This window comes from Dasypus novemcinctus, chromosome 15, assembly GCF_030445035.2.
Source record: "Dasypus novemcinctus isolate mDasNov1 chromosome 15, mDasNov1.1.hap2, whole genome shotgun sequence".
Taxonomy (NCBI): Eukaryota; Metazoa; Chordata; class Mammalia; order Cingulata; family Dasypodidae; genus Dasypus; species Dasypus novemcinctus.
The window spans coordinates 26,163,491-27,316,923 of record NC_080687.1 but is presented as its reverse complement, the minus strand read 5'-3'; the positions used below and the strand labels follow the sequence as shown (position 1 = coordinate 27,316,923).

Below are 1,153,433 nucleotides of genomic sequence, written 5' to 3'. Positions count from 1 at the left end.
GGTTGGAGATTACAGCACCACCTTTAAGGTGTGTAGGTGGGTGTGGAGAGAGAGGCTTGAATGCTGGGGTTGTACAGAGGCAGAGTACTTGAATGCCAGGCTGCAGTTTGATTTAGTCTGCTGGTCTTGAACCTTTGAGAAGGAACAGAGTTGGCTCCTCTGAAGTAGTTCAGGCAGGAGTTGAATACTAATGAGGCTCTGGCACCTTGCTTTAGGAGAGGTTTCTGTTCTTCGTAGTAATGATCTACATGATTGCTGTGTATGGGATGTCCCTGGGACCATCAAGGCTGGTCCTAACAGAGCAAAGGAAGAGGACCAACTTTGACAGAGTCCATAAAACATAGTGTTATAAACAGGATCCTGCTGACAAATGCCCACACATCCTTTGGGTTCATATAGGTCAGTATGTGTATATTTCAATTAGCAACACCCCCGTAATTTTCATTTTAAGCTCACTTTTGTTAATACATCCTCTTGTCATTCCCTAGAATGTTAAAGGACAGAATGTTATGAAAATAGAAGATGGAAAAAATGGGATGAACTTTTACCCATCAGGTTATTAATCTTTGAGTTTCATTTTTCACAGTTCTTTTCATTATCTTAAGCACGTGGAATACCTTCCCTTCAGTATTACTGCAAAATGATGTGTAGAAGATGTGAGTTTTGATGAAAAGTGCCCTCTTGGTAGATAAAAGAGGATGACAATCAGGCCTAAGCCTAGAGAGCATTAAGGTGTCACGGATCATTCCAGTTCCTTCTGTCAAACCACTTTAACTGTGTTCTCTGACGGAGTGATAGGGATATAGATAAGGGGAAACAAATAGACAAACCATGTGGACTTTTGATCATGGGAGTACCTAGCAACTAACTGCACCAGTCTTGGAAGTAAACAATGCCAGGACCAGAATTGCTTAATAGTTTAATAAATAATCTATTGAAATGAAGAATTTGGAAAACATATATTAGCAAGACCATTGACACTAAAATAGATATGTTTGCTGGAAGTGTTTTAGAAGAGAGAAATACAATTTTAAATGACCCTGAAAAAGTAGAAAAAAATATATCACAAAACAGAGAGATATTTAAAGAAGTAATATTTTGGCAATAGATTTATAATTCACTGATAAATATTATTCCTTACATTCAAAACATATTCATAGCTCTGTGCATTTTTTAAAACATATTTCTTCCAAATATTGCAATCTGTTTTCTGGAAATGGTCTTAAGTAAATCAAACCAGTGTTACTGTTATGAAATAATTTAATTTTCCCATTTCCTCTGTGCTCTATATTAACTTTTCTTTAGCAGTGGTGAGAAGCCAATTTAAAATTTCCAATTCCTTGCAAAACCATACATTTGTAAATACAAATACTAATGAAGTATTAGAAAAATAAAATCAGTGAAAAAATGTACAAAATACAAGCCCTCAATGATTACTTATTATTACTAGGTTCAAGAGATTCAACATGACTCTGTCAAACCTCTATGGCAGTTTCTCAGCGATTACTCTCGATTTCAGTACTTACCTAGCTGAACATAGCAAACAGTTTACGGACCAGCATCACAGCACTGAATAGCATTACCTACTCAGTCCAGCATTGTTACATTCCCTGTATGCCTACTGAGACAAGAATACTCTCCAAGACGAGGAGGACCCATTTTCATCTCTAAGGGGTTCATAGTGAGTTGGTGTAGCTCAGTGGTTGAGTGCCTGCTTGATCTCCTTAAAAAAAAGAAAGAAAAAGAAAATACAGGACCCGCTTGAAATAAATAAATAAATAAAGTGCTTATAGTCTGATGCTAAATTTCTGGTAAACTGACTGCTGGCCCACTCTATGTTTACATAATTTTGTTGGAAGATTTTTTAAAAAGTATTTACTTTTATTTGTAAAATGATGGACTTGATCATGGAAATTTTCCATTTCCAATTTCTTGGTTTTATAGTGACTTGTTGTTTGCAAATTATCAACATGTATTCTAGTTTGAATCCTAGATCTTTTTCCTTCTCAATTTATTCTTGGAAATTCTCCCATTGTCCTTTTGTTGTGGACAAGGTTGATCAACAAGAAAAAGTGTCATTATATTTTTCCTATGCTGCTAAACTCTATTCTTCAATTATTTCAGAGTTATTTTGATTTTTAATAGTGTTGCTAAGGGTGGTAATTATACCTCTTAGATTACTATTGACTCATTTTATAATTGTATCATCTTATTTTCTACATGGTAAAGTTGAAAATATTAAATAGTACTAGATTCCAAACTGACCTCTTAACAAAATCCCATCTTCTTAAGGTAAAAAAATTGAAATACAATTATTAATTGATGAATATTTAAGTAAAACACCACAATTATGTCTGTACCAATGTAACTTTATTTTGACCTCTGCTAGTTCCTATTTACTCAGATGATATGGGTCTGTTACAAGAGAAAATAAACTTTATTAGTAAGGTAATACAGTGTGATTTTTGTCCTCTAATTTACCTGGCTATCACTTTTGTAGGAAGAAATTATAAAACTTTGACATCCTTTTTCTTCATGATGGTTTATGAATTATTATGTAGCACTATGTGTTCTCCCCGATGCTTGCAAATTGATTTTTGGATGATTTGTTCCAGTTTTTTCAGGTAAGGAAAATAAGCTGATGTCGGTGGTTCCAGGGTCATCATTCATCCCATTTTTAAATACAGGCACTACATTTGCCCTTTTCAAGTCCTCTGGCGTCTCCCCAGTATCCTCCAAAAGTTATAAAAAATAATAGCGGTGACCTTATGCATATTTCAGCCAAGTCCTCAAAGCACTTAAATATTAGGTTGTTAGGTCCCATAAGTTCGACCAGGTCTACTCTCTCAAAATGTTTTTTAAGTAGAAGCAAGCAAGCCCATGGCATAAGTAACAGGGAAAAGATAGAAAACTATTTAATTATAGGTGCCTATTTGGTACTGATATGAGAACACCATTTAGGTTTTGATACTAAAGGTCCATAAAATGCCATTTTTTTTTCTTATATAAATAGAGCATTGTATTCACATAGTGGTATGTTAATTTTGTGCCCCTTCTCACAAAAGATGCAGAAAATAATAGCACTTGTCATTCTTAACTGGGCCTTTAATAAAAACTGCAAATCTAACAGGACCAAGAAGTAGCACAGACCTTTTGCAAAAGCTGGCTTATACTATCAGAATTAGAACAGATACTTAGGCAGGAGACAGTGAGCTCCCTGTAGGTAGAGACTGTGTTTCTGGGAGAACGCCAGGACCAGTAGTAAGTGCTGAATGAAGGGCTGCCCCAGTTCTAGAGGTGCAGCTCTGTTCTGGGTGGGCCCAGGAGGTGAAGGTGGCCTGATCTCATGCCCTGGGAGGGGCAGGTTCTACCCATCTTTTATTAAGGTGCTGTCAGCTACTACTCTCAGAAATCAACTCTATGTTCTACTCATTTGATGGAGTGGAACTTAGTGCCATACTCATTTCAGATTTCTATTCATCTCTCTGGAGCAGCCTAATAAATGGTTTGGGGCCTTCAGTGAATCCTGTGTGTTTTTACATGTAATTTCAAGGTTGCATCTGCTGCAGCGATAAGAAGCTGAAGTAGAGGTGACCAGGTTCAGTTTTAAATTTTTGTGTTTTTGGTACCTACTCCTGAAAAATATAGAACTAATCAGCTGGTAAGCCCAGTTTATAAGTTAATTTGCTTGTAAAATATTTAAGAAAATAATATCTGTTTTCTGAATCATATAGACATTTCCCATATGTACATCTGGGCACTTGGAATGGGTAAGTTTGCAAGAGTCCTCCTTAAAATATTTCTGGAAGAAATAGAATGAATATTTTCTAGACTTTCAAAATCATCTGGAGTTGAAGGAGTGGGGAACTAGATTTACTGAATAAAGTTCTAAATCTCTTCCTGGAGCCAAAGATTTTCCCCCCTTACAGCAAAGTGTGACATGTAAGGTAAAAGTGGGCCTCTTCTCTTTAACTTTATGGACCTCTTCTCTCTAACTTTAAATGTCAAATGTCACTTCTACAATGTCTCTGTTGACCAAGGACCATTTCTATTAAAATTCAAAGAGGAGCATTTAATATATGGAGATGCATTACCCATATCTAATGACGAATGGACAGGTGAACTATATATTTACCCTCCTTGTGCCACTGCTCTGAGCATTTTAGTAGTTTGAAAAAGTTAAGATAACTATAGCTAATATGCTTTTATTTTCACGTGTTCTTTATCATAGAACTTCCTTCTATCAGAGCGAATGGGGAAGTACATTTGGTCATACCACCAAATAAGTTTCATTCGGCCCCACATGAAAAACAAATTTATTGGCCTGGTCAGTATTGATGGCCATTCTTGTGTTTAACTTTGGACATTTTAGGTTGAAATAGCAAATATGGTATTTTATATATATGCACACTTTTTTTCAGTAAAATTGTGTATCTAAAGCATGTAATTATAATACAGTAACATTTTTAAAGAGTGTAGTCATAGCTACTGGAGAATCCACAGACTTTAGTTTTCTGAAACCACAGTAATTTTATTCTTTGACCAAAAGGAAAAATGGAATGGAAAGATGTGATAAAAGTAAATACAGGAAAAGAAAAGAGAGAGAGTGTGTGTACATGAGACAGATGAGAGAGGGGAAGAGAAAGAAAGAGACTCACTTCACCTTTTACCCAATTGCTTTGAAAAGAAATGGGTATTTGGTATGACTTGAACTGAAAGTGACCTGGCAGGGCTAGTTGGTAAGCAGCATTTTCTTATATAATTTAATGACCCTCACATTCTTGTATCAAGGTGTCTGAGGCAGTTTTCCTCTTTTATACAAATCTCATGGTAACCTTTGCTCCCCAGTGGTTTAAATCACATTCTTAAGGGATTAAACTGTTATGACAAAAGAGGAATGTTTAGATATTGTCCTTTGCAGTTCAAAATTTGTCAGATTAGAAACTGTGTATTTTATAATCTTTAGATCAAAGAAGCTCTCCATCAAAGCTTTATGTCTACTACAATATTTTCCCAACCTTTGTTGAACCTGAATTGTTTTGGATTATCTCACATTGGGTTCACTGAGTATGCCTAGACTAATGTGGAGGGAAAAGCTTCCTTCCAAATATTTTAAACATTTCACATGTACAGGGCATAGGCACTAAGCCCCAGGTATTAGTTTACTGAGTGGTGCAGCCTGCCTTGACAGTCTTTTTAACTCTGGTTTTATATGAGATGCTTTTTGAGATTAGTATGACAGATAAAACCCTGTAGGGCAACCGTTTATCTTCCATTAAGAACACTGCTCACTTTCTTTAACTGGTTGACCAAGGTGCTCCGTAAAGAGGCCTTTTTATAATGTTTTTACATCTTGGTGGATTAGGTATCATTACCCGGTTTGAAAAAGAACAGTTCAATTTTCTCAGAAGAATGGTGTGTCAGAGTAGAGCAGTTTTGTCTTTATCCATCTCTAAATCCAGCAATCATGTTTCCCAAACAGGCACAAAGCAATGATCATTCAAAGTTCAAATTGCCAATTAATTTAGAATCTCCTCCTTGAATTCCTTTATTATTGTACTACCATGAATATAGAAAGGCAAGCATGAGGTCAAATTGATGGCATTTGTTATAACTATCTTTTTCAGTTAAAGGCAGAAATAAATAAATGCAATCATTTTAAACTGAAAACATTTTTAGAATCATATTAATGGATGGATGAAATATTTTTAAGGAAAACCAAAATTAAGATTTCATGCTTTTAAAAAAATAGTTTTTGATATAATAATGAAAAGGAGAATTCAAGGATGTAATGTATGTGCAATTTAATTAAATTGCATTTATTTCTGCACTTAAAATGTCTTTTATTCATAAATCATTATGTATTTAATGTACTATGTCAAAGAAATGAATGACATCATTATATTCCAGCAAAGTACAGCAGACTATAAATATGAATGTTGTTTTCTCTTTAGAGAAAAACCTCTAAAGACCTCTTTATAATCACATTTATTGTAACATGCTGATATATTTTTCAAATGAGCCAGAGGACCAATTTCAAAAGGATGCTGTTTTTTTTATTCATGTTACATAAGAAATTATGTTCATGACATGAAACCAACATGAAAGATTTCTTTTTTAGTATTAGGAATAATTGTGATTCTCTTAGAAATTGCTTATAATTTAGCAGCACTGTGATTTCTGCACCTGATCATTTCTCTGCATCTTTTTGGGTACAAGAACACTTAAATCTAGGTTTGTGGTCAAGTTCTAACAAAGTGTAGAGGAATTTATGACATGAATTTTGCAATCTAACTTTACTCCAGATTCCATTTTACTTTTCAACCTTTCATTTCACCATTACATTATTCTTAGTACCTAAATTAGTATATTTTATTTTGTTACATTTTATGCATCTTTGTAAGTGAACATGTTCTTGGGAACAAGGTGGGAGTCAGTTAAATAAAAGACTTTATCTTCTTGTTAATCGTCATGTGAAGTAAAAGGAAAAAATTGAAAATGTCCAGACATGTTGACAGAAATAAAGCATGAAGTCATTTTGGTCTGGAGCGAAGTCCTGGAGTTTCACCTGTTTTCTGTAGGTGCCTGGCTAGAGTCCTCCAATACGTTTGGGTACCTTGCCTTGTGTTCTCCCAAACTAGTCAGTTGGGCAGCAAGAACCCTTCCTATACAAATGTCTGTACTATGGCTATAGGAAGTTTGATGGTGTCAGAAAATATTGTCCCTGCCTTGAGGAGCCAGTGCTTTAATGAAAGACTGAATAGAAATGAATAGAATTTATATCAGCACAACTAATAATGATATGAAGATATAGCTAAATAATTATAATGTGACACAGGTATCTTTATTCCTACATGAAAAGGAGTTTCTGAGATGGTTGAGTAAGAACCATTCTTTTTTATATTATTATTCTTTCATTTAGTTTTCAAGGTTCACTTATGGTGTAAGATGTATCAGTACTTCATTCTTTTGTATTGCCTAATAATATTATATTGCATGGATATATAGTATTTTATTTATCCATTCATCAGTTGCTGGGCATTTGGGCAATTGACATTTGGCATATTATAAATAATGCTGCTATGAATAGTTGTGTACAAGTTTCTGTGTGTCATGATTTTTCATTTCTCTTGGAAATGAAATTCCACCTAGAAGTCGAATTTCTTGATAATTTGTTAACTCTATGTTTAACATTTTGATGAACTGCCAAACCATTTCCACAGTAGCTGCGCCATTTTATGTTCTAATTAGCCATGTACAATGGTTCCAGTTTATCCTCATTCTCATTCTCACCAACTCTTGTTTATCATCTGTTTTACCTTGTGTGAAGTTCTATCTCATTGAGGTTTTGATTTGCATTTCCATAATGGCTAATGATGGTATACATTTTTCCAAGTGCTTATTAGCTATTTTTATATCTTTGTCTATTCAAATCCTTTGTCCATTTTTAATTGGGTTATTTATATTTTTATTATTGAATTGACAATTCTCTTAACACACAGATGATTTGCAAATACTTATCTTTCATTTTATAGGCTATCTTTTCACTCTCTTTATAATGTCCTTTGAAGCACTAAAGTTTTTAATTTTGAGGATGTCCAAGTTATTTAATTTTTAAATTTGTTACTGTAGCTTTTGGTGTCAAAACTATGACAGTTTTGTCTAATCCAAGGTTGTGAAAATTTACTTCTGTATTTCCTTTTAAGAATTTTAAAGTTTTATATCATATGTTTATGTCTATGATCCATTTAGATTTCATTTTTGTGTATGGTGTAAGGAAGAGTTTCAAATCCCTTATTTTACATTTGAATATTGTTTCCACAGTACTATTTGTTGCAAACACTATTCTTTCTTCATTGAGTTGTATTGGCCTTGTTATAAAAAAATTAATTCATAGCAAATCTGAGGGTTTAGATTTGGATCTCAATTATATTCCATTTATTTATATATCTATCCTTATGCCAGAATTACATTATCTTGTTTAATGTAGCTTTTTGTTTGTGTTTGAAACTGGGAAGTGTGCCTTGTAACTTTGATGATTTTTATAAGGTGGTTTAGTTATTCTGGATCCCTTGCATTGCCACATGAATTTATGATACATTAAAAAATTTCTATAAAAATATCATCTAGGATTTTGATATGAATTGTGTTGAATGTACGGATCAAGTTGGAGGAATTGCCATCTTAACAATATTAAGTCTTCCAATGCATGAACACTCGATATTTTTCCATTTATTTAAGTCTTTGATTTCTTTCAATGATGTTTTCAATGTACAAGTTTTGCACTTATATTATTAAATGTATTTATAAGTTTTTGTTTTTTGATGCTATTGTAAATGGAATTGTTTCTTAATTTCATTTTTGTGTTGCTCACTAGTTTATAAAAACATGGATGATTTTTATACATTATCTATAATCTACAACCTGATGGACTTGTTTATTAGCTCTAATTGTTTTTTTAGTGGATTCGTTAGGATTTTCTACATACAAGATCATATTATCTGCAAAGGGAGGCCATATTGCTTCTTTATTTTCAATCTGGATAATTTTTATTTATTTTTTCTTGTCTAATTGCCCTGGCTAGAATCCCCAGTAGAAGGATGAAAAGAAGTGACAATTTTTGGCTCTTAGCCATAAAAACTCTTTTGCTATTATATGCCTCTAAAGTATTTTTAATCTCTTCCATAGTGTCTTTCATTCCCATAAGATTTGTTATTTTTCTTTGCAAACTTTCAAATTCTTCTTTGTGTTCAACCAGTGTCTTCCTAGTATCATTAATCTCTTTAACCATCTCCTTGAATTTATTAAGGAAATTTGTTTTGTATCTGTGATTAGTTGTCTCAATCGTGTGTTTCATCTGAAGGTTTAATTTGTTCCTTTGGCTGGACCATAACATACTGTTTCTTAGTATGGCTTATAATTTTTTTGTTGGTGGTGGTGTCTTGGCGTTTGATTCTTTTATGAGTTTATGCTGTGCTCAGTTTCTCTCTTTACCCTATGGCTTTCTTATTCATTGGCTTTTTGCTAAAGCTTTCTTTGTTCCTCCTTTGTAAATGTTAATCTGTTTGGTTGTTTTTTATTTGCCTCTGTATATTTTTAATACTCCTTTTGTCTTCTCTTGCTGCTGTTTCCCAAAGGGCTAATTTGGGCCTATCTGGAGACAACCTTCCTAACTCTGGTTTCCCTGTAAAACAGGCTCAGGTTATCTATGGAAGGAATGTAGATTGATTCCAGTGTGCTCTGGAGAAGAGACCCTAAAGGTCTCTTTGTGGTGTCTCCCCCAATCTAGGCTTTCCTAGAGTACCCAGCAAGTAGAGCTGGGTACTCTGGTTGTTCCCTGCTGCCCTAAAGTTTTCTGTGCCTTTAATTCTCAGCTGACTTAGCTCCTGGTGGGGGCATGGTTGAGGTTGAGGTTGCTGCCTACCTGGGGTGGAACTGGTGCACAGCTTCCAGCCACTGAGAACTGGGTTCTCTGATCAACTGCCACCCCTGTGCTGGCCTCGCCCCACCTCAAGGTGGGGGAGGTGACTCTGCTTGCACTGATTTGAGAGAGAGTGATCAGAAGGCTCTTGATTCCTCTCCTTCCTGGGGCACCTTGGGGATGATAGTGCAGCAGCTGTTCAAGGTAGATGGGGTGAATCTGCCCCCATTGCCTGCAGAGAGAGTGCAGGCTCCCCCTCCTTCCAGGGGGCGCTGGAGCCTAGTATGCAGTAGTCCTTCAAGTGGGTGAGGTGAATCTGCCCACCTGAGTGTGCACTGCCTCACTGTTCAGGGGCGCCTTGGGGCCCAGTGTAAATCTGCCTGCTCTGCCCCAAGAAAGTATTCAAACTGCACCCAATTTCCACTCCTGCAGGGTGTGCGAGCCTAAGCACTGGCTTTCCCAACTGGGCACACTGGATCTGATCCCTGCGGCCCCAGCGGACCAGTGTATTTTCAGTCAGCCCTGCTTCCATTGCCTGCCAGAAGTGGAGACAACACAAATGCTGCTAGCTTCTTGGTGCTTGGGCAGGTTTAAACCTTAGTTGTGCTCAAGACTGGAATCCGGGTAGTGGAATTTGCCAATCAACAGCTGTAGTTGGTGCCAGGCCGCTTCCCCTCTCCTGCTTTTGGAAATGAGAGCTTCTGCTTCCAGCCTGGGAATGCATCCGCGGGCAGCCCCCCTCACCAGTGGGGGTGGGGCAACCTCCTCTGCAGGTGGAGAAATCTACTCACAAATCCTCACCTCAGATGGTCAGTCTCCTCTTCCTTTTCTTCCCTGGATGGTGCACTGTGTTCTTCTCATCTCTGGAGTCCCCCAAACAGTTGATCCAGACAGGTTCTGACTGGTTATTAGTTGCCCTGTGGGACGAGCTGATTGTTAGAGTTCTTACTCTGTCGCCATCTTGGGTCCTCCTTCGTTAAAACTCTTTTGTATATGATATTTCTCCCTTTCGGTAAAGGCCTTTTACCAAATGCTCCACTGGTTGGTGCTTGGTATTAATCCCTTGCTACCAAGGAGGCTCATCTCTGAAAGTCATGCCCCATGCTGTGGGGAAGGTAGTGCATTTCTTTGCTGAATTTGGCTTAGAGAGGGGCCACATTTGAGTAAAAAGGAGATTTTTAGGAGGTAGCTCTTAAGCAATAGTTATTATTAGGTTAAGTTTCATTTTTTCAAGAATAAATTTCATTTTTACATGCATTCATATTGAGAGCTTAACATATTTGTCTGTTTTCTTTTATTAGGCACTGACTATATACTCAAGAAAATTTTGCCCCTTTATTTGAGAAAATAGTTGGACTCCCCAGGATGGGAGTTTAATATTTTATTTATTGTGTGGGTCTTCACCCACTGGATAATACCCTATGACAAGATGAACACATTCATATTCCATGGAAGCGTGCCCCAGGTGCACCTTTTCCTACACATCCCCCCACCACAGACACCCTGCACCGGTGAATCTCTCCTGCCATATTTGCCAAAAGAACATTCCCAGAATTGTTTTTTCATCCACAGACCTCTACCTCCTCAGAGATCACCTGTTCCTATCCCTGGGGTTCCGTGGACAGTCCAACCCCTGCCAACCCTGCCCACACTCACACACCAGCACTGTCGACCCCACTCACATCCCTGGAATACCATCACCCACATTCACTGCCAAACCACCCCTTTCCACCTTATCATATATTCTGCTCAGATTGAGCATAAGCTCGCCACTCTACTCCCTTTCTGTCTCCTGGTAACCTATCTTCCAGACTCCATCTCTGTGAGTCTGCTCAATATGCTTAGGTCATATCAATGAAGTCATGCATTATTAATCCTTTAGTGACTGCCTTACTTCACTCAACATAAGGTTTTTGAGTTTCATCTGTATTGTTGCATGTGTGAATACTTCGTTCCTACTTACAGCTGAGTAATATTCCATGTGGTATATACATACCACATTTTGCTTATCCATTTATCTGTTGATGAACACTTTGGTTGCTTGCAACTTTTGGCAATAGTGAATAATGCCACTATGAATATTGGTGTGCATATATCTGTTCATGCCCTTGCTTTCAATTCTTCTGGATATATATCTAGTAGTGGGATTGCTGGATCATATGGTAATTCTATAATTAGCTTCCTGAGGAACTGTCAAACTGTCCTCCATTATGGCTGCATCATTCTACATTCCCATCAGCAGTGAATGAGTGTTCCCATTCTTCCACATCTTCTCCAACTCTTACAGTTTTCTGTTTTTTCAATATTAGCCAGTCTAATAGGTGTAAGATGATATTTCATTGTAGTTTGGATTTACATTTCCTGAATAGTTAGTGAAGGTGAGCATCTTTTCATGTGCTTTTTAGCCATTGTGTTTCCCCTTTGGAAAAGTGTCTATTCAAATCTTGCCCATTTTTAAAATGGATTGTTTGTCTTTTTATTTTCAAGATGTAGGATTGCTTTATATATACTGGATATTAGACTCTTATCAGATAAGTGTTTCCCAAATATCTTCTCCCAGTGAGTAGGATGCATTTCCATTTCCTTGACAAACTCCATTGTAGCACAAAATGTAATTTTAAGGAAGTCCCATTTATTTATTTATTTATTCTTTCATTGCTTACTCTTTGGCTGTAAAGTCTATAAAACCATTTTCTACCACAAGATCTCATAGATGTTTACCTATGTTATCTTCTAGGAGCTTTATGATCTTGGATCTTGTAATTAGGCCTTTGATCCATCCTGAGTTAATTTTTGTATAGGGTGTGAGACGGTGTTCCTCTCTCATTCTGTTGGATATGGATATCCGGGTCTCCCAGCATCTTTGTTGAAGAGGCTGTTCTGTCCCAGTTGAGTGGGCTTGGTGGCTTTGTCGAATATCAGTTGGCTGTATATGTGTGGGTCTATACCAGAACTCTCAATTCAGTTCCATTGGTCAATATGTCTATCCTTGTGTCAATACAGTGCAGTTTTGACCACTGTAGCATTGTTGTACGCTTTAAAGTCAGGTAGCATGATTCCTCCAATTTCATGTGTCTTTTTCCAAATGTTTTTGGCTATTCAGGGTCCCTTGCTCTTCCAGATAAATTTCATAATTGTTTTTTTCAGTTCAGTAAAAAAAAAAAAAATTGTTTTAGTTTTTATTGTGATTGCATTAAACCTGTAAATCAATTTATGTAGAATCAACATCTTAATGATATTTAGTCTTCCAATCCATGAACAAAGACGATTTTTCCATTTATTTAGGTCTTCTTTGATTTCCTTTAACAACTTTGTGTAGTTTTCTATGTACAAGTCTTTTACATCCTTAATTAAGTTTATTCCTAAATATTTGATTATTTTAGTTGCTATTGTAAATGACATTTTTTTCTGGACTTCCTCCTCAGATTGTTTATTATTAGTGTACAAAAATGTTACTGATTTTTGTGTGTTGATCTTATATTCTGCCACTTTACTGTTTATCAGCTTTAGAAGCCTTGTTGAAGATTTTTCAGGCTTTCCATGCATAGCATCATGTCATCTGCAAATAGTGAAAGTTTTACTTCTCCCTTTCCAATTTGGATTCATTTTATTTCTTTTTCTTGACTAAGTGCCCAAGTAAGTACTTCTAATACAATGTTAAATAGGAGCAGTGACAGTAGGCATCCTTATCTTTTTCCAGAGCTTAGAGGGAAATCCTTTAGCATTTCACCATTGAACATCAGTTTTTTCATATTTATCCTTTATTACATTGAGGACATCTCCTTCTAGTCCTATCTTTGGAAGTGTTTTTTATCAAGAAAGGATGCTGTATCTTGCTAAATGCTTTTTCTGTGTCAATAGAGATTAGTGTGCCATTTCTTTTCAGCTGTTAATATGGTGTATTTTATTGACTGATTTTCTTCTATTGAACCATCCATGCCTACCTGGAATAAAACCCACTTGATCATGGTGTAGAATTCTTTTGCTGTGTTTTAAAATATGATCAGCAAGTATTTTGTCGAGGATTTTAGCATCTAAGTTCATCAAGAGATTGGTCTGTAGTTTCCTTTCTTATGGTGCCTTGTGTGGCTTTGGTATTAGGATGATATAGGCATCAGAGAATGAGTGAGGTAATTTTCCCTCCACTTATATGGCAGGCACTCAACACTGAGTTACATGCACTCCCCTGGTTAGGAAATGTTTGAAGACTAATTCAATCTAATTAATGCTTGTGATTGGTCTGTTGAGTTCTATTTCTTATTTTGTCAATTTAGGTTGCTTGTGTGTTTCTGAAAATTGGTCCATTTCATCTACATTATCTGTCTTGTTTGCATACTATTTTTCGGAGTATCCTCTTGTACTCTCTATTGCTGTGGGATCAGTGGTTATATCTACTCTCTCATTTTTAAATTCATTTGCATCTTCACTCTTTTTTTCTTTTTAGTCTAGCTAAGTGTTTGCCAGTTTTATTGATCTTCTCAAAGAACGTGCTTTTTTTGTTTTAAAATTTTCTAGTTTCTTTTATTCTCAATTTCATTTAGTTCTATAATCTTTGTTATTTCCTCCTTTATTCTAGCTTTGGAATTAGTTTGTTGTTCTTTTTCTAGTTCATCCATGTGTGCAGTTAGGTCTTTGATTTTAGCTCTATCTTCTTTTTTAATATAGGCATTTATGGCTATAAATTTCCCTTTTGGCACTGCTTTAGTTGCATCCCATAAGTTGTGATATATTGTAGTCTCATTTTCATTTGTTGTGAGGTAGTTACTGATTTCTTTGCAATTTCCTCCTTGGCCCACTGTTTACGCGTGTGTTGTTTACTTCCATAAATTTGTGTCTCTTCTGGTTCTCTGCCACTTATTAATTTCCAGCTTCATTCCACTGTGGTCAGAGAAGTTACTTTGTACAATTTCAATCTATCTAAATTTGCTGAGATGTGTTCTGTGGTCTAGTAAGAAGTCTATCTTGTAGAAGGATCCATGTGCACTTAGAAAAATGTATATCCTGCTGTATCTGGTTGTAATGTTCTGTATATGTCTTTTAAGTCTAATGTATTATGTATTATTCAAAGTCTGTTTCTTTATTAACCTCTGTTGAGATGTCTGTCTAATGTTGATAATGGTGTATTAAATTCTCTCACTATGATTGTAAAGGCATCTATTTCTCCCCTTAGTTTTGCCATTGTTTTCATGTATTTTGGGACATTCTGATTAGGTGCATAAAAATTTATGATTCTTCTTTCTTCTAGATTGGTTACCCCCCTTTTTTTATCCCCCCTTGTGGCTTTTTTGCATGCTGTCTCCTCTCTGTGTCCCCTTGCTGTGCATTCTTCTGTGTCTGTATTTATTTATTTGATTTTCCCTCCCCCCTTGTGGCTTGCTTGCTGTCTGCTCTCTGTGTCCAGTCACTACATGCTCCCTGTGTTCTTGCTTGTCTCTCTCTTTTGTTGCGTCACCTTGCTGAGTCAGCTCTCCACGGTGTTTGTGGGCTGAGTGGCACTCTACAGCATCTGCAGGCCAGGCAGTGTTCCATGGTGCTTGCAGACCAGGTGGCACTCTGCAGTGTCTGTGGGCCGGGCAGCACTTTGCAATGTACGGGTGAGCCTGCCTTCACAAGGAGACCCTGGGACACCCCATGGCCTCCCATATGGTAGATGGGAACCCAACTGATTGAGCCACAGCTGCTTCCCAGGTTACCCTTTTTATTAATATATAGTGTCCTTCTTTGTCTCTTAAAATAGTTTTGCATTTAAAGTCTGCTTTGCCCATTATTGATATAGCTACTCCTGCCCTTTTCCAGGTATTATTTGCCTGTTAAATCATTTTCTAACCTTTCACTTGCAACCTCCTTGCATTCCTGGGTCTAAGGTGAATTTCTTGTGGACAGCATATAGATGAGCCATATGTCCTTATCCATACTGTAAATCTGTGTCTTTTGATTGGAGAGTTTAATCTATTAACATTCAATATCGTTACACCAAGGCAATACTCACAATAGTCATTTTTCTTTAGGCTTATATATGTCATATTTTGTTTTTATTATTCTTTTTATCCTTTTAGTTACACTTTCTAATAATCTTCCTTTTTACACTCTTCTCATGTTTTTTTCTTTTCAACCTGCAGAACTCTCATTAGTATTTCCTGAATGGCAGGACTTTTGTTGATAAACTCTCTCAATTTCTGTTTATATCTGAATATTTTGAACACTCCCTTATTTTTGAATGCCACCTTTGCTGTATACAGAATTTTGGGCTGGCAGTTTTTTCTTTTAGCACCTTAACTATGTCATACCACTGCCTTCTCACCTCCATGGTTTCAGATGAGAAATCAGCACTTAATCTTATCGAACTTTCCTTATATTTGATGGATCTTTTTTCTCTTGCTGCTTTCAGAATCTCTCTTCATCTTGAGCATTTGACAGTCTGATAAGTCTGTGTTTGGGGGTAGGCCTGTTAGGATTTATAGTATTTGGGGTTTGCTGAGTTTCCTGGACATGCACATTCATGTTTCTCATAAGATTTGGGAAATTCTTGGCCATTGTTCCTCCAACACTCCTTCTGTCTCCTTTCTCTTCTCTTCTCCATCTGCAATGCCTATAATGCATGTTTGTGCATTTTATGTTCTCATTCAATTCCCTGATTCCCTGCTGAATTTTTTTTCTAATTTTAAAAATCTTTCTCTTTCACTATCTGTGCAATCTCAGATGTTCTCTCTTCAATGTCACCAATTCTTCCCCCTGCCTGTTCAAATATGCTGTTATATGCTTCCAGCTTTTTTTCTTTTAGGTACCAGGGACTGGGGAATGAATCTGGAACCTCGTATGTGGAAAGCTGGCGCTCAACCACTGAGTCACATCAGCTTCCCTGAGTTGGTTTTCTTCTTTTTTTTTTGTTTGTTTGTTGTTTGTTCTTTGATTTTATTCCTGAGGCACCATGAACTGAACTTGGGATGTCTCATGTGGGAGGTGGGCACCTAATCACTTGAGCCACATCCACTCCCCAGCTTATTTTTAATTTCTTGCATTATGCCTTTCATCACCATCAAATGTTACCATTTTATATATGTTTATGATTGCTTCTGTATGTTCCTCCAGTGTCGTCTTCTTAATATCCTTTATCTCTTCCTTCACTTCATTAATTGTTTCATATTTGTTTAGATATCCTTAATTAGTTGTTCCATATTCTGCATCTCCCGCTTCTTAGTTGTTCATTAGATTGGGCCATGCCTTCCTGTTTCATGGTATGGTTTGTACTTTTTCCTGGTTTTGGCATCTGTTTATCTTGATGGACTTATTCAGTTGGTTAGCTTCTCTTTGTACTCTAGGGTTTTATTTTGTTTTGCTTTGTGTTAAGGGTCCTTGACACTTGGTTCCACTTATTTATATCCTTTTGTTGTCATTGTTCCCCTGAAAAAATATTAAGACCATAAAAAGGGAAAGAAAAATGAAGGTATAATGCTACTCCTACGCCTACTCCTACTAATATCAATAATAATAACAAAGAATAGAAAAGGAACCATGAAAGTGCCAGGAAAAAAATAAGAGTGAAAAATCATAAAATATAAAAAGATATAATCATAAAAATAGTGGAAGAAAAAAAAGAAACTGAAAAAAATGAAAATGAGAGACTGGAAAGATGAGAAAAAAAGAAAGAAAATAAAGACCAAATAAGAGAAGGTGAAATGAAAGAAAAGCAATGAAAAGGGGAAAAAAGAAAGAAAGAAAATAAGGAGGAAAAAAGAAAAAAATGAAACAAAGGAAAGGGGAAAAAAACAGATAAAAACAGCTATTAGGAACCCTCTCAGGTTGCCAGTGCTTACCCATCATTCACCCTGCAGCCTGCTCTACATAGGTAAGGTACTCAGATGTAGAGAAACAAAATAAAGAAAAAAGAATAATAATTTTTAAAAATGAAAAAAAAAACACAAAAAACCCAGTTTAAGTTTCATTCATGGGGCTGCTTATCCTCCAGAGAACTGGCTAGGTGCCTGACAATCTGCTTGATTGCTCTCTGGCTCCCTTCTCTCCTGGGCTGGCTGGGCACCTGATCACTTGCTGGCTGCCTCTCCTGGCTCCCCTCTCATCTGGGCAGTTGGGTGTCTGCCAGGCCACCTCCACTCCCCCAATTACCCGGTTCCTCTTTCTCCCAGAAGATCATCTTTCCCCTCCCCTTCCCTGGAGCCACTTTAGTGCCAGCTGACATTTCTCCTTTATCCAGAACCAGCTGAAATATGGTCTGCCTGCCCTTTCTCTCTCCCCTGGGTCTGGCTGGGTGCTGGACCTCACACTTGTTTGCACTGCAGCTCCCCACTTCAAGAGCCTGCTGGGCACCAGGATTCACCTCTGGTCACCTGGTGCATTTCTCACTCTCAGATTCAGCTGAGGGCTGGTCTTCCAGTCAAATCGCTTCCCTTGCTTCTTTCTCCCTCTGAGCTGGCTGGGTGCTGGCTTACTTGTCCTATCTCCCACAACTACCCTCTCCCCCAGCCAACTGTTGTCTCCCTTCTCTAGCTGCCCTCTCCAATTGCCCCACAGTCCAATTGCCTACCTCCTTGCAGTTTCTGGAGAAGTGTAGCCTGCCATTCCCTACTGCGCCATCTTGGATGAAGAACTAACCTTTGATTTACTTGATTTTATCTATTGTTTTACTTTTTCTAGTATTTAAAGTAGAATGCTAGGTTATTGATTTGGGATCTTATTTAATTAGCCACTTAGAGTTATACATTTTTCTCAAAACACTGGTTCAGCTACAAGTGTTCTGAGACTGGTTCAACATACCGTACGTTTTGTATGATGTGTTTCATTTTTATTCATCTTAAAGTACTTTTTATTTCCTTACGAATTCTCCTTTGAATCATGACCCATTGGTTGTTTAGAATTCTGTTATTTAATTTCCACATGTTTATGATTTTTCCAGATTTCTTTCTGCTATTGATTTCTAATTTCAGTTCATTGTCTTTGGAGAACATACTTTGTATGATTTACACCGTTTAACTTTTGTTGAGGCTTGTTTTATGGTCATGCATATATTCCATCCTATAGAATGTTCCATTTGTTCCTGAGAATAATGTGTATTCTGCTGTTGTAAGATGTAGATCTCTCTTTGTCTAGTTGATTTATAGCATTGTTTAAGTCTTCTGTTTCCTCGTTGACCTGCTGTCTGTTTCTCTCCATTATCGAAAGTGAGTTTTTGTGTATTGAAGCACCTATTATTGTTAAATTGTCTATTTTCCCCTTTGATTTTGTTAGTTTTTCCTTCATGTATTTTGATGATTGGTTGTTAAAGTCATACATATATTTATAATAGGTATATCTTCCCAATACATTGATCCTTTTATCATTATAAAATGTGTTTCTTTTTATCTAGTAACATTTTTAAATCTTAAATTCTATTTTGTCTAAATATATAGATACTCTAATATTCTTATGTTTGCTGTTTGCATACTATATTTTTATCATTCTTTTACTTTCAAACTGTATCTTTGAATCTAAAGTGTACTTCCTATAAACAGCATGTACTTGGGAGATGTTTTCTTTATCCATTTTGCTAATCTCTGCCTTTTGATTGTATTGCTTAATCCATTCCCATTTAATGTTATTATTGGTATAGTAAGAGTTACATCTAACATTTTCCTTTCCTTTTTTAAAAAGTAAACTTTATTTCAACTTCAAGAAATAAAAGAACAGACAAAAGACAACAAATTATGGAAGTACTACTCTAAAAAATTCTGTCTAGGCAATTATCTTATTTAATAAAAAAACAACAACCATTTGTTTTTCCAGTGCTCAGAAAGCACAGATTGGTTAAATGACATGACCAAGATCTCCTTGTTAATGAAGAAAATGAAGGAAAAAACTGCTTAATGATATTAATATCTCATAAAACTAAACTCTATATTCTATTTTTTACTTTTGGCATTGATATAGTACCTTTTTTACATTTGCTACAAAAATATTACAATATTACTATTAACCATATTGACAAGTTACATTGGTTGTATATTTCCCATGTGTCACCATATTCTTAACATTTTGTAATTGAAGAACATTCTTGTATTTATATTGTTAACCACAATCTTCATCATCACCAAAATCACTGTTACACAGTCCCTAAGTGTTTCTAGCTGTCTCTAAATTAATATTAATCTTCCTAGACTACCCCTTTCAGCCAGAATCACATTTATAAATCAGCAGTGTTTATTTTACTCATTATAATGTCCTACCATCAACTCCATCATCACATATTTACAATTGACCTTATTAAATATTCTACATACATTCAGCCTCAGCTCCCTTTTCTCAACTCACATTCTGTCTCCTCTTAACCTTTATGCTATAGCCCAACACCATTAGTTCACTCATCATATTTAGTTAATATCAGTGAGACCATACAATATTCATCCTGTTGTGTCTGGCTTATTTCACTCAAAATCATGACCTAGCTGAGTGGGTTTGACAGCCTTGTTAAAAATCACTTGACCACATATGTGAGGGCTTATTTCTGAACTCTCTAATCACTTCCATTGGTCAGTCTATCATTTTTGCCAGTATCATGCTGTTTTTACCAATGTAGCTAAATAATATGCTTTAAAGTGGGGAAGTGAGAGTCCTCCAATTTTGCTCTTCTTTTTAAAACATATTTTTTGGCTATTTTGGGGCCCTTACCATTCCGGATGAATTTGGTAATTGGCTTTTCCAATTCTACAAAGAGAGCTATTTTTCTTTTTTAAGGAGGTACTGGGGATTGAGCCCAGGACATTGAATATTGAAATCAAGTGTTCAACCACTGAATTGATTTCTCTTCACAATGAGAGCTGGTTTTTTTCATTTGTTTGTTTTGATTTCAGGAGGTATCAGGAATCAAACCCAGGACTCATACATGGGAAGCAGTTGCTCAACTACTTGAGCTACATCTGCCTCCCTGGAATTTTTACTGGATTTCATTAAATCTATAGATCAGATTGGGTAGAACTGACATCGTAATGATATTTACTCTTTCAACCCATGAGGGTGGAATGTCTTTCCATTTATTAGATATTCTTTGATTTCTTTTAGCAATCCTTTATAGTTTTCTGAATACAGTCCTTTATGTCGTTGGTTAAGTTTATTCCTGAATATTGAATACTTTTACTCACTGTTGTAGCTAGAATTTTTTTCTGACTTCCTCCTTAGCTTTCTCATTAGAAGTATATAGAAATGCTATTGATTTTTGCATATTAATCTTTTATCCCACCACTTTCATTGGTTAGTCTATCCTTTAGCCACTCTCATGCTGTTTTTTTATCACTGTAGATAAATAATATGCTTTGAAGTGGGGAAATGAGAGTTCTCCAACTTTCTTCTTTTTTAACATGTATTTTGGCTATTTGGGGGCCCTTATCCTTCCAGATGAATGTGGTAATTGGTTTTTCCAATTCAACAAAGAAGGCTGTGGGATTTTTTTTTTTTTTTTATGAGGTACTAAGGATCAAACCCAGAACCTTGTGCGTGGGAAGCAGGTGCTCAATCCTTGAGCTACATCTGCTCCCCTGGAATTTTTAGCAAATTTCGTTAAATCTGTAGATTTTGCTGAAATCATCTATTAGTTCTAGCAGTTTTGTTGTGGATTTTTGGGATTTCTAAATATAGTATCATATCATCCTACATTTGTAAATGCATATGTATGCATTTGTATATATATGTATTAGGGTTCTCCAGGAAAACTGAACCAACAGGAGATATCTAGAAATAATATGAGGTTTTATTGAATTATTGCACGTGACCATGGGGATGCATAAGTTCAAATTCCACAGGGCAGGCTCCATGCTGAGAACTCCGTCAAAGGCTTTCAAAGATTTCCCCAAGAGACAGTGGCTGACTGTAGTAGGGATGGACATTCTCTCCTCTGACTGCTGAAATAATTTATTTTCCTTTTAAGGCCTTCACATGATTGGATGAGATGTCTTTCACTGTGAAAGAAATCTCATTGGTTGATTGTAGATGCAATCATCCATAGATGCAATCAACTTACTGATGATTTAAGTCCACAAAATGTCCTCACAGTAACAATTAGGTCAATGCGTACTCGAAAAAACAACTAGTCACCATCACCTGGTCAAGTTGACACATGAATCTAACCATCATAGTCTACTCCTTGTCAACCAAACATCACTTTAAACCATACCTACTCTCTAAATAAAAAAGCAACAGACATATTTTTCATCTCATAATACTCAACAGTCCTGCATACAACCAGAAACACACTAAATCTCTCCAGAATAAGGTAGAAGTCCTGGATAATTGTCACTCTTAAACTTGAATCCTACAACTTAAATACAGTCACATGAAGCTAATATAACTTAAGTTAATTAAGTTAATTAATTCCATACAATAAGGAATTCAGATAGGGAAGAAAACAAAGGTTTTTTTTATGTACAACCATTCATAACACAAGGAAGAAATATTCATAACTATTACTGTTCACATGTTAATAGTTCTTATTTATAACTATGTAAATCTAACATCAGATCTCTCAGAGACAATTTATTTTACCTGCTTTTGACCCTGTGCTTGCATCACACTTGCATGTTTCTTTGTATGTCTTATAGTTTTTATTGAAAATAAGACATTTAAGATAATATATTCTACCAACTCTGGATACTGATCCCCATTATTTTTGTTAGTTGCTTGTTTATTTGTTTAGTGATATGTCTGGACTCTTTTGGGGAGGTCACTTTCCCCATGTATACTCTAATGTAACTTCTCAGGTGGTATAACCTTGGGCAATCACTCTAGGACAACAGTGTTTTTAGCAGAATCATTTGATTGTCCCTTTCCCTGATCACTCTGCCTGTCTGTGCAGCCAGCAGGTGTTTTTATTTTTTATTTTTTGGACAATGCCCTGGGACGCAAATAACACCACAATTAGATGCAATTAAATTTGGACACCTTTGTAGTTGTAATTTTTAAGGACAGTCTTGGAGGCATGTTTAAACTGAGGAGTTCTTTTAGATGACTGTCTCTTTTTCTGTCTGATAAACTAGCTAGTCTATGGGTTAGCTTTGTTCCTCTCAGGGAGCTACCAGCTTCTTTCTAATTGCTTATCACCAAAACCCTCCCTTGATTTTGACAGTGCCCTTTGGCTTAAAACCCCCCATTTCTATTTCACATAAAGTCAGTTCATTTGGGAAAAACTATAGAGCTCTCTGTTTTTATGACCTGCCTGTCCCTCTGCAAAAAAACTCTGGGCAAGTGATCTGGATCTGGATCTGGGGAAATTGTTCTGTTTCTCTTGGTGTGACACCTCTGCTTAATAAATGGAGTACTGAATGAGAGCAGTAAACTTCGGTCTTATCATTTGACCTCTCCTGGCATGGAACTTCCAATTAGGAGCCAGCTGGGCAAGAGTGATTGGAATGAGTGCTCTTGGCCTGCCACACTGGGGTAGTGTTTCTACCCTGTAAATAGGGATACACAGAGTTCAGAGCCTTAGACATCTCAGATCTTCTTACCTGGAATTGAACTTCTGCAACATGGAGTTAGGTGACTGAGAATTACTAGCAGCTTACCCCTTTTGGGGACTACCGTAGCTCTAGGCTGGAAGCCAGGGGAAGAGAGACTCTATGTTCTTGCCTGTACCCACCTAGAGTATAGTTTCCACCACACTTAGCGTGAATTGGGGAGGAGCAGGTCATGGGTTAAATGCCGCAGAATTTCTCTGCTATTACCAAGATTTCATAGATAAATTTTTGAATAAATGTTTCTCCATATGTTGTATGCTCTTAGGACACATTCTAGAGACCTTAAATGGTTGTGTATGGTATTTTTGAAAATAATTTTCACAAGTGATGACTGTTCACTAGGAAGAGTTTCCAGAGAGCTCTTCATACTGCTGTTCCAGAAGTATCTTCTCTGATTTTTTATTTTTACTAACTTCATTCATTACTCATTTACTTGAGGTCAACCATGACTATTAACTGGCTCTTTCTGTTAGCCTCAGGTTCGCCTTGATATCCAACTGAGTTTACATTTCAGTCAAATGCACTTAATATTTTCTGTTGTCATGCAGCCTTGCATTTATCCTCATTCTATTTCTTTGTGGTCTTATAGTATCATAAGTCAAATTGATATTGTAAATTTTTTACTTTATATCTATATTTTATAGAATATGTATTAGGAATTCTGCCTAATGTAGCATGTAAAAAATCATAAGGAATAATCATATCTTTTTTTTAATGTCCACATCCACATTGGTTTTATTAACAGAGATTGAGTTATACCTGTATAGAATGACAATTGTCTTTAGCCCTAAAGAAAAGAGAAATTCTTTTTCCTTTGCACCAGTTTGAAGTATTTCTGAAATAAGGCTCCCTTTAAGTTAGGGGTTCTTAACTAGGGGTCCGTGAAAATTTCAGGGAAAAGACTGCAAAGAGTCCTTGAGCTTGAATTGAAAAATTTAATTTAAACTTGCCAATGTTGAGTGTCATAAAACTACCTGTTACTAAATTCTGAGAAGGGATCCATGGTTTTCACCTGACCAGCAAATTGGTCCATGGAATAAAAAAAGGGCAAGAACCCCTGAGAGTTCATATATGTAATAAACCTGCCTGTCTGTACAATCCATTCAAAGTGTAAAATCAATGGTCTTTGGTATAATCACAGTTGTGCATTCATCAACTTCAATCAATATAATCAAATAATGAGGATTTTCATTATTTCAGTAATAATAAGAAACAAAAAATAGGCATAAACATAAAAAGAAAAGTACTGGATTTCATAGTCACCTTTTTTTTTTTTTTGGTTGATTTGGTTAATTGCATAAAATGAGGAATAAATACTCACAAGCATGACTTAACAAAACTCCCAGGTACATCAGCATGCAAAACATAATATGTCCTAAATAGACCCTGATCACTGAGTATTTACTTATTTTATATTAAAATATATATATATATATATATATTTAAAAGATACTTGGATTACATAAAAATATAGAGGATTCCCATATGCCCCGCTCCCTACATCTCCCACATTTTCCCAAGTTAACAACATCCTTCATTAGTGAGTCACATTCATTACAATTGATGAAAACGTTTTGGAGCATTGCCACTAAGCATGGATTATAGTTTACATTGTAGTTTACACTCTTTCCCACACCATTTTGTAGGTTATGGCAAGATATGTAATGTCCTGTATCTGTTGTTTTAATGTCATTCAGGACAATTCCCAAGTCCCAAAAATACCCCCATATTACATGTTTTCCCCTCTCCCACCCCTCAGAATCTCCATTGGCCACTGCATCCACATCAGTGATATCATTTCTTCCATTGCTAGAATCACAGAAAGTGTATAGTAGAGTACTAGTAAGTCTACTTTAGTCCATAGTTCATTCCCCAGTCCTGAGGATTCTGGTCTGATGATGCTCACTCCACCTCTATTTGAGGGAGGCTTTGATCCCATGGGGCAGATGGATAGAACTATCTTGCTTTCAGTTGTAAACTCTCTCTGTTCCTTGGGATGATCATTGTCCATCATCATCTTCTTGTTAGTTGTCCTGGGTGAGTCCAGTGAACTGGAGAATAGGTGTTGCAACTCTATTGAGATTCAGAGTCCAGCTGGCACATGGACAGCCCCAAGATTTTAGTCTCTTGGACATATACTTAACCCTAGTACCAGTTATAGGTTCAAATAGAAGGCTCAGATGAGCCATGTTTAGGGAAAGCTCCCTGAGTCCACCTCCGTCACATACGGGAGCATAAATTCCAAAGTAGGGTCCTCTGGCAAGGCATCAAACTCCTGAGCTATATGCCCTGACTATAGTGTCTGGATATATCTAGAACCTTCATGAGCCCACTATTTGAGGTAGTCTTTACTTTGGCAGTCATTGAGATCCTGCTGAGACATGCATAAGCATAACCTCTGGAATGACCTCCCAACTCACTTTGAAATCTCTTAGCAATATAAACTCATTTGTCTTTGCATTTTCCCCCTTTTGGTCAAGGTCTTTTTCCAGTTGCATTGCAGTTGGTTATTGGTAATAATCCCTCAGTGCCAGGGAGGCTCATCCCCAGGAGTCATGTTGCATGTTGGGGGGAAAGATAATGCATTTACATACTGAGTTTGGCTTAGAGAGGCCCTGCTTAGGAGGCTCTCAGGAGGTTACTCCTAGGCACACTATAATACTAGGTTAAGTTTCAATTTTAAGAGTAAAGGTTCATAAGTACAGCCATCAATATTAATGGCCCACCAAGGGATCATCCTCCTTCACTAGTCATTGCTCCTATACTTAGAGGATTCTTGCTGTTCCATTAGAGAATGTGGCGAGCTCCCCAGGATGGGAATTTGATATTCTTTCAGTTATTGTGTGGATCTCCACCCACCGTCATAGTGCCCCAAGAACATTTGAGCACATTTATGTGCTTTATATGTATGCCTAGGTGAATCTTCTCCTATGTATCCCCCATCACTGACACCCTGCACCAATAATCTGCCCCTGTCACAGTTGTAACCCTTCTGTGATCCAAAACTTCTTCAAAAATGAAGCCAATGAAATAGCAAGATGCAATTAATAAGAAAATGAAATAATAATGACAGTTTTAAAAATAAGAAATAAAATACAAAAAAATTTTAATTTGAATAAAAATAGTGAAAAATATTTTTAAAAAAGAAATACATTTTTTTACATTATGTCTTTCATCACTGTAAGATCTGGTGTCTTGTATGTATAGTGACATTGTCTTCCATTTGTTCCCCCAGTGTCTTACTTTTTTCATTTTGTCTTCAAAGAAGTTTAATTTACTGAAAAATCATGTACAGAACATAGGAGATTCCCATATACCCAGCATACGTCCTCTTTTCCCCTTTCCCCTATTAATAATGTTTTATATATGGATTGTATATTTGTTACAGCTGGTGCGAAAATATTGAAACATAGTTACTAACCATGATCAATGGTTTACATTGTGGTTTACATTTTGGATCATACACTTTTACAAATTTTTATGAGATTTAACATGGCCTGTATCCATGATTACAAGATCATGTAGGGAGTAATAATTTCCAACAGTCAACATGATATTGCAGTAGCTTCTAAATATATCTCAACATTTGAGTATTAAATTATTTATTCCTCCATCTGGGTCATTGTTGGGGAGTGAATAATGTGCCCTAAAAAGAGTATGTTCAGGTTCCAAACCCTGGGCATATGGGTTTAATTAGGACTGTTGAAGGTGTTATAAGTTAAGGTTTGCCCAAACTGAATGAGGTTGGACCTTAATCCAAAATGGCTGAAGTCCTCATATGCAAAGGAAATTGAACATGTAAAGAGAAGCCATGGAAGAAGCAAAGAGCTGAAATTTGCTGGAACCCAGAGGAGAAGGAGAAGTCATCACCATGTGTATTATCATGTGACAAAAAAGTCAGAGACCAAAGATCACCAGCAGCCACCCCCAAAATGCCATGGTCTTCAGGAGAAACATCATCTTGTTGTTGCCATGATTTTGGATTTCTCCTAGCCTCAAAACCTTGAGCAAATACATTCCCAATTGTTTAAATCAATGTATTTTATGGTATTTGTTTAAGCAGTTGGGAACTAAAACAGTTCTTAGTGTGTAAAATTAATATCATGGATCCCAAAGCCATCCTTATGATACCCTGCAAATTGACATTGAGCTACTAGTTAACTTTGAAAAAGCACACTTCAGTTAGATGATCAACCAATTATCTTAGTACATACCACAATATTGTCATCAGCCAGCAAATCCAATCATGATAATGCTACAGAGGTCAGAATCCAAAGGCTTATCAAAAATCTAGACTGTTTATATCTGTTGTTTTCCTTTGCCTGCCTAGTCTACTATTCTCTCAGAGAAAGGAGATGTATCAGCTTGCATCTTTTGTTCTTTACAAAGTTATTTTGATTGCTCCATATTGTGCTTATTGAATCCTTACAGACTGATTGATGATTTCTCTGACTATTTCCCTGTGTATCTACACTAAGACTTGCAGGGAAATGACAGCACTGTTATTAACCTTTTTTTTTTTTTTATGGCTGGAGTTGCCCCCTCTTTTTATTTCTATATGTGCCTACAATACTGTAAGCATTCAATATATTTGTGAAATGAATTAATAGTCATTCACATCCACCTTTCAAAATAGCTTTTATTCAGCTCTTTACTAAATTTACTGTTAATAGTTTATCATGTATTAATGTCATATTTGTTTAGGCATTCCATAAATTATGTATACTCTATACATATCCTTTATATATGACTGGCTCCCTAGGAAGAGCTACTCTAACTTAATGATCATGATAATTTCTCTTCTTTCTCACCTATCACTGCTTGGCATTTTCTTTAAAAATGTTTTGTTCCCTTTCTTGTCCACTTTATAAATTCCATTACTGCCTAGGACTTCTTTTTCCAGGCCTCCTCCTTTTATAGACATACACACTGACCCACTTATACATACGCATGATCACAGACATAAATAAAAACACTAATCTCTACTATTCTTTTTTCTTTCCTAATAGAGGTGGGCATATATCTTGACTACAAAGATCTTCAAGATGGTAAATCTCAAGGGTATTCTCCTTTGCCACTACTAATGATGTTTTTTAGCTCTGATCTTGGAGTCTAGCTCAGATCTGAAGCAATAGCTACGAAATTAAGCTTCACAAAGAGGTGATGATGAAGGATGAATGTCAGTTCTGCAGACAGTTTAAAAAAGCTCTTAAAAGCCATTGTAATTTGTGTTTGTGGCAAAACCATGAATGGCAAACAGTCTTGCATTGCTAGAGCTTTGGATAAATTAATGATGAGTAGGACAGAATACAACTAGAAAGGTTAAGTTGGACTTCAGTTTTAAACCTTGAAAGTCTTTCTTGGAATTATGTCTTTATAAGATAGGCATAAGGGAAATCTGTTTTTGTAGAAGTGGGTAATATGATATTAGTTGTATTTTATGAAGATACCACTAGTATCAAAGAGAGACAGACAGCAGACCAGAGGCAGAAAAAACTGGGGGCAAGAAGATAAAATGAGAATTTTGCTGCTCTAGTCAAGAATAGATATGTGAGGTCCCTGAACATAAACAGTGCCAACAGAAAGGAGGAAAAATTATTGGGCTTAAAGTTTTCCAGAGTCAGGATGGCTTAGAGGCAACTTATTGGGTTTTTGTGCATTACTCTGAGGTTTCTAGTTTGGGTGATCAGGTTTGTGGTGATTCTACTAACGATATAGACTTCTGGGATAGCAGTAATTTTGGGGGGAAGATAATAAACTTATTGAACATGCATTTGAAATGCCAAGAGCACATCAATGAGGAGAAGTGTAATGGAACTTAGAAATCTGAACTTTGGAGATCAAAAGAGAATTGAAGAGTAACTGAAGTGATAAATGGAGTCAGCATAGACCTGGCAATTGAAGCCTCAAATATGGATGCTATCATTCAGGAAGAGAGTATTGAGAAGAGGGAAAATGTTTGCATTTATAAGAAAACCAGTATTTAGTAGGAAAATAGATTAGAACGTGGACTAATAAGAGAAACTGAAAGGAGTAGACAGACAGGAAGAGATGCAGGAGAACATACTGTTCAGATGGCTAGTGCAGAATTTCCTGGAGAGTGAGGGCTGAAAAGAGGCAATTCAACTAGACAATGAACTGATCATGAAAGACCTTAGTGAAAGCTTTTTCACCAAAGCAGGGAAGGGGAATCAGATTGTTAGAGAGGTGAGAAGTGAAAGGGAGTTGAGGAAATGGAGACTGTGTAGAATATTGCAATAGATTTGGCAAGTTGAAAGATCAGGAGAGGAAGGGACAAATGAGCAAAAGAAACTCAGGAAGAGTAGAACTGAGATGTGAGGTACTAGCTGGGAATGCATGGCCCTTTACATCATCCACAAATATTCTCATCTCTGACCCTGAAATCTGTGTTGCTTCCCTTCAGGCATTCATCAGTCCCTGTATTCTCTGTTTTATGAACCACTCTAAGTGGCTCAGAATTGATAGGTGTCATCTTTGCTCATCATTGTAGTCTCTCCTGCTCTTTGAATTCTGAGTTGGAAATCTGAATATATTTTCTATTGCATATGGTTAGATAGTCCAGTACTCATTTAGAGTACTATAATCCAGATATATTTTAAACTAAGTAGACATTTTAGGGCCTGCTTATCAGTAACATTATTCTACGGAAAAGTATGTTTTGATTTCTGGACAAGTTTCTGGAACAGGATTATTGATGCCCTGAGGATATGCATAGTATCCAGTTGCCTGTCCTTGATGGTTTTTACTTATCTGTTCTCAGTAAATTTTATCTTACTGACTCAGTTCATTCCATTTAATCACTAGAGCATTAGAGTTGACTCACTTAGAGAAGGAAGAAGTTAAACTTTGAGTTTATGATGTTTTAAAAAACCAAAGACGGGAAACGGCTGTGACTCAATAGATTGGGCTCCCATCTACCATATGGGAGGCCCTGGGTTTGTGTCCCGGGGCCTCCTTATGAAGGCAAGCTGGCCTGCACCCATGGAGAGCTGACGGCCCATGCCAGCGGAGAGCTAGCGCAGCAAGATGATGCAACAAAAAGGGAGACAAGCAGACACAAAAGAACGCAAAGCGAATGGACACAGAGAGCAGACAGCAAGCAAGCCGCAAGGTGTGAGGAGGATAAATTTTAAAACAATATCCAAAGATGAGTTTCTAGGCTCTGGGACTTGAAATCCTATTTACTCTGTCTGAGAAGAAAGAAAGCAGATGGAACTCAGAATAGCCTGGAACTACTTCATCACCAAAGATCCCAGCCCTCTGCTTGTTGTGTGCTCCATGTTTCATAGAAATGTCATGGCTTTTTTGGAAAGTCTACTTAGCATCTTCTCTAACCCTCCATCTCACTCCATCTTGGACTGCCCAAATTTCATGGAATAAGTTACAGAGGCAAAAGATAGGATTTATCGCTTTTGTACTGGGAAAGAGGGTTTGAAATATTGGTCATTCTTCATATCTCCTCATTCCCTGGGTGGATTTTTTTTTTAAAGAAGAGAATTAAATGCATGCTGAATTTCCCTTTTGGTCAATTTGACTCTTACTGTGTACAGTTGACCCACTTTATCGGTGGATTCCATATTTGCAAATTTGCTTACTCACTAAAATTCATTTGCAATCCCAAAATCAATACTTGCAGTACTTTCAGTCATTTGTAGACATGTGCAGAGTGCTGAAAAATTTGAATCATCTGACATGTTTGTTTCCAGCTGAGGTCAAGTAAGTAGATACTCTGTCGTCTTGTTTCAGCTCTCATACTATACACATGTCATTGTCACAGTATAGTTAGTGCCATAGTTTTTGCATTTTTCTGCACTTTTTTTTGTTGATTTTGCTGTGTAAAATGACCTCCAATCTGATGTATTGTCTACTGTTCCTAAGTGTAAGAAGGGTGTGATGTGCCTTACAGAGAAAATACGTGTGTTAGATAAGCTTCATGCAGGCATATATTATAATGCTGTTGGCTGTGAGCACAATGTTAACGAATCAACAATGTATTTTAAACAAGGTGTATTTAAGCAGAAACACATAGAAAACACAATTATGTATTGATCAGTTGATGAAAATGTTGTGACCAATCTTGCAGGAACCTAATCCTGTATTTCCCCCAGTATTTGCTAATTCAGTGTTCACAGAGACTTTAGAGAATATAACTACCACAGATAATGAAAATTGATGGTATTCTTTGACCCACCTTATGGAAGATAAGCCTGGTATACAAACTATAAATAAACTTCTAATTTTCTTCTTTCATACTTTGGTATCTAGATGTAACCCTTAGAAAAATCTGTGAGGAAATAACTAATTTACGTGGTCATGCTTTGTGAGGCGAAAAATCTATAAATGGCGATATCAATTATTGCAACCTACTTTTCCTCTCTAACATATATACTTTGGTTAATTTAGAAAAACACAGGGCTTTGAATTCACATATTTTAGCTGAAGTCCTAATTTTAAGGTAACATGACATCTGGGTGTGCAATTCTGCCTACATTTATCTGTATAACCAAAAACCATATGTAATTTTTCACCTATAGATAGTCATCTCTGAAATGTTTAGTTATCACTGGATGTCATGAAGAATGAAAAATTCATAAGCAAAATAAATATGTAAATGACAAATCATAAATACATAATGTAAATATAAAAAATGTATTAGATGGTAGTGGCTGAATGTATAGATAATTCAGATAGTATCAAATGAGATAACATATCTAAATGAACCGTGCCCTCTACAGCACACTAAATAAATGTAAAGCATTATTATTACTATTTTAAGGAAGATGCTACTTTTGTGCATACTATATGTTTCCTCTCCATTTCCAACCACTTTCCCTGCAATGCATAATATATAAAGAAAGTATTTAAATATTTGTTTTAGCTTCCTGGCTGCTATATCAAATGCCATACAATGGGTAGACTTAGGCAACTAGAATTCATTGGCTCACCGTTTTGAGGCTAGATCTCCAAAATTGAAGCATCAGCAAGGCAATGCTTTCTTCCCAAAGACCGTGGCATTCTGGGGCTGGCTTCCAGCAACCCTTGGCCCTTGCTTTTCTGTCATATGGCAAAGTACTTGGTGGCCTTTGCTGGCTTCTCTCTTCATTTAACTTTCACTCTGCCTTAAAAAAAACTCCAGCAGTCTGGATTAAAGCAAAACTTGATTTAGTGGGCCATATTTTAACTGAAGTAACATCTTGAAGAGATCTTTACAATGGATTCACACTTACCAGAATTCCTTTCAAGATCAAGTGCATATCCAAACTGGGGTACACAATTCAATCCATCACAATATCTCAGTACTCAAAAAAGTGTGGTCCTTCGACTGCAAAAATTGTTAATACCTAAGACCTTGTTAGAATTGCAGAATCTCAGTTTTCAACTCCAGCTTTAGTATACACATTTTAGCAAGATCTGCAGGTTACTCTTACATTTGAGAAACACTGATTTAACAATATAGGCTATTAATTACATGTAAGGCATCAGCACAGGGTGGTGGGAGACGTATTAGGATTGGAATCAGTCACCTGATTCCCAGTTTCCCCATCTGAAAAATGGTTTCTAGTTAAGATTCCACATATAACATGTGAAGACATCTACCTCTGTGATGAAGGGATGTTGTTTCTTAATCAGCTGTGCGAATAGTGATTTTTTTTAAAAGCTCCTCAGTAACAAGAAATGAAAACTGGAGGAAGTTGAAACTTGTTATTTATAAGTGAATCAGGTGCTAATGATATTTTTCCTAATCTACTATAATAGCTCCCTGTTCCCCATCTTCCCCACCCCCCCAAATATATTTTTTTCCCTCTAGCTTCTCTCATTTGTTGATAAACTCACTTGGTATCTCTCTTCTGGTCCTTCTGGACTGTGTTATTTATTGGTATATGTTTATGATACTTAATAGGATGCAATATTTGAGAGTAGTTTTTCCTCTTTTGCAATCCTTGTTATACCCAGGACATTTACCTGCCTAGAATGACTACAGTTTAGTGAATTGACTTGAATCAGAGTTTTCAGGGATGTAAATTTTGGCTGTTGTTTGGAGAACTGGAATTCTGGGAAGGCTTAGGCTCACTGTTTTCCAACTAAGATTGTCTCTACATCCCTAAAATTCCCATTGCTCAAGTACAAATACAGAATCCTGCAGTCTCTTCCTTGATACACTGACATGTGAATTTTAAGAAGAGAAGAGCTGGAAAAGAACTGGGTGCAATTTAACATTTTCTTTCCCAATTCTTTGGAAAGCCAACAAATGGCATGCTTTTTAACAAAATTTTATTGAAATGTATCATTCATACATGAACACACATAAACAATAAGGGGTATAGAGTAAAAGTTGTGAACTTAAAAATAAACACAATGGCATGGTTTTCTCTATTAATTTTATACCATTTTGTGCCACATTTTACAACTGAAGAGTCAATTTTCTGCTCATTCTTAATATTCAGACTATTCTGTCTTCAACAAGAATTAAATGGACTTAAGTACATTTAATTAAGTACATTTAATTAAGAATTAAGTACATCCAGAATGTACTTAGCAATAAAAAGAGAAGTATTCAGTCATATGAGCAGTATTTAATCACACTATTTGTGAACAACAGTCACAAAATATGGTTACAAGAAAATCTAAAGAAACCCTAAATCTTCAAAGAAATATTTGGAGTGATTTTCAGTTCAGTTTAGTGAAAAACAGCAGCTGATGCCATTGAACATTTCAGTTGAAGAATTTCTCAAACATGAATCAAACATTGCTTACAAGAATGATCTTTCTCTAGATTTGTGGTAGTTTTGTCTGGTCGGTGGCAGCATTTTTAGATATAATAATTTTCTGCAGACGCTGGAGCATTTATTATATAAAATAAAATGAATTCCTTTTGGTTTCAGTGCTACCTACAAAAGCATGTTTTGTCATGTTGGGCTATAAAATTATTAATGAATTTGTGGTTTATCAGAGAGATGAAATCCTTTGGACATAAATAAATGAGTCGTAGGAAACAAATATGACTTGAACCTTCTGGAATACTTTTCCCCCCTCTGCTTTACAAGACAGAGTAAGGTATTGATAATCAGGAGGATTATTTTGAGATATTACCTTGAGGTTTGCTAAAATTAGTTTTTAAAGCAATGCTGGGCTTTTCATGCTTGAATTGCACAAAGACAATTATTTGTCATATCCGTTGCTGCCTTGGGAAATGATAAATGTAGAGAACTGTATTTTTGAAAAAGATACAGTTTATTACTTTCTACATTAATTTAAGCTGAAGTCATTGTATAAACTAGGGAATTTTTTTCCTTTGTTTTGTTTTTTTTGAGCTACAGTAGTAGGTTTATGCATTATAATAGCTGTTTTTTCTATAAACTTTAAAATTTTCACAATGTAGTTAACCTGAACATCTTTAAATGCAAATGCATTAGCACCTGGTTAGCTAAGTTTAGACCACTGTGATTTGGCTGTCATGATCTTGGTCATCAGTTTCACTAACAAAGATTTGTTGTACATCCACATTCTTAAAGGCATTGGACCAAATAAGAAGGAATTTTCAGAATTTTGGTTCAAACAATGTTTGCCCTAGAAGAATTTATAAATCCTGGAAGAATTGATTGGTTTTTAATTCATGCACTTACCCACTCTGTCAGGGATCTATGCTTATTTTTGAGTTTTAGTTCAAGAGTTTCTGTTGGAAATTGGGTATTGACTCAAATGATGATGGATAATGTTTGTCGTCCTATGTTTTATGAAAGGTTTTTTTGTGTATATGAAGTACTAATCATCCAGTTATAATCCTTCTGATTTTTTGCCATCTTTTCATCTGAGGGGCCTTCTCTGACATAATAGTACTCATCAGTTTTCTTGAGACTTTCTGGGTTGCCAGCCAGTATGTTTACTGAAAAGCTCTATATGGCTTTTTTTTTTCTATATATACTTAGGGTAGGAAACTGCAACATCATATGATTATAATCTTGTTTTAATGTTGACAGATGGGATATGTATGTAGCATAAATATATTTATAAATATACATTATGAATAGAGATATACATATCTACATTTATTTGTCTTTATTTGTCTACATATGTTTCATGCCTCTCTAAAATTATAAATATTTAATGAAACATTTATTCAGCCTCTTTGAATGAAGATATAATGTCATATTAGAAAGGCTGACAATTGCATCTTATAAACATTTTTTTAAACATCTATTTTATTTATCTATTTCTCTCCTACTCATTGTTTTGTGCTCACTGTCTGCTCTATATTCGCTTTCCCTCCCAAGTGGGAGGGAGGCTCCCGATCACTTGAGCCACCTCTGCTCCTGGCTTATTGTGTCTCTCATTGTGTTTCCTCACTGTGTCTCTCTGCTGTGTCATCTCAATGAGTCATCTTGCTGCATCATCTCGCCTCACCAGCCTGTCATGTCAGCTGTCTGTCTTGCTTTTCTTCTTTAGGAGGTACTGTGATCCAAACCCAGGAACTCCCATATTGGTAGGTGGGTGCCCAACTGCTTGAGCCACATCTGCTCAATATTTAAAACATAAAAGAGAAAACTGAAAAAGGAATGATTGACAAAGGTTGGTAGCATCAAAGCTAATTTGTGTTTATTTATTTATTTAAACACACACAAAAAAATGCTTATTTGATCAAAAGTCTTAGACCATGACAAAGTTTAGGTTAAAAAATAAGATATGAAAAAAATCACCATTCCCTGTGGGATAATAGCTTTTTGTTATAGTTTGGTATAATTCTAATTTAATAACATTAGTATGCCTAAAATATATGTGGTGACCCTGTGGATATCTAATTCACTGTTAACATAATTAAGATAATATGGTACCCAACCAAATACTCCCAAAGTGATATCTGTAAGTGTAGGACTGTAATTCACAGATCATTTGATTCTTTAGAAGTTCTTTGTTATAACATCATGTTGCTTACATCTTGGAACCAGACGTCTGTGTAAAAAGCAGAAGCATTAAATCCAGCAGATCACTCAGCAGATTCAAAATGTTCATTACCAGATAGATATTACTTACAAACCATTATAAAGCATTGTTTAGATAAGCTGGCCATGTTATCTGCAAAATTGACCTTACATGGGGCTGGTTTGATTAAATGGCTTTAGGTTGTAGTCAATAAATAATCTGGGTACTAAGGAAACTATCTTAGGTCAGCCTTTGGTTGAAGTGCTATAAAAAGTAGGATGTCAAAACCTTTTTCTCTTTGCTGCTCCTTCCTCCCTGACCCCTTCTTGTTTAATTTAGAGAGCATTCAGGTACTGTGCATCTGTAATAAAAAGAAAAACAAAACACATACGAAAACCAACATTCAAAACTAGTTTTTTGAGTTTACAAGGGCTCTCTGGTTGGTTTCAGATGTTAATGCAAGTAATACCTGTAGTCAGTGGATCTTGAGCACGCATGGGAATCATGGAAGAAGGAAGAAATGGAAGAGGAAACTAGGGGAACAAGGAGCAGGGGTGTCGGGGGGTTGTGTATATGCAGTGGCTTACAGCAACACAGATTGGCGGGCCTATCCTAGAATTTCTGATTCAGTATGTCTGGTTGGGGTCTGAGAATTTGCATTTCTAACAAATGCTTAGGTAAGGATAATGCTGCTGATCCCAGGACTACATTTTGAGAAACACTGTTCCATTTAATTGCTGTTTCTTAAGTTCTGCTCGGAAAGCTTTGTATCATGTTTTAAAGCAGTAGGGCTACCTGAAAAGAAGGTTTATTCTTTCATCATTCCCAGAAAGGAATCACAAAAATGTTGTCCATGAGTTTGCATGTTTTTGTGATGCTTGTTCTGAGTTGCCAGATAAAATGCAGAACACCCAGTTAAATTTGACTTTCAGTTAAACAATGAATAAGTAATTACTCAATGAATAACTTTTAGTGTATGTCCCATGCAAAAACTTGCTGAACTGGGAAACCCTAAATTACACAATTAGCTCATAGCCTATTTGTTTTGTCCTCAAGTGTAAGCTCCTCAATTAAACAAAGTGCAATTTCAATGAAAAAACGAAACAAAATATATACATATATACTGTCTATGGTTATATTAAAGTTTCCATGGCTTTTGTGAGTTTACATCAAATTTGAGGTAATCATTGATTTTAATTTGATCCTGCTAATTTGAGAGGATCACTTTCAGTTAATTATGAGGTTTTAATTTTATTCATTTAATGTCTTTTAAAACAGTTGCCAAAAATTAGAGCAAAAAATTAGTAAATTAGTAAAAACTAATTTCACTTTGCTTAAAGAGATTTAGAACACAATGCAGCTTTGTGACATGAGAAAAACAATGGCAACTCTGGAGACTTGGAGATGTGTAGCAGTTGTAATTGTGAGTCACTGCATGACTTAGCGGAAGCCAAAGGTCTCCATTTTCTAAGTTGTAAAGAGGTTTGCAAAGGAACAAAGCTGCACATTTGGTAAATATTAGACTTCAGAAACTCAACGTTGAATTGGAGCTCCTTGATCACAGTCGAGCTGATGGATGACAATCCAAGTTACAAAGGTGTTGCCCATGTGGATTCAAATTATGATTGAATAGAGGATGCTTTTGCGTATTGATGTTTAACTTCTAATAACTTCAGTGGGAGTTTCAGGAGGTAACCAGCATCAGCTCTATGATTTCTTAAATGAATCAAAATTCTTCTGCAATATTCATGTTTTCATTTTCCTTTCCAATCAAAAGAATCTTTCCAGTAGACAGAAATTAATTGCAGTGCACTTTGGCACACACCCACATGCTTCTTAGTCAATGAAAAGAGAATGAGTTATTAGAAAGCCAAGCGGTTGCTATCATTTATGAGATCTCATTATTTTTTTTTTTTACTGCAGTATGATTACTTTAATTGCTTAACAGGTTAAAGATGATGAGATTCCCCATGTACTTCCACCTTTCTAGGTCCTGCTTTCACAGTATTTGATGTTACATTTGTCACAAAAGCAAATAATTGAGCTGTGTGTCTACTTAAAAAAAAAACTGTCTTCTGACTTTTTCCTCTTTAGGGTCTGGAGGTTGATGTTTTTTGTTTTTGTTTTTCAGAGTGCACATTTGAGTAGGTCCCAGGTGAAGAAATGTTTTCCACAAAGAGCTATGGAAACGGGAAGAAAAATAATGCTGACTTTGGTGCTTTTTTAAGAGAAAAAGCTTTTTAGAAGATTATTCCTAAAAAAAATACTAGTTTTCTAGGATTCTTAGTAATCATACTCTAACTTGTAATTTACAAGAAAAAATGTAGGCCTCAGTCTTTTTGGATTGGAAGCTAACTTGAGTGTTATTTTGGGACATCCCTACTGAAGGAATTTTGCCACTAGTGTTGCTGGAAATGAGTCAACAGTTACCAAGCTGCTCCAGTGACACCTCAGGCAAGTGTCCCTGTGTCTTTCAAACATTTTTTTTTCAAGAACACAACCCATTTATTTCTTTGGTAAAGAAAAGCTCTTATTTCCTAGCCACTTAATAAAGAAGGAAAATGAAAACTCCAGGTATTTAGATCACCAATTTCTTCCTTATTTCTCTTGAGTCCACTGCAATTTGGTTTCCCACCACCACCATTTACTTCAAGTTACTATCTCAAAGTCACCGTGGATCGCTGTATTGCTAAATCCAGTGGTCATTTCTCACTTGTCATCTACTTTACTATCAGCAGCATTTGACAGAGATTGTCCTTTGCCTAAAAATACATTATATTCTTGGTTTTCAGGTTGCCACATGGCCTGGTTTTCCTCACAACTTTCCAGTTGCTTCTTCTCTGACCTCAACAGGACTCAGAATTTGGACTCTCTCCTGTTTACTCCCTGTGATCGTATTGAGACTTCAATATGACTTCAAATATCATCTATAGATTTCCCAGATTTATATCTCCAGTCCAGATCCTCCCCTCTAGACTCAAATATATATACCACTAGCTGCTTGGTATTCCCATTTAACTGTCACAGCAAAAATACCTAAAATGTTAAATTTTCCTGATATTTCCTGATATTTAAGTACCCTCCCAATTCTACTCCTGTTAGCTGATGCACTCTATATTCTTCCACTTGCTCAGGAAAGATGCGGTGGTATCATCTGTGATTCCCATCTTTCTCTCTCTTCTTGTGCCCTGCCCACCCTCACTAAATTGCCATCTTACACACTTCTCCATCCCATTATTTCAAATTCATTTTTTTCCTCTTTGTCATTTAGGGTTATCTAAAATATTATGTATTTAATTTTTATCTTGTTTATTGTCTCTCTTTCCCCAACTCTATTGAAGGTCTATCAGAACAGAGAGTTTTGTCTGGTTTGTTCACTACTGTATCCCTAGACACAGAAAGTTGAGCACACTGGAACACTATGGCAAAGTGTATTAAGCAGAATAGTAAAGAAACAAAACATGAAATTAACCATGAGATATGACCAGCTTCTAATGAAATCCTTAGCCTTATGACTATCTTTCCACTTGCTTTGGTTCCACTATTAGTCCTCATTTGTCTCGTGCCTTCGCCAAATATCTTACCAAGAGTAGTTGTAAAATAAATGTTTGTTGACATTCTAAAATTGACTAGGTGATGGCAGCACAACTCTGAGATGAAAATGAGAGCCATTAAGTATCCATGGTAGCTGTATAACACAGTGAATTCTGTGGTGCAAGATGGACTACGGTTAATACATCAAACATGAGAACATTTTCTTATGAACTATTATATATATATTAATACAGGGTGTTAATAATTGGGTGGGTTGGGGGAGAAATGCACCAAATGTAAGATATTGATTATAGTTAGTAGTAAAATTTTGAAAATGTTCTTTCATAATTTGTAAAAAATAATTTACAACAATGCAAGGTGTTGGTGGTGGGTGATGTATGGAAGCCCTGTATGATGATATGCATGTTTGTTGTGTAAGTTCACAACTTTTACTATACTTTTATTGTTTATGCATGTTCATGTATAGATGATGTACTTCAATAAAAATATTTTAAACAAAAAAAAGTAAATGTTGAGTAAATGAATGAATGAGCAATGGCTAACATTAAAGATAGCCTTTACCAAATTTAAGTGAAACTAAAATAGTAAGATGTACAAATACTGCTGAAGAGACAAATGATTCTTTTTAACTTCAGATGCTGCACTTGGAGAAGGGAATGGTTAAAGTTGGGAGGGATACAGAAAACAATCATAGCAATCATGGAATGAAATCTTCAAAGCCTTGAGGGAACCCTTCCCAGGAACAGTCCACTCAGGGGTTATTCCAACTCTGCCTGAACCAGAGAATTCTGTAAGATTTTCTCACATATTTTGCCCCAGCTTTTTGTAGGAAGTATTTTTGCAGAGGGCACTAACTGAATGTATTCTATTAGAGAAGAGCATCTTTCCTGGTACTTCAATGATATGTGAAACAGCAATTAGGACAAGAAAGTGCTGAGAGGACAGAAGTCCAATAGGTGAAATCTACATAATATGGAAACAACTTTGAGCAACAGGAGACAGACTGAGCTGAGTGCCCTCTACCATTAACACATTCACCATGATTCAGAATTTGGCCAAGTCACAAGACCAATGCGGATTAATAGTGGAAAATACAAGGGGAAAGACAGTCTTAAGGCTGAGGATTTCGTTAGAGGCTGGTCATATCTCATGGTTTATTGCACATGTATTTTTTCTTTACTATGCTTCTTAATACACTTTGTCATTGTGTTCCAGTGTTCTCAACTTTCTTGTCATTATATAATTCTCAGCTCAGAGAAACACTTCAGGACTTATTAAAGAGAGACAGTTGAACTGAGTAGTTTTAGCTAAGCCATGTAAGTAATAACTGTTATGGTATCTACTTTGAGAAAGAAGGAAAAACACATTCTTAAACAATGACATTCAAATAAAATCATTGTTTAGAAGGACTGCCCCCTTTTCCTATGAACAGATCACAGTGGCTTAGAAGGTTCAGAAAAGGTAAATTGGAAAGGTAGGATGTGAATTGACCACAAAGGATTTATTGATAAATGCTAATCTTAATTGATAGTTATGTTCCAGGCCTTTGTGGCAAAAGCCGTAAGTGTGAAATCTCATTTAATGTTCACAACAACTGTAGGACATTGTAGGGAACTGGAATGAGTGAGGGTACGGAGACAGAAATGTTCACAAGGAGTCTGGAGAATATTGATTAGTTTTAGTTGGCACTCAGAATTTCTATTCCAAAGTAAGGGAGATGAAGTTTAGAAATGAAGAAGGACTTACCATGGTAACAGGTACTGTCTGCATCTCATATTTCCCTGCTGTCTTGATTATTGGGTCTCTCTTCTGGCTATACTCCCTGAATCTCTTACACTGTAAGGTGTATTTCCAGGACCACTCTTCTTGAGTAAGAGCTTGACAAATAGTTCCTGGGTTTCTGCAGTAGAGAAAGAGAAACTACCAAAACATTTTCTAAGAGAAGGAAGTATTGTGCTTGTGAAGGCAGGAGATTAATTGATTATCTATGATTCTTTGTGATCATTCTCAAATCTGTTTATGTAATCAAGATAATACAATCTGGTCCAACCACCTGTATGATATCTATCCATTGTATGAGAAAAAATATTTTAGGCCTTCAGTTTTTGGAATAGATTTTTAGAAGATTCACAAATTTTTTTCATCACTGAAATAATATTATCCTTAGCCTATTTCTTCCAATATGTTCATAAATTTATTAGCCATGTGGCATAACTTCTATTGATCCTTCTATCTTTTTACTCCTCTTTATGTAAATCTTCCTAGTCTGAAAGACTTAATGTGGTTACTACACCCTCCCTCCTCCCCCCCAAAAAAACCCACAAAACAACCTCACTTCAATCTACAATCACATTCTTTAGAAAGAATTTAGTTTACTAAGATTATCAATTAATGGAATGTCAATTACTTAAAATAGACTTTTCTTTTTCTTTACTCTGTCCTTCCTCCCACCACCATTGCTTACCCTGCCATATTCCTTTGTATAGTACAATCCACATGGAAGGTGCTAAACATATGCTTTTTATTGAGTATTTAGAGCATCTGTAAGGTATGTTGTTGCTATTATTGTTGCCAATAGAGGGAAAAATGAGAGGGTGTTTTTGCAGTAACACGATGGTTTTACAAAGTTCACAGATAAATTTTCCTGTTGAAATATTTCTAAATTAATGTGTGACACTTCACTGGATATCATTTTGAACACAGCTATAACTTCTAAAGAAAATAAATCACTGAATTGGGCAGTGTTTATTAGCCAATGTGCTGCTATTTCCGAAAGCACTACTTCCACTTGTGATAAAATTGGCAGCCAGGGAAGATAAAAAAGAGTACTTGAAAGTGTTATATCCAGAAGTGCTAGATGAATTGTAGCAATATGGTGCATATTACATAAACACATTTCTGTTCTTTAATTTCACCTTGATGCTTTATAAAATTACCCTTAAAAAATATTATTTATTTCTGTCAGCTCTGCTTAACTCAAACATTTCCTAATTATGATATTAAGAAAATAACTTTTATTCATTTATCCTCTATCTCCCTTTAAATAACTAGTTCCTGAAATTATAAAATTTGCTATGTTTTCTATTCCGTGTTCTATAATATCCATGTAATTGGTAGTACTACATTTTCCCTAGTCATGGGTAGTGTGTGTAAGGTTTTTTTAATGACTTTTTTGTTGCAGCTTGGGGAAAGATAAAAGAGCCTTGTCAAATCTGGAAAGACTGAGCACTAGTGAATCACGAATAGTTATGAAATGCCTGGAAGGAATGGCCTCCTGTTTGCAGCCCCAGGATTCTCTAGTTAACAACAGGCCTTCTTTCACATTGCCTGGCCTAGCCTCAGATGCAACTGCTGAAGGCCCCAGTGATTCTGAGGTTTTGCCATGCATATTGGATTTGGGGAGCCCACACAGTATCTGTCTCACAAAGCAGTTGTAGGGGGCAAACTAGAGGCTTCTTTGGGTGGCCTGTGTCTTTCTGGCAAAGCCGTTAACTCCATGTGTTCTGGAGTGTTCTTTCCTTTACTACTCTTGCCCAGAAGCCAAGACGTCAGTGCTTCTCACCCGTCTCTTGAGAAACGCGTAAACCGCCTATTTCCCAGTCAGCTATCATCCCCCACCCCCCAACACACGCACACAGAATGGCCAGGATTTCACAATGGCAGGTGAGAGGAGACCTGCAACATTTTTGGAGAGAGTTGGGAGGGGTCACATAGCAGACTATTTTCTTTTCCAGTGTACATTCAAAGATAGCTAATGAACTACGTTTAGAAAGAAAAATGTCAAGCTGAAACAAACCATTGGACAAACAAAATACATTTCTCTTCAACAAGCAAATAGAAGAAGCTGCGTTGGTTATCCCACATTCTAAAAGGTGATGGTGACCTGCGCACCTTCTGAGAGAATTGGCCGATGCCATCTCTGGACACCTTTGTGATGTAACCCCTTTCCCCTGCACCCCTCGCCTTCCAGAGAGGAGCCGCCCTAGCGATACCTTCGGTCTCTTGAAATGGGCCGACTCCTTTCTGGATTTTTTTTTTTGGTAACTATCGCTGTAAATATTATTTGATGCTGTCTTTTGCCAGAAACCAGCTAGTGGAGTAAGGTGGATCTCCTTGTGCTGAGTTTGCAGGGTCTGCGAGCGAAATGAGATTCTCTGGCTGCCAGTCAATCTGGGCTCCCAGCGGGTGTTGGTGCACACACAGGCAGCGCCGTCAACACACTCACGTAATCCTCGGGCGCTGCGCTGAGGTTTCTCCTTCCCTACATTATTCACAGCTTGCTGCAACGAGTGCTTCCGCAGTCTCCTAACCTTCCCCAAATGTAAGCTCACATTCACAATTACACATATTTTGGCTGAAACATACTGTGTCACAAGATGTTGCCGTCTGGGGAAGTTGTTATTGTTGGGATGGAGCTTAAGCTAAGATGGCTTAGAAGGAAGACTGGTGGACAACAATATTTCTCTACTTTCTTTTGCGTAACAGCTGGGAGGAATCAGCTTATTCTACAAGCCCAGGCTGCTGCTGGCCAGCTGGCAGGGAAAACTCTCCAGCAAGAGTGCCAGATACTTAACAGCTGTATTACTGCTTATCCATCTGTAGCACACACCATATGCCAAACTCCAAAGTAAACGGGGAGGGGACCCCTTTAAAATGAGATTTTCAAAGCCATTGAGAAAAACCATATTCTCCTAGAGTGCACATGCTTTGATCTCATATTCTCATGTTCATTTTCCCTTCCTCACCCAATCTCGGACACCCCAGATTCTACAGAATTGTTGCAAAATAGTCACGGAACAGTTTACTTAGTCAGTTTTAGAAAATGATTTTTCAGGTAACTCGTAAAGAAAACCTAACACCTGAATCCATTTTTAACCAAAAGAATCATGTAATCATTTAATTTGGAAAAAAATCTCTCATGATGTTTTTTTTAAAAAAATCATTATTATATTTTACAGTTCATTGTAAAGTCACATTTCTAACTGTCTTTGAAAAGCACAGAGTAAGTACTTTAGGAAGTAGTCCAAGATTTTCTTCATCTTAGTGATTTTAGAAGTTAATCTCCAGCTAAGGAACATCATATTCCACTAAGAGCCTGTACTCCTAGTCTTTCCTTTCCAAGGTCATTGAAGATCATGAGAATTGAACTTTTGGGCCAGTCTGACCAGATATTCCATTTTATAAAAAGAGATGCCCATTTAAGTTAATGTGAATTCTAGCATGAAGATTGTTTAGAGTAGCCAATCACTTACAGAAATTATTTCCTGCTGGAAATGGGAAGAAAATATTTTCCCACTCTTTCATGAACATCTCAAAATATAGATGGCAAGAGGCCAGTGGACATAAGAATGAGAAATGGCACTCAGTGGTCACTCAGTGATGTCGGAGCCACCCACTGACTCAGGCACCCAGTCTGCATTTGGAGCTGCTGTGTGAGTTTGTCTTTTATGAAAAAATATTTGCTGTTCTTTTGCCTATTCTTGGTGCAGATCCCACTGCAGCTATGGGGATGGGGGTGGGAAGAATTATATCTTAATTCTATTTCTTCCTTTCATCTACTTTTACTTTGATTTCTGAGATAGTAATAGTAATATCTCAGCTTTGCATAGTGCTTTACTATTTAAATATGCCTATTAAAATATTTTATTTTAAGATACAATCAATGTGGAAAATTATAATGTCCTTTGGAAAATGATCCATGCTGAAGCCTAAATGACTAGGGGCAGCACTGTTGAGTGAAATATTTATATGTGTATCCTGACTACAAGCCAAAGTACCACATGGCATGGCTGTTGCATGAAGTGGCATTCAAAAGAGAAGAGTCCAGCTGTCAAATAGTAAATAAAAATTACTACACTTGCTTTCATTTTTAAAAGAACATTGATGGGAATCCATTTTCTAATTTACAGCAATACTTCTCATGAGTTCTCTTTCTCCACTTTTCAATTCTTCACCCATTCTACAGATTTGGAATCACAAAGAATCTAACAACAGGCTGGCAAAATAGTTTGCTGACATTATAGTTGAAATGTGTTGTGCACACGTTTAGGTATGTATATATGTTATACATGATTATATACTACTCTTATATCTGTGTATATACACATATGTATTATATACCCATATATATAAGATATACATTTCTATAATAATATGTACCTAAATACACAAATACAAGCACACACATATATGTATTTCAGTTTAAGCATAAATATGCAAAAAAAAAAAGGCTGGCAGTAAATGTAACAACACATAATTGTTAGCCCAGAATGGTGGAATTTATGCACAATTTATCTGTTTAATTTTTATTTCCATTTATTTTCCAAAAATTCTATCAGCAATGTGCTGAAAAACATGCTCCAAATAGCATCAATGCCTATGGCAAGAGGCAAAATCTTTGCCCTACTTTCAGAGCATAGTGATTTTGGAGGAAGATATCAATATGGCCAATACAGATCCACAGTAAAAGGAGGTGTCCTCAACCACAACTCTAAAATAGCATGTGCAGAAGGGAAGCCAGCAACTAATCTGGGTTTATAAAATATCTTAACATATCTTGGTGGGAGGTTTTCAGGGAAAGCAGAGCTTTGTTTCTGTGCCCTAACACTGGGGTAGCTGCATTGCAATGGGCAAAATAATCAATATAGAGGCTGTTCAAATGTCGTCGTGGAGTCCCCTGGGGTGAAAGGTAATATTATTTCTAAAACTGGCAAAGAACCCTTCAACCCAACATGCTATTTTCAATTCAGTGCAGATGATAGCAAAAAAGAGGCATACACAGAAATTAAAAGGAAAACAAATTCAAAACAGATGTCAGGAAATACTTTTCTCCCCAGAGGAAGAAAAAAAAATAGATGAGAAGGATATTTAAACAAGGCAGTTTACTCAGTTAAGAAACCAGGATCATCATTTAAAAATAGAGACCGGGTGCTGGGGTGGGGGTTGAGGTAGGTAGACACTAAATTTAGAAAAAGAAACATGACCTTCCATAGATGAAAATGAGCCTAATTGTGAGTTAGTCACATTTATTATGCCACATTGCCCCATTGCCTTAATCTTTCCTTGTGTGTTTAAAAAAGGTGTACTGAAGTTGTGTTTATGAGACAGGAAATATATGTTTTAACAGGAAATAAATCTGTCTCTACAGACATAGTTGGCTGTGTATTTCATTAAGTTGGGAACCAGTTGTGCCTCTTTTTCACCTTTGCTTCTGAGTCCATCACATTGACAGAGTTTTCTAGACAAAGACCTTATAACTGGTTTTCTGAATGACTCCAGGTCAGATTTGCAGACCAAAAAATATCCCCACCCAGCCTGGTCTCTTTCATTTCAAGGGTAAGAGAAGTATGGGTTGAGAAGCTGAGGGAAAGTTTTGGGCCAAGAAAATTTTAGTTTATTTTAGAAATGCTAGTTCTAAGAAGACCAAAAAAATTGTAAGCTCTTCAGACACATCTTTGTGGATTCCTTCATTTTGTATCATTTATTATATGCCTCAAAAAATGCTTCAAATACCCCAAGAAATTAGTTTGCTGAATCATAATGCATGCATTGGTAAATTCTGCATAAAAAGTGAAAACAAATTTGTAGTCCCTGAGGTCAAAATGTTCAGTTTGGTGGAAGGTCAACAAAATAGTCACAGTACAGAATGGTGGATTCTCACAAAATTGCATGCAGAATGCTGACATTCACTTACATGTTCTTGGTGCCTAACATTGGCATAGCGTAGATGCTCCATAACTTTCATTGAATGAATAATTGTCCACACTCTTAATCTTCATTCAGATTTCTGCAAACTTTATTTGCTTTTCCATATAACACAATCTTATCTGATATATCTAGTAACAGATAACAGATCATTCTTGGAAGAATTCCATTAACAGGTTCCCTGCTCCCACTGCCCTAATCTCACAAAGAATTTTTTGTTTCTTTCCTCTCAGCTCCATAAACCTTTGGGCATGGGGTTATTATAAAAATTATAAGATTCTAGTGTGATGACATGTCTACCTGTTTCTCTCTCTCAAAAGAACCTGCTGTACCTTGAGATCGGGAAAAATGTGTTATTACTTTGTTTGCTAGTAAAAGCTTATTGAACTGAAATAATCTGGACAGTTATTTTGAGTTCACCAAAAAGAGAGCCTGAAAGGAGGACTATTTGGTAGAGGATTCCAGAATTGAGAGCATGGGAAAGTGAGAGAGGGAAGGGAAAAAGTCAATAAAAGCTTCATTATTGAGCTGGTTATTGCTGTGAGGAACTGGGTCTCACACCTACTGGGGACCCTCTGAGGAGCTGCATGGCACATAGCTCAGAACTGTCCTCCAAAAAAAAGAGAGGCTGGAACATGTATGTGCTCATCCCTCCCCACTGGCAGTGGTGCCTTGGGGACCTACCCCACCACTTCTTGGATGCTTCTGCTGTACAAGCTGGGCGAGCTCCAAAGGCTTTAGAAAAAAGCTGGAAACAAAAATGCTGGAAGTCACATAGAGTGGTTTGAGGTGGGAAGCTACTAGCATCTTGGAATCTGTCCATTCTAGTTGGAGTTGAAGTCAGAGGTAAGCAGAGGAGATGTGGTGTGAGACACAATAGTGTCTACTTCAGTTCTCAGTAAGTGTGTGTTGAATGACTCTATGACTGACAGAAGAATGAATGAGAAGCCTTGAGTGTTTAGAGTGGAGGGACCGATTGTATCCGATTAACATCATATGATTAATGTAGAATGATATATTTCATGAATTTGTTTAGTGGTCTTTCACCAATTCCTCTAAAGTTAACATCTTTAGAGGGACATAGGTTAAGAAAATGCCAAATTTTGAAACAGATTTACAGTTGCTTATACGTGCATGATGGAGATGGCAAGGAATTACAAGACTTCTTTCTTGCTACCTCAAGGAATAAAAAATGGCATGCATGTATATTTTTACATTTTCACAAGCTTTCATTAGCTCCCACACTCACAACTATCAGAATTTTTGGGCCTCATATTAAATTATAGAAATCATACAACAATCGGTATCATTATGTGTTTAGTACCTTTGAAAACTCGTAGATATTTATTTACTGATCCTAAGTGATCCTTCTTTTAGACCAAAGAATGAACTCACTTTACAGATGGGAAAAAATCCAATACAAGAATGAATTGATTCACATTTAGTGATGATAAGATAAACACATTTTCTGACTTTTAACTCCAAGACTGTTCACTAAATTCAGTAGCAGTACTGGGTTAGTTAAACAAGCAAATCCTTTAATATGACAAAATGAAGTAACTTGCTAAAAAGGACCAGTGAATATTATCAGTAAAATGAACCATGCAAAAATGTTATGGGATCCTTTTCTTCAGATATTTTATTAGTAAGGTATTTTTGTACATGTTTGATATTTGAGTGAGAGGAATTTGATAGTTTACTTGGTAGAGAGAATTAACCTGATTTAGAATTTAAAGGTTGGGATTACACAAAAGAGTGAAAGTGACATTTATACAAAAGGGAGGATTTCAGAAATTTGGAAAATTGCCTAATTGAAGAAATAATTATATTATAGCCATATTTTAGCTGTATTATAAAAATAAATGAATTATATGTTCTGCAAGAAATATTCAGACTGGGAGAACATGCCAGCTATCTTCAGGCTGATTCAGGAACAAATAAAAGGTTGCATTTTAGTAAGCAAGCATCATGTTTTAGAAGTATACCATATGGTAGGGACAAGCAATGCTTGGGTATTGACTCACTTTGGAATCACAGGTAAATCTTAAACTGTTGAATATTGGAGAAATAAGTTAATAAGATGACCATATTTATAGATTGTTTAAAAAAAAAAATAAGGAATTTTAGTGCCAGGAGGTAAAACTGTAGATTTGTCTTTGAGTATACCTTCACAAGTAAGCACCCCACAGGTGAGTTAAAACAACGTTATTGATGGGAAATTTCAGTTCTGTCCAATCACACTCTCAGTGGTTGGGGAGCATTACAAATAATGATGTATTAGGTAACAAAGATTAAAGCTAGTTAGAAAAGATAATTTCCATGATACTAGAGCAGAATAGTCAGTCAATATAGTTTATTTGACATAAACCACACTGCATATTTTCAGAAACAAGGTAGGTTATATAAGAGGGCTTAATATTACTGTATTCTCTTTTTTAGATAAAATTTTATTGAAGTGTATTATTCATACATTAACGTAAATAAACAACAAATACATATTAAAATTTGTGAATTTACAAAGCAAACATGCATTTCATCATACAAGGCTTGCATACTCCCCACCACTACCACCTTGCACTGTTGTGAAACATTTGTTACAAACTATGAAAGGGCAAAATAAACTAATTATAGTCCACTCCTTACATTTGTTTTATCATATTCTTAAGACAACAAAATAAAAAGACTGGCTAAATTTTTGCAAAGGAGATTAAACTATTTATATGCATATGAAATCTAAATGCAAAGTACAGTTATTGTGGTTCAATTGCCACAGAAAGCAAGGAAGACCCATGCTTTCACCTTTCTGGTCTTGATCTTAAATGAGCTACAAAGAAAAAGAATATATTGTTTCAATCATGATATCAATATTCGAATTCAATTAAGCATGTAAAACTTAAGTCTTTTCTATAGTATTCTTTTCAGGCAAACTTAAGTGACTTATGTACTCAAATTTCATTATTCAAGTTCATTCATAAACCTCCTAAGATCAGTGATATTTAGAAAAAACTTCCTATGAGCTTTCTACCTTTCACTTATTATTTTGTATTGTTAAATTATTATAATGTGTCTTATAATTTTATAAAATGTGCTTTATCTTATATAATCTCTGTAATCAAGAATGTACAGTAGAAGCCCTCCTAACCAATGTGATTGGGACAGGTGATCAAAAGAAATGGATTAAAAAGGGGGCTTATAAAAATTTACATAATATTTTAAACATTTTATGTTACCTAAAAACATATACATATATATTCTTTTGCCAATCTTTAGATGTAAGTTTAAGTTAAGTCTAGCTCTACTGACAAGAGAGTTACCTCATCTTTTTCTTGCATAATCCATATCCACAATGATCCAGTCCCTGGTTTCTTTATAGTAAAGAAAAAAGTTAAAAAACAGTTGCAGAATAACTGAAGTGCAGGATCCTAAAGTACTACCCGTTACCCTTAACATTTTTAGTTGTTTTACTTTTCCCTAGTTTAACAGGAACTTTTAAGCAACTCCCTTTTTTGGATACTTTCCAAAGCATTCAACCCAGGTTTTATAGAAACAATGTGTCTTTATTTTCGTACTTATATTCCATTAGTTTAAAAAATAGTTAAATAAATTGATTCATTAATATTACCAAGCAACATGGTAATAAATAGGCTTGAGAAAAAAACATTAACTCTTGGAAAATATATACCTCAACTGGTGGGAAAGTAGTCTGTAGCTGGAGATATTCCACATGCAGTAATGTTAAGGCGTTATAGAGAGGGATGAACGAGCAAGAGTTCATCCACAAATTAAAAAGAGTTGGTTGAGGGAGTTTCTAATTTATTATTACCCAAGTTATCACAATAATATCAATGAGCCATTAGATAGTTAATTGGTACCTTCAGTTACATAATGGTAAGAGAAGCTTGATTCACTGTTTTACATTATTACCCATGGATTCAAATAGAAAAAAAACTTTGTTATTAAAAAATGATTTCTGTGAGCGTTGGCAATTTCTCGACTATTTCTCAGAATTATCTAGATATTCTTAAAATGTAATCTAAGGACATTCCAAAAATGATCTTAAAGAACCGAATGTTAAATTAATCATTTTAAAAATTGTGCAACTAATAATGTAGCTGAAGATAAAATTGGTTTTGGTTTGGCTGACACATTAAACTCTTGATTTATAGAACATGAAATCTAACTATGACCCCACAAAGCTCTTTTATGTCTGCTACCACCAAGGCAAGAATTCTTAATTGTCTAATTAAAGAAGGAATTTTACTAATTGAAGGCTAATAATGTTGAATCCAGTAGGTATTTTTGCCACTTACACAATAAGATGTTCCAGCATGTCATATTCTACCTGTACCCACATTTACCTCTTTCTGACTTCATTGGCACAGTATGCCAAGGTTACATGGCCCCATTAGGATGGCCTGTGATTTGGGACTCTACTACTCTACTGGTTGCTAGCTATAGTCTATGCTCCTGCCTTTGTAACAAGCTGCTGTGTCTAAATAGATCTGTACTGGTGCTTCTTATCTGGGGGCAATTTTGATCCATAAAAGACATTTGGCAACGTCTGAATGTATTTTTGGTTGTTACAAGTGTGTGTGAGTGTGTGTGTGTTTGAGGGTGGGGGTGGAATGTGCTACTGGAGTAAAAACAAGGATGTTGCTACACACCCTCTAATGCACAGTACAATCTCCGACCACATAGAATTATCCAACCTCCAATGACAATAGTGCCAAGGTTGAAAAACCCTGACGTTTATCATTATTAGTACTAATCTAGTATTAATTTAGTGCTCTCCCATGTGGACCACAATACGAAAAGAGTTGGACTTAGTCCTGGTCCTCAAGGAATTTATGTTCTAAAGTCACCAATCCTGATCAGTGAAGTGTAGAAGTTATTGAGAAGCAACACAATAATAATTACAAATATGTTTATGACTGCATTTCATAATGACACATTAAAAAATAAAGAGCTGGGTCAATTTCTTCTGAAAGCTTAGGTGTTAGAAGTTCTTTAAGTTAGATTCACAGTTAGACTCACACAAATGAAAAAAAAAATTAACTGATCTGTGAATCTTGAGTGAGGGCTTCTATATTATAGACAATAGCTATTATAACTTTTATTATTCAGGTTGATACAAGCGGAAATATTTTTAGTCAGGTAATATTAATTGAAATTCCAGAAAGATGAAACTTCATGTAACACAATTCCACATCCTTTTTAAAATATAAATTTACCAATGTAAAATACAATCTTAAATTCCAGATTATATGACTTCTCTCTCACTAGGCTTCTTCAAGACTTACTTCTTATATTGCCTCTATACAATGCACACTTTCTGAGGAAATATTAATTACTCAATACATTTTAATGATTACTTCTGTAATAGAGTATCTTGATGGCTTTGTAAAGTAACTTTATGTTTATATCTTGTCTAAGTAATACCCACTTTTATTGAAATGTGCCTCTACTCAAATTTAAAATTTTGATGCTCAGATACATTCATCAATCGCTGACCTGACTTCCTCTAAAAAGTTTTCCTTATCCAGGGCTCCATAATATTCCATAACACTTTTAATAATTAGCATTTTTACATTAATACATTGTAAAAAATAGTGAGTGGGCAGAATGTGATGAGGTCCAGGACTGTGTGCTGCTCATCCTGCACCCCTCAATTTGTCTAACTCAGTACCTCTGGTAGAGTAGTCACTTGATAAATATTACTAGAACAAACCATCAGCTAAGTTATGTCTCATGACAGGAGCTTCCTTTATAGTCAGAATAATTATTTGTCCATTCATTAAACAGCAATAGCTAATTAAGCAGATATTGTGGGATAGATGGTATTCTAAGTGCTTTGCAGGTAAAAGTTCATTTAACTCACTACAACACAAGGGGGTAGATACTATTATTATCCTCACTTTGGAGTTCAGAGACAAAGAAGTTAAATAACTTCCCCATCTTCTAGGGGCCAGGCACTGAACTCCCTACCAAGAATGCAAACTAAACTATGCAGTCCTTGATCCTTTCCACAAGGACTTTACAGCCAACAAATAAGCAAATAGAAAATGTAATATGCTATCATAGTAAGCAGCCATAGAGATTGTAAAAATGCTATCTGAGAATGGATGAGTCGTAACTAACTAAGACTTAGGAAGGTAAGGCCAACTTGCTACTAATCCAAGGCCTGAAGGATAAGGAAGAGCTCATTAGGAGGGGTTGCATGGCAGATAGAATAGCCTGATATGTTTCAGTTATAGAAGGAGTTCAGCATGGCTGCACCATAGACTGTAAGGGGAAGATCAATTATTAGGCGATATGGCTGGACAGGTGGCAGAGCTGGACCTTTCTGTCCTTGTTAGCCATATTAAATAATTTGGAATTTCCCCTAGGACCAATGGAAACCATTGTAAGATTTTAAGCAGAAGAAAGACATGATCAGATTTGCAATCAGTGCAAAAGTTTCACACTGAAATATGGGGATTGTGTTAGAAACTAGTAACCCTAGGATTTGTAACTATTGTATAATAGTAGCATTGGTAAGAAATACCAGTGGACAGCATTAGAGAAGTGACAATGAGCATGGAGGAAAAGACAAGTTCAAAAAGAAGTTTATTTATTTATATTTTATTTCATTTTATTTATTTTTAAGCGGTACTGGGCATTGAATTCCGGACCACATACATTTGAAGTAGGCACTCAATCACTGAGCTACACCTCCTCCCACAAAAAGATGTTTAGAAGGTATAAGTACTGGGAATTTGATGAGATGTAGGGAACAAGGAAGATGAAGGAAGCAAACATGATTCCCAGTGTTCTTTCTTGGGCTTCTGGGTAGATAGTGGTTCCTGTCACCAAAGCTTTGTCGCAGAAGAAAGTAGGCTTGATAGGAAAAGAGGATGAGTTTATTAGGGTCATTGGAGTTTGACTTACTGGAAAATATTTATTTTGCAAGCTTTGCTAGTTAAGGGGATATATTCACCTAAAGCTCAGGAGAGGGATCTTTGCAAATGATTGGAATTTATGAATCCTCAGCCTCTGTGGAGGATGAAACAGAAAGGTGTGATGCATGGTGCCTCTTTTACAGCCTAGTAACAGAGAAATGCCCATTGGATTTTTAATTTATAATTTGGTAAAATCTATTTCAGTAGAATGATAGGGGTTTAGTAGAATGTAGAGAGAGAAGGGACAGTGAATGTAGATAATATTTCAAGAAATTTTGTACTTAAGGAGAGACAATAAGGAAATAATATGTTTAATGATAATGATGAACCATCTATGGGAAAGAGTTAGTAGAAATGGGCATGTTGAGAACATAGGGAAGAGGCAGACAATCAGTCAAAGTGCTTAAAAAGCAGAAAAGGAATTGAGTCCAGATCATAGATGGAGAGATAAGAGATGAGCCTTGGTTCAGTGAAGAGCCACCCATGCATTGTAACAGGAATGGCAAATCAAAAATGGGTTCAGATGCCAGCAAGTTTATAGGCTTGGTGCTTGGATGTTGAAAGAATACCTTTCCTCTTTAATGTTCCTTTTTTTTTTTCCTAGGAGATGGTAAAATTATTTGCTAAGAATTCAAAAGAAATTACAGTGGGAAATCTATTTTGAGTAATGAAGAAGAATGTATTAAACAGCATTTGGACTTGAAAAGGTTTCTTTTATAATTAATTCTGGGTAACAGGCTAAAGGGCATTGATAGGGTCCAACAAGATTATATTTTAAAACATCACTCAACTTGATAATCATAATCAAGACTAGTGTGGGGATGATGGGGTTGAAAAGATGTGAATGAATTCAAGGATGTAGAATCTGTAGTATTTGATGAATGATTAGAAAGGGGCCGGGTGAGGATGAGGAATGCTGAAGATGAGTCCTCTGGGTCAGATTTGAGTAACTGCTTCGTTGGAAGTACCATTCACTGGATTTTGGTGTGGGTTTTTGTTTGTTTGTTTGTTTGTTTTGTCTGTTTGTTTGTTTTAGGAGGTACTAGGGAAGAATTCAGGGCCTCATACATGGCAGGCACTCAACCACTTGAGCTACATCTGTTCCCTCATTCACTGGATTTTGAGGACAAAGCCAAGAATTCAGATTTGGAAATATTTGGTTCAAGAAAATTTTGTGACTAAAAGTTAAAAGTTCCCATTATATAGAGCTCTGAGATGAGAGGTCTGAGTGGAGATGTAGAGCTCTAAGAAAAGAGGTCTGAGTGGAGATGTAGATCAGGAACTTGCACTAGAAAACATGGTCTAAGAACAGGACATCTTTTGAAAATACACACATCAAGGAAGAGAAGCTACCAAGGGAGACAGACAGAGATAGATGAGAAATCAGGAGGATGTGGTAGCATGGAAACAGAGGAGGGAGGGATCAACTGTGTTGTATGCAACAGAGCCGTCGATAAGACTGTAAACTGCTACCTGTCCTTTGGATAATCTGGCATGCATACATGCAAACAGAGTTAGGAATAGAAAAGTAAATTTTAATGGCAATTCCTGAACTATGAAAAAAACCGAGCGTGGAGCCCTGCAAAGGGAGACTGAAGTACTGCTGTTCACATGTAACATTGACGACAGGGGTCAACCCGGCTCAAACCGACCAATGTGAAGTATGTAAGTGGACAACAGGATCAGACAACCGATGCCAAAAGAAAATGAACCCAACCGTGACTGCTACATTTTCTTGACTAAGTTCGATACCAGAGGTGTGTAAATCACTGTGTAGCTAATGATTATGCCTCAGATCTGTTCTCTCTTTTGCATGAGATCCCATTCAAGGCCCCAGAAGACCTCACTAGCAATTTGATATCTCTAATATTGTATTCTTTTTGTTAAAGAGCATATGCAAAATTGTGGAACTTCAGGTTCTATAAAATCTCCATCAGTTGCTGGACTTCACCATTACTCTTATGAAGACATTGATGGATATATTTGTTTATATTTAAGGAAACTGTTAAGCACATCTTTGTTATGTACAGAATAGTGTAAATTTAAGTTTATTCAATGAATCATTTTCTAATCTTTTAAAAAGATTGATCAAAAAACTCAGCGTGTTCTTTAGATATTAACGTGTACTAGGTAAATCCAACTATCATATAGTGACACTATCATGGTGTCAAGATTTTATAGATAAGGTAATAACAATCATTCAATGTTTCACAAAAGGAATGGGTCTGATTTCTACTGTTGCACTGTATTTTAGCCTATCTCCAGCAATATGTTTGGACTGTAACTAGTTTAAAATGTAAACTTACAGTGCCAAAGTTTTCCAGGTTGGCAGCAAAATTAGAGAGAGAGTATAAACTACAATGTAAACCATTATCCATATGGTGCAGCAATGTTCTAAAATGTATTCACCAAACGCAATGAATGTCCCACGATGATAAAAGAGGTTGTTGATGTGGGAGAAGTGGGGCGAGGGGGGTGGGGGTATATGGGGACCTCTTATTCTTTTTGAATGTAACATTAAAAAAAATAAAGACCAAAAATAAGAGAATGCATTTGGAAGCTAATCCTTAGAATTACATGCTCACAGATTTGAAAGCATGTTGAGAAATAGTGAATGAATGGCAAGTTTTGTTTGATATGAAAAAATTAATACATATTCCAAGTAACACTGCAGAATGTGAAGAATGGAGTGGGACTTCAGATAAGATATTTAGGAGTCAGACAGAGATACAGAAGCTTCATGGAGCAGGCTGGAGCAAAGAGGAGTAAGACTAAAAACAAGAGAGAAAGGCACTGCTGATCTTTGAACTGTCTGTTCACCCAAAGCACCACTCACTCCTTTTTGATTTGAAAAAAAAAAGATTGGTTTCATTTTTTCTCTGTTTTTTTTTTCTTTCTCTTTTTACTTTTTTTAAAAGAAAAAATAGTGTTAAGCTGTTGATGACATCAACAATTTGCAATTAATGGAACAAGAGTTTTTTATTTTTATTTTTCCTGTGGCCAAATTCAATAATGGCAAATGAGCTTTAGGCAGACCTTCATTTGACCATACCTTAATTTGTAATTTTCCATTTTTAATTTAGAAAAAAGCGCTGTATGCAGAAAATTGAGTATGAATTAGTTGATTTTTCCTATTAAAAAGGCGAATGTTTAAGGAATAAAAAGAACACAGTAAGTCAAATTAGAAATGGGAATACATATTTTAAGTAAGTATTGCTTCAGATGCTTAATAAACCAAACCTGAGAGAACATGGAATATAGGTGATAACAGTTACTGCAGCACAAACAATTAAACTCTCAGTAATGAAAGTTTTAGTTGCAGCTTTAAAAATTTGACCATCCAATAGTGTAAATATTTCTTTCAGAAAACCCACATATTTACTTCTTTATATAAGACAGACACTAGCTAAGTAACTGGCAAATACTTAGGTGCTTGGCCATTTATAAAAACTGAGAAAAAAAGTATTTACAATCACTTAGTGTAAATTAGCATAGGAAGTATGATAAGATATCTCATTCTTTAGATCCCTATACATTTAGCAGATTGCTTCACTTATTATCAATTATTGACGTTGATAAGCACTATTCTAATATAGCAGCTTAGTAAATTTCAGTGCCACCCATCATCATTTATATTGCCACAATTTGAAATATTGGAATAGGAATTGGTGCTTAGGATATTCTTGGATATGGGGCAGAGAGGAATGGAGGAATGTCCTTTTCTCACTTAAAATTCTCCCTCTTCCTCTTCTTCGGTTTGGTATAGCTTTGAATATATATAAACTTGATCACGCATTTGTCTTTTTTCAGTATCTGACTGGATTCTTTGGAAATTCCTCTTAACACATTGCCATGATGGAATTTCCTTAGCCTATTTTGCAGAAATAGTTTGTATTTACGTAGGCACCCATCTCCATTGCCCGACTATTTACCACTACTATATCAGGCTAAAAAGAAAACAACTAAAATAAAATATGACAATTACATTTGGCAATATTGGCTTATTTAAAACAAAGCTCTTCATTACCACTTTGTAAACTGCCTTATAATTTTAGGCATGTGTAACTTTATCCCAGCATAAAAAGTAAAAGTAATAAATAAGTGATAAATAGTAAATGACTAAGTAAAACAAAGTAGGCATCAAACTACCCATATTCCTGACCACTTTCCTCATCCCTGTGCCCCTGAAAACCTACCCCACCCACAGTCTTTCCCAATTCCATTAATAGTAACTCCCTCCTTCCTGCTTAAGTGTAAAATCTTGGAATAATCCTTGATGTGGCACCTCATCAGCAAATCCTGCCAAATTTATCTTCAAAACATCCAGAAACAAACCACTTTTCACCACCTGCACTGATCCACCCTGGCCCTAGCCATGACCTCTGGCTGGACGTTGCAGTAGCCTCCAGGTTCTTCCCCTCGCATCCACCTCTGTATCCTAGAGTGTCTGTCACTCACTGCTCGATCCCCTGAGATCCAAGTAAAAGCCAAGCCTTCTAAAATGGCCTATTAGGTCACTAGGTCAGATTGCCCATCCCTCCACCTTTCCGACCTCGCCTCGACTCCTGGAGCTCTTGCTCACGTCCCTCCAACTGCACTGGCCTCCTTGCTGTTCTTAACTTCTCAGGCGGGTTGCCAACTCGCTCTTCTTTACACCTGAAATGCTCCTCCTTCCTATATCATTAAGGCTGGCTACGTCACTTCTTTCTGCTCGTTACTTCAGTGAGGTCATCTCTGACCACAGTATTTAAAATTTTTAGTCCTTGTATAACATATACTATACTCATATCACATATATTTTGTATTCATTTTGTTACTGTTTATACTCCGTGGATGTAAATTATATGAAGGCAGGGATTCGTGTATGTTTTATTCAGTATTGTATGTCCAGTACAAAGAAGAGTACCTGACACATATGTGGAACTCAATTAATATTAGTTAAGTAAGTGACTGATATCAAACTTGTCTAAAATCTGTTCACAAAACTTTTGTAATTATATCCTCTATTCCCCACAAAACACCCTTTATCTTACTTAAGCTTTCCTGCCACCTCCTATGCCACCCGTATTGGCATATCTTCCTCAGTCCAAATGCTCCTCCATTAAGGCTGTGGTGGCACCAGCCGGAGGAGATTTCCTCTCTTCCTGAGACTTTCTTATTGATACTTTTCATGCCATCTCTTGTGTCTTGGATATTTGTGCCTTAACCTATATGTATATTCAATTCCTCCATAGCATGGGTATAGCTTGTATAGTACCTTGTGCATATTGTTGTATCTGCTCAATAAATATCTGATTAAAGAAAGATATAAAGAAAAAATGAAAGATTGAAAAATGCTGTGCCCTTTTGTGAATATGAAAAGCATGCAGAATCTGGAAGGAATTTATTTATGGGCATATTAGAAATATCTCAAATACACATTGATGGATTAGACTGCTGATACTTTTTAATCATCCACATCTTGGGTGCTTTTTCATCTGAGTGAATTTCTTAAAGAAGAGATTATCTATTAAAAACATATTATCAAAGCTAAGAGCCACATTTTAAAGGCAAAATTCATCTTTCTTTTTTGTCTGAATAATGATTTCTTTTTCTATTAGAAGTTAATTTTCTAAAATGTATCTTTATTATCTTTTTTTAAAGGAAATTACACTTGAAGGAGTTTTCTAAATGAAGCTAAATCCAGATGTACATAGTCCTGAGGGGAAATATTTATTACATATTAATTCAGGTGTTTGCTGCAAATTTTGTTTTCGATGCTATTTAATGAAAGGAAACTTATATACTCCCTAATTGGGCTATTCAAAAATGGAATAAAATTTAAGTGGTAGCAACAAAAAATTTTTTTCTTCAGCAAAGTTTCCCATGCAAATTCCAGCTGAGTAAAAGTTTTCTAATACATTTATTTTTTTAAATTTTGTATGTATTAGCTTGTCTAAGTTTATTGTGTTTGTGTGTATGTGTTTACACATAAAATATCTGTTTAAATAATATGTCTGGTATAATTGGTCCCTATAAAAAGAAGGAGTGCAATGGACTGGAAAGAGCTCTCACCTAGAAATCAGAAGACCTGAGTGTTTAAATAGTAACTGCAACTATTTAGTGAATGTTTATTTTGTGCTAAGTGTTTTGCATATATACCTCATTAATCAACCCAACAAATGTGTGAAACAAGTACTGTTACCCCACTTTAATAATTAGGAAACTGAGACACAATAAAATAAATAATGATGGTCTGATAAAAATCATTACCAAAGTCACACAGCCAGTAAATACAAGAGCAGGCATTTATACTTAGGTCCATCTGACAGTAGTATTCTGAAACATTGCTCTGAAACTTTGCTAACAAGACCTTATTCTGTCATTAACTAGCTATGTTGTCTTTAGAAAGTCACTCGATAGTACAATATGAATGGTGCTCTCTAGAATTATGCAACACAGCTCCCATGTTTTTTTCTTTTTCAAGATTTATTTTGTTTTTTTATTCTTCCTCCCTCATTGTTGGAGGTTGCTGTCTGCTCTCTGTGTCCATTCACTGTGGCTTTTTGTGTCTGCTCATCTTCTTTTTAGGAGGCACTGTGAACTGCACTGAGAACCAAACCTGGGACCTCCCATATGAGAGGTTGAGTCACCTCCCATTACTTGAGTCACCTCAGCTCCCTAGTTCGTTTGTCTCTCGTTGACTTCCCTCTTTGTGTCTCTTTGTTGCTTCATCTTGTTGCATCAGCGCACCACGCCTGCTCACTTTCTCCAGCAAGCACTGGGAATTGAACCTAGGACCTCCCATGTGATAGGTGAAAGCCCAATTGCTTGAGCTATATCTGTTTCGCCCCCCCCCCCATGCTTATTTGATCCCCAATATCTTTATCTGTAAAATGGGGCCAATAATAGCTTCTGTGTTATCTCACAATTGATTTGTGGTAGAACTTTTACACTAGTTCAACAAAGGGCACTAGCATAAATGACAGAACTGTGGTTGTAGTATAAAGAAGTAAATACAGCAACACCAGCATTCCAATTTGAATTATTAAGCACATCTGCTAGGAAGCTCAGCTCTAAAACCTTCCTGAGTAAAATCCTTTTTTTTTCATTATATTAATCAGGTACATTAATTATTTACTTCTTTAAGGGAGGAGCTACATATTTTTTCACCATCTTGTCTTCTTGATATGCCCAAAATAACACACTACATTATTTATCCCAGATTTGGTATTGAGTGATCTCAAAATTTTCTTTGATATTCTCTCACCTGTTTATTTCATACTGCTAATTTCCAAGCCCATCATCAATAAATGTCATTAAGTACCTTGTTTCTATTCACAAATAGCCCTGTTATTTAAGACTCATGATGATTAATTGATTGGGTATTTATGGGGTAAAAATGAATCTTCTAAATGTGTACTTTTACTGTTCTATTTAATGAAAGTGATTTTGACAAAACTATTATTTAAAATACTGGATTTGACTTTTTGCATATCAGCTGGCAAGGATGAGGGACGAGAGTTCAGTTACATGAATCAGACATTTTAAACTTTAAATACATTCAAAATGTATGAAAAAAATATTTTTGTTTTGCTTTGTTTTTAAACTTGCGGAAGTGACATCACAAACCACTGCTTTGAAAAATTACTGTTGAAAAATGGATACTTTAAATCTAAATCAGAATGGTATCTGTTATGTAGCCACCTGATGCAGAGGAAAGAGTTCAGTTTCTGAAATTTGTTCCCAGTATGACTCTTCACCTCAGCCACTAGGAAGGTAGAGCAGAGACACGACAGTGTCATACAGGCAAATGTCTAGCTGGATGGAAAACCAGGTGCTTTGCCAGCTGTGACATCGCTTCTCTTACTCTTAACATAAGCTAATGAGGAAGAGTAAGCCATCTTGAAGTAATCATAATTTTACCTTCTTGGAGGAACAGCCACACCTGGGATTTACGTTTGCTCTTGGACCAAGTTCTTTTGAATGGCTCTAGCGTATGAATGGAAATGTGGTATGCTAAAACAAAATTGTGGTGATAAGTGCTAATCTTTCTTCACTGCATTTAATGTAAAAGGATGTGCCTTGCTAAGACCTATACAAAACCAGAAATGGAAAACAGAACCCACATCAATAATTTTTCTTTATTTCTCCATACTGAGCTCAAAATTAACTCCCAGACATCTCAATTCTTTGGTTGATAATAGTATATGGTCATTTCCTGATTTTTTTTTGGAAAAACCATGACATCTTTTTCTGGATAGCATCCACCACTGAGTATTATTAAGCGCCTACCCACCTGGTATCTAATAACGTACTGCAACAATTCTGCATTTGGTGTGTGGTAAAAGTGATCTAGCACCTGGTTTTACAACCTCTGTGGTCTATGCTGGTTTAATTGGGGACTAGTTAATGAATTATCAGAAATAATTTACCTGTGCATAATTTTAATGATCTTTTATCATCTCTTCACTAACTGTAAAGCCATAGAACACAATAAAGTCATGCTGCTCTTAGCATAAATAACTTTAAAAAAAACAAACAATAAACTTTACTGGCCATCTATGTCTGAAAACTTTCGGTAAAAGGCAAAGTGTGATCTCTTCATCTTAACTTCTTTCAATTCATTATCTTAAAGCTTGAATCTTTTCTGAATATGTATTGGACTATGACTTGCCTAAGAAATTCCATTGTAGTTAGAGCATTGACTTAGTGAATGTCCATATAAAGATACCTCAGGGAAGACATACTTTGCATTCTAAACTATGAAACACTGTGTTCAGTGTAACTATATTAGTATACGAATTCCTCTAGCTAACATCAATTTTTGTCCTTTCTATAAAGGACCAAAGAGTAGATATAAACAGTTCAAACAAATAGTCATCCCAGTCAGTTAAAGGGCAAAATGTAGTCTCTTCTATGTGCTTGATGCATTTACTTTGGCAACATATGCAGTGTTTCATAACGATAATGCTATGGTAATATATTTTTCAATACAAATTATATTATCAATTAGAGTTTCATAATAAGCAATGCATAAGACAGATATAGAAAGATATAATGGAGCATAAACATTCAAAAAAGGCACTTTGCTTTATATTCAAGAGAAGACACCAAGCTGAATTACATACATTTTGGAAAATACAGGCCTTCAACATAGAATATACATATAGAAACACATACACAACATACACTTAAATACACATATATTCAAACCACAAATAGTATTGTCAACTCTTGGTAAATAATAAATCATAATTTTTCTTTCTCATAGATTTTGTTCCATACGACCAATCATGTTCTGCATGTAGTAGGGACACTCAATAAATATTTCCCAACTTTAACTTAAATCAATTGAATGAGGTCCGGGACTATGTGTGGACTCACTTATTTGTGGAAAGTTGTTTAGATTAATAATAATGAACTGGATGGACTAAGGAATTTTCTAATGTCACATTCTCCTACTATGTTTCCACAGATCGGGGTATGTTACATTCCTAAAGAGACTCAGTTACAGTGGACTTAAATATTTAAAGTTATGCCAATCGGTAGACAAAGTTATGACATTTTCAAAAACAAGAGAATATGACATTTTTAAATTCATCTGTCTGTTCATATTTTCAACCTCTCTAACACAGCATCAGTTTTTCTAGTAAGTCTCCAAATTGGGATGGAAACAATGCCTAGCCTTCTGGAAGTAGGAGGAATTGTTAACTTTCCTATAACATAAAGGAGGGGACAATTTCTAATTGCTTTTGCCAAATCTGAGAATAAGTTACCTTGAAAATCCTTGAGCAAAAGTTAAAACAGCAATTCTTAGGAGTCTGTTGTCACAATTTCCAAATTTGACACATTTCTACATAAGACTTTTGCAAAATCTTATGTCTCTTTCAATTCTTTCTTCTATTTTTCTCATTGAGGAGATGACAAACTACAAAGAGGGCTTGGGCTAAACTGGCAGAGGCCAAGGTTCAGTAATTTCCTGAAGTGCAATGCCGTTTGCTTAGTAACAAGTAATGTGTAACCTGTGGAGTCTGAAGTGGGAATCTTTTCCGGTCGGGATGTGGAAGTACCATGTGCCTCCTTAAGCAAGACCTTCCAAAGCGCCTAATCTAAAGTAAATAAGATTTCAGTCTCCTCAGGTAGAGACCCCACATTCCTAAGAGCTTTCCTGGACAAGGGAAAGGTCAGCAAAAATAACCAAAATAAAATGGCAAACCAGATAAGATTATCTCATAACAGACTTAAGAACTGCTTGGTGGGAGTAGCAATGACTGTGGGAAGTGTTGGGTCAACAAGCCATAAAAAGAACCGGTGGTGCACATACGTTTATTGGTTTCATAGAAACAAAAAATTGATTAGGCAGGTAATTCCACTTGATAATTTTCAAACACTGGCTAAATAATAGGTGACTGATTTAAAGAATACAAGAGGTTTTTTTTTAATAATTGCTTTAGAGTGAAAAACACCACATTATTATACCCTGAAACATGTGCTTTTTATGAATTGCTAATTCAAAGTGGTTTTATGAAGGAAGTATAACTCTCCTTCAGGAGAAAAATCCTTATCAGGAAGACTCTCCTTGCCGTGTGAAACTGTAACAACAGAGGGAAGACAAGTGCAAATGCAAGGCTAATTACATCTACATGTGCTCATATGCAGGTATACTAAGGTAAATGCATAGGCTTTTTCCTAAATTTTGCTTTCACCATACAAGGATCGGGCATCTTGTATTTTAACTGCAAAGTAGATTTGACTCTGCCTGGATTCCAGGTATGAAAACACATTTTCTTGCAGAAATAGCACTTTCTAAAGGAGAATCCTTTTGAAATACATGAGAAGCAATGACTCCAGAGTGGATGCTGTTTCAAGAGGGACTGATCTTACAGTGTGGTCCGTTGGATAATGTGAAAAGCAAGAGAAAATATCTATGTTTTTAAAACTGTGATCATCATGATTTTCAGATTATGGCTTAGAATCAAGCAATTGAACAGGGTTATTTTATGACATACCAAGACCCATCATTTTCCCCACCCGTAAATTATTTATGTGATTTTAGAATCTATTTGGTATCTACCTGACAAGAAAATATCTTAAGATCTTCTTATTCACTTTACGTATCTCCATCCCACTTGCAGAATATTTTGTGTTCAGAATTTGTGTAAAGCTGCCAGTTCCATAATAGGAGGGGGGAAAAAGTGCAAAGAGTTTGTTTTTGCTCTTTGGTTTAAATTAACATCTGCCATCATCCTGACCTGAATTCTGACAACACAATTGCTATGAAATATTGGTTTGAACTTAAAACCAGAAATCCTGAGTATAGCTTTCTGCCAAATAGGTGCTAGTTAGAACCAGCTGCCTGCAGCGGAACTGCTGAATGCTTCAAGGTTGCCTATGATGTGAACCGATCGCAGGCAGCACCTTTTCAAAGGAGAAACTGCCACTTCAGATATTTCTTCAGCATGGATTAAGATTTATCTATAGCACAATCAACGTGTGATATTTCTTCTGGTTTAATTTATCACTGTGTAGATTCCAAACTTAGTCAGAAATAATAAAGTATAGCCATATTTTGTAACTTAAAGCCATTATTATAGGACTTAGGTGGTGGGAGGAAGGTGTGTGTGTGGAAGGATGTGGAGGATAGAGATGGAATATCAATAAATCCACAACATATAGTCATATAACATATGTTTTGGAAAGAGGTCTTGATTGTGAATGTTAAATGGAAATTACAAGTCCACACAGGCTCAAGGAACACCTCTACCTATCTTTATGCAGCAGGTGACCTCGGATCATCAGGAAAAAAACTTAATAGTTTGGCCAATAGAAAAAATTATCTGTGGGTAGAATTGGCCATGGTCATCTCATTAGGCATGCAGTTCTGTTTTCAACATAATTAGGCATCTAATTACTCATCCAAAATTAGTTCGTGCATTCATATGCCTAATTAATTATAATTTCATTCAAAGTACCCTGTTGGTAATGCTTTTGTTCTCTGTTCTAACAAATCAAATTGCTGAGGGACAGATTTGATTTGGAAATTGTTTTGAGTTGAATTTCATAATAAACATTAAAATATTAATTAATAAAACAATAAGTATTAATTTTCATAATAAAGCTTATACCTCCCCCCACCCCCCGCAATGCTAAGTATTTCCAAGGAACTGGCTTCTAACATTAGAACCATAAATTTCCTAGTCTCAGATTGAGTACTGAGGTTGAAAGAGCAAGATCTGAGTTCGAATGACACCATCACTGGTGATGAAGTCCCGTGCACATAGATAAAAATTAGCATGTAGTGCGGCAGATTTGTGGGTGTGTAATGCAGTCAGTACAGATTGTTTGCTATTGTTTGTCCATTATGCATGGATACCAGGTAAGATGATTCATTTTCAAAGGTAATCAGCTCATGCTGGTTCCTCTGCAACCTTAGTAGTATTCCAGGGAAAAATAATAAATAGTCCTTGTATAGTACTGACCATGACCCAGGAACTGTTCTAAGGGCTTTGCATTTTAAATCATTCAGTTCTCATTTTTTTGGAATTGGGTATTACTGTTAGTTCCACTTTAAAGAATTAGGTACTATCGTTATTAATAGTTCCACTTTAAAGAAGAGGAAACTGAGACACGGAGAGTTTACGTAACTTGCTTAAAATCACCGGAGGGAATAAAGAACTCTTCTCTTAGAAGATCAACGTAATGAAAAAGTTTCATGAGTTTTGTCTGGGAAGTGTCACAGACGTCTGGATATAAAGATTGATTATGGAGAAGAGTAATGGGGATTTGCTCGTTTTTTCTTTTTGACTGTATTTGTTATTTGCAGCCACACTCAGACATCATAATGAAAAAAGAATTAGACAGATGCCCAGTGCCGGCTTCAAAGTCTATGTGTACTAATGGGACCATATAGGAGAATGTAATATGACCTTTTCAGGAAATATAAAGGATGATTACCAAGGCACCCTTCTTTGAAGTAAATCTGCATTCTAATAGGAAATGATAAGATGAAATGAAGAAGGGAATACTGGTTGCATTCAGCAATTGCTATGAGAAAGCTAGGAATGATGGGGCATAATTTGAGGTTTCATGCCACATATCGGTTACTAATTGCTGCCCTGGCAATGCCTCAGAAAGTCCTGAAATATTAGGGATGCTTTAGTATGACCTAGGGCGTTCTTTGAATTGCCATCTCTACCTTAACCTCAAAATTTTGTGACGTCTTTGATATCTGCCAACGCCACCCAAAATAGGTTTTATACTGGAGTTCTCTGCCCCTTGACCTATTAAATAGACTGCAAGCATGTGTCAAATATTTATATTTTCTATGTTAGTTAGATCACTGTTGGGTTAAATCAAAGGTAGCTTTATCTAGTGGACAGAGAGCACTTGCTAGGAGGCTTGAGATTTATTTCCAAGTTTGCTGCTAATTAGCAATGTAGATTAGGGAAAAGTTGCTTACTTTTTCTAAACTTCCCTTCTCCTTTTCCAAGAAGAAGGGGTTGACATTTTCAGGTCAAAAAAATGTACGTGGTTCATACATGACCCAGCACAAATTGTTTAACCTCATTTACCTTACATACATAATAGAAATAAAAATAGAAATAATAACAAATATACATTATACCAGAGATTAGCAAGGTGTAGAAGTGGTTGTTTGATAATAAAAATTAACTTCATGACTATTGCTTTGATATATAATATAATGCTATAAATATTTAGCTGTTTCTGCTCAGCACTCAAAATTAGTAAGTGCATTTTCAGGATGCTTTATGTACAAGAAAAGATTCTGGTATGAACTGACACCATTTAAATTCTAAACTATACTGTAAACTATGTTTTTAAAAATCTACTTTAAAAAATGCTGAGCCACTGAATCATCTGAGTATTATGGTTATGAAAGGAAAAATTTAAATTCCTCAAGGGAAAGAGACAAAGCAAGAAAACCCAATTACCCAACTGTAACTGTACAAATATCAGTTCACACACCCAGGCTCAGAACAATAAGTATTGTAATGAATTACGTGTGATCAGGAAAGCCCTCTTGTTTCTATCCCCTAGTTTGCTATTTTCTCCTAAGATTTCTATTCCTTTTGAGCTATAAAGAAATGATGCATGGTCTCCTTTCCTCAACTCTGCCTCTAGAATTCAAGGCAAAAATTAAACCATTCATTTTCATTCTTCTCCAGAGTTTTCTTGCTTTAATGAATGTTTTTATGAGAAGAAAGGAAGGAGAAGAGTGAAAATGAAGTGTACGAATAAGCCAAAGAAATCTTAAAGCAACAAAATGTGAAAGACTAAAGGTGAAGGAGAGAGAGAATTAAAGCAAAGATAGAGAAAATTAAAAGTGAGGAGAAGGAGGCTCAGAGGCAGGGCTTTGTACTCATCTTCACCTATCAGTTTTCCACTTCCCTTCCTTTCTCCCTTTTTATCTTCCATTCCTCCTCTGTTTCTATTATTGTCCTTCAGGACTAAACTGAAGTAGAAAGCCTACTTGTCTTTCTTCCTACATCCACTTTGAATGATGAAATAATATGAGGTCGATGCATAATCGCACTGTGCTGTTCAAAAAGCATTTTCTTTAAGGGAGCTTTACACTTTATCCATTTCAGCTATTAACGTGTGTATAATGTGCCTTCATTCCTAATTATTTTGTCACCATTTTGTTAAGTGTTCAGAATCTACATTTGAACTAAGACACTTTAATTATCAAATTAACACAATTTCATGGTTGATATGTTCAATTTCTCACCACTGGACTTTTAATTTTTTTTTTTTTATTAACAGGCTCCCTTCTGGCCCTTTCTCGTATTGGTGCAAAGAAGCGAATAATGCCCTTGTCTCACATTAATGAACACTTTCCATAAAAATCCAGAATTTAAGGGTTGCTCAGAGCACTCATTCTTGTAACAAAGCCTTTCCTTGTAGTTTTTCTGTATTGATTTCTAGTCCATCAAAGACATTTATTTATTCACCAGTTAGGAATTTCAGTTCTGTTGGAAATATAGCTTTCTTTCCACTAGTTGCTTTAACTCAGTAGTCTCATGTACATAAAGAAAGGAACTTGTGTTAATGGAAAGAAAAGGAACATCCAAAACTTTAGCTGACATTAAACTATGAAAAGAAGAAACAGAAATGATAGAAGAAGTGAAGGGGTAACAGATGAATGAAAAGGAAAGTAATTACAAGAGCCAGAGTAATTTCTTATAATCTTTATAGAGTTTATTCCCTGTAAAATACTTAACACAGTGTCTAGCTTAGTTTAAGGACTCAAAAATATTTATTCCTATTCAACAGAATTGCAATTTTCCTCCATAAAATTCAGTGCTGACTCCGATAAGAAGACTCAGAGGCAAAGTAATTCTACTACTATTAATTCTGAAGCACCACCGTCTTGGTCAGTGTAATTTTTAAAACAGCTTATTGTAGTGTAATTTACATACCATAAAATTCCCTCATTTTAAGTGTATAATTGAATGAAACAATGAATTTACAGAGTTATGCAAATATTACCACTATGCAGTTTTAGAACATTTCCATCACCCCCAAAATATCCTCTGTGCTCATTTCTGGTCAATCCTCAATTCCACTCCACCCCACCCCCTGCCCCAGTCAACCACTAACCTACTAATCTACTTTCTCTGTATTTGCCCTTACAGACATTTCATGCAAATAGAATTATACAAAGTATGGTTTTTCGTGTCAGACTTCCTTCACTTAGCACATTGTTTTGTGCGTTTTTTGGGAGGACTCATTCATGTTGTAGCAGGTGTCATTTTTAAATCTTCTTTACTCTTGTAGCATTTCTTCCAAAAGATTTTTAGTCCAAATTGTGGTTCCATCTATAGTCAGTTTTGCTGAAGTCTGCACTATGTGTGGCACATTTCATTGGTCATAAATATCAACAAATGCCAAGGCCATTAAGGTGAAAAGAAAATATTCTAAACCATCAAAGGAATATTGTCAAGAAATTGTTAAATGTGATGTAATGTAAAAATAGTAGAAGAATGAATTGAAGGTATATACAAAATATTTGGAAGGTAGAAATGGCAGCATTTACTGCCAAAATATTTATTTAAGAAGGATGCTCTAGCCTACTCAATGGGAGAAAATCTTCAGACACCTTATATCCAACAGGGGTTTGATTTCCATGTTATATAAAGAGATCACACAACTCAACAACTAAAAGGCAAGCAACTCAATTTAAAAATGGGCACAAGATTTGAAAAGATATTTTTCTAAAGAGAAATTACAAATGGCCAAAAGAACATGAAAAGATTCTCAATATCACTAGTTATTAGGGAGATGCAGTTCAAAACTTCAATGAGCTATCATTTCAGGCCTTAGAGAATGACCATCATCAAATAAACAGAAAACCATGAGTGCTGGAGAGGATGTGGATAAATAGGAAGACAGTTTGGTGGTTCCTCAGGAAAGTAAATATAGAAATGCCATATTATGTGAAAATTCCGCTATTTGGAATATATCCAGAAGAACTGAAAACAGAGGATGTGAACAGATATTTGCATCCTGATTTTCATTGTGGCCTTATTCACAATTGCTAAAAGATGAACGCAACCTAACTGCCCATCAACTGATGAAGGATGAATATTGTATGGTCTCACTTATATTAACTAAGTATGATGAATAAACTTATGGAGTTAACTATAGAATATAGGTTAGGAGGAGACAGACTGCAAGTTGAGAAGGAGGAGCCGAGGCTGAATGTATGTAGAATGTTTAATAAGATCGATTATAAATATGTGGAAATGGGTAGAGTTGATGGTAGCACATTATGAATATAACTAACACTGCTGCGTTATTAATAGCAATGTGATTGTGGCTAAAAGGGTTAGTCTAGGGAAATTAATGTTAATTGAAAGACAGGTAGAGGATAATGTAGGGGCTGTATAACATAGCCATTTTGGTGGTAGATGAGGATTGTGGTTAATAATATAAATACAAGAATGCTTCTTCCTGTACTAAAAGGTGTTGATATGGTGATACATGGGAAAAATACAACTAATGTAACTTAATAGGCTTTTGTTCACACTAATATTGTAATATTTTTGTAGCTAAGGCAAAGAAGGTACTATACCAATGCTAAAGGTAGAAAAATAATATGAGATTTCATTTTATGAGATATGAATACGATCAAGCATTCTTGTCTTAATTTTCTTCATTAACCAGGAGACCTTGGGCATGCCATTTAACCTATCTGTTCTCATTTATGTGTCTTTCTGAAACACCAGAGAAATATTTGAGTTTGTTTTTAGGATCAAATGAGATAAATGTGCCGGGACAAAATTTTTTAAAGTAATGCTTCCATAATTTAAGATGCTTTTTTCTGTTATTTTATTTTTTGAAGTAGAAATAAAGTTACACACACACACACACACAAAAGGGAGTACTCTGAATGGAGGTATGCCAGTTTGGGGTTTTTATAGACTCCAGAAAAATCATGTCCTTAGAGCTAATCCATTCCTGTGGGCATGAACTTATTGCAGGTAGGACATATTCATTATGTTACTTCAGCTGGGGCATGGCCAAGCATGGGCCTTAATCCTCCCACTCGAGTCTTCTATAAATGGGATAAATATGAAGAGAAAAAGAAAGGAAGCCAGAAGTTGAAGCAATGAAACCCAGAAGAGACAGGAGAGACCAGCAGATGCCGCCACGTACCTTACCATATGACAGAGGAGTCCAGGTTCTCCTTTTCAGGGAGAAAGGATCACCTGATGATGCCTTGATTTGGATACTTTCACAGACTCAGAACTGTAAGCTTGCAAGTTAGTAAATCCCCATTGTAAAAGCCAACCCATTTCTGGTATATTGGTTTTCGGCAGCCTAGCACACTAAAGCAGGAGGCAAAAATATAATGCCTGTGAAAAATACTTAAGCTGAAATAGTTACATATTTCAATGTGAAAAAAATAGAGACAGAATCTCTTCTTGTGGAAAGTGAAAATATAAACTCATCAGCCAATAATAATAGGGAAAAAAATGAATGCAATACTATTTATTGAGTATTTTATCAAATTAGATGTGAGGGAAATGTTCGAAGGGTGTATATTTTTTTTTCCTGAAGAATTCACAAAATATAAAAATTTCTATGTGAGACCATGCCCTCTCATTGAATATGTTTTATTACAATCAAGGGTGAACTGATTGTAAGTGATTTGCGGGGGAGGGAAGAAAACCTTGCAAAAATATGTAAGGAATATGGAAAATTGGAAAAGGGTTATGATCCTGTACCTTGCATTCATGGAGGGAGGTCGGACAGAGGAAAAAAGGACTGGGGCTCTTCTATGCAAAGGAATTAACTGTAATGACAACGATAGACTCACAACAAGCAAAAGTAATTGATGCTCTGGTGGACACAAAACAAATTTGTAACACAAAGATATTTAAACTGCAAAGAAACTTTACACACAGAAAAGGACTTCTACAAGTTAGGAGAATCTCAATTTATGGAGTCAACTGTATACTACAAGGCAGAGAATCGGGAAGGTCTGCTGGCTATCACAAAGAGAACTACATATCTTATTGTCCAAATGGAGCTCTTTTGAGAGTGAAAGGGATATTAAATGTATAATTTAAACTCTTTCTTAACCTGAACATTGGGTTTTGCTATATGGGTGCTTATGAAATTACTTCTATTCAAAATTTATTTTCAAAAATTAAATTCTTTGTAAATCTAAAAACAGCATTTAACTATTACATTAATGTAAATTAAAGTTGCTTCTCTTTATTAATAACCTTACTTTACTGTTTAGTGATAAGAAGTAACATCCATAGACTATTTTGGACATATTTTCATACCCTAATTAGTACCTAAGCCATATTGATCTCTAGCAAGGTATCACTGGTATTTTTCTGAAGAAGGAATTTTTTTTCCAATACAGTATTTTTATTAAAAAATTTTAAAATATAATTCCATGCGTGCATCTTCAAAGTTTCATTTTATGGTTACTAAATTTGAAATTGTCTCTTTTCTGTATACCATGTTTGTTTTTTTAAACAAAAGTATCCATTATTGAAAGGTTTGATGGCTTGAACTCATAGCATGTTCTAGTACTTTTATAAATTCCAGGTTGTTTCTGGGAAGGAATTCTGATACAAATTCAGAGAAATGGAAAACATCTATGATCATGAAATGAAAATACAAAAAATTGGGACCATCCTGTTGAATGAATTGGGATATACCAGTGACTGGCTGAGCCATATTAGAGCTTGAGATGAAAGGGAAAATGTGTACCCCATATTCATGCTTTTATTACTTTTTAGTAGACTTTATTTTTAGAACAGTTTTAGAATTACAGAAAAATTGGAAAGATAGTACAGAGAGTTCTTATATACCCCCTCACCAGTTTCACTGATCATTAACTTCTTATACTATTATGATACCTTTGTTATAATTAATGAGCCAATATTAATACATTATTATTACTAAAGTGTAGAGTTCATTCAGGTTTCTTTAGTTATTACCTAATGTCTTTTCCTGTTCCAGAATTCCATCCAGGATCCCACGTTGCATTTAATCATCACGTCTCCTTAGGTTTCTTTTGTCTGTGATTGTTTCTCAGGCTTTCCTTATTTTTTGATGATTTTGCCACTTTTGAGGTGTACTGGTTAAGTATTTTGTGGGATACCACTTTATTGGGATTTGTCTGACATTTTTCTCATGATTAGACTGAACATATGCATTTGGGGGAGGAAAATCACAGAGATTAAGTTCTCTTTTAGCATATCATATCGAGGGCACAAATTACATGACTTATTACTGTTGATGCTAACCTAGATCACCTGGCTGAGGTAATGTTTGTCAGGTCTCTACTGTAAATTTTTTCCCCTTTCCATACTATATTCTTTAGAAGGAGGTCACTATGTGCAGCTCACACTTCACTTCTCCTCCTAGAGGGTAGAATATTTATGTGAATCATTTGTAATTGTCCTGCAAGAGAGATTTCATCTCTTAACTATCATCTATCTATCTATCTATCTATCTATCTATCTATCTATCTATCTATCTATCATCTATATCTAATCTATTTATTTATTTACTTGTTTCATTATGAACATATGGATTTTTATTTTGTACTTTAGGTTATATTCCAATGCTACTTTATTTATTTTGTTGCTCAACTTGTTCCAACTTTTGCCTTTGGAGATGCTTGTAGTTGGTTCCTGTGACGTTTTAGCATTCTCCCATTAATATAATTTTTATTCTTCTTCTTATTTTTGCTGTTGTTTTATTTTTAAATTTTTGTTATTATTATTATTTTTATTATTATTGAGAACTTTGCTTTCTGGCAGTATGAGATACTACAGGTTCATCTTGTTCATTTCCTACACAAGTCCTAGAATTAGCCATTTCTTCAAGGAGTTCTGATTCCTTTTATTGGAGAATGGTATTAGAAACCAAGATTTAGATGCCAAGTGTTGAATTTTTCTAATATTTAAAATATTTGCATACATTCACTTATTTGAAAGAATAGTAAAGCTTAATTGGATGCAATTATGAATGATTTGACTGCTACAACTTAGTCCCTTGGTTTGCAAATTTAGTAAAAAAATTGTTTTGCCATAATTTTGACCAAAATTTGTGTTTTCTTTATCACTAAAAGCCAACAAAACAAGATAAGCAAATTGTGCTATCATAAATATTTAACTTTTTATTTACTTTCTAATAGCATTTACAATGTTTCACCTTTGACAGAAGTAATTTACAAAATACCTTGATTCTATGAGCTGGATGAAAAAGTTGAACATTCTTGGAATTAACTTCTTTACTCACTGAAGCATCTGATGGCAATGAAATAAAGTTGGCATCATTTAATTCCTTTCCAAATTCTACCAATGGAGTCAACACAAGAATAGTAGCTACTTCACTTTTGGTAGGTGCATAAGAAAACTTGAGATAAAAATATGAGTGAAGCCCCACCCCAGTCAAGATGGCTTGAGATACGTCAAAGCTCTATCCCCCCACAGAAGTTTACATTATCCAGCAAGAACTGACAGAAACATCTTTCTCAAAGCTCCAGAAAACAGTTTAAGGATTGAGTAACAGGACAAGTACCCAATCAAGAAAAAGGCTACTTAAAAGAAGTAGGGGGAAGCGGACTTGGGGTGGATAGGGCATCTGCCTACCACATGGGAGGTCCACGGTTCAAACCCCGGGTCTCCTTGACCCGTGTGGAGCTGGCCCATGTGCGGTGCTGATGCGCGGAGGGAGTGCCATGCCACGCAGGGGTGTCCCCGCATGGGGGAGCCCCACACGCAAGGAATGCGCCCCATAAGGAGAGCCACCCAGCATGAAAGAAAGTGTAGCCTCCCTAGGAGTGGCACTGCACACACGGAGAGCTGAGACAACAAGATGACGCAACAGAAGGAAACACAGAGTCCCGGTGCCGCTAATAAGGATAGAAGTGGTCACAGAAGAACACACAGTGAATGGACACAGAGAGCAGACAACTGGGGGGGGGGGAGAGAAATTTAAAAAAATAATAAATAAATAAATCTTTAATAAAATAAAATAAAATAAAAGAGGTAGGATCACATGGTGCCTTGAATGGCCCCTCCCCAACCCTCACAGGATTGGCACAAGTCAGCCACCACTCTGAGTGCAGATTCCTGGTGCCAGTTCTGAAGAAAGTAGAGTAACCTTTAGGTATATCCTGGGAGAATGTTTGTGGCTCAATCTCTCTTGTGGTGGCTTGAGGAACTCACCATCCCAGAATTTGCCTTCTGTGTAGAAAGCAGTTCACTGATCTCTCCTACAGAATGCTGTGAGAGAGCATCAAGCCATGCTGCCTGGACAAAGGATTGCTGTCTACATGACACACAGTACTATGACCAAAACTATAAGGACACTGTTTCCTAGGGAAGAAAAGACATTCAGAAACATGTAGGCCTAAGGAGATTACTAGAGTTAAATGCACAAGCCCAAGGCAAGACACATGTGCAGAAAGGATCAGGGAGGCCCCTACAATTTAGCCTTGAACTATTCTCTAAACTCTTTGTATGGATATGACGTGAAGGATAGCCCTTGCACAGGTCAGTGCCCGTAGACTAGGAAAGGTATTTTCTTTTTCCCTTCTTTCTTTATTTTTGGTTACCTCCTGAAAATCAAGGAAAGTTCTGTCATAACACTAGCTGGATACAAGCTTAAGGAACAGATGCATCAGAATCTAAATTCCAGCAGTAACACATTAAAATATCAAAATGTTCAGATTTCAGTGAAAGACTTCAAAACATAAAGAAACAGGAATTGATGGCTCAGGCAAAGGAGAAGATTAAAGCATTAGAAACCATCAATGAGGAGGAACAGAACTGATACAAACTGGACAAAGACTTAAAAAAAAAAAGGTCCTAAGTAAGCACAAAGAGCTAAAGGAAAATATGAACAAAGAACTAAAGGAAATCAGGAAAACAATAAATGAACACACAAAAAATACCAATAGACATGGAAATTATGAAAAGGGACCAACCAGACCTGAGGATCACAGTAACTGAAATTTAAAATTCCGTAGAGGGATTCAACAGCAGATTGGAGTTGACAAAAGAAAGAATCGGAGAACCTGAAGATGAGACAATTGACATCATTCACTCTGAGAAGCAGAAAGAACAAAGAATGAAAAAAGTGACCAGAGGCTGAGAACCTGTGGGCACCATATATGTACTGTGGGTGTTCCAGAGGTAGAAGAAAGGGACAGAGAGACTATTCAAAGGAATAATGGCTAAAAAATTCACAAATTCAACAAAAGACAAGAATATATATATCCAAGACACTCAACAGATTCCAAACAGGTAAACCCAAATATACCCACACTGTCACATATTAGAATCAAGCTGTGGCTTACCAATGATAGAGTATTCTGAAAGCTTCAAGAGAGAAGCAACATGTTATGTACATGGGAATCTCAATATGATTATGTGCCAATTACTCATCAGAAACCATGTAAGCAAGAGGGCAATGGGACAAAATAAAGTACTGGAAAGAAAACAATTGCCAACCAAGAATTAGATATCTGGAGAGACTTTCTTTCAAAAATGAGGGAGAGATTAAGTCATTCTTAGATAAACACAAGACAAGGGAGTTCATCATCACTAGACAAACTATATTAGTTTGCTAAAAGCTGCTGTGAGCAATAAACTAGAAAAGAGTTGGATTTTACAATGGGGATTTATTAATTTATGAGCTTACAGTTCTGAGGCCATGAAGATGTCAAAATCAAGGCATCATCAGAGATATTTTCTCCTTGAGCTGTAGCTACGGGTGATCAGGCACTTGGAGACATCATTAGAAGATGTGCAGATTGGGCAATCAGGCATATGGCAGCATCCACTCATCTTCCCTTCTCCTTCCCTCTCCTCCAAGCCTTGTTGTTTTCAACTTCTTGGTAAAGTCATTTCCTACCAGCTCCTGTGTTCCACAGATTTCAGGTTTTTCCTCCTGGGGCTTTTTCTCTCTGCTTCTGGGTTCCTCTCTGTCTCTGCAGCTTTTTCTGTGCCTGTAGCTTTTTATTCCCTCATTTATAATGGACTCCAGTAATAGGATTAAGACCCACCCTGGGTCATGCAATCTCACAAAAGGTCCTTAACTGGAGTGATTTAATCAAAAGGTCCCACCTACAATAGGTTTATATGTACAGGAATGGATTAGCCTTAAGGTCATGATTTTCTGGGGTCCACACAAACTTCAATCAGCCACACCAGCCCTACAAACAATGCTAAAGGGAGTTTTCAGACTGCAGGAAAAGGCCAGTAGAAAAAATTAGCCCCCAATGATTTTGTTATCCTATAGGACATAATAAATTTTGTATATAACCTATGATCTCATTCTAACATTCTATTTCTTTAATGCGTTTCTTAATGATCAATCCAAACCCCTCATCCTCAAAATATTCTTGGAACCAGCTTTACCACCATACTGGTTCCCTCACATATTAATGGTTTGAATGAAATCTTTGAGCACATTCATTCCATATATTGTATATGGAACATATTTGTAACTTTTTGACAATCATACTTTGACATTTCCAAATGTTAAGAACTTCTGGTGCAGAAGTTTTCTGAGGAATAGTAGAGAATAAAAGTCTCCTCAATCTACTTACCCTCACCCTGGAGTCTATCAAGCAATGATTTCACACAAGTGCGATAGTTGTTCAGGAGAGAAGTAAATAAAATAGACTTTTCATCAGAAATCAGTGAAGGAACAAGGGACTCTGCACATGGGTGGGCTGACTGTGAAGTACTTAACACCCATGGGTCCACAGCCCTCTTAGTCTGTTCTTCTGTTGTTTCACCAATTTCATAGCCACGCAGGCTTTTAGACACCCAAAAGACACATTTCTAATGATAGCGACCAACAAATAACCCCTCTTTACCTATTCAAAGCAACATATGCACAGCACACATTTCAAAATTGCTATCACACGCAAAGGGAAGTATAATCCACTGTGGTCTCAGAGATACATTCACTTGCTCTTTATTCACTCACATCTGCATTAATTTATTATTTCATTCAAAAGTATTTTTGAGTGCCAACTTAATGTCACATAGCAGTCTAGGTTCTGGGTCTTCCAGGTGGAGATGATTGTGGAATTAAGGAATTAAATAGATGACTAAAATCCAGAAGTGTGCTCAGGATTAGATGGGAAGTGCCCTTACCCATGTCCCAGAGCAGGTGGCATACCTAGGAAGTCCTTAAGGATCAGTAAAACTTATACAGATGAAGAAGCAGTTGGAGGAGTGTTTGAAGCAAAATGAAAAGCACATGCAAAGAGCAAAAGTGGAGGGAGAAGATGACCCATTTTCAGAACTGGAAGAAATTAAGTATAAGTTAACTATATAGTTGTAGAGAGGTAGTGGTGAGAAATGAGACTGAAGAAAAAGTAGGCCGAGGCCAGATGACAAAGAATCTTTAAAACCATCTTTAAAAGTTTGGTCTTTTGGTATTTTATAAGTATTCTTCAAGTATTGTCATATCGTCGGGCAGCACTGAAAGGAAGGACTTCTGGGTATTTTGATCTGAAAGAAGGCGAAAACCTTTTTCACCTATACTTTCATCCTCTTTCTTAATGAACTTCAAACATAAGCCGTGCAGATGACACTCAAGTTTAGGCAATATGGGCCATATGCTTAAAATAATTATGTGATGATATGATCAGATATTAATCAATCATAAATTATGTTGAACAGGTAATAAGTCAGGAAGTCAGACAATAATGTAGACTAAATTAGGGTCTTGAGATAGGTCAAAAACTAAGATCAATATGTTGCTAGATTGAGGAGGAAGAGGAGGGTGCACTTGAGGGAATGATTTTTAGAACTTAAATTGAAAAAAGCTATTTCCAAGCACAAGGTTTTTTTTGTTTCTAAGTGGCAAGAAATAAGTGGCCACAGTTTATATACCACGTGTATTAAGTTGTAATATAAATTTACAAAAAATATTTACTTTAAAATATTTCCCCTCATAAAATTCCCCTAGTAGTCCATTAGTATATTTAGAACTATATTTCAGTTTACAAATATTTCCAATGCAAACAATCTCAGCAAACATCTACTTTTATGAAAGGCATAAAATAATAGAGGGTAATTTATCTCATGTGAAATGATAAATTAGTAACTCCAAACGTGTTAGGTTTATGACATAATTTTTCTAGACTAACTTTACTTTTAGTGTAGTTTTCTGTTTTTTTATTTTAGTTTTTTCCATTTGGTACATATCTGTATACTAATTGGAAGGGTTTACTGCAATTGATTTCATTGAATGCTCCTTAGTTGTTAGGTCATAACTGAAACTTTTCTCAATATAAACCCCTTAGGCCTGCTAATCACACAATTTGTTATATTCTGCATACCCTAAAGAGAAATAACCTTCTTACTGGCACTGCCTCCATCTGCTCAGCAGGCATTGTAAGTGAAGTGAAGTGAAGGAGAAGACATTTTACGCTTCCCTTAATTAATTCCCTAATCTACTACTGTTTGTGTTGAAAAAAAAAATCAATCATTACCTAACTACGGGAAAGAAAAAGAGTACACTATGAAACTTCAGTGTATTTAGGAACTGTGCTAACTACTACAGAGACCTAGGACCATCTTTATTCAGGAGTTACAGGTTTTCTTAGAGTCCTATCTGTTAGCTGCTTATCTCAGCGATTTTCAAGTATACTGTTGACAGCTATAGAGGCAATTAATTTACTTATATTTTACAAATAATTATTTACTTACAAATTGGTACATTGTACAAAACTTCCAAATCATATTGTACTTTTCATACAAGCAGAATGATGCTACAAATGACTATATATATATATATTTGTATATATGCAGATGAACAGTAAGAGCTATTAAACAGACTATTCAGAAAACTGCAATGAAACTAAGGGGGAAATAAATGCACCTTACTTTAAAACAGTTGAGAAATTCTGAGATTTTTTATTTTCATAAAATGAAATGTGGGTCAGAAGAGTAACTAAATCAGACCCCTGGATAAAGGTTCCCATTGAGAAAGGTCATAGACTTGATCTTAGTCATGGTTAGAGTGTTTAAGGGTGGAGAAAGGGACATTCCTCTGTGCTTTAGGGGTTGATGGAAGAGACTGAGCGAAAGCAAGGGAACAAAAAAGTCCCAGATTTGTCCCAAGAATAGGAAAGTTACAAAGATTTGTGTTGGACATTAATCTGATAAGGTAATATTGATTGGTTAAAGAGGGCCAATAAATTCCTGTTGTCAAACCAACCAGTGTGTGGTATTGGTCATAGCAACCTGGCAAAGACAGGTAGGCATTAAAACCTCAAAGAACAGAGAAGGAAACTGAAGTTGAAAGAGGTCTCAGGGCTTATGGAGGGCCCCAGGGTTTGTGCAGAGGGGAAGAGCACAATCAAGTCCGGCACTCTGTCCTGCAGACAGAGCTGCCTCAGAGCAGAGACCCAAAGAATAGATAATGGAAACTGAACTGTAGTCTTAACACAGAACCTCAAATATAGCTTGGTTTTGCTGATTTTGATTTCAAGAGTAAGTAAAAACTAAATAATGCCCTTATACCTATTCTCATTACTTATTCCCTTCTCCACTAAATTCTTTCATTCTGATCAGAACTTTCTGTGTATTTTTAGTAACTAGTTTAGATACCTTACATTTCAGTCAAAACATGAGCCATTAAAGTGGCTTAGAAGATAAAATGTAAATCTATTCCCAGCAAGAGAACTATTTTTTTTTCTTGAAAATAATTAAGAGCTTATTCATACTCTTGGATTTCTTCTTCTGATGCTTGTTTTAATATCACTATTAACCAATGATATAAGGAACAAAATAATCTACTCCAACTTTTCTCCAGAAGAATAGCAAATATGTACTGAATCACACTTAAAGTTATCTATACATTGGTTTTCTTACATCTTTTTTACTCATTATCATTACTTAAAAATGAATTAAGAAGCCAAATCCTAGTCCAAGAGTTTAACAGTATGTATCAAGTTTAACTAAACTAATTTATTGTTATTGACTTTTCATATGTATAGAACTTCACAAAGAAAGTGTCTCTAATTATTGTCAATCAAAAGAGGTAAAGACATGAAATAAAGGAGGACAGAGTGGTTTAGAGGAAGCCTTGACTAGTTCAGGGACAAGGAGAATTAACTTAAGCTCAGACCAAATCTCTCAAAGATAGTGTAACTATTGGACCTAGATATTTATTTATTTTCCTAGCATGTGGAATTTCAATATCACCATAACATATAAACATGGTGCACTGTACTGAAATTTCAGTTTAACTCAGAGAGGAAACTGAGGCCTAGAGATTGGTTGATATTATCAAATAATTTCTTGATAATTTTTCCCCAATTTTTCTCCTTCCCAAGTGATAGATATAATTATGGCAAATACATAATTTTTATTTTTGAATCCCCAATTTCCTAGCATGGAACATGACAGAGGATAAGGATTCCAAAATATTTGTTTTATAAAAGTATTTGTTTCATGATTGCCTGATTGAATAAAAATCAAGGTTAAGACCCAAGAATTTTAGCTGGCTGACATGTAAGGTCAAATTTATCTTGTATGCTTCTTGAACTTTACCTAGTACCCTAAGACAAAGCTCATGTGGCTTGCGGTCCTTCTAGCCAATCTGTCTCCTCCCCCATGAAAATCAAAGCAACAAAACAACACAAAAATAAGTTGAAAGATACATTTCATTAAAACACAAATAAAAGGAGTTAGAAATATGACTGAATCGATCAGTTTGGTTCAATAGGTTAGGCCAAATAGTTAAAACAGATTCGGTAAAATTAAGTAGTTTATGCTACAAATTATAATTTTACTGCTTCTACCCTGTTGAAGCAAACTTTTCAAAGCTGTGTTTCTCAAACTGTGAGATGATACCTAATATAGTCATAAGAATCAATTTATCAGTGGGACTGGGATTTTTAAAAATGAATAGAAATGAAGTGGAGTAGAAGCAAATGAAACGAATGGAAGTGAAGTAAAGAGATGAATGGAGAAAATTCATGAAACTTTTCATTCAGTTGTATATGTGAAAGTGACTAGGTCATGATCGTATGTGCACATGGTCAGAAGATTTGGAAAACACTGATCGACAGGCATTTAAAAATAATATAGTTAGATGATATAGCCACAGCTAAAAGGCACAAGAGCTTTCAGTTTCATCATCTTTGGCAGGTCATATCTAAATTCTGAAATTACTTGCAGACCAAATTGATAAAATGATTGAATTGGTGTGAATATAGACTCAGTCTCACCACATGAAAGGCACTGTCTTTTGTGTGGCATTTAAAAAAAAAATACTGTAAAACATCACTAGTTGCAAGGAAGGTCAGACCAATTCTATTCTGTAACAGAAAAAAAACCTGTTAAAGAGCACATTAAAAGAAAATCATGTTCATTACTTTCTCACCCATTCAGCATTCAGCTCTCAGCTGACAGGGAAAAGCTTAGGGCATTTAGTAAGTGCTTCACAGAATAATTTAGAAGCAATTGTGAGGCGCAGCCTCTTTTGAACGCAAATTGTGGCAAGACCAGCTTAACAGCGATTTATTGACCTTTACTTGAAAAAAAAAAGCTCATTAAATACTCTTCATTTTCTTCCAAGATTTGTTTTCATATAGATTGCTATTTACACGTATTTTTATCCATGTTTTATTGATGATTTGTTTTTTTATATTAAGCGTATCTAGTCAGCTCATTTTGTTCATTCATTCATTCAATAGCATTCATCTCTTTGATCAATGTTCTAAGGTATGTGCTTAGGATATGTGCCAGGGAGGAAAAGAATAAGGGGACATGATATCTGCCTTTAGGGAGTTTGCAGTTTTATCTGGGAGAAAGACAAATCGACCAACCATTACAGTACAGTGTGATGGGCTTCATGAGAGGGGACTGTGGGAATACTGAGGAAGAGTGTGTTGATCAGAGCAGGAGTCAGGGAAAGCTAACCTGAAGAAGTGATGCTTAAGTTGAAGTTTGAAGAATGAAGAGTTGCTAGCCAGGTAAAAAAGGGGATATTGAAGGTAGTGGTAGGGGAGAATGTAAGACCAGAATAGTAATGGTCACATAAAATAAATATACCCACACCCAAAGTTGCCCTCATACAGAATCATTGCAGTAGCCTTTCAACTGGTTTCCCTGACTCTAATTTCTTCTCCTACAGTTTATTCTTCACTCTATAACCAATTTAAGATTCCAAAACCTTTGGCTTTACCTTGTCATTCCTTTCAATAATGGAAGATAAAGCTTATTCTAACAGCTAAGGTCTTTCCTGATTGGGTTGCATCTCTCTATCTGTTCTTGTCTTATAGTCTCACAGATGAATTATATGTATTACCTAGTCCATTGACTGTCCTTACTTCTATTCTTTCCTTACTTTTTCAGTTATTAACCCTAAAATTTGTATCAGAAAAAGTAGAAACACCAAAAATGTCAATTCCTTACCATCTTCTCAGGTAAAATTTTGGCTGTATCTGTATCCAATCCACACCTCCACCCATCAGGTTTTAGAGGAAAAGATATTTTCTCCTTTCTCTTCCTGTCACTTACATATATGCATTACTTGTGGATTTGCTGTTGGCTCTATTTTCTTTTCTTTTTCTCCCTCTATTAAAGTTCACTGGCTGATTTCATCCTTATATGTGATTTCAATTATATACAAAAACTGGTGACTCTAAAGCAAGGTCTAGCTAAGAATTATCACTCAAGATCCCAATCCACATATCTACCCACCTAAAGACACTGCCACCTTATTCTAGGGAATGTGATTAAAGCTGGAATCAGTTCTGCTTTTCAGCTTGAAGGACATAGGTTTGATTATTTTAATTAGAAGAAAATAGTTTCAGCAACTAATATTCACGTAAGAGTACACGGTCATCAATGCCAATGGAGACCTGCGATCCAGGATATATGTGTGAAATATTTTCTTTTTCTTATCTCACATCATCCTCACAACAATCCAATGTGAAAGGTATGCTTTTATCCTAATGTTTAGGTAGATAATTAGTCTTAGGGAAGTTAAGTTGTAATTTCCTCAAGTTCACATACCTCATATACAGCAGAATCCAGTCACAAACATAAATATTTCAAAATACTTTTTTAAAAACACCTCATTATACTGCCCTTAAGTAGTTATGGCCTTAAAAACCAGTGTTCTGAAGAGATCTCATTAATGTTCATCTCATTAAAACTTCTCCAGGTCAGTATGTTGTTTATTTTCTGTTTGGCCAAAATAGAATACAAGGAACACGAGGACGGCTTTCAGTTTAAGTGTGAATGACACAGTGAATGACAGAGCCAGGAATTGTATTCAAATTTAGTAATGCACATTATAGAACATAATGAAATACACAGCACAGAGTCCAAAAGTAAAATTTTAAAAATCTAAATTCTTACATATTTTACATTTTTATAAAGTTTAGATTCTCTACAACATTAGTAGAAGAAAATATTTCTTTGGAAAAATAAATACTGCTTTTCTAAATTCATGTAGAAGCAAGAACTAGTCATTTACAAAATCATTAATTAAAGACTCATATTTTACTTTGTATTTTGTATTTTTTGTTTTATTATTTTATTTTTAAAATAAATCATTTTTATTGGTATGTATTAATAAAGCAAACAATTCATCCAAAGTATACAATCAATGGTATTTGGTATAATCACATAGTTGTGCATACATCACTTCATCATTAGTAAAGCACTTTTATTATATCAATAATAGTAATAATGAATAACAAACAGACAAGCAAACAAAAAATTCATCACTTCTCAATCTCTCTATACTTCTCCTGCCATACATAGCTGCTATTTCTGGTTATTCTTTAACATTTATTTATCTTTTAAGCAGTTTTATTGAGATATATTCATATACCATATAATCTATCAATGGCTTTTATTATAATCACAGTCTTCCCCATAAATTTGTCATTGTCTTTTTTTTCAATTTTTTTTTTATTTTTAAAGAAGCTTTAGGTTACATAAAAAACATAAGGGATTTTCATATGCCCCATTCCCTCCTCTCCCACACTTGCCCACACTAACAACATCCTTCACTGGTGTGTAGTATATTTGTTACAATTGATGAACCCATATTGAAGCATTGCTACTAACCATGGCCTATAGTTTACATTACAGTTTACACTCTATCCCACACAATTTTGTAGGTTATAACAAAATATGCAATGGCCTGTATCCGTGTCACTGCAGTGTCATGTAGTACAAATCCAGGGTCCTGAAAATGTCTCCATATTACGCCTTTTCTTCCCTCTCCCATCAGTACCTCTGGTGGCCACTGCCCTTACGTCAATGATAAAAGTAGACTGGGCATCACCATCCCCAAATCTTCAAGATTGGGGAATGAACAATGGACTAAAGTAGACTTCTTATTATTCTACTGTAGATTTATTATTATTCTAGCAATGGAAGAACTCGTTGATGTAAAACTTCTGTCTATTAAATATTATTTTTAAATAGGTACCCTTAGTGTATATTCTCACTTAGTACATTATGAAGCTGCAACATTTTTGTGATCTGTTATCTGTGTTTACAAAATGAAATATTGCTGTACAATCTCTTTCTCTTTTCCTAAAATGAGAGCTAATTTCTGAGACAGCTCCTGTGAAAAGGCAGATAGCTTAGATTTTGAATGACAAGGACAAAAACCAATATGTCAAATTGCCTTACAAACTTAAGTCAAAGATAAGATAATTTCCAGAATAATCATTAAGATCATGAAAAGAAACAATATTAAATTCAGTGCTTAAGGTCAAGCTGAAGAACTAGGTTTTTATTTCTGTGAACACATATCTATATCCTGATCCTATGAGTTCTCTCACAGTGTCATAGAGAAGAGTTTTATCTTATGTTGACAAATCAAAAAATTTTTTAAAAATCTCCAAAGAAGTAACACTAAGTAAAAGAAAAGGGGATAAAATGGTAAATGCTAAAGTTAAATAAAAATTTTGGGTGCTGGATATAAAAGTTATTTATGGAAAATTTTCTATCATTTCAACGACCAATGCAGAATGACATAATTTTTCCCCAGAAGTGGTAGACATAAAAAACATATATAGTAGTTAATTATAATCTCTTATCAATATTTGTATTTTTTTCCCCAAATAAAACATTTACTTTTAAAATTCCTCAACTTGATATGTCCCCCTTCATCCCATTCAGAATATTCTAGACACATTCTGATGGAGCTTACTGTGCTTGTTCCTAGGATTTTAGTGGAACATCCTATCACTGGGTGCTGTTTTCAAAATCTAGATTGGGACGGAGAGTCTCTGGGTGACTTTGACTCTTCTTTTACTAGTCAGACGATGACTTATTCAGGCTATGACTCAGTATTTCATGACAACCAGCGTTTATTTCTTAAGGAGTAATACCTAGCACAGAGCCAGGCATCTAATAGAGTCTCACTAAACAATTTTCAGCTGTTGGAGTACTCTCTGACAAGGTCTATACTGTGTTACGAAATTATTCTTAGATAAGAGGTAAGTTTTGTACTTCCTGACTTTCTCTCTCATTTTAAAGTCATGTCCTCCTATATTGATTTTTAAACACATATTCTCATCTGCGCTGTATGCAATACCATGCTATTAATTTCTTATTTCTTTTAAGAGGAGGTGACAAGATCTTTCCGGAAAGCAATTCTTGAGTCTCTTCATGGAAATCTTGAATTTGTATACTGACTAATAAATAACAAAGTACCAATGTCTAAAGTAGTTTAGGATCAAAAACAGAAATAAAAGTTGTTGAATTTGTTAAAGCATGAGCTTTAGTGAAGTAACATTTGATTTAAATATATCTTTCTGAAGCCATCATTAAATCAAATTAAATATACATCAGTATTCAAATTCACAAAAGCTTGTTTTTCCTTTGAAAATTATCTTTAATAATTTATTATGACTTCATATCCAGAAATATCAGTCGTGTTGTTTTATATCCTTGAAATTCCCAATTCCTACATTTAGAAATCAAGCACCTCTTTAATAATTATGGCCTTTAGAAAAACAGAAGCCCTAACGTATGAAGAATTATCCCATACTGCCACTACACATAAGGGTATTGATTTTTTTTTTTTTTCAGATTCTTTAGGGAATCTGATTAAATGTGATGAGCCTCTACTTTGAAAAATTCATAGAATGCACAAAAAGCACAAATTTTTTTTCATACAATTTCTGGGGCTTGGCAAACTGTCTACAGTCTTTGAACCCCTACACTACTTTTTTTAAAAGTTTTTTTGTTGCATGTGTTAATCGGCAGTTCAAATAATTATCATCCAATTCCTAGGTCAATCATTGTGATTTTGCTAACAAGCTGTTACCCTCACCAGTTTTGGACAGCCAGATCCTGAGCAGTCTTTCTTTACTCCCTCAAAGAAAAACTGATGCTGGCTCAATTCTAGAGATATTCTTCTGTTGCCTGCACAGCAAAATTGCAACTAAATCTTAAAATGTGGAGTATGCAGTCATTTTTCCAGCTAAGAAAGAGGAATTTATTTGAGGAGATTAGGCTTCTGGTACAATTACTAACAAGATACAGTTATATTTAATTTATCGAAGCAAAATGGTGATACAGTTTATCAAGAACCTGCTGCTATGGGTGCTTCACACATATCATTGGAATTTCCAAGATATTATTGCAAAGAAGGTGGTATTACACTTACTTTATAGATGGGAAAACAGGTTCAGAGAGGTCTAAGTAACTTGCTCAAAGCACAGTTAGTAACTTATTGAGAATAAGATTCAGTCCCAGAACTCTATCATTATAAAGGCTGACTTCAAATATTCTACTGGCCACTTGACAATATTTGAGAAGTGGCTAGATGATCATTTGGCAGCAATGTAGTAAAATGTTGAGTATGATTGGTATTGAGAGTTTAGAAGTGTTTTTGATGTTCTATAATTTAATTATTTTACATTTGAAGCAAAATGCTGGTAGTATGAATGATTATGACTGAGTCAGGAGACATGTAACAGGTTCTTGGAAGTTCCCCATCAAATAAGAGAATTTCTATTAACTCAAAGAAGTCCCATTTGAGGTGAAGGTCATGAACTGTCTTTCCTGAATTCATACAAATAGATTATGGATATTGACAATGTTTTTCAGTCTTGACCCCTTTCCTGAGCCATCACGGCTGACCAGTTCTCAGAATAAGGAAGCAGAGAGTTCAACACAAGTCAGTCTGACTGAAGCTTGACAAAGATGTGAAATATCTCTAAATCCTTTACCTGCTCTCTTGGTTTCTTCCTCTGCTTTATCAGTCCAAAGACATAGGGCTAACTAAATGATTCCCGGTGCTAAATCAAAACTTGTATATGTAACACTGCCTTGGAGTTCTAGTGGAGTTGCAGAATTACTTAAATATTATTGACCCAATGATGACTCTTCCTTTAGATCATACTCTTACATTACACACGCAGGTGTGTGTAGAGTGCATAAGGATTTGTTGGTGAGGAAGGAAGGCATTGCAGTCAGATTTCCCTCACATGCACAATCTAACCTTGACTTGTGATGCTTCCACCCAGAAGGAATTTCCTTGTTGTCTCAGACCACTTGATGAAACCTAACCTGGAAGTAACTACATGTATTTCAAATGTGAAGGTAGTTTACAGCAAATATGATTAAAGGTGCCTTTTTTTTCCCCACTTGGATGCTCCAAAATTTTTTTTTCCAGGAAACTCTAGTAATGGTTAGAAAATAAATGATACTCATGTATTTCTAACTAAATTTATTGTGCCACCTGTCTGAACAGTCCCTTTATCTTGCTAAAGGCCCCAAATCATGACTTGAAAAACAGCAAAAAAAAATTTTACTAGTAAGGCTTTTTATGAATGCTATTAATTTATTTTTTAAAATGAATAAGCCCTTAAAGATGAAACCAGTTCTCTGAAAAATCAGCCCTCAGCACCTTAGGGTTTTTAATGTAAAGATAAGATTTTAAAACCAAGTTACTTAAAAATCTGAACAGAAAATTCACACCTGCAAATCATCTTAGAAATGTGCAAAATGCAGACACATTTTAACAAATATAGAAATAACATCCACACATTAGAAATAGAAACTGAGAAATATGAAATCTTACAAACTTGCAATACATTTTTGAAATGAAAAAATGAAATGCCCCCCAAAGAGCAGATCAGTGACTTTTAATCATTCTAATGCTAAAATGGGGAGACATTTACTATCCTTTCTAACACATTAATTTTTATATGAAGACATTTCCAAAAATCACTTGACTGTAAATGTAAATTTAAAACGTTGAAGATTTTTCTCGAGGACAGCTTTTTTTTTTCCCGAAGTGCTGTGCTGATTTGAATGATGACAGTAATCGACATCTTTATATTAACTCCCCTCCAACCAGTGAAGTGGAGCTTTCCCCAGCCTCCATTGCTTTATATTTATTAACAAGAGAGAAAGAGAGAGCGATATATGATCAGAATTAAGTGGTACATTAAAATCTGTAAACGTAGTTGCTGTGTAGGTGAAAAGAGGTCAGTATGAGCAACCAGGGAAGAATCATGGTAAATTTAAAATTGTTATAAAGGAAATGAAGTGTTTATTTGACTCAACTTGCATCTGCAGATAAAGCAAAAAACTCTGCGTTTATTAGCCTTTCAGTAAATAAATGAATTTTTTAAAAAGTGTCTTTCCAGCTTTAAAAATCATTACCTGTATTCTATGACTTGATAATGTTAACCTAAGAATGGACATTATGCTACCCAAATAAAATTTAAGGGAAAACTATAAGGAATTTTCAGTACTTCTGCCGTAATTCATAAAATTAAAAACCCAACCAATCAACTAATCCAAATATCGTTTTCTTGCCCCCCAGTTTCATTGCCATCAGTTCTGCCATAGTTCACGTAAAGGTTGGCCCACTGCACAACTCCAGGAGGCACCATGCACACGTATTCTAGTAAACGGTTCTCTGGGAATTAATAAGAATAGGGTCCCTGGGAGTTGTGCAGTGCTGCGGTACTTCTTGTCCTTATCCCTTCCTTGGTGATTGCTACAGTTTTTTATTTAGTCATCTCCTTCCTGTATTTTTTCCATGTCAGTTGACTTTCTAAGCTGACACGATAATTATCTTTCAAAAATGTAAATCTGGTCCTTCCATTCTTTTATTCTAGTTTCTTATATCCATTTATTCATTCTTCAAAAACTACTATATTCCCATATACTCCTATCCAAATAAAATGTAAACTATTTGTCACAGTTTTTTTTAACTCATGTCAACAAACATTTTATTATTATGTGCCAAGAATCTTGCTACAGCTAAGAGCACTCAGTATTTTTTGGCATGCTCTAATTTTTATTTTTAACAATAAACTGCACCTATTTAAAGTGTACATTTTTTAATGAGTTTTGACAGCTTCATACACCTGCGTAAACAGCACCACAATCAAGACAGAGGATGTTTTCACCACTCCCTCCAGTCCCTTTGTCATCCCTGTCTCTTTGTCATCCCTCCCTCCACCCCTGGCCCAAGGCAGCCACTGTACTGCTTTCTGTTATTACAGATTAGTTCACATTTTATAGACTGTTATTTAAATGGAATCAGAGAATATGTACTCTTTTGTGTTGAGCTTCTTTCACTCAGCATAATAATTTTAAGGTTCTTTCATGTTGCTGATTCTATCAGTAATTAACTCCATTTTATTGCTTGCTAATATTCTGTCATATGAATTTTATCACATCTTTTGATCTATTCCCCTGCCAATGGACATTTGTTTTTTTCCAGTTTTTGGCTTTTGTGAATATAGCTACTATGGATATTTGTGTGCATTTCTGTGTTTTATTCCTGTTTTCATTTATCTTAGGTAAATACCTGGGAGTAGAATGGCTGGGCTGTATGGTAGATATATATTTAATTTTGAAAGAAACTGCCAAATAGTTTTCCAAAGTTGTTGTACATTGTACACTCCTGCCAGCAGTATATGAGTATCCTAGTTGCTTCAATTCAAAGCCATCTTGACCGGATTGCTGCCCATCTCTTCAAATTCCCAGGTATTCCTTACTTTGTACAGTATACTCCAGCATTTTTGAAGAATTCTTAGTTGTTTCCTGTAACCGATCAAGTTGTTCACTGACTCTCAGCTTTTGCATATGTCATTGCCTCTGCCTGAAGTTTCTTTTCTCTGTCTTTTCATCCTCTAAGATCAACAAGAAAATATAAAATGTAAAGTTGCAAGAGGATAGGGAGTTTTGCTTTGTTGTTTGCTGATGCAGTCAGAACAGGACCTGGACCATAGTAGGCACTCAATAAATATTTTTAAATGTGTGGATGAATGAATGAATGAAGATCCAGCTCATATCACTTCTTGTGGAAAGCACTGGAAATTTCTCAAAACAAATACTCTGACAACTAAATGGAGTGATGTTGGGGAGATGTTACAGGGGACACTAGGGACTTCCCACACAAGAGTGGCTAGAGCAGTTGCCAGGAACTTTCCCAGGAAGCCTTTCCTGAGGAATAGCTTCTAAAAGAAGAAGGAAGTGGTAAGCATTATGAAATAGAGTTCTGGAATATTGTACATGCTGGCCTTCAGATATGCCCCTCTTATAAGAAGTTGCATTTCTTCTTGGCTTGTTCACTTTATTTTATTTTACTCATCCATGACTAAACTTCTGATGAATCATACAAAGCATGTTTATTCTCTGTAAATTGGACCTATATGTGTATAATTGAACGGAAACATGAGGAAAGGGTAAAACAAACTTGTAAGAACAATGTCAGGAAAGGCTCAAACCCGTGACAAATGAAGTTCTTGAAAAATGCTAGGAAAAATAGAACTTTTTTTTTATTTGAAGCAACAAGAACAAAGAAAGCATAGGCCTTTGGGAAATAATGATGTAATGCTAGCCATCGGCAAAATTGTGCAATTTCCATTTGACTTTAATGTCTTTAACTCAGAGGACGGTTCCATACTATAAAAGGTAGGACAAATCCTAATGGGAAGGAAATCAGAACTCAAGTTAGCTGCAAAGAAAATTTAAAGTAAAAACCTCCCAGTTTAAAGAAAATTCAATCTCTTTGCACGTAAGACATTACATCCAAGTTTGCTAAATAAATTTGTGTTGTCTCAGAAAAGCTGTTTATAATTTTCAAAAATACATGGCTTATATACATGTTTTTTGTTTTTGTTTTTTTTTACTGAAGAAAAGGAAAATATTGCAGATCTTTGGGAATTTTCAGAAACTATAGACTGTTGTGGATTTAGGCCAAAATACATAATTAACTCTTTTTAGGAGTTTGATTTATTTGGGAAAGAATCTGGTTGTGGTTTTACTAAGAGCATGTCCTGACAGACTAGATCAACTTAAAGATTTTTACTGGAATTTTGTGTATGTGTGTGTGTGTGCGTTTAATTTAGCTATGACATTACTCTGGTATTACTGTGACTCTGATGTTGAAATGCTGAAAGAATAAAAGACACTGGGACTATCAAAAAGAGTTATAATGTGTGGGTTCCATCTGCTATTTAATTATCTGCGGCAACCAGGAGGGAATTCAGAAGTTTACAATGCACCTGTCCTGAGATCCATCTTCTTCAAGATGTTTATTAATTACTTAAATGAAGGTATAAAAGACTAGTCTATTTTATGTTGATATATATATTTGAGGAACATATAATCTACTGCCACCATAGTGATAATTATCATTTATTTTGGAATGTCTAAGACACTGAATAAAAACATATTTTTGTGGATATATTCAATAAACCATGCTAGTTGATATGTAAAATATTTAAGATTTCTGAAAATTTGAAATACTTTCACTGTTATGTAGTTATTTAGGTACCAATGAAAGTATTCCTAACATTATGACATTTCATGGACTAAATTAAGTTCTACTTATGAGAGACAATCATTATTACCATTACAATCATGATTAGCATCTCCAAACTTTTAGAATGCCACTAGCTGTAGATGAAGCTCTGCTAGATATAGTATAAAATTAGTTTGCCCAGTTTGTACATATCATGTACAGCAGCAAAACCTTAACAGGGAAATATGAAGAGAAAGCTGACCTCTATAGAGATTACACTCATATACAAGAACTGGAGGATATTTTTTGAAAAGGTAGTTACTTCTGTGCTACAGGACTCAAAAAAGGGCATGATAGGAGTTGTAGGTTTAGGTGAAAAAAAATCAGGTAATATTCCTCAAAAATAGGAAAAAGATATAATTTACCATTTCCCACAGAAGCAAGAATGTGATTTTGCAGAGAAAATTTAGCAGAATGGCACAAGCATATATTAAAATTCAGACCCAATTCTGGAATCACTTCCTGGGTGATCTTTGACATGTCAATTTACAAGTGTAAGCCCCAGTTTTCTCATCAGGCAAGTTGAAAGTATTATGTTATTATTATAAAAATAATATGCGTAATTTCAGTAGCATATGCTGTTTAGAAAGTGCCTCTGCCTTACTTATTTGATGCGCACAATAACCAAATGCAGGATTATTATAAATCCCCATTCTGCAGATAAGGAAACAGATGCTCTAAAAGTTTGAGGGCCTTACTTATGAACTTGTGATCCAGCAGCTTGTATGTGGTAGAGTCGGACTGAAATGCAGGAGTGCAGTGGAATCTTTGAGCCTGGACTCTAATTCCTGCCTGAGCACCAGAGAACTGAGTGATCTTGACAAGGCATTTGATCTCCCAAACCACCAATCTTCTTCTTTCTGAAAAGAGGGGATAGAAAGACTGAAGTCCCTACTATAATGTCATCTGATATTTTTACATCACAAACTATGTTTATTTAAATCGTTTTATTTTACTTACCTTGGAAAAAATGTTATGTCAATAATTCTGAAATATCATAGTATTATAGAAGACATTTATCAGTAATGACACATGTGCTTTTATGTTACCCAACCTAACCAAAGTTAAGAGCAGTTTTCTTAGAATGTTTTAAGAAGAATTCCTAGCTGCTGGTTGACTTTCCTGTTCATTTCTACATGCATTTGCTTTTTAAGTTCTGCCCCACATCTTAATTTCCAGCTCAGAAAAAGATGGTTGCTTCGATAGATCAGAGATATTTTTTTTTCTTTTTAATAATCTTTCAATACAGTTCTAGACAATGCTGGTGCAGGCTTTTCATTAACTAAAGCAGCAGTTCTGTCCCTGAAAAGTTCAAATGGAGGCTAGCAACTGCTTTTAAATAAACTTATGAAAATAACTATTCAGAGCTTCCATTCTTAAAATAATACTTTTATTTTAGCAAATGAGAAGGAAAATGGAAATTTTGAAGGAGATCGGAAGTTATATTCTGTACTCTGACTTGATTTGCCCTGAAGGAGGGGATTTTCAATACAATGTGAACAGTTTTCAGCAAACACATTCTTAAAGATCCTTTCAACCCTTTGGTTTAAATGTGTGGTGCCTGGACACATGTGCTAATGATGTATGTTACTACCTAAGTTGATGCTGCTATAAAACCACTGGTTATCCTTCTGTGTTCAGCCCTACTTGTGGAGTTGATACAGTCACACTGTGACTTTTATTATTATTATTTTTAAAGGAGGTCCTAGAAATTGACTCAGGACCTTGGGACCTCATCCATGGGAGGCAGGCACTCAAGCACTGAGCTACATCTGCTCCCCCACACTGAGGCTTTTCTTTCCAGCTTTCGTAATCTTTTTCTCTGGACCCTCTCTTCCTCTATCCCAAGTAGTAGACAATTTATACTGACATTGCGTTGCTTTACTCAGCCCTGCTCTCTCACCTGGAATATATACCACGATTCAGATAGGACCTGACACTGCCATCTGTAAATATTTTTCCCCCATGACCCATTCTCTCATTTCTCTTCTTTCCAAATACTATGGTTTGTTAGTTGATACCCCAAATTAATTCCACATAATGATACAATTAGGGTTTGAAAGAGAGAGATGGCACAGTTAAAAATTTTAAATGAGGAGAGTTTAATAAAGGAATTATTTGCTGAGGTAGAGGCAGGGTTAAGAGAATTTTTTAAAAAATTGGGATGCATCCAGGAGAGACGGACATTAGAGGGAAGTTGTTACCACCCCTAAGCCTAAAAAGACAAGTGTATGGAGTCATATTTTTGGAACTCTGGAAAGAGGGCCTCTCATGTGAGCAGTCACAGGGAATTCAACAAGTGTTAGAACTAAAATCATGGAGATGCCTCCCTTGGGTTGAACCCACAGCAAGCCAGAGAACAAAGTCCAGGTGATGCATTCTTTAGAGGTCAGTGCCTGAAGCATAGAACAGGGTGGAAAAGAATACAGAATGGATTCTGGTGCGGTGCGGCAAATGGCGAATAAATAACACATAACGAAAAGGGGCCTCATGGAGTCAGAACACTTTTACTCCACACCTGGAGTGCTTTTTTCTTCCAAAAGTGGAATTTCAGGCATGAAAATGGGCTGCTCATTTTATGACAGCACAGATAGGAACAAAGGGTACCAAAGTTTGTAGAATGTATTGTTACAAGGGAACTTACCTAAATGCAATAGCTAAATTCTTAAATTGTTCAAATTTGTATGGTAATCAGAAGCCCCATTGTAAGTCCTGGAAAGAGGAAGTGATTCACAACAGAACTTAGCTCCCCAGGGTGAGATTCCACCACCTTGATTTGTAAGAGGTCTTCCTGACAATGGATAAGAGAGATTATACAGCATATTTTACAAGGAACCATAAAATCGTCCTTTAGAAAACAAAGTACGAAAGAACCATCCTCTGGGAAGATGGCAGACTAGAAAGACACAGGGCTGTCTTCTCTCCCAGAAAAATAGCTAGAGCACTGGCAGAAATGGCCTGGAAAAAAATCTTTTAGGGTTTAGGACACCAGGGGAAGGCTGTACACCACCCAGAAGAGAGCGGGACAAAGGAAAGAATTGCAATGGCAAAACTGTGAGTAAAAAGCATGGCTGCTACTGCTGGCACCCTCCCCCAACCTTTTGAATACTCAGTCCTCTGGGCCAGTGGTTACAGACAAAGGGGACTCCAGGCATCCCCCTTCCCAGAAAAGGGAAAAGAGAGGGACACGACTTAAGCCCAACTCAACTTTTGACCCACAAATTTGATCTGCTATGTCCCATGAGCACTTCCAGGACCATGGGGTTGCACCATTGTTTGCCTTGCATGACCGCAATGGACTGAAGCAGGGGTTCTTAACCAGGGGTCCATGAGATTGAATTGAAAAAAATCAACTTATTGTCTTTATTTGCTCTGACCTCTAACTGAAGTCTAGCATTTCCTTCACTTATGAATATAAGCAATAAATTACAGTAGTATTCATTTCCCATCACGTTACAGTTGTTGCATATTTCAAAAAATTGCTTATGTTCATTTGTACTTTGAAATTACAGTAGTTGTTAAACCCAATGCTGGTTGAGTGTCATAAAACTATCTGCCCCTACATTCTGAGATGGGATCTGTGGTTTTCATCTGACTGGAACAAAAATGGTTAAGAACCGCTGGACTAAAAGGTCTGAGAGTAAAGAGATCCGATCCTCTAATCTCTCTCTCTACTAACTGAGACTGATTGTTGAGGACACAGAGGGGAGTGGAATTATTTCCTACTCGGGAAAAGGGAGGAGGAAAGGTTGGAGAATGGATTCTGAGAAAGTTTGAATTACAAGACTCTGGGCCTACTAGGGAACCTATATCACCTTGATCCAGACCGTGTTGCAGCAAACACACTCCAACCAGGCATTGAACTGAGAGAGCTGCCAAAGCACACCATCTACTGTCAGTCCAAGGAAGTTCATGTGAGGAAATTAAAAGTAAATAAGTAAGAGAGGCTTTTTCCAGCCTTTATAGCCTCTCTCCTCAAGGCCTAGGAAGTGGGTCTGCAGCCCATTACTGGATCCAGAGCCCAGTTTTGTGCAACAAACCGGGACAACCCTAAAGACCCAGGTTTAACCAAGAATCAAAGAACAGCAGTAACACACAGCCTTTTGCCATTAATCCTTACAAAAGAGAGAGAAACTGAGCATCTGAGTATACTCACCATCCTAATCAGATGCCTAGACATATGAAAAAAAGTATGATTCATACAAAGAAAATGGAAGAAATGGCCCAAGAAAAGAAATATATGAAAGCCCCCAAAGAAACACAGGATTTGAGACACCTCATCAATGAGATGCATACAAATTTCCAAAATCAAATTAATGAGTTGAAAGACAATATGGCTAAAGAGATACATGACATCAAGGAGACACTGAGTGAGCACAAAGAATTTGAAAACTTAAGTGGAAGATTAACAGAGCTCATGTGAATGAAAGGTGTGATAGGTGAGATAAGCACATTAGAGGGGAGCAAATGTGACTCAAGCTGTTGAATGCCTTCTTCCCACACAGTAGATCCTGGGTTCAGTTCCTAGTGGCTCCTCAAAAACAAACTAATAAACAAAAAAAAAACCCAAAAGCAAACAAATGAAAAATACCAACTCAGGGAAGCTGATGTGGCTCAGTGGTTGAGTGCTGGCTTCCACATAGGAGGTTTCAGCTTCAATCCCTGGCCCTGGAACCCAAAAAACAAACAAACAACAACAACAACAAAAAGCAGAGACTGTGGCATTTTGATATTATTGATAAATTCCAAAAAGAAATATTGATTATGTTACTGAACTGGTCTGATTCTCTGGGCATGATACCCTGTGATTGTATTAAATTCAGAGGTTTCATTTTCACTTGGGTAAATTAAGATTAGGCTTTGATTTAGCTACAGTAGGATGTTGAGTCCCCACCCCCTTGTTGGGTGGAGACTCATGCAGAAAACAGCAGAGCAGAGGAGAGAGCTTAGTTTTTTGACATTGGAGTCCCAGAGAGAGAGCTGAGTCATCTGCCTCGTCTTGTGGAGAAAGCAAAGCAGTTGAGCCAAGAAAGACATGAGCACTGGGAAGAGAGATGAGCTTTATGCCAGCCTACAGCTGAAGATCAGAAGAAGCTGGGACCATGGAGCCTTAAAAAGAAGAAGGAAGAAGGAAGGTTGAACCCTCATTGACATTCCCTGCCATTTTGCTTCACACGTGAGAAATGACTTTGGGTAAGAAAGTACCTCTTATGGCACCTTGACTTGATTGCCTTAGGGTCTTATGACTGTAAGCTTTTATCCCAGAAAATGCCTTTTATAAAAGCCAGCAGAATTCCGGTACTTTGCATCAGCACCCCTTTTGGCTGAATAATACAGAGGCATACAACAGCAGACTCAAAATTAAATAAGAAAAAAATAAGTGATACCAAAGACAGAGCAACTGAAGTTTAAGAGAGAAAAGTATACAGTGAGAAAAGACTGAAAAAAATTGAGCAGGGGCTCAGGGAGTTGAATGACAACACGAAATACGATAACATACATGTCATGGGAGTTCCAGAAGGAGAGGAAAAGGGGCAGAAAGAGTATTTAAGGAAATAATAGCTGAAAATTTCCCAACTATCATTAAAGAAATGAACTTAGTTGCCCAAGAAGCCTAACATACTCCAATCAGAATAAATCTGAATAGACGTACTCCAAGACACATACTACTTAGAATGTCAAATGTTAAAGATAAAGAGAAAATTCGGAGAGCAGCAAGGGAAAAACAAACCATTACATACAAGGGACATCCAATAAGACTTAGTGCAGATTTCTCATCAGAAACCATGGAGGCAGGAAGACATTGGTATGATACAATTAGGATACTAAAAGAGAAAATTTGCCAACCAAGAATTCTTTATCCAGCAACACTGTCCTTCAAATATGAGGGTGAGTATAAAATGTTCACAAACAAAAAGAAACTAAGAAGTTATTAAAAAAGAATCCACCTTTGCAGGAAATATTAAAGAAAGTCTTAGACCCTGAAAGAAAAAGGCAGGAGAGAGAGGCTTGGAGGGGAATATAGAAGAAAGAATAGCAGAAAGCATAACCAAAGGAATAAAGAGACAGACAAAAATAAGATATGACATGAAAACAAAAGAATAAAATGGTGGAAGTAAATAATGCATTTATAGTAATTTCATTGAATGTGAATGGATTAAGCTCCCCAATCAAAAGATTTAGGTTGACAGAATTGATAAAAAAATATGAGGCATCCATATGGTGCCTACAAAAGACTTACCTTAGACCCAGGGATACAAACCAGCTGAAAGTGAAAGGTTGGAAAAAGATACTCCACACAAATAGTAACAAAAAAGAGCAGGGGTAACTATAGTAATATTAGAAAAATCAGACTTTAAATGCAAAAAAGTTGGAGATACAGAAGGTTGTTACATATTAATAAAAGGTAGAATCCACCAGGAAGATATTCCAGTCATAATAGCCATGCACCTATCCAGGGTGCTCCAAAGTACATGACAAACTCTGGCAAAACTGAAGGGAGAAATAGACATCTCTACAATAATAGTTGGATACTTCAACACACCACTCACATCATTAGATAGAACAACTAGACTGAAGATGAACAAGGAAACAGAGAACTTGAATAATATGACAAACAAGTTAGACCTAACAGAAATAAAAAGAATGTTGCACCCAAACTCAGTGTATTATACATTCTTTTCAAGTGCCCATGGATCTTTCTCGAGGATAGATCACATGTTAGGTCACAATGTAGCTCACAATAAATGTAAACAGATTGAAATTATACAAAGCACCTTCTCAGATCATAATGGAATGAAACTGGAAATCAATAATGGACAGGAAAGAGGCAAATTCACAAATGTATGGAAACTGAACAGCACACTGCTAATTAATCAGTGGGTCAAAGAAGAAATTGCAAGTGAAATCAGTAAATATATTGAGACAAATGAAACAAGAATACAACTTATCAAACCTTATGGGATACAGCAATGCGGTCACCCCTCGGGCTGAAGTGTGGTTTGCTGGCCTGGCGGGGGAGCAGCCACGGCAGGCCAAGCCGCTGCCCCCATAATAGGGTGGCTGGTCGGACTCACCGCCACCCCTGAAGGGAGCTCGGCATGGGCGCAGAGTGCCCTCGGGTCTCCCCTTCTCGGCAGCCATGCTTCCGCGGCCGCCCCTCCTCCCGGATGGCGCCACACGATGCCTGTGGGGCGGCACCCTTCTTCTTCTTTCTCCCTGTGCAGGCGCAGGGTGGAAAATTCCAGTCTGCCCTTTTCCCCTCCCCCGACAGCAGCAACAGCCAGGCGTGGGCGGGAAACTCAAGTCTGCCCTCCACCCCAGCAACAGCAGCCACAAATCCCTAAACCCTGCCCCTTCCCCCAGCAATAGCGACAGCCAATCCCTAACCACCACCCCTCCCCCGTCCAGTACCGCCCACTCACCTTTCTCTGGCAACCAATCAGAACAGGGCCTGGCTTCGACCAATCAGCCTTCCCCAGCCCCTATAAAACTGTTGCCTCTCCCTCAATAAAGTGGACTTGCTTGTTTACCTTGTCTCCGCGGTAGTTCTTCTGCCGTGCGCCCTCCAGTCCTGAGAGCCCCCGACAAGGGCCTGGCCTCCCTTGTCCCCAGTTCGTTGCCTGCTTCTCCAGGCGACCCCCTCGTTGCCGGCTTTGCCGGGCGACCCCGTCAGCCGAACCGCGCAACCCCTGTGAGACCGATCCCTCGTCTGCTGCCAGACCGACCCCTCATCCCAAGTGGGACCGACCCCTCGTCCCAAGCGGGACCGACCCCTCGTCCAGAGCTGGACCAACCCCTCATCCGCAGCCAGACCCCACCTCTACCGACCGAGCAAGCCATCGCAGCTGGCGCCCAATGTGGGGCAAAGCAACCCCACCACAGCCTCACTCCATAACCTGGCGGCCCCCCCCTCCCTTCTCACCGTGGGACTTCTCTCGTGCAACATTGCTGCTACCTGAGCCTTGGCTACCTCATATGATCCACGGCAGTCTGGGAGAATCGCTGGATGGCTTTCTCCTTCCATGTCGGGGGCTTATACCGACCCGCTATGATTAAGAGGAGCCTTGGATTTCTCGGGAGCACGCGCTTGCACGTCTGAAGTAACCCTCCCACAGCCCTACGCCCTCCTCTCTTCTCACCCCTATTTTTTCGCTCTGCATTGCTGCTCCTGAACCTTGGTGACCTCATACGATCCACGGCGGTCTGGGAGAATCGCTGGATGGCTTTCTCCTTCCATGTCGGGGGCTTATACCAACCCGCTATGATTAAGAGCGCCAATAAAACTCTCAGGAGTGCGTGCCTGAGCACCTCCACCCCTGCCTTCACCTCTGCCTCCTCCCCTCCATGCTTGCTCCCCTTTGCCTTGCTCCACTGCTCGTCGTTCCACCTTCCCCTCATTGGGGCCTTCTTTTGGCCCGCGACCACTGTCAGAGTCCCATCGGCTCCGACCCCTCGTCTCACCGCGCACCTCGGCTCCCATCGCCGCGCTCTCAAGGTAAGAGCCCCTTTTCTTATCGGCTCCAAAAGGCCATTAGCAATGGGTAACATCCTTTCTGCTAAGCAAGCCCCGCAAGTTCGGGCTCTCGCTGGTCTCCTAGACACTCACCGGCGTAAGATCTCTTTGCAACAGCCCCAAGTCTTCTGTAACCGCGGCTCCCCATGCCGCCATCGCTCTCAAGCAGCTCCAGCCCCACTGAACGGCCCGCGGCCCGCTTTCCCCAGCCCGCGGCCTGCTTTCTAGCATCTAATAACGTTCCTGCCTTTGCCTCCCCATACTTCTGTGGAGCTTCCTCCTGTCTCGACCTCACTCCTCTTCTCAGCCATCCAAAGCGTCCTTTCTCATCCCCCGCCCCCCTCCTTTTTTTGCTTGAACCCCCATTGCGTTGCAGACTGGGCCACCCCATGTCGGCCCGCCCCGTTAACATCGGCCTCTCTTGCGCCCGTGGAGACCTTGGCCTTCTTGTCCTCGCCTACGTCTCCACCACTCCCAACGCTGTCGCCACCACTGTCGCTGGTGCCCTGACGCGACTTGTCCTCACAGCTGCGATCCTCCAGACCATCACACAGTCTGCCTCTACCGCTCTTCGCCGCCAAGAAGAGATCAACTACCTGTAACGCGCTGTCACCCTGGACTTTTAACAGCAGATGGATCTTATAGCCACCGAGATCAACGAGAATTGGACATTGGCCACCCTTGCTTGCAACGGCAAGATACCGCCCCCTAAATTGTACATTTATATCCCCATCATACTCACCTCCCTCTTCAGCCCCGCTTCCCTCATTGCTTACTGCCTCTTGGGCCTCGGCTACTTGTTGCTGCTGTCATCCTGGCCCTTATTTGAAAAGAAGGGGGAAATGCGGTCACCCCTCGGGCTGAAGTGTGGTTTGCTGGCCTGGCGGGGGAGCAGCCGCGGCAGGCCAAGCCACTGCCCCCATAATAGGGTGGCTGGTCGGACTCACCGCTACCCCTGAAGGGAGCTCGGCATGGGCGCAGAGTGCCCTCGGGTCTCCCCTTCTCGGCAGCCATGCTTCCGCGGCCGCCCCTCCTCCCGGATGGTGCCACACGATGCCTGTGGGGCGGCACCCTTCTTCTTCTTTCTCCCTGCGCAGGCGCAGGGTGGAAAATTCCAGTCTGCCCTTTTCCCCTCCCCCGACAGCAGCAACAGCCAGGCGTGGGCGGAAAAATCCAGTCTGCCCTTTTCCCTCCCCCGACAGCAGCAACAGCCAGGCGTGGGCGGGAAACTCAAGTCTGCCCTCCACCCCAGCAACAGCAGCCACCAATCCCTAAACCCTGCCCCTTCCCCCAGCAATAGCAACAGCCAATCCCTAACCACCACCCCTCCCCCGTCCAGTACCGCCCACTCACCTTTCTCCGGCAACCAATCAGAACAGGGCGTGGCTTCGACCAATCAGCCTTCCCCAGCCCCTATAAAACTGTTGCCTCTCCCTCAATAAAGTGGACTTGCTTGTTTACCTTGTCTCCGCGGTAGTTCTTCTGCCGTGCGCCCTCCAGTCCTGAGAGCCCCCGACAAGGGCCTAGCCTCCCTTGTCCCCAGTTCGTCGCCTGCTTCTCCGGGCGACCCCCTCGTTGCCGGCTTCGCCGGGCGACCCCGTCAGCCAAACCGCGCAACCCCTGTGAGACCGATCCCTCGTCTGCTGCCGGACCGACCCCTCGTCCCAAGTGGGACCGACCCCTCGTCCCAAGCAGGACCGACCTCTCGTCGAGAGCTGGACCGACCCCTCGTCCGCAGCCAGACCCCACCTCTACCAACCGAGCAAGCCGTCGCACAGCAAAGGCTGTCTTGAGAGGGAAATTTATAGCCCTAAATGCCTATATTAAAAAAGAAGAAAGAGCTAAAATCAAAGATCTAACTGAACAAATGGAGAGACTAGAAAAACTACAGCAAGACAATCCCAAAGCAAGTGAAGGAAAGAAAAAAATAAAGTTTAAAGAGAAATAAATGAAATTGAGAACAACAATAACAAAAAAAAATAGAGAAAATCAACAAATCAAAAGCTGATTCTTTGAGAAAATTAATAAAACTGACAAACCCCTAGCTAGAATAAAAAAGAGAAAAAAGAGAAATAACTCAGAAATGAAAATGAAAGGGGGGAAGTTACAATTGACTCCACACAAATAAAAAGGATCATAAGACAATATTATGAGAAACTGTATGCCAATAAACCATATAACCTAGATGAAATGGACAAATTCCTAGAAATGCACAAATAATCTACACTGACACTACAAGAAATACAAGAACTTAACAAACCAATCACATTTAAAGAGGTTGAACCTGTCATTAAAAAATCTCCCAACAAAGAAAAGTCCAGGACCAGATGGCATCACAGGTGAATTCTATCAAGCATTTTGAAAAGAATTAACAACAATCCTGTTTAAACTCTTTCAAAAAATTGAAGAGACAGGAAAATTACCTAATACATTTTATGAAGCCAACATCACCTTAATACCAAAGCCACTACAAGAAAAGAAAATTACAGACCAATCCCTCTAATGATCATAGATGCAAAAATCCTCAACAAAATACTTGCAAATCAAATCCAACAATATATCAAAAGACTTTTACATTATGACCAAGTGGGATTTTTTTCTGGTATGCAAGGCTGGTTCAACATAAGAAAATCAATCAATGGAATACACCCCATTAATAATTTGAAGGTAAAAAAACAGATGATAATCTCAACTGACACAGAAAGGCTTTTGACAAAATCCAGCATCCTTTCTTTATAAAAAATACTTGAAAAGATAGGAATAGAAAGGAAATTCCTCAATATGGTAAAAGACTTGTATGAAAAACCCACAGCCAACATACTCAGTGGGGAAAAGTTGAAAGCTTTCCCTTGAAGATCAGGAACAAGATATGGATGCACAATGTTACCATTGTTATTCAATATTGTACTAGAAAATCTAGGTAGAGCAATTAGACAAGAAAAAATAATTAAAGGAATCCAAATAGGAAAAGAGGAAGTAAAACTCTGTTTGTGGATGACATGATCCTTTGTTCAGAAAATTCTGAAATATCTATGACAAAGCAACTTGAGCTATTGAATGAGTTCAGCAAAGTGGCAGGATACAAGAGCAACAAACATCAGGAATGTTTTTGTACACTAGTACTGAACAACCTGAGGAGTAAATCAGGGGGAAATTCCACCTACAATAGCACAAAAAAACACAAACATGTAGGAATCAATTTAACCAAAGAAGTACAAGACATATGCAGAAAACTACAAAACAGTGCTAAAATAAATCAGTGAAGACCTAGACAAATGGGAAGGCATTCCAAATGTTCATGGATTGGAAGACTAAATGTCATGAAGATGTCAATTCTACACAAACTGATTTATAGATTCAATGCAATACCAATCAAAATTCCAACAGCCTACTTTACAGAAATAGAGAAGGTGATTATCAAATTCATTTAGAAGCTAAATCCCCCCAAATAGCCAAAACCATTCTTATAATGTAGAGCAACATGGGAGAAATTTCACTGCCTAACCTTGAAACATATTACAAAGGTACCGTGGTCCAAACAGCATGGTACCAGCATAAAGAAAGACATATTGATGAGTAGAATAGAATTGAAAATCCAGAAATAAATCCTCACCTCTATGGTCAACTGGTTTTTGACAAACCTACCAAGTCTGTATTAATGGAACAAAACAGTCTCTTCAAAAAATGGTGCTGGGAGAACTGGATATCCATATCCAAAACAATGAAAGAGGACTCCTATCTCACTCCCTATTCAAAATGGATCAAAGACCTAAGTATAAAAGCCAGGACCATAAAACTACTAGAAGAAAATGTAGGGAAACATATTATAAACCTTGTGGTAGGTGGCGGTTTCTTGGACCTTACAGCCAAAGCATGCACAGCAACAACAAAAAGGAATAGATAAATGGTACCTCCTCAAAATTAAACACTTTTGCATCTCACAGGACTTTGTTAAAAGGGAGAAAAGGCTGGTGACTCAATGGGAGAAAATATTTGGAAATCACATGTCAACAAGGGTTTAATATCCATGATATATAAAGAGATGTTACAGCTCACCAATAAAAAGACAAACGACCTGATTAAAAAATGGGCAAAAGAATTGAATAGACATTTGTCCAAAGAAGAAATACAAATAGCAAAGAAAAAGCGACATGAAAAATATCACTAATGACTAGGAAATGCAAATCAAAACTACAATGAAGTATCATTTCATTCCTGTCAGAATGGCTACTATTCAAAAGGCAGAACTAAAAGTATTGGAGAGAATGTGGAGAGATAGGAATGCTTATTCACTGTTGGTGGGAATGTAGAATGGTATAGCCATTGTGGAGGACTGTTTGACAGTTCCTACAGAAGTTGAATATAGATTAGCCATGTGACCTTGCAATACCACTGCTTGGTATATACCTAGAAGAACTGAAAGTAAAAACATGAACAGTTATCAGCACAACAGTGTTCATTGTGGCATTATTCACAATTGCCAAAAGTTGCAAACAGCGCAGGTGTCCATCAACTGATGAATGAATAAACAAACTGTGGTGTATTCACATGATGGAATATTATGCAGCTGTAATAAGAAGTGAGTCATAAAGCATATGAGTAAACCTGGAAGATATTATGTTGAGTAAAGCAAGCCAGACACAAAGGACAAATACTGTATGATTGTGCTACTATGAACTAAATATACTGTATAACATATTGTATAATTCCATTTATATGAAATGTAAATTTAAATCAGTTTATAAAGATGAAATTTGCTTAGTGGTTAAGTAGGGTTGGGGAAGGCATGCTAAGGAGTGTGGAGTTTTTCTTTTTTGGAGTAATGAAATGGTTCTAAAGGTTTTTGTGATAAGGTATGCACAACAGTGTGATTATACTAAAAGCCATTGATTATACACTTTGGCTAGATCATATGGTATGTGAATATATCTCAATAAAACTGGAAAGGAAGGAAGAAAGGAAGAAAGGAGGGAAGGAGGGATGGAGGGATGGAGGGAGGGAGGGAAGGAGGGAGGGAGGAAGGAAGGATTGTGCAAGAATAGCTGGAAATAGTAGCTATGTACACCAGGGGAAGCAGAGAGATATTGAGAGGTGAAGAGTTTTCTTGTCTACTTACTTGTCTGTTTTTCGTTTATTATTATTCATTGAAATAATGAAAATGCTCTAGTGATGACTGAAGTGGTGAGTGTACTATTCTGTGATTATACCAAATACCATTGATTGTATACTTTGGATGAATTGTGTACTTTATTCATATGTACCAATAAAATCGATTTGTTAAAAAAAAGAACCATGTAAGTACCATGTAAGTAAACTTCAAAGTGATTGGATTTTTCCTCCCTGAAATCAAATAGGTCTTTTGTTTTCTCCTTATTGTCAGATTTCAAGCTAAACTCAAAGAGAAAATATTGCACAATAAAGTTTCCTTTTTATGACAATTTCTCCCTCCCTCCTTTCCTTCCCCTCTCCCTCCATTATGTTCTTCCATTCTTTCTTTCTGTCTCCATTTCTTTTTCTTTAAAAAAAATTTGAACTAATATTCTCTTATAGAACAGCTGCAAGTACAGTACAGAGAAACATTTTTCCTTGAACTATTTGAGAATGTATTAGCAGTGTGATGTTCCATCATTCCCTAATGCTTTACTGTGTATTTCCTGTAAATAAGGGCATTATTTCACATAAACACAATGTAGCCATCAAAATCAGGAAAATAACATTTTATACTGTGCTATCATCCTCAGATCCTTTTCAAGTTCCTCTGATTGTTCCAAAAATATCCTTTATAGCAGGGGCTCTTAATCTTTTTGTTGCATGGACTGCTTTGCCTGTCAGGTGAAAACAACAGACCCCTTACTAAGTGTACACTATATTGTGTATTATATAATAAACCTATCATACCCATACCAACACATCCCCACAAGAATAATATTTTTTTGAATTTCAATTCAAGCTCATGAACCCCTTGTTAGGAACCCCTGCCTTATAGAATATTACACACTGCATTTGGTTGTCATGTGCCTTTAGCTCTTTGAATCTAGAAGAGTTCCTTAATCTTTCCTTGTTTTTCATGACCTTGAAAGTTTTGTCAAATATAGACCATATATTTTGTAGGATATTGCTAAATTTGAGTTTGTACAAGATTTTTTCATGATGAATTCAAATTATGTATATTTGGTAGGAATATCTCAGAAGTGAAACTGTGTTCACATTGCTCTGGTGCACCAGAGTTTCAATTCGTCTCATTATGGATTAAGTTGATTTGGATCACTTAAGGTGGTATATGCTAGGTTTTTCTACTCTAAAGTCTTTTTCCCTTAAGAAGTTATAAATATTTTGTGTGGCTGTGTGTGGAATACTTTTAGGTTATATAAATATCTCTTTTCTCATCAAACTTCCAACTTACCCATGTTCCAATCAAAATACATATTCATGTGTATATAATATCAGTATGGAATCATTGATTCCTCTTTTATTTGATGGGTTATTATATGTTATTATCATTATTTATTTTAATGCCCAAATTGTCCCTTATTTTGCCAGTGGGAACTTCTTCAAGCTGGCTTCTGTGTGTTCTTTTCCATGTAGCAATGATTGTTTTAGGGCATTTCTTTATTTTCTGGCACAAGATGTTCAAGGTTCATTTTTACTTTCCCTTCCCCAGCCTTGGAATCAGCCATTTCTTCCACAAGCCCTTGCAGCTTTTATTAGGTATTAGGAACCAAGACATGGGCACAAGATGTGCTCATTGATTTTAATGATGTTGCTAATTCTAGACTTTCTGAATAGACAGAGCTAGGGACTTTATGCTTGTGTGTGTGTGTGTGTGTGTGTGTGTGTGTGTATGAGTACATAATGGGGAATTGACCAAATGTGTAAATACATTAAGGATTCTTTGAGGCAGTTTTCTCACTGTTGGAAGAAGGGCATTACAAACTAAAGACACGTTTCCTTCTAAATTACTTCTGTATCTATTTTATATATTGAAAACCATGAGTTCACCCTGATACCTCATTTCCAGTTCAGCAGCACAGAGTTCATTCTAGTTTTCTCTTTTCTTATTTTTAATTTTCCCATCCCAGAAATGAGAAATCTGCCTCACATAACCTTTATGTTATTGTTAATTACTTATTCTTTCAATTGCCCTTTTTTGCAACAAAACTCCCATTGCTACTACTGTTTTCTTCCCCACAGGATGCTCTCCTCACCTCACTGAAGCTTTGACACCCCAGGCCAGGTCACCTCCAAATGAAGGCCATTCTCACTTTGCTTGAGCTTTCATACTCATCCTGTATTAGGCCATCTTCTCATGAAAATACAGCCTTCATTCCACATGGGCTCAGACTCCCTGAACTGGCCTATTCTCTTACCCACCTACCCTCCTCTCTTCATTTAGATTCCAACTTCCCACATTGGGCTGTGGCCTCCACACCCATGTAAGGAAGCCCTCCTTATACTGTTTGCCATGATTAGGAGGTACCAAGAAATGAATACTGAGCTACATCTGCTCCCTATTTTCATTTGTTTGGTTTTGTGTTTAGGCAGTATGGGGGATCGAACCCAGGACCTTGTACATGGGAAGCAGGCATTCAACCACTTGAACTATGTTCACAACCAAGCCTTTATGTGCCTTTTAAATATGCCTTTTCTTGCATTCTCTGACTCAGAAAAACATATAAAAAGTAAATGCTGTAAGTAAATATTGCAATCAAATAAATCAACAATGGGTTGATAATTTGGACCAAGAGATTTTGTTCAAGAGATTTTGTTTTATGCCAGATGATAATCATATTAGAGTCATCCTATCTCACTGTGAACCAGAAGGACCTGTCACAGAAATCTCCAGTTTGATGATTGTGATAGAAGCTGTTTTCGGGAAACGGACTTTGGCCCAGTGGTTAGGGCTCCGTCTACCACATGGGAGGCCCGCGGTTCAAGCCCCGGGCCTCCTCGACCCGTGTGGAGCTGGCCCATGCGCAGTGCTGATGCGCGCAAGGAGTGCCCTGCCACGCAGGGGTGTCCCCCGTGTAGGGGAGCCCCACGCGCAAGGAGTGCACCCGTAGGGAGAGCCGCCCAGCCACAAAGAAAAGTGCAGCCTGCCCAGGAATGGCGCCGCCCACACTTCCCGTGCCGCTGACGACAACAGAAGCGGACAAAGAAACAAGATTCAGCACAGAGACACAGAAAACAGACAACCGGGGGAGGGGAGGGGAATTAAATAAATAAAAATAAATCTTTAAAAAAAAAAAAAAGAAGCTGTTTTCTACATCTTTAAAGGTTCAGCAAATGGTTTCGTTAAAAAGTGAATTTTTACTCTTTAATTTCTACATTTGCAACTTTCAAAACACTGTTAAAAGGCAGTGGAAATATACCTATTTAACTGTGTTGAATGCTGCATATAATAATTGATCCTCAAACCTCTGGTCTTTGTAAATGCTTAATGACCAATTTCTCTACTTCCTGCTGTACTGGTCCTTACCTCTGGTCTCAGGCAAATACCACTTAAACATTATTGCTAGAGAAAGTTTAAAAAGTAATATCCTTTGTTTCATTTTTCTATTCAGTATTCTAACATTTCTTGCTTCTGGGAATAAAAGTATTAGGGAAAAACCATTTTGCCCCAAAGAGAAGGACACATTTTTCCATCTTTTTTGTAGACTGAAGAGGAGGAGCCCCTGCCCCGCTCACCGTTTTGCTCTGCATTGGAAATGCTGACGTCAGTACCGTAAGAAACTTCAGTAGAACACACTTAGCAACTTTTAACAGACATATTCCTTTATGATCAGTCCCTGGGGGTGGGGTGTAGATGTGGAAATGGCCTGATATTTGAAACAGAAATTTAAACTAGTTTCATTACAGATGTAGTTCTAGTGTTCTTAAAATCTGAAGATTTCACTGCTCTTTCTTTCTTTCATGACCAGTACATCTGACAAAAAAAAGATTCATCTCCAGCCAATATTTTTCCATGGTATGGTCAGTGGTGTAGCAGCTATATCAAGATGCTGGTAAGCCAAAGAGAAGGGTGTTCTTCAGTATGTTAGAAGTGCACCTGAACTTTTAGCTTCATTGTTCAGACAGGAAATTGCCCGATTTCCCTACATTTTATTTTTTTCCCTCCTTCAGAGTACATATTTAAAGTGTAGTTTTATAAATGGGTATCACACAATCTAGCTTGCTTTCACAGATGACAAAGGACTTGGGGAAGTTAATGTTTTGCTATTATTAACTTATCAAGCAGCCACAAACCCAAGGCATTCTTTCAGGCAGTAAACCATATTCCTTTTGTTGTTGGCTCACCCTTTATTTCTATGACCCATTAACCAGTGCTGAATTAAAATTAAATTTATGTAAATGATGTAATGCTTATATGAATAATCTTGCAAGCTAGTCATCTGAACATCCAGTGTGTTCCTGTGCCAGAATAAGATTATGAATCAAATGCAAGTATAGATTTTAAATGATTAATCCAAAAGACATTCTTTTTAAAAAACTGATACCCAAAATAAAAGGGAGAAAAAATGTTAAAAAGCGACAAGTAAGGTAAATTTTGCACAATCTTAAAGAAAGTGTTTCATTTACACAGAAGATCAGGAATTTTTTGACTGAATGAAACACATGCTCTGTATGGCCTAAAGTGCAGAGTACTATTTAGAGCTAGGTATTCCTTGGTGTCACCTTATATTGGCATTAGAGGAAGTTACAGGTTTCTAGACTAATTTGTCCACTTCTCAATACTAATACCACCAGAATACACTTAAACATATGTGTGTGTGTAAATTCACTCACCATCCTGAAAAAAGTAACAGCTAAACAGAATTTTTAAATGGTAATTTCTGCGATTTTAATGAAAGGTTGGGAGTTCACTGAACCACTAATTATAATTAATTGATTTTAATTATCTCTCTCAAATAATCAGTTCTTATTTTTAAGGAAAGAATTTAAATAATTTATTTCCTTCCTCACAAAGCAGATGAGCTGCTCAGATCTCATTTAATTGGCTGTAGTGATCTCCACCAACCCGATCATGTCCATTTGAATGTTGGGAGTGGTGAAAGTGTCACTTGAGATTCATGTAGTCATGTGGCAATGTCATCCATAAGTGGAGGATTTCTCAGGGCATTGTCTCCTTCTTGCTTTTGGGGAAATTGCTACATTACCATGACACTCTCTGCTCCCAAATATTTCTCATACAATGCATGAAATATGTCATACAATGCAAGAAATTTGACCAGGAAGAGATCTGTTTGGACGGAGACACTATACCTTGAAATGGGAGGAGTTTGCAAGGTAGAAAGACAAGAGCCTTTGAACCAGATGAATTTGGTTCAAATCTTCATTCTTCTATCTACTGTAAGGATTCATATATCTTTTCTATAAAATGGAGATACTGCTATCTATCCCAAGTTTATGGTAGGAATTAAATGAAATAATACAAGGAATATAGTTTGATTCCTTGGGCATAGAAGAAAATTAAGAATACAGATTATTAATAATAAATATGAGACACTTCAGATATTTGAATCTTCAGATATTTGGATTAGCTTAATCTGCTGGTCTCTTCTAGGTCTAGGTTTCTAGCAAAATTAATTCTATTAGGGAAGAATGTGTTTCTCAATGCTGTCAGGCCTATAATCCCCCCTTTTGATCATAATTTTATAATAATCCATTTATTATCTTGAAATGAAATGAATAGATAAAACAACCTAAAACTAGATGCACGTAAACTTATTGCCTCAATTATATAAAGAAAGAAAAGTAATTTAAAATAAAATAATATATATTTCAGAGAGTAAAAGCCCAGCTCAAGCACTCTACTCTGAATGATATAAAAGAGTCAAATGCTTACCCTTATATGTAGATTCAATTTTTTTAGACAAAATTTAAATACCGTAAAACTCTTTGAATATATACAATTTAGTGTTTTTTAGTCATTTCACAAAATTTGCAACCACCACCACTAATTAAAGTCAAGTCACTGCTGGGTATGTTCAAAGCCATCTTATTTCCCTGGAGAATAAACTGCATGATTTTGGAATGAGAGCTCCATTAGCTGAGAGAAATCTTGATAACTTAAGAAAACAAAATGTATACATTGCATGAAAATTGATTGAAGACTGTAAAAGTTCTGAAAAGTATCCTTCCATCTCCACTGTTTCAACTGGGACATTTGGCAGAGGCCTAAGAGCACAACCAGAAATTCTCTGGATGACCAGATCTTGAAGGAAGGAGGAGCATCAGGCTATGATGGTGCAGGCACATAGGACCTGGTATCCAGTGTCCACCAGTTGCCATCCCCCATGTTTGTCCAGTTAGGCTAGTTCCATTCTGAGTTGGCAGGTTCCCCATGAGAGCAAGACAGAACTTGTATTAGTGCTCCTCACACAGGCAGAAGCTCATTAGCTTTTTTCCCTTAGACGCCCCTGACCTGCTAGGAGGGTAGCTGGCCAAGACTCTGAGATCATCAACTTTGTCCTTCCATCAGAGATCAGATGATGAAGATGGGTTGAAGGAGGGAATTCTTTTTTTTTTTTTTTTTTTTTTTAATTTTTTTATTTTTTATTGACTTTGTAATAATATTACATTAAAAATATATATGTGAGGTCCCATTCAACCCCACCCCCCCACCCCCCCTCTCCCCCCCCAACAACACTCGTTCCCATCATCATGACACATCCATTGGATTTGGTAAGTACATCTTTGGGCACCTCTGCACCTCATATACATTGGTTCACATCATGGCCCATACTCTCCTCTATTCCATCAAGTAGGCCCTGTGAGGATTTACAATGTCCGGTGATTACCTCTGAAGCACCATCCAGGGCAGCTCCATGTCCCGAAGACGCCTCCACCTCTCATCTCTTCCTGCCTTTCCCCATACCCTTTGTCCATTATGTCCACTTTTCCCAATCCAATGCCACCTCTTCTATGTGGACACTGGATTGGTTGTGTCCATTGCACCTTTATGTCAAGAGGAGGCTCCGATTCCACCTGGATGCTGGATGCAATCCAAGGAGGGAATTCTTGAGAAGAGGACACCCTGTTTTTGCCCTTTTATAGAAAGTGGGGAAGATGCTTCCTCTCCTCTAAGGGTATCTGCTGGCTTAGCACTATTCGCCACTGGCAACAAAAAATACCCAACACCAATTAGTAGATTTGCTTGTCCACAAAAACTGAAAAAAGAAGTGGGTTAGTTGTCCAAGACTTAGTTTGTCAGGCTGTTGCAACAAATAACACAAAATGGGTTGACTGAAACAATGGGAAATTACTGGCTCACTGTTTTGAGACTACAAGTCCAAAATCAAGATACTAGCAAATCTTGCCTTCTCTCCAAAGTCTGTGGTGACTGGCCTGGCTGCCAGCAAGCCTGGGCTTGTATTTCTGCCTCTCATCACACGGCAATACTCTCTTCTTTCTGTTTCTGTGATGTCTGTGTTTTGTGTTTCAAATTTTTAAAAAAATAATTAGATTATATAAATACTGCGTAATAAATCTAGGGGATTCCCATATGCCCCACTCCCTACCCCTCCCACACTTTCCCACCTTAATGACATCCTTCATTAGTGTGGTACATTTGTTACAATTGATGAACACATACTGAAGCATTGCCACTAAGCGTGGATTATAGTTTTCATTATAGTTTTAACTCTCTCCTGCACAATTTTCTAAGTTATGACAAGATATATAAAGGCCTGTATATGTCATTGCAATGTCATTTAGGACAATTCTAATGTCCCCAAAATGCCCCTATATTACAATTATTTTTCCCTCTCCCTCCTCTTGGAAACTCTGGAGGCCACTACCTTCACATCAATGATAAAAGTTCTTCCATTGCTAGAATAACAGTAAGTCTATAGTAGAATAAGAGTAAATCTACTCTAGTCCATCATTCATTCCCTAATCCTAAGGATTCTGGGTTGGTGATGACCACTCTGCTTCTCAATGAGAGGTTGCTTAGATCCTATGGGACAGAGGGATGGGACTATCTTGCTTGCAGCTGTAGACTCTTTCTGTTCTTTGGGATGGTCATTGTCCATCATCTTTTCCTTATTAGTTGTCCTCTGTGAGACCAATGAACTGGAGAGTAGGTGCTGCAACTCTGTTGAGATTCAGGGCCTGACTGGCACATGGAAAGCCCAAAGATATAAGACTCTTGGACATAAACCTATCAACTCTACTACTAACTACAGTTCAAATAGAAGGGGCAAAAGAGGTATGTGTAGGGAAACCACAACTGAGTCCAACTCTGTCACACTGGGGAGCATAAATTCCAAAGTAGAGCCAAACTCCTGAGCTGTATGCCCTGCCTGTAGTGTCTGGATGTCTCCAGAACCCTCAGGAGTCCTGCTATTTGAGGAAATATTTACTGCAGCAGTCAATGAGATCCTGCTGAAATGTGCATAAGCATAACTTCTGGAATGACCTCCTCACTCACTTTGAAGCTTCTTAGCCATATAAACTCATTTGTCTTTACCTTTTCTGCCTTTTGGTCAAGGTGTTTTTCCAGTCAATTGCTAGTTGATGTTTGGTAGTAATCCCTTGGTGCGAGGAGGCTCACCCCCAGGAGTCATGTCCCATGCCAGGGTGTGTTCTCTTTTTAAGGATCCCAGCAATTTGGATTAAGGTCTGTTCTTACCTTAACTAAAAATAAAATCTTTAAAAGGTCCTATTTATAATGGACTCACATCCATGGGAATGTGGATTAAGATGAAGAACATATCCACACTGGGATGCATATAATTCATTCTGATACAGGCTACTTTCTGAGTTCCAATACATCTGCTTTGAAGATCCAGAACAATAGCAAGACATTTTTGTCTCTCAGTACTTAAATATCTTTTATTTTTTCCTCTTTTAACATTATTCTATTAAGGGATTATATGATGGCCTAAATTGGGAACTTTATGGACTATAATTGTGTATAATTGTGTGGCAAAATGTTTTAGAACTGTAGCTAATGTAATTACAGTAATTTTGTTTTTGTTAACTAAAATAATCCAGAAATACAGCATATTAGTGCTTATTGTTTATGATGTTCTTTGTAACATCAACTGTATTAAGAGTATCACATGAGAAATTTCACTCACAGGTTGGAAACATTCAAAACTCATTCTCTGGTTATAAGATTCATGCTATCTACCATTATAAAACTTGGTTAATAAAAAGCCAAAGTTTAACTGGGTTCTGCATCCTGTTTTGACTTCAAGGTCAGAACATGGATTGTGTTTATCAGTAATGTGCCTCTTAATCTATCCTCACTTACCAGAAATGCACTTACTGCAAATTCTGCCTCAACTGGCCTGTGTTTTCTCACCTAAAATTTATCCTACTCTGGCCTATTTATTTGTATTTCTGTATGTATACATGTCTTAACAGGGAATCTGAAGGATATATATCAGGGACATGCAATCTGATGCCATATAGACCACCTGTTTTTGTTCTGTATTTAGGCCCCATGATAGCAGGGAACTTGGTTGTCCTGTTTGCCCCTGTATCCACAGCATCAAGAATAGTTTCTAACATGGAATAGGCACCCATAATAGTTGTTAAATTAATGAATAGCAGGAATCAACTTTCCAAATGTGCATTTTTCTCAGTTTTCTATATCTATTAATTCATATACCACACAATTCACTGAAGTGTGTAATTCAAGGGTTTTTAGTTTATTAACAGACTTGTACAACTATTAAATAAATCAATTTTAGAATATTAACTCTGTATCCTTAACAGTTACTCCCCATTTCCCTTAAACTCCCCTATCTTTACACAACTACTAATGTACATTCTGTACCTATGAATGTACCAATTCTGGAAAATTCTTGTATACGGAACCATACAACATACATTCTTTTGTGTCTGGCTTCTTTCACTTAGTATAATATTTTCAAGTTCTGTTCATGTTGTAGCATATATCAGTACATTGTTCCTTTCTATGGCTGAACAGTATTCCATTGTAAGGATATTTCACATTTTGTTTATCCATTCATCAGGTAATGAAAATTTTGGTTGTTTCCACTTTTTTATTATTTTGAATAATGTTACTATGGATGTTCATATACAAGTTTTTGCATGTAGAAATAGTTTAAATTCTCTTGGGAATATATCTAAGAGTGGAATTGCTGGGTCATATGATAGCTCTATGTTTAACTTCTGAGGAACTGCCAAAATATTTTCCAAAGTGACTGGACAATTTTACTTTCCCACAAGCCCTGCATGAGGGTTCCAAATTCTCCACTTTCTCACCAACAATTTCTGTTGTCTGTCATTTATTATAGTCATCCTAGTGGTTGAAGTGGTATTTCCCTAGTTTTGGTTTGCATTTCCATAATGAGTGATTATTTGTGTCTTTTCAGCCATTTGTATTTATTCTCTGGAGAAACTGTATTCAAACCCTTTGCCATTTTTAAATTGAGTTATTTCTTTTTATTGTAGAGTTGTAAGCATTCTTTATACATTCTATTTTTTTCTCTCCCCTTCCCCTCCCTCCAGTTGTCTGCTCTCTGTGTCAATTTGCTGTGTGTTCTTCTTTATACATTCTAGATATAGAGCCTTGCCAGATGTCTGATTTGCAAATATTTTCTCCTGTTCTGTGGGTTATCTTTCACTTTTTAAATGTTTTTCTTTGAAGTACAACTGTTTGTTTTTTTAATTTTGAAGATGATTGATTTATCTATTTTTGGTTGTTTGTTTTTGGTGCCAGAGCTAAAAAGTCATGGTTTAATATAAGGTCACAAACATTTACACCCATATTTTCTTCTAACCATGTTATAGTTTTATATCTTAACATGTAGGTCTTTGATCAATTGTCCTATCCTACTTGATTCTTTTACATGTGAATATATGTTTGTCCCAGCATGATTTATTAGAAACCTTCTTTCCCTAATGCCAGCTCTATGGTACTTTTCCATTCCAAATCTAGGATGGCAACTCTCAAGGATCAGCTGATTCAGAATCTTCCTAAGGAACAACAGACCCCTCAGAATAAGATCACATTTGTTGGGGTTAGTGCTGTTGGCATGGCCTGTGCCGTCAGCATCCTAATGAAGGAAATGACAGATGAATTAGCACTTGTGGATGTCATAGGAGACAAATTGTAGGGAGGGATGATGGATCTCCAACATGGCATCCTTCTCCTAAGGACACCAAAAATTGTATCTGGCAAAGGATATACTGTGACTGCAAACTCCAACCTGGTTATTGTCACAACTGGGGCACGTCAGCAAGAGGGAGAAAGCCATCTTAATTTGGTCCAGTGTAATGTAAACATCTTTAAATTCATCCTTCCTAATATTGTAAAATACAGCCTGAACTATAAGTTGTTTGCTGTTTCCAATCCAGTGAATATTTTGACCTACATGACTTGGAAACTACGTGGCTTTCCCAAAAAAAAACCCTGTGTGACTGGAAGTGGTTGCAATCTGGATTCACCCCAGTTCCATTACCTAACGGGAGACAGGCTAGGAGTTCACCCATCAAGTTGTCATGGCTAGGTCCTTGGGGAACATGGAGACTCTAGTGTGCCTGTGTGGAGTGGAGTGAATGTTGCTGGTGTCTCCTTGAAAAATCTGCACCCTGATTTAGGCACTGATGTAGATAAGGAACAGTGGAAGGAGGTTCACAAACAGGTGGTTGACAGTGCTTATGAGGTCATCAAACTGAAAGGCTATACCTCCTGGGCCACTGGGCTGTCTGTGGCAGATTTGGAAGAAGGTATAATGAACAATCAGGTGGGCACACCCAATTTCCACCATGATCAAGGGACTCTGGAATAAAAATTGACATCTTACTTAGTGTTCCTTGTGTCTTGGGACAGAATGGAATCTCAGATGTTGTCAAGGTGACTCTGACACCTGAAGAAGAGACCCATTTGAAGAAGAGGGCAGATAGACTTTGGGAGATCCAAAAAGAGCTGCAATTTGAAAGTTTTCTAATGTTGGACCACTTCGTGCTTTAGACCACAAGAGAATTTTAGTTGGGGGTTGTGCCTCTTGTCCTTTTTCTCTGATCTGGGATTAAAGCAGTAATATTAAGATGAACTGGGGAAAACATCGATTTCTTAAAGTTAGACCTATGAATGGTTCATAATACCATAAAGCTATTTACTGGTGCTCAAGATGACACCTATCTTGTATAGTCCCAAACTGGTTATATAAAATAGTTCACTTCCAAGGTCACAGTGCCAATGTTGCACGTGCTGCAGTTGCCATTCAAACCAGAAAAATGTGTGATAACTTTGTGTTATATATCTTCTAGTTCCTTCACCAAACGTGCCAACTTCTTTCCCCCCAATCAGTCACATCCTGGACTCCAATATGCAAATATAACATTGCATGTCTTATGCATAACTGTTTTAAAGGATATTATATTATGTACCAAGTGTATCAAAGTAGTGTACATTGCCATGTAATGTAAAAACAAAAAAAAAGATCTACCTGTAAACAATGTAAACAACTGTCCAAGTGTCATACATCATCAGAAAACACCAAATAAACCATGAGCAGTGAAAAAAATCAATTGCATATAAATGTATTTATGGGTTTATTTCTGCGCTTTCTGTTCTATTCCATTATCTGTATGTCTATCTTTATGCCAGTATCACACTGTCCTGATTATTACTATGTCTTTAGTACTAACTTTTGAAATTGAAAAGTATGAGTCCTCCAACAATCTTCTTTCTCAAGATTATTTTGGGTATTATAGGCTCTTGCATTTCCACATGAATTTCAGGATCGTTTTACCAATTACTACAAACAAAAAAAGGATTCTGAGAGTAAGGGTATTGATTCTATGGGTCAATTTGGAGAGTATTGTCATCTTAACAACATGAAGTTTTTAGTCTATGAACTCTGGATGGCTTTCAATTTAGATAGGTCTTCAGTTTCTTTCAATGATGTTTTGTAGTTTTTAGTGTGTAAGTCTTGCATTTCCTTTGTTATATTTACTTGTATTTTATTTTTTGATGCTATTATAAGTGGAATTGTTTTCTTAATTTTGTTTTTGGATTGTTCATACAAACACAATTGAGTGTTGTATATTGATCTTGTATTCTGCAGTATTGCTGAACTAATTTATTATCTAAAATAATTTCTAATGGATTTCTTAGGATTTTCTATATACATGATCATGTCATCTGCAGATAGAGATAGTTTTATTTCTTCCCTTCTAATATGAATACTTTTTATTTATTTTTCTTGTCTAACTTCCTTGGGTAGAATCTCCAGGAGAATGCTGAATAAAAGTGGCAAGAATGGTTGTCAGAGTTTTGATCCTGAATTTACAAAAAAAGTTGTTAGTTTTTTACCGTTAGGAATGGTGTTAGCCCTAAGTTTTTCCACATATAACTTTTATCAGGGTGAGGAAGTTCCTTCTATTCCTAGTTTGTTCAATATTTTTAACATGAAAGTTTGTTGGATTTTTTTTTCCAAATGCTTTTCTTCTACATCTATTGAGATTGAGCGACTTCATTTATGTTGTAAATGACATTGATTGATTTGTTTGTTGAACCAGTCATGTATTCCTGGGCTGTCACTTGGTTATAGGTATAGTATTTTTTTTTTAAGATTTAATTTTATTTATTGCTCCCCTTCCCTCCTGTTGTCTGCTCTCTGTCTCCATTCACTGTGTGCTCTTCTGTGTCCACTGGCATTCTCATCAATCGACACCAGGAAACTGTGTCACTTTTTTTTGTTGCGTCATCTTGCTGCGTTAACTCTCTGTGTATGCGGCACCACTCTGGGTGGGCTGCGCTTCTTTCATTCAGGGTGGCTCTCCTTGTGGGGTGCACTACTTGCGCGTGGGGCACCCCTACACAGGGGATACTCCTGCATGGCACGGCACTCCTTGTGCGCAGCAGCACTGTGAGTGAACCAGCTCACCACACAGGTCAGGAGGCCCTGGGTATTGAAAGCTGGACCCTCCATATGGTAGGCAGATGCTCTATCAAGTGAGCCACAATCACTTCCCATAGGTATATTATTTTAATATGTTGCTGGATTCTGTTTGCTAGTATTTTGTTAAGGATTTTAATATTTGTATGCATAAAGGCTAAGGGTCTAGAGTTTCATTTCCTGTGATATATTTTTTCATTTTCATATCAGGGTAACACTGGCTTTATAGGATGTGTTGAAAAAATGTTCTTTCTTTTTTTTTTTTTGGAAGAGTTTCTCAAGGATTGATGTTAAATCGATCCTTAGAAATTTGGTAGAATCTGGCAATATCATCTCAGCTTAGGCTTTTCTTTTTGGGAGACTTTTCTCTCACTTGCTATAAATCTATTCAAAATTTCTATATCTTCTTGAGTCAATTTTGTTAATTTGTGTTTCTCTAGGAGTTTGCCCAATTCATATAATTTATCTAGTTTATTGGCATTCAATTCTTTTATTCTATATGATAGATAATTGTCTTCCTTTATTCCTGACTTTAGTAATTTGAGTCTTGTCTCTCTTTTTGACTTGGTTAGTAGAGCCAATGTTTGTCAATTTTGTAGATCTTTCAAAGAATTGACCTTTGGTTTTGTTGATTTTCTCTACTGACTTTCTATTTTCTATTTTCTATTCCCATATCATTTCTTTCCACTCTAATTTTTTCTGTGTGTGGCCTTCTTTCTGCTTGTTTCAGGTTAATTTGCTCTTCTTCCTCTAGTCTCTTAATGTGGATGGTTAGGTTGTTTATTTTTCAATCCTTCCTTTTTTAATATAGACATTTATATCTATAAATTTGCATCTAAGCACTTTTTAATTTTTTTATTTTATTTTTTAAAAAATATACTTAAATTATACAAATGTCAAATAAAAAAATAGGGAATTCCCATTTGCCCCACTCCCTACACCTCCCACATTTTCCCACATAAACAACATCCTTCATTAGTGAGGTACATTCATTGCAATTGATGAACACATTTTGGAGGATTGCCACTAAACATTGACACTAAGTGTCATTCAGGACACTTCCCAAGTCCCCAAATGCCCCTGTATTATACCTGTTTTTCCCTCTCCTTGACCTCAGAACCTCCAGTGACCACTGCCTCCCTATCAATGATATAATTTCTTCCATTGCTAGACTCAAAATAAGTCTACAGTAGAATACTAGTAAGTCTATTTTAGTCCATAGTTCATTCGTCAATCCTGAAGATTCTGAGATGTGTGTCCTCTAAACCTCTAATTGAGAGGAGGCTTTGATCCCATAGGACTCTATAGGATGGGACTCTCTTGCTTGCATTTGTAGACTCTCTCAGTTCCTTGGTATGGTTGTTGTCCATCATTACTTTCACATTAGTTGTCCTGGTGAGAACAATGAACTGGAGAGTAGGTTTTGCAACTCTGTTGAGATTTAGGGCCTAGCCAGCATATGGACAGCCCAAAGATTTAAGTCTCTTGACGTACACCTACCAACTCTAGTTCTAATTATAGGTTCAAATAGAAGGACAGAAGAACCACGTGTAGGGAAACCACAATTGAGTTCAACTCTGTCACTCTGAGGAGCATAAATTCCAAAGTAAGGCCCACTGGAGATGCTCAAACTCCTGAGCTGTCTGCCCTGACTATAGTGTCTGGATGTCACCAGAACCCCCAGGAGCCCCACTATTTGGGGTAGTATCTATCTCAGCAGTCAATGAGATCCTGCTGAGACATGCATAATTGTAACCTCCGTAATGACCTCCCGATTCATTTTAAGTCTCTTAGCCATATAAACTCATTTTTTTTTACCTTGTCCCCCTTTTGGTCAAGGGCTTTTTCCAGTTGAATTGCTATTGGTGGGAAGTGGACTCGGCCCAGTGGATAGGGCGTCCATCTACCACATGAGAAGTCTGCGGTTCAAACCCCGGGCCTCCTTGACCCGTGTGGAGCTGGCCCATGTGCAGTGCTGATGCATGCAAGGAGTGCCATGCCACTCAGGGGTGCCCCCCGTGTAGGGGTGCCCCACATGCAAGGAGTGTGCCCCTTAAGGAGAGCTGCCCAGTGCGAAAGAAAATGCAGCCTGCCCGATAATGGCACTGCACACACGGAGAGCTGACACAACAAGATGATGCAACAAAAAGATACAGAGATTCCAGTGCCACTGACAACAATAGAAGTGGACAAAAAGAAGAACACGCAACAAATGGACATAGAGAACAGACAACTGGGGGGGGGGGAAGGGAAGAGAAATAAATACAATAAATCTTAAAAAAAAAAAAGAAGAATTGCTATTGGTGCTTGGTAGTAATCACTCAGTGCCAGGGAGGCTCTTCCCCAGGAGTCATGTCTCACACTGGGGAGAAGGCAATGTATTTATATGCTGAGTTCAACTTAGAGAGAGGCCACATTTGAGCAACAAGGAGGCTGCCAGGAGGCAACTCTTAGGCACCCTATAATATTAGGCTAAGTTTCAATTTCAAGAGTAGAGATTCATATCCACAGTCATCAATATGAAGGGTCCATCAATGGATCCTTTGCTAGTCATTGCCCCTGTACTCAGATTTACTAGAGATTTATTAGAGAATTTATTTATTATTAGATTTATTAGAGAATGTGGCAGAGCTCCCCAAGTTGGGGATTTAATATTCCTTTGGTTATTGTGTGAATCTCCACCCACCGTGACAATGCCCCATGAACATTTGAACACATTTATATGCATTATGTGTATACCTGGGTGAGCTTCCTCCCATGTATACCCTGTCACTGACACCCTACACCAATGATCCTCCCTTGCCATAGTTGTAACCCTTCTCTGTGATCCAAAACTTCTTCAAAAATGAAGCTATTAAAATAGCCAAATATAATTAATAGAATGAAATAATAATGATAGTTTTAGAAATATGAAATAAAATACAATTTTTAAAAAAATAAATAAAAATGCAGGATAATAAAAATAATGAAAAAATAAACATTTTTTGACATTTTGCTTTTCATCACTGTAAGGTCTGTTATCCTGTATGTACAGAGACATTTTCTTCCATTTATTTCCCCCATGCCTTACTTTTTTTTTATTTTGTCCTCAAAGAAATTTTAGGTTACAGAAAAGTCATGTACTGAATACAGTGAATTCCCATAAACCCAAGATCCTTCCCCTTTTCCCCTTTCCCCATTAATAACATTTTATATGTGGATGCTACATTTGTTACAACTTATGCACAAATATTGAAACATAGCTATGAACCATGATAAATGATTTACAATATGGTTTACCATAATGATTTACCATTTTGGACCATACATTTTTATAAACTTTGATGCAATTCAACATGGCCTGTATCATCATAGCAAGATCATGTAGAACACCTCCATCTCCCCCAAAATGCCCCCTGTTCCATTTATTCTATTCCTCCTTCCCCCTTCCCTAAGCACTATTTTAGGTACATCTCATAAATTTTGGAATGTTGTATTTTTGACTTCATTCATCTCAAAGTATTTTCTAATTTCCCTTGAGATTTCTTCTTTGACTCATTGGTTATTTAAGAGTGTGTTATTTAATGCCTGTATTTGTGAATTTTCCATATTTTCTTCTCTTATTCATTTTTTTTTCATTCCATTGTGTTTAGAGGACATACATTGTTTGATTTGAATCCTTTACATTTATTGAGACTTGTTTTTTAGCCACTCATATAGTCTAACTTGGAGAATGTCCATGTGCACTAGAGAAGAATGTATATTCTGCTGTTGTTGGGTTGAATGTTCTATAGATGCTTTTAGGTTTATAGTGTTCAAGTCTTTTATTTCCTTGAAGATCTTCTGATAAGTTGTTCTATCTCAGAGGGAGTTGCTAAATGGTACATCATAGGAATGTAGGTTCAGGCACAACAGAAACTTACAGCAAATAATTATCTATTTCTATATTAATTACATAGCACAAAGTGTCCAAAAGAGCAGGAAAAGAGATCTCATCATGGCCAGTCTCTCAGGAAAGCCAACTTCTCAGATTAGAGTCAGTCGATGGCAGCTCTACATGCCTCATTTTGCATCAGATAGGAAAGAAAAATCTGTAGTGCCTTAGGGTGGTACTTATACAGCCCTGTTGGAGAGTTCCCACACTCCAAATAAATAAATAATAAATAATAAATAAATAAGATATAAATAAATAAATAATAAATAAATAATAAATAGCTGGTTATTCCTGGTTTCTGGATTTAAGATATGGGCAGGTCTTTCTGTTAAACCTAACATCCCTCCTGAGTTGTGGAAGGGAAACATTGAAACATCTGGGCACAATTGAAAAGTAAGGGGGGTTGGTGAAGACTGGAAGATAGTTGTTAGGTATGTCTGTGACATCCCCAGCACTATCCATTATTGAAAGTGGATATTGAAGTATTCAACTATCATTGTACAACTGTCAATTTCTCCCTTCAATTTTTTTCAGTTTTTAATTCATGCATTTTGGGGCTCTGTTGTAACATATATGCATGGTTATAATCTGTTAATTTTTCTTGATAGTTTGACCTTATTAAAATTATAAAATACTCATTTTTTGAATCTCTGTTAACAATTTTTGTCTTGATGTTTATTTTGTCTGATGAATTCACAATAGCACTCTTTTGATTACTGTTTGCATAGCACATCTTTTTTCATCCTTTTACTTTCAACCTATTTATGTATTTAAATCTAAAGTGTGTCTCTCATAGAAAATATATGCTGTCATTTCTTAAAATTATTAATCATCTGTCAATCTCTGCCTTTTGTTTTGAATGTTTGATCCATTTAGAGTTAATGTAATTACTAATAAGATCTATGTCTACTATTTTGCTATTTGTTTTCTATGTCTTACATCTTTGTTATTCCTCTATTTCTTCATTCCTGCTTTCTTTTCTGTTTAATAAATCCCTAGTATACCATTTTATTTCCCTGTTGTTTCTTTTACTATATCTTTTTGAGTTATCTTCTTAGTTGTTGCCTGGTGATTACAATTAACACCTTAATTTATGAAAATCTAGTTCAGGTTAATATGAACTTAATTCCAATCATACTGAAAATTTTGATCCTAACAGCTCCAGTTTCTCCTCTTTCCTTTGTGCTGTTATTATCACAGAGATAACATCTTTATAAATGTTATGGCAGTCAACACAGTACAGTTATCTTTTAAATAATATAGGAGACAAAAGTGTGGTGGAAAAAATATATTTATACATTTTAATATTTACCTATGTAGTTATTTTTACAATTGCTCTTTCTTTCTTCATGAATGAGCAATTTCAGTTGCTCCCTAGTGTCCTTGCAGTGCAGTTAAAGGACTCCCTTTAGTAGAAAATTTCATATAGACTGAAAATCAGATTTGCTATAGAGGAAATTCCAGTATTTGCAATCTAGGAGCCCAATAAACGGTTGATGTTAATTAATCCCTTGACACTTTTCTCAAGAAACAGAATGCAGCTTTTAATTTTAGAATTAGGTGGTATATATGATATTTTGTCTTTAACCCTTTTTTATGTAATGACTTTTAATTTTGTTTCATATCATCTTATAATCTAAAATATTCATTGTATTGTAATGTACTTTTTAGTAATGACCTATAAATTGAATATAAAATATATATTCATTGCCTTTTTCTTGTAGCCTTCATTAAGAAAAGTTTTAATACTACATTAAATTGTTAGGTATTTTTTCTTTAATATCACAGAGGCTCAAATATGGAATGTCTCTTCCATTTCAAAATTCCCAATTCACTCATTCTTCAATATTAGATGTTTATTGAGAACGAATTTATCTTGCACTTCAAATTGTCTTTTCTTTTCACCCATAGATAATTAATTCCATTTGTACATCATAATTTAAGTGTTTGGAAGACACACCATAAGAACCCATAAGGCTATTTAATTATTTAAGTTGATAAACATCAGTCTCTAATATAGAGTAAGTAGGGGATGATGAAGTTATTCATCCTTGTGTTCTATTTAAATTTATCAACATTTTTCAAAGGTCTTGATCAACTGGATTCAGGCTGATTAGGTGGAACCAGAAAATGTCTCACTTAAGCATGCACACACTAACTCACACATATACAGATAATAGAATTTTATTTATAAATTCTCATTAAAGAGTGAGTTTTAATCAACAACTCTACTGTAAGTATCTTCTATTTTTCAAGTAAGGCGGTTGATCACTGTGAAAGAAAACAGAGAATAGAACATGTCTTTATTGAGTCTATCTGAGATATAAACTAACATAAGGTAGATCCGGAGTGATAAGGTGGTGTGAAGCTATATAGTATCAGGAATAACAAATTTGGGGATATTAAAGCCTAGAGACTGGGGGCACATAAGAGTTGTCTTAAATATTTAAGGGACTGCCATTTTGCGGCAGTGTGGCTAGACATGGTAGGTTGTTTCCAGCATGGGTAGTTAGGACTGTGTGTAAGCTACAAGAAAATGAATTTGAGGTAACTGAGAAGATTATTTAATAGTCAAATACTTACAAAGATGGAAGATGCTGCCTTGCAAGCTAGTGAGTTCCCTGTTGTTGGTATGTCAGGTGTTGTCTTGGTGGGGATTTGTGGAGAAAGTTCATATCTCATACCAGGTGATATGTGAACTATTTGATCTTTAGTATTCCTCCAAAACTGGAATTTTATAATTCTGTGGGACAAAGTACAAAGACTTATTAAATTTTAAAGCTAAGTGTGGTACTGGCTCTAAGAAGCAACTTTCAAAAAGGTGAGAGGATTTACGGTGATTCTGGGCTGGCACAGGTACAGAAACCTTTGTGGAGGATTTGGGAAGATTTTCACAGTTAGTAGCATGCTCTTAGGAAAACCGCAGAGAAGAAAAAAAATCCGCTAACATGTTCAGAGATCATTTTGACTAAAATCAAGGTTCACATTGAATTCGAACTTAAGACTTCAGCATCACTTTTACTGGAATTTCCATAGTCTACCTGCCCTGTGTAATTCAGAGTTGCCAGCCCCTTTAATCATGTGAACCAATTCCATATGTATTTTCCAGGAAATATGGAGTTATGCAAGCAATTGGCATTAAGAATCAAGGGATAGAACTGTGACCACCTGGAAAGATTAATAAGAGTAAGGCAACAGCTAAACCCCAAAGGAATTTTGTGTCTTCAACAAATACAAAGATATGAACTCAGATATAGAACCATATACAAAGGATCCCAAGGAAAAGTCAAAAGGCAAGTTAATAGAGCTAATATATAAGATCGGAGATTGGAGTGGCACCAATGAAGAAGCTGAATTGTTTCAGGGCCTCTAAAATACTAATCTGAGGTCCTTTAAAGTTTTACTGGGAAGATTCACCTCAGAGTCTGGGTCAGAACAGAGCCATAGCTGAAAGTCAAGGAGTCTTAGTCATGAAGATTAGAAAATAAGAGAGAAAGAAGACCCCAAGACAAAAGATATATTTTAACATGCATGCCCACTGTGATCAATGAAGCAATGCCGCAATCAAATGATGATTCCTGGAATGAGCATGGGAAATTGAATGGCAACACATGCATCATATGTTCATCATTTCTGCACAAGACTATTATTAATCAGGGTTAAACCTATGGAATAAATGAGTGACAGGGTGTGGGAGACCTTGTTTACCAGATTGAAGGGTTACTATTTAGTATTATAGCTAAGGGAAGTTACTGCAGTCATGGCCAACCAAGGAGCACACTGCTGATATTGAACTGGGTTAAATGAACACGTTTGCAAAGATGGGTTGACCAAGCCAGCAGCAATTCTTCAACATGTGTATTTGTGGCTTTCAGTTTTTACTCTAGTGTAACATTCCATGCCTCATGTTAAATTTTCTGTGCAGTGAATTGTAAAAGCAATTGCCAATAAGAATTATTTCATGTACATATAATCCTCTGCACAGCATGCTGCAAATTTATTCATGATCTTCTCCACCTAATATGAGGAAACTCAGCTGCAGTGCCAAAATGACAGGATGATTTATATATAAAACTGAAATACACATTAAAATTCTTCTACTTGATCTCTTGCTCTGGAATTTGAAGTGGAGTACGAGAGATGCTGAGAAAAGAAATTAGTCTTATGATAAGATGTACAGGTAGGACACTACTGTTATCACCCACGTGAGGTAGAATTTATGTGTTGCTTATGAATATATGGGATAAAGATACTGAAGAAATGATGCCCAAATAAATGCATAAACTAAGCAAAACATATAGAATTTTAATTCACACTAAAAATGTATTCTAGTCCAAATCCATTTTATAGATGAAGAAAATGCCCAGAGACCTACAGAGACTCATCCAAGATTCCATAGCTGTTAGAGGCAGAATGATGACTTGATACTAGATCTGCTATGTGCAAAGTCATTTGAGCTTTTCACCTTACCATGATAGTATGCATTTTCTATTTCCTGTAGTTACACCATTATCCTCAAGTTCTATCCTCAGTTTTTGTGGCTGCATTTGCTCCCTTGTATCCTCCTCACTACCCCTTGCTACCTACTCTCGGGTGCCAAATTATGCCTATCCTGCTAACTTAACTTCTGCATCTGCTTCTTCTTTTCCTCTTCATTTATATTTAAATCTCTTAAATGGACCTCTGTAGGAGCAGCCTAATTAGTTTGGTAGTTTTTATATCTTACCTTTTTTGTTATGTCTCACACCACAAATTAAATTTCTGTTTATAAGATGCATTTTATATCTTCTCTCCCTGGATCAGAAGCCATCATTGGCATCCAGTGTCCTACAGATTTAAGTAAAAAGTCTTTAGCATCCTCTCGAAGATGACATTCTACAGCCTAGACTCAAATCTTGATTTTATGTGGCAACTTGACTAGGTTATAGTGTCCAGTTGTTTGGTAAAACACCGGCCTAGCTCTTACCGTGGAAGTATTTCACAGATTGGATTAATAAGTACAATTAGTTGACTTTAAGTAAAGGAGAATGTCCTTAGCAATATGGGTGGACCTTATCCAATGGGTGGGAGGTCTTAAATGGAGAACTGAGGGTTTAAAAGTGAGAAGGAATTCTCCCTCCAGACTAAAATCTCCACTCCTCCCTGGTCTCCCCTGCAGATCCAGACTAAAAACTTCACCATCACCCTTACCACATTTTCTAGCCTTTGACCTGCTGTACAGAATTTGTACTTGCCAGCTGACACAATTGCTTCAGCTAGTTTCTTATAATAAATCTAATAATATGTGTGTGTTGGTTATATATATATTTCTGTTTCTCTGGAGAACCGTGACTAATACTAAACCTCCAGAGAAAAACCACTCTTTTTATGATCCCATAGCATATATACATTATGAAGATAGATAGTAGATAGATGTGTGAACCCACAACTGTTTACAAAACTTGATGAAGGTGACGTTTACTCCACTGAATACCACATATTGTTTACATGGCATTATTTTCCAGGAGCTTTTGCACTCAGAGAACATGTCTAACTTTCTCCCCTTTGCCCAGCTGTTGATTCCTACATTACGGTTTCTCAGACATTTAGTGAGAAATTGAACCTCCCCCCACCCCAATTTTTATTCTTTACAAAAGCATTTCCATTCCAGATGAATAAGTCTAGCCACTGCCCAAGAATGTAAAGTGTTCATCTCTGTGCACTCTCCCTCACCGATCTCTTTACCTTCTTCCCTTTACCACCATCTAGTATGGGTTCTTTTCTGTATTCCAAATGCTCCCCGTTTCTATCCAGATGTTATTTTTTTTGTTTGTTTATGCCAACTTTATGCATGGAAAGGATCTTTCCTATTTCAGACTTCCTATCATTCAATAATCTCAATACAAGGCACTTAAAATAAATGCCTTAATGCCTTATATTCCAATGTATTTATTTGCCAACTTTGTTTCCTGTAGATGACAAGGGCTATCCTTAGCAATATTTGTATTTACTAGAGCATTTAGTGTTAAATGAAAGAGCAAGTATGATATTATGATATAATAGTATATTGGTCAGGGTTTTCCAGAAAAACAGAACAAACAGTATATATGTATAAAGATATTATAGGGATTGGCTCATGCAGCCTTGGAGATTGACAAGACTGAATTCCATAGAGCAGGCCAAATATTGGAAACTTGATGAAGGTGACATTGAATTCCCCAGAAAAAGTGGACTGACTGGACTAAAGATAGAAATGCTTCTCACTGCTGAAATTCTCAGTTCTCCTATTAATGTCTCCAACTGATTGAATGAGGAGACACCTCTTAATGCTAAAGGCAGTCTCCTTTGTTGATTGTAGATGTCATCAGCTGTAGATGCAATCAACTGTCTAATAATTTAATTCCACAAAATACTTTCACACCAGCAATCAGGTCAGGGCTTGCTTGACCAAACAACTAACTGGATACAATAACCTAGCCAAGATAACACATGAAATTAATCAACACAGGTAGCTCAAGACAGATCCCCAAACATGTTACTTAATAAAAGCAACAACAAAAATGGATCTGGAAATGAAAAGGAGGGGTGTTAATAGCAAATCTGAAACATGGAGGAATTTCTGAAAGGTAGGGAAAGAAAACTTACATGTAGGTATAAACTGGTGAACATTTTGTATGACCACAGATAAATTCTAAACTTTCTGTAGAAAAAATAGGCGGAAGTATTGTAAAAGCACTAGCCATTTCATCAGCAAAATGTAATGATCAAGGACAATGGGGCAAGAAAGATCTTTTAGAGTTTTCTAATTTTAGAATTCTGTGCCCTGCCATGTTAGATCTCAAGCATGAAGGCAAAATTAAGATACATTCCAAAATAAAGAGATTCAGTAAGTTTATTCCATCATGCATCCTTTTACTACAAATAATAAAAATAAATACAAGAACATAACCTAAAAGAAATCCAAGAAAGAAGAGGCCATGGGCCTCAAGAAAGCTGGAAAGAAAAAAGAGTAGAAAGAAAAAATAAATTTCAGCATGATTCCTTTACAGCTAACATAGAAATAATCATTCCAAATCAGAACATGACGTCTGAGCGCTACATGAAAGTATCTACAAGAAGAAAATAGTGTCATATAAAATGAGTGATTATCTTTTCCATTAAGGAAAAAGAAAGGTCGTTATAAAGGAGGGTTAAAAAAAAAAAGATGAAAATAAATTATGTTCCTAAGAGGAAATTCTAGCATAGTGGGTCTTTTTGTGTGTGTGTTTTTTAAAGATTTATTTCTATTTATTTCTCTCCCCTTCCCCCCCGCCCCCCACACACACCAAGTTGTCTGCTCTCTGTGTCCATTCGCTGTGTGTTCTTCTGTGACTGTTTCTATCCTTATCAGCGGCACCCGGAATCTGCATTTCTTTTTTTGTTGTGTCATCTTATTGTGTCAGCTCTCCGTGTGTGCAGTGCCATTCTTGGGCAGGCTGCACTTTCTTTCCCGCTGGACTGCTTTCCTTAAGGGGTACACTCTTTGCAAGTGGGGCTCCCCTACGCGGGCGACACCCCTGCATGGCATGGCACTCCTTGCGCTCATCAGCACTGCGCATAGGTCAGCTCCACACAGGTCAGGGAGGCCCGGGGTTTGAACCTCAGACCTCCCATGTGGTAGAGATGGACGCCCTATGCATTGGGCTAAGTCCCTTCCCTAACATAATGTTTTAATAATTGATGGAGTGTAAAGAATATTACCTATTGAAATAACAATGCCAAACAAATAGTATTTGGGAAAATCAGAGGAGAAGAGAAGACTAATATTCTCAATTCAAGTAAAATCACTTTGAATTTATAATGGCCACAAGCTATAATTACTTTACCACAATTTTCTTTTCTAAAGAGTGATTTATCATTTCTTGTATAACAGTCCCAACTTTTAAAGTTTTCAAACATTTTTAAACATTATGGGGATTTTTAAGAATTAATATATATTGTTGAGAGGAAATTTTTACTCTAAGTTCAACAAATTCAATTTTATTTCCGTTTCTTATTTTTCCTATAAATTTGTGTAAAATCAAGTATAATATTTAAAAATATTAACAATTGTGTTCTCATGATATTTCTTTTCTCTATTTTTCCCAAATTCTATACTATAAGTATATATTGTTTTTAAAACAAAAACATTATAAATCATTTTAAGCAAATATGTTTATTAAAAATACCAAACACATGTCCTTAATGATTTCATTTAAAGTATTATAAACTAACTTCAGAGAGAGTTCAGAACAAATGATAGAGATGAAATAGTTTCTCAGTCCATTGTCCTGCTTCTTTCTTCCATTTTTACAGAATTAAAAATAGAAATTGCTCTGTCTGTTTTGACTTTAGTTTGAATTAATGATGAATAAATTTAATGAATACTATTATCAACATTTAATCCAAAATTATTTTTCCTTTTACTTTAAGGAAAATAAATCTTAAAAATTTTTAAGAATGTCATAGAGATCCAGTAAGAAAAAAACCTGTTCCAAAGGCAAGGGAAATGGTAATCTCCCTTGTATGCAGAAGGATTAAGAATCACTGAACTAACATCATTACTGTCTACAACCAAATGGAGTTGAAAAATTGAGGACCACGAGTTGTATTCTTCAGTAATATAAAGATGCTGTCAGCCACTTGTTAATTGATTCTAATTCTAGAAATGACTATCTATTGGGTTCAATATCAAGCTCTAATTTAATTTAGACAATATAAATATATACCACATTCCAGAGGCTATGAGATAGCTCTTTATGTTAGACAATTCCATGCAACCAACCCACAAAAGTAAATCTTAAAGAAATGGGAAACACCTGAAAAAAGGTTTTTGCGAAAATCTAAGGAATCTGAGGTTATGTGAATATGACATTAAAATCACAGCGTATTTGACAAGTATTTAAATACACTTTATATTTAGGTCAAAACTTTTTTTTTCAGTGACTTGTTTGTCTACACAAAAGTCCCCCAAATGGGAACAGACAGGGTTCAAGCTTAGCTCATGGGTGTTCTTGCCTTACTGGTCAATGCAGTAAAGGCAGATGTTTCCCTACTGACAGTACTCCTGGGGCTAAAGTGCATGATATTAGCAGATTTCTGTGTGCAGATTTATTTATGTTCCACACTAATATATATTTATTTATCTGTTTGTTTGCTCCATTCAATTTTCCAGTAAATATTTAAGTAAGCCAAAATGACTTCTAATACAAATCATCATGCAATCTTGACCCCACTTCCCACATTTCCTTGGCAGAACATATCCCAGAGTTCTAATCTAGGTTAAGACTGGTTAATGAGTGGCGTATTGGTTTGCCTGTTTAAAAACCCCAAGTCTGTGTGATGTGGTCCACAGACTGTTCATTTATTCATCATTACATATGGCCCATTGACAGCCGATAGCAACTTTACTCATCATTACAGTTGGGTGGTTGACAGATGACAGATGTCAGTTAGAAATTGACTCTCTTACACATGGCCAACCAATCACTAGGCACTCACAAAAGGTGGAGACAAGATCCCAGCCAACAGATGGCTTGGCCTATCTTGATTAAGCAGTAATTAAACATTTTGGCTAGAAATCTCCATTTTTAGGTTTCCCTTACGAAGTGTCACTCAATCCCATATGTACTGATTTATTCAATCCCAAAACATTCTTGCGCTTTCACTCAGACACTTGACAATAATTAACACAGTACATTTTCAGAGAGATTCTGTTCAAACTAACTCCAGAAAATCAAAAGATAAAACTAGTAACATTTAATACATCACAAATAAACAATTGAATGATAGATAGCAGCTTTAGGAAAATCAGAGGTGGTTTTAATAGAAGACGCATTGCTTCCTTTTTTTTTTTTTTTTAAGGATATTCTAGAAGGCAGTTTATTTTTCTTACAGTTTTCTTCATATTATTGCTAATATTGATGCTTCAAGAAGATTGTTCTTTTTCCCAATTGGGATTCTCTATCTGATAATTTGTGTAAAAAGACATCATATCATGTATTTTGGAGAAAAACATGATATTTCAGATTTGATCCTGTTAACTCACTGCAGAAAACAGGCCTGTGATTAAAAGGACCAACTTCATTCAGATGAAAAAGAAGCAACTCTATCTGGCAGACTCTTCATATGACCACTTCATTTAGACCCACTGCTAGGGACTCTCTGCTTTGTGGTTCTTTTTTCTATTACACAGAATTTTTCTGTGCAGGCAGATTCCTCTGTTTCATAAATATAAAAAGGCTTTTAAAATTCCATATATATGCCCAATGGGGGAATAAATCCATAATTAAAAAGGCTGTAAAATATTTTGACGTAAAAATAGGAAAGGTGCTATTAAAGGACAAAGTCTTGTGTGTTTTGTTCCGTATATTAGTAAAGGAAATAACTTTCTCCAAGACAAATGAAATAAAAGCATGCAGAGTAGAGCTTTCCTTAAGGGAAAGCTATCCCTTCAAAATTCTGAATTTCTTTCTTCACTGCTCCAGAAAAAAAAATACTTATTCATAATTTATTAAAGGGGAAATCTGTTTACATATTAAATGATGATTTAGCAACATGCTTGTTTTCATCAAACCCTATGTAAGAAAGAACCTTAATTTAGTTTAAGATATATTTTTTCTTAAAGAAAAATACCACACTGTATCAATAAAAATGTACCACTGGAATTGTATTGTATATCTGCTGCTGCTCCTTGGCATTTCTGTAACACTAGTTGCCATGCCCCAGTAACCTACAGTTCATTGATCATTGGCACGATGGAGCGTCGTAGCTCCCACAAGTTATCCCTGCACATGGAAAAGATGTATACATAGAATTCTCAAACCATGGGTCCTAAACAGAAAAAGAAAAGACATACCTTTAAAAATCTACATAAAACCAAGGCAGAGAATACTGCTGGAACCTACTGAAACATGCATTATTGCTACAATTGCTCGTCTTATTTGCTTTACAGCTACCCTCATTCTTAATATTTAAATTCACTCAAAATTTCTCACCATTGGCTACTATTAGAAACCTTTGTTTCACTAATTGGAATTTATAAAGTTCCCTTTAGTAATCGTCTAAGTAATTCACATATTTGTAATCACATATTTGAAAATTAAATCATTGTAATCAAGTATACAAGTTTGTACAAATAATATTGAAATATAATGTATAATAACTTATGCTCCACTAACTTTGGTTTCAAATATTTTTATTTAACAAAATTCCCACTCTTGAGAAACCATAGAATTAGTTTATAAAAAATGCAAACATAGATAAATAATTACTAGATGCCTATTCTTTATGGAAGCTATTATATTGCCAATCTGTAGCTGTTGGCTTTTGTGGTACAATGAGGTCCGAAAATGCAGATTCAAATCCAGGCTGTATGACCACTTAGTCATACATTTTGCACAACTGTCTAAGTTTCTGTTCTCCAAGGAGCACTCCCTGTGCTGGATCTGGGCGTAGATCATTTATTAGGAAGAACTCCTAGGAGTTAGGGAAGCAGAATAGGGGAAGCCAAGCAAGAGAACAAATTCAGATGAAGACCCAGAATCACTGATTCTGTAGGGAGCTCTAATAAGTGTGTCCAGCCTCAAGGCAAAGTCCTGGGCATTTGTACTTCCATGCCAGTCATTGGCCTTGTGTCGGTGGGCAGGGCTGGGGTGGGGCAGTGCTTTAATTCCCAGGGTTTTCAGGATCTCTCTACCAGTGGGATGGTAAACTCAGTGCTCAGGGGCAGTGCTCTGTAGGTGGCTGATGTGAGCTGTTAGTGGGCAAGCCGGTCAAAGGTACATGGACTCTCAGTTATCTGAATTGTGGGGGTGGGGGTACCAACTGCCTACTGCAATGACCTTGGGAAAATTATTCTTACTCTGAAAGACCAGGTTTCTTACTGTAAAAGTGGGGCAAAACTATTGTGAGGATTAAATGGCATAATATTCTGTGAAAGCTCCTGGCACAGCCCTCAAATAGACTGTAACTAGTGATTGTTACTTTTCTTCCTTCCTTCTTTTTTTTAAATTTCTTTAATTTATTTTTTTATTTTATTTATTTCTCTCCCCTTCCCCGCCCCCCAAGCCCCCATTGCCGGCTCTCTGTGTCCATTTGCTGAGTGTTCTTGTTTGTCTGCTCCTGTTGTTGTCAGCGGCATGAGAATCTGAGTTTCTTTTTGTTGCGTCATCTTGATGTGTCAGCTCTCCGTTTGTCCAGGGCAGGCTGCACTTTGTTTCCTCCTGGGCGGCTCTCCTTACAGGTGCACTCCTTGTGCGTGGGGCTCCTCTACGCGGGGGACACCCCTGCGTGGCAGGGCACTCCTTGTGTACATCAGCACTGCGCATGGGCCAGCTCCACACAGGTCAAGGAGGCCCGGGGTTTGAACTGCGGACCTCCCATGTGGTAGACGGACACCCTAACCACTGGGCCAAGTCCGCTTCCCCCTTACTTCTTAAAGTAGACTATTTCACAGCCTCTCCATTGCTTAGGAATTTTCAGTGTTCCTTTCTTCCTACAGAAAACACCTTATTTTGGCAGTCAGGGTTGATTATCAATGTGAGTCCAAAATTTTTTCCAGTTACCGTTATAGATCAAAACAGTTTAACAAAGTTGTTTTTGAACCATATGTCCATGAACTCTGACATTGTATGGGAAACGCTGAAAGCTTATTTTTCTAGAAAGAGGACACATGGCTTTGAGAGGCAGGATAGTGTTTGAGCCCAAATTCCAGCTCTGCCAATTTTGCATTTCAGTTTTGTCATATGTGAAAAGAGGATATTTACTATATATACCTCATAGGATTGTTGTGAGGGTGAAATTAGTTAATATGCATAAATATGTCACGTACATGAAAAATAGTGCACACCACATTGAAATGATGTATTTCTCTCTGTATGTATGCATATACATACATACACATAACTTAACTCTTACTATTACTACTATTATTATTATTGTTATTATAATCATCTTAGAATTATTTGCTCAGAGGTTTCTGTGACTAAAATAATGTTTGGGAATGACTGCTCCTGAGGCATTTGCTGCTCTAACAAAGTTGGTTTCATTAGCTCTTCTGTAAAAGCCACCTTACTTATTCCTGCATCCATGCCTTGGCTTGTGCTCTAACTTCCCTTTGGAGTTCCCTCTCCTCATTACCCAACTGTACCCATTCTTCAAGGCTCAACTCCTTCAACTCAGTCCCTCTGGCCTCCAGCAGTCTGTCTGTCCTGCCTCTACATTCCCATCTCACTGACCATTTCTTCTCAGCAAGGCAACTGTAATCAAACACAACTTGGGCTACAAAGTTTGCAATTGTTTATGTCTCTTCACTCCTAAAAAAATTATGAGCACCATGGGAGGCTGGGCCTTGCCTATATGGCTTGATGTCCTACCCATCAAGAGTCTCCAAAAATCAGGAAATCCTAAGCACACAAGCAGATCCTCAAACCTTTTGTGTTAGACACATAATTCTAATGCAGCTCATGTCTGTTGCCAAAGGAAATATCAGTGAGTTAATCACTTAGGAAGAGACATTGACATTATGGGTGCCTCACGGAATGCCTGACACATAGTAGGTGCTCAGTAAATATTTACTGAGTGAGTAAATAAATCAGTGGTAAGAGTTACTTAAATTATTGTGCTTAGAGTTGTAACAACATTGATGGATTTTTTGTCATCTTTACTTATAAAAACATATTAAATAAGGGGGAGGGAAGATATTATTTCTATCATAATCATAGAGAAATTAAAGTTTTAAAACAGAACTAGAGAGGAAGTGGTTGTGGCTCAAGCAATTGAGCTCCTGTTTACCATATGGAGGACCCGGGTTCAATCCCCTGATAAAGAAAAGCAAAAAGGCATCCCAGATCTGCACTGTGCAGAGAGGCAGAGGCCACCACATCCCTTATGTGGCTCAGAGAGGCACAGGCCCCCGTGCACAGTGAATGACACACCAAAAAGACGATGACGCAACCATATGAAAAATAACAATAACAAAAACTAGGGAGCGAATGTAGCTCAATTAGCCGAGCACCTGCTTCCCATGTACAATGCCAGGCACCTCTTTAAAAACAAACAAGCAAAAAAAGACAGAGCTAGAAGAGAATGGACTTTTCCAAACATGGCCATTTTTGAAGTAGCAAAGCATGTTACTAACCATAGCAAGTTATTACATGGCACTAAAATAACTGTTGCTGTGAGGCTGGTTAATGATACCTCGTTAGTGATAGAAGATAATGAGATGATAAGGGCAAGATTCATTGACCTTTCAAAGGCTTTTGATTTACTAAATGACACTGTTGGATAAGCTAATTAAATTTGGCTTTTCTCTCTTGCAGTGAGGGCTGGATTCTGATCTCATTTGATTAGTAAGAAAAATCAGGGGCTGTTTTAAGGCTATCAGTCTGATTTATTACCCTTCCTATCTGATGGTGCCTTAGGGCTCAATAACAGATTGCCTTTATTTTATTTATTTTTAAATTATCTTTCTGATGCTAGGGATAAGCCAGGAATTCACTTACAAAGCAATGATAATACCACTTCAAATAATGTTTCCTTTAGTATCCCAGAGTTAATATGCTTTCCCTTTTGAGTCACTATACTAACCAACAAGGTAGATACTGAAAGATAAGCTTACTGATGGTGAAAACATTACTTGGTGACAAACTCCCTGGACACATGAGGCCAAACAAATCGGAATCTAAGAAAAACAGAAAAGCAAAGAGTTTGGAAATAATTTCATCAGCAAACCTACCTAATTGTCAATTTCCAGATAATTCGCTTCACGTCGTGCAATTCTATTTCCGACAGTAGAAGCTTGGCATTTTTGTCAATAATTCCTGTTTGTCTCCTGTTAAACGAAGTCCAACCTTGAACTACAAACTGCTCAGTAAAGGGAAAAACTAGCCATGTTCATGTTTTAGATTGAGGCAAATATTTGAAATATTTTATATCTACAACAATCTTTTAATTCTATTCTTCATTGACTGCACTTAATTGCAAAGAATGAAAAGTAATCATTTTTCTTAAAGTGAGTTTTTTTTTAAGAATTTGTAAGTATAGATTTATTTTCCTTAGACTTTCAAAGGTACACCTGTAAATTGTTATTCAAAAAATTGAGCTGAATAATGGGCATAAGGTCTCTGTTTGGAGTCATTGAAAGTTTCATTTATGGAGGTGCTGATGGTAATACAATATTGTGAATTTACTTAATCCCACTGAATTGTTTTGTATTGGGTATTGCTAGGATGGGAAATTTTATGTTGTATTTATGTTACCACAATTGAAAAGAGAGAGAGACTAAAAAGACAATGACAATTAAATGCAATACATAATTCTGAACTGGATCTAATAATGGAGGAGAAAAATGCCCCAAGAGACATCACTGGGACAATTGAAAAAATTGTAATATTAAATTTCTTCAATTGGTGATCGTACTTAGTGTAATTAAATTAAGTGAAAAATCCTTGTTCATCAGAAATATACATAGACATATTAAGAGGTAAATGAGCATAATGTATGAACTTACTTTCAAATGTTTAGAAAACATGGTGTTTAGGTAGACAGATAAATGTAGAATGATAGAACAAATGTGATAAAATGTTAAAAGCTGATAAATATGGGTGTCTGGGTAGATGGTATATTGGAATTCTCTATATTATTTCTGCAACTTTCCTGTAAGTTTGAACTTATTTCAAAATAAGTTAAAAAGTAGTTGAGCTGAGCTCTAATGGAATAAATCATAATTCTTGGCTAGAATTTATAGGAGAATGATAAATTGAGCAGCTGACCTCTCTAGAATATAACAGAGAACAATACAGAGTTAAAAGCCTATTAGCAGAGAAATGAAATTTTACATAGAAAAATTATCTATGGAAATTGTCCAAAGATTCTGCTTCTAAAATTTATATACTGAAAAATTATGTATGAAATTAACATTACTTTTGACCCTCCTCCAGGCATAATTGAAGACTTCACATATCCAATATTAAATATTTTCTTTAAAGAAAGTTTTTATAGCGTCTGTTCTTTTTGTATGTGGTTGTATGGCAGTGTGAAATGGAAAGGGCATGTCATACCCTGTTGTACAAATTCATGCTGACAGGGGCACTGTGTGCGATGAATGGTGACTTCTGGCAAGATAATTAACTCTGAAACTGAACTCCTGTTTATTTTTTCCTTTTCCCACCCCCCCCATTAGTAATTGGTAGATAATGATTTTAGTAGCAAAACAAACCTTCAAATTATGCACTCTTTCTTGTGAAAAAAAAAAATGAATTAAGCTCATTTCATGGTTATAAATGCTAATCAGAATCTGAGAGATGTGTTAAATGAAAGTCCAAATGGTAAGTTAATATTATTTATGTCCAGGAGGCCCAGGGCCTTCAAAAAGGATTTTTTCATTAGTCATTCTTTGTAGTACAGCAGATCTTTAAAATAGTATTATTTGAGCTTGTAAAATTTTGTTTTTAAGAGTTTTCTAGCATCAAATGTCAGCACATAAATTTGATACAGCTGCCCTCTCTGTTGGTCCATGAAGTGTGCTCCCCATGACTGCTTCTCTCATTGATCTTCACCTTTTATAATAGATTCACTGCATTGACCCATGGATAAATATCCCTATAATTCTCCTGTATCAGCAATGTAAAAATGGAGATCCTTCCACAGATCATACAGACTCAGACTCCTCCTTAACCCAATTGTTCTGGAAAACTACTGGCAATCAATTGTAGGGTAGTGAAAGAATTGAAACCAATTTATTATCTTTAGGCCGAACAGCACAGTAAACACAGGAAGACCGACTCTGCGGTATATGGAAGAACCACAGATATAAAATATAATCATACCAAGACTCTTCTTCCTCCTATATCTTCCACTCTTAACCCATTTCTTAGCCTACAAACATAGAAATGTTCTACCCATGTCTAGAAAGCTGAGACTGGGGTAGGGAGGACTGAGTACAGAAGAGTATTCTTTTTTCCTTGGTGGAGAAATTTGGCACATGATTAGTCAGCCAATACTCACATTCAGGACATCCAATTCCAGGAGAAATTCCATTAGACCATGATGGCTCATTAGTATTCTCTATGGAATGGTGGAATCACTTACATTAATAACCCAAAGGGAATATGCACTTGCAAATCTTAAATACCTTTGTAGTTTATTGAATAATTTATATTTTCTCATAACACTCTCATAAAGGAGTACCTGAATGATCAACATTATTACTCCCACTTTAGATGTGAGGAAGTAGAGACAGAAGGGAGTTAAATGACTAGGTTAGGTAAAGACTAGTGTAGGCAGGAGAGCAATGTATTGCCTTATATTGTTGCAAATTTGTTTATTTCTCTCGGGAAGTCTAATTCCCTAGACTTTCTCATTCACCACTCTCTATTTTCTTATTACAGAAGAAAACCAATAATTCTCCTGTAAATATTTTCTTCCCTCCTATATATTGTAACAAGGACTTAGAGAAATGGAACTCAGCCATTATTTTTCTTTTCCGTAAGGCAACTCGTTTATCTACTGCTATTTCACTAGCAATACTAATAACTACAGTAGGGTTCGAACTTTTGTTTTAAATAGAGGCATAAGTGTTCTGTGTATTCTGAGGGAAAATGCAAATGGAGAGGGGAGCCATTTGCTTATGCTCATTTATTTTATATCATTACAGGGCAAAGAGATACTGCCAATACGCTCGTCTGATTTCTCCAAATTAAAACTTGTGCCTCTGAGTAAGCTTTTCCACTTTCACCCTGAATGTTTCTCCTGTGATCACTTCGTATCCAGACAAGAGAAAACAACTTCAGTAATTGCAGACTTAATTGATAAGCATGGCTCTCCAGGCTGTTCTAACATGTCCGGTCTTGTCAGGTTGCTCCACAATTGTCTGCCTCTTCAGAAATCACATTATTCCCAAGATGTGCACCACACATGCCTTTCATTTTCAATCACTATTAAATCCCATACTTCATTCCCACTGGTTTCAACTACATAGCCTTTGAGAAGCAGGAGGGGGAAAAGCACCTCCAGCCACTTTAGCATGTCAAAAGGAGGTTTCTTTGTATGTGTGTGTGTTTGTAAATGCTATTTATGAAATTAGCAAACTGGTGGTTGTCAGCTAGAAAAGAGCAGGCATCCCTAGGGGTTCCTCCCGGTACACAGGCCCATGGTGTCCTGGCAGGGAACTAGCTTAGAATTTCTCAGTAGACCAAAGATGAAATTGCTTATTGAAACTGGAAATAAAATTAATGAAACCATAAGATCACAGAAATTCAAGGATTTTAGACTAGAAAGAACCTTCAAGCACATCTAATTTAATCCCCCCTTCTGTGATAAAATATGAACCTGAGTCCCAAAGAGATTAAAAGATTTTAGAGAAGATCATTTCATTTTTCCATTTCCTTTTTTCCTCAAGATCTTAACAATATTTTTAGTTGCATTTGTCTGTATTAGGTCTTTTAGAGTCAACTCTCAATATTAGGTTGGAGAAGGCAGATAAAAGGAAGATCATTTATGTTTTTTTATTTTTGCACTTTATACATGAGTGTATGATGTTCAAGAAATTCACAATGCTTTACATTAAAGAAGGAAGCTATATCCCTAAGACCATCCAGTTCTCATAATGTGAATTTATTGGAAACAGCTGTTAGGGGTACAAATCTCTTGTTTTGCTCTCTATTTTTAAATCTAGTCTTCTTTCTTCCCATTTTCCTTTACCCCAACTTAGAGTATGCCAAACTCAATCATGATGGATCAGAGTTGATTGTCTCTCTAAACCTACCCCCTAAGGATATATTTGTACTCATTTTAAAATTAGACATTTACACATTATCACCAATGCAGAGCACATCTGTAAACATAGGAGGTGAAAATATCAAGAGAAATTTCAAAAATCTCAGAGGTTTCCTTGCTTCTGCTCCCAGTTCAACCCCTGTTTCTAAACAATCCACTATTCTTTCAGGGTCAGAGACCTTTTTGAGGATCTGAAAATCCAGAAAATTAACATATCCATATACACATGGAATTTTGTTTCCATCTTCTAGGGAGTATAAGGACGCTCATTATAATGTAAGGATACTAATAGGACCTTATGATTATCAGGGCCATAATAAGATTGTTTTATATATAATCTTATTATGGATTATCTATAAGAAATAGATTACTTTTTTTCAGAGTGATTTAAGAGCTGACTTATATTTAAATTAATTGGGACTAATGGTAGATCAACCCATGTCAAGAATAAGAAGAGACCCTGGAAGTTAACAGCTAGAAATGATGACTGAGCCCAGTGAAAAAGTCATTTGCTTAAGACCAAAGATATTTGAAATAACGAGCCCTTTATAAATTGTTGCAATGGAGACCCATCCAAGAATTGTGAGAAATTTAATTATATATGCATAAAGTACAAATGAGATGAAAAGTTGTTGATGAAAGTTTAAATATATTTTATTATTTTCATAGAATCAAAAGTATGGGATGCAGGTGTGATTGAAATAAAAATAATGTTTTCTAAAGAAACCCCTCCCATCAATGGTGATGAGGCAAAGGTCAAAATAATATAATCCATGAAGAATGGGTGTATTTCTAGACAAAGCAGAATTATGTGAAATGGCAAGACTCACAAAGTTAAATAAAATAAATGTAATCCACTAGACCTTGAAAATTCCCACTTCATTCTTTGATTAAATACTAGAAACAGTGAACATTCTAAGGTGGGATCTTGAAGACAAGACTCCATTAGTCAGAATTTTTTAGGAATTCTAGAAATAGAAAGATACAGATTTCATTGAAAGATACAGGTATGATAACTATACAAGTCAAAAACATATATTATAAATTTGAAGAGCTTAATTTAATACAATATTTTTTAATTGAATAATTACTTTTTTTTTGTCATGAGATTAGATATGATAGTTTTGAAGGGTGGAAATCCCAATTAAAAGTAAATTGTTATTTCTACATTCAAGATTATAAAGAGGAAATTGTATACATCAAACTTAAATAATAATACAAGGCAGCATTTGAGTATTGGCACATGGAACCATTTTAAAAATCAAACAAAAATGTGAGGAGGAGGTCAATGAAGACATATTTGGGGGAAATTATTCTGGAGGAGTGAGGGATTCAGTTGTACTTTTATAGTAGAGAAGATTTGGTGAAGAGGCAGTACAGGGAGCAAGGGCCTATTGTTTTTAGCTTCACTTCATGCTGAGTTGAAGTAGTTTCCTACGCTTCGAAGGGTAGGCTCAGACAGAGATTCTAGTCAATTTACCAGTTTCCTGAGCAGCTCTAAGGGAATAGTGCTGACCTGCCAAAAGGAGGACTTTAAACAGATGTCAACCTTCCTACCCCACATCCCTTAAGACAGTATGTGGTTATGCCTTGAGAAATCAGGGTGTACTTGACATTTTGTAACAGGTGTGACCAATTAATTCAGCTAAACTATTAGCCTACAGGGTTGTTTGGTGTCATGTAGACAAAACAACAGGGTGGAGTGGCCAACTCTGCCATTTTTACCAAGTTGCTATTTTGAAGACCTGTAATTAAGGGTCTCACTTATTATCTCAGGCTTTGAGATACCTATCCAAAAGTTCTGGGGGAAGAAGAGATATATTTTCCTCTAAGGGAAAGGATTGCCTTCCTTAGTGGAAATTCTTACATGGTAATTTCCAAGGAAGGATAAGAAAAGAGAGGTTTATTATTATTATTATTTGGGGTTGGGAGTGGTGCAGGGATGTGTCACAAAGTACTCCCTGAATTGGCCTAAACTATGTCAAACAAATAAATGCCATTTGAGTATTGAGATGACTTATCTAAATTCTGTCAAGAGTGAGAACTATATATATGATTAGGACTGCAAAAACTGTACAAACTTGGTTTGGATTCTCCAGTGGCATAACAGGTCCCTGCCACCACAGACACTATCCAGAGGATAGTGTCTTTTAAAAATCTTGTTCTACTTTTTGAAAAACCTAGAAATACCTTCCTTCTTATTTGAAGTTTATACACTTGTAAGTGTACATATCAGCAAGGCAAAGCAATTAGACTATTGGATATACCTCTCCAACTACACAATCCCTGGAAATTCAGAAATGGCCAGTTAGTGAATTTGACATGCCACACCCCTGTTTGAAGTCCCTGAAGAGAGCTGGTGATCTATTGAATGGTTTTGGTATTGAGAATTTATTTTTCCCCTTTATCTTTTGTGTCCTTTCTCTTAGCAACACGCTTTCAGATGGATCGTCTTAATTTCAAAAATAACACTTTAATATAGGAGTAAGTAAATAAGAAGAGGCAAATGCAATACAAATAGGCAATTACATGTATACTCAAGGGGAATGAAGCTTTGGAGCCTTCTCCTCATTTCAACTTGCTCTTAAATAGATTTAAATAGCCCATTGAAACCCTTTCCATCTTGCGTTTTTTCCCCTCAAGATTTTGGTAATAGGGATTTTTGAAAGGGAGCCTAAACTGTGTCTGTAATATGGACTCAGGCACCTCCAATTGAACCTGAAGGGTTAGAATCTACCCAGGATCTATTTACCTGTTATCAGGAAGCATAATGGGATGCTGCTCAGCAAAGTGGAGGGGAGGTTGATAAGACTGACTGGGACCCAGTGCTCTGGGTTATGGTGGGAGTGTAGGAAAGAAGTAAAGAGGTGATTTTGAGAAACTGGATGCCATTGAGATTGACTTCAAATCTGTGGCCTATGGACCCACACCATGGTCCAGACTTCATAGAGAATATTAGGGATTGATTCATGTCTCCCCAAAGACATGTTCAAGTCCTAATTCCAGTGCTCTGGATGTTGAAGGCATTATCAGTTAAGGTAAGATCAAACTGAATCAGGGCAGGCCTTAATCCACATGCCTGAAGTCCTTACAAGCAGAGGAAATCTGCACACAGACAGCAGGAGATGCAGAGAGCAGCAGACAGAATGACACAGATGGTGATAGATGGCCATGTGAGGGAGGCAGAGATGGCTTTGTGGACTACCTACAAGCCACCACCAGAATGCTTACAGATTTCAGAGAAACCACGATTTTACTGACACCATGATTTAGATTTCCGGCTCCCAAACTATGAGACGATGAATACCTGTTGTTTAAGCCAACCAGCCTGCGGTGCTTTTCTACAGCAGTTGTGACAAGCTAAGATTATGAGTGACTGAAGAAAAAAGATTAGTACATGTAAAATCACTCAAAGATACCATCAGCATGGAGAAGCACTGCTGTGTGCCCTGTGAACAGAATGAAATAGAACTGAAAGACTGTCTCTGTCCCTCCCACAACCACCATGGAAGAGGAGGGGACAACTGTGCCAGGAAATGTAGAGCAGAGCATTAAAAGTCAACTCCAGTAGAAGGTAACTGAGTTATTTATTTAAGTTATTTATTAAGAAGCTTTTTAAGCTTTCTGAATTTCCATTTTTTTTAATTTGTAAAATATGAATATAGTAGCACCTTGCCAAATTGTTTGAGGATTAAGTGAGATAAAATAAAGTGCTTCCATAAAAAAGCTGATGACTCTTTTCTAAATGATGAAGGGCTGCTGTCCTCCATGATGAGACTCTGCTGTCTATACCTGTTGCATTAGTTTTTTAATTAGATCCCTTGGCTTTGACCTGCATCTCTGTGCTCATGACTCCCACATTTACATCTCCAGCTCAAACCTCACCCCTGAGCTCTCTATTCCTATAGCCAACCCCCTACACAGTGTCTACAGAGACAGCAGTATAGGAGGGGGTTTAGGATGGCCTAGACTCTTCCACTTCATTTCTATGTGCTACTGCACAAGTTACTGTTTGTACCTCAGTTTCCTCATTTTTTAAATCGGGCTAATAGTTATACCTATCTCAGGTGTGCTGAAAGATTAAACGAGTAAATATATATAAAGTGCTTAGACCATTCCTTGGTACATCATTAAGAATGCAGTACATTTTAGATTTTATTATTTCCAGAGAATTTCTAATAGACATTCCAAATTTAACACATTTAATCAGGACTCAGTGCTTCCTGCCATAAGCAATCTGGTGCTCTCTTGCTCATTCATTAGTTCATTCATTCATTCATTCATTCAATAAATGTTTGTAGAGCACAGTGCAAGACTGGGGGATATAGCTGTTAAGAAGATAGGTTTTTTGTCCTCATGGAGGTAACATTTTAGGGGAGAGGCACAATAAAACAAATGATTGTATAATGAAATTTTGGTCTTCTGCATTTCTGTCAATAGCTCCACCAGTCACACATTCAAACCATAATTCTAGCTTGTGACTAACTCTGTGACCTCAGGTCCTACACAGCCTCTTCCTCCTCACTATGCTGAGACCACACTGGACTTTTCTCTGTTCCTTGGGTAGACTAGCTTTATTCCAGACTCTGGACCTTGTGCCTTCTCTTTCTGGAAAGCTCTACCCTCTGATTTTCTCATGGCCCACTCCATCTTGTCATCCAGTATTCAGTCCCAATACCACCTCACCCAGGCCTCATCTTAAGAGAGGCCTTCAAAAGGAGGCTCTAAAAGAGAAAATACATATAATAATTAAAAATTAAAAGGAAAATTTGAAATATTACACATTTTATGATAATCCTATTTTGGCATTTCATTTTAAAATGTAAGTGGCCCTAAGCTTTGCTTAATGTCTGAGAGGCTCTGCCAATTGGCATTAGTTATCTTCCACTCAAATACTTTTGACTCTCACTTTCCCTTATCTCTGTAAACCCTAAGCTCTGACTCTTTTTTTTGTAGTTGTAGAGATGAATCTCTTATTTATGGTTATTACTGAACAAAATGTCTACATAATTATATAAGTCAGATATTATGCTTTTAAGTACAAATAATGAGGTTTGGTTCAATACATGTATTTTTACATTCAATCCAGGACATCTGGTAGTTCAAGGGACAGGAAGAACTCTGAGGGGCTTTGGAAAGGGTGGGTTTGTGTGAAAGGACATGATTTGGGTTTCACTCTGCTTAGAATATGTCTGCATTGCCTGAATATTCTAGAGAAGCCTGTGTTGAGATGACATGGTCTGTCTTGGTATGGAAATATCCTCGAATAAGGTCTGTTTCTTGGAAAGTATCTCAGGGGAATATACATTAGTCTAAAAATAATTGTCCCCTGTCACTCATTTTCATTTCTCCTTACTCACTTTGTAAATGTCCCCTTTTGCAAAATCATATACTTGCCTTGCCCAGCATTGCTATTTCACTGTTGCATGTGCTCTGTTACTTGGAATTTGGAGTCCCTGGGTGTGAACACACTCCATTTTCAAAAGATGATCACATTAACTGTGACAATTGGCTTATTTGTGAATGTGGCCACAGCCCAGACATTGTCAGTGGTGAAGTGATTGGACAGTGAAGCCTCTGAGCTCCTGCTGTGAGTGGGATTTGACACAGGAGGAACAAGGAGGAACACATTTTCAGCCTGGACCTCATACTTAAATCTGAAGGATGGGGTTTTAGTCATACTCTATGATAAGTGTGGAGGAGGGCTGTGGAGAGTCCTGTCCTGAGCAGAAACAATGCAGACAAGGCAGAGGACAGAGAGCAAGTAGGGGACCAGCAAGCAATAGCAAGCAACATTTTGCAGAGCACGTTGGAGAGAAGCAAGCGGGCAGGTAAGGAGACATCATTGGGCACCAGGAAAAGGCTCAGCAGAACCAAAAGGGTGCGTGGATTGTGAACCAGCCTGGACCCGAATAGACTATGCTGGGGGATTATCACTAGATAACCCTCTAGAGGATTATCACTAGATAATCTGATATCAGAAACTCACCAAATAATTTTTATTGCTGTTCTGTATGGATATTTGATTAATGCATTAAAAACTACATTAAAAAATTGGTTTTTAGTCATTCTCAACAAATCTTTCTATCAAATACTTTTGATTTAAAGAGCCCTGCCAGATATTGTTATATTCACAAAGCTGCTGGGATGGCTACAAGACAGAAGGAACTTGGTTGAAGTAGCCCAGCATTAGGCTGGGTCTGATTTCTCAGAAATGGAAAAATAGGGTGGTTGTTCCACTAGTGTACTGTTCCCTACTTCTCACAGAAATAGTCATCTGGGAAGTGGCTTCCTGGCTAGGTTGTAATGTCTACATTTGACTTCTAAACTGCTAACAGTAGGATACAGTGAATGTGCATCCCCACTGCACACTAGCGTGGGTCAGAGACTCAACGCAGCACATACTCCAAAGGGTAGTTCCCTAAGCACTTTACCAAAGGCCATAGTCCACAGGCAGCTATCCCATGAGCCTCAGCTATCTCTCTCTCTCTCTCCCGTAGTTACTGGCTGATATGTTTACTAGCATAACTAATGTAAATAGACGCTCATTTATGAAATTACTGGTATTCAAGAGCCATTGATTGGCCCAAGTATTTCAGAGTTATGCCCTGCTCCTGCAAAAATGATTCTAAGAATCTAGAAGACCATTCACCCTTTAACTTTGAGAGTGACACCCTGAGCAGTAAACCCTATATGAGTTTACCCTCCTCATTGGTAATCTGAAGCCTCACACAGTAAGAGTGCTGTTTTTGCTCTACATGTGCAATTACTTAGTGCAAGGTATTTCCGTTTAGCAAAAAGGAAAGAGAAGGGACTTCACATCTCACAGAACAAGTTATTTGTCCCTTTTGCTGTCATTAAATGTCTATGGGTCAGGTAGAATTTTGCTGAGCTCGATGACTCTCATAACAAGGCTGATGGTAAGACCCTGTTTGCTGAACAGTCTCAATTGTAGTCTGTTGTCCATGCATAATTGCAAATAGCTCTCCCCTTTCAGTCTCAAACGTGCCCTGGTTTGGTAGCAAGGTTGAGGAGAGGAATCTATGCCTCATCTACCTCTAAACCATTGGCAGAATATAATATTTGTTCAAAATCAAATTGTCTTTGATGAGGTCACAGCAAGGAACCTCATGGATTCTGGGTGGATCAAACCCTAAAACCATTCATACTGGAGCTGCAGCAGAACAATACTGCATATACATTTGCTAAGAGAGAGGAGGTGTTGGCTTGAAGGAAGACTCAGGCTGGAACAATGAGTTGCTCTGTTTCCAGTGCTGCCTTAAAGGCTAAAGGTCCTTTCTCCAAGTTTCTGGACTTTGTAGCTCCAATCCCCTCCTATAGGTTTCCTCAAGGTGACAGATTCCAGATAGATAGATAGATAGATAGATAGATAGATAGATAGATAGATAGATAGATAGATAGATAGATAGATAGATAGATAGACGAAAGAAAGAAAGAAAGAAAGAAAGAAAGAAAGAAAGAAAGAAAGAAAGAAAGAAAGAAAGAAAGAAAGAAAGAAAGAAAGAAAGAAAGAAAGAAAGAAAGAAAGTTTGATGCTTCTTGTTTCCACATTTGGTGGTGCTCATTTATGTCCATTACAGTAGTCTTTCTATAAAAAATTATTTGAATCATCCTAAGTAGATAATGCACAATGATTGAATAAAAAAGAAAAGACTCAGTTACCTTTGACTTCAAGTTGCCTAACACAAACATCACTTTAACCCTTTGTAGGCTCACTGATTTATGAGAAAAGGAAGATGAAAATACTCTCTGATCCTCCTCTCCTTATGCCTCAATGTCTATTTTAGCTAAGTTAATACTAGCTCCATTATAATAGTTTCATTGTCTTTAACTCTCCATGAAGTCAATGTCTATTCCATCTCTTTTTTAACTACTGAAACTTCGGCATTTAGTTCACTGATCAACATGTATTGAGTAGACTCACAAATATTTGCTGGATTGAATTCTTATTCATTTAAGTCTGAGTTGCTGTTGATTATGTTTAGGTGAAAATTCTGGTATCAATCAATTGATTAAAATTAACCAGTGCCTGTGATATATTGAACACTGGGGTTGCATAGGTTATCATCTGCAAAATCATTAAATATTAGGGAGATTAAAGATTGCTTAATCTATTTCCTATGAACTGTCCCTTAGTATTCATATCTTTTATGTGGGTAAACTCTGAATTGTCCAGAGGCCTAGTATGTTGGTTTTCTATTGCTGCATAACAAACTATCAGAAACTTAGAGGCTTAAAACCACACACCTTTATTTTCTCACAGTTTATGTGGCATAGGAACAGGTTAGCTGGGCCCTCTGAGTAAGTTCTTACCAGGTTGAAATCAAGGTGTCAGCTGGACCTGCTATCTCATCCAGGGCACATGCTTGTCTTTCAAGTTTACAGGTTGTTGGTCAAGTTCCGTTCTTGTGTTGTGCAACACAAAACCTGCAGTTCATAGAGGAAATCTCTGTTCTCTGCCATATAGTCTTCTCCACAACAGGTACTTTGCTTTATCAAGGCCAAAGGAGAGGTTTTGCTGCGGCTTTGAATCTCTCTGACTTTGACCTCTAGTCCCTCTATTCAAGTGCTTACTTAAAGTCAGATACATGCAGGATATTCTCCCTGTTAATTAACTTAGATTCAAATGGATTAGGGGTCTTAATTAGCTCTGCAAATCTCTTCATCTTTTCCCTTCAATGTACTGAATAACAAGCATGGCTCAAGTGATCGAGCTCTGTTGCTGCATCCCTTCACCCCTCCTCCTAGCCTTTGTTATCTCCCTTTTCCAGCCGTTGCTATCCTTCCCGCCAGTCCCGTCCACTTAGCCAACTCATAATCTGCCCCCTTTCTTAATCACCGCCTACTTCATAGCTGCCTGCACAGTTCCGCCTATCCACTACCGCCCCGTAGTTTACCCGCCCCAATTCCTACCCCTCCCTTGACCCGACCTTATATAATCAAGTGTGTTTCCGCAATAAAGTAGACTAGCTCATTCTCACAGGCTGTCTCCGTGGTTTTTACCGCGCGTCCCCCACGCCTAGAGAACCTAGGCCTACGCGCTGGCCTAGGGGCTCACCGCCGAGCCGTGGAAGCCCGCCCGGTCCTCGTAGGTTGCTAACTTGGAATAGCAGCCCACAGCAGGGGTTGCTAACTTGGAATAGCAGCCCACAGCAGGGGTTGCTAACTTGGAATAGCAGCTCACAGCTGGGGGCTCGTCCGGGATCCTTTCCTTCCACCGCCCTCCGGCCCCTCTCTGCTGCTGCTGCTGCTGTCTACTGGCGACCATTTCAGCTCTCCAGGTAGGGACCCCATCGCCGTCTTTTCTTCTCCCACTATGGGCACCTCTCTCTCCTCACACCATACCCCTCAGGTTCAGCTTTTAGCCGCCCTGCTTGATACCAATGGAGTCCGCGTTTCCCTGAAACAGCTCCAAAAATACTGAGACCTGCTACTCCCTTTTAATCCGTGGCTTGCCACCTGCCAGCTCTGGAGCCCAGACACATACTCTCGACTCATAGATCGAGTCACCTCCGCCATAGAGCATGAAAAGCGGTCTTTTCCGCACGGCCTGCTGCCTGCTCTAGTAGCCATACGCGCCTGTCTCCTTAGTGCGCCGTCAGAAGCTATCCGAGACAAATCGGTTAAGCAACCCAATGACTATGAGCCCGATGATCCTGGCGACACAAATTCTCTGTCTGACCAGCTCGCCGCCGCTCTCGAGCGCGAACCTCCCCGCCCACGCTCCCCACGGCCCGCAGAAGCCGCTTCAGTAGCTCCTCAAAATAGCGGACTTTCTCCTTCTTCCACCTCTGCCCAAAATGGCGCACTTCCGGCTTCTTCTTCACCTATGTCCGAGCCCGCCGGCGAGAACAAAGGCGCTTCCTCTCACCTTTACCTGCCCCTCCCTGTCTCGTCATCTTCCGGCCCTGCCCCCGAAATAATGCAGTCGCCATCTTGGCCTTCTCCCAGAAATGACGTGACTTCGCCGACATCTTGGCCGGCGCCCAACAATGACGTAACTACACCGCCATCTTGGCAGGCGCCTAAAAGTGACGTCGCCGCTCTGCCATCTTGTCCAGCGCCCAAAAATATCCCGCCGCCAGTTTGTTGCCGCCTTGACGCTGCTAAGCCATCATTCTCTCATCTGTTTCCCACTACCGTTCATCCCTTGCCACCACCGTATGGCAGCAGCTCCCCACCTGCTTTTAGCGAAGCACATTCTCCCGCCCCCCAGCTATACCCGCTCAACCCGCTGCCCACGCAGCAACGCCCTCAAACTTGGCTTCCCTTCACAGTAGAAGAAGTTAAAACTCTTCGTAAAGCCGTTAAAGAAGACGGCATTGATAGCCCATATGTTCGACAACTAATAGAAGAGTTGGGGGTTCAGCTTGTTCTTCCTTATGATTAGATTTCTCTAGCCCGTTCCATCCTTCAGCCAGGCCAGTTCCTTGAATGGCGCGCTCACTATCAAGTAGCTGTTAATCAACAAGTAGTGGAAAATGTTCGAGTGGGTGTCCAAGATCCAGCTGATGCCTTCACAGGAGTTAACAACTATGCTGACCCTCGTTCCTATGTGAACATAGACCCAGGGTTTTGGCACCGAGTGAAAGTTCTCGTTCAGTGGTCATTCTCTTTAATTTCCACCAAACAATCCACCAAGTTCGCGCAAATGCTTCAAGACTCGCAAGAAACCTTTCCGGCATTTGTCGCCCGCGTTATCGAAGCATGCCAACGTAAACTTACTAACGAAGATGCTCAGTTTGCGTTAGCAAAAGAACTCATTCTCGATGGGTGCCTCGCGCCCTTCCGAGCTGTCATCCTTCCTATCCACGACAAGCCAATGCACGAATGGGTCCTAGCTTGTCGAGACATTGACCCACAGACTAAGGCACTTACTGCTGCCTTCGCTTCCGCCATAGCTGTCTCATCTGCCTCCACTTCTGCCTGCTTCCGATGCGGTCAGCCCGGTCATTTTGTTCGCGAGTGCCCTCAACCGGCAGCTTCCCGCCCTGCCGTAGCACTGCACAGACCAAGAGGCCCCCCCACACCATGCCCGCGCTGTGGCAAGGGGTATCACTGGGCCCGCGATTGCCGCTCATCGCAACGTATCTCCCAGCCTTTAAACTTCCAGCGGGGCAGGCCTCAGCCCCTCCCCCAAGAAGCCCTCCAGAGAGCTCCAAAACCTTAATGTAGACAATGCCTATCAAACGTCACCAAAAACCTTCCTTAGAGCTTAAAATAGACGGACAATGGCTTAAAGGGCTCTTAGACTCTGGTGCTGAAATCTCTTGTATTCCCTTTGAAATTGCCGCCTTCAATCATTGGCCCCTCGAAACTGGCCCTCAAGTCATCGGCGCCACAGGAGCTGCTACTTCTTGGAAAACATCTCAGCCTCTGCATTGGAGCGACCGAGAGAGTAACGAAGGTCAAATTCGTCCACTCATCCTCTCTTCAGTCCAAACCATCCTGTGGGGAAGAGATGTACTCAGCCAGCTAAAAGCTCGAATCACCACAGAAGCCTTCTTAGCTGCGCCGCCCCCCCCCCCCTTATAGGGGCCACTGCTCCTGTTTCAAGACCTGACCCTATCCCTCTGGAATGGGACACAGAGGAGCCCATCTGGGTCGAGCAGTGGCCCTTGCCAACTCATAAACTGCAAGCTCTCTCTGCCCTCGTCGAAGAACAGCTACAAGCAGGGCATATTGAGCCGTCTACCAGTCCCTACAATTCGCCAGTCTTCGTCATCAATAAAAAGAACACAAGCAAGTTCCGCCTCCTTCATGACCTTCGAGAAATTAACAAACATATTAAGCCAATGGGATCACCTCAGCCTGGCTGCCCGCATCCCACTGCAGTCCCTCAGCATTTTTATGCAGCCACCATTGACATCAAAGATTGCTTTTTCTCCATTCCTCTTCACCCGCGAGACTGTCCACGATTTGCGTTTACAGTCCCGCGTACCAACAATCAAGGAGCAGCACTCCGATTCCAATGGCGAGTACTACCACAAGGCATGCGGAACAGTCCAACTATATGTCAGCTCTATGTCAATCATGCCATTGAGCCGCTACGCTCTAAGTTCCATCCAGAGCACACATACATCATCCACTATATGGATGACCTCCTTTTAGCAGCAAGTTCTAACACACTTCTCAATGATTTACTCTCTGCAGTTACGACGAACCTTTCAAGTCTTAGATTAATAGTGCAACCTGACAAAGTCAACCCCCAGCCACCCTTCCAGTTCTTAGGCTTTCATTTTCATCAATATATTCGGCCCACCAGCCCGCAAATCCATGTTTCTGATCACATGACACTGACTGAGCTCCAACGGCTTTGCGGACAAATCAATTAGCTTCGATCAGCACTCCCCATCACAACAGCGCAAATGCAACCCCTTTTCGAGCTCCTGCAGACTAAGTGCAGTCCATCCGCTGCAGTTGTTCGCCCCATCGCCATCACCCCAGCTGCCAAAAAAGCCATCCAACAAGTAAATGCTGCACTCCAGCAATGCCGCCTAGAGCGATTCTCTCCCGATCTCCCAATCCTTGCCTTAGTTTTGCCAACACCAGTCACTCCAACGGGTCTCCTATGGCAAGACGGCCCTCTTCTTTTTCTGCACACGTCAAAAAGTAAACTCCCAAAAATCTGCCCTTTCACAAGGGCTTGGATCACATTAGCCACGGACTTAGTACTTCTCTCCATACAGACGTACGGCGTCCCGCCACACACCATTGTTTGGCCCTTTGATGCAAAAGAAGTTACTTCCCTTATCATGAATAATGCTCAAATGCAGAGCCTAATAGAGTTCTTTCGTGGCTCCTTCGACAACCACTATCCTCATCATCCACTGCTGCAAGGTGTATCTCAATTAGCATTTTTCAACCCGTTCCGTCTGCTGCCCGCAAGAAAGCCAATCCCCTTTGCCATCACTGCTTTCACTGATGCCTCAAAAAGGGGCTTCGCTGCTGTCATATATGTGCCAGGAAAGCTTGAGCCACGACAGTTGATGTTTGCCAATCACCTTTCTGTTCAAGTGGGTGAACTCTTAGCTGTCGCTGCAGTCCTCAATCTTTACCCAGACCAGCCTCTCAACATCTTTACAGACAGCTTGTACACCTTACAGGTATGTCGCAGCCTCCCACTTGCTACCTTTCTACCCAGCGACTCATCTATAGACCAAGCACTCGCCTTTGTACAGTGACTTCTTGAAGAAAAGCAACAACCCTGGTTCATCGCTCATATCAGAAGTCACTCTGGCCTGCCAGGACCACTGACTCAAGGAAATGCCCTTGCTGACGCCTTAGCGTCCAGCCGCCATGTATACCCAGCTGCCATTCGAGAAGATTCCATTGACAAAACAAGACTAGGAGACTTCGTCAACCAAGCCAAACTTTTACACTCTCAATTCCACTTCTCTGCGCGATCTATCCAGAGGCTCTTTCCAGACCTCCCCATCGAAACATGCAAACATCTTGTGCGTTCCTGCCGAACATGCGCACCTCTGCTACCCCTTGGACCCTTGCAGCCCCGCGGAGCTAATCCCCGCAGCCTACGGCCTAACTCCCACTGGCAACTTGACATCACACACGTTAGCGCCTTTAGACGCCTTAAGTATCTTCATGTTGCAGTTGATACTTTCTCGCACCTGTGCTACGCCGTGCCCCTCACAGGAGAGAGCGCTAAACATTGCATCAAAGCACTCTGACAAGCCATTCTATTCATGGGAATTCCCTGGGATCTCAAAACCGACAATAGACCAGCCTATCGCAGTGCCACCTTTGCCAGCTTCGTACAAATGTACCGCATCACACACCATTTCGGCATTCCCTATAACCCACAGGGGCAAGGAATTGTTGAGCGCACTCACCAACAGCTCAAGCTACTCATTCAAAAAGAAAAAGTTTCCTCTCCCCATAAAGCCCCTGCCAACGTCATTACTGCCTGCCTTATCCATCACAATCTCCTGACCTTCGATGACAAAGGACTCTCCCCAACCCATAAACATTGGGGACCCATGTGGCAACCTTCGCAAGTTCCCCTTGTTCATTGGAAAGACCCTGCCACAAACCTTTGGCAAAATCCAGCTCCCTTGCTAGCACAGGGGAGAGGTTTTGCTTGTGTCTTCCCAGACTCCGAGCCACAACCGCTCTGGGTTCCTGGGCACTACATCCGGCCTGCCACCGACCCCAAAGTTCCACCGAATGATGAACACACTATGCCCTCCGTAAGAGACAACATCGACTGCGGAGGCCCAGATGTCGCCCCATTCGCTCAAATCCAGCACCAACCAGCCCCTCCCTGAAATGTTTATATTAGATAAGTGCTCTCTCCGAGTTTCTTTCTGCTGATTATCCCTCCCCTATGAGGGCTCTCTTCTCCTTTCTTTGTCTTTACAGATTCCCCAAAAGAACTCACCTCTGCACAGTCTACAAGAAGAGCCTTATTGCCGCCTCTACAACCTGCTGCTGACAAGTGCCTAACCTCCACCGAAACGTGCCTTACAATTTATCAGAGAAAAACTCTCAGTGCAGATGCTCTTCCCACTCCCCTCGCACCCTCACCCACTTTTATACTTCTTTTTTATAGTCTTCATTTTTTTAACAATCTTTTCAGCTGTCTGTCTCGCAGCCACAGCCCCGACAGATTAGAACCTTCGTCAACGCCTTCTCCTCGCTGTCGCCTGGCTGCTTCTGATTGGCATCTTCACCTCCCTTGTTGTCCTCCTCCCATGACTACTATGCGCCCCCAAGTACATTCATCTGAGCCTGCTACTCCAACACCGTCGCCCATGGGGACCACATCAGCTCTCTCTCGCCGCGAACGACGTCGACAACGCTTCTTTGCCCGCCGCCTAAGCCGTCTTTCTCTTGAAGATGATGACCCCATCGAGCGCCAAGTTCTCCAGCTCCTCCGACAGGCCCGCTCTGTTCACACCCCCGCCTCCTGTTCCCCTACCCTTCCCTACCTCATCCATCTCCTCATTCTCATGTTGTCTCTAGCCTCCTCTGCCCAAAGCTCCTCATCCCATCAGCCATTCAACTGGACCTTGCAGACATTCCCGGAAAAACGCATTCTCGCTTATAATGTTACTAGTGTCGCTCCCTCCTTTCTCACACACGTCTGCCCTCTTGCTGGAATTTCCTTCCGTCCCGAATGCCAAGTAAACAACATCAGAAAAGCGAAAGTAGGCCACCACTCCTCCTCATCCTGTCGAGGCGGGAATACAGCATGCCTGCTTTCTCGAAACAACCGTCTCCTTGGCCCTCAATTCAACCCTGTGTCTGGTTTTTACATCTGTCCTGCTAGTGCTCGAGGTTGTCATGACCCATCACACTTCTACTGCCCCTCTTGGGGATGTGTGACCATGGCCCATGGATGGTCCGGCGCCCCCAACAGAGACCCGTATCTCTCTCTCCAAGTAGCCAACAATTCCCGTTGGGACTTCATTTGGCTGACAGTAAAAAACCCAAACGACGATACATGGCTGGCCGCTCGCCCCTATGGACTCCGGTTGTACATGAGCAACTATGATCGTGGCGCTTTGTTTGAAATCCAAAAGCGTGTTGTCTCCGCCCCACCCTCTGCTATTGGTCCCAACCACATCCTTAACCCTCCTCCCTCACCCACTGTTCACCTTCTTCTGTCCTCATCTACCCCCCTCAAAATCTCTTCCACCTCGGCCGCCGTCGTCCCTTCTACAAGCCCCACTTCCCCCCCCCCCCGCTTCAGGTATACAACCACATCCTCTCATCCCCTCTAGTCCCTACTTCAAACTCCTAAACGCCTCCTATTCCTCTCTCAATGCCTCCCACCCCAACCTCACTCGCTCTTGCTGGTTGTGTCTTTCCCCCAGCCTCCCCCTCTATGATCCACTTGCTATCCCTTCACCACTCTTTACTTCCTCCACCGACGATTCCCCCTCTTCCTGCAATTGGAATCAATCTACTCATGTCCCACTCACTTTTACGCACATCTCTTCCAAAGGTTTATGCATTCACCCCCGTTCTTCCCACACTCCTAGCCTTACTGCCTGTACCAACTATACCTCCCCAAACATCTCTGCCAAATACTTAGTTCCCCTAAACACCACCCAATGGCTCTGCTCTTCCACCGGACTTACCCCATGCTTATCTGTTGCCACACTTAACAAACCCAAAGAAACGTGTGCTCTCATCCTCCTCACGCCTCGAGTCATCTATCACACTCCTCTACATTTCTTTGAAGCCTTTGACCACACTCAAGAAGCTATTTACCTCCACAAACGCGAACCTATTACTGCTGTACTCACTGTCACTTCCCTCCTAGCTACAGCTGGAGCTGCCACTGGAGTTGCAGCCCTAGCCACACAAGCCTCCGCCCTCCAAAACCTCAGACAAGCAGTAGACTCTGATATCATCTACCTCCGAGATGCAGTCAAATATCTTAAAGACTCCCTCAATTCCCTTTCAGAAGTTGTCCTGCAAAACCGCCGAGGCCTTGACTCCCTCCTCCTCAAAGAAGGTGGCCTATGTGCAGCTCTGGGAGAAGAATGCTGCGTCTATGCCAACTATACCGGTTTAGTAGACTCCAGCTTAAAAAACTTGAAAAAGGTCTCAACCAACGCCGACTTGAACGAGCCCAAACTGCTGGTTCCTGGGGCTTCCTGCAGCCCCTCCTCCCCTATCTCCTCCCGCTAATAACCCCAGTTCTGCTCATCATCCTAGGTCTCACCGTTAGTCCTTGGGCCATTCGACGAATCATCCGCCTTGCCAAAGATCACGCTGACAGTGTATTTTCCTCGTTTGTTCAAATCCATTACCACCGTCTTGCTACCTCTGATCTCGCTCCTCAATCTCGCCCTTGTCCTCGCCCCCCTTCCCACCGTACTTCCCGCCTGTGAAGCTGCTTGCTGTGAAACTCCCTGACCTTAGCCGCCGGCACAGGTTTGTTTCCCTCGGCGTAAAGGGCTTGGGTGCACCCTCCGCCCCCCTTTATTGCTATACGTCTGAGAGTCCTTCGCGGTTAAGCCAGCCACAGCGCTATCCACCCCAAAAAAGCGTGCGCAACATCATGTTAGATATTTCGTCTAGCACCGGCACGCACCGACCCTAAGGGCTATGCATACATTCTGGCCAAATGATATGTCATTTGCCCATCGCCAGTCGATCCTACCCCCTTTTTTCTCTCACCCTCCACAGCCCATCCCTCTACTCTCTCACACCTTTTTTTTATAAAACAAAAGGAGCAATTGTTGCTGCCTCCCTTCACCCCTCCTCCTAGCCTTTGTTATCTCCCTTTTCCAGCCGTTGCTATCCTTCCTGCCAGTCCCGTCCACTTAGCCAACTCATAATCTGCCCCCTTTCTTAATCACCGCCTACTTCATAGCTGCCTGCACAGTTCCGCCTATCCACTACCGCCCCGTAGTTTACCCGCCCCAATTCCTACCCCTCCCTTGACCCGACCTTATATAATCAAGTGTGTTTCCGCAATAAAGTAGACTAGCTCATTCTCACAGGCTGTCTCCGTGGTTTTTACCGCGCGTCCCCCACGCCTAGAGAACCTAGGCCTACGCGCTGGCCTAGGGGCTCACCGCCGAGCCGTGGAAGCCCGCCCGGTCCTCGTAGGTTGCTAACTTAGAATAGCAGCCCACAGCAAGGGTTGCTAACTTGGAATAGCAGCCCACAGCAGGGGTTGCTAACTTGGAATAGCAGCTCACAGAGCTCCCATCTACTATATGGGGGGTCCAGGGTTCAATTCCCAGGGCCTTCTGGTGACAGCAAGCTGGCCTGAGTGGAGAGCTGGACTGAGCAGAGAGCTGGTGTACCAAGATAACACAACAAAAAGAGTCACAGAGGAGAGACAATAAGGGATGCAGCAGTCCAGGTTGCTGAGGGGACACAAGAAATTGATCACCTCTCTCCCACTCCGGAAGGTCCCAGGATTGGTTCCCAGTGCCATCTAAAGAGAAGACAAGGAGTCACAGAGGAATATACAGCAAATGGACACAGGAGCAGACAATGGGGGGAGGGGGGAGGGTTATAAATAAATTGATGTGGGCTATGGGTGGGAAGCTGTTCATCCCTTTGTAGATAACCTAAGCTGTCTGTGACTTGTGGGTGTGGGATGGTAATAGGCTGCCCTTGGTGACCATGGCAACAACTCCAGTTCCAGGAAACAGTTTAACAATGCAAAGTCTATAAACTTTAAATATTCAGGGAAAATGCAAACCAAATGTGCTAAATGCTTATCTAGAATGTATGAAGTCCATGCTAAAAGCTTACCTAAGAGGTGGAAGAATATGCTAATTCAAACCTATTGAGCACTGAAACAAAGAACGATTTAGCCCTTCCTCTGTATAAACGGAACTCAAAATTCTTGTTCGGGGCTCGGGTTTGAAACAGAAAGCTCCCAAGTCCGGCTGGCTGTCAATAAACCATTTTTCCGTCTCAAAATCATTCCTGAGTCCTGGCCTTTCTGTACACAAATAACTGAACCTCTCTCAAATTCTACAACAAAATAAATATATCTTTTAAAAAATGGAATGATATCTCATCATATTCACAGGCCCTGCTCACACACAAAGGGAGAGGATGATGTATGTTTTGTACACCAGGGGGCAGGAATCTTGGTGACCATCTTAGAATTCTGCCTACTATACCTTAGGAAGTTCATCCAATGTTCCATTAAAAAGAAGAAAATCTGTTGTACTCATCTATAAAATGGGCATTGTAATTCTTTAACTCATATGAGTGCTGTGAGGATTTAATGACATAAAGCATGCCAACAATTTTCAGAGCACCTAGTTGCTTGGTCATTCTCAGAGGTGACTTATTAATAAAGGGAAAACACCTAACCCATCCATCGGACTTAGTCAAGCTTTGTATTCCTGCCGTACCAAAACTTAACATATTTCAAGACCACTCCTGTGCCTGTCCTTCTATTCCTCCTCCTAGGACAGCCCAGGTAAATACATGCCTATGTAGGGGAAGAAAAGTTACCATGCCATTCCTGCAGTCCACAAATGTCATTCAACTCTGTATCATTGTGGGTAAAATTCAAATGTTTAAGGGTTTTTTTTTTTGGGGGGGGACACACCCAGAAATCTTATTCTAAATGTTTAAAAATTAGTATAGCACAGAATGCCAGCCAGATGCCAGGAGTTAAAGACCTGTGCTGACCGATTGTGTGTAGGTCCTGTTTCTATCATAAGAGTATTTACCTCTCAAGTGAATTCCCAGGAGAGGTAATTCATTAAGCCATTGCCAGTGAATGCTAGAGATTAAACTACCAGAACATAGGGGAAGAGGTTTTTATTTATTTTTTGTTTTTTTAATAAAAATGCATTAATGTGGTCCACGTCTTAATGTTGGGGAAATAAGAAAAGACTTTCAGAGAATAAAAAGGGGTTGTTACTGAATCCAGCCCACTCTCCTCCCCTTGTGTCTTGTTCTTTTTCCAGGAATACCTCTAACATCTGTTAAGTGAATCCGTGACATTGCTACAGAGCCTTGGTACTGCTCTTGCATACACAAAATGGTAGGAAACTGGCTTTATTAATTAGACCACTTGCCCAATGGAACTATTTGCTTCCATTCATAATTCATTGACATCCTTGCTAAATAAATATTGAGGTATTCACTCATCCCAAGCAATTATCTAAAAGAAGCTACATTTATCACAAGGGTTCATAAACTGGGAGACTAGAGTATAAAAAATTCTAATTAAAGAAAGTCTACTTTTAATAGAAAATGCACCCAATCTCATTCATATGTGTTAAGTACTTACCAGAGCTGGAAATGAGATGCCACCTAAGATGAAAGATTAAAATACAGCGGTAAGTTCTCTCTACTGGAGTGCAGGTATTATAGTGAAACATTAAAAAAGCTTTCTTCACCCATTTCATGATGAACCCATAGGAGCTCTGAGATACTTGTCTTTGCATTCTAAGGCATCCTTATTTTCTTGTTTGCATCTGGATTGCAAACATAGGGCCCCAGTAGTAGTGCCTATGAGAGCCAAGTCTTCTTTCCTATATTAAAAATAGATTCAAGGAACCAAGCATCTGCTCACACCACTTGAGCACCTACCACCTTTCAACATCTGATGAAATTCAGGGTAGGGAGAAAATCAAGACCAACGTGTATTCCAGGAAATCAGAGATCAGAGCTACCCAATAGGAGGTTTTTCTCTCACTTTCAGTTTGCAGAACCTCAAAGGAAATCTTAGCATAAGCACGTCCCTCTTATATCTTTCTGTTTTTGTACAGCCTGTGTCAACTGCAAAGTTAAATAAATCATGCCTAGAAGCATGCAGTTTCTTGCTGAAGTTACCCTCTTCACACGATTATAGCAGACTTCTCTCATGTGAGCTAGGTGCCATTTGGGGTATTGTAACAAAATGTGCCTGTTCACATAATGTAGGCATTTGGGCAGTGATTCAAATAAGTTCTTCCTGTTGCCAAATTGCTTTGCTTTCTTTTATCCCTATGGAAAAACAGGTTCCTTATCATTATTCTCAAAAATATTGAGTACCATCACAAATTCTACTGGTATTTGGTTATGCACAAATATTTGTGCCACAATCAGCCTTGAAACTGTTTAAGAAAATAGTGTTCCACAAAAATATTGTCGTCTCTGGCTCTACCATTGATTTTTTGATTAATACAATGTTTGTAATTTTTCCCAAAGTACCAAAAGACACATTGTGCCTACCTAAAACCTTACATTTTATGAAACATTAAATGATGATATGGAAAATGATGACTCAAAAATTCCATTTTTTTAAAAATAGAGAAATAACAGATCAGAATTTTATTTTTAAGATTTCAGATTCAGATAAAATTAAAATAAATTTACCATCTGTTTTCTGTTCTGAATTCAAAGTCTTTTTAACTGGCCAAACTTAGAGGTGTGGGATGACCTATTATAGAAGTTTGTAAAAGTAAATATTAATAATAATTTTAAAAGGCAGAACCATTCTAATGAAATTGTTTAAAGAATTTCTAAACAGAAGATGCAAGTAAGTGACAGGTGACTATTGCTACAAATCTAGTACTGATTTCATATTTAAAGGTCTGTGTGGTTTAGGAATTTGTACACCACTTCCCTTCTCCTATTTTTGCTTCTATATCTTGAATGGTGAAATAGTATTTTCTGCCTACCATCTGCTACATATAGATATAGCAATTAGTGAAAAAGAGCTTGCTTGGCATTTGGCTTTTTTTTTTTTTTTTGCTAAGGGCTAATCTAAGTGTTGAGTAGTTTTACAGAATTTATTGGTTTAGATGAATGTAGAATTGAAAAAATAGCTCCTTGAGGTCTTTGTAATAGTTGCACCCTACAGTGTATTGTCAGTCACAATTAATATTAGTTAAGAAATGATTATTAAATCTTTTCTGATACATTGCATTGTGTAGAACAGCAGCGTTGCAAGTCTAAATGACAAAACACCAATTTTCTATTGTGAACATGAAGTATTACACAATTATTCTTCATTCTGAAGGCAGTGAATCAACCCTCTGTGAAGGTCTCTACCACTTCTCAGAAACTCAAATGGAATCTCCCAAAGAAATAAATGGCCCGTTTATGGATTTTTTCCCTAGAAATGTATATTTTTGAGGAAATGTGTCTTTTGGATTTCAAAAGATGGCTTACTACTTTATGATGGTGAGTCATTGCAGGATGCCAATTCCTTGCAGAGCAAAATTCAAAGAGATGTTAACACAGTAAAATATTTATAATGATAATGTCTTGAATTTATATATACCTATAGAGTTATATAATCCCATTTAGATGTAAAAGCTCTAAAAGTGAGATGTGGTATACTCATATCCAGATTGAAAGACATAAGTACAGGAATATGTTATATATTTTAAAAATTATCCCTTGAGTTGAAGCTAGATGCCCACAATCTTATCTCCTATGAAATTATTTTCCAACAATCTTTATTTATAGTACTATTTTGGAGAAAAAGTAGCACATTTCTATGAGGCTACCTTCTTTTTTTCCTTTCTTCCTTCCATTTTCCCCCCTGACTTTCACATTCATTATATTCATTGATTTACTTATCCATGTATTCATTCAACAGGTATTTATTGAGCACCAACTACATGTGATACATTGTACTAGGTGCTGAGGATATAGCAGTAAATCAAAGAGGAAGAAGCTCTACTATCCCTGAGGTGGCATTCTAGTAGGTGCAGATGAGGAATAATCTCTTTCTCCCTCTTTGTCTTCACACACACACACACACACACACACACACACACACACACGACAATATTTATGGTATAATTGATGTCAACAACTGCTATTGAAAAAGAAATACTAAACAGGAAAGGGGGGTTGGGAGGGCTACAGGTGGGATACATTAATAATAATATAATTTTAAAATAGAGTTTTCTTTAAGTTCTCGCTGAAGAGATGTAGCCAGGCACTGCACTAGGCAGAGGCAGGAAGGTGAAAAGTTGCACAGCTCCTCACCGTTCAGGTCACCGTGCAATGTGGGGGAAACTTAATAGAGAATGATTAATATGGTAATAGATGTATGGGGTAGACACTGTGGATTTTCTATCTAAAAGCCATGTCCAACCCCTTTCCTTCTTACCTTCCACTATTTAATGGCTGGAAAGGTAAAATACTCAATATTCCAGCCTTCCTTGCAACTCTGGGCAGGGAGGTGGGAGTTAGGTGGTTCTGTTCTGGCCTGCAAGATGCAAGCAGAAGGCAGAAACCTTCTCTTTCCAAACAAGAAGGCAAATCTTATCAGAGAAATTCCATCACCTTTTCCCCATCCTGCCACTGGGAGTACAGATTTGATGCCTGGGGTTTCCACAGGCAGAACCTGTGACCCTGAACGTGAAAACTAAATCACTTGAAGAAGAAAAAGGAATGATGCTGAGTGCTTGAGGACAGTACGTGCAGCTGCCTGAACCTGGACTGCCCTCTGTATCTATTTTCAGGGAAAAATAGGCCCCTATTTCACAGGCCATCATCAAAGAAACTTTCTGTTCCTTGAAATTAACAGCATTCTTCACTAATAAAGGATATGGACTTAGTGCAGGGGAAGGCTCCAGAAGACGTGAACAGCTTAGTTAGGGGAAGCAAAGGGCGTCTTCCCACAGAGGAGATCCAGGAACTGGGTCTTGAAAATAACCAAGGACTTTTGGCAGTGGAGAACTAGGGTATGTGACTGGAAGTGCCTCAAATGTGTGACTGAAACTGCCCCATGGTATCCCTCTGACAGCGGAGCACTTCATGAATGTTCTCAAATGTTTTGTCTCAAGACCTCTTTAGACTCTTAAAACTTACTGGGGAGGTCAAAGAGTTTTTGTTATTTCAGTTGTATCTATGGACATTTACAATATTAAGTTTTAAAATGGAAAATTTTAATTCCTTTAATTATTTTTCAATTATTATTTCTTAAAAATATTACAAAACCCTTACAGACTAACATAAATAACAACTATGTATGAAAACAATGATATTTTCTAAAACAAAAAAAAAATTGAGAAGTTTGACATTTTTATAGTTTTGCAAATTGCTTTAATGTATGACTTAATAGAAGACAGCTGGATTCTCAGATCTGCCTTTGCATTAAATCTATAGTGATAATTGTTATTGTTTTGGCTTAAGTAGAGGGAAAAAAATGACTTCTTACAGACAAGAGGTTGGAAAGAAAGAAGTATTAGAATAACCCTTTTGGATAATTATGGATATTCTTCTTTAATACTTCAGTAAAACTCAACAAGTGGTAGATGTAAAGGTGAGCTGAAATGTGGAATCTGAAATCATATCACTGAACACTTCCTATGATTTTATATTAAAATCTGTTGGTCTAGCTTGAACTTTGGATATTTAACACATGCATTATTTGCTCAATTATGCAGCTGACACATTTAATGCCTTTGGTATTAAAAAAAATCTTATTGGTTATCCTCACTGATCTAACAAAAAAACTTTTTGAGTACTAGAAAACTGTCACTCTCAAAGTGGCTTGTATCAGTTAACCAAATTCTGTTTTTCGCTTGAAATTCAAATTTTATCATTGACAACGAATACTGCCAAATACTTTAATTTTCCTTCAATGATGGTCTCACTTTATGCATTTTGTAGAAAATGTCTGCTAAATTCCCAAATCTGAATAACCATAGTTTGTCTATCAGTTGTTCTTTCAAATACAAATACTGTTCCATGAAAAAAAGCTACTAGTTCAGCTTGCAAATCAAGCAATACCATTAACGTTTATCCTTCAAAGAACTATCCTTCTTTGGTTTGTAGCGGAAGTATATCACATGCACACCTCCCATTTCATCACACAAAATAATAAAAAGACGCGTTCTAGGGTCAAGATTTAATACAATTAATGTTTTTACTGCTTTATTAAGAACATATTTAAGTGAAACCAGCATTTTTTACTGCATGTCTGTGGCGGTAAAAAATATATAATGCCTATTAATATAGTTTGGAGCCACTTGATTCAATCTAAGTCATCAGCAGTGTCACTCATCATTGCTTTTGTACCAACAGAACAAATGCAGTGTAAGAGGCAGAAAACATCTTTATGTTATTACAAAAGTAGTTTTGACCTTGCAGCTGGAAAAGGTCTCAGGGGTTCCCAGTGACCTCTGAGCATATTTTGAGAAAGCTGCTGCAGAAATGTGATTCTCAAACTAGAGCATATGCCAGTATCACTTGCAGGAATTATTAAAACACAGATTGGGGAACCTCACCCCCACAGTGTTTGATTCAGTAGGTCTGGAGAGGGGCCCAAGAATTTACGTTTTTAACAAGTTCTCAGTTGATCAGGAACTGCTTGTAGGAGAACACAATTTGAGAACCAGTGCTGTAGAAGAAAGTAAATCCAGCTCTTTAATATACAAATTATCTCTTATTTAAAAGTTTAGATCCATTTCTATGCTGTTATAAGCATGTCTTTATAATATCTTTATACAATCTAGCATTACATTTTGCACAAAATTGACATTAAGTCACTAATTCAGTAATTATTGAGCAGTGTTATTTCCAGGAATATCTTTTTAGACTGGCAACTTGGAAGAAGATAGGATATTATAATATACCATGACATGTTACTAGGGTACTTGATGTACCATTTCTAATCAAGGTTATCAATGAGTTACACATAAGATAGTGCATATGATTTAGAGTATTATATCACTTTTGGCTCTCCATTTTCTGAAACATTTGTGGAGCCAGCAATGAAATGAATGCTTGTTTATGTCTTACAGTACACAGAAATACTGCTTTTGAGGAAAGGCATTTTTTGGTGCAGAGCCCATATCTCTTTCAATGTCCTCAGTTTCCAGTAAAAATGAATTAACCCACCAACTTATATTCCCTGTCAAGAAAATCTCTCTGAAATAAAGAAGGGCTGCTTATCAAAGTTTTAGAACTGGTCTTCAAGGTGACATGTCTGTGTAACTTTAAAGCTCATTTCAAGTTAAGAAGTTTGATGGATGAGAAGCGGTAAAGTAGACAAGCTCTCATTTCAAATATCAAAATACCTCAAAATGCCCATGCTTTAATTACTTTTATTAAACTGCATATTTTAGATGCATTGAGCTCAGAAAAAGATGGTTAAGTGTCATGAAAAATTGAAAATGTATTCGTATTTCTGCAATGATGAAGTGACATTGCATTTCTCAGGAGTCTGCTGTTAGCTGGTTGTTCAAAATTTATTGGCATGATATCCCAGTGAGCCCCAATGTCAATCAACTTTATTGAATATTTGTTTTCTTCTAAGGAAAACAACACAGAAGTGAGATATACTAATAATTAAGTGCTTGAATGAATATCAAAAGAAGCAATTTTTAGGTGTCTAATTATTATTTTGTGTGATGAAATGGGAGGTGTGCGTGTGATATACTTCCGCTACAAACCAAAGAAGGATAGTTCTTTGAAGGATAAACGTTAATGGTATTGCTTGATTTGCAAGCTGAACTAGTAGCTTTTTTTCATGGAACAGTATTTGTATTTGAAAGAACAACTGATAGACAAACTATGGTTATTCAGATTTGGGAATTTAGCAGACATTTTCTACAAAATGCATAAAGTGAGACCATCATTGAAGGAAAATTAAAGTATTTGGCAGTATTCGTTGTCAATGATAAAATTTGAATTTCAAGCGAAAAATAGAATTTGGTTAACTGATACAAGCCACTTTGAGAGTGACAGTTTTCTAGTACTCAAAAAGCGGTGGGTAAATGTTGGAAAATTATGGGGTTCAAAGAGGGCTGTGTGAAGACACACTGATTGTCTATTACTGATCCCCAAGCCTTCTTAGAAATTGACATTTTATGCTTACCACCAGAGATGAGGGGGAAAGCCTTCAATGATCAAAAAAATTAATTCCATAAAACTTTAAAAATAAGTATTGAATGTGTAAGCAACAGAAAGAACTTTTTAAAAATAGCCTATGTCTATGTTAATCAGAAAATGTAATCAAACTAGTTTATTCTGTGATAAAAATATTAGACTTGACATTTAGCATTAATTATGTTATCTAAGCTTGTAGATTTCATTCTTTATTTGAATGTGTTAATTCAGGTGCCTTGTGCTTGGCACTGTGTAGGTAGTATGAGAGTATGAATAAACGGGGAAAAAAAAGAAGACCCCTAACCAATTTGAGGTCAATAACTATGACTTTACTGCAATATGGATGGAACTCTAGACTGGAATGATTAAATGTAACTTATCTGTAATATAATTAGATTATTGACTTACATGAAAAAAAACCAGTATCAAAGAAGATCTGTATAGAGCTCGGAAAAATGGAAGAAAATACGAATTTAGAGTGTTGTTAGATTTCTGAAGGGAAAGAAATAAGAGAACATCCATATTTAAATGTTCCAATCTCTTGAGCAGTATGCTGAATTTCGGGACCTGGACTAGGCTTGCATATGGGCTGGGAAAATTAGATATTACCAATATTGAACTTTTGCTCTGATTCCTACTAATCTTTGGGTTCCCTAAATCTAGGAAAGGTAGGCTTTGCATAATTAAGTGAAAGTTTTTATCTCCTGTAAGATACATTTCCCTCATTTAACATTATAATTGAAATACTGGTTTATGTATTGATCTCTTATAAGTTTTGTTAGTGTAAGAAAGTTCTCTAAACCTATTCACTTCTAAGTTTATAAAAATCGAGCTTCTAGGAACCCAGTTCTTTCACACGATGACACCACAAAAATCCATTACAACCAGTGAAGTCCTAACTTAACAGGCTTACTAAAATTTTGCTCTAAGGTCATTATTATCAACATCTAATGATATATCTGCAGCATATAATTTCAGAAACCCAGGATAAATATTAAAGTTTCATTTGCATACCTATCTAGGATTTAAATGGCATTTGTGTACACATGCTTCATGGGGTAGAATTTAGGGTTTTGCATTCACATTATTGCAAAGATAAGTAAGTCTCCCCTGCACTTCCACTCCAGAAAGGGCAAAGGAAAAATTCATACACAGAAAAGTAATGCCATAAATTATGACGTCCTTTGGTCAAGTTCCCTGAAAGAGTTCTTTGGAATCATGGGCACCTTAAGTCACTCTGCTCTTATCTGTCCTTCCTAGGTTGTCTTGAGAAGTAGCCCTACAGGTCTTCAAAATCAGTGGCTGCAATATCTTGCTTCCACTACAGTAAAGAAATAGCTGCTTTGTACTATTGCAGCAAGCCACTGTTTATAACCCACTAACTGGGCATAGTTCTCAGGAGTTGATGCTGCTTGTTGGAGGTAGTACTATGTGATACAAATAGTAGGTAAGGTTCTGATAAACTCCCTACTCAGACATCATGGAGTTATGACACTTAAGGACTAGTGTGGACCTTAGGGCTTATCTTAGGAAATGACAAACAGGTTTCAATTTCTAGGCTATTTCCACATGATTGATAGTAGCTGCCAACACAGAGGTGATACTCTGTTGAGAAAAATCAGAATCAGTGACTAGACTCTGTAGTCAAGAGTGCCATATTGATCAGTCATGTATGTCATGTGTGTAATAAAAGGGGGGGTGCTTTTTGACTTGCCTACAAATATAACCCATTCCTAGTCTTGTTCAGCAACTCATTTTACAGTTGGGGAAAATGGGGTTTAGAGGGATGAACTGCCTCTATTTTGGTTTGCCTCTACAATGAGTCATTCTGGGAAGGCAAAAGAATCATTGGTTTCCAAAACTTGGGAATAGCTGATATTTCATTACTTTTTTCACCATGAAAAATTTATTTTATTCTACTTTATTTTGGAGTTACTGGGGATTAAACCCCGGTCCTTGTGCATAGGAAGCAGGCACTAAATCACTGAGTTACATCCACTCTCCCACTATGAAAAATTTTAAAAGCAGCACTTACTTGAAGTTCTGTTGGATCTGACAGTCCAAAGTTTCTTAGATATGCAGTAGTTATAATGACCTTGAGCCTAGATTTCAGTTGTAGTGGATATTTAGGAGATGAAGTATTTTATGTCAATAAATTGCTATGTTGTTCAATTCAGTTCCAAAAGATTATAAAGATTACATTGGCAAATGATTATATGTAATGAGGAAATAAGGGATGATTTTTGACGAACTTTGGTAGTATATGAAGATGAATATTTGTTAATGGACTTTGAATGCCATGAAGGATTTTGGAATAATTCATATAGACCAGAGTTACTCAACCTTAGAACTACTGACATTTTGAGCCACATAATTCTTTGTTGTGGGGGCTCTTTTGGACATCATAAGATGTTTAGCAGCATCCTTGACTTCTCTCCACTAGATTCTACTAGTACTACACCCCCAGTTGTGACAACCAAAAATATCTCTAGATGTTGTCAAATGTCTAGTGGAGAACTGCTGATCTAACTACATCAGTAGTTAGAAGCTTCTGAGAATTAAGAATGGAAATATATGATGAGAGATTTTAGGAAAATTAATCTATCGTCAGTAGCAGGATGGATTATTTATTTAAAATTTTATAACTCATCTGTTCATAACATAGAGTGTTTTAAATGAATAGTTTAAAAAGAGGAGAGTAAAAGAAGAAATGCCTTTTAGAAAGCCATTTCATTTCTTTCTTTGTTCATTAAAGATATTTATTGACCACCCAATATAACTCAGACACTGGGGATAACAGGATGACATATATGATTCCTGCACATATGGAGCCTACAGTCTCAAGGAAAAGGCAACTTAATAAGCAATCACAATCAAGTTCTTAAGAATTAGCAAACATCCCAATCACCTGGAAGTCTTGTTAAATAACAGACTGCTGGGCCATCCCAAGTGCTACTGATTCCGTAGGTCTGGGTAAGGCCAGAGAACATATATTCTAACACATTCCCGGGTAATGTTGCAGCACAAGGAACACACTTCAATGGAGTGTCCTATGATAAGGCAACTACCAATTCCAACAGGAGTTCACCTGAAGGATGTATATGATTCAGCTACATGAATAGGTGGGGGGAAACCTTGATACCAAGGGAATTTTTTTTCTAGGCAGAAGCCTAGAACTGAGAACCAAGGTAGCATATAAAAAGTTCTATTCCCCATATATTTTTAAAGAAGATAGTTATTATTAAAGCTTGTGACATTATGTCAATATTTATCATGCATGGACCTTCATCTTAGCAAACATAAAGCTATGTTTTCTGGACATGCAAACACATACAGAAATATTAAGATGAAACCTTTGTATTCTATTTACCATACTGTATTTTAATTGTCTGTTTATTTGCATGCCTTTCCAACTGGATTGGGTATAGAGCTTGGGCCTGTCTTTTAATTTTATCCTAGTGCCCACTCCATTGTCTGGCACAGTATAACTAATCTGTGTTGAGGGCATCTTTTTGCCTGGATAACAATAGAGACATATTGATCATATATTTATTTTCTTTAGTCTTTGTTTTCTACTCACCATGCCCAATATTTTCATATTCAGGTAACTACTTTGAAAATACTGACATAGTCAAGACTGCCTGAAACTATATTAATACATACCTCTCCATCATTACCATTTTTCCAGTGATGTGCTAAGGATGTTCACAGAGTCTTTATATGCTAATGGCATCTCTGCTCGTCTGCTCAGAATCTCTCTATCAGAGAAACTTAGGGACAGGCAGGAAGTTTTGGGTTTGTTTTTTTTTTAAGGAGGTACCAGGTATTGAACCTTGGACTTCGTACGTGTGAAGCAGGCACTCAACCCCTGAACTACACTGCTCCCTGCACAGGGTCTTATAAATGCAAAAACCTGGTAAAAATAAAAAGCTAAATCAGAGATAAACTGAACTTTAAACATAGAGTATTTAGAAGTGACTTTAATAATTGTCTTCTCCAATATCCATCTTACGACAGATGACAAAAAGCCAAATATAACAGGCTCAATAATTTGCTCAGAGCATAAAACTAGTTTGGCAGCATCTGGGGTATGAATCCAGGTCTTCAAAGCCTAATCAAGTACTTTTATCTTAAGAATAAACTATATTAACTACTGCTGGCAACTAACAAAAAATTCTACTATTTCTAAACAGGGCTCGATCTGCCACACACCCCCCTGTGCCCCTCTGGCAAGGCATCTCCTCTGTGCACCGAGATACGTATATGTAGATAAGGGAAGAGGGATCCCATTCGTTCTTGGGAAGACAAATAATATACCCCATTCTCTGAAATGTCTGACTTTTATGGGAATACTTTAAGGATGGTGGAATTTAGTATTCTGTTCCTCTCTTAGCATCATAATCTTTACCAACCTCATTCTTGTTGGAATGTAAAGTTTCTGATAGCTTGTTTAAATTGCTCTCTATTCCAAATACTTTAGAATTCCCTTGCAATTCTCCAAAAGGTTAATTGTGCAATATTTTGGTTTTTTGTTTATTTTTAGCCTTATTTTGTACATTTAATAATTAAAAATATAAACAATAATTAAAAACAAAAACAGTTGAATAGAAACATACATTTCTCAATTAAATGTAGTGAGTACATATAAAATTTTTATTTTTGGATTTATACAATATTTACACAATATATTTGTTTTTTGAAAGCATATTGCAAATGATTGCAGTTAACAGTAACTCAAACTATTAAGATAATAATAACACTTTGTACTTATCAGGAGCTTTTCCTCACCAGGGATCACAATGCTTTTCAACACACTCTCCAAGATCCTCAGATCCAGCCTGCTGAAATAAAGCTCAAGCTTTTATGTCTCAAAGGGAATCCTTTACTCGTAATCAGATAATCAGCTCACATTTTGCTTCTTTGCTCTTTTAATTTCATAGTGATGCTTCTCCATTAAATCTATAAGGGCATTTTTTCATTTGAATATTAAAATCTGGAACTTTTGGAAATTGGGAAGGTTGCTTTTTAACAACCAGTCACATTCTTTGCTTTTGAAATTCAATAATCAAAACATTTTCCTTTGCATCTTTGGTTTTCTTGTTCTCCTCAGGCGTTATCTGAATTTCTTAAAACGCAGTTGCCATGGATGTAGCTTATAAAAATGCTCTCGCATTTTGCGATTTCAAATGGTAGAAAAGACGTTGCTAGAACAAAGTCCTTTTCCAGCTCTTCGCTTCATTAGCCAGTCTGAAGGGCCTATCCAAAGGCCAAGGCCTTGAATGGTTAGGTTATCACAACGAAAACCTCCTCACCAAGGAACCTACTTCAGCTAAGAGACCCCTTGGTGCCTGTGTGTGGATGATGAAAAAGAACAAAAGCTCCAGCCCATTCAAAGAGGAAGCATTCACCCCATCAGGCTGCTTTGTAAAGCAGGGTTAGCATGTGCTTAAAGCACAACAGAACTGAGGAAATAATTTGCCTCAGTGTTATTACAAACAGTAAAAATCCATTCCAATTGGAGGAGACTGGCTTTGCATTCAGATGCATCAAAGTAATTAATAAGAGTATCACAAATGTGAAGGCGTTCTGCCTTATTACAGATGGACTTAAGGGTACAGGTCTAGTGTCTTTGGATGAGTAACCTGTTTTTTTCAGTTTTGGCGATATCCTTGGTATTAATAAAAGAAACAGTAAAGTGATCAAATGACAGAATAATCTTCTTTAATAATTTATCCAGCTCAATAAATACATTTTGATAAGTATCATGAGGTCTTAAAATTTTACTCCTCCAAGCACACAGTAAGAGAAAGATAAGAAGAAAGGTTTATTGTTCATCCTTGCAGGTAGACATTTAAAAAGTTATTTGCCAAGTTAACATAAATCATAAACCCTTTTGATCTTCCCTCAGTGTAAGAGAAAGAAAATGAATTACAAATATTTGTGTAATGTCTAATGCTCCAGGTGGAATGGTTGTGAACTACTGAGACCTACATAAAAATAGCAAGATACCAGCTATGTTTTTTTTTCTTTTACTATTTTTATTGGAGAAGTTGAAGATTTACAGAAATATCATTCAGAAAATACAGGGTTCCCATATACCACCCCCTCACACACACAGTTTGTCCAAATAATAACAATTTACATTAGTATGGCAGCTTTGTTAAAATCAATGAAACAATATTACTATAATTATACCACCACCAATAGTCCAGAGTTTACATTTGGGTTCACAGTTTGTGTAGTATAGGTCTGATTTTCCTTAAATTTTATTCTAGTGACATATATACATGCTTAAATTTCTCCTTTTAACCACATTCAAGTATAATTCGGTGGACTGAAAGAGAATAACAGTTATATAGGAAAGGGGAAGAATAGAGAGTTTGAGAGATAACTACTAAGGGGTAGGGTTTTTGTTTGTTTTATTATTATTTGGAGCATTTCAAACTCTCAAATATTGATTGAAGTGATGAATGCACAACTCCATGATTTTACCAAATACCACTAATTATACACCTTGGATGGATTGTATGCTTTATGAATACGTTTCAATAAAATTGATTTTATATATATATGTGTGAACATATATAAATTTCAGTGGTATTAATTTCATACAGATGCTACCATCACCACCATCCATTATCAAAACTTTTCTTTTACCCACTAAACATTAACTCCCCATTCCCAAGCCACATCCCAGCCCCTGGTAACTAGTATTCTAGTTTCTGACTCTATGAATTTCTTTATTCTAATTCTTTCATATTAGTGAGATTCTGCAATATTTGCCCTTTTGTGTATGGCTTATTTCACTCAACCTGATGTTCTCAAGGCTCACCCATGTTGTCACATGTATCAGAATTTCATTCCTTTATACAGGAATAGTATTCCATTGTATGTATATACCATATTTTATCCATTTACGGGTTGATTGACACTTGACTTGCTTCCACCTTTTGGCAACTGTAAACAAGGCCTCTATGAACATTGGTGTACACATATCTGTTAGAGTCCTTGCATTCAATTCTTTTGGGTAAATACCTAGAAATAGTATGGCCAACTCTTGTGGAAATTCTATGCTTAGGTTTCTGAGGAACTGCCAAACTATCTTCCACAGCATCTTCATCATTTTACATTCCCAAGGGCAATGAATGAGTATTCCTATTTTCTCCACAACATTTGCATCACTTGCAGTTTTCCGTGTGTGTTTTTTTTAATTAGTAGGTGCTTATGGGTGTGAAATGGTATGTCATTGTGGTTTTGATTTTCATTTCCCTAATAGCTAATTATGTTGAACATCTTCTCATATGCTTTTGTCTATCATTTGGAGAAATTCTATTCAAACATTTTGCCCATTTCATTTTTTAATTGGGTTGAACTTGTCTTTTTGTTGTTGAGTTGTAGGATTTTTGAATATATTCTGAATTTTAAATCATTATTGAAGATGTGATTTCCAAATATTTTCTCCCATTCTGTAAATTGTCTTTTCACTTTCATGATGAAGTCCTTCTTTACACAAAAGTTTTAAATTTTGATGCAGTCCCATTCATCAATTTTTTTCTTTCTTTTGTCTCTTATGATTTTGGTTTAGGTCTAAGAAACAATTGCCTAATATAAAGTCCTGAAGATGCATTTTCCTTGACTTTCTTCTAGAAGTTTTACAGTTAAGGATCATCTATTTAGGTTTTTGATCAATTTTTTTTCTTTTAATAATTTAATTCATAGACCATATATAATCCATCCAAAGTATACAAACAGTGGCTTTCAGTATAATCAAAGAATTGTCCGCAATTCACTATAATCAATTTTAGAACATTTTCATTACTCCAATAAGAAAAATCTCACACCCCTTATACTATTATTGATCTATAACACTAGCATTGGTATAGTACCTTTATTACAATTAATGAAGAAATATTACAATATTACTGCTAACTATAGTTCATAGTTTACATTAGTTGTATCTTTTACACATACCACAATATTACTAACACCTTATAGTGATATACATTTGTTTTAGTTCATGGAAGAACATTCTTGTATTTCTACTATTAAACTCATTGATTATCTACAACTGGGTTCATTATATTAAGTAGTCTCAACTTTATCCTCTACCTTTCCCTTTCTTGACATTTAGCACCATAAACCTCCCTTTTCAGCCACAATCATATCCATCAATCAGCACTGTTGATACAAGAATGTGTTTCCATCATCTCTATCCATTTCTAAACATTTATAATCAAACTTATTAAAATTTTACAGACATTGAGGGTCAGCTCTCCATTCTCAATCCTCATTCTATCTCCTGGTAAACCTGTGCTCTAGATTTCAACTCCAATAGTTTACTCATTTTAATTAGTTCATATTAGTGAAGTTATATAATATGTGTCCTTTTGTGTTTGGCTTATTTCACTTAGCGTAATGTCTTCAAGATTCATTGATGTTTTCACATGCATCAGGATTTCATTCCTTCTTACAGCTGAGTAATATTCCGTCATATGTATATACCACAATTTGTTTATCCATTCATTGGTTACTGGACACTTGGGTTGCTACCATCATTTGGCATTTGTGATAATGCCGCTGTTAACATCGGTGTGATAATGCCGCTGTTAACATCGGTGTGAAAAAGACTGTTCAATTCCCTGTTTTCAGTTCTTTTGAATATATTCCTTTTTTAAAATGTATTTTTTATTTATTTTTAAAAGATACATAGATCACACAAAATGTTACCTTAAAAAATATAAGAGATTTCCATATGTCCCATTCCCACACCTCCCACTTTTCTCACATCAACAACTTCTTTCATTAGTGTGGTACATTCATTGCATTTGATGAATATATTTTGGAGCACTGCTACATAGCCTGGATTATAGTTTACAGAAAAAGAGGTGTAATATGGGGGCATTTTCAGGACTTGGAGTTGTCCTGAATGATATTGCAGGGACACATGCAGGATATTATATATCCCACCATACCCACTGAATGAACTGGGAGAGAGTATAAACTGAATATATTTCCAGTAGCAGGATTGCTGGATAATATAGCATTTCTATATTTAGCTTCCGGAGGAGCCATCAAACTGTTTCACAGCTGCTGTGCCATTCTACATTCCCACCAACAGTTAAGGAGTCTTCCTACTTCTCTACATCTTCTTCAACACTTACAGTTTTCTGTTTTTTTAATAGTGGCCAGTCTAGAGGTGGGAAATGATACCTCATTATAGTTTTGATTTGCATTTCACTAATAGTGATGTTGAACATCTTTTCATGTTCTTTTTAGCTATTTGTATTTCCTCTTTGGAAAAATGTCTATTCAAGTCTTTTGCCCATTTTTTAATTGGTTGTCTTTTCATTGTTGAGTTAAGGATCTCTTTATGTATTCTGGATATTAAACCTTATCAGATATATGGTTTTCAAATATTTTCTCCCATTGAGTAGGCTGCTTTTCTTCCTTCATAAAGTTATTTGAAGCACAAAAATTTTTAATTTTGAGGCGGTCCATTTATCTATTATTTCTTTTGTTGCTTGTGCTTTGGTGTAAGGTCTAAGAAATTAACTCCAACCACAAGATCTGAAGATTTGTCCCTACATTTTCTTCTAGGAGTTTTATGGTTCTGGCTCTTATATTTAGGTCTTTGATCCATTTTGAGTTAATTTTTATATATGGTATGAGGTAGTTATACATATGGACATCCAGTTTTCCCAGAACTATTCGTCAAGAGACTACTTTTTTCCCTATTGAGTGGTTTGGGAGATTTGGGTCCTCTTACTCTGCCATGTGAATTTGATGATTGGTTTTTCCTTTTTGCAAAGAAAGCTATTGGAAACTTGATTGGGATTGTATTGATCAGTAAATTGATTTGGGTAGAATTGACGTATTAATAATATTTAGTCTTTCAATCCATGAACACAGAAAATCATTCCATTTAGTTAGGTCTTCTTTTATTTCTTTTTAGCAATGTTTTGTAATTTTCCATGTATAGTGCTTTGCATTCTTAATTAAATTTATTCCCTATTTATTTGATTCTTTTAGTTGCTTTTGTAAATGAATTTTTTTTCTTCATTCCTTCTTCAGATTATGCATTACAAGTGTATAAAAACACTTTTGCTCTTGCTTGTTGATCTTGTACTCCACTACTTTGCTGAATTAATTTATTAGCTCTCATTGCTTTGTTGTGGATTTTTCAGGATTTTCTATGTATAAGATCATGTTATCTGTAAATAGGAATATTTCACTATTTTCTTTCCAATTTTAATGCCTTTTATTTCCTTTTTCTTCTTTCTGCCCTTGAATAACAGTGGCGGCAATAGTCAGCCTTGTCTTGTTCCTGGTTTTAGAAGAAAAGCTTTCAGTCTTTCGCCATTGAATATGATGTTAGTTATGAGTTTTTCAAATATGCCCTTTATCATGTTGAGAAAATTTCTTTCTCTTCCTAGTTTTCTAAGTGTTTTTATCAAAAAAGGGTGCTGGATTTTGTCAAATGTTTTTATGAACCAATTGAGCTGGTCATGTGGTATTTTCTTCCTTCATTCTATTAACAGTGTATAATACATTAATTGGTTTTCTCATGTTGACCCATATTTGCATACCTGGAATAAATCCTGCTTGATCAAGGTGCATAATTCTTCAAATGTACTGTTGGATTTGTTTGCTATTATTTTGTGGAGGATTTTTGCATCTGTATTCATAAGGGATATTGGTCTGTACTTTTCTTGTAGTATCTATCTGGCTTTGGGATGAGGGTGATGTTGGCCTCATAGGATGAGTTAGAGGTATCACTTCCTCTTCAATTTTTTGGAAGAATTTGAGCAGGATTGGTGTTACTTCTTGGAATATTTGGAAAAATTCACATATGAAGCTATCTGGTCCTGAGCTTTTCTTAGTTGGAAGATTTTTTTATCTTTATTTGTTAGTGATCTAGTGAGAGCTTCTCTTTCTTCTTGAGTTAGTTTAGATAGTTTGTGTATTTCCAGGAATTCGTCCATTTCACCTAAGTTATATAATTTATTTTGCCTCACAGTTGTTTGCAGTATCCTTTTATAATCCTTTTTATTTCTGAGGAGTCAGTAGTAATGTCCCTACTTTGATTTCTGATTTTAGTTTCTTTTGCCCTCTTTCTTTTTCTCTTTGTCAGACTAGACAGAGCTTGGTTAATTTTATTGACAACCAACTTTCATTTTTTTTTAATTCTCTCTATTGTTTTTATTCTCTATTTCATTTAACTCTGCTCTAATCTTTGTTATTTCCTGCCTTCTCCTTGCTTTGGTTTTAGTTTGCTTTTCTTTTTCTAGATTCTCCAGTTGTAAGGTTAGGTCTCTGATTTCAGATCTTCCTTCTTTTTTAATGTAAGCATTTAGAGAAATAAATTTCCCTCTCAGCACTGCCCTTGCTACATCCCATAAAATGTGTTTCCATTTTCGTTTCCTTCAAGATAGTCCATACTTCACCTGTGATTTCTTCTTGATCCATTGACTGTTTAAGAGCATGTTGTTTCATTTCCACTATTTGGGAATTTTCTAGTTCTCTCTCTAGTATTGATATCTAGCTTTATTCCAAAGTGGTTGAGTAGATACACTTTATGATCTCAATATTTTTAAATGTATTGAGACATGTTTGGTCTATTCAGAGAATGATCCATATGCTCTAAATAGGAATGTGTATTGTGAAGCTGTTGGGTCAAGTGTTCACTATATAGCTGTTAGGTCTAGTTGATTTATAGTATAAAGTATACTATAATATGGAATATTTCATGTTTTCTATTTTATTACTAATATTGTCTAAATGTTCTACTCATTATTGAAAGTGTTTTGTTGAAGTTGTCTCCTAATCATGTAGAAGCATCTCTTTCTCCCTTCAAATCTGCCAATATATGTTTCACATATTTGGGGGATATGCTGTTAGGTACATAATATTAATAATTATAATGGTTATTATTGTGGTTGAATTGAACTATTTATCATTATATAGTAGGCTTCTTTGTTCCTTTTAATCATTTTTTTACTTACAGTTTATTTTACCTGATATCAATAAGGGTATTCTAGCTCCTTTTTCATTACCATTTGCATGATATATATTTTTTTCCCGTCCTTTCACTTCAACCTACTTGTGTCTTTGAATTTAAAGTGTGTCTTTTATAAACAGCATTTAGTTGGGCTATGCTTTATTATCCATTGTGCCAATCTGGAGAATTTAATCCATTTGCATTTAAATTAATTATTGATAATGCTGGACTTTCTCCTGCCATTTAGTCTTCATAAATCTTACAACCTTTTTTGTCCCTCAAATCTTCCATTAAAACCTATTTTCACACTTATTTGATTTTTTGTATGGTACCATTTTGTGTCCCTACTCATTTCTTTCTATACATATGGCTCCGATATTTTCTTTGATTATAATGGGGCTTAAATTTAACATCCTAAAAACGTACCAATCACATTTAGTTTGATACCAACTGAATTTCAGTAGCATGTATATGCTGTTCCTATACTATTCTTCCTCCCCACCCCCCTTTGGTACTTGTTACAATTCCTATCTTTGTATATTGTATATTCAAACCAGATATTTACCATAACATTTTATACATTTTCATTTTAGAATCCATAAGAAGTAAAACATGAAGTTGTATACCAAAAATTATAAGACAAACATACTGGTATTTATTATTACTCACATGGTTATCTTTACTGGAGGGCTTTATTTCTTTAAGCTACTTGATCCACTGTATAGTGTTCTCTTTCTTTTCAGTCTTATGAAATCCCTTTAGCATTCGCTCATAGGACAGGTCTAGTGGTGACGAGCTCCCTCAGCTTTTGTTTATCTGGGAATATTTTAATCTCTCCCTGATTAGTCAGCCAAAGGGCTGTTGATGCAAAATACCAGAAATAGGTTGGTTTTTATACAGGGTATTTATTTGGGGTAGGAGCTTACACTTACCAGGCCATAAAGCATAAGTTACTTTCCTCACCAAAGTCTATTTGGAGGAAGATGGCTGCTGACATTTGTGAGGATTCAGGCTTCCTGGGTTCCTACGTTCCTGGGGCTTGCTTTTCTTTGGGTTCAAGGTTCCTTTCTTCCTGGGGCTGTCTTCTCTTTCCTCTGGGAGCTTACTTCCCGGGGCTCCAGCTTAAGTCTTCAGCATCAAACTCCAACATCAAAACTCCAACATCAGAACCCCTCAACTCTGTTCTTTGCCATGCCTTTTACCCACCAAGGGGTGGATACTCAATGCCCTAATCATAACTCAATCAGGCCCAGGTACAGATCAGATTACAAACATAATCCAATATCTGTTTTTGGAATTCATAACCATATCAAACTGCTATACTCTCCTATTTTGTTTTCATTAACTTTTTAAAAATTTATTGAAGTATATCTCATAAATGAAAATACATAAACAATAATTGTATAGTAAAAGTTGTGAACTTACAAAGCACGCATGCATAATATCATACAGGAGTCCTATATATTGACCCTTCACCAACACCTTGCATTGTTGTGAGACATTTGTTATAGATTATAAAAGAATATTGTCAAAATCTTACTACCAATTATAGTCCTTATCTTACATTTGGTGGATTTTCCCCCCAACACACCCTATCATTATTTTTAAAATATATTTTTATGATAGATGTTAAAATTTACAAAACAATAAATTGCAGAAATCCCAAATAAAACCCCTCCATCAACACACAACACTGTGGTGTAACTTTGATTATAGATTATAACATAATGTCATCTGATTGTTACCACATCCATAGTGTACATTTGGCACACATTTTCCATACTGCCCCATTACCAACACAGTACATCTTTGGCATAGATGCAGGAATATTACATTATTACTGCTAACCACAGTCCATTCATCATTCCAGTTGTATTTTTCTCATGCTTCTCCACATTCCCTCCGTATTTTCCTATATTTGTATATGATCAAATTGTGATGTACATTTGCTTTAGCTAACAAAGGACACTCTTGCATCTGTACCATCAACCACAATTCTCATCCACCTCTGGACTTACTGTGCTATTCAACTTCTAAATTATTCTCCAGCATTCTGTCAATTGTCATTTACATCTCTAGACTACCATTTTCAGCCATATTCTCATTTATTTATTTATTTTTTTTAAAAGATTTATTTATTTAATTTTCCCCCCTCCCCTGGTTGTCTGTTCTTGGTGTCTATTTGCTGCGTCTTGTTTCTTTGTCTGCTTTTGTTTCTTTGTCTGCTTCTGTTGTCGTCAGCAGCTCGGGAAGTGTGGGCGGCGCCATTCCTCGGCAGGCTGCTCCTTCTTTTCAAGCTGGGCGGCTTTCCTCACGGGCGCACTCCTTTCGCGTGGGGCTCCCCTACGCGGGGGACACCCTTGCGTGGCACGGCACTCCTTGTGCGCATCAGCACTGCGCATGGCCAGCTCCACACAGGTCAAGGAGGCCCGGGGTTTGAACCGCGGACCTCCCATATGGTAGACGGACGCCCTAACCACTGGGCCAAAGTCCGTTTCCCCATATTCTCATTTATAAACTGACTGTTACTCACTGTGGGTTACCATTCACTCTATACATTTACATACTTTTATGGTTAAGTAAATAAAACTTCTACATGCATTAAACATCAGTAGTCCATCTTAGGTTTCCTCTTAAGTCCCTTTAAGAATCCACCACCTATCACCAGGTCTTGAAGATATTTTCGTACATTTTCTTCTAGAAGCTTTATGATTCTTGCTTTTATATTTAGGTTTTTGAACCATTTTTAGTTAATTTTTGGATAAGGTGTGAGATAGGGGTCCTCTTTCCTTCTTTTTTCTATGGATATTCAGTTCTCTCAGCACCATTTGTTGAATGCACTGTTCTGCCCTAGCTGAGTGGGTTTGACAGGCTAGGCAAAAATCACCTGACCATACATGTGAAGATCTTTTTCTGGACCATCAATTTGGTTCCACTGGTCTATGTGTCTGTCTTTATAACAGTACCATGCTGTTTTTACCACTGTAGCTAAGTAATATGATTTAAAGTCTGGCAATGAGAGTCTTACAACTTTGTTTTTCCTTTTTAGGATGTTTTTGGCTATTCAGGACTCCTTACCCTTCCAAATAAATTTGATAATAATGTTTTCATTTTATTTTAAAAATGCTGGTGGAATTTTTATTAGGATTGAATCGAATCAGTATATCAATTTAAGTAGAATTGACATCTTAATGATATTTAGTCTTCCAGTACATGAGCATGGACTGTTCTTCCAATTATTTAGGTCTTTTTTCATTTCTTTTAACACTGAATTGTAGTTTTCTGAATGTAAGTGCTTTATGTCATTGGTTAAGCTTATTCCTGAATATTTGTGCTTTATCTGTCATATCTTATTTTCACCACTCTTTTACACTTCTAATTACTTTTATTGAGATAATCTTCATTTTTAGACTCTCTTCCAGGCCTCTCTTTCTTTTCAGGCTCTAACACACCCTTTAGTATTTCCTGAAAATCCAGTCTCTTGGTTGGAAATTCTCTCAGTTTCTGTTTATCTGTGAATATTCTAAACTAGCCCTCAGTTTTGAAAGACAATCTTGCTGCATATAAGATTCTTGGTTGGAAGTTTTTCTCTTATAGTATCTTAAATATATCAGACCACTGTCTTCTTGCTTCCATGGTTTCTGGTGAGAAATTGGCACTTAATCTAATTGCTTATCCCTTATATGTTATGTATTAGTTTTCTCTTGCTGTTCTCAGAATTCTCTTTGTCTTTGGCATTTGACATTCTGTTTAGTATGTGTCTCAGAGTTGGTCTATTCAGATTTTTTCAAATGGAAGTACATTGTGCTTCTTGGACATGGATGCCTATGTCCTTCAATAGAGTTGGGAAATTTTCTACCATTATTTCTTCAAATATTCCTTCTGCCCCTTTTCCCTTCTCTTCTCTTTCTGGGACACCCATGTTGCGTATGTTTGCATGCCTTTTGCTGTCGTTTATTTCCCTGAGACCTTGTTCAATTTTTTTTCCATTCTTTTCTTCATCTGTTCTTTTGTATGTTCACTTTCAGAAGCCATTTCTTCAAGATCACCAATCCTTTCTTCTATCTCCTCAAATCTGCTATTATATGATTCCAATGTATTTTTTATTTCATTTATTGTGCCTTTCATTCCCATAAGATCTGCTCTTTTTATGTATGCTTTCAAATTCTTCTCTCTGCTCATCCAATGTCTTTTTTTCCTTAATCTCTTTAGCCATCTCATTAAATTTATTAAGGAGATTTGTTTGAATATCTATGATTAGTTATTTCAACTCCTTTATGTCATCTGGAGACTTATCTTGTTCCTTTAACTGGGCCATAGCTTCCTGTCTCTTGGTGTGGATTGTAATTTTTTGTTGGTGTCTTGGCATCTGGCTTACTAGAGTATTTTTTTCTGGGTGCAGTTTTTCTCTTTAATTTAGGGCTTCCTGCCCTTTCTCCCTTGCTGGTTTTGCAGTAGGAGCCAAGAATGTAGTTGGTTCTATAAACTGTAGAGGCTCAAGCTGCTCTCATTGCCCTAGGAACTTATGAAGCTTCTTTCAACTTTCTCCTTTGCCAGGGGTAGGGACAGATTCACAGCTGTGTGTAATAACCTAAGTCTTGCAGGCCTAAACTGTAGTTGCCCAGAGAGACTGATGAACTTTCATGCCCCTTTCTCCCCTGCCTGGGGTGGAGATGGAGCTGCAGGTGTGGGAAGCAATCTTTGCAGTACAAATCCAAGCTGACCACAGTTACCCTGGTAGACTCCTGATTATTCAGTTTGTGCCAGCACTAGGCTAGGGCTGCAAGCTGATCTGGGTGAAAGAAACTGGTCCCTACCATCACTATGATTTTCAGTCAGCCCAGCTTCCTCTCATGCTGGCAGTGGAGTCAAAATGGCAGCTACCAGTTTCTTTACAACTTAGAGAGGTTCAAACTTTAGCTATTCTTAAGTTTATACTTTAGTCAGCTAAATTTAACAATCAGTAGCTAAAATCAGTGACCAACCATCTCTTCCTCCTCCATTTTTAGGAAGTGTAGCTTCCAATTCCAGCCATGGAACAGCTCCTGAAGTGGCTTGAGCCTCCAGTGGAGAATGGGCACCAGTCTCCATGTTGTTGAGCACTCTACTTATGAATCTTCTCTGCAGAAGGGCAATCTCCTCCTTACCATCCTTCAAGGATGTGGCAGGATGCTCTTCTAATCTCCTAGGGCCCTCAAACAGGTGCTTCAGATAACTCTGGGTGTTTACTTACAGTCCTATAGCAGGATCTGACTCTAGGTGCTCCTTACTCTGCTGCCATCTTGCTGATTGTCCTTCTGTGTGTTATGTCATAAAATCCATCAAACATAAAGTATCTGCTTTAGTTTTTGTATACCAAATAACATAAAAATCAATTTATCTGTCAATCAGTTCTGACTCAGAGATATGACCTATAACTTATCCCAGCAAGGATTCCAAGAAAAACTAAAAGTGAAGTGGAAAAAAAAGTAGAGAATGTACATTAGGTTTCTTTTCTAAGCACCCCACCCCCCGCAATTTGGTTCAGTACCTGTATTAGTCAGCCAAAGGGGTGCTGATGCAAAATACCAGAAATTGGTTGGTTTTTATAAAGGGTATTTATTTGGGGTAGGAGCTTACAGATACCAGGTCATAAAACATAAGTTACTTTCCTCACCAAATCTATTTTCACTTGTTGGAGCAAGATGACTGCCAACATCTATGAGAGTTCAGGCTTCCTGAGTTTCTCCCTTCTAGGGTTTGGCTTCTCTTTCCTCTGTGAGCTTACTTACCTGGGCTCCAGCTTAAGGCTTCAGCATCAAACTCCAACATCAAAAACCCTCAACTCTGTCATTTTGCCATGCCTTTTATCTGTAAGTCCCCACCCACCAAGGGGTGAGTACTTAATGCCCTACAGACACAGGAGGTTTACTTGATTACTCAGTCAATCCAATATAATCTCATATGCCCAGAGGAAAAAGATCAGTTTACAAACATAATCCAATATTTCTTTTTGGAATTCATCAATAATATCAAACTGCTACAGTACCTGATTATCATAAATTCTACCCTGCTTTCTTTGAGGCTGAAGGCGTGTGGAATACTACTCATTTCGCTTTGTCATTGTAATACATCTAATTTTTATATTTCATTAACAAAAATGGCAATAAAATTGACATCAAATTTATGCAGCCAGGCCAAGACTGTGTCTAAGATGTTTGATAGCTTTGTGTTAGCCAAGTGAAATATGATGTTTGACAAAATCCTCCTTATGATATATGACACTTAGATTTGCTACTGCACATTTCATCATCACTAAAACATGATTTATACTGTATTCTTCATCACTGAAATAAAACCCTGAGCAAATCCTTCTCACTATCTCTCTAGATCTTTCATCTTATTAATGATCTTTTAAGGGTGAGAAGAGCTACTGCTAATAATCACCTATGCAGACAATAATATGGTAATAAATAATTATCTTCTAAGTTTATATACATGCTGCTTCCCATCCCACTTGATGTTATATGAAGGTAAATATAAGATAAGGGATTTCCAGTACTTCAGGCAGACAACTGGACAATCCTGATCAAAAGAAACATGCTATTTAAGTATCAAAATGGCATTCAAGACCTTTTAGTACTTCTCCAAACTGTCTTTGGCCTTCATACCACCCATTTCTCTTCCCTACCTCCATGTAGCCACATAGCATGCTGTTTCCAAAATTCCTTCACTCAGCCACATTACTTGCCATTTCTAAAATATTTGTGCTTTCATCCAAGCTTCCCCTGTTCCTTGTATATCTGATTTCAGTGATTCACTGAGTCACTGAAACATTTCCTCTTCTTGGAAGTCTTCTTATCAACTCCTATAGTTATAGTGGTATATATATATTCCCCCACACACACATGTACATAAATACATGCACATTGCACTTAGCACACACAAAGCCAGACATTTGTTGAACTAATATTTGAAATCATAGCACCAAGCCAAGTGCCTAGCATTTGAGCACACAAGTGGTTTGATAAATGACTAAAGTAGAAGGTAATGACTGTACAAAATATTTTAAAGAAAGGAGATACTAGTATTATAATTAATATCGAATATTGTTGCTGGGTAATACTCTAGTTTTTACTACCTTATATATGCCAGCTGTTTAATTGTTGTGGCCAATTAATACAGTAATAGATGTGAACCAAAGAGAGCCCTCTTTTGTTATTTCTTGCTTGTTTTTGGGTGTCCTCATTATAATGGAAGCTCCTTGAGAGTAGAGTCTTCAACTTGTTTTTCACTGTATCCCCAACCTAGTACTGTACAAAGCATTGAGTGGGTGCTCAATAAATATTTGTTGAGTGAACACCCCATTTTGGTTCACTACTGACTCAATGTATACTTTAAAAAGTCCCTCTACCTATCTAACTATTTTAGACATTTCAGTAGTGGTGATATACTTGGAAATTTTCCTGCCCTTGGAGACTTCCAAGAGCAGCCTTTTAGGCTAACCTATAGCCAACCTGATGGTGTTTCTCCAGGGGGGCACAACACGAGGTCTGATATATATATTTAGTAAAAATACCCAGTTAGATGATTTTTACTTAAAATCAAAGCACAAGGTTGGGGATTTTTTTTTGTTGTTGTTTTGTTGTTTTGTTTTGTTTCTTTTGTTTTGTTTTTCATAGTTGCAAATATTTCCAACAGAGTTTAAGGTATTCTTGTGGTGCAAGAGAACTAATTTCATGACCTCTGCCACAAACCCAACAGGTAATTGCCTCTATCTCTTAACAATGCAGATTGTATTAGGAATTTATATTCCAGAAAATCATAAAAATTAGAAAAATCTGGGAAGCACTCAGGAAAATGGTATATTTGATGCGCAACCTAAAAATGCCAATTTATGAACTATTTTTGCACATAACAGGAAATTATCTGAAAGATTTCACCTTAAATTCCCAGGATTTTTGTTTCACTTGAGTTATTATATTTGAGTTATCATAGATATTGACAAATTCTAAGTTTAAGATGTCAGAAAGGTTTTAATCTCCATTTTACACACTAAGGAGTAATAATAGGTATGTTTACTGTGTGATTTGAATATAGTAAGAACAACAAAATTATCATTCTTAATTGTTGGAAGATATAATTCCTTGGACTTTATATTAATAGCCAAAGGGGTGCTGATGCAAAATACCAGAATTCTGTTGGTTTTTTGGGGTAGAAGCTTATAGTCATAAGGCTAAAAAGAGTAAGTTACTTCCCTCACCAAAGTCTGTTGCCACATGTTAGAGCAAGATGGTTGCTGGTCTCTGCAAGGGTTCAGCTTTCCTCTTCCTCTTAAGCTCTGTAGTCACAACTTCTTTCGATCTCAGCTCTAGGCTGGCAGAAGGCTTACCTCTCTTTCTGGGCTCGTCTCTTTCCAGGCTTAGCTGCTCTCTCCATAAGGCCAGTGGTAAACTATCAGGTGAACAGCTCAGCTCTCTCCCCGGGGCCTGTCAGACTAAGCTCTTTCCTTTGCCCTTTGCTGGGTCACTTTCTGTGTAAGAGTCTGCCCACCAAGGGTGTGGAGACTCAACATCCTATTGACATGACCAAATTAAAACTCTAATCTTAATTTAATCAATAAAAGCAAAACCTCTGAACTTAATGCAATGAAAGGGTATCAGGCCCAGAAGAACAGACCAGTTTCAAACATAATCAGTATTTCTTTTTGGAATTCATCAATAATATCAAACTGCCAGTCTCCCTTTCCTCCAAAAATAAGGACACTTCCTCAGTTGTATACCCCTTCTCTTTACAATTAACTTTCTTGCAAGAGTCATCATCACTAACTCTGTCAACTTCAATGTTGCAAGTGTACTAAGTCTCCTAGAAATAATTTGTACCTCCTTATGCTTGTGAGTCCTCCTATGATACCCTTCTGCCAGATTAGTCTCTTCATATATAGGGGGGAAACATTGAAATATATTTTGTGCCACGTCTTAGAGAATTTTGATTGGGACTGCAGGACACTCACCTTGGGCCTCAGCTCTACAGTCATGGAATCTGACCTCACTTCCTTTATTCATATTTCCCTACTCTCACAGCCCCCCACTTTTGGGATCACAGATGATTATTTTTGGATCACAGTCTGCCTTAAATGAGGGTGGGATGTGCATTAAACAGCCAAAATGATGCTGAGTTTATAATCTGTGTCTTTTGACTGTCAGGACAAAATTCATTTTAGTTTTCTATCCTTCTCTGGTCTCAGTAAAGTCACTAAGTATTTCCTGTTACTACTTTAAATGAACCCCATAGTTCTACTTCCCATGTGTGCATTTTAATTTTAGTCTTTGTTCCTGGGATACCACCTCCACTCTCTACTTTTTATTCCTTTTACCATCTCAGAAACCTCTTCTTGTATAGAATTTTCTATTATTATCCTACTCATTGATATTCTTTGCTTCAAGCCTTGTGACACTTACTCTTTGTATTAAGACTATAAACATTGCCACCTTGCTCTGCCATTTATATTTTCCCAAATATATTATGTCTTTCAAACTATATTATAAGCTTACCTCTGTCATAATGTAGGATCTCTATCATCAGGAATTGGGGTGGAATTAGTTGCAGGTCATGCTAGGGCCTAGGAAGCCAAATCGAGTAGGGAAGTAGAAGAAGAAACTAGGTCTCAAAGGACTGAGGATGGACAACCAGATATCAGAGCATACCTTTGAGGAATGGGGCAGAAGTACACTCAGATTTCCTTTGGTAAGTGTTTCCACCTAGATTCAATCTTTATGAGAGGCACATCAACAGATATACTGCTGAAGTGGAATGCTCAAAGTCAGGTGGGACACAGGGATTGCTGGGTATAGATTGGAGTCAGGACTAGGAGGTGGAGCTGATAAGAAATAGGCATGATGATGGAGCCCAACTTCAAGAACTTGTTAAGACTTCAATCCCAAGAAGGAAAAATAAAGCCAAACTGAAAACAGAGCCAAAAGTCTAGTTATAAAGACTGTCCCTGTGTGGTGAAAGCAAGGAACACCTTGTGATTTTGCAACTCATGGATTCACAGTTTTCATGGAATCAGCAAGGCTGGTTGGTCTGAGAAGACTGATATACAAGTTGCTTTGGTCAGGTTTGCTGTGTGAATTGGTGGGACTCAACGTTTTGCTAAAGGTGTGACCCTCCACTGATAAGAGGGTCTGGGGAAGACAGGGACTAATATTCTTCTATTATGCACAGTTTTCGGTTCGCATCTGTCACTTAACATGTTTGTTGCTGATACTTGAGGAGGATTGCAAGTCGTTTTCTGTTTACCTAATGCACTAACAGTAGTAGAGTGATGGCAAGTGAGGGCAGGGAAGGCAGACGGAGAATATGTCTGGAGCAAAAGATATGGATGGAGAGGTGAATAACAGTGCTGTAATGCTTTTTAGTGAGATCAACAGTGTGTGGCTGAGACGTAGCTCTTCAATTTCCTCTCATTAAAAGGCTGACTTATTAATAGTGAAAACAAAAGGAAGGAAGAGAAGAAAGGGCATGGAAAGAGAATGAAAGATCCTAAACATCAGGAGCAGTGACTCAGTCATCTCCCAGACTGGGCTTGGTCTGTTTTATAGTGGATGCCTGGGAGCATGTTAATTGTTGACTGGAAAGAGGAGACAGTTCTTTTGAGGGGGGAATGTGATATTCAGATGGATGTGGTGGCATGGAATTTTACCATCCATAAAATGGATTTGAGGAAATACGCTGAAGAAGTGTTTTCTTTATGTGTCTACCACATCAAATTCACATTCAGTAGAAAGGCAGAGCTAAGATCATTACAGGTAGAAAATGTACTGAATACCTCTTCAATCTAATGGCACCAATTTAGATAGGGAAACGCATCACCATCACCGAGTGGGTAAATATCCTGATTACGGCCACCCACCAAGCCAGAGATGGATCTAAGAACACATTTCATCTTATTTTGGCTCCTAGTCACCTGTTACTTAACACTCTTCTTCATGAGAAAAGCAAATGGGACATATGGTCAGACAAGAAAGCAATATATGTGTAGTGAAAGAAATGGGCAGCTTCCCTGGGCAGGTTTCATCTGCTATATAAATAATGGATTAACATTCAAGGTAGTGGGGGGGGGGGGGTGGGGAGTCTTGTTTGGCTTAGAATCCTATTTAGAGTTAATTTTAAACTCTGTTAGTATTGAATTCTTGTGATATTTTGGGGGACAAAATGGGCCCAATTTCAGCCCCCATGGAATTTCCTGCTTGCCCTCCTACTCTGAAGCCCTACTCCAAATAAAATTCATGAGTGTTTATTTAAACTATATTCTTTTATAACAAACTGGGATTTGTTATTAGAGCTGCTGATTGAACACTTTAATTTACAAACAGGTTTCCCAAAGCTTCATAAAGCCACCAGATGCAAAGAAAAGTGGCCGCATCACCGTGTTCAGCCTGTTTAATGCAGGCAATATTGTAAACAGCACTCTGGGGAAAGGTTTCAGAAGTGCATTTAATTGCATTTTCCACTTCTCGTAACAGCAAGGGATTAAGCTGAGATGGAACGTAATGGAACCTTCTCCATCCTATCTGCTTAAAGGCAGAAAAAAGAGGTATACATGATGGTGAGCTTGGCAGGAAAAAAAATACTATCATCTTTATTTGAAGAAGCTCACAAATGATCAAAAGCAAATGAATTTACTTACATTTTAAGTTTTCTGGTGGTTGGTTTGCAGCAACAGACACCAAAAGGAAAGCCACGATTATTAAAAATAACTTATCTCTTGTAATGGAAGCATGATTTCAAAAGTGAATTCTAATATATATTTTATATGCAGTGCCATTTTAATTGTTATGTCATAATGATCTATGTAAAATATGATAAAAAAATATATACTGTAGAAACAGATGAGTCCTGCTTCCTGAACTTTCAGTTATTTGGAGGCTGTTGAACTATTAAGAGGCATGAGTGGGGTGAGGGAGATGGGGGGTATATGGGGACCTCATATTTTTTGAATGTAATATTAAAAAAAATAAAGACAAAAAAGTTTAATGGGGGGTGAAATACACAAATCCTAATGAGCTTTGACAAATGCTTGCTCTTGTGTAATGCAACCTCCTTAAAAGGTGTATGACAATACCATATCCAGAAAGTTCCCCCATTTCCCTAATCCCCTTGAGACATCATTGTTCCAATTTTCAAAACTATAAATTAGTTTTACCTACTCTAGAACGTGGAATTATATGGTATCTTTTGTGTAAGTCTTCTCTTACTCAGCATAATGTTTTTTAAATTCATCCAAGTTTTTCCATGAATAAATTCATTCCTTTTTCAGTTCTGAAAAAAAAAAAAAAGAAACCCTACTTGGAAACAAAGCGGAGTTAGGTATTAGTTTGCAACATTCCCAATAAAGTCAAATCCTCTTAGCAATACACCTATTACATCATTGCCATAGGTTCTGCCTCCATACATTCTCTGTAGTCCATGCCAAATCATGTTACTTTAATTCTCATATTTAATCTCGTAAAGTTGGGACAACATAAATAGATTAGTGCTTAGGTAGTATGTCTCAAATGAAGTTTTGCTTCATTTTGAAGTATGTTAGCATTGCTTGGATAATTGTTAGAAGTGAATATTCTCAGGTCTCAAACTTAGTGATTTCAAATCTGTGATTTAGTGTGTTCTACACACTAAACTCTGAAAAACGATGTTCCAGAAGTAACTAATGGTCCAATTTGCTCTCGTCACAAGATTTTATTGGGCCAGTTAGAAATTGTTACAAGAAGTAGAACCAAAATGATGTAAACTTATGTTTGCTACTTAAATTGTAAGAAGATCAGAACATTCATCTTTTTTTACTATAATTTGTTGCAAGTGTCAGTTCATGCCAAATAGCTGGACATGGCAGAGCCATCTTTGAAGCTTATGTTCTCTCACTCTCTAACATTGTAAAGATATCAAAGGTACTTGAGGTAAGCGAATTACTCTAACAAGCAAACTCCAAATCTCAGTGGCTTTGTGTAATGCACAATTTCTCCCTCCATGCCAATATTATTCAGAGACTCAGGTTTCTTTACTACCATAGCTCCACCATGTCCTATGGTTTTAAGTCCTTCATGAGTTGCTCTGCTTCCAGCAGGCAAATGAGAGAATGGAAAAAGAGTGTTGGATTCCATATGAAGGGTTCTGTGGGGGCCAGGCAACAGAGGTGAATATCACTAATGCTCACAAATTCCATTGGCCAGATATCAGTCACATGCACCCACTGAATTTAAGGAAATGTCGTCTCACCATGTGCCCAATGGGAGAAAGTTGTGGGGTTTGGTGAACATATAGCAGACTCTGTTTTATCCACTGTGTCCATTCTACCACATGAGAGGTCTCAAATGTCACCTTGCTGTTCACACTGCCATTGCTGCTGAGGCTTACTGTTTTTTCTGCATTTCTAGAATGGGACAATTACAGCTTCATTGGAAAGTCATTTTGGTCATTAAGTAAGATAATACATACAAGTGCTCAGAATGATGGATAGCATACAACAGGTGCTCAACTCAATATGAAGAACTCTTGGGGGCTCCCCCTTGCCTGATGTCAACTGGTCTTTCATGGCACCTTATATTGAATAATATTTCAAAACTAATTATATTATAGTTTTTCCTTTCTTTCTATGTCTTCTTTCAAGTTTTTCTCCATGGCAGGACATTTCTTTGATTTTAAATTTCCAGAGTCTTAGAAAAATGTTTAGTTAAAGTACAGTAGTGAAGGTTCTAGGTTAAAATTCTAAAATACATCACTTACCAGCTGTTTAATGTCTTCGACTGAATTTTCAAACACTGGAGTTGATAATAGTCCTTACCTCATGAGACTGAGAATTAATGGACATAAATATTTAAGGAGTGTCTGGAATATAATAGACAATAAATGCTAGTCATTATAAATATTAGTCTTGCCTCTAGTACATCATGGGTGAAAATCTGATAATGTAATAAGTGAGACAGAAAAGGCTAGTAAGAGTTGGCATGATTCAGTGAAGCCATTCTGTTCTGAAAAAGCCTTGGTAAAATAACTTCAGAGAATTTAATAATGCACTAAACCATTAACTAGACAATATAGAATGTGCAGAGGGATACATTTAAGAGAGATAAAACTTAATGACATTAAAGTTTTATCAACAAAACCGTAAATTATCTCAGTAAGACCAGACATGCCCCCAATTTTTTTGATAAAAAAATTTTATGTTCATTTTCTTATATTGTAAGATCTAACTCCGATTCAGAAATTAAGAAATCTGAATATGTTGAGGTGGAGGTGGGAATGTGGAAAAATGCACAGGGAATCAGTAGTAGACAAAAATCATCTCCTGATAAATTTTCTGGAAAATCAGAGGTTTGATTTATCATTTGGAGCTAACATCTAAATGCTGGTTAATATTGCATTGAAAGATCAGAAAAGATATGTAGCATAGTTGTCAACAAATTAATATACTTTAATATCAGAAATTATTAATACTTTAAAGTATATTCAAATTGCTTAACTGAGTTAATAAGAAGCCTGTCTTTTTGCTCTTTACATTAAGCATTAACCAGCCATTTCTCTTAATAATATGTTGTTATGAGCCATGATGTGGAGTTTCACCCCACCCTAGCAATTCTTGAAAACCTGTACATGCACAAGCCCAGACATGCGAAAAGAATAAATTAACTATCTAATTTAATGAAATGTTCTAGAGGTTAGATTTAGGTAACATTTACCTGCTTGCTTTCCCACCTCCCCCACTCCTCTCCAAATATGACGGATACTGAAGGGGAAAACACACACACACACGAGTATTCCTAACACTGAAGGAAAAAAACTTAAGTTAATAGTTAAGAAATTATTTTATCAATTGTAGATTCTAAAGAGCTCCCAAAGAGATGGTCTTTAAAAAATGTTAGGTGTTAGTGTGATTGTTTTTTCCTTAGGTGAGTCAGGGTCTTGGCCCTAGCTTGACCCTATGTCCTTGCTCTGAAAGAGACAGGATAAACGGTTCTGGGAGAATGAGAAAAGGGGTACCAAGGATCATCTTGTAACACCTCCTGAGAAGATGCAAATTGGTCAACTCTAGAATTGCCTGTCAGACCAGAAAACTGTATCTGTTGGATATTAAAATGGCTTGAGTGTAGACTAAGGAAAGATAAAGAGAAGAGGGTTTCCTCTAGTCCCAGGAGAATGTGGCCTTGTAAAAATGTGTAATAAATAGAAAGTCTTGGCTGTAACAGAGGTCTAGATGAGAAGTCATAGGCTTACCAGGCCATAGCCTGCTCAGAACAAATCCCTCGTGAAGGTAGTACATTTCTAGGCTGCTTCAGGTTAAGCCCTAAATCACTGTCACAGAGCTCAGCCCCAGAGCCTTCCGCTCCCCTCTCTCTCTTCCTCCCTCCTTCTCACTCTCTCTTTCTTTCTCAATTAAAAATTTGCCCCTTCTCCTGCAACTATTTCTCATTTTAAACACTTACCTGACATGTTTCTTCCTTTATTTTTGACTGCTGCTGATGCATCTACCCCAGTGCATAACCAGTTAGATTTCGATGACTGTTCAAAAACATTTCTGGTCTAACTATGCCTCAGACCAGCAGGTTGATTCCTTGGTCTGAATGTCAATGTGGTGCGAGATTGTGACCTTGATGTTAAAATAGTATGATGCTTTAATGTATGTATAGGCACATTATTTTTTTCGAATTAATTCAAACAAAATTTAATTATAAGGTAGCCCTGAATATATTGGACAGATTCATTAGTTTACCCCAAATAATATTTTCCCCAATCTATATAGATGATGAAATAATTGTAATTAATAATTAATTAGCACTTACCATATTCCAAAGTGGTTTATAAATATTTTCTCATGTAATCCTCACAATAACCCTAGGAGGTCAGTAGTTCAGTATCACCATTTACAGATGAAGAGACAAAGGTAAAAGAGGCTAAGTAACTTGCCTCAGATCTCACAGTTAGGTGGGAGCACTGCATTTGAATAGTTCGATGTTATGAGTCCACGTTCTTTATCTTTTTGCTAAATAATTATTCAACAGCTATTTCTTGAGTGCATATGATATACCAGCCACTGTTTTAGGCCCTGATGACACTGTAGAGACCCAAATGGAAACAAATGCCAGACTTCAGTAATGCCATTCTTGTGCTGTTACTAATCATAGTTATAGCTAATATTTATTGAGCTACGTGTCATGCTAAGGGTCCTTAAATGATTGGCTTATATATTTTAGAAACTATTTCCTACCTAGAAGAAACTATTTTTATTCCACTTTATAAATAGGGAAAGTGCTTTTTCTCACAATATTAGGTGTTTTGCATAACTGTACAGATTAACAATAGTGAGCAAGAGAAATGTACGTCACTGCTTTAGTCAACTACTCTATGTACTTGATCAATTCAAATAGTATTTTGGACCAATTTTGTTCTGACGGCCTTTTATGTCTCCTTCAATACTTTTAATAACTTGATGGGTTCAATAAATTTCCTACCAATTCACTTGTGTAATAAACATTTTGGTTGATAAACAAATTATTTGTGTTCCATTTGTAGCTCAACCAAATTGGTGGGACATGTGACAGGCTTAGTTCCCAGGTCTGTTTTATTGGTTTGTGCTCCTGATATTTATCAGTAATCAATTCACATACTTAAGTGAAGTAATTCTTTTAAAGCCAAAGCTCCTCGATGCTTGGTACATATTAAGTACTTAATACACACTGGCTATTAGATATTCACTAGGGAGTTGCAAACAGGCCATTTGAGGAGTGCTTCAGGGTATCCAATCTACACCCTAAAGCGTTGGGCACAGGGACTAAACTAGCACTGCTGCACAACATCAAGGGTAGTGAGATCACGGGAGAACCAATAGACATCTATAAACTAAGAAAAGTAACTTTAATTGGAAAACAAACCCTGCTCAGGCAATCAAAGGGAGTGGAGCAAATGAGATGCAAGGAGGCTCAACTCGTGTACCTACAACAAGAAGGGAAGTTGCAATAGAAAAACTGGCTTTTCTTGTCTACCCTGAGGGACTTGTATATAATGAGAATTTAGTGTCACACATTTGGGGGAAAGGGGAACTAAGCAGAACTACATGATATTTGAAAATGGGGTGGAAAATTTAGCAGGGTGCAGCATGGGGTGTCTTTCAATTTGCTGTTTAGAATTTTACTTAGAATATGCTCACATTGACTCATCTGCAGTAACCCTGAGAAAGTAAAATAAAGATGAATCTATTCTATACTTCCCTTCATCACAGCTTGTACCTGTTCATGAAATTTGGAAACCAGCAGTGTCCAGAAATATGAGCTAATTAAGATTTGAAAGAAAAGGGAAAGCCCATTGATGATCTCTTTTAACAGATGATGAAGACACGAAGGTTCCATAGATGAGTCTCATACATAGCAGATTCTCCATAGATATGTGCTGGTTTTATAGCATCCTGGGTCTGCAAAAAGACTTCAATAGCACCTAGTTGAATCTCATTACATACCTTGGTTTTTAATCATGAATTGCCCATTGCTTGCTTGAAGCTCATCTTATGGAAATGCATTTGTTGGAGAAACTTTTATTCCATTCAGTGGTTCTAGTTGTTATAAAGCTCTCTTCTGAACTAATCTGAAATCTGCCTCATTGTAGCTCCTGGTTCTGCTAAAATTTGTTTTGAATTGGGGATGTTTGTACCTAAATAGATCAGGGTGTCCTAAACTCATTGTTTACAAGAATTTTGCCTTGGGTTCTACAGCTCTTCAGAGTCTGTAAGGATGTTTGCTACTCCTTCTATATCATAATGCTCCTCCTCCTGATACACCTTATGTTCAAATTAACTATACATCATTTTCAAGATCCTGAAAGAGGCATAATTCAAATACAAACACCATCACATTCAGCCACTCGGCCAGGTCAGAATGGAGACCAAAACCACTACTTTTAGTTCTTTAAGATACATAAGACTGTAAGATAAAGTACTTAGTCTACAAAAGGCTAACTTTGTTGCTTTGTTTAATTTTATTTCATTTAAACACATTCAAGTGTCCTTGGTGAGAAATGCAGGTGGTACAAAACACAGTAATTTTAATTTGAAGTGATTTTAAATTATGGGGATAATAAATAAGAGTTGGGCTTAAACTACAATGCAGAGAATTTAATCCACAAATATTGATAACTACTCTTTGTATTTCCTATAATGCCTCATTTGATTTAAAGGTGAATAATAAAACTAAGCAGAAACAAATATTTCAAGAGCATATAATACTAATTTTACATGTAATTAGAACTAACAATTTCTTTTCATTTATAGAACATACTCTAATGACCTTTGAGGCTGGTGGCAGGATAGGATATTAGCTTATAATTATACTTTGATTTGAAATGAAAAATTGAAGTGACTATTCCTATCCAACGTATGAAATAGCAGAATGTTAAAGTATGAGACATCAGTGTCATCTGCTGGCATAGTTTGGTATAACATCTCCTAGGATGGAAGGAGTTCAACAAGAAAGCAAATTTTAAAAACAATTTTATGCACTAGAAATGAACACTTTCCTAGATGAATTTCCATGTAATCAATTTTTAAATCCTTATTTCACCAGCTTTTTAAAAAAATTTTAAAATGGCATATAAATCTTTTGAAACTCACATATAAATTAATGAACCATAGAATGTAGGAAAAACGATGATGGCTGTTAATACCATGTATTTATAATACATTTTCAAAAAGCACTTAATACCTACTTTCTCATTTAGTGTTACCTCATCCCAAGGAGAGAGCAAGTCATTATATTTTATTTCTTAAATATCTTAGGTCTGTTGCTGCAGATAGTAATGGATTTTCAAGAGCAAGTCTTAGACATTCTTAATCTTAATAATCATATTTTTGTGATTCAGTTTTCTTTTTTACTACATAATATCAGGAAAAGACAGTTCCTAAAAATGTATAATTGTATCATGCATCCCCATCTAGCACCAAAGAACAGTAAGTATTTTCCAATGAAGCATAATTGATTTAGAGATTTACTTCATTTCATCTTGTCTTAAAAATGAAAAAAGTTAGATCAAAAGGTAAGGTAAGGCACAGTTTAGGTTGAATTATGATTCATGACTCATTTAAGTATTGACACCTGCTCAAAATCAGAGTTCACTTTTTATTTTTATATCCAGAAAAGAAAATTGCATTTATTCTTGGCTTAAGGGCTTGAGGGATTACAGCACGATTGCTTGCACTCTGGTGTATATCCATGGTTGCACAAAGGGAAATCCAGATGGGGAATATTTACTTTGGATTTGAGCAAGAAATTTCCAGTGTTTTATTTATGTTTGTTTTCCTTCTGTCTTGTCAAAATGTCCCTCTTTTAGGATCTGCACCCATTCTTATAGAAGGAGTTCAGTGCATCAGTAGGGTTCAACTGGGTAATGCAGCAATCAAGTCTTAAAGCTTAATCCTAATTGTGCTAAATAAAAATCAATTGTCTTTTATATGTCTTATTTTATAAAGCCCTAGATTGTTCTCATGTTAGAGTGTTTTTCAACAAGTTGGGTTTAGTACTTAATAACCAAAGTCATAGAAAATAAAAGTCCACTGCCTTTAACCTTACTGTAGCCTATAGTGGCTAGCATTCTGTCACTTTGTTAACATACAGAGACCTCCCAAATGATCCATTTCTTCATTTACTGATTCAGTAAACCCACAAATATGGAACAGAAGCCTATTATGAATCAGTCATTTTGTTGGCAAGTGTGCATTTCTGGGTGAACCAAAGAGATGTACATTTATGGACTTCACAGTCCAGTAGTAGATATAGCTATAAAACAGAGACAAATTTATGATTGGGATACTGCATGCCTTGAGGAAAAAATAAGAGAATTCCTATAGAGAGAAAATAACAGGGGCTTCCTGTTTGTATTGGGAGATCACTGGTGGTTTCTGTAAGGTCGGGGTACTAAATTTCCTCACATCTTAGATGCACTGATTATATGACATATTAATATTATATGTGATAATAAGAAGGAAAAATGTGGCTAATTAAACTATAACCCAATGCTTTCCTTCAATTAGAATCTTTATACTTAACAAAAGAAATCATTGCGACTTATTTAGATAGAGATTTTTAAAATCATATATCACTTTTGGATCAACATTAAAAGGAAAATGTAAGCAAAATAAATTGATGAACATAATTCTAAAACTATCCTATGTTCAGAGTTCATCTGGGAATTACTAAAACAAGAAGCAGCAGAGAGACCTGGTATAGAAAAGTGTTGAGAAATCTGCCTTTAAGGAGAACAGATAAATAGGACACTATTACAGATGACATGCAGATAAGATGCTCTGGGAGAAATATTGTGAATATTGATGGGAATAACCCAGCAGATTGGTCAGGGGAAAGATGCAGGAGAAGGGGATGGCTAAAGGAGTAAAATCCCCAAGAAGGTAAAAGTTGATGTGATCCTGCATAGGTGTGTGTGTTATTCTTTGATAAGAGCTAGTATTCTTCCTTCTTTGAAAAGGCAGAAGGAAGAGGAGGTAGGAGCTGAAGATAGGTTTTTCAATTTCAGATGAGAAGGTGACTGAGTTCCAGTCTGAAGTTTGCTAGTCTCTCAATTAAATATCAGGCTAAATTATTAGATAAAAAGGAAAATTTGAGAGGAGTATATTTTTGGATATTTGAGAATTGAAGAAAGTCACCAAATAGTATTTGCAAAAGAGAAGAAGAGTAATCAAGCTAGAGAAACTGCAATTCAGTTGTACAATGTTGCAGGCCCCTTTGAGGCTGGGACTTAAACATGTTCATAATCCCGCTATCTGTCCACTTGTATACCAGAAGAATCCAGCAGTATTTACTATGCTGGGATAGGCAAGGGATGTATATAGTTGTATTTATCCAGGGTTAGAGTTAGCCATGTAAAGATTTGGGGGAAACACCAAGGCAGTGAGGGTAATTACAAGGAAGTAATTATATATTGGGAATAATTACAGGGCACTCAATATGTGCCAAGCTCTGTTCTAAACACTTTACATGAATTTGCACACTAAGTCCTTATAACCATACTGTGAGGTACAGGAATCTGAAAGGTTAAATAACTTGTCAAAAGCCACAACTAGGAAGTAGTAGAGTTTGGGTTCAAAACCAGGCAGCCAGTCTCCAGAGGCTGTGCTGGAAACCCCTGTGCAATAATTCTAATAAGAATAGCACTTAAGCTTGTCATTTCAACTAGATAACAGTCACGAGTAAGAAAAGACTGCACCGTGGAACTGGCATAGCTCAATGGTTGATCATGGTACCTCCTAAAAGAAAACAATAAAAAAGAAAAGAAAGTACTAATAGATGGAAAGAAATTTGTAGGGTCAATGAGTTAGATGGTGATAAAAAGTCTTCATCAGTCTCTCCTGTGTGATTAAAAAATGTAGGAATAATTTTATACAAAGGAATGGTGTAATCAGGCTTGTGTCTTTTTAAAACTTGATTTTGCCACTTTAGAGAATGGATTTAAGGTGAACAAGACAGGAGCACAAAGATAATTTAGGAGACTCTTTCAATAATTCATTAGAAAAGCCAGTGATCTATTAGGGGATTGTTTGTGGGAGTAAAAGAGGGAACATGTGAAAGAGACATTTAATAGGTAGAAACAACAGGAATTTGGGTTTGATTGAGAAGAGGGGGTTCCAGTAAAGATTCTCAAGTCTTCGGATAGTTCACATGGATGTCTGATCCATTCAATAAGAAAGAGACAGAAGTTTGAGAACTGTTGATGAGAAAGTTATTTCCATTTTTAACATCTTGAGTTTGAGATACCCAACCGATATCTAGATGAAAAGCCTTAGTTGAGATTTGGTTATGTAAATAATCAATTAAGCAAAACAAGAAATCTTGATGGGGAATGTAAAATAGTTACCAGCTTTCAGCTCTAACTGAAGTCATGGATGAGGATAAGTCATCGATGGGGTACAGTGAGAGGACTGTAGGGTCTAGTACAGAAACCGGAGAAGATGAGCAAAGAGATGGAGGAAGCAGGAAAGAACGGGGAGGGGGGTTGGTTTGGAGAGGAGGATTACAATCTGAAGAGTTTGAAATCATGTAAGGAATGAGTAAAAAACATTTCAAGAAGCAAAGGGTGATCAAGGATGGCTGAAAGATCAAGAAAGCTAAAGCATCCACTCAATTTATTTGCAAGGAAGTCACTGGTGACTGTAATAAGGAGCACTGCATTGAAGCAAAAGGTTTAGAAGGTAGATTGCAGGGGGTATAGACAAGAGAGGAAGGAAAGGACATGGAGATAGCAAATATAAATAACTCTATGACAGAGTTTGGTTAAACTTGAGGAGAGAGATAGAATAGTAGTTAGTGTGGTCAAGTGTTTATTTTAAAATGAGAGAATAAAAAATGGTTAAGTAGTGCTTAGAAGAATCCAATAGAGAGGAAACAGCTAAAGATACAAGAAAAAAAATCAAGAATGGAAAGTTCCTGAAACTTCCAGGAGAAGAATGAAGTCCTAAGCACAGATGGAGGGATAGCACTTGTCCCTCCATTGAAACAAGGGGTAGGTGGCTACAAGTGGGCAGTATGAGAAAAAGTAGGATGAAATACTCATCAAAGGTGGGATTTTGACAGGCATGGGAGATGGAGAGAATCTGGGTTAAGGGTGTACTGGACAAGGAAAACAGTGGCAGAAGTAATGGGTCATAGAGATTGAACTGGACAAAGAAGGAAATAAATTCAGGATGGCCTTCACAAGGAGGTACTCAGACTTCAGGTCCTGATGGAGTCAAAGAATGTGAGTGTAACCAGAAAGTTAAAAGATAAGCGTAACTTGAAAATTATGACTTCAATTTAATTTTTTTTCTGCTTCTCTATCATTTTAAACTTTCTTTAGTTGAATGTGTTCTACTCTTGCATGCCCCATGCTTTATTGCTCACTCTTAGATAAGGGAGAGACATATAGTCATTTTATGTTCCAAACACTGTCTCAATTCCATATTTGGAACACTCATGTGATATAAAAATTCCAAATTTGACTGGGAATTATATCTTCTGTCCTTCTCAAGCTTCACCAGCTTCAAGATGAAATACTGCAGTGGGAAGTCAGGGCCTGCTTTCTCTTCTCTCTATTGTCTTTCACTTTCCCTCCTCCCATACCAAAGAACTTCTTCCTCACTCTGGAGTTTATTCCCATCACTGGTACTTAATCTATTTGGTTTATCTATTGATCTCAAGTGTGCATATGTTTGGTATTTGTCCACTGTCTAAATGCCTTCATTTTCTTTTTTGTCTATGTCAGTGTCCATGTACATTAAGAACGTGGCCGAATAATATATATATATATATATTTACATGTTAAAAAATTTATTCTCTTATGATTTCCCTTTTCCCTTCATTTTAAGCTGATGGCAAGACTTTGCAAAACACTGCTTAAAAAAAAAGAAATATAGCTTCAATTTGACAGATTTTCTGTCTTTTAGAAAACTTAGTCCTTTGTAGGAATTAAGCTAGTATTTTAGAAAGGAAGGGGAGATGGAAAAATCTTTCGAAGATGAAGGTAGAGTGAAAGGACAGTCTGGGAGGGTCCAGAAACTCATGCAGGCAATGGGAAATCTGGAATTCAGGCACTTGTATTTCCAAATTGACCAAAGGATCCCATGACGAGGAAGCAGTAAATTTCCATAATTGAAAAGACAATATCGGTTGTAGGTGCTCTTTTGTCTAGGTCTGATGGTTCCACCAGCCTTCCCAGTGATGAGGGCACTGTTCTTTCCAGTTCATTTCATCACTGTAGGAGAGTAGTGTACCAACTATAATGAAATTAAATTTTTCCAACTATGCCTGCTTTGTTTTGGAAGTAGTGGGGGACTTATACCTAAGATCAATTTTATTTAAAGAAAATAGTAAAGTATACTATGTCTTGTGCACTTTTAATTAACTACTTTTTAAAAATCATAAAATAACATATTTTAAATTTTAAGGAACACAAAATGAAAAATCAAACTGATCATATTTTACATATGATCAGATTGTTTTTTTTACAGAAAATTTTAATTACTCTTTTAAAAAAAAATTTTATTAGAGAAGTTATAGGTTTCCAGTACAATCTTCCATAAAACACCTAGCAGCAGGATTGCTAGGTCATTTGGTAATTCTATACTTAGCTTCCTGAGGAATTGCCAAACTGTCTTCCACAGTGGCTGTACAATTTTATATTGCCACCAGCAATGAACAAATGTTTCTATTTTACCGCATCCTCTCCAACACTTGAAGTTGTTTTCTTTTTTTATAGTAGCCATTCTCATGGGTGTGTGTCAGTTTGCTACAGAGCTGCTAATCCAAAGTACCAGTAATGGATTGACTTTTTAATGGGAATTTTATTTAGGGTAAAAGCTTACAGTTCTGAGCCTGTGAATTGTCCAAATCACGGCATCATCAGAGATACTTTCTCACCAAAGTCAGCTACTGGTAATCCTGGGGTCCCACCCTGTGGCAAAGCAAGAGGGCCACCAATCTCTGCCAAGGTCTCTCCTTTCCCCTCTAGAATCTACCATCTCCTGGAACTCAGGTATGGGCAACCAGGTAAAGGGCTTGTCTTCCAGACCTCCTCTCTCAGTCTTGGCTGTTTCATTTTCTTCTTGAATTCAGCTGTGGATATCAGGGATATGACTCATCTCTTCAGGCTGTAATGTTGGCCCAGCCTCTCGGGAACTTCGTGTTTAAGCTTTGGCCACTAGCAAGCCTCAAGTCTTCTCTCATTGCAGGATGAAAAATGGTGGCTTCCTGTCTCTATGTCTTTCTCTCCCTGTCTCTCTGTCTCCTTTTATGTAAGACCCATCAATAGGACACAGACTAAATTTGAATCATGTCTCACTGATATAGTCCAATCAAAAGCAATCTAATAAAGTGATCTAAAGTGAATCTAATGCAATCAAAGGGTCCCACACCCACAGGAATGATTCGTTTAAGGAAATAATCTTTTTGGGATTCATAAAATAACTTCAAACTTTCACATTGTGAAATATCTCATTGTGGTTTTGATTTGTATTTCTCTAATAGGTAGTGAAGTTAAGCATCTTTTTCATGTGCTTTTAAACTGTTTGTGTATCTTTTTTAGAGAAATGTCTATTCAAGTCTTTTGCCTATTTGTTAATTGTGTTGTTTTTCTTTTTATTGTTCAGGCTTATATATTTTGGATATTAAAACCTTACCAGATATGTGGTTTCCAAATTCTTTCTCACATTGAGTAGGTTGTCTTTTCACTTTTGTGACTAAGTCCTTGGATGCATAAAAGTTTTTAATTTTGAAGAGGTCCTGTTTATCTCTTTTTTCTTTCATTACTAGTGTTTTTGGTGTAATATCTAAGAAATCATTATCTAACACAGGATCCTGAAGATGCTTCCCTTCATTTTCTTCTAGGAGTTCTATAGTCCTAGTGCTTATATTTAGGCTTCAAGTTAATTTTTGTATATGGTATGAGATAGGGGTCCTCTTTCATTCTTTTTTTTTTTTTTTAGGAGGTACCAGGGATTGAACCCAGAAACTCGTACATGGGAAATAGGCATTCTACTGAGCTACATCTGTTCCTGCATGAGAGTTGGGTTTTTTTCATTTGTTATTTTTATTCTTTCCAATTGAGTGGACTCAGCAGCCTTTTCAAAAATTGGTTGGCCAAAGATGTGAGGATCTGTTTCTGAACTCTCAATTCTATTCCTTGGTCAATATATCCTTGTGCCAGTACCATGCTGTTTGACCACTGTAGCTTTGTAATATGCTTTAAAGTCAGAATGTGTGAGTCCTCCAGCTTTATTCTTCTTTTCAAGATGTTTTTGGCTATTCAGAACCCCTTACCTTTCCAAATAAATTTGAAAATTGACTTTTCCCTTTCTGCAAAGTAGACTGTCGGCATTTTGTTTGGGATTGCATTGAATCTGTAAATTAATTTGAGTAGAATTGACATCTTAACAAAAGTTAGACTTCCAACCCATAAGAATGGAATATTCTTCAATTTATTGAGATCTTCTTTGAACATTGCTTGTGTATAAAAACACTACTGATTTGGGGGAGTTGATCTTGTACCCTGCCATTTTGTTGAATTCATTTATTAACTCTAGGAGGTTTGTTGTAGATTTTTCAGGACTTTCTATATCTAGAATTCTGTCATCTGCAAATAGTGAAGGTTTTCATTCTTCCTTTCCAATTTGGATGCCTTTTACCTTTTATCTCTTTTTCATTGCCTTACTGTCCTGGCTAGAATTTCCAGTACAATGGTGAGTAATAGTGGTGACAGTGGGCATCCTTATCTTGTTCCAGATCTAAAAGGGAAAGCTTTCAGTGTTTTGTGATTGAATATGAAGTTAGCTGTGGATTTTTCTTATATGCTCTTTATGATGTTGAAGAAGTTTCCCTCTATTCCTATTTTTCCAAGAGTTTCTATCAAGAAATGATGCTAGATTTTTTCAAATGCCTTTTCTCCATCAATTGAGATGATCAGGTGGATTTTTCCCTTCTGAGGAGATTTTTTCCGGGGGATGTCTTATGTCGCCATGTTGATGACATTACTCCTGTGCACTTTTATTTATAGCCTTAGAGTCATACCTTTTATAAGTATAATTTTATAAGATTTTGTAAGTCAGGGATATAAGAATTTAACTGTTGTGGAGCACCTAACATATAGTAGAGCTAAATGAATAGACATGTGCTTTTGTTTAGTGACATTTTCCCATTTTTAATGTTTTGAGGGATATATCCAATAAATTATTCCACTATACTATATATGCCTTAACCCATTAAAATGCTTTTAGTTCTTGGGTGCTTTGGCAGTGTTTTTGTTATCTAACCAGAGACTATTATTATGAAGTAGAGATAGATTTCCATTTTCATAGGAAATAACTGTATGGCAAGTAATTAAGTCATTTTGTTCTTTTGCTGTTATTTTCCTATGTATCTAACACCATTCAACCAATTGTTATGCTCCTTGATAACATGGAGAAAAGTGACATCATTAATGTGTCAGTAGGTATCATGACATTAAAAAGGGACAACGTGTGTAACAAGCTTATTGAGAAAGTAGCACTTAATAGAATCTCTGGATTAAGTTCATTTTAATATTTCTTAAGGACTTATTAGGAAACTACCATGCAAGTGCTGTTTACAGTCTTTCATAGAACTTAACTCTGACTCCAGTTTAGGCAACTTTAATAGGTAAAATTACATTTCTAAGTCCTTAGTGTTTTACTATTTCATACTCTCAATTTATAATGATGATGATGAAAACTGTTGAACCTTCACATATACCAAGTCTTTTTATTATGTTTCAATTTAATTTAATCCTCAAAAACACTTATGAAGTAGGTGGTATTATTTCACCTGTTTATGGAAGAAGAAATAAAGGCTCAGAAAGATTTGATTATAACTTGCCCTGGGTCACAAAACTAATAAGTGGCATAGCCAGGGTTCAAACTCAGTAAATCGACTTCAATGACTGTGTTTTTAACCTCTAAACAATATTTTCTCATGAACTGTACTAAATTTTCCCTAATTGAAAATATCTACAGGCTGATTCTTTTAAATTGGTCAAACTTTCTGTAGTCTCCTGGGTCCCTAAACTCATTCCATAATCCTTCTCAGTCAGGAAATGAACTTACCATACTAAGAATCTAAGGGACAAGAGCATATTTTTCCTTCTACTATAAATTTATTTTCTTATCATTTTCAACAATATTAGTGGAATGTATTTCACTGCTTCTTTCTAAAACAAACTGTTTCACAGTTATGGATGCTAGAAGTCTGAAATAAAATGTCAGCATAGCCATGCTCCATCTGAAACTTGCAGGGGTGAATCTTCCCTTGTTTCTTCTAGCTTCTGGTGTTTGCTGGAAATTCTTGGTATTCCCTGGCTTGTAGATGCATCATTCTGCCTCCTCCATCTTCACATTGCCTTCTAACAATTACCTCTGTGTCTGTGTCTAAATTTCCTTTTCTTATAAGGGGGCACCAATTATATTGAATTAGGGTCCATCCAATTCCGGTTTGGCCTCATCATAGCTAAAGACATATTCAAAGACCCTATATCCAAGGAAAGTCACATTCAGGATCAGGGGTTTAAGATCTGAATGTATCTTTTGGGGAGACACAATTCAACCCCAAACACTGATATTTACAAGATGGGTCATCTTGTTTACCTGACAGTAATTGCCCTCTGTAGTAGATGCTATTGGTAAGTATTAACATGAGGCATAAATAACCTTATACTCGGTGTGCATACTGAGAAGTCCTTCTACATGCTTCTGTCCCAATTGACCCTGTTATTCACCTTCCATTCTCATTCTGATTCCCTGATGGTCAAACCTTTAGAACTTCTCATAAATCAATATTAGTTTGTAACTTTGGCCTTCCCTCCCCAACAGGCAACATAAAAAACCAGATTTATTGATTCCTCTCTAGTATTCTCTCTTAGAGCCATCCTGATGAGGCTGTAATGTGACAGAATTTCAGTTCTAGCTGGTGTCAACAAAATGTAAAGTTGGCTTGAATTGTTTCTTCTTTTGTCAATTTAACATAAGGAATACCCACAGTTCACAGGTGGGATTGAAATAAATGAGTCAACACAGCCAAAATGGGTGCTATGGGGTGCAATGCAATTTGTGCTAGCAGAACTGACTTTTGTCTAATTTTGTGTATGTGCAGTATATGATGGTCAGCTCAAGTTGCATGGTAACTTGAGGCACATGGTGAAAGGTTTTGATCTCTACCAGACTTCAGTAACAAGGCAGAGTGGTTTTCAAAAGGATAAAATTTTCTGCAAAAGAGGACATGGCTTTGTTCTAAAAATCCTAAAGGTATTTTTTTGTGATTCTTCTATAGGAACCTGAAGAACATTCCATTTAGCATATTTATTTGCCATAGATTTAGTCAATTTTGGATCCTCTGGAACCTAAGGCTCAAGTAGCAGAGCATCTTGCAGTATAGCCCTGCTACTGCAAAGTCTTTTCTTGCTCTGGATCACCCTCAAAAGCAGTAGCCTATAGTATCCCTTGGTAAATGGATTGGAGTAGCATATCCAAAATACAGAGTACAAGTCACCATTTTGGCTTTTTCTTAGTTGTGAGTTATGAAAGGGAAAGGAATTTTTCTCTCACTTTAGAAGGGGTATCTAAGCATATCATAGCCCCAGAGAAGTAAAAATGGAAGTTTTCTGACTTTTGTGTTACATTTCTTCTCTAACCTTCTGGTACACATGTCTTATCATGACATCTAGGTTACATGCTGGTTCCTGATTGCCAGGTACAATCAACATGATGTCATTAACACTGGAGTGTTTTGTGCAATACTAAGTTTATTGATGTCTCATTGGACTATATTATACCATAGAATAGGAAAGTTGACATAGTTCTGAGGTAAGACAGTGAAGGTATACTGCTGTTCCTGTCAGGTCAAAGCCAACTGTTTCTTATAGTTCCTTTTAATTACTTTAGGAAAAATAAACATCCAGTTTTTGCCAAAACCAAATAATCAAGTTAAAAATATATATGCATACAATCCTCGTTGCTCCAAATTTCAAGTCTTTCATGGTGGCATTAACTTCTGCAGTTAGTCATGGGATATGTTATTGTTTTGTTTTATGGTTTTGGTAGAACAGAATAGCCTTAGGGGTCCCCTTGTTTTTTCTTACCATAATAATACCAATTCATTGCTGGAGAGTCAGTGTAGGGAATCTGAATTCCAGAGTATGTTCCTTCCAACTATTCATTAAAGGATAGGAGAAATATCTACCAAATGAGATTTCAGATTCACTCAGCTCACAGTCAGATGGTCTTAAATCATCTCAGAAGTCCCATGACCCCTCACTCTTATCAATATCCCAGAGTGATGGTTTGCATTGCCAGGATTTAAAATAAACTCAGGAGAATAGACGTGGCTCAAGTGGTTGAGTGCCTGCTTCCCACATGGGACATCCCAGGTTCAGTTCCCAGCGCCTCCCAAAAAAAAAGCAAACAACAACAAGCAAGCAAACAAACAAAAAACAAAGCAGGGGAGCTGATGTGGCTCAGTAGTTGAGCACTGGGTTCCTGCATATGAGGTCCCAGGTTCAATCCCCAGCCATGGTACCTCAAAAATTAAAAATAAAAATAAACTCAGAATTAGAGCATGATTCCTAAAAGACTGTGTATTTCCATTTATCCAGGGTATAACCATTCTGACAGAAAAAGGTCTAGAAGAATATTTATAATATGTAATGTTTATTGTGGCTGTGTTGAAAGAATCTTCCTCAGGGACATCTGGCCTCACTTTCAACCAAGATCTGGTTCTGTGAACAGACTTAATACTGTGAATTAGGTGAGAGAACATAAGCTGTCACTGCAAAGATTCATACTAGATTTCAAATGATTTTACAGTTAAATAAATGAATGAACATGTTAACACACCACCCATCTATTTAATTCATAGGGACATGGTGAATTAACCATCTCCACAGATGCCTTTGGAACAAAACACTGTGATTGATCCTGTGTTCCTGCTACCCATTTTGACAATTTCACCCTCTTGTCTCTAACATTTAAGCAGTGGCATATGACCTTTGTCACTCTGAGATCTCATTATTTCTACTGCCTCAGAGAGCCCATTTCAATGAATACATCTCCCCCTGTTATCCCTGCTACAGATTAGCTACAGAACATTTACAGGGAAGTTATCAAAGAGGTTTCCAAAGACAATAGTGCTTTCCTCACCTATGCACTTTAAAAAATCTTAATAAACTGCCCCTGGGCCCTGCCAGGTGACATAGTAAAGGAATAGGTAAAGGGATTTACACATAAAGTCTACCCCAACATTTTCATCCCCTTAACTCTTTTGATTAATTTCTCTACCTTATGCCAGTGAATTTCTGGAATTTCAGATTTATTAATTGTAGTCCATCAATGGGTCCATGTTTCACCAAAGAAACTGTTTCAGACATTTAGATTAATTGAACTAACACATTAAGTTAAAATTATCTTTGAAATATAGCTAAACAGTAAATAGGCCTGACCCAACAATTTATTGCTCTTGTTGGTCTAAAAATCTTAGAACCTATTCCCATGCATATTTGCTAGTTTTTTGTCAATATTAATGGACATAATCTAGCAATAATTTATGTGTATATATTGTTTCTTCCCAGATAAAAACTTTGCAGCCTCTCTTTCTCAGAGTATTCTAGAATATGATTGCATTTATGAGTCTGAAGGCAAGGAAAGATAGTGACAACCCCATGAAATGGAACTGCCTCAGGTGAGATTTTACATAGTCTTTAAGCAAGGGAAGGCTAGTCTTCTTGAAGAGAGAAAGAGTGGGCTATGTGTGATGGGAAAATGATGCTCTTGGGGGTTTGGTATTCAAGATACTCATTTTCACCCCAGAGTCTCCAGATCATACTCCTTTCCAATCTTTTCTAGCCTCATTTAAGAAATGTAGCAAGGCTATAACCTCAACTGTTTTTGCATATATCCAACTTACATCATTTAATATTTGGTTGGAGTCTTTAACCATACTGCACTGTGGCTATGAGAATTATGACATTTTTAAAGCCACTAAGGAAATTCTTTAATTCTCTGACTATAAATTGAGTAGGCCCAATGGATAGGGCGTCTGCCTAGCACATGGGAGGTCCAAGGTTCAAACCCAGGGCCTCCTGACTCGTGTGATGAGCTGGCCCACATGCAGTGCTGATGCACATAAGGAGTGCCATGCCACGCAAGAGTGTCCCCACGTAGGGGAGCCCTATGCACAAGGAGTGCACCCTGTAAGGAGAGCCACCCAGCGCGAAAAAAGTGCAGCCTGCCCAGGAATGACACTATACCCATGGAGAGCTGACTCAGCAAGATGACACAACAAAATGAGACACAGATTCTGGGTACCAATGACAATAATACAAGTGGACACAGAAGATCAAACAGCAAATGCACTCAGAAAGCAGGCAACTGGGGGGGAGGGCAGCGAGGAAAGAGAAATAAATAAAAAATAAATCTTAAAAAAAAAATTGAGTAGGGAGTTTAAATTCCTGACTCTAACATTTTCTTTCTTTAAGATCTCCATTGCAGTCAGAAATAGAAATGCTACCTCTTAGCCCTTGTGATCATCATGCATGCATCCTGAATAACCATTGGTGATCATATCTCTTGGTATATTAATAAACCAAATGTGCCTTGAATAAATAAGCTTGGAACCATCTAACTTTAAATATGAAACAGATTTCTTTACTGAGAAAGTTCTCAGAATTTCTTGTGGTAATGTGTAGCATATATGAAGAATCTATTTTTCCCAGACCCTCTTTTTGAAGTATTGGGCTACATTTTGGAAATACTACCTAAGCCTTAGTGTCTCAGAATAGCCCTTTTCAATGCACTTCGATGAGGGGCTTAGGTTTTTTTCCCAGTATTAGTTTTTTTTTCTGTGCAACACTGACCTCAAACCTACTGTTTAAAATAATACACATCTATTATTTCAGTTTATATAGGTCAGGAGTCTTGGAATCACTTAGCTAAGGTTCTCACAAGGCTTCAATCAAGTAGTTAGCTGGGACTATGGTACCATAAGAGACTCAAATGGGAAAGGACACACTTTTGTTGGCAGAATTTGGTTTCTTATTATCTTAGGACTGAGGACATCTGTTTCTTTCTTTCTTTAGTTCTCCTCAGTTCCTTACATTTGGGCCTCCACAAATAGGCAACCCACAACATGGCAGCTTGCTTCTTCAAAGCATGGAAGTGAAGGACTCAAATAGGATGAGCACCACCACCTTTCATTACATAATCACATACCTCCCTACTCCTTTCCTCTGTTGTTTTCGTTAGAAATGAGTCACAGAATGCTCCCTCCACAAATACACTCAAGGAAGGCAATTGCACTAAGGTGTGAATACCATCAGATGGGGCTACTTTGAAAGTCTATCTGCCACACTACTTTTTTTTTTTTTTAAATCTGGTCTTTTGTTTCTATCTGGCCATAGTATACAGATTACCTCACTTACGGGGGAAAGATTAGGTTTATCAATATTATACAGGCTAGATTGTCAGGTTTCCAGTTTTTGTCACCTGGTTCCTTCACAGATGAATATAGTTACATGTTAGTCCATCACAGCCAGTTAACAGACTAGGTATTCTTATCTTTCTTTTTTGCTTTGTTTCATTACTTACATTCTTCTCACAAAAAAAAAAAAAAAAAAAAAATGTGCTTCAGCCCTAGGTGCATAATATCCTAAAGCCATGAAAATCAGGACAGAAGTCCAGAATTAGGATGAGGAGATGGCATGGGGAAGTTTAGGCTACATTTAATTTTGTAGCACTTCAGGGAAAGGAGCTCTTCAATGGAATCCAGGAGGTTTTCCTTTATGACAAGCTGGTGCCCTCTTCACGTGGCAAATCATGACAGCTATAAATATTCTGTTATTTTTTCAGTATTTCCAGACATTGTCCATTCTGGTTTAATATGCCAGAACTTTTTAAAATCCAAGGATAGCTTCTCTCAAGCTGTTTTTAAGTGACTTCTCCCTGCTATCATTTGATTATGCTCAGGAAACACAATTTTCAACATAATTGTTAAGGTGAATCAAGTGCCAAAAATCCGTAGAGGATATAACAAAGCCAATATAAAGGATGCGGAGATATTCATTCTTTTGTATTATCTCTATGCTTTCCTCCCCCATTAGTAAAGATAATTAACAGCTGATTAAAATTTCAAAGCAGCGTCTGTCTAAAAAGCCAACTAACTCTCATAAAATTCAATAGTGATCGTGGTGTTCCAAACTTTGAAAACATCTTCTTAACTAATTTGCTTTATTATCTTTCCAAGATGTGTCCCTTCCGATTTGAGTAATCTGGAACAAAGCGGCCTATTTGGCTCAATCTAGTTTTTCTTTTGGCTCACAATTTCATAATGTAGCGGTACAATTGACTTCAAATTCAGAGTAGAAAAAGTGTTCTGCCAACATTTGGCAATAGCATTCTCTCTCTACCAGTGGGCAGCTAATTATTCTCTAGATAGAACCAGGGATATAAACCAAAGTTAATTATTTTTTTTATAAACTTGTTTTTAATACAGAAATTTTAAAAAATAAAGTGCCTTAGTCAGCCAAAGGGGGTGCTGATGCAAAATACCAGAAATTGGTTGGTTTTATAAAGGGTATTTATTTGGGGTAGGAACTTATAGATACCAGGCCATAAAGCATAAATTACTTCCCTCACCAAAGTCTATTTTCATGTGTTGGAGCAAGATGACTGCCGACGGCTGTGAGGGTTCAGGCTTCCTGGTTCCTCTGGGCTCAGCTCCTCTATTTTCTATACAAGGTCAGATGTAGACTATCAGGTGAACAGTTCTGCTCACTCCCTGGGGTTTCTGCCATGTCTAAGGAGCCGTCTCTATTCCTCTGTGTTCTCCTCCTGGCTCAGGTCCTCTCTTCACAGGTCTTCCTTCTCTTTCCTCTTTCCTCTTTCCTGGGGCTTCAGCTTAAGACTTCAGCATCAAACGCTAATATCAAAACTCCAATATCAGTAAACCCTCCACTCTGTCCTTTGCCATGCCTTTCATCTGTCAGTCCCTACATACCAAGGGGTGGAGACTCAACACCCTAATGATGTGGCCAATCAAAGCCCTAATCATAACTCAATCATGCCCAGGTACAGACTACATTGCAAACATAATCCAATATCTATTTTTGGAATTCATAACCATATCAAACTGCTACATAAAGAAATTCTTCAATTTCTGGACAGAAAATGGGTTATGAGCCAAAAGGTGTTATTAACATTATTTGAAAATTTTAAAGCATTTTGCTATATATACAATACTACAACTTGTAATTAGATCTCTAGCATTATAATTATAACAACCATTTATTGATAGCCTGCTATTTGCTAAATATCCCCTATGGTTTGTCTCCTGACTGCCTCATCAATCGGTCATTGTTTCACTCTTCCCCAATTTTCTGTTTCATTTATCCCAGAGGTCAACAAACCTTTTCTGTAAAGCACCTAAGAGTGAATATTTTCAGTTTTGCAGGTCATATGATCTCTGTGGCAACACTCCACACCCCTGTTATAATGCAAGAGTGACCATTGATAATATGCCAACTAATGTGACTGTATAAATGAAATTTTATTTATGAGCACTGAAATTTGTTTTTATAAAATGTTTATGTGTCATGAAATGTTATTCATCTTTTGATTTTTTTGAAAATTTAAAAATATAAAAATCATTCTTAGCTTCCCCTGCTGTACAAAAACAGATAGCAGCAGGGTTTGGCCTTTGGGCCATAATTTGCTTATTTACGTCAACTCTCAACTCATTGTCACTGTCAAACTCTTTCCTCCTCAAGTCCTTTCTCCAAGGCCTTCTTCTCTACCTAAAACTCTCCATATCTTTCCCTCCCCCCTTCTTTCACTCCTTACTTTATCAAAGTAATTCTTACTCATTTCTACATCCTTCGTTATTTAGCATAGGTTTTACGCCCTTAAGGACACTATCACGTCGTCCCCAACATCAGGTCTGGCCCCATCTCCTACCACTGCATGCTGTCCTTTTTCCTGTGCATCCTCTGTCTCTCCCTAGAAAAGTTTATCACAATTATAATAAATAATTACTTATAAATTTACTTATACAATATCATCTATAACTCCAGAATATAAGCTTCTTGAGAGCAATGAATGAGTGTAGATGTGTATTGTTCATAGCTGTATGCCCAGTGCTTAACACAATGGTTTGCATAGAGTTAGGGCTCAATAAATGTTTGTTAAGAAAAGCAATCACTCAATGCTTAACACAATCCTGCAAAGCAAGTGTCCCATTTTATAGATGAATACATTGGGCTCCATTAAGATGAATAACTTACTAGAGGTCACAAGGATAATAAGGTAGAGTCTGCCTGTCTCGAAAATTCTTGCTATTTCTACTATACCACTACTGTATTAAAAGAGTATTTTAATCTATATTTAAAGATTATACATTTGCATTAAAAGGGTGAAGGCAATTTATCACATTTAAAATTGAAAGCATATGCAAAACATGATAAAAACCTTTTTCTGTGCATATACACTGATGAGGATTTCTTTTTATCCTTGAAGTTTGGAGATTTTCAATTAGTCTACTTAGATATTTGCCTTTTCTCACCAATCCTGTCTGGGACTCAATGATCCCTTCCAATTTGCAGACACAAGTCTTTCTTTCATTGAGGAAAATTTTCCTCTATTCTTTGTTTAATTATCTATCTTTCATCTATTCATTACTTTTTTTCTTAAGTATTTTGGATTTATCCTTAAAGCTCTGTATCTTGGCCATCACAATTTATATTTTTCAAGTTTTTTTTATGACTTGGAATAATTCTCCTACATGATCTTTTTGGCCACTAATTCAAGTTTCCACAACACTCAATTTAGCACTTATCTTTTCAGCTCAAATAACAAAGTTTTAAAAGGAATTCCAAAAATGTGTTTTCTGATATATCTAGATATCCTTAGGTACACTTATTTCTCTTTTATTTTTCAAGTTGCCGTTGCTCCCTTTCATCAGCTTCTAATTCATTAGCATTTCTGTTTATTCCTTCTCTCTCTGGCTGCTAAGCCTCTTGAATCAAGTAGTTTTGTGTGTGAAAAGACCCAGCATCCTATGAGCTGGCCATCTTCACGGTCATGGAAAGAACACTATATCCTGTGCCTGGGGCCTGTGGTGCCCCAGAATGCAAGTGATAGTTTCCCAATGAGAAACTATAATTCTCTCTTCTCACATTTTCTCTTCCCCTTCACAGAGCTCATGAGCTTGTTTTTCTTGAAGAAATGAAAGATCACTGAAATCCAAGCTCATCCTTGACTCTCTGCCCTTCCCCACCCAGCACTTGCACTTGAAGACCTGAGTCTCTCATCTGCCCCTCAGGGGAGAATATTTCCTTCCTAGAATGAATATGCTTTGCTGAGATTTAAAGAAAGCTACTTTTTCTTAGGCACTACCTCAATAGTGGCAAAGTATTGGAATCCAGGTCGATGAGTCCTTTATATTATTTTGTATGGAATGATTGTGCATCTCATGCTGTGAATGTTTCTGCTTAGTAAAATGAGAAGTGGATTAAAATTAACTATGTAATTTGGCAAACTCTGAAAGTACCAATCTGCTTATGCCTAGAACATATTAAGTAGTCCACCCTAAGGCCAGTTGTAAGGCCCTGGTTATAAAAGGGTCCCTGGTAATGGAGAGTAATGGAATTGAACTTGAAGGAGACTCTTGTTATAATGATCCACAGTCTACTTTCTACCATGGTGCATTTGTAAAGCCATCTTTGTATGGCTAGCATATCCATTCGTTTAAGAACCTGTTTTGAGAATCACCATAATCTTATTCTTTAAAATTACTCTTTAGAAAAATATTGATTTTCATTGAGGACAAAAAACTTGGCTCCTAGCATTCAAGTTTTTTTTTTTAATGGTAGGTAAAATATTTTTAATATCAGAGATAATGTACATAACATCTAAGTAGAGTGTTCACTTTTCAGTCCATATTTTTTTGATATTTTGACCTAGCTTCAGATTCAAAAATAAATTTTATGATTTCATAATATCCTTAATTTTTTATATTCCATTTTTCTGAGGTTCTTTGTAAAATTGTCAATTTCTGTGGTAATGCTTCAATTCTGGTATTTTCTTTTTGGTTGGGACTGCCAGTGGCAATGCCTACTTGTGGTAAAAATAAACTAAACAAAGACATTAAAAACTGTGACATTATTTCCAACATTCACGGCCTTTCTCAGTAGGAAAGTCCTCTCTCAGTTTCCTTTATTGGAAATATAATTCAATCTAGGGCAGGGGTTTTCAATCATGGGTGATTTGACAAAGTCTGGAGATATTTTTGATTATCAAAACTAGGGTGAGCACTACTGGCTTGTACTGGGTTGGAGCCAGGGATACTGCTAAACACCCTGCAATGCCTCCCACGATAAAGAATTAGCCAGCCCAGATGTCAGTAGTGTTAAGGTTGAGAAACACTGATCTTGAAGCATAAATACTGGAAGACTGGACACAGGGATTCTTTTTCTTTGTTATATTAAGTGTTGCTAAACCTAATGTGAAAATATTAATTAGGGTCTATAATGTAAACCTAAAAAGAAAACATCAGGAAACTGAATATCCACAAGAAAAACTGGTTTTAAGTTTAAGAATCAAATTGAGCTAGGAGGAAAGAATTAAGACGCAAATAATAATTCTTAGGTAGTCAGTTCATGTTTGGATGAAAAAGCAGGAGGAAAGAATTAAGACGCAAATAATAATTCTTAGGTAGTCAGTTCATGTTTGGATGAAAAAGCAAGAGATTATGATTCCAGAATGCCCTCCTGTCATCTGGATTCCAGCCAGGCCATTGCTACAATCACTTTGCTTTGACAAAGCCAAGATATCTGAAGCAATTATGATTATTCCATGGACACAAAGCCTAATTGTTATTGAATATTTGAATAATTAACTGGTTGAATCAGTACTAAATTATGCTGCTAATGATACCCAGTCGTAGATATTGTTCCTAAATGTGAACGAGTAGGCTTTGTTGAATTCCTTAGACAACAAAGTCAGAGATTAAGTGTATAACTAAGTGTATAGAGTAGATCTCAGAAACCAATCAGGCAGTGCAAAAATGAGCATGAAAGAATGAGAGGAAAACAGTGCAAATCCATGTTTTTATTGGAAAAGTAACACAAAGTGCTTGGTTACTTATTGATAATGGTCAGCATTTATCCTGTAGGCAGAATATTATTATGAATGTTAGGAATTGTTTTGTTAGGAAGGCGGGAATTTTCCCTCCTGAAAAATGAAAATAATCCAAATTGTGGAAATAAGAAACTAAAGTTTTCTCCCTTTGAAATATGATTTAAGCACCCTATTTGCAGATCATACAGCACCATCTTCTGGGCAACTGTCTTAATTACTTAACTTTCTGAAGAAAAATAGTTTTCTTGTTTATAATTTATACATAAACAACTTATTGAGCGCCTACTGTCATGAAGGTATTATGTTAGCTTTCCTGGAAAGATGGCTATGGAAATAAATAACTACAATATAAAACAAAATGGCATCCAAGCAACACACTAGAAGTAAATAAAATTCTCATAAGAAGAATTACAATTTCATTTAGTGTATACTATTTCATTTTGAAAAGGATGTAAACTAAATTAAAATGCCAATTCTCTTTTTCAGAAGTCAGGGATTTCGATTAAATAATTTCAGGCTAAGTTGCATCTCTAGACAGACATAGCCTAGGAAATATATAAATGAATAAATAAAAAGTCCATAATTAAAACCACTATTCACCATGAATTTGTGTTTATGGTGAGATAGCCTATCATATAATCTCATGAAATTTCACAGGAAATGAGACAGCAATATACCTAAATATTAAAGTACTCTTTATACATATTGAATTTAATTTAATCAGGCTACTTTGCTTATTAAACATAAAAGTATATATACCCACGTTTAAATAAATACATATTAATGATCATTCCACATAATTCTGTTCTGGTTTAATTGTGGAATTCACATACTAGAAAATATTGACCATTTTTACCTATCCAGCCAGAGGTTTTAGAATGATTGGTGTTTTGGGAGCATTTTGAATGAATATGGTGTTTATTATAATGCAAGGTGAAAAGACCATTTTAATTTTTATTTCCTTTTCTGCTATGCTATCTCAGACCCACAAATTGCTACTGGAATTTAAATAACTTCATAAATGTTACTCTCATATTGTTTAGGTTAATAGACTTCAAATTTTAGTGGAAAAGCAATCCAAGCAAATAATAGATTAAACACTCTTGAATTTGCTAGTTAGACTTGTTAGACTTTACAAGGGAAAGGAGCTGGCAATTTTATATTAAGCTACTACAAAGGTCCAGCTATTTTGACTGACAGGAGATTATATTTGGGGAAGCATAACCATCTCTCTCATACCCAATGTTATTTCTCAGTCAGTTATGAAACATGGTGCCTTTTGGTCTTCTCCTCCTCCCTCCTGATGCCTGGAATGAGAAAATCTGGAGCTTTAGAAGCCACCATGGACAATGAGATGACTAGGTATGAGAGAAGAGAGGGTCAGAACAGAAAGACAGAAAGAGCTAGACTTTATAGATCTGGTTTACCAGCTATGCAAAAATCATTGTACTTCATTTATATAAAAGAATGAACCTTTATGTATCTAAATCACAGTAATTAGGTGTTGGTTAATTGCAGTTGATGCCATCCAAATTAACGCACTTAATTTTGAGCCTATATTTTAAGTTGGAATTGAAACCACTTGGTGGGTTACGGGTTTAGGGATGAGAAGGGAGTTGTAAAAGATAACTGACAGAAGACATATTGATCCAGTGTGTCCACTGATGCTCAGAGTTCAAGTAAAATGAGGATACGAATTGGCCATCGCTTATAGCAAAATGGCAACCTCATAAAGTATATTAAGGGAAGAGCTCCCGTCTACCATATGGCAGGCCCTCTGTTCATGTCCCTGGGCCTCCTTGTGAAGGCAGCCCTGCCCGCACTCTGTGGAGCACCGCCCAGCCCTCAGACAGTGTGGAGCGCCACCCCACCCGCAGATGCCACAGAGAGCTGATTTAGCAAGGTGACACAACAAAAGAGAGAGACAAGCGAGAACACAGAAGAGCCCACAGTGAATGGACACAGAGAGCAGACAGCAAGCGAGCCACAAGGCGGAGAGGGGAAATAAATAAAATACAGACACAGAAGAACATACAGTGAATGGACACAGAGAGCAGACAGCACACACACAAAAAAAGCCACAAGGGAGGGCACATAAAAACAAACAAACAGATAAATAAATAAATTTTTTAAAAGTATATTCAGGCAATGTGTGGGATGAAGTCTAATTAGAATGACTTGAGGAGAGAAGGCAGTGAATGGAGGTAATGAATATAGAAATATTTTTTCAAGGAGTTTTGTTATGAACAAGGAGACTATGTGCAAAAATCATTTCCTGGATATGAAATAAATAGCCTTTCTTTTTAAGTTTTTGACAAAATAACATGACCTTAAGTTTATCTAGTTTCCTCTAATCATATTAGCTATTGCATGGAATCTACTTTCTTCTCAGAGACATTGTTCTTACCTTTTCTTCCAATCTAAAAAGTTATATACAAGGCAGCCTGCACATCTGATGTTCTGGGTTTCTTACTTCCCACCTTTCCTGAGTAGATGTGTTCATTGATTACTAGCTCCTCATTTTTCTTGGTTTTCATTTTCTTTTTATTTTACTGGTGTCTTTGATCATATAGCTTCCTAAAATACTTGATCTTTACATTTGATTGATTGTTGTTCAGATGAAAAAAATTCAAATTTGAAAGTATTACTAAATTGTCTTCTAGCATAATGGAACGCTGATGAGAATTCTGATGCCAGTGTGATTCTCATTCATTTTGAGTGACACTTTCTTTGTTTTATTGAAATATTTTTAGGCTCTACTCTTCATTTCAGTTGTTCTGATATCTCATCAAGATAGTCTAGCTAGAAGCCTTTTTCATTAATTTTGCCAGGTGCTTGTGCCCTTTCTGATGACTGATGACTGATGTCTTCAGTTTTGAAAAATTCTCATTTCTGTTCTCACTTTCTGTAACTTTTTGTGGCGGGTGTTATTTGAATGGCCCTGTGGTAGTTTGAGTCTTTTGTGCCCTGCCCCCCACCACCAAATTGTGTTCTTAAATTGGTCTATTCCTGTGAGTGTGAACCTACTGTGAATCTTTGATTATATTAGATTTAGCTTAGGGTCAGTTGATTAGATTACTCCAGTAAGGTATAGCCCAGGATGGATCTTAAACCTCTTACTGGAATCCTTGATAAAAGGAAGAATACAGGGCAGCAGATATGCAGAGAAAAGGCTGAAGAGAGAGAGAGAAACCTCCAGAAGCTGAAATCCACAGAATGCAAGAGAAAAAAAGCTAGAGAGGAAATTGGAGGAATCCTGAAGTTGAAAGCAGTGAGACCCAGAAGAGGAAGGAGAGTGAGAGTTCCAAGGCATTCCATTATGTGCCTGATTTTCCACACCCGCATTTCAAGGAGAAAGCATCTCCTGGTTTTCCCTTGATTTGAACACTTTCACAGCATTGGAACTGTGAGCTTTCAACCTAATAAAGCCCCATTGTAAAAGTCAACCCATTTTTTGAGGTATTGCCTTGGCAGCTTTTGGCAAACTAAAACAGCCCCCAAGGAATCATACTTTTGTGTATTCTTATATTGTAGTCCCTCCCATAATGATGGTGTGTGTTGGCTATATGAATTGCTTTGGCCAATGGATATTGTCAAGTTGAGTGAAAGCATAGGCTTAGTTAGTGCTTATATACTGAATCTTGTCCTCTTGGAAGGTGTGAGGAACTTTTAAGTCTTGAGAACCCTAAGCCACCATGTAAAGAAATCTAGCTACCCTGCTGGAGAAGCCACAGGAATAAAGAGAGAGAGACAGATAGACAGACAAAGAAACAGAGAGAGAAAAAGAGAGAAAGAGACAGAGATATCCAGTCAGTCTCCAGTTATTCCAGACTTCCCAGCTGAGATACCAGCTAAGTGAGGACACTATCTTGGTTGGACATTACAGATGCAGAAGGTCTCACATGGGACAGAATAACCACCCATCGAGTCATTCATTCCAGTGAGAAAAAATAAAATACTGCTTTAAATCACTAAATTTTAGGGAGACTTTTTACACTGCAATAAATAACTGACATGCTTTTTTTAATAAAACTATATTTTTATTTATTTTTAAAAGATACTTAAATTACATAAAATGTTACATAAAAAAATATATATAGGGGACTCCCAATTGTCCCACTCCCCACACCTCCCACTTTCCCCCACATTAAAAACTTCTTTCATTAGTGTGGTACATTCATTGCAATTGATGAACACATTTTGGAGCATTGTCATTAAGCATGGATTGCAGTTTACTTTGTAGTTTACACTCTCTCCCACTGCTGGTTATGGCAGGATATATAATGGCCTGTATCAGTCATTGTAATGTCATTCAGGACAATTCCAAGTCCTTAAAATGCCCCCATATTACACTTGTTTTTCCCTCTCCCTGACTTCTGCACCTCCAGTGACCACTGTCTCCACATCAGTGGCATAATTTCTTTCATTGCTAGAATCCCAATAAGTCTATAGTAGGATACCTGTGAGTTCACTCTAGTCCATATTTTATTCCCTAATCCTGAGGATTCTGGGATGGTGATGCCCACTCCACCTCTAATTGAGAGGGGGCTTCAATCCCATATGGCTGTTGAATGGGACTCTCTTGGTTGTAGACTCTCTCAGTTCCTTGGTGTAGTTATTGTCCATCCTTACCTCCTTGTTAGTTTTCCTGGGTGAGTCCAATGAACTGGGGAGTAGGTGTTGCAACTAGCTGAGGCCCAGGGTCCAGCTGGCACATGGACAGCCCAGAGATTCATGTCTCTTGGACATATACCTACCAATTCCAGCACCAATTATAGATTCAAACAGGGACAGAAGAGGCATGTGTAAAGAAGTCACATCTGAGTCCAACTCTGTCACACTCAGGAGCACAAACTCCAAAGTAGGGCCCACTGGCAAGGCACCAACTCGAGCTATTTGCCATAGGACCTGGGTGTCTCCAGAGCCCTCAGAAGCCCCACTATTTGGGGAAGTATCTACTTTGGCAATCTATGAGATCTTGCTAAAATGTGCACAAGTGTTAGCTCTGGGGTGACCTCCCAACTCACTTTGAAGTCTCTTAGCCATATAAACTCATTTGTCTTTATCTTTTCCCCCTTTTATTCAAGGTCTTTTTCCAGTTGCATCACTAGTCAGTGCTTGGTAGTAATCCCTCAGCACCAGGGAGGCTCATCCTGGGGAGTCATGTCCTATGCTGGAGGAGGGGGCAGTAATGCATTTATATGCTGAGTTTGGCTTAGAGAGATACCACATTTGAGCACCATGGAAGCTCTCAGTGGTAACTCTTAGGCACCCTACAACACTAGGCTAAGTTGCAATTTTAAGAGCAAAGACTCATAAGCATAGTCATCAATGTCAAGGGTCCATCAGTGGACCATCCTTCTTCACTAGTCATTGCCCTTCTACTTGGGAGATTATTGCTGTTCCATTAGAGAATGTGGCAGAGCTCCCCAGGGTGGGAATTCAGTATTCTTTCAGTTGTTGTGCAAATCTCTACCACTGTGGCAATGCCCCATGAACATTTGAACACATTTATATACCTTATATGTATGCCCAGGTGAACTTTCTCCCCTGTATCCACCATCACTGGCACCCCACACCAATGATCCTCTACTGCTATTGCTGTAACCCTTCTGTGATCCAAAACTTCTTCAAAAATCAAGTCAAGAATATCACCAAATACAATTAATAGGAAAATGAAATAATAATGATGAGTTTAAATGTAAGAAATAAATACATAATAATTTAGAAAAGCTAAAACTAAAATAAAGTTTAAAAAGTATATTTTAAAAATAGTGGAAAATATTTTAAAATTTCTTTGACTTCTTGCCTTTCCTCACTATAATATCCATTGTCTTATATATACAGTGGCATTTTCTTCCATTTCTTCTCCAATGTCTTACTTTTTTTCATTCTGTCTTCAAAGAAGTCTTAGGTCACAGTAAACTCACATACAGAATATAGGGGACTCCCATATACCCACCATCCTTCCCCTTTTCCCCTTTCCCATATTAATAACCTTTTAATATTTGGGTCGTACACTTGTTACAACTGATGTTCAAATACTGAAACATAGCTACTAACCATGGTCAATGGTTTACATTATGTTTTACATTTTAGACCACACACTTTTATAAATTTTTGATGAAATTTAACATGGCCATATACATCATAGAAAGATCATGCAGAACACTTCCATTGCTCCCTAAAAACCCCTCTTCCATCTATTCTATTCCTCCCTCCCCCTCTCCTTGGGGCCCATGGTGACCACCAGGCTTCAATCCTTGAAGGACAAGATTCATAGATACTTGCAACAACACTTAGGGCTTGATACACTAGTCTGTCCTTCCCTATTAGGAACCGACCATCTCTTGAGGGACATCCTCCCCTTTGTTTGAGAACATCAGGCCTCCCCAGGATAGGAGTCCAATTCCTTCCCACCGATTTATGTACTTCCCGCCTGATACAAAGCACTATGACAAAATGATCACTCACACATTCTCTAGACAACTGCCCCAGGTGCTCCCTGTCCCGAATGCCCCCTCATCCAACACCCTAAATCAGTAGCCCTTCCTTGTCATATTGCCAAAAGAGCTTTCTCAACATTGTAGTTTAATCCATATACTAGCCAATCTCCAGTGTTCACCTGCCCCCTCCCCAACACTCCCCCCAGTTCCATGGACCATCCAATCCATTCTACCTCCCATCAAGCCTGCACAGCCCAACCCAATAGTATCCATACACCCTGTCACATCCCTTCATTGAACAACTACTTATTTCCACCTTATCATAGATTTTGCCCATGTGGGCATTGGTTCACAAACTTCTTCTCACTTTCTATTTCCTTTAAACCTATCTTCCAGACTCTAGCTCTCTGAGTCTGCTCGATTTGCTTAATTCATATCAGAGAGGTCATGTAATATTGTCCTTCAGTGCCTGGCTTGCTTCACTCAACCTAAGGTCCTCAAGATTCATCCACGTTATCCCGTGTGTTAGTACTGTATTCCTTCTTATAGCTGAGTAACATTTCATTATATGTATATACCACATTTTATTTATCCATTCATCTGTTGATGGGCATTTCAGTTGATCCATCTTTTGGCAATAGTGAATAATGCTGCAGTGAACACTGGTGTGCACATATCAGTTCGTGTCCTTGCTTTCAACTCTTCTTGGTGGAATTGCTCAGTCATATGGCAGATCTATAGTTAGTTTTTTGAGGAACCATCAAACTGTCCTCCACAATGGCTGGACCATTCTACATTCCCACCAGCAGTAGATGAGGGTTTCCATTCCTCCACATCCTCTCCAACACTTGTAGCCCTCAGCTTTTTTAATGACCACCAGTCAAATGGGTGTAAGTTGGTATCTCATTGAGTTTAGGTTTGCATTACCCTAATATCTGATGATGTTGAGCATCTTTTCACGTGCTTTTTAGCCATTTGTATTTCTTCTTTGAATCTGTTCAAATCACTTGCCCATTTTTTAAATGGGTTGTTTTATTTTCAAAATATAGGATTTGTTTATATATATGCTGGATGTAAGTCTCCTATGAGATATATAGTTACCAAATATTTTCTTCCATTGGGTAGGCTGTCTTTTCACTTTCTTGACAAACTCCTCTGAGGTAAAAAAAAATTTCACAGTTTTCCAATTCAGTAAAAAGTTCTGCATTGATTTTTATTGGGATTGCAGTAAGTCTGTAGATTCATTTGAGTAGGATAGATATCTTAATGATATTTAGTCTTCCTATCCATGAACAGGGAATATTCTTCCATTTATTTAAGTCTTCTTTGATTTCCTTTAACAGTGTTGTGCAGTTTTCTGTGTATGACATTTACATCTTTAATTACATTTATTCCTACTTATTTGATTTTATTAGTTACTTTTGTAAACAGTATTTTTCCTTGATTTCCTCTTCAGATTGCTCATTATTCGTGTACAGAAATGCACTGATTTTTTGCACACTGATCTTACAACCTGTGACTTTACTGCACTCATTTATAAGTTCTAGAAGCTTTGTTGTAGATTTCTCAGGGTTTTCTATGTATAGGATCATGTCATCTGCAAATAGTGAAATTTGTACTTCTTCCTTTCCAATTTTGATGGCTTTTATATCTTTTTCTTCCCTCACTACTCAAGCTAGTACTTTTAACACAATGTTAAATAGGAGTGGTGATAGTGGGCATCCTTGTCTTAATCCTGATCTTAGAGGGAAAACTTTTAGGATTTCACAGTTGTACATGATGCTGGCTGTGGGTTTTTTTTATATACCCTTTATCGTGTTCAGAAAGTTTCCTTCTATTCCTATTTTTTGCAGTGGTTTTATCAGGAAAAGGGAGCTGTAATTTGTCAAATGCTTTTTCTGTGTCTATAGAGATGATACGTGATTTTTTAAAAATCTGTTTATGTGATGTATTACATTGATTGATTTTCTTATATTGAACCATCCTTGCATACCCAGGATGAAACCCACTTGTTCATGGTTTATAATTCATTTGATGTGTTGTTGAATATGATTAGCAAGTATTTTGTTGAGGATTTTAGCATCTAGGTTCATTAGAGAGATTGATCTGTAATTTTCCTTTCTCATATTATCTTTTTTTGGCTTTGGTATTAGGGTAATGTTGGCATCATAGAATAAGTTAGGCAATGTTCCTTCTACTTGTATTTTTTTGGAAGAGTTTAAGCAGGATTGGTGTTAGTTCTTTCCAGATTATTTGGTAGAATTCACCTGTGAAGCCATTTGGTCCTGGGCACTTCTTAGTTGGGAGGTTTTTGATGTCTGATTCTCTTTCTTTACTTGTGATTGGTTTGTGGAGTTCATCAATTTCTTCTTTCATCAATGTAGCCTGCTTGCATGTTTCTAGGAATTTGTACATTTCCTCTAAATTACCCTTCTTGTTGACATAAAATTTTTCAAAGTATCCTTTCATGACACTATTTCTGTGATGTCAGTGGTGTTATCCCTTCCTCACTTCTTATTTTGTGTATTTGCATCTTCTGTCTTTTTTTCTCTGTTAGTCTAGCTAAGGGTTTTTCCATTTTATTCATCTTCTTGAAGAACAAGCTTTTGGTTTTGGTTATTTTTTCTAGTGCTTTCTTATTTTCTATTTCATTTTGGTCTGTTCTAATCTTTGTTATTTCCTTCTTTCTACATATTTGGGGTTAGTTTGTTCTTTTTCTGCTTCCTCCAGATCAGCAGTTAGGTCTTTGATTTTAGCCCTTTCTTCTTTTTTTGCTATATGCATTTATGGCTATGAATTTCCCTCTCAGTACAATTTTTTGTGTATCCCATAGGTTTTGGTATGCTGTGTTGTCATTTTCATTTAGTTCAAGGTAGTTACTGATTTCTTTTGAAATTTCCTTCTTGACCCACTGTTTGTTTAAGAGTGTGTTGTTTAACTTCCATATCTTTGTCCCTAATCTGGTTCTCTGCCCCTTACTGATTTCCAGCTTCATTCTACTGTGGTCAGAGAAAGTACTTTGTGTAATTTCAATCTTTCTGAGTTCTTTGAGAAATTTCCTGTGGCCTAGCATGTGGTCTATGTTGGAGAATGATCCATGTGCACTCGAGAAAAATGAATATCCCGCTGTATTTTGGTGTAGTATTCTGTATATGTCTATTAGATCCAGATTTTCTAATGTATTATTCAAAGTCTTTGTTTCTTTATTGACTCTCTGTTGAGATTATCTGTCTAATGGTAATAATGGTGTATCAAAGTTCCCTACTATAATTGTAGAGACATTTATTTCTCCACTTAGTTTTTTCAGTGTTTGCCTCATGTACTTTGAGGCACACTGGTTAGGTGTATAAATGTTTATGGTTGTTCTTTCTTCTTGAAAGATTATCTCTTTTACTAATATATAGTGTCTATCTTTGTCTCTTACAATAGTTTTGCATTAAAGTCTGTTTTATCCGATATTAGTTTAGCTACTCCCACTCTTTTTTGGTTATTGTTTGCTTGTAAGATTGTTTTTCAGCCATTCACTTTCAGCCTCCTTGAATCCCTGTGTCTAAGGTGGGTTTCTTGTAGACAGGATATAGATGGATCATATTTCCTTACCCATTCTGACAATCTGTAGCTCTTGACTGGTGAGTTTAATCCACTAGTATTTAATGTTATTACTCTCAGGGAATTACTTATATTAGCCGTATTTTCTTTGGGTTTATTATGTATGTCATATGTTGTTTTTATTTCTTTTTTTGTCTTTTTTGTTGTTCTTACACTCTCCTCCAACTCTCTTTCTCCTATTTTTTCCTTCTAACCTGCAGAACTCCCTTTAGCATTTCTTGAAGGGTAGGTTTCTTGTTGTCATACTCTCTTAATTTCTGTTTATCTGTCAATATTTTGAACTATACATCATTTTTTTAATGTCTCTAATGTGTTTTTTATCTCACTTATTGTGTCTTTCATTCCCATGAACTCTGCTACTTTTCTGGTCAGGATTTCAAATTCTTCTTTGCACTTGCTCAATGTCTTCTTGATGTCATTTATCTCTTTAGTCATATTGTCTTTCAACTCATTAATTTGATTTTGGAAATTTGTATGCATCTCACTAATTTGTTTTCTCAAATCCTGTGTCCCTTCTGGGGCTGATATATTCCTTTTCTTGGACCATGTCTTCCATTTCCTTGGTATGGCTCATAATTTTTTGCTGATGTCTAAGCATTTGATTCGATGTATTTTTTTTAGTAGTTTACTCAGATGCTCAATTTCTTTCTTTTTTGTAGGGTTTTAAGTGGCAGGAAGCTGTGTCTTACCACCGTTTTTTGATTATTGGCTCAACCTGGATTATTAGAATTGTCCTTGCTAATTGCTCAAAACTGGGCTCTGGACCCAGTAATTGGTTGCAGACCAGTTTCCTTGGGGAGGGAAGCTATAAAGGCCAGAAAAAGCCTCTCTTACTTTTAATGTTCTCATGTGCACTTCCTTGGACTGCCAGTAGATGGCACTCTTTGGGAGCGCTCAGTTCAGTGCCTTGTCAGAGTGTATTTGTTGAAACACAGATTCCTATCTGAAGGCTAAGAGTCTTATAATTCAAACTTTCTCAGTTACAGTTCTCCAGCCTTCTCTGACAGCCCCCTCCCTCTTCCAGGGTTGGAAATATTTCCATTCCCCTCTGAGTCCTCAACAATCAGTCCCTGTCCAAAGAGGAAGAGATTAGGAGGGTTGTACATCTTTAGCACCTTGCTGGCTCACAAAGCAAACAGTGATGCGGCCCTACCCAGCCTGTAAGGGCTCCAGCGACCCAGCAGACCAAATTTGTGAGTCAAAAGCTGAGTCAGCCTTAGGTTGTGTCCTTCTCCCTCCCCTTTCCTGGGGTGAAGGATCTCTGGATCCCCTTGTAGGGGAGGGTGCCAGGAGCAGTAGCAACTGGTTTCAACTCACAGTTCTGTCATTGTGATTCCCCTCCTTTGTCCCTTTCTCCTCTGGGCAGTTTCCAGCCTTCGGTTGGTATCCTAAACCCTAGCAAAACTTTTACCAGGCTGTTTCAGCCTATCCTCTAGCTATTTTTCTGGAGAAGAGAGTTCCATGTCTTTCTAGTCTGCCGTCTTCCCAGAAGTCTTCAGCTAGCATCTCTTTTTACTCTATGGTTTTATTTTGTTGTGTGAGGGTGGGGGAGGGGTAAGGTGCCCTTTTTCTCTTGATTCCTCTTATTCTACATCCTGCAGTTGTCTGTCTTCCCTTGGGGAAAAAAACATATTATGACCAGAGGTAAGGAAAAAGATAAGAGAAAAAGAATAATAGTAATAATAATTTTTTAAAATGTAGAAGAGAAGCTATACCAGAGCTAGGAAAATAAATAAGTCATGAAAGTAAAAAATTTAAAAAAAGTACAAAGGAATAAGAATAAAAAAGGTGGAATAGAAAAAAATGAAACAAGGGACAAAATAGAGAAAAACTTGAATTAAAAGGCTGGAATGATGAGAAGAAAGGAAAAGGAAAAAAAGACAAGTTTTGAAAAAGGAAGGCTTAACCAAAAGAGGTGGAATGAAAGAAAAGCAACAGAAAACAGAGGACAAAAAAATGAAGGAAAGAAAAGAAATAAAATAGGTAGAAAAATAAGTAAAAGAAAAAGAAAACAAAGAAAGGGCAAAGACAACAAACAAGAAACAAAACAAAGAGGAGCTTCTTAGGCTGCTGGAGCTCATCAATCACCCTTCAGCATGCCCTCTTCAGGTGATGTACGGAGTTTGCACAAATAAAATAAATCAAAAAAAAAAAAAAAAAAAAAAAGGAACCAATAAAAAATAATAGATCTAAGAAAACCGAAAACAAGAAAAAAAAAATGTCTGTATTGTATGTGTCCTGAAATAAGGTACAATTTGGGTGCCTGATAACCCAGAGGGTAATTTTCTGGTTTGCTTCTGTAAAGAGAACCAGTCACCTTGTATATGCACGGCAGGAATTGCTCCACTAAACTATACAGCACCCGAAGCTTAACTGAGCTTCAGAACGCTTACCTGGCTCTATCCCCTCCCATTGCCTCAGGCTGGTTAAATTTCTAATGGATTGCCAAGCCGGACTGTTCCGGCATCTGTCTCCGCCTTCTCTCTACCTTAGTTCCTCTTTCTCCCAGGGCGGCTGGGTGTGATAGCCTGCCTGATTGGATCTTCCCTCCCCTCTCTCTAAAGCCACTTCAGTGCCGATAGGGAACCCTCTGAGATTCAAAGGGGACAGAGCTGGCCAAACTCACCAAAAAGAAACCACTCTCCACCTTCCGCCAGTCCCCTCGTCCTCCCCAAGGAACACCCCCATTCCACCCCGTTGGTTGGCTTTACCAAGGGTATTTGCCTTGAGCGTGGGGTATATGTGCGTTTCAGCCAGGTTCGAGTAACTTATCGTTTTTCGCTGGCTTCTTTATCTGTCTAGTTCCCTCCTGGATGGGGCATAGCACTTTCCCATTCTATATATCTCCAAAGCAGCGCCCTAGGACAGGTTTTTGCCCTTTCTCTGCTCTTTTTTTTTGGGAGGGATTTGGACCCTGCTTATCTACTTCCATGCCATTTTCCTAGAAGAAAACTCATTTTAGTTTTGATTTCCATTTCCCTAATCAATAATGATGTTGAACATTTTTTCATATGTTTCTTCACCATTTGTACTTCTTCATTGGGCAATTGTCTTTTCAAGTCTTTTACCCATTTTTTAAATCCAGTAGTTTATCTTTTTATTGTTGAGTTGTATGATCTTTTTATATATCAGGGATATTAAACCCCTATCAGATATGTGATTGTCAAATATTTTCGCCCATTGAGTCAGCTGCCTTTTCACCCTTTTAACAAAGTCCTTCCAGGTACAAAAGTGTTTACTTTTGAGGAGGTCCCATTTATCTACATTTTCTTTTGTTGTTCATGCTTTCCGTGTTAGGTTTAAGAAACTACTGCTGACTACAAGATCTTGTAGATGTTTTTCTTAAAATTTCTTTAAGGAATCTTATGGTTGTTGCTTTTATATTTAGGTCCTTGACCCGTTTTGAGTTAATTTTTGTGTAAAATATGAGCTAGGGGTCCTCTTTCTTTCTTTTGGATATGGGTATCCAGTTTTCCCATCTCCATTTGTTGAATAGCCTGTTCTGACACAGCTGGGAGGGCTTGACAGCCTTGTCAAAAAAGAACTTGACTGTAGATGTGAGAACCTGTTTCTGAGTTCTTAATTCAGTTCCACTGACCAAGCTGTCTGTCTTTATGCCAGTACCATGCTGTTTTTACCACTTAAATTGAGTAATAGACTTTAAAGTCAGGAAGTGGGAAGCAGACTTGGCCCAATGGATAGGGTGTCCTCCTACATGGGAGGTCCACGGTTCAAACCCCAGGCCTCCTTGACCCGTGTGGAGCTGGCCCATGGGCAGCGTTGATGCACACAGGGAGTGCCATGCCATGCAGGGGTGTCCCCCACATAAGGGAGCCCCACACGCAAGGAGTGCGCCCCATGGGGAGAGCTGCCCAGCATGAAAGAATGTGCAGCCTGCCCAAGAATGGTGCCGCACACACGGAGAGCTGACACAACAAAAAGAAACACAGATTCCCGGTGCCGCTGATAAGGATAGAAATGGTCACAGAAGAACATGCAGCAAATGGACAGAGAGAGCAGATAACGGGGGCGGGGGATAAGGGGAGAGAAATTAAATAAATAAATAAATAAAGTCAGGAAGTGAGAGTCCTTGAACTTTTTGTTCTTTTTTAAGGCATTTTGGGCTATTTGGGCCCCTTACTCTTCTGAATAAATTTGATAATTGGCTTTTCCATTTCTGCAAAAAAGGCTGTCGAGGTTTTTATTGGAATTGCCTTGAATCTGTGAATCAGTTTGAGTAGAATTGACATCTTAATGATGTTTAGTCTTCTAATCCATGAACGCAGAATATCCTTCCATTTATTTAGGTCTTCTTCAGTCTCTTTCAGCAATGTTTTGTTGTTTTCTGAGTATAGGTCCTTTATGTCCTTGGTTAAGTTTATTCCTACATATCTGATTCTTTCAGTTTCTATTATACATGGAGTTTTTTTCCTAATTTCCTCCTCAGATTGCAGATCAGTAGTGTATAGAAACGCTATTGATTTTGGCATGTTAATTTTGTATCTCACCACTTTGCTGAACTGTCTGTTAGTTCTAGTAGCTGTGTTGTGGGTTTTTCAAGATTTTCTAGCTATAGGATCACATCATCAGCAAATAGTGAAAGTTTTACTTCTTCCTTTTCTATTTGGGTGCTTTCTATTTCTTTATCTACCCTAATTGCTCTAGCTAGAACTTCTAGCATGAATTTAAATAACAGTGGTGACAATGGGCAACCTTGTCTTGTTTTTTATCTCAGCAGGAATGTCTTTCACCACTGAGGACAATGCTAGCTGTAGGTTTTTTATATATGCACTTTACCAAATTGAGGAAGTTTCCTTCTATTCCTACTTTCTGAGGTGTTTTATCAGGAAAGGGCATATTTTGTTAAATGCCTTTTCTACATCAACCAAGAGGTTTATGTGATTTTCATTCTTCAGTTTATCAATTATCAATATGGTTTATTATACTAGTTGATTTTCTTGTATTGAACCACGTTTGCACACCTGAGATAAAACCCACTTGATCATGGTGTGTAGTTCTTTTAATATGCTTTTGGATTTGGTTTTCAAGTATTTTGTTGAAGATTTTTGCATCTCTGTTCATTGGAAATACTGGTCTGTAATTTTTTTTTCATAGTATCTTTATCTGGTCTTGGTATTAGGGTAAAGTTGGCTTTATAGAATGAGTTTGCTAGCATTCTTTCCTGTTCAATTGTTTTGGGAAGAGCTTGAGCAAGACTGGTATTAGATTGTCTTTGAATAATTGGTAGAATTCACCTGTGAAGCCATCTGGTCCTGGGCTTTTCATCTTTGGGAGGATTTTGATGTTTGTTTCAATCTCTTCATTTGTGATTGATTTGTTGAGGTCTTCTATTTCTTCTAGGGTCAGTGTTGGTGGTTTGTATATTCCTAGGAATTTGTTCATCTTGCCTACATTTTCTAGTTTTTTAGTATACACCATTCATCATAACCGCTTATGATCTTTCTTATTTCTGTGGGATCAGTGGTAATGTTCCCCTCTCATTCCTAATTTATTAATTGCATTTTCTCTCTTTTTTCTTTGTCATTCTAGCTAAGGATTTGTCCATTTTGTTGATCATCTCAAAGAACCAAATTTTGGTTTTGTTGATTCTCTCTATTGTTTTGTTGTTGTTGTTCTTGATTTCATTTATTTCTGCTCTGATCTTTACTGTTTCTTTCCTTCAGCTTGGTTTGGGATTAGTTTGCTGTTCTTTTTCTAGTTCCTCCAGGTGTGCAGTTAGATCTTCAATTTTAGCTCTTTATTCTTTTTTAATATTATATAAGCATTGAGAACTATAAATTTCCCCTTCAGTACTGCTTTTGTGGTGTCCCATAAGTTTTGATATGTTGTGTTCTTATTTTCATTCATCTCAAGATATTTACTGAATTATTCTGCAATTTCTTCTTTGACCCACTAATTATTTAAGAGTATGTTGTTTAATCTCCATATATTTATTCATTTTTCCTTTTTCCATCCATTATTGATTTCCAGCTTCATTCCATTATGATTAGAGTGTGCTTTGTATAATTTCAAAATTTTAAAATTTATTGATTCTTGTCTTGTGACCCAACATATGGTCTAACGTGGAGAAGGATCCATAAGTGCTTGAAAAGAATGTATATTCTACTGTTTTGGGGTGCAATGCTCTATAAATGTTTGGTAGGTCTAGTTCATCTATCAAATTATTCAATCTCTCAGTTTCTCTATTTGTCCTCTGTCCAGACGTTCTATCCAATATTGAGAGTAGTGTATCGAAGTCTCCAACTATAACTGTAGAAACATCTATTTCTCCCTTCAGTTTTGCCAGTGTGTGCCTCATGTATCTTGGGGCACACAGGTTAGGTGTGTAAATATTTAGTATAATTATTTCTTTTTGGTGAATTGCCCCTTTTATTAATATAAAAGGAACTTCTTCATCCCTTATAACAGTTTTGCATTTAAAATCTATTTTGTTCGATATTAGTATCGCTACTCCAGCTCTTTTTTGGTTACTATATGCGTGGAATATCCTTTTCCAGTCTTTCACTTTCAACCTGGTTCTGCCCTTATGTCTGAGTTCAATTTCTTGTAAACACCATATAGATGGCTCATCACACACACACACATACATATTTTTAAATAATTCTATTAGTCTATGTCTTTTGTTTGGGGAATTAAAGCCATTAACTTTCAATGTTATTACTGTAAAGGCATTACTTCATCCATTTTGTCCTTTGACTTTGTGTTTTCATATCTTGTCTGTCTTTTTACCTTTTAATTTACCCTTCCTAATAATTTTCATTTCTACACTCCTCTCCAAGTCTCTCACTCTTGTTTTTTTCCTTCCAGGTCACAGCACTACCTTTCTCTTGTAATTCTGGTTTTTTGGGTAGCATAATCTATTAGTTTTTGTTTTGTCTGTGAAGACTTTAAACCACTGTCATTCCTGAAGGACAGTTTTTCCTCACACAAAACTCTTGGCTGTCACAAATTTTAAATCTCTTATTAAGGAGATTCACATTTATGATTGCTATGCATTATCATTATGTTACATCTTCATATGCAATTCTTTGTTGTTGTTACGAAGGATCCCTTTTATTTTTGGTAATACTGTTAGTCTTGAAGTCTATTTTATGTGATATATCATTCCAGCTTTCCTATGCTTTCTATTTGCATAGCACAGTTTTTATATCATTTACTTGCAACCTGTATATGTCTTTACATTTAAATTGTTTCTCTTCTGGATTGCCTAGTAAGACCTTGCCATTGTATCCATTCTGATTATCTGTCTTCTAATTGGAATGTTTATTCCATTAACATTCAATGTAATTTTTGATGTGGTTGGATTAGGTCTAATATTTTATTATTTGTTTTCTGTTTGTATCTGTTTTTTGTTCAGTGGGTCTCCTTTTTCTGTCTTCTCTTGGATTCTAGAGTTCTACTTTAATTTATAGAGTTCTACTTCAATTTATATTGTCATCTTAAATCTCTCTCTCTTTTTAATGGTTGCTTTTGGGATTAAAATATACATCTTTATCTTTTTACAATACAAGTTATTATTGTACCACTTTATATAAGGTTAGTATTGTACCAATTCATATAAAATGTGGCAAATGTATGGATTCCTTTACCCTCATCAACTCTGCTGGCCTTTGGTATTGTTATTATATGTGGTACATGAAAAATATTATAAATCCTACAGTGTAATGTCATTATTTTTACTTTCAACAGTCATATTTATTTTAAAGACATTAAGAAAAAATTGTCCTCTTTATCTACTCATATGTTTACATTTACCAATGCTTCTCATTCATTCTTGAAGATCTCCATTTCCCTCTGGTGCCATTTTCCTTCAGACTGAAAACTTCCTTTTGCATTTTTGGTAGTGCAAAACTAGTTTTTACAAATTCTTTTAGTTTGACTTTATCTGAAAATGTTTGTGTTCCACCTTAATTATGTTGAAAGATATTTTTACTGGTTCTAGAATTCTTTGTGTACTATTATTTTTTCTTTCAGAAATTTAAGGATGTTGTTCTGGTCTTCACAGTTTCTGAGGAGATCATAGTCTTTGCATGATTGTTTTCCCTGTCTATTGGGCATTATTTTGCTCTAGTTGCTTTTAAGACTTTTCCCTTTATTTTGATTTATTTTGGATTTTCTCCTTATTTTGGTTTTTAGCAATTTGACTAGGATGTCCCCAGTCATGGTGGCACTACTTTAATCAAAGTACAGATCATCAGTAATGAGATAGATTGGAACACATTTTATGTGATTATATTCCAGCTAAAGATATGTAAGTCAAATCTAATTATATGAAAACATGAAGCAAATCCAAATAAGGGGACATCCTAAAAAATAACTGGCATTCTGTAAATTTCAGAAGTTTCAAGGTAACGAAAAAAAAAGACATACATAGAAACTGTTTCAGACTGAAGGAGATTAAACAGCCATAACTCAATGCAGCATGCGCTTCTGAATTGGATCTTTTGAGTTACTTGTGTTATTTTTAGGAAAATTGAATGGGATCTAAGGATTAGTTAGTAGTGATTATCTATATTAATTTCCTGATTTTGATGACTTTATTTTAGTTATGTAGGAAAGTGATTTTATTCATTGGAAATACATATGAAAAGTGCTCATGGATGATGAGGCTTCATATCTACTATTTATTCTTAAATAGCTTGGGAAAAGAGGAAAAAATAGGTTGTACTGCTCTTGAAATCTTTCTGAAAATTTGTAATTGTCTAAAAGACTGGCCAGCTTTCCATAATCAGAAGTAAATTTTATTAAAATAATGGGAACCCTATCTTAAAATAATTATAAGTAGCAAGAACTCTTTCTAGGTTATATTGAGAAGTATCACACCACAGATTTCGATGATTCTGAACATTTTGGTTAGTTTACAAATGATCTAGTTTTATTTCCTTACTATTTGATGATAAAATGAGAATTTTATTTCATGTATTCACTAGGTTAACAAAAATCTACAATTTAATTTTATCTAAAACACCAGAGAAATATTTCATTTTCCTTAGAAATCTAATATAGATCAATATTCTTTTATGATATTTTTATCACAGGGTATTATTTAGCTATGGGGCCAATGAAATTTTGGGCCCCTTTGGGCAGGTAGTTGATAACTATAGAAATGTTGTGTTCATGCTGTTGCATACCGAACTAACATGGTAGATAAGGTTTGCTTTAATGATTAACTCTCTAATGCTAGCTATTACTGAATGAGCTGCAATTAATAATTTTAAAAATCTTTATATAATTAAATTACCATTAGCAAAGCCCCTGGTCTCTTAAGTGTACATTGAAATGGAGACCTTCTATTAAGTGGAAATGTATTAATATTAATCTTGGAATTGAGTTCTAATCTTTACACAGATAATCCCATTAATATAAACACAGGTTTATCAGTTAACCTTTCCAAACATATGGTTTCTCAACCAGATTTTTGTTTAAAAGCTTTCCTAAAATAGTGATCATATATGGATTCTTTCATTTCCAGTGGTTTCTTGTTTAGTGTATGAGCTCACAAAGTTGGTGTTTTCTATAACAGCCCCATTACCATGTTGCGTAATACAGAGAATTTAGAATTTCTGCTCATAAAACCTAGCAGAGGCTTAAGGACACTTAATTTGGTTGATTCTCAGAAACTAGGTAAAAAAAACCACAACAGCATAATCTATTACACCAAGAACTCCCTTTATGCTCCCATGAGTGATTTTACTCATTAGCATCATCGAATTGAAAGTGAATACAGTGCCTACTGCTGTTCTTACCAATTGGTAAAGACAACTACCCGGTGTGTCCCAACTCTGTTTAGCAATTTGGAATATAGAGGCAAGTTTTGGAGAACCTGCAATGAGGAAACAGTAAGTTTAAAACAATTAAACTTAGGATCCATCTTTTTAAAGTCACATATCTTGATATCTTTGGTTCCCCAAATCAACAAAAGACAGATAAAAGGAGTACTTTGAAAAATGAATTTTTTCTTGAGAAATGAGTTTTGAAATTGTGGGAATTTTCTGGGCATCCCTACATTTTTGTGACCATTGTTGATTGTGAGCTGGGTGCTGTCTTTATTTACAACGAGACATTTCTTAAGCCTATAGGCCTTGTTAGTAACGTTTATGTCTCTCTTTTATAATATTTCCTTCTAGAGAATAGTGATTTTCTCTATCAATTTTGGGAGAATGAATCCCAATCATTAAATCATTTGGCACAAAGATAATTTGATTACTTACCAAGCAACAGACCAAAAATACAAAGTGAAGAGTGTTGTTGCCAGTTCTCTTTCAGTCATAAAGTTATAAACTTGTCAAAGTACGAGATAATATCTACTATTCATCTTAATCTTATTCCTGAACACTTTGGTATGATCATGTTTAATTAATATTGAGCCTAAATCTTCATTTGAAGAACAGAGGTGAGGTGAATATAAATTGAAGGATAGAACATTCTATAAAGTCACAAAACTTATAAGCCAAAAGGCAAGAATGAAAAATGGAGATCTCCTTTTATTAAACGATTTTACTTCATTTTTTCTGTTTCTTCATGCTTAGAAAGTGCAATTTCTTATTTTACCTAAAGCTAAACTGGGATTTTGAATAATTTTTATTTATTCTGACCTCATTCCACAACAAAAGCTGTACTCAAGGAGGACAGAAGTATAGTGTGTGCTGTAAGTGGAAGAACAAGGGCCTGGCTTTCAAAAAATTGGGCTATGAATCCAACCACAGGTATTTACTGTTTGTGTGACTTTGACCAGTTTTCATTCTCTCTCTGAGATTTTCACTTCCAAAAATTTATGATTAAGAAAACTTTTATGCCAGTTAGTCGTGAGAACCAGAAATGAATTATGAAAAATTCTTGGCCCTGACAGATGTTTAAAGAACAAGTTATGTCTCTCTTTGCCTTCTTTTCCTTCTAAAGTGATATGCCCTTATATTATTCATTTCCCCCAAAAGCCTTATTTTTCAAAGATTTAGTCATTGTCCTATTGTTGTTTGACATGTCTTCTTTTTAAATATGAAATTGAAATTGAACAAAAATCTCCAAAAATTTGATGTGTGTTACTGAGTGGTTAGCAGTTTGTGGTTATTACCCTTTTAGAATTTTCTCTAAAATATATAATCCAAAAAAACCTATTTTTCAACCTGTGGTGCATATTCCCTGGGATGAGACAGCCTATGAACTAATTTCTAGGTATTCATTTATATATACCTTAATATATGGATCCATATATCCATATAGAGATTTATCTCTTCATATCTTGATATATATATATTCATATATCAAGGTATATATAAGTGAAATATATAGACATGTATTTGAAGATGTGTACAGATAATATTTTGATTAATTTATAAATTCAATCATATAATTAAAGAATTATATAATTCATGGATATGTAATATGACTTAATATTTATTTTATTGATCAATGAAAACACAAAAATAGTAACACGTAGCACATGGCATGGATGGGTCCTTCAGATTTTTTCTATTAAAAAGAGATCCTCAGAGCAAAAATGATATGGATCATTCAATTAACCTCGTTTCATTCTTTTTTTAAAATATATTTTTTATTTATTTTTAAAAGATACTTAGATTACATAAAATGTTATATGAAAAAATATAAAGGATTCCCATATGCCCCATGCCTTCAGTTCCTTTGATGGTAAAATTATGTGGGAGCTAGACATTGCAAATTACCTGCCATTAAAACCAAAATAAATACAAAAGCATTTAAAATTACTCTCCCTGTCAAGTTCAGCTGTATTTGGCACTTCTGTGGTTTGGAGACCTGAAATCTGCTCTTGGTTGTCATCTCTTTCCTTAATAACCAACTCCCAAACAAAACCAAGAGCATAATCACCCACATTTGTACTCCCTTGGCATCAAACTGCAGGTTAGAGAATTAAGTGAAAGAAATATTTTCCTTGTGAAAAATACTTTCAATGAAAATGCAGCGAGTACACAAGTGTGCAGCTGAATAGGTCTAGAAACTAGTAGACATGTGCAGAGAAAATTGGAAATATATCTCAGAAGTATTTATTAAATCTATATTTGTACATCAACTTTTGAAAATTTTATCTTACGAAGCCCTCAAAGATGTTGTATGAGAAGGATCATTGCATCATTAAATTAAAAAGGAAAGTGGAAACCTCCTATATATCTCACAGTTGGAGACTGATAAATAAGTGTGACTTTCTGGCAGTAGAATCCTAGGATAAGGATGAGACAAGGTGCTGTGTAAACTGCATTCCTTCTTATCTTATTTGTGGGTTAGTCAATATGTACATATGCACAAGTGAGCTCACACACACCTATGCACACCAAAACCCCCACGCATTATAACAACAAGCCCTCTTGACATTCTCCATTCTATCTCTGCCAGCAAAGAAAATAAAAACCATTAGGCCATTCTCCATTTGACTCCCTCTATCCCTCAACAAATGTCTTCTCCCACATCTTTCCCTCTGCTCTCAGTATGAATGATAACTTTCCTTCAATCTGAAGCTGATAACTCCCGCTATATTGTGAATCTCACCCATTCTTCCCTCTTGCCCTGTTTTTTTTTTCTGAAAATCTCATTTCTCTTCCTTTCACTATCTCTTTTCCATTTCCCTGAATTTCTCAAATGCTCAATTCTACCAAATTTTTCAAAAGGAAAACCTGAATCTAATCACGTGGCCTTGTTTGTTCTTGGTTTAACACCTCAAGTCTACAACAGCCATCTTCTTCAATGATCTACATTAACTGCCTGCATTAATCACCCACTTGAATCTCTCTTCAGCCCTACACCTCACTGAGCCTGCTCTCCCCAAGGTGTGGACAGACACTTACTTGCTTAATCTTATCCACAGTGTTCTGTCCTCATCTTTGACCTCTTTGTCATGTGCCATTCTGTTGCCCTTTCTCCTTTATTTGCCCCCATCTTTCCTGGGTTTTGCAATGCAATATTTCTTCTCAGACTATTTTTCAGCTGATTTCCCTTAAATTAGGACTTTTTAACTTGGAGTCCGAATAGGAGCATCAGGGACTACATAATCCCTCCGATTTCTGCAGGTGTGCATTTCCTTGGGAGAGGTCCTGCACTTTCATTGAAGTCTCAGAATGGTCTGTTGCCAAAGAAGATAATTGCCTTAAAAATCCTTATTTTGCGGTGGCTTAGTCTTCTACTCCTTTTTTCCTACTCTCTACACACTCAAGGATTCATCTCATTTACTACAATGTTTTCAAATACTGTGCATTTTTGAAGGATTCCAAGATGTAATTCTCTATGATAGGCTGGCATCATGACCTGCAAAAAAGGATTTGTAGGAGAGAGTTTTTATTGTTCATGAAAAATGGAGCTTCTCAGGCAGGTATTAGTACAACACTTTTCCCCACGTGTTCTGTGACATCCATCCACCCTTATTAGGTTAGTATGGAAATTGAGAGTAAGCAGTTAGGAACTTCTATTACTATTTGATAGAGTAATTTTATATCTCTTAAAATTGATAATTTAGATGATTTGTGTTTTGTTGTGATTATTTCACTTTTGTAATAATTCACTTTTATTACACTTTACCAAAATATCAGTCCATGGGAGAAACAAAAACTGGTCCCTCACTACCGAATTTGAGAAATCCTGGCTGCCTAGTTGAGGACTGCGATTTTTACCTCAATCCCTTATATCTAAGCATCTAAGTGTGGCCTTTTGTGTCAGTTCTTCACCAAGACTTTCAGAAAATGGATTATTATTCTATACTACCCCTTCCTGGATGAAAACAGACAAATATGAGCCCTGGGCTATGATGGCAGAAGGGCAAGACATAATGCCTTAGCCTTGGAATCATTCACAAGGAGGGCCATCCACTCCTGAGGAATACCTGCTTTGGACTATTAACCAGAACAAAAAAGAAACTTCTGGTACACTAAGGTACTGAAATTTTTATAGCACCTAGTGTTATATAATAACTAATAGCGTATATCAAGCTACCATGAGGTAGTTCTCCTAGATGTCTTCTAACATTTCTAAATCTGTACATGGTCCTCAATCTATTCTTCCTGGATTCTTTATTTCATTTAATGGCCTAAGCTGGGAAACTGAGTTGGTTCTCTCTCTCTCTTTCTTTCTTCCTCTCTCTCCCTTCCTCCCTCCCTCCCTCTCTTCCTTCTTCCCTTCCTTCCTTCCTTTTTCACTTGTCTATCACTTATATCTGGAAAACTATCAAGCCCGATTAATTCTACACTATATTAAAACTTACCCCTTTTCTCTGTCTTATTTGCTGCTGAATTTGTCCAGATCCTCATAATTTTTTTACCAAGTTGTAGTCTCTTGAATTTTTTTCTTCCAGTCTCACTTCTCTCAATCTGTGCTCTAATACTGCTCCCGAGGAAAGATTCAAAAACATATAAAGTTCATTATAATGTATTCTTAAACAAACAAAAAATCCTCTAATGGCTTTCTTACTTTGGAGATCATATCCAAATTTCACTGAGCTTCATCTGCTTCCAATGAGAATTGAGTTTTGTTCGTTTGTTTAGTTTATTTTAGGAGGTACCAGTGATTGAACCCAAGACCTTGTACGAGGGAAGCAGGCTATCAGCCACTTAAGCTACACATGCTCCCCTCTCCCCACTTTCTAAAATGTGGTTCCAACCATATGGCTTGCCCTGCATTTCTCTGTGCTTTGCACCAAGGTCTCTTCAGCTTCTGTGTCTGTTCTTTGCTTGCTTAATTTCTACTTAGTTATTAAACTAAGAGTTCACTTTATGAACTTTTCTTAATTTCTGCTAATCATAGTTAAATGCTTCCAGAGCATTCTAAGTTGACCATGCTTTTGACACTTCATAGCCCATTTACAACACTGGACTATGACATCTGAGAAGGCCAAACATATGTCTTTTATATGTGTTTCTCCAAGGTCTACCTTGGCCTTGGTACATGGGCTCAGGTAACTTTTTGTTTCAAATGAAGGAATAAAAGTAATGAATGTAAATAGTTTTTATGTCCATTTTATGTAAATTAATAAATGAACAGAAAAGTAAGGCATACATATGTTTTCAAAATCAAAAGAATTAGGTATTGATTTTAACCTTCTTTAATTTTTCTTATTTTTGGGAAACTTCAGTAAAATGAAAAAGAGGAAAAGTCTTATATGTTATCTTTCAAGATGCAATTTTACTGCCTATAATGTTATTAGTGTAAGTCATGATTAATCATGTAATTAATGATTGAATCATATGATGAAAATGAAATCTTGTGTTCCCACTTGTTCTGATTTGAGTCTGGTTGAAGCCATCAGAACCTTTTCTCAGTTTTCTCCAATTGAATAGCTTCAGTAATCAAGAAGGATCCACATTGTCTAGGAGTTGTAGCATTGTCATATCACATGAAGAACATTGAGCATACCAGGGACTTAGTGACAGGGATTTAAATAATATTGTACCAAGTTTCAAAATTTTTCCTGTAGTGTCACAAAAAATACGTTTTCACTTTATACTCACCTTTGAGGAAAACTTGACAGAATATTAGAAGATTAACTGATAGGCCAAATTCACAGGAAAAGAAGGGGAGAAATTGTGTTTATCTGTTCCTATGAATGAAATCACATTCTGTTTTCATATACTAAATACATAATTCATGGGATTTAGCTTTTATTTGTAATTGTATAAGAGGTTAGAATTCTGGAGAGATTATTCTTAAAGGAAAAAGTTTGCATAATGTGTTTTCTTTAGACATATGTCTTTCAAATTATGTCTGCCTGTTTAAAATGTGGTGCTACAATTGTATATTTGCAAAGTATTTTGATAAATATAAAAATCAGTCCATTCAGATAAATGTAAAAATTATTGGGGGGCAAATGGAATGGATTTTGAAAAAGAGGGCGGGATTCTTATTAAGATACTAGGTCAAACTAAAATTATAAAAATGATTTCTTAAGAATTTCTTTAAATAATACAAGCTATCAAATTAGGTATTTGTGGAGATGAAAATCCCTTTTGAGTTGAAACACATGGTCTTTTTTCCAAAATCAAAATTTGAAAATAAATTTTCTGTATTTTATTAGATATATGCAAATCTAAAACCCTAACCCCAAAAGAGTGAAACTCATGTTTTGTATTTTTAAATTTATTCTCATGAGAATATTATATTAGTATTTTCCACAATCTCTGATAGTTTCCCTAAATCATTTTGAAAACAATATCTTTATAAGTCATTATAATAAATTAGTGCATCAAAGTTTTCAGTAGAAAATTAAATTGTCTTGCCTGCTCAACTAAATTTGCTCTTATAATACAATATTTAATATATTTCACATCTCTTAATTTTTTTTCTGGTAGGACCATTGATTCCACTTTTTAATTCTAAGAATCGTGGAACTGTCAAGAAAAGCAACATGACATCGGGGTAGTTCATTTTAAATGAGATCCATTCCTGAAATTGAGAGTTGAGAGAGGGAGAAAGAAGGAAGAAGAGGGGAGAGACAATGAGAACGACAGGGAGAGCATGAGAGAATAGGAAGAAGGAGACCAGAATAAATGCAGGTAATTAAGTCTACTTGTAACAATATGAGTTTTTCATGCGACACATACTGATATCAATATATGAATAGGGATGTTTCAATTGCAAGACTTTTACATAGGGTAAGTATGACCCTGCATAGTTCCATAAAATTTGAAGAGATCCAGGAAGCTATAAAAAGTCATCTTCTGAAAAACCACATGAATGAAATAAAAAGTATGCTTCTTAAGCAGAAAATTGCAATAAACTTCTACATTTTAGGCTTTAATTATGATAAAAATATATAATAACATTTTACATATATTTTACTTATTTTTCAACATGCTATGTATTTTGCATATTGAAAACCTGATTTGACTCTATCATGATTCAGAGAAAAGACAGTTGTGTTAAATCAACATGCTTTGGCTCAGCTTGACTTTTGCATAGAGCAGTAGCAAATGTTTCATCAAAATTTTTACCAAGACTGAATCTCCATTTAAAGTCTTGGTAACCAGCTTTGTTCCTAATAGATTTTATTCACCAACAACTTTTGGATGCTCTTTATGTTAATGGGAAGGAGAAAATAGATGCAGATATATTTTCTAATCATTCTAAATAATGAAGTGCTAGGCAAGCACTCTGGCAATAGCTTGCCATAATTACATCCCTAAATCATCACATGATTTATTTAGAAGCATCATCAATGTATATGTTCAATTGTGAGCCAAGACTGTGGTAGGACTAATCCAAGTCGTTTAAGTTGTCTTCAATTCATGACAGTGGTCTACTGGTTTTCTAGAAGTTATTAGCTTTCTGTGCTGCTCCATTATTTCATACCGCATGCAGGTATAGCCAGGCATTAAAAAAAAAACAAAACCAGTAAGTCACAAAATAGAAAAAGAATTTAAATAAAGTACTGAAACCTTTATAGTTAACTAAGTAAATTTTTTGAGGTTCAATCAGCAAGATCGGACCCATGTAAATAAATAAGGACATTCTGCCAATTCTATTTTGAAACACGTCATTTGGGTCAACTACCCAATGACATTGAGAGAAAAAATAAATTCATCTAAAACGATTAATCCAGTCCACCAAAAGCCAAACAAAAAACAAGGCAACAAGGCATAAATAAACCTTAGCAGTGTACTTTATATTTTTTAAATATTTGCATTTTGATGACTTTGTAATTTTCAGTTTAAGAAATGGAGCATTTTTCTAGTTGCTAACATACTGTGTAATGAAGTAGTGAAACTCAATTGTTTCCAAATCTTTTCTCAGTCTGTTAGAGTTGACTGATATTGGTATTTTGCTCTATATTTCTATTTGCTTAAAATTACTTTTCAGTGGATTCAAAAAAGCAATTCAGAAAGAATATGTGTTCACATAAGTTGTCCCCATATTTAATACATCACACATCATCAATACATCCAAAAATGGAAATATGGAACAATATTTCAATGTAAGCACTAGGTTAGTTATTATGATAGAAAAATAATAAAATCTATATGGAGGAAAAGGGAGAAAAGAAAAGGGGTACTGTAGAATTGAGAATAAACTTTGGTTCAGACTTTTGACCTCCACATGGAATATTAAGTTTTGCTTTAATGTTCAGTTCTTATTATGTTATCCAGGTTTCAGTGAAATAGTCAGTGGGAAATAGACATATGGTGAAATTTACCTTTCAAAATAAATAACATTCTAGTTAAGTAGCATTCAGACAACTGGGATCTTGAAGCAGCTGGCATAATACTGAACAGTTTAGAAAAGAGTCACTGAAGGAAGATCTGCATTCAAAGATTAGTTTAGTGCATAGTCTGGCTTCCAGCAAAAGTTGTAACTTCCACTTTTGAAGGTGTCAGTTATAGTCTGATATCTGGAGTGGGTAAAATGTACAAATATAAAATATTTATACATTGGTTAAGTAGTGGATAAAATAGGAAGAGAGAAAGAATTAGTGAAGTATGAGGGGTTAACCTATACTTTTTCAAGAGTTTCACTGTTTCCTAATTCCTTTCACTGTGATTTCATTGTATGGAAATTATAGTATTAACTTAAGACAAAAGAGACATCAGTTCATATCCATGCTTATATATACCATGCTTAATAAGTTTAAGTTTACTGTAGTGTTGTTGTTTTTTTGCTTAAGAAATCCTGATGCATCAGAGATTTACATTTATGTATCCACAAGTACTTTAAAAACTACTTTGAGGTTGCATCTTATTTCCACTCTCACTCTAGATCTATTTATACTCTAGATCTATGGAACAGCTTCTCAATTAGAATGAATTTCTGTTACTTTTAGTTATCATCAATGTTGTGTATGTATATGTGTGTACACAGAAATAAAAGTTGTTTACATTCAAAGTCATGAGAGCTCTTTGCAACTGTGTTGAAAATGTAGGTTCTTGTTGCTATGTTAAAGATGTCAGGTGTTTATAAAGATGTGTAATTAAAAGATAAATCACATGCAATTTGGCATCCCTGAAAGATTTCCAGAAGCAGTCCCTTTCGGCAAACACATACAGTTTCACTTCATAAATGAATATTCAGTATAAACTAAGCGCCATTGAGGAGCCATTATGTCTGGGTGCATTTACATTACTTATCTCACTTCAGCCTCATATGGTCCCATGAGATATTTTTACTTCATGAGGTGTCATGTCCTAATAGATAACTCACCTCTCTACATCAGATGGTAATAGGTACCAAAGTTGGAACTCAAACCACAGCTCTGATCCCAAGACCCTGGTTCTCTTCTCCACAGTGAAAACGAAATTTAAAGCCTGTAACACCACCATTGCTAGTTATGATCTTTAATCAAGATGCGCCTGTAAACTTCTTTTCTCCTTTATTTCCAAATAGCAGAGGAGGAACAGAGCAAATTAAATGTGCGCAGACATGCTCTAAGACATTTGCTAGCTTTTTGGTAATTTAAGTTTTTTAAAAAATTTAAACATTGCTTTTATAAATATCTCAGAATCTGAAGAAAATAAATTCTTCTCAGAAAGTGTGTTTGAAACCTAATGATCTAATTGTGTTTCAGAGCCCGAGTATGGAATTTGAAATGGGATGATGTGTTTTGAGTTCTGCCATCGCGTTTCCTACCTGTGTGGCCTCAAAATATCCAGCTGATTTAGTTTTTCAGTTATAGTATGAATGTTTTGTGTCCAATAAACAAAGCCTCGAAGCATCTCAAGAACCAAGAACGTATTTCATATTCTGTTTCATGCCTTAAGTTTTATTCCAAGGCTAAAAGGATTATTTACATATTTATAATTTTTTGGTAGAATTTCTAGAATTGAATTTGTAGCAGAGTTTATTTTTGTAAATGTCATGGAGATATGGCTTTAAACTGTATTCAGTTTTTTCTTTCCTAAAAGTCTTGGTATTCACCAGTACCTAGTACCTATATGAAACACTCAATTTTTTTTTCTAAAAGTCATTGACATTTGGAAGATGAAAATTCTAGTAATTTCAAAATTGTAATACCTTATTTAATGCAGATAGTTTGTTAGTCTGTTTTCCATATCAAAGTAGATATAGATTTAAAAGAGCATGCTGCTCTAACTTTGATAGGAATCATTCATCATAATAGTATGCATCTGTATTTATGGACTGAATAACTTTATTGTCAAACTTTTGTGAGTTGCTTATACACATATTCATTATATATCTATATATCTCTATAAGATATGTCATAGATATATAATCTTTTCTCTTTATATATACATGAGCATGCATATATAATCAAATACCTGTCCACAGTACTAGTAATAACAAGATGCACCTTTCATGTCCTTGTGCAAGGATATTGTTAATTCAACTGTTACATAGAAGAGCAAAATGGATTCCTCAGTTTTATCAGTGCTTAACATTGTCTACATATCAAAGGTGATCTTCCAGTTCAGGTATTTGGCACATGGACCCAACGTCCAACTACCTCTTTCCCCCACCCCCTCTTATTTTCCTGGCAAAATGATGTGCTTATTCATTCATATGAAAACCTGTCTTCTTTCATTCCTCTCTTTGCCCACCTGCTTGCCTGTCTATCATCTTTTATTTTAATGACTCTATGTGCTAGTATTAAAGGTGCCAATTCATTGGTAGGAAACTAAAGGCTTTTAAAAATGAGATTATGTAAAAGAATAACTCACTATATTGTGAGGTAGGGAACTCATACTATCTTTTTAATGAAAGAAAGGTCAAAATAATGTATTACCCAAAGTAAATGCAATAGGAATAATGTAACTCCACTTATGTTATTTGACATTTGACTAGCAATATTAACATATTTCACAAACTGGTATTTCTCTAATGCAGAAAACAATACAATAATAAACACAGGGAGTCTGTTCCCTACAGTTGTGAATCAAATATTTTCTTGGCTTTCAACTTGCTTGTAGAAATAACTGGCTTAATATCATATTTCATTATCAAATATGTAATGTTATGAGAAAATTGGATCAAGACCACAATTACAAAGGAGCAGGGTCTGAATTTAATTCTGCCAAAATTAATCTGTGCAGAACATCAAGCATGCTTAATGGTGTGCCAGGAAGATGGCTAAAAATGAAAAAGAGATGAAGTGAAATTTGTCTCTCAGTGATTGTTTCTTAACTTTGTAACGGAGTCATTGGCTGTTTGGATCCTCTAGCTGCCATCACTAAAAGCTGCTTTCCTTCACTGTGTAAGTGAAAATATTGTGGGGAAGTGTTTATTTTTGTACAGCACTAAACACCAGGCACTGAGACCATTCTCATATAACAAAAATATATGAATGTGGCAAGAAAAGAAATACTGACAGAACGTACAGACTATTCCAAAGCTGGCTGCTTGTTGGAGAAAAAGGGCTCACTCATTCCCCTTCCCTTCCTCACCTAAATTATAGTTTTATATTTACAATGAACATTGGCCCTGTTTCTTCCAACTTTTGAAGTGGCCCTTTAGAGGGCTTTTACCTCTCATATACGGTGCTGTGTTTTGGTTTTGGTTTTCCCTCTTTCAACTGCTTTTCTCTTAAACTGCTAAAACAAGAGCAAATGGAACATTCAAATCCCCTTATATTTGAAAAGAACTTTAATCAGTAACAAAAGCTATTTGGAGAAATGAAACACTTTTTAAAGTGACACTGTTTTTCATCATTTTGTCTAGTTTTTAGAAATAGTAAAAGTAGATGGACCTGAATGTGTACCCACATCAGCATGTCCTTTTCCTGAAAGGATGGAAATGCCTACGGCACAAACAAAAGAAATGGGTTGTTGAGTGGCCTTTGCACAGCAGAGGTAGATAAAGGTTTATATAAACTATTTCCTGGTCATATACACTTAAATTAGTTAAGAGGTCAGTTGAACAAGCCTCCACCTAGGATTTCCTTAGGGATACTTCATGAGCTATCACCCAGTACCCCACTGTCCAGTTATTGCAACTGTCTTGCCATGTCCCCCCAACTCCATTGAAATCTATATTCCACCACTGGTTAAGGCTTTTAAAACATCCATTTCTACAAGTGTTAAACTGTTGCATACAGTTCATGGACCCCACAGCCTCTCACCCACCCTCTCGTGCCCTCAGAAAAAGTACACATTTCCATAAATTAAAATAATGTATCTATATGTGTGTGTACATGTGACCGTATTTGCATTTGCATGAAAAAAGTTTTTAAAAAGGAACAAAAACTAGAGAATTTTGCATTTTGGGTGTTTTTTTCTTTTTTTGTATTTGCGCAGACCATTTTAGGATTTTCAGTCTCAACAAAACACTATTAAAACAAAGAATCTAGTAAAATATTTGTGCATGTACTGCTAAACAATTCTAGCAATTTTATTAAGCAATACCTTTATTATTTTTGAATATTCTTAACAGACTGGAACAAAACATTTTTTATTCAAAACAAAATATGCATACTGTACGCATGTCGCAGGGTTAAGTATGATGCAGAGGTTAAAGTCTGTTTGAACAAAAACAAATGCCTGGGGGAATTTCATAGCTATAAAGTTAATAACTAAATTTTGTTCGCTAAGAGGACCTTTTCTATAGTTTTCCTTCATCTCCCAGCTACACAGCAAACATATCTGAAGTGCACTTCCCAAGTGTAGTTAGAGAATAGGAAGGAATGTAAAGTGTTTTTTTAAATTATTTATTTTGTTTGTTTTTTTTAAAAACAGCCCTTATTAACTTTCCTTCCACTGATTCTACTGTAAACTCATAAAAGCCTTTTTTTTTTTTTTAGAAAGCAAACTCATATACACTCAGCAGGTGAAATGTTCCCATACACAAAAATACAAACAAGGTGATCAGACCTCTCTTTTCCTCAACTACCTAGAGCATATTTGAGTGATAAAGTTTTTGCACTTTAATGAAAATGGCTGACCTATTTATTATTTTTTTGAAAAGAAATTTTTCCTCTATGATAAGGTAGAATTGCATACTCGTTATATTGGAATAATTTTAAATCATTTGTTGGAAAACACTGAACTAAAATTGAATATATTCCCTGCACTGCAGATGTTTGAACATTTCTAATATCTCTTCCACACCAGTAAAGGAAGGGAAAGAAGTCCGGATTATTTCCTCATTCACTTTGTTGCCATTACAATGGCCAAAATCGGCTTGTATATTACTGCAAAAGAACTGAAATCACAATGAAAGCCAACTGTAAGCCTCTAAGGGAAGGACTTCGTAAACTCTTCACATCCTAATGCTAGACAGCTGCTCCTGTTCAACTGCCCAGTGAAAAAAGACTGGACCTCTTGGAAATGGGAACTGGAGCAATACAGTTCATTAGAATCTTTTCTTTTGTTTTCAACATAAAAATGTGTTAACTGCCCAATGCCACCTATTATGGAGAGCACTTGTTTGTTCAGCTAAAAAGGACCCCCCCTCCAGGCCCTCTCAGTTCCGCTCAGTGGCAGGTTTGTGCAGCAGTGGCTTAGAGGCCCACCAGGCGTGCACGCCCATTCACTGTGATTACACAGACAAAAGCAAGCGGATGTTGTCTGCTTAAGGGGGCGAGGAGAGGGCAAGAGAAGGAAGGGGTGGGAAAAGGCAGGGACTTCGTGGGCAAGAGGGAGAGTTACGGGATTTTTATTTTTATTTTTTTATTGTTTCCTTTTTTTTTTTTTGTCTTTTTGAATTTTTATTATTTTTTTTGTTGTTGTTTTTTGCTATACCATGAGGTCATAGCAATCATTCCTCTAATAGAAACTGACAGGACATAGAAGACAGAACTATCTGATGAACACACACAAATGACTAGAAATATATATATAGAGAGAGAGAGAGACAGTGAAAAGACTTAGTTTACCTCTGAGAAACCATCCCGCAAAATAAATCCTGTATTAACAAGTGCAAAAAATAAACAATTAAATCAAAATCAAAATGAAAGCAAAAAAAACCTCCAAACATTAAAACACAGTGTATAAAATGGTGTGAGAAATTTAAGTCACTTGACAGCCTTTTAGTCAATAAAAAGCTGCGTGTGTGTCCTTGTTTGGATTCAGGCCCATCTTTTTAAAATTTTACCCTAAAGGCCTTGCAAGAAGTGAGGGTAAAAGCACCCAGTTTTTGTTACATTTGATAGCAGTTACTTTTTTCATTGGTGGGCCAGCCGTTTCTCTGGTGACGTTTCATCTGCTCCTTATTCCTCGTTGGTTGAGTTTTCTTCCAGTGTGTTGATGCCTCCGAAGCTCAGTCCTGTGGTATTCTGTGCTGCTGAGGCTGTGAGTACTGTATGTAAGAGCATCAGTACAAGAACGCACAGTTTGAGTCTGCTGTTGCACAGTCTTGTTGCTGATGAAACTGTGAGCGATGTCCTGTGACAGGAGTCACTTTTTTCTACTGTCCCTTTGGATAGGTTATTTGATTGTTCTTCTCTCCTGACATCACAGCATTCTGGTTCATCATTGGTTAGAAAGGTTTCATAGAGCCCTGTAGGATTAAAGAAAAGTGGAGATTAAAAAAAAGAGAACAAAGGCAAACAGGAAGGAGTTCATAGCACAGTGAAACTGTTACTTTAAAATTCTGACCCACAAAGTCTTACAAGTAATTAAATATTTTTTAAAGGAAGTTAAAGTCAACACAATCTGGATACCAGTCAACAATTGTCTCACACCAGTGTTTTATGGTCCTCAATTTGTTCTTCTGTATTCCTGCTTGTCATATCATCAAAGTTCTGGGTTGTGATGAATACAGAATAAAAGATTTCATTAGGTTAAATCAGAACTTCAGGTTCTGGATCATCTTGGTGGCCAAGTAGATTCAATCATCCTTTCTCTTAATATGAATGTGATTAATTAAGACAATTCATTAAGTAACTATTTATGCTAGTGAAATAACAAACCAATCACAATCTCACAAGTATAGGAACCATGTTTACTCATCATTTCCTTTCTTAACCTCCATCATGCCTTATATCCCCCCATCTTGGGGAATGGATAGAATAACCATCTACACATCCAATCAGTTCCTTTTGATTTATTTTCCAAATATTTCTTATTCTTCCATTTGCCATTTTACTCTATGACTGTGAAAACTGAAGCTTGTCAAGTAATTGGCTCGGTGCCTAGCACTTAGAGATGACTTGAAGAATTTGGCTACTGTTATAATAATACCTGTCAGTGGTGTCTCATTGCCTCCATCTAAATAATAAAGTCTAAAAATAAAACCTTTTTCCTCTCTCTCCAGACTCATCTCTCAAGGCGCCAACCATCTGGAACCACTGGCTCTTTCCAGTGGTTCTTTCACCCATATCTGTATGTGTGATGCTTTCCCCCATTAGTGCAGCACTGCTCAAGTTGCTTTATCTGCCTGGAATTTCCTCCCTCAATTCATCTACCTAAACCTCATTTATCTTCAGGTTCAGATGAAAAGACTTTCCCTATATGAAGCCTATACTCACATTCTTGAGTTATTAGTGCACTTGTGAATAACTCTTCAATAGGACAATTATTATTTTTATCTCAAATGCTCATTTTCATGTCAGTTTCCTTAGTCATCTGTCAATTGAAAAGCAAAGACTATATTCTTTCAGCTTTGTGTTCTCAATACGAAGTAAAACACCTGAACAAAATAGATATTTAATGAGGATTTATTACATGAACAAACCCAACTTTGTTTAATGAAAAAGTAACTATTAAATAATAGTGTGCTTAAATCTTCAATTGTCTTGAAATTAGTGACCAAGATATCCTTATAACGATGCTTACAATATTCATTTCTTCTTAGGCATTCAAAGGTAAACTTCACCTTCGCCTAGGTAGAATATGGAAAAAAAAAAAGTGAATTAATGAGGTCTGCAGCTCTGACATTTTTATTTTATGATATTTTCTTTTTTCATATAAGCTACCTCACTGGTAAACTAACCGTTTATTGAAGAATAAGTTTTCCAGTACTATAGTCTACAAAGAAAAGTGTTTATATTTAGGATTATAAGAATAGAAATTTAAAGGTCATTTGGATCAACATTTTAGAATGTTAATAGACCATGTTTAACAATAGCATCCAAACAATGTCCAAAGTGGTTCAGAAGCTGGCTTGCTTATTTATAGGTCAAGCTATTTCAGAAAGAATAAGATGGTTTATTCAGATCAATAAATGAACCCTCCTTTTTGACTGATAAAAGTAATACTCTTTCTTCTTTTCCTCTATCCATCTTTTTAATAAGCAATCTTATTCAATTATTCATGTACATATATTAGAGTCATAATTTTACAAAGTAATAATTTAAAAATCTCTCCACCTCCCCCATCCCAAATTCTTCCTTCTCAGAGGGAAATAATTGTACTTCTTTTAGCTGTTTATGTATTTAGCTTCAGTTCTATAAATAGCATGTTTTAAGCTTTTTCTTGATTTTTCATTTTGCAGCATTGTCTAAAAGATTCCCCCTAGGAAATGTGAGGGTAAAACCTTCTTTGCTCCTCCTTGCCCACTTTTATACCATCACTCATTCTTCCATATGTAGTTAGGGCAATTTATTAGGATGATAAACACTATTCTTAGCTGTGAGCTACAGAGTAGAGTCTAGTATTCCACTTCTATACTACTATCTGTTTTTCCAAGAGCTAATAATTTTCTTGAGTTTTCTATGTACTTACAAATTCAACTCCAAATACTTTGCCAGTCGTTTCAGTTGTATCAAGATTTCTATCAGTTTTATCCTTCTGAAGAAACATCTTCTAGAGCCTTCTGCCATCTGGAATGGTTGATTTCATTCCTGGTGCCCAGCTACTACCCTGGCAACTCCACTGAACCATCATCTTGGGGATTCTTGCTGTCTCTTCCCTATGTTTGATTTCCTATTTCCTTTATCTTATGTCTCCCTCATTCTCATTTTGATGGACAATGACTTTTAAAGAAAAACACATGATGGTAAATTTCTGACATGTTGTATGGCTAAAACTATATTTATTCTAACTCACATTTAATTGATCATTAGACTGGGTATGGAATTAGAGTTTAGAAATTAGCCTCTGTACTTATTCAAGCATTACTCTGTATTTGGCTGTTGGTCTCCAGGATCTGTCCTTCAATTTTCTTATCTCACCCCTCCTATTTTATACCCCTTCATCTTTTTTTCTCTTCTTTCTAGGGGAGTTGGTGACCTTTAGCTGTAATAATTCTATTGAATTTTTCATTTTTTTCATATTCTGCTTTAATTTCTAAGGGCTACTTAATGATTAAGAGTTGCTTTTTTCAAAGTGATTGTTGCCATTTCATGGTTGCGGTATATTCTTTTCTCTCTCAGTGATAGTATCTTATTTGTAGTATTAGATTGCTTGACTGTAAAGACTCGGTTTTGTCCAAGTTACTATTTTTCTTTGTTTTGCACAAATGTTGGCTAATCCTTAACTGTCTGCCCCTATCAAAGAACACTGGGCACCTAAATGGTGGTGTGGACTAAGAGCTGTAATGTAGGGTGATCTGCCTGAGCTGTTTGATAGAGAAACTTTTAAAAGTCTTTCTTTTGTGTTGATTCCCCAGTAAAGTCTGTCCAGGAGGATGAAGGCGGGATTGCCGGTTTTCTCAGAGATAGATGGGACAAAGCTAGGGATGGGCCAAGGCTAGGGATAGGGGAAGGTTTGGCTTTAGTATATACCCATCCATCTACTCTCCTTTTTAGTACGTCCCATTCCCCAACCCCAGCCTTAACTCCTCTTGATGTCTCCAACAATAATTCATTTGCCATCCTCAAAACTAGCTCCTCTCTCCAAAGAAATGCCCTTCCAGTCTTTTTATTCTGGGGTGGGGAGGGGAAACTGATGAGGTTGTAGGGTGGGAAATGAGATACGGGAATATGACTGCTTATTAAACCGATTTCACCAAAACCTTATTTAGTCCTCTTCTCCAAGTGTCTTGTGCTATCAGTTTCTGTGTTTTGAGTGGGTCTTAGATACATGTCTGTTTGACTCTGTTTCCTCCCTGCTAGTTTAGCATTAGATTTTGTTTCAACAAATGTTTTAGCATGCATCGATTTTCTTTCTAGATTCTAAGAAATCTTTATCCAGTCTATTTTTGAATTTATGTCTTAAAATTTGTTTTCTGTTGGGACTTATCTAAAAAACTTTGTTGCTCTTTTCTATATCTTCTGCTCTGTCTTAAACTCTGACAGATGCCTATTTCTGTTAGAAACACTTGTGAATAAACAAGACTATCCAGACTTGAAAGGCCAGTATATTTTGTGGTGGTGGTGGTGGTTCATCACCCAGAGGCTGTTTGGGGCTTGGTGCTCATGCCCCTTGCTCCCACTGGAGTGCTTCCAGTGGAATTCCTCTTCAGAAAGTGCCCTTGGCTGAAGAGAGCAACCTTGCTCTCACTCCTCACAGGTGTTAGTCCTGAGTGGCCTCCTCCATAAACCATGCAGATATCTTCCTCAGAGCAGATCTCCTGGGGAGCCTACCTACAGGAACTTACTCTCCCTTACCATTCAAAGGAATGATAAGAACGACATGGTTGAAGATACTTCAAACTGAAAATAAGTCAGTTCTCAAACATTTATGGCATTGTATGAATATATAAGTGATTGTTGTTAGGGAAAAAGAAGCACATTTTCAGTTAGTAAAAAGTTCTGTTATATTTTGCTTACAAAATGTTTAATTTGAAATTTCTAATGAATCGTTACCTATTTGATATTGAATAATAACAATAATAAATCTACTACTACCAAACTCATCATATTTTTGTGATACATATAAACTGTTTAGAAAAATGTATGGCAAATAGTAAAATCCAATACAAAATTAATTACTCCTTTTATACATTGGAAGAAATAGGAGAATCAGAGGGCTTTAAAGTCAACCTGATTCAACTCTCTTTGGTTTTTCAATTAGTCTAAGCCAAACAAAGAAAAACTTGATTTTTCATGCTCAAAACAATTATTTAAATGTGGTCATTATCATAATATTATTGAAACAGAGGTAAATGAGGCATTGCTTCTTTTTACAAAGAAATCCTCAGAATAAAATGATGTTATAGAAATATAATCCTTCATCATCTTAGCAATTATCTTTACCCATTGTTAAGTCCAGGCATATATGAGATTAAAAAGATACTTGCAAATATTTTTTAAAATTTTTGATTGCAAAATGTTTAGAAAAAAGTAAGAAGAAGTAATATTTTATGTGTATATATTAGTAACAGAATAATTTTCATATTTTTAAATCTCTGGAACAGTTTATATAGCATGGAAATTATAAACCTTTCTGGGTCTAATTTCTTTCTTAAATGTAAGTTTTAAATATTTCCTTTTTCCATGGCTATTAATTTGTTAAGGTTTTTTTGTGTCAATTTTGATAATTTATTTTTCTCTAAAACTAGCTTGCTTTATTGAGCATATTAAACTTATTAATATAGACCTGTATATCACATTATCTCATTTTTAAGCTTAGTTTGTCTATATTCTCTTTCTCATTTTTAATATTTTATTTTCATTTTATCTTTCTTTTTTTGTCCTTGATGAAAGTTTTTTTCTCTCTCTTACATGTGTTATCAAAGATATAGCTTTTGAACATGTCAATGTTTTTTTTCCTAATGCATTCATTTTTTCATTTATGATCATTTCTTTCTTCATATTCTTTATATATTTTTTAGTATTCTCCTTCTAACTATACTGAGTTGAATGCCAGTTTGCTCATCAAAATTCACTTTACTTAATAAGTAAAACATTTATAGCTCTACATTTCCATCTGAGAATAGCCTTAGCCAATACTCTTAGATTTTCATATAGAGTGATTTCACATATTCTGTATTTGCAATTTATATTTCCTCTTGAATCATTCAAATTAAAGAGGGTATTTTTTATTGCTTTGTTTTGTTTTAATTTTCAATTGCTTGATATATTTTAGTAAGTACTTTTGCTATTAATTTCAAATTTTATTTACATTACCTTACATTACATTAGAGAAGATGACCTTTAAAAAGTTGATTTTCCCTTTGTTTTTTAAATATTTTTATTATAGAAACTTCCTCTTTTTTCTTACAAATATTACTTGGCTAACATTTTAAAGTTATTTTTGCCTATTAAGAATGCCAGGAAGAGGATTTGGCTCAACTGATGGAACGTCCGCCTACCATATGGGAGGTCCAGGGTTCAAACCCAGGGCCTCCTGACCCGTGTGATGAGCTGGCCCACACACAATGCTCATGCACACAAGGAGTGCCATGCCATGAAGTGTGTCCCCCGCATAGGAGAGCCCCATATGCAAGGAGTGCACCCCACAAGGAGAGCCCCACGCAAAGAAAGTGCAACCTGCACAAAAGTGGCACTACACACACAGAGAGCTGATGCAGCAAGATGATGCAATAAAAAAAAAGACACAGATTCCCAGTGCCACTGACAAGAATGCAAGCAGAACCAGAACACACAGCGAATGGACACAGAGATCAGACAACGGAGGGGGTGGGATGAAGAGCGAAATAAATAAAAATAAATCTTTTTAAAAAAGAGAATGCCATTAGTTGAGAAATGTTTCTTGTATAATTTTTTGTAATGATTTTGTTTTATATTTTTTCTAGTATGTCAGTAGATATTTCCTTAATTTTGCTATTAACCAAGAAAACATGACCATCTGTCCTTATAAGATACGAAGTTTTTTGTTGCTATTTTGTTTAATTTCTGTTGTTGCTGTGGTTGTTGCTGTTGCGGTTTTGAATATATCTTTTTATGGTATTAATAAAATTCCCATATATATTCACACTGCTCAATGTATTTTTCTCTGTCCATTCAAAATTTTTTCTTTTCCTTTTTATTTTTATTTTATACTGTTTTTTTGTAATGTGTTGTACATTTAAGAGTTTCCCAATTATTAAAAAAGGAGAGTTTAATCCTTTTATTATATTTATTGTCAAATTTGTAATGCTTGGTCTTGCTTTCATCTTAATATAATATCATTTTCAAACATTTAAAAATGCTTCTTTGCCATTTCTTTTTTTTTCTATCATTTATCATTTGCTCTTTGTGAGCATAATTAAATATATATATTTTTATAATTTGTAAAATGCATACTATTAATAGTTCTATAAGAAGTTATCTTCTAAAAAATCACAAACACTTGAACCTATATTTGTCCAAGTCTCAGAATCATTGATGAGGAAATTAGCAAAATTTTATTTTTCCCAACTCCTTACCCTTTCTCATTTTGGGAGTACAATCAGATGTTTTAAACGTTTTTATTTTCATATTAGTAACATTTTATTTCTTCCCTACCAATAGTTATTAATAACATTTGCACATTGTTTTAGTTCTGTCATATTCAGGGATTGTTTGAATGCAATTATCCGAAACCCACCAGAACGAAACAAAACAAAACCAGGAGGTAGGAGAAATATTAGAAGAATTCAAGTCTGTTTCATAAATACAAGCCCGGAAGGATGCCAGGCAACATGAGGAACAAAATCAAGGAACTGTATGGTCACCAGAACTGACTGAGCCACACAGCTTTAATCTCTCTCTCCACCTATCTACACGCCTCGTTCCTTTCCCTCTCTGCATGCAAGTCTTTGCTTTTTCAGGCATGTGGGCCATGCATGACTACCTCTTTATTCTCTATCCATTCAAATGCCACTTGGTACTGACTGGGATCTCTGAGTTCCAATTCTTCCTTTTTTAAAAAAATAAAAAAGCAAACCACCAGTCAAACCAGCCAAATGGCAGGAAGGATACCTAGAGTAAAAATGAACCTCCATATGCTGATCCCCTCTTTTTTTTTTTTTAGATTTATTTTATTTATTTCTCCCCCACCTCCACCCTCTATTCCCCCCATTGTCTGCTCTCATGTCCATTTGCTGTGTGTTCTTCTGTGTCTGCTTATATTATCATTAGGCAGCTCCAGGAACCAATCCTGGGAACTTGAGGAGTGGGAGAGAGGCGATTACTCTCTTGTACCACCTATGCTCCCTGTTCAGCTACGTCTTCTTATTTTCTCTCCTCTGTGTCTCTTGCTGCATCTCTTGCTGCCCCAGCTCTCAGCATTGTCTGGCACTCTTGTGCAGGGCAGCTTTCCCACGCTGGGCAGCATTCCCACTCAGGGGGGCACTCCGGTGCGGCATGGCATTCCAGCATGGGCCGGCATTTCGTGCAGGGCAGCTTGCTATGTTGGCCAGCTTGCCCTCACCTGGGCCTCGAACCCTGGACCTCTTATATGGTAGCTTGGAGCCCAGTGGGTTCCACATCCGTTTCTCTGATCCCCTCTTTTTGAAAGAGAAATGTGACAGTCTTTTTCTCCCCAAATATACTACTTTTCCCCCCTTGGAGCATGCAGGACTTTTTTTTTTCATTCTCAAAATTCAAGAATCTTTAAAATTTGGTCTAATTTCTTAAACTTTGCCTAAATAGGGAGAACCATCTATGTCTGCCACTGAGATTCATCTTAACTTCAGGAAAGATATTTCTTATCAATGTCTTTGTGTTTTTGTTTTTTTTTTTTTCTGTTTCATTTATTTTCTATGTTTTCATGTTTATGACATTCCCTCTCATCATTTTAAATATTCTTGGTTTCTGTCTTGGACTTTGCCTATGCACTCCTGGAGAGCTCATTAAGCTTGTCCTCCTCTTTGCTTATTCTAATCTGTATATGGTTGGTTCTGTAAGTATAGAATATATTTGTAAACTCTCTTTTTGCAAGTTTTTATTCATTTGCATTGTAATATTTTTTCTTATCTACTCCATTTTTGTATGCCTGCATCCCAGCTAAATTCCCTTTTTATTCTTCATCTCTTGTGTTAAGGTCTATTTATCCTTGAAGTTTCTTGAGCTGATGCTGCCTAAAATTACCCTTGTAATAAACTTGTAGTTATCTTGAAGTAACTTTTTTCAAGTATATGCTGTGTTAGTTTCCAGTCTGCTGTGACAAATAATCAAGAAGGTATTGCTTATGGTTTTCAAGCTAGAAGTTCCAAATTGAGGCATCAAAAAGCTGATGCTTTCTCCCCGAAGTCTGTAACATTCTGGTACTGGCTGCCAGTAATTCTTGGGGGTCCTTGGCTTGTACCTCTGCCTCACATTACATGGTGATGACTTGCCCTGTTCTCTCCTGGGTTCCTGCTGACTTCTAGGTTCTGGCTCCTTCCTATGGCCGCCTTTTCTGATCACTGTGTCAGATATCTTCTATTGAGAAAGGCCTCTAGTAAGCCAGATCATGGCCCACCCTCCTTCAGTTGGGCCATACCTTAAAATACTATCTTCAAAAGGTCCTATTTACAATGCCCACAGGGATATGGATTAAGAAAAAGAACAAGTCAAAAGTGGGGCACATAATTCAATCTACCACATAAACTATTTCATTCTGCCTCTCACAATCTGTCTCCCTTCTTTGACATAGGCTCCATATTTCATTTTCTCTCTATTCAACTTTGAACAGAGATTTTTATTAATTTGTCTCCAAAACATATATATATATAGAGAGAGAGACCACTCACTTACTCTTAGGTTGTTAAGGGTGGTAAGGGATCAGGTGCTATGGGCAACCCTACCGAAGTTCGATGTCTTCATTGGATTTTTCTGTGTTATATTTGACAATAGATGAGATCTGACTTACAATTCTCTTTGGTGCTACCTTGTGCTGCTTTTAGGAAGAACCCAGTGAACTGATGAAGTCTCACTTTGCCCCTCTGCACAGCTGTTATAAATACTATTGATCCTTTCATATCCATAGGCATCATACCAGGGGCAAAGACCAGGGGGAACAAAATCCTGTCTACCACACTTGTGTTAATATTCTTCTGGTTTTATTGAGGTTTGCTTCCCTCTAGAAATATCTTTGGGTCTTCCATTTATCAGGGTTATTCTAAACCTTCTAGAAGACAAAACTATATATGATTTTCTATAGCTTCTTCTGCCTGGGTGCTTTCAGTCTAAAGTCATGTCTTCAAATCTGGGGAAATTCCTTCTAGCACTGCTTTAATAAGCAGTCTCCTCCCCATTTCCACTATTGCAGTCTTTGTTGTTTTATTTTATATTGTTTTCCAAAAAAAGTTTATATTCGATGAGTCTTGACCCTTCTTTATGCTTGATGGCTCTGAACATTTTTTCTCTCTTGTCTCCTTGAATTGTTAAGTCTCTTCAAAAGGGAAATTTATCTTTATGGTAAATGAATGGGAATTGAGTAGCTCCTCTCCCATCATTACCAAAAGTCAATATTAAGAAGGCTGTGAATCTGGGTTTCCTTACATCCTTTTTAGGGAGCTCCTGTCTTTAAAAAGTAGTCTCTTTTTTGTATGTGGGCAAACACCATCATTATCTACATAGGAGTGGGGATAACCAGACTTTTCAGATGTCTGCTGATATGCTGATCACCAGAGAATTTCTGACTTATTTTGGTTTCTATAATTCCCCCAAACAAATCTTGATCATGAAAGGTCTCTGTTGGAAGAATGATTCCCATTTCTGCTACAGTCTTTTTTAGTGCCTGCTATAAAGACTCTCTCAACTCTGGTTTTATTCTAAAATGGCCCATCTGCCTTTATTATACTTTTTTAGTTGTTTTGGTTCTAATAGTGGCTCACTTCTATTTTATTGGTTCTTTAGATATACCTAATTTTGTAGTTCCACTTCAACTTAAATAGGATTTGGAGATGGATGGGAGGAAAAATTTTTACTTCAATTTGCCAACTTGAAGTTACATTCATAGTTAGTGCAATGATTTACTTATACCAAAACAATTTTCCTCATGTAAATCCTAACTTTGTGCTGCAGAAAGTAATATTTGAAATTAGTGTTTTAATTTTAATATGTCATCTTTTTATATTTGTTACAATAGTGATTTCATATGAATATAATACAGAATTTATTTAGATGCAAATTACAAAAAAATATAAAAGCAGCACCAGTATCCAAATTATGTCCACTTTTCCCACCAAAGGGTAAAAAGAATTAAAGAAATGATTCCTAAATGGTTTTCTAATTTTCTAAGATTTTTTACATTTGAACAGGTGTAACAGTACAAAACGAGGAGTTGATCAAACAGAAAAATTTCTAAATAGCAGTGGCCATCTGCAGAAAGATTGTAGTAATCTTTTTTTAAGTAAGGGAAAATTTTAATTAGGAAATACATTTGAAATAGGTTTGTTTTGTTGAGAGGAGACATGGGGCAGTATGTCACAACTGTACTGTTGAATAAAAGCTAGCATCACTCTTACAGTAAGCCTAATACTAATAGCATTATGTTTAATTGGGGGAGGAACAAAGAAATAATGCTCTATTGTCTTCAGTTGTAAGAGCATTTCACACTGAACTGAATATACTACATCACAAATCACAAAGATGTAACACAATTGAAAATGTAATACAAAGTACACCTGTCAGAAAGAAAAGTGATACAGACTCTTAAGAAAGACCCATAAAATCCATTCAGATCAGAGCCATTTCATTATACTAAATGAAATTAAAATCAAAGGTGTCACATTAAAATGGCAGAGAAGTTCTACAGAGAATTCGCTCTTCTTTAAGACCATAAACTAAGTTGAGGAATAAATTGGATGTTTGAAATGTCTTGACATTAAGCAGAGAATTCCTTTACCCAATAGCTCTAAAGAATTCTGATATTTTACTAGAAGACCGAAAGAATATAGTCTAAACAGACACCTAACATACACTGTTAAATATCACATTTTACATTATTATTTTCTTCCAAGTGATTACTGTGATCTTTTCTTTTTTAATCATGGAAAATTTATTCTAAGAAAACAGAAAAGAAGGAAAGTTAATGGACTAAGAAAATACATACTCACTAAATATTTCACTTAATTTTCCCTCCCATCCCCAATGAATCCTTGGATGGTTGGCTTGAGATTTGACTTTACAGGATGGCATAGGGAAAATTATATGGCTTCCTGGAGGCCAGGTCAGAGTGCTGTTGTTCAGCTCTTTGTATCTGTACTAGGCATCAAAATAATGCAGGGTTCAAGGCAATGGGCATTGTTTAACAGAAAGTCATGTATCTCTTCCCTATTCTAATAAATTAATAAATTCCAAATGACTCCAAGTGGACACCATAAGTGTAACCTAGGAAAAAAATAAAACTAATGACTTTTTCTCTTCCATCATCATGAACCAACCAGTGTTGTAAAATGATTTTACTATTCAGGTTGGAGTGCCCTCATAATTGGAGAGGTGGTTTAAGGAGTTTCATAAAGTGCATGGGATATTTAGGGTGATTTGTTTAAATGTTTCGTAGGAATCTATATTACAGGAGGCGATTAAAACTTTGGAGTTCTCAATTGGGTGTTTCTGTGACTTCATGTTTAATGAAAGCTGGTTCAGCACTGGTTTTATTCACATGATTGCTTGAGAAGCCACATAAATGAAAATGCAAGTTCCATAGTAAGAACACTACCTCTTATATTCTATTTTTATTTATAAGTTATTTTTTCTCTGTGAAATGATACAGTGGAGCTTTATAATATTGTCCACGGTTTTTAAAAATTTGAATCCTTGGTAACTGTGCAAAGGAAATATCCTAAACACAAGAAGCTATGTAAATGGTTCTGGTGCTGTGGTCCCTCAAAATATGACTTGTAAGCGAAGAGAGAGTATTGCTAATGCTTTGATCCGTCAATGTATTTAGAGTTCAAACAACATTTTCCGCTTTTCTTGTTAAAGAAAACACCAGACTTTCTTTGTAATCACAGAATACACGCAAAACTATCCAATGTCTGTGTATAACTCATGCATACACAGACAGAAGTAAAAGGCTTCAAGGCATATTATCACCTCATAAATAGATCTAGACTTCAAAAACATGCTTTATTTTAAATGACTTCAGGAAAAATTGTTTTCCTAATATTTGATGCACTGGGTTTTGAAATAATAAATGTTGAAAGCAAAACAGTTATGTATTTAATCAAAATATTTTTACTCAAAATATATGCCAAAACTTAATTTGGTAATGCTAAGCAAAAGCAATGATCTTTTAGTACAAATATGCTAGAACAGTTTATAGGCCAGATAAGCCAGTCAGTCTCAACATTTGAGTCAATATTAAATTTAACAAGAGGAAGAATAATTAGAATAATTATAGCCACCTTTATTGGTTAGATGTGAATCCAATTGACTTTCAGTAGTTTCAACATATGAAGTAGGACATTCAAACAAAAACAAAGCAATATAGTATAGCAATTTATAAACAGGAATTTTTAAAAGATCGGAAGTGGTGACATCACTGACAGGTAGAGATCTGGGAAGATGGAGTGCAGTTCATTTGAAGAGGAGAACACTCATTGGAATGCATACTGCCATTAAAAATAAAGTTGTTATAGTCATTTTTTCCACTGAAAGGTAGAAAATAATCATTTCGTTCTGATTCTGAGGTCAGTTGCCAAAGTGAAAGCTTCAGGCAGCATATAAATGGCTTATTCTGTTAGTTACAGTACAAGGCAGAGTGGCATAATTATGATTCTTTTCATCCAATGGCACTTTGGAGTTTTCTCTAGTTTGCTTCCCAGTTGTTGCCCTCTGGGGTCACTGGTTTAAAGCTAATACCGAAGACATGAAGACTCTAAAGTTTTTATGCAATGCAGTGGAATCTAACAATGGTTACTAATTAGTCAAAAGAAGGAATTTAAATTGAAAGAGATACAATAGCAGGAAATTGTCATTTTTTGGAAAGATAATGAGATTTAACACTCTATAGTTATAACTCTATTTGAGGGAACTAGAATCTTTTTTTTTTATAATGACAAATGTTATAATTATTTAAATAATTTAAATATCTACTGTCTTTCTACTGATTATATTTTCCAAAAAAAATCTGACCTAATAAAGGAAGACCTATTAAATTGTGAAACTATGATGATAATAAAAATGAGTTTTCAAAGTGTGTAACTCCTGGGGGCAATACACTAAAATAATGTGTTGAGAAGTTGGGCTCCTGGGATCCCCCTCTATTTGACCCTAAATGGTTTAAGACAGCATTCATTCTAGTCCATGTGAATAAAATAGGATTTCTTAAAAATTCTCTGCTTCCTACAAGAAATAAAGATACAGGAAAAGGTAAGTGTACATGGGAAATGATAAAAAAAAAAAAAGACTATGCATATAATTAAGAATTAGACATTAAGAAGCAATGAAAATTCCCAATGTTGAAATTTCAACCACATACCAGCAAATCCCGACTTCTTACCAGCAGTGTATTAAACTGCTTGTTTATTGTTGTGGTGCAAGTGGGGCTGATCCAACCACACTTCCACATCCAGGGATGGGCACATCCATGAGAAACTAGCTAACTAGCCAGAGTGTCTCATACCCCTTGCTACTGTGATTGTTCAAGTGTGGGCATGCAACCTAAGCCAAGACAATGAGACTCAAACACCAAACTTTTGCTACAGTTATTGGATATGAGGTGAATTCTTTCTTCTGCAATTTCTAAACTGAGAGGTTATAATACTGCATCTGCTTTTTTTTTTTAAGATTTATATTTTTTAATTATCCCCCCACACCCTCATTGTCTGCTCTCTTGTGTCCATTTGCTGTATGTTCTTTTATGTCTGCTTGCATTCTCATCAGGCAGCACAGGAATCTATGTCTCTTTATTGTTGTGTCTTCTTGCTGTGTCAGCACTGTGTGTATGGCACCACTGCTGGGCAGGCTGCGCTTTTTGCACGGGGCAGCTCTCCTTGCAGGGTGCACTCTTTGTGCATGGGGTCTCCTTATGTGGGGAACACCCCTGCATGGCACAGCACTCCTTGTGCTTGGCAGCACTGCATGTGGGCCAGCTCACCACACAGGCCAGGACGCCCTGGGGTCAAACCCTGGACCTCCTATACCATAGGTGAACTCTCTATCTGTTGAGCGACATCTGCTTTCCCTGCATCTGCTTTTGAAATAAACTACCAAGAAGAAAAGTACAGCCAAGAAATGGGGAGAAATATTGTGAAAACTAGAATTGGAGCTATAACTTGAGAGAGAGATATCTATATATTTATAGTTATATGTACATCTAATCTATGTATGTATCTATATATCAATATAAATATCTTTATTTATGTCTATATCTCCATCTGTCTATCTATCTATCTATCTATCTATCTATCTATCTATCTATCTATGAATATGCCATGATGTTTATCCCTGGATTTTTTGGTTACAAGAGCCAATGAATTATCTTTTTGGTTTAAGATCATTTTAATTAGGTTTCTGTCACTTGCAAGAGTTATCACCATAACACCTACTGCGGTCACACCTCGGGCTGAAGTGTGGTTTGCTGACCTGGCGGGGGGCGGCAGCCGCGGTAGGCCTATTCCAAGCCGCTGCCCCCATAATAGGGTGGCTGGTCGGGCCCACCGCCACCCCTGAAGGAAGCTCGGCATGGGCGCAGAGTGCCCTCGGGTCTCCCCTTCTCGGCAGCCATGCTTCCGCGGCCGCCCCTCCTCCCGGATGGCGCCACACGATGCCTGTGGGGCGGCACCCTTCTTCTTCTTTCTCCCTGCGCAGGCGCAGGGCGGAAGATTCCAGTCTGCCCTTTTCCCCTCCCCCGACAGCAGCAACAGCCAGGCGTGGGCGGAAAAATCCAGTCTGCCCTTTTCCCTCCCCCCGACAGCAGCAACAGCCAGGCGTGGGCGGGAAACTCAAGTCTGCCCTCTACCCCAGCAACAGCAGCCACCAATCACTAAGCCCTGCCACTTCCCCCAGCAACAGCAACAGCCAATCCCTAATCACCACCCCTCCCCCTTCCAGTACCGCCCACTGACCTTTCTCCAGAAACCAATCAGAACAGGGCGTGGCTTCGACCAATCAGCCTTCCCCAGCCCCTATAAAACTGTTGCCTCTCCCTCAATAAAGTGGACTTGCGTGTTTACCTTGTCTCCGCGGTAGTTCTTCTGCCGTGCGCCCTCCAGTCCTGAGAGCCCCCGACAAGGGCCTGGCCTCCCTTGTCCCCAGTTCGTCGCCTGCTTCTCTGGGCGACCCCTTCGTCGCCGGCTTTGCTGGGCGACCCCGTCAGCCGAACCGCACAACCCCTGTGAGACTGACCCCTCGTCTGCTGCCGGACCAACCCCTCGTCCCAAGTGGGCCGACCCCTCGACCCAAGCGGGACCGACCCCTCATCCAAAGCTGGACCGACCCCTCGTCCGCAGCCAGACCCCACCTCTACCGACTGAGCAAGCCGCCGCAACCTACCTCACAGAGACATCATGAGAAATGAATGAGATGGTGTATTTAAATGTTTGACTGATTGTCTTGCATCTTGCATACTAAGTAATCAAAATTAGTAACCAGTAGTAATGCTGGTAGTAATTATACTAATAATGATAGTGACATCTGTGAAAAATGAGGCAACCTGGGGACCAGTAATTACATCTTTACTATGGATTGTATTCTTTCTTTGAGAAATAACCTGTTTAAACCTGGGTAAACTTAGTCTCTTTGCACTTCCCTTTTCACTTCTGTAAATCTGTGATAATAACAACTGACCTCTTTACTTCCTAGAGAAGTCACAGAGATAGAGTAAATCGGTGTCTTCATCCTCTGCACTTTCTTAGTACTTTGCATGCAATGTCTCTAGTCTAGCATTTATTTAATTAGTTTATCCTCAGATGGGCAGGTATTTCTTAGTTATGAACCACATCAATTGATCATCTTTTTTATTACCAGCATCTAGTATAATGCCTCGTGCATAAAAGGTGTGACAGGCAGAATAATGCCCCCCCCCACACACACACACTACAACAGGTCCATGTCCTAATCCCTGGAACCTGTGCCTATGTTAGGTTACATGGCAAAAGGAAATTAAGTTTGCATATGGGATTAAGGGTAATAATCATATAACCTTAAAAATATAGAGATCATCCTGGATTATCCAAGTGAGCCCAATCTAATCACATGATTTCTTAAACTGGAAGAGGGAAGCAGAAGAGAGGGTCAGAGAGATGGACTTGCTCCACCATTACTGACTTTGAAGATGGGGTAGGAGGTCCTTGAGCCAAGGAATGTTGGAGGCCTCTTGAAGCTGAGAATGACCCTCAGTTCACAGCCTGCAAGAAAATGGGGGGCCTTCCAACTGTCTGAATGATCAGAAAATTGGTTTCCCCTAGCACTCCGAGAAAAGAACACAGTCTATGGACACCTTGATTTTAGCCCAGTCAGACCCATATCAAACTTCTGACTTAAGAACTGTGAGATAATAAATTTGTGTTGTTTTAAGCCATTAAGTTTGTGGTAATTTCTTAAGGTCATGTGCTTTAGTTTGCCAAAGGCTGCCAATGCAAAGTACCAGAAATGGGTTGGCTTTTATAATGTGAAATTTATTTGGGGAAAGCTTACATGTCCAAGGCCATGAAATGTCCAAATCCAAGCATCAGCGGATGCTTTCTTACCTAAGTCAGCTGCCATGTGGTAAAGCAATATGGTGGGTGACCACTGCCTAGGTCTTCGCCTTCCTCTCCAGAATCTACCATCTCCTGGAGCTCAGCTGTGGGCAACCAGGAATAGGGTTGCCTCTTGCTGGGCCTCCTCATCAGTCTCAGGTGCTCAGTTGTAAGCCATCAGGTATATGGCCTCAGCAATTAGATCCTCTCGGGGCTTCTCTCTTGGGCAGCTCAGCTGTAAGTGAAACTGGAATCCTTTTTCTCACACTTCAGGATCAAGTATGGTGGCCCCCTTTTCATATGTGTCTCTCTCTCTATCTCCATTTTTATAAGACGCAGCAAAAGGGAGGTGCCTCAACCTGAGTCACGCCTCACTGACGTAGTCCATTTGAAACGGCCTCACATCCACAGGAATAGATTAGTTCACAAATATAATCTTTCTCTTTTTTGGGATTCATAAAATAATTTCAAACTGCCACACCATGTTAGAAGTACAATGGGTGTTTAGAAAATGTTTCTTGAATGAGTAAAAACAACACAAGAGAAAATCCTTCAAAAGAATGGGGACAGAACACACTTATTGGTGGATAAAATGTTATAAAGGCTAAAGAATATAAACATATGCACTCACTACATTTATTCTTATAAATTTCTTCCTATTTGTTGCAAGTGTTTCATCGTAAAAGCAAGGAAATAGTTTATAACCACTTTAGAGCCAAGCTTGTAATGAGAAAACTACTGGCTTTTGTGTGCACTTGGGAAAGCTACATAATTATCCATTCTTCATTTTTCTTACTTGCTAACTTTAAAAGCTGAGCTACTATATAGGACAAATGTGAGTCGAGAAAGCCCCTACCCACTACTGCACTCCTGGCATACATTTCTAATTGATCACTGTACCCACCTATCATCGCCTCACAATTCTCCTTAACAGTCCATGTCAGAGTGTTGATGGCAGCCCAAATGAAGCCCACCTGCTAGAGTAGATTACCTTAGGTCCTTTTAGTTTCCAAATTCTAAGACTTTATGTACAGGATTTTCCTAGTTAAATGTTCACACTTTTTTTTTGAGTGTATGTATGTGCTGATTGGTTTTTCATAACTTTGTTATTTTCCTGATGGAATTTTCTCCATATGTTGAGAAATCACTTATCTTCTTTGTGGAAGAGATAATAAAAATGAGCAGATATATAAACCATTATTTGTGTTGGGCCTGAGAGTTAGAATATGAAAGCTGTCTAGGAGCTTAGTAAACCAGTCACGTAATACTACTAGTCCCTATTTCCTCCATACACCACAAGAGTAGCCATAAAATCAGCCTACAAATGGTAGAACAAACACATTTCCAAATGGAAAGCAATTTGTCTAGAGATAGAAGCTTTATTTGGTCAGATTTCCCAAGTAAAATCTCACTGATTGCCTTGCTCTCTGAGATGAGGAATTTTCCGACTCATTTCTAAAATACTGTACCCATGAAAAATTGGACACAGAACCTGGAATAGTGCTGCAAATTGATGGTAGTTCTAAACTTCTTCAAAAGGAGATTACTGAAATTTACAAAACAATTTTATTTTATCAAAAATAAGAGCTCTTATGTTAATACAGATTATCTTCATCATTCTTCCTTTCCCTACATTATTATCATCTCCTAAATCCTCTTTGCTGAGCTCTTTCAGTGCCTTTATAATTCCTTTTTATTGCTTCTTGTCTTCTAATTCTCTAAAATTTTTGAAGTATGAATACTTCATATTGGGCATTTTCTACTCTTGAACAAACAATATTGAGCATATCTGTTTTACACCAAAATTGCTAGGTACTGCAAAGTTTTGGGTACCCGTTTAAAATGTAAATTCCATAAGATTATATGTCACATATGTAGTTTGTTAAGCATTTTAAAAATCCAAGTAATTCAGAGTGCACCGAACACTCAAGGTGAGTTTTGATGATCTGAACCAGTTTCCATATCTAGCCTTTATGCTGCATGTGTCAGGAGGAATGATAAATAAGGACAAAATGTCTTTAAAGTGAAAGACTAATATTCAGATTTTTCCTACTAAGGGAGAGAACATTTTGTTAAAGTGTGTTGAACTGTTGGCCCCCTTTTGTGTGATCCCTCATAATATCTCAGGCAGACAGAGCTCTGTAGGCAGATGGTCCTGTCGGCTCTGCAGGTTATATCATATACACACCTGCCTCCCTCAAGCTACTACTTCCACCCTGGAGGGCCTCTTCTACCTCAAAGGACAGGAACCACTAGAGAGTCCTTCATCTACATTCATTCATTCATGCATGCATTCAGTACTTATTGTACACAACTATGTGTCAAGCACTAATTTGGGGACTGGGGATGTGGTCTTGAAAGAAGTCCCTGTCCTGAGACAGACAAGTAAACACAAGATTGCATAGCTGATCAGTAAGTACTATGAGAGAGGAAACATAGAATGTTATAAGACACATATGCTCCTGACCCAGACTTGGGGCATCAGGGAAGGCTTCCTGATGAGAGTGACCTGGTAGATATCTAAGAATTAGCCAGGTGAAGCTTTGAATGAAGAGTTTAAGAGGCAAGGAAGCCTTACATGTTGGAATGCTTTTGAAGTGTTGAATTTCAAAGGGGAAGTGATGATAAATGAAACTGGAGGGCAACTGGGGTCAAATCAAGACACGATAAGGAGTTTAGAGATTTTCCGATTAGGGCATCAGGATCAGGGAAATGGCATGATAGTGTTAAGAGTGTGCTGCATGGTAAATATCTTCCAAATGCTACATGTATAGACTCTGATCCAGCAATACTACTTTCACTTCTTGGTACTTTATTTATCCTACTGATAAACTTACATGTGTAGTATATGATGCATCAGTACAAATACTTCTTGACAGACTGTATGTAATAACAGAAGATTTGACATTACCTAAATGGCTACCAGGTAGGGATTGACTAATAATTATGATAAATCTGTAACCCGCAATCATGGTTACCAGTTGGAGTGGGAAAGGAGTTAATTTTCAATATTTAACATCTTTGGGATTTTTTGCTATATTAACATAATACCAATTCAAAAAAAGTAAAATTTTTTTAAGAATTGTGCGTGTGTCTAGCATCAACTGCTTTAATTCAAGTGTTTTTAGTGTGTCACGTGACATAGTTCTAGGAATATACAAAGTAATTGTCAATTCTATTTATAAAGCTCTAAGAAATCAAAGAACAGTTGGCAGTGTGCATTGGAGAACAGTGGTTAGGATGAGCGTTCAGGCAGTGAAAATGTCTGTTAAACAGATTGCAGACATTATATTGCAAGAGAAAAGATGCCTGTGAGTACTGAAACTGGTTTTTAGAATCTAATCTTTTTTGGTAAAAATGTTGACTTTATCTACTTGCATGTACATATATCACACCTTAGAAGAGACCAGCAGTAGCAGTCTTAGGCTCCTTACAGTTCAGAATGGAATTCTATCTTTCAATTTATATAACAAGAATTTGTTATGCAATAAGAATCAGATCCTAACTTGGGGTAATTATTACCCTTGTGATTTGAGTTATTTAATTTCCCTTCAATGCTTGTTCCCAATTAACTAAAATTGGGCTCTCTTGGGCTTTCCTAGCCCACATATACAACGAAATACTGAATAGTAAGTCTGCTTATACAGTTATGGCAAAGCTCCCGCAAGTCAGCACCAAAAAAGATTTTTTCCCCTCTAATAATGTTCAATAAAGGAAGGACTATTAGTGATAGTCTTTGGTGAAGTCTATATTTTAAGTCTCTGAATGACTTTTTTTTTCTTTTTTAAAACAACAGCTTCATGAGACATAAATTACATACCATACTAATTTAAAGTGTACAATCCAGTAGTTTTTAGTAAATTAATGGAATTTTGCAACTGTGACAATTTGAGATTTTATGAATTCCAGAAAGATAAAGATTATGTTTGTAAACTAATCTATTCCTCAGGGTGTGATACCCTTTGATTGCATTAAATTTAGCTGCAGGGTCTTTGATTAGATTACCTTTAAACGATTAGGGCTTTTGATTGGCCTGCATCAGTGGGCATGAACTCAGGTTGAGTCTCAGCCCCCTTGCTGGTTCTGGTATAAATGGACACTCACACAGACAGACAGACACAGGAAGAGAGAGCGCTGTCATTTTTTATCTTGCCACGTGACAGAGAGGAAATGCCTCAACAAGCTGAGGAGTTGGAAAGAGAGAAGACATTTTTCTCAAAAACTTACAGCTGAGATTGGGAAAGAAGCAGAACAACCGAAATATAGGGGGACCAGAAACAAACAGGCACTAAGCAGGAGAGAGAGGACTTCACTTAAGCACAAAACCTCAAGAGGTGGGGGCCATGAAGCCTCAAGGGGAAGAGAAAGCCCAGAGTGGAAGGCAGAGATTATCCAACGATCTGTGACCATCTTGCTTTAACACGTTTGGCAACTGACTTTGGTGAAAAAGCAATCTTGAGCTGAACTTTGTATGGCCCTGTAACTGTAAGCTTTTACCCCAAATAAATGGCTTTTATAAAAGTCAGCAGATTTCTGGTACTTTACATTGGCAGCCTTTTGACAGACTAATACAACAACCATCACCCCAATCAATTTTAGAACATTTTCATCACCCTGAAAAGAAACCCTGTAGACATTAATAGTCACTTCCTACTTCCCCCCAACTTCACTAACCCCAGCTTTAGGCAACTACCAATCTACTGTCTGTCTCTTTAGAGTTGCCTATTGTTGAATTTCATATAAATGGAAAAAAATAACATATGGCCATTCACTTAACACAATGTTTTTAAGTGTCATCCATGCTGTAGCATGTATCAGTACTTCATTCCTTTTTATTACTGAATAATATTCTATCATATAAATATACCACATTTTATTTATCCATTCATTAGATGGTGGAATATGGGTTTTCCATATTTTGGCTATTATGAATAATGCTTCTATGAACATTCGTGTATAAGTTTTTGCATGATACATGTTTTCATTTCTCTTGAGTACATACCTAGGAGTGGAACTGCTATTGCATGGTAACTCTATACTTACTCTTTTGAGGAACTTCCAGACCGTTTTCCAAAGTGGCTGCACCATTTTACATTTCCACTCACAGTGTATGAGTGTTCCCGTTTCTCCACATCCTTGCTGACACTTGTTATTAGTTGTCTTTAAATACTTATTTATTTTTTAGTTATTTATTTAAATATTTATTTATTTTTTAGCTATTCATTTATTTAGTTTTAATTATGATAAAATATACATAACATAAAACTCATTTTTAATCATTTTAAGTGAACAGTTCTTTGGCATTAAGCAAATTGACAATACTGCATAACTTTCATCACTGTTCCCAAACCAAAACTCATACTCATTTAATAATAATTCCCCATTCCCACTTATCCCTACCCCCAATAACCACTGTGCTGCTTTCTGTCTCATGTCTGAATTCATTCCATTTATAAAAGGCCCCAGTAATAGGATTAAGACCCATCCTGATTGAGGTGGGTCACAGTCACATCTTAAGTGACCTAGCCTCATGAAAAGGTCCTACCTACAATGGGCTCACATCCACAGGAGTGGATTAACTTTAAGAGCTTGCTTTTCTGGGATACAAACATTTCCAATCCATCATAATATACAATACATATAATAGATCATATATATATAGACAGAGAGATATATGGCTGTGTGTGTGCATATGCACATAAATATTTGGATTACTCTCTTAAAAGAAAGATTATGCAGCAGAATATGAAAATTGTTTCAAAACAGTCGTTTTTTATTCATATTGCTATGAATTTTTTGAGTTTGAAGAAAACCACACACTGAAAACATGCTCTAGTATTCCTTTTGTAGAGACTAAATATGATTATCTGATAAGTTAGAACTTATGACTAAAAGTGAAAATCCCATCCCCCAATTTAAACCCAAACCACCAAAAAGACAAGACATCAAAACTGAGGGAAAATTTAAAAAAATACTTTCTATTTTAAAATTCATCTAATGTATTCTTTCCTCATGGGACATAAACATACATTTATGTGCCTGGGTGATAGAAGAACAAGATGTAAGTACTCAGAAGTGACCAAGCACAGATTAGAGGAGAATCATTTGCATAAAGAACACTATTTGTGCAAATACTTTAGAAAAGTTGGTCCTTTGTCTTTATAGTAATTTATTCATGTGCAACCTAACAAACTTGCTAACCAAACTGACTTAAAAGGTTAGCCATCTAAAAATAAAATTTTCCAGGGTACAACAAGCCAGAGAAGTTCTCCTTTCTTTATTTAACCAGGAGCATGGTCTATGTTACAAAATACTTACAGCTTTCATTTTAAAGAGATATGTGATGGTATTTAATCAGGACATATCAGATGAACTATTCAAAACTGCACTGGGCACACTGCAAGTTGGGGCCTGATCTTCAGTTTAACCTTTTTAATGACATTCTACAGCTCTATTACAATAATGAAACACTGGCTTACAGACTAACTGCAGGACGGACTGACTGTGGTTGTTTTTTATTCCACTAGTGATACAGATTCTGGACTAATAGCCAGTAAGTGTGGATCTTTCCTAGTTTCTGCAATAACAAGGTTGTTTTTTGTTTTTGTGGGGGATGTCTCTGTTTAATCCTATTTTTTTAAAAAATCATATTAGATGACTTCTATAATTCATGTTTGTTCTAAAAGTGACTGAGCCTATCATCTTTGTATCTATTTATGTATCTTTGTGTCCATCTATCTATCTATCTATCTATCTATCTATCTATCTATCTATCTATCTATCTATCTATCCAATCTATTGTATCTATCTGGCTGAGATAATAGCCACTTGCCTGAACAGTTCAGTGTCCAGAACACCTAAAGTGGGGATAAATGCTTAGCAAAGATGTCTTAATTGCAGAACAAGTAAACATTTTCACTGAATAATATTTCATTCATTTTGGGAGATCCCTCTTTCCCCAAGGTTATCCTTCCTAAACTGAAATTCCAGAATTAGAATTCATCCTCGCCTGATGCTGAGAAGTATTTATGATATATAAATACTGCAGGAGAGCATATATAACAGTGTGTGTTTCTCAACAGTCCTTGCTCTAAGGAAAATGGCTACACATTTTACTTCAATGCCCCACGTGAACACAAACTAAACAACTCATCTGTGTACTACCTGTTATTAGGACAGCATTCAAGAGTCCTGGCTTGAACAAAGGGTGGCCCTCTATCCTGGAGAGTTCAGAGAGGACTGAACACATTTGCCAGATGTGTGTGTCACTTCTGCTGGAAGGTTAGCAGGCAATCATGGGGAGATGTCAATGAGATCCTCCCTAGGTGGCATCAGAAAAGACAGCTAACTTGCGTACTGCACTGCAAACCTGCAGGGCTCACTTACATGGTGACAGGCCAGTAAATGGCCGCTGGCTCACCCCTCCATGGCTCCCTGGAACTGGCAATCTGGGGGCTCGCCGAGATCAAGGCCGACAGTTCTCAGTCTTGTACTTCTATAACCCAGGCACATGCAGCCCCTGTCCATGGAAACACTCCAGGCAGTTTTCTCAACTCTCCCTGCTCCAATTCCTTTCATATCTCCTCTTGGATCAGGCAAAGTATAGAGATGAAAAGCAGAAAGAGAACTTGAATTATGTTCAAATTTCCCCAACGCTTATCTATATGAGCAGGATTGTGAAAGATGCCATCAACTTTATCAGCCGATCTGGAGACAGAGGAATTTATTCACAACTCTTCCAGGCTCTCTAGCAAGGATCATCCTGGATGAGTTTAGGCCAGATGTCTTTCTCCCCCTAGGCCACCCAACTACACACAGAGTCAAGTCTGAAACCTCTCTTGTCCTCTAAAGGTATGGCATCTTCTTCATCCACAAGTCCTGCCACGGTGAACTGGGATTCGACTCTCATCTAACTGGGATTCGACTCTCAATGACCCTGTGAACTCCGTATTCATGGAGGCTGAGTACTCACTGTTAGAGATGAAGAAACTGAAACCTTATAGTAGAGGAGACTTTCAAAAATTCATTGGTTCTGGCAGAATCCAGTTATCTTAATTTCTATTCCAATGCTCTTTCTCTCCATTATGTAACATTGTCAAAAGCAAACTTGAACTATCACGAATGCATATGGAGGTAGAAGTCAAGGAAAGCAATCTTAAGTATTAATGCTCTGAATTCAAATCTAAAGATATGAATTTGATAAGAATTCAGAAGGTAGATTGTTTTAGTCATAGATGGAGTCTCACATACAAAGGTAGTAGATTTTACTTAATTTTTCAACTTATTTTCATTTTTCTTTATTCTGGCAATATTATCTCCCACCACATTTTGATTTTGGCCGGAGCTTTTGAAATATTCACTAAAAATATTTTGTGCAACCTCAAATGATGCTCTAATTAAAGTTGTCTGTCATGATTCTTTTATCAGAAAAAAATAACTGTTCATTCATTAACTGCTGAACCAAATTCATACACCGGGAAAATATAGACCCTGAAAAGGGCGTATATGTACAAGTTTAAATCTATGGGAAACAGGTTTTTCTACTAAAATGCTCCATTAATGAGAAAATCTTTCATGTCTTTTTAAAATCTTTATCAACTTCTTACAGTAGTAATGTCAGAACTGGATTTTGGAAATGTTTCTTTCACAGTTGTGAACTCTCACAAGTGACTATGAGAAAAAATATTTTAAAAAGTCCTTTCCAATGGATTAATATACATGTCAAGGTATTTTCTCCCATCTTTTCCTCTCATTGGAATATTTACTTTTCTTGCCTGCAGGCAGTAACCTTTCCTTCCCCATGGTCTGTAGTACCACAGCATTGCCACAAGGGGTCTCGCATTCTCCATCACGCATCATAATCAGGCCTGTCAAGGTAAGTAACAACAGCAGCCCACGGTATTTTCCCAAGAGATAGAAACATAACCTTATTCCTGTCACTGCTTAAAAAAAAAAAAAACGGAATACAGAATTTGCATATATTCTCAAAATATATTTTATCTCTATTGTCAGTAAAATCCAGCAGACCAACTTTCATATTTTTTCTCCCAATCAATTCTCTATGAAAAATACATTAGCAAAACATGCCTAGTTTATTTTATTTGTCTATCAAAGAGTAATTTTCATAACGTTTGTTACCATAGTACCAGAGCATACATACTCTGTTTTCTGAATTTTGGTTCACTATTATAGTTAAGCATTATAGGATTTCTCCATGGGACTCTAGAATAAGACGAGGGAATATGGAGAAGGAAACCCACATAATTATCACAAAGATGAGTTGACATCATAGAATCCAAGAACAAGTCCCACCCACTCACTTTAAAGATGAAGAAAATGAATATCTAAAATAGCAACACATTATGTGAACTAAGCTTGAAAACAGAACCTACTTTGAAAACTTTGAGCTCAATAATGCCTAACATTTAATGACAGGTTTAAACTAACAGCACTTCAGAATTCTCCCTAATTAATTTTTTCAAACACTCCCTCAGTAATGTGTCAGTTCTATTCTCTAATAGGAAAACCAAGAGGGATCTAGATCAGTTAAAGTATTTTTCCTTTATCGCTTACAGCAGACTCAGAATTAAACATACAGGGAGATGCTTTTCTTGTCATCCAGGTTTCTGGTCAGAACATTTGCTCATGACCTTCTGTAATATCCTTAATCACAGAGTAATAGGCGTGCATCTCAGATATTTTCCTTTTTCAAACAAGTGGTTGGCTTACGAAGGATCATAGATTCATAAAGTAACAGACAATCAAAAAATATAAATTAGACCATTCAAATTCAGGATATGGGTAATGTATGCATCATATAGGAACTATGCATGGAATATTTAATAACTATTAGCCAAATTATAAATAACTCCTGACTACTGAGAGGATATTTATCTTTTCTGAAACTTCCAAATGGCTGACATTCATTCTTTGTGGATGACAGGAATCCTAAGTATCAGCATACATCTAATGAAAGATATGGGGGGGAAGAAGCTGGGGGCATATAATCCCATATCTCTAAAAACTTGGATGCAAAGGACTTTAAGGAAAGGTGATCACCACAGCAACAGTTTGTCACTAAAAAGAAACACCTTGAACCAAATTGATCCCACTTAGTCAGCCCCTGGCAACGGACCTTATGCAGTTATGTGTTTAATACTTGCAGAGGTTGACATAACAAAAAAGTGAAGAGCCCCAATAGCATCTTACAAGAGATCTTCTCTTCTTCCAGAAGTTGCAAATTGAATGCATTTCCAAAGAGTAATATAATTATGTTTGTTGAACTTGAAGGAAACTCTATCTTTTCCTTCAAATCTTGATGATACGCGATTGTCTTTTTCAGTAAAAGAATGGAAATAAAGTCGTTTATTAAATTTTAATAAAAAAGACTTCCTGGAGGCATGATTAAGACCACCCTAGTTGGTTAACTCTTTTTAAAAGCACCACGTTTAATGATTGTCATTGTGCATAATTCAATGAGGAAGGAGTCTGATAAATCTTGAACTTACTTGTGAGCATATGAGTTGCTCTGAGCCTACCATCCCAGGTGGTCTTAGGTTATCTGCAGCCAACTATGAAACTGGTAAGAGTGCTCCCATTTCTCTACTATATTTAGTCTTGTAAGCACAGAAGGCATTTTGTTCAAAATATATAGACACCTGGGAGGCTCATATTCACTCGAAACTCAAAAATGTGAGTTATTTGAATGACTGGCTTAAATTTTCATGTCCACCTATAAGCATATGCTTCTAAAAACTGAGACCTTATGTCTTATATATCTCTCTCTCTTACTAGTTTTCCTGGAAGCATGACAGCCACCCAGGTCCATAGGTTTAAACAGCAGTCACCTTGGAACTGTTCTCCATGCCAACTTCTAAGGTAGAGACTAGTATGGAGCCCGTGTTTGGGACCCTCGTTAGCAGTATGAACTCCTAACATCAGTACAAGAGTTCTCTTGTTCAGACTCCTCAGCAAAACCTATACCTGTCATCTATGACCTCAAGTGCAAAATGTCAGCTGCTGGTTATCAAGATAGATGGTGATTCTTCAAAGAGGCCTGTGTCACACAGTAGAAAAGAGAATGTATCTGAAAGTTAGTATCTTTTTCATCAAATAATTTCATAAAACTTCATGATAAGATGCTTTTGGGATTTATTCTGCAATTTTGAGGAGGTTAGTAATAAATGGATCAGGAACTCAATGAATAGTGGTGAAAGAAGGCTCCTGTTGACTGAATCATGTCACTCATAAAAATCCCAGTCTTGTGGGTGTGAATCCATTTGTAAACAGGACGTTTAAAGATGTTATTAGCTAATGAGTGATCAAACTGAATGAGAGTGGGCTCTAATCCAATATGGCTGAGGTCTTCATAGGCAAACGAAATTGGAAAAGCAAGGAACGAGAAGAGGAGACAGGGGGAACAGATGGCCATGTGGTAGAGGATTGCCAGAAAGCCTTCAAAAGAATGCTGCAGACTCAGGTAGAAAGCAGGGCAGGGTGATATTTTTATTTTGGACTGCTCATCTCTAAAACTGAGAGGCAATAAATTCTCATTGTTTAAGCCAATCCATTGTATGGTATTTATCATAGCAGCCTTGACAAACTAACACCGTTCCCAAACATCCAGTGATGAGATTATCCTTGAAGGTATTAAACAAAGAAAGTGTTTTTCTCTGGGCCACATAACAAAGCCCTCTTTTCTCACTTGCTGGCTCTTTTCTTTAATGGCATAGCTATAACAATGAAAGAGCAGTTTTTATAAAAATCAAAACAACAACAAAAAATAAGGTGGACTCTCTTCTCATGTTGTACAGAAAGAGATTAAATGTCATCTTTAGCATTTTGGTGGCCTTAAAAGTGTATTGAAAAAGAAGATATATATTGAAACCTATATATCAGATTTATCCATATGTAAAGGTAGGGGATAGAGAAAGACAAATACCTCACCTTACCTTTGTTTTTGTGTTGTTGTTGTTGTTTCTTTTCCTTTGCTGACAACTTAATGAGAACTGCTGAGCTTCTCAAGGCAAATGTACTGTGCAGGTGAATGCACAAACAGGCAACCTTTACATAAAATTCTACAAGTTCTTCTTTAGTCTTAATAGCATGACCACTTTGTTGACCCCAAAGTAAAGAGATGAAGGCCATATCCTGAAGGTCATATTTTTGAAAGTAAAAGCCTAGATAAATTAATGGTCTGTGTCTGGTGAGTTTTTGCACAAATTCAAAGGAAGAGGATGTTGATTTCCTTCCTCCCCTCCCCTCTCATTCCCTTTCTTCCATTCCCAAATCTCCCCACTCCTCTCTCTCTCATCAGCAGAGAGTTGCTATATGAAAAATTAAGCATCAAATTAGTGGAATAACCAAAAGTGATTGGTAACTCATTTTACTTTTCATATTTCTTGTGTACAATGGCTGTTGCTCATTGATGATGCACTCTGGGCTTCTGCATCTGTAATCCTGATGGCAAACCTGCATAGGGGGATTTCTATTACTAATTTACTAATGCAGAAAGTGTGGCTCAGAGAGAATATGCAGTAGAAAGAGAACTAAAGTCCATGTCTCCTAACTTCCTGTTCTTCCACAACGTTGGGCAGCATATGAAATTTTTATCCAGTTCTTAGGGGAGAACATCAAGGGAGTATGTCAATAACTTACCACCTAGACTTAGAAGCAGAGCCAAAGGCACTCAAGTATGGCTATTGGATAGGTATGTAAATAAGCAATCTAGAAATGACTGGATAAATTCTCAGGCTGATCATCTCAATAGGGTACTCTTTTGTAAAGGGACTTCATAATGTCTAAAACAAGAAGATTTTCATGTTTCTCTATCTCTACTTTCATTTAAATAGTTTTGTAGTTTTCTATAGTTAAAATAGATTTTTTTTTACCCTTAGTAGTTTAAAGCTAAACATGCTATAATCCCAGTCATATAGTGACAAGGATACTGTACAACGATTTTTATTAAAAGAGAATGTAGTAACAACTCTGATTATTCTACCACCCTGTGAAAAGTAGCTACTCATCATTAATTTTAAAAATACAGACTAATCTAAGTTTTTACATCTTGTTCTGTGACTATGTGATGCTTATCAAAATCCAGAAAATAGAGAATTGATATTGGTGTTTTGCCCAGTCTGAGTTGTTTGCTATAGGAAGTAAACAGTATTAATAGTATATATAAAATAGAATTGTATCGGCCCTGTAGTATGGCTCTAATACACACACAAACACACATAACTTAGACAAACATTTCTTTATGCTCTTGCTAGTTAAAGCAACATGAAATTTTCAGAAAATAGATGCAGAGCTGTAAACTTTTTTATTTCAAAGAAGACATATAATTTTATGGACTCATCACATCATTTGTTTTCATGTAATATAAAGATAATGCAGGTAAAACCCAACCAACTCCAAGTCAACTTTAAGTATCTAATGATCGCTAACATTTTGCCCTCAGAATTATCCTTTTACAAACTTCATTACTGCGCTTGCAGGTATACTGTAGGTAATGTGGCCTAGCAGCTGAAGCATTTCTAGATGAGGGTAGAGGTGCTTCCAGTGATTCTAATAATGAAAGCATGGAAAACTACCAGCTGTATCTTCAAGGTTATATCAGTGGGAGGAAAAAAACAAAGCAAACAAACATCATATAAGAAAGAAAAACAACAATGAGCTACTGGTTGACAAAACCCTGCCCTGCACTGTACCTGTACAGATGAAACTGGACAGTCCTCCGTAGATGACTTCATCATTGTCGGGCAATATAAATGGACACCTTGTCTGGACCTCCAAACAGTATTGCTTGCAAGGAATTGTCTTTCTGCAGTTAAACTGTGTGACTTCAAAATACTGGGAACAGAGCCAGGCTTTGTAGACAATCTGAAAGAAAAGAAGAATCAAAAATATGGAGGGATGATAACAGTTCTGTCTCTACTGAAAGGACATGCTGTACTGTGGGAAGCATGCTGTAGTTTCAAATGGATTATAAGAAAACTCTCATTTCGGGAGAGCATATTTACACAATGCCAGCTGCAAGTGATAAAAATGTAGCAACGAAAGTCTTTGCCATAGGAGCAAAACATTATTTGATTGAGCCTTTAATAAAATATAAAAGGCATTTAGGCTTTAGATTAGATATAATTCACTTGAAAAACAATGGATTTAAGCGGGGACCACTTTTTTCGTAAATCCAACAATATATAAAGTAAAAGGAATAATTGACTGCTTTGATATACAGTAGTTATTTACTGCAATGTGCAAGGTCAGCTAGCTAGTCTTTCCAGTTTTCTGTGCATGGAGTCCCACTGTCTGTGCTTCCAACGGACACTAGATGGTGCTGACTCCTTTACAATGATGACCCAGCAGGCGGTGAGAAAACAGTTCCCACCAGTTAGGGCTTGAACTTCAAGAGGCACAGAGCAAGCAGAAATGAACATTTACATTTATGACTCATATCAAACGCATTGACAATCTCATTGTCCAAAAGCCCAGAACCCCCCAACGTAGATTAGATATGATACTCTGTGGTGTGGTTAGGAGTAGGAGGAGGGAGATTTCAGCAGAACAACTTGAACCTTGGAACAATGTGGGAGCCATATTGATATTGAAATATTTATTTCATTTAAAAACAGTGGGCAAGGGTCTTGAGTTCATGTATCCCTTTAGTGTTTGGAGACTTTTAGGAAGAATCTAAAAACTTTTCCTAATATAAGAAAACAAGCTGAATCTAACTTAAATAAGATGATCTACATTATAGATTGCTGAGATTCAGAGTTTATTTTCCAGATCCTTGGCACTGAGGGCTTTCATTTGTCTGTTTCCAGAATTAATACTACTTAGACAGTATTTTGTCAAACATGTCCCACCTAGCTAAGTGTCTTGTATAGGTGGCAGTTGGGAGTAGTGCTGCCCTGTTGTCAAAAAGAGACTGGAAGCATCAGTCAGAGAAGAACGAAAAATGAAAATGTTTCTTTACCAAGAGGTCATGCCTAGTAGTATCAAAATCATATTCTGTTCTGTGCACAGTTTTAAACAAGTTACATATTTTTTCCATATAATTTTAAGGTAAATATTAGTCACAGTTTGCATAGGAATAATAAGTAATGGAAGTGGAGAATACAGAATTCAAATCCAGGTTCTGTAGAGATTCCAAATCCCGTGATCTTAATAATTATGTTATGCTTAATCTGAAAAATGTTTTTAGAAGAATTTATGTGGAAGTATAGACATCATAAGGGAGTTTGATGATTAACATGAAATCAGCATGGCACTGCATTCTCCAAGTAAAAGACCGTTTGATAAGGAAGATTGGCCTGAGTACTTACTTATAACTACTAATTAAAGTTTATTAAATGAAATAAAGTTTTATTATTTGATCAAAAGTACCTCAATATAGTAAAATGGGATAAATGTGAAATTCAGATCTCCTTTAAATAGCCCAAAGTAATTTTATTTGCTAAGTTATTAATGGTACAAAATCACTATATATCTTGTTAGGAAAACGTACGTTTAATTAGTACTGTTACAGGTGATTTGAACGGGTCTTAACATAAAAGTTTACACTGAAGAACTGTACTAGAAAATTTCTAGAATAGTTGAGGCAACCTCTAAGAATACTTAAATTCCCCCAGTCTCGAAGCCAAACTCAGCATGTAAATGCAATGCCTTCCCCCCAGCGTGGGACATGACACCCGGGGATGAGCCTCCCTGGCAACGAGGGACCACTATCAACTACCAACTGATGATGCAACTGGAAAATGACCTTATACGGAAGGTTCAATGCGGATCAGCAGAATATCCATGTCTACATAAAATACCATGACTTTAAAATGCTGTTTGACCTAAAGTAAGGGGGAAATGGAAAGGAGAAATGAGTTTATATGGCTACGAGCTTCTAAAAAAGAGTCTGGAGGCTGGCAGAAGGATTGCCCTCATGCACAACTGAGCAGAGTCAGAGAGACAGATAAAGCAGATACAACCCCCAGATATTGGTTCCTTTGAGGGCTAAAGAGACCCACGGGAGTTATGGTCATGGCCGATGGGGTTAACTACCAGGGCAGATGGCCCCTCTTTGGAAATGGTGTTTATGTGTGATGAATCTGGACTCAGATGGGATCTCCCTTCATAAGACTTTCATGCCAATGTGCTGGAGGTGCAGTTAATGTTGGGGTTTAAGATATATTTAGGGGATTTGAATCTCTGGACTGACAATGTGATAGCCAGATCCTGAGCCTCAACAGACTCCAGCACCTACAATCTGATTTATTGGACTTACCACACTCAGCTAAGATGGAGTTGAAGAAGGACAACCACCACACCATGGAGCCTAGAGTGATTACAACTGAAAATGGGAGGATTGCATCCAGCATCCAGGTGGAATCTGACCCTCCTCTTGACATAGAGGTGCAATGGACACAACCAATCCAATGTCCACATAGAAGAGGTGGCATTGGAATGGGAAAAGTGGACATAGTGGACGAAGGGTATGGGGAAAGGCAGGAAGAGATGAGAGGTGGAGGCATCTTTGGGACATGGAGCTGCCCTGGATGGTACTTCAGAGGCAATCACCGGACATTGTAAATCCTCACAGGGCCCACTGGATGGAATGGAGGAGAGTATGGGCTATGATGTGAACCAATGTATATGAGGTGCAGAGGTGCCCAAAGATGTACTTACAAAATCCAATGGATGTGTCATGATGATGGGAACGAGTGTTGTTGGGGGGGGGAGAGGGGGGGTGGGGGGATGGGGTTGAATGGGACCTCACATATATATTTTTAATGTAATATTATTACAAAGTCAATAAAAAATAAAAAAATTAAAAAAAAAAAAAAAAAAAAAAAGAATACTTAAATTCCCACTGGGAACCAGGGGCATACATGGGTGGTGGCTGGGTGGCAGATGGAAATGGTGCTGTCCTCTTGTCAGAAAGATCCTAGAAGCATCAGTCAGAGAAGAACAAAACATAGAAATGATTTCTTAACCATACTTTGGAGGAGTTGAAGATGTATTTCAAAATGCCATTGATAGTGGTATATGACATATTATGTAAAATGTCATGACATTTCTGATATAAGCTGAACTTTAAGAATGGCCGGTGTCTATTTTGTGATTTCCGGTTTTGATTGCCTCTTCAAGGTATTAGAGGTTGAATATGTGCATGTTATGCTCTAAATAATAAAATTTCACTGTGAGAAAATTCACATTCTGCCCATTTCTGGGATTCTAAGAACTAGAGTGATCTGTTTTCTCTCGGGGAATATTCCAGCATAATTCCAGAGAGTTGCTTATATTCTTATGGGCCAAACTCTGCTCTCCATTCTTCTTCTCAGTATGCTTTGGCACAATTATTAATATTGAAGTGGCTTCTGAATAACACGTTACTTCCCGTACCTGTGAGCTCTACCTTAAGAAAAAAATCTCTTTTCTTTCACAGACCTTGACTGCCACATATTGAATTCTCCTGGAATACATATCCATACGCCTTTCAATCAGCTCTTCGGCATTGCCCAATGAGAACAGATTCTTTTTTTGGTTCTTTAAATCTTATTTCAAGCACTTTTTTTTTTTTTTTACAGTATTTTAAACTCAAATAACTAGTGAGTTTTAAAAAAATATATATCAGGTCCTATATTTTTCTACCTTAGCAGAAAACCAGTAGCAGAACTTTCATGGGGCTATAACCTCTCCAGGCAGATTTCACTGCATCTTCATTTCTGATGAACTAACTCCTAGACTTTTGAAAATGCAATGAAGCTTCTTCTTTCATCCATATATTCTAAATTTTAGTTCTAGGGATGAGATATATCAGAAAGTAATGGTGGAAAAATTGTGTGGGCAGACAAAATAAGTAGAACCGGGGAGAAATATTTTATTTTTATTTAAAAGAGTAAGACTGGAGAGCAATTTTTGTATAATTAAGACTCATCTCTTCTCTGTATAAATGTGTTTATGGAAAAAGAGGCAGAGTGCATGTACTCTGTTTTCTAAAATATTCCAAAGCGAACTGGAAAAGGTTTGTATTGGAAATAAGAAAACTCTTTTCTAATCTTGAAAAAGATTTGAAAAGCAAATTACCAGGTTTAGTAAAAATCTGAAAATCATGTTTTGTGAAAAGCAGAGAAGTACCTGAGAATATACTAAGACAAAAAGAAAAAGAGGAATGGGGTACTTATTGTCTTCAGTATCTGAGAGAACTGTTATATGCTGATAGTTGCTATTTTCTATGTGAAATCAGATAATAAGGACAAGCTGGAAAACAATAAATAGGCAAATATTGGCATGTTGAAAAGAAGAGCTCTTTTGCCAGAAAAGGTGTACAGAAATAAAAAGAGGCTGTCCTGTGAGATACTCCTGTGAAAAATGCTATGAAGAGGATTCCTGTGTTAGGGAGATGAGAAAAATAAATGCTTCTAAGATACTTTTCTACTCATTTCTATAATTTCTTTGAGGGAAGGAGTTTGAAAAAGGCAGATGTTTTGTGGTGGAACACAGCTAGAGCAAACAAGATGATTTAATTTAAAATACAATATAGAATTTTCAAACAAAAGCACATGATGTAAAATGGATATACTCAGTATACTTTTCTTATTTTAGCCTCCTCATTTAGAGAGAAGTATTAGGTATATTGCTTTTCTAGGAGTTGCTGAATAATATCAATGATCATATAATGGGAAACAATAATTTTATAAAGGAGCAAAAGTAAGAGCACAGACTCTGGTGACAAATTAATGACAAAAACTATATCTACCCCACTCCCTTCATTGAGAAGTTTTACATTTTTCTTCCTGTTGAAGTCATGTTCTTGCCAGCTAATTATGCACATGAAAGCCCTCTCAAAAAATATATTCACCCTCATGCTCTCACTCTGCTCTGTGCCCTTTGGAAATGATTATCCATTATATAAAAATTTTGCTCGATAGCTGCCCATTTTACTACAAAGAGGAAACATTTTCAAATCATAGCCTAGACAAAAAACTAAAGGCTAAATTATGAATTGGCCTAAATGGGAATGTTGTTTTTCCTAATATTTACTTAAGATGTAATGATTATCTTTTTGTTGTTGTTAGTTTTTCCAATGTGTTTTCTCACTTGTTAATTTTTTCCTCATGATACCCCTGAGAGTGGTTTGGGAAATATTTTAGAAGTACAGAAACAAAGACACAAAGTGTTTATACAGCAAATGAATAGAATTCTGGTCCCTCAACAACTAGGCCAGGAAGTTTTTCATTGGAACTCTGAGTGGAACTTTTCTGAGTAGACTTAAAAGTGAAGAATATATGAAAAAAGCCTGGCTCTCTGGAGTCACAGAACTGTGGCTTTCGAGGCCTAAGAAAGGTCTTAGAGATCATGTAGCTGAGCCTCTTGATATTGAAATGGGGATTGGCACCTAGAAAGATCATTTGATGGCAACAGAGGAAGAGAAGAGGCCTGGAAACGAGACTCTCTGACTTTCCAGGCCATGGCTTTCATAACACACCATATTATTTGGAAGGCATCAAGTGAGTATGATTTTTCTTAACATAGTCTATATTTTGCAAGTCACTTAATTGCAGAGCTGTTCCTTTGAAACTTTCACTTATAATTCTGTACAATGGACTGGAATAAGCCACTACCCACTTCACCCTGAGGCAAATTCGCAAGTCTCTGCTCTGTGTTCACATCCTTTTCCGTATTTCCTCTGTTTTGGTGGCCTATTGGAAGATGTAATTTAAAACAGCAAAGGGTGAGGAGAGGAAGGGCAACAATCTAGCATACTCATTTCCAGTCTCTTGATGAAGACTGATTTTTTTTTTTAAGATAATTTTCAGCTTTCAGAAAAGCTTTAGTGGTTATGGTGCAAATATGGTTGAGTTCAAAACCTCAGGAGTTCCTGCTCCGTGGTTATGGGAAGAAGTTAAGCTATGGAACTCCAGAAGAGTGTGATTTATGGGCTGTAAGGATGAGCCTGAAATAGCCATCCTACCATTTTTTTAATTAGAAGTTACAAGTGGTGCCCAGAATAATCATGGTTCAGAGTATTGTTTTTATAAATGATTTTCAGCATGTACCTGGGGCCAGTTATTATTACTACTCTTTCTGGAGAGTCCATTTGACTACAGCTATAACACAGCAGATAATCTTGAAATAACTGAAGCCTAAAATTAATATTTTTCCAATAAAGCTCAGATTCTCATTAATTTTAAATATGCCTCTTACTTTCATTATTCCCCAATATTTCCATATTTTAGAGTCAACCCAAATATTTGAAATCATGCCAATAAATAATTAACCCAGTTTAAGTTACATGTCCTCAAAAAATCTTAGGGTTTCTCTTTGCCCTGGTTTAGTTGCAATTTAAATATATATTTAGTATTTAGTAATAAAGAGCCTCTTTCTTTGTTCTTTGTAAAGCAGGGACTGGGTATGTCTCGGTTAGATTTGTACTGCAAATACATGTTAGCATGCTGAAAAAATGCTATGCTGGCTACTAATTTTTTCTTACCAAGAAAAACATGTCAGATAGCAAAAACGGTTGCAATCTCCATAGTAGAAGTTGCTTTCCCTGTCCCCCCCATACGTTAGTAAAGACTTATTTTCTTTTCACATTTGTAGCATTCATTGACATATTTTATCAGATCTTTTTCTGTCAGCTCTAATGCTTTAGTGGCCTGAATTTTGATTGTGTATGGGTGAAATAAATAGTTATGTAAGCATTAGTCTGCTACACGAACTGACTCAGGCTAATGCACTTTGATGCATAACGCATGGAGCAATTACTATAAGTGGGGGGTGAAAGCCAGGTACATTTTGACTTTCATATATTGGGAAATGGAAATAGTGATAATAGTCCGAGAGGGAAACTGGGGGAAAAAACACTGCATAAGTCATCTCTAGAAGTATATTAAGAGTTGGATAGTTAAGAACCAGGCCCTTTGACCCACTGAAAGGCGTACAACTTCAGCACACTATTCCTAGTATAGAGCTGTGTCTCAGCTACACTTTCTGAGGTAAAATGCTCCTATTTTTCCTGGGCGATCCATTTTTTTTTTTATCCTGTTATACTGCTTGGTTTTTCCCCTGAACTTCAGCCTTCCAAAGCTTTCTGGCACTGCCACACATCTTCAAGTCTACCCCACCCATTCTCAGAACCGGAATGTGACTCCTGCAGTGCCTGGACTCAACTAATACAGGAAAAGGAATCAGTCAGGAAACCTCAGGCTAACTCAAGCTAATCAGGACATGGTATTATGGAGGTCTACGGACAAATGATTGCAAAGGAGATGATTAAAAGCAAAAGTACTGTTCTATCCTTGAATAGAGAAATGCTCCTATCCAAAGAGGATCTGCATGTGCTTTAAATGAAAAATCTGTCACTATGTCTCCAGCACTTTCCAAGGGAAAAAGTGCCCTCATTATGACATAAGAACACATTTAGTTTCCTCTATTCCTCTCTTCTCCATTAATAAGCTTCTTGAGTTAGCTATGCTCAATGTCTGCCTTGTTTCACTTTTCTTTTACCCCTTGTCTTACTGAGATTTGGCTTCAGCCCAAACCACTCGACTGAATCATTCTTGCTGAGTTCATTGACTTCTTTGCCTATACATCCAGCTGCTAAAATCAGTTATTTTCTTATTTGGCCTCTTGACCGCATTTAAACACTGTTGACCAATCCCTTCTTGCAATACAGAATCCTCTGATTATATGATTCTCTTTATCCAGGTTTTCCTCTTGCATCTCTGGCTACTCCTACTCAGTCTTCATTTACGTTTGTTTGTTTTTGTTGTTTTGTTGCTCTTGCCTTGTTTTAATCTTCAAACATCCAGAATCCCTTAGTCGTCTCTTCTGAAATTTAGTCTATACATGCTTTTTGGATAATCACCATTGACACTATTCAATTATTATTCTTTAAAATAATGAAGCCCAGATCTTTATTTCTAATGCAGATCTCTTGAGCACCTGATGGATCTATAAACTGTCTCCTATATGTCTCTGTTTTGATTCTCTTTAACATCTCGGGCTCTGCCAAGTCCAAAATGAAATTTGGCATCATCCTTCCTAACTGTTCAGGTAGACAAGAAGCAAGAAATCTGGGAGTCATCCCAGATGTCTCTTTTTGCTTTCCCCTACAACTGTTTAATCCACCAGGCCCTTTGATTTAACCTCCTATGTATCTCTAATATCTGTTGAACCTCTTGATTCCTGCTGACACTATCATACTTCCAGCACTTCCATCTCTCACTTAGATTACTGTAATAGATATTTCTCTCTAACTTCAGTCAAGAACTTCTCCAGACCATTCTCTATAATGCAGTTAGAGTGATCTTTGTAAAATTACCTTCATTATTTTACCACTCCACTTTAAACCATTCAATACCTCTTCCCATCACTCAGGAAAAATTTCAAACTCCTTAACTAACTCCGATCTTTGCGACCTTTTTGCTTACCCCTCCAGCCTCATCTCTCACTGCTACCATCCTTATGCCATCTTCTTCAGCATCCGTGAATGGTGTGTACATCGCCAAATGTGTCAGGCCCTCTCTGGCCCTGCGTTCATGCTCTTTCCTCCTGCTTCCTCACATATCTCTTAGCCTGGTTAATTTCTATTCATCCTACATAACCTTGTCTCTAAGCCTTCCCTGACTTGCAACTCCTCTCAAGATTCCCAAGTGTACTCTTCTTATGTACTTATAGTAAATGTGACTCTGTTTTATTGTCTGTCCCCTTCCTCCTAGACTCGATACACCTGGAATGCAAGGTGGGTGCCTTCTGCATTTTTATATTCCCAGTGCCCCAGGGTTCACCTGGTAGAAATTTACCTTCAATGAAATTCTCTTTGAAGATTTTGTAACAGGGCCTTCAGGTTTGCACAGCAGTACCTTGTGGTTTGGTTAGGGTGAGTCAGTCCACCTGCCTCTGAGATCTAGCAGAGTAGTTCTGCAGAGCAGAGGCTCAAACTGAGACCCACAATGAGCTTCCAAGACATTAAATCCTTGGAATCCTTTTTCAAATGACCAGCTAACACCTTTATAGGAGGCCAAATAAATCCTGAACAAATAACATTTTAAAAGCCCTCTTCATGAACTAAATCTCTCTCCAAATAGATACCATGGTTCAAGTCTTGAGGCACAATATGAGTTTGAGTTTCAATCTGAGAAAGGTTTCTCAACAAAGAGAAAACAAAGTGTAGTTTATTGCACAAGACTCATGGAAAGCCTCAGAAGGACAGAATTTATTTTGAAATTGTAATTTAAAATGGACAGGCTGTTTTGGCTGGAATTATGGCAAAAATGTTGAGGAGACAGATAACACTAACCTGTGACTTTCCAAAACATCTAGAAATAAATATGGACAATGACAGTAATATGTGAATTAAGCTCACAGTGAATAAATGACTCATTTTGGTATCAAGAAAGGTCTCTTAATGGGCTGCCTTCACCTGATTATCACATTAATGATGAAGATGACAGGGCCTTGGTTGGTGAACATCTGAAAGGAAGGACATTCTCTCATGGAGGCTATTTCTCAAGTTCTGTCACGAGTAGATATTAATGCTATTTTCTCAAACAGCCTTTTCCCAAATTGGAAAAGCACAGGAATAAATGACAGCTTCTTCTGTAAGGTATCAGCGAATTGACACCTTGGGAATGCAGCAGCATAACATGTTATAAGACTCTTTAGACACACTTAAACTCAGTCTGTACTGTCAGAAGAGTGATCCTGTCAGAATTTGTAGTTTTCTAAAGTCAACAAGTGAACACTTCATTATAAATTCACTTTTAGGCTCCACAATGAAAGGGAGTTAAGAAGGTTGAAAAGGGTTCAAAAGTGGGAAATCAGTCTTCTGAATAAAGATAAATGAAAGTGAGGCTGTAGATAAGATATCTGAAACTACTCTTAAGCATACAAAAGGATACAAAGGGATAATATGGTCACCAAGGAAAGGAAGAGTGCATGTGGTCCATCTCCAGCAGGAAACGTTTGTTAGACTTCCCTTATTTTGTAGGATTCATAGAGGAAACACAGAGCAATTGATGATTAATAAAATAATGAATTTCAGGATATAGAGTATATTTAGAAAATATCAATGTACACAGCATAACTATAATAAGTAATCAATAAATTAACTACAAAGTGCAGATGTGTACATTTTTTCATAAAACTCAACAGAATGAGACTTATTCTAACTACCTCCCTTGACAGAAACACACAAAAACGTCTCTGGAAAGGTAATATATAACTTTGCTATACAACCAAAGTAAAGTATGAAAAAATTGAAATAATAAAGTGAAAATATCTAACCTTGGATAATTATATAAACTGTCTATCTTATAGAACTAGAATATAAAATGCTTCATTGTATCTCTGAATGTTCTAAATCTTTTCCATATTGTCAGGACATTTTTGTACCATTAATGTATGATTGCAACACAGTTTGCCAATAGCAGATTCACAAGATTTAGCAATTATTACAATAATAAATCTACCTTTCTTCAAAGGAGGTGCTACTGCCTCCAATGGAGTAGGTTCTTTGTATTCTTTATTTTCCCCATAGACAAGAGGCCTTCTAACTGATCACATAGCCAATGCTTGACAAATAGTGGCTAATACTATTGGTATCATTATTGTTTTCTACTTTATCTTAATGAATCCTGATAGCTATGAGCACAGAAGGAATAAATAACAACTCCTTTTGTGGATGCTTGGCAAACCAGCACCATGGAAATGTAGCAGTATTACATATTATGTGGCTCTTTGAACATGGTATTTATTTAAACCTGATCAATATTGACTGCCATCAAGTGCTAGTTATCCTATAAAATTTATAATTTTAAAAAGTTACAAAGTGAACACTTTGATATTCTAATTAGAATATAGAATTGTGGCCTGTTTTCATGAAACAGAAATAAGTTAACTGTTATATGAGTATTGCTTTCATAGGTATCATTCAATCTATCTGTTAATTCAAAATTATTTATTGAGACATCACTACGGGTCTGACAGTAGATAAGCACTCTTTGGACCTAGTGGAGGGCAGGTCAAAAATTTCATGATGACATTTTTCTAGGCATCAAAGTGCTTCAGTCAAATTAAAAGAGACAAGGTAAGATGTGTTAAATGGTGTATTACTATCACTGTGCTTCAATTTGGAGAAAGCAGATATCATTAATGACTGAGAGTTTCTGGAGGTTTTATGGAGAAGAGAGGGTGAATTACATGAGAGGAGCAATAGAGTGGAGGTTGAATTGTGACTGTGGTCCAAGAAAGAAAAAGAAAGAACAAGGGAGAAGGGAACAGAGGAATACAGGAAGGAAAGAGTTCATAAAATATTTACAGAGATCATTTAGTTTGCTAGTTATTTTCACATGCATTACTTTGTTATCATAGGGATTTCACAAATTTGAAAACTAAAGCTCAGAGAATTTCAGCAATTTGAACAAGGCGCCACAGCTGAACATAACAGAACCATGATGGGAATTTAGATTATTTTTTAACCTTCACCCACAACCCATATCAAAATCCTTTTTACCTCATACCACAGATAGTGAGATGTAAACAAGTATGAATTCATGCTAGTTTAAGTACAGTAGTTTTTGAGTTGCAAGAAACATCCCTTCTGGAGTTAAGTTTTGGTGATTCAAACATTTTCTACCCTTTTAAGTTCACTCCCATTGTTATATGTATGCATACCTCAATGAGATATTTCACCAGCTGCTATATGTTTTACTCTACAGTTGAAGATTTTAAATCCTTCAAAAGATCAAAATGTCTATGATTTTATGAACACAAGCTCACAACCCTATAAATTGGTGGCATGGGTAATAATATCAGTGATGAGGGATGAGCTAGAATTATATCTGAAAAAAAATTACCTATCACTAACTATTTGTCCAGTTAGGAGGCTTGTATTTCTAGTTCCTACCCTAAATCCTCCTCTCTTCCTCTGTGATTGGTTGTTTTCACATGAACTCTTATTCAAATATTAAATTACACAGAAATGAAATTAAATTGAATATGTTTAAAAGAGTGTTGCTAAATATTTATAGTACTTATTTCATCCATATAAAAATTTTAGCACATATCCATTATTTAGATATTTATTTATAAATTATATACAGGAATGATTGTTTAATGTGTACATTATAGCACATACACAAAACATAAATACTTGCAAGGAATAGGGTAAGAGATAACTACAAATATAATTTTAATGTTTTTTTTGTTAAACCCCCAATGGATCACCTTGCACATGCTCTGGTTCTTATGAGAAGCCTGGTTTAAATTAATCAGCAAACTTTTTAAAAATTGGAAAAAAAAAAAAGTAAATTGTCTTATTGTATTGCAAAAGCATTTAAAACTGAGCCCTTGCTTAAATTGGGCAAGTGCATTTTAATCAATTTATTTTATCAAAGAGCTAGGTAAAATTCAAAATTAATTGTGTGGGCAAGAACCTGGTCTGTCTTTGCTCCCCAATCTATAGGGCATAGTGGGGGGCTGATCTCTGGCAGCACTTATTAATAAGTTCCTGAATGAATGAATGAATGAATGAATGAATGAAGTGCAATGCAGACACAAATTGAAGGTGAATTCAAACAGCGACAAGCCAGTGAAATGGGTATATACAAATCCCTCCTGTTGTATTTATTAGAGTTTATTTTCTTAATCAAACTTTTTTTCTCATTCTAGAAATTAATGTTATTCATTCCCATCTTCCACCTATGCACTTTTTTTTTTAGGAGGTACTGGGGAATGAACCCAGGACCTTGTACATGGGAAGCAGGTGCTCAACCACTGAGTTACATCCACTCCCTAATGCCAGTTGGTGTTTTCATTTGTTTGTTTTGGTTTTAGGAAGCACTGGGGATGGAACCCAGAACCGTACATATGGGAAGCAGGCACTCAACCACCTGAATTACATCACTTTTAAGGCAAACAATAAAAACTGGGCCAATAACGAGAGTTTGGGATAAGGAGCAATAATGCTGACTTTTAATAACAATGATAGTGGTGAAAACTCTTATTTCTTTTTTTGGTTGGTATGATTTAGCAAAGTTTCTAGAGCCAAAGTAAGACAAAAATGTAATTCCTAATAATAAATTATTTCTGGGTATCTTATGAAAATGTATATATATATATATATATATATATATATATATATATATATATATATACACACACACACATATATCTCATGAAGAAAATCAAATTCTTTGTTGCAAGATAACAAAGTTGTAAACTCCTCCTCTGCATTCTAAAATATTTCACCAAGTTTTAGGGATAGCAGAAGAGGTAAATATTTTTCTTCCTAAACTTTTCCATGTTTCTGGATTGCCTTAGTAAACATCGAGATAAAGCTAAATGTACTCTTTTAACATCTTAGATCATGTAATTTTCTAAGTCAGAAAGTACATGTCTTTAAATGGTAAGATTAAGATGTTTCTGGTAAAATAGAAATCGATCCACTCATGCACAATGGTTTCATGAGTCAGAATAAGACAGTTAAGTTTAAAGGTAGAGATTTGGTATTCCTCCCTAAAACATTTTCTAAGACAATTTAATTGGATGTTTCTTGTGTTCCATTTACTTTCCTACTCCACAGTTACCTCTGTGAAGTTAGTAAAATGCAATTTATTTCCTGTTCTTCAAGTGTACTGTGTATATTTGGTAACAGTGGAAGATACAACATCAGGGTAGACAGTTGGTTATTATATATTATTCAGAAAGAGGGAAATATCTACTATTACTCTCAGTAATAGTATGTTACAATCCTGAATTATACTTAAGATAAAATGAGAAAGTACCTCATATAATTTTGTAAATCTTATATCGTGAAATCTGGATATTTAAGTTTAAGAATTTTTTACCTTGAGAATGCATATTTACATATATCAATAAAATGTAAATCATTCTATATATAAATGATAAATCCAGTTTTGAATATTAGGTATATGTTAGCAGCCCAAAAAAAGCCTTATTGGTAAATAGCTTATAAATTTTGTGTCTAAGACAATGCTTTAAAATAAAAAAGCATGCATGTTCCTTCCATATGCAGGGCTGACTGCCATAGCCCCTAAAATAAACATCTTAACAAATTATTTTTATTCAATTGCAAGTGATAACAAGTTTACAGATCATTTTTAATGAAGAGTAATGATAAAGTTAGTTGTGGCTTAGTACTGATTGTGATGGAAAATAATGTGTTTTTGAGTACACAAATCCCAAATTAGAGTGAGGTTTACAAACCAGAGAAGACATTTGTTACTAAATGTGTCATCTCTACATAAATAAGGTATAATCCATAACTAATAAGATAATGATATTCATGGCTCCTCAGTGGAAAATGACACTACTACCAACAAAAAAGAACAAATGGGAAAAACAAATGAATAGATCAAATTTATAGCAAAGCAAGAAGATTCAGTTAACATTTCTTTTAAGCTTAAATGGTGGAGTGTAGCAGGAGGAACAATCAAGTAAGTAGATAGAATAGATTCTAAAATACCCATTTGGAAATCCCCCAAAAAGTGAGCTTATTTTTCAGTCTTTTCATGACCTAGAGGTACTGAAAACCCAAATCAAAGAATCACCATTTTCCTCTGAATTCTGACTGCCATACTCTCGCTACACATGCACACACATACACACAAATGCATACACACACGTGAGCACACATGTTTTCCTTCACATGTGGCCTGATTCAATGATCACGTCAAAGAAAAACACCTTCTGCCCTTCTCTTTACATTGGAATTGGGACTGAACAATTTCTTATGAGTGAATAAAAAGCTTACTACTTTCCATGTACAAATAAGTTCCTTGCATTTTTTTCTTCAGTAGACCTATGACTCCAACAGTACTTACAGGATTTAGTCACCTTCATAAAAATTGTTTTCTTGAGGGTCAGTGAACTGGAAGGAAAATGATTTACAATAGTGAGTGCCTGGGGTTTAAACACACATCACTGCCAGTATAACAGAGTTACCAGACAGCGGATTGTATTTGGATGGAAGATTCTGGTTAAGAGAGATCAAAGCAGTGCTGCATGGGAAAAATTACAATTAATGCAATTTATGACTACAGTTAACAGCAATACTATAATGTTATTGCATCAATGTCAAAGAAGTCACTATATCAATTCTAAGGGTCAAGAATGGGGGGTATCAGATTTTTTTCTTTAGGCTAAGGATAATGTTCAAAAATTTATTATGGCAATGACTGCACAACACTGTGATGAAAGTGAGAGCCACTGAGTTTACACTTTGGGTGGATTATACAAGACATGGGACTATATAACACAATGAACCATGTGGTGGATGATGAACTGTGTTTAACAGCACAAATACAAAAGTGTTCTCTTATGAACTATATAACAAATGTACAGTACTAATACACAGTGTTAGTAGTAGGGAGTGTATGGAAAAATATACCAAGTGGAAGCTATGGATCATGGCTAGTAGTAATATTTTGATGATGTTCTTTCATTATCTGTAACAAATGTTCCACAACAATGCAAGGTGTTGGTGGAGGGCCAATGTATGGGGATTACGCATATTATGCATGATTGTTTTGTAAGCTCACAACTTCTCTAATAAAAATAAATATTTTCATGTATTTGTTATATTGTATGTGATGAAGTAAAGAAATCAGAAAAATCTTGCAAAACAGTTTTGATTTAGTTTCTTAGGATTTAATAAGCTCCTACCCAGAAAATATCTTCTACATATTTTAAGAGCAAAGTAATGCCAATTATGTATTTCTTGGTATTTGTAAACATTTAGATGGGTTTTTTTTCTTTTACAATGAAATATACCAGTAACTTGTTTCTTTTACATAGTATAAATATAAGAAATCATTCAAAATGGATTCTCATTTACTGTGGAATAAAATGAGGAGGTAACAGAAACATAAGGTACCTGAATTTCATAGTCCTACAGTCTAAAAAATTTTAACATATTTTCTGACTCTACAGGACCACTATCAATCTGAAGCAATATAAAGATGATTATAATAAACAGGCAATTTCAAATCTTACAAATGCAAGAAAAGCAAAGGTTTGATAATTGCTAACACAATTATTGCTAAGACAGTTTCCACCAATTAGCCTCTTCCTTGGGACACTTTGTATGATATTTCTAAAGAACCCTCAATGACTAGCACTGTGCTTTTATATACAGTTGTTGAGTGGGTTTGATTATTGCAAACTGCTAAAGATGTTTAAGGCAAATTTGTACACCTTCTAGGAAAAATGTTTGGTGTTTACCATGTGTGTAAATGGGAGCTTACAGCATCAAAATAATGTTTCTGAGTAAATTCGGAACTTCCAATCAAATATTCTTGGTAATTAGGGCAAAATTTTAGCAAGCAGCTTTTCTGAAACATCTTCTCCATTTTAAAATCCAAAATTGTGCAACATTGATGATTTTCATGTCCTGATAGATAAGAAAATAGATACGTGAAAGGAACTGATCCCATTAATACATGCCAGTCTTATATGATGAGATAGATATTGAAATGAAAAGGAATAAATAATGGAAAGAGAGGAGTCCTTCAAGTGAGAAGGATCCATGTGAAACCTTGAGCAGTGACATTTATTAGTCATGGTATGTTGGAGTTCATTTATTTACCCTTAGCTTATCTACTTGAGTTTCAGATAGTAATACCAAACTCATAGGATTTTAGGGAGGATAAAATAATGATATATATGTAAAGAAAAATAAAACATAATCAAGTCTAAGAAGACTTTGCTAAGAATATGTATTATTCAAGACCCATATTTCAAAATGTGAGCTCTTTATGTATATCACATGATGGCAGAACTAGTAAAACTGCTTTGTAGATTAATGTATTTGTTTGATGACATTTACTGAGTGCCTATTATGTGAGGAGCTCATGCCAGGACTTTGGTAAAATGAATGGTACCATTATTGACCAATTAGTATTTTGTGTTAATTTAGGTCAACAGTGGTATCAATGAAGGTTAAAGACAGCTACAGCCTATATTAGCCTGTTCAAAAAAATACATAATAAGCGGTAATGACGAAGCATGGAATTTTGAACATAGATCTCATCATTCTACCAAAATGGTTTCCTTATTTCCAAACTGACAGCCTAGATGCAGAGAAATGAGACCATCAAAGCTTTCTTTTATAATTTCAGAGGATCCTATATCTCAAAGATGTAGAAGAGTGGGAAGGAGTCAATGTTGGGAGAGGAGGAAAATTAGAAGCAGACAAGAAAAGGCAGGGCCATCCGCACAGGGAAAAGAGGCTTGGTGGAGTGAAGCCATGGCATTACCCATTGAATGTCCTCTGGTGTCACTTCTATCTCAAACCTATGCCAAAAAAGAATTCTGTCCTTTTGAGTTTATACTGTTATTTGGAACAATGTCAAACACAAGAGGAGAATATTCAAATGAAGAGTTTTGGAGAATCTTGGCCAATGTTGCTTCTGCTTGTCTGCATAAAAACCCTCCATTTTCGTTCTTATTAAGGTTCTCTTCTGAAATTTGATGATCTTCTATGGTTCAAGCCAACGTACTTCATAGAAGAGTCAGGAAAGGGATGCCATCTGAATGTTTTATAGTATTTTCTGATATTGCTTTGCTTTTAGCTTCCAGCCTAATGCTATTTGAAATAGAGGTACCTCAGGTAAAGTATGAACTGGGTTTTAGACATGCACATCCACATATTTTTGAAGTAATAATCGACCTACTTAGGTGAGCATATTAATTTTGGATTTCATTTTTTTAAAAACTTAATGAGGCACTATATCATGGAACATACTTGTTCACCTAAAATCAATACCAATCACGATGATGGGGCAGCTATAGAAAGGTCCTCTCAGGCGTTTCTCTGAAGGCAGGGGAGTTTTCCTTATGTCAATCCTGTGATAAAGAGAGTGCCAGGATCATTTCTCATGCTGGGGGATGTGTAACACCTGCAGCATAATTAGGACCTCAAAATCTGCTTGTATTTTATAAAGTACTTTATATAACTGTTATGCATCAGGGGATGCGTTTGGCTCAGCTGCTAACCTTTCCATAGCATAGTTCAAGAGAAGAGGGTGAACAGTCCACAGGAGATTCAGAGTGCATGAGGAATTTGGAGAAAAGCTTGTTTACCAAAAGAAAGCGAAGTTCAAACAGGAAAAGCAGCACACTATACCCACGAACATTTATGTTTTTATTCCTGGTGTTAAATCAATTCCCCTCTCCATACCCTGACTCAGGGAGCAGAGATCATTAAGAACACATTTAAGTGCTTAATTGGGTTTTGAAGGAGGTTTCTCCATTAACATTAATTAAAGTCTCCCTGGGCTCAAGAAAGCTCATTTGCCAGGTAGGGGTTTTCCAGGTTCACTTATCTTCCCATTGCTGCCTCAGCAAAACTATTTTTCTTGCCTCACGTTCCTAACTAAGCTTCCAGTGCCAGTAGCAAAAAAAGTAAAGCAAATGAATACTGTTCCAACCTGGGATGGAAGTATTGGCAAATTAAAGAGAAGTCCTTTCTCATATGATTTTGCCCTTGAGAAGTAATATAATTAGAAATATGGTGAAATAATGTATTAGTTGCTGTTAATTGCCCACAGCCAACGTTTCAGGAGATGCAGCTTTCCGTATTAATGGACCAGAGACAGTCTTGAATGCATCAGGTTAAGTTAAAATTATTTCACAGGTATATTAATTGCATATAGGTTTGAACCACTGGAAATTCCTGATATTCAACCATTTTTTGACCAAAAAAACAACAGCAATATCCTCCGTATCCATGTTTTACATGAGGTTTTACTATCTTATATAGTCCCATGTTCAATTTTTAGCTTTCCTTCTAATAATATACATGACCTTAGACTTTCCCTTTTAACCACTGTCATACCCATACAATAGCATGGCGAGGTACAAACACCATGATACACGTTAGCCATTTCTACTCATTTCCAAAGATTTACAACATTTTTACCAATTCAGCACAGATTAACCCTCAGCTTCCCATTCTCTACCCTCCTTCTATCTTCTGGTGACCAATATTCTAATTATTATCTTCACGAGTTTACATAATATTTTTAATGTCCCTCCATTTATTTAAGTCTTCTTCAGTTTCTTTCAGCAATGTTTTGTAGTTTTCTGGATACAGGTCTTTCATGTCCTTGGTTATGTTTATTTCTAAATATTTGATTGCATATATAAGGCTGTTTTTATAAAATATAAATACAAATATACCAGAAAGAAGGAAAAAAATAGCAGCTATGATGGCAGGTGAGGCATAGAGAGATTGAGAGGAGATGAGTTTTGTTTGTTTTTTATTATTATTATTGGAAAAAATGAAAGTGTCTGGGAATGATTGGGGTGATGAATGCACAACTATGTGATTCCACCAAATACCACTGATTGTACTCTTTGAATGTATTTATGCTTTATTAATATGTAATGATAAAATTGATTTGTTAAAAAAGCAGCAGTTATAAGATGCAAACTAATGAAGTAGACGTTCTAGATTTTATTCAAGAAGAAAAAATATATTCAACTCAATAAGTTAGAGTTTTATTTTTCTCTCCCTCAGTTCTGCACTCAAATTTCAAAGTAATTCTATATCTATACCCTCAGACTAGAAGTATAGAATAAGGTATGCAACTTTATCTTTGGTTGTGTGTTGGATTGAAAAACTCTTTGTCTTTTTGTGTATATGAATATATTGACATTATATTTACTACCATATGTCCTTATCTTTCCTTTGGCTATTTTTTTTTTTTTGCCTTTCAAAATGTAAAGAATTAAGCAGGAAAATTACAAACTTCAATATCATAAATATTTATTGCCTGACTAGTAGGAACTGTTGGGAATACAAAGAAGATATGATGAGGAGAAAAGGAAGGGAACCAGAGAAAGAACTAGAAAAGAAGAGGCTAGGCAGTAGAGAAAATGAACCACAGAGTATTCTTTGATGCAGAGATTGAAAAACCAATGGTGGCTGTGAGTGGTTCCAGATTCAATGGTTAGTAATTTATCAAAGGGAAATCTAATTAGCATATATCTTGAAATTAAAAGTTGGAAAATACAGTTTTTATCAAAATCTTTGCCCAGAGGGTAGGAGGAAGATGGGAGAATAAAAGAAAGAATATAAGATGTAAAACTTTCACATGAACACAATAATCTGTACATAAAGAGTTTCACGTTTACTCAATTGTCTGCCTTATCTCAAATGTGTTCTACAATATTAGTATGTTCAAACATTACATAGATAGAATTTACTGGAGAGGAACGCCTTCCAGACTGTGGTTCTATTAATAGTTCATACAATCAATGTTTGTTTGTTTGTTTTTCCCATGCCGTGCATATTTCTGAATATTTGAAGCTGCATTATCTTCAGAGTAGGAAAAAATGTCCTCACATGGGAAATTTCCACATAACAAATCTACATTCTATATTGCTTTTCAGCGTCACTAACAACTGACTACATTTTGGTTTTACTGGTGGCTTTTCTTTAAGGCCTTTTGACTATAATAGGTAAAATGGCAGTTTTTGAACCTGTACAAAAAAAATTATCTTTTTTCTCAAGGCAGTAGTATTAATTATTTTTGTGATTCTGAGTATCAAAATGTTTCTGTACATTTGCATCACAGGACTATATAATACGGTATGACGGTAAAGGTAAAAGGAAGGGAGAATTGAAAATCCAAGATGTCTTTCCAACGTCCTTTAAATTTTGTGCATAACTTATTATTGCAGAGAGCTTCCCTGGCAGCAGGGAAGTTTTGATGGCTCACCTTCTATTAAAGTATTCTAGCATTCACTCTAATCTATTTCTTTTTATTTTCTAATAATAGAGTTCAAAATGGCTGGGTGTCAAAGTAATGTGTTGAAACGAGTATGGAAGTTAGGGCACTTTTAATGAGCAAGCTTGATCAAGCACTTTGATCTAAATTTAAACATTTACAAATAAGGTCTGGAAAATGTGGAAAGATGCTTTGTACTTCAGTCCTACAAATCACAGCCATCTCCTCCTTTGTAGTCACCATTTACGTAAGCACTTGGAAATAAAATCAAGATAATTAGGGTGGGTAAGGGCAGCCATAGTTTTCCTGCCACAGTGCCTGGCACCTACATTAAAGGATGAACAGACAACCATTCAAAATACAGAGCGAGGTAGAGCTAATCATTAGAGCAGTGTAAGAATGGAAAAGGCTGTTTCAGGGTATGAGTCCCAGACACTAAACAGCATCTTAGACATTATACAGAATGCTAGAGATTCCACATATGGGGGAAAAGGAAAATAATGGTACAATCTTAAAGATTCCTTTTCTTTACCTAGGAAATCAGACCTGGGAAACAATTATGACAATCACAAAGGGTCATACCCGTACTTTTGACACCGGCTGCAAAGGACCTTTTTTTTTCTTCCACGACACCTACCAATATATCCAGATTGCTATGTTTACTCAAAATTTAGGAAATTGCATTATTTTAATAATATTTCTCACTTTATCAGTGGTCTAGACTGAAAGGATAAAGACACAAACTTGGCTTGGAGGCCGAGTATTCAAAGAGCTAAAGTACCATGGAAAAAAGATTTTGTGTATAGGTCCTAGAAAAGTAATAAACAGCCTGCATTTTGAGCATGTGTTCTTTTTCAATTGTTATTATAGATGCTTTACATGTTGTGAGGCATTATCACCCTCAAAATAACTCCATTCATTAGGTACTATCATTACTCCCATCTTTACAGATAAAGGAACTGAGACTCAGAGAAGTTAAGTTCCGTGCCTGAGCTCACACAGGCAGTTAGTGCTGGAACAAGGCTTTGAAAACAAACCAGCTGGCTGGCTTCCCAACCCACGTTTTCCTCTGCTCCGATATACAGCTTTTCTTTTGCAGAGTCCTTTAGGTTCAAGGCAGCTTCTTCAGGTCTACGCACTTAAGAACCGGCATAAAATAACTAAAATAATCGAGTTCAAAAGGGATCTTTTTTAAACTGAATTTTGAACACATGCAAATGTCAAGACAGATTTCTTCTCCTCATGTGGTATTTCAAAACCTTCTATCACAAGGATTGCAGAGACCAGCAAGAAACACAGCCAGACAGGACACAGAGAAAAGGTGACCACTGTGACAAAAGCAGAATACAACCAGAAGAGCCCATATCAGAGTTAGTCTTCATAGTCATCTCTGACTGGTGGTATCTTTTTCCAGTGAAACAAGTTAAGTTAAAGCAGGCATTTGTAGTTTACTGTATCTGAAAACATGAGGTAGCCATTTAGTAAAATGTGTACAGGAATAGCATTCACATCCGGTAGTGTGAGTTCAGTAATTCTAAATTCATCTTAATCTTCATAAATCTTCAGTTTAAAGGACCTCTTTGGGTATTGAAATAGATATCTGAATGGAAAACACCCCTCAACAGATAATTACAGACCAGATTTTGGAGCCCAAAGAGGAAAAAATAAATGAAATTGTTAAGTCACGCAGACTTATTACTGTCTGGCTCTGTTACATGTTACATAAGCAGATCTTAGGCAGAGAGAGCAGAACAACAATCAATATCAGTTAAAATGAATTCAGGGACTGAATAACTACACTGACCACACAAGGCAGTGGCTGGGGGAGGAAAAGCTTAAAGTAGCACTCATACAACGTGTGCTTTCCCAATATAAGTGATCACAGAATGAAGAGAGCAATACATTTCATTCCCTTTTTAATGATATACACAAACAGTATTTTATTACTGAAGTAGTCACAGAATCATAAAGTCTTATATTAGAAACTACTTTGACATTGCAACCCTCTATCCAATGAACTAATAATTTCTCCTGCATCTTTTTCTTGAAAAAGTCAGTGTAAAAATCACTTGTCATTTCAGAATGCATAAGTTTTTAAAGGCAAGTGAGGATTGGCTATGTAATAGGCATTTCAAAATGCAAGGAGTCGAATAATCATAATTGTAAGGGGTATAATTTATAATGTATGTATATCACTTAATAAATCATTTGAAATTATTATCATTCATTCTCAAACTCAATGAAAAAAAATACTACAATTAGGTATTTCCACAATCCTATTTATAAAAGGACAAAAAGAAGATTGGGTGATTTAGCCTTATGCTTTTATTATCACATGAGTTTACTCTACTATTGCATTCCTTTTCTTTCATTATTTGCATTTTCAGATTACTATACAAATTACAAGTGAAACAGTACCAATAGAAATAAAGAATACTGTAAACAAATCTCTATTTTCCTGTTAATAGGACTGACCATGGCTTCAATCATTTAGAAGACTGTTGAATAAGAAATTAGACATTAAGGCCAATGGTATATTTTAATAGGAGCCAGCAATTTCCATAAGAATAATTACACAGTGATTCTCACATGTTCCTTTTTTAAAAAAGTGATATACCAGCATGCTCTTCCAAACATTCTATATTTTTCCTCGTTATATTTTCAAATAGAGCAAATTTGTGTCTTGTTGAACTTGAATGGAAAAGGGCACCTTCTTTGGAGCTTAGATGAGCCCCTCTTTCACTTGGGGTTACTTTGCCTGCATGGTCAGGCACAAGGTAACACAGCCTGCACAGATGAGTCTGTGCCAAACTGTGGCCTGATTATCCTTTCACAAAGGGGTACATGTCCTTGAGGTGGCAGGATTTTTTGTTCTGCTTTAATGAGGATGCCATTTTTATAAACATCAAAGACAGGCTGGACAGCCAGCCCGGCAGGGCAGAGGTTCCCCCCAGCACTGTCTGTCAGCCGGCCCTGCGCACAGCAGCGTATTGGATCAGGTGGAAAAGAAGCGGATCACGCTCCTCGACATCATCTGTTCTCCTTCACCAAGGGTTCTTTGGCCTTGCTAATGGCAGTCTCAGGTGACTTCTCAGAGTCCCTACCACTGTACCTAGGCATAAGCTAAGCAAGAACACCTTATGTTGAACAGCCCCACTCCTTTGCTTTAAAGACCTTCAACACCTCCCAACTTGGTTAATCTTAAGGACGCGTCTACGACATCTGTATTTTGGGTAATTACACTTTGACTGATTGACACACAGAATCTCTTTCTTAGACTTCAGACAGATTTGACGGCATGATAATCCTAATGATGAGCTTTCTGGAATGTTAACAAGCCACAGTGAAGCTCTCAAGCCACCCCACTCCCACTCCACTTCCTTCCTCCTAACGATTCTCATATCAAATTAATCTTCACTTCACCTTCCTCTGACTGTGAGGGATGGAAAATTTCCTCAACAGCCACATTTACTTTCTTGCATTTTTGGTCTATACAATTTTTGTTATTAACTATTCTAATTGACTAATGAGCCTTCATATCATTAATCATTTCATAATTTATTGGAATTCTTCCTAGAGATCAATAAAACAAGTAATATTCATTTTCAAGGTGCATCGTATTCCTAATATTCAAAGGACCTCTGAAAGTAGTTTGTTAATTATTATATATTTGCTAATAATTTCACACTATTAAAAATTGCTGCTTAAACAGCAATATAAATATAACCCAAGATTTCATGAACACACACTTTTAGAGAGAGCCATTGCATCAAGGGCAATATAATTTCTTTGTGCTTTTTATTCAAAGGGACATCATTTTTAAGAACACTTTTAATCAGATGTTTTCCAAAGAATTATGACAATTATAAGAAATCATGAATGGCAGAGATCGTTATTCTATTCACTTCAATTAATATTTAGTGAAGGTTTTCTATGTGAAAGGTATTGTGTTACTATTATCATCTTTCATGTATTTAGACAAGTTAAAGAGTTTTCTTCATTTATAAGTACTATCATGAGAATGAAGTCATTTTACAGAGAGAAAACATTCCAAAAGTGTAGCACAAGTCTGATATGTGAATTCAGTCACTCAGAATGTCCTAATAGTGCTGGAGATCCATCGGCAGCAGGTATGTATCTCAGCTGCTCCTCCTCATCCTACTTCCTTCCCAGACCCATCTGCTCGAGATGGTGGGAAAGGCTGGCGTCAGCAAAGATTGAAGTCCCTAGGGCCTGCTATTGTTGGATGCTCTCTGGGTTTGTGCTGGAGCTTGTACTAGGTCACAGCATTCTGTCTGATCTCAGACATGCTGTCTGGAAAAGGAAAGAGAGAACGGATACAAGATGGGGAGAAAGTACCAATGAAATATAAGAATTTCTCTTATTCACACAGTACGGAGCTTAGATTTTCTTTTTTTGGAAAAATTTTCAAAGGGGCTTAATTGATGATTGCATTTGGCCAGGGGTCCATCTCCTTTGATCATGTGTAATGCTCTTTTCAGGATAAAGAATGAAGGATGACTCCTGTCAGTGAAATAGCCCCGAGATGGCTCTATTTTGAAGAGGCCCCAGAGCTCAAAATATCTTCATTCTGAGAGCTGGAATATAGATAACAAAGGGATGTGTTTTCCATTGCTACACATCAAATTAATGGAACATGAGCAGTATTTCTCATCTCCCTGTTTAGGAGTTTATCTATTTTGACCAACACTACCTTCAATATTCAGCTATTTTTGCTTGATTATTTTTAGGGGACATTATTTTAAATGCACACAAAACATAGAATTTGTACATTTTAAATAGTTTAGCTTAGCAGTTTATTTAATTTGAAATTACAGAACTATAAACATTTATTTATAAGAAAGGGTGGGGACAGATATGGAAAAAGTTAAACTCTGTTGCCAGTGAGCTCTAGAACACAGATTTATAAGTGGGTAGAACATTAAAGTTCTCAATAGGAGGAAAACTATAAAAATATTTAGAAATATTCAGTGTTCTTTGTTGCAACTAGCTCAGTTCTCCAAAAGGCATCCTGTCTCTATACATGTAAATATATGATATATATGATTAATAAATAAGTACATATACATACACATACATATATATATACACATATATATACACATGCACACACATCTGTGTATATGTATTTATGTGTGTGTATATATATGTTATATTGAGTGACAAGAGCTAAAGGGAAGTTGGATACCCTGGCCTAGGGCACAAGAGAGAGATTGTGGTCATGGTAAGTCATTCTAAGAAACTTTGGACTTTTCACGTATTTAAAGAGCAGTCACAGAAGAACAAAGGGCTTTAAGGAAAGGAAAATGTTCCCAGATATTTTAGATAGATTTTGTGAGGATAGATTTAAGTGGGACAAAATTATAGAAAGGGACAAATAAAGTATCTTGCTATATTCAGAAGGAGGAATGATGAAGGCTTGAACAAGGGCAGTGGCAGTAGGGGTGGGAAAGTAGAGATGTGTTGGAGAATTGTATGGGCAGTTAAATAAACACAGGATGAGGTGACTGATTGAATGAGGAAGATAAAAGAAAAGACACAAGGAGAACAGCTTCATCTCCGATGGGGATCTTTAGAACGTGTCAGGGCACATTTTTAAGAATTCTAGGACAATATAAATCAAATTTTATTGATTAATATGTTAGAATGTGGTCTCAGCATTTTAAAAATGGAGAGGAAAGATAAAGATATCCTTTTGCTTCACCAATTTTTTAGACTGCATTTGGATGGGGGGGAGAGTGTTGGAAGTAATGGTAGCATGAGATCTATTATCTCAGAACAATCAGTAGAAACTCCCTTTTTCCCCAAACTTTCTCTACTTATGAAGCCACTAGGAGACCATTCCCACATGACATCTTTTACTAGGTTCTGTGGCTTTTAACTGTTCCTCCTTCCTTTTTCCATTCACCCATATTGCATTATCTTCTTAACTACCCTATTTATAAGTTTTACTCAAATCAGAAATTCTTCACAGATGGCCCTTCAGCTATCTAAATTTATTCAATGAGCGTGAACAGATAATCTATATTGCTAAGTAAGGTTGAAACTATAGGTTTTAATCCTCTAAGTGAGGGATAAAATCATTTCACATACATAACTTGCATATTTATTTACGAATTATGAGAGCTTCATTATGAATCCTTGTAGAGAAGATTAACGGGCTCAGAAATGTTTGTTGTGGCAAAAGAAAGGATAGGTAATATTTCTTTTACCTGGAAGTTTAACAATAAATATATATGGTAGCAAAATAAATTTTCAAGGTAACTTTATAGGACCAACTTTATTTCCTCAGAATTTAGACTCTCATGCTACCTCAACACCATTCCCCCTCTATACAATCATCATATTTTACCAAAATATCCTGATTTCATTTTTGGTTATCTCCTCCATGGAGCACAGAGTTGCATAAGTTTAGAGCAGGAAGGGGCTTGGTCTTAGAGAATGGTGGGAAATCCCTGGCTTTCAGCTTTGAGGCTGCCATCACTGCCACTTGCTCTTCATTTGAGATTGAACACATGGTTTAATTCATTTGAATGTAAATGATCTCCATTAAAAAACAAAGTTAACATCTCCCCTGTGGCCTCAAAATTCTTCTCACTGATATTCTATGGTTGATTGAGATATGCTGTCAGCATAGCCAAAAGCATAGGTCTTAAAAGCCATGGCAATTCCCAAATGTTTTGATATAAGAGGCAAATACCAGCTGCACTGAAAAGTGCCATTGTAGTCTCAGTTGATCACCATGCAGTTACAGTTTCAATATCTCCAACAAATCAAATGAGACAATAGCGTAAGCGCTAATAGTTGATATTGGCTAGATATAATTACCTGCCAATTTTAAGAAAGGTAGTGACACAAACCGGAAAAAGAAAGGATTCTCTTCATTTCCTGCCTCAAGACTACTAATAGCTGCGCAATCATGAGTAGGTCACTTAACCCCTTTGTTCCTTAGCTTCCTCCCATATATAAAAATGGTCTAACAGTACTGCTGACCTCATTCATTATTGTGGGAGTTTAATGATGAATACAAGCAAAGTCATTAAAACAATGTCTAACATACAGAATCTGTGTTATTGTTGTTTGGAAGCTCCTACAACTTTGTGTTCTGTTAGTTACTATCTATATAATCTTACAAAAATTAAATTGTTCTAACACTCAATTTCCTCACCTACAAAGGAATATCTATTTTATAGGTATATGTTTAATGAAATTGTTATTATGGAAAAAGAAAGTGAAGCGCCACGGCACAGTGGTTGGGAGAGAGTTAACAGAGAACAGAGTTTTGTTGCCTTCTTTTCCCTGAAGACATACTTCACACTTAACTGTTCTCAAGATCCTGGGAGATGCGGGAAAGCTCATTCTAGAAAGAACCTTGGCTGGTACGTGTGGGTAGACCTGCTGACTCTGGAAAAGCCAGCGAAGCATTATTTTCCAACTAGTACTGCTCCTACTCTTGAAAAAATCCAACGGTCTTAAACCTTGGATGTACAAAACATTACTCACTCACACTTAATTTTTAAAAATATATTGCTTCAAATGAGCTTTGAAAACCTAATTCCCAGCTTGCATTCTCAGCTCAAAAAGTATATAAACACATCTTCAAAAGAAGTCTCCATGACCGGTGTATGTGCCTTGATCAAAGACTTTCTGACTCTAAGCGTGGAGTTGGCACCCCCTCCTTCTCTTCCTTCCAGACACTTTCCTGCAAGCAGCCCGGTGTCCTCACTGTGCTGGCACCTGAAGCTGGATGGGGAAGCAGAACCCTTGCTGAGAGGTCCTGCCATCTTCCTCTTCCATGTCCTGGTCCAGGTGAGTGCCCAGCTGGGAGCTGTCAGGCGGTGACAGCAAGGAGGGATGAAAGGAAAATATGCAACAACAGCTAGAAACATTTGGGGCAAGTGATGCTCTTTTACTTATTTTATGGAATAAAGTAGCATGTTGCTTTTTTCCAGGGCTAAATTATTTTTCTTTCATAATATTTGAACAAGTTCCAAATGATATGTTTTGAATTAATTTAGATTTATGTTAATTAATTGATTAGCATTAATTAACACATAATTCATAAATAATTCAAAGCTATAGTAGTGCGCATATTAGTTATGTCTCTCTGTTTATCTAAAAATCCATTTTGCAGTATAGCAGAGTAGAGTGAAAGAAGCCCACAGTTAGAAGCCTTGTTTTATAGACTATATTCTGTCACCCTTCAAGTGTGAGACTTCAGTGAGTTATTTAAATGATCCAGGCCTTCTTTTCTCCTAACTATATTGCATTTGTTGATGTTAGTCCTGTAAATCATACCTGCAAAAAGTAAGTTGTCCCTTCTCTCCATGCCTACCATGAGCCTTAGATGAAGCCATCCCCCCTCACCCACCCACTTCTACTCCAACCCCACTGCCTCTCCTGACAGCAGGCAGTGAAGATATCCCAAATTTCATCCTTCTCTTCTTTCAAGTCCTTCAATGCCCTCTCATTGCACATAGAATTAATACAAAAGTCTCACGTAAAACACCTTTGCGTGATCTGACCACAGCCTACCTTTCCACCATTTTCATAGGTCTTTTTCCCTAATATCTACCATTTTGTGCTTATTTCTTCAAACAGACTGAACTCTTCTCTGCTTCTTATGTTTTTAACTGCTGGAATGCTGCCTGCCCTGTTCCCCACCCCTCCAACCCCCCTTTCTTCACTTCTCAGTGTAAATGCACCTCTTCCTATAGGCAAGCCCAGACCACCTGATAAAGTGTGTCCCTCATGTTCATTTCCATTATTTCCTTTCACAGCTTCTGTTTGTTTCTTTTATGATATATCACAATGTATGTCATTTTTTCCTTTGTTTGTTTGTTTACTGTCTTTCTCTATCAAAATTTTAATTCCAAAGAGTGGTAATCGTATCTGTCTTAATTGCCCAGCATCTAACATCATGCTTAGAACATGGTAGGTAGTCAGGAAACGTTTTTTGAAGAAATATACAAATGAATGAATGAATGAGCTGTGCATCTATAAGCATAGAAAGAGCTACAGAAGGACTCTAGGACATTTAATGCTGCCTCCTATTAACCAGTCACTTTAATTGTTTTAAAGCTTTTGCATTTGTCTCTTAAGCCTATAGTATTAGATGAATATGCATTGCCATCCATGTAAATAGGTCTGATGGTGGGGGATCAATAAACTGATAGGTAGTCCCTGCTGTTACTGTAGGAAGTAGCTGGAAGCAAGATAAATAAATGTGAAAGTCCCATTCGATTTCCATGTTATGTGTCCTGTGAGCCATTTAGTTTTGCCAAAAAAAAGGTTTGGTGAAAATTATTTCCCATTTGTGCACCTCCATTCCCCTCTCCATTCTAATCTAGTCACTGAGATAAAATACTGCATAAAGCAGAGCCAAAAACTTCTAAAGTCACAAATATCAGTTAGTCTTGTGGACTGTAACAAAGTTTTCTATGCACTGAATTCATCAATTAAAAGGCCTATTAAAATCTGTGTCCTCATCTCTCATCAAAATTTGCTATATAAGTTCCCCCTGGTTATGGTCCACTTCAAATCCTGCAATAAATTATTCCACAGTCCATATTGACTCTACAATAACAGTGCAAAAACCTGAGCCAAAATAAAGTTATGCCGTTTATAAAATACATGCTAAATTATTATATTGATTATCCTGGGGAAAGATGTTTCTTTTAATTTTTTAATATTCAAAGAAATAGTAGTATGCACCATCACTTCCAAGAATTACATATTAATGGCAAATGCACTATTTATTTCTTATTTAAATGCTCTATGAACTTTAGCATAGTGAACAAGTATATCTATGAGACTATGGAAAGACAAGAAGAGGTGAATATAAATTTTAACTATAAAGATGACTGACTTGTTTTACCTCATGGGTAGATGAGTTTATTCCTCTAACATGAATTCTTCATGATGTGGGAAGACACCACCAATGTTTTGGAACATCTTAAACATCTTTTAACGCGTCACTTTCATTTCTTCCCTTCCCTTAGTCTGAGTATTCCTATCTACATGGTTAACCTGAACAAAATCCTCATCCAGGAAAATGATATCTCTGTGCCTATTTCTCATTGTCTTGTAAAGAAAATACATGTAAACAGTATATTGGAGTAAATGGGAAACTATCATTGTTATAACAGTACCTATTAAAATAGGTACAAGTGGATTTAATTGGTGTACAATGCTCTTTTCTTTCAGAATCTTAAAGCAAGCAGTGTAAAAAGGCATGCTCCACAGTATTTTTAAATGTTCCATAACAATCTATACTTCTGATTTACTTACCTATATTTTTGTATGTCACTTTTTCATAAGAATGAATCTGTGGATGTAGTCATATTCATGTTTTATTTATCTCACTCTGCTTTTCAGTAAAGGGATTTTAAGAACCTGTTCTTATTCTTATGTTATTTGAAGTACTGATGCTCTTTTGAATTTTTTGTAATGAAAAAAAAATTCTATTTCTTAAATAGGTTTCAGGCAATACAATCTATCCATGTTCCTTAATAACAATAAATTCACTTGGATTAACAAATAAATATAGCAAATTAATATATTAAATATAATTTATTTCCAAAAATTAAACTATTCAATATCTAACCTAAAGTCAATTTTTGAATCAAATTCAATGTGACAAATCTCCTTTGCATACCTTGCATGAGAAATATGCTTCTCTTACAATGTTTTTGTATTAATATTTAATATTTCAATATTTGTGTCTACACACAGATTTCTTGTAAGATCTACCCTGACACCCCTGCCTAAACATTACAACCATGCAACCACCCAGTCTTTCTTGCTGCTCTTTCTGCGTTTTTCTTACTCTCTAGCATGTATAGCCTTTTAATATTTGTGTGTGTGTGTGTATTGGGGATTGACACTTGTCCCCCAAAAGGACATGTTCAAGTCTTTATCCACATTCTTGTGGGTGTGAACGCACTTGTAATGAGGACCTTTGAAGATATTTTTATTAGTTAAGGTGTGGAATCATTTGTAAGATCTTTGAAAAGCCTATTAGATGTGGCTAAATTGAATCAGGGTGGACCTTAAACCGTATGACTGGATTCCTTACAAGCAAAGGAAATATAGATGCAGTTAGTTAGAAGAAGCCAGATGTCAGTACAAATCAGAAGACAGTGGAAATCAGAGTAACAAACACAAAGAAAGAGAGATCACCGTGTGACAGAGGATTGCTGGAATGCTACAGACTCCAGGAGAAGGCAAACTCTGCCAATACCTTGATGTTTGACTTTTAACCTCCAAAATGGTGAGACAATAGCAGACCTGGAAAACTAAACATTAACTATATATCTATAATATTATATATATGTAATTATTCTATATATAATTATATATAATATATATACTTTAAAATTTTTTAACTATTTTGTTTATTAGTTGTTTTTCCCCATCAGAATGTAGTTTTTCTCTATTTAATTCTCTGATGCAGCCTTAAGTCCTAAAACTTTATTTGATGGATGAATTAATACATTTTGGTCTACCTGTACTCTGCCTTTCCCTAGATTTTAAGCTTATAATGACTGTTAACATGCTTTCCCTCTTTGACTTCTCAGAACCCAGGAACCATAATATCTGCTGTGCTCTAGAGTCTCAATATATTTTTGTGAAATAAATGAACCCCCAAATGAAAACCAGTCCTGGCATATAGAGAAGGCTATTAATTTCCATACTTGTGGTCACATATCTAGTTCCAGACAGATTTATTGCCACTGTAACGCATGCCCTCCTTGAAAAACTTATTTCCCATTCCTGCTCGAAATAATCATGCCCAATATAAGACTTGACCAGAAGCCTAAAACCCAGCCAGTAATTCCCCTTTGCCTTCTTGACTGTCAAAAATTGAAGGAGAAGTTATCAAATGTTCCCGAGATTGACCATTGCAGTCATATTAATGACTGTCTTACAGCTTTGCACCCACTTTAAATCTAACCCAAGCAGGACTGTTGTGGTCAGGGGAAAAGAATATAGACACACATTTCACTTCCCCAACAAAGCAACAACCTCTGAATTCCCTATTCTTGGCTGTGCCCAAGCTTCTAGATGGTGAACCCATCAATGATGATACAGTAAATGGCAAAGAGAGTGTAAGGAGGTATAAGAAAGGGCACTGATAGTTTAAAGTCCCCACATTTTGGGCCCCATCTTTGCAGACTAGTAGGACATTGCTCCTGAAGTAAAACCTTTTGTTTAAAGGTATTAAATTCTGTTAATTTTTTGTACTGGTGGTATTTTTTATGTTGGCACAGCCAAAAATGGAAACATGGATCCATGTACTCTAGAGAAGTAAGAGTTGGTTAAATGTATACTTAAACTCATGGACATGTGGCTGTGAATGCAGACAAGGACCAACTCGCATTCATGATAGGGTCTCCTTTTCTAAAAGCCAAATGTTTGGTCTTAGCAGTTCTTTTCCAACTTCTCTGTAGTGTGGTTAAGTATCTCGTTAAGCCTTTCAACTTCCACAACTGTGATCTCAGTAGCTCCAGGTTTGCTCAGCTGGACAGAACTACCTATTTTCTACTGAGTCTAACTTGGGTTCTTAACTAGGCGTCTACAGATGCCCAAGGAGTCCGTGGAAAGATTCCATGGATCCATGAGCTTGAGTTGAAAAAAAAACAATTTCTTATCTTTATTTTCTCTGACCTCTAACTGAAATCCAGCATTTGCTTCATTTATGAATGTATGCAGTAAATTACAGGAGTATTCATTTCATATCACATTACAGTTGTTGCATATCTTGAAATCAGGGTAGTTGTTAGACCCAACACTAGTTGAGTGTCATAAAACTATCTGGCACTACATTCTAAGAAGGGGGTCTGTGGTTTTCATCTGACTGCCAAAGGGGTCTGTGGAACAAAAAAGTTTAAGAACCTCTGGTCTAAGTAGTCAAGAGAGAAAAATATAAAAAGAAAGATAAGCACCACCACCACCAAATACCACTTTCTTCACCCACAAACCTCAGCTCTTTCCCATCTTATCTATAGTCCTTATAATAGAATTAATTTAAATTATGCCTGTTGTGATTTTATTATATTTAGCAATCTTTTTTTTTAAGAGAGAAAAGCAATTGGATTTCGTATACTGTTAGAATATCATAAACCAAAGCTCGAAATACTATTAAACAATTTAGGGAATTTTTTTTTATTCTTTTATCTTCTTTACTCTCTTTCAAATAGGATCAAATTGTTTAAAAATGCTTGCTTTGTTTTTCAGAGAAGGGTGAGAGGACGTAATTCTCATGGGGTAAAGGATTTGACTTTCAAAGAGACTGTTACTGTCTTGATATACTTTGATTCCTCATTAGTTTCAGCTGAAGATTATGATTTTTCCATTCAGGATGGTTTTGCCAGTGTCTTTTGCCCACTGAAAATATGAAAACAGAATAAGACTATTTAAACATTACAAGATATATTTATATCTACTATCAATGAAATATACAAATTTGAAGATTATTCCTTATGATAAATTACCAAGTACCTTGTTTTATGTTTGAATATAGGAAAGAGGATAGGAGAAAGTTTCATCTTTCAATATTTTCTAAAATTATAAGTTAAAATAATGAAATGGCTACTTTTTGAGTTGAAAAATACATTTCTATCATAGTTATTTCACATATTCATTTTTCACATAGTTTCTCTTGGAGTACTTGATTTGAGGGATTTTAGTGTTTCCATTATGGAAACTATTTGTAAGGATTTATTTCTCATTTGTAAAAATTCAGTAAGAATTACAACTGAGCATTTCCTTGCTGGGGAATACGTTCTTCTTACCCAATTTAATTTTTAATTAGATCGACCTTTTTATCTCCTTGGATTAACATAAAAAAGAAAAAAGAAAGAGGTAGAAATGCTACAGTGAAAAATAATTCTTGGGTTGAGGTACATGATGACAAACTATTATTCCCCAAACTGTCCCAAAACATGTGATTCTTTTCTATTCTTTAATATGAACAGGGGAAGATTTTAAGAGTAAAGATGAAAATTCCATTTATCTCCAAAATGTATCTAAAATCATCATTTCAATAAAAGCCTGGAGAGATAGTGAAAGGCAACAAACTGTTTACTTGCATTTTCTTGACTGAAATGGTAATCAATATTCTTGATGATGATAACCAAAAAGGAGTTTGATGTGTATATGTGATCAAAGCAAATCAAAGACAATATATTTTATTTATTCTTTATAAATTTGGTATACAAGCAACTTTTAAAATTCCTTGGTGAAAAGATGTTAAAAATGAAACAGCTGCCCCAGGATAGGAGGAAAAATACAAAATTACACAGTAAAGTCATGAGTTAAATGTACAGTTGATCACATATACTTGAAAGAGCTCTCTGCTTCGCAAGGGAGGCAAGGGAATATCTGTTATTTGGACTGAAAATGAATTTAATTAATTCAATGTAGAAAACAATAAGCAAAGATGATGAAATGAGATTAGGATAGAAGAAGGGGAAACATGGAACTTAAGAAATGACTGTGGGATTTTGAATTCACAGAGGCGGAAGCAAAACACAACCAAAAAAGCCTCCATTGGCTCAATCTGTCTGACTTCTATAACACAGAGACAGGCTGAATATAAATCAGTATGTCATTATGCAGTGTCTGGGTAGGCCACACCTGGGGCATTTTGCTCAGGCTTAGCATATTACAGTAATTTATTACGAAGTAGAAAAGAAAAGCAAAGAACACTAACAATTTATGAAGCATCCTGGAATATATTAACATTGAGAGCTTTAAGTACCTCAGAAGAAAAGTGCCCTATAAACTACTATTATTATTACCACCCCTTTTTTGTAACAACAAAGAATGGGTATGGAAAATTATTTAGAAAGGTAAAGATAAAAAGAAGGCATGAAAGCAGTGCAGTGTGGGCTCTTCACAGAGGAATGAGAAAGGGGACTGTCACAAAACAAAAGGGCATGGATCAAAGGCAAAAAGACCCAGGTATTCAGCAAAATTTAGAAGGAAATTTTATGCAAAGGCTTTTACTGTACCATTTCCAGGTGCTCACTGTAGCAAGAATCCCAAGCTGAGCTTTCAGGTTACAGCCTATTATTTCCTGCACAGGCCTTGCTAGTTTAGTTATCCAACTGATTATGGCTTACTTTTAGGTACTGTCGAAAATCATTGAAAGCAATCTATTCATAAACTTAAATTCTTGCAAAATTCAGCAAGTCAAAACTTTCTAAACTCCCTGGGGCCTAAAGAAAAATTTTAAAAGTAAAACTTGAGTTAGTAAAATCTGCCTAACTTTTCTTTTTTTTTCTTTTTGTTTCCTAGAGTTGCATTGACTGATATAGTAGCCACTAGTGTGGCTTTTTAAATTTAAATTGAATGAACTAAAATTAAATAAAATATAAAATCCAGGTCTTTGGTGGGCACTAGCCACCTTTTGAATTCCCAATAGCCACATGAAAATAGTGGTTCCCATATTGGACAGCACAGATATAAAACATTGCAGAAAGTTCTATCAGACAGTATTCTAGAGTTCAATGGAACATTTTGATAATATGGGAACTTCGGTGTATAGATCAATGGACAATCTTTTATCCTTACACTTTGAGAGCAGAAATAAGCAACTATGAACAAATAAAGGTATGCATCATGGTGTTGAAAGATACTTGTGAATGAGTACAGGTACTCAAGATCCATTCTGAAAAGTAGACAGATTCCTTCGCAAGAAGGCTTTCATGTGTAACTTTTTTTTTTTTAAGATTTATTTTTATTTATTTCTCTGTCTGCCCCGCCCCACCCCGCCCTGCCTGTCTGTTCTCTGTGTCCATTTGCTGCGTGTTCTTTGTCCGCTTCTGTTGTCAGCGGCACCGGGAATCTGCATTTCTTTTTGTTGCTCATCTTGTGTCAGCTCTCCATGTGTGCGGCACCATTCCTGGGCAGGCTGCACTTTTCTTTCACGCTGGGCGGCTCTCCTTACGGGGCGCACTCCTTGCGCGTGGGACTCCCCTACGTGGGGGACACCCCTGCGTGGCAGGGCACTCCTTGCGCGCATCAGCACTGCACATGGGCCAGCTCCACACAGGTCAAGGAGGCTCGGGATTTGAACCGTGGACCTCCTATGTGGTAGATGGATGCCCTAACCACTGGGCCAAGTCCACTTTCAGATTCAGGAAAAATGGCAAACCTTGTCTATTTTGACTCTATATGTAGGGAAATGGCCAATAATATCATTTTTATTATGCCATTGATCAATAATACTTCTATATTGTAATCATCTTCATTCATTCTTCCTTTATAACATAGTATCTAAGTTTATAGAACACTTTGTTAATAAGTGATGTTTTCCTTTGGAATTGTCTAAAACTCTTTTTTTTTGGAATTACATTTGTTAATAAATTCATTATAATATTTTATATGGATTAATTAAATATATATTAATCTTTTTAAACATGTACCTATTTTAAGGGGTACTCTGTCAGTTAATATAGATCACTGATTCTCAAATGTGGTTGCATATTAGCATTTCTTGGGGAGTTTTAAAATAAAAGAATGCTTTGTCTCATAATCAGAACAATTAAAACTGATCATCTAGGGGTCAAGCTGGGGGACTGGTTTTTGAGTGTTTTGTTGTTGTTATTGTTGTTTGTACTCTCTAGTTCATTTTTATGTGCAACCAGGGTTGAAAAATAAGGCATGAGATGAATTCTTCACCACTACTGGAAACTTAAATTAGAATGCACATTATAGTTTTTATAAATCATAACAAAAAGCATCTATTTATTAAAGACATTTTCACTGAGAAAAATATCATAGGAAAAGAACTTTCACATACTTGAAATTAGCTAATAAATATTTTCTGTTATTAACCAAAAAAAGTCAAGGCATTTAATGTACTCACATCATAAAAAATTAAATATCACCCTTAGCTATAGTAATAAGAATTAATTTTTTCTTCAAATAAGGGAATTAGAGAGGAGAATGCTGAAAAAAAAATAATGAGCACATTTGATCTTTTACATATGATTCCAATGACACTTTGGCTTAGTAGACTTATATGGTAGGAATATTACCCAAAATTTCTATTTTCACTAATCTTTTGTTCTATGATTTTCAGCCAGAATAAAAGAATGCAAAGTATTATATTGTTCATTAGTTTGAGGTCTTCTCCAGTGAATTGCATGGAATTAAAATATCTCATGTCTATACTCTACATATGTTAATATTCACTTTGTAGAATCTGTGGTTAAAGGGCATTATTAAAAAACATACAAATCAAATACTGCTGTTTATGTATCTATGGAGATTAGGAGAAATAGGGAACATTTTTCTTCCAAAGTCAGGTTTAAAAGCTGTCATTGAGACCAAATGCCTCCATTTCAGTTTCCTTACATGGAGGCAATTGAGAAAGCAACAAATTCAGAAAGTCCAAGGAAGTACTGTTTCTGGTAGAACAGAAAAAAATTCACAGATATAGCAGAATAATACAAGACACTGTTCTCTATTTTGTCTCAATTTTAAAAGATACATACTTGATAAAAGCTGCAAAGAGCTGAGGTACCCTTACAGCCTTAGCCAATTATGACTAAGTGTGCTCATTAGAGAGATAAGCACCTTCAGGCACTAAGGCCGATAGGCAACAGGCCTTAGAACTGTCTCTCAATAAATGGTTAAAAACTTCAATGTGACTTCAAAGAGAAATGTAACTTATAGGTAGAGGGCACCCCCATTTAATGATAGAAAAGCTAAAGAAGGTAGAATAATTGGAAACAATACAGGTTAAAATATGTTGGGATTATATAACTATTCATTTGTATTCTTTTATCAAGAGGGATTTTTTTGGGAATTACATTTGTTAGTGAATTCATTATAATATTTTTATATGGATTAATTAAACATGTAGTAATCTTTTTTAAACATGTACCTGCTTTTAAGGGGTACTCTGTCAGTTAATATAGATCACTGATTCTCAACTGTGATTGAGAGTTTAGTTACATTTAATTCAGAGTTACTTAGTTGGATTTTGATGGAAGAATGAGATTGCACATGCCAATTAACAGCTGGCTACTTGGAATGTGTAGATTCTGATTTCCTAGAAATATCTTAATTATTTTATTGTATGATTTTCAAAACCAGTGCTTTCAAAGAGGAAAGACATGTGTTATGGAATATGGCAGGAGAATACTTCCAGTTCCACCAAGATAAAGTAGCCCCCATTACTCCTAGGATTTCCTTCTTACATTGTGTACAAGCCCTGGACATAACACAGCAAATAAGCATAAGAGAAATCTGACAGTGGGGCAGAAGGAGGCAGACTGTCTTGGGACTTGAGAAGCAGCACAAGATGAATTTCCTGGGTTTCCTTACTGCCTCCCTTGTATTCTGGCCAGGACACTGCAGAAGCCTCCAACTGCCAGGAGGCAGAGACTATAAAAGCGCAAAAAAGCCCATTTCTCCTAGTCAAAGGACCAGAAAAAGGGTGGTCTTACAACAGAAAAATGAACTTGGCAGTACCCATCCTCCTTCAGCCAAAACCAGTGTTACACCCTGTCCTGTCCTGACCCAGTGGGGAGCTGAGTTACCACCCTGTACGGGAATCGACAAAGCTGACAGAGGGGTGGGTAGGGCTCTGTTCCTCTCCATGCCACTTGGGCCTTTTCCATAGGGTGTGCCCGGTGGATGCTTGCATCTCTCAATGAAGGTGATGAGAGAGAGAGAAAGAGAAAGAGAGGGAGACAGAGAGACTGCAAGAGAGTGACAGAGCCCAAGATGGAAGCCACTGTGTTTTGGTAAGCTTATTTCTGAAGTAACATTCCATCATGTTGGCTACATTCTATTTGTTAAAAGTGAAGCAATAAATACTGCATATACTCAAGGGGAGGAGATTACACAAGGTCATGAATTCCAGGAGGTGAGGGCCACAGTATTATTGTTATTGTTACTATTTTCATTCCATTATTAGCAATATAGACAACATTCTTTTCTAAATACAACTCGAATGGACTGCAGACTTTTGTTCTTGAGGCCCAAAAAGGAATAAGCATAAATAGTGAAAGCATATTAGACAGCAAGCATAAGAGAAGGTATGGTTTGAAATGTTACCTTCAAACATTATTTTTTATATCATCATGTTAATGAGTTTATAAAAATCCACACTGCATATTTATTCATAGTTCTTCATAAAATCAATAGATTAGCTCAAAATCTTTTTTACTTTCCAAATTTCCATTATTTTATCCTTATTTTAAAAGAAGTATTCTGCAAAATAGTAATAAAGTAGAAATTGAATTGATATTTAACCTTTTAAAATTACAGATTTGTAGGCTTACAGAAAAATCATTCATAAAATAGAGTCCCCATATATTATCTTATTATGAACATCTTGCATTAGTGTGATACAATTGTTGCAATTCATATAAGAACATTTTTATGATTGTACTATTACCTATAGTCCACTGTTTACAATGGGGTTCACTGTTTTTGTTGTATAATCCTGTTTGTTTTGTTTCATTTTAAATTTTTATCCTAATAACCTATATACAACCTAGAATTTCCCCTTTTAACCAAATTCAAATACAAAGTTCATGATGTTGTGCTACCATCACCACAATCTATTACCAAAACTTTGCAATCAACTCAAAAAGAAACTCTCTAAAATGTAAGCATTAACTACTCAGTCCTTACCCTCAGCCCAGCCCCTTGTTTTCTATATTCTAGTTTCTGACTGTATGAATTTTCTTATTCTAATTATTTCTAATTTTTATCAGTGATATCATACACTATCCATTGTATCTCATGTACCAGAATGTACAGATTTGAGTCAATTCAGAGTTGTAATGATTTTGAAATAATGAATTTTCAGTTTTCTTTTAACACTAATCTCCTCTCCTTTGTTTAATTTTCCTTTTTTATATACCTTTGAATTATTTCTTATTTCCATTTATCAAGGGATAACTCTGTATTTGAAACACCAAAGCACCTTCAATTAGGAACAAGTTTCATAATCAGCAGGTTGTTTGTAAGACTATTTGCCCATAAATCTAAAGCAGGGGTTCTTAACATTTTTTGTTCCACAGACCCCTTTGCCAATCAGGTGAAAACCATGGACCCCTTACCAAGTCCACACCATACTGTGTATTATTTAATAAATCTAGTATATCCACACCAACACATCCCCACAAGAATAATTTTTTTCTGAATTTCAATTCAAGCGAATGGAACCCTGGTTAAGAACCCCTGAGTTAAAGACTCTCTCATGGCTAGTGCTTCTATAGATTTGATTCCTTCTTGACGGCTAGTGCTTCTATTGATGTCAGTCAAAGTTGGGACTGTTTTGCAAATGCTCCTGTCTTCTCCTCAGGATTATACCCACACCAGCAGTAAACCACCTTGCTCCCATAAATAAATTCCATAAAGAAGTAAGGAAGTCTCCTTTCTTCTTTTGTGAGGACACAAATACTCAAAGTTTTGTGTCCTCACCATCTCTAATACTTGTTTATATGATGTAATTCCAATCATATCGTTCCGAAATACTGATTCTATTGCATGGCCTATTACCACTGAAAAAACACAAACACTTTAACATGACGCCTGCCTATTTCTCACACCTAATCTAATGCTTTCCATCTTGATTATGTCTCTCCAGCTACCCAACTCTTCTTGCAGTTCTTTGAACATACCAAGCTCCTTCCTGACTCAATGCCTTTGCACATGCAGCTTCCATCACTTCATATATTCTTCTCCAATGTGGTCACATTTCATTTAATTTTCTGCTCAAATTACACCTTTTTTAGAGGGGTCTTCTTTTTCAGTGACCCAAACTGTCACTCTCTATGTCCTTCATATCTTGTATTGTTACCTACCCTCATATTATATATTCAGGAATTGACTTGTTTATTGTGTATATCTCTCCCACCAGAATACTGCTTTAAGATGATAAGGACTTTGTCTTGTTCCCCACTGTATTGCTAGAGAGCCCAAAATATTTCCTGAATATAACACATGTTTAATCAATTAAGCATTGCATTTGTTTATATAAACTATAAGCATACAGGAGTTTGGTAAGAATAAAATGAGTTAACAATCATTAAGTACCAACGCTACACAGGGAATGTCTTGAACACTTCATGCATTTGAGCTCATTTAATTATCACAATGGTCCTAGGAGGGAGATGTTTTAGAAGAGGGCTCTGAGGCACAGTGAGGTGCAAGTTCACAGGTCCACAGGAACAGAGTTACGAGTTTGCAAAGCCAGAATTTGAACTCAGATTGTTAGATTGAATACTCACACGTTTACCCTTAGATTTTACTGACAAGTTTCCTATGAGAAATAAGACTTAGTTGGGCATTGAATACTGGTAGAAATTGTACAGACTGAGAGTCTAGAGAAAAGCTCTGCACATTACAAGACAGCCATGAGGATAAATGGGGCACAGGAAAGCAGAAGAAGGCTTAGTGGAAGTTTATATCATCACAATTTAAAAATTATTATGAAAAGTAGAGAATAGTGGTTTCTATAGCCACTACCACAATTGTTCAAGCTCATTAATGCTTTAGAAATATTTCCTCAGAATTGCCAAATACTTGGTATTTACCCATTTGTAAAAGATTTGTCCTAAGGTAAGTAAACCACCTAAGGTAAATGATACAAGATGACCTACAGTACAGGACATTTCCTTTTGAGATCTGGTCACTGACAGAATTTTTAAAAAAATAAATTTCAGTCTCTCTAGTATATCTAGAATTTGGAGAACTTAATCAAGCAAATGTTATAATTCTAGTTTGTTATTAGCCTAAAGGCTTATTATCCTAAAATAGCTAGTTTTAATTTCACTATCTCAAGAAAAACACACAACAGTATTTATTAAATATCATTGACTCTATAAAAAAACATTTTTCTTAATCTTTACTCCTCAGAATTAGCTTACTATCTCTCAAGAAAGGGAAAATTGTTCAACATGTATTCAGCATATCTTCATTTTCTCATTCATAGACATTTCTCAAATATCACTTTCCATCCTGTATCCCCGTCCCACCAAGGGAAGAGAATTGTATCTGGTGCACTGGAAACATCTGTCCATTTCATTTACAGACCTGAGGTTCATGTTTTAAAGCAGGAGAAACAGACAAATTTCTCAAAGAGAGATAATCACATAACCTCTGCTGGAATGGTGACGCATCAGCAGAATGAACACAATGAACTCCTTCTTCCTTTACTCCTCCTTTATTATTGACAGAACATTTTTGTCTTTCTTCATTTCAACAAGAAATACTCTTCATTTCTTTTTTGTGTTCCTTTCTTCATGTTTTCATATCTCCTGATACTGCAATAACATATTTTAGGTTGGGGCATGGTGGTAGAGCTACACTGGATGAAGCACAAAATGAAAAGCAGACCCGTGGGTGGCCCTTTACTGGCTGAGCAATGCAATAATATTCATAACCTTATCAAGTCACTTTCTGACATCCCAACAGTATTTGGAAATAACAGGAATGATCAACCTTGTTTTATAGGTAAAGAAATTCAGCTGCTACATGAAAATATTGAGAGGACTAATCCAAAATTTGCAAGAATTAACATTTATCAAATTCTAAATATATGCCATGCATATATTACATACGATTTCTCATTTAATACTCATGACAACCTGTAATGTGATTATTGTTGCTGATACCATTTTATGATTTGAGTCAACTTGTGTCATGTCTTCAACTCTGTAGACATTGTAAGAGACAGAGCTGAGATTTGAATTCAGATTTGCCTCCCTTGAAATCATTCCTTTAATCACTTTTCTGTGGTGCCTTCAAATAATGGAGAAGTATAATTTTATCAATTAAGCAACACATTTACTGGCTACCTACTTATAATGGGAAGATATTATCAATATATTAAAAACATGGAGATATCAGAGATTGGCATAGAGCAATAATAACCAACATTATTTGACAGTATGTGCTCAGAGCCAAAAATGCTCATTAGACAAGAAGGATAGCCAATAGCCTGGTCATACTGGCCTGAGAGAACTGACTGTTAAATTTTTAGGAATTCTGCAAACTAGTTGTAAAAATAAACATGAAAAATTCAATTATATTAAATACAAGTGAATTGTAATAAAAACAAAAGCAGTAAAACACAAAACACATCACTTCTTAATTATTTTACTACATTTACTTTTATTTATGGTTTTGAGGTTATTTAGTTGATTATATCTGTAAGGTGGTTACATAATGGTGTGCCTCTGCACATCTCTTCCCAACGTCATGTTTGGTGATGTCACATTGGTAGCTTGAAATCAACCACAAAGGAAGTGATTTACACCTCAGAAAATCAGCAAACACTATAAATCAGAGTTTGATTTATTTTATTTTATTGTCCAGGCTTAAGAAAAAAATGGAGAAATTGTTAATAATGCAAATTCAACTAAAAGTGCTTCATCTATGTAACGGTTGCATTACCAATAACATAGAAATTAAGAAAATATTTTCCCATACAAAAGCTATTATTCAATTCAGGAAAGAAGTTGCTCATATCATTGATGTATGAGTGAGGCTATAACATGTGTATTTGCCATAACACTTTCTTCTTTCTTACTATATAACCAAAACTGTCAACCAACGTTCATTCATAATTGCAATCATTTCTCAGTTGCAACATAGTTTGGCTGCAGTTACAAGTGTTGGCAAAAATGAGTGAAAACATTCCTGGAGAATCAATTGGCTATATGGAAATTACAAGAGAGTATTATATAATTTTATCATTTGTAAATTGTGTGCTACATACCCTTTAGATCAGTAAAAAGTATACTAAACTTAGGTGTTTACACACATACAGGCATTTTTCCCTTCCTGAAGAGCCAGCTGTTAAACATTTTCCAGTACACCACTGGACACAGCAATGAATAAGAGAGTCATGACCTCTCCTCTCATGGAACACAGAATCATTCAACTAATAACAGGAAATTTAAAATACTTGACCTATCTAACATATGCTTAATATTTGGAGAAAACAGCAACATGTAAACAAGACACAAGTAGGAATAAGACTTCAGAATCATTCTTTCTACATTTTTCTTTGATTTGCATATTAATCTCATCATAGGTCCTAGTAAAAATCACTGAGATAGTTAAAAGATCTTCAGAGCATAACCGATGGTCTTTTCTCTTTGATCTTGAGAAATTACAGCATTGCCCTCTCAAGTCTGTGAAGAGGCCACTGACCTGATTTCTCACTACTGAATGCCCGGAGGTGGTGGCCAGGCTTATAGGTGGCCATCTCTGCAGAACAAACTTTTGCAGCTGAGTCATGTGACTGTGCAGAAAGGCTGGCTTTGGCGAGGATGGGTGGGAGGGTGATGAAACTCAGCAAAAAGGTCTTCAGAGCCCTCCCTTGTGGCCTCTGAAAGCCATTGTCCTGCTAGGACTGGAATAGAAGAGAGAACCCACTTTTAGTCATTCATGCTTTGCATTCAGCAATTTACAGAGCTCCTGTTCGAAGGGAAATATGCTTCATTAGCAACTAATAGAGAGTGAAGGGGCTACATTTATGTATGTGTGTGTATATACATATATGAGTCTAGTTCACATTGAGCAAGATAATTTGTTTTGCGTGGAATATGCTTTTGTGAAACTCCTTAGTAGATCTTTTGATAGCGGCAAAAAACTGAAAAGAAAACTTTCTTCTGATCTGTAATAGGTAAAGTCAATAGAAATGAAATGATATTTTTATAACTTCTAATGAATTTAATGTGAGCATTGATTTATTTTTTAATTTTAGGTTTTTATTTTTAATTTAGCTTGCTAAAACAGTAGTTCAAGCAAGATGAACATTGTTTTTTTCTCTTTTTTGGTTTTTGTTTTGTAGCTTTGCAGTGTAGAATCCCATTCCTATAACCTCTTACCCCAACACATTTAAAGTCCAAGGTAAAACAAAATGTTTTGCCATATCACATACCTCTAGCCGATAAAACATAGAATCAGAATTCAAAGATCATAAATAGCTAGAAAGATTGGTAAAAAGCCACAATGGTGAAATTTATTAAGGATAAATACAAGGTCCTTTCCCAAATGTGAAACTAAATTATGTAAGAACATCAGGTATGATTTATCCACAGCTAATTGTGTAAACTTGATATGATATTATGCCAACTTAACCAGTTGGAGAAGGGGACATTTCCAGGTTAAGAAGACAATGGTCTGAATTTATTCCCCACTAGTGACATCACACAGAATACTGAGTTCAAATCTTTTCCTATATTGACAAAATGAAAATCTTCCAAAAGTAAAGGGACCAGAATGATGAATGATATATAAAGGGGTATGTTTAAGAATGGCTTAAGGAATTAGGATGTTCACAATGCACAGACAGAACTTTGAGCTATCTTCCAAAATGTGAAAGGAATTCATGGTGAAACAGATTATGTGGCTCTATATAACCAAATTAAAATGACTGAGTGCAACTTTCATAAGGTCAATTTCACCTTAAAGTTGGAGAATTCATGGTGAAACTCTCTAAAGTAGAATGGACTGCCACACTTGGATCTGAGTTCTCTCCGTCTTTTAAAGGATTTAGGCAGAAACCAAATGATTATTTTTAGAGGTACTTAAAACCTCAAAAGTTGGCCTGGAAAATATTTAGGCCTTTTCCAAATGTCACATTTTAATTCTGTAAAATCCCACTCAGATGAAAATGCCCAGAAATGATCATAGTTACAGAATTAGGAGACCTATGTTTCAACCTATTTTATATAGAAAGTTGAGATCAGAAATCGGAAAAGGGGGAAGTGGATTTGGCTCAATCGATAGAGCATCCACCTACCATGTGGGAGGTCCAGGGTTCAAACCCAGGGCCTCCTGACCTGTGTGGTGAGCTGGCCCATGTGTAGTGCTGATGTGCACAAGGAGTGCCATGCCACACAGAGGTGTCCCCTGTGTAGGGGAACCCCACGCGCAAGGAGTGCACCCTGTAAGGAGAGCTGCCCTGCATGAAAAAAAGTACAGCATGCCCAGGAGTGGCGCCACACACATAGAGAGCTGACGCAGCAAGATGATGCAACAAAAAGAGACACAGATGCCCAGTGCCACTGACAAGAATACAAGAGGACACAGAACACACAGTGAATGGACACAAAGCATACAACTGTGGGGTGGGGGGGGGGGGGTAGGAGGTAAGGGGAGAGATAAATAAAAAATAAATCTTAAAAAAAAAAAGGGAATCAGAAAAGGAAATTTGCCCCCAAAAACCAAATGACATACACACAAAAAATGAAAAAACAAAACAGACAAGCAAATATGAAACATATTTGGACAATTATGAAATGTCAGTGTTGAAAACCAGAGCTAGAAGGTCCACGGGTATAAAAGGAGGGAATAAAGGATTAAGGGAAAGCAACCCAATGCCTATGGACAAATATGCAGAATAATATCATTATTCAAAAGCAGCTTAAACATATCTGCCGGACTATAGTACATAAGAAGACCCTGTTGTAAAGATAGTCCATAGATGGTGTGGACCATGTGTATGACTCTGAATTATGTTGCATTCTCCATTACTCCTTTCTAGATGATCACACTATGTACAAAAGCTATTATCTACCATGAACTCCTGAAACTATGGGAATTTTTTTTTTCCAGATCACTCTTTTGTCTCCTATGCTTCTATTTTATTGCTGTTTAGGTGGATGCCTTTTCCTACTACATACTGACAAACTCCTTAATATAAAGGCTTCTCCATTATTCATTTGTGCCTAGCATGGTGTCTTGTGAAGGGTAGGTCTTCAGTAAATATTTGCTACAGATGCCTTAAGTTTTAACAGAATACCCAGATAGGCCTGTGTTCACCTGGGAATCAGAAATCCTGGGCTCTATCACTGACTTGAGCTCATTGTCTTTTTCAGTTATGGTCTGGAGCCTCTGGATTTTTGTGGGTCAGATGTCAGAAAAATTATAAATGTTACTTAAAATATACTCAGGACCTGACACTGAACCTTTGGAATCTTGTATACCCTGAATCTGCTTTAATGGTCAAAAGACATTGTTAGAGTGAATGACATTTCTTTTTTTCTGACATTTTTCTAGTAGTAGAGTTGTCATAGTGTTGCAGCAAAGCCAGGAATTTCAAACCACAGAAAGACCCAAAACCGGCACTCCAGAGAGATGAATGAAGAGTTTTATTACACGTGGGCCCAGAGGAGAGTCAAGCTCAAATTCTGAGTCCTGTTTTTCAGTTTTCATATATTTATATAGGATTTCAGGTGGGATCAGCATAACTTTTGCTCACTGGCTAATGCATTGCTAAGCAAAATTTTGCAAGTGGGGTTATAGAAGCAGAATGCAGCTGCAAGGTTGTGGGCTGATTTACAGAAGCAGGGAGGGGAGTCACTCGTTTGATATCTTCCTACGAGGCCATGTTTTCACAGGCTGATTTACAGAAACAGGGGGCAGGAGTTATTTATTTGATATTTTCCTGCAAGTACATACCCTCACAGGCCAATTCACAGAAGCAGGGACAGGAGTGACTTGTTAGATATTTTTGCAAGGTTATGCTTTGTATTTCTTAACAATAGGAAAAGAACTGTTCAAACCATTAGAAAAAGACTCACAAATTCCTATTCATAATAGATACTCCCAGAAGTCAAAATTAGTTGTATAATTTCCTGATTTTAATGTTTCATTTCTTCAAGGTTGGAGGTAGAATATATAATTATCCTAACTTGAAAATCAAGTAATGAGTTTCTCATTTATATCTATGAGGAATAGGGGGTTAAAAAAGATATTATAGAGAGTCCTAGAAGGCAACATTTCTTGTCTTCAAGAAGCCTGAAGGCATGATATACATGTAAAAATGCAAAATTCTATAGAACACATAACAATGAAATCCACAGTATAAGCTTTCCAAAATCAGTACTATAACTGTTTTATTTACTGATTTATTGTCATGGTTTGGTACTTAATACCTACAAAGTAAACATCTTTTGTATGAATGAATTGATAGCACCAGAAAGAGGACAGAGCTCTGTGACATGAGAGAGACATGGAAAGTTTCATAGAGAAGGTGAAACATAATCTGGACCTTTATATTGTGTCTTAACTATGTGAGCCAATCTAAGATGAAACCTAAAATCAAGTTAATGTAACCATGTTTATAACTGAAAGTTACTTTGATCTTTAATTTCTTAAGATCTCAAGCTAGGTAAATTGGAGTTGGTAAAATGCACTGGATGAAGTCATTGTTAATGTTGTGGCATGCAAATACTAACTAGTCCTGTTAAACAGTTTGCTGTAAACTGTAGGAAATGCATTCAAGTAGATTGCAGAAAAGATTCATCTTTCATGATGAGTGGACATCATTAATGGGACAGACTTCATGTTGGAAATAGAATTCTGTCACTTTTTGAAAGCCAGGAAAAATCATTATGATAAAGGCAGTATTCTGTTAAATTATGGACCTTTTTGACTTGAGTGAAATATTCTTGGAGTATTAAAATGAAGTTTTCCATGTTGATATCCAATCTATATCTATCATTCTCTGTTTTGAAAACATAAGCAGTGCTGTTTTATGGACAGACTGATTTGATACTGGCTTTTATTTTCAGGATAATTTAGTTGGTTATGATAATTTTCCTCACTTTGCCTTTACATTTTTCAATCCAGATTCTGTATTCAGATAACCTGGAAACCCATATTTTCTGGCATAATAATCGTAGCAATTTGTGACAGACTGCTAGTGTTTATTTGTTTCTCCTTTTTGTAGGGGTACTCATTTAACCACAATTTCCCAGCCTCCTTTACAGTTAAAGAGACTGTGAAATAACAGAATATAAATTATATTGATATATTTCTTTTCCCTGCCTGGAGCATAAAAATCTCCCATACATGATCCTCTACATTTTCCTCTCTGCCATATGTTGAAGAAGGTGTCTTCATATGATTGGTGGAGGTTGGATCCCTGAATCATTGCTTGGAGAAAGGTCATGTGACCCTCACTGAATGGTCATATGAATGGAAAAGAAATTTTATTGTGTTACTAAAACTTTGAATTTGTTCCTTAGAGCAGTTAGCCTATCCTAAAAATCTAAAAAGTGAATAAGAGTAAATAAAAACAAATATATCAAACATACAACTTTGTCTGGGACTCCTAGAGGAAAGAGGTAGGTGACATCCAGGGTGGGATTAACTAGAAATCCATCTCTCCTTTAACATGCTCTCTGCTCTGTCTCTATATTCATGTGCTTTCCTATGACTATTTTATCTTCCTTGAATTTGTCACATTATAATACCCTAATATCCTCATCGGATGTGGCTGGTACCAAAGAGAAGAGATGATTTAGTGGACATTATTAGTTGCCTATCTATTCCTTTCCTTACCCTCCTATCAACACTTATTTTCATTGTGGTATAGTCTTTGACCCATGTACTTTGGAAGATGCTGTCTGTGCCCCCAAATCCTGACTATAGTCAGGTTCAAGAGTAGTCATATGACCTAGTGATCCAATCATGTAAAATCTCAGAAGTACTGCTTGATGTCCTGGAACAAAAGACTTCTCTCTAGGTTCTAGATATCACAGTGTATAGGACCTACTGTGAGCATTTTACTATGTGGAGGTGAGCAGTTGGTGAATGAAACCAACACACATGAAGGTCACTGTTGAGAGAATGGAAGTGGACAAGAACAGGAGCTACTGGATTGAGTTGACTTTAAAGAATTCTAGTTACTTAAGCAAATCAATCATTGTTTAATAACAACAAAAAATTACATTAGAAGGAAAATCTATTCTATTGCAATTTCAAAATGTAAATTTCAAGATGCCTTTATAGACATAGGCACTTTCCATTTTCTTCTACATTTTCAGCAAAGTACTCCAGGCATGGAACTATATCTAGGCCACATGTATCTTTCAAAGCACTCCTGGGATCATTTGTCGATAGCTAGATCATTAATTCCTGAAACCTAGACTAATGCTTCCCAGATTTCAAGCTTAAATCACACTTAACTCTTTCACTCTCATTGCATCAGAACTGGTTTTGCCTTCGATAAATATATAAGTATATTTTAAAATAAAACAATAAGTAATACTCATTTATTTTAATACAATAGTAATGTGACCTAACAGTCAGGCACATTTATTAATTTATGTGTTATTTGCTTACATGCTTTTGGTTTGCACTGAAAAATAAACAAATAAATCAAACAAGTCTCTGCTTATTATTACAGTGAATAAAACAAGCTATCATGAGGAGCTATAGAAGCTGCAGTATTTCTTTCAGGCAATGCGTGCACAAACACATCCAACCAAAGCAGTAGTCTGCTGTGTGATATACCCTTCCACCCATTCATTTTCAAAAGATATTTAATATAGGCCCAGAAAATATTTTTTCCCCTTAACAATCCTAACTTTCTTATATACATGCCAAAATTTTATATTATGATAAAATTTAGCAATGCTTATATATCTTTTTTGGCTACCTAATTGGGTTGATGCTTCAGGCCCACAAACTTTTCAAATATTATCAGGGCAAAAAATATACCATGGAACTCTAGTAATATGCTTAGTCCATAGGCATTCTCCACTTTTGGACAAGATTTCTTCATTGTACCTGGATGACCTTAATAAATCAAGAAAATCAAAATGATAATGAACAATATCTGCTCTAATTGTGATGCCTGTATGTGGTAGCCAATATAGGAGAATTAAGGCAAAATAAAGTAAAAGGATTAAGGATTTAATGCTCCTATATAGATGATGCAAGGCCCTACCACCACATGTTTAGCATTAGGGGCAACGACCTTAATGGGTAGCAAATGGTAAGGAAAAGCCAGGGAGGGATAAAGGGTTAGGGTGACCAACTTTCCTAGTTTGCCAAAATTTTAGTACTGAAATTTCCTCATCCCTGCAAACCCTTCAATCCTGGCAAACGTGATGGTTGGTCATCCTAAGAGGGCTCTTCGTAGCCTAGTAGCTGAGCTATATTTTTTGTTTGTACACATGTAGTCTCCCAACACCCCACAAGATGACAGTAACAAAGAAATGAAAATACACACACATAGACATATGTACCTACAAACATATATCCACATATATGCAGTATATGTTGATGTGTGTGTGTACATATATCAATGGACTCACAAAATGTGTCTGTAGAATCTTTGCTTGATTATCACAAAAATCTTGATTCATTGAAATTCCTAAGCATGCAGACAACCATACGTTTTTATGGCTGCTATAATCCATTTATCTGTTAATGATCCATAGAAGCAATCCTATTAAATCTCTCTATTAAGAAAATTATTCTAGGATTTTCCATGGATTAGATCTATGTGGGCAGAACTTAAAATTTCCCTTTCTGCCTGACTGATATTCACAGCTACCTCATAGGGAGTAGCTGGTGCAAATCATTTGATGGAGTTAGGAGCATGGTTGACCATTTCTTATAAAATTATGGCCAGATTTAATTTGATTAATGCAAAGAGTACATTTGGCAGATTCAGATACAAAATAGACTTAAGAGAAAGTATTTGGTTATTTTGTTTTGTTCTTGTTCATTACTAGCAGATTACTAGTTCTATTGCAAACATTACACATTTCATCATCTATTAGATTAATGGACTTTGTTTTTAATTGCACTAATAACAAATGACTTAATTCTCATTTTAAAAAATATATATTTTTAATATAGGGGTCTATGTAAAACAATGAACAAAAGTGCCCTTTGCAGCAACAGTTACCCCAAGCCAACATCAATTCCTTCTCTCAACCCTAGAAGGTATAACTGTTAATAGTTTGATGTTTTTCCTTACAATGGTTTTCTACGTATTCATATGCATCTGTGTGACTACTAAAATGCTGTTGGAATTAGCTTTTTTTTGATATATAAATGGGATCACACAGGATATGTTATTATATTGCACAACTCGCTTTTTGATTAATACTGCCTTAGGGATTAATAGGAGCATATATAGCTCATTTCTGATGACTCTATAGTATTTCCCAGTATGTATGTTTTATAATATTGTTAACTATTTCCTTATTGGTGAACATTTAGGAGATCGCTAATTTTTTACTATTTCAAACACTATTGCAATAAATAGCCTTGTATATAAACCTTTGTGCACTTGTAGAACTATTTCTGTAGGAAGGATTCTTTAACTATGACTTGCCTGGTGAGAGGACATGCATATTTTGAAACCCTTATCAAAATTAGGTATCATCCATCTTTACTAGGATTACCCATGTTTTGCTTTTAAAAAACAGATTTCTGGCTATAATATATTTCTGTGATTATCATGAGATTATATATCTTTTTATGTATTTATTAGCCAATTCTTCTTCTTCCATGAATTGCCTACACATACCTTTCTCCAATTTTCTACTGAGTTGCTTGTCTTTTCCTTAGTGATTTGTTGAGTTTCTTTCTATATTATTCCCTATCTAGCCTCAACGCTGAATTTTACTACTATTAATAGTAATATATCCTTGATTCTCTTTAATTCACTGTATTTTCCAATATGGTAATTCAATTGCAAAATGTCAAATTTTACTTTAAACGTTAATTTAAAGACCTGCCACACACCTTACATTTTCTAAAGTTAAACATATTTAAAGAAATGATCATAATTACTTTGGTCTATGCAATGAGATAAGTTTTCCCATGTTATTAATATCTTAAAAATATTGTCATTTTTCCACAAGGAGGTAATATAAATACAGCTTAAATAATTTTAAGAATTTTAAAGATATCTTAAGGAAAAAATCAGCAGTAAAGCTTCAGTGTAGGGAATTATAAAATTACAGAACACTTAATATTTGGTTTCTCTCTAAGGAATTGAAAGCTCATTTTTTTCAAATGCTCTCTTAGGAAACCTTTCAAACTTCCTGGAAGTAGAATCAAGTGTTAAAAACCTCTACTCCTAAAATCAGGAAATGAAAAAAAAAGAGAAGTTAAATGCTTTTACAAAGTAATATAGCAAAAGAGAAACGTTCAGTGACATAGTCAGTAGCATTCTGTCTGGCCAGCAATCTTTGGGTTCCATGTGTTTCCATCATATGGTGATGTTCTCTCCTTTCCCTTCTGGGTTCCATTAATTTCTGGCTTCTGGGTCCTCCCAGTAGCTTTCTCCTATTAGTTCTGATTTTTTCTGCTTATGAAGGACTCTGATCATCTGATTAAGACCCAACCTCTTTCAATTTTGCCAGAACTTAACTAAAATAACATCTTTAAGAGGTCCTAGGTTCAAGACGGCAGTGTGAGATGCTTCAGGGCTCTGTCCCCCTTCAGAAGCTTAGACCAACCAGCAAAGACTGAAAGAAATATTTTTATCAAAGCTCAGAAAACAGTTACAGGACAGCAATAACAGGGCACACATGAAATCCACAAAAGGTCAGGTAAGAGCTGTAGGAGCTTGTGATTCCCTGGCTGTCCTCTCCCCTATACCCTAAGTGCCTTGGCATGGAGTTGCCCAACTCTTCCAGTGCAGATCCCTCATTCCAGTTCCAAAGGGAGCAGCCCAATCTGTCTGATGGTGGCCTGAGGGACTCAACATCCTAAAGTTGCCCTACGTATAGAAAGTAGTTCCCTGAGCTCCCCTACAAAACTCTGGGGGTAAGCAGTCAAGTTGTGCTGCCTGAAGCAAGGGAATGCTGTGGGACATGCAGTGCATTGCCCCAGACCATTAGGAAACTGTTTCCTAGAGAAGAGAGGACATTTGGACCTGTGTAAATGGGCAAATTCCTCAGGCCACTTGTGCATACCCAAGATAAGACACATGTGCAGATAGGATGAGGCAGGATCCAATGTTTTGGCCTGGAGTTATTTAAACTCATTATATGGTTAAGCCCTGAAGGAGAGTACTCTCAGACAATTTAAAGATAAAATTATTGAAAGTATTCCATCTAAAGAGCAGAAAGAACAAAGAAAAGTAGACAGAGTCTAGGGGACCTGTGGGGCACCATCTATCATACCAATATATGCATTGTAGAAATCCAAGAAGGAGAAGAAAGAAAGGGTCAGAGAGAATTTCCCAAAAAATAATGGCTAAAAACTTCAAATTTTTAACAAAAGATATAGATAGACACATCCAAGACTCTCAAACTCCACACAGGATATACCCAAATAAACTCAGGCTGCAGCGTATGATAATTAAACTGTTGAATGCCAAAAATAGACAATTCCAAAAGCTGCAAGAAGGAAGCAACATGTCACTTACAAGGGAGCTTCAATAAGATTAATTGCTTCTCTCTCAGTAGAAACTGTGGAGGCAAGAAGACCAGAGAATGCCATATTTAAAGTGCTGAAAGCAAAACATTGCCACCAAGAATTCTATATCCAGCAAAATTGTCTTTTGAAAACAAGGGAGAAGGAAGCAGCTGTGGCTCAACTAGTTGGGCTCCTGTCTACCATATGGGAGGCCCTGGGTTTGTGTCCTGGGGCCTCCTTGTGAAGGCAGGCTCACCTCCAGTGCTGCAGAGTGCCACCCAGCACACCAGCGCCATGGAGAGCCGACTCAGCAAGGTGACACAACAAAAAAGGGAGACAAGCAAAAACACAGAAGAGCGTACAGTGAATGGACACAGAAAGCAGACAACAAGCAAGCCGCAAGCAGGGGCATGGAGAATAAATAAATACAGACAGAGAAGAACACACAGTGAATGGACACAGAGAGCAGACAGCAAGCAAAAGCCACAAAGGGGGGTGGGGAATAAAGAAAAAAAGTAGAGATTAAGACATTCCCAGATAAAATCTGAGGGAGTTCATCATCACTAGACTTGCCCTATGAGCAATACTAAAGAGAGTTCTGCAGGTTGAAAGGAAACATTAATAGACAATAGAATGAAGCTGCATGAAGAAATAAGATCTCCAATGAGGGTAATGCCATGGGTAAATATAAATGCCAGCACTACTGTATTTTGGTTAGTAACTCAACTTTTTACTTCCTACAGGATTTGAAAGGCAGATGCATAAAATGCAATGATAAATTGGTGGATTTAGACTTATAATTGATGACATGCTATTTGTGGCAAGACAAGGTGGGGGACATAGGTCTATAGGAACATAGCTTGAATATATTATTGAAGTTAAGTTGGTATTGAAGCAAACAAGAATGTTAAATATTTAGGATGATAAATGAAATCTCATGGTAACTACAAAGAATATATCATAGAATATGCAAACTCACAGAGATGGAAATTTGAGTATATATGCTTCCAGTGGTGGAGGATAGGAGAAATGCTGAATTAATGCAAAAATATATATATTTCTGTTTGGAGAAATTGGAAAATTTTAGTAATGGAATATGGTGAGGGTGCCACACTACTGTGAATGTGATCAGTTTCATTGATTGACATGCTTGAGAATGGATGAGGTGCGAAAGCTTATGTTGTATCTATGTTCCCAAAGTTTTTTAAAAAAGAAAGAATAACAAGACAATGGAAATTAAAATGCAATTCATGATCCTGGATGAGATCTATCAAGAGAGAAGAAAAGGCTCAAATGGACATTATTGGGACAAAGGGAAAAAATGGAATATAGACTGTGAACTTTATAGTGATGTTAAATTTCTTAAACCTTGGGAAGCGGACTTGACCCAATGGATCAATGGATAGGGCGTCCGCCTAACAAATGGGAGGTCCGCGGTTCAAACCCTGGGCCTCCTTGACCTGTGTGGAGCTGACCCATGCGCAGTGCTGATGTGCGCAAGGAGTGCCCTGCCACACAGGGGTGTCCCCCACAAAGGGGAGCCCCACTTGCAAGGAGAGCGCCCTGTAAGGAGAGCCACCTAGCGTGAAAGAAAGTGCAGCCTGCCCAGGAATGGCACCGCACACACGGAGAGCTGACACAGCAAGATGACGTGCCTTTGATAAGGATAGACGCGGTCACAGAAGAACAAAGAGTGAATGGACACAGAGAGCACATGGGGGGGCCGGGGTTGGGGGAGGAAAGGGAAAAAAAGAAATAAAAATAAATCTTAAAAAAAAAATTCTTAAACCTGATAACAAGTGGTTTACACAAGTGAATATGCTTGTTCTTAGGAAATGTACATGGCATAATGTAACAATGCATAAGAAGCATAAGGTATATAACCTACACTCAGGGGTTTATAAAATGGATAGATGATAGATAGATACAGATCTAGGGATGGATGGATGTGGATGGATGGATAGATAGAATGATGTAGCAAATGTGAACAATGTTAAAATTGGTGGTTTTTGGTATCTGCTAGGGAGGGAGAACAGTGGTATGTTGGAGTTATCTCTATTATTATTTTTGTTAACTGTTGGGTAAGCTTGAAATTATTTCAAAATATTTAGATAGAAAAGAGAAAGATCCTATTTATAATGGTTTCACCCCCACAGCAATGAGGATTAAGATTAAGAACATGTCTTTGTTGGGGTACATAATTCAACACACCACAGAATTCATAATATGTGTATCTGTGGGATTTTTAAAAAATTTAAGTGAAAACCTGTCCCTATTATTTTATCTTCCTAAAATTAAAGAAATTACACCTTTATTGTACAAAAAAACACAAGGCTATTAATTGCAAGCTAACCTAGCACTTTGCCTACACCAATCCATAGACATATATTGCTGACAAGACTTAATACCGAAGCACAGACATCTGTTTTCATGTTGGCATTGATTTCTTCTTACTCAGGTTGTTTCTCTCTTCGCTCTAATTTTTCTACCCTCTTGTCTTTGACCTTCATAGTTGGAAGATTTAGATACCTATGGCTTTAAATTTATTAAGATCTACACACAGAAGTATAGTGTCATAGAAAAAGCATATATTAAAAATAGAAGTTGACCAAGGTCACAGCGTATTGCAGTGTCTAACTGGATCCCCAAAAATATATATAAAAGATAGAACATCAGACATGGTTATGCACAAAGCCAGCTATGTAAATTATTAACAAAATTTTCTTCTATTGTTCAACAGTGCTTCAATTTTTTTCTTCGGGTTAGGCTCTGAACATCATTGCATACAGAGACACAACATGACAGCATCAGCCTGTGTTCTCCACTTATGCCTGTGACTGTGGCATGGTGTGCCCAGCAACATGACTAATAGCGACCTTGGAACACAACTAACTTGACTTTCTACTCACGAATGTTTACTGAGCACATACTACTTTATGTTGCATTCTGCCTTATTTTCACATGGGTTGATTGAGGTCCATATGTCACATATTTTACCACTGACCCAGTCTTAGAATCTGGGATTCCCTGCAATTCTTTAGCTCCTGGGTCAATATTCCTCCCAACATGCTTAATTTATTTTATATTTTCTTAGAATCAATTAGTCCATAAATAAAGTTCATTGATTTCCTAATTTGTGCCAGGCACCATAAAAGAAAGATAAAATGGTAAACGTACAGCTTATACTCTAGCTGAGAATATAGACACCAAATAAAGGTCGAAAAACAGGGGCTAGACATGCAAAATGATACCAGAAGTACAGACTGATAAAGGAAGGTATAAAAACGGATACTAGAGAAGAGATTTGTGGGTAAAGAAGAGGTGAGTGGAAAAGGAAGTTGTGGCTATAAAAAGGAAACAAGAGGGATTCTTGTTTTGTAAGATGTTATCATTGGAGGATACTGGGTAAAAGGCACATGGAATCTCTCTATTACTTTTACAACTGCTTGTGAGTCTGCAATTCTCGATAAAAATTTCAGTAAAAATGGGAGAGAGTTAATTTAATCTGGTGAATCACAAAATCTTGCTTAAAGAAGTGATGTTTAAACTGACACCCAGAAAAAGAGTTAGGTGGGTGAGGAGAAGGAAGTGCAGAGGCGAAAGCCTTCCAGACAAAGCAGCAGTGTGTATGAAAGCCCAAGACAGGAAAGACCAGCTGGTTAGAGAAACCAGGAAAAGGCAAGAATGACTAAAGAAGAGAAAGGGAAGGGAGAGTGTGTTAAGGTTAAACTTGAGAGTAAGCAAGGGGCCCAATTGTTTTAGGGCACTGGAGTCATAATAAGGATTTTTCACTTTTTTTCTAAGGGTAATATGTTTTAAGGAGGAGTGTGATATGATCAGATGGGTGTTTTCATAATATCACTCCCTCTGTAGAGTGGAGTTTTGATTAGATATTGGGAGAAAGAGTAAATGCGAAGCAGAGGACCTTAGAAGCTATAGCTGTAGTCACGAGAGACTGCAAGCACTAAACCCATTGTTGGCAATGTGGACAGATACAAATGGGGGATTCTGAGTTATTTAGTAGGTAAAAGGACTGGGACTGGGCAAATGATTGGATAAATTGATGCTTTGCTGAGTGGATAGCAATGGTATTTACCAAAACCAGAAACACCTGTAAAGAAGCACAGGTCAAGGAGACAGTCAATTCTGGAAAGGCTTTGGGAATGAGGATGTTTATTATATGGTTAAGTAGGTTTCTTTGTAAAAGTTTTAACTGATTTTTATTTCTGTAGGTGAATATCTGTGTAGTTCCATAGTTTTTAGAGTCATGTTCAGACACAAAACTAAAAAGAGTGTACTGAAGCAGGTAAAAGCATGTCATCCAAAGACATAAGAGCAGGCTAAACATTGTTTATGTCAGGAGGAAAGTGACAACTGCAGAGTAAGGAAAGATAGAATGCACTTGTGATGCCAGTAGCATTTCCAATTTTTATAAGAGGTAGTCAATTGTTTTTTATAATATTACTTGTAATTGTGAATGGTGTATGATTATTTGAAACTTAACAGCTACAGGAATTTATAAAAGTTTAGAAGTTCCTATTCTGGGAATAACCAAGCTTTTTACAGAATATTGAATTTTTATTTTATTTTTATCTCAAACTTTTGGTCATTCCTTCAGCTAAGTTATTAATGGTTTCCAAGAACAATTTCCCAAAGGCCAATTTTATTTCTTGAGGCAGTACATGGACTTTATACCAGGTAATTTTTAAGTGGGGCTTTAAAATAGAAAAAGTATATTTTAATACTTACATGAAAACATTGCTTACATTTTGATAAATGTTCAGCTAAAGCCACCAATCCCGTTATTATAAGCACTTAAATAATTTGGGAGAAGACATTATTAATCACTGCATATACAAGAACACATACTTTACTTATGATTTCTAAACTAGCCAAAAGAAAGAAGCAATAATTTCCTATGATCAGAGAGGTTCACTGACACAGCCCCTTTTTTATCACTTCTGTTTCTTCCCACTCTTACCTTTGAGGAACACTGTTTAAGCCTGTTGGGGATTAAATCATGTCCCCCCCACAAAAGGCATACTCATGTCCCAAATGCCTGGTACTTTGTAAATAGGAACTTTGAAGATGTCATTAATTAAGGTGTGCCCAGACTGAACGAGGGAGGTCGTTAATCCAATATGGTTGAAGTTCAAAAAATCAAAGGAAGATGGACACTGAAAGAGATGCCAATTTTCAAGTGTTCTTATGCATGTAATGAAACATCTGTCAGCTTCAGTTTTTTATGTATAAAACACTAATATTTGTTCTCATTTGGTAGGAAGAATTTGAGGAGTCCCATGACCTTTGTCCCTGATGTTATGCCCATGATTATGCCACTTTTCTTTGACAAAAGGGATTTTGCATATGTCAATGAGGCTATTAGTCATTTAGCTTTAATATAGACAGATAATCTGGGTGGGTGTAACCTAATCACCTGAGCCCTTTAAAAGCAGAGAATTTTATCTGTTTTGTGTCAGGAATATTCAAAGCACAGGGGCAGGGAATATGGGGAATGTTTGATATGCTTTGAAAATAGAAGGGACCAGAGGACAAGGAATGAGGGAGGCCTCTAGAAACTGAAAGTAGACAGCCTGCAAGGAAATGGTCATAAATAGGTGCCTATCCAGTTTCATGGAAAGTTAGACTTTGTTAGTGAACTTTCTGAACTATGAACTAATATGGACAAATACGTGGACAGGTATGATTTCCTATACTTGATAATGAAAATAGTTAGGGGACTTCATCGAGGGCTCACAATTAGGCAGTTCTCCTAGCTCCTAATCCAGTTTTTAGAGAGTAAACTATCTACATCTGCAAACTCTTTATAACAAAGTAACTACAAAAATACATGCAACAGTATGAATATCTATATAAAGATACATGTACATATTATATACATACACAAGTGTATAAGTACTCACATACAAAAATTAGCATGTTGGCTGACAAAAATAAGCAGGTCCTAGAAATTCTCAAGAAAGAGAAATTCATTATCAGTTTCCCCCCTATATAGTTCTGTACATTTTACCACTTGAACTATGTTAGTTTGCTTAATAATTCTTGTTTTGCATAATATTGTTCACATTACCATTTTTAAATGTCATCAAGAAACAATAAATCAATATTAAAATATATTTTCAGTCCTCAAGGAAGTTTTATTCATTTTATAGACTATGGAAACCATCAAAATTCCCTGAGGAAACTTTCAGGCAAGGAAACAAATGCTGTAAATCATGGGTTGCTTTGAAATGTCAACATATTTGTTAAAACTAAGGAATGCGAAGCTATGTGACAGGCTAAATCAAGGGAATCCTATTATGGCCAGCAAAGAAAGACAGTCTTGCAATACAGAGACAAACATTAACACTGTTAAATAAGATACCTAAGTAATGTACACTTATAAATTGATAGTTGTCAAAATTGATAGTTGTCATACAGAAACAATAATAGGAAGGTTTACGTAAGTTTTCATCAATGAGAAATTATATGGCACTTGCATGCCTTCAAACTGCACACAGAATTATGAATTTATGGCATCATGTAACTTGTCTTTGTAAGGAGCAGTAGGTTGTTTACACAATCATCATCTAGATTATGCCATTTTATTAACACCATTTCCAAATTTCACTGTGCCAAGAATCAGACTAGTATAAGAGCTTACACTAGAAGAGGTGCTCAGGACACATTCTTATTTTTGTTCTTGATTATGGAGTGACCCTTCTGATACATACCTCCACAATATAAATATCAGAGAATTCAATGGATGAGAAAATTTTGTGTAGTAGATATTAAACAAAACACATAAGGAGTTGACTTTACATTATGAGAAGGAATATTGTGTCTACACAGATAAAATGGTTTGAAGACATACTGTGTGAGCTCATTGAAACTAGAAAAACACTACATTTTTGCAGATTATTAGGCTACAGAGCATTTTAAAGAAGAAATTGGTTGAATGTGGCAATCAGCAGTGGAAAATTGTTGTTAAGAAGGCTACTGAACATTCTATTAGGCAAATGTGGAGAAACAAGATTAGCAGCAATACCTGCCAATAATATATCTACATCCATAAGTTAAAATAGCACCCGACTTTACAATAAAACACAGTATAGAGATTTTTGAGCCACGATAATTCTTGAAAAGTTAATTTAGGAAACGGACAACAGAGCCGTAAAGATGCAACTTTATGTTTTAGAGAGGTTCTTCATTTCCCCTTTTCCCTAATTTATTTGGAGTGAAATGGAACTTTGCTACTTTATCAGGGTTTACAATTATAGTTACCTTTTAACTGTCAGAAAAAATTCTATTCAAAGTTCTGACCAAACTCTTGATTTATTGTACCAAGATCAGAAATTACTTTCTTATATGGTTGGTGCCAAGTTAACTTTGTGATGTATTAGGTGTCAGTATTGTCTTACCTAAGTATATGATTATTAAATCATATTTGTTGTTCTTTTTTAAGTTTAGGATTTCATAGCATTAATGCGTAAAACATGTGCCTTTCTAAGAGCTTTTATTTTTCATCAGTGGGGAATATACCCTAGGGCTTTATATTATTTAGTGGTCTTTTGGGAAATAGAACCATCAGGAGATATCTGTCAATAGTATGAGATTTTGTAAGAGTCTCTCATGTGACCACGGGGATGCACAATTCCAGGTTCTGCAGATAGGCTGCAAACCAGGGCCTCTGATGAAAGTCCAGTGAAGATCCCTGATGAGTTCCCAGGAGATGTTGGTTGTCCAGACGAGCTGGGAAATCCTCTCTGAATGCTGGAATGAACTTCCCTTTTTAAGGCATTCAATTGATTAAATAAAACATCACTCACTGCTGATGGCAATCTCCCAGGTTGATCTCAGATGTAATCAGCCATCTATGCAGTAAACTCATTGATGACTGAAGCCCTTAAATGTCCTTATATTACAATCAACCCAGTGCTTGCTCGACCAAAAACTGGGCACAGTTACCTGGCCGAGTTGACACATTAGCCTAACCATCGCAGGCTCATACATTAATTTGAAATTAAATTAAATGCTATTTGACTGATCACTTGTAGATAGATTTACTTTAGTCTAGGTTAAGTCTTTTAGTGTATTGCATCCCTTGATTTTACAAAACCATTTATTGACTAAAGCTGTGTTTTCTAAACTTTTCCTTCTGTAATATATTTAAGAGTTGGTTAAACTCACACACTTCCATGCACGGTTTACCTTTCTGCAATTCACTGCTTCAGGTACATTTATTTTCCAACATGACAATGTATTTTTAAAAACTATAGTGAGATTGTCTTTAAGATAAAGACATTAAATAAATAACCATGACGGTGTCATTTTGCCACATCATTTCTGTTTAATATCACAAATTTTTAACTGGGCATATTGTCTTCCACAACTAGGTATACTGAGGTTCTAAGTTTTGGCCACTGAGAAATAGGCAGAAAAGGTGAAATGTCGTCATAAGAACAGGGTATACCTTCTTTGCCACTACTTTCTTCTTTGACAGTGGGCATAATAACTGGAAACTTGACAGCTATCTTGGGACATGAACATCTTGGAAGCCCATAAGAAGTTGGGTCTCTGCTTCCATGAAGCTGCTCTGCCAGCCCTAATTGTCTTTTCTCTAATTTATTGAACTGAGAGACTAATGAATTCCATTTTTGATTATGGCACTATTATTTAAGTATTTGTTACTTACAGTCAAACCAAATTCTAATCTATAGAACATCAAGGTCTACTAACACTGGTGAACAAGTGACTGAAAAGTAAACTTCATTAAGGGGGAATGATTTTGTAAATAAACAAAATATTCTTATTTTTACTAGGATTAAAGTCCTTTTATATCTATGCAGCTCTGGTTCTAAGATATATTGTAAAATTTTCACCATGGATAAATTAGTGCCACAGAAAAACAGAAATTAGATTAAATAGTATTATACTTTGTCTACATATTTTCACTCTCTGAAAATAGAAGGCACTGACACATTTATCTGCCATTATAGGAAGGATTAGTTCCACATCATACAAATACAAATTGCTGTTTTCTACCTAAGAAATTAACATGTAATACCATTAACATAAATATCCAGTATGATTGATTAGTAGAGTTGCATACCCAACATTACCATCATTTGGTGGGCAGAGTGACGGGGCCCAGAAAACAACAACAATATTTTGGTATGAAAGGAAAATTATGAAAAAGAAGGAAGCTAAACAAGTTTTCCAGTGAAGCAGCCTCATTTTAGCTGGGGTCTGTAGTGTAGAAGAGCACCGGCCTCTGAGAGACAGCAGTGTATGTCCTGGGTCTCTTAGTGGAGGTGCTGAGCATGACCTCCTGGAATCCCAGAGATGCCACAGAGGCATTCTGAAAACACCCTCAATTGTTGGCAAATTCCTGGCGGTGTGCTCCCTATGCATTTTTCCAGGGAGAAGAACCATCACTCTTTCCAGCTTCTCAAAGAAATCCATGGCACACAAAGAGTTAAAAGCCAACATTCCAGAGAAATCATGAAGGGACCTGAATCTCCAGAGGTCCAGTGACCTGTTTTGATTTCTTTTCTAAATTCAAGTAAATATTTCACTTTCATACTTAACTTTGAATGGGTAATTTTATATTTTCTTTCTGAAGTAGATCCTCCACAAACCTGTAAGGCACGACAGTGAATGTTCAAATGATAGGCTACATTTCACACATGATGTAACTGCAGAGTCCTTTTCTTTTGTGGAGCCTCTTCACCACCTAGTATACCAGTGCATGATTTTGGTAATGCTAGATAATGAAATAAAAAAAAATATGGGAAAAAATCCCACATTATCAGAAGACATTTACTTCCAGTTCAAGTAATTTATTGTCCATTCCTTGGATTAAGGAAAAGCCACTGGGAGCTTTTGGAGTGTATGAGTGGCATGATGATTACAATTTTTTTAGAAAGATGAATTCTCTGGCATGCTGTGGGAGGTCTGGATATGTAAAAGAATATTGGCAGGGGACCAGTTAGTGACTACAGTAGTGGAACAGGCAGAAATAATAGAGGTCTTAACTGGGAGAAAGAAAGGAGAAGAGAAAAGAAGGAATGAGTTTGAGAAATGATATGAAGACTTGCATGACTGGCTTGATGAATGGTTGGATATGGAGGGAGGAAAATGGGAAGATTCAAATATGTTGCTCAACTGTTGAACATACATAATTTATGGAACACTGTCAAGTGTCTTATATATAACACAAACTTGTTTCAGCCAAGTGATTGTAAGTGTAAAATATCCATATTTCAAGAGTTCCATGCAAAATAATTTTCATTTGTTTCTAAGTGGCTATTGCCCATAAACCTTAGGTAGGCACCATTCTATTAATTTTTTGGCCATCATTTTTTTCAAAGGGGTAAAGTATTAAAATTTCAAAAATTTGAAACTCCAAAATTTCAAAAAAGTATATAAAGGTTTCAAATTCTTCTCTAATAGGGCTCTAAACATTTTACTTCAGAGGCTGTATTTTATCAATAGTGCAGAAATGTAAATTATTATCGCTCCCCCATCTCCAAAATAATAAACTATGTGCTGCTGTAGAGAGATCAGGAAAATAAAACCATAATCATTGTTTCTCCATCTGAGAGACCAATTTAAAAAAATGTCAGTGAACTTAGTTAACCTGTAGGCCTCTATGAACCATCTTCTAATTATTAGGTAGTATATTAGTTATCTATTGCTACATAAAAAGTATCCCAAATTTTGCAGCAAACATTTGTTACCTCACAATTTCTATGCGCTAGCAATCTGAGTATATGGCTTATCTAGGTGCCTCTGGCTCAAGGTATTTCATGCCTAGATTTGTCAGATAAAATATAAGATACCATGTTACATTTGAATTTCAGAAAAAATAATAAATAATTTTAAAGTATAAGCAAGTCTCATAAACATTCTTTATCTGAAATTCAAATTTAACTTGGTGTCCTATATTTTTATTTGCTAAACCTGGCAACCTTACTTGTGACATTCCAAGTAAGTTTGGGTCTCTGGTTTCTCAAAGCTCAAGCAGGGTGACTGAACCACTTCTTTGTTCATTCAAGTGGCGAGAAGCTTCTGTTCCTTAAAGACTGGCTGAAATCCTTGGTTTCTGGAAAGCTGTTGACTTGAGATCTCACTTCTTGGCCATGTCACATGGGAGGGCTGCTCACAATAGGAGAGATCCAAAAGAGAGCTGCAGCACATGCCTGAAAAGAAGCCACTGTCGTTTTATATCCTAATCTCTGAAGGGGCATCCTATCCTTTCTATTTGTGACAATTTGAAGATATTTTATGAATCCCAAAAGAAGAAGTTCAGTTTCTAGAACCAATCCATTCCTGTGGGTGTGGGCTTTTTTAATTAGACTTCGTCAGTGAGGCCTGACTCAAGTTGGGTCTCAGCTCTCTTACTAGGGTATTATATAAACAGAGACACACACAAAAAGGAAGCCACCATTTTTTATCCTGCCATGTGAAAAAGGAGTTGAAGATCCTTAACAGCAAAGCTTAAGCCTGAAGCTAACAAGTGCCTGTGGGCCCACAGAACAGCTCAAGGCTGAAAGATGATCCATATGCCTGAGAGCCCAAAGCTGAACTCAGGAAGAAAGCAGAGCAGCCAAGACTGAGAGAAGAAGCCCGTAAAGAGACAAGAACTATGCCTGGTTGCCCATAGCTGAGCTCCGGAAGATGGTAGATGGCAGGGATCTTGCCGAATCGGCTGCCATCATTGCCACGTGGCAGGATATCAGGATCAACAGTAGCTGACTTTGGTAAGGAAACATCTTCAATGGTGCTTTGATTTGACATTTTATGGCTTTGGTTGGGTAAGGTTTTACCCTAAATAAAATGCCCATTGTAAAAGTCAACCTATTTCTAGCACTTTGCATTGGCAGCTCTGTGGCAAATTAAGACAAACTAAGGTACTATTCATTGGAAATAAGTCAATAAGTCCAGCCCAGATGGAAGGGGAAGCATGAATGCCAGGCATGGAGATAATTGGGGGCCATCTTAGAGGCTGCCTACGACAGGTATATTCTTAATGAGTTGAATTTCCTAAGGAACATGTTCGGAACAACTTTTGAACACATATCTAATTTTTTCATTTTCCTTTCCATCCTCCACAAAATATGCCCCAAACAAGAAATATTCGGCTACATGAATATAGTAGATCTACACATAATGAGCTAAATGTATTTTGTAGAAACAATAGTGAAAAATAGAAAAATATTATTGGACATTGAAACACATCCATGAACATTCTGGGTCTGATAAAAGTTACTTCAAGTCTGCCTTTCTGTAGGCCTAGTTCAACTTTAAAATCTATCAAGTGCCTGCTCTTTTGATGATTACTAAGGAAACCTCAGCATATTCCATTTATTTATTTATTTATTTATTTAAAGTGTGCTTACATAGTTTATTTTTAAAGTAATTTCAAATACAGTGTAAACATACATTAAAGGTATTGTAGTAATTTAGGTCAGGAATAACCATTTAATCTCTGTATAGACCATGATAAAAAATTAAACTTCCTTCCCAAACCACATCAAAAGATAAACACATCACTAATAAATGAGAAAAAGCTAAACTGTATGCATTTATATTTAATACTAAAAACACTCTATAGGGGAGCAGATGTAGCTTGGTGGTTAAGCATTGATTTCCCATGTACAAGGTCCTGGGTTCAATCCCTAGTACCTCCTAAAAATAAAAAATAAAAATTCTATAATCTGAAAGCCATCTTTTAACTTAGCTAGCCACACTTAAGAATTTTAACTTTTCATTATTTTTTCTTAAAAAGTCAATGTCTGTTTCGTTGGAACGGATAAATGTATTTTTATCAAAAAGCAATAAAAGACAAGAAAAGTGAGAAAAGAAAATCCCTCAAGAAGCATTTCCAAAATAATTAAATTCTCTTTCACCTAAATAAGTTACATGATACAGAACACTTTATTCACATTCTAGGTTTTCAATTGGGTTCTAAGAAATTATTTGAGCTTTCTGGTAATTTCAGATAATTGTTTTCTTCAACTGTGATTTAGACAAAAATTAGAGTGGGTATCTGCCAGATATCTGCCAATTTATTACGTAAAAATATAATTTTTTCTTCATGTTTGGGAAGCATTTTGAATGCAATAGTAATATCTTAATTATTTGTGCAAATCTCATTTAATTGTCCTAATTATTAATAAAGCACTAATTTCAGCTAGCAAACACCATAAAACTTTTAAGAGTTAGGTAAAAGGTTATGATATTAGCTTTGCCTCAATTTTCTTTTCTCAGGAAAGGAAGCATGACATATTCATTTCAACTTTAGCAATTTCCTCTAAAACCTCAACTGCCCATAAGGGAAGCTTTCTATTACTTCCTTCAGACAAGATTTGACTGCTTTAAGAGCGCTGAAGGCCAAGAAGATAATGCGTATCTAAATTTGGATCTTGGCTGTCAAGTTCTCATTAGCATTGCATCAGAAAATGGCTACTTGAAGTCACTCATTCTGCTAATGAAATTGGCTTACAGAGACAGTGCCTAAAAGATGTATCCATATTTCCTATTTCTGTCTCTCTTCTCCATGCCCCTGACTTCCACTTTAGTCCCCTCCTCCCCCAGCATACTAGAACCAACTGCTAGCTTTTCTTTAACTCGCCAGTTATTGCACGAGACATCAGTGAGAGAGCATATGGAAATAATTCTGAACTATAAACATCATCAAATCAACATGGCTTTGAAATAATAAGGTTTTGAAGGTATATTAGTAGAAGGAGGTTTCTGTTACTAGTTGATGGTTTTATAGGATTAGCCCCATTCAGACTCAAAATAGATTTGAATTGAATGTTGATATTTATCTTTCTTAAATACCTAAAGCAGAACTTTTATAAAATAGAATTACCCTACTGAGTGCATTTTATTTGATATTTGCTTATGCAGTATATATATATAAAGAACTCTCAGACTGCAAACTTCTAGCGATTGAGTATAGTGTGGGTTTGGTTGTTTTTACTCCTCTTTCTCCCAAGCCCTATCATATTGCCTGACACTCAGTAGTACCACTCATGTGATGAAGTAATGAATGAGTGAGTGAATGGGTAGGGCTATCATGTTTCTCATAATTTAAGACCTAGAGCAATAAGAACACATTTTAAGAAAATAAATTAATTTCTGATTCCCAATAAAGTTGCTTATTTATATAAAAATGAAACTACTTACCAGTTAATTTAGAGACAAAGTTAAAAAAAAAAAATCTGATAATGATAGTACTTTTGCCTGACTCTATTTAGCTACAAATGTGTGAAATGACTGGCTGTGAAGCACAGGAGCTTAAGGAATCATGCTAAAAGAAGTCTTAGCTTTTGAAAGGACATTTTGAACAATGTTTACTAGTCACTTTCAATTTGTTACCTGTTTTAAATATTCTGCTAAACTCTCCTTGCTAGTCAGTAACCAAGATGTCCCTTTCCAAAAGTGCAACAGGTTGCTAGAAAAAGTCAGAAAACAACATTGATTGGATTCAAGGCAAATTGACATCATCTATCCTCAGCTGTTGGACTCTTGGATTTTCGTATTTGTTAGAAATCATCTGCATTCTCTCAAGCTCCCAAATTCTACACTAACCTCTAATTGAACTGGTATCAACACCATCTAGATCTGAGCTCCCCATTTTCTTCCTCTTTTTCTCAACCTTTCATCTACTGTCTACTTCTCCCTGACAAGAGGAAGAAATGTCTCTTCCACTCCTCAAACCTTTCTCATATCGGTTCCTCTAGAGATGTTCTTGATCCCACCTTATACCATCAGTTATACCCTTTATATCATCCATCTTCAATCTCTCTATCTCTAGGCACTCAACTCGGCCTAGAAAAAATGTTAGCTTGTTCTAAAAACTTCTTTCCCTCAACTTTGCTTCTTTGCAAAATAGTCTTATCATTTGGCTTTTTCACATCATCAATCCCACAATATCTATTTTATGTCTTAACTGCCTTTTCACCTTCTTAGAAATAACTTGCAACATACTTTCACAGTTTAATAGAAATTACTGCCCCCTGAAGACATCAGTTACCCTCTAAATGCAAAAATTAAAAAATTTAAAAAAAATGGCATTCTCAGTTCTTCTTCTGCTGCCTTCTATTGCATCAAAAACTAGTTTGTACTTTTATGAATCCTCCATTCTCCAGATGATCATTGTTCCATGATCAATAGTGCACTTTATACCTCGAAGCTATAGTCATTCTTGGAATTTTCCCAGTGACAATCTCTGATTATTAAAGTTACCTTTTTATCACTTTAGGCTCAGCTTAACTGCTTCTTTTTTAATCGAGATGATCTCTCATTATTCTGAAATTTCATAACTCTTCACTTTACCTCTCTTAAGGAACTTTAATTTCATTACTAGTTACTTGTATAAATGCTATACCTAAGGTCCCTAGTAAACTGCATGAGGGAAGTTAAGTCTTAGAAAGCATTTTAACATCTCTGCACCAGCAGTGCAATATTTGAGGCTTCAACACACACCCAGGAAAGGGGTGACACATAGGAATATCCATGTTTAATCTCTAAGCAGTTACTAGCTGACTGAATGCTGAATGCAAACATTTGTTGATTCATTTACTTATAAAGCATTATTAAGGGATATAAGCTAAATAGGCTACAATCAGAACTTAACCTATACATTTAATGTCATTATGCTTGATGGCAAACTATTCTTAACATAAAACTTACTTAAATTAGCTCATTTTCCTTTATTTTAATAGAAATTGAGGAACCTTAAGAAACTTTAGTACTTTTAATTTAACATTTTTTGTGATCTATGTATCTTCAAAAAAATACAACAACAAAAAAAATGATGGGAGTGGATGGGTGGGGAGTGGGCTATAGGGAACCTCTTATGTTTTTTAATGTAACATTTTGTGTGATGTATTAACTCAAAAAAAGATAATTAAAAAATTAAATTAAAAAAGAAACTTTATATTCTGATTTGCTATATTTAGGAGAATTGTGGCTAGTAAGCTCAAACTAAAGGGCAGACAATAATGAAAAAAATAGTTAGTATGCCTGTGATTTCTACTACTTCTCTATGTCCATTTTAGACTATGAACTTGTGTACCAAACTTGAAAGTCTCAACTAGCAGCCAAGCAGCTAGATTTTTCTAATCAGGCACTAAGACCCCACAAAAGGAGTATTGAAGCCCTTTGTATTGACATAAAAGAATTTTATATTTGCTTAATTGACTTAATATTTTCTATGAAACATACTGTAACACATGCCCATCTTTTTATATGCCCATATGACCTGCATATATAAAGATCTGTATCTCTGCAGGGGCTGTATCTTTACAAATATTCATTAGTGAATATTTTCATTTATTACAAAAATATCTATTAAGGGCCTGCTGCATGCTAGTTACTGCTAGGTGCTTTGGGAGATATAAAATGAATTAGACAAAAATGCTGCTCTTACGGAACTCACAGTATAATAGGGAACATCAGAAACATACACAAATAACTTCGGTACAAAGTTGACAGTGACAAATCCCTTCAGAGCAATACAGATGAAATGCCATGGGAGTTCATGAGATAATGAGGTCTTTTCCACAGCAGGAAGGAACAGAAAAAGCATCACAGAAAATGGGGAAGTTGAGCTGATCTTTTCACAATTGGTAGAATTTGAACATGAGGGAAATGTATTTCAATTAAAGGAAACAAAGTGAGGATGAAGCAAAGTGGACATTTCCAGGAGTGTATGGTATGGTAGACCATGAGAGTCCTGCTGTGGGCCTGATGCAGAAAGCAGCAGAACACTTGAGGAGTGACATGGTCTCTCACCCACACTAAGGAAATGAAGGCCAGAAGCCCTATCCTAATCCAGAGTTTCATCATGGATACCAATATTCAAGCCCAGACAAGGCTTTTGAGGTCAAGTCTAAGTCCTATGACAAACTGAGTAAATAATAGTGGCAATTAATGAGTTCTTGTTTGCAATGTTATCAGGTTCTGTCTTAGGTGCTTTAAGTAAAATACCTAATCCTTTCTCTTAACCTAGGCATGAATTAGGGTGGTACCAGAGAAAATGGACTGATGGATGTGAATGTGAGAGAGAGAATTTGTAAGATACTGGCTGTGGTAGCCAGTCTCCAAGATGGTCTTTTGTGATTTTCATCTCTTGGTATTTCATGTCCTTACTTAATTCCTCCCCACCCGCCCACACTAGTAGAATTAACCTGGTTAACCAATAGGGTATTGCAGTAATGACAGGGTGTGACTTTGGGGGCCCGGCCATCTTGCTCTCTCTCTTGGATCACTCCCTCTGGTGGCAGCCAGCTGTCATGCTGTGAGGACACTCAAGCAGACGTATGGGGAGGTCCCTGTGGGGAGGTACTGAGGCCTCTAACCAACAGCCAACACAAACTTGCCAATCATGTGAGTGAACCACTATGGAAGTGGATCCTCCAGCTCCACGCAAGCCTTCAAAATGTCTAAACCTTATGAGACACCCTGAGCCTGCACCATCCAGTGAATTTGCTCCCCAAAACCTGACTCACAGATTGAGTGAGATAATAAATATTTATTGTTGTTTATACCACTGAGTTTTGGGCTAATGTGTTATGGAGCAATAGCTAGGTAATTCTCCCTTTAGAGAAAAGGGAACATAATTCAAAAGATGATACTTCTTACAATATATATAGTAGAAAAACTGGTATTGTGCAACCAACTTTAGCAAAAAATTAGGAATAAGGAAGGAGTGAGAAGAGCCATAAGGAGTTAAGAATCACTTTATGTTGGGAGAAACTTTTTCAAACAACTTTCGCTACACTGAGATTCCGATCATGCTTCTTAAAAGTTACTTTCCTGTCCAGGGTGAGAATATAGTGATTAGCTATCTGACAGAATTGTGCTATATTCTTCAGAGTAGGAAGAGGGTTGTAAAATTTATATTTATAAATAACAATACCTGCCATGTTTGTAAATAGATATACACACTTAAACTATATTCTTAGGAAAGTGTGCAGTGATCATTCTGCTGAAGAATTGGCAAGAACTGTTAGTGACTAAAAACATGGGATAGCTATAGCCTCCACTGTATCACTGCTAACACCTGTCAAAGTACATCATAGTTTCCTAGGACTGCTGTAAGGAAGCTAAAACAACAGAAATTTATTCTTCCATGGAATCCGAATCAGGGCGTCAGCAGGGCCAGGCTTCCTCTGAAGTCTGAAGGGTTCTAGCAGTGGCTGGCTGGCAGTCCACGGTATTTCACACATGCTTGTAGCATAACTCAAGGTCTACCACTCCCAAATGGCCATCTCCTCTCTTTGTCTGTCTGTGTGCAAATTTCCTCTCCTCATAAGGGCACCAGTTATATTGGATCAGGGCCCACCATAATCCAGTTTGACCTCATCTTGACTAGTAACATCTTCAAAGATCCTTTTTCCAGATAGGACCACATTCAGGAAGCCACGGGTTAGGACTTGAGGGCATCATTTTGGGGAATGCAAATCAATCTGTAACAATACACACAATTGGAAAACTGATCTGGTGCAGAGAGGGTCAGACTTCACGATTGTCAGAACACTACAGCATCTGCAGCACCAGCTTTTGTAATCAATCTGGTCCCTCTACCTACATGTGAGCTTTATGAATAATTTCTTGTTCAAAGGTTTCCCTTTCCAAAATGACATATACAGATCATGCATAAGGCAAGTCAAGGTGTTACTACTAGCCTTGATTGCTGTCTTAGAAGCTTGGGATGTTATTTTGTTAAGGGTATTCTGATAACTCTGAATAAGCAATGAACCATTCAGATAGTTTCTAGAATCCACAAAACTTTCTTGACGACAAGTTTGTTATATTACACACAAACCTGACTACCTTTTATGAGATTTGTGTCCTAATGATCTTAGGAAATATGTTTAAATTGTATGTGATGGTCATTATTAATAAATTTAAGTTCCTGTGTGTTTCTGGTTCTGTTTTTACTCTCTCATACACACAACTTTAAAAGATTTGATCTTTGCCTTCTAGGTACTTTTACATTAATATGGGATAATAAAATACAAATATAAAATTTTAACAACTAACTAGGCATTTATCAGAAAATGATCCTGATCTAATCAAAATTCAAGATGGTTATTTAAAAAATTTGAAGTCATACTTCAAATGACCAGTAAAATCTTATTTAATAATACAATAGTCTTATGTCTTGGTAGAAAATACATATGTTCTAAAAACAGTCTTTGTGTGTAGATAAAAGCAAACAATGGCACAGCTCTCTTATAATCCTGGTACAAGTTCTTTGTTGGCTACATTATGAGGTTAAAATAATGACAAGCCAATCAGATATGACAAGCAGTAGAAAGTCAAGCTAAAAAAAAATCTATTTGAAATATAGATACCCAAACTTCTTAGCAATATCTCAATTACTGCTAATAAGTAAATCCTCTTTATTTCATCTTTATCTTTTCTGCCATTGCCTCTGAGCATTGCACTTTTTTATTCCTACCCCTCAAATATTTTTCTCTAACCCCTCTCTTTAGGTCTTTGCTCATGTGTTCCTTGATCGTCCTTTCTAAAATGAATATATAATACAGTGCCAGTGATAAATAATATGAGTTAAAAAGATTAAATATTTTTGAGTGATGGGGACAGCATTTATTCTGCTTTTTCCTCATAATGCTTATTGCTGGCACTATATTATATATTTCTCTATTTATTGTTTGTCTACCCACTAAAATAGATACTCCATGAAGTATCAAACTTGGTCTGTCTTGTTTATTTGCCCAATGACTTAGAATAGTACCTGGCACAAAGCAGGTGCTCAGTAAATACTCATCAGAAGATTCAGTAAATGACTCTTCTTAAATATTTTATAGTTTTCATTTTTAAAAATAATATATGTAATACTTCATTATATATAAGACTTCATATTCCATGATACACCATTATAATACACACACATAGATGAACATATTAGGGAGGTATGCTCAAAAACTTTACCGATTGTTTAGAAATCAGTTAACTAGAGGATAATTCCATCCAAAGCAGCTCACCCTTTTAAAGAGTGACATCTGACACATGCAGATTCATCAGTCTCCATCCATAGTTGTCCAGCTGAGAGCCATTTGGGGATAAAAGGAGCTATTTCCTGGATTAATTCGTCACCAGCACTCTACCAGAATAGCTTGGAATATAGATGTTTCAATGACTAAAAGAGCATTAAAGAAATATGGCCATTCCTATGAGTCACAAAGTATAAATGAATAGATATTGAGGATAAATGGATTTAAAAGACAAGCTATTCCCTGGGGCCAGCGATCACAGTAATGAGCCCTATTCGAATGTGGCAAATGTTGACTACTAGTCTTGTTAAGGAGTGCTCAGGAGGTCAAGGATATTAGTGCTCTGATAGGATAATGGTAAAATTATCTTCTTCTCAGTGGATGCTTGGGCTTCAGGAGATTGTATTGGAAGAACCCTTTGTTAAGGTTTTGAATTTGCTATACATCACCCTTCTCAGCAACCCACTACCACCTCCACTCTTACACTGAATCACATACTGTGAAGGATACTGAAATACATTTTGCTATAAATTGTTTGATAAATTGGATGATTTCATATCACTAAGCTCATTTATTTATTTAATTTATTTAGTGATTTTTTAATAAACATTGTTGTCTTCTCCCTTAAAAAATAGAATTAAAAATTGCATTTCTTAATATTTTATTTTATCTTGAAAATGAACTTACTGCAATTTAAGAAACTAATTGATACTGAGGCTTGCCTTTTTGTGATACATATACATATATATAGATAGATATTCATGCTGTCTGCAGTTTTTTATAGACTGACATAGATTTCTGAGTGTATGTTTAAATCTGCACATCATTGAATAAAAGAAAAAAACGCCACATTTGGACAACAGTTATTAACTGAAAGTTTAGAATACCCTGAACTTCTTGCTTGAGACTGTGAAGCATGTTTCAGAAAACAAAGGCTTCTGATTGCTCTTAGTTGACTAAAACTAAGTCTTAATTAATCACATTTTACCTCTAGCATTTATTTCTTCTTGTGAAAATTATCCGATTTGCCCACAATTTGAAGTTTGGTTATGCTTAATGACTAGCTCAAATGTACAATCAATTCTGCAAAGTTCTCTTCCCAAATGTTTATCTTTTTTCCTGAAGCCAATTCTTTTGTCACTAGGGTAACAACATCGACAAATTTTGCTTTGCTTTAGTGTTTTCTGATCTGTGATTTTAAGCTCTGAGTGGTAACAAGGATTAACTAAATTACTTCCCTTATATGGTATGCATAATCCTGAAATAGTTTAACATCTTACATGTTTCAATAAACAAGAATGCTAAAATTTAGAAGTAAAAAGTAATATACCATCATGGCTCTTCTGCTCCTATTGAAATATGATTTTTGGAAAAGTATGCAATAGTTTTGTTATTTTTCAGAATATTCCCTAGGAATGAAAAATGACCTGATATTCTATCATATACCAAAGATTATAGGAAACTTTTTGAGGAGCCTCAGGCCTCATGTCCCTACTTCTTACTCACTGGGAATTGACCAGTCTCCCTCATAGCGGAGAGCTTTTCTTGTTCCCAGGTCCAAAATGGTTTTGGGCAGAAAAGACTTAAGTTACAAGTATAATTAATAGAGTCATCCTTATGGTGGGGTGTATTTGGGCTGGTATTTCATTAGGTGCACATTAAGTCAGCTAATTCTCCAAATTTAGTAATTTTCTTAGACCGATGTTAAAAATGCAAATCTCTGGATCTGACCCTCAGAAATTCTAGAGTGAAGACCAAGAGTATGCCCAAGCTTCATTGTTACCCAAGGTTATTTTGAGAAACAAGGATTCAGGGGAAACTAAAACCAAAATGAAACCCAGTAAATATAAAGCATCTTCTTGGAAAGGCAATTGTATTGAACAACATGGGAAAAAAACAGCTTTTATGATATTTGTTTTAAGAAGCACAGGGATTTTATGGGGTAGGAAGCAAGTTTTGCATAAGTTTTACAGATAAAGGCGGATTTAAGGACATTTTAAGCATGTTTTTGTCCACTTAGCCACACCCTTTGATGCCAAGGAGACTCATTTTGTTTTCTTTTCCTGGGAGGTGAACTGAGTGAAAAAGATTGTGACTGTGACTGCAGAGAGCTCTTTATTTGTACTTGAGTACTTCTGCAGGACACACAGGACAATGCTGCCAAACTGACCACCGTAGGGGACACGTCAAGTAGAAAAATAACCTAAGGAGAGAGCCAAGAAGAAAAATTATGTTTTAGGTGCTTCAGATCCTGAGAGTTTATTGAGTCCCAACTACTGCTTTCTTGCTTTCTACCTTTATTATTTTATTTCATTCTTAGAACATTTGAAGGGGTAGGGTTATTTTCCCCATTCACAAAGGCCAAAGTGAGATTTATGTAAGGTAAGTTGTCCACAGTCACAGAGTTATTAAATGTCAGAGCCAAAATTCAAACTCAGATCTTTATCATATACTAGTCATGGGACTTGGGAGAAGTTACTTAGTAATAATAAGAATAAGAAAAAGAATAACGCTAACAATCCTGGTTAAAATTTATTGAGAAAATGCCTTCATTTCACAAATTTATTTAGCACTTAACATGTGCCCACTACTCATCTAAACACTTTCCATGTTCTAACTCACGTAATTCTCAACAATGCTATGAAGTTGGTACTATTACTGTCCCAATTTTAAAGCTGTGGAAACGGAGGCAAAGAGAGTTCAAGAAACTTCTCTAATGCAAACTGTTTGCCTGCAGTGCTGAAGTTCTTAAGTGTTTCCTTATATTGCTTCTCAGGGTCTTGATCTTCCAAAAAATTTAAGGGTCTGAGTAAAATACTGTGTTCTCAAGGTTATTGTGAGCCCTAAAAAGAGACAAGGTCCAATCCTCAATAAATTTTTACTGAAAAAAAAAAAAAAAAGAAAGAATATTCAGTACAGGCCTGTTTACTCTCCTTCTGAAGGGTTAGAGCCTTGATTGGTCCCAACCCCTGTCCTAAATTCCTTTCAGTGACATCTCAGTTTCTTCCACCTCTTTCAGCTGAACCTTTCAGGAACGCCCCCTTCACAGTATAATTCCTCATAAAATGATGCACCCATCTCCTTCATCCATCGTGAGAGATCTTCAGAAGCTGCCATGGGTGTTGGGCCTTCTATCTCCTAAAGGCTCCCCCACACAGCAGGGTGATGAGGAAGTAAAGGGGAAGAGGAGGGAGAGGACAACAACCTCTTGTCTTCAAAATAGAATCACTGAATACCTTTGATTTTGGCCTAAACTACTGACTTTTTAAAATGAAAAATTTATTATTTTTATTTTCAAACTAAGCCCTTTAGGAATGAAATCTGCCTTCATGTGTCAAAATAGAATTATTTTTTAAAACTCTGTTTTAAAAGTTTCTCAAAAGTAGTCACAGAGACTACTGGTTATCTCAGCTCTTTAGCCAGTTGGCATTTTGAACTGTCAATATAAATTCTGAAACAAACTTTAACTGAAGTTCCTGAAAATGTAAGCATTAAAAGAAGTAAAGAAAAATGCTTACCGAAATGCATTCTGAAAAATTGGTAAGCAAGATAGTAGAAACATTCAACTGTTTTTTAAACTGACCATTGCCATTTTGTCTCTATTTCCAATATTGTATTAATTTCATATCTAATAAGACAGGATGTAATGAAAAATTTGTGTTTTATCACCAATTAATAATTGTTAGAGGTTTGTAATAATTAACAAGCTGTAGCTCAGTTTCCCCTGATACGCAGTGGGAAAAGGCTAACCCCATCCCCCATAAGCCTACATGTCCAAGGGCCTGGCACTTCCCCACAGGTTAAATAAAGAAACCACATAGAGACAAGAGTAAAGGAAAATGGAAACCTTCCCTACCTGCATATCAGAGGGAGATAAAATTCCTACAGAACAAAGAAACATCTGTTCCTGCAGCATTCCAAGAAACCCTAACTCCCTAACCCACTATCTTCTAGTCACTATCAGGGTAAGTTTTCACCTCTAGGGCTTCCTATTGGTCCCTGCCCCTCACTCAGACCCTCAACCCACTCCCACCAACTATCATTTCCCTGCCTAGGAAAGTTCTGTATAAATCCAAATCCTCCCTTCCAGGGTGGGCTGAAGTCTCTCTTCAGACCCCCACCATGCTGGTGAGGGGGCTGAAATCTCTTCTTCAGACTCCCACCATTAGGAAAGCTCCTCAATAAATTCTTCTTTGTTTATAGTCATTTCAGTCTCCATGTCCCAGTAAGCACCGTATTTTCTCCAGTAATAATAGTCCCCCAAACTGTGTTTACTTTGTCAAAAAAGCACTGCCAAAGAAAATTTGTAATGCATCCAATTTAATCTTCAGTTATAAACTATTATAGTACTTATTTTAAAATTTTCTTTGAACTTAATCAAAAAAATATCTAGAAGCTATACTAACCTAGTGCTATTGAAAAATAGTTAACTTTGTCCACAGTTTGTTTTTGTGTGACTAAATTTTTAAGGATTATCTGATGAATATTCAGTCATGAAACCAAAAATCTCTGAAAATAAAATATGTTACTTTAAGGAACATTATGACAGGGGAGAGAGGGTAAAGAAAAAAAAAAGAAAGAAGACTTTAGTTGCTAGTTTGGGAACTAGTATTGCCCTAGGGGGAAAAAAAATCATTTCATTAAAGCTTATATTCCAAAGTTGTTATCAGCTGCAAAGAGGAAATATTTAAGATAAAGAAATTCTCTTTAAATTGACAATCAGTTGGTAAAATCTGCTACCTAAATTTCAATCTTTTAGCAAATATTGATTAAAGAATGACCCAAAGTCAGGCAATCTTCTGGGTATTAGGATCATAGGATAGTGTAAGTGTCAAGATTTTTATAGGAGAAGATAGAAAATTAATAGGTGAAAAATGAATAAAAATTTAATTTCAAAGGGTTGGAAAAAAAGGTAATGTGGTCGAAGGGGCCTGCAGATTAGATTCCTAGAAAGGATGAGAGCATGGCTCCAAGGACAAGAGGGAACCACCCCACAAATACCAGAGTCCTGACATCATCCTAACGTATTCCCAGGCAAAATATTTTTGGAAAAACAAGAAAGTTAACACAGCATTATTAGTCACTACCCTTACCCACATAGACCATTTTTTCCCCATTATTAACAGAGCTATAATAGAAAATATGAATGAACTTCTTGTTGAGGCATCTCTGACCCCTTAGGTCTGCAGTGTGGGCCCTTCTCTATTACTTGGTTGGGTTTCTCCATTTGGGCTCTGTTATAACCGCTGATTTTCCTCTCTCAATAAATAATGAAAACAGGATTACATATTTCTCCTTATTTTTACCTCCTGGGTTAAGGAGATAAAAAGCACAAAAGAAATGTTTACTAAATGGCAATGTTTTAATAACTACTTGCATAATCAAAAGGAACAGTATTTTTCTGTCCTTTACCACTCAAATCATTGAGCTCTTATACCATTTATATAACCTCACTGAGTCTCGTTTCTTTGCCTCTAAAATGAGGCACATCATTGTAGTTCTTTCTTTTTTAAAAAACTTATAGAAGACACTTTCTGTCCTCAGAATATTAAAAGGAAGGGAACAACTTTATTTTTGTACTTTACCTAAGAAGGCAGCCTGTAATTCCCAAAAGACTAGATTTCAGAGAATATAATTCACAAGAAAAAAGAAAGAAAAATCAAAAGATCTCAGAACTTAAGGAAAAAGGCAATGGCTGTCAGAGTAACAGACCAAAATTTAAAAGCAGGTCCAGTCTGGCAGATACAATCCAAAATTGAGTTAAACCCATTTACTGCATAATTTTCTGCTTTAATAATCAGGCTTATTGTTATATTTTAATAATGACTTTTGAAATTAACAGATGGAAACATGGAGCAGACTTGATGAACTATTGTTGAATAGATTATAGCCACATGAGTATGAACTGTGCATACATTAGAAGTGCAGTGAGGAAACAGGATATATTTATAAATGTCTCCACGGCTCCACACAGATCAAGTCAAGTTATCCAATTTCATGAGGAATTCCTGAGCAATTTAGGGAGCATTTATCTCAGTAAAAACCCTTTGTTATCACACCAAATTGCCCCCAAAATACAGTCAAAATAATTTCTATAGCTATGCACTGTAGTTTGGGCAAACAATAGATTAGATTTTGACTGTAATGAGTCAAGAAATATGGATGGGTAGGTAGATGGATGATAGGTATAAATGTAGATATGTATGATACAGAAATAGATATGTTCTACTTTTAATTTTGAAATAATTTTAGACACAGAAAAATTACAAAAATAGTAAAGAAATTTTTCTGTATACTGCTCACCCAGCATCCCCTAATACCAACAACTTGTGTAACTGTAGTAGAATGATCAAGATCAGGAAGCTAACATTGATACAAAACTATTATTAAACAATAGACTTTATTTAACTTTCACCAGATTTTCTCCTATCAGGATCCCACATTCTTTTTAGTTGTTGTATCATCTGTGAGTCTTCATTATTTCATTATTTTTCACGATCTTGGCAATTTTGATGAGAACTGGTCAATTATTTTGTTGAAAGCCTCTCACTTTGGGTTTGCCTGATAGTTTCTTAGATTGTTTTTTTGGCAAGAAATTGATGTTATTTCCTTCTCAGCACATCATATAAGAGAGTATATGATGTGTATATATCTTGTTAAACATGGTCTTGTGATTAAGTTGTCCTATGCTAGGTTTCTCCACTGTAATGTTACTATTTTTCCTTCTGTAGTTATGTTGTCAGGGATATTTATTTTACACTGTTTGTTATAATTCAATACTGTCACTATTTTGTTGCTTAAAATGTCCCAGTGTTCACTGAACACTTTCCTTTTTTGAACACTTCCTTATTTTCTGGGAGTCACAAGAAGTATCAAGCTCAACTTGTACCTTTCCTGCCCCATCCTAGAACCATCCATTTCACCAAGGAGTCCTGGCTTCTCTTATTGGAGGATAGTAGTTAGGAAATGTGTACATTTAAGGATTGGAAATGTGAGAATTTACATTTTTAAAATGAAATATTTACAAAGATTCTCTCAATTTAGATGCGAATGTGCATTGGGTTAATTTAAACTACATTAAATAGTAATGAATGTGTTATTTGCTTATATTTGAGAACCAAGGGCTTTTCATATTTAGAGTATATTTCAATATACTAGGAGTCTTAGATTGAGTCTAAAAGATTCAGGTAAATCAGGCAGGTCAGACAACCTAATGTGACATGATTGGAGTGAAAGAAATTTCAGGGGAAAGTAATTTATGTATGTACTTATGGGGTTTAGGCATACAAAGTGTGTGTGCAAATATGTGTTCATGTGTGGGAAGTGCAGGAGGGCTAGACTAGCCTATGAAAACTCCATCAAAAAAGAAAGAGTCGGGGAACAGATGTAGCTCAAGAGGTTGAGCACCTCCTTTCCATATATGAGGTCCCAGGTTTGGTCCCTGGCATCTCCTAAAAATAAAAATAAATAAATAGGCAAAATGATTTAGCCTAGTTAAAAAATACTTTAAATATTGAAGGGTATCTTAGTTTGCCAGAGCTGATATGACAAATAAGCTGCCAACAAATGGGTTAGCTTAAACAACAAGCATTTGTTTTCTCACGGCTTTGAAGGCTAGAAGTCCAAAATCAAGTTGTCAGCATAGTCATGCTGTCTCATGGAGCGAGGGGCCTTCTGGTGATGGCAGTACTTTATTATGTGGTGGTCTTTCTCTCCTCTCTGGCTTCTTCTGACTTCCGGTGGCTTCTATTTCTTTTGGCTTCTTCCTACTGCCTCTGAATTTCTTCTTTCTATAAGGCTTCCAGGCATACAGATTAAGGCCCAACCTGATTCAATTTGACCTAATTTTAACAGGATCTTCGAAGATACTGTTCACAAATGAGTCCACAGCTTAACTAATAACATCTTCCAAAGGTCCTACTGGCAAATGGACTCACACCCACTGGAATATGGATTAAGACTTGAACATGTCTTTTGTGAGGGACAGGAGTCAATCCCCAGCAGTGGGGAATGCAAAATCTGATTCCAGAATGGGAGCCATAATGTGTCCCTGTTAAGTGCTCTGTGAGGGAGAGAGGCCTACAAGTAAAAAAAAAAAATATATATATATATATATACACACACACACACACACACACATATATATATATATAAGTTCTTTAATATAAGAGGGAGGGAAGAAGTAGTTCTCTTTTTTTCCGGCTTGTAGATTTGTACACTGAAGGTACAGAGGCAGCCCCAATTGTGCCCAAGGTACAGGGTTTGAGCAGCATTAAGTGCAATGTCACCATGTGGTGTGCCTAGCAGAGTCCTTGTACAACCAGCTGAAAATCAGTGTGTCAGGGCTGGGTAGTCCTGCAGTGCCCGTCAGGCTCAGTGGACCCTCACTGGGGCAAAGAACCATGTTGGGATGATGATTGCCAATAATAGGAAAAAGGCTTAGTTTCAGATAACCTCACTCCACTCCTGCTCTGGGAATTCCCAAAATGTTTTGCAGGAGAAGGAGGCCTTACTTGGACAGACTGGGGTTACAAGCACCTGAACTTGGGACATAAATATCTCTTGAGTTCATCCTTATCCACTGTCTGGCAAGGTTTGGGTACACTGAGGTTACACTATTAAAGACTATGGCTCTAAATAATTGAAAATATAAATTGTCCAAGGTTCCTGCTCTCATAATTACTCATGCCATTGCTCCACTCTCCCATCTCCATCTAGTTAGAGAGTCCGTTTTAAAATTGGTCTAGAAAATATCCAATCCAGAACGAAGACAATATATGAATATATACCCTGCATTTACAGTGTAAATCCCTAACTTTAACCAGATGTGTTTATTTTCCATTAAACAAGGTGAGTTATCATTCACACTGTTGCTTTAATTAAGCTCCTCTGGGCAATTAGCATAATTCATATTAATATTTGCATTATTTTTAGATGATAGGAAATGAGCATACTTCGAGTATACTAACTTTTTAAAACCCTTTCCACATTTAGTTACTTGTGATAAAAGGTAGAAAAATTATATTTTCAACTTAAATTTTAATTTAACCCCAAATTTCATGCTAATTGAATATTTTTAAATATGCCATTTTCTTACAGATGGAGCGCCGGATGAAATATGAAAGTACTTCATCCAAATGACAATGAAAAACAATGCAATTGGCTTAATAAGTACCTTGCTGAAATGTGTAATATTCATGATAGCTTACCTTCCACTGGTAGTTTTAAAATGTATTAGCTGAAATATGCACTTAACAAGAGGAACAGATTAGCTGTTCAAATGTTAATTTATTTCAACAAATCCCCTAAAGCTAGAGGTATAAATATCCAGTACAATAAAAATTCAGATGCATGCTAAATACATTAAATTCATGTTATATAACAGACCTTTTTACATATTCTTAAATCAGGTTAAAATATTATAAAATTGGGAGCTACAACTCAGAGTTTGGGATATACCCAATGAATACTGCAAGTATTCTGTTACTTATCACTGTAAAATTGTATCTTTTTCTTACACACAAATTACCTCTATAAAATTTAAGCAGGATATACAGGTTTAGCCCTCCAGCTTCATTCCCAAACTTACTTTTGTGGGTATCTGTTGTATTGTTCCAGTCCATTTCACACCTTTTCAACATTTATTTATTCTTGCATTAATTCATTTGTTTATTCAGTACTTCATAAATCAATACAAAGGGCCATTAAGCACTGTGTTGGGAGGAATTAAAAGATATGTAAAGCAATAGCTTCCAATTTGTAGGAAATAAAAAGCAAATGTAAAACTTACACAAAATAACATTATCAGTAACAAAAGGTGGTACCCCTATAAGACAACAAAAAATTGGTTCTGTAAAGAAAATTAAAACCCTTCTGGTCTGGATTTAGATTGATATTACATTCTATGTAAACTTGAAAGAGTCACTTTTCTGAAATATGTTTTTCCTCAACTGAAAGAAGGAATAATATAACTGTCTAGTCTGTTCTATGACATTATATTTTATGAGCTTATATTATTATTTACTTATTCTCTACAATTGCCCATTTGAATGAAGCTATTTCCTACAAGTTGTTTTTCTTTAATTAATTTTTTTTTTATTTTTAAAGACGTTTTAGTTTACATAAATGTTATATAAAAAACATAGGGGATTCCCACGTGCCCCACCCATCACCTCCCACACTTTCCCATATTAACTTCTTTCATTAACGTGGTGTATTTGTTAAAATTGATGAGCATATTGAAGCATTGCTACTAACCATGGTTTATAGTTTACATTATAGTTTACACTCTATGCTGCACAATTTTACAGATTATGACAAAAAGTATAGAGGTTTGTATCCATTATTGCAAGCAGGAAACTTTCAGTGTCCCAAAAATGCCCGCGTATTACACCTTTTCTTCCATCTCCGTCCACTCAGAATCTCTGGTGGTCACTGCCTTTATTTTTTTTTTTTTTTATTTTTTATTTTTTTGACTTTTTTTTTAAATTGATTTTGTAAAAATATTACATTAAAAAAATATGAGGTCCCATTCAACCCCACCACCCCCACCGCACCCCTCCCCCCCCAGTAACACTCACTCCCATCATCATGACACATCCATTGAATTTGGTAAGTACATCTCTGGGCATCTCTGCACCTCATGGTCATTGGTCCACATCATGGCCCACACTCTCCCCCATTCCATCCAGTGGGCCCTGGGAGGATTTACAATGTCCGGTGATTGCCCCTGAAGCACCATCCAGGGCAACTCCAAGTCCCAAAGGCGCCACTGCCTTTATATCAATGATAAAAGTTCTTCCATTACTAGAATCATTATAATAAGTCTATAATAGAATAATAATAAGTCTACTTTAGTCCAGTGTTCATTCCCAAATCTTGAGGATATTGGGATGGTGATGCCCACTTTGCTTGTAATTGAAAGGGGGTTTAGATCCCATGGGGGCAGATTGATGGAACTATCTTGCTTGCAGTTGCAGACATTCTCTGTTCCTTGGCATGGGCATTGTCCATCATCATCTCCTTGGTCGTTGTCCTGGCTGAGTCCAATGAATTGGAAAGTAGGAGATGTAAATCTGATGAGATTCAGAGTTCAACTGGCACATGAATGAACCAGACTTAAATCTCAGGACATATATTTAACAAGTATAGTGCTAATTATAGGTTTAAATAAAAGATGCAGAAGAGCCATGTGTAGGGAAACTATAATAAGTCTAACTCTGTTGCACTAGGGAGCATAAATTCCAGAGCAAGGTTCTCTGACAGCATGTCAAATTCCTGAGTTTGTCTGTCCTGCTTATACTGTCTGGATGTCTCTAGAGCCTCAGGAACCCCACTGTTTGAGGCACTGTTTACTGTGGCAGTCAATGATACCCTGCTGAGACGTGCATAAGGGTAAACTCTGAATAATTTTGAATCTCTTCGCTGTAAAAACTCATTTGTATTTAATATTTCCCCCTTTTGGTCAAGGTCTTTTTCCAGATGCTTTGCTAGTAGGTACTTGGTGTTTGGTAATAATCCTTTAGTACCAGGGATGCTCATCCCCGGGAGTCATGTCCAATGCTGGGGGCACGAGGCAGCCGGGTAGGTAATGCTTTTATATGCTGTGTTCCTACAAGTTATTCTATGGTATTTTTGTTCTCTAGTTCATTCTTGAATTAACATTTTTGGCCACTATTCTTGTACTCTATATTTAACATAGGTTTTTCTCATGTATTTTGCACAGTAAAAACAAACACACAAACAATAGCAACAAACCCTGAAACCTCACATCCTATTAGCTATGGCAGACTAGCTTGTAAGAGATCAGCTCTACAGTCAACATCTAGAAAAGATGGTTGGGTGGGGGAGAGAAGATGTGTTAATCTGTTTACATTATTAGAAAAACAGGAAAGTAAGGCAGTTTGAGATTATTTATGAATCCCAAAAAGAGAAAGATGATGTTTGCAAACCAATCTATTCCTCTGGGCATGATACCCTTTGATTGTATTAAATTCAGTTGAGGTGTCTCTGATTAGATTACCTGTTAAGATTAGGACTTTTGGGAAATGGATGTGGTTCAAGTGATTGGGCTTCCATCTACTATATGGCAGGTCCCGGGTTTGTTTCCTGGGACCTCCTGGTGAAAGTGAGCTGGCCTGCACAGTGAGCTGTCAGAAAAAAAGAGACAAAGAGGAGAGACAATGAGAGATACAACAAACCAGGGAGCAGAGTGGCTCAAGCAACTGGGTGCCTCTCTCCCACATAGAAAGTCCCAGGAGTGGTTCCCAGTGCTTCCTAAAGAGAAGATGAGAAGAAAAGCAGACACAGAGAGCACACAGCAAGCGCAAAACAACAATAAATAAATAAATCTTTTTTAAAAAATTAGAGCTATTTTATTTGAGTACCTCAGTAGGCATGACTCATGTTGAATCCCTGCCCCCTTGCTGGGTCTGATATAAGCAGACACTCATTCAACACACAGGAAGAGAGAGCTCTGTCATTTTTGATCCTGCCATGTGACAGAAAGAAGAAGGCTCAAACACCTGAGGCCCTGGGGAGAGATGAGCCATTTTACCTGATAGCTTACAACTAAAATCAGAAAGTGAGCAGAATGGCCAAAACTGATATAGAAGGCATGGAATTAAACAAGCCCTATGCCAGGAGAGAGTGTAAGCCCTAAAAGACAAGCCCTGTGCCAGCTTGCAACTGAAATCAGGAAAAAAAACAGAGAAGCTGAGCCTGAGAGGACAAGTTCAGAGGGGGAGTTAGAAAGCTTTGCAGAGATGGCAGCCACCTTCCTTCATCAAGTGGCAACACATAAGGATCAACAGTAACTGACTTTGGTGAGAAATTATCTCTGCTGATGCCTTGATTTGGCACTTGAACTGAATGCTTTTACCCCAAATAAATACCCTTTATACAAGCCAACAGATTTCTGGTACTTAGCGTTGGCACCCTTTTGGCAGACTAATACAGAAGGATATAAGGATTGGAGGATCCAAAATCCTGCAAAGATGGGATGTGCCAAGGTGAGCCATATATTTATAATATTTTTTTTTCTTTTGCAATTTTACTTTTAATCATAAAATACTTATAAGCTGTGGTATGATAGTAAATTAGCTGACTAATAATTTGCATTCAAGGTGCTGAGAAAGTGCAGCTTCAAGTGTATAATGGAGCTGAGGCATAAAAATCAGGACTTGTTATCCACCAAGGAGAATGAGCACTGGTAAATACTTCAGAGCTAAGCAGAACAGAAAAGGTTAATAGAACAACAAACAAACAAAGCCAGTGTTCTAAACTCCTAAAACCACATGGGTTAAGGTGACCCTACCTTAATTTATTTGCTGCCAGGGAAAAATTCAGGAGCACATATAAATATTTTGTTTTGTGGACCATATATCATCTTGATTGCACACCTATCACAAACACAAACACAGATACACACACTAACAATCCTTTAAAAATTTAAAAACTATACTTAGCTCAATGGTTAGACAAAAACAAGCTGAGGCCTAGATTTGGCCTGCAGGCTGTAGTTTGCCAACTTCTACTCTAGTGGCATCAAATAACCCTTAAAAACTTTTATATGTGTGTATAAAATTTAAACAAAAATTACTTAAGATCAAATAAGCAAAAACAAAGAGAAAAAAAGAAATATTAGAAACTGACCCACAGGTTATCAGATAAGATGCTGGAGCTATATGATAAGCATGTTAAATTACAGATATTTATATTATCAAGAACTATTTTATATTTCTATAAAAATAGAAAATTCCAGTAGAAAATTACAACCTATAAGAGGAATCATATGGAAATTCTAGAACTTCAGTGTTCAAGAGATATATAATGTAAGATTCAAATACAAGCCAAATATGGAATTACAAATTTTCTAAGAGCCACATTTTAAAAATAAAAAAGAAAGTGGTGAAAATAATTTACTAACATATTATTTAACTTAATATCAAATATGTCATTAATTAACATATGAATAATATAAAACTATCGATGAGACATTTTAATTTTTTTCCCATAGTAAGATTTTGAAATCCATAGAGCAGTTCTTCTGATAATTAGATTTAGGTAGTAGATTTAAAGCAAAAAGCATCCTCACAAATAAAGAGGGACATTTCTTAATGAAATGACGATACCATTCTAAATGTATATGTACCAAAAAATATAGCCTTAACCATAAATATTACACACAAAAAAAACAAAAACAAAAAAAGAGGGGGGAATAGATGTTTCCACAATCATTATGGGAGATTTTAATATACTTCTCTTGGTACTGATCTAATGAATTTAAGAAAATATAGGGAAGCGGACTTGGCCCAATGGATAGGGCGCCCGTCTACCACATGGGAGGTCCGCGGTTCAAACCCTGGGCCTCCTTGACCCGTGTGGAGCTGGCCCATGCGCAGTGCTGATGTGCGCAAGGAGTGCCCTGCCACGCAGGGGTGTCCCCTGCCTAGGGGAGCCCCACGCGCAAGGAGTGCGCCCCGTAAAGAGAGCCACCCAGCGGGAAAGAAAGTGCAACCTGCCTAAGAATGGCATGGCACACACAGACAGCTGACACAGCAAGATGACGCAACAAAATGAAACACAGATTCCTGGTGCCGCTGATAAGGATAGAAGCGGTCACAGAAGAACACACAGCAAATGCACACAGAGAGCAGACAACAGGAGTGGGGGGGAGAGGAGAGAAATAAATTTTTTTAAAAATCTTTAAAAAAAAAGAAAATATAAAACAGGATATGGAGAATATTGACAATATTACTAAGAAACTTGACCTAAGATCATATATAAAACACTGAGTTAAAAATTACAAAATATGCAATGTTTTTCAGGTGCCTATTTTTATCCTGGGACATATAGCAATTTTCAAAATTTTAAAAGGATTGAAATCATTCAGATAATGTACTGTGACCACAGTGGAATTAAACTTGCATTACCAACAAAATCTCAAATGTTTGGAAATTAAATAATGTAGTTCATAAATCCTACTTGTTCAAAGAGGAAGTGACAGTGGGAAATTACAAATATTTTGAACTGGATATTAATAAAATAGTGTTTTGAACTGAATAATATTAATAATAAAACCTAATACAACTTGTTAAAATGCATGTAAAGTTGTGATCAGAGAGAAATTATGTATATTTAATGTACTTGTCATTATTTGTCAGTGACGTTAATCATCTAAAAACATCACACAAACTATTAAAAGTAATTTTAAAAATCTAGCAAGATTACTAGATACAAAGTTAGTATATAAAATCTATTATATTTCTGTACACTATAAATAATTAGAGCACAAATAAAAAAGAATGATATTTGAAATAGTACCATAATATAATCAAATACTTAAATTTAATTCTGCAATATATGTGCGTATGTGTATAGAAATATACATCCACAACAGAAAGGTATATACGTATGTACATATGTACATGTGTATATATGTGTAATTCTTCTAAGAAAGATAGACAACACAATTAGAAAAATGGTCAAAGTATTTGAGCAGGCACTTCAAAACAAAAGAAATCTAAATAGCTAACAAACACACAAAAATGTGTTCAACATCATTAGTCATCAGGAAAATGTAATTTAAAATAACAATATGATGTCTTTACATACCCACCCAATGAGCTAAAATTACAAAGACTGAGAAAAGGCAAGTGTTGATGAAAATGTTGAGCAATTGGAACTTTCTTACATAACTGGTGGAAATGTAACTTGGTAAATTTATTTTAGCAAATATTAAGTATCTACTAAAACTGAATAATTATATATTCTATGACACACGAATTCTATTTCTAAGCACAAGAACCTTTATTGCCATTTTATTCATAATGGCCCCACTGGAAGCAACAAAAATATTTATCATTTGTAGAATGGATAAAGTATACTATCTCCGTACAGGTAACTACTATTATGCAAGAAAATGAAAGATCTATTTTTACGCAGCAGTATGGGTGAATATTGCAAACATAATGTCTAGTGAAAAAAGCCAGACACAGAAGATTAGATACGGCATGATTCCATTTATATAAAAATCAGAAGCAAGAAAAACAAATCTGTGGTGTTAGAAGTCAGGATATTGGTTATCTTTTGGCAGGAGGGATAAATGGGTGGCTTCTAGAACGCTAGTGACATTCTATTTCTTAACCTGGGAGGTGCTCAAATGCATATTCACTTTGTGAAAATTCATTGTGCTGCACGAATATAATTTATGCACCTTTCTATAGGTATATTACACAACTGAAAATCTGGAAGCTAGCAAAAACGTTCAAATATTTGTGCCAAAAGTAGGGTTATCTTGATTGCCCCTTCTTCATCTTTGAGATGGATTTTATTATAGATGCAGAGTCAAAATTATCTGAATTGTTTAAATCAAATTTTTCAAGTTACTTAAAGCCTTGATAGCATTGGACTTGATGCCTTTCCCTATTTTAGTTATTCCAAACTCCAAAGTAGTGTAGTTTATTTTTTTTCCAAGGTCCCCAATTCTGCCACACCATTATATAACCCATTACCACACTAATCCTTTCTTGCTGGTCAAAATTCATGAAGGATTAGCTGTTCTGTTCAATAGATTCTTTTCATCTTGAAGAATTGAATTTGAAAAAGGCAACTGAAAATACAGCAGATACCTGTTTTGCTTTTATATCCTTTTCTTCTTTTTTTAGCACACTGGGTTTCTTCCCCCTTCGGAGTTACTAAAATAGTTGTGATCAATACTATTGCATTTTTAGTAGTCACATCTTCAATTATTTCCTTATTTTGTTATTTATTGCCAGCACCCTCCTTCTGAAAATAAATCAAAACATAATCTATTCCTCTGAGTTTAATTTCCCATCAGATTTACAAACCATTAGAGATCTATTCACCATTTCTTCTTACTCTGTCTTTTTGTTACTAACCATATCATTTTATCCCCTATGATTCAGGAGCGATAGAGTTGGGTAATAATGAATTTAAAAGTCAAAATTTGTTACTTTAATATCATTAATATTGCAGAAATATGTGGAACAGAACATCACCCTTCTCTAATTAGCCATGTTATGTTCACATCTGGCCACCTTCACAAAACTTGACTGCCGCAACTGGTATCTTGAAATACGAATTTGGATGTACTCATGAACTTGAGGCACAGATGAACATTAAGGTATGACTTTTGGAGTTTAGTCCAAAAGAGAAAAATAATAGTTTTGAATTTGGAAGTCATTCATATATGGATGAAAGGTGGAGTTTTGGAAATAGATGAGTTCACTAAGGCTACTGCAGGCCCTTATATTTTATATTGTACTTCAAGATACTTTAAGGCTTCAGAGTGCTGGTCACATTCCATCATAACTGATGGTGACAGCAGTATTGAGAATTAACAAAGAAAATACCACTATGCCACTTCATAACCGAAGAAACTGAAACTGGAGAGCTTTAATGACATCCACTATAAAGTTTTTAAAATGTGGATCCAAGACTAGAATTTTTATTTTCTCATTTCTAGTTCACTGCTTCTTAAGAACCTTTAAAATTAATTACATTTAAGAACAAGAGGAAAATCCAATTAAAAGAGACAGAGTTAAGTGAGAAAGGAGACCCACGAAGATGCAGTGCACTGCCTTATAAATCAAGGGAAGAGAGTGTCAACAAGAAGGCAGTGATAAGAATGTCAATTGCCAGAGAGAGGTCAGGGCTCTGTCAACTTTGTAGCCCTATGCAAATGTTATCTCTTATTTATCACTGTTGTTATTATTCCATGAACACACTGAAGACCATTAGGTAATTATGAGCAAAGGCTAACTCCTGGAAAATAAATGCAAAAGTCTTAAAGGTCTTAGTGGGTTCCTTTTCTGAATGATAAGAACTCAAGTGAGGTTATTCAGTTTGCATGGTAATAACAAGCAATTAAAATTGGTACCAGCAGTAGTTTTAAAAAATAATCAACACTCCCATCTTATCTATGCCCACTCCTCCAAATCATAGCCATAGAGTCAACAGTTACTGGTGCTGTGTTTCAGCCAATCATACCATCTCTTATTACTGAGGTAAAAACACTTATTGTTTCCTTATTACATGTCCAGTACTGTGATTTAGCGACCAGAAAGAAGTCAAAAGGTGTTTTATGTTTCTTCAGTGGTATGATCACTGTCTTTAGGTGATTGTATTTAAAAAATCAAGACAAAAAATCATAAAATCTCATGTATCAATTCCTTGTGTAGCAAAAACTTGAGAGTATCAACTTGTTTGTTAAACAAATGAAATTTTAAAGCCTGTTTTCTATAGGTTAACGGGATTTCTAAAACAAATGGCCATCAGTAAATTCACTTCCTTTTTTATCAAAATGTTAATTCATTTAAATTATTATGAATTAATATCCATATTAATTCTTTTAAATAACTTTTAAATGTATCCCCTTCCTTCATGTTTTAGATGTTGTCCTGAGAGGACAATATTTGTGTTCATGAATAATTGCAACCCTGACCTGCGCCTGGCAGAAAACAGCCTGGGACCTTGGTGACATCACTGAGTTATCAAACCAATCCATGCCTTGAGATCTTACTGACTATTACATAGCAATAAAAAATGATGAGAAATCAATATATGGAGAAACATGAATGAATGTTATAGACTTTATGCTAAGCAAGGGAAGCTAGACACAAAAGGATACAGCATGTTTCCTTATATGTGACATTATAGAAAAAGCAAAAAAAAATCAAAAGTGTCATATCAATTTGCCTTTGGATATTGGGGACTGACTGGGAAATGACATTGTGACAAGATATAAATTACACAGGTATACCCATTTGTCAAAACTTTACTGCTAAGGTAAGTGGATGTGGCTCAAGCAGTTGGGCACCCACCTACCACATGGGAGGTCCCAGGATCAGCTCCCAATGCCTCCTAAAGAAGACAAGCAAGATAGTGAGCTGATGCATTGGGCTGGCATTGCAAGCTGATGCAACAAAAAAGATGACACAAAAAAGAGATACAACAAGGAAACAATAAGAGACACAACAAGAGGGGAGTGATGTGTCTCAAGCCGTTGGACCACATGAGAGGTCCCGGGTTCAGTTTCCAGTGCCTCCTATAAAGAAGACAAGCACACAATGAATGGACACAGAGAGCAGATAGCAAACAGCAAGTGCAAACAATGGGTGGGGGTGGGGAATAAATAAAATCTTTAAAAAATTTACTTCTAAGATGTATGCAATTTTTAACTTAAAAAACTGTAAAAATATAATAAATAAAATATGTCAGTGGGTAGAGGTATTGACAAAAAAGAATGGCAGAATGTTGATAACTGTCAAAGTTAGGTGATGGGTACATGGGAATTCACAAAAATGCTCCCCATCTCTTGTCCGTAGTAGACTCACCAGACACATGAATTATACAGCAACAGTGGAATCAAAGTCAAAATTCACTATCATGTTTCATAGTCATATTTATGTGTTAGTCCTGGCAGTGTATTTCAATGATTTGTAAATACTCAAGGTCAAAAAGACCATCATTTACAATTTGTGGGTGTAAGGATAGAAGTTCTGATCATATTCTTTCAACAATAGCACAAAATATGAATGAACTTTATTTTTAATCAAGAACCAATTTAAAAAATCACTTTCTGATATTTTACTAAGAGAATTACAAGCAACTTCTATTTTTAAAATACCATGTATATTAGTCAGCCAAAGGGGTGCTGTAGCAAAATACCTGAAATCAGTAGGTTTTTATAAAGGGTATTTCTTTGGGGTAGAAGCTTACAGTTACCAGGCCATAAGGTGTAACTTACTTCTTTCACCAAAGTCTATCGCCACGTATTGGGGCAAGATGGCTGCTGACATATGCCAAGAGATCAGGCTTCTTGGTTTCCTCTCTTCCTGGGGCACTGTTTCTCTCCAGGCTGTGTTGCTGTGCTCGCTCCAAAGGCCAGCTGTAAACTATTAGGTGAATGGCTCTGTGTCTCCCTCCCTGGGGCTTCTGCTGTGCCTAAGGAGCCACCTCCATTCCTCTGTGTTCTTCTCCTGTGTGTTCACTTCCTGTGCTCTAGCTCAAAACTCCCAACTCTGCCCCTTGCCAGGTCTTTTCTCTGTGAGTCCCTGCAGTACACTACGACATGGCCAATCAAAGTCCTAATCATAATTTAATCAATTAGAAGTGATTCCTCTGACAGATCAGTTTACAAACATAATCCAGTAACTATTTATGGAATTCATAAACAATGCCAAGCTGCTACACTGTGTTTTGGAATATTAAATCTCAGCTAAAAGCCCTGACACCATTTTTCCTTAGTACAAATTTTTTGCGTATTTTTAATAATTAAGAATTATTAAGAATTTTATTTACTTTCTTTAAAACTTTATTAAGCTATATATCTATTCATTTAACAGGTATTCATAGTGTTTATCATTGGATGAGAACTGTTCTAGGGACTATGGGTTTAGTAATGAATAGAAACAGACCAACATCCTCCTGCCTCATGAAATTTATTTTCTCTTAGTGGTAACAAAAAATAAACAAAATAAATTAGTAAAAAATTTGGAATGCTTCATGAATTTACTTGTTATCTTTATGCAGGGCCCATGCTAATCTCTATATATGTGCTGTAGAAGGGAGCAGTCTATTTACTTTTTAAAAAATATGTTTTTATTTTCCTAATTACATAGGCATTTTGAAGATTAATTCTATTTACTTTTAAAGCACATATACCCACTCCTCTAATCAAAGTCCTGTTTAATTGACAATGTGTATACAAGTGAATGAGGTGTGGCACCTTAGACTGGTTCTCAAATTGTACCACCATTAGAATCACTTGAGGAGCTTTTTAGAACTCCCAGTGCCCAGGCTGTACCCTAGACCAATTAATTCTGAATATCCGGGCGATGGGACCAGGCATCAGTAGATTTTTATTTTTAATACTCACTAGATGATCTAAAGTGCTCTCAGATTGGAGGATCAGTGACTTAGAGCTTCTGTTGTGCTTTGTGGCCCCTTTTCCCCTTACTAGTAAGAAAGAATGTTTCTTTTCTGTATGGCATGATAATAAAACAATTACCTATTTTATGGGGACGCATATCACTTGAGAGAGACAGAGGAAAACTGAGAGAAGCAGTAGAAAGTTGTGATTTAATGAATTGATTCAGTAGGGGATTAACATCAGGGTAGGACCCCTGAATTGGGTACAAATTGATTAGCGTAAAGAGAGAATTAAGCTACCTGATTCGTTTGATTGGTAGGGCAGGTTATTTCCATGATTCCTTTTTGTGTTTAAAAAAAAGGAAGCCACAGGGATCCAGAAGGTGGAAGCCAGTGGACCGGGAGGAGGAAAGAGGAGTTGCCACCACATACATTGCCACGTGACATAAAAGTGAAGGATTGTCAGGAGCCAGTCTTTTGGGAGAAAGTATCACTTTACTGATGCCTCAGTTTTGGACTTCTCATAACTTCAAAACCATAAGCTAATTTTATTTAGGTAATGCTAGGAAGGCTGTTCATGACATAGCAGTTTTGGTAGATGACGAAGTGCACACTCAGTTAATTAATCTGATGTCTAATTGTTCTAGCACCATTTATTCGAGAGGCTAACCATTCACCACTGAATTGCTTTTGCACTCTTGTCAAAGGTTCTTGCTGACTTCTGGCATTTCCCTGTGACATTCTCTGACCTTGGCTTTCATTTTCTGCCCTCTAGAAGGCCTCCAGTAATCTAGACTAAGGCCCACCCAGCTCATTTGGCCATATTAATTAAAAATAACATCCTCAAAGGGTCCAATTTACATTGGGTCCACATGTACAAGACACAGATACAGATGATGTGCCTGATGGGAATATATAATTCAACCTACCAAAGTCATTAAGATACTCTCACGTCTTCTAGTATATTTATGGTTGTGGGCTTTATAATTAAGTCTATGACCCACCCTGATTTAATTTTTATTATGGAATGAAATAAGTATTGGAGTCCATTTTTTTCCATTCACCTGTTTCAGCAACATTTGTTGCCCATGTTCCTGAACATTTTTCTGAATGGATAAAGGAACATGTGACTTTTCAATTATTGATACAATTCATCAATATTTCTATGCTCTTAACTATTTGAATTAAATTTGCAGTCTTTCCACTAGTGAAATCATTAAAGTGTGTCTGCCATAGCATTTCAACAAGTTGGTGTCATTTCCATTTTAGTTTTCTATTCTTTTCCACACGTATACTTGTAGACCAATTACTTCTACTTATCAAAATGGAATGACCTATAGGTGCATTCTATCTAATTTCTATTGTTCTAGAAAGACAATCACAGAACACTGTAGAGAGGCGATTAACATGCCAGGCCAGGTGAAGAAGTTCTCAGGAGATTACCAATCTGTGGAGCTATCTCTTGGGGAGGGTATTGCAAGGACACATGAATGCAGTTGTAATTCAGAGAATGCAGCAGTGTATGCATTTCTTCTGGTAGTTCTGCGTATCAGGAATCTCTGTCAAATTGAGGAAGGTATGTCAGCACGGGTTGTAGTAGGTCTTCAGTCGGCAACTGATAGCAAATCAAGTCTGCCTTTCCAGGGAGAGGGATCTGATAATAGCTAAATTAGGCTGTCAAGGCTAAGTTTGGAGAGACCGGTGTTCAAGAAAGGAATTTAGATCCAAAAGAAAACTAGAGTGTATGCTAATAATCAGAATAGTGCATAAAGCCAATCCTCTGGCCAAGGATTTACAAATGTTCCTGCACATGGCTATTGGTAGTCTTTCTTCCATGTTTAAATCACTAGAATGGGGTTAAAGTGTTTTTTTTCCCCCATTCATGTCAGGAAAGTTACTTAAGACCTACAGAGGAGAAGATAACTCAATACTACCATTCAAATCCTTAAAAAATAAAATCAATAACATAGATAATTAATAAAATAAAAAGTAAACCAATAAAACAAAGCTATAGCGGCAAGCATTTAATCTGATGACAGAAAATTAAGCAGATGAGTCAAATCAGTCTTGGAAACACCACTGTTCTTTATCGCTCTGTGCAACACTACAGAGAGTCTGTTTGTCCTTGAGCAACTAAGAGAATCAGGTATATTTTAACATAAATAGAATGGTTTGATGACTAACTACTGAAGAGTACCCATGAGACATTCAGGAAATAGAAATCTTCATTAACTTCATACAAATATTTTAAGCTTATGTATAAACTTGCTGTGATTTATGACTCTGGACAGTTAATTAATTGGAAGGGAATTTTAATCTGTAACCTATGTTTAATTTATAACTATCATTAATCATACTATTTTAATACTTTCTAAAAAGCCGTTAATATGAAAAATGTCATGTTATCAATGTGTTTGTGTTTGTGTGTGTAGGGGTACATGCAGTATTTGCGCATTTTTTACATTAAATTTTTCTTTACATTAAAAGGCACAGTTTTCTATAGCACTTGTCTTAGTTTTGCATCTATGCCCTCCAACAGTTTATTCCTCTAATGTTCATAGCAGTAACAACCAAAATTTTAAAAACCAAGTAGAGAAACAGTTATAAGAAGAAAAATAGGCAACAATTTTTCTCTGAATAGCAAATAAAGCCTAATATTCAAAAGTTAACTGGGCAAGGGATAAGTAATAATTCAGAGAAAAGGAAATGCAAGTACATAGTCAACTAATGATTAGGAAAATATTCAACCCGAGTTGCAATCAAATCAAAACAACAAGTTACCTTTTTGCTTACAAAATTAGCAGAGAAATGAATAAATAAATCCTAAGAAGGTATCAGTGGAAACTAGCACTCTCATACATTGTGGGTATGATTGCAAATTGCTATACTCTTTTGGAAAGTGATTTTTAATATATACCAGGAATTTGTTTAATTCTCCTACCTTTAATTCATTAATTTTTCTTTGGCAGTCTCCCATAAAACTTAGTCCTGACATGAAAAACATGCATTAACCAATACATTTATTGCCATTGCTTACATTAGCAAAAAAGGTCTTAATCAGAGCAGTGATGACCCATAAGCTGTTTTTCCTAAGCCAATGCCTAAATACTTATAGTGCCTTTTGAGCACTTTATTGAGAATTAGCCTAAGATGAGTGTGGCTCAGATAAAGAGTTCTGAAATTATTTAGCTAGGCCTGTGATGTGCAAAAGTTTGTTACATGGTGGCATTAGTGCTATGCATTTGACATTGCTGTCATATAGTCTGAAACTTTCTTGTATATGAGACTTCCTACTTGTTCCTGCCTTACCCACCACATTCTTCAGAATTTAATTCCATCTTTTCCATCCATTAGTTTAATTCCTATACATTTTTGAGGTGCTTCATTTATTTGCTTTCTAATTCAATAAGGCAATAAGGCTCTAAAGAAATATGCTGTGCCTGCCGATGTATCTATGTATCTAGTAGTTCCGTTCCAATAGAAACGTACCTGTTTACTTAACTCTCCTCTTAACTTAACAAGGAGTTCTTTCATGGTGAAGGCTCTATTTCATTCATTTGCATATCTGCCTGAAACCTTGTCGGCTTTCAACAAACGTGATGAATGAATAAGCAAGACAGCAATGAGCAAAAAGAATACTTGTCTTTGGTGAAATGCCTTCTCTGTACACAGGAAAGGTTAGAGACATCAGGCTTGAATGAATTGCTTTCCAGAGTGATGTCACTCAACACTGCTAATGTTCAAGTCATATACATTGGCATCCAGAGTTCTTGACCATGTGAATTATGCCCAGAAATATTCTTGCTACCAAATGCCAAAGAACAGGGTCGCCATCATTTCACTCTTCTCAAATTTCTGAGAGAAATATCCTGAGGCAAATAAGACTCACACATTGACAAGCGAAGGGAGAGTTTATTATTTGACTCAGAGAAGGGTGAACTGACATTTAATGAACTAGCGTTACCCCAAAGAGAGGTCAATACAAAGGTCCATAGTAAGAAATGAGAGCAAGAAAGGTCGAGCTGGAGAATATATTCAATTATGAGGCAACCTTGTTTAAAATTAAGGTAGCGACTGGTGCTTGGTAGATAGTAACAGGCTATTTTTGAGTATTCATTCCCAATTCTGAATCTCAGTTAATATTTTGCTCATTAGTTGATACGTAAATTCCCATTAAAAGCACATTCTTATTTAATATATTTGATTAACATTTGGTTTGAATTTTAGTCATTTTATTTATGGTAGTATATAGTGTTTTTCTTTTATAATTGTATTTGCTGTCTGAGATTCTAAGGTAGAAAGGATTCCTTTTAGGTAAACATTTAAAATCGTTTTATTTTATTTTTATTTTTAAGAGCAGAGCACCCTGACATTATCTCAAGCATCCCAGTTGCCAATTCCATATAGCACTTTGATTCATAGCCTACCAGCAAGTTGGAATGCAGATGCTGCTTTTTTTAAATGTCTTGGTACTTCAGGTGTCAATATGCAATATATCCTAAAACACTGAAAAAGAAATAGATTTTCCTTTCTTTTCATCAGTGATATTTCTTTACATCAAAGTACCATCATGAATATCCCACATCATATAATAAAATAGAAAAATAGCTCTCATGACAAAAAAATTATGCAGAAATAGCAAGAACCTCTTGTTTTCTTTTTTATATATTTTTTGTAGATTTATCAACCACCTTATCATAAAGCACAATGAAGTACTCAGTGATTATTAAAGCTATATATGGGTGAAAAGACTAGTGAGAAATTAGAAAATGTGGCCTGAGGGGAAAAAGGCATCCATCTGATACGAAAACAACTTGGAGCTGGCCCAATATCCTGAATGACGTGGTAAGATTTTTTTCTAAGAAATGAGATAGTTCTCCAGCTGTTCCCATCTCCACTATCAGTACTGTTTGTATTATTTTTGCTTGAAGGTACTTCGTCTACAGTCTGAGTAAAAAGGGGAACAGTAGAAGAGATCTCTAGTACAGAAAGATAATTCCTGTTCCCTCCCATCATGTTTCTTTTAAAGATAAACATGTTTACCATCCAAGTTTAAACTGCAGTTGGAACCTTATGTCAGTTTTAAAAGTACCATCAGAAAATTAAAAGGGTGATGTTGCCGTTTGAATCTGAAACTGCTTTAAAATATATATCTAGGATATGAATCTCTGGACTGACAATGTGATAGCCAGATCCTGAGCCTCAACAGACTCCAGCACCTACAATCTGATTTATTGGACTTACCACACTCAGCTAAGATGGAGGTGAAGAAGGACAACCACCACACCATGGAGCCTAGAGTGATTACAACTGAAAATGGGAGGATTGCATCCAGCATCCAGGTGGAATCTGAGCCTCCTCTTGACATAAAGGTGCAATGGACACAACCAATCCAGTGTCCACATAGAAGAGGTGGCATTGGATTGGGAAAAGTGGACATAATGGACAAAGGGTATGGGGAAAGGCAGGAAGAGATGAGAGGTGGAGGCGTCTTCGGGACATGGAGCTGCCCTGGATGGTGCTTCAGAGGTAATCACCGGACATTGTAAATCCTCACAGGGCCTACATGATGGAATAGAGGAGAGTATGGGCCATGATGTGAACCAATGTATATGAGGTGCAGAGGTGCCCAAAGATGTACTTACCAAATCCAATGGATGTGTCATGATGATGGGAACGAGTGTTATTGGGGGGGGGAGAGGGGGGGGGTGGGGGGGTGGGGTTGAATGGGACCTCACATATATATTTTTAATGTAATATTATTACAAAGTCAATAAAAAATGAAAAATTAAAAAAAAAAAAAAAAAAAAAACAAAGAACTAAACACACACACACAATCTTGGTGCCATGAGGCTTAAAAGCTATGGAAAGATGGGTAATAAAGATATAAATACCACATGAAAAAAAAAAAATAAATAAAAAAAAAATAAAATATATATCTAAGAACTTAAAAAAAATTTCTACTTAGCAAAACATCTATTTATTTGTATTCATGGGTTTACTGCCTTAGAAGTGAAAATTATAGCATTTTAGACAAAAAGTTTTCTTAGGACAGAAACATTTAATTGTTCACCATATTACATGATAATCTCTGAACAATCTCACCACAATTGTTACCCAAAATGTGCTCCATAAAATTCTAAAACTTGTTAAACAGCAGACCTCTGGTGTTAAGATGGCAAAATTCAGACTTTAAAACTGCTGTCTGTACTTGGAAATCATTGTTTTGGTTTTTGTTTTTTAATTTTATTTATCAAAGAGAAGCAGACCAGAAATACAAACAATGTCTTCTACAAAACTCAGAAACACCTGAAACCCAGAATCACAGTGGATAAAGAATGAAGGTAAATGGAGAAGCTCTGACAGACCTAACAGAGTAAGAGAACGTACCTTGCAGAGTCCACACTGGGGAATTAGCCACAAAACCATGGAAAACTTCCAAAATGCTCATCCACCAAGAAGAAATTATCCAGGCAGCTTTCTTAGCGTCTCACTCTTAATTATGAAAAAAGTAATTATCACAAGACTGAAGCTAATATCAATTAATTATGAAAAAATTATCAGAAGACTGAAGCTAAACAAACCAACAAGAGAAATCTTGGGAGAATTTTTATAATACAGGGAGCAGAAGAAAATAGCAATATTATTTTAAAATTATATCCTTATGGAAATAAAAGAAAATTCCACATCCAGGACAGAAGGACTGAATACTATAAATAGAAATTGGAGAGTAAGAAAGATCACTTGGAAATTTAAAATATAACAGCTGAAATAAAAAATTCAATAGAAGAGCTGAAAGATAAAATGAGGAAATCTCCAGAAATTTATAGATGAAAACAAAAGAATGAGTAGAGAAATGGCCAAAAGCACGATCAAGAATAGAAGAAGTACCCAAAATATAGAACATAAATAATGATGAACAGGGCATTTAAAATATATATATATATAAATGTCTTTTCCAGGCCTGAAGGCACAAGTTTCTAGACTGAAAAGACAGTGATTATAACCACAACCTAACCTAGAGCAATAGAAGGAAAAAGTACAAATTCAATATGTTTTTGAATATTCATGAAATTTCATGAAGGAGAAAATGGGTTCTAATCACCTCATCTAAGCCCTGGGTGATGTCAGCCTCTGGACTGTTCAGTTATGCAGCCAATAACTTTACTCTTTGTTTTAAGCAATTTTGTCAGATTTCTCTTACTTAGAACCAAAAGCTGTAAATCTTACTTTTCTCTCCACGTACATATTATCCCATACTTGGCAGAAATAAATTCTATTGGTTTGCTATATTAAATCCTTTTGAAAAAAACAATTTTTAATTTAGCATTTTCCATAAAATTAACTTTATATTGTGAAGAACAGGGTCTTTGAAAAGGCCCTAGCTACATATCATCTGAGGGCGCATTCATAGTTACTTGTCTCTAGAGCAATGTGAAGACCACTATGGAATGTGGTAACAGATATCAATAGGCATCAAAAAACATAGGTTAAATTCCAGATCCATTGCTTTCTAACTGTATGACTTGGAATAAGTTACTTAGCTTTTCTAAGTCTCAGATTATTGTCTAATAAATAAAGATAATATACCTATTTTCTATAGTTAGCCAGCCCATGCATAAAATCATTCATTGACACATGAACACCTTTATCTATTTAAGTATATTTTGATGCATGTCTAATAAAATATCATTACAGTATATACATACTTAGATGCATGTATAAGATGATATTTTTCCATTTTGTCTATGATATTGATAACGATTTTAGATATGTTAGGGTTAAACAAAGTGGAAGTTTGAAAAATACTCCAGAATGCCTGGAATCATCTTTATATTCAAGTTTTAAATCAATCCAGTTCCTGAACTATTTTCTCACAACGTAAAGTTTAGTATTAGTTTGGAAGAGACAAAAAACAGAATATGTAGAATAGATTGCATTTCTCTTTAAATCTTCTAAATATTAAGAGTATAAACTAGAATATTATGCCAAAAATTGCATATAACATGCATATTTATAGTATATAGGAAATAACCTATTGAAAAATAAGGGATATAATGGAAATAATAAATGTGTTTTGAGATCTTTACTTAATAAACATATCAAAGCACAACCTCCATACCAAAAGGGCAATATAAGATGACTGAGATAAACAAAATGATAAAAGTATTAAAATATGAAACCCAGATTTTTAAAAAGTGAACAAGTCACAAAAAATTCTTCATGGTAACAACAGAAAAAAAGCAAAACCTGAAAAAAAGAGTTGAATAGAGGGAAGCGGACTTGGCCCAGTGGTTAGGATGTCCGTCTACCACATGGGAGGTCCGCAGTTCAAACCCCAGGCCTCCTTGACCTGTGTGGAGCTGGCCCATGCGCAGTGCTATGCATGCAAAGAGTGCCCTGATACGCAGGGGTGTCCCTGAGTAGGGGAGCCCCATGCGCAAGGGTGTGCCCCATATGGAGAGCTGCCCAGTGCTAAAGAAAGTACAGCCTGCCCAAGAATGGCGCCGCACACACGGAAAGCTGACACAACAAAAAGAAACACAGATTCCCGTGCCACTGACCACAGCAGAAGTGGACAAAGAAGAACACTCAGCAAATAGACACAGAGAACAGACAACTGGGGTGGGGGGGGAGGGGAGAGAAATAAATAAATAAATCTTTTTTAAAAATAAGAGTTGAATAGAGCATAAAAAAGTTAAGTTTGGGGAATTAAAAGTGTTTAGAAATCATGTAAACTCCAATAGTATAAGTTAATATAAATGACAGGGAAAAAATCATTGAAGATTTTAGTACTTTTCTACTATTGCTTTTTATAGGAGGCATGCATGTATGACTGAGCATAATAACTGTCAAAAAAATAAACTTCTTTCTATTAACTTTCATTTGACCTTGGTATTTGGAAGATATTTAGATCCTAAGGAATTCTTTACAGATGATAGTTTTCTGACAAAATATATGAATCAAATCAACATTGATCCATGAATATTAAAGAAATCTTTCTTGGAATTTTTCACCTTTTTATTACTGCTAGTAAGGCAAATAATCATGTTCATATTAGTTTTTTCCAAAGTACTTTTCACTGCTTTAACAACTTTTATGTTATTGAGTTGTTGAATGTATGCGAATTTCAAAAGCTGCAATTAATTCTATAGTGAATCATGGTATGGATATTGCTTTTACAAACCTCAAAAATATCTGAGGAGAGAAGTAATGTTTACAAATTATAACTTTTAAATTGGAATTCAGATTTGTATAAATTAAATTTAAAAGTCTATATTTTGTGGTAGGTTTAGGAGTAGTAGACACTCTCATGTACCACGTTGGGAATGAAAATTGAGGCTGCCTCTTGGAAATATTTATGAAAATTTTAAAAGTTCACATCCTTTGACCTAAGAATTCTATTAGTAATTCTACCAACTAGTGTTCTTGCACATGTAAGTAAAGACTATGCATGAGGATGTTTATTGCTACAGTGTTTATACAGCAAAAGTATGGGAGCAACTTAAAGGTTCATTAAGGAAGAAAGACTTAAATAATATTTATGAAACAATGATTTAAAATATTAGATCTACATGTACTACATATTAAACACTGTCCACTATATACAGTAAATTTACAAATGGAAGGTGAAGCACAATGTATATAAATAGTTGCTTCTATTTGTACATACATATTTCTAGGACACACACATATAAATATATATACAGGGAAACGGACTTGGCCCAGTGGTTAGGGCGTCTGTCTACCACATGGGAGGTCCGCGGTTCAAACCCCGGGCTTCCTTGACCCATGTGGAGCTGGCCCATGCGCAGTGCTGATGCACGCAAGGAGTGCCACGCCACGCAGGGGTGTCCCCCCGCGTAGGGGAGCCCCACGCACAAGGAGTGCACCCTGTAAGGAGAGCCGCCCAGCGCGAAAGAAAGTGCAGCTTGCCCAGGAATGGCGCCGCCCACACTTCCCGAGCCAATGACGACAACAGAAGGGGACAAAGAAAACAAGACGGGGAAACGGACTTTGGCCCAGTGGTTAGGGCGTCCGTCTACCACATGGGAGGCCCGCGGTTCAAGCCCCGGGCCCCCTTGACCCGTGTGGAGCTGGCCCATGCGCAGTGCTGATGCGCGCAAGGAGTGCCGTGCTACACATGGGTGTCCCCCGCGTAGGGGAGCCCCACGCGCAAGGAGTGCACCCATAAGGAGAGCTGCCCAGCGCGAAGGAGGAAGCAGCCTGCCGAGGAATGGCGCCGCCCACACTTCCCGTGCCGCTGACGACAACAGAAGCGGACAAAGAAACAAGACGCAGCAAATAGACAGAGAGAACAGACAACCGGGGGAGGAGGGGAATTAAATAAATAAAAAAATAAATCTTAAAAAAAAAAAAAAAAAAAAAAAAAAAGAACTATGTTGGGAAATTCCTTTAAAAAAAAAAAAAAAAAAAGAAAACAAGACACAGCAAATAGACACAGAGAACAGACAATGGGGGGGGGATTAAATAAATAAATAAATCTTTTGAAAAATAAATAAATATATATACACATATTTTTCCATCCATTTACATTTGTCTAGAAGAAAGATATTAAGCAGCGTAGTTCAGGGAGCCATCACAGTCCTAAAATCTTAACATGATGCTAGAGCACAGAGATAGAAGAATGGTATGATCAGTATTGTTTGATTAAAAGATGTAGGGAAAAACTGCTGAGAGATGGGTTGAACCAGCTGATAGGCAGCCAATCATGAAGATCTTAACACTAAGGAGTTTAGGTTTAAAAATGTTGAGTCAAAGAAGAATATTGAACTGAAGAGCACTGAACAGACAAATGCTGTGATTAGATTTACATATTGGAAGATCACTCTGGCAGCAGAATAAAGGATGAATTTGGGGCAAGACCGAAGGAGGGAAGGTAAATAAAATGACAGCTGTAGAAGTTTGTAGATAGAGGTTTACAAATATTATTCCATTAAAACTTCATAACAGTTAAATGAGATAGGTTCTAATATACAGTTTTCATTATATAGATGAGTAAACAGCAGCACTGTTATATTTAAAGAACTGGTTTGAGATCATACAGACAGTACAAGGTGGGTCCAGAATTACAAACCAAGGCAGCCTGACTCCATTTTATGAACATTTAACCATGGCACTCACTATTGCCGGAGTTCACCGGATGACTCGGGAGTTGCCTAAATGGATGCCAGGATTCTAATTCAGATGAATGGTGAAAGAAGCCACCACCAATCTAATATGAGAATGGAGAAGAGACTGGATTGAACGGGAAGACCATGAGGTTGGTTTGAAGAGTTCAAATTTGAGTTATCTGTAACATACTCAGGTTGAGACACCTAGCGGGACTCAGAGAAGAGAACAGGGTGCCAGGTATAAATCTCAAGCCTCACTGGCAAAATATATGGTGTATGAAGTTCTAGTTACAGAAGTTACCTCCTAGGAAAGAGTATCCCAGATACTCTTGGCTTGTAAAGTGTTATGTTATGCATATTTTTCTAGGGTAAGTATTTTAAATATACACAAATAAAATAAAACACATGGACTGGCTATTGAAAACATGGCCATTGCCCTCCTTTGAAAAATCCGAAAACTATATGGTTGAGGAGAAAATACCCTACCAGGAGCTTTTCCTTTGGAATCTTCTCTAGTTCTTACCCATTAAAGACAAAATCAAAATCAAAACCAGCCAACCAATCAACCAACCAACCAAACCTTTTCCTGCCACTCCCACTACCAGTCTGGAAAATCAGCAAGGTTAAACCTATATCTTCCAAATCTTTGCACCATCTTACTACTTCCTTATGTCAGCTCTCTAGTCACAGAGAATGGGGCTAGGCAACTAAGCTGTTAAATCACTAACTGTTAATCATGGCAAGAACTGGGGTCGATGATAAACAGTACTGCAAAACAAATCTTGAGGATGATCAGGAATTATTTTTACAAACCTTCCATTACTAATAAATAATTGCTGAATATTGAAAAAATCATAGTTAATTTCAGTAAATACCATTTGGGTTAATGAAAATTTACTAGGTACTATATCCAGGATATTGTATTAATATAAGAATTGTTGATGTGACAAGCTTACTCATATACCCTTTATTGAGTGATTGCCATCTTGTAAAGAAAGGTTAGGTCGAATGAACTCTATGTTCTTTCTGGCTGTTATTGTCTCAACAGGAACAATTATATTCTTAAGAATATTATTTTCTATAAATATTTAAAAGAGTTTATATGAATAGGGACAGGCTAAGAAAGTTTAAAACTTGGAGAAATTTACCGTATTATTGAACACTGTATTTTAAGATAAATAGAAAAATTTGTAGTGCATGAAGCATATCCAGAGTACATTTTTTTTCAAAATGAAGGCAAATGTTTTTATTTTTGTTAGTAATATATTCATTTTACTTTTTCCATCAATATTAAACATCCTAATGATGGGCCTTTAAATTTGAAAAGTGGGGTTTCTGAGATAAATTAATGAGCTGAAGGGAACATGCTGGCTGAAAGAACAGAACAAGCAATTTTATTTTTCTGAATATTGAGGCAAAATTTTGAGAACATTGCAAGTGATTGATAATGAGTATTAATCATTTTCCCTGTAGTTTGTGCAATTTTTATGTTAGAAGAACATCACGAACTCTACTGGAAACATTAAATTTGCTTTGTGAATTGAAGAAAAAGCTACACTTAGCATGTTTGCTCCAAGTGTTTTAAATGCTGATTTCAGGAATAATTAGTGAGATGACTTTCTGAGGACCAGGGCATGAGCCAACTTTTCTCTTTCCTTTGGTAAAGCAGCCGGATGCATTTTAAGTAAACTATAAATGTTAAAAAACATTGTCCTTAGCTTGAACTAATCTTTGCTTCCCACTAATTTCTGTGGGTTGTTCCTAGTCCTGCATCTAGAGCTTAATAACTTTTGTCCCTGATTCTTCTCATAGCACTTTCCTTCAAATATTGAAAGAGATCAACTCCCTTCTAAAATAAGCATCTTTCAACCATGCCCCATGTGGCATCATTTCCAAACCTTCTACCTGTTCATATTTTTCTGGTTATATTTGTTTGTTAATATCCATTTTTAAAAATGCAACTTGCAAAACTCAAGAAAAATTTTTGATATTTTCAAGCAATTTGGGTAGAAGGAGATTTTATCTCCTTTCTTCTATTCATGGAGCCTAATGCCTTAAATTTTTAGTAGCCATACCACCGACCCTATTAGTTCATAATAAATACAGAGCTTTTGCTAAACCAGATCTTTTTGTCTTGTATATATGAAGTGGTACTGGAACCTAGACATGGATCTCGATATTTACCCCTTTTTAACTGCTATTTTAATTGGTTAGCTATGCTGATTCAACTTCTTTTGTTTTTTGAGCCCTGAGATTCCTTACTTCCTTCAGAATGGTATTTTTCTTTCCCCTTAAACTTCTCCAGGAACTGTTGGTCAAACAGCTATAAACTCACCTATGCATGGTCTAAAAAAACCTACTTCTCTATAACTTATCCAAAAGGCTGCCATAAGACATTTTGTTATATGCATTGTTGTAACTATAAAGGAGCCTAGAATATCGCTATGGTATGAGACTGAATTTGTGTGATGAGTACTTGTTTGTCATAAGTAAACCATAATCCAACCACCCAATTCTAGAAATCAGCTCTGAATCACCATATACTAATTGGTCTTTAATTCCTTTTCCTCTCTCTTTGAAAATTTAGTAAAATACTCTATCTGTAATTTTCTGGCACTTCCACCCTGTTTTCTGATTTCTTAATGAATATGAGTGACTGGAGATCAAACAGGGAAGGGAATTTTTCCATCAACACTCTGGCCCGTGGTTCATTTTGGAGAATTTCAAGTGACTTGAATGCACTTTATCTTGACTCACCGACTTTGGACGTCAAATTTGGTGACCTTACTTTGTCTGCTCTTTCACAGAAAGACTATTCTCTTGATCAAGGAGACAGGCAAAGTGGAGGTTAAGTTGTCTGACATCTATAAATTATAAATTACCTGCATAGAATATAGCACTCCATCCACCACCCACCTCACCGGTGCAATTAAGAGTAATTTCTGTTCCACCTGTACCTTTGTCCTGGCCAGATTCCTTAGAAGGTGAGTGGTCCTGAAACATCAGAGATCTATACTGCTCTGGATGTCACCTGCCTCTCTTTGATATATCCAAAGCTTTTAATTTCCAAGAACCACCACTGACTTTACTTTCTCTTTTCAACTAACATTAAAATGAGCTATTTCTTCATTTTCAGGACACTTATCTTTTCATGAAGAAAGTTTTATGTGTGTGTGTTTAAATTACATTATTAATGATCAGAAGTGTATTGACAAGCAAAAATAGGTTAAGATGCAATTTTTGGACCTTGGACTCCCATAACAAGACTTCCAGTAGTGGGATTCAAATTTATATCCCTATAAAATTGCAAATGCCTCTGCACTATAGATCTTCTGATTTGCTTTAAACTAGTTCAATTAAAGAGTATTATGTCTATAAATCCCCATAGACTTAAAGTACAGCTTTAAAAGCTCTCCATTGATTTGAGGACACATAATCAATCTTGCTTCATTGTCGCCTTTTAATCTTTGGATCACCATTCTTAAATTTTCAAGAAAATTCATCTTCACTGAATTTCTACATTTTCAGTATTATATCATTGTTGCTCTTTTTGTTATTGTTGAGAGGGTTATTTTATAAGCCTCTGGATTAGTTTCTTATTCCCCCTCTCCAATTTTTTTCTTCCTTTTGCCTTCAGAGAGATTTTTTATTTTGTTTTGTTTTTGTTTTTGTTTTGAGGTACTGTGGATTGAACCCAGGACCTCTACGGGGGAAGCAGGAACTCAACCACTGAGCTACACCTGCTCTCCCATAGAGATTTTTTAAAGTGCAAATCTGATTAGTTCCTCTGCTTCAAATGTATCAGTGGCTCCTACTTATTTGTTTCAGTATGGATTGTAAAGGATGAAGACCTGCTTGTCTTCATAATCTCAGGATCTTTTGCAGTGCTTGTACAATGATAGATGTACAGTGAATATTTGTTGAAATTATGAATATACAATAACTAAATTATGAAATCATACTATTATTTTTGTCCTAGGTCTTTTTTTTTATCCTTCCAGTTGTTTGTTTGTTTATGTTTTACTAATTTTTTTGTTTTAAGTTTAAGCTCATTAGAGAATCTGTTAGGTTTTAGCTATCCTTTTTTTTTTTTTCCTTTTCACCTTTGGACAAACAAAAGTAGCTTTAGAGAATGCTCATTTTGCAGTATTGTCCCAAAGTTTTTATGAATATTTTCCAACATTTCCTACTATTTTCTAAATCATAGTATCTTATAATTGTAATCAAATAGCTATTCCAAAATGTCTATCATTTTCATCATTTTGCTTTTTATCCATGCAAAGCTTTCAAAACTCATTTTATCTTTTACTCCCTCTAGCTTTAAGATCCTTACCCAACTCACAAATTTGCATTTCTGAGGTCTCTTTTAAAGTACTTGACCTTGTAGCTAATTTTTTGGTTAGCAGATTAAAGATAGTGAACGAGATGTTTCTTAAAAAATATAATTAAAAGCATCCAGGCCACCTGTGCATATTCAGAGGAAAATTCTAGTGGCAGATCCCTAAATTCCAATCAAGCACCCCTGAACCAGATACTGTCATTGCATAAATACATAACTGTAGACTAAGCAAAGCATTCCATTTCACTACCACACATTAATTCATGGTATACTGTGTATGAGTGTGGTATGTATATATAATGTGTGTGTGTCTATATATTCATGAAAGGGAGTCCAAATTCCTGAAATATTTACAGTAGTGCACATTATTTCTAAAAATCATTACTTATTATAGAAGATTTGGGAATAAACTTATTGATGTAGGACAGTTATGCCAATATATCCGCTACCAAATAACTCAAGATGTAGTAGTCAATGCCACTTAGACCATTTCTTCACTATGATATTAACAAAACATTGACCAATCTGCTCACTCTAACCATCTTAAATGATTGTGTCTATTGACAGACATTATTGTAGCAATTAAATCAATTGTAAAGATGACTTTAGCATTCCACTCCATTCCTCCAAAAGCAGTCTGTTCAAACACCTTGTTGAAATTGTTAATGGCTTCCTTCAAAATATCAAGTGCCCTATCAACATATGATTCATTTTTTCATGTTCTAAAAAGGTATTCCCTGTCACTTAAGAATTACTGTACAATTTGAAAAAAGTAGTGTGCATATTACAGTGAAAGTGACATAATATAAAATACTAAAAATGTAATATAATATCATGCAATAATATAATGATATGTTACTTTTCCTAGTGTTTACAATTTTTCCAAGTTCTTTTACATCTATGTCTTAATCTTCAGTCCAATCCTGTGAGGCATATTTTAAAGTCCTGATTCAGTTAAAGAAACTTAATTTAGAGAAGATAATGACTTGTCCAAATCAATCAGTCAGTTTCAGAGCTGAGACAAGAAAACAGAGTAGGAGTCTTGATTTCTTGTCTTTGACTTCTAACACTTTATAATATGTCACAGTTTTTATATAAGAAAATAATCTTATTTTTCATCAAAACATTTCATTAGAATCAAGTCACCAGAAAGGGACAATATTTAAATTTCCAAACAATTAAACAGGAATCTGTGATTGTCTCAACAATTCTGAAGTTTGAAATGCTAGGAAGTGGGAATAGGAGGTTGGAATTTTCGTCTTATCCTAGTAATGTTGCATCTATAAAAAGTAGCATTAATCATTTCTAAACAGTGCACCTGAAGCAAAGCTTAATTGTAGGTGAGGCCTGGTCAAACAATAACAAAAACATGTTCCTCCTTTCTCTTTAAAAGGAATGGGTTTGTCCAAAAACAGCTGATCTGAACAGAGCTGCACAGGCATTGTTGGCCTATGAGAATATTGCTAATCACAGGTATTAGGACACCATGATAGTTCTCCCCTTTATTAATTATAAACATTTCCTATATGCAATGCATTGTGCTAAGTGATTTATATGCATTATATCAGTTAATTTTTAGTACAATTCTCTATTTTGCCCATTTTACAGAAATGAAAAACTGTGCCTTGGATTAAGAAATTTGCCTAGTCTTGGCAGGTAGAGAAGTCCAAATTTGAACTCAGGTAGTTATCTCAGGCAACCCCCAGAGGGTTAAGTAGCACAATGACTGTTATAGTTATTTTCCTATGAAATGAGTGTTGAAGATCTGTGAATTGGCTATAGGATCTTACACTGGGGCTTCAAACACTGTAGGAATAGGGTATGAGGAACTAGGAAGAATTTGTGTTCTTTGGAGTGGAGTTCTAGGCTTAGCACCTCATACAGGTCCTACTGTAACCTTACTCATAGATACACTTAAAGGAGACCTACATCTTTTATCTGTCTCTAAATTCGGAAGATACCAAACTCTATTAAAAAATAGGAGCCTAATAATTGGCTTAGGTCAGCTGGCTGCAGCGAGCCTAGCCTCTTCCTTTTCCACACCTTATGATGTGCTCTTGTCTGCTGACTATACAAAGGGGAAGTAGAGGATGCTGGATTCTGTTCAACTCAAGCTTGGTTCAACTATACTCATTTTAAGAGAAATTGCTTTTAAGAAACAAATACAGTATGAATGAAATCTTTGTGCCCTGAAATATTTTAAAATGGGTAATATTCTAATAGGTTACCATTCACATATTTTACTACATTCTTTCCTATTATCAGGCTCTTGGTATAATTACCACTTAATCAAATGTCATTGAATGTCCTAGATATGGTAATAGGCTTATGAATCATTCCAGGTTGATGACACATGACAGTAGCAATACTTCTGAAACTTTTCCAGGACTGGAACCACCATTCCTCAAATGCATCTTACTGTCAGTGGTAATCATTTTGCTACCTCTTCTCTTTACGTATTGTGGGTTGTAATCTTGGCATTTAAATGGCTAATGGTTTTTAATACCTATGGTTAGCAATATCATAAGTATTTGCCCTTGTCATTTCCCCTAGATAGTGCAGCAGCCCCTTCACTCAACTTTTTTTCATCATATTTCAGATATTAGCTTATATGCTATCAATTTTTCTTTTCTAAACACCCTTCTCCTTCTTCCAAATTCCCATCCGTTCAAACACATACACATACACATGCATATTTTTGCTTAATTCTCTGGTATAAGCTCTCATCGAAACCTATAATTTTCCTTCCTAGACTGTGACAACTCTACCCCAGTCTTTGACACACTTAAAACAAACTTTTCATGAGATTTGTTTAAACTAGTTTTTTCATTAAAATTATCTAACTTATCCTATACTCAAAAGTCCAACCCAATATTAGAAATCTTCACTGAAATGATTTTCCTTCTGTCAACCAGTTATCATAGGATGCTTTAAAGGGATGGCTTCTTTGCTGTCCTCTCATGCTTATATTGCTACTCAAATGCTGGAAGAACAGAATGTATGTCTAAATGAACAACATAATGCCTCACAATTCTTTTTACCCATGTTCTGAGCAAAAAAAAATTCTAATCTCAATTTTAAAGGGAGAAATAGAGGCATAACCTTCCAATCCAGAGCTTAAGCTTCTACATTCACGGTAGGAAATAATTATTATAAACATATTACTTATGTTTTCTTGGGATCTTATAAGCAGTGGTTGTCTAAACTATCAAAAGTTACCTCTTTTGAATATCAAGCAAACACAATTACAATACAAATAAAGAAGGAGTTTCAGAACAAACATTTAGAAAGCCAATCTTTCTAAAAAGATAATCTAATAGCTTTTAAATTAGAAGTAAAAATTATTTTAATGGTATGACATTGTAACATTAGCTTTTATAAAAAATACAACAGAGCATCTCAATAGAATTAAACTATGAGGATCATGAGATAAGCAATATTAAAAAACAAAAGTGTACCATAAATATAAAGTGACCATGTTTCCTTAAAATACTGTTTTAAACATAAGGTTAGGTAGGAACTGAAAATATGCTTTGTAGTATTTAGAAAAGCACAATTTAAGAATGAGAACATAATAGACATTAAAATTTATTTTGATAAAGATATCAAAATTTTAATGCAAGGAATTCCAAAACATTTTTCAAGAAACCCATGTAGCTATATAATAACCAGGTGTGGAAACAAGTACTCCACTGTAGAGGTTGCATCTGATTTTAAGTAGTCAGGAAACACCATATCCTGATGTAGGTGGGTTGTTTTCTAACATGCCAATTGTCAAATAGCCAGTAGATTTTCTCCTGAGAAAATCTGGCTTGACTCTTTATTTTTGGAGAGAAAGTATGTTCCCACATGCTTTATTGCCTAACTTCACCTTTGAATTATTAGACCATCTTCTTTACCTCCCCCTTTTCATTTCAGGTCATAGAACCTGGGGAAGTGTAGTTTGGGAGTAAGACATTTGCGTTTCCCTTGAGGGGCATGTTGGTTTCTGGCGAACCCAAGGAGAGTATCCTCAGAGAGAAGAGCCCAGGTGCTGTTCCGGACCAAACTCTAGGGTAGACCTTGCAGGCTGCTGCACTGGCCAGCTACTTCAACCTAAATTCTAAGGAGTCCGCAGGAGGCTGGCCGCTTCCTCGGGAATTGACACAGTACTTGCAAGTTGGCATCTATAGTTTTGAGTTCATTGATTTTGAGCACAATAAATGGGACAATCCCTGTTCAGGCCAGTTGAAGTGCCATCATGGGAGAGGGTGCTCTACACAGGTGTTGTTTTCAATCAAGACTCTGGTATCAGCTGCTGATGCAGGGCTTTCCCTCTGTGAGCTAGATGTTGGTGAGTTTGTATGGAAGACCACTCTATTTTTCTATCATTTTGTGACGCTGTTCAATATTTGATTTAATCTTTTGACTGGTTATGTTATTCTTGTTTCTCACTCTAGTTTTCAGTATAGACATATATATTTCATTCAACTGGGACTTTGGCCTATTGTGGGCCAGGAAAGTTTGTGTGTCTCCCAGTTTGTGAGCTTATATCTGTATGTATGTATATTGTAAAGGATTATAATGCAGCAATTGGACCCCTGCTTGTAAATAGTCCTTTGCTTATTTCATATTCTCCCAACTATTAACAGAAATTTCATAAAATAAATATTTTTTTAAATTCTAGGGAGGAGTTTCAAGAGAGTAACACTTGTCTAAACTATAGTATATTTGGCTGGAATGCTCATCTGGGCTCAAATCCAGGGTAGACCTAACCCCCAGAAGTAAAAGGAGCTGATCTGATGGGGAAGGATGTGAGCCTAGGTCTACTTGATGTTAAAAGGGAAAAGATGTTGACAAAATATGGGCACACTGTTTCCATGATGCTTGATATTCAGGTACATATAAATGTCAACATAACTGAATGTTTCCATTTTTATCTATATACTTGCAACTATAATGGCATAGATAAAATTATAGGGAATAACACCCTGATTCCCACTGATTTTCATTTGACTCTCAATTGGGATGAAACATATATCATGGTAATTATGAAAATACTTTGCATTTATAACCCAAGATTAGAAAGCATAAAATAAATGGCACTGTATATTGGGGTTTAAGTAGATTATGTGTTTTACCCTTGTCTCTAAATTGATCTCATAAATCCAGAATTACAGGGTTAGTTTTTTTTTTACATGATAGTTCTATGCACTTTTTCAAGCACTGGAGCTCTGTCACCATGGTTACAGAGGAACACTGGAATAAATGTAGTTCCAGCAATAATTGTTTCATATTTGTGTACAAACAGCTGAACTGTGTCTTTCAATTTCAAATGTGATCATTCTAAATTCAAACCCCATCATGAAGAACATCATAGAATGGTCTAAACAAGAATAAAAATGAAGATTTATGCTAACAAATGTTTTCTTTCATTGTATCCATTTTTTTATATTCTTTTTCTATGTATACATCCATTCTTTCTCTAATCATATGACAAATCATGTTTAATAGCTGAATATATCTTGTATGATAAAATACAGTAATGTAAGATAGATTTCTTTTAAAAAATCTGTAATAATTGCATTGCATCTAGATTAGAATGTTAAGAGTACTATAGAAGAAAAAAAGGTAGTAACAGTTTTAAGTATTCACTGTTTCTAAAGTGTTTCAAATTAAGATTAAATAGTTGAGGCTAATCTAGAAACTTTAGTCTTACAACATGGAATAAAAATGCCTATAAATTGATTTCATACTTGTTAGAATTTAGACTTCATACCTAACCTTTTTTTTTTCTGATATCTTTTGCTATCATGTAATATTTCTGAAGGCTGCACAATATTTGTTAATTTTTTTTCCTGAAGACAGAAACAGTATGCTCATAAATAATAGAAAAAATTTAAGATAAAAGGAAAAGTTCTTCTGGCATGATTAATATTTACCAGATTCATATGATCATATTTTTCCCCCAGATGACAACCATAGAGGAAACCCAGTCTTTCCATCTCATTTCACAATTGAGAAAATTAAAACCCAGAAAAAACAAGTTGATTATGGAAGTTTATGGTGTTGACTAACAGCAGTCAGTACTAAAATCTTGGTTTCCTAACAACTAATCCAGGCTCTTTCCTCTACATTAGATAATTAAATGATTTTTACACAATAGATTTCAATCAATAATTAGAGAAATCATTAAGCATGTTTTAAAAGATTCAGAAGGGATCAGATATTTAGAAAGGAAATCAAAATGTTTATGAATGTTTTCATAATACATTGCAATTTCATATATCCCAGAATATTACCTCAGGCTCTAAATTATACTTATTTCAAAGAATACCAATACAGTCAATGAAAAAACAAGGGCAAAGCTCATTAAGTATCCTAAGTTTATTGTCTATTTTAAAAAGAGAATTATTTGCAAAATACTTCCTTTAAAAAGAAGCTCTCCTGTAAATTTAAATTAAACTTCAATAAAAAGAGCAATTCCTAGATACGGGTATTGATGCTTACTTAGTTCGTGGAACTTGACCTTTGTAAGTAATCATATTCTGTACAGAAAACTATCAGCTTTTGAATAAATGGATTTTGTTAAAGTGGAATAAACATATTCATTTATTAGATCCCTAATAACTCTGGTATGACCCCACCCTTGTCCTGCAAATCAACCAGACAAAACTTTGCAGAAATGACAGAAGCATTTCCATTTATCCGCAGTGCCACCTGGCATACAAAGAAAGAATCTGAGCATAGAAGGGTATTAAATCAACACTGTTTAACACAGAGGAAAAAGTAAATAAAAACATTCTGCAGAGGAGCAGCAGGAGTAGAAAAATATGAGCAGAGGGCATCCTTTTCACTTCCTTTGGCAGATGCCTACCTTAGAGCTACCCTCTGAGGAGAAAAATCCCTTTCATACCATGAGGCATGGTACTGGATTACCAGAATACACAGATTGACTCTACCACTCATCACCACACACTGGAGGAAAACTAAGATGTGAGCATATTCTACAAAGGGCTACTGCTACAACCAAATTCCTTTCCCTGGTTAAATCTAATTTAAAAATAGGAATGCTTACTGCAATTCTAATTCTGGTAAAAATTTTTAAATTAAAAAGTGAAAAATAGTCACTGGGAGTAAATACAGTAAATATTCAGATACTTAAGACATTCTAAAGGGGTTGCTCCCTAAAAATGCTTATTAAAATACAGTATGTTCAAATGCAGAGCAAGTGAAATAAAAATGGTGGTGGTCAACTGTTCTCCTTTCTTCACCAGAGAGGGTGATGAACCCTTCCAATCTGTAGAAGGGGTGCTTTTGTTGATATGGGTTGTATTTTCCTTGCTATTCAAGGACTTGTTGTGATTTTCAAGCTTCAAAATTTCTCACTGATGAATAATTCAAAGAGGATGCATCTTTATTTTTGAAACTTCTTTCAAGTTTCCCTTAAATAAAGGGAATGCATTATGTTCATTCACATCACTGTTTCATTCATGAAGTTATGTTTAGAAGTTAATACCTTGGCAAATTTAGAAAGACACATTTTTAAAAAACCTAGACATAAATTACATGTTCTTGTTATATTTTAATTAATATGATAGATCAGATTCAAGGAAATAGGATATTTTAATGAAATTTTATAGAATAAAGCAGTAATAATCTAAGATTTGCATACAGGGGTATCTTATTCCTTGGGGATATCTTCCCCAAACTAGACATCCAAAATATGTATACCTTGAAAAATTCTCCATTGGTGGATCTAATTTAAACTTTTAGTTGAGAACATCTGGCCCATGGGATCAAGGATCAATTTCCCAACTCCACTCTCCCTTCTGTGTTCTGAGCCTTTTCCAACTCCTCCTTCATAAGCACTCTGCCAAACCAGCTCTGAATCTACAAAATGTTCCTTCACATCTCCCTTCTTTAACACATTCTTCTACAAGACTCTGTCACCTGCTCCTTCCAATGAAAACCTTCGGGAATTCACTAATGGTGAGATTAATTTTGGAAGCTCCAACAGTGAAAAACTTGAAAAATTTGTATTTAAATTTGCAAATAATATTCATTTAGTAGAAATGGAGCTTTCATTTACATTTGTGGCTTTATGTATTTTTTTTAACCTTTTGAATGTATGTTTACACAAATGCAAAGCAATTACCCTCCTATTCTTGGGAATAATACTTACCAAACTCCCAAAACAAAGGCTGAGGATCAAAGTGTTAGGTTAACTTTGTATATTGTTGCTGAATCTATCAACTTCATGGTGTTTTGTTTTCCTGGGTGAAATAAAGAGCAATGTTCCTAGGCTCAGGTTAAATTTGTCATGGAGGCTTTTATCATTATATTTTGCTTGTTACTGGTGATGATGCTTTTGTGGTTTTGGTTGAGATTTTGAGAGTTACTGTCAAAGATGAATAGAAGATAGAGAGAGGTGGGAATCTTTATAAATACCTGTGCCAGGGCCAAGACTAGAGTTATGGATTTGGAAAGAATATTTTTCTTCATTTTTCTGTCTTAAACCCATCTTCAGTAGCTAAAAATGAGCTTCAATGAACTAAAAAGAAAAAAATTAAAAGCTAGAGAGACTAAATTCTCTGCTGAAGAGAGGGGGTGTGAGAAAGTGAGAGATGAGATATGATAGGAATGAACAGTAACTTCCATTTTTTCATCTTAAATCTCTTAGAAGTAAAAAGTAGTGGCTTCAGCAATATAAGAACATTTACTTCCTCAGGACTTCATTTTAAATGATATCTGTCATCTTCCGTTGGGCAGTACCACTAAAATAGTAGCTCCTAAATCTCCTGTATAATATGTACTGCAAATAAAACTGATCAAGTATTTTTAAGTTATAACTAATCTTCAGCAGTCTTCAGAAAGTGCTAGGGGAAGCACGTACAAGACCTCATATTAAATCTCACAGAGCAATGACCTTTTCCTTTTTTTCTTCTAAAATTGCATGTCTCCTTTTAATTTTCCATCACTTTAAAGGTAATTTTGAAATCTCACTTGTAAGGCTTGTTTGTACCTTCTTCACGGCTTTATCAAAATCTTAGAAATATAATTGATTTTACTTCCTTTTAACCTCAAGCAAGACATACTCATTTTTATGCTTCTGGCAACTATAATGTAGTTGTCTTTGGGACAGATGGGTACCAGTTAGGACAGGTAGCTGGCAAATAAAATTTGCCTCATATTCTCTATGCCTACCTTTCCAAACTATCCTATTCTACAACTAGACTTATGGACATGTCTTTCCCCAAGTGAGACACTGGGCTGCATTTACTTTATTAGTAGAGATATAAATTCCAAATTTTAACTAGCTTCTTGTCTCCAGTTTTAGAAAAAGCATCTTTCAATTAAACCAGTAAGCTGGTCTAACAGAGAACTGGGGAGTGGTGATGAGAATGGTGGGAAGTAGGTAATTAACTTTTTGTAGTCTTCCTCTTTCTCACAGAGTTAGTATCATATGGTTATTGAAAATATAAATAACTTTGTGAGTGAGGAAAAATATGTTCCAGATGCTTGAGTATAACTTTTGAAAAGTGAATTCTTACATATATTTAATGTGTTGTTATTATGGCAGTTTGAAATTATTTGATGAATCCCAAAAAAAGAATGATTATGTTTGTGAAATAATACATTCCTGTGGGTGTAAGACCCTTTTAATTGGACCAAGTAATGAGATGTGACTCAGGCTGAGGCTCCACCCTCTTGATGGGTCTGATAAAAACAGACAGGAAAAGGAAGCCACCATATTTAATCCTAACGTGAGCAAAAGGCCCTCCATTTTTCCCATAGCTGAGTTGCAAGGTGAGAAGCCCTCAAGCTGCTCAAAGAAGAAATAAGCTGTATGCTTGATCGCTTACAGCAGAATTCAGAAAGAAAGTGGTGCCACCTGAGAATGAGAGAGGAGGCCAAATAAGAGCTTCAGAAAGGCAGCCTTGGCAGGTTTCAGCGGCCATCTTGCTTCACCACATGGCAGCTGACTTTGGTGAGAAAGCCTCTCTTATGGTGCCTTGAGTTGGAATTTTTGTGGTGTTGGAACTGTAAACTTTTACCCCAAATAAACCCCCTTTATAAAAGTCAACCCATTTCTGGGACTTCAAAAGGGCAAATTAAAACAGTTACTACTAGTGCAAATGCCACTGAAACTTCAAGGAATTTGACCAAATCTAGGAGAAAAGAGCCTAGTCTCTGTTTCTCAACTTGCTGTCAGGAGAACCAGTTGGCAGAACCCACACACTTTGAGGCCTCATTTTCCTCTTTTGTAATAAATGCCACTTCAACATTAATTTCTTATAGTACAAAACCATGAATGAATAAAGCCTGTTATTATAGGAGTATTTCTTTTCCTTTTTTTATTATACCACTCCAGAAATAATCTATTGCTGAACAGGTTTACATTTTTCTACCAAGGTAATTCAAGCAAGATTCTACTGAATGAAAAAATAAATTTCAATTTAAAATTGAGGTTGATCTAGGTAGTTCCAAATAATATCATTTCCCTTTCCTCTACTTTGTAGCATCAGCAGGATCAAGACTGAATTTTAAGTACAACTTTTGGAGTGGCTATTACTAATCAATATTAATCCATTCACGCATAAAGATCAACTCAAGGAAAAATGACTCCCCAAAATGAAGGAAAAGCAGAATTCTCACTAAATGTGGATTATTTGCTTTATCTCAAATAGTATGTTTTCCTGAAAATAAAATATTTCCTTTCATTCACCAAAAAAAACATGTTAGAAGAAAAGAGACTGCTCTGGGCATGACAGCTACCATGGTGTGACCTACATCTTAGAAAGTGTAATTATCTGAGTGGTCAGACATTTGTTCTGCTGCATCAGAAAAGCCCAGGACTGGTCCTTCAAAATGCCAAGTACCCATGTACCAGGACTCAGACCTCAGTATAATATGTAAATACATAATTCTATCATTTCTTTAAATTTAATAGTGCATTATTTGTAGCAGGACAAAATATAGAGTGTAAATAAGAAAGACTAAAACCCATCACTGTGATCAGCATTACACTTAAATGTAACCACTCTCTTATTATTTTTTAAATTATTGCAATTCTTGAGAGAGTTGAAATGTCTATTGTGACTCCTCATTTGATTGCTGAAATGTGCTAATGTGTAATGTATTTCTTGAATACAACTAATAGTGATAAATAAAAAGATAATAATCCTTTGCTTTGGTGTCATGCCTGCTATGTCATCCCTCAAGTTCATGTCCTTTCTCTCACTTGATCCTATAAAAGCTATTTGAGGTCTTTGTGAAAGTTTGAAATCATTGTGAAGGTTATAGCCATTTTCTGTGTGAACTATTGAAGTTCTGAGAGTTGAGGGACTTGTACAGAGAAAAGAATTAAGGAAAGTATCCAGGGATTAGGGATATCAAATCAAAGTGTGGAAGTCATAGACTCCACCACTTAACAGTTGTTTGATTTAGAGTGAGTTGCTTATTTTCTAAAAGCCTCAATTGCCTTATCTGTGCAATGAAATTACAGTAATAATACTTTACTACCCTGTCAGGAGCATAATAGCAATTTAAAAATTGTGGGTTCAATGGTTATGCTGGGATAATTTGATATTTATCACTGATTGATAGTCTATTACATATAAGTTGTCATATTCTATTATATAATACATTGCATATAATATATAACAATATATTACATTGTTATATTTTCATATTATCTCTGAAATTGGGATGTTACTTACAAATAACAACTTCTTAAACTCAATATAATCCTTGCTTACCTCACTTAATTTGATAATAAAAAAGTAGCTGAATTTGAGTTCTTACCATGTGCCAGGCACTAAGTGCTTCACATGGATTATTTGCCTTAATTCATACAACAAGCCCTCTAAGGTAGAACCCCTTTATATAAGAGGCTAATTACATATTACGTGGTTGGTGCATACGACGGAGCTGGAAAAGGAATTGAGTACAAGTTCAAGGGATGAGATAGAACTGGGTAACCACTTAGGAACTATACAACCTTGGGAGAGCATTGAGCTTTCATCTTTCTCACCAGTAAAATAACACCAATATATTCATAATAAATTCAGTGAACTTAATTGTTTAGATCTCTGAATCTGGGATGCCTGCCTTTGAATACTGGCTTTTTTACTTACTAGATGTGACCTTGCCCACTGACTTTACTCCTCTGAGTGTTGTTTTCCCATCTGTAAAATGGAGATAAGAAATGCACCCCTGAGTATATTGTGAGAATCAGATGAGTTAATCCCAGTGCACCTCTTAGAAAAGTGCCTGTCACCTAGTAAGAATGATTTAAGCATTAGCTACTATTATCATCTACTACAGTTGTTTTTTTTATTGACTTTGTAATAATATTACATTAAAAATATATATATGAGGTCCCATTCAACCCCACCCCCCCCACCCTACCTCTCCCCCGCCAGCAACACTCGTTCCCATCATCATGACACATCCTTTGCATTTGGTAAGTACATCTTTGGGCACCTCTGCACTTCATGGTCAATGGTCCACATCATGGCCCATACTCTCCCCCATTCCATCCAGTGGGCCCTGTGAGGATTTACAATGTCCAGTGATTGCCCCTGAAGCACCATCCAGGGCAGCTCCATGTCCCAAAGACGCCTCCACCTCTCATCTCTTCCTGTATTTCCCCATACCCATCAGCCACCATGTCCACTTTTCCCAATCCAATGCCACCTCTTCTATGTGGACATTGGATTGGTTGCATCATCTACTACAGTTGTGAGGTTTAAATAGAGAATTTTTTAAAAGTTCCCATTGCTTTGAGATGTTGGGACTATTTGCCCTGCGTCTTTCTGAAGATATATAATATAAAACAGATTTTACAAATCGAGGTATCTAGGACCTATAATGAAATCATTTATGATCTATTTCATATATTTTACAATTTTATTATTTCTTGGTTTTTGTTAGCTTAAAGATTTATGTGTCGATTTATGTAAAATGTGGTAGACTAATAGGTGTGGAGGCAGAAGGCAAAGAAGGGAAAGTAGATTATCAAAGAGGCATGCTTATCTCCTTTGGCAATGCTTCTCAAATCACTGGTGGGCTTGTTAAAATTTAGATTCCTGCTCGCCTCTATCCAGATTGGGGTGGAGGCCAGCAAGTCTGTACTTCTAACAAGTCCCAGGCGATTATTGAAGCTGCTGCTTAAGGAGCCACTCGTTGAAAATCACTGGTCTAGGACACCCCAAAGCTGTCACATAAAAACCACACAGAAAAGAAACAAAGATATACGTGATTTACTGCATAGTCACATACATAAATTTTGGGAAACTTAAAACATATCACTTGCTTTCCGAAAATGAGATATTACATTCTTGACTTCCTAGTAAGGAATGGCCATTTCTCAGTACAGCAGCAGTTTTAAAGAACAAACCACATACTTTCTCCTTTATCTCCAACTAGATTTGTACTAGAAGAATTTGTAGAAGAATATATTGTGCTTTTGTCCTTTATATGTGTGTGACACACACTTATTCATAAATATACACTTATTTTCTAATTATGTTCTACTATAATTTTTCTCTTTATTCAAAAGAAAACTTTCCTTCGCAATCTTACTGTCATATTTTCTATTCTTGGGTAATTCTGCTTGCCTTTTGAAGCTAGACAATATTAAAATGTAGTTCCCAGTATACAGCATAAAAATAGCTAAAACAAAGTCATTCCTGACATTTCTGTTTCAAAGATGTCAGGTGATCATCAGAGATCTGCCAGTTTGTTCCTCTTTCTTATATTTTTATCTCTTTTAATATGCATATGTATTCTTTTAAATGCTTTACTTAACATTTTTTTCAACTTTTATTTTAAGCTGGAAACAAAAGCAAGAGGGGGAGAAAACATTTGCTGGGACAAGAGAAATTATTGTGTATTTCACTGAAGGCAGAATACAAATAGAGTCATTAGGTTTGAAGGGATGTCAAGGACCGAGTGGCCTGATACAATATATGTGCCCCTTTGTCATTTCCATATTGGCTATCAGAAGTCTTCAATTTATCCATTTTTCAATTTTGGTGCTTTCATATTTCCTTCAAGTTCCTGATTTATTTTCCTCATAAATTCAATTTTAATAAAATATATTAATTTAAACGAACAGACTCGGCCTCATAATAGACTGTAATATGTCAGCTTCTGAACCATCACATCTGCAAGTTTTGGACAAATCCTTTGATCACAGTCCTACAGCTTAGGCAAGGGATTTCAGTGACAGATTTTTGCTTTGTAGAACTCCAGCTGATTTATAGATTGAAAATTATTTCGAAAGACTGAGGAGAAATTCTGTTACTGTACTTTTTTTTTTTCTTCCTGATATCTCATCTCCTGGAATACCGTATATAACTTTCTTTTGTCTAATACATTGGGTAATGGCAGTGGTTTTTACCAATTCTGGTGCTTAGCACAAAGGAGGCTCAGACTATATAAATAGACAAAAACAGATTTCTTTGACCTGACAAAGACACTTCCCATAAGCCTACCTTTGTATAAGAGTCTTAAACAATTAGAGCAGAACTACCCCCTTTGTTCTACATGAAAACATATGATACAATGGTGTGGCATCATACGCATTTTTAGCTTATGCAAATTCATCTAAACAAACTCTTATTTGTCTTTATAACAAGCCAACCACTTAAGTGTACTGGGTTGCTGTTAAGAGCAGGGGTCCAGAGTCAGACTGCCTGAGCCTGAATCCCCACTCACCAGCAATGTGAACTTGGACTTTATTTTCTTCATTCCCCAAATGGGGGAAATAATAGTATCCATGGATCTTGGTGAGGAGCCTCTCTGGCACTGAGGGATTATAACCAAGCACCAACCATGTATGCAAGTGGAAATAGACTTTAACTAAAAGGGGAAAGCATTAAATAAAAAAGAATTTTTATGGTTCAGAGATTTCCAAGTGAGTCAGGAGGCCGTTCTGGAGGTTATGCTTTTGCAGTGTCAAGATTTCACTAATCACCACAGTAAACAAAATCTCAAACAAAAGTGCTCCTGAAGGCTCTAGGGACATCTGGAAACTATACGCAAGGCACATAGCAGCCTGAAATGAACACCCCTTCAGTGGGTCCTGTTTGGGAATATATGATAATCTATTTCTCAAATATAACAAAGATAGACTGATTTATAAACTTCCTTCTTGTGATTCCTTTACCTCTTTTATTTGAATCTATAATTATCATTATACCTGTTAAATATCTGTCTCAGAGACTTGAATCTTTGGACTCTTCATATGCCTTTTGAGCCTTGAATCCCAGCACAGTTGTGGGTAAAACCTACTCTCCAGTTCTTCAGACTTGCCCTGGACAACTAACAAAATGATGATGCCAAAATGATGATGATGGACCAGCCCCATTCCCCCCAAAACAGGGAGAATCTACAACTGCAAGCAAAACCATTTCTTCCATCTGTCCCGAAATATCTAAGCTCCTCCCCTGCCACCACAATCTGAAGCAGTCAGAGTGGATATCATCCCAAATTCCTCAAGGATGAGCAATGAACAAACAAAGGGAGCCGTAACCGTGGACCAAGGCAGATTTATTGTTCTTGTAGATATTATGATGTGGTCATGGAAGAACGTGTAACATTGCTATAAAGACAGTGGTTATCAGAGATTCAGAGGAGAGGGGGAGAGATGAATAGGTGGGACACAGGGCATTTTTAGGGCATTGGAACTTTTCTGTATGCTACTGCAATGACGAACACATGACATTATACATTTACCAAAGTCGATAAAGCTGTACATCTCAAAGTATGAACCATAAACTATAGACCCTTATTAGTAGCAGTGCTTCAATCTGCTTCATCAATTGTAACAAATGTACCTCCCTAATGTAAAATGTGAATAACAGGAGAAAATGTGTATGAGGGTGGGTGGGGATAATATGGGAATACCCTATACTTTTCTATTATCTAAAACATCTCTAATAATAAAGTTTATAATGATTTGTTTTTAAAAAGCATTAATAAAAATACAAGTTGTTTAGAACATTCCTGACGAAAAGTGCTTGATGAGTGTTAAAAGTCTGCGAAATGTTAAAGGCTACATATATAACTAAAGTTATATTATTATTACAAAAGCAGCTAGATAGTAACTAGCCAGCCAAGCAACTCAGTTTGCTTATCAGCTACTATAGATTGTCTCATAATTGTTCCTGAAGCCCATGCTTACCAAATATTATATTAATTAGCCATGTGTAATCCATCCCAAGAGAATAAAGACTAATGGAACAAACAAATTGCTTTTTTTTTTTTAATTAAAGATTTTTTATTTCTCTCCCCTTCCCCGCCCTACCCTCAGTTGTCTGCAACTGGCTTTTTAAGAAAACAAAACTAATGAAGACTGATTTAAAATTGCTGTAGCCTATTAGTAGAGTAATTCCACACAGTTGAATAATATCTTTTTATTTCAGTAAAATAAATTGACAAAAGGACCAGAGAGTAATAAACATGTTCTTAAGTATATTTTAATTGCATAAAACTTGCACTGAAATTGTAACGTTTTTTAAAACCTTCATATATCTTGTAGTTAACAATTGAAGAGAGATTTATAACTCACAGCCACATGAGAAAATCTGTTATTATTTTATAGTTGAACTACAGACAGAGAATTTTAAAAATACAGCATGCCACATCCCAACGAAAGACTTCATCAAAAGAAATTGATATGTGATTTCTCTCACAAAATTGAAAAATCAAGAGTTTTGGCAAGGGGGAGGTCCTTTCTCAAAGTGTTCAATTACTCCTGTAAGCGTATTCTTCCTGGCAATAAAAACAAGCTGCACACCAAGGCAGAATCGTGCCTTGTTAACCCAGCCTGTTCTCAGGGAGGGTGCTGCTTTTCAGGATTTTGTATTATCTGCAAAAGAATTAGGAAAATAAGGCCTTCCAAGTCCAAGTATCAATCTGCAGCAGTGCCTGAACATGGTCATTAGCCAGATCTTAAGGAGAAAACAAAATTTTCCTTGAAAAATAACTAAATTCCCAATCTGAGGTGAAAAATACTGTTGTTAACATGGGCAGCTAAGCAGATTGGTCACAAGCATGGGCTCTGAGGAGCGATCACTTGAATTTGAGTCCTGGCTCTACTACAGCCAGTTGTATAAGCTTGGACAAGTCACTCAGCTTCTCAGAGCCTCAGGTTCCTCATCTGTAAATGGGGGATAATAATAGTACCTCCCTCATAAGTTTGTTTTGAAGAATAAGTAAGGGCTGATATTAGTAAAATGCTTACACAGGTGTGTCACACCTGGTAAACATACTATATGTTTGCTAAATAAAAATAAAGTATAAATTATATGCACCAGATATAAGGTGGATTCTTAGGTTTTACAGATAAAAGGAAAATTGACAGTGCTATTCCTATTTTTGCAATGATCTTTTAAATGTTTGGGAATAAATAAGCCATATGAGGTAGGTACTCATAAATTTGGTCTGTAGAAGCATAGTTAAAATGTCTAACATTGATAGTTTTTCTCTGACATTATTAATCTTGATGAAAAATCTCTGATTTAAATACTGTCCCAGATTTAGAATTGTCATACAAAATTTCAGAAACAATGCAGCCAACTCCATGTATTTTTGATGATGTAATTTGTGAGTTATATACATATTTTTTTCCTGCCAGGGAATTTGGCAAGGTGGTCAAAATTTTATTGACTGTCTTTCAAACTATACTTATATTCATGGTTAGGTTAGTTATCTTCTTAAATAATTTCTCATGGAAACATTTTGCTATCTTTTAAAATAGGAAGAAAAAGAAGAATGTACTCCAGCCTGAATTATATTCGTCTTTACATCAATTTAGTTGTAAAATACAATTTTTATTATTTTTTTATGGAAGAAGGGACCATGGAGGCAAAACTGCCAGTGGTCCACGAAAGCTATAATGCAAAGCAACACTCCTCTCCAAGGACCCTCAAGTGGATGGCTTACCTGTGCCTCCACTGACAGATATCTGTATTACTAACTGCTTTGTCTTTTAGGGAGAGCCTGCTCTAACTGCCTGTGAAGTTACACCATCACTTTATGATGAATGTCAGGTGCTAGCTGCTTCCCTAATAGAAGCACTACCCACCTACCCATTCTCTTTATGTACTTAGTCCTACCTGTTAAGTTAAGCATCTTTTGACACCTGAAATTGCAAATGAACAGGTCTAAATTCCTGATTCTGACTCCCTCTACACTCTCTAACTCCCCAGCAGAGCAAACACACACAGTCGTGTTTGGAGTTATGAACCAGAGTGCACGAAGTAGTCTGTGTAATTGTTACAAGCCTGAGATAGGCCTTACTTATCCAGCTACAACACAATCTACTTTAAAATTCCATCATCTTGGCTTTCACAGGCAGAATATCTCGCCAAGCCAAATAATGAGCATGAAATGACTGACCAGGAACCTTTGGGCTGTTCTTATTTCTGGGCTCTTGTTTCATAAATGTAGTGCAGTCTGTGCTCTAGTAAAAAGTAAAAAGCCTGCTACTTGCCAAGCATACTTCTCCAAGTGGCTGAAAATATTGTATTTACGCTGATAACAATGCCTACCCTTAAACTTCAACAGTGTCCGTTGAGCCTGTTATGTGGATAAAAGTTAATTGCTGGTTGTCCATGAAATGTTCCAAGCTTTTAAAATGTACGGTCGTTATGACGCAAATGCTGCAGTGAATACACTCCCCAAACCACCAGCTACTCTCTAACCAGGCCAGATTTGGGTCTTATTTGTTATACCTCGCGGCAGAAGGGAAGGAAAGCATAATCATCCCTTCCTGTTCTAGGAGGTCAACACTGCCGACCTGCTTCCCTCAACATTCACCATTATTCCAATTATTTTATAGACTGAACTTTATTATCGAAAAAATTTCTCAATTGTTTTTAGACTGTCTGAAAGTAGCCTTTTGTTTATTTCATTTCGTTTCTGTAGAAAACATGAGCGCTTCTCTCAATTTGATTGACATACTGAATCCCAGGGTATTCTCAGAAGAAAATGACTAATATTATTACCTGTGTGCTCTATGAATTTTCAAAAGCTTAATTTAACTCATATATATTACAATTTATCAAACTTTTTAAACCAGCATTTCATTGGCATTAAAAGGTAAGTTTAGGGAAGCGGACATAGCTCAGTGGTTGAGCACTTGCTCCCATGTACCTCCTTAAAAAAAGGTAAGTTTTTCCAGGAGCTACTTTAACATTTCAACGGATAGCAATAAATGTGTCAAATCATCCATGGAAGTTTAAAATGTATACAAAAATAAGCATCCTTTTCTCAGTAATTAACGAAGAGGGTGTTTGTTGTTTCATTTAATGACAGTCTTAAATTTCCAGAGGAAGCAGGCATATAATATATTAAACTTTTAGATAATGCGGGATGGTAATTTTAGATCATATTTAGAATATAAGGATAAAAATGAAAACTGCTACAATAAAGCTTTGCTATCTTGCTTATTGTTGCTTTCTTCTTATTAAACCTCTCTTCATTTTAGCAGTGAACTTTTCCCTGTAACCTGTAGAAAGCAAAGGGGCTGAGACAGCCTGATCCCATCGCATGCTTCAAGAGAGTGTTTCTGAGGTTCTTTGGCAAATGAGAAAGCTAGTTGTGTGTTGCAAATGACACTGGTCACAGCAACATCCCACACTGAGCAGCACGGATACTGGTCAAACACAGGGCATTTAGTGTTTCGAGAGATCTCTGGATCATAACTGTGAAATATGATTTCCTGTGGGTGTTTCTATCAGCCTGATTCTATCTTAGATTTGCTGGTGTGTGTATTTTCAGATATATCAAAAGAGAAAAATTGCTTAATTTTCCACCCCCCTCCATCCTCACATTGTTTACTCTGATGAATCAGTCAGAAACATGTTAAGTGGGTGCTGAATGCTCCAACCATGGCTCCTGGCCCCATGGCTTGTTGCTGTGGCTCTTAAATAGAAGCCACTCTGACCCTTTTTGACAGAAATGTGTCTTTAGAGTCCTGGTGTGACCCATAAAATACTGCAAAATATTCAGAAGTAAACTTTCTGACTTATCTGAGGTTTGGGCTCAGTGTACCTTGCTGTATGTTTTCTCTTTTGTTGTTAAAAACAGGATGTTATGAAATCAAGACAAATGCATTTGCTGAAACATTAGTGAATTTTCATAGACCTAAGTTTGCAATATTTTAGCTGAGTTGCTGTGAAAATGTTTGTATATGAAAACTTCTGAGCCTCCTGAGAAAACAAGTAACAGGCATACTTCAAATGGTTCATATCAAAGCAATATTATTTTGAAGAGTTAGGAAGATATCTCTTAACAAAACAACTAACCTGAGTATAAGTCCTCTTTACATTTGTAAAAAAAGAGACTAGCAACACCAATGTAGCTGAGGGGAAGTTTATTACTAGCCATTGTTCCATAGCTAGTAAACAGCAAAAGCATATGTGGCTCCAGTTCAAGCATTCAGCTTTGATATTTTGTGCTATTTCTACTACATGACAGAGAACATTGTAAAAGAATTTATTTGATTTTAGATTAATGTATATTTTAGATCATATGCTTTGGGCAAATTTTCTTTGGAGTAAAACAGTTATATATATATATATATATATATATATATATATATATTCTTGAATGTTTCTTTAGTAGAGGCATAAATTTCAAGTGGGTTCTCAAAATAATGTGTATCAGAATCATCCAGAGGGCAGATGAACATACAGATTCCTAGTCTTCACCTTTAGACTTGCTGATTCAGTAGGTTTAGGGCGCAACCCCAGAAATTGCTTTTCTATCAATTTCTCCGGCAAACTTGATGCTGTGGGTTGCGAGGTGGGCTACAGTAACCACCAAGGAGTTGCTGTCATCAGTTGCCTCTCTACCCACTCTACTTCATTAAGTGAGTCCATGTTAAATAGGGGCATTCTTGAACTCTAAGATATCAATTGGTAAAACTTCCTCCCTGCTGATGTAAGATCCTTTAAGATGCTATGAAGAAATTACTAAGGAGGGAAGAGTAATGAAAATTGTCTTCTGATTCATGCCACATCATTAATAAGCCATATTGCCAACTCAGAGGTATCAAAGATGTTTAAATCAAAAAACTATCTGAGTCTTCTACCATCACTTATGTATTTGTTTTTCTACTGATAAGAATCACTGATAAACATTTAGTCAAAATACATGGAAAAAAACACATGGGCTCTGTATAGGAAGATGTTCTAATGGATAGAAGGAAAGGAAGATCTGTTTGCTACAAAACTTCAGAATATGTATAGAGAATTTGGGGAGATTTGGAAACTGTAGGAAATAACAAAGAAACCAGATTTCTGCTAAATTGAAAATACTAAATGAAATAGGAAGAGGTAAATCTCCTTATTAGAAAAAGACAAGACAGAAAACAGCAGACATACCCATTAGTGAGGATGAGATACTCATTCTGCTAGGCCAAAGAGAATACAGGAGAAAACGATGGAGAACTGAGGGACAGGCTCATCAGGAAAGGCTAGGTGATCATCTCTGTGAAACTGCAGGCAAGTCTGGAAAGTTAGCCTATTGATATACAAAGATCAGTGCAGCAGTGTAAGTGCCAAGATCCTGTGTGTCTCCTAATACTGTAAGGAAATGCTGGAATATGAATGTAAAATTTAGGAGCTGTTCAATCCTGAGAGAGAGAACAAGAGTTGGATATAAATATGAGATATTAATTTAATTAATGGTAATGCTATTACAGGACACTTAGCTATTGGTTCTGCCATTAATTCTTTAAATTATGAATCAATTATTTTTTAAAAAGTTTTTAGTGTGTGGTAAGCAAAATAATGGCTCCACAAATATGGTTCATGCCCTAATGCCTGTGAATATGTTACATTTCATTGCAAATGAGCCTGTGAATATGTTACATGTGTGAAATGAATATGCTACATATGTGAAATGAACCATGACTATGTTAAATTTCATTGCAAAAAGAATTTGCAGTTACAGCCTTTAAATAAGGGAGATTATTTGGGATTATCCAGATTATCCCAGTGGGCCAATCTACTCACATATACCTTTGAAGTAGAGAATTTTCTCCAACTGGAAAGAGCAAAATGGAGTGGAAAGAAAAGCCAGAGAGATGCTAAGCATGAAGATTACACTCACCGTTGCTGGATCTGATATGTAGAAGCTGAGTTTTGTAAGGCATGAGTAAAGGCCTCTAGGAGCTAAGGATGACTGCCAGCTGACAGCCAGCAAGGAACTGGGAACCTCAGTCCTACAACCACAAGAAACTGTATTCTATCAACAACCTGGATGAGGGAGGACAGGGATTCAAATCAAAGGAATGAGCTTTGAGATATGAGCACTGCTGACCAATGTGGACTAACACCCTGATTTGTCCTTGCTATACCAGAGCAGAGAAATCAGCTATGCCGGTACAGACTTGTGACCTACCGAACTGTGTGATAATAAATTTTTATTGATTTGAGCTACAAACTTTGTAGTAACTTGTTATGACAGCAATATAGAGATAATAATATGTTTGAGTGCTTGCACATACAAGTTACTGTACTATATCAAATTGATATAGGTTAATTAATAACATAGGGATAGTTCATTAATTTATTTGTAGATTTTTATCTTTTGTAGCAATACTTTATTTTAATAAAAGGAAGGGAAACAGCATTTATTGAGGAGATCCAGGCACTATTCTAAATGCTTAGTTAGCATTTGTTGGTTCTTTCATTTCTCAGAACGACTTTGTATTGTTTTTCCATTTTACAGATGAGGGGACTGAAGTTCTGACTCTATAAATAACCTGTTCAAATTCACATGGAAATTAGAACCTGGGTCTTCTTGACTTCAATGCCTTAATTCATTCACTACAACTTGACTTCAAAGAAGTGTTCTCATAAATTTGGTCTATTGAGGCCAAATGTGAAATGATATAGACATTATTTTATTCATTTACTTAACTTGATATTTATAACTATAACTTCCAGGAAGACTAAGCTTTTATGTAAGGACTTCAATAGATTGGGTATAACAACAAGTGAGAGTACAATTGCTTTGCATAGTACAAAGAAGGTGTTACTGGAATCCCTTGGCCCTTCTGCAGGAAGGAGGAAAGAGCAGTGAGAAGTGGGGTGAGGGTGGTGGGATGTTGTGATGGCGAGCAGAGAAGAGACTATGGTAAATTGAATTGGGTACCCTAATTAAACATGTTCTTAATCCACATTCCTGTGGGCATGAACCCATCATAAATAGGAAATCTTAATGTTATTTTAGTTAAGGTGTGGCATAACTGAATAAGGTTGGCTTTTAATCCAGATTCCTGGAGGTCTTATAAGAAGAAAGCCACAGGGAAAAATTGGAAGTCAATGGAACCTAGAAGGAAAAGGAGAGAACATCGCATATAACACAAAGTAGAGATACAAGCCTAGGAACTCCAAGGATCAATGGCAGCCAGTGCCAGAATATTACAAACTTTGGGGAAAAAGCATCACCTTGCTGACATCTTGATTTTAGACTTCTAGCCTCAAACCCCTGAGTTAATAAACTCCCATGGTTTAAGCCAACTCATCTGGTATTGGTCAAAACAGCCCAGCAAACTAAGACAGAGATGAAGCAAAGAAACCTGGGAACTGTGTGGTGGTGGGCCACAGTGTGGTCTACTTCTGGAGAAAAGGTGCCTCAGAAGATTTTACAGACAGAATTTTAACCTTTTTTTCGGTCCCTTCCTTCAAACCTTGGATCCTCAATAAAGTCTTTTATACTTTGAGATGTTTTATGAGAACATTTTTTGCCTGTATAAAAGCCATTTAAGAGTTCGGATTTCATGTCTGCACTGTAAGGCATACAGGAGCAACTTTGCTAGAGAAAAACGAATCCAGAAAGCAGAAGACAGGAGAAAATAATCACCCATCCCAGCCATCACCTCAAACCCCAGGATTTTCCAGATTTTTTTGGAGAGAACTAAGGTTTTCAGCAGCTATAGAATTGAGAACTCCAAGCCAAATTTAGTGTCAGGGAGGCCCCAGTGGACATCTGGGCAATGCCAGTGTTGTTTAGTTATCTCTGCCTATAGGTGCTAAAATTGTTTACAGATAGCAAGGTAACATCGTTTATCTCAAGGTGTAACTTACAGTGAGGTGACAGGTTCTCAGAGAAAATAGAATCTGCAGAACCAGGTTTGTAAACTCAAATTTATCAGTATGTAATCTTAGAGGCCAGAATATCGGAGCACAGAAAGAGAATTTTTGAAGCAAAAGCAAAAATAAAAGGTATAAATTGATGTTAGCGGTAGTGGGGTGTGGGGGATAAATTAAATTACAAAGTGTCCAAGGAAGACTAATGCATGGGAATCAGATTGAGAAAAATTGGTCAGAGTTGACATAATGATGATAAATTCCAGAATCTATTAATTTTAGAAAATTCCAAAGAAGATGCCTGTACAGAAAATGCTGACTAGAAATTGAGAAAAAGAAAAGATAAAAAATATTAACATTGTAGGATAGTTGTTTCTTTTTTTGTCTTTATTCATTTTTTTAATATTACATTTAAAAAAATGAGGTCCCCATATACCCCCCACCCCCCTCACTCCACTACTCCCCCCATAGCAACATTCTCCTCCATCATCATGAGACATTCATTGCATTTGGTGAATACATCTCTGAGCATCACTGCACCTTATGGTCAATGGTCCACATTATAAGCCCACACTCTCCCACGTTCCAACCAGTGGGCCATGGGAGGACATACAATGTCCGGTAATTGTCCCTGCAGCACCACCTTGGACAACTCCAAGTCCCAAAAACGCCTTCACATCTCATCTCTTCCTCCCATTCCCCACACCCGGCAGCCACCATGGCCATTTTCTCCACACCAATGCCACATTTTCTTCGATTGCTAATCACAATAGTTCATGAATAGAATATCAGTAAGTCCACTCTAATCCATATTCTATTCCTCCATCCTGTGGACCTTGGATTGGTTGTGTCCATTCCACATCTATGTCAAGAGGGGGCTTAGATTCCACATGATGCTAGATGCAATCCTCCTGCTTTCAGTTGTAGGCACTTTTGGCTCCATGGTGTGGTGGTTGATCTTCTTCAACTCCATGTCACCTGAGTGGGGTAAGTCCAATAAACTAGAGTGTAGGAGCTGAAGTCCATTGAGGCTCAGGGACTGCTATCATATGGACAGTCCAGATATTCAGATCCCATGGGTATATATTAAACCCCAGCACCAACTATAATTCTGGTAAAGTAACAGGAAAGGCTTGTGAAAAGAGATTGTATCTGAGTCCAGCTCCATTACAGAAACACCAACTCCAAAGAAGGGCCAACTGACATGGCACTGAACATGACCATAAAACCTGTGGGTCTCTGTAGCCCTCAGAAGAACAAATACCTGGGGTTATACCTACATTATCTGTCTCTGGGACTCTGCTCAGGTGTGTATAAGGGCAACCCCTCTGATAACCTCCCAGCTCTTTTTTAGAGACTCATAGCCATTTGTCCTTTCCATTTCCCCCTTGATTTAGGTCAAAAAGCATTTTTAACTCCTGTTCTTATATGTAGACAGAGACATTTTGCTGGTCTGAGTTGAACCTTTTATTCAAGGTCATTTTTTAGTTACATCATCAGCTGGTACTTGGTAGTGATCCCTCGGTGCCAGGGAGGCTCATCCCCGGGAGTCATGTCCCACACTGGGGGGAAGGCAATGAATTTACATGCTGAGTTTGGCTTTGAGACTGGCCACATTTGAGCAACACGGAGGCTCTCAGGAGGTAACTCTTAGGCACACTGCTGCTCTAGGTCTTGTTCTTATTTCAGGTGCACATGCTCACAAGCATAGTTATTAGTATCAGGGGCTCATTGTTGGACCTTCATTCTTTTTTGGTGTTTGCCGTTGCACTTGGGGGATTGTTGCTGTTCCTTTAGGGACTGTGTTAGAGCTCCCCTGGCCAGGATCTCAGCACTCCCTCAGTTGTTGTTTTTAATTTTTCCACTATGTAAATATCCAAACATTTTTATGTACTCTGGATATATGCCCTGTAGAACTCCCTGCCAACCATGTGTCCCCATCAATAACCTCCCACACTAGTATTCCTCTGCTGCCATTGTTGAACCTCTCTGTGATCCAAAACTTCCTGAAAAGTGAAGCCCAATATATTGCCAGGTTCCCTTAATAGTAAAATGGAATATAGCGATGAGCTTAAAGGTTAGCTATAGAATACATATTAATTTGGAAAAATTCTACATCCTATCTTTTTCTTTTCTTTTTTCTAATTATTAAGCTTATCTTCACAAGAGTTTTAGATCACAGTAATTCATATATACAATATACAGTACTCCCACCTATCCAACATAAAACCTTTTCCCTTCCACAGCAATAATCTTTTAACATATTCATACCATATTTACTGAAACTGATGTACAGATATTGAGACAATAGCTTTCAAACAAGGTAATATTTGTGTTTACATTGTGGTTTATATTTTAGACTATACAATTTTCTAAATTTTTAGTTATCTTATGTTTTACACTATGATTTACATTTTAGCCTATCTGCCCCTATAGTTGTTTCTTAAGCAAGGTATATTTGTGCATTTTATCATTGTAAGGGTTCCTAGCATCTAAAATGAATATGTATTCAGGATTACGGTCTATATACCCTCCTTCTAAGTAAAGGCCCTCTTTACTCTGACAAGTTCTTGAGTTTCTGAAAGCCTGTTAGATGGGGTCTTGGTTGTCTGCTCTTTCTCTTACAAACACCCAACAGAGGTAATGTTGGTAATGCAGATACGATTAGCAACATTTAAAACCTTACGGGCTTCACAGGTGTTCTGTTAAACTCTCTAGCCATAGTTATTGTTCTGAAAGTAACTACATATTAGTACTGCTTCATGTTAACAATGCCCCCCCACATACACACATCCATTTTAGGTGTCAAGGATCATCTACATTAGATCATTTTGGCAGGGTCTCATTTAATGAAAATATAAACTCTACTACCCCACAGAAAGTCAAGAGTTCAAAACAAAATAGAAATTTATGTCTCTAGTGAGCCCAATGCTGAAGAATTAATAGTTTCCTGAAATTTACATTCTTTTACATTACTACATATTTTCCCAAGAAATGTAGAAAAAAAATTGTAATTTGCATTTTCATTTCAAAATGAACACAATCTCCTTACTCTATTTTTCTAGTTTGCTTCTGTGTTTTTCTGTCACCTGCTGCCTTTCTTCTTTACTCATCTCCTATCCCTCTCCCAGTTGTGAGAACTCAATATGAAGACAGGTAACATAAATACACATTTCACGCAATTTACTCCACTAGAATAAAATTTTAGAATTGGAATAATTCCCAATATTGGTATCGGTGTTTTTAAAAGTTCACATTTAACAAACAAAAAAGTAAATAAAACTCAAATGGATAATTTTCTTTTTAACAACAGTGGAAAGAGGCATGTTTTGTAATGAAATCAATAAGGGTTAATAAATTTCAATCAAACAGTCAAACTTGCCATTAGAAGTTTCAGTTGGCCTTTCAGCAACAGTTTGAAAATCTGTTTGAAAACGGTTTGAAAATTTTGCATGCAAAGTTCATTGATTCTGCTCTACCCAGGACTTTCCTATGTTACCATCATACTGTTTAAATAAATATTTGATTAATACCACAGTGCCCTGCTCATAGTATACAAAGTGATGGATGGGAGGATCCCATTTCAGATACAACATGGCCTTAATCTAATAAAAAACAAGAAAAATACAAATAACTGTAATATAATATAGAAAGCAGGGCGGCGGACTTGGCCCAGTGGTTAAGGCGTCCGTGTACCACATGGGAGGTCTGAGGTTCAAACCCCGGACCTCCTCAACCCCTGTGGAGTTGGCCCATGCGCAGTGCTGATGTGCGCAAGGAGTGCCCTGCCACGCCCGGGTGTCCCCTGCTTAGGGAAGCCCCACGCGTAAGAAGTGCGCCTGTGAGGAGAGCCGCCCAGCGTGAAAGAGAGTGCAGCCTGCCTAGGAATGGCGCCGCCCACACTTCCCATGCTGGCTGACGACAACAGAAGCGGACAAAGAAACAAGATGCAGCAAAATAGACACAGAGGACAGAAAACCGGGGCGGGGATTAAATAAATAAATAAATCTTTAAAAAATAATAATAATATATATATATAGAAAGCAAGTAGGTCTTAGGAGAGATATGACTTCTGGTTAAGGATCAGGGCAAACATTAGGAAGGGAGTAGCTTTGAAGTATTTGAACAGGTAAATGAAGAGGAAGGGCTTTTCAAGTGAAGGATCCCTTTTATTTCCCCCACTTTGCTTCAACTCACTCCTACAAAAAATAACTGGTATCACCAAAGAGCTGACACATAATCTGGAAATAATGGCAAATGATGCCATGTTTTTCTTACAGAGAGCAATGCAATAATATATGGGCATAATTTAGAGAATTTAGTTTGAAGGGTTTTCAAAGAAACAGCACAGCACCACACACTGATCCTTTTAGGATTACTGTGAGGCTTTCTATGATCCATTATTTTCAGGGTCAGTGAAAATTTTAGGTAAATTACCATTATCAGTATGCTATTTGGGCCATGCACAAAAATGTGCATTTGCAATAAACAAATACCTGAATAAATATAAATAATGAATATCTATCACACTTGTATCTACATACGCATACTTATATACACACACACATGTATATCTGTATAGATGTGCATGTACCTAAGTTTATGTATATATACACACACAGTAATACTTAATGTACGTGCACATGTATGCACAGTAATCCATAAAATACACACACGTTATTACATAAAGTGAAGTAAACTATTGTGGTTACAAATACAAGCTCTGGAACCAGATAACTTGGATTTGATTTCTGGCTTCAGAGTGCTAGTTTTGACAGTTTGCTTGTAATGTTACTTTCAGAAATCACTTAACCTGTCTGAGCCTTAGTTTTCCCAGCTGCCAAAAGAAGATAATAATGGTATCTCCCACATAAAGTATTTGAGTTTCAGTGAAATAAAACTGTAAAACACATTGCAGTGCAGGGTGCTTAGTAAATGTTCAGAAACAGATCTTCCAGAATATTTTCAACCTCAGTTATTGATTAGGTAGTCATGTATATAATACCCTAAGGGATACGGAAAAGCTAATTGAACTGTTTGGAATTCAAGGCCTTGTTCACAGAAGCCCAGAGAAGAAACTCCCAGAAGCATGTCTTTGTTAAATATCCAAAGAAACACAGTGTTGGAAATTACAAAGACAATGTCTTCTCCCATTGCTAGGAGAATAAGCCATATGTGTGGCTTCTGCATCACTGAACGTGATATATTAGGCAAGCAAATGTAGTCAACATCTTCAATTTGAGATCAATGCTAATGCTCAAGTTTGAAAACCATGACAATATGCATAATTGAAATGTTGATTTTGAAGAGTAACACAAATTTCTTCTATTTACATACAGACCTCCTTGGGACTGGGTGCAAGCAATGGAAGAAAAATAAAGTAGCAAGGGGGTTAAAGCCCACTATTGAGCTTTTTAATCATCATTTCAAAAAGGAAAAAAAATCATTTTAAATATGATTTTTCATGTTGATACCTGGTTTTAAAAGCCACTAAAAATCCTGAGCATTATTAGAGAGCCTGACAAATTTTACCAAACCTCCCTTTAATCTTACCTTGCTTACTCTCAATGAGGTATCCATTCCAGCCAAACTGGCTCAGTAACTCCCCAAAACCTGCTTTGCACATTCGCTTCCCTGAAACTGAGTCCATTGCTCTGTCAGTCCTATAATTCCTTATTTCTCTCCTCCTAGATCCTTCTCTATCCGTCCCTTTTCTCCTGCTGTGATTTCTCCCTGGACACTCCAAGCCCCAGCAATTGCCTCCTACCTTAGCATGCTTACAGCACTTACTGAAGGGACCACTAATTTGCTCTGTTTTGCTAATTGGTATATTTTGGGCTTGTCCAGTCTCCTCTACTCATCTCCAAAGGTCTGAGTTAGTGTGGGCTATACCTTACCCTTCCTTTATGTTTAAAATAGAATAAAGGATCGTTCATTCATAATTACAACTGAAGAATTATTGAGTAAATGCAGTGATGTTACTCTATAAACAGCAAAGGCAGAATGTCCCTGACATGTCCAATTTAACCAATGCTAAACAAGAATTAAAGAATTCCACGTTACTGTCACAAATTATGGAGTTCTACTCCCTAAAATCTTTTCTTTTCTCCTTTCTTTTCTTCATTCTTTATTCTTTCCTTCCTTCCTCCCTCCATGCCTTCCTTCCTGCCATCCTGCCTGCCTGCCTTCTAGACTTCACTTTACTCATTTTGTCTCAATGGCAAGTTCTCTCTTATTAGCAATCAAATAAAAATGCTGCTTCTGGAGTGTGGCATTTAATCACTTTTTAAATGGAGTCCAAATCTAACTGCTCTTAAGTCCTCCAAAGATTCTGTCTTTGTCAGTGTCCCTTCTGAATGGGGTGTTCATACCAGGACAACAGTGGCAGAAGGAAACTGTGCAACCACCTTCGATCATAATTTGCTCATTTGCACTTTAATGAATAAATTAGTATGCCACATCAGTTCTGCTCCACCGTCAAGATAAAACTTGCTTTTATATAACCTGTAATCATTTTCACTATGGGCACTAGGGGGAAATTGATTTTTAAGGTTGACAACTGCAAATATGGTTATAGTATTGCATAACTGTGAGAATTTACAAATGACTTGTAGCAACATGCAAGAGACAAGTTACAATTAAATGCATAGCAATAGAAATAATTACTTTGATGATGGTTGGTATGGCACTAATAAAGAGACAGTAAAAGTAGGCACTTGTATGCATTCATAAGTCTACAAATTGCATTGCAAATAAAATGAATTAGAGCCAAAGGGAGTTTGTGCAGAGTTGCTATTTCTGACTCAATTATGTATTAAAGCCTAAACTTGATTTGAATTGCATGCACAATCCCCACTAAACCAGATCTGAAACAATTCGGTCCCTAAACTGAGGGAGCTCTTCACTTCCATATCAAAAACCCATTGGAATCATAAAATCCACTTGAAGTTGCACTTCCAATGAGATATTTCACTCTTGTCAAATCAAGAAAATAGTTGGAAGTTTGATTTATATATACCAAGTTCATCCAAGCATTTTTTTTAAAATGAAAAATTTGAAACATACAAAATAAAAGAGATAGTAAAATGAAGACTCACATAATGTCACCCAACTACAACTCATGACCAGTCTTATTTTATCTATAATACCATATATTTTTCCCCACTTTGGATTATTTAGAAGTAAGTACCAGATATTATAGTAGTATATTTCATTTGTAAAAAAAAAATGATTTTTAAATATACTCTTAAAACATAACCTTGGTATCATTATAACAACTAAACATTAAAATAACAATATAATCAAATGTATCACTTCATACTTTTCAATAGTCTGTTCAAATTAGAATAAAGCCATTGCAATAAGTTGATATATTTTTTAAGTCTCTTCTAATGTATAGATATCTTTCTTTGTATCTTCTCACTCTTTCTTTCCCTTCTTTTTCTTTCTGTCTTTTTTTTTCTCTCTTACAATATATTTGGTTAATAAACCCGATCATTTTTCCTGTAAAGGTTCCTATAGTCTCAGCACACTGATTACATATGAGTATTTTTGCTTAACATCTTCTTTCTTCCATATTTCCCGTAAATTGGTAGTTAAGTCTATAAACTTGATCAGTTTCAGTTTTTTTTTTCCTCCAGCCAAGTCTACTTATTTTACTTTGTGGATCAACAATGTATAGGCAACCAAGGGTTTACTTTCCTTCATCTCCCAATTCATTGCTGGGCCTCTACTATCTTGAGTATGTGTTTATCTTGAGTGTATATACATTTGAGGAATTCAGCAAGTGCCTACCAAAGTAAATGACTTTTGACCTGACCCTTGAAATCTCCTACTGGAGACTGCTGCAAAGTCTATGGAATGAACAAGAAACATGGCAGGCTCAGGGAATGGCAAATAACTGGCAGTTGGAAATTTGGCTTTGTTGTTCAGGAGTGAATTTAAAACCAGAGACATCTATACAAAGACAGTAATTTCATTAATAAGCCTGAAAAAGACCATATGAGGAGAAAACATACACTGGGGAAGAAAAGAAACATTGGAAAGACTCTGAATAGGAGCCTTGACTTAAGGGTCTATAAGAGGAAGATGAGCCAAGAGAAAAGGTAAGAGGCTGAGAAGGGAGTAGATGATTAAAAGAGTTAGAGGAGAAACAGAACTGTAGAACATCACTAAATGCAAAAGAGGAAATATTTAAATCAGAGGAAGCTGCAGCACTGGCTTGACTTTATAAAGATGCAGGAATAAAATGAAAAGGGAAGAAATTGGTATGTGTTGTAAGTCAACAAATTTTTATTTATATCTTGAAACAACGAAATAAGATAAGCATTATGAAAACTATATGTATCCTCTTTCTATGGAAGAAAATGAAATTAAGCAATTGGCAAATGTGGTAGATACCACTAGTGCTAGCCAATGTGTTTCACACATTTCTGCTTCTGGATAACGTTTCTTATCCACTAGAAAGCAGGAAAGGTCAAAATCCTTGCCTTGGGGAATGAAATGTGAGTGAAAGAGAATATGTCATTTCTGGTTTGAAGCATTTAAAAGCCACTATAGGATGATTCAAATGTTCTTCTCCTGACTAAGCAAATCCTAAATCCTTATTTTGAATTGGCTCAGTCATAAACCAGTCTCTGAGGAATTGTGATCAACAGAATTCACCTTGCCACCAGCATTCCACATTTACAGAAGGGAGAAGGAAACTTTTGTTTTCTTAAATGACTGCAATTTAGGAATTGCTCATTAGTAGAGCACAATCTATTCTATATTGAGCAATACAACAAATGGCAAGGCTACCTGAATCCAAAGCCTGTGGGCTTCCCAGGGGTCCACACACCCACTCGTGGCTACGAAAAAACTTCATGCCTATGCCCTACAAAGCACCATGTGCTCTGTTACAAATCTCCCTCTCCTATGCACTTGTGTGTCTCTGCATGTGCACACACACGTGGATTAACCATTTTGTACATAAGTCTATGGAATATGGACAAAGGGTGGAATGTCCTGGTTGCTTGCTTGCTATCTATCTATCCATCCATCCTTCCATCCATCCATCCACCCAACCATCTATCTACATCTATCTATGCCTTTATGTTCACGATATGTGTAGAATTTCTATATTATATCCTTTTTCATGAAATTATGATATTTCCAAAATTCAAATGCTTCACACATATAACTGCATCATAAAGTGAGTACATGTTATTAAGGAAACAATAGAATGCATATACCACATGTGTATGCTAGAAAAATTATATCATTCAATGCTGTACATGTTTCAAAGGCCAAAAGTGAAACAGTTTTGTTTAGTGTGTCCTTTCATATTGAAACCATCATGTTACACATACCTTTAAAAACCTTAGAATTCCTACTATGTACAAATCTTAGCACTTTACAACTGGTCAAAAAGCATTACCTATAAACCTAAAAAGAACACTGTTTGTATGGAACATTGGTACAATACCAGACCAGCAAATTGATAGATTTGGTTTATCTGATTTGCTCAGAGTAATACATGACTTTATTTTTGGCTTGCTTATGTTTAAGATCCACAATAAAACAAGAAATGTTTTGTTTTGTTTGAAGATTGGTTTCATAATTAGAAATAAATTTGACCTAAATACTTCATGGATCAGAATTTCCTTAATGGTGTTTATAAATAAAACCATAAAACATTCTTTTAAATTTCAAAGAGAGTTTGCAGTAAAAGCTAGTTTATGATCTTAGTAGACAGCATGGCAACTTCTATAGAGTATAGATCCAATATACTATATATTGTTGAATAAAACAGTGAACAAATGATTGAACAGTATAAGAAGGTTTAAGTGAAGGAGTCCAAATTTTCCTGTCCTCATTTCAATTTTAAGGCAGTCAAAGATTTTGAAAGAAAAGTGAAAATATGGTTAGATGTAGGCATCTGTCACATGTGAACAAGCACCTATTCCTAATTGCCTGACAGCCTGGCCTAGGATTGTGTTACTTTTGACACTGAGGCAGAGCTGGCACTTCTCAGCATTTAGGCAAATGTCTGAGTTATGGGAAGTTTGGTTTTTTTTCTCTTCACATTTTTACCTCAGGAGAAAAAAACCAGACTAGTAGCATGTTCATTTCAAACCACTTCATTGGCATTGTATTATGATATATATCATTTTATGGTGAAAGTGATCAGACCAAGTATAAAAAGGAAACATCCTCATTATAAAACTACTTTCTTCCAAGCCACGTGTACTTTGTCAGGTGTTAGGAGAAATGTGGACTGACCATTCCCTGCCTTCATCTAGTGAGTTAACCTTAATTATTTTCCAGAGTTCAGTCTTGAGGTCTCTTTGTTCTTAGCTTTTGCTCTGACATCAGTACAAAACACAGTTTAATACCACAAGTAGACCTCTCTCAGTTCAATTGCCTCTCTTCACTTCAGGACTTTTTCTCTTAAAGTTTTAAACTAGGGGAAATGTGGCAAAAAAAGAAAAAAAAAGCAGAAAAGAACAGCAGGTGCATGGATATCATATTCATTGCCTCTTGTAGTTTTGATAGTGCTTATCTATGCTTACTTCTCAACAGCCCCAAGACCTGGTCAAGTTACTGGAGAAAGACTGACCTGCTCCAGCTGAGGCATTTTGATTTACAAAGAAGATGAAGTATTCTCATATTCTCGTCAGTGAACTTCTGAGTCAGACAGGGAATTGACTTTAAATCCAAGCATAGCCACATCATTTTTTCCTCATATTCCACAATTATTTACTGAGTGACTATTAGTTGAAAGACACTATACTTACCTTGAAGCAAATTCCCACTCTCTAGAAATTTGAAATTTAGCAGGGAAGAAATATTTAATAAAATTACACCAATAAAATAATTATATGATAAATATAATAGAGTCATAGAAAGAAACATTAATTCAGAGAAAAAGCTCTTACAGATGGAGTAAAATGTAAGGAAAGGGAAGCGAACTTGGCTCAGTGGATAGGGAGTCCATCTACCACATGGGAGGTCCATGGTTCAAACCCCGGGCCTCCTTGACCCATGTGGAGCTGGCACATGCGCAGTGCTGATGCACGCAAGGAGTGCCCTGCCACGCATGGGTGTCCCCTGCGTAGAGGAGCCCCATGTGCCCCATAAGGAGAGCTGCCCAGCATGAAAGAAAGTGCAGCCTGCCCAAGAATGGCACTGCATACATGGAGAGCTGACACAACCAGATGACACACACCCACAAAAGAAACACAGATGCCTGGTGCTGCTGATAAGGATAGAAGTACTCATAGAAGAACACACAGCAAATGGACACAAAGAGCAAACAATGGGGTGGGGGGGAAGGGGAGAGAAATAAATAAATAAATAAATAAATAAATAAATAAATAAATAAATAATAAAGTGAGGACGATTTTCTGCAAGATTCTTCCAAGATATCGGAGAAAATCTCTGGGTATATATCAGTGTTTTCAAAATGTGCTCTACAGGCTAGAAGATTGTGGAAAGATGGAGTAAAAACCTCCAGAAACCAGTCCCTCCACCAGAACAACTATTAAACGAGCAAGAATGGTCTGAATCAACTATATGAAAACTCTGGAGTCCAGTAGAACACTGTACAGCATCCAGGGAAAAGTGGGAGGAAAAGGTTGGTAAATTGCAATAAATACCAGTAAACTGCACTCCCTGTATGGTGAATACCCTCACCTACTCCCCACTCTTGCAGCAGGTAGCAGTGGGGTCTGTTCCTGAAATTGCTTGCTAGTGTCAGAAAGGATAAAAATCGACTTCCCCAAGATCCAGGATGGGATGTGCAGGCTGATTTTTTTGGGATGTGCTTTTGATTAGTTATTTCAGACAATGGGAGCTTGGCTCTGAGAGTGGCCATTCTTCCAACCTGCTCTGGACAAAGATGGTGGAGGAAACTTAAAGACAATATACTCCCCCAGAGCTGTGGAGGGCAACTGAGTGGGCGTGGGATGAGTCAAAAAACAGTGATGGGTAGCCCTAGAAGAAGCTCCTGGTGCCTTTCCTGGCCCCTCTTTCCATGGCAGTTTGGAGCTGACCTGCATTCCCTTCATGGGTCCCTGGTTTTGCTCTGGCTGGGAAAGACAGACTTGGGGAACTCCTCTCCAGTGTGAAGCTCCTCCTAGCATTTGCCCTCCAGGCAAAAGGAGCTTCAGAAAATGAATGCAGTATAAGAAACTATTGGGACAGATAGCCTGGAGCAGATGCTTAACTGCTTCAAGTCTGGCAGTGAAACATCCAGAAGAGGGAAAAAGTCTGTTTCCTGGGAAGGAGAGAGGGCATTCAAACTCCTGTAAACAGAAGAATCTCTAAGGCCACTAAGAAGCACAAGACACAGGCCCAAAAGAGACAGGAAGGACCCTGCCCTCTGCATTTGCCTTGGCCTAAACTTTCTGATAGGAGGACTGAACTCTGATGGAGCACCAGCCAATGCAAAGCCAATTTGCAAATATGGTAAAAGGTATATTTTGCTTAGGTTTGCTTGGTTTTGTTAGCTGTGATACTCAAGAAAATATGTTCTTTGGACTGAAAGGAAAGAACAGTAAATGGTGGTTCAAAGCAGCGTAAAGAAATAAAGACCTTGCGTAAATGTAATCATTGGGTAAATAGAAATGCCAATGCTATTGTATTATATTTTTTAGTATGTAACTCCAATTCTTCCTTGCTATAGGTGCTAAAATGCAAATGCATAAAAAGTAATGATAAGCCTATGATTTTAGACTTACAAAGTACAAAGATATAATTTGCAATATGTACACAAAATCACTGGAGGATAGAGAAGCAAAAGAACACTGTATGTGCATTCTATTGAGACAAGTTAGTATCAAATCAAATATGAATGTCATATATTTAGGATGTTATATTTTAACTCCACAGTAACCATGAGGAAAACATGAAAAATACATGTAGATAGAAATCAGAAAGGTCTCAGTAAGATACAATATAAAAAATCAAATAAATATGAACATAGGCATTAACAGGAGAACTGAGGGACAAAAAGGTATGATATGACTTAGAAAAACTAAATAGCAAAAAGCAGGAGAAAGTCCTGCATTATCTATAGTTACTTTAAATTAAAGGAATTATACTCTCTAGTCAAAAGGCAGAGAGTGGCATAATGGATGAAAGAGCATGACCCCACTACATGCTGTTTACAAGAGACTCATCTTAAATTCAAGGCCATAAGTAGGCTGAAAGTTAAAGATGGAAAAAAATAGATATACCATGCACATAGTAACCAAAAGAAAGCTGGGGGAGTTATACTAATATCAGATAAAATAGACTTTAATTCAAAAACTGTTATGAGAAGCAAAGATGGTCATTACTGATAAAGGGGTCAATTCACCAAGAAGAAGAGATAGTTATAAATATAAATACACCTAGCAGAGTAGAGTCCAAAAGATAATGTATGTAGCAAATACTGACAGATTTGAGGAGAGAAACTGACAGTTCTACATTAATGGTAGGACACTTTACTATACCACTTTCAATAACACAGAGAACTTTTACACAGAAGATAAATAAAGAAATACAGAACTAGAATACTCTCAACCAACCAGACCTAACAGACACATGCAAAACACTTCATCCAACAAAAGAATGCATTCTTTTTGAGTGCAAGTGAGTCATTCTCCAGGACAGACCATCTCTTATATCACAAAACAAGCCTCAATAAATTAAAACATATTGAAATCATACAGTGTATCTTGTACAATCACAGTGGAATGAAGCCTGAAGTCAAGAACAGAGGGAGAGATGGAAAAATTCACAAACATGTGGAAATTAAAAAGCATGCTCTCAAACAACCAAGGGGTTACAGAGGAAACCACAAGAGAAATTAGGAAGTTCTTGAAGAGAATGAAAATGAAAACACAACATAACAAAGCGTAGGGGGTGCAGCAAAGGCAGTACTGAAATGAGACATGTATAGCTCTAAATGCTTATGTTAAAATACAATCTACAGAACATTAATTGGTTATACAGATATTTGCAAAGGTACACCAGTGCATCACTGTGAAACTTTGGATATCAAAGGCCATGAGAAACTCTGAAGAAAACCTGTATAACTTTGCTTAGCTCAGTATTTCTCAAACATATGTAACCACTGAACTAATCTTCTCTGTCTGTCTTTCTGTCTCTCAGCAATGCCTATTATTATAATGTCCAATACAACTGGATTGTATCCTAACTCCTCCGTCACTAACCACTGTTAATGTAATTAAGTCATTTCACCTCTCTCCCCTTTGTCTTTTATAAAGTGGGGATAACGCATACCCTGTTTGATCCCTGTGGGATTAGTCCATATAATTATATGAGGTATGAGCACATAGCAGAGGATTAGGTGCTTACTAGAATCTCATTAAATTTTGGGATCCCTTCCTTTCTTTCTTTTGTTCTTCAGTAAAGAGGAATAAGACCTAACAGGAAAGTGACTTTTTCAGATCACAGAGTAAAGAGCAGAGCTGAGATTTGTTCTCTTGATTTCATCTCGGTGTCCCTAGGAAGCAGAACACAGGCAATTTCACTTTGGAAAAGAGGTTGTGGAAGCCTTGAGTGCAAAAGCAGACCTTCAGGTAGAGTGAGGATCCAAAATGGAATGGACCAAAGTAAATGAACTGAAATTATAATTTTTAAGAATCTCAACTTGAGAGACAGACCCTTTAGTGATTTTAGTAAGCCTAGAGTTAGTAGTTGGGAAGAGCTGGGATGCTAATCTGCAACCACAATTCACTTTGCATTGTGCTGTGGCTCCCACAGCTGATAAAGGATGAAGCCTCAATTGGATCATAACTGGTCTAGTGGCCCTCCTAAACAAGACCAAATTTACAGGGCTAAATCGTCTGATTGTAAGATATTCTTCATAGCTAGGCTTTTTAATGCACCTGTGTAGTCTTTGGAAGAACCACAAGAGGGCACACTGACTTTTTTTTTAAGCGTGAGGGTTAGTCTGACTAATCACACATAAAAGCACATGGTTCAAATTGATAAAAGTCAAAGAAATATTTCAGGCACACAGTCTCCTAAGCATAGTCATCAATATCCAGGGCTCATTATTGGATCATCCTTCCTTGTTGATCGTTGCTGTTGCATTTGGGGGATTATTGTTGTTCCATTAGGGAATGTGACAGAACTCTCCTTGGTGGGAACTCAGTACTCCCTTAGTTGACATTTGTAACTGTAACTACTATAAAAATACCCAACATATATCCTAACATTTATTTTCCGTATATACATGCCCTGGAGAACTGCCCCCAACCCATGTGCCCCCCCCCCATCAATAACACCCCACCCCAGAGTTCCTCCCCTGCCATAGTTGAACCTCTCTGTGGTCTAAAACTTCTTCAACAATGAATCCTAATACATTGCCAAATTCAATTAATAGGAAATTGAAATACAGTGATGGGTTTAAAGTTTAGAAATAGAGTACACAGTAATTTAGAAATATTAAAATAAAGTAAAAATAAATTGGTGTATTAATAAAATGAAAAATATTACAAAGCTTTTTCTAACGTTTTGCCTTTCATCACTGTAATAGGTGTTGCCCTGTATGTACAGTGGCAAGGCACTTTCATTTTTTCCTTGGTGTTTACATCCTTTTTTTCCCTAATTTTTAATTTTGTCTTCAAAAGTTTTAGATCACAGTAATTCACATACAGAATATAGGAGACTCCCAGATATCCAACACCAAACCCTTTACCCCTTTCCCCAGCAATGATCTCTTTACATGTTCACGTTATATTTGCTGATGACTATGTTTAGGAGCCTGTGTGCCTGAAATATGAGCTAGGTCTAGAGCTGTAGGGTGCCTAAGAGTTACCTCCTGAGAGCCTCCATGTTGCTCAAATGTGGCCACTCTCTAAGCCAAACTCAGCATGTAAATGCATTACCTTCCCCCCAAAGTGGGACATGACTCCTGGGGATGAGCCTCCCTAGTGCTGAGGGAGTACTACCAATCACTAACTGGAGAAGCAACTAGAAAGAGAACTCGAATAAAAGGGTCAACTCAGACCAGCAGAATATCTCAGCCTACAGGTTGGATGAGTGTTAAAAACTGCTTTTTGACCTTGAATAAAAGGGGGAAATGGCAAAGACAAATGAATTGATATGGCTAAGAGTCTTCCAAAAAGAGTCGGGAGGTCATCAGAGGAGTCATGCTTATGCACACCTCAGCAGGACCCCAGAGAAAGCCAAAGTAGGTACAACCCTAAGTACTAGTTCTCCTGAAGGCTACGGATAGCCACAGGGTATATGGTCATGGCAGATGGATTTGGAGCTCTGTGCCATGTAAGAGGGCCCTACTTTGGAATTTGTGCTCCTGAGTGTGACGGAGCTGGACTCAGATGTGACTTTTCTACACATGCCTCTTCTGTCACTTTTACTGAACCTGTGGTTGGCACAAAGGAATGGTCCATACTCAGGAGACTTGAATCTCTGGACTGCCCATGTGCCAGATGGGCCCTGAGTCTCAGCAGAGTGGCAACTCCTACTCTCTTGTTCGTTGGTCTTACCCAGGTCAGCTAACAGGGAGGTGAAGATGGTCAACCACCACACCAGGGAATCAAGAATGCCTACAACTGTAAGCAGAGGAATTGCATCCATCATCCATGTGGACTCTAAGCCCCTCTTGATCTAGAGGTGGAGGGGACATCGCCATCCCAGGGTCCACAGAATGAAGGAATAAAATATGGATTAGAGTGGACTTACTGATATTCTACTATAAAACTATTGTGACTAGTAATAAAAGAAATTTAGCATCAAGGTGGAGAAAGTGGCCACGCAGTTGCTGCGGGCAGGGAGAGGGTAGAAGAGATGTGATGTGGGGGCATTTTTGGGATTTTGAGTTGTCCTTAATGGTACTGCAGGGTCAGATGATGGACCTTACATGTCTTGCCATAACCCACTGAATGTACTGGGGGAGAGTGCAAACCACAAGCTAAACTATTATCTGTGTAGTGCAGCAATGCCCCAAAATGTGTTCACTGAGTGTGATTAGTATGCAGCAGTGATGAGGAAGGTTATTGGTGTGAGGGGGTGGAGGGTATACAGCAACCTCTTATATTTTTTAGTGTAACATTTTTTGTGTGATGTATATATCTTCAAAAAATACAATTTACAAAAATGATGTGGTGGGGGTGGGGAGTGGGTTATATGGGACCCTCTTATGTTTCTTGTTTTTTTTTAATGTGTTTTAATGTAACATTCCTTGTGATCTATTAACTTTAATTTAAAATTTTTTTTTTAATTTTCTAAAAAATAAAAAAGTCAAGGAAAAATGGGTGAGCATGAAGGTCAAACAATTCAGTCAAAACAATTTATTATTTTCAATCAAAACAATTTACCTTGTTTACAGCAATTTCCATTCATAAAAAGAATATTATTTATAAAAAATAGATTTTCCATGATGTTCAATAGTTTTAGCATCATGCTTAATATTCCTTAAAATGAAACAGTGGTTTTTCTCCTTGAAAAATACATTTGGGATATTTTCTTCATAATGAAAAGTATTAAGATATATTAAAATATTAACTTCTCCGACCTTTCCAATTTTTCTTTAATTAGCTAGCCTGTTTTGCACATGCCATTTTATAATTACAAAGAACCTTCTTTTTAAAAATTCATCCTTGCTTCCTAATTTCCTCCTCCTGCTCTCTATGTAAATTCTTCTTTGCTTTAGACAATCCAGAGCAGCCTGTATCCTCCAAACATACCTTCCTCCCCAACCCCAAACCTTTGCTTTGATTGTCCCTCCCCAGCTCCTTCATATCCTCTATAGTATAATTCACTATTAAGAATATGGTATTCTTTTCAAAGAATAATTTATCTACTTGGATTCCGCACACGATCACATCAGATCATTTTTCACTGGGTTAGTTTTCAATCTAATAGGAGCTCAATAAATCAGTCGCCAATGAAATTCTGGAGTGTAATTTATTTCTTCATGTTTCACATTTTATATTGCTGGCTAAGCTGTATGATATAATTGACAGCTTAAGTATCATTAGTCAGCTTTCATTGAAGAGAAAATGTGTTTTATAATTGCCATGTTATTGCTCGAAGGAATACTGAGTGAAAGGCTAAGACTTACCTCTGTCATATGGACCCAGAATCTGAAGCTCTGCCCCCATTTTAGTGGGTCAGTAGTAAACAAAGAATTTTAATTTGGGATCTACATTTTTTCTCATTCATTCTCTGAGATAATTTGACTGATAACTCACTTCAATGAGATGAGAACTATTGTTTGATTATTTTTATGTAGATTTGACAAAGAAGCAATCATTTGGAACTTACTCATCTTTAATTTTTAAAACGTCACCTTGCCTCTAATTATATGCATGGCTCAGTTATGTTTTCCCTAATTTTACAGGAAAAAAAATGTGCATAAATACAATTTTTATAGGGTAAGTATAGCACATTTAGAATTCTAACAATTATGATTCAAAGAATAAAAATAAGCAGAATATATATATATATAAATTATATGATATGGACTATGGAATCATGTGGGTTTGTGCATATGAATGTGTGTTTAGCTTTCAAGTATGTGGTTTCAAAACCACATTCTTTCCTACCTAATCATATTCGTTAGATATATGAAAGTTGCACTTGACATTTTCTACTTGAGGAAACCAACTAAGACAAATTGGAAATTCTTTTTATATTTCTCATGCCCTGAAAGAGGAACGCTGGGAAGTGCTTGATCACATTCCACAAAAATGTCATTATTTATGAACATGTATATTAAATTAAAGATGAAAATACATTCTAGAAAATATCACGTAGATAATTTGGAAATGTCTCATCTTTGTGCTTTGTTCAGTATCAGTGATTACTTACTAGTTGCACCATGTAATAACACATTGGACATTTTCCATTATCAATTGAGGAAAAAATGATGGAATATATGGAAATTGGTTTAAACTCCAAATTTGAATTGTTTAAAGTTAAACTATGAGAACTCCAGAAAGAAAGGAAAAAATAGAACCAAAAAGTAGCTCCAAGTTTGAGGGAATGATCAACACAGAATATTACCCTCTCATCCTGAAAAACCTTCACAGCAGAAAACAAAGCAAATAAAAAAGGTACAAATTATGTCTTAGAGCAGGTTCAGAAAGGATATACCAAACTGTTCATATGTGGTAGCCAGCCTCCGGGATGAGCCCAGTGATGCCTGCCTCTCCAATTTCACACCTTCATGAAGTCTCCCACCCCCTTCCCCCACACACTGAAGAGAGCTGAGTTGTGAAACCATAGGATATCACAGAAATGGAGGTGTGGGGCTTCAAGGCTTCAGTCTCGTGCTCTCTGAATCACTCACTCTGAGGGAAGCCGGATCCCTTATCCTGAGGAAATTCTACCAAGATCAAAACTTTGTGAGTGAACCAACTTGCAGTCTAACCCTCCAGCTTCAATCACTCCCTCAGATACCCTGGCCAGAACCACCTAGCTGGGCTATTTCTTAATTCCTCATCCACAAATCCTTTTTGAGATGGTAAATGTTGATCGTTGTTTTGGGGCAATTTGTTACACAGCAATAGATAACTAGTTCCGTGGGGTGAAGAGGGATTTTTACCTCCTCCTCTAACATTCTTCTATTTTGCTTTAACAGTTGTCATATATATTCATGTAACATCATGAGAACGGCAGCTCTGCCCATCTGTCTCATGTACCTCTTTAGTCCTGTGCCTGAGGAACAGTGCCTGGCACATAATTGACTCTCAATGTATGTTTGTTGAATGAACTGAACGGGTAATTGTTTTTGATTAAGAGCATGCTATGGTCACGTAGGAAAATGACCAAGAGACTCTGTAAATGAAACCTGCCACCTTCTCTCCAGGGAGTTGCTGAAGACTGTAACCTTAATAGAGTCCATAAATTACTTTCAATATTTAGAAAATACCTTAGCTCTTATCTGCAACATGGTGGGTTATAAATATATCCCATGTTTCAACAACCTATGAAAGGAAAACCATTTGTCAATGATATGGCTCAACCCACACCTGCCACAATGGAAAGGAGGATGAAAATTTGCCTCCATCATCACATATATTCTAAAAAAAAATGGCTCTTAATTCTGACTGCACAATAGAATTACCTGGGAAGCTTTAAAAATTATAGATTCTCCAGACTCCATCCCAGGAAATTGTGACATTGTGGTTTGGGACAAAGCCTTAGGAACTGATATTTTCAAAATGCCTCTCATTTAAACAAATAAAGCACATAATTTGCTTTACCTCAGCACTTGGGCAGTGACTCTCCATGTGCAGCCTCTGTATGCTTTTTATTTTTCGCTTTTTCCTCAAATTACCTTATTATCTTCTGTAAACAAAACCTTATGTCTTTCCTAATTTTAAAAATAGAACTTCTAAATATTTAGGAATTTTTAGGGTACCTATATAACTTCCTAGCTGTATTAGCATCTTTGTGTAAGTTACTCAACAACATGGTTTTTAGCTTTTTCCCACTGTTTAAATGAAAAAAAAAAATCCACCAATTTTCCATTCCCATAGGTATCTCAAATTTAACAAAATTATTTTTCTATCCCTCCCCTAAATCTGCCAGTCATAGTAAATGACATTGCTGAATCCAACTGCTGAGGTCAAAAACCGAGGAATTATCTTAGATTCTTTCCCTTATATTTCACTTTAAATCCAATACTAAGCCAGTTGCTTTTACCTTCCAAATAAATTCTAACTTTATCATTTCTTACCTACCACCCATCCAGTTTTCACCTTAGGCATTGCTTTTTCATCTCTTACTTAGATGACTGTGAACACCTCTCAAAGAGTCTCCATGTTTTCCTTCTTTTTCCAATGTGCAATAATTCATGCAGCAGCTAGAGTGATCTTTTTATAGTGACTTTGATCATGTGATTTCACTACTCCTACCCTCCACTGGCTCACCATCATGCTCAGCATGAAATTCAACTGCTTACCAAGGCCTCCAGGCCCTACGTAATCTGGCTCTGCCAATCTCTTGCCTGCTCTCCTGATGTGGCATCACTAACCTTTAGAATATAATGAGCTTGCTCTTGTTTGTGGGACTCTGCAGTTTACTCCCTCGCTTTATTCAAGTCTCAGTTCTCAGTTTGCCTCTGCAGAGAGTCTTTCCCAGACTATCCCCTCATTACTCTATAATCCTATGGAGCAGTTTGGCACTGTTTAGGAATTTCAGAAATAGATACTGGATTATGTTTGTAAACTGGTCTGTTCCTCTGGGCATGTGTATTTTGAGTGTATTAAGTTTTGAGTTTATTAAGTTCAGAGGTTTCACTTTTACTTGACTAAATTATGATTAGGGCTTTGATTTGGCCACATCAGTAGGACACTGAGTCCCCACTCCCTTGGTGGGCAGGAACTCACAGAGAAAACAACAAGGCAGAGGAGAAAGTTGGAGTTTTGATGCTGGAGCCCTGGGAAATAAATAGACAGGAGAAGAACACAGAGGAATAGAGACAGCTCCATAGACACGGCAGAAGCTCCGGGAAGGGAATGAGCCCCATAGCCTACAGCTGCGGCTGAGCCCAGAGAGAAACGAGCCCTGGGAGAGAGATGAGATTTATCCCAGCTTACAGCTGATATCAGCAGGAGCTGGGACCATGGAGATTTAAGAGGAAGAGGAAGGCTGAACTCTCACAGACATCACCCACCATCTTGCTCAGCATGTGGCAAATGACTTTGGGTGAAAAAGTATCTCTTTTGGTACCTTGAGTTGGACTCTTTAGGCTTGGTAGCTGTATGCTTCTACTCCAAACAAATACCTTTTATAAAACCCAACAGATTTCTGGTACTTTGCAGCAGCACCCCTTTGGCTAAAATGCCTTACATCATCAAATTCTGTCCACACAAGGCCAAGGGACAAACGCAATGACATACGACAATGGGCAATTCTCTCTCATGCACTCATCTTTGGGTCAGCTGGGGTTGGGCAGTTAGGCTGAGCCAGACTGGGCTGGCTATGTTTCAAGCGGCTCTCATCATTTTTGGATAGCAGCTACCAGAAATGTTTTCTTTTAATGGCAAAAGGCTAGAGTACAAAGACAGGGCCCACTGCAAAAGCACATTTTAAGCCTCTGTTTGCATCATGCCAGCTAACAGCCCACTGGTCAAAGCATATTCAAGCCCAGTGTCAATGAAGTGGGGAAGTAGGTTCCTCCCATAGAGACTGGAGCATTGTTTAACAATAATCTCATCTATAACAATTCCTTTATTGTGATTTATGTTCCAAATTTTTTTCCATTATGTTCATTAACAGTTGTCATCAAATCATAGATATTTATTTGTATATTTGCTTATCTCTGCTATATGAATTTATCTCCACAAACCCAGAGTCACTGTTAGCTCACACAGCACTCTGTGTGAGCTAGTTAGAGACTCTTCCTCTTCTAGACAAGCTGACCACTGGCTGGGTTTCAGACCCCACTGATGCCTGGCCTGAATATATTTCTGCAGGGCCTGCAAACGAGGCACAGGAGCCTTGTCTATTTCCAGTGTCTGGCAAATAGGGAGTGCTCAGAAAGACTTGTTGAATAAATAAATAAAAATGGGGTCTAATAGGGAGAGTATAAGGAATATTCCATTAAACATGTAGGGATAGGTGTTTACAGTTGGCAGGTGTTATTCATTGATCATTATCAATGTATCATGGGTTGAATTAGTATATCAAATTCTTTGAAAACACAACCAAATGAAGTTATCAGTGGAGACGTTAGGCAAGTGGATGCAAGTGGGAGAGCCCAGGTAACCGAATGGGGGAAAGCTCTACCAAGGAGGTACTAAGCTAAATTGATAGGAAGGTTTTCTAAATGAAATTCTTTTCTCAATGAAAAAAATAACAGAGCTATAAATGGAGTCCCAGGCACTGACCTTTCTGTAACTTGTTATTCTCACACTTTTGCACCTGCACAGCAAAACAACCAACACTGGGTGACTTCAGCTTTCCCCTTGGTTGTGTCTGCACTCAGTTAGCTGAAAACTGCTGTAGAAAATCACACAGCCAAGAAGACCGATTACACTCTAAATTTGTGGTAGCTGACCTTAACCAGGTCTTTCAAACTGCCCAGCAATTGTTTTGTGTTTCTCTCTCTGAGTCCTTCCTGTTCACCATAATGACCATTTAAAACCATTCTTTACTCTCCCCAGCTTCTAACATCAGCCAATCTTCTCTGTCCCTTCCCTCCCTGCATATTAGATCACCTTGACTCTTACTTAGCAGAGTAAAGAAAAGCCACCCGAAGGCAACGCACACTTCCTGCAGTTAAACCCACACACCCATCCTTCTCTCTGAGTGAGGAAACCAGCTCTTCTTGATACGCTGCATCCACACTGTCTCCCTCACCTCCTCAGAACCCTTGGCTTCTTAGAAGTAAGAGGTGGTTCTATTTTTCTGCTCTAAGGTATGTTTATCCTCTTGAGGGAAAGCTGAGGTGAGTCCTAGAATGAGGGCAGGATTAGGAGGTCATAGATTTAAGAAGACATGGGAAGATGACTTGCAGGCAGCTTGGTGGGGGTTCAGTAAATGATGTGACTTACACATCTTACGTTAGTCACTACAACCATGTACTTGCTTCAAAAATGAGGACAGTAGGGAATCTGAGCGAATGCGTTTTGGGTCTTCACTTGGCCAGGGCCTGATCCATAGGTCATAGAAATAATATGAATTTCTGAGGTCCACAAAGATAAGAAAGAACACAGAAAGAGATTGGGAAGAATGCCAAGGTCTTTTCCCTAATTTAAGACCCTGGGCCCTGCTCTTACTCCATTGCTTCTCAAACTTACATGACAAAGCATAAAATGACCAGAGAGCTGGGCATCAAAATAATTTAGTAGCTTGGGCTAATTTTTTTAGTAATAATGGTTTGGATGAGTTCTAAATCACTTCAAACTCCAAATCTAAAATGAGAAATGTAGCTACTGTACGTAATTTATATACTTAATATGTCTTTCCCAAAACATCATTTTTTGCTTTCTCCATGCTCTCTTCTCTGTTGTAGCTTTCAATGAATTTGGTCTCTGCTTAAATTTCATCTCCCTACTCTTCCTGTGTTACTTTGGTAGCCATCTCAGGGTTTAAAAGAATTAGAACTTAAAATAAAACAGGTAACACCTTCTGGGTTGTCATGGACAGTAGTTGCCTGAGTTTTCAAATTTGTAACACTTTTTGTTTTACATTCTCAACAATGCTAGCGAGAACAATAAAGACAATTTCTCACAAGAATAAACCAAGAGGTTTTAAACTAATTTGAATAGTCCATTTCCCTGAAGTTTAGTCCCTTAAGAAACATCTCACTGCCAAATAGTGTTGACTTTGCATACACTTTAATCACATACACAGTGGTTATCACCGTGTAACTTCTTATCAGGTTATGGTTTGGGAATATATACATACATACATACATACATACATATATATGTGTATTGTACATTTTTTGCAATATGGCATTTTTGATGGGTAAACATACCTGGACAAAACTCTTAGGTATTAAAAAACTAAAATGAATTTCTAGACTTACTCTGAGAATAAATTTTCTCTGAGGATTGCTTTTCATATTTATAGCCAAAAACACTACTTAAAGGCATGTGAGAATCTGGCACATATTTTGGGTTCAAAGTGAGAAAACATTTAGCTGAGTATTTACAAATCTAAAAATTCATTTGTATTTCTCTTGCTGCTCATGTTGACAAATATGGAAAAGAAAAGGTAGAAAATATATGTGTCCCTGCAAGAAATCTTAGTCATTGCAAAACAGAGTTTTTCCATATTTTTCAATATTGCCATTGAGAAATGAGGCATAGAAGCATTACTATTTTGATGAAAGTTCTCTGACAGAAAAACGATCTATTGATTTTCCTGAAATACAGAAAAATCAGGACTTGATATTTTAAATGTTAAAAATGTTTAACAACAATGCAAAGTATTGGTGGTAGGGTGAGGTATGAGAGCCCTGTATGATGATATGTATTTTTCTTTTGTAAGTTCACAACTATTACTATACACTTATTTTTATGCATGTTCGTGTATGAGTGATACACGTCAATGAATTTTTTTAAAAGATCACATTAATTTAGAATGTTTTTATTCTTAGCAACAAGAATTAACAAGGTAATGGTCACTATTGTGAGTAGATAAATCATTGCTAACTACCACCGAATCTACCTTGAAGGAATAACTGCTCTGCTAGGGTAACTTACAAGGCCATTTTCAGAAAGAATTATTTTGGGTAACTTAGAAGACCATTTTCAGAAAGAAATTATTTTATCTCTTTAGGCCACCTTGCATGTTACCAATTATTTTAAATGGACTTGGAAAGTTCCGTTACTTATGAAGGCCAAAAAATCACATAGTGTTCTATTGAGTGATAACCCAGAAATAACCATAGTAGTAGGCTGTTAATTAATTATAGCTTCTCTTATCACCAAGGAAACTTAAAAAAAAAAAAAAAAAATCACTTGAAATGTCCTGGACGAAACTGATTTTATTATTGCTATAGTAACTGCATTAGTTTCCCCAAATCATCCAGAATTTCTAGATTTCCATAGAGCTTAAATTAAAATCTGTTGATGGGATTTTCACTACTCTTTGAATTCATCTCAGAATTTACAGCAAACTCTAAGAATTTTAGGTTGGAAAAGCAAATTGGGGAAAAGCAAAATGAAAATAAAATGCAGAGGAAGTTAAGCTCTGTACCCACATCAGGTTTATCAGCAAATGCATGCTCTTCGTAGGAATGTTGCTAACGCCAGAGGAGCCTCACCATCTGTTAATTATTTTTACTCCTGACTCGCTGAATTCTGCTTTAAAGACATCACCCACCTCAACAATTCTCTTCCTCCTCCTCAGCAGTCCTCATCCAAGAAACCTTGCCTGATTAACTTCTTTATTCAACACCTGCTCAGAACTAATTAAGCTTCAGAGAAATGACACATTTTGAGACAACCTATCACAGAATACTCTTCTATTTAGAGAGAAACTCTAGACCGATTATATCACGTGGGATTTATACTCAAGACTAAGATTTAAAAGTCTCATTTATAAATCAATATGACATAGACATAAGAATTTCAAAACAGGGGTGAATGAACACTCAATTTTAAAGACCTAGACATACCTGTGGATTTTTATTAACTCCTTTACAGTTTAAAGAAAACAAAGTTACACACACACACAACCCCCCAAATTTTTTAATGGTCTTTTTTTCTTTCTGATACTGAGAAAGTAATTGGTTCCTCTGTCATTATAACAGTAATAATTTATGTCTTTTTTTGTGATATTTCTGAGTCATTAACTGAATATAACTACCAAAATAACAGTGCTTTAAAAGCATTAGCATTTTCAATGTTCCCAGTTCTGAAGTTTGAATCAATGTAGTCTGAAAAATTCCATATTTCCTGGTCTTTACTAGATATTTGCACACTTGTAATACTGTACTTCCTTGCTGTATTTTTAAGATTATTGTTATTTATTTATGTGGCATTATTTACAAAAACAAGATATGATAAAGCTAGAAAATCAATTGTCTTAAAAGAAGAATCTTACATGAGGATGGAATAAGGAGGTGTTTGAGTTGAAGACTTTACCCAATGAAACACAAAACAACTTGGGCGTATATTTATGTGGCAGGGAGATATGCAAGCATTAATTTAAGGCGGTTCTGACACATCAAATAGAATGTACTGTTCTGGTCTCCTCCCATGAAAATCACCCCCTACGCCCCTTTCACTACAAGAGACATGCAGTTGTTATTTTCTTGGGGGAGTATTTTCCAGAGACAAAGAAACCAGAGAATATTCATTTTCTGAGGAAAAGTGATAAGGATTTTGTTGGAAAAAATGGAGATTAAAAAGTAGATATGCTTTAGTAGACTAGTTTGCTTTCTTTTCTTGCATACTTATACATATATATTTAAAACATTTTGTTTTAGAGAAGAAGAGGTCTTGGGAAAAGAAACAGATGAAGAAGGAAAAAAGGAAATCTAGGCCTATCCTGCCTCTACCCCCAAGGCCACGTTCTGAGTGAAAAGGCTAGGAATGATAAATATTGAGGACCCGTGAATAGTTTTGGATTATCTGATGGTAAGGGACTTTTGGTCTGTTTTCCAGGAAAGTTCCTGAGGATGATAGCAAAGGCACAATGAGAATGGTGGTTCTTCTCCTCCACTTAGATCTTTGCGTCTATGCTTCCTTCTGAGATAGTAACTACTGTGTCTTTACCACTTAGTCATCTCTAGTGGATGAGTATTTAGTTCCCTGTCCCTCAACTCTTCCCCAATCTCCATTGCTGCTGACAGTTTGAACTAGACTCCCAACATCACCTTCACTTCTTACCACTGGCTGTTGCTTCTCCCCTATCATTTTCCCCTCTCAGAAAATGGCACCACTATTCACCTTAATGCACAAGCAAAAAATACAGGGGTCATCTGTGCTTTCTCTCTTTTCTCCCTCCTGTCACCTAATCCATGAAAAAATTCTGTTGGTTTCTTGTAGCTCCTCAATAGCACTGCTATCAACCTGTCCGAAGCCACTATCATCTCTCGCCTGGGCTTCTGCAAAAGTCTTTTAACTCAATTTCTATGTTTACTTTGTTCCTTCTAGAGTTTTTTTTTTTAAATTCCAGAGCAGCCTGAGTGACTTTTTCAAACACACACCAATCAGATCATATTACATCTATCTCAAAACCCTCTAATCCAGTGCTTTTAGAATAAAATCCTCATCCTTATCAAAGTTTGCAGGGCCCTTTCCTGATTCTGCAACTTCATTACCAACCAGTCTGAACCAGTCTGTGTCTTGCTTATTCTTCAATAACCTCATTGTTCTTGCTGGTTCTCAAATATCCCAAGCCTTTTCCTTCCTACCTCAAGGCCTCTGTGCTTGCCATTCCCACCACTACAATTCATTTTACCCTCAGATCTTTATGCAAGTGTCACAAATGGCCTGGCTCCTTTACCTCTCACCTCTTACCCCACTTTATTGATTTCATGGTCCTTATCACTCCTTGAAATTATATTGGATATTTATTTAGTTAGTTATTACTTATCTACCTTTGCTTTGGAATGTAGGATCCATAAGGGCAGGGACTCTATCTTTCTTTCAAGAGTATACTCAGCATCTAAAAAAGTGCCTGGAACAAAGTTGGGGTGTCATAAATAGTTGTTGACTATATGAATAAAATAATGCTATGGTGCATCTAGGCATGAGCAGGGGATTCTATCCTCCCACCCTTACCCCCACAGTATCACCAACACCACTAAGTTCTCCATAGGCTCTAAAATGGTAAAGAGGGATGCTCGAGAGTAGGGTAGAGGGATCAGGGTGAGGACATGAATGGGTTCCTGACAGGCGGGCCCAGAGAGGTCACTTGGCAGGATAAGGTCATGAGTATTAAAGGAACTGTCCACTGGGGTTGGGTATTTGAAATTGCTTGATTTGACCAAAATGATAATGCTTAAAAATACTGAAATACCCTTGTTAGGATGGAGATTGCTTGAAAGTGTCTACAGTATTTCTTTTGCCAGAAAGCAGACTAGGAACTCAAAGTTAAATGTTTAGGACAGTTCTATAGGACATCCATAGAACAGCATCTTCAGACAAATATATCATCAATGATACACTTAATTTAAATGTTATATTTAATGTCATCTATATTTCTTGTCTTTATGGACACCCCAGAGAAATAAAGATATTTCAATTTTTTCTTACCCTCAAGGAACTGTGAAATACTATGCTTTTAACAGAGAAACATATTCTACTTGACCAATTATTATTGATGATGGAAAAATAAATGTGTGATTATACAAACAGCCTTAATTCAGAGTCTGTCTGAATAAATTGAACTAGAAAAGGAACACTGTTTTGTCAAATCAATATACAAAAATTGAAATTTTACAATCATTTGTTTAAAATAATTTAGAGTAGTAAAGCTGTAACTTAAAATTGAATTCATAAAGTAATTAAGTAATTTAACATTTTTTTGCTAAAAGATTAGTGAATTTGTTAGCTATAATATATTAGTGCTCAATAATAACGCTCAATGCCATTAAAATAATTCATTTAACATCATTGATATCGTCACATTCTATAATTTGTTATTAATGTTTTATCATCTTGGGTTCTTGACATAAGAAGTGAGATATGTATTAGGGTATGTTAGATAGATTCAGAGTTTTTCCACCTGGTTGAGTACTGCTTTAGTCACCTGTTGCCAGAAAAAGGAAGAGAAGCATGTCAATGAAATGTGATATTTGCTTATAAATGTTTCAAAATGACAGTACTTAATTTGGGTAAGGGTGAAGCCATTGTAAAATGAAAACTTAGGTTGGTATATAAATGGTGGCACATATTATATGCTATGCACATGGTTCATGTATGAGGAGATATAGTGGCACATAAATGATTGCTTCAAAGTAAAAAACTGTGTTTGAAAAGTTGTTTTGACAACCTACTACAAAGAATTTTTTTGGCCAAATATTCTGAATAATATTTTGGAATCATACAGAGAGAACCCTCACTGCTTTCATGTGTTTTCTATCTTAATTTTTTTAAAAAAAATATTTATTTTGAAATAATTTTAGACTTACAAAAGAGTTGCAAAAATAGTACAAGCACCATATATTCTTCACCTAGCCTCCCCTATTGTTAACATCTTACATAATCATAGTAAATGATTAAAACTAAGACATAAACATGGATACAATGTTATTAACTAAACTACAGTCCTTAACTTTTCTCTCTAATGTCCTTGTTATGTCAGGATCCAATTCAGGGTTCCATGTTGTTCTAGTATTTATGTCTTCTTAGTCTCCTCCAATCTGTGGCAGGTCTGTTTTTCCTTGTCTTCCATGACCTTGACACTTCCCTCAGTTTGTCAGTGGACTCTAAGAACAGTGTTATTTGGTGCTGTTTAAATTTTTATCCCTGAACTGTTCTGTGCTTCTGTGATTCTACAGCTTTTGGCTGAGTGGCTAGTGTTAGCTCTGCTTTAGGGAATAAACAGGGGTGTGAAGCCGACAACAGAGAGCTGCGACAGCATGATGAAGTGATTGCATGATACCCAGAGACAGCTGCTCAGAAGCTCAGAGCTGCAGCCATCAGTGAGAGGTGAAAGGCAACAAACAGGATTGATCGGTGGAACATATAAACCTTACCTGTATTTCCTAAATGTTTAAATGATACAGTGTAGCGGTTGTGCACATTCTGAGCATTTCATGACCTCATTAGAATGTAAGGATTCCTTTTCAGCACATGCCTATAAGATTTCATGCAGCTTCAAACAATTTTTCCTACTTAAATAAAATCAGCAATAACAGCTGAGGTTATTGTGTGATTATTCTTTTAAATATGCAACTTTAGAGATAATGTAGCAAAACAATTTGTGATTTTTTACTGAAAAATATAGTCATCGCTTTTTATTAACTTAGCAACTCAGTTAATCAAATTTGGCCTATCAATAGTACCTTTTACGTAATTATATGATTTCACTGTATTTGCAAATTCTATCTGACGGTGTTCTACTGACCTGGATAGAATCTGACGTACTTATTCAATTTATATAAACTTCAATGTTGTGTACATATTCACTCCGTGGATTTATCATGTAGGAATAATTTACTTTTTATCTTTTTTTCTTTTAATTCTCCTAAAACTATCAAAAGTTGAAAATCAATGTGCTCAAAATCTTTACACATTAAAAAATAAAAAACGTTCCCCATTTATTTTGGGGGAAGTAATTGATGTCGATCCCCTTGTCATGCTTAAAAATATTTTGGGGGAAAGAACCAGAATTCTGGACTAAAATTCCAATTCTCTTGCACTAGAGGAAAAGCTTACCTGAAAATCTTTCTTCTTTTATTCCTGAAACAACAACAAATTCATGTTTTACAAGTGTAATCCAGTTTAAGAAAAATAACTTGGAAATTGGTAATTTGGAAAATTATGAAGCAATGCTAAACATTAAAATTTGATTATTTACCTAACTGAAAGATAAGTTGGTGGTGTATTTTAAATGAGCAAGTGCTATTTGCCTTACAAATTGAAGTTAAATGCAATTCTCAATGTTTTCTCTGTAAAGAAATAACACTTGTTTACACTAAAAGCGCTCATTTAAACCAGATTTGGCCTCTCCATTTTGCCTTTCGGGGAGAATGGGAATTTAGTGTTCTAAAGCTATCAAATAATTATTAATATTTTGAGGAAGCAAGTTAGTCTCTGGAAATGTTGTTTATTTTTGCATGTGCTCTTTTCTGTAAGTTATATCACTTACATTGACTAAAGAGAAATCATACTTCTCCCCAAAGTAATAATAAAGCAATTCAATTTACATAATTAAAATCAAGCAAAGCATAACCTTTCTAATCAGGCAGATAACATATGAACCTTTGTTTGTAAATGAGTATCATATCTATATTGATTTTTCAATTAACTTTCCTCTTAGTGAGTCTAAGTATATTTTTTTAAAAAGCAAGTTGAACTGGCATGGTGAAAGAAGTTAAGAAAGGTCTGTATTCACCTATATGATGCAAAAGGAAAATAAAGCAAATAGATTCAGAAAGAATTTCTTGTATAAGCCTTAATTAAATTTTCTAAGGAAATAAGTGGCTTATCTCCCAATCATTATGATTTTATGATTGGGAGCCAGACTGCCTTGGTTTGAATCCCAATTTTACCACTCAGCTGTGGGACTTCAGGCAAGCAAATTATTCCCTCAAACTCTGCTTTTCCATCTGTAGAAAGCAGATGATAATATCCATACCGACCATGAATGGCTGGAAAGGTTAAATTATAAATGGCCAGCACAGTTCTGGCACATATTAGAGGGTAGTTAGATGTTAGCTATTATTATCACCACTATTATTTTTTTTTAAAAGACAAATGCTAACAACAAGAATATCTTAGTTTTTTTTAAAAGTCCAGTTGAAAAAAAAAAAGTATTTCCCTTCTTGGTTTCTTTTTCTTTTCTAAATAAGAAATCCCTTCATTTAATTCAAAAGTATTTAAATGATAAGGAGAGGTATAAACAATGTTTTTAAGTTCTTCTAAATTAATTGCACTGGGAGCTTCTTAAAATAACAGGTTTTTAAGCTATTTGGAGAACAAGAATCTGTTTTCTTCAATAGTTTGCAATCTGTATATGTCAATTCTTAGAAAATAGTGCTAAAAAGAGCAAATCCCATATTCCTACATTCTGGTTCCATATATAGAAAGTGTTATTTCATAGCACTTTTAAAAAATCTTCTCACTTAGTAATGCTATTAAATGAAACTGAAAGGACCTTTCTTAATTAAATCCCAATACAGAATTAGAAATCATACTTTTTGGAATATGCACTCATCACAGCTGCAAAATTAAAATGGGTATGTTCCAACATATAATATTGAGTTTAGCATGGATGTCTGAAGCTTTACCAAAACCAGATAGTTTCCAATATTTAGTTTTGAAATGGAGAACACCTTCTACCTTTAAATGACATAAAATTGGGAAGTGGATTTGGCTCAATGGATAGAGCATTCACCTACCATATGGGAGGTCCAACGTTCTAACCCAGGGCCTCCTGACCCGTGTGGTGAAGCTGGCCCACACGCAGCGCTGATGGGCACAAGGAGTGCTGTGCCATACAGGGGTGTCCCCTGTGTAGGGGAATCCCACACTCAAGGAGTGTGCCCCGTAAGGAGAGCCGCCCAGCGTGAAAAAAGTGCAGCCTGCCCAGGAGTGGGGCTGCACACATGGAGAACTGATGTAGTAAGATGACACAACAAAAAGAGACACAGATTCCCGGTGCCACTGACAATACGAATGGACACAGAAGAACACACAGCAGCTGGACACAGAAAGAAGACAACAGGGGCGGGGAGGAATGGGGAGAGAAATTAAAAATAAATAAATTTTTTTTAAAAAAATGACAAAATTATAGTCAAAATTATTATTCATTTATGTGTTCTGTTTTCTCAATGAAAATTTGCTTAGTAAGCTTGGCATTCAGACTGACAGGTAAATAAAAATTCAGAGATATCTTGACTCAAAATTGATTTCCCTCAAAAATTCGTTAATATAATTTCTAGCTTATTCATAAAATACAATGTCTAAAGGCAATAGTTATAGATTCAAAACATCCTCAATTAGCTGTCTGTAAGTCAAATTTATATCTTGCTTCATGTTGAGCAACCTTTTAAATTCTAAGAGAAAAATGATTATGGGAGTTACACTTCTTCTTAAGTTTGTGTACAATTTGCTCTGTCTCTTAAATGAGCTCTTTTAAAAATATATATTCATTTTAAAGAAATTTTGATTACATAAATGTTACATAAAAAATATAGGGTTTCCCATATGCCCCACTCCCTGCCCCTCCCACACTTTTCAACATTAATAACATCCTTCATTAGTGTGGTACATTTGTTACAATTGATGGATACTTATTGGAGCATTGCCACTAAGTATGGATTATAGCTTAAAATATAGTTCAAACTCTCTCCCACACAATTTTGTAATTTATGATAAGTTATATAACAGCCTGTATCTGCCATTGCAAAATCATTCAGCATAATTCTAATGTTGCAAAATTGCCCCATATTACACTTATATTTCCCCTCTCCCTCTGCTCAGAACCTCTGGTGGCCACTGCCTCCACATCAGAGATAAAAGTTCTTCCATTACTAGAATAACAATAAGCAGGAACATGAGCAGATATATGCACAACAATGTTCACAGAGGCATTATTCACCATTGCCAAAATGTGGAATCAACCCAAATGTCTACCTATAGATGAATGGATAAGCAAACTCTGTTTTATGCATACAATGGAATATTACTCAGCTGTAGGTAGGAATGCAGTATTAACACACAGGAAACTTGGATGAACCCTGAAGACCTTATAGCGAGTGAAGCAAGCCAGGTGCTGAAGGACGAATATTGCATGACCTCACTGATAAGAACTAAGCAAATTAAATGGGCTCTTAGACAACTGTTTCTGCTATTTGAAAAATTCTTCCCATCTTCCCTCTCCTCATTATTCATTCTTTAAAAGTGCTACTGAATTCTTACCTGTTTTATTTTTTTGAACCTTTGTCTGAATCCTTGAGTTCTCTCTTGATTTTGAGATAAATGACTCAGTTCTTGCCTTTATATTTCTTTTAACATTTTTTATTAGAACAGTTCTAGGTTTACAGAAGCATCATGCAGGAAGTACAAGTTCCCATTTACCCCTTTCGCCTTATTTTGTAGTAGATATTATGATACTTGACAATCATCTGAAGCCTGCGAAATAAGGGAAATGGCTTTGATTACCTCAAAATATTCTAATAATGTTCTGATGACTTTTATGTAAAAGTGACACATTAAAAAGAAATAAGGCTGCAAATAGGCTCTTCATGTAGTAGCAGACATCATGGACCAAAGAACGACACATTTTCTCAGTCTGGAAATGACTGCCGTTACTGTATTGGGTTTTTCCCTCCAGAAAAATCATTAGCAACATCATCAGTAATGGCTTCAAACAAAGAGGACAGTGATGGATAGACACAGCCCTGAGTAGAGTGAAGAACAAACATCTGACAAAAGGCATTTCCGTCGTTTTAAAGGTCTCAGAGATTTGGACACATCTGTTAGAAATTAAGTTATTTTCTGGAAGTGCTCTAAATGTGAACTTCTAAAACTCAGAGATATTTCAGTCATTTGTATTAGTCCTTACATAAATTGATTTGTCTAGTTCTGCCAAAATAGAGGTGATAATATTAGCCAGAGAGTTTCTGTCCTATGTTCAACCCTCTATCAAGCAAGGCCTAGGAGCAGGTCCATTCTTTACTTCACAAAGCTGATGTCTTCGGAATAAGACATGACTTATCTTTACACCTTTAATGGGCTACTGTCAACCCCAACTGATTGGGTTTCACTGCTTGCCTGTCTACTGCTGTCTTGTTCAATTGAAAAGCATGCTGCTAGATTAAAAGGAAGTTCTCTCAGATAGTACACAGGATCTGCTCTGTGTCAAGAAAATGAAACCCTCCCTGAAAATGAAAATTTCAAATATCAATTCTAATCAGAGATGAGATTTATATAACCATGATGTCATCAAAGGCCAAACCTTACTAAAAACTGACCGCAGAATTATAGACTCAAAATGTGTGCAGAAGGTGCCAGATTTTCAGACCTGTAAAAGTTAACAATTGGTTAGGCTGTTATGCCCTAGTTTTGCATAAAGTTGCCTGATTTTTTAAAAAAGCTTAATCAGTCGTTCTTCAGTAAATGTAAGAGGGAGGTCTTGGTGCCCCTGAGAAACCCATAGGAGAAGTATCTTCATTGACCTTCTTAACATGTCTCATCTACTATTTTGCTTTCTTTTTTTCTCTTCCTGTCCCCATTCTCCCTCATTATAAAAGCATTTGTTACCTTATCTTTTGTGCACCCCTCCCCACACACTTTTCTTCACCAGCCCCTTCCTTTTCCAACTCCTGTAAAATTATGTCCTTTCCCTCATAGACCTTTTGCTAATGTCTGTAGCATGTTAGCAGCATCAGACGCCAACCGCCCCTTCCAACCTTCCCCCCAAACGCCACTACTTCCTGCTGACTCTAAGTAATAAACAGGGCGGAGGACTTGGCCCAGTGGTTAGGGCATCCGCCTACTACATGGGAGGTCCACGGTTCAAACCCCGGGCCTCCTTGACCCGTGTGGAGCTGGCCCACGTGCAGTGCTGATGGCACTAGGAGTGCCCTGCCACAGCAGGGGTATCCCGGGCAGGGGAGTCCCACGCGGAAGGAGTGCGCCCTGTAAGAAGAGCCGCCCAGCGCCAACCCGTGCCACGGACAAAGAAGACGCAGCAAATAGACACAGAGAAACTACTCGGGGGGAGGGGAGAGAAATAAATAAATAAATCTTAAAAAAAAAAAAAGCTAATCTTTGGTTTAGTTGGTAACAAATTAGAGGTATAACTTAAAACAGCCTGGAATTGCTCTTATAGTACTTAATCATTTATAAGGTAGATCATTTGAAATATGCTCAAAATAGATTTTTTCTAACTCTGATCTCATGCAAGAGAAAAAGCCATCATGTATATTTTATTACCCAGAATGCATTATGACTTTTGACCAGGGTACTGTACCAAGATTTAAAAGCTTAGATATTCTATTTTTCAAAAGCCCTGTATGAAAAGCTCTATTCTCAAATACTTAGAAAATTGTAAAACTACAGGGGACTAAAGAGCCATGCTCATGCATAAATATGGTTTATATACTTATTCATAATATTTATCCTAACACTGTCTATTTTCAAATACTTAAGAAATTGGAAAGAATGACCTTATATATCTGGAAAAGTAAGTGTTTCATATTGAACAAAACCACTTCGAAAGATGTCAGTACAATAAAAAACAAATAAGGCACAGTTTAATAAAAGATTTTACAAACAAGAAGCAAACTCTTTCCATGGATAGACTGTAGGTTTTACAATAAAAAAAAGTGAACTCCACAAGTAAAAGTGAAATATATTTAGAAGGAATCATTCTTGTTTTTCCCACACCTTTTTATTGGCATAGAGTTTTAAAGAGGAAAGAATGAGACACAGACGCCAGAGCCTATAAATGGCTGCAATCCAGAAAACATATTCCACATGTACCTACCATCACAAGGGTAGCTAGAACATACTCTACATTACATTAAGCATTCAAGTAGTCTCAAACCTGTTATAACTGTAAATATTTTTAAAACATCACGTTTCCCATGACACAGTGAAATGTCAGCATAATGCGATTCTCAGGCTTCACAGAAGGGAATGGTCCTCCAGCTGATTCTTTGCTGTATTGAGACAGTTCTGTTCCCGCCGCCTGTGAATGTGGTAGCTCATCCTTCCTGATAACTTGACATTCACAGACAGGCAGAAGCAGCAGGGAGTTATGACAATGCCTTATAATTTACCCAACATACATGGCTCCTTCTTTTGCTGAAATCCTTGTGGCTCACTTCCACATTCCTGATACCTCTCCAAAATGCTTTTCTTCTACAATACTATCCAATTTATTTAGCTTTTTCTTAATTCATGATTTATAGTATCACTGCCACATGATCACACTAGCGTGTAAGCTGATGAAGACAAGATTTTGTCTGTTCACTGATATATCTACTATAATTGTTTTGAATAGTACCTAGCATTTAGCACTGTTCAATTAATACTTACTAATTAAAGAAATTATTTCCAGGTAAAAGTCATAATATGCATGTGTAATTTGATGTGACATTGGGGCTAAGCATTAGGGAATAGAATGTGTACTTATAGTCCAATCATGTCATTTTAATATTGCCTCAAAAATATTACCAGATACCTACACATAAGAAAAAGACCTCCATGTTGTGGTTGTTGTTTTGTAATTACATCTCTATCCATCTCACAATTTCTGGGTGACGTTAGTGGATTGCTCACTTTGGTAGGTAAAATATAACCCTTTGTAGACGACTCAAAATAACATTTTGCTTTCAACCAGAAACACAATTTGACAACGAAGAGCTTAAAACCTATTGGATTTCTGAAAAATAAAGTAACTGAAAGTAAAATAAGAAGCCAAAAATAGAACATAACATATAAGCAATAATATTCAAAACCAATGGTATTGCAGTTTAGTTGAGGAAAAACAGATTCATGGACAATATCAGCTATTCAAGTCCAATCTTGTACAATGCTGCCATTTTGTAGATGCTAGAAGAGAAGCACAGAGAAAATACATAAAACGTCAAGTTTCATAAGAAAATGGCAGCTAGACTTCTAGTGGATTATAGGAAGCTAATAGGGTACTTGTAAAACTTTCCCTTTTCGAACTCTGAAAGACCTGAAGGAAAAATATATCTGCAGCCAGGGCAGAGCATGACAGAGGTACCAAAAAAAATTAAAGGCCCTTTTGGAGAACGGAGGGAAAGAGAGAGACTGCACACTGCTTTTAGCATTTATTCAAAATAATTTATAGAGCTTGTAACATATGTCAGTACAGTGATGAGCTCTAGGGATAAAATAGGTAGGAAGGTGATCTAACAAGCTAATCTAACTGAGCAGGTAGGATAATAGTGAAAGAAGGAATGAGGGAGGGACAGATGGTGAGTAAGAAGGAAGGTGGGGAAAAAATTCAAAATTCTGTTATCTAAGTCATTGAAGGCTTGCACTGATATTTTAATTATCATAGAGAGTTTAATGGGAAAGAAAAATATCTCTTAACTTTGATTTATATATTATTCAGCTTTAAAAATTGAGAATGATTTTTAAATAATTTTTTTTGTTTTAAAAAAAATGGAGGAGAGAGCAGAAGAAGGAAGAGAAGGAAGAAGAGGAGGAGGAGGAGGAGGTTAATTTTCCAAACTCCAGATCATCTGATTTCTTTATTTGGCTTCACAGGAATTTACCCAGATCATATGAGACTGGAACTTCCTATGAGACATGAAGCAGAACCTAGCTTCTCTAGGAGTACCATTTCTCAAGGGGAAGGAAAGGTTATTTAATTTCCAGTAACTCTCTGGATAAATGGGTCAATGATTTCCTTCTCCAATGAGAGAGAAAGAATAGAGAAAATGAAAATGAAATAACTTAATAATAACAATAGTAATAATAATAATAATAATAAAGTGGGATCATGGTTATGTTAGCCAACAATAATTATTGATAATTAAACTAACAATAATATAATATTCATATTAACAATTATGCATTTTTAATTAAAATTTTTCATTTAATTAAAATGAAAAAAACATTTACACAGTGTTTCTTCATCCAGAGCATTACATCATGGATATCAAAGAAATGAAGAAGTTGCACTTTCCAAGATATTTTAGTAAAACAATAAAAATGTTACTGCCAAAGATACTTTCTGGTTTTATACTAAGCACTTTAGTAAGTTGCATCACATTTTTCCTTATTAGAATTCAGTTTCATAAGTTATTATTTTAGTAGCTGCTCAGGTGAAGGTATTAATTAAAAACTGTAATTTACTAGAAGTCACTAGTTCAGTAACTTATTAAAGTAACACTGGAAAATATTTCTACAGCTTTCATGCTAACTCTGGCAGTGAAAAGATTATGTACTTGAGAAAAATCTCAGCAACTTATATAAATAAGGCTTTAAAATTGTGCGTTTTTTGATGTCAAAACTTCTATGTAAATGTGTAGACTATATATATATATTTTGTGACCATATAATTTACCACTCAAACTGGGGTGCTTCTGAGAGTAAACCTGGGAGCTCTTAATAAGGAAACTAAGACAAAGGTGTCGACAATGGCTGTCAGAGAAGGGCAGGGCTGTGGAGACAAGCTCTGTTGAGTGCCTAAGAGGGAAAGCTGGTGATGCTGCCTGATCTCATTTCATTAGGGCAGGGTTGCTTTAAGCAGCGGCTTTTGAAATTCAAATGCAGCTGAGAAACATAATAGATTGTTTACATTATTACAACTGCAGGGCAAATTCCATTATCCCAGACTTTTGCTCATGGAAATACTTAAACTAATGTGAATTTTTCATAGGAGAAAAACGATTTAGATAATTATGGATGCCCCAGAGGGCATTGCCCAGAAAAGGTGCAAGCTGTGCTGGGTGGATGGTGCCTGCCAGAAGGTGGCCTGGAAGGGGCGATGAGAGCAGAGACACAAGCAAGAAACAGAGAAGGAGGAAGGAAAGCAAAACAAACCCCACCAGTATGTTTCTTAAGGTCAGCAAAAATGTCAGGAGATGTGACAGGTGGGGGTTTCCAAAAGGTACATCCCATGATGTCCTGCTTTATAAAATCAAACAAATTTTCAGTTCCTTATTGTGTGCCAAATGTCAGGAGATATGAAAATACAATAAGGAGAAGTCCCACCCTAAAGAAATTGATAGGCTTGTTAAAGACCTACATGAGAAATGAGTCTTTAGATATGCTACCCAAGATCAACTATTATATGACAAGTAAATATAGCCTAATTAGTAAATATTGATTGCCTTTGTATTCACGGCAGCAGTGAGTTGAAAAGTGATTTTCCTAAAAAAAGATATAATCTTCCTGAACATACTAAATGAACTGATTTCATTGGTTATACTTTTTGCTTTGCTGCCAGTTGTTGAACTGACTGACAATCACGTTCACTGGCATGACCCTTGGGGTGACACTAGAAGCAATCAAGACCTTCCCAACACTGAAGTCAGGAACAGCCTTACAAAAGGCCGTAGACGTAGGGACAGATGAACGGTAAATCTCTTAGTAACTATTAAGAGCTCCCCAGGAAGAGGTAGGCAGGCAGCATCTCCTGAAATTTAACTTTGTGGGACCAAAACCCACAAAGCTGAGCCTTTGAGATTTGTCACCATGATTTTACAGGAATGCCTTTTTGAGGTTTATCTCCTTATGTTGTTCTATTTCTGTTGGACATCAAGTTTATAACTTTCCCAGAAACATTCTGTGTTATAAAACAATCTATGGCCAGTTTCAACATTCGGGGTTTTTTTCCCCCTGAGATGGCTCCCTCATCTGTTGCTCTTTGTCTTTGCGTGTTTTCAGTGCTCATTGTCTGCTCATTGTCTGCTCATTTTTCTCTTTCAGAGGCACTGGGAACAACCAAACCCAAGACTTCCCATGTGAAAGGTGTGCACCCAGCCACTTGAACCACATCAGCTCCCTGATCATTCTGTGCGTATGTGGGGGGGGGGGGGGGGAGTTTGTTCATTGTCTGCTCGTTGTTTGCTCCTTGTCTTGCTTGTTGTCTGTCTTCTTTAAGAGGCACTGAATCCAGGACCTCCCATGTGGGAGGTGGGCATCCAACTCTTTGAGTCCCATCTGCTCCCTCTCCACATTCAGTTTTGAAGGAGTGTAAGAGAGAACACTCAGAGAACTCCCAATAATAGTGCTCCAATAGACATAGCTATACTAATAAGAAGAACATATACAATAAGGAGAGAATCCCAGTATCCCCTTTCAGTGCATAAAGTATGTAAGGAGACTGAGCTGCTAGGTTTGACTGCCACGTTGAGCAATGAAAGCAAATGATCATTATGGCAATAAGTAGACGACAAGTTACCATGGAGACAAGCCTTTCAGGAAAGGACAACTAAGGGTTATGTAGTGATAGGGCATTCATGGACAATGTTCTGAAAGAGCATCATTAGCACTTAAGGGAAGAACTGGAATAAAAAGCTCTAGTATCTGCCATCCTTATTAATTTAAGTCATATGATATAAGAAGAGTAAGTATGATTCATTTTCACTGTAGCAGAAGTGGGTTTGGAGAAAATCTTCAGTAAGCAGTGTCTATCCTGCTTTGATCCCCACTTCAGGAGTTCTGTGGAATTTTTTGGCATGTGAAAAATGTACTTTGGGATCAAAATGATAATTTAGCAAATTATCAATATTAAGAGACATTGATATTGAACAGACTGTATGTATATATTCATTTAAGTTCTCCTCTTTTCTTAAAAGATTTATTTCTCCCCCACTCCCCCCATTCCTCCTGTTGTCTGCTCTCTGTGTCCATTTGCTGTGTGTTCTTCTGTGTCTGCTTGTATTCTCATTAGGAAGCTCTGGGAACCCATCCTGGGACCTTCCGGATTGGGAGAGAGGCGATTACTCTCTTGTGCCACCTCAGCTTCCCTGTTCTGCTATGTCTTCTTATTTTCTCTCCTCCATGTCTCTTGTTGCATCATCTTGCTGCACCAGTTCTCCACATCAGCTGGCTCTCCTGTGTGGGACCACATTCCTGCATGGGCAGGCACTCCGTGTGGGCCAGCTTACCACAGGGGCCAGCTTGCCCTCACCAGGAGGCCCTGGGCATTGAACTCTGACCTCCTGTATGGTAGAAGGGAGTCCAACTGGTTGAGCCACATCCGTTTCCCAAAAGTTCACCTTTTCAAATCATTTAAGATAACGGCAGAGGTCAAAGAAAGCATATGTGCCTTCTGAGGGCTTATTTGGAGGATAAAACTATACCCTTCGGGGAAGGTTTAACATCTGTGATCACTGGCCCAAAGTTCTGGTTTTCCTTCCTCTGTATATCATGCACATTAATTGTCTTTCCTCCTGCCCTTTACATTTTCTTTCTCTTCTCTAGAACTGAGAGATTACAAGAGGAGGAAAAGTACTTAGAGAGGTTTCAAGATTCTAACTTTGTTCAGTTTGTTCCTGACATGAAGGTGAAACTGTCTGTTATGGACTGCCAAGAAACACTGACTAGGATTTTGAGATGCTTTCCAAACTCAATACACCCCCCTGGTACTTTCAAGTTAGACTGACAGGCCCACTAAATATATGTAGGTGTCAACCAATAAAAATGATTGCCAAGCACTCCTATAGCACTGGAGGGAGTCACACAGGATTCTATTCGTTTTTTGTTGCCCAGTCTTCCAGAGTTTCAGTCTATATCTGAACATTAACTTTGAATTAGCATGTGGCTTCCTACACTTGGCGTTTTGTAGCTCCTGAAAAGACATGGCCTTGGATTTATCCCTTAGCTCCATATTTGTTAAGTAAAACAGCTTATTACAGCTCCCAATTTTAGAACCTAAGAACCTAGTCCCTGATTTTAGTCTATGCAACTACTAATCATGAATATAGTGGTGTCTTTAGTGTTTAATATTAATATGCCTTCCTATATATAGAAAATGTCAACATCCTAAAAATAACCCAGGGATTGGCATATAAGGCTTTTTTTACTTTTTAATACAAATGATGACCATCTTAAAAAGTGGTTAAAATTAGAGTCTCTAATATACTGTTACATAATTGATCCTATTACAGATGAACTTGACTGGTATTCATTCATTCTCCTTCCATCAGCTTGACAATGTTCCAGAAGCAGAGAAATAATGGACAACTCCTACTTTGGTCTGGTTGTTCCTTTCAAAAAAAGACTAGCAATTTTTGTCCCTAAACTCCTTGGTAAAGGTCATAATCTCTATCTTTAAAAATACATTTTGAAGAAAGAAGTATTTTATGCAGTTCCTTGTAATATTAATCATTTACCTATTTTTATTATTATTTTAGTTTTCCAGAGCAGTGAGTACAGAAGCTTAACCAAGTTTGATAAGATATAGATTTCTCCCAGTTATCAAATGGACTCACAAAAGGGAGATTTCCCCCCCAACCAAGAAAAAGGGGCTATTTAATCATAAATGTTAACAATTGCGACTAATTTATGCATTAAAAAAACAAAAACCCCTTAACAATATAGAGTAAATGGACAATGAAAAAAGTAAAGTTCAAGAATATATAATGCCCTCCCATGGATACTTCTGGAAAATGAACAGAAGCATTTTAAAATGGAGGTTCTTACTGTTATTCTTGTGTGGCATACTCTTGTTAGATGGGAAATTCATTTATTTTTTATTAGTAGTAGCTCTTCCAAAATAGTCATTATTTCCCCATGTTATTAATAATAAGATAACTTGACCTTTTAATACAGAGTTAATATTATGATACCCAAGAAAGTTTTGATTAGTGATTGTTTTAGTCTGCTGGGCTGCTAAAAGTAAAATACCAGAAATGGATTGGCTTACAATAGGGATTTGTTAGCTTACAAGCTTACAGTTCTAAGGCCCATGAATATGTGCAAATCAAGATATCATTACGTGATGTTTTCTCTATGAAGATTGACTGTCAGCAATACTGGACTCCTCTGTCACATGTCTAGGCCAATGGCAGCAACTGCTTGGCTTTCCCTTCACTTCCAGTTTCATTGATTTCAGCTTCCTGCTTCTGTAGCTCTCTCTCACTCTGAATTTCATTCTCTTATAAAGGACCCCAGTATGAGGATTAAGACTGACCCTGAGCCATGCCTTATTGAACTAACCTAATCAAAAGGCCCTTAACTGGAGTAACCTAAGATCCTATCAACAATAGATTTATAACCACAGGAATGGATCAACTCTAAGAACATAATAATTTTCTGGAGTCCATTCTTGAAAACATCACAGTGATAAATCCCTCAACACATGGTATAATGACTGATATACAGGCAGTACTTAACAGATATTTGTTCTAGGAAGGAAGGAAGGAAGGAAGGCAGAGAGGGAGGAAGGAAGGAATTGAAGCTGAGGAAAATATAAATAATACATTCTTCCAAGTGCATGAGTGGGGAAAAATACAAACATTCTCTTTAGATTTTTTTGTCAATTAGAAAACTGATTTCCTCACTGTTGGTGCTGAGCATTTCTACATACAAGGAGGCTGAATTCATGAATTGTAGAAAGCGTCCACATTTGGAGCAGAACATCACAGGCTAAAAATGTTGATTACACACACACACACACACACGCATACACATGCAGACACACTCTATAATAGAGACAAGAACTTACAATGCACAGCAAAACACTCAATATAGTGAAATACCTAACACTCATAATTCACCTTCCCTAAAATAAATGAAAACTAAAAAAATACACATTCATGCAAGCACACACACTCACAAACACACACACACACTGCCTAAGAAAGAAATAAACCCTGTTGATAAGAGAAATGTCTCACTCCTGTTCTGCTCCCATGCTCCTCATAGCTATGTATCCTCTGATCCTAGCTCCAACATGATACATTATGATGAAGAGTTTGCTTCCAAAACCCTGTTGATCCAAAATGAATTTAGAAATTCTTTAAATTTCAACATTCTCAGAGTTTAAAGTACTGAGGAAAGCTGCAAGTTGTGTTACCAAGAGGAAAAAAAGTAGCTGAATATTCTAATTCCTAGCACAGGTTTCTACAAGTTTGTCTTTTCAACTGCTTTGGTTCTTTCCTTATAAATATGTCACAAAAAAGACCAAACAGAAGCAAACACCCAAAGAAGCAAGAACAATGAGGTATTCAATAAGTGGCATTCTCCGTACTCTTTTGTTGCAAAGTGGAATTATTTATATAAAATGATCTGTCCAGTAAATTTATTGCATAATAATGCTTTTTAAAAGACTGTAACATTTCATTTTAAGTATTTTTTGCTAGGTAATAGTGTACAATAAGCATGAGAGTAGAATTAAAATTTTGCTAATTGTTCTGTGGTGGTGTTCATGTAATACCATGTTTATACCTCTAAATCAGAATTGGGTACTATGCTTCATGCATATAATTATTTAAGAAACTATTTACAAATTATCTATTTAGCTCTTAATACAAAATTATGTATATTTAGCCTAATTATCATTGTATGAATATATGCTATTATCAATTATTTATGCTAATTGAGATATGGATTATTCAACAGGGAGCTCAGTTTTTTAAATAGTAGATGATTTACTTGGTAGCTATTTTCTTCTGTGTAATTATGCTTAGCCTGGGCAAATTTTAAGAATAATTTGCATTTACACAATAAATATCAACAGAGAGGAGATGGTCTTCAACTTTGCTTTTTGGCAGTGGTTCTAAACTTGAGCATGCATCAGAATCATCTGGAGGGTTAGTCATAACACAGATTGCTATACAATGGATTTAGGAGATCTGGACTCAGCTCTGAGAAACACTTTCTTACAAGTTGTGACAGTTTGAAGCTGGATGGATGGACCTCAGAAAATCGTAATCTTAAAGTTAATCCTTTCCTGTAGGTGATGACCTGTTGTAAGTGGGACCTTTTGACTAGGTTACTTCTGTAAGGCATGGCCCAGGATGGGTCTTAATCCTCTTACTGGACTCCTTTGTGAAAGAATGAAATTCAGACAAAGAGAGATCCACAGAGCAGGAAGGTAAAGGGAAGGAAGCCCAGAGGAGAAGGGAGAGCTCACCAGGCATTGCCACGTTCCTTGCCATGTGACAGAGGAATCCAGAATTGCTGGCATCCAGTCTTCTGGGAGAAAGCATTGCCTAATGGTGCCTTGATTTGGACATTTTTCCCAGCCTTGGAACTGTAAGCCTGTAGGTCAATAAATCCCCATTCTAAAAGCCAACCCATTTCTGTTATAATGCTTTTGGCAGCCTAGCAGACTAAAACACAAATTTTGGTTGATAGTGATGCTGCTGCACTGGGGACAAGTGCTTTAGGACAAATTTAAACCCAGGGTGATTCCTAACATTGAAATTAAAGGTGTAGATCACCAGTAGTTAACATTAAGAAATTAAAAAAAAAATCATTATCACCAGATGTTTCAAATTTAAAATTCAGTTAATTCTAGTAATACTTTAATTTTTTCCAACTAATTCATGAAATCACAGTAAAATTTTTTAAAATTAATTCTGTTAACAGTAGAACATACACTATTCTTATTGTGTTAAATTATGTTCACTCATTTTCAATTCAAAACTTTCAGGCATTTAGGAAAAGTTGTCTATTGATCACATTGTTACAATAGTTTAGTCTTTGAAGAATTTCTCTGCAAATTATTTCAAGTATTCTATTAACTAGTTTTGAATTTTTTGAAGACAGTCTCTAAATTTTTGTTATATTTGATCAAAATAAAGTGAAAATCTTTCATCAAGTATTTAATGAATCAAGTAACCAAATACTTGTTTTTGATGCTTTTAATGAATTTCAGTAATTGAAAATAAAGTAAAAGTGAAAAACAGAAATATATCTTTATTAAATAAAGCAAGGAAGAAACAGAACAAATTAACCTGAACAAAATAATTTGATAAGAGTTCAAACAGTGTTCAAGATTTAATTTTGATGTTCTATATATGAGCTTTGGAATGTCTGGTAAGAATCTTTTAAATGTACTCTTATTTTTAATTAGATAAATTTAAATTTATATAGCGCATGAAATTTAGAAGACACAGTTTTATGGCATTAAATTTGGCAAAATATTTTTAAAAATAAAACATAAAGACAAACTTGACCTTTATTACAAAAGCATTTTGAACTGTGAAAATATTTGCACTAAAATATGTATCCATTTAAATACTAAAAGTTATTTTTGGATTATCATTCAATTAACAGAATTTGCTCTGAATTTTTCAGGTATCTTAGCACCTATAAAAACTTTCCTCAATTAAAAATAGTATAGCATGTTCAGATAGAACTGAACATGATAGTATTTTCAAATTTTCTGAACATAAAACAAGAAAACGTGATTGCAACTTCAACAAAGATTTCAGATAGCTGTATATTTTAAAACTTAAGACCTTTTTAAACAAGGAATTATTTAGGGAACCACCAGGGGCATAGTATTTGAGACAGACTTGTCAATAAAGAAATCAAGATTATGTGATAATTAAAATAATTATAAAGCATAATTATTCAATTTATGATATTGTTTAATGTTCAAATATTTCAGATAAGGTCTATTTGGAGAGTTGGTTTGTCTTTGTGCATGGCTGTTTGTGTTCTTTTTACTATTTAAAAGGGATTTCATTCTAAAAATAATTTTTGTAGATAATCCTTTTATAAGTCCACCAGTATAATAAAACTATTTTGATCTATGCATACATTTTAAAAACTATTTTTTTTATCATCCCTTTTCCTTCTCAATTGTCTCCAATTGGGTAATATATTATATGGTTAGTCAAACTTTACTACATCTCTCTTCAATTTTTCTAAAATGCACATTTCCTTCCCTTCTGAATTGTCCTCTTTTAGAAATCTAATAAATAATGCAGACAGATTTTAAATTGCCTTCCATTTAATTTAATTTAACATTACATTAACTTTACTTTCTTATCTTTAAGGATCTCTTATAATGTTTTGTAACGATATACTTTATAAAACAAACTTTGGAGTACCAGTGTGCTCAAATGTAATTCACTGGAGACATGCTACTACAAACTCCCTGATGGACACTCATTTGTTTCCTACCTTTACTTTACTCCTCTTGCTCTGACTTTTTACATCGTTTCCCTAATTTCTTAAGATTTAGATGCAGAGACAGGGGATCGTGGAAACAATTCAAAGTACATTTTCAAATTTTTGCACTTTAAAAATCTTCTGAGCTAATTTGGTTTAATCCCTGATATCTAGGTTTTATCTGTAGTGACTATACTTGCTCTAACAGAACATATAAGCAACTGATGGGAATCCCATAGACTAAAGAGACCAGGCTAATCTTGTCTGTGAGTGAAAACAGAATGTCTGAAGTGATTCATTTTCCAGAATACTCTACTGCTTATTTGGTATGCAAAATGCATAATTCAACATTTTAATTGTGCTCTGAACATGGAAAAGCATAGATTTTTCATAGTTTATATGACATGCCCAATGTAATCCTTAGGCAAGTTGCTAAATCTATCCTACAAAGTAGGGAGAAAAGAGTGGGCAATAGTTTTAGTAAGTGCTAACCATAGAAGACAAGTTCTTCCATAAGGAAATCCAAAATCTTCTTTCCCCCCAAAGATCAAACAAAAAACAAAGACACATAATTTAGGAACATTATATTTAAGATTGAAATGATATAGATTTTAGCTTTTTTCTTGCTTTGTCCAAACTAATAAAATCTTTTTATTCATATAACCATAAATTCATATTTTTGAAAAATGGGTCATAAAATTATCTATGTTCATGGAAAGGTATAAAAAGGTAGAGTTACTATTATGTCTGAACCTTGTGAATTGGATCACAAAAAAGTAAGATAGGATTCATCAATGTTAACATTTGTTTTCATCTAGCATTTCATGTATCAGGAAGCAAACAGCAAAAACTTAACAAAAGCAAGGTTTATTTACAAATCTTTCTATTAGACTTTCACAGACGTGAAAATATAGCAATGCTATCATAAAAGTAAGTCTAAAATTTGACTTATTACATTCTAACAATGAAGAACTTTTATTAATGATGTAAAGGCAGTGGCCATCAGAGGTTCTGAGGGATGGGAGACAGAAGAATAGGTGTAATATGGGGACATTTTTGGGACATTGGAATTGTCCTACATGACATTGCAATGATGGATACAGGCCATTATATATTTTGTCAAACCTTACAAAATTATGTGGGACAGAGTGTAAACTATAATGTAAAGTGTAGTCCACAGTTAGCAGCAATGCTTCAATATGTGTTCATCAATTGTAACAAAGGAGCCACACTTATGAGGGATGTTGTTAATGTGGGAAAGTGTGGGAGGGGTGGAAGTGGGGCATACAGGAATTCCCTGCTTTTTATGTAACATTTATGTAATATAAATCTTACTTAAAAACAAAAGGAATTTTTTTAATTTAAAAAAATTTGACTTCATTTCACTCCAAATTTTATCTTTTTTACAAAGACATACAATCAAAACAACTCCCTCCCCCATTCATTTACTCCAGAGGAGGATTGTCCCCTTGACTAAAATTTTATCTTAAAATTTGACTGTGATTCTGTTAGTGTGCAATTTGAAACTCTGGAGGTAAAAACTACACTTGAAACCTGCATCATCATACCCGAATAGGGATTTTAAAGTAAATGGGCAATTTATGCACTCAATAACACCTTGATAATTTCCATGAATTAATGGTGACTTCAAAGAATTTCCCACTGAGAGAATATGTTCTATTTGTGAAAAAGAAAAATAAATATTTTGCCAATTATAGTAATGGTCAAATAAAACATCAAAAAAATGTTAGTGTTAGAATTGCCACATAGAAAGCAAATGCTAGAAATCCAACTGAAAAAAATCAGTTCCTAAGGAGGCACTTATTGAAAAAGTATGCAATAAGTGCTTGTGACAAGTTTAGGAAACCAATTTTGGTACTGAATAATAAATTGGTATATAAAATATAACATTGGAAAATGAACAAACATTCCATTATAGACTCTGTGTATACTTCAGTAGGAATCATAAGGTTTAAGTTTGTCTTAAACTTAAAACCTATGAGTAAACTCAAACTCATACTCATATGGGTATGAGTAAATTTATGTAGTAAACTCCTAAGTTTACTACAAAATGAGTTGTGTGGGTCCTACTATTTTTATCTTATACATTTTCCAAACCTATTCAGGACCTTTCCTCACTTTGTCTTCTCTGTAGGATGAATAGTCCAGTTATTGGCTAGTATAAAAGTATTTAAAATGTCTAGAGTATAATGAATTTGGCTGGTGCAAGGAGTGTAAATCTAACCCCAGGGTTTAGTACACAATAATCATTCAATAAAAGTCCATCAACAGTTTGTCTGTGATTGCATAACTACGATAACTATGTTTAAATAAAATGATGTATGTATAAGTGGGAGAGATTTCTCTTTGGATCTATATTTTATGTAGTTTTTGCAATGATCCTTCCAAACCTGTCAAATATATAAGAACTTGTCCTCTGTACGATGCTGCTACCTGCCATACTCATTCCCTTATTATTTGTTTTATTTTACTAATAAATATAAATCCTGTAATCTGACTGACATGAAATTCTGAAAATTACCTTAATATTTTCTCCCTTCTTACTAGGCCATGATGATAACTTGGGACATTGTATTACATTATCTGGTTCATGGCAGACATTCAGTTTCTATAAAAGAAGGAACATGACTAAGCTATCACAGAGCCTTCTCATGAAAAGTTGGACTATATGCCAATTACAGATGCAGTCTTCATTAAATAATTTTAGGAAGGTCCTTTCACCTTTGTTAAATGTCACATACAGATTTCCATACAGTGCGAAAAAGGCAAAAAATTAACACCTAATTGCCTTGCTTTATTCTATTTATTGTCTGATGAATTCACTCTTCCAACATATATAATTCTCTAAATCCTCCTATATTCGAGTGCCTCATGGTGTTGTTTTCTGGCAGCTCCTTACCCTCCACTTCAGCTGCATCACTAGACTTCAAGATTACCCATTTCTCTTCCCCTCAATCTGTCAAATTCTGTTTTTTTCTTCTAAGCAGCTAATCTCAGTGAGTTAGAAGTGCAGTGTCTGATTAAAAACTGTACAATACACAGTAAGAGCACAGAACACTAGCAGAAGTTTTTGTGTGTGTGTGTTTTAAAACAGCATTTTGCAAAAGCAAATCCTTTCTAATAGGAGACACTGTCGCTGCACTGACATGAGATGGAGGGAAAAGACCTTTAAACACCTTGGACAGCCCCTGAGAGAGCTTGCTCTGAACCTTGGAAACTTTCTGATGCACTCTTCTTATCTTCTCCTTCTCCTTCTCCTCCTCCTGTTTCTCCTCCATCTCTTTCTTTTCCTTTTCCTCCTTCTCTTTCTCCTTCTTATCCTTTCTCTTCTTCTTCTTCTTTTTTTTTTTTTTTCACTGCATCTTAAAAGAAAAAGAATCAAAAAGCACTTGGCTTGTATTGAAAAAATCACCCAGGAATGGAGCATCTGCGTTGTCAAAGATAAATTATTCAGAACTGTGGATTAATAAAACAGAGCAGGAGTTCCATGGTAAACCAGAGAAATTGTGGCTCCACATTAGGCTAAGAATTAGCAATTTCCGTGAACTGGGTTTTGTCAATATGTCTATCATTCCAAACATTAAATGAGAGAAACCTCATTATCTCTGAAGAGGTCTATGATAAGTTAATTCAAAACTGATATGTCTCAATGATTTAGATCTCCAAGAAGATCACCACCACTATCCAGAACTGACTGGTGTGCTGGATCGACACTGTCATTCAATCAGCTGATCATCCTGTCACATGGAGTAAGTGCTTTTAGGACAGAGGAAACATATCTATGAAAAAGCCCAATGTACTTCCTTTCTGAGGTCTCCTGAGTATGAAGAAATGAATGTTATGACTATCATTACAATTATATTGCCTTTAGCTCTTGTATTTTCTAAGTGTTTTACCATTACTGGTTCTTTCAAGAAGCCATGCAGTGAAGCAGTAGTTGATAATTATTACTGCCAGACAAGCAGTGCACTCAGAGAGCAGGGGACAATTCTCAGAACTGGTTCTGCTTGGTCACTTGACATGACACAATTGGAACAACTGATGTTCTTTATGTCTCTGTGGGTTCCATTCTCAATAGATTACTGTCATCAGCTTGACTGAAAATTACAGTCAGTTTGGCTTTCCAACTCATGATTCTGTTATGTGCTTTCACTGAGGCTGCTTTTACTGAGAAAGGAAAGCAAATGATAAAATACTATATATGCAATAAATGATATACTGGGAGCTCTAGAAATACTTATACAGAGTTTTGACTTAAATGATGTAAAAAGGAAAATTGACATGCTGACAGTTATGTCAGAATATAGAAATCAGAACAGACTCTAAATGGAATATTTCTTTTTAGTGTTTAATTTCACTCAATCCTGTTCATATTAAAATGTGCCAACTGTCTACAGAAAATCAGGCAAATGCAATTTTCCTGAAGAGAATAGTAAAATAAAATTGAACATTGAGCAGACTCGTGATCAGAAGTTTAAAAAGATAAAACAAACAATTACAACATAAAATAAGATAGACTGCCAGTTTTATATTGAAAGAACAGAAAAGGTTTTAATTTACCCTTGTAGTTCTCAGAGACAAGAATGGCGGCTATTGGCTGGGCTTCAAGAGACTTCTATTTGGGTCCTCAGCTCAGTTTAGTAAGGTCCTAAGAACGAACTATCACCGAACACCACTACAGTAAAATAATGATAATATTATTTCAACATCTTGCTCAGAACTTGGCACATCACGAATAAATTTTGCATGAATTAATTAATGAATAAATGAATGCTAACTAATATAGCAGGATCCTCCCAACCTTTTCACTTTTTATCCATTTGTTATTTTTTTACATATCCACATCAATACCTAATTCATGTTATTTATTTGGTCAATTTTTTATATTATATTTCCCACCATTAGAATATCAACTCCATGAGAAAACTAATTTAGCATGTTTAATTCATTGTTGTGCCCCAGTATCTAAAACAGAACATGTGCCTGGCACATAGTAGGGGCTCAATAAATATTTATTGAATGAATGGATATATTTCAATCTGGTCCTATCTGATTGCAAAAATGGAAATCTTTCATAGCTTCTGCATGCATTTGGAAGATTAGACGCAAATTAAAATTGCTATAAAATGATAGGCAATTTATGATTAAATGTGAAAAAGTTTAATTAGAAGTTGATGGAAAAAAGAGATACCTGAAACTGAAATATTCAGGGTTATCTTCTAAGAGAAAAGGAGTTGAAGTAAACTCTAAATAATGGGTAGAGCGGGATAGGCAGAAACTATAGCTTTCTGGGTAAATCACAAATTTAATGATTACCATTTGTAACTTAGCAGCCAATGCAATATTCAAAGAGTAATTTTTGATGACATACTTTCAGTATTATCATTGCTAAATATGCTGATTTTTCTGTTGTTGTGTTCTAATTTCTAGCACTATTAGCATTGTTTTTCCCTACAGTACAAGAGTGAAAGCAGAAAAGCAAGTCTAGACAAGGAAATAAGTGACAAATATGGTCCAACTTGAGACTGAAACATAGAAAGAGGATTTTCAAACCAAGAGTGCATATATACTCCATTGGGAAGAAATTGACAATGTCCAACATTTGTTTATTTAGGCCTGACCTTTATTAGTGGATTAGTTATGTACGGAGAGACTTGGAAAGAATCAAAAAACTAAATAATATAAAGCAACTAAAGCTGTTAAAACACCTAAAATTTTCTCTGGGTAGAGAACAAGGTAAAAAGACCCTAAATATCTCAAAAGGAAGAATAAATCATGTTCTAAATGGCACTTTGATGCAGACATCTGGATTTGATGTTAAGTTTCAGAATATTTACTTCAGCTGTGCCCCATGTTTCTTATTTGAAATGGTAAATGTAGGGGTTAAAAGACATAGGGAGAATCATGGCAATTTGGTATATACTGTGAAAAATATCTATATGGAACTACAACTTCTGCCTGAATGTTATTTCTAAATTAAAGAACTGAAGACATCTGGTTTGGAATAGACTTTAAAAAGTCTGGTCCAAAGGAGTTGCACAGTCATCAGATTTGGAGTAATATTAAGATTTGAGGAGTTGGAGATGTTAATGACAAACTGAGAATCACCAAACTGGAAACACAAGTGTTTAGAACTGGGCCTCCAATTTCATTAGGCTGCATATTTAGAATGTTGGGGGGAAAAAAAAAAAAAAAAAAATATATATATATATATATATACACACACACACATATATACATATTCTGTAACAATGAATTTACATGCTTCAGCTTAGGGACTTAGGAATGGTTTCAGGTGAGCCTCACATACGAGAGATTGTTGGAGAGAAATGTGAAATTCAAGGACATATAAGGAACACGGTGGATTCTCTTGTTGCAGGGCTCACTGCAAAATTCTTCTCCAGGGAATGCTTTGTTGCAAACCTGCCCACAAGATAAAGGCTGAAAAAGATGATCTTTTAAGTGAAATAAAATCTTACACTGACTTGAAATCATGGATTTATTCCTCATTCAACTCCTATGAACCAAGTGCTGGGCTGGGTCCTGCAGCTGGAACAGTGTAAAGCAGCCACTGGCCAGTCCTTCAAAGGACTCCACTCCAGCAATGAAGGCAGACATTAAACAAATGATCCCCAGTGTGATGAGTTTCACCAAGAAGGACAGGAGATTAGGGCATCAAGTGGAAATTGAGCAAAGCTGTGTTTATTAAGTGCGCACTATGAACTATGAGCACCATCTCTTTCCCCTCAGTTCACTCCCTGTATGCTTCCCATGCATGCTTCCCATGTATGAGGTCCAAGTTCAATCCCTGGTACTCCTAAAAACAAAACGAATGAATGAAAAAACAACTCGGGAGAGCTAGTGTAGCTCAGTGGTTCAGTGCTGGCTTTCCACATATGAGGTCCTGGGTTCAATTCTTGGCCCTGGTACCTTAAAAAATAATAATATCATCTCTAAATAATGATATTTTCCCTTCTTTCTAACGTGCATTAAAACAGCATTAGAAGACTTCATTAAATGCATTGCTACAGTGACTAAGCTTTTATTTGTTTTAATATAAAGATTATTTCCTTAAAACTCACTTCACAATCTCAACCTTAAAAATATTGTAGTATTGTAGTTGTGTGTGCGTCAGTATGTTTGCCTACTCTTAGAAGTGGGAATAGTAAATATTCAGGCTATGGTAAAATTTTTAAATGATCTTTATCTAAATTTTCATTTCAATTAACATTTGCAGATGTTTTCATTCTTGCACAATGTTCTAGAGATAAGTTTTTTTAACTTTGGTGTACGTAAAGATAGAATGAAAACTATCTTAGGTAAAATATAAATGATGAATTCTAAAAAAATACCCACATAAGAAAAAAATAGCCTAGCAATGTTGACATTTTCAAAATAGCTCTGTGACACTTTTGCTAAGTATAACTTGACACACTTCTTTAAACTTAATTTTGTAAAGTTAATTTTTAAACTTACAGATTAAACCAGGACACACAAAGCTAACTGATTTCTATACAAATTTTCTACAAGAAATTTATTGATGAAATTTTCTCTGCCTAACACATAGGCTATCTTTATTTTAAAAGTATCAAATTTTTTTGACATTGCAGGACCAGTAACTATAAAAGAATAAAATTGTCAATCAAAGAAAATATTAACTCTGATAGTGAAACACATATTGAATTTTATGCCTTTGAAATACCCAGAATCTTAAAGAACAAGAGGGCCAGTATGATGTTTGTTTGTTTTTTTCCACGTGAAACAAAAACTTCTCTGCTTGAAAACAACAGTACATACTGTACTACCTAGACTGAAACAGATTTAGGATTAATAGTGGGCGAAAGCTGGCAAGTTTTCCTTCACATGAATCTTGTTAACAACATAGCAGACTTCATTATTCTGCAAAAGAAAAAAAAAAGTCTTCAAACTTTCTAAGGCAATATAAAAGTACTGTATTTATGAGATTTCACCTAAAGTAACTACTGCTGCCAGAACAGCCACTTCACTCTGAATATGTAGGAAATTAAGTTATATAACTACATTCTACAGCATCATAATTTACTTTTCCTCTTATCTGTGGAAGTAGAAGAAAATAGATAACTTTTTACATTTTACCTTCCATTTAAAATCATGTATAGCATTCTTAAAGATACCCAAATTATTTCCTCAGTGTGATCTGGCACCTTAATATGTTTTCCAGTTCATAGTATGACATTAAGACATTCAACTTGGATACATAAACTTTGAAAAGTTAGTGTACATCATAATTTGTCAGCAAAGACCCTCTGGTTGTAAAGCTCAAATTTCCAGGGTTCCTACAACTGAGGCAGGCTAAATTAGGGAATAAAGAGATGGACTTGGAACCTGGCAGAAAAACACAGCTATGAAACATGTGGCTGTGGAGACCCCACAAGACGGTTGCTTGGAAGAACCTCCAAGAACCCCCATTCAGAATGGGATTTCATTTGGGTTCAAGGAAAAGCCCCAGATATTCTCAAGGGGCCTTATCACTGGGCCCTCCCAGGGAACAGACAAGTGGGATAACCAATCAAAACAGCAAACAACTTGGATTCCTCCCCAGACATTAGCAAAGGGGTGGAAAAATGAATGGTTTAAAAAACATGCACAGAGATTAAATTGCCTGTTATGGCCTTTATCTCCCTGCCTGGACCAGCAGGCAAGTAGACCTGAGGATCTGTAATCTGTAATGGGACCCTGTAGTCTGTACATCTGCCCATTTTACTCTTTTTTATAAGTTTTCCCTTTCTTTGCCTGAACTAACCCACAAGTATACCTGGAACCCAAAATACGTTATTTTCTCCCATTTCTCTTCTCTCATTTTCTTAATAAACTAAACCAGTGGCTTAACTAAACTAGCATGTACTTAACATTCCTTTTTTGGACAACTATGTCCCACTTGAACAGGAATATTCATCCTTCCAAATATGTGTTCTTCATTCCACTATTTTACTATTTACTTATACTTTTTTTCATACTTGAATTGTCCTGTCTCAACCTGACTTTATTCAATGCATCCCTGCAGGAAGATACCAGGCCTCACTTCCTCCTAAGAGACCCTATTGCTGTACTGACCTCAATTCCCTGGGTCTCTTGGATTCCCTCACACTGAGGCTCATGACTGTAGGTGCTCCAGCATTCACTCTGCCAGTGGGGGTAGTTTTCCATTCTTCTGTGATGTATTCCAATAAAGCTACCTTATTCACTCAATTTCTTACAGTGGATTTGTGACACAATGCTTTGATTATTTCTCCTTTTTTCAAACCTCCTTTCTTGCACTCATCTTCTCTTGTAACGTATAATTTATATGCTGGGATTCGGCTGGAAGAAGAGCTAAGTAACCCACTTCATGTTATACCCAAGATCATCTTTGCATCAGACCCCTAATCTTATCTGTACTCTTGCACATTGACTCTGATTTTTCAGAGGGAATTCTTTTTCTGCCTGTTAGGTATTGATCTTGTTTGGGGGCCCAGGAATCCATCTCACACTGGCCAAGAGGCAGTTCAGGACTTCATAAAATTAAATATCTATCATCTTTATTTAACAATCCCAAATTTGTCTAGACAAGATCAAATTAACACTTTATTGCATCTTAATTCCTATAATAGTGATCATTTGTAAAATACATTTTTAATATGTAATTGAAAATTTCCATATATTTAACTCTTTATGTTTGTGTCTTTATGACCTAATTGTTAGATCTATGAGGGAGTATGTTACATATTTTTGTTTAATAGAGTGATGGAATAAACAAATGATTAAAATATTCCTCTGGCTTTTAGCATTAGTAAAATATATAGCTTTTGTTATCTGCAAGTGCAATTGCTCTTTAGTTAATTTTGAAAATAATTTTTAACAATTTGCCAAGGAGAATTGGGATAACAATTTACTTGCATGCTATACATACAGTACTTAGGGAGACCAGCCTTAAGAGGACTTGGGAAATTTTAAAAATTGAAGTGAAAAGTAAAGAAATAGAAGTCTCTCCAGGTTTAATCTCCAGAAAGGCAATCTGACCTCTCACTTTCTATTTCTAGTTTCAAATGCTACTTAGGAAACTATATAGAATGAGGTATCAGTGTTCCCCAAACAGAATTAAAAGATGAATACTGAAAGGACTTTCACTTTCAAATTGACACTGTTTTGAATCACTTGCACACTTTCATAGTCAGCAAAGGCAATGTTTTTTTTTTCAAATTTTAAAAGAATGAACACAATCACCAAACTTTGGAAACTATATTAATTTCAGTTAGATTGTTCCCCTAATATAGATTTTCTCATACATTGCTAACTAGACATTGTAAAAATGTTCTCCTTCCTCTCTTAATCATGCTTTTCATATAGAAAAAACACAAATAAATTATATACTTCAGTTTTTTTATTATGAAGCCAGGTATTATACATCTCTAGATCATAAAAAGTAATGTTGAAACCATTGTGTCTTTGACTCTATCCTTAAAGAAATTACAGCCAACAAATGAGAGCATAGTGGCAATCACCTAAAAGATATGACAGCTACAGATACAGCTTCCATTTCAGAGTGCTATTGTCTTCTTAAGGTTTCTAATGGAATACATTAATCTAGGGAGAAAAATTCATACATTTTCATATTTTTGTGCTTTATCATTCCCTGGAAAACATTTTTAAACTTCCTACTATTTGCATTTTTGTGTATTTCTATGCATGCTATTCAATACCCAGAGTGGTTTGTCCTCATTATTTTTTATCTTGGGGACTGCTATACCTACTTTTATTAAACAAAGAAAAGGCATAAAGGGGAGTTGGTATAGGTTTTTAAATTAAAGAGGATAATATAATACACCCAATTCTCTCTTCAGTTCCTTTACCCACAGCCTCTGAAAGGGACATTCTTAAGCCACAAGAAATACATTAGCACTTCTCCAGCTACATTTTATCCAAACAAGGGTGGATACTTAACTGAAAGTCAAGCCACTGCCTGGCCAGCAATCAGTGGGATACAGCGAATTTGATCTAAGAGAAATGGAGACCATGATTGGTTGGTGATGGATCCTGGAACTGAAAGGAGGCGAAATAAAAATCATAATGAGTGGATGGCCATATTGGATCAAGTGTAAATTGAATATGCTCAAAAAAGGCAGACAAAATTAGAGAATGGGACAATTATTCACAAAGAAGAGACATGAAGTTGACTTAGTATGTAAAAGTACAAGAGCCCTGGTTATACTTCAATTCTTGCCTGTAAGATTGGCTATTTTATCTCTAAATTATCACAACCTCCTTGACTTGAGATAATTTGAATGGGTTTCCTACCCTAGAAATAAGAATATTAACAATATGTTTCACTCATTAACTCATCCTTCCATTCATCTATACATCTATTGATTTATCCATTTGCCAATAAACAATCATTTATTGAAATTATTCTTTCTTGTACCAGAAAGTGTGAATACAGCATCGAACGAGAGGTAATGTCTCTGAAGTTATGTTTACAGAATAACAGGGGAAATGGCTAATGAATAAGGAACAATAACTTAATGTCAGGGGTGTGGTGATGATGGATGTGGGGGGCACAGGCATGTGAATATGTCTGACAAATATAAACTTTTAGGGCTACAAGGAGGTATTGGTGAAGAAGTGATAATCAAAACCTGAAGGAATGTTAGAAATTACTTAGATTAGGTAGAGGTGGTTGCAGGGTGGGGTTTAGGAGGATAATAAGTGTTTCAGGCAGAAGAAAAGCTATGTGCAAAGACCAGGATTAAAGGAAAGCATGGTCAGATGGGAAGTTCAGTATGTCTGGAGAACATGTTTCAAGAGGGAGGACAGAAGAAGATGGTGCTGGACAAGTTAGTAGAGCCGAAAACAAAAATTTACAAATCCATTTAGACTACACAAGATGAGTAAGAAGCTTCAGAAAGAAGTTAGGTAGGTGATAAATCTGAGCATGCTCTCTCTCTCTCTTTTTCCCTCTTCCCTTCCATCTTTTTCTGTCTTTCCTCCTTCCCTCCCTCTTTCCCTTCTTCTTTCTCTTCCTCCCTTTCCTTTTCTTCTTCCTTTATATCTTTCTTCCTCTCTCTCTTTACCTCATTCCTTCCTTTTTTCCTCCCACTCTCCCTCCCTTCCTCCTCTTCTATCCTCCTTTTAAAAATAACTATCACTGGGAGGAGAACTTGGCCCAGTGGTTAGGGCATCCGCCTACCACATGGGAGGTCCACTGTTCAAACCCTGGGCCTCCTTGACCCGTTTGGAGCTGGCCCATGCGCAGTGCTGATGCGAGCAAGGAGTGCCGTGCCACGCTGGGGTGTCGCTGCATAGGGGAGCCACACACACAAGGAATGCACCCTATAAGGAGAGCCGCCCAGTACAAAAGAAGGTGCAGCCTGCCCAGGAATGGTGCTGCACAAATAGAAAGCTGACACAACAAGATGACACAACAAAAAGAAACATAGATTCCCGGTGCTGCTGGTAAGGATAGAAGCGGTCACAGAAGAACACACAAGGAATGGTCACAGAGAGTAGATAGCTGGGGGGGGGAGAAATAAATTATTTTTAAATTAAAATCTTAAAAAAATAACTATCACTGTATCTGTTAAACAGGGAATGGATAGAGAAAGGGTGTCAAGATGCTGTACGGGAAACATTTAGAATGCTCCCCATGAAGTCCATGTGAGTGAACATGGTGTAGGAAAGCCCACTGGCAACATGAAAACTAGTGGATAGATTCTCAAGTATTATTTTAGGTTTACTCCTCAGGGCTTGGTGATACACTGGCTTTGGGGGCGGGGGGGACAGGAGGTAGAGATAGAGCTAAAATGATTCTTAGGTATCTGACTTGTGCAGTTGGTTGAATGGGAATGCCATTTATTGAGCCCAGGAAACACTAGAGGCATTTATTATTCTCCTGAACTTTCATATACTTAAGTGTTGAGAGTAGCATGGAGCACAATACGATACACACTGGCCATGTTCAATAAATATGTGATGATCTGATATGATTGAGAAAATATTTGCCTTCATGGGATGCTCCGTAACAGCTTCTGTTTATTCATATTTCCCCTAATAACCCTACACGTTTAATGTGAATGAAATGATTTTCACAAAATATTCTTTGGGAATATTCTGGCTCTGCTTACAGCACCCATCTTCAGGGGCCTCCAAAAGATACTTCGCCAACATATAATACCAGAGGGTCTTTAAATATGGAAGGAAATACCACTTTTACCCCTAAAACACCCACTTCTGAGCAATGCATACCCTGTACTCCAAGAACAGGCACATGAGAGCTCTGACAAAGCGTAGATTTGTTTAACATTTTCTCTATTGTTTCTTCTTTGTATGTATTCCATTTATCATTGAGAAAAAGAAATTTTGCTATGCCTGTATGTTACTTGCCAGATATTCAGAGTTTTACATTTGTTGACTGGGGTTGTGAGGGGCTATGAGTGATATTAAACATCTCCCTAGTAAAATAAGGCATTGCAACTCTGATCCAGAGAATAGTAAATTATATATGAGGGATAAATTGAGCCAAGTACTGCTTTTTTCATGCCATAAACATAGAAAATCAAAAGGAAAGATATGAGGGTAGTATACTTTCTTCTTACGGTAATGATGCTTTGAGCTGTGTTATCCTATCAGATCACAAATGTAGCAGGATGAAGTCAGTGATAACATCTTGGACTTTGAGAGTGCTGAGAAATGCTATCAGTAAGCATCACAGAAAGCTAACCATTTGATTCAGGACTTTCTTCCTTTTTAGTAAATACTGAAACAATGCTGTAGCATGGTCTAAAATGTCAGTGTGTTCCTAATTTTGAATGCAATCTTCACCAAAGCCCTTAATATTATGCAAATTCAGGAAAGACAAAATGACGATATTGGGAATTTAACAGCAGAGCAACATATTTTTTCTTGGGAAGTAATGGTTTTCTCCATTTTACCTTTAGATTCTTACACATCAACTGTATTCCATGTCCTTATAGATCATTTCTTCTTCTTTTTTTAGGAGGTACTGGGGATCAAACCCAGGACCTTGTAAATGGGAAGCAGGTGCTCAGCTACTGAGTTACATTCATTCCCCAATGAGAGTTGTTTTTTTTTCCATTTGTTTGTTTGGTTTTGTTTTTAGGAGGTACCAGGGAGCAAACCCAGGGCCTTGTACATAGGGGAAGCAGGTACTCAACCACGTGAGCTACATTTCATTCACCATCATGGTTACAACCACCGTTATGTAAAGCATTCATCACATGCTTGTCTTTACATTACTGTGCTAGGCATCATGGCAAAAAATTAAATTTATATCATCCTTCCCATTAGAAAGTTACTATTTGATATGGGTAAGATTGCTGCACAAATACATATATTTTTTGACTATTTAAAAATACATCAATTTATTTAGTGAAACTAGTAAAACAAAAAACAAAAACATGCCAATGATAGTACTCTTTCAACCTAAATATATCACTGTATTTGCAGTGAATTTCTTACTGACAGTATATAGTTGGGTTATTTTAAAAAAATAAACTTTGAAGTTTAGAACAGTTTTAATTTACAGAAAAATTTCAAAAATATTAAAGAAAGTTCACATATACCCTACCCTACACCCGTTTTACCCTATTATTACATTAGTTTGGTACTTTGTTATAATTAATGCACTAAAATTGATACACTGTTATTAACTAAATCCATGCTTTACTCAGATGTTCTTAGTTTTTACCTACTGTCTTTTTTTCTCTTCTAAGATCCCATCCAGAATACCATATTACGTTTGGTAGTCATATCTCCTTAGGCTATGTTTGGTTGTAATGATTTCTCAGGCTTCCTTTGTTTTTTATGACCTTATGAACTATAATCCATGTGGTATAGCCATGCTCCAAAATGTATTCACCAAATGCAATGAATGTGCCACAATGATGAAACAGGTTGTTGATGTGGGAGGTGTGGGTGGGGTGAAGTGTGGGGTGTAAGGGAACTTTTTATATTTTTTTAATGTAACATTTTTTGTGTGATTTATGTAGCTCTTTTTTTAAAAAAAGACAAAGTAAAAACAAATAGAAGATATGGAGAGATACATTCAAAAATACTGTAGGTAAATCAAAATGGGATTCTAAAACCTGTCCATGTAGCTCACAGAGAGGCAGTAAAGAGAAAACAGAGGGAAAAAAAAACACAAAAAATGAAATGGTAGCTTTAATATAACAATTATTAATAATACTTTAAATGTAAATGGTCTTGGTCTAAATATCCTAATTAAAAGACAGAGATTGACAGAGTAAATAAAAACACATGGTCCAAAGGGTGAGGGGAGAGAGAAAGAAGAATAATTATACTGTGAAGAAACCTGGAAAATACTACTTTTGCCAGGTGACAAGGTCAACAATAACAGTCATAAATCATGTTGATAGCATGTACCCATGACATAATATGATAAACATGGCACTTTCCTCCCCAAAATATGTAACCCCAGTCTAATCATGAGAAAAACAACAGATAAATCCCACCTAGGGACATTCTACATAATATCTGACCAGTAGTGTACAAACATATTTTTTATTGTTCATAAGCCTTAGATCTCAATTGCTGTTATGATTTTTATTTTAGTACATGAATATGATAAAGAAGAGCTAAAGTCAACAAACTATCCACTGACCATATTTTAGTTTAAACTAACTAGGGAAAATAGTTCATGCCACCTTAGAGTCTCAAGAAATAAAGGTTACAGACCACTGCAAGAGTATTCAGCACATCAATGGGTAGATAAATGTAGGGTATTGTTCTCCATATCTTAAAAAACTTGCTTTATTCTGTTCTTGCTGCATTATGGTGGCAAAGTGAATGTGGCAAGCGGGGTAATGGCCCTAAAAGATGTCCATTCCCTAGTCCCTGAAGCCTGCACCTTACGTGGCAAAAAGAACTTTGCAGATGAAATTAAGGATCTTGAAAAGGGGAGATTATCCTAGAGTATCTGGTAGGTTCAGTGTAAGAAGAAGTATCCTTATAAAGGAAAGAGGGTGACAGAATTAGAAACAGAGAAATAAGTATGGAAGCAGGGGTCACAGTGATGAGACTGCTGGCTGGGAAGTCTCAAGTCATGACATGTGGGAAAGCCTCAAGTAGTTAGATAAAGGCAAGGAAACCAATTCTCCTCTAGAGCCTCTGGAAGGAATGCAATCCTTGACATCTTGATTTTAGTGGAGTGAAACTTATTTAGGATCCCCAACCTCCAGAACTGTAAGATAATAAATGTGCGTTGTTTAAAATCACTACAAGTGCAGTAATTTGGTACAGTGAAGATGTACTAACTCTGAAATACTTCAGTTTTGTTTTTTTTTTTCATATCCAGGTATTTATACATTAATTCCTGCTCAGGGAAGCTGCAACACACTGCTGCATTATTTTTCACTATTGACTTAAGAAAGGAAATCCAATTTGGAACTAGTAAAATAGTTTTTTGAGAGGTGGGCTCTAACTAGCAGAGTCAGGAAAACAAGGGAAGATAAGAAAGAACAGATAATTTGTATCAAAAGGTTCAAGTCTAGGAAGTCCAAGATGTAGTTACAAGGGTGATAAGCCAGAAGCAGGAAAGCAACTCTGAAGAAGTGCTTTTTCTACACTTGTTCACAACCCTGGTTGTTGCCACTGGTATTTCCTCATAATGGAATTTTTCCCTCTTCTGTGGCGGGGAAAACAATTTTCTAAAAGAGAAACCTTTTTCACAAACAACAAGAGTTATTTCAAAAAGAGGAAAAACAATTTGAGGAAAATACATTTTTCTTTATTTTCTCCTTAAATTATAGAAGGAAAAAAACATGAGAGAGAAAATGTGCAAATAAATCCTGCATTAAGCTTTGCCAGTATTCCTCACTACATTCAATTGAAAATTCTGTAATATTCTCATATTAAATATTTTCAGCTCATGTGAAAAATAAAATAAATCTTGGAGAACTAATAGCGTTTTTAGCTCTAAAATTGCTCCAAAAAGACAGTAAGTTATTATTATGAACTTAGGGCATATGTATAATACTCTATATCTGCCAAAAGCTTTAGAATAATTCTATATGCTGAATATAAATCTTCAAATTATTTATTTTGAAGATGTTTTCACTGCAAAGCAAGACTATATTACATGTTCAAGATGGTTTAAGTAGAGCGCAGAACGATTATTTTTATTTTTAAATATTACTTAATTTGGATTTAATGTTTCATCATGATTAAATCAGAGTATAGGACAAGAATATAGCAGCAGTGATGCTGTGTCCTCAGTACATCTCATCAGGGGAGGTCTGATGTCAATATATCTTATTACTGGTGATGTTAACTTTGATCACTTGATTTATGTATGCCTACTAGATATCTCTCTTTTCTTTCTTTTTTTTTTTTTTTTGCCAGATGGTGATTTTCTATTTCAATCGTCATTTTTGTATTTATTAACTGGAATTCTACTTTAATAAAGAAGAGGCAACTATCCATACACTTAAAAGCCCTGTATGAAGCAATGACAGCAGGCACAATGAGAGTAGTGACATATCAATTTCCAAATATAGTAGCCAGACTCTACCTTCTTTGTCTGCTACAATTCCTGAAAACAGTATACATAAATAAAAATAAGAAGATATAGGCAGAAGAGGTCAAAGAGCGGAAGGAGAAGAGGAAAAGATGGGGAAGAAGAGCAATAGCACTCATTCAGAAAATGGACACGTTCCAATTTACTGGTTGAAAATGCTGGTGTTTCAAGCAAACCTACTGGGGAAATATTTGAGAGAGAAGTTATTATGGATTAAATTGAGTCCGCCACAAAGACATGTTCACGTCCTATCCCAAGGTCCTGCAGATGTGGGCCCACTGGTGAAGAGGATCTTTGACGATGTTATTAGTTTAGGTGAGGCCAACCCGAATCTGGGTGGACCTTAGTCCAATAGGACTGGTGTCCTTGTAAGCAGAGGAAATTTGAGGGCAGAATTTAGGAGACAGATGGGGAGAAAGAAGGCTGACAGAGGCAGAGATTGAGCTATAGATTGCGGCAAGCCACCACCAGACTTCAGAGAAAGCACAATCCGGCCAACAACTTGATTTTTAACTTCTCGCCTCCAAAACTGTGAGGCAATAAAGAGTTAATCTATCTAGCATGCTACACTATGTTATAGTAGCCCTTGCTAACTAAGAAATATTTATAGCCTACTACTCATATAAATGTAGCATCTTTATAAAAATGATCAACAAATATCATATTCATTTAAAAGTCAAAAACAATACCATGAAGCATGAAAATACAAAAATTTCAGAGAACAGCTTCTGTTTGTTTTTAAATCAACCTGATAAATTCTACACATTGAAATACCATTAAGAATTATAGCAATTATAATATGGAAATGTATAAAAATACAACACACGATCTTATTTGTAAAGAATAGAAAATATAATTTGAAGTCATGTAAATACCATGAAAACTTTAAAAAGAATTTTAAAATGTTATGTCTTATGATAAATATAATTTTATTCAGTATTATGCAGCATTTCCTCGGATACAGGGAATGTAGGCAAGTAAAAATGAAAAGTTTATATGGCTAAACTTTCCAAGTGCTATTTGTCCTATTTTCTATGTAAAATGCCATACATCATTACAGAAAATAATATACATGTCTAAGATCACAATTCCATTTTAAAATATAAGGCAGAATTATTATTTTAGAAGCAACAGCTTTTAAGGTTTTTTTGGAAATTAGTAGTAGCATGAAAAAGTGAATATTATAAGAAATGGAGTAAAACCTCTTTTTTCCATGAAAGGATGAATGTAATAATAATAATAATAAAATAAGTACCTTTCTTTCGCTTCAACAAGAACTGTCGGATAAGACCCCCATCTTAGAAAACCACATCTAAAAACATACAGGCTTTTTTTTTATTTAATAAGGAACAGGAGATGAATACATGTCTATTCCACATGTTGGCTGTGTTGAAAGAACACAGTCCATGTCCAGCTAAGATGTTGAAATACAACTGAGGTAAACTGGTTAATTAGAGTATATCCATTTATACACTATGCAATTGACATGGTTCTTTGTAGCTACATTAATCTTATATATTCTTTCCTGATACACTGTGGGTTTCCTGATAAGCCGTTGATTTCAGAGAAGCAGCATGTTCGCTGCGTTTTATTATTTTCTTTGGTTATGTATCGATTCATCCATGATGTAAACACAAAGCAGCAAAGCAGGAATAAGCAATGTCAGAACTGACAGTTTTTGCTTTTTTAAAGTGCTTAAATGTAGCATCATTTTCCTATTTTTCTAAATCCTCCCAAACATTCCATCTACCTCCTTTCTTCCAACCCTCTCTGATGCTTTCTAAATACTTCATATACAAAATATTAACACAAATTGAATTCTCTTAGCCTTTTCCTAATGCAAATCAAAAGAAAAATTCCTCCTTAAAGGGAAAAAAAAAAACAATTTCAAAATTACCTATATCTTTCTTTATCCACTGGACTGAGACATCCCCCACTGGCGTATGTTGCTGGGTTAATTGTATTCACTTGTGTCCACACACACTCAGTCAGCAGCAGGCCTACCAGTCTTTCTTCTCTTGCCTATTCCTTATAAATAACAATTGTGTACATGTACTGGATGCCCACTAGGTATCAAGGAATACTCTGCTGGCTGTACATGTAGTATTTCACGGAAACCTCCCAACAAATGTATTAGGTAGGCAAGTTACTGTTATCATTTTATAGCCAAAGATAATGAGGCAAAAATGGTTTTAGTGACTTAAGAAAGGTCTCACAGAATCAGTCTGACTCCAGAGCCCACCTCTTAGAAAGAATGACAACTAACAAAGAGTGTGGGTGGCTTTCTCTGTAGCCTTAAAGAACTGACATAAATTAAGAAATATTAGGGAAGTGGATTTGGCTCAATGGATAGAGCATCTGCCTACCACATGGGAGGTCCAGGGTTCAAACCCAGGGCCTCCTTGACCCATGTGGAGCTGGCCCATGTGCAGTGCTGATGTGTGCAAGGAGTGCCATGCCATGCAGGGGTGCCCCACGTAGGGAAGCCCCATGCACAAGGAATGCGCCCCATAAGGAGAGCTGCCCCATGTGAAAAAAAAGTGCAGCCTGCCCAGGAGTGGTGCTGCACACACGGAGGAGAGCTAAGGCAGCAAGATGATGCAATAAAAAGAGATACAGATTCCTGGTGCTGCTGACAAGAATACAAGCAGACATAGAGCAACACACAGCAAATGGACACAGAGAGCAGAAAACTAGGGTGCGGGGCGGGGAAGGGGAGAGAAATAAATAAAAAATACAAAAATAAAATAAATTTTAAAAATTAAAAAAAAAAGCACATTTCTAAAAAAAAAAATTTGTCCACATACCCACAATATCAAGAATATCCTTTAAAAATGATTGAATATATCATTCTTTTGTTTATAAACCCCATACCTAACAGTTTAGTAAGCAGTTACTCAATATATTCTCTACCAGCATTTCTGTCATTTAATGCTCACATCCAACCTTTGAAGAGTATATTAAGGTATTCTCCACTTTACAAATGTGAGGATGTGGATTAGTGTTATAAAATCATTTTCCCAAAGAAATAGACAAATTGTCAAGACAGGACTTGTTCCAGTGTTTAGTTATTATGGAATCTGTTTTATTATTTTGCTGTACTCATTAATAAGCATTTTCTCTGAAGGTTTATCATGTACAAAGAATTAATAGGTTAGAGAGAAAAAAATATGATCTTCATTAAGTCTAGAACCAGCGCTGGACTACCTCAATAATCATGAAGCAAACATATGCACAAAAATAACACTGGGGCCTCCAGGACCTCATTGCAAGCATTTTTTGTTTGCCAGATCCTTGGGGCTATCATATTTTGTAAAAGAATAGATACAATGTAATTTGGCAATTATTTTAAAAGTGCATCATTTTATTAATCAAATGGAATCATTTGTATTTGTCTTCATTCATCTAGACCCAAAGAAATACTGTTTCAAATTATAAAAGAGTCCTTTGACTGCTTCACATTTTCATTTTTTCAAAAATTCAGGGTCTTATTTATAGATCTCATCTAATAGTAGCCACACCTCAAATGAACTGATACAGTTGATTCTTTTTTTTTAAAGATTCATTTTTTATTTATTTCTCTCCCCTCTTCCCCCCCAGTTGTCTGCTCTCTGTGTCCATTTGTTCTGTGTTCTTCTGTGTTTGCTTGTGTCAGTGGCACCCGGAATCTGTGTCTTGTTTTGTTGTGTCATCTTGTTGTGCCAGCAATCCATGTGTGCGGTGCCACTCCTGGGTGGGACTGTGCTTTTTTCGTGCTGGGCGGCTCTTCTTATGGTTGCACTCCTTGCGCGTGGGGCTCCCCTATGTGGAGGACACGCCTATGTGGCACAGTACTCCTTGAGCGCATCAGTACTGCGCGTGGGCCAGCTCATCACACAGGTCAGGAGGCCCTGGGTTTGAACCTTGGACCTCCCATGTGGTAGGCAGATGCCCTAACTGTTGGGTCAAATCCGCTTCCCTGATACAGTTGATTCTTGGATAACTTTCCAAAGTTATATTACTTTCTTCAGAATCCTCCTCCATCTGGGAAAGACCCATCTTCTCATAGGAACATAGGAAATTCCAGCATACTAAAAGCATATAGATTGCTTGTGCATATGATAAATAGAAAAATTATTTCTTTAAGTCATTAGTAAAGACTCTATTAGAGCCAATTTATCTATTTCGTGCACTAGGAAAAAAATAGTTTGTGTAAAGTAATTAATGTCATTGTTGGGGAGAAACATTTTAGCTTTTACTTAGACAACATCCATTTTCTGTTCATGCCCTGTCAAGCTCAAAGAGACTTCTCTCAAATTCCACTTCACTTTCAACACCCCTGCTGGGAATTTTAAGATTTCCAAAGTGATGAGTTATTATCAGGTCATTAAAGTATTCATTTCCAAGATTTTGGTATTCTAGAAGAATAAATGAGACTTTGCTTGGTATACATGTCTCTATACTTCAGCATTTCCATATATCATCCTCTCACTTGTCATTTCCAAAGTTACACATTCTTCCCATTGAGCCTGAGAAGCATCTGCTCTCAGTGCCTTGTTCTGTTAGACAAAACAAGTCTTCTCTAGCAAGTAAAACTTGTGTTTTGCTTCTTATTTCCCCTAATTACAGCATTAAGAAAGTTGATTTAGGCAGTCTGAGCAGTCAGATAAAAATAAACTTGGAGAAAAGAATACCCTTTACAAAAAGCAGAGAGTTTTAGAGGTTTATTGTTTGAAGAAATATGCACAATTATAAATCAAATATGGGTGAAAACTTGGACACATGTTTCCTGCTGGTCAGTAATAAGCCATAAGCCAGTGCATTTCTAAAGGGAAAAACTTTATCAGTGTATCTAGCCTAACATGTACTAAAGTTATTTTCAAAATAATATAAAGAGAGCATATATTTAATATCTATAATCTAGAAATTATAGAAGGAGAAGAAAAGAGAATGGTAAATCAAGAATTTATTAAGAAAAGTTTACTTTCCTAAAGACTTGGATTTTATTTATTCATTATCTTTGAAAAGAATGTATTAAATATCTATGTGCCAGAATCTGTTAGACATGCCTACGCATTATCCAACTCAATTCTGAGAAGCTGGTAATAACATACCCTTTCTGAAGAAATTGAGAATACATCAATTTTCATGAAGCAAGTGAAGAGTAAAGCTGGGGTTTGAACCCTGGTCAAAGCTACCTTGAGATGCAGCAACCTGGAGTCATTGTTTCAGACAGGCATTTTAGTTGAAGAGGAAAGCACCTGTTGGTTCGACTATAAATAAAAGAAGGCATTCCTAGAGCAGAAGGAAATGCCCAGCCAATACTGTTTAAGAAGACCTTGATGCAAAATCTGTAAAATCAGCCTTCACTTTAAGCCACACCATCAAGGCCTTAGCAATGAGATGTGACTACCTGGGATGTTTTCCTCTAAAGAAACAACATATATTTCATATCTCCTTTACTCTTTTACGAATGTTTTGATGTTCAGTTAAATCTAGTGCTGGCTGCTATGGGGGAATGTTGGGTGGTTGGAACCCAGTGCATCTTCTTGAGCTGCAATGTTATGGCATACGCCTCTAGTACCAGAGCCAGAAGTAGTTAAGGGCATGGGCTTTAGAAACAGGCAGGTCTGACTGTAAATTCTGATTCCACCATTTCCTTGTGAAATGTTGTTGGGCAAGTAATGATTCTTTTGTGAAAGGGCAATAGAAATAATACTGTGGAGGGCAGAATTAAATGATGGCCCTCCAAGATTCCTGGTCGCCTGATGTACACATATCTTTTCCCAGTTATTCAAACACTAATTTCAGTACTGCTGTGAAGGCATTTTGCAGATACAATGAAGAATTCAAACCAGCAGACCTTAAGACAAGGAGATTATCTGGATGGACTTAACCAAATCACATAAGTAGATGGAGAGGGCAACAAAGAATGTGGGTGGCCTCTAGAAGCAGAAAACAGCCCTTCATCAATAGCAGGCAGGGTAAGAGCAACCTCAGTCTAATAGCCAAAATGAACTGAATTATGCCTATAACAGTAAACCTGAAGAAGGACCCATAGCCTTGACCATCACCTTGGTTTCTGCCAGCTGAGGCCCTGAGCAGAGAACTAAAAAATGCTAAGTCTGGACTCCTGACTTACAGAAACTATGAGATAATAAATATATGTTGCTTTAAACCATTAATTTTGTGGTAATTTATAATGTAGCGGTAGGAAAGTAACACAAATTCCTCCCTCAAAGGATAGATGAATTAGTGAGATGATGAATATAATGTGTTTAGCATGATGTTTAGTGTGGACTAAGTGCTTCATAAATGGTAGCTATGGATAAGCCCTCAAGGGTAACACAGCAGTGTCACAAGAATGTCTTACTCCTAGAGAGATGTTTCCAAGTTAATTATCATATAAAATAAATTAGGAAAAGTTCTTTCTTTTACTTGTGTCTGGGCAAATCATTTTTACTTTCTCCTGGGAATTTAAAGTAGTCACATTTTTATTTCTTCTCTAAGGCACAGAAACAATCTTCTTGGGGACTGACTTTTTCAGTACAAATAGTCAAGAGCCAGAACATCCAGTTCACCTGTGTTCTCAATTCTGATCATATTACTGGTTATGAAGTAAAGTATTCTTTATCCATTGCTGACTACAAGAAATTTATGAGAACTATTTCATCATCTTCATAGGCATGTCATTTATCCTGTTTTTCTTTTAGATCTCTGGTCTTTTTCCCCCATTACCTTTGCAGGTTCACCCTCTTCCAGCTGCTCTTAAGAGATCAAGTTCCATAATGCTTGAAGCAAAATCCTCTTCGCTTTTTGTACTATTGTATTCCCTAAAAGCAGTCCTCCCATAACAATGGCTTCAATTGACATCTATGCCCAATGTCATTTAAAGTATATCTCTACCATAGGCTTTGAGATGGTGAAACTTGAGTCTAATTAACAACTCAACTTGGAAGTTCTCACAGACAGCTCAAAATCATCATGTGCAAAATGAGCTCATAGTTGGACCTAACGTATCTCCCCAACCAGAGCAGGAACGAAGGCTTGATCCTCTTCTGGCTTCCATTATCAGTGAGTGACTCTACTGTCTATTTGATTTTACAAGTCAGATATCTATCAATAAATTATCCTTAATATTGAGTCCCTCAGATTTTTCCTCCTCATATCTCATAAGCTTTTTAAATCATTCTTCTGCTGTAAACTAAGTTACCATCATCACCTTTCACTAAGACTAGCATCTTATAGTGCACTCGCAGCCCCCATTCTGGTCCCAACCCACTATGCTGCATCCATGGTCATCTTTAAACCTGAAAATCTGAGAGGTCACCACCAGAATTAAAACTCTTTAATTGTTTCTCATTAGTCTTAGATGAATGTACTAAATTATAACTATTGCCTACAAAAGCCCTACTTGGAAAGGTCCTTGTATATGTTTCCAAATTAGTTTGCACCACTCTTCTCTGTGCTACGACACATGGCCTACTCTTATTGCTGGAAGTTTCAGTGCCTGTTCTCTGGCATGAAATACTCCCCAACAGTCTGTATCCATCCCACACCTTCAACTAGACTCCTAATCATCCCTTAGCTTTTAAGCCCCTTTTTCTCAGAGAAGCCTTCTTTCCTTGACTGCTCAAGTCAAGTAAGTTTCTTTATCACATGCTATCATAGAAGTGTTTTTTTTTTCTTATTGTTCTGGAGGGTAATTAACTGATTAATATCTGTTACCAGAGGTAAACTGTAATCTCCGAGAGAACAGGAATTGTTGAATAAATGAATAAACAAGGTGCGAAAAAGTTTAGAAAGATAAAGAAATTGTCATAAGACAAAATTTGAATCTTCATCTGACTGACTTAGAGCCTAAGTGATTTTCACACACTTCAAAACACAATCTCATTCCCAGTCTTTGAAATGCAGATGTATGTTTGGAGTGATTTTTTTTCTCATATTTTCGAGATAAGCCTTAGAATATGCAGAAACCAAGAAACATGAGTTTGTAAAGGGTCAAATCAGATGTCCTTTTGAGAGAATTTAAAGGGTTTGGTTTCCTTAACTGCATCTGTATAATCAAGTTCTATCCTACAAGTATTAATGTAGCCTCAGGGAAGCACTCTTGGCACAGTGGTTAGGGCGTCCGTCTACCACATGGGAGGTCCACGGTTCAAACCCCGGGCCTCCTTGACCCGTGGCGCATGTGCAGTGCTGATGTGCACAAGGAATGCCCTGCCACACAGGGGTGTCCCCAGAGTCGGGGACCCCCACGCACAAGGAGTGTGCCCCTTAAGGAGAGCTGCCCAGCGTGAAAGAAAGTGCAGCCTGCCCAGGAATGGCACCGCACACACGAAGAGCTGACACCACAAGATGATGCAAGGAAAAGAAACACGGATTCCCGTGCTGCTCACAACAACAGAAGCGGACAAAGAAAAATACGCAGCAGACACAGAGAACAGACAACTGGGGCGGGGCGGGGGAGATAAATAAATAAATAAATAAATCTTTAATTTAAAAAAAAATGTAGCCTTAGTATTTCTAGGTGTTTTTTTTTTTCCCAACCACATATGTACTAATTTAAAACACATAGACTAAAGACTTTCATTCTATTGCTTTTAGGTTTTTTTCTAATGTTTCACTTTCTTTACTATATAACAGTTTACTTGGAAAAAAACTTGCTCAAAAATATCGTGTAACCGAGAGTCATAAATAATTCAGATTTCAGACTCTAGATATAACAAAATGGAATTAAATATACTTATAAAACTGATCATTATAAAGACATTTAAAATGAAAGATAATGTCTGTTGTATTATATAATGTGAATTAGGTACCTAGTACATATATATATATATATCTTAAATAATGTTAGCCAAGTGTCTCAACTAGTATTATATACTCCACATTTACACGTAAAGAAAGTTAATATGTGTGGTGGTTTGAAGCTGTATGTATCCCAGAAAAACATGTCCTTAAACCTAATCCATTCCTGTGGGTATGAGCCCATTGTCAGTAAGCCTCTTGGTGAGGTTACTTCAGTTAAGGTGTGGCCCAGCCCAATCAGGATAGGTTTTTAATTCTATTACTAGAGTCCTTTATAAGCAGAATGAAATTCAGAAAGAGGCAGAGAAAGCCACAGGAAGCAAGAAGCTGAATATCAACTGAACCCAGAAGAGAAAGGAGAGACCAGGAAATGCCCCTATGTGCCTTTATGTTAAAAGCTAAGGACCAAGGATAGCTGGCAGTCAGCCCCAGAGCACCACAGTCTTCGGGAAAAGGGCATTGCCTTGATGATACTTGATTTGGACTTTTCCCTAGTCTTAGATCTTGAGTGAATAGATTCCCATTGTTTGACCTGAACCATTTTATGATATTTGCTGAGCAGCCCAGGAAATGAAAACAATATGCAAAATTATCATTGTTTGGTGATGTCAGTATGGCGAGTTAATGGATGATTTTATCATAATTTTAAAAATAATGCTATTTCAATTAGATAAATATATACAAATGAGGTAACTGAAATTTATTTTCATTAAGTAATCATTCTATTACATATACATAGATGTACTATTATTTTCCATTGTTATTAAAACTAATTGGATCTGAAATATTTTTGTTTCTGCTCACTTCTTCCTTTTTAAAGATTTATTTATTTATTTATACTCACCTTCCCCTCCCCCTCCCCCTGCCCTGCTGTTTTTGCTGTCTGTGTCCCTTTGCTGTGTGATCTTCTGTTTCTATTTCTCTTTTTGGTCTTCTCTTCTCATTTTTTCTCCTTTAGGATTCATTAGGATCAATCTTGGAAACCTCAGTTGTGGGAGAGGTTCCCTGTTAGCTGCAGGTTTCTTCTGTACTTCATCTTAATGCTCCCCTTTGTCTCTCTTTTGTTGTGTCATCATCTTGCTGCATGACTCACTTGAATGAGCACTGGCTTACTGCATGGTCATTTGGTTTGTGGCACAGGCACTGGCTCACCATGCGGGCATTGGATACTGCACGGGCATGCTTTCTCTTCTTCTTTTTCACCAGGAGGCCCCTGGGATTGAACCTGGGTCCTCCCATATGGTAGGTGGAAGCCCTATCACTTGAGCCACATCTGCGTCCCCTGTTCACTTCTTAATAGCATATACTTACTGCATTACTTCCAAATAATTTTTTAGCTATAGACTATAACAACAGAACATTTTAATTTAAATGCTTAAAAAATAGTCCAAGAAATAACAAGTGTTGAGGAGGATGTAGGAAAATAGGAAACCTCATACATTGCTAGTGGGAATGTAAAATGGTACATACAACCAGTGTGGAGAACTTTTTGGCATTTCCTCAGAAAGTTGAACATAGAATTATCATATGTCCCAGCAGTCCAACTTCTTGCGACTTGAAGATATCTCTACATCAATGTTCATAGCAGCATTACAATAGCCAAAAGTTGGAAGCAACCCAACTCTCTAAGAGAGAATGAATGGTAAACCAAATGTAGTATGTACATATAATGCTTATTCAGGCATAAAAAGAAATGAAGTTCTGATGCATTCTACAATATGAATGAAGTTGAAAACATCATTTTGACTGAAATAAGCAAGACACATATTATATAATCTCACATATAAAACACATAGGATGAGCAAATACAAAGAGCTAGAGAGTAGAATACAGGTTACCAGGGACTGAGGTGGAGAATGGAAAGTTATTGCTTACTGGGGGCAGAATTTGTGTTTGAGGTAAGGAAAAAGTTCTGGTAATGGATATTGGTGATAGAAACACAATATTGTGAAGGTAATTCATGTTACTGAATTGCATATGTGTGAGTAGTTAAAATGGGAAATGCTGCATTATATGTTGCTATGTATAAAATTTTTTTTTTAAGATTTATTTTATTTATTTCTCTCCCCTTCCCCCCTATTTCCTGCCCTCTGTGTCCATTCACTGTATGTTCTTCTGTGTCTGCTTGTATTCTCATTAGGAAGCTTGCATTCTTGTCATTTGGCACCGGGGAACTGTTGCTTTTTTGTTGTTGTTGTGTCATTTTGCTGCATCAGCTTTCCGTGTGTGTGGTGCCACTCCTGGGTGGGCTGCACTTCTTTTGCGCAGGGCAGCTCTCCTTGCAGGGTGCACCCCTTGCGCGTGAGGCACCCCTGTGTGGGGGACACCCCTGTATGGCACAGCACTCTGCATGCAGCAGCACTGCGTGTGGGCCAGCTCACCACAGGGGTCAGGAGGTGCTGGGTATAGAACCCTGGGTCCTCCATATGGTAGGTGGATGCTCTATCAGTTGAGCCACAACTGCTTCTCTAAAATATTCTTTTTAAAAAGTAGTCCAAGATAATTTGGTAAGGAATTTTAATAATCACTTTTAGTTTAAGGAATTTTATTTTTCCAAAATACGTACTTCCTGATGTATAAAAATACACATTTCTTTGAATTCTCCTTCTTAATAGATGAATTTCTTAAGAAACTGAGTGGATATTCAGGGAATTGAAGTGTCATTATAGACTTTGGATAAAAAGTTCTTACATCATATTTCAAATCAGTTCACTTTGGATGGGAAGAGAGAGAAAAGAGATGAAGTTACCAAAAAAGAGAAGATAAAAAGAAATTTGAAGAAAGTATCATAATATCTTTGCCATTTTAAATTAAGAAATAAAATATCCTGCTTGAGGTTTTCTCTGAGCTTACTCAGGACTGTGGCTACTGGGCCCAAGAAAATGGATTTCCTTTTCATATCCAATTATAGAGCCTCCTCCTTTGAATGGACTAATAAGAGTTATTCATAAGCTGATTGAGAGCTAGGTTCTAGGAATATAAACCTCATTTTAAATAGTATTACGATTGATGGAAAAAAGGATAAAACTATCTCTAAAATTCAATATCCAGTAAGAAAATGTAATTCAATTCAACAAGCATGTATTTAATTCGAAGTATTCTATTATTGGGTATCTGGGACAAATAACCTTGTTTAGGGAGGAAGACATCCAACTATCTAAAGCACAATGAAGTAACTGGCAAAACAGAATATACTGGTGAGGACTGCAGTTGGAAAAGAATTCTTAGAAGGCAGGATGTATGAGCTGATTCTTAAAGGAGTGAGAAGGAATAATATTAATAATTATAGTTGACAATAGCTAATATACAGTGCCCTGTTACTTCTATTAACTCAAGTTAATCCTTGTAACTGCCTTACAAGGTCGGTGCTATTATTATCCCATTTTAGAGATGAAACTGAGATTCAGACCCGTAAGTAACTCTCTGAGGCCAGACAGCTTCTGTAAATGGCCTAACTGGGATTGGCACTGAGCTGATTTGAGACACTTACAGCTAGCTCTGCTGCCTTTTGTACTGGAAACAAGGAAATGTGGATTAGGCTTAGTCCCATGTCAAAAACAAGTCTCTGCATCTCATTTTTATCACCTATCATCGCTGCGGTATTTAAGAGCATGTTTACCTTTAGAATCTCTTGTAGTTCTAAAGTTCTGAGGACTGGGCATCCTAGAACCAGCAAACAGTCTGAAAAAAGGCACTGAGCAGGGAAATAGCAGGGAATGTTAGGATGGAGGAGGACATAGAAGCATATTGATAAATTCTGGATTCTCAAATCTCTAAGCAAATGTTATGAAAAAAAAAGCCTCTATCTCTAGATACTCGAAATTCAAAATTTCCTTTTGAGGAAGTTTTAAACTAAATATTTTCATTAATTGCTTACGGTGTCTCTTAGTCTCTTATTTTAACAAACTGGGTATGTTTTGCTGTATCTTTTTTTTAATTAATTAAATTTATTTATTTCTCTCCCCTCCTGCCTCCTCTTCCCCCCTCCCCCTTCCCCCTCTCCCCCCCCCCCCCCCCCGAGTTGTCTGTTCTCTATTTGCTGCATCTTCTTTCTTTGTCCCCTTCTGTTGTTGTCAGCGGCATGGGAATCTGTGTTTCTTTTTGTTGCATCATCTTGTTGTGTCAACTCTCCATGTGTGTGGCACCATTCCTGGGCAGGCTGCACTTTCTTTCACGCTGGGCAGCTCTCCTTATGGGGAGCACTCCTTGCGCATGGGGCTTCCCTACTCGGGGGACACCCCTGCGTGGCATGGCACTCCTTGCGCGCATCAGCACTGAGCATGGGCCAGCTCCACACGGGTCAAGGAGAACTGGAGTTTGAACTGCGGACCTCCCATGTGGTAGACAGACACCCTAACCACTGGACCAAGTCCACCACCTCTTTTGCTGTCTCTTAATCTCACTTCAGCTAATAACTCTCTTCCATCCTTTTTGTATTTAAAGGAACCTCCATTTAAAGGGCTTAAATAAATCATCAGACATATAAATTCTTCAGCATGATGACTGAGCACTTATTATGGATCAGGGGTTATACTGGGTCCTAATTATGTAACTGTGTCTTTGAAATGCTCAGTTTGGTTGTTCAAATCTTTTTAAAAAAATATTAAAAAGTAGTAAAAATATTTTCTATATGATTATTGTATTTCTCTGCCAAATATAAATTAATATTATTTCTTGGTACAGCACTAGTCTAAAAGAAATGAGAGTGAACACCGGGGGTGCCTAATTCCTCCCCCTAAGATACTGAGTGAGGTGATAGCCCAGGTGGTGGATTGGTTCCTGACTGGTGAAACACATTAAAGAGTGTTGAAAAACCCAAGAATGCCAAAGGAGAGGGGTCTGTAGCCGAGGGCATGAAGTTCTCCCCTTTACCTTGTCTTATTCAATATTGCTATCAATTACTTAAATAAGTTAAGACAGCTTACTAATTTGCAATGCTTCAAAGCTTGTAGGAAATGACAATATGATAAAATAGAATCACAAGGTAAAGCAATCAAATATAAGGGAAACATAAAACTAAAATACATATGATTCAGTTGAACAGGAATAAGTGTAAGTTCCCTAAATTTAATCTTTTCTAACGAATATGTACAATTTTGGAGACATTATTAACCCAATTCATTTTACTAAGTCCTGAAGGTTTTTATATACCTCCACTTAATAAGAACAAAATTGATAAAGCTGCTAAACAAACACACAAATTATTAGACTGCCTAACCTGCCCAGATGAGAATTGGTAGGTCATATTTGGATTTAGATGTTCAGTTCAAGTTTTAATATTAAGAGAGACAGCTACAGTTTGCATTCACATCAGAGCAAATTAGATGGACAGAGTGTCTGGAATAAATGAATTCATTCATTTTTGCACACATTCAAAAATATTTATTGAAAAGTTATTCCATAGCAGGCAAATGGAATATTATGGTGAACTGAACAGATAATTTATAGAAGCAGTGCTGGATATATAACCAGGCCACAGAGAGAATAAATGCTGAAATTCTTAATCAAACACTGTTCAATCTGACACCAGATTGCATACTATAGTCACACTACTACTTTGCTCCTCAAAATGCGGCCATATTGACTTTAGCAAATTGAATCTGTTACCTTAGTTCTCTCCTAATGACGCTCCTTATTGCCTAGCACCAAGGTGACCTTGCCTCTTGGTTTGCTTTAGAAGATCCCAGTTATGCCTATTGTCTCAGCTTAACTATTCTTATACTTCCTTTACACAAATAGACACACACACCAACAGTTTGGAAGATAAATTATTTGGTCACCTTATCTAGCACCAAGATGCCAGTAAGTTTCATTGCATGATGTAACTCGAATTGTTTGGTTGTTTGCTGCTAATAGGCACAAGTGTTAAGTAAGATTCTATGGTATAGCCTACATTCAACTTGCAAGAGTGCCATGATAACTTAGGTGTGTCCAAAATGGACTTGGGAGTGAAGGATTGACTAGCCATCCTGTTCTAGGTAAACAAGACTTCACATAGTCTCTGGACTGTGCCATACACCCTAAATCTCTATGCCTCCGTACATGCAGTTTCACTATCCAGAATATTCCTCCTCTCTTCTATCAGATTTTAACTGGGATTCTGTGAGAGAATTACTCCTTAATGCCCTAAAATGGTGATTGTGTATAATGAATTAAATCGTCTTATATGCATCTAGAATGGAAATAGATATACACATCCTTGGAGGAACTGAAAAAATTAGCTACTGGTATTATTTTCAATGTTCTATGGCTCAGATGAGGAAAACTTTTAGAAAGTAAACTATTCCAACTAAGGTTAAACCATATTTCCATCATTATATTCTCTATATTGACAAAGTTCCTGACAAAATAAGCTCTAAATCAGTGGTTCTCAATCTCAGTTTTACCTGGGGAGACTTTCACTAATAATGATTTTCAAGCACCAACCAAAATCAGTTAAATTTGAATTCATGGGGGGGCGGGAAAGGCATTATTTGGTTTTAAAAGCTCTTCAGGGTTCTTAGGATATGCAGTCAACGTTGAGAATCCTCTTGTAAATGTGTATATGAATGTATGAGTAAGTCAGCTGACACACTTACCTGGCACCCTCCAAGCTCTTGGTAGGATGGGTGTGAAAGCAAAATTCCTTGCCCTATATAAATTCAAAACCCTCATCAAGACCCACTTCTTGGGTCAAAACATACTCAGAATTCAGTTATTTCCAGCAGGGAAAGCATAGAGAGATTGAAAGGCAATGATTTTTTGTTTGTCTGATTTTTATTTATTATTATTATTATTGGAAAAATGAAAATGCTCTAATAATGAATGAATTGATGAATGCACAACTATGTGACTATACCACATACCATTGATTGTACACTTTGGATGAATTGAATGCTTTATTAATAAGTATCAATTTTATTGATTTGTTAAAAAAAAAAAAGAAAAACATACTCATGGTGTTCTCTGCCCCCATATTCCTTTATCCATTTCTGCTGTCTGCTTTCAGTTTTGTCTTGAGACTTCACTAAATTGCCCACTCAAATAACTTTAGATTTTGATCAGTTTTACTGATTATTTGGCGACAATACAGGAGGGGTTTATGCTCACAGAAACAAATACTTGACATTGCAAATTAGACATTTGTCTACAGAAATATCCTTAAACTACCCCATCACAGACCCTCCATTTCATTCATCCAAGTCCCTGAAATTTGCAATCTTTTATTGACTGTCCTCTCCCCCTTCCCTTCTCACCTCTTTATATTTTCCCTCTTGCCGACCAGAACATAAATGTTTATTTTTATCTTAGAGCAATTTGATCATTATCTTGTCATTTTGAGCCCTTATAGCTCAGTCCCCCAATATTCTGCTTTCACTGTTAAGCATGTTATGGAGGTATTTTCTCAAAAACAGCTGACCCTAAGAATCATTCTGGTGCCACCAGTTAATACAATATAATGTCCATCTTGTATTATTTATTAAATAAATGAAAAAATAAATAATTTTATTATTGTACATAATAAGACATTTATGCTGGAAAAGTGACTTGTCATTATATAATGAATATTGCTAACACTCTAAGGTCAGATTAAATATTTCTTCTACAAATAAAATTATCTTAAATTGTTTGAACCTCTTCATAACTAGTCATATACTTTGTTTTCAGTTTAATCTACATGATCTATCCTAAATTAGTCTGCTGCCAGAGTTTTAGATTATGGAAAGAAGATTAAAGAGGTAATTAGTTCTCTCTCTTTTTTTTTCCTGGAAGAACTCTTTCCATTTCTTCAGTTAAAAATAGACGATTTTGTGTCCTGCTACAAGCACTATGATCACTGATTATATACTATCAAAAATTCTTAGAGGAATGAAAGGCAAAGATTTCCCTAAAGCTCATTTTCCATTTAGTGTATAAGGTTAGAACGACTTCCAGATGCTCTGTTGAAAAGAGAGACTCATCTCAAGAAATACATAAGCAGTCAATTTGCCAGCTGTGGCAGTGAGTGGGTAAGAGCCAGCAGACCTATATAACTGTGAGGAGGACACATGCTCTCACCTTGCAGCAAGGTTTGTCCACATAATATATGCCACCAGGAAATGTGAACACATTATTAATTGCTCATTGAATCAGGAGGATGTGATAGAACATCAAGAACATGTTGAGTGAGAACCAAGAACTTGCATATTTCCGTCCTATTAAAATATGAAGCAAATTGGCCAATTGTACATCCATTTTTAAACTTCCAGATCTATGATATTTTCAGAATAAGGAGTCCAGTTTCAGTGTTATTTAGTCCTATTCTATATCAAGTTGAACATTATTTAATTATCCTGCTAAGACATCTTAGGTTAGTCAATGAACTCCACTTTGTCAGTTTCTATATTTATGAAATTAGAAAGTTTGTAACATTCTACTCTAGTCTGATTATCATTAACACAAAGTTAATATTCACTTTCACTCTTTTTTCCCCTCTGTATGTGAAGAGAAATGGCATCTTTTCTCAATCTAATCACAAGCATGACAAAACTTTTACTAACTAGAGATCTAAGAGGAGACCATACGATTCGATTTATATGAGACTGGTTCAGTTTTTCTCTCAGTTCATTTTTCCAGCCTCGCTCTTCCTGCCAGTTGACTCTATGATCCCAAAATGATTTATTTACCTCTATTCCAAAAATAAATAATAGTAAAAGTTCATAGATATGGTACAAGTTGACTCAGTGGAGCTAATTCATGGGAGTAGAGCTGATTAGGTAGGAAGAAGTCGCAGTGCTAGACAACGTGGTTGGGGAATCAGGCAATACTCCTTTTCAATTTCTACTCTGCCACTTGCTAGGGATACCCTTGAGGATATCCTCTCAAGATAGTTTTCCTATTTGGCAAATGCAAAGAATAATGTATCCCTAAGAATTCTTGTAGTATTTCAACAGGATATTGAATACAAAGAATTTAGCAGAGGCCCAAACTCTAGGCAGTACTATGCAGTTATTGCATCGTGTATCGTATGAGAATGGAATGCACAAACATAAATAGATATGAAATGGCATGGCCAGTGCGTATCTTTTCCTCTGTGACATCCGTGTTCTCACCTGCAAGTCCGCCTCAAAATGGTGACAGTCACCAAGTAGATAGATTTCTGGAAGGCATCACGTATGTTCAAAAGATGTTTTTCTCCCTGGGCACTCTAGTGTCACTTGCACTATGAGATTGATAAGACTTGCAGGAGTAGTCTTGGCAACTTATTAACATTTATAATTTGGCCTCTATATGAAATATGTGGATTAAAAGCCCATAGGGTTCAAGGGAATTCCACACCCTAAGGACCACAATAACAGTCATGCTCACATGGGGCTGGCGCTGAAACAAATCCCTGAGATGCTCCATGGGTTTCTGGAAACTTTCCCAGCTGGGAAGCTGAGGAGATATTAAAAATAACAGCACCTTAGAAGTTGATTAGGAAAAAAAAGTCAAGTTCGTTCAGAAAGATGTTAGCAGACCAATCTTAGGTGTTATCCTTCATTACATAAACTAAATGCATGCAGCTGTTTTTCTGAGTAATGAATCTATTACTTTCTAAAATGTCTTGTGCGTGATTAAAAAGGGATATAAAGTCTTATTTTCCATTCATGAAATGATTACATTGTGATTTAATTTACTGACAAGTTCGGCAGTTCCAACATAGCTATAAACCCAGTCTCTTGCTATATATATATATATATATATATATATCTCAATAGCATATATATCATATATATATATATCAATAGCACTTGAACTTTTTAACTATTCAAGCAGGCAATGATACAGTGTTCTGAAAGATGAAAAGGAATGACCTGAAATAAGCAACAGTCTAGTGTCTAAGGTTTGAAAACCTTTGATAAATATTTACAACATTTACAATATAATCAAGGGAGTATTAAAAAGAATGACAGAGTAAATCGTGTGTGTGGGAGAGAGAGAGAAAAAAAGAGAGAGGAATACTGAAATGGTGTCAACAGAACAACAATCTGATGAGAATGGCAGCTACTTTTCCAAAAGTTTTGATATGGAGTACAGAGCTCCATGAGTCTTAGGTAAATTTAACTGTAACCTACTTTGCCTCTCTAAGGCTAATCTTCCTCAGTGCTACAACTAATGAACAGCGGTTAAGCAATTTGATAATGCTATAGATCTGCAATCCAAAGTGGTAAGTAGCCAGATGGTTTATCTTATACAAAATTAGGTCAATAGTTCACTTCTTTGGAAAGGTCATCTTTCTAAAATCACTTAATAAAGTTTTATTTTAGAGGGCAAGGAAACAACAATGATAGCAGTAAAGAAAACTCTCTTGGCCAATGAATTTTGTGCATTTTTTAATATAGTTTTTTGGCAACGTATAGTGTCTTCCAAATATATTTCTAAATAACTTCCTAAATCTGTTCTCAGAAATAATGTTTTCGTTGATGTTTAATAACTCAGAACATTTTCCAAATAGAAAAATTGTTTTTCTGAAAGAAAAAGTAAGCAAATAACTTAAAAATGTATCAGCTCAAAACCAGAAATTTAAAAGAGTAGAATGCATCAATAAATAAAAAGGAAAATAAACCATGATCAATACATAACTTGTTTAATATTTGAAAATAAATCCAGTTCATTTACCATGTTAGCAGAATAACGGGAGAGGGGGACGGACACCTATGAACATTTTAATCAATGCAGAAAAAGCATTCAACACAATTCAACACCCATTCATAATAAAAACTGTGAGCTGTCAAGGCAGAAAAAGGAACTTCCTCTTATCTGACAATGGGCATCTGTGAAAAATCTTAAAGCTAATGGCACAGTTATTGGTGAAATACTGAACATTTTCACCCTAATATTGAAAAGAAGACAAGGATGTCCTTTCCCAACACTTTTATTCAACATTGTATTAAAGGTCCTAACTACTACAATAAGGCAAGAAAAACAAAACAAAACAAAGAATAAAGTTCAGAAAGGAAGAAATAAAACTTTATCTGCAGATGGTATGATTATTTGTTTAGAAAATCCTAAAGAAATTACAAAACATGTATTAAAATTACTACAAGATTACTACAATAAACAGAAATTAGTCTGCTTTTATGTACTAACAGCAAATTTTTGCTCATCAAAAGACTTCATTAGTTATATAAATAGGTAAGTCCACAGCCTAGGAAAAATGCTTATAAATTGTATATCTGACAAAGATCTGGTATCCAAGATGTATAAAGAATTTCTACAACTCAATAATTTAAAAAAAGGCAATCCAATTAAAAATGATCAAAATATTTGTACACTCTACAAAAGATCTTCGAACGACAAGAAAACATATGAAAAAGTGCTCAACATCATTATTCACAGATAATTGCCAATTAAAGCCACAAAGAGATGCCATCACATACACACCCATAAAAACACACACACACACACAACCACAAACAAACAAACAGGAACTAAAAATGTCAAACCTTGTTTCACCTGCAGGAGTGGGCGGGCTCTCTTACATGGTGGTTAGGAGTATAAAATAATACAACAACATTTTAGAAAGAAGTCTTTTAGTTCCTTATAAAACCTACACTACCCTGTGATCCAGAAGTTTTGCGCCTAGGTAGTTCCACAACAGAAAAAATAAAAACATGAAAACTTGTGCAAGAATGTTCATAGCAGTTTTATTTAAAATTGGTAGAAAACAGGGTAGCAGATGTGGCTCAAGCAGTTGAGCCCTGCTTCCCACCTGGGAGATCCCAGTTTGGTTCTGGTGCTTCCTAGAGAAAAAAAAAAGCAAGCAAAATGAACAAACAAACCCAACTCAGGAGAGCTGATGTGGCTCAGTGGTTGAGTGCCAGCTTCCCACATACGAGGTCCAGGGTTCAATCCCTGGCTCCCCAGTAGCTAAAAAAAAAAATTAGAAACTAGGAACGGTTTAGGTGCCGAATTAACAGGAGAATGACTAAAACTATGGTGGTAGGTCTATAGGAAGGAATACTACTCAAAAATAAAAAGGAATAAACTAGCTGCATACAGCAACATGGATGTATCTCAAAATTCCAAAAGCATTATAATTGAAAAAGACTTTACACAGAGTGTGCATATGCCATAATTCAATTTCTATGATATGTTAGAACAGGCAAAGCTAATCTATGGTGGCCCGCTGGGAATTGAGAATGGCGACATTCTAGAAAGGGATATGAGAGAAATTTCTGCGGTGATGGCAATATTTAAAAATAGATAGGTTTTTGGGTTACACAGGTGTTTGCATTTATCTAAAGTCAGAGAGTGGTAACATTAATTTAGATTATAGCACCCCCAAAAATCAAATAAAATAGAGAGAGAGAAAGAAGGAAGGAAACCAAACCAAATGCTAGTCTCAGGTTAATGATATATATGCATACTGAATTATTTAGTGGTGAAGTGTAGTGATGTCTGAAACTTACTTTAAAGCACACCAAAACTGACAGAAGAACAAATAGATATATAACAAAGCAAATATTGTAAAATGCTAACTGTAGAATATAAGTAGTGGGTATAAGGTGTACAATGTATGTGTGTGTGTATATATATCTTTTTAAAAACTTTTCCATGTGCTTGAAAATGAATCAGAAAAATCTGAATATATTTTAAAAATTATAAACCTTGAAATGTGATTCACAGACATAGAAATTCACTCCAAGGTTAATATAAATCAAATATTCATTGGGGAAGAAAAAATAACCTTCAAGAAGGAAATACATTTAAAATTCCTTCCAGATTTGACCTACTTATCACAGTTTGAAGGGAAAAAACATACTTTTGATTTTCTGGATAATAACATTTAAAAGTTCATATGATCTGATTAAAGTTGAGGTCTTAATTTTGTAAAATTATAAAGGGATTAGAAAATTTTTTCAACTATGACTCCCATAATGCTTAGCAAATTTGTTTTAGAAATTAAAGTATGCAGAAAAAGTATCTATGTTACAATCTAATTGGACTTTTATAATTTTGTGGAGTAGAAATTAAGAAAAATATGACGGGTGCATGTGTTTGCTTTTGGAGAAAGACTATTCATGTATTCTAGCGACATAACTTTATGTCATGGTCATTCATTTTAAAGCATATTGTTGTGCTTTGGTATTTGCATTTAAGTTCAGAGATGTCATCTATTATAAATAAAAGATAACAGAAAGAATGTTCATGCAACCCATTAGCTAAAATGCAAACATTTTTTTAAAATTCACAAACTTTAAACTCTTATAATAAGCTTAGTAATCACTGTTTTGGGGTAACTGGAGTCCCCATCTCAACAAAACCTTAATCATGGAAAGATTCTCTTTATGGAAGAATCTGTGAAGACTCACGGAAGGAAAATCCAAGGGATTTTCTAATTCGACATCCTTGTGCTACTGGTGAGGCTTTAAAAACATATTTGGGAACTCTAAGAAACAGTGATTCATTTATAACTTTATCTATTTTTGCATTAAAACTTTACCATTAGAGCAACGATGATGGAGTACCCTAACTACCTATGTTGGGAAAAGTTTGTAATTAAATATTAATAAATGTGTAAGGGTAGGGATGATAGCAAATTATTAGCTAATGCCTCAAAATATCAATTCAATATATTCACTTTAATAGGGTATATTGAAGTTTATTATAGATGGTGCAACTAAGTGGAAGTCAAACAATGTATCACTTTTCTTCATTTATTCAAGGAGTATTTATTAACCATCTATTATATGCTCTGTTACAAGTGCTGAAGGTACAGCAGGCAGAAAAAAAAAGAGGAAGAAAGTCAGGGATACATACAGTTTGATATGAATCTTGAGAGAAAGTGAGGAGAATGTTGTATTCTCTGAAATGCAAGTAAGCCTATTGCCGAAGCATAATTTTTGGAGTTGCAATTAAACACTTGAAAAGAGAATATTTGTTGCAACTGCACATTTATTATAATTTAATATTATTCTTCATGAAGATAATGACATAGAATATTGCTTGAATTTGGATCTTTGATTTCAGTGAAGTAACCAAACTCTCTATATAAAGTTGCAATCTAGACATTTAAATCAAATTCTCTGTAATCTGATTAAACTTGTTTTATAATTCATGTGCTGTTTTGTTGATATTCAAGGAACTCCTTCAGACACAACTTTATCTTATCTAAATCCCTGACAAGTTTTTAAATTCTAATTTTCCTTGGCAGCTTTTTGTAGAATATGATCAAAAGACTGCCTCTTTCTTCAACCAAGATAACTCTGTCACCAGATTTGCAATGTGTCATATGATCTTAGACAGATGTTTCCTAAAACATCCCTTCCTACCCTCAATTCAAATTATTTTTGTGTTTTAAGTGGTGTTGGAGAGTATGTAATAATTTAATGCCTATGTTTGGACTACCTTCAAGTATCTAGTTCTGTATAATTTGCTGCCATTTTGGCCAAATCCCAGGAAATTCAATGCATAAAATTTATAAGGTTCACTGCACTTCCTCCTCTCAAAATGTTTCTTTCAAAGACAGTATACTGTGACAATATCTGACATCTGATTTACTGAAGCTTCAAATCTGGTTTTTCACTGTTGATTCTACCAATAGAAGGTGATATAACAAATATAATTTGCAGGAAGTAAACTAAGTCAATTTTTATTATGTTGTTCTTTTCTACAATTAGGTTGGATATAGGGAGGAATATAACCTGCAATATATTAAGGCAATATGTGGATCCATTTCAGTTTTAACTTGATGTAAATTTAGTGAATTTATGTCATAAGTTTCATTCTAAACAATTATATGGAATAAGCAAGAAAGTAAATCTTCTCCTAGCTGTAACTTGAACTTACCTATAAGTTATTCCATTTTCTTCAGTGTGCTTTTCCTTTCTTTTGAAAAGGGGTATTTGAAGTAGTGAATAAAGATTTATTTAGTTTTCTTAGCCTAATTTAAATATATCTAATATTTTAAAATAATAAATCATATTAAACTTTTTAAATATAAAGCTTATTTCCCTTCGAACATATGGCCCAAACCAATGTTTTTTTTTTCAAAAACATTTAACAGAATTGACATTTATGAGGCTTTTCCCCCTAAATTCAGAAATCAGATTTTAAAAAGTTGTAGAAAGGAAATATAAATACTGGACTGAGCAAGGAAATTAACAACTTATTAGAGTTCCTAATTTAATTCTCAAAGTTAAAAAATAACAATGGAACAAAAGATGCTCATGATTTACCAATGCTTAGATTCCAAATGCTGAAAAATCTTTTTCCTCATACTATTGTATTGCATTTTTTATTAAAAAGTCAGTCTTATTCTATTAAAACAATATTAAAAAAAAAAAAAAACACAAAATGATGCTAGGGGCCAGGAGGTACTATAAATGAGTAAAGCAGGAGGATGTACAATGGTCAAGTGTGGTAGGCCTCAGGAGCACACAGCCCTTCTAAATGATCAATTGAGATCTTGCTGGATGTTGACAGGTGGGAAATCAGGCCAGGAGTGGTCACAGATTCTGATTTTTCCAGAGCTGCTGGGAATCTGGGCTTTCATATAAAATTTTTGGACTTCAAAAAATATTGTCCACTAATACAGTTTTTAAAATACCATAAGGGTCAAACAATACATACCCATGGGTCATATTTAGCATGTGGGGCACCATTTTATAAATGCTACAATAAAAGCGTTCATTACAATTAATATAAATTGTAGTTAGGAACATCGGTATAGAGGAAGTCTTCCTTGGTTTAATTTCTTCTCTGCCAAGCTGTATGACTTTGGGGAATTATCTCTCTGTGCTGCTCATTCTCATCTATAAAATGAGGCTTTGAAAGGCAGGGCAAGGTGGCATCAGAGTGAGTGCACCTTAAGGTCTCTCCTGTGAAGAGGCGGCCGAGTAGGGTTGGAGTCTTGCCGGAAGGTGCGTGGACATCGATTTGGAGAGAGAGTGGTGGAGGTGGTGCTTGCTAAAGGTAGAATTGTGGCCTACAAGTACAGAAGTCGGAAGCTGTGGACTGGCGGGACCCTTCCCCCTGGGGCTGGCGGCAATGATGTTTCCTGAGAACTGTCAGTTGTGCAGTGGCATTCCTGGGCCCCATGGTCCCCGGATGCATAGTTTCAGTTGGAAACGACAAATAAGAGAGTGCTGAATTCCTGACCAGGGGAGCTCTATCACATTCCCCAATGGAACAACAACAATCCCCAAGTACAATGGCAAAGACCAATAAAGATGGATGGTCCAAAGATGAGCCCTTGATACTGATGGCACCAATTATAAGCCTGTGTGCCTGAAATATGAACTAAACCTATAGCTGTGGGGTGCCTAAGAGTTACCTCCTGAGAACCTCCATGTTGCTCAAATGTGGCCACTCTCTAAGCCAAACTCAGCATGTAGATGCATTGCCTTCCCCCCAGCATGGGACATGACTCCCAGGGATGAGCCTCCCTGGCACCGAGGGATTACTACCAAACACCAGCTGATGATGTAACTACAAAAAGACCACGAACAAAGAGGTCAACTCAGACTGGCAGAATATCTCAGCCTACATGTAATATCAGGTGTTAAAAACTGCTTTTTGACTTTGGATAAAAAGGGGGAAATGGAAAGGACAAGTGAGTTTATATGACTAAGAATTCCCAAAATGTGTCAGGAGGTCATCAGGGGGTGATGCTTATGCATGCCTTAGCAGGGTACCAGAGACGGTCAAGGTAGATGGAAACCCAGGTGCTGGTTCTCCTGAGGGCTGCAGCAACCCACAGGTTCTATGGTCAAGGCAGATGGCTCTGGAGTTCAGAGCCATGTCAGTTGGCCCTACTTTGGAGTTTGTGTTCCTGAATGTGATGGAGTTGGACTCAGCTATAACCTTTCTACACATGCCTCTTCTGTTACTTTTACTGGACTGGTGGTTGGCATTTGGGTTGGTGTATACTCAGGAGACTTGAATCTCTGAACTGTCCATGTGATGGCCAGGCCCTGGACCTCAGCAGACTTGCAGCTCCTACCCTCTGGTTTCTTGGACTTACCCTGGCCAGCTGACAGGGAGGCAAAGAGGGTCAACCACCACACCAGGGAGCCAAGAGTACCTACAGCTGTAAGCAGGAGAATTGCATCCATCATCCATGTGGAATCTAAACCCCCTCTTGATGTAGATGGACATAGCTATCCCAGGGTCACAAGATGGAGGAATAGAGTATGGATTAGAGTGGACTTACTGGTGTTCTGCTGGGGAACTATTGTGATTAGTAAGGGAAGAAATTTTAGTATGGATGTGGGGAGGGTGGCCATGGTGGCTGCTGATGGTCGGGAGAGGGAAGAAGAGAAATGGTGTGGGGGCATTTTCAGGATTTGGAGTTGTCCTAGGTGGTGCTGCAGGGATGGATGCTGGCTGTTGTGCGTCCTGTTATGGCCCACTGGGTGGACTAGGGGAGAGTGTGGACTACAATATGGACCACTGTCCATGTGCTGCAGCGGTTCTCCAGAATGTATTCACCAGGTGCAGTGGATGTGCCACAATGATGGAAGAGTTTGTTGATGTGGGATGGGTGGCGTGGGTGGGGTGGGGAGTATATGCGGACCTCATATTTTTTTAATGTAAAATTTAAAAGAAAATAAAGAAGAAGAAAAAAAAGATATAGCCTTCTAAAAAAATGAAAAAATGAAAAAACAAAATGAGGCCTTAACTTGGGCCTAACTTAATAGAGGTTTGGGAAACATTAAATGATTTTGAACTTCTTGGAATATTGCCTAAAACCTAATAACTCCATCAATATTGGCTATTATTATCAATATTATTATATATAGAACCAACACAGTAATTGGAATTGGACAGCAACTGAAGTGCATAATTTGAGATCAGAAAAGTAGGAAGTACTAAATACTTTTAAAATCTCTATTATTTTTTAGATAGATTCTATTATTTAATTGCTTAATCTTCACAAAACCAGTAGATGAGGTAGAAATTATATTCGTTTTACTGATGAGGAAACTGAGGCATCAAGATTTTAAGCATCTTTATCCAAGATTACACACTACGTATTATAACCAGGTCTTCATGAATCCAAACTCTTTCTCTACATAATATCTCTAAAAGTTGGAATTTAAATAGATAGAAGGAGAATGGTGGGCTGGCAGATAGTCGTGTCTTTGAAAGTCCAAAAGAACAGGCCAGTTTAGAGAACAGGGAAATAAGTAGTTGGAATTGAAGCAGACTAGGAGCCTCAGGAATCGAGGGGTGGATCTGAACAAGATGTCGCAGGCTAGAAACTGTTAAAGCCAAATCAATAAAAGGCATGAGGAACAAGTCTAGAGTCTGACTTTATTGCCCCGATGCAACAAGGGAGGTCCTTCCAGAAGAAACATGCAATGTCATTCAATGAGAGGGAGGTGGAAAACATCCTGGCTCTCGCTACTGGATTCTGAAGAGGGTCCAGGGGAAGCAGTGATCAACTCTGGATCAGTGATCAGCATAACTAGGAGAAGTGAGATTGACAAGGGTGCTATCAGCTGAATATTCGTATATACCAGTAACAGATGAGAACAGAAAACTGAGTCTGGGGCTTTACTGGTAAATGACCCACTCAAGAGAAGTCATTATGGTATTTTTCACCTGTTGCATAACCTTGAGAAACATTCTATTTCCTTAATTTTGCAGCTGACTTTCTCTGAGACTGCCCTCCCAGTCAGATTAACAGGACTGCTTTTTTTCTTTTTCAGTCCAAGCTGATTTCTGTTTAGTCCCAGTTTGGTTTTTTACTCCTTCAGAACACCTAAGAATACAATCGGTGTTGATTACTGAGCTGAGACTTTTTGAAGTTCCTTACATTCTGTAGCTGGTTTCAGAACAAGGAAACAAGTAGCAAAGCAGATGGATGCTCTGCCCCCACTGTGCTCCCCTGATAAAGCACTGAAACCATGGTTCAAGCTTGACCTCCAGTTTTGAAGTTCAAGAAACTAAACTTTTCAGTGAATTAGGAGGAAATGGTCTAGAGCTTTGGATTATGAGAACTAAACAACTATTCCTGAACGTTAACAACAAAAACAGAAATAATCAAAAGAACATCCCATGTAACACTGCCTATTGTTGGAAGTTACACTAATTACATAAAAAATAATAAACTAAGTGAATTTTGAAGTTTGAGATATTTGGAGAGTCTACATTGATGAGGTTATCCAAGTAAGGACCTGAGTTCCATTAGAGCAGGGGTTCTTAACCTTTTTGTTCCACACACCCCTTTGCCGGTCAGGTGAAAACCACGGACCCCTTACTAAGTCCACACTATACTGTGTATTATTTGATAAATATATCACACTCACACCAACACTTCCCCACAAGAATAATGTTTTTTTTTAAATTTCAGTTCAAGTTCACGGACCGTTTGTTAAGAACCCCTGATCTGGAGGGATTCCATTAAGAAAGATCACTTACTTCGGTAAGTCACACAAAATGTCAATTTAGTATTTTACTATTATAAATATCAGTAAGATTAGACAACATGACCTCTGCAGATAGAACTATATGGTGATTTCTGCCATAATTAGAAGATTGCATTTTGAACATGCAATAACGAAGTTAGCTTTAAGGATGGAAATGTTTATGACCCCAGGTTGAGATGGACTGATATATTTATCTTGCCCAGGAAGAATGCATTAGGAGCATGGGAACTGATGACCTGGTTTCATATTCTGGCTCCACCTCTGTGTGACCTTGAAAAAGTTACTTAACATCTCAATTTTCTCATGTGTGGAATAGGATAATAGTCTACTTCAAAGAGTACTGTGAGGATTAAATATGTTAATAAACATAAATGGCCTCGTACAAAATCTAGCACTTAGGAATGATAATAGATAAATTGTTCTACTTGGTATTAGTGTTATTATTATAAATTCCTAGCTCAGGTCAATTACTGAACTGGCCGTTCTCTGATGGACACTTCCCAAAGATTTTCTCTGTTTTTCTCATTTTAGTAAGTTTCTTGGCTGAATTTTCTAATTAATACTTTTTAAAAATAAGCTAACATTTCAACTTGGTAACCATAAAGTCTTATTTACTGTAGATAACACTTTTTATTAAGGTGATTTTGAAATATTATGTGATCCTGCCCAGATAAATATGGTTATGGGTTGTTTTCTGGATATGTTCTATATTTCTCTGGTTAGAGGGAGATATCTACACATCTGGCAGGATAAAGGACACACAGCTTTGGTTACCAAATACCGTTTTCATGTACCCTTGTCTTTTACATAAACTCTTTAGACAGTGTCTGGCAAGAATGAGAAAGCCATAGTTTGAAAGAGCATAAAGGGGAACTGGCATTGTTTGATGGATCAATCTGCAGCACAGATTCAAACCTCTTAGAGCCACTCCAAGAGCCCTGATTGCAGCCTTGTACAAGGACCAACAGGCAGAAGCTATTAGCACACATCACATTTGGTTTAAAAGGCAGGAAACAGACGGGAAGAGAGTAGATAACGTAGATGTCAAGTAATTTATCCATTTCTCTCACCACTAAAGTGTCCTTATACATGATATCCAGTTTTATTTCCTATTTTTGAGGACTAGAAGAAATCAGTTGTTAAATCTCGTAGATATGGCCTCCATAAAAACTTTCACATCCATCGCCTCATCTACTTTCTACTACTGCTACCCCAATCATTTAACTAACCCTCATCATATCTTAACTGGAAGATCACAAAGGCCTCCTAATTGATTTCTCTCCTTTTTCCCAAATTCAGGCATCAAGACAGCTTTGCCAAAATAATCTTTCCAAAGTCCATTTTAGCTCATGGTACTGAAATGTGGATCAATGTGGCATAATTTTAGATTCCGTCAGATCTTGGTTCAAGTCAGCACAGTTTACTAGCTGTACTGCTCTTCTAAGCTTCTCACCTTTAAGAGGATCGCTTTTAATTTTCAAGGTTCTTGTAAGGACTAGATAGAATATATGCATCTACTATATAGGCATTTTAATAAGCACCCACTAAACTTTACTTATTCTTGTTCACCTTCTAAGAAAATGGCAGGAAAAGAAAGACAACATTTTGATCAGTATGATGCCAAAGAAACTATTTTAAAATTTCACACAATGCAAAAATGCCTTTAATGGTTTTCCGCTCTGAGAAGCTGTTTTATGAAAGAGGGAGATAATTTCATGCTCTGTCATTCTTTTCTTTAGAGATTAAATGAAGTTTGCAAGAGCGTCATCTAACAGCTTAAATGCAGCAACATAAGTGGGCTTTCCAAAAAAAAGTTATCAGTGACAAATAGTGTAACCTATGTTCCACATAATATAAATGATCAAAAAAAGTCCAACAACTAGGAAATAGGCATGAATCAGGGAGAGGTCTCGGCCTCTAGTGTAAAGCAAAAGGGAATAGGGTTAATCCATGAACACATACACTTACCAGATCCCTTTCACTAAGGAAAATCCCGTGTCATAAAAATAAATAATCCTGAATTGAAGTCACCACAATTTTCATTTGGCTATTTTTATTATGTATGCACAAAGATAAACTAACGGAATTGTTTTTCTGAACTATATATCACATTCAAATGAGCATTATTCCTAAGCTTTTAGTTCTTCCATCCGGAAAGATGCTGTCAAATGTGTCCTTGAGATCTTCTAAATTTTAAGATTCTTATTCCTTATAAGTAAAAAATATAGCTTTTAAAAATGGTCAACAGTTCACGAGCTTAACTGAAGCCTTTTAAAATATTTTCTTTACCTTTCTAAAAGTTTGGTAAAGCTCTCATGCACTTTGTTTATCCTTCATTTACGTGGTAGTCTCAGTGTTTGAAAAACACAGCTAAGAACATGGCATTTATTTTTTGTCAGCTTATTTTCTAACTAAAAAGATTTCTGAAGTTTCCCTCAATATTTAAAATCGTATTGAAAAAGATTGAGAAATTGTGCTACATAGTGTATTGTGCTACATAGTGAATGCACTATTGAGGAACAAAAATGAAAATCAATGGATTGTTATAATAACTTTCAAATCACTAAATCTCCATTTGGAAAGAAAGAAAACACACGTTCACAAATGCTATGTTGTTGGTAAATGGACATTCACTAATTCTCTGTTAATATTATATTCGCTGATTGTATAAAATGGGTAAGGAAAAAATCAAGACGAAAAAATGGTACCTGCCCTCAAAGATCTTATATTCCAGTAGAGAGTACAAGATAAAAAGATGGGTAGAGGGGAACCCTGGAACTTAAGGTAGAAACTCATTATTGTAATAAGACAAGAAACAAATATAAAGACCTAAGCAGTCCAGTTGAGAGCCTCACAGTATTGGATAGAGTGGTTAGAAGAAAGCAAAGGGATCCATGAGCAGATGACTTTTGAAATGAAGGCAAAAATGGCAGATTCTAGGCTTTGGGGTGGTGAACACCATAAGGAGAAACTGAGGCAGGGATGGTGGGGTGACTGAAAAACTGAGAGAGAGAGAGAATGGGGGAGGGGATGTGAGTGAGGGGGATAGAGAGTACATGAATATGAGCCTTGTAATTTGGGTCTGAGTAGAAGTAAGAAACAATTTAGAATGAGGACGGGATTTTGTCCATTTTGTTCACAGCTATTTTGCTACCACCTAAATACAAAGTTATTCTATAGCTGGGTTTAAAAACAAAACTAGGAAAAGCCAGTCAAGAGAAGGGCAAAAGAAGGTCCATCTTTGCCAATTTGCTAGGCTCCCTAACTGTACTATGCACTCTAGTTTGCCTGCCTGTGAATATTTATAATTTTTTCACATGATAAAATAGGATCTTGTTCACTGCACAGATGACTGAATTTATGGAGCAGATGGTTGAAAAGTAATGGAAAAGAATTAAAGGACAAAACACCTGGCAACAAATGTAACCGGGGTCAAAAGTCACTGTGTCTCCTGGTATTTAGGCACAAATGGTGTGTTCTACTACGATGCTTTTGAATAATATCAAATATTTTAATTTTTACTCTTTGGGAGAGGTGTTAAGCAAACTAATATTTGAACTGTTTAAAATAAATGCTTGGATCATATTAAAATGTTTTAAGATAACAATTTTTAAATGTTCATCTAAACTTTAGATTCTAAAGTATAAAAGATGAAATATTAAAAGTAAATGGTAAATTGGTAACTGAAATGACTAGTTTTGATTGAAACAGCATTTAGCAGTGTAGATTTATATATGATGCAAAATACATTTTAAAACTCTGTATTTAAAAATAAAACATAAGGGGAGCGGATGTGGCTCAAGCAGTTGAGTGTCTGCTTCCCACATGGCGATTCCAGGTCCAGGTCCTGTGCCTCCCAAAATCAAGCAAACAAATGAAAAAAAAAAATAAACAACTCAGGAGAGCTGATGTGGCTCAGTAGCCGAGTACCAGCTTCCCACATATGAGATCCCAGGTTCAATCCCTGGCCCCAGTACTTCTAAATATATTCATACATACATACATACATACATACATAAATCATACAAAAAATTTATTGGAGTAGTATGTAAAATAATACAAGCCAAGACAGTGAAATAAAGAAATTTAAAAAGTAAATTTTTAGGGACATGAATGTGGCTCAAGCAGTTGGGTGCCTGCCTACCACATGGATGTTCCAGGTTTGGTTCCCAGTGACTGCTAAAGAAGATGAGCCGGTGCAACAGAATGAGGCAATAAGATGGTGCAACAGGAGACACAACAAGCAGGGAGTGGATGTGGCAAACAATTGTGCACCTCCCACAGACATGGGAGGTCCTGGTTCAGTTCTCAGTGCCACCTAAAAGAAAGACAACAAGACACAGAGAGCATGCAACGAACAGACACAGAGAGTAGACAGCAAGCACAAAACAACAAGGGGGGGTGAGAAATAAAATAAATTTTTAAAAAACTATATCTTACATGAAAATCAATTTTATAAATAAAAAAAACATAAGTTTTCCCTAATGCATAATTTATATTAAAATGGCAGCATTTCAGGTGTTTGAAAGTGCAAGAATGTGTTGTAAATCTGCATCAACAAGAAAAATTCATTACAATGCCACTAGAAACATCACATATAGAGATACACATTTATATGTTAATGTCTATTTGTGAGAAAACTTGCCATCTATAAAAAGTCCAAATATAGAGAAAACTCGCTCTTTAAAGAATTGTTCTTTATTTTCAGTCATATTTAGCTACTGTTAAAGGATTTGGAGTCATCTTTTTGCAAATGGACCTATCTATAAACCCCAGCCTTGGTATATTTGTGATTAAACAATGGCAGTGTATAGTAGGTTTTCAGAGACTGTATGTTGAATAAATACATGATAGGATATTTATGCTTATGAGATGCACAAAAAGGGGTCCTAGAGAAATATTTACGCACTGACATTTATTTAGTTTGCAAATGTGTTTATTTTAATATGCTTAGCATAATCCACACAGTCCTTCTGGTAATGTATTTAAATTTGCATCTTCCAATTTTATTAGCAACATGAGGCATTTCATTTTTAGTGTTCATATTCACTAAACAAAATAATTTTATTTCTGGTTTTCCTGCAGTTATCTTTTCCCAGTTTTCTTACATATACTTGAGTATTTTGGTATGCCTAAGATAAAAATTGAATACAGATTTAGGATTCACTTTATTTATAACATACCCACCAAATTCCTTTGCTAAGAATATTAATGAAATGTTTTGCTTATTTTGCTAAGATAAAGAAAATGGCTTTTACTTGTTACCTAAATTTTACTGGATATTTTAACTTAGTAATTTTATTTTATGCAAGCTAACATGAATTTTCACAAAGATTTTGATTATTATGTCCAGGTGACTTAATCTCTTCACCCTTTAGCAGATTTAAATTGATTGATAGATTTGAGCTTATAATTTGATGTAGCCAGTATGGATTGCTCACCAACATCAGGGAACTATATTTGCTATTCTGTATGTGTATGTATAATTGTTTATGTCAATTGTAAACTCTGCAAACCAGAGTTAGCTTTAATTTGCTCAGATCTTAGTATGTTTATATTCTAAAAATTAAAGTAGAAAGTTGGAATAATGGAGAAAAATTATGTTAAAAACAAAAAGAGGAAAAGAATTAGGGCCTAAATAATCCTTGAATAAATTCACATGCTTGTTAAAACACTCTTTCAAGTATATTGATGGGCTATAGTAAAGCTATGTATTGACAATTATATTTATAGAGATTCATTCTATTTTGCATGAGAAATTGTTCTTTTTACTAGTGATTACGCAAATCTTTTGCAAATGAATTCATTTCAATTTTTATTTAATATTTTATTATGAAAAATTTCAAATATATGTAAAATAAACAGAATAGTATAATTATCCCACAGTTACCCATTTTATAACTTCAACAATTATCAACATTTTGCAATATTTCTTCATATACACATTTTTCTTTTCTTAAAATTTTTATTTTGAAATAATTTTAGATTACAGGAAGTTGTGAAATAAAATATATAAAGAGACTTCATGCATCCTTCAACATCTTCAACATGTAAGGGCAGCATCTTCCATAAATACAGTATACTATCAAAACCAGGGAAATTGACATTGTTATCAAATAGAGACAGATTTTTTTCAGTTTTGCAAGCATTTGTGTGTGTATGCATGCACATGCATATATATATAGTTCTGTGCAATTTCATCACCTATGTGACTTTGTGAAACAACCACCACATACAAGATACAAAACTATTTCATTACTACAGAGCTCCCTTACCCTGCCTCTTCATAAACACAACCACCCCCTATCTCCACGATCCCTGACTCCTGCAAATCATTAATCTGTTCTTCATCTCTATAATTTTCTCACCTCAAGAATTGTATATAAAGGGAATCATATGGCTTGTAACCTTTTGAGACTGGCTCTTTTAACCCTGTATAATTCCCTGTATAATTCCCTTGAGATCAATTCTAGTAATTACATGTACCCATAGTTCGTGCCTTTTTATTGTGTAGTAGTATTCCATAATATAGCTGTACCATATTTTGTTTAACCATTCACTCATTGAAGGGCATTTGGGTTTTGGGCTACAATGAATAAAGCTGCTGTAATTATCCATGTGCAGGTTTTTGTATGAACATTTTCATTTCTCTGGGATAAATGCCCAAGAATGCAAATGCTAGGTTATATAGTAAGTGCATGTTTATTCTTAAAAAGAAAGTGCCAAATTTTTTCCGGAAGAGCTATGCCATTTTACATTCCCACCAGCTTTGTATAAGTAAAGCATTTTCTCCACATCCCTGTCAGCATTTGTTGTTCTCATTATTTTTCATTTTAGTATAGTGATATATCATTGTGGTTTGTATATCCCCAATGGCTAATGGTGCTGAACAGGAAAATTCACTTTATTTTGAATGACCCCTCCCATTTCACCTGTGATTTAGTTTTTAATAAGTCTGTTTATCATAATATTTTTAAAAAGTTGCATCACATTTATATTTGCAACAGGTTGTGGTTCAGAGGGAAATTCAGTGTGTTCTCTGATTCTGTTTCTTAATATTTCATATTCTTAGTGCCCTAGTATTTTGGTATGTTTATCCTTTTCTGATTATAAAGGAATTTGTTTGATAGATAAAATATGGAAAAATAAAACCCCAAAGAAGAAGAAGAAACAGAAAACATATGCCTGAAACCTCTTCTCCCAGTAATAATCCCATATTTACATTCATTTGTGGGGTATGTGTATGTGTGTTTGTATGCATATATCTCTTTATAAATTTGGAATTATACTCCACATGATATTTTGCTCTCTGATTTTTAGAAATCTAATATATCACGATTTTTTCCTCCCTCATTATTATTTTACAGTATTTTTCATAACAGTACAGGAATTCACTATATGGCTATAACAAAATTTATTGAAGTAATTTCCATTTCCCCACTGTTACATCTAGTGCAATCACGTACACCTTTGTTAACCTCTCTTGATGATATTGTACACTTAATTTCAAAGGTTAATTTTCTGGAAGTGATATTGTTTTGTCAAAGACTACATGTGATTTACAGTGCTTAATTTCCCTCCAAACTTTTTGTTTGCATGTTGAAATAAAGAAATTTTTAAGAGATAAGTCAACTCTATGACAAAATTTTCATCCTCTACATTATTCTGCATGCTTATCATTGATGCTTTCTATAAGGAAAAAAATAGAAGCTGGCTAAATAATTATAGCATAAGTCAGTTGCCCAGAAGCATGTATGAATCAAGAATTCTGGAAATGCCAGGAAAAAAAATCACATGACTCATACTGAGCCAATAGGCATATGTTAGGCTGAATGAGCATAGAAAAGTGACTTTTTTCTCACCATTGCACACACCTAGCAGAGTCCTTGACAAATAGTAGATGTAAGGTAACAATTTTTGTGATGATCAAGTAACATATGTATAGGGCTTTTGCATTTTAAAATGTAAAGAGCAAGAATGTTCCTGGGTATTCTCTTTTCCAGGTTTGCTAAGCTGATTAAGGCAGGACTGGCCAATAAGTAAGGTATGGAGTAGCAAAGTTTTGCTTTTCAAGTTTCCTCATTATTTCCCCCCCCCAGAAAGATCTCTATAGGCAGTGGTTGCCTTCATGGTCCTTCACGCCTTCCTCTGTATAAACTGCGAGAACTGGGCCCTCTAGGGAGCCTTCAAATTTTTAATTCCTATCTAACATCTGCTCAACAAAATTTAGCATTCTGAATCCTGCCGCCTTGGGAAGCTTAATTCTATTAAATTATAGAATCATTGGCTATAACAAGGTACCATACTCCTAATAGTAACAATCAAACCTAACATTTGTTGAGCTTTAACAATGTGCTAGGAACATTCTGAACCATTCTGAAGCATCTTATTTATTTCTTCCCATATGTCTCTCAGGGGTCTGTTATTATTACTCCCATTTTATATATGAAGAGAATAAATTTCCATTGCTTAAGCCAACCCTTTACGTGGTATTGGCCTGAGCAGCCTAGGAAACTAAAACAGGGGGATAGTGTCCAAGATGATCATGTTCAGGTCAGTGGTCACAGGCATGTTACTCATATTTGCATTTTAGATATGTATTTTTGTAAGCATTATCCAGTCATTCAATCATTTTTAAAATGCCGTTAGCTATTTTAGGTGGCAAGGAACTTAGGGCCTACATCTGTAGAAGGGCTGTCTTGAAATTGCTTTTGAAACATGTGTCTGAAAGTGACACAATAGATTTTTAAGTCAGATTTCCAAGGAAATAAAGATATTATTAAGTCCTTAATTAACAGTTCATGAAGTCATTGTTTTTCTCAAGCTAATGTTATAAGAGCTGAAAAAAACTTTTCCTGGTAGTCCTCTGAATGTCAAAAAAAAAATATCCAGCACAGGCATGGCTGTACTGTCAGAAGATCACATGGGCGGCAGTGGGCAGGATCCAGACTGATGTGTTGGGTGGAATGTCAGAAGGAAACAAAAAATGCTGAGGAGAATTCTGATTGCTCAAACTAGGGGAAGCCTGACCTGGATTATGGGTAATGGAAGTATAAGCATGAAATGGATGACAAAAGAAGAGGTACAATTGAAAATGGAGTATTTGGAGAGAAAAAGAAATAAAGGAATTAAAAGTGACCAAAGAGTTTCAAACAAGAAGAATGGTAAGATATAAAGATGCTTTTTAAAAAGTCTAGGGGATAATGCTCAAGCAGATTTGAAGAAGCAGGTAAAGAGAAATTTTATTTTAAAACTGTTGTATTTTAAGAGCTTGGGAAACATGGAGGTAGGTATATCAATCAAGCCCTGGGTCATAGAAGAGAGACTGGTGCTAGAAATGGAGGCTAAGGAGAAAAGCTGAGTTTAATAATAATAAAAGCCAACATTCACACAGCACTTAAAATGCACCAGGCACTATTCTCAGTCCTTTAAATATAATAATTAATTTGATCATCACAAGAATCTATGAGGTAGGTCTACTTTATATTCCATAGGCGCATAGAGGTTGGATGAGTTATTTAAAAAAAACAAAACAACTGCAAACATAGGACTGTACAAATTGTTCAAAGTGGGAAGATTGTCTCCAGTGACCACATTCACATTCACTATGGTACACTGGCCAATTCTGGTACAAGCAGTTTCCCTTCAAAGTATTTGTCCAGGTGGAAATGCAAGGTGAAAGATGATGATGAAAGGTGATATAATTAAGGCAGGGAGCTTAAAGGTGATATAAAAAATAACTTGCTTTCTACGGCTTTTGTCCCGGAGCACAAGCCCAGTTTCTCCCTTCCAGTTAGAGCTCTGTAGAGAAAAGAGATCTATGAATTGGAACTAAAATGGTAGAGAGGGGGAGAGTATAGAGAGAAGATAAACCTTAAAAGAAGAACTACAATTGAAGGACTGAGGAAAGCAAAAGTGGCTAATGAGAAAGGCAGAGTAGTGATGGGAAAGAACATGGGAAACAGGATAGCACTGATCACATCAGCATGGCACCAACAGGGTCCAGGAGGAGAGCTTCTGTGACCAGTGTCATAAAATGGAAGTGGACAAAAGTGAGGACAAGTGAGGACTAAGACAACTGAAGACAGACATTTGTTTGGAATGATTGGTAAGCTTGAAGACTAAGGTTTAATAAAATTTTTTAAAATTAGAGAAGTAGATACCATTATAGAAAAATCATGCAGAAAACAGAGTTCCTATATATCACTCCCCCCGCCCCCCTCTTATTAGTCCCTTGCATTAATGTGGCACTTTTGTTACAACTGGTGATAGAATATTATAATTTCACTTTTAGCTATAGTCCAAAAGTTTACATTAAGGTTCACTGTTTGTATGGGACAGTCCTATGGCTGTAGTTTTAAAAATTTTATTCTAGTAACATATATACAACCTAAAACATCCCCTTTTATCCACATTCAAATATATAATTCAGTGTTCTTAATTACCTTCACAATGTAAAGGTAACACTGCCACCATCCATTAGCAGAAGGCTTTCTGAGGTGGGGTCTAGGAAAGTCATTTGCAAGAGGAGAGGTGCAGGAAAAAGATGAGAAAATGGAAGCAGTGAGTTCAAAGTGCTTCCCAGAGTAATTAGGAGTGTGGGAAGTCTTAGGAGACAGAAGTTTTAATGCAGGGAGAGAGGAACAGTCAGGGAGAAAGGCTTCCACGTGTAAGGCTTCTTAGCGATGCCCCTGGTGACATCCCATCTCAGGAGCCTGAACTGGTTTAAAACTGGGAAATTAAGTGGGGTTGGGCTTAAGTGCGGTGGGAGGAAACTGATTCACTGCCTACCTCATTAGGGCATCGCTAATAGTTATAAACAGATAATCTGCAAGAAAATGAAAGGATCCAAATTCGGACTGCCATTCCAAATATTTAACGAATGGAAAATGCAGGCTTTGAATTAGCTGTGAAAACCTCAAATGATGAGTTAAATTTTAAATACTTTGTGCCCTGGAGATGATGTTTCAATTCCTGGTTTTGCCAGATGGGGTGTGAGTCACATCACAGGAAATAACACTAGATTTCATATTATTTTGTTTAGACAAAGGACGTGGACCTTAACCAGTTGCCCTGTAGACAAAAATGAAAACCCAAAAGGAGGCAATTACAATGCCTGTGTTCCACTGAACAGGCTGGGTCAGAGCTCAGTGGCAGAAAACCAGGGAAGGCAGGATCCTGCCAGCCGTGGCAAGCGGAAATGCTTGCCTCTTACAACACCAGAATACAGATGCCAGTCATAAAGGTCCAGCAAGGAGATTTATCTCTGCACACTCTTCAGAAGGGGTGGTGGGATCTGGTATGGCTGTGAGTCAATTAGGTTTTCCTCATTCCCTTTCCTGTTTATTTCATTGCAATGTCATTAAAAAATATCTTTTTTTGAAGCATGTGTGCTAGATTAGATGAATGTAAAGCCTTAAAATGAAATATTGTGCCCTGCTCACTTTAGGGTTAAAATCCTCCAAACATAGAGCAGATAAGTCAAAAGTGTATGAAATAAAGATTGCTAGCTATATGAGCTCATGAAACATCAGGGCATAATGTCATTAAATATTAGGTACAATAATGGGTATATTTGAATAAGTACTTAAGATTTTTCACCCCTTTTCCTCTTTTTCTCAGTCTCCAGCATCTTTGTTCACCTCACTATTTTTCTCACTTCTGCTTTACACATGAACAGATCTCTCTTACCCAGAAGAGTTTTTACTTTCTTCCTTGACTTTATATAATCTGGACCAGTTTCTTTACTTTCCTTTAACTGTCAGACTTCTTAAATAAATAAATTACACATGACTCCTTTCCATTTTACTGAATCCCTTCTCTTTCTGAGGTAGGGGTTAGGAAATCTCAAATGACATCTGTGTTCCTACTGTTCAACGAATATCATAGTGACAAAGGACAAAATAAACCTAATGGCTAAATCCAACAGATTTTCTTTATCCTTAATTTTGAGATGCATATCCCAGAGATGGGTTTGTATTTCACATGGGTTTTTACCCTGTTTTCATCTGCTAATTTCATACTACTCTTTATATCTACATCTCTATCTCTATCTCTTGACTGATTGGTTGACTGATGAATCGGTCATCTTTTGCTCTCTATTGTATCCCTTTGACATCATGGCTGCCCCTCATCTTCTTCCTCCTCCTCTCTTAATTCTGATTCTTTCCTAGCTCAGCACATTCTTAGTTCTTAGTGCTGGAGATCTTCAATAATCTCTTTCTCATGTTCATTCTCTTACCTAAAGGTATGTAACTGCCAATCCACAGGCCACCTTGCTCTTGCAGATGTGTTTGTTTTGGCCTGCAGGGTGTTACTTAATATTAAAGCAGAAGTTTTTAATTGGGAGATTTTTACACTCAGTCCTCTCTTGAAAACATTGAAGGTCAGGATCTAGGCAGCCTGCATTTCCTTCTGACAGCCAGGTAAACAGCATCCCTCTGGGTGAGACATCCTCCTTTCTGAACGGTGTCTGCCTTTTCGCCTATTTTCCTGCTCACCACATAGACTCCATTTCATAATTCTTGTTGCTTTTATTGTCAGTTGTTAAAGCTTTCTGACATCAGCCACATGAAAGAGATTTATGTGCCATTAATAATATATTTGGTCTGGTTCACGAAAAATTTTATTGACTTAATAAAATAGGAGGGTGTTTAATAATCCATTTTTTGGTTTTATTGAACAATACACCCTATTGTCTAATTAAATTAAGTACTTAACAGTTATTGTTTATTAGGAATTGTCTGTAAACTCAGGCACTTCGACCATTCTAGAGCTGGACAAAGGCTTTGCCTTTTTATTCCATGGACAGCAGAAGGGCAGAGGAGGGGGGCAGGGGAGTTATGAGGACCTTCTTCACCGACACAGACAGAAGAAGAATCCATGTCAGAGGGTAGAAGGGCAGCCTGTCAAGAGTTGGGACTTCCTCACCTGGCGCCATAGTCCCTGTTTAATTCAGAGATAGAACCTAACATATTTTTACATTAAATCGCACAGCATAAAAGTAGACGCAATGATGAACATTTAGTACAGGCTATTACCTAGATTTATGTCTCCCACGGCATTTATCACTAATATTCCAGAATTTATTTCTCATTTGACTAATCTATGGTTTAGACCTGGGGACAAGTAGGAATCAGCTGAATGAATCCTACCAATTCCAAATAAAACTTTTTACTTGGCCTATTTCCGTCTACTAAAATATTTAGGTATTCTAAACAAGATTTCATGGCTTTTCTTCAGGCTTTTACTGCTTTGTGTACAAGAGTAGATCCATAATTTAGTCCTTCCAATTCTCTGAATTTTCCTTTGTGTCAAAAGGGGAGAACTTTTCTACCATTTGTGGTTTCATAATAGAAGACTTATTATTAGTGATGATACATAATGTCTTGTCAATGTTTTGAAATTCCTTTGCAGTTTCAGATCTATTTTGGAAAAATGAAACAGAACTTTTCCAAGCTCAGGAGTTGTTTAACTCAAGAGAAACTTTGTGAGGATAGTAAGTAAAAAGTCTACTCCAATGTTGATATTATTTTAAAAATGGTATTTAATATCACTGTAAGCTTTAAGAAAGGGTAGCATCCCATTTGATAGATGTGAATGTTTTCCCACAGATTCTATAAAAAACAAATTAGATAAGTTCTTGACACCATGGAGAAATTTTACAAATTTCTCTGTCTTTATTTAGCTGAGGAGTTTAAAAGGATAACACTTATATGGCATCTCTTGGTGTGAGTGTATAAGGCTACTGTCAGAAAGAAGGTAACAAGTAGAATAACCCTGAGGCTTAGACTGAACCTTTGGAAAGACTTTACTTTATTTTGCTTTTCAATTACAGTTGAATAAATGTTGCTAAGTGCTAAAGAAGTTGAAAGCCAAACAGTTTGCAGTATGCTATAATGTAAAAACTCTCCATGAGATAATGATGCAATAGAGATAGTCACAGAACATTAGAATTGGAAGAGACATTCAAGACTTTGATCTAAATCTTTATTTTCCCCAGAATAGTAAATTTACCCTTGACCACCCCATTACCTAATGATGGCCCAGAAGAAAACCAATATTCTCCCTGGATCTGAGAGAGCACAGGATGTGAAATCAGGAGATTATGAAAGGATCTTGATTGAGTCTTTCACACATTCAGAACCACTACTGTTTAATCTAATTTTTGACGTAACTTGTTAAATGAATTTGCATCTACGAACATTTATGCTGAAGCTGAAGAAAGTGTGGTAATCACAGAAAAACAGGAAGGAGTTTTAATCCCAGACTTGGAGCCTTTGCCATAATAAATCCCTATTATTTAGACTCTTTAGAAGAATATTAATATTTCATTTGTTAAACTGGTAATACATCTTCATATGCTAAGACAAAACAAAAGTATATACTTGCTTTATAGAACTCACTAAAGTTTTTGTATTATTCAAGGCTAACTGGCCAATTGAAGATAATAAGAATTGCTGCCCACAGAAATTTAAAATAGTCTAAACAAGTGTTCTAACATTTGTTTAGATTAAGAAAACCCAACAAACACTTTCCAAGTGTGTTTCCACGGTTTTATTTATTTATGGCAATTTCTTTTTTCTAAAATTTGTTTCCACTTGTGCAACTGCAAACTCTGGTACTCCTAAAAGATATTTCAAGCACAATTTATAGATGTTGTTCTCCTTTTCCTACTTATTCTTTTAAGCCATTCAGAACACATTGTTTAACTGGTAAATACTCTACAGCACTATCATAGACTAATCTCTCATAGTCTATTCCCTTCTCCTTTTGCTACTTTCAAAATCCAAAGAAAATCATATAGAGGAAAACATTCTGTGTACATTCATTTATTCATTCATTTTTTCTTTGGCTCAAAAGCATCTACTTAAATGCCAATTTCATGCCAGACACATTACTAGGAAAAGGGAAAAACATACCCTTTGTCTGAACAGCCATTTGGCTTTTCTTTGAGGAAAACAATGAATGAGTAGCCAGTTCTCATATGCTGCATAATGAGCAATGTAGAGCAGTTACTGTATGGCAGTTTATCAAACCAAGCAGACATGTGAAGACCTCCCTGCAAAGGTGACACTTGAGCTGTGTTGCATAGAAGAAGACATTCCAAAGAAAAGGACATGTGGGCAAATGTCAAGAGACATGGGCCATTTCAAAATCTGAAATATTCTGGGGTATAATAGGTTGTATCTAGAGAAGGAATGTGAATAGGAAAGGAGGCAGGATGCTGATCATATGCAGGAAAATCAAACCTGGATAAATTAAGTTCAGCTAGATATGCAGGCTGTGATAGTAAAAAGGGAATGAAGCAAACATAAAGTTTAGTTAGATGTGAAGATATTTAAAGATTAAAACAAGATGGGCAAGAGATTTGAGCAGATGCTTTTCCAAAGAAGAGAAACAGGTGGCTAAAGGGCACATGAATGGATGCTCAGGTCACTAGCTATTAGGGAAATGCAAATAAAAACTACAATGAGATGTCATCTTACTCCCATTGGACTGGCAGCTACTAAAAAAGAGAAGACTACAAGTGTTGGAGAGGATATGGAAGAATGGGAACCTTCATCCACTGCTGGTGGGAATGCAGAAGAATCCAGTCATTCTGGAGGACAGTTTGGTGGTTCCTCAAAAAACTAGCTATAGATTTGCCATACGACCCAACAATTCCATGGCTGGGTATATACCCAGAAGAACTAAAAACAAAGACACAAACCAATACATGCACACCAATGTTAATAGCGGCATTTTTTACTATTGTCAAGAGTTGGAACCAACCCAAATGCCCATGGATTGAATGAATGGATAAATAAAATGTAGTATATACATACAATGGAATACTACTCAACTGTAAGAAGGAATACAGTACAAATACATGGGATGACATGGACGAATCTTGAGGACCTTATGTAGAGTGAAGTAAGGCAGGGATTGAAGGACAAATACTATATGACCTCTCTGATATGAAATTAGCAAACCAAGCTGTCTCAGAGAGCTAGAGACTGGATGATAGGTTTAAGGAAGTTGAGGGGGAGAGCTGATGCCTACATGGGTGAAATCTATGATAAGCTGGAGGTAAGTATTGTACAGGGAAGGAATAAGATGCGGGCATAGGGATATCTTTGGGTGGGGTTTTGCAGGCTTGAGGGGGCTAGGGTTGGGAGAATGGATCAGAAGGCCCAAGGAGTTGGGGAGAGGGTTAGGGGGAGCAGATAAACATGGGAGATTGTGGGATATGTGGTTGAAACTATACTGTTGAGAAAACTCTTTAGAAGATATAATAAGGGTTACTCTCTTAAGGTGCTTAATGGGGGGAATCTGGCACAGGGGCAGGCTTCTAGGGAGTGCATGAGTGCTCATCTTGTCATACCATGTTATATCATTGGATGGAGACCCATAAAATGAGAGGGAAAGTGTACCTCCATTTTGGGGAGGCCTGATGTTCTCAAACAGAGGGAAGGGTATCTCTCAAGAGAATTGATGGCTTCCAATGGTGGAAGACAGTCTAGTGCATCAAGCCCTCAGCACTGTTGCAATTATCTGTGAATCTGGTCCTTCAAGCAGTGAAGCTTGGATGTCACTGTGGGCCCTGAGGGGAGAGGGAGAGAGGAATAGAATAGATGGAAGCTGGGGTCACTGGGGGCAACGGAAGTGTTCCACAAGATCATGCAATGATGGATATAAGACATGATAAATTTCACCAAAAATTTATGAAAGTGTATAGTCTAAAATGTAAACCATAATGTAAATCATAATGTAATTAAGAATTTAGAAAAGTGTACAGTCTAAAATATAAACCATAATGTAAACCAAAATGGAACCATGTTTGGTAGCTATATTTCAATATCTGTACATTAGCTGCAGCAAATATAACATGAACGTGTAAAAAGATTATTGCTGGGGAAGGAGGAGAAGGGTTTTATGTTGGATATATGGGAGTCTCCTATATTGTATAGGTGACTTTACTGTGATCTAAAACTTTTTGGAAGACAAAATTAAAAATTAAAAAAAAAGGATGTTGACACTGACGAAGTAATGAAAGAAATTGCCTTGCCACTGTACATACAGGGCAGAATCTATTACAGTGAAGAAAGGCAAAATGTCAGAAACAAAGTTTTATGATATTTTTCTTTTTTTAATACCCCAATTTATTTTTTACTTTATTTTAGTTTTTCTAAATTAGTATGTATTCTATTTCTAATTTTTAAACGTATCAGTACCATTTCATTTTTCTACTAATTGAATTTGGCAATATATTAGGCTTCATTTTTGAAGATGTTTTGGACCACAGAGGGGTTCAACTATGGCAGGGGAGGAACACTGGTATGTTACAAATGACAATCGAGGGAGTGTTGAGTTCCTAGCCAGGGAGGCTCTGTCACATTCCCCAATGGAACAGCAACAATCCCCCAAGTGAAAGGGCAAAGACCAGTGAAGAAGGATGGTCCAATGGTGAGCCCTTGATACTGAAGACTATGCTTATAAGCCTGAGTGCCTATAATTTCAACTAGGCCCAGAGCAGCAGATGCCTAAGAGTTACCTCCTGAAAGCCTCCATGTTGCTCAAATGTGGCCACTCTCTAAGCCAAATTCAGCATGTAAATACATTACCTTCTCCCAGCATGGGACATGACTCCCAGGAATGAGCCTCCCTGGTTTACCAAGGGATAACCACCACTCACCATCTGGCGATGCAACTAGAAAAAGACCTTGAATAAAAGGGGGAAATGGTAAAGATGAATGACTTTTATGGCTAAGAGACTTCAAAATGAGTTGGGAGATCATCAGAGGGGTCACACTTATGCACATCTCAGCAGGATCCCAGAGACAGCCAAAGTAGATACAACCCCAGGTACTGGTGCACCTGAGGGCTACAGACACACACAGGTTCTACAGTTGTGGCAGATGGTGCTGGTGTTTAGTGCCTTGTCAGTGGGCCCTACTTTGGAATTTGTGCCCCTGAACATGATGGAATTAGACTCAGCTGTGACCTTACTACACATGCCTCTTATGTCACTTTTACTGAACCTGTGGTTGGCGCTGGGGTTGGTATATATTTAGGAGACTTGAATCTCTGCACTGCCCATGTGCCAGCTGGGTCCTGAGCCTCAGCAGAGTTGCGACTCCTATATTTCAGTTCATTGGACTTAGCTAGGTCAGCTAACATGGAGGTGAAGATGGTCAATCACCATGCTATGGAACCAAGAGTGCCAACAACTGCAAGCAAGAGAATCACATACATCAGCCATGGAATTAGAGGTAGAGTGGGCATTACCATGCCAGGGTTCATAGGATGGAGGAATAAAATATGGATTAGAGAGTACTTACTGGTACTCTACTATAGAACTATTGTAACTCTAGCAGTGGAAGAAACTGCATCATCGATGTGGAGACAGTGACCATGGGAGTTGCTGAGGACAGGGAGAGGGAAGAAGAGATGGGATGTGGGGGCATTTTCAGTATTTGGAGTTGTCCTAAATAATACTGCAGGGTCAGATGCTGAACATTATATACCCTGGCATAACATACTCAGTGGACTGGGGGAGAATGTAAACTATAATATAAACTATAATCCATGCAGTGCAGCAGTGCTTCAAAATGTATTCACCAAATGAAATGAATGTGCCACAATTATGAAAGAGGTTGTTGATGTGGGAGGAGTGGGGTTGAGTGGAGTGTGGGGTATATGGGAACCTCTTATATTTTTTAATGGAACATTTTTTGTGGTCTATATACCTTTAAAAAAACAGATAATTAAAATACATATATAAAGATTAAAACAGTGCCTTGAACTCCAAAAAATCTGAGGGACTATAATAGAGGAAAACACTTAAGACATTAAATTAATTTTTAAAAACTAGTATGACAATGGTGTAAAAATAGATGCAAAAATATACAGAAATGAAAACCTAGGATTAAGTTTTAATTTAGTATATATGACAAAAATTGTATTTCAGTGTAAATGAAGGAAATATTTAACATTTATTGCTTCCCTAATAAATTATTTTTTAAAAAATAGACCTCTTCATGTCATACCATAAAGCTAAGATATTGTAAATTAATAAAAGCTTTACATGTAAAAAAAATTAAAGAAATCAAAGAATTATTTTTAACATAGAATGAGAAAAGCCTTTATCAGCATAAGTGCAAAAATTACAATGAAACAAAAGATTGATAAAATATTAAAAGTACTAACATCTTATATCAAAAAACAATGATAATATTGAACTTTTGTATTTTTATAGTATGTTGCCCCTATTTTCACTGCAGAGCTCAAGAAATATACACATCTATGACTGCAATATATGAAAGCCTTCTAGATTCTACAAGCAGTCTTTTCTGTTGAAACTAAAGCAAGTAAAGCTCCCCTGTGTATAAGAAAATCTTTTCTAAGCATAACTTTCCTTTGCCATTTTTTGACATCCTTTCTGCACATGTGTACTGAAGCCTTGTGTTTTGGAACCAAACCAAATGTTTAATTAAAAAGTGAAATGAATATTCCTGTGTATCTCACTTCTTTCATCTTAACCCTGAAGTGGCAAGAGTGGGAGGGTGACAAGATGATAAATTAAAAAGTAAAAACCCAGACTTCTCCAGGGATTCACAACCACCAGAGTTATTCCCAAGTGGCAGAGTTATGCCTACCTCAGACATGACTCTGCACCCAGAGGAACTCATAGATGGGAGCCCAGCAACCAGGGTTATAGACTCTTTACATAACATCCAATTATTTTTCTAATTTAACACACTTCTCAAAAATTCTGAGACTTGGCACCTAACTCTAACATTATGAACTAACAATTGGCATTCGGGGTATTAATTTTGCTAAGAGTAGGTGTGCTCTGTCCTAATATACTTGCTTTCATAAGCCTTTAATTCTATAAAAAATTTTTCCTTGGCATCAACTTCAATTTCTGCAGAAGGTATACGGAATTCTGTGGTCAAGCAATGCATTGATCTCTTCTGCACCTAGCAAATCCCATGATAGATTTTGACATAGTGCTATCTTTTACAAGCTGGCACATACTGCAGGTCTCAAACTCTGGAGATATTATCATTATGTTTGGTATTATATATACCAAAATATGGACACTGCTAATAAAAGTCTCCCTATATTTTACCAATATTTTGCTTTTCTTCCAACTCATATTTCTCAAACATTACAAATATTCTATACCTTACTTTTAAAGACTCTTTATGGATTACATCAAATTTTGCCTTTAAATGCAAGAATACCTCTAGTGGCAGTAGGCTCTGTTCGTGGGTATTAAAGGAAAATATGTGCTAATAAGATTGTTTTCTATGTAATCCTCTTTTTGGTAAAGGAATCAGTTGTCATATGAGGACAAGTCTTTTAATACTTTAATGTGGGACCTAAAGCCACATTATAAAATATAGAGTATAAAATTAAAGTATACTATCTTGATTTTAACCGTCTGAGAGGTCCCTAGGCAGAGGATGATTTCATTTAAAAGAGCCCATAACACAAAATAGTGAAGGTTAAATAAAAAATAAAGTGATGACTTAGGCCCCAAGTTTTCAGATTTATCTTTAACATTAAAAAAAAATAGAAATAAATCATTTTCCAATTTTTTAATAAAAATGGGAAAAAATCAAAATAGTTTTGTGGAAATTATAGTGTTCTCATGGAATAGAAAAGAAATTGACCATACATAGGAAATGTCCTTATAGTAATCAAAGCTATCTTTAACATGAAGTAGTTAAAATTGGGTGAAATCATGTTATTATTTGAATAAACACTCATATTTAATGTCATTTATGAGCTAAACAACTGTAAAGATTATTAGACTCATTGTCCAGTAAAAGAAATGAGATAAGTGCTTTGAGAAACATTAGAAATATACCGAGTATCTAACTCAGTGTTCTACACAGAAACATTCCAAGCATTTCCCCTCTTGAGGTAGGAAGAATAAAGAATGTTTCCTTTAGTTAGATGCATATTTGGTTTCTAAACAGGTCAAAACATTTTTTAAGAAATGTGGTTTTTTTTTCTTTTATTACCCCATTTCAGGGCCTTGTGTTCACTAAGCAAGCTTTCAAAACTGAATAATGTTTGTAAGATCCAAGAATTTGCGTGATCATTGATAAAACAAATGGAATACTAAATTGAACTGAATAAAGCATCTTACATTTATTGTTCTTCTACCTTTGTCCTGGTCTTCAATCCCAGCCTTTTCTCCTCATCCCAAAAACTGAGTTAAAAAAAATCCGTCATCTTCAGATCTTTAGGTAATCACTTATTTAACATTTAGATGTTTTCTTTGCCTTTGCAAACATTGGCTTTGACCCCTGTATTTCTAGAATTTCCTTTGAGGCGTAACCCTTTTAAGGAAGGTTTTCACTGTTTGCCCTTTAATGTGTGAATTTTGCCATTCTGTGTACTCCAAGTTAAAGTAAAGATCAAGGTTGGGTTTCTTTGCTCTCTACTGTAACTACAAATCGCCAACAACCTTTGAAAGGCTCTGTGAAAATCCAAAGAAATACAAATACAAAAGTTTGAACAAATGCTAGTTCTTTTCCTTAAAAAAAAGAGAAAACAAAAGAAACTTCTCTGAATTTTTAAAATAATCAAGTAGATTAAGAACCTATACACATATGAATATTACATATATGTAAAGAAATGTTAGAGCATTTTAGGAGTTTAAGAAATTTATTTATTGATTGATTTATGCCTTCAATCATTGAATAAAGGTTTATTGAGTATAAAATGGAAGTAGCATGAAGAATAGAAGAAACAAACATGTAAAAGCGATTATAATGAAGCACGGTATGCAATAAAGAAATAGCATATCAGGACTAGATTGTTCAAGCCTTGTACATTCTAAAGAAAGTTATGCTTGAGACCTTGGCCCACACTGTATTCAGTGTCCCTTTGAGGGGCTGGAGGTCAGTCAGGTGGGCATTACACACATATGTGACTGACTCTCAATAAAAATCCTGGGCACCAAGGCTTGGGTGAACTTCCAAGCTTGGCCATATTATGCTTGTTTTGTCACATATTATTGCTGGTAGAGCTAAGCACTGTCTCCACTTGGAGAGAACTATGCTTGGCTTCTCCTGGACTTCGCTCTATGCACTTTTCCCCTTCAATGATGTTTCATTGTAATAAACCATATTTATAATTTTTTTCTGAGTTCTGCGAGTCCTAAGAGTGATTGAGCCTGTGTGGTGTCTTGGGGACCACTGACGTACATGAGATGCCCAAAGGCAAACTGTAGCACAAAACAAGGACAGTTCAGCTTTCCCTAGAGTTTCAGGGATAACTTCAGATGAAAGACGATACCATGATCTGGATCTTAAAGAGAAAAGGTAAGGGACTATCATTTCTGAGTACCAACTAATGCCAAGATTTGTGCCTCATGCTTTTACATAAATTATTTTATTTAATCTTAATGAAAATCTTTTGATGTAGGAATTGTTATCTCATTTTATTAATGAGGAAAACATAGATGGCAAAAATGGATGAAAGATTCCAAGGTAGGTCCGTTAAACTCAAAGGTCCACATTTTGTCACAACCTGAGGGGCATAATACTAAGTTATTTTTAAAGAGATGATAAATATCTGTGAGGGTACAGAATAGTGAGAGGAAGGAATGTTGCTGGACAAAAAATACGAAAATCAAATTTTGAACTTTGCTCTGTAGGTGACATGTATATATTGAATAATGTGGAAAATACATTTTTTATCTTCAATAAGCTTATATACTGAAGAGCATGAATGGCGAATGAAAGGTGAAGCAGAAGTACAGGTATCCATAATATCATGCAATTGAGACTAAGATACTTATCATCAATAGCAAAAGCAGTGTTATAGAGATTCAAATTGGAGGAAGAGTGGTTACGAAGAGCAAAAAGTTTTCATAGATTAAGGAACATTCAGTAGCAAAGGGGAGACACCTAGGTCATATTTAGAGTGACAAGGGAAAAAATGGAAATAGCCTTCCCCAAAATCAGGAAGAGTTGTTAGTGAACACTTCCATCACACAAAAACTATGCTTATTCTGGGAAAAATAAGAGTAAAACTGTTCCTTGCTCCTCAAGGAGCTCATAATTTAGTTGTTGGTAACTGATGAGCAACAATAGATCATTGTAAGAAGAGCATTACGAACCAAGAGCTACTATGAATCTTTTTAGAAAGGAGCTACTGATTGGGCTTGAAAGAATCAGGCAGTCTTCATAGGTTCCAACCCCTTGGTCTGACAACAGAACTCATACTACATTCAGACAGGTGGTTTAATCCCAGCTTTAACACTTACTAAACGATGTTACCTTGAACAAATTACTTAAATTGCCTATGTCAATTTTTCTCATTTGTGGAATAGAGATACTTTTATTTATATTAAAGTGGCTGACACAAGAAGAACTAAATGAACGTTTGTTATTACTATTATCCCACATGAAAATAAATGAAATTTCATTGGGAACTATCTCACAATGGAATAGATTGTATAGGTGGTAAGAGAAGGGCAGCGTCAAAGTGACACCAAAGTGTTAAAACACAGGAGCTGGAGAAATGTATCATACTGTTAACTCTGAATTCTTGAGACTCTAAATATGAATATTTATATTTTGAGAAACCATTCTGTTGTTTAAACAAATGGAATATATTTGAGTGATAGGAATAATTTAAGGACTACCTTCTTTTCTCTTTTCTCTAGCTATTAGAAGGTGGCATTTTGCTTTATTTTTCACTCAGGATTGACCCTACTCATCTCACTTTGTCCTTTTTATATCAACTTTACCTTTTGGCAGTCCACTTGTATTTATAAGATAAAAATCAGCAAGTCTGATTTATAATTGGTATTTCAAATTTATAGCTTCAAACGTTGATAGCATGTGGACCTGCAGGGAAGGTCACAGAGGTTTTCAATTTAGACATGTATTTCTTTTAATGAAAATAGAAATGGCATATGGGACCTTGATTCATTCAATTTTTCCATGTTGTTTATATACATGATTAATCAAATAGTATAATTATCTGTATGTCTTTCTGTTTTTTGTAACATTCTTCATAAACCCCAAGGCTGTCCAAGTGTGTTTTTAATCTTTCTCTGCGTTTTCATTGTTACCACCCCAGTTCAAGCTCTTGTATGGCTGTCTCTTTTCACTTTCCCCATCCCATGGGCTCTGGAGAACATTGATGATAGAAGATTCTGATGAACAAAGGAACTCAGGACAGATCTGAATGTTCACTGATTTCACTGGCACATCTAAGGGACTATTGTGCTCCTTTTGAAATGAGCTTCAGTTTACTTTCACCCCCTAGAACCTGGAATGGAACCCTAATTCCACATCTATCAGTAGTGTTCTGACTGCTGATTAGATAGAGAATTGTGGAGCAAGTTCAAGAATGTAGCGGATAAGATATTAAGGGCAAGAATGGCTGAGGTACAAATGAGGGTAGTGGGAGATGGAAGAGCCATTCAAATGCAGGATGCAGAGACAAATCTCAGGGAATCATTGCCAAGGAACTCCAGAATTGGAGGCTAGAGGTAAATGGGTCAGGTAACTTCCTGTTTCTAACCAGGCCAAATTTTGTTGGCCTACAGCATATGGGTATCTTATAAAAATTTTTAGATTTTTAGTTTTCTGGTCCTTTTCAGTAACAGGAGAGGCAAGGACTAAGAGGTTCATTTGATGGATCAGAGGAGTATCCCTTAAGATGAGATAAAGAAAAACAAAAGCCAGGTTAAGCTTACTGTATTAAGCTTCAAAGTGAATCTCTTTGTATAAAAGATATTTTTGCAAAATTTTTACTTTTGTTTTATTTTGTTTTCCCTCTCAGAATGTTTGATCAGTTTTACTCCCTGTCTCTGGGTTCCTTAGGCAAAGTGCAGGGGGTGGTGATGGTATGGAAATCTGCTTCTTTGGCTTTCAAACTGCTTTATTACCTTTATTTCAGGTTTTCCATTTATCTTATTTTCATATTGCATTACACTTAACTGGCAATGCTGCATCATAATTACTTACAGATTTGACACAGTCTTCCACCGACCAAAACTGCATGTAAGGTCTTTGATTATTTTACCTTTCTTAGGAATTTTTAACATTCTTTTCATATATTACTTTAATATGTAGTTTAAATATATATATAAATTCTTGACATATATTAAAATACATGTTTTTGTCCATTTGAATTTATAGATCAGCTCACTCATTTCACGTTGACATGGGTGTAGATAGATTACTGATTATATTTTATTGCAAGTGGAAATGATAAATATCAAATTAAAATTAAAATCTGTACTATTTTGGCAACAGGCATAGATATATATTAATACTTTCACTTTGGGAGACTAAGGTCAAAAATACTTCTCCAGTTCTCCAAAAGAACTATTCCTACTTTATTTTACTCTGTTTCTGCATAAAGTATATGAAATTCTTCGCCATCTCTCTACTAAGGGATAATAGTATATTTAATTATATTCACTGTCCTTGAGTGCTGCTGCAAAATCAAGTGATTTGAAAGCCAAATAAAAATTTCATTAGTCTTATAATTCCTAAAGCATGATTTTTATAATTAATGAAAATAAAGCACCAATTGAGACATTAACATTAATAATAACGCTTGTAACAAGGAAAAATGGCTATTTGAGAAGTGATAAGATCATTGAAAAATCATATACTTCAAATGATCAGTAAAATTCTTGCACATTTAGCAGCCAATATTCTGGAACTATGAACAAAATCAGAAACTACGTGGCTAAAGCAAGGTCATTTGACTGTTCTTGACAACAGTCTGATACCAATGAAATGTATTTGATTAACGCAAAGAAGAAACCAAATTGCTGAAAATTTTTAAAATTCCAAGAAGAAAAGCTCTGGTGAACTGTAGCGATTTTTGTTTTAATATATTTCACCTCTAACTTATTAAAATTTACTTGCCATTACCTGAGGGAATGTGGAGGCCACCATGTCAAAACATTTGATTCTATTCAACAAACATTTATAGGTACCAAAAGGAATATATATCCATATCTCTGCACTTATAAGCCTTAAATTCTGGAGAAGAAAGATATCCAAAAACTTAACTCTAATGCATGACAGAATAAAATAAATGTTGAGACTGTGATACAGCAAATTTTTCTAGCTACAATTCATCACCTATTATAAAGGTTAAAAGTGATTAATTCACTTAAAATTTGGGGCCTAAGTTTTCTCATTTTAAAAACAGTCATTATAAAAAATCTGAGAATAAAATGAAATAAGATGTGGATAGATTTCTATTCTCACCAATATAACGGAATGGATATATTTTGTAAACTCTAGTTACAAAACACCTAGAATCATTGGATAAAATATGATGAACACCTTTTAAATGCATAAGTCTGTTTATGGAATAGTAAGGTAGGAATCAAATCTTTACACAAATAACTGTAATTGGTAATATTAAGAATAGGGGGAGTAAAAAGCTTTAGAAACAAAGAAGGAAAGTACTAATTGTGAAAGGAGATAATTTATAGGCATATTCCTCTACTATTGACTCAAAATATACACCCTACCAAATGTACAATTAGCTTACTGAAATGAATTCAAGTTATGATTTTTAAATAAATATACAAAAGCATGATTATAGTTAAAAGTATTAAAAAGTCAGAATGCCTTGTTGGGTTTGAGCCTGTTCCTCAAAAGAGTTGTTAACCATAAAATATGAACTTTGATTCCTTCCAAAGTCATCGAAGTCTTACTTTCATAGGAGCCCCAGTTTTTTTTAAAAAGTGATTTAGAAATCTACTTATTTGGAGCTAGTTGCTATAATGGGGTGTGGTGGGAACAGAGGATCAAGGTACAAGAAAAATTTTCAGCAAACGATCCCTTTATTACCTGCACAGTAGAAAGAGTCCAGAAAGGGCAAATCATCTTGTCATTTAAGCAGCACAAATAGTCCAAAAGAACAGGGGAAGAAGTCCCATCATAGCCGGTCTCCCAGGGTGGCCCAAACTGCTCCGGGTCGGGGTCAGTAGACAGCAGGCAGAGCACAGCCTGATAGTGCGTGAGTGTGGGTTTTATTTCGGTGGGGAGAGCCTCTGCGCCTGAGAATTCCTGTTTTGATAAGCATCTGGGGCTGCCTGCTTCCAGGTTCTAGGCTTAAGGTCTGGCGGGGCCTTTTCATTATTCTAACCATCTCCCTCAGGTTGCTGAATAGTGCACACCGAGAAAAAGGAGGTGGGAATAGTGGAAGGCTGTTGAGTGTGTGTCTCGACTTCCCCAGAGAAGGAGGTGGGGGCAGGTGAGGTCTGGGGAGTGGCCGCTTAACAAGCATCTGTGACTTCTTTAACATAGGGTATATTAAAAAATCCCAGTGATCAAAGAAGTGTTGTAAATTTCTCCTATTCTACAAAACAGTCCATTTTAGAGAACAGTATTCTTTTTCAACATAAGCTACATATAAAGTCTTAGAATAATGCATCCTTTTAGTGAGACGTAAAATATATTTCTTATAGATGATACTTCGATCTTTTTTTGAGGTTATAAAATAAGATAAATGATTTCTATACCTACAACCATGGTAACAGAAAATGGCAGTATCTACTATATGGGTTTAATCAGGATGAATTTATAACTTATGTATTACATTGTATAAATCAAAATTCATGACTGTTCTTGATTTCATAGTAATTGTCAAAAAAGTAAAACAAATTAAAAGCTATCTAGAATGGACCTTAACTCACTTGTTTTCTAGTATTTTGTTTGTTTTTTGCATTTTTTTATTTCTAAAGTACTTAATTATTAATTTATTTCTTTATTGATTTGACAGTTTAGTTAGGTAAACTAGAAAAGTTTCATACTTCCAATGCTTTAGGTTAGGTCTTCTCACAAATTCATGTATGTCATGAAAATCAATCCATTTTTATTCTATTTTTATTTCTTAGGCATAATGTAAGTCTAATTTATACATTCCAGATAGTAGAACAAAAGATTGTAACTGCATTAGAGATGGTCATAAATGTTTGTAAATAGTAATATCCTATAACCTCAGAGAAGTCAAGACGTTTTCTTAGAATGCTCAGCTATGGTCCATTTCCAATAAAAACAAAGGTTTATTTGACCAAACATTTTGTTTCAAGGAAGCTATACTTAAGAATTATTCACACACATGCACATGTGTACATGTACAAAAATGTTTATTGGAGAATTACCTGTAAAACTGAAGAAGCTAGAGACAACCTAAATATCTCTTACTGGTCAATAGTTAAATTAATTATTGTATTTATATACCATTAAGACATGAAAAAATAGTAAGATGATTGTGTATGAATTGATGTAGAGAGGATGCCCATGAAATATTTTTGATTCAAAAAGGATTTTAAATAATTACATTATTGAAAATGTTTGTATATGTATATTTTTTGCATGTATAAATATATGCATACAAAAGAATATCAAATTGTTAATTTGGTAATTGGAGGGACATCTTTCACTTTATACTAAAGCAGGCTAGTAAGATACGGAATCGATAGATGGATCTTGAACCTGGCAGGAAGTCCACAATCCCCCAAGATGGCTGCTGAAGACCCTCCCCGGATTTTGCCATCAGAATGAGATTTTGGAAGCCATGAGAAGCCCAGGATATTCCCCAAGTCCTTCCTGGGGGGTGGGGTAATCAATCAAAACAGCAAACAACTGGAACTCCTCCCCTGCCATTAGCAAAGGGGCAGAATAATTAATGGTTTAAAAATCAGTGCAAAGGCTTTGGTCCTCTCTTGCCTTTGCCCTGTCCCTGTGCCTTTCCTGGTGCTGGTCTGTGTGCCTGTTCCTGTCCTCTGCACCCTGCTCTCACCATTTTTCCCCTGCCATGATGGCCGTGCAAGTAAAACCTGGGCATTTATAAACTATAATGGGAAATTATAGTCTGTAGATCAGCCCACTTTATCACTTTTCAGCCCTTCCTCTACTGGGACCCATGATCTGTTATTTTCTCCCATTTCTCTTCCCTCCCTACCTTAATAAATGACAGGCCTAAATAACCCAACATGTTCTTGAAATTCATTTTCTGTAGCATAGTCAAGAACCTAGACAAAATCTGGTTATAATACTTTATATGTGTTAGAGGTTTGTAATAATTAACAAGTGTAGCTTAATTTTCCCTGATATGCATTGGAGAAAGGCTAACCCCATCCCCCATAAGCCTGCATGTCCAAGGGCCTGGCACTTCCCCACAGGTTAAATAAAGAAACCACATAGAGACAAGAGTAAAGGAAAATGGAAACCTTCCCTACCTGCATATCAGAGGGAGATAAAATTCCTACAGAACAAAGAAACATCTGTTCCTGCAGCATTCCAAGAAACCCTAACTCCCTAACCCACTATCTTCTAGTCACTATCAGGGTAAGTTTTCACCTCTAGGGCTTCCTATTGGTCCCTGCCCCTCACTCAGACCTTCAACCCCCTCCCACCATCTATCATTTCCTCACCTAGGAATCTGTATAAATTCAAGTCCACCCCTTCCAGGAGTGGGCTGAAGTCTCTCTTTAGATCCCCACCATGCTGGTGGGGGGGGCTGAAGTCTGATCTTCAGACCCCCTCCGTTGGGAGAACTTCTCAATAAATTCTTTGCTTATGGTCAATCAGTCTCTATGTCCCAGTAAGCGCTGTATTTTCTCCAACAATATGCTTCTATACTGTTTGACTTATTGCAATGAGGATACATTGCTTATGCAATTTGAAAATGAAGAGAAAAATAAAATTGCATACATTTCTTCCTTTGGAATACCAGAGTACCCACTCTTTGTTCCAGTCATTAACCACAGACTTCCTTGTCTTGACATTGAAAGTAATATTTTCATGTATATAGATCTGGTTTCTCCAACCCAAGTTACTTGAAGATAAGGACTACCTTTTACTCATAATATCTATTACCAGGGCTTTAAACATGCCTAGAATCAATACCAATTTTCTTTATTGAGTTAGGAGACAGGGATGTTAATTCCGGGAAACTACTTAGAAGTCATGCTTTAATCACTCTTAACTGTGTGGGGCCTATTCTTGCTTTTCTCTACAGTAATTAAAATTAAATGCAAATTAAGCATTTATAATTACTTACTAAATCAACCAAGATACATTTATATTTAAATATAGTTTTTAAAAAATGGTCATTGTTTTTCTAAAGAAAAGAGGACTTCATAAAGTTTGTGGTGATCCTGACCAGGAAGAGGAAGTAGTGAGGCCTTTTCAGAAGGTCAATTAAAAGAAGAACCATGAAACTACAATTTGTTCTTGAAAAAGTAACTCCAAAAGAATATAACAGAATCGCAGAATCAGATTTGTATTCTTTCAGGCTGTACACCCAGTCAACACAGCAGGCCCCTCCACAGCTGTTGTTTCTGACACACATCAAATTCTGTTTGAAAGTTCTTCCATACTTGCTGGCATCTAAATGACCAGAAATGCTATTAACATCTTGTGTTTTTTGGTGGGTGGCTCTAGTACTGAGAAAGTGACCTGACAAATATCCCTACATGTGCTTCCTTGCTACATGTATGAGTTTTTCTTTCCTACTCCCTGGAGTATTGCTAACAAGTGAACTCTCTTCATCAGGGTCCTCTTCAGAACTCTTAAGAGACACTTCTAGTTCCCTCACTACTACTTACAAAACACCTTTTCCATACCCTGTCCATTGTGGACACTATGGACTTCTGGACACTAGTTTATTAGTACCCTTTTTCCAAGATGGAGTCCAGAAACAGCCATTCTTCTGTTTTGGCCCAAGCACAAAATAGAAAATAAGATCTATTTCAAGCCATGATCTAGAAACTATACTTTCATGAACTTCTTTAGCTGTTCAGCAGTTGCTTTCCATGACTCTTTTAATCAGCTAGGCTCCTATGTGTTTTGCCCACAAGCTTCTTTCATGTCTGATATCCCATGTATTAATACTTGTTCAGTTTACTAGAACTTATGATTAATGAAAATATGGTGCATAATTTAAGGAAGAAATTTCATACCTGAAACTTCCTTCTGAAATGGTCCAGAAAAAAAAAAAATAGAGAAAGACAGAGATAGAAAAACAGCACTTATGTCGCAAATGTTAAAACTGGTGAATCTAGGTAAATTATATAGGGACATTCATTATACTATTCAATCAACTTTTCTGTAGGTTTGTGAATTTTCATACTAAAAGGTGGGAAACAAGATATTTAGTAGAGATGGAGGCCACTATATCTATATCTATATATAGTTAGAAGCAGCTCTTAACATGGAAGTACTTTATAAATGTAAGGTAAAGATAAATGCTTTTGAAGTTAAATGGATATTTTATTTGCTTATTGTGTTAGGCAGTCAAAGGGGTGCTGATGCAAAATACCAGAAATTGGTTGGTTTTTATAAGGGGTATTTATTTGGGGTAGGAGTTTACAGATACCAGGCCATAAGGCATAAGTTACTTCCCTCACCAAAGTCTATTTTCATGTATTGGAGCAAGATGGCTGCCGATGTCTGTGAGGGTTCAGGCTTTCTGGGTTCCTCCCTTCCAGGGTCTTGCTTCTCTCTGGATTCAAGGTTCCTTTCTTCCCAGGGCTTGCTTCTTCCAAGGTTCAGCGTTCCTCTCTTCCTGGGCTTGCTTCTCTTTTCTCTGTGAGCTTACTTCCTGGGGCTCCAGCTTAAGGCTTCAGCATCAAATTCCAACATCAACATTCCAACATCAAAAAACCCTTCTACTCTGTCCTTTGCCATGCCTTTTATCTGTGAGGTGGATGAGGACTCAACGCCTAAAGGCATGGCCCAGTCAAAGTCCCAATCATAGCTCAATCATGTCCAGGTACAGACCAGATTACAAACATAATCCAATATCTATTTTTGGAATTCATAACTATATCAAACTGCTACACTTGTGTTTCTTTATAGGCACAGAAATTCAAGGACTATCCCTTAAGGAATTATTGGGCAAATGTTGATTCATATGCTTTCCTTCTTTCTGAGTCCTTAATATCACACAGGTTTAGAAAGTTTTGGGTTTAATGCGGTGCTCACATTTTCCTGAAACACAAATCAGGACACATGATCTGTTAGGCATCATATAGACAACAGAGAACAATATTCTAACTTAGTACCATCCAGAAAAATGGGATAAAAGGTCTTTATTAGAGAACAACGAGGACCATTTGAGAGAGGAGGAGCATTTGAAAGAGGAGACCAGAAGAAGTGAAACAGGAGACAGATGAAATGAAGAATTCCAACTCTTTGAACTTTTTATTCAAATTCAACTAGCATTCATGCAACAATGTTAAGATACTGTTCCCTTTGAGCCCACATATAGCATTTTGTTTTCATCTCTAAGGTGTTAACTAAAAATTCAATTAAAGTGATAAATGCCTGATGTTCTCAAGATCTTGACAATGGGTTTGTTGGAAATTTTTAGAATAACAAGAATTCACTTTTCAAACCAGTGTTTTAAAGATGCTCTTAAAGAGTCACGGAATAAACTAATGAAAATAAACATAATTATAACCTAATTTTATTTCAGAAACTGCTAAGAGAAATTCTCAGGAGAATTACTGTCTCTTTCAGTTCAATGAAACGGACACAATTAAATCAGAAAGTATTTGAGCCTGAGGGAGAAATTATCTCCTCAGAGAAGCTCTTTATTTAGAGCTATTTAAACAAGACTACATAGGAACTCACAGGCAGAGAAACATGCCCAAAGCCTTCATGTTGTATTCTAATCAGACTTACTCTGTTTTTTGTTTTTGTTTTTAATAGTAAAAGAAGATCTAGAAATGTAGGAGGAATGATGAAGAAAGCAACTGAATAACCTATAACCCATGTGACACAGGATACCTCTGGGACAGACTCACTGAGGAGATTTTCAGTCAGAGACAAACACATTCTCTTGGGAATTAAATCAGTATTCAGTCTACAGGTTTTTTTTGTTAAAGGAATAGATATTCTAAATAAGAAATCCTTAAAAATTAATAAAATTACTTTTGGGGTTGGCATCCTTGAGTTATTAAGAATGTCTTGTTCTTGAAGGCAGCAGCCTTCTTATGTCTGCTTTGACATTTCATCAACACAAATTACCTGTCTTGAACTCTGAATTTTCAAATGTATATCATTCATGAAAGAAAGAAAATGTAAAATGAGATATTCTAAATTAGAGGGCTTTCACGATGCTATGTGGCATGAGGAGCTGTGAGGCTCAGGATTAGAATTTCTGCTTTCTGCTATCAACTCTAACTATGTTCAATTCCTTAACTACTTGAGTACCATTTCTTCTCATGCATAAAATTTAAGAGGAAATTAAATTAAGAGTTATTTTAGCTGCAAAAGGCATTCCTGCCTTTAAATATGGTGATAAATTTACATAAATCTAATTATTTTAACATATTGTAAGTAGATTGATGTTCATTCTAAGAGTAGGAATGCTAAACTATTCCTTTAATATCTGAATGGCATCAAACCATCTAAAACACATAGAAATTCTTCTTACAGCTACAAATAAAGTCCAGAATATTTCAGTCATTTTATTATTTCTGCACCTCAATTTATGCATGTGGTGTTGGGAGTTTTTACATTCAGTCTCCTCAGGTTGTGATCAAAGATTTATATGGGAATCCCCAAATGGACACACCTGGTAGAAGTTTTCTGGCAGCAGAGACAACCACAGAGACCCTCTGCTGGGTCAATTAATACAAGTGTTCCTCTAATGAGCCAAGAGGTATTTAGAAGCTCAGGAATCAATTAATGCATAAGTCAACAAACAATTTAGGAAAGTAGCTGGAGCATTTAAATGGACAGTAATTCCTTTTAGAATACTTTCAGATTTTAATGTGACCCTAAAAAGCATTTTCATGTGATGTTTGAAGCTCTCAGTTTAAGCATTAGCAATCACAGAAACTGAGTCAGGAAAAAACCCCAATGAAATAAAACCATTCTATCTTCTATTTCAATTTCTAAAAAATATGGACAGTTGAATGTTGACTTAACTAACGAGAACTGAGACCTCAAGCCCTCCCACGTTTAACTACCAGAACCAAAAATTAAGGCCTCTACATCAATATGACTTTATTAATTGTTGCAGCAAATTCTTCTCAGGGAGATAAAGATGCAAACCAATAAATTACTTCATTGTTTGTTTCAATAGCTTTCCCCAAACAGACTGCTCAGACAGCCTCCTTCTCAGCACAGTGGACCACTCAACTGGGAAAATGGCTTTCTTATCAAAAACTGTGGATTTATTAATACCTGCCACAAGATCTTTGCCTTTCTGGCTCCATCAAACTCAAACTTTGCCCAGGCCCAATCAGATCCTGTCACTGAACAATCCATCTTAAATCATTTGAGCCCCTGCCCCCAAAAGCCCATAAATATCTCTCCCTGATCCCTGCCTTCTGAAAACTACTGAAAGACATTTAAAATATGTATTTGAGAAATACACCGAATCTTTACAAACAAATATGCTTATATCAGATCTTAATATACTTTCCGACTTTTGATGAAAAGTTTCTTTTCAAACTTCAAAATTCAAAAATTTCTTTAGAATTTCATCATGCAGAGTACCTGGCAAACCAAGAGAATTAAAATTATTCACATTGAAGTAACTTTTTAGTTCAGTTATAAGTGCCTAAGGAATCATTTATACTTGTCGGTTCTATCCCTCCTTAGAAGGTGCTATTCAAATCAGCACATCAATCCATGTAAAAACCGGCCATCCCTTTTCCAAGTCCTAGTCCTACTTTCCTCTCTTCCTGCCGGGGTCCTTTAAATTTTAAAAGCGTCCCAGATATTTGAGTATTCAATTAGAAATACAAAAAAAAGTCAAGATATCTAACATATAATCAAGATCGCTCTTTTGGGAATTTCAGAACTCCTTTCACCATCACTATTAACCTAATCTGAATAATTCAGTTTCATAATAACTCTATATTATTGTTCTTCCTTCTACAGTTACAGTAAAGAAATATTAATATTATATGCATCTCCTACATTTAGAAATATTTTCATTAATATAACATATCTATCAAATGAGTCAAGAGTCTAATTTTGTTCTTCTCCAAGCTAGCTTTTTTGTAAAGATACATTGGTTACTGACATATTATATTTCCACTTTGATAATTTTAATTTTTTTGCTCCTGTGTGATCAGGATTGTGAAATAGTTAATTTCTAAACTTAAGTAAAGTACTAGATGGGGTTTTAATTGAGATCTGGTTCCTGAAAAAAAAAAAAAGGGAAGAGGAGGAGCTTCTTTCTAATTATATGCATCATTAATTGAATTCTATATAGTACTTTCAAGGACGATATATGCTGTTATGGCTTTAGCCCACTGTAAAACAGTATTTTAGAAAATGTGAGACACATACATTAGAGAGTTTCTTTCAACTTTTACATTGAAGTAGATTATTTCTCAAGAACTCAGAAGGAAATTAATATACTAGAATGAATTAAGTCATTTTTTGAAAGCCATGCATGATTATTTCCATTCAACCTCCCCCACCCCAAACCCTGTCTTCTTTCTCTCTAAGGTTTTTTTTTACCTTCGTGAAGTGCTTTCTGTGCCGCATTTGCAATTAATACTCAGGAAAATGAGTCATTTAAATAATTTGATGCTTGATGTAGGTCAGAGGAAGTATATATGTTTCAAAGGGTCCAATTTCCAGAAAGAACCAGATATAATAATCAGTGGGGTGGAATTTCTTTATTCGTAACATGGAGATAAAAACTTCAAAGCCAAATTGAGTTATTAAAAGATAACGTCTTTCAGGTATGAGTCCTGCTAATATTATCCTCATTTTACAGTTGAAGACATTAAGGTTTTGTGAAGTTAAGTAAATTGTCCAAGAACACAGTGCTAGTAGCAGAGAAGATGAAGTTTGAAACTAGGCAATCTGACTTCAAAAGCCCTCTTTAAATAACAGCACTGATATTGCCTCCCTGGAGATTAAGCTCACTCATTAGCTAAATCATCCTTTTGCTAATTCATTCATTAGCTAAATCATTCTGGCATACCTGCCTTGCAATATTTTGACTTAGCTGTGTTCTTCAGTAAATTCCACATTGCTGTAGGTTATGGATGTTTGGGGTCATTACAGAGAACAGTTACATATGTTTAGATCTACTGTACTTTATACATGGTCTAACATGAAGTAATTTAGAGTCTGAATAGAGATTGTACAAGATAATGTAAATCTAAGGCTCTAATAAAACAAATGCATGCACTAAAAAATAAGATTTCTGTTAAATATCTAATTTTAAACAAAATATACTGGTGAAGGTATTTGCATAATCCTTTGATTAATATTTCCACTAATACTACTGAATTTTTAAAAAATATGCCCAAGTAACAAAACAGAGATGGAAAAATGCTTTGATCATTTGGGACTGAAGTATCACATTGAAGTTAATGAAGATCATGACCTGAATGTTTTAGTCCTTTTGACCACTGAAGGGTTCTGAAGCAGGAACTGGTTTTTGGAGGCTAACATTTTCTTTTTCATTAATTACTTTTAAGTCAATATGACAAACATATTACCATTGGATTGACTGCTAAGAGTCTGATTAGCACAATTAGACAGCAATTGCATTTTAATGTCACTAAGATCAAGAGAACGCTAATCTGAAGTAATGTGTTCATTTAACATATTGTTGAATGGATTTCATATCATGATACTTTAAGAATGAAAATTGCCCTTGTCTTAAATTCTTAATATATAAAATGCTGTTCTGAAACAGTTTGTTGTCAATAAATCTTTGTCACAATGGTATATATCAAATTGCTGTCCTTTCTATCTCTAATGGAAAAAGAAAACCTAGCAATAATTTTTATTAAAATAGGTTATCTAAAAAAGCAATTATACTGAATTAACATTTTATGTTACTTCTCTGCAAAGATGTAAACAGGTACATTGTTTTTGATTTTTTTTAATTTTATAATTCAATTAAAAATATCTATTAGGCAACTACTACGAGAAAGGTACTGCTCTAGGAGGACAAAAGATGAATAAGCTTTATTGTCTTCAGCCTAAGAGTCTCCCGGTAAATCAGCATGTGCATCCACCATAAGCAACACTTCCAGGAAAAGGTGATATTTGATAGGGGTCTTAGAGAATAGGGACTTTTGAGAGAGACCCTCTGCTCCATTACACTACAATCTTTAAGTGATTTTTCCTGATGGAGGCTTAGACATACCATGAAGTTTAGAAGCAGTAGAGGATGTTGATTTAGGTCAAGCAGCAAGTTATTCTATTATCCATTGTTCTGCCATTTGCATGAAATCCATGATCTCAGGGACCCCAATAAGGAAGTTACTTTTTCAACAAAAGAAGTTATGTGATAATTCTTCCATGTCTGCAGTGTAGGTGGGAACTCAGATATAGGACAGAGAACATTTGAATAACAAAAAAGGGAAGTGGAAAAGAGAGAAACTACGTCAAGTGCAGATGGCAGCCTACATTTTGCAGAACATATAAGAAAGTAACAAATCTTTTTAGCAGTATAATTAATAAAAACTGTACCTAAAATGGATTTTTAGCAATTGTTTAGGAAGTGGGTCTAGACTAATTTATCTGCCAGAGTAGGAAACGGCTAGTGATCATACATGGAAGAGAATCAGTGGACTTTGCCAGTGCAAAAAGAAGAATATGAACTAAATCATTCCCAAAACCATTCCTTAGGCATACGGTAAAGATCTGTCATTAGTTCATTCTGAATAATGAAGTAAAATATACATCAGAATCCCCTTCTATTCCTTCCCAGTTAACTTCAGTAATCCTCCAAGCCTCAAAGCCATGTAACTCTCCCCATACAGAGCTTCCCTCCAACTGCATGTGGAGGTCAAGCCTACTTAATGTCCTCCCAGCACGAGAGACCCCTGGTAGTACTTACAAATGTCAAGGTTTTGCATTTATTGGTGGGATTATCTGACTAACATCTTACCCCAAACAGTGCCAGAGCTCCTGTAAATGCAGTGTTTGTTTTATTCACCTAACATGGCACCTATACATAGCAAGAACTCAATATTTATTAGTTAAATGAGTAGATAAATAATGTTAGAGGTTTGCAATGATTACCAGGTCATAAGGCTATGGCTCCTTTATGATTGATTAAGCAAGCTGTCTACGTGTGGAAGACAGGGTATCCCTCCCCAGGAATGAGCCATATCACCTTGGGAATGGAGCAGATAAGGATCCTCATCCCTTCCGGGCCATCAAACCCTCCTGCATTCCAACAAATCCCTACCTCCTAGCCCACCACCCCCAAGTCATACACAAGAAGAATTCACTCTTACGGCCCTTTATTGACCCAAGGCTGTACTATGGACCCTAACCCCCTCCCCATGAACTAACATTTCCTCGCCTATTGATGTACTTTATAAATTCACATTGGCACCTTCCATGAGTGGGCAGAAGTCTGTTCTTCAGACCCCCTCTGTTGGAAGAGCTTCTCAATAAATTTTCTGCCTGTGGTCCTATCAGTCTCCATGTCCCAGTGAGCACCATTTTTCTCCAAAAAAAATAGATAAATGAGCATCAAATAATCCACATAGTATGGACTTTAAATTAACTTAAGGAAATGCACATAAAATCATTCTATATTCCAAATTTATTTGATTTAAATACAGCTAACCTCCTGTCCCACTGCATTTTAAGATTTCTGAAAAAAAAGGGAAATGTAATGAAATCAATGGGTCAACATATTTTAATTGTCAGTAGTTTTTTTTGTTTTTTTTTTCCTGGACTTAGCCTTACAATCAACAGTGTATTAGATTTGATGAAATATAGGATGCATTTGATTTTCATCTCATTAGATTTCCACCTGTAACACAGAGACCTGATTTGATAAAGTTAATGTTGTGGAATTTAAGAGAAGTTCAATTAATTGAGTATAGAGAGGCCAGGACTCAGGAATGATTTTGAGAAGGAAAAAATGGTTTATTGACGGCCGGCCGGACTCGGGAGCTTTCAGTTTGAATCCCGAGCCCCGAACAAGATTTTCAAACGTCTTTTATACAGAGAGGAAAGGCCAAAGGTCCCTTTGTTTCAGTTCTCAATAGGCTTCAATTAGCATATATCTCTTCCACATCTTAGGTAAGCTTTTAGCAAGGACTCCAGACATTTTAGATAAGCCTTGGTTTTTGCATTTCCCCTAAATACTTAAAGTTTATAGCCCTTGCTTTGTTAAACATTTCCCGGGACTGGAGCCTGCTGGTCCCTAAGAGCAGGACTGCAGCCTCTTACGGTTTCATACCCACAAGTCAAACAACTTAGTTATTTCTGAAGAGACACAAGTCAAACAGCTTAGTTATTTCTGAAGAGACAAAGAGCCTTCCACCCATAGCCCACATCATTCCCCCCTTTCTGCCAAAGATTAACTTGCTAAGCTTTGGCATAATTATTGTTGGAGCTATGAGGTGGATGGCTGTTTGTTGTTTTGATTGATTATTTATCAGTCTTTAGTACAGCATCAGGACTGTTTTTAGAAGTTTAGAGCTTTTCATTCTGGACAGCAGAATCTTGGGCAGGGGCCTCCCGCAGTTATTCTGCTGCCACTGGCACTCACGTGGATTTCCAGTCAGGTTCCAGATCCATCTATTACTTTTCTTTTACTCTCAAAGAGTTTACACCTTTAATTTAAAAGGGGTGCTGAAGGGAGACGATCTCTTTTCTGTAACTGCTTCCTGCTGGCCATGGGCTGTAGTCATTGCCTAATAAGGTGTAAAACTCTTAATTTATTCTAACTGGAGGAAGATGGATCTGGCATTCTGTACGAAGTTGGATGAAGTTTTCATATGGTTAATAAGATGTTCACTCTGAAAGAAACAAACTTAATTAAAAATTTGGAATACCCGTTTTTTTAAAAGAGGACACATTGGATTACAGAGGTAGACAAGGTTAGGTGCTTATAAAGATGGCACTCCTTAAAAGCTGGTGGGAACAGCATATATTCTTTTTTAAGTTATCCATCTTTAGAGAGAAATTGCAACAGACACTTAGCTTTGTCTGAAGACACATTCCAAGCTGTTCAATGATTGACACTCATTCGCTCTGTCAGATGCTCCTGGTGAACTGGCACTCCTTGGGCAACTGGCTTCACTCAGGATTAGAACACTAATTTGGAAATACTCTTAGTTTTCACCTGTGGGAGTGATCACAACTACAGAATAAAGATTTTTACACCTTGGTTTTCATTGTACAATTTCTAGCAATTTTGACTTGTTCAATAGGTGACTCACCATCAGCAAGCAAGCCTCACTTTTGCTAACTTGAGACTGGCTGAGACTGCCACCTTATTCTATAGACATGTTATTAACTGTTTAGAAAATGATTTTACCAGGAATTTAACATGTCTAATATACTTCTGCACTTGATCCAAAATAGAAAAGATAACATTACAATTATTAGGCATATATTTAGTACAGGATAAAAGTACAGCACTTAATATTAACTAATGTATTACTTAATGCATAAGGATTCAGAGTTGCCATTATTAGTTTTGAGTTTCAGGTTTGTAATACTTTACATGTTATCTCTCCATGAGAGCAGGCCATAATGCCAATTGTGTTTAAGTTTTACTTACAGTCTCCTGGTATCATGGCTCCACTTAGCATGTTCTTCAACGCAGTGAGCAAGTTGCAGCATCCTTCCAGTATTCCAGAGATTTTCCAGTATTCTACTAGCCTGGTGCATAGTGCTCTCTGGCACCATGGAACAGTGCCAGTCTGGAGGCGATATCCATTGTACACTTGGCTGTACCGAGTCATTATTGGCTGCAGGAGCTTGAAACTGCAATATAGTTTCCATCGACTTCAGGAGCAGAACCAGAGACTGATATAGCACATATTTTTAATTGAGGGGTCAGTGACCAGCCTAGCCAATAACTCACATGGAGAGGCCACCTGTAATGTATACAAGGCCTGGTTCGAATGCACAAGAGTTTGACAATGTTAAAGTTTATTCCTTGTTTTATATATATTTTAAACAACTTAACGCAATACATATATCAAATGACTATTTACTTACACAATTTTACTATGAAGATAATAGTAGGTACTTTACTTTAGTAATAGAGGAAAAATATTATTTTTCATTGTTAGAATGAAAACAGAATATTTCCAATAGAATCAAGACAACTTTTTATTACCATTTACTTAAATGTGTATTTTGCAGTGGCCTTCAGAGAGGTTTATTATCATGAAGTTATTTCTGCTACCAATACCAATCTAAGTTTCTTTAGTTAACAATGACTTCTACAACTAGAACTATTTAAACATTTTCAGTTTGGAAGATGTTTTACAAACTCTTTATAATTGACTATAACCACATTGACTAGCCACCTCATGTTTAAATAAACTTACTAAATTACAATTACCAATGAAAGAAATTTACTCTTTATTTAAGAGAGCATATCTACAATCTTTTTCCTTCAGCCTAATTTCACTCACTAAAGATTTCGTACATAATGTTAATTTAGTTTATAAATTAACTATGGGAGATTACACTCAAAAATAAAATTGAAACCATAATAGTTTATGCAAGGAATGTTCTCTTTTTCCCTTACAGGAAGCTAAAAACTTCTTTTCTTTAAGTTATGAAAATTATTAATTTAAAAGCATAACTGACTACCAGGTTTTAAAACACATGCATACTGACTTCCAGGTTTCAAAACACATTACACAATTACTTAATTTTTTAAAATCATAACCCAGGAAAGATCTCTCCATAGTTTTTATGGACTTTCCTTTACTTACTGAAATTTGTTAATAGAGCCACTAATTACCTTATTTTGTTGGAAAGAAATCTTCTGGAAGAAAATAAGGCTCACCAGATTGTGGAGAAGAAAATACTTTATTCTCAATCTTGCAAGAAGGGGCGCAGAGCCAGATATGGCTGGTGCCCCGAACAAAGAAAAATGACACAATTTATACCCCTAAGCCTAGCATGCAAGCTCTTCCTGTTTTTCCATAGATTGGATACTTCAGAAGTTACAGCTTATCTGAGATTTAACTTTCCCACGCAAAAGTTTGATTTAACTGCTTCTTCTATCACATTCCAACCATTTTAGTTTTTACCTGCTCCCCCCCTTTTGTCAAATAAGGAATAGAATTTAGTGCTGAAATGGCACCGACTTAGTTAGCTCCTTCTTGGGCATCCTTCCACTGCCCATAGGACTGGCCTAAACTGGTCTCCTCCACTGCTGTCCAAGCCGGGAGTGGGAGACTGAGGCAGCAGGCCGCCGGGTTACATCAACATTTTTCTTCTGTGAAAATTAACCTAATCTTTGTTTTGTTTTTTTGTTTTGTTTTTTTCAATTTATGGCTGACAAAGGTTTAAACTGGGAAATTACCAGGCAAACTGATTCTTAATTCCCTAGCCTAGTAGATAGGTTTAATCTGCCACACCTAGTCTTGCCTTAAAAGCTCTTGCAAAGAGGAGGCCCTTTCCCAATTGTTTCCATAATCAGATTTCTATGACTTTCTCATCCTGCTTAGTTCAATTTGGGCTTTAAGAATATTTATAAATATAACTGCATATTTAACCTCAACAATTTGAGCAAATAGGCAGACATGAATAGTTTGGCACAACAACATGACTTTAGTTACTTTAAACTTTTCAAAGACTTTTGAAACTCTTCTTAATTTGCACTATGACCATGCAGTTTACCACAAGAATTTTCTTTCTTACTTAATGGATTGTAATAACCAAAATGTTCTCAATGCCTTAGCACCATTTTGTTTTAGAACTTTATATTTTACTTTGAAATTAGCAGAATTTTGGATAAGTAACAAGATTAACTTTATATATATTTACTGAGGCTATTTGAAGCCTCAGGGAGACAGACTGCTTTCTCTCATGAATTGCCACTCTTAGGAACACTGACTGTCAAGGCAGGAGACTTCTCCCCCTCCACCCCCCTTTTGATTTTGGAGATAATAAAACTCCAGTGGCCATTTAACCTTATTCTATCAGGCAGCCATTTATTTAGTTTACACTTGAATTCATGAGAGAAAGGGTTACTAATACCAGAAGAGGAGACAGTGATGTCCCAGCTCTTCTAAATTATGAAATAACCACAGGCAAAGGCAAAGGGCGAGGTTAGGCCTGAAGCAACCATAAACAAAGGAAAGGTTAGTGTAGAATTTACACTTAAATAATAGTTTCAGGCTAAATTCACCCAGCTATAATCTCAGTTATTGTCTTTCCACTGTTTTACAATATAAATGCATTTATAAATGATTTTAACTCTTAGTTACAGTTTTTATTAATTTTTTAAAACCTATTAATTTTATAACACCTTTAAATACCTTTCATTCAACTTATAACATATTAAATGAACTTAACCATTACTTTAATTTTTCCTTTAAAGTGAAAGAATAAATCTCTTGCAGTTAGTTTGAAATAAAAGGCTACTTTTCAGGATTTGATTTCTAGAACATAAAATGTTCTTTTAAAAGAACTCTTCTTCAAACATTGAGGATATGATGAGGTTAAAGCACAAGAAGCTATTGATAAAATATTTTCTTTGCATATTGATCTGACTCAATTTAATCATAAAAATTTCCCTTCCACAAACCTTCTACACTTTCAGTATTCATTCAGGTTCTGTCCCACACTCTACTCTTTCCAATAATCAATCATTTTATCTTAGGACAAAATCATCTTCTGTTGCCTTAACAATAAAAACCCACTCCATATATCCCACATACTAAGTTACCAGGCAAACTTCTTACAACATATAATTGCCATTAATACTAACCAAGTTTGTTAAAATAATGAACTTTTCTTCACTTTAAATACTTAGTAGCATGTAATACCAGAAACAGTTTTTTTGGAAGCAAGTTGGCAGGGGAGATTGGCTGCCGAATAAGTTTGTTATAAAATTGCCTTTTATTATTATTATTATCAATTCAGTTTTGTTAAATAATGACTTTCTGCAATTAGCCACTTAAATACCTTAAACAATGCTTTGTAAAACTTTATATTTATACCCTTAAGACAAAGTTTACCTTCACAGAACACATTCTCTTACTTAAGGTTACTACAATACCTTCTAAGAACCTGAGCAGAATGCAAACGTATTTTGGCTTTGACACCCTAAGGAGGGAACTTTACTGCATTTATTCTGATTCTGCTTTTCACCTCCTTCACTTCCCCCCCTTCCAGGCAGTCGGGTGCACAACAAACAGGAATGCGGCTTATGAATAGAAGGGTGGACTCACTGGAAAGGGGCAAGCCGCTCCCCCCTTTCCAGCTTTCAGCCAAAATGGGCAGACAGAACCTACTCAAATTTGGCAACTCTCCCAGGGACCCAGCCGCCCTGACTGGGACATTCCCAACAGACTTGGGTGCTTGGCGCGGACACAGATGGCCTCCAAGCCGGGGCAAAGGGCCAGACCAGAGACAAGACACCAGAACATGCACAAACATCTAGACTCCTCAGCTTTTGCCCCAGAATCATTTCACCCCCTTGCCAATGGCAAGGGAGGGCTCCAGCTCAGCTGTAATTCTACTTCATGTAAGGACACAACTCCAACACTAACATTGAGCTGACACAGACAGAAGCACAAAGGTCACTAATCTGACTCACAAGTTTATATATTTATTTTCACCACGGCTGCCCCCACAGCCATCACAAACCTCAGAACACTTAACATTTGGTATAAAGCAAATTCATTCACAAATTAGCACCATAACAAAAGATTTCAGCTAGACTTTTCCACTGTTTAAACTTTACACCCAGACCAAGCTCCACCAGAAAAGCCGATCCATTTTCCTGTAACCAAGTTTTGTTTTCCTTAATCTAGACCAATTTCCAGGACATTAGGACTCGAACCTATAAATGCCCTTCCTATTAAAATCGAGACTCCACTCCTTTAGTGGACATAAGACAAGTACCAGATTCTAACATGCAGTTAGACAAACCCAAAACACCAGGGCTTTTCCCCGGTTTTCCTCCTTTTCTCAAGCCTAGAGAGAACGGCTTCCCCCCAGCCTTCTGGGGCTACTAGGGTTCTCTCGGGAGGTGATCAGCCTCCCCTTCCTAGCAATTAAAGCTAGGGCCTTCCAGACTCTGCTCACCCGGGGAGTCTTACCTTCTTCCCTGTTCGGAGCTCTTTTTCGTTCCCAGAATCTTTCTCTTCAGACCTTCCATTGCCCCTTGATTTTGTCGGGAAGATTCTGGTGGAGCCCACATCTTTTCTGGATTAAATTTAATCCAGGGGCGCCCAGATTTGGGGTTCACCCGAGTCCTCCCGGCTTCCTCGGGGATTTGGAAGGGGCAGCAAAATGCTACCGTCTCTGGCCTTCATTTTTGTCCCTTCGTGGTCGCCATTAATGTTATGGAATTTAAGAGAAGTTCAATTAATTGAGTATAGAGAGGCCAGGACTCAGGAATGATTTTGAGAAGGAAAAAATGGTTTATTGACGGCCGGCCGGACTCGGGAGCTTTCAGTTTGAATCCCGAGCCCCGAACAAGATTTTCAAACGTCTTTTATACAGAGAGGAAAGGCCAAAGGTCCCTTTGTTTCAGTTCTCAATAGGCTTCAATTAGCATATATCTCTTCCACATCTTAGGTAAGCTTTTAGCAAGGACTCCAGACATTTTAGATAAGCCTTGGTTTTTGCATTTCCCCTAAATACTTAAAGTTTATAGCCCTTGCTTTGTTAAACATTTCCCGGGACTGGAGCCTGCTGGTCCCTAAGAGCAGGACTGCAGCCTCTTACGGTTTCATACCCACAAGTCAAACAACTTAGTTATTTCTGAAGAGACACAAGTCAAACAGCTTAGTTATTTCTGAAGAGACAAAGAGCCTTCCACCCATAGCCCACATCACTATAATTGATAAAATGTATTTCTTACCTTTTTAATCTTACATACACATATATTGATCTACAAAGGGGGAAACCACTAAACAAAATAGACCAGATTATTTTAGAACAGGAAAATATTTTAAACCTTTTTAAATGTAATAAATTAAATAAAAATTTTAAAATTTTATTTGGAGGGGTTTGAACAAATGAATATTAGTATTATAATAAATGACAAAAAAATTTACAAAGAAATAAGGAGTTTCAACTTGGAACCTAATCTTTAAACTTTACACTTAATGAAATCAAACATAATAGCATTAAAAGCAGTAGTGAAAATGACAGGAATTTTATACATATAAATATATGTTACATAAATATAGTTGTTGAAAAAGCTTTAAAGTTAAAAAAACCTTTTTTGAAGATGTGTCTGTGCACATGAAAGCTCATAAGATTCTCACAGATACTCTAAGAATAGATAATACTGGTATCATCATCATTAGTCCCTATTTACACAATTTTGGAGCTAAAATGCTTTATCCACACTCCCATAGCTAATAAATGCAAGTTTCAGCATTAAACCCAAATTCTTTAACACTAAAATTTCATTCTTATTCCACCAAATCACTATAGCACAATGTAGAAGGTCAAAATGGCATGCAAAATTCATGATTTATTAAAGCTTGCTGACAGTAGGAAGATAATTGAAATAAAGGAATAGATATCCAATATTCCTATTTATTACAGTACTGTGAGAGAAGTTGAATTATCTACTTTTTCTGCATATTTTAGATTCTATATAGAATTGAACGAGTTTTGTGTTTATCTGTTACTTTTGCTTTATAAACACTTTCTGGCAAATTACTTTAGGGAATGGCCATATTTTCAAACACAAGAACACATCATATGTCTGAAACTGAAATATTCTTTAGAATTTTGAAATCCCCAGAAGACCTTAGCAAGGAGAACTAGCTTGGCAGGGAAGAGCATATGCTCTGGAATGAGAAAGACCTTCATTTTCTTTTCCCTTCCTTTTACTTCTCCCTTATCCAGGTTAAATGAAGAACAAGCAAGACTCTAACAAGACTCTTCATTATCTATCTTTGTATTCTGCTTGCCATCTGATAAATATTTGCTGAATGCATGCCTATATGAATGTTTCTAATCTACTGGTAGCTCTCATTAATGCCCTGCATACATGACAGCATACTTAGCATTATAGGTGGCAAGAAAAGATGAGGCAAACAGAAGTGCAGATGCTATTCTGGTATTTGCCCAGAGTTCTAAACTGTAGAATAAGGGTGCGAGAATAAATCCTAGGAACGGGTCCCTTAGCGCAACAGAAGGCTCTATTTATTTTTCGAATCAGAGCTCCATGGACATATAAGCACAGAAACTACAGAGAAACTGGAGTTCACAGCCGTAATAATCCATTTTTAGTTTGAAAGCTTTTCATGAAGATTACTATTGCAGAGTATTTGTCTTTGGGGTATTTCCCGTGATCAAAGTACTTGACCAGTAAAACATGATGGGATATCAAATTCTGCTTCTATATTTACCCTGACAGGACTTCCCAACCTCTGAAATGCTAGTTAACACACACAGGGCTTGAAAAAGATCTTATTTTTCAGCAAATTTCCTCAATATGCAGCTACGGTATAAGTGTTATGAAGTAGGATTTCATGGGTAATTGCTATTCTTTGGATAATGAAGGCTTTACCAGTTGTGCTGTGTATGTCTGCCTTCCTTTTGGACATGAAGGCAGTGTGTTTCACTGCTGCCTCTCAGTGACTGCCAATTAGTAAAAATTAATTAGACACTTTACTGGCACTTGTACTCAAGCTGCAGCAAGCTCAATACTTGGATCCCATTAGTTCTTTTCACATTTCCCAGCATCTAAATCTCCAGACATCTGCAATGACATTGGTCCTCTTGTTTGTAAGGGCGATCCACCAGTGCATGGTGGTTCATTTCAGGGTGAAGATCTGAATGGCTATTCTTACTTTTTCAACAAGGATTCCATATTACCTGTAGTACATTTCCCACATCTCATTCACTGTCAGGTATTAAAAAATGAAATCATGAATACATTAGGGAGAAGGCAAAGGTTGTACACTGTTTGCTTCTATGTTCCTATTGTCCAGTACAGAGACAAGTCCACAGAAATTTTTCAATACCTACTTGTTGAATGAACAAACACTTGCTCTACTATATAGATGCATCTACATACAACTGCTTTACATCATTTCCACTTAAAATTTAAGTAGAGTCCAAAGCCTTTTATCTGCATTTAGACTTAAAACTAAAAGGTCTTCAGCTACATGGCTTTTTCTCAGTTCCCAGAACAGCAAGTTCTCTCTCCCAGAGGGTAAGTGTACAGGGAGCTTTGCATATGCAAATGACTCACTCTGTTTACCCACCACTGCCACTCCTTCTCAAGATAATTATAGCCTTGAGGAAACATGCTCAAACCCTAAACCATGAAATTTCCCTGTTACAACGATCTGATCTCGTACCACTTAAAATAGTTTAAATTTTCCATAAATTAGTGAAATTGGTTTTCCTCTACCCTTCATCTTGCCAAATCCTCTAAACTACCATGTTTTCACCCCCCCCAATTTATCTCTAGAATCTAGCTCAGTGTCGGCATAGATTTGAGCGTCAAAATTTGTATCAACTATAAGAAGACTCAGTTTTCTCTTGGTCAAGTTTGCACGTACATGAAAGCTGGTCATCTGCTCTCTTGAACTGAAACAAATAGCTAAACCATTTGAGCAAAATGGGCTTTATCTTTAGGCCTTGATCTGATATAAACTGATTAGCTAGAAGCACCTAACAGAAACCGATAAAGAGAAAAAAATATTCACTTTTTTAGTTGTTAAACCACAGACTAAGGATAATAATGATTGAGTGTGGCAGTGGATGGGGCAGAGGGAAATATAGGAGGAGCTGGTGGGTATAGAAGAGGTTAAGCAAGAGTCCAAGAGTACAGGAAGGAACGGTTTTGCTTTGTTTTGTTTTATTAAACCATGATCAAAAATCTTCCTCTTCTCTTGACCCAGATGTCTCTGGCAGCAAGCCTAGGACTCTGTGAGAAGCAAAAAGGTCCCTACTACATTTCATGAGATTCCCAGGCCTAGCGTTGATAAATCTTAATGCTTTTACATAAAACCTGGAAGGACCTATCAAAAGACTTGCAAGGAAAAGAGAGGCACAGACAGTAAGCATAAAGGAGCTTTCTTTCTGCATTTCCAATGTACTCATTATAATCTGAATTAAGTTTCTTTTGGGGGAAGCAAAAAAATGAATGCAGTAGTCTTTTTCTCTTTCATTCCCTTCTTATCAAAACTGTATTTCAACTCAGAATCTCTTGGATACTAAAGGGGTTCAATTTTTACTGTTTGCAGAAAGGATAATTTTTTTGAGAAATATTGCAAATATTTTCTTAATATGTTCTACATGAAGAACACATTAATTAACATTAGGGTCAAAAAAAGGTACTCTACATGAAGATGTTGAATCCTAATTTTAATAAGGATTACACCAACTTATAAGGACAGAAAACTTACACATAATGTGAAAAATATTATAGGTATACAATACCAATTCCACAAACACAGTAACCCTGTATGTGTGGTTCTCTGCTATGTCCTTAATGCCTAACATAAAGACTATTCTCAAAAACATTTAATTAGCTAGACACCACCCATGGGTGGTAAATATGACCTACTGTCTTATCTCACAAACACCCCCTCCCCAAACATTTTTGTAGAGATAGAAAAATGGTTTAGTTTTAAATACATCGACACTCGGTTCAGGCAGAATAATATTCAAATTATTAATAACAAAGGACAATTGTCTGGGATAATTAGGGGAGGACAAAATACTGATAATTGTCACACAAAATTTATTCAGACATGACTTGGAAAACAAGTTTCCAGTATCTGGGTATATCTTCTTCATAGGGCAATAAATATAATTGTTGATAAGGAACTTACAAATAAATAGGTGACTATTGTGGAAAAATGTCAGGAATTTATGAACTATATTATGAACAAATGCGTACTAAAAGAACATTTCATTTGTCCAGCAAGTATTTTTGCTCATATGCAACATGGCAATCCACAGTGTTAGCAATATATATCCACTGGATGTTAATCTCTCTGTAATATGTTGTTATTTTCCCACAAACTGTCACCTTCATTTATACAATCATCACTTGGTGTTTGTTCTTCAAGTTTTTTATGTAGCAATGCATTGCAATGTAAAAAAATGATAAATAGCAATATAATGGACTTGAGAGACATGAAGTTGGATCAATTCAGCTCAATTCCTACATACTCCTTACTCACGGAAAAAAAAATACTATGGCGTTGACTAGATGCAAAAAGTTCCAGGGACAAGGATACTTGCATTCCTACACAATTTACTATTTTTCCTTAGCAAAATATATCTTTCATACTCAAAAGGCAACATAATTCTCTACTTTGAATATGTATAATGAAGGTCTTATGATTCTAACAAACCAATGTATTGATTACATGTAGAGGTGTTTAAGAAGAAAGAAAAAAATGAAATTGTGACAGAGAAAATATTTCTCTTAGTGGATTTATAATATACAGAACACCTAATTGAAATGGAAAAAACTGAAAGGACAGTTGCAGAACAGCCATGGCAAACTGGGAGATTTTGTTCAGAATATTTATAAAGCCTTGAAGAGTTCCTCTGTGGTTCTCCCTCTAGGGTCACATTCAAATGACTTTGCCAGTTATAACAAGTGACAGACATTGCAAGAAATCCCTCTAGGTGATTAACTCCAAGTATGAGAAAGAAAACAGTGAATGATATCTACAGAGAAGACATGATTTCCAGAATAGCATATTCCACTGAGTTTATGGTTGCACAGGTTTTGTAGGGTCCCTGCGTCCCTTGTCAAGAGAGCAAGTGTGAGCTGAGTATAGCCTTCTAGCTCCTTTCCATTCACTAAGGTGAAATTTGGGTCTGAGCTCACTAGAAGTGAATCCTTAACTGAGTTCCCAAAAGGTGCCATATGAATAAGGCAGCCCTGATTTCCTTATCTTTCTACCCCTGCAAAGGATTAATAAAAGGTGCAATTGTAGTAGGCAGAAACCATAATTGGAATTTGTAAGTTATGAAAATAACCATTTGAGTAACTACTCTTAAATATCTCATCTCTAGTGTCCCCATATTTAATTTCCTGTTTAACTTCTCCACATTCTCACTTAGTCACACCCCCTACACATTCTCTCTCTCTCTCTAATATTTGAAAGATTTTAGAAAATATCAATTGGCACAAGAGTTGTAGTGCATATTTAATTAATTCGTATAAAGATTATTGTAGAAAAGGAAAAAAAAAGAAAAAAATGAAAACAGCAGGTAAAATGAGTCAAAGTGAATGGAAAATAGGGTCAATGATTTTAAATGATAATAAGGGTAATAATAATAACTCCAGTTCTATTATTATTATTGTACTGATGAATGATGTCTGGGCATATATACCCTTTAATGCACTCTGGTAGGCTCCACATGTATTATTGTGTCATTGTTATAGGCCTGTTTTAAACTAACCTTAAGACTAAAGATTGATATACCAGAAATAGTACCAGAGATTGATGGTCTGAAAACTCAGTTATCTACTCTTCCTCCACATGTTCTCTTGTGCTGTCCTCTGTACCGCTGCCTCCTTAAATTGTCCATTTTATAAAGTTTTAGCTTTGTGGGTCACCTCCTCAAAGCAGCCTTCCCTACCTGCCCCAGTGGGTTTCTATAATACCCGAGTCATGGATCTAGGACTGTATTTCCTTAGTAGGTATCTAATTGGCTATTTATATGTGCTTCTCCACACTTGACTTTTAATTCCTTGCCGTCTACAAGTCAGAGGTTTTCTTAGACCAAAGGGAAATAAAGGATGAAGAAAGAAAAGAACTTATAAGACCACCAATGCATATACTTCAGGCGGAGGCAGTAATGGATGCTTCTGTACTTCTTTGGATTCAAAGCTGGCACAATAGAAGTTCCAAAAAAAAAAAAAAAAGGAAAGAGAAAAGTATGCATTTTCATTTTCTTTGAGGGCAAAACATCTGCAACCAAAATGAGACAGCTGTCGTAATGACTTTAGTATAATATAAATATGTAGAATAATTATGAAAAACAGAGCAATCTGTTATTAAGAACAAGTATGGCAGAATTAGAATTTATCAGTTGAATTTTACGTAATAGTTGATCATCACCATTTTATAATCTTTAGAATTGTTTAAAGTGCCTTCATAACCATTATTTTATCTTTGTGATTTTATCCTTTCATGATAGCCTTAATATGCAGAAAAAATATTATTTCCATTTTATGAGGAAAATAAAAATCAGAGTGGTGAAGAGATTTTTCTAAGTCCAATACTATTGAGCAAATCAGAAATGACAATTAATAGGCTGGACAAGAGTTATCTGGAAAAGTGTTTACAATATGGAATAACCCAGAAGAAAATGACTCAAAGTAGTATTTATTTTCAGTCTTTTGCCCTTATCATGTAGACTGTAGATGCTGGTTAAGTCAGGCTGTCTTAGGATTGCTGAAAAGCTGTGGCTTTTGATTTGAAGTCTCAATAGGTGAAAATGCATGATGTTAAATGTGTCACCTAAGTTTTACAGAAAGAACTAGTACATTTATTGCATCTGTGCAAACATTGACTGCAGCAAAATGAGAAATTAGGAAGTTACAGAAATAAGGAAATATAAGTGTTCAAGGGAGTTAGGAAGAAGGGCAGAGATCAAAAATAAAACAAAAACAGAGAAAACTATGGACTATGCACACAATTTATTGGTTGGTTTCTTCAGTATCTACCCAATTTTCTTGTCTATAAAGCAGGTGAAATGATTTGAATTTAGTATGCCAAAGTTGACTCATCTTCTTTATTTTTTTTTACTTTTTTTATTTTTTATTTTTTTTTAAAGATCTATTTATTTATTTAATCCCCCCCCCCCTTTGTCTGTTCTTGGTGTCTATTTGCTGCGTCTTGTTTCTTTGTCTGCTTCTGTTGTCATCAACGGCCCGCGAAGTGTGGGCGGCGCCATTCCTGGGCAGGCTGCTCTTTCTTTTCACGCTGGGCGGCTTTCCTCAAGGGCGCACTCCTTGCGCGTGGGGCTCCCCCACGCGGGGGACACCCTTGAGTGGCACGGCACTCCTTGCGCGCATCAGCACTGCGCATGGCCAGCTCCACACGGGTCAAGGAGGCCCGGGGTTTGAACCGCGGACCTCCCATATGGTAGATGGACGCCCTAACCACTGGGCCAAAGTCCATTTCCCTCATCTTCTTTACAAGTATAGTTCTAATCATTGATAGGATTTGAGATTCAGTATTTGGAAACACTGATAAAGAAAAGTGAATGAAGAGAAGCAGACTTGGCCCAGTGGTTAGGGCATCCATCTACCACATGGGAGGTCTGCAGTTCAAGCCCCGGGCCTCCTTGACCCGTGTGGAGCTGGTCCATGTGTGGTGCTGATGCGCGCAAGGAGTGCTGTGCCACACAGGGGTGTCTCCTGCGTAGGGAAGCCCCACATGCAAGGAGTGAGCCCCGTAAGGAGAGCCGCCCAGCGTGAAAGAAAGTGCAGCCCGCCTAAGAATGGTGCTGCCCACATTGAGAGCTGACAAAGCAAGATGACACAACAAAAAGAAACACAGATTCCCGTGCCACTGACAACAACATAAGTGGACGAAGAAGAAGACGCAGCAAATAGACACAAAGAACAGACAACTGGGGTGGGGGAGGTGCTGGGAGGGGAGAAATAAAATAAAAAAAGAAAAGCGAATGTGATGCATAATCAAAAAACATTCATACAGGACCATCACTTACCCCCTTGCCATGGTTAAAATGACAGAAGTAAATAACCCCCAAAGAATCTGAATGGACAGAATAATCTATCTTTAACATCCACAAGAGGACAGACAGATTCCATGGTGTTGGTAGTTAGTATCAACAAGCAGGTAGACAGATGGAATAGTGGTATTATTATTTATTTTAGCATCTCCAAATAGAAATGGCTTGAATATTAAGAGGGGCATGATGGCTTTCTCCACAAAGAGGATTAACGAAACAGAATGAAAGGATACACTGTGAACCAAACTTTCAATTAAGAATGGAGGTCTGAAATCTGTTCAATGTCCTTTCTCTGTTTGCACCCTCCCAACTTTCCCCATCTGATTTCTTGCTACACTGGCCTTCTTTTAGTTCCTAAATTATAATTGATGCCACCCAAGGGCCATTATATGTGCTGTTTATTTTACCTAATTTGCTCCTATGGCATAAGTAACTCCTAGTCTTTCTTTACATATCAGCTCAGTTGTCTTCTTTTTGGATAAGCATCCCTTGATCTCCCTGACAAAGTAAGTTACCCTTTATCATGCCCTGACAACACCATGTGCTGCTCCTCTGCAATATTTTATACAACTGAAATTTTGTAGTTCATGGAATAATACTTGTCTTCTCCTTTGTAGATTATAAGCTAGATGAACACAAGAATTAAATCTTAATTGTGGACTTTTTCAGTGCTAGACATCTTTAGGCTAGTACAATGACTACAACTGGCTCTCACCTTCAAAGTGAATTGACTTTTAACAACTTTAACACCATTTCTAATGCTAGCTGCTCTTTTGCTGGAGATTCCATCCCTTTGAAAACAAAACAAAACAAGGAAGGCATTAAGGTTCCTCAGAAGGAACTTTTGGCAACAATTTGAGACAGCAAATTGTGTCCCTAAAACTTTCAGAAACCCCTTCTAGAATTATGGTTCATTTGTTCAGTTCATTCCATACATCAGTCCATTCAAAGAGCTCATGCAATTTCATGCTTCAGTCTCTGTCAAGCTCATTCATAATAGGTATACACAACTGATACTCTTCATATTTCATATCTCTTTGTATTGTTTGCATTTTAGCAGAGAGCAAAGTCTTAAACTAAAAGAACAAATGGGGAAACGGACTTGGCCCAGTGGTTAGGGCGTCCGTCTACCACATGGGAGGTCCGCGGTTCAAACCCCGCGCCTCCTTGACCCATGTGGAGCTGGCCCATGCGCAGTGCTGATGTGCGCAAGGAGTGCCCTGCCACGCAGGGGTGTCCCCCGCGTAGGGGAGCACGACGCGCAAGGAGTGTACCCATAAGGAGAGCCGCCCAGCGCGAAAGAAAGTGCAGCCTGCACAGGAATGGCGCCACCCACACTTCCCATGCCGCTGACAACAACAGAAGTGTACAAAGAAACAAGACGCAGCAAACAGACACAGAGAACAGACAACGGGGGGAGGGGGGAGAATTAAATAAATCTTTAAAAAAAAAAAAAGAACAAATGTTTAATTGTGAGGTTTTAAACTATTATTAGACCTTCCCATCCCCAAGAATCAAGAAGCATAAATTAGTAGACTTAAAAAGCCAGTGTTCTCTTTTGCCTGTGAAAGTCTCCTGTCCCCAGAAAAGCCTCCCCTGGATGCAAAGTGTCAAACTTAGTCAATGAGTACTGAAGGTTGGGAGAAAGTACAAAACCCATGTGGTAGCCCCCAAAATAGGAGCTGAAGGCAACACAGTTTTTAGTGTCAAATTGATATGGCATAAATATCAGCCTTCCAAAGCCATTGTCATTGATTTATCCCCTGACTACAGATGATGGCCTCATGATTTGCAGTTCACGGTAACTGCTGTATCACTTCCAGTGATGCCACTTCAGTGTGGAATTTAAGTGCACTGTAATCATGAGCCTTATCAGTGCATCCATTTTGCCTATGGATTAACTATTGTGCTTTGTATCAAGATGGCGTTAGTTTAATTTTTATCATTGCAAATATTGTGACCATATTTCCTAAGAGTTCAGATAGTGAAATGAGAATGATTAACTAACACCCATATAAGCTAGGCATCACCCATACAAAAGCTAAAAGACTGTGTAATTTCAGTGATTGGAAAACACCTAGGACTAAGGAGGTAAATAACCAAAAGAGAGCATACGGCACAATATGCAGAAGAGAATTTGATATTAGACTTGGTGGAGAAGAGGATGTAAAAGGATATATGTTGTCTAATTCTCACAAGTTCAGAGGAGACAGGCAGGTACTTCTAAATCAATCAAGCATTTTCTCATCTCTCAAAGTGATATCAAAACTCAGTTTAAAATAGGAGCTGTTGAATTAGTTTGAGCTGACCCCACAAGTGAACACCCATCATTATATCATTCTCTTGAATGCTCAACTGAAACTGAGTAAAGTTACATTTCCTGAATGAGAGGTTGAAGCTAAAATGAAGAACTTACAAATGACGAATTTGTAGATGCAAAAATCTGATTTGACAAAGAGCTGGACTATCAAAGCAAGGCCATAGATGCAAAATGAGTGGATATTGCTGGAAAGCTGGAAAGGGAAAGTAATTCCTGCATATCTAAAACCTACTGTTCCTAGTAAGTAAACCCTAACTACCCCACACTCCAGTGCTTTTGTTGAGAGGATATTTAGCTTGATGTCATCACATTGGATGACCCTGAGGAATCAGTGCTATGTGAGCCTGGGTAAGAGCAGAGCTGCAAGTCAAAATAAATTTCACTTAAACTGTAATCAGTTTTACCACTGCCTAAAGGAAATGAAAGCTGTTCTAAAGGCTGAGGGCATTTTAGAGAGGTATTACTGGAGAAGGAAACAGAAAGAACAAAAATAACTACTGGATTTTGGAACGGAAAGTAATATGTCAGAGTTTTAAAAAATTATATGTAAGTAAAATCTAGCCCTATCTTCATGTGCTTTACATTTTAAAATCTAGCATTTATGAATCTTAAGAAAACACAATAATATAGCCTGTTAAGCCTCCAATTAAGAGTTTAAAAAAGATATAAATAAATTACTGCATCTGAGACCAAAAAGAAATATAAAAATACTGTTACATTTTTCTCACACATATTTGATTAATTAGTTATACTACCACTTATTACCAATTAACCCTGTTTTAGTCCTACTGTTGTTTTGTTTCAATAATAGAATGTATGTAAAAGTAAATAATAATACATTTCAAATACCTGTATTTCATATTTTTATGTTGAAGTAATAATACATATGTGTATAAATATTCCTTATATATAACATTATTATGTTTTGCTTTTGCTTGGTTGGCTATATCCTGGCATTATTTCTCTAAAAGGCAGTCATGATGTGATCACCTGCCATTAAGGCCAAGTGACTCTCTCTGATGAACATTTTCCCCCAACCACATCTTTTGAAATGATCTTTCAAATTGCATCCAATGAGACACCACCAATAAAGATTTTTTAAATCAAAGTAATCAAAATTAATTCTCAGCATCCTCATAGTCCTTTGGTTATAGCTCTTCTATCATTTGATTGGCGTTATAGATATTTGTGTGCCTGCAAATCTTCTTTATCAACTATAGGCAGTTCAGGCTCATGAGCCATGTCTGCTTTATCTTTACATGCTGTAGTAGGCAGAGTTCTTTAATTAATTATTATCAAAGGTGTCTCTAGACAATAAAACAGAAGAAAGCAACTAAATCATGAGTTAGCAAAAAATAAAAAATAAAACCAATCATGATTTAGCTATCCTGCAACTTGCATGTAGGTAAAGTCAGTAATTGTAAACTTTATCTGGTTTCAGATAATCAGAATCTTTGCCCTTGTAAAAATAGGCTAGACTAGACTAGACAAGAGTAGAAACACAATTGCTCCAATGTTCTGACTTTTAGCTAACTGAAATAAGATGAGGTCAACCAGATGTCATATTTTATTAATTTGGTTTTAAAATATATGAGATATTTATTAACTAATTAAAGAGAGATCACATGAAACAAATCTTGCATACAGAATCTATGCATAAACCAAGAAGACTGAAGAAAGTTATAACTGGTGATGGATGTATTTTTATAACAATGGGAAGAAGCTGGGAATATATTAACCACCTGGCTAAAGGAGTCAGGCAGATAAAATGTGTCAGCCATTAGAAAGATCAAAACAAAGATTTACAAGAAACAGATGTGGCTCAACCAATTGGACTCCCATCTGCCATATAGGAGGTCCAGGGTTCTAGGCCCAGGGCCTCTTGGTGAGAGCAAGCTGGTCCATGTGGTGAGCTGGCCCATGCAGAGTGCTGCCCCATTAGGAGTTCCACCCTACGTGGGAATGCCACCCAGCACAGAAAAGCTACCCTGCTCAGGAGCATAGGCTGACATGGAGAGCAGGCACAGCAAGATGACACAACAGGAGACACAGAGGAGAGAAAATAAGAAGATGTAGCAGAAGAACAAGGAGTTGAGGTGGTGCAAGAAAGTAATTGCCTCTCTCCCACTCCGTAAGGTCCCAGGATCAGTTCCCAGAGCCACCTAATGAGAATACAAGCAGATACAGAAGAACACACAGTGAATGGACACAGAGAGGAGACAATGGGAACAGGGGGAAAGGGGAGAAATAAATAAAATAAATCTCTCAAAACAAAAAAAGCAAAGATTACCATTGTTGAGGTTCATTATAGAATAACTGGGTGAAGATTTTTAAGTGTTTGGTGAGATAACTGGTAGAATAGGAACAATTTATGTTGGGAAAATAAGAAAGAACTGTAGAATTCTGCTTTCAGATCATTGTTAAAAATGGATTTGGATTTTTAAAAGTCAATTGAATTTGGGCAGTGATTTGAGAGGTTAAGAAGTTTTGTGCAAAAAGAGATATAGGAAGATGATGACTGATGATCAATGAGCAAGATTTACTGCTACAATTTTAAAAAGAGAACACGGTGGAAAAAAGACAAGGAATTGAGAAGTAATTTTAGTCCTAGGAAGCCACTTGAAAATGAGACATTCTCAAATTACTAAAGAAAGATGAATTAATTTGTACAGGTTACAGAACAATTAAACAGAAGTTAGCTTTTTATTCCAATTGCTATCATTGTTTAACAAAGTTCAAATTTCCTCAGCAAGGTGATAGCAGCGATAACGATGAGTGCCATATTTTAAGAGGTGAGAAGGGATTCTTTCAGGTTACCCAAGGAATCTTTGGGAAAACATTTAGAAGTAGCTGTCATTCAGGACAATTCAATGAGAATGGATATAGGTTGGAAGAGTAGAAACAATGAATTGTCCTTACGGCTGCCTTGTATGTGAGAGTATGCATGTCTCTGTATGTGTATAGTACATCTCTTCCTCTCCATTATTCCTTCCCAACACACAATACATCCATAGTGACAATTATACTTCAGTGAAGTTGGAAAAAAAAAAAAGATCAACACATTCACTGGTAAAACTGAGAAGATGCCTGATTTTTAATTATTTTAGTCACTATATTAATGCCAGATAAAAACAGCCACAACAACGTACATGGTCATGTTTTAGTTTGCTTGAGCTGCTAGCACAAATAACATAAAATGGGTTGGCTTGAAAAATGGGAATTTATTGGAACACAGTTTTAAGGCCAGCAGAAGACCAAAATCAAGATATTGGGCAAGGTTTTCTTTCTCCCTGAAGTGGAGAGGTGCTGTTGGAAGAAATCTGTAGAGTTCCTTGGTGATGTACTCTTCTTTTTCTTCCCAATTCCCCTCCATAAAAACCCTCCAGTTGTCTGGATTGAGACCCTCCCTCCTTCAACTGGCCCACACCTTTAAAATATCTCCAAGAGGTCTTATTTACAATGGATTCACACCCACAGAAATGCAGGTTAAGATTAAGAACATGCTTTTTTCTGAGGTAAATAATTTAACCTACCATAAGTCACATCATAAAATTTATGAATATGGGTCACTTAAAGGATCATTCCTCAAATATTGGAAGTATTTTTCCCTCAGAATGTTGAGAATTACAGACCTATGAATCTTACAAACTATTAGAAGTAAATTATATGCTCTTATCAAAGGATATATAGAGATCAGGAAGGTTTATTTGTTTTTAAGCTGCTTTGTTACTGTAAAAGTAATGGGAACAGCATATTTTCATTGGAAATTCTAGGTTATGTGCCATGTGCATGAACGTATGTCACCATTTCATACTATTTTAATAATATGTGAGTTTTACCATATCTATCTGAAATTTTAGGACACTGTAAAGACAGATTTAGAGACCAATGGAAAATAATCCAACAATTATTACTTTACACCTTCAGTTTATCTTTCATATTATTCTGAATTTGACAAATACTTCTCCAATTATTCTTAATTTCTTTGTTATCTGTGGGAATATTTTTTCACTTCCTTTAGAGTTAAGTGACTTTGGGAGTTTTCTTTAACTTGTATCTGCAGCACCTAGTACAATTTTTGTTATTTTCACATAGTATACTGATAGACAACTCTATTGTTTCTCCAAGGTATCTCATTATCCTTAAAACACATCCTAACATTCACTTTAAAAGGTCAGATACAAAAGTAGCATCAAAATTATGTATACCATCAAAACAGATCACACACACACAGTTTATAGGTCAATGATATTATTATGTATGAGGCTAGAAGTTTACCATTGTATTTGTCAGCAAGAGTACTGGAAACCTTAGCAGTCTAACATACATCAATTCTAAAGTGAACAGGGAGTTAAAATGACAACACTATCTTGGTTTTGTTCTTGCTGTTGTGAAAAAACAAATCTCAAAAGTTGATTTTAAACTTAAAGTTTGTTCTGAATCTCTCTAATATCTTTTGGTATTTCTATTGTATCTCATCCTATCTCGCATAAAGACAACTTTAAAAACTAAGCTACTAAGAGAACCAGCAAGATGGCAGTGGAGTAAGGAGCTCCTAGAGTCAGCTCCTGCTATAGGGCAGTTAGTAAACACCCTGAGCTGACTGGAGCTAGCTGAAGCACCTTTTTGGGGGCTTCAGGCAACCAGAAGAGCATCCTGCCACACTCTTGAAGGAATGGAAGGAGGAGAATGCCCATCTGCAGAGAAGACTCATAAGTAGAGCACTTCACACCACAGAGGCCAGTTCCTCCACTGGAGGCACAAGCCACCTCGGGAGCTGTTCTGTAGCTAAAATTGAAAGCTCCACTTTCCAAAAACAGGGGAGGTAGAGACGTTTGGGCATCAATTTCAGCTACTGATGAATCAAGCGGGCTAACATATAATCCTGAGAAGAGCTAAAGCTTGAGCCTGTCCAAGTCAAAAAGAGGCCAGTAGCCACCATCTTAACTCTGCTCCTGGCATGAGGGAAAGCAGGGTGAACTGAAAATCACACTTCTGGTGGGGACAAGCTTCTTTCCATCCAGGTCAGATTGCAGCTCTAGCCTAGGCCCCAGTGCCACCTTCAGCTGCAGACCTGTGCCAGCCTCTCTGGGAAATTACTAGCCAAATTGTGGAGGTCAGTGATTATCCTACTCCGGTGGCACGAGCCTACCCAGGAGCTATTCTGTGACTGGAATTGGAAGCTCCATTTCCCAAAAACAAGGGAGAAGGAGACAGTTGGCTGCAGATTTCGGCTACTGATTGTTAGATTTGGCTGGCTAAGATATAATCTTGGGAACAGCTGGGGTGTGAATCAGTCCAAGTTGGAAATAGGCCTGTGGCTGCCTGAGGGGAAGCCGGGCTGACAGTAGGAACTGGTTTCTTTCACACAGATTGATCTGTAGCTCTAACCTAGGTTTCAGCTCCACCTCTGACAGGGAGGGGCTGGTGGACCCTGCACCAGCCTATCCAGGTAATTGCAGGTAACTTTGGCTGGCACAGACTGAAAATTGGAAGTCTACCAGGGAACTGCGATCATCTTGGACCCACACTGCATAGATTGCTGCCCACACCTGCAGCTCTATCCCGGCCCCAGGCAGGGGAAAATGGGGCATGATGCTTCATTAATCTCTCTGGGCAGCTACAGTCTAGGCCTGCGTGTCTTGGATTATCCCACACAGCTGTGACTCTATCCCTACCCATGGCAAAAGAGAAAGTTGGAAGAACTTCATTGGTCCCTGGTGCAATGAGGTCAGCTTGAGCCTCCATGGCTTACAGCACCAACTCCAAGCTTGGCTCCTACTGCACAACCAGTAAGGGAGAAAGGGCAGGAAGCCCTAAACTAAAGTGAAAAACTGCACCCAGAATAAATACTCTAGTAAGCCAGATGCCAAGACACCAACAAAAAATTACAATCCACACCAAGAAACAGGAAAATATGGCACAGTGAAAGAAACAAGATAAGCCTCCAGATGACATAAAGGAGTTGAGACAACTAATTATAGATATTCAAATAAATCTCCTTAATAAATTCAATGAGAAGTCTAAAGAGATTAAGGATATTAAGAAGACACTGGATGAGCACAAAGAAGAATTTGAAAGCATACATAGAAAAATAGCAAATCTTATGTGAATGAAAGGCACAATTAATGAAATTATAAAAATATTGGAATCATATAATAGCAGATTTGAGGAGACAGAAGGAAGCATTGGTGAGCTTGAAGAAACGGCCTCCGAAAGTGAACATACAAAAGAACAGATGAAGAAAAGAATAGAAAAATTGAACAAGGTTTTTGGGAACTAAATAACAGCAAAAGACATGCAAACATACATGTCATATGTGTCCCAGAAGGAGAAGAGAAGGGAAAAGGGGCAGAAGGAATATTTGAAGAAATAAATAAAAGCCCCTACTTTTTAGAACATTTTATGAACAATTTTGTAAGGTACAGTGAATCTTATAAAAATTTAAAAGCAAATTCTTAAATATCAGATATTTCAAGATAATGATTAAAAGTAAGAGCAGGTGCATGGTTAAATCTTTATTTTTCCCCTTAAACATGTGTTTTGTTGTATTTTTTCTTCTCAAAAATCTAGATTCATTTCTTTAGAAAAATTCTTCAGTGTTCACACAGTTTCAGAGTTGACAATCACAATTACATGAGTAATGGCACAATTTTGCAAAATATACTCTGAAACCAAATCAAAGGTATGTTGTTTTGTGTTGCAGGTATACTGGCACATAAAGTTCACTTCCCCCAGAGTCACCTGGTGTATTAGTCAGCCAAAGAGGTGCTGATGCCAGAACTCTGTTGGGTTTTATAAAGGGTATTTATTTGGGTAGAAGCTTATGGTCACAAGGCCAGAAAGCGTAAGTTACTTTCCTCACCAAAGTCTGTTGTCACGTGTTGGAGCAAGATGGTGGGTGAAGTCTGCAAGGACTCAACCTTCCTCTTCCTTTTAAGGTTTCATGGTTCTTTTTCCAATATCAGCTGAAGACTGGAATAAGTCTCATCTCTCTCCCGGGGCTCGTTGCTCTCTGAGCTCTGCTGCTCTGTTTTCTCCACAAGGTCTACTGTGGACTCTCAGAAATTTAACTCCCAAAGAACCTTCAGAAAACATAGTTGAGCTAATATTGATACCATTACTTAATGAGTATTTGTTTTTCTTTTTAAAATAAAGATACATAAAAATAGAGATGCTCATTTCTGTATTTGTAAAAGTAAGGCATTTCACTTTCAATTGGGCTGCTGAAATTGCTGGTCCAATTCTCAGAGGGGCACTCCAGCTCCAGGGGTATCTCTGTGAATTAGTGGCTATGAGCCTGGAAAACAAATGTTGCAGGTTCAGAGTCCTCAGGCTGAATCCTAAAAGCGGACTGGTTTTGTTTAACTCCAAGTTAAAAAATGAAATTGAATGTGAATTCCTTTAGGTGGGACAAGCCCAGTCCAGGCCTTCTCTTGTAGCAAGTCCTCCAAGCAGACCAACTCATTCATGTAGATTTCCTGCCCCACTGATCCTTAAAGGCTTTGGAAATTATGACCTATATCAGACGACAGGTACAACTTGCAGTGACTATTATTGCTCATTGTAAGTTTTTAAAATGACAACTAATTTATCATCAGTAAGGCATAATTATTTCACTACTCAGCTCTAAATTCCTTAATGAGCTCTCATATTGTTTGTAACATAAAGTTCAAAGTACTAGATAATGATGTTGAATGCTCTACCCAAAATCTGACCCCAACATATTTTCGATTTTACACTATGCACTAGCTTCCACACAAAACTTTTTTTTTTTTTTAATTGAGTACAACGTATATTTTCACACGGACATATCTCCCTTTTTTGCCTTTTGTTACCATCATCACATCTGGCACTTTTCTCTGTCCTGTTTGGTCACCTTGGGTAAAGTTGCTTTCATTTCCCAGGTCTAGTTACTCCCTCTTACCCATCTGTTTACTCAGCAAGTATTTAGCAAATGTTTCCTCTATGCTATATGACCTTTTAGGCCTTGCAGATACAGTTTTCAACAAAACAGACAAAAGTTCCTGCTTCTGGGAAGGTTATGTTCTAGAGGAGAAACAGACAATATGTAGATAGATAAATGAATAACTCCTTTATTCAAATGCAGGAAGAGGTTAGTGTTATGGAGAAACATCAAGTGGGTAAGGGATTATAGAATGATTGTGAAGCTCAGAAAGGGTCCTCTGAGCAGACAACTGAATAGAGTGAGGGCAGGACCATGCAAATATCTGTGGCAGAATGTTCCAAGCAAGGAGTACAGCAAGTTTGAAAGGACTGTGGAGAGAACATGGCATTTTTCAAGGAATATTGAGGACATTAGGGCGGCTGAAATGAAAAAAATAAGTGGATGGAGGTTTTGAGAGCCATTTAAAGAGTCTGGATTTTATTCTTTTATGGGAAAGGTGACCTGGATTCCCTCTAACTGCTGTGAAGGAGGCTCACATGCCAAGCAATGAGCATAAGGATGGGTCCCTGTGGTAGTCCAGGTGAGAGAGATAATGGCAGAGGGAAGAAGTTGAGATCTGGTCAGATATGGATTTATGTGGAAGGTGGAAGGTAAGGTAGCAGGATTCCTTGATTGATTCGATTGGATGTGCGGAATAAAATTGAAAGCAATGTTTGACTCCAAGCTAAGTGCCCTGACAAATGGAAACAGGGATAGAATTGGAGAATAATGAGAGGCAAGCAAGTATGAAGACTGATCTGCCTCTTATGTAGCCAAATGGAGGTGGACATATAAATTTGGGAGCTATCACCTTTGATTTCATCCATATTACTGTATGAATTACTTTAGCGTTAGTATCTCAATTACACAAGCACAAATCCCTTCCCTCCCTCCCATATCGAAAGCTTATGGGAGAGAGAATATCATCTTCCAGGTGCTTTATACAGTGATATATAAATGTACATAGAAATACAGTGAATGCTCATTAAATATTGCTTGAACTTATGATGATAAATTTTTCATGTAGTTAATTTCATTGCTGTATATTTTTTGTTTTTAATTCTAAAGTGTTTCAAGCCTGTTTGATGTTGCTCTATTGGCATTATTTAACAGTTATGACATAAAACATCTTACCAATCTAATACTTAAACTTGAAGAATCTTTTTGTTGTTGTTACTGTTAATTTATGACATCAGAATATTGAGAATTTAAAGATTCAATTTAGAACATAAAGGCCTTTAAATAGTATTAATTTAAGAAATTGTAGTCATATTTAATTATTTTTCACTCTAATTAACCACTTTTTATCTATCCCTACTCCATTTCTTCTCAATCATGTTTAAAAAAAATACTGGATTGAAAAACAAAATAATTTTTCTTAAATAGCTTCCTTGAACTGTAATTCACATACCACACAGTTTACCCACTTAAAGTGCACAATTCAACAGTTTTTAGTATATTCTCAGAGTTGGGTAACCACTACCACAATCTAACTTGAAAACATCTTTGTCACCCCAAGAAGAAGAATCCCTAGACCCAATAACAGTCAACACACACACACAGACACATACATACATACACCCTCCATCCAGCCCATTCTAGACAACCACCAATCTAATTCCTACCTAAATAAATCTGCTTATTTTGACAATTTCACATAAATGGAAACATAAAATGCATACTTCTTGGGACTGGCTTCTTTCAACTACCATAGTTTTCAAGGTTTACCCATGTCATAGCCGGTATCAGAACTCAATTCTTTCTTTTGCCAAGTAATATCCTATTGTGTGGCTCTATCACATTTTATTTGTCCATTCATCATTAGATGGACATTTCTACCTTTTGGTTATTGTATTTTCATTTCTCTTGGTATATGCCTAAGAGTGGAATTGCTGGGTAAAAGGATTTAAAAATCTATTTTTAAACAGAGCAATACAAGTCAGAACTATCTTTATCAGGAAAATCATAGGTTTTATTGCCAAAATAGGTATAGGAAGAATACTGAATGAATGGGATATTGTTAATTTCTAATTGAATAGGTAGTTCTTTCATGGAGCATATGTACTCTTAATTCAACAGTGAATGGATGCACATGAAAATGCTAAGCTATTTCCCAAGGAGGAAATCATTATTCAGATTGTAAGAGAGCTTTGCAAATAGAATTAAAAAGAAAAAAAACAACTGACCTAGTTTAAACCTTTTATTAGGGATTTCCTAGTCAGCAGGTTCTGGGGTAATTGTAGATTTTTAACTATGAAAATGACAGCAAAATCTAGGAGAAAGACAGATCTTTTTTCAAATTTGTCTTCAATAATTTAAAATATAGAACATTTTAAAAAATAAATGGCCCCAGGGGAGACTTATTTATGCGATGGAATTTGTTTTATGGTTGAGAAAGGAAAGCAACATAATAAAAAAAGCAATTGAGGCAATTTAGGATTGAGGAATCTGTTCACTTGTAGTTGAAAATTCAAGTCACATCCTTTGTTTTAAATTTTAAAGTTCAAGATGTTCCAATTTGTTCTGCTTGTGCACCCTCCATAAAGAAAGGACAGGCAGAGATACTTAAGACAATGCACTTCACAGTACCTGTTAGGTAGCCACTTTTCCAGTGTGGTGGAAGGTGCATTGAAATGAACCCTTTTGTTCCCAGGTATCTTAACTTGTCTGACCCTCCTAAAATTGGTATTTCCTTCAAACTATGCCCTTCATATTTACTGAAATAGAAGAGAATCTTTGGCACTCATTGTTGAAAGGGTAATTAAAGAGGCAGACAAAAGGTGTAATTTAAAAGGGGAAAAAGGTTGGCTCTGTAAAGTAGAATACCAAATATTGGTCAAATAAACTGGATGTGCCCAGAATGCACTGGCTGATCCCTGTGTCTGACTGAAACTTCTCTACAAAACACGTTTTTTTTTCAAAGTTTTATTTATTTCTCTCCCTTTCCCCCTAATTGTCTGCTTTCTGTGTCCACTTACATTCTTGCCATATGGCACTGGGAAACTGGGTTGCTTTTACTGTTGTGTCATCTTGCTGCATCAGCTCTCCATGTGTGTGGTGCCACTCCTGGGTGGGCTGTGCTTTTATAGCACAAGGCAGCTTGCCATGAGGGTCTCATTCCTTGCACATGGGGCACCATTTCACAGGGGACACCCCTGCGTGGCACAGCACTCCTTGAACGCAGCAGCACTGCACATGGGCCAGCTCACCATACAGGTCAGGAGGCCCTGGGTATCAAATCCTGGACCCTCCATATGGTAGGTGGATGCTCTATCAGTTGAGCCACAACCGCTTCCCCACACAACACATTTTTGATGGCACTTTCTCCTCCAAAATGCAACCTTCTTCAAGAAGACAGATCAGTCTCATGAATTAGAAAAAATTACGCTACTTTGCCAAAGAAATTTAAGGATGTATACACTATGACTCCTGACAGTGGAATTTTTTATAGGAATACCTGGATTTTAATATATGAATGAAAAATATTATATATTATTGTAGCTTTATAATCCACTAGGTCATAAGCATTGATGGAGATTCTGCTTGGATTGTGTGTCTGGAGAAGCATCAATTCCTTTCTTTATAATCACCTTGTATAACAATAAATATGTTGGGTTTCTGAGGTCAGTCATAAATGACTTAGAAAAATAAGTAACCTAAGGAACTTTATATATATACAATTAATGATGAACAATATTCCTGAGATAAGGTGATTGGATGGTAAAATGAGAGTCGAAATGCTTGCCTGGGTAGAACCTGTGGTGAACCTGTGTCACTAACTGTGTCAATAACCAGTTGGTTATTGGATATGTCATTTCTCTCAAATTTTGTATTTTCATGTGTAATATAGAGGGGAATAAATTAACTGTCAAACTTTTATGATAAAATACATATCTAAGTATTCTGACTTCAAAACCTTTTCAATCCACTCTGTTCTTTCCTTGAACAGTTTGCTGAGGAAGCCATATCACAAATTAAATCTAGAAGAATGTTCAAGCTTTGTATTATTACAGGTTTCAACTAAACATAGACTCCCAGATCTTACAAATGACACACAATTGGAAAGAAAAGCCAACCAAATAACTCTCTTAAATGGAGTACATAACCAAAGAAACCCTTTACTTTTACAAAAGCAAACAAGCAAATGAAAAGCAAGAAAACAGAATATTTTCTGGTGCTTAGTATTTTAAAGTTTGCATTTGGGAAACTTATTTGTCTTTGTTAGAGAGCACTGTGATTATTTGTCATGAAAAAAAGGTTAACATCAAAATAAATCATTATTTGCAAATTATATTTTAACAAAGCACCAATAGTTAATACAATTTTTAATGAAATATATTTAATTTTTTAAAAAATCAGATCCTTTATTTCAAACAAAAGTCTGATGAAAATATACAATTTTAGCCTACTGTTTATGCAGAACTGACTTACGGGTATTATACCATTTATGTATATATTTATATTTATTTGTACTGTGTCTACAAATTACATACTGCCTTACAATATTGTACATAAACATACACATATGCTCACACAAACCAGATTCTCTTGGTGACTTTGTTCTATATTTATCAGATTGAATTGACTGTTCTATTTGTTTTTCACCGATTTAATGCTCTAACTTCAGGAACTCAGGATGATGATTAAGAAGCAAAGTAATAATTAAGAGAACTGTTGACTAGGTTAACTATAATAAAACCCTCGCAACAACAACAACTTTCAGTAGGAAAAGACTAATGAGAAACAGATTTAACATTGAAATATGAGCATCAGAGCAATGTGTCCTTTATTTTTGGAATACTCAGCTTCAAGGACAAAATTCTAGTCAGTCTATACTTTCCATAATGTCACATTAGTACTTATTCCTAAAACTTCAACATCTCTTGTTAGATGTACATTTGTGTCATCACTTTAGTCACTATGAAATGATGGGAAAAGTAGTACAGTTAAGAAGTTAATTGGCAACAAGTAACCATTAACCACTTCAAAAGATTTCCTTATAACCACCAGGCAAAAATGGAATTTAAATGGACTCTCCTTGGAAATAGTTAAAAAGTCTTTGGTTGAACTAAAATTAAAGCTTGCTTTTGTTTTCTTTTAATAAGATTCATATCCCTGTATAACACTTAGAACTCAAATATGGTTACTATGATGATGCTATTTGAGTAGTAACATTCAATTACACTAATACCTACTCACTCCTTTCATTAACTCTTGCAGCAAATCAGCAATCAAACCTGTTCTCCTAATATTAGAAGCTGCAGAGTCATACCATGACTCTCAAGAGAAGCTACTCCATGGAAATTGTTTGAAGAGGAGAAGAGGAATATTCCACCATTTGAGCCTATAACAAAGAGTCTTACTTAAATGCTTTTAAATATAAAATCAAGGGAAATCAAGGTCAGAATCACAACCTAGCTAGGACATGCTTTGCATTCTGCATGCATCTAAAATAACACCAAAATAAAAGTAAACTTTATCAAGTACTCAGTACTTTTCAGATACCAAGTTAACCACTTTAAAACCTTTCACGTTTAGTCCTTACTACAAGCCTCTACATCAGTATTATGATGCCCAGTATACGGATGACCAAATAGTTGAGAAAGAAAATCAGCCTCTGCCATCCCGGAGTTGGTCTATCTCTCAGAGCTAAGCACTTTGATATTTTTCTGTCGAACATAAAACAACTTGACAGCGCATCAACTTCAGATAAGGCCACTGTATGACCACAATAGAACATGACCATTATGCAAACATGTCTGAACAAAGATAAAATCATGAACATTGTCCAAACTATAGCAAGAGTCAAACATCTTGCTTTCCTGGCTATATGAATACTGCTTCTTTATAAACTACAGCCTCAGTCTAGATTTATTAAGACCTCCATTCATAGAATCCCCCTTCCACCCAGTCGTGCAGCTTTCTTCTTGATATCATCCAATTCAGAGCAAAGCCCATTTCCTTAAACTCTCTCCAAAATCAACTAACACAAATCTAAATCCTATAAGTCCTTCCTAAGATTCTCTTAGTGAAATGTCCCTGTTTCCCATGTTGCGCATTCTCCCTTGTAATAATTCAACTTGTTTAACTACAAATGTGTTCCTGGTGTATTTGGCTGGAAGGCATTGGTACAGGAAAACTGGAAGAATTGCAAGTGACATAATCAAGGTGACAAATATTTTAATTAACAGAGGCAGTTCACAAAGCCATGGCATCTGTTGTAATTATTATGCATAACCTTCAAATATATAGTATGTGACTGGAATCATAAGAAGCTCAAAGGTAGATTTAAAGTGAGTCAGGGGAGAAAGAAAATCATACAGAACCAGTAGAAGGCGTGTCGTGCAAAATTCATAGAAGTGGCAGCATATGAAACGTGGAAAGGATAAATGTTGTAATCATGCCATAAGTGTCTGAGTACAGGGCAAACCCTCATAAAAGGATACTAACTAATAGGTCTATGACAGTAAGTGTCTTACTTTTAAGACACTTTTAAGTGTCTTACATGAATTAACACATTTTTTTCTCATAACAACACTGAGTCAGAAAACTATTAATATTAACTTTTTATAATGGAAAAATTAAGGCATCTAAGAAGTTAAGTAATTTGACTAAGATCTCATGCAGCTGAGAAATGGCAGAAAAAGGATTCAAACTTCAGAACAGAGGAAAAATAATCACACTTCTAGAGGGATTATATGATTTATTAATTTGTTTCACATACTGAAAATTGGCTAAAATTATATAGTTATTTTACAAGTATTGCAATTTCTATTCATATTTCATGAAAACAGTTATTCAACTTTTCACGTGCATCTAGTACCTGCACTATGGAACATCACTTTGAATATCTAAAACTAGCTACCTAGTACACTTCATTTCCACTTCCCAATTTCTGAGAGGCAATATTTTTGACCCCCTAACTAAAAGTCAAATGCCCAACCACAAGAAAACTTTTGTATAATATTAGGACTTGTGACTGTTTTTGTTCATCTCTAGAGTTATAAGTTTAAACCACACACTGCTTTGCTTTCTAAAATAATAGTGATCTTTAGGAAAAACTTGCTTACTTCAATATTTAAACTTATAATTAGAATGTCATACCCATAAAGAGTAAGTATTACATCTATTAAATTTCTTTAATTTTCTGTTTAAATCATTAGGTGTCCTATTGACAATAAGCATCAAAATCAGCATTGCTTGAATTCACTTCAAGCCACTATGTCCTCCCCAAACAGTACTTTTGAATAAATATTTAGAGAACACATTATTATATAAAAAACTTGGTAAGGACTCAGATATAAAGGGTCACTACCTTTTCTTAAGGAATAATTTTTGGGAAAAAAAGGAAGCTCACATTGCTTTTTGGACATATACATTATTTACTGATGACTGCACATTTGCCATATATACATAACAGATGCTCTGTGGCAAGATAATTTAGTGAACTATTAATTTGGTTTATTTTTATAACTTTTACTTTGAAAAGATTTAAGCCTTCAGAAAGACTGTCTGAAGGATATATTTTTTTGTGTTGTTCTTAGGACATGCATCTTTATCACTCTCCAGTCCCAAGTATTTAGCATGACTTCTTTATTTCCTTACCTCTTAGAAGTTCTGTGTTCTGGTAAAGTAAGAAGCAGTTATCTAAGATCAGAGCATCCTGATTAGCTGACATATGAGCTAATGAAGGGTTTCATTATTGGAATAGTGGAGGGAAGTGCCTTTGAATAATTATGGTAGAAGTAATAATAGAAAGCAAAAATATTGCCTCAAGCCTAGAAGAATAATAGATATCCAGGAGTAAAGAACGTCCCAGGTCCTTTGCTGCACATTGATCTTGGAGGTGGCAGGTCTTCTGGGGAAATGGCTGAAGATACTTCAAGAGATGCTAAGCCATGAAGAGGTCTGTGTCCAAAGAGCATAGAAGATGCAAGATATTAGACTTCAGTGATGACCTATAGTTGAGGAGCCTCTTCTCTTGTTTGTTCAGCATAAATACCCTGAGACCTTTGAATGTCCCTGTGTTTGGGAGGCAGCTGAGCCGAAAATAAATATGCAGATGAAATTTATGGCTCAACCAATGTGAAAACTTGATTTAAATATATGTAAGTTAACTTTTTCACACAACAGAATTCTTTGAGGAAGATTTATACCTTCTACATGGCAATATTTTTCATACATTATTTTTTTTTGCTCAGTTCCATCTTCCTTTACTCTGAGAGTTGAAGGGATTTACCCAAGATCACAAAGTAAGTAAATGTTGAACTGTACTCAAACCCTGGCCCCTCAGATCTAAAGCCCATACTCTCTCAGCTTAGCTGTTGTTTCATTTGCGTGAATCAGTGGATAGATGGACAGGACATAAAAGTGGAAAAGTAGTCAGGCTAATGAATTGTAGTTCATTGATAAGCAATGGATAATGTGACTAGGGTTGGCCCTTTTGTTTAACAGATATTTATCATGTACTTCTTATGAATGGGTACAGAGAAATAGACTTTGCTCTTAAAAAGCTCACTAACACACATCCTATGTTGATCATCTATAGGTTACTTAACTTCTCCGAGCTTCAGTTTACTCACTTAGAAAATATGCAAAATAGTGTAACCATTTAAAGGAAAGCACTGCAGACCATATGCACTACTTTTGTAAAAGAGTACTAATAATTACAGAAACTATTCAAAAATTAGAAAGTCTTATCATTACAAACAACTGAGTACCTGCAGCCTGAAAATTTGTGGTGACAGTAAGAACGGAAAGGAGAGAGGTAGGAGAAAGTTTGAGAGAAAGAGAAAAGCTAAAGATCAGAAATTTTATCTCTGAAAATTTAGGCTGATAGAATATTGAGAATTAAATATCAGTATATTGCAGGCTAACTGTGTATTGTGTGTTGACACAGGGAATCATAATAATGTCTTCATGTAGTTGGTATTATCATGAGTCCCTTGTAACAGAAAAGGAGAACAGACCTAATAAACCAAAGAGATTTGCCCCGAATACATACAGCTTCATAGTAAATGCTAGATTTGAAACTCAGTCCAGCCTCAAAACCCAATTTTGTATTTGCTTTATTATTATTAATATTAACCAAGTACTGTTACATAGGTGTGTTGTAACATAATCATTTAAAAAGTGAGTTTGAGGTATTTATTCCACATTGTCCTCATCACTGCACGCCATGCTTGGTTGCCACATACCAGGTACTGGGAGATCTCTTCCTTGGACTCATTTTTTGAGTTGAGCTGAAGTGGAAATGGCCCCATTGTACTCACAGTATTAAGAAAGCTTTCAGGGAGAATGAATAATTTCAGATTTGGAGGATGGGACAGCAACTGGCTTCAATGATTTGGAAGGAAATTGTATCTCAGGCATTGACTATGGCATGAAAGGAACTGAGAAAACCTCACAAATAGGTGAGAGATCCGACTATTCTGGGCTAAGCAGGTGATAAAAGAGTAACACATTTTCAAGATGGCCTAACTCAATGGTTCTGAAAATAAAACGAAAACATTCATTTTGAAGGTTGAAGCTACTGAGCACAATCTTCAGGGTTTTAAGGAGAAAAAGGCTGACATTTGATCCACAAGCAATAAAGACTTCTCATTCAGCTTTCTAAAATGACAGAAGACAAGGATGACAATGAGCAGAATCTGGGTTTGGGGACTCAGATATGGAGAGAAAAAGGACAGAATCCAGAATAAAGACAATGTCAAGGAATACAGTAATGTGGCATAAAGCAATGTTTTAAAGAAAAGAACATCTGTTATTTGCTTGATATTCTATGTCCATTAAACAAAACACATTAAAAAGTAAGTACTGGGAAGTGGACTTGGCCCAATGGATAGGGCATCTTTCTACCACATGAGAGGTCCGCGGTTCAAACCCCGGGCCTCCTTGACCTGTGTGGAGCTGGCCCATGTGCAGTGCTGATGCATGCAAGGAGTGCCGTGCCACGCAGGGGTTTCCCTTGCCCAGGGGAGCCCCATGCGCAAGGAGTGCACCCTGGAAGGAGAGCCACCCAGAGTGAGAGAAAGTACAGCCTGCCCAAGAATGGCGCTGCACACACACAGAGCTGACACAACAAGATGACGCAAACAAAAAGAAACACAGATTCCCGTTGCCACTGATAAGGATAGAAGCGGTCACAGAGGAACACGCAGCGAATGGACACAGAGAGCAGACAACTGGGGGGGGCGGGGAGAGGGGGAGAGAAATTAAAAAAAAAAAGTAAGTACCATCTCATTAAATACAGAGAAACTATCTTTAAATACAAGCTAATACCATGTAATGAGCAAAGGATTTTATTTGTCTCTGTTTTATTAATGTATACTGCTTTCACAACTTATTACCACCCTTCAGGTCCTTCAGGTCATTATGTTCCAATAATAGTGACTGAGGTATTTTCCACTTATTAAAGTGCTACAAGGTCTATGCCAGAGACTGATATAGGAAGCCATGAGAGACCAGGAAGAGACTGTGCACCATCTTGCTTCAACACATGGCAGCTGACTTTGGTGAGAAAGTACCTCTTATGGTACCTTGAGCTGGACTTTTCATGGCCTTGGGACTGTAAGTTTTTACCCCAAATAAATATCCTTTATAAAAGCTGTATTAGTCAGCCAATGGGAGGCTGATGCAAAGTAGCAGAAATCTGTTGGCTTTTACAAAGGGTATTTATTTAGGGTAGAACTTACACTCCTAAGGCCATAAAGAATAAGTTACTTCCCTCACCAAAGTCTGTTGCCATGTGTTAGAGCAAGACAGTGGCTAGTATCTGTAAGGGTTCAAGTCTTCCTCTTCTTTTTAAGGTTCCATGGTCCCAGCTTCTTCCAGTCTCAGCAGTAGGCTGGCATAAGTCTCATCTCTCTTCCTGGGGCGTGTCTCTTTCTGGGCTCATCTGCTCTGCTCTCTCCACAAGGCCAGCTGTAAACTATCAGGCAAACAGTTTTGCTCTCTCCCTGGGGCTCCAGTGTCAAAAAAACTAAGCTCTTCCCTCTGCCATGTCATTTTCTGTGTGAGTCTCCACCCACCAAGTGAGTGGGAACTCAACATCCTACTGACATGGCCAAATCAAAGCCCTAATCTTAATTTAGTCAAGTAAGAGTGAAACCTCTGAATTTAATACAATCCAAGGGTATCATGACCAGAGGAACAGACCAGTTTACAAACATAATCAATATCTCTTTTTGGAATTCATAAATAATATCAAACTGCCACAAAAGCCAACAGATTTCTGGAACTTTGCATCAGTATCCCTTTGGCTGACTAATACATGGCCCTTGACACCTGAATAGGCATTTCAGATTCAGTTTCTCATGAATAAACTTTGACTCAAACATTAATTTACAACCCTTACAATGTACACACTGGTTCTTAACAGGGGCACTTTTGTCATTGTGGTAGAGCAATTCTTTACTGTGTGCACTTGACCCATGCATTGAAGAACATTTAGCATCACTTGCCTCCACTCATGGAAACAGACCAGGTGGACAACTAAAAAATTCCTCTCCACAGATTTCTAAAGACATGGAAGGAAGTAGTGTAAGAATTAACAAATAATTATGATTACAGAATCATTGTAGAGATGCCTTTATATTATCAAATAGCAAAAGGTTATTATCTGACATTGCTGAAACTGGCTAGATTTAGCCTAGACCTGCTATTGTGACGGTCATTCTAAACAGACCTTATCCCTGTTTATGGCTGCTCTAGGCTTAGTCTCGTGTTTGTGAGGTAACCACACCACCTTCCTTTATTTAATGTTCCTATGAAGAATCTTTTAACTAACCTGCTCTGTACTCTCCTATCCCAGAACCTTGTGACTCACCCTGGTTTAGTCTCACCCACATCCTGTTCAGCCCCTTTAATGTTAACCTTAAATTATTAAAGCCAGCTCTATCTCAATCACTCAATAAAATCCTTATGTTGTAAAATATTAGAATTTCTACAGATCCAGGAGGCAGTTTTGGGCCATTAGGCCACTGTGTTCCTTTACTTGTGCAACCAAATAAACTGTTTCTGAAACCCTGGTGTCTCAAGAATTGGCTTGTAAGGTGCATCAGGAGAAGGAACCTGTTTTTGCTTGCTATCAGCAGTAACAAACTCAGTTGTAAACCATTGCCTGCTGTGGCTTACAGGACATATCCCTTGCCTCTGAGAGTTCATGCAACATCTTCCACTCTAAATTTCCATGGTATTATGTTGAAAAAGACATTTTAATTATACACTACATATTTTAAACATAGTTATGGAATATCTTGAAGGAATCAAATCATATCATATAACCATTAAAAATAGAAATATATAAATGCAACTTTATAAAAAGTCATTTTTCAAATAGCACAATATAACTGGAAGATCTCCAGTCTTGACAAAATACAGAAATGAGTTCAATGCTATTTTGACTCAAAAGGGTTTGCATTTGTGTTGCAAAGATATGTGCCACTCCAATTAATCAGAATTTACAAAGTTTGAATTTCATTGCATCTGAAAATTCTTTAAGGGAAAATCCGAAGTATAGCTCCTGTTCCTTAATTAAAACAATTCATAAATCCAAGTAACTTCTTACAGATTCAAGAAGGGAATAGAATTTACTTTATGATTTATTTCTTCAAATAATAGGAAACTTATACAACTTTTCCTCTAATCTCTGTACGACAACTTAAAGGAAAAACTAACTTTGTAACAAACCCCTTTAATTATATTAATATAAAAATGATTATATTAACTAAATTGAATATGAATTTTACACCCCCATAAATCGCTAGCTTGAATATTAAATTCACATGTATAACTATGCATTAAAAGTTACAACTTTAGTAGAAACACTGTTGATAATTATGCATATGCCTTATTCTTTTAACAAGGAAATACATATGGTTTTTAAATTTCTAGATGTAAGATGATAAGAGCCCTCCAAATTCCCTTTAGTTTCTGTGGACCATTGATACTGGTGGTTGGCTTTGACAATAGCATCACGGTACTCATTCTGTTGGCACGTTAATTTTGGCATGGGTGGGCCCTACCAAAATCATTCAGAACAAGATGTGTAAAGCAGGAAATTGATCATTTAGGCCTTACGGTGAAACTAACAAAATGAAGTGTTTATAGAAACGGTCAAAGGAAATTAGGCCATTAGGTTTAATATATGGAATTGGAAAAGCTTTCATTTTCTTCCATTCATCTTATATATATTTATTGAGCTCCCACATCCACCAAGTTCTATACTGCAAACTGCAAAGGAACAAAAATAAGTCATGACAATGGGCTATAAAGTCATTGTCATCATCGTAACTAATGTTCAGGTGTCATTTCAGAAACGGATATAATTACTTTATATTTAGTACCTTCTCGCGAAAAATGCTTGAGATCCTAAAACTACTCCAGTTTTACAGATGTGAAACTGAGGTGCAGAGCAGTTACATAACTGCTTGGAATCACACAACTAGAGAAAGTGTAGAGCTGGGGTTCATATGAGCAGTTGGGCTGCAGACCCATTCTTAAACCTGAGGAGTAGGTTATCTAAGAAATCCTTCCTAGGACAGTATGAGTAAAGGTGCCAGATTAAAAATAAAATAAAATATAAAATAAAATACAAAATAATAAAATGAAATGAAATGAAATGAAATGAAATGAAATGAAATGAAATGAAATGAAATATGAGTTGGGGGCCTGCAGTTGAAACAAGGCTTTAAATCCATATAGGTGAAGAAGCTCTGAAACTAAAACTCCGTTTTTGTCAGGCCACAAGCATGGTATTGGGATTCAAAGCCTGTAAGCCTAAGCAGTATGGCAGATTATATCAGGTGATACCCCAAGGAAGCCATGAACCATAAATAATTCTGTTCAGGAGAAGGTGAGTAGGTATCTCCTACAGCTTTCTTAATAAGTAAATCCTTAATTCTAAGTCTATCAAATATCACCTCCTCAAGTCTGCCTGACAAACCAATTTAAAATTACAATTTGCCCCTATCTCAAATTCATATTTCCCAGATACATATTTTTCATAGCACGTATCAACTTTTCATATATTTAGCTTATAAATAAGTAGTAAATCATTATTAATAATGCTATTATTATTAGGTATTCATTTGGTTACACTCATAAGGGCAAGAATTTTTATAAATTTGTTAACAGATATATTCCCAGAACCTAGAACCAGTAGCTAAATAGTTCACGTTTAGGCACTGAGGTAAGAAAGGAAGAAAGCCATCTGTGAATGTACTTCTCACTATCAGCTTGCTCTATTCAGGTGGTTAGCTACCTTTCCCACATGGAAAATATATTCATCCCATCACAACATCCCAAAAACCTTAAGCCATTTTAAAACAACACCAAGTAAAAATTCTTATCAAAATCAGTTAAGTGTGTGGCCCATCTTGGTACAAAATTTCTCTGCAATGAACTTATGAAACCTAGAAAACAAGATATCTCCTTCCAATATCAATAGTGAGACAGGCATAGGATAAACATTCCCATTGCAGAAGGAAAACAGGACTCACTGGTCCCAATCAAGTCAGAAACACAGCAGGGAAAACTCATTAGATTTCAAGAACCAAGAGTCATCTGTGGCCACTGCTCGCAAGAGCGTGTACAGCAGCCATGTTCTCTGCCATGTTGAGGCACAGGCCCCACCATCAATGAGCACTGGGGTGGCAACACACTCTTTGAACAATGGGGCACAAGGTCCAACCCCTCCAAGCCCCGGGGCAGAAGGTCTGCCCACTCCAAGCATGAGGCAGACTCTCCCTTTCCACACACACGGGTGTGTCTGCTTTCTTGGCCCAAGAGATCTTTTCGGTCTAGACCTCAGTTTCTATGATTCTGCCCTTGAAGTCATTCTTCCTTCAACTCATTTCTCCTCTGTCCCTTTCAGTCTAGGCTGGCAGTAGTTCTGCTCGTTCAGATTTTGCAGATTTTTTTTTTGCTTTCCATGCAGAATTCAAGCAAGTCCAATCCATCAGGCAATAGAACTTTCCACATATCCTTTCTGGATAACTGCCTTTCCTATCCTGACTTGCACTGAAATGGATAACTGGATCCACGTTTAGCCAAACCCTTTTTAGGCTGAAAAATATCAAAAGCAACAATTTCTGATCCATTTGTGTTTAAGTGTTTAATTCTAATTTTATCCCTTTCCTCTCACATTTTTCTATAAGCTGCAAGGAGAAACCAGGTGGTTTCCACACTTAGCTTGGAAATCTCCTCAGCTAAATAGTCAAGTTCATCACTTTCAAGGTCTGCCTCACAATTTTTTCAGCCGCTACCCATTACCCAATTTCAATGTCTTTTCCACATTTTTAGATATTTGTAATTGCAGCACTCTACTTCTGGAACCAAAAACTGCTCAAGTTTTATAGCTGTTAAAAACACGCTTGCTAATATTATGAATGAGCTTAACAACAGGAATGTGTTGGCTAATGGGTTCAGAGGCTAGGGGCTTGCTTCCTCCCAGAGTAGGTATTTTATGGGGTTCCTTTACTTTTCCACTACATGACAATGCACATTTCTTCTCCTTTTTCTCCTGGGTTCCCTTAATTTGCAACTTCTGACTACTCCACGTGGCTTCTTTTACTTCGTCCAATTTCCTTTGCTTAACAGAACTTCAGCCATATGGGACGAGACCCACCTATATTTGATTTGGGCGCGCCTTAATTAATAAGGTCTCCAAAGGACCCACATACAAATGGGATCACTCCCACAGGGACTTAACATTGCATTGCCCTAGACCAGGTTGTTCTTAACCTTTTTTGCTCCATGGACCCTCTGCCAGTCAAGTGAAAACCATGGACCCTTTAATAAGTCCAGACTATACTGTGTATTATTTAATAAATATGTCATACCCGCACCAATACATCCCCACAAGAATGTTTTTCTGAATTTCAATTCAAGCTCACGGACTCTTTGTTAAGAACCCCTGTCCTACCTGTCCTAGACCATTCATAGACTATCAGTTATAGCCTTCAATCCACATGGTAATTCTCAGTATGACACAGGTGAGCAGTCCACAGATACTTCAGAATTTCAGTGGGGGGTGGGAAGGAAGTGCTATAGTGTGGAAAGTGCCCCTGTACATCATCACACAATGGAGATTTTGATCTACAGACCCACCCCCAAATTCTCCTGAGAATGTTGTTGTACAATTCCATTTGTCTAGATTCATCAACAGTGTGAAGTTTGGAGCAAGAGAAATAGTGTCACGTAATGAGTGACACTATCTCTTAAGGATCATTCCTCCTAGTTTTCAATTCTAGGACTCTGCAGGTTTGGTGCGACCTAGCAATGTAAATAAGGCAAATTAGGATGATGAGAATACTCAGGACAAAGCTAATAATTTATTTTGTTTACATTTTATCTTCGAAATAAGGATAGAGGTTTTTTCTGATTATGAAAATAATAGCTGATGATGGCAAGAAAAATCAACACTAAAAAAGAAGTGATTATATACTATTTTGTAAACTTTTGTTTTCATTTAATAATATAACATAGATGTATTTTATATAAATAAATGTAAACTTACAATAGCTACATAGACTTGTATTATATGGAATTACCTTTAATTTATATTACACAATTTACCACTGAAGGATACTGAAGTTTTCTTCTTTCTTTTTTTTTACTATAAAGTGATGATGGGACTTGATTATAAATCTTTGTACACATGGGATATTTTTCTTCCCCAAAGTGATATTGCTGTGTCAAGGGGCATGGCCTAGAAACTTTAGATATCCCTTGAAAATCTACATTGCAAAATTTCTTCTGATTTAAATTTCTATCAACAATGCATGAGGATTTCTATTTCAACCCTCAAAAGTAATGAGTATTGTCAAATGTAGAGTGTCTAAGGGACTGTCACAAAATTCAAGTAAAGATGACCCATTTAAGTGGAAATGGAAGTCTGGAGTTCAGGAAAGAAGTCAGGGCAGTAAGTGTAGGTTTGGGAGTGATTGGCTTGATTATTTGTAAGGAGAAGTGACGAAAACTGCTATTAGTTTTCAAAGAAAAAAGTGCATGACAGAAGAGAATTAATAGTTTTAAGTTTCCATCTAAAATAAGTTAACATTTAGTTGGTGAGAGAAAGAGAAGGTCCATAGAAAAAGTTAGATGGAATGATCAATAAAGTAGCAGAAAAATAAGAAGAGGATAGCATAACAGAAGGTAAGGTAAATGATTTTTTAAAACTGGAATTAGAATACCACAAAATAAGTAGCACTTGAATCTCCCTGAATCTCAAAATCTCAAAGCACTTTGCAGTCTAATAATTTGAGTTTTAGAATACCCTTGGTACATAGTAACTCAATAGGAAAACATGAATAAAAAGAAGGAAGATAAGTGGCTTAAAAGTTTACCCGACCTTGGCAGTTTCAGGAACTAAAAACCTTGGGTTAAGAAAGGAAATGTTGACTCTCATCTAAATTACTGTATATATAATATTTACACATTCTCAGTTTCAGATGATTTCCAGAGCCATAGTTCAGCAGCTGCAGTTTAAAAGCTGTGAATTTAAACATCTCAGTATAACAGCTGAGGAACTTGTATCAGGAAAAAAAATCCCAGGAGACAAAGAGAGCTTCCAAGCTTCACAAGTTTACCTCACTTTGTTTTCCAAATGGGGCTTTGGAGAAACTAACCTAAAAATGATTGAATAAATCTAGAATATTTCAAAAGGCTATGTAGACCTCCTTTTAAAAAATATTTTACAGTTAAATTATAGTCAGATTGATTTTTTGCATGTGTACAGTTCTATGAATTTTAGCACTAGCATAGATTTGTGTAACCACAACCACAAACAAGATACAGATGATTCCGACTATCATCCACCAAAAACTCCCACATGTCGGCCCTATAAAGTCACACAATCCCCCTCAACTAACGCCTAGCAATCACTGATCTATCCTCTATTACTAGAGCTTTGTCTTTTCAAGAATGTAACATAAATGGAGCCATACATTATGTAACATTGTGAGCTTGACTTCTTTCATTCAGCTTAATGCCTCTGAGATTCATCTATGTGGTGGCTGAGATTCATCATTTTATTTCTGAACAAAATTTGTTGCATTTTATTTCTGAATAGTGTTACACGGTATAGAGGGACCACAGTTGGTTTATCCAGTCACCCATCAGGATACATTTGGGTTGATTCCAATTTTTGGCAATTAAGAATACAGCTTTTATAAAGATGTGCACAAGATTTTGTATGAACATACACTTTCATTTGTCTCTTTCTAAATACCTAGGAGTGGGGTTTCTGGGTCATACAGGAAATGCATGTTTAATTTTATAAGAAACTGACAAAATTTTTCCAAAGTGGCTCTACTATTATTTACTATTTTGCTTTAGTAATGTACCAGAGTTGCAGTTGCTTTGCATCCTCACTAGCAGTTGCAAATGTCAGTTTTTTAAATTTATTCATCTTAATAGGTATGTTGAAGTAACTTATAGTATTAACTTGCGGTCCTGTAACAGCTAATGGTGTTAAACATCTTTCCATTTGTTTATTGCCATTCATATATCCTCTTTGGTGAAGAGTATATTCATGTCTTCTGCCTCTATTTTTTTAATTGGGCCATTTTCTTTCTTATGTTCACTTTTAAGTGTTCTTTTATATTCTGGATACAAATTCTTTGTCAGATATATGCTTTGCAAATCTTTCCCCCTCATATACATTTTGAATTTTAATTCTCAACTCTTTCACAGAGCAAGTTTTCAATTTCCCTTTTCTATCCTCATTTTCTTTTTAATTCTTCCTTCTAGAGTACTTATTGTCTACCTCTTTTTTTTTTTTTCTAAGAGCACCTGTGTGTTGGTCTAAACTGAAGTGCATTCAGATGGCTTGACCCTTTAGCTATACTTAAAAGAATGTCCCTGAACTCACCTCTTCTGGGTGTATTCATCTATTGAAAGCAATTCCTGACAGCATCTGATGTACCTTTCTGACACTTTTATCTCTTAACTCTGCTTCAATTGATTGTTTCATCTTATCTGAGCATCTCCTAGCTAAGAAAATGGGGAGTCCTAGTACAGGGTGGTTATTTATGTGGGTAATTTGATATTTATTATTAATTTCATGCATTATTTTCAAAGGCAATGTAGTAAGTGTGGTAATTTTTGAAGTTTGAGTTGCATTCTGACTACATATAAGGTTACTGTAGGAGGGTAATCAGTGAAAAATTATTGTTTAGCAAAGTGATCCTAAAAAAGTGGTATAAATTGCTAGGTAATCAATATGATTCATATGAATTAAAAGGTCAAAGTAGAGGAAGATAATCTGACATTGCAGGCTTGGAATTAACCTCGTGTAGAAACCTAGCACAGGCCTCTGTGTTTAAATAGGATCAAACGTAAGGCATTAAAAATAAATGAAAACCTACATGATTTTTAAAATTCTCTAGAATTAAGAAATAGCTTCTGCTGCTCAGTGAAATGAGTCAAGGAAACACTTTCAGAAATGAGACAGATTGTAAAAGTGTTATTTATGAAATGAGAGTATGAAACTAAATCGAGAACAAGTATAGCCTAACCTAGTTATGACCCAATTGCTCTTGCGGTAAGGATGCACTTAGACTCTTGAATAAGAGCACTAAAATATTAGAACGAAGATGACGTATACAAAGCCATAATATTTGCAGTGAAACTTTTGGTATTTTCTAATTCATCCTGGTGAAACTGCAAACATTATTTTTCTATTACCTTAAGTGGTGGAGAAAAAAAGTGTCCGGTAGGATTATGACATTCTGATCTTCACTTGAGGAATTGCAGCGGCTGATCCAATGTCACTGGGGAATCACTGATGCACAGAAGGAGAATGGATTTTGCTGATCTACCTGGACACTTTATTTGGCTCCTCTGTGATACATTGTTAAAAAGTGCGAAAGTTACAGAGAACATCTGTGGTAACACAAACAAAAGAAATACTAATGGGCCAAGAAAAAAATAATGGGCTGAGAGTAGGCACATGTTTCAGTGATGCATTCCAGTTTTGAAATTATGAATATTTAATTTTCAAACACTTGAGACACCAAGTTTAACTTTTAATTGTGTATACACATACACACACATACATACATATGGTGTTTCTTCATGGTAGATTATTAGCTACAGAGTGTTTTTCCTCAATATGAAAAACTATAGGCAGTTTGAATCAGAATGAATTTTTCTTCTTTAAAAAAATAAGATTTCTTATATTTCAAAACTAGTTTACTACAAGGAAATATAAATATAACTAACGCATTAACATTAATGAGATCATTACTAATATAATTGAAGGAACATCTACTAATTGAAAAATTCAAGTATATGGAAACATAAATATTCCCAAAATAGCAGCAAATGATCTCATAAAGAAAGCTCAAAAACATTCTCTACAATTTATCTAGACAATAATACAATGATGTGCATGTTGGCAATAGCAATTAAAAACACACCAACATATTTTACTGATTAGAGAAGAACTGCTTTCTCTATAGGGCTAATTTACTTATCTACATAATAAATAGAAACTTTATGTTTATATTATTAAAAAATAAGTTAAATCCATGCACTCTGGTAAAAAGAAAGTTTTATAAATATATTCTAACAGTGTGACATATCTGTTACTAAACACATGATTTCTTTAACTTTAAAAATGTCAAATTAAACAGGAATTCATTATCTACGTCTGAGGAAACTTTTCCTTTTTATCTTATAAAATTATTTTAAATGTCCAAGACTCCAAAGTTTTCTCTCCACAAGCCTCACAGACAAATGCCCAGTTTCAAATGTGTCAAGCATTCGGGACACTTCTGAGGAACACACATTTGTTTTACAGGTTCACGAGCTAGCATTGAGTTGTTTGGGTCCAAATGAAGAATATGCTGGCTCCTGCGGAATTACACCATCTGATAAGGTCCAACTTAATATCAAAATCTGGTACTTTGAAAATAATCTTTACATTGATCATTTTTGTGTTTTTTCTGAGTTTTCTGTTTAAGCTGTTCTTCCCCCTTTTTTCCATCAGCATGATTATCTTGTTTTCTCAATTTGACTGACATAGGCATTGCAAATAATTTTTCAAGATTCTCATTTGTATTTTGATTTTATGGTGCTTTCTGACATGAGAAAGTTCTCCATTTTATAAAGACATATTTACTTTCACCCTTGGTTTCCTTCATTCCTTTTATGCTTACAAAATTCTTTATCATTTTTCATCAGCATGGATTTGTTTTCTAAAAATCGGTTAGGATATTTTTCACAAATAAATCTTTAATTGAATAATTTTGTGTACTGATCAAACTTAAAACTTTCCTCTCAAAATAGTTAGCTAGTTATCCGAGATCCATTTATTGAAATATGCATTGTTTACTGTCTTGGCATGCCATCTTATCATATACCAAACCCCTTTAGATACGAGGGTCTGATTTTTAGATTTCTGCTTTGTAGTCAACCAAGTATTAACAATGCCCACCTCAAAATGGAAGGAGAAGTAAGAGAAATTGAATGGAAGGAGAGCCTGAAAAACTACATATTTTCAAGGACAAATTTTTCAAAGTAAAACAGTATCATTTGGTTAGAATACTCTGAATTACCCCAGGATGAGGCATGTTATCTATTCAAGGATAAGAATCTAGTAACAGTTTTCAATGATTTTTATTCGCATTGGCTTAGCTTCCTCCATGGACAATTTTGCTACTAACTTTCCAGATGAGTAAAAAGCATTGCTAGTATTTTCTCCTTGTTACCATGTTTCCACAGCAGTGTTCTGTGTCCTGGCACCTATGCTCTCACTGATAAACAGGATTTAACTTCATTAAATATGGAGAGTCATGTGAAACATTAGGCTTTGGTGTAATCTAGCCCAAAGTCATACTTCTAAACTACTGAAAAATTATTCAAAATATATTGCATGAAGTTTTTAAATATCCTTATCTTTGGAAATGAATTATCTAAAATTTTGGATTGTTTTTCTTAGACCTCATTCCACTTTGATATCTCTCTTCCACTTACTTGACTAGTCCTGGATATTACTGAAATTTACAAGAACTTCAATGCAGAGAAAATATGAATTCCTGAAAAGTTATCAATTCAGAAATTAATTTAAAAATATAATCATAATTTCTTGCAGTTTCTAATGTAAAATTGGCACAATATTACCCAAAGACAAAAGGTTGGCCCATCGATATGCGTCCAAAATTATATTAAAGTCAACAACAGAACTATTTACAAAACTACATAAAAACAATATCTATTAAAATATTTTAAATGTCATAAAAAATAAAAATAAATGTTTAGCTAAAACTTTAAAATGTCATCTCAGAAATAGGATAGTTTTGACTAGATTCAGTTGTTTCTTGTCCTTTGAATTAAACATTTTATTCATTCTATTCATTTTACTCAAAGGTAAATATCCCCCCCTCAAATATACAGTTATAACCATAAATTTTAAAGAGACTCATTTTTACCTATTTCTTATTCTTTCCTTTTATATATTTTCACTGTTTTTAGGGTGTTTTTGCTAGAAATCTTTACAGAAATGGACACATTTTAAACACATAATTGTATATTTATGGCTATAGCACAATATCTTTCATGTATGTTCAGATATCACCTTTCTAATTAGATGTATATGAATCACCAAATTAGGAGGCTATGATTTGAGAGAGTATTAGAAAAGCCGTTCTTTGGAAAACAAAGTACAACTCACCAAACAAAAGAGACACTCCAGAAACCTTCCTCTGCTGAGGCTCTGTGATTCTTGAAAAGGCAGCATTAGAGACCAGGACTTTAGGAAAAGTTGAACACACTTTAAAAAAAAAAAAAATATTATTTGTTTGTTTATTTCCCACTCTTGGCAGCTTGCTTGCTGTCTGCTCTCTGTGTTCATTCACTGTGTGTTCTTCTGTGTCTGCTTGTCTCCCATTGCTGCATCATCTTGCTGCGCCAGCTCTCCGCGAGCGTGGGCCATTAGTTCTCCATGGGTGTGGGTCAGTTTGCCTTCACAAGGACGTGAACCCCACGCCTCCCATGTGATAGACTGGATCCCAATGGATTGAGCCACTGCTGCTTCCCTCTAAGGGGTATCTTCTTATGTTATTAGATACCATTAACACATCAGGTAAAATCAGCTATTCAGATTGTTTGGGCATATATGAATCAATTTTATTGGGGAATGATGAGGAGGAGAAATAAAGTATGCTTTATTGCCTGGGGAAAGTAGGAAATTAAATGTCCTGAGAGACAAGCGGTTGTAAAGGAATTTCTTTGCACAATGTTGTAAATGAAGAGGGGAGAGAAATGGAATATGAGAGGAAAATCTAGGCTAATAGTTTATAAAGTATGGTCTTTGGACCAGCAGTGTCAGCAATACTTGGAAACTTGTGGGAAATACAAATTCTTGGCCTCATCCCAGAACTCCTATATCAGAACTTGGGGTGGAAACCTAGCAGTCAGTTTTTTAACGAGGCATCTAGGTGATTCTGATTCCGATGCATGCTAATGTTTGGGAACTCAACTGTGCTTGCTTCAGAATTTTTGCCTTGTTTCTCATTAGGAACAATCAAATTTTCTAAAATATATTTTCTGTTATGTACATATTAACATTTTTCTCTAGGGGAAAAAACCCTTTACATGCTATTATGATTTAGTTGGAATAAAGGAATGAAGAAAGAAAAAGAAAGACAGATGAAGGAAGGAAGGAGGGAAGGAGGAAGGGAAGGAGGGAGGGAGGGAAGGAAGGAGGGGAGGAAGGAAGGAAGGAAGGAAGGAAGGGAGGGAGGGAGGGAGGAAGGGAGGGAAGGAGGCAGGGAGGGGGAAGAAATTTAGCATGGAACATTATTATTCTAATATATAATATAAGCCAGTATTTCCCATACGGGCAGTGTGCCTAGAATTCCACCAGTTAATTGTTAAATCATGGAGATCTTCAGGACCCAGCCTCAGGAATCTGGTTTAAGGAACCTGGACTGGTGATGTACAAATCTGTATTTCAAACAAGCACTAGCATTGATTCTCATGTAGGAGATGTTTGGGCCACACTTTGTAACGTACTGAAGTTAAAATTATTCTATGAATAGCAAGATAATCATCCCATTCGTTGTGGTTTAGAATATACAGAGTATCCAATGTAAAATATTTTTTCTTTTGGCTTAAACCCATAGCATACTAAGACATCTACAGGTTGCTGGCATATAATTATGAGACTTTGGTAATCTGAATGAAACATTTTTATAGAAATGCTTTCGTGTGGAATTAGTTAGGCCAATTTGAAAACCAACTTGAACATTTATTCCCCTTACACACGTGATTTATTTTATAGCTGACATGTAACATTTGATTTTTCTTTAGGGTGATTATTATAATTTGTTTACTTAATGGGAATACCTTTTTCATCATTCTACTTATGGATTTCAATGGAACTAACATTCACTTAACATTTAATTTCAGCAAAGCAAGGGAATTAGGTTTCACTTTGCTTTCTCAGCAATATTTTTACAGACTCATGCCATTGTTGTCATCCTACATTGAAAAGCTCCAGATACCAGACAGATAATCTAAATCAGTGAAGTAAGCCAGGGATAAGGAAGAGAGTGGGGGTCGTTGTGAGTTGTGGCAACCACCAGTCAGCTTCAACTATAATACATCACTTACTTTTTCTTTATACATCTTATTTCCTTTATTTGGGAAACTTTCTTTCGTCTTTCAAACGCCACAGTCTCCATGAATTGTCAAACCAGGAGTAATCTTTGAAACATTTTCCTTTGAACCCCCATCACATGTACTCCTTGAAAACATTTTATGAAATATTTTCATATATAACATTTAATCCTCAAAAACTACGGGGTAGAAAACATTTTTTTCCTCATTTTAAAGATGAAGCCACTGGAGCTCATGTTAAATGCTTCCCAAAGAGTAAAGTTCGCTAAGGATCTATCTGGAATTCTAATTACATGAGCTCAATTAAGATCTCAAGACAGCTCTTGTATCTCATTTGGCAGTATATTTCAAGACCCAGTCTTTAGTACCAGAACTCAATTCAAATCCTGGTTTCACCTGAGAACTTAAAAAATAATTTGCTAATTTCTCTAAGTTACAGTTTAGTCATCATTAAACTAAGATATTATCTATTAATATTATACAGGATAGTTATAGTCATTATATTAGATAATATTTACAAAGGGTAACACAGGACTTGGAATATAATAAATGGTCAATATAACTTAGTCTTAAGATGAAAATATAAAAATCATTGAATAAATAGTACCTACTAATTGAAAAATTATTATTCATTCATTCATTTTGCACTCAACAAAGATGCATTAACTATTTACCTCAGCCAAGGTATTTTGCTAAACCTTGCAAATGGATACTTTGATAAAGGAAACAGACAGAGATGTATTATTTTTAATTAATCACCATAGTTTGCATACTTGAACTTTCCTCTTCCAAGCTGAGTGTACCTTAAGAGAATTTCTTGTGCTTTATCTTTGCATTCTCCAAAGTATCTAAGTATCCTATGCATATCACTGACGATAAATGCTTGCTCAGTTAAATTTAATTTTCTTAAACTTATTTCTTTATCTGTAAAACATGGGAAAATAATGCATACTTTATCTAATGACTATCACTAAACAGTATATTAATATTCTGGAATAACAAATTACACAAAACATTTTATTTCAAGTTAATGGGACAGCTGTGTTAACATTATTGGAACTATTTATTGATCTATTCTGGTTGTAAAGAACATGATTTTTATGTTTATAACTGGATCAGTTATTGTGTCTATGTCATAATTGGTGAAGCTGTGGCTCAAATTCAGTTCTCTCTGACTCTAAAGGTTATACTCTTAACTAGTAGGATGTATTGATTTTACTCTACATGCCTGAGATGAATAAATTTATAAAGTATGTTTGTTCCCTTACATCCCTTAAGTTAGCATAATTTTAAATATTGTCCTAGTTAATGAATAGTATCTTTAAAATACCATTAGAAAACAAACAAAATACAAAGGAAAAAAAATAGCCACCAGTTTTTGTTAGCCCAGTGAGAATTTTAAGTGCTTTAAGTTATGTAATAATCATTATAGGCACTTTTTAAAAGACATTAAGATTCTGTAGTTGATCCCCCATGGATAACACTGCTAAATCATCCTTTCTTATGGTCTGAGGTAGGTTCTATATACCTTGGATAGGTGTGAATGGTATTCACATTAATTATTATAGGGATACTCCCTCCCATTTATCACTCTATTATGGACACTTTGCATTGGTGTGATATATTTGTTAAAATTGATGAAAGCATACTTTATAATTGTAATTGTAATATACTAGCTATAGTCCATGGTTAAACTTAGGAATAGGCTTTTACATGGAACTTAATTGCCTCAGATAAATATCTATTCCACTGTAAGGAAATACGATGTCAATTCCTTTAGCCTCTTTTAAACGTGGAAATGCCTATAACATTTAAGAAATTTGGCTTCATTTGAGAGACCTAAGAAGACTGCCCCTGAGTTTAGATTTAACCAATTTTCACTATATTTCTACTACATAAATAACATTTGAAATTCCAATGTCTCTCTTATGATCAAAAGATGTTATTATGAATTCTAAAGTTACATTCTTAGTTTTCTAAACTGTATGTTTATATATGTGTATATATTCTGTGTGTGTAAGAAGAATATACAGACCTTTTATAAAAGTGAACAATTTGCTTTTGAAATGCACAACTAATTGAAAATTCTGGTGTTAATTTCTATGATGACTGCTAGTCACAGTGTTACTTGACTTTTCAGGTTTTGAATTCATTAGGAGTAAAAATCATTCAATCTTCTATACTAAGAATAATTTAAATAAATGGCAGTCACTCAATTTCCAGACTCCAGTCAATAGAGCAACTATTTGTCAGGCAGACATACCTACTTAGTGACATATGCAACATAAAGAAAAAATTGTTTTTGGATATGTTCAAACAATAAACATTTGAAGAGATACAAGTTTGGTGACATGAACTAATTTAGATGATAGAAAATCCTGGTTGAAAATCCATGAAAAGAGGGAAGCAGCTGTGGCTCAATCAATGGGGCTCCCGTTTACCATATGGGAGGACCTGGGTTTGCATCCCAGGGCCTCTTTGTGAAGGCAAGCTGGCCCACGCCCACAGAGAGCTGACAGCCCATGCCCATGGAGAGTTGGCACAGCAAGATGATGCAACAAAGGGAGACAGGCAGACACAGAAGAACATGCAGCAAATGGACACAGAGAGCAGACAGCAAGCAAGCCACAAAGGGGGAGGGAAATAAATAAACAAATAAATAAAATAAATCTTAAAAAAAAAATCCATGAAAAGTAAAAAAGTAAAAAAACCCATGAAAGCCTGTGGCATCCTTTATAAAAAGACATTTCCAGTAACACTCCATTAGGGTTAGCCCCTGTTAAATCAACTTTATAGGCACCTGATGGATTTCTTAATTAGACTCACTAATAACAAGAATATTAAATAAATTAAAAATAATCTTGAGACCCACTTGCTGTCAATAAATAAAAATTGAAAAGCAAGGCTTATACTCCTTATTTTCCCCACCCAATCCGAAGCTTCTAATAACCTTAGACACTTCTGACAATTGATTAATCAATTACTCTGAACTTGTCCATGAACAGGCTGCTATAGCGTGGATGGTACATCATCCTATAACTCTGTTATCTTCTAAGGAAGTTAATGTAGTATGCCTACATCTGCAAAAGTACCCTGTCTCTTCCTTCATCTCTCAGATAGAAAGAAGAGGCTTTCAAACAGAAAAGAGGAACAGTATTAATCCAAACTCAAGACCCAAGACCTCTAAATCCCCAATCTCTTGGCATTTAATGATAGGGAGAGAATGAGAGAGGGAAAGGGGGAGGACAGAGGGTTCTTCTCATCTGTAGGCCACAACAAAAGCTCTTACTATTTCATACTGAATTTCACTGTATATACCTTTAAACATGGACTCCGCAGTTCATTCTTACTATGAAGATATATATATATAGATATAGATAGATAGATAGATAGATAGATAGATAGATAGATAGATAGATAGATAGATAGATGTGAATATTTCAAGTGAAAGACCAGGTATAAGTACAAAGGTGATCTTATTAAAATGAATGGCCTCAAAGTGAAGAATTCTTTACATGGAAATTGTCTCCAAATCCCAGCCAACAGTTTTTAATAGCAGTGATCTGAAAATCCACCAGTAAAAACATGGAGCATCAGAGGAAGAAAGGAAAAAACGTTAAATGGTTTCCCAGTATAAAGAAAAGTATCAAATATTTTTCCTCTTTATTGCATGGATATGTTTATATTAAGAAGGATTTAAAAACTCAATCTGAAAACAGGACTTGGTGGAAGGCCCTGTGTCACACCAGGTCTATGTCATTTGCAGACTTTTGGGGTTAGTAGCATAAATTGATGAAAACTCAGTTTATTCTCCCAGGAAAGCAAGAAGTAAGCCTTACTGACTTGTCCCCTCTATAGCTGCAATAAATGGTATTTTGCCACCATGGAGACAAATTGGGATGTCTACTGCATTAAGACCTAATACATTTTTCAAAACCCAAAGAACTTGATTTTTTTAGTTATGTTTTATACCAGTATATTGATTCTGTATGGCTAAATTGAAACTATTCATTTGAATGAAATTACAGATATGAGTGGATATAGAGCTACAGCCTGAGATATATTTATAGTCCAGACAATTCAGTCATTCAACAAATACATGTTGAATGTGTACTGTTGGATGTTCTACAGGCACAAAAAGTATATTCCTTTGTGTAGTGCCTGCCCTCAAGGAACTTGTAGTCTATTATAAGAGTCAGACAAAGCAAGACTATGGTATGGGGAAGCAAAGATGCTCTCCGACATATACAAAAGGGCATGTGATCTGATTAAGGAGAGCCAGCTACTGGAGGAGAGTATGTCAGGCTGGGAGTTAACACATAATGAGATACTGTGGTGAGCACAGCAGAATTTGTGCTGCCCTCTGGAGTCTGCAGTAAAGAGGGTTGCATTAGCTGATTACTTACAAAAACTAAACACACTAAAAATGAGCAAAATGAGCTAGCATAGATTAAAAGCTTGAGCTCTGGAATCAGACTGCCAGGATTTGAATCCTGAACTATTCACTTGAGAGCTGTGTGTTCTTGGGCAACTCCCGTAACCTCAAAGCTGTGAAGTTTGAATAAGAAAATGCAAATTGAGCACATTGTGCTCCATCCGTCATATATACTTGTTGAATGAACATTGGCAACTCAAATGCTACAAAGCCAAATCCACACTTCCATAGGAGGATACAATGGGGTTACCCACCAAAGTTTAAGAGTTTTTGAGCTAGAAAGGATTTCAGAGATGCAGAGTGTAGGTCAAGCAGTCCCAACCAAAAATGACTCCAGACTTTCTCTCACCCTAAGGCAGCCTCTCACACCTGTTCTCCCCATTTCCTCAAACATCCAACCACAAGACGAGCAATAATCCTGCATGTCATCCCACCTGTCAGAGCCCCCAGTCCTCCTCCCGCATCCTCCCCTATACCTGCCCCAACTAAGCAGTATTTTTCCATGCCCAAGAATGTAGAAAGCACCCCTTTCCGCACAGGGCAAGCTGAAGTCTCTCTTCAGACCCCTGCCATGCCAGCGATCTAGTAAACTCCACCTGAACTGTGGTCTGTCCCTGAGCCTCCCTGAACACAGAGAACACCAGAAGTGAAATAGTGGGTATGTAGTGGTAATTTAAAGTATTAACTAGCTATGCCTGATAAAATATTTTATCTTTACTATATATACCCAAATGGTATTTTAACAAATCTAACATGCGTGGTAGGGTGATGTTTTCAGGCAGGGAACAACAACATGAAAGTCAAAATGAACGCCATGGGTTTTGATAATCTAATATATCAGAGTGCACCCTTCTGCTAATGTGATCATGGCAAGCTATATGTAGCACAATTTCAACTATGAAAAATCTTCTAAGCAAACTGTCAAATAACAATTTGTTAACATGAAGGAGGCTGGCCAACATTTGCTTTTTGCTAAGTTGGCCTTATATTTTCAAATAACCCCCTGGGACAGACTAAGAGAATAATCTTTGGTCTTTACCAAATGATTTAGTTAGAAAGACTTGATATTCTCTGTAATATTCTCTGTATTCCCAGTTCAGATGTTTTGTAATTTCAAATTAGTCTAACCATAAATGAGTATAGATATGGTAGGATCTAAAATGAAGAAGAAAGAGCAATTTTCTTCAAACTTTTCCACTAAAATAAACAAAAATACATCTGAAAGAAAAAACAGAAACATGAACAGTGTTCAAAGTCAGAGTTTCAGTTTCTTCTGAGCCATTTTTACTGCTAAACTTAGAGTTTAGAGTCTAACAATATATATTTTGGTCTAATTGACCAGAATGCCAACATGAGCATTTGGCAGTAGCAATGACCATGTAATGATCTCTTTCTATAATTACTGTTATATAGAACTTTATTTTTCAGATCCAGAGAGGAACCTATTATTAGTAGGACACCAACTCATTCTGAGTGGCAAGACTTTATTTCCTACCTTGGAGGAAGACAGTGTGGGGAACAATCTTGGTTGAGAAGTAAAAGAAGAATTCATTCATAAACATTTTTGAACACCAAATATGTGCCAATCACTGTGTGAGATGACGGAGACAGAAGTGAAAGAAATGGAGAACACAGACCACTGTAGGAGACAGACTTTAAGCAATTAATCACGCACATAAACATGCAATGGCAACTGTGCTGAATGTTCTCAAGGAAAAATACAGGTTGCTATAGGAAAGTAGAGCAGGGATGCTGAGCTTATTTCGGGAGGAGGTAAGGACATCAGGAAAGCCTTCCCTGAAGAAGTGAGGAGCTGATATACAAAGGATGAGGAGGGTGAGAAAAATAAAGAAGTGGGGAATGAGGTGATGATTCCAGGAGGGACCAGTATGGAGTGAAGGCATGAGGAAGTAAGAAATATGATGCAATCAGATCAGAGAGGGTGAGGTGAGACAGAGTATGTAAGCAGAGCAAGATCGTAAAGGCCTTGAGAACTGAGAAAGAAAGCTATTTAGCAAGCTAATGTCCAGGCGGTGGGCAGATTCTATGTACACGAGCTCCTCCTTTAAGTTGCAAGGGTAGATCCTAGCATTGGGATACACTAATATCCCTAATAACCATTTTGCTTCTATATCATAGCTTCTTCCTCATAGCAAAAGTGTTTTCAGAGAAATAAATGTTGCATTTTTTCAGGCTTCTCTTCACCAAATAAAAACAGGAGCTTACTTCAGTGTTTACAGTCTCCAGGTCAAGCATCCAAGAACATTTCTTCAGTTTTGCTGGAGTCTCCTGCAGAGAGCTAGAAATCGCTGGGCCTTCGTTCTTTCTAGGGAGTTATTGCTAAAAACCCAATAACTCTTGTAAACTCCCACTTGGCCTCTCACGTCCTGGGGCCACTGAGCCAGTGAATTCCATTGCAGCTTTATGCTGTTCTGCTGCTTTGCAGGCAGGCCTTATGTAAAGAGGGAGAGTTGCCATATGATCTTTCTGCACTTAACAGATACCTACTGTGTTTGTCCTCAAGGCAAGAGGAATCAATTGAAAGCACAAATTGTATTAAGTTTTCCAGCCTTTCCTAGTTGCAAGCTTTCTCAGAAAATCTCTTACATTTTGACTTAATTGATCTTATGTGTGGTTAGTGTCCAAAACAAAATGGCCTGACTTACTTCATTTCAAAGGAGGATCAGGTCTCCTAAGTATTGCATTCATCCATAGATGTGTGTTTTATATTGACCTTTTTATTAGCAGTGATAGGGGTCAAAAGAGCTACAGCTACAACTTCATGCACTGCTAATACAAATCAATAAAACTTCACTATGATGCAAGTTTAATTATTTTGTTGTTTTTTTCCTCCCACTCTCATCCTTGCTAGCTTTTCTCAAACTAGCCATCTAGCCTCACTATTGAACTCTAAGGATCAACACTGAATGAAAAAAAAAAAGGATCAACAAAATTCCAGTGATGTTGCATGTAAATAAATATAACTTTTAATGAACAAGTGTTATGATAGATGATATCCAAGTTACTATATGTATATGGCTTGTATATTTTGTTCATACCCTGGTAGTATTCCTGCAGCATTCATAGTGGATACTTAATAAATTCCGTTTTATTGTATAGTAAATAAATATGGTAGAAGGATTTGCATATGGGCAGCCCTGGTTTTCTAAATCCAACTCAAATCCTACCTGTGTGATAGTCAGTTCCTTTATCTCTGTTATCATGTTAGGTTCCTTATTTGCAAGTGGGCATAACAATACCTGCCTCATAGTCCTCTTGAGAATATTAAATGATAAAATATTTGTAGAGCTCTTTGCTCAGTTCCTGGCACTTGTAGAGTGCCCAATAAATGGTAGTCATTAATAATAATCATAACATAAATCAAATGTACAAATAATAATGTATATTCCTTCGACTTTTTGTAGTATCAGAAGAGTAAATAATATGATTAATAACATGGTTTCCAATATTGATACAAATTGGAGAAAGTATTGTTTTAGTATTTTTCCAAAATAGAAATGCAATCTTGAACTGAGATCCAGGAGAGCTTAATCCTGTTAGGGAATCTCAGATCCTGTTATTTTACAAAACTAGTTAGAATTTTAAAAATTGCAATTATTTTGGAATATGAGCGAGTCTGTGAGAGTTGCCATTCATGGGTTAGTGAACTCAGCTTTTGATGAGTTGTTGACCAATAACATAGCTAACATGTATTGAGTGTTTACAAGTTGCCAGGTACTATGCCACGTACAGCAAATGAATTAGTTAATCAAAACAACAACCCTGTGATGTGACAGCTTTCACTATCCTCGTTTTACAGATAAGGCACCTGAAGCACACGATGGGAATGTCACAAAAGTTGGGGAATGTCACAAAAAGCCAGGTTTAAAATACAGCCCATGCCTCCCGAGACTGTGATCCAGGCGCCACACGTATTGTCCCTCCTTCTAGCTCATCATGAGTTGTTCAGCACTCGGGCCATATTTTAGCAATTTTATCTGGGATAAACACAGAGTTTATCAGAGTGATAAATAAATTATTGAACTAAATCAAAATATAATGATATATTATAAAAACCATGGGAGCAGAGGTGGCTCAAGCGGGTAAGCGCCTGCTTCCCACATGAGAGGTCCCAAATTCGATTCCCGGTGTATACTAAAAACAAGCAAACAAAAAAACAAACAATAAGCAAACAAATGAAAAACCCAACTCAGGAGCCAATGTGGCTTAGGGATTGCGTTCTGGCTTCCCACATACAAGGTGCTGGGTTCAATTTCCAGTCCCAGTACCTCAAAAAAAAAAAAAAAAAATACATTGAACCCATTAGCTTAACAAAATAATGTTTAAATTTCTATATAGAAATACAAGATTACTTGCAGTAGGACAAGCAGTCACAGATCAGAAAAGGCCTATTAGGAATAGGAAAGAAGAAATGGACAGATTATCCTTTTCCTTGTTAGTTTTGTCTAGAAATCCCTTTCTCACCTTGGAGAGCTACCTATTGCTTACATTCCTCTACAATCTATCAAGTACTACATTTAGAGATGTTTCTTAACAACCCTACAAGCAATTTCCTGTTCCTATTTTGTAGTTGCAGTAATACTATACTCTTAGCATTAAGTGTGCTGTTATAACTATCGATGATTTTCCTGATAAACTTCCTGTAGAGGAATATCTGTCATCTTCTTATCTTCAATTCTGATATATATATATAGATAGATAAATAGATAGATATAAAGTTTTAATATAAATATAAATAAATATTATTAAATTTATTAAATATAAATATTTTATAAATATATATTTATAAAATATAAATAAATTTATTAATATAAATAAATATTAGGTTAATTAACTCATTAAGCATAGAGACATAGACTTTTATAATATTTTAGGAACCTAAATATGGATTTTGTACAGCATCTAAGTAAGAGATGCAACGTAGAAAATACACTATGTTAATGAAATATTGTAATTGCGTGTCATCCCAACAGTTTATTAAGATAATGGCTAGAGGATACTTATTATGACGTTTCCCCTCCCAAATCCAGGATTTATGATTAATGGTATATCTTAAGACATCTGATAATAGGGTTTACTTTATGAAAATACCTTTTGTCAATAACATTGATGCAGAATCAGGAAATGAAAGCAGCTCAATTATTAATGAGCAAAATCAGTTGAAATTCATATTTCTCTTAAACTAGTCTATGACATGGTTCTTTATATTTAATAGTTGAAGTTGTAAGGTGCAGGGAGGGGGCTTGGAGTGATTATGGTAGTGAGAATCAGAAGGATATGTTTATAAAGCGACCTAGTCACATGCTGTGTTCATGGTTGTATCAGTCAGCCAAATGGGTGCTGATGCAAAATATCAGAATTCAGTTGGCTTTTATAAAGGGTATTTATTTGGGGTAGAAGCTTACAGTTATCAGGTGATAAAGCATAAGTAACTTCCCTTAACAAGGTCTGTTGCCACATATTGAAGCAAGATGGCTGCCAATGTCTGCGAGGGTTCAGGCTTCCTCTTAAGGCTCTGTGGTCCCAGCCTTATCCAGTATTAGCTGTAGGCTGGGATAAGTCTGGTCTTCTTCCTGGGACTCACTTCTCTCTGGGCTCAGATGCTCTGCTCTCTCCATAAGACTGGCTGTAAACTGTCAGACAAATGGCTCATCTCTCTTTCCAGTCCTCTGCTGTGTGTAATGGAGCCTTCTATCTTTCCTCACGTATCTGCTTCCCTGTGTATTTATTTCCCAGAGTTCCAACATTAAACTCCAACTAATTCCTCTGGTTTCTAGTTTTCTCTGTGAGTCCCTGCCCCACGTCCTACTGACGTGGCTTAATCAAAGCCTTAATCATTATTTAATAAACTAAAAGTGAAACTTCTGAATCTAATCCAATCTAATATGCCCAGAGGAGCAGACCAGTTTACAAACATAATCCAATATCTATTTTTGGAATTCATAAACAATATCAAACTGCTACAACAATTGAACAATGAATTATCCTGAAATTCTTAAGAGGCTCTAAGAAAATAAAATATATACATGTATAAAATCATGTGAGGATAACAGTACAAAGGGAAGCTAATTCAGCATTAGAACTTTACATATTTCTGAATTTACTTTTTTTAACTTTGAAAATATCTCATAAAAGTAGCAAAAGTAGTAAAAACAATCCTAATATTAGGAAATTAATATTGACACACACTAACTTACAGAACTTAAGCAAATTTTTCCAATTGTCCCACTAACATTCTTTACACCATTTTTTTTTCTGGTCCGCAATCCAATCCAGTTCACACATTGTATTTTATTTATTTTTATTTACTTTTATTTATTTTATTTTTTTATAATATAACTTTTTTTAAAAAGATTTATTTCTCTCTGCCCCCCACCCCCCAGTTTCCTCATTGTTTTTGCACTCACTGTCTGCTTTCTGTGTCCATTTGCCGTGTGTTCTTGTGTGTCTGCTTGACTTCTCTTTTTTAGGTGGCAGCTGGAACCAATTCTGGAACTTTCCGGAATGGGAGAGAGGCACTCAGTCTCTGGAGCCACCTCAGCTCCCTGGTCTGCTGCATCTCTTATTGTCTCTCCTCTGTGTCTCTTGTTGTTGCGTCAGCTTGCTGTACCAGTTCTCTGTGCAGGTTAGCATTCTGTATGGGTCAGCACTCCTGCAAGGGCCAGCGCGCCACGTGGGTCAGCACTCCACATGAAACAGCACTCTGTGAAGGCCAGCACTCTGCATGGGCCAGCTCTCCTCTCAGGCCAGCTCTCCTCTCAGGCCAGCTCATGAGGCAGGCCAGCTTGCCTCCAGCAGGAGGCCCCGGGAATTGAACCCTGGACCTCCTATATGGTAGATAGGAGCCCAATTGCTTAAGCCACATCTGCTTCCCCATACATTGCATTTAGTTGTCATGAATCTTTAAGGTCTTTAGTCTGGAAGAGTGGCTTAATCTTTCTTAGTAATGCAAAACCCTGGCATTTTTGAAGCACACAGGTCTTTTAATTTTTAGAGAGTCTCTCAGTTTTGATTTGCCTGATGTTTCCTTATGAAGATGTTCAGTCATTTTGATAAAAGTATCAATTTTAGAAGCATTCAAAAGATCACATCATCAAAATCATCTCAGGTATTGTGACTTTGAGGGTCTTGTTCATTTACATTAAACTCCAGTGCCCAGCACTCTCTCAAGCCTTATGCTTTCTCTGAATCTATACTTTCTATGCTACTAGAAAACTGATAGTATTGATTTATCAATATTGATTAATTGGTCATGAATTGATTCATTTTTTTTGTTAAAATGAAAGCAGTAATCCACTTAATGAAGCTTTGAGATTTCTGTTTCTAAATACATAGAAAAAAAAAAATCATCACTCTGGCCAAATTGCTTTTTGGCCTTTTGGCTATGACCAAGTGTATTACATTGGGATAATATTTGACCCTTGTTTTCCTTTTATCGTCATTGTCTGGGTCACCATAACTTAGATTCTGTCATCAGTGTCTCTCTTATTGATCACTTCCTCATTATTCAAAAGTCGCTACCATGGTTTGGGTATTTAAATTTAAAAGTCCTTTTAAATTTTCAGTTGTTCTTATTTCTAAGTATTCTATGTATAAGTGATTAATCTTCTTCAGACATTTCTCTCATTAAGAATGCAAAGAGCCAGAAACGGAAAGAAAGAAGGGTTTTGTTATACCAAAGTGGAAAACTAAACAAATAAGTGGAAGTTATTGGAACATTTTGATTCAATGTTATGAAGAACCTTCTAACTAACAGAGTTCTTGAATAGGTGTTGGATGTCCTCATAAACTTCTTAACATTGGAAATATGCATGCAAAGGCAACGTGACAATTTATCAGGGACTTTATAAAAGTAAATTCTGAATCAGACAAAAGGTTTGAGTCCATGGTTACAAGGACACTTAAGAATCTACAATCCTAGTTTAGTTCCCTGCTCAAAAGATAGGAGATAAAATTTAATTTCCTGCTCTGGAATTCAAAATGTTCCATAACTTGGAGGTTATTTCATTATCTATTGACTTTTTAAAATTATTGTTATGGTTGCTGTTTTTACTCTAGTCTTCTTATGCTTATATAAGTCTTACCCCTCTGTATATAGTACATACGTTTTGTGTATTGGTGCATATGCCTTACATCTTAGTGCTCCTGGTTGTGGTAACTGTAACATTGTTTTCATGGAAATCACTATTGTGTTCTTTATCACTCCTGCCTTTCTGCTTTCAATGTCATATCACTTTACTTCATTTCTTTTAAACTTATAGCATTTATTTAAAGTAGGTATTTTGAGTCAAGTTTATGCACCTCTCATGATTTCTCTTCTATAAACATAGAGATCTTAGTTATTTGGAGCTTATCTCTATGTAACTTTCCATTTATTTGTGTTTTACCATCCCACCTTCTATGTGTGTTCTTTATTATATCATTATTATCCAGGACTTGGATGTGCCCCCACAAAATGAGCCTTCCACCCACTGTCTGATATTATCCTGAGGCGAAAGATGAATGATATAAAATATCCATTCTTTTTCAAGGTAATTCATGTCTCTGAAGGTAAATATATAAATATGTAAAATTTCTCTTATTTTCTTGGACCAAAAAGACATTAAGTGAAATCATTATATCTTATGCCCTTACTATTATTTTCTCAGATATTGTTAGCCATCAGGGTTGGGAGAGAGGTCTGTGATACATATAGCTGTAATCTGAGGATCCATTCGTACTACTTCTGGATTAACTTTTTTTCGCATGAAATTAGTAATTCTCTATTTTGATATTGAAATTTAACAGTAACTATGATCAGCCTCTTGTTTTCTTAAATCTTTCTTTTGACATTAATATGGGGTATTTCTTCTATTTTACTCTTTCCATTAATTTGAGAATATATTAATGATGACATGATTTATCAAACTAAATAGCTCAGATCTAGAGCTCCAAAATTTATATTCAGTCATTAAATTTTCTTACCTGAGACCAAGTGACAGTTAATTAATAAAGGGATCAGAATCTACTTAAACTTTCTTTTTAATTTGAAGGTAACAAAGGTAAGAAAATAGAATTAAATTATGCAATTAAAGATTAATAGAAATTTTATTTAAAGTGTTAAGAAGTAAAAATTATGCAGCTAAACATGGGAATTTCCTAAGAAGAATATTTCACTTTCAGAGTTGTACTGAAACAAAATACATTTCAAATCCAAGATAAATTTTAACTATCCCTTCAATTTATATTAAATAAGAGCTAGAAATTAACTCCTTATTTATACACAGTACTTTATTAATGTGTAAGACATACACATAGAATGCAAACTTAAAGAAATTGGGGCCTTACCTATCCTTTTTCAGTATCATATCCCTGGCACCAGCCCATTGCCTTGCATTTGTTACATACTCAGCATTTCTTGAACAAATAAGTAAACAGAAGTTTAATATGTGACTAAAAATTCTATGTGCTTAATATTGAGTCTCAAAACACACCTTGATAGTTATTTAATTAGATTATTTTAATGGGCAAATTCTGCATTAACAAATTAAAGTAGATCAGAAGAATGTTATAGATAATTCAATAAATCTTCTTTACAGAGGAGAATTTATGGACTTTTTTTACCTTTTAAATTTTATTTTTTTTAAAGTTTTAGACTACAGAAAAAATTGTGTGGGACAGAGTGTAAACTACAATGTAAACTATAGTCCACAGTTAGTAGCAGTGCTTTAATATGTGTTCATCATTTGTAAGAAATGTACCACACTAAGGAAGGATATTGTTAATGCAGGAAAGTGTGTGGGGGTCTGGGGCACATGGGAATCCCCTATATTTATTATGTAACATTTATGTAATCTAAAGCTTCTTTAAAAATTAAAATTAAAAATTAAAAAAATATATAGGGGACTCCCAAATAACCTACCACTACACTTTTTCACATATTTTCCCTTATTAATAACATCATATATTAGTGTGATACATTTGCTACAACTGATGAACAACTATTGAAGCTTTGCTCTAACTACGGTCTACTGTTTATATTCTGGTTTGCAATTTGTACCACTTAATTTTATAAGTTTTGACAAAATGTATAATGGCCTGTATCTATCATTGCAGTATCATTTAAAACAAATTCAATGTCCCCAAAATGGCCCATGTGCCACCTATTGTTCTCTCATCTTCCCCTTAGAACCTCTGGTAACCACTATCTTTATATTAATGCGACGAGTTCTTTCATTACTACAATAATAATAAGTCTACTTTGACCCATGCTTGCATTCCCCCCTTATATTTGTTCATTCCTCAGTCTTGATGACATTGGGATTGTGATGCCTATTTTGCTTCAGATTGAGAGAGTCCTTAGATCTTATGGGGCAGATGGAAGGAACAATCTTGCTTGCAGTTGTAGACACTCTGTTTTGGGGATGGGCATTGTTAGTAGTCCTGGGCGAGTCCAATGAACTGGAGAATAGGTGTTGGCTGCAACTCTTCTGAGATTCAGGGGTCAACCGGTATATGAACAGACCAAAGATTTATGTCTCTGGGACATATATTTAATGGGTGTAGCATCAATTACAGGCTCAAATGAAAGGGGGAGAAGAGTCATGTGTAGGGCAATTACAAATGAGTTTAACTCTATACATTGGGGAAATAGGTTAACATATATTCCAAGGTAAGGCCAACTGACAGGGTGCTGATTTCACAGGGTTGTGTGCCTTACCTATAGTGTCTAAATGTCTCTAGAGCCCTCAGGAACACCCCTGTTTGAGGCTTTGTTTTCTTGTGGCAGTTAGTGAAATCCTCCTGAGACATGCATCAGTGTAACCTCTGGGATGATCTCTCAACTCACTTTGAAATCTCTTAGCCTTAAAAGTGCTTTTATCTTTAATATTTCCCCCTTTGGTCAAGGTCTTTTTCAAATGAGTCACTGGTTGGTTCTTGGTAATAATCCCTCACTGCCAAGAAGGCGCATCCCCGCGAGTCATGTCCCATGATGTGGGGAAGGTAGTGTTTATATGCTGAGTTTGGCTTAGAGAGAGGCTATCTTTGAGTAACAAGGAGGTTTTCAGAAGGTAACTCTTAAGCAATAGATATTATTAGACAAAGTTACAATTTTACTAGAATAAGGTTCATAAGTACAAGCATTAATATGAAGGGCTTGGCATATTAGTTTGTCTTCTTTTATTAGGCAATGCCTATGTACTCTAGAGATTCTTGCAGGTCTATTAGAGAATGTAATGGGACTCCTCAGGATGGGAATTAAAAATTTTGGTTATTGTGTGGGTCTCCACCCACTGAGATAGCACACATGATCAGGTGAACACATTCATATTCCACAGAGTCATCTTTACAGGGGAGAATGTATTGATTTTTAAATGCTTTTCTATAAAATGAAGGGAAGCACAAGCCTGCAGCCCTACATACTGGGCTCATTTATGCATATTACTTTCTTATAAACAAAGGCTGTTGGGAATACCTATTGGAGGCACCATTAAAGCCCTCCCTAATTCAGTCCTTCCAGATTTCAGTCCACTTTATCACAGAACATTCAAGGAACTATAGCATGTACATTCAAAATTATTCTGCTTATTCTATAAAAGAAAAGAACTCATGAAAAACATAGATAATATTATAGTTTTGCTTTAAACAGTGCATGTTTTTAGATTGCACTTTAATCTCAAGATCTTTGGAATATGTTTTACAGAACGAGTTACACCACATTTTAGGAATTAAAAGATTTATTCTTTCTAGTGATTTACTTATATTCATATAATATTAAAATATGGTGCATAATATTAAATATTAGAACTTAAAGGCTATAGCTCACTGAATTAATTTCCTCTTAAATGCTATGAACTTTTTGCTACTATATCAATTAATTCAAACTAAATATTCAGTTTCCTTCCATTAATGTATAAGGTTTAGTAGGTTCAGTTCTCCTAAAAACAAACTGATGAATCTTCAACAACATTAATATTTAGTAAATGACTGAATTATACATTCGGTGTGTTTACAAAGGGAAATTTTAGATTGTGTGTGTTACTAGAATAAAACTTAAAAACATAGGACTATAACACACATGAACACAAAATTAGTACATGAAAAGAAACACAGGCAAGATAAATGGAAATAAATGGTTCTTAGAGAAAATTGTACCTAATATTTAAAGACAAGAGGCATTCATTACTTATGAAACCTAGAGAAATATTATTAAATCTTCCTACAAACTGTTTTATAACATGTAAGAAATCCCATTCTAACCAAGTTCTTTATTTTCCAAAAAAAACCACATTTTCGTTATAATGCTTGAGCAATCATCAATAATCATATCCACTACATTTTCACAATTCAGTAGACTATTTAGGCTTTACCTACCCCTCTTTATTTTAGACTAAATGGTAGATGCACAATCCCAACAAAATAGCTGCATTTCTAAGATAATGTTTATAGAGAATTTATTATATTCCAGGAATTATAAGAGATCCTTTACAGGCATGCATACTTTAATACTCAAAAAACTTTGCAATTGTTTTTGAAGTAAAAGTTATGGTTTACTATAGTTTCTGATTATTTGAAATTTTTTCACAAATCATTATAATTATCTGTTCTTTAGGTCCTTGCTGAATTGTCATACAATAAAACCTCACCAATGAAAATATTCTTTGATTGATTTTACATTTAAATTAATATGAATAAAAGTTAATTAGCCTTCATTAACTTAATAAATGCCTTATTGATAGACTTGGGAAAATAATTATGAAGCCACTAAAGATATGCCAAATAGAGGCCCGTTGACTCTGCTTTAATCATAAATATGTATGACCTGAGGATTTCATAGCCATCAAGAGTAATTGTGGGGGAAGCGGATGTGGCTAAAGTGATAGGGCTTCTACCTACCATATGGGAGGACGCAGGTTTGATCCCTGGGGCCTCCTGGTGAAAAAGAAGAGAAAGCATGCCTGCGTGGTGAGCCAGTGCCCGCACGGTAAGCCAGTGCCCACATGGCAAGCTGAGTACCCACGTGGTGAGCCGAGTGCCTGCGCAATGAGTCAGTGCCTGTGCAAGTGAGTCATGCAGCAAGGTGATGATGCAACAAAATAGAGGCAAAGGGGAGAGTCAAGGAGGGGCACAGCAGAGACCAGAAAGGTGGCACAGCTGACAGGGAACCTCTTTCCACATAAGAGATCCCCAGGATTGAATCCCAGTGAATCCTAGGGGAGAAAAAAAAATGAGAGGAGAAAACAAAAAGAGAAGTGGATATAGAAGATCACACAGTGAATGGATATAGACAGCAAAAACAGCAGGGTGGGGGTAGGGGAGGGGAAGGGGAAATAAATAAATAAATCTTTTTTTTTTTAAAGGCAATTGTGCCAGGAAACGGATGTGGCTCAAACGATTGGACTCCTATCTACCATATGGGAGGTCCAGTGTTCAATTCCCACGGCCTCCTGGTGAAGGCCAGCTGGCCTACATGGCAAGCTGGCCCTCAGGGTATGCCGGCCAGAGTGGACAGCTGGCACAGCAAGATGATACAACAAAAAGAGACACAGAGGAGAGACAGTAAGAGACGCAGCACACCAGGGAGCTGAGGTGGTGCAAACAATCGATTGCTTCTCTCCCACTCCAGATGGTCCCAGGATCTGTTCCCAGTGCCTCCTAATGAAAAGACAAGCAGACACAGAACAGACACAGAAAGCAGACAGCAAGTGCAAATGAGGGTGGGGGAGAGAAATAAATAAATAAAGAGTAATTGTGTCAACTGCATCTCTGCTTTCTTATTCAAGGGTCAGGTTGGTGCTAATCATATAACTGATGGTTATCTTACTAAGCAAGTGTACAGTGGATACTATGTCTACTTTAAAGAGCACATTCATAATTGACAGGCACCCTGGTATATTCAAAACAGCATCTCCTTTTAAAGCCAGAATGTCATCAGTTTAATTCTGAACATCACCCTTCACTTCATGCCTGCCTATTATCTGCCACAAGGCTGATCAGCCTCTGCAAGCCTCAGTTTCCTCATCGGTAAATGATGATAATGCTCTCTGACCTCATACAGTTGTGAGGATAACCAGATGACATTATGGGAAGCACCTGGCACCCTGGAGTGTGCTTCATTCCACGGCAGACAGTAGGAGCAAGAGCCAGATATTAGATGGTGTGGTTGGAGGAGCCTGGGGCTTCTCTTTGCATGAAGCTTTGTTTGCCGATTCCTGGAGATAAATTGAGATAACAGAACTGTGTTTGCTCTTCCATCCAGTTCTGTGGTCTAGGCCAGGGGTCCCAGGGAAAGGCAACATGAGAAAGCTAAAAGTACTCTTGTGTGTGTGTGCATGGCATGCTGTGAGCCCTGAGTCAAAGGGATTGCTGCTTCAAGGAGGGGGTGAAGAAGGTCAAAGGAGAATTGTTCAGTCCTACACAGAACATAAAGTGTGTCTAACCAAGGGAGGACTGAAGCACGGCCCTTCAATTAGTCACTGCAAGGCTTTGCAGCTTTGGGACTGCAGGAGGTGTCACCTTTGGCAAGGAAGTGGCATCCTCAGTCCAGGCAGCAGTGGCACTGAGGCTCAGAGAAGCTCAACCTAAACCATCACGTGGGACCTTGTGGGACGTTATCAAAGTATGGCATGGCCTCTGTCAAACTGGATGCATTGTTTACACAAGTTTTAACTTCAGAGTTTGGAATAGACACTTCCTTTCTGTTAGGCAGCTCGCCATTCACATTTGCTGCCCACAGTTTTATATTGTGTCTGTGTGATTCTCTTTTTCCCTCTCCAGCTGCCACTAAGGCATAATGATAAATACGGCCATTCTTTAAGTGGAGGGAAGGTCTTTGCCTCTGCAGAATGCACAAAGAGGCAGGCCTGCAGGGTTAGAACACCGGCGGCTGATGGAAGGGTTGGGGAATGCTTAAGTAAAAAGGAACTAATATGTCTGTGCCAGAGGAACGCCAAGCAGCCTCCCCCATATTCTGCCGTAAGCATTTCAAGTTCCGACATGCAAACAGAATTGCAGAAAAGGTTTTGAGCCTTTACAACCCAGGGAGACTGCCACTGAAAGACTTCTGTAACTCGCCTAAGTATTGCAGGTGAAAAAGACAGTTGAGTTGTAATCACTTTAATTTGAGTGATTATTGCAACTCTCTAATTATTCCACTTGGCAACATCTGAAATAATCCAATCGATCATTTAGCAGGCTGTTTAATTATATTGTGCTTCACAACCTCTAACCATCAGAATACTGTATAGCTGTAGAGAAGGATAATAAAATTTCATAATAGAAATTATCACTCAAATTTTATTTTGTAAGGGGAGAAAAAATTTTGTTTTAAAAAAACAAATTTTGTAAGCTATTTAGAAATTCACATTCACTTTGAATGTGAATTCAATTTGAATAAAGAGAGAAAAGTGTAGAGAATATTTGGAAAATAATATTTGGGTTAAAATTTTTAAATTTTCCTTTGATTTTCAACATTAAAACTCAAGAAGAATTCACAAAACCAAACTGAATTTATATCTGTTTTATTGTTCAACAGTTTCATCAGATTAGGCTCCTTTTCTGTCATTATTTGATAAAGAAGAAGGGGAAAGAGGAGGGAAAGTTTAAAGAGAAGAAGAAAGTGGGAAATCTGCAAACGGATGAGAGGCCAATAGATTCAATACGGTACCTATTGCATTGCAAAAGTGTCCAGTTTCTGAAATTCTGCATGTGTTGGATTATGGTTAGTTTTACAAATTTACCTTTGCAAAAGATGTGAAATTGTTTAATTAGATATTTTAAACATACAAAAAAGTAATATCTATTTTTTTACTCTTTTTTTTAAATGGCCAGGTTGGTAGCTCCTAACAGAAATAATGTTTTGTTAGTTTTTTGTGTTTTGTTATATTTTTTGAAGAACATTCATTCATTCATTTTTTCACCAAAATTGAATGTTTACTATGCCTTCAAATTCTTCTAAGCAGACAGACGACAGCAGCAACAAACAACACATAAATGAGTATATTCTTTATTTACTTTATGTTTAATCTTCTAGAGCTATATTGGATAGTGTAGTGATAATTTCGCATAGCCCAATCAACCACAGGAAAAGGATATGTATTAATCAGGGTTCTCTGGGAAAACAGAACCAACAGGACATTTACATTATACATAATGTAAATATTATGAGATTTTTTAAAAGGCATTGGCCTATGTCACTGTGGGGATGGGCAATTGTGTAGGGAAGACTACAAGAAGGGAACTTCACTTCATATTCTTGAATTCCCCAAGAGAGGCTGACTGACTGAAGTAGAGATGGAAATTCTCTCTTCTGACTGCTGAAATCATCACTTCTCCTTTTATGGTCTTCAAATGATTGGATGGGACTTCTGTCATTGTTGAACACAATCTCCTCAGTTGATTGCAGATGAAATGAGCGATAGATACAATTTCCTGATGATTTAAATCCAAGAAATATTGTAACAGTACCAATCAGGCTAGTGCTTCCTTGACCAAACAACTGGACACCATAACCTGGACAAATTGACACCTGAACTTAACCAGGATGGAAACTCTGAAAGAGTTTGTGGGAGACATAAAGGTTGCATGCAGTTTGGTGAAAAAGCACTTGGTGGAAGAGAGAGCTTGCTCTTTACTGGTTATATTTTGTTTTCACCTTCCTGTCTGGGGAGTACAACAAATATGCCTAGCCCCTCAATTCCTACTTCAAGCCTAACTGGGAGTATTCTATTTTAATAGCCCTGAAACCTCACATTACATTTCTTTAATTATATAGCAAACTGTATGTTATTATTTCTAAACCATACCAATCTATTAAAATAAGCTATTCTTTTACACATCAAAAAGAAATTACCAGGAAGCAGATGTGGCTCAAGCAACTGGGCTCCCATCTACCATATAGGAGATCCAGAGTTCAATGCCCAGGGCCTCCCCCTGAAGGTGAGCTGGCCCATGCGGAGTGCTGCCCTGTGCAGGAGTGCTGGCCCAAGTAAAGAGCTGATGCAGCAAGATGATGCAACAAAAAGAGACACAGAGGAGAGACAATAAGAGATGCAGCAGGCGAGGGAGCTGAGGAGGCACAAGAGAATGATCACCTCTCTCCCACTCTGGAAGGTCCCAGGATCAGTTCTCAGAGCCACCTAATGAGAATACAAGCAGACACAGAAGAACACACAGTGAATGGGCGCAGAGAGCAGGCAATGGAGGGAGGGGGGAGAAATAAAATAAAAATAAATTTTAAAAAAATCTGGGGACCGGTTGTAGCTCGGTGGTTGAGCACATGCCTCCCACATACGAGGTCCAGGTGGGAAGGGGAGGGGAGGGAAGGGGAGAGGAGGAATTATCATTAGAATTTGGCTAGTTTGTCAGCTACTCCTTGTACCAAGGAGTGACCCTGGAGACCTTGCACCCAGTGGGAAAATCTATAAAGACCATGCTCTTGTGCTGAGACCGAGCCCCTGCCCTTGTTGTTCAAAGCAGTTTCTTTGGGCTAAACATCAAACTGCTGGTACAGATTTAACAGCTTCACATCTCAAATCAATATGACTGGAAAACTGAAGGATTTTCCAAGGGACTTTCTTACCTAGAAATTGAGGCTAATTCCAGGAGTTAGAAATTATCTCTACAATCAGTTTTTACTTTAAAACTTTCCTTTCCTTATGAAAGCAAAGGAGATTCACCTGGGGTTGGGGTTACTGCCAGTAGAAGCAATAGGACTTGGTACAATTCAAGCAAACTGAATAATACGAGGGCATAAATTTAACCATCATTCTCTTTACTCCAATCATCATCATCTCAACTAAATTGTCAGCCATGGTTTTCATTTCACTCATTTTCACTGGATTTAGATTCCTATGCCATTAATGTGTTATATAAAAGAATGCATATAAAGGCTTAAATACTGTTTCTAATACAGATTATGTGCTCAATAAACCTATTGTATTAGTGGTAGCAATATTAGTACTATTGCAGACCCTGAGATTTGCCAGAGCTTCAAGCATTAATTTTTCAATGCATCCTTGATCTAATTTTCTTCTAAATCTTATTGATAGATTGTTGAACATATAAGGTGACAGTGTCAGGCAGAGCTCTAAATTTCAAGCAAAAGAAATGAATTTTGGCTGATTATAACAGAAAATACACATTTTTGAATTTGCCTTAAGACCTGGAGAACTAGACTTGGGAAATGGTACACAATATAGACCCAATCACTGACAGACTGCCAAAGTCACACTGCAGAGCTAGTCTACTGAGGACACTGCTGCCACCACCAAAGAAAGCCGGATACTTCAGTTTGTGCTGCTAACACCAGAGAATGGAGTCATTCCAGGTACCACTGCCGCCGCTGCCCTGGAAAATGGATGTTAGTTGTCCCTCCGTTAACTAGTTTGGTTCCTCAGGGTCATGGCCTTTTAGAGCTGGAGTAAAACTCATTATATAGAACAGAACACTCAGGCACAGACAATTTAAGTGTTTTACTTAAGGCATAAAATCCTTAGGTCCTGGTCCCATTTCAATCTGCTTTTATCATACCACATCGTGTAAGAAAGTACCAAGCAAACACAACAAACAATTGAAACATGCTTGATGGATAGAAAAGAGCACTCACAGAGACTCAACTTTCTTTATTCTGAAAAACTATTAACATTTTAGCAAAAACGTATGTCCCGATTGTGTCTGTGTGCTATCATGATGGGTTTATATTTTTGTGGTATGTCACCACGGCCACTCCTAGTAGAAAGACTTTGGAATTTATAAAGACTGAGAGGGAAACTAGAAACCAAGTGTTTCTCTAAAAGTACACTCAGGTCACTGACCTAATAACTCTGGCAGCTTTCCCTCTGAATTTTCTAAGGAGAAAAAAAAAGGTTTTCTAATGTCAATGAAGATGCTTTCAGGAAAGAGAAATTAATTGCTCCTAAAAATGGCAGAAAATTTGTGGTAAGTCTGTGAATAAAACTTGGGACTAGTCTTTCCCATTATAGCACTCCATTATGACAAAAGTTACCTCTAAAGATAGCATTCCATATTTTGGAAGAAAATACAAACACGATCACATTAAAAAAAATACTTAGAACAATTGTGATGGCCTCTGCATATTTTCAGAGTTAGAAGATAACTAGATTATTCTTTACTTTTGCCATTGGTTTACGTTGTGACTTCAACTGTAATTTGGTTTGGAGAGATGAATGTGGTGGAAGATACTCCACGTAGAGAAGGCAGACTAAACAAAGGGGGCATACCATGTGGAGGAGAGTGGAGAACTAAATGTAGAGAAGCAGAGAGGATAGAGAATATTCAAGGAATAGACAGTGTTGTTGAAGAGAGGGCTCTAGAGAGGTGTAGAGAGTACCTCCAGAAGATACCCCACGTAGAGAAGGCAGACTAAACAAAGGGGGCATACCATGTGGAGGAGAGTGGAGAACTAAATGTAGAGAAGCAGAGAGGATAGAGAATATTCAAGGAATAGACAGTGTTGTTGAAGAGAGGGCTCTAGAGAGGTGTAGAGAGTACCTCCAGAAGTGTGCACCGTATGAATGGAACTGGTTCAGGGAGAAGAGCCCACGTAAGAATCAATTCTATAATTACTTAGTATTCTGCCTCATTAAAAAACAAACAGAAGGGAAGCGGACTTGGTCCAGTGGTTAGGGCATCCGTCTACCACATAGGAGGTCCGCAGTTCAAATCCTGGGCCTCCATGACCCGTGTGGAGCTAGCCCACATGCAGTGATGATGCACACAGGGAGTGCCGTACCACACAGGGGTGCCCCTCGCGTAGGGGAGCCCCACATGCAAGGTGTGCACCCCATAAGGAGAGCTGCCCAGCGTGAAAAGAAAGTGCAGCCTGACTAAGAATGGCACCGCTCACAAGGAGAGCTGACACAACAAGATGACGCAACAAAAAGAGACACAGATTCCCATGACGCTGACAACAACAGAAGCGGACAAAGAAGACGCAGCAAACAGACACAGAGAACAGACAACCGGGGTGGTGGGGAGAAGGGAAGAGAAATAAATAAATAAATAAATAAATCTTTTAAAACACAAAAACAGAAAATAAAAGTTAATGCAGCTGGCAATGATGAAATGTGTTTCTCTGTAAGCTTCCTAAAGATTCCAAAGTAAGGAAGAAAACATCATCAGACTTAGGAGTCATGTCTGTATATGTTCTGTATAGTGGCATGTAAATTATTAAGTTGTCCAGGTTTGGAACAGCTACTCATCAGGATAGAAGTTTTTCCTTTGGGATTTTTCATGAATAGAGAGGCCATGCAATGAACCATATGCTCGACATTAAAATCTACACAAAAAGAATAACAAATTGTTAGGGATGTTATTGGTACTATTTCTCGGTGTTCATCAGTAGTAAATTGTTAAGTTAGTTCCCTTAAAAACTAAAATAAATATAAAACTTTATACAAGGGGAAAGGACAACAATGATTGGAAATAAGTCACAATTGGTGAGAGAAAATGGAGAGAACCAGAGAAATTGAAGAAATTGAATCAATGATAATTAATGTGCAATTAGTTGAAGAAGGCAGGGAGTCAGAGGATGGAGTTGAAGATGATTCCAAGGTTTCCTTCTGTAAAACTGAATAATGGAGATACCATTAAGCAAGGTAAGAACACCAGGAAATTGATCAAACTTATTTGGGATTAGGGACAAGTGGAGAATGGGGAAAAACAGTTGATTTAGAGTTTTTAGTTTGAAAAGCCAATGGAATTTTCATAGAGATGACCAGATCTGCAGACCTCTAGGAATATGGATTTGGAATTGGCAAAGATACCTGCCGGAGAACCTGAGTTCAAAGTGTACTCCAGAGAGGAAAAGAAGAAAGGGTCCTACTGCACGATAGACAGGGCTAGGTGCAGGGGCTAAGAGATCTGAGTGAGGAAAGAGAAACTATTGAAGGGAACTAATACACAAGTATTTGTCTAATTGATTTTTTTTCAAGAATACTGGAAATCAAAACACAAAAGATATATCGACATTATGTTCTATATTGCTTTGGAAGGCCTTTCTCATGCCACAATTAAATGTATTTCTGTTTTCTTTCAGTACTTTTATAAATTTATTTTTTACATTTAAATTTTTTAAGGTGTATTTTTAATATATTATGGATTAGGGTCAGACTGTTATTTTAAATGGATAGTAATTTCCTAAAACTTTTGGATTGTTAGGCATTCGTTCTGCTCATGCCTTTATCATATAGTAAATTCACACACATTTTAAATTTACACGAAGATATTCACACACAGAGGTGTGTGCAATTCCAACGATCTACTGTAATATTGCCAGGAACATTCATTTAATTTTTTTCATTTAGTTATATTTGCTAAGGCACCAAAAGAACCTTCTCTAAAAAATTTGAATTTGAAAATCTTCCCTGACAATCTAATAGTTATAGGATAAAATCCCTCATTGCGGCCTAGAAATTTGTTAATTATTTGGTTTCAAAATTCCTTTTTCTAGCTTTAATTCCTGATACTACCCATCACTAACCCCACATTTTTTACCAAACAGAATTTTTAATTTTTTAAAATACATTACCAGTTCATTATTTGGTGTCATTATACATGTGTTCTAAGAGTTCAAGGCCTTTGCCAAAAGTATTTCTGAACCATTTGATATAATATGTATATATCATGTGCTTTATCTCTTAATATTTTACTTAAATTCTTATTTCTTTAGAACAAGGATATTCTAAGACTATAGTTATCAAAGTGAGTATATAAAACATTGATATAATTTCCTATAATGTACATTCCATATTGCATTGCAATTCTGACGAATGTTCCATGATGTCGTTTTAACATTTCTCTTGCTCTGATACAGAATTTAATCGAGGATTACATAACGTGTCTGTTGTCACGTCTTCTTAGTCTCCTTTTAATCTGGAACATTTCCTCATTTTATTTCACCTTTCGTGACTGACATTTTAAAGTCCAAAGGCAAGTTGTTTGATAGAATATTCATCACTTTGGGTGTGTCTGATATTTCCTTATGATATATCCTAGATTAGATTTAGATGTTGTACCACCAACCAGAATAAGAATACGAAAAACTGTTTTTTTTTCCCTCAGGAGATCACATTTGAAGGTTTACCTTTGCTGATTTTAATTTTGTATATCCAATCCGGGTGTTGTCCAATTTCTCCATTGTATAGTTGCTATTTTCTCCTTTGTAATGAATAAACCATATCCGGAAACACTTTGAGATCAGGCAAATAATCTATTCTTCGCCAGACTTTTAGTTAGTGAATTTTACCTATTATTTTTTTAAGCTTGTCATCTTTTCCGACTGAAATGTACACCAGTACTAGAACACAGCTAATTATTTTCTCTTCTCTGCTTCCAGGGCAGCCTGTGCATATCCCTGTTACAGGACTCATATTTATAAGTGTGTGTTTACATAATTGTCTCCTTCGTCTGTCGATTCTTCAAAGGCAGGGACTAAGTGTTGCTAACAGTCAACATTTTTCAGTCTCGTGAATTATAAAGTTACATTATTATTGTACTTATATGGAAAGAAATCCTCCAAGGTTTTCCATTTTGGATTCACAAGAAAATATGCAAAATAGGTCCCTCTGAATTAAAGCATATTTTAAAAAATATCATCCACAGACTAACAAGGACTGCTTACTAGACTATCAAAAACAGAGATTCTGCTATTTTGACTTTGCCTTGACATCTCGAAAATGAAAAATATTGTTTACCTTTTACTTCAGAGTCCGTTCTATGCCTTGAAGACATGTATATTCTTTCTTAGAACAGTATAAAACCTACGGAATTTGTATATTATGCCATGCATTTAATCTTCATTGTCATTCTGTAATACATGCTATTTTGAACTGAGTATTTAGGCTAGCATCTGTGCAGTTTTATTTCTAAAAGAAACGACAGTCAGAGGCATGTTTGTAATTTGTGTTTCTACCTTTACCCATCACTCAATTTCGGGCTGCGAAGGTATCATTGAAGGTAGGAGACTGTAAACTTCATAGTCCTTGTCCTTGCTCTGGTTCTGCTCCTGCTGTGTCGCTTCTACTGCTCTGTATGCATTGCACAGCAGCTGCAACATCGGGTTTTGTGAAAGTATCTGATATAACACGCAAAAGTTTCCATTTTAATTTGCTCTGAAGAAAATCCATTGATAAGCACTGTGGATCTATGTGGATCTTTAGAAATGTAATCTGTTCTTGTAGGGTCTTCAGGTATCAGCCTATAAATATGAAGCTTAGAATCTTAAAAATATCATGGATGATGCAATTTGTTCCCAAGACCATGTGCATTCATTCTTTTGACATTTTTATTCACATTCTCCCCGCTCCAGGTTGAAATAGCTTGCAAGCATACGTTAAATACATGTTTTATACTGCAGGAGCATGGTGCAATAATCTGATGAAACAAACGTAGGTGCTCTGAGTTCTCCTTCGCATTTAAAGAAAACTTATCTCCCAGTCAACAAGAGCCTTTACAGTTTCCATGTCTATTTTCCTTTCTGTTCTGCCTCAAGACTGCCAAAACCTACATTTGAAATTTGGAGCCAAGTCCTGCTCAGAACTCCGAGAAGCAGGCTTTTTGAACTGAGAGTTGGAACGTGTCTTCAGAAGAAGAGTTTAGTGTGAATGAAAATATGCTTAACAAGTCTTTGCGAGGTCAACCACCACACCAGGGAGCCAAGAGTGCCTACAGCCACAAGCAGGAGAATTGCATCCATCATCCAGGTGGAATCTAAACCCCCTCGTGTAGAAGGGGACTGGACATCCCAGGGCCACAAGATGGAGGAATAGAGTATAGATTAGCGTGGACTTACTGGTGTTCTGCTGGGGAAATATTGTGATTAGTAAGGGAAGAAATTGTAGTAGTGATGTGGAGAGGGTGGTCATGGTGGCTGCTGATGGTCAAGAGAGGGAAGAAGAGATATGATGTGGGGGCATTTTCAGGAGTTGGAGTTGTCCTAGGTGGTGCTGCAGGGACGGATGCTGGATGTTGTGTGTCCTGTTGTGGCCCACCGGGTGGACTGGGGGAGAGTGTGAACTACAATGTGGACCACTGTCCATGTGCTGCAGGCGGTTCTCCAGAATGTATTCACCCGGTGCAGTGGATGTGCCACAATGATGGAAGAGTTTGTTGATATGGAGGGGTGGTGTGGGTGGGGTGGGGGGTACATGGGGACCTCATATTTTTTGAATGTAACATTTAAAAGAAAATAAAGAAGAAAAAAAATAAAAATAAATAAATAAAGTGTAAATCATGGAAAAAAAACAAAACAGGCCTTTGCAATCATTTATTCACTTAAATTGAAAAAAAAACTTATCGAGCCCAAAGATAACATAAGGCGCTTTACTTGAAATCCCGAGAATGACAGAAATAAATGAGACATAGTCCTTGCCTCAGGTGTTTCCAGTCTAGATGAAAACTTTAAGGTTATCTTAGCTGCTGATTAAAGTCACAGGCCCCCAGGTCAAAGATCAGCTATCACCCTTCTGTCGAATTAAAGAACTGTCCAGGTCACATTTTGGCTTTTGACAAACACAATCAGTAATATAGACTCCCGCTACCCAGAGAGCTCCAAGGCCCAGCAACTTTCAGCATCATTTGAAAGCTCATTAGGAAAGCAGAATCTCACTTCCCACCCAGATCTCTTAATCAGAATGTGCATTTTAGCATATTTCTTAGGTAATTCAGATACAAATTTATATTTGAGAGGCCCTACTGTAGTATTGTTTTCTTTTAAATACATTTCAAAAGTATCAGATTTGCAAAGCTGACTTCAAATGAGAATAAAATAATGCACTTTTTACCGCAACATAGTATTTATGTATTCCTGTAAAGCCCTAGTGTCCTTTAACTCTGTTCCTCTTTGTGAAGTCTTTGAAGACAGAGCAGCTAAATAGCCCTGTGCAGTTACAAGAGAATCAAAAGAAAACATTACCATTCTGGTCACTAGTGGCAGCACCAGCTGTTATGTAATTTTGTTATAAAGCTATTTCCTGCTACTGGAGGGTTTGAAATAACATTTACTTGTATAATTCTAATTCCATTTAGTTTATCCATCCGGGGCCAAATAAAAAGCATAAATTAATCCACTATGAATATGTCAAGCAGATAACCATTTTAGAATACAAGAGAATTAAATGTTGTTTACGAATACTTTATAATCTTATAAAAAATACCTTTCTGAAGCTCTCTAAACATTCATTTTATGTCTGACATTAGACCCCTTATTATTTAGCAGAGCAGTATTTTCCAAAGTTTGACAGTGCTTAACATGCTTTGGAATATACAGGGTTTACTGGGAAAGAGTCCTGTAAAGTCAGAACTATTGAAAGGGCAGAGCTCAGGGTAACAAAAACTTCCTCTATTCCAGCAATCTAAAGCTCAGCTCTCACTTTTCAATAAGTAACCAACTCATTTTAAGGCCTTTTCACTTCTAAAATCCAATGATTCTAAAATTGTTTCCGTTCGATTACAAAGGTTATAGAAATACATATTGAAACTTAAATCAGCTGTCAATGTTGAAGTGTGTGTGTATATGTGTGTGTGTAAGAGAGATGCACCAAAACTGTCTTACTCCCTCACACCAGGCCAGAGGAGCAGTTCCTAACCATCTTTCAAGAAGATGTCCTCTGACTGTATTTTGGAGAATGCATTAAACCATATCCTCTTCAACTGTTCAGCTGTGAGGCTGGTCTGTGTGGCTGGACCCTTCTCTAGTTCACCTGGGTTGCTGCTCCTCATCACCACTGGAGAGAGCTTCATCCTAGGGTCCAGACACCTGTTTTTGGACTTTGTTCTGGCGGCTGGATTCTGCTTTCCTTCAGAGTAAATCAGATAAGCACTTCACGTCTACAGAATGGATGCCACTAAGATAGTGAAAATGCCACTGCCTGAAGTCTGCACATCTTTCTTCCCTAGGATCTGGAAGGAACATCTTACTCTGCATCAACAGAAAGTTCATTCTGCCCCAGGTATTGGGATATGACAGGGACTGGGCTTCTCTTCTGATCAGTTTTCTTAATCCAAATTCTAGCTAGCCGCAGCAAGTTCTTTCTTTCACCTACAGCTCCCAGCATGCTTCGTGTCTGAAATAGAGCCATCAAAATTCTGAACCCAGTGATGTGGATGTGGCTCAGCTAGTAAGAGTGCCTGCCTACCATATGGAGAGTCCAGAGTTTGATCTCCTGACTGGTGTGGTAAACTGGCCCCTGCTCAGTGCTGCCGTGTGCAAGGAGTGCCATGCCATACAGGGGTGCCCCTGTGTAGCGGTGACCCATGCACAAGGTGTGCACCCCTCAAGGGTGCCTTTCCATGAAAAAAGGGCAACCCGCCCAGGAGTGGCATTGTACACACAGAGAGCTGACATAGCAAGATGATGCAACAACAAAAAAAGAGAGACACAGATTCCCAGTGCTGCCTGATAATGCAAGTAGATGCAGAAAACACATGGCGAAAGGACACAGAGAGCAGACAATGGCGGGGAGGGGGGCGGGCGGGAAGGGGAGAGAAATAAATCTTAAAAAAAAAAATTTTGAACCCAAATCTTCAATAAAGGCAAAAATGGGTTTGTACAGAGCTTAGAAGGCCAATATGTGATGTTGCCTAAACTAGGAATATGCATGGACACTCACAACGAGAATTGTCCCAAGATCCTAAATCTAGAAAAATATTACAGATGTGTGATGGGAGCAGGATTACATATACAAGAATGTATATGATTTTAACTTTTATGTTCACTAATCCAATTAAACACAAAAGCAAAAACTAACAATAAAGACATTTTCCTTGGTTTTCATTTTATATAGGATCATGTCTAAATCGGGAAAGCACAGAAAGGCAAAAATGCCTACAGTGAAAAAAATTATTACAGGAAAATGTGTCATTTGATGAATTAGGAGAAAAATTGGAAAAGGAAGAGGCAGAAATAGAATCAGTGAAATAGAATCAAGGAAAAATACAAATGGATCAGAGTAATTAGAAATGTGGAGAGAAGGACAGTGGGCAGAAGGAACAAAGGATAGTATATAAATAAAGAAAAGCAAGAAAACAGGAGTAATAGCTGCTAAAAAGAAACCAGAATGAGAAGAAGACCAAAGGAAAGAAAAAAGAACAAAACCAATTCAAGGACATAAAAGCAATTAAAGCAAGCAAAAAACAAACAGGTGTCCCATAAGAACAAAAACCAGAAATCCAGAGATTCCTAATAGAAAGCTAAAAAAAATGACCCAAAATAAGGACTTACTAAAATTAAAGCCCATAATACTAGGTATGTGATAAACAAAATATGTCAAAAGCAAAATTATGTTCAAAACAAAACAAAACAAAACAGAAACTCTACTTTAAATAGTCTAAAATGGAGGCATAAAGATATTTTGAAAAGAATGCATTCCTGGGAGTTTGAAAACTTCCTTTATAAGCCCAACTCTGCCAAATATTAATTCTACGACTAAACAAATGATTATTCTTGCTTGGCTTCATTTTCTTCATCTATAAAATGAGGCAGTTATCATGACATTAAATTCTCTGTGTGTGTATACCATGATATATCCTGTTTTCTTTTCTTATTCTTTAATTAACTTCTCAAGGTTTCTATTTCCTCCAGTAAGAGAATAGCTGAACTTTTCTCCTTAATCCGTTTGTTCATGAAATTGATGAACCTATAATACTTTGCACAGGAAAAATTCTGAATCTCCCTACAAATATTTGCAATTGGTTTCACTAGTGACTGCTAATAGCCTCCTCAGGAAAATATTTTTGATCAGTTAAATTTCTCTTTTAAAGACAGAAACCCATTTCTTTTCTCAGTCTCAAAAACGATATAATATCTGATTAGGATAAAACTTTTCAGTTAAAAATAAATTTTGTTTTTCCACATAGAGGAAAAGAATATGATATTTCTTTCCTAATATACACAATTGTAATTTACCTTGACACAGGCAAAAATAATTGTTCCTATCGAGAGGCATTTGTTAAAGGAATTTATCAGCAACATTAAGCCAAGAAGATACTCTTTTCTTAGCTGAAGTAAAAAATGCTATGAAAACATTCACCCACAGAGATAGGAAAGCTGTTCTAAGAGGCATTTCACAAAAGATATTTACAATTTTACAGGTAAGACTTGAGCAGAGCACATTCTAGTGGAAATGAGGCATACTTCATTTCCTGCGCTCTGCAGATTTGTGCAATATGAAATCTAAACATAAATAGCTACAGTACCAGAAGTGATGAAGTCTCTAGTCATAGCAGAAGCTCTCTGTGCTTTAATGGCTCCACTGGGAGTAGTTCCAGAGAAGCAAAGGCCTCTGGAGGATTAGCCATAACGGCCGGAAGCACCCAGCATGGTCTGGGTTTAGAGTCAGGGAAATGTTTCAGAACGTTGTGCTGACCAATTTGATGAGAGAAAAGGAGGCCGGAATGTGTTACGCAGTTCACCCTAAATTAAACTGCCACTCAGCTCTGAAGGGGGATCAGACACTAACACTACACCCACGATGATGTTTTGTTTTTGCAGTCTTAGAGTTTGCTTTTGATATGTTTATTCTTTTAAATTATACACAATGCATTTCACAGTGCTGTTGGTCCTTTCTAGCAAAATATTTGGTCGTGATGTTAAAACTCTTTCAATGTAATCAATCACCATTAGGTAGTCTTAAGAGTCAGCAGAGCGAATTCGACTTTTGTGGGCAAGATCCAGTTTTCAAGTCTGAAAGACCTCAGAACAGAGCCCTGTGTGACTGCTGTCCATGTCACACGTACATTTATTACATTTTGAATGGTTTTATTTAAGGAAACGTAGCAATGTTTTGGTCCACAGGTAGGTGTCAGACTTCATTTTAATTTTTCCTGTTTTAATTTGTTCTGATTAGAAGAAGAGTATTACAAAGCTATACAAATGTCAAATATTAAAGAAAAATATAATGTAGATAGTAAATAGATATATAGTGGTAGAAATAGCTATAAAAGAAAATATATAATGGCAGAAAGTGAAAAATACCCATAGCCTATACCCCAGAGATAACAACCTTCTGCAGTTAAATGTATCTTCTTCTTCTGTCCATGCACATATCATTATTATTTTTAAAATTAAAATGTCAGTCATATATATAAATAAATAATTTTCCTGTTTTAAAAACAAAATATGGGCTATATATATTCCCCCACTTATCAAAATACATTAGACAATTTTTCATTGATTAAAATTTTAAGTCATAGAACTTATCATGACAATCTCAGCTAATATTAATATTAAATTTAAATTTTATTTTAATAAAAGTATCATTAAGACCTAAATCCTGGAATTAATCAGTCATTCCATTCAACACACATTGATTGGTTTGATATTTGACTGTAAATCATAACCACCTTTACATTTTAAAAAGCCTTTTAGTTTTGAAATAATTATACACACAAAAAATTTGCAAAAAATGATACAGGGACAGCCCCTGCACCCTTCCTCCAGTCTTCCCCAATGTTAACATCTTATACAACTATAGTAAAATAACAAAAACAAGAAATTGATTTTACCAGTTTTACATGCATTATCTATGTTTGTATGTGTGTCAAGTTCTATGAGGTGTTATTTTAGGTGTAACTTTGTGTACGCACCACCATGATGTAGATAACACAACTGTACCATCATTACAAGTCTCCCTCGTGTTATCTCCTTAGAGCCACAACCAGCCCAAACCCATCCCTAAGCCCTGGCAATCAATAATCTATTCTCCATTTCTATAACTCTGTTATTTCAGGAAAATTACATAAAAGGCATCATACAATATTTACCTTTTTGGTATGGATGAACCACAGTGGGTTTAACCACTTACCCATTGAAGGACATTTGAGTAGTTTCCAGTTTGGGGCTATTATGAATAAAGCTGTTATTTTCCTGCATGAAAATAAGTCTTCATCTATCTGGAATAAATGCTCAAGAGTACAGTTTCAGGATCATATGGTAAGTCCATTTTCAGTTTTAAAATGAATGGTCAACTCTTTGAGGGTGACCATATTATTTTACAGGCCCACTGGCAAGGTCTAAAGAATCCAGTTTTACACATCCTCATCAGCGTTTGATGTTACCAATATTTTTTATTTTGTCCATTCTGATAGAAATATAGTGATTTCTCATTGTAGTTTTAATTTGCGTTTCTCTAATGGCTAATGATGTTGAACATTTTGATGTGCTTATGTGTGTGCTTTCATATGCGACATAGATTAACTTTGTTACCTAATGTATTTCACAGAGGAAATACCAAGTTACATTAACATTAAGTAATGGGGACTTCCAGTGAAATCAGGAATCATTTTATGTTTTAATACATACCTTATTTAAAGTAAATGCTAAAAATTATGTCCTTTGGCCTCAGAGGATATAGAGATTTAGGAAGAGAATTAGAAGTACCTAACTGCATGTTAAAGAAAATATAGAAAATCTTAGGATTCATAAGTGAGAGTTGTATATCTTAGTTCCCATGAATTTCTATGGCAACTTTACCTTAAAATGATAGCTACAGTACATGGGAATACATTATCTGACAGGAAATATTTTCACAAGTATCTCAATGTGTAAGACAAGACATAAATACTACTTTTTGTAAATCTAGGAGATTATACATCATTGATTTACAGGTGTATAATATTGTGAAACCTGTGTATGGCATATTACAAAGGATACTTAATACCTCTAAGTCATCTTACATTTCAACGGTCAATGTAAAAAGCATTTCAGGTTTGTCTTAAAATGGTGTCCAAAAAATCTATACTTCTGATTAAAATGTTAATTTATAAATAATGGAATTGTCATATCTTGTGCAAGTAATTTCATATAACACTACTCAAATTGTATTGTTGGGAGACAGTTCTGTAGACTCCTGCATTTCTGCAGGTCTTTTGAGGGAAGCATTCCCTTTTGTTCTCTTTTATCTTTTCAAGGACTTTATATAGTGAACAGCCTTGGAAGATGGAGATGTTTTTTCTTTCTGGTGCAAGGGACATGCCTACTGCTCACTATCTTACAGTTGATATGATGACAGCGGCCACCAGAGATTCTGAGGGGAGGGAGAGGGAAAAATAGGTGTAATATGGGGCATTTTCAGGACACTAGAGTTGTCCTGTATGACATTGCAGTGATGAATACAGGCCATGTATATTTTGTCATAACCTACAAAACTGTGTGGGACAAAGTGTAAACTATAAGGTAGACTGTAGTCCATGGTTAGTGGCAATGCTTCAATATGTGTTCATCAACGGTACCACACTATAATGAAGGATATTGTTGATGTGGGAAAGTGTGAGAGGGTGACAGAGGGGGGTATATGGGAATCCCCTATATTTTTTATATAATATTTATGTAATCTAAAGCTTCTTTTAAAATTAAAAAAAAGATTTGGATTTCCTAAGCTCAGAGTTTCTCTCCTTTGATGCAACCACTGTGTGTGCAGGTTTCACTTGGTCCTCTTTGCATTGCCCTATAGGATTGGGTCTTAGGGAACTGGCACAAAAATGGTCATACTCTGACTGTTTTTATTCCATAAGTAATAAGCTTCCCTTGTTCTGAACCAGGCATCTCATGACTTTTATCAGCATCCACAAAATTACAGCAGGTTAACTTGTTAGCTTGCAAGATGTAGGGTAAAATCTTAGGCCCTGCGTAGTTCTTGGCACATATTTAATTTCACTAGCTCTACTTTGAGTAAACTAATTAGCAACTAACCTCTTAATTTATGGAAGACAAACTACAATTTTTAAATCCCTAGAAAATGGTGATTTGTGAACTGTCCTAGAATCAAATTCATCATTTATTTTCATTTCAATATCTTTTTTAAAATAACTTAAACTAGAAAGACTTTTTTTTCTAAAACATGTGACAAGTAATATCCCTCCATCCTCAAAGCATGCCAGTGACTTTACGTTCCTCTCAGATAAAATCCAAAGTGCTATCTATAGCCTGCAAGACCCTTCAAGATCTGCTCCCTTACCACTTCTCAGACACCATGGGTTATCACTCTCCCCTTGCTCAGTTTGCAGTCACACTGGCTTCTGTGCCGTTCTCTGAACACACAATGCACATTTCCTCCCTAGGGGCCATACCTCTGGAGTAGTTCTAGAGCAGTTCTAGAACTGATAGCCATAGTATTTGCGTGTACTATTGACACAGAAAAGAATTGTTTTATATGGTAATAAGCAGACCAAATAGTTTTAACACCTTCTCAACATACTTCCATTCTTATTTATCTAATTTTTCTTTTGTGCATTTTTCCATCTCCCTCTTATGCCATGACTCATATTAGAATTCCCTTATAATTCTTATTTTTCCAATGTGTGGGGTAGTAGAAATAATCCATAGTACTTGGCATATACTTGGTGTTTGAGGTAGGGGCTTTCTGCCCCAGATACAGTCCTTATTTTGTCAATATGTTCAACTATAAGCTGCAGTTCCCAGTCACTCTCACATCTAGCTGTGGAAATGTGACTTAAATTCTGGCCAGTGAGGTTTAAGCAGATCTTGTTTTGGCTTCCAGGAAATGCTGGGATGCTACCCACAAAACGTTTTGCTAGACTTTCATCCTTTCCTCCTTACTGCTACCTGGAAAATAGACTTGATATCTTGAGCTTTAGGATCAATGACAGGACTTTAAGGACAAAAGCTATTTATTAGAACAGTAGACCCTAAGATAGAAAGCTCGTAGGTCCCAGATGACCACAGAGTTACTGCAACAGCTCTGGAGTGCCTACATCTAGATTCTATTTTATGGGAAAGAACCAAACTTCTGCCCTATTTAAGCCAGTGTTATTTTGGAGGTTTTGTTTTGTTTTGTTTTATGCACCCAAAACATGATTCTAAATGACACAATGCTCAAAAGATTTGATTGAATAAAGAAATGAACAAACTCAATTCCCTTTCTGTTAGAGTTACAAGGCTTGCAATGATTAACAGGTCATAAGGCTGTGACTTCATTCCTATTCATTGAGCAATGAATACATACACAGAACAGCTATTTCCCACCCAAGGATAAACCTTATCACAGCGGGAATGGAGTAGATAAGGACTCATCCCTTCCAGTCCCCTGCATTCCAAGAATACCCTACCTCCTTGCCCACTACCCCCTAGCACACTTTCATAACTTCATCATTCTCTATGTTCTTTTCCTTCTATCACATGGTCACTGGACAATTGTGTCTTTTTTTTTTTTTTTTTTTTTTGCTTGTTTATTACCTATTTCCTCTCTCCACACCTCAACTAGAATATAAGCTCCACAAGAACACAGACCTGTCTTGTTAACCAGGGTATTCCTAGCACCTACAAAAACAAGTGCTTAATAAACATAAACTGAATATGTGAATTAATCAATCATTGAATTTTTACAAGTGAAATGCGTAAAATTCGGGCTATGAACATATTCATAAAATTCGTACTATAAACATACAAATTAAGGACTTTTATTTGGAGCTAAAATGATTATTAATGCATTAGAAACACTTACTTGAGATTATGTTTTGCTTTTCCACGTTAAGTAAGGCTCACAGATAAAACTGAAAGACTTGTTGGTAGCAGATCAAAGTCTAACAATCATAAAAGACTGAATAGCTCTATTACTCTGCAGACCTTTGGATGATTCCACAGCTTGAAACTCCTAAAGGACATACTGATTCTTCACTCTGCATATCAATGAACAGAATTCAGCCTTTCTTTAGCAAAAATTTTATCTTTGAATTACAAATTGTATTCCAAGTACAACACAGGGCTGGAAAATGAAGCCAGTATAATCTAGAGTAGGCAGATGAGTTCTTGAGTATCTTGCACTTCTACTTTTTGAATACAGTTCTCAGTCAATAAAACTGGATGAGCATAATAAGGGTGATTAAAACATTTTCTTTAGTCTTAGAATGGGTTCTAACCCTTTTTGCTGTATTAGTAGGAAGAGCATAATTGACACCTAAGTGCACAAGGCCCACTATGAAAATTCTATTTTACATTAGTAGTGGACTCTGATAATATTGGTCATTTTACAACAGAATGGAGTCTTAAGGCTTTGGTGACTTTTTTAGATTAACAAGTTTAGTAGAGTCTAGGTGAAAAAAGAGCAAAATCATAGACTCAAAGGGACTTTAAGGCCATCTGATGCCATGCATTGATTTTACATTTTAGAAAATTAAGAGCTGGAGTGAGTAGCCCTAGGCCAAAATAAGCACCACTGCATAGCAACGGATAGCTTGTGCCTCTCCTCTGCATCATCCTATGAGCTTCATTCTAATATGCAAGTAAATTTATTATAGATCCTCTGATGCTATACCCAGGTTCTTCTGTACATGCTGGAGAACAAAATGATCTCAAAATACCAAGACCAATAGCATGAGTGCCTTCAAGCATAATTGTTCATGCTGGGAAATGGCTAGTCCAGGAGTCTCATTGTGAAAAAAAAAAAAAAAAGGATATTGTCAGCATTATGTCATATTTTCTCATGGGTATGGCCTATATCCTCCTGCACCTGTTGACTGCATTTGGTTAAAGATAGATACCTGACTGTCGCTTTCAGCCATCAGCCTGTGGTACAGGAGGATTTGCAAGATTATCTGATTGTGCAATGTTACTAAAATCATAACATTTAGGCTTTATTCCTTCCATCTGTAACACACACCTTGGACTTTGAATTGCAGTTTTAGATTGACACGGACCATAACCTGGATATGTGTTTGGGAAGGAATGTGTGTGTGTGTATGTGTGTGTGTGTGAGTTTAAATCATTTAATGTGTGACTTCTGATCAAGAGTAGGGGGATAAATCAAACTGATTAAGTTCTCTGTCCAACTTGAATCAGGAAGAGAATGCAATCTACCATCATCTTTAATTTTTTTATTTCAATGATGAAAACTAATCTCTTGGCAGGTCTTACCTTTGTAGATAATTATTCAGTTCTTGCTATACCAGCTTTGAATTCACTAAAAAAATTTCATTATACTAAATAATATTTGAATTAGTAATTTATACATATTCACTAGCATCCTTTCTTTATGGCTCTAAAATTCCTCCTGGAACAACCATTATTGTTCCCAAAGTGAGAAAGCCATTTTTTCTCCAGTCTTCTGAGAATTTTTTGTTTGGATTATTTAAGACCTACTATGTGTCAGGAACTCTAAAAGGTGAGGGTGGAAAACAAAGATGAATAAATCATGCTACCTACTCAACAAAGAGTTTATTCTCTAGTAAAAAAAGAGTTAAGTAAAAAATAATTACAGCACAACATGTATAAAGTCTTGCATATGGGTCCCCAATATATGGGTCAAAGTAGGAAATTTGTTGAGTGATTTAAGGAAGGCTTAGGATCTGTATTTTACAGAACTGGGTGGAGTAGGCCAGGCAAAGAATGAGAAAGACCTTCAGGAAGAACAGACACCCTAAACTATGACAGGGAGATATGAAATGGCATGCCATGTATTTAAAATTAAAGGACTGGAGAAAATATTTTGAAACCATATATCTGATAAGTGTCTAATCTCCAGAATATATAATGAAATTTTACAACTCGACAACAAGAGAAACAATCCAATTTAAAAATGGGTAAAAGACTTGAAAAGACAGGTCTCCAAATACAAGTGGCCAAAAAGCACATGAAAAAAATGCTCAATATCATTAGCCATTAGAAAAATGCAAATTAAAACCAAAATGAGATACCATTTCACACCCAAGAGACTAGTTAATATTTTTTTTCTTTTAATTAACAAGAGTTGGAGAGGATGCAGAGAGATAGGAACACTGATTCATTGTTGATAGGAATGTGAACTGGTGCAGTTTCTGTGGAAAGCAAATTGGCAGTTCCTTGAAAAGTTTATTATATAGAATGTACCCACTTCTAGGTATATTTCCACAAAGAATTGAGAGTAGGGAGGACTCAATCACATATTTTCTCACTGATTTTAATAGTGGCATTATTCCCAATTGCCAAACTATGGAAGCAAGCCAAGTGTTTATCAACTGATGATTTAGATAAAATATATATGTACAATGGAATATTATTCAGCTGTGTCAAGGAATGAAGTTCTGATATATGAAACAACATCAATGAATCTTGAAAATATCATGTTGATTGATATAAGCCAGACATAAAAGAAAAATATTGAATGATCTGATTGACAGGAAATAATTAGAATAAGCTAATTCATAGAGTTAGAAACTAGAATATAGGTTACCAGAGGCTGTGATTGGGTAGAAAAGGAGCAATTAACGTTTAAATTGTACAGAATTTCTATTTGGAGTGATGAAAAATTTTTCGTAGTGAATGATGGTGATGACAATAAACCATTACGCAGTAACATTGTGAATGTAATTAATAGCAGAGAATAATATATTTTAATGTGGCTAAGAAAGGAAATTGTAGGTTGTATATATGTTACTAGGATATAAATAAAAATGCATAGAGCTGTATGACACAAACAGTGAACCATAATTTAAACCATGGACTATAGTTAAAACACAATTAAAATAATGTTGTTTCATCAGTTATAACAAATGTATTACACTAATGCAAAGTGTTAATAATAGGGGAATATACCAGAATTCTCTTTTCTGTATGATTTTTCTGTAAACTTACAACTTTCTCTAATAAAAAAAAAAAAAAATGACAAGGATTTCCCAGCAATAGAAGGATGGAAAGTAAGGATTTCTTAGTCACTTAATTTTTTCATACTCTTTCAAGTAGTATGTAAATAGCAGCCAGCCTTTCATGGATAGGAATTACATGAACTCTGAACCCTTATATAAATTATAGGATAGGAAAAACTTTTTTAACAAAAAATGTCCCCAAAATTGTATGGCCTAAATAATATAGAACTTTGTTTCTCTCCCATCTAAGCATCTGGAAGTGGGTAAGCCAGGTTAGCACAATGGCTCTGTTCCACAAAGATATTCTGGATTTTAGGTTATTTCCATCTTGCAATTTTCATAATCAAGGTTGTTTCACCACAAAGTCTGAGTTCCAACATTAAGGAATGGAGAAGGGTGAAGAAGAACAAGGCCAGCAATTTTTAAAAAGGGGTATTAAAATCTCATTAATTTAGGGGAGAAAACTGGCAGTCTGCAACACCCCAAACTAGCAAAGTCATTAGCAATACCACCAAAATAGGTCCTTCGTGATTTAGGAAATATATGGTCACAATTCTCTTTCAAAGTCAGAAGATGTAACCTATTGTTTCTCACTCAATTTATTAGGTATGTGATTTAAAGAATCTACTTAAAGAGCCTTGCTTTTACTGTGACATTCTCTTTATTATGTAAATCAGTAGATTTTTTTGGTCAAATTTTCTTTCTATCAAATTTTCTGTGGCTTCTGATGTAAAAGACCACACTTTCTTGAAACTCTCTTATCCACCCCTATCATTTTCTTGAATGTTGTATAATAACATATACTTTCCATTTCCACTGCCACCATTCTGTGTCCTTTCTGTTTACTCCTTTTCCTTCCCTTGAGTTTGGCTATTGTCCTTACCAATATCTTAGAAGATATTCACACTTTCATTGGTATCATCTTCAAATATTACTTCTAATACTTGGTATTGAGATCTGTATCAATGGCCTAAAACTCTTTGAATTTCCTTTCATTTAAAAATGTCTCCTGAAGATCTCAAGAAGACCTAAATTCCAACAGATCTAAAATTAAGTTCATATTATCCCCCCCCCCCCTTCTTACCTCCTTTTGACTCATTATGTGACCATTCTCCAGTCATGGGAATATAAAATTTGAGTCTATGACTCCCTCTGTTTATTTGTCCTCATCATCTAAATTGTTGACATGCTCCACAATCTTTATTTTTTCAAATAAATCTTAAATCTGTCAACTTCTATCTCTTTTGGTTGATTTGAAGCTAACACAGTGTTCTGTTCCCTCTTATGTAGGAGTTTCCTAACTGGTTTCGTTGCCATGTGTCGCACCTTCATCAGTTAAATTGACTACTTTCTGACTAGTCTCTTCATTTCATTATGACTCATTCCAATCACTCTTTAATTCATTCAACATTCTAATAGAATATTTTTTTCATCTTTCCTGTAATCCTTCTTTTTTCTGCCTAGAATGCTTTCCTCTCAAAATATTTCCTCTTATTTGAATATAGCACATGATTTGAAGTCTATCTCAAAACTTCTATGAACCCTTCCATGACAACATCAACTCAGGTAATTTATTCTAACTTTGAATTAGTATTCAATGTATATTGCCTTGATACTTTTAATAACTGAGAATTATATATATCACCTACCAACTAAATTGTTATCTCATTGGGGATATGAATCATACTTATTTTTATTTTTCTGTAGGCATAGTAAATAAGTTACCCTTAGTCCATAATAAATATTTGCTAATTATCTAAGTTGTACTTGATTACTGGGTAATGGAACCATATATACAGATATACAGATTGTCTGCTGATCATAACTGATGCTGAGCTGATTATCTGTGTTCATAAATAGGTTGCTATGCTCATATACTTGGTTTAATGCCAAAAGCCTAGTCTCATCTTGGAGATTCCTCTTTCCCCCATCTTTCCCCCACCTGATTTATCAGCAAATCCTGTTATTTGTACCATATTCCTTCTCAAATAACTATCACTTAGAGCCAAGCCATCATTCATTCTTGTATGGATGACTATAACAACCTCCTAATTGGTCTACAACTTTCATTCTGAACACCTATTATCCATATCCTGTCACATTTCTATTTATATGCCTTCATTCAATATTTCCTGAGTAACTACTTTGTGCAAGGCACTGGGGATCAAGCAATGTGAAAAGTCAAGTTTCTGGTCTTAGAACAAAACCCAGATTCTACCATGGACCACATGGCCCTTAAATATGGACCCTGCCTTCTCTCCACCTCATGTCCTTCTGCTTTTCTTTTCAAATGCCTTACTCTAGTATGACTTCATTTTGCTCCTTAACACGTTCAGCTGATTCCCATCCTAGGGCATTAGTGTCTGTTTTTCTCATTGCCTGGAATGCTCTGTATCAATTCTGTGTATGACTAGATCTTTGTTACCATTCATGTCTCAGATCCAGTGACACCTCCTAGAGAGGCCTGCCCTGGCCAGTCATTCTAAAGTAGCACTTCCGTACCCCAGGTGCCCTTTATCAGCTTACCTTCTTTAAATTTCCTTACAGTCCTTTCCGCTCTCTCCAATTGTATTATTATTTCTTTGATTTTTGTGTGTCTTCTCATAATAAAAGACGCTTCATGAAAATAAGGACTTTGTCTTGTTTGACGTTCTATTTCTAGGGCCTAGAACTATGCCTGTCCTATTGAAGTCAATTGTAAATACTTTCCTAATAAATAAAATTTTAACCATATATTTTTTTCTGAGTTTTGGATGAAGAAGCTTAAAGTTCTGACAGACTATGCAATGCACAGATTTTCTCCTCTTTCTGGATAATAATTAAATATTGCAACAAAGTGATCAAGGGGTGCAAGATTTTGACAAGTGAGGACCAGAGGTATGGTAGCAGTTCAGAATGCAAAGGAAAAGCAGTTGGGGAACAAAAGGAAAGAAGCAGTCACTGTAACAATAGAAGAAAAACTACCCTTCACTCTGCCAGTCTGAAAAGAATCCAAGAGAGGCATTAAATGAGCTGGGAGACCACAGAGAAATGGCCAAAACATGGTAAACCCAGATAAGAGCTAAGTAAAAGACTCTGATTGTGGAAACCATGATTTACAAATGGTTTCAAGAAAAAATTGAGTTACTTCTGATGTTTTGTTTACATTTCTGTTTGTTGGAGGCATTTCGATTAGGCTAAAGCAAGCTAACCACTGATTCATGTCAGGATTTATCAACAGCTGGGTAATTGCTGTTTCTTCTTGTATTGCTCGAATGTGAACATGTGGTATTTTTTTCATATAAAAAAGTTACCTAATTAAGGTCTAGAAAGAAGAAAATAGGGTCAAAAGAGCAAAGCTCTGTAACTGGGTTCTGTAGATCTGTATCTGATCAAAACCTTTTAAGTTTCCTACTCAAAAACTTACCTTGGTTATTATATATGGCTCAAATATTTAATATGGCATTTACTCATTTCTCTCTAGAGTGAAGCAACCACAATATATCAATAAGCTTTCAAAATTAATTGAATTTAACATGAACACACAAAATGGTGTATAGTATAAGGAAGTTGTTTGATGAGAAAGGTAAAAGAACTGTTAACAAATAAATTACAGTTCTAGTTGGAAGAAAGTTTGAAAAAGAATAAATGGAAGTATATGCCAGTAAATGTCTAGATAATAGACATATCCTTAACAATAAGTACCTGAGTTCTTTTGATTCTTCCTTCATAAGCCAACCATATCTAATTTCTTCTTTCACACGAATTAAAAGGCCTTCATTGATTCACATATAATTCATTAAAATAGTGTCCTAGCTTTTGAGTCTTTCATCTTACATAAGCCAATAATAATTATTAGTATAATTTTTCAAATTCCTAGTAATCCCATATGGTAATCATTTGCTCATCAGATTCCCTGTTTTTTTTAACAAATCAATTTTATTGATACATATTAGTAAAGCACACAATTCATCTAAAGTGTATAATCAATGGGTATAGGGTATAATCACATTGTTGTGCATTCATCACTTCAATCATTATTAGATCATTTTTATTATTTCAATAATAATAATAATAATAAACAGACTAACAAACAAGAATATTCTTCACCTCTCAATCTCTCTCTGTTTCCCTTGCTATACATAGCTGCTATTTCTGACTATTTTTATACACTTTTAAATTTATTAAGCAGTTTTATTGAGATATATTCACATACTCTACATTCCATCTAAAGTGAATACTCAATGACTTTTAATATAATCACAATGTCATGCATCATCAGATCCCTTCTGTGGTCTATTCCTCACATGACTCCGTTGCTACATAATGATAGGCTTTCTTCTAGCAACTTGTAGGTTTCATTCTACATTGTGGCTGAAATCTTTGTTGCCTAGCACAAAGCCCTGGACATGGTATAAACAAAATCATCTATACTACAAACAAGGTTTTAAAATGATGTAAAAGGTAATTTTGTTAGCTAGATAACACCTAAAATAAATGTAATGACATGTACACAGAAGACATACATTCATTTTTAATTGGCTAAGAAAGATGCCATGTATACAATTCTGCATAAGACAGGGGCTCTGCTCTATGGATGGGATGAGATTAACATGGAGACTCACAAAAACTGTCTGAGAAGATTAACAAAAATTATATTAATGGTGGAAATAAAGGTTTAGAGATACCCCAATAAAGAAGACACCAGTATTCCCAGTGCCGCTGACAACAATACAAGTGGACACAGAAGAACACACAGTGAATGGACACAGAGAACAGAGAACTGGACACAGAGAGCAGACAACTGGAGGCGGGGAAGAAGGGGAGAGAAATAAATAAAAATCTTAAAAAAAAAAAAAAAAAAGGAGACACCAGTGTTCCTGCATTGCCAGAGAAGCTGGAAATGTTTTATAAGTAGGTAAGTTTTGAATCTGGTCTTAAAGGCTCAAAACATTCCAAGTCAAATGAGAGTACTGGCTAAGGCATTCAGGACCAAAGGAGAACACGGAAATATAAAAAGTCAATCATAGTGATATGTAAATTGATTTGGGGACAGGCCGCATGACTATTTTCTGGGCCAGAATTTATAGAAGATTGTTTCAACTTTAACTTATTGTTATAACTGTTTCTTTTCCCAAGTTTTTATTTAGGGAAAGAGTTAAAGTAAATTTAAAATTATACCCTTAAGAGATTTATTTGACATGCAAACAAGTGGATTTATCCCAAATGTAGAAAACATCACATTTAAGATAAAAAAAATTCCAAGAACAATACTAATTTCAGTTATGACTTTCTCGCCTTACATGAAAAAATAGTGTGGAAAAATTTGATGATAGTTTGAAATTGAAATTTTTATAGTAGTCTAAATATGTGTGTATGCTTTTACATTCATACATGTCCTTCTCCCTATTAATTTTTAACTATGGTTTTTTGTTGAGAAAACCAGAATGATTCTGATTCCTAATATTTTGTGTGTCACTTCTTTCCCTTCATTATTAATGTTTTGAAATTTCCCAATAAAACACCTGGGGATGAATCCAGGAACATTTCTTAAACTATTTCATCATCATTTCTTCCCTCTGATTTTTCTGTCCCTTTTTCTGAATCACCCAGTCTTTAGATACAGAAGGAAATAGAGATTCTGAAATTGACAGAAAATATATACATAACATTGTATTTATAATATAATTATTGTAATAATTATAAAAGGTATTCATGTAAATATGTAACTTATAACACTTTATATATCCCGGTCTTTAGGATCTGTGCTTTTATTTTATCACATGAAAACGTTTTCAAAGAATTTTGTCAGTAATTTCATATCATCAAATAAGTAAAACTAAAACATTTTCCATTTTCTTAAGGTATTTTACTTCAGATATCAATTTTAAATTATGAAGTATAATTTGGTGAAATTTGCAAGACCTTTCTTTCTATAATAAATATATTTTTTGTCTTCGTGATATAGCCAGTGATAACAAAATATATCAGGACTGATTTCTTCAAAATGCTAATTTAAAAATAGTTACTGTAATTTCAAGTCCAGTTTTAAAACATGCATCTTTGATAATAATTGTTTGAGTTCTCAATTTAACTGATATTAAAATTACACAAGGGTAGCAGGTATGACTGTTGATATTTTCAGATCTAAAGAGACCCAGTGTTCTTAATCTGACATCTATGGATGAATATTTTAGGAAATACTTAAACCCTAGAAAAATGTTCATGAAGTTTTGTGTGCATAAACATTTTACAGGGATGCATATAAACGTCTTCACCATATTTTCCAAGCAGTCCACATCCCTAAGAGTGTTATTATCTATTGAAAAATACTGTAACCTTTCCTCCACCTGCTCAGGAATATGGCCTTTTCCCTGCTCCTGAGAGGAATATTTATCTCCTCCCCAAATTTCCCTTCACTTCTGACACCCCAATCCTAAAGGGAAAATGTTGCCCTGCTTTTCTATTATCTGTCATAAAGAAGACAAGGACTGCTTACTAAAAGGGACCACAGGATACATCCTGAAATGTCCCTGGTATCTGAACATGTAGAATCTATGGTTATAATTTACAGAAAGTGTTTGAAAATGTGCTGCAATCAAAGTACTCTCCAACAACTCTCCGGTTCCTGTTTCTAAAAGGAATCAATGTACTTTCTTGAACGAATAACACATAGGAATAAGAGTCTGTTAAATAATCACATGCAAACACAAGATTAATATGTGTCACATACATAAGAAGATTAGGCATATACCAGAGTTAGTTGAAGTTTAATAGGAACTGTGATTTGGAACGTCAGATAGGTTAAAACTAACACTTATAATAAAGATACTTGCAGGACAGAATCATTGGAAGTATTTCAGTGCATGGCAGTTTAAGGAAATGAGCTTTTTTCTTCTAAATCCTAGATTTAAAGAAGCCATATTTTCCTGCATTCATTAATCGATTCCTACCTGCAGTTAAACATCATAAATTTAAACCTCAAGAAGCAGTGATCAATCAATATGTCAAATGTGGACAAGAGCTTGAAGAGGCCTTTAAATGATTGCTTCTTGTGGGAATGTCAAGTACCAAAATGGTTCCCATTTTTTATCAGTGCATTAAATAATATTTAACCAAAGCACAATGTTAACCAAATTGTTTAGCCTGCTTGTACTCTTCACTGTGATAAATGGAACAGTCCATTTCTGGCAGCAGGTAGGTCTCACTCCCGTTTTTGTAGTTACTCAGCTGGAAGGTTTTGCTGTATGCATTGCTCCATTTGAAGCATACTGTCTTGGTGGTTCAGTGTCTGCACTCACATTCCTCTTGATTCAGTCCTTCGGATTATTTTGGAGTCTGTTTGTTCCATTAGTTTGTATTGGCAATATTATTATTATTGTAATTACTGTTATTGCTACTATTTAACCTTAAAGTAAAATTTAAGTACCTATTAGCTACTACAAAGTGCTGATTTCCTTAAAAGATTAAAATGATTTATCTTCACAGTAGCCTTTAAAGGGATAGATTATTTTCATCTTGCCAGTGATTAAACAGAAATCAAGGAAGATACATTTATTGACTACGGTCATGCTGTTTAAATGTGCTAGCATTGAAACCCAAACTTATTTTGACTTATTTTCTATTTGAGGTACCATGTTTCCTTGAACACAATAGATATATTTTACCTACCTTTGAAATCTATCCAGTAATTATTTTTCCAAAATAGATTTCTAATAATCAATTGTTTAAATAAATCAAGTAAAGAATCTCTCAATTCCTTCACTTGACTATAAATACACATCAATTTGAGATATTACTAGACCAAATCTCAACCAAAGTAACAAACCCATCAAAGCCAGCATGGCAAAGGTGAACAAACAAAAAGTATTAGGTAAACCCAAGAGCTTATAGAAGGAAAAATTAATCTTCTAAGAAATATGACTTTCATCTCTTAGATAAGGCTAATCATTTTATTTTAGGAACAGTCTATTGCCAATTTTCTGAAGATTTTACAGAAGTAGAGGACAAGATGTCTGCATTTTATTTTCTTAAAGAAAAAATGAAATATTGGATAAGATTCCACAGATGATATTTTATTTAGCCCAGAATCTATTCATTTGAGCACAGCCTTCTGTATAGTTGCTCCACTATGGGAAATTACCAATCATTTATCATCACCTACTTCCTGCTTTCAGGGGCCTCATAACCCAGCTGACAAACTCGGCCATCTGTTCTTGCATAATAGTCAAGGACAATAAATACCTCAGAACAACAAAGCTTCCCTCTTTGTGTTTATTTTTTCTGCCATTACCACATACAAACCTCATAAATAACTGTATGGTATTTCATTAATTTAATCACTTGTTTTACAAAATTCTTTCTGTTTAGGGGACAAATACCAATTTTCTGAAATCTCACACAAAGCATTTATTTAAATCCTTTTGTTCATTTGTTTAGCCCTGGAACATCTGCATATGACAGAGAGAAAATTCTAAGTTTATACTGTAAAAACATCTAATGTGAAAACTTAACATCTGGTAGACTACCTGTCATCTCAAGAAGTGGCAAAATGTAGTCAAGCAATAGCATTCATTTTATACCTACTGAGAATAGAAAGCTGTGAGAGAAATAAAGGAAGGAAGGAAATTTAAGATGTCCACAGCTCAGGCCCAGTTGAAACTGAAGTGTCCTGGGAAAAGTGTGGTAGGGAAGAGCTGGTTTGAATTTGCAGCTCCATCATTTACTACCTATGTAATCTCACTTTCCTCCTTTATAACCATCCTCCAAACTTCACAACATGGGTAAGAAAGTAAAGTGCTATAATATGCTGTCTTACTAATGAGTATACCAGCCATCTCTGCACCTTCAAGACATAGACATCTAAAGTTTGAATTCCAAACTAGGATTCCTGTGCCTCCAAGTTTTGAATGCAAAAGCATCAACATAATCTCAGAATACCAGCATGTTATGGGTTCATTTCAATTTCTTTTACGGATTATTTACATTAAAATATTTACTTATTTATGGGAAGTGGGCTATTCAGTTGGTATTTTAGGACTATGTTTTCAGAAAGTAATCACTCAGAGGTCACAACTTTATTCAGAACTTCCCAATGTAGATTTTGGCTGGGAATGAGTTATTAAATGTACTAGAGCAAACAGCATAGAAATCCATAAAAATATTGCTCAAGGGACCACAAAGTTACCAACATGCTACCAGTTTGAAAATCTATTAATCTCAACATTTTGCATAGGTTGCCTCTAGGTTCTTTTTTTGTTTGTTTTTTTATAAACCTCTTTTTTTTATTTTTATTTTTTAAAGATACTTAGATTATACAAATGTCATATAACAAATATAAAGGATTCCTACATGCCCTGATTCCCATACCTCCCACATTTTCCCACATTAACAACATCCTTTATTAGTGAAGTATATTCATAACAATTGATAAACATATTTTGGAGTATTGCCACTAAGTGTGGATTAAAGTTTACATTATAGTTTATACTCTCTTCTACCCAATTCTGTAGGTTATAGCAAGATTTATAATGATCTGTATCAGTCATTTCAATGGCATTCAGGACAACTCCCAAGTCCCCAAAATGCCCCCATATTATACCTGTTTTCCCTCTCCCTGACCTCAAAACCTCTAGTGGCCACTGCCTCCACATCAATGAGAGAAGTTCTTCCATTGCTAGAATCACAGTAAGTCTATAGTAGAATACCAGTAAGTCTACTTTAGTCCATAGTTCATTGCCCAATCCTGAGGATTCTGGGATGGTGATGTCCACTCCACCTCTAATTGAGAGGGGCCTGTCATACCATAGGGTATATGGTTGAAACTACAATTTTGGTAATGCCTTTAGGTTCTGAGGTCTCTGTACAGAGATGAGAAATGGATAGAAAGAGAAACATGAAGATACTTACATTTCCAATCATTGTTCTTTCATCCTAATAGTATACTTCTATAAAACCCTAACTTTGTGATTAACCTTATGAATATCCAGAAAAATTGGTTTCATTTGGACAAAAAATGTCATTGTTTTCAGTACTTGTGCTCCTATGTATCTGACTTTTGTTTTTGGATGTGAATCTTACTACCACTTAGAACCATATCCAGGGTGTTATGCAGTTTCTGGAAAAGTGAGGCTAATAAAAGGTAAAATGATTCCTAAGTGGTGCTGCGTTTAGCAAAGACAATGGGAACTGTGAGGAGGAACAGACATACCACAAGGCTTGTAAATATTTATATATATGAATAGCAAGAACCAATGTGATTCTCACTGGATTCTTTAGAAGCAAAGGCCTCCAAAATTTTGCAACACAAAAGTCAGTACTAAGTCTCTTAAGAAGATCAGTGTAACAAGTTACAAAACATACATGGTTCTAAACTGTATCTTTCAGAATGATCCTTCCTTATTTCAGTTGTGTTTTGCTTTTTTAAACCAGTTTCTCTGTAGAGAAAGATTTCAAATATAAATGTACCTTTAAAGATGATAAGGGTTGCCAAAAGCTTGGGCAATTCAATGTATTGTATATGGGCAGAGAGGGAATGAAACAAAAGGAGCAATGATATTTATTATTATTATTTACACAGTCAGTCTTATAAATGGATCTGAAAAAGTGATGTATTTGGCATCGGATATGAGAGGAAAGGTATGACCAAGGTGGTAAAGTGAATAAAATGGCAGTCTGTGATTCAGAATTCTTCACAACTTTTTCTAGCGTTAAATTGGAAATATGTTTATTAATCCTAACCAACACTCAAATAATAACTTTCATCATTGTTATTAGAATTATCATTGTTCCTATTTTTACTTTCTACAGCACTAAGCAGAGAGCAAAATAGAGACTGTGCATTGATTTCTGTCATGTAGGTGTATCCCTGCCAGACTGCAAACTCCAAGAGGACATGGGGAGTGTCTACATTCTTCTCTTCTTTATCTTCAGGGCCTGGCACAATAAAACGCCCTTCGTGAATGAATGAATGAATGAATGAATGAATGATAAATGAAAGAATAGCTTATGTGGTGGTTTGAAGCTTCATGTATCCTAAGAAACATATTCTTTTTTTTTTTTTTTTAATTCTTTTATTTTTTATTGACTTTGTAATAATATTACATTAAAAATATATATGTGAGGTCCCATTCAACCCCACCCCCCCACCCCCCCTCTCCCCCCCCCCAACAACACTCGTTCCCATCATCATGACACATCCATTGGATTTGGTAAGTACATCTTTGGGCACCTCTGCACCTCATATACATTGGTTCACATCATTCTTAAACCTAATCCATTCCTGTGGGTATGAACTCATTGTAAGTAGGAACTTTTGATGAGATTATTGCAGTTAAGATGTGGCCCACTTCAATTAACCCTCTTATTGGACTCCTTTATAAGTGGAATGAAATTCAGACATAAGGAGAGAAAGTCACAGGAAGCAAGTAACTGAACATTAATAGAACCTGGAAAAGAAGGGAGAGACCAGGAGATGCTGCCATGTGCGTTTCCTGTGACAAGCAAAGGACCAAGGACACCACCAGCCAGCCCCAAAACACCACATTCTTCTGGAAGAAAGCATAACCTTGATGATGCCTTGATTTGGACTTTTTCCCAGACTCAATCCATAAGTGAGTATATTCCCACTGTTTCATACAACCCATTTCATAATATTTGCTTGATCAGCCCAGAAAGTAAAATAGCTTATGAAGATTTTCGTAGTTGCTTTCAAAAAAGACTTTATTCCCAGAGACTAATTTTTATTAAGTTCCCATTGTTCATCCACCAAGGGCTGTTTCCCAAATGAAGCAGGCACTCATAAAAATTAACCTTTCTCTCTCATGGTGATCTATTCCAAGAGATTGCAAAATCAGCATGTCAGCTGAAGGTCACTGTGGACATATTTTATCTGAGAACTAAGGCTTAAATGGTCTTAACAGAAATTAATGTATCAAATTTTTTAATGGTTCATACCACTTTAGGCAGTTTTGAGTAGCTGTCTTGATGCAATGTGCAATGTGCAATGTAACATGGGTATGTTGCAGAATCTGGAAAAAGTAAGTTAAGAAACATGATCATGCCAAGCTGAGAGATCTAGACACTGGAAGGGAAGTCCTAAACAACTGAAACAACTGAAGCCTGCCTGGGAATAGGAAACACACCCCAAATAAATGGGCTTCTGAAAGCTGCTTCATGTGTGATAGTTTTGGCATGAGTAAAAGACTCATCAAATAAACACTTTGGCCATTTGACTGTTTTCATGAAGGCCATTCTGCTATTTTTTTTTATTTTTTTTTTATTTTTATTTAATTTCCCCCCCTCCCCCGGTTGTCTGTTCTTGGTGTCGATTTGCTGCGTCTTGTTTCTTTTTGTCGGCTTCTGTTGTCCGCTTCTGTTGTCGTCAGCGGCACGGGAAGTGTGGGCGGCGCCATTCCTGGGCAGGCTGCTCTTTCTTTTCACGCTGGGCGGCTTTCCTCACGGGCGCACTCCTTGCGCGTGGGGGCTCCCCCACGCGGGGGACACCCTTGCGTGGCACGGCACTCCTTGCGCGCATCAGCACTGCGCATGGCCAGCTCCACACGGGTCAAGGAGGCCCGGGGTTTGAACCGCGGACCTCCCATATGGTAGACGGACGCCCTAACCACTGGGCCAAAGTCCGTTTCCCAACCATTCTGCTATTTATAAATATGTTGTTTGTGAGTGGAAAAAGGAAATCAACATGAGCAAGTTTTTCTTGAGCAAATTTCTGGCGTGTAATCTTTTTCTTTAAGTTTTTATTCTAGTAATATGTCTATACTCCAAAATTTTCTTTTTTGGCAGCAATAAAATATACAGTTCAGTGCTGTTAATTGTGCTCACAATGTTGTACTTCCGTCAACACTATCCATTACCAAAACATTTCCATTGTCCCAAGTGTAAACTACATTTTAAGCCTTAATTCTTTATTCCTTATCCACACATCATCCCCTGGTAACCTATAGTCTAGATTCTGACACTATGAGTTTGCTTATTCTAATTATTTCATATCAGTGAGATCAAACGACATTTGTCTTTTTGTTTAGGAATTATTTCAATCAAGATTTATCTTTATTTGTCTTGTAGTCTATTGATGCCTATTGTACATTTTAATATTTTACAATGTTTCTTATCTTTGTAACCAGCTGATGATATGCCAGAGCTTCTCTTGCATGTTGGGAGGTAACGTAACAAAATCAAGTAAACCTAATAAAAAACTAGCTTTCAGAGAATTAGCAAATTGGCTTTGTGTTGACTGGTGCTCTTTATCAGACTTCAGCCCTCCTATCAGGAAGGTCAGCCCAAGGAAATGCAAAGTGCAGGCTCCTCCCTTTCTTTCCTGGACTTTTTGTCTTGTCTTAGGGTTATGCTTTGTTAGTGGCCTTAAGAGTTACCCTGTGTATAGGCATTTAAATATCCCATCTATTTCCTAGGGAAAAAGATCTATCTTTCCTGGGTCTTCCACTGCAAGACTTAAGGCAGGCAGACCTTTGCCTCAGACAATTCTCCACAATTGTTTCTCATACTGCTTTTCATTGTCTCAAGCTGCTTTTGTCTGAAAGTCATGCTCTGGGAGTGGGGGCATACCGGAGAGCAGTTTCCAAGGTCAGTCTTTCCCAGTCATAATGGCCAAGGAGGGCAGCTCAAAATTCCCAGGGAGGGAATGAGGATGGAACCAAGATGGGCAAGAGGAGATTCTTCAATGGTGAAACCAATGAACTGGAGAGTAGGTGCTGCAACTCCACTGAGATTCGGGGTTCATTGGCACACGGTCAGCCAAAAGAGTTAAGTCTCTTGGACATACACCTACCAACTCTAGTACTAATTATAGCTTCAACTAGAAGGAAAATAGAGTCACGTGTGGGGAAACCACTACTGAGTCCAACTCTGTTACTCTGGGGAGCATAAATTCCAAAGTAGGATCCACTGGCAAAGCACAAAACTCCTGAGCTATCTGCCCTGACTATAGTGTCTGGATGTCTCTACAGCACTCAGGAGTCCCACTATTTGGGGTAGTATCTACCTTAGTAGTCAATGAAATCCTGCTGAGATGTGCATAAGCGTAACCTCTGGAGTGACCTTCCGACACATTTTGAAGTCTCTTAGCCATATAAACTCATTTGTCTTTACCCTTTTCCCCTTTTGGTCAAGCTCTTTTTCCAGTTGCATTGCTAGTTTGTGCTTGGTAGTAATCCCTCAGTGCCAGGGAGGCTCATCCCCAGGAGTCATGTCCCATGCTGGGGGGAAAGTAATGTATTTATATACTGAGTTAGGTTAGAGAAAGGCCACATTTGAGCAATAGGTCACCTTCCTTCACTAGTCATTGCCCCTGTACTTGGGGGATTCTTGTTGTTGCATTAGAGAATTTGGCAGAGTTCCCCAGGACAGGAATTTGATATTCCTTCAGTTATTGTGTGAATCTCCACCCACCACAACAATGCCCCATGAACATGAGAACACATTTGTATGCCTTATCTGTATGTTCAGGTGAGTGTCTTCCATATATCCCCTATCACTGACACCCCACATCAAAGATCCTCTCCTGCCACAGTTGTAATCTTCCTGTGATTCAAAACTTATTAAAAAATGAAGCCAATAAAATAGTCAAACACAATTAATAAGTAAATGAAACAATAATGATAGTTTTAAAAATATGAAATAAAATACAAAAAAATTAAAAAAATAGAAAATAAAAAATTAGGTATAGTGAAAAATGAAAAAAAGTTAAAAATGTTTTGACATTTTGCTTTTTAACACTGTAAAATCTGTTGTCCTATATGTACAGTGACATTTTCTTCTGTTTATTTACCCAGTGTCTTACTTTTTTTTTTCCCATTTTGTCCTCAAAGAAGTTTTAGGTTACATAAAAGTCATATACCGAATACAGGGGACTCCCATATACCCAATCGCCTCCCCTTTTTCCCCTTCCCCTATTAATAACATTGTATATATGGATGGCATATTTGTTATAACTGATGTACAAATATTGAAACATAGCTACCAACCATGGTAAATGATTTACATTATGGTTTATGTTTTGGACCACACATTTTTATAAACTTTTTTTTTTCTCTCCCCTTCCTCCCTCCCCCCCCAAGTTGTCTGCTCTCTCTGTCCATTCGCTGTGTGTTCTTCTGTGACCACGTCTATCCTTATCAGCAGCACCAGGAATCTGTGTTTCTTTTTTGTTGCATCATCTTGCCATGTCAGCTCTCTGTGTGTGCGGCGCCATTCTTGGGCAGACTGCACTTTCTTTCTTGCTGGGCAGCTCTCCTTACAGGGCACACTCCTTGCACTGGGGCTCCCCTACGCGGGGGACACCCCTGCACAGCATGGCACTCCTTGTGTGCATCAGCACTGCGCATGGGCCAGTTCCACATGGGTCAAGGAGGCCCGGGGTTTGAACCACGGACCTCCCATGTGGTAGACGGATGCCCCATCCATTGGGCCAAGTCCACTTCCCTTTTATAAACTTTGATGCATTTCAACATGGCCTGTATCCATCATTGCAAGATCATGTAGAACACTTCCATCTCCCCCAAAATGTCCCTTGTTTTATCTATTCTATTCCTCCCTTTCCTTCCCCTCAGGACTCATGGCAATCACCAGGCTTCACTCCTTGAAGGACAAGATTCATAGTTACTTGCAACAACCCTGAGAGCTTGACACACTGGTCTTCTCTCCCTAGTAGGTACCACCCATACTTTCAAAAGACTCCTTCCCCTGCATTTGAGAACATAGTAGGCTTCCCCAGGATGGGAGTCCACCACCTTGCCGCTCATTATGTGGGTCTCCACCCATTTATATAACACACTATGGCAAGATGAAAGCTCACACATCCCTAGAAGCTCCAGGTGTGCCCTGTCCTGAATGCACCCTACATCAATGCCCCAAACCAGCAACCCTCACTTTGCCATATTGCCAAAAGTGCATGCCCAGCATTGTAGTTTCAACTATGTACCTGCCAGTCCCCAGTGTTTATCTGTTCCCTCTCCAAACCTTCTTCCAGTTCCACGGACATATCCAACCCACCCTCCCCACTGCATCCTCATTGCACAACTACACACTTCTACCTTATCATATATTTTGCCCATAGGGGCGTTGGCTCACAACCTTCTTCACCCTATCTACTTCCTGTAAACCTATCTTCCAGACTCTAGCTCTGTGAGTCTGCTCAATTTGCTTAATTTATATCAGTGAGGTCATGTAATATTTGTCCTAAAGTGCCTGGCTTGCTTCAGTTAACATAATGTCCTCAAGATTTATCCATGTTATCCCATGTGTTAATACTGTATTCCTTCTTACGGTTGAGTAATACTTCATTGTATGTATATACCACATTTTGCTTACCCATTCATCTGTTGAAGGGCATTTGGGTTGTTTCCAACTTTTGGCAATAGTGATTGATAATGCCGCTATGAACATTGGTGGGCATATATCTGATTTGTCCTTGCTTTCAGTTCTTCTGGGTATATACCCAACAGTGGAATTGCTGGATTGTATGTCAGTTCTACAGTTAGTTTTCTGAGGAACTGCCAAACTATCCTTCACAGTGGCTGCACTATTCTACATTTCCACCAGAGGTGAATGAGAGTTGCCATTCCTCCACATCATCTCCAACATTTGCAGTCCTCTGTTTCTTTTTTTTTTTGTAGCCACCCATCTAATAGGTATAAGATGATATCTTACTTCAGTTTTTATTTGCATTTCTCTAATAGCTAGTGGTGTTGAGCATCTTTTCATGTGCTTTTAGCCACTTGTATTTCTTCTTTGGAAAAGCAAGTATGCAGTCTTAGTATTTTACACTTCTGTATCTGCATAATTTTGACTGCTGCAGAAAAACAAATGTCCTTTAATTTCTTTTTCCTGAATAGGACAAACTTGGCCCAATCTGCATGAATATAAAACCAAATCAATCACGTTTTACGGGAGTAATGGAAAAAAAAAAAAAAAAGAGAGAGCCAAATCTTTAAAAGCATGAGAGCATGTGAGTCTATATACATGGCAATAAAACAATTTGGTGTCATTTAAAGAAATAATTTAAACATTTGAAAACACTGAAAATGATCAAATTAATCAAAGGTTAGGACATATTTCTACCCAAAATAGTTTAATTACAATCAATTTTAATTGAAAATTCCCCTAAAATATTCAGAAAATAACAAACAGTTTACTGCCAAGATATTTTGGATCATGATACTTTTGTTCCTGAATTTTCTCATATTTTGCGGTTGTGTATATAATCAGCTTTCAAGAAGTAAAGAATCAAATTTCAATTTGTGAATTATCTAAATTATTTATTTCATGTCTTTCCTTTATTCTGCCTTTTAATATTATTGCAAATATTAGCTCACTAACAGTGATTAGGAGAATTAAAGAGAAGATAAAATATACTATTTGAACTACTGTTAAAATTTTGGTTACTTTTCTTTTTATTAAAAAAAGATATATTTATTTGTTTGTTTGTTTCCCCCTTACCCTGCTGTTTTTGCTGTCTGTGTCCATTTGCTGTGTGATCTTCTATATCTATTTCTCTCTTGGTCTTTTCTCATTTTTTCTCCTCTAGGATTCACTGGGATTTGATCCTGGGGACCCTCTGATGTGAAGATAGGTTCCCAGTTAGCTGCACTACTTCAGTTCCTGGTTTCTGCTGCACTTCACCTTGACTCTCCCCTTCATCTCTCTTTTGTTGTGTCATCATCTTGCTGCATGACTCACTTGCATGGGCACTGGCTTGCCATGTAGGCACTGGCTCACCACACAGGCACTGGCTCACTGCATAGGCTGCTTTCTCTCCTTTTTTTTCCCAGGAGGTCCCAGGGATTGAATCCAGGTCCTCCCATATGGTAGGTAGAAGCACTATCACTTGAACCACATCCTCTTCTCTTGGTTACTTTTCTGAGTTACAAGAGAAGCTGAAAGAAAATGTCAATGTTCTGAATTTTGTTGGCTTCTTATTAAATAGCAATGAAAATGCTTTCTATTATAGGTAATTCATTTAGGGATATAATTCCTAATTTGCAATTTTATAAATACATTGAATAAAGGGTTAGTTTAGTAACTTTTTAGGTTTTTTATGTTATGAATTTGTTTTAATATACAAATAAATATCTATGGCTTGAGGGGAAATGATCTATCCAAGAATCTTTTCACTGTACAGTAAAGACTAACTGGTATTTACCCTGAAACATTAAGTTACTTTTATTAGAGTAGACCTGTTATTGCTTATTTTTATATCATTTCATCTGAATTTCTCTGAATTAAGTATAATTATGCTACAACTGTGATACAGAACATTAAAGTATAATATTTCTAAAAACACAATTCATGTATAATTAGATACTGCTGAGGGGTAGTTTAGTAAACTAAGTTCTTCTTTGTCTGCTTTTTAGACATTCCCCTAAAGCAGTGATTACATGTGATTATTGGGTTTGGAGTATTTGCTAATAACTTGGCGGGATAACTAAAGAAATGATGCATATGTAGATAGATATAAATGGATCATATATGTCTCAAATGAAAGAAGATAGTAGTAGGCTATAAGGTACTTCAAGTTTTCAGGCTAATGTTCTTTAGTTTTTATTTGAATGGAATTAAATTTTCTTGCAATTCATATTCTCTTTTTGTAGCAAAGATACTACAGATACATCAAGGCTGTATTTATAATAGTCACAACTACTGTTTTGACAAATAGTCTTATAATAAAAAATACCACCATAATATAGTTATAAAATGTTTAATTTTATTTGTCATGTAAAGACAAATGAAAAGACTTAAAAGTTTAAATGAGAAGAAGCAATTCAATGAAAATTACTGCATTCAACATCTGGTTTTTAAGGTGAGAGCTGTATTTGTAGAAATTCTTAAAGGAAAGAAATGAGTCATTAGCCTCTCAAGTTCTAAAATATTTGAAAGTCATATAGGGAAACAGATTGTAAAGTATGACATTCAGGATAATTAAAGTATTGTATGGCATTTCATTGTCTTAAATATGTGCTGAATAAATCTATTCATTGGTTGAAAGAAAATAAAGTTGTTTGAATTATAGGGTACTAATTTTATAACTAATAATCCATTTTCATTTCTATTAGGACAAAATGTCTTTCTGGCTTACAACAGGATACAATACAACAGAATATCCTGTGTTTTTCTGTGATATTAGGGAATACTTTGAAAAAAGGGAAACTTATTATTTAAAATAGGTTGGGCTCTTCTCAGTGGTTAGAAACCACCCTCAACAATTCCTGACTCTCCTTTCTTTATTAATTTATATTCATTGGTGAATTTTCTAAACTTGTCTTTGATAGTAGTACATGGGTATCACTTTAAATTATGAGTAAGAAACTTAGATTCTGTTTGTCATGTGGCAACCTGGTATATTAGAGGTGATCAAATATCTTTTTCATGTACAGTTTTGATAATTCTCCTGATCCATCACAGTCACTTACCCCCATTGTGTCTTTGTGTAATATGCCCTTATCTTACAGACACTTGAAAATCCTTCAGCACTACCTATAGCTGATTGATAAACACAAAGTCATAGGATCTGTGTGACTATTTTCTAAGCATACAAAAGCTTACTGACAGAAGGAAATTGTAAATGTGAAATCAAGTGGTAGGAAAGAGAAGAAAAGTCTAATCAGTGGTTCAAATATCTAATGAAATTAAAAAGGATGAGAATAATGGGAAGCAACTGTGGCTCAATCAGTTGGGCTCCCATCTACCATATGGGAGGCCTGGGTTTGCATCCCGGGGCCTCCTTGTGAAGGCAGGCTTGCCCGCAGGCTGCGGAGAGCCGCCAGCCTGCAAGCACAACGGAGTGCTGCCCAGCTCGCAAATGCTGAGGAGAGCCAACTCAGCAAGGTGACACAATAAAAAGGGAGACAAGCAAAAAAAGAAAAAAAACAAACAAAAATGCAGAAGAGTGCACAGCAAACGGACACAGAGCAGAGAGCAAAACAAGCTGCAAGGGGGACAGGAATAAATAAAAATAAAAAATAATAAATACGGACACAGAAGAATGCACAGCAAATGGATGCAGAGAGCAGACAGCACACAGGGAGCTGCAAAGGGGGAGGGGAATTAAAAATAAATAAATGAAAAGGATGAGAATAATAACTGAATTCCCACTAGGACAATTCGTTATTTCAATGGTTTTCAAATATTTTTTATAATAAAGTAAAAAATATTTACGTAGATGTCTTAATATTGTTATGCTTAACACTGAACCCTAAGTGGGAACAGTCAAATGACTACAAGATGTCACAAATGGATAGAGACTTTCCAGAGACCTCTTCCCTTCCACAGCTTTAGTAAGTACAATGACATGTAAGCAACAATTCTCATTTGAGTGATCAAGTTTAATATCTACTCTGAAATAGAATTGGCTTAAAGCAATCAGCATTATTTCAGACTTCTTCAGATTCTGAATGAACTATTTGATCATGTTAGAACTTACTTTTTAGATGAAAGATAGTATGCAAATATAAAATTTGATTTGAACATTTTTACTTATTTCATTACACATGTAAATCAAATGCCAGATGCAATGTAAGAAGTAATAAACATTTTATTTTAATTTTTATTACAGGAGTGACTTTCCTTCCTATTGTGTGAAGTGTAGCTGGATTTAGGTTTGTAATATCAGAAATGGTTATTTCTGATATTACAGAAGATGGATGGACATTCTATAGCTCTTGGAACATTCAAGTAGATTTCATTCAGATGACATTTTGTAGTTCTTTTATTTAAGATTTCTTGAAACTCTGCTAAACTGTGATCCCATCACATTCTGCTTAAGAAAGACCATTTGTCTGTTAATAAACAAACAAACCAAAAAATTGGAAAAGGCCAAATAAAAACATTTTAACTTTCTGAACTTTTTCGTATATTTAAATATTTAAGAGCATACTAATATATTGCTAGAAGGAATTTAAATTAAATTTAGTGTACATCAAAATGTCACATTAAATTTAGTGTACATCAAAATGTCACATTTCCATCATGACCAAGAAAGAAAAGACAGAATGATGGCTAACTAGTTAATTTACAGTTAAATTGAAACTCTCATTGAAAAGTTTTTTAGATTTTAAATTTAGATTTTTCTCAGAATAATAATTCATTTTTTTATATTTTAAAATACTATTTTGGCAGGTTTTTATTATATAGGGTTACATTTTCATACAGAGTATGGTTTGTCCTTTAATATCATTGATATGACCATAAAAAATCCTTTATTTAATTCTAAGAAGAAAGGAAGGGTAAAATGAAAGTGGCATACAATGTGAAACAAGTAAGAGTTAGAATGGAAAATAAAGAGATAACTGCATTTCATATCTTGATTCGGATCATTTGATGCATTCACAATTAAAATTCTATATAGGAAACCTACACCAAATTTTTTAGTTGGCATCATCGATCTTTAAAATTCAGTAGATAACAAGGTCACAGGCAGGTTTCTTCACACCTTCTAAAAGAATCCTCTTTGCATGAGTTTCAACATTTGTAGCTGCTGGTAAAATCTTAAAAAAAAACAAACATAAGAAATGAAACCTTCACAGCATGCAAAAACCATCTGTCCTGTCATGCCATTGATACATTTTATCTCTTTTTTCCCTATTCAAAAGGGTTTAATGTTATTGGTATTTGGGTGTAGTCTAAAGAAATGTAAGCAAGTACATGTCTTTTAAAGATGTAAAAATAGTCTCTAGTTAACACTATTGAGCTTTTCAGGAAATATTATCTTTTAGTATAAATGATTCTAAATGTATCAGAATGTTATTTTAGGAACATAAATAGAGCACATATTTTGCAAAAATGTTCATTAATTATCAAAATAACATAATCAAAATAAAGGACCATTCTGAATGCATTTAGGATCATTAATTTGACTTAGGAATTTGAATTTTACAACTGTTTTTTAAAGAACTTCAAAGTTGTTCCTTCAAAGTTATTCCTTAAAACATAATCTTATTTTATGGGTATAAGTCAACTTCTTAGACTTAAATTTTTACTTGTAAATAATCTATAATAACTTTCTCAAATATTTTCCTATGGTATCTGTTATTTTTATAGTTATGTTTTATTCAAAGAATTTAATATAATGCCTGAGACATAGTATGTATTTAGAAATATTTATTGAGTTAAATTTTACATGGAATTAGCTCATTATCCTCAATAGTACAACTTCCCATACAAGTAAAAGTTTATAATAAATTAAATAGATGACAGTCCTAAATGAAAAATTATAAATACATAGGATTTTAGAACTGAGAGAGAACTAAGACAACTGCCCAGCACTGTCTCTCTCACCACTCAACAAACGCCAATACTGAGATCCAATGAGGGTAAGTAATATGTATAGGGTACACTCCTACCAGATATGGGATCACTCATACCAGATATGTAGGAAAATAGAAAAATTACTGTTAATGCAATCACTACAGATTCAGAAAAGAATTCAGTTACGGTCAAAGGCCAGAGTAGAATTGCCTCTGGTATGTTTCCATCAGGAAAAACAACAATAATAACAACAAAACAAAACAAACAAAAAAACCCAGCAAACAAAGAGCCAGGAACTTTATAAGGTCTGTTGTAAGGATATAATGAAAAAATACATTTTATCCTTATAACAATATTTTTGGGAGTACCTGCAGGCAAGGAAAACTTTAGAATACTAAACTTTGGGCCTCACGTGGCATGACAAATTTACACATGAATACAACTCTATTGTTCTGAAGTATGACTTTATCTAAACCCTCTAGATAATGATGCATTCATTCATCTTCCTTTTTCCACATCCACATATCTCAAAAAACTATCAGCCTACCTGATTCCTCTTCCTCCTTTAATTTTCCAATTCACTGAAATATGGTTATTAGGTTCCCTACTCTACTGAAATATAAAAATGTCATGGACACTTTAGTTTTGATTTTAAGTAATTTAACTCATGTCTACATTTGCTATTGCTAACTGTAAACTCACTACCCACTTGGTTTCCTTGGTACACCACTAACCTTGATCTAGTTATATTCTATGTCCTACTTTTTTTCCCCTCTCCATGGTTGACTCTTCTGCTAATGTCCCCTAAATGCTGATTTTCTTTAGGATACCATTTTTTCCCCACTACGCTGCTTATTCTACACTTTCCTTGAAGAGCTCGTCTACTCTCATGGTTTTAACTCTGCCCTTCAAGTTGCTAATCTTCATAACAGTATCTCCAGACCAGATTTCTGAGGTTCTGATTTTATACTTAACCACCAGGTGAGCACTTCAATCACAATATGCGAGTCAGGGAGTCTCAATTGCTCTTCGTAAACTTTCTCTTCATAGCAGCATTGCACTAGAAACCATTCTAGAAATATGAGTCAACTTTGACTCCTTTTTAGGTCTCCTCCAATCTCTTATGAATTAGTTATTTCTAGGGAAGTGCATTTGACTCAACTGATAGAGCGTCTGCCTACCACATGGGAAGGCCCGTGTTCAAACTCCAGGCTTTCTGACCTGTGTGGTGAGCTGGCCCACATGCAGTGCTGATGCGTGCAAAGAGTACCTTGCCTCACAGGGGTGTCCTCCCCATAGGGGGAGCCCCATACACAAGGAGTGCACCCTGTAAGGAGAGCCGCCCCACATGAAAAAAGTGCAGCCTGCCCAGGAATGGCAGGCACCACACACACGGAGAGCTGATGAAGCAAGATGAGGCAACAAAAAGAGACACAGATTCCCAGTGCCCCTCACAAGAATGCAAGCAGACACAGAAGAACACACAGCGAAGGGACACAGAGACAGATAGGGGAGGAGGAGTGGGAAGGGGAAAGAAAGAAATAAAAAATAAATCTTAAAAATAAAAGTCCATGTCAAATAAAAAAAAAAATTACTTATTCCTAAAGGTTTCTGTAAGCCATCTCTTCCTCACCATCTCAACTACCATGAATGAACCCTCTTTATCTCTTTTTGGATCTACTGGGTCTAAGCAGTCTCCCAGAGTCCAGTTGTGTGCCCTCTCCCACAGTTATCAGCATGACAGAGAAAAAATACAAAATCTTATTATGTCAATTCTCTTCTTAATACCCTTTCCCTTAGTCATTGCCTAGGAAATTAATCACTCAATAAATATTTGATGAATTAAATTATGAATAATGAATAAATGAATTATTTGCATGAATTTGAACAGTGAAGGTACAGTCTATTACACTGTGGCATTAGTACTACCAATGCGTTTGTGTGTTCGTGTATGTATTTTTTTTTTCACTAAATTGGTCAGTTTGACATATTACCAATGAAAACTACATTTTCAGTCCATAACAGGAATCCAAAATAAAAATTGTATTCATTAGAGTTTAATTTCTGAGAGCAGGAAATAGAAAAAGAACTACAAAATTATATCATATATTCATGTAAGTTTATGTTTAAAGATATATAAATTCTCTCCTTAAAATACTTACAGTAGTATTTGGATGACCCAAAATTCAACACTCACAATTATCCCTAGCGCTTGGAAAATTAAAGTAAATTAACATTGCTGTTTTTTTTCCCCATTAAAATAATATTTTGAAATGGTGCTTTCATAATGACAATGCTGTTAGAAGTTAGAAAATATTGTCAAAAAATAGTGTGCCCTGAACTTTCTGTACACTATCATGTCATTCAATATAAAAGCTTCTTTTCATATAAACTGAAATACTGGATATTCCAGAAATTAATTACCCTGCTACTATTTTAACATATATACACACAGTTAGAAACTCTAGAGGAATGCAAGCTGTCAAGACTAGCTTCCAGTGTCCCTGACATGTTTTAGTTGCATAGTAAAAGTGAATAGGAATCCTTCAGCCCATTTAAATCAAAAGTGCCAAACCAGTTGTTCTACTATAGTCACACTGGAGTGTGACAGTTTGAGATTATTTTTTGTGAATCCCCAAAAAGAAAGATTATGTTTGTAAATTGGCTGTTCTTCTAGGTGTGATACCCTTTGTTTGTCTTAAATTCAAAGGTTTTAAGTTCACTTAATAAAATCAATTTAGGGCTTTTGATTTGACCTCATCAGTAGGGTGTGACTCAGGGTTGAATTCCCGCCCCCTGGGTGGATGATAAAAATGGACAATCACTCAAGAAGGCACAGAGGGAGAAAGCGAGCTCCACAGAGATGGAAGAGGAAAGAACTTTGATCCTGAAGTCCCTCAGGAAAATGAAATATTCGTGATAGTTTGCAGTTGAGTGGCTAAGAAAGCCCAGAAAGAATCGGGCCCTATGCCAGAAGCTGGATATAGGAAGCACTCAAAGGCAAGCACTATGTCAGCTTACAGCAGTCGGGAAAAACCTGGGCCAGCGGAGCCTCAAGAGGAAGAGGATGCCCTGGAAGGAGAAACCAGACAGAAGCGGCCACCATCTTGCTTCAACACATGGCAACTGACTTTGGTGAGAAAGTAGCCTTGAGTTGGACTCTTCAGGGCCTTGTAACTGTAAACTTTTACTCCAAATGAATACCCTTTATAAATGTCAACAGATTTCTGGTACTTTGCATCAGTACCCATTTGGAGGACTAATATATGGAGTATATCTAATTGAGCACACAATGATGACATAATGTTGCCCTAAGAAAAATTACTTTTGTACATACCATCCTAAATGATAGAAAAAATTCTGGAAATCTCTGCTCTTGCTCATAAACTTTAGCATATTATTTTGTTAAAAGGATGTTTCTCATGTTTTCTATTGGTTGCACTGAAAATAACAATAGTATAGATCACTGAGAGTAGTTTTTCTATTATTGCCTGGATATTTATGTTTTCCAGAGCCCACCATCAACACTAACTTCATTTCATAACAATCCAAAATAGTCGGTACTAAATAAGTGAAATCATTTTAGTTTTTTCCATGAGCAGGAATAGACATTTCTACTGCATGGTTTCTAATTTTCATAATACTCTGGAAGTTTTGTTTACAAACTTAAATTGTTTTTTCTGGACAACTATTTCTGAAGAAGATAAATGCAAAGCTCTCACTAACATGCCCAGTTTGATACAGCTATCGTATGCAACATTTAACACCGTGAGTGGTATGTAACGGAAAACTCAGAATAATTCCAAATAAATGGAATGGTAAGACTCAAAGATCCCGACACATTTTCACACAAAGGATGGGAAGGTCCATCTCTACAGATGGTCATAGGGTCTGTCTGCCACCATTAGTTGAACTTCTCCTCTTATTAACATAGTGCACCATCTGGCTTTTCTACTTAGTCTTTGGATATTGCTAGGGCATTAGCTTAGATATTTAGCCAGTAGCCAATGAGATGATAAACAAAGAGAATAACATTAAAGATTGTGGGGTTGAAACTGTTAGAAACCAGTCATGTGTGCGTGTGTATGAGAGACAGGGGGAGAGAGAGAGAGGACAGAGAGAGAGAATATCAGAGACATCAGGCTCTGAGGTCAAGAGGAGAAAACAACTTTAGCAGAGGAGAGGTGAGCCTACAGGGTAAATTGCAATATTAATGTTTCTTCTTTTGATTTAATCAGGAGCAAAATCATGATATGTCAGTGATATGAAAAATTCTCTGAAGAAGCTTAAATGCCTCCTCATAGGAAAAGGAAATTTTCTTTCCTATTTATTATTTTTTTAAAATTGGCAGTCTGTCCAATGCAATACTTAGAGATATTCTGCCTGTTCTTTTATGAAGCTGAACTTTTTGAAGTTATCTCAAGTCACTTAAAATAACATTGCTGATTGGATCTTCTAGCTGTGTCCCTGCTTCAGTTTGGCTTTTGTTTGTGATATTTCCATATATTTATATTGAGGTAAATCTTCAGTGTTTTGCATGTATTGAGAAGGCTACTATTCATATGCCCTCCAAAAACATTATAAATGCTTTTGTACAGATGCTGAAAACCAGGTTTCCCATTATTCCTCTTAAAAAGTATATTATTTTAGCATGAAGCAGCACATTATACTGTCTTAATGTCATGTGAACTTTTGATCTAATGCACATACATGCATGTGCACTCACACATGCACATATACCCATGGCATTCCTGAAGATGTAGAAGTGTTAAGACAAAAGTGGTTTAACAGATGCTTTTTGTACCACGAAACTTCTACAGTACTTTCTCCTGTCTAATTGCATTTCCTGCACAATTCATTTGAAAATGTTCCCTTATATGGTATGTACAGTGAAAACACATGAATTCTGGTGTGTACATTACATTCCAGCTGAGACTACCAACCTCATACTCATGAAAATTCTTTCTCCCCAAGGCTTTCGTTCGTATAAATAATAGAAGAAACATAAAGGCTATTGAATTGCATAAATTGCTTGCTTCTAGGAAAAATACAAAAACTTACAAAAGAAAAAGGGTTAGGCAATTTAATACAATGGTACATTAAAGGATAAAAGATGAAATAAAAATTATCCAAAATCTTACTACTTGGCACCTAGATGGTGATAACTACGTTTAACATTTTTCTGGCTGTCATTCCAACATCCCCTCCCTCCCAAAGACACAAATACACACCACGCAACCTTAATTTGCCATGTGTGATTTCCTCTATTATTTAATTTTATATTATGGCTTCCCCCTATAGCTTTTGCTTTAAGTTCCTATTCTTTTAGCTTCCTAATCTCTAAATATTTTTGGATTCTAAGGTACAGTACTTAAATTTCTATATTTACCTTTTAGATAGTCATAGTCAGTACCCTGGTTTGTAAACAATTTATAGACTCAAGTTTCTCAAATATATTCCTCAAATCCTCAACTTTTTCCATTGGGTTCCAGCATCATAAATTGACCCATCAATTAGATACCTGATGTGCTTATAAAATGTAATGTGTCCCAAATGAAAATTTTTATTCTTTCCATCCCCAGAATACTTTTCCCCCTGTCTTGTCTATATTAGTAAAACGGCAATTCCATTATTCCAGGTACTCTGGTGAAAACTGTAATCTATAACTCCTCTAACTTTCATGCTTTGGGACTTCTATTCCTTCTGTCTAGGATCATCCTCAATATTGCATAGCTGGCTCCATTACTTCATTCAGGTTTCTGGCTCTACTTAATCACCTTCTATGAAATAGAGACTTCCCCCTCCATAAATTATCATTCACTTATCCTTGTTTATTTTTCTTCTCATTTATCATGATCTGACATATCTTGGCTTCCCTGATTGCAATGTAATCCAAGTAAAATGAAATCTGAGTCTTTGTTATTGCTGTTTCTTTGTTGCTGCTTTACCCTCAGTCTATAAGAAGACATGGTACATAATAAGTATTCAGTAAATATTTGCCAAATTAAGGAATCAAATCACTTTATTGTGGCTTTTTTTTTTGGTATCCCAGAATATGATTATATCACAATTTATTTTACTAATGGACATTTTTGTTGTTTCCAAATTTTCATAACAAAAGATTTAAAAGAAGCCTTGTTAGACAAGATTCCATGCACTTACAAGAGGCTTTCTCTGGGGCAATAACTAGAAGTAACATGACTAGGTTATAGGGTGTGCAATGTTGTTATTTTAAAATACTGCCAAGTTGCTTTCCAAAGTAGTTTTATAATTTTGGACCACCTCCAGCCTTCTTTGACTTACCATTTTCCACATCATGGCAATCCTTGGCATTGCTAAATATTTTACTTTTTTGTAAATCCAACGGTCATAAAATACCATTTTACTATTTTTTACATTTTTATTTATTTTTTAAACATATTTTTACTATAGAAGCTATAAACTTAAAACAATCATGCACATGTGTCAAATTCGCATACAACAACCCTTCACCAACACACCAAACCATTGTAGAACATTTGTTACTGATAAGGTAATTTTATCATACTATTACCACTTTGGTCTATAACGTACACTTGCCATATTTTTTCCATACCCCCAATTATCGACACAGAACATCTTTCGCATTGATGCAAAAAGATGACAATATTGTTGTTAACTATAGTCCATAGGCTACATTAATTGTCTTTTTCCCATGCTTCTCCACATTCCCACCACCCTGCAATAGTAACATACATCAGTTCTGCTTCACAGAAGGGCATTTTGCCTTTGTAGTATTAACGACAAATGTCATCGCCTCTGGGTTTGCTGTGTTATTCAGTCCTTAGATTTTTCTCTAGCTTTCTTTCATTGGCATTTACATCCCTAGACTACCCTTTTCAGTCATAATCACATTTAAAACCCAGCAAAAACCGTGACATGAACAGACATCTGCATACCGATGTTCATAGTGGCATTATTCACAACTGCCAAAAGATGTTAACAATCCAAGAGTCCATCAACCAATGAATGGATAAACATATAATGGAATACTATGCTGCAGTAAGAAGAAATGAAATTGGGACATCTATGATAACATTGATGAATATTGAAGACATTACCTAGGTGAAATAAACCAGACACAAAACGACAAATATTTCCTGGTCTCACTAATTGAACTAAATATTAAGAATAAATGCATGGAGTTAAAACCTAGAGTATAGGTTATTAGGATAAGAGGAGGGCTGTGAATGAGTACTGATGCTTAATTTAGGAAGACATTTTAGTTAACTTGACTCTAAATGTGTGGAAATGAATAGAGTTGATGGCAACATATTTTACTGCTTCTTTTTACCATAAATTCATTTCCAGATTATTAATAAGGGTTATCATCCTTTTATATACTTTTGTTTCTATTTTTCTATTTTTGTTTTTATTTTTGTTTCTACTCAGTCTTAATGTATGTGTGAATTTCAACTAAATAAATGATATAAGAAGCTAGAAATGCTAAAAATAAAAAATTAATCCACTAAGGAAATATTACTTGGATTCTCTATTTAAGTAACTTGAATAGGGCAGGTTAGGGTAATTATTCCTGCACATGAAGGCATTTGGTAAGTCCCTGGCTTACTGAAATAATTCATAAAGATAGATCCACTCTTGTGTTAATATACGAACTTAAATAACTTTAAATAGTTTCTCATTATACAGTCTAACTCCAATATAAAATAGCTTGTTATTACTCATATGAATCCATCATATCTTATGAAACATAATCACAAAAACTATAGATCTATGTCTTACGTGTTGGGTAGTCATAGTTCAAATTAAATTCTGGTCTCTTTTAGAAGCTGTAGGAAACTCCTCTCTCTAGGAAATAGTATAGTTATGAAAATCACCATGACATTCAAAAGTCAAGGTTGAAGATTATGTTACAAGGACAATTAGAAGACAAGAATACAGCAATAAAATTGCATTAAGTTTATCTAGATAATATGATAGTCTCCTTGATAAAATTCGTGGAAATGCAACTTAGTCTGCTCACAGAGAGCAAGCAAAGATAGAACAATATTAACTTTTCAGTGTCTCTCTCAGGTTATCAATAATTCAGAGATTGAATGATTTAAGATTTTTGCCCCTAAAGGAAATCTGCCAATTATCCGGAAAGTTGATAGAAATAGATATCCCAAAATGATAATTTAGATGAATGACTTGTAATATAATAGTTATATATTCTTATGACCAATATATTATTTTAACATTAAATAGTGTTTTAATAAAATAGAAAGAAAATATATGTTTAAACTCTTGCTAATAGCCCACTCTCTCTAAAGACTCAGATGCTGGTTCAGCCATCAGCATACTATACATCAGTTACTTCAGCTACTGGTGCCTACTGTGAGCCAAGTAGAATGTTAGGTTCTAGGGATAGTGAGCTCTGATGTTAGGAATTTACAGATGAATTGAAAGATAAAGAAAGTGGTTTAAAGTCCATCAGGACAAAGACTGATAAATCACCTATACTTTGAAATATTCCTGTCATGTAATCTAAACTCAGAAGTATTTGTTGGATGAATGAGTCAAATTATCTGTAAGCAGAGACCTGAGGGACAATTAAGAGTTATCTTAGGGAAGTGGATTTGGCTCAATGGATAGAGCATCTGCCTACCACATGGGAGGTCCAGGGTTCAAACCCAGGGCCTCCTGACCCGTGTGGTGAGCTGGCCCATGTGCAGTGCTGATGCAGGCAAGGAGTGCCATGCCGTGCCATGCAGGGGTGTCCCCCCTTTAGGGGAGCCCCACATGTAAGGAGTGTGCCCGTAAGGAGAGCCATCTATTGCAAAAAAAGTGCAGCCTGCCCACAAGTGGCACCATCCACACCGAGAACTGATGCAGCAGGATGATGGAACAAAAAGAGACATAGATTCCCGGTGCCGCTGACAAGAATGCAAGCGGACACAGAATAACACACAGCGAATGGACACAGAGAGCAGACAACTGGTGGGGGAGGGGGGAAGGGGTGAGAAATAAAAAATGTCTTGGGGGGTACATGGGGACCTCATTTTTTTAAATCTAACATTAAAAATTAATTAATTAATTAATTAAAAAGATAAGTCTTTAAAAAATAAAAAAAAGCATTATCTTAGCCAAGAGTAGGGTGAGGCGATGTCTGTGCTGCTGGGGAGCATTCTGGATAAAGTTCTTGAAAAGCAGAATGTCCATAAATGACAACAGTTACTTGGCAGGGATGGAGATCACATAGATTTCTTAGTCATGCAAAAGATTTCAGACTTTATCCTAAGAAAAATAGAGAGCTGTTTGAAAATTTTCCTTTGAGGTGTGATTGCTTATGTAGAAAGTTTGCAGTAATTTCTATCGAGGAAATGGACAGGATTGTACAATGCCTCCCCACCCTTTCCCAAGACTGATGGGGCCATTGGGAAGCTATGGCACTCTCTTGGGTGAGAGATGATGGTGACCTGTCCTGGCGTGTTGCAAACAATGATGGGGAAATGTAAGAATTCCAATGTAAGAATTCCCTCTGTAACACAGAAGTGCCAATTTGAGAACCTGAAATAATTTTACAGATTGTTTCATACTTTCTTTCATTTTCCATTGAGGACATGAGGTCTAGAGAGAAAGAAAAACGTAACTATAGTTACACAACCAACTTGCCGTCTAACACTGTGTTCTGCACCCTTTTTGAAAGAATTATTTTAGCTAACCCCTAAAGCTTTCTTTCTTGACCAATCCAAATGAAGCTAGAATTCACATTTTTATTAGGGAGCTTTTTTTTTTATTGTTAGCTAAATTATTAGGTTACCTCTGGATTATAAATTCTCTTGATGTATGAATAAACTAATAAAGCCAGTCTCTTCATCACACTTTTCAAAAGAATTAATGCTATACTAAATTCACACCTATTATTTTCATTTCCTAGCTGCTAAATCAAATAGCTTGTAATGGGTAGTCTTAAATGATGGGAATTTATTGGCTTACAGTCATGAGGCTAAGAGAAGTGCAAAATCAAGGTGTAATCAAGATGTCATGAAAGCGATGCTGTCTCCAAGAAGACTGTGAAGTCCTGGGACTGGCTGCTGAGGATCCTTGTTCCTTGGCTTTTCTTGTGCATGGAAATGCAAATGGTAGCCCTTCTTGGGTTAGATTTTCTCTTTCAGGTTCCCTTGACTTCCAGGTTCTGGCTGCTCCCTCTGGCTTATTCACTCTGCCTGTCAAGAACTCCAGATTTCCTGTTTGCTTTTAAATTATTGTAGAGCATATAAAATTTTTATTTCAGGCATAACCACAAAATCACTACTCTCTATTTATATTTTATTCCATATTTAACATATATGCATATTTCATAATTTATCTTCTTTAATAATTTTGTGGATATTCCTCCCATTTTAACAAAATGACATGGTACAAGTCTATTTAATCGGAGAGCGGATAGGAAAATTTTAACTTCTCTCCTAATATACATTCTCTGGTAACAGTCATGTGTGTGAAAGACAATTTTGGTAAATTCAAAACTGTTCCTTTTGAAATTTCTTTTTTTTTTTTCACTTACTTTTATATGTGTTTTTAAAAGAACTGTTAAAAATAAGCAAAATAACTATTTTTTCTTTTCCTTGAATATACATTCCATCTCAATATTGTGAAATTTACATGCTACTAAAATGTTATTGCCATTTCTCATTGGAATGCACAGTTTCCAGCTGATATATGGATTCATGACTTAGCAGAAAAATCTATAAAAGTACCAGTTCATTTCTTAAGAAGAAAGCTGGTACTTTCTACTCCAAACTGCCCCAAAATAAGAACTTCTTTTCAGGTTAATCAGAAAAGTTAGCTAAATGTATGAGGTCCTTTTATAATTTTGAAGCATAATGAGCTATTATTGCTATTTTCAATAGTGTACAGTCATCAACCAAGCAAATATCACAGTTGGTCTGAAATTAAAGATAAGCAGTTTTTTATTTTTAGTATGCAATGTGCATCAAAAAATAATAGCACAACATGGATTAACCAATAACATTAAAAAATATGTGCCTCTTCTTTTCCAAAGATATCAGTAACAACATATTACCGCATTCAAAATACGGTAATAAAACTAAGTTGAAGAAGAAAGCAAAAACTATGCCCCAAAACCTTAGACTATCACAGGGTGGGTGACCAACAGACCATGGCATGTGTCTGCCACTCCATTTTCTATGTTTCCATCTGTTACTCCAAATGCCAAAAGGTTCTAGGGAATTCAGCTCTAGAATTGAAACCCCATGCTTTTTTGACCCTCTGATTGTTTACATCTTATGAACAGCACAGGGGTATTGTTTCATTGTGCAGCACTGGACTAAGATAAGCATAGCAAGAGGAAATGCACATGAGTCACATGCACTAGGCTGTGTATTTAACATAAAGCGATTATTTTTAATTGAGAAGTCATTCTCAATTTCAAAATCTTCCAGAAATAATCTGTCCTCTAGCCATACTTGAAGACTAAAATTGATCAGATGTGTCTGTCTGAAAAAGTATACCAGTATACAGAAGTTAAAATACAAATACCATTCTTCTCCCAAACATTTTTAAAACCAGTAACATTTAGATCAGAAAATGATTGCACTCCTGATATTCGAATTCTTGCCAGTAATAATAATAATTCAAAAAATACAAACATACTAAAATTTCTATTTTTGCTGTGTCGGAGAATGAAGGGTCTGTGCCTATAATTGTTGGCCTTTAATCCAACTAATTATTTTCTCACCTTTTTCATCCATATTTGGAATTCAACAGTTCTTTTTTTCATTTCTAAGCAATTTGGAAACCGTTTTTCTTATGTGTATTATTAGACATGTTAAAAGAGTCAGATCAAAATGCAAATAGTACAGCAGAGTAGGGATAGCTCAGTGAACAAGCATCTGCTTTGTATGTATGAGGTCCTGGGTTCAATGCCTGGTACCCCTAAAAAAAAGCAAATAGTACAAAGCTAATGTAATTCCAGTTTGATTTAGTAGAATTTTTATTTCAATGAACAAAACATTGCTGACTTCAGAAAAATCTAGGATGTGTGGTAGTTTACATGTTTGATATTCTTTTGGCAGGTACAGTTGAGAAATATATATAGAAAAATAATCTTTATAATGAAGGCTGGGCAGAAAACATGGACAGAGACAAGAGGCAGCATATGGCAAATCGTCTCGTTAATATTCTATTATATTTGCATTTTAGAAATTTAAGTTCACAGCATTAAATTTATCTCAGCAAAATGTCTGTGCTACTTCCAGGTTACCTTGTGGCAGTGACCAACAGGCTAACGTTATCAAGGTCTGTGGTGCCCTTAAGAACATAGCTGCCTCAGGTATGGAACTGACATCGCCATTTCTACCCTCAGTCATCCTGTGTGTCATCAGCCAATAAAAATGTTACAAGTAATAATGATGATAGCTCTCATTTGCTGAATGCTGTCCATGGGCCAGATAATATTAAGCACTTTACATGTATCACCACATTAAAAATTTAAAAAGAAAGGATTCTCTAAAGTAGATATAATATTGTTTCTTTTTATAACATTTTATGTTTTCTCATAAAATCAAGAACTTGAATTTGACTGAGATCACAGGATGCCTGGGTTGCAGAGTCTTATTGCAGACTGGCTCCAGAGATGAGCTCTTAACCATTTGCCTGGCTACCTCCAAAAGGTCAATTTAAAGAAAGTAATGACAAAGCATGGCTTCCATTTGTGCCAAAGACATCATTTCATATAATAACAGCTAATCATATCCTGTGTTTTCCTTAAATCAAAATTCCAAGAACTTCATGTGCGTCTCTTCCAGTGAAATAGAGTAAGCTAATAGTACTGTTCCTAACATTAAATATGGAAATTTCGCTTTCTTTTCAACGTAACTGGGTGTCATAATCAACTGTTTCTAAAAGAAGTAAATACATTCTCCTACTTTCTTGCTAACTGATTCAGGACTTGGCTGTGCAGGTTTATAAAAGTTTCAATGACAAGTCAATTATTAGGCCTATTTACGTAATTGTATATTGCCATGCTTTCATTTTTACTTTCCGCCTACTAGCTTTCTCTATGTATATTATTTATGGGTTTCATAAGAAGACGATTTGTTAAAGAAAATAAGATTCTTCCAAAGAAGAGGAGATCCTTAATTTGTTCCTTCCTAGAAAACTTCATCCATGTGCATATGATACTGCAATGTTCTACAGGCTGAAAATATGGCTTATTTTTCCATATGGTGCATTTCTAGAGAGCTAGACCAAGATGTTTCAGATTAAGTTTAGTGAGATCAAGTTACTTCTGCTGGGAAACATCCCCTCCACACAGTGAAAGATGTTAGTTGAAGAAAACATTTGTTGAAATACTTTTTAGCACACAACCTGCTCCCATGCTGGAAAGCTAATGCCTTGCCTCTTCTGTACCAGTTAATTTCTTCCAAAAACAAATGTTTCAGCCAGGCTGTATTACTAAAATCATAATCCATCACGAGACACAAAGCTGGGAATGTTTGAATTTTAGTATTCAATAGTCACATCTTCAACAGATTTCATGAAATACCCTAGAGAACATAATTCTTCATTTATATCTATACTGTAGGCAAAAATGTACAATTTGAGGAAAATTTGTTTCTACTGCCTAAACTCACACACATATTGAAAAGCCCTAAAATGAGCATTTTGTAATCTGTGTTACAATTATAACTATGACAACAACACTGTGTTCATAATAACAAAATTAAGCAGAGGATGTGGATCCGTAATGCTCCCTGAGGAAACACTGTCTATCTTCCTATCAATTCTGTATTCCTTAATATCACCTAAGAAGAAAAATTTAAAGCATGTTTAGTTATAAATTTTAAAAATCCCAGTTAAAGCTGCTAATTCCTTAATGCAAACTTTGTTTCCAAAATGATCATTTAGTCAGTTGACTGTTTTCATATTTTCTGAGGCACCAGTGAAATGGATTTAAAATAAAATTATCTGTCCTGAAAAATGAAACAATTTATTAGGCTTGATTTGTTTTTTACTTTCACAGCAATCTAGTTTTCGTCAATTTACAAGGATGTTATTTGAACTTTGCTCTCCTCCAGGCCACTTGTCACCAGAGGTAGTATGTTTCTTGGTTACTTTGAAGTCTAATTCTTATTATATTTAGGATACAATTACTGGGAAGTTTCTAGTAAATACTCTGAGGACCAATGTATAAAGTCTAATCCTAATGACCCTGGAGGTTTTTGAACACATGGAATATTAAGAATTGAACAACAAAAGTACTGCATATTAAATAAAAAGTAATGCATATTTAAACATTAGTAATTCAACTACACTGGTCTTTGAAAGAAATTTGTAGCCTTGAGTGAATTTGTGGAATATAAGAAAGGTTAAAAATAAATAAGGTAAGCATTCTACTCAAAGGGGTAGAAAATAAGCATATGAACAACCCAAAACAGAATGAATGAATAATGAAACTGTGTAGGTTTCATTAAAAAAGCAAAAGTAGAAGAGGTTTTGTTTGTTTTGTTTTGTTTTGTTCTGTTTTGTTTTTAACAAAACCAGAAGCTGGATCTTGGAAATTAATAGTAACATAGAAAAACTCCAGGCCAGGGTAATTTTTTTTTAAAAAAAGAAAATATCCCACATAAATAATAAAGAGTTGTGATTCATTAGATTTTATTGAATCACTTGAGAACAACAGTATGTACTCCCCACTCTCCATCTCCCCACAGCTCAAGCCACCTCAGTCTGGTTCCACTGCAGATGCACAATAATGATGTGATTAAAAACCTGGATTCTGGAGTTAGACCATATGGGTTTGAGACTTGGTTCTCACTTACTAGCTGTGTGACACTGGGCAAGTTATCTAATCATACCTAACTCACTTACCACAGCTTTAAAATGAAGTTAATATTAGAATCGTACTCATAGGGTACGATTATGAGGATTCAATGAATCAATATTTGTAAAGCACTTAGAAGTGTGCCTGTACACAAAAAACATTTACTGAATAAATAATTAATTCTAATTTTTTAAAAAAATTTTTATAGAAGGATGGACCACATAGACACACCTTATCTACATCAAAACATGGGACTATGAGTGTTGTTCTTTCTGAAATATCCGTTCCTTAATTTCCATTTAATATATTGTTTTAAAATGTCTGAAGATTCTTTGATGTTTCTTCCACCCAAAGGTGAAGTATAATTTTTCTCCCTCTACATATGGACAAACCTTAATATCTTGCTTTGACAAAGAGAATGTGTTGGAAATAATGCTACATAACTTCTGAGACTAGGTCATAAAAAGTGACACAGCTTCTACTGGCTCTCTTTTGAGATTTCTGTCCTTGGCCAGCAGCTACTATGCTGTGAGGAAGCCCATGCCACATGGAGAACACATGTAATATTGTTCCAGCCAGTGACCCCAGCTAGGGTCCCAATCAACAGCCAATATCAACCAACAGATGGTGAAATAGCAAATGATGATCCAGTCCCCTTTCAAGCCACCTCAATGGATGCCAAGTGGAGAAGGGGTGAACTGAGCATATAGAACCCATTTGCAGATCTACGGTAAAGTAAGTGTGGGTTTTTAAAAAAAATTCTTTAGGTTTAAGGGTGGCATGTTACACAAGAAATACATTACCACAACAGATTTTGTTACTGAAAGTAGAGTACTGCAATATCAAAAAACCTAAAATACGTACGAGTAGATTTGGGAATGGGTGGTGGATGGAAGCTGTATTTGGTAATATAAGCATATTCTAGAAATGCAAGCAAGGATGATACAACATTTGAATATACAACAATGCAATTAACTTAAAAATTAAAGGAGAAAAATCATATATTTGTCTCAATTGATTCAGGGAAAAAGCATTAAATAAAATTCCCATTCATTAAAAAAAAAAACTATTAGCAAACTATTGTCAAAGAACATCACAGATTTAAAATACAAGCAGCACACTTGGAGCACATATTTTCATACACATCACAAACAAATACTAATTATGCAGACTATATCTATATTTATCTAAGTAGATAGATAAACACACACTCCTGCACGTTTGTTTGTATTCCTAAAAATCAATTAAAAAATAGACAGAGAAAGGAAAACTTGGTGGAGGAAATAGAAGAGAAAATCCAAATAAAAAGAAGATAGATGATATTGGATAGATATATGACGATGTCAGTATCTAGCATAACTGAAGATGTGTATAACATATGACCTATCAGTTCTCCTTCTAAGGGTATATACTAGGTAAACACCCATACATTTGCACAAGAAAATTTGAGATTTATACAAGGGCTTCTGTTGCACCTTTGCTTATAAAAGGAAAAATTTTAAAATAGCCTAAATATCCAGTCATCTAAGCGGATTAATAAGATGAAAGCACTTAAGAGAAATAGTGTATATAATGACCTTGGATACAATTTTAAGAGAAAAGATATGTATAAAAATATAGTATTAAGTCATTTATAAATGTTCAACAGATATGAAACCATGTTTTACATGTTTTCTAAATATATTATGAATGTATATATTTGAACTTGGTACTAGAACACTATGTGTCAAATTCATGATAGTGGTTGCCTATGGATTGTTTGTACTGGTTTAAAATGACCTGAAATATATTTGCATTCATAATTTAAATTATATTAGAAGATCTGGAAACAAATAGTACTTCTTTTAAGTGGAAGTGAAATAAAACAGTCTCTGGGAAGTGGCAAAGTGGTACATGGGCCTATATGTCAATGATGTCAATCTTTATCTAGTCGTCACAGTCCCCTATACTACAAATGCTATTTGAGGAGTAAAGGAATCACTGTGGATGATAGTCTTTTCTCTGGGCAACAGAGGTAGCCTTGAGAATTATGTGGGCACTGTCTGTGGAGGAGTGAGGTGTCAAGAAAACCACTTCCTTAAGGCTGGGAACATGATGGGGCTGGCCAAATGTAGAAAAACAGAAAAGTGGAGTGAGAGAAACAAAGCAGGGTGTGAGAAAAATCGAGCAAACTCTTTGAGACTGGAATGTAAATATCTTAAGAGCAGAAACTGCCCTTTTAGGTTTAACTATTTTTATTTTGCATTTTCTATAATTATTTCATTCTTGTTCCCCATGGTATTTTCTTACTCTACTCAGAAAAGTCCATCTATCTCAGCTGTGCTAAGGGAAACCAAGAAAAGGTGTTTTTGTCTGGGCTTTAAAAGGACTGCAGTAGGGAATTCATAGCTGTAGACATTCAAAGGCAAGAACTCAAAGGTGAAACTCCAGAGGAAAGCTTTCGAACTTAAATTTTTAAAAATTTTTGTTCATTTTTGCCTCTCTTTCTTACCCAGACCTTCTAATTTTGGAGATTTTGTTGGCTGAAATGTTGAAGTCTTTTGTTATTTTGACTCTTGATCAAGAGAAGGAACACTAATATTCAGGGGCAAACATTAACATTCATCCTTCGCCACCATTGGGAACATTCAAGAATAAGAGGATGTCATTTAAGAGGTGCATGGCCCCAACTAGAACCCTGACGGGCTAACGTAGTTCACTCCGCTGGCTAGCATTTGATTCCCTTTCTCGAGGGCACCACCCACTCCAGTGGGCAGTGGGACATTCAACTCAGAGTTTCCCATCAGTTATCAAAGGAAATAGGACAACCAATATACTCGGTCACTCTAAGAGGGGCTGGCTGAATTTAAAGTATTATTTTTCCAAAATAGATGTATACTTCCAATTTTAGAGTCAGAGTTTCTTTCTTTTTTTTAAAACTATGATAGGGTTCCTATTTCTGAATCCTCTGTCTATCCAGCTACACCAGAAAAACATAATCAGTGCTTTTCTAGTGTCCATAATTCTTAATAAGTTCTTCATTCAGTTCATGCACTTCCCATTTATACATAAGAGTATGCCACATGGTCAGGTCCCTCTTTACTGTGCTTGGCAAGCACATTGAAAACAGTCTTGGTAGCAACTAGTACAGTACTTAGCACAAAGTAGTCATTCAGCACATAGCTTTCAAGCTGAAGTGAAAAAAAGTTTGTTTTGGAAAGAACATTGGATTTAACAAGGAATCTGAATTTTAATCCTATTTCTTATTGGTGGAAAAATAAGAAGAAAAACAATCTACATTGGTGAAGCAACTTCTGTGTACAGGCATTGCATTCATATACTTTTGGCACACCATTTAAGCCTCATGACAACCCTGAGAAGTGGACCATTCCTCTATTTTACAGGTAAGAAATTTGATACTCAGAAGGTGGAAGCACGGATTCATCTTTATAAGCTCTTTCCAACTACGTTCTCTGTACTCTAGAGATATCTTAGTTTTGTATGCTTTTCCCAGAAAATTTGAGAGTTGGAGTGTAATGTCAGGATATTAGATGACTCTGATTATGTGTATAGGGAAGGAATCCTTCTTTTAGACCAAACTCCATATCTCTCATGACACAGCAGATCAAAATAGTTCTCCAGGCTATACGCTCTTTCCTAAAACAATTATTTCAAGTGGCAAACTATAATATTGATGGGTTGCCATCTACTCTAACATTCTCAAAGATGTGTAGAGTGGTAGCTTATTGCTACTTTAATTTGTAATTCCCTAAGGATATATAATGTTGAACATTTGTACAGATCCTCTGGTGAGATGTCTGCTGAGCTCCTTCACCCATTTTTAATTGGGTTGTTTGTTTTCTTACTGTTGAGTTTTAAGAGATTTTTGGATATTTTGGATACAAGTCCTTTGTCAGTGTTTTGCAAATATTTTCTCCAAGTCTATGGTTTCTCTTTTCAATCTTTTAACTTATAACTCTTTATAAGCACTGTACTTGTTGAATAGGTTAGTTCTTGGTTGCTTTTTCCTATCTGCACTTCAAAGTTTCACTAGAGTAAATTGATTAATACTCTAAAGTAGAGTCACATATCTGGGTTTGTGTCCTGGTTCTCTTACTCACTAGCTCTGTGACCTTAGACAAGTCACCTAACCATCTGTGCCATACTCTCCACATCTGCAAAAAGGGGATTATAATAGAATGTGATTCATAAGGTTGTTATGAGTCTTTGATGACTCAGCACTTAGAACCTGGTCTCAAACATAGAAAAAAAGAACTATTTAAATGTACATTAAATAGGGAAACAGACTTGGCCCAATAGATAGGGCATCCGCCTGCCACATAGGAGGTCTGTGGGTCAAACCCCAGGCCTCCTTGACCTGTGTAGAGCTGGCCCATACCCAGTGCTGATGCGCACAAGGAGTGCCATGCCACGCAGGGGTGTCCCCCGCGTAGGGGAGCCCCATGCACAAGGAGTGTGCCCCATAAGGAGAGCCGCGCAGCGCCAAAGAAAGTGCAGCCTGCTCAAGAATGGCGCCGCACACACGGAGAGCTGACACAACAAGATGATGCAACAAAAAGAAACACAGATTCCCGGTGCTGCTGATAAGGATAGAAGCAGTCACAGAAGAACACTTGACGAATGGACACAGAGAGCAGACAACTGGGTGGGGGAGGGGGAGAGAAATAAATAAATAAATAAATCTTTAAACAAATAAAATAAAATAAATGTACATTAAATAAACAAATTTGCTCTTTTCTGAAAAAATATAAGGGTTTGTCCATGGACCACTTAGACTCACTTTTTCAACTCTGAAATGTTGAAGTGCAGGCTTCTCTTTTTGAAACATTGTTCTTTTCTTAATTTTAACCCCACATTTCTTTTTTGTTCCTAAACACCAACACCTAAATGTGAAGCTACCATCTGAAAAATCAATCTATATAAAACTGACCTCCTTATCTTCCTCCTTCCATTCGACTGCTTGTACATTTATATTTTTCAATCAAGGGAGAAAACATATCTCTGAATTTATCTATTCTCTACAACAGTATGGTGCTTCATCCATAGAAAGTTCTCAATAAAGTTGAACTTCCCTCCTTACTCTTTGCACCTGGGTACATCATTTACAGGTCCTGCTCATGTTTGCTCTTACTATTCCTCCTGCCTAATTATTCTCCCTATGACTCTTCCCTTGTCTATATACCACCACTATTTCATAAACTTCATCTGCATCATAAAATCACTTTTGTGTCTTATAGCATTCCTGACTTCAATTCCTGTAGCACCTATGACCTATAAGATGCAGTTGTTTAGCCATTGGGCAGAGAATAGCTCATAAGGGTGCCAAAATACTGATCCCCTCCACTTTCAGGGCAGTGGGGCATACCTGAAGTGGCTAGAGCTCAAGGATCAGCCACTTCCATCCAAACAAGCCTCAATAATATTGTAAGTAAATTCTATATTAGCATTTTCTTTATGTGGCCCAATGTGCAAGGATTTGGAAACACTAGTCCATATTAATCATCTGATTAATAATAATTATTATTAATAATAATGGTTCTAATAATCTTGGAACGATTTTTTTAATGTAGATGTCCAATCTGCTTAGTTAAATTATAAACCCTTCAAAGACTACTGAATACATACAAACATACATATGGTAAGTGCTGTGTGGAATGTAGTTCTTTCCTCAAATGTCCTGTGGTCTGGCTTTAAACCAATTTACTAGCTCCATGATCTTTTGGACACTCACACAGCCCAAGTTTTTCCTAATATGTGAAACAGCTTATTATACTTGCACAGGTATAATAATATACTGCATAATATACTCTGTAGAGGACTGTTGTGAAGATTAAATGAGCAAATGCATGTAAATGTTGGCACACAAAAAAGTGCTCAATAAATGGCAGCAGTTTTCTTATTTGACTTCCATGCTGCTACTGAAGATAAAACGAGATGTGAAAGTTGGAGCCTGCATCAATAAGATATAAACATCTTGGAAAAGGGGGGGAAAATCTTTTAAAAATAAAAGCTCATCAGTATAGGAAATGGGCATTGTCCTCTAGTAATTGAATTCTGTTAATATGCCTTTCTGAAAATTAGTCTGTTCTTTGGGAGAACTCTTCCAGTTATAACTATGTCATCACACATAGTAATTCAGAAACATTTACCCATTTTAGGCCAATGGTGTTAAGCCTTTTGCTGCCATGTATGTTTGTAACCTGAATTGTTTGTTTTTTAAAATGTCTCTCACAATGTCATTGATTTCCTTCTCTTTTTCATGGAAAAATGTTAAAAACAAAACCAAAATACAAATGGCAGTTATAAAGCAGAATTCAAGGAAACCTTCTGAAAACGTAACTATTGAGCAACTGCACTCAGATAACAAGATTCTTACTTTTCCTTTCTTTAGTCCAAAGCAAATGTCAATTGCTGCTATTTCATCCATCCTTTGTAGAACAAATGTCAGATGAACTGACATATTAGAAGATACATAGTGCTTTGGGGTCATCAGGAATAGAAGGAAAAGGACAAGTTGGTCCCCATGCTGACCGGGAAGTCTTCCCTGCTACAGTATATATTGAGCATAATAATGAAAACCAATTCCACCAACCCTTTCTTGTATTCACCTGGTGCTAGACTACAAGAAAACGCAACCTCTTTGCAGTCAGAAGTCAACAGTGGATAGATTTGCAGAAATAACTCTTACATATGGAAAAAAGAAAAGGATCCTATGGAATAATTATTATTTTTTCCATATATGACATAACTCAATCATTATTAAGAGCTTTTTTTAAAAATTAAATAACTCCAGTGTATATACACAAAAATAGGATTTCCCCAGAGCATACAGATAAGTACACATTGTGCAAGCCTAATTCATGATAGATAAATTTAATTTACTGTGGAATTTAAAACTCTATAGAAAAGAACCTAGGCATTTTACAGTTTAAATGTTGCTTCCTTTAATTTGCACACATTCATATCTTTCTAAGTTTAAACATGAAAAAAATAAAAAAAGACAAACCTAGCTTCCACTTTATGAAGGAATTCATGTAAACTCAGTCATATGGAGCCCCTTTTTGTTAATGATCCAATAAATGGAATCACTTAATCTACATTCCACTGGTTACATTCAACCCTCTTAACAGAATGATTAGTTACAATCATTAGTTGAAAAGATTCTACAACTTTTCTTTTTGCATCAATGAGGAAGAACGAACGTATACCTCCTATAACAAGTTGTGTGTATACAGTTTATCAAGAACTTATGAACATTTTAATTTTATTTACCTGTAGGTGAGATAAGAAAAAAATGTCAAGAATTAAAAGTAGTCTGATAATCAATGCACTGGGTGGAGAATGGCCAGCCAAGAAAGCTTAAGTGGACATGGACCACAAAGAAGGAGCCTGGAAACATCAACACATCAGACAAAGCGACAAATAAGTAAAGGGTCACAAATCAAAAGAAAAAGAAAGAGAAGATGAGGCAGGAAGGCCTGCTAACTGAAATAGCAAGGGAATAGCAAATGGAAAGAAGAGGGTCACTGGAAGGGCAAAAGTATGAGAAGGGTGACTGTTGTTTTGCATTTCCCCTTTCCTTTTGTTGTTTAGCATTCCTGCAAACATCCTTGCTATCAGAGTCTTCATGTTGACCCATGATCACCCATACTTTGCCCCTCTGAATGACTGATATGCTCCAGATTTTTTTGTGAGCTTCTTCCCTTGTTGAAATCTTCCTGTATATCATTCTTTGAAGTGCTTGTTCATTTATTTATTCATTCATTCAGCACCTATTTATTAGGGTATTCCATAATGATTAAGACAAAGATAACCCATGGTTCATCAAAGAAATAGTTTAAAAGAATATAAAGACTTTAAAAACTGCTACATGTTATGCTATGGAGTATATAAGCAGGGTGCTGAGATCCAAAAATGAAGGAGGTTATAAAGTAAGATGGTAATAAAAGCTCTCTGTAAAAGGTGGTTAAAGCTGAAAAGTAAAGAAGCCACAAGAAATGCACCATTTAGAGGGTAGGCCAATGCATTCCTATAGTAGGCAAAGAAAATTGCAAGGGTAACTTTGCCGTAAGAGATTGATATAACATAGGACATGGTGCACGGTCAGTGCTACTGGAGTGACATGAGCAAGAGGTGTGAAAGAGTAAATGAGGTGGCAGAGGGAGGCAGGATGTAGTGTAAGGATAATAGGGTTGATGTTTAATCTTAAGTGCAAAGGGAAAATGCTTAAAAATTTTAAGTAGAAGTGTGACATACTCTAGTTTATATTTTTAGAACATTTGCCCACTATGTGGGAAATGAATGAGTTAAAACAAAGTGGAAGCCAAGAGATTACTTTGAATGCTTTTGCTGCAGTCCAGGTGAGAGAGATGATGGTTGTGGGGAATCGGGCCCTGGCAGTGGAGGCTGGCAGGAATGGCTGGATTTGAGTACATTTTGGAAAAGTTGTTGGTGGACTTCTGTCAGGGTTGGGAAGGAGAAGATTATAAAGCAAATAAAGGAATGAGGCAATCTAATTTGACCTCTAGGTAGATGACGGTGCCACTTAAGGACTTGGGGAATATTTGGGATTAGATTGAGGGTTATAGGGGTAGAAGACTGAGAATAAGAGTGTAAGGGGTGAGAAGGAAATGACATTGACAGTTTGGAGATGGACTAAGATGGACAAACAATGGCAAAGTATTGCTGATTTTAGTTCTTAAGAAATATAAATATTTCTTATATCTGCCTCCTCTTCTTTATACCAATATTGCTACTCTAGAAGATCCTCATTATCTGTTGTCTAGAACAACACTGTCCAATAGAAGTTACTGTGATGATGGAAATGCCCTATATTTGTGCTGTCCAACTAGCCACATGTGAGTATGGAGATGTGACTGGTGCAACTGAGAAATGGGTCTTTTAATTTTATTTATTTAAATTTAAATAATCACAGGTATCTATTGACTTCCTAGAATATTACCAATGTCTTCTATTCTGGAGACGTATGGAAATTATATTTCTTTGGTTAGATTGGCCAAGCATTAGGATTCATCTTTTCTATCCCAAATTCAGGTGGAAGCACATGTGCAGAAAGCATGGAAAAGAAGTGACGTATTACACATCAAGAATTTGTTATATTGATTATAACTAACATTGCATCATAAGGTATTTCAATGCCTCACAGCAAAACCATGTTCTTACTGAACCCAGACAATTGGTGAGGATTTAGAAAAGAATATAGCTTGACAGAAAGTTAAGTTTAGGTTACCTGATAAGGTAAAACTACTGTTTGACATATTACAGATTTCTTTATTTGATTACTGTCAAATATATAATCTGTTACTAAACTCAAATTTGTAAGGGTAAGAAAAAGAACTCTCTAAAATACTCCATGTTTATAGAAAATCATAGGGTATTTGCATTTGAAGGTACTTATAGCACTGCTGCTTGACATAAAAATGCTGGTCCAGAGAAAATAAGAGACTTCCTTCAAGGTTCACAACTAGTTAATATCAGAACTGGGACTCAGATGTCCTTATTCTTAGAGTGTATCTTTTAGAATTCTAACGTAACCATTTTATAGGATAAGATCTAGCCAAACAACAGAAGGCAGGCATTTTTTCCCCAGAGGAGGCCAATATAGAAATTTCAGAAGCTCTAAATCCTGGACATTCTGTTTTCCTGTCAAGTTTCCCATTTCGTAAATAGATTAGTGGGATGAAAAGAAACAGGTGTCCTTCCCTTTGTCTGTTCATTATTAAGTAATCTGGCATACACTGATTGAACATTTTTTTTCTGGCATTGGCAAATGGCTCTTATAGGGCCTTTAAAACTGAATAATCCCTAATTGTGATGTTTGAAACCTGCTCCAAGAAAAATCTCCTCTAGGATAGAAAAAAGGTGCCAATCCTTAGCCAGGAAGCTTATCATTGGAGTCCAAAGGTACACACTGGAACCACAAATTGATGGTAAGCCAGAGAAGGGATTTCAAAGGAATAGTGATGATTTGGTCAAGTGGGAAATGCCCTAGTATTTAAAGCCATCAATACCTGAGCCACAGAGAAACCCATCATACACTAATAGAGATAATCTAGGTGAGGAGTAATGAGCTATTATTTAAATGAGACAGGATATTCTCTGATTGTGTGTGTTGGGTGGATGTTATAAGGACAGGAAATCTCCAGCCTTGCAATTGTGTTTTGGATATTCAGCAGGAGTCCTTACCAACTAGACCCTTTATCCATATATTTATCATCTTTATCAACCACAGGATATCTTCCTCTCAGCGGATTTCATGATGGATGGGCAGGGGTTTCTTAGACTCTTGCATCAAAATGACTTTGTCACAACAGTAGGAACCCTGGTGAATATACTCTCTCCTCCACCACCTGTTCTTGTCCAGTTAGGAAATAAAATAGCAATCCATGTGCCTATTTACTACCCAGCAACATGCAACCAACAAATCATGCCAAATTTTTAGGGTTTCAAATATTAAGATATATTTCCACCTTGGCCACACTCTTCCTTCAATATTCCATTTCCATAGGACTATGTGGTAGGGAAGTCTGGAAATACCTATGCAAAAAGGTTTTGAAGGGAAATTTGCCCCTTCATTCTAACTTGAAGCTTTTCTTCATTCTCATTAGTCCCCATTCTGGGAGTTCCTAAGTTTTTCTAAAAAGTCTTTGCTTTATTTGGAAAGGAACTTTAGTTCCCACTAGTAGAAGTCATTCTTTTTAGTACCCTATCTTTTTACTCTGCAAGTGTGTGGTTTAAGTTCAGCGGGGAAGGATTTGTGGCATCCAGGTCTTGGCATCTTTCATGGTACCTATCTTATTAGGAACTCAAATACAGCCTGTATTTGACTGATAGGCCTGGAGAGCATCATCTTGCCAAGTAAAACATGTGATTAAGATCAGGCCAACTCATGATCTTGAACATTTTGCTGCTGACCCATCCCATTATGGAAGGTATGTGGTGTTCTGGCTGATCCTCAAGTTAGTAATTACATTCTGACTGCTTAAACTCTCCCTGCAATTTTATCAAATTCTTCCTGTCCTAAATTACAGTGTTAACACTGCAGTGCAGTATTAAGTAGTTTGCATATTTCAAGGTCAATAAGGATATTTTCTTATTACATTTTGATTTGATAAATATTTTCTAGTAATAGTAAAGTTTCTTAAAGTTAAAAGAATTGTAGATACATGGGTACATACATCTTTTTAAACAACAATGATAAACTTTCTAATCTCAGTCAAGAAGCTCTGAACCATGACAAACAAGACACTATAAGAATCCTTCTTGGTGAGCTCTGAGGCTAAATTAGACGGACATAAGATTACCAAGAGAGAACTGTTAAATTTGAGAAGAATAGTCCTGGCAACAGTATAATCTTGTTTTGCATGCCTGCCCACTCCTGTAACGTGTTAAAGCTAAGAGGTTCCCAGCTTTCAACTGTTTGTGTTGTTTTTTTCCTGTTATGGTTGTTAAGATATTATATTCTGCTTTGGGGTATTACTGTCCCTTTGGGACAATATAAATTTATCCCAAGAGTGCCTGAATGTAATGCCCGTCAGTCTGATCTGTCACCCATACATAAACACTGAACACACAAAATCCATCAGAAAAACTGAGACATGCTATTCTGCTGAGGCTATAATGAAGCCCTGGATGAGGCAGTGAGCTCCTGAACAGAGATCATCTTGAAATTCCCTTATTAGAAAATAGCATGAAGTATAAAACATACATGCATAGCATATAGTTAACTCTATATTACATGTGATAACTTAGCTTTCAAGTTCCTATTAATATAAAATTGAAGAGTATAATAAATCTTTAACTGTTTAATATAGCTTATAATTTTTCCCTTTTATATAAAGTTCAAAGGAAAAAAACATAAACAACAATTTTTCTTCATATACTAATTTTTGTTGCAATAATATTTTTATATAAAATTTCAGATTATTTTGGTGAATGATCTACATCACTCAGAAAGGAAATATTCTCAGATTTACAAACAGTGTAAACATGATTCTTCTATCCCTTTTATTTGAACCTATAATTAGCACTTGACCCATTAAAATATATGAACCAGTAGTGGCCCATTGGGTGGACTGGGGGAGTGTGTGGACTACAATGTGGACCACTGTCCATGTGCTGCAGTAGTTCTCCAGAATGTATTTGCCTGGTACAGTGGATGTGCCACAAATAATGGAAGAGTTTGTTGATGTGGGAGGGGTGGCGTGGGTGGGTGGGGGGTATATGGGGACCTCATATTTTTTGAATGTAACATTTAAAAGAAAATAAAGAAAAAAATAAAATTAAAAATATATATGTATATGAATGAGAGACTGAAATCTTCAGTCTGTTAAGTTCTGACTCTCAGCAGAGTTGCAGCCAACACTTACCCTCCAATTCATCAGACTCATCCAGGACAATTAACAAAATAATTATGATGCACAACAACACCCATCCCAATAAGAAAAGAATTCTTACAACTGCAAGCAAAACAATTCTTTCCATCTGTTCCAAAAGATCTAAGCCCCTCTCAATCTAAAGCAGAATGGGCATCACCATGCCCAAATCCTTAAGATTGAGGAATGAAAAACATAAGGGGAGAATGCAATCATTGACCGAAGTATACATATTATTATTGTAGAAACAGAAAAACTTGTAAACACTGATAAAAAGTTATGGTTACCAGAAGTTCAGAGGGGAAGGGGAGGGAAGAATAGGTAGAAGACAGGGCATTTTTAGGGCATTGGAATTGTTCTGCATGATATTGCAATGGAGGATTGCAATGGAGGATACAGACCCTTACACATTTGTCAAAACCTATAAAATTGTATGGTACAAAGAGTAAACCATAATGTAAACTACAGACCATTGGTTAGTAGCTATGCTTTGATATTTGTTCATCAATTATAACAAATGTACCACACTAATAGAAGTGTTCTTAATAAGGGAAAGTGGAAGGGGATGGAGTAAATGGGAATCCCCATATTTTTTATGTAACTTTTCTGTAATCTATAACTTGTTTAAAAATAAAGTTAAAAAAAAAAGAAACAGACAAAAGAAATTAGAGAAAAAATTAACCTCTAGAGTCATGTCTCAAAAATTGCTCTTGGAAATATTTTGAAAGCTTAAGAATTTTAAATGCAAAAATACTCCAAAATCCAAAGTCAAATATAAATGTACTAAGTATATCGTTGCTTCTTTCTGTTATATACGTAGTCCAAGCCAATTATATAAAACATCTATAGAAAGGCAGAGATGTAGCAATTTTGCTGTAAACTAAGGTGACAGAGGTAGCAATTGATTCATTGTGCTCCTCTAACATCTCATGAGAAGCTGGAAACATAACAAGTGGTCAATAAATATCTATTCATTAATTAAGCAAATAAATGGCCTCATCTAAAAGACAACATTAATTGAGAAAGACTTTATAGTCAGGGTTTGAAAAGAAGGAAAATGGTTAGGCCCAAAGGATGAGGAATTATTTTCTAGATGCAGAGACAATAGAAGAAAAAGAGAGAGAGAGATGAATAGTATGTGAATATAGAATTTGGTTGATTGAAGTTTTAATATCCAATTTTATAATAAAATTGTAGTATCTTCACCTGCCATTTGCATAGTACTTTAACATTTGCAAACACTTTTCTTGAATATTAACATTAAGTCCTTGATGGAGAATAATTCAGCAATGAAGGAATAATCATCTTCATTTCACAAACAAGGAAACTGAGACATTAGAATGTCAACGAATTACCTAAAGCAACCTACAATAAATTGGTAAGAGAATGCAAATTTTTTCTGACTTCATATCTGATGCTCTTCCACTAAAGCAACCATTGTGTGGTTTAGACAAATATATGTGCATATTATGTATGGCCACTGGGAGGAAGGAAGGCAAAAACCAAAGGATACAATTGGGGGGGGCGGTCCTTAAAACTTAAACTACTTAAAATAACCCTTGCTTTCCACAATACATCAAGAATTTCTTGGTAAAAATTCTTAAGAAATCAGACTATTCATAGATCTGTAGTTCTGCAAGACGCCACAGGATGTCCTCCTGTTTAACATACTTTTCAGGCAAGTTTTTATTGGTTTTGAGTGAGAGAATATAATTTTTAAAAGACAGCATAATAGGGAAGCGGATGTGGCTCAAGCAGTTGTGTGCCCACTTACCACATGGGAGGTCCCCAGTTCAGTTCCCAGTGCCTCTTAAAGAAGTCAAGTAAGACAGCAAGCTGATGCAGTGATTTGAAGCAACAAGATGCAATGAAGAGGCATAAGAAGGAAACACAATGAGAGACACAACAAATGAGAGCGGAGGTGGCTCAAGCCACTGGGTGCCTCCCTTCAACGTGAGAAGTCTCAGGTTTGGTTCCTGGTGCATGGTAAAAAGAAGACAAGCACACCGTAAACAGACACAGAGAATAGAAAGCAAGTGCAAATGAAGGCGACTGGGGCCAGGAAGAGATAAATAAATCTTAAAAAAAAAAAAAGGCATAATATTTTTCTTTCATTAAAAGGAGTATTTATTTATTTTTTTAAAGTTTTTTTTAGTTTTATTTTTTATTTATTTCTCCCCTCCCACCCCAGTTGTCTGTTCTCTGTGTCCGTTTGCTGTGTGTTCTTTTTTGTCTGCTTCTGTTGTCAGCAGCACTGGAATCTGTGTTTCTTTTTTGTCGTTGTTGTTGCGTCATCTTGCTACGTCAGTTCTCCGCGTGTGTGGCGCCATTCTTGGGCAGTCTGCACCTTCCTTCACACTGGGCGGCTCTCCTTATGGGGCGCACTTCTTGCTCATGGGGCTCCCCTACTCGGGGGGCACCCCTGCATGGCAGGGCACTCCTTGCGCGCATCAGCACTGCATGTGGGCCAGCTCCACACAGGTCAAGGAGGCCCGGGGTTTGAAACGCGGACCTCCCATGTGGTAGACAGACACCCTATCCACAAGGCCAAGTCTGCTTTCTGGAATATTACTTTAAATAGCAATTAATTCATAAGACCTAGAAATAAAAATGCTTTAATAAATTATAGGTTAAGAAGTCTTGCTGCTTTCTCAATCTTCCCACCCATGCACCCACCCCTCACCCGTGAATCCTCACCTCTACAGGTAATGTACATCCATCCAAAAATGTTTTATGCACACGCACATACCTACACACATTTCTTCCTATGTTACATTAAAGGTAGTATACTCAACGTACTACTCTGCACCATTTAAAAAATATTACATATCCTGAGATCTTTTCAAACAGGGAATGTCCGATTTTCATAATAGCTGCAAAGAATACCAATGTGTGGATGTTTATAGATGGATGTTTGGGTTCTTCCTAACGTTTGCTGTAAAACTTTTGAATAGTAAACCAGACATAGGTAAAATGTAAACTTTCATATACTATGTCTATAGTCCTTGATCTTTAGCTACTAATCTGCACTCAATTGCTCTTTCTATTATCAGGTTCTTTGACTGCTTGCATTATTTTCAACAATCACCAGTAGTCCCCTGTCTCCTCAGAAAAGGAGAGGAGAGAGGAAGTCAGTAGGAAATTACAAAAAATTACATCCAAACTCCAAATGTTGGAGGTAAACTCTGGGTTATAAGGCCAAAGTTAAAACAACCTTATTCAGATGTGCTAAACCATAGACACTACACATCTCTATTTTTAAAACATTTATTCCGATGACCCATGGCATCCATTTAATCTAACTATATGCATCTGATTACTTTTGCCAACCGTGGTCTTGGGTCTTTTCTGCAGAGGAATTACCAAACTTCATGGTGTGACACAAAACTACCGCTTAGAGTATCACTACTTGAAGAATTATATAGACACAGCATTAGATTCATCTCCACCCAGAGGCAATGTAAATTTTAAAAAAAGGGAGAAATGAGGTTCTTTTATTTTCATGAAAGGGGATATTCTTTGTCTAATGGAAAGCATCCAAATGGTTTAGACAAGATGACAAATTTTCTTGTGTTTAAAGGAAAACAGCATGCAGATATGAACCAGCCATTACAAATAATTAGCAATGTCTTAAGTGATAAACCAATTTATTTAATATAAAGTTATTTAAGGTATTATATATCTAAAACATATTTAAAAGTACCTTAAAGATATTGCAAAGCATCATAATTCACCATCTTCCATTTCTACGAATGGAAGTGTTGTGTATTATGTGAGGCATTGGTTGTTTATGCAAAAATATTTCTACAAAATGGAAGGTCACAAATGTCCATGATGAAAAAACAACAAAACAATGAAACAAAATAAAACAAAACAAAAATCAGGTCTCTTTTGCTCTAATAGCCATCTGATACCAATATTCATTTCCTCTACATTATTCCCTCCCTTGACCTTTAATCTGCCTTCTAGGCCAAGAGAATTTTACAGTTTCCCAAGAAAGATCATATTTCTAGAATAAAAGTGTTCTCTAAGACTGGAGCTATAAGAAACCAACAAAACCTGTTGAAAATTGAAAATACATTCCTACCTGACACCGAATAACTGTTTTGACTGATTATTTTCTCTGAACTGACAGGTTGTTTTGGCAATGTAGGTACAAGCTTAGTCAATTTAGGGCATGAATGATGCATAAGGGGTTCCATGTTGAAAACAGAACATTTTTACAGTTTTTCACTGAACACTGGGGATATGTGTAATGTTCGATAACACCTATTGAAAAGGATTGAGCACAGAAATTATGAAAGCCTTTCTAAAATCTTTTGGCTTGATAATTCTATGATACACTGCATAAAATTGGGCAATACTGGCAATGGCTGTTTAATAGATTGCTTTCATAACTGATGAGCTGACAGATATGTCAAAACCTTCAAAAATATACTGTTCCCACTTCTGTAAATCTTTCTTAATCAGAGACACTCTAAAGGAGCTATATGCAAAGGTGCTTTTTGCATTATAATTTACAACTGAAAATTAGAAACAACTGAAATGATATGCAATAAAAAATGGATTAATTAAGGCACACTTTATTTCTCATTCCTCTTTGCAACCTACTACAATGAGGTATTCTAAAAGTGGAGTCACTTTCAAAGTAGCCTATTGTTCTCCATTCTTCTCCATAACATTCTACAATGAAAAATTACAAAAGTTGAGTCATTTTCAAAATGGCATATCACAAACAAAAATGAATCAAAACCTAAAGAAAGTTATTTTTGGTTCCATGTTGAAACATTTCTAATCCAATTGATTTATCCTTGCCCTATGTAGCAGTGAATTCAGGAAAGTTTTAATTACATAGAAAATATATTATTATTTTCCCTGGGATCTAGGAATTAGAGAGTGATTTTCAAAACAGTTATGGAAGGAAATAAATACCTTGAGAGATTAAGCACTATACCACATGTTTCCATTAAGGTAATTTGTCAGACTCTGTATTATTAAACTGAACAGATTTCTTGAGGCATTTTTCCCCGTATGATGATTATTAGTAAAGGCTATAATGGAGTCCATGATTTAATGGAAAGTCTTATTCTTTTTAGTGTTATTTACCATGGGAGGCAAGGCTGCTTTTAAACATGTGACAGTGAAACCTTAACGAAGGATTCCTTTGGACCTATATTTTCTCTACATGAGAGCTGCCTACATGTCAGTAACTGGGACACATTCTTCTCTATTAATCTGGGAGTGCAATTTCCGATCAAACTTAAGTTTTAAAGCCTACACATTAGGCCTAAAGAAAAAAGCCATTCAGAAAGCAATTTGGAACAATCAAATGAAACACCATGATGGATAAATAGCTTGCAACTCTGCAGTATACAGTTTCTCTTTTTTCCCGTAATATTATTAATTCTCAGCTTAACCCTAAAAACATCCAGCTTTCAGAGAGAAAGCACAAATTTGCACACACTCAATATAAATAACTTCCTTAGGTTTCCTTAATTTGTCTCAAACTTGGGGATAGTTATCACTTCTGGGTTGTTCTGAAACTCAGCTCATTTTGACAAGAGGAATGCAATGTTAAAGATTTCTTATGTTGAAAGCAGAAGGGCAAAGAAACAACCAAAGAATGTAATTTTACTTATTTTTCATTGGTGACGTCTATACAGAATCCATGAATGTTATGAAGGCAAAGTTATTCATGTGTAAATCTGAAAATGTACAAGTTCTAATACAATCGATTTATATTTAAGTGAATATTTTCCTCAACCCCGTTATTGACCTTCAACCCTACATCACTGTTTGTCGGCCTGTTTTTTACTAAATAATCATGATGACCTGTTACTCTTGTAAGACAGACTTGACATCTTCCCTAAGCAAGTCATTTCATCTAAAAGGACAGCCAAGATTCATGCTCTGGTCATTTGGTGCTATAAATCAGCTGACACATCTGACTGCTTTACTCGGCGTTTGTACTCTGCATTTTTTCCTTTCAAGAGGCTGCCCCTGTATGCCACCCTTTTTTCAAGCAGAATGTCAAGTGAGTACCTAATTGATCTCTTGCTGTTTTGTTAGCCTCAATTAGAAAGTACGACTACTAAAATTATTACTTAACAGGTAGGTTTTCATTCAAAGCGGTATGGCCTTAACTTCATCTTCTTTTGTATCATAGAAATATCTGGGAAATACTTTTACCATATTTATATTTCATAAAATATATTTCACTCATTAAAAGATCTATGGATACAATGCACTTCCAACAATATAGCAAATGGAAAAGATAATTAGCTAAAATAAATTTGCTAAGGTATTTGCATATCAAGAGGTAACATCACTCTTCAGTTGCTTGAGGTGATTCTCAACACTTTTAAAATGAGACATTATCGCAGTTTTAAAGAATACTCTGAACATTCTTTCAGTCACAATTTTATTTCCTTATTCAGGAAAGAACCCATTGTCTAAAGTGATACTGACAATTTGCAAATATTATGAAAACAAAAACAAAATCACAACAAACAAAAGCATGATGAGCTTTCACACGGAATGCTAATGGGATGTATTTTTAAAAATTATTATTTATTTTTTTACTTCAAAATCATTTATGAAATACTGGGTCACCTTTTAACAACCAGGGTACCGAGACATCAAAGTACTTCTTTGACAAGCATATCTAACCTTGGGTTAAGAAGGGGTTTAATGTACTCCTTTGTGAATCTTTTCCTTACCTATCTGTCCCCAATTAAATTTTATTTGTGTATTTTTATGATATTTCTACTTTTCTTGTTATTATCCTCTCAGTGTGCTTTGGACCTCTCTTCTACCATATAAAATTTTATGTGACCTAAGTTGTATCTTTTACCTTCTTATCCATTTCCCAAACCTCGATATCCATAAAAGGGACTCGCTTGGAGCTAAATTAAATCTCTTAAGACTGAGGTGCACTAAAGAAGACAAATTTCTAGACATGTAGTCAAAGGCCAAGTCAACTCTAGGAAATGTTCATGTTTATATCAATAGTCATAATTCACTTTTATTTATTGACTATTGACTCTAGGCTGCTGCTTTTTGAAAACAATACTGATAGAGTTGTAACAATTAATAGATCATTCTGCTTTCATCCATTATACATAAATTTATTCAGACCAACATAGACAAACAATATCTTTGAAATCTCTTTCTACAATTATTTGTAAAGAATTTATAATATTATTCTCTAAAGTATGAAATTATTTCCCTGAAAACTGAGACTCAGATTTTGGGCAATTATTTGATGCCAGCTAAAATACTATTTAATTCATGTGATCACATCTAGCTTCAACTCTGATCTTTTTTTTGAGTTTCATATTCATAGATTTTATTTTCTACTGGACATCACCTTTTGGATGTCCCATAGATATAACAGGCTCACTGTGTTCAAAACTGTCCAAAACTCCGTATTTTCTTCGCCATTCCAACTGCTGTGTTTCTCACATCTTGATTAACAACGTCATTTATCTTATCACTCAAGTTAGAAACTTAGGAGTTATTTTAAACAACTCCTTTTCCTACTTTCCACCTAGCAACTTTGCTTCTAAAATCTCACTCCAACCAAGCAGGTGAGCTCATTGCACTTCCAGAAATGTTTCAACAGATATATAGCTCCCTGAAAAGAAGCTCAAATACCATCCTCTGTCCCCCAAATTGCATTAAACTGGTAAGCATTTCTCAGAGTATTCTATAGCCATCATTGTACAATGTTAATAAATCATTCGCTCTCTTTTTGTCATCTTTCTACCTTTTGTGCCAGCCACACAAGTAAATTCTTAGTATTTGTTGAATAAATAATGGAGGCAAAATTATATTTTTGTTATAATTACCCAATTGCTAGTTTAGATTTTAATTTGCACATACAGATACAATCTAAGTCTGGAATAAAGCAAATATTTCAAGACAAAAAGGTGTTTTGATATGTGGTTGGTAAAATATATATGGTTTACTATGTTGGACATATTTTTAACACTATCATTTCTGAAATGTTTGATTGATTACTTATGGACCAAAAAAGATGGGAATTCATACTCACCCAGCAGACAGCTGGGCAATTACCTAGGTAACTAAAATCAAATCTCCCAGCCTTTTAAATTACAGATCTGAATGTAAACATTTGTATCTAAAGATATGACCATTTTGGAAATGGTATTTTGCATTGAAAATGACATTTTTTCTTATTGTCCTCTAATTTTAAATATTCTTTAATGAATGTGTATTAACACTTGCCATAATTAGGTAACTGTTGTGTAATATACTCTGCATTGGGTGCTTACCCACTACTCCTCACTTTCCTTAAATGTAGAAATTGCTCCCATTATTTTACAAATGAGGACCAGAATATGAGCATGTATTACTTGAATAAAGAGAAAAATAAAATTAAAAATTGGGATGAAACTATATTCTAAGGCAGCAACTACACAAACATCTTACACTTGATTTTTAGTAGTTAAAGTATGAGAACATTACTCTAGAAATGTGGCAAATAAATAAAACAATGCCAGTGAGATTACCTAATATCCGTAATTCAGATTGGAAGTCCCTTTTCAGAGTTTTGTATTCCAGAAGGGAGAATATGAACAAGCAAATGCACAGCAGGAATCTACTGAAAATCACTTGGCTGAATGATGGCATTGACTTGCCAAGACATTAAGTAGCAAAATGACTTGTTTTCTTTATAAGACCCCATGCAACCTTGCTGCCATCAAATTGAGGGGCTCTTTCTGACTGATGAAGATTTTATCAACCAGAAATATTATAAGTATTTTATATGAGTTTCTTTTTATTTTTCAAAGGCAACCCATGAAAACATGAGTTCAGCCAGATAATAATCTAATCTTCTCTTTCCTTCCCTTTTTTTCCTCTCTTTCTCCTTCCCCATTTCCAACCTCCCCCAACAGTTAGTAAAGATGATACTGATATTAGTAGACCACAGAAATGACAGTTCTCATGTTTTAATCCCCCACATTTTATATTCTGGGTGTAAAATTGAAAAATTATTTAATAATAATGAATGATAGTTATCATTTAGTTGCATGGTTGTGTATGGCTGACAAAACATCTTTATGTATAATATTTAATTAAAACTGAGCCTAAGGTACTGTACAGGGGTATTGTAAGCGTCTGTAAAAGAATATAAGCATTTTGAATGTTTTGGTGTAAAATGCTATCAGTCTCTCTACTTCTCTATCTATTATCTATCTATCTTTCTACATAAGCATATACCCATGTTTGATTGGATTATCTCTGTCTGGACCTCTTTGGGTTATTCAGGAGTAACTCCTGTTGGGACCTTCTTGATGCCTGCCTATGGCAGGAAGGAAATATAACTGAGGGTGGAGTAGCCTGGCCTTCAATGATGTCTGCAGGAGATTTCTTCATATGTCCTCTTAGTTCTCTTCTGTCCTCTCTCCCTTTCCCTAGTAACCCACTTTCCTAATAACACTGCGACTCTGTCGTTTTCCACACATGGGCGTTCTCCAAGATCCTTAGCCCTCTCTTCTTTCCTCTCTTTCTCTTCCATTTCTTAAGGACTGTCTGCCCTGTGTTGTCAACTGACTCTCCAGACTAACATCTCTTGTCCCAACTTCCTCACAAAACCCAAAATAGAGTTAAAAAATCCACTTTTTTTAAAGCTATTTTTCCATACAGATAACTTATAGAGAAAATTTGGTAACAATTTATATTTCAGCAGATTATAATGCAAACATGTACATTATAGTCAGTAACTTTAAGATGAAATAAAAATAATCACTATACTCAAATAATCAAAGGAATAGATGAAATATGATGATTATATCATAAGCACTCTAGAGAAGGAAAGCCCAGAAAAATGGAAATGAAAGCAGAAATTTATATAACAAGCATCATGAAAAATCAACATAAAAGTGCAGGTGTGTAGATTTCATTGACAGATTTCAATTAGTGCAGCTCTTTTTAAAATTAGCACCTGCTTTGAGGGAGGAGTGATATGCAAAATAAGATGTGCATATTTTTAGAAGTGGAGAATAATTGATCTGATGATCCTAAAATTGTATCCCAAATTTTTGTTTTTTTAATTTTTGAGAAATTGACTTTGTTTATAAGCAGAAAAATATTTTAGTAGCACATTCAGACGTACAGATGTGTATAATTTGATATGAAGGCTGACAATTTCAGAACTTAGTGACATTTCAAAGGTAAGGGTTTAAAGCTCTTCATATATTTGGTAGACATATTTGGAATAGTATGAAAACAAGAATATAAAATGTAAGGAAATTGCAACAGAACACTCAAGAACTGAAAAGAACTATGTCAACACTAAGCGATCATATATCCCTTTAAACTTCAGTCACCTCATTTGTAATATAAAGACTTGGAATAGATGATATCCAAGGTTATTTCAAGCTCCATCACTCTCATTTAATATATCATTGTATAAATCCTCTCTGATAGTGATCATTCTGTCCTGTTGATGCTCACACACTAGCCTATCACTGATTTTGCTCTCATTCCTTCATTCCACCTCCTCTGATACTTGTGATGGAGTAGGTTTGAACTGCCTACATGAGATATTGCTAACTTTCTACACTTATTTTTTCTTTTCTCCTTAATAGCACACTGAGTGAAAATATTTTTAAAACTCAGTGTTTTATTTTTTTCTTTTTAATTTATATATAACCCATTTTACAAAATTTAGTTTCATATTGTTTTTCTACATACTATAATGATCGAAAGCATACATGGGTTTTAGTAATATTTTAAAAGGATCAAGTTATACTAAGCCCTTGCTCTTTAGTCCTTTATGAAGTTATGTAGAATTAGAGGGCTGACTCCAAGTAGAGAATATTAATGAATAAACAAGGATTTACTGTCCTACAATATACCTATAAGTTATATTTAGTCAATAAACTTTGGGAAAGGGAGGTAAGAATGTTGGGGAAGTAGTGACTAACTAGAATGCTAAATTACTGTCCCTGCCTTTATACATATTTATATTCCACCTGGTAAAATGAAATAAATAAACATGAAAAAGCCAGAGAACAAGTTTGTTCTAAAATGTGGTGTTGCAACAGAAGTTCAGGGAAAGGAGACAATTGCAGAGCTTGGAGCAATTTTAAAATACTTATTTTTGGAGGTGGCTCTTCAGCTCAATTGTGAAAGATTTGGGTAAGTAGGGAGGAAAGAAAGAACACAGAGGTGCGAAAATGACATGAAAACGGACCCATGTTCTTTGTGTGTTGGGGGGGTTGCGGAGGGTAGGGGGCAGAATGACGGTGAAGAAAGTTGAGAAAGTAAAAAAAATCAATGATTCTCATCAAGAAAGAAGAGAGTTAAATACGAGAGGCTATTTAGTTTTACAATGTGTCTAGCAAATATTACAAGAACAAAGGAGAAAGACAATTAATAATGGACGGCAGATACAGCAAAAGGATCACATTTAACTAAGAAGAGTTGTTTCAGGAATGTGTTGGAAACAAGCTTGAAAGCAGGGGTGTAAGATTATGGGTAGACACACAGTCAAGAGTAACTGGAATATTTGTTAAACGACTTTTATTTCCTACTTCATATCTACCTAAATCACAATTATTAGTTTATCTAAGCAATAGTTAAAATGCTTCGACTAATATAAAATATAAATATCTAGAGTTCCATGCACAACTTTTGGACTTTTGTCATTCACACTCCTGCATTCTCAAATTCCTTCATTTATTGATTATTACCATTTATGCTAAGACAACTGGCCTAATGTTTTTAATCTGCTACTTACCAGTTTCTTTTTAAAAAAATATTTTCATTCAAGTATATCCCTCATATATGAACACACATAAACATTAAGTGTATAGCAAAAGTTGTGGACTTACAAAACAAACATACATAACAGCATACAGGGGTACCACACATCACCTTTATACCAACACCTTGGTTTGTTGTGATATATTTGTTACAAACTATGCAAGAGCATTGCCAAAATATTACTACTATCTATAGTCCATATCTTATATTTGGTGTATTTTTCCCCCAACCCACCCTTATCAGGCTCTTATCCTTGAACAATCATGTAACCTTTCTAAATTTCAATTTCCTGCCCATAATTAAGAATGGTGACAGATGAACCCATAGGATTGTTTAAAGAATTGAACATTAACAGTGCATGGAAAAAATGTAACCCAGTGATTAATACATGTATGTTACATAATGTTAGCTGTAATCATTAGTAGTATTCTTAGTAGTAGCCCAAATCAAAGCAAACCTACTAATTATACAGTAAAGTAATTGGCATGAGTTGGAAACAAAAACCTATTCACAACTTTACAAGTATTATTTGGTCTCCTCCCCCAGTTTACTTGCTTAGAAACCTGTAAACCCAAACTGGTTGATAGATGTTCAAGAAGAAAACTGTAGAAGAAAGTATTTTTTGGAGGTATGAAAAGAAAGATAAGTGGGATATGTTACTGATACAAAGAATGAACACCCTGATTAGTGAAGCTGGAATCTGTACCAAAGCAATCTGTACCAAAGCAATCTGTACCAGGTCAACTGAGTTCCTCCTACATGGCTGAGAAGCATAAATTGTAACTATACTAAACAGTTGAATTATTGAGCCCATTATCCAGCATAATTTGATCCAAAAATCAAAGTTGCCAAACAAGAAATAAACTGGAATTAAATGTGGATGAGTTTGCCCATGTACCCATCCATTGAAAGCTTTTAAATAAACACACACAATTGTTTCAAATTGTCTCTTGCCAATTCTATGGAATATGCAAGATAAAATGAAACATTTTTTCAATGCATGATATTTAAGAGATTGTTTGATTTACAGTTGGCCAAAATAGAAATTGATCAAGAACGCTATGGATTTAATGATTTCTCTTAAAGAAAAATGTTAAAGGATAAAGCACTTTTCTTTATTTGTAGCTTTAACTTAATGAAATAACTTCATGACTCAGTAATAGCTGTTTATTTTGGTTCATCTGCCATTTTGTTTTGCTTTTTATATTGTGAGCAATGGACTATTCCAATTTTTTTAAAAATTCTTATTACACAATTTTCTATAGTAAAGAGAAATAGAAAGAGAGACTTTAAGGTGTAAAATTAGAGTTGCTTTTAATAAATCTTAATTTTATGGTTGATTTAAGAATAGCCTCTATGTGTTTTTTTATTTAGTATACTAAAGTTATTTTCCATTTCCCTTAATACTTCCCAGTATCCATACATTGCACTTTTTCTCTTATAAATACATAATATATGAAGCAAATCTGTGCAATTGATTTGATATTACTGTGTTCTCATGACATTTTTTAAAATTTCTCAAGGCAACACTTCATTTATTAGGCGCTTGGAGAACTTTGTTCATTTTGTAATTGTTGTATTTTTATATTTTTGTTATTTTTCCTATACTCAAAATCTAAACTATAACCAAACGACAACCCACACCATAATACTTAGCTTACTATTTTGATATATTTCCTCCCAACAAGAAAAGTCTTTTCCAATTGTATTATATCAGGTCCCCTTTAAAATGCTGCAACTTATGGTTCCTATGTAAGCAGGCTTTTTTTATATACTTTATTTTTTTCCTTTAATGAGTGATTAAGCTCTCAGCAAATGCACATTATAGCGGTGGTAGATTCTACATTACCCTCTCTGCCAAAAAACTTTCGACCTGGCTATCCCGTGGTGGGTGTGTTCTCAGGTTGTGTTATTTGCTCCACTGTGGCCCCCCTTTCTGCTATTCATTTGTGTTCTGTAAAATGTTTTGACAATATTGGTGTCAAAGTTGTATAAATGGGACCATTTATATACAAATAAACCAATGAAGAGTCCTATGTAGGATATTAAAATCCAAGTTTTTGAGAAGAAACTGGGGAAAGATCTAGAAGTTATGCATATGCACAAACAAAGAACCACTGGACCTTCTTCTTAGTCTTAACTTACCTGTCTGATGACCAATGGCATGTAAGCTTGTGATTCCTGGCTTAGAAAGTCAAATTAGCTTATAGAAAATCAGTGAGATGAATTCAAAGACTACATCAAAACAGATCTGGTTTTAACAAGTTTCTATCATGTATCGGTTTATGACCATATGCCCCTTTTGCTGCATTCAATTTTCCTCATAAGTAGCATCTAAAAAAATACATCATCTGCTCCTGCTAGGGTTGTTATGGAAACGAAATGTGGCAATGAACCCATACATGAAAGCTCTATGAATATAAAATGCTTAAAAAATATATTTATATCTTTTGGAGAAAATGTGTTACTTAAGGTAAACATTAAAGGGGGTTTCTAACCTCCTTTGGATATTGTAGAATTTATCTCCAGGAGTAGATTCCCTTTTGTTTAGTAAAACCGTTTATTAGACTCAATGTTTATGGGAGTGGAGAACTCCAGCTGCAGTGCCTAGATAGAGGAGGCTTCTTTCATTTATTCATTCATTCATTTATATAACCATTCATTCAACAAATACTTATTGATTGCCTACTATGTGCCAGACACTGTTCAAAGTGCTGGAGGTATAGCAGTGAATAAAGCAGACAAGGTCTCTGTTTTAATGAATCTTATATCCCAGGAAAGGGTGAAGGGATAAGGGGATGACAGGCAATAGCAAAATGCAATTATAATTGAAATGCAATTTCAGAGACTATAAGAAAAGAAGGTAATGAAATAAGTGGACAGCTGAGGGACTTTCTATAGTACATAGGGAAGATCTCTTTAAAGTCCAAGAATTTGAATAAGTCAGAAGGTAACCATTCAAAGATGTTGGAGGAAAGCTCCCAGTGCAGCAAGAACAGATATAGGCAAGGGCCTTGAGTCAGGACTGAGATTGATTTGCTAGAAGAAACATTACAGCAGGCTGGTGAGGCTGGAGAATAGTGAGCTTTAGGGAAAGGGATAAGTGATAAAATCACAAGAATAAGCAGTGGCCAGAGCCCACAGGGATGGAAAAAATAGGGACACCCAAGAGGCTGACATCTGGTTTCTACATACACTCATAACCTGTAAAATGCTTTTCATTACAGAAGCTCAATAAACAGTTGCTGATTGATTATTGTTGGAACAGCTGATTGATTACAGAGCATTCCCAGTAAAAGCAAATTATTCTCCAGAGAGAAACAATGAAAAAGATAACTGTCCCTGTGGAAGAGATAATTTACCTAATATGTGCTATTTATTTTGCTGGAGGACAAATGGATTACTTTTAATCCATCCTCCACGGCAGCCAGACTGACTTGAAAGGCAAAGTCTAATGCCATCCCGTCTGCTTTTCCATAGAATATGGCCTGAATGCACTACTAGGAATATATAAGACTTTGGATGATCTGATCCCTGCTTACTTTTTCAAACCCATGACTTGACAATTCCTGTTTCCTTTCTGGCCAATAGTTCAGCCAAATGAAATTTTATAGCTCCACAGACATACCCTGACATCTCTGCATTTGGTCATATCTGGAGTGTTTTTACTTTGGTCTTTCAACTTATGCTCCAAAAAATCAGCTTAAGTGACATTTCCTTTAAAGAAACTTCCCTACCTGTCCAACCTGCAGGAATTGGATTCCTAGTGTTCTCACTCTAACTTGTTTCAGAATGTATGATCCCCTCACCATATTGCAGACTTCTTAAGGCTTTTGAGCATATAAACCTTCCTATCCCCAGTAAAAAGGAACAATTCTTGACACAAATTAGATATTCAGTAAATAATTGCAAGTAAACAGACTTTCTTGACTCAGGTCAATGTATCTACTCTCTGATGCCATTCCTGATAACCCACATGTAAATGGCCATGACAAGCTTTATGTCTTCACTGTACTCATTATATTCTTTTATTTTTATATCTGTAATATAAATTTAGGATGAGTAGGAATGTGTTATAATCATGTTGATATTCCCAGTACCTGAGATAGGTAGTTGGCATGGAATGAATGTCTGTTGAATGTATAAATATTTAAGAGGTATCATTCAACTTATTTTATATTACAGTGGTTTTGCACTAGTCTTTATAATTAATATCATTCAAACAAATTCAAGATAAGATCATTTCAAATCTTATATTCAGAAGGATTAGAATCACTCAATGTTTTAAATATTTATAACTTACTTTGCCTTATTATTATGGCACTGCTTTGGTGAATGAAAGGAAACAATTTAAAATTGTAATTAGAAATTTCTCCTGCCAAAGGAGGAGAAAACAGTTTATACCATGTTGAAGGTTATACACAAATTCTATACACCAAACACTAAGTACCACAGCAGGAGTCAGAAGAACAGAATAAAAATTATAACCTGCCCCAGTTGACAAAGCCTACAGCTAAACAGATGAGAACATAGCTTGTTTCTTCAGTAGTGCAAATATTGTTAGGATTGAAAAGTCATGATGCAGAATTTTAGAATATAATTTAAAATGAAATATACCTGAATGTATCAGATTATTTGATTTTATTTTACTTTAATATAATACTTTTATAATAAAGTAGCTTTGCACTCAAACCATTTTAGCCAATTTTCCAGGCACCATTCTCATCATCTGTAATTGCACATTAGTTTTATTTTGTAAGAGTTGGGATTAATAAATATGAGACTGAAATAATCTGTAGATTGGGTGTTGCTCAAAGCTGACTTTGATGCATCAATTTATGGAACTATGTCAGTAGTGAGACCACACTCATGAAAATACTCCAATTAGATTTCTGTCCTACAAATGTCATTTGCATGAATTTTTTTCTAAAAATAAATGTTTAAGTGAAAGAAAGAAATATGGTTTTGGTCTTATACCATTTCATGTGAGGACTAATAATAATAACAATAATAATAATAATTAAAGACCCAAATGAAACAAATGAGTTAATATTTTACTCCTCCTGGATCTTGAGGCCAATATGAGATGCTATGGGATGATGTGAAAGATTAAAAGACATAAAGGCAATTTTAAAGAGTCAGCATTGTAGTTGTGAAAAGAAGAAAATACAGATCTAGGGATAAAAATAACAGTAATAGTCACAATAATAATAATAGCTAAATGCTATTGATTAGTTACCATAGGCAAAGTACTAGTCTAAGGCCTTTAAGTGAAATCACTTAGTTTTTTTCAATATCCATTTGAAATAGAGGCTTTCATCAACCCCATTTCACAGATACACACCTGGAAACTCAGAGGGTCTAAGTAACTTCCCCAGTGTCACAAATTAGAAAGTGACAGAGAGAGAATTTGAATGTAGACAATCAGCTTTGAATCCTGAGTTCTTATTCCACCATATCAGCACTTATAAAATGATGTACAAGTGAAAGAAACTGTTGGAAGCTCCTCAAAGGTTGAGATCATATCCTACATAGCATTTTCACCTCAGCAAATTATCTACCATAAAGCTGAGAACATAATAAGTGCATAATTATTTTTTAAGCACTCATTCATATCACCGAATCTCACTTGTCACAGTTTTCATTTGCCAGGTAGCTCCAGCTGCTTTGGCATGAACATACTTCATTAGGAAAATCTATTCATGCAACTCCAGCTCCTACCATGAGAAGTCAGAGTACCAAATGAAGTTGAAATGCACATCTTATAAACTCAACTCTTGCTCTTCAGATTACCATTTATTTACACTTGCAATATCTCTTTGCAGAAGTTCAAAAAATTGAGAATCATCCACTATAGTTGTGGAATAAAAATCGTCAGGTGTCATCAGGAAAGATGAAATTGCCCCTTTTCTTAGCATCCTTCCCCCTACATAAAAATAATGGTATATGTATTTCTTTTTAATTTATTAATCAGTGAGTCTTTCAAACCCTGTTGCTTAAATTGATCAGTAATTATCTTAGTCAAGAATCATTTAATAGCAAAATCTAGCTTAACCCCCAAATGAGAGTCTCTCTGAAGATGCAGAAATATTTTGTGGGAAATATAACTGGAGATCAAAAGGATACAAACAAAACCCAAAGCAGCAAGATCACGTCAAATCAGTTGTTTCTTGTGTGTTTAGCTTCATTCTTCAGTCTAGATACAAATTGACTACGACTTCTGCTTCTCAAGTATGTGCCAGAAAACAGTCACCACTCCAGATTTACCTCACCCTCTATTCTGTGTTAGAGAATAATCAGTCTGAGTCCTAATTTTATAAATTCTGAATAACATAACTGGATTTGGGCCAAAAAAACCCCTGGGCCAGTCCTGTTTAGCTGGGGGCAGATTTCCATCTGTGGCAGACCCAGCACTGGCCAAGGGGAATCAACAGTCTAGGAAAGGTTTGTGGACTGTTTCTCTGCAGATAGTGCTTCTCAAACGTTTCTATATATTAGAACCAACTGGGGAATTCTAGAAAACCCATTGCCTAGACCTCACCCCATACCAATTAAATCAGAATATTTCTAGGGGGAAGGGATGCTGTGAGGAATTCCAGCATCAGTAGCTTTTAAGGTTTCCCAGGTGACTCCAATGTGTGGAAATGTTTGAGGAACAGCTCTGAGGCTTTAGTACTTAATAAGTGTGGTTTTCAGTCTAGGACCAGTGGCATGAACATCATCTGGGAGTTTGTTAGATATGCAGATTCTTGGATCCTACCCTAGACCTTTTGGATCAGACTCTTCATTTCAACCAAATCCCTAGGGGACTTGATGCACAGTAAAGGTTGAGAAGCACGCTTTAAAAGCATATGAGGGGAAGCAGACTTGGCCCAGTGGTTAGGGCGTCCATCTACCACATGGGAGGTCCACAGTTCAAACCCCGGGCCTCCTTGACCCATGTGCAGCTGGCCCATGCTCAGTGCTGATACGTGCAAGGAGTGCCGTGCCGCACCACGCAGGGGTGTCCCCGCGTAGGGGGAGCCCCACGCTCAAGGAGTGCGCCCCGTAAGGAGAGTCACCCCGCGCGAAAGAAAGTGCAGCCTGCCCAGGAATGGCGCCACATATATGGAGAACTAACACAACAAGATGACGCAACAAAAAGAAATACAGATTCCCGTGCCGCTGACAACTGAAGTGGACAAAGAAAGAACACGCAGCAAACAGACACAGACAACTGGGGCAGGGGGGAAGAGGAGAGAAATAAATAAATCTGTTTTAAAAACTATAAAAAATTTAAAAAATAAAAGCATATGAGAGGGGAGAGGATGTAGCTCAAGTGGTTGAGCACCTGCTTCCCATATACGAGGTCTGGGTTTGACTCCAGTCCCTCCTAAAAACAAAACAAACAAATGAAAGAAAAAATCAGCTCTCATAGGGGAGCAGATATAGCTTGAGTGCTTGCTTCCCATAGTCGAGGTCCTGGGTTCAATCTCTGGTACCTCCTAAAAAATAAATAAATAAATAAGCATATGAAAACTGGTGGGAAGTGATTGCAATACCTCATGCAATTGTATTTTCATTAATGGTAAAGTCTGAGTTTCATTTATGTCTCTTTCTAATGATTCAATTAACCAAGATAAAATGTTATGTCTGAACAATAAAAAACATTTAAATGAAACTCGACATTTATAATTTATCCAACAAATACTTATTCAGGCAATAGTATGTGCCAGGTACTCTACCATGCTTTGTAGGGTTTCTGGTAAGTAAGAAAACAGAATTATCAGACCAGCATATAAGATTATGATGATGTACACACTATATGTTCCCGAGCTGAAAATCATCAATTTGTTTATTCACAAAAATCAGTTCCTCCATATATGTACTAATGTCAGCATACATCTCCTGAAAACATAAGATTTGTCTTAGAGGACTCTTATTTTAAAAATTCCTCATTCATTCATGCAATGTGAAAGACACAAGAGCACATGGAGAGGTGAAAAGATCACAAAGACAAAATTTAGAAGATGCTTACTGCGAAGGAGGCATGAGTGAGAGTGAAATAAAAATGCCTCAGTGCTTTGCATCTAACACAGGCATAACATGTAGTTTGCCATTAACAGATACCTTATTTCATCCATCTCATTATGTTTCACATATTCAGGTTAAAAGTCCTTTTAACTTTACAGAAATAAAGCTGTTGTGCTCCTTCTTTAAATGAGTGGCTCTTCAAGAAAAGAAGCTTATGCAATGCCTTATGTTGGAGTTTTTACCACGTGATAATTACCACATGTTCAAGAATCATTACACAGAGACGCAGACAGTATATCTCATGGCCTAGGTTAGCAGATGGCATATATGACAGAATACTGTAGGCTCAAGAGCAGGATTTTGACATTAGGTTTTGTGGTTGGTTCTCTTGTAAGTACACTCAAAGAGGCTCTTGGGTTTACATTCATCAATTCAAGTCTTGAGCCCTGGCATGGGGTTTAGTCTACCTGAAGGAGCCAGTGACTTGTTTCAATTTCCATAAAGGTGTTAAATGGACCAGGGGTGATCTTACTTAAGAATGTAGTCCCATTAAACAGAAGTTATAAAAGATGATTACATATGTTTGTATTCAAATAACTATTTTCCATGGGGATAGGGGAGTGGCTGACTGAAAGAAATTAAACATAAGAATTTACAGACTGAAAGAATTAGAAGAACTAAAAAAGAAAGTGTCAGAAAGGAAGGCTAGAAAACAAACTGAGTGTGGCTTAGTAAACTATTACCATTCAAATATGAAATATAGTGATTCAAAATTATATTTTCAAATACATGTAAACTAAGGGAAAGGTTTCCAACAGAATGACATAAGGAAAACTCACTATATAAAAATGTAAATAAAATGCAATTCCCACATGTGTTGGGGGGGAAAGAATGGAAGGAAATGAACACAATTATATATAGGGTTATGTGGGGGGAAGGGAGGCAGTAAAGAGGGAGAATTAAGAAAATGAGTAATTTTATTTTCTTCATGATTTTCTTTATTTTAATTTTTAAAAATTAATGTTACTTTTTATGATAAGAAAAACATACATTTTCAATTTTATATAGAGGGAGTATGAATCACAGAGAAAGTAGCACCATGCTTTAATTACACTAAACATTTGATTCTTACAACTAAATCCTTTTGTTGCATTCCCTGTCATCTATAGCAAGCTTCTAATCATTCTGATTCCTGTGTAGCATGCCTCAAGGGAGATACTATGTCAGTCAGGTCACTATGCCTGGACCTGCCAGACAGACAGTTACATTTTGCATTAAAAAAGAGAAAAATTTGTATCAGGAGATTGAAACCTCTCCTGCAACTGAATTTCAGAATATGAATTTTTAATGAGACCTACAAAGCTGTGTATTAGCTTCTGCTAATACATGAGGTACTACTGCATACTCAGAAGTGTGCTACTATCACTTCTGATTTTCATATTAGACCCTCATGTTTATTATTATGTCCCTCTGTTCACATGCAAAGAAACTGAGGTTTAAAATGTGCCACATGTTAAATAGCTAATATATAAATGCTGGAGATTGGATTTGAACCCAAGTCTAACTAACTTTAAAGCATGTGCTTTTTCCAATCAACCACAACCCTCACCTGACTTCATTGAGCATGCTTAAAGAATGCCTCACTTACTTCAGCACTGTAGGAGAGAAAAAAGAGCTTTAAAAAAGAAAAAAAGAAAAATATATATATATACTTAAATATATATATGCTTATATTAAGTTTCAAATAGAATATCCCTGTTGTCTGAAGATATTGTTCATAGACCTGCGATATTGTCTTAAAAAGTATTTTCATTTTTAATTGTTCATCTTTAACCTTTTTATTGAAGTTTAACATGCATAAATGAAAGTGAATATACCTTAGATCAGTCATTATCTGGATACCATCCCTTTTTCTCCATCTGATATTCTAATACCATGAGTTAGTTTTGCCTGTTCTTCAACTTGCTAGAAATGGATTCATATACTCTGTATTCTATCATGTCTGTCTTCTCTCACTTAACCATGTTTGAGCAGCTTCATCAGCAAAGAACTCAAGGAGATAAGTGGTGCCCAGTATAGGCTCACTTCTTCGAACCCTTCTTTCCTCTGAGATTTTGGTTCCTTATTCCTAGATATCAGGGCAAAATTCTTCGCAGATTTTATCTCCTAATCTCATAAAGGTTGCCTAAATTCTGTTTCTTCCTGTATCTCTTGCCCTGCCATTAGCATTCAGCAAACACCTCAAGGGGGAAAAATGTTGCAGAAAGTTTGGCTTTCAACGTACTTCCCTTCACTCCTGGATACGGCCTTTTAGTTCCAGCTGCTACAGCAGTGGTCTTATACCTTCGAACATAAAAACAAACAAATAATCAAACAAAAAACCACCCAACTACTTGGCTTCGCTCCCTGTTCTTACAGGAGCACTGGACGACTACAAGCTAGTCTACCACAACTGGGAAAGTCATTTTATTTTAAACGGGAAACATTAACATCCCTGTGTTATACCCTCTCACACATACTTCCTGGATAGTTGCCAGAAACGTAGGGGGAGAAAATGGTATAAAATGTATAGAAATGTAAGAACCTTCCAAATTTTTAAAATTATAGTTGGTGCATTTTCCTAACGATGTGGTAAAATAAAATCCTACAAGATGGGATATGCCACTTTCTAGTCTTTCCCACCAATGAGAAATATTCCATTAAGAGATTTTTTATTCCTTCCTTTCTATTGCTTTTCATCTTATACTATAATCTCTCCACAGGTAAAATGCCAAATGATGTTCCGATACATGACATTTATTATTCTTAATGGCTGAGTAAAACATTTTTACATGAATTATTTCTCTATTAATGCAACCTGTATAATACTGCATTTGATTTCTAATATAAAACATGCAGTACTATCTACCAATCATTTTGATAAAATTCCTGTAATTTAGCTTTATATAACTTTTTACATAGACAGCTATCTTTTTGAGTAAAGCTAAGCTCTTGTCAGTAAAACCCACGGGGTTTTGTAATTAGTTTGAATCTGAATGGCCACAGTATAAAGGAAATTCATGCAGTGATTTTTTTCTCCTTCCAGGGACAACAATATAAATTTTAAAGGACTGTCAATAATTAAATGCATATACTAGAATATATAAACCAAAATGTTGGAAATATTCTGAGGATCCATTAATAGGGACTGGTTAAATAAATTATGTTCAATGTATTCAGTGAATCACTGTACAGATTGAGTTAGTTTGGAATGTGATAATATGAACAATCAGCAAAATATGTTGCTATATGAAGATGAAAAACAACATAAAACAAAATAAGATGCAAAGGAGTTATATAGAATTAGGATGCTGTCTGGAAAATATACAAGAACCTTGAATACATTTTCCCTCCTGGGGAAAGATAATTATTTATTTATTGTATGCTCTTTAATACTATTTTCCTTTTTAGTCATATCGATATTTCAAATTTTTACAAACACATTTTACTTAGTTATAAGAATATTTCATCATATTGTTACACACAGCTCTAATTTATCCTATTTAAATTATTACATAGTATTCCGTAGTATAAAAATAATCCAGCTAAATAGTCCCCTACTGACGCTCATAAAGATTGCTTCTCTGAAAGTAAAACTGGAAACTTAAACATTTTCTATGAAAAACTTTAAAGCCTAAATGATATATTGTTTAAAATAATCTCATTTCTCATATAGAAGAAATATATTCTTTAAAATCAAATGCCTTGGCGAGCAGATGTAGCTTACGTGGTTAAGTGCCTGCTTCCCATGTACAAGGTCCCAGGTTCAATCCCGGTACGTCCTTAAAAAAAAAAAAAAATCAAATGCCTCCACTGGTGTTACTCACACAGTTTGAGCAACTGACTACTGTCTCTGAGTTCAGTTTGTCAGAAATAAGTGTCAGAGAGAAAAAACATAGAAAGGGATTAATTGAAAATAACAAGAATATTCATATTATGAGTGTATAGTGAAGATTACATAATGCAAACAATGGAAATAAATGTTGCAACAATGGAAATAAATACTGCATTCTCCAGAAATTGTATCAGTGAGCTTCACCACAGACTAAAAATTCAAGAATATACGTTATTTTTAAAGCTCATCTAATTGGGAATCAATTTTAAAAACGATTAGCAAATAAAAAACCTACTGTAAATTTCATCTGATGTTTACAAAATATAATAATGTGTTTTCTAAATTATATGTATTATATCAAGCTATTAATGATAAAAATGACTACCACTGCTTTTAAATGATAAAAAATGTTATAGTACTTTCCCTTACACTATAAATTTATTTTATTTTCATTTTCATCCCACATGTGGGAACTTTCTATTTTCACAATTTATATAGATATTCAGTATTCAAATTCTCATATAGAGATTTTGATAATTGAATTATAAACCTGGAGATTTAAATGTAAAAAAGAATGAGGATATAGATCTGTGGTCCATTTACCTTTGAAATGATTTTTAAAAATATTCCTTGGTTGTAGTGTTCTTTACAAAAATGTTTACATAATTAGCTTTTTCAAATGTATTGACTGTGCTATTAGTGTTTTTATCCAACAATGTTTTTGTTTTGTTTTTTTTAATGGTCAAACCATATATTTCTTTTGTCAAACATTTTCATTAGGTATTGGATAACACAGTTAACTGTTATTTCATATAAATTACCTTTCTCACAAGGCATATTTACTAAATATTATATATTTTCACCCTTATTCAATCCTCTTTAAGTACAAGTAAGTAATAAACTGTGCAATCACAGGAAAAAATAGTATGTTCTAGAGAATTCAACAAAAGTTCTCGTGCCCATGAACATGGTATTTAAAGGGAAAATATAATATGTAAGTGAGATAGTACAGTGGGTTCAACTTTTAATATAACAGACTTTCTATCTTTCAGGAAGCTTTATGTTTTGTGGTGTGCCATGTCCTGCTGTACTAAAGAAATGCTTACGCATAATGATAAAGACATGGCCAATCCCTAATCCTAAAAGTCAGTTTGTGTTCTAGAAATATAATTCTATGTAGACTGCTGCTGATCCTTGTAAATTACTTTTGCCTATAAATTATGGAATTTAAAAGGAGAAAGAACTTCAGTTTGGAAAATATAATCGATAATGTACTCTGAATTTTAGGAGGATTAACTTTATTCTGTTCATTCCTCCTTTCTTAAAATGAGTACCTAAAAGTTGTCAATCAAATCTGGAATTGCAGGATTTTATGTCATTCATGATATTTCCTATACTTTCATTAATTATATATACTTGATTCATCTGACAAGATGAGGCAGACATGTTTCCCAAGTTAACAGTGTATGCAAAAGAAGGTGAGTTTACTTCAAGGATAGTGGTGAAGTATTAAAGGAAGGTCATTTTTTTTTTAAATTTTCAATGAAGTCAGCAAATTCTCCACATCTAAAAGGACCAACCATTTGTCAGACTATACTTGGCTTGGTTGAAGAGTGCAATGATGCTGTGCCACCTACTGGCAGTAATTTAGAGTTTCCAATAAAATCAAATGCTTATTGACAAATACTTGATTAATCTCTGCTTATGTGATGAATTGGAGATCATACCATTTTTTATCCTAGACAGTTAATAAAATAGAAGGAAAAGGACTTATTGTCCTTATTTTTATATATTGAGAAAGAGTAAGGACTATCCCAGGGTCACAAAGTCCAGTGTTCTTTCCATTCAACATTACAATTATCAGGAAGCAGTGACAAAAGGCCATGTCAGTTATGCTTTAAAAATATTCCATGGCTCTAACAATACAATGCCAAAATGTTGAGTCACTCAGTTCAATGACTTATTATCTCATTTGAATGAATATCTGGGTTTTTCATCAATTATTTTGATGACTTAGCACTTGGTTTGTTTCTGTGGGATGGGAATAGGGATGGGGAATTACCTGAAATGAATAAAACCTACATACAAAAGTAATAAGATTATACATGTAGTTATACAAGATAATGAAAAATTCTATGGATACAATGATTTTTATTAAAAAGAAATTTAAAAAACAAGCCTGCTCAATAGAACAGGATAGTAATTATCTTTGAAATGGAGTAGACATTTGCAGCTTGCTTATCTCTTTTTCAAGGGATGAAACACATGTCCACCCACAACTTCATCTTCCAGCACTTCCAACTGTCTCTGAACACAGCTGAAGCATCGGCTTATTTCATGAGGCTCCTAATGAACAGTTTCACAATGCAGTATATTCAATAATATAAATTTGAAGATTGCTGAATTTCAAGTACCAGATCTAGTTTTAAGAGAGAATAAGACTGTAGGATAGAATGAAGGGTATGAAAAAAAGAAGGATGCATCTTGCCATCTTAATGTTCAGATGTTCAACCAGGACTCTGGAGATAACCCTCTGTGAATATATTAAAGCTAATTTTAAACCTGAAAATTTTCCATTTTAATGAATGTGAGATCATAAACAGGAAGAAGGCATAACATGCAACTCAGAAAAAAATCTTTATAGTCAAAGGTTTGATCAGCTCTATAAATAGCTTTATTATAGTTTGCTGAAAAGAGCTCCATGATATGATGTCAAACCGACTTCAAATTCGGATCCTAGCACTAAAAAAAAAAAATACTTTGAGTAATTCTTTGTGACTTGGCCCAGTACTTTCAACAATTTATGTATCCTTTTGAGCTACAGTCTGCCAATCTATGTAAGGGGGTGACTGGATAACCTAATGAAAAATATCTTTGCCCATATAAATTTCTGTCATCCGAAGTCATATGCACTTACACTGTGATTGTCACTCAAATCTTACATTTCTACTGGTCTTTATCATAAAGCTTGTTTTAAAGTACAGTATGTGATTAAAATTTTAAAAATAGATAAAAGTATTTATTAGAGAGCTAGTTATGATTCTTTAAATTAAAGATATCTATAATAATGCTTCGAACTAATATACTTTAGGTTTCCTTAAAGGTATATGCATAATTTAATCTTTTTTTTAAATTTGTTTGGTTTATGATCACATGTAGAGCCACTGGGAGGTCTGCAAGTTCTTTTTGAATGTGAAAATGCAATTTGTGCTTATCTTGTCTATTTTTTTCTCTTCATGTTGTAAGAAAATGAAAAAAAAATGAAAAAAAAATTCCATGCCTTTTGTACATATGCCTATAAATTGTTTTAAATACTTGAACCTTTCTTTTGGTGGAGGGGTAGCAAGAGGGTGGAAAGATAAGATAAAGAAAAGCCTTGCATTTCAATTTCTTCATTAGTTGGATAGGCTTACAAGGTTTTTCTTGCAACATTTATAAGTGCTGCTTACATCACTGAACAACAACAAGAACAAAGAATAAGGAGTAGCTGTTGCCCTTCTCCAGTTGTATGTACAATATGTGTGGAATAAAAAAGGAAAAAGTTTTTTTTAAAAAGTATATGCAATAATATGATGAAATTCTAAAACACAGCATACATACATCATCATCTCTTCAATAGATATGGATATAAAACTTCTTATAAGGAGGCAAACAGATGTATAAATTGGCCTCCAAGAAGTGGAACACAGGAAAAAAAGTCAAATTTTGAGAGAAAGATACTGAATTGTTTTAGACAAAGTAAATTTTAGTGATATCCAGGAAGTTAAAGGCTAAAGGACAAACTCTGATCAATTTTTAAGGGACAAAAAACAAAAAGATGACACCTTTACGTAGATTAAGAATAGTTTATCAGATAGGTAAGAGATCAGAGGTTCATCATTAATGTGCATTTATTCAATACAGTGCATGTGCCTGGAAGCAGAGATAGCTTCCAGCACAGGTCTCATTGAGTGAAATCCAGTTGTTGGCAGGGTTGCATCATCTGGAGGCTCTAGGAAAGAATCTGTAACAGATTCTCAGGGCTTTTTCCATTGTATCGCTCATGTCCCTTTTCCCACATCTTCAAATCCTGGAATAACGTCTCTTTTTCCCCATTTTCCTTTGCCATGCCTCCCTCTGATCACAGACAGGAAAGATTATCTGCTGTTAAGGACTCATGTGATTAGACTGGGCCCACACTGATAATCCAGGATAATTTCCCAATCTCAAGGGCCTTGATTTAACCACATTTGCCAAGTCCCTTTTGCCATGTAATATAACATATTCAGAGGTTCCAGGGATTAGGATGTAGATATCTTCGGGGGGTCATTATTTTGCCACCCTATGTCTGCCCTTTGACCTCCCAAATCATGTCCATCCCACTTATAAAATACATTCAGCCACATTGCAATATTACCCACAATCTCCATGCATCACACATCAATTTAAAGTCGAAAATTAATCTATATCTCATCAGCTCAAAAGTCTCAAATTTCATCATTAGAATCATCTAAACTAGGTATGAATGAGACTCTGAATATAATGTATCCTGAGCAAAATTCCTCTAACCCTGTGACCTGTGAAACTAGAACACATATCATCTTTTCCCAAAATACAGTGGATGTCAATGTATTAGTTATAGGCATTCCAGTTTTAAAAGGTAGAAAATAGAAAGTGAAAAAAGAGTTATTGGTCCTAAACAATTTTGAAATCTAGGTGAGCAAACTCTTCATTCAAGGTCTTTTTTAATAATCCTCTGTGACCTGAGGTTCTACCCTTGGGCTCATGACTCCACCAACTGTGTTAGCATTCCTTTTCCATGAAGTGTAGCATGTGTTTGTAGCTGAATGATTTTATCAACCTGTCTCCAGCCCATAGAATTTTGGATGCCCAACAGTTTTCTGTGATTTTTTAATTTTTTCCATTTCCATCACCCTTTCAGTGTAAAGAGGTAGTTTCTGTTAATATAAAATTCTCAAAAACCTTGTGGGTTTCCTATGTATGTCAGGGGATTCACTTCATTAGACAAGAGTGTCCTTCAAATCTTTCCTAGATAATTTCATCTAAATTGTTGGCTTCTCTTGAGATTGCTGAGGGGAATCTATGAGGCACCCTTCTTAGTCCCTTCAAACTATTTTGTGTGACCAAATACTCTTGCAAAAAGTTGTACAGTCATGTCCTCTCTTTATTACTCTAGAGCAAGTTTTCTTGACAGTGAATATCTTAATTTTAGCATTTTTTTGTAATTTGAATATGCTGAGAATTTCTCAAATCATCAAATTCTGGTTCCTTTTTGTTTAACAGTTCTATCAATGTATCTCTTTCCTCTCATCTTTCACTATAGGCTGAAGATGAATCCAGGTTGCACTTTTAACACTTGGCTTGGAAAGTTCTTCAGCAAAATATACAAATAAATCATTTACAAGTTCTGCCTTCTACCTAACTGCTGGTCACAATTCTGCTAAGTTTTCTGCCTGTCTATGAAAAAGATCCCCTTTCCTCCAATTTCCAATTGTATTTTCCTAATTTTCTTCTGAAACCTTGCCAGCTGTGGTGGCTTGAAGCTATGTAGCTTAGAAAAACTGTTCTTAAACTAAATGCATTCCTTGGGTGTGGATCTATTTTAAAGAAGAGCTCTTCAAGACTACTTCATTAAGGTGTGGCCCAAAGGAATCAGGTTGGGTTTTATTTTGGATTAGTGGAGTCCTATATAAGCAGAATAAATAGGCCACTGTGATTAGGTCAAATACTTGGTTATATGCCATGGCAGACTGCAAAGAAGACTTCAGTAATCTCTCCCATCTATGGACTCACACTTGCCTCTTGGCAAAGTAAATATGATGATCCTCCCCTCAGGTGTTAGAATCTACTTCCCCAGCCCTTGAATCACGGACAGTATTGTGATTACAGGCATACCTTGGAGATATTGCAGGTTCAGTTCCAGACCACCACAATAAATCAAGTCAGACAAATTTTTTGGTTTTCCAGTGCATATAAAAGTTATGTTTATACTTTAGTCTGTTAAGTGTGCAATAGCATTACTCTTTAAAACAATGTACATACACTAAAATGTGACACAGAGACATGAAGTAAGCACATGCTGTTGGAAAAAATGGCACTGGTCAACTTGCTCCAGGTAGGCTTGCCACAAACCTTCAATTTATAAAAAATGCAATAGCTGCAAATAGCAATAAAGTGAAGCTCAATAAAAAGAGGACTGCCCATATATTGACCAAACGAATGTAGCAGAAGTGACTTTGTGGGACTTGTGAGCTTAGGCCTCTAAAAGGCCTTACAGCTTCCTTTCTTGCCTTCTTGAAATGCTGCCCTATGACATCCATGTGAAGAAGCAACCTACCTACAAGATATGAGAGACCACGTGGAGCAGAGACCAGTCAACACTGCCGAGACCCCACAGGTCAACCAGCCAAGAGTCAGCACCACATGAAAGCTGTGTGAAAAAGGCTGTCTTAGATCACCCAACCCTAGCTGAGCTACAGGTGAGTGACCTTAGCTGAGACCAGCAAACCACTTGGCTAAGACCAGAGCAAATCACTGACTTTTAGAATTATGAGTTTAAAAAAAAAAGATTGCTATTTTAAACCACTGAGTTTGGGGTAGTTTGCTATGTAGCAATAGAGAACTGAAAAATATGACTCTCCTTTAAAGAAGTCCTTCACAAATTAAAATAAATAGTTAATCATGTGATGTTGTCACCCTTGCCCCAGCTCCAAATGCAAAGGACATAGTTCTCTTGGGTTACCGTATTCCTGGTGTGCAATGCATTCCCTTGAACAAAGTAGATGTACAACTTTTTAACAATCTTTTATGATTTTTTTCATTGAACATTATTTCCTAATTAAAAGTATTGGTTTTTTAAATTTGTGTTTATAAAATCACTGACAGATTATGCATATAATAACTTTTAGCTAATTTATTCATTAAATAATGGATGCTTATGATTAGGAACTTGCTCCATTTATTTCCTTATAGTAACTGTTTCTTCTTCAATTTTATACTTTTGAGCCTATATTCTCTCCTTTGCCTATGTCTATATAGTGCTTAAAAAAACTGTTTAGGTCAGATTGATTTAATAATGCAATACAGAAACAATCACTTTGGGGAAACAAAACCTAATTGATTGGGTTTCCTCACCTAAATAGTCAGATTTTTTATATCAAGAATTCATAAATTTAAATTAATTCAAAAAAAGATAATGTGGAGGACAGTCAGCAATCAGTATTTTTCCATCACAGCAGATAATAGATGTCATATTATAAACAGTCTCTCTCCAACCCTAATAATTCAGAACTTCCCATACTTGACAGATAAAGGTTAAATCCTTAGTGGTTGCAGCTTTGGAACTCAATACAATATATATTTTAACCAACGTCACACCATGTATGAAATCACAATAGATGTTCTTGATGCTGAAAATTTGTGTTGTTCCATCATTATTGGTAGGCAGATTTGATATTTAAATTAAGCTGAATAATTGAATTAGGATCTCTAGAGGAAAGAGGATCCCATTCAGATTTAGGTTAATTTCATTTCATGGAAATATGTGTAATAAGTGGTCCAATATTATGTTTATTTAATTACTGACATTTTTCATCTTTTTCATCTTCTAACCTTCAAGCCACATTTCTGACATTTCTCTTCAAAACCTCAAAATACGTCTCATCCAGAAGTTACAGTTTTATACTGGGCAAGGATGTAAGCATCTATCTCTATCTCTTGGGCTAAGAGACTGGCAGGTCTCACCTGATACTGGCTCCTTGGATGTATGTTGTCTGTATGTGAATAAAGCTTGGAGGCCTTCCATTTCCTAGAGGAGCAATCCTTATATGTTATAGTTGTAATTAATTCTAATTTACTTTTTTCATCAATCCAGAGAATCTATTAGGTGAAGTAAGTTCTTGCTTCGGGTCAAAGTATTGTGTAACTAATACCATAAGGCTGATAAGAGTGAAAAATAGAAAACTATAAAATTAAATAAGAGGCTACGTATCAAATATAAAAATAATGGAGACATTTGTTCATATCCTTAAATTGATTAATATATTTGGAATTATTTTTAACTCCCCCAAAATGCATACTTGTGGGCAGAAGACACTTACAAAAACATTTTTCCATTATTAGTTTTTAAGTGTTAGAACTTTCATACCATATCCCTTAGAACATTCCAAAAGTGAGTCTTACTCAACTTTCATTTTTCTGCCTGTCACCATTCTGGAACTTATTCTCACACTTCCATGAAAGGATTTTCTCCTTGGAATATGTTTGTAGTTTATCACCTTTTCACAAGTCATTAGACATAAGTCATTAGACACCAGTCATTACATCACTGTACCATTTGATGCCTCTGATTATTGCATTAAAAATGTATCCACAGCTTGGTAGATACCCACTGAGTTATATCTTTTACAGAGAAAAAGGATAAAGACCAAAGGATTCTTCATTTTCTAAAGATTCCAGGTTGGTAATAAATATGACATATCACTTATTTGTCAAGAAATAGGATTTCAATATAAAAGCCTTGTATGACTATGGGAACCCTTTAAAAGGATAAATGTAAACAATGTGCTTAACAGTGGCAGAAAATACACATTGCTCTGCACACATTGCTTTTGGCTTGTTTCTACAAGCATTTCTAATTATGAGAAAAAAGTTTACCTCTGTTGTGGGCCTCAATGAAATTATTCAATAGAATCACTGAACTGTATCTTTTTGGTTGCTATAGAAACTCAAAAATTAAAATAAAATTGGAATAGGTAAAGAATTACCAAAACCTTCTTTATGGTTGTGTGTTTCCATTTGAATTTTAGGTATCATTGCTACTGCTAAAATTAAATTTTTAAAAAGAGAGAAATAAATTTTAACTAAGACTGTCAAGTAGTTGGGAGAGGAGCATTAAAAGATAGCATCCAAGCCTGTTAACCTTCAGTTTATAGAAAACCCAATAAAAAATTACCCATTGATTTAAAAAGGCCTTTCAATCTTGCCAGGAAATCCCTAACACTCAATTCTTCTTATGCTGGTGGAAATCCATTTCATAACATTTTTCTTCATATTTATCGATAGTTGGACCATGACTTTTCTATATTGTTAATGGTTATATTGTATAATTTCTAGAATCAAATATGCTGGATGAACCTCATTAAAACAAAGCTCTTTCCTTGAAAATTAATGGCATCAGGGAATGAATTTCATTCATCTTCAATAATAATAAAAGGCAATCTGTCATTTGGAAAAAAACAGATTTTTATAAAACAATTTGGAGCTATGTGAGTGGCAAATATAGGTTTATAGCCTTGTTTTCCTCATCAATGTCTTCTCATCTACTATTCTCATCCAATTTAACACTATTTACCAGCCAACCAATAACATGAATTACAAGAAGTTAGAAAAATCAGAATAAATTACCACTATTAAAAAGAAATGTGCTATCAGTTTCATTTTGAAATTTCTTTTCTGAAGTTTATATAAAACATGAAATGTTTTAAGAAATCAAGTATATGCTATAGATCATAGTTAGTGGTAATAGTCTGAGCATGTTCTTTCATAACTTGTAACAAATGTTCCACAACAGTGTAAGGTGTTTTAGAGGGATGATGAATGGAATTCTGTATGTTATACATGATTGTTTGGTAAGCTCACCACTTCTCTAATAAAAAATTTAAGAAATCCAATTGACAAAAAAAAAAAAAAAAAGACATGAAATGCATCTATGTCCCTATGATGGATAAGAAAAAAAAATCAGTACTCCTCTGAGTTCATCATTAACAAGGTATAACTGGTAACCTTTGTTTCCCTAATTTTCAGAATGTTGGATGAAATAAAAACTCTTTTTTTTAAGTTAAGGGACCTTTCTCATATATTTCAAAGCACTCTTGGCATAAGGTAGGTGTTCATTTGTTCTACTTATTGCATACATGTGTGTGGGATTCTGATATGTAGTATGAATCAGCGAGTAGCAAGAGAAGGGGAAAAGAGGTTATTATGAAAAAATAAAATGCAATATTAATCTTTGTAAATACTTTTTTAAAAAAATTATTTATTTATTTTCCCCCTTTCTCCTCCTCCTGCACTGTTGTTTTTGCTGTGTTGTCTTCTCTTCTCATTTTCTCTCCTCTAGGATTCACGAGGATTCAATCCTGGAGACCTCTGATAGGGAGAGAGGTTCCCTGTCAATTGTGTCACCTCAGTTCCTGGTTCTTACGGCACTTCACCTTGACTCTCCCCATGTCTCTCTTTTGATGTGTCATCATCTTGCTGTGTGACTCACTTGCATAGGGCACTGGATCACCAAGCGGGCACTGGCTTTCAGGCATACTTTCTTTTCTTTTTCACCAGGAGGCCCCAGGGATCAAACTCAGGTCATCCCATATAGTAGGCAGAAGTCCTATCACTTGAGCCACATCCACTTCCCTGTATATATATTCTACAATGGTCAAATTATTGAAAAGCAATTTCTAATCTCAAACTCTGTCAAAAGGTAAATTCTAAATAGGACAAGACCAGATGATAAAATGGAAATAAAAACAAAGAAAACTGGTGGAAATCAGAACCATATCTTTTATTGTGATTAAAATGTAATTTCATGGGTAAGGCTATTTTTGTCAATATTAAATTGAAAAATAAGGTCTTTACAATAATTCAGTTATAATTTACTGAAATAACATTATTGTTAAATATATAATTATGATTAATTATATCTAAGTAAAACAGTTCAAAAACATTGAATGTAATGTGTTCTCATTTCACTTATTTTACTAAACTCTTCCATGAGAATTCAATCCTTTATTTTTATGAAACAGTAGTTTGAAAAATACAGGTGATTTTATATGAGTCTTTTAAATAACTGAAGCTCACTTACATATACTGAGCAATTTGAATATCTACTCAGAGGACCAATGCTATTCTAAAATTATATTACATTTGCATAGTATCTCTTAGATTACAGTAGTTAAATTTATTTAAATTGCAAAATGAATGCATATATATATAGCGACACTAGCTTTCTATTTTCATTTCGACTTTTACCACAAACATGAAAGAGATGCTACTAGAAATATAATATTCGGAGAAAAATAGATGCTGGAGTTAGTAAATATTTTTTTGAAAGGATTGCTATATAAAATCAATAATCTTGATGGTAAACAATAATCTCTTATGACAGTTTGTCCTAAACAATTAATATATGGTCTCTTCTATAAAGATTTTTAAATTTTATTTATTTATTTATTTAGGAGATACTGGGGATTAAACCAGGAACTTGTCTATGGGTTTCAGGTGCTCAAATCACTGAACTACACCTGCTACCCAAGATATTAACATTCAAATAGGTATCAGAAAATATATTTTAACTGACAGGAATTAAGAATCCTAAATGTCTATCTGTTTTGATTTTCTAATGTACCTATTCCATGCATTATGTAAGGAATTTTTCACATATGCCATCAAATTAAAGAGATAAACACAAACACACAAACACACACATCCCTTCAGCATGGGACAGGAGAGACACTCAACAATGACAGTGCTTCCTCTACCGCAGCCCTTATTATTCTTTGTTATTGCTTATTTGTTTACTTTTTTGATAGACTAGAAGTTGATGAGAGTGATATTATTTCCACATTATTCACTATTGCATCCCAATTCCTAGCACGTACACAGCATGTACTCAAGCCCCAATGAGTACTTTTCGAAAAGAGGTTTAAGTTGATAAAATAAATCAGACATATAAGACTAAGGGTAAGTTAGGGATTTTGCAATACAAAAAGTGAGTTTTTGGTTTGCCAAACAATTCATCATGGGTTACTTTAATGAGCAAATGTCTGGTGAGATTAAAATAGAATGTTATGAAAGTTTTTAAGCATTTGTAAGAAGATGGAATTTCAAGAAAAACAATGTATTCACTATATTTTACCCAATTTGAATAAAATTATATGTGTACATTTTATATCCTAAGCTGTGTTTGAGAACAGTAGCCCTAATGCTAACTAATATAATCTATTTTTCTATTTATGTTATGGAGAGTGAGAAGGTATGGCAATTGGGAACTCAATTCACTGAAATTATCCTGAGAATTGAAAGAGAAAATTAGGTGGATAGGAGGAATTATTTATGAATTATCTACCTATTTTTCCATAGAGGCATCGTTTAATTTAGTTCCTACTTCTAGTTGTCTAACACCACTAGTTCACTCAAATCATTATTGCTCTTATGATAAAGTTATTTTCTCTCTCTCTCTCTTAATGACAGTTTGTGTAGATATGTTGGACTCTTGTTGATTAGTTCCATTTTTACTTCCAAAGCATTCTTGACTTTTCATATATATCCTTCCTTTTTCTATCCACAGTATACCCAAGGAACTGGAATCCCTGAGAGATGATCTTCACAACTCTAGATGCCAAGACACCTCTTCAACTGAGAACAAGCCTGGAGGTACTATCAAGGTCAAATTTACTTGCCTCTTAAAATACATGCACATGTGCGTGCACACATAGATACCCACAAATTGAAGAAGGGAAATGGTAAACTATAAAAATAAAATGTTCAAACAAGTGAAAATACGAGTGCCCACTTTAAATAATGCAAACCCAGCTCTTCTCTGCTGGTGCAGGTTAGGTGAGAAAGTGGGAGAGACTGCTTCCTCCTCAGGCCATAGGCAACAGCCGCCTAATTTAGCCTCTTGACCGAGGCAGGCTGGGAGGGTGGGCTCAGGGAAAGGCAGCCTGGAAAATAAGGTAATTCCATCCAGTAGAGGTTACCACAGGGCTCGCTTGAGGAACACCCTGTGCCCCCCACCTAGACTCTGTGTACACATATTTCAAAGTGTGCAAAGGGGATGGAAATCAAATGTTGGCAGTTTCTGGGGATCACATAGTGAGCAATCTGTAGAAACTTGAGGTAATGAGCCATACTTTGAGATCCTGAGTGAAGGGGAGAGAGATTCTCTCTCAGTCTCTCCTTCCACTCGCCCCACACCCACTGTCACTCTTTCTCTCTCATTACATACATGAAAAAGGAAAACATCAGCAAGATTCTCAAAAAATGTTGTTTCATTTGCAATTCAGATAGCAGTTGTAGCAGTTTGATATTATTGATGAATTCCAAAAAGATATATTGGATTATGTTTTAAACTGATCTTTTCCTCTGGGCATATTAGATTATATTGGATTCATAGATTTACTTGATTAAGTAATTATGTAACAGATAACAGACATGGTAAAGGACAGAATTAAGGGCTTTTAATGTTAGAGTTTTGATGCTGGAGTTTGATGCTGAAGCTGGAGGCCCAGGGAGAGAGACAGACCCCTCACCTGATAGTCTTCAGCTGACCTTGTGGAGAAAACAGAGATGCTGAGCCCAGAGGAACCCAGGAAGCCTGAATCCTTGTAGATGTCAGCAGCCATCTTGCTCCAACACGTGAAAAGAGACTTTGGCAAGGGAAGTAACTTATGCTTTATGGCCTGGTATCTGTAAGCTCCTACCCCAAATAAATACCCTTTAAAAAAAACAACCAATTTCTAGTACTTTGCATCAGCACCCCTTTAGCTAACTAATACAGCAGTATTATTATCCCTCCTTAATTCAAAGTGAAAAAAGGAACTAAACATATAACATTATTTTGAAAATTTAATATCACATTAGATGTTCATAAACCTATCAAACATGCTGCCTGGGGTTAATGCAATGCCTCTCTTAGAATGGCATAGCCCTGAGACATCAGAGTTAAATATTTCTCTGTGTTTGACAAACCCCTTATAAGCTGGAGGATACTATCTGTCTTGGTGTTACTAAATGGCCATGTTTATGTGATGCCAAAATACACAAATGGAAAGCTGAAAAGCTTCTCAGATTTTTTGTGTACAGGTCACTAATATTCAGATTTAGTGAAATATTTAGTGTTTTACATACTATAAACATAAGTAATATTTATTACATATCTTCTCATGAATTTTCCACAGCCTTTCTCTTCTCCCAAGTAGCTGCTCTTCAATTGGTGTCTTCCGTTTTTAGTTTATGTCATTAGTGTATATCGTTAAATAGATAACAAAACCATCTCAATTAACTGTTAGAAAACATTCTCCCCCACAAAATTCCCACTTTTGCATAAATGGTGCATTTTAAATTGAAGCAGTTTAAATTGAACACAGAGTTTTTTCTATTCAACTGAAATGTGAGCTCTGCTAAAGGCAGTAGAATGTTTTGGTCAAAACTCTGTCCCTCGCAGCCTCTAGCAATGTCTCGCATATGGCCCTAATTGATATTCAGCAATTAAAATATTGTTTATAAATTAAGTAGGCAGTAGACTTAACTTTGGAGAGTGGGCTCCAAAATCATTTTCCAATTAGAACAAATAAAAAATAATTTTTAATGGAATATCCAGGTAACTTAAAATAAGATGGCATTTTTCTTTTACTTCTTGACCATGAAGACACCTCTACATATTTCCACAGAGTAAAAAAAAAGAAGGGTAAGGACCAGACAGAGTAGAAGAAGGAGGAGAGAGGAAATAGAAAAAAAGCCTATGCCAAACTCAATTATCATAGTTATTTTGTTTCTTTGTAAATGTCAAATCACATCACCATTTTTTATTATTAAACACATCATTTTGATTATTATTACAAGGAAACTTAGAATAATGCATAATAAGACACTGCCAGCAACTCAATCCATTATGGCCTCTCTATTAAAAAAAGTCTTGGTTATTACCTGGCTAATTATATATCTCAATACATAGAGGTATCATTATTTAGGAATAATGGCTTTATAAATTAACATTTTCAGTTTTAATCTCTCTCTCCTGAGCCCCACAGACATGTGTCCAACTCTTTTATGTAGATATGCATCATGAAATTCTATAGACACTCTTTAGAAGTCTCCTGTCACAGTTTGTCATGACTATTATTACAAATACCACACACTGAGTTGATATAAATATAAGGATTTATTGTTTCACAGATTTGGAAGCTAGAAGTTCAAACCTTGTTTTTTCTGAGTCTGTAGCATTCTGGTGCCCAGACTCCATTGCATAGTGATATTCATCTCCTCCTCTGGCTTCTCCTAACTAACTGATTGTGTTCAAATTTCTTCTGCTTATAAGGACTCCAGGCATATGGGTTTTAGGCTCACCCTGACTCTATTTGTTCTCCTCTAAGTAGGATCTTTGGACATCCTACTCAAAATAAATCCACCCCCACAGGGAATGAACATGTCTTTGTGAGAGACACGATTTAACCTACCTCATTTCCTTTGCCCATTTTTGTTGTTGGGGGTGATGTGTGTGTGCGTGGTACTGGATATGGCTGTGTGTGGCCTTTCATGCATATTTCTGCATGTATTTATTTGGTGGGCAAAGGAAATGATCAGTAATCCCAGTGAGAAAAATTGGCCATGTGGAGAGATGGGACATTTTACTGGCTTTGCTCTTAGTGCTATGCGTACATACGTTTTACCAGTGTTGGTGTGGATATTGCCCCCACACTGTGGACCAGGAACTTCTACTAAATACTCTGAAGGTCTGTCCCTTAGACAAGAAATTACTACTCACTTCTGATTTCACCTAAGGGTGGCTATGAATTTTTGATTTTCCAAAGTATATGCTTAAACCTCATCACACGCCAATATCTGAAGGATCAACACTGTGCATATTATTGTTGAGTTTGCCATCTATTTAAGAATTCCCTGTTTGGTCTTTCTTCTGGCACCTCAGACCTGACCGAATAGGAATTTTCAGAACTACCTTTACCATGGGTTGTTGATGGTAGACTTTCTCAGTTTTTGTTGGACTAAAAGATCTTTATCTTGCCCTCCTTTTTGAAACAGAGTCTGTATATACTTGTAAGAGTATACATTCGTTTTTCTTGAGCACTTTTTCTTCTGGTTTCCCTGATGCTTTAAGATAACAAATGTTAATCTGCTAAGGGACCCATTATAGGTTTTTAAAATCTCCTTTTAAGACTTTTCTCTTTGGTGTTTTACAATTTTATTATCTCTAGGTTTACATTTCTTTTTATTTATTTTGTTGGATTTTGGTGAACCTCCTGAATACGAGGATTGGCAGGTTTTTCTGATACTGGAAAATTTTAAACTATCTTTGAATTTCTCCTCTTCCCAATTATTTCTCCTCTCTCTGGCAACTTTCATTAGATTATGTCAGAGCCTAACTGTCTGCCCTCCAAGCCTGTTGAACTCATCTCTTTGCCTGATTTTTTTTTTCTATACCACCCACATTCTTAATAGTATCTGCATGGTTTAGAACTGTGTGAACCCTAGAAAATCATGTTCCTAAAGCTTATCCATTCCTGTGGGTGTAAACCTATATAGGACCTTTTGATGAGGTTACTTTTACTTAAGTCCTGGCCCGAGTAGGTCTTAATCCTCTTGCTGGAGTCCTTTATGAAATTTAGACAAAGAGAAAGAAAACCATAGAAGCAAGAAGTGAAATCAACAAAATTCAGAAAAGAAGGGAGAGAATAGCAGACACCACCATTTTTCCTTGCTGATATGACAGAGGAACAAGTCTTCAGGAAGAAAGCATCACCTTGATGATACCTTGATTTGGATACTCTCACAAATCAACTGTAAGCTCATAAATTTGCATTTTTAAAAGTCAGTGAATTTCATGGTATCTACTTTAAGCGGTCCAGCAAACTAAAACATTATCTATTAATTAAACTTTCTGGCCACCTCCAAAACATACACGCACACACACACACACATACATTCACCCAGGGAATATCACCACCACCAACAACAACAAAATCAACAAAGGAACTGTCTAAAGATACGCTATTTCTTAAGGTAGCAGGGGGTATATTTTGGTAGGGGAATAGAAAGGCTCAGGTTTATCAGAACTCTATACCTCAAACTGCACTTTATGCTGAATGTCGAATTAGTAAACTAGCCTCTAAACAAAATGGGTTGCTTCCTTTACCTCAATCTCTATGTTTTTTTAAAAAACCTAGAGCTAGTTTCTAACCCTGCTTCTTGTCATCAATTGCTATTTCTGAAAACTCAAACTCCAGTTTCTCACCCACATCCTTGTATTGTTCCTAGCCTCAGATTCCCTTACTCCAATTATACAAGTTCTTCAACCTCACTGAAGCTTTCTTACCTTTAGCCCACTTTTACTTCTTAAGAGCACTATTAAAATTTTCTCCCTGCCTTGAATAATTCCTCACTTCTGGTTCTTCTCCCTTACCACAGTTAGCGTAATATTTCTATAACAAAAATAGGATTATGCCATTTCTCTTTTCAAATAATTTAATGCATAGGTATCTATTTCTTCTTCATGAAATAAATGAGGCTCTTAACCTAATATGTGACTACACCTTCTGCTCATCTTCTCCATAATACTCTGCATATGCAAACTGAATTATTTGCATTTAACCAGATGAGCCATTGTTTTCCCTTTTCTCTGCATCTTTTCATGTTACAATATTTAGAATAACCTCTCCAACTAGCTACCACTCACCATGCACACACACGTACACACCTATCCTCCGGATTAATGCCTATTCATCTTTTAAGAATTCATTCAAGTGTCACTTTCCCCTGAGAATCCAACAACACTCCTCTCCCACCCCACACACACCCAGTGCATAGGGTGCCATTTCTTTGTACTACATATGATCCTATTTATATTTCTTGCTTATGATTTGCACATATTTCATTATTTAGCTTTTCCCCACTAGATCACAGTTGCCTTATGAGTAGAGATTAGCACTTATCTCTGTCTTTGATTCATTGTAGAATGTCTTCCACATTGTCGGCATTAAGAAAATGTCAAATGAGTGAATAACTGAAAAAGCCATCTTTCTTAGCCCTCAAATTATCAACATTTCCCTTATTTCAAGAGATACAACTCTCCTTCCTTTTTCCTATAGCATTTTCTTGGTGTCTTTATTTGAAACATCCTCTATTCTACCTTGTATTCAGTGAAATTGGCCATCTCATTTATTAAATAATAAGCACTTCTGTGGCAGTGAATCTGTTGTTTCTATTAATACAGCCTTTAGGTATAGTGCTTTCTAAACTATTCATTCAACAAATTCATATTTTAATTGATAAAAGAGATCGTGCTGGTTTCTGCTAATTATAAATAATTTGTTCACTTGTAAACATTTGGCTATATAGAATTAGAGCTGTGTTTCACTTTATAAGGTAGTTTTTCTTAAAAAGGAATATAAATTGCCAAATATTTACAATAAAGTGGAAGAAATTCTCAGTTAAATGAAAACATGAAGCAATGCCTGTCTTTTAATTAAAATGGGACTTTTGATAATTCAGACCATAGTCTCTAAATTTATTTTACAAAAATCTTGCTTTTGATATGGATATTTTAATCTCCTATTTTCTATTTGTAGATACAAACTTAGCCAGTTTTTAGAAATATATCAAATGAACAGTTAAAACCCAAAGTTGCAAATGTCAGAGCATTCTTCTTGTCATTGGATAATTTCATTTGCAAAGATTGGATGGGTTAACTCAGCAAGTTATACAGAACTAGGTATAATTATTTTGTCAAGAGAGGGATTGTAGCTCTTTTTCAAAAAGGCTTGTATAGTCTTATGAGCTTCTAAATTCTAGGAACTTTCCAAATACGTTTGTATTCCTCATCAGAAGAAGACATTCACAGTGTAACTTTTTGTACATTTGATTCTCATCTGCCTCTAGTTCCACTCCGCATCTCCATCCCTTCAAATCTTATTAGCATGTAGTAAAACCCTATTCGTTGCTAGCAATGGTGCTAGCAAATAAATTCAATCAGGCTGCATCACAGATTTTCAATTTAAATTGTAAAGTACATAATTTTAGTTAGCTTTAAAAAGCGATTTTTTTAGCTTGTTTTTACTTTCACATCTGCTGTTCATGATATATTCAAGGAAGCAATCATGCCACATCATGTCCAACAAAGAAGTTGTAGGATGTATCCTCACAAGTGGCCAATTGGACTAGGACAATAGATAACTAAATATGAAATGCATGATGGAGAAGCTTCCTAATAAATAGAAGCATAGGGCATATAATACCTTAAACAAGACATGCCACATAACCCAAAGATTAATTCAATTAGCATTACATAAATGTTCTGTGAAACTGAATTACCTCCCATCTCACAGTTTGAGATAACATCTTGTCATCCATCATCGCTGGGAAAATCATGGGTTCCACAGCCCAATTCACATTGAGGTAATTATGCCTAGCTAATAAGAAATGTCAAGGAATAAATATATTCTACAACACTAATTTTAAACATATTTTAAGCCTGATACTTAAATTGTTACAGCCTTATCCAGAAAAGAAAAGAAATAAAAAGAAAAAAGAAAAATTTGATTTAATTTAAATTTTCCATTAGTTAAAATTTTATTTCTTTGTTTATTAAAATTCTTTCATAAAGAATTTAAATAAATAAAATTTTAAATTTAATTTTTTTAAAATTTCCATTAAAATTTAATCTTTTGATATTTCTGGGCATGGAACTCTTCTCACATTTTGCTCTCCCTTCTCACATTTCCTTCCACTCTTCACATTTATACAGTGTCTCATAGCCTACCCCTTCCAGCTTGGCCAGGGCTGGCAGTGAACATGCTGGATGTCACTAAGGTCAGCGGGTACACCAGGAAACATCCGCATGTTATGCTAAATGCTGGGTCCAACAAGTTGGCAAGGAAATCCATGTCCAGATTATGGCACGAGGGTATAACAAAGCAGCCAATACAGTATATCAGTATTTCATCTACAAACATTTTACATTTTATTTAGCAGACTTGTAGAATTATTGATAGTATTAGCAGTATTTTCTTAAATAGGGAAAATCAATTATGATAGCAATCAGGTACACAGATTTCATAGGAATAATAATAAAATTGGGATTGCTTTTTACCATGGTAAGAATATTCTGAACCACTATGCTCCATGCAATTCTCAAGTACCAAGTCTGTGGTACTTTGAAACTGTCTGTACCCAAGAAAAACATGTTCTTAAATTTAATTCATTCTTGGGGTATGGATCCATTGTGAATAGGATCTTTGATGAAACTACTTCAGTTAAAGAGTGACACACCTCATTCAGGATGGGTCTTAATTCTCTTACTGGGGACATTTAAAAATGGAAAAGGGAGGGAAAGAAAACCACAGGAGCAAGAAGCTGAAGAAACAATACCCAGAAGAGAAAGGAGAAACCAACAGACACCACCATGTGCCTTGCTATATGGCAGAGTTGCTAAGGACTGTCAGTAGCTTTTGGAAAGAAAGCATCATCTTGATCATGCCTTGATTTGGATATTATCACAGCCTTAAACTGTAAGCTAATAAATTCCGACTGTTTAAAGCCAACCCATTTCATTGTATCTGCTTTGAGCAGCCTTGGAAATTAAAACAAAGTCCGTGAAAAGTATTTATAAAACAGAATTAATGTCACATTATAACTCTTTTCCATTAAGTAGTATGATTCTAAAGAGTTTATAAGTAAAACTAAAAAATTTTAAAAAAAAGAAATTAAAGAAATGGATTTGTAAATATTCTAACTAAGTAATGATATTATGATTATTTGTTGCAATAAGATACTTTAATTTTGCATATACTCAATGAGCATGTATATAATTTAAAGGAAATTTGGCCCATATAAATTAATACTATACTTTCTCAGCATGAATATATTTTAGAGATCATGGAAATATTCTCTGTGCAAGTTTAACTGAATTAATTTAAAACAACAATATATATAAAACTCCTCCCTTACTGTTATACTAAATAGCCAGTTTGATTGAGTCCTTTAGCTGGAAAACAAATTATGTTGGTGTTATGTAGTCTCATAGTCTCATAGTAATAAGCCCTTACACAAAAAAATAGACTGTGATATTTCATTCTTGAAAAATTTCAACTGTGCTGGGAGGTAATGATAAATTCTAGTGATTCTTGTCATAACTTATCACATAAAGTTCATTCATCATTTCCTGTGGGGACAAATGTATCCTTTCTGTGTCCAAGGGTATAGGCCTGAACTGAGAACTGATGAAGCTAAATTGCTGTATCCTACAGCCACAAACGGCCTTCAAAAGATATGTAGTGGATACCAATACTGCAGGAAAAACACGAAATTAAGCGGTCTTTAGCAGTTGAGAACCTCATTAATTTTTAACGTCCTTCAAAGTAGAAAACTTCAAAGAAGTCTAACTGTCAAGACAATGGTCTTACTTTTTTTTTTTAAGATTTATGTTATTTATTTCTCCCCACCCCCTCATTGTTTGCACTTGCTGTGTGCCGTGTTTTTAGGAGGTACTGGGAACTGAACCCGAGATCTCTGATGTGGGAGGGAGGCGCCTAGTCACTTGAGGCACCCCTGTTCCCTGCGAGGTTGTGTCTCTCATTGTTTTTTCTTCTTGTGTCTCTTGCTGTGTCATTTCATGGCGACATCTTGTTGCATCAGCTTGTTGCGTCATTTTGCTATGCCTGCCCATCACGTCAGTTCACTGTCTTGCTCATATTCTTTAGGAGGCACTGGGAATCCTGCTCCCTGCTTAGTTGTGTCTCTCGTTATGTTTTTCTTCTTGTGTCTCTAGTTACTTCATCTTGTTTTGTCAGCTTGCTGTACCTGCCCCTCATGCCAGCTCACTGTCTTCTTTAGGAGGCACCGGGAACCAAACCACAGACTTCCTGTGTGGTAAGTGGGAGCTTAGGCAACTGAGCCACATCTCCTTCCCAAGACAATGGTCTTTTGTTGTTGTTTTATATTTTTTATCTGGGAAGTTGCTTTACTGAAAAATACATGAAGTACAGAACTCCCATATACTGCCCTATTATTAATATCTTCCACAGGTGTGGTACATTTGTTGCAATTGATAAAAGAAAATTTTTATAATTGTATTATTAACTATGGTCCATATATTACCTTATGCTTCATTGTTTGTGTGTACAAAATTGTCTCTTTTTTTAATATCTAAAAGCTTATTTTATTATTTTAAATTCCATTCCAGGCAACCTTTGGTCATCACCCTTCTACAGAAATGAGTCTTGACAATGTTGCTAATGGCCTCACTTAATTTAATGATAAATTCTCAATTATCTTCCTGGGCCTTCACCAGCAATTGTACAGTTGATCTCGCCTTCCTTCAAATATTTTTTTCACTTGGCCTCCTGGACCCCACACTCCCTTTGCTTTCTTCCAACCATCCTGGTAACTCCTTTTCATTCTCCATTACTGGTTACCCCTCAACTTCCAACTATCTTAAAGTTAGAGAACCTCACAGCTCCACCCTTGGACCGCTTCTCTCTCTGTACACACTATCTTATGATCTTACCCAATGCCATGGCTTTAAAAATCAGCGGAGAAAATGTAGCTCAAGTAATTAAGTGCCTGTTTCCCATGTATGAGGTCCCAGGTTCAATCCTCCATACTCCTAAAAATAAACAAACAAACAAACAAAGGGGAAAACCACCTCTCATTGGGTAGTGGATGTTGCTCAATGGTTGAACACCTGCTTCCCAAATATGAGGTCTTGGGTTCAATCCCCAGTACCTTCTAAAAAAAAAAAAACTCGTCCCCTTCTTCCCATTCCTTCCCTCCATGAAAGTCTTCTCCATCTCAGTTAGAGGGAATTCCATTTTTAGAATAATACTTGGAATCAGAATAATATTTGGAATCATTCTCTTCTATTTTCTCCTACATTTCCCATGGAATCTTTTGGCATATCGACCTTGTTGGCTCTTCCTTCAAAACAAATTCAAAACCTAGCCATTTTTCACCACCTTCCATGCTAGCAATTTGTCCAAGCCTCTACCATGCCTCACTTAAGATCATATTCCTAAGAGATCCCTACAAACAATATTACCACCCTATCCTCAATGCATTTTCAACATTATAACCAAAGTATGTCATATCATGTTCCTCCTCTGACCAAAATCCTCCACTGTCTCCTTTTTCATTCAAAGCAAAAGCCATTATGATGGTCTGCAAGAACTTATCAGATCTGCGTTCCCCACTACTACTCAAAAACCCAAGTTTCTGAACTGTTTTTATTCCTCTCTGCACTGACTCCTCTCCTGCTCCAATCATCTTTAATTCATGGCTAGCTTTTGTATATGTTTGCTATAAATGCAAACATAAGAATATGGTTCCCTGGATGTGCATGAAGACGCAGTCATAGTACCATACAGCTCTTCATATTTTTTTCTTTTTTTCGGTAATGTCTTTCTTTAATTGATTGATCCTCTGTATTCCATCCTTATTTAACCTCACCCTAGCATAGTTTGCTTTGACCACTACTGTAGTTTTCTGAGTGCACCTTGAATTTGAAATCTAAACAGAAAATGAAAAGAAATGTTACTCTTATTGGACAGCATGGCATTTAAAACCTTGCTTAATATGATTGTTGTAAAGGAATAATAAATATATCCCTGAACTCCCTGTTATTTGTAAAGGATTGAATAGTTTAGTCATAAAATTCCAATTATATGACAGTAGAAGATTTTATTTTATGTCACCATGAATTGCCTTTAATTTAGTACACATTCACATTTCAGCATTTGGTGGTCCTAAACAGTATAATGGAAGAATGGAGCAATTTGTCAGGATGCCAAGCCCACCAGTTTCAGGGATCTGCCATGCACACCAAGTTCTTTCTTAATCCCTGCTGAGTAAGGTGAGAAGCAGCAGCACCAAAACCAAATATGTACCAAAGTCAAGGTTCTTTTTGGTCCAGTTGTCAGATTCCAAACTAGACCCAAATGGATTGCAAGGATAAACAAATAAGCCCTGTTTGTTTGAACGCTTCTTCAATTTAAAGATTTATTTATTTATTTATTTCCCCCATTCCCCTTCTCCTGCCCTGCTGTTTTTGCTGTCATTGTTGTCTTGTCTTCTCATTTTCTCCCCTCTAGGATCACCAGGATTCAATCCTGGGGACCTCTTATGTGGAGAGAGGTTCCCTGTCAGCTGTGCCACCTCGGTTCCTGGTTTCTGCTTTGCTTCACTTTGCTTTCCCCTTTGTTTCTCTTTTGTTGCATCATCATCCTGCAGTGTGACTCACTTGCACAGGCACTGGCTCATCACGTGAGCACTCGCATGGGCGCTGGCTCACCACGCAGGCACTTGGCTTGTTGCACAGGCACTCAGCTCGCCATGCAGGCACTGGCTTGCCATGAAGGCATGCTTTCTCTTCTTTTTTCACCAGGAGGCCCCAAGGATCGAACCCAGGTCCTCCCATATAATAGGTGGAAGCTCTTATCACTTGAGCCATGGCTGCTTCCCTTCAATATTTTTTTAAAGCAAAAGCAATTATAGGAGAAGAAAACAATTTATTCAAAGGGACTGTGTGTGCCAACAAGTTTCTTCCAGTGGCCTTTCTCCAAGTTTAACCAAAAACAACTTTGAAAATGGGCAGGACTGTGTAAAACTGGTAACTGTTTTTTCACGTATCAAAACCTGAGCAAAAAAATGCATCAACTGAAGATGACAGCTGAAGGTGGCAGGACTGAGGACCCAATTTTCTCCTCCTTAAAGAAAAAAAAAAAGGTTTACTTCATATCAAAAAGATTTCCCCCACCATTGTAATTCCAATTTTTAAATGCTAGTCAAAGAGCAACCAGTGTCTATGTTGGTTATTGATTATTTAAAATGAGAGAGAAAAAGAGATTTGTTTCTTTCATTTTATTTACATTACTTAGCAACTTGAGGCCAATTCCCCACTTTAATTATGGGAGGATTTAAAGTAAATGATTTCTAAAGGTCTTAAGCATATTAGAAGGTACAGTACACCAAGGAAAGCAAAATATTAATATTTTTATCCAAATATAAGTATTCAAGCAAAATTTATTGCTCAAAATCACTTTTTTGAAAATTAAATCTTCAAATTTTCCTTTAGGAAAAAGTCAAGTATCCATTAATTTGAACAAAATTAGTCTGTTTAAGTTTTACTTGGTCGAAATAAGATTCTTACAAAAAATGTAGAGTACTGTGGAGTAACCTGGTCAAATCACTTTATATTTTTTAAAATTTTTTAAAATTTCCCTCCCTTTTTCCCCCCAATTCCTTCCCCCTATTCCCCCATTGTCTACTCTCTGTGTCCATTCATTGTGTGTTCTTCTAAGACCACTTCTATCCTTATCAGTGGCACCAGAATTTGTGTTTCTTTTTGTTGCATCATCTTGTGTCAGTTCTCCATGTGTGCAGCACCATTCCTGGGCAGGCTGCACTTTCTTTCATGTTGAGCGGCTCTCCTTATGGGGCGCACTCCTTGCGCGTGGGGCTCCCCTCGCGGGGGACACCCCTGCGTCGCAGGGCACTCCTTGCGTGCATCAGCACTGCACATGGGCCAGCTCCACACGGGTCAAGGAGGCCCAGGGTTTGAACCACGGACCTCCCATGTGGTAGGCGGATGCCCTAACCACTGGGCCAAGTCCACTTCCCTGGTCAAATCACATTAAATCCTAAAAGAGAATTAGAATTTTTAAAAAATCTCCTCTTTAAATAATGGAAATTATTTTCTTATTTTTTAAGATAACAGGATGAAACATTTTTTCTTATTACATACTTACCTTTAGATCATATACCCGTCTATCCTGCTGAGGTGATGCCTCTCCATACCTTCCTATTCTGAGAGTCACTCAGGATCAACTTTGCTAGGGACTCCACTCTGGGGAAAGATTTTGCAATCCTAGCTAGATTTACCTTTGGTTCTTCCCTATATTTTATGTCTAGATAAGTAAATCCACCACTGTTTGCTTGTTTGTTTGCATTTGCAAAATAGAGTTGCAATATTCATGATGTGTGATTACATTTGGTAGGTGCCCCTGGATTAATGATCTCTTCCCTACCCTAGACATTATACAACAGAGGACACTCAAATCAAGAGCAACTCTGTCGTATGATACCTGAGATGTACTCATGTAGAGTCCAGGCCTCTCTGCCCTATGAGACTCCATGCATGAAATACCATATTAGAAGCCTAACAGCTTTTCATTTATAATTTAGCTATGGCTCATCACCTACCTCAGAGGAATAGTATGAAAATTAAATGAGATCAGTTCTAGGAGATGCTATGAGCTTCTTGGAAGACAAACAGTCCATCGTGTACTAAATATTAGAATAATCTCCCTCGTTTTCACTGCAAGACAACTATTTTTTTTAAAAAAAAAGCACTAACAGCTTCAAATTCACAAATAACTAACTCACACTCTAAAGTCCTTGCATATATTTTATACACTAAAATGGCTTTCAGAAAACTAGATTATGTTATACTGATTTTGAGCTTATATTTTTCTTATGTTTGTAATTATATATTCGTTTATACAATTGACAACTATTTAGTAAGAAACCACTATAGGTTAAACAGTATCTTGAGCCTGAGCTATAAAATAAGGAAAAAAGAAAGGAAGAAAGGAAGGGGAAAGACTTAACTATAAATGGAGAACACTAGCTTTTCTTATATAGGGTTTTTGCATATGAAGACATTTTTTCAACTTAACCACTAGAATGCATTTACTTTTAATTTGTCACTATTTAAAAAACTGTGCTGAAATGGTTATATCTCAGAAAAATGCTTGAAAATCGTAAAATGTGAAACTGAATGCTAGTGTAAAACTGCTTTACACATATTTACCCACGTCCCAACTTCAATCCAAATAAATACAAGCAGGGACACATAATTGCAACCACAAGGCATTAAACCAGCAAGCCAATTCAACACCATGCAAGTGGGGCCATGGGGCCTGCTGATAGTGTTGGATTCCCTGAAGATGCACAAAGTTGCTGCTTGAACAATATAACATCTGTTATTTACAACAGGCTTAGAAAGCAGAGCTTTTAGGCACTCATAACAATGGTTTACAAACACAGCTACATTTCTTGGAGATGAACGCATTGCAGCATGTTCTTCTCCATCATTTCAACAGTGTTTTCTATAAACGATCGTGTAATCGATACAGTAACGAAAAGCTAAGAAAGCAGTCTTTGGCTCTTTATTGGAGAAAAAGCTAGAAAGTGAAAGTGCTTTGGGCATAGTATAGTTCAGAGCCAACACAAACGCAGTCAAGGATCCCGTTCCAGCATCTATCCTCCCACTTTCTAGCACTGAACAGTTTTATTATTCTAAGCCATGAAATTTTGCAGATAATGATGCTGCAAATCCATAATGACGAAAGCCTGCCTCAAATGAAATGATGTTTGTGATTATGTGGTTTTACACTATGATTTTTAATGATTCACAGAAAATGGAAAATAGTTGCTTTAAAATCCTTCTTTAGAAAATGACTCCTTTGGACTTGACCAGTTATTGGTGCACACTGATAAGTTTGTGCTTCCACTTTAGAGACATTTATTAAAATTACTCAAATTTTAGTAAATCCAAGACTATCAAAAGATAATTAGCTGGTTTGCATAAAGGTCAATCCATTATACAGAAGGCTGTACTGAGACAGGCATTAATAAGGTGAATTTAAAGAAAACTCTAAAGTACATCTAGAACATGGTCTTAGTGAATAGTACAAAAGCCATGTCCCAAAAAATACTCTTTTACACATACTCACATACACATGCACATGCTCACAAAATCCTAGGAAGGTTGACAGTCTCTCATTTATTTCTACATTTTCAAGATAAATGAACAGGAGGTAAGGGACTTAAAATGGGGCTAGAACTCCACCTTTTTGGGTCTCAGTGTTTTCAAGTAAATTGGAGATAAGATATCTTTCTGGTGGGGCTGTTTTACCTAATAAATGAGCTAATGTATGTAAAGTGCTCATGATAGCTCCTGATAAACAGGGGAGGCCTTGCTGCTGCTGTTGTTGCCGGGGTGATTTCTCACAATTAGTGTCATCTTCTTTGGCTGCCCTATGTTTTGTTATTGTCTCTTCTAAATCACAGCGTCCAATCTGGTCATTATCCTTTATGGCCTCTGAATGCATTAGCTATTTTGAGTTAAGGGGAACAATGGCACAATGTTGCTTATATTAACATTACAGTCTGAAAAAAATCTAAACATTTTTTTCCTTCTTAAATTATTGTTAATCAAGGTCTCCTGTCCTGGTATAACACTAATATCCTGTGCTGGTAGAGCTAATTTTTGAATAGAAGATTATGATCTAAATAGCTAATGACAAGGTTTTTGGGTCTTGATTCTGTCATCTGATCTCTCCTCCACCCATTCTTAGTATTTTAAAAGAAGATATACCTGGAATTAATTCCCAGCTTCATCACTTGTTAATTTTGTCATTTTGAATTAGTTATTTAGTCCCTCAGATTTTCAGCCTCCTTGTCTAACAATGAGTTAAGATGTATTCTACTCAGTTTTAATAGAAATATAAGTAGAATATTCACTTGAATTTCTGCAAAATTGTTTTAGAATGACTGGAAAAATAAATGCTAAAAGAGCTAAGAGAATTTTCTGGAAGGGGAATGTAAGTGGAGTTTCACCTTATAGCAGTAATATATTTTGTGAACTTATGATAATTTAAAAATCGACACTGGTATATTCATGGGCAAAAGAATAAAGAAAAGAGAAAGAGATTGCAGAAACAATGAAGTAGCCAGGGAATTTTTTCACACGGTAAAAGCGACATTTAAAAGTAGACAGAAAAATAGATTATTTTAAAAGTTGTGCTACTACAACTGGATAAAGTTTTGAGAACAAAAGAGTCGAATCCATACCTCACCAACATAGTCATTCAGATTACAAAATTTAATGTAAAAAGTTATTAGAAAGAAATTAATGGTAAGCATATCTATAGAAGTTGTGGAGAAAAGACATTTGAAATCATTCTGTCAAAGACAGGTATCATTAAGCAAAAGCCTGATTAACATGATTATGTAATTTTTTTTTTAAGATTTATTTTTTATTTATTTTCTTCCCTCCCCCCTCCCCCCAGTTGTCTGCTCTCTGTGTCCATTCGCTGTGAGCTCTTCTGTGACGACTTCTATCCTTATCTGCGGCACCGGGAATCTGTGTTTCTTTTTGTTGCATCATCTTATTGTGTCAGCTCTCCATGTGTGCGGCACCATTCTTGGGCAGGCTGCATCTTCTTTCACGCTGGGCGGCTCTCCTTACAGGGCGTGCTCCTTGCATGTGGGGATCCCCTACATGGGGGACATCCCTGCGTGGCACGGCACTCCTTGCGCGCATGAGCACTGTGCATGGGCCAGCTCCACATGGGTCAAGGAGGCCTGGGGCTTGAATTGCAGACCTCCCATGTGGTAGGTGGATGCCCTATCCATTGGGCCAAGTCTGCTTCCCTTATGTAAATTTTTAAACTTAAATAACAAACATACTTTAAAAAGTTAAAAATTAAATAAAATAGTTGTTACATGAATTTAAAACAAAAGATTTACTTATTAGAATAAAAATTAAATATGGGTTATATATATATAAGAACAGATATTTCAAAGAAATATTAATAAAACAACTAATAACCAATAATTGTGAAAAACGTACAAGCTATTTAGTAATAAAAGAATACAAGTCAGTATGATTCAATATTTTTTGAGCAGAAGAAAGGTTATGCCTCAAAATATGAATAGTGTTTAGTCCTGTATGATGGGAAAGGTTGTTTCATTTCCTTATATCTTTCTGATCTTTTATTTTTGAAGAAATATAAATTACTTTTATGATAAAAAGAATAAATATCCTACCTCTATTTGGGAAATAAAGTGCAATGAGGTGTTACTGGCCTCTTAGGTTTGTAAGAATTAAAATAAAATCTGAAGTTCTAAACAATACATGGAAGAGTAGGCTTTGAAACAATGCAAGCTATTTTCCTGTCTTCCCTAAATTTCCACTCTACATGTTGGCATGAATCCATCAACACACATTCTTTTGAGTCTGTTAACCAGCTATGAATCATCATTAAGTATAATATCCATTCACTTTTCCCTAATTTGTAAGGGTGTCATGAGACTTTATCAAATAGCTTGTTAAAATAGAGGAAAAATTATTCGTGTAATTATTATACCCTCAAACTAATAATACCTTTACATTTCTGCTGAGTCCCTTGCCTTTTAGAAAATTAGGCAGTGTACATTATCCTTGAAGGTAATGCAAGAACAGGGATGCTGGCATGTCTGCTTTAGGGCTGTATCCACAGCATAACGCATGACATAGAGCAGATGTTCAAATACAGTTGGGCCTAGGATTATACTTACTACCATTTTATAGAGAAAGAAAATGGTGATCAAAGAGGATGCAAGTCAAGAAGGGAGCTGGAGCCAACGCTGCCTTCCTGGGAGATTTGGTAATATCTAATGTACTCTTAAGTAAATAGGAAATTATTATACCTTTTCAATTTATGATTCTTTTACATTATCCCCTTCTCAACATTTCAAACATCTCTATTTTTTCTTATAGTCACTAATGACAACAAAACAGCAGTCTGTACTTTCACTCCTTCACAAACTCACTAATTAAACACTTGCAAGTTAAGGCTGTTTTTAAATTCTCTACAGAAAAACTGTCCCTAAGGTCACCAACAACCTGCTTATTGTAGACACTTCAATTTCATCTTCCATATATTTGCTTGGGTATATCCTATCCTATAATTTAGCTCCATTGGATTACTCATGGGTCTTTGAATATGATGCTACACTTTTGTATCTGTAAGTTTTGGGTTCATTTTGTTTCCTCTGAACTTTATGCCCTGCTTTCCAGTTTTTTCCTATTGGAATAATAAACTTTATTTATTAATTCTTTTCTTTTTTCTCAAACAGTATTTATTTGTTCCACTCTACATGCCATGCAAAGCTCCTGTCCTCAAGGGGTTAAAACTTTAGGCTAGGGGAAGGCGTGTAAATTTAAAAAATTACAGTTCTATGGTATATACTAAAAGAGCCACATAAACAAAGTGAGGCAGAGACCTGAAAAGATGATAAACAATTTTGCATCAAATACACAGACTATAAAACAACATGTGCAAAAACAAAGAAGGAAGGGCTTCCCCAGTACAGGAAACTGGAAAGAATTCAGGGTGGTAGGAACGAAGGCAGAAATATAAATGAGTAAGAGTATTGTTAAAGCTTATCTTGCTACTTCCACTTTCTCCCTAGCTACTTAAAAAGTGAGATAGAAGGGAAGCTTGGAGCTAAATGATGAGGAGTATTTTCTGCCAGGCTAAATAAAGGGGAGGAAGGCAACAGGGAACTGATGACCTGATAGGAATGACCTCAAGAGAGGCAGAATAGAGGACCCCCAAAGTGCTGTAGGCAAGAGATAATGAGGAGCAGACTACCAGCAGCAAAAGGGTCAGGATGAGAGGACACATTTCTACCTTTGTTTTTTCAAAGTCTCAGATCAAACATCATCTCTCAGGTCAAATTTTCCCTTCTAGGAAAAAAAAAAAAAAAACTGACATTTTTCTTACTATTGTCATGCAATTTGGTACACTGCTGACTTAACATTCATATTATTCGTCCCTGTTTCTTCTTAGTAGATTCATGTTGGCTTTTCCCGCTAGGTTATAGGCTCCTAGATTGTGTGGTTCAACTCTTTTTTTTCTCTCTCCCCCCCACCCCGCCCCCAGTTGTCTGCTCTCTGTGTCCATTCGCTTTGTGTTCTTCTGTGACTGCTTCTATCTTTATCAGCGGCACCGGGAATCTGTGTTTCTTTTGTTGTTGTTGTTGTTGCATCATCTTGCTGTGTCAGCTCTCCGTTTGTGCGGCGCCATTCCTGGGCAGGCTGCACTTTCTTTCGCGCTGGGCGGCTCTCCTTACGGGGCGCAATTATTGCTCGTGGGGCTCCCCTATGCAGGGACACCCCTGCGTCGCAGGGCACTCCTTGCACGCATCAGCACTGCGCGTGGGCCAGCTCCACACGGGTGAAGAAGGCCCGGGGTTTGAACCGTGAACCTCCCATATGGTAGATGGATGCCCTAACCACTGGGCCAAGTCTGCTTCCCTGTTTCAACTCTTAATCTCTGCAGTACCCACAGCACATAGTATGTGGCCCTAGACCGTTATCAGCTGGCAGGCTTGGTGAATGAATTTTATTAGCTCTTTTCATGGCTTTTCTTTTGGTTTTCATATATCTAGCAAAAGATTTTAAGAGCATCCTTACCCATTACATTTCAAATTCTTGGTCTTTTGTTTCTTTCCTAGAAATCTCTAGAACTTTTAAACTGTATTGTTAATAACATTGAAGTTCTACACTAATAATTTTTTACTACAGCCTTCTGGCCAAGCCAAGAAAAATTTTCAGAGTTACAATAATACTAAGTTTCTCAAACTAAAAAGAAACGTTCTAATGATTTTAGCAATCACATTATATGCAGAATCCTTATGTTCCTTCACCCACAAAAAGTAACCTTATAGAGCTAGTTATCCAACCTGAAAAATCTGTTGAGATTATGTAATGTTTTAAAGGACAAGGGTCTCTGAGTGGAACAAATGATGAATTTATAACTGGAAACTACTGCATAGCCACTGAACAATTCATGTGCAAATACAGTATTAGTCAGCAAGAAAGTTCCATATCAGTTATCAGTTATATAACCCAGAAACCATAAAAAAGACAAGACGAACACTCCCGGACAAAGAGGTCCATGACCTAGGAAGTAACTCTAACAAGAGGCAAGGGGAGGCAGCCAGATACTATCTGAGCTCCTGTCCAGAAGCTGCCAGAGGCAGAGAAGAGCCCAGGGGAGCAAAGCCTTAGCTCACTGAGTCAGGCCTTTTATCTGAATGTATATTTTTAAATCTGTAAAATCTACTTCTCAGAAGGATTTCCGGTGGCCATGTGGCCAAATATCAAAATTATTAGTTAAAAATACATTCACTCACTATACAGCATATGGAAAGGTCATCTTGATAGATTGTCATAAATCACTGCCTTTGATGTGAAAGTCTTCTAGATAAAAACTTCAGATGTGAAGGTAAAATAACAATTTTCAATTTCACATTAGAACATTTTTATAGAAGAATGCACAATGAATATAAAGAAACACCCTTGATAATAAACAATCAGTGGATTTGAATAAGTAAAATGCAATGATTGTCATTATTTGGACATTGCATGCTTAATTGAGCTCTAGTCTGGCATGATCTAAACAACACAAAAGTACTTAGATAATGTTTTTGCCTCAATAAATGACAAAAATTAATTTTATATTAAAACACCAAATTTTTAATAAATTTATTTGATACGCCGTGGGCATTAGTGCTGGTGAATCTACTGTGTGAAAAAAGAAACATGTTCTTAAGTCCCTTTGCCTGTTTTTGTTTTTTTCCTTCTATTTCTCTGGGCTGTTGTTTTTTTCCCATCACCAGCCTTTTAAAAATGGCTATATCCCAGGATTCCAGTTTAAATTTCCATTTTCTGTCATTCTTCCCACATCTTTGGATCATTGCACCCACTTCCATGGCTTCATATCTCATCTGTATTTTGATTTCTCCTAATATCTAGTCCAGGGCTTGCCTCTGAGTTTCCTCCATTGCTTGCCTTATTTCTTGTCGTGGCTTCATTCTGCTTGCAGTCAAAGTCCCAGAAGTTAGAGTTTTGATCATTACCTGTTCTTCCACTTCTCTCATCTGTGATGTGCATTTGACCCCTTTCCTCCTCCCACCCAAAACATTCTCTTCATTAAATTTTTTCAAAAATCATTTTTTAGCACTTGTTTTTGTCGTAAATATAATGATGCTCTGATTTGGTCCTTGACAATCCAAAGAAGTAGATTTTATTCCTTTCTAAGAATCAAAGAAAATGAGATTTGAAAATTAAGCAGTTTACTCCAGGTCCCAGATTAGAGAGTTTTGGAGCAAGGGCAGCAACCTGGGCTGAACAATTGCAGCGTCTCTGAACTCTTAGGCATCTACACAGTGCTCTCTGCAGGAAAGCCCTCCCCCATCCCACAAGTCATATTTAGCTCTCCTCTTGTGAAGGTATATCTCAAACGTTGTTGCAAGTTTCTGTCTACTAACCGCTCATGCATCCAATCACATAATCTAGAGAATATGTGGCCCTTGTCTTGGACATTTAAGATTCAGCAAATTGTCCTGAATACATCCTGGTAATATACTTGTTGCTGTGCATTTGATCAAACAAGCAAGTAAAAACAAAACAGAACAAAACAAAACAAAAAAAAGAGTTCAGTCTGAAGAATTCATCAGTCATTTGGTCATAACAAAAAAACTAATTTAGTTTACATTGTTGCCAATGTTGCCCTTAAAATGCGAACAGTAGCTCCTGCCAACTCTTGTCTGTGCATAATTTCCACTTACTTTTACGGAGCCGATTCCCAGTGCAGCCAGGAATATCACTTATTTACAGAGATTTAAAAACCCTCTTTTTCTTACCAATTGCAGAATGTCTGGGATAGGAAAAAGACTCCTCCCAGGGTGGGGAGACATTTTCTTTCAGAGTTCTTAAAGATCTGATTAGAAGCTGCCAGACACAGGTAAAATGTCAAGGCCTGTGAAGTTACAATAAGTACCCCAGCCCAAACTTTGATGCATCCCCACTGGCAGTCAAAATCCTCATGAACTTTCACTTGCTAAATACACAAACCCTGGGGTGAAAAATAAAAGTTCAGGACTGCCCAGAGTGGTCAATATTATTTGTTCCTCCCTCTCTCGAAATTGCATAATGAAATTAAACAAATTCACAAATACACTAAGATCAAATTATGGTTCCAGACCTTTGAACTTCCCAGTACTTTTGTGTCTAAAAGTACTACTTATCCTAGTAAAGCAAAACAGAAAGGGGAGTGATGGGAGAGCTGGGATAATAAATATACCAAAAGGATGAAAAATACCTATAGGATTCAAAATATCTACCAGTGAAAACACCACACAGATCCTTTTGGTTTTGATGGGACACTGCCTCTGATTTGTGAGTCAAAATCACATGTGTTATGTAGAGCAAATTAGACTTCCAAGGTTAGTGATGTGCAAACAGCTACAAACATAACTGAGTAGAATATAGCAAAATATATAGCAAAGGTTCAATACTCTTTTTAATTCTCCTCCTAAAAATTTATCAGCAGAAATAATTAAAATTGGGCATAAAGATGAAGAATAAGTTTGTTAGATGCAGTATTATTTATGTATTTAAAAATCAAAACTAAATTTATTGTTCAAAAATGGGGATAGTAAAGTAGTTTGACAAATTCACATAATAGATAATTATATAGGTATTGAATTCATGCTTTATAAACTTAATATAATACACTGTTAAATTTTAAAAAGCAACACAAATATATGATCAAAACCTTGCTTAAAAATCTATGACACATGTAAACATGCTTGTGACCAAATATACCAAAATATCATCATGATTTTTTTGATTACGGGATTAAGCCTGTTTTTAATTTTTATTTTTTATATATTTGATATTTTTATTTTTAATAATTAATATATATGATTTTGCAATTAGAAAACACATTAAATATCATTTTTAATAAAAGGAAAACAAATTTAAGGGCAGATACTTCAGGTAATTCTGAAAGAATTAAGCAATTCTAAATAATTACTTAATATATGGCTGTATATTGACTTGATCTGAAAAGTTCTTCTAGCTAATTATTCTCATCAAAGAACAAAATTAGCTTGAAAGAAACACTCCTTTTCATGCATTTGTTTTGTGGCTGTACAAGCACAGCATATAACTATGCAAGGTTATCTCAACGTACTGATAAACCATAAAAAGGGAAAAGATGAAGTGTTTGGATTAGTTGTGAATATTCTAGTTGTTAAAATTTCCTTACAGTGTGACTTGCTTTATATAGGTTCTTCTCATAACTCCTAAATAGACATGGCTCCTGTATTCCCTAGACAAGGAATGGTCAATAGTAAATAATTTTGGCTTTGCAGGTCGTATGGTCTGTTGCAACTACTCAAGCCTCCTGTAGTAGTGCAAAAACAGCTGTAGTACATAAACAAATGGCCCTGCCTGTGTTCCAATGAAATTTTATGGGCATTGAAAAATTAATTTTGTTTCATTTTCACATATCACAGGTATTTTTCTTCTTTTGATTCTTATCAACAATTTAAAATGTAAAAACCATTCTTTGCTTGCAGGCTATGCAAAAACAGACAGGGAGCTGGATTTTGCCCTTGGCTGTAGTTTGTTAACTCTGACCTAGACAAGGACAATTTTCCTTTTTGTTTCATAAAATACCTAGCAAATATCATTATAACTGATTATTCACCTGCTGCTTTTTAATTATGTTATTTTGTGAACATATCAATGGTCTCTGATTATATCATAAAGAATAAAAATATGAAGTGTGAGATAATGGAAGCAAAAACAAATAAGGAAATAAAAGAGAATGGTATAGACCTTTCAATTCAGATCGCTTAAAGAAGTTTGAATAGGAAGTTCTAGAAGATACTTTATATAGCTGTGCTCAGAAGGACAGTTTCTCTTTTTATTTATATCCTGTTTTATACAAGTTTCTGCCCTGGTATATTGTGAAAAATCTCTATACACAGCAATGGCCTATTTTTTTTTCAGTTGAAACATTAAGTTTTGGATCTCTTAATAACCAGGTCATAAACAATTACAGAATCCACAAAGACCATCTTGTTTGTGTGTCAAAATGAAAAATAATACTGGCTAGGCCATTTTTTGAAACAGATGACCTTCTCTGCAGCACTTACAGAGCCATAGGGGCTTATACACTTAAAGAGATTTCTCTTTCCTCCTTAAAACTTGATATACTGGAGGATATTCTCAAAGCCTGGGATTAATTTTGCCCTTAGCATACAGTTTGCGGGAAGGTAGGGACATGTGTTGAGTGCACGGGAGAGGCAGGCGATGTTGGCAGGGAACCACAGGGTTCCACCAGCAGAAGGAAAATTCAAAATGATCCATTACCTTTACATGTGTTTACAAAGCAACCGCTTTGGCTAAGTCACCTAACATTGCCCCATGCTTGGAGCCTGAGAAGTGGGCAGGGAGGTTTACGAAAATAGCACACTGTCCCAGGGACAAATCCCAATCTTTGTACCTCAAAGCAAGTTACTAACTTCTTTGAACATCAGTTTACTGATGTTTCTCATGGGGTTATAAGTAAAGTGTTTACTTATAAAGAATTGGTGTTTAGTACATATTTATTCCCTGTTCTGGAAGGTTCTCTGAGGCAGCTCTTAAATGATGGTTGTGAGCCTTAGTTTTCAACCACAATCTATTTCTTCTTTGGCTTCATTCTCTAGGCCAATGCATTCTTTATATTCTGGAATAGTTTCAGTTTCCTGTAGTTTAAAAAATATTCAAAAAAAGGTAATTAGGCCTATAATTTAATTTTTAATTTTTTATAGCATCAGCTTTTCAGGTAAACCAATTTTGCACAGAAAAATATGCCTATTTCTGACCACGTTTACTGGAGTTTTGTTTGGAAAATTAGTCACCTTTAACTATAAAGGCAGGATCCAGGGTGTTTTTCTCCTTTTAGTTTCCCATCCCCCAGGTATAACTAGTGCCTAGAATATAATAAGTGCTCAATAAGTATTTGAGAATTAAGAATGACCAAATGTCTGTGTGCCTGCTGGGGGTAGCACAGTCTGGGTTTGGGTGGGGCAAGGGAGAGTTCCAGGCTAGAGCTCACTGTGCAGGTGCCTTTCACCTTATAACATTTAAGCAGTCGAAATCTGACTAGAACTATCAAAATGTTATGAAATAAATGAGTGTACACGACGCCCCAGGTGGAAGTGGGCAGAGTGCTGCAAAGGGACCCCTCCAACTGAGCAAATTCAACTGCAAAGGCTTTCCAGTGCCACATGCAGGCGCCCTTCACAGCTCACTTCTTCCTCCTCACACAGTCTACTCCACTGAAGTAGTCTACAGCTCCCTACTTAATTTTGTACCCGCCGGTTTTCTGGTTTTACCTGGCTTCTATGAGTTTTCATAACACTGAAGAACCTCAATGTGGCAAAGATGGATCTTTTCAAATAAACCCATACCCAGTTCACCATTACTGGAATACATAGGGCAAGAATTAGGTTTTTTATGCCAAGTCTAAATGCTCTGTACTCGGCTGTATTAGAATCAACTGAAGAACAAGAAAACATTTTTCACTAGTCTGTTTTTTTGCTCCTTTTCTTTTTATTAATTTTTATTTTTTATTTTTAAACAAGCTTTAGATTACATAAATGTTACATAAAAAATATAGGGAATGCCTGTATGCCCCTCCCCCTCCTACACTTTCCTATATTAATAACATAGTGTGGTAATTTTTATTACATTTGATGAACATATATTGGAGCACTGCTACTAACTGTGAACTATAGTTTACATTACAGTTTACACTCTAACCCACACAATTTTTCAGGTTATGACAAAATATATAATGGCTTGTATCTGTCACTGCAGTGTCATGCAGGACAATTCCAATGTCCTAAAAATGTCCCCATGTTACACCTATTCTTCCCTCTTCCATCCTTCAGAACCTGTGGTGGCCACTGCATTTATATCAATGGTAGAAGTACTTCCATTGCTAGAATAATAAGAAGTCTGCTTTAGTCCATTGTTCATTCCTCCATCTTGAGGATTTGGGGATGGTGATGCCTACTCTGTTACTAATTGACAGGGGCGTAGGTTCCATGGTGGCAGATGGATGGAACTACCTTGCTTGCAGTTGCAGACACTCTCTGTTCCTTGGGCATGGGCACTGTCCATCATTGTCTCCATGTTAATTGTCCTGAGTGAGTCCAGTGGACAGGAGGGTAGGTGTTGTAACTCTGCTGAGATTCAGGGCTCAAATGGCACATGAATGGACCAAAGATTTATATCTCTGGGACATATATTTAACAAGTATAGTGCTAATTATAGGTTTAAGTAAAAGGGGCAGAAGAGCCATGTGTAGGGAAACTATAAATGAGTCTAACTCTGTTACACTGGGGAGCATAAATTCCAGAGTAAGGCTCACTTACAGGGTGTCAAATTCCTAAGCTTGTCTGTCCTGGTTATAGTGTCTGGATCTCTAGAGCCCTAGGGACTGTTCCCTTTCTTTTAATCAGGAGATGTAATTCACTTGGGCATGCATGCATTTGAATGTGTCTCATCAGTGGTTTCCAGGATTGGGTGGGTGGTTCTTCTTGGGACAGGTGCTCCCAGAGATTCTGTGGGGCTTCCCTGGCTTTCTGGCTGCCGGGTACCCAGCCCTTGCCTCCCACTCAGTGCTCAGCCCCTCTTCCAGGGGATTATACCTGTTGCCAAGCCAACCACTTTCTAAAATTTGCTGTTTTTCTTTCACAGAGCAGAAATATTCTCTCTGTTCAAATGTCCATGATGCCTGTGATGACAAGCAGCTAATGAGGTTGGTCCTGAGAAAGCATCTGCATTGCAGAGTTCACAGAAACACATTCTCACTTTCATGGACATAGATCTACTTTCTCCAAGACCAAAAATTAAATATGTATTTACATATATATGTAGTGTATTTATGAAAAATTAGTTAATTTTCCAGTTTATTGTGTTTTTAAGAAGTGTGCATTTCAATATTAGAGATATGTTAACGTTTAAAGGTTTGGGTTTTAAAGAATTAATAGTCTCTTCCTTAATAACGGTACTTGTTACTATGTAACACAGCATAGTAACTGCAAGTAAATGTGTGGTATTCAAGAGATGAGTCAGCCATGTCTCTTTTTTTTTTTTATTTCTCTCCCCTTCCCCACCCCCCCCTCCCCCAGTTGTCTGCTTTCTGTGTCCATTCGCTGTGTGTTCTTCTGTGTCAGCTTGTATTTTTGTCAGTGGCACCCAGAATGAGTCTCGTTTTTTGTTGCATCATCTCGCTGCGTCAGCTATCCGTGTGTGGCGCCATTCCTGGACAGGCTGCAATTTTGTTACACTGGGCGGCTCTCCTTAAGGGGCGTGCTCCTTGTGCGTGGGGCTCCCCTGTGCAGGGGACACCCCTGCGTGGCATGGCACTCCTTGCACAATCAGCACTGTGCAAGGGCCAGCTCTACATGGGCCAGGAGGCCCTAGGTTTGAACCTTGGACCTTCCAGTGGTAGGCAGACGCCCTATCCGTTGGGTCAAATCCGCTTCCCAGCCATGGCTCTTATTCATTAAAATAAAGAGGCTTAGTCAGTGGTCTGCAATCTTATCTATCTATGATTGACAATACTGAGGTCAAGGATTAATATGTGACAGTAATAAAAGGGATGATACTTTGGTTGAGCCTGGAGCAGGGACAGGCTACTCTAACTCTTCCTAGTTTCTCAAAAGGCTCTGGGTTACATTCAGGAATTCTATGATTCAGGGGAGAAAAGTTGGGGGAGAAAATCACTATTTTTCACAGTCTCTAAGGCCCTCCTAATTTCTTCTCTCTTTTTTTAATGTCATTCTGAAGACATGAAGAAATACCATGTCTGTCACTCAGGTCCAAGGTAGAATGACCCAGAGTGAACTTTAGGAAATAACTGTCCATTACCCAGCAGGCTGAGGCAAACCTGTAATGCCTTCTGTTGCTTTCTTGATTCTGCTCTACCCTGGATTCTTTGGGTGCCTAGTGGATACCATCCTCTCACGAGAGCTAAAAAATTTCTCCTGTGATCAACCCTGACATTTTTCTTGTAACAGAAGCCTTGACTATTTATAGATGCAGGAGACGGGGAAGCTGCAAAAGAGAGAATCTAAATTGTAGAACGGCCTGATTTATCCGTTCTTACTCTCTAGTACAGCTAAAGAGGTTTCAAGTCTGCTATGATTGTTTATCCTAGAAATACATGTACCTCAACTTTTCAGCAAGAGTTGAAATCCGAACAACCACAAAGCACCCAAATTATTCCTACTGCAGTTTATTTTCATTTGACTAACAACAGACATAAATAAATAATGCATCTGGAACCTACTGAAGAAGACAAGTTCATGCTTTGTTTGTGGTTTGTAAATATTTATCCCAATCTTTTGAAAATTCCACAGAGATTCAACTATGATCAAAACCTCTGCTATGTCCTGAGATTTCTGCAAACCACTCTTACGTACTTGACTTTCTTCCTCAAATCCCCCAAACAATTTTGTGGGGTATGTATTATGTCTCCATTTTGAAAATGAAAAGAAAGACAAACAGTAAAACATGTTTCACAAAGCCAAACAAAAGTTTGAAACTGTGATTTTCAGTCATCTCCAAGGCAGGTTCCATCCTGGCCTGCATCTCTGGTCCTTCTCATGCCACTTTGCCCTTTGGTGCCTGCAGTTACTCCTTCCGACTCTTCTTTATATCCTGCCTCAGTCCCTCACACACGCTGTTCCTTCTGCTGGAACTGAACTTCTCCTAATTCTCTGCCTATCTGCCTAAGTTCCTTTGAATGTTCAGCTCAAGAATCACACCCCTAATTAAGCCCCCAGCAGCCTCCAGTCAAAATTAGGCCAGCTTCTCATTCTCTCTGGAGGTCCACTGTTATTTTCTTTCTCAACATTTTTTATAGCTTGTAATCATTTGAATAGTTCACTCACTATCTGCCACTCATACTAAACTATAAGCTCTGTGGGGACAAGTCCCTGTTTGTTTTGTCCATTCCGCACTCTCAGGCCCGTGCACAGAGCTTGACATTTCATCTAGCTCTTCCCTGAATGTGCTCTGCACTCACACACAAAGAAGAAAAGTCAGCAATTCAAACTAAAGATCACCTGAATCCAAGTCCAGTGCTCTTTGCAATATACCACTGCTGTATTGATGAATTCAGAGTATTTCAAAGTCCTATGTTTCCTGGATTATTAATATTAAAATTGAATTATATCTCAGGCTAATCTGAGTAACAAAATGTTTTTCTTTATGCAAATCTTTCAAATTGGTAGCCCATGAGTAAACAGTCAAGTGAATAAACACAACCAGTGATGTAAAGAAAACACTATATTATTTTGATTTCCACCATCCTTTCACAATATGTTTTTTGGGGAGTAATCCTCCTCTACACTGGATGAGAACTACAGTTCCCATGCCATTTATTCTTAGATGTAGTCAATAACAGGCAGCCTTAATGGACATATAAGTTGCAGTATAGTCTTAACTCTGTGATTAGAATCTACAGTGAAAGGTGTTATTCAAAACTCTAAAGTTAGCATTAAATCCCCCCTTTCCCTTCAGTTTGTGGTTAAAAGCCTGCAGTGGGGAAGGGGGATGTGGTCCTTTTGCTCTCTACACTGCTCTTTCACCTCCTCCTCATCCTCTGCTGTTTGGCTCCACTTGGCTGCATGGTTTTGTGCACTCTCACCTGAGCGAGTGTAAGTGCTGAGGCATCGGGGATGCCTGGGAGTGAGGAGAGCTAACTCTTCATACCATAACACTATAGATGACTCCTCAGAGTCTTCCTGCTGGGCACCTCTCTCCCGGCATTCTCTTGTCGAGGACTCAGTCCACTTTCAGGGGTCTTTAGGATTCCTTTCCCAGCCGCAGGACTCGCAGTGGAATGCACCCTGTCAAGGTCTGCTGGATACATGGGGGACAGGACCAATCAACTCAACCCTGCCTCTTGCCTGAAAAGCACACGCGTCCTCCCTGAGAAGCACTCGTGGAAACTGGCACCGGGACTGACGAGCAGGTCAATCCTGGTGCTAATTCCAGAGCATCTTCTCAGCCCTTTGCTCACCCTTGGGGTTATCCAGCATGTTAGACTTGATGCCACAACGCTCCTATGCTTTCCCAGGCAAGATGAGTCATCAAGTGTCTCCCGAAAGGCAGCAAACAAAACCCACCTCTCTCTTAGTGACTTACCACAATATGTTTATGATAAAAAGTAATTATTAACACAGCCCCCAACAACAATCCACAAAGGCAGGGGACACTTTTTGCCTCCTTTTTCTTGACCTTGCTAAAGGATCTGAGTCTCAGAACCTTTCTCTAGGCCATTTCCTGTGTAAATCTGCCAAGGGGAGTAAGTGTCTATATCACACTTTGGAATTTGATAACTACATATCAATGCTTTAGGAACTGAAGTCAGAGACTCCCATTCTAATATTTTGTTATTATCATTTGAAAACAGCTACTGTAACTCTAACATGGTAGTCCACATCCCAAATCTGATGATTTTGTTATGGAAGGGATAAGTCCCAAGTGGCTTCAGAGGGGATCCCCAGAAGAAAGAACTCAAGAGGACTCCTGGTGAAATGTTGGCCCAGGGACACGTGGACATTGCACGGCCCATTGTTCCATCCCAATGTTAACCTTGAAACACAAGTCTCTAAAAGTACTGCCACAAGCTTCCCATGCTGGTATAACCTTTAATTGGTAAGACATTAAGAACCATGTACTTTCAATACATTTGTCTCTAGGGAATTACATAGCTGATAATGATGAGGGAACTTAGGACACTCAGTACTAACCAACAAGCACAGATGCAGGCAGATATCTTCAACTGGGGACAAAGGTTCTACTAAAAATATTAGCAATATCATTCTTTGAATAGCCGGCCTTGTGGCCCTTAATCCTGAGGGTCCTGTTAGGTTCTTGGATTTCTTTGCTGCCAGCTGAACTCTTTTCCCCTCTCCTTGTTAATCTGGCCGTCATTTCCCCAGAACTCAGGGGAGTAGGGTAACATGCTCTCCCTCGTAGTTGCGTACACTTCTCTCCCTTTCTCCTAGATTAAAAAAAAACAAAAACAAAAACTTAAGGATATAGATGGTCACTTTGACATTTGTTTCTCCAGTATTCCTAAACATAGTGTAGGGGCAGGGTGAATATCCACTGAATATTGAGTTTTGAAAAAATTGATCAAATGATAATATAGAAAAGCAAGCTTTGGAATTCAAGCATAAGAATGGCATCTTTGCAAAGTTCTGAGGGAGAGAGAGAGAAAAGAAATGATACATTCATTATTTTCCAAAGGCACAATTTAAGTGAAGTTTATAAAAACCTTGAGAAATGTATTAACTATTTCTATTCTTTTTATGACATAAAAATAAATACATTTTTTTAAGTGACAAATTTATTTTAACTGGAGCCAAATTTTATTTCAAAAATTTCCCTCTAAATCTTTAATGGCTCCCTGAGTAGGAATAGGGACAAAAGAAAGTAAGGTATCTGAACTTGGGAGGAAAGCAGAGCAACCAAGCTGAGAGAGCAGGCCCAGAAAGAGAAAAGTCCTGTTTCTGGATTGCCCAGAACTGAGCTCTGGGAGATGGTAGTTTCTGGAGCAGAAGGCAAAAACTTCTGCAGAGAGCAGCCACCATCTTCATCAGGTGGCAGGACATCAGGATCACCAGTAGCTGACTTAGGTGAGAAAGCATTTCTGATGGTGCTTTGATTTGGACATTTCGCATCCTTGATTCCATAAGTTTTTACCCTAAATATGATCCTCATTTAAAAATCCAGCCGATTTTCTGGCATTTTGCATTGCAAGCCTGCAGGCCTGTGACAGAAATTGGTGTTAGCTTAATATTAAAATAAATACATCTTACACCTGCATGGGGTTTGACTGCTTAAAAAATATATATCATCTATGAGTCTTCATGAACATGCTATGAGGTAGGATTTTATCATTCCCCTTTTTCTGTAATCCAATGCTGCTTGTTTGTTCCATGATTATTTAAACTTCCTTTGTCTTATGTTTTAATAATTTAGCAAGAAAAGTATTTTAAATAACTGCATAGTCTCAGAACATAAAATGTATTAGACTTAATTATGAACCTGATGATGGTGATAATAGCCATTCAATGATTTCTCTAAAGATAGCGAAAATACAAAAGATATTCTGCAAAGAAGACCGATAAAAATATACAATCCCTTCCTCCTTTTACTTTTATTTCAAATCACTATTGCTATCTTTTTTGAAAGTGAATGCTTCCAGGTATTTCAAATTCTTCATGCTTGGTATTTATATATGTGGGTAACTAAGGAACTAGTGTTGCTTTATTTGAATATGTAAAACTTGCTCATTCAATCTATAGTCCACGGGCCTTGACTTCCTCTCACTATGTTTCATACTGGCTATGTGCTATTTAAGACTATGCTAATTCTATTTGACATGAAGAAAGCAAACTGAATTTCCTGAAGCCAGTCACTATTTCATTTATTTGGTTTCTCTTTTCCTACAAATCATAGAGGTAAAGTTCAATTTAACATTATCTAAAGTCTCTGAACAACACCAAGAAATTATTTTAATTTTAGACAATGGATCACAAAATGAGGTTGGGAAATTAATTATAATATATGTCTTATGTGTCCTTCCTGGATTGGCAATGGAGTTTTACCTGCTAGGAAAACTAAGTTGCCTAGAGCTGCTCTGTCCAATGCTGTAGCCACTAGTGACTATGTAGTTTTAGAAGGACATTTATAGATAAAAATATGTAGCATAACTATGCTCTATGAACTATCTGGGACATGGTTATACTAAAAATGTATGTATTGTTTGCAAAATTAAAATTTAACTAGGTGTCCTATATATTTATTTGCTAAATCTGGCAACCTTACGCTATTTATATTATAATTAATTAAAATTAAATAAAATTAGAAATTCAGTTTGGACCAGCCACATTTCAAGTGCTCGACAGCCCTGTGTGGTTTGTGGACACTGTAGACATAGAACATTTCTACCATTGCAGAGTTCTATTGGGCATGTTAGAAAGAATAGCTGAAATCCCCAAATCGAAAATTAAGCATATATATATGTGTGTGTGTGTGCATATGTATAATTTAAAAAATAACAGCATGCATCTAATGACTTCTGACATATTTTAACTTTCTGAAATAAAATGCAATAATGTTAATATGACAATTCTGAACACTAATAATAATGATGGCTTGCAGTTATTGATAGTTTTATATATTGCAGATGCTGTGCTGAATGCTTTACATTCTCATATAGCCTTCATTAAAATCTGATGGTATAGGAACTGTTATTATATGCATTTAATGGCTGTGAAATCAGAGGCTCAGAACAGTTCAGTAACTTACCCAAGGCTGTAGAGAGTAAATGGTGGCGCCAAGAGCTGAGCCTGAGGCAACTGACTCCCTGGTCTGAGTTCTACACCACTAGTCCCACCATATTGCCACCTGACATTAAGAGTTTGAAAGTCGTTTACACAGGCATGAAGCAGATTTTACCCTAAGGGCTAACAAGCTTAACATAACTAAATTTAATCTGTAAACCACTTCTATTAACTTAGATGAGCAGTAAATAATCACAGAAACACCAGCTATAGAAAAACATAGAAGTAGGTTTTGGGCAGAATAAAACACCTTAGAGATGCATGGCAAAGCTCTATTCAATTCTTTTTAGAACCTAAAAGGAACAATGTTGAGGTGTGTGAACTCTAAGGTGATTATTCAAGTGGAATGAAACCAGACCTCTTTTCTCTGGATAAGAAAGATTTTTTAAAAAGAAGCAGTGTCAAAGGTAGCAGTCCATATCATTTTCTAGCTCCTGTCAAGGAAACTCTAACATGTAGGCCATGAACCTTCTGCCAGAGAACTGGATTCAAAATTTAAATCTGTAAGAGGAAAAGTGCTCAGAGGATTCCAGGGTCAGAGACAGAGGTTCACAGCAATGTGGCTTGTGTGTCTGATGACATAACTGCATTACCTAATGAAAATGTCAGCAAAGAGAGGCGACAAGAGGCTCAAAATTGAGGCCATCAGTGGGGATGATGGTAATGAGGAGAAGCAGGAAGGCATATTTTAAATGGAGTAGAAGGACGGAATGATACAGGAGAAGAATCAGCAGGAAAAGCCTAGAGTTTTGCTCTGACATTGTAGTAGGAAAGGAAGGTTGATCAGACAGCTTGTCTCCCTGGGGATAATATCTCTCTAGTTCCCTTGAAAACATTCAGAGGGGAAGCGCCCTGCCGAGATCCAAAGCAATACAGAACATCTGCATCTGCCCTCCAGGAGTCAGATTTTCAATTCACCTGCCCAGCACTGTTTCACCTTTTTCTCTGTCTCTTAGAATGAGACATCTTTGGTCTGCCCTCCCTCATCAGGTACCTTGTCCTCCTTCTCTTTCTCCTTTCACTCTTCTCCTCCCCCTTAACTGAATACCTACTGTTTACTTTTTAAAATAATTGATATAATCCATAATCCTTGACCATTTATTGTTTTAGGATTTCATTAAATAATCACACTGAAGATGAATTTTACAGCACTTTTCTGATAACTGAAGCTAAAACTACTGTGGCGATAGCTTGACAATGAAAAGGACTCTACCTTGAATCCTATGGACCATTGCCAAAATGGAATTTCAAGAGATTAACATGTGAGTGTAAATTGGAAATTTAAAAATATTTTTATTGAAAGATTTAATTTTAAACGTCAGGTATCAAAGAACCATGACAGATAGTTTAGAAAATGTATTTAATTGGGGGGTTTTCAAATCCTCCATGCAAAATCTGGAATACAACACAAGTTGAGAGAATAGTGACTTTTTCTTCTAAGTCTTATAAGTCTTAGAAGTGTGTAAATTATGTCAACTCAGAACATTCCAGGCCCTAACACTGAACTTTATTTTATTTATTTGGCTTAATTTCCTTTGCAAATTTAGAATATCATTGAAGGTAAGATTTATAAAGAATGGTATATATTTTGTCATTTAAGTAATCAAACAATATTTAGCTAAATATTAACTTGCACCCTTCTTGATATAATTTTTTATTTAAATATAGCTTTAAGGAAATACATTTAAAAAGTATGCAAAGGAAAATTTAAGGGAGAGTCTAAACATATGGTTGCTGATAAATGTTAGCTGATTTAGCACTCACAGAAACCTTAAAAGCAAGTCTTCCTCAGGAAGCGGACTTGGCCCAGTGGATAGGGCATCCGTCTACTGCACGGGAGGTCCACGGTTCAAGTCCCAGGCCTCCTTGACCAGTGTGGAGCTGGCCCATGCACAGTGTTGATGTGTGCAAGGAGTGCCCTGCCACACAGGGGTCTCCGCCGTGTAGGGGAGCCCCAACTGCAAGGAGTGCACCCCATAAGGAGAGCCACCCAGCATGAAAGAAAGTAAAGCCTGCCCAGGAATGGCACCACACACACACAGAGCTGACACAGCAAGATGACGCAACAAAAAGAGACACAGATTCCTGTGCCGCTGACAACAACAGAAGCAGACAAAAAGAAGAACACACAGCAAATGGACACAGAGAACAGACAACTGGGGCGGGGCAGGGCAGGGTGGGGTAGGGGGGGAAGGGGAGCGAAATAAATAAAAAATAACAAAATCTTTAAAAAAAAAAAAGCAAGTTTTCCTCTCCCTATACTACAGATGAAGTACAAAAGAGTAGAAGAGTTTAAAGACTGGCTCATAGGTAATAACTAAGAAGAAGCTGAACTGGAATTCTAATCCAGTTCTCTGATGTTCAAGATCCATGCTTGGCCCATTCTTTGTATTATGGTGTCAGAGTTTATAGTAGGCTGAATAATGTTCTCCAAATATTTGAGGTTCTAATCCCTGGAACCTGTAAATCTTACATTATAAGGAAAAGACTTTACAGATGTGATAAAATTAAGGATCTTTATATGGGAGATTATTCTGGATTATCCACATAGGCCCTAAATGCTATCACAGGTACTCTTTTAAGAAGGATGCAGAGGTTGATTTGACTTATATACAGAAGAGGAGATGGAAATGTGACCAAGGAGGCAGAAACTAGAATATTGAGACCAAGGAATGAGTGGAGCCACCAGATGCTGGAAAAGGCAAGGAACAGTTCTTCCACTTGAGCCTCCAGAGGAAGTTGTGGCCTTGATTTCAGCCCAGGGAAACTAATCTCAGGCTTCTGGCCTCCAGAACTGTGGGAGAACTAATTTCTGTTGTTTTAACTCACCAAGTTTGTGGTAATTGGCTATAGCAGCCATGGGAATGTAAAACAGGGTTAATGCAATAAAAGCTTCAAATGAGAATGTTTACAATAAAAGAAAAGAAAGAGGTGCAAGGATTCATCAAGCAGGAAAGAATGTAATTTAAGGAATATCATGTTCTTAATATGCAATTTTCAGGTTTGAAAGCATTTAAAATTTCCAGGACTTGACTTCCCCTGGAGAGTTCAATGTAGGACATCTGGAATGAGAGGTTTTAAGTGTATTTGTTCTAAGAAGCTAAAGTAGTTTTTGCATTGTCTCTTGGGGAATTAGGGAGTGACTGGAACTAAAGAAAGCATTCAAAATGAAAGATATTTTGATTAAGTGGAACAGATCAACTGCTTATACTGAGAGCACTTAACTTAAAATTTAGGAAGCTAAATAGGAATTATGGTTCTGCCTCAGATTAGGGTAGAGTAGTAGTGGGGAGAAAAATATCTTTTGGGCTAATTGACCAAATATAATCAAATCAAATACTTTGAAGGAGCATGGGACTATGGGCAATCAACGTCACACGAAATGGTATCTTAACCAGAGGATTAAATGCTGCAGTGAGATGCAGAAGAAAGTATGAGAGATAGAAATCAATAGGTATTATGTGTATAGGATGAAATCTAAAAGATTAATTTTGGGGTCAAATGATCTATGTAGATATAAATTTGAGAGCTACTGCCAAATTGTCCTCAAAAGGGGTTGTGCTAATTACATCCAACAGCAATTCTAATCAACTCTTTATTCCTCTACAGCCTATCTTGTGCTCCTTGATTCATCCAGGGAAATTCCTCTACCTGTTCACCACAATACCTAATTAACATCACTTTTCTGTTCTCAGAGACTATTTCCTCTACCCATGTTGTCTCCTACCTGCTCCCACATAAACCACAATACCTAAAATATTTGAAAACAATAATGACAATAGCATATACGCTTACTCAATGTTTAATTATTTGCTACATGGTTAAATTTTCCCCATAATATAGAAGTAATACAAAATATCCTTCTCTGAGGTCAAGAACACCAGTTGTCTTCCCTTCATCCACAGTCATTAGGATTTTTAGTTAGGCATAGGAATATGCTCAAATGGACCACATCTCCCAGTCCTCTTTAAAGCTCAGTGTGGCCCAGAGTCTAATGAGAAGTGTCAAAGGTATTTATCTAACTCAGGCATCAAAGCAAGGGTGTGTCTCCCTTTTTTCCTTCCAGCTTGCTGAAGTACCAACACAGTAGCAGCACCAGAGAACTTGGAATAGTGGCGCAACAAGCTAGCAGCAGCCCAGGTTCCCCATGATTTCACAGAGGAGAGTTCCCTTAGCAGTTTGGACTTTCACATAAGAGAAAAGAGAAATTCTATCTTGCCTAAGGTGTCTGTCATTTGAGGTCTCTGCCATTAGTAGGCGAACCTCTATCACAATGAATACGCCTTCCTGAACATGTGCAGAGGTGGCTGATTTTTCATTCAATTAAAAAGTTAAGCATTATCATAAATATTGTATGGAAATAATGTTAACATAACCTTTTAAGTTCGGGGTATTACTGAATTTTACCTTCCTGAGTCAATAATAATTTAGCCCTCCACACATACACACTTAGATGCTGTGGCAGTACAATCAATGTCAAAAGGAATGAAGCAACTTGACAAAGGTGCATAACTGAGAAACAGACTCTGTTTTTAATGGAAAGATGTAGAGAAGAGGAAGGCATTTTAAGAAGACTGAATCTTGATTAGGAGATGGGTGTTCCAATAATTCTACATTAGTTGGAAAATGTTCTATCATCCTAGAACCCTTTCTAAAAAAGTCAACTGAAAGGTCACCATCCCAAAGGAGTCACTAACTTGATGTCCTCTCCAGCCACATTCATGCTAAACAAGAATGTACACAGACTGTGCAAGTATCTTGTCTGTGTAGAGACTTCCAGTTAATGTTGGTGGTGTATTTTTTTTTCTCTCTCTCTTTTTAAGGAACTTGAATTTAAATAAATTCAAACATTTACTGCAGTGAGCCTGAGGAAATACATCAGGATTATTCATTTGCTTAGGCAATACTGGCATATTATGTAGTCTAATACAGTGAGTTTCAGGAAAATCATATGTCAAGTCTATAAAATATATATTACAGTTGTAATCCAAATCACACCATATTTACACAGTGAAGCATTAGTGTAAGACCATGGAGAATTAGTCATTGATCATAATAAGAGCGCTATCAGAAAGACAAAATACTGGCTTAGAAAGGAAGTGAGAAAGTACTATAATTGTCCATACAATGTATTCCAAAGCCAAGGCTATAGCATGAAGAAAATAATGGCTGAATTAGCTACCATCCTTCAGCGAGATCAAAATGGAAATAATTACTCCTTTTAGTATAAGAAAACACAGCAGATGCTTCAGTGAATACTGTTGTGCAAAATTTGGTAGGCTTTGCTTTTACTATCATTTTTTTTCCATTGAGAGCTTATATTTGTTAATAAATCTATAGCGGGGAGAGAGGAGTTGGCGAGTTATTGTTCTAGCCAATACATACTGCAGATATTTAAGTCAAAGAAAGAGAGACTGAAGCCTGCTGAACGGTGCAGTGGCTCAAAACACTGAAGGAGCTGTCAAAAGCTCAACTCAAGCGGGAGTCAGACTTTTAATTCTTGTGCCACCAATGTCTGTAACATCGAAATCTGGGTAAATGACAATTTACGCAATTTAAGGACACATTCTCAACATCCTGCTAAACTGCAAGGAAAGATGGAGGCCTGCACTATTCTGAAAAAATAGGATTCAAGCTTTGGTGGCAATAAAATGCCTGAAAAATGTTGCCCCTGACTCGCCACATGGAAGGGAAGTCATATTCTTAGTCAGGAATGTAGCCCGGAATCTACTCCCTTCCCGACATTATAAATGTGTGCTTTCATTCTTTACTCTTATTTCTGAGGAATAGATGATATTTAAAATACACAGACAAGCAGTCCAGCAACAGATTATTATATTGGCAACTAATTCATTAAGCCTAATATGCGTTCATATATTTAGGCTTCTTACATGCCTTCATTTCAAATACATGGGTTTTATCCTAAAAAGATTTTATTATGGTATTTACTTCTTCATGCCTAATTCCCATCCTACACTCATTAAGAACAGTGCTCAATGCAAATTTAAAATAAGCATTAAATATAGGCTATTTCATTGGTAAATTGAAAGCAGGATTAGTCTTGAGCAAAACAGTATCATCCAGAAAAACAAAAGAATGGGTTTTAAAAACGGAGAGAATGTGAACCTAGTTCTCATTCTAAAGGAGCAGGCTGTACTAGAAGGCGTGGGTCCCCTCAGGCTGGTTCAATGACTGGATATACTGACAGTTTTCAATTCCTTAAACATCTTATCTTTTAGCTTAAAATATCAACAGGAGAATATGGAACTGGTAATTGCTCTGTTCTCAATAGGGGTTGAATAATTTTGCTAATCATTTGACACATGTGGAGAGAGAGAGTGTACATCCTCCATGTTTTAAATTAAGTACATTCATAGGATTCTGGGTCATATGGCCATTCAGGTAGGCTGAAGTAAATCTAATAATCAGGCAAAATTTAATCTCTTTGCTTTTTTCAGTCATAAACATGATGCATCCAATGTCAGTGATGAAGGGATTTAATCCAGTTTTATGTAAATTGTGGCTTTTTCATTATTTTTGGTTGCTTCATTTCCCATCTCCCTTTCCATGTTTGAGAAATCCCACCCACTAAGAGGCAGCCCAACTCATAACTGAAATGAAAATTCCTGATACTCACTCTCTCATCTAGCCCCACAGCTAGGGCACAGGCACATGATTTAGGCTCTGCCAGTCACAAATACTCACTCCTTTGAATAGGAAGCTCATTGTGCAAAGACGGAAGGGACACACAGTCCTGGACCTGGGGAGGGTCAGCAGCCTCAGCAGTTTCCATTGTCCCAGAGGTGGTAGATATTTGGGGGGATATATTGCCTTCAATCTGGGTTAGCTGACTTTCCTAGAATTTCTCTTAGCTACTTAATAGGTTTGGATACATTCACTTTTCTGTTTAAATTAGCCGGACAATTAGCCAATGGCTGTTGCTTGCAAATAAGAACTCTGATTAATACTCTGTTTTGTGTTTATTCTAATTTTTCAGCTCTGGGACATCTAGACACAAGAAGATACAAAGTGACACTTGCTTTTGGAACTGCATGTCGTTCTAGTACAAATTAACTATATAATATCACCCAATTTGTTTGAATGGACAGGTGGATGTGTTTTCTGGACAAAAGGGGAAAAAAAGGATAAATACAGTCAATTTGTTGCCATCTGAAAAATGTTCATATGGATTTTCATTTCAAGATATTCACTGGGACCTTTGAAAGTCATAACAAAATCTGCTTCTCTAGGAAATAATCTACCTTTAGGTAAAAATAGTTCATCTTTAGGTATGAAGATAATGCCTACATTTTCTCCATTTCATCTGGGAATCAGAAGACTCTTGCAAGGGAAATAGAATAGAAATAGAATTTGACTTATACTTGAGACTCCAACAACCCCTTAAAATCTCTCTCTCTCTTTCTGATCAAATATCTACTTTAAGGATATTTCCTCAGCTACTTCTTGATATGTTTCTACCTGGTCTCCTGAAATAATCTCAGTTCCTAACATGTGCACAGTCCAAAACACTGGCCATAGATGTGGCCCTACAAAAATCAGTACAGATACTTCCCTCTAGCATATATCTGAAATGAACTAAATGCATATAAGCACATCCTTCTAGTCGCTCTTTCTCTGTGGGTATTATTTGCTTGAGAAGGATTGAATCAAAGTGTAAACAATCATATTATGAAAGACCATCTTGAATGACACTTTATTCTATACTCTCTTTAATCTCCAAATAATGTTCTTTCTCCTTTCTGAAACAGTTACTTATCATTCAAACACAGAGTTTATAAAAACTTTATTTCCCTACTACATTGTAAACAATTAGGGAAAAGGTTGTATCTTGGTTGAAGTTTGACTAAAAGACTTTAGTGAAGCTTTAGGTACCTTGACTGAAAGACCATGTTTTTGCCTTGGGTATTGATCTTGCTTTTTATTCCCAGTTAGTAAGGAACATGCTTGGAATAACAAATTTCTAATGAAAAACTATTTTAAGCTGCTACTTGATGTAAGAATTCATTGGCAGACCATTTTAGATTTTTTTTTTTCAGAGAGAGACAAGTTTTTTTTATGGACTATCTAAAAGCACATTAAAAGTACCCAACAAGAATATACAAGTAAAACTCTAATCATATAAATTTCTTCTGTACTATATAATAAAAAGACCTTTGAAATTTTTACCTTAATGAAGTTATCCTCAATCCATATATACCTTAATTAGGTGTTTATCTTTTAACCCTATACCAAACACGAACTACACTATAAATGGGTGCTTCAATTTGCTTAAAAATTTGTCCAAATAGACTGGTGAATCCATTAAACTCAGACATTATTATCTTAGCATTTGGCTTTCATGGATTTTTGATGCCTATATTCTGCTTTTTGTTTTACCACCCTTCAGGAGATATTAATAACTGGTGATATTCCCAATAGATGTTCAAAATCCAGAAGGAAAGAACCACAAACAGACAATAATAAAGCAATAAAACCAAGGCCAGGATAACACACAGCCTAAAAAATATGTTATGTTTTTGAGTCATGAACACTAACTAAATTCTGAGATTCTGAATTTAGATCAGCTCCAGCAGTGAGGTCTTAAGAGGCATAAAAATTAATTTTGAAGGTTCTTTTTCAAAATTTGGTTAAAAAATAAAATATATACCATGCAGGGTGATACAGATGTAGGAAAGCAGAAACCTAAAATTCAAAGCATCTTCAACAGCCCAGGCTTAGTTCTGAGGAGAATGAAAGTCTTGCCAGATGGTGGACTGCTATACTTGTAATTTTACCGTGGCATGTGCTAGAAAGACACACACACTCACACAAAAGAAAGCACTGAAAATGTCACTCAGTGTGAAAGGCTTATATGAAAAGGTACAGAACTGTCTTTCAGCAGACAGTCTACAAAAGCTTTTCAAATTGTTGCCTCAAAACAGCTGCAGTGGTTTGATTCCTTAAATTCAAAAGACTTTCTCTTGTATGCTATCAAAGACGGAGGCTGACTTTGCTAACCCACAAACAAAACAGACAATGAGTCTTAAGGTCCACCCATGCTTCATTTCCATCTGCCTGGAAATGGATGGCGTGCAGCAGGTTAGCCTAACGCCAGGAGCAAGCCCTTCGCTTCTGCTCCAGAGCAGGGTCCGTGGAGCTGCAGTGTCCCTGCAGCTAGTCAGAAATGCCTTCCTGACCGAAATGTGCTGGGCAGATCCACATCCACACACAAGGGACAATCACTTCAAGAAAGCATCTAATTTTCTCTAGAAGTAGCACTCTGAAATGTATTTTTTAATTTAATTATATTCTAATTCATCTGTTCTTTCAGAAAGCAGAGAGAGCATTTCTTTCAAATATTGATTATCCTTTGAGGGAAATGAACACAAACAACTGGTATTTACTTTCTTAGAGCACAACAATGTAATTGTACATTGTTCCTTTCGTTATTCATTACCAAATATTTTCCTTCTCTTTTCCCTTTTAAGGACTCCATTATTACTTCCTTCTATTGAATATGATGACATAAGCTTATAATAACAAGTGCTAATATTTCCATGAGTGGAGCTGTGCCAAGGGTCCTATATAAGCCACCCCACACAGTCCTCACAATAGCATTGTATGGTAGACACTGTTATTAACTGCATTCTATAGAGGAGGTAACTAAGGGTTAAAGAGACTAAATACTTCATATGAAGTCACACAGCTAGATTTAAGAGCAGGTTGTATAAACCAGCAGGCTTGACAGCATACAATCATAACCTTATCTCAATTTGGTAACTTAATCCCTGATTACTTAGTTAACAACATAGTATGGGAACAAGAGAATAAAATGGAGAATTTAAAATAATTAACGTATACAATGTGGGTATTATATATTTACCTAATTTTTCTGTATCTGAATTTTTAAAGCAAAGGGTATATATCTTGCCAAAATACCCTCATCCTTCCTTATGTACAGATACAGTCCTGCATTAACAGGCGTGAGACCTTAAAATTGGAAAAAGAAAATTGCACAATGGGTAGTATTCTGTATATACTAAAAGGGACAAGTATTCTCAAACAAGTAAAAAATAAATAAAAATCAGGTTGGAGTGACAAACCAGTGTATTATAAAAGGTCTCATATTTGGAGTCAGTACCCTCAATATGAGTCCTAATTTTAACTTTTACTAGCAGTAAGGCTTGGCACAAATTCATTCAACTCTGTGGATTTAAGTTGGCTTTTCCACATAATGAGGAGTTAATCTCTAAAGCCTTTTTGCTGCTTTGACTTCTGTGATTTCAAATTTATTTTACAGAATCTCTTTTGTTCCCACATATTCAATTTCTTGTTTGCTTGATTACTTTTATTTCTGTCATCTTATCTCTGCCCCTTTGTTGACTAAGCAAAGGCAGTTAGGCTGCTCGCCTGCACCTCTCTGCAATTCTCTCATTCTACACCTGCATTCCTTCTATTAGTCATCTGTTTCATTGTACCCATATCATGGCAGTATAAAGACTACCAGAGGGGCTACAGATCACCAGTGTTTCCAATTTCCATGAGATATGAAGACTACATTTATGTAAAACACAGAAATGACAAGGTCCAAAGCTTTCCTTAATGTTCCACTGGCTGCCTCTTACTTCCAATCTTCTCCCTATATCATGAGACCAGGCATCTGAAACCACCCTAAATCATCCCTTCCTCACAAAATTGAGCAGCTCTTAATATGAAACAAGAACTCTATTTATTATGTTTATCCATGTTCTGCTTCAATATTTCTATCTCCTACGAGATTGATATAGATGTGCCTGCATTATTATTTCCTTAAGGTTATTATTAGATTGGTGCAAAAGGAATTGCACTTTCAGACCATGAACTTTAAATCATTATAACTAGACTCAAACACATCTTTACTAATCAAAATAGGAACCATTACAAGCAACATGTTTTTGCCAATGAGAAATAAGTTTTACTTCTGTAGCGTAAAAATCCATGCTTTGGGATTTGACAAACTCTTGGAAAGCATTTTCTGCATCCTGCTGGTTGTGGAAGCGTTTTCCCTGCAAAAAGTTGTCAAGGTGCTTGAAGAAGTGGTAGTCGGTTGGTGAGAGGTCAGGTGAATATGGCAGATGAGACAAAACATCATAGCCCAATTCATTCAACTGTTGAAGCATTGGTTGTGTGACGTGTGGTCGGGCGTGTTCATGGAGAAGAATTGGGTCCTTTCTGTTGACCAATGCTGGCTGCAGGCATTGCAGCTTTTGATGCATCACATCGATTTGCTGTGCATACTTCTCAGATGTAATGGTTTTGCCGGAATTCAAAAAGCTGTAGTGGATCAGACTGGCAGCAGACCACCAAAGAATGACCACGACCTTTTTTTTGGTGCAAGTTTGGCTTTGGGAAGTGCTTTGGAGCATCTTCTGGGTCCAACCACTGAGCTGGTCATCACCAGTTGTTATATAAAATCCCCTTTTTGTTGTACATCACAATCCAATCAAGAAATGGTTCGTTGTTGTTGCACAGAATAAGAGTAAATGACATTTCAAAACAACGATTTTTTTAATTTTTGGTCAGCTTATGAGGCACCCACTTATGGAGATTTTTCAACTTTCTAATTTGCTTCAAAAGCTGAACGACCATAGAATGGATGACGTTGAGTTCTTCAGCAACTTCTTGTGTAGTTGTAAGAGGATCAGTTTCAATTACTGCTCTCAGTTGGCCGTCATCACCTTCCGATGGCCAGCCACTATGCTCCTCATCTTCAAGGCTCTTGTCTCTGTTGTAAAACTTTTTGAACCACCATTGCACTGTACTTTCGTTAGCAGTTCCTGGCCAAATGCGTTGTTGATGTTGCGAGTTGTCTCTGCTGCTTTGTGACGACGCATTTTGAACTCAAATAAGAAAATCGCTCAAATTTGCTTTTTGTCTAACATCATTTCCATAGTCTAAAATAAATATAAAATAAACAGCAAGAAGTCATTAACAAATAAACTTAAAGCAAGAAATGCACATTAAAATGATGTATAACTTAACCAGACTTAAGAATGTATTCCAATATCAAACAGCAAATTTCAACAATGTAAAACTGCAATTACTTTTGCACCAGCCTAACATAAATTTCAAGAGGCCAAGCACTGTGTTCATGGCACCATCCTTCACTTATGCTTTTGTGCCTACAAAAATTTCATGGAGCAAAATATCTTAAAAATTAGCCAGGTTGTTCTATAAAGAGCAGGGCTACCCAAGTGTGGACAGGGACTTTAGTTATGGTCCACATTAAGGTAAGTAGAGAAATTGAGTTTTTATAAACTTTAATTTGATATTGCCATGACATTCCATTGCATAATCAAGGTCTCACCTTGTTCAACAAGGTATAGACTAGTTGGAGTGGTTCTGAACTCATATGATGAAGTGCATGTGGCATGATCTTTGTACTGTCATGCATAGTTGGGCCACAATGGGTTGTGATGCAGAGGAAAATAAGTCCTTCATGAGAAGTATTTCCAGAAGCACTGCTAAGCACTGCTGGACAGCAGGCATTTCTGGCATAGAAGCCTCTGGTGTCTTTATGCTTGTAACTGTGTTTGGCCACATACACAAATAAATAATAATCCTGGATTAATGGCCTTTCTTGAAATTTTAAAATGAAAACAAAAGCTCAAAATATTTACATACAGGACTTCTTGCAAGGGAACAGAATTTTCCCCTGTGATCATAAGTATTGCTCCAAAGAAAAAGAAGTAAGTGGGAACAGTGTAAAGGTCATGTACATTAGGCGTTTTTGCTTTATAAAAGGTTGCTAAGTCCAATGCATGGGACACAGTTAACTTTGGGAAGCTAAAAGACTGATGATACCCATAAAATGAGGATGTCCATCTGAGGCAGTAATTCAAACCCATTTAGGTCACCCTTTAAGGCAACATTAATCTATCTCTTGGTTAGCCCTCTCAATGCTTCCATCAAGACCATTCAGACATTTTAAAAAGTGTCAGACTCATTTGCGCTTCTTAGGTGGAGTTATTACCAAGATAAGAGAGTGCTGAAAGGTTCAAAATTCACTGGAGCCTTTGCGTTTGGAAAAGAGAACATCCAATCATTCAAGAACAGTGTGCCCTGATTTCAGCCAGGTGTAAAATTCACTGGGAGGAAAAGGGTCCCAGTATATCATATTTCACAGCATCTTATTTTCCTCCTTTGCTCTTACTGCAAAGGCTTCATAAATGTTCAATGCTGACTAAAAAGGGGGGAAAACAACTTGACTATTTTTCCTTCCCAATCTTGTTCTCAGTATTCCCACACTTGATATGGGAGAGACAAGTTGGTTAGATACCCATCTTTTGCTTTACTTCCTGTATAGGCAAGTGACATATTCTGAAATCTTTACAGGGCATTATGATGAAAATACCACCTTCCCAAATGTTGAATAAGCAGTGATCAGCTTAGTTGGAGACAGGAGAGATGACTAAATGTAAATACAGATTTTTTTTTTCCTGAACGAAGTTTCTTTAATGGCTAATAAGATGATAAATGGGGATCATACACTTCACCAAAAGAAAGAGTGTAGTGAACACTGCGTTTGATAGGAAGTGAATTAGGATGCCAACTGCTGTTACTTGATGTTGGTATGTAGAAGAGTGGAGTTTTGAAGAGAAGCATACCTTTGTACCTCTTCTGATTGATTAGTGTAATGGGGGAGAGGGTTCTGCGAGGGATAAGGGCCCAGGCTACTTTGAATGAGAACGTTGAACTTGGGAGAATCAAAATCACTGAGTTGGAAGTAAGTGCAAAGATTATCTATTCAAACTGCATACCCATGATGAAAACTGCTATAGCCTCCTCAACAGCTGAATATTAACACTGTCCTTGAAGCTCATTGCCTCCCATGTCAGCACATCATCTCTTTGAATTAAGTTTTATATGTTGTGCCACTACAATTTTTTATACCCTCTTGCTCATTAATTCTTGTTGTATCTAATGGGACGAAACATCAGCAAAATCTCCCTTCTAGTTAACAACCATTTAAATATTTGAGGGAATTTATCATGATCTCCAAAGTCCAGCCGATATATTTTGAATCATACTAGACCCCAAAGGACAGCGCCTGGGTCAGGCAGGATAAGCATCATCTGGGAACTTAGAAATGCAGACTCTCAGGTTCTACCACAGGCCTACTGAATCAGAAACTGGCGGGGGGGTGGGAGGGGAGCCCAGCAAGGACTAATGTAACAAGTTCTTAGGTGATTCTGACACACACTAACCTTTAAGACCCACTGAGCTATATGGCTATATGGGAAACCTGGAGGATGTGGAAGTAGAAGGGAGTAGAATGTGTTTATCAAGGTAGCTCAGAGATATTATTAAGATGTTATTTCCAGTTACCTGGGGTACCATCTTAAAAGGATAGATGGAATGAATTGAAGCAGAAAAAGACTGATTCTTCAGAAAAGGTTCTAGCTTCTGCCTTTATCATCTGAAATTCCTACAGCAGGAGGTTGGGAGCATGAAGTCTTACCCTTCATGTCTGTTTTCTCTTTCTCTCTACCCTAAATTTCCAATCCAGTCTCACTTTAGTTGCTGAACCAGTCATAATGAGGTCATGAGGATGATTCAGTTATATGGTGGTTTGGAGTTATGTACCCCAGAAAAACATGTCCCTAATCTTAATCCATTCCTGTGGTGTGAACACATGGTAAATAGGACCTTTAGATGAGGCTACTTCAGTAAAGCTGTGGTCCAACTAAAACAGGATGAGTCTTAACCCTATTCCTGGAAGCCTAATGGAGACCACAGAGAAAAAAGTCATGCAGAATAGTCAAGAAGTGGAAATCATTGGAACTCAGAAGAGAAGAGAACACAGTGCCATGTGCAGTGTCATGTGACAGAAAAGTCAAAGAACCCCAAAGATTGTCAGCCTGCCTTCTAGCCTCTGAAACCATGAGTCAATAAATTCCTGTTGTTAAAAGCCAACTCATTATATGGTATTGATTTTAACAGCCTGGGAAATAATACAGGAAATAATGTACTTTATCTGCTGCAGTTCTTCTCTCTTTACCAAGTAATTTTTAATATATTTTTTCCAGACCCAAAATTTGCTGACTTACTGTGCTGCTACCTGTGTTTGCTTGCTCCCAATTAGACCCAGACTTCTGCCTATAGAATGGCCCAGCTAATGTAACTGGCCTTTGCCCATGATTCCTAAATCCTGGCAATTGAGCCATCTTGGAAACCCAGTTGTCTCAGCAGCAAGTGCTTATCCTTCATCTGTAAGCCAGTACCCTCCTGCTGGAAACACATGCCCTGGATGATAACATCTACCTGTCTGACCCTAGAATTTTTCTCACTATAGATTTCTGTCATGATGTTCTATCCCCCTGTTATGACCCTATCAGTTTGTCTTGGAAGCTAAATTGCAATTTTTTAGTCAATTCTAACTAAGATTACTATGGACTCCTTACCTTGAAATTGAATTTTCTAGGCAGGTTGTCATAGTCAGTCCCTTGCACCAAGTCAGCAACCGCAGTATCTCTGTCACTCCAGGGAGCAGTTTTATACCTTTTTATTCCAAATCTATCCACTTGCCACTAAATTTATGATCATACTATGTACATGTGTCCTAGGAAGATATTTTTCTTGGAGATGAAATTTGATTAGTTTGACCTGAGCATAGAAGTAGAATAAGTAAGTATATACTGCAGACTAGTAGAGGGTGCACTGGGATGAGTATTTAGAGTTTTTAATGAACCCTACATTTACTGAGTTGCATGAAACTGCTGAAGAGTCACCTAGTGCAATTGAAAGAGCATAGTCTTTGAGGTCAGTGTGACTGTTTCAACTATTGGGTCAACATTCTACTTACTCCACAAATACTTATTGTGTTCCTGCTGTCTTCACTGTCTAATATGGGAGCATTAGACACATGTGGCCATTTACATATAAACTAATTAAAATAATAAACTTAAAAATCCATTTCCTTGGTCATGGAGGCACATTTTACATGATCAGTAGCCACTGGTGCTTAGTGTCTGCTGTAGTAGACTGGGCAGGTATAGAACATTTCCTTCACCTTGAAAAATGCTCTTTAACAATGCTATGTGCTACATCATTTACTAGTTGTATGGTTTGATATAAATGCTTCATCTTAAATTCATCATCTGTAAGAGGAAAATAGTTCCATTTATTGGGTTAGAATTAAATGGGATCATTTACACAAAGTCCCTGTCCTCTAGTAGATACTGAGTATGAGTAAATAGTATTATCATAATCATTTTTAAGGTCGTCAAGTTTTTTTCTCTTTCAAAAAAATTTTGAACAACTGTTTCTACTTCTTTAATATCTATTCTCTTTACCTGCAATATGACAAATGTCTATAAAGATTACCAATAACCTCTCTGTTTTCAAATGATCAGGATTATGTGAATTTTCTAATATTTAATCATACTGATCACTCTCACCTCTGTGAAATATTCTCTTAGCTTTTTCAACAAAGCCTTGTCCCATTTAACCAGCACTTCCAAAATTGCCCCTAGAGAATATGCATAAATTCTCCTTTTTTTCCTCTCATAAATGTAAGTATTTTGCATTCTTCCCTCTACAATTGCCCTCTTCTTTTTAATATGATCATGCTTACCATTTTGACCAACCGTTTAAAAATAACTTTCCAAAATCTATTTATCATATTCTGACCTATTTCTAAGCTCCAAACCCACATTCAACCTGCCTACTAGATATCTGTACTTAGATATCCCAGCAGAATTCAGGCTAAATGTAACTAAAATCAACTCCTTATCTTCTCCCCTTACTTCTGGTAATGGTATCAAGTCTTCTGGTGATTCAGGCTTCAAAGTCCATAGACACAATTTATTCATCTTTCCTCTTTGTTTTCAACATTTATCTGTGCTGCTACCCCACTCGCCCTTCAATGACTCTAAACCAGGCTATAATCATGGCTTTCTAACAAGGGTGTTCCTGGGCTTCCTTTGCCAAATCTCGTGCAGATATGACTGCATGACTGATTTTCCTGAATTGCGATGCCAATCATGTTATTCTCCTGCTCCTCCTCAATGACAGTTATCTATCAATTCCCTTTCACTCATTTTTCCTTGTCTAGGTGCCCTGCCCATCCTCATCCACGACATTCCCACCCCAATCTCATCCTATCTTTGTGATTTTTCTCACCTATAACCAACCACCTTGATGGAACTCTCCCGCCCACTTCCAACTAGGTATAGTTACTCACCCAGAACTAGCAATTTGGTGGCATCCATCCTTTGACCTTGCCACTTTACCTTGTATTAGACCTGTATATGACTCATCTACCTCATTAAATTTCCTCAAAGACAACAATGTGCTCTACTAAATTATATAACATCCATAGTTCCCAGCACAACTACCTGTTGAATTAATTTTTAATTCTGAATATGACCACCTAAAGGAATGCAGCAGCAAATAAGCCAAATTAAATAATGGAAGGAACTTGGCTAGAGAACCAGAGAGTCTGTTATTTTCACAAGCATTATCCACCTGTCTGCCACAGCAGTTCTAATCCATGTCCTTTTAATGACAGATCACTTCAGAAAAAAATCATGCTGGGGTGATTACTTCTACCTTCGGTGTAAACACAGGTTGAAACACATCCATTTACACCATAGGTGATATATATGCATTTTTTGTCACACAGAGAAAATAATCTAGCACATTCCATTTGTATACAGTCAACTCTGAACTGAAGACTGAACAATGAAAATCTCTTCTAAATTCATTTTCTTCCATATGAATTTTAATGTTCTTTATATGCATTTTATCATATGTATGACGTAAATAATACATTGCATTTCAGAGCTGCATTATTTACTCTGAAGTAGTCATTAAAGTTTAAGACTAGTTTGTAACTGATTCTCAACATGTATAAAAGATTATATCATAAAAACATAATTTTCACTTTTACTTATTTATTTTTTATCATTGCATAATTTTCATTTTTAGAATAGATATCAAGGACAAAATTATGAGTACTCTGTATATCGATCACTAGATTGTGTGAAATAAAATTGATACAGTGAAAGTAGTTTAGGTTCTTGGGAAATATCACACAACACCAAAGAGGCTTGGCTAAAACTTGCTATTTCTGCCAGCCATCTCAGCAGTTCAGTTGATCCCCTCATCAGTCTTCTATCAGCACCCAGCACTAAACGAAAATATAGTCCTCTAACTAGCTTAGACACTGTGACAATCCTTTGAGTCCATACTCAAAACATAAACTGTTACATAACAGTGCAAGCTTGATAAATCAACACCTATTGACTTCCTAATTTTCAATGCTAGACTACATTTCGAGTGGAACACGTATAAATATTTCAAGTTCTCTCTATAGTCCCAAAAATATACAGAATAAATGTCTCTTCACAGTGTAAGTGAGGTGCAAATTCTGCTTTCTCTCTCCATGTATGGTAGAAACCACTGCACTTCCCTGTGTGGCCCCACGCTGCAGGAAATTGTATGCAGGCTCTTCAACCCCCTTCGAAGGGATTTCCTTTCTCTAAGATCTGTCGTGAATTTATGCCTACTGCTTCTCTGGCAGAATCCACACAACTAACTCCCAGGAAGTGATGGACGCTAGAGAGATCCGCAATCTGCATTTTTGTGTCTATGTCTTATAATAATCTTACTGCCTAGCAATGCCAAATAGATTACATACAATATTCCCCGTTCTGTTTTCTAAGAGAAGGGAACTGCAGCTCAGAGAGGCCTTCTGGTGACTACTGATTGTTGAGTAATTATGGGAACGTTATACACATTCCTTTCCTAATTTCATGAATTTTTTTAAGCTTTCCAAAGCTACATATGCATTCACAAGGCTTTGGCAGCCTCTGTTTTTCCACACATTTCTGGCTAATGATAAGCTAAAGAAGCTGTCGTTAAGGTTTTGCTTTTGTTTTTTTAAGTTTTACCCACCTTTTCGTTTAAAGACCATGATAAACTCAAAATAAAGCATTAAGCAGGTTAAGAGACAAAGACATTCTTGTTTAATTATATGCAGACATTGACCTAAATCCAGATAAAGAATATTAAAGAACTCATTAAAACTTCCTTAGAAACATGATATCCTCATAAAGCCAAAGCTTAGCACCCATAACTTGTCTGTATTCAGAGAATCCAACCCTAAGTGAATAAGAGAAAAACATCCTTAAACCAGGTGGTTTCATGGTTCATATCACTGGAAATTAGAAAGAACCTTAGCTATATTTTTTACTGCTCTGACTGCCTGGTCTTGCATGTTCCACAGAAGGAACAGAAGGAACACATGCTAAGGAATTCAGCTGTTTCTGCTCCCCAGTGGAACCTGTCCTGACAGAGCCTTCATGAAGGACCTTCCAAGACTGGTATTTCCTTCTTAAAATGCCTGCCTATAGCTCTTGCAGGAAAGTGTGTAAGAAAGGCTTAGTATCATCAAACCTGAGATAAAATCTGGGTGTATCTAGCGATATCTATCTGGGCATATCACTATACCACACCAAGTCTCAATTCCATTTATAAAATGGAATTAATAATAATACAGGGTCATTGGAACAAATAAAATTTTTGCATATAAATAATTCAGCCCAGTTAGATAAGATCATTACAACATTGGATGGGCATCAGTCTGCTTCCCCTTTTGCCTGGGCCCCCTGTTTAAAGCTGTATTACTAAACATGGCAGCTCTGGCACAGTACCTAGCACAGACCCTAAAAGGTAGCTATTATAATTTTCACACAATTTAGAATATGCTTTGCATTTTTCACCACAGATTTTCAAAACTGAAAAAAAAAACCCTGAAAAGTCACACCCAAAGCTGGAATTCCCTGTGAAACAACCCTGATTAATTATTGCATTCATTCTTTTTTTTTTAAAGATTTATTTTTATTTATTTCTCTCCCCTTCCCCCCTGCTCTTGCCCCAGTTGTCTGTTCTCTGTGTCCATTTGCTGCGTGTTCTTTTTGTCCGCTTCTGTTGTCAGCGGCACAGGAATCTGTGTTTCTTTTTGTTGAGTCATCTTGCTGCATCAACTCTCTGTGTGCGCGGTGCCATTCCTGGGCAGGCTGCACTTTCTTTCGCACTGGGCAGCTCTCCTTATGGGGTGCACTCCTTGCACGTGGGGCTCCCCTATGCGAGGGACAACCCTGCATGGCAGGGCACTCCTTGTGCACATCAGCACTGCGCATGGGCCAGCTCCACACGGGTCAAGGAGGCCCGGGGTTTGAACTGCGGACATCCCATATGGTAGATGGATGTCCTATCCACTGGGCCAAGTCTGCTTCCCTGCATTCATTCTTTTTTTTTTTTTTTTTAAAGGATTCGTCATCTTCTTCTTTTTTTTTTAAGATTTATTTATTTATTTCTCTCCTCTTCCCCCCCACTCCCCACCCTGGTTGTCTGTTCTCTGTGTCTATTTGCTGCGTCATCTTCTTTGTCTGCTTCTGTTGTTGTCAGCGGCATGGGAATCTGTGTTTCTTTTTATTGTGTCATCTTGTGTCAGCTCTCCGTGTGTGCGGCGCCATTCCTGGGCAGGCTGCACTTTCTTTCACGCTGGGCGGCTCTCCTTATGGGGCGCACTCCTTGTGCATGGGGCTTCCCTACTCAGGGGACACCCCTGCATGGCACGGCACTCCTTGAGCACATCAGCACTGTGCATGGGCCAGCTCCACACGGGTTGAGGAGGCCCAGGGTTTGATCCGTGGACCTTCCATGTGGTAGACGGACGCCCTAACCACTGGGCCAAGACCGCTTCCCTGCATTCATTCTTAATGTTGAGTCAATGTGTTGGTACCCAAGAAGATGAGAAATGAGAAACTGGGCATGCGATTCCTGAGTTACCCATTTATGGACATCTGAGCAGCAGAATGCCTGCTTGTTTTTATGATTCCTGATTGTTCTGCATATCATTTGTCCTGCAATTCCCAATGCTATATGTACACATATCCTACAGACCATGAAAACTCACGGTCCAGTGTACTAGGTCAAAAATCGATTTTTTGGTTAACCCTTAAACTGTATTTAACATTAAATTCTTTAGATATAATCACAAAGCAGGAAAGAATATAACTCAGGAATTCTGAAAGACAGAAACACAAAATGTAAGGCATTTTGCTAGGAGCAGTGGGAAAATTAGGCAAGTAGAAAATGGTACCCGCTTGTTGGTAATTAATATCCAGTGACCTGCTTTGAAATCTTTTTGACTGCAATAATGAATAAATCAAAACAAATAAAATACAATCTGGTGGAAGGATAAAAGTTGAAATAAACTTACATCTACAAAAAATAAACATTTTGAATTGGTAAGTAAATACTGTTTCTTCTTGGTCCTTCTTGTGGCACATATGGTTTATATAGCAAGATAGCTTATACTTCAGAAGCTTCATTCATCACACTTATGAATGAAGCTTCTACCTACCATTTTATTATCATATACCTTATTCTCCTTTGCCACATTCAACTACTTCATGTTCCAGCATGCACTATGCCTTTGACCACGGTTTTCCTTAATGAGTTTCTTTTCTCTCATTTTTTCCATCCCCTTCAGCTCCTAGTTCAGTAGGAAAATCTCTTGAACTGGGTTTAAGACACAATTTGAATATCATGAACATTATTCATTCAACAAATAATTATTGAATGCCTAATATATAATAGGCAGAATATACCTGATACTTTGCCCTCATTAAACTTAGAGGCAAGAGGGAGAGAAAAAACAGTTAAAACATAAACAAAGACAGTCACAAACACATGTATATATTTATGTATTATAATTTTGTGGTAATATAAAGGGGTTATAAGATAAAATTATAGGAACACAATTTAGACTGGGATGGTCGACCTTTCAGCTTGCTGATTCTTAATTGTACTATAGAAGGTAAGTCAAATCTGTAAATACATGAAACAGGAAATGCATTTCTTTGAATTATTGAATGACTGAGTGAAGCAAAAAGCACATTTTAAATGTTTCCAAAATGGAAAACTTGAGATTTTCCTCTAGGGATTATATATGACAGTCAGTATTACAAATTGGATTGTGAGTTGAAAGTGAAATAGAGTTAATGAAAGCACAGAAGGAAATCACATCTGAAAGCTAAAGATTCAGATTGCAATTCATACCCTGTGGTAACTGCTGCCATTTCAAATCCTACAAAACATTTCAACTCTCTTGCTTCCAAAGAGAAAGACTTTTACCCAACAACCCTGAGGTCACATAAATAAAATGTATTCTTGAATTCAAATATCCATCTATATTAAATCTTGCTATATTACTTCATTGGTTCCTGTCATGAAATGCCTGCATTCTTACCCAATTATTTAAACAGGAGACTTACATGAATTGCATGTCAAAATGTAAAGTATAAACATAATCATTCTTACAACGACTGCAATGGTTTCTAACAAATGTGCTCTTCCTATCTATCTATCTATCTATCTATCTATCTATCTATCTATCTATCTATCTAATATACCTATTTATTATTTATATATACACATAAATTCTAAAGTGTGTCAAACCTCATAGTCTAATGTCTTTCCTTCTCTATGGCGCATGCACATATCAGACAACAGCTATAAATGAATAAATGGATGAATAAATAAATAAGTGATAAATATTATTTTAGAAATAAAATTTTGAAAATTAATGCATTCTTTCTGATCAAACTGTCCTTCTCAAAGTACTATCTCCCCAAATTTTCATTTCAGGATAGTGGTTACTTGTAATTTGTAGAGTGACCATTAGTTATCCTAAAACCTAGAGAATTACATTATTTCATATCTATAGGTCAGAGCTAGGGCTAGCCACGATCAGAAAATATAAATTTTAAAAATATAATTTAAAACAGAATGAAATTTCTAATGGTATCTACCAAATAAAGTTGTAATACATTTGGCCAGCATTAGTCTTCTGATGTTTCATTTTAGGATTCTAAAAGTAGGATTTATAATACTTAGCTCCATATAACTGACCTCTAAAATTAAAAAAAACAGTGAAATCTCAATTAATCGGTGGTCCATTGCTTTGATGATCTCTTTTAAATATAGAAGGTACAGGGAATGACACTAAAGTTCTATTGTCTCTTTCTTCCCACCATATCTACCCCACATCCCAAAATGAATTTTAAATTGTGTATGGCCAACATATTACTGATATTAACATGTTTCTTTGAAATTAGGGGTGAAGGAACAATTAAGAATTTCAAAGACAGCCTAGTCTCTTTGATAATGCTGGCCAGACTGTTATGTACATAATCAAGTTGCAATTAAATTAATACCATGGTTTGATTCCCATAGTTAAATGTTACAAGCATCCTTTGGGTAAAAGTTTGTGTTCTCATTGGGTATCATTTTATTTTTATCTAAATATCTCTGCTTTTTAATGATGAAATCACAGAAAATGGAAAGGTATCTATATATGGTCATATATATTTTTATATATTTATATAATTATGCCCCCTGAAATTATACTTCATTCACATTTGTGTCACACCTTTACAAAGGAACTTTTCCTCTATAAAATTGACTGATAATAAATAGCTTCTTAGTTGTTTGGGAAGTATGAAGTTAATTGACTTTATCATTTAATTGTATTCTAACATTTTTTTACAGATTAGAAACATGTAGAGACTGAAATATATTGCTTTTGATGTTTCATGTTACTGACTGTGAGAACATTTATATGATGGTAGAGTCAATAGTCACATATATGTATGACCTAAAGGAGAATTAGAAAAGGTCACCTGCTCAGAATTATCACTCTCTTACCATAAAGTGTTTAATTTTCATGGATGTAAAGAGTTCTCCACTGGAATACCCCAGGTTTACCTTTTGGTTTCAAACACTTGTAAAATCACTTAACATGCAGTTGGACAGTCAAAAAACAAGATTCAAGTGAGTTATTGGACAGAGACTGATAGCAAAGAAAAGTAAGGTACTAAAGATACACAATACCTACTTTATAGGTCTTTTTTTCCCAGAAAATCTAGGGAAACTGCAAATTTTGTTTTGGGTTTATCAATTGTGACACACTGGGTCACTGGAGTTAAGAGTGAATGTTATTAAAAATTTAAATAAAACAATTAGCATCTAACAACTATTGTTATTATTTTAACTTACTACAGTTAAATATGCAATATACATATTTTGTATATAAAATTATGTATATGATGTATGGTATATATTATATAACATTATATATGGCTATAGTTGTATATGTTATAAAATATACTATATAAATACATATGTATGTCAATACATACTATATAAAATGTTTTGTTAATATATATCATAAAAGCATATGATAAGATGGTATCCTGCTAATTTTTCATAGATTCTTCATAAATTAAAGTTTTTCACTATTCACCAGAAACACAGGTGTATAGCTATATATGACCCACAAATGTAAGGAGGGTACATACACTTAAACTTCTTAAAAAATAGGGCCCAGAGAAAATTTTTTTTAAAAGTCCTCTTGCAGCTTATATGAAAAAAGAATTGATTTGTGAGGAAGAAAGTAAAATACAGGTTTAATATTGGTATAAGTATGTTGTTTAAACAAGGAGAGTGAAATTCAAAAGAATGCCAATCAAGCAATTTCAAGGTAAAAATATTGTACCTGAAGTAATCAGGTAATTCAGTGGGATAATTTTAGTGACTCGATATACTGAATTACCCATAAAACAACCCCACATTTCCAGTTGTGCTTCACTGAAGGCTCGTTTTATAAAGTAGACCCACATCTGGCTTGTGATTTATTTTGTTTGTTTGTTTCTCCAACTCATTCCCATTTTCCTTGGGTTTCAGAAAGGCATAGACATCTGTTATCAGGATCAGAAATCCATCTGTTCTTTTTCATATTTTATATTTGATATGTGTCCCTAGCTTACAACTTTTACTGCTTTTCTAAATTTCATATAAAAAAAAGTATAAAAAGACAAAATGCTCTGATATATTGTCATATATCAATATTCTGTAACTTTTATTTTCAATATGTGATTTATATATTGATAAGGATATGTTCAAAGTTACATTTTAAGCAAAATAATATAAGCTGAAAAATAAGGGATTCATTTTTCACAGAAGAACAGATGGTTGCAAATTCATTTGCAGAGACATACCATTGCTTGCAAAGAAAACACCCACAGAAAACCAAAGAAAAAATTGAAAGATTTGTTTCATTTATTTTTTTAATGGAGAAACTCAAGAATATTTTGAATCTGCAATTTCTAAACATTTCAACCTCAGTTGTTATTCTATTCTAAGATCTATTATTTTTCAAGATTTGGCATTTCATGCATTTATTAATTCTTTATTTCTGTTTTGCTGAGTTAGGCATTCATGTCTGACTCGACATGTGAAACTGCATATTGCTAAAATTTCCCTTAAAATAAACACAGAAATAATTTACTACATGGGGAAATACATAATGCTAATTTTTATCTATCTGTTTTTCTCTTTAATATTAGAAAATATCTGGATAAAGCCAAGGATATGTTTTATCCATGAAATGATATTAGTTTCTCAATTGAACAGCTTCAATATCTTGACTGAAAAGTGAAACATGCAAGTAAAACTTATATTTTCCAGGAAGGACTATTTCAACTCTATTAACAATGAAATTCAGAAGTCCATTCTGTTAACCACTACCATGGCAGGTTTAAGCAGCTCACTCTTAAGAAATCATCCACAAATAGAAGGTAATAGATATTTTTTTGAAAACTATTTTTTGCATCTGGAAAAAATTATAAACACAATTCAAAATCATTCTTTATTTGTCCTGACTTTTAAAATAAATGTTTCCTCTTACCTATGAGAAACAACCATACTTATTTTTCTTTAAAGTACAATTTACTTCATAACTTAATACATAATTTCTTCAAATTTCTTCCTCTCTATAAGAAATTTATTTTCAGGATCAATTCCATAAGCACATGGGTTGTGTAGGCTACATTTTATCCCATAAAATCATTTGTTTATTTTTAGTTTCCAATTTAGAAGAATATCATGATGTGCTTTGCATTATGTAAGGGACATCAAGGGGACAACTGCTATGTACAGAACTAGTGAGGCAAACAGCTCAATTCATCATTGTCCATTCACCCCCATACACATACAAAAACCAGGGGTTAGGCCCATGATCTACATACAGTAGACCAAAAATAAAAGCAGTTGATACACTTTTTGTTTAACTTGATACTATGGTCCAAAAATTCAAGATTGGGAGTAAATACAACACTTTTGAATTTGTCATTTTTTTTCATATTGCTGAGAATCACTTGAAAAAGCCAGTCAGCTGGATGTTTGTCTGGTTATAAAGATTTTGATGCTGAAGAGACAGAAGTTTAATAAACAATATGGCAATAGACTGGGTATTTAACACTTTCCATGTACCAGATGGTTCATACATACACAGTCAGGTGGATGGATGTATATATTTACATATGTATATTTTACATGCTGCTTAGTCAATATTAGTGTTAGTAAATATGTAAAGAAAGCAATAGAACCAAGATTGAAATTTTTCATCACATTCTATTTATTTTCCTTTCATCTTTATATCCTTGATGCTCCAAAATGTAAATCACTTAAGATTTCTCCTTTGCCAACAGTGAACATAGAAACTGGTCCATTCTTATTTACCCAATTTGCCAGTCAAATACATTGCAAGCAGGACTTAGTTTCGATCTCTCTTCTCCGCTGTCTTCTTAATTTTAGAAGATTCAATATTTATGTCCTTGGAGCCAAAAAATTTGTTTTAAGCTGTCTCACACACACAAAAAAACCTACCCTAATATTTGAATAAACTGAATTCATTCTAAATACATGATATTAAAGAACTAAAATTCAAAATGAAGCCCTATTTTGTAAAGGAATGCTATTGCCCTCAAGTATGCCTGAGCTATTTTAAAGTACTGAGAAAGTACTGCCACTTGAATTTATCTGGCTCCTATATTATGTAAGGTAACTTCTTATGAATGTTTTAGCAGTTATCACTTGCTTAAAGAATGGAGATAAAGAGACTAAAATTTCTGAAGATTTAGACTTTGATCAAAACAGAGCCTAGCATATGAGAAATACCCCACCTCCACCTTGGATTCTCTAGAAATATTAATCAAGACAGACCAAAATATTGACAATTTTTTTAAAAATCCATATGACATAAGCTAGAAGAAATGATAAAGGGACTGCTTATGATTGCAAAGTTTATGGTGTAGTCTGAGGAACAGACTGGAGTCCAGAAAGTCTTTTACTAAAAAAGAAGAGAGAGGCACAGTTTTCCATGAAAAAATAAATTTAATAATATGCATAAATAAACTAAAATGATCCTGAAAAAAATCACATCTGAAAAGGTTAAAATAGGTGGCTGCATTATTTCCTTTTCTCTGTTTATTTGATTTGTATGGGCTGGTCCAAAAACTCTTCATGAAGATAACTCTGTATCTTGTGGCACTTTTTATGAGAGTTTCATCAAGTGGATTTTCAGCACTTGGGATTTGCTATACTTCCCTTCACGACCTGCGTTAGATCGATCATACCCTGGTTTTCTGTGGTCTTAGGAGCATCCCTGAGGACACAGGGAAAGACAAAAGCTTCTATGAGTCCAGCAGTAGGCATCTATTACAGTTCTTGGTTCCGGCACCAGTTCCTGCAATTTCGTCAGCTCCTGAACCTGGAGAGGAAGAAGAATCCAGCTGTGAGGAAATAGCAGAAGAGATTTTCCTCTTTGAACTGCAAGACCTGGTTTGAAAGTGGGAAACTGGTCTCTTCTTCAGGAGTAGGCATAGCAGAGATGTCAGGTCCGAGGGCAAGGGAAGAATATATGGCCAATAGGTCTAAAAGGAATCCAAAGACAGGCTACAATAAAAGAAAAATTTAAGGATGTGGGATAGTTTGAATATATTGACTGTAATTTCTCAAGATTAAGAATTTTCCTCAATCTGCATATTTGTTCATCATGGCAGAGAACACCAATTTAGATGGTTTTTCCTTAAGGGATACACCAATTAGACTTTGAAAAGAAGGCATTTACTTTCCAGGCCACTAATTGTACAGCACATTTGATCTAGTTGGCAAATTATGGTCCAAGGGTCAAACCAGCTAAACATATGTTTTGGGATTATGATGATCTAAGAATGTTTTTACACTTTTAAAGAGTTGTTTAAAAATGATGAATTGGTAATAGAGACCATACATTGCCTGCAACGTCTAAGGTTTGCTGATACTTGAGTAAAGCCTTTGTTTAGTCTATCACAGACCCTTTACTCTGCTTCATACTCCAGCTTTGAGTTCTATAATGAGATGCTCTTACTTGTCATTATATGTATATTGCTAATGAAAAAATAAATACCAAAATAAAATGTGTAAAGTTGCTCTTAAAATGTTGATATTAATATGGCTTTAATTTTAAAAATAGTTTAAAATAATTAACTAACTTGGCTTGGACTACAAACTTCCCTTTGGTCATGTAATTAGTTATAAACTGTGGATGGAAGTTTCTAGACATATGCCTAGAAAACTGACCCAATCCACAACAATTTTAATCGAGTGACTAATCTTTTCAATGTAGTCAAAATGTACTAAATTTCCTAGATCTATAAAAGTCTTGGCCAAGATAAAAAATTATTCAAAAAATTATTCCTGTTGATTACCAATAACATTATCTCTCCATCACCTATTTTCTAAGTCAGCTACTAAATTTGCTTCAAGAGAAATTAAATACATGATTATTACAGGAAAAAAGAGTAAGCTCCTTCATAAAGTAGATTTCTATGTAGAGATCAAGAAATTTCATTATGATCATTATTTTGCTTTAAGTAAAAACAGCTTCTTTTAACAGAAGTCAGCACAAACAAGTTATTGAAAATGTTGCTGATACATAAGTAAATGCACACATTTTGCATATCACTGCAGGGATTCAGGCTTGATCAACACTCTCCTTCAATGGTCAAGAATTATCCTATACAATGTATAAATTAATTAGACTCTGGTTCCTGAGTATTTTATTTTTGTTGTGACAGATACTAGCTGATAATTTTAAAAATCTTTACCATGACATAAATTAAAATTGAGTTTAATTTGATTTATTCAGCTCTGTATTCAGCTGTTTAACCCATTGGTTAAAGTTGAAAGTGACTCTCTGTTAATTCCTAGTGCTACAATCCAATGCCTAATCTTTTAAAAGACATTCGGTATGACAATGTATTGTCTGTGATGTCTTATAAACAGTTAAAAAACATTGCACGGATTATAAACAGTTAAAAAACATTGCACGGATATAATTTTGCATGTGTTTTTAGGCAAAATATGTACTATTTCTTTAGTGTTTGGGGTGGCTGATATTAATATGTAAAATCTGGTAACCATCTCTTAATGAATTTGCCACCATTTCCTTTACCTTTTGATTGCAAATCAGTAATGGCAACATAGTCTAAAATGAGTGCTAAAGATAGAGCAGAAACCAAGCAACATACCTTCCATAAACTAATAAACAAGGAAAGGCTTGTTTTCAGAGTCAGAGCACAGTTAGAAATACATTAGCATATAAACACTGTAAAGTACCTCTGGGTGTTTAGCCTCAGATCAGTGATGAAGTGCTTAGTATCACAAATTACGTGTATGCTAGTGGAATGTCAGTCTTAGAGGGGCCTGTGTGCAGAAAATACTGGGAGAACATGGGAGTTACTCCTACAGCATAAATTATAGGAACCAGAATTACTATAAGAATATTTTTACTTTGGTTTTTTATTTTTATTTTTTAAGAAGGTAAAAGCATGGAAGGCATCCTGTAGCCTCACAAGGACATGCTTTGAACCATGTCTCTGTATACTTGAAGGAAACTTTACTCTTAAGAAAGCAACAATATCCTAAGTTACTCTCAATAGCAGCCTTTATTATATGTGAATTCTCAATAAAATGTTTATGTCTTCTGTGTAATGGTTTTAAAGAGTGTACATGCAGATCCACATATTAATGTATACTATAATAATTTTTTTAAATCCCTAAAACCTTTCTCTCCTTACATGCTTCCTTTGTCCTACAGATATTTCCATAGGGTTATTTAGATTTTGAACTTAGGAATCTATGTGACATGAAAAAAAACAAACAAACAAGGAAAACTGGGCTTAGAAACTGTTACAGGGTCCCTGCTGCTGTAAATGGAAGCCAATGTATTCTTCACAGGCTATGAATTCTTCATGGAATACCCGCCCCCCCCCCCCCCCCACATTTCTAGCAAACTTTGACGCTGCATTCTCAGCAGCAACTTTGCTCATCCTCTTTCATGAACTTTTTTTGAATTCCTCTCATTTGATTTTGAACACTGTACTATTATATACTACTGTATATATATAGATACATATACACACAAATGTTTGCTTTGCACTGATTTCAATCCCATTTGACTTTAAGTCTGCATTGGATGATGCAAGTACACATGACGGTTTTGTTTTGTTTTGTAATTTGCTGGCAATGCTCTGAATACCACGGGCACTTGATAACATTTACAATCTATCTAAAGGACAAACCTTCTAACAGCTATGTCAATCTCGCTACAAAGAGTCGTGCAGCCTCTAATGTAAAGATGGGGCTCCATATTTCCTACTCCTGTATGTGGGAGCTAGGATGGGCCTCTGATTCCTGTGGAATAGGTCTGCTTTCTCCTTATTCCCTTAGAACATCGCCACATGATTATTAATCTACATATCAAGGACATATCAAGGACACACCCTCCACTAAAATACAAGGAGCTTCTCTTAGATAGGAATTGCATAGGAGTAGAGAAAGGAAGAGAATATGTATCTTCTGGTATTTTTTTCATTTTACTCTACATTTATCAATAGTTAGATCTAAAGTTTCCCATTTTCCCTCATTCTTTACCTACTTCCATTGCCATGATAAATAGGCATGCAAAATAATAGCAATTTATCCAAAAAAAACATATCATTAGAATAAAATATGCAATAAGTCCCAATTATGTATGTTTTTGTTTCATCTTTTGTTCTTCCTCAATGAAGATAGGGTGCAGAACTTTGCTTTTAAACTCGACCATTCAGTAGACACTTAGGGTTTTCCAAAGTCAACTATTTTTAAAGAATTCAAAGAAAGGTAAAGGATGGAACATGATGGCATTATTGCATGCAAATAAATTGTAATAATTTCATGAATTGATACAGGAATTCGGTAAGGCAGCACCCTGGAAAAGAAGAGGAACTGCTGAACCAAAACTACCATCACCTAAATCCTCTAGAAGTATTTCTTTGGGTTAATAAATTCCTCTGCTAGGATAAAAAATTTCCTGAAGCATCAGCGCATTCATCGTTCAGGCCTAATGCCCATCTTCAATTAGACAGATGCCTAGCTCTATCAGCCTGGGTGACCAATGGTACAATTCTGTTGCAGAAATGAAAAGGCTCCAGAGTTAACAGCAGCACATTGCTCAGCCACTTTTCTTTTTCGCCATGACTTCCTGGAATGCATCTAAGTTTTACTATGGGTGTTACTGGATCACCATATTAAAGAGAGAAAAGTCATATTTTCGACTATCTTGAAGTCTTCTTTTTATTCAGAATGGCTTAAATCTTATTTTATCATCTTGTTCAATTTCTATAGGAAGTGATGGGCTTTCAGTCATATGGAAGATTTACACAGTTTATAAATACAGCTTTTAGTTTACCTAGATGTGCCTTTAGAAAAACAAAAATGCATTAAAAAGACAGTGATATATCATATATCTATCTATTGCTGTTAATAAAAAAAAAACCAAAGAAAAGAATTTAGGAGTTTCTCAGAAAAGTAAACATAGAATTACCATATTACCAAGCAATTTCAATACTAGGTATATACCCAAAAGAATTGAAAGCAGGGAATCAGACAGATATAATATTTGTACACCAATGTTCACTGCAGCATTATTTACAGTAGTCAAAGGTAGAGGCATGCCAAGTGTCCATCAACAGATGAATGGTTAAACAAGATGTGGTTTATCCATACAATTGAATATTATTCAGCTGTAAAAATAACTGAGGTATTGGTACATGCTACAACATGGATGAACCTTGAAGACATCATGTTAAGTAAAATAAGCCAGACACAAAAGGACAAATTTCTCTTATATGAAATGCTTAGAATATGCAAGTCATAGAGACAGAAAGCAGAATAGTGTTTACCAGGTGAGAAGGGAAGAAGGGGAGTTATTACTAAATAAGTACCAGTTTTAGTTTAGGATGATGAAAATAGTCTGGAAGTAGTAGCAAAATCTACTCAGTATTTTCAATGTACTTAACATCAAAGAACCGTATACTTAAAATGGTTAAAATGTTTTAATGTTAGGTATATTTTACCACAGTTAAAAATAAATAAATTTTAAAAGCAAAGGTATATAAAAACAGTTTTACTGAGTTCCTAATCTACATAATGAAAATAAATCAATGAAATAAAAAAACACTAGTAGAAACAGAACCCTATTGTAAACAATGGACTAAAGTTAATAGTACAATTATAAAAATGTTTTTCATGAATTATAACAAGTGTTCCACATTAATACAAGGTGTTAATAGGGTCTTATATGAGGACTCTTATTTTATACATTTTATGCATTTTATTCCTGTAAACTTACAACATCTCTAACAAAAGAAACTATTAATTAAAAAGAAAAGAAAAAACACAAAGTTAATAGAGTCATTAGGGATGCTTAATTTATATAGTTCCCTTTAGATATTATGTGATATCCAAAGCTACTCTAAGGATACAATTTGTTTCTCCCTCCCTGAATGGGGAGACCTGAAAATGGAAGATACATGAAGAGGAATTTAAAGTTTTCATCAAGTCACTTAATGATATTAGTATATAAAGCAGTGTAAGCCACTGATGAAGCCTACAATTTAGCTGTGGGATAGGCCATGACTATGGAGCATCTACGGTGCTGCAGTGGGAGGGAAGAGAAAAATCCAAGGATTTTTTTATTGCCTTAAAAGATAACATGATGTAATGAAGGAAGAAGACAAGAGACGGAGACAAAATATATATATATATATATTTACTTTTCTGCTTGAACACCAGTTAATCTTAAATAATCCTTTTGAGTTGTTTTATTATTTATTTATGTATGTATGTACTTATGTATGTCTACAGCCATATCACCCTGAATCTCGTCTGTCTCTCTGTCTGTCTGTATGTATTTTAATAGGAGGTACCAGAGAATGAACCCAGTATGTGTGTATGTATGTATTTCTTTTAATAGGAGGTTCCAGAGAATGAACCCAGGACCTCATACCTGGGAAGAAGGCACTCAAAACCACTGGGCTATACCCGCTCCCCAAGAATTATTTTTTAAAGCAGTGATACCTGGTGTAAAGTTTGGCACAGTGGAAACAAACCAGGGATCCAAGAAGATGCAGTTTCCAATTCCAGATCCTCCTGCTAGTAGATGGGTGACTTGGATAGGATGGTTATCCCTTGACCCTCCGTTTTCTCTTTTACATATTAATGATAATAATGCTTATCTCATAAGAATGCTGGGACGATGAAATAAGACAAAGCATGTAATGTGCTCACTTTAATAAAGATGAGACCAACCAATGAGAGAACACTTTCTGCATGCCAAAATTTTATACAAATAAAATTATGTTAGATTTCCAAATTGTTACTTTCCTTTGCTTCTCTTCCCCTACTATATTCTAGGCACCACCACAGGCCTTTCGGACTGTGATGAACCCCCTCTATGTGTTAATAAGATAGTAGTTGAATTGGTGGAATAAACTCCATCGGGTTTTCACCAGGAAACCTGGTAGGTTGAGAGCTAAGAAACACTGGATAAGAATTTGAGCCAATCATATGAACCCCTGTGGAAAAATGTAATCAGACCATATATTCTCTCCAGAGTCCAGAGAAAGAGTAATATGAATAAATTTTGCTTTTGTTAATTTTAGCTCCAAATATGACAACCAGACTTATACAACAAAGGTATACTGGAGCCAATATGTAATTGTGGCAGAGAAATTATGGACATCTCTAAATTCCGAGTGATCGGCAATGTAACATGGTTGGATGAATAAAATAATTAATTTGCAAAGAATGGCCAAAATTTTCAGCCAAAATATGAGTGTTGGCAGCTTGCCTTTAACTGCTAGTTTAAAGTGCTGACTAGCCACCTTTTCCAGAAAGATAATATAAGATAAGAAAAACTCATCTCTCCAAATTCTTCATCTTACTAGTATGGGTATAAAACCAAAATGCAACAACTTCTGAATATCTGCAAATTACATTATCATAGCTAATAGATAAGATATTTGAAGTAGTCATGCCTATGAATGAGAACTGTGCATTCTTCATTGCCTAACTCTTTTATTAAATGTTCTGACTCTGATTTTTATACTACTCTCAGCATGTTTTTTTTTTTTTTTTATGTCAATCTTATTTTCCCTAATAGACTATAAACACTCTGAGGGCAGGGACATTCCCCACACATTGACAATGAATGATTGTTGACTGGATCAAAGTTATCGTGATGTGACTTACAGCCCAATGGAATGTAAAAGAATAAAGATGATATTTTCAAGGTTTCTCTGACAATTGCAACAAGATACACATACACAAACACACATACACACACACACACACATACACATACAACTAATCAGCTCTAACTAAATAGCTATACTGTGTTTGTAGGAAATTTGACCACCTCAGTAACAAAGTGCAGAAGCAGCAGCAGCATTTCTTAAGATGTGTAATGTTGCTTTGCTGGAGTTTGCTTGTGGAATTGTTCATGCAGTTTGATTATACCCCTGTTGCTGCTGTTGTCAGTAGGTTTCCCTGAAAATGTGATGCTGCAATTCAGCAGGTGGGCCTAAATCAGCACAAATAAGCAGCAAACCTACTCATTCCTTTGTGTTTCAAAATACTTAGTTATGAATCTCTTTAAAATGTACATACTGTGAGTTCTCTAAAGAACTCCAAAGTAGAGAGTACAGCCCCCAACTATATTCTACACTCCCACTGTTCAAGTTGGGTATTATATCAGAACTCAAACATTAGGAGTTTTGAATAGTCTCTTCTTTCTGCACAGTCCCGCTGCCTATAAATTCTAGTCATTTAAGTTACTACTTTCAGTTAACAGAAGTTATGAAAGGAGCAGGAAGTGAAGCAAAGAGTGGTGGCTAATGTGGGGTGTGAAGAGACACTGATAGATGAGCAAAATAAAAGGTAAGAAAGAAGTGCCAGAGTACACACCAGCAAAAGCCTTCTCTAATATTGAAAACAAAACAAAATGAAAGCAACTCCACCATATTATCATCATTTTTCCTAGACTAACTTGGCAGGAGATTCCCAGGCAGTGAAGAAATCCTAACTGCCTGGCAACCATTGGAGGAGGCCCGCGTTTCTAATTACACATATTTCCATGAATCATAACTTCGTGTTTTATCTGTTCAAACAATTTGGAAGCCAGCAGATAACCACATCAGCTTTGTCATATTATTCCTTTATTGTGAACATTAAAACATTTTTATTAAGCCTTTGTAAACAACATTATTAGTGGCTGTGTGAAAGTGCATCATACGGAAGTCCTCTCTCTACTAGACATTAGGTTATTTTCAAAGTTTCAGATTATTATTATTAATGATTTCATTAAACTCTGCCATTAAAAAAAGTAGCTGAAAACACCTTCTACAATGTTTCTCAACTGATATTTATTTCTGCATAAATAATGAGGAGTTTTCTCTGGATGAGATGTCATTCATACATTCTATAGATTCATTATCTTGATGATAGAATCCATTTGACCACACAACAGAGTATATTTGTTGTACATGATTCTAATCAAAGGCCTTCTTATTCCCATTTTCTGGTCCCCCAACTCTTTCTGATCTTACCAAAAGTCAACATGGATCAAATAATTAATAACTTGAGGATACTCATAGAAACAAGAACAGCAAATCTTTTTCTCAATAATAGCAGATTGGTAAGAGATTTTCCCAGTAACTAAAGTGTGTAAATAAAAAGGAAGTTAGAAATTAATTCAAAGCATTTTTCAAAGAGCTGTGTATAATTTGAAAGGGGAAACTGAAGGTAAATTTTGTAATTAAAGAGTATGTTTGTGCAAAAATCTAGCTGCAGGGGGTTTCTGGTCACACATTAGATAAACTCTGGCCTGCTGTTACCGACCTCATTGAATAATCAGGAACATATGGTGACAAATTTATACCTTGTATATTATTGGACTAATAGCCATCCTGATAATATGAGGTAAAAGGTGTTTGTCTGTTTTTTTAATTTTGGGGGAGGAAGTCTAGAGGAACTTAATTCTGTAGTGCATTAAAACTACCATGACTAGATATATGCTATATACAATTTGCGTAACAGAAATAAATTATTATAAATCTCATAAAATTTTATCTGTTTATATACAGAAAAGTATGCATTTTCCCATTGTGTATGATTGGTGCAGAATGGGAATATCATATTACTACAAACAAAACCAAGTACTAGAACCAGGGTAGATACAATTTATGAGGTATCTGCTGATAATATTACATTTGATCTCTTTATTTTTGGAGATTAAAGGATGGAAATTCCTTTCCTTTCTTTCGGTTTGAGAGATTTAGTGTGTAAATACTTACGAATCAACTAAATTTAAATTACACTGAATTTCTTAAAATTATATAGCCATCTGTCATTGTATTACTGATAACTTTTGATCTTTCAGAATACATATAAAGAATAATAAAATAAATTTAAATAATTACAAAACTAAAAGTGTTTATATAATGGTTTTACCTATTTTGACATAAATTGAATAATTACTAACGGAGCTCACTCCAGATATTAGTAAACATGTTCACTTTGTTCAAATGACCATATTATAAAAAGGTAACATTTTGCATGCACCACTGACCCAAGAAATGTTTGTCAAATGGGTGGAATAATCTGCCTTTTCTTGCTAGCTTTAGTGGGAAATAGAAAAGCAAATTCTTATTGTAACCTTCATAACAAAGATAAAAGAATAAATATTGGCATATAAACATGGGTAAAGTATTTCTGTGGGTTAAAATTGAGTAAAAGAAGGTAATGGAAATCACCTTCAGGAAACACTGAATTCAAGAATTAGAGTGGCAGTAATCATGATGCTCATTCATTCATTCATTCATCACATCCGTAGTGTATCCCTACTATATGCCAGACATAAAGTTGACTTTCCTGTCAGACATGAGTGGCATTTTGTTATTTATAATTCAATGAAATTAAATCAGTATTAAGACAACACATTAATGACAACATGCATGGGTTCATCAATAGTATAACTGACATGCAATTCTAAGATTAATTATTTACATTTGATTTTGGTGCTAACTGGATTTTGGAATTACACTAACTGTTGTGTCTTTCTTTGAATGTTGACTTCACAATTAGCAAATGTGGCCAAGAATATTTTCTATCTGTTCCACAGGGAAACTTTATTAAATCATAATTATCCTTTGGTAAACAATTTAATTTAGTTCTAGAAGAAATATTTACAAATGCAGGAGTTAATCACTGAAATTATTTTTAGGTTTTTTTTTTTTTTGGATAAAGAGAAAATAAGAAAAAAGAAAAATGCTTTCACTATTAGTAAGAAAGTTATTTAATACCTATCATAAGTGTTTTTATGGTCTTTTATCTTTTTTATTAGAAAAGTTGTAGGTTTACAGAAAAATCAAGCAGAAAGCATAGAGTTCCCATATACTCCCCCATAGTTTTCCCTATTATGAACATTTTCCATTATTATAGTACCTTTGTTACAATGGCTAGAACAATAATATTATTACAATTATATTACTAACTATAGCTCACAACTTACATTAGGGTTCACTCTGTGTTGTACAGTTCTATGTTTTTTTATTTATTTTTTAAATTCTGGTAATACATAAACAAATTAAAAATACCACTTGAACTACTTTCAAATATACAACTCCGTGGTTTCAATTATATTCCCAATGTTGAAAGCAAGAAATCTTGAATTATATGCCTAAAATATTATACAAAAATTGAAAAATGCCTTAAGTAAATATACTAGGATAATTTTTTTATATAAGGAGATAGCCATATTAAATCATGCCTACTGGCACATTTCTGAATCCTGAAGCAGAACTGCCTGGTTTAAAATAAAATGCCTTGATGTAATTTATGTCCCTCTTGCTTAGCTGTAGGCACACAAATTTTGCTTACAGATGTCTCTTAAGCAGTGGTGCACTAAGGGGAATCTTTAGGCACTGTCTATCTCTATCAGCTCAACTATCCATCTCCCCATTTTCTGATGTGTACAATTTTCATGCTAACATAAAGTAGTATGGAGAGGCAATTTTTAAAAAATGAACCTCCTGGAAGCCTTTCTCCTTGAAAATTCTGTATTAGTCACTACCTTCTAGTTTACCTCCGGAACTCAGAAACCCCATCATCTAAATCATGTCCATGCCCTTGATAGCCAACCCTTTCCTTAAGGCTCAGATCTCTTTGACGTCCTAACTTCTTAATTAGTTGAAGGAAAAGGGGGGGTGGGGGGTGGAGTTTGCCTCAATTATCTTTTATTTAAAATTAACATATCAATTGGCTCATTCAACATAACTAAACCCCTTCCCTCTTAATAGTTATTTATTTAAACATTTTACACCAATAATTTCTAATTATGGGAAGAAAATATTTTCATAAATTAAAATCCAACAAAAGTCATCTTTGGGGAGATTCAAGTAGGAGGAGAGGGAGTAATGAGTTGCAATAAATATAACCCAAGTGGGAGCTGGATATTCAAAGAGAATTTGTCATCTCATCTACCCAACCCCTCTTTCCTAAACCTTATTTCCCCAAAGAAGGTTGGCTGAGGGTACTGCTACACAGGTCCCAGCATGCTAAGATTCCAACAGCACCACCAGCCTTCTACACTGCCTTCTCACAAGACCTTGAGTCTCTGTCAAATAGGGGAGTGAATCTTACCTAATCCTTCTCCAATTAACCATTACTCACAAACACGTATGCTTACGTTTTCAATAACTCAATTTTTTTTATGTTTAACACAATCATTCACAATAGCGGGGATGCCCCATTCTGTAGTATCCTTATGATTGTCATGTACCTTTTTTATTATTTCTACTTTCAATTATGAGATTTCTAACAAAATGCTTTACCTCCAGAAAACCCCTTTAGTTGATTGAGATATTACTCATAAGTTCATTTGTCCATTTAAGCAATATAGACATCAGTGTTCCTAGTGGTCAGATGGAAAGCAGTCTATGGAATATTGTGACAAAGAGGAAGATTGTCTTCTGCTGCTGAATTTGTAGCTTGGAAGAGATTAATTTTGAGGAAAGGAACACCTGTCTAAGCAGGCATATTAACAGTGTCAACTGTGGGAAGAGATGCAAGAGAAAAAATTATCCAAGAGAAAAAATTTAAGACCAAAACTCTTGGTGGGTTTCATGGAAGAAGTGTCCTCTGGAGGAACTAAGTGAGAAGAACTTCCAACAGGAATAAATGCAAAGGCAAGACCACAGAAATATAAATTTGTAATTAAGGGTCTAAATTGGCTAAAGTGGATGGATGAAGGGAAATATGGATTAGAGTGGTAACTAGAAGTTGGGTTTAGACAGCCATGAAATGTCAGGAATTTGGAGTTCATCACCAAAGTACTGGGAAACTCTTAATGATTTTGATGAAGGGCATGAGGATAAAACTGAAGTTCTATAAAATCTGATTTTAAATTATATTTATATATATTCATAAACTAGAAGAGAATCTTAGGATATGGGTAACAGTGATAGTGTTAAGGAGAAATAAGGAATATAGAATGATGTCAGGTTACTGAAACAATGGAAGTATCAAAGACAGAAATAGAAATGGCTTGCAAGAATACTACATGGGCCTTTTGGTGTCTACATTCATTTTTGAAAGGCTGAATTTAGGAGTTAGTACTATTGAGTTGTAATTATCTGGTGTGGAGTGGAACTGCAACTCAAGAGAAATGTGGGGGCCAAATGTTAGAAATGAGATAAACTGGATGAGAAATTGGCTGAAGCTAATTTGTGTGCATCAGAGCTCTGAAGCAGAGAAGTTAAAGCCAAAGGCAAAAGAAACTTAAGGTGTGACACTTGGATTATTCTATAACATAAGGTTGAGAAAGTGAAAACAGAAGCTATGAGAAAGACTTGAATAAGCATTTCTTAACCTTGGCACCAAAGAAACCCTTTACTATGTGAGATATTCCAGTAATAATAAGTCAATAAATCTTTAATTTTTTTAAAGAATTCATACCAGAGATATTGGTTAGCTTTTTAGTATGGGGCCATCTGTATTCAAGAAATGGTGCACAATGTCTCCAGGAAACCACCTGAGAATTTGACTGGAAGTCAAGTCATCCTTCACTCCACTCAGTATGATCCTGCACACTAACTTTTTTTGCGTACAGAGTTCACACTAAGCTCCTTCCTTCTGCCTGCATTTGTACTTATCATTCCTCATTTTATGTATCACTCCTGCCCTGCCTATTCACATGGATGGCTCTTTATTATTCTGTAGGTCTTAGCTCAAATGTCACTTCTATGGACCAACCACATTCCCTAGTGTGGGAGGAGGGGCACCCGGCTTGCCTCAGTGGCAAACAGTGCGGCAAGAGGTGACACCGCCTCTGCCCACTGGGCCTAGACAAGGTGACCACGCCTGACTAGGCCTTTGCTGCTAACGGCTGGCCGGCACCGCCCTCCCCCTTCCTATCTCCCGCTTAGCCCAGCTCTCACTTCCCCTCCCCCCTCCCTTAAAACCTAATCTCTTAGTACGCTGTTTGCCCAGCAACAGCTTACAACCACCTATCAGCTTAGTAACAGTGTCAGCCTATCAAGAGTTAGCACATACTCTACTGGCCAATCACTAGCCCAATGCCAGAACATTGCCTTATATGGAAACAGCATTTGCCCTAGCCAATCAGAACCCGCCACACCACTCCCCAATCCTATAAATCTGCATCCCCTTCCGCAATAAACCAGACTTGTGCCATCAGCCTGTCTCTGCGACTCCTTCCTGGGTCGTGCGCCCTCCACGCCTTCGGAGCCCCCGAGGGAAGCCTCAGCGGCCGTACCAGGCTTTCTTCCCCATGCCAGGGACCCCTCTCGTCCCACAACGGGACCCCACTCATCCCTTAACAGGGACCCCGCTCGTCCCACAACAGGACCCCACTCGTCCCGCAACAGGGACCCCGCTCGTCCCATAACAGGGACCCTGTTTCGTCCCTCACCTAGAGTTACCATCTCTCTTTTTAGGTTATTTTCCTTGTTTATTTCCTTCCTTATTTACTGACCCTTTCTCACTGGAGTGGAAGCTCTATGTGAACAGATGTCATGTCTGTTTCTTTGTGGATCTATCCACAACCCCTAGCATGGAAACTGACACCTATTAGGCAATAAATGACTAGTTTTAAATGAATGAATGGCAAAATGTTAAGAACCACAGACACTATGGAGAACACAAAGATAAAAAATATACGGTTTTGCCCTGGAGGAGTAGAGCAGTCTCTGTCATTTCTACCTCCGATAACATGTCCCAGTGCATACCGGTGGCTGTCTGCCTGAGTGCTTTCTCTGGCTGCTTGACAGGTTCAGTTTGTGCTGGCCATTCTGGGAGAATAGGGATATTAATGCATCTGGGAGTAAAGTCCAGATGGAAGTCAGCATATAAATATAAATATATCAGTTTCCTTCTTACAGGGTGGGAAACCTGGAGGGATACAGGTCAAGGTCTTCCAGAGATTCCAAGAGGGATTGATTCTCAATATTAACCTGCACATTAACACACTTCCCTCCATTATCTGTCTCACTCAGTGTCCACACTATGGTGCTGTTTCTCCCATAGCCAGGATTCACAGGTCCAAGAATCAATGGGTGGAAATGGAAGTGGCACCACTTTCTATTACCCCTAGTGATCCACTAAGAAGATTTTTGCTTCCAGTCCCTGCAACTTTAAGCTCTGCTGGTTTACGGGTTTTAGATCCAAAAGGAGGAGTGGTTCCACCAGGGAACATAACCACCATTCTATCGACTAGAAATTAAAACTGCTACCTGGTCACTTCGGGCTCTTCTTACCTTTGAATCAACAGGCAAAGAAGGAAATTACTGTACCAGCTGGGGTGACTGACCCTGATTATCAAAGGGATATAGGACTGCCTCTATACAAGGGAGGTAAAGAATAGTTTTCCTGGAATATAGGAGATCTCCTAGGGTGGCTCTTAATACTACCATGCCCTGTCATTAAATTCAATGGAAAATTGCAACAACCCAATCCAAGTAGGACTAATAATGGCCCAGAATCTTCAGGAATGAAAGTTTGGGGCACCCTACAAGGCAAAGAACCATGGCCAGCTGAGATGCCTGCTGAAGGAAAAGGGAACATGGAATGAGTAGTGGAAAAAGATAGTGATAAACGTCAACTTTAATCATGTGACCAGTTACAGAAAAGAGGACTGTAAGGGTCATGAATATTCCTTCTTTTGTTAGAAGTCTGTCTATATATGTACATAAAATGAATATCTTTGTTTTCTTCCCTAATTTTTTCCCTTATCATATGACATAAGTTGTATTAGTTTCACGTCATAGTATTTAAGGATGTCAAGTTTAAGAGAGAATATTGGGGAGCAGATGTGGCTCAAGTGATTGGGCTGCCAACTATCCTTGGGAGGACACGGGTTTGATCCCTCAGGCCTCCTGGTAAAGGCAAGCTAACACAGTGAGCCAGTGTCACGTGGCAAGCCATGCAGCAAGATGATGATGCAACAACCGAAAAAAGAGAGAGATGAAGGGGAAAGTCAAAGGTAAGATGCAACAGAAACCAGGAACTGAGGTGGTGCAAGTGACAGGGAACCTCTCTCCACATCGGAGGTGAATCCTAGAGTAAAAAACAAGAAGAGAAAACAAAAACAAAAAACAAAAAACCAAAAACAAAGAGTGAATATTATCCAAGGACTTGCACCCTACTCTGGAGGGAATTCGTGTGTTTTCAGTTGTATGCAGGACAGTTGAATATTGTTAGGTGGAAATATATAAATATATAAATATATATATATATATATACACACACACACACACCTGTTATTGTTTTATTAGAGTCTAACTATAATATATATACATATATATATATACACACACACACACACACGCATCTGTTATTGTTTTTATTTAGAGTCTAACTATGGTTTAAGGTGATGTGTATGGCTGCCAAGTTGAAAAGGTGTGGACCGTATTGGTTAAGGTAATGTGTTAACTCTGTAAGGTAATGGCTCCCAGTTGTCTGGTCAAGTAAGCACTGGGCTAATTGTAAGACAAGGGCATTCATGGATTTTAATCATCAGTGAGTTGATTGTATAGATGGCTGATTACATCTACAATTAACTAAGGAGATTGCTGTCAGCAATGAGTGATGTCTCATCCAATTAGTTGAAGGCCTTAAAAGGGGCAGTGATTTCAGCATTTAGAGATAGAATTCCCGTCTCTACCTCAGACAGCCAACATCTCCTAGGAACTCATCAAGGACCTTCATCATAGCTCTTTTCTGTGGCCTGCTCTGAGGAATTTGGACTTGTACTTTCCCTATAGTCGCATGAGAGAATTTTACAGAATCTCATACAATTTACAGGTATCTCCTGTCGGTTCTGTTTCCCTGGAGAACCCTGACTAATACAAGGGTCATAATGGAAGTACAGATCAAGTGCTATGGAAGCTAGTGAGAGAGATTTCTACCTGGAAGAATCAGATAGAGACAGCATTTAAAGAAAAAAGGAAAGAGGTATCATATATCAGACATATCTCAAGCCCTTTGCTATAGTGTAAAGTCAGGAGAAATAAAGACAATAAAAAACCTAGGTATATTTCTAAAAGAGTAAACAGAATGAGAAAATATAAAGCCTATACGGAAAGATTATATACAGACCAAAGAGGGTGCTTCTGTTTGGCTGGATGATAGGCTACGTGAAGATTAGTAGGAGGATAGGTTGGAAGGGGACTCAAGCTAGATCACGGAGTGTACAGTATGTTTAACTAAGAAGTTGTGATTATTCTTTTTAGGTAATGGGGACATTTAATGATTTTAAAGGTAAGTGATATGCTCAAGACATATCTCTCAATCAAAAGAAAATTGATTTATTAATTGGATAAAATAAGTTAGAATTTGAAAAGAAAGTCATGAAGCCCTTTTAGAAGGCTAGTGCAATAACATGTGCAGCAAATAATGATAGTCAGAATGAAGGATAAACAGTGGGAATGCAAAAGAAAAGACAGAAGATATATATTAGCCATAGCCTGGTTGGTTGTGAGGCAGGAAAGAGATTATAAAAATCAAGCACAGAAAGTACAGCAAAGAGAGATTTTTTGAATCAAACCTACTTGAGTTTAATCCGGTGCAAGATTTTGCAGGCTGTTTAAACCCTCTGAGATTTGAGCCTTTTCATCTATAAAAAAGAGAAGACATACTCCATAGGCTTATGAGACTTAAAACATATAATGCATTTAAAGCCTAGCAGATTGCCTGGAAAATATTAAGTGTGTAGATAATTGATGGCAGTTACTGTTAAAACATAAGTAAGTCAGCAAAGTCTTTCAAAAATTATATCCCCAAACTGAAAACTTAGTCTAAGGCTTTAACATATCAAAATAAATAATTTACCAATCAGAAGAACATGCTGTTTGTCAGCCTCAAATAATTATGAAAGGGAGGCAAAAGCAAGACAGGTGCATCCCCACAGGAGAGTACAGCCCATTAACCTATGTGAATCATGTAAGTTGTGCTCCTTCCTCTGCCTCCATGATTTCAAAACAATCTTGAGATTATAATTTGGTTTCCCATGTCGATCTGGACTACAAGGACACTAACCTTTGGCCATGCCAATTTTAGAAAACAGTTTCATGTGAAAGTGATAATTTTATTGAAATTGATTAAACTCTCATTTTAAATTGCATATAGTCCCCTTTAACATTGTTTAAGGTGTTTATTCCTTAATATCAAGATGAATTCAAGTTTCTAAGAGTACAAACCTTAAGATTAGATCTAGGCCAAGGGAAATTTACCCAAAAGTATGTTCTTATTTATCTACTTCATTTCTCTCACAATGCCTGGCACATAGTGGCACTCGCTACTCTTGAATGAATGGTTAAATCACAAGGCTTTATCATCCTATTCAATTTATATTCATAATCATTTGTGATGAGTACCGTTTCAACCATTATCAATTGCCAATGAAGAAAGATCCTAAACAAACATAGTACTATCAAAGTTCCAGTCCCTGATGGGGAGATTCTGTAGCACTAAGGACCCAGATTCAGAGGGGACCAACATTAATTTTTCATTGCAAATAAAATTTGTACAAAAGAGAAACAAGATAACTTGGAATTTTTGGTTTGTTGGTTGGTTTTGTTTTATATTTTCTAAAGCAAGGTTTTTTTCCCCAACCTATAGAAAGATAGAACAAGACTGAAAGTGGGGTTTATTCTAATACAGGAGAAAGAGAATTGATAAAGAGTTAAGAAATGCAGAGAGCAGTCTGCTCTCACTTCTGTCATAAAACTAGCTGCATAATATTTGTCAAAGTATAGAAGCTCCCTGGCACTGTTTCAAAAAATGTCGACAAGATTGTTCTATTCGATTATTATGAAAGTGCCTTGAAGTTCTAACATTCTACCTGCAACTGCTATTGATGTAGACTATGGGTGGGGGGCTCTTCATCTCTTCGTAGATAACCTGAGCTGTATGTGTCCTGAGCTCTGTGTGTGGGACAGTGAGAACTGCAGCCCTGCCCTTGGTAACCATGACAACAACTCCTGTCCCGGAAAAACAGTTTAGCAATGCAAACTCTATAAACTTTAAATATTCAGGGAAAATGCAAACCAAATGTGCTAAAAGCTTACCTAGGATTTGGAAGATATATGTTAATTCAAACTTATGGAGCACTGAAACAAAGAACCATTTGGCTCTTCCTCTGCATAAAAAGAACTAAAAATCTTGTTTGAGGCTCAGATTTTGAATGAGAAGCTCTGAGCCTGGCTGGTCGTAAATAAATCTTTTTTTCCTTCCCCAAATTATTCCTGAGTCCTGGTCTTTCTATATGCAAATAATTGAACCTCTTTCTATGTCTACAACACTATTGCAATTTAGCGAACACAGGTCTGATCTTATCCCTCATCACATTTTTATTTTATAATGGGGCTCACATAAATAAATAGTAAAAATAATGATATATGATTTATAGTGACCTGTGTTCATTTGTACAATTTAAGTAACTCAAATAAGGGAATTCCTCTTCTCAAATATAGTACTGATATTTGTTATTTACTATAGCCCACAAGGCAGGGCAATAACACAGGTAGAGGGCTCACACTTAGCAGGTGCTTAATAAATATTGATGAGTGAATCTCTGTCTAAATGAAAGATATATTCTGTTGGGAAAAAGAATCAGATTTCTTTTCAAGAAACTGTAGGAAACAGCCAATTTGCTGAACTCGATTTCTACTCTTTACACTTTGTTTTAGCATAGGTACTTAAAGATCAATTGTTATTTAACTCATCTCCAAGTGGCATATAAGCAGAGTAATTCTGCACTTAGATAAGAATTTTACTTATCAAGGAGCACCTTTATTCTGATGGGTTTTTCTTTTTTTTATTCCTTGCTGGAGATATACTAAAATTTAGAAAATTCTCAGTGTTAGCAGGAAAGGAATATTTGGTTTAATAACTAAAAAGAGTCCTTCAAGCAGGCATTCATACTTTTAGTAACAATCAGAGTGAATGGAGTTTCAACATTCCACTCTTCATGAAAGTATTTGGCTATAATTCTAGGACAGAACAAGTTTCTATTTTTAAAAATGTAAGCTTAAAGATTACCAGAGATTCTACATTCTATCAAAGAATTTGAGACCATATATACCAAGATTCAAAACCAAAGGCACAAATATTTTGCCTTCTCAGAAAATCAGCAGTGAAATGAAAATGTCCTAAAAATACACAATGCAAGGCCGTATTCAGTAGCATATGTAACTGGCAGTCTTGTCACTGGCATACCATTCCAGTGTTCCATGATGTGTTCCATGAAGTCTCCAACCCCAAGGTAAACCAGAGGCTCTCAACCTATGACATGCCTGCTAAAATGCTAAGGAGGTTGCATGTGTCTCAATAGCCCCCCTCCTTAGAAAAGTCTCGGGCTTTTTGAAAACTACCTCCCAGGATTTGTGAAATCATTTCTAGAGTGGCTAGAGTCAGCACTGAATAAAACAGGTGTCATGATAGTTAAAGCCCTTTACAATTCGACTTCAATATTCATTGAGTCTTGTTTCCTGTCACTTACATTATACTCCAATCAAACTTCATTATTTGCTATACTTAAAAGACATGTACTAACATGGGTGTGTGCTGGGAAAGCCATGAACACACCTAGCAGCCACATCCCAGCCCTCACCTACACACCCCACCCCCCTTTTCTATTGTGTGCAGATGATTCAGTACATTTCTGTTCAAAGCCTGGAAGAGATGTTGGTTCTAATGAAAAAGACTGACCATACCTTAAACCCGGAAACTGGGAACAAGCAGCCCCAGCTGCTTATCAAGGCAAGAATGCTCAGTGGCAGGCTCCCTTCCATTGGGTTGTATAAATACCCCACCCGCAAGCAGCACAGATTTGTCTCTCCTCTCCAATGGAAAGCTGCCTTTCACCAATTCTGACCAGAGCTGTTGGTCTCTGCAGGAGACCTGTCAAGATAGGATCTTCACCCCTTCTCTTATGGACATTTTGCTCTGTAGGTAATTAAGTGGTCATGTCTGGGCCTGGGTTCCCATGATGCATCTACAGCAACTGGCTCCAGCAGAGTGAACTCATTTCAAATAGAACCTTTAAAGACACTAATATTGGTTAAAGAGAAGCCAGAGAGAGATGCCACCATATGATGGAGGATTGCCATTATCAGAACACTAAAGCTTTGGAAAATGCCTGGCCTGACACCTTGATTTTGAACTTCTAGTCTCAAAAAATGGAGCTGGTAAATCCCTGTTGTTTAAGTTAATCAGAGTGTAGTATTTGTCATAACAGCCTTGGTGAAAAGGTACCCTCTATGTTCACATGTTTTCTTCTGTTTGAAGGTTTGCCCACCTTTATTTATAAAAAACTCTCCTGTGCAGCTAATTTCAAATACTACATATTTTGGGAGCCCTAAATGTTACTTCAGATGGACCTTACTTCCAGTATTCTTAAACTTGGTATTCTCTTCCAGTTGTTAGGAAAATAACATCCATCTTTTGTTTGTGGTAATTATATACTTGTTTTACCTCCCTCTACCCCATTATAATCTAAGTATTCCAAGCGCAAAGACTATCTCTCCAGTGTCTCTAACACCTAGCTTAATAAATATTGTTTCAACTGGCTCATTGTTTTTGGAAATTGGACAAACTGGTGTAAATCTAAGATTTGAAAGGGATGCTTGGGAACTTGTGGAGAGTCTTATATGCCCAAACTCTATAATCCATACTCATTGTCTTTTACTTTTTTAGATATAGAGAATTAAAATTGTACCATGTAATAATCCCCTTCCTAGAAAATAAACCTTTTTGAGAGAGTTGTGGGTTTGTTTTTTTTTAATCTAAAGATTCACAATTAAACTGTATACAACTTAAGGTAAACTAAATACAACTTTTTCTAAATACAACTTAAGGTAAACTAATTCCCAATATAATTATTTCTGATTTGTTTCTTATATAATGCAATCATCAGTATATTTCATAGCATGGTTTTTATATTTCACCAAATAGTCTCCCTGTTGTGATTACTAATTAGGAACATCAATTGGAAAAGCTCATCCTTTATTTTTATAACTAAAGTTTTCCATTCCAAAAAAGTGACCAAGTTGAAACTCAGCTACAGTAATTTAACTTCAAGATGAGTCTCTCAAGCAAATAAAGTTATCAGTTGAAATAGTTTTTTTCTCATGTAATACTAAAGACATAAGCATATGGGAAATAAAATTTAAAGATCTGTAGAGTAAGTGAAGCAAATTCCAATTACAAATAAAAATTAATCAGCTTACTTCCCAAGCAAAAAAGAGCATAAAAGAAAATAGAGGGCCACAGTAGTAGCAGTATTATTGTCATTCTATGTTTTTCACAAGGATGTCCCCCAAAATATAACTCTTAAGGGGATAAAAACTTTTTCCCCTGGTGGCTATCTGTTGTGATTTGGAACTGAATGTAGTTCAGAAAATTATATTCTTAAAGATAATCCAGTCCTGTGAGTGTCAACCTATTTTAAGTAGGTTTTCAAGAGGTTACTTCAGTTAAGGCATGACCCAGGGTTGGTCTTAATGTTCTTACTGGAGTCCTTTATAAATGGGATAAATACAGAGAGAGAAAGTCACAAAAGCAAAAAGCTGAAAGCAAGGAAACCCAAAAGAGAAGGGAGAGACTAGCAGATGCTGCCCTGTGCCTCACCATTTGACAGAGGAATCCAGGATCGCCAGCAGCCAGTCTTCAGGAAGAAAGCATCACCTGATGATGCCTTGATCTGGACATATTGTTAGTCGAAAAACTGTAAGCTTGTAAGGTAATAAATTCCCATAGGTGAAGCCAACAATTTCATGGCATCTGCTTTGAGCAGCTTAGCAAACTAAATACATAAAGAATATGACTTTTCATCCAACCAATGAAAAATAAACGCCATTTTTAAGAACTTGGAGTTTGAGCATGAAATGAGTAAGATCCAAGATCTGTCAAAAGCTACTTAAGACCCTGGCATTTGCAGAAAACAGCTTAATGATACATCCATCTGATTTTCTAAATTCCTCATTTTTCAGAGTACCTGAAGGTCTTGCCTTAAGTTCCTCACAAGAAATTGATCAGTGAGCTAGAGGTATTATTATGAGATAGAATGATACCTCAAAGGATTCTCAGAAATAAATAAGCAGACTATATCTTAAATAATTCAGAAACATTTTGCACTAGGAATAAGTTTGTGCCTTGAAGAAATAATGTTTCATTTGTTTATATAATGAGAATCATATAACTCATTTTAATTCCCCTTCTCTGCCATGTCTTCCAAGAAGCTTAAAGCTAAATGTAATGTTCACCACAGCAACAGAGTTTGGGTGTTTGGTCTTCTAATTATATTTGAGCTCTCTTTCTGTACAATTTTGTTCATTATGAAGTATCACTGGTCCCTTATTTACAGGTCTGGTATAAGTTAAGGAAAAAAGGACTGCATTATAACTTATAGCAGATGGGATCAAGAGCCTCAATTTATTCACTTTATCAAGGAACTAGCAGTTTTAAGAGCTCTTTTTACTGGGAATTCTGATTTTTAATGGAAATAATAACGAGCTAGAATGTATTTTGAGCTTTTAATTCAAATGTGCCCTTTTAATAATGATAAATGGACAGGGATTACTTTTGTATTGTACAAATTGGTACCAATCATTTCTTTCCCTTCATAAGAAGACTGTTCCATTTCTATTCAAATAAATTAAAATTTTACTTTGACTTACTTACTTGACAGGGCTGAATTTAAATACACAGAGAAGGGAAGAAGGAAGGAAAGAGAGGAAAAGGGATGAATGAGAGGGTATTTTGTCCCATGTAGCAAAACATTAATATTCAGACCTCATGTACTTAGGAATTAAAATGCAAGTCATTTAGTGGAATTGATTTTGGGAAGAATTTGAACAAAGTAACATTAATCATGCAAATACCTCTTAAAAAGTTTACTTTTACATGTGTTAAATTATTTCAATTGGATATATTATTTTACTCACTTCTCTGACAATGGGACATTTGACCGAAAAAAAAGGGGGAGGGGGAAGGAAAATCATGGAGTGTGACAATTGACTTCCCGATACATTAAAAGAAATAGTTCTCTCGTTTTCAGAAGTCCCCAACTCTACCATGAGAGAGCTGTGTGATCTTCATTAGCTTATTGAAAGAATGGTGTTTTTCCTCTTCTTTGATGCAAAGAAAAAGATTCCTACTTTCTTTAATTCTTTCCAAGGATAAAATGAAATATGTCAAATTACTCTAAAAAGGGTAGCAGGCAGAAGAAAGTGAAAAGCAGGAAAATTCTTTCAAATATGGCTTATCTGTTATCTCAGTTGATAATTTTATATTGTTTATTAATTTGAATTGTCTAAAAATATTGCAATTATCCTATGTTGTTTATAAGAGCTGAAATTCATTTTGCATTTTATGCCCACTATTTGCAAAGGATTGCTTTGCACCCCTACATAAGTTACTTTGTTTACCAGAAGGAGCAAAAAGAAAATATCAAAATAATAACAAATGAACAAGACTTTATACTACACTAGAACTGACTATTTTAGCTAAATATATGGCTTTTATTTACTGATACAATTACACTTCATGAGGTCAGATCATCGAATTCCATGCATGTCTATTAATGCTGAACCTCCAGCATCTCTAGCCAGGTATTTGTAAACACTTGTTTACAATAAACACTTATTAATTTACCTGAGAATTAACTGATATTTATTCATCAGGAATAGCTTTTAAATCAGCAACACTGAATGGTCTCTGGTATCTAACTTAATATCTCACATGTATAATTGCCACTGGTCATAAGAATTAGAAATGTTTAGCATAGGAAAACATATGTGCCATATAAATGTGGAATGTTATGTGAGTTACTGCCAGTTGTAATATTATAATAAAAAGATGACAAAAATAATGAGACATCAAGTAAATATTATTACACTTCCCATTATTATATTTCTGATGTATGACTACTATTTCTGAGAACTGCTCCTTCGAAAATGGGTGATGAGGTGAAATTGACTTGGACAATGCTTCCTTGTATAATGTTTATATATACATATATACATATAGATATAGATATAAAGCACATGCTTTTTTGGGGGGGTATGCAAGGGAATGAAGAGTTTATTAAGAAACAAGAAAAGAAAAACAGGTACACAATCGAGATAGAGATTGCAGGCATGCTGCAGGGTGAGACATGTAAAGCACATGCTTATTAAAACCTTGAAGAATATTTTTAGCTTTGTCAAACAAACATTTCTGGAATTCTGCGTTTTAAGATGATTTCTCTTGGTAAATTAACAAGGAAAGAACTTGTAATGTTTGAAAAAATTTAAGCTGTGGGAAACGGACTTTGGCCCAGTGGTTAGGGCGTCCGTCTACCACATGGGAGGTCCGCGGTTCAAACCCCGGGCCTCCTTGACCCGTGTGGAGCTGGCCCACGTGCAGTGCTGATGCGCGCAAGGAGTGCCCTGCCACGCAGGGGTGTCCCCGCGTAGGGGTGTCGCCCGCGTAGGGGAGCCCCACGCCCAAGGAGTGCGCCCGTAAGGAGAGGCGCCCAGCGCGAAAGAAAGTGCAGCCTGCCCAGGAATGGCGCCGCCCACACTTCCCAGTGCGGCTGACGACAACAGAAGCGGACAAAGAAACAAGACGAAGCAAATAGACACAGAAAACAGACAACCGGGGGAGGAGGGGAATTAAATAAATAAATAAATCTTAAAAAAAAAAAATTTAAGCTGTGAGAAATTACTCCCAAGGAAAATTCCAGAAGAATTGCTTATAAGCATTTGCCTCTTTATCTTTGTTTTCCTATGGCTGACCTGCCAGAGCAGCACTGTATAATACTAATATAATGTGAAACACACAGGTAATTTAAAACATTCTAGGAGCCACGATTAAAAAAGTAAAAAGAAACAGAATTCATTGTAATAATGTATTTTATTTAATATAATATATCCAAAATCTTATTGTTTCAGAAAGTAATCAAGTGAAAAATTATTCCTGAGATATTTTACTTTCCTTTTTCATACTATATCTTTGAATTCTGGTGAGAATTTTGTATTTACAGCACAGTTTAATCTGATGTTATATTTTCAAACTTTAAGGTAAAATATATTCCCAGCAAAGCAAGAAAGATGTGTTTAATGTATCAGTTTTAAAATTTACAGTACTTAAAGTTAAATTCAATTTCCAAAATCATTATCTTCAGTCTCACACTATTTCAAGTGTTCAATTCCTATATGTAGCCAATAGCTACCAAATTGGACATTTCAGCATATCATCAAAGGAGATATTCTACACGAAGAGAACCAGCTCAAACAATGAGATCATCCACTGAAACTAGGAAATGCAATAGGCTCTTCAAGGCTATCAAACAGGTAGGCCTGAGTTCTGCATGAAGTAACCATGAAAACTGATTTTCTCAAGGAAGAGATGCACAAGTGTAATTATTTAGCAAATATTTAACTCATACTAAATTGTGCGCTATAATTTTAAGGTCTTATTATAAATTATAATCCATTTAACTTTTTATATCTGGATGTGTTGCTGAATGAAATCAGATAATATGAATTCCTACCTGTGTTAGTCAGCCAAAGGGGTGCTGATGCAAAATACCAGAAATTGGTTGGTTTTTATAAAGGGTATTTATTTGGGGTAGGAGCTCACAGTCACCAGGCCATAAAGCATACATTACTTCCCTCACCAAAGTCTATTTTCACGTGTTGGAGCAAGATGGCTGCCAATGTCTGTGAGGGTTTAGGCTTCCTGGGTTCCTCTGGGCTCAGCTCCTTTGTTTTCTCCATAAGATCAGCTGTAGACTATGAGCCTCTCTAGACTTTGCCTCTCTCCACAAGATCAGTTGTAGACTATCAGGTGTACAGCTCTGACTCTTTCCCTGGGGTTTCTGCCTTGTCTAAGGAGCCATCGCTATTTCTCTGTGTTCTTCTTCTGGCTCCGGTCCTTTCTTCCCAGGACTTGCTTCTCTTTCCTCTGTGTGCTTACTTCCTGGGGCTCCAGTTTAAGACTTCAGCATCAAACTCCAACATCAAAACTCCAATATCAAAAACCTTCAACTTTATCCTTTGCCATGCCTTTTATCTGTGAGTCCCCACCCACCAAGCACCCACTCAGCACCCTAATGACATGGTCCAATCAAAGTCCTAACCATAACTTAATCATGTCCAGGTACAGACCATATTACAAACATAATCCATTATCTATTTTTGGAGTTCATTACCATATCAAACTGCTACGCTGCCTTATGGGAAAAGAAAGGAAGAAGGAAAAAATAAAGGAAAAGGGAAAAAAATAATAAGAATTACTCTTTGTTATAAATTCCTAGCAACCAAAATATTATATTGGATTTCTCTGACATGAAATAAGAATACACTAAGAAAAGTAACAAACCAAAAAACCTATTAGTGAAATTAGATTAGTAACAGGTAACAGGTAACAATAACTTTTAAGTTGATATTAGCAGTCAACTCTAGTTACTCATTTAACAATTCCCATAGAAAATGTTATAAAGTAAAAATATTAAAAATTAGAAAATAAACCATTGAAGGTAAAAATCATTTTTTATTTAAAAAGTTAAAAGATGTTAGATTTGATATAGCTGATGCTTCCTTTATCTTCTCTATAAAGCAAAAAAGAAAACAGCAATATAGAAAGCCTACTTTAAAGACTACATCCTAGAGTGCATAGGTGAAAGCCTGGGAGATGACAACTTTAATTTGGAAGTCTCTTGACTGAGAGATAAAACAAACCAGAAATTGATTAATCTCTTTGAACTACACAGCTGAGAGGGATGTACTATTAAGCATTCTAAAGTAACAACTTCATTTTCTCTAGTGCAAAGTATCCTTACAACAAGGGAAACCTGCTTTACCACAAAATAATCTATTTTGTAGGCTTAGAAGGTTTCAGGTGGGTGATATATCTTAACCTTTCTAGAGTGGGTAAATTATTGTAAGGCTCATTGCAAAACAGCACAGAATGGTCCAATAATATTTCACATGGCTTTTCCCAGGCTAGGGATAAAAGAGAAACTATTCATATGCTTGTGGAAACTCTCTTTCATGGTTAAAGATAATGGGAAACTAACCTTGAAGAGCACACTATATTTTTTGAGGGTTAGAGAGCATTATTTAGGTAAAAATAGTTATAGCTATGAGATGTCAGAACAACTGGTCTTTGGATTAAATACAAAGAACAAAATGGCTAGATTACTTTGTTTTAAAAACCTCTTTTGAACTAAAATAAATGATTATTCTTTATAAAAGACCTAATTCAGTGATCCAAACCTCTCTAAAAATGAGGCCAACAAAATAACTAAATAAAATTAATAAGAAAATAAAATAATAATTTAAAAAATAATCAATACAATTTTAAAATTTTTTAATTAGAAATAATTTTTTTAAATTTTAGACATTATGTCCTCACTGTTAGATCTGTTGTCCTGTATGTACTGTGACATTTTCTTCCATATATACCACCAGCATCTTATTTTCTTTTCATTTTATCTTCAAAGAAGGTTTAGGATACAGAAAAGTCACATCGAAAATATAGGGGATTCACATATACCCAATGCCCTCCCCCTTTATCCACCTCCCCTGTTAATAAGATTTTACATGTGGATGGTACATTTGTTACAATTGAGGTACAAATAGTGAAGCATTCACAGAAGGGTCACAACAGTGGCAGAGATGATCACTGGGGCACAGTGTCAGTGATGTGGGATGCATGAAAAGAAGTTCACCTGGGGCATATGAATATGTTCAAGGGTTTATGGGGTATTGTCTTAGTAACCAAAAGAATATTGAATTCCCATCCTTGGGGGTTCTGCTACATTCTCTAATTGGACAGCAAGAATCCCCTGAGTACAAGGGCAATGCCTAGTGAAGGAAGATAGATCATTATGCCAGGTCCTTGATTTTATGATTGTACTTATGAATCTTTTCTTGTGAAATTAAAATTTAGCCTAGTATTATATATTGCCTAAGAGTTACCTATTGAAAGCCTCTTTGTTGCTCAAATATGGCCTCTCTCTAAGCCAAACTCAGTATGTAAACATACTACTTTTCCCTGAGCATGGAACATAACTCTTGGGGATGAGCCTCCCTCGCACCAAGGGATTATAACCAAGTGCCCAACAGAAATGCATCTGGAAAAAGATGTTCACTAAAAGGGGTAAATGGTAAATACAAATGAGTTTTTTCTGGCTAAGAGAGTTCAAAATTAATTGGGAGGTCATTCCAGAGGTTACACTTATGCAAGTCTCAGCAGGATCTCATTGACTGCCAAAATAAGCAGTGCCTCAAATAGCAGAGCTCCTGTGAGCTCTAGAGATATCCAGAAACTATAAGCAGGAGAGACAGCTCAGGAATTCAGCACCCTGTAAGTGGACTTTACTTTGGAATTTATGCTTCCCAGCATAACAGAGTTAGACTCTATATAGGTTCTCTACACTTGGCTCTTCTGCCCCTTTTATTTGAACCTATTATTAGCACTATACTTGATAAATATATGTCCCAGAGACTAAAATCTTTGATTCTTCATGTGCCAGTTGAGCCCTGAATTCCAGCAGAGTTGCAACACCTACTCTGCAGTTCATTGGACTCATCCAGGATGACTAACAAGGAGACAACAATGGACAACACCCATCCCAAGGAAGCAGAGAGTGTCTGCAACTGCAAACAAGATAGTTCCATCCATCTGCCCCATGGGATCTAAGTCACCTCTCAATAAGAAACAGAGTGGGCATCATCATCCCAAAGTCCTCAAGACTGGGGAAGGAACATTGGACTAAATTACACTTATTATTATTCTACTATAGATTTACTATTTTTCTAGCAATGGAAGAACTTTTATCATTGATATAAAGGGAGTGGTCACCACAGGTTCTGAGGGATGTGAGAGGGAAGAATAGGTGTAATATGGAGCATTTTCGGGACACTAGATTTGTCCTGCATGACACTGCAGTGATGGATACAGACCATTGTATATTTTGTCATAACCTACAAAATTGTGCAGGAGAGAGTGTAAAGTATAATATAAACCATAATCCATAGTTAGCAGCAAAGCTTCAATACGTGTTCATCAATTGTAACAAATGAATCACACTAATGAGAGATATTGCAGATGTGGGAAAGTGTGGGAAAGGGAGGAAGTGGGACATATGGGAATCCCTTATATTTTTTATGTAACATTTATGAAATCTAAAACTTGTTTAAAAATTTAAAAAAATTAACTATAAAAAAAATTTAAGAAAAAAAAAATCTAATTGATGTCAATAGACATTTTCCTAACAATACCATCTGTTGAATGGAATAAAAAAATTGAAATCTTATTAGGACACTATCCTATAAAATATTTAATCTGCAAATACTAAATCATCATGAGGGATGTAATGCAGAAATTCATAAATATTATACATCTTTAGATATTCATGGATATATATAAGTGGTTTTCTATCACAAATGAGACTTAAAAGAGACCCAGGCCTAATCATTGTTTTAGTATTGATTCCTAGAACAGCATATATTTATAGTTTAAAATAATATAAAAAATAATTTATGTAAACATGTTCAATTCTGACATGACTGACATTAGAATGCTTAGAATTTTAGCCCTGCTTATAATAATAATATACATCACACTTAAGTTTTACAATATAAATTCAATCTTAATACTTCATCAAATATCAAATTTTTGTAAAAACACTAATATGTTCAAGAATATTATCTTTCTTATTTGATTCAAAAGGATACAACGAAAATATTGAGCAAAATTTAGCAATTTAATGGTAAGTTATATGTCTTAACTGTCCAATGCTATATATTTTCCATAAAACTATGCACCGTTCTCTTCCTCTTTTTTTCCACAATAGATTGCCACTCTATTACTATTCTGTTTATCTCCAGACAACATTTAGAATTTAACCATGACAAAAGGGAAAATAAGAAAATAACATGTTATTTTCTGAGACTCACAGTTGCTTCCAGAAATCCATCTATGTTATAAACCCTTTCAAGAGTACTACAGACTCAAATAATTTGCTTGATAGCCAATGCATCATCTTCTAAATGATAGATCAGCATACGAAGAAACAAATAATTCACTGTATGGTAGACATTAGACAATTGACAAAGGCCAGCATATATATAAATGTGTTTGCACTTTACAAGTAATGACTCTAACTTAATATTATTATACTTTGAAAAGAAAATGAAATGGAATAAATAAGTAACAATGTGGTTTCTTTGCTTTGCTTTTTTATCATTTTTCTCTTCCTGTAGTACCATGACAAAATTACCAGTGACGTCCTGTTAGAAATTTTGTTGCTCACAACAAACAGATGTTTAAATATTTCAATATATATACTGTGTCTTTAAGAACTAGGAGTATAAGAGTGTTATACTAAACAAGACTGATTAAGAGCGATTCAATGAGTATCACCTGCTCTCTTCTGTAACACTCCTGTCTCTCTTTGACTAACTGCCCTTTGCTTTGGATATTTGTCCTCTCATCATAGGGTCTTTCCTGGTATCTTGACACATTTCTAGCTTTTCACATCATTAGTTTTCTAAGTCTTTATTGCCATCTTTCTCATTTTTAACTGGTTTATGCTTATAATTCTTTCATTCATTTTGCCACAGGGCCTCAATCCATTCAAATATTCTGCAATTACAAATGCACTGTAGTTTCTTGGTCTTTATGACCCCAAATTAGTTGTCAGATTTCTTGGCAGCAACATAATATGTCTCTCTTCTTTTTGTTTTAATTACAGTCATGTGTTTGGCATAACAAAATCAATGCAGGTATTTTTTTTTAATTGGTGAGTAGATATAAAAAATACAAAGCTGTTTTCCCCAAATCTTCAAATCTTCAATCCTTGGGAGAGTTTTTTTATATGTACATAAAATGTTTTTCATAACTACATAGTTCAATTTTTATTTATTTCATGGCAAAAGAAATATGGCATACTAATGGTATACACATTCAACTTTGAGATGAGTTTTATGTAATTTTTCCACTCAATTTTTTGGACAACCTGAAGATACGGAAAGCAAACTTCACAGATATACATCATCAATATTTTTAAGGTTATCAACAGAATGCAATACTGGACCAAAACAAAGACAATAATGTTAAATAAGTATAAATATAAAGTGTTCAAGAAGTTTCATTGTGAAATAAAGATGTAGTTTGGCAGGGCTTAGAGATTCAATTGACTGCAAGATAAACAAACAGAATAATAAAGCTGACAAAACTACCTAATGTAGTTGACAAAGTACCTAGTATTTGGCTGCACTTATACAGGGAGAATGTACAAAGCAAGGGAAGACTACATCTGAGGGTATTTTGTTCAATTCTGACATGACATTTTATAAAGTGGTATTAACAAAATAGAGGTCATGGAGAAGAGTGCTTTCAAAATGTCGGTCTGCTACCATGCAGACATTTCCTCTAATCCAAGGATAAATGAGAAAAATAAGGACTGCATTGTGCATAAATGAGCTACTTGTGATAAAACAGAGTTGTCAGAATAGGAAATACTTTATTCTGAGGTTACTTCCTACTTTTAAGTGAAAATTATATTTTCATTTATAAAATAAGGATGAAATTATACAGAAGGCAGAGATTTTCTTCCATGCAACTATTTTAGGAACCTTTGGTTTGATTTTATTTTACTGGTTCATTTGATTCAAAAGCCTGAAAACCAGTTCACAAAAAGGACACACAAGTACTAAGGAAGTGTGTGTTTGTCTATTCTATACATGGATCATTTAAAGAATTTGAATACGTTTAGCTTAGACAAAATAAAATTAAGGTCCAACAGAGAAGAAGAATGTATTCTTGATATGGTGGTGGGACAGAGAAACAACAACTAAATCACTAGATGGTTTTCCCCTGATTTCCAGTCAACCCAAGAAAAAAGTGGTTCCCAGAAGCTGCCAGGAAAAGTAAAGAAATATATCAAGAATTAAGTTAAGGCAAAAACCTGAATGAAATCTAGAAAGGAGGTGGAAATATTTCTGTCCTTTATATGAAAGTTGAACAAAATGACTTTCAATGTTATTTTTATTCTAAGACCATACAATTTTATAATTAACAATTCAAAGAAGTATCTTTTATCATTTGTTTTCTAAATTCACTTGAGGTATTTTCATCTATGAATATTAATGAGAGTAATGTCTTTTATACCTAAGTTTTTAGAAAAGTGATAAAAGAAGAAATAAATATTGTGACGTGTTGTAATGTCAAGTTTTTTTTTTTTTCTTGTTTGGTATTTTTTTTTAACTTTATTTTTTTCTGGGATGTTTTTCCTTGAAGATGTTAACTTGTTAGTGTTACCATCATTGGACAAATTGATTTGTAGTAGAGATTCTGTTTGTCTTCTTCTATCATTGTTTAATATAACATACTTTCAAATGTTAGTTCTATAATTTTTTATAAAACAAATGAAATATGAAGGCATAAATGTTAAATGTGTTACACATTTGGCTTTATAATATCAGTTACCTGTACCAGCACTAAAGTTATACCAATAGCAATTTCACTATGTTACCATATGAAACCTAACATTCAAAGAATGGAACTTTCAATTAATTTCCAGAGTTAATAAACTTCACAGATCAAAAATGGAAATGCTAAAAAAATCACAGAAGCATGTTTTACCTATTGCCAGATTACAGTGCCTTGGTTTTCATCACAAAGAATGACCTATGGCCTCCTTTTACCTGCTAAATAAAATGTAAAGTTTTGAGATTAGCATTAAACACTAATTTTAGCTCCCTTCTGTAACTACTCTCTCACCATGTTCCACAATTTTCCTCAGTTGAACTTTTTCCTGTCCATGTTTCATAATTTTCTTTTTTGTCTTCGTTCACAACTAGCTTCCACTTCTCTTGCTTTTCTCTACCTGTTAGAGTGCCAATTAAATACCAGTTTATCTAAAAATGCTTTCCTGATTGCCCCATCCAAAGATAATCAGGACCTCTCGTTGCATTTTCATACTGAAGTCATTTCAATTCAATTTATTCTTCGTACTAGATTTTCAGTACCCAGAAGGCAGGAATTGTTCCCTATTTATCTTTTCAACTGTCACAGCTCCTATAATGAACATATGCTGAAAGACAAAAGTATTATAGCTGCTCAAAATTAATACTAAATATGTTGTATGTATGCATGCTCATGAACATATTTATATATATGTAGAGGAAAATGTGAGGAAACATTACAACATGCTCCAGACTCAGAGATGGCCCAAAGTTTCAATTAGTAGCATTTGTCTTAGAATATAAAATTTTATTGAGCAGCAGGTGTATTTAAATACATTTCTAAGATAGTCCTATAGATTTCTATGTAAAATATAAATGATACCTAAAGACAAAACAGTCAATAAGAAGAGAGGACCTACTTTCAATGATACAAGGCTTGTTAAATACGGTGTTTAATGAAATCTTGCTTTTTATTTTACCAAAGACATTGTTTCTTTATTTCTTCATATTTTGTTTGCATGACTACTGAAGATGGTGAAATTTCAAAACCAAATACTGTCACATCTACAGAGTGTACATTTTATAGAGATGCAGAACAGCATCTAGTTAACAAAAGTGGCCTTGATTTTTGCTCATTCAACAGACACTCTTGAATGTCTATGTGAAGAGAAAGGATTTAAAGATATCTAATGATGCAGGCTCCAATCTGAAAGACTTTACATTTATTTAATAGCCAGTAAGGAGTCAATGTATGGGTAAAGAATTATACAAACAATCACAAAGTATCTCTTCCAATTATTTTGACAAATTTAGGTGAATTTATGTTTATGTACCTATCTATACATGCACTCACACACGCAGGTATTTTCCCCCTTCATATAAATGATTAAATTAGTAGTTTTGTCTTTGAGCATAGATCTGTTAGAAGACCTTAGGATGAATGCTTAGGAGTTTTATTGGCTGATAGCAAGCAAAATAAAACACCTGTCGAATGAATTACGTGACTAATTTGAAGTTAATGCAAGATGAATGTTTATATGATTTAAACAGGTCAGAAAACTCTGGAAAACTATGTGGGGTTTGTGATTCTGTCATCTTTAATGTAACAGCTCACCAATAGCTGTTCAAACATTATAAATGGTACTATATTATTTTTCACTATTAATTGTCCAGGGACTGATTAAGGAGATAAATTGATGATCTCCTTATTTGGCTATTGCATTTACATGTCCAACTGATAGAAGCATCTTCCATCCCCACTCTGCAAACAGGGCAAGAGAAAGCAAAATCAAAATGCTGTCATTGTTCTGTTTCTGGGGTGATGCAAACAAAGCACATGATTGAGAATCAGTTTAAAAGAACACATCATAACTCTAATTACCTTTCTATTTCAAGAGTACCTTCTTATCCTATGTCATTCCTACTCACAATATTTTTAATAAATAAGTCTAGGTTTGATGCTGCAAAAACTGAAAATTTTCCAAAATAAATATTTATCCATTTTGTATTTGACACATTCTTATTCAAAAATTTCAAATTATCAAAACTATCAAACACTACCATTTTAACTTTCATATAAAAGCACATTCATTACTTTATTGCAAACAATTTGCCAAGTCACTAAAAAGCAAGTTATACTTTTGGTACCACTAAAAATAAATACTTAAAATAATCTCTTACACATACCAAAAAATTTAGTTGTGGAATTTTGTAATACTCAGACTCTCTATACAGATATCAAAGGAACAAATTGATACCTTAATTAGCTACTTTCCCCTCTCTTGGAGACTTCATTGCTTGGAACTGCTAATCTTTTCTCAGAAAATCAGTAAGTCTAATAAAATGTTTTTCTCAATCCTGTTGACTTTTCATCCAGCTGTGTCTGCTGAGATTAAAGCCACCCAACCAGCACTGTGCTTTTTGGTTTAAATGAAACTAGAGCATGTTTTGATAATAATTTCTTTGTTATATTTGACATTCTAGAAAGCGCAGTATCTACCTAGTAACAATGTAAAATTCTTCTAAACTAGAAAATCATTTCCCTTTGCAAACAACAACCTTCATGACTGAGGTAGAAATTTTAAATGAATACATTCAACAAAAAATTCTTGATACCACACTAACATAATTTTTGTAAAAAGCTAAATAATTTCTATACTTTTTTTTTAAAGGAGGTATCGGGGACCGAACTGAGGACCTCATACATGGGGAACAGACACTTAATCATTTGAGCTGCATCTGCTCCCTTCCATAACTTTTTGACACCAAAAGTGAAGAAAATAATTTAAGTAAAAATTTTTATTTTGTAATACTGTTTATAAATCCTGTTTATGAAATTGAATTCCAGCACTATCTTCTAATGAATGAAAAAGGATGGTCACTATGAGGTTACCTTTCCAGGCAATACAAATAATTCTTATAATTTCTTGCTTCACTAAAACACAAAATCCATATAGATGAAGCAACATAAACACATTCTTCTCTAGTATGATTGGGTCTTACTGTTTTTATTCTTTAATGCAGCTAATAAAAGGAGATTCAATTGATCCAAAAAAAAAAAAAAGGTGTAGTTATAGGAGCAAAAGATATCAAACTATGCCAAGTTTGCAGCCCACGATATTTTTTTTAAAAAAAAAAACATTTTCAGTGCATCAAGGTCGATTTCTCATTTCTTTTCAGCTAGATATATGTTTGATCTTCATATGTATGCTTGTGCACATGCGAGATGGAACTCTGGTTGCCTTGAATGGGAAGAATAACTCATCCTCTGGTGATCAAGGAAGAGAGGAAGTTTGTAAATCAATGTGATGCTTACCAGGGCAAGAAAAAACAAATGGTGCACAGATAAGGAAACTATGAGTAAATGCACCGCATGTCCTGGTTGGCCCTGGACAGTCCCAGTTCATGTATGTGGTCCCAGTCTAACTGTTGAGTTTCCCAATATACTCAAAAAATATTCTGTTTTGATGATGAATCATATTTTCACATAATAAGTACTTCACAGACATAATTTCTTATTTTGCCCCTAACTACTTGTGTCTCCAGCAAGTCACTGAGATTCTTTACAAAAAAGGAATTGTGATATTGTGATATTCTCCCTTTTCTCTCAAGGTCAGCTATGAAACTAAAATGACATGAGAGATGTGAATGTGCTTTCAAGGTAATAATTATTATTCATTATCCAAATGCATGACATTTTATCACAGTCCCAGCAAAGTGTTTCACTCAGTTTTATGACACTGTTTTCTTTTTAAATGTTTGCTGTTTTTCAACAGTTTGAATTATAACTCATTTTCTTGGTGGCCATTGCAATGTGTTTGTGACCCTTCTTTCACACTAGCAGTTTTCCATGATTTGCTCTAAATAAGAGGGAGGAGAGAGAAGGAAGTAACATTTATTGAAAGCCTACCTCATTATAAGCACTGAGAAGGTACTTGATAAATATTATGATAATAATGGCTGTCATTTATTGAGTTTTCACTACATATCAGGCACTGTGGTAGGCACAGTAAAGATTGGAACATTTCTTCCTCATCAACATTTTTGGAATATTTATAGTAACACATTATATATAAAGAAATGGGGCCTTTATTAAACAATAGAATTTCAGAACATGAACTTCAGATACAAGGTGCCCGAGTTTCAATGATGTTCAATTTCTTATGAGCTGTGACTTTGAACAAATCATTTAACAATCCTGTCCATATGACAATGGGTGTTATTATGAAGAGTAAAAGAATTAATATAAGTAACCATAAAGGAAAATGCATGTACATAATAAGTGAACTGTAAACATCAGTGATTGCTGCTGCAGCTAGTATTATTATTGTCACTATTAATACTATTATTATCAGTATAATTATTTTTATTTGCCCAAAGGCACACCACTAGTAAGTGACAAATTAAGATCAAATCTAGGTATTTCGAGCATTGACCTATTCAGTGAACAGGTCTTATTTAGTTTGTGCTATTCTTGCTATAGTGCAGAAATAAAATGATGAGCAGGAATGGATATTCTTATTTACGTAGCTATTGGATTTGGGCTTCAAAGGTATTACATTGTATCTGAAAAAAATTAAAAGCTAATTATTATGATAATGGGAAATATAAAATGGTATATAAAAGCACATATTAGTTGTACATCTCCCACTCTAGGAGAGCCTTTACGTATATATCTGAAAATTTTTTTAGTCAGAAGTTAACCAGGCTAGGAGTGGGGAAAGAGTGATGTAGTCAATGGGAAGAATGTGGGTGAAGGCCCTTATTGAGAGCTAAAAGGGAGACCTGAAGGACTTTGTGTATTGCTGGAGAGCAAGGTGGGAAGTACGTTAAAGACAAGCAAGCAGTATAGGCAGACTTACAAATCTTGATAAAGTGTTTTCATTTTATCAGAGGAGCAATGAGAAACTACTAGAAGCATTTCAGAAAGGGTGTTAAGAAAACCAAAATGGAGAATTTCCAGCTTCTACATAGCTACAAAAAATAAAAGGGAGTACATTTTTCCATATTTTTTCTAATTGGCCTCAAATTGTAGCTTGAAGAAAAGTAAATTCATCATTCCATATATCATATAAAATCATCTAAAATTTTCTGAAGTCAACATAATAGAAGTGATAAAAATTTGAAAATCAATGTCTATACAAATAAGGCTATCTAATTCAAATATGCTTAAGCCTCCTTCTCCTCACCCAAGAATTAGTCACCAATCTGACCTCAATGGATAAAAATAGTGACTAGAAGTAAATTAAGTATAACTACATGCCATCTTCCATATAATGTCCATTTATATCCTTAAAATAGTTATTTAATTGTCCCATTATTATTTTCTTCAGACTAAATCACTGGTTCTCAAATCATGCACTTTCAAAACATCTGGGATATATACTGAAGTATTCTACTACTGACATTTAAAAAAAAAAAAATGGCAGGCTTTCCCAGTTCACTGGGGAGAAAAACAGTAAGTAATAGTAATTTAATTTGTAAGTTTCCTTCAAAAAATAAATCTTAAAGTTTTGGGGCCACCTGTTTCTGCTTATCTGAAACAAACAGCATTAATAAATATGTAGCAAATAGATAATAGAAAACTTAGAAATAGCTGATAATTTCCTGGTTATAGTGAAATATGCTGAAATATAATGTATACATTCTCTCTACTAGTAAACTGTTTATTATTTTGTATCATTGAATTAATAAATCAACATGACTCAAAGTTATAGAGAGAGGACATGATTTCCCGGTACCCAAATATAGGGACCAATTTTCCAACCACTGGCAAAAGTGTCTATCAAGTGTAAGCTGTCCCACCTGCCTGTACCATATGCTAAGTGCATTGCTGATCATCTTCTTCCTCTTGCTTTGCTTTTACTTGATTTAAGAGTCTGGGTGATAAGATCATCTTAGTTTGATCTGGGAGCCTTTCCCTTCCATTACCTACAGCAGGCAGTGTATATAGAGGTAACATAATATCAAGGAAATATCTCCACTCTGATCCCTTTTTTTATACCATTTCCACTTCTTTTTCTGGAAACTGGCCATTTCAGGAGATGAAATATACTTGCTTGATACTACACCACCAGGCCAAGCTTTATCATTTGTTTCAAAATTAAGCAGGGTAAATATATTGAGATCTTGACATCAACATCCATCTAGCAATGTATTCTAATGAAGGGACTTTCTATAACATCTGGTGATGGTAATGCAAGAAAAGCAAGCAAAGGGAAAAAACAAAGGTTACTATTACCGTATAACAATGACCATTCTGTGTTTTCAAGCATGTAAAACATAATGGCTAATATTGAGAAACCTCTTCTACTGTAAAAACATTCCCTAGATAACAAAGATCAGTAAAATTACTGCCAACACTGCAAAATACCTAGTTATGGATTAGGGCTTACTTTAGTGGGACTCACATATTTTAAGAACAAGATGTTCTCTGTTAGGTCACTATGTAATCTCAAATCAAACCTATTAGAAGGCCATATGCTGTTAGTAATTTTCCAACAATTGTCCTGAAAGAACCAATACAGATTCCAAAGTGATTTATCTTAAAACCGGGCAGTTTTACACTTGAAGGTCTTCCAGTTTCATGCTTTTCAAACTACAGCAACTTGCAGCATACTTGATAAGCACTCTTGAAAACAAAAGCTGCTCCTCACCCACTGAAATTGTCTACTAGTTATATTTGTAACTTCTCTGAATGAGAGTTGTAAATAAATGGAAAGAAAATATGCTGCTAGGTATACAATTTCCCAGAGATTATTCCACCACACACACAAGCAGTTCAGTCACAGAGATATTAAAACCTTGCAAATTTTTCATTTTTCAACTTTGTTGTGTTAATTGCAATTTACAGATTTTTATTGCACCAAATTTGTTCAACATGCCATAAATACCTGTTTCCAAAGAGCCAGATATCATCGGAATTTGTTCTGCATGAATTCAACCCAACGGAGTTTCTAATTTTCTCTTTGAAATATTTATTCAACAGCAAAGCTTCAGGGCTTAGTATCAGGTTAATAGATAAGTCAGACATAGTTTAGTTATATAAATAATGGCATCCAGAAGTGTCATCCAATTATCTAGTCATTTTAGCTTGGCAATGAAACTTTCAAGCCCACTTGTACAATATTCACTTAGTTTCGTGTATCTGTATATAATATTTTAAAAGATTTAAAAATGACATTGAGCTGTCATGTATCATGAGACCATTTAGTGAGTAAGATTCCTGCCCACAATTTACAGTCATAATAAATGAAAATAGATACCTTGTTTGCATCATTCTAAAACCTGGTCTTACTGAAATGTTCTGAAATACCATCTTAGTTTATTTAAGCCTACTAAACTAATAAATATTAACTATTTTACAGGGTTTTTAATGAATGAAATATTTCAGGAGTACTTATAAACTTTTATAAATATTTGAGTGATGGTATTGATGATACATCACATCCTTTAGGTTCTAATCAGCTAGTTCTTTTAAATTTCTCTTTATGTCACACTGCATTCTTTAAAAAGAAAAAAGCTATACTTTAGCTGTCTTTTTTCCTTTTGTTTACTATAAAAAATAAAGAGCATAAAGAAGAGAAAGATCATTCAGGATGGTTCCATGCAGGGATAGCCACTATTTGTACTTGATGCCAGACCTTCATATCAAGTTAAGAGGTGAATATAATTATAGGTTATATGTGCTGCTGTAATGAGGCTTTTTTCAATCCCATTCCCTGCAGATCAGGAGAGGACTATGACTGATAGACACCAGAGAAGCCTAGTAAAGTCACTGAGGACAGTTTTGTAAAATGATTTTGTATAATCCCTAGTGATCAAGTAAATAAAGGAGATATCTTTTGTTTCAAATAAAGCCAATATTGGCTCAGCAATTTTGTCTGAAGAGCTGCTTGACAAAAGAGTAAAGTGTAGATAATAATATACTCAACAAATTATTCCTTTTTAAATTAAGCAGAAATTAGATGTAAAGAAACTGGGTGATCAGGTCACTAAAATTATTTTCTTTCGAGTGAAATCTTACTACAAAGCAGATTAAAATTCAGAGCTATTAGCATTAATAATGAAAGGAGAACTTGATATTGAAATCCCTAGTGAATTTGTTGTCTCAAACATCTTTTGGGTATTTGGATTAAGGATACATATAATCAATGTACATTTAAGCAGATGAGTTCGATCTCAAACAGGATATTTTAGAATTATCCACTATGAGACAATTTATATTGTATAAGCAAAATATTTTTAAAAATCCCTTTTTGTGTTAAAAATTTATTGACAACTTTGTGTTAATACAGCATTGAAACAGTGCTGGTTTAATTTAAAATACATGAGGAATTCCATTAAAAGAAATCAAGTGTAGCTTCTTAATCCCAGATTACATCATATTTATTTTATGTAACAGATTCAAAACTGTTCATGGAAAGTCAGAGAGTATGAACTCATTCCTCATTCTTTGCTTTAACAGCATCTGACTCAAAAAGAATCAACTGAAAACTACAAAAGTAAAAGCAAGTTAATTTCTATTTTCAAATTAAAGACAAAACTCCAAAGTATCCAAAGCTAAGTTATTTGCCTAAAATTCTATTTTATATTATGGCTAAATGAAGCAGGCAGCAGATAAAACAAAGGATTAGAAATGTGGAGAAAAAATAGTGTGACAGTCAGAGGGAAAATTCATCAGAAGAGGAAAAAATAGAGATATCTAAAGAAAGATATTCACTTGCATAAAAAGGCAAACACACCAAGAAAGAAACACATATCATGTTTTTCTCACACAAAAAAGAAAATGAATGTGACAAATTTAGAGAAACAGAGAAAAACATTTATAGGGCTGAAATTCATGCCAGGTGAACTTTCATGATCAAAGTTAGTCACATAGTGCTTTGTGACTGAAGGCATAAATGACTTGTCTCTTTCTATTACTTGCCTCCAGAACAAAGAGAAATTTAATCAAGCGTCTGGGATTCCCTGACCCTGCTGTACATCCAAGTGCAGTTGGCCAACAGAGGAAAACTCTAGCCCTGCATTTAGTGTTTCATAGCAGTAACTGATGATTAAAGGTCATACCAGTGTTCTAAAAAGCCCTTTGATGGATTTAGTTCAGTGGTGAATTAGAATATTCTAGGCAATCACATATTTATACGTAAATTATGGGCAACTGTATTTTTTATGAGAAGTATCCTAGAATTCTATTATTACCTTAGAGTCAGGGAGAAAAGTTACCAAAGGTATCATACCATGTTTCCATGTAATACCGTAAGAGTTACATTGGTACGGTTAAAGTTCATTTCATTTAAATCATGTTACATGTACATATATACACATACATATGATGAAGTAATTCAGTAAAGTAGCATAATTAGGAAATTGTGTGCACTAGATTATGATGCTAAAGTTTGACTCAAAAGTCCATTCTTTCTCCACCCTGCCCTATTTATAAAAGAATTTTACTCTGTTTTCACGTGATAGCACACCTTGCTCTAGTATATACTTCAAAACATTGCTAAATATTTAGAGTTTTTTTCATTTTCATGTTTTTATATAATATGATATCTCAAAGAGTGATGAGAGATGTATAACAAGGGAACACTGAGAAAGCAACCAGGAATCATGGCTGAGTGGTCATTCCAGAGAATAATCATAGGAATATGTCCTTTTGGAGAAGGCAAAAGCATGGCTGGGAGTCAGAATGATCTGAATTCAATTCCAGCTCTGTCACTTAGGAGTCCTGTACCCTTCAACAAGTTATCTCACTTACTAGAGGATCAGTTTCTTCAACAGAAAATAGGTTCAATGATCCATACATAATAGAATTATTCTGAAACTAAAATTACATATTACATGTGTAGGACTTTGGTCAGTATCTGGCTCACAGTAAGCACCCAATACACAGATAATAGTTTATTTCTAAAATTGTGACTCTGAAAGCCTAAATACTATATGTTTGTAGCAAGTTATTAATATTTAATTACTACAATCCTTGGTTTTTCTCCTACAAAATAAAAATAAACATACATACTTATGCCTGAGATCATATTAAGGATTAGGAATAATTTATGGTAATAGTCTAACATGAAGGGGAACAATAAACCAATTAATATTACACAATAGTTTAAAAAACAGTTTGTGAACAAAATTATTGATCATCTTTATTCTACTAACTCAAATCTCCAAAAAGCACTTATTTAAAACAGAGCTGGATATTTTGAATATCTTTCTGCATAGATTTCCCTCTATCTTTTTATATGATAAGCATATAAAATGGAATCAAAACTTTTTTTTTGGAAGTGAGAGCATACATTCTTAATACAACTAATAAACAACTGTAACTGATTGGCGGATATAGCAATCATAGTTTAGAAAGAAATATAGTGCCTGGCCTTTAGAACTGTTCTGTTAATATTAATGAAGCCAGACAGTACCACATTAAATCAATGGCTGTGGTGGACACAGCTGAAAGTCCTGCTGCTTAGCCTAAACTCTAGAGCAGGGGTTCTTAACAAGAGATCCGTGAGCTTGAATTGAAATTTTAGAAAAATAACACATTATTCTTGTGGGGACGCGTTGGTGCAGGCATGATACATTTAATAATACACAGTATAGTGTGGACTGAGTAAGGAGTCCGTGGTTTTCATTTGACTGGTAAAAGTGTCCAGGGAACAAAGGTTAAGAACCCCTGCTCTAGTGGAATTCAGGTCCTCACTTAAATAATTTCATCAATGCAAACCTTCCAAGTATTCAAACTTCAAAATTCACTTAGTTTATTATTTTTTATATAATTAGCCCAACCTCAAACAATAGCCAGAGTTACATTAGATATTCTTTTGATTATTTCTGTTTTTTGTAGCTACCTAATGTTCAGGAGTAGTTGTTTAGTTCTCATAATCCATTTTGTCTTGCATTGTGTGTGGAGATGAGGAATAGACGGCCAGCTTTATACATAACATAGCTTTGCATACCTAAAACTTTGAAATGTCAAACAGTTATATAATACTATTGATGCATTATTATTCATATATCTATTGAATATATGCGTAAATAGAACAGTAACTCTAGTTTGTTATTCAAGATGAGCTCTACATTTTAAGGAAAGATATTTTTCAAAAGTATCTATTCCTAGACTTTAGCTTCTGAAATACATTTCAAGTACTATAGTTTTACAAGAAAATAATGTAATTATCCAATGATTCTTCTAATCACTTTTTTATCGAATTATATTTCTTATAAGTGCAGATTTACCTGCAATGGCCTTCCAAGCATTGCCTTGTGTAATTACAAAGGCATGCCAATTGGGAGGATGAGATCTCAATGGGGGCACTGCCAAAGTTCTTTCTATGGCTGTGTTCTCTCTGACTTTGACTATCCAGTTGATTCTTTAATGATCAAAACTTTCATTTTTCACCTCCCATTTTAAAGGACTTGCTGACTTCCTTTATCATCATGTCTTCTTTGCTTCTGGCAACTTATTGCATTCTTAGTTTTGGCCTGGAATTATCTTTGAACTTCAGCAGTCTGTGAGTCATTTGTCTTCCTAACTCCAAGGAACATGGGAACTTGGGTTAGGAATCTTTTCTTGAAAGATCATAATATAATTTCCATTTGAAAATGTATTTATATTTAGTATTTTATTTTGCACTTTATATTTGCATTATATTAATGATTAAAGCTCAAAAGTCTAATTCAAACATAAAAACACAAGTTTTTAAATTTTACTTTCTGGATGTTTCCAAATCCTAATTTCTGGATTGCTTTGATGTAATATTTTAGTATTCAGTTTTTGCTAGCTTATGATATACTATTGGAAATACATTTTAAAAAGTGTTTTGCTATTGAAAATATAAATAGATTTTTGGTCTTAAAATCATGATAAAGATTAATACATAATATACTTAATGGCTATCAAGTGGCTTGAAGGCATTAAAGAAAACAACTAATATATTTATATCATACAGCTAATATGTATATTATACACAGTGATATGATATAATCTTATACACATGATAAATAACACTTTAGGAAATATATACATATCTATGTATATATACTATCATACATATTAATAGTGAAACAGAAAGAATAGGAAAGAGTATTAAGGTAAATTGATCGTTTTGACTGCTACAGTTTTGAACTCTAAAGAGTTTCAATATTTTGATGTGGAAAAAATATCATAACATAGCATAAATAATATAGTATTTCTCCATTTTCTGAGATAGATTCAGCATAAGGAATGAATTCTATGAGTCCTTAGAGAAGTTATATGAAATATTCTGTAAAAAATTTTTTACAATTTAGTCAATATATCAGCAAAGAATAAACTAATCTGAAATGTAAAGTATAACTTGAAAACAGAGCTCCTTTATCCCTTCTTGGGCTTGCCGTTTAGCCTACTAAGGTTCTGAGATGCTTGGGTCCTATGTGGCAGAAGCATTTATTAACAATCTCTGAAAGAAATGTTCTATGGAACATACTTTGAAAAATGGTAAATTTTAAAATATTATACAAAATCTTTCCCAATGTGATTTTCTCCCAGTTGAAAATGAATGGCTAAATTTTATAGAATATAAAATTTTAGGGTAGATGTTTATTATCTATTACATTTTTAAAAGGGTTTTATATCTATATTTCCTTTATTGAAAGAAATTAAATGGGTATCTAGACTTCACCTTGTTACGCACAAGTCTTATAGGATGAATGATTCACATTCTTACCTTTAAGGTATTCAATTTCATTAGCAGATAAAACAAAAATTCTAGTCCTTGATTAAGGTAAAATGAATATTGGTCCTATATTTGCACTCATTATTTGAATTTTGATATATTTCTTATCCATAGATTTTGACATATTTCACCATTGGTCAGTAAATGATGGATTATTTTCAATTTTCTCTTCAGAAACATGAACTGAAACAAAGATAGCACTAGAAAATGTGAAATTACCTTGATACACATGATAAATCATACTTTAGGATTATAAATCATACTCATACAATTGGCTAGCTCAAAAAAAAAAAAAATCCTGAGTAGATGCAAATGTCCTTGTTTAAAGCTGCTATGTGATTATACCCTGAAGTTATAAATGAATAATCTTGTAGCTATTTTGCCATGGGATGAACAAGCAAAGAATTTTATTTAAAAAATTTCAAGAGATCAATTTCTTGTTCTTATCCTAATAATAAGCTTCCTTTTCTCAATAAATTTTCTAAAACAAAATAAAAAAATATTCCTTCAAAAATTTTCATATTTAATAACATTTGTGTTTTAAGTTTTGATTTCCTTATCATTAAAAATAATACAGTTAACTATTTTTCCCAAGTTTAAAATCAACTATTGTAAATGCTGTTCTATCTTTTGAGTTCTTCTGAAGACAGTTTTCCCCCTCAATTAATCAATTTCAAGTATTTAAACACTTCATTATTAAATTAATAATTTTTAATTAATTAGGTCATCCTGGTATGTCTCTACTCATCAACCATTAATTGAGTGTCTATTATGCTCCAGATACTGAGCTAGATATTTACTCCTTAAAGTATGCAGAAAAGAGTAGTCAATTACTTCAATCATTTCTCTTGACATTTCCAATATATTTGAGAAAGCTCAACAGGAATTCTCAGCTGACTTAAAAGTGTGGATTTGTGTTAATGTGCATACATGTGTTACAGAGCTCCAATTTTATGCACTGTGAATGTCTCCAAATATTAGTAGCAACTCCAGTCCTTTTTAAGACTATCAGCAGATACAATGGACTTTTAAAAGAGCTAGGAAAAATAAATGATAACCAATATGCAATCACCACTGGATTCCAAAAGCAATTTTGAATGCTTGATTTTACTCTATCATTTCTTCTCAAATTAGGAGAAAAAAAAACTAGAGTCATAAATTTTAAAGTGAGAAATCATATCTTCCTTTCTCTTTCCCTGACTAGATAAACTAGTTTGCCAAATTACAACCTCTCAAAGTCTAAATTTTCATCAGTGAAATGGAGCTAAAAACACATCATGCCTGACACAAAATATCACTTTGGCTATTATATTCTGTATTGTTTGATAGTTTATCCAATGACTATTTATTGAGTTCCAATGATAGCCAAGGTTTTTGTGCTAAGCAGTGGGGATGGAACCCTGGGAAAATAGCTACTGTTTTTGCCCTTTAAGGGAACAGACCCCCATGGAATGAGCCAAGCTCTGAAGCAGCTGAAAACTTCCTTCAAGAACCAGTAGAAAATATCAAATCTTACAGACCTTCCTCTCTCTTTTCAGAGTAAGGAGGGATCTTTCCTCCCTGATATCTCTTTAATATGCATATATTTAGGACAATATATCTTAGAGACTGCATGACAGTGGCATTATTGATATAAATTTCTATGTCTCCCATGAGATTGTGAATTCCAACTGGGTGAGAAATATGACGCTATTCTAGGCTAGACAACATTTTTGGTGTTCTCATGTATTATTTCATTTGTTTTTGTTTTTTTTTAAGATTTATTGATTTATTGATTTATCTATCTCCCCTCCCCCCTCCCCGGTTGTCTGTTCTCTGTGTCTATTTGCTGCATCTTCTTTGTCCGCTTTCTTTTGTTGTCAGTGGCATGGGAATCTGTGTTTCTTTTTGTTGTGTCAGCTCTCCATGTCTCCATGTGGGCAGCACCATTCCTGGGCAGGCTGCACTTTCTTTTGCGCTGGGCGGCTCTCCTTACGGGGCGCACTCCTTGCATGTGGGGTTCCCCTACATGGGGGACACCCCTGCGTGGCACGGCACTCCTTGCGCATCAGCATGGGCCAACTCCACACGGGTCAAGAAGGCCCGGGGACCTCCCATGTAGTAGATGGACGCCCTAACCACTGGGCCAAGTCTGCCGCCTATTTCATTTGTTCTTTACAACAATATGACATAGTGTTATTTTCACTATTTCAAAGACCATAGAACTGAGGTATGGGAAGGCTGGATGTCTCTGAGGTCCTCTAGTTAGGAAATGACTGAGCTAGGCCATCAGAGCAGGTTGGCTTTTACACCCACCTGGCCAATAATGGCTCAGCAAAGATATATTAGCAACAGAGACACAGTAAAACTGCCCTAAGATGGAAGCTGACCTTGTTTTTCTCACTTATCAACTGCACAACTTGCTGGTCTTAGCACCGAAGGGAAGAAGGAAGTGTTAGAAGCTGTTGCTTCTAAAAGCAGTCAGGAGAGAATAAAACTAATGTACAGATTGATCTAAATCTGGTACAGTATTTTTTTGTTGTTGTATGTGTGTATTTGTGCATATGTTTTAATCATTATTATCCTTAAAACATTTAACTTTAGCAATTTATTAGGGCAGGAGCAGGAGAGGGTAGTGAGGAAGAGTCATAGCTCTGGAGTTAGATAGCCAGGGTTCAAATTTTGACTCCATAACTTACTAGCTGAATATCCTTGGGCAAGTTTCTTATCCTATCTGTTCCTCATTTTTCTCAACTATAAAAAGGAGTTAATGACTGAATTTATTTCACTAGGTTTTGGTTATGATGAAATGAGAAATTGTGCATAAACAATTTCAAGCAGATGATAAGAATTCAATACTACCATATTGAGCAGGTTATGGATTTAAGCTAGCATTATCTCTAAATAAGGGTACAGTATGAGAGAAGAGCTCTTAGACTGGACCATATCTTCATTTATTAATCCATTTATTACATTAAATTCACAAGCATTTATTGAGTACTTACGGTATATGCCAGGAACCATGAGAAATCTCACAGAATCAAAGTTGAATAAGAGACAGTAAAGTCCCTCAACAACATGACAGATTTTAGGGCAGACAAAAACATAAACACATACTTGAAATGTGCTTCAGTATAAATGCAGAAATAGACAAATTATCAGTGAGTAGTGGGCTGATAAAAACAGCTACCATTTACTGATGTCTATCTATATTTGGTAATTTTTTCAGCACTTCACATAAGATATCTTGTATAATTGTAACAGCACCTTTTTTAAAAAAAGATTTTATTTTTTTCTCCACCCCCCCCCCCACGCAGCTGTTTTTGCTGTCTGTGTACACTCACTGTGTGATCTTCTGTATCTATATTTCTTTTTGTCTTCTCTTCTTTCTCTCCTAGGATTCAGAGGGATTCAATCCTGGGGACCTCTGATATGGAGAGATGTTCCCTGTCAATTGCACCACCTCAGTTCCTGGTCTCTGCTGTGCGTCATCTCAACTCTTCCCTTTGTCTCTCTTTCGTTGCATCATCATCTTGCTGCATGACTCACTTGCGTGGGCACTGGCTCACTGCGCAGGTACTGGATCACCATGTGGGCACTCAGCTCAACGCATGGGCACTGGCTCACCACACAGGACACTTTATCTCCTTTTTTCACCAGGAGGTCCCAGGGATCGAACCTGGGTCCTCCCATATGGGAGGCGGAGCCTTATCATTTGAGCCACATCCACTTCCCTGTAACAGCATCTTTATGAGAAAGATACTAGTATTGCCCGCTCCCCATCAGTAAGGAAACTAAGGTTAAGAGAAATCTAAATTTTACCCAAGTCACACAGTGCTTAGTCAGCAGTTGGTGTCTTGAGATCCATCACTGTGGAGAAAATGTAGCAGATACGCCCAGCAATGCCTTTTAAGAATATGAAACCTAACTTTATACAAGTTATAGAAAAGGAAACAAAAGAAAGACATTATGAAATTTGCTGACAAGACATTTTGAAAGGGTATTACATATTGGATACAGAGTTTATGAAATTTAAATGGTAAAAAAAATAGTAAACATGTTTTACAATATCTTCACAGAAATATCCTTTCCTTCATTCTGTGACACTGCACTTACTTTTTCAAATTCTCTGTTGATTACTTTGCTGTTGAATTAAAATATACTTTAAGAAGATAGATTTAAATTGTTCATTTTGATTTTTAAAAGTTTGACTGTAAATCCCAAGATGAAGGAGACCTGGATAAATAAAAGTACTTGTAAAAAAACACCTAGGGTGTTTCAGATGAGTGCACTTTTAACAGGAGTGAATAGCAAGACTTGGCAGCCATAACTCCCCTGCAACCAGTATTAAGAACAAAAGAAACATTTGTCTCATTCTATTCCTCCTGTGGAATGTATCTGGAGCATCAAGCTTAAATCGAGCACTACAGTTTAAGAAAGAGCTTAATTAGAGTGTGCTCAGAGGAAGAAAAGCAGGAGAGTGGAAAGTCTAAAGTGATATCATGTGAGGAGTGGTTAAAGGAAGTGGGAATGTTTAACTCATTGAACTGAATATTTAAAGGGGATATGATAGCTGAATTCAAGTTCTAAAGACCTGAATGTAGAACACAAATGGGAACTGGTGTGACTCTGGCAGTAGATCTCCATTGATTGGATGTTCTATTACGGCACATTTTCAGCCAGGGTTGAAAACAGCAATGGGATATTTTAGTGGAGGAGTGAACCACTTTCTAGAAGGACAAAGCAAAAGTTTTCTGCATGGACAAGTGAGAGAGGCCACAGATTCCCAGGTTCCTTCCAACTAAAAGACCCTATGATTCCCCCCCTCCTTCTTTCTTTCCTTCCAATAAAGTTGTAGGTTCACAGAAAAGACATGTAGAAAATGCATAGTTTTCAACTCCCTCCCCCATTATTAATATCTTGCATTCGTGTGGTACATGCACCACTGATTAAAGATTATTATGATTATTGTACTATTAAATATAGACCATGATTTACATCAGGGATCATCATTTACATTGTTCAGTTGTATTTTTTTTATTTATTCTAGTATCAAATAAAATCCAAAATCTCCCCTTTTAATCATATTCAGATATATAATTTGATGCTGTTAATTCTGTTCATAATGTTGTGATAGTTAGTAATCACCACCATCCATTATCAAAACTGTTCCAGCACCCAAATAAGACATCTGTTTAAGCATTAATTCCTTATTCCCTGTCTCCTGGTATATTAGTCAGGGTTCTCTAGGGAAAAAGAATCAACAAAGGCTATCAATCGATAGTAAAAGATTTATCAGAGTCTCTCACACAGCCGTGGGGATGCACAAGTACAGATTCCACAGGCAGGCTGCAACCAGGAGCTCCAATGAAAGTCCCATGAAGATTCTTGATGAATTCTGGGAGATGTTGGCTGTCCAAAGACGAGCTGGGAAATTCTCTTTCAATGCTGGAATCACCTCCTCTTTTAAGGTATTCAACTGATTGGGTTAAGCATCACTCACTGCTGATGGCAATCTCCCTGACTGATGTAATTATGACCAGCTATCTATGACTTACCACTGCAGTAAAGTCAATGGTGACTAAAGTCAATAAATGCCCTTGTATTACGGTTACCCCAGTGCTTGCTTGACCAAACAACTGGGCACAATTACCTGGCCGAGTTGACACAATAGCCTAACCATCATACCTGGTAACCTACTGACTCAGTTTTTTTGGCTTAATCCTCTTTCTTCTCTAAGCTCTCATTGTAAGATCTATAAGAACTCTGCCAATCATATACTGTTTTTCAGTGATTCTTTTAAAACTGCCTATGGCTCTAAATAGCTTCAACTATCACCTCCTAAATCTGTATGTTTTACCACGATCTCTTACTTTTTTTTCAGTATTATTTTTACTTTTTAAAAAAAGACTATTTTATGGTTCATAGTTTTACATTATTTACAGCCAGTATGTCATTAAGATCTGCTTCTTCCTTTATTAGGACAGTAAGATTTAAAAGAATCTTAGTACTCCATATTTGGGAATACCTTGCCTGAATTACTCAAGGAGAACCAAGATTTTTACAGCTCTATGCTTTTTTAAAAAAAGATTTATTTATTAACTATATTTTTTCTTTATTTATCCTCCACTCCCCCAGATGGTTCTCTTTTCTGTCTGCTCATTGTTTGCTTGCCTTCTCCAGGAGGCACCCGAAACCCCAACCGGGACCTCCCACTGAGAGGTGAGTGCCCAGCTGCCTAAGCCACATCCACTTGCTGCAGGCTGTAGCATCTGCTGGCTTGTGGCATCTGCTTGTTGCGGCTGGGGCAGCCTCTAGTTGGTTGTGGTGGGAAGCGGCATCTTCTTTTAGGAGGCACTGAGACCTCCCATGCTGTAGGCGGGCGCCAAACTGAGTGAATCACAACTGCTTCCCTCTATGTTTTTTCATACATAAATCTCATTGGTCTTCTTTTCTTTTCCTGTTCTATATTCCATCATCTCATGAGGATGAACATCTTCACACTTGCATTCTTAAGGAATTAATTCCAGTATTTGAACTTCTGTTTTCCTGTTAGGCCATTTTAAACATTTTGTTCAGAAGCAGAGAAGTCTATCTTTATCACAACCTTCATTACTGCATGTGGAAAGGTATCATATCCTTATGTGATTTTTTCCCCCATATTTCCTTGGGGGAATACACAGCTTTAGATTTGATGCTTTACACTCTCTAATTCACACGTCCAGTGACATGGCTCCAAATCAGATCTCATAGCTTTAGGGGCCTGTCTGCCTACATTGAACAAGGTAATGTACAGCACCTTATTCTTTCACTGGAAATGCCCTTCCTTTCTCACATTCTCACTCACTGGAAGACTTAATTTCATTTGCATTTTTTGAAACCAAAGATTTCTCTGCAAAAAAATAAAGTTTATTTTTAACTCAAGGAATCATTTCCACACTAATAATACTAAGGCAAAACAAGGTAGCAAAGGAGAGTAAAATTACCTTTAGAAGAAGCTATCATGCATACACAAAGAGATTTAAAAAAAATAAACATTCAGTTAAAGAAACAGTCTGGGTAATCGATTTGAAAAAAAAATCTAATCCACATTTTTGGATCTCGACAGAACTTTAATTCAGTTCCTCCCACCTCCATTCTACATATAAACTCTGTGCTTTTTCTAACTGCAGATGCTAGTCAAGTCTGTCCACATCTATTTCCCTCTCACTAAAAATATTACACATTTGAATTAAGGTGTAATATTTGGTCTGATCATTTAAAATTTATTAGCAACTCCCACTAGTTTTCAGAAGCATGAATTTGCCAGTTGACTTGTCAGTGGCAGAGGCACAACCTTTCCTTTGTTCTCTTCCTTATACCAATTCACCTGAGAAGCTAATTTTGGGTTAGTTGCCTCTCTTTTACGGCTTCAAAAACTCTGTTCTTTGGCTTTGTTTAGCTGACTGTCTCCTGCATTGACTGTAATCATTACGAGAACAACAAATACATACATTTTATTGATTATCATCTCCCCATTGTCTAGCTCAATATATATTTGTTGAATGAATAAATGAACCAAACTCACTGATCTATTATATTTGTGATTATTTTTCTGCACAGAACTGACAGACTATAACCCAAACACTAGACTTTTACACACTAGCATATAATAAAAATTGTAAAAGAAAGCCAAGTCACAATTTTGCAGGTCAATTTTTTAAGTGAAAATCTTACAAAAACTCTTGCACTGTCAGAGGTGAACAATCTTCCTCTTCTACCCAGAGACCCCCATTGTCCTAGGAGGGTTACTGTGTACCTGTTCCATGCTACTGCTTCCCTCAATTATGGCGAATGGCTGAGAGATCTTTCTTTCCAAGAGTTGCAAACAGGTGACAGCTGTGGACGGTATACTAGATGACAATCTGTGTAGAATAATATTAGAAAAGTGTGTATACAACACTAGACTCTACACACATGTTTGCTTTTGAGAGTAGATTCCCACAAAAACATGCAAAGGATGGCCTAGAAAACTATTTCCCTCCTTAATTTGAGTGATGAATCTCAAAGTAGACTGAGATTTTGAACAACCAAGGCAGGAGGTGAAGATTCAGAGATTGTTTGCTTCTTGAAAACGCAGTTGTCAAAAGCAAACACATGTATGTCTTCCATTGTATTCTCACAGGTACCATCAATTTGTTCTTATAACCTACTCTGAGCTCCTTAATCAATGTTTTTATATTCCAATTGGCTAAAAAAAATGAAAAGTATTGAACATAGGACACACAAAAAATATATTAACATGTAATATGCCCAAATTAGCTCTTAAATACACAGTAAATTAGAAAAAGAATCAAGGGTGAATATTAAAATATAGAAGGACCTTTTAATTTAAAAGCTTAGATGCAAGTGTTTAGAGAAATCAATTATACACTCTGTATCAATAATTCAACTCTGAGAAAAAATAATCATGTATTGATGACCTACTATCTGATAAAGTTTTGGTGATGATGTAGATGAAATGAATGGAATAAGTCTGAAGTTAAGACATTATGCAAATTCACATACAGGTAATTCACTAAAAGCAACGCAATGTGAGTTATACCAAGATATAACTATTACTTCATTATTAAAACACAGCATGTCTGCATAAATTTATATGAATAAAAGAAGCAGCTGCTTCACTGTGATTATGTTTAATAAGGTGCTGGTAAGCTTTCTTCTACCTATATATGGAAAGTGTTTAATAGACTTGGAAAACTGCATAAAAAATATGTGTCAGTTTGGGCTATAGTTTATAGGTCTTTCAGTCATTTGATGGAGAAGGCTATATAAAATCTCTAAACATGTTTATCCTAAGAATAACATATTGTAAATAAAGTGTTGGCATTCTTAATCTATAATGAGTTTCTAAAATCATTTGAGCAAACATAAGACAAAATAGCAAAAACAGCAAAGGGCACCCTCAGAAAAAAGTCTAAGGGCAGCCATGAACACTGCCAATAAACCTGAAATGTAATCGGCCTCATCGACAAAAAAAGAACAGGGGGCAAACTAAAGATATGGGGGGAAGCAGATTTGGCCCAACGGATAGGGCATCCACCTACTACATGGGAGGTCCAAGGTTCAAACTCAGGGCCTCCTGACCCATGTGGTGAGCTGGCAGGCAGTGCTGATGTGTGCAAAGAGTGCCATGCCATGCAGGCGTGTCCCCGGCATAGGGGAGCCCAATGTGCAAGGAGTGCATCCCGTAAGGAGAGCCACCCAGTGCAAAAGAAAGTGCAGCCTGCGCAAGAATGGCACCACACACATGGAGAGCTGACGCAGCAAGATGACGCAACAGAAAGAAACACAGATTCCAGGTGCCACTAACAAGAACCCAAGCGGACACAGAAGAACATGCAGCAATTGGACACAGAGAGCAGACAACTGGGGAGTGGGGCAGGGTGGGCAAGGGGAGAGAAATAAATAAAAAAATGAATCTTAAAAAAAAAAAGTCATCCCAGGAGCTGGAAGATTAAGAGGAAAAAAAAGATACGGGAGCCACTTTTGACTATTTATATTGGTTATTTCATTTTAAAATAGAAGAATGCAAAGATATTACTATGCAGGTTTGTTGGAAGATACAGCAATATGTGTTCTCTCACGAACGATTGGCAGAACTATAAAATGATTAAAACTTTTTGCAGAAAGTGTGGCAAAATACATCAAAGTATTTACTAACAATTTTCAATAGTGTATAAATGGTTATACTGTTAAGGGAAAAAGCAGGATAGAAAGTAGCATCCATACAACAATCATGATTATTTCAATAACATTCTATCTCTTTATTTATCATCTATTTATCTCCCCATCCAACAGTGATTATTTCTGGGTATGGGTGATTATTGTTTTAATGTTTACTATTTCTCAAATTTTCCATAAGGGTATTTATTTCTTCAAAAATGAGATTAAAAAAAAATAAATGTAAAATACAATAAAAATATTAGGATGGAGCTGTTATCTTTTAATCTTCTCAAGGTTATTTTATTTTAAAAACTCCTTTTGCAGTAAATCATAAAAAGAAATATGATGAACACAGAATGTTACTAGGTGTTGTGCAAACAGAATAAATAATTTATCAAAAGTCCTTCAATTTGAAGCACATTAAAAGACAAATTTTACAATTTGCCAAATGCATATTATCAGAAGCTGAAGGTTAATTCAAATTATTTTCCTAAATAAATGTTCAAACGAAGGGCATAGGCATGGAATTTTAAAAGTGTATCACTTTTGTTATAAACATATAAACACAGCTTTTATTTTTAAGTCACGATTGTTTTTAGGAAGCCGGTTTGACAATTTAATCACTTTTTCAGAGTGTGCAGCTATTGCTGACAGTGATACTCCCATTTTGACAATGGGGAGGCTTAGGTTGAATGATGGGGGCAGGGCATGTCTAAGTTCAAAAACTAAGCTGCTATGGTTTAGAGTCCTGGTCCGCTGATTCATGGCAACTTCTTTCTTTGTCATTCTACTCTAGTGACACTACAAAAAGTTATTGAGTATATTATCGAGGCATTGTAATCTACCACAATACACAATTTTTAAAAAGTCACACATAGAGTACTAGATCTATATTATTACACTCTTCTACTGTACATATATTTCCATACATTCTCTATAGCAAAAGCTTCCTTGAATCTAAGCAACTTCCCAGGATAAAAGAAGACAAACAAGGTTCCCCTTAGCAATACTCAGAACTTTTTGCACCCAAAGAGATCCTTACAAAATAACAAGTGTTTATGAAAAGGATGGCATACTTATTTACAATTTTATTAACTAAATGCATTGGTGAGATTATGGTACACTGTTTATTAGTGTGCTATGAAATTATCGTTGTGCCTCAAAATCCTCAGATTTTTATATTTATCGATACTAGGTTGAATTAAAATACTTAAAACCACAAGTAGGACCTTTCTTTTTCAGAATATCAGATGTATTATGGTTTGAATGGTAATTTATATAATTTAAAAGAACTAAGACAGTGAAAATAACACAAAGAAATTGAAAGTTTGCTCAGTGCTCTTTTAATTTAAAGTGAGTGAGTTCATTTTAATACTGTGGCAAGACTGTTGATCTTTTATACTCTCTAAATATACCATAATTATATTAGAAGAAACCTATATTTTTAAATAACTCATGTGTTGAATAAATATTCTCTACAATAACAATGAAAAACTGGCACCGTCAACACAAGAATTGGGGACCATAATGTAAGAATTATTCTAACATAGGAGCTAAACTATGAATTTAGGGTTACTCAGTGCCATCTTGATGGATTTATCACATAAAACACTCTACCAAATACTATCGTGAACATTTCAGTTAACCTATTTTTTATAATTTCCCCAAACTACCTTAGTTGATGCCAACCACAGAACAATTATCTGATTCTGCTTCTATTAAGAAGTAAGCTCATGTCAAAATCTTAATTTTAGTATTTTTAAAAAATCTTAGCATCAAAGTTTCTACCAGTTACAAGTCATAAGTTTGACTCAGACTTTGTTATTCTGAATCAATTTCTACTGTGATTTTAGGTTATAAAGTCTCTCCCACCTACACGGCATATTATAAATTCATGTATCCAGACATAAATACACCCACTTTGACTTAACTACTTTCTTTAGACTCTAAATTGACAAGTAATCATTATGGATTTTTTTTAGTTCAGTCTTTGAAAGTTGCTTAAAATTGTCTGAAGAGCTTGAATTTCATGACTCATCTTATTCACTCTTGTTTTTTAAGCAGTTTTATTGAGATATAGTCATATACCATACAATCTATCCGAAGTATACCATCAATGGCTTTTAATATAATCACAGAATTGTGCATTTATCACCACAACTAATTTTAGAACATTTTCATTACTCTAAAAAGAAAACCCCTTACCTTCTTAGCAGTCACCTCTGTCCCACTATCTTTTCCCAGCCCTACATAACCACTTCTCTAACTCTGTCTCTATAGATTTAATTATATGTACATTTTATTTAAATGGAATCATACCATATGTACTACTTTGTATCTGGTTTCTTTCACTAGCAAAATTTTTTAAATTATCGTAATTTTTTAAATTAGAGAAGTTGTAGGTTTACATAAAAGTCATACAAAAAAATACAACATTCCCATATATACCCATTTTGTTGACACTTTACATTGATATGATACCTTTGTTTCAATTGATGAAAGAATATTAAAATATTACTTTTAACTATAGTTGATAGTTTGCATAAGGTGTATTTTTCCCATGTACCTCCCCATTATTATGAACATCTTGTAAGAGTGACATATATTTGTAATAGTTCATGAAAGAACATTCTTATATTTATACTATTAACTACAGTGGTTGTGCACCACAGGGTTCACTGTGTTATACAGTCTCTTTTTTCCTTTAGCTTTCCTTCTAGAAACACACACAACTCAAAAGTTCCCCTTTCAACCACATTCACTCACATAATTTGGCACTGTTAATTACACTCACAACAATGTGCTACCATCACCTCTACCCATTTTCAAACATTTACAATCAACCTTAACAGAAATTCTGCAAAAAGTTCGTATCAGCTCTCCATTCTCTCCCCCTATTCTATCTCCTGGTAACCAAAATTCTAGATTCTAACTCTATGAGTTTGTTTATTATAATTAGTTTCGCTCTTGTTTTTAAGTGAGTAATATTTAGGCCTTCTCTAAGTGAAAGAAACTTCACTATTTTTAACTATGTCTAGAAAAAAAAGTTAAATATCTTCTTTAAGTATATTTTTCCCATAGCCAATTTATAGTTAAACTAAATCCATCAGTATTGCAGCACACACTTATTTTTATTATATGCATTTGGAAGTGATAAATAGCTACATGCCACTCTTCCATTCAACGAGAAAGGTCTTGATTATGACACCTATCCTTTGGCTTTTCTTTTCCAATCTAAACCATGGTTATTTTTGCTTTTGGCCTCTCAACACTTGAATAATGCTGAGCTTTCTTTTTCCTGTACTATTTATTTATTTATTATTATTTTTTAAAGATTTATTTATTTCCCTGCCCCGTCCCCATTTCCCCGTTGTCTGCTCTTGTGTCCATTCTCTGTGTGTTCCTCTGTGCCTGCTTGTATTCTCATTAGGTGGTTCTGGGAACTGATCCTGGGACCTTCCAAAGTGGGAGAGAGGTGATTGCTCTCTTGCGCCCCAACTCCCTGTTATGCTGCGTCTTCTTATTTTCTCTGCTCTGTTTCTCTTGTTGTGTCATCTTGCTGCGCCAGCTCTCAGCGTCGGCCGGCATTCCTGCTTGGGGCAGCTTTCCCAGGCTAGGCGGCATTCCCATGCAGGGGGCCCTCCTGAATGTGGTGGCATTCCAGTGTGGGCCAGCTCACTATGTGGGCCAGCTTGCCCTCACCAGGAGGGCATCGAACACTAGACCTCCTATAGGGTAGACAGGAACCCAATTGGTTGAACCCACATCCGCTTTCCCTTCCTGTACTATTTAAAGTGCTAAAATGCTGAACTGGATAGAGATACTCAGAGTCTGATAGTGCTGATTATAAAAGGAGAAGTTATGTCCTCTCTTCAGAGAAGCAGATATTCTCCCCACTCCTCCACGGCCCCTCCTTCTCCTCCTTCTTTTTCTTCTTCATTTGCAAGTGCCATCATGCTTAACACAAAATATGTCAATGAAATCAAGACCATTTTTGGAAATTTTCCCTTTGTCTCCAGCCCCCTCCCCCCCCCCCGCCAAAATAAAAGCCTACAAAACCTGAAATGTGATTCCAACTTTCACAAGTAATTTTGGAGTGAGATATAATTTGGTAAAAACAAAAAATCTCAATAATCCCATTTCTTACATGGGACATTAGCGATAATGGCATTTCCATTACAGGATTGTAAGAATTTAAGATATTGTACATCAAACCTCTGCCACATAAACATTGAATACTTATTTTTTATATTTTTGGAGTTATATTTTGAATATTTATACAATATAGTCATGCCTAAGGCTATGTTTAAATTGTACCAAATAATTGCTTAAGTTCTTAAACAAAAGGAAAAAAAATCTACCCAAACAGTAGCTAACATTAAAGAGATAAAACCTGTTGAGGGAAGCAGACTTGGCCCAGTGGTTAGGGCGTCTGTCTACCACATGGGAGGTCCGCAGTTCAAATCCCGGGCCTCCTTGACCTGTGTGGAGCTGGCCCATGTGCAATGCTGATGAGAGCAAGGAGTGCCGTGCCACGCAGGGGTGTCCCCCACGTAGGGGAGCCCCACGCACAAGGAGTGTGCCCCGTAAGGAGAGCCGCCCCAGCGTGAAAGAAAGTGCAGCCTGCCCAGGAATGGCACTGCACACACACGGAGAGCTGACACAAGATGACGCAACAAAAAGAAACACAGATTTCCGTGCCGCTGACAAATACAGAAGCGGACAAAGTAGAAGATGCAAGAAATAGACACAGAGAACAGACAATTGGGGTGGGGGTGTGTGTAAATAAATAAATAAATCTTTAAAAAAAAAAAAAGAAAACCTGTTGATGCACTTATTCCTGGTAATCTTAACGATTGAAAGTGTGAAAATGTGAACAAAAACAACAAAATAAGAGGCAAAGTGAATATGCATATTAATATCACAAGGTATCCATTTGCATATGGAAATAATAAAAAATAGTATATACTAGGAAAACAGGCATAAATTAGGTACAGTAATGTTATATTCATGCATCTTCAGTTTCTATTCAATATATAAGGGTAATTACAAACAACGTCTGAGTTTCTGGATAAAATAAACCACAGCCATGCAATATTTAGGTCAATCTAATTTGTTCATTCTCAGGCAAAAAAAAGAAAGAAATCAGTACAGATCTTGTGAAAGAGGTGGAAAAGGTTGCTGATCTGAGGAAGAAAAGTTTTTAAAAGGTTCATTGTTCACATGCAGTTTATTGAGTAAAGTACCACCATCTAGAAGCCATAGGTCACCATAGAGAATTCAAAGACTCATTGAACAAACTAGTCCATCTCTCTCTAGGTTAAGATTGTTCTCTACAGTGCCACATATTTCCTGCCTCTTAACAAGTTAGGTCCAAAATGTTGGAAGGCAGGGTTTTATTATTTTCTGCATGAAGCCATTCTCCTCAAATAAGCTCCAATTTCAGAAGATAGCTCAATTCTTTCATGATTTCAACACATTCCCTTTATCTTAGCATAATGCAATATACCTAATATTGGTTATTATTCATGATAATACTATAATTTATATGGTGTTTTTCATTTCAGTATTTGTAAACACAAATTAGCACACATTAATAATTAGTACAGGTTAACATACATTTCCCCTATTCCAGTGACTATAACATACCTCCAAGATAAAAGAAATATTCTTCAATAGATTCATATCAGTAGTCTCATGCTGTATCAGTAGAAGTAAGGAAAAATTTCTCCATACACTATTTTAAAATGTTTCCCCACCTCCCCCCCAAATATTCCTTATACCATCTTGTTTCTAAGCTGTTAACTATCATAGTAGATTGATTGCCCCTGGACATTAAAAGGTATCATTGTTGATATGGCTGAGTGTCTTAGCTGTAGCCTTTCTTTGATCTGGCAGATTACTTTAGCCTCCTGCCCATGAGTGTTCAGCATCTTGTATGTTTTTCTAGGTTTATACTTCCATTTCCCAACCCTTCCTTCCCCAACCCCACTCTAGAGATATATGCTTAACAAATAAACTAACAATACTTATTAAGGGTCAATGACATATGAATGCACAACTATATGAGTAGACAAAATAACTTCATACACTTTGGATGAATTGTATGCTTTATTAATATTTATCAATAAAATTTATTTGTTAAAAAAAAGGGTCTATGACATTGTAAATCACTGTCATAGGCACTGGGTATATAGCAGTGAACAAAACATGTCCTCATGAAATTTATACTCTATCTTAAAAATGAATAAAATTTACAAGTTAAAATATTCTTAAATGAAACTTATTTCTCAATAGACCTAATGCAATGCATTTTAATGGCCCATGGTGGCTATTTTTTCTATATTTAAAACTTTTTATATTTAAAAAGTTTAAAACCAATTTGCACCAATTTAAATAAAACACTTCCTTTCCTGAGATTAGAATATACTAGATGTTATGAATGTCTTTCAAAAGCATGGCATAGTGCTATGCTTTGGAAAACAATATTTTAGGCCACAGAGTCCATTAATGTGTAAGGGGCTATACAATTTTCCCCATGATTTAATATATTTCCTGCATTTACTATTATGAATATGGGCAGCTTTGTCAACTCTCCATTCACTAACAATTAATGGAGACCACCAATCACTGATTAGAGCTAATTTTAGCTTTTTGTATTTACTTGACCTTTACATGAAAAATTATTTTTCAGTGTCACAATTAATAAAATCCATATCAAATATATGTTACCAGTTGAGGACACTAACTTCTTGTCTTTAGAGGTTAAGATTTTTCATTCAGAATAGTAACACTACTATTTTTTTCATTAGCAACACAACTTTCCTCATTGATTAAGGGAAATTTTTGAAACCATATTTGCAAAATTCTTTATCACAATATTTTTGAGACATATGCCCCTTCTTTCCTACTATTATGATCTTACGCATTCCTTCTTTCTTTCCTTTCTTTCATTTGTGTCCCTTCTCTTTTGTTTTGAATTTTTGAATACACTTAAGAAGCAGATGAGATAAATGATAGTACAGTTTAAATTATTAGAAATAGTATATCCAGAGTGGCAATTCTTTCACTTAGGAATGTATGCAGTTTCATTTAGGCATTTCTATACAGAATTTGCCGCTATGTCATTAAACGGTATTTCTTTTCCAAACTAAGCCTTTCTGGCTAGTACCACTTCGAATCTAGTCTATAGTCTGTGAAAAGCTGGCAAAAATGAAGATAATCTGCCAAAAATATTGTGGAATAAAACGCAAATTTGTCAAATTAGCCAGAATGATAAAATCACCAATGTGTCCTTGTGAGCCCTTATTTATGCCAAAACTTTCTTTTAATCCCATGACAATTTAAGAGGTAGGCATAATAAATCTCATTTACAGAAAATCCAAACCTTCGGGAGAGTAATGTGTTCAAAGACCTACAACCTGAAAACTGCACATTTGGTAGTCTGCCTTGGCTTATCTCCAAAGCTAGAGTTCTTAACCATTCGATGCACTATTTTCCTTAGGATCTGATCTTTTCCCACCCGATCAGGGAAAGCTTGTAATAATGACTACGGCCTTGGACAGTTACTGCAGTGATTTAAACACCTTCTGTTGGGACATTAAAGTATGCCTGCAAAATCATGAACAAATTGTTTTGCTGTAGCCACCAGCTTCCTTTCATACATCCGTTTAACAGCCTCTTTTATGGGGCTGGCTCAGTAGAGTATCCCTACTTGGCACGGATGCACCTGAAGGTGCCACGCCTAAACAAAATGATGTATGTGAGAATGCCTAGCACAGAGCCGAGGGAACATGGTATATATATTCAACAAACATTTGTTTTCTTCCTTGTTTTCTTCTTCCTTTCCTTCAGGTATTTAAAAACAGGAATAATGAAGTCATTGAGAGCAGTGTTAAGCTCATATGCTTTTCTACCACTGCCCATTCCACCATGGGTAGAGGCTAGATGTTTGGACTTATTTATTTTTACAAGCAATTCTTATACTAAAACTGCTTGGTTTGCTTATAATAAGTCTTAGAATGGAAGGATCCAGGGACTGATTCTTAGGTGTTATTTTTTTTTTAATTAACACACATTCAAATATTCTATGCAAAAGAGCAATCAAGAAAATGTTGAAATATTGAAAACTGTATGCATGAGTAGGTCAATGGATGAAAGTGAAACGGCAGTGGCAAAGTTCCAAATGTTGTTTCCCTTTACTTTACAGAGGGAGGTTAAAAAGTGTAAGAATCTCTGAGATTTTAGGTTCGTTACATTCTTTTTGACTAATTACCTAAGACAGGAGAAAGCAATGAAGATTGAAGAAAGTCAGGAAAATGTAGGAAGGCAGTTAGGCAGGGGAGGAAGAAAGGAGGGAAAAATGAAGGAAGAGAGGGAGAAGGAAGGGGAAAGGAAGCTGACAACTGTTGTAAAGAGAAGAACTGTGTACAGCACTTGTTTTGCAGTCCCCATATATGAGGAACATACTATTAATATTTGTTGGTTGATTAAGGTATAGAAGTAAAAAAGAAAAAAAGGAGGAAGAAAAAAGTAAACGGTAATAGCATACAGCTCTGAAGTTTTCTATTAAGTAATCGATTAGAGTTGTACATTGCTTAACCTTTGATGGCAAGAGAATTAATGTTTGAATAAAGCGGAAAGTGCAAGATACATTACTTTCAAATTGATAGAAAATCCATCTGAATTATTTTTCTTGTGTTACTATCATTCAGATTATTTTGACAGAAGCCCTGTCATGGTTTGCACTTAAGCAATTAAATAAAATTAAAATTTTTTAAATTTCAAAGCAATTTCTAAATTGCAAATGAAATAACATCTGACTCTTCCTCTTAGCACCACTTAGATTGACTTACAGTATTATGATTCTTTTTCAAAATAATAAGCAATAGATATTTGGGACAAAGTCTTGATGGTTGCTCTAGAATTATCTTTTATGAAACAGAATACTAGTATATATTGGACAATCTTATACTAACTGTACTTCCTCAGTCACACTTCAAGGAAATCTAAATATTCGCTAGATAAACATTAAGAACTATAAATGTGTCTTTTAATGCACTAAATATATTTCATTTAAAGAATTTTGTAATGCCGCCACAGCTATCCAAGGTAACCATGTGTAGAAAACATAACAATAAGACATCTCCCAGAAATTTCAGAATAGTTAATCAACTATTAACTATTATATAATAGGAGACATTAATTTGTTTTAAAATATTTGCATGAAAGGTTTTGAATAGATGAGCAATTACTAAGAAAGGATGCAGTTTTAATAAGTCATAGTTATGCTCAGATACTCTGCTTCTCTTATGCACAAGGAATTTCAGAAAATCTAGTAAAAGGCAATAATAGTAAGACAGATGGTTTTTGCAGGACCTTGGCAGCTGTCAATAGAAAATATGGATCAGTGCATTCAATTCTGTACAAGATTTTCCTAGAAATTGACTGCAGAAATTAAAATCCTGTCAGGGGCCAACTAAATATGTGCCCTATATTGCTGACATAATATTCAGTTGGATGTGAACAGATTTTAATTTCATATCCTAATTAACACTGATAGAGAGCAATTTCAAAAATGTTTCATAAGGATAAACCAGGTCTACTCAGCCTGCTCTCTAAAATTGAACATGAATATATGCATAAGCTTACTCAGTTGCCTTCTTTCTCCATCCTCATCACACACTTTTCACTGCATAGATGAATGATATGATCATGAATTATACTTCCCTTTTGTATATATCATTGGTGAAGTTCTCTAACTATATGTGTACCAATAGTTTGGGGAACCATCTCGTTTTCTTCAGTTTTTAGGTTAAAATATATTTTAGACATTTTTAAACGGATTTTTGCATGAAATCTGTCTTATACAAACACCTTGATATGAATACCTCTTCATTGGAAATGAGCTTAGAACTATTATCAAGGAGTTATTTGCAGGATATGTCTTCTCTCACAGATAAAGAATAGATATTTATATCAAAGGTCAATAGAGGTCATCACTCTATGTCACGTATTTGTAATTGCTTTTATTTGTTTCAATTTGGAAGACTCCTTCCCTTTTCTTCCATTGGGTAAACTGATCGCTAAATGAGAATATTAAAAATTAATATGCTGCATAAATATCCCTCAAAAATATTTTATTACTGCAAATAGATAGCATAAAATTTGTTTACCCAAATCATGTCTTTGGGGTACTTTCATTTTTCAATAGTCTACACCCAGTTTACCTGTATGTACTTCAGACTGTTTTTAAAAACTTTAGACAGTACTAGAATCATATATTAATTACACACATCCTCATAAACATCTTGCATGTGTGTTTATAAATCAAATTTGTGAATGATTCCATTAATCTTTGAACAATTTAAATGTTTTATATTTATTTGCTCTTCACTTTTTCTCTATTTTCTTTTTCGACAAGGCATTGAAAATTTACTCTAGCACCTAACATCTATAGATACCACTTACCAGAATGGAAACAAGTGAACAAAACATAGGTTCCTCAACGAAAGAGACAGTGCATTAGAGTCTATATATTTGCAATACCTCACATAGTGCTTAACATAATGTACGTTAGTAAATTTTGAGTGGTGGATGGGTGGATGGATAAAAGTCAGGTTGATGAATATGCTGGAATCTATTTTATACTATTCCCATTGCTGGAAATTATTTTAGTTCAACCACTTGGCTTTAAGATTGAAGATGATTGATCATTTTCCTGATAGGACAAAAACAAACCAAAACAACAAAAAAACACCTCCTGGTAGGAAAGCTGGTTGGAATGAACAGTTGTTGAATGACTGATATTGGAATGGGAGTGATATCCTCCTCTACACAAGTACCGGAACTCTTTGAAGTGAAACTTACCTTAGACAGGTACCTAAAAAATGTGGGAGATGTATTTGTATCTATGGTTTTGATTAGTTAAAACAACTTGAAGAAAAATGACCCCCAAACAACAAATTAACAAGTCTTTCACAAGCCCAATTATATTCAGGGTACTTTTATTTGCATTAATTAATTTAACTCTCACTAAAACACATGATGTACTCAGAGAAGGGAAATGCTTTGCCCAGGACACACAGATGAAAAAGGCAGAGCCTGATTTCAAAGCTAGCCCATGATGGCAAGTCTAGTGCTCTACCTAAGTTCCATGAAACTTCCCTTATAATTTGACTCAACCAATGGATTCTGGGATATACAACCAAACTTCTTAAATCACAAGCCTCAATTGTTCACCAAAAAGACAGTGTGCTTTAATATAGGGGCCTATAGCTAACTATTCCACTTTGGTCTTTGTGACCATAGATGCCTTTCTAGAAATTTATGTTTCTGTTCCTAATAGTTGAAGCTTTCTGATATCTGGTTAAGTGAGGGGTAGTTAGGTGTCTTTTCTATTCTCTAAAGCAACAAATAGTAAAGAGAATTATGTAGATGTGGAATTAATAGGTTTACATATGTGTACTTTCAGATGTAGTAAGGGTCTGAACCAATTTAGAATACAGTAGAAGGGATATCTGGAAGAGGGTTTGAAAGAACCTGGCAAATGACCAGAGAGGAGTGAAAGAGCTTGAACTTTGAAACCTTGTTAATTCTGAGAAAAATGGTGAGGGATGCAGCTCAGGTGTTTGTTTCAAATGAATGTAAAAATTTGCACACATGGGATAAATCCCACTTGGACATGATGCATAATTCTTTTAGTGTGTTTTGGATTTGACTTGTTCGTTTTTTTGTTGAGAATTTTTGCATTTATACTCATAAGGATTACTGTTCTGTAATTTTCTTTCCTTCTTTTATCTTTATCTGGCTTTGGTATTAGGGTGATGCTGACCTCATAGAATGAGTTGGAGTGTTCCAGCCTCTTCAATTTTCTGGAAGAGTTTGAGCAAGATTGGTGTTAATTCTTGTTGGAATTTTTGGAAAAATTCACCAATGAAGCCATATAGTCCTGGGGTTCACTTTGTTGGGAGGTTTTTGATTACTGATTAAGTCTCTTTATTTGTTATTGATATGATGAGATCATGTATTTCTTCTTGAGCTAGTGCAAGTAGTTTGTGTATCGCTAGGAATTTGTCCATTTCACCTGGGTTATCTAAGTGAAATCTGTTGGCATACAGTTGTTTATAGCGTCTTCTCACAATCTTTTTATTTTGGGGGGGGCAGTAGTAATGTCTTCCTTTCATATCTGATTTGATTTATTTGCATTCTTTCTTTTTCTTTTCCTTTGTCAGTCTAGCTAAAGGTTTGTCAGACTGGCTAAAAGATTTAATTGGTCTTTTCAAGGAACCAACTTATGATTTTGTTGATTCTATTGTTTTTTCACTCTAATTCATTTATCTCTACTATAATCTTTCTTCCTTCCTTCTGTTCATTTTTAGTTTAGTTTTCTCTTCTTTTTCTAGATTCTCCAATTGTGAGGTTAGGTTTCTGACTTGAGATCCTTCTTCTGTTTTAATCTAAATATTTATAGATATTTCTTTCTTTCGCAGCACTGCTTTTGCTGCATCCCATAAGCTTTGGTATATTTGCTTTCATTTTCTTTTAACTTAAGGTATTTTCTAATTCTCTTTGTGATTTCTTCCTTGACCCATTGGTTGTATAATAATGTGTTAATTTCCACATATTTGTGAATTTTCCAGTTTTGTTACTGACTTCTAGGTTCGTTCCATTGTGATAGGGAAAGATACACTGTATTTTTAAATTTATTGAGAATTGTTTTGTGAACTAAAGAACATATTTCTGCTGCTATATGGTGAAGTGTTTTATATACACCTATACGTCTTATTGGTTTATACTATCATCCAAGTCTTCTATTTCCTTATTGATCTCCTGTCTATATGATCTCTCAATTAATGAAAATGTATTTACTATAAAGTAGTCTCCTACTTAATGCAGAACTGTCTATTTCTCTCTTCAAATCTGTCATTATTTGCTTCATATATTTTGGGGCTCTGCCATTAGGTGCATATATATAATTGTTCTACTTTATTGTGTAATTGACCTCCTTATCAGTATATAGAGACCATCTTTTTTCCTCATAACAGTTTTTTAATTAAAGTCTATTTTATCTGCTATTTATTCAGCTAGTTTCGCTCTCTTTTGGTTACTATTTGCATGGTGTATGTTGTTTTCCATCCTTTCACTTTCCATGTACTTGTGTCTGTGAATTTAAAGTGAGTCTCATGTAAACTTCCCACTTCTGAACCCCAACAGCTACTGAAGTCTTAGTGTGAGTTTTCAGTTGAGTTATACAGTCCTAGCCACATGCCTAGAGAGTTACGTAGAAAGAAATCATTATCTACAGTTTTGGAAGTCTTTAGCGAACATTTAACATCTATCTTTTTAATGAATTGGTAACAATTGTGTATTGGTGCCTTCAACTCCCGTCAGTGTAGGACTTTCAATTTAATCTCCAGTGGCTTCTTCAGGCCCAGACACCTGAACATACAAAACCATGGGAAAAATATCATAAAGCCAATCAAACAGTACAGTCCAAACATCCATAGGTTTTTAAAAAGTGAAAACATATAATGAGTGCCTTAAATGCATTTTTCTGTTATTCATGTTCTAAATAAGATTTTATAGAATTATATAGAAAGAAGCATGGAGAAACATGTTAGAAATCCCACCCATTTTATAACTTTTTCAGGCTACAACCATTTTGAACTAAGCATAAAAACCTACAAGTTACCTAGAGAGAAAAGGACTGTGTAGGAAGGAACATGAATTTGTAGAGAGATGACGTAGTTTCCAATACCAAATATCTCCTGTGTTGCTAGGTTCTATTACCAATAGCTTCAAAAGAACTTTTGTCATTAGATGTTCATTAATGTAGTCACTGGTGATGTAGCTTAAATACTGACCTTTACCATGTAGAAGATGATGAAATATACTATATCATGCTTTACTGTTTGCAAAAATGTTGAGAGGTTGAAATGTAAAATACTACAGATCAAATTAATAAATTTTCTCAGATGAGAACACTAAAAAGAAATCACTTATGAGGCACAACAAAATTTTTTAAATGTCAATTATATATTGTGTCTCTTAATGTGATTTCCTAAAACTCTGAAATGATAAGGATGAATAATATTATGAGTTTTATACAATGGGTTGTTCATTTATCATTAAAATGAAGCTAAGCTATGGTATCTTCTCAGAAAAGCAAAAATGCTTTTATGTTGTTTTGCTTCAGTCCAGCAAGTAGATGAAAAAATTGGAAATGTACTTATAGAATATTTCTTACAAAAGTAACTTCTTACATTCTGACCTACCATTATGACAGTTTCCAATGGGACTGCAATGTCCATATTTTATTTTCAGAATAGGTTTCCAACTAGCTACACAAAATTGAAAACAAAAACATTTTTTCAATAGTTTTTTTTTTTAATCCCAATGACTTTAATACAAGAAATCAATAATATATAAAAACTCCTGGCTCAAAGGCACTATGCTTTATTTCTTGTCTTCCAAAAAATTCTTATAAATTATATTAGCCTTCCTAGTCAACACTCTACAATTCTCTTGTAAAGTTACAACAATTTTTGGCAGGTTCATTTCCTATTTTGGTGAATTTTTATATGGCTTTGAAACATTATCAAGTCAATAGATACTTATTAACATACTGAATACTTACATGTATTTCAAAAAGAACATAATATTTCATTTGGTTTCTTTTATTATTAATCCTCTCATGATTTATTCTTTGCAAATTAGATATAAAATATTCAATGTTTTAAGTATAGTTTTATTTATATGAGAGTTTGCTTATTTAGCTTCACAAAACACTTCATATTGTGGCAATGTATTTTTCTCAATAGCAAATGTGTAATATGTGCATTTGAAAAACAAAATATCACAATGATGACTATACCCTGTGATAAATTGTGGAATAATTACTACACCTGAATGAGTCTGAAGAGGTTGACAAATCAGTAAAAATAAAAGGTGTATGGGGAGCAGATGAGGCTCAAGCAGTTGAGTGTCTGCTTCCCACATGGGAGGTCCCAGGCTTGGTTCCCAGTGCCTCCTAAAAACAAACAGACAAAAAACAACAAACAACTCAGGGAGCCGATGTGGCTCAGTGGTTGAGTGCCGGCTTCCCACATATGAGGTTCGAGGTTCAGTTCCTGGTCCTGGTACCTCAAATAAATAAACAAACAAACAAACAAATAAATAAAGTAACACTTGAAATACATGGTCCACAAACTTCTAAAACACCACACAAAGGTACATTTTCAAGACTAATGAGTATTAATTTCACCAACAAGCACAATGATTGAGATCCAGGAGATGGTTCCCTTCAGACTATCACTCGTAGTTTTTTTTACTCTTTCCACACTGTAATACCTACATATTGTGTTAAAATAGTAAATGTATCAATGATAAATGAACTCAGAAGATTTCAATGTGGTCCCTTCTACAAACAATCATTTTTTGCAGGAAGCAAATGTTATCTTGTGAGTTCTATGTCTCCCTCATTAGCAGGCTGTTTGATTTAGGAAAGCTACTCTTTTCTCTTCAGGCCTCATTTAGTTTATTTATCAAAGGGGACCAAAATAATCGCTTAATTTGTAAGGGTATTGTGGGACCCCAGTGCTTTTCCATCCTAAATCTATACCTCACAGAGAATACCTTATACAGACTACCATATAAATTATTGTGCCAAATAATATTTACAATGAAATGCTGATGATATTTGTTTCTACTTTTCCATACTAAAGGAATCATTTCCCATCCTTTTCTTTTTTTTTTTTTTTGAAACATAAATTCACCAGTTTTTTGCAAGTTGTTCCCCCAATTTTTCTTTCTGTGGACTCAGTAAAATATCTTTTTCTCTCTCCCTGACTTCCTGCATAACAGTTACCTTAGTTCCAATATATACCTTCACCATGAACATTGATTACAGACAGAAGATTCTCAGAGAAACACAGAAGACAAATGGAAAAAGAAAGCCTAGCTGATAGTGGTCTTTCCAATTCTATTTTCAGGTCTAATTGTGACAGAATTCCCATTATAGAGATTTAATTTAAAATCGCTTCCATAGATTAGGAGAACAATGTGGAAAACTATGAAGTAAAGGAAAAGTCAATTTAGAAATTTTTCTCCTGAAATTTCTCAAAATTTTCTACCAACTTGTGCTCAAAATATTAGACGTAACTCAGAATAAGATCAAGATATCTAATAAGGTGGGTCAAGATCGCCCTATTCAGCATCCACTCCCCACAGCTGAAAACAGGTGACTAATAGGTCTGTATGAACACGTAAACCTGCTTTTATCAAAACATCAAAATAGAAGGAACCAGAAATCATAGACCAAATAATATTTGTGGCGAAAATCATACCAGTGTTATAAGAACAATAAACTTCGGCCTGGAGAATTTGACACGAGTCATTCTGACAGGGTAAAGCAGCTGTGATTTCCAAACAAGGTGCAGAGCTTCAGATGTGGAGTTCTGGGATTCAACATTCTATGCTTATTTTAATCACATAATTTGCAAATAGGAACCTGATCCCAAGTTCACTTTTCAGCACTGCTGTTAATTTGAACAAAAATGAGCTTTCAACTAGATACGGACAAGGTCATGTAAACTATTTTTCTTCCCAAGCCAAATAACACCTCTTCTTGAGCGATGGCTTCTTGCTCTCCAAAGATGTCCCTTAACCCTCTTGGTTACTCCCAGTTCCTGAACAGTTCCTGAGATAAGCAATTAATGAACAGACTCTGCTTTATGACAATACCCAATCTGAACCCATTCCTTGCTTCTTTTAAAACAGTCAGAATTATTCAGCAAAATTTCAAACCCTATAATCTCTTCTCCAACCCCTCTTACTTATACATGCCTATGGTTCATCTGGGGTGTGCTTCCTTCCTGCAGCAAATTTAAAAAGCTAGCTCAACTACAGGCATGTAAGGTGCTGGTGGTCTCTGGCTGATGGGTATTATCATCATAGAGAATCATGGAATATGTCCTCAATTTTCAGAAGACTTGCTTTTGCTGTGAACAACTGTTTCTACAGAATCCTGACATCAAGCCTACTTTGATATCCTCACAGTGACTTTCCCAAACAGGATTCTCACTCCCCAAATGTGAAAACAACACTTTCATACAATTGACTCTCAGTCACGTCTACCCCTACACATTTCTAAAAATATATATTTTTTCATGTAAATTTCCTCCAAACTAATCAATTACACCTCAATTTTTTTTTTCTATTATCCTCATTCAACATCATCATTCTGTCTCAGGGCAAATCACTCAAATCGCTCCACTGTACATTTGATCTTACCCTCCAATCATTTCCATTCTCTCTATCCTTTCCTCTTCTCTCTCAATTTACCAGTGCCTTCCCTTGGTTTGGGCATGTCCATGTTTCCTCAATCTACTGGGTCCACATCACACTACAATTCCAGCTAACTTTCTTTACTTAAAACTTTTTAAAGGAATAATTTACATTTGTTATCTTCACTTCCTCTTTTTCCTTAATATGATCAGACTGGTTTTCTCTCCATTTTTGCAGAAATGTTTTCTCCAAGATCCACAATTGCTCCCTAATGGCAAATCCATAATTTTCATTTTAATACTACTGTAGAGTCCCACAGCAAACGACACTTTAGACCATTTGTGGAATTATCTCCTTCCTTGGCTTTTTATAAGACTTCACTCCAGCTTGTGCATCTATGTCCCAGACAATTCATCTCTGAGTCTCCTCATTGCTCCCTATGCTGAGCCATCTTAACAATAAGCTATCCCAGCTTTCTGGCATCATTGCTCTTCTCTTCTTGTTCTATGTATTCACTCCCATAAATTAACTTAATCACCTCTATGCAGATTATTCCCAAATCTATATCATGTCCTCATTACTGAATTCTATATCCATTTTTCCAACAGCTTCATTTACATTTAGTCCTGCCAACATCCCAAATTGCAAAGATTTAAAACAAATAATCACTTTTCAAAAAATAAATATTCCTGCATCATTGTCCTGGTTACAGGCATCATCATCTTTTTCATACTCAAGCCAAACATTTATAGTTGTCAAAGACTGTTGTGTCGCCTACATTTGTTGCATTCATTCCATCACCAATTTTTATCAATTCTTCATTCAAAATCTTTCTCATGCCATTGTTCCCTTTGCATCCAAATGTTATTTTATTTATATCTTCAGCACCTCTCAATGGGGATGCTGCATTAGCATCTGACCAGTCTTCCTTTAATCTCCCGTCTTTCCATTTATCCTTCACTCTGCGACAAGTTTAATGTCTGTGCAGTGTTCCATATTTGTTGTTTATGTGTAATCATATATAATATATATACAATACAACACATAAAATAATGCACAAATATATCTTGTGATACATGCATGATGATGCATCACAATTTCCTCAGATATATTGATCTATAGAATAAAATCACAAATCCTCACTAAGAAGTTCAAGGCCTTCAATAATTTGGGCTTCTAGGACTGCTCATTTGCATATATCAGCACCTCTTTCCCACCTATCCCCTACAAGACACTATCTAACTTCTAAGCACACTGGATAATTAAGTGCTCCTGATACATGGTGTGCAATTTCATAATCACTTTTATTCATACTTTTTCCTCAGGAAGAATATTCTTTCCCTTTTGCCCACTTAAGAGGTTCTATCGTCCCATCACACCCCAACTTAAATGCCACTCTCCAAAACTGTACCTGATTTCTGAGTCAAGAATATTTGCCCCTTTTGTTCTTATTATATAACTTTATTTCTATAGTGTATCTCTTTTATGATGATTGGCATTATGTACATAATACATATATTTCCCTTCTATTAAATTAAGAGTTCATAGAGGACAGGAAATGCATCTTATTACTCTTTATAGCCCCTAAGGTCTAAAATATGCTTTTGGTTTAGACAAGTCTTAATCCCTTTGAATTTATGCATATTTACATCATACATTCTTTTCATTTATATCTAGGAAAATTAACCTTAACTCCTGAATGATTTCTCTATTCAATATTTTCACAAGTGCTGAGAAATAAAATCTATGAAATAGAAAATATTTTAATGTTAAATACTTTTAGTGGTCAGTATTTAATACTTAAACATCATTACTGACATCAAAAGTTAAAAATCAATGATATCTTAAGTTCCATAAAAGAAAAAACTGCAGTTATTTGGACTAGGAATATACTAAATTAATGAAAAGTTGTATGTAGAATAGATGTTATAATAACTAAATATCAATGCAGTTTTTTTTCATTAAGATTAAATAACTGCAACTATCAACTCAATTTGCCAGCATAAACACTGCTGACCTGCTTTAATGAATCATGTTTCTGTTATGTTTGTCAAATGTTCAAGCGAACAGCATTATATTTGAAGACAGTTTATTCACCTAAATTAGTGAATCAGTCCACTTGAAATACCTTCATTTGATGCATACACAGAGAACATGCCTACATTGATGCACTCCATCCTACATCTAACAAGTAATGTGATATTTTAGTCATGTCAATGAAAAATAATTTTTAATAATGACTGCAGAGCTCATGTTATAATATTAATATTCAGACTTCTCCTTGTTTATGTATATTTATCATCCATACATTTAGGTAAAACTTTGTAAAAAGTATTCAATATTTGGTATACACAACCTTCAATGTTTATAAGTACTTTTTAAAATTTTCTAACATCAAAGCTTCTGTTTGCAGGGTATAGCACTTTGATGGATGTAGTTATGAATTCCAAAAATATATATTGGATTATGTTTGTAATCTGGTCTGTACCTGGGGATGATTGAATTATGATTAGGGATTTGATTGGGCCATGTCATTAGGGCATTGAGTCCCCGCCCCTTGGTGGGTGGGGGCTCACAGATAGAATGCATGGCAAAGGACCGGGTTGAGGGTTTGTAAAGTTGGAGTTTCGATGTTGGAGTTTGGTGCTGAAGTCTTAAGCTGGAGCCCCAGGGAAAGAGACAAAGCCATTTGCCTGATAGTCTACAGCTGACCTTGTGGAAAAAACAGAGGAGCTGAGCCCAGAGGAACCCAGGAAGCCTGAACCCTCACAGACGTAGGCAGCCATCTTGCTCCAAATAGACTTTGGTGAGGGAAGTAACTTATGCTTTAAGGCCTGGTATCTGTACGCTCCTACCCAAATAAATACCCTTTATAAAAACCAACCAATTTCTGGTATTTTGCATCAGCACCCCTTTGGCTGACTAATACAGAATTTGGTACTGAGCAGTGGGGAGTGCTTTTCCAATTATCAAAATGCTGGAATGGTTTTATAAATGGGTAAGGGGTATTTTTTGGAGGAATTGTGAGATGCTTGGAAGAAAAGACCTACAGTGCTTTGAAGAGACTATTGATAGCAATATGGATGCTAAAGAGACTTTTTATGAAGCCTTAGAAGTAAATGATGAAACTATTATAGGAAATTGGAGGAAAGGTGATCCATATTTTAAAGTTGCAGAGAACATAGCAAAATTAATGTCTGGTGTTTTATGAAGGCAGAATTTGAAAATGGTGAGCCTGGGCATTTAGCTGAAGAAATCTCCAAAGTAAACCTGGAGAATGCAGCTTGGCTTCTGCTTGCAGCTTATAGCAAAATGCTAGACAAGAAAGATATACTAAGGAATGAACTGTCACGCACAAAGAAAACAGAAACTAATTCTGGAAATTTCAGGCATCTGGAAATCAAACTCCCAGATGAAAGTGCCCCATTTGAGGACTTAACTAAACTTGGAACTTGTAAATCAGGTTTGAAGATGCAGTTATCTAGGAAAGACTTGTGGAAAGCCTTACTATCAGTATGGCTTGGATCCCTGCTTCCTGCCTGACAAACCAACAAGCTTTTTCAGAGAGCTGTATGAAAAAAACCACTGTCAGCGTGGAATAAAGGGACATGGAAAGGAGGGATTAAAGGGGAAACCATGGAATCTGAGATCTGGAATTAGGACATCACCTTGGGCCAAGGGAGGAACCCCATCTATGTGTACAGAGAGGGTGAGTTTGCCGCAGCAGTTGAAGAGGGTGAATGTTCCCACCTGATGTTCTCAAAGAGTTTTGCTACCTCAGGGTACAGAGAGGGTGGAGCACATTTACCAAGTATTAGGACTGTTAGGATCAGCACCCCACAGGTCTGAGAGGGGTGGACTCGTTGCCCAAAGGTTGGGGAAGGCCAGGTGGTCACTCATTGCTCTGACAGGGTTGAGCCTGTATGCCAAAGATGAGGGGGATTGTTATCTTCACATCATTGTGCGAGGGGGGTTAAGACTCTAACCCAAAGATTGGGTAAGATGTGGCAATCACCCCAACACTCTTGGAGGGAGAGGTCTGGAGCTTGACACCCAGATACTTGATGAGGGTGGAACCAAGAAAATGGCCATTAGGCAAGCCCGTGGAAAGGGTGAGTTCCATAAGGTGCCAAGGAGAAGAAACCATCATCTTAAGAATGATCCTCAGACTGAAATCGAATGGAGGATTCCCTGCAGGTTTACTGAACTATAGAAGACCTGTGATTCATGTTTCCCTCCCAATTTCTCCTTATTGTAATGAAAATGTTTATCCTTTGTCTGTCCATTCGTGTATTGGAAACTGATAATTTGTTTTTTAAGTTTCAGAGGTCCATAGCAGACAGGACTTTGTCCCAAGACAAACTGTATTTCTTTAAAATGATTGTGATATGATTTAGTACTTGCATTGTTACTAATTTAGCTTTTTTTCAAATATTGTAATGTCTTTTTGGAGTTCAGAGGGTGGAATATAGCAGTTTGATATGGTTATGAATTCCAAAAATAGATATTGGATTATGTTTGTAATCTGGTCTGTACCTAGGGGTGATTGAATTATGATTAAGACTTTGATTGGGCCACATCATTAGGGCATTGAGTCCCTGCCTTTTGGTGGGTAGGGACTACAAATAAAGGCATGGCAAAGGACAGAGTTGAGGGTTTGTAATGTTGGAGTTTGATGCTGAAGTCTAAAGCCGGAGCCCTGGGGAATGAGACAGAGCCATTCGCCTGATAGTCTATAGTTGATTTAGTGGAGAGAGGCAAAGCCTAGAGAGCCTCATAGTCTACAGCTGACCTTGTGGAGAAAACAGAGGTGCTGAGCCCAGAGGAACCCAGGAGGCCTGAACCCTCGCAAACGTTGGCAGCCATCTTGCTCCAAATAGACTTTGGTGAGGAAAGTAACTTATGCTTTATAGCCTGGTATCTGTATGCTCCTACCCCAAATAAATACCTTTTATAAAAACCAGCCAATTTCTGGTATTTTGCATTAGCACCCTTTTGTCTGACTAATGCACAGGGGTATAATATTCTGTAAATTTCTAAATATCACACTGTGTCTATCCATGATTTCATGGGATTTTTAGAAATGCCTACTTTGCTTAGCCTTCTTAGGATAAGATTAGCATTGTTCATAATGAATGATCACTGAGGTACAGGCTTGGTCAAACTGACATAAAAGCACAAATAAAAGAAAAAATATCTAAAACTGAATTCATCAAAATTAAAAACCTTCATTCTTCAAAGGACACCATTAAGAACATAAAAAGAACCCTCTAGTAAGAGACTTGTATCTGAATAAAGAACTCTTACAACTCAAAAAAGATAAATAACGTAATTAGAAATTGATAAAATGTCTTAAATAGAAATTTCTCTATAGAAGATATACAAATGGCCAATAAGTACAAGAAAAGAATCTATAACATCAGCCATTAGGACAATGAAAATCAAAACCACAATGAAATACCACTTCACATCTACTAGGATGACAATCAAAAAAGACAGATACTAACAAGCATTGGAGAGCATGTAGAGATATCCAAACCCTTATACATTGCTGTTGGAAATGTAAAATGGTACAGCCACTTTGGAAAACAGTGTCGGAATTCCTCAAAAGATTGTACATAGAGTTACCATATGATCCAGAAATTTCTCTTTAGCTATATACACAAGACTTTAAAACATATCCATGCAAAAATGTATGCATCAATATTCCTAAAAGCATAATTTATAATAGCCAAAAAGTGTAAACAATACAAATGTCCATCAACTGATGAATGGGTAAAATATATGGTATAGTCATACAATGGAATATTATTTGGTAATAAAAAGAAATGTAATACTCATCTATGCTAAACATGGATGAGCCTTGAAATATTATGCTAAGTGCAAGAAGCCAGTCACAGAAGACCATGTATTATATTACTCCATTCACATGATATTTCCAAAATAAACAAATTTATACAGACAGAATGTAGAAATTAGTGGTTACCTAGGGGTGGGGACTTTTTTGGAGGGGTGGAATCGAACCCCAACTGAAGGATATTGAGTTTTCTTTCAGAGTAAGAAAATGTTCTACAATTGTGGGGATGGTTGCACAACTCTGTGGATATAGTAAATATCATTGAATTGTACGCTTTAAATGGGTGAATTGTATATTTGAATTATATCGCAATAAAAAGCTGTGATTAAAATATTTCTGTTGACAACAAAGCACTGGTACTCAACTTTAGATGATAAAGATTGCTGAACCATTTTGTGTTATATAAGAAAATATTAGTTTTAAATTCAATGTACAATAGAATTATGTTGAATTTTATTTTAATACAGATGTGTCAACTTGACTAATGGATGAATAGTACTAATCTTCTGTCAACCCAGTATAGAAGTAACCAAGGACTTTCAAAAGCAAGAAAAAAAAATGCTGATTTGTTAAACAGGCAAATATATTCATCAGTGGCATTTCCAATTCATTTAACCATCTCACCTTTTCCTTACTTTAAACCTATGGATTTCTGGAAATTTAATACAAATAATTTGTATTTTTTAATCTCTTCAGTACTTAACTATTCATAGGCAGGGGAGAGAGAGAAAGAGAGCCACAAAGAGAGAAAGGTATGCTTCACATGAAAGAATACCAATATCAACAAAGGTGTAGGTAAATATGTGAACTAAAACATGCATGCATGCATACATAAGTATGTACATACATGTTAATTTCCTCATACAACACCATCTAAAATATATCTCATGACTGGAAAAGCATTATCGTTTGGAGTTTGAAATGATTTTCAGTCTCTCCCTAGCTCTTTCTGATGGTAATGTGTGTGTGGACAAGGGTGAAAGTAACTATGTTACAGGTTGAGAAGGAGAGGAATTAAGAGTAATAGCTTGTCTAATGAAAATCACACTGGTTTATTTTCCTTCTCTTTCCCTTAGACTAGGTATTCTCCCACTGGTGCACACTTTTACTACATCCTCTTATTTTTATAATATAACACTTGCCATTACTGTTTGGTTAAATGCTGTACATCTCCTGAGCTTAGCACAGTATCTTGCAGATAGGAGGTTCTCAACAAGTATCTACTGAATAAAGGAATGAATGATTTGTAATCCTTTAATTGAATGTCTCCCATTTTCCTTAGACTGTAAGTAATATGAGGTCAGGAGCCATAAATTCATTGTTCACTCTCAATTTCCAATGTTTAGCACATTGACTGGCACATAAAGATTAGGTACTCAATGGATTTCTTTAAACAAGTGAATGATTATATAAAGTTATATACATCATCATTATTGGCACTTACTATCAAAGTATCCCCATTATTCTACCCAACTAAAGTCCATTTTATAAACTGTTGCCAAATCAACCTTCCTAAAGTACAATTCTGTTTGTATTGGTTTAGTACTTATGAATATTGATCACTTAACACTGACCAGTGAGGAAGGTCTAAACTTAAAGAACTTTAGGAGAACATTACTTATTCTCTAATACTCTGCATTCTCACAAAAATGAATCTACTCTCTACAAATGAAAAGTCATTCGTTCACATTCTCTCTCCCTCTCCTCCCTCTTCCTCTCCCGCTCTTAATTCCCCCATCCTCCCTCTACCTTCTCTTCCTCCTCTCAAACATATTTTGTAATCTATACCTTCTTGTGCCTCTCACCACCTTCTACTTTGTAGGATTTCTGATGTGCAACTATTTGCTTGTATAATTGTCATATATAATTATATATATTATATATATGTCCTCTTATCATATTTTTTCCCCAAAAATTGATTCATTCACATTTATTCTATGAAGATAAATCCTTGGAATGCAGATTACAGTCTCCTTGTTCAGATTTAGCAGTCAATGCTTTCTGCTTCATTACTTAGCCAATTTCCTTGAACCTCAGTTTGGAGCAGCCCCAGGTCCCATTCTTTCCCCAGAAAGGAGCTCAGATACCTATGCTTTTATCAGAAGATTCTTGAGAGAGATTCTTTATCTTAGTTATCATTTGCATGCCCTAGAGCACCACATACAGTTTTTCACAAGATAAGAGTTTAATAAATGCTTGTTTACTGCATGGTGTAGTTGCTGCACGCTCATATTTTTTTTAATTGAACACACATATAAATCTGACATTTCCTTTGGACGGATTATTCTAAACTCTTTATAGTGCAACACATAAGCAGACTGAAAATGCCCTCAGCCTTGTGATCTGCAGCTTCCTTTCTGCTTTGTCAAGGGAATGACAAGCAAACATATTCTTTCAAAACCTGCCAGGCAGAAAAAGCTTATGATGTTTAGAGAATCCAAAAGCCTAAATGAATATTGGGAGACTTCACCAATCCCCGACCCCCCCCCCCCCCCATCTTCCAAATAGATCTTTCCCTTTGTGCTTAAGGGCCTCACATTTTAGTCAAAAATACGTGTTTTCCAGTTCTCACTACATTGATATTTCTGTCACAGTGCTCATTGCTTAGTGTTATTATCTAGTTCTTGTCTGTAGCTCACTAACCACAGGAGACAATGATTTGGCAAAATATGATCTTATTTCATGATGTAGTTTATAATCAAAATTAGAATTCTGGCATAAAAAGTCTCTGCCATATATTTACTGCAGATATTGGCTGGTAAAAATTATCCTGCGTTACTTGCTTTCTCAGGTATGTGGACAAAATGCACAGTAATTCCTTTCGTATCTTCCCTACCCTTAGCATTTCACCAAAAATAGGATACAAGCACAAACTACATTCATTACACAAACATGCATACAACTGCTTACATTTGTAAACATAAAATATAACTTTAGAGTTTAAAATGCTTCATTAAGAACTAAAAATATTTCTGTGCTTCAGTATGAGTTTTTACTTGTTTATTTGTACTTTTGCTAGAAGAGTTTATCAAATTTTGGTTAATATACAGCAATATTTATCAGAGAATTGAGTTTTCTACCTGATTTTCTGATGGCTTACATCTTGATATCTTTCAACTACTGTATTAGTCGGCCAAAGGAGTCTTGATGCAAAATACCAGAAACTGGTTGGTTTTTATAAAGGGTATTTATTTGGGGTAGGAGCTTACAGTTACCAGGCCATAAAGCATAAGTTACTTCCCTCACCAAAGTCTATTTTCACATGTTGAAGCAAGATGGCTGCCGACGTCTGTGAGGGTTCAGGCTTCCTGGGTTCCTTGGCGCTCAGCTCCCATTTTCTCCACAAGGTCTGCTGTAGACTATTAGGTTCTCTAGGCTTTGCCTCTCTATACAAGGTCAGCTGTAGACTACCAGACGGATGGCTCTGTCTCTTTCCTGGAGGCTCCAGCTTAAGACTTCAGCATCAACTCCAACATCAAAACTTCAACATTAAGAACCCCCAACTCCATTCTTTGCCTGCCTTTCATCTGTGAGTCCCCATTCAACACCCACCACCAAGGGGTGGGGACTCAATGCCCTAATCATAACTCAATCATGCCAGGTACAGATCAGATTATAAACATAATCCAATATCTATTTTTGGAATTCATGACCACATCAAACTACTACAACCACTAAAGCAGGAATTTACCCAACTGTTGACCATAATACATTTATTAAAATTCTTCATCAGTGAACATGCCTGTAATTATATAAACACAGGCATGGATCTAAAAGTAGATGAGATTGTGAAATCATGCTGACATCAAGGGTCCTTTGATTGGATGTGATGAAGCCACTTTTTCTCTGTGTTTTTTTCCCAAAAAAAATTCACAACCCCGTGTAATCATGAGAAAAATGTCAGATAATTTACTCTGGGGGTATAATCTGCAGGATATCTGGCCAGTACTCCCTAAGATAGTCAAGGTCATGAAAAATAAGAAAAGACTGAGAAACTCACAGACCGAAGAAGAAAACTAAATGAAAAGTGGTACCTTAGATTGGATTGGACATTAAAATGACAACTGGTAAAATCCAAATAAAGACTAGAGATTATTAATACTGATGTATCAATGTCTGGTTTCTTCATTTTGACAAATGTACCACGGTTATTCACGATGTTAGTAATGTGGCGAGATTGGGTGAGAAGTATTCAAGAATTCCCCTTACTATCTTTATTAAATTTTTCTGTAAATAAAAGTATTCCAAAAATAAAGTTTAATTTTTAAGTAGATAATACCTTTGTTGATAATAAATACACCTGCATAATCAATTCTCTTCATAGCAAAATACCACTTAACAAAAAAATTCTAATTATTATGTCATAAGTAGTTGGTGTCATAACAAAAACGAAGTTGTCAATTAGGATAAAAATATTATTAATCATGTTAGTGAAAAAAGGAAGTGCTTAATCACTGAACTTATTTGTGAAAATAGTGTACCATTCTCCTTATCCCTCCTTATACATTTAAACAACTTCAATTATCATATCATAATTGAAATTATTAAAATATCAATTTAAACTCAGGCATATGTTTAAAGGACTATATGACTCAAGTGCCCAGGACACAACATAACATGCTCAAGATAACTCTAAAATCACAACAGATGGACAAGGATGATGTGAATGCATTTTCTTGCCATATTTTTATGCTCTTGGCATACACAAAAATTAATTACAAGCATGTCCCTCTTTCAGGAAGCCTGCATTCCTTTGAGCCTGGCGGATGTCTTACTATTAGCAAAGTCTCTTGCCATAAAAGTAGAAGTGAAGTTAGGAGATGGGGCAGTATTATTTACCTTCTTCAACAACAACAAAAAGTCAAGTTTGCCTTCACATCATTTTCATGGAAATGAATTTCTGTGCTGGAGCAGTTTCCCAGGGCCAAACAAAGGTGTTGTAAAGATCACCTTTCCTTTGGAACAGTGGTTCTCAAAGTATGGTGTCTATAAAGCAGCATCAGGATCTCCTGGGAACTCCTACTGAATTAGAAACTCTACAGAGAGGCCCTGCAATCTGTGTTTGAACAAGCCCCACAGATGATTCCAATACAGTCAAATGTGAGAACCATTACTTTACCATGAAAGCAATTTGAAGTAGGAAACAACTGCTTTTACAGCATGAAAATACTCACTGATACACAGACTTATCTTTGTAGTTGGCAAATCATAAATACTGCTCAAGTGCCAAACTCCTTTTCACAACCTGCTTCAGTTTTTCCTTTATATTTCAGTACTGAGGTGATTGAAAATATTCCAGACTTTGGCACTATAGTTTAATGGATAGATTGCATTCACATTCTGGAAGGAAATTAAGATTTAGGGAAACTGTTAAATATAAAAGAACAATGAAAACTAAAAGATTAGCCCAAAGATGGAAATGGTCAGTTAAACTGCTTTGGTTAAATTAAAAATTTATGGTGTGTGAATATTATTCATCTTTCTTTGGAAATCTGCTCTCCCTTCAAATGGTGTTTTAATAAAGTGTTTGCCAGTGGCCAAAACAAATAATCAAATGCAGTTGTGGTCTGCTGAGAAAGAGTGACAGTATAAATAGGCTTGGACACAGTTGACCAAGGGAAATGCTGTAGTCGAGAATATTTATTTGGTTTTGCCATGACTGTTCAATTACCCAAATCTTCTCTATCCATACATATCTCTTCCCTTTACTTAGAATAGCCATTCATCCTACTTGTCCATCTGGCAAACCCTTGCCTTTCAGGCCTAAAGCAGATGCTACTTCTCTCTTGGTTCTTCCTTTAACAGAAAATTCTAACAAAATTAATAATTCCTCTCTTACTGTTACCAAACTATTGACTTCACCACCACTACCCTTGTCCATGCTAACATCATCTCAAACCTGAGTGTTTTCATTTCCTCATCGATAAAGCAAATACAGTCATACCTTGGTATTCGACTACTTTGAAACTCACTGAATTTGGTACTTGACACATTTTGATGTGAAAATTTTATCCTGGTACTCACTGTTTGTCTGCAAGCTAGAACTTGATGTTGATTGCCTTGTGACTCGCTACCTTTTCCAGCAGAAACAAAGGGTCACCCGTTAGTCCTACGGTAGCTCTCACCCTATGTACATCATATTACAGTCTTAGCTTCTGTGGTCATTTTGCATATTTTTGCTTTTTTATCCTCATCATGGGTCATAAAAAAAATGAGTAGTGATAGCGCTGAGCAGAAAAGAAAATTACTTTGTACCATCATTGAGAAAAAAATAAAAAGAAATAATAGGTGAATATGAGAGCAGTATCTGCATTACTGATCTTGCTGGGGAATACGGTATGCTGAGAACAATGGTCTCTGCCATCACTAAGAATAAAGAAGTGATGAAAACGACTGATGTTGGGAAAGGAGTTAAAGAAGTAACAAAGCAGCATTTCCAAACACTTGAGGAAGTTGAAAAGCTGTTATTAATTTGGGTAAAGGAAAAGGAGTTAGCAGACAACAGTGTATCAGAAGCTGTGATATGAGAAAAAACAAAAGTGTTTCTCATCCTGATCTTTTGAAAAACAAACCAGAATTCCCGAGTGATAAATACCAAAATTTTTAAGGCCAGCCACAGCTGATTTGATTATTTTTTAAAAAGATTAATTTTATTATTTCTCTTCCCTTTCCGCCCCACCCCCATTGTCTGCTCTCTTGTGTCTATTTGCTGTGTGTTCTTCTGTGTCTCTTTGCATTCTTGGTGACACCAGGAATCTGTGTCTCTTTTTGTTGCATCACCTTGCTGAGTCAGCTCTCCATGTATACGGCGCCACTGCTAGGTGGGCTGCACTTTTTTTGCTTGGGGCGACTCTCCTTATGGGGTATACTCCTTCCTTGTGGGGCTCACCTACATAGGAGACACCCCTGCATAGCATGGCACTTCTTGCATGCAGCAGCACTGCATGTGGGCCAGCTCACCACACAGGCCAGGAGGCCCTGGGCTCAAACCCTGGACCTACTATATGGTAGGCGGATGCTCTATCCGTTGAGCCACATCCGCTTCCCTGATTTGATAATTTTAAAAAGAGGAGTGGCATTCATAGTGTCATGAGGCATGGTGAGGCCGCGAGTGCTAATAAAAAGGCTGCTCATGAATTCCAGTCCATGGGTCTGGAGGTTGATGCTGATGTTGAGGAGTTAGTGGAGGAACATGGAGCTCAGCACTGAGGAGTTACAGGAACTAGAGATGGAGCAGAAACAAGAGGCGGTTGAAGAGATTTCTTCAGGTGAGGAGGAGATAAGGAGGGATGTCCCCAGCTTTTGATAAAAGAAATGTGTGCAAAATGGGCAAACAAAACTGTGTGGAGAAGTTCCATCTGGACAAAGTTCTGACAAGCAGTAATGTGAATTCATTGAATGACCAAAGAACTTCACACTTTTGAGGAATTTGAAAAGAAAGAAACAGTCCTCACTGGATAAGTTTTTAGTGAAGGCGACAAAGACTATGCCAGAGTCTGTGATGCAAGTTGAAAAAAGGTCGAAAAGAGAACACCTGAAGTGCAAGTGCCCGATGTTCAAATGGAGAGGGACTCTCCTCTCAAGCAACACTCCATGTAACCTCTCCTCCTCACCACTCTCCTCTCACCATCCCATTAGGCCATGGACTCTTCTTAGTACAGATAAAGTGAAGTTTTTATTTTATTTAATCTTAGTATTTATTAATTTTTAGGTTTAATTCTCATGTAAAGTAATGATACACAGCCCTATCTTTTTACATATTGCCTTAAATATGTACATTGTCTTTGGTTTGGGAATGCATTAAATTTATTTACATTATTCCTTACGGGAAAATTATGTTTGGTACTCATCATTTTTGTACTTTTTTTACCTTCTGGAACCAATTAACGTTGAATAACAAAGTACCAATGTACCATGCAATGGATTGGCTTAAATAATGGGATCTAATTGGCACATGGTTTGGAGGTTAGGAGAAGTTGAAAATCAAGGCATCTTCAAGGGGTTACTCTCTCCCAGAAGACTGTGGCATTTGGTGGCTGACTTTTTTGTCATGTGGCAAGGCATGTGGCAGCCTGTCCTGGCTTCTGCCTTCTCTTTTGGGTTCATGTTCAGCTTTTGGCTGCCCTCTGGCTTTTCTGACTTTCACTCCCTTTGTAAAGGACTCCAGTAATCGGGATTAAAGCCCAATTTGATCCATTAGAGCCACACCTTAATTTATGTAACTACTTGAAGAGATCTTATTTATAAAGGCCCCCTCCCCACACACACACACGAATGGATCATGTTTAAAAACATGTATTTCTGGGGTGCATAGCATCAAGCCATCACATTGGGTTGCTGAAATAATCACCTGACATCTTCCAGTAGCCCCTCTGCTCTTGGATCCAATTTTTCTCCATATGCCAACTCCCACACAAAACCTTCCCATGATCCTTCACTGCTAGGTTAAAGACAAAAATCCTCACCAAAGCCAAGAAGCCCTTACTTGGTCTTACCACTGCCCCATCTTATGCCCACTCCTCTGTGCTCTTGTCATATTGGCTTCTGTGAACATTCCCTACTATCCGTGGTCACCTCCTCCCAAGGGCCTTTGTATGTTTCCCTAGGATATGTCTTTCCTCCCCATCCCACCAAGTTATGTTCTATACAATCTTCAATGATTAATTCTTCAGAGAAACCTTTGAGGAATTTCCAGAAGAACCTTTGTGTTCTCCCTTCGATGTAATTTTGCTTGTTTGTGTGTGATAAAAATATCAGTTTTGGAGTCAGACAACCTGGATTTTAATATTGGTTATGCTTATTAGCTGTGCGATAACAGGCAAGTTCTTACCCTCCCTGTTCTCATTCCCCATATCTGTACAACGGGAGTTATAGTATGGCTTATTTTATAAGGCTGCTTGAGGAGGAATCATTGAATTAATAGTGTTTCTTACAGTGCTGATATTGAGAAAATGCTTGCATTATTGTCATTTTTTTGTCACTATTATTATTACTGTTAGCTCCATCACATTATAAGTACTTTAAAGGAAAGGGCTGTTTTTGCTTTTGCTTGCCTTGCCTCACAGCCTGATGGTGCATAGCTGGCTTTCAATAAATATTTGTTTAATAAACACATGATTATTTCCATTATTAAATGAGAATATATTAAAATAATTATCAGTTCTTTCATATGTTTGTCCAGTACATATGCTAACTATTAATTGATGGGATCATATCAAAATCATCTGGTTTGCCTGCATCACTCAAAATACTGCCTGACATATAATAAAAATTTGTTGAATGAGTAACCAAATTCAGAAATAAATTAACAAAAGTGTGAATTAATGAATTGACTTAAAACTATTTTCTTCCAAAATTTATGTAACTACTTGCATTTTGAGTGAGGCAATATTAGCTTGAAAGGGCTGTAATGGAATGTATCCCCCATTAATACACAGCCTAGAGAAAGAGTCCTCAGATTTGAGAACACAGGTAACTAAAGGAAAGAATAGAAGTTATGGGACTCCTATTTTAGATAAGAAATTCTGGCCTATATTAATTCAGATTAAGGATTAAAAACTGATCTGAACAGAGAATCACTTGTCTCTCAACTTATTTCTGCCTATGTTGATAATTCCTCCATTATGCATACACAAATGTATTCACACAGTTCTAAGAAAAGAAGCGCGACTGTAACAGCAGTTCATTGTTGATGAGAATTCTGAAAAGGGCAGGAGCACACATGGTTTCCAGTGTGCATGTATCAGGGCTTTCTATCATACTCAGTCGTGAATCATACTTGCTTTGCACCATCGCTCTTAAGAATTTCAGTTTGCCACTTCACTGGCCAATGTCAGAAGTGTGAAAGTAGAAGATAAAGTAGTAAATTTCTTTCCACCTCTCCTGAATACTAGGACACAATCCCCAGTCACAAATCAGGTAATTCTAAAGTTGATATTATTAATATGCTATTTATTTACTTGTCCATTTAGATTCCCATGGTATTTTGGATGTTTAGGAAAGACCGGTGATACTGAGAATAGTGAACTCATTATTCAAAAAAGTAAAGCTAAACTGTCAGGTCCTAGAAACAATATAAAGTAATCAAAAATTGGACTGGGGTGGAGTGGTTATATGTCACTATCGAGCTTTGTTATTTGGTGATAAGTAATCTAAAATCAACCTTCCAGAAATCTACTTAGCTGCAAAATGAGGATATTAGTCAATGGTAGATGATATCTAAGTATTAGAAGGCTTTATAACTATAATGTCACTCCTTGTCTATAGCCTAACATAAAACTGTTATGACATATAGTTGGCAAAATGTCATTTTTCAATATCAAATATCATTGGGCCTCAGAAAAAAGTACATCCTGTTTAATTTTTTAAGTCTTTCAAACTTTTTACCTTAGAACTTTCTTTCCTTGAGCTTATCTCTTGCCTTAATTTATAATGAGGTCTCAGAGCTCATGTACCTGGTCAAAAATATAATTCACAGAGAACATTAATCCAATAACTGCTGAAAATGTTATTTAGAAATCAAAGCCAGAAGTATAACTAAAAACTAATAAATTCACAGATTAGCAGATAATAGTCAATTTCATTTATCATTCAGATAAGCAATTGTTACATCTGCAAAAATATGAAAAGAAGAAGAACTTCATAAACTATTTAAATGAACGGTCACTGGTCCAGTAAAGTCCAATAGTGTATCTGTATTTGGCTAATAGTAGTGTAACATTCCAGAAGTAAAAGCAAAGGCCAAAGTTCCAGTCAGTAATCCCTTAAATAAGCCACTTTGCTGGAGCCTAGAGAACATTTCAGATTGATAAAACACACAAAATACTTTTTCTTGTTGTAAAGTTCATTTCAGGTCCTTTCCTCAAAGAGTCCACTCCTATGTGCATGCCAGGTTTCTCACGTGTGTATGTATGTGTATATGTGTGTATGTAGCTCCTATCATACTACAAAGTCACTCAATGAACAACACAACCTGAAGAAGTATGCCTAAGGAATTCCAGCAGTTGAAATGCTGTCAAACTCAGGATGAAGAGGGTGCTCTATAGAGCTAGTAGGTGCACAATAGAGAAAGAGGGGTCAAGATAAAGTATTTGAATGCTTAAAAGAGAAGCACAAGCCCTTGAATGAGCAGAAAAACAGCATCATATGTAACGGTCCAGTGTGAACAGAAAGATGTTTAGGGAGCTGCAAGCTGAAAGTATGAAGCAGGAAAAAAAATTTCATCCACAGAAGGAGAAGGCAGCTTATAAATTTTATTCAGTAAGGATAGGAAAGCCCTTTAGCAATTAGAATTGGTAATTATAAGAGATTAATTTGCCAGGATAAAACATATTCCAGAAAAGTGGAGAAAACCACAGTTAGGTCATAGAGAAGGCCTTTCCCTCTGTAGAGAGGTAGGCTTTGTATTCTGACAAACTTACATATAAATTCTACTCTATCTTATTATTTATGTGACCTTGAGGAAACACAACCCTCTTAGCTTCATTTTTCTCACTGGTATAAGAGGCACCATAGGTCTCATGAGGTTGTTGAGAAAAAAATTAGTATACTTTGTACCTTGTCTAACAATCACAAATGTATGAGAAAAACAAAAATGTATATGTGGTAGGAAAGTATAAGAGAATTAAAGCAAATTAGTATATCAGATTACATTGGAATAACTCCAGCTACTAATCCACTGTGATGGACTGAATTATATACCCCAGGGAGAAAAAAGAAAAAAAAAAATATTCTTAATCTTATCCATTCTTAATCCATTTTTGTGGGTGTGAACTGATTGTAAATAGAACCTTCTGAAGATATTATTTTTAGTTAAGGTGTGGCCATCTGAATAGGATGAACCACAGCAAAGAACCAGAAGCTGGAAGTCAGCAGAATCCAGAAGAAAAGGAGAGAACCTGCCTGTGCTACAAATTCTGGGAGAAGGCAAGTCTTCTAGCCTCTGGAACCATGAGTCAATAAATTGCTGCTGTTAAGCCAACCTATTGTATAGTATTTGTCTTCACATCCCTGGAAACAAAGACATCCACATATTTCCATTTATTTATAACTTCTAAATAAAGGAAAATAACTACTAAATTCCAGGCCCTGGGTTTGATACTGAGCAAAATCTTCTAACATTGCTTTAGGATATATTAATACAGGTACCTATAATGACAAATATACCTGCTCTAAACAATCAAATTATTGGCTTATCTTGGAAGTATAAAAATAAATATTTGCAGAATATTTATTCAAAGATTAAAATATTTTCCAAATGATAAAGAACTACCTCCAGTAGTCTTCTTAACTAACTAGCTTTATAGACCTACTTTGCTTTTGTTTTTTCTTTTGGGCTCTCCTTTGCTTTTCGTCTGTCTTAGGGTTTGTCTGAAATGAAGGATCATAAAGACGCCATGAGAAGAAGTCATTACTTTCCTTTAGAATTACTCTATTTCCAGTAGCCCAGCAATAACGTTTGACAGAGTCAGAGGGTGTGCTGCAGAATCAATGATAAACGACCTATTTCAAGAAGATAAGCCCAGTTGCTCCCAACAAGGATCCCAACATGGGTCTGGCCTAAGTCAGCATTAGAGTCCAACCACAGATTCCACTTCCCCAGGTCAGCATGCATTATGCTTCTTCTAGGCCAGTTCATTCTATTTGCTTTTAATTAACTAGCATACACATTTTTGCATGTTTTTATATTTATTTGGCAACATAATCGTTGTCCTGCAAATCAATAATCTAATTTTATTCAATAAACATACTCAAAAAACATTCTGATAGTAAACACTTTTCTTTCTCACAGACTCATAAAAATGGGATTAATCAAATATTTCTTCCTTTAACAGTATTGTATTGAATTGGGATTAAAAAAACAACAGAACAACATTATCACTGGCTACAATTTCAAGAAAATTGGCATTGAATAAATTTTGGAAAGGAGAGTTAAAATATGTCATTAAGCACAAAAAAAGAAAAGATAAAATCTTCTGTAAATGTCTAAACTCTTATATTTTTACACAAACAAAATTGCAGCAGACGGCAATAGGAAATGTTTTGTGCCTCAGTCAGAAGCTACTTAATGCCGTTTAGCCTGCCAGGCCAATGTGTATTCATATCACTAGACACTCAGCAGGTGATAGAGCTCATACAGTGTCTGAGCAGACCAAAGGGATCTTTGGATTAGATTTCACATTATTTTTCATTTGGGCAATTTTTCACTTTGCCTTAAAATGCTGATAGCAGTTTTATTAAACTACACAATCTTATCTTTCTTTTGAAAAGGTTTTTATAAGTAATTAGAATTAAGGCTCCTCCTAGCACTGTTTGCATGCCAAATATTTGCTTTTATTACATGACCCATATTCATCTTATTGCTTGTGGTTCTAAACTGTAGTCACTGCAGTGAGGTCACAACTGAAAAGGCAGCAGGTGGTGCACTGTATAGAAAACACATCTGCCTACCTTATTTCTGCTAAATGTTTTTCTATAACCCATTTTATTCAATTTGATTAAATCAAATCACTCAGATGTTAAAGTGTTTTCTTGAGGGCTCCACCACATATTTCTTTTTCTCCCAAAGAAAGAACACTGCAAGGAAATTCAGAAAATGTACTGAATTACATTATATTTAATCAGAATATAGGTCCTGTGTGTGCATGTGTGTTTATTTCCTCCAACAACCAGCAACATTTTCCATTTCTGCTGCAATAGTTGGCATTGCAATATCTGTTTAGAGAAAATTTATTTCTGCTTGGACAAGCAGATGAAAGAATAGTGGCTTAACAATTGGCTGCCTACTCAAAACCCATACAAGACAGATATAAATTCATATTTTCACTTGCTAACTAGAACTAAATAAATGTGACTAGGGAAATGGTTTCAGATCGGTTTGGAGTAACAGAACTGATTTCACTATTTTGGTTATGTGTACGTCATTACCTGGATAAGAACATTTCCTTAAGCAGTTCAATTATGCGCATTTTTTCCTAGCCTGAGAGTCATCACACTCTGTCTCCATTGTCAAAACTTAGCAGAGTTTTGAAAGATGGCTGGATCATGAAGATGCCCACTCTTTTTCTGCAGATAAGATTGTTGGCCAAATAAATGAACAATGGGAGGTATATCTGAGAATAAAAGGCATATGTTTCAAGAGCATAGATAGAAACATGAGAGTCTCAGAGGAAGAGATTGAACTAGACAACGTGAATTTTTAAAATTATTTGAATAGAAAGGAATTCTGAAGTACCCCAAATCAGTGGTATATTGGACCAATACTTAAGGCGATATGGTGGTCTAAGCTGCATGTACTCCAGAAAAACATGTTCTTCAATTTAATTCATTCCTGTGCGTGTGACCCCATTTTAAGTAAGACCTTTTGATGAGTTAAGGTGTGTCCTACCCCAAACAGGATGGGTCTTTGTCATATTAGGAACTCTTTATAAGCAGAATATAATTCAGAGTGAAAGCAAGCCACAGAAGCAAAAAGTTGAAATTTAACAAAACCAGCAAGAGGAGAAGCCAGGAGAGGCGGTCACATATGTTGCCAAGTGACAGAGCATCCAAGAACCAAGGGTCACAGGAAGCCAGTCCCAGAACACCAGAATTCAGGAAGAAAGCATTGCCTGGATGACGCCTTGATTTGGACTTTCTTTTAGCCTCAAAACTGTGAGCAAATAAATTCCTGACCCATTTCATGGTATTTGCTTAAGCAGTCCAAGAAACTAAAACATGTGAGTTAGCGAGTCTTTATCGAATTCTCCAAAACAGAGCAAATAACACAGGGATTTTCCATCATTATTTATTCAATGCAAAGAATAAAAGCCCTTTGGGTATGTCATAATGACAATGAGGTAAAACAAAAATATCCCCATATCCAGCTTCCATATTTGCTTTGCATTGTATCTAGGAAAAATAAATATTAAACAGTGAAGAATAAGCTTCTAATAGTTTTGCTTAGTCACAGACTGTGGCTTTGATAAAATGTATCACATCTGCCATAAAAATCACACTTCAGAAATTTGCTAGACCAAAAATATAAGGGTGAACCTGACATATTAATGTTGACATAATTTCTGTTCACAAAAGAAAGGAAATAACTTTTAGAACCCAAATTATTTCTTTACTTTGCAGTGGTTGCATAAGATGACGTTTTGAAGTTCTAACGAAAGAACTGACTTTCAAGGAGTCATGTAATGAACAGAACCTCCTTTCTGCATTTTGATATTCTAATATTAGTTATAATAATGTTTAAGACAATTACATTAATTTCACACCAAAATATTATTGGTGCTTCAGAATAAATGATGAAAAAAATCTTGAGTTTACTCATGTTTCAATATTTTCTAGGAAGAAAAATACTAATCATACCACATGATTTATCCATCAGCAAAATTTACATTTATATACTCCTTGATATCACTGACTATATTCATAAGCTTTGTATTATAACAGAAGAGTATCCTGGGTTAAAAATATTTTTAAAATATCTTTATACAATTATTGTGATTATCATTTATACCAGAGACAGTATATAGGTTAGTAGTGTCACTGTGTTGAGAAAGACACTGAAATTAAATTCAGGCTCAGCAGGAAGGAGTAACATGTACATCAACCCTAGCCCACACAAGACTCCATGTATATGATCCCAAGAATGCCAACACTACCCTCAGAATCCCTTATCCATTAAATAGGAAACCTAGACATGGATTTGTCTTACCTACCTCTAGTCCATTCTCCTTTCTACTTCCTCTTCCTGTATATGTAAAGCAGTCTGACTCAGTGTGTGGTATTCAAATTGGCAAAATGTGTAATTTATACTGTGCAGACCAAATCGACAGGTCTAGACCCCATCTCTAGTCCCTGACCCAAATAACAGCCACAACTTGCAGAAGCTGCAAGTTTATTATGAACCTGCCCCATTGTGGAAGGGCCACCAGCCGTTAACTCAGAAGAGCCACGTCCCATGACATAGAACAGCCGCCTCCCCCCATCCAGAGCCTACGTGTCCAGATATAGTTCATTTCCTCACAAGAACAGACAAAGAAGACACATGACCCCACCAACCCCTCCTACACCCCAAGAATTCACTGCCCCTAGCCCGCCACTCCCTAGCCATCCCCAGCCCCCTCGCACTGAATAAGCATGTTCCCACTATAGAGGTACTGCATAAATTCATGACTGCCTCTGCCAGGGGTGGGCTGGTTTCTCTTAACATACAGATCAACAAGATTAACAGGGACAGAAAACAGAACCTGTATATAAAACCTAGCCAGGGCCCAGAGAAAACTACAAACTTTAATTCATCTGTAATTTGGAAAGTGCCAAGACAGGAAGGGAGTCTCTACCAGAAACCAGAGTGCCTTGGAATAGCATCACTGAAGAAGTGAGTCCTACTCAGAGTGGGACTACTGAGAACAAGTCTAAGATGTGGACCAAAGTGCCAGCAACAGAATGACAGAAAGGGGTTGGAAAATGTCAGGAACAATGTGACAGTGTTGGGAAGGAACTTCTGTGTGTGGGGTGGGGGCGGTTGAGAGTGAGGGAGGAGAAGTATCTCCAGCAAACATTTTGGTGAAGGCAGAAAAAAAAAAAAGGAATGCTGGGAAAATTTAAAGGAGAACTAAGTCAGAAGACATAAAAATCTCTCCCTTCTTTTAAAGGAGCCATCTACTAAAGAAATTGTATTTCACATTTCTAACAGGAGAAGGCGATGCTCAACTATGGTACCCAAGAGAGCCAATCAACTTCTTCATCCCAGCCCTCACTGCTCCTTTCTCAAAACATGACACTTGAAGGGAACAGAAAAGAGCAGGTGACACCTATACAGTCTATTACAAGAAAAGAGCAAAACATGAAAATCGAACCCAGTGTGTGAGCCAGATGATTCTTCGGGGTGCAAGAAGAAAATATTAGTATTTCTATACTTTCATTTTGTAATATGGGTGAAACTAAGCTTTACTAATATTTAATCTTTGGATTGAAACTAGTGCCTATACTATCCTTATTTCAGATTGTTCCATGTCACATAAGGTAACGAGATTCCCAAGGGACTTGGGAATGTTCCACAGGATGGAGAGATGGACAGTGTTGAACTCACTCTGGCACAATGGATTATAGAATATAATTATAACCAGAGTCTAAAAAGATCCCTGTAAAGAAACAGGGATTGAAGATAGTAAGATCCCTATAAAGAAACAGGAATTGAAGATAGTCTTCAAAATCGAAACATAAGCAAATGACAAGAAAACATTAATAGCAGTGTTGATATTTTTCCTCCTGTGAATAAGAGTTTTTCATTATTCACACTTCAAGGTGAAAACAAGGACAATTCATTCAGATCTGATAAGAGACAGCTCAAAAAATGCAAATTATCAAGGAGGCTATTTCAGCTCCAGATTTTATGGACCACTATTACCTACAATGAACCTTGCCTTAAATGTCCTTGATATATTACCTGAAGAAAAATGAAACCATTAAAATTAGCAGGATATTTTAAAAAATTAAGCCTCAGGACATAATAAATATAGACAATTATTTATAGTTTAGAGTCATGATATATTTTTTAAAAGGCAACAATTTATAATAATTTGGAAAGTAATGAAAAGTAACCATGACAAAATACTGTGCCATGCAGAGATTTTTTAGTTTTCTCGGGTCAAAGTACATAAAAGCACTGTCAATTTCAAAGGTGAATAAAAAGATTTTGTTTTGTTCTTTTTTGTTTTTTTAGGGGAAAAAAGGACCATTCTAAATTTTCTGACTGCTACTGTGATTCAGAAGAACATCAGTAGAAAATCTGTAACTGAGTTTGAAAATTAATTTACTTAATTGCACTTTCAAGAAAGGTGATTGTTCAATGATGAATGAAAAAGTACAGTAACTTATGCTTTGGAGAGAATATTTTGAAAAAAAAGTTGTTTAGAAATATTTGCTGTGTTTGTTCCTTGCCACTGAAAATAATGTATGCCCCCATGCCTCTCTCCCCAGACACAGAACATTCTAATACATTTTAAAAATATTCCAAAGAATTTAACTCTGTTTGCATACAATGCAAAAATTCAACTTCTTTCTTTTAGTTTTCAAATACATCTAATTAATTTTAAAGAATGTTGGAATTCAACAACTACATTTCTGTTGTTTGAGGAAGAATATTTGTATAATTGGTGGATAAATTTTAAAATGAATCTAATGTTTTAATAAATAAACCCATAATGTTCTTCTTCTAATTGGAACTATTTATTTGTGGTAACCTTTCAACTACCACAGCCAACATTAAAACAAAAATTTTGACATGAAGTGGACTTAGACCTAGATTTTCCAAGAGCTTTAATCACCAAATAGTAAAACAAGATTTTCAAAATAATGTTGGAAGTCCAATCTCATTATTCTCACTTAAAGTTTATAATTAACATATTATTATTTTATGTTGTATAAGTTTTATCCATTTTATTTAAGAGAAACCATGGATATTCTTTATCATTAGCCAACAAAACAAAAATATTTTAAAACATTTTACCTCATCTTTATCCCATCTTATATAAATATTGTTGTACAAATACAGATTAATTGCAACATACATGCATATAATATATAAATGAAATATTCATATTTGGGTGTATATAATGAAGATTTTCTTACCCTACTTGGTTCCCATGGGCATCTCAAATTGAACATGTATAAAATGAAACTCTACACTATCATTACACAGTTTATCCTCAAACCTACCTGTCTTTCCTCCCTTATAGAAAGATACCACTGGTTACTTATTTGTCTGAATTGGAATGCTGGGAGTCCTCCTTGACGCCTCTTTCTTTTTTCTCCCTAACATTCATCATGTCCTGTCCCTTTTAACTACTAAATGTCAGTGGAATCTGATTACTGCCTTCCCTCCCCACGGTCTCCATCTAATTTGGCCTTGGCCGTCTATTGCCTAGCTTATTACAAGAGCCGTCTCACTAATCTTCCTTGCTCCAGCGTTGCTATCTTCCGGTCTCTAGTTCAAGTTGCAGAAGAGGATCTTTTTAAAACAATAAAACAATTATGTGATTTCTCTTCTTAAAATCTTTCAGTAGCTTCCCATTACACTTAGAATAAAATCCAAACCTTAACTTCACAAGCATGATGCCTACTGGTGGCCCTGTCCCCTTGCTCAAATATTACCATCTGACAAAGTTTTTTCTTAAAGATTTATTTATTTATTCCCCCTCCCTCCGTTGTCTGCTCTCTGTCTGTTTGCTGTGTGTTCTTCTGTGTCTGCTTGTATTCTCATTAGGTGGCTCTGGGAACCGATCCTAGGACCTTCCGGAGTGGGAGAGGGGCAATCATTCTCTTGCACTACCTCGGCTCCCTGATCTGCATCTCTTATTATCTCTCCTCAGTGTCTCTTTTTGTTATGTCATCTTGCTGCGCCAGCTCTTCACACGGGCTGGCACTCCTACATGGGGTAGCACTCTGCGCAGGCTACCGCTCCACGTGGGCCAGCTCGTCACACGGGCCAGCTTGCCTTCACTAGGAGATCCTAGGCATCAAACCCTGGACCTCCCATATGTAGACGGAAGCCCAATTGCTTGAGCCACATCTGCTTTCCCTGACAAACTTTTTTAGTTCCTCAAATGGGCCATGGTCCCTCTAGTGATTTGAACACATTCCTGGCTAACTCAAATCCATTCTCCAGTTCTCCATGTAGATGTCACCTCCCCGTTGAGACCCTTCGAGCTGTTCCAGAGCATCCCATCCCTCTGCTTAGTTATTTGGAAAAAAAAAGAAGTAGGTTTATATTGCTATTCAGCTAATCTCTGACTGGAGACCTACATAGTGCCTGGCACATACTATTTATTTAATTATTGTTGGCTGAATATTTATATGAATATTATTAGTAAAATTTTATATTCTATTCAAAGTAAGCTGTCTGCTGTGCACTGTGTATTAGTTAGAGCAAGTATTACTTTCCCCTCCTTTGTTTCTCTACCTATAAAAATTTTTAAATAAAACTATTCTTGCAAGTGCTCTTGTTACACGATTATAACTAACTGTTAAAATTAATCATCTACATTTAAATTTCCTCATCATGATGAGCCATCAGATTCATATGAAAAAAATTTTTTGCCGTGTTTCACTTTACTTTTCCTCATGGTCAATAGTCACTGACACCATCTAAAATCCTCTCAAATAGAAAGCTATTAAAAATAAGATACGTGACAAATCACTGGAAGATCAGAAGATTAAATAATGAGTCAAAGACTTTCAACCAATTAATGAAAAATGTTAAAATGAATTCCAAGATTTCTGAGCCTCTGTTAGCTAATGCCACTATAATGCTTCCCATGAGAAGGTATTATTTCATGACATCATTATACTTTCTCCTCTTAATGTTACATTTCCTGTATTTTATGTAGTTAAGATATTGTCTTTTTAATTTTAATAATGCCATTGACCAATATATGTATTAATTATCACAATTTTGGCAAAGTAACTTCAATCCTAATACTAAATTAGGCCATTTTTGTTGTATCTTTGAGTCAGAGAACATGAGGCTGCAATTTTTGTGTATTTTTTAAAATAAAAGTCAAGCTCTCACATTGATGTCAAGATTTTTGGGAAGAAAATATCATGAATCATGCTCTGAATTATGAGCCAAGCTGTGAGATAGTAGTCATCAGGGTACTGGTCCAACAAGGTTGGAAATTAATAATGCAATAACTGAGTAAACGATTAACTAGTATAATTAAAAAGATTCTGAATCTCATGTCTAAATGTTACCCCAGACAGCTGGATCACTTGCCTGGAGAGAAACTCCATTCTCCAATTTCTGATAAGATAAATGAAATCACTTTTCATTCTCATACCTCCTATTTGGATGATAAAGGTAACTCTCTCAGGAACCTATACATTAAGGTATTTCAAATCTGCTAAGGTAATGGTATGCAATTTAATTTTGAAAATTCTGTCAAAACATTATTCAACTGTAATGTTACCTTCCTAACTGTGGGATGATAATTTCCTGTATAACGAATCACTCAGAAAGGTTCCTAAGGAAACTGAGCATGAACACCAAACTAATTCCAGGTTTAATATGACAGCAAATATCACAGGAGAAGAAAGGGGGGATAATTTATATCAGGCATGCTATAAATTATGGCCTTTAAAGACTAACTTTGGAACAATCATCAGTTGTATATGTTTAAGTCCCTCCCTTCTACTTCTCTTTCTTTCATATAAATATATGATCATAGACCATCCATGATTTCTGATATAGAGTTAATTACTTATATTTCTTTTCAAGTAGCATGATATTTATTTACTAAGATGTTTGTCATGAAATATTTTCAGATGAAAACATGGAGCTCCCCAAGGCATGTAAGAACATGAGTCCACTCTCATAAAGACACTGATCTATTCTACCAACACAGAAAATTAATGAGCCTCAAAGTTCCCTTTGAATGGTGGGATCACAGATTGACTTTTGCATTCCCCACACTCTATAACTTTCTGCACTGCAAAAACTCTTACAAATGCGCATGACTCATTTCAGTCAATAAAAAGAGCCATTTTGTCCTCTAACCTACACCCCTGGAAATTGGAAGAATAAAACTGACTTGGGGACTGCCCCTTATTTTCACCCCACTCTGCCCTGAGAATGAGGGAATCAGGTACTTCTGTCACTTGAGTATTGTTACATGTATTTAGAAGGAACATTATAGCCCATTTAACCAAAATTAGAAACAGGCACAAGATTGGCAGGCAAATTAGTGGTTCAACTTAGCTGGTTATTAAAAATAGTTTTGATGTATATACATAATAGTATGTGTCAAGGAGTAATTACATAAGATATGTGAAATGATAATAATAATTAAAAGAATTAGCATTCAATGATGCTTACTTTAGAATATGTTCTGCTATTATTTCCATTTTAAGGATAAAGGAGTTAGAGAAGAAAATTACTTTTCCCACAGTCTAGAAAATCATGAAGAACTAAACAAATCCTGAAGCCAGGATTTGAACTCAGGCCATGGTATAGATAAATGCTATTAGTGGTTCCAATTATTTTTGAGTAAATGGGAGGCTGACACAGATAGCCTGCCTTTAAACACAAAACAAATGCCACTTTATGTAAATTTTTAGGGAATATTTTGCTTGCAAAGTGGTCTTAAGTTGTTTGTGTCTGATGCAAAAACAACATAGAAGAGTATGGTAGACCTTGAAATTAAGATGATCGAGGATTAGCATTTATAGAGTATCATTTCCTTGTTCAGCACACCAATGAGGAGATCATCAAGAATTAAAAATTTATCTGAGAAATTGAAGGTATAGTCCCAATTTGTTCATTAAATGGGATTTTTTTTGTAATGATACAAAATTTTGGTTTAAATTAGGAAAATAAAAGAAACATATTCCCACATAAAAAGTAAAGAAGAAAATCAGGATTCGGTGATATTCTGTGTTTGAAGGGTAGATAGTGAATATTTAATATTTTTCTAGAAGTGAAAGCCCCGACTTGGAACCTTTAATACTCACTAGCCAAGTGACTTGAGATGAGTTGGTCTACATGGGTTGTTGAGACAATTTATAGGAAAAGCTTTGTAAATTGTAAAGCACCCTATGAATCCTACTAACATCACGGAATCTCTTTTATAAGCTCGTCAATCTCAAATGAGCTGGGGTGGGGGAAATGAGCAAACAAACTCAAAGCTTCAAGTTCTGATGTACTAAATGGAAACCATGTCAGTACACTGATAACTGCTTGTAGCAGTACAGGCCTTTTCACTGCTTTTTCCCACTTCTTGTCTTTGGTGACCCTTTATCACCCACATGCTTCGCACTGTCAAATGCTAGACTCATGATATATCAAAAATGCGCAGTGGTTTGACTTTATATTTGGCACTCGGAATGTGAATATACATAGCCGTGATTTTTTTTTTTTTTTTAGATCGAACTTCCAAATGCTAAAAGCATGGTAAACTGACTATATGGAAACTTTGTGAGAGTGGGGTTCGTAAGAGCCCATATTAGATCATTTGCTCTCACTTATTAATAACTTCTGCAGTTGTGCCATAAATCCTTGCTAGTCGGAGTACAGCCCCAAAACCAGAATCACCATCATCAGCATCATCTGGGACCTTGTTAGAAATGCACTCTCAGATGCTAACCAATTCCTACCAAATCGGAATCTGCACTTTAGCAAGTTTCAGAAGTACTGCTATGGATTAGTCTTTCCCGAGCAGTAAAGTAAAACATTCAGCTTATTCAGCTGCAATACTTTTTTTCTGTACTTGCTTACACTGTACAGAGCATCCTACATTTGGAAATCAATTTGTTTTTCCTCTTGAAAGTGGGTTCAGGGACACATTCTTAAAGGCATTTCAAATTGTGCAGCATGTAAAAGCTAACTGGTGGAAAGCATGCTTGCATGAATATGCATCCAGACTGTATCACTGATTAAGGAGACCTTAGAAGAAACAATGGAGACTGCAACCGTTTAAAAAGTGCTTTACAGATCTGTTTTATTCAAGATATTTAAATTCATGCCAAATACACCTCCACTCTAGTCTCTCCCCCTTGTGATCTCACTTGGCTCGAAAAATAAATGCTGTTAGAAGCTTCAGTTATTCCTGAGCAGGTGGGAGGATGACACGGAGCTCTTCAATCACTGATCTGCAAAGAGTTTGGGGATGTTTTGAGTATGAAAGTCATTATTCGAAAACAAATCCTCTTCTATCACATTTTATTGGTGAGTAATCACTGTGTTCTAGTAAGTGAAGAATTAACAGCACTGCCTTGCAGTATGGGAGAGTGTACACAGACGCTTCCAACACAGGAGTCTGCAGGTGGCTTACCTTTTACTGCAAACACAGATTCTGATTCTGGGTTAGATGCTTGGCCTTGCTTTGTCAAAGAATGGGGAATAATGGTGGTCTCTACCACCCTTAAATACGGCAGTAATTCTCATCCTCTTGGGAGAAAAATACTTGATTTGAATAAGATCACAGGAAAGAGCAAAGGCTGATATTTATTTGGCCTCGCTAGTTTAGTGCTTAGCACAATTCTTATGCTAAATAAATGAACAAAATCTTAATACTATATCTGGTCACCTCATGTAAAAAGCTAGGGTGCTAGTAATATGGTGTCCTAGCACCTCTCGTTCTTCTTTGTTTCAATCCATCCTCCAGACTCCAATCTCTTTAATCTGCACAAAATCCCTGTTTCCTCATCTAATATGCTTCCCCTACCAATTTATACTGTGTATCATTTTATATATGGATAAATTCTAAACACTTTAACTTATCATGAAAGGATCTCCACTATGCTAAGCATCCGATGGAATTCGTATATCCTTGTAATGTGAGACTTCTTTGTGTAGATGAAGCGAGGTCTACAAATTGATACTATCAATATCCCAAGCTGTAAGTATAAAGAATCCAAATAACATCACCACAGTTGATGCATATATATTATATATTTTCAGTCATGTATTCATACATTCATGCACTTATTTCCTAGATAGTAACAGCTCTGCATTACCTAATCCTATAAATGTAACTAATAAACAGAACAGAAATAAAGAACCTAGTCTTTTAGATTATAAACTCCAGGAGAATTTGGCTTTGTTGGGGGAATATATAAATTAAGAGTTATATTTAGCTACATGTAACAGTAAAATCCTAAATAATAGTGGTTCAAAGCAGATAGCTTATTTCAAATGTTAAAAAAAAAAAAAAAGTTGGTACTAAGTGGTCCACAGAGTTTAGTAGCCTTTATAATAATCATCAGGTTCCCAGGCTGAAGGACACCATCCTTAGGATATAACCTTTATCTTCAAGGCTGATGATGTCTGCTAGAGCTCTAGTCCATCACACTTTCATCCAGTTAGCAAACTGGAGAGATAAGAGAAAAAGGAGAAAAAGGAATGTCTCTTCCTCTTTAGGTCTTCAGTGAAGGTCAACACTAAATTTCTGCATACATTTTATTGGATAGTATTTGGTCATATTGCCACATAGTTGCAAGTGAAATCAGGACGTTGGGTTTCTGGTAATAAAGAGAGAATGACTATGTGGAAGATATTATCATTCTCTAACATGGAGAGACAAACTAATATACATGCAAAAAAATCCTACTCAAGGTTTTCAAACATCAGGTATACCATCAGACTATTTACCTTTCCCCAACACATCCTCTTCTCTTCAATACCTGGTCTTTATTCTTGGTATTCTCTTTATCCAAAATGCCTTTTTCTTTCTCTGTATCTTAAACTCTTACTCATACTTATTGTTCAATTTAAAAGCCACTTCCTAAATAAAACTATCCTAAATTTAACCAGGTAGGCTTGGTTGAACTTGTGATCCCATAGCTTAGATTTCAGTTTTCATCAACTCTGTTTACCCTATTACATTATATGTGCTTTGAGGACAGAGGTCATCAGTACATTCATTCATTCATTCATTCATTCATTCAACAAACAGGAACTGAGTTACTGTTACAGGCACCTCCCCTAATGTTTGTATATAGAGATGCTTAATTAATATTTGATAAATTATTCAACTGCAATTAATGTAAGAAGATTTCAGGTAAGAGCATTTTAATAGCACTTTATGTTTTATGTTCTAATGAGGGGTCAGGTGCACCAGAGAATGTCTATGCCTCAATCTGTCACTTCCAAAACTGCTGTCCTTGGATCCAGAGGCTATTGCTGGAATGCCTTACATCCTTGCTATGTATGCCTTCCTGTTAACCGGCTCCAAGAGGGGTGGAGCTATTTAAAGACGAGGGAAATCTTTTAGCACATTTCATGACATTATGAAGTGCTATTCAGGGCTATTTTCATTTAAGTAGAAAAAAATAATAATAAAATGTTTGGAGGAAAAAAGGGGAAATCCCCAGCACTGAAATGACCTAAATGAGTATTTTAGGTCATAGATGTACTCTCTTTCACTAGATCTTGGTTCTTCTCAATGAAAATGACTATGGGCTTTTATTGCCTCTACAAAGTAGAAATACAAAAGAAAAGCTGAAATATCTTCTAAAAAACACAAACAAGAAAAAAAATTTCTTTGTTGTTATTTAACTTTGTTTTGTTTCTACAGACCACATTTCACAAAGACTAGTTTTACACTGCCATGGGGACATCATATTGTTTGAGTAAGTTCTAGGAAAAAAGTAGCCTGTGTGCCTGTTTTATTTTTTTATAATATTTCTAGAATACTTGAAGTATCACCGAAATCCCAAATATTCTTGCAAAATAATGCTTTCCACAAGCCATAGGCAGGAAGGTGCATCTATTTTTAAAGGTCTATCATTTTAGAAGTAGACAATGTTGATTAAAAAATCAAACAGTTATATATTAAGAATTAAAATATCTTTCTTTATGCTTATCAAATTCTGAAAAGTTATTTACAACTCAGTGAAATGTCATTTTTGTTTCATATATACATGATAATATTGTAAATATTTTTATTCCATTTTGAAACACTTTAGCTAATCTGACTCCTCCTATATGTACAGCAAGGGAAGGCAAGCAATACATAAAACCATTTCTCCTTAAAATATCCAACATATTTTTGATATAAACATGGATCAAAAATAATATATTCATAGATATCAGAATTGAAGGTAAACTAAAATATTTTCTATTTTAGCATTTTACTTGTATACAAATGCAGTAAGCCCATTTTATAGATAGAGAATCTAAACCAGGAGAGATTTAAATACCTGCATAAAATCACAAAGAAATAGTGTGTTTACTACAGATATATGGTATATTGCCTTTGTAAAATTCTTTAAGTGGCAGTAATTATTATAATGCAAAAATCACAATTGCTTTTATTTATTTATTTATTTTTAAGGATTTATTTTTTATTTATTTCTCTCCCCTTCCCCACCCTCCCCAGTTGTCTGCTCTCTGCATCCATGCGCTGTGTATTCTTATGTGTCTGCTTGTATTCTTGTCAGAGGCACCCAGAATCTGTGTCTCTTTTGTTGTTGTTGTTGCGTTATCTTGCTGCATCAGCTCTCCGTGTGTGTAGCACCAATCCTGCACAGGCTGCACTTTTTCTGTGCGGGGTGGCTCTCTTTACGGGGCGTACTCCTTGAGCAAGGGGCTCCCTTACGTGGGGAACACCCCTGCGTGCATCAGCGCTGCGTGTGGGCCAGCTCATCACATGGGTCAGGAGGCCCTGGGTTTGAACCTTGGACTTCCCATGCGGTAGCAGAAGCCCTATCTTTTGGGTCAAATCCGATTCACCACAATTGCTTTTAAAATCAAATTTGTAGTTACAAAGTAAATTACATGCAAAGATTAAAGGTACAAGTTTATACATCTACCAACAAATAATAATGTTTGTTTAGAGGCTCTTTAGTGCTGTCTGATTTATTTTACAGTGTCTCAAATTATGCTGGACATATGTCCCTCACAATGCATATTTTAAAAATGGGTTTCATGATTATATGATTTTGGAGAGTCACAAAGCACATTGATATATGAAAGACTCTGAGAAGACCTAGCATAAAGAAATATAATTAACTCTTTTGTTTGTAACAATTCTCAGACATACTTGAACATAAAATCCTTTATCTTTCAACATCTTTAAACCTCCAATGTAATTAGTCATTCCCCAGCACACTCTTCAAGAAAACTTGACAGTGATTTAATCCAATCTTGGCAAATCCCTGGGAAAAAGACATCTGCTAGGATGATGTTTATGTCCTGGCTTTTTGTTTGGGTAACACTAGGATACCTCCCCAATCAGCTTATGGGTGCTCTCTTCAATAAAAGCATCATCCAGATCTTCCCCAAACCAAGGACGCACTCAGTTTCCACAGGTTATGTGCATATTATGAAATCCACTGATAATTACCTGCCTACATACTGGAAATACAGCTAACATTCAAAAAAATGACATTTAGCAGGCTATCAATGGTGACTGATGACTGGATGCTATATTTTGCATGAAAAGTACATTTTAGTTGTCTGACATTTACTCTTAGGGTACTCACAATGTGTCAGACACTCTGCTTTAATGATCTGAACACATTTAATCTTCCTAACAACTCCAAAGGTAGGTGCTATTGTCTCCCCCATGTTTCATGTAACTCTCTAAACTGAGAGTTAGAACAGTTAGATAAACAGTCTCAAATCAAACAGCTTGTAAATTGTTTAAGACAAAGTTTGAATTTAGACAATCTGACTACAGAGTTCATGCAGCATTTAGGGAGTCATCCATATGAGATATTGTTATATGACTGGACTAGCTTAAAGCTCACCTTTGCGATGACCTAGGCTTCCCATTTTTGGCATGTAGCACAATCATGTTGGATCTTATAATGTTGCTCTTACAAATATTCGAGCAAGCTAGTTTGACATTATCAAAGAACTAAGGTTATCTCCAGACAAATGAAATGACTTTTTAGTAAGTGCTGGTAAAATGAATTTTCCATTTCACCTCACCTTATTAATCAGCTGATTAAAGGGCATATATACAAGTATGTATATGATCCTGCCATGGAGATACAGTAAATCATTTAGTCAACAAATATTTATCAAATTTCTACCATTCTCTTGAATTGTGCTAACATGGTAGCCACTAGCCACATGTATATATTTAAATTAAATTTCAAATTAATTAAAATAAAACTAAACATTCAGTTCTCCAATTTTACTAGCCACATTTCAGTAGCTCAATAACCACATATGGCTAGTGGCTATATAATTGGACAACAAAGATGGTAAGCATCTTTCTTATCAGTGACAGTTCTAATGAACAGCACTGTTCTTGGATTGCATTAGATGAAATATGTTAAGTACTCGAAACTTTCTCTGAAAAATAAAGAACCAGTTAACTGCACTGTAACTAAAGAATTCTTGGTGTCTTTGATATAACTTATGAAGGACTATTTTACATTTAAGAAAACATACAATAATATTTTAAGATTATAAAAGTGGTACTGTAATGGAATTATTTAAATTATGAAATGTGGTCTAAAAATGAGAGCTTTGGTATTTCTTAAAATTATACTTTATGTGCTTTCTAATGCCTGAATAACTGCCCATATGCTTGTAATTTTCTAATTTTACAAGGTTTATTCTGAGCCTCTTTTGTTGATTTCACTCTCAACTTTTCTCCCACAAGAGCTCTAAATTTTATTAATAATCTCCTTGACATGACATTAATCTTATGCTAGGAGTAACACCTGTGACCAGGCCTGGTCATGGAAAGTCTCAAAATGGATGGAAACAGAAAATGCTCAGGACAAAGCATGGTGTAGGTAAAGAGAACGTACTCTAATTCTCGTACAAGTAGGAATTCAAGACCCAGAACTCCCACCTTGGGCCTGGGTGATCAGCTTGCTGAGTAGTAGAATCATGGCCTTACATGGAAGAATAAGTCATTTCTTATGCTGATATGGCTACAAGTAGAAACGGTAGCATGCGTTTCTTGTATCAACGGGTGCATACAACAGAAAAAGTATCTGGACACCTCTTGTGTCTTTAGCTTTTTTACATCTCTGCCTTGTTTGTTTTTGGGTATAAAATAAATAAAGCCACCTTGAGCCAAATCCAAGTCAAAATTTCTCACGAGGCATCCATGGTCTAGCCAGAAAATACTAGCACCCATTATTCATTGTCTCTCAGATATCTACATTGGAAAAGAAGTACATTATAAAAAATAAAAAGAAGTACATTATGTTCAACTCAATGAGCCTAAGGCACTACGAATCATTATAAGCAGCCCTAAGTTAAAGCAGAAAAATATAAGAATGGCTTATTTCTTCCACATTATGTTATGATAAACAAACAATCTGTCACCCTAAACCTGACTATTTTGGGGGAGCTTCCCTATTTAAAAGATGGACATTTATCCATACAACTTAATAGAGTTTAACAGAGATTACAAATGATGGATAATTAACTAAAATAAGTCTTCTGACATTCAGATACCCCGAAATTATGGTACAAATTACAATTTCCAATTACAGAGAGATCAAGTGATACATGTAATTGTAATAAATATATTTCTTAAATAGCCTCAGGTAGAAAAAATAAAATGGCCTACCATCCCATAGGCTAAAGATGTAGAATATTTAGAAACTGAATTAAGTGAAAACAAAAAGCTCAGAAGACTAAAGTTGACAAGCATAAACTCAGTAAACTTTACAATATATTCCTATGACTCTTGGAGCTTATTTTATCCATAAATAAGTGCAAATTTCTATATTAACTTTTCTTACCTTTGATTGGTTTCACATTAAACACACTGTCCAAAGAATTATTTTTTAGTTAAATGAAAAATATAATCCTTGAGCATATTAGTTATGATTCAAAGCCAGAAAAGTAAACTGGATGGATTTTGAAAGGAACTGTATTTATAACTTCAAGTAAATAACTACCTTTATAGCAGGCAACCAGTAAATATGGCCAAATTTAAGAGGACCATATATGTTTTATGCCTTCACATGCTCACTCATAGATAATAGCTGAGAGCCCGGCTGTTTGACAATTGAAATTAAGTATGAGAGCATATCTTGATCTGCATCACAGAAAATGTATCCCCACATCAAGTGCAGCATGTTGATAATGAGTAAGGGTCTAAAAGAAAAAACACTTTCTTAGAGAAGAATGGCATAAATAATATTCTTTACAGAGCTAGTGTACTAATTACATGGTTTCAGAGAGTGTTCCCTAAATGACAGAACGGGGATTTTACTCAAGAATTTAAGGTCTGAAAGAAATAACCTCAATAATTATAACCTCATTTCAGAAAGTAGTTGAGATCCTAGAAAACAATGGACTGTGTATCCAGAATTTCTAATTTGTATACTTTTATCAGTTAATTAAAAATAACATGAAGAATACATAAATGTCAACAGTCTGCTAAAGGAAAAGTAGGTTTGGTCTAAGTTAGTCTCATTGGTATGTATCTCAAACCCCACAGGCCTGAAACTCAAAACATAGCCTAATCCTTGGACCAGCAGCATGGACATCACTTGGAAACTTGTTGGAAACTCAGCATCTCAGGCTCCACCCCAGATCTACAGAACCAGGCTTGGCATTTTAACAAGATCCCCAGGTGGTTCTCCTGGTATAAATAAATGAACTTCACAGATAAACGAACCTTATCACTCCAAACTTTTGTTAAGGCTGTTTTTTCCATGAGATACTTCCTAAAGCTTCAAATGAGCATATGGAAGACCTTGTAGCTACCTTCCCTGGGTTAGGGGCCATAATGCCCAAAAGACAGTTAAGGCAAGAGGAACATGAAATGTAAGCAATCTGTGAATGAAATCAAGTCCAAAAATAAAACTGAGAATAAACTTACCAGCATTTTAAGGATGTATGGAGATAAAGAAACTAGATGTTAATGAATGCTCAAAAACTATTTTGTTAAGTAGACATTGCCCTTAACATTAAATGCTATTTGAAGAATCAGAAATGTATGTTTTATGAGTTATTTTCCACTCAAGTATTGAAGCACTGAAACATTCTTGGTGTTTACTTTCTGCATAATTAAATCTGATAGTGAATTAACTGTATAAAATAATAGACATTAATACTCAAATTTATCCAATTTCTAAAGAAACACTTTTTTAAGGGTTCTAAAAATAGATGATTAGAATAATGTTTTAAGTTCAAATTCCACCTCTAATAGTTATGAATGGAAATATGAACCATCTGTTGAGTAGAAGGTTATTAGTAGCTACAAATAAAATAACACAGATTTATAGAAAATCTAGAAAATCAATAACTATACAAGAGACTCTTATGAATTGACCAAAAGAAAACCGATAATAATAAACATGAATTTAAACTGAAAAGCAAAGTAATTAAGCCAGAAACATTTTTTGCAAAGGCTATAGGAATTTGAAAATTCATTATTATGTAGGTCATTCTCAAAATAAACCTCAGTAGAGTTTTAAGGAGTAAAATATCTTGCCTTTGGATTCAATCTTATGAAAAGAATATTCAACAATAACTATAACTGAATTCAATATTAAGCAGTTCTCACTACAGACAACTTCTTCACACTCCATCTTCTTTCATTCATCACACATCGTTAAAATATCTTCAGTCCTTTAATAAAGCTAATCATAATACAGTAATTATATGAATCATGCTTTGATTTGAAGAATTCCTACAACTACTGATAGTTTGACAATGGAATGAATATATCTTCAAATGAAAAGAGATTTGTTTAACTTCTTTTTTCCTAATTCAAAAAAGATTATGACATTGTGATCTAGCATGACTTTATCTAAAAACCAGAGAAAAGATCATAGCTGAATGGTCCTTGAGTTCCTTGAAAATATAGTGTAAGGAAAGATGTTTCTAAGTATCAAAGAAGATTTGACTCCCCAACATTTTTTTTTTACATTTATGGAATTGAAATGATTTTTTTCCAAATGAATAATTATTTACCAGACACACCACAAGGATAAATAATATGTAAAATCCAGTAGTTGATTTTATATAACACACTAATTCTAAGTCAGTAATTACATACAGGAAAAACTAACATACACATAACTTAATAATCAATTCAGAAAGTTCAGAAAGACATGATCCCCATTTATGACAAAAGGGCAAAATCCAGAATTTTTTTTTAATTCTTAATTTTGGTTAAATGTGCCAGTTTCTTTTTTCACCTTGGACTGATCCAAATCTAGATGAAAGATTACTAATTTTGTTCTTCCTTTTAAATACCAAGATGATGCTATTAGTTGGTACATGCTTGAAATCATTTTTCAAGCAGATGATGATGTACTTCTAGTGATACATTTAAACTTTCTAAACCAACCAGAAGGTCCAGTCTGTAGTATGGAATAGAGCTACCTGATAACAAAGAATAGATGGAAGTTGAGGCGGGCAGGGCAGTGGTAAACTTTAGCCCTACTTTGCTGGCCTAATCGACTTAGGTCATTTCTTCTTTCTCCATACAGAACTATACCTGTTCCTTATAGAGTATTTATCCAGGAGTTAGAGAATTATCCCCAAACTGTATTTTCTATTTTCTATAAAAAGCATTATCACTCTCTATCTATTTGGTAAATTTTAATTCATTGAATCAAAGAAATAGAGAGAGGGAAAATGCAACTAAGAATAGTCTTTCATAACTTGAGATTGCCCCCTGTGCTTTTTGGGAAAAGATTTCAAAATGTTGCTCCACAACTATCCACATGCCACCTCTCCTGCTCCCCAGAAAGTTATACTTTGCTTTTGAACTACTGACATTTTCAAAGTACTGATGGAAAAAAATACATATTTTAAGTTCTATCAATTTTATTTCCATTATAACACAGTCCAAAAGAATTCCCCTAACACAGTGAACAGGTTGGAACAGGTTTCATAAGAAAGCTCAGCTTTAAACGTGAAAGATAGGAACAGAGTTGGTTTGAATGCATAATTTTTTAAAAAATATCATTTCTTTCTAGGAAAGAAAAACAGAATTGATCATAGGCAAAGCCCTGAAATATACAAATCTTTAAACCCAGATTCACTGCACTTTATTCTTACCTTCTGTAGTAGATTGTATCACTGCTTGCCAAACATTACTGTTCTCTCCCTGCTCTGCTGAACACAGGCATGATTATGTGACTTGCTTCAGTCAGTGAAATGTATCTGCACATGTCACGTAGCATTATGAACAGGACGTTTAGAGCCAGTGTATGGCACATGTCTCTTTTCCTTCTGCCCTGAGACTGGAAATGTTCTAGATAGAGGTTTCTTGTCAGCCTGAATCCTAGAGTGAAAAAGTAGGGCAGATCCATGGCCAATCCACAAGAGGCTCATAATATTAGCAAGAAAGAAACCTTTTGTTGTGCTATTGTAAGCCACTGGTTGGGGATGTTTATTACTACAGCAAAACCTGACTTATCCTGATTGATATACACTTCTGAACTTTCAACCCTGCCCCACTCTAACCTCAGTGATATTTTTTCCTTTTTCCCTAGTAAAACCATCAAGAATTGGGTAGATCATTTTTATTTAAGAGTAAATGTAGAAAAAAGTTTAGGCATGCAAAATTTGTACTTTTTTTTAATAAGGATCAAGGAGTGAAGACAAAAGAAGGTAACTGCTGGAAGAATTCCTTGTAATCTAAAATTGGTGAAAAGAGATAATTCTGTTAGTAGGGTCTGAATAAGTGAAGAAAGGGAATTTGCAGACCACTTTTCATAAAGGCAGTTGCCCTAAAGTGCCTTCATGTTTATTTCAAATCTCACTGTTGAAAATTTTAATCTGAATTTAGCACTATGGGCAGCATTCCAGACAAATGAAATTTATATGGATGACTAAATAGGCATATGTGATTACTGTAGCGGCCTAAATAAGTCAATCTTATTATGCAAGTTATAAGTCACAATTTAGAAGGCACTGGTTCTAAAGATTCATTAATTTACTCTAAAATATATTCTTAGGAACCAGACTGTACTATACTAAAGAAATTATAGGCATTTATTATCCCATATTACAGTAAGTTTCTTAAATTATTAAAACATTTCACGGTAAACTTTAAAATTCATTTTACACAGAAACAATTTTAGAACAAATAAGTAAGTTTGAAAGATCATTTTCACTTTCATTAATTACAACTCCATATTCCTGTGTGTAATCATGCCTAAAAAAATTTTATTTCCATAATGTCTGCAATAAAACAAATTTGTATTTAATAATACTTATTGTCTCCTATATTAATAATTAAATATTTATCAAATATTTCTTCATTTAATGATAACATAATATAAAAATAAACATATATCTTGCCTGAGCTGATTTAAAGATATGTGAAATTATCTCTGATTATGAAAAGAATGATATAATTGAAGGACCTTAAAAATAATGGATATATGAACAAACTCTAAGGTAGCCTCCAAGATTTCCTGCCTTCTGATATTTATGCCCTTTTGTAATTCCCTCTCCTTGAATGTGATCAAGACCTGTTACTTGCATCTAACCAAGATAACACAGCAAAGGCGAGGGGATGTTACTTCTGTGATCATATTGCACAAGATTGGAATATTGCTGCTGAAAGAGTTTCTCCCTTGCTGCTCTAAAGAAGCAAGCTGCCATGTTGTAAGCTATTCTACAAAGGGCCATATGGCAAAGAATTAAGAACAGCCTCTGGCCAATAGCCAGTAAGAAACTGCAGCCCTCAGTCAAACAGCCAGCAAGGAAATGAATTCTGCCAACAACCACAGGAGTTTGGAATCTGATATTTCCCCATTAGAGCCTCAGATGAGATTCCTGACCTGACTAACACCATTGTAGCCTTGCTGAAGACTCAACTAAAACTATGAGCCAGACTTCTGAGCCACAGAACTGTCAGATAAATGAGTGTTGTTTTAAGTCTCTACATTTGTGGTAATTTATTATACAGCAAAAGATAACTAGTACAATGGAATTCTCCATTTTTTATCAAGAAAATAAACTGAGGCTGTCTCCTGGTCTAAAATTTTAAAGAGAAAAAATATAATGTTATTTCATTTTTGAAATGACCAGTTAAAAAATAGCAACTGTTCTGTTGAATAAAATGTCTACTAAATCACTCAAAAAACTGATTAGTGGTTTCCTTCATGACACCTGACTATTTACCTCTTTATTCTTTACTCAAGGGTTAAATAATGCCAGTTATTCCTAATTAGAGAATACCTAAATTTTCTTTGGTGATTTTTATAAATATTAGCTTTTAATTCTTCCCAAAACAGTTAAAATAAATCAAAATATTTTACATGTGCAAATACTCTTTACCACATCAAAAGATATAGTTGGTAAGTTCATGACCAAAGAGGTAATAGTTTTAACATATGCATGAAATATACCCACTTGCTCCTAAAGAACAGTAAAAACTGTGTGGCTAAGAAAGAATATCATAATTGCCCACTTGAAAATGCTTAATCTTCTAAATGCAAAGTAAATAATTCAATTTCAAGAGGCTTATTTCATTTTAATCAGAAGGAAAGAAATGAGGATTCTCAACTGAATTTCCCAGATAATACAGTCTTAAGATTTTTTTTCCTAAAAAAAAATCTGCAGATTATATTTTGATGCTTTAATTTTTGTACAGTTATTTTACATTTTATTTTCCTTGTACCATAGGGACACACAGCTAAACATATTATTGTAGTCCAAAGAAAAAAGCAAAAAATACATCTCTCTTAAATTCCCAGAATACTACACTAGATCTCTCCACATCATTGTTCATAGTTAGATTTAAACAGCATCTTTTCTGTTATGTTACACATAACCTGATGATAGGGATTGTATCTTATGAACATCATCTATCTCATAATTCCTCAGATAATGTAACAGTTGATCCATGAATATTTGCTGCTGGATGAATAAATAAACTGACAGGGAAATATTCCACAATAACAGCTTCAAGAACCTACTTATTGGCATTACTAAACAAAGAGGGAAAGAATTCAATAAAATATGTATTCTTTTATTTAGGTTTTCATTAGTTTTACTCAATAGGACCTTCGATATAATGGAGAATCATTCAACAAACTATTATTCAGCACTATTCCAGTTATCTATCGCTGTGTAACAAACCACTAAAAAATGTAGTAATTTAAAGCAACAATCAACTGGCACATGGACAGATCAAAAACTTAAGTCTCTGGGACATATATTTATTAAGCATAGTGTTAATTATAGGATCCGTCATGTGCCAGTTGAGCCCTGAATTTCAGCAGACTTGCAACACCTACTCTCCAGATCATTAAACTCATCCAAGACAACAAGGAGGTGATGATGGACAACGCTCATCCCAAGGAACAGAGAGTGTGTGCAACTGCAACCAAGATAGTTCAATCCATCTGTGCAATGAATCTAAGCTTCCTCTCAATTAGAAGCAGACTAGGCATCACCATCCCCAAATCCTCAAGACTGGGGAATGAACAATTGAGTAAAGTAGACTTATTATTATTCTACTATAGACTTATTATTATTATAGCAATGGAAGAACTCTTATCATTGATATAAAGGCAGTGGCTACCAGAGGTTCTGAGGGATGGGAGAGGGGAGAACATGTGTAATACGGGGACATTTTTGGGACATTGGTGTTGACCTGCATGACATTGCAGTGATGGATACAGGCCATTCTATATTTTGTCATAGCCTACAAAATTGTGCAGGACAGAGTGTAAACTATAAGGTGAACTGTATCCAGAGTTAGCAGCAAAGCTTCAATATACGTTCATCAATTGTAACAAATGTACTACACTAACGAGGGATGTTATTGATATGGGAAAGCACGGGATGGGGAGGGAGTGAGGCATATGGGAATCCCTTATATTTTTTATGTAACATTTCTGTAATCTAAAGCTTCTCTAAAATTAAAAATTAAAAAAGTTAATTTTAAAAAGTATACAGAAAAAAAACCAATCACTTTATTATGTTTAAGGATTCTGGGGATCAGGAATTCAGACATAACATAGTAGGGGCAACTTTTCTCTCCTCTAAAATATCTGTGGCTTTGGTTGGGAAGATTTGAATTGCTCAGGGCAACCTAAATGGCTGAGCACTGGAATCATCTGAAAGTTTCTTCACTTACATTTTTGGCACCTGGCCTGGGACATTTCAAAAGCTGAATTCAACTGAGGCTGTCTACAAGAAAGCGTACCCATGGTTTCTCCATGTGGCTTGGGCTTCCTGACAGCACGGCAGTATTGGGTTAATTGAATTTATATGACAGTGCAAAGCTTCAGTAATACATGTTTCAACAAATAAGGAGGAAACTGCATGGCCTTTAATCACCTACCTCAGAAGTCAAAAAGCATCACTTCTGCCGTACACTTTTGGTTAAAGCAGTCACAAGCATGCCTACATTTAAAAAGATGACATGTGTGTGCCCTCTCAATTAGAGAAGGGCCAAAGAGTATGTGGCCACATCTTATAACTGCCATAAGATCATTTTAAAATAAATTTCCTTCTTTTTTTGCAAGTTATGAGATAATATTAATAACCTTACTCCTATCTTTAAGAATATTCTCCTAATCCAATACGAGAAACAAATGGACAAATATATATTTAATATATATACACAATACACAATGTATTCTACAGTTCATCATGTAAATTGATTGCATCCATTTCAGGAAATTATCTTAAAGCTAATATTGTCAGGAATTTTTTTTTCTTCCTTTTCAATAACCTGTAAACCTTGAAAATCAGGACTGCTTCTATACCATCGCAATGTGATAGGAAACAAATATAAAGCGGTTGTTAAAAGCCTTAGTTGAAATTCCAATGCCTTAGGCCTTACTTTCCTTATCTGCAAAATGGGAGTAATTATCAAACCTGTTTCACAGAATTAAATAAATTGATCTGGCACCAAAACTAAGTGCTAATTATTAACCGTTATTATTTTAGCAAAGAACAAAATTGCCCTCTGTGTTTAGGCATTCCTGTGTAATTAGATCCCTCTTGGACTGTCATCTATTCATGAGTCAAATTAAAATTAAAAAGTAAAATTTAGTGAAATGACTTGTATTTATAAAGAGAAATAAATAGGCTAACATTGCTTTCCCTAAACTAAAGTTGTTGACTGGTAATAAACTTCTTCAAATCAGATGATCAAAGCAATCACATTGGTTATTTAGATTTGTTTCTCTTTGAGTAATAGACTTTCTAGAAAAGGCTCCTGAATGACCATTAGAGATTCAGTTTTTCTCTTATATTATTGGTAATACTCTAGTTCATTGAATAATGTGAAATAATACAAAATAATTTTTAGAAAGTGCTAATTTAAAAGAAATGAATGGGAGTAATTTAAAGTTTTGAAACTATTTCACCTGTATAAATTTCTCAGTTTATTTAATAATCTTGCAGTTCTGGACATGCTTGCTGAATTATCTGAATATATTCTTTTATTAAAGGAAAAATACCTGCAGCTTTTACTCTAGGGGTTGGATCAATGGAACAAGTTGCTATTAATGCTAACAAATATTCCCTCTTGCTCTCTTCTATTGAGTGGAATCTTCTCTCCTCCTAATTCTAATCCCTGCCATAGTAAAGTTATAATATCTTTCCAGTTTCTTAAAATTCATTAAATGATCAATAGAACCAAACAATAATATATTTGTTTAAGTATTCTAAACTTGGAAACCAATGTTTTCTTAAAATATTGCTTCTTGGGAAAGGTTCTCAAATGAATAGCTATTTCTTTCTTTAAGTGGCCAGATTAAGGAAATACACATCCCAACTGCTAGCTATGGAGTAATTACACTGCTGTTTATTACTTTTCAAACCCATAATTACCCATAAAGAAGCATGTACAAATAAAATAGTGTTTTATTTCCCATATAAAAAGCTCTGTTGTTCAGCAACAAAGATATCAAACACCATATTTTATAAAATTGGTATTTTGTAATTATATGACTTAAAGCCAAATATATTTGAAGAGAAAAACTATGAACTTTTTATAAGCAAGTTGGAAGGGGCAAATCCACTTTGGGAGTATAGGACTGTCCTGACCTGAAGTCTCTGAGAAAAATCTAATTTTCATGGGGACATTAAAAGGGGTATCATTTGAAAAGGAAACTTTATTACAGAGATTTTTTTTTTTCAGTAACAGATTATGAGGAAACAGCTTTTGGATGAAGAGACTTTAGATGCCCTTTACTTCTTCTAATTAGCATGAGTTTAGAAAAAGAAAAGCAAATAGTCTCCTAGGTTTTCTCTCATATTACTTCCCTCTCTGTGCTTTAATAGCCCTCCTGCTTATATATGAGTTCCTTATAATTTCCCAAGTCCACATATGAGTCACACATGATGAAATGTCTGGTTATTTATTCCTTTTTAAGTAGGTGCACTGTTAGATATCTTCCTGGTTATTTAAATTACTGGTGCCTTTTAATGACAGTTGTCACATTATCCAAGAAGAGTTTCCACTAAAGATCTATTTTTATTTATTTATTTAATTTTACAGATTTATTTTATTCACACACACACACACCCGCCTCATAGTCTGCTCTCATGTCTGCTTGTACTCTCATTAGGTGGCTCTGGGAACGGATCCTGGGAGCTTCCAGAGAGGGAGAGAAGCGATTACTCTCTTGTGCCACCTCAACTCCCTATTGTGCTATGTCTTCTTATTTTCTCTCCTCTGTGTGTCCAGTTGTGTCATTTTCCTGCACCAGCTTTCAGTGTCGGCCAGAACTCCTGCATGGGGTGGCTTTCCGGTGATAGGCCATATTCCCCTGCAGGGGGTCACTCCTGCACGTGGCATCATTCCAGCGTGGGCCACCACTCCATGTGGGCCAGCTTGCCCTCACCAGGAGACCCTGGGCATCGAATCTTGGACCTCCTATATGGTAGACAGGAGCCCAACTGGTTGAGCCACCCCATTTCCCTAGATCTATTTTTAAAAAGCAAAATTCATTGTCCCTAGGATTCTTTCTATATAGTGTACTATTTCTATATAATAGTACATAGTATATAGTAAATAATATATCTACATTATATATAGTATACTATATATAGTATATATACTATATATATAGATTGTATATATATAGATATGTACAATCTATATAGTAAATTGTATGACAAAATGCATTCTCGGGACAATGACAACAAAAGGAGTTATTTAAACGTTCTTCAGGCATCATCCTTTCATGCATCTGGAAGACAATTATCACATCCTTTGCAAATAATCACTGATCATTTTTAGAAAATGCACATGTTCTCCTCAATGCTAAGAGTTATTTGAGTCTTTTGATTCACTTGCCCATTCCAAAAGCAACAATGACTGCCCCAGAGGATGGCTTTTCACCACTACTTAGAGAATTCAGAGGAATTTGTTTTAAACAGCCCATTGGAAAATTCTCTTTAATAATTTACAATATTAAATGTATCATATATTATGATGGTATTGAAAGAAAAACCACTAGAACTTATAAAAATAGGTTCAGGGCCATACAAAATGTCCTTGACTGGAGACAACACTACACTGAAAAGAATAAATTTTTATAATCAGTCAAGGGGCAAGAAATGGGGACTCAAATGTTTCATGTTTTCTCTGTTGTGTCTGTAGATCATTTCAGCTCTTGTTCCATGTATTTCAAATGTCAGAGCATTAATATAAATTAATGTTTTAATAATGATCTGAATTTTTGCTAAACCATATTTATTAGGAGTGAGCTTTCCTGCAATGCATCTCTTCTAGACTTGACATGGAGAAAAAAGGTAAATTATTGAGTCCTGCATAGTGTATTTAGTCATATTGTTTGAATATTATTAATATTATCAAGATATGAAGAAAATTCAAATTTATACTATTCCACCTTTGCATTTACCTCTTTAAAGTGAATACTGTGGAAAATGAAACATCTGCATAAATAAAGTATAACACAGAAGAACTGAGCATCACTTCCTTAACACTGATGTATTTTCTTTCTGAAAAAGAATATAAGCCAAAAAAAGTTGATTAAGAAGAGAATGTTTCAAATCTTTACAAATTTGTATTTTCTCAGTTGTATTTATTTATTATTCTTTCTTTTATTTTCCTGTGTGGGCACAACCATAAAGGGAGTTAGGAAAATCTGGTACACAGCATGAACACTCCAGAGCAATGAAACAGAATGATGACTAACTCTTTGCCAGACTTGTTTTTGGTGCTGTTCTTTTGGGCTGTTTAACTTGGACAAAGTCTGGCTAATCATTGATATTGAAAATGCAGTTGAGAACACTTTAAAAAGTTCTACCTTTATAAAATAGTTGGGGATATCAAGATTAATCGCCATGGCTTTCATGAAACCTTTTAGAATTTACTATGAAAAAGTTCAAGTTCTTACTATCATGTACGAAGTGTAAATTGAAGAATCTGGACTTACAAATCTCAATGGACTTTCTTAACTTTCCTCAGCTTCTGAAATCATGTGGAAATGATAAATTTGTGAAGGATTAAACAAATAAAAGATCTTAGGTACTCTTTTTCTTGATTGTTTTTGTCAAAGAAGAGATAAATAGCCACTTTGATACATCATTGGCTTGTTTTGTCCCTTAGTTCATACAGAAAAAATACCAAAATACCTAAAGAATTAGATCAATTATTTTATTCAATTTTAAAGTTCTGACTAATTGAATGGAGAAATCAAGTCCACTGAGCAGCAACTGACAACTGTGATAGATGTAAAACTGAAGCATTCATCATTCATTAATGAAGCGAAATTTTGTTGACAAGGATTTTGTTCACCCGGACTTGAATTTCTCCTCTTTGCTGGAATTTTCAGGCACAATGAATAAAAATGAGCATTCAATTCAAAAAGTCTTAACTGAAGTCATACAAAAGCATTCATTTTTTTCATATGTGGCTTTAGAATTTCAATATATGTATTTAGAAACTCCATGGGATATATATCTAAAACCTGTCATAATTTGCCAAACCTTCACTAGAAGATCACATGTGAAGACTCACAGTTACATCAACAGCAAGATGACCTGCAATTTTTTTCCTACATATTTTGCTTGGATTTTGGCATGAAACCACTGCCACAGAAACCACACATGCCTTAAAAACTTATTATCATGCCTCATAGCCAATAGCAGCCACTCTACCTAGTTTTCACTTTGGGCAGGGAAATCCTGTTTTTAAAAAGTTCAAAGTTGAGACTGACATTTTAAAAACACTTGTTACTCTTCAGACACAATCTTAAGAGTTTATCTAGGTGCACTGTGATTCCCAAGATTAAATATATCACCAGTGCCTTTCAAAAATGTCTATATGGAAATAAAGTTCATTATTTCTGTCAGGCAGTTGATTTAGACTATAATAAGGAAAACTTGGAAAAGAAATGAATTACACTGGTGTTAGAAGGATAAAATTGTCAGTGTGTTCCTCCAGCTCAGTGTCTAAACAATAGTCCGAGTAGAGTGTTGTGTCAGTACTGTGTGAAGGAGCTCCTCTTCTCCAAGATGCTTGGAAGCTTGACTAGAGCTTCATTTCATTAGATACCTACTCTGCTCCTTATATCCAATATAAGTATCTGATACAAATATCCCCATTTCACAAGAATTGATGGAACAGTTATTTGTATCTAGATCTTCTTGGCTTTTAGATTCATGTATTTCCCCTACACCAAGTTGGTACGAACACAAAAGATTTTGTATGAAGCAAGTCATATTTTCTCCTACATGCTAAAAAATTCTGTATTCCACCCATTACAACTAGCATCCACCTATCTCCTCCTCCACATAGTAACAGAATATAAACAAACAAAATAAAAATAGAAATAGGCAAAATTTTGCAATATAGTGGGCAGTACAATAAAATAGTTAAGGTAAGTGCATGAGATTAGGATTCAGACATTCAGACATTACTGGATTTACATTCTGCCTATGCCCTGCTTACCTGCAAGAATTTACCTTCTCTTAGCTGAATTATCATATTTATGATAGAAAGCTAATTTTTCCCCATTTTGTTGGGTTACTGTGGGAAATAAATAATCTGCTAAAATTATCAGTATAGACATTTGAAGCTGGCTAGTAAGATAAGGATCAATAGATGGATCTGGAACCTGGCAAGAAGTCCGCGTGGACATCAATAACCCTAAGATGGCTGCTGGAAGACCCTCCACACCCAACATTCTGCCATTCAGAAAAGGATTTCCTCCAGAAGCCAGGAGAAGCCCCAGATATTCTCCAATGCCTTTATCATTGCACCCTCCCAGGGAATTGATGGGTGTGGTAATCAATCAAAACATTAAACAGCTGGGACTCCTCCTATTCCATTAGCAAAGGAATGGAATAATTAACAGCTCAAAGAGCAGGCGCAAGGCCTGAATTCACTCTCTCACCTTTGGACCCCTGTTCCTGTCCTCTGCACTCTGCTCTCACCATTTTTCCTCTGCAATGATGGCTATGCAAGTAAAACCTGGGCATTTATAATCTATAATGGGAAACTGTAGTCTGTGAATCAGCCCTCTTTATCACTTTTCAGCCCCTTTCTCTCTACCTGGTACCCATGATCTGTTATTTTCTTCCATTTCTCTTCCCTCCCTACCTTAATAAATTACTGGCCTAACTCACCCAACGTGCTCTTGAAATTCATTTCTGCAGCATAGTCAAGAACCTAGGCAAAATCTGGTAACAACTTACTTATTTTAAACTCTCAAATAATGGGCTCTACTCCATGAGAATTTTGATTCAGTGACGTCAGTCCTGGTGAATATATCCTTGAGGAACTGGATGTGGGAAAGAATTAATAGGTGAAAAGTAGTGTCGTTTACTAATGAAGAGAGAAAAAAGAAAACTTTCTTTCCCATCCTTACCACATTTTTATGTTCAGCTTTACCCCAGAGGATATTTTAAGAGTTTATAATCATGATTGATATGATTATGATCAGCAAAGCATAAAGACTTTTCTTTTATTAAGAAAGAGATTTATTTACATATTTATTTTTCCCCCTTCCCCTCCTCCCGCCCTATGGTTATTGCTGTCTGTGTTGTCTTCTCTTCTCATTTTCTCTCCTCTAGGATTCACCAGATTTCTATCCTAGAGACTCCTGATGTGGAGAGAGGTTCTCTGACAATTATGCCACCTCAGTTCCTGGTTTCTGCTGTGCTTCACCTTGATTTTCCCCTTCGTCTCTCTTTTGTTGCGTCATCATCTTGCTGCGTGACTCACGTGAGCACTGGCTCACTACATGGGCACTTGCGTGGGCACTGGCTTACCACGCAGGCACTTGCACTCATCGTGTGGGCACTTGCACTCACTGGCTCACTGCACCAGGAGGCCCCAGGTCTCAAACCCAGGTCCTCCCATATGGTAGGCAGAAGCTCTATCACTTGAGCCATATCTGCTTCCCTTTTATTCTTTATATCATCAGTTACCAAAAAAGTTACTTATAAATTAGTTCCTATCTGCCTGGAGGATAATCACATAGTTGATTCACCCCTTTCTTGATTATTCAGACTGATTAAAACACAAATCAGAACCACTGAAATAATTTAAAGTTTAAGTTTTTTGACACTGAGACTTAATTTTTAAATACAAAAATACTATGGGTAATGTGTTAGGCAAAGAAAATAGTTATGCAATGGAATTTTAACTTTGACAGAGGTGGGCAATATGTACAAAGTCACTTTTGGGTGCCTAATTTTATGCCAAAGGAAGTTGTATGAAATATTAAAAATCACCAGGTCCAACCTGCAACCCATGTGAGAGATGTTCTCTAGAGTCATGGCAGACACAGCCTTCTGTTTACACGTCTTATTGCTCCTGATTTTCCTCAGGCAACTCTTTCTTTGGGGTAGAATACAACTCCTTTAACAGCACACTTCCTTATGTAGAGCAGACCTCTTCCTGCCTAAACTAAGTTATATTTTCTCCCATATACTAAATATATTTTTATTCCACTCATTACACCTGGCACACAGCACTATCTACACACAGGCCATCATTAGTTTGTCTGAATCTGGTATGTACTATCTTATCCTCCCATCTGAGTCCTAGGTCAAAATCTGTAGAAATTATACAGTTTATTTTATAAAATATTTCCTTAAACTCACATATTCCCACTTATTCGCTTCTAGGTACATTCACTGTCAAACTTAATGAAGAGTGGTTTTGACTAGTCTTCATTTCCTCACTCAAACTCATTCTTTAATCTATCACGAACTGGCATCTCTTCCTATCATTCTATTGAAACTGGTCTTGTAAGGTTACCAAGATTTAGTTGTCAAATTCAGTAACCTATGCCTAGTCTTCATTGTACCTGTCCTTTCTGCAATATGGGGCACTCTTGTCTGCTTGTGAAACTCTATTAAAATCCTGACCTGTGAGTTTTCAAAACACCACTTTCAATAATAGACAGACATTATGTCTAGACAGAAGGACAATAAGAAAATAAAACACGTTAACAATACTATAAACCAACTAGACCTATCAGACATATACAGAACACTTCCATCAGCAGCTGCAGAATGCACATTCTTCTCTAGAGCACATAGATAATTTTCCAGGATAGACCATTTGTTATGTCACAAAAAAATCTCAAAAGGTTTTAAAATATTGAAATGGTACAATACATCTTCTCCAACCACAATGGAATGAAGATAGAAATCAATAGGAAAATTCACAAACATGTGGAAATTAAACATAGTACTCAAACAGCAAATGGATCAAAGAAGAAACTGCAAAGGAAATTAGGAAATAATTTGATGAAAACAAAGCATACAAAACTTATGGGATGCAGTAAAGGCAGTGGTTTAAGAGGGGAATTTACTGCTACAAATGCATGCATTACAAAAGAAAAAGATTGCAAATGAAAGACCTAACATCACAACTGGTAGATCCAGTAAAAGAAGAGAAAATTAAACTCAGAGATAGAAGAAGGAAGGAAAATTTTAAAAATAAAGTAAGAGTGGAGGTATATGAAATAGAGAACATAAAAACAATAAAGAGAATCAACCAAACCAAAAGTTGGTTCTTTGAATAGTTAATAAAACCAACAGTTAGACTGAAGTGTTAAAAAAAAAGTAGGATGCAAATTACTGAAAGCAGAAACAAAAGGGGCAACATTACTGCTGACTAAACAAAAATATAAGAAGATTCTATGAACAACTGTACACCAACACATTTAATAACCTAGATGAAATGGAAAAGTTCTTAGAAACACAAAAAACAACCTTCATAGACTCTAGAGGACTCTAGAGGATCTCAGCAGACCAATAACAAATAAAGAGATAGATCAGTAATCAAAAACATTCAGCAAAAGAAAGCCCTTGGTCTGTTGGCATCACTGGTGAATTTTACTAAGCATTCCAAGAATTAGCACCAATCCTGCCCAACACTTCCAAAAACTGAAGAGGCATTAACACCTCCTGGCTCATTCTATGTGGTCAACATGACCTTGATAAAGATATCACACAGAAAGAAAATTACGGTCCAATATGCCTCATGAATTTAGGTGTAGAATCCTCAAGAAAATGCTAGGAAATGGAATCCAATAGCACATTAAAAGAATCATACACCAAGATCAAGAAATCAAGAAGCTTTCCCTCTACAATCAGCAAGAAGATAAGGACACCCACTGTCACAATTGTTATTCAGTACTGCACTGGAATTTTTTGCCAGAGCAATTAGACAAGGAAAAAAATAAAAGGAATCTAAATTGGATGGGGGAGAAGTAAAACTTTCATTTGCATTATCACATGATCCTATATAAAACATCCTGAAAAATTCACAACAAACCTACTAGAGCTAATACATATTCAGCAAAGTGGTGGGGTAAGTCAACATACAAAAATCAGTAGTGTTTCTATACACTAGTAGTGAACAATCTGTAGAGGATAAATATCAGGGAAAAATTCCATTTACAATAAGAACTTAAACATGAAATATCTACAAATAAATTTAACCAAGCATGTAAAGGACTTACAGACAGAAAACTACAAAGCATTCCTAAAAGAAATAAAATTAGTCCTAAATAAATGGAAGGACATATCACGTTCATTAGAATATTAAATATTGTTTAGCATCAATTCTACTCAAAGTGATTGATAAATTCAACACAATCCCTATCAAAATGATAACAGTCTTCTTCGCAGAAATGTAAAGGCCAATCATCAAATTTATGTGGAATATAAGGGGCATAGAACTACACAAACCATCTTGAAAAAGAGGAATGATATTGGAAGATTCACATTTCTCAAATTGAAAACTTATTACAAAGACTACAGTAATCAAAGCAAATTAGTATTGGCGCTAGGTCAGACAGATAGGCCACTGGAATAGAACCAAGAGTTCAAAAACACCCTCACATCTAAGGTCAATGGATTTTTGACAAAGGTATCAAGTCCACACATGGGGAAAGAATAATGTCCTCAATAAATGATGCTGGAGAACTGAATAATCACATACAAAAGAATGAAGGTAGACCTCTACTGCACACCATATACAAAATTTAACTTGAATGGATCAAAAACCTAATATAAGAACCCAAAAATATAAAACTCCTAGAATAAAGCATAAGAAATTATGTTCAGGACCTTGTGTTAGGAAACTGTTTCTTAGATTTTATACAAAAAACATGAGCAACAGAAGAAAAACTACATAAATGGGCCTTCGTCAAAATTAAAAACTTTCATGCATCAAACTACAAAGTAAAAAGACGACCTACAGAATCAAGAAAATATTTGGAAGCCACAAATCCAATAAGGGTTTAATATCCAGAATATATAAAGAAGTCCTACAACTCAACAGTAAAAAGACAAAAAACCTGATTAAAAATGGGTAAAAGAGGGAAGAAGATGTGGCTCAAGCGACTGGGCTTCTGCCTACCACATGGGAGGTCCAACGTTCAGTTCCTGGTGCCTCCTGGAGAAGGCTGGCTGGCACGACTGACAGGCGTGCTAAGCTGACACAACAAAGAGACAAAGAGGAAAGACAATGAGAGACACAATAACCCACGGAGTTGAGGTGGCTCGAGCGATTGAGCACCTCTCTCCCAACATGGGAGGTACCAGGTTCAGTTCCCAGTGCCTCCTAAAAGAGAAGATGAGCAGTCACAGAGAGCACACAGCAAATGGACACAGAGAGCAGATTGCAACCTCAAACAACAAGGGGTGGGGGAGAATAAATGAATAAAATAAATCATTTAAAAAATAGGTAAAAACTTGAATAGACATTTCTCTAAAGAGGATATACCAATGGCCGATAAGTACATGAAAAGAGGCTCACAGCATTAGGCATTAGAGAAATGCAAACTAAAACTACAATGAGATACCATTTCATACCCACTAGAATGGCTACAACTAAAAAAGTAAAATAGGAAAGTGCTACAAAGTATGTGGAGAAATAGAAACACTTGTTACTTGTTGGTAGGAATGTAAAATGTACAGATGCCTTGGAAAACAGTTTGGCAGTTCCTCAGAAAATTAAGTACAGAATTCCCATATGACCCAGCAATCCCACCTCAATGTATATACCTAAAAGAATTAAAAGCAGGGACTTGAACAGATATTTGCACACCAACGTTGCTGAAGGATGAAAGCAACCCAAGTATCCATCAATCAATGAATGGATAAACAAAGTGTGTATATTCATACAAAGGAATATTTTTCAGCCATAAAAGGGAATGAAGTTCTGATAATGCAACAACTGGATGAACCTTTGAAGATAACATGTTGAATAAAATAAGCCAGAAACAAAAGACAAATATTGTATGATCTCACTGACATGAAACAATGAGAATAAGCAAATTCATTCAGTTATGACCAGAATAGAGGTTACCAGGGGCTGAGGTGGAGGAGGGAATGGGGGAGTTAAAGCTTAATTGAGTTTCTGTTTCATTGATGGAAAAGTTTTGGTAATGGATGGTAGTTATGGTAGTACAACATTTGAATGTAATCCCTGAATTATATATTTGAATATGGTTATTAGCAGGAAATTTTAAGTTTATATATGTTATTATAGTAAAAATTTTTAAAACATGGGAGCATACAACACAAAAAGCAAAACCAAATGTAAACCATACTTTATAGTTAATAATATAATTTTAACAATATATTTCATAAATTGTAACAAAGGCACCATACTAATGCAAAGTGTTAATAAAATTGGGAAAACCATGCATAGTAAGACATATTGGAACTCTGTATTTTCTGCATGATTTTTCTGTAAACCCAAAATTTCTCTAATAAAAGCATCCTTGCCTTTGGCTTTCAGCTCATCACGTTCTCATGATTCATATTCTGTCTCTCTGTCTCTCTCTCTCCATCTCAGTCTCAGTTTTTGACAAAAAGAGGAAAACTCTGCCTAAAACTTTAAATCTTTCTCAGGGTGCTTGACATGCCTCACATTGTTTTTGTTAAATCCTCTCATCTCTGCCCAAAACTTTCAGAATCGAACCTACATGTACAGAGTGAACTTCACACGCAAACTCCCTGCTCAAATGAGATACTACCCACTGGACTTCTCCTCTTGGTATCATCTCCAAATATGAATTTATTCTCTTCACCAATCTCAGTCCCTACTTGTTCTTCATCAACACCCACCCAGTCTCACCTTTCGTAAAGCTTGAATCATATCCCCCTCTACATAGCAATTGGTCACTAAATACTGTCAATTCAAACTCAGAAATGTCTCTTCAACCTGGCCTTTCTTCCCTACTTCTGTAACCACTGTAGTCATGTAGACTTCTACTGTCCAATGTGGTAGCCACTTGGATACCACACAGGCTATTTAAATGTAAACTAATTACAACTGAATGAAATAGAAAATTCAGTTCTCCATCTGCATGAGCCGTATTTCAAATGTTCAATAGTATCACATGCTAGAGAAGAGACCACCCTACTTGGACGGTGCAGATTATAAAGCATTACCATCATCACAGAAATGTCTATCAGAGGGTGCTGATTCCTTCTATACACAAAAGCAGCTTCTGAATTGGTCTGTCTGTCTTCACTTCACTCTTTTCTAATCACTGCTGTGCTTTTGCCGGAGCTAACTTTTAAGCACAACAAATTACCCAGTATTACCACTCCCTTAGTTAAAATTGCTCTTTGATAATTTATCACACAAAGGATGGAATTCAGATGCATTAACATGGGATAAATGGTTCTTCGCAGTCAAGTACTTACATTGCCCACATAGGTATTTCCTATTGCTCTTGACACATTTTATTGCAGCCATACTGAACTTCTCATTTTCTTTTAACACTGTCACTGAAAGCTCTATTCGACATGCCTTTAAAACCTTTCCCATCTCTATATATCAAACTTCTTTTCATACTTCAAAACCTGGATCCAATATCACCTCCTCTGTGAAGTACACATTCTCACAGAAGGTAGTTAAAAACTAAATTATCACATTATGCTATAATTATTTGTCTATTTCTTGATCTGATATTAGACTGTGAGGCTAGTTTGGACAAGGATCTCATCCTTATCACCTCTTTATTCTCAGCACCTATTCATGGTATGGTATACAAGAAACAATATAACCTAGTAATTAAGCAAAACATAAAGTGTGAGACAAGGATGACTTAAAATTCTGGCTGCACCTCCATTGTTCTATGACAAGAGGCAAGTTATTCCATTTTTTAAAGTTTCAGTTTTTTTCATTTATAAAATGGTTCTTATAGTGCATATCTTGTCAGTGGTAACCCAATTTCTTATCAATTCTTATCAATAACAAAGTGCTTTTCATATACCAGTCTCTGCATCAAACATATTATATACATTACCTCATTTCTATAACCCAGGAATAACACAGGGATATCACCAATTCACATATAAAATAAAATACCTGGGGAGAGAATGAGCCTCAGGATTTCCTAACCATTGCTGCATTTAAGAAGATTAAATTCATATTTTGATTCAGGCATTGTGGATGAATCTATCTCTTAACTTTTCCACCTCAGGAAAACTAAACTATCAGAATAGTTTGAGTAATCGAAAAGAACTTCTCACTGCTCCAATCTGAACATTCAACTCTCTAAAATGAGAGAGAAAAATTCAGATTCTAAGTGTTATATCTGTTAGGCAATATAGACAATTCCCAACCAATAAACTTAAATATCGTTTAAAACAAGAAGGTAAAAATGGAACTGTTGGCTTAAAATCATAAACAAAAAGTGATTGCATTTATCTTATGAATGTATTGTAAAGAATTATCACAAATCTCCAACATTTATTTCCCTCTCACCAAAACTCTTTTGTCTGAAACAACACTAAAATTTAAATCAGAAATTTAAGTGTTCTACTGATGTTTATTCCATTTATTTATATTTATATCTCCCCCTAGATCTTTTAAAAGATGATCCTGGAATTCCTGACATCTATCCCAGGTGTCTGTAGCCTTCTACATCATCTATAAAAATGTTACTAAATGATCAGTTAAAATAAATAATTTAAAAAGCAGATTTGGCAACATTTTTTCACAATTGTTAACTCTATATGATAGGTTTATGTGGCCTTACATTAAGCTATCCATTTTTTGAAAGTATGAAAAGGCTCATAATAAAAAGGGAAAAGAAAAAATACTAAAATCCTAAGTGAATTTGAGCCTTAATACTAACCAGCTATTTGACCTTGGGAAATTAACTTTATGCCCTAACTTTATGTGTCTGTAAAATTTATGGTAATACCTACCTATCTTGTTTATGTGAGGATTAAATGAATTAGAACAGTTTCTGTTATTTAATAAATTTGAAAGATTGTTAGCTGCTATTGAAGCTTCCTTCCAGATCTTAAATGCATATGAGTAATTCAAATCATTTTCTGAAAGATCTAATGCATTATCATGATCATCCACTTACATCTTAGTTCAATTTTCTTTTCAAATAAACAATATCAGTCATAGTTCTTTTAGAAATAGAGATAAGACTGATCATTTTTGATGGGTGTAGAGAAGTAAGAAAAAAATTTTAAAACTTCAGGCTTTCTAAGGGACACAGGCCCCAGAAAGGCAGTTTCCAGAGGACAGAGAAGGACATAGCTAGGTGAAAGCAAGAAGGTGCAATAGCAAGGGGGAGTGGAAAATGAGGGGTGAAAAGGCCAAAACAAATGTCATCAATTTCATAATTTTGATTAGAGAACATTTTCTTTCTTTTGCAGAGTACAGCAGCTGGCATAGAAATCCCTATGTACTTGCATAGAAGCAATTGAGAGGAGACACATTACTGTACTCACCTATTTCACATATCTGTAAAGCTATTTTTAATACTAAGATCAATAACTATTTAAACAGTTGTTAAGCTTCTATTTTTCGCAGGAGTTTTTACCTTCCGTGTAGCCTCTAGAACATCTTTATAAATGATTGAATGTAGAAATAGACTATAAGGGAAAAAGCAACTATTATTTAAGGATACCTTAAGACACCCCAGAATTAAGCATTTTCCTACATTCTGATGCAATATGTAGTATAAATAACTATGTATTACTCAGGAAGGACAAATATAACCATCTCATTTTCAATTTTAAATACTCAAAGTAAACTTGACCATTTTAGTAAAGAAATGTTATTATTTCTATTATGATCATATTTAATGTCTTAGTAAAATAAGCTTATGTTTAGTGTTTTACAGCATTTATAACTTAAAATGTTAGAAAATAAAAGAAGATCTGATGTTAAAGTCACTTCAAAACAGAACAATTATCAATTCCTTTTCAAACTAACTGCTAAATTAAGCTTGGTACTAATCCATGACTACTTCGCAGTTTGTCTCTGCAAAAAGCTATACGAATTTTAATTAGAACTGCAGTATTATAGATATGTCAAAAAATGTGGCTTATCAACACACACACTGCCACGTAGATTAGGGCTTAGTAATAGTAATTAACAGGTTTACTAAAGTGGCTAGATGAAGAAAGAATCTAGAAGCATCATGACAAGCCGAAAGATTTTATCTTATATCCAACCATGACCTTTTGAGGAAATCTTAATTTTAACCATTTTATAGGTCAAAATTAGAAGCAAAAACACGTCTAACCAAATATTTGATGAGTCTTACAAAAAGTTGTTCAATTTCTGTGTTCCTTCTCTCTGCCCATTATTACATGAACACCCAGTAGCATAACTCAGTTCTGGTCAAAAGACAGAAAACCCATGGCCAACAGACCCATTTTAAATATTCAAATCTCTAGTTCTCTCCGCATCCATCTCCTTATCTCTGTATTCTCCTCTGGCACAATGCCTAACCCCTTCACCTAGTTCATTTCTCATTTACTTCCTTAGCCTAGTCACTACATAAGTGCCCCCTGCCCTCTGACTATGTCCCATTGCCTCTACCACTTTTTAAAAATATCTGTCTGAATTTCACCCTCGTCACCGAACAAATGGGATTTTCCTGTACTATAGAGACATAAGAGCTAAAAAAAATCTAGCCATATTAGTTGCACTGTCAATTAGAACCCTGGTTCGCAATCTTGCCTGTTCTTTAGAATATCTTGGGAAACTATGAAAGATCCCAAAGCCTTTGCCACAACCCAGACCAACTAAATTAGAATTTCTTGAGAATAACGGTGAGAAGTCCCATGGTTTAGTGCTTTCAAAGCTTGTCAGGAAATTCCAATGTTATCCATGAACCATTTATCTAGTGTAAATTTCCACCAGCACTAAAGAAATACTTTTGCTGTGCTAATGTATATACCATAAACAGCTGTTTGGTGCCTAATCAACGTCACGGCTGTAGGGAAGTGGTTAACAGGAAGTCAAAAAGTGAAAATAGAAGCAATGGTTCAGATAATTAAAATCCATGTTCTTTTGTTTGAAATATGTATATGTTTATCTTCAATCTAGCAAGAAAAAATTGTCATAATGGATTATTATTTATATGCGGGAAATGATAAAACTACGAGGATTGCTTGATTTGCTTTCCTTCACACTTTAACTCACCTTCCATATGCAGACACTAAGCTCACCTACCAAGAGTGACTAAAACCAATATGTAATAGCAATTATTCAAAGACTTTGTGGTTATGCCCTATATAGCCACTAATTTGACCCAGTTACAAATCAAAAGCAAAAATAGTCATTCTTTGGTCGGTAAAACAATAGGCATCTAAATGTTAAGATAAAATCCTGGGTGTCACTCTATAAAAATAAAGCACAAACCATAAATTAGTAGTTGTCTATGGAATAAAAATATATATTTTTTAAAAACATGTATCTGGGTCATAGAAATAGTTATAACAGATACTTTGATATTATTAATAATGTTAGTGGTTAAAATGATTACATGCATGATCACACTTTGATTTTGCAGAGACGCGATTCAACTATAAAAATATGGTCTGAAAATAATAAAGTGGAGAATTAAAAAAAATTTGTATATGTAATTCGCACCTCTGGATAGTGGCTTAATTTGTAAAATAGTACATAGTCAACCACAAATAATATTTTGGGTTCAACATTTAAGTGAAAAAAATTGTGATATTCATAACTTTACTTTTTGAAATAAAACTACTTCATTAAGAATCTATAGTACATGACATCAAAATAAATAAAAAATTAAGAAATGTCTTTTTTTCAAATTGTACATTTTGTAAACAAACTTTGCATACTCAAACTGGTTAATGTTTATGAGCAGTGCCTACAAAACAAGACTGTAAGTCTGGGGTATCATGATTATTATAAATGTCTAACTTTGCAAAGTAGTATTTTGGTCAGTATCTATTAAATGAAAATAAGTACTATAACTTGCTTTCATATGAGATTGTAATAATAAAAATATGAGAATGCATAAATTCTTGAGAATACAAATATGGGAATTTATTCTGGGAGAATTAAAGTACATATGATGCAATTATTTGCATTAGAATCTAGTCTCAAATCCACTTTCACCGACTATCTGTCTTAAGGCATAATGAGTAAATCCAGAAATTATTTCCTGGATAAACAAGTATTTCTTTTATTTTAAATAAAAAAATAAATCTTATCAGAATATTAAAAAGTATTTTGGGTGCAAATGACCTCTATCACATTGCAATATAAGGTTTGCTAAAGTAAACCCAAACTGTTTTTGATCTCCAATTACTATGGACTCAGGACACTATGTTTCAATTATATCTCTTTCTCAGGTTTTTTTTTCCCCCCAGTATAACAACTCAGAAACCTTTTGAAACCGCTTAAGTCAAAATGAATTTTAAACAATTTTCATTTTATACATACCTAGAACATGGACATTTGTCAAAATGGAAGGAGAATATAAAACTAGAAAGTAACAATATGTGCCAACTCTTAAAAATTAGAAATAATTTTTAATCATTCAATTATATATAGCCAAAATAAAGTGAATATTTCTCCTAAAATATGAATTTTAATAATTAACATTACTGACATACTTTTATGTATTCTCCTGTCTATATTTTTAATTAATATGGTATTTATAAACTATTAAAATGGAATTTTCTCATGACTTTATTACCAATTCCAGAAATATAATACATTTACTTTTAATGGAGCCTGGGCTCCATTAAAATATGGAAATTTTTGCATGAAATATATCTTCAACAAGGTCCTTATAATAGCTATTATTTTATAGTAATAGATATCTTTAAAATAAGCAAATTTATTTAAAAAGTAACTCAGACACATTCTTAAAAGACTACAAGTACCATTTAAAACCATTTGGCACAGTTTGTATGTAAGCATGTTTGTGACTTTTTCAGACTTCTAGAGAAATTATATATTTAACCAAGAAACTATGCCTATATTATAATTTTACATATTACCCAATTGATTTTTTGAGTCATCAACTAAGAACGCTAGCACTTTAAATTTGAAGGTGTAATTTTTGAAAGCAGTTATTGTTGACCAAATCTGACAAACATATCAAACAACCGAGAAATATCTAAAAGACATCACAGGTCATAAATTCTGTAATGTGGTGGTAAGAAACTCAAATGCCCATATGTATATATTTCAATGCGAAGGATTTTTTTTTTTTTACAAAGGAGGTAGGGTTTTTACAACATGCTTTTGTTTATACAGTTAACAACTACTCCTTTACACAAAAATACAATACAAATGTAGTCCATAACATTATAATTTAGCTTATCCTACAATATACCCTATGGCTATGATGATATAAATATAAAGTTGAAAATTATTTCAGGTCAAAGAGGAAAGATATTATATATATGTATATATGTATGTATAAATGTCTGGACATTAGAACAAAGACGTATTTGACATACTTACTTGAAAATATGCCTCAGTCTATGTGGCAACACAAATTCTCTTTTAAATAGTTAAAGTAGGCAAATGAAAATTATTAGAAATTGCTATGAGGTTTGCATTCAGGGAGGTAGGCAAATTCAAAATCTTACAAGGAACCACTCAAGTTTTAGAACATAAATATACTGAAATCTCTGAACCCTTTTTATGAGTACTAGAATTTGTGGAAATAATATTTTCCTTATCTTTACACTTTCAATGTAACACATCTTGTCATGATAAATAATTGTTCAGTAGATACACTAGTCATTCATTATTAATTTCTACCATTAAGATGAATATGAATTCTCAGGCAAAGTTACACAGTGGTATGGAAAAATGCAGTAAAGTTTAAGATATATTTATCAAATGAAGTAGCATTCTAAATTAATGTTATAAACTTGGCATTACTATTTTCAAGGCGATCTCTGCCTCCACTCTTAAAAAATGTTGACAAAACAAGGTTAGTTTGAGATTAGCTTAATTATCAAAAGCACAACTAATTAACCCAAAGTAAAAACTGGTCCTTCAACTATGTTCATTTTTAATAGGTATCCATTAGCCCACTTCTCTTGTCAAAATAGCACTAGATCCTTTGATCCCCACTGCCCTTGACTGCACTTTCCCAGCACAAAGCAAGGGAGGCAGAGGTACAGTTGCTCCATTTGTGTGAGAAAGTAGGAAAGAAAAAAGAAGAGACTGTGGTGTATTACATATTTTGAAAAACACTTCTAGTTTTATAATATTTCTAAATAAGTTATCCTTAGAAACATTCAGGTTTATTCAGATTCTGTCATCATTGCTTCCCTAATAAAGGTCACTGCAGTATCTTCATCTTCAACAGAGCTCTTAGGCACCAAATCTCATTTCAGCACCACGAACAGCGACTCTCCCCTCTCCGGGATTCCACCCACAGGGGCCCTGGCAATTTCTTAATAAACTTGCAGACACTTCTTTGCCAATCAGTAAGAGTTATTTTCTTTATTATACCCAACAACGAGAGTGTGAATATAATACAAGTTATTAAAGAGTTCAATAAATTCTCATTTTTAGCATGCAGCCTTTGCCACTTAGTAATTCTGGAGAGCATCTGAAAATTCAAGCTAATTACATAAGGTGCCTCATAAATAAACTAGCACTGAAAAACAATTACCAAGTTCCTAATTAAAACTCACCAGTCAGAGTTATTCTCAGCTCAATTATTATACAAAATTCTAAGTGTGGGGGGGGGGGGGGGCGGGAATTAAAGAGTCTAAGTAAGCTCAGGTAGGCCCTAGACTTTCCAAGCAACTAGAACTACTCTGTAAAACAGACAGAATGCCTTTTCCCCCTATATAAACAACTACACTTTCTGACCCTCTACTCAACTCTAAGAGAGTTCACGTGAACAAGTCCATATACCAGACCACAAATGCCCGTCTCCGACACTTCTGACTTTAGCTGTGGCCATTAATATGCATTCCCTTCACGGTCTTCCTGACTAGTCAAATTCCACGATGAAAAAAAAAAAAGAAAAGAAAAGAAAAAGTAACCAAGTTCGAGTCTATAGCCTGGTTGTAAGAAACAGCTGAAGCACCAGCTTTATGATCTCAGAAGACCAGAACCTTCTCCCATCTCCAGGGATGGCCGAGAAGAGGAAACAGTCCACCAGGTCCCTGACACAAGCAGCAAGCGAATCTCTTACAACCACGGTTAACCACGGATGTAACGAAACCAGAGCCAACACCAACAAAAAATATTTGAAGAACCCTAGAGGAGACCACAACCGAGCAAACGTAGATAGAAAGGAGCAGGAAAAGGGGAGGGAAACTCCGCTGTTCCTACCTTACAGTCCTCGGGGCATGATTTCACCGAGTACTCCTCCGACTGTAAGTATTTATGGAGCACACTTTCAAACTCTTCGTATTTCTCCTGCGCGTGGTGGTCGTAGTCTTGGTAAGCCTCGACGCACTGCCTGCAGGCGGTCATCTCGCCGTCCTCCTTGAGCACCACATCCAAACTGCAGTTCAAAGTGTTGGGACTGGACAGCCCCGAGAACAACTCCCAAAGTGTGTAGGAATTACAAAACGAAAGGTAAAAATCCGACAAGTTCCAGAGCGGAGTTGGAGGCTTGCCTCTCACCTGCTGCTCCTCCCCCCCGGCCGCCACCCCCCGACTCCAGTTCCTGGCGCACACGGCGTCCGCGTTTTCGATCGTGAAGCACTGGCCCGAAGAGGCGCCCTGGGGGTAACAAGTCTCCAGGCGCCACACGGGTTTGGCGGAGTTTCCTAGAAAAAGAGCCTTGCTCCGGTTGTTTTTGCCTCGGTTGCCCTGGCCGCCGCCGCCGCCGTCGCCGGGGGAGGGGGGCAGGGTGGGGGACGAGGAGGCGGAGAGGAGTCTGTGTGCCTGGGCGGCGGGCGAGGATTCCCCCATGCTCGCCAGGAGCGCCGGCCAGGAGGGCTCCTGCTGCCGCTGCCGCTGCTGCTGCTGCTGCTGCTGCTGCTGCCGCTGCCTCTGCTGCTGCTGCTGCTGCTGCTGCCGCTGCTGCTGCTGCTGCTGCTGCTGCTGCTCCTTGTCCCGGGTCCGAGTCAGTTTGGCCTCAGCGCAGAACCACAAGTGATCAGAGAGCAGGACTGTGAAAAACAAGAGAGATGCCAGAGACAGTCGCCATTTCTGAGCCCTCTCTGAATCGGTGAACGGTTTCTCGTTCTCCCGGGGTGCTGCCAACCAGATTTTTAAGCCGTCGTCATACTGCCGACACATCCAAGCACCCCTGGTCATATTTTGGGAACGCACAGCCCTGGCCGACTCCACCGTGAGGGCTCCTGTGCCGGTGTCACCACAATATGCATTGACTTAAAGGGTTTAATTTCCTTATCCCCTCCTCCCGTTTCTTCTCTCTCTCCCTCTCCCTCTCTCTCTCACTCCCTCTCTTTTCTCTCTCTCTTCTGTTGCCTACAGAAATATTACCAGGCTTTGGAGGAAAACCTGCCTTGCTTCCCACCTATGCATCCGCAGACCCCATTCTCGGTCGAGTGGGAAACAATAATGTAGAGAGAGAGAAAGAGAGGGAGAGAGAGAGAGAGAAAGAGAGAAGAGGCGGAGGAGGCTGGTGCTGGTGGCTGGTGGCCGGTGGTGAGGCTGAGTGCAGGAGGTGATGGTGGAGGCGGCGGGGCGGCTGGCGCTGCTCCTCTCACCCAGGCATGGTCAGAGCGCCGGGCCCCATGGTCCTGCTGAGGGCAGCCCGCTCTCCCCTGCCAGGGGCATGCCGCGTCTCCGCTGCCCACTGACGGCGACCAGAGCGCCTCCCCTCCTCCTCTCCTCCTCCTCTTCTTCTCCTCCTCTTCCTCCTCCTTCTTTTCCTTCTCCTTTTTCTTCTCCTCCTCCTCCTCCTACTTCTCTCTCTCTCCCCCCTAGTCCAGAGCCTGGGCAGCCGCCGCCGACAGGGCTCTCCCTCCCCCCCACCCCCCACCCCGCGCTCTAACTGCTGCTGCTGCTGCTGCCGCCGCCGCCGCCGCTGCCGCAGGTCTGCCCGCGGGCGCTGCCGCCGCCGCCGCCGCCGCCTCCCGGGCTGCCGCTACTGACGCCGCCGCCCGGCTGCTGCGGCGCTCGCCGCGCGCCGTCTCCCCGGGACCTCGGGGCCGAATCGCCTGGGCTGGGTCTCCCGAGAACCCCAGTCATCTTCAGTGCCCGGGCTAAGTTGCCGCCATCTTCGTCCTGAAGAAACACTTTTTTTTTTTTTGGGGGGGGGGGGGGGGACAGCGCTGGCTTTTGCGTCATCTCCTCCCGCGCCGAGATCTCTCCATCCTGGCGCATTGGCACCAGATTCGGCCCAAGGAGGAGGGCGAAGAAGGAAGTGGGGAAGGAGGAGGTGGGGGCCGACTTTGGGGAGTGTCCCCCAACGCGGGCTTCCTGGGCTCAGGGGCTTGTCCCTTCCTTCCTGCCACTCCCCCCCCCCCCCCCTTTCCCACGTTTATTTTTTTCTTTTATCACTGAGAGAAGTCAGAAGGTGGACTGTATGGTTGGGGATGATGTTTAGTTTCTTCATCATCTCCCCACTCCCTCCTCCCCTCTGTCACTCGAAAAAGTACGAGTTTAAGGCCGGCAGGTAGAGGCTGGGGGGGGGGGGGGGGGCCGGAGGGGAAAGGACCTGTGTACTGTGCTCTTAATGAATGATCTGCTTCAGCTAGGGGGTAATCCGGGGGAGTAAACACAAACTAGCTAGAGGAGTGACAGGGTGACATTTGGTCTCTCTGAATGTGCCTCGGGACTCCTGGAGAGCAACAGCTATAAGTGTGTTCTATTGTCAGTTGATTTCATTATAAGGAAGGGATGATAGAATCGTGAGTGTGTGTGTGCAGGTATCTATCTAGTCACCTATGTGACAGTTTCCTATCTGTCTATGTTTCCACAATTGAAAATAGAAGATGAGAAGTGGCCTCATAGATTCTTAAGAAAAAAACAGAAAAACCTCCACTACCGCGAGTCAGTGCCTTGCACTACCCACCCCACCCCCCCTCCCCGGGGGGTTCTAGGTCCTAACCTCAGGGAATTCCTCCTTCGATCTGGAGAATCCCAAACTCCTGTGAAACCACCCCACCCCACCCCCAAGCCTCCCGCCTGCGCCCCAGCCCCCAATGAATTGGTTTTTTTCTGTTCCCCAGGACTTCCGCAGCAGCGAGAGAGTTCTGCTGCCGGGGAGTCAAGTCACCGCAGTCCGAGTCTCTGGTGCCCCTTAGCGTCGGCTCTCGGCGCGCAGAAAAGGTAAAGAGACAAACACGCTGGGAAAACCTGGGGTCCCCTGGATCCCGGCGCGTACCGGCGGTTGTTGAGTGCAAACAGCAGTATCATTTTTACCTAAAACCAGCACCCATTCCGGCCCCCATCTCCGACCCCCACCGGCAGCCGGCCGCGCTGGAACGCTGCACTGGCGCCAGGCGTTTTCCGTACCCGCACCGGTAGGAGCGCCGCGCTGTCAGGCGCACTCTCCCGCGGTTGCATATGACACGCGGTTTGCTGCACGGGGCACGGGGCACGGGGCTGTGTCGACTTTCCTTCCCTGCTTCTAAATGACCCTAAGACACTGCTCGGGTGCATATTCACAACAGCAGAATAGCGGTCCTCTCGTTCCAGGTTGACAACCTTGAGAACCAAAGGGATGCATCATACGTATTCATTTTCCTTTTAGAGGGGCTGGGGGTGTTGGGATGCGGGAGAAGTCGGTATTTTTAAATAGGAAGTTACAAAATTATTTATGGCAGAAGTCAACCAATTAGTCCTTACGCAACTTAGTAAGATATACACCAAATTTTACTACTTAAATACTATGTTCTAAAAACTATATGCCTCAAACTGGACCGAGAAAGATGGGTCCAGTTTGATGGCTGGTTGATCTATAAGTATGTCATGTAATGTTTCAGCATATCTTCGCATAAGTATAGTATTCTGGTACTTTTGGATTTAAAAGTGTTAAAATTCATTAATTTTATAAAAGCTCTAGGAACTACTTTCTATGGCAAGTTTACTCTTGCTTTAAACACCTTTAAATAAACAATAAAGGATGTTCTGCTCAAAATTAAACATGACATTTTTTTCCTACGCTTTATATCCAAACCCCACTTAAGCTGAGCAGATAATCTTTTTAAGTATTTAAGTTATTTCTATACTGAATAACCTATTCTTTTCTTGTACAGTGTTTCGGATGAAGATAGTTTTGGGGAAAATCTCTTGAGATCGTGTTTTGTCTTCCACTCTGTCATCATGTTTAGTCTCTTCTTAAATTTAAAACGTCAGTCCTCTGCAGTCAAATCAAATTAATATGTAATTTTCAGCTAAAAGACCACATGTAGACAATATGAGTAGAGGGTCTGGCATTTTCTATTGTATAAATAAATGGCCTTAGAAGATCATCTCAGAAACCTTCACTTCTATTTCTTGATATAAAATATTTTACAGGACATAAAAGTAAAAGCATACTATATTAGAAATTGTGAAATCATTCTCTCTGTTGGGCTTTCTGATGCCTTATAGATTAAATTGAACAGCCCCATGCTTTTCGTTTTATAAGTCCAGGGCTGGAATTTTTTTTTTTCCTTGTCCCAGTTCTCTTCCCCCCTCCTCCCTTCCTCTACCTAGATTTAGGTAGAGGAAGTTGCTTAATGCCTGGGTTCCAGGGTATTTCAGTTTGCATAAGGGCTGCCAATGCAAACTACCAAAAATGTGTTGGCTTTTATAAAGGGTATTTATTTGGGGTAAAGGCGTACAGTTCCAAGGCCATGAAAAGTCCCCCTCGAGGCACCATAAGATGTGTCTTCTCAACCAAGTCAGCTGCCACGTGTTGAAGCACGATGGCGGGCTACCTCTGCTTGATCTCTGCCTTCCCCTCTGGGCTTTCTCTCTCAGGCTTCACTGCTCTGCTTTCTTTCCGGATTTCAGCTGCAAGCTGGCATAGGGCTTGTCTCCTTCCTGGCCTCCTATATCAGTCTCTGCTAGTCTGCTCTCTTCCCAAATTCAGCTGTAAGCCATCAGGCAAATGGCTCATCTCTCCCCAGGGCCTCAGCTGTTTGACCCTCTCCACTCTGTTATATGGCAGGATCAAAAATGGCAGAGCTCTCTTTTTCAGTGTCTGTTTCAGTGAGTGTCCAATTATATCAGGGGTGGAGACTCAACCTGAGACGTGCCTCACTGACATAGTCCTATCGAAAGCCTTAAAGCATTCTTATCAAGAAATCTGATCAACAGTCCCTCTGAATTCAATGCAATAAAAGGATATCACACCCAGAGGAATAGATTAGTTTATAAGCATAATATTTCTCTTTTGGGGATTCATAAAATAATCTCAAATGGCCACAAAGGGTTTAATTTCACAATTCATTTTTAGCCTCTATCTTCTTTCTCTTATCCACCCCATCTTTGCCTCTCTTCACCCTGAATCATCCTAATTTGAAGATGCTGCCTAGAAAGATTTATATTTCTCTTTCTCTTTCCTGTGCAAGATAGAAAGCTCAGAAAACCTGTGGCTGGGAAAGCCCACAGGGCATCCCTAGGCTGGGCAAACTTCCACAGAAAGCTTGCAGGCAGATTTAGACCTAGTTTTAGGACTCAGGGATGATCTGAGAAAGACTGGCTTTGAAACATGAAAAGAGCCGCAGCCTTCCCGCTACCCCAGAGGGACGAAGGTGAGCAAGCCGAGTATTGTAAATGTTCCAAGTCTGAACTATCTAATCCATGGGTTCTTAACCATTTTTGTTCCAGTTTTCTCCTATGCCAGTCAGGTGAAAAGCACAAACCCTTTATTAAGTCCACACTATACTGTGTATTATTTAATAAGTATAACAAACCTGCACCAACACGTCCCTACAAGAACAATATTTTTTTGGAATTTCAATTCAAACTCACAGACCCCTTGTTAAGAACCCCTGATCTGAATGGACCTCTACTCTACTCTCCAAGTCTGTATCCCTATGCTTGCCCCCACCCAACCCTTCTTCCTTTTGGACTCCATGTACCTGCAAACCTTACAGGTTGAACTTTCAGCTCAGGTGAGACCTATTCTTATTCAGTTATTACAAGCACCTTGGTTAAATATAAACACTTTAGGTTCCTCTTCACAAAAGTATAAAGAGTGGCAGACAGTTCCGCTGAAATGGAATATCATGTTTTATTTAAAATATATATCCAACCTTTAGTCTCCTGTGGCCAATATTGCTTTCTTTTTAAAATTAATACTAACTACATTCCTTCAACCCCACCACCTCAGATTTATTGCCAGCTTTAAATTTGTGCTTGCTTGTCTCGAGTTGTGCTCTCTATTGAGTGTTCCAGTTATTAACTCATAGACTCGTACAAGTACCAGAAGATGGCTTTTGAAGCTAAGGACCAACAGAGTTATTGGGCTCTGTTGTTCTTTAGTGTACTATTTATAAGTACACTAAAAACAGGGTTTCTCAACCTTTCATCTATTGACATTTTGGGCCAGATAATTCTTTGGTTTAGGGGTTGTACTCTACTTTGCAGAATGTTTAGTGGCATTGCTGGGCTCTCCCTATAGATTACCAGTAACACACTCCCTTTCTCAAGTTTTGACAACCAAAAATGTCTCCAGGCATTGCCAGATATATTCTGGGGACAAAATCATCCCCTGTTGAGAAATGCTCTAGAACTATCTCCAAGTAGTAGTTACCTAATTCACACCTCCATGGGAGAATTTCTGGCATCGGAGAAGAGGCTGTAGTTTTTCTTTATATTCAAGGAACTAAGCTCAGAACTCTTCATCTAGAGTAACCACCAAATCATACATCTCTTGTTTTAGAACATTTTTAACAAATTAGAAAAGATGGAAATTTCCTTAACCTGTCTATCTGATACAAAGGGGGAAATGACAGTTATTATTTAAATTGGATTAAGTCAAACTATTATTTATTAATCTGATTGTTTATTAATCAAAAACTGTCTTTTTTAAGGTGGATTCTCAACTACAATATCAGAAACCATACTAACTATATATGCGTGCATATGTGTGTTTGTTTATATATACATATAATTTTTTTTTAAAGATTTATTTATTTCTCTTCCCTTCCCCCGCACCCTGGTTGTCTGCTCTGTGTCTACTTGCTGCGTCTTCTTTGTCCGCTTTTGTTGTTGTCATCGACACGGGAATCTGTGTTTCTTTTTGTTGCATCATCTTGCTGTGTCAGCTCTCCATGTGTGCAGCACCATTCCTGGGCAGGCTGCACTTTCTTTTGCGCTGGGCAGCTCTCCTTACAGGGTGCACTCCTTGCCCGTGGGGCTCCCCTATGCAGGGGACACCCCTGCGTAGCAGGGCACTCCTTGTGCACATCAGCACTGTGCATGGGCCAGCTCCACATGGGTCAAGGAGGCCTGGGGTTTGAACTGTGGACCTCCCATGTGGTAGACGGACACCCTAACCACTGGGCCAAGTCCGCCGCCTATACATATAATTATTAATACACAGGGAGTGAGCATTCATTGTAGATAAATTATTTTTTAAAAAAATAAGTATTTTAAAAAGTCATGAGTAATCTCAACATTCAGATATAGCCATTGTTTCTATTTTGCAGTATCTCCCTAACATTCATTTCATATTACTTTTCTCCTGCTTTGGAATCTTTACTAGTTCAATTTTGATATACAGCATTAAAATAATAAAGTATTGAATTTTATAATTTGAGATAGCAAGACTTTCTACAATAGACTATGGTTGATTCTTAGTTTTTAATTAATCTGGGCCTTGCCTTACTCTAATGAGTCTCCTGAATTAAGACATTTTAAAATTATAATTTTAAGAGTGCAGACTGCCTAAAAGTAAAGTATTAACAAACAGATTTCATGGTGTTGGCTGTATGTTGGTTCTGGTGTGAGCCTTGGGGAGACTGAGATGAATGCTCATCTCTGACCTCTAGAAGCTTGGTCAAGAGGTAAAGAAAAGCAACTAGGTGAACAATTACAGTGCAATGAGAATTGCTGCAGAGAGGATTAGGCATTTGTGAATCTGCAGAGAAGTGCTGAACTGCAAACTGATTTTGGGCAGTGATAGGAAGGTATTAGGGATATTGAGTGGGTACAGGAAGGATTCTTTTAGAAAGTAGAAAGGTTATGTTTCAGTTTCCTGGGCTGCTCAAGTAAATGCCATGAAATGGTTTGGCTTAAACAATGGGAATTTATTTGCTCATGATTTTGAGGCTGGGAGAATGTGTAAATCAAGGCAATTCTTTCTCCCGAAAACTGCCATTCTGGGGCTGGCTGCTGGTGATCCTTGGCTCCTCTGTCACATGGAAAGGCACAGGGCAGTGAATCCTGGTCTCTTCCTTCTTTTCTGGGTTCTGTTGATATTAGCTTCTGGATATTTCTGTCATGTCTGAGTTCATTCAGTTTATAAAAGACTCCAATAATAGCTTTAAGACCCATCCTGACTGAGTTGGGCCACACACACCCTAACTAAAGTAAGATCATCCAAAGGTCCTGGGTTCTTACCCACAGGAAGGATTAGATTTATGAACATGTGTTCTGGGGTATATATAGCTTCAAACCATCACAGGACATTCTGTAAGAAAGATTTTAATATTCAAGGACTCAGCTGCCTGAAAGAGCCTAGGGCAGTGGAGTAAGTGCTAGAATATACTATAAACAAAAGAGGCAAGGAATGAAACTAGAGAGAAGCGCTTGGCCAAATGCTGAATGATATTGTCTAATAAGCTAAGGAAATGGATTTTTCTCCTGAATGTGACTGGGATTCGCTAATGAAATTTAGATAGTCATTTGAAAGTTCATTTTCATTAGCATCACTGTTCAGTAAAATCAAAATGAGAAATATGTTCAGAGAGAATGAAGATGTTAAACATATTAGTAAATGTTGGTTCTTGGTGCCTATCAGCTAAAAGTTTGCATAGAGAAAAAGAAGAGCAAATAACTTCATTAGAATGTAGGTTTAATTTATCAAAAAAGTAAGATCTAGAATCTAGACCCTCCTGCATAGATTTTGCCTAAGAATGTGATAAATAGTATAGGGTAGTTTAATAGCACAGGCACATTTCAGAAGATTGCTGAATAGCACACAGTGGCAAATACATTATATTAAGAGATCCACAATAGAAAATACATTCCATTGAGTGATCGCAGTAACATGATGTACTTTTTACAAGAGAACATTGAAAAAATGAGCTACATATATATCATAACTCTGTGTTTACTGTCGGAGGTATCATTTATGCTTACATCTTCAAAAATTCAAGTTTCTTATGTTATTATACTTCCTTTCACAGGAATCTCTTCTTCCCACTTAAATGATGAAATTTGGTTTGACGTTGGAAGGGAGATTGTCATCTTTCTCAGATTTATTATAAAAACAGTAAAATGTTATCCATGTTGTCTTCTTAAAATTAACTCTTATCCCTTAGAGTTAACATCTGCTAAATAATTTTTAGCAGAGAAAAATAATCAAACCAAGAAGAACCATCTTCTTTGCTAGTAAGAACCCTTGCTTGTATATGTCCACTCCATATATCAAATAATTACAATCTTGATATATTGTCTTGTCTTCACTCTGAATATCTTCTGTATGCATTCTTTGTTGTTTTTATACATTATGTGCTACATGTAAGTAAAAATAGATTACATTCTTATATATATATATATATATATATATAGCTCTAGAAAAGGAATTCCTGCTTTCAGAATTCATATATAATATGTAAATTACTGACCAACATTTCTACATTTTTTTAAAAAACTCAAACATAGAGAACACATAAAGAATTGTCTATAAGTCTATGTACAAAGAAAATAATATTAAACCAAAGCTTTTATGTCCCATATAGCGTTGTTCATATAAACCCCTCTTCAAAGATAAAAGCAGAATATAGCACCATCAGCTACTTGAGTGCTCTGGTTAATTACTTAAGGTGGTAAATGTACCCACAGTCTCTCTGTCACCTCTTTCCCACCTTGACTCTTTTGGAATGATTTGGCAAAACTGATACTTTCTCTGTAGCTTTGTCACCACCACTAGCTTGGCAGATTTCAAATGTTGGTGGGCGGACAGTCCACTGGGGAGCTGATCAAAGCTGTTGATTCATGGGCCCCAACCCAGAGACTGGCTTCTGTGGGACCACAGTGGAGTTCTAAGAAACTGCTTTCTTTAACAAGTTCCTCTTGGTAATGTGAGTGGGGTCAACAGAGGTGGAGTGTGAGGATGAACAGGGTTGGGGGAGAGGGAGGTTGGACTACCCATGGAACTGGGGGGAGAGCTAGAAGAAGGAGCAGGTGAACTCTGGGGAGGTGGAGGTCTGGGTTTGAAAATACAATTTGGGGAATGTTCTTTTGGCAAATATGGTGAGGGGGATCACTTGTGGAGGGTGACAATGGTGGGGGGATGTGTAAGTAAGGGTGCACCTGGGGCATACTTCTATGGAGTATGAATGTGTTCATCTTGACATAGGGTGTTATCTCAGTGGGTGGAGAGCCACACAATAAACAACAAAATATTGAACTCCCATTGTGGGGAGTTCTGCTACCTTCTCAAATAGAGGGATAAGAATCTCTCAAGCCCATAGGCAGTACCAAGTAGAAAATAGACCAATATGACACACCCTCAATATTAATGCATGTAATTATGAACCTTCTTTTTGTAAAATTGAAACAGCCTAATAATAACTATTTTCTAAGAGTTACTTACTGAAAACCTCCTTGATATTCAAATGTGACCTCTGTCTAAGTCAAACTCAGCACATAAACATACTACCTTTAGTGTAGTGGATGACTTCCAGGGATAAACTTCCCTGGCACCTAGGGTTTTAACATCAAGCACCAGCCAGCAATACATTTGGGAAAAAACCTTGATCAAAAGTGGGAAGCATCAAATACAAAAGAGTTTTTTTATGGCTAAAAGATTTCAAAAATGAGTCTGGAGGTTAGTTACACTTATGCACATCTCAGGCAGATCTCACTAACTGCCACTGTTGACAAAACCTCAAATAGGGGTGCTCCTGAGGGCTCTAGAGCCATCTGGACTCTATAGGCAAGGCACACAGTCCCTTGAAATTGGCACCCTATTGGTGGGACTTATCATAAAAATATGACAACCCATTTCCCCAATGTAACACAGTTAGACTTGCTTATAATTTCTCTACACATGATTCTTATACCCCTTTTATCTGAGTCTATAATTAGCACTATACCCATTAAATTTATGTCTCCAAGGCCTAAGTCTTTGGTCTGTTCATGTGCCAGTTGAACCCTGAATCTCAGAAAAGTTGTGGCCAACCTCTGCTCTCCAGATCATAGGTCTTGTCCAAGGCAACTAAAATGATGATGATGGGCAAAACCCATCCCAAAAAACAGAGAGTATCTGCAACTGCAAGCAAAAAGTTCCTTCCATCTGCCCCATAAGATCTGAGCCACCTTGCAGTCTGAGGCAAGAAACCATCCCACAATCCTCAAGGTTGAGTAAAGAACAAACATCAGGGAGGAGTGCAGCCATAGACAAAGTAAACTTTTTAATATTGCAGTAATGGAAGAGCATGTAACATTGTTATTGAGATAGTGGTTACCAGATGTTTCAAGGGGAGGGCAAGGGAATAATAGGTGAACACAGGGCATTTTTGGGGTATTGGAATTAAGTATAAACCACAATGTAAACTATAGACCTTGGTTAGTAGCAATGCTTCAATATTTGTTCATCAATAGTAACAAATGTATCACACAATTGTGAGATGTTATTAAGAGGGAAACATGGCGGGGGGGGGGGGGGGGGGTAGAGGGGATACATGGGAAACCCTTATACTTTTGATTTAACTTTTCTGTAACTTTTCTGTTACAGATTTAACTTCTCTGTAACCTTTCTATAATCTAAAACCTCTTTAAAAAATAAACTTTACTATTAAAAAAAATGAAGGAACTATTCCCCAATTTAATCTACATATGCCTGCAAAAAAGATGAGATTATTTTTCCTAGAATAAATCATTTCCTAGAATAAAAGAGGGAGCCACCTTACATTTCAGTCTTTACAAAACATTTCATATTATGGGAGCCTCTCTCACATATTTTACATTGAATTTCTTTTTAAGAAGACACATTCACCTACAATAACCACCAATGTTAGTTTTAAACGCTTAGAGGTTTCCAATGAAGGTGTTAACTTAATAAAGGTAATTTTTCTAAAGGACAAAGATGTAATAATTATTTCTGGGTAATGATTTCACTAATGGAACTATTAGGTGTTACTTTGAATGAGAATTTAAGATCATGGTAGAAAGCAATGTACCACATAAGTGTTTATGTGGCAATGTTTAAGAATATATTTTTTCAGTGGAAATTTTTAAAAAGAGAGAGAAGGAAAGCGTCTCACCATTATGCAAATGGGTTCTTATAGGTTACTTTAAAATTTCCCAGAGACTTTGTCATAGGAACAGTCAAGTGTGGTCTGCCAAGCAGAGGCAAAAGTGAAGTTGATAGTGACTGTTAGATGATTTAACCAGTGTTAATTCTATTTCAATTGCAAGCTATAGAAAATCTACTTAAAACTTATTAGAGAAATGGGAAAACTGAAATACATTGGCTTTTTTTTAATCCTCTCCCCCATTGCAGCTTTTTGCATGCTGTCTGCTCTCTGTGTCCATTCGCTATATGTTCTTCTGTGTCTGTATTTTATTTTTATTTATTGCTCCTCCCCCATGGCTTGCTTGTTGTCTGCTCTCTGTGCCCATTCGCTGCGTGCTGTTCTGCGTTTGTTTTGTTTTTTTTGCTTATCTCCCTTTTTGTTGCATCACCTTGCTGAGTCGGCTTTCCATGGCACTTGTGGGCCAGTGGCACTTGGCAGCACCCAGGCCCGCGGCTCTCTGCAGCATGCAGTGGAGCCGGCCTCACAAGGAGGCCCCAGGACATGAACCCAGGGCCTCCCATATGGCAGATGGGAGCCCAACTGATTGATCCATAGCCACTTCCCATACATTGGCTTTTAGTACCAGCATTTCCAGAATCCAGAGACCTGGCTTCTTGTGCATCCGTAGTCAGTTTAATCAATGTTAGCAAGGTTTGGTCTCTATTTTCTCAGCTCTGCCTTCCTTGCATGGTTTTTGGTCCTTGCATTTTTTTTTTTTTAAGATTTAATTACCCCTTCCACACACACCCCCCCCCCCCCCCCCCATGTTGTCTGCTGTCTGTATCCTTTCACTGTATGTTTTTCTGTGTCTGCTTTTCTTCTCTTTAGGCAGCACTGGGAAACAATCCTGGAACCTTCCAGAGTGAGAGAGAGGTGCTCAATCTCTTGCACCACCTCAGCTCCCTGGTCTGCTGTGTCTCTTATTGTTTCTCCTCTGTGTCTCTTTTTGTTGCATCATCTTGCTGCACCAGCTCTCTGCTTGGGCCAGCTTGCTGCACGAGCCAGCAATTCTGCACAGGCCAACACTCTTCTGTGGGCCAGCACTCTGCTTTGGCCAGCACTTCATGTGGGCCAGCTCGCTGCGTGGACCAGCTTGCCTTTACCAAGAGGCTGCAGGAATCAAGCCCTGGACCTCCCATTTGGTAGACAGGAGCCCAGTTGCTTGAGCCACATCCACTTCCCCCCTTGCACTGTTTTAGCTTCATTTTCAAGTTCCACAATGTGGCCTCTGGGAGCTTCAATATTACATAATTTGAATGCAAAACACAATGGAAGAGAGAATCTATGTCTCTAATTGCTTAAACAAAATTCCCCAGGGAAGTGGATGTGACTCAAATGGATGAGCTCCTGCTTCCCACATGGGAGGTCCTGGGTACAGTTCCTGGTGCCTCCAAGAAAAACAACAAAGAACAAGCAAAACAATTGAGAGTGCCTACTCAGGTAAGACGATGTGGCTCAGTAGTTGAGAGCCTGCTTCCCACATACAAGGTCCCAGGTTCAATACCCAGCCCCTGGTACCTAAAAAAATAAAAATGTCCTCAGTTTTGAGCTTTCTTGCTTCTATTCGATCTGACTAGGGCTGGAAGCCCATCCTTGAACCTGTCACTGTGGCCAGGAGGATGGGAGATATAAAGAGCTTAGTCCAGTGCAGGTGCTTTATTCACAGATATAGGGGTGAATTAGTTGTGCAGCAGCCACATGGTCTGAGGAGAGATCACCCAAACTAAAATCAATATACTATCATCACAAGAAGAAACCGGATACTAGGCAGAAAAGTAATAATTATTCAACTAATATAGCCTATGTTCCCATCTAGTGCCAGGATACAACCCCATGGCCAGTTTCTCTGACTAATAGGAAATCATCTCAGACAGGTACACACATGGCTTCTCAAGGTTTGGCTACTGAAACTAAAGAAAGTGCCTGAGCACTCCCAAACACACCCAATATAAAATTGAGGAATTGTGAACTCCCATTTATTAAAAGAGGTGATGCTTCTATTTCCATTGTTGGACAACACACTTGTTATAGACAAACCTTCCCACTTAGTTAGAAAAGTTAAACAAAATTTAAAATACATCTGAGTGAAGGCAATAAGGAAATACCAAGTCAGTGAGATCTCAAAGAGAAAAGGATGGCCAGCATCCCTTGCTGCATTTTAGTAATTTATCAGTTCCAAAGTAGCAATTGATTGGTGTAACAGCAAAGGTGAAAGTACCAACTGAGAAGTTGTGAGGCTGAGCGGAGCTTTCAGTCTTATCACGGCTAGGAGAGGGTAGGAGGGCAGTTGATTTTGAGTCTACCAAAGAGGAGATACTCTGATAAATACTTCAGACTTTCAGCTGTGAGACCCAAACAACTATACATTTGAAGTAAGTGAGAGAACTAAATTTTTTTAAAAAGCATGTTTTCATGGGGGCTGAAACCAACCAATCAAACAATACAAACAGACCTACAGAAGATCTGGAAATTAGAGTTATTGAATATAGAATTTAAAATAACTTTTAATTAATAGGTTCAAGAAATTAGATAGTATGGTGAAAAATTTTATCAGAAAACTGGAAACTCTAAAAGGGAATCAAATGGAAATTCTGGAACTAAAATTATAAAAATAGAATAGAAGCAAGCTGCATCTATGTAAACTAACGAGTTAACGTATTACTAACAAGCTTATTGCTTTCTAGTCATTGCCATGAGACCAAATGGCAGAAATCTTGTTCAGTTGTAATCTCTAAATTTAGAATGTGGCCTGTGAATGTTCATTTCTCTACTCCTAAACATCCATGTTCAGGCCCTTGAATTAGAGGCCTCTAATTTGGACTATGCTTCAAGGCAGTTTGAAACAATGGCCTGGGGTGAGAAGGTCCAAATCCTCCCCTCGTCCCTAAACTCCATTTCTGCAGCATCCTGGCAAGAGAGTAACTGGGTCCTTGCCTGGTAGAAGAACAGGAGGAGATGGTAATGGGCCTTGAGTGTCAGGATTCTGTCAAGTTGTAAGATCCAGCTAAATATTTGTCCTCCTTGCATATATTTCATTTAAATTTAGCTGCCAGATTCCCAACTATTAGACTTTCAACTCTTCAATAGCAGGCTTAAAGCAGTCTATGCTGTCAGAAAAGCTGGTTTCACCCTAAGTTTTGTCCATTTTCCTTGTGCAGATTGTTATAATACATCTTGAACATTTCCTGTTTAGTTTTTCATGCTTGCTCTCACGGTGTATGTCCTAACTCTCAATATGCAAAAGGTGTGCTGAACTATTTATTATACTTCTGAATTATAAGGATTCCAAACTTTCCAACTTAGGATATAAAGTGCCCCCATTGCCTACCTTGAGACTTTAGGTAACTAATTTAGGAAATCAGTCTCATATTTTATGATCTGTTGCTACTATCAATTTAAAACCCTATTTTCCCTTTAAAATTCTATGTCAATCAGAATTTTTTTGGCTCCCGTAACCAAAACATCAAGGAGTGGTCCTAGTTTCAGGTCTGGTTAGATTTAGGTCATCAGAATCTTTCTACGCTCCATCAGGTGACTCTGAAGTCCATTGTATGTGTGTGGGGTCCATCCCTCTTGAAGTGGGAGGGTAACCACAGCAGCTTAAATTTCACATTGTCTCAGGTTTAAGTCACCCCAGTCCAAGTTTCATTGTGGCTCATTGACTCTGATATAATCAAATACCTCTCTCTGAACTGATTACATTGGTAGGGAAGTGAAATTGTCTCATTTGCCAAGCCTAAGTCAAGAAACCTAACAATAGTTCTATATCCAAAGCAAACTGGCTGAAAGAGCATTGTTCCCCTAAAGCAAAAGTGTGGTGTTCTTACTAAAAGAATGAAGAACGGGTACTTAGTAGCACAAACTAACATATGCTGGTTTTATCACATTTGGACTTTATTTTTCATAGGCAAGATAAGACTACTGAAGCATTCAGTAAAAGTACTAGAGTAATAATATTTTGTATCTTAGAATGTTGGTTTCGGTGGCAGCATGAGTAAACCACTTTGATAATATCACAGTGGGATGTTTGTAGAACATTCTGGAAAGCTATTCCAGAAATTCTCAGAAATTTGGTCTGAGAAATGTTTTCCTTAATCTAACTTTTAGTGTTATTAGTTATTAGTGGATATACCCTTCAGGACTGAGGCATTCATTAACCTAGCTGCTGGAAATATTGGGTACTGGCAATAAATTGTTGAAAAGCTTCCTCAGGAGTTGCCCTAAGTCAAAAGGAGCTATGTCACTCCAAGTTTACACCCCCTTGCCAGGGGAACTCACATGAAATAACTAGTCAATGTTGGCAACAAAAGCTAAACCCCATAGCCTCACTTGAGGCAATTCTGAAATACTATCCCAATTGAAGAGCTCCCCATGGGTTTGCTTGAGGCTTCTTCTATATGTAGCACAAGTCAGCTTCTCTGTCAGCCCAATGCTGCTTTCTCCATTTCTTTCATATGTTGTTTCTGGTTACACTTCCCAATAAACCTTTTACAAGAAAATCTTAGCCTTTTATAAAAATCCTCACAAGCATATCTCTGCTTTTGAATCTATTTCCAGGCTCTAGATCTAAGATTAGTGGTGTAAAAAGCAGTCTTAATTAAAAACAGTCTCATATGGGATTGAGGATTGCCAACCAACAGGCTCTGATCACTGGTGATAGGTGATGTATTCTATAGCAGTGCAATTTAAACAGCGTATCATTGGTAAACCTGAAGCAGATAACAATGGAAAGAAATTCTCTGGCTGATGAGATACCTCAAGCATTTGAGATGTGTAGGGAAAATAGTAGCCAGAGACCATAGAATTGGACGACTGGTGCAGAATATTGTTAGTACACTGGGGAAAGAGGGAAAGACTGAGGATGATTAATGCAAAACTTAATGTGGTGTGGAAGTCAGCGTGCCTCCCTGGTGACTCATAAAGAAACTGTCTCCTACAACCAAAAGGAAAAAAAAACAACTGTCGTTTATGTCCATGACATATACTAGAAAATCTTAAAGGCCCAGATTCTTCTGAACCCTGTGAACTTGCAGCATGTGTCTCTCTATTACAGGATAATGTTCCACCCGTCTTTGAGGATGGAGCAAAGGCCATTGCTTTCCATGACCATAAAGTTTCCCCTTAGGACCTACACTCATCTCTCCTCCTGGCCACAAGCCCCATAGTTAGGGTCGAATCTCAACTTAACCTGATCAGGGAGATGCTGGGCTTCCTAAAGGAAGAAAAGGACTATATGCTGAAAGAGCCATGGTACCCAGGCTAAAATGCAGGAACGAGGAACTGAATCAAGGGATGGTGGTAGTTAAAGTTGTTTACCATGGTTCACATCCAGGTGCCCCCTCCAAAAAAAAAAAAAAAGTTGTTTACCAGAGAGTTTATTGCTATGTGACCACTCTCCTGAAGATACAAGGATAACATGCTAGCAATATCTCTGGAAGATGGTGCTAAACAGCTTCTAGGGTAGCTCTTGGAAGCTTAGAAAAAAATGATGATCTACTCTAAAAGAAGGAAAAATGTTAGAACCATCATGGCAGATGATGGAGGAAAGGATCAAAAGACTCAAAGAAGTGGGCATGCTAGAGTGCATATAATAAATAAGGGTGGAAACTCAGCAGTTGACTATAATCCACAGGAAGTCCCATAAGACACTGTTCCAAAGCAATAAAGAATGTGTTATGGGTTGGGAGGCACCAACAGTATTGAGAGCTCAGTGGTGGCTGTCCTCTGTTAGAGATGCTGTGATAGAATGGGGTCACAAGTAGCAAAGATAGATAGGCTCTCAAATAACAGAGGCCAGTTGACACATCCAGGTGGAAACAGGCAGTACACAGAATGGGAGGCAAAAGGAGAAACAGACTCTCCTGAACTGTGAATGATATTTTAATTTCACATAGATTTTTGAAGGGAAGTATCTATAACATTTGAAGTATATGCCCTAGAATTCTCCTTCTAGAACTAAGTCTTTCAGAAATACTTTCACATGTGTGCAAAGGCATGAATAATAATGCATAAAACAGCATTGTATCAATTAAAGTAAAAATTAGGGGAAAACTCTAATTTTCTGTCAATAAAGTACAATTAAATAATATTTCATGATATTATCTATTGGGAATATATAGCCATTAAATAAATAAGGGAGAGACATGTAAATTTACATAATATTTTTAAAACATGCTTTAAAATGGTAAAAAAAATCACTGTATTCATACAAAGATCTAAATTACACTAAAAAATTATGTGTGTATTTCTTATACATATATAGGGAAGTTGAGAGAGGAAATACACCAAACTACTCACAGTAGGTAGTTCTGAAGAGGTGAGTAGGAATAGGAGAAGGAACAAAGGATGGGAGACAATAATATGATGTATAATTATATTTTTAAACTTTATCTTTTCTTTGTTTTTGATCACTTAGGGTATGTTTTAGGTTGCCAAAGAGGTGACTATGCAAAGTACCAGGGATATGAAGACTTTTGTAAAGGTTAACTTTTGGGGGTAAAAGCTTACAGTTCCAAGGCCATGAAAAGTCCAAACCAAGGCACCATCAGAGGTGCTTTCTCACCCAAGTCAGCTGCTCTGTGTTGAAGTAAGATGGAGGGCAATCTTTGCCTGCTCTGTGCCGTCCCCTTTGGGCTATACTGTCTCCCAGAGCTCAAATGAGGACAACCAGCTCTCTTCTCTCAGGCTCGGCTTCTCCCTTTCTTCCTGATTTCACCTGTAAGCTATCAGGCAAAAGGTTCATCTCTTCCCAGAGCATCAGCTGCTTGAGCATCTCCTTTCTGTCACATGGCAGGATCAAAACTGGCAGAACTCTTTCTCTTGTGTCTAAAGTAATCTCTGTGTTTCTCTCAGACCCAGTAAGGGGGCAGAGACTCAACCTGATAAAATCCAATCAAAAACCTTAAAGCAATCTTATCAAGTAATCTAATCAAAGCCCTCACAACTGAATTTAACACGATCAAGAGTATCCCATGCAGAGGAATAGATTAGTTTGCAAACATAATATTTCTCTTTTTGAGATTCATAAAATAATTTCAAACTGCCATAGGGTGTGTCATGTATTTTTATATTTGCTTAAAGATGATTTTTTATAGCAGCAGCTTACACAGTGGGTGAATAACTAATAAGAAAAATATTTACAGTCAAGACAATTCTTTCTTTGCAATTTTATAATTCCATTTTTGCCATTAGTTTTACCAATTTTCTTTTTGCTATGCTCTATTTTAGCTAATATTATAAAATGAAATGGAAAATACATAGTATGTTAAATAGTTTTATTTAGAAACCAGAAGATAAAGTAAGTATTGAACATCAGGTGGTCTACACTCAAATCTTCCCTGTATCGAATTTTGACACTCAGAATGCTCTACTCAGGCTTCATGCTTCCAACTGCTCCCCTCTGCTATGGCAGTCAGATGACAAGATGCAGAGAAGTAGATAGAGAATAGTTGAGACTGAGAAGATCCAGGCTGTTTAATATCTTTCACCCATATTTATAGAATATGCTACTATCTGCTGCCAACTTTTTCACCTCACAGGCTTAGTCAAAATGTATTTTTTATTTTTAGGTGGTTTAGGAATGATGCCTTAGATGTGCTATTTGAGATCTCTTCAGTTGAGATTTCTAGAATGTTTCTGGCCTGTTCTGCCTACAACTAATTGCCTAACCTTTTACAGAAGTCGAAGGCATGTTAATAGCATTAATTGAATGATGGTGAACTAGTTAATACCCAGGACTCATCAGTATTCATATTTTGTATCATGTGATGGCAAAGAGGATCTAAGTCTTTTACTGATGAAATAATGCACATTGCAGAATACAACCCTTGTCAAATATTCTTCAGACAAAAACAAGGCATATCTCAACAGAAAATCCTTGTCAAGGAGTAGGTTCTAAACCAAGTGTAAATTTTTTGACAATCAAGCTGCTTGTAGAAAAGCAATGACAAAGGGCGAAAAAAAAAAAAACGTCAGATTTCCAATGAACTAGAATTAGTTACTAAGGATCAGAAACTATATAACAGCTGGTCAACTGACACATGTTGACAAGAAAATTAGAATAAATGATGAATATTTTATATTTGTTGCAATATACTACCTAGTTCAAATAATACTTTCTGACTACATCTAAACATATAGATCTTTGGCAATCTTATATCTCCAATTAATTGAATTCAATATTAGAAGTAATAAGTGAAGTCATTTTTAGTAAATTCATTGTTACTGAGAATTTCACTGAATACTACTGTTTTGAAAAATAATTTAATAGTATTGATTAATGTGAAGAATTAGCATATCCTTTGGCAATCTCTAAAGTCTATATTTTAAAATAGATTTTATTTTTGTTAAAAAGTCATGTATGTAGTTGATTAAAATATGCTTATACTGGCATCTATCTATTTAAGTTTAACAAGTAAGAAAAATCTAATAAATGCTTAATAGTGATTATCTCTGGGGGGGGTGAGATTGAAAGGCAGAGTGGGAACTTCCACTTCATAATTACATAATTTAATTAAATCCATGGAACTACACTACACAATCTGTGAACCCTAAATTAAGCCATAGACTTTAACAGTACAATTATAAAAATGTGCCCTCATCAATTGTAGCAAATGTTCCAGACCAATGCAAGGTGTTGATGTTGGAGTAGTACATGGGGATCCTGTATTTTATGCATGACTTTTCTGTAAACCCAAACCTTCTCGAATAAAGAAAAAAAAAACTCATGGGAAAATCCACTGGTACTATCGTTTTGGCAGCATAATTTCTGAGTATCCAAGAAATTCTTTGTGAAAACAATAACAACAAATCCATCGTGATAGTTAAAAGGAAAAGCAAAACTAGGTGACAAAGAATCTTCAAAAACCCCAGGAACCAACTCCTCATAGAAATCGGCAACTGGATGGTGGGACTAGCAGAACATGAAAGGGACTAATCTACAAGCCCTGCAGAAACCAATATATTCCCAACCCATACTCACTTCCAAAGGAAAGAATCCAACCCTAAGTTTAGAAGCATGGGAGGACTAAGGAACACTGGCAAACCTGGGAAAAGCCATCTCTGTAAGTAGCCGGCAAGCGTGAAAAGTCAGGAGGTAGGAGTTTCAAAACAGTCCTATGGAAAGATGAGCCTTAGGAGTCTCAAAAAGAGTCAATGAGAGGCTCATCTTTGAAGGAAAAGTACGAGGAACAGAATCCAAATTGACGGCAGAAAAAACAATACAAAGGGTGAGACTGAGAAGGTTTATATGGCCCAAGTAAGCAAAGGTTAGGAGAAACAGATCCAAGAAGCAGAGGGAAAGCAATAGGGAGCATCTCAGGCTGAAAGCCCTGCCTTGGACAGCAAATTCTATGCTTTCTGTAACTGGGGCATAGGGCAGGAAAAAAAAAAAAAAGATTTAGAAACTAAGAAATAACTACAGCGAGCTAGACCATATTTTGAATCCATCAGGAAAACAATAAAAGAGGGAGCCCACCAGTCCTGAAATTATGAAAGCTTCCTTAAACTATCCCTCCCATCACCTAATGTAATGGTAGAATAAAAGGGAAATACAATCTGATCCCCCAAGAGGCTATTAGAAGGAGAAAGATGAATATAAAACTATTAGCTTTCTGACAGATAATGAATGCACACCAGGAATATGTGGCCACAAAACGAATGAAACTGTAGCTTGGTATTTTATACCAATCTAAAAGAATTAAGAAAATTATCAAAACTTTGAAATAACCAATCAAAAATGCAAAGTTCAGAACTGATGTGGCTAAAGCAAACCTATAACGGTATTAGTGAATTATTTTATAAACAAATTCATTAAAAATTGGTTCCATTGTGTTCAAAATTGGAAATCTTTACTCCAGTTGCTCAAAGAATAGAATGCTAAGCAACTTCAGCTTTTGAATAACTGGGTGAACTGCAATTATTGAAAATAAACCTTGAAGCAGGAGGACATTAAAAATGATCTCTACAAAAGCAAGGGAGGAACTGTACAAATCAAACAGAGAGAGCGCAAATGGTATTATAAAGAATTTAATTTTGAAATTCAAGAAGTATAATTTGAGATATCTTGGATTGAGAGAAGAATTTTTGATGAATTTCCAGTTATAATTGGATAAATTTATGTTCTGACTGGAACAGAATGAAATAGAAAAAGCCTATAATTTTCCTGCATATAAATTTGATGAAATATTCTAAAGAGTCATAAATAGAATCAACTGACTTGAAGAGAGTTTTTCTGATAAAAATATTTTTTCAAGAAAAGATAAATCTGAAAAGAGGCTAAATTACAGTACCTGGAAAATTTTTCGGCAAAATGTTTACACATTTAATAGACATAAAAAGAGAATATCCTCCATTTAGCAGAATTTGCTCTAAGCCCATCAAGTAACTCAAATCACAAAAGAGTATTTTCTTCAAAATATATTGATCTTTGAGTAAAGTCAAAGATATCAACAAATATACATTATTAACCATAAAATACAAATTTGAAGAAGATAGCAAGAATTTTAAAGCAAATTTAAAGATCCTGTTGAAAGAAAAGAATTTTATTTCTGAAAAATATCAGTGACAGGCTATTACGAAGAGGAATAGATAAGAAATGATTTTGTGAATATTACCAAGATTATTCAGCTTTTCTTATCTTTTAATGTTGATAATCAATACATAGGATCTAGAAACAGAATCCTGCTTATACAGTTTATGACAGAGTGCACATAGGGAAAATTTTCAATAAATATTTCAATAATTGGTCTCATTAAGTTGTTCTGGGTTAATTGTGATAACTCTGACCTCAAAAAGTCTACTCAAAGTTGTTTAAAACAAACCAAAAGCTAAAATTATAAAACTAAGAACATAAGGGAATAGCTTTCTGACTTCAAGATAATAATTTTTTCAGCAAGACACAAGGAACAATATTCATAATTTACCTTATTTAGCTAGCAATATATTAGTATCATAATATATAAAGAACAACTTAAATATGTACAAAGAGAAAAGGACATATGCACATGCTCAAAAGTCATTTTAAAAAAGCAATTAAAATGCATAAAAACTAAAGAGATAATGTCAGAATAAACATATAAGATGCTTAACTTCACTAGAACTCAGAGAAATACCAAGGAAAATGACAATTTCATACAATTATATGCCAACAGATTGGAAAAATTATCAGACAGTAACTAGAGGAGTGAAGACATAAGCAACAGGAATCTCTGTAACACTGTTGTGAATACAGTGAGCAACAGTTTGGCATTATCTTCTATATTTAAAAATGTGCACATCCTGTGACCTAGCAACTAGACCCCATGACTCTAAAACAACATGGTACTGGCCTAAAGACAGGCACAATAGACCAATGGAACCAAATTTATGGTTCAGAAACAGACCCTCACAGGTATGGTCAAGTGATTTTTGACTAGCCTGTCAAACTCACACAGCTCAGACAGAACAATTTATTCAACAAATGGTACTGAAAAAAGTGGACATCCATAGCTGAAAGAAGGAAAGAGGACCCCATCTCACACTTTTTCCAAACATTAACTCAAAATGGATAAAAAAAAAACTAAAAATAAAAGCAAGAACCATAAAACTTCTGGAAGAAATTATTGGAAAATACCTTCAAGACCTAGTGGTAGGTGTTGGATTCTTAAAGGAGATAGAGAAGGACTGAGTGGACTACTGATGTTTAATGTATGTAGAAGTTTTCATTAGCTTTACTCTAGGCATGTCTTTTTGAATTGTATGCTTTTCACACGGGACACAGGCACGTGATTGCCACATTGTTGTGAAGTAGCCTCAGACAGGAAACAGAGAAAAAGGTCCATCAACAATGCAAGTGATAAATTAAGCAGGGTCTATTCATTTAATGGAATGTTATATCCCAATGACTATGAATAAATTACAACTACCATTAATATTTTTCATGAATCCATAAACATAATACTGATCTAAAAAGTTAGTTCAAAAATAATGCCTGCTGTTTGATTCTGTTTACATATGGCTCAAAAACAGGCAAAGTCACAGTATATTGTTTAGGGATATAGGTGTAGACGTTAAAATTGTAAAGAAATACAAGGACTAAGATTACCAAAGAAGTCTAGAATGGCTAACTCTAGTTGCTCATTCTCAGTCCAGCATAAAATCTCTTTATCCTCAGAGGTGACACAGAACCCAGCACTTCTCAATCAGAATTGCATTTGATAAAAATGGGTAGTTGGTTAATAGATGAGTCTGAACCCAGATAGAGCCAATGGGATTTCTTTTTTTTAACTCTTTGGAATAAAAGATCCTTCTTCACATTGCCATTGCTCAGAAGACAGCACTTGCATGCAGATCTGCTGGTAGCCACCTAATGAGAGCAAGGAGAGGAATTATCTAAGATAGCCCCAAAGAGAATAAAGCAAAACCAAGAGAAAATTTTAGTATTCACTTGACGAAATAAAATCTATCCCTGGAACAGTTATTTGAGCCAGTAACTTGCCTTTTTGCCTAAGAGAGTGTGGATTGGTTTTTCTGTCCCCTGTAATTAAGAGATCTCATTTACATAAATTATCAAAATGTCATACCTCACAATTTCAACTTCCAATATAGTCAACAAATGTCTCACATTTGCACGCTAGACAACAAATGTCTCATATTTGCACGCTATCAACTAGTCAAAATCTAAATATTTTATGCTTGAAATGCCTTAATTATAAATTATTTCCTTTTGGCATCACCTTTCTCTTTGGAATCCATTATAATTTATTTTTACTCCATTGTAGTATCATACTACACTACTATTTCCTTCCCTTACTTTCCTGCCTTGAGGAAATTAACAGAAGTCTCACATACTTTAGAGTGCTGAGAATATTGCTTAATCCTCAATAAATGCACAGTAATGATTTGCTTTTATTAATAGAGAACAAGACTTAGGAAAGTGCCTAGCATATAATAAATGCTGTTTTTCTCTTTCTCTTTTTTTTCAGTGAGTACTGGGGAGTGAACGTAGGATCTTGTACATGGGAAGCAGGCACTCAACCACTAAAATACATCTGCTCCACAATGAGAATTGGTTTTTCCATTTGTTTGTTTTTCGGAGGTACTGGGGATCAAACTCAGGAGTATGTACATGGGAAGCAGGCACTCAACCACTTGAGCTGCATCAGCTCCCTTAACTCTTCATGTTAAACAAAATGACCAGTAATGAAAGGGTAGATATTCCTATAGATTCTAGTTATTAAAGAATAATAAAGCAATATTCTGAATAACTTTATGCCAATAAGTCCACTTAGATAAAATTGAGAAATTCCTTAGAAAACAAGATGTACCAATTTTAACCCAATAAGAAATAGAAAATCTGAATGACCTTGTATCTATTAAGGAAATTTAGTTCGTAATCAGCATTTTTTCCACAAAGAAAATTCTGACCCCAGTTAGTTTCACTGTTGAACTCTACCACACCATTTTGAAGATATTATTTCTGGTTATGGTGTGACCAAGTGAATCAGGATAGTCTTAGTCCTATTACTGGAGGCCTTTAGGGAAGGCCACAGGAAAAAAAAAAGCCATGGGAAGCAGCCAGAAGCTGGAAGTCAACACAGTCTGGAAGGAAAAGGAGAGGATACCTACATGAAACAGGACAGCCAAAGAACCACAAAGATTACCAGCCAACCAGAATGCTATGGACCCCAGGAGGAACCAAGGCTCTGAAACTGTGAGCCAATAAATTCCTGTAAGTCAACCAATTTTATTGTCTTTATTTTAGCAGCTGGGAAACTAGAAAGGTTTTTGGTACCAGAAAGTGGGGTGCTGCTTTTACAAATACCTAAATATGTGGAAATGGCTTAACCCACTTTGCTCAGTGGGTTAAGGTTGTAGGAAATGTGAGCCATTTGACAGAAAAAGCCTTTGAAGAGACTGTTAGCAGAAATAAGGAAATTAAAGGTACTTCTGATGAAGGATTAGAAGAAAATGACAAATATTTTATTCAAAATGGGAGGAAAAGCAGTCCTTGCTATAAGGTGGCAGAGAACCTGAAAAAAAATGTGCTCTGATGTCAGATGGAAGGTAGAAGCTTGTAAGCAATGAACTTGGATATTTAGCTGAGATTTCCAAGCTAAGTATATAAGGAATGGCCTGGTTTCTTCTTGCTGTTATAGTAAAATGTGAGAGGAAAGTGAAAAGCTGAACTCTATATAAAAAAAAACAGCAAATGGATTACTTTCAAAATTCTAAGCCTGACTAGGGAGCATGCTCTGAGACTAGGGCCAGAAGCAGCTCTATCAGGGACCTCCCTGGATTTTCTGGAAGTGAGTCCTGAAAGAGTAATACTCTGTGTGAGAGTTTAACTAAGCAACCCTTTGCTAAAGAGAATGTAGCTGAACATGTATCAGGTCAGAATTTCAGAGCAAGTTAGGATTGGAAGATCTTTCTAGGAACTATCTGTGGAAATTCTTTTCATTTGTTGGCTCATAACCCCTTGAACTACATGCAAAGCTGTCAAGAATTTTGGGAAGTTTGTATGAGCAGAACCACTGCCAATCTGGACTGAAAAGGACAGAGAAGAGATGAACTGAAGGAAGAAATGACCTCAAGGACAGAACCATGGTAGCAGAGATCTAGACTGAAAAGAATTCATGAGGCCAAGAGAATGACCCCACCCACATAAAGGGTGGTGGGTTCACCCATTCCTTGACGGCGCAGGTATTCATCTCAATGTTCAGGGAGAGTTCTGCCATCCCAATGCTTGGAGAGGGTGGGAACTGTGCCCTTTCATTTGGGAGAATCTGGCTACTATCCAAATATTTGTAGAGAGTGGTCCAATACCCTAGAGATCAGGGAGAGCATTGCTGTTGTACCCATGCATCAGAAGAGTGCAGCTGTCACTCCAGCAGGCCTGGACAACCAAGTATCCATCCAGAAAAGACTCTCGGACCTTGAAATCTATTTGATTGTGCCCTCCTGGGTTTTGTACTTGTTTGGTACCTTCCAGTTTTCCCCTCTGGAATGGGAATATCTATCTTATAACTATCCTACCATTGCATACTGGAAATAAATGGCTTGTTTTTTAAGTTTTATGGTCTATCTGGCAGAGAGGAATTTTGCTCTAGGGGGGGAAAAATCCATAACTGATTTTGGTGTGATTTTGTACTTAGTGTTGTTACCGAAATGACTTACAACCTTTGAGATATTGTAACAGAATGAACATGAATGTGTTTTGCATATGGGAAGAACATGGGTTTTAGAGGTCCAGCAGGAAGACTGTGGTAGGTTGAATTAAGTATCCCCCCAAATCATGTTCTTAATCTTAGTCCATTTCTGTAGTGGGAACTCATTGTAAGTAGGACGCTTTGAAGGTGTTATTTTTAGTTAAGGTGCAGCCAACTGAATCAGGATTGCTCTTAATCCTATAACTGGGGGCCTCATAGAGTAGACCATATAAAGAAAGTCATGGGAAGAAAGTCAGAACCTGGAAGTCAACAGAACTCAGAAGAGAAAGGAAAAGACCTTGCCATGTGCAGTGTCATGTGATGGAAAAGCCAAGGAACCCCAAAGATTGCCATCCTGCCTTCTAGGCTCTGAAACCATAAGCCAATAAATGCCTGTTGTTAAGCCAACCCATTTTATGGTATTTTTTTTAGCAGTTTATAGAATTTTACCTCATTCTATGAGGCCGGCATAACTTTTATCAAAAACTGACAATTGTATTACAAGAAAAAAAATTACAGACTGAGACCCCTCATGAAAATACTAAAATATTAGAAAATCAATTCAAGCAATATAGTGAAAGATTAATCCATGATTACCAAGTAGGTTTATCCCTGAAATGCAAGATTCAATCTACAACTGAAAATCAATAAATATAATTTTAATATTAACAGAGTAAGGGAGAAAAAACATAGAAATGCATTCAGAAAATGCACTTGCAAAATTCAACACCCATTCACAATAAATTCTCTCAACAAATTAGGGGTATAAGAGAAATTCCTCAAACTGATTAAGAGTATGTAGTGAGCTGAATGTGACCCCTAAAAGGATATGTCAACTTTTTAATACCCAGAACCTATGAATGTTATTTTATTTAGAAAAAGATTTTTTGCAGATGTAATTACATTAATATGAGATCATCCTGGATTATCTGGATGGTCCTTAAATTCATTAACAAGTGTTCTTAGGAGACACAGTGAGGAGACCAGCAGGCACACAGTAAGAGAGAGGCAATGTATACGTGAAGACAGAGAATGGAGTGATGTGACCAAGAGCAAAGAATACATGGAACCACTGGTAGCATGAAGAGCTCTTGAAAGAAAGGCTCTGGAAATCAGAAAGCCTCTGATTTCAGATACCCGATCTCCAGCACTGTGAGAGAATGTATTTAAGTTGTTAAAAATTAGCACCAGTTTGTGGTAATTTCCTATGACAGACATAGGAAACTTATACAGGGAATTGGTGAAAAACCTATAGCTAATATCATATTTAAGGAGAAGTATCAAACACTTTCTCCCTCAGATAAGGAACAATGCAGTTTTGCCTGAAATCACCACTGCTAATCAGCACATTAAGTGGAGTTGATAGCCAATGTGATAATGCAATGAAAGGAAATAAAATGCAAAGAAAGAAAGAAGTAAAGCTAATTTTATTTGCATACAACATGATTATCCATATAGAAAACCCCATGGCACATGTAAAAATTTCTAGAACTGTAAGGGAAATTTAACCAGCTTGCAGGATTCAAGGTCATTATTCAGTAATTGAATGCATTTCTACATACCAGCCACAAACCATTGGAAAATGAAATTTAAAATTCCATTCACAGTGTCATAAAAATGTAAAATATTTAAGAATAAATTTTTAAAAAGACATTCATGTTTTGTATGCTGAAAAAATTATGAAGCAGTATTGAGGGAGATTAAAGAAGAACTAATTAAATGGAGATATGTAACATGTTAATGGATTGGAAAACTCAACATTTTGAAGATGTCAAATACTTCCAAATAAATCTATATAGTCAAATCAAAATCCCCATGAAGTTTATTTTAAAGAAATCAAAATCAAAATCCCCATGAAGTTTATTTTAACGAAATTGACAAGTGCATTTTAAAATTTAAATGGAAGTAAAAAGAATATAGAATAGCTAAAATCAGATCATAGAAGGAGAAATATGAGGAATTCAAACAGCTGATATCAAGACTTACTTAAAGCTACAGTAATTGTAGCTTTATAGTAAGGCAGTGTGGTCTTAGGAAAAAGGATAAGAAAGTAGAATGGAACAAAACAAAATCGAGATTTAAAAGTAGAAAAAAAAATATTTTCAACAAATGGCACTGAAACAGCAAAATGGAGAATGGAAAAACAGACAACTGAATAAAAAAATGTGTATAATCATGCAACAAAACACTTCTCAGCAATAAGATGAAACTAACTGCTGTCTACTTATATATGAATAAAACTGCATATACTGAGCCATACACAAAAGAATATATACTGAATGATCCATTTATATGAATTTCAAGAAAAACAACAAAAATAAAACTAATTTGTGATGATGAACATAAGAATAGTGGTTTTCTTTGGAGGGTGAAGAATGACAAAAAGGGAGAAAATGAAACTTTGGGGTACAATGGAAATGATTTTTATCTTGGAATGTGTGTTGATTAGAAAGGTGTGTTATACATCAAATTCACCACATTTTACATTTAATATCAAGGTATTTTACTACATCTAAATTTTACCTCAATCTTTAGATCCCCATAAAATACATATTCAAAATGGGAAAACCATTGAACAAGACCCTTAAATACTCAAGGACAACAAAAGGAAAATATATACATAAAATAGCATGACACTGAAGTTTGGCATCCTGCAATGATGTGGTGGATTGTTTTAGAAAAGTCTTCCTGTGGAAAATATCCCAAAAGATTAAAAAATGAGAAATCCAGAGAAGTGACCTTGATATTTGGTATCATTTTCCCTATCAGTGTTGTTAGTCTAAAATTAGCAGCTGAGAGACTAAGTTAAGTCAAAAGTGACAGCTGAGAGATTGATAAATAGAGCAGACCTTCAGGTACTTAGTTGCACAGGTTTTGAGACAAAAAATTGTGCAGTGTAGGGTAAGGCTTTTGTCCTCTCATCAATTGAAACAATCGAAGGGCATTTCTTCTTCAGGAGCTGGAGAGTTATTTCTTTTTTCTAGGATTCTCTGCACAGTTACTTAGGTCTTACAGGAGACAGTAAGTTCAAATAAGGTCAAGTCTGCCTTTCTGTGCCCAGCTTTCCACATCAGATACCAGTTGATGGTCTTCAAACAGAAATAGGGAGCCTACCACTCTTAAGGATTTTAACTTGGGGCTGCATCGACCCCGATTCAACTCCAGCTTTTGAAACCCAAGTTCTTGTTTCTGATGAGAGCATCACTGTTGGATCTTGCTTCCTATAATTCAATGTCGTCTTCCACACTTGTTTTTCCTGGATTATAATTAAAAGGAACTTTGGGTATTCTTATTTTACTACGAACTTATATATATATATATATGACTTTATTTAATATAGAGAGAGTTAGCTTTCACAGCAGGTTTATCTAACCAGGGCCGATTTTCTAAACTTCATACTGCACTACTTTGTGCAAAATCAGGAGCATTTTCTGCTTTCTTTGCTGTATGGGAGAAAATCAACATCAAAATTCTGGCACCTCCCCATATTACTTCATACTAGTTCAAATGCAAAGCGCATCAGTTCAGGAATGGAGGAATTTTGAGAGTGTGAGTCCAGATATAATTCTTAATGCCAGTCCCTGCAAACTTTCCATTTATATCTGTCACTTTTCTTGTCTAAGGCCTGTCATTTCTCTAAAATTTCAGCGACATATTGTAACGCCAACTCAGAATTCTCCAATTCTGTATTTGGCAATGTTTTTCCTACAGACGTTTCTAGATTCTAGTAATACAAAAAGTCCAAACCTGTGCTGGACATCAAGCCCTACACACTAGCTTTCCAGGCTTGAGGGTCTATCTAATCAAATTTAAAAGTTTTCACAATAAGCATAACTGTCATGGATATCCTTTTTCTCAGCTATACAAATTCAATTCTTGATTAAAAATTTAAACTCTTGAAACTTGGTTAAACTCCAATTTGCACCTTTCATATCACCACGTGGTTTCTTAATGTTTCTGAAGTAAACTCACAGTTTTCCAAGTGGTATGACTGGCCACCTGAAACAAAAAGTGTTAAAGCATGCAACCTGCAAAAACTCTAAAGAAGGTATTAGAGAAGTTTTCCCAGTGTTACAGCCTTTGAGGTGTATGTTAAGGATCAGCACAGATCCTGATTAGTCTCAGCTTCCCATCACCTCATATACTAGGGTTAACAGTTGTGTTAAGAGCTCATTTTTGGGGAAACGGACTTTGGCCCAGTGGTTAGGGCGTCCGTCTACCATATGGGAGGTCCGCGGTTCAAACCCCGGGCCTCCTTGACCCATGTGGAGCTGGCCATGGGCAGTGCTGATGCACGCAAGGAGTGCCATGCCACGCAAGGGTGTCCCCCCCGTGGGGGAGCCCCACGTGCAAGGAGTGCACCCGTGAGAAAAGCCGCCCAGCGTGAAAAGAAAGAGCAAGCCTGCCCAGGAATGGCGCCGCCCACACTTCCCGTGCCGCTGACGACAACAGAAGCAGACAAAGAAACAAGACGCAGCAAATAGACACCAAGAACAGACCACCAGGGGAGGGGGGGGGAATTAAATAAATAAATAAATCTTTAAAAAAAAAAAGAGTTCATTTTTGATTCAATCCTAAGGGATGATCTATTCTAAAGCCTATAAGGTATTTCATCTTAGTTCAAAAGTTCTATGTGAAAAAAATAAATGTCACTGAAGATTCCTGGCTACATTTAAGATTTAGAAAATTGTAGCTCTAAGCTCCTTTTCCATGGCCCTGAAAATCTAAGCTGACAGCATTATTTTCCTGCACCCCAATTTTATTTCTGTATCTAGTTTGATTCTACTTCTGTTTCTGGGTTTCATTTCTGCTCAGCTTATGCAGGTCTCAATGAATGTACAATTTCCACAAGAATCCAGCTACACTTTGGATGTTGTACATTCCTGAATAATTGAACTTTTACAATTATGAGGTAAAATAGTTTACGGCCCTCCACCATCTTCCTGAGCCCTCCCTCCTACTGTACCTACATTCTTCTCTCTCTGTAAAACACCCTGGTGAATATGATACAATCTCTTTCTCTCCTTTTTCTCATTAAGGTTGTTATCTCACTGTTGGTCATCTTCTGGAATTGTGGTGAAGAAAATTTTGTCCATTCTTGTTCACTTATATTTAGTGAGTGCCTAATATGCAAGAAGTTTTGCTTGGTGGGCACCATGTATGATTCACTTAGGAATTTTCATTCTAGCAAGGAAAATGTGTCAATTGTTCAATCTTCTCAAAATTTCCCAATTGAATTGTTACATTATTGACTGAACTGTTGACTATCTTAGAGGTTCCAGTGAATTATTCTAATGGCACAGTTTCCAGCATCTTAGATGCCTATATTTCCTAGTTCCCACACATTCTTCCACTGTGCTTAGAAGAAAATGATAGACTTGGGCCTCCTAACCGCTCCCAACCTGCAATTATGTTTTATGTCTACTGTTTGAAGTTCATAGAGGAAGAAGTAGAAAAGTGTTCACTTATTTTATTGCAGATTTATGTTTCTTAAATTTTATTTTCCTCTCTCTCTTTTTTTTTTTTACCATTTTTAATCATTTTATTTACTTTGACAATTCTCAAAGAAGTTATTATATATTTTAATTTTTCTACTTAATCTTCTAATTTGCTTAACTCCCAATTTTTGTAGTGGGACCTCTATCTATAAAGAATCCAAAAATAAGCAATAATAAGTCAAGACACAAATGCATAATACTCACTTATTGCATTTTCAATTCTATCATATCATTTCTATTAACTTTTAATTATTACCGGACTTAATTTCTCTTAAAGCTAAGCTCTACAGAGTGTTCTAAATGTCAACTACAAATTGTCTCTTTCAAACACTACAGGTAATTGTATAAATTGAAACAAACTTTCTGGTGACCAGTTTGGTAATATGTGTCAAAACAAAAAGTGGGTACAACATGTGATACAAATGTTCATTTCCAAAAATGACTTGAAAATAAAGATAATAAAAATATTGTGTTTTCTTCTTGCACATAATAGATATAGCTTGTCCTTACCCTTTGGTTTTAAATAGAAACATTGATTCTTCTCCACAATTATGATCTGTGTCCACTCTTTGGACTACTCCGAGCTGCTCTAATATTCCAACTTAATTTTCCTTTAGTTGTGAAGGTTTCTATTGGTTTTCCTTTAAGTTCTTGTGGTATTAGAGTGGCCAAGAAGAAAACACAGAGAGCAATGAGTGCCTGCCTACCAATTGTGCCATGTGGAAGCAGGCAAAAAGAGCATACCCTATCTGTGTTGTTTGATTTCCTAACGTAGCAACACGTGTCACACACACCAAGAGCAATGCATCCCAAAATGTATATTAAAATATGATCCAATCACATAGACCACTATTTTTATCCTCTTAAGAAAAATGGCAGAAAGGGTAGGAGCTCTCCTTCTACTGTATAGTCTTACTTGTACCTGCACTTGGCAGGTTTTGGTAAAACATAGATCTAAGTGATTCACATGTATAAGTATATTTAATATATTATTAAACTTCACTGTCCATTAATTACAGAAAACTATTTTAAAGATGATCATTGTTTATTGTCTCAAAAGATGATACAATTCAATGATTCAAATGTGTGGGATCCACTGTTCTAAGATTGGAATTTAACAATTTCCAATACTTATTAAATTCCTTATCATCAGGAAAAAAAGGAAAAGAAAAAGACCCAAATAGATGAATACATTAAGGCATGATACCATACTTTATAAACATTTTTTATGACAAAATGCATTTAATTTCACTTAAGCCTCCCTCAAAAAGAATGGGATAGTATTCATGCCAAACATGTATATTTTTATCATAGAACACATGAGTACATGTCAATTCACTTAAATAAAAAAGGTACTGTACAATTATGTTTATGTGAGAAAAATTCTAAGTATTTTAATCTCTCATTTCTTTGAAGATCAAGTGGATACAGAAACAGAAAATTCATTAATAACAATAAAAAGATTCCAAAGCTACATGAACAAAAATCAAAGTCAAAGAGAAAGTCTTAAAAATAGATAGAGAAAAAGGCATGGACCTTTAAAGGGGCAATAGAAAATAAATAATGACTGATGTTCAAAACAAACAAAAAAGGAACTAGGATGACCAACCAAGTATTCTTTCTACAGTGAAATATCTGTTAATATTGTAGGCAATATAAAGAGTTGTTCAGGCCAAAAAGGCTGAAAAACTTGTCACCAGCATACAGTACAATAATATAAAATTAGTATAAGTATAAATGAATGAGAATATTTTAAAAATGCTTTAAGCTTAATAAAAATAATTCCAAATGGGTGCAAGGAATTGCAGGAAAGAATCAAAAGAATGAGAGGAGGTAAATATATGGTTAAATTTTCATGAATATTGACTATAAAATACAAGTGATAATGTCTGATTGGATTTATAACTTGTGAAAGTTAAAAATAGGAAAACAAACAAAAACTAGGAAAGTATAAATGAGTTATTTACATTGTTTGAGAGGAAAATACTAAATAGTCTGTAAAATAGCAAGGATGCATTTGTAATCTCTAAGTTTTATAATATCTAAGTTTAGGTGCAACGAAAAACTAAAAATAGAGGGAAAAGGAATGACAAAATACTTGATTAAACAAAAAAAAGGAATAAAAGAACAAAGAACAGGGAAGCAGACTTGGCCCAGTGGTTAGGGCGCCCGTCTACCACATGGGAGGTCCGCGGTTCAAACCCCAGGCCTCCTTGACCTGTGTGGAGCTGGCCCATGCACAGTGCTGATGCGCACAAGGAGTGCCATGCCACGCAGGGGTGTCCCCCGCGTAGGGGAGCCCCACGCGCAAGGAGTGCGCCCCGTAAGGAGAGCCACCCAGCGCGAAAGAAAGTGCAGCCTGCCCAGGAATGGTGCTACATACACGGAGAGCTGACACAACAAGATGATGCGACAAAAAGAGACACAGTTTCCCATGCTGCTCACAACAGAAGTGGACAAAGACAAACACGCAGTGAACAGACACAAAGAACATACAACCGGGGTGGGGGTGGGGGGGAAGGGAGAGAAATAAATAAATCTTTAAAAAAAAAAAAGAACAAAGAACAGATAGGATAAATCAAACACAAATAAGGTAAAAGAATTAACCCCAATAAAACCAGTAATTACATTGAATTAAAGTAATGTAAAGCCCTCAATTAAAAAACAGTGAGTATTGGAAAGCCGATGTAGCTCAAGTTGAGCACCTGCTTCCCATGTACGAGGTCCTGGGTTCAATCCCTGCTACTTCATAAAAACAAATAAACTAAAACAATGAGTGTCAAAATAGGTAAAAATCAAAATTCAACTACATATTATTTTAAAAGATTTTAAAAGATACCATTTGAATATAAAGACATATAATGATTGATAATGAAATAACAGAAAATATATATATATAGTATACAAATACCAGCAAAATAATGCAGATATAGCTACTTTAATATTATAAAAGTATATTGTAATAAATAACTGTAATGGTAAAAATTTCCATCATAACGCTAAAATGAGCAATTCAATAGGAATTATAACAGCTTTAGATTTTTGTGCATATAAGTAACATAGCTTAATAAATATAAAGCAAATGTTAAAAATCTAAAAGGAGAGCTTGATATGTCCACATTTAGTTAGAGACATTAATATATATCTTTCAGAATTTGATAAAACAAGCAAAAAAAGAAAGTCAGTAAGGTTATAGAAGATTTGGCCAATAATATTACCCAACTTGATCTAATTTAAATTTATAAAACACTGCTCACAACTGATCACAACCCATTATTTTCAAATGTACATGACACATTGACCAAAACAGATCATATATTGAGTTATTTTCAAAAAATTTCAAAGGACCAAAATCATACATTGTAGATTCTCTGTGCATAGTAGAAATAAATGAAAACTTAACAACTAAAAGATAATGAGAAATTCTTTAACGTTTGAATATTCACCCATGACATAAAAAGAAATTACAATAGAAATAAGACATTATTTTCAGCTGTTTGATTTTGAAATTAAAAAAAAAACTTGTATCAATATTTTTTTTTAAAAAATCAAAACTTGCGAAATTCTGCTTAGAGAGAAATTTACAGCTTTAAGAGGATTTATGTATATTGGAAAAGAAGAAAGTTGCACAACAATGACTTAAACTTTCAATTAAACAAGGTTAAAAACCAGTTTTTTTTTTCAATTCAAGAAAAATAGGAAAATGGAATTAATTTAAAATAAGAGCAAATAAAAGGTGATAAAAATAAATGTAATTAAAAAATCAACAAAGCCAATGTCTGGGATTTTGAAAAGATTAATAATATTGCTAAAGACTGAATGACAACAACAAAATGTGAAGATGCTAATTATCCATATAGAAATTAAAAATAAGATTTTATTTTTCTATATATACAGATAATAAAGAAATTCAGTAGAAAAGAGAATATTATAGTCGATTTTATGACAGTAAATCTGAAAATTTAAAAGAAATGCATAGATTCCTTAAAAACTAGTACAAGAGGAAATAAAATATCTAAATAGCATAAGATCTATTAAAGAAGATAAATCCAAAATTCAAACTCTCGTTAAGAATTTCCAGGTCTAGGTACTTCACTAGTGAATTCTATTATTTAAGGAATAACACCAACCTTTATGCCACACTTCCTGAGAATACTGAAAGAAAGAACATGTTCTAACTTATTTTATGAAGTCAGCATAATCATGATACCTAACAACAATGCAATGAAAATTGAATGTCAATATATATCATGTACAAAGATGGAAAATTTTAAAACAAAATTTTAGAAAAGAAATTCAGCACATAAAAACTCATTCTATGAAGTTAGCACTGCTCTGATAATAGCAAAGTCAGATAAAGCAATTGCAAGAAAAGAAAACTAAAGAGCAATTTCCCCTATAAATATAGATGCAAAGACCCTCAACATCATGTCAATAAATCAAATCCAATAGCATATTAAAAGGATTACACATCATGGTCAATTATAACAGCAGTGTGGTGGCCTGGAGGTATGTACTCCATGTTCTTAAATGTAATCCATTCCTATGGGTATGAACCCATAGCAAACAGGATGTTTTGATTAGCTTACTTCAGTTAGGGTATGGCCCAACTGACTCTGGGTAGGTTTTAATCTTATTACTGGGGGTCTTATAGGGAAGGAAGAGAAGAGTGATAGCCAGAGCAAACAGCCAAAAGCTGGAAGTCAACACAAATGAGATTAGAAAGGAGAAAGCAACATCATGTGCATTGCCATGTGACGGAGAAGGAAAAGACCAAGGATGACCCGGGATTGCTGCCAACATTCAGCCCTAGAATGCCACAGACTACTGGGAGAAAACATCACCTTGATGTAATTCCCATTGTATAAGCCCAACCCATTGCTTGGTATTTGTTTTGGCAGCCAGGAAACTAAACAAAAGGTAACTTCCTCAAAAGGGCATGTATGGAGAACACACAGCTAACATTATCGTTAATGGTAAAAGACAATGAGTCTTTCCCATAAGGTCAAGAAGAAGACAAGGATGTCTCCTTTCACCACTGTTACTAAACATTGTACTGGAAGTGCTAGCCAGAGCAATTAGGCAAGAAATAGAAATAAAATGCATACAAACTGGAAAAGAAGAAGTACAACTATTACTATTGACAGATGACATGATCTTGAGTAATAACTGCTTTTAGTGGCATATTTTAAGTTCATCTAATTCCCCATTAACTTCCCCCAGAGCAGAAATACATCTGATACCAGCTTCTTATGGTGATTTATTATTACATACTTTTTTGAATAGTTCTGCTACTTACTCTGCCATTTTTCTTAGGCAAACTGAGAGGAGAAAAGGATATTATCAGAGAACTACAGAATCCTTCATTGGGCAGTAATATGGCTAATAATGCTTGTGAGCACACCTCTTATATATTAAGTGCCAGGTTGCCAATATTTCCTGTCCACTCCTTAATTCAGAATCACCAAGAAACTTTTTTAAAAAAAGTCTTTGACAAAATCAAGTGTTGGAGATTTGGGCCCAAAGGGTATCAGAAATGAAAGAAAGAGAAAAAGGAGAGTGAAAGAAAAAGAAAGAAAGATAGAAAGAAAGAAAGAGAGAGAGGAAGGAAGGAGAGAGAGAGAGAGGAAGGAAGGAGAGAGAGAGAGAGGAAGGAAGGAGAGAGAGAGAGAGAGAGAGAGAGAGAGAGAGAGAGAGAGAGAGAGAGAGAGAGAGAGAGAGAGAGAGAGAGAGAGAGAGAGAGAGAGAGAGAGAGAGAGAGAGAGAGAGAGAGAGAGAGAGAGAGAGAGAGAGAGAGAGAGAGAGAGAGAGAGAGAGAGAGAGAGAGAAGGAAGAAAGGAAGAAAGAAAGAAGAAAGGAAGAAAAAGAGAAAGAAAGAAAGACAAAATGACAATGTTTGAGCACCTACCCCTATGGACAAGGTCCTGGGTTCAACCCCTGGTATCTCCTAAAATATATTTCTGTACCTTATTTCAAGAAGCTTCCATCCTAATTGGGAATACAGACATAGAAATAGACATAGAATACAGACATAGAGATACATACATACATACATATATATACACATACATATATGTACATACATATATAAATACATACATACATATATATATATTCATATCCACAATGTTCTAAGTGTTCTAATAAATCAATAGATAATATAAAAATGACAAAATGTATGTGAAAATACAAATTACTTTCAAAATGACAAAATGTATGTGAATATATAAATTACTTTCAAAAATGAAATTGTGCTTCACCTTACTAGTAAAGAAGAAAATAAAATATTAAAAGAAAGGCATTGAGAAAGAAACTTCCCTTCATCTATTTGGCAGATATAAAGAATGAGAATACACAATGGTGACAAGGGTAGGGGTTTGAGCAAATATAACAGTACTCATGAAATTTTAGTGGAAGTACCTGTAGCTAACAAATATTTGAAAAGATAGTCTTATAATATTTGTGGTTATTTAAAAATCATACTTTTTTTGAGCCAACAATTCCAATACAAGGCATTTACCAAAATGAAACAACCCTACAAAGGTGTAAGATAAATAAATATCTCATACATACAAGGCCGTTCATTTCATGGTTCTTTGAATAGTAATGATCATCAACAGGAGATTGTTCAGATAAATTCTGGCATAGCCATACTATGATATATGTCATTCAGTTATTGGAAATAATGGAGCAGGGCCACATGACCTAAAGCACTGTCTTGACTGACAAAGTAAATATTACCTCAAATAGCAGGACTCCTGAGGCCTCGGGTGACATTCAGACACTATAGGCAGGGCACACAGCTCAGGTGTTTGGCACCCTGCCAGTGGGTCCTACTTTGGAATTTACTCTCCCTAATGTGATAGAGGTGGACTCAGTTGTACTTTCCCTCCACATGGCTCTGCTGTACCTCTTTATGAACCTATAGTTAGTACTAGAGTTGATAGAGAGATTTAAATCTTTGGGCTGTCCATGTGCCATTTGGGTCCTGAATGTCAACAGATTTGCAACACCTACTCTCCAGTTAATTGGACTTACCCAGGACAATTAACAAGAATATGATGACTGACAACGACCATCTCAAGGAACAGAGAGCGTCTGCAACTTCAAGCAAGAAAGTCCCATCCATCTGCCCCATGGGATCTAAGTCCCCTCTCAATTAGAAGTGGAGTGGGCATCACCATCATAGAATCCTCAGGATTGGGGAATGGACAGTGGACTAGAGTAGACTTAGAGTTGATCTGCTGTAGACTTGCTGTGGTCCTAGCAATGGAAGAAATTTTATCACTACTGTGGAGGCAGTGCCACTGGAGGTTCTGAGGGAGGGAGAGGGAAAAATAGGTGTAATTTGGGGGCATTTTCAGGACTTGGGAATTACCTTGAATGACATTGCAATGACAGCTACAGGTAAAAATGTGTGTGAGGTAGTGTAAACAACAATGTAAACTATAATCATTGCTTAGTGGCAATGCTTCAAGATGTGTTCATCAATTGTGGCAAACGTACCACACTAATGAAGGACGTTGTTGATGTGGGAAAACTTGGGAGGGCTAGGGAGCAGGTCATATGGGAATCCCCTATATTTTTTGTGTATCATTTATGTAATCTAAGTTTCTTTAAAAAATAAAGTATATTAAAAAAATAGAGTGTTGTCCACTTCATGACAATAAGGGGAACGTGTATACTGTTAAAGTAAAAAAGGAAACTGAAGTATAAAAATAATAACTGAGTTCATGTGAAAGATCATTGCTCCCACTGAAGCAACAAGAAAACACTGGGTAAAGGAAAAGCATACATTAACCCCATCAAAGAGCAAACAAGTCTAAATGAAGTAGATTCTAGAGAGGGATGTACCTTGTGTAGGTGAGCAAAGAGAGTCATCTGCTGTAATACTTAGTTAGGCTAATTGCCTAAACTAGGTATGGGCAAGTCAAAGAACATGACTGCTGGAGCTGATAAGTCCTTTCTAGGAATAGAAGAAAGTAGTCACACATCTGTTAACATGATTAACTGTCAAATTTGATTGGTAACTGGAAGAACCTCAAACATAAAATATAACTATCATGAATTGACATTTCTTCTCCTTTGGAATTTTGGTAAGTTAGCAGAAGTAAAGAAGAGCTAGAAAACAGCACTACTGAAGTTGAATTTAGAGCCTGTCTCAATATAACTAAAGCTGCAAATCAAATCTGTCCCAGTAATATATGAAATGTCAAAAAGTGGTTCTGACAATGCAGGAGGTTGGGGTTGAGAAAAAGCTAATACAGATCTCAGTAATTGCATATGAAATGAGAGGTGAAATAAAACATTGAATCTGCAATCCAACACTAGTGCAATTCAATTCATGGCATCATCCATTTAATTTAGGGTTCTCTGTAGAGCAAACCAAACCAAACAATAAAACAAAAATTTTAGTCTCTGCTGAATCTTTATACAAAATGTCTAGCATAGTGTAATGATTATGAGACATGAAAATAAGCAGGAAAATGTCATCGATAGGCAAAAAAATAAAAGTCAACAGGGTCAGAAGAAAAGGTGTCCCAGATGTTGAATTAGGAAGAAAGAATTAAAAGATAAGATAAAGCATTAAGATTTAAAAATTAGATGGAAGGACTAAAGAAGGAAAATATTATTAGTTCGAGGAACATAGCAAGAAAAGGTGAATCCATGAGGAATTTCAGCAGGAAAACAAGGGCCATAAACTGAAATTAAATAGACATTCAAGATTAAAACTTAAACCATGAAAGAAAATATTTATTAGATGGCACTAACAACATATGTGAAACAGCAGAAGAAATAACCAGTGAACTTGAGTAAAGGTAAATAGGATATATTCAAAGTATAAAACATTTAAAAAAGAAAAAACACAAACATAGCTATCAGAGACATGAAATAAACTACCATACATGACAATGGATTTCCAAAAGGAGAAAAGAGAGAGAATGAGGCAGAAAAAATCTAAAGATATATTGGCCAAAGTTTTCCAAATCTGATAAAATACATCAACCTACAAATCTAAGTTCAGCAAACACAAGAAGAATAAATACCAAGAAAACCTCATATTTATATACCATAGTGAAAATGCTAAACACTAAAGATAAAGAAGAATATCTTAAAAGAAGCAGAAATACTCAATATATTCATAGGAAGTACAATAATAGCTGCCCTCCTATTAGAAACAAAGGAAACAAAAATCAATAGATTATATCTCTTAAGTGATGAAACTAAAATTGTCACATAGAATTCTATTTTTAGCAAAATATTCTTCAAAAATAAAGGCTAAATATAAAAATGTTCAGGGAGAAAAAATTAAGAGAATTTGTCCCCCAAATTTCTTCATGCTGCAGTGAATAAATACCAAATGGAAATCCCAATCTGCAGGAAGGAGTAATGATTACTCAAAATTATATATATATATATATATATATATGGTATATTGTTATATATATATATATGGGCAATAAATGCTATATAAAAATATTTGATAAATACAAAAGACATTAGAGAATAATGAAAGACATAAAGAATAGATGGGAAAAATAGAATAATAAAGATAAAAAGCATTTAAGAAAATAAAAATAGAAACAACCAAAAGGTAGTTTATTGAAAATAATTAAATTGACACTTTCCTAGTAAAACAAAGAAAAAGAGAAAGTGAGAACACAAATTTATAAAATGCTATAAATGAAAAAAGAGATAGCACTATAGATTCTTCAGATAGTAAAAGAATAACAAGAGAATATTGTGGAAATTTTTATGAGAAAAAATAAACAGTTTATGTGAAATGGAAGATTTCTGGAAAACCATAAACCATAAAAATTGAACCAGTAATTAAAACACTTCATACAACATAAATATACTACAACCTCCAGTTGACTCCTTTTGGGATTGATTCATGTCCTCCACAAAAGGCACATTCGGTCCCAACCACTGGTTCTATGGGTGTGAACCCATTTGTAAATAGGACTTTTGAGAAGTAATTAAGGAGTGCCCAGAATAAATGCGGGTGGGCCTTAGTGCAATATGGCTGAATTGCTTATAAGCAAAGAAAACTGGAAACAAAAGAGGAGCCATAGGAATCCGCAAGAAGCTGGAAGTCAAAGGAACTTGGAAGAGAAAGCAAATGTAGCTGCCATGTGCATTTCCATATGACAAAAAAGCCAATGACCAAGGACTGCTGGAAGTCAGCTCCAGAATGCAGCAGTCTTTTGAGAGAATGCCTTGCCTTGCAGATGCCTCAGTTTGGACCTCCCCTAGCCTAAAACCATAAGCCAATGAATTCCCATTATTTAAGCCAACCCACTCTGGTTTTAGCAGCCAGGAAGTAAAACTCCATTAAGTAAACGTTACCAAACATTTAGTGAATCAACAAAACTAATGTTATTCAAATATTTTCAACCAGTATTGAAAGAAAATAAGTTCCCAAATCATTTTATGAGTTCAGCCTATCTCTGGTTCCCAAACCTGATGACAACAGTTCAAGAAAGAAAAAAAGTTCAGCTCTTAGGAACATGCAAAAAAATAGCAACAAGGCAGTGCAAACGAAATCCCTAAATGATTCAGAAATATAATATATTACAATTAAGTGCATTTTGTTCTAGAAAGTAAAGTTTTAACATTCAGAAATCAATCAATGTAATTTACCACATTAACAGAATAAAAGACAAACACAGCCATCTTGAAAGTTGCAGATAAAACATTTGACAAAATCAATGAGATACTGGGGAAATAAATGGAAGAAAATTTCAGTATACATACAAGACAACAGATCTTATTACCATGATGAAAGACATGGTATCTAAATATAACATTTTTTAAAAATTATCTAAAATTGTTTTATTTTTAAAATATCTTATTGGTTATTTTTTCAGTTATTATTTCATTTTCTTATTGCTTTTATTTGGTTATTTTGTTGGCTTCATTTTTGGAGAGGTTTTAGATCACAGAAGAGTCAGAGCAGTGGTGGAGAGGATCACTGTTGTGGGGTGTCAGTGATGTGGGGATGCATGGGAAGGGGTCACCTGGGGCATGCCTGTAAGACATACAAATATGATCAAGTGTTCATGGGATATTGTCTTGGTGGGTGGAGATCCACACCATAACCAAAATTATTGAATTCCCATCCTGGGGAGTTCTGCTACATTCTCTAATAGGATAGCAAGAATCTCCCAAGTACAAGGGCAATGTCTAGTGAAGGAAGATAGACCATTATGCCAGACCCTTGATATAGATGAACTTATGAGCCTTTTCTTGTGAAATTGAAACTTAGCTTAGTATTATATACTGCCTAAAAGTAACCTCCTGAAAGCCTCCCTGTTGCTCAGATGTGACTTCTCTCTAAGTCGAACTCAGCATATAAACACACTACCTTCTCGATGGTGTGGGACATGACTCCTGGGGATGAATCTCCCAGACAGCTCTGGATTAGGTAGCATCAACTAGCAAGGCATCTGGAAAAAGACCTTGACCCAAAAGGGGAAATGATAAATACTAATGCATTTTTATGGCTAAGAAATTTCAAAGGTAGTTGGGAGGTCATTCCAGAGGTTATGCTTATGCAAGTCTCAGCGGGACCTCAGCAGGATCTCGTTGGCTGCCACAGTAAACAGTGCCTCAAATAGCAGGGTTCCTGAGAGCTCTAGAGATATCCAGAAACTGTAAACAGGTTGGAGAGCTCAGGAATTCAGCACCCTGTCAGTGGGCCTTACTTAGGAAATTATGCTTCCCAGTATGTAACAGATTTAGATTCATTTATAGGTTCTTTACACATTGCTCTTCTGCCCTTTTATTTGAACCCATAATTAGTTCTATACTCGATAAGTGTATGTCCCAGAGACTAAAATCTTTGATCTGTCCATGTGCCAGTTGAGCCCTGGATTTCAGCAGAGTTACAACACCTATTCTCCAGTTCATTGGACTCACTCAGGACAACTAATTAGGAGATAATGATGGACAACACCCATTCTAAGGAACAGAAAGTATCTGAAACTATAAGCAAGATAGTTCCATCCTCAGTCCCATTGAATCTGAGTCCCCTTTCAATTAGAAGCAGAGTGGGCATCACCATCCCAAAATTTTCAAGACTGGGGTATGAAGAATGGAAAAAGTAGATTTATTATTATTTTACTATAGACTTATTATTATTCTAGCAATGGAAGAACTTTTATCGTTGATGATAAGGGATGTGGCAGTGGCCAACAGAGGTTCTTAGGGATGAGAAAAATAAGAATAAGTGTAATTTGGGAGCATTTTCAGGACACTGGATTTGTCCTGCATGACACTGCAGTGACAAATACAGGCCATTGTATATTTTGTCATAACTTACAAAATTGGGCAGAACAAATTCTAAATTATAATGTAAACCATAGTCCATGGATAGTAGCAATGTGTTTTTCAATTATAACAAATGTACCACACTAATGAAGGATGTTGTTAACAGGGGGAAATGTGGGAGGAGTAGGGAGCGAGGCATATGGGAATCCCCTATATTTTTTATGTAACATTTTTGTAATCCAAAGCCTCTTTAAAAATAAAAAAAAATTAATATAAAAAAAACAACAAAACTCTCAGCAAACTAAAATGGAAGAAAGTCTTCTTAATTTCATGAAGAAAATCTATGAAAAATCTAGTCAGTATGATATTTCTTTACAAAATATTGAATGCCTTTCCCGCTGTAAGTTCAGGAACAATGCAAGGATGCTCAATCTCATAACTTTTATGGAACATATTACCAGCATGTGCAATAATTTAAAAAAATTATTAGCATTGGAAAGGAAGTTATAAAACTGTCTTTAGTCACAAAGGACATGAATCTACATGTGGAAAATTATAAAATTTAAAAATCTAATAGATCAAATAAGTAAGGTTAGCAAGGATAAAGGGTAGAAAGTCAAGATAAAATTTAATTATAGTTCTAGTTTTAGTAACAAACGAGGGGAAGAGAAATTAAAAATACCATTTAAAATACCTTCAATAAATAGCAAATATATAGAAATAAATAACAAAATTCACGCGAGCTCTAAACTAAAAACTACAAACCTTGCTGGGAGAAATTAAAGACAACCTCAAATCTATATAGAGTTTTATAATTTTTAAAAATAGGAAGACTCAATAGTTTTAAAATGTCAACTCTCCCCAAATTAAGTTACAATTTCAAAACAATTTTTTTTTTTTAAGATTTATTTTCTTTATTTCTTTCCCTTCCCCCTCATTGTCTGCTCTCTGTGTCCATTCACTGTGTGTTCTTCTGTGTCTTCTTGCATTGTCAGGCAGCACCGGGAAACTGCATCTCTTTTTTGTTGGGTCATCTTGCTGCATCAACTCTTTGTGTGTGCGGCACTACTCCTGCTTGGGCTGCGCTTTTCTTACACGGGACGGCTCTCCTTGCAGGGCACACTCCTTGCGTGTGGGGCACCCCTACACGGGGATGCCCCTGTGTGGCATGGCACTCCTTGTGTGCCACAGCACTGTACATGGGCCAGCTCACCACATGGGTCAGGAGGCCCTGGGTATCGAAACTTGGACCCTCCATATGGTAGGTAGACACTCTATCAACTGAGCCATGTCCTCTTCCTTCAAAGCAATTTCTATCAAAATCACAAAAAGTTTATTTTGGAAATTGACATGTTAATTATAAAATGTGGAAAATGAAGTGCTCTCAAATGGTCAAGAAATTGCAGAAGGAAAGGAAAACAGAAGCCTTACACTGTCTGACCATAAGACTTACTGCAAAAGCTACAATTATTTAGACAATATGGTCTTTACTTGAGGAAAGACAAATGGTTCAATGAAGCAGAATATATATAAGAGTAGATCCTCAATTGATTCAGGAAAAACATTTTCATGCTAATGGAATAGGAAAAGGAAAGTCTTGTCAACAAAACAGTGATCTGGAAAAATTATGAATCGGTATCATCATCTCACCTCTCACAAAAATAATCTTGAGATGGTTATAGATGTGAAGGTAAAACTAAAACTATACAGCATCTAGTAGAAAATATAAAGAGGTATCTTCACAGTTTTGGAAGGAGCAAAATTTATTAGATAGAACATAAAAGATAGTAAACATAAAAATAAAAAAAAGGAAAATTGAATTGCTCAAAAGACATCATTAAGAAAACAAAAAGGCAAGCCATAGATTGGAGAAAATAGAGACAAAGACTAAAGAGAAATAATAAATAAGACTAATGAAGAAATAAATACTTATTAATTGCAAAAGAGTATTATAGATACTCTCCATCTTTATGTTTGCTGTTTCCATATTTTATCTTTGCCTACCCTATTATATTAGAAATATCTATATACGTAATTAAAGCCCATCACTTGGTAGAAAGAGATATAGTTCTTACTTTTTATTCAGTCTGACAGTCTCTGCCTTTTAATTGGGGTGTTAAGAATGCATTTACATTTTAAATAATTATTGATATGGCTGTGTTTGGGCCTGTTATTAATATTGTTAATTGTTTATTTGTCTCATCTGTTTATTGTTCTCTTATTTTTCTGGTTTCTTTTTGGTTAATCATATTATAATATATTATTATATATTATAGCATTTCCTTTTAATTATTCATTTGCCTTTTTAGCTTACCCTTTTTATAATGCTTTAGTGGTTGTGCTAAAGATTATATTATGCATGTTTAACTTAGAATTATTATTTTACTACTTTATGTAAAACACCAGAAACTTGTAACAGTAAAATCTCATCTATCCCCCATCCACCTAACATTTCCCTCTGTGCTATTTTTGCCATATATGTGTTATATTAAGTTATATGTATCACTTATATACATATATTAATGTTTGTATATATATTTACATATAAATGTAATCACTTCTTTATTTGCCATAAATCCCACAATATATTTTTATAATAATTTCAAACTGATAATTTTGTTTCAAGAAACAATGGTAGAAAAATATAATATTTTATATTTCCCATGTATTTACTATATGTGAAGTATTATTTCCATCCTGAAGATCTGAATTTTTGGCTGTTGGCATTTTCTTTCAGTCTAAAGAATTTCTTCTGGCATATGTTGTAGTAAAATCACTTGTCAACAAATTTTCTCAGGATTTATCTGAACATTTCTTTATTTCACATTCATTATTTAATTTTAACCTTATAAAAGTTAATTTACAAGTAATGGAAATATTTAAGTATATTATAATTAAACGAGTATTGGCAAATATATGCAACTATATAACCACCATATCAGTCAAGGTATGAATATTTCTATCATTCCAGAAAGTTCTCTGGATATAAGTTTTTTATCAAATGTATGTACTACAGATATTTTCTCCCACTTCAACTTGAATCTTCATTTTCATAATATGCTTTTGAAGAGCAAAATATTTAAATTTTGATGAAGCCAAGTTTATCTATATTTTTCTTTTTAAGATTAATAGCATTTTTTCTAAGAAGTCTTTGAAAAGTTTAAGGGTGCAAAAATTTCCTTCTATTTGTTTTCAAGAAATTTTATTATTTTAGTCATACATTTATGTCTTTAATAAATGTCAAATAAATTTTTCTGTATGGTGCAAGATAGGAATCAAGGTTTATTTTTTCACATACAACTATTTGGTTGTTACAAGATCATTTATTTGAAAGCTTGTCTTCTTCTCATTGAATTATGTTGACATATTTGCTCAATATCAATTGACTCTGAAGATTAATTCTGAACTCTCTATTCTGTTCAAATTATCTTTCAGTCTATCTTTATACAAATACCAAACTGTCTTGTATATTATAACTTTGTATTAAGTTTTAAAATAAGGTAGGATAACTTCTCTAAATTTATTATTCTTTTCTAAATGTTTTTGACTATTTTAGTCCTTTGCATTTCCACATAACTTTTAGAACAAACTTGTGAATTTCTACCCAAAATATACTTCTTGGATTTTGATGGGGATGTTAAAGATCAATTGGAAGATAATGGACATCTTATTACTGTTAAGTTTTCCAATTCACGAATGTTATAAATCTCTCTACTTATTCATTAATTTCTCCCAATAATTTCTTATACATTATTCATTAAATTTATTTGGATTTTTTTTATTGGATTATGAAATATGCTACTGAAAACGGAGTTTATTTTAATATTCCAATTTATTTTAAGACTGTCTTTGTCCTTGGCATTGGAGAGTTTGATCATAATATGTCTCATTGGAGATCTATTTGGGATCATCCTGCTTGTGTTTACTGAGCATCTTGGATTTTGCAAAAGTGTGAATTTTGTGAATTCCAGAAAAAAATATATTCCTGACCCAATCCTTTACTGTGGTTGTGGGACCCTTTGATTGCTTTAAATTCGGTTATAAGACCTTTGATTATATCACTTGATTAGGTTGCTTTAGAGCCTTTTTATTGGACTATGTCAGTGAGGCATGATGCAAGTTAGTTCTCTTCCCTCTTGCTGGAGTCTTCTATATACTGAGAACTGAAATCAAAGAGACACAGAGAAAGGGAGCTCTGCCATTTTGACCCTGCCATGTGAGAGAGAAGACTCCAGGTTTACCGACAGCTGCAGAAAGACAGAGAAACCCCAAGATGCTCAAGGAAATGAGGGTCTGGGAGAGTTGCCAGATTGACCACATCTGAATTCAAGGAGAAAGTAGAGAGAGACCAGCAAATCTGCCATCTTGCCTTGCCACATAGCAGGACTTCAAGATCTACTAGCAGTCAAACTTTGGTAGAGAAAGCATCTCTGATAATGCCTTGATTTGGACATTTTCACAGCCTTGAAACTGTAAGCTTTTAACATAATAAAATTCTCATTATGAAAGTCAACCCATTTCTCATATATTGCATTGGCAGTCTTTAGCAGATATATATTTTCATATCTTTTATCTGACTTGGGAAGTTTTCTTCCATTACTTATTCAAATATATTTTTTGGGCCCTTTTTTTCTCTCTTCTCCTTCTGGAACTGCTATGATGTATATATTAGTATGCTTGATAGTGTCCCACAGGTTCCTCAGTCTCTGCTCATTTTTTCCCTTCTTTTTCCTTTCTGTGTCCCAAATTGGACAGTTTCAATTGCCTTGTCTTCAGGCCCACTGATCCATTCTTCTGACTCCTCCAATCTGCTCTTGAACTCTCTATTGAAATTTTGACTTCAATTATTGAACTTTTGAACTCCAGGATTTTCTTGGTGTCTCATTATCATTTCTATCTTGGTATCGAAATTCCCATTTTTTCATACATTGTTTTACAGATTTCCTTTACTTCCTTGTCCATATTTCCCTTTATTTTCATTGATCCAATTTATGTGAGTTGTGTTAAAATATTTGATCAGTAATTCCAGGGTCTGCACTTCTTCCAGAATATTTGCCTTTGAGCTCTTTTTTCTTCTCCCCATGTCTGGGTCATACTTTCCTGTCTCCTTTTGTGTTTTGTAAGTTTTTGATGAGTACTGGACATTCTGAGTAATATTTTGTCTCTTTGGAAATCTAGTTCTTCCACTCTTCAGTTTGTCAGACTGAGAACAAGAAGGGAAAAAAAGGAAGGAAAGAAAGATAGAAATAAGAAAAGAAAATACTAACAGACAAAAAAAACTCACGAAATAAAAAATGAGAAAAAAATAAGGAAAACGAAAAAAAGTATGCACTAACCTTCAAGACTCTTCATTGCTAGTGGGAAGCCAGAGTCTATTACTTTTGAGGCCAAAACTTGGGCCAGTATTCATGGTCATTCATTAGTGATCTATGAGACCTGAAAATATATAACCAAGAAAGAAAACAAACCTAGGAAGGGAGGGAGGGTGGAAGGGAGAGAGGAGGAAGGAAGGAAGGAAGGAAGGAAGGAAGGAAGGAAGGAAGGAAGGAAGAAAGGAAGGAAGGAAGGAAGGAAGGAAGGAAGGAAGGAAAGAAGGAAGGAAGGAGGGATGGAAGGAGGAGGGAGGGAGGGAGGAAGGAAGGGAGGAGGGAGGGAGGGAGGGAGGGAGGAAGTTCTTTAAGTCCAGGTATATGCTGGTGGGAGGCGGAAGTGCTGCTGTTCAGAGGAATGAAACTGAGGTCACTTTCCACACTGTCCCTCAGAGATCCCCTGGAACAACCTTGACACTCAACCCCAAATTTTGGAGGAGTAGGTTTCCTCTGTAAGTCCTGGCCCCTGAAATCCTGGTTGTTCTCAAATCTCCACTGTGTAGCTGCAGCTTTTGTTGTTTCCTTAGCTGTTGCCAGGGCTGAAAAATAAGGGCTGGCTGCTGGTTTGTGCTTTCACTTACAAAAACTGAGTTCTCTCAGTAGCCACTCTCTTCTCAGGCACTGCTGTAGTTGTTTTAAATGTCCATTCTGGTTCTAGGTTTATCACCTAGTTAATGCCAGTCTCTTTTTTTTCCTTTTAGCTTTTTCATTATTCTAGCCGAGAGAGTAATTTGTAAAGTTTCCTGCTATGCCATTTTGTGCCTGCACTCTCATTCCTCTAAATTTTCTTGACATCTAGTTGAATTCTAATCTGAGACTTCATGCCACTGGTCTAGAAGGAGATCCAATCTTGTTCATCTTAGGGAACCCCTCCTATTGCCTAAGGTCTATAACCTTGGACATTTATAATGTGATCTTTCAGAGGGATGGCCCAGCTGGTCTTACTCTCTCATTATGTCTTCTGGAATCTTCCTTGTTCATAGTCGTTTAAAGAGTGGCAGCTCTGCTATTCCTTAAGTCACAGGTTTCTGATACCAAACTTGGTGCTACAGGGCTGTGTGTGCAGCTTCTCAAACGATCTGGCTTCTCCTCAACAGCATCTCTTCATTGAGATCTTGTCACTGGGATGCATACATGAAGGAGCAAGATGTTTCTTCCAACTCAAGGAACTTACTGACCCAACTACTCTTTTGGGAAATCTTTGCCTTCTCTCATTACTGCATCTAAATCTGTCCTTGCAGTAGCAGCCTCTTTCTAGCCACTTCTCACTTGGAGGGTCTTAGGTGATGGTCACTGCTCTGATCACTGCCCTGGCTTAGACATTATTCCATCTTTCATATTTTGTCAAATTACTTTCTTAACTAGACCGTACATTGAAACAACAGCTCAGTCATCAGAAGAACTGGTCCATATCACTTTACTATTGAAGGGACTTATTTTTAGCTCTATCTATAGTGGCCCCAAAAAGAACAACTCTATCTCACAAATTATGTAAAGAAAGGTACAGGATGGGTTATCTGATATGGTGAGGCAATTTCATTGATAAGCTAAAATTTGATGCTAATTGTATTTGCTAATGTGGTCAGTAATACACTTTTGTGACTTGTATTGTCACATGGTAATGCTAAAATTAGATGTTTTGCTGGTGCCTTACAGTTTCCAAAGCCTTTGGAGTACATAATATTTTTAACTCCAAAAAATAATCCTGTAAGGATAGGGATTGTTAGTTTCTTTCTTTCTTTATATTTTTTTGGAGGTGAAGAAACTGAACTTCTGCAATTTTATGGATTTCCAAGAGTCAAATAGGAGGTAATGATTTCTGGAGGACTGATTCAAACCTAATTCCTCTGCCCCCAGGATGGATTATCTTTTTTGCTACAACCAAGTTTGAAACTCATTATTGAAATAAAGTGCAATTTATACTTCAGATGCATCACAACTGAATTTACAAAGAGGAGAAATGGTAATCCTTACCCAAACTCTTCATGCATGATTACATGCTACTCTGCATGTCTGGGCAGAGGTGATGACTCTCATATTTAAGCTTTACTGCATTAAAGGATGATGACTGTTAGTTTATTTCATATTAGCATTCATTTTCTCAATTTTCCTCTCAAATTGGAAATATTGCTTCAACTCCACTCACCATGGCAACAAAACAGCTGAATATTCTTGCAGCTTGCCTAGTGAGGAAAAATACTTGAAAATATCCCTTGATGCTAAAATTGGTTTTGTTTTCACAGTACCACATGAAGCAACTGAGGAATAAGGGATATCACCATACATTTTAGATGGAATTACCAGCAGGAGAATTGAGGGTGGATGGGGGGGAGGGTAGGGAAGAGAGAGAGAGAGAGAGAAAATTTATATAGGTGAAGATACATTTATCCATACATGAGTTCCTATAAACCATCCTTCATTTATATCATTACACTTACACTTACTTTGTTGTCAAATATTTCCTGTTTATTTGGCTGTCTCCTCCAACTGGACTATGATTTATTAATACTTGAGGGCAAGGACTACTTCTTATTTATCCTTCAATCCCCATTGCACATTTTAAAGTATGTGTTGGATAAAAGGATAAATTAAAATTTTCATTAAAGCATAAAAACATATCAGAAGTTGTAACTACTTAACTCCAAACAACTAAAGAGATCTTGACATGAAAAGAGTTGCAAGAATATAATTTTTGAATGTGTTATGTGTCAAAACATGTTAACCAAACTATTCTTTCCCCCAGGATAGGTTGCAAAGCCATTCTGTCAATTTACCCAGTGGGTTAATTTCTGATTGTGTTAAATTAAACATATTCAGAAAGGAAAATATGTTTCCAAATAAGTAAGATAATGGGTTATGGCAGCTTGATATTATGTATGAATTCCAAAAAGAGATATTGATTATGCTTATGAACTGATCTGTTCCTCTGGGTGGGATACCCTTTGGTTGTATTAGATTCAGCTGAGATGCCTTTGATTAAATTATGTTAAGATTAGGACTTGAATCAGCCATATCATTAGGTCTTGCAGGGTTGAGTTCCTGCCCCCTTTGTGGGCTATATAAATGGAAGCTCAATCAAGAACACAGTAGACAGCTACATGAAAGCAGACATGTGATAAAAGAGTTATATAGACAGAGCAGAGGCCCCAAGAAGAAAGATAAGCCATTCGCCTGATAGTTTACAGTTGACTTTGTGAAGAGACCGGAGCAGCTGAGCCCAGAAAGAAACTAGCCACAGGAAGAGAGACAAGCCCAATGCCAGCCTACAGGTGACATCAGAAGAAGCTGGACCCACAGTGTCTTAAACGGGAAGAGTAAGTGTGAACCGAAGTAGGCATTGCCCGCCATCTTGCTTCAACATGTGGCAACAGAGTTTGGTAAAGAAGTAACCTTCAGTTGAATGCTTTAGGGCCTTGTAACTGCAAGATTTTACCCTTTATAAAAGCCACCAGATTTCTGGTACTTTGCATCAGCACCCCTTTGACTGACTAATACACAAAGTGACATTGAAATGGTTATTTTTTTTCCTCATGGTTAGTCCTTGTGTGTGCATGTAACTGAGATTTGATTATATATCTCAAACAATGCCTAAGTTGCACTCTGTATTAAAATAGCTTGCCCTATTTTCTGTGAAGGAGAAAGGCTTTCCTGGAAACCTCATTTTCAGAGGCTGACAGCCATGTTTATAGTACTCTGTTCTTGGCATTTACTCATCAACATTCAACAGTATCCATTTGGGGGTAAGTCTGTTCAGTGGAATGCAATTAAATGTTTAACAATAGGCTTTCCAAGGAAACAAAACAAAAGCCCATACCTGTAGTATTTGACAATTTGCCTAGTGTAAAAAACCCTACCATGAGCGATTTCAACCTAGCAATATAATGTCATTGGATACAAATTAGGGAAAAGATGTGTGGTAGTACAAAATTATGTACCATTTCCTCCATACAAATACAAGGGATGCAAATATTCTCTAAAGTGTAGATAGTAGGGAAATGTAGAAAATTAATTAGGAAGTGATGTATTTTGAGAACTTATTATTTTGTTAGAATATATAAATTGTGGTATTTGTATGATTTAATTTGTAATCATGTCTGTGTTTATAAACCTTTTTCAATTTTCTTGATACATATTAATAAAGCATAAATCCATCCAAAGAGTACAGTAAATGGTATCCGATATAATCATATTTGTGCATTCATCACTCCAGTCACTCCCAGAGCACTTTCATTATTCTAATAATAATAATAATAGTAAACCAAACAAACAAAACTTATCACCTCTCAGTCTTTCTACGTCTCACCTGGTGTACGTAGCTGTTCTTCATTTTCCTTCTCTCTAGTATGCTTGTATTTATATTTTGTAAAATCAGTTTTTTATATGCAATATCACCCATATTCATGTTTTACATGAGGTTTTACTATCATATACAGTACTGTGTTACATTTTTAAACTTTCCTTCTTGTAATATACATGAACTTAGACTTGCCTTTTCAACCACTGTCATACCCATACAATAACACTGTTAGTTACAAACACCATGATTTGCTTTAACCATTTCTATTCATTTTCAAAGACTTACAAATAACCTTTTTTACAATTCTGCACAGATTAACCCTCAGCTTTACATTCTCTACCCTCCTTCTATTTTCTGGTGACATTTATTCTAATTATTAACTCCATGAGTTTAAACAGTGTATTTCATTAATAATAGTGCAGTCATACAGTTTTTGTTCTTTTGTGTCTGGCTTGCTTCATTCAACATAGTGTCCTCCAGGCTCATCCATGTGGTTATGGACTTCATAATTTCATTTCTTCTTCCTGCTGCATAATTTTCCATTGTGTATATATACCACAATTTGTTTATCCATTCATTATTTGAGGGACACCCAGTTGTTTCCAACTTTTGGCAATAGTGAATAATGCTGCTATGAACATTGGTGTGCAGATGTCTGTTTGTGTCTCTGCTTTCAGTTCTTCTGGGTATTGCTGGGTCACATGGCAAGACTATAGTCATCTTCCTTAGGAACTGCCAAAGAGTCCTCTGCAGTGGCTGTACCATTCTATATTCCTAACAACAGTGAATAAGCATTCCTGTCTCTTCACATCCTCTTCATCTTTTATAGTTTTCTGACTTTTTAATAATAACCAGTCTAATAGGTATGAATTGATATCTCATTGTAGCTTTGATTTGCATTTTCCTAATCACTAGTGATGTTGAACATTTCTTCATGTTTTTCTTCACCATTTGTGTTTCTCCTTTGGACAATTGTCTTGTCAAGTCTTTTGCCTATTTTTTAATTGGGTAGTTTGTCTTTTTATTGTTAAGTTGTATGATCTCTTTGTGTATCATAGATATTAAACCCTTATCGCATATGTGTTGCCAAATATTTTGTTCCCACTGAGTTGGCTGCCTTTTCACCCTTTTGACAAAGTCCTTTGAGTTGCAAAAGTGTTTAATTTTGAGAAGGTCCCCTCTATCTACTTTTTCTTTTGTTGCTTGTACTTTGGGTATACGGTTTAAGAAACTACCACCTACCATAAGATCTTGAAGATGTTTGCCTACATTTTCATCTAAGAATTTTATGGTTGTCACTTTTTCATCTCTCATGAGTGGGTAAGAGAAAGCACCAGAACACTACTGCCTATTGGCTCTGTAAATTTACTGTAGACACTGGGATGGCATATTGCCACAATCACTTAAATGCAGCCCATTGGCCTGATTAAGGAGGTATGCAATCTGGCCCTTTTTGTACAATGGTGGCACAGACCTCCAGCATTAGGAGCACCATGCACTGTAACTATAAAACAATGGTTATTGAAAAGAACTTAGAGGTACAGAAGCAGCAAAGTGCAATGTTCCATCTTCTCTTGCCTCTTGCCATTCTGCCAAGAGGCAGGTTACCCTGGGCAGAACTAACCACACCAAGGGTAGTGCACCAAAAGAAGGACCCAACCCCATATCATTCTGCAAATTACAGAAAAGGAGGACAGAGAACCTACAGTCTACTATGTAACAATGGGAGCTTCCTACCAAGGAAATTACCCTATTGGAAAGGACATGCCAAGTCAGCTTCTGGTGAACACCAAAAGGGAGGAGTTAATGAGTCACTAGAACACTTAAGATGCATTTTACTTTACAATATCTTAGGGAATTTCCATAACAAAATAAACTTGGTTACATGATATAATTGGACTAACCACTGAGCTGTTTAGGAACAACTAACGGGCTGCTATTCTTTTTCTTTTAAGCCTGGAATCCAGTTTTTAGAAAATTCTTGATCAAAGTTCATAGGAGACTCCCTGGCTCTCACTAGCTCCTCATTTATTGATACTTTTCATAAAGCTTTGAATGAAAGATTAAAATGCCAAGAATCATATGTCAGAGAAAAAGGGTTATTCAGCAAAGTCTTTTTCTTTTCTTCACAAGAAAATATTAATAAATAATCCAGATAGGTCACCTGCCCTGATTTCTCAACTCTCTGCTGGTGAACTTCTTCCCTCCCTCCTTCCCTCCCTCCCTTCTTTCCTCTCTCTCTATCTCTCTCTTCCTCTGTTTCCCTCTCCCTCTCTGTCTCCCTCTCCCTCTCCCTCTCCCTCTCTTTTTCTTTCTTTCTGTTTAGTTTTATATATTGGTGCACAGTAGATCACTCCAACATTGTGAAAGTCAGAGAAAAAAGAAGACATCTCATGGTCTCTTTCTGTGGACTAAACCTAATCACTCTGGTTAAAGTGTCTGTCCCTTTTAAAATCTGGGATAAAAGCCCCTGTGGACATCTAATTACAATTTTTTCTTTCTCATATGAGGCACTGAATATTGGTACATTTTTTCTCTATTAGAAGTAAGACAAAGCAGCAGCCATGCATAATGTCTCCAGTGATGGAGTAGTATATAAAATTTCCCATAACATTCTTGTGTTTGGGTCCTCTTCCACTGTTTCAATTTATATAATTTGTCTTTATGGCCTGGGGGAACACATGCACTATGACATTGTGATATCCCATCTGGGAGGAACACTGGTGATATAACAAAATTTATTTCATCTTCTGGTCAAACAGGATGGCAGTTTAAGACACTCTAAGTTACTGATCCCCCACAGAATCTTTGAACAAACAGCAAACACTGGCAGTGCCATCTTCTTCAAAACTCTAGAAAACAGTTAAAGCATTGCAGTAACTGGGTAAGTATTGAATCAAGAAAACACAGTTTTATAAGGTAGGAGAACCTTGTGGGATCCTTGCTGGTCCCTTCTCCAGCACCACCACCCCCCACCCCACACACATGGTGTGGAACCAGCCTGCACTTCCATTGTGGGGACCTGGCCCTGGTCCAGTGAGAACAGAGTAACACCTTCGCATATATTGGGTCCCATATGTCAGGACCAATTCTATTGGATGGCAACCTGACAGACTGTGTTAGGAAACTCCATTCTGGTTTACCTTCTTAGAACTTGCCCTGAAGTCAGAAGCAGCTTACAGACAGCAAAGCAGTATGGCAAATAATTAAGTCAAGCAGCCTGGAGCAAAGGATTACCTGTTTAAAAAAATAAATAGAGCACTCTGGAGAGAAGAAAAATCTCTTTCATAAGGAGTTGAGGGATCATTCAAATTCCTATAAACAGGGAAAGAGAGAAAAGGGAAGGGGGGATATTCAAAGAAGTAATGGTGTAAAACTTCCCAAATTAATGAAAGACATAAACATTCATATTCAAAAAGCCCAAAGAAACCCAAAAAGGATAGACTGAAAGAGAACCATGCCCAGACACAAAATAGTCAAACTGTTAAATACCTAGGACAAGCAGAGAGTACTGAAAGCTGCAAGAGAAAGCAACACTTCATGTACAAGGGAATCCAAATAAGATTAAGTGCAATACTTCATCAGAAACCATGGAAGCAAACAAGCAATGAGATGGTTATTTAAAGTGCTGAAGTAATACAATTGCCAACCAAGAATTTAATATCCAGCAAGACTTTCTTTAGCATCTGCTTCCCATGTATTAGGTCCCAGGTTCAAACAAACAAACAAAAAAAGAGGGCAAGATGAAGATATTCACAGAAAAACAAAACTGAGGGAGCACATCAGCAGTATATCTGACCTACAAGCTATCCTAAAGGAAGTTCTTCAGACTGAAAGGAAAAAGCCCTAGACAGTAGATTGAAGGAATATAAGGAAATAATCATATAACTAATTATAAATGTCAGTATATTGTATTGGATATTTGATTACAAAACTCTACGTTTTATGTCTTACAGGTTCTAGAATGCAAACACATAAGAAGTTATGATACATCTATGGTTTTGGACATGTAATGTATAGAGAAATAATTTGGAACAAGTACAACAAAAAGGAGAGGGAAGGAGGGTTATAGAAATATTGTGTATATTTTTGAAGTTAATATCAAATCAAAAGTGATTGTTATACATTTAGAATATTAAATTTAAGCCTCATGATAACCACAAAGATAATATATGAAAAATATATACATAAGGAAATGAGAAGGGAACAAAAATGTTACACTTGAGAAAAATCAAATAGAAAGAGCAAAGACATTAATGTAGGAATTGAGGGACAAAACAGGTATAAGGCTTACAAAGACTAAGCTGCAGAATGGCAGAAGAAAGTCCTGCATAATCAGTAGTTAATTTAAAAATGGATTAAGCCCTCCAGTAAAAAGGTGGAGATTGGCAGGATGGATAAAAAAAGCATGACCTAACATATGCCTACACAAAAGACACACGAAGACACAGTATGTTGAAAGGGAAAGAATGTAATTAAAAAACTGTAACAAGTGAGGAAGAAGGGCACTAAATATTAATAACACCATCAAACCAGAAGATATAGCAATTATAAATATATACACTCAAAATATATGAAGCAAATATTGACAGATTTGAAGGAAGACATAGACAGTTCTACATTAATATTAGGAAACTTCAGTATACCACTTTCAATAATGGATGGAACATCTTGACAGAAGATCAATAAGGGAATATTAGAACTTGAACAAACTACCTACAATGTCTCAAGAACATACAGAAAATTTCAATATACCAATAACAAGCAAAGAGCTAGAATCAGTAATCAAGAACCTCCCAACAAATAAAAACCCAGGATCAGAAGGATTTACCGGTGAATTTACCAAACATCCCAAAAAGAATTTATACCAAACTCTTCCAAAAAAATTGAAGAGGAGGGAACATGCCCTAACTGATTCTATGCGACCATCATCCTAATATCAAAGCCAAAAGAAGATCCGAGATATCCCTTATGAAAACAGATACAAAAATCCTCAACCAAATATTAGCTAACAAAATCCCACAGCAAATTAAAACCTCACAGCAAATTAAAAGAATTACACAATATGATCAAGTACAATTTATCCCAAGTATGCAAGAGGATCACATTAATAGAACTAAGAAAACATAAGAAATATGTTCAGCATTAGAAAATCACATTAATAAAACTAAGGAATAAAAACACATGATGCCAGTTCTACACAAGCTATTTACATATTCAGTACACCCCAATCAAAATACAACAGACTTCTTTGTAAAAATGAAAATCCCGTCATCAAATTTTTATGGAATTTTAATTGGCCCCAAATAGAGAAATCATTTTGAAAAAGAAGAACAAAGTTGGATGACTCACACTTCTCAACTTTAAAACTTACTGCATAGCTACAGTAATCAAAACAGTATGGCACAGGCACGAAAACCAACATATAGACCAATGAAAACAAATTGACAGTTCAGAAATAAACACATCTATGGCCACTTGATTTTTGACAAGACTGCGTAGTCCATTCAATGAGGAAAGAATAGTCTTGTCAAAAAAAGAGTGGAAAACAGGACATTCATACACGAAAGAATGAAGCTATATACAAAATTAGGTCACATTGGATTAAAGACCTACTATAAGAACCAAGACTATAAAGGTCCTAGAAGAAAAGATAGGGGAGCATCTTTAGGACCTTGTATTGGGCAATGGTTTTTTTTTTTTACTTTACATCTAAAACACAAGTAACAAAAGAGAAAAATAGATAAATGGACCTCATAAAAATTAAAAACTTTGAGTTTCAAAGGACTTCAACATGAAAGTGAAAATATTACCTACAGAATGGGAGAAAATATTTAGAAACCATATACCTGATAAGGGTCTGATATTCAGAATATATAAAGAAATCCTACAACTGCACAATTTGAAATGAGCAAAGGACTTGAATAATCATTCCTCCAAAGAAGATATACAAATGACCCAAAAGCACATATAAAGATGCTCATCAGTAATCATTAGTAAGTGTAAATAAAAACCATAATGATATGCCACTTCATGTCCAATGGAATAGATGCTACTTAAAAAATGGGAAATAACAAGTGTTGGAATGGGTATGGAGAAATAGGAACACTTGACATTGGTGGGAATATAAAATGGTGCAACCACTGTGGAATACAATTTGACAGTTCCTCAGATAGTTAAATATAGAATTATTACATAACCTGACAATCCCACTTCTAGGTATACACCCAAAAGAACTGAAAGCAGGAACTTGAACAGATATTTACACACCAATATTAATGGTGGCATTATTCACAATTGCCAAAAGACGGAAACAACCCAAGTGTTCATCAATAGATGAATGGATAAACAAAATGTGGTATAAACATACAATGGAATATTAATCAGTCGTTAAAAGAAGGCAGTTCTAAAACATGCAGCAACATGGATGTACCTTGAAGACATCAGAATGAGCAAAATAAGCCAAACACAGAAGGTCAAATATCATAGGATTTCACCCATTTGAAATTTTTAAAAAATGCAAGTCATAGGGTCATGGTGGGGGTTGGGAATGGAGAGTTAATGCTTCATTAGTACAGAATTTCAGTTCACAGTGGTGGAAAAGATAGTGGTGATGGTAGCACAACATTGAGATGTAATTAACTCCATGAGTATATATTAGAATGTGGCTAAAAAAGGAAAATTTTAAGTTATAAATATGTTAGAATAAAACAAAACAAAACAAAAACATAGGACTTTAACACGAATAGTGAATCCTAATGTAAACTATGAAGTATAATTATTAGTAAAATTATAATAATATTGTGCAGGGGTTATTTGGGAACTCTATTTCTACATAAGTTTTCTATAAACCTCCAACTTCTCTAGTAAAATTTAAATATATATATATTTTCTTTCCATATGAAGGAGGAATTATTCACATTGCAATTATCTATAAGTCTTGGCTATTCTAGGAAATTTTTCTGTGGGTGTTTTAGTTTCCTTGGCTCCTTGAACCTAGGAATACCATAAATTAGTTCAGGTTAAACAATGGGAATTTATTCACTCATGGTTTTGAGGCTGGGAGTATGTCCAAATCAAGGTATTATCAAGCAATGCTTTCTCATTAAAGACCAGGGCATGCTAGGGCTGGTTGCTGGCAATCTTTGGCTCCTTTCTCACATGACAAAGCACATCTTGGTGTCTCCTGGCCTCTCCTTTTTCTTCCAGATTCTGTTTCAGCTTCTTCCTTCCTGTGGTTTTTCCTATGTCTGAATCTTATTCTGCTTGTATAAGACTCTGGCAATAAGATTAAGACTCATCCTGATTGAGGTGTGTTATACTTTGACTGAAGTAGCTTCATTAAAAGTTCCTACTTAACATTGAGTTCACACCAACAGAAATGGATTATATTTAAGAACATATTTTTCTTGGGTACATACGTGTACAAACCACCATAGAGGGTCTCCTGAAATAGCAATGTGTTCTTAGCTGCTCAGAAACATCTCTGGTACCTGATTCTGCCTTACATATAGTGTTCTCTGATGATTTCTCTCATTATTCTCAATGTTAATCATTCTCTTCTCTACTAATTTTTCTAGCTGGAGCTCCTTGTAAAATCAGGAACGTGGATAGGCGAGGGATTAACAGTGATGTTGACTATACCAATCTCTATGGATGTTGAGCTATTATTTTCACAGATGGACCAAGAGACAACTGTGGGATGTTTGATATAAGATCCCCCACATAATGCCAGGACATCAAAGAAATTTGTCTGTTTTGAACATTTTGTTGGATCAAGAAAAATAAATTTTACTTGAAAATTTATAACTAAAACTTTTCCTCTTATTTCTTAGTGGCTTAAATTCAAACTAGCTGTGTGGTCTAAAATAGTCTTAAACTGGGAATTTATTTTTAAATGATTCCAGTTTGGTTATGTCCCCAAGCACCTTTGCCATAGCATTGAAAGGATTTTCACAATTAAAATTTCATGAAAAAGAACTTGCAAAATGTCACGAAATGAAGCTGGGAATAAGGTATTATAAATGATAGCCAGAAGGAAAAATAAAAGATGGAAAAACTCAAACCCTCAGCAATTTCAGATATTACAGATATATATACAAAATATAAAATAAGTTTTATATTTTAAGGAAAAAATAGGGTATCAAAAGTATGAGAAAAGATTTCATTACTTTCTTATTACTTCCAGTAATGAACTGAAAGGTTTAAAATAAATTAAATGTAACTTTTAGTAAACAAAAATATTATTGAAATTAAAAACTCAATATATTGTTAATTCAACAAGCTATAGCTGAAGAGATAATTGCTGAATTGAAATATGGTGCTAAACATAAGAAGCAACAGTAAAAGATATGGAAAATGACTGATAAGTTTGGAGTATCAGAATAAGATAACAGAGAGAATAAAGTCAATATTCTCAGAGATAATTTTCCAGAGTTGATGAAAGATATTAAACTTACAACACAGAAAGCAGAACAATATCTTAAGCAGGATGAATAAATTAAATCCATACTTAGAAATAAAAGGAAAATTACCCAAAAATTAACTATTCTTTACATTCAACCTGAGTTCTCAACAGCAATTGTGAAAACCTGGAAACAGTGAAATAATATTTTGAAACAAAACTGCAAATCATAATGGCATATTTAGTGATACTATCTTTAGAGAGGAAAAAATAAAGACATTTTTACATGAACAGATCATTATTCAGAAATATATCATCCTTTAGTTCCAGAAGATTTGCTTTAGAAAGAGAAAAGCAAATTAGAAGGGATGGGGTATGTGGTAGTTCTGTTATGTACCCCAGAAAAATATATTCTAAATCTTAATTCATTCTTGTGGGTGTGAATCCATTGTAAATAAGACTTTTTGTAGATGTTATTTTTGCTAAGGGATAGCCAAATGAATCAGGTTAGGCTTTATTTACTGGAGTACTTTTATAACAGAATTCAGACACAGACAGAACGCTACTAGAAGAAGCTGGAAGTCAACAGAACCTAGGAGATAAATGAGTAGCCACTGCCATGTGTATCGTCATGTGACAGAAAAGCTAGACCCAAGTATCAACAACAGCCAGCCCCAGAATGCCACAGTTTTCGGAAAGCATCGCCGTGCTGATGCCTTCACTTTGGATTTCTCCTAGTCTTAAAATTTTGAGCCAATAAATTCCCATTGTTTACGCCAATGCTTCATATGGTATTTGTTCTAGCACCTGAGAAATTAAAACAGTATAAATTCAAGAAGGAGTGATAAGCAAATACCTTGAAAAACTGTATTCATTCAACAAAATTTATTGCCTTACTACAATCAGTCAGAATATATGCTAGGCATTTGTAGTACATGAGTAAATTAAAAGAAACAAATGAAAAATCCTTATTCCCATGAAGCTTACTGTGTAGGACAGAGAGACAGACCTCATAAATAAATTTAATATTAGGTTGAAAACAAAATGAAATTGCCTTTTTTCCAGGTTAAAATTGGAAACATATTAGTGATTTCACAAAGTACAATGTAATATAGCATGTCAGATAGTGAAATGTGTTGAGAAGGGGGAAAAAAAAAACAGGACACAGGACATAGGAATATTATTTGCATGAGAAGAGTGTTGCATTTTAGAGTAGAGTGCCCAGGACTTCTGGATACGCCAGCATAAGAATTGGTACAACCAATTTGTAAAACAATTGGGTATCATTTAATAAGACTGAAAGTATATTTTAGCCTCAGGAGACACTAGGGAAATGTGACTAACCTACATTGTTTAGAACAGCAAAAACTGGAACAATTCAACTATCAATATTAGAATTAAAATACAAATTGGGGCATTCTTATAAATGGGAATGCTATTTGGAAGTGAAAATGAATGATTTACATTTATAAGTAACCACTTACATGCATACCTTAAACCGATTAGGAAATGAAAAATCAAAATATGGAAGAATAAAGATAATAATTATATATATAATTCAAAACATGTAAAAAAACTACGCAACACATTATTTAGAGATTTTTAACTATGTCATAAAATCATTAAGTGAATAACTGATAAACCCCAAATTCAAGATAGTTTTTATCACTGTACAGGGAAGAGGATTTTTAGAACAATATCCAAATATAAGAAGGGTCTATATTTAATTTGTATTTTAGTTTAATTTGCATTGTGTTTCAAAAATGTTTCACTAGACTCAGAAAAAAACGAGGAAGAATTTTTTCTGAACTCTAGAAAAAAATTTGATGTTATTCTCAAATAATCTGGTCTTAAAGAATTTTTCAGGTTTTTGGTCTTTGACAATTGTCCCTAATTCTTCTAAGGTCTATTTTGAATTTCTATATCTGTGTTGATTAGTTTAGATTATTTCTAGTTTTCTAGAAAACTATCTCACCAGTATTTTAAAAATTATTTGCTTAGTATTGAACAAAAAAGTCTTATGAGTCTTAATTTCCTTTGTATCTTGGTTAATGTCTTCTTAAGGTGTCCTGTTTTGAATAGTTTTCATTGAACACCTCCCCACACTCCTTTTTATATTGAAAAAGTTTAGCTAATGTTTTTTAGGTACTTTATTGTGCCTATTTTTCTTCGCAGATCAAGTTCTTGGGTATATTTCTTTCAAAAACGTTTCTAATTTCTGCCTTTGTTTTTATTAATTTTAACTTCTTGCTCCATTTTTATTTTATACCTTTTAGGTTTATTTTGTTGTTATTTTTCTAACTCCTGGATTATGCCTTTGGGTAATTATTTCTTCTTAATTACTAATGCAGTAATTAATGAGTCTACTTTTTTCTTGAGTGGGAATTTGGCTCTACCTTACACATGATATAATATTTTATTATAATTATTTTGGAGACAGTCTGCAATTTTGCTTTTTTCTCCCTGTCACAAAGCCCCCACTCTCTCATCAGCCTTAACCAAATGTCTTTAAAGAAAGTGTTCAAACTCCAGGTAGTAGGATATTTTATTTTCTAGCTTTTTTTTATTTCTTTGTGCTGCATTTTAATAAGATAATAATGTCTTATTTTACCCTTTTGGAGTGGTTTGAAGTTTTTGTCAATTTTTATGACTATTTCAGAATGAATGATCACTCTGTTGACAAAAGTCACTATAGTAGGCAAGGATTGTTAGAAAGAATACTGAGAGACCCTGCAAGGGTAAATTAACCAGTGTTTATATAAAAGGTACATATAAACCATCATACTCCTGGCACATAGCAAAAAAGATCAGCGGGATAGTCACAAGGTGAAAGTTGAGCTGTAAAATTCTTCATTGGAAAATGTAGCCTGCAGATGCGAGTGAATGTAGGGCATGATAAAACTCCTGGAAATGTAAGGATATCTCCCTAAATCTGGCCTAGTACATATTAAGCTTTAGAAATCCTATTAGTATTCAACTCCAAATCCATGCCAGAGAACACTTCACCTGAGCCAGGTATGCTTCATCAATCTCCCAGCTATCCTGTGCAATTTTTCACTGCAGGGGAAGAGAGTGGAATAGTGCCCTCAGACATAAAGAAATACTCATCCATCTCTTGCAGACTCTCAGGTTGTACAATTTGACCTGAGTGAATTCCTTAATGCAGTGCCCCGGAACCAGGATGGGGATAGTTTTCCAGATATCTATGAGATTCAAGTTTAAAATTCCTTAGACTTCCTTAGTTCTTGTTGGGCTTCTGGTTGTGTATATGGTCACATGACCAAACACACAAAGACATATTCTTTGTTTTCTGGGTCTGGAATTCATTATATCAATAGACCAGGAGTTCTTAACCAGGGAACGGGTCCGTGGAAAGATTTCAGGGTATCTGTGAGCCTGAATTGAAAAAAAAATCAACTTTCTTTATTTTCTCTGCCCTCTAACTGAAATCAAGCATTTCCTTCATTATGCATGTATGCAACAAATTACAGTAGTATTCATTTCATATCACATTACAGTTGTTACATATCTCAAAAAATCCCTTATGCTCATCGGTACTTCGAAATTATTCTAGTTATTAGACCAAAGCTAGTTGAATGTCATAAAACATTCTGCCACTACCTTCTGAGAAGGGGTCAGTGGTTTTCACCTGGGACAGGGGTCTGTGGAACAAAAAAGGTAAAGAGCCCCTGCAATAGACCTTTTTATCATTAAAGGAACTAGTTCTTTTTTTTTTTTTTAACTAGTTCTTCTTTATCATCATTTTCTTCACATACCATGCCACAAGAAAGCATGAATTAAATAGCCAAGTACATTTTTTCTGTTTTGCCTTTCATTCTGTGCTGTTTTTGTTTTATAAATATTTATTATCTTTTATTAGGCACGTAGATATTCCTAACTCTTCGATTTTTGTTGTGGGTTGCACACTTAATTATAAACATTGCCCTTCTTTGTGCTCTATAGTGTTTAATAACTCTAAATTCAATCCTGACTGATCATGACTTCTGCATTACTTACATAAAATTTACAGTTGCATTTTTTTATACTTCTGTCTATCAGGGAGTATTTTTCTTTTAATAGAGGAGCAGAAAACTAGTTTATTGGTATTATAAATATGGTTGCTCTTAGTTTGCAATCATGTTTTATATTATGCTTTTATATTTTTGTTTCTTTTTGTTATTATTTTAAAATGTGTAGCTTGTTTGTTGTTTGTGTCAGTATGTGTGTGCTCTTTAGATTTTTGGAAGGTTTGTAATTTTGTTACATTAGTCAAACGTGAAACTAAAACTTCATGTTATGCATGCCCTCTAATTTACTTTTCTTTGATTGATATGATATCAATTACTAAAGTCCACAAGAAGTACCAGAAATAGTTTGTGAATAAATACAGTGATATTTTGACATTTAAATAATGAGTTTTTGACATTTAAATAATAAGTAGGAATTATGTAGGAATTATGTAGCACTATCATTATTTTAATTATAAAGATATCCTCCTATAAAGTAATTTCCCTATATTATAAATGTTGCTGATACCACAGCACAATTCTGTTTTTCTGGACAATTCTGTAATCAATTCTCAACATTGATAATTGGGATAAAATAAGGGAACTGGTAGCCATGAGGGGCTTTTATTGACTTTTGGTATCATGAAGCATACTAGGCCTGAATCACAGTAATCTATACAACTGAGGTTAGCATAATTTGATTTTATTCATTTTGCTAATTGCAGCGCTTGCCCTCCAACCGTTTTTCTTTTCATTCCTATTCCTCACTTTCCTCTTTCCCTCACATGGTTTATCTAAGATAAATCTAGACTTTTGCCTATTTTCACTTTCCTCCTTGTCCCCTACCTTCTGTTAATTTATTAAGTCCCAGTTTCCATCACATTTACCAATTAAGCTTTATAAAAGATAAAGCAATGTAATGAAAACTGTAAAACTGAAAGAAAACTAGAGTATGATAAATACTCATTGTATTCTCAGTATTAAACTTCGGTTCTCAAATAATCAGTCAAAGCTGCTGAGCACCAGAAGATCATCCACGTCTTTTAAAATTGTGTGGGTATAACTCCAAGGAGAAAGCTGAGTGAATGCACAAACAATGTATTAAGTCGCTTATTCATACATTAATTCATTAAATATAAATTGAATGTAAACAATATTTTAAGGAATGTGAACATCATAAATCTGAATATGACATGGCCTTTTGAATACCTATACATATTTTAATTATAGAAGTAATTCATGTACTAATAGAAAATGTAGAAAAATGAAAATATGGATGGTGTAAAAATATATATAGTATAAATACATATATAGATAGATATACAGATATAATTAATATTATATTCTATGTATGATATAGCCTTTCATTTTTTCACTCATGAAAGCATAAATATACTTCAAACATTTGGATTATATTTACATATCCTTTATTAAGCTGTTTTTTTTTCTTTTGCTGTAAAATACATGCTGTTAAATAGTTAATACAAAGTTTATACATGACATTAAATAGTTAATGCAAAGGCTTTATAGTAATTTATTACATAGATAAAACAAATTTCTCTTTAAAGGGTCCATTATTTTTGAACCTTTAGACCAAATTGTCCACTTCTATATTATGAACAATTAGTCTACACATTTTTTCAGATTGTGTAATCCTTCCTGTAAAACTTTATGAATATGAACCTAATACATATTTATTTATAAGTGATATATCACTCTATGCAGGTTTAATTTACTAAAGTAATTTCAATTCCTTTTTCTGGAATTGTGTAAAGGGTTAGATTTTGAAAAAAAAAACTGAAAAAATTTTGCTGAAAAGCTCTGTGTTCCCTTTAAAGCCTATTTTTATGCTTTGCTAGTTTGGGTGTGGAGTAGCCTTCACTGCAGAGAAAGTTCTGCTCTACCACAAGGCATTACTGTTGTGGGATGTCTGCTAACTGCCTCATTGAGTTGCTTAGAATTCTCCAGCTGGTCGGGTCATGGCTTAAGCACTCTTTTGCCTGTGTGACCTCTGGGCATTAAGCTTACCACTCCCTGGTCCTTTTTCTTCCAGCTTTTAAAGGTTCACTCTACATATGATCTGCCTAGTACTCAGCAGTGTCTGAAGGGGCTCTCTGTGTAGACTTCAGGTGCTCTTTCACCTTTAAACGCCTTCCTTTGTAGAATTCTGAGCCACAACTTCCAACCCTCTCAGCCTCACTAATTTCCTATCTCTATCTCCTCAACTCAAGGAGAATGCTGAGATCTTTCTGGATTTCCCCTCCTTATGCCAGTAGTCCAAAAAATTGACTCAAGGCAAAAATCTCTATAACAGTCATAGAACTCACCTCAGTTGTTTCCTTTCAGAGATCATAGTCAGGTGCTGCTTGTTATCCAAAGTCTGCAAACAGTTTTTCACATATTTCCCCATTTTTCTAATTTTTTATGATAGCAGATGAAGTGCAGGCCTTGTCAGTACATAATGGCTGGAAGCAAAATTCCATCCACTTAAATTTAACTAAGAACATAACAAAATTCATTGCACATTTTTTATCTTGCCCATCTGTCCATTTTTATCTCTCAGTCTTGCTTTGATATCATTTTCTTTTGGTTTGAGAACTTTCTTGGTCAATTTCTTCAGCACAACGCCCTGGTTGGTAAAAATACCCTTCATTTGCACATCAGATTATATCAATCTTTTGCCCTCATCTATGATAGTACCTTGGGTGGGTAAATAATCTTGCATGATAATTCTGTAACTCAATAATAATATCAGTATTGTCCCTCTGTCTTCCAGCTTTCAGGATTGCAATTAGGGATTCCATTAATGTGTATTACAACAAAGTTCATGATCAATTTGTTGAAGAGCTGATATTAAATAACTTGACCATATAACAAATTATGTAACTAGTAAAAGTAGAGCTCTGAAGAAAACTGGTTCATATTATTCTTGTCTAATTTTTCTTACCTATAAAATGAGTTTCTATGGTAGTAGGTACATCAGAAGGAAACATGTAAAGTTTTATATATAAATGCTTAGAATATTGTCTGGTAAATAGAAACTATTCAGTTAATATCTCTTTGCCATATATCAGATAATGCATCTTTTTCTATGAACAGATTCCCTTTACTACTGACTACACTGAGAAAAAGCTGCAATCACAGTTTACTGCACTGAGAAAAAGCAGTACCAAACATTCTATCTCAGTTTTGCAAGTTAAGGCCCAGCATAAAGGAGCCCAATCTTTGTTTTCCATTATTTAAAAATGTCATTGTTGGTAGTTGAGCACATCCTTTTAAAAGTTTATTTTTTCATTTTTGGTTACAAGTATGTTTACTTGAAGTTTTGTATAAAATAGTTAAATTTGGAAGCAATCTAAAAGTCTAATAAGTAGAGAAATAGTTGATATAGTCTCTCAACAGAATATAATGAAGCAGTATAAAATATTTTTATAAAACAAATGGTAATATATGGTTATACTGGTGATATAGTGTTAAATCATAAAGGTAATATATATTATACATGTATAAATGCATTTCATATGCTATTATCTCATAAATCTATAAGAGAATTCAAAGATAGTCATAAATCACAGTATTACAAAATAACTCTCTCCAGGTAGTCATTTTTTTTCATTATATTTCTTTCGAAATTTAAAAATGAAAGTGCATTATTTTTAAATTCATAGAAAAAAATTGTTTGAGCCACAGTAATTCTAGGAAGTTGTTATTTATTATCCTTCTATGGCCTTGGCCCTACTAGTCCTGTTGATCCTCTAGGCATATTTTTGATGCTAGGTATTGAATCAAATAACTTTTTTTTGCTATATTCTTAAATACCCACATATAATATATACACATTCACATACTCACACACACATATATATTTGCATTACTTTTATTCTCTTACATAATTTTACCATATAGTTTCTAAGTACTTTGCTCTTTTTATTGTTTTCTTCTGTCTCCTTTTGTAAGACTTGGGGAACATCCCTATGAAGAAGTGGAGGAGGTCATTTGTTTTTTTAATTGTGTGAAAACACCAACAAATGAAGCAAGACAGCTTAAAAACAATCATCTTTGCTGCAAAGTTTCTTATTTGTAAAGAAAGGAGAGCTTTCCCCTCGTAATAATTTCTTGAATTCAGACTTTCCATTTGGTGCACTGCCAAAATGTCTTCAAAATATTTCATGTTGCCACATTTCCCCCATGTTTTTCAAAATTCATTTTGAGCGCTAAATCTAGTATCAATTCAGACCATCAAACTCCATATAGAGTAATTTTGTGGCCACCAATATTCCATGTATTAAGCAATGACAAGGTAAAATGCATGGTTCAGTACAGCTTTTTAATCAGTCACTTATGAATTTTACATGCTTTCTCAAAATTCTACTAGTCATTTTTAGTAAAGAAGAAGTTCCAGAATTATCCACCATGATATGATGTCTGTCATTAGTTTTTGATGACCATTTCCTGTTAGGGGATATAATTCTGGATGAGGGTGATTTGAGTGTTATTTTTCCTCCACAAGACTGACCTCACAACCAACACTAGAGCATGCCTTTGTTACACCTATTGGGCATATACACTCAGGTATTTTATAAATCGTGCATTATTTTATGTTTAGATGAACCAAAGTTAAGTAGATATTCTGCTCTCATTTTTTACAAAATTAGAACATTAAGATTCCAGCTAGCTGAGAAACATGGACACATAATTTAGATATGGGGGTACCAGCTCCCAGTTCCATTGTGTCTGACTCCAAGTCTCCTGATCTTTCCACCATGCCCCAACCTGTCCTCAGAGTTCAATCAACTTCTTACCTCTAACCCTTACATGCACACCAAACACTAATCCCACATTCATCTTCATACAGCAAAGTTCTGAGAATATCTCTGGCTCACAAGTCATTAAGGACCCCATATTGCATTCAAAGTTTTCCAAAACTAGCCCTGCAGATTTGTTTCACTCTTTTTAGAACATATACCATATATTCCAGTCAACTCAGACTGTTATCCCTCTTTCTTGCCCTCATATTTTTTTTAATGCTTTGACTCAGACAGGTAAGTTCTGATATGTTCCCCAACTCTCAAGATTATTTCAGTCTTTAAATTTCATCACAAATACCATCATATCAGTGGAGCTTTTTGGATTGTCCCTCATATTCTAGTACACTTTTGACACTTAATTCCAAATTATATGATGGCTATTTGTGCAATTTTGTATATTTAATTTTAGATCCCATCTTGTGTGAAAACTATTTTTCTTTCACAGATGCCAACAAATAAGAATATTAAAATATGAAATAATTTAGAATGGCCTCTTGACTCATCTACCTCCTACCTCATAAGAATAGGTATTCTCTGTCCCTCATATCTTCACCTCTTGATTTTCTTAAATGGAATCTGTTTAAAAGTAGGATCCAAGAAATGTTTAATTTCAACTTACCTTTTCTTTTTAAAGTGTTCCCTAAAAATGAAGATAGACTACAAAACACAATTAAATGTGTTTTTAATAGTTCAGTCTTCTCTCTTTCACTCTGTTCTTTTCCTTTAGTGATCAATGCCTTCCTTAGAAGTTCTACCTAGTTCAAAGTAGGGACAAAGTTGATACTTAAATTTACAATACTTAAACTCATTTTTACTAATGTGTGAAATTTCCATTTTAACAATTTATTTTAAGTGCATAATGACCGAAAGAAAGTATTCACTACATGGCATTGGAGACAATAATTTCATAAGAAAAGAAACATCTCTTTATCTTTTAGCTATCTAGTCAACATGATTATAAATGATTTTGTGATAGATAGGAATTAGAAGGCTATACTTACATCCTTCCTCTATTTCCTTCCTCTCCACCTCATACATAATGCAGAAGATTTCATGGTTCCAGAGATGACTCACTCTCTCACCAGACTTTACTCCCAATTCTGCTACTCGTTCACCTCCTTCCTTCCAATAGCTGCCTTAGAGGCCAGGGTTTCAATCTTATGCCTGCTAGCTCCCTGGAAGGAAGTGGTAGTAGCCACCGGCCAAGTTTGCCTGGGTTAGTGGGCTGGATCCAGAGGGTACAGCTGTTCCTCCTCCCAGGAGGCCCTCCATCTTGGTTCAACACCGGGCAATTCTGAAGAGCCATTCTATTCCTGGAGTCTAATTCCCTGTGTGCTTTTAGGTTTCTTGAGGAGCATAATCTATGAAGGAGTTCTACCTACAGAATATTTATTAAGTAATGTGATGCCCTTGAGATCAACGTCTATGGAAGGAAGGAGGACAGAAAGAATCCAAGTGCACCAAGTGTTTGTCTCTGTATGTGTATATAGGCCTGTGTCTGGTCATTAAATAGTTTCTGTTCAAAATCATGATTGGGGAATAGGTGAAAAAAATAGTCTTGATTATAACAAAGTTATAGTATTTTCATTCCTATATAATATCTTGGGATTGCTGAACTTCAGACTTTCTTGTACTACTCATGATGTATAGTTATTCATGTGACTTTAAGAATGCCTGTTTTTATACCTCCTTATTATCTCTCTTTACCCCTAGGATATAAGCTACATGAAGTCAGAGGCCTTGTCTAATTATACGGCATTAGATGAGTAGGTGTCAGATAGAATGTGCTTAATTTACAATTGTCGAATGAATCAATATGCAACATTGTGTTTCCTGTGGTTGTGTGAAACAAATGCTATCCATGTATAAGCGCTCTTTATGATCTGGTGTTCATTTTTCACGGCTCTCTGCTCACCTTAAACAAATTAGACAGCACATTGCCCTGAGAGAGTTTTGTTAGATGATTATTCCCAGAAAGGCAAAAATTTAAAATTTAGGGTCACATCTGCAGTAGAAGTTGCTAAACTAAATATCAAGACTGTCAAGATCCAGTTCCTTGGAAAATGTTAGGTTGTATACGTTACCAAAAGAACAACCGAAAAAAAAAAAAAACCCAGTCCTTTGGGGTTGAAGCACTGACCAAAAGAGTAGATCAAAGACTGGGTTATGCTGAAAATGTACCTCAACCTACATGGTGCCATGTTCTCCTCACCGCATGGTCCTTTCCTTGTGGTACCTCCCCCTTGCTTTCCTTTCTGTTACTGTAATCAACATCCACATCATCAATACAGTTCATTTTGAACATTAGCTTTAATCAGAGAAAGAACATTAAATTCAGAAGAAATCATAGCAGACTTTTTCCAGGCAGCTTTTAGGAAAGCAGAAAGGATGATTATAGATGAGTTCATATGCTTTCTGATAGAACAATATCTTTCCAATAATAAATGTAATAATTATTCTTTGTAGAAAATACAGAAAACTGTTGAGAGGATAATTGCTTCCTTATGTCCACTGATATAAGAAAAACTTTTTTTTTTTAGCATTTTCATTTTTTTCTTATAGTCTTTTGCAGGTGCCTGTGTGTGTTTGTGTGTGTGCCAGGAATGGATTTCTCCACACCCCTTAAAGAATAAGTAATGTCAGGTTTTAATTTGTCTAATCAAATCAGCTCTAACTTGCGTTCCCTCTCCTCAATGTTGGAGAGAAGTGCAGTTTCAGGATTCCCTGTCAAGTCTTTTATCACAGAGGGACCTCAGCATTTCCATCCATCTGGAAAGCCTTGATCTTCTCTCGTAATTCTTGTCTCCCTACCCTTGGGCTTCTGGCTAGGCATATGGAATCTGTTTGATATGTTCTCTAGAAATTTGATAGCCTTTGAGCCAAGCTTGATTACCTGAGACCTTCACCTTAGCTCTCAGAAGCTCAGATTGGTTCCCATATACTTCCTCTTAGATATATTTTATATTTTCAACTAGTTTTCAAGTAAATTTATAATTCTTAAGAGAACAACCTTTGAAGTATTTATCTGTACTTTCCCACTAATGCTTTCTCTTTTCTCAAAGACAATTTTATAAGTCTCCAGTTCGAGTTATCCTCCAAGATAGAAAGAGAAATCTTCATTTACTAATGTGCAATCTTATGGCTTATATCAGCCTGATTGCTGGTCAGATCCTCTTAGGTTTTCAGCAGGATTGTACTTTGTTTCCTAGTTCCTAAATGATTTCCCTGTGTTTGACAGCTTCTGTTTAGTGCCCCTTTGCTATTTGAGATGAGGTCATCTCTTACCTCAATTGTCTGAATATCTAACGTGCTAAGTGAATGACATAAAGACACTTTATTACCACTGTCATAAGAAAAAAATAGCTAATGAAAGATGTTGTTAATGGGAGAAAGTGTGGGAGTGGGATGGGGTGCGGCATATGGGAATCCTCTGTATTTTCCATGTAACATTTATGTAATGTAAAGCTTCTTTAAAAATAAAGAAAAAAACAATTTAAAAAAATAGTAAAGAAGGTGTAGAAACTCCCTTTTCCTCACATCTTTCAGAGAGCTTCCAAGCATTACCAAATTGACTTCTCTTCTTTATCTATCACTCACAGAGAAGGGGAATGTCAAAAGATGCAAAATCAGTGTATCTCAAGAAAAGCGGCAGGCTTGATGTTCTTGAGAAATGATGAACCAGCAGAGCCTCTAACCCCCATGCCAATGAGCTAGAATCACGGCTTTGCAAACTAACAAAAGGACTGTGAGAAACTCAGAACGCAATAGAAATTGTTGATTTTATAATATTTGGAGAAAGTTTCAACCAGATTGAAAGAGGGTTAGGACACAGCGTGAAGGAGCTTTTGGTTTGCTCTTTTCTCTCAGGAACATTGTTGTGGGAAGACCGTTGGCTGAATAACAACATGTGACCCTCAAGGCTGATGAAGTAGAGAGAAGTTACAAATAGGTGCAGATAGACTGACAGATATTTAAGCACTGACTCCATTATAAAATCTCCTTCCATACCTCAAATGCAGGATGATTACCATTGGGGAAGATCACCTTTGAAAAATAACAGCCGGGGGAGTCTATGTAGCTCAAGTGATTAAACACCTACTTCCCATGTATGAGGTCCCAGGTTTGATCCTTGGTACTTCCTAAAAATAAAACAAACATACAAACAAAGGAGAAAACCAACTTTTATTGGGGAGCAGATGTCGGATGTAGCTCAGTGGTTGAGCGCCTGCTTCCCATGTACGAGGTCCTCCTTAAAAAATTAAATAACTGCACAAGGACAGAGGTGCAATATTACAATGTCAGGGAATTTCTGTCTTGAGACATGGCCTCAGTCTCTTAAATTTATCACAAAGAGCTTAAGATAGTCACAGAATTTAGCAAAACCCTTCCTTAGCCCACATCACCAGCTGAGAGAATATGAGCTCCTAGGAAAAAATGTGAGGCATTTTTAAGAGCACTGCTACTATAAAAGAAATATAAGCTGAATCAACTATAACAGACAACATAAAATTAATAGAACATAAAACTTCAGAATTTAAATTAGTACCATTGACTGCGCTTGGAGATAAGGAAAAATTAATAGTTATGAAGGGGAACTAAGGGGCTATATTGTATGATGTTAATTTATTTTAAATTAATTATTTATAATATTGAGGAATAACTAAAATAGACTGGGGGAGAGTAGAATGAATTCAGTTAAAGACAAATCAGTGAACTCAGTTCAGATTGTGATACTTTTTGTGGAAGGTGGCAGGAAAGTATAAAAAGATCGACAATGTGATAGAACAGTTAGAAATATTGGGGACAAAAGAAGTACATCAAAATCTATACAAATGGAGTACCAAATGAGTGAAAAAAATAAAAAAAGAAATAAAAAAAATTCTTGCAAATTTCCAAGAAGTGACAAATTTGCAGATTTGAAAGGCTTCAGAACACTAAAAAAATCACTTCTAGAAATATTTTTGTGAAATTTAAGCAAATAAAAGATAAAGTGAGGAGAACAATTTTCCCTAGACAACAAATTTCATCAGCTCAAACTAAAACTTTCTAACAGCAATTTTGATGCAAGAAGAAACTTAATAGTATTTTTTAAATGTTTAAGTAAAATAACTTTAAAATTCTGTCTTTCAATCCAGCTAAAGTATTGAAATAATAAGCTAAAAAAGATATTTTCAGCTTTGGGTATTAGATGGTTTACCATACAAAGATCTGAAAAAGAAAAAAGAGTTTAACAATGTATGGAAAGAATATAATAAAGGAAATAGGGTAAGTGAAATGAAGGATAAAGAGAGAAAGAAAGCAAATATAAAGGGGAGTCATAAGTACTAAACAAGGTTTAAAAAAAGAAAATGCTATCTGTAATGATTAAACAAGATACAACTGAGAAAATTAAATGGTAAGCTGCAACAAAAAATTGTGTAAAAATAATTCTGAATCTCTTTAAGGGAGAATGTTTTGGTTTTTATCCCTCATGTTCCTTTCTTAGTAACTCCTTGGAATAAATGTTTTCTAAAGTTTGAGTTATGATTTCTTGTGACCTGGATGCAAGCAAGCACCCAGAGGGTTAGAAGACTGCTTGTCTTAAAAGGGATCAACACATGCTGTCTACTAAATCAGAAATGATAATGCACATACACCAATTTTTTTTAATGTAAGGTTATAAGTTTCAAGAAGCATATTATGCATAATCTGTATTAGGTTTGTGTTCATTGTTCAGTGTAACTAACTTAAACTAACAATGCTTTATTATTTCTTGTTTCTGATAAATGAACTTAAATCTATAAATTTCCTTATAAGCAATAGCTGTAGCAATAGTTCTAGCAATATCTTTCAGATTCAAATGTTGGCAATTTTCCTCGTGATTTTCTGTTTAACCCATAGATTATTCTGTTCACTTTTTCTAGTTTTTAGACCAACACAGTTTTAAATTTTCTGTTTTTTGTTGATTATTTTTCTCGATAGAAAATTAATAAAATGCAATCTACTTCTTTGCAAAGATCAATAAACCAGGAAAACTTCTGATAAGACAACTCAAAGGGTATAAAGAAAGAAGAAGCAAAATTTTAAAAATGCATGAAAAGAGAAATAAGCACAGATATCATCCATGTGAAAGCTCAAACCATCATTCACCAATAAAATTGAAAATGAGTATAAAAATAGATGGCCTTCTAACAGCATTTAAACCAGATTCAGAGTTTTAGAAGTAAAAGAAATAAAAACTTGAATATAACAAAAACTATTAAAGACATTAGAATGTTATTAAAATGAAAAAGGATCTGCCGTAGGTGGTTTTCAGGGGAGTTTGACAAATTTTCAAAGAACCTGATTCTTGAAGGTACCAAAAGAGAAAAAATGGAGAAAGTTGGAAAATTGACCAATTAACATTAATTTTGATTCTCATGTCAGATAAAAACATTATAGGAAACAAATGAAAGGTCAACTTCATTTATGGCAATCGGTGTAAAACCTATTACTTAAATAGCTTATACAATATATTAAGTCTATTACAGCATGGTAAAGGAAGATTTATTTCAGGAATACAAGCATGGTATAATATCAGAAAATTTAGTAAGTAAATAGCTAAAATAGCTAAATACTAGAGAAATATTGAAAGAAATAAATACAATGAAAATATCCATGAAAATTTTAAAAGAGGCTGAAAAAAGATTATTGGAGAAATCTTTGTCAATGATAAAAACTAAGAAAAAATAGTAATAGAAGGGAAATTATTTAACTGATTAAATTTTGTGACAGAATATAAAAATATCAAACTTAAAGGATAAATTTAATATTTACTTAATATTGGAGACAAGATAAGGGATCCCATTAAATACTGTTCAACAGCACTTGAGACCCAACAAAATAAAAAGGCAAGAGGTAAAAGCTCATGATATTTATACAATACTACCACCCTTTTAGACTAATTTATGGAATCTGTAAAGAGACGCTCAAATTCATTGAGTCATCCGAAAAATCAGTTAAATAGCAAGGAGATTTATAATTTTATACCTACTAGATTGGCAAAAATTATAATGCTAAACAATGCCAAGTAATGTGGGGTACAGGAAGAGGAGGCAGTAGCATCCCTTATGCAGTGTTTCTGGAAATATAGACAGATGAAGCATTCTGAGGAGCAGTCCTTTACTAATTAGTCAAATTGCTCCATTACCCAAAAATTCTGTGCTCCTGAATATATGTCACTAAGAATTCTCCCAAAGCCCCACAAAGGACATGAACGAGAATATATATTGCATGATTGTTGGGATGGTAGGCAGAGATGGTATGCTGATGTGTGTGTGCATTAGTAACTAGAAAATATTATAGAAAACAGCAAAAACAATAATGACTGTATTGTGACTGGGATCAACCTAATAAAACTGCAGAAAGTGTTTATGGAGAAAATTTTAAACACTACTAAGGACATTAAGGAAGACACGTAGAAAGAGAAGTATAATTGCCCTGTAAGAATGGCAACATTTACAAAGTCATGGCAATGAAAAAAAATGCAGCACTTATGAAGAAAAAGTTAACTAGATCAGAGAAATAGACTATTTATATGAATCACTTTAGATATTTGAGAGACATCAGATAGGGATTTCTGTTTAGATTACAATTCTTTTAATGCCACACTTCTTGGGACTGTACATGGTAAAATCTAGGATATTCACTGCCCAACTATGCACAGAGGCCCTAGTAAACTTTATGAGCATTGCATTACAGTCACTAGGGTGCCCTATTTCCAGGAATTTTCCTGGCTCTTCTCCCACATAATGGTTCCATATATGGGATGTTGTTGGCATATTGCCATGTACAACCTTCTACTTCTTGCAGAAACTTTCTGAAAGTTTCAGTCTTCAATTGGATAATATAAGAGAGTACTGACTAGGGCAGTGAGAAGAGCAGTCTGTCTAGTTCAAAAGTGTCTATTTATGAAGTTACCAATTACCAATTAATTACAATGAATTACCAATGAAATGCAGAATGGTTTCCCAGCTTTTAATTTGAAAAGAGCTTTAAGGTCAGGATAAACATCATAATGGGAAGGTTAAAGTCTTATTTATTTCATGTATATTATGTGTCAGATGACTGTTTAAGCAAGTTAGCCAAGAGAAATTTCACTTTTGTATGTATTTTTTGCATAATTATAAATGGCCACCCCATTTAATTCCAAAAGGTATCCTGGTTCGTACATGAAATTATATGGTCTTCTTAATCATAAGTGAACCAGTGGTTTGTTTTCTATTTTATTTAAACTAAAGCAAGCTCTATCTCTAAGTGTCCAAAGTCAGTGCATTATTTCTCTTCTTTTTATACAGAGCTGAAGGACAAAAGAAATTTCAAATGATAATGGGGTAGAAAATAAGAACCATTTATATGTGTGTTGCAAAGATTCTGGCCTTCAGGTGATAGAAGGAACCTATAATCCAAGATATTCTTTATTTTTAGAGCTCTAACTGAGGAATTGAAAATGAACAGTTTTACGTATACTTAAGATTTCATTCTGGATCCCTAGAGGGAAAATATGCTGCTTTTGAGACAGTAAGTTCTTAAAGTGTCAAAATCTATCAAAAGGATGACTTTTGCTGTCCTGAGGATAATTTTAGAGGAAACCATAAATGCCTATTGAGAAATTCCCTTGATGAAATAGGGATTTATTTGTTCCAGTAAGATTTGCAGGTAATGCAGTACGTTGATCCCATTGCTTTTATAAAAATCTCTGTAACACTGATATTTTTGAATGCTAGAGTTCTAATTTATCATTTGATTTTGAGTGCTGATAAGAAAAGTAAAAATCTAGGCAGATACAAGCTAGTTTTTTATAAATTGGAGAGAAGGTACCAATCTTTTTAAATAGAAGATGTCAAAATAATGCAAGTAGATACTTGCTCCTCCAATGGGGATAAGGACTTAATTCCTACACCCCTCCTACTGAATATATGCTAGACTTAGTGAACTGACTTACAAAGATTGAATAAGAAGTTGAAAAATAGTAACTTTAAACTGGAAAAATCTAAAAAACACCACCTTAAACAAGTGACAAGCCTAATATCATCAGTAATGTCATATGAAAATTGTGTTAACCCAATATATGATGTGACAAGTACATTTTACCAAAAATCATAATCTTAATCTAATCAAGAGAAAACTATCGGATAAACCCACATTGTGGTTCACGTGATAGGATACCCAGCAGTATGCCTCAGGAATGTCAAGGTCATGAAAGAAAGAGAAAAGGAGAGACAGAACCTGACACAGACTAGAGGAGACTGGGGAGAAATCACAACAAAATGTAGAGTGATGTGGTTTGGATACTTGGACAGATATTAATCTGTTACTGGTGAATATCTGTATCTGATAACTGGTGAAATCCAAATAAAGTTGGGAGTTTGTTTGATATTAACGTACCACTGTCATTTTTTTAGATTTGACTAATATTCTATGATAATGTAAGATTTAGCAAGAGGGAAACACAGGTGAGGGGCATACAGGGTAACTGCATTGTCATTGCAACTTTTCTATAAATCAAAAATCATTCCAAAATATAATTTTTATTTTAAAAATCTAATTTATATATATGTTTCAATCTGATAGAGACTAGGAGTTGCAAATAACATTAAGACTGGAGGAATCAGCAGAACTCATGATGGATAGTTTTGGTGTTTTCTGAAAAGATGTAAAATATAGTAGATTAATTAGAATGCATTTCTTTTAAAAGGAAAATATTCTAAATGTATGTATGAGGAAAGCATTCATTCTTTCCACAAACTGCCAGCTCTGTGGTTGATGGCATCTGGAACATCTAGATCTAGCTGAACCCCTAGATGATAACAGCTACACGAGCATTCCAAAGCAAGATTAGCAGAAGAATCATCCAACTGAGCCCAAGCCAAATTGCCGATTCACAGAATTGTGAGAAAGTACATGGATTGTGGTTTTGTCATTAAGTTTCTAGGTATCTTTTAATGCAGCAATAGATAACAAGGACACCAGCCTATGTTCCAGCCACATTAGCATAAATACCATTCTCTATGCCAATCTGTCAAAACTCTCCTACTTTCTTAGGGCTGCCAAATGTCCTCTTCTAAGGACACCAGTCATATTGGATTAGGGCCTACCCTAATCCAGTTTGAACTCACCTTAACTAATCAAATTTTCAAAAACTCTATTTCCAAATTAGGGTCACCTTCATGGGACTGGGGATTAAGACCCGAATATTTCTTTTTTGGGGGACACAATTAAACTTATAACAGACACCAATCTATGTTCCAGAGACATTAAGGTAAGTAATACTCTCTGTGGAGACCAGTATTGGATCTTTCCAAACCCGTGTACAGGCTTAACATTCCACACAGAACGGTTTCTTCATTCCCAAATGTTTTCTATCTATTAAAGTCCTAATCATCATTCAACTCTGATTTCTTTAAAGGCGGGAGCCATAGCCGTGTTATTCTTTAGCTTCTAATATAGAACTGAGACTAGAGAAGGAGTCAAGGGAAAATGCCGTTGATCTTCCCAAAAGCACATCATTTTGAGCAAAACTAAAAGCCTAGATTTTCTGGTTTTGACAACATGCAAGGCCAGATGTGTAAAAACACTCCTCTTGGCATAGAAAGCCAATATATTGAGCAAATAAAGAAAAAGATAATTTAGAAAGAATGGCTGAGCTATCAGGAAAGGCCAGGAAACATCTAGATGTCAGAAACAAGATAAAAGTTCAACTTGAAGAGAGTAAGGAAGGAAACCTGCTGGGCAAAACATTTTGTTTAAATGGGCCATACATTCAGGGGATACAGAGCCTGGGGCTACAGAAGGGTGGGAGATCAGATATTAAAAGTTTTAAAAAGCAAGACTCTTTCAGTCATACACTTCAGTGGGTAAAGTAGGGAAACAACTCTGAAGCAGAGATATCCCTGTCACAGCCTTAAATATAGGTAAATCTGAAAGAAAAAAAAACACAAAAAACAAAAAACAAAAACCAAAAAACCCTCTTCTGAGATTTTTAACCTCATGAAGGGTATATAGGGCTAGAATTCCTTTTACCTATATGGTCTTATAAAGCCTTAGCTTTAATATACAATTTAAAGTTATCCCTAATAAGTAGTACTTCTAAATATATGAGAATAAAGCAAAAGCAAGTATTCTTTGAAGGAATGTAGTTTAAAAACAAATACATTTCAAAGAAGTATATGCTTAAAATTAAGCATCCACAAATAAGATTTAGCATTTAAAAATCTGCAAAAATACATAAAACCTTCAAATTTCAGGAAACTAGGACAAACATATAAATATATTTAGTGTTTAGAAGAAAACGATGAGTGGGTTGAGGGAAAAATACACCAAATGTAAGATATGAACTATAGTTAGTAGTAATATTTTGACAATGCTTCTGCCTAGGGTGTAACAAATGTTTCACAACAATGCAAGGTGTTGGTGGAGGGGGGATGTATGGGACCCTGTATGATATGATGCATGTTTATTTTGTAGGTTCACAACTTTTACTATATACATTGTTTATGTATGTTCATTAATGAATGATATACTTCAATAAAAAATACTAAAAAAAAGAAATGAAGAAATGAAAGGTGTGGCAAAGAAACAAATTGTTATAAGAAATCATCAGGAAGATTTGAATAGGATTCAAATAGATTTTAGCAATAAAAATGTAAAAATAAATAGTCAAAACTTAATAGATTGTATACACAGAAGTGTAGACATAGTGGAAGTGATAAGTAGAAACTTAGAAGACAGGTATGAAAAAATTACACAGAATGTCAGAAGGTATTATGGAAGGAAAGGAAAAATAAGAAAAAGAAAAAATAAGATATTAACATAAAGTTAATTAAGATGCTAGAAATTAATTCAAATATAAAATTAATCATGAGCAATTAAATGACTTAGAAGTGTGGATAAGAACAAAAAACTCTCAGTTTGGGCAAAAATATATTTTTTTACTGTTTATTAAAAATAAAGTGAAAGGCAAAGAAAGACTGCAATTATAAATACAGAAAATATGTTCATCTGGGAATCCTACTGAGACAAGCACAGTGTTACCTTATTACTTCCAGAAAACAAGGTTTAGGATATATAAATGATCTGGAATAAGCTAAGTGGGAACATATATCAGACCATAATCATAATGAAATATTTTAATATAACTCTCTGATTACGATTGAACATGCTTCAACATTATGAAGTATACAGGCTTAAGCAACATAACCATCCAACTTGAGCTAATTTATATATATGTGTGTGTGTTCATATATATATATAGTATGTGTGTGTGTATATATAGTATAATGCACCCCAAACATGCAGAATATACATTCTGTTCAAGTACCTATAGAAAATTTTCCACAATAAACTATATTCTTGGCCATAAATATCACCAAATTTCAAATAGTTAAAATTGTGCCACATATCTTTACTGACCACAGTGTAATTCATCTAGAAAAGAATAACAAAACAATTTTTAAGATCTCCAAATATTTAGAAAGTAAGCAATACATATCAAAATAACCTATGCATTATCTCCACTCTATTCCTGAGAACATCAAGAAAGTTTGTTTTTAAAAAAAATTAGTTATTGTATTTTTCAGTTTTAGTCTTTTCATCTGGTTCTTTTTATAATTCCAATTTCTTTGCTGAGAGTTTCTAGTTTTTTTTCCACTTGCTTCAAGAGAATTTGTAACTGCTTGGTGAATCATTTTTATGACGACTGTTTTAAAAATCCATGTCAAACAATGCTAATAATTGATTGTTCTTGATGTTGGTGTCTTTTGATTATTTTAACTCATGCTGTGATTTTCCTAGTTCTTGTGCCAGTGAATTTCAATTGAAATCTGTATATTTTGGGTATTATGTTATGAGAGTTCTTTAAGTCTTTTTTAAAAAGTTTTATTTGAGCCCAATATGTGCCTTAACTAAACTCTCATTTAAGCTTTTGGTTTTCCTGACCTCTTTTGACACAACTCTTGCAGGAAAAGTTGGGGGGAGGTGCTTCATTACTGCCATGTGGTGATAGGTCCAGACTCTCCATTTGGCCCTCACTGATACCCAAAGGGGAAAGAGGGACTCTGTTACTGCTGGTGGGAATGGGACTTCAAACTTCCCACTGAGCCTCTGCTGATGCTACCCTGGCTAGGAGGGGCAGGAGTACCGCCCTAATGCTTCCCATGTGGCCCAAACTGATGCCAGGAGTGGAGGTTTCCTACGTTGCCACAGGACAGTAGAGAAAGCCTTCTGACATTAGCCCAGGGAGAGAATGAAGGGTACCTTATCCTTGCTGGTAAGGGTGGAAGTCAAGGCTGCCCACATACTCTCCAATGACACCTGGATATGAGGGGTAGGAGATGTCCACCACCTGGCAGAGATGAAACTCCTGGTTTCTGACCTGGCCCTCCTGAACCATGCTGGGGGAGGTGGGAAGGGAAAGTCAGGGAAGTTTCTTATAGTCTGGCACGGGTGGATTAATTCTAGGCTTCCTGCTTAACTTCTGCTGGTGTAGGTGAGTTGGCCCTCAGGATTTTCTGTGGTGTTTGGCTACAGTGGAGCAGTTGTTTTCCATATGTATTCTGTCTTACTACTCTGCCCTTTTACTGATGCTTTGACTAGTAAAAGAGGCTTTCATTAGGGTGTGGTTTTTGTTTTTGTCTGCACTTGGTGTTTCTTGGTTGCCGGCTTCTTTAGCAACAATTCAGAGATTTATGAGGCAAAAAGAAAACCCAAGGAATTAGCGAGTCTCCCCAGATGAGCTTTGTGGTCAATCTGCCGCCTTCTTTCAGCCTTTCAGATATTAGTTCAGGCTTATTTTATATGTAATGCCTAAGGATTTTAGTTCAGTGGGAGGAACAGGGAAAATTATGTCTACTTCACCTTCCCTGAAGCAAATTGTTTTTAAATGCTCTAATTGGAAACAACCCAAATATCCATCATTAGTACAATGGATAAACAAATTCTTTTTTTTTAAGATTAAAAAAAAAATTCTCTCCTCTTCCATTCCCCTCCCCCTCCCCTCCCCCTCCCCCTCCCCTCCCCCTCCCCCTCCCCCTCCCACTCCCCCTCCCCCTCCCCCTTCCCCCGTCCCCCCAGTTGTCTGCTTTCTGTGTCCATTTGCTGTGTGTTCTTCTGTGTCTGCTTGTATTCTTGTCAGCCGCACCGGGAATCTGTGTCTCTTTTTGTTGCATCATCTTGCTGCGTCAGCTCTCCATGTGTGTGACACCACTCCTGGGCAGGCTGCACTATTTTTGCACAGGGTGGCTCTCCTTACGGGGTGCACTCCTTGCACGTGGGACTCCCCTATGGAGGGGACATCCTTGTGTGGCACAGCACTCCTTGTGTGCATCAGCACAGTGCATGGGCCAGCTCACCACATGGGCCAGGAGGCCCTGGGTTTGAACCCTAGACCTCCCATGTGGTAGGCAGATGCTCTATCAGTTGAGCCAAATCCGCTTCCCAACAAATTCTGAGTTATTTCTACAATAGAATAATGTAAAGAAGCAAGGAAAATGAATGGTATACAAATACATGGAACAGTGTGCGTGGATTTCATATATAAATGTTGGCCGAAAGCAGCTAGATTCAAAATGCCTTAAACTATGTAATTCCACTAATATAAAGACAAAACAAACAGAACCAAACCATAGTTTTTAGAATTAGGGTAGTTCTTACTTTGGAGCTGGGGAGAGGGGGGTTTGCTGTAGTGATGAGGAGGCACATGAGCTGGCTTCTGGTGTGTTGGCTCTTTTCTGTTATTTGACCTGGCTGAAGGTTACATGACTGCTAAATGTTTTGATCATTCAATTATCATACAGTTATGTTTTGGACATTTTTTGTTAATATCTTTATATTTACCATAAAATGTTTAAATTTAAATAAAACAAAAAAATCTACTGAGTAATCAAAGCAAAGAAAATTAAAACCACCTCATAACTACCAAATATGCAAAAACAAAAAGGTTTGACAGTATCACATATTAGTGAGTATAGGGAACAATCATAATCCTCGTCTATTTAGAATGCAAACTATAAAATCAATATTGAAAACAAATATAAATGACAGGACTTTAAATATACATCTATCATAGTTCTCACAGATTGCACCACAAGGCAAACTATGGATAAACCCATTTATAACTGAACTAGACCTGGGCAAGAATGTTCTTAGCATCATTTTTCTTACTAGTGGAAAATCTGAACACAATTAAGAGGTCCCATCAACAGGAGAAGTTAAATATGTTGAGGAAGGGCCTCACAATGTGTTACAGCACAGCAGCATTCTGAAAGTGAGGTCCACAGACACCTGGGTGTCCCTGAGACCTTTTCGAGGGTATGTAAGATCAAAATGATTTTCATATCATACTCAAATGTTAATTTGTCTTTTTCCCTGTTGATATTTTCATTTAGGATGATAAAGCATTCTCAGGTAAAATTGCAAGTGTCTCAGAGTATGAGGAAATGGTGCAACACCAAGCTGTGCTAGTTGTCAGTGCAAGGCACTTATAGTCAAAAAGAAAAATGTTAATTTCACTTAAAAATGCAATGATGAAACAATGACACATTAATTTTATTAAATTCTGAGCCTTGAGTACACATCGCTTTAATAGTCTGTGTGATGAATGAGGAAATACACATAAAATACTTTTGGGCTTATCCTTGTGTGATGGCTATCTCGAGGAAAAGTGATTGTGCAATTGAGTCCTAATGACTTTAGAGTCTTTCATCATATGACACCTCCCCCCCCTTTTTACTTGAAAGAATGACTGACTGATACAAGCTATGATTATTTAGGATCGGAAGTTTCATAGATTTTCACAAAAATGAACAAAATGAGCCTGATCCTTAAAGAAGACACCTGACAATATCTGAAGCTAATAATAAAATTTTGAGATTTCAAGGGAAAATTAGGATTTGGGGAACATTTTATCTACCACTGTAAACCTGAGAATTTTACCATACTTAAAGTTGTTTTTTGATAAAAATGTTGGTGAAAATAAAGTGATTTTTTAAAATTTTATAAACCTTTGGAAGATCTGTGTAAGAGAACACACCAATATTTTCCAAATGACCACTTTATTAAATTTCAAATGGAAAAATGGACAAAAGATCCATTTAAAATGCAAGATATATAAATGTACTATATGGAACAGAATATATTGCAACTAACCTTTAAGAAACTACCACCTGTCAAGTTTTTGTATGATGTCAAAGACAAGCATAATTATCTGACAAAGCATTTAAAATACTCCCTTTCAAACTTCATGCCTGAGTGAGGCTGGATTTTTGTTTAAATATTTTCAGGAAAACAATACAGTACAACAGATTGGATATAGCACAGATATGAGAATGCAGCTGCAGTCTATTAAGCCAACCATTAAAGAGATTTGCAAAATTGTACCAGAAAGCTACTTTTCAATATATTTTTGAAGAATTTATTTTTCAAATAAATACTACTTTTTAATATGTAATATATGTATAGTTACTAAAATAATAAATATTTAAGACATTTCTTAGTTTAAATTTCTAATTTAATTTGTTTGATATCTACTTTGTTAGACATCACCACCACCATTCTAATAAATATGATTTTGGGTTTTTTTACTGAATTTTAATAAAATAAAGGAGTCCTGAGACCAAACATTTGAGAATTGCTGCTTTAGACAATGAAAATGATTTAAATAGCGCTATAAATATAAATGTGCTGAATCTAAGAACAATGTGGAATGATAAAAAGCATGGTCAGAGAAGAATACATACAGTAGCAGCTGATCATTTAAAAGATTAGAGACAAGCAAAACTAATACATATATACTCACATATTATACACACACATATATATAGTGATACTAATACAAAGACATGCAAGGAATGATTATCACCAAATTAAGAAGTGCCACTGTTGTTGGGGGACTTACGGAGATGTGATTGGGGAGAGGCCCACAGGCACTCCAAAGTACTATTAATATTTAATTCTTTAGTGGTGCTGGTTTCTTGGGTTCATTTTATTATTATTAACTTTTTATTATTAAACATTTTATTATTATTATTTAACTTCATGAATTTATGCATAATATGCTTCCCAATATATTTTAATACTAAAGACTAATATTCATTGTAATTACTGAATTTTCTCCATTTATTATAAATTTTTCTCTATCATTAAAAATTTGCGTAAATAACGAATTACATGCTAGAGAAAACTTTTCATCATTGCCAATAACCAAAACGTAACATTATTGGAGGCGCATGGCTTTTTTATTCTGAAACATTGTGTAGTTCTTTAATCCATGATGAGTTCTATGAGTTTGTGCCATTCTTTTTCTATGTTTCTTATACAGTAAAAAAAAAAAAAGGAATTACATAAACATGCCAAAATACTCATGTGAAGGCGCTTGCAAACTGGGTCACACATTTATTTTAGAAACTAAAGCAAACAGAACGAAAGTAACAGAGTCATAAAAAATTAGTAAACATTGTTTGAGTAGTAGCTCTTTGAACAACAGCCATAGAATCTGATGGGTTGCTGCTTTTGTCATCCTCATTGTTATTTCCGTACTCAGTAGGTTCTTTTATTTGAGAATTATCTTTCTGATATTTAGTTAATGCCATTCTTTCATTCAACAACTATGCACCAGGCACTATGTGAAACACTTCACGTGTTTCATCTTTAACACAATATTAAGAACGAATATATGGCATAGGTAGAATAACATGAGATTCAGATACGAAAGTTCCTGGTGCACTATTGACTATTGGTAAATATTTATAGAATAATAAATGATTTGTGATTAAGAAACAGGTGAATGAATTAGAAATAGTCCAAAATTCATCCAATGAATTCGCAGCAGAAAACTGGGATTTGAGCGCATTGTTCTCTGAAGCCTTCCTATCTGGGCTGTCATCATTTAGCACATATGTAAATCACATGTTGATCCCCAGGTCTGGCTGCTGCTTTCAGAACCTGCCCCTGTTATATGTTTGTTTCACCTGTTTGCATTCAGACTGCCTCATGCCTTAGATTAGTTTAAATGAGTCAACCTATTGTTAACCCAAAGTAAGGTTTCAAATGTTATTTCTCAAGGTTAGAAACAGACATTTGAGTCAGTGAAAAGGCTATAACAACAAACACAGAATGGACGGGGGTGGTTGAGGGGATATCTGAGGAAGGACTGTGTGACTCAACCCCATAAGAACTTTTTTCATTACAGTTGAAACGTAGATGTAACCAAGAACCTATATTTTTAACAGATACATGGAATTTCTCTAAATAATTTTATGGCTTATTCTACACACCACTGAAGTGAGTCACTGGGGAGATATTTTCAAGATAAGAAATGAGCTGAGGGAAAATGAGGGCAAACTGCCTACCTTCGTTTATGCCAAAGATACTGAGTGCTAAAAATGCAAATAGACACACTCCTTTCTCCACATGCCTAACACTCTGCAAATACAAACTTAGGAAAAGGTCCAATACAATATGCAACAGAAGAGTAAATAAGCAAGCACACTCTCTTGACATATTTTGTAGTTCAGTGATACAAGCCTTTCTGTTTACAAAGGAATTTCAAAGTTCTAGTCTTTGTGTTTATTTTCTACTGCTAGGTGTCTGAGTTGGAAGGGTTCCCCCCTCACCCACCCCCGGTGTGTTTAAACACGAAAACTAACATGAGATTACTGATCTAAAATAAATATAAATATTTGTGAGAGTCTGTATGAATATGGGTGACCTTTCATTATGTAAAGCAGCAACCACCAGCACTGCAGGCTAATGTTTAACACGCACTAAAGAAAAGAGAAATAATCAAGAAATTAAAATTTAATCGGTGATTTACGACATTAGCACATGTTGAGTTGTAATGAATATTCACTGTTGTTCTAGCTGATTTCACTTCTTTCCCAACCATATTATTTCAAAGGCTATTGCCTTGACTGTTCAAAATATCTTCTTTAGAACTTACAATGCCTATACAAAAAGTGTGTATACCAAAATAGTACAATTTTCATTACATATGCACAAACACATGGATGTGTACAGGAAATAAAAATGTTCAAGATGTAGACCTTCAATTCAGAGGCAAAGTCACAGCAATTTTCTAAAATGCAATATCTCATAAGAATAAAACTAGTTTTACATAATGAATACATGCACATGCACACATGCACTTAATGCTCATTTATCTCTCACAATTGAATCATATATTAATAGCCAGCTTAAATATAGTCTAATGTTTTTGTGGTGTGTTTCAACATCTCTACAGAATATGAGAAGTATCAGGAAAATGCATCTGGATAAGAAAGAAGCTCTATATTTAAAGCACATTATTTGGGAGGTGGTCAAATGTATGGTTTTTCAGTAGTGTGCCTTTCTCAGTCTCACCTCCAATGTGTCTTCCATATAGTCCCCAGATTTCTTTTCCTAACATGCAAATAAAATTATACAACTCTCCTTTTCAGACTTGTTCAGTAGTTCTTTTCTACCAACAGTCATTTTTATAATTATGACCTGACTCTGTCATTCCATCAAAATCTTTTTCCTCATTCCCTTACAGCTGATCTTTGTTTGTTTATGGTTTTATTTTTGTCTCTTATGCCCTCTGCTCGTCATCCATTGTGGAGGTTATCCTCATATGATTTTGCTATAACTGTGTTCGATTTATACACTCAGCAAGGCTGGCACTACCCCCTGCCTCTACAGGTAGTCATGTGAGATCAGGCTCTGCAAGTCAGAATACCCTATATCTTTGGCAACTCTAATTGGTTCAGGAAAAAGAAAATGGCCCAAAATAAGCCAATCCACATGCTGCAGAGAACTTTCGTTAGGGCGGCTAGGAAAACAACAGCGGCGACAATAGCGGCCGCAAAAATTACTCTCATCCTCTGAGACATCAAGCTAGCGGATGTGAGTTTCCAGCTTTGGCCACTGCATTTTTCAACTCACTGAGAATGTAGCCAATGTGGAGGAAAGAAGAGACAAGGGCATGGGGACCAGAAAGAATCCAGATGATTTTGAATGCCTGGAGAGTGATATGCCAGATAATGTTCTTTTACGTTATGCATGCCTAGTATTACCCGGTTTCCCCCTAAATTCGATTGACGTGAATTTCCCTCTTTGTAACTGATAGAATCATTACCAATATACCCTCCCATTCCACAAACTTCAAAATCCTGCAGTTTGGGGCTTCTTATGTTTTCCAAATTAACTCAAGGTTAATTCACACTTCCATGGTTTTGCACAAGGTCATTTGTCTGGGATTCCCTCCTATTACTTCTCAGCCTAGGTAACCACTTTTCATTGTTTCACTCCCAAATGAAAAGCTTTCTCTGCTGTCAAGATTTCTCTGACTCCTGCAGAAACCCAGCAAGAGTTTCCCACTGTTGACCCCTAAAGGGTGGCTAATCAGCAGCATATGTGTTTATTTATACCAGCAGGTCTTTTTAATTAACAACTCTGAGGAGTGTACTTTTTTTTTTTTTGGTGGGGTAGAATTTAGTGCAATATATTAGAAAACATTTCTGACAAGTTCCAGTTATAAAGCATAATTTATTTTAAAGTTGAAGGGAGAAGAAAACAAAATGACAAGAGGTCTAGTCTGGGGACAGATGGACCAAATATTTTTAGGATTCCAACAAAAAAAAATTCCCTTTAACTAGTTTCTTCACATCCCATCGCCAAGGGTTAGTCCTGTTTTCACTCTCCCATGTCAATCCATAGATGCTTACATAATTCATATCTGATGACCATAATACTGACCTGACCCTGGAAGGGTATTACCTCTACTGACCCCATAACGGTCCCCTCACCAGTACTTGAAATCAGGCCCCTTAACCTAGGGCTGCTAGTTGAAGAAGCATGAACACCATCTTCAACATCATTTACTCCTGGATCCATGAGATTGTGTCCCAGACCATACAAGCCCCATGGCAAGATTCCAGAAAACTTGATTTACATAAGTTTCTGGGGGACATTAGACTTGACCTGAAGCCTTCCCAAGGACAAAATAACCAGCAATATTAATGAAGCTAAATATATTAATGGAAACCAATATTCTAATTTTTTGTTTTAATTTATTTTGGAATATTTGCCTTTTTCTATCCTCAATGAAGTAATTATAATATGACCGTTCCTCTGCAAATCACAGTAGTATCTGATCTTTATATCTTTCTTTGATTTTGGAACATACATATAATTCCCTTACTTTTCTTACTGTTTTGGTATCCAATATTTCATTTTCTTTGGCAGTAACTCTATGATATGGTCAAAGCAGACATCATTATCCTCATTTTATAGGTGAGATAGTTGAGTCATATACCCAACAGCATACCAAGGGAGTATAACTCAGGGCCCTGATTCTGTGAAGAATGTCAAACTCCTTTTACCATATTGACTCCTGAGCACCTTCTAACTCCTCAAAGCCCTTACAATATTGCAGAGTGTCTCCTACTTCTGGGATAAGTACAAATTGTCTTGAAGAATTAATTTCCACATTATTAGTCATGAAACTGGATTTTCCATGAATATACAGAAACTATATAATATGCTTATGCATAATATTGATTTTCAAGAATTTTTGATATGTTATTAAATATACAAAAGTCATTCTACAGGAATAGTTATTGTTCTTATGTAAGATAAGAGACGTTGCAAGATTCAGCTTAAACAGTAGACTATGGTGCAACTAGAATGGGAATCTTCAGATTGAACAAGAATTTGATGCTTGAATTTTTATGCAATATTGATATAATTTTAGATGAGAAGGATTTTAAGCAATGAAGGAAAGCAATAAGACACCATAACAGTGTGTAAGTCATAAAGAAAAAAACATTTTTATTTGAGATGTTACAACTGATTAGGCCTAGATTTTAAATTGCAGTTGAGCAAGTCACTATTTCTAGTACAACACACACCTGAGTTGGAATGAATGCCAAGACAAGGCCAAGATGTTCTAAAAAGATATCACCTGTTAAAAATGTCTGCTCTGTGTTTTTAAATTCTGCTGAGACTTCACTGGAAATATTATTGTATTTTTAAGAAATAAACAAGGAATGATACTACAATAAATTGATGGCAACAGGTTCACATATCACAGCAGATGACTCTTAAAACCTTACCAGTCTCATTAAAATCATGCTCATATCAAGGAGTGATGGTGAGAGTTCATCTTGTATACTGTAGTTACATTTTAACAATTCATCACTTCACATTTTTATAGATTGATTCATAATTTTTTGCTTGGATAATGAAGCAGTAAATCCTATCCAAATAATAAACTAATAAAAGTGCAAATACTATTTTATGCATTTTAGTAGATCAGTGCATATCATAGAATCAGAGACTTTAATATCCTTAGGGACTTGGTGACAATCAGATTAAAATCTTTTTAACATTTCTGGAACTTCAGGTTCTTCATTTTGTCTCAGTCATCTACCCAAATATCTACAGGAAATTTTTGTACAGCGAATATTGGTATCCATTTCCTATGACTTATTTAGCATATTTTCAACCACTAGATAATATGTACTGAATATTGTGTGAATAATTCATTGTTTAGGGTCTAAGAATTAGGTAGGTCAAATAATGTCATTTTCGATTATTAACTTTATGGAAAAATAAACCTAATGATGATAGTGGCATACTTGAAATAGAAAATATATAGCCAAACACTCAATGCAAAAAGACAATTTAATTTTTTTGAAAAATAAGTAAAATCTTGATAGTTTTTATGTAGAAGTTAAGATTTTCCAAATAAATCTAAATATTCCTATTCTCTTTATAATTGCATAAATGTGTACTTGTAGATCAATATATTTATTTAGAAAAGAATGTGTTATCTTCAGAATTTAACTTTTCAAGTTGGTTTTTTATTTCTTACAACTAAGTGTTTTGGAACCATTAAAGACAATCACCATAATGGTAAAGATAAATGAAAACACCTAAATTATGAAAACATTTTCATGCAGGCTTCTTGAAATCCTTCTCTTCCTTACTCAAAAAGGAATATAGTCCAGCAATACTAGTGACTTAATGGTGAGATAATGTGACTCTTCTTTTAAAAGTACCATCAGGGATGGTTCAGAGTTCAGAGATACACTAAAATGACTTCAGCTCATGGTTTTTTGTTTTTTGTTTGTTTATTAAGCAGCTTTATTGAGACATATTCACAAACCATATGATCTATCCAAAGTCTATAATAATGGCTTTTAGTATAATCACAATTTATTTTAGTATAATCACAATGTTGTACACTTAGCATTTCAAAAATTTTAGAACAACTTCATTACTCCAAAAAAGAAAGACTCCACACTCCTTAGCATTCCTTCCTTAGCCCTACAAAACCACTAATCTAATTTCATCCTTATAAATTGATTTATAATTACATTTTATATAAATGGAATCATAAAATATGTAGTACTCTGTGTCTGGTATCTTTCACTTAGTATGGTTTTTTTGTGTGTCTGATATTAGCATTTTGCAGTATTAACCTACAGATTGAGCTATTATGAACATTATGTGAAATATGAATATGGGTAAAATTGCATCTATAAGATGGTTTTTCTCATGAGGTTTTTAAAGGCCACATGAAGAATAAAAAAAGAATAAGAAACAACCTATAGAAGAGAATTCCTCAGACACAATGCATGCCTGACCATGATGATACAAAGACGTCCTTCACCTCAGCAGCTCTCTTGCTCCCAGCACTCACGTCCTGCCATAAGGTTGTCTACTACTCTCTGTACTTTTTTCCTTGGCTCTGTACTTCCAGTCACTATCAAGTATTTCTGTTTTCTTCAATTTAAACTGCTAGTGAGGGATGAACCTTTGACTGGTTCATCTTATTGTACTTTAGTGCACATACTTTTTTATAGGATGGCTTTTGCCTTTGGATAGGTGACCATCTCTGATCCAATATTCTGAGGCCAGGTTCACAGAATTAGATGAAACAAAACGTAATAACACTTTGGTAGAGGGTTTGCATGCATTCTGAAGCATTTGAAAAGGGATGTGATGAAACTTTCAGTTATTGGCCTTAAATTAAGACATGCTGGCTGCCAACACTGCTGCCTGTGGAGCCACACAAGTTCCATTTACAAACACGCTTGCCGTAAATTTTGAGCTGTATTTGGAAAAATACTGACCAGAAGAAGAAAATTATAAAAATTTTCCTCATTGTGGATAAGCAAGGACAGACCCAACTTTCTTAGTACTATGAGCATATGGAGATTAATAAGCGGACACTTCTGGAAACAGAAGCCATAAAGAGCTGTCTCTCTCAAGCCAATGAACCAAGCTCATTCATCGAATAAAAGGATTTTAAGATGATATATCATCAGTATGCAGCTCTCTTCATTGTGATTAGAGTTAATGACACAGAGAAAGAGACAGCTGTTTATGAATTCATCCATAGATTTGTAGAAGTTTTAGATGAGTACTTCAGCCAAGAGAGTGAATTAGATCTAATTTTTAATTTGGATAAAGCACACATCATTTTGGATGAGTTGGTGTTAAATGGCTACATTGTGGAAACTGAGCAAGAATTCTTGCCTGTCTACTAATTTTTGATAAGATGTCAGCATGCTGAATAATGGAAGGCCCTGTCAGACAACACTGATTTATAGGAAACACAAATGCCATGGAATATCTCTCAACACATGTAGCCCAAAAGAATCTGGAAGACCACACACTGCAATAGGGTATTCTTCCAAAGACATTATAAATAGACATTTTCCAAATTCCCTAAAGAAGAAAACTGTACTTTAAAATGTGATGTACAAGGAAAAATTTTTATCGAAACTGAAAGGTGTAAGTTTTATTTTCTAACTGTAGGTATTTTTTCCCACTTTAAAATTCAGGGGAAAAAAGGCTTTGGCCTGTGCTTTCTTTAAACTATTAATACTTTTTAAATTGTAGTAGCACGTGTATAACACCAAATTTTCCATTTTTTCCATTTTTAAATGTACAATTCAGTGGGCTTGCTTTTATAGTGTTGTGCTACCATCACCACTTCCATTTAATAAAATCTTTTCATCATACAATTAAACAATAATTTCCCATTCCCCTTTTCCCCAGCCCTTGATAACTAATGAAGTTGCTTATTCGAGATATTTCATATTAAGTGGAGTCATATAGTGTTCATCCTGGCTTCTTTCACTCAGGTGTTTTCAGGGGTCACCCACATTGTAGGATGTGTAAGAACTTCTTTCCTTTTTATAGCTGTTGGATATGCCACATCTTGTTGGCATCCATTCAGCCATCAATGGACAGTTGTGTTGTCTCTACCTTTTGACTATTGTGAACAGTGCTGCTGTAAATGTTAGTGCACAAGTAAAAATAAACCAATACATGCTAACATTGGTACCTACCAAGTGTCAGTTATTATATCATCACCATAGTCATCATTAAGATGATGTCAATTATTGTTGCAGACTAGTTCAATTCAATTTCTTAAGAACTCTAGGGCATACAAATGATAATAATAATGAAAATACCCTGTAAGCAAATTTTATCCACTGGATTGAAATATTGTTTGTGAAATGGATGGTAATCCTCTCGATTCATGCTTAAATGGGGGTTTGGTTTACACTTTTCATTTTGTTTCCATACTAACAAATGTGTTAGCAAAAAGATTGCACCCAGATCTATGAATGAAGGTATCTGCTGTCACACCTTCTTCCATTGTTAGATGCTGCTTCTCTTAAATTACAACTCACACACTTCCTATGTGAAACTAACAGAATTGCATAGATGCCATACCATATGGGACAGTTCAACTATCACATTTTTCAGTTTTGTCTTGATCAAAGAGTGAATGGTACATTATCAACAGTCTTTCCAATAATTTTTATCTGAATATTTAGGCTGCAGTGATTGCCAGCATGGCTGGTAATCACAGAATCATTCAAGCTAATATGATTCAACTATTTGGCTGATGACTGCTCTTTAAACTTTACGTATTACGTTTGTTAAATCTTAGAGAAGTCTAGCTATAAATATTTAAGGTGAAATAAAATAAAATGATAATTTTCCAAATTAACTTATAATACTTTTAGGATTTAAATTAATATTTGAAAAACATCGCTTTAGACTTTAAAGCATGCTCACTGTTCAAAGAAGGACGTATTTAGAAATATTATTTATATGTTAAATATATAAAATCACTTTAGCGTTAAAAGTCCTCCCTAAACAATTAGTGAAAATCTACCAAATTGAATATACTGTAGCATGTTAGATGCGTTAAATATAGAGATATTAATATGCCTAATTATTTCTTTTGGTTAATTTCAGTATCATATTACTAAAAATTTAATCACTTTTTAGGTAAAATAAAATAATATTGATGTCTCAATATAAAAGATGTTTAGAGTTCATGCTGAGAGACCAAATTATGGATCTCTTTAGTAGTACTTTTGATAACTAAATTTTCTTCAACCTTGTTCTATGCCCTACTCAGTGTGGCTCATCATTTAGGATGAGAGCCAGTATTGAAAGTAAGCATATTTTTATTGACATAAGTACAAAAACAAGAGTATATATAAGATGGGAGTTGCAAGAGTGTCCTTCTGTGAGCTAGTGCTGATGTATGTCACTATTACGGGTGGTGGGAATGTGGAGAAGCATGGGAAAACTACAATTGGTGTGACCTATAGACTGTGGTTAACAGCAATACTGTAATATTCTTGCATCAATGCCAAAAATGTATGGTGTTGATAATTGGGGGGGAAATGGAAAAATGTACTTTATGGACCATCTTTGATGGTAATAGTCTGATGATATTATCTCATAATCTGTAACATATATTCCACCATGGTGTGGTGTGTTGGTGGAGGGATATTGTATGGGAATTTTACACATGTGCATGATTGTTTTGTATGTTCACAACCTCTGTAATAAAATATATTAAAAAAATAATAGGGTGGGTTGGGGGAAAAAACAGCAATGTAGGGGTTAAATGGGACCTCATATTTTTTTAATGTAATTTTTAAAAATAAATAAATAATTAAAAAAATAAATAAATGAAATAAAATAAAATAAAAAAAACAAAACAAAAAAAACAGCAATGTAAGATACGAACTAGTAGTAAGATATTGATGATGCACTTGCATAGTTTGTAACAAATGTTTCACGAAAATTCAAGGTGTTGGTAGAGGGATGATGTATGGGACCCTGTATGATATAATGCATGTTTATTTTGTAAGTTCACAAATTTTACTATACACTTATTATCTATATATGTTCATGTATGAAGAGTATACTTAAAATATATATATATATATATAAAATCAAAGATTTTATTTATTTTATTCCTCTTCCTTCCCCCCTCCCCCATTGTTTGCTCTCTGTGTCCATTTGCTGTGTGTTCTTCTGCGTCTGCTTGCGTTATCCTGTGGCACCGGGAAACTGCATCTCTTTTTTGTTGCGTCATCTTGCTGCATCAGCTCTCCATGTATGTGGCGCCACTCCTGGGTGGGCTGCACTTTTTTCACGTGGGGTGGCTCTCCTTTGCCGGGCACACTCCTTGAGCATGGGGGGACCCCTATGCGGGGACATCCCTGCATGGCAGGGCACTCCTTGTGCGCTGCAGCACTGTGAGTTGGCCAGTCAGGAGGTCCTGGGGATTGAACCCTGGACCCTCCATATGGTAGACGGATGTCCTGTCAGTTGAGCCATATCTGCTTCTCTTAAAATATATTTTTAAAATAGTATATATAAGACAGGAAGTTAGCAAAGGTAAGAGTAGGAACTGTTTTGGATATATCAGGGATCAGTTACTGAAAAAGATGGCTTCTTATGTAGGCTTTTAAGAATGAGTACAATTATTCCATCTAAAAGATATTCCAGTGAAAATGAAAACATGAAAAAAAAAAGAAAATAGGGAAATCCAAATATTCATCCTATTTACTTTTGTGTCAGTTACTCTCCACATTGCCCAAAGTTTCAATCAAGGTTCCAATTTCATTTTCAGTTTCCCATCTTTACAACATCATAAATGTTAGAAGAGGCTCTATTGATTAAATCAGTGGCTCTCAAATGAAAGTTTCTGAAAAAAAATATTGAAAAGTAATTGCAAACATTAGGGTGCTTGTTTAATAGGCAGTAGTAGAAAAGATCCATCTTTAATTTCTGATAAAAATGGCAAATACATGACATACATTTTCCCTAAAGCCCTCTTTCCTATATATCCCTACTGCCCACCGATCTCAGTTTTTTCCTCCAGTGGGAGAAATTGCTAATCAATCATAACTCACTTTCCTGAACACAGTGTACAGCTAAGAGTCCTCACCTAAGCACTGAGGCAGCCACTACCAGTTAATCAGGGTTGGGGGGGGCGGGTAATAAAGAGGCAAACTGGGTGTCCACCAACTGCGGATTCCTTCAAAAGGGGTGAAATACATAGAGTGAGTATGGATTTCACTGGTGAGAAAAAATGGAAAAATAGAAAAGGAGCATTGTTTTCCTTGAAGCTGAGAGAAAATAAGGTTCTACTTCCTAGAAAATATATGCTATTCAGAATATGTTGTATTCATTTACAAGAGCTTTTGATAGCATTCATGTAAATTCTACAGCAGCTAAGCCATCATTAGCAGATGACACCAGTTTGCTTTCACAAGTGCGTTTAATATAGCATAATTTATGGATTTTAGTTTCAAAATAAGTACCGTTTATACCGTCTGGCACCTCTTCTTTTTCCTTCTTTTCTATCACAACGTGTCAACTGTGAGTGGAATAGCCTGCAGCAACGAGACCTTCGGACAGCTGTTCTTCTCTTCCCTGCTCAGCATAGCTAACTGGTTGGTGGTACATCACTCCTGAGAGTTCTCTGGCAAGACAGATGTAGCAATGGGTGGGTGAAACAGCCCAATAGTTTCCAAGTCTTCTATAAGAAACTGATTGGTATACTCTAATATCTGTTATGAATTAAATAAATGGAACATAATGATGGTTCTGAGTTAGAATTTTACATGAATTCTTTCAGCTGTTTGAGTACAACCAGAGAAAGGCAGGCATTTCTATCTATATTCATATAACTCTAAGCATACAGAGAGGAAACATTTCAACATAGGAAAACAATTAAAATAGAGCTAATAAGTTAAAGTGCCATCTTTCTTCAGGAACCTGTTTTCTTTGTGCAGGTCCAGCTACCTGATTTGTAGGACTATGTGCAAAATAAAAAGGCAGGGCTCCTTGCTAAATAATTAAGATTAGAGTACTAAACCAAGAGTGGGCCCTTCTGAGCATGCTAACTTGTGTGACAGCATGGATGGTGTGCCCATGGAATCAGCTCTGTCTTCATGGTATGATCCTGCCATATTCTTTATTTATTTCATCACTATTTGGAGCTAGCATTTTCATTTGCCAAGGATCCCTTCTCTTTTCAGTACCTTATGATGGATGAATTCCTCTTTTCTTTACTCATAGTCTTATTTGAAAGTGACAAAATAAATGTTAAATCCAGTTTTTAATTGATTTACCATTGCTGGACCATCAACTTCTTCCTAGGAAGAAAGTTTATGTAAAAGAAACTCAATATTCCTTAAGTTAAAAAGAAGATATAAGTGACTCGAAAATAAATTATCACTATATTTAAACACATTTCATATATAGTAATAATATATAATTGGAAATTATCTTAAATTAAGGTCCTAGTTTTTCATGCTACTTTTTTGTTGTTGTTGATTTACCATTCTGAACTCAGAACTTACTAAATAGAGTAATAGTAAAAGTATTAGAAAGAAAGGAAGTGAAATTTTACAACCAAACATGTTACACATTATAGTTGCTGCTACAATGGATTACGTACCATAACTGGTTGTATGGAACCCATTTGTGATATATACTGAATTGTGACTTTATGTCTGTTGGGAAAGGCAGTCTGCCATGGTCTGGCTGAGTGTACCAAACTGCAAGTCTTATCCATCTCCTGATACTAAGCAGTTTCTGTAGAGAGTCACATAGCAGCTAAATAAAGCACAGGGACCATGTGTGTGTGTGGAGGGGTAGGAGGACTGGCTGGTTTGCTGCTGCTACAATGTTTGTTGCTTGCTCCTCAGATGGGACACACTCATTTGGGTTCATCCCATCTCCCTCCAGGTCTTGGCAGCAGGACTGCTATGACATCTTGATGGTCATGTTGTTCACATGCTGTGAGTAATAACCTGTCCTGTTCTGATGGGTTAGGGCCTGTTGTCTTCGTTTGGCACTTATTGAGTGGTAGTAGGTTTATTCCTTGCTGCATCTATGAGGCTGAAGTTCTTCCCTGATAGTGTCAAATACTGTCTGGTAGTAGGTTTATTCCTTGCTGCATCTATGGGGTTGGAGTTCTTCCCTGATAGTGTCAAATACTGTCTAAAACAAGTCTAGTTAGTCCACAGTGCCCTTAAAGAACAGCACTAAAAAAATTTTTTTAATTAAAAATAAAAGCACTATTTCAAGTATACTTAATCATTGCACAAGTGCCTCCACTTACTAATGGTTTATTTTTAAAGTTGCTCATAGGTGGAATGCTTTATTAAATGCAATTTTAAACTATACAAGTAATGTAGAAAGACATTTATTGGTGATATTTCAGAATGGCATTTAAAATAGAGGAAAGTTTTTATTTATTAGATTGTTTCTATGGAATATGCATTTTAGATTGATGGTTAGGAAGCAAAAAAACTCATGTCAGCTCAATGCCTTGGAACAGTATCTCTTTGTAGCACTGCTGGTGATAAGTGGGTGGGGCTTTAGCTTAGGCAGCCCCATTAGCGGTCAACTCAACAAGGGCTGGCCATTGGGAAGGGGCTTACTCAATAATAGGCTGACAATTTTCTACGTAAGTTTAAATTTAAGGGTTGCTCTTTAAATTTGTATTAAAGAGTGCATTTCAAGATTTGCATAAGAAAATATATACCCAGATCACTCATTTGCTAGATATTCTGAAATGGAAACCAGAATTTCTTCTTAACGAAGACAAATTTGGATATTTCAGGTTAGGTACTCTGAAAGTAGGTCTTACTGTCACATGTTCATATATATGGTTTATTTACATAATTATGTTGAAAGACCTAAAAGTGTCCCCAAATCCAAAACAGACTATTTATTTGACCTCATCATATTCACTGGTGACTCCATCCCTTATGCTCTAGTATTAAGTCAAATAGTACAAATGAGTTGAAAGTGTAATAACTTCTATCCACTTCCCATCTATCATTTCCTGTGATAATAAATGTCAACAGTTTAGAGTATATCTTTCTATTCCTTTTTTCTGTTATACAAGCTGGATCAAATAGATTACATTAGATAGATATAAAAATAGAAAGAGAGAGAGACATCATACAAAGTTTTATTTTACAAAATGAGATCACATAATATTCTGGAACTTAGTTTTTCAAATTTAATAATATACTGATAATTTTTAGATTATAACCTTCCAAGTATATATATATATATAATTATTCTTCTGAACTGTGACATAATATCCCACTGCTGGGATATACTATGATTTATTTAGTTCTTATCCTCCATAGGACATTAAGTTTGTTCCTACATTTTTGTCACTATAAATAATGCTGCAATAAATATTTATTATCCACTTAGTTTTGAATACATGGAATTTTATTTTTGTCAGGTAATATTCCAGAAGTTGAATTGTATGGGCAAACATTATGTAAATTATATATTTTAAAATATTTGGCACATAACTTCAAAACAGGATAACATAGGCTAACTTTGAGTGCTTTGTATGTACCACACACCCTTTAGGCACTTTATTTTTTAATTTTTTAATTTTTTAAAGATTTATTTATCTATTTATTTCTCTCCCCTTCCCCCCCCGCCCCGCCCCAGTTGTCTGTTCTCTGTGTCTATTTGCTGCGTCTTCTTTGTCCGCTTCTGTTGTTGACAGTGGCATGGGAATCTGTGTTTCTTTTTTTGGTTGTGTCATCTTGTGTCATCTGTGTGTGTGTGTGGCACCATTCGTGGGCAGGCTGCACTTTCTTTCATGCTGGGTGGCTCTCCTTATGGGGCGCAATCCTTGCATGTGGGGCTCCCCAGCGTGGGGACACCCCTGCGTGGCAACGCACTCCTTGCACGCATCAGTACTGTGCATGGGTCAGCTCCACATGGGTCAAGGAGGCCCGGGGTTTGAACTGTGGACCTGCCATGTGGTAGACGTACGCCCTAACCACTGGGCCAAGTCCACCGCCCCCTTTAGGCACTTTAATAGTATAAACCAATCTAATAATTCTCATTACAATTCTATCACCTTTATGTTCAAGATGAAATTGGGATATGGACAAATTAGGTAACATACTTAAGCTACCAAGCTAATTAGTGGAGAGATGGAATTTGAACTGAGCCAACCTGGGTCCCTGTAGTATCCTTTTAAGCACTGATGAAGTTTAGTGGTTATGAGCAGGGGCTTCAAACTGGGTGCACATTGAAGCTTGGCCACTTTCCAGCTATGCAGGCTTAAAAAAATAAGTTATGTGACCTCTCTGCATCTCAGTTCTTCCTCCAAATAGATTTAGTAGTTCATACCCAGCATCAATAATATAAGAGAGGCCTGGTTCCTCATCATCAGCATGGGAGGTCTTCAGTCCTTACAGTTTGCCATACAATATTTCAAAGAGGACAGTTCCTCCTCTTTGATATGTCTATTCACATTCAAGATTGTGAGAGATTGTTAGTTTTTAGCATTCTCTTGAAACTACAGGAATGACATTGTTGAATAAGACACATTAGCTTGTGATATATTAACACATTTCATATATTGCTTTGTTTAGCTTTATTTAAACACATGCATTACAAGAATAATAAACGTGGAACCCATATGTTAAAACACAAAGAGATGATAATTACAAACACAGATAAATGATGGCTGCAAGTCCTCTGTGGGGTGTATTGATGGGCAAAATACATTGCAGAGACAAGAATGTCACCAATGTTTGCTGGTAGAATTAAAAGAAGTAAAATAAACAAATTCAAGAGAACACTGAGTTGAACACTCAATCAAGCCTTGGGGAGAGAGAAAAGGAAAAAAAGAGACAGAAAATGGAGTAGACAAGAACTCAGAGACACGTTGTGTTCTTTTAACTTTTAAGCATATAGGTTAGCCTAGAGCAGAGAACTGTATCTTAAATGAATTAAAGATTTTGGTCAAAGCTGAAATGAACATACTCTACTCATGTGTTCCCTAGAAATAGGACTCCACCTTAGGAGATAATGCTAAATGAGGGAGGCAATACTGAAAATGGTAAAAAGGTGGGACATATTCTCATGTGGACTAGTTAACTCCACTGTATTAGTTTTCAATTACTAGCCCAAAACAACAACCTTAGTTAGCACACAGGTCTGTAGGTCAGAAGACCAGGTGCAGTATGACTGAGTTCTCTGCCCAGGGTCTCAAAGGATGAAATCAAGGTGTCAAGGTGAGTTCTTGACTGTTTCAAACTCATGAGGTAGTTGGCTCAGAATTCAGTCCTTGAGGTTGTAGGATTGAGTTCCCTATTTCTCTGCTTTTTGTCAGCTAGGAGCTACTCATGGCTCCTAGAGGCCATCCACATTCCTTGTCACTGGATCCCCTCCATCCTCAGAGCTAACCATTACAAATATCTTGCAGTTTTAGACCATCTTTCTTTTTAAAAATTTATTGTTTTTTTTTTTGAAAAAAGATAGATCACATAAAACATTACATTAAAAACATAAGAAGTTCCCATATACCCCGCTCCTCACCCCACCCCTGCTCTTCCCACATCAACTGTCAGTAAGGCACATTTACTGCACTTGGTGAATATACCCTGGAGCACTGCCACACAGCATGGATCATAGTTTACATTGTAGTTCACACTTTTACCCAGTCCATCCATTGGGTTATAGCAGGATATACAATGTCCTGCATCTGTCCCTGCAATATCATTCAGGAGAACTCCAAGTCCCAAAAATGCCCCATATCACATCTCTTCCTCCCTCTCCCTGCCCTCAGCAACTCCCATGGCCACAGTCTCAATATCAATGCTACAGTTTCTTCCATTGCTAGAATCACAACAGTTCTATAGTAGAATACCAGCAAGTCTAATCCAATCCATATTATAGTCCTCCATCCTGTGGACCCTGGGATGGTGATGTCCACTCCACCTCTAAATCAAGAAGGGGCTTAGATTCCACATGGCTGATTGATGTTATTCTCCTGCTTGCAGTTGTAGACACTCTTGGTTCCCTGGTGTGGTGGCTGACCATTCTCACTTCCCCATCAGCTGACCTGGGTAAGTCCAATAAACTGGAGAATAGGTGTTGCAACTCTGCTGAGGTGCAGGGCACAGTTGGTACATGGATTCCAGATTCAAGTTCCCTAAGCATATACAAAACCAAGTGCCAAATACAGGTTCAGTAAAAGTGACAGAAGAGGCAGGTGTAGAGAGGTAACATCTAAGTCCAACTCCATCACACTCAGGAGCACAAATTCTGAAGTAAGGTCCACTGTCAATGCAATGAACTCGAGAGCCATCTGTCATGACTGTAGAACCTGTGTATCTCTGTAGCCCTCAGGAGCACCAGTACCTGGGGTTGTATCTACTTTGGTTGTCTCTGGGATCCTGCTGATTTGTGCATAAGCATGATCCCTCTGATGACTTCTCAACTCATTTTGAAGTCTTTTCGTCATAAAAACTCATTTGTCTTTACCATTTCTCCCTTTTATTCAAGGTCTTTTTCTAGTTGCATCATCAGCTGGTGATCATAGTAATCCCTCAGTGCCAGGGAGGCTCATCTCCAGGAGTCATGTCCCACTCTGGGGAAACGTAATGCACTTACATGCTGAGTTTGACTTAGAGAATGGCCACTTTTAAGCAGTATGGAGGCTCTCAGGAGATAATGCTTAGGCACCCTGCAGCTCTAGGCCTAGTTGAAATTTCAAGCACACAGCCTCATAAGCATAGTCGTCATATTAAAGGCCCATCATTGGAGCATCCTTCTTTGGGTCTTTGCCCTTGCACGTGGGGGGTTGTTGCTGTTGCACTGGGGAATGTGACAGAGCTCCCCCAGATGAGAATTCAGCACTCCCTCAGTTGTCATGATGTGTAACTCTATCCACTATGACAATACCCAACCAACATCCGAACTTATCTACATACCCTATATGCATGCCCTGGAGAGCTCCCTCCCACCCATGCATCCCCAATTAATTATACCCCACACCAGTGCTCCTCCGCTGCCATAATTGAACCCTTCTGTGATCCAAAACTTCTTAAAAAGTGAAGCCTAATAGATTGCCAAATTCCAATTAGTAGGAAAATGAAATGGAGTTGACAGGTTTAAAGATTAGAAATAGAGAACATAATAATTCAGAAAAACTAAAATAAAGTAAAAAATAAATTAGGGTATTAAAAATGAAAAATATCATAAAACTTTGTTTTGGACATTTTGCCTTTCATCACAGTAATAGGTGTTGCCCTGCATGTTCAGGGGCAAGGAAATCTATTCCATTCCTTCATCAGTGTCTACATCCCTTTTTTTTTTAATTTTTAATTTTGTCTTCTAAAAAGTTTTAGAACACAGTAAAGTCACATATACAGTATAGGGTACTCCCATATACCCAACATCAAACCCTTTTCCCTCTTTCCCAGCAATGGTCTTTTTACATGTGGATTTTAAATTTGCTACAGCTGATGTACAGATATTGAAACATAGCTACTAACCCTGGTTCCATTATGGCTTATATTATGGTTTATATTTTAGACTACGCTTTTCTAAATTTTTGGCTACATTATGGTTTACATTAAGGAGTACATTTTAGATATATATTTTTATAAATATTTGGTGAAATTTAACATGGCTTATATCCATCATTGCATGATCTTGTGGCATGCTTCCATTGCCTCCCAGTTACTCCTCTTCCACCTATTCTATTCCTCTCTCACCTCCCCTCAAGGCCCACAGTGACAACCAAGCTTCACTGCTTGAAGGACAAGATTCATAGATGCTTACAACAATGCTAAGGGCTTGACACTCTAGTCTGTCCTCTGCCATTGGGAACCACCCATGCTCTCAAGAGACACCCTCTTCTCTGTTTGAGATATCAGGCCTCCCCAGGATGAGGGTACAACACTTACCCACACATTGTATGTGTCTCCACCCACTGATGTAACACAATATGACAAGATGAGCATTCACACACTCCCTAGAAACCTGCTCCAGGTGCGCCCTGTGCCAGATGCCCCCTGTCAAACACCCTACACCAGTAACTCTTCCTTATTATAATTTCTGAAGAGTTTTTTCAACATTATAGTTTCAATTACATACCTGACAGTCTTCCATGTACACCCACTCACCCAAACCCTCCCCACTCTTCCATGGACCATCTGACCTATCCTCCCAACCCTAGCCCCCCTCAAGCTTGCAAAGCCTCACCCAATAGTAACCCTATGCCCGTCTTATCCCTTCACTGCACAACTACTTACCTCCACTTTATCATAGATTATGCCCATGTAGGCATCAGCTCACAACCTTCCTCTCCCCAACTATTTCCTGTAAGCCTATTGTCTAGTCTCTAGCTCTCTGAGACAGCTTGATTTGCTTAATTCATATCAGAGAGGTCTCGTAGTATTTGACCTTCAATGTCTGGCTCAACATAAGGTCCTCAAGATTCATCCATGTTATCCTGTGTGTTAATACTGTATTCCTCCTTACAGCTGAGTAGTATTCCATTGTATGTATACCACATTTTGTTTATCCATTCATCTGTTGATAGGTATTTGGGTTGATTCCAACTTTTAGCAATAGTGGATAATGCCACTATGAACATTGGTGTGCATATATCAGTTCAAGTCCTTATTTTCAGTTCTTCTAGGTATATACCCAGCATTGCAATTGCTAGGTCATATGGCAAATCTATAGCTAGTTTTTTGAGGAATTGCCAAACTGTCCTCCAGAATGACTGGATTCTTCTACATTTGCACCAGCAGTGGATGAGGGTTCCCATTCCTCTACATCCTCTCCAGCACTTGTAGTCCTCTGCTTTTTTAATGGCCACCAGTCTAATTGGTGTAAGATGTTATCTCATTGTAGTTTTGATTTGCATTTCCCTAATAGCTAGTGATGTTGACAATCTTTTCATGTGCTTTTTCGCCATTTGTATTTCTTCTTTGGAGAAGTGTCTATTCAAATCTCTTGCCTGGTTTTTGAATGGGTTGCTTGTCTTTTTTATTTTTGAGACATAAAATTTCTTTATATATGTTGGATATTAGTCTCCTATCAAATATTTTCTCCCATTGGGTACAATTTCTTTTCATTTTCTTGATAAACTCTCTTGAGGTGCAAAAGGCTTTAATTTTGATGAGATCCCATTTACCTATTTTTTCTTTCACTGCTTTTGCTTTGGGTGTGAAGTTCATGAAGCCATTTCTTATTACAAGTTCCTATAGATGCTTCCCTACATTGTCTTCCAAGGTCTTTATGGTCTTGGCCCTTATATTTAGATATTTGATCTGTCTTTAGTTGATTTTTATATAAGGTGTGAGATGGTAATCCTCTCTCATTTTTTTGTGTATGGATATCCAGTTTTCCAAGAACCATTTCTTGAAGAGATCATTTTCTCCCAGTTGAGTGGGCTTTGTGGCCTTGTCAAATAGCAGATGACTGTATATACAAGGATCTATATCCAAACTCTCAGTTCAGCTTCATTGGTCAGTGTGTCTATCCTAGTGCCAATACCAAGCCCTTTTGACCACTATAGCTTTGTAGTATGTTTTAAAGTCAGGTAGTGTGATTCCTCCAATTTCATTTTTCTTTTTCAATATGTCTTTGGCTATTTGGGGTCTCTTTCCCTTCAAAATAATTTCATAGTTTTTCCAGTTCAGTAAAAAACGCTGTGTTGATTTTTATTGGGATTGCGTTAAATCTGTAGATCAGTTTCTGTAGGATAGACATCTTAATGATGTTTAGTCTTCCTATCCATGAACAGAGAATATTCTTCCATTTATTTAAGTCTTCTTTGACTTCTTTTAACAGTGTTGCATAGTTTTCTGTTTTTAAGTCTTTTACATCTTTACTTAAATTTATTCCTAGGTATTTGATTTTTTTATTTGCTATAGTAAATGGTATTTGTTTCTCTTTTTTTGTCTTTATTTTTTTTTTAATGTTACACCCCCCTCCCCCCACTCCTCCCCCCATAACAACCTCCTCCATCATCATGAGACATTCATTGCACTTGGTGAATACATCTCTGAGCACCGCTGCACCTCATGGTCAATGGTCCACACCATAGCCCACACTTTCACACAGTTCACCTACTGGGCCATGGGCAGACATACAATATCCAGTAACAGTCCCCTCAGCACGACCCAGGACAACTCCAAGTCCCAAAAATGCCCCCACATCACATCTCTTCCTCCCACTCCCTACCCCCAGCAGCCACCATGCCACTTTCTCCACACCAATGCCACATTTTCTTTGATTACTAATCACAATAGTTCATGAATAGAATATCAGTAAGTCCACTCTAATCTATACTCTATTCCTCCATCCTGTGGACCTTGGAATGGTTGTATTCACTCCACGTCTATATCAAGAGGGGGCTTAGATTCCACATGGATACTGGATGCAATTCTCCTGCTTTCAGTTGTAGGCACTCTTGGCTCCCTGGTGTGGTGGTTGACCTTCTTCACCTCCATGTTAGCTGAGTAGGGTAAGTCCAATAAACTAGAGTGTAGGAATTGCAAGTCTGTGGAGGCTCAGGGCCTGGCTATCATATGGTCAGTCCAGAGATTCAGGTTCCCTGGGTATATATTAAACCCCAGCGCCAAGTACAAATCCGGTAGAAGTAACAGGAGAGGCTTGTGAACAAAGATCACATCTGAGTCCAAATCCATCACACAGAAACACAAACTCCAAAGTAGGGCCAACTGACATGGCACTGAACTTCATCTGCCATGACCATAGAATCTGTCGGTCTCTGTAGCCCTCAGAAGAACCAATACCTGAGGTTGTATCTACTTTATCTGTCTCTGGGACTCTGCTGAGGTGTGCATAAGGGCAACCCCTCTGATAACTTCCCAGCTCTTTTTGGAGACTCATAGCCAAATAAACTCATTTGTCCTTACCATTTCCCCCTTTTATTCAGGTCAAAAGGCATTTTTAACTCCTGGTATTATATGTAGACTGAGATATTCTGCTGGTCTGAGTTGACCCTTTTATTCAAGGTCATTTTCTAGTTACATCATCAGCTGGTACTTGGTAGTAATCCCTTGGCACTGGGTAGGCTCATCCCTGGGAGTCATGTCCCACACTGGGGGGAAGGCAATGCATTTACATGCTGAGTTTGCCTTCGAGACTGGCCACATTTGAGCAACACGGAAGCTCTCAGGAGGTAACTCTTAGCACCCTGCTGCTCTAGGCCTTGTTCTTATTTCGGGTGCACAGGCTCACAAGCATAGTCATTAGTATCAAGGCCTCATTGATGAATGTTCCTTCATTTTTGGTCTTTGCCATTGCACTTGGGGGATTGTTGCTGTTCCTTTAGGGAATGCGATAGAGCTCCCCTGGCTAGGAACTCAGCACTCCCTCAGTTGTTGTTTTAAATTGTAACCACTATGAAAATATCCAAACATTTTTATGTACCCTGGATATATGCCCTGGAGGACTCCCTGTCAACCATGTGTCCCCTGTCAATTACATCCCACACCAGTATTCCTCCCTGGCCATTGTTGAAGCTCTCTGTGATCCAAAACTTCTTCAAAAATGAAGCCCAATATATTGCCAGGTTCCATTAATAGTAAAATGGAATATAGTGATAAGTTTAAAGGTTAGATATAGAATACATATTAATTTAGAAAAATTAAGGTAAAAATAAATTGGGGTATCAAAAAATCAAAAAATGCAAAAGCTTTGTTTTTGATGTTTTGCCTTCCATCACTGCAATAAGTGTTGCCCTGTATGAAAATTGGCAAGGCAAATTCTTCCATCTTTTCCTCAGTGTTTATGTCCCTTCTTTTTCTTTTTCTTTTTCCTAACTATTAAGCTTGTCTTCACAAAAGTTTTAGATCACAGTAATTCATATATACAATATACAGTACTCCCACATATCCAAATTAAACCCTTTTCCCTTCCACAGCAATAATCTTTTTACATATTCATACTATATTTACTGAAACTGATGTACAGATATTGAGACAATAGCTTTCAAACAAGGTAACATTTGGGTTTACATTGTGGTTTATATTTTAGACTATACAATTTTCTAAATTTTTAGTTATCTTATGTTTTACATTATGAGTTACATTGTAGCCTATTGGCCCCTATACATTTTTGGTGTAATTTAACATGTCTTATATCCATCCTTGCATAATCTTGTGGAACATTTCTATTGCCCACACAGTTACATTGATTCCATCTATTCAATACCTCTTTCCCCCTCCCCTCAGGGCCCACAGTGACACTCAATCTTCATTGCTTGAAGGGCCATGTTCAGAGATACTTGCAGCAATGTTGACGGTTTGATATGCTCGACTGCCCTAACACATTAAGAGCCACTGGTATTTTTTTCTTAATTTCCTCCTTGGATTGTTCATTATTGGTTTACAGAAATGCTACTGATATTTGCTCATTGATCTTATAATCTGTGACTTTACTGAACTCATAAGTTCTAAAAGTTTTGTTGTAGATTTCTCAGGGCTTTCTACATATAAGATCATGTCATCTGCAAAGAGTGAAATTTTGACTTCTTCCTTTCTAATTTGGATGCCTTTTATATGTGTTTCTTGTCTCAGTGCTTGAGCAAGTACTTCTAACATAATGTTAAATAAGAGCAGTAATAGTGGCCATCCTTGTCTTGCTCCTGAGCTTAGAGGGGAGAATTTTATGATTTTGCCATTGTAAATGATGTTACTTGTGGGTTTTTCAAATATTCCCTTGATCACTTTCAGAACATTTCCTTCTGTTCCTTTCTTTTGCAGTGTTTTTACCAGGAATGAGTGCTGTATTTTGTCAAATGCTTTTTCTGCATCTATAGATATGATCATGTGATTTTTTTCTTTCTTTCTGTTTTTTATTTTCTTATGTTGAACCATCCTTGCATACTGGGGATGAAACCCACTTGGTCATGGTGTATAATTCACTTAATGTGTTGTTGAATATGATTACCAAGTATTTTATCTAGGTTCATGAGAGAGATTGGTCCGTAATTTTCCTTTCTTGTGGTGTCTTTGTTTGGCTTTGGTATTAGGGTAATGTTGGCATCATAGAATGAGTTAGGCAATGTTCCTTCTATTTCAATTTTTTTGGAAGAATTTAAGCAAGATTGGTGTTAGTTCTTTCTGGAATGTTTGGTAGAATTCACCTGTGAAGCCATCTGGCCCAGGGCTCTTCTTAGTTGGGAGGTTTTTAATGACTGATTCTATCTCTTTCCTTCTGATTGGTTTGTTGAGATCATCAATTTCTTCTTTTGTCAATGTAGGCTGTGTATGTGTTTCTAGGAATTTGTCCATTTCCTCTACATTGTCCTTTTCCTTGGCATATAGTTTTTAAAAGTCTCTTCTTTTTTTTTTTTATTTTTTAATTGTATTTTTTTCAAGATACTTAGATCACAAAAAAAGTTACACTAAAAAATATAAGAGGTTCCCATATACCCCACAGCCCACCCCATCCCACTCCTCTCACAACCTTGTTCATCACTGTGGCATGTTCATTGCATTTGGTGGATACATTTTGGAGCACTGCTGCACTACATGGAGAATAGTTTACATTGTAGTTTACACTCTTCCCCAATACATTCAGTGGGTTGTGGCAGGATATATGATATCCAGCATCTGTCCCTGAAATATCATTTAGGACAACTCAAAGTCCCAAAAATGCCCCCACATCAATCTGTCCTTCCCTCTCCGTATCCTCATCAAATACTGTGGCCACTTTCTCCACATCAATGCTACAATTTCTTCCATTACCAATCATAATAGTTCTGTAATAGAATACCAGTAAGTCCACTCTAATCCATATTTTATTCCTTCATCCTGTGGACCCTCGGATGGTGATGTCTACCTCTATATTGAGAGGGGACTTAGATCTTACATGGTTGATGGACTCTTATTTTCTTATTTCTGTCTTTATTTCTGTGGGGTCAGTGGTGATATTCCCTTTCTCATTTCTTATCTTGAGCATTTACATCTTCTGTCTTTTTTTCTTTGTTAGTCTAGCTAAGGGGTTGTCAATTTTATTGATCTTCTCAAAGAGCAAGGTCTTTGTTTTATTTTTTCTAGTGCTTTCTTATTTTCTATTTTATTTAATTCTGCTCTGATCTTTGTTATTCTTTCTTTCTTCTTCCTTTGGGGTTAGCTTGTTGTTTTTTTTACTAATTCCTCCAAGTGTGCAGTTAGGTCTTCAATTTTAGCTCTTTCTTCTTCTTTTTTTTTTAAGATTTATTTATTTATTTCTCTCCCCTCCCCCCCACCCCAGTTGTCTGTTCTCTGTGTCTATTTGCTACGTCTTCTTCGTCTGCTTCTGTTGTTGTCAGCAGCACTGGAATCTGTGTTTCTTTTTGTTGCATCATCTTCTTGTGTCAGCTGTCCGCGTGTGCAGCACCATTCTTAGGCAGGCTGCACTTTCTTTCACGCAGGGCAGCTCTCCTTATGGGGTGCACTCCTTGCATGTGGGGTTCCCCTATGTGGGGGACACCCCTGCATGGCATGGCACTCCTTGTGCACATCAGCACTGCGCATGGGTCAGCTCCACATGGGTCAAGCCAGGCCCGAGGTTTGAACCGTGGACCTCCCATGTGGTAGACAGACACCCTAACCACTGGGCCAAGTCCACTTCCCTCTTTCTTCTTTTTTTGATGTATGAATTTATGGCTATGAATTTCCCTCTCAGTACAACTTTTGCTTCATCCTATAAGGTTTGATATGTTGTGTTGTCATTTTCATTAGTTTCAAGGTAGTTACTGATTTCTTTTGAGATTCCTTTTTGACCCACTGTAGGTCTAAGAGTGTGTTGTTTAACTTCCATATCTTTGTGCCTAATCTGAGTCTCTGTCCCTTGCAGATTTCCAGCTTCATTCCACTGTGGTCAGAGAAATTATTTTGTATGATTTCAATCTTTCTGAATTCAATGAAACTTTCTCTGTGGCCGAGCATGTGGTCTATCTTGGAGAATGATCCATGTGCACTTGAGAAGAATGTATATCCTGCTGTATTTGGGTTTAATGTTCTGTATATATCTATTAGCTCCAGATCCTCTAATATATTATTCAAAGTCTTTGTTTCTTTATTGATTCTTTGTTGAGATGTTCTGTCTAATGGGGATAAAGGTGTATTAAAGGCCCCCACTATAATTGTACAGGCATCTATTCCTCTACCTAATTTTTCCAGTGTTTGCCTCACATATTGTGTGTGCCCTGATTAGATGCATAAGTGTTTATGATTGTTCTTTTTCTTGAAAGATTACCCCTTTTACTAATATGTAGTGCCCATCTTTATCTCTCAAAATAGTTTTGCATTTAAAGTCTATTTTTTCCAATATTAGTATAGCTACTCCTGCCCTTTTTTGGTTATTGTTTGCTTGTAAGATTGTTTTCCAGCTGTTCACTTTCAACCTCCTTGAATCCTGGGTCTAAGGTGGGTTTCTTGTAGACAGCATATGGATGGATCATACTGTCTTATCCATTCTTCCAATCTTGTCTCTTGACTGGTGATTTTAACACATTAACATTCAGTTTTATTACTCTCAAGGAATTACTTACATTAGCCATATTTTCTTTGGATTTGTGTATGTCATATGCTGTTTTTATTTCTCTGTTTGTATTTTTGGTTGTTCTTACATTCTCCTCTAACTCTGTATCTCCTGTTTTTTTTTTTTTTCTTTCTTCCTGCATAACTCCCTTTGGTATTTCTTAAATGGCAGGTTTCTTACTGGCATACTCTCCTAGTTTCTGTTTATCTGTGACTATTTTGAACTCTGTCATTTTTTAATGCCACCTTTCCTGGATAGAGAATTCTTGGCTGGAAATTTTTCTCTTTTAGTACCTTGACTATGTCATACCACTGTCTTCTTGACTCCATGGCTTAAGATGAGAAGTCATTATTTAATCCTATTGAGCTTCTCTTGTATGTGATGGTTTTCTTTTCTCTTGCTGCCTTTAGTATTTTCTCTTTTCTGGAGCATTTGATAATTAGACAAGTATATGTCTTGCAGTAGGCCTGTTGGGATTTATACTGTTTGGCATGTGCTGTACTTCCTGGACATGTATATCCATCTCCTTCAATAGGTTTGGAAGTTTTCAGCCATTATTTCCTCCAACACCCCTTCTGTCTGCTTTCCCTTCTCTTCTCCTTCTGGGATGGCTATAATGTGTTTTGTGCATTTTGTGTTGTCATTCACATCTCCAGGTCCCTGCTGGATTTTTTCTATCTTTCTATCTACCAATTCTACATTCTGTTTGATTTCAGATATGCTGAATTCCACAGCACTAATTCTTTCCGCTGCTTCTTCAAAAATGCTGTTATTTGTTGAGAGTGTATTTTTTATTTCTTGAATGGTGCCATTCATCACCATTATATCTGTTATCTTTTTGTGTATGTTTACAATTTCTTCAGTATCCTCTCCAAGTGTTTTCTTAATATTCTTAATCTCTTCCTTTACTTCATTAAGTTGGTCCATGATATTTGATTGGAGAGTTTTGATTAGTTGCTTGATGTTCTGCTCCTATTCCTGGTTTTTAATTTGTTCATTGGACTGGGCCTTGTCTTTGTGATTATTGGTATGGTTTGTGCTTTTTTGTTGCTGTCTTGTCATCATTTTATCTTCATGGGTGTGTTCAGTTTGTTAGCTTCTCCCTCTAATCTCAGGGTTTTTTAGGTGCTGTTTATGTGTGTGTGTTAATTTTTCTCTTTGACCCTTGGTTCTTCTTATTCTATGTCCTTGTTTTTGTCTAAGTTACCTTGCAGGAAAAAGATTAAGGCCAGGGAAAGCGAAAGAGGTAAGAAAAGAAAAAGTATAATCGTAGTATTGGTAGTAAACATTAGCAGAAGAACTGTATAAGACCCAGGAGAATAAATATTAAACTCATGTAAGCAGTGTATAGTTATAGGAATAAGAAAGTGGAGTACCTAGAATGAAATGGGAAACTGAACATGGAGAAGAATATACTATGAATCAAAAGGCTAGCGTGACCAGGATAGGGGAAAGAGAAAAGAAAGGACAATAAGATAAAGAGTTAATAAATGATTCAAAACAGAACAGAAGTGTTAGATATAAAAAGCCAGAAAAATTGGGGGCTAAACAAAGAGAGGGAATGTAAGAGCAACAACAGTAGATGGAAGATAGAGAGATGTAGGAAAGAAAAGAGATAGTGTTGGTAGTGAAAATCAGGACACACAGAAAAGAGGAGGTTGAGGATGAGGTAGCACAGCAGATTGGCCTCTCCCCTCTTCCTGGTTTCTCCTCAGGTCAGCTGGTAAGCAACTCAAAGCTCAAAAAGGGGGGTCAGGACAACTGAACCTGCACTCCTAGGGTCCCTCTCCACCCTTCACCAGAACCTGCCCACTCCTGCAGTTTTTCTCCACTGGTGTGCGACCTGTGAGGTTGGGAAAGCCAGTGGCTTTTTGCCCTGGTGGAGGGGCAGAAACCCGCAGTTTTATCTTGAGCTTTCACTCTGCTTGTTGTGCACTCACTGGATCGATGTCCTGCAGCCTCCTGCTTTGTGGGTTCTCAAAACAGTTCACTCAGGCAGGATTTGTTCCCACTCAGCCATTTTTTTGTAGGAGCAATGATATGGTCGCCCTTACTCTGATGCCATCTTGCCCCACCCTCAGAGACCATCTTTCTTGGAGCTCCTTTGTCAAGAAGAGCACCATCCCTTTTAAAGACTCACCTGATTAGATCAGATCCACTGAGCATTTCCTTTCTTAAAGTCAACAATGCATTATAACATAACTAAATCATGGAAGAGATATTTCTTCATAGTCACAAGTCCTTCCTACACTCAAAGTGAAGGCAATTATACAAGTGTGTTTGTTATTGGGTGGGGATGCTGTATCTTAGAATTCTGTCTACTATATTCACTTTGAAGTAATATCTTTGCAGGAGTCTGGGTGGTCATTGTGATAAAGGAAGGAATTGTGTAGACCAGGGGGAATGTAACCCTAACTTGGCCTCAGAATCCCACTTAAGGGAGTAGGTTTAAGAGAGGCGCCTGGTCCTGATAACCTGTTGCTGCTCATGCTGGCTTTGGTTAAAGTTACTGTGTTGATGTTCACCTCATCATGCCCAGTTCAAAGGCAATCATAGAAATCAGGAACACAGGGCCTGGAAAAGGTAGCTGCCTACTCTGCTTGTTCTCTAGGAGAGAGATCAGAAGAGTCTAAGCAGCCTTTTCTTTGGATTACTCTCACTTAAATTGCTATCACGCAAGATGGTTGCGAAGCATTCAGATGTGGGAGTAGAATAAAAACTCAGGAAAAAGAGTTAAAATAAAAATATAGTACTTCCATAGATGATGAGATTATGAAATGCTTCATGATAATTTCTAATTTGTATTATAAAATTTCTAATTTGTATTATAAAATTTCTAATTTATTTTATAAAATATAAAATTTATAAAAATTTGAACAGTGAAAGTAGGAATGGGTATGAGGCATAGTCCACAGACTTGGCATGCAAGATAGATAAGTTTCTTTAAACCAAATTAAATTAAGCTCTAAGGCTTTACTTAAATTATATAAAAATTCCAAGGTCTTATGAAGCACCCAAACTCAGAGGAAGTTCCTTTAGTTGTCATCATTGGTCAAAGTGGACACCACTTGGAAACCCATTGTCCCAACTAGCTTTATCCATTTGTATCATGCAACTATGTTCCATGTGTGGCTCTCTTGGACCACAAAACTCATTGGCAAGGCTGAAAGTCCTGCTTCCAGAACTCTGTCTCCCTATCTGCCCCACAGAGGTGTTTCTTTCTGAGGTCTTCCAATTCTACAGGGTTGTACCATCCTGAAAGAAGAAATAGGGGAAGACCCAGACAGGAGTGTCCCCAGACTACCGTATAGCTGGACTAGCTGTGATTCTGAAGAAAGAGGCATTAAATGCCAGGGTGATGGGTTCAAAAGCATTTATTGGGGGAACTTACAGAGAGTTGCTGCTACCTTGTGACAGACAGTAAGATGGCAAGAAGTTCACTTGAGTATGTCCACTCCTATGGCAACCACTTTATAGATTATATATGACTGGAGAACAAAAGTGACTAAATGCCAGGGACTTGAGTGCAAGTTTTGAGAATACATCTTGGTATGTGCTCTTTTCTCAAAATAAGATGCACTTGGGGTAGACAGCATTCAAGATTATAGCAGCCAAAGTACAGTGAGCTTCCTGGTAGTTATGGGAAAAATCATCTCAGTAAGGGCAGGGTTGAGATCAAGTTTTGGTCAGAAAGGAGGTGCTATGTGTATCACCCAACTTTCACATGATTTATAAATTTTCATATATAACCTAGTATGTGTGATGAGGAAGCTGGGTAAAGCAACCCAATGATTAAATCACATTAGTGTAAACCCCAATTAATTAGTGAAGATTTTTAACAAGCTACTTTGTGCATGCAAAAATATATCAGGTTGATTTCTTTTTTCCATTTTATCAAGTCACTTCTATGTCATAGACATAGGGCTTAAAGTCAGAGGTCCAAGTTCATTGCCAGGTATTCATTGCATGCTCTTAAAGATGTCACTCATTTTGGGAACTTGAGTTTCCTTAATTGTAAAAGGAGGAGGTCATCCTAGTTAGTTTCTAGAGACCTAGCATTCCAACAATTGATGGATACATTAAATGTATATCCTTATGCCAATTTCATACAAACCTTAGCTGTAAATTTTGGATCTGTTTTAAAAAGAGTATATTTCTGTTATTTCACCCAAATTAAGTCTGTAACCATGGGTCAAGATAATTTTATCACAGTACTTTAAGAGTCTTGCACATGCAAAAAGTTTGGACAATGTAATTTAAAAAGTAAATTAAAAAAACTAAACTGGTAAAATTTTTTAAAATCATAGATCAGTTATATTGCTGATTAAAATAAAATCTATGTGGTATTTTGGAAACTTGGCCCTTGATTTTGAATTTGGAGGGAAGATTTCACAGGCTTATTTCACAATTTCTTAATCTTTTTCAATAGAAGAGTAATTGCTAGTTATTTCTCAAACCCGGTTTCATGTATTTAATGATATAAATGATTTTCAAACCAAATGACAATTACTCATCAAGAAAAAACTATCCTCACAACACTTAAAATAAAAAGGGGACTTTGTAGGTTCAGAGGGCTAAGGACTGTTATATGTTGGGATCTAAAAGCAAATATTCTTTTGTGATATCAATCTTGACTTGAAGTCCTTAGACATTGCATGTTGGACATTTATGCAATGGTTTTCCCATTGAAATAAACATAAAGCAGAACATAGTTAGCAAAAAGAACTTGGTTACATCACCTTATTCCTTGTAAAATGCCTGTCATTACCAACCTTTTTGCTGAAACAAAGTGATTTTGACATTTTGGGAGTGGCTTTCATTCTGCAGCTCATGAGTTAAGTGCTGTTATTAAGTATGGTCTTAAAACACAAATGCACAACTGCCTTTATACATTCACTGGATTTAAAGTATTGATATTCCTGATAATAATTCAGAGAGATTGTCACAGAATTTGGCATTATTAGGAATTTGTTTCTAAAGAACAGCTATGTAGCTATGTGGTAATTTTGAAAAAGACAGCTAGTGCTGAAACTGAGATCCATATGATATGAAAACAGCTAACTTAACAAGATGTATTAACAGCCCAAATGGGGATGTGAATACAAACATTTCCAAGTTAATGCAGCATCAAGGACACAGTGGCTCTTAATTCTTCCGCAAGTATACAAGGAATTCAATAAGCAATGTGTTGCAACCTGAGAATGAGGATGAACACAAAAGCAAAACTAGACATGGCAAGGTAAGGCTTAGCAGCTTGAGTCTAAGAGGCTTAGGGCTACTGTCAACCTGCTCCTCCTCCCTACCCTGCCCAATATGACAAAGCAAGATATTAGAGAGTCTGACCTAAGATAATTTCTTTATTTCAAGTTTCTACGCAATGAAGATACAATTTCTAAAGCCCCTTCTGGCTCTAGCATCCTGTGGGGATGCTCTGATCTTATGAAAGCAGATGTGTGGGCTAACACCATGGGCACAACCTCTGTGCGGTTGTGCAGGGCTTTGTGCTTAGACAGGCTCTGTGCCGGCTTTCATGCTCTGGTTTTACCATCTTGACTCTTTTAATAATTTTTGAATAAAGGACCTCATATTTTTATTTTGCACTGGACGTCAAAATGTATACAGTCCTGGGTGTAATATTTTGTTGAAAATTGTGGATCAAGTTCTATGACTATATGATTTAAAGAAACAGCATTAACCTTTTTATGTAAAAAATTAAGTGTGAATCTAATGAATATGAAGATTTTCAGGAAAACATGATTTAAGAGCTGGGCAACACTTCAAATAATTATGCATTTAAAACTACCTCTAATCCAAATAATGTTGAAATTACAATATGCTTTCATATATTTTCAAGTGAGGCATTTAATCTCTTATAGGAGAAAATCAGCTTCTAGAGCATAAAAAAACATAATGGATAAACTTTGAAGCTAGGTAGACCTGAGTGTGATCTTGTCCTTAACATAAAATATCTATAGAATTCTTAACAACTAATATCATCTTTCTTAATGATAAACTGATGAACACTCCACCTATGGTTGGGAACAGGACAAGGACCTGCTATTGGCATACTACCAGTTAATTCTAATGTTTACAGAATTCTTAATGGAAGAGGGCAATAACCTTAGAAATAGGATATTAAAAGATTCACAAGAACATATTTTTCTTAAGTTTATGCAAAATAGTTAAAAGCAACATATTTGTATCATAAAATATAGAATGTTGTTATGAAATGTGATTTACCAAAAGTGACTCTAGGAAAGTTAGAAATTTGAACAGGCCAATTTCCATACAAGAAATAAGAAGAGTTGTTAAATGGCTACCTCATAAAAAATATCAGGTCTAGATTGTTTTAAGGAAAATTTTAAAAAATCTTTAAAGAGGCTATTATGTCAATGCAATTTAAACTATTCCATACCAATATAAAAATGGATGGTTCTAATTTATTTGAAGTAAAAGAAAGAATAAAAATGAAAAAGATTGGATCAAAATACATATCCAGACCAATTTCCCATATAGTGGTAAGCAAAAATCTTAAACATTTGCACACAGATTCTAGCATCACATTAAAAGAATAATAAAGCTTGACTAAATGGGGATATATAAGATTTTTTTAGAATTAGGAAAAAATATTCATATAATTCATCATATTCATAGATCTAAAGAGACTAATAAAAGATTTCCATTAAGCAAAATAGGACTTTGAGATTCAGAATCTGTTCTTAGAAAAATGTATATTGATAAAATAGAAGTACACTGATATGTTTTTAATACAGGAAAAAGCTAAGTGTGTTCCTCATTACATTACTACTTAATATTGCTTGGGCACTCTCAGGGTAATCTGAGGGGGGAAAAAATTAGAAATATGAAGTTGTGAAGAAGGAGGTAAAATGATTGTTATTCATTTCATTTCCAGTTATTTTCATTACTGGAAATCAGTTTAAAAGTTTACAGTCAGGTGAAATCAGTAAATTTGGTGAAAAATTAATTTTCAGAAATCAATAGTCATCATAAATACAAATAAGAACTTGATGATATAATTTAGATGATATAATTTGAAGATAAAGGTCTGTTTGCAATACCAAACATCAGCAAAAGCCAAGGAATGAAATTAAGAATAAATATGCACTAACACATAAAGAAAAATTTTAATGTTTGGAAAAAAACACAATAGGGCTACTTTCTCTAACATATAAAGAGTGCTGACAAATCAATGAGAAAATATCAGCATCTTAGTACAAAAGTGGGCAATGGATGTGATCCTAGAGAGAATTTACAGAGACAGGAACAAACGTGACTCTATGCTATTGGAAAACTACAATTTTCCTCACAATAAAATAAAATCACAGTGAGACTGAATTTCTCAGCATTCAAATTACCAAATTGTCAAAATTTCAGTTTGATGCTGTACCCTATGCACTGACCTGTAGAGAAATACTTTCATATATTCCTGGTGGGAATTTATATTGGCACCGCTTCTTATAGAAAGATATTTTGCTGATATCTGTCAAAGTAATAAGCAAATTTACACTTGACCTAGACATTCCACTTCTAGTAAATTTTCTTTTAGATATTTCACACAATTTGTAAATACTGATTATAAAATTTTATTCACTGCAGGTGAGTAAAGTTTGTAATGATAAAGAACTGAGAACAATTGAAATGCTCATCAGCACCTTAACTTCCTCTTACTCCTATGCAGTGCTTTGAAGTTGTATGTCCCCTCTAAAAAACATGTTCTTAAATTTAATCCACTCCTGTGAGTGTGAACCCATTGTACGTAGACCTTTTGATAAAGTTACTTCAGCGAGGATGTGTGTGACCCAGGACAATAAGGAGGGCCTTAATCCTATTACTGCAATCCTGTATAAGTGGAATGAATTCAGACACAAGAGAGAGAAAGGCACAGGAGTAAGAAGCTGCAATCAGTGCAATCAGAAGTGAAAGGAGAGACTAGGAGCGCCACCCTGTGTCTTGCCGTGTGAGGATAGCTGGCAGCCAACCCGAGAATGCCACAGTTGTCAGGGAGAAAGCATCACTGAGTCAATGCCCTGATTTGGAATTTCTTTCAGCCTCAAAATCTTACACTAATAAATTCCCATTGTTTAAGCCAACCCATTTCATGCTATTTGCTTAAGCAGTCAAGGAAACTAAAACACTGCTGCATAATACACCATGGTATGGACTTAAAATTTTATTGAATTTAATATTTTATTATGTTAGAGAAATAGTTAATTATTCCTAGTTTATTGAGTATTTTAAAGAAAAAAAGTTGTCATTTATTACCAAAGAGGTGGTAACTCTTTGCTGTAGTTATTTTATGAGGTACTTCAATAATTTCCTATCTTGAATCATCTCTGTTGAAATGCCTACTATTGTTTTCATTTTCTAAAAGTACATTCACAAGAACAGTACTTGGTTCCAGGGATCAGCTCCTCAAACATGGTATTCTGTGATTGGTTTGACTTTGTCCTTGCTTTGAGTACAGTACTAAGCACTTTGCTAATGGGAAATTGAAAACAATTTATGGTATACAATGGCATAACAGTTAATTAAATTATGCCTTCTCGTTGATTGTTAAGAGCTACCTAACTGAAGCGGGTGAACTGAAGAACAAGGGTGTGACTATACTTAACCATTATGGAAGAAATGTTGACCAAAAGTGTGAAAATGGGAGAGCCATTCCTGGCTGCTCTGAGAGTTTACAGAAACAAAATAAGTTTAGGGATTTAAACTCTCAGATCAAGTCAAGGTCAGAGAAACAAAGATGTTTTATGGTACTCTTAAAATAAACTCTTTTTTTAGGTACAGGGACAACATCACTGAAAGTCTAACTAAAAACTCAATATTTTGGCATACAGAATTATAAAGTAAGTTCAATTCACACTCACCAAATATCTTATGTAAAATTTAGAGTACTTATTAGAGGTGAGACCCCGAAAGTTGTAATGGGAATATATGTTAAAATCTGATGAAACGAGAACCTTTTATCTTAAAGGCCCTCTGAGCTGTCCTACCAATAGAAACAGCCTCCCCTTCACCCATGAGAGACAACGACTGTGTGAGGTACAACCATAGATGACATTTTAAACAATTTTCCATAAAAATGTGATTCTCATTTGGCTGGGATATATTTTCTTAATAATAAAAAGTGTATTTCTGTTTGTTAAAACCTAAATATAAGGCAGATAGTTTTAAAAGCATATGGTGGGGTAAATGAGAATTCCCCATATTTTTAATGTAAATTTTGTGTAACCTAAAAGTTCTTTAAAAATAAAGGGTAAAAAGCATATAGTGCACCCTGTAGGCAAATTCAATGTTGGAAATTTGTGCATTTCAAATTGTTCAAAAAGTAACCACATTTTGGCTATTGTTGCACTTTTTTCCTGTATTATTTGAAGACATTGAAGGCCACATGAATTCTCCTTCCTGGCCCTGTATAAGGCCAAACTTTTTAGCATTTTAAAACTACTCATATTTGGCACTAGCATTTTAAAAATGTATCCTATTGTTCTACTGTTTGTAGCCACAATGAAATAGCTCACAAGTAATCAGTTAAGGAGGGGAAGAATCAAATGACTTGGAGAACTTTACTTACCAAACTACTTATTAGAAGGCAAAACGGAACGACAAAGAGGGGTCTGAGAATTCAGAATTTCATTTTGGATTCCTTTATCATAAGTTCGACACACAAAAAATAGAATCTTCCGTTTTCTGAAGGGCCTCATGTTTAAAAATCTGAGGCTTCCTGAGGGCAGGAGCTTGCTTTCTTAATCTCTTCTATAGCTGCAACCCCAATGTCCTTATAATATAATTTCTAGTACTCTTCATAAACATGTTTAGAACCATGTTTCTTTCGGATTTAATGTTTCTTCTTCCTAAAGGACATGCTTTAGAATTTCTTGCAGTACAAATTTGCTGGTGATAAATTATTTCAGCTTATGTTTGTCTGAAATAGTTTGTTGTTGTTGTTTTCTTTTATACCTTTTTCTTAGAAGATATTTTTTGCTGACTATAGAATTTTACATGGACAATTTAATTTTTTCCTTTTCAGTGCCATAAAGAGGTTGCTCCGTTGCCTTTACACTTGCATTGTTTCTAATTATAATTCTGAAATAATCATTATCTTTACTCGTATGTATATGACTTGTCTTTTTCCTCTGGGTTCTTTTAAGATTTTGTCTGTCACTAGTTCTGAGCAATTTGGTTCTATGTGCTGGGGCATGTTTTTCCTTCTTTTCATGTTTCTTGTGCTTTGAGTTCACTGAACTTCTTGTATCTGTTGGTTTATAATTTTCATTAAATTTGGAAAATTATTGACTGTTATTTCTTTCAATACTTTTTATGCTACCACTTCCTTCAGTTATTCTAATTACACATATAGTGAGCCTGTTGAAGTTGTAATTGATGCTCTTTTTAAAAAATTGCTTTTCACTATGTTTACTTTTAGATACTTTCTACTGTGATGTCTTTAAGTTCACCAATCTTTTCTACCTCAATGTCTAACCTGCTTTTAATGGCATCTGGTATAGTTTCTACCTCACACATTGTAATTTTCATCTTCAAAAATTTTATATAAAATTCATAAAAATATGAATCTATTTTTATGCCTTCCAAGTCTGTTTAAAATTTTAAATATAACAGAATGCAGTTAATAATAACTTGTAACATCCCTTCATTCTCAATTCAACTCATGTATCAGTTTTTAATCAGTTTCCCACCCCCTCACAGGAGGTCCCAGGGGTTGAACCCAGGACCTTGTACATGGGAATCAGATACTCAGCCACTGAGCTACATCTGCTCTCCAATGAGAGAGTTGGTTTCCTCATTTGGTTGGTTGTTTGTTTTAGAAAGGACTAGGGAACAAATCCAGGACCTTTCACATGGGAAGCAGGTGCTAAGCCTCTTGAGCTATATCTGCTACCTTCGGTCAGTTTTGATTACTTGATTTTTCTCTTTATTATAGGTCTTGTTTTCCTGCATCTCTGTATGCCTAGTAACATTTGATTAGATACGAGAGATTGGAGTTTGAATTTTATTTTGTCAGTGCTGGATATTTCTATACGTATTCCTGAACTTTGTTCTATAACTTGCAGTTTAGTTACTAGAAAGTTTATTCAAGCTTTGCTTTTAATATTTGTTAGGATTTTTTCTCCTCTTTCCCCCTTATTATTTTCTATAAGAGTTGTTGTTGGTGGTTAACTTTGCAATTTGATGTTTGGTTACAGAGAACTGAACTGGGTTTGTGATGAAATTAGGAAAAAAATACATCAAATAGAGATCGACCCGTTGACTGTGACACAGGCACAAATTTTTGTTTTCTTGTAAAAGAATAACAATTTAATTTCTAGTTTATCATAGAAACTTTAACTAGTTGTCATAAATAATATGTTAAACTTATGAACAGATAATATCTTAAAATTTTGCAAGTGAATGAAATCTAATTTTAAAGTTACATTAAGGCAAAGACTGTATCTAACTATATTATTTTATTTTAAGCATTTAAAGAAAAGATTGCTGTAGACATGGGGGAATATTAAGGAGAGAAATCTGAACTAAAAAAGACTTCTAAGGTCCTAATTTAGAGGCTAATATAAGACAAATTGCTCAACAGACTAAATTTCCGTCTAAATTAAATCCTTTTCACAACAACAAAAACAATGTTTCAATTACTGCAAAAGGGAAAAATAGTTTGATTACAAAGTCTTTGGGAAAACTTTATTGGCAAGTGGAGTTTACAGCCAATATCTGACATGCAGTGCCCACCCCTGATTCAGCTGTTCAGGACTGTTAATAAAATCTACTGTACTAGTGAGGAAGTTAACGCTTAGGATTTTCTTTTTATCTGTAGCAGTTTTTTAGTGAATATGTATATGATTAGAATTGCCAGGTCATAGAATATGCACAACTTTAATCACGTGTTAATGCCAAATCAGTTACAAAATGGATGCAACAATATAGTCTCAGAGAGAGTTTTATTTATTCCATATTCCCACAAACACTTGGTTTTGAAAAACATAATTTTCAAATTTGTCAGATGTGTGATAATTATACGGTTTTACATTTTTGTATTACTGAAATGAAACATTAAAAATTCTTTCATGTGATTGTTTATTTTCATTTCATTTTGTTTTCTTTATTTTTGAGAATGGTAAAATGTTTATTCATATCTTTCTCATTTTTATTCTGGGTTGTTTATTTTTTCTTTAATAATCGTAATCGTTCTTTATATCTTATATTTTTAAAACTTGAAAATTCCCCAAGAGTGTGATTGCTGAGACATATGGTAGCTGCATGTTTAGGTTTTTTACAAAGAAATTGCCAAACTATTTTCCAGAGGAGCCACCCTATTTGACATTCCCACCAGCAGTGTATGAGTGATCTTATGGGGCTGTTTCTTTTTTTAATCCACTCTACCAACCTCTGCTTTTATTGGATTTGGGCCATTTACATTCAATTCTTGCCAGATTTTGGCATTAGCCCTATTTTTTTTTTAATTTAGCTACTATGATAGTTTTATAGTGATACATTATTATGGATTTTATTTTAATTTCACAAACAGCTAATTTGAACATTTTTTCATGTGTTTATTTGCCACATTTATTGCTTCTTGATTGAAATGTCTGTACAGGTCTTTGGCCCATTTTCTCACTGGACTGTTTGATTTTTATTGTTGGCTTTGAGAGTTTTTTATATATTCTAGATATTAGCTCTTTGCTGAGTATGCGTATACAAATATTTTATCCCTGTCTTTAGCTTGTCTTTTCCCTTTTTATTAGGGTCTTTCAGAGAGCCAACATTGTGTGTGTGTGTATGTGTGCTTTTTAACATTTTGGCGAAGCCTAATAGATCAATTTTCCTTTTATGGGTCTTACCTTCAGTGCCCCCACTGGTTGCTGCTGGTGCCACATGAGGGGCAGAAGTAGCTTTCCTTTCTGTTGCCAATAGGTGGAGGAATAGAGTCAGTAAGAAGGGAAAAAAAGTGCTTCCTCATCCCATATCTTGTTATGAAGGGATCCCTCATGCCTGTGGGAGGCAGTATTTCTGGGGCATACTTGTTATGACACGATTCAGCTTGCTCATGCACCTGGATACAGCCTGTCTCTGTGTGGGGGAGAGGTGTCTCAAGCCCAGGAGGAAGGAGGGTGCCTCCCCTGGCTGTTTATTGCTTTCTGTCACCCCTCTTGCCAATTCTGCTGGCTCACCTAGTGTTGTTGCAGTTCTCCTGTTTAATTCTGGGAAGGAATGAGCCTATCTGGGCTGCCTTCTAGTGCTGGGATGGAAGTGAAGAAATTCTAGTTCTTGGTTACCCTTTTCTGTTGGGTGGGAAATTATAAGATACCCTACTACTATGTTGTTTGTCCAGTTCTGGTATTACTAACCATTTCAACGTCTTCTTTCCATCTTTCAGAGTTCCCCTTTAATTGTTTCCTGTATTATTTCCATGGTTTATAGTTATACTTAGCAGGGAGGACCAAGGAGAGATAAGTCCATGTCATTCTGTCTCTGAAATGTTTTGATTAGTTGATATTTCTATTGTTATAATTGTAGATTCACCTATAGTTGTAAGAAATAATGCACATTTTTTGTGTTTAGTTCTATACACATTTATCATATATGTAAACGTGGATAACTACTATCTCAGTCAAGATATTGAAGTTCTATCACCAGAAGGCTCCCTAGTTTTGCCCTTTGTAACATCCATACCCCCCCACACACAGCCATCCCTAAAAGCATGTTACTAACATGTTATCCATTTCCTATTGTTCATTCCTTCTAGTTATGCATATACTATATTATCTGATACATTGTTTATTATTACTTTGAACAGCTTTCTATTAGTTCAATTAATAATCAGAAATAAAAATAAATATTTTACCTTTCTTTATTTTTTCTCTTTCTTAATATAGGTCCAAGTTTCTCACCAATTCATTTTCTTTCTCCTTAAAAATGTCCTTTAACATTTCTCATAGGACAGGTCTACAGTCAATGGATTAGCTCCATTTTTGCTTAAGAAAGTCTTTATTTCTCCCTTATTTTTTTTTAAAGATTTATTTATTTCTCTCCCCTTCCCCTCCACCCCCACCCCAGTTGTCTGTTCTCTGTGTCTATTTGCTGTGTCTTCTTTGTCCGCTTCTGTTGTTGTCAGCGGCACAGGAATCTGTTTCCTTTTGTTGCATCATCTTGTTGTGTCAGCTCTCCATGTGTGCGGCACCATTCCTGGGCAGGTGCACTTTCTTTTGCACTGGGCAGCTCTCCTTATGGGGCACACTCCTTGCACATGGGGCTCCCCAATGTGGGGGACACCCCTGCATGGCAGGGTACTCCTTGTGTGCACCAGCACTGTGCATGGGCCAGCTCCACATGGGTCAAGGGGGTCGGGGGTTTGAACCGCAGACCTCCCATGTGGTAGACGGGTACCCTAACAACTGGGCCAAGTTCACCACCTCTCCCTTATTTTTTAAAGGATTATGTCTCTGGATATAGAATTTCAGGTTGGTGATTTTTTATTTGAATACTTTAGATATTTCACTCTACTCATTTCTTGGTTGTGTGAATAATGACAATAAATCCAATGTAATTTTTGTTGTTATTCCTCTATAGATAAGTTGTGATTCTTTCTAGAATTTCTCCATGTCTTTGGTGTTCTTCAGTTTGAAAATTATATGTCTAGGTGTAGATTTTTGGATATTTATCCTACTTTATGTTCCAAGCTTACTGGTCCTGTGGTTTAGTGTCTGTTTCAGTTTAGACTGTGATCACAAATACCACAAAATGGATTGACTTAAACAATGAGAATTTATTGGCTAATGCTTTTGTGGCTAGAAGTTCAAAATTGAGGTCTTAGCAAAACCATGTTTTCTCCCTGAAGACTGGTGCCCTTGAGCTTACAATAAATGGAATGCACAAGGCAATATCCTCTTTCTCCTCTGGGTTCCATTCAATTCCAGCTTCCTCCTTTGGCTTTCTCTTTCTTTGTCTGAATTTCATTCTGCTTATAAAGGACTTCAGTAATCCACATTAAAGCCCAACCTAAGTTGGGCCACATCTTAACAGAAGTAACATCTTCAAGAGCTCTATTTACCACCCTCACATAAGGCATACCAAGATCAAGAACATGTCCAAAATGGAGTACACAATTCAATCCACCAGAATATCTGTCATGATTTTTTTTTTTATTTTTAGCCATTATTTCTTCAAATATTTTCTCAGCTCTGCTCTTTCTTTATTCTCTTTCTGGTTTATATGTGTGCTGTACCTTTTGAAAATTTTCAATATTTCTTAGATAATCTTATTTTTTTATTATTGTTATTCATGTTTTTCTTTTTGAATTTCAGTTTGGGAAATTTCAATTGCCATATCTTCAAGCTCACTGACTCTTTCCTTGGTCCTGTCCAATCTACCAATGAGTCCATCAAAAGCAGTTTTCATTTTTGTTGTTTTTTTTTCTCTAACATTTCCTTTTAATTCTTTCTTATAATTTTTATCTCTTAGAATTTCTATCTTATGGGTTTACCTCTATGCATACATTACCCATCTGTTCTTGCATATTTTCTACTTTTTCTACTAGAGTCCTGAACACATTAATCATGGTTATTTTAAATTCCCTGTCTGATAATTCCAAAATCTATATCATATCTCAGTTTGTTTCTCATGCTTTGTTTCTTCAGACTGTGTTCTTTTTTTTATATATTTTGTTTGTTTTTGCTGCTTTTTAACCTGGCTTGTATTTTTGTTGAAAACCAGACATAATGTATTAGGTATTGGGAAATGAAGTAAACAGTCCTCTAATGTGAGTTTTATTACGTTAATTTGGCTAGCTGCTTTGCTGTGTTTAATGTTTGCTGTGGTTGTAAGTGGAAGAGGCTTCAATTTCCTCTAATGAGTTTTTTTTTCTTTTCTCTCCTCTGCTGTCATTGGCTTTCCCTAAGAATTCCTTCTTAAATAGTGTATCCACCTTGCAGATCTTTCAGCTATAATCCCATCAGATTGTAATGTAGTCCTCCCTATTGATGAGTGGTAAAATGTGGGGAAAGGTGAAGCATTCTATAATCCCATGAGAAGAGCTCAGTCTTTTAGTTGGCCTGTGTCCCTGGATGTGACCTTCATAAATATTTCTTGGCTCTCTCTTTTCCCCACCTTAGATGATATAGGGTGAGTCAGGGAGATTAGAAGGGGATGGGACTGGGTATAATTTCTTCCCATGTATAGAATAAGGCTCTTATAAAGTCTTTGGTAATCTTGTTTTATAGAGAACATGCTGTGTGTAATTCAAAATAGTTACTTTTCTCCTACCTCTGCCTAAAATATAAGAATTTTTTCTTGGTTCATCAGCATGAGAATCTCAAGGGTAGCTAGAGATAGAAACCATGAAAGTTCGTGGGTTTCACAAGACAGCATCCTATAAGAGTTTCTCACTCTGTTTAGTCCATTCTGTCTCCAGAAATTCAGCAAAGTTACTATTTAACATACCAATAAGTTTATGGATCTAGCAACTCTGTTTCCCACAAGCTGAGGTCAGCTGAAATTCTTGTATTCACCTTTCTCTCCAAATATCAGGGTGACAGGTTGCTGTGTGGACTAAATTTTCTGATGGATCCAAGAAAAGTCATTGAAGTTTAGTTGGTTTAACATTTTTCTAGTTGTTAGAATGAAAGTTACAATTTCCAAGCTTGTTACACGTTGGATCAGAAACCAGAAGTATCATTAGTATTCTTTCTATGAATACCAATTATAATAACCATGAATAATGATGGATTTTTTTTTCTTTTAATCTTTTCCACACTGATTTCTTTTAATTGTCTTATTTCACTGGCCAAGACCTACAGGACAATATTTAATGGAATAGGTGATAGTACCTTGCTTTGCCATTTCTAAATTTAAAGGCAGTTGTATTAGTCAGGTTCTCTGGGGAAAAAGAACTGACAGAATATATCTATAAATAGTTTGGGAGTTTATAAAATTGTCTCACATGACTGTAGTAGGGAAGCAAAAGTCCAAACTCTGTAGTTAAAGCCAGGGATTCTCATGAAGGTTCTTGAAGAGTTCCTCCGGAGATGCTGACTTTCTGCGGTAGAGATGGAAATTCCCTCTCTGAATGCTGAAATCACTTCTCCTTTTAAGGCCTTCAACTAATTGGATGAGATGTCAATCAGCTAAAGTTGATTGTAGATGTTATCAGCCATAGATGCAATCAACTCACTGATGATTAAAGTTCAAAAAATGTCCTTGGATTACAATTAGCCCAGTGCTTGCTTGGCCAAAAACGTGGGCACCATTATCTGGTCAGGTTGACACATTAGCCTAACCATCACAGCAATATTTCTTAATTTTACCAATTAGCATGTTAATCATTATATTTCAGTTTAAGGAATATCCATGTAATTCTTTTTGCTAAGAGTGATTATCATAATTTATGTTTTATTCTATCAAATGCTTTTTCTGAATTTATTGAAATAACTCAGGTCATTCAAAAATATATATGTTGGAGAACCAGCAAGATGGTGGTAAAGTAAGGAGCTCCTAGGGTCAGCTCCTGCTACAGGGCAGTTAGTAAACACCCAGAGCTATCTAGAGCTAGCTGAAGGACCTGTCTGGGGACTCCAGGAGGCCAGAAGAGCATCCTGCAACATCCTTGAAGGAAAGGAAGAAGGACCCTGCCCATCTGCAGAGAAGACTCATAAGTAGAGCACTCCACCCCATGGAGGCTGGTGCCTATCCTCCACTGGAGGCACAAGCCACTTCTAGAGCTCTTCCACAGGTGGAATTGAAAGCTCCACTTTCCAAAAATGGGGGAGGAAGAGACGATTGGGCACCAATTTCAGTTACTGATGAGTAAATTCAGTGAGCTAACATATAATCCTGAGAACAGCTGAAGTTTGAGCCTGTCCAAGTCAGAAAAAGGCCCAGAGCCACCATCTTAACTCTGCGCCTGCCATGAGGGGAAGCAGGGTGGACTGAGAATCAAAGTGCTGGTGGGGACCAGCTTCTTTCCATCCAGGTCAGATTGCAGCTCTAGCCTAGGCCCCAGTGCCACATCCAGCAGGGAGGAAGCTGTGGGGACCTGTGCCAGCCTTTCTGGGAAATTACAGGCCAAGCTGCAGAGGCTGGTGGCATGAGCTGCCCCAGGAGCTATTCTGTGGTTGGAATTAGAAGCTCCATTTCCCAAAAACAGGGGAGGAGGATACAATTGGCTGCTGATTTCAGCTACTGCTTTGTAGATTTGGTTAGCTAAGATATAATCCTGGAAACCCTGGGGTGTGAATGTACCCAAATTAGAAAGAGGCAGGTGGCCACCATTTTTTTTTTAAATTTTTTTATTCATTATTTAAAATATTACATTAAAAAAAATGAGGTCCCATTCAAACCCACCGCCCCCACCCCACCACTCCCCCCACAGCAACACTCTCTCCCATCATCATGACACATCCATTGCATTTGGTAAGTACATCTCTGGGCTTTGCTGCACCTCATGGTCAATGGTCCACATCATAGCCCATACTCTCCCACGTTCCATCCAGTGGGCCCTGGGAGGATCTACAATGTCCGGTAATTGTCCCTGAAGCACCATGCAGGACAACTCCAAGTCCCGAAAACACCTCCACAGCTCATCTCTTCCTCCCATTCCCCACACCCAGCAGCCACCATGGCTACTTTTCCCACACCAATGAGTGGCCACCATTTTGACTCCACCCCTAGCCTGAGGGGAAGCCAGGCTGACTGAAAATCACAGTGAAGGTTGGAACTGGTTTCTTTCACCCAGATAGCTCTGTAGCCCTAGACTGGGCTTCAGCCCTGCCTCTGGCATGGAGGAGGGGCTTGCCCTGCACCAGCCTGTCCAAGTAACTTTGGCTGGCACAGACTTAAATGGAAGTCTACTGGGTCAACTGCAGTCATCTTGGACCCATACTGCATAAATTGCTGACCACAAATGCAGCTCCATCCCCACCCCAGGCAGGGGAGAAAGGAGCAATAAGCTTCATCAGTTTCTCTAGGCAACTAAAATCTAGGCCTGCACACCTTGGATTATTCCACACAACTGTGACTCTGCCCATACCCCTGGCAAAGGAGACAGTTGGAAGAAGCTTCATTGGTCCCTGACGCAATGAGGGCAGATTGAGCCTCCACAACTTACAGCACCAACTATATGCTTGGCTCCTATTGCACAACTAGCAAGGGAGAAAGGGCAGGAAGCCCTAAACTAAAGAGAAAAATGGCACCCAGAATAAATACTCTAGTAAGTCAGATGTCAAGACACCAACAAAAAATTACAATCTACACCAAGAAACAGGAAGCCATGGCCCAGCGAAAGGAACAACATAAGCCTCCAGATGACATAAAGGAGTTGAGACAACTAGTTGTAGGTGTTCAAACAAATTTCCTTAATAAATTCAATGAGTTGACTAAAGAGATTAAGGATATTAAGAAGACATTGGATGAGCACAAAGAAGAATTTGAAAGCATACACAGAAAAATAGCAGATCTTATGGGAATGAAAGGTGCAATAAATGAAATTTAAAAAACATTGGAATCATATAATGGCAGATTTGAGGATGCAGAGAAAGGATTGGTGAACTTGAAAAATGGCCTCTGAAAATGAACATACAAAAGAACAGATGAAGAACAAAAATGGAAAAAATTGAACAAGATCTCAGGGAACTAAATGAACTAACATACATGTCATGGGTGTCCCAGAAGGAGAAGAGAAAGGAAAAGGGGCAGAAGGAGTATTTGAAGAAATAATGGCAGAAAATTTCCCAACCCTATTGAAAGACATAGATATCCATGTCAAAGAAGCATAATGTATTCCCATCCAAGAAAAATCTGAATAGACCAACTCCAAGACACATACTCATCAGAATATCAAATACCAAAGACAAAGAGAGAATTCTGAGAACAGCAAGAGAAAAGCAATGCATAACATATAAGGGATACCCAATAAAATTAAGTGCTGATTTCTCCCCAGAAACCATGGAGGCAAGAAGACAGTGGTCTATTATATTTAAGATACTACAAGAGAAAAACTTCCAGCCAAGAATGCAAGATTGTCTTTCAAAAAAGATTAGAATACTCACAGATAAACAGAAACTGAGAGAATTTTTAAGCAAGAGACCAGATTTTCAGGAAATATTAAAGGGTGTGCTGGAGCCTGAAAAGAAAAGGCATGAGAGAAAGGCCTGGAAGAGAGTTTAGAAGTGAACATGATATCAGTAAAAGTAACTAAATGTGTCAAAAGAGTGGTGAAAATAAAATATGACAGATAAAACTCAAATAGTCAGGAATAAACTTATCCAATGTTGTAAAGCACTTATATTCAGAAAACTGCAACTCAGTGTTAAAAGAAATTTTAAAAAAGGTCTAAATAATTGGAAGAACATTCCATGCTCATGGATTGAAAGACTAAACATCATTAAGATGTCAATTCTACTCAAGTTATTATACAGATTCAATGCAATCCTGAAAAAATTCTACCAGCATTAAAAAAAAAAATTGAAAACACAATCATCAAATTTATTTGGAAGGGTGAGGGGTCCTGAATAGCCAGAAACATCATACAAAGGAAAAGCAAACCCTCATCTCCAGACTTTAAATCATGTTACCTAGGTATAGTGGTAAAAACAGCATGGTACTGGCATAAAGACAGACACAGTATACCAATGGAACCAAATTTATGGTCCAAAAGCAGATCCTCACATGTATGGTCAAGTAATTTTTGACTAGCTTCTCAAACCCACACAGCTTGGGCAGAACAATCCATTCAACAAATGGTGCTGAAAAAAATTGGATATCCATAGCCAAAGGAAGGAAAGAGGACCCCTATCTCACACCTTATCCAAAAATTAACTCAAAATGGATAAAAAAACTAAAAATAAAGGCCAGAACCATAAAACTTCTAGAAGAAATTGTAGGAAAAAAATCTTCAAGACCTGGTGGTAGGTGGTGGATTCTTAAAAGGAGATGAGAGGAGGACTGAGATGGACTACTGATGTTTAATGTATGTGGAAGTTTTAATTAGCTTTACTTTAAAAGTGTGGAAATGTATAGAGTGGATGACAACACATAGTGAATAACAGTTTATAAATGGGAATATGACTGAAAATGGTAGTCTAGGTATGTAAATGCCAATTGACAGAATTCTAGAGAATAATCTAGGAACTGAATAGCAAGCTCAGTAAACGAAGAAGTGGATGATAATTGTGGTTGATGGTACAGATGCAAGAGTGTCCTTTGTGAGTTAGAGCAAATGTACATCATCACTGCAGGGTGTTGGGAATGTGGAAAATCATGGGAAAAATACAGCTGGAGTGACCTATGGACTGTGGTTAGTAGTAATAATATAATATTCTTGCATCTATGGGAAAGATGTACTGTGTTGATATTGAGGCAGTAAGGAAAATGTGAGCCAAATGTACACTATGGACATGATAACAATCAGATTATATTATCTTATCTGTAGCAAATGTTCCACCACAGTGTGGTGTGTTTGGGAATTCTGCACACGTGCATGATTGTTTTGTTAGTTTACAACTTCTGTCATAAAAATATATTTAAAAAATAATAATAGGGTGGGTTGGGGGAAAAACATGTCAAATGTAAGATAAGGACTATGATTATTAGTAAGAGTTTGACAATATTCTTTCATAATTTGTAACAAACGTCTCAAAACAATGCAAAGTGTTGGTGGAGGGTTGATGTATGTGACCTCTGTATGATGTTATGCATGTTTGCTTTGTAAGTTCACAACTTTTACTATACACTTAATTGTTTCTGTATGTTCATAATAAAGAAATAAAGATAATAATGGGATTGATGGGGGGAGGGGAAATACTTTGGTTAGTAGTAATATTTTGACAATGCTCTTTAATCATTAGTTAAAAACCTTTAACCAATGCAAGTTTTTGGTGGTAGGGTGAGTTATGAGAGTCCTGTATGATGTTATATAAGTTTGTTTTGTAAGTTCACAACTATTACTATACACTTATTGTTTATGATTATTTTTGTATGAGTGATATACTTAAATAAATAAATTTAAAAATATATATGTATATGTTAAGGTTGATTAATGTTACATATCAGGAACTATTCTACCTGTGGAATAATTTTTTATTCACAGCTGAATTCAATTAGCTATTATTTTGTTTAATATTTGCCTACATACTCTTTTTAAAAAATATTTAATTAGCCCTCTCCATTCCTTCCTACCCTCCCTCCCCCCCCGCCCCCCCATTGTCTGCTCTCTCTGTCCATTCACTGTGCATTCTTCTGTGTCTGCCTGTCTTCTCTTTAGGTAACATTGGGAACCAATCCTAGGACATTCCTCAGTGGGAGCAAGGTCCTCAATCTCTTGCACCACCTCAGCTTCCTGGTCTGTCGCTCCTCTTATTGTCTCTCTGTGTCTCTTTTTGTTGTGTCATCTTGCTGTGCCTGCTCTCTGTTTGGGCCAACTTGCCACATGGGCCAGCACTCCTGCATGGAGCAGCTCTCCATCTGGGTCAGTTCTCTGCTTGGGCCAGCTTGCCTTCACCAAGAGGCCCCTGGAATTGAACCCTGGTCCTACCATATGGTAGATGGGTGCCCAATTGCTTGAACCACATCTGCTTCCTCATACATATTCTTGAAAGTGGCCTGCATTTTGTCTTTATCATTTTCTCTTTGTCAGATTTTGTTATCAAACTTATACCAACTTAATATATTTGAGAATATTCCTTCCATTAATATTTTTAAAAAGCATTTGCATAAATTAGAGGTGTATCTTCCTCACATTTTTGGTAGAACTTAGCTATAAACCTTTCTAGTACTTGTATTCTTATGGAAAGATTTTTAACTAATGATGCAGTTTTCATAAAGATTATAGGACTTTTAAAAATTCCTTCATGCTTCTCTCTATGACCCATTTTTTTCTAGGACATTTTCTACTTTATCTTGTTTCCAGACAAATTAGAATAAAGTTACAGCTCCTTTTTTTTTTTTTATTATCATTTTAAGTTATTCAGAATCTATAACTTTGTTTCTTTTTATATTTCTGACATATCTTATTTGTGCCTTCTAGTTTATTTTGGACTTGATTAATCTTTCAAGATATTTCTATTTTAATAGTCTTTTCAAAGGTAATGCTTTATGATTCGTAGGTCCTCTATTATTTTTTGTTTTATTTTTTATTTAAGTAAATACATTTCTTTTAATAATTATTTTCTACCTTTTACTTTCTTTGCCTTAATTCCAAGATTATTTTCTTAACATGTTGTGTTCTTTATAGATCAGTAATCTTTAAGCTTTTCTTTTTTTCTAAAGAAAGACTCAATATTTCCCTATGATAAAGATGTAATTACATCCCATAAATTTGTTATATGCTAATTTTGTTACTCTTCTATGTAACATCTTTTAAAATTTTTCATATGCTTTCCTTCTTATTCAGAATTTTAAAAATTACAAACATATGTGAAGTTTAAAATCATATTTTATTAATTATCTATCTTCACTTTTAGACAATGAATATATATGATACTGCAGATCATTCAAGTTTTGAGCCTTGACTAATGGCTTATTATGTAGCCATTTTTCTTAAGTGTTTCTTTTCATATTGCCATTTTTCATTGCTGTTCATAAGCAAATTTGTTCTCCAATTAAAGTTAATTAAAATTTAATAAGTATTTTTAGTCTGCTTTATCAATTACTGTGAGATACAAGTCAAAATCTCCCACTGAGATGATTGATTTAACAATTTCTCTTTATTTTGCTTTATATAGCAATTTTGTTAGATTTAACCACAAGTTTGCTCCTTTCTGGTTTTGTGCCATTCTATTTTTATCTCATTTGCTTCTTGGACCATTTTTTTCTTCTTTCCAAAACGTATTCTTCAGCAATTTCCTTAGTGACAGTCTTGTGGTAAAGTTTTATTTTTCTGGTAACATCTTTATTTTTATTATTCCTAAAATATAGTTTTCATAGGTATATAATTCTAGGATGACAGTTGTTTTATTCTGAAATTATTTTACTCTCTTTGATCTGGTTTCTGCTGCTGCTTTGAAAAGTCTGTGTCTACTTGTGGCAAATTTATTCTCTTTAAGATTTGTTAGGATATGTGGATGTCAGGATTGTTATCTGTGGTATGCCGAATAATGGCCCACAAAAGATGTCTATGTCTTAATAATCTCTGGAACCTGTGAATAACAATGTTACTAATCAGCCAACCTTGAGATGTGGAGATTATCCTGGATTATCCAGGGGACACATTGTAACCCCAAGAATTTTTTAAGTAAAAGAGAGAGGTAGAAGAGTGAGTGTCACAATCAGAGAGAACTGGAAGATAATACTGATGGCTTTGAAGATGGAGGAAGGGGCCATGAACTAAGGAATTCAAGAAGCTTCTAGAACCTGAACAAAACAAGGAAATAGATTCTTACCTCAGAGCCTTTTTTAGTTTGGGTTATTTTAGAGTAGATCCACACATGTTTTTAAATTCAGAAGCCAAACCTACATAAAAGTGAACTTGGTGTATAGTTAGGAATTTTGAGAGAAGACTTTTCCTCCTTAGATAGAGCCATAATTGGGAATGGTAGCTGTTTCAGTTTGCTGAGGCTGCTGGGAGTAAAATAGTAGAAATGGGTTGGCTTTTATAATGGGAAATTTATTAGGGTAAACACTTACAGTTTTGAGGCTGTGAAAATGTCAAAATCAAGGCATCATCAGAGATGCTGTCTCACCAAGGTCAGCTGCTGGCAGATCCTGGACTCCTGCCATGTGGGCAAGGCAAAATTGCTGCTTTCCATCTGGGTCTCTTCTTTCTCCCAGAGCTAAGATGCAGGTGATCAAGTACATGGAAGTGCTTGTGTCTTTATCCTTGAGCTTCTCCATGGGTCTAGCCTCTTGAGAGTGTCTTTCCACACCTCTGTGCTCCATTGATTACAGCCTTTGGCCTCTCTCTAATCCTCTCAGGTTTTCTTTCTTCCTGAAGACCTTTCTCTCACAGGGCAGAATCAAAATGGTGGCTGTCTTTCCTGTTCTCCACTTATATAAGCCAATGGCAAGAGGGTGCAGACCCAACCTGGGTCACATCTGACTGACATAGTCCAATAAAAGGTCTTAAAGTGATCTAATCAAAAGATGATCTAAATAAGACTTTCCTTAACTGAGTCTAATGTAATCAAAGGGTTCCATACTCATGGGAAAGGATTAGTGCTAAGAACGTAAACTTTCTGGGATTCACAAAACTTCAGACTGTTACAGTAGCTACACCCACCTTCTACAAAGAGAGTATTTTTGTTTTTATTGTTATTATTGGTGGTTACATCACATTTCATGGGTCTCAGCTTTCTGTGAGAATAGCTGATCAAACTGTCCAGCTTATACAGCTCTTAGACTTTATCACATTTCCCACAGAATCTCACCAAATCAAGGGCTCCTGATCACTAGAATAGAAGATGTCTTCGGAGAAAACACCTGTTTCAGTGCCTGGTTTCCTTACTGGATTAATACTTCCATGTTGTTTCCAAACCCAGAATATGTCTGTATATTCTTAACACTTAGCAATGCATTTTAAAAGGATGTTTTAAAATATTTTATCTGGCCTTTTTGTTGTTGTTTTACAATGGGAAGAGTATCTGGAATGTAGTCCACTGTGATTCCAGAAACAAAACTCTGAAGTTCATTTATTTCAAAGTAAAGCAAAATGAGAAATAATCTAAAGTAGCTTTTGAAGTCTTTATCTTCAAATCATATGAACTAGCCATTGTGATTGTGAATGCTAAATCTATGTTTAGATTTTTGCCTTACCCACTTAGATCAAATTCCTTTATGTAGAAAAAATAATAAGAAGTCTGAGATTTGCTTCAAAATTATCATGGGAGTGGAGGAATTGGGTGGAATGTGGATGAAACAGATTGGCCACAAATGGTAATTGCTGAAAGTGGAAAATAAGTATATGGGGTTTCATTGTACTACTCTTTCTTCTTTTTGAAATAAAGTTAAAATTTTCCATAATCATGGGTTACCAATAAAATCATACCCCTGAAATCATTCTACAACTACAAGTGTTAGGGAAAAAAGAAGATTGAAATTTGTTTGCTACCATATCCATTTTGAGTTTAGTAAATAGAATGAATCATCTTCCGGCTAGTTATCACCAAACATACAACCAGGCAAAGTGGTTAGTAAGTGTTTATTGATCAAAATAAGGAACGTTCTGACCAGTTAAAATCATTTGTACAATTTAACTTTTATATGAAATTTATAAAAGTACTTGAACAGAAGACATAAAAGAAAAAATTGAACTGTACTTGTGCAAGATTGATCTCTGAAAAATAGAGCCAGGCTGATTGCTTTTAAACTTTTTTAATCTTTTGATTTTGTACTGTATTAAAGTATGATAAGATAGTGATGTCATACCAATTAGATAGAGGTTTTTAGTGGAATGCCATCTATGCAATTTAGAAAAAAAGATTAAAAATCACCTTCCTCCAAGGGGTCACTATTTTTCTTTAAACTAAGAAGCAAGAGGAGAAAGAAAGGCAGATTATACCCAATCTCCTGACTATTGAGCAGAGGGCCTTCTGTTCTAAATAGGTAACGGAGGATTCATTCCGGACACAGGTTAAGAACAATCAAAGTTAAGAATAATCAAGAATCAAGTGTATCTTAATAAAATCCCGCTGTTATACGTCAAAGAGTACCCTTTGACTTGTGATAGTGTTCAGTAGAAACAATCACACTGGTTTTCCTATAATTTTGTATTATTATGCCTTGCTGTTTATTCCTAAGTCTCTCTCTATTTAAACATGCAGAAGGAAGCATTTTACCCTGAAAAAAAGTATTTATGTGACTCCTCCTATGTTTCTTTCAGCAGAGTTCAAATCTTCATGTGATGATTATTATTTCACTAAATCATTTATTGCTTTAACTTGTTGGAGTAAAAAATAAACTCGCTACAGATCAGATAGGCAGAAGAATAAATTTAAAATAAAAAAAAAATAAATTTGGTCTTTCTTTTGTGCAGGCAAAAATTAAATAAATATCAAATCTAGTTTAAAGTTTTTCCTCATTTGCTATTGTCAGTTTGATCAGTGCCTCCTGGATGAACATCCTTCAACTTTGATTGTCTCCTACAGATGTGTGATTGGAAGAAAGAAGCTGGGAGTAGCTGACATAACTGTGGCTCCAGATTTTAAGAGTTTACCCTTGTCCCTTTGGGTGTGATTTGCCTGGGAGTCATTGGTGACTGACATCTGCAGCTGGTGCAACTCGTTCAGCTGGTTCCTCTCATTTTTAAAAACTGTTCCATATGCTATTCCTTGGCTACTTTGGCCCTCACTCACTTCACCTCACGGTTGTGATGCACTCCTCTGAGTCCTGGCTGTGACCTCCATTCTGTGACTGTCCAAGCAGTGTAGTCCCATTTGCTCACCAGTCCCCTTACTCCACCAAAATGACTCCTTTTGGCAACCTCCCTCTCCTGAGTTAGCTGACCCTAACTCATTTATATCACAAGGGAACCAGGGGCAATGTGGGAAAATATACCCAGAATGTCCCTCTGCTTGACCATGTAGCAGTGCTTTATGTGCTTTAAAGAGACTGTTTCCCAGGTTGGTATTCGGTAAACTCCATGGAAGTTGCTTTTAAAATTCCTGAATGGGGAGCTTTTTTGTTGCCCTCAATTATTGAACATAATTCCCCCATTCTGAGCATCAGGATTTGGGGCTGCCTCTACCTCCTGATTCCTTTATCCAGCCTCCTAATCTCTTCTTTTATTCTGTCTATGTCATAAACTTCTGGATGTTTCTATGGAGCAGCAGCATCATACCTTTAACTTCTCACACCATGGGACAATTCTAAAGGCATGCACCTCTAGGCTTGGTAATTGATAGACAAAACTGATGGAGAAGATAAAGAAATCTGGCAATCTTTATAATCACAATTAATGGGTTTGCACAGCTAATTGTCTTGCTGCTCAATTCTATTTTTTAAAATTTCTTCTGTAACAGTACTAATCTCTTCTGGCAAATGAATCACTTGGTATCTACTCATGAAGAAATGTCACAAAGATAAACTAAGGTTTTTCTATTTTTTTGCTATTGAATAACTTCAAATGAAAATCTGTCATGGGTCAGTATTATGTTAGCAAATTTCTTATTAAAGGTAAAGAGAAAATAAGGGTGGATTAAAGAAATAGATCCAGATAAACACTAAAACACAGAGAAATTCCTGCATAATTAAGGCACTGAAATGCCAAAGTTGGACACAGGATCTCTAAAAGAAAATTCATCAATAAAGTCCTCAGATTATTACCTTATTGGCAGGAGGAGATATTTTTAAAAATACAGACCTCTGGCACACAACTTCTCCACTGGAAATTCTAATTCAGTGAGTATGGTTTGAGTCCAAGATTCTGCAATTAAAAAAGGAAAACTCTCTAGATGATTGTAATGTACTGCTTGGTTAGAGAAGGAAGTTCTCAATCTAAAAGGAACACACAGACTGGCATGCACATTTTCCCATCCCACCACCACCTCTAAACATACCACCTGTTTGAGAGGAGCACAGCTTTTATTGCCACTAAGGAAAAGTATTCCCATATATCCTCATGAAACAAATGAATTATGGAATATTAGGCACTTTTCAGTTGTGGGGGGTGCTATATGTTTTTCATATGTAGTATGCCAATGAAAAGTGAAAAAATGAGATAGTTCTATATAACTCTACCTTTCATGGGCAAAATGTTTTACTGCAGCAACTTTTTATTAATTGGTCTTATTTTTTTTTAATTGCTAGTACTACACCATCCAATAGAGTTGCCATTATCCACAAGTAGCTATTGAGCACTAAAAATTTAGCAAGTCCAAACTGAAATAAACTGAAAGTGTAAAATACACACTGATTTTTAAAGGCTTGATAAGGAAAAGAAAATGAAGAATATCTTAATAATTTTTATAGTAACTGACAGTAATATGATAATGTCTGGGATATATTCAGTTAGATAAAATATTTTACTGAAATTAGTTTCATCTGTCGCTTTTTACTTTTTAAATGTGGCTATCAGAACTTTTGAAGTTTCAGGTGTCATTGATTTATGGCTTGCATTATATTTCTGTTAGACAGCTCTGTTTAGTATTCTAAACCCTTCTGATCACAGTTACTTAAGCAAAATTATTGTTTGTGGGGATGTGTTGATTAAAACTTCATGTAAACAAATAGAATTATAACTGACACTTAAATAAAGCAATTAAGCAATATGCTGCTAAAAAAATTTTATTGGGTGTTTTCAAAAGTAAATGTGCATTAAATTTTTGATTAGAGAAAATGAAATCTGGATCATTTTAATTTTCCATGGATTTTCTTTTTAATTATTTTAATGTCTTTACACATATATACAAGCATGTGTAATTGTACATGATTGCATGAGTAATCTAATCATATATTCTTTCTAAGTGATTTTGTGCTTATCTGTTCCTCTTCTGCCATCAGGTAATCTCCAGCTCCGCTTCTACAGCAGGTAAACAAAGCGAACAATCTAATATATAGTCCCCCATATGTTTCTATGCTCAGATAGTCATATAGCGGTACATGCCACATTTTTTCTTTGCAAAAAATGGTTTCACATTAGGCACATTTTTCTGAACCTTTCATTTTTCACTCACAAATCATTGTGGCTATCAGTGCAAGTCAACTTGAAATCTTTTAACTTACTTTTTTCAGTGGCTGCACAGAATTCCAAGATGTGGATATAATGTAAAATACTCAGCTATTCCTCTATCAACAGGCAATTATTTTGTTTCCAGTTTGTTTGGGTGTCTTTTTCTGTTACAAACAAGACTTCTATATATATTATTTTTTACTAGACCTTTTGTTTCTATGTAAGAGGTGTCACTGTCTAAAGATTTATACATAATACATATATGTATACAAACTACATGTTATTAAATAAACAGTTTTGCTTTTAAAAATTGTGTAATGATTCATAATCTTTGGTAATGGCGAGAATACTTTAATCTCAACCAGAAAGAATATTCTTAATTTTCCAAGTTTTCCTAGTGAAGTGTAAAGTGTAAAGTGAAACTCTTTTACTCACTCTTTCCCAGACTATTGATGAATTTAGGCATGTGGGTGTTTCCTTGTTGACCATTTATATATGCTCTTCCATTAGCCGACAAATTAGAGTGGCACTTGTCAATAGAATTTTCAGAGAAAATGGTATGTTCACTTGAAGTGTGGCAACTGTGACTGGAAAACTGAATTTTTAATTTTGTGTAATATTGATTAGTTTAAATTTAAATAGCTGCACGTAGCTACCATAGCAGACAGTGCAGATTTAGCTCCTTATCTAATTTTTTATCTATTCTTTTTTTGCCTTTTCTTGTCATTTCCAATGAGCACTTTCTGTGTTATAGAAATTAGCACTTTATCATCTACATTTTTTTAAATTTAGTTTTTGGTTATTTATCATATTTTCTTTTTTGAAAGGTCTTGAAGTGATAGTGTTAAAATTTATGACTAGGTGTAAATAAATATTTCTCTAGCTTAACATGAGAAAATTATTTTTTCCTTTTATGTTCTAGTTTTTAAACATTTCCCCAAGAAACTTTGATAATTTTAATAAATATAATGATAGAAAAAGAAAGCATATCTGGACTAGTGACTAGTGCTTCACTTTTTTGTTAGTCATACAAAGCATATTTCAAACTTCTGCTTTGTTTATATTTTAATATTTCCTATTTAATAAATGCCATAGTTTTTAGATGTTTTCTTTCCTTCTGTTTTTATCATTTAAAAATCCTCATTTTCATACTTTAATGGTTTGCATCTGTATCATGTTTCTTAATAAAAACATTAATAACCTATTAGGGTTTTAGATGAAGCAATATAACTGATATTGATATTTAGGTTTATTTACTCCCTCTGATGTTATATGGCAATTAGTCATTCATTATGATGTATTGGATAAAACTCCTTGTGTTTTTATTTTTCTACAAATTAAACACCGTAACTTGCTCCTGAGTACTAAGTTGAAGTTACAGGGCATAATACAGAGCTATTTTCAAACAAAAAATGCTTTGAAATCTTTCCTAAGGATGCATAATTGGTTGGAAGTATATAAGATGAAAGCAAAATTGATTCTGATTTAATCTCTCTTTCCTAACACATAGTGAATTTATGTGTTTCAGCCAATTAAAAAAATTTTGTATTTTTAATGCCCAGAAGAAGCAAAACAAAACAAAACAAAACAAACAGTGCAGTTGTAACTTCTTTTCCAACCAAGAATATTGTGAATGCTTTCACATATGTTACCCTGATTTTACTTATGTAGAAGAAAATTTAATTTCTCAAATACCAAGATTTTTCTTTAAGGATGAATTTACTGTTGTTGAGCCAAATATTCTATTTATACTAATACACTAGAAAAATGACATTATTCTTGCCTATCATTGCTGTTTCAATAATAAAAAGAATTATTTTCTGTTTATCTTGAAGAAAGTTTAGAAGACATGAAAAAATTAAATTAAAACTATAAAATCAAAATGCAGGAAAACATGAAGAATGAGATAAAGCTCAACTATCATCTCAAATTTCCAAGGTATATTTTATTTACTAAACTTAGTATAAACCATTTTTTAAAATGGTTTCTAATTTAATAAATTATTAAATAGGTTGTCATATATTTGGCAGCATAACTTTTCTGTTTGTTTGTGTTTATTATTACATAGTATGACATGTAGGTAATGATATGTGTGACAATCCAGAAATGCTAATTCATTCTTTCATTTTTGCCTTCATCCACAGGTGATAAGTTGAGATTCTACCCCTTGCAGCAAGAATTAATGTACCCAGCTCATTAAGCCAGAGGCTTAGGTATCCTGTAGCAACATGCATTGTATACATAGTTAAGTAAAAGTGCTATTTATCTAAAGAATCTTGTTACTTCAAGGGCATTTACTACTAAGCCTAATATTGAAAAAAAAATTCTGTTAGAATAAAACTTATTCTCAATTATTTTGATGTGTGTACAATCAGAATGTAGTTAAATCAGTATGTATTTAAGCCCCATACATATACAGGCCTCTTGCCTGTACCAGTTTTTGTTTTTGTAATTTGTAACTTTGACTTCTTTTTCTTAAAGTTGTCTCTCCAAATTATATAAACTCAGGTCCATAAAACCTGGATCCACTTCTGGTATCAGTTAAATGTTTTACCTAACTTTTTATTCTTAGGAAACAATGTTATTCATCAAAAAAAATCTTGCAAAATATGAAAATATTAGTCATCTCTGATATAAACTGTATAAAAAATGTCAAATTCCTAATTTATAGTGTTCTCAGGGTAATACTTTATTTGATTCTCTTCCTCTCCTCCCACACCTTTTTTCCCCTTCAATATTCTATGATAAATAACACAGTAGTTGTCTCCGACACCTGACTTCATGGCCTTGTCCCATACTTTTGAATTCAATAACTCTTAATGCTCCATAGTTGTAGACATGTAATTGACAGATCAGGCAGCAAGCAGAGATTTTAGCAAAAAAAAAAAAAGGCATGTTCATGTTGAAATGAACCCCACATTAGTTAAAATGGACTATGTGCATTGATATAGTTCTCTGACTTTATAAAGTCATTTTATAACTCTTCAGTGGCAAGCAAGGAGATGAAATAATCATCTTCCTGCAATGAAAGTTTGAACTTTTGGGACTTCTTTATTACCCATAAATTTATACACATGCACACTTCCATAACTGTGGAAAGTTTCATAGAGGAATGAGTAGATGGGAGTTACCACATACATCTTTGCTCTTTCCAAAATACAATTATAAAGGATTTTGCAGGAAATTTTGTAAATTCACATTTATTACTCTCCAATTATTCTGGAAATCAGAATATTGCATTTATGTTTCACTTATATTTCATTTGCATTCTTGCTGAAGGTCAGCATTCGCTAATGGCATTTTCCCCTTTACCTCTTTTATTGACTGGCCCATCTTTAATCCCTTGTAGTGCAGTATTGATGATCTCAGTAATCCTGATCCTTTGAACAAGTTTTAGTATACCTGTTTTGTCAGATTATAAATTCTTACCTGTGGTTACTTTTAAGAGAGAGAAGTGGTAGAATGTGTATTAATGACATCAGTTTATTATTGCTGTAACTTTTAGGACTTAAAATAGAACTCATTAGCCAAATAATATCTGCAGAATTAATTCTCAGCAGCAGTTTGTTATGATAGAGAGAATCAACATTGCAAAAATTGACTAATTTCTCATATCTAAAATAGTAATGATAATTTAAACCTCCATCTGCTGCTTGGCCTCCATCTCCTCCTTGGATACCAGGTAGGAAGTTAAGATGCTGTTTCTAGCATCACTACTTTTGTATCTATTTGTCTATCTTCAAGATGCTACTATTGGTCTATAATGGGCTGCATCCTAAATTACTATCTCCTACTAGACATTCCTTCTCAAAAAGAACTTTTATCCTTCTCAAAACCACATGGAAGGACGCGGACTTGGCCCAGTGGTTAGGGCATCCGTCTACCACATGGGAGGTCCGCAGTTCAAACCCCAGGCCTCCTTGACCCGTGTGGAGCTGGCCCATGCACAGTGCTGATGCGCGCAAGGAGTGCTGTGCCACGCAGGGGTGTCCCCTGCGTAGGGGAGCCCCACGTGCAAGGAGTGCGCTCCTAAGGAGAGTCGCCCAGCACAAAAGAAAAGGTAGCCTGCCCAGGAATGGCGCTGCACACACGGAGAGCTGACACAATAGGATGACGCAACAAAAAAGGAAACACAGATTCCCGTGCCGCTGACAACAACAGAAGCGGACAAAGAAAACGCAGCAAAAAGACACAGAGAACAGACAACCAGGGTGGGGGGTGGGGGGGGGGGGGTGGGAGAGAAATAAATAAATCTTTAAAAAAAAAAACCAAAAAGAAAACCACATGGATTCTCCTGTTTATCTAGAATATTGGGGAAGACATATTTTTGGTGACCTTTCTCAGTGGCCACTATTTATTAAATGATCAATAATAATCATAGTAATATTGTCATGCAATCATTAATATTTGTGTTTCTTTCAGTAGATATTTCCTCAGTGTAATTTGAGTTAAATCTTTGTTAGGACCAACTCTGAAGAGCAATGGGCAATACAGTTTTAAGACTATTGAAATCGCATATTCTCTCTCCTGCCTAGAAATTATTGCAGTTCTGACAAGACATGAGAATGATAATTTTATTCAAACACTGAGAAGCTCTGAGATGAGTCCCTTTCCCCTGCTCTCACACTATATGTTAGCATCTACAGAAACCAATCATGCTGAAAAAAGCCAAGAAAAATCCTAATCATATCACAAATGGAGAAAAGTTTGTATAATTGCTCACTCTAAATTGCATTTCTTCTAAGATGGAATAAAATGCTGATGCCTAGAAATTGCATAATAAATACATTTATTTTAAATATTTAATTTTTGAATATCCCTTTCTCAAGGAAAATTGTAAGCAAAGAGGAATAAAGTAGATGACCAAATATTATATTTGATGAATTACTTCTTTTATATAAAAAATTTTGTTTACTCATTTTACATTGACCATATATAACAGATCTTATAGACAAGTCCCATATTTATATTTATTTGTCCATTCATTTATTAAATGGGCATCTATGCTATGTGCAGCACAATGTTAGACCTAGTCTTTGTCAGTTTATCTACTGAATTATGGGTCCCATTTGAGGAATCAGAATATACTATTTTTCTATCCACATTAAACCTAAATAGATATACTGAAGTTTGTATTTGATTCTTTTCTCTGTTCAGACACCCTTATATATGACCTCACTCTATTTTTTTTCCTCCCTATCCACCAGTTCAATCTTAAGAATGAGTAACTCATATTAAACTAGTCTGTAAGTTACAACTGCTTTTCTACATAATTATGAGACAAGTTTAATAAAGAATGTGAAATAAAAGTTGACTTGTCGCAACTAGAAATGACCAGTTTATGTGCTCATTCATTTATCCAACCAATCAATAAGCAAGATAGTCTAATATTTAAGAGGTTTCTTTATCTGTAATTTAAGATTTGATAGAGTGCAAGTTAATGTCTTTAGGCTGAATTGCCTCATGTGCAAAATAATCTCATGGGGTTTGTGGTGTTAAAGGGAAAATATGTTTTATGTTTCTGCACAGTTAGGGCTTTCTAAGGAAGACTTACTGAAGCTTGGGACCTCAGCTGAAAGCAAGCCCTAGAAGTTAATTTACAATATAGGTAGTGAGAACTTGGGAGAGGTTTACCATACTCCCGAAGTATACATTTACATTTCAAAGAGGAACAGGTCTGGGACCAGAGAGGGTAAAACTGGGGACACTGGGCCTATCATTCTTTGGAGATATTTATTTACATTCCAAAGGCTTAGAGAAAGACATTTCCTGAGAGACTGTCTCAGAAGGGGAGGGGAAGAGAGTTGCCTCCTACTCCTTCACAAACAGATAAAATTCATTCTTTTCCATTCAGGCTTTCCATGAACAGAATAAATACTTGACTTGCTTTTATTAGTCTCCTGGGGCTGAGAGCTAGTACTCAGGGGAACAACATGTTTGCTATATGTTGTGAGGTAAATAACAAAAAATCCTTTTCTGATCCAAAAACCTTGAGGGTGCATTTCAGACAAAATTAATAAAGACAGGTGTTAAAAACATAACTGTTTATTGTGAAGATTATATATAATGATACATGAAAATACTTATCCTAGTGTCTGGTACATAATAAGAATGCAAATATTGTTAGCTACCACTACAACTTATTTCTTTTAAGTTCCTATCAGTGAAAGGAGCTGAGGAGACTATCTCCTCTATATCTATCTCATAAGAAAGAGAGAAAAAGAAGTGTTAAATCCAGCCTGTACACTCTGTATAATTCCAGAACAAAACATTACGACGGCTTAGAGAAAAAGTCTGTATTCTATAGATCTAGATAGTTGTTCACATGCATTTGTTTCTACAAACCTGGTCACTGAAGCAGTAGTCATTTAATTCTCAACTTCAATACATACTGACACAGAAATCTTGATGCTAGGTTGACTCAATTTCAGAACTTCGCCTTACATTTATTTCCATCAATTACTTATACCAGCATATACCCGTTTCTTAGGATGTACTTCAAATTATTAAAATACAAAAGAAAAATGTGAGACACTAGTGCCCAGCTGTTGTTTAAACAGAGCAAGAAATCACATTAGTAATCAGAACATTTTAATATCTAAAAATGGTTCCAAGATAAATTTAAGAACTTCTTTAAATACTCCATGCATATGTTAGTGATAAAGATAACTTAAGCAAATGAAGAATTAAAAGAACTTGGAATCTTAATATAGACAATCACAGAGACTCAAAAAAAAGTCAATTTTCCTTTGAAAATAAAATATTCAGTAAAGTTTTAACTTAAGCATATGTAGTGAAATAATAAAACTGTCCACAGTTCTATAAATTTATATCTAATGTAATCATAGTCATATGGCAATTTATTTTTCCCTCCAAGGATTGGCTCTAAGCTGGGTATTAGCCATTGTCAAGTAAAGAAAGAGATAGAAGTTGGTGGTGGTTTCTGATCCTTGATGTTACATGGCTCTTTTGGCATCTGTTGAGATTTGTATTGTACTTTTTTAGACCTTGGGCATTTATCCTTTAGGATTTGTCTGCAGGGCATTTTGAGAAACCAGACTCATTTTGCTTTTGAGGCTAGAGGATTGGTTTAATACTTCTGTGCCACATAACAACTCAGGGAATTTTGTCAATCTTCCTATGACCCTTAATTTATTCTGCTCTATTTTAGATGCATAAAAATTACTCTATTGTTCTTTTCTACTGCTAGAATGAGAGGAAACTTCCAAGGCTCCTTCAGGCCCAACTTCTAGACATAACCAGTAGCCATTCCCCAGTGTATCTGTCACCTCTCCAGGGCTCTATCTGGGCCATTAGACATACAACCCCTCTTCTCTCAGCTCTCACAAGCCTTTCTGTCCATTGTAGCTTCCCTTATTTCCCTCCCATTTCAACAATAAGGATATAGAGACTCCCTTTACCATAATTCCACCAGGTCTGCACATTTCCCAGTTGCCCCTAATCTCTATCTTCTGTCAACCCAGAGAAACTTCAGGTAGGTTGGAGTTTATGGTAATGAAGAAAATCTGAACATATTCTCTCAAAACTATAAATCAATCCCTTTTTCTTATATTTTACAAGTTCAAACTTTGTTCCAAGAAAATAATACTATAATTTAGCTAATTGACTATGGAAAGGGCAAGGGGAAGAAAGAAATGCCAGAAAAAAATCATGATTCCACAGAGATTTGGCATGATACAATAAGCCTTAGCATGCTGCCTAATGTAACCCCAGCTTCAGAATATGTCTCAATAAAGATGGCTAACTTCTCCAGAGTTCCTTTTGCTCAATAAATAAAATATGACTTTATATCAAAGAAGAGTTAAATAAATATTTACTGTACAAAATGTATTTCGAAGTGTCTCAATGCCCATTTAAAATAATAATCACAATTAAATAATAATTATGATAATGCATCAATATTGGTTCATTAATTGTGACAAATGCATCATACTAATATCAAATGTTAATAATAGAGGAAACTGGGTGTGGGGTACATGAGAACTCTGTAATATTTTTGCAACTTTTCTATAAGTATAAAATCATTCTAAAATACAAATTTTTTTAAAAGTAGCTCAATTTTTATTTTGCAGGGAAAAGCAAAATGGCATTTGGTAGGGAAGTCACAGACATGCATTCAGAGGTCATCCCCCAGTACTCGCCTACCTCCCGACTCTTTTTCTCTTGTGCTCAGATGCTTCCATCTGTTTCCATTCCAAACCGCAGATGAGAGAGTAGGGCTAATGAAAAGACCCAACCATACATTGAATGCAAAAACCTGGAACAAGCAGCCCTAGCTGCTTTTCAGGGTGGGAACTCCCAATGAGAGGCCCCCTCCCGCTGGGTGGGTTAATACCCAAAAGGCAAATAGCACAGGGTCTCTCCTCTTCAACCTGAAGTGGGGCATGCAGAGATGCCATCCACTGACCCTGACCTGAGCTGTGGATAACAGGCCACGGCGAAGTCTTTTCCCTTTTGCACTATTTTGGGCCCTTTGTACTGTATAACTAATGAAGATCACTTGCTCCAAGTTTCTGTTGTGCCTGAGCCTGCGTTCCTACGACACACCATGTAGCAACTTGCTCAACAGCATTTTTTTGAACTGAGAATTATCTATTTCAAATTCAAAACTTATAAATTGTGTACCAGACAGTGCCCAAGCGAACACTTCTCCATAATTGAATTAGCAACTAAGAATAAAGCTGCCGCCATTTAAAAATCATGTTTTCATGTAGATTTAAGTTGGGATTTCAAATAATAATTACAAGTGTATGAAATGATCACTAAGTATCCCTTTTAAAAATATGATAGGCAGATATTTTATTTCATTCGTCACAAATTAAAAAAAGAAAATCAAATTGCCTTATTTTTTACTTTGGTCAATGTATCTCTATTTTCTTTTTTTCACATATATTAGTATAGAGGGGCTTTTAAATATGAAAAGAAGTTGAGCAAAATGTCCTTTATGTGAAAATAAGCCCACAAATTATGTGTCAAGCATCAGACAGCTTCTGCTTGCCCTGGACTCAGGGGACTATTACCTTTAAGCCTCTTCTAGTTTGTGGTTTTCTGATATCTTCCCCAAAAGTATTCATTATTTTCCCCTGGCCATGTAGAATTACTAGATTTAAATCTATGAATTAAACATAACTGATCTTTCTTTATAAAAATATTTAAAGCTGTGCTAAAAAGTCCTGTGGTTTTTTATCTATTGGACTTCGATAGAATCAAATTCTGGGAAGGTAAAATGCTGTTCACTTTAGAGCCTCTTATTTACTTCAGTTGATGGTAATTTGTTTTCTAACTAATTTGAATTAAAAGAAAGATAGATTTTTAAAAATGTATTTTCATATTTGTGTGCTTTAGGTGAACCTGAATAACAAATAGCTGCCGAGAAGCTAAGCTTTTACTAAGGAAAATGTATACAGGTAGCTGGGTTCCTTTTCTGTCCTTAAAACTGTTGATGGATCATCCACTAATTTTCCTCATTAATAAAATATGTAATAAATTCAACTTTGTTATTATTCTGAAGCATTTTTAAACATTAACTAGAAATGTTAAAATATACCTGTATTAGTCAACCAAAGGGGTGCTGATACAAAATACCAGAAATTGGTTGGTTTCTATAAAGGGTATTTATTTGGGGTAGGAGCTTACAGATACCAGGCCATAAAGCATAAGTTACTTCCTTCACCAAAGTCTATTTTCATGTGTTGGAGCAAGATGGCTGCTGACACCTGTGAGGGTTCAGGCTTCCTGGGTTCCTCCCTTCCTGGGGATTGCTTCTCTTTCCTCTGTGTACTTACTTCCATGGGCTCCAGCTTAAGGCTTCAGCATCAAACTCCAATGTCAAATCTCTAGGATCAAAAACCCTTATCTCTGTCCTTTATCATGACTTTTATCTGTGAGTCCCCACCCTTTACTGGCATAAGAGGTTTACATAATTACTTAATCAAGTAAACCTATGAATCCACTATAATCTAATATGCCCTGAGGAAAAGATCAGTTTCCAAACATATTCCAATATTTCTTTTTGGAATTCATCAATAATATTAAACTACTACAATACCATACTTGGAGAGATAACGCTGATATGGAAAACAGACAAATTCATATAACAATTTGCTTTGGCTGTCAACTTCATGATATTAAAAGCGTTTTCAGGGACTGTGTTGTGGTGGCAGAATCTTGAATTCTTTAGAAATGTTTGGCATGTCCAAAATTCACCGATGAAAGAAGGGAAAGAAGAAAAAGAAATGAAGAAAGGAATTGCATTATGTAGGCATGATTGAACTCAATATCCAGTCCCCTTCTTCTCTCCATAGATTGGGGAGGTCAGGCTGATGTGATGTGCCTCAAAGATGGAACTCTGAGTCATTTCATAGCATAGTGTACAGATGGGGAAGATATAAAAATACTCAAAGATGAAAACTATAATGTCTGAGATACAAACTGCATTGCAATACAATGTTTTATAAGCAAGAGGTTTAGAGATTTTAAAAGCTAGCAATAAACTGTCCAAAATGAAATACAGAGAGAGAAGATAATTTTTAAAAAGTAGATGATAGAGAATAGTGAGCTGAAGGAATCTTCATGAGGTCGAAGAAAGATATAGGTAGATGGATTACAGATAGATAGATAGATAGATAGATAGATAGATAGATAGATAGATAGATAGAATACCCAAAGAATATGAGTGAGATAATTGTACACAAGGACTATTTGAAGAAATAACAGCTGAAAATTTTCTAAAATTAATGGAAACTATAAGCTCACAAATGCATGAAATTCCATGAATTCCATGCACAAGAAATATAAAGGAAATTATACCAAGTTACATCATAACCAAATTGTTCAAAACTGGCAATAGAAAGAAAATCTTAAAATCAGCTGATAACAGACAAACCTAGAGAGGAATATAAATAAGGATGACAGAATATTATTTGGACACATTGCAAGTGAAAAAGGCAGTGGAGCAACATCTTTAAAGTACTTAAAGATAACTTTCCAACAAAAATATCTTTCAACAATATAAGTATATAAAGGACTCATTCAGACACATGGAGGCTGAAAGAAAAGCAGTCATTCAGGTAGAAGAAAATGATACTGTATGAAAATATGGACCTACATAAAATTTTGAAGAGCATGGGAAAGAGTAACTATTAATATATTGGTAAATATGTGAGATATTTTCTTATTACTTAAATCTCATTAAAGATAATTGTTTGAACAAAAATAACAATGTAGTGTGTGAATTACTACATGTGCAATATTAAAAGGTATGTTGACAATAATGCAAAAACTTGGAGGAGAGAAATGCATACTACTATGTGTGAAATAGTATAATATCTCATAAAGGTAAACTGTGATATGATAAAGATGTATATTATAAATCTCAATTTATATTATACTTATATTATCAAGCAACCACTAAATTAACACAGCAATGTGCTATATTGAATCTGATCATATACCAAATAAAATGAAACCATAAAATATATGCAACCAATGCAAAAGAATTTGAAAAAGAATAAAAAGGGAACAAATGAGAGATGGTACAAATAACAATATGATAGATTTAAACCTAAACACATACTAACCATGTAAATTATTAACAAACTAATTAACACTGATTAAAAAGCAGAGATTGTCACATTGAATAAAAAAGCAAGTCACAACTATATGCAACTGAAAAGAAATGCACTGAAAAATGAAAACACAGATAGGTTAAAAGTAAAAGAATGCAAAATATACTATGCTAACACCAATAAAACATAAAGCTGGAGTTGTTATAATTAATAAGGGAAAAAAGAAATTTCAGATCTAAGAAGAGAAGCATAGATGAATAAGTTCACTGCATAATGATAAAGGGATCAATTACTCCAAAGCACATAAACACCCTGGTCATATATAAACCTAATAACAAAGATCCAAAATACAAGAAAAGAAATCTGATAAAGCCAAAATGGAAAATAGACAAATCCACAATTAGATGAAAAGATTTAGTACTTTTCTTTCAATACTGATAGAACAAATAGATTGAAAATATAATAATAAGGATACAGACGAGCTGAACCATGTTTACCTAACTGATTTCAACATACACTTCACTCAACAGCAGCAGACTATACATTTTTTTCAAGTGCATAGACTATTTATCAAGATAGATCATTTGGCAACAGAATGATTCATAATAAATTTGAAATAACTCAAGTTATACAAAGTATATTCTCTGATCACAATAAAATAAAATTAAAAATCAATAACAGAAAAATCTCCAAAAGAAATGAGGTCCTGCTGACACCGTGATTTTAAAACAGTGGGACTTGTATCTGACTTCTAATCTATAGGACCCACTGAACTGTAAACTTGTGGTAACTTGCTATGACAACAAAAGAAAACTAATACACAATATAAAGCACAATCACACGCCTATATATTTATTGAGCTAAGAGAGAGGAAACATTTTCACAAAACAACCTGTATATGAATGATTATAATGACTTTCTTCATATTTTTGACAACTGGAAACATTTTGCTCAAATGTCCTTCAGCTAAGAAATGGAAAAGCAACCAGAGCAGAGGCAAGCAATACAGTACTATTCAGCAAAATAAAGGGACAAAGACACAAAATGCTGATACTTGCAACAACAGCATGAATGCATCTCAATTGAATTATACTAAGTGAAAGAAGACAGACGTAAGAAGCTGCATACTGGGTGAATTCATTAAGTTTCATTATATCAGATGATATTCTGGAAAAGGCAACTCTTTAGGGATAGAAATCAGTCCTGTGGTTGCCAAGGATTGGTGGTGAGGAGAATGAATGACTACAAGGAGCAAGAGGGAATTGTTTGAAATGATGTCAAGCTTCTATATCTTGATTGTGGAGGAGGTTATACAACTATATATATTTGTCAAACTCTATAGAACTGTATAGCACAAGAACAAAGTATGCTGCATATAAATTATCCTACAATTTAAAAAAACATTGGATAAGAACAAAAAGAATTATAATACTATGACATTCCCAAGAGAAAACTATAATGAAATTTCCCTCAACATTTTGTTTGATTCTATATAATTCTTGTACCCTGGATCTTGGGTCAGCATTCTGGTTTCATGAAATACATCCTCTTCTGAACCAAAACGAATCCTAGAAATATTGTCTCAGTCCACTGGTACAATCGGAAAGTTGTCTAAACCATGTCAGTCTGGAAATTTCTACCTAACATTCTACTCTGAAATATCAATGGTTCAGAGAATCTTATACACTCATTTCCACTAGGCTCTGAAACTGCCCATACTTGAAGACAAAAACTGTATCTTGTAATTTATAGCAGGAGCCACCAGGCAGTAATGAAAGTAAGCAGTAACCTGTTGGAAAAGGAGATTAAATGACTACTTAATTTGTTATAATAACAAATTAACAATAATGCTTGTAGAAGGGAGGAAAATAAACTATTCAGTTGGGGTACACAGAGTGTCAAAAGGGTTATCAAAGGCTTCCCTGTAGTTAAGGACATATTATGGATTGCAAAGGCATTAACAAATTCTCCATATTTTCCAGGGTCTTTCCATAAAGCATGCAATTTCAAAACTATTTATGTTAATAATATTTTACCTGTAAAACAATCTGAAAAAGTCTGAGTATGTCTTTTGATTTTTGCCATTCTTACTGCACAGCTCTTACAATAGTGTTGAAGGGTTTTAGCAATATGGAACAGTCAAAACATACCTAATTATTTCTAGCATGTCTCTTTTCCTAAGGCAAAATAAAATATCATTGTGATTTTTGAAGTCTTGTGGGGAAATTTTAAAGATACTTTTATGTGTAAAAGCTATAGGGAAAGTTTTATTTTCTTTTTTCTAAATTGAAGAGCTGATACTGGGAAGAGACGTCTTAAGATAGGACAATGGGTGCCTTTGTTTCTTTTTTTTTTTTTTTTAAGATTTATTTAGGTATTTTTCTCCCCTTCCCCCACTGCCCTGGTTGTCTGTTCTCTGTGTCTATTTGCTGCATCTTCTTTGTCCACTTCTGTTGTTGTCAGTGGCACAGGAATCTGTGTTTCTTTTTGTTGAATCATCTAGTGTCAGCTCTCCGTGTGGGCGGCGCCATTCCTGGGCAGGCTGCACTCTCTTTCGCTCTGGGCGGCTCTCCTTACAGGGCGCACTCCTTGCGCGTGGGGCTCCCCTACGAGGGGGACACCCCTGCATGGCAGGGCACTCCTTGCGCCCATCAGCACTGCGCATGGGCCAGCTCCACACGGGTCAAGGAGGCCCCGGGGTTTGAACCACGGACCTCCCATGTGGTAGACAGACACCCTAACCACTGGGCCAAGTCAAGGAGGCCCGGGGTTTGAACCACGGACCTCCCATGTGGTAGACAGACACCCTAACCACTGGACACAAGTCTTTGTGTCTTATTTAAGCAATGTGGCCATAAAATAGATATAGAAGAAAGCTACAAAATTGTAATATACCTTAGCTTATTCAAAAGTAAAGAGCTATGTATTTTTTAATTTTTAATAATCAGTTATATGATAAAGTCAATGTTAAGCAGATAAATTATTCTGATGAGATAGAATCTCTGCTATCTAGGAAGATTACACAGAAAGTAATTAATAGGCTTTTATTACCCATTGTTAAGAGCTCTAAAACCAACTTATTGTAACTGAGAGAAAGCTAAATTCTGGTGTTGCATTAATGCAGTATTTGATAGTATAGCTTTATGAATATTTTATTTTTCATGAATAAATCCATCAAAACTGAGACAACTTTGACATATTCATTTCTTCTTTTCACACTCATTGTTATAAATTAAGGCAAATAAAAATGCATTTGTTTCACAGCTTCTATAACTTTCTCTATATATTTTCATTATTTTTTATTTTTATTTTTTTTTATAAACTTTCTCCCTTTACCCCTTCCTGGGATAATATCTAATCTGCTTTCTATCTCTGTGAATTTACTATTTCTAGTCATGTCTTACAAATGATATCATACAAATTTTGTCCTTATGTGTCATGATTATTTCAGTGAACATGATGTTTTCAAGGTTCTTCCATGTTGCAGCATGCTTCTCAATTTCAGTTTCTCTTATGTCCTAATCATATCCCATTGTGTGTATGTACCATTCATCTGTTGATGGACATTTGGGTTGTTTCCAGCTTTTGGCTATTATGAATAATGCTGCTGTAAACATTGGTATACAATTATCTGTTGGTGGCCTTGTTTTCATACTCTTTAGGTATATTTCTAGATGTGATATTGCTAGGTAAAATAGTAATTCTATATTTAACTTTTTGAGAAACAGCCATGCTTTCTACAGTGCCTGTACCATTTTACATTCCATCAACAATGCACTGGAGGTGGTGGACTTGGCCCAGTGGTTAGGGCGTACGTCTACCACATGGGAGGGCCGCGGTTCAAACCCCTGGCCTCCTTGACCCGTGTGGAGCTGGCCCATGCACAGCGCTTATGCGCGCATGGAGTGCCCTGCCACACAGGGGTGTCCCCCGCGTAGGGGAGCCCCACGCACAAGGAGTGTGCCCAGTAAGGAGAGCCGCCCAGTGCGAAAGAAAATGCAGCCTGCAAAGGAATGGCAACAACAGAAGCAGACAAAGAAGACACAGCAGATAGACACAGAGAACACACGGGGGCGGGAATAAATAAATAAATGTGAAAAAAAAACCCAAAAAAGAACAATGCACTGGAGTTTTAACTTCTCCCCATCCTCTGAACACTTGTTATTTTCTGCTTTTAAACAATAGCCATCCTTATGGGTATGAAGTGGTATCTCATTGTCGTTTAAATATGCATTTCCCTAATAGCTTCTAATGTTACAGATCTCTTCAAGTGCTTACTGGCCATTTGCATATCTTCTTCTGAGAACTGTCTTTTTGAATCCTTTGCCCATTTTTGTATTTGGATTGTTTACTTTTTATGTTGTGGTACTGTAAAGGTTTTTAAAATATGTAGTCTGGATATTAAGCCCTTATCTGATATACAGTTTGAAACTATTTTCTCCCATTCTGTAGGTTTTAATTTCATTTTCTTGATAATTTCCTTCAATACACATTATTTTTTTCAATTTTGATGAAATCAAATGTACTTATTTTTCCTTTTGTTGCTTGGCTTTTGGTATCATAGTTAAGAATCCATTTTTGAATCCTAGATCATGAAGATTTGCTCCTATGTTATCTTCTTTTTTTTTTTCTTTTGTCTTTATTTGCTATTTAAATGTTACATTAAAAAAAATGAGGTCCCCATATACCACCTACCCCCCTTACCCCACTCATCCCCCCATAACAACAACCTCTTCCATCATAATGAGACATTCATTGCATTTGGTGAATACATCTCTGAGCACCGCTGCACCTCATGGTCAATGGTCCACACCATAGCCCACGCTCTCCCACAGTCCACCCAGTGGGCCATGGGAGGACATACAATGTCTGGTAACTGTCCCTGCAGCACCACCCAGGACAATTCCAACCCTGAAAATGCCCCCACATCTCATCTCTTCCTCCTACTCCCTACCCCCAGCAGCCACCATGGCCACTTTCTCCAAACCGAGGTCACATTTTCTTACATTACTAATCACAATAGTCCATGAATAGAATATCAGTAAATCCGCTCTAATCCATATTCTATTCCTCCATTCTGTGGACCTTAGAATGTCTGTGTCCACTCCACATCTATATCAAGAGGGGGCTTAGATTCCACATGGGTGCTGGATGCAATTCTCCTGCTTTCAGTCGTAGGCACTCTTGGCACCCTGGTGTGGTGTTTGACCTTCTTCACCTCCATGATAGCTGAGTGGGGTAAGTCCAATAAACCAGAGTGTAGGAGTTGCAAGTCTCTTGAGGCTCAGGGCCTGGCTATTACATGGTCAGTCCAGAGATTCAGGCCCCCTGGATATACACTAAACCCCAGCACCAACTACAGTTCTGGTAAAAGTAACCGGAGAGGCTTGAGGACAAATCTTCTAAAAGTTTCATAGTTCTCGCTTTCATATTTAAGTATTTGATCCCATTTTGAGTTGATTTTGTATATGGTTGTGAGTTAGGGTTATATTGTTTCAGTGTTTGCCTTTTACTAACCTTTTTTATATTCTGGAAAAATAAGAAACATTATGACAAAAGAACTTCTTTTGAACAACAAACATAAATCTAATTAGCTTGCATACACAGTTGTATGTCTCTGCCAGTATAACTCCTACTAGATTTTCAGTCATCCTATTAATTATAAATTTTAGCGAAGTAACTCATTTATATTTCACAAAATAAAACTGGGAGGTAGATAATTGAAGATTGTAATATACTAGCGTTTTAGACACTAGCAAAGTTGATGAATACTTTATTACATAACTTTTTATACCCATAGATGTCAACGTTTATGCCACGTTTAGTAATATGAAAGAAGATATAGCCATCCTATAGAATTGAAAACTAAAAAAGCAAATGAATAAAATGGAAGATTATGCTTAGTAATCCATGTTTCAATACTCAATTCTTAGAAATTATTTAATCACCCAAGATTATTCATTAATCAACTCAATTTATTATAATTCCAAATTTCTTACCCAAATATCTTGAAAATTATGTGCTAGAGAAGTCTTGGAAAAGCATAGCAGCCATCGCCCAGCCCTCCCATAACCCTTTTTTTCCCCCTCATGCTTAAATGTGTGCCGATGTTTCAATGTTTCCATTCTGCAGTTTAGGAGAAACAGTAGGTCTAATGAAAGGCCTGACCATATGTTGAAGCCAAAACTGAGAATGAGCAGCTGCAGCAGTTTATTAGGGTGGGAACTCTGGACAAAAGTTGCTTGAGAGGTGCTTTTTGCTCAGTGGCAGGATCCCCTGTACCCTGGGTTATAGAAATACTCAGCCTTCAGGCAGCACAGGCTTGTGGAGCTGCCATCCACTGAGTTGACCTCCCTAGGAGGCACAATGGGATCTCTTCCCCTGCTCTTTAGACCCTTGTGCCCCTTTTAGGTATTAAAGGGGTTATTTGCTGAAAGTTTCTACTGTATCTGAGCCTTGTTCCCATGGCACAGTGTACAGGAACTCACTCCACCTTATGGTCAAGGTGTATAGAAAGCTTGTCAAAGTAAGGATTCATTTAAGTTGAATAAAAAACGTACTTTGTTACCTTAAATATTATGCAGTAGTAATGTTAGCTTATTTGATTAGTAAGCAAAAAAGAAAAGTTTAGGAAGTTTGATTCCATTTGCTCATGGAAAACAAACCCAGATCTTGTTTTAAAATAGCAAATGTACATTTGTATTTTACTTAACACTGAAAAGTCAAAGAAAAAAATGTTTCTTTTCTTAAATCAATATTATTAAACTGGTCTTTTATTGAAAGCATCACCTTAATTATTTGCCTTGGATTCCTAAAATACTTCTGAGAAGGCAGTTTCCTTTTTTTAAAAAAGTCTAGCTCATGTGAGAAATTGGAAGCTCTTTATGTGAACTTTGAGGTAATTAGATTTATAAAATCACTTTAAACCAAATCTCTTTAAACCAATTAGAAGAAAGTATTTTTAATTCAAGAAAGATTGCCTCTTATTTATTCATATACTCTGGAGTTAGGAAAACATTTTACATTCATAGGAGAAGTGAATGCCTTTATAAATTACAGAAATGCAAGTCCCTGGATATATAGAGAGCTTGTAGCTTGAATTTAATAAATTCATCTGCTAGTGAAAAGTAAAACTCAGAGACACAGTTTCACCAGATCACAAAATGCTATTCTCCTTTGAGGTGGGTGCAAGTGTCTTAATTGATTTTTGCTCACAATTAGACAAACAGATTTTTAAAAAACAAAAACAAGTCTAGTAAACTGAATTTTCTGCCCTTTCTTACCCAACAGAGTATAATTCACCCAAAAGAGATTACCAAGTAAGTAGATCATTAGACCAAATTCCCAATCATTGCTATCACCAATGGGAATAACAAACCAAAAAACAAAATATCAAAAGAGAGAGAAAAAAAGAAGGGTTAAGTTCTATTGCTGCCTGGAGTTCACTATGGGGGATAAGGAAAGACCTATTTGACTTTAAACTATCCATGAGGCATACTTCCTAAGTACATTTCATTGCTCCATCAGTGAGTCCAACTGGTCAATTAGTTGAACTTGCAAAACTGTTAATGTATAATGTTAAAAAGTGAATTTTATTTTTAAAAAATATAAAAATGTCAATTTTATTTTATTTAACTCATTAATTGATAAGGAAACTAGTAAGATATTATGATTAGCTCAAAAAGTTCTTAAGAAGTTAATTATAGATAGACAATGATCTAATAAGATTGCTGGATTAGATACAAAATTGATTAATGTTCAAAACAGTCATAAACATAATCTTCAGGGTTATCTGTAGAAAAAAAACAAACAAATATTTTACATCACTACCAGACAAAATTCTACAAGTTAACAGGCAATTTTACTTAGTCTAGGACCTTTCATAAAAAATATATGGTGAACTGAATTATTCATATTCCCTCCACCTTCAACCCCTTTTGATATTAAAAGGATATACCACCCACCTTTTGTCGTATTTTACATTTTTGTATCTTTTTTGCATATTCATATCATTGCATGAGCAGCTTTCCCAAATTCATTTCTTTCGAACCCCAGCAAAATTTCTAAATATTTAAATAGCACAATCAAAAGATTCATAGTCCTATAAATTAGGCCAGCTCCTTCCCTTGCCTCACGCCTATTCTACCAGGCACACACAAAGGTCTAGATCTTCCTAACAGCCTCAAACATTATACTTTATTAGGAAAATACATCCTAGTACAGTGATAGGTACTGAATTAGGAGACACGGTCCTGAGTCCAAGCCCTAGATTCACCGCTAAGTAATCTTATGATCCCTTACAAGACTTTGCCCTCCTCATTACCATTTCTTTCTTTACAGTACGAAGACAAGAATCCCACAAAAAGATTGCGAGGATGAAATAAAATACACAATGACCGTTCTTTCCACATGGTATGCTCCTCCCCCGTCTTTGCGTAGTTGACCTCTCATCACTCTTGTCCTCAGCCCAAGTCATTTCTTAGAGAGATCATGTCAGTGTTGTCTTGGTAGGATTTTCTGAGATTTCTGAGATGGAAGTGTTCTGTATCTGTTCTGTCCACTAGAGACAGGATTCATTGGGCTCTGGAAATGTGGCTTATGAAACAGACTGATTTTAAGATTTTATTTTCTTTTACTTAATTTAAATTTAAATAGCCACATGAAGTTAGTGGATAATATATTGGACCCTGCTGGGCTGGTTAATGATGGCAATCAAGCAAAGCAAGAGAGCAAAATGACTTAGATATTAGGCTGAAAAATGAAAAATGAATACTCATATTGTGACATTCAGATTTGAAGAACTTAAATGGGAAAAAAAAGGGCATTAGGACTCCTGAATACATAATTGAATACATGCAGGATATAAGGTCCTTTCAACTTGAATAAAGAAACATTAAGCCATGCTCTAAAGTTGGAAAAGAGATGCCCCTGGTTCCTGGGAATTTAATGAATTCAATTTCTCAAAAGACTTGTCCATATTTATGACTTAATCCCTTTTTAATTTTCTTTCACTGCCTTTTAAAAGTCCCAAAACAACTTAAGTAAATTCTTTGGGTTTTTTTTTTATTGTTGACATTCTCATTTTGCAGCTGCTGCATACTAAATTGTTTCAGTTATCTGAGGACTTCTAAACTGTATGAAACGTACAATATTATTTGACTAAACTTTGTTAACTGTTCTTCTAAATTATTAAATTTACCTGAGGTAATAATTAACATACACAAGAAGAGAAGCTACCTAGAAATAAGACAGATAAAATTCTGGTTTTTAGAAGTAGCCACCCTTTTTTCTCCCAAATATTCTGTTTCTTTTTCCCCAACATATATATATAAATGTCAGATCAAATAATTTATTCCTGAAATCTTGGTCTGGAGAAATACAGACAACTTATCCATAGATATAATATGGCTGTCAATTTATCCTTTTAGTAAAGTATGAAATTTTAAATTAATTTTATTCCAGACTTTTACACATCTCTAGAAATAGAATATGGAAGCTCAAATTACCAAAATCCAAAAATTTCAAGGTACATATATATAGGTAATCTTTACATAAATCTAAGAGCGTTGATTTAAAAAAAGGAGAAAGCAAAATTCTGTTTTTTGCCCATTTGAAAACTAATACCATGTAGACACACACTAAAATGGGTTTCTTTAAAATGGTGTCACATTCATTCTTTTACTTTCCATATACTGACTGGGAGCTTATCTGGTGTCAGAGATACAATTAAGTGTTGGGGATTTAGCAAAGAACAAAATAGTATTGATTATTACCCAATGGGGATCTTATTTTTTTTTTTTTTAATTATCTGGAACTGATTAGATGATTCATGCTACTTGGGACCTAGCTAGACAGTACACTTGCAAACTTAGCCGGTGAAGCATTTGCAAGTTTGCAGTAAAGTGACAGCTTCCTAGAGAATATTGTATCTCTTAGATATGATACCTTAGCAACAATGCACTCAAGAACTCAACTAATCAAAAATATTCATTAATACATAGGCCTGGGCTTCTCTTTGAAACCTCTGATATGTCAACAAAACAACAAAATTCAGGATTGTTTCACTTTAGCAGTTCATTCAAATATAAAACATTTTCAGCTTTCAAGATTTCAGTTTCTACAATTCTAAATAAAACTTCCTTTTATCCCCTAGTATTTTACTTGCCTATATTCTCTCCATATAATAGGCATTTCTGCCAATCAAATATTTCTAGATTTCGCAGGAGACAAAAAGCTATCAGTTTGTCTGAAGTGAAAATGAAAGAGGCCAAAACCTGAGAAAGCTGGAATAATAAATGATCAAAAATAGCAATTCAATATGATCTTTTAGAAGACTAATGATATAAAATTGCAAATATAGTATATAAAAGGAAAAGTGTTGAATGATAAAAATGTGATGTGTACATTTTTATTTATAAACATCACCATATGAACTGTGCATATCTACTGTACTATTTAATGCCAGGTACTGAGTGAATATTGTGATAATTTTATTCTCAGAGGATTAAAATCATTACACAAACTTTATACTTAATAACTATTTTATATATATATATAAATATATATATTTATACACACACACACATATATATATACTCCTTTTATTTTTTTCACCGAATTCTCTTATGGGCCAGAAATCTTCACATGTTCCCAAATATTAGTTATATATACTCACATCTAAATCATAAGTCTAAAATTGTGGCAAAGAAGGAAGCTGGCACTTTCTATGTCATTACATAAGCAGGCTCATATCTCTGAGTCACTGATAGGCATTGAGGAAGGGAAGAAATGGTTCAGAATCTGTTCCAAATTCTTGATAACCATTTAACAATATAGGTTTTACCTTTGTATCAGAAGTGCTTATCAATTGTCTATGGAGGAAATGATAAAGATCCTTTTCATGGTAGATTTGGAAAAATAACAAAAAGAATAAAGAAGTAATTAACATCATCCTTAATTTCACTACCCAGTTCTAAAATCTTTTAACACTTTGGTGTCTCCCTTGTTTATTTGAATGTGGGTGGGAGGAGGGGCAGACATATAGGTTTCTCCTTAGGTTTTACTATTTTGAGCAACACTCCTCAGTATTAGTGCTAGACTTCCTACAAATGAACTTAGTAACTAAATAATGTGAACATTAAAAATGGCTTTTTCTCTGATTAAAATTAATATTAAAATATTTTCATTTTACAGTATGTGTAAAATATGTAGAAAGCAGACATAAAATAACCAAAATCATTCACAATCCTATCCCCTTCTCAGTTTTTTAATTTATATAGACAGTGTCTTTTTAATCAAATGGGATCTAAATTTACTTAAGATAGGAAACAATCTTATTTTGTTCCAGATCAAGACTGCCAAATTGTTTTACAAAAGGATCTCACTGATATACATTAACTACTGTTATACTTTTAACTAAAAATGAATCTGTTTTTATTACAAAATATGTACAAGTTCACTAGACACTTTTAAAAATGTACATAAACAAAACATAAGATTAAAAGAATAACCATAATCCTGTTACTATGAAATAATAGCTATTAATATCTTTGAAAATCTATGCCAGGCAGGGACAGTTGCTAAGAGGGAGAACTCTGGAGTCAGACAGTTCAGATTCAAATTCTTGCTCCATCTGAAATAGCTGTGGGACTTAGTGAAAATACATGGCCGTACCTTAATTTCCTTGTAGGTTAAATGAGCATAATAATAATATCTACCTCATTGAGCTGTGATGAGGATAGAGTGGTTAAAATACATGAAGGGCTTAAATGGTGTGCAGCGTCAATCATTAGCAAATGCCATGACAAAGTTTTTAGAAGAAAAGAGGTGAGGCTTTGTTGTCAAGCTTTCTTAGGTTAATTCGGAATGACCTTTACTAAATCATATTGGATGCCTTGGGTTTTCAGCAAAAATGTTCACTTTGGCCTTTCAGAGCTTGAAATTTTCCAAACCCTTCAAGGGCTCTGAGAATCATTCAGCTATAGCTGAACAACAGTAGTTGTTCCTTAAAGAGCCCCATAGACTTCACCCAGCTTAATATTCAGTCAAGACTTAAAAAGAATCCTTGTGTAAATTTCTGGAGCTCTTTCTCAGTGTAGCTGTATCCTCTCTGGAACTCAGTATTACAAATCCCATCTACTAATACTCTCTGAACTCTGATCTCTCACTCCTTAACTCAGTTATTCTTCTGTGCTCTGAATAAATTTCTCTCTGGTAAAAGAGCTATTAGGGTTTCTTTTTTTCTGGACTTGATCTTGACCGATACAGGTGTCAAGCCTTTGGCTTGAAAGTTAAAGCATTCTCCAAAGATAAATGTACCACGGTTATACTGAATTTTTCTTATTGACACACAAAAAAGATATTTTTATTTTTTCAGTAGTCTCTTTGGAAACAAGAGCTATAATATTAACTATTCCTTGAGCAATTATGATAGTAAAAATTATAATGGTAGTAGGGGGATTTTTCCTCCTACTGTGGAAGCAGAGCTGGATAATTAACTTATTTACCTTAGCATCAAATACATTTCTGACAATAATGTAATCATATATAAATATACTTGTTTGATTTCAAATTTTTATTAGGCACATGTAGTGAACCTCAAAATTCTTACTGATTAAAAAATAGGATTGCCATAGATTTTGTCAAATCGATGTCATAATTTAAATCGATGTCATAATTTTCTTTTGTTGCTCTTGCTTTGGGTGTAAGTTTTAAGAAATTACTGCCTACCACAAGATCTGGAAGATGTTTCCCTATAGTTTCTTCAAGGAGATATATGACAGAAAAAGACCTTGAAAGAAAAGGGTCAACTCAGACCAGCAGAATATCTCAGCCCACATGTAGGATTATGTGTTAAAAACTGCATTTTGACCTTGAATGAAAGGGGGAAATGGCAAAGACAAATAAGTTTATGGTTGTCACTTTTATATTTAGGTTCCTGGTCCATTTTGAGTTAATTTTTGTATAAGGTGTGAGATGGGGGTACTCTATCTTACTTTTGATATGGATATACAGCTCTCCCAGCATCCTTTTTTTAATAGATTGTTCTGGCCCAGCTGGATGGACTTGACAGCCTTGTCAAAATCACTTGCCTATAATGTGGAGGTCTATTTGAGTTCTCAATTTGTCAATATGTCTATCTTTATGCCAGTAACATGCTGTTTTTACTACTGTAGCTAAGAAATATGCTTTAAAGTCAGGAGGTGAGAGTCCTCCAATGTTTTCTTCATTTTTAAGACATTTTTGGCTCTTAAAGGCTCCATACTGACCCAAATAAATTAGATAATTGGCTTTTCCATTTCTGTAATATAATGTAAGACTGATGGGATTGTTATTGAGATTGCACTGAATCTGTAAATCAGTTTAGGTAAAATTGCCATCTTAATGATAGCCTCCCAATCCATGAACACAGAATTTCTTATCCTTTAGGTCTTTGGTTTCTTTTAGCAATGTTTTATAGTTTTCTGAATACAAGTCCTTTATTTCCTTGGCTAAATTTATTCCTAAATATTTAAGTCTTTAGCTTCTATTATAATTGCAGTTTTTTTTCTGCTTTTCTTCTCAGATTACTCATTGGTATTGAATAGAAACTACTGATCTTTGCATATTAATCTTGTATCCCATCACTTAGCTGAAATCGTCTATTAGTTCTAGTCACTTTGTTGTGGGTTATTTGGGATTTTCTAGATACAGGATCATACCATCGGCAAATAGCAAAAATTTTACTTCTTCCTTTCCTATCTGGGTGTCATTTATTTCATTTCTTGCCTAAATGCTCTAGCTAGAACTTGCAGCACAATAATGAATAACAGTGGTAACAGTGAGAATCTTTGTCTTATTCCCAATCTCAGCAGGAAAACTTTGTCTTTCACTGTTGAGTACAATGCTTGCTGTGGGTTTATAATATATTCACTTTACTATGTTGAGAAAGTTTCCTTCAATTCCTATGTTTATACCAAGAAAGGATGCTTTATTTTGTCAAATGTCTTTATGTATCAATCAAAAGGATCATGTGATTTTCTTCTTCCATTTATTAATATTAATTGATTTTCTTGTGTTGAACCACCCTTGCATCTTTGGATAAAATCCACTTGATCATGGTGTATAATTCTTTTAATGTGCTTTTGGATTTGTTTTGCAAGTATTTTGTTGAAGACTTTTGTCTTTATACTCGTTAGAAAATTTGGTCTGTAATTTTCTTTTTCATAGTATCTCTATCTGGTTTTGCTATTAAGGTGGTGTTAGCTTCATAGAATTAATTTGTTAGCATTCCTTCCTGTTCAATTTTTTGTAAGATCTTGAGCAAGATTGGTATTTGAATGATTGGTAGAATTCATCTGTGAAGCCATCTGGTCCTGGGCTTTTCATCTTTGGGAGGTTTTTGATGATTGTTTCAATGTCTCTATTTGTGATTGGTTTGTTGAGGTCTTCTATTACTTCCTGGGCCATTTAGGTTGTTCATGTGTTTCTCAGAACTTGGCCATTTCATCAATGTTTTCTTGCTTGTTGGTTTACCCTTCTTCATAGTATCCTCTTATGATCTCTCTTATTTCTGCAAGATAAGTAGTAATGTCCCCACTCTCATTTCTGCTTTTATTTATTTGTATCTTCTCTCTTTTTCTGTCAATCGAGTTAAGGATTTGTTATTTTTCTTGATCTTCTCGGAGGACCATCTTTTAATTTTGTTGGTTCTCTTGTTGTTTTTTTGTTTGTTTGTTTTGGTTTTGGTTTTCATGTTGTTCTCAATTTCATTTGTTTCTGCTCTGATCTTTACTATTTCTTTCCTTCAGCTTGGTTTGGGGTTAGTTTACTGTTCTTTTCTAGTTTCTCTAGGTGTGCAGTTATGTCATTGATTTTAACTTTTCTTTTTAAAAAGAGTTTTCTTCTTTTCCATGCTTATAAGCATCAAGGGCTATAAATTTCCCTCCTATCACTGCCTTTGCTGTATCCCACAGGTTTTGATATGTTGTCTTCTCATTTTCATTCATCTCAAGATATTTATTGATTTTTTTCTTACAATTTCTTCTTTGACCCACTGATTATTTGTGAGTTTTCCCTTTTTCCATGGGTTATTGATTTCCACCTTCATTCCATTATGATCAGAGAAAGTGCTTTTGTATAATTTTAATCTTTTACATTTATTGAGAACTGTCTTATGACTTGTCATATGGTCTATCTGGGAGAATGATCCATGAGCACTTGAGAAGTATGTATTCCCTGTTTTTGGCATGTCATGCTCTATAAATGTCTGTTAGGTCTAGCTCACTTATTATATTATTCCAGATTTATTTCCTTATTGATCCTCTGTCCAGATGTTCTAGCCAATGTTGAAAGTGGCATAGAATTCTCCACCTATTAATGTAGAGATGTCTATTTCTCTCTTCAGAGTTGCCAGTGTGTGCCTCATATATCTTGGGGCAACCAGCCTAAGGTGCATAAATATTTATTATAGTTATTTCTTCTTAGTGAATTGCCCCTTCATTAATAAATAATGGCCTTCTTTATCTCTTATGACAGTTTTGCATTTAAAATCTATTTTTTCCAATATTAGTATCACTACTCTAGATCTTTTTTGATTAATATTTTCATGGAATATCTTTTTCTAACATTTCACTTTCAACCTGGTTGTGTCCTTATGTCTGAGGTGAGTCTCTTGTAGACAACATATAGATAAATCATTTTTAAAAATCCATCTGTCAGTTTATGTCTTTTGATTGGGGAATGCAATCCATTAATAGTCAATGTGATTACTATAAAGGCATTACTTACTTTGTCCATTTTCTCCTTTGGCTTTCCATTGTCATATCTTACTATAGTTTTTCTATCCTTTAAATTACCCTTACCAATAATCCTCATTTCTATACTCTTTTCCAAGTTTCTTACCCTTGTTTTTCCCTTCCAGGTTGTAGCACTCCATTTAGTGTCTCTGTAAATCAAGTCTTTTGGTAATATATTCAGTTGTTGTTTTTTGTCTGTGAAGACTTTAAACTCACCCTCATTTTTGAAGGACAGTTTTGTTAGATAAAGAATTTGTGGCTGGCAGCTTTTCTCTATCAGCACTTTAAATACATCATACCACTTTCTTCTTGCCTCCATGGTTCCTGATGAGAGATTGGCACTTAGTCTTATTGGGAATCCCTTGTATATGATGCATTGCTTTTCTCTTGTTGTTTTCAGAATCCTCTCTTTCTGCTCTTTCTCATTCTGAAGATTAGGTGTTTGGATTTATTCTGTTTGGCATGTATTGTCTTTCTTGGATATTGATGTTTATGTCTTTCATAAAGTTTGGGAAGTTTTCAGTCATTATTTCCTCAGATATTATTTTTGCCCCTTTTTTCATCCTCTTTATGGAACACTGATACCACGTATGTTTGTGTGTTTCGCATTATCATTCAATTTCTCAAGACCTGTTCCATTTTTTTCCATTCTTTTCTCTTAACCGTTCTCCTGTCTTTTCAAGTTCAGATGTTCTGCCCCTGATTTCACTAATTTTGTCCTCCTTAAATTCAAATCTGCTGTTTTATGCCTCTAATGTATTTTTACTCTTATCCATTGTGTCTTCCATGCCCATAAACTCTGGTACTTTTCTTTGCAGGCTTTCAAATTGTTCTTTATGCTCACCAAGAGTCTTCTTAATATCCTTTATCTTATATCTTAATATCTCTGTCATATTTTCTTTCAACCCCTTGAATTGATTCAGATTAGTGTGATTGTAATTGATTAGTTATCCTAAATCCTGTGTCTCATCAGGATTTTTATAATAGTTTATTCCTTTGACTGGGCAATATCTTCCTGTTTCTTAGAATGTTTGTAATGTTTTGCTGATATCTGTGCATCTGAATATGTTGATGAATTTACTCTGATGGTCAATTTCTCTTTTTTGCCTGCTGTTTTTGTTTCACTGCTCTTCTTTGATTTTTGGTTCAATTTATTCTAAATTTTAAAATTGTCCTGCTTAAGTTATCAAAACAGGGCCAGGGACTCTCTGATGGGGTGCAGATCTACTCCCAGGAGTTTGGGACAAGAAATACCTAAAAGTGGTTTTACTTTTAGTAAATGACTCCCTTTAATATCTCTCATAAATCTATTCTTTTGGTAACATATTCAGTTTCTCAGCTGACCAGCAGATGGAGCACATTAGTGAATCTTTCCATAGAAGTAACTCTTTAGACCTCCACTTTCCCATGATTCTGGTCTGTCAAGAACCAAGATTCAGGGAAATGGACTTTGGCCCAGTGGTTAGGGCGTCCGTCTACCACATGGGAGGTCTGCGTTTCAAACCCCGGACCTCCTTGACCCGTGTGGAGCTGGCCATGCGCAGCGCTGATGCGCGCAAGGAGTGCCGCACCACGCAAGGGTGTCCCCCACGTGGGGGAGCCCCACGCGCAAGGAGTGCGCCCCGTGAGGAAAGCCGCCCAGCATGAAAAGAAAGAGCAGCCTGCCCAGGAACGGCGCCGCCCACACTTCCCATGCCGCTGACGACAACAGAAGCGGACAAAGAAACAAGACGCAGCAAATAGACACCAAGAACAGACAACCAGGGGAGGGGGGGACATTAAATAAATAAATAAATCTTAAAAAAAAAAAAAAAAAAAAGAACCAAGATTCAAAGCAGACTGTCTGGGCCAAATTCACCGAAGAGAAACTACTCTCCACCCTCTTCTTCACTATCTTTCTTCCCAAGGAGGAAGACACTTGTTCCCCTCTCAGGTGACTGCAGTGACCACAAGGTTTATTGATGCTGTTCACCCTGAGGGTGAGGGTTGGGTGCTCTTCTCACCTGTGGCATTTGGTAAGTCATGGTTTTCATTTTGAATTCTTCAACTTTCTGTCCCTTGCCCTTCTGAGAGTTGCACAGCATTTTCCTGGCCTGCAGATCCCCAAGCAGCTTGCTCCAACAGCTTTTTGCCCTTCCTTTATTGTTTTTGCGAGAGAGTTGAGCCTTATCTACCTATTCCAATGCTATCTTCCTGGAAGTCATCAATATTGGGTGTTGTTTTTAAGATTTATTTTATTTATTTATTTCTCCCACCATTGTTGTTTGTGCTCATCTGCTCTCTGTGTCCATTTATTGTGTGCTCACCTTTTTAAAAATTATTATTTTATTTTTTTCTTTATAGGTGCCATTTTATTGTATTTTTTAATATACTTTTTATTTATTTTTAAAAGATACATAGATCACACAAAATGTTACCTTAGAAAAACATAGGAGAGGAAAGTAGATATGGCTCAAGCAATTGGGTTCCCGTCCTGGTGAAGGCTAGCTGGATGGCACAGCGAGATGGCCCAAATGGAATGCTGCCCATGCAGGAGTGCTGCTCCGTGCATGAGTGCTGGCCAACGCAGAGAGCTGACACAGCAAGATGATGCAACAAAAAGAGACAGAGAGGAGAGACAATAAGAGACTTAGCAGACCAGCGAGCTGAGGTGGTACAAGAGAATGATCACCTCTCTCCTACTCTGGAAGGTCCCAGGATTGGTTCCAGAGCCACCTAGTGAGAATACAAGCAGACACAGAAGGACATATAGTGAATGGACACAGAGGGCAGACAATGGAGGGAAGGGGGAGAAATAAATAAATAAATATTAAAAAAAATATATATATATATAGGAGAGTCCCATATGCCCCACTCCCCACACCTCCCAGTTTTCCCACATCAACAACTTCTTTCATTAGTGTGGTACATTCATTGCATTTGATGAATACATTTTGGAGCCCTGCTACACAACCCAGGTTATAGTTTACATTGTAGTTTACACTCTGTCACAGTCCATTAAGTCAGTTATGGTGAAATATATAATGTCCTGCATCTGACCCTGCAGTATCATTCAGTACAACTCCAAGTCCCAAAAATACCCCCATATTATACCTCTTTTTCCCCTCTCCCTGCCTTCAGCAACTCCAGTGGCCACTGTCTCCACATCAATGATATAATATCTTCCATTGCTAGAGTCACAATAATTCTGTAGTAGAATACCAGTAAGTGCACTCTAGTCCATATTTTATTCCCCAATCCTGAGGACTCTGGGATGATTATGACCTCTCCACCTCTAAATTGAGAGGGGGCTTCAATCCCACATGACTGATGAATGGGATTCTCCTGCTTACAGTTGTAGACTCTTGGTTCCTTGGTGTGGTGGTTGCCATCCTCACCTTATTAGCTGACTTGGGTAAGTCCAATGAACTGGAGAGTAGGTATTGTCACTCACTGAGGCTCAGGACCCAGCTGGCACATGGACAGTCCAGAGATTCAAGTTTCTTGGATATACACCAGCCCCAGCACCAACCACAGGTTCAATAAAAGTGACAGAAGAGGCATATGTAGAGAAGTCACATCCTAGTCCAACTCAGTGACACTCAGGAGCACAAATTCCAAAGTAGGACCCACTGGCAAGGGACCAAACTCTGGAGCCATCTGACATGAACATAAGACCTGGGTGTCTCCATAGCCCTCAGGAGCACCACTACCTGGAATAGTATCTACTTTGGCTGTCCATGAGATCCTGCTGAGACACGCATAAGTACGACTCCTCTGATGACCTCCTGATTCATTTTGAAGTCTCTTAGCCATATAAACACATTTGTCTTCACCATTTCACCCTTTTAGTCAGGATCTATTTTCTAGTTGCATCACCAGCTGGTCCTTGGTAGTAATCCCTTGGGACCAGAGAGGCTCATCCCTGGGAATCATGTCCCATGCTAGGGGAAGGTAATGCATTTATATGCTGAGTTTGGCATAGAGAATGGCCACATTTGAGCAACATGAAGGCTCTCAGGAGGTAACTCTTTGGCACCCTCCAACAATAGGCCAAGTTGAAATTTCAAGCACGTAGTCATTGGTATCAAGGGCCCATCATTGGACAATCCTCTTCACTGGTCATTGCCCCTTCATTGGGGGATTGTTGCTGTTCCATTGGGGAATTCAACAGAGCTCCCCAGGATGGGAACCCAGCACTCCCTCAGTTATTGTGTGAATCTCTACCCACTGTGTCAATAGCCAATGAACATCCAAACATGTCTATATTCTACATACACACCCAAGCACACTCCCTCCCATGCATCCCTCATCAATGACACCCCATGCCAGTGCTCCTTCCCTGTGATCCAAAGCTACTCAAAAAATGAAGCCTAATATAGTGCCAAATTCAATTAATAGGAAAATGAGATAGTAATGATAGTCTTAAACATAGGAAATAAAATACATAATAATTTATAAAAACTAAAAGTTTAAAAACTGGGGTATTAAAAAATGAAATATATTATAAAAAAATTTTTTTTACATTTTACCTCTCATCACTGTAATAGGTGTTGTCCTGTATGTACATTGGCAATTTCTTCCATTTCTTCCTCAGTGTCTTAACTTTTTTTTTCATTATATCTTCAAAAAGTCACAGTAAAGTCACATACAGAATATAGGAAACTCCCATATACCCAACATCTTGCTTTCCCCCCTTCCCTATTAATGACCTTTTTACATGTTGATGGTACATTTGTTACAAATGATATACAAATATTGAAACATAACTACTAACCATGGTCAGTAGTTTACATTATGGTTTACATTTTAGATCATACACTCATAAAATTTTGGTGAAGTTTAACATGGCCTGTATCTGTCATTGCATGATGATGCAAAGCACTTCCATTGCCTCTTAATTGCCTCCTCTTCCATCTATTCTTTTCCTCCCTCTGCCTCCCCTTGGGGCCCACAATGACAACCAGGCTTCACTGCTTGAAGGGCAAGATTCACAGAGACTTGAACAACGCTGAGGGCTTGACACACTAGTCTGTCTTTCCCTATCAGGAGCCACCCATGCTCTTGAGAGACACCCTCCCCTCTGTTTAAGAACATCAGACCTCCCCAAGATGGGAGTACAACACCTTCCCACCATTGTCTGGTGTATTAAAAACCCCTACTATAATTGTAGAGATATCTATTTCTCCACTTAGTTTTTCCAGTGTTTGCCTCATGTATTTTAAGGTGCCCTGATTAGATGCATTAATGTTTATGATTGTTCTTTCTTCTTGAAAGATTACCCCTTTTTCTAATATATAGTGTCCATCTTTGTCTCTTACAATAGTTTTGCATTTGAAGTCTATTTTGTCTAATATTAGTATAGCTACTCCACCCTTTTTTGGTTATTGTTTGCTTGTGAGATTGTTTTCCAGCCATTCACTTTCAACCTCCTTGGATCCCTGGGTCTAAGGTGGGTTTCTTGTAGACAGCATATAGATGGGTCATATTTCCTTATCCATTTTGCCAATCAGTGTCTCTTGACTGGTGTGTTTAATCCATTAGCATTCAGTGTTATTACTCTCAAGGAATTACTTACACTAGCCATATTTTCTTTGCATTTATGTATGTCATAAGTTGTGTTTGTTTCTCTTTTTGTCTTTTTGGTTTTTCTTACACTCTCCTCCAACTCTCTCTCTCCCATTTTTTCCTTTCAACCTGCAGAACTCCCCTTAGTATTTCTTCTAGGGCATGTTTCTCTTACTTTCTGTTTATCTGTGAATATTTTGAACTCTCCATCATTTTTGAATGCCAGCTTTGCTGTTTAGAGAATTCTTGGCTGGAAGCTCTTTTCTTTTAGTGCCTTGACTATGTCATACCATTGCTTTCTTGCTTTCATGGTTTCAGATGAGAAATCATCACTTAATCTTATTCAGCTCCCTTTTATGTGATGGTTCTCTTTTCTCTTGCTGTCTCCAGTATTTTCTCTTTGTCTTAAGCATTGGAGAGTTTGACAAGTATATGTCCTAGAGTAGGCCTGTTGGGATTTATACTGTTTGGGGTGTGCTGCACTTACTGGACATGTACATCCATCTCCCTCCATAGGATAGGGAAGTTTTCAGCCTCTAATACCCCTTCTGTCCCCTTTCCCTCCTCTTTTCCTTCTAGGAAGCCTATAATGCACCTAATTAAAGAGAGAGGGAGAGAGAAAAAAAGGGATGAGAAAGAGGAAAGAGACAAGAAAACAAAAAAACAAAAAAACAGACAAACCCACAAGCAAGCAGTCAAACAAACACTAAGGAGAAACAGCCTTCCCTCTTAAGCCGCTGTGGAGTTTCTCAGGCTGCTGGTGTTTGTCAATCAATTACCCTGAAGCCTTCCTGCTGCAGATTTTGAAGTGGGTTTTAGCAAATAAACTAAGTTAAATTATAAAACAAAAGTAACCTTTTTTTTTTTTTAGGAAAATTAAGAGACCCAAGAGAAGCTAATACAAGAATAAGGTCTATGTTTTCCCTGTCCTAAAGTATTAGCTGGATATTTAATATTCCAGTGGGTCACTACTCTAAGAGGAATTGGGACTCAAACTAGGGACCCTGTATATTCAAAGCAGCAACTAGTCCACTGAGCTAAACTTTCTTGTTGGGCTATTAGCTCTTCAGAAAGCTATTGAGTCACTTTCCCTCAGGCAGGCTTGATTCTGTAACTGGATAAATTCCTGCTGATTAGGAATCTGTGCCTGTCCCCTTTCTATTCTTATTGCTTTCTCCCCCAGGGCAGCAGGACCCAATAGCCTATGTGAGAGTTCCCTTCTGAAATTCAAATGGGACCCTTGTGACATAACTCACTGCAGGAAAAAAATGACTGTCAACCCTCCTCAAGAGCACCCACTCCTCATGGGGACCCCTAATTACACTCTTGGAAGGTTTTTAAGCACTTCCTACAAATATTTTTGTATTTTTCACCGCCAGACTAATTAATTGCCTGACTCTGCCTTCTCCCAGGCCAATTTTCCCTACCCCAGGGCAGTTAGGTAAATTAGGCTGTCTCAGCAGATTCATCTCTCCTGTCTTCCTGGTGTCACCACGAGCCATATGGTATGCTCCTCAAGACTCAAAAAAAGGGGGTCCACGCAATTGAATCTGCACAGGAGAAACCTCTCTTCACCCTTCATCAGAACCCTCCCACTCTCGAAGTATGTGTCCTCCAGCTGGGTGACCAGCAAGAGTCAGGGCTTCCAGAAGTTTCCTGCCCTGATGGTGGGGATTAGCCATCCCACAGTTCCAGCCTCAAGCGTCAGAAACTCACGTTTTACCTTGAGCAATCAATCTTTTAGTTCCACTCTTTCCAGATCGATGCCCTGAAGCCTTCTGTTTGATGGATTCCCAAAACAGCTCACTCCACAGGATTTTGCATTACCCCCCAACAGCTGTTTTTTGTGAGAGAGATGATGAGTGTGTACTTAATCTGATGCCATCTTGCCCCTCCCTCTTCCATCAATATTGGGTTTTATTTTTATTTTTTTATGGGTTTTTTCTTTTTTTTTATATTTTAAAAATGGAAAAAGCAGTGAAATGCTGCCTAAAATAGATATGGTTTGGACTATTCCTTTACCTTAAGGACTACTGAAAGCTAGGAGTTCTGACCTCCTGGATCTTGAGGAATGGGATTATGAGATGATACAAGTTGATTTCCTAGAAATAAATGAATATGTTTTCAATCACTACCTAATTGAAATGTGGCTATGTCACTAAAGTAGGTAGCCCATCATATTTTCATATTCTAAAAAGCATATTTAGATAATTTTATATTAATAAACACCAGGTCTATGGCATATGTAACTTTCCTTATTTTCTATAATTCAACTTAATTTCTGACTCCAACTTTCTTTTCCCTGTTCTCTTGCCTTCACAGTCCAAACGTCTTTTGTAATGCCAAGACATGACAGACCATGTGTCCTCTGGTCATTTGTTTACATATTGTGAAAGACATGTCCATAGTGTCTGTTGGTGCAGTCATTCGAGATTTCTGTGTAACCCTTGAGCAACATGGGATGGTCCACTGGCACACCACACAAGCATTTCTAAGCCCATGCTTCCACTTCCTCACCCTGGCTCTATAAGAATCAGAAAGCAGATTCCCTCTGTTACCATGACATACAGAGTTGCTGCGTCTCCTCTTTCCTCCCTAGCCTTGGAAAATGTCATTTTTTTGCAAGCATAGTCCTCACATTTTGTTGTTTGTGTGGGCAGTCCTCAAAAATTTATCCATTCTCTGCATCCTAGGTTATCACAGTTATAAGAGCTAGTAAAATTTATTTAATTCTGTCATTCATCATGTTCTTCAGTTGGATCTGTTATGCTGATACACTACAGAAAAAGAAATCTCTGACATAAGAAATGTATGACACATTTTAGGTGAGTGTCTCACAAACGGAAGTTATTCACCATTTTTATTGAAGTTCTTTATGAGAATTTAATTTTTACTATCATTTGAATTATCACAATAAAATCCATCTGAATTTCTAATGTGTTTCTGAGAACCACATGAGATTTCGAGGCCTGAATTTGCTTGTTTTTTGTTTTTCTGTTTGTTTTCATTATTATATTTGTCACCATTGCTTCACTGTTGTGGGAAACTGGCTTACCTGTTCCTTATTGTAAATGTTACACCTATTCTATTGTAGATATTGCAGTTTTTCCTTATTATTGTAGAAGATGTTGCAGTTCTAATAGCTAACAGCTGTCGGTAGTTTCCAATAAATACGAGGTGCAAACTATGGTTGAGGCACTCTGCTCGGTAGTTTCCAATAAATACGAGGTGGAAACTAGGGTTGAGGATCTCAGTTCCAGAAGTTGCGAGTCCCCTAGTCCCACCTTTATCTCCTCTCTTGCATCTTTCTCTCTGTCCTTTACTTGGTAAAGTTCTGCGTTGCCTTCCTTTCGAGCCAATCTATTGCTGAGCTTATCTCAGCACTTTATTTTGAAGAATTTATTATTTGATGTTAACTATGAAGTTTATAAAGGGATAAAATCTTTTGTTCAGAAACTTTAAATATTTTTTTTAAATGATGTCAATTTAAAATTTCTTACTCAACAATGTACAAAATTTTAACTAAATAATCCTAAATCTTCTTCAGCTGAAATTTAGGATTCACAGTGTTTATAGTCAGATAGCACTGGCATTCCTGAAAACCCACAAACCGATCTTCATCACACTTCTTTAAAAGCTTGAATTTCAAATCAATTCTTAATTGTAAAAGGAATGATTGAGAAATCCACAAGTATTTCACAGGACTCTAATAAACCTAGAGTCATCGATTAACATTGAATTAAGGCTTCCTCTGACTTCTATGAGACCCATAATACGGCAGAAACTGTAAAGTATGTATAAGTGCAAAGTCAAATGAACAATTTAGTGAATTCATTCTCTACAGTTATAACACTTCTGCCTAGAATTTTGCACAATTTGTCTAAAGCAACACTGCAGCTCCTAGATATAAACAGACCAGAAAACACAGAAAGTTAGGTCAAAGCCTACTCTAAGTACTTATTTTTGTAGCTCTTTGATGTTAGATTCCTCTCAGCTCAGTGAGGGGCTTGGTTACATCTACGAGAGGATAATTATTTGGTCCACTGCAATGTGGAGCCAATTGCTTCTGAAGGTAGCATCTGAAGCAAAAATTGACTCATGTGAACTTGGATAATTGGATAATTGTCAGAAAACTAGTTCTCCGAAAGGAATAAGCTACCTACCTTTTCAGTTTGGATTGTTATTTTTCTTCTATGATGATAGACATTTCTAATCCCATTTCCAAACTCTGGCAATCTAATTTTCTTCAGCATAAATGCATGGAAATTTACCGAAACTTTGGTTACAGTCCTCATGCTGTTCCTTTATTGTGGCATTTTATTCCTAAATCTTGTACCAGAGGGCTTCTTATAAGGATTGCCTTGTCCCAGTACAGTCAATTTTCTCTTTTACTTTTCATTAACATTTTAATTATTTTATTTTCTCCCAAGAATATGTTTCCCCTTCTCCTCCCACTCTTCTTTTATTCTCTGTAGAAATAAGTCTCCATTTCATCTATCAGACAGAAGCTGGTGTTTTAACTGCTAACAGCTTTTAAGCCTTTGTCAATAACAGAAACATTCATCAGGAGATTTTTAAAAATAATTACCTTTAAGGCACCAAGAGCAGTATTAGAACTTCATGAAACTAAAACCTAGAGAAATATTTTTATATGTTTTATTATACACTGCGGTCGTTTGATCCAGGGGAGGGAAGCCGCGGGACCCTCAGCGCTCGGCGTTGCTCGAGGGGTACCGGTGGCAGCTCTTCCCGGAGACGAGGGCGAGGCGGGGGACTTGGCCGAGTCCCCTGCGGAGGCTTGCAAGGTGTGGAGGGCGGCGGGAGGGAGACGCGTGACACTCTCTTGGTAGGTGGTAAAACAGAGCCGTTTATTGGGGGAAGTACAGAGATTATATAGGGCTGTTGCAGGGGCGGGGCGGGTTTTTTGCTGGGATGCCATATTAGGCGTGCTGGGGTCAGAGGTAAGGTTTAGGGATTGGAGGTTGCTGTTGTTGGGGCGGAGGGCAGACTTTGGTTTTGCGCCATGCGCCTGCGCACTGCTTTATCAGCCTGGTTTGCGACGGTTTGCTCGGTCGGTAGAGGTGGGGTCTGGCTGCAGACGAGGGGTCGGTCCAGCTCAGGACGAGGGGTCGGTCCCGCTTGGGACGAGGGATCGGTCCCGCTTGGGATGAGGGGAGGCCAGGCCCTTGTTGGGGGTTCTCAGGACTGGAGGGCACACGGCAGAAGAACTACCACGGAGACAAGGTAAACACGCAAATCCACGTTATTGAGGGAGAGGCAACAGTTTTATAGGGGCAGGGGAAGGCTGATTGGTCGAAGCCACGCCCTGTTCTGATTGGTTGCCGGAGAAAGGTCAGTGGGAGGTACTGGACGGGGGAGGGGTGGTGATTAGGGATTGGCTGTTGCTGTTGCTGTTGCTGGGGGAAGTGGCAGGGTTTAGTGATTGGTGGCTGCTGTTGCTGGGGTAGAGGGCAGACTGGAGTTTCCCGCCCACGCCTGGCTGTTGCTGCTGTCGGGGGGAGGGAAAAGGGCAGACTGGATTTTTCCGCCCACGCCTGGCTGTTGCTGCTGTCGGGGGGGAGGGAAAAGGGCAGACTGGATTTTTCCGCCCTGCGCCTGCGCAGGGAGAAAGAAGAAGAAGGGTGCCACCCCACAAGGCATCGTGTGGCGCCATCCGGGAGGAGGGGCGGCCGCGGAAGCATGGCTGCCGAGAAGGTGAGACCCGAGGGCACTCTGCGCCCATGCCGAGCTTCCTTCAGGGGTGGCGGTGGGCCCGACCAACCACCCTATTATGGGGGCAGCGGTTTGGAATAGGCCTACCGCGGCCGCCGCCCCTCGCCAGGCCAGCAAACCACACTTCAGCCCGAGGGGTGACCGCACTGGTTAGTGGCGGGAAACGGAGAACAAAGGAGCAGGGAGGAAGAAGAACAAGGAAGTGGGCACTGTTCTGGCGGCCATGTAATTATGGGTGGGGGAATGAGCTCGGCGTTCAGCCAAGGCCGCGGGTTCCGTGCCGGGGAAGCCACAGAGGGCGAGTACCCAACCCATGCCCGTTACTTCGACCAGGGGCTGCATGCTAGCCCCTGGCTCCGGCCGGTGAGGCGGGCCCTGACTGTTGCTTAACCTCAATACACAAACTACTAGAGCTTGAGTTATCATAGCCATGCCCCTTAGCTTGCTAGTTTGGTATGCAATTTTGGCTGTAGAAAATTTATCACCAAGTGTACTTCTCAGAATATGACTTGGATAGTCTTTAGTTAGTGTCTCAGTATTGACATGTAACTTTTTAGTATGCAGGATGAGTTACAACAATAAGGTCAAACTTTCCAGGCCATCTATTTATGGAGGGGGAAAGTGAAGGAAAATATTTTTAAAGATTTAATGTTTTAAAGCTGCTTTTGAATTTCCAGACTACATAATTTATTTTCCTTCTTTCTGAGGTAATCTTGAGCATATTACCTTTTCCATGAAAAGAACAAATGAATTCCTGGGAAAACACAGTTTTATTTTAAATTAGTTTATTGCATAAAGAGGAGACTAGAAATGGCGCCATGGGCAGCTTGTTTATTTCACATCTTCTTTGCACTTTCCTGGGTCCCCACTGCCACCGCCTGTTTCCTGACGTGGGCCCCCTTTTGCAGACACGCTGCCCGTGATGGCCTCAGTGGGCCAGTGGAGGAGCAGATGGTGGGCAGCTGGATGGCCCCTGTTCTCTGTTTTCTGGAATTGACTCTCTTTTAGTATCATTTTTCTTTTTTTCACTTAAACCCTTTTGTCATCAGCATAGGCAAATGCTTTGCCCCTTTCACGCCAGAATCTGTCATGAAAATTTAAAGAAAAGATGGGATTTCAATGTAGTTGTGAAACCGCTAGTACCCTGCTGCCACTTCCTCCACTGGTGTGCTCTTTCCCAGTGATTTAACAGACTGGTTTTGACACTGTGTAAACGAAACAGGGAAGTCCAGTGCTCTTTGAAAAGCTGTTGATTTTCTCCTGGACAGAGCTTCAGAAGTGTGATACAGATTAAATGACAAATACCTTCTTCCTTAGACCCCTCTGTATTGTCACACGAAATGTTTACATGGAAACACAAATGCCATTTAATAATTTAATACTTAGCTTAACATTTAAATCCTAGTATTTGAGAAATGTCACTAAAAGGAAGGCAGCAGTGTATTTGGGTTAAGGATAATGAGGCTTAGTTCTGGAATAACTATATTTTGTGCTAAATTTCCGTAATGCAACCAAAATGGAGGTTGAACTTCTTAATATCAATCAATTTATAAGCTAATAAATTGCATCTTCAGTATGCTCTGGGTTAAGAATATTCCCATTCTAAACACCATATAAATACAACATATTATGCTCCTCATTCTTTAAACATCTTGCATTACGCTAAGGAAATTAGTAGTATTATTTGTATTAATATTGCTAAATCAGTCACAACAGTACACACAGTGAAAGAAAAAAAAACCCAGAATCTCAACATGCAAAATAAAATAAAAAGATTATTTTACTATATTCATAAAAATAGTAAGATATATTGTCATGGGACAGAGTATTTGCCAAGCAATATTTCTTACTACATCATGTTAATGCAATGTTTTCTTATATTTTACTAAATATCACATCATAATCAAGTATCTGATATGTGAAATATTTCTTTGTAATATTTTATGTAGAAATAAAGTCTACAGTAAAAGTCCATAGCACCTGCTTTAAATTTCAGGAGATCTGAACAATCCTTTTATGAAATGTTTGCACCAACTTCAAAGTCATTTTATAGGTTCTAAGCACTTAATAAGAACTATCCTGCCTACAGGATACATTGACTCTCTGTATAGAAAATGTCCAAATGAAATTTTTTCCAATGTGCTTTTATTTGAATGGCCATCTAATAAAGTTGTAAATATAGAAATGTCACAACCTTAATCTGAGTCTTCGAAATTTCAAAGGCATATCTTCAAAACTATTAATAGTCCTGACAAAAATATCATTAGTGTTCTTCATAACAAGTATCCTTGTTATAGTGTCTTGGTGCAGCTTTTCTGCAACCTCTTCCAAATACATATACAAACAATTTGCAGAAACAAAAGATATTCAGAAACATTTCAATCTTTTATTCAATTTTGTCTAAAAAGAGAAACAGAGAGAAGAGATCAGGAGCCATCCACTTGCCCATCAGTAGTTTTTTCTGTTGGGAAATATTGAAAAGCATTGAAATCTCTTCTTATTGCACTCCAGGACACTATCTTCCCAGGCAGAGCAGCTGTTCCTGACACTGTCCTCCACACTTGTCTCTCAAACCTCCTAAACTCTTATTAGCCTCATTTTACCCTTTCTAAGTTCTTTTGTAAATTCTGTCCTCCAGTTCCCACTTGGGTCCTTCTTGACAACATAGAGCCCCAAATCAAAAGGATTTATAAGCTGGAGAAGAGGAGGGATTTGGGAATGCTTCATGTCTTATGTTTGTGTTTCCTAATTGTGTGGATACACTAATAATTTTTGGACATGTTTCATATATATATGTACCGCTTCACTGTAGTACTCCCTTTCCCCTAGTTAACTATGTAGTGAATGAAAATAAAATAAGAGCTCTCCTCACTCTCCTGATGCCTCAGCATCTCCAACCCAGGAAGAGATAGGAATTTTTGTGTTGTCATAATGCTTCAGCATCTTAGGCCCTGTTGTTGGGTCTCTCAGTTATCATTCCCTCTCTCCTCATCCTGCCCAGGTTTGTACCCCCATGAAAGTCAAATACAAACTCTCCAATCCCCACTCTTGCTTGAACAACCATTACAACTCCACCTCATAGCATTATAAAGGCATAACCCAGGTCCACTGTAACCTTTTCTTACTTGGTTGAGCCCAGGCTCCTGATGTGTTTCCCCATGTGACCCTGCAAGGTATACCATTCATCTTTGTTCCAGGACCTGTCAGGAGGAATACATTTTTCTTTCCTACATCTCTACTAACACTCATTCTTGCTGCACCTAGCTATCTATAGAAAGATCTTTGCAACATACCCATTCCTCAGATCTCCAGACTGGCCCATATGCAACCACTCCCTGATTTAGGTCATGAACCTCCCAAATTAAGCTGGTTTGGATACCTTTGGTGACAGAAATTCTCAGCTGGCAATAGTATTACTTCCAAAGGGCATCTGGAAGTCTTTGTGTATTCTTTTTGTTTGTTTGTTTGGTTTGGTTTTATTAGAACAGTGGCTGGTGAGCAAAACTAGCACCTAGTGGTGCAAAGACTGATCCCATCCATATGCCAAGCATCTTCCTTTGAGAGACAATGAACTAGAACCCTGAGCATTTCATTCTTTGGAATATTCTATCATAGAGCTGGAGGGAATTGGAGAGGTTATTTACTTTGCATTTGAACAAGAATCACTATAACCTTAAAAAAAAAAATGCCCCAGAAGAGAAAACATTGAGAATATTAGAATTTCAAAAATCCCTTAAAGATGAACAGCATGAAAATGATCTGACAGCACAGAGAGGAAGAGTCCCAAGTGCTACCACATGTAAGGGGGATGTTTTCTAGGAAAGTAAGTGATGGGATTTACATCTCATGCCAAAACTGGTTCTACTAATACTGTTTATTCTGGGTTTGCTTAGGGAAGAGGGATTCTCTCTGACATTATCTATATCCCTACACAGTACAAACTATCCTGTTTCTAAGGTGCTAAAATATTAACAATGAATCTATATGTTGATCTGATCTGATAATTCAGGACCAAAAAGAATGAGACCTCAACTCTCTCATGATACTCATTTTATCTGGCAACACTGAACAATTCAGACCTTCTTCTGCCAGAGGTCAAAGAAAAAGGAAAGACCCCAGACCTTTGAAACTACTAACTTAAAAGAAAAAGATTGGGTTGATGTTACAAATAATCAGCCAGCTAGGTATGTGAATCAACCTTCTTCCTGAGCAAGAAAATTGAGTTTATTAGGTAAAAAAGCTATGTAAACTTGGGAATCCAGAGTGGTAAAATGAGCACAGAAACTGACATTTGGCATTTGTCAAATCTGGACATGTTTGCTAAAGATTTTACAGATTCACTGTGTACTGGGGTCAGGAGATGAAACCCTAGACCTGCCAAGGTAGGCAATCTAAGAGATTATTCTTCCATAAAGTTGGAAACCCATAGGACTATTTTCTCAGTGCAAGTATAAACAAAAATTACCATCCATCACACTCCCCTTCCCAGAATGCCAAGAAAATTGTCTGGCGCTATGCTGAGGGGGGAAATGGCATCTTAGACTATAAAAACAACAAGGTGGCTCTCCTGTGGGTTTTTCCCCACATTTCCAAATCTTAGAATGCACTTTAGAGTGATTTTGGCCTGGCATGTCCCCAGATGCCTGGTAGATGCAAATGTACATCCTCCTTGGAAAAATGCATTCTCATTTTTCATTCCAAAATATTCCCAAACAAAATTTTAAGGAAATTATGCAACTTGGACACAAAAATGACTAAACGCAAGGAAAACAAAACACCATGAGCCAAGCACTGTGGATTTAAGAGAAAAATGAGATAAACAGTAATTTAAACTCTATTTTGTATGCTTCATACACTATAAAATAAGCTTGAAAATAGGACAAAGAAACAGTAAAGAGTGAATAGATATTTGAAAAATATTAAAATGGAACCTTTGTAAAAATATAAATATAGTAAGTAAAATTTTAAATTTAAGAGCAAGCTTGTTACAATGAATAGAAAATCTGAAAGCACTGTCTGTTCTATTCTCAGAAGCCATGTTCTCATTGTCCCTCACTCTCTCTATATGCTTCAGTCACCTCTCCTACCACAGGCTAATAGAAATTCCAGTGGAGAAAGGAGGGAACAGGAAGCAGATGATGAAGTAGACTGAGAGTGGAAAACAGCATGAGGAGGAAAAAGAGATAGTGAGAAAGAGAAATGAGGTTATGGAGGCGAGATGCATAGTGACCTGCAAAAGAAAAAACAAAACTGCTGAAGATGTGTAACCCACCAGAAAGAAAAATTAAATTACAGGAAGAAGTAAAAGAAAATACGGCTCTAAGTTTCCTTTCTAATATTCTAAATGTGCTCATCTTTGAGTAGAAAATTCTGACTGCCAAGGAAAACCAAACCTACATATGATAAAACACATAAAATCAACCACAGCTAAAACACTACACAGAGAACTTCTAAAAGGAATAAAAAAGAATAAATTTTTAAGTCTCAACTTTTTAATATTTAGTTTTCTTTATTATTATTATTACTAGAAGGTAAGTAATTTTTAAGAGTTCTCAGAAACCAAAAATTTTTACAGAATACTTTTGTCATACTCTGACCTTGTTGTGTACTTGGGTGGAGCATGTTCTTACAAAATAAAAGTCAAAAACGATAAAAGCAAAACAAAACAATATTCCAAGTATTCAAATTTTATCAAGAGGAGAGGTATGTCTGTAACAGTATAAGAAACATTTTGTTTTAAAGATGATTAAAAGACAAAGATAAAAGATGATTTTAACAAAGTTTCTGGGTGTTGTTTGCATGCTGTTTAATAATAAGCTGGAATTAAAACAAAACAAATTTTAAAAGAGTTAATACATTGGAAAATGGATCAAATAAATTATTCACAACACAGAACAGACTGGCAAAGAAATTTAAACATGTATAAAAGAGAAGTTAGGAGACAAGAAGGAATGGGTTAGAACATCAAACAAATATCAAATTTTTTTGAATTCCAAAAGGAGGTGAAAAAGGCAAATGTGTCAGGGGAAATATTTGAAGAAATAAAAATTGAGAAATTTCCATAAGTTTCAAAGAAACCAATCCACCAATTTGAGAAGCCCAATGAATTGCAAGCAAGATAGTAAAAATAGACACAAATAGAACACAAAGACAAAGAAGTTACAGGTTATCTTGTTTTATCCATTTGCTTAATATTTTCTTGCTGTTTATCTCATTGATTTTCTTTTGTAAATATAGTGTCTTTTGTTTGCTTGTTGAAAGTACCTATCATGATTTTGTCTCTACTAATATTAACTTTATTTAAAGTCAAAAAAATTTATAAACCAAAATTTACTTTCTGACAAATTCAGTATTTCTCATTTAACCATTTCCCGATCCATCATCTTAAATTCCATTTGTTTATTGGGATTGTAAAGAACATCATTTTTTATAATTTATATAGCTTTTTTTGAAGTTTGTTATTCTGAAGTTTGTTAGCATTCACTTTTATAATCCTACTGACAACAAAACTTTGAATTTTATATGATTGTTATGATCATGACTGGTCTGTTTCCTATTACTGTGTTAATAAATTTGACTTATTTCTAAATGACTCAAATGTCAAGTAAGTTTTTCAGTAAATGCACATGGAAGCTAAGTTTTATGAGTCTTAAATACCTATGATGGGCATGAATATAAAGATTCTAAAATTTTTCCATTCAGCATTTGTAGGTATCACCTCATTGTATTTCTAGAATATTAAATAGCTATGAACTGGGATCACTTTAATTTGGACCACTTTGTAAATAACCTATTAATTTCATTTTGAAAATTATGAATGCTGATGAAATTGTGATCCAGTTCTGACCAGGTATAACTCTTTACTTTATCGAATATTTAACCTTGATAAGCCTTCTTTTACAAATATAGATGATGGTATTTTTCTCATCAGAAAATCCTTTTTATGCCTTTTATTAATTTGTTATATCATTTCCTTTAGTTGTTCTATTTTTCCCCTTAATTGTATATATATGTAAATATCTTTTATCTTATCTTTTATTTACTTTTCTTTGTTCTCTCCTCCCTGTGACTGGTTCACAAATTTGTTCTTTACACCTCCAACTCAATTTCTGATACATAAGATCTCTTCTTTACAGCATTCCATTTGTCTTTGCTTCTTTTTTGCTAATATATTCCATGCCAGCTATTCTCAATTATATTTTTTGTCCATATAATGGCCTGTGTTTTTGTTGTAGATAATTTTCCTTATTGAGAACATGTAGAAATGACATTTAAATTTGGTTTTGCAAAAAATAAATCTATTCCAGGCATATGCATTTCTCCTATGCTCCTGGCATATATTCTCATATCTTTTTGTGGCAATATTTTTCCCTATGTCTCAACTGGGATTTTGTCTGTTTATGCAACTATACAAAAAAGAGCTAGAGCTTCTTTCCATGGAACAACAGCATGCTACAGAGAGAACAGGAAACTTGAAGTGATACACAATTTTTTTTTTTTTTACACTAGTGTCTTTGTTGGGACCATGAAGAAAGATAAATGACTATCATGAGTAGTGCCCAAGATACTCTTGAGAAATCTTCAAGCTCAATATATTCCTGATTATCTACCATATAAACTATTTCCTGGTTTATCTGTTATTTTCCTCTGCATGATTACTCCCAAACTGAACTTCAATTCTTCTCTCTCTTGTGGTTGCAAAACATAAAACTGTATATTTATTCTTTTCTATCATTGTAATGTCATTTGTATATTTCAAAATATGTCACTGAATGACTTTTCATCTACTGCTAAAGATTCGTGTATTCTGTTTTTACAAAGCAAACATATATTTATATTTCCAAATGTGAATGACCAAATGGTGTTTCTCTTACATACATATTTCTTTACCTAAAAATTTATTACCTTGAATAACAAAAAAATTTCTAATGTGACCAGTACTACCTAGCAGAGTCTTTATCTTCTGAATAGTTAGGATGCAGGGATTGTCATAAAACTTTGTGAGATACTAATATATCGCTTTGAGGTGAATGAATTTATCAATTTGAAAAATAGGCATAAGTTTGAAAGGAAAAGACCAGCTAGATTTCAATTTTATAAATAAATTGTGGGGTAGGTAGAAAAAAGAATTATCTTGTTACATTAAAATGGACCGTGTGCTATGTGCCTGGATAACAGTAAATAATAACTGTTAGAGATTGTTGATGTAGTTGTGAATGTGGTTTTGTGATTATCTACTCAGAGGTTCCTCTGACTTTGAGACAAATGTGATTTTTAGGAAAGATTTTCTCACAGAAATTGCGAATACAAATTGTATACAAGCCATGCATATGCTTCTTTCCTTGATGTAGAAAATGAATATGGCTGTGGATTTTAAAAAATATGACCCTGGGAATAGACTTACAGACTACTGAAGCATTCTAATCAAGGCAAATGTGGGCATCTGTCAGCCAAGTCCATGGCAACAGCAGATCATGGTGGAGCAGAGATTTCAGATTTCTGTTTTGGTTTTGTCTACCACTGAATGTCAAGAAGCTTTAGAAATCTAGAATATAAAGAATCAAAAATACTCAAGGTCTAGTTTCACGACCTCTTAATGATCTATCTAGAAAGGCTTTCAGTTTAACTCTAAGACTGGAAATCACTGGATGTTTTTGAGTTGAGGAGAGACGTGGACACATCTATTTTAAGAAAGAAGGGTAATGGGGAAAGCAGAGAGAGCAATTAGGAAGCTATCGCCATAATGAGAAATGACTGTGACTTTGACAAGGACGATAGTGGTAGATGAGGGAAATGTGGAAAGATTTAGTATATTTATTGAGGGTGGAGGCCACAGGTTTTACTGACAGGATTGTATGTAAGACGGCAAAGAGATTAATCAAGAATGCCTCCATGTTTTATTCCTTGAAAAACTAAAAGAGTGCAGTGACCATGTACTGAAATGAAGAAGACTGTGGAAAGGACAAGTTTGGAAGGGAAAATAAAAATTTTAGATTTGAGTATTTTAAATTCAAGACATCTATTTAATCATTCAGTGGTGATGTTAAGTAGAGAGTTGGATATAATGTCTGAAGTTCAGAGGAAAGATCTGGACCAGACATGTAAATTTGCAAATCACTAACATGTAGGTGAAATTTCCATTTCTGAGCCTGGGAGACATTTTCCAGAGTATGAATGTAGAGAGAGAGAAAAGAAGTCTGGAAAGTGAGTCATTAGACTCTCCAACTTTAAGAAGTCAGATGAGGAAAATGAAATCTAAAAGAGATTGAGAATCTAAAAACCAAATGAAGAAGTATTTGAAAGAAGTGATTGTGTCACTTGGTGATCATTGGTTAAGTAAAAGGAAGAAAGAAAGGAAAAGACCAAGAATTGATCATTGGCTTTTGCATTAATGAGATTGTTCGTAGGTAACATCTGCAGGGAAATATGTTGGTGGAGTTATGGAAGTAGCCTAATTGGAAGTGAATTGAAAACATATATTATAAAGAACTCTTTGACAAATATTACTGATAAGATGTAAGAGTAAAATAGGATAACAACTAGAGAAGGATTCTGGGTTCAACTTTACTAAATTGAGAGATATAATAGTATGTTCATTTGCTGAAACAGTGATCCAACAGAGAGGAAGAACATGACCATGATGGTGCATGTGAGAGATAGGACAACCATTGGAGTGAGGTTCTTGTGTAAGGAAGAAGGAATGGGAATCTGGTGTCCAAGTGAATGACTGTCCTTAGAGGAACACTGTCTCTAAATGGTACAATATATTTGCCTAGATGCAGGGATATTAGTACATCAGATGGTGAGGGTGAGTGAAAAATTTCTTCTGATTATTTTCTGTTTTCTGCAGAATGAAGATTGGGAAGGAGATATGGGAGATTTCAAGAAGATTGGACAAAATATGAAATAGTGTGTATGTTTTCTATTGCTGCAAAATACCTCAAAAACCTAGTGGATTAAGAAACAGTGATCATATGTTTTGCTTACAAACCAGCTTATCTCTGCTTCATGTGTTATGAGTACAGGCACCGTGACTGGAGACTGAAGGATCCATTTTCACGATGACTCACTCACATGGTGAGTAATTTGGTATTGACTATAAACTAGGAGCTCAACCATGATTGGAGGCCAGGAAACTCAGCCCTTGCTCATGTGGGCCTCTCTCTAAACTTTCTGTGCTTCCCCAGGGCATGATGACGGGGTTTTAAGAGCAAGCATCTCAATAAAAGTAAGCAGAAGCTGTATCACCTTTTATGACCCATCCTCAGAAGTTACATACTATCAATTCTCCTATATTCTAATATTCATGATAGTCACAAAGCTTCTCCCAGATTCAGAGAGATGGGATATAGATCTCCCCCATCTAATTTGACTGAGGGAGCATTAAGGTCATATTTCAAGAAGAGAATATGATAGGAGGTGTTTTGCTATCCTCTTTGGAAAATATGATTATCTTAGTTTTCCAGATCTGCAATGACAAAAACCACACAATGGGTTGGCTTAAATAATAAGCATTTGCTTCCCATGGTTTTGAATGGGAGAAGTCCATAATCAGAACAGAGGATTTCAGAGATCAGAATAATTCAGACTCAAATTTAGCATTTTTCTTGGCAGAATTTCCAGCCATACAACTTCCCTTGGGGAATTCAGACTAAAGATTTGGACATGACATTTATTGGAGCTTCTAGCTTGTGAGCTGCCCTAAAGAGTATGGACTTCCTAGCCCTGGAGGTAACATCAGCCAATCCCTTATAATACAGTTATTTTGTTCTGTTGTTTCCGTTTTTCTAGAGAACCTTGAGTAGTTCAGCATGATAGTGAGTAATTGAAATAAGGAGGAGGACAAGAAAATAAGAGGTTGGGAAAATATGAGGATAATCTACCTGGGTTTTGAAATACAGTAGAGAGTAATAATAAGTGAAGATCTAAAATATGTCTGTAACAAGGAGTAAACCACGAGTCTGTAAATGATTGTCTTTAGCACCAGTTTTCAAATGAGGAAATTAAAGCATTCAGACATGAAGTAGCTGGTCCTGACTAAAGGAACAGGCTTTAAACCAAGGACATAAAGGACCTGTATTGAAAAATTACAAAGCATTACTGAAAGGAACCAAAGAAGACCTAAATAAATGGAAGGACATTCTGTGTTCATGGACTAGAAGACTAAATATTGTTAAGATATTAGTTTTACTAAAATGATTTACAGATTCAACTCAATCCAAATAAAAATTCCAACAGCCTTTTTTATATATTCCCCCCCCCCACCCCTTGTGGCTTTTTGCATTCTGTCTGCTCTCTGTGTCCATTTGCTGTGCGTTCTTCTGTGTCTATATTTATTTATTTTATTTCCCCTCCCTCCTTGCAGCTTGCTTGCTGTCTGCTCTCTGTGTCCATTCACTGCATTCTCTTCTGTGTGTGTGTGTGTGGTTTTTTTGCTTGTCTCCCTTTTAGTTGCATTGCCTTGCTGAGTTGGCTTTCTGCAGTGCTTGCAGGCTGGGTGGTGCTCTGCAGCGTGCAGGCGAGCCTGCCTTCACAAAGAGGCCCTAGGATGCAAACCCAGGGCCTCCCATATGGTAGACAGCTCAACTGATTGAGCCACAGCTGCTTCCCTCCAATAGCCTTTTTTACAGAAATGGAAAAGCCAACTATCAAATTTATTTGGAAGGATAATAGATAAAAATGTCTTATAAAAACAAAGTTGGATGACTCCTATTTCCTAACTTTAAAGCATATTACTTTGCTACAGTGATTAAAAACAGTGTGATACTGGCAAAAAGATAGGCACATTGACCAATGAAACCTAATTGAGATCTCAGAAATAAACACATCTATGATCAAGTGACTTTTGACAAGGGTGTCAAGCCTTCCCAGCTGGGCCAGACCAGTCTATTCAAAAATGGTGCTGGAAGAACTGTATATCCACATGCAAAAGAAAGGAAGAAGAACACTATCCCACACTTTATATAAAAGTCAAATTCAAAATGGATCAAGGACCTAAATATAAAAGCTACAACCGTAAAACTTCTAGAAGAAAATGGAGGGAAACTTCTTGAAGGTCTTATCATAGGTGGTAGTTTCCTACACCTTACACCCAAAACATGAGCAATGAAAGAAAAAATAGATAAATGGGATGTTCTCCATATTAAACATGTTTTTTCTTCAAAAGACTTTGTTAGGAAAGTAAAATGACAGCCTACTCAATGGGAGAAAATATTTGGAAACCACATATATGATAAGGGTTTGATTTCCATGTTGTATAAAGATATCCTACAACTCAAGAATAAAAAGACAAGCAACCCATTTGAAAGTAGGCAAAGACTATAACATTTTGCCAAAGAAGAGATAACGAATGGACAAAATGCTTATGAAAAAAACGTTTTCTAACATCACTAACTATTAAGGAAATGCAGATCAAAATTACAATGAGCTACCATTTCATGCCTTATAGAATGGCCATTATTAAAAAACAACAAAAAACAGAAACTACAAGAGCTAGAATGGAAGTGGAGAAATAAGGACATTCCTTCACTGTTGGTGGGAATGTAGAATGGTACATACTCTGTGGAAGACAGTTTAGCAGTACCTAAGAAGTTGAGTATAGAACTGCTGAATGATATATTCCCTAGTACGGGAATATATTCCCATTACTAGGAATACATACAGAAAAACTGAAAACATGGGCATAAACTGATAGTTGCACACTGATGTTCACAGCAGCATTCAATTCACAATTGCTAAAATATGGAAAACATCCAAGTGTCCATCAACCAGTGAATGGATAAACAAAATGTGATATATACATACAATGGAATACTACTCAGCTCTAAGAAGAAATGAAATCAGGATGCATATGACAACATGGATGAACCTTGAGGACTTTATTTTAAGTGAAATAAATGAGACACAAAAGGGCATGGTCTCACTAATATGAACTAAATATGATGAGTAAACTCAAGGATGTAAACTATAAAGTATAGGTTACTAGGGGAAAGAATGTGGGTTGAGAATGGGAGCTGATACTTAATGTGTGTAGAATTTTTAATAAGGCTTATTGTAAATGTGTAGAAATGCAAAAAGTTGATGTTAACACATTTCAGTGAGAATAACTAACACTGCTGATTTATAAATGAGATTGTGGCTGAAAGGGGTAGTCTAGGGATATAAATGTCAATTGGAAGGAAGCTAGATGATTAACTAGGGACTATATAACACACTGATTTTGGTGGTGGATGAAGACTGGTTAATAATATAAATATAAGAATGTTCTTTTACAAAATGTTAAGAATATGATGATATATGGGGAAATTACAACTGATGTAACTTACGGATGATAGTTAAGAGTAATAATGTAATATTTTGCAGCAATGGCAAAGAAGAAATTATAATGATTCTAAAGACCAATAAGGAGTAAATGCGGGTATGGGATTTTTTCCATTTGGAATAATGAAAAGTTCTAAAATTGGCTTAGGTGATGACAGCACAACTCTGTGATGAAAATGAGAATAACTGAGTGTACACTTAGAATGGATTGTACAAGGCATGGGATTGTACAACACAGTGAATCTTGTGGTGGAAGATGAACTGTGGTTAACAACAAATACGAGAACATTCTCTCATGAACTATAACAAATATTTAATATTAATACAGGATGTCAATAATCAAGTAGGTTGGGGGAGAAGTACACCAAATGTAGAATATGGGCTACAGTTAGTAGTAATATTTTGACGATGCTCTTTCATTGTAACAAATGTTTCACAATAATGCAAGGTGTTAGTGGTGGGGTGATGTTGGGAGATTTGTATGATGATGTGCAATCTGTTTTGTGAGTTCACAACTTTTACTATACATTTATTGTTTATGTATGTTCACACATAAACTATATACTTCAATAAATTTTTTAAATGAGAAAAAGGAAGAGCCTGCACTTGAATCCAGTATTCCAGTTTCAGGTCCCACACTCTTAACCCTTATCTCTTCAAGTTTGAGAGGACAAATTATGATACCACCCTGGCCACCTCTTTCACACAAGACTAGTTTTCATAAGACTGTGAAAAGCATCTGATGACCTATAATTCTGCGATATGGTTTTTACGCCTGGTTCCACTCAGACTGAATTTTTCCACGTTTTTTGCACATGTGTGCTGAGGCACCAGCTTTACATTCTAAACTATTAATGACATTCAGACTATTTTGGTTATTTATTAGATGACCCCAGTGTCAGTAAAATTACTTACTCATGATCATACAAATTGATTTTATTGTAGACTGAACTTCATGAAAAACTACCCATATAATGGCTGTGCTTATGTTTGTGGCATAGGTAACTTAGCACTCCTCAACTCTTACTGCCCTTTCCTTAAATTAAACTGCTGGCTAGATTCAGCTGGCAAATGCCTGAGACTCAGTAAATCAAAGTCAGTAAACTGTACCTGTCTGACCTTTCCCTCCTTGTGAACATCTGCTTCTTTGATCATAATCAAAGCATTCTGTAGAAATCATGGGTACCTCCATGTACCTTTATAAACATCATTAAACTAAGCAACTTTTAATCTTGAACAACCATTATAAAAAGACCCACCAAGTTCTTGACGGGTGTGAATGATCAGGCTTGGAAAATGATGTTGCCAAGAATGAGGACCCGATGTTAAGTCCCCTAAATAAATGCTCATTATTCACCAAGCTGGACTGTCTGAGTCATTCTTTGGTCTGATGTATCCCTCTCAGTTTGGCAGGAAGCTGTCATTTTCACAACTTCTTGCCATACTCAGGACACTGTTTATGGGTATATTTATATGCTTCAAAACATATGGATCCCTATGTATTAATGCACAGTTAAAGTGTTTGGCTTGCATAGATCATCTGTATCAGGACCAACAAGAGATCTGGTTATCCTGGCAGGGGTCCTGAACACATTCCTGATGGTGCTGGGAACACCACCATCCTATATTTATTTATATATAATATTTTCTTACATCAAGTTAGACACTCCTTATATTTATTTGCTTCAAAGTAAACACACAAACATAAATAAAATATAAAGAGAACAAAGTAAAACCTGACCGCTGGTATAAGTTTTTTATGTGTCTGTGAATGAATTTCTATGAGCTTTTATAATTAGTTTTAATCCAAATAACAAAACACTCTTCCCTTATAACAGTTAACCATTGAAAATCCTGCCATGTCCCTAATGCACTTTTTTAAGAATAAGAAGTTTGTTGAATCAATGCACATGACATGGGTAAAAGGCAGTCCACAACAAAGAGCCCATCTCACCTGATAAGAGTATTACATTTTTTTCTGAAAAACTTTTTCAGGACTACCACATATTTTTTCATAGTGTTTCTCTAATAGTGGAAACCAAATGATTGGAAGACTTTATATTCACTTTCACATTTAGTGCAAGGAAGGTTGAGTACACTTGACTGCATAAGACTCTAAAAACATATGCTGTTTTTCATATTCATCTCTTTTGCTAACGCAATTAAAATGATCTTGCTTTCTTCACAGTAATCAGAACATGAAATATTACCTGGTGTTCCAAACGTAACCCTGGGGGTTCCATAGCATGTCTCTGCAAGCCTCCCAGGAATTCTAAACAAATGTTGGGAAAACACATGCTGACAAAGTCATTAAAAAGGAAGAAAACAGATGGTTCTTTGGCTTGAATTGATGCAGGCAATTTTATATGTTCAGGACAAGTTCAATTAAATAACATTTTCAGCAGAATTTTTTGCTAACAAATAACTGCCTGGCAATTTTCTGTTTTAGATAAAATAATTCTGGTTTTCTACCTCCCTTCCCACCACTGCCACTTCTCCATACCCCCATCTTGTCCCACATCTTTGACCAAGTGAAAATACTTGATATTTTTCAATCTTAGAATACTAAAACTTGAAAACAGTTTATTTCACACTGCACTCATTACTTTGTTATAATGTTAAAATTTCTAATCACCATTGACAAGAAGAGGCAGCATAGCATGGTGGTTAATAGTTTGTGCTTGGGTAGATCAACTGAGTTCAAATACTTGGACAATTACTTAACTGATTTTCTTATTTATGCGGAAAAATAACAGTAACTACTTCACAGAACTTTTGTGAGAAGACACTACTTGAAAAATAGTTCCTGGGACACAGAAAGTGTTCAATCAAATAATTTTGATGAGTTTATGAAAATATATGTGTTTTGGCATATAGAAAAAAGGCTACACTATATTTTCATTAGATTCACAGTCTTTTAATAATGTGGTTTAGAATAAATGGAAGACTAGTTTAACTTTTTATCTGAATTGTGCACTTGAATTCTTTTCTGTTCTGAGACTCAATGTCTAGCATATAATTAGAGGTAAATGTGTCCACAAAGAAAAGGGTCAGTAACCGATCAAACTTTCCCATCAGGAATGAGATTTCTAGGTACTTTCATAGCTTATTGGGGCCTGGATACAGTTTTTGCCTCATTTATAGTGTCACTGTTTGGTAGAGAGAAAAATAATGGAGTTAATAACTTGTTAATTGTAAAGAAGGTGATGTGTGTTGTCCTATCCTCACACAGTGCCTCAGTGAAGATCTTTGTGTGTGCATCTATGTTAGAAATTTGATTTGGAATTAGTTCCTGAATCAAAAATGTCAGTTACAACAATAATGTGCTACTTTTCCCTATTTTTCATATGACAAATGAAACAGATCATAATCTTGTAAAATGTAACTTTACCTGATGTCTTATACTTGCTCCAATCCCTGGCAAAAGAAAATTATCTATATTTTATTCAAAGAAATGGTGCTTGGTGGGTCTTCCCTGAATGAGATTTAGTAAAAAGGCCATGTGTTTAGTAGGACACACACATACACACACACCCCCAGGCCAAAAGAGGCTTTTCCATCATTGGTAATAATTAACAAGGAAGTGTTATTTTCCATCTTTCGTTTTCTAAAATGCGAGGAGGAGTTTGGACAGCCGATCAGTGAAAAGCATGCTGATTTTATGTAGTGCATCAACTCCACTAAATGTGAAGCCATTCATAAAGCCGTTATTGCCTTTTGTGTTTATTTTTTTGAAATGGAAACATACAAACATAAATTCTAGCTTCTGATATATCAAAATAAGAGTTATATCAGAACACTTTGCTAAAATGTTTATGCCCTGAATACCTTTTAAAAATCATGGCTGCCAGAATACTGGGTACCATTATCACCAACTCCTTTGTGTGCATGACTCACAGCTCCCTCACACAGTTCCCTTACATAAGGACCAGAGTGGTACAAAAAGTCTATGTTGTGCCAAGACATGAAGAAAAGGTCATTTTCCTTATGAGGTAGTCCAAAGTTGAACTGTATATGTATCTAGTAATGTTTCTAAAGCTTAAAGTCGCTCTAAAATTCTGTCACAAAATTCTGATAAAATAAACAAATAGCAGTTTTCAAAGGTATTCAAAGGAATATGGCATATAAATAACAATTTTAGACAGTACAATCATATATCACCTTATATTTCTTTGCAGTGATTTGCAGTTTCCAAAATGCCCTCAAACATATTATGATAGAAAAATACAGTTTCTTAGAACAGCTTATATATAGTGTGTATTTGTCAGCCAAAAGGTGCTCATGCAAAATATCAGAAATCAGTCAGTTTTTATAAAGGATATTTATTTGGGGTAGAAGCTTACACCGGCCCATAAAGAGTAAGTTACTTCCTTCACCAAATTCTTTTGCCGCATGTTGGAGCAAGATGGCTGCCAACATTTGGTTCAGTCTTCCTGGGTTCCTCTCTTTGCAGGGTTCATTTCTCTCTGGGCTCAACTCCTCTGTTTTCTCTACAAGGTCAGCTATAGATAATGAGGCTCTGTAGGCTTTGTCTCACTCCACAAGGTCAGCTGTAGACTATTAGGCAAACGTCTTGTTTTTCTTTCTGAGGCCTTTTCTCTTTCCTCATGACCAAGCTCCTCTGTGTACTTAATTGTCGGTGCTTACTGTGCTTACTTGCTCAAGACTCCAGCAACAAAACTCCAACATCAAAATTTCAACTAACTCCCCTGCTCTGCCATGTAGCCTCTTGGTTAATGGGGACTCAACATCCTACTGATATAGCATAATCAAAGCCCAATAAATAATTTAACCACACCCAGGTACAGACCATTTTACAAACAAAATCCAATATCTATTTTTGGAATTCATAAACCATATCGAACTGCTACATAGTGTTAGAATAGGCCTTTAAATCAAACTATTTTATTAAAAGTTGAATACAACTCATGTCTTCAGAAACATCATTAGAAAAGAGACTAACAAAAAACAACGCAATTGCTAAATTATTGAAGTCAGCACTTGGATGTAAATGTAATTTTAAAACCCAGGTTGATTAATCTCTTGTTCTGTTTTTGGGCCATTAAAATTCATCCTCTAATGTGGTTGAAGTATGGTTTCCATTACAGTTTGCTTACTCATCATCCTACACCCCCTCATGTAGATAAAGATGTATGAACAGTACAGAGCTTCCCAAAATTTCCCCCATTATTTGAGCTTCACTTTCTAAAGTTATTGGAAAATTATCTTTAAGGAAGTTTCAAAAATATCTTGTTTAGTTTCTGCTCCTAGTTTTTTATTTTTAATCTTTCTTCTTGGTTGAAAACAATTCTGGTGATTTTCCTTCAACATTTGCATAACTTTTAGCAGCTTGCAAAGGCAAAGGTTTCCTTGGGTTTTCTGCCATGAGAGAATGGTGTTAAGGTGTATTTGAATTTTCATGAAAATAAAATGGACACATTCATTCTAAACTGAATGTTGCTATTTACCCCCAATCAGGAGTTGCCAGGATGGGTGGTAAATTTCCTGCCCCCCCCCACCTTCCCTCTGAAATAGCTCCCTGATCTGTTTGCTCATTGTTTTTTGCTCATTGCCTGCTCATTGTCTGTTTGTTTTTTTCTTTAGTAGGCACTGGAAACCAAACAGAGGGCACTCAACAGCTTGAGCCACATCTGCTCCCTGCTTGTTTTTTTGTTTTTGCTCATTGCCTGCCTGTTGTTTTAGCCTGTTGTCTGTTTGTTGTCTGCTTGTTGTTTTTGCTTGTTGTCTGCTTGTTGTTCATTTTGTCTTCCTCAGGAGGCACCAGGAATTGAACCTGGGACCACTCATGTGGGAGGCGGGCACTCAACTGCTTGAGCCACATCTGCTGCTCCTGGTGGTAACTTTTAAAGAGGTCCCTGGGTAAAAACAAAAACTTTGATGGCATCAGGACATTAAAAATTTGTCTAGTGTTATATATTTGCAAGTGTTTTTGTCTTATATTGCTAATGTCTTATTTTTTATAGCTAACATATATACATAATTGAAATATAACTTAAAATTACTCATTTCATAGAATGAAGTAAAACATTTCTACAATTACACCTTCTTCCCAAAAAAATCTCCTTGGATTTTTACTGTTGCTGCCTTTCTAAGTAGCCATATTGAGTTATTTCTGGGAAGCAGAATTAGATAATCCAATTCTTATCTAACATTACATGCCTTAAATATTTCCCCCTTCACTGTGGTTTTTCTGAAAAGTCTTTCCTGGCAGGCTAATCTTCCCAAAAGTAGAATAGATTAGGTTTTCCCACTATGTGCTCAACAGCTCTGTATGTCCTCCCATAGTACACATACTGAATGAGAAAGTGTGATCCCTATCTATTTTACTCACCAAAATCCCCTGGATTCCGGGAGTGTCAGGCATATAGTAGACACTTAAACTGTAGTTGTCTGTTTTTGGTTTTTAGCATGAGTGGCCAGTGGATGGACCATGGTGTTGTAATTGTGCCTATACGATGATTTCTCAAAGGAAGAAGAATGGAGAGAAACACTGAATGAGAAACATAACGGGTTGGTTTAAACGTGCTTGTGAGAACATTTGAGTGATTTTCTGCAGCTGGAAATGAACTTTAGGGGACATGTCTGGTGTCATTTCTTAATCTTAATCCACAATCCTTCTGTGTGTGAACCAACTGTAGATAGGAGCTTTGGAAGATGTTATTTTAAACTAAGGTGTGGCCCAATTGAATGAGATTAGATCTTAATCCAGATTACTGAAGCCCTTTATAAACAGAAGAAATTCAGACATAGAAAGAGAGTCACAGAGATGAGCTGGAAGTCAGAATCAGCAGAACCCAGAAAGAAAGGAAAAGATGATGTCATGTGATGGGAGGGAGAGGCACAAGCCTAGGAACCCCAAAACTCACAGGCAGTCAGCACCAGAATGTTATAGTCCTTGGGGACTGATTTTCTACCTACTTGATCTATCATTAGCTGAAAGAAATGTTGAAGTTTTCAAATTTAACAGCTGCTGTCACAGTTGTATTAATTTTTGTTTCAGATATTTGGACATTTTCGTTAGGTGTGTGTTCATTAAGGATTAATATGTCTTCTTAGAGAATTAACCCCTTTTTCATTATGTATTATAATTCCCTTCTTTATTAGTGATCATTTTCCTTTTCTAAAGTCTGTTTTTCTGAAATTCATATATGTACTAGAGTTTTCTTTTGGTTAGTGTTTAGAATGGTCTATCATTCTCCATTTCTTTACTTTTAATCTACCTGTATCTTTATATTTAAAGTAGGTTTCTAATAGAAAACATATATTTGGGTCATGTTTTTCTTATCCACCCTGACAACCTGTCATTAAATTGATGTATTTAGACCATTCACATTATAACTGAATATGGACATAGTTGGCTTAGTATCTACCGTGGGTATAGTATACTCCATTGACCTATTGAGTTTCCTGAAGGTAAACCTATTAACGAGTGAGGACTCCCCAGTTGTGTAGTTCTCAGGTTTTTCTCACACACCAGTCCACATGCTAACTACAGCGGTTCCTTGAAGTTACCACGTAAATGCTCCTACAAGTTTATAGCTCCAGCAACTTCTAAGGTAAACTGATTGGGGCTCTGATTTTCTGTATTTGCTTGTCTCTCAAGATTGGTGGGTGGCCATTTTCACTATGATCTCAATTCTCAGTTAAGTCTAAGAAAATTCACTCGTTTTTTATTAGTTCAACTTTTTGTTGTTGTTGTTGGGAACACAGGAGTGACAACTTCCAATCACTTTGTATGTCAGAGCTGAAACCAAAAGTACAGCAGAAATCTTTTAACATTCAAAAATCATTCACTGTAATTCACCACACTAGAGAGCAATGGAGGATAACCACGTATCACCATAAGATGCAGAAAAAACTTTTGGAAAAATTAAAGAACTTTCCATAATAAAATTTTTAAAAATGCCCTCAGCAAGCTATGAATTAAATGTATTTCCTATATATGATAAAGAACATTGCAAAAACTTACAGATAAAATGAAAATTTACAATGAAATATTGAGCGCATTTCCCCAAATGTCAGAAACAGGGCAAGATTTTCACTCTTAACACTTCTACTAACCATCATAAACTAGGTTCAAGTCAAGGCAGTAAGGGATGAAAAATACATAACGGAGGATATAGATTTGAAGAAAGGAAATAAAGATATCTTTATTTAAGATAACATCTTTATTATGTAGAAAATCCTAAAAAATTTATAATAACATTTTAAGTAGTAAATGAATTTAGAAGATTTAAAGAATGTAAGCTCAATGTATAAAAATAAATAGTATTTCTATATACTAGCAAAAAATTTCAAAATAAAATTAAAATACATGTATATAGTACAAAAAATAAAAAATACTTAGAAATATTTAACAAAAAGTGAGTATGATTACTCTACTGAAAACTACAAAATAATGCTGCAAACAATGAAAGAAAAAGTAAATAAAATTAAGTATTAATATAATATACTACTACAAATCTGCCAGAAAAGATTTTCAAAATTTAGATGCTATAGTAAAGACTGCAATGGAAAAAAGGAGACAAATGTGACTACATGTAAATTTAAATTGTTTACACATGAAACAGGTGTGTAAAATCTAATAAAAATAGAAAAAATATGAAGAAATAACATTTGGTTACAAATATAAGAGAAAGTTAAATATAGAGAGAGATTTTCTAAATTTCTAAGAAATGCAAATATACCTTCAGAAGATTAATTCATGAAGTTCATGATTTCCAAATAGGAAAAATAATAACTACACTAGAAATGGAAAAGACTCAACTTCATTAATAGAGAAATATAAATTACAACTGAATTGCTATAAACTTTTGACATATTGACAAAGCATTCTTAAAGATGAAGTCCCAAATATTTGCAAACTTGTAGTGACTCTAGTTGTCTCAATTTTTACTGTTTATTCTAAATGGTATCAATCCTTTGAAAAGACTATATACCTTAAAATACATACTAAATTCTATGTATATTTGTTCCTATAATTAAAAATATTTTAATGAAGGTTTTTTTTAAGGGTGCTCAGATTATGAGTGTCTTTTATTGTTTTTCTCATATCAAAATTATATTGAAATCATAATTAAAATGCTATATAAAAGCAAAACACCATTTGTTGCCATGAATAAATTTGTTAGTCAAAATAGAAAGCCATATTTTAGCTAACAGAAATCATCACTATTTAATATCAATTTAAAAGATCTATTTAATAATGGAACTAGATAAAATGAGAAAGACAATTTAATTGCCGAGAACTTTAGAGAAAAAAAATCTTCCTTCTCTTCCTGTAAACTTGTGAATATGATTACTAATGTTTCCATGTGAACTTATTTTTGTAAATGTGCTAAATAAATTCAGAGTTAAAATAAGCCATCTAAGTCTTTCCTCAAGAAAACAAAATTTAACATCACTGATCAGTCTAGTAGTGCCTGCCTTCTACTCATGTCTCCTCAGTGGACAAAACAGCAGAGAGAGAAAGAGGAGAGGAGGGAGCATGATGGGACAGAAAGAGGGAAGATTGTGTTGTTGGCTTATTCCATTTTCAAATATCTTCAGTGGTATGTCTTCTTAATTTTCTAAAAAAGACGTAACCATCAAATCTGTGGCTATATTTTATTCTGTGTTCATTGCTAAGTATTTATAACTGTCAAGAGCATAAATAAAGCCAAAACATTATTACTGGGTAAAGTATTTAAATTAATCGTGATAAAATCCTTGGTATTTAATAATCAGTGATGTCTGCATAACATTAATATTTGTAGTACTTACAAGAAGTTAAGACTGTTTCTAGAGGGAGTAATTAAATCAAAGCATGACTAGCAAGAAACCAGTGTAGGTATTGCCAGACACTTAACTCTAAGCTAGGCTCATTCAGATGTGTTATTTCATTTTATCCTCCCAGTAATCCACTGGTGTAGATATTATTCCACACATTTTACAGATGAGGAGATTATTCTCCACAGAGTTAGATATCTGTGAGAGATCACAAAGAAGAAAAGGCACCTCAGTACTTGTCCTAGGGCGCCAGGGCTGCTGGCAAACAAATACCACACAGTGGTTTAACAACAGGAATTTATTGACTTACGCTTTTGGAGACTAGAAATCCAACAGCAAGGTATTGGCAGGTTTTGCTTTGTCCAAAGTCTGTAGTTTCCTAGCAATTCTCCATCACATGGTGATTTCTGTCTTCTTATGTTTTCTCTTTTGGTTTCTGCTAACTTCTAACAGACTGTCTATGGCCATGTTTCCTCTCTTTATAAGGACCCCAGTCATACTTAATTGGATTAAGGTCCACACTCCTGCAATTCAACCTTATCTAAAGTTATCTAAAAAGAATCTTTGAGGATTCTATTCACAGATGAGTCTGCACCTTAACTAATAATAACATCCTCAAAGGGACTTTTTACAAATGGGTTCACACCCACAGAACTATGGATTAAGACTTGTACATGCCTTTTTGGGGTACATGATTCAATCAGCAACAGTCTTCCTATCTGAATGCTAGCAAATTTTCTATATATCAGAACTCTATTAAATGCTTATCATCTAAAAATATGTAATTTTCAAAGTGAAAAATATTTTTTAATGTTTTCCTAAAATCTTGATTGTTAAGCAATCTTATGTAGAGCAAGTCAGGCTTTCCCTTTCCACTTAATTGGTTTATTAACCCAACAAAAGAGTAGGTGGATAAAGATCTTTACAGGGATGTTCCTTCTTTCTCATATGCCTGAGTATTTAAGAGAATATAACACGATATGTTCCTCTGAAATAATTCTTAACTTTTTTCCATGACAGGAAGAGAATGTTTTTCCAAGAAAGAAAGATAATAGTAAATGTGATATGTAAGAAAGAAAAAAATTACATATATCCAACTTGACGACTAGGGAATTCACTGTTGGGATAAATGGAAAATAAGGTTGGTGTCGAAGAGTGATAAATAAGAGCATATGTTATGAGTTCCAAAATTCACTTCATATGTTCTGATAAATAAAATGCCCTTGTTTATTATGACTTTATGTAATATAAAACAAGTAATAATGCTGTTTAAAAATCATCTTTGGATTTATCAGTAGATAATAAGAAGATATACAGAAGTACAAAATATATTACATATAGTGCTCTATCATAATCTTACATTCCTTAAATAATGCCTCAGAAATATATAAGAACATTCCAAAACTCTCCTTCTCTTTCTGCATTAAAGAAAATTTGTTCTAATGCTTGGGGAATTTTGTGTTACATGTATTTAATGGTGTATGTGTACGTGTGTGTTACTTTTAATTACATACTCTTAAAGTATAGGCCTTTTGTTTTCTTTTTTCAAACTTCCTACCATGTTTTCTTTGAACAGTTGTGTATGTATATTTTTGATACACTATATTTATATATGAATATACATGTGAAAAAATGTAAGTTCTGGTTATGCAAGGGATTCAAGATTAGATCTGTAAGAACCATCACTTTCATTGTGAAAAAGAAAAAAAAGGAATTTAACCTATCAGAGTCCTGAGGTCACTAGGCAACCAATTGGTCAAAATAGAAGGAGATACATGTGCCAACCAGGGAGGGACAAGGCATGAGTACTTTCTTCCCTAAGATAGACACAACCAGGTATCTGTAAAAAAGAAAAAAAAATTTACCTGAGCACAAACCAGATAGTGTAGACTCATTATTCACTTACTCCCACTAAATGCAAGAAGGAAACAAAGGAAGGAATTTTGGAGCATCAAGAAGAAAGAAAAATGGAAACAGAAATATGGGTCAATATAATAGACCATCGTTTTTGTTATTTTTCTAAATCGTATGTGATAAAATAGAAAATAAAAATTATAAACCAACTGATACCAAGGACAGTGATATCAGTAAGCTTTCTACACTTCACTACATCCGGTAAATAAATGCTGATACCAGTAGACTGCCACAGACAACATACATAGAGTGATCCCTAAGCAAACTGACGATACATAGGGATACAATCAAAAGCCCAAAAAATCAGTCAAGATGCAATGCTAAAAAATGTTCAAGTAAATCACAGGAAGGAATGAAAAATGAATAGAGGAATGAGAAAGAGAAAACAAATAATACAATGGCAGACAAGCCCTAGCACAACAATAATTGCCTTAAAATTAAATTGTTGAAATAGAATAACTAAATGACAGAGATTTGCAAAGTGGATTTTTTTTTTTAAAAAAAAGACCCAATAGTATGCTGTCTACAAGCTTATACAATGACATATATAAGCTAAAAGTAAAGGGAGAGAAAAGACAGACAATGTAAGAACTAATTTTTAAAAAGTGGGGATGACTATATTAATTTAGATAGTGTAGACTTTAGAACAAAAGATAAAAAGAGGACATTATATGATGATAAAGGATCAATCCAGGAAGACAAAATGATCCTAAATGTGCACAAGTCAAACAACGGAACCTCAAAGTACATGAAATAAAAGCTGATAGATGTGCGTCCTGGTCAGCGTAGCCACGGCGGCCAGTGTCCAGGGCCTGCCCGCGACCATCGTGCCGCTGCCCCGGTCCCTACACTGGCCTTGGCCGGCCGCTCAGCACTGCCCTTTGCCCCGCAGGGATCCGGAGGAAGCCTGTGCCCTCACAGCCGGTCTCGGTGCTTGCCCTGTTTCCGCATAGTTACACAATTCTCCCATAAGCAGAGCGACGCGCCCTGTTGAGGTTAGAGGGAATTAAGGACAGTGTTACAGTGTTCTTTGTCTTGAAACTATGTAAGATTGACCCAGAAACGCTCCTAGTAAATTCCCATTTTATGAAAGACCTGATCTCAGACAATTGGACCAAGTGGAGATCATGGCCATGGGGGACTAATTCGGGTTTTCAATTTCTTATATAGATGCAAAAAAAACTAATGTGTCCACAAGAAATTGTAGCTTACATTGCAGGTAAGAAGGACATATATGAATAAAGACTCAGAGAAGTCTCAGATGGTACTGACCAGTGTCTGGAAGTGAGAATGCATTTTGCCATCATTGTTGACTTTGGCAGAGCAATTCTGTTTGATTTCTGTTTAAAGTGTCTCATTGTTTTGCCCTTTGAAAATAAATCTGTAAAACCAACATTTTCTTAATCTTTAGGTTTTCAATAACAGCTGTAGAGTGACTTTTTTATATTCATATTGTTTAATATTTTTTTAAAGATTTGTCTTTGTCCATTTGATATTCATGCATATCAAAAAATATTACTAAACAAATAAAAAAGATAAAAAGGAAAAAAATATATGGGTTTTCTAGCAGTGTACTTGATATGTTTTTGTCCTCCCTACTTTAGTGTAAGACATTAATGTGTTAATAATAAAAGTGCTTTATTTGCCTCAAGAAAACAAAACAAAAAAACTACTGATAGAGTTGAAAGGAGAAAAAGACAAATCCAAAATTATAGTTAAGTACTTTAACACTCAGCTCTCAACTCTATCTATCAATTGATAGAACTACAAGACAGAACATTTAGAGCAACACAACAGATCAACAGAACCTAATAACATAAAAAGCACTGCATGCAACAATAGCAGAATACATATTTTTTTCCTATCATAATGTAAGAAACTTCAACAAATTAAAAAAATCAAAATCATACAAAGCATGTTCTCTGGCCATTGTGGAATCAAATTGGAAATAAATAACAGAAGGGGACATGAAGAAAATATTTAAACATTTGGGGATCAAATGACACACTTCCAAATAACCCATGGGTCAAAAAGGAAGTCTTGAATAAAATTAGTAAGTGCATACAACTGAATGAAAATATGTGGAATGTGGCTAAACCCAGTGCTGAGAGGAAAAGCTTTAACACTAGATGCTGATGTTGGAAAAGAGCAAAAGTCTCAAATCATTCCTAATTCCCTATCTCAAGAAAATATATAAAAGAAATAAACACAAAGTAAGTGGAAGAAAATAGAGCAACAAATAACAGTAGAATATTGATGGGAAGGGGCAGAAGAGACACAAAAGCATAGAAAGAGAAACTCTCTGACATGCAGCACAAAGGAATAATTTAAGCTGAGGGTAGATAAAAAAATAAGGAAAAACACTTTGCAAATAAGTGTCCACTTGAAGCACAAAGTATCACTAAGTGAATGTGAAGTCTGTAGTGTTTTGAGAGGGCTACAACCAAATTCCAATCCCAGACAAACTCTAAAAATCTACTCTTAAAGGCATAGCAGAAAGTTGTGCCCATTTGCAAATACAATAAAACTATTTCCTCAATTTCTACTTCCCCACACAAGATACCAACTTTCAGCAAGAAATTATGAGGCATACATTAATACAAAAAGGAAAAAATTGCCATGAGAGGAAGGGCTTATTAAATCCACCCCAGATATGAAACAGATGTTGAAACCATCTGACAAGGAATGTGAAAAATGACTATGATTAATGTGTTAAAGACTATTTGGAAAATGTGGACACATGAAAAATCATATGCGTAATTTTAGCAGGGAGTTGTAAACTACAAAGAAGAATCAAATAGGAGGGCTAGAGGGGAAAATGCCATAACTAATATGAAAAAATATCTTTAAATGGCTGTTTAACAGACCTGACAGAGCCAAAGAAAGAAGTGGCAGGAAACTTAAAGATAAGTCCATAAAAATTACCTAATTTTTATGAAGAAAGAGAAATAAAGAAGAAAGAGAAATAAAGAAAATAGAATAAAACAGAAAAAAAAAGAACAGTCTATCCAATTGTTGACAGACAACTTCATATAATTGTATTTCTATTAGGAAAAGAGGAAGAGAATAAGATAGAAAAAGTACCTGAATAACAAATGGTCAAGAATTTTCCAAAAGTAATGACAAAAACCACAGGCCCAAGTGCTCTGAGAGCACCAAGCAGAGCAAGTACTAAACATACACAGCAAAACGTATTCAAATTGATGAAATAGTAAAACAAAGAGAAAATCTTGAAGGCAAACAGAAAAGAGAACACATTACATAGAATGGAAGAAATATAAAAGTATAGCAGACTTCTTTTCAGAATCTATTCAAGTCAGAAGGCAATAAAGTGAAATCTTTAATGTGCCAAAAGAAAATTCTGCTAACAGAGTTTACTCATACCTAAGACCTAAATTGGCACCAGGACTATAATAGATGCTTAATAAATGTTTTAGCAGTCACAACTGCCTGAAATACTTTCTCTCTATCTAGCAAATTGCCTTTGTTTAATCCCCTGCCCAAACACTGACCAATTTTCAGGCATTGTAGGTCCTTTTTCCATGTCTACCTCTACATGACTGTAGACTGGTCCATTCACAAACGCACCAACACAGTATCTGGCCCTCTATCCACAGTTGATTTTAATATCCTTAGTACCCTTTCTGAAGAACCTCACCTAGCACTTATCTCCGAACATGATTATTTCTTATACATGTGCCAATCTCCCCCACAAGCAGAAAAGCTCATTAGATGGCAGTGGAAAAACTTGATTTACCCTTGTGTCCCTAGGCAATGTTTATACATATATGATTTTTCAAGTCAAATAATGATAAAAAGAAATGAGATAAAAATAGACAAAAAACTTAAAAGGCACTGTGGAAAGGAGGAGTAACAAACCAATGAACAGGAAAAGCAAAAATGTGAATATATATTTTAGAAAAAAAACAATACATTTTATGCAAATGTTATTGTTTTCACAGTGATAAAACATTAATATGGATAAGTGAATTATAATAAAATCATAATTAAATGAAAATATTAGTTTCTATTTGTGACAGAGTTACTCATCTAAAAACAAAAATTATGAATACTTAACTTTAAATTTTTTGAAAAAAAATTTCCATATAAATATAAATCGGTATTATCTGTATCTTTTCAATGTGAACATCAATTGGATAGATCCTTATTGATTACTAAGGCTTATTTTTAAAGCACTTAAAAAAAGTCATAGAGAACAATAATTCCCTCATGCTTACCCTAAAGAAAAAATTAATATTCAATGTTATCTGAATGAATGAACAAGACAGAGTTAGATAATATAAATTTTCTAAAAGTCATATAGTAAATACTGATTAAAATGACAAGTGGCAATTTCCATATCAATGATACAAATTAAAATTTACCATATTTAATAAAACTCTTCAGACAGAGATCTGTTACATGAAGCAGAGACAATTCAATACCTGTGGCATGTATAGAAGTCCTGAAGCAACATTACTATGCAAACTCCAACTTGAAGAGGAGCATAGAAACCCATCTTCAGCATAGTAAAAACTGAGACTTAAACCATATCTTTTTTTTTTTAAGATTTATTTATTTATTTATTTCTCTCCCCTGTCCCCCCCCCCCCCGCCACCCCGGTTGTCTGTTCTCTGTGTCTATTTGCTGCGTCTTCTTTGTCCGCTTCTGTTGTTGTCAGCGGCACGGGAATCTGTGTTTCTTTTTGTTGTATCATCTTGTTGCGTCAGTTCTCCGTGTGTGCAGCACCATTCCTGGGCAGGCTGCACTTTCTTTCGCGCTGGGCGGCTCTCCTTACGGGGCTCACTCCTTGCGCGTGGGGCTCCCCTACACGGGGGACACCCCTGTGTGGCAGGGCACTCCTTGCACTGCGCATGGGCCAGCTCCACACGGGTCAAGGAGGCCCGGGGTTTGAACCATGGATCTCCCATGTGGTAGACCGACGCCCTAACCACTGGGCCAAGTCCGCCGTCCATAAACCATAATCTTGATAGTAAAATTAAGCATGACACAGTGCAGAGAGAGCCTCTGATCTAAAATAACAACATTGAATTTTTAAATTAAATATGTTAAATTAGTGTATCTCAAAGAGTTGAGAGCTAGAGAAAACGAGGTGACCAAAGTTTGAGACAGTTGTACTGCAGGCACTTACCACCAGGGAGGATGAGCAGTGGATGAAAAGCATGCTCTCCAGCATGCCAAAAAGACAACAGTATCTAGGAAGAGAGCTCCTTCCTCTTACAATGAGCCTCCAACAGCCAGAAGATAAATTTAGCATTATTCCTTCTGAAAAAGGAAAAATATTTAAAGGCCCCATATCCATTTTGATAGATCAGGCTACAAGGTGAATTGGAAGCCGAGGTGCTATAAACTGATAGCTGGGAAAACCAGTTGCCATGTAGACCTCCTGCATGAATATTAACCTTAGATACTTTTAATTGCACATCTTGATTAATTCAATTGTTTTGCAGTTCTGTGCCATTCTCCTCCCTGCATTTTTTTTCCCCTTTGCAAGTGTGATACCTTAAGTAACTTTGCAGAATGGATGCATTGGGAAGTAAGATTTATAGTCCATGGAAACCTGGAAATATGGTAATGACTTTAGTTATACCCTCACACTTGACTAATTTTTTGTATAACATTCTGGAATTTTAGGTTCATAATCATTTGTCTGTAAAAATCAAAAGTATTGCCCCATTGTATTCCAGACTTCAGTGTTCCTGATGAAAGATCTGTTACAGATCTGATTTATGAACCATTGTAGGTGAGTGACTTTTTGTTTCTATCTCAAAATATTTCATTTGTTTAACTTTCCTTAGCTGGTTCCAATTATGAAAAAAATCACTTCTGAAATTAGAGACTCATTAGCTCTGTCAGGAAATCAACTTCCATTCTGTATTTTTGGTCCTTAAATATTGTGGCCTGTAGCATGTATTTTATATTTTAATATACTTTTGTACTCCTTCAGTTGTCCAAAATAATCCCTTTCTCATTTTGTTTGCCACCATCTGTAATTATTTACTGTCATTTCAATGGTATCAAGGTTGTATGAGAAGTCAATCACATATTGAAATGAATGACCACATACTAAATTTTTATTTCCGAAGCATATCATGTTATTTTTTCACTAGTCAACAATCTTTCAATTCAAAATCTATCCTCTCTCTTGTTTCTTACTATGGCTACTCCAGGCTATTATTTCTCTCCCCAAGATCTCAAAACATAATTCTTCTCAGACTTCAGTCAAACAAGATGGTAGTTTAAGATGCTCCAAAGTTCCATTTCCTCACAGAACCTTTGCATCAATATTAAAACCAGGCAAAGTCAACTACTTCAAAATTCTGGAAAACAGTTAAAGGGTCATTGTGATTGGGTGAGTGTTCTGTAACTGAATAAGTGCTGCATCTTTAAAGATGGCAGAAGTTCATGGAACCTTTGCTGGCACCTCTCATAACCCCTCACTGGCACGGTGTGGAGCACACCTGTATCCCCATTATGAATTCCTCACCCTGTTTCAGAGGAAGCACAGCAACTTCTGTGTGCATACTGGAGTACTCGTATGTTGCTGCCAGCCTAACAAATGGCAGTCTTAAAAACTGAACCAGGAAACTTATCTCTCACTCACTCTCTAAGAACTTGCCAAGCCGGCAGATGCAATTTAGGGACAACTAAAGCAGTAGAAGAAAGAGGCCTGAGGCAAAGAATTCCCTGCGTTAAGATGTACAATAGAGTACTCAGGAAGGGGGTAACACTATTTCACAGGGAGCAGAAGAGCATTATAAGAATTCAGATTCTTATAATGGGGAAATCCTGAGGCTATGAGGAAGCACAATCCCAGGACAAAAACACTGGCACAGAAAGGACAGAGAGAATCCAGCACTTCACTTTCGCCTCAGGCTGGTCTTCTTGATAAGAAGGCTAAACTCTGAAGGAGAGCACCTGTCAAAGCAGAGCCAATTTGAAAAACAGTGGAAGGTGTTTTTATAATGAGTTAATTTGTTTTTCTTACATCTTGGCACTCAAGGAAATCTCTGTCATATCTTTAGCTGTGTGCAAACTTAAGGAACAGAGAGCTCAGGAACTAAACCCCAGAGTTAGTACTTTAAAATATAAAAGTGTACATACAATGTGCAATAAAAAATAACAGCATAAAGAAAAAGGAAATGATAGCTAATCCAAAGAAACAAGATAAAACTTCAGAAATCATCAATGAAGAACAAACTTTGGACATACTGGAAAAGACTTTAAAAATGATCTTCAGTATGCTCAAGGAGAGAAATGAAAATATGGAGAAAGAAGTTAAAAAATACTAGGAGAATAATAAATGACAATATGAGAATTTCAATAAAGAGATAGAAATTTTATAAAGGAACCAAACAAAAATACTGGAGTTGAAGAATACAATAACTGAAATGACAAATTCCCTAGAAGATTTCAAGAGCAGATTGGAACTGTCAGAGGAAAGAATCAGTGAAGGTGTAGGCAAGAAAATTGAAATGATTTTGGCTGGGAAGCAGAAAGAAAACAGTAAAAAAATTGATCAAAGTTTAAGAGATCGGTGGGAGACTGTGATTGTTAAGCTAATGTGTCAACTCAGCCAGGTAATTGTGCCCAGTTTTTTGGTCAAGCAAGCACTGGGCTAATTGTAATATAAGGACAATTTATGAGCTTTTGTCACCAGTGAGTTTACTGCATAAGTGATTGATTACATCTACATCCACCACCAGCATAAATTCCTGAAGATACTTGCCTATTTTTCTTCTATGGGTTTTATAATTTTGGCTATTGTATTTGTCTTTGATCCAGAATGGGTAAACACTTGTTTACTGTTGGTGGGAATATAAAATGGTGCTGCTGCTGTAAAAACATTTTGGTGGTTTCTCAGGAAGTTGTATATAGAACCCAAATGTCCATCAATAGATGAATTGATAAACAAAACATGGTATATACATACTGTAGTCGTTTGATATTATTTATGAATTCTAAAAAGAAAAATAGATTATGTTTGTAAACTGTTCAGTTCCTTGGCATGATAATCCTTTGATTGTATTAACATTCAACTGAGACATCTATTAAATTATGTTACAATTAGTGCTCTGATCTAACCACACCATTAGAGTGTGACTCAGAGTTGAGTCCCAGTTTCCAGAATTCTCACATGGAAGTAGACACACAGAAGCAGATACACAGGAAGAGAGAGTGCTCTATTGACACGTCCCTGGGAAAAGAGAGGAGCCAGATAGTCTACAGCTGACCTAGTGGAGAGAACAGAGCCGCTGAACCCAAAAAGAAACCTGGGGAGAGTGATGAGCCTTAAGCCAGCCTACACCTGAGATTGGAAGAACCTGTGACCACGGAGCCTTAAGAGGAAGATATTGCCTGCCATATTGCATCAACACATGGCAACAGACTTTGGTGAGGGAAGTAATTTATGATTCATGACCTGGTAACTTCAAGGTTCTACCCCAAATAAATACCCTTTATAAAAGCCAACAGGGTTCTGGTACTTTGTATCAGCACCCCTTTGGCTAACTAATATAGAATTTGGTACCGGGAATAGGGTCATGCTTTTTTTTTTTTTTTTAAAGACTTATTTTATTTATTTTTCCCCTTGTATTAGTCAGCTAAAGGGGTGCTGATGCAAAATACCAGAACTCTGTTGGCTTTTATAAAGGGTATTTATTTGGGGTAGAAGCTTGCATTTGCCAGGTCATGAATTGTAAGTTACTTCCCTCACCAAAGTCTATTTTCACATGTTAGAGCAAGATGTCTGCCAATGTCTGCCAGGGTTCAGGCTTCTGGGTTCCTCTGGGCTCAGCAACTCTCTTTTCTCCACAAGGTCAGCTGTAAAGTATGAGGCTCTCTAGACTTTACGTCTCTCAACAAGGTCAGCTGTAGACTATCAAGTGAATGGCTCTTTGTCTCTGCCTGGGGTTTCTGCCATATCTAAGGAGTCATTTCTATTCCTCTGTATTCTTCTCCTGGCTCAGGTCCTCTCTTCCTGGGGCTTGCTTCCTTTTTCTCTGTGTGCTTACTTCCCAGGGCTCCAGCTTAAGACTTCAGCATCAAACTCCAGTATCAAAACTCCAATATCAAAAACCCTCAACTTTGTCCTTTGCCATGCCTTTTATCTGTAAGTCCCCACCCACCAAGGGGCAGAGACTCAATGCCCTAATGACATGGCCCAATCAAAGCCCTAATCATAACTTAATCATGCCCAGGTACAGACTAGATTATAAACATAATCCAATGTCTATTTTTGGAGTTCATAACCATATCAAACTGCTACAAGGCCTTAGAAGGAAACAATTGTGAGATGTTTGAGAGAAAAGATCTAGAGCACTTAGAAAAGACTTTTGGTAGGAAATGGATGCTAAAGAGAGTTTTTATGAGGCCTAAGAAGTAACTGATGAAACTATTATTTGAAACTGGAGGAAAGGTGATCCATGTTTTATGGTTGCAGAGAGCTTAGCAAGATTGACTCCTGATGATATATGGAAGGAAGAATTTGAAAATAGTGAGCCTGGGCATTTAGCTGAAGAACTTTGCAAAGTAAACTCAGAGAATGCAGCTTGACTTCTCCTTGCAGTTTATAGCAAAATGCTAGATGAGAGAGAGAAACTGAAAACTGAATTGTTGGGCATAATTAAACTAGAAATTGATTCCAGAAATTCCAAGCCTCTGGAAATCAAGTACCCAAATAATAGTGCCCCATTTGAGGAATTAATTAAACTCAGAATTTGTAAATCAGGATTGAAAATGCAGCTTATCCAGAAAAGACTGGTGGAAAGTCTTACTTCTGGACCCCTCTTCCTGCATGCTGAACCAACAATCTTTTTGCAAGAGCTGTGTGAATAAAGCCACTGTCAGCTTGGACTAAAAGGGAGATGGAAAGGAGAGATGGAAGGGGAAATGACTTCAAGAGGAAAACTATGGAAACTGAGATCTGGAATTGAGACATTGCCTTGGGCCAAGAGAGGAATCCCACCCCTGTGTACAGAAAGGGTGAGTTTGTCCCAGCAGTTAAAGATAGTGGATGTTCCTGCCCTCTGTTCAGGGAGACTTTTGCCACCCCATAGTACAGAAAGGGTGGAATACATTCCCCAAGGATTAGTGAGGGTAAGGTCAATACCCCATGGGTCTGAGAGGGGTGGACCTGTCACCCATGAATTAGGGAAGTCCAGGTCACCAACTCATTTCTCTGAGAGGGTTGGTCCTGTGTGCCAAAGTTTAGGGAGAATATTGCCTTGCCTTCACTATACTAAGGGGTAGGGACTCTACCCAAAGATCGGGTTAAGTGGGTCTATCCCCCAAACGCTCTTGGAGGGTGAGGTCTGGATACCTGTCACCACCCAGATACTTGATGAGGGTGGAACCAAGAAAATGGCCATTGGGCAAGCCTGTGGAAAGGGTAGGTCCCCAAGAAGCCCCAGGGAAAAGAAACCATCATTTTGAGAATGTCTCTCAGACTTTGAATCTAATGAAATATACCCCGCAGGTTTATGGAATTGTAGGGGAACCATGATTTATGTTTCCCTCCCATTTTCTCTTTATGGTAATGCATATGTTTGTCTTTTGTCTGTCCCTTTTTATATTGGAAGCAGATAAATGGTTTTGTAAGTTTCGGAGGTCTACAGACAGATGGTACTTTGCTCAAAGACAAACTGTATTTCTTTAAACTGATTGTAATATGATTTTGTACTTAGCATTGCTACTGATTTAAGGTTTTGGGTTTTTTTAAATATTTTAATATCTCTTTGGAAATCAGAGGGTGGAATGCAGCGCTTTGATATTATTTATGAATTCCAAAAAGAAATATGGATTATGTTTGTTAACTGGTCAGTTTCTCTGGGATGATAACCCTTTGATTGTATTAGATTCAGCTGAGACATCTGATTAACTTATGCTAAGATTGGGAATCTGTTCCAAGCACGTCATTAGAGTGCAACTCAGCATTGAGTCCCAGCAGATGCTTACATGGAAGTAAACACACAGGGAAGTAGAAGCAGAGAGTTGAATTTTGGATGCTAGAGCCTCAGGGCGAGAGCTGAGCAATTTGCCTCATAGCTTGCTGCTGAAGAGACCAGAGCCCTGAGCAGCTAAGCCAGGAAAGAGATGAGCCTTCCAGCCTACAGCTGAAATTGGAAGAAGGTGGGCCCATGGAGCCTTAAGAGGAAAAGAAAGGCTGAACTCTCACAGATATTGTCTGCCATCTTGCTTGAACACATGGCAAATGACTTTAGGTGAGAAAATACTTCATATGGTACCCTGATTTGGACTCTTTAGGGCCTTGTGACTGTAAGCTTCTACCCCCAAATAAATACCCTTTATAAAAACCAACCAATTTCTGGTATTTTGCATCAGCACCCCTTTGGCTGACTAATACACATGCAATGGAATATTATTTAGCCATAAAAAAGGAATGAATTTTTGATACATGCAAATAACATGGATGAATCTTGAAGACATCATGTTGAATGAAATAAGTCAGACACAAAAAGACAAATATTGTAAGATCTCTCACTGATATAAAATAACTAGACTAAGAAAATTCATAGAGTCAGAAACTAGGATACAAGCTACCAGGGCTGGGACAGGGTAGAGAATGGGGAGTCAATACCTAATCAGTACAGAATTTCTGTCTGGGTTGACAAGAAATTTTGGTAATGGTGATAATGGTGATAATGGTAGCAATTCATTGTGAATGTAATTAAATTGTATATGTGAAAGCAGTCAAAATGGGACATTTTCAGTTGCATATATGTTACTAGAATAAAAAATTTTTTAAAACCATAGAATTATACAACACAAAGAGTGAATCCTAATATAAACTATCTATAATTAACAATGTTATTATAATATTGTTTAACATATTATAACAAAAGTACCAAATTGATGCAAAGTGTTAATAATAAGGAAAACTGAATGTATAAGAGGGGTATATGGAAACTTCATTTTCTGCATTGTAAACCTATATCATGTCTAGTTAAAAATAAAAGATATTGTGATAAAAAGAACTAAAACAAACCATTCCTTTTTCTGTATCACACTATCACCACCATTGTCATACCACCATCGTCTCTATCTCAGAGTATGGCAACAACATTTTAAGATTTAATAAATTTTAAAATTCCTTTGTGTACAGTGAAGACAAAGCTATCTATAAATAAAAGTTCATGTTATTCCCCTGTTGAAATATTTCATTTACTTTTAAAGCTCAGCTTTCTCTTTGCCCTTCCCTGGTTACATTAAATTCCCCAAGACAGTCAAATAAAGTCTATTTTCATCTATTAATAAGTCAGTTCGGTTGGATTATTGTTACTGAAACCCAAAGAATCCTGTTAAATATATTCCTCTCTAAACTTTTCTGTCATAACTTTAGCACAATTGTGATTGTGCTGGTCTTTTTAGTACACAGTGTTGTGCCTTTTGATAAGTAGGTTCTGAGTAATATTTGTTAAATGTTATCAATTATCTACATAGATGATTCACACTTTACTCATGTTCAACATAGTCTGAACTGAATTTTTTGAAAAACATAGAACTACATGGTTTTCTTCTCAAATCCCCTATTTCTGCACCTATCCTATCTTGATCTTACTATTGTCCTCCCAGACACTGGAGCAAGAAATTTCTAAGTCAAGTGTACTTCATACTTGCCTTTATTCACTTATAAATAATTCATTAATTCTACAAATATTGCTTCTAGGAACTGAAATACGTGCTAGTGACACAGTGACAAATAAAACAGCCTGTGCTTTGAAAGCTAATTGTATCTAGGAGCAAATAGAAACAAGTAAATCAAGATTTATAGGGCAATGTGAAAAGTACAATGGCAGGACAAAGAAAGAGCATTAATTCAGACTGGGAGAGTTAGGGAAATCTTTATGGAGATAGGATGCTCAATCAAGATTTGGAAGAGGTTCTAGGGTGTGGACATTTCTGCAAGTAATTGAGAATGGCCAGAGAGGACATATCGTCAGAGAGTAGGATGTGAGGCTAGAGGTACAGCAAGCCCTGGGTAGTCTCCCATAGGCAATTCTCTGTCAAGGACAGGGAGGATGAGCAAAACAGACACAGACATAACCTTACAGAATTTGCAGGAACGTCATTTTGTCTTAATCCCAAAAACTCTGGAGAGCTGTTGAGGAATTTCATACATTGTATGTGTGTGTATGTTTGTGGTACACACACATTATAAAGGCTATATTTCTATCATGCCATGGAATCTCGTGAGAAACTTTGTCAAATTTTTGGTACAGTTTACATATACTATGTTAACAGCAATTCCCTGATCTTCGGAACTACTCAAAACAGAGATGGGATTATCTAATTATTCCTAGGTACTGAGGATACAGAAGCACATGGGGAAACTGGTGACTCTCCTAGGGATCTCACAACTTATAAGTAATCAAAATATGTACACTAAATTGTGGCATGCATTAGCATATAGATGTGAATAGGCAGCTGTGTAAGATGAAAGAAGGTGAGAACAGACAGATCTGAGGATCAGAGATCACGTGGCCATGTCTACTTAAAGGGATGAGTCTATGTACTACCAAACCAGTATCAAAATCTAGGCCCTTTACTAAACTTCTCCCCTGTGAAATAAGGAACATCCTCATGTGCCATCAATTAAAATTAAAGGGGTTCCTTGCTATTCCTAGCCTCCTACCCATTCCCTTGTAACACTCCAATCCTCTAGCAAAAAGGCCTAGCAGGGCTTTACCCCTTGCTGGAAGGCAACTAATTAGATGCAGCCCCCAGAGCAGCCCCAATTCATGTCTCATTAGGGGCAGGGCTTCTCTGGACCCCTTAGCTCTGTGCCTAGCAGCTGCCTAGGATCTTCTGGGAGGAACAAAGCTGGATGGTCCTCCTGCATAACGTTTCTGCTGTGAGTGGACAACGGGAGCTTTGCGTCTAAGTGATTCTAAAGGCAGGTCTTGCCCTAAGCTAAGTGTGTAAAATTCTCTCTCCTGTTCTAATCTGTCCTTAACTTTCTGTTTAACTTTTAAATCTGCGTTTAACTTTGTCAGCCTGCTCATGCCTAGGAACTCATAAATCAGATTTGGGATTCACCTATTAAAAATTGGATCACAGTGAAAGGTAACCTAAAAATGAGTCTTTAAATGTCAATACCATCTAGCAATTGAACTTGGTGTGTAAAAGAAATCACAAGTAGAATTAATTCAACTGCTGGAAAAGCAGGAAAACTTAGCAATGTTATTACTAATAAAATAGTTTTACTTGCTTAGTTAATAAACAAAAGTGCTCAAATTGTTTTAAAGTGGTAACTCACTAGAAACTAAGAGTTAAGATCACTATATAGATGCCTATTATAAAACAGCAAAAGCTGAAATTGCTATAACTGGATGGATTTAGCCTAGAACCTACTCATTTAATGGTAATATTAGACTAATTTATCTTTGCTCATGGCTACTTCAGGCCTAGCTGGTACTTGGAATAGCAGTGGTAATTATAAACTGAGTTTGCCTTTGTTTATAGTTACTTCAGGTCTAGTCACACCCTTGCTTTAGCTAACTAGCTTCACCTAGCCCTTAGACGTCAGCTGTTGTGATGATAATTATAAACTGAGTTTCCCCTTGTTTATGGTAACTTCAGGTCTAGCCTCACCACTGGCCTTTGCTTTTGGTTGTTTCATGACAATATTTGTCCCCCATGCCTCAGGGAAAGGCAATTGAGACACCCCTGTCTCCTGTCCTCACTGGTGTTAATGACCCTGATTTCTCTCATGACCCCAGATGTGGACTAAATTGCTGCCTGGTGGAATTCTCAACCCTCTGGGTTGGACGTCCACTCTCCCAGTCCAGCAGCCGGGGACTGGGGAGGGAGGCACCCCACCTCAGAGTGTGAATGTGTCTAAAAGCAGCAAATCGTAAGGAAACAGATTTCCCTGAGACTTCAATGACCTCTTGAGTATACACTGGGATTAGTGTTGCTCATCCAAGGTCTGTCACAGTCAAAATGGGAAATAAGCAAAGCTCTGAAATAAAAGAAAATGTTATAAATTATATTTTAAAGCATTGGAAACAATTTGGTTATAAGCCAAAAATTGAAAGGAATTAAATTCTTGTGCAAAACTGCATGGTCACAGTGCAAATTAGAGTAATTAGAAATAGGCTTTAAAAGATATCTTTCAAATGTTATTTTACAGTTAAACTCATTTTGTAAAAGAATGAGTTTTAAGTAACTTTGGTAAGTTATGTTTTTGTGTCTAACTCTATTTGTCTATTTGCTAAATTATAATTTTTTGAAAAACATAAAACTACATGGTTTTCTTCTCTAACCATTATAGTTTAGCATACTGACTGCTAGTTTCTGGATTATAATTGTTTAATTTGTTTTAATCATAATTTAGACAAGATCTTTCTATAGCTTTCAAGGACTTTTCATTTACTTACTGAGATTTGACAATTGGATTATTAGCCACCCTTATTTTAAGCTTGGTAAAAGGTTTAAATCGGGGTATTACAGGGTAAACTGATTCCTAATTCCCCAGCCTACAGGATAGTTTTAATCTGCCACACCTAGCCCCTCCCTCAGAGCTTTTGCAAAGAGAAGGCCCTGGGGGTTGTGTAGGTCAAAAAGCTCAGGAAAGTCTTTTTCCCTTTCTCAATATTGTCTATATTCAGATTTCTATATGACCTTAATATCCTGCTTAGCCTAATTTGGGCTCCAGGAATATTCACTAACATATATAACTGCATATTTAATATTTTATCAATTTCAATAGAGCTCTTTCAAGAATTTTCATTTGCCCACTCACAAAGGTCTATCCACATACCTCTTCCCCACACCTCTTTGTCGCTGATTTTCCAAGCATGTTCCTTCCAATTCCTTGCCCATCCAGCCAAACCATTGGCAACAGTCCATGAATCAATGTACAAATACACCTCTGGCCATTTCTTCTTCCAAGCAAAATGAACAACCAGGTGCACTGCTCGAAGTTCTGCCCACTGGGAGGATTTGCCCTCACCACTCTCCTTCAGGAATATCTCAGAAAGGGGCTGCAGTGTTGTAGCTTTCTATTTTCAGGTGGTACCTGCATACCATACAGAACCATCTGTAAGCCAGGCCTGAGTTTTCTCTTCTTTAGTCAACTGATTATAAGGAACTCCCCAAGAGGCCAAAGCTGTGGGCTGGGAAAGAGAAGATAACAAGACAGGGGTGGTGACCATGGGCATTTGGGCTACTTCCTCATGTAACTTACTTGTGCCTTCAAGATCCACTTGAGCCATATCTCATATATCCAACTTCCGCTTTATTATGGAGTGCTGCTGTGCATGCCCAAATTTATGGTTTGGTGAGTCAGACAATACCCAGCTCATGATAGGCAACTCAGGCCTCCTGGTAACTTGATGGCCCATGGTTAAGTGTTCAGTCTCCACTAAGGCCCAGTAGTAGACCAAGAACTGTTTCTCAAAAGGGGAGTAGTAGTCTGCAGAGGATGGCAGGGCTTTGCTCCAAAATCCTAAGGATCTGACTTGTGATTCTCCTGTAGGGGCCTACCAGAGGCTCCAGACAGCATCTCTATTTGCCACCGAAACTTCCAGTACCATTGGATCTGCTGGATCATATGGCCCAATTGGTAATGCAGCTTGCACAACAGCCTGGGCCTGCCACAGAGCTTCTTCTTGCTCTGGTCCCCAATCAAAACTAGCAGTTTTTCTGGTCACCCAGTAAATGGGCCAGAGAAGCACATCCCAATGAGTAATGTGTTATCTCTAAAATCCAAAGAGACCAACTAAGCATTGTGCCTCTTTTTTTGGTCATAGGGTGGGCCAGATGCAACAGCTTAACCTTCACTTTAGAAGGGATATCTTGACATGCCCCACACCACTGGACACCTAGAAATTTCACTACAGTAGAAAGACCTCATGTTTTAGTTGGATTTATCTCCCATTCTCTCACACAAATGCCTTACTAAGTCTAGAGTCTTTGCTACTTCTTGCTCACTAGGTCCTATCAACATGATATCATCAATAAAATGGACCACTGTGATGTCTTGTGGGAGGGAGA

At 36.1% G+C, this 1,153,433-nt stretch overlaps 1 protein-coding gene and 1 pseudogene across 3 annotated transcripts; one reads left to right on the top strand and one right to left on the bottom strand.

Moving 5' to 3' along the window:
- The first annotated feature begins 117,797 nt into the window (after positions 1–117,797).
- Positions 117,798–118,837, top strand: LOC101432952 (L-lactate dehydrogenase A chain-like; annotated as a pseudogene).
- A 123,084-nt stretch (positions 118,838–241,921) lies between these two features.
- On the bottom strand, positions 241,922–929,176 carry NALF1 (NALCN channel auxiliary factor 1). Of its 3 annotated transcripts, XR_011645808.1 has the most exons (5): positions 927,527–928,555; positions 285,499–285,670; positions 254,304–254,926; positions 244,758–244,876; positions 241,922–243,808 (listed from the first exon to the last, which is right to left on the bottom strand). XR_011645808.1 is itself a non-coding variant. In XM_071208209.1 (4 exons), exons 1-3 carry the CDS (start codon positions 928,460–928,462, stop codon positions 256,227–256,229), a joined length of 1,131 nt encoding a protein of 376 aa, XP_071064310.1. In that variant the 5' UTR covers positions 928,463–928,555; the 3' UTR covers positions 252,819–254,926; positions 256,204–256,226. The 3 variants fall into 3 exon arrangements, 2 of the variants coding, with proteins under 2 accessions (XP_071064310.1, XP_004471261.2); XM_071208209.1 differs by lacking the exons at positions 241,922–243,808; positions 244,758–244,876 and adding an exon at positions 256,204–256,249 and having other exon boundaries at positions 252,819–254,926; XM_004471204.5 differs by lacking the exons at positions 241,922–243,808; positions 244,758–244,876 and having other exon boundaries at positions 252,819–254,926; positions 927,527–929,176.
- Positions 929,177–1,153,433: the final 224,257 nt, after the last annotated feature.

Coding starts and splice junctions, on each gene's coding strand:
- NALF1 (XM_004471204.5), bottom strand. CDS start 928,462: ATGACCAGGGGTGCTTGGATGTGTCGGCAGTATGACGACGGCTTAAAA. Junction 285,671..927,526: donor CATGCCCCGAGGACTGTAAG/GTAGGAACAGCG, acceptor CTTTTCTTTCAG/ATTGTCTACAAAGCCTGGCT. Junction 254,927..285,498: donor GTCCAGTTTCATCTGTACAG/GTACAGTGCAGG, acceptor TTAATCCTACAG/GGCTCTATGAAACCTTTCTA.